The sequence below is a fragment of the Ambystoma mexicanum genome, chromosome 5q, assembly GCF_040938575.1.
Source record: "Ambystoma mexicanum isolate Mex_15411 chromosome 5q, UKY_AmexF1_1, whole genome shotgun sequence".
In the NCBI taxonomy this organism is placed as follows: Eukaryota; Metazoa; Chordata; class Amphibia; order Caudata; family Ambystomatidae; genus Ambystoma; species Ambystoma mexicanum.
In genome coordinates this window covers 97,339,930-98,493,362 of record NC_090933.1, presented here as the reverse complement: position 1 = coordinate 98,493,362, position 1,153,433 = coordinate 97,339,930, and the positions used below count along the sequence as shown (strand labels likewise).

General features: G+C 45.9%; 3 protein-coding genes and 1 long non-coding RNA gene across 7 annotated transcripts; 1 reads left to right on the top strand and 3 right to left on the bottom strand.

The window, feature by feature from the left end:
• Window positions 1-26,691: 26,691 nt before the first annotated feature.
• On the bottom strand, window positions 26,692-48,226 carry LOC138497259 (uncharacterized). Its single transcript, XR_011278553.1, has 2 exons — window positions 48,181-48,226; window positions 26,692-26,790 (listed from the first exon to the last, which is right to left on the bottom strand). It is a non-coding gene; the product is annotated as an uncharacterized lncRNA (long non-coding RNA).
• Window positions 48,227-48,918: 692 nt separating this feature from the next.
• ALG2 (ALG2 alpha-1,3/1,6-mannosyltransferase) lies at window positions 48,919-101,977 on the top strand. Its single transcript, XM_069620599.1, has 2 exons — window positions 48,919-49,528; window positions 101,060-101,977. Exons 1-2 carry the CDS (start codon window positions 49,223-49,225, stop codon window positions 101,957-101,959), a joined length of 1,206 nt encoding a protein of 401 aa, XP_069476700.1. The 5' UTR covers window positions 48,919-49,222; the 3' UTR covers window positions 101,960-101,977.
• A 128,972-nt stretch (window positions 101,978-230,949) lies between these two features.
• Window positions 230,950-284,883, bottom strand: LRRC14B (leucine rich repeat containing 14B). The gene is made up of 2 exons (XM_069620598.1): window positions 283,927-284,883; window positions 230,950-231,744 (listed from the first exon to the last, which is right to left on the bottom strand). The coding sequence occupies exons 1-2, from the start codon at window positions 284,829-284,831 to the stop codon at window positions 231,096-231,098; spliced, it is 1,554 nt and encodes a 517-aa protein (XP_069476699.1). The 5' UTR covers window positions 284,832-284,883; the 3' UTR covers window positions 230,950-231,095.
• A 107,156-nt stretch (window positions 284,884-392,039) lies between these two features.
• PLEKHG4B (pleckstrin homology and RhoGEF domain containing G4B) lies at window positions 392,040-1,038,110 on the bottom strand. Of its 4 annotated transcripts, none has more exons than XM_069620594.1 (24): window positions 1,037,916-1,038,110; window positions 821,114-821,311; window positions 771,314-772,667; window positions 731,589-731,783; window positions 728,853-728,976; window positions 710,585-710,678; window positions 665,208-665,294; window positions 626,117-626,233; window positions 625,615-625,713; window positions 577,677-577,819; window positions 575,926-576,064; window positions 566,011-566,133; window positions 549,300-549,464; window positions 545,690-546,573; window positions 541,401-541,653; window positions 510,112-510,201; window positions 490,474-490,698; window positions 475,035-475,205; window positions 445,533-445,710; window positions 436,574-436,690; window positions 423,458-423,721; window positions 412,627-412,844; window positions 393,691-393,750; window positions 392,040-392,688 (listed from the first exon to the last, which is right to left on the bottom strand). In XM_069620594.1, exons 1-23 carry the CDS (start codon window positions 1,038,000-1,038,002, stop codon window positions 393,709-393,711), a joined length of 5,367 nt encoding a protein of 1,788 aa, XP_069476695.1. In that variant the 5' UTR covers window positions 1,038,003-1,038,110; the 3' UTR covers window positions 392,040-392,688; window positions 393,691-393,708. The 4 variants fall into 4 exon arrangements, with proteins under 4 accessions (XP_069476695.1, XP_069476696.1, XP_069476697.1 ...); XM_069620595.1 differs by having other exon boundaries at window positions 393,691-393,747; XM_069620596.1 differs by lacking the exon at window positions 393,691-393,750.
• Window positions 1,038,111-1,153,433: the final 115,323 nt, after the last annotated feature.

Sequence of the window (1,153,433 nt, the reverse complement as noted above, 5' to 3'; positions counted from 1 at the left end):
CCGATAGTAGGGACAATCTGGGAAGTATGGAGGGAAGGCCCGGAGATGAAGAATGTTACTACATGGCCATCCCTGTTGAGCCATTTGTGGTCTCCAGGTATCAATGAACATATTCCCAACGTTGAACCATTTCAAACTTGGTATGAGGCGGGATTGGAGAGAGTAGGCCAACTAGTGAAGAATGACTCCTTCATTACGCTCCCAGAGCTAGTGGAGGCCTTGGGTATAGGAGTACTGTCCACCTTATTCCTACAGATTAAGGGCATTCTGACGAGACCAGAGTGGAAAGATAAACTGAGGGAACTTACCCCCTTTGAGACACTACTCAACAGAAATGAAGGGGCTAATATCTGTGATGTACAAAACCCCGATAGAGGCAGGTAGGGGGAACTACGGAACCCCTTAGAATGAAATCGGAAAGAGACTTGGGCGAAAACATTGATCCAGCCACATGGGGGAAAATATGTCGAGCAGCACCCCGGACATCTATATCATGCCAATATAAATTACATGCAATCAAGCTACTACACCGGTGGCAGTATCACACACACAGACTCTCCAAAATGTATCAGTCAGCCAATCCACAATGTTGGCGTGAATGTGGGGCAATTGCGGACTATTGGCACATGTGGTGGGGATGCCCCGAATTAAGGTGGACTGGGATGAAGTCCTGGGGTGGATCAAAGATTTAGGATGAGATGAGGATCTGCCATCCTTTGGATACAGTCTGTTTGAGTTCGAAAAAACATGAAGATGAATGGAGAAGAGTCAAAGGCCTAATCGCACAGCTATTTCTAGCTGCCCGGGCTCTGGTAGTTATGAAGTGGAAATCCATAACAACCCCGAATGAGAGAATGGGTCAATGTAGCATCTAACATATGCATCATGGAAAAAATAACCTCGTCCCTGCACGGTAGATCCATGGGTTGTGATGTTTTGTGGATGGATTTCATAAATATATGCCAGGAACAACGCATTGATGTGCGGGAATGTGTGAAAGGTGACTCCGATACCCGATCTGTCGTATAATAGCTTTCCAACATTTGACACTGTTTTATATGTGACCCACGAGGTGATGAAGAAATACAAAGAAGCGTCCCCCAGCAAGAGAACCCCAGAAGCGACCACATGCCCATAAGCCCACATTACTCTCGTGAAACAATTGCCTAACCCTATGGGGGGTGGGAGGCAGCAGAGGGAAGGGAAATGGAAATAGTTATTGCAAAGTTATACTGAATGAAGTTGAAGGAATGGAATTGGATGTTAAATGTTGATTTAAATATGCAGCATTCCTGACTCATGTACTCAAATGTATTCAATTGTTTTTCTTTTTTCCATCTCTGTGACCTCCTTGTATCAAAAACTAATACAAATTAATTTTTAAAAAAAAGAAATGGAGAAGTATTAGTTCAGCACATTTTAGCCTAATTTGAACGATCAGTTGATGACACTGTTTTACAGATTTGCGTATGCAATATATGGTCGCATATTCCTGGCATATATTGTAGCAATCATGCCCCAGCAGAGGGGCATACATGGCCGATAACTGCCTGCCAGCCCGAGCATAGGCAGGCTTGAGTGAAGCGAGGGACTCAGCGAGGGCTGCGGGACATTACCAGCCATGTATGTGGCCGCCCTGCTGGAGGCTACTGGCTGTGCTTCTTGCGCAACACTAATCGCCCGAAGAAAAAAACCAAAAAAAAAAAAATCACAGTGACTAAGACTCTATGGTGGCGGCCGGGGGGAGTGGTGGGACCAGAGCAGAAAGTTCCGGTCCAGCTGGTAAGTGGTGAGAGAAGACGTTTGTTTTGGGGGTGGGGAGGCAACAGAGAGGCTCCCCGTTACCTGCCACATTAAATATACAAACATATTGGTGTGAATATGCAATACCTCTGTAATCACTTATTTTTTTAACTATTTTGAGAAAGGATAAAACATCCAATTGTTTTGCCAGTACTGGTTTTATGTGAACACTGAGATAAAACGTGCATATTCCTGTTACAAGAAAATTTAACAAGTCTCATCACTATGTTACACACATCTGTGATTAGTAGGTCACATCATTTAATTAAAATGACAGGGAAAACATTGCATTTTTGGCACAAAAAGCTTACCAAACATTGATTCACAGAGCGGGGATCAGTGTCCTTAACAATGGGTGAGAGGATGTGGATAGAAGACCAGATGATGGATGTGAGGAAGGTGAGGAAAAATGTAGTATGGACAAGGAGAGTTTAGAGCATGATATATGAACAGGATAGTGAAGGAAGCGCTATGCTTTAGGATGAAGGGGTGGGGGGAGTAAGTCCCATTGGATAGTTGTAGAGAGTTAGGGGGAAGAGCATAACAGGGAGATGTGGTGGCGTAGAATGATATGCAAGTGGTTCTTCACAAAGGAGAGCTAGGAGGTTGGGATAGTGTGGAGAGGGAGAGTATTACAGAGTAAGGGAGCGAGGATGAGAGGGGAAATGAGAGGGAGCGCAAGGGGCATGAGAAGTGGCAAGGAGGTGAGCAGGGGATGATCATAGGTAGAGTAGGGCCAATTGGTAGGGTGAGGCAAGACTATGTATAGTTGTGAAGATGAGAATGAGTTTATACTTTGCTCTCTGTCTCCGATAACCAGCCTAACTAATGGGCTGGGGAGGCGACAAAGCAGGGAAGGTTGAAGAGTGTACAGACAGCAAAGTTGAGGCTTCTCTTGAGAGGTTAAAAAGCATAGTTGGGAAAGCTATAGAGTAGACTGGCACACTAGTCAGATCGAGGGAGTACTAAAGAAGAGATGTGATGTGCTTAGTAGTGTTGAAAGGAAGACAAGGTCTTATTTTCTGATGTTGAGGGGATGAAGTCTGGCCGCAGTGGCAGATGTGTAGATGAAGAGTGAGAAGTTGTGAGATGGGTCGAAGATGTCACCAAGGTTGCAAACAGAAGCAGAGCAGGGAAGGTAGTCCGGAGAGAATGGGATTGCCTGTTCGGATTGGGAGTAGAGAACTTCAGTTTTAGAGGAGATGAGCGAGTTAGATGCCATCCAGTATTTGATGGCAGAGATATAGTTAAATGTTTCACCATAGCTCGCCAGAAAGGAGGGAAAGGAGATGATTTGAGTGTCACCTGCAAAGAGTTGCTAGGAGAAGCCATTGGAGGAGAAGGTGTGAAGAGCAGTGTTCTATAGTACTGGCTAATTGAAGAAATTCTTCACACTGAATTGGAAATCCTCTTTTGGGTCATACTTCGATGCATGGCAAAAGGAGATCATGACGGCAGAAAATGAACTGAGGAAAGACAGTTCATGGATTGGATGCTAGACAGTTTTAAATGTGGGCAGCCGCCTCCCAAAACCATTTACCGTTGGATTAAAGGCCACCATGAAATTTGGCAATGGCCATTCAGTTTGTTTTCTGATGGAAGTCATATTTGTGATGCTAGATAAATGGACTACCAATGAATCATGCAAGATAAAATGGAATACACTCGGACTAGGTTCGCTGGGTTACTTGTGGAAATTGAAAAATTGGGTTTAGAATGAAAACTGAATGTTTTTAAAAACAGCTCTTATTGGGTTTTCTGTTAATTGGTGTTGCTTTCTACCAGGCATCCTTCCATCCCTCAGTCAGTGAAATTAGAGTAATTGAGAAGCACAAAATCAGAAAGAACAAACATGAGAAAGGAAACCATTTTTATTAGTTGCGCTTGGGTAGAAATGCTGCAAAACATCCTTTATTAGACACATATTGGCTAAGAGACAACCCTAAAAGCCATAAGCTTTACAGAAATGTGAAAGTTCATAGTTTACCAGATTTAGGCAAAACTAAAATCAAGTCCTCAATGACACTTCAGCTTGTTGTTTTGCTAGGTATTGCAGTTTTCCCTCTCAGAAACGTGCCATCCAAATTATTGTTTTGGTCCACAGTGAAGATGTCCAAGTTGTCAAAAAGATGAATCAGGCAGTTCTAGGATCGTGTGTACTTGCCCCAGATGTGCAGCATAAAGACAGAGGCAATGAAAAGCAGACTCATCACCAACACTGGAACAGGCCCGCTAGAAGCAAGAAAAAGTAAAGGTTATGCATCTGGTAGCTCAAAGTGCAATAGCATTGTGCATGAAATGTCCTGAAATTATTGCGACATACATAGAACGGACCAAATGCGCTAACGTTTAGATAAACAATTCATGCATGATTAACTATACTTCCTTCATGTGGAAGGATACTTTTCACAAATGACAAAACAGGGATCCTGCGGAAGACTGTTCTGCCTCTAAATCGTGCATTATTTCACTGTAGGTACTAGTGAGTAATAGCAGAAAAACAGCCAACAATTGCTCCAAAAAGGTACATGTACATTTGTTCGATATTAGGCCAGTGTAAAACCAACATTGGCTAAAGAATACACCACACCAACTGGGAGAAAGAGCTCCGGGTGAAGCAAAATAGGACTTGTAAGGTCAGTAGAAAAAGTAAAGGCTTATAGAAATTTGAAATAAAACGCTCAATGATATAGAATTCTTAGAAGACTTAATGAACTAAAGATGGGTACATCAAAAGCAATACTTTGTTATGGTGAAAGTCTGCTACGTGATCTATTCAACACAAGATTTGCATCTCTTATTCCAATGGACACTGTGTACAAGAAACCAGGGCCATGAAAGTAGGTGGTTATAGAGCCCAGTTTAGGGTTGGCTTGGACTTTGTAGATTTAAAAAAAAAAAAAAAAAAAAAAAAAAAAACACTTAAAGCCCACCACTAGGTTGCAGGATAGACGATGCGAGCCAGGATAGTACTACTGTAAAAATAAACCAAAAGACACACATTACCTTAACATCCCTGTCCCTCGTCAAAGTACTTACTTGTGAGGTACCCCCCCCCCATGTCATGAACCTTTTATTTACATTATTTCCCCATGTACTTCACCGCCAGAAGCTTAACACACCCATCCTCCTGCATGCCTTATTTAGAAATGGCAGAGACCCCAGAAAGGTAGCTAGACTGTTTTATGCAAAGCAGATCCTCTCTTTACTGAACTCTGAGGGGCAACATATACAGTAACCCCCTCGCCCTCCCTCCCACTGGCAACCCTCTGCTGGTCTGAAGGAAGATTTGTGAGGCGGTGACATGCCCCCGGGGGACCCTGCTTGGCGAGGGACTTCAGTTGAGTAGAAGATCAGGAGGGTTGATTGCACACTTCAGGCCGAGGTGATTATCTGTGGGTCAATGATGGATCATGGTTCTTTCTGCTACGAGCCCTGGGGGCATTGGGGCATGGAGCAAGGAGAAGGCACTAGGAGCAGGAAGAGAATGACTCCCCCCACTTCACGCTCAGATTGCTTTTCCTCAGAGTAGCCCCGGATTTAGTATAATCTCTGGAGGATGCACAAAATGGGAAATACCATAATAAGGCAACACTGCAATAGAGGTGGCCAACTACATGGGTTATTTTTAACTGGAAATCAATCAGGCAGCAGAAAAGACAACCAGGGCACCCGTGATCCAGTTCAGAACACCCTGAAAGCAGGGTTGCCCCAGCTTGCAGAAGTGAATCAAAAGATTTTGAGGGAGTGGAAAGAGTCAAAATAAGCTGTCAAAAGCACTCCAGAATTTTACAGTTACTGCACCTATATTGCAGGATGTCGGAATTCATGTCGGACCTGGCTTACAAGGGAGTTAAGTACTCAGCAATAGCCTTGGCTTCCATGATTGCAGGCCACCGGCAGCTGAATATCAGAAGACTGGCATACCGACTGCCACATAATTGAAGATCCCATTCGTAAGGCAGATGTTGAAACATGCTGAAAGAAGAAGTGGATGTTTTTCAAGGTGGATAAAAACAATGCTGGGAAACTGAGGCGCAAGTCAAACCTGAAGATCAACTCATCATACTACTCATCAAGGAGTGGTAGACAGCACACTTCAGCCCTAAGTAGATGCGCTCGGGGAGAAAGTCAGAAGTGGTCCAAGAGGCACAAACGTTCTGATGCCAGGGCAATTTGAGGTTGGCTCCGGAAGTTCTCTGCTCCAGTTCTCGGACGTATGGTACAGGATGTCAACAGCTGCTTGGGTAAGAGTGGTCCGATGTGGTTACCGGATCAAAATAAGCTCAACACCAAGGGCCTCAATGATTTTTCACAATCTCCTGTCCAAGGGTCGTGCCAAGAAGAAGATGTTGCGGTCCATTCAAGACTTGGTCTTGAAGGAGACCACAATAGTGCACTGAATTGATAACGGGGGACTAAAGGGTGGGGACGAAGGCAGAGGGGTCTACTCCAATTTTCTGGTATCAAAACCAAAGCAGAAGTTCAGGTGTTTTACTTGAAGAAATGTAACCAGTTTGTCACCACTGAGCATTTCAAAGTGAGTGTCTGCAGAAATGGATTGCATTAATCCAAGCAAGATTTTCTGGCATCATGAATTTATAGGCCACCTGCATACCAATCTGGAAGGAGCACCAAACATTCCCAACGTTCGCATTGGGCAGCAGCATTTACAGCTCAGGGTACTGCCTTTGTAATGACATCGCCCAGTGGATCGTCAAAGGTTCTGGGGCAATCAGTGGCGTGCCTCCACCAGAAGGGGGCATAGAAAGGTCCTCCTCTAGAAGGCTGGTTGAGCAGAGCACCATCAAAAGAGCAACTGGTCTGACATGTAGAGGCCATGTGTAGACGTCTGGAGTCATTGGGGTACATGATCAAGAACAAGCAGTTTCATGTAGCCAACTCCCAGCATCTCAAATTAAACAGAGCAAGGTTGTGGACAGCAGGGAGCGGACGGCAAGGATGAGGTAACTGGAGGACATGACAGTCAGGTTGCAGGCAGCCCTCAAGGATCTCCGGGCCCAGGTGCAAGCAGCTTCCAGGATTTATATAGAAGGTACAGGGCCATGTAGCTGCTTGCATATTCCTGGTGTCATGGTCGTAACTTAGAAGTACAAGCATTGAAAGGAGGACTCGCAGGACTTCTAAAGAATGAACCCGGTTCCACAAGGGTAGGTTTCTGTGGTGGGTGCAGAAACGTAATCTACAGAGAGGATTCCACCAGACACAGCCCTTGCTGATCAACACTAGCAAGATAGGCGAGGGCAGCAGTGGTCAGCGGCCAAAGCCACCAGTGGACACTTCAAGAAGCAGCAGTCTCCTCCAATTTGGGGAAACTAGCTGCACCCTATGAGCCCTTTCTCTCCAGTGCTTCTGGGAAAAGCAGTGGTTCTGCTAAAAGACAGCAAGTCAGCAATGGTGCATTTCAACAGGCAGGGAGTACTTGCGCCAGATCCCTAGACCAGTTGGTGTACGAGCTGGGGCAATGGTCGGAGAACCTCTCGCCTGGCAGGGTGATACACATCAAAGGCATGGAAAATGCTGAAGTGGAAAGGCTAAGGCTGAAGTGGAAAGGCTAAGCAGGAGCTTTCCACCAGCCAAATGGTAGTTGTAACAGGACATCTCACAGGATTAGCAGGAGGTTCAGGGTGACGGTTCTGGACAGCAGAATCCAAGGGTCCCTCATTTATTGATTGGGGGGGGGGGGTACAGGGGGAACATTTGAGGCTGGCTGTGTGAACGCAGACGTGCCAATTGCAGAGCGTTTAGAGTGTCATGCAGTAGAGAACCAGAGAATGTGAATTTGGTGAACCGACTAAAAGTATTCCCCTAGCCACACCAGTTAGCATCAGGGGGACCCCTGTGGGATCTTCCTTTGGTGTTTAGCATCTTGCAAACTGCAGCCTTTGCGCTCTTATGAGGCAAACGTACATGAACATTGTTTCTGGTAGCTCTTACCTCAACATGAAGACTGGGAGAGATGGTGTATAAACCTAGAACACACCTTACATGGAGATTCAGGCAAAGGCCTGGTTTGTTTGCTGTGATCCAGCCGTTTGCCCCACCGTGGTGTTGGAACTTCATCTATCCAAGGAGATGGAGATTACCCCATTTTTTTTCCCCGATCCTTCCTCACCCGAGTTGGAGAATTAAGAGTCCCCACAAAAAGTCATATCATGTATTCATTACCTTTGGCGGTGCACAACCAGACATGAAGGCTTCAATGGCTTTGACCAGTAAATGTTGAAGGAAACTATTGCCATTGCTTATGCAGTGGCGGGGTCTCCGTCTCACTCAAGGGTGCAGGGAAGATCAACAAGGGCAGCCACTTGGCCAAAGGCTCAGGGGAGGGGGGGGAGACTAACTACAGGGTATAGGCTGAGCAGCTACCTATGCTGTTGTGAGTATTTGTGCAAGTTCAGCCAGTAATGCCCAACAGACAGGAGTGGTGTTAGTCCTTGGCTATACCAAGATTTACACTATTCATTCTAGATGAGCAATTAACTAGTGGTGATGTGTGTAAAGCACCTGTTGGTCCAAATCTGGTTATTTGGGCCCATCCATCACAGAGCTGTTCTGCCTAACAATTAAGGGAGAGGGATGTGAAGGTAATGCTCAGATTACTTTCAAGCAATCTTCCTCGTAACAGTACTTACATCCCGCCCTCTCCAGCCCTGCCATGGATGGATTGGGCTAAAAGAGTAATAATTAACTGAGGCATGATGGGAGGGCACGTTATACTTTTGGTAGGGAAAGTGGCCATGTGAAAGAATGGAAATAAAGGGTTCCCAACATGACAAGGGTCCCGGTCTGGTGGAATTTCTATTGCGTGTGATATTCTCCTCACCTGGCGAATCCCCCAGCACTTTTTGCTGAACTATTGTTTTTTTTTACCCTCACGATCGAGTGGGAATATTGTTCTCCAATCGCCCATTCTTATTTTTTGTCATGATGCCCGCTCCCGGGGAGCCGGTTCAAGCCCGGCGTCCCCGAAAGCGGACATCCAGTCCCCAAGGAAGGACCCAGCAACCCCATATAGGGGCCCTTTGGACAGTGTCCTGGCGCCTATGACGCCAGGCTCATTATGGGAATGCTTGGGTGCACTTACCTGATGCAGACCATGCTGCAGGATCCCGGCCTCCTTGAGGCCTGAAAGGAACTACTTTACCTGTGGGACTAATTTACCATCCGGGCGTGGTCGGGGAAGGATACATACCTGGAACTTCTTCCAAGACTATTTAAACCCCACCCGAACAGCCACACGTGCTTCGCGTTGTTCTGCATCTAGCAGCTGGATGCTCACCGTGTCTTCTCCTGCATCCTGACTTCTGCCACGCCTGCCAGCATCTTGGATCACCTGCAAAGGAAGAGAATAAGAGAACAGAAGAAGGAAAATTCCTTACCTGCTAAATCCGCATCCCGGAGACATCTCGCCGACAATCCTGAAAAGGAAGACTAATTTAAAAGCTCATCGCGTCGATCGCTGCAGCGCCGCATTCCACTCACCTTTACAGGGCGCCTCCATGTTGAGCAGCGATCATCCGGATTCGCAGTCACGCCCCAGCGCCTAGGGAGAAAAACACCAGAGCAAAAAGGTGAGAGAGAGAAGGGAATAAGGAAAGCTAAATCTCCATGTTAAGACTTACCTGTTGATTCATTCCCTCTTCATTTCGGGTCCGCGCCGCATCCTGGCATTTCCGGACCCCGGCCCCTAAGGGGAAAAAGAGACATCAGCGTTAATGAGCGAATGAAAAGACATTACCAAAAAAACGCTCATTAAAGACTTACCTGATTTCTACAAGGATTTCACCGCTCATCTCGGGTCGGTGCCTGTTCCCCGGCATTCCATACCCCGGCCCCTATGGGGAAAAAGACACTAGCATTAGTACATTAATGCATGGACACAAGGGGAACCTCTTATCAAAAAACTTACCTGGAAGCCAAGCAAGTTTGGTTCTCACCAATCCGAAAATCCAGTGAAGTAACTGGATACCAACGCGCCCCTGCATCAGAAGCAGGGTGGAGAGCTCGTCCTTCCAGACCCTAAGGTGAGACGCTACGAGAAATCACAGAAGGGTTTCAAGGAGGGTGAGAGGGGAAAGTGGGAGGCCAATTGCATTACCCCGCAGACAGTTAATCCCCTATTTTCGCCTACAGAAGGATACTTCTGCGAGCCAGACAAGCCAGATTTGGGGGCCCGGTCCACTCCGTCTTCCGAACCCTGCGCATCACCTTAGAAGAGGTCACAGCAGCGCGAACCAGGCCAGCCCCTCCGTGGGAGTCAGGTGAGCGTAACATTTTTGTACTCTGGGCACCCCTTTTTGGGTCCATTTTGATAGCATCACTTTCATCCATCTTTTTCTATGGCATCTGTAATTTCCTATTGTAGCACTCAGCGACTTCGGTGCAGTGTTACTGAAGCTCATTGAGCTTCCCTCTTTGTTTTGATTTATATTTCCTTGCAAGAACTACTGTTCCCAAGGATAGGAGGGGCACTTTTTATCCTACCTACACTTGTGAAACCAGCACCCCACACCCTATGTGGAGTGTTGAGAAGACCCCATCTTCCCCTCTCCCCCTACTTCCCCACCCCCCCCCCCCTTCTCCTGTACTTCTGTGGTTACAGTAACAATTCCATTCCATCTGAGTGGCTGGTAGAAGTGGATTTTTTTCCGACCAATTTAGTAAAACCTACAACGCAGGCTGCATTTGCAGCTGCAGTAAGGCTCACATGGGACACCATAGATTCAAAATGGTTCTGCTCTTTCCTCGCAACTCACAATGGGTTGTCCTTTCTTGGTCCTTTTGGTGAAGCCCGCCCGTAGGAACCAGCGTGTCTGGGAAGACAGGAAACTGGGAGGACTCCGAAACTCCACAGGTCTTGGACCTCCAGTGCGCCTGCTTAGATCCAGTTCTAACTTCAGAGTCGACCACTGAAAGATCCATTCTGGAGAAGAGCTACCTCCAGAGAGCGCCAGGGCCATCCGAGTGGCCCCTGCTGCAGGGAAGCTCGAAGCTCTGATCGGCAGGGGGAGGTGAGGGGGGGCAGGGGAGGGAAAGACTTCCTCCCTTAGACTGATGTGACCACCAGTTTGAAGGCGACCTGCATTTTGAACCATCCCAGGACGAGCAGTGACCTTCACTGGCTGCAAACTACCAATACCCTGGGACCTGTGGCTAGTGCGCAGTGCATCACCTTCCGAAGAGCCAATCCTCAAAAAACTTCAATGAACTCCTCCAGAGGCAGTATTCCGCTCCTTGAAGTCCCCTTATCTGAAGGTTTGGCCAAGAGAGCAAGCCGAGTTAACCATGCTGTAACCGCTCTTCTCTGGTGCTTTGAAAGGGCGTCAAAAATCACAGAATCGCAAAGAACCCTTTTTCTGAAGCCCCTCCACTCTGCTGCTGCAAAGATCCATCCAGTGCTCCTTCAGTGTCTCTGATCCAGAATTCAGTGACCGGGTCTGCTGCTGCGTTGTGGAAGCTTTGTGCTGTAACTTCATGAAAAAGTAATGCAAGACTCTTGGTAGAACTTAACTAGAGTTGCTTTGCTGCTAGAGTGCCAATTCGTATGTTTGGGAGTTTGCCCATACACGTTGGCCTGGCCCAACACCTGTGCGCCTACAGGGAACCTTTTTCCTGCAACAAAAACTGTACTTAGTACAAGTCTTCTGGCACACTTGACATTCTACAGCTTGTACCTTCTACATTTTTACCCTCCAATCTCACTGAGACTATCATAACTAGATAGGAAAGGACTTGTAAAGCCTAAGGCCTCTGAATTTAATGCAAATAGTACCTGCTCTGTGTTGACCTTGTTCCCTTCATTCTTGAGCAAGTAATTCCAAAGTATTATTTGCCAAGTGCTTTACTTATCTTGAATTACTTACAACTATTCTATAAGTGCTTAGCAAGTTATTTTACCTTTTAAGGTTTACCAATGAATTAATTACAACTGAAAAATCCGTACTGTATACATGTATAAAGGTTCTCTTACTTACCTTAATTGAAAGGTGAACTTAACACTGCCTAGTATATTTAATAAATAATTATGTTTTATATAACAAGTGTGTAAGTGTCTTCTTCACTGACTGACTGTGTGCTCAAAGGTCTTCGTAGTCTACTGCAGCCCCTCTCTCTGTCCCGAGATAGGCCTGGCTGCTCAACTACCAGACCTTTTGGGTAGTTCAGGCCTATACCAAGAGTTGGAGCCCTGTACACGGAAAGGAGAGTCTTTTCTAGGGCTACCTCACGTAAAGGTTAGTAAAACTAACAGTCTCACAAAAAAAGTACTGGTAAGTAAACCGATAAGGACTTTCTTTCTGCACAATTATCTTTCATTTCGCAAGTGACTTGTTTGCAATTTCCAAACTGGGGAGGACTGCTACCCAGGAAACCCAATCACCTACAATCATACTTCTAAAAGAGAGACTTGGAGGGAGTGAGCACTTATCTTGAAGCATATGGTAGAGAAAACATGCATCACCACGTGGTACAAAAAACGGAAAATAAAGTTATATTTGGGTTTAAATCCAAGAAGTGCTCCTAAGAAACATTATACCACTGTTATTTCACACACACTACTCCTGATGAAAACAGAGGTATGGCTCCACCAAGTGATCGGACAGTGGAAGTATAGATTAGAAGAAATGTACTTTTCCCACCTCCCATCCCCAATTAAGGGGTGCAGGATTTTTAAACCAATAAACCCTTTACATGTACATTGCTGAACATTGAACAATATTCCAAAATGCACAACCACAATAGAAGACTGAACAAGCAAGCATTTGTGGTGGGCATTGGTAAGCAAGTCATTTAATGAACACTCGAACGTATCCAAACGTTGTGCCCCATATGTTGGAAATCAAATGTCTTTATGGCCTAAACAAGATCTTTCATACTGGGAAGGCATATTCTAAACCGTTTCCACTTAAATCACTATTAAAGCCTACAATGCAATATAAACTGCAGAAGTCATTTGCCTTGCTGCAGCACAACGTTAACATTTTATTGGTATATAGTCTAACCGTACTACTATTCCTGCCCCCACCTCTCCCCCAAAGCACTTGGATGAAAACAGACTTTTTGCATTCAGCCGAAACATGTTGGTAAAATACTACTACATGTGCATTTCGATAATGCTATTCTCCGATTTAGTTATATACGGTCTACATGGAAATTGAATATATTCAAATTTGTAGAAAATGAGCTTAAAAATAAGCTTACACTTTAAGACCAGGTGAATCTTCTGTATAAAACCTCCACATTCCACCGGTGCCCGCTGAAGTGGTTCGCGCAGCACTTCTAGTTCCAGTGCTGGCATTTTTCCTATGAAAAACAAATGTTTGACAATGTAAAATTCTTACGGATAAATAACCTCGAAGTGTTCGGCACTTTACTGCTGCTGATCCTCTACTAATAAACTCAAATGCAACCCATGTATTTTCCAATAAAACACAAGAACCCATAAAGAAAATAATATCACATGAATTCGATTTCACAGTTGGCAGTAAATGATCGATAGAATTCTCAGTTTTCAAATGCAGACAAAAAGCTACTAAAATGGCATAAGCCCACAAGTAGGAGCCAAATAGTTCCCAGACCAGCGGCTGCTGCAGCTACCCTGGCATGCACCCCAGACGCAATTCCCTCAAGAGTCCTAGAACAGGGAGTCGCCCCAACATGTACCTTACCTAGGTCAAACACCTTTAGGTAACTGTCCAATAGACAAGGAATTGGCCTGAGCAAAGCAAGACGAGCAACGCCCTCACAGAATACTCGAGGTTTTTATGGCAGTTACCATCTATGCTCTTTTGCAAAGATATGGCCCATGTGCTAAAGGTACAATATTCAGTAAAAGGATCTGGGAAGGTGGAGAGCTGGATGAAAATAAATAAAAAGAGGAAGAAAAACCTTGGTGGCCATCTTGAGAAGGGAATTAACTACATTTAGGAAGCTAATTTGCTCAAAGTGGTTCATTCCCTTTTTAACATGCCTGCTAGGCGGTTCAATGCCTTTGCCCTTTTAAGGACTGTCCAGTGTACTCAAGTCAAGACCTTCATGGGTCCCTTTTTCAATGTTCAGCTTGACAGAGCTGAGAGAAAGTCAACCGTTTCAAACCAGCAGAGAGAGAACATGGGTTTATATCATTGAAATACAGTCTGCATTCGCCCCAATCTGATTCACCAGTCGCCATGTACGGATGACAGCCCAATTACTTTGAGATCTTCTGAATCAGCCACCTCTTGAACACGTCTGTACTATTTTGGCCCAGTTTATCTCCGATACATGCCTGAAAGAGCCTTTCAATGTAAGGTCTATTATTTTACCACTATGTGGCTCCTTTTCATTCAATGGAGAGGGGCGAGGGCTGAAAAACACACCTTTAGGCCCTGGCCCCGACCAACAAGTGTGATGAAGGTGCTCAGGCACAGATTATTCTCTATAAAAATGAAGATCGCATAGTTGATCACCGATCTGATTTGGCCACGGATATATTTAGACGATGGTTCAAACCTGGCGTGTGCCTCAACTGGGGAAAAAAATAATTAAAATGACTGCTAAATAAATGATGTCACACATGGTATTTTAATGTGTTCAGTAAACCGTAAATTTAACACCCGAGCTTTATATGTTATTATTCATGTATTGGTTGGACTTATCCTTTGCTTTTTATTGCATGTGTTTTTTGGTGTGGGGTAAATAAAATCAACCAGATTTAAGCACAGCTAAACTTGTGCAGTGTTTTTATAGTTACTTATTTGTTATGGTCTTTATTCATGCGGTTTTTACAGAAAAACATTACTAGTGGGTTTATTATTTCCTTTTATACGAGATACAGACCGATTGCTACAATGCCGATTCCACCGTTAGCGGCTTTAATGTCCACAAATGCAACCACACATTCTGAGCTGAAATTTTAGAGGCATTGGGAAGGCAACCCATAAAATACACAGAAACAATATTCACTTTTCTATGAATCCCTCTACGCTACAGTGCCAGCTTGTTCAAAAGTGCAGATAAGCTGCCCTCTCCCATCCCCCTCACTTCCCTCCACTCTCCCACCAGAGTGCCGCGGCCACAGTTTTGGGGCCAATAACCGACGATGGTGCTGCAACACAGAATGTCGTCCCTGGGCAGTGTTAACGTACACAGTGCTTCCCAGCTATTCATTCAGGCATAGCCATATCAGACACACAGTTTAAATGGGCTTGATTTACAGTACATAAGACAACGCCCGACACTAGTACAGTACACAATCAAAGGAGCACACATTGATTAGGACGGGGAACTGCGTGAGAAGCACTGGTATTGATATTTGGAGGTGCTGAGGCCGATGACATGGACATTAAGGAATGCCAACGTAGAATTTATGGTCTAGGCATCAAGCGGAGGCAGTTGGGCACAGGGATGACAGCATTGGTATGTGAGAGTGATGGGGTTGAATACAAGGAAAGCACACCACCTCGCTAATATCACACACCAAAACACCTCTAGAAAAAAGTAAACCGTTCGTACATCAAATGGCAGGTTATGTTAAAAGGCATCCAAATGACTGGGCCACAGAATAATAAAATGCAGAAGGGTCATAGATGGGACCGTGTCAGAGGGTCATTGGGACCGCCCCATAACCTGGGGGTAGGCTGCCTATCAGTACAGCGAAAGCCGGGCCTACCCCAGTGGTGGCTTGAGGGAGCAGAGTCTGACTCACAAGAGTGCTTGCTGACTAACTGCAAGACTATTGGTACCACCGTTTCTGCCTCAAGGCATGCTAGCTTCTACCCTTGTCCAGGTCTTCTCTTGTTTTACAAAACACCTGAGGAATTGTGAACACTTAACCCCTGCGAAAGCTGACAGGAATCCCTGAACCATGGCAACGAGGCAAAGCAGCGGGGGACCAGAAATCGCCACTCCCAGAATGCATCTTAGCTGAACCTGGAAAACGCGGCCTGGAGGCAGGGCAACAGAGTTGTGACAAGAGACAGGGGAACAGAGTTGTGACAAGAAATGGAATGTTCCTTTCTCAAAAGGAATGGGACACCTAACACCAAACTCCAAACGGATCCCAGCTAAAAGGTGGGAGAGTAGTAAAAAGGACTGAGAATATTACGAGACTGCAGGGAACAGGAGAGTCACAGAAATCCTCCCAAACACTGGTTAAAAGTAAAACTCAAAGCTGGGAGAGAATCTCACGAAAAGCAAGTAGTCTGAGCACTTGGCTGTCAGCACAAGAATGGAGACTGGAGAGGGGGCAGGCCAGACGCCTTCTTGAAGTCTTCCAGGGGCAGTCTCAGCCACATGGAAATAGCTCGGCTAGCGATTGGCCAAGGGGAACAGCTTATGTTATGGGCCAATTGGAGCAAAGAGTTTTCCACAAGAGGGAACTGGGCTATAAAAAGCCTGCAAGAGCAAAGAAGGGTGACACGTGAAGACAGGAGCAGATGAGGTGGAGCAAGAGACCAGTTAGGAGGGTGTAGCAGGTGGAAAAGGTTTGTATGGAGACTTAGTGCTGTGAGAGAATGAAGGTACGTTGTTGGGTCCGAGAGGTTGGTACCAATTGAGTGGCGCGTGCTCCAAAGAGATTGACTGGAGGAAAGAGAGAAGGGGGTTAAAAGTAGGTGTGAGACAGGCTGTGTGCGCGTGTGTGGGTCAGCTGCATGAAAATAGTTAAGCAAGAGTCAGAGGTGGAGCAGTTTTAGGAAGACTAAGTGAGTTGGTGGATGGAGACAAGAGAGAGTGGAGACAGAGCGACACGAACAGGCGAGGCGACAAGAGTGCGGGAGGTGAAAGAGGACAGACCAGAGGAGAGAAATCAGTTTGAGGGTGGTGATAGGAGAGACCAGTAACATCCGTGGCAGGCGTGTGCGGAGACAAAGACAAGAAGGTGGAGGGGTGTGATACGAGTCTTTTATAATGCGACTGTACACAAGTGTTTCTAGGCGAGATAAGACAAGGTAGGGGGACATAAGGGGGACGAAACAATCTTACTAGGCCTTGCCCTTATGTTATTCAGATTGTGCAAGTGCAGGGACGAGAGGGAGAGGAGAAATGCAAGGGGAGGGAAAGGGGGGGGCGGTCAGGGCAGCGTTACTTCGAGTAAGAGCAGCTGGGGAAGCCGGCTAGGAGGCAGGGGACTGTAGGGTTACAGGTACAGCACCTAAGTGCACGGAGAGCCGGAGGCAGTGCAGGTTCTTACAGGTCGTGGAGGAGCCTGGTGCCCATGGAGTCCTGAGGGCAGCCAGGGTCAGTGCGGCAGACAGGTGGGTCAGCATGGGATTTGAAAGCAGTCAGGGGACGGGGACTCCGGGTGGAAAATTCAAGCTCTGTAAAATACCCATCTTTCCCCAATAGAACAACATTTCAGCCACGTTGTCCAAGGGGTGTCTGTCTCTATCACACACTTATTCAACTGTATCAGTTCACCACACAGTCTCGAATCCCCATTTCATTTTCATGCAAATATGTAGTGGGGGCTAGGTGGGTTGAGGCTCCCCATTCCACAGTGTTGTTTCTCTTGGTTATTCCTCACACAATTTAAAACTCACTGTGGACGGTCTCCCCTGGGGTATACGGTTCTCAACCCTGACGAAAATGGGCTATGCGGTGCACTACTTCAGTGTTTTTTTTTTATTTATTTTTTACACATGCTCTAGGGAGATGGAGGGAAAGCGCTCCATCACCCACGCATCCCCTCCCTCACTACCAACATGCAAAATTTGCTCCACCAAATTGGGCTCTCGCCATATGTGGAGTTTCTTTTGCTTGTTCCACCTCAACAAGGATGCCATTTTGCGATGCATACTTTTACGGTTGCATTATACCCTCTGAGCTTAGTGACGCCACAAAATAATTCAAGATTTACATCTAGTCCATGTTAGAACCACATGAACAGCTGTCTCGGTGAAGTGGTCTTCCACATGCACCCATAGGATCCTCCTCCCACCCTTGTTTCGATATGCGGGTCACATTCGCCTGAGTGAGCCTTCATTTTAACATGAATGCCATTCATGCAAATCAACGCCATGGGACTGCCAGTCATCTTCCTCTAGCTGCCCCATAACATTTCCAAGACCTAGCTTTTTGTGCACTTCATCCTCAGAGGTAGCCTTCCACTCACTCACTACGCCCTTCTTCCTCAGAATTCCACAAATGTTCTACAACAAAATAGCACAATTTATTTATGTTGTACATCTTTTGCACACTTCTTTTCTCCAGAGGCAATGGTCTGTCGTTGCTAGGTTTGACCGGCTACCACAGCTAAAACACACCTCCTCCACCTGTGCAAAACGGTTTCCAACCACGTTTCCGGTGGTGGGCTTTGAGCCTCCCTTCGCTTCCCCTCTGAAATGGCGCCCTATGCGACTGTCAGTCTTCAACAATCCCTTGGCAGTATCCTTCTCCGCACATTTAGTCAGGTGTGCAAGGCACACCATCAAATATTCGACCGTCTTATCACAGCCAAGATCATCTTTCAACCACAGTTCACATTGTATTTGGTTGATCGACCAACACACTATGAATTAGTCACGTAGGTGTTAGTCTAACTTGTCTCCAAAGCACGGGTCAGGCCCCAATCTAGTCCTCCACCGATTCCTCAGTCTCCTGCTCTGGCATGGCAGTTATACCACGCTAAAAACTGTACTTGTTTTGGAACAGAAACCCAAGTCTAGATTTTGCATGGAATTTCAAGGACGTTCATGACGTCTGATCCAAACGTATTCAGATCAACTGGTGAGCGTTTCACATATACTTTGCCCTTCAACCAGAGGCACTGCATCAAGAGGGCACCTTTTCTATCCACGTTAAAACCGGGCCCACGTTTAGCTCCAATGCAATTCAAGAATCCCTTTTTCAATTGTTCCCACATGATCTTAGTAGGACCTAGAGAAGCCAATAATAGTGCTGGCCCTGCTAAACTTTGCATCTTGGAGTTGTGAGAAGTAGTACATTTATTAAAGGATAGTTCATTCACTGCTCCGGTTTATGTGGCCCCACTGTGCCGCATGCTCCCAAACAGCCCTCTGTGGAAAGCGTTCCATAGCACCATTGACCTCCTGCCCACTATGAAGCTAGTTCAGCAGTTCTGGTGCAGCCCGCACTGTGAGCGATGCTCAGGATCTCGATATGCTCCGTCCTTTACTCACTCAGCAGGATGGCTTCTTATGGATGCCTTCTTCCAAGGCTCAGTTGTGGTAGGACTCCTTAGCCATGTGAACGACAGGGAGGGTTCATTGCTCCAAATAATGGACGTCCAAGCAGATTGATATGTTTTTCCTTGTGTGGGGGCATTGAGCATGCACAACCACCTGGGCAGGATAGTGTGTGCATCGCTGTTGTAAGCACTGTGGAAAGGCACTGTTCACTGGGCATCCTATGTCCATATAGGATTCCTGTATGCCACTGCAGTACAAAACGATGATGCAAAGTAACTGTGTGAACGCTCTCCCAGTGAACTGAGGCAATGCACACCAGGCAGGGCTTTCCTTAAAAAGGGCAGCCGAGCAGGTCAGAAATGTTATGAAGTAGCTATACATTGCACGCATGTACGTTTTTCCAAGTAGTTTATTTTAAGAAAATACATAGGAAAGGGACCCCCCCCCCTTGCATCAGTAGCTCCTCCAGTCTGCTGGAAGGAGCAGGTCTCTTCCAATTGCCTTCCTAGAAGTTCCAGAGGACATCACTGGCGAAATGGGCTGCAGTGCCAGGACCCTCACAGTGCAGCCATTGTCATGCATAGTTAGAACCAAAACAATATGGTTTTAAATACTACCCTGTACTGCTTCAAAGTAAGAATGTTCAATCAGCCGATTGACCAAGTAACCTGGCATTGTTGAAGTGTTGAGTGAAATTAGAGGGCATACACAATTGTTCGATTTATAATTTACAATGGACAGGCTCCCGTTTAATGTTCAGTTTGGCTCATTAGTAGCAAATGTACATCCCATAAAGGATCTGCTCGTTTTTGGGAATTAAACAACGCAATGTTTTGGGGCCTATACAGAATTTTTAGAGTAGCATGTTTTAAAGCACCTTTGAAAAGAGAATTGTAATAGTTGTATGCTCCAGCTTCCCCTTGAAATATGGCACAGCTAAGTTGGACAATCAAGATATATTTTTGCTGAAGCCAATTAGAACTTGTGATATATGATATGGCATTTATAATGCGCCTGTACACAAGTGTTTCTAGGCGCGACAAGACAAGGAAGGGGAACAAAGGGAGGACAAAACTACGATCTTACTAGGCCTTGTGTCATTCAGATAAGCGCAAGTGCGGGGAAGAGGGAGGGGAGAAGTGTCAGGGAGGGAGGGGAAGGGAGAAGTGCAGGTAACTCAATTAGTGCAGCCATCGGGTGGCTCGTAAGTGCATAGAGAAGGGACTGTAGGTTTGCAGGTACAGCCCCTTAATTGTTGTGGGAGCCCGGAGGCAGTGCGAGGGCAACTGGACATGCAAGAGCCTGGGCCAATGTTCAGAGGGTAGCCAGGTGACCAGTGTGCAGAGCAGTCTGGGACATCTGTAGGGAAGAGGAAGAGAGAAAGCGGAATCAAAAGGAAGGCCTTGAATTGCTTCTGGAATCGGAGGTGGTTCTGCTCAAGTTTGAGAGAGGCTGTTCCATAGTGAGGCCCCGGCTGATAGAGAAAGAGAGAGAAAGAGAGAGAAAGAGAGAGAAAGAGAGAGAAAGAGAGAGAAAGAAAGAAAGAAAGAAAGAGACCCCCTCTCTCCGCTTGGAGAAGAAGCGTCTGACCTGCAGATAGTTGGAGGTGGATGAGCGGAGAGGTCGAGAAGGAAGAGAATGTTAGAGGAAGTGCAGTCCCCCAGGCCCCAGAAACCCTTGTGCATGATGCAAAGGGTCTTGAACTTGATCCTTGCAGACACAGGGAGCCAATTAAGAGATTTCAGAGCTGGAGAGATAATATCCCTGGGCTTGAGGCCAAGGACAAGTCTTGCAGTCCTGTTCTGTATAAGTTGTAAAGGTCGACGAGAAGAGGCAGGCAGATTTAGAAGAGGCTGTTGCAGTAGTCCAGCCTAGAGAGAACCAGAGCTCTGGAGACAGTGAGCATCTGGGGGTAAGTGAGAAAAGGAAGAATACCTCTAAGGAGGTGCAGCTGACATCTTTGAGACATCAGATATGTGAGGAGAGAACGAGATGGTGGAGTCGAAAATGACACCAAGGTTTCCTAGCCTCGCAGGAAGAGGGCCGAGAGAGAAAGAAAAAAAAAGAGAAAGAGACAGAGACAAAGAAAGAAAGAAAGAGAAAGAAAGAGAAAGATCTCAGTCTTACTGAAGGCAGATATCATATTGGCAGCACACCTGTCCTGAATTGCGGCCAGACAGTCTGGTATGAGAGAAGGCACAGAGGTGGCTGAGAACCTGAAGGAGAGCTGGGTGTTATCCGCATAGCACTGAAAACTTGAACAGAAATTAGGGATGCAGTGGACAAGAGGTGCCAGGTAGTGGTTGAAAAGCCAGGGAGAAAGGTGACCCCTGGGGAACACCACAAGTAGAGCGAGGGATAAAATAGAGGAAAGGCCCCAGTTGGACCCGAGAGGGTCGGTCAGTGAGGAAAGAGGTCAACCAGGCCAGGGCCTGATCAGTGATACCCAGGTTATCACTGAGGCGATTGAGCAGGATGGCATGGTTTCCCGTGTCAAAAGCAGAGACTAGATCAAAGGAGAATAAGGACAGAAGGAAGATTAGAGAGCAGGTCTTCACGGTTGTTCAGAACAGCAGTTTCCGTACTTCTGGCAGCTCTGAAGCCAGATTGGTGGGCGTGGAGACAACCAACAGATTCAGTATGCAGATTAAGCTGGGAGATGGCCAGCTTTTCCAGGAGTTTGCCCAGGAAAGGAGTGATGGAGATCGGGCGATAGTTAGCTGGAGAGGAAGGATTGGCAGGGGCATCTCAAGAAGGGGGTGGACATGGGAGTGCTCGAGGAGGGTTAGGGAAGGTTCCAGTGGCTAAGGAGTGATTTCAGAAATTGGCCATGGGTGTCGATGTGGTCCTTGATGGTTCTGGATGAGCAGGGGAGAACCTGCTTTGACAAGACTTCATAGATCAGACTTGTCTAGAAACATCGTCAGGGGTGAACAAGGGAAAGGACGAGAGACAGCCACAGACTGGACAGGAGTGGTAGAGTAGGAGGTAGAGGAAGAGAGGGTGGCCAGGATGTTCTGAGTTTTAGTGGTGAAATGAGAAGCCAAGGCACTGCAGAGGGCCTGGGAGGCAACAGGAGAGGAAGAGACTGCAGCACGATTGGCCAGCTCCTGGCAGATTTTGAAAGGTTCGGTCGAGTTGTAGATGCCGCAGAGATGCAGTCTGGGATGTAGGCTCTCTTCTTGGAGAGGACAGAGTTTGTACTGCCTTTGGAGAAGGCGTCAGGCCAGTTTGTCAGGGGGTGCGCCTGATGCCCTCCACTTCCTCAGTCGTCCTACACTTGCGTTTAAGGGTGGCGAGGTCGGAATCGTACCAAGAGTTGCACTTGTTCTTGGGCTTCAGACAGATAGTCAGGCCAGGGGCAAGGACATCCAATGGAGAGATGAAGGTTAGAGAGGGCTGTGTCAGGGTGCAAGTCAGCCAAAGACGAAGGAGGAGGAGAAAAAGTGGCGGGAAAAGCCTCAACTGACACATGCTTCATGGGTCGGATGACCAAGGAGGTAGGTGGCGGTGCTGGAGTCGGCTTAACCTGAGGGGTAAAGAGGTGGGAGGAAAAGAGGAAGTGGTCATTCCAAGAGAGGCGTGGTGGGAGGGCTAGAAAAGGGGAGGACTGAGGAGATAACATCCAGGGTGTGCCCTGCAGAGTGAGAGAGTGACACAGATGTTGCGGAAGTCCGGAAGGAGGGCTAGTTTCATCCAGGTGAAGGTTCAGGTCTCAGACGAGGAAAAGTTGAGGAAGAGAGGTCAGCTCACTCAGAGGAAGAGGGCGATCTGGCCAGGCGGCCTGTAGATAGTGGCCACAGTGAGATTGAGGCCAGGAGAGAGAGCACCTGCAGACCAGGCATTCAAAGGAGGAGTAGTCCTGCATTGGAACGATCGAAGCAGGGATCCACTCCAGGAAAACTGAAGGCTACCCCCACAGGAAGGTTGGTTCTGGGTACAAGCAGAATCTTGTAGCCATCAGGAAGGAGAGTGTCAAAACTCATGACAGAGCGTGAACCAAGTCTCAGTGAGCCAGAGTAGATCCAAATCAAGCTCTCCAGGAGACTGCAGATGTCGCAGATAGCTGAGCGATAGTAGCAATGTGTAGCAGGTTGCCACATTTGAAGGAATTCCGTGGGGTGGTACCGGCTAGAGGTACGTCCTCCGGAAGTGTTGGAGGTGCCTGAGCATGGGCAGAGGAGGAGGAACGAAGAGAAGGCAGGTAGTCAGAGAGGAATAAGAGTGCCGGAGAGGTGGCTGAGGAAGGAGGCGGCAAAGGAGCCAGAGAGGGGCAAGAAGGGATAGCAGGAGAAGAAAGGAAACTGATAAGACGTGGGAAGAGTCAATCAAAAAGGAGGAGATTGGCCCGAGGGCCCTGGACCAAGACGGTGCCATTCAAGCAGACATTAATGATGGCCTTAGAGGAGTGGCAGGGGGCCAGTAGGGCCTCCTGCCGGGTGCCCCCTTTAATGGGAGAAGAGGAAAAAGGAGAGCGAACAGAGACCATATGGGGGTCCATAGGCCTAGAGAGGGAATGACAAAGAAAGAGGTTGGTAAGGGTCAATCTGGAGGAAGCACTGGTGTAGGTATCAGCGATAGGGAGGCCTGGGTTGCAGACCAGGATGTCCTTCCTACCAGACTCAGTGAGGGGGATAGGATAGTCAATAGAAAAGCAATTAGAGAAGATAGGTGAAACAGAGAGCACCATGGAGGGTGCCGGGAGGAAGCCTAAGCAGGGAAGGAGGGGGTGGGGGGGGTGGAGGGGGAGAGAGGGGGGCGGGGACACGAAAGGGAGGGGAAAAGAATGAACAAATAGACATCAGCATCAGGGAACCTAGAGTTAAAGAATGCAGATGCAATACAAAACCAACAGCAAAGGGCAGAGCACAACAGTGAACATAGAAGTGAAGAATGCAGGCAATGCAATGTAATGCCAAAACCGTAGCAATGTAATGCCAAAACCGTATAGAACACATTGTCAAAACCCTGTAGAGACCAACACAATCTCAAAACCGTGGGGAACAAAGTCAGTACCATTAACAAGGCACAATACACAACAGGAACCTAGGAGTAGGCAATGCAATGTCATTCTAAAACCTGTGGAGACCAATACACTGTCAATACAGTACACAAGATCAAGGGAGGGGCTGAGATGCGAGAGGAAGGTGGGAACCGGGGATGGGGGCGAGGGGGCACGAACATGTGGGGACGTACAATGCAAGGGAGCGCACGTGGCAGGAGAAGCAGGGGGTGCGCATGGCCAAGTTGCAAGGGGGCACATGCGGCCCGAGAATGCGGGGGAGCGCATGCGGCAAGAGACACAAGGGAGTGCACACGGCCATGTTACGAAGGAGTGCACGCGACCTACGATGTGAGGGAGCACACGCAGCAAGAAAGTGCACAAAGAAGTTGCGAGAGACCGCACACGGCCTCAGAATGCAGGGGGAGTGCACACGGCCTACGATGTGAGGGAGCACACGCGGCAAGAGAAGCAAGGGAGTGCACAAAACCAAGTTCTTAGTTGAAGGTTTCATAATGTTACTTCAAGGGAATCTTATTTCACTTATGATTAGTGTATCTAACTTGAACTATTCTGTTGAAACAATTTAAAGAGAAGATTCACTGTAATATTTATCAATTCAGTACTCAGAGCAGTTACTCCCAGATGTTAGAAACAAATGTTCATATCTATACTTCATAAAAATAAGTTGTGGGACATGCCTGGAAATAAAAAAAAATAAAAGAGTGGATACTAAAGTTGCATGTAATTAAAAAGAACCAGCATGTGTGTACCAGGTAAACCCTTCCCGTTAGCAGCCACTGGCATTTTGCATATTTCACGTCACAGGAACCATTTTAAAAATCTCATGGACCAGAATAGAAAGGGATTAGAAGCATCTACCATTGAAGTTCTCTTTAGACAAAATACATTTATTTTGTTACACAATAAATAAAATTAGATTGTATCCTTTAATGTTGATAAAAGTTTGGCCAATTGTTTCCAAAAAGAAAAAAAAAAAACATTTTTAAAACCTACACCTGCTCGTGGTAAATATGTAATTGATTCTGGCTGCACAGTATACAGAGACTCAAACGTTTGTGAAATAGTATTTTTTTTTTTTACTTTTGTTTTATTGGCAAAGTGCAGGCAATTACAGACATTGAGCATCAACCATCATCACAAACGTATACTTTACAGCACAATCTTTGGCAGTCGTGAGTTTCACCATAATCAAACAAGAGTTAAATACACACAACAGTAGTTCTGGTTTCGTTCATGATGTCGGGGGTATAGCAGAGGTCGAGTCATCGTCTTCCTCTTTATTAAGGTAACTGCAGAAGGCAGTCCAGACATTCCTTGGGCGGGATTGCGCAGGTAATGAGGAAATGTACTCCTCTTCGCAAGTTTGTGTCCAGGTAAGGGCGGAAAGCCACATCTTAAAAAAGGTGGGGGGGGGGGACATTTCCAACATTGCAGTATACATTTCTGGCCCACTGTACTGCCCACATTCAGAAACCCAGCCATTTCTTGGTCTCATCATTTGCCCATACACCAAACAACAATGCCACCGGGTCAGGGTCAATCACCTCACCCACAATCTCAGAGAATGCACCAAGAACATCCCTCCAGAATGTGTCCAGTGCAGGGCATGACCAGAACATATGCACGTGGTCTGCGTTCTCGGCCTGACACCTCGGGCAAATCTGTATACAGCCACAAGTGAATTTGGTCAGTCTATGTGGGATGTAGTACACTCTATTCAATAGTTTATACTGCATGCATCTATATCGAGAATTTAGGGAAACCATACTCGTGTGAGAGCTCATCTTCCTCCTCAAGCCGTCCGTAACTTCTAGGCCAAGTTCATCGGCCCAGGCCTCGCAGACGTTGAAGGTCCCATCAGGGAGTTTTGCTAGTAGGATTTTATAAAGGGACGAGAGTATTCCCCGACTAGCACTAGAGTTGGCAATGCATTGCAGCTCGGGGGTGTCCGGGGGTTCCCGTGGGAAAGATGACCACATGCCACGGACTGCGGCCCGGAGCCTATAATATTGCAACATTTCCAGAGCCGAACCAGTATGACCAGGGCACCATGTCTGTGGGGTGATAAACTCCCCCCCCCCGGGAACAGGTCTGTCAATGCATGGTACCCCAGATTTGACCAATGTTGGGAGAGGAGTTTGTCGCGAGTGGGTACCACCCTGGGGAAGCACCATATAGAAAGCCATTTATAATAAGGGTGGGGGGCTGATGTTTGTGCCAGAAGGCATCGCCACGCTGTCAGGGTGGATACGATGGGGTCAGCTGGAGCGCTAGTTGTATATTTGTTTTGTAGGATAAAGGTCATAGTATTGGTCCCGGTTGTGGCCAGTTTTTCCAGCTTAACGTGGGGTGGAGCAGTGGGGTGTCTATACCAGTATGTAGTGAATTGTGCTTGGGCCGCTATCCAGTATAGGGTCAGGTCAGGAGCTGCAAATCCCCCCTCACCCCCTCTTGTGAAAAAGTAGCATTTGTACATTTCTTTATTCTCTTTTTAAAAGGAGAAGCTTACATTTCAGCCAGCAGCATCAAGGCACAATTGGGAACCAATAGACATGCACACTGTCCCAGAGCATTGAAACCAAACTATTGTACTTATAAAGCTGACCACGACAGATCGAGACGCTGGCCATCCTATTTTTCCAATGGGCATTTATCATAAAACACAATGTTTGCATGATTTCACAGTGAATACATTTTTTTCATAAAAAAATACCTTTGTCTGACTGTTGAACCAGCAGCTCTGGGTGCAACCGCTTTGCTGGGGGATCTGCTAGACGCACCAACATTGGTAGCACTTGCAGCAGGACCGGGCTAAAAAGAATATAGAATCATCATCATCATGAATTTCAAAAAGTGAACATTCTACAGTTTCAAAACACACTTCTCCACAACTTCCAAAATGATGAAGATCAAAACAATTCATTTGCTGGGGTTGACTCATGGGAGAGCAATTTTGCAGGACTGAAATAGAAGCAAATACTGGTGCCAACGAGAGACAGCAAATGAATTCCATTTCTTAAAGAATTTGGGCATCAAGAGAAACGCTGATACTTAGCTTGGATTGATAGTCTTTTCAATGTCAATGACTGGGTAGCGTTTTCCAGGAGGAAGGACTGGGAGGATAGCTATGGGCACTGTGTTGTCTTGTAATCAAGAGAAGGCAGGGCAACGCCGGTTCGAATCCCAGTCCCGTGCTTAGGGACCATTCCCCATATTAAGTAATAGAAGACTACTTAATTTAAGGGCACCACACTGCTCTCCAAACAACCAATTATTAATGTTGTCTATTAGGTGGCACTAAAGCCTAAGCTGAAACTATTGCATTCGAGAACAGCTTGGGAGAAAAGACATACGAGGAGGGATACACAAGCTTGTAGGTGCTGTTTGTTATTTATCCACCCACTGTCTGCCCATGGCCATACTAATCTCTATGGCCTTTCCCCATCCACTTCCTGCCCCTCCCAGCCCAAAACGTATTCTCGTGGGGTGGTGATCTCTTTGAGCTAGGTTTAATCAAGCCTTACCATCAAAGTTTGTACTCCACGTGCATGCCAGTGTTTAAGCCTTTTGAGAGTTCTTGACTTTTGGATCTGTAAACATACTACTGGTGTAAATCAAATCTTAAGGTCTGCCTTCAGCCACTCGATTTATAAGCACTATGCAGGCACTTCAAAGTCCTGTTAAAAACAAGCATTAGCAAAGTCAACAGGGTTAGCTTGTCTAGGTATTAGGCATTTACCAGGCACTGCTATTACATGCCCAGGCATTCACTACTTTGCAGCTGCGACCATCAATAGTTAGTTATTCCCACCACGGCGGCGACAAATGCCTTTCCCATGCCTACACAAAACCCCAAACTATTAGCATTGCCAATGCTGGTTTATATTTGGTACAAACAGAAGTGTCTGTGCCTTCTGAAAAAAGGGCTGTGGAGTTTGGGGAGGAGACCACTGCATAAAGCCCTCTGAAGCAAATGCATGCGCTCAGTATACTGTAATAGTCGGTCTAAATTTGGAATCAAGAGTCACATATATGGCCCTTACAACGGAAATCGAGACTACATTTTCAAGAATGAAGGTAGAGGGGTGTTTTTAGATAAAGCAGTAGTGATTGCTCTAAGGAAATAAGCGATCTTGCTGCTAAATAAAAATCATCCGGTATAATCTTACCCTCAGATTTTGGGCACTCATGACTAAACTCAGTGATCAAAGTTATACACTTAACAAAAACTGGACGTAAGAGCAGAAGTAGCGTCTCAACGTTACTTACTATATAAAAAGCTGTGTATATATAAATAAAATAAAGCAAACTTAATTTGGTTATGTCAGACAGTCTTTTGTTCCATCTTGCTCTTTATAGTGGACAGCAAAGGGGTGGGGAAGGTCGCACCCGCTTGCTATTTTTTTTTCCACATTCAACTATATGCTCTTGCATCTTTTTTTAAAATGAGCGAGCAAGACCTACAACTCTTGCTAGAATTTCGTCGGCCAATTTAGTGGCTTGCAAGCCTAGATAAGATGATTCAGGAAGGCCACTTCAAACTTACTCGCTGCTTCTTCCCAGTTACAGTACTATTACTCATCTTTCAAGAGATGCAAGTAGCTGAGTTCCTTGGGATAGATCAGCAAATCCCAGTGTCTGATGTCTGCCACTAAAAGCTACATATAGAAATTGAAGAGGAATAAAGAGGAGGAGGAGGAGGAGGAGGCTAGCCACTGATTTTATTTTTTGAATAATTATTTTATTGTATAGCGCGAAGACCGAAAGACCAGAGGCATAGTAGCACTTAGACAAGACACAACGAAACGATAATCAACAGGAACAAACAGCAATTAGGTAGAGGCGGAGGTCCGGTGGCAAAGGTTTTAAGAGAACAGGCCTGTTTTTAACCCTCGCTTAAACCTGGATAGCGAGGTGCATGTTCTCAGGTCAGGCGGTTGTGCATTCCAATTTGTAGGCGCTGCATGTGGAAAAGATCCTTGGGCCACACAAGTCTAGAACGTGGAATTTCCAAGAGACCGGCTCTGCTGGACCTTGGGGCTCTTCGGACAGGCAGCATTGAGATGCAGTTGGACAAGTACTTGGGCCTCTGCCCGGTCAAACATTTGTGCGTAATTCAGTGCACACGAAAGGTGATCCTGCTACAAACAGGGAGCCACTTTAGGGCTTTCCTGGATGCAGTCACGGTCTGATTTCCGCAATCCCTCCACAATGCGAACCACATTATTTTGAATAACCTCAGGGCTTTGGCAATACTAAGCAACAGACTGTAACAATAGTCCAATTTTGCCCCTATAATAGCCTGAGCGATGGTAGCGCAGGTATTCAGCAAGGGGCAGAGCAGGGCAAGCAATTTCAGGTGGTATGAAGTGCTGGAGACTAGACCATTAACTTGGGCTTTCATGGTAAGCTCTTGATCTAAAAAAAGACCCCCCCGCCCCCCGCCCTCCCAACGTCTTAACCTTACTCTGGCTATGAATAGTACCGCACAACACATTAAAGAGTCGATATTCAGGGCTCAATTTATGCAGTTGTGGATTAGTACCCAGAAGCACGAGTTCAGTTTTCGCGTCATTTAGTGCAAGCTTATTGGCTCACATCCATGACTGGAACTGATCAGAGTTCAGAGATAGGGAGTCGATGACATAGTTCCCTTTGAGAGGAACGAGGCATTGCATGTCGTCAACATAATTCGCATATAGAAGCCACGCTTCAGCCAACTGTTCGAACAGAGCGTGTTGGCGACACGAAAGAGCCCTGCGGGACTCTACATGTTACGGTGAACTCATCTGCCCTGGCCTCCTTTAAGAAGACCCTAGCCTTCCGATCTGCAAGAAAGAATTTCAGCCACTCTGAGATGTGCAACGTAGTCTATCCGCCAGTATGTTATGATCCACCAAATCAAAAGCTGCAGATAGATCTAGTAACACAAGCATAGCTGTATTACCTTTCTCTTTTTTTTTTTAATCAGGGTGGGATCCATGCGCGTTTGATGTCATTGGAACGCAGTTTTCCCTGAAGGAGGCTTTCACAAATTTTGTAATCAGAGGGGTTAACTGCAGAGAACATGCCTGGACTATGATGGTGGGCCAGACACCTCCCTTGCAGTTTGTATGCTTTAACTTACTCAAACTCTCTGCAAGGTCATACTCTGATATTGGCTGAAACGGGCAGGTCACCCTGATGTCTGGGGCACTATATTGTCACGAGTGCCGTCACCTACCTTGGCCGTCAGGTTTCCTGGATATCTTTAAGTTCATACCAAAGGGCATCCTGAATGGTCATGCACCATTTGGCGTCTTTAATGATTTGCGATGGGAGGGGGCGCACCAGCTCTTGAATTCTGAAAAGCTCCCTGGAGCTGGAAGCTGCTCACAAAATTCTATGGTCATAAAGGTTTTTTTTTTCTTCGGAAATGCCATCTTGTGTGCTTTAGCAGCCCCGGAGGAGATGATATTGTCCTCAATGGATTTGTTTTTTTTCCATTGCTTCAATGACTTGTGTTTATTTTTCTTTAAGTTGTTGATGTCGACTGAACCATTTCTTGTCTGGCTGTTTTCTCAGCAGGCATGATTTCACAGGGGCCACACTATTTACAAGGTATGTCGATATGCAACTGCCAGATCCTATGCAGAATGCCGATAAAATAGTTTTTCAATAGTAGATGAAATAAACGGTGCCAGTGCAGCAGGTGTCAGCTTGCCATGGTTTCTATATGAAACACGACATTTCTCTGGGCTTATTTTTATGGGGGTTGGTATGGACATAATCCATTTCAGCAGATGATGATCCACTAAGGACATCGATTGTTTTCAATGTTCCCAATGGTAATGTTCTGCAGAAGGACCAGTACAAAATCCTCCCTTCATTGGGGGTAGGCTGGGTAATATGCTGGTAGAAACCAAAAACAAGCAGCATGTTGTTAACCATTGTGGACATGACGTCTGAAACATCCATAAAGCCAAGCTGGAAGTCTCCTAGAATAAGAATTCTTGTTCTAGGCTTAAGACTCAGACATATCAGGTCACTGAAATGTGTAAGATAGTCTGGCATGCTGTGTGGAGGTCTATAGATCAAAAAGATGTTAATTGTAGAGTTGGGATCCATCTCAAACTTTGGCCACAACACTTCGCATTCAGAGATAGGTTTCTCCATTTGGCGAATTTGTAGAGTCTGGTCTTAGATCATAACCACCCCACCACCTTTTGTGTTCTTACGTTCTGCACTCAAAATATTAAAACCTGCAAGAACTACCAGTGAAAGTGCAGGCCCTGCGGCCACATGCAACCAGGACTCAGTAATAGTAATGGCGCATAGATCTATTTTATGAGTGGCAATGTGGTCAGCTACTCCAGTGGAGTGCTTTATGAGGGAAATCCAGAGACCCATCACTTGATATTTTTGGAGAATAGGGGCTGTTCTGCTGATACGGGGCTGAACACTAACTGCAGCCAAAGCTGAGTGGGCCGTTGCGACACCGTGTCCCGTCGCGAATCGGCGAAAAACCGGCCTCGCTGGCGCGTTGCCGGCAGGGATTAACACTACAGGGAATCTGGGTAATGTAGTTCAAATGAGCTACTAATGGTGATGAGCCGCATAGAAGCTAACAATTGAGGAAGAAATGCTCAAGAAGTTGAAAGGGGCACTCTGGGGCAAGGCAATTGGTCAAATTATTTCCACTCACATAGGTGAAAAATTGCACAATTTGTAGGATTTGAATCTAAATGCTCCCACACACCAATTCTGCACAATACGACCACCATATCCAGATCTTTACTTCATGTGTACACCAGGTACAAATAAAAGTACTTCAGCTACAGCTAGCTCAATGTACATGCCCAAATTCATTCAAAGAGCAACACTTCAAAAACAGCAGACAAGGTGACAGGGACTGAAGGGTTTAACCACGATCTCCTGCAAACGCTAGCTAATGTCCAGTAGGTGGGATATGGTATTGTGAACAAGTCAGATTCCAAGTTCTGGCAACTTCAATTTTCATTTGATCTCTGATAATATCGAGGACTACAAACAACATTTTTCACATTATAGAATTCTACTGTATTATATTCATTGGGTTTCTTTAGCTCTTTACACCAAAGCGTTACACATAATGTAATGATACAATGACACCTTCAATAAAAGAACAAAGAAGAAAGCAAAGAAAAAGAAAACAATTAGAAGTGAAAATGTAAATGTGATCCAATAAAGCTGTATATGAAAGTCTGTCAAATTGAAAAATCAAGGCGAAGAGACATTTATTTCAACAATAAACTGAAAAGGTGTTGAGGTAAAGGATAAACAACCAGAAGGAAGCCAAGGGAGGGCATGGCAAAGAAACAGCAAGATGTATATCCATTGCAGCATAGACAATGCAAGGCAGTAAAGATCTCAACATCCAAAAATCCTGCAGTCCCCTGAACCAACTAAAACTAGCAAGCCCACGGGCAAGCGGCCCCATCAATGATCAATTCCACAGGTAAACAGCACATCACCAGCACAGTCCACAAAGGTTCCCAAACCGGCCAGTGACACCTCACCACTCCGCTCTGAATACAGGCCATATGCCAGGTCACTACAGCTTAGCTACACCAGTAGATCAGTAATATCTGGGTAGACTCTTTCCTCAGTTGGGCAAGGGTCCAATGGAGTGAAGTACCATGCAGCTGCTGAAGTCGACACACCCCAACATTACCTCCAGCTGTAATCGGTTACTACACTCATTTGATAAGGTATCTATACAGGAAGCATGATTAAGGCCATACATTATCAAACCACTTGTGACAACTAATGGAAACTGATTTCCCAAAAGAACAAAAGAATGAGCAAACAAATTTGGCAACACTGCATGTGACGTTTATTTTTTTTTATTGGCATTTTGATTTATCACAACAGTGAACAGAATAACAAACCCAATCCCTTGGCCCATCACCCCACTAACACCCCCTGCCTCACCCCGACCCTCCCCCCCCAAACTCCCCACTCACTCCCCTGTGGAAGCCCGGGCAGGCGTGTCTCTTGTCTTCTTTAGCTGATGCACAAGAGTCGCAGCTTGTGTGGGCAATAAGGTCTCCCCCAACGTTGGCCCCGCTAACACCCATTCCATTTGTACCCATCTTTTCTCCGAGCTCTCCGTTAACTGGCCTTTGATCACCCCGAGTTGAGCGGCCTGATAGTATTTGCAGAAGTCAGGGAGGCCCAACCCCCCCTTTTTGTGTAGGAAGCATAAGCGTTTTCAATGCAGGGGGTTTATTATTCCACACAAAAGATCATTGTTAGGGAGAATTCTCAGAAATGTGCCAATTCCCCTCTACCTTAGAGACCCCCAGCTCTTTTGCTGGACTCTAGGACTTTGGGAGTGAGATCTTTTCCCCCCACTGTCATGTATTTTTCTGTGATTTGAACACTGTTTCTTTTGGTTTTTGAGTCTGACAAACTCCATAGGTATCATCTTTTTACATTGTGGCACACAGCACCTGCAGTGCCACAGGGAAGTCTTTCAGATTTCCCCCAAGGTTTAAAATATCTTCTCTTGGATAAACTACTGTTTAAGAGCAGTGAAGTGAAATTAACTTACATTTTTAACTTTCTAGACCCAGCACAGACTATCTTACAATAGGGTGCTGGAGGGGTTACTTAGCGTCTAGTTTCTCATGTAACATTTGTAGGTTACCCTTTCTATAATGAATGGCTGGTGACAGTGGTTTGCTTTTTACTACCGTACCGCGGGCTGCATTCGCAGCTGCAGTAAGGTGCCCATGGGTGCCCATTTTGTCAAAATGGCCCCAATGTTTTTTCGCCATTTCTTGTTGGAAATGTCCTTGAGATTTACTCTGTGCGCCAAACCAGGTTTGGTACCTTTGTTCATTTTGCCTTTGGCGGGATTCACAAGTGAAACCCGCCTCTGGCTCCAGGTTGTCTGGCAGGGGCAGGAAGTGAGGGGGGTGCTCGAAACTCCGCGCTTAATCCCCTTGGTTACAGGAATGCACCCAAAGGCGATTGGCCGGCTGGCTGTCCTTGGAGGACAGCAACCCTGCTGTGTAATTGACAGCTAGGCTGGAAATGGGAGAAACCTGCATAATAGGCAAAGCTTTTTGGCTTGGAAGGAGAGTCGACCACTGGACGAAGGAATCCGAAGAAGAACTTGGAAGAGACGCCTGCTGCAACTCCTGGACCATTGGTTTGCCCAGTGAAACCCTACTGCTGTACTGAAGCTCCAAATTCGCCTCGACTAGAGAAGCTATGCAAGGAAGACTTCTCCCTTTGGGTTGGTGGGACCAATCAACCCCAAAGTGAACTTGTCTGGACATCCTCTCGAAGCTGGCTGTACTTCCACTGCTGCTGCTGTTGGAACCGAAGTGCCAATGGGAGGAACATCAGATTGAGTGCATCACTTCGAACACAAGCTTTTGGAAGATCCTCCGGACTCCCAGGAAGCAGGGCTGACCGAGCCTGAGCCACCTTAACAGAGTGCTAGACCCCAGATGCGAGGAAAGTCCAGAGTGGTAGCCGAGAACCACGTTTGTGCCATTTGCTGAGACACGAGGAGCTGAAACACCAAAGTGCAGCTGAATTGAAGTTTGCCCATTGCTGCCGCTGACCTTCCCATTGCAGTACAGGAGTCCTCGGACATCCTCCCTCTTGTCCCCACGACTGAGGCCCAGGAACACCAGGATCTGCAGAGCTGCACAGGAACAGAAGTTTCTAACTAAAGATACTGTAAACCTAAAAGGACTTACCTCTTGTGGTGTAGCCTTATTTGTTCTCAGTGGAGACTAGTCTTGGTTGCCTTTGCAGAGTTGCTTGCAGTTTAGCCCTACACAAGCCTAACAGCTTGTGGCCCTACATGGATTCTACTTATTCTACAAAGACTTCTAAAACATTGTGCACGACTTTTACCTACCTTCAAGAAGACGTCAGCTCCCCTAGACTTTGCTCAACTAACATTGGCTGTCCTGGCTCCCTAAAAGACTTTTACCTCCGACTTGTGCTTTAACTTTCCCTCACAAAAGTCACACATTAGATAACTTGTGTAGCTGGGAAAGGGTTAATTTACTTTGCATTGGGGGTTAAAAAGTACTTACCTGCTTCAGAATATTTGTTTAACCTTTGTTTTATTACCAAACCCTTTTCTTTGACACCAAATTCAGTATTGCTCTAAATGTACCAGTGATGTATTAATGTCCACAGTGTCCTAGCTATTTAAGTCACCTGAGGGTGTAGGAAGCGTCTTTGTGCCATCCCAAATGGGTACTTGCTGATTTAGAGTAACATTTGGAGTGCGTTTGTGTTTTACCATTACATTGCCCCTTCTGAAGAAGGCTTATTGAACTGGCTGTTAAATAAATTAATAATTTATTAATCAAGAAACCTTGTGTATAAGAGTTTATTTGAATAATTGTCATTGTAGACTGCTGTGTAACAACACTACTTCTCACATTGACCCATCTTGAGATAAGCCTGGCTGCTCAGCCACACTACCAACCTGTGTAGTACAGACTTATACCAAAGGTTGTGTTCCTATTGCCAGGAGGTCAAGGTTGTTGTAGTTTCCCAAAGGGTACTGCACCAAATCTTGCCCAAGTAACAATCATCTTGTTCAGAGTGCGAAAGAAGATGTTGGGGACCGGGATGGGGAGTTCCTGGAACAAATGTAGGACCCTGGGCAGTATGGCCATTTTAACTGCATCCGACCAACCCATGAAACCACTAACAGGCTGGGAGTCTGTAATGTGCTTAGTACAGCGCACTCAATATCCATGTTATAGTGACCCCTAGAAGTCTAATAAACCCCCCCCCCCCACCTCCCGAGTCCTGTGAAATTGGCACACCTTTGTCCCTGTGGAGCCCTTCCCGTGTTAGGGAGGTTCAGAATTTCCGATTTGGTGATATTAATTTTTAGCCCTGCTACGGCTCCGGACTCCTCCAGCTTGTGAACGACAGCCGGGAACAAGTTTTCGGGGTCAGGAATGGCGAGGAGCATGTAGTCTGCATGCTCATGAATTTATGAGTATCTTTCCCAAAGGTGATCCCCTGCACTCGCTCTGTGCAGTAAAGAGTGGATCAAGATGTAGAGCGTATAAAAGGGGTCATAGAGGGCAGCCTTGCTTGGTGCCTCGTTGCAATGGGATTGCTTGAGAGAGCTGGCCATTAACGAGAAGCCAGATTGTGGGAGAGTTATTAAGGAGGTGGAGATGCCCCAAAATAGAGCCCTTTTGAAGGGAAGTTCTGCATGCGCAGGTCTTAGCCTTTGGGTAGGAAGAAAAGAACATCTCTGTAAGAAGTGCTGTTGGGGTTGGATCGGGGGATCCAGGGAGACACGACCAGAGCCCAAAGGAAAGCCGAATAGGGCTTACACTCTCAGTAATGCAGTTTATAGTGCAGCAATGGAAAGGGGTGGAACTCCCGTCCATCCACGACTAGCTTCGTAAGGTCCGGGACTTTGTGGCTCTAGAGTGGGCAACGTCTGCTATGAACAATGATTTACCTCGCTTTGCCACAGACTGGAGGGAAGTACTTGCGTTCGTCAAGTAGGACTATAAATGGCACCCACAGCGCCAGAAGTCTTCGAACTGTGTTAAACACTGCACCCCTATGACTGCCAACCCGTGAAGCCACAGCATTGTTATTTCTCGTCAGGAGGAGGGGACTGTGGGGAGGATAAACTGTTGAAGTTGTGTAATGATGTTTGGCACTGATGCAATTTGTTCCGTTTTTTTAATACTGATAAACAGAACTTTAAAAAAATAAATGTATTTCCAAATAAAGTTGGAGTCAAACGAGTTGATGTGTCTGGGGCAAGCTCAACAACTAAATAGGCAAGTTACTCCTTGCACATTGTTAAGTATACACATACAAAAAGAATGGCAAGTCAATTTACTATATTCAACCTTAATATATTAAGGTTTTCCATTGACCTTGGGAAAAGTCAAACCTTCCCACACATTTAAGCTTTCAAAATTATAGGAAGGTAAGCCATTTGTAAGTATTGCTTGTGAATTTACAGCTTGCGAGATGGTGACATCACCATGTCAAAGCACATTACATTCAAAAAAAGATTACTTACAATATGTCAATTTTCCTAATAGCGGGGGTACACTATGGGGTACCCTGCGATAGGACTCAAAGCAGAGCACAAATAGAGCCACTCTCAATCTTTGGAGTAAGCCTGGATGAGAGTACAAAGTTCAAAAGCAAAAAGTACAGGCAGATACCCCACCAGGAAAAAGTAGGTTTTCCCACCAGGAAAGGCGGCTTTCCACCGAACAGTGGACCTGCGCTACCATAACAATAGCAGGATAAGCACGATAAGTGCATGTGGTAATACAGAAACATTTGATAGTAGACATGTTTTGTTTTTCAATGATAGGTCACTTAAGTATCTCCCCATTATCATTCCCGTTCCAAAACGACATGAACACTGACACCTTCAAAAACTATGATCGTTTTACTTTACATAGGGAATGCTCACGTGTGGAAGTTAATAATGTTAGAGCATGCATCCCTAACAGGCAGTTGCTTGCTGAATTTAACAGAACGCTCATTGATCAGGATTCTTAAGACAGATCAGAGGGCAACAACTATGCCAGTAGTGCCATATTTGCGGGCATTAACACTGGTTCTACATGTTTAAACCAGCCACAGCGCACCTGCAAGAAGCACCGCTCGTGCTCTTCGTACTACTCGTGTGGACGCTCTCCTCACTTGGATAACTCAAGCCTCTACAAGCAAAATCACTGGTAACCCTAATACACAGAATGAAAATATATATATATATATATATATATATATATATATATATATATATATATATATATATATATATATATATATAGTGAAAAAAAGAGGAGAGGGGCGCACTCCAGTTCCCTGCACAGTAAACCTTCTCAGCCACAGGTGTTCTCCTCCGACCGGTTTCTGTGCCAATACACGTCATCAGGGAGGCTGTCTTAACTTGCAGCTCACAGCAAGTGCAGGTGTTAACACTTAGTGAGGATTCTGCTGCAAGGACTTCTGGTAGCTGTAGTCATCAGGTTTGCAAGGAAAAGACTCACACCCAATCCCACAGTGGGGAAAGGGGGGGGGGGGGGGGGGGAGTAGCCTACAGTGAGGCACTCCAAAGTTGGGCATAAATTACCCCGGTGCAGCACCCTATTAGATTTCTGAAGATTCCACCCTTCAGAAAACTTACAAATATGGTGAAAAAAAGAGGAGAGGGGCGCACTCCAGTTCCCTGCACAGTAAACCTTCTCAGCCACAGGTGTTCTCCTCCGACCGGTTTCTGTGCCCTTTCCCCACTGTGGGATTGGGTGTGAGTCTGTTCCTTGCTAACCTGATGACTACAGCTACCAGAAGTCCTTGCAGCTGTATCCTCACTAAGTGGTAACACCTGCACTTGCTGTGAGCTGCAAGTTAAGACAGCCTCCCTGATGACGTGTATTGGCACAGAAACCGGTCGGAGGAGAACACCTGTGGCTGGGAAGGTTTACTGTGCAGGGAACTGGAGTGCGCCCCTCTCCTCTTTTTTTCAACACATTTGTAAGTTTTCTGAAGGGTGGAATCTTCAGAAATCTAATAGGGTGCTGCACCGGGGTAATTTATGCCCAACTTTGGAGTGCCTCACTGTAGGCTACTCCCCCCCTTTCCCCACTGTGGGATTGGGTGTGAGTCTGTTCCTTGCTAACCTGATGACTACAGCTACCAGAAGTCCTTGCAGCAGAATCCTCACTAAGTGGTAACACCTGCACTTGCTGTGAGCTGCAAGTTAAGACAGCCTCCCTGATGACGTGTATTGGCACAGAAACCGGTCGGAGGAGAACACCTGTGGCTGGGAAGGTTTACTGTGCAGGGAACTGGAGTGCGCCCCTCTCCTCTTTTTTTCAACACATTTGTAAGTTTTCTGAAGGGTGGAATCTTCAGAAATCTAATAGGGTGCTGCACCGGGGTAATTTATGCCCAACTTTGGAGTGCCTCACTGTAGGCTACTCCCCCCCTTTCCCCACTGTGGGATTGGGTGTGAGTCTGTTCCTTGCTAACCTGATGACTACAGCTACCAGAAGTCCTTGCAGCAGAATCCTCACTAAGTGGTAACACCTGCACTTGCTGTGAGCTGCAAGTTAAGACAGCCTCCCTGATGACGTGTATTGGCACAGAAACCGGTCGGAGGAGAACACCTGTGGCTGGGAAGGTTTACTGTGCAGGGAACTGGAGTGCGCCCCTCTCCTCTTTTTTTCAACACATTTGTAAGTTTTCTGAAGGGTGGAATCTTCAGAAATCTAATAGGGTGCTGCACCGGGGTAATTTATGCCCAACTTTGGAGTGCCTCACTGTAGGCTACTCCCCCCCTTTCCCCACTGTGGGATTGGGTGTGAGTCTGTTCCTTGCTAACCTGATGACTACAGCTACCAGAAGTCCTTGCAGCAGAATCCTCACTAAGTGGTAACACCTGCACTTGCTGTGAGCTGCAAGTTAAGACAGCCTCCCTGATGACGTGTATTGGCACAGAAACCGGTCGGAGGAGAACACCTGTGGCTGGGAAGGTTCACTGTGCAGGGAACTGGAGTGCGCCCCTCTCCTCTTTTTTTCAACACATTTGTAAGTTTTCTGAAGGGTGGAATCTTCAGAAATCTAATAGGGTGCTGCACCGGGGTAATTTATGCCCAACTTTGGAGTGCCTCACTGTAGGCTACTCCCCCCCCTTTCCCCACTGTGGGATTGGGTGTGAGTCTGTTCCTTGCTAACCTGATGACTACAGCTACCAGAAGTCCTTGCAGCAGAATCCTCACTAAGTGGTAACACCTGCACTTGCTGTGAGCTGCAAGTTAAGACAGCCTCCCTGATGACGTGTATTGGCACAGAAACCGGTCGGAGGAGAACACCTGTGGCTGGGAAGGTTTACTGTGCAGGGAACTGGAGTGCGCCCCTCTCCTCTTTTTTTCAACACATTTGTAAGTTTTCTGAAGGGTGGAATCTTCAGAAATCTAATAGGGTGCTGCACCGGGGTAATTTATGCCCAACTTTGGAGTGCCTCACTGTAGGCTACTCCCCCCCCTTTCCCCACTGTGGGATTGGGTGTGAGTCTGTTCCTTGCTAACCTGATGACTACAGCTACCAGAAGTCCTTGCAGCAGAATCCTCACTAAGTGGTAACACCTGCACTTGCTGTGAGCTGCAAGTTAAGACAGCCTCCCTGATGACGTGTATTGGCACAGAAACCGGTCGGAGGAGAACACCTGTGGCTGGGAAGGTTTACTGTGCAGGGAACTGGAGTGCGCCCCTCTCCTCTTTTTTTCAACACATTTGTAAGTTTTCTGAAGGGTGGAATCTTCAGAAATCTAATAGGGTGCTGCACCGGGGTAATTTATGCCCAACTTTGGAGTGCCTCACTGTAGGCTACTCCCCCCCCTTTCCCCACTGTGGGATTGGGTGTGAGTCTGTTCCTTGCTAACCTGATGACTACAGCTACCAGAAGTCCTTGCAGCAGAATCCTCACTAAGTGGTAACACCTGCACTTGCTGTGAGCTGCAAGTTAAGACAGCCTCCCTGATGACGTGTATTGGCACAGAAACCGGTCGGAGGAGAACACCTGTGGCTGGGAAGGTTTACTGTGCAGGGAACTGGAGTGCGCCCCTCTCCTCTTTTTTTCAACATATATATATATATATACACACACATATACTGTGGACCGGAGCTATAACAACTTATAGCTTATTGTTTCTCATATTAGGTCTAATCCTTTGGATCACAAGCTTTTGCCACGCCCCTTTGCCTCTGCACACATAAAACCGTGCATGCACCTGCAAGAAGCACTCAGCGACGAACATGCGACAAGAGCTTCTAACCTCGGTACTAGGTGGATCATGTAAGTGAGCACGCTTGCTAAACTAACTTAAATATACAGCATATTGTTTGAAGCCGCCGGGCATTAGAAACTGAATGAAGACACGGCTCTATGCCCTCAAGACAAACATACCAGCTGGCCTTAATTCGCCCCATCGTGTCCCAGGCGTCTAAGTTCACTCCCCATCAGAGAAAAATCACACGGAAATCAATCACTCTTACGCCAGCCAGTCATTGATTCGAGACTCCTGTCAAATCACTGAGATATTCGCAAGTTTTATCCGAGGCACCCAGACAATTCTTCGGATACAATGGTGAACAGCCCAGTAATGTCCCACCCACACACGTGATATCCGACTCTTATTGGAAACGGATCAAATTCCACGGTGTGAGTTGAGTGACACACCGCCGAAGACATTCAAAGCAAGTGAAGCGATCACAGACATTTCCATACATGCAAGTGTACATGACTTATCTGCTCCAATACGTTCGCCACAAACGTCTGTAAACCAGCAGACCTTATTGGAGATGACACTTGTGTCCATCAATACAACAATTTTGAGTCAATTTAAATTGTTTGAGACGTTAGAGGTCAAAATGAATAACCAATCCGCACAGATTCAAACAGTTACGGAATGGATCGCACAAGAGATGAAAAATAGATCTAGCAGTGCACATGATAAAGCGAAGTTATGTCCACTGAGGTCGCTGGTAAAGAAGATTTGTCGACTCAATGAAGAGTGTGGACCCCCGCTGTCCCACAGTTCAAGGAAATAATGTAACCTGTGAATGAGTGTGCGAGCTCATGCAGCCTCAAGCAATAAGAGCGTTAAGCCATTCATTAGAGCGATTTCTAAAGTGTTAAAAAATCTCCTCATAAAAAGATCGGAGGAAATTTAAAAGACAAAAATAAAAAAAATAATGAAAACATTTTTCAAAAAAGGAAGAGCGACAATGGAGCTATTCCAACATCTGTTCGGGAGACAGAGCATGTTTCTTCATATGAACCTCTAAACGACTTGGTAATAGCCTTATAACAAGATATTGTAGTGGCACAATCGGAACAAAAACATAACCAAAAATGTAATGGGAAACACAGCCTCCTGAAACTGCACACATCTCCAGATCAGGTGCTCAAGGTATACAGAGATAGTCTTATCCCTGGGAACAGTTAAAAGCTAAGGATTTTTTTAAAAAAGGCAGTTGATGCATACTTAGCCGAGCGCCTCAAAGAGCAGCCGATTACACAAAAACCTCCAACCAATCAGGCCCTGCCCTCACTTAAACCAACAACGTGGCCAGAAAAACTCAAATCCAATGGCAAGACGAAACCTTGGAAGAAAGCCGTGCAATTGACATGTTCAATAAAACGCACGATGAATGTTTCCACAGCTTCAGTGAATCAACAAGGGAATAGCAGACCACATAAAAGTGAGCTAAAAGTGAGCTAACAGATAACTCCTCATCAGCAGAGGATAACCCCCCCCCCCCCCCGACATATTCATTCGTTAATCATGAAATGTCGTGCTCTATCAAATAAATACGATCTCTGTCAGTTGAGCATACTGAATATATTTGCTGAGATTTCAGCTTTGGAAGATGTGTGCTTCCTTGATATTGAACAAATAGAATTTTTGAGTGATGAAGATCTATCTATAAAGAGTGTGGGGATTCCTTTAGAAGTAGTACTCAATACAGTGTGGAGGGCCAGAATAGACCTATTTAGACTGGGGTTCATTATAGCTCAAAATCCACAAGTCAACATACGCTCCAAAAGGACCCCTCAAGTGCCTATCCTCAAGAAATTGCACAAATTGTGAATCAGAAACAAAACTACAATCACGAGACCAGCAGCACCCTTCAGCATAACCATCATCACATTAAAGAACTAAACCAATATGGTTAGCCTGCTGGAACATTCGTGGTCATACCCATTTACAGACACATAATGACAATCAATTAAATGTATATGACATCATTGCCTTACTGGAAACCTGGCTCACTAGTACACCGAGCTGGGATAACCATGATCTTTCGCTAGTAGCTGCGAAAAAATCCATGAGAGATCGTCCGACCTCAGGACTGTTGGTCACAGTGAAAAAGAGCGCTTGGTTTTCCATCAAACCATGGGCGGCTCCGAATAACTTTCTGCAATTAGTAGAAATAACATATTGCAAATAATCGCATTGATCAATGACTGTTTTTATAAATCATTAACAGCCATCCTGGACATGATCCTAATAACTCCTAACATCAGCAATACAATAATCTTTGGAGACCTAAACTTGGAATGTATTAATACAAACGCCAAAGCAAGACATACTGATGTACTGCCTTGGAGTGCACTAATTAAGCAATATGACCCGAGCGGCGGGGGCATTACCGATGTAATGCCCCGGGGCCGTAGTTAACGAAGGCCCCGTGGCATTACCAGAGTCGGTAATGCCCCCGTCGCGAGGGTCATATTGCTATTAGTATCCTGGCCCGCAATATTTGCGTGACCGGGGTACTAAAAGCAATTTTTTTCTGTCCCGAAATGCTGCGGCGTTTCGGGACAGAAAAAAAACGACCAAGAAAATGGTCGCCGCATGGCGGTCATAGGGAGCGGACGCGCTGTGAACACCTGTGTTCCCAGCGCGTCCGCTCCCAAAAAAGGATCAAGAAAAAGGTAATTGGGGTTGGGAGGGGAAAAAAAATAAATAAAGTAAAAGTACCCGCGTCCCCGGCAGGGGACTAGGAGAGGAAAGCCCCAAGCCGCGTGGCTTTATTTGCGCCGAAAAACAGATGTGTGCGCCATTCTGCCCGCAAATCCCTGTTTAACAATGGGATTTGCGGGCAGAATGGTGCACAAATCCCCGCTTTTCGGCGCAAAAATTCAATGAATCAGCCCCCCTATGAACCTTCCTTAACCGTCAATAATGCTAAAAATCGTTTTCGTTGGTGCGACAACAATCTTCAATTGCTGAACAGTAAACTTTTACATCAATACTCGAGGGGGCCATCTAAAGAATACACAGAAATCTTAGATACATTCAAATGGTTGTTAGTAACAGCCAACACATCGAGACATCGCCATTATTTTGACCCAGAAATCAAGCAAAGGAAAGCAGAGTGGAGATGAGAAAAAAGGGCTATTAATTAACTCGCATTAAACCTTAGGGGCCCCTTATTAAGGGCAGCAAAATGCAAATAACATAATTGGACTTGGGGGGTCGACGAGCGCAGCAATTCCAATATGACAGTGAAGTAATTTTCTACATAATAAGAATTTAGCCCAAACTTGGCAAATCATCAACAATGCTAGTCAAAATACACAAATGCATGCCCAACTCAATGGAGTAATGGAACATCAATGTGTACAACATTACACCTAGTTATATGCTGATGCGGATTTTGATAATATGAGCTACTATAAACGTGCTCCCGAGGGGTGGAGAATGAAGTGGAAGTCATTGAAGAATTGATCATGAAAGCAAGCAGCTCAATGGCTGTGGGCCCGATGGGCTTAGCAATGCCATGTTCATGGCTGACCCTCGCAATTGGGCCATTATTATGTACAACATCTTCAAGGAAGTGCTCAATAAAACCGACATCCCAAGATCATGGAGTAAATCAATTATCGTCCCCATTTTCAAAAAGGGTGACCGTACGCTACCATCCAATTATAGGCCAATAGCCCTATTGGATGCTCCTGGCAACATTTTTGCCAGGATCATCCTAAAAGACTTTGACGCATGGATAGAAGCGCATCACCAGAGGGATCCTCACCAAACGAGTTTTATGAAGGGAATGGGTATGGGAGTCAATCTTTTATGTCTCAATGCCATAGGGTCCAACGCAGTTTCGACAAAACAACCAATTTATTTCACTTTTGTCGACCTGCATTCGGCCTTCGACTCGGTCTCCCGAGTCCTTCTTATGACCAAACTTTGTGATGCAAATTGTCCTCCAACCCTGTGTGACATCATATACGCTTTTCATTCTGAAACGTCAGTCCAAATAAGGTTGACCACTGAGGGGTTGCTGTCTTTGCCTATACAGACTTATAGGAGGGCTGAAGCAAGGATGTCTCCTTGCTTCGGCAGTGTGGGAGAAGCATGTGAAGGGGTCATATCAGATTCCCCAAAATTTCAAGGAGTATTCATCAAAGCATTGTTTTATGCAGACGATTTAGTTCTTATATCCAAAACACTGATAGGTCTGCAACGATTAATCAATGCCCTTGCCATTTACTTGAAAATGGCAAAAAAAAAAAAAAAAAAACACTATTGATAATTAATCTAAAAAAGACACAAATAATGGTTTATATCCCGAAGAAAAACAGCCACAGTACCCTGTCCTGGATGATTAACAAGACACATCTCGAGGTGGTCCCCGCTTATACATATCTGGGCATGGTAATAGATCATGAAATGCAGAACGGAAAACATTTGCAGATGTTGGAATATAAAGTAACATCAGCCGTGTCACAGGCCAAAGTCATTATGCACAAATATGGTAAAATTTTAATGCACCCTACAATAATCTATTATACTCCCCACAGTATTATATGGCATGGACATGAGAGCGATTTTGCCAAAAACCTGTTTTAATAAAATTGAGGCCAAGTATTGGGAAAAAATTCTACAGCTTCCCCAATGCATTCCAGTATCATGGATAAGTTATGAACTAGGTTTAATCTCTCTGAATGTATTGCATCATTGGCGTTTATGCACCATGCTTAGGAAACGTCTTATACATCAAAATGCAGGAACTTTATTGGAAACACTAGCAGAGTACTTGTTTTATCAGACCACAAATTCTCTAAGGCATGGACGATGTGTGTGTACAACATCTGGAGCAAAGCAGATGTCACCATTGAAACTCATTTTGAATCCTGACTGCGCAAAGTTGAAAATATATCAAGCAGACTGGATCGAAACAAGAAGACTCTGCACAGCATACAAATACTTTGCAAACAACCCATTCATAGACAAAAAATTCAGAGTGATAGAACCGTATCTATGTAAGTCTCCGTCCCCATTCATTAGATCGGCCATCCTTAGATTCAACCTTTGGCTCAAGCGGGAGGTTAGCTGAGAGAAAATGATTACCACCAGGAGAACATATGTCGCTTTTGCTGTAATTCTAAATGTAAAGAAACTGTAGAACATCTGATCGTGTATTGTCCCTCTCCAACGGTGGAAAGATTGAAATATTATTTGAAACACCATGAACTGTTGTGTTTGTTGACACTGTCGACCAAATGGCTACTAATCTTATGTACACCGTCTATCAATATACGCATAGCGACAGTACATTTCTTGTCAGCGTTGAATCTAATGAACATATGTGAGCAAATGACTTTATAATGTGAAGAAGAATCAATGTAAATGACATCATGAACATTATAACTTTGGTGGAGATGTAAAATCTTAATGTAAGCGGCACCACTTCTCTGATTTTGCCTTCGTTTGTGAATTTGAGGAATTTGTGGAGGATCTAGTGTACAAGCAATGTTAAATATGATGCCTATACCTTTTTGTTATGCAAATTAAGTGAATGTTAGTTTTAGTTTCAATGCCCTCGTAGTCCCCCCCTTTTGTTTGTTTACCTACAAAATTAGTATTTATAATGTGCGAATTTTAAGATATTTTGCCTCCATGTGTGTTAATGTGTTAGGACATGATACATTTTGATAACTATGAAAAATGGAAAAGTTGATTAACTTCAGCTATATCATTAAAAAAAATGTGGGCCACTCATTTCTGTCAGACATGGGCAACCTCCTTTTTTGTTTTTCTGTTATGTGGGTTCACTCTATTCCGCCTTCCTACCCTAGTCATCCATTAGCCAGAACACAAAATACATATCTAAATATATAATAGCGTACAGAGCCATGTACACGGACCAAAATGCAGGTTTTCATTGACACAGTAGGACCACAATATCAACAGCTCAAGATATCAGAAGGATTTCAAACGATAATATTGGCATATTCCTGAATCCAGACCTTTGGACAAACAGATGCACTGTTTGTTACACCTTACCGCAATAATAGTTGCGAATAAAGGCATGTTAGTCTCACTTTCAATATTTTAAGAGTTAATGCTAATAGCTACAAACAAACTATCTGAAATATAGCAGCAATGATGCACCCATGCAGTCAACATGTTGGTTGCCTTTCACATATGTACATTTTTAAAGGTGTCCATATTTTCATTTGAAAGTGTTAGTTAAGTGATGGTGGTGCTGTGACCAAAAGAATTATGGCACAGCAGACAAAAAAAAATGTGAATCCTGTGTTATCCAGGAACCATCCAGATATCAAGATTCTACAACCAAGAGTAACTAATTCCCACATTAGATTGTGTAATTATTCCCTGAACTCAAAAATAGACATTGCAGGATCTGAAATAAATATTTGACGCGCAAGAACTAAAAGCAGCTCCTGTGCATCAACAACCCCCAGTAAGCAGGAGCTACCTCTTGGGAAGGAGGAGTTAGTTCATGGCACTACGCAATTTAAGTTCACCATAAGATCCAAACTATACTTTTCTCTGTTACTTGTGAGCCATTATGCTTCAAATGTCTTCTAGATGTGACCTAAAGTTCCTTTAAAGCCAAAGTTAATGTCAGCTAGGTTCCTGTGCATCACACTAGGTGGCCTGTGTAATCAAAAGTATCTTCTTCCAGTGGTTATTGTCAAGTTATGCTACAGCCAGGCGCTAAAGAACTCGAAGCCAATTTATATCCCTGCATTACCCCTGGAAGGATTCTGATCGCCAATGTAGCGATTCATTGACCGAGCGAATATTAGATTAACCAAAGAAATCTACGCATCATGCAATAAGTGTTTTATTTTCTCCAGAGCCCGGTAATATACATTCCATATACAGGAAGATTACACTTTAGCAAATGTCGGCTCTCTCCAGTTAGGGTTGACGTGTCCTTAGCCCCTCCAACTGCTTTCCCCCGGCCCCCACCCCATTCAACTAAGCCACTCAGTTACTAGGTCCTGCTCCTACCCTCACAAAGCACGTTTACATGTACTCTTAGAGCGGTGGTACTCGAGAGGCTGCCCGTGATACTGTTTCGTTAAAAAACATGTGTGCCCGAAATAGACGATGGAGGGGTGGGCGCTCAGGGAACCACTGGAAGACCACAGGAAAGGGGGAAAAAAGTTTGAACTAGATGGCACCCATCACCAGTACCATTTCATTCCACATATACGTTCATCTAACACCCGTCCCTGCCATCACACCAACAGCCCCACTAAATGTCCAAACCACGAAGGTTTCAGTAGGAAGACATCTCGTTCGTCGGGGCCATTTGACGGAATCCCCGTTCTCCCCAAATTCTCGGTGTACCGGGCGTCGCTCCTTACCATGGCTGCGGGCGTTGCTGGGGTGCCTCTGTATTTACGGGTGTGGGCTCTGCGTAGGGACACAACCTGCCACGAGCTCGTTTAGTACACGAAGGATCAGCAGCCAGCTTCTAGGAGGAGGAGACGAAAAAGCTCCCTGCCCCGCCCACCCGCGGCCAGAGTGGAGATAACGCACTAGTAGACCAGTTCTATTTCCGGGCAGATACCTTATTCATAGGAAGACGACGTTAGTACCAGTTAATGAAACCAGTAGATTGTCCGAGTTTGAAACAAATATCCGAGTGCGCATTGTTTACTTACAGAGCAGGAAATCCATAACGTGCATGAAAACCCTTTTACCAGCTAGAGGATTGTTTTTGAGTGCAACGTATGCCCCCAGAAGATAGACATGTTTTCGAATGAACACCCAAAGTCTATCCTGAATTGTTTTAAAAGTAATTTTTATTCCCGCATATCGGATAGTAGATTATCGGGTCAGAATGCAGGTCCTTACATAACATAATTACCTAGCAAGTAGTAGCGCGTCATCTTTTATTACACATGTCTTGGACTGCGCGGACCAAACGTACTTGCCAGAGGCTGCCCTGAAAAATGCTCCTTTCAAAGATGGCGCCCAAAGAAAACAGTTGCAGCCGCTATTACCGCGGCACTACACGTGAGGAGTTAAGTGTGACGTGGCAGTCCACATCGCTTCCAAAGTTGTCAGCTGTGTGGAAGCGTTGGCACCGCTGATGTGTCAGTTTCCTGTTCGATAACAAGAAGACTAAGCAACAGGTCGCTGCGCGGAATTTATTTAGAACATTAACAACGTTTATGTGCATATTTATATGCACCGTTTCAAGTTAAACATCGTTGGCTGTCTGAACGTATTTTCTTGAAGGGGGAAGAGTTATTTGTTAAATAAACATGAAGTCTTTCTCAACATGGCTGCCCTGTGTTACACGTGTTCCGTATTGTAGTATTCCGGGGGCGGGTTCATAGGTGTCAGATTGATCGCCTATACCCCTGCTTATTGTGAGTGGATCATCCTGCGGGCTCCACCATGGGCCCAAAGGTCCTCTTCCTGCACCCAGACCTGGGTATTGGTGGTGCCGAGCGGTTAGTGCTGGATGCTGCGTTGGCGCTGCAGGAGCGTGGCTGTTCAGTGGAGATTTGGACCTCTCACTACGATTCCCAGCACTGCTTCCCGGACAGCTGCCACCTGCGAGTCTTCTGCGCCGGAGACTGGCTGCCACGAAGTGTCTGGGGCCGCTGCGCGGCGATCTGCGCCTACTTGCGCATGGTGTACCTTGCTCTGTATGTCGTCTTCCTCAGCGGGTCCGAGAGTGACGTGTTTATCTGTGACCAGGTGCGTACTACTAATATCGATGCATGTTAGTAGTCCAGCAACAACGTGGGATGTCTAAAGAGCACGTATAAAGTGCGATAATGCCTGATCTTATGATTTAATATGGTGTAGGCCATTATTTTTTTCGACATACAGACCTAACCCCTACCCACTCCTATTTGGTCTATATTTGGATAGACGGCAGAACTTTGACGAAAAAAAAACTCTTTACACAAGCCCATTTGTCTCTGTAGTCTTAAATTCTTTTAATTTCATCTTGCAAAACGTCAAGAATTGGATGGGGAACTTGGGGAAAGGTGAATGGGACTAGTGTGGGGTGGAGGCAATAAACTATTCACATTGGCGCTAAAATAGAGCATTTCTGGGAATATTCCAACATTTAGATGCTTGTCTACAAGTGTCAGTTAATGGCATAGCCAATACCAAAAAGTGATGGAAACGCCCCTCAGACTATACCTCTACATGTTTCCAATTTTCTCTGTAATGCTCCCCACTCCAAACTCTCTTCTATACTCATCCTTTTCGACCTTTCTGCCGCTTTTGACACTGTTGACCACTTCTCTCCACCTAACTCTCCAGGACCTTCGGTTTCACAAATCTGGTCTTGCCTGGATCGCCTCCTACATGGAAGGAATCCTTCTATTGGAACCCGCAAACATCTCACCCCACTGTTGGTGTCCCCCAAGGATGAACCCTTGTACCTCTGCCCTCACCCTCTATGTCTCTGCCCTAGGAAGACTTATCGCATCTTTTGGCTTTCGCCATCACCCTTTTGCTGAAGGCACTCAAATATTTTTCTCCTTTCATTCATTCACCCCAACCATCTCAGAACAGATTTTCAAACTGTTTCATTGCAATTCATCACTGGAGGGCTCTACGCTGCCTCATGCTGAAGTCCCCTTTCTCCCAGCTTCCAAACCTATATATCTCCTCACCTTCCTGCATAGCAGGAAGGTGAGGAGAACTGCAACAGTTCATCATTACCTCTGTTGCTCGTATTGACCTCAACATGACGAAAATTCATGCTTTTCTCTCTAGCCACTCTACAAAACCTCTAATCTCCACTCTTGTGCTCAGCAAACTGGACTACTGCTCAAGCCTACTCCTTGGCCGTCCTCTCTACTCCTTCCTCCCTCTAGACAAAGTCCTCAACTTTGCTACTCACACTCTCCACAACCTCCTCCAACCCCTCCCACCCCCACTTCTACTTACTTACAACTTACTGGTTGCGTCTCAGACACAAACTCTCTCTTTTCAAGTTCCTTTTCCAAGTCTACAAAGCTATCAATTGTCTTTCTCCTTAGTACCTGTCTGATTGTATCTATGTTTACTCACCATCTCAATCCCTCTCATCCTCCTCTGCAGCTTCACACTCCCAAACCCTCCCTGTGCCTCCGCTCGCTTCTAATCTTTCTCCCTACTCGCCTTTCTCCACTGGAACACGCTGTCCATGGCAATCAAAGCCAACACAACTGTGAATCTATTCAAAGGTCGTCTTAATCTTCACTTCCTTGCTAAATAAGGAGCTTTCTCTTTTCTCTACCCCACCCCCCCTACCGCTGCCTCAAGTAAAAGTTAAAAATGTAATTGTGTATCTTTAATTAGTACTCCTATTTAGTTGGAAGCACTTGCACCCTTAGGTTAATGTTAGATTTTGTAATTCACAGGTTTTCTTATATACATTTTTTTTCTGTTAGTTTTGTCCCTACTATATGTCCTACTATTTTTACACCCTCATAAACTGGCTCGCTACTTGTTCTCATCTCTTTGCTCTTGTACAGGCACCCTTCGGGGGAATGCATCCTTCATCTGTAAATGTTATTGCGAGTCATTTCTGTTTGAAATTGTTATCCCTGTTCAAATAAATACAAATGGATGTGTTGGGAGAGGGCATGTCTGTGGGTCTGTATGTCCTGTGCTGGTGTGCTGCTGCAATTCAGTGGGAATCCTTATGTTTGAACTGGCATGGTAAGTGGTTACACAACTTGGGGTGTCTGGGGACTTCAAATACAAATCCTGTTTTCCCTTTGTTGCAAGGATTTAGTGTCATATTTGCATGATCTAAAGCAATTTTGTTTCAATGTGTATCTGGGGTACTTACAGTAGCACACGAGCAATGCATGTGGCCTTAATTTAATTGGTAGTTTTTAGATGAATTCCAGGGTTTGGGATGATCTGCACCCGTGTGTTAGGGTAGGAGATGATCCCAGCTGTTCAATTGAGCACCAGCACAGAAAAAACAAGCCAAACAAGGTGAGGGAAGACTACTTGCTTCCCGCCGCAGAGACCCTCGCTAGCCAAGCAACAGGTAAACCCAAGCCTTAGACCTGTACCACCTTTCCCCAAGCCCCTTTCCCTTAACTTTATTCAATGTAGCCTCAAAATAGAAAAAAACAAGCCTAATCCAAATTAAAGCTGTACTGGCTCTCTCCGCTGCTTTTGAAGTTAGACACTCTAAACCTATACTGCCTTAATCTCTGCTGCCTCTGAATTCAGCCACTAAAGCAGTACTACTTTGGTTTCTGATGCGTCTGCATTTAGCCCCTCTAAAGCAATACTGATTTGATTTCGGCAGCTTTAAATTTAGCCACTTTAAACCTGCACTTGTTCAATCTCCACTGCCTTTGTAGTTCGCCACACTTAAACTTTACTGGTTTAATCTTTGCTGCTTTTGAATTTAGCCACACTAAAACTGTACTGATTTGGTTTCTGATGCTTAAGAATTTAGCCACACTAAAGCTGAATTGGTTCAGTCTCTGCGCTTTTGAATTTAGCCACTCTAAAGCAGTACTGATCAGGTTTCAGCTGCTTTGAACGTAGCCACTTTAAAACTGCAATGATTCAATCTCCGCTACTTTTTAAGTTAGCCACACTAAAACTGTAATGATTTCATCTCTGCTCCTTCTTCTGAATTTAGCAATACAAAAGAAATTATGCATGGGAGGTTTAGAATTAATCTTAACCTCTGGAATCTCTCTGGGTAACCCTCCAGACCACTGTTCTTCGTCTGCCAAGCCCTTACAGAAAGGGTAAAGACCATATGCAAAACAAGCTTGGTCCCACCCCAAAAGGGGCAGGCCAGCCCAAACTGCTAGCTCAAATTCCTTCTGGACGAGACCATAAGCATCCCCAGACATGTTTCGGCGTCATCAGTGAGGAGTACCTTGGGTCTCTTGGCCCAGCAGGCAAGGGACCCACATCCGGGCATACCCGTCCCACTCAGTGCGACTAAAGCAAAACAAAAGAGGTGATGTTTGGAAGGTTTAGAATTAATATTAACCTCTGGCATTGCTCTGGGCAACCCTCCAGACCATCATTCTTCTCCTGACAAGCCATTACAGAAAGGGGAAAGACCCTCAGCCAGTAGTTGAGATCAATTCATAGCCATCCACCCATCACTTTTTTGGTTCTATTTTGTCTCCCTGTGTGGGAGAGTGTTAAGATAGGCCCAAGTATACCAATAAAGAGGACAACTCAATAACTGAGTAATTCCAAGTGCATGAGAAAATCCAGCTCTATTCAGATACAAACATCCGCTGGGAGAGCGTACACAAGACAATTTCAAAATTGTGTTAGGAACAACAAGGCTTTAAGTAAGTGAAACATCATAGCTGATGTCATAGTAATTATCATAAAAACGTCTGCTCTTATTTAGTTGGTTAATGGTATATAGAACATAGTTATCTATAAGTGAACCTTCTATACTATTGGTTCTTTCACAACTAATAACTCCTCCTACATCCTTCTACAAATGATACATCCCATTGGTTGGCACTCTTCTACACTAGTCGATAAGAAAGTAGTTGGGATTGGTCCGTTATTTGTTTATCTGGCCTGGTGCCCTTTTATGCGGTGCCAAGGTACGTGATGGAAAAGGAGAGATGGGTGAACCACTATGATCCAGTTTTAAGAAGTTGCACCCTTCTTATTCCCAGGGCTGAGGCCTTATCTGCCAGTCTGTTTGTGGCCTTGGCATGTCGTCTCTGTCTAGATCTACTAAGAAAGTGGTAGGTGCACTATATAATGGGGGCTGGAATAAATGACCATTGTTTCGATCACCATGGTGAAGGTACCACTGTTCAGAACTAATTTTCGCAAGTTGGGAGTGGGGGGGAGGTGTGCGTCTCTGTGTGTGTGTGTCAATTGGCTCCATGCCCCTGGCATTAAAGTATACATTTTTCTCACTGCTACCAATTGAAAGTAATGTGCTTTGATTGTGGTACTCCAATCCCTGAAATAGTTACCATGGTTACCCTTAATAAGGGGGCAAGAATAAGAAGGTGCAAGGGAACTATCCCATATATTTTTGTTTCGAGAGAATTTTCTCAAATCTCAGCTAAGAGTCATAAGGAAAATAAGCCCAATTTTGAAAAAGACCTAGGCAAGGTCGAAACGCCTGAGACCATACATTTCAATTGGCATTAAAGTCCTAGACTTCTTTACCTTTTTGAGTCCGAGACAAATCTAGATATTGATTCAGGCACTGCAGCACCACTCTGGCACCCTATCAGAATCTTAACTCTTAAGGTATGGGTATACTTTAAGGAACCTGTAAGGAGCGACAGACAACGAGAATAATTGACGAATCATTTGGCGCAGAGTGACCAGGCTTACCCAACATTGAATAATTTACTTTGATAATTGCATACTGTGTGCACTGGGAAACTTTATCTGGTGCAGTTTCAGCTTCTAAGCAGAACTCCCCTCGGCACACTGACCTTGGTGCTTGGGCTACTGTCTGAGCATTGTGAGGCCTGCAATTTTATGTCGGGATGCAGTATTTAGGAATTGAGGCCTTGCAGGGTTTGGTTTTAGTAACTTAAAGATCGAAGTTAATGGTATCATCCTGGAGCAGGTTAGCTTATATGAATACTTGGGCATAAGGTTTGACAAGAACTACTTATGGTTTTGACCTTGGAAAAAGCACAGTGGTGGAAGTTCTATGCTACATACGGTAGAGGAGATATGCCACTTGCCCTCAATTTATACAGGGCAATTGCTGTCTCTGCAGCCAGCTATAGAGCTGAGTTGTGTGATCCTACTAAAGTTCCCAGTCTTAGTGTGGCAGAAAACAACTTAATTGGCTCATTATCGATGCAACCTTCTGGCGCACCCCTGGCAAGCCTACGTGGGAATGTAACCTCTATCCCATTGCCAGCATAGTAGGTTTGAAGCTCTTGTTATATTGGATCCGGATCTGGTCCACCAACCTGGTGAAATATCAAGCAGCTCTGAAACATCTGTTAAGCCTGTATGGCTCAAGCACACTCCCCTGGTTTAGGTATGTGCACTCGGAGCTCACCAGGCTGTATTTAATTAACTTTTGGAACTCCCCTGAATCCATCAACATGTCTTCAAAGAATCTACTTAAGAGTGCAAGCATCGAAGCAACCCTGAGCCAAATGAAGGCTGTGTGCATGCAGCGAGTACTGGTCGCATCTATTTAGGCCTCCAAACCGATTCAGGCTTTGAATTGTATCTGGATGTGATCGCTCCAGGGTACGCGTGAGCATTGTACATCCAGCGTCGCAACAATACGATAAGAGTGGCAACCTTTACATCAAAATGGGGCCAGTCTGGCAAGACCAGCTGTCTGGCTTCTGGTGCTGTGGAAGAAACAGTCACCCATTTTTTGCTGCTCCGTGTTGCATACAGAGGCTTGAGGTCTGGTTATCTTTTCCCACTCCTGCTGAACAACGTAAGAACAGAATTGACATTGAGAAACTGTAGAGACCCAGGAGATCTTAATGCGGCATACTTTGTTTAAAAATTCTTGCACCTGGGGTGGATTAGTAGGACCAAAAGTATTGAGTCGGTGTTGTTGAACTGAGTTTATATCCCGTTGCCTCTAGCCGAATACCCTATCCAACAGCATCCCATAAGATATTGCACTTTATGATTACAATCTGCTGGCGCTCCAATGCATTTTATGGTTACTTGAGGTTTTATCATTCCTCAAACCTTTTAGGTCATGTGTAATAGATAATGAGTGTTGCATGGTTTTAATGTTGTAAACTTTGTATGCTTTTATGGCTTACGCTGAATGTTTTGCATCAACAACATTATTCATTTTGAAGATCAGTTTGATCTCATTGCATAGATTTGAAATGATCTGGTTTGATCTTCTTAGATGATGGCAGTCGTGCAAAAAAAAAAAAACAACCAGGGTGAGAGGGAGGATCCCTGTGGAACCCGACGTGTGACTTCAGCCTCGGAGTGAGGGGGGGACTGGAGGAACTCGGCAATATGTATTTGGGAAGAAAGGTCTTGGAGGAAGGCTCTGTCAGCTGAGCACCTCTTTACACCTACCAGATGTTTGTCTTTGCAGCCGTATAGTGTGGTTCCAGTGTCATATGTAGCAGACATATCTAACAAAATCAGCGCTGTCTTTTCATTTTTTTTCCCAGAAGCACGTAAAGGTTTCCCTTGTAGCCAGAAATGTAGTTGTAGTGTTTTTCTCAGACCAGAAGCCCAATTGCCTGTCATGGAAGAGGTTATCGGATTCACTGTTATACTGGAACTGCTTAGTTGGTTCCATGGTGTATGGTCGTAGGAACGCTATGCAGAATGCGGCTTTCCTGCGCCCTCCTTTGCCTCTGCGAGCATATACAGTGGAGGCTCCCTCACAGTTCCCTTTCTGCTAGGGATCACTGACCCACCATGATAGCCCTCTAAGTGTGGGGGATACATCCTAATCCATGTGGTGCCACTGTGAAATTTGTGAGGCACCCCCGCCCTTCTGTTCCCCAACTGCTCACTGTGTGGGGGACACCTGCACAACTCAGTCCTGCAAATTAAATGAACCCCTGCTCCGCCAACCATCACCCACTATTCCTTACCTGAAGTCCCGTTGCCCCCACCAATCTCCTTCAGCACTCTTGGCGAATGCGCTAAAATAGAAGCGTATCAGTTGGGCATATGTGGCCTGTCGGGAATTGCCTTCGGGGAAGCCGGACCATAGTTTTTGGCTTTCTGAGATTGTGAAGAAGGGGGACGTTGGAGATTGGTTTGCATTGACTCTGTTGAGCAGTGGGGCGATTATCCTTTGAGGGATTTCGGGATAATCCCCTTTTTGATGGAGGCATTGCACAGATTGGTGATGGCAGGGACTAATGTGTTGATTTGGTCCTTCCCGACAGAGGCTAGGCTAGTGCTGCAGGGGCTTTTTATCTGTCCCACACCTTGATGTTCGCTTCTGAGGTGTTATAAAGAGTGGGATATACATGGGCTTGTGAGGCTAACTGAGGTAGGTGGGGATATATGTGCAGGGGTCGAGGAAGATTGAACAGATTCAACTTTTGTTTTGAAAGAACAAATGTAGCTTATTGACCAACTTGGCAGAAGTTTTTGTGTCTGATTTGATTATTCTCTGGATTGAAGAGCTCCAGGGATATTTTCAAATGCTCTTTGGTTTTGTTTGTAGCTTCCGACATTCATTCAATAATATGAGATGCAAATATCGATACATCAACCACGTGTAGTATGAAGCCATTGGGACTGCCAAAGCGCAGGACACGCACATTTAATGGTTACACAATTACGTTTTTTAGTATCTACATATACTTCAAGGTTATCAGTTGCAGTATTTACACTTATGTAACGATGCTGGTGCAGAATGGCTGCGGCTTATGGAGGTCTATGATGCCACTAGAAACCTCAGATGTTGTAATTCTGTTCCAGTGTGATCTAGAAGTTGGAGGCGAGGGAGTAAGGTAAAGGAACAAAATCGGTGTGGAACAGAGAGGTGGCGGAGGGCTTGAGATCTCTTAAGTGCGAGTTGCTGAGTAGCGAGAGATGCCCTTGCACGGTTCAATGGAGGCCTAAAATACTAAAATTGAACAATACACCACACCAAAAATAAAAATAAGAAATATCCTTGCTAGTAATAAGAAACATCAAATGGGTCTGACACACCAACAAACTGCAGCAGAGGCTGGGCCAATTTCGGACTAACCCTAAGAATAAACTAAAAATATTAAACTTTAAAGCACCCACACACCTCCCTCACCCCAAATGTGTAACACTTGAATCAGTGGAATCCTTCCATCAAGGACCTCCAACCAACTCACTGACAATTTGGTCACATGTTCACAGCATCCTATTGCTGGTCAAGTTCAGAACACCACTTGTTTGGGTATTCTGTGTCCTTCACCTCTGATAAAGTAAACCTTGAACCCCTTTAAGTCACTGTTAGTTTATCTGGAAACCAAATGAGGCCATGGCTACCACTGTGAAAAAAAGAATGTCCAATTCCCAGCATTTTCTTCCTCGTTACATCAAATTCCTAACTCAATTTGGTGAAAAACAAGTCTCTTATCTTCCGTCAGCAACCCCTCCTTAGGCTTTGCTGCCTCTTCAGACATGCTTCCCTGATGCTTGAGTCCTGCAACTCCATATTCACTGTACCACCCCCACCACACTCCTTTTCGAGGTCCAGATAGGCAGTCTGAAGACCCTCCTAATATTCAAAGGTTGTGGTGAGAAAAGCCATGTCCATGATCACTTCCGTTTTTTAGTAGTTGTCACACCACTCGAGCTTCGAGTCCAACAGAATCATGGGACTAACCACTATCTCACAACACTTTCTCAGGTCATAGGTGTCTGCCACACATTTTCTCTAACTTTGTCTCCACCTGCTGTGATCTACTCGCTATATTTCAAATCTTTTGTTAACTATAACCCAGGTCTACATTGATTCAAGTCTTGTTTCCGTGCAAGACGCTGCCTTCTCTGCCTTCATGTGCAATACTTCAGTAGAGACCATAATGACCCTGATTCCTTGGCCACCCTATAGTTCTCTCTGGAGGGTCACCTCACCCCTTCATTTTGTGTTTTAGTGGCCCTGCAGACATGCTCTACTTCTATACAAACAACGCTGACCTCTTTGCTCCCCAGCCCACCCCCTGGTGCTCCCCGAGATGGTCAGCCATGATCCGGGAACTACCGGTCTGACAAGGGCTAAGCCCTCGCATCTCAGCTGGCCAAAGCTAACTTGGCTCTTTCCTCTATGATTCATTGATTCCTTGCCTGCTTGTGGTTCGTTTGCCAGGACCCTCTCACCAACTCTGGTCCCATGGAGAAGGAGCTCTTAGGCAGTGTGCACCATCCCTTCTTTGTCCTCGCGCGGGAACAGAGGGGAGCTTGTGACTTGCTCTCACAGCACTTGTCATCCTGCATTTCATTGTTGACCCAGCAGACTCCCAATGAGTGCTTTCAGCAAAGCTTTTGAAGCTACAGCTGTCTGGAACTGGGACTATATTTTCAGGATTACTTTCATAGCTCACATTCTGATCACTGCTCTGCTTCATCCACAGTTTTCACCATTTTAGATCTGTTAGAAAGAGAAGGGGTAACCACACTATTGCTCTACCTGCACGAAGCCAAAGATTAGAGTTGGGGGTTTATGCTGCTAGACTTTTTTTCTCAAAGGAAGATGCTCTGTCCTGTATCCTTATGTAAGGTAAAGAATATTAAGGTTCTTGAAAGGAAATTGAATCCTTCAATATTCTAATCAGTTTGATTATAAGTGAAGCCTGGTTGAAAATGTGTGGTAGGGCAGCAAAACACTCCATTCCATAAACCTTGATGTTCTTAACATTCTAAATCTGTGTACCCAAGCACCCTGTCTTAGTTGTCGTTTTTCATTCCAGTTGGCGGAGTTTCGTGAAACATTGTACAAACTTAATAAGTTGGCAGTAAAAAATGTCATGGCTGAAAAGTCAAGCCCCCCCCCTCAGCAAAAATGTTTGTCTTGCCCCATGGCGCTTTGACACAGAGACTTTGCATGCCCACTTGCATAGTATGATGCAGGGGCACTGGCTTGTGAGCAGTTTCCAAACATGGCTGATCTTTAGGGAAGTTCAGTTCAGTGAGGTCCTTAATTGACATCCTGTTAGTTTGAGATCTTCGTTTGGAGACCTAATTCTGACTTGGAGATTGCCTGAAGATCCAGGCTCTAATTCATTGGCTGTAGTTTTGCTCCTGTTACTATAGCCACAGTAACCATGCAGTGCTCTGAGCTCCCTTTGACCGTGGGACGTTTGGGGCTGGCAAAGCGGCCCCATTGTGCAGCACTGTGTGACCTAGCTGCTGGAGGGGTTTGTGGCAAGAGCAGGTGTGGGTCGTGTTGCCTTCATTGCTAATGTGAGTTTGGTGTGGGCTGGGACAGAGGGGCTGTGGGACTGGGGTACTGGAGCACACGCTAGGCACTGTATCGTCTGTGCACCTGGGGTCCTGATTGAGGCGTGTGGACTGACCCCAGCTATCCACCTTCATATCCGCTGGCCCCAGGAGACACCTGTCTAACCCCCCTTGTGATTAAGCAGAACCAGTAGGGGGCTCTTCTATTAAGGGTTTCTGAGGAGCAACCTGCAGTCAAGCAATCAGTATGTACTTGGTGCACTTCTGTGGTATTCTGGCTTCATGAGCTGCTGCAGACAATGCCTGGCTTCAATCGCCCCCCCCCCACATGATTGGCCTATAAACTACCAACTAAAGGTGATTACTGAAAGTGTTACGGTCACTTGCTCACTGCAACTATGGGTTATGTGATTTGTCCCGCCTGTCCCTCCACCCCCTTTGATCTGCAAGCAACACATTCCACTTGTATTACCTCTCCCAATCCTGCTGTGCTCCTGTGTAATTTACACTTTTCCTGGTCATATAGCAGAGGGTGAGAAGGAGCAGTCCTGCCTGGAATTTTCCAAACCAACAAATGTCTGTTAGGGCGAGTGTTCTGTGGTAGGTCAGAAATCAGGATGCTTACAAGGACTCATGATTGTAACTTTTTAAACCTTGGCTCTCAAAGGAAAAAAGGCGTAACCTTTCCTTAAAGGTATGCATTTGTCCTACTCTAAAAACAAATAAAGTAAAAAGGGTGCTCCTCAGGATGTTCAAATGTCCAAACGTGAATAAAGTCCTCTGTGCAGATTCCTATTGTAACCTAATCCACAAAACAGCCAAGGCATAATCTGGAATGGAAAGGGACGGCTAATGGCTTCTGACCCACCCCTTTGTCTCTTTGCCATGGGCCCTTGCCTATGGTCACAGTACTAGTACGCAGCTTGTGTTGTACAGACTGCAGTCCCAGGCTTCAGCCAGCCCCCCACCCCTATTTCTATCTTGCAATTAAGTGTCAGTCTTTTGCCCTTTGAAATGACTGATGTCGATCTTGAGCCCACAGTCTGGACCTCTTAATCTCTTCCTTCCCCACTCTGGGTGCAGCTTTTTCTTCTTGCCCTCTCTCTGGTGTTCTTCGTTTCTTTTCCCACTCTGGGGCTCTTCGCCTTCTCACTTTCTTCCACTCTGGGCTTTTCGGTGCTCTCCCTGCTTCAGGGTTAGCTTCTTCCTCTCTCCCCACTCTGGGGCTTGTCTTTCTCACTGTTCCTACTCTGTGACTTCTGGGCACTCTACCCACTTGTTAGTCTCTTTTGCTCTCCCCACAGTGGGTCTCTTCTTTACTCACCCGGCTCTGGGGACAGTTTCTTGCACTCAGCCCACTTTGGGGTTTCTCTTCTCTCTTCCCCACTTAACGGTTTATTGCCCTATTCTTTGCTTTGCCTCCCAGACTCGTGGAGCCACAGGGTGCCTCCGTCTGACAAGTGGTGCCCGCCCCGCCTCATCTCTCCACAGGCAGCAGCTTATGTGCCTCATCAACTGGAATCTGCTTTGGCAGCTCTCCTCTTCTGCTTGCTCCATGCTCGACTCGTCTGCGGCTTCTTCTTGGCTCTTCATCTCGGGTCTCCGAGGCATTTCTGCTCACTTGCTTCCTCGTTGCGGACTCCTCCAGTTACTCTCCTACTGAGCTTTGCTGCACTCATGTTGTGCAGGCCAGGGTGGCAAGTCTGGTGTTTTCCTTCCTCTGCTGGCCCCTCGGCTCAATTGAACTTGGTGGATCTGCGCATCTAATTAGTTGCTTTGACGCTCCTTCAAGGGGCTGCTCTATTCACCTCTGCTCCCTTGCATGAGGACTGCAGTTAGTGCAAGTCCGTAATCTGGTCAACCATTACAAAACAGTGTATAGGGTTAAAATGTACCTTGGGTCCCACATATCCCATAAACGTTTTTTATTTGTATTGCGCTCGTACACAAGTGTTTCAGAGCACGACAAGGCAAGGGAGGGGAACAGGGGAGAACAAAACAACGATCTTGCTAGGCCCAGTGACATTGAGAATGTGCAAGTGCATGGGAAAGGGAAAGGGGAAAAGTGCATGGAAGGGGGAGAGTGGAAAGTGCAGAGCAGAGGAGAACAGATAAATAATAATAATAAATACAAATAAATAGATAATGAGCAATAAACAGGGGTAGTGCAGCCAGCAAGTAGCAAGTGCTGGGTTTACGGCAGAAGAACTGGGTAAAGTCTGATAAGTGCATAAAAAGAAGAAAATGGGGGGGGGGGGAGGGTGTACTGTATAGGTACAGATACAGTCCCCAGTGCAAGGGGTGGCAGGGAGGCAGTGCAGGAGGGTGGCAGGGTGAGCAGGTACCTGGGCGCAGGGGATAGAGGCTAGCCAGGTGCACAGTGCCAAGAGAGAGCAGATCAGCAGGGGAGAGGGGGAGCAAAGGCAGATGCAGAGAGGAAGGTCTTGGGGTGCTAACGGAACCAGAGATGGTTCTCCTCAAGTTTTAGTGGCAGGGAGGCTATTCAAGAGGGAGGCCCCAGCCGAAGACCGAGATCTACCCCCCTGCTTGTTTCTTTGAAAAAATACTGACACTGAGGGAGTTGGAGGTAGAGGAACGAAGAGCTCGAAGCGGAGGTATTTGCGGAGGGATAGCCAAAGGTAGTTTGGATCCAGGCCCCAGAAAGCCTTCTGGACAATGCAGAGGGTTTTAAATTTAATCCTTGCAACCATTGGGAGCCAATGGAGAGATTTCCTAGCTGGAGAGATACGATCCCAGGGCTTGAGGCCAAGGACAAGTCTCGCAGTCCTGTTCTGCATTAGTTGCATAGGGCGAAGAGTACAGGCAGATAGATTTAGAAAGAGGCTGTTACAATAGTCCAACCTAGAGAGAACCAGAGCTTGGGAGACGGTGAGCTTCTGGGAGAAGGAGAGGAAAGGAAGAGTACCTCTGAGGAGGTGCAGTAGGAAGTTTGACTTTTTAGAGACCTTGGAGAGGTGGGCGGAGAAGGAAAGTGTGGAGTCAAAGATGACCCCGAGGCTCTTAGCCTCGCAGGTGGGGATAGGAGGAGGGCCAAGAGAGGCCGCCAGAGAGGGAGAGGGGAAAGGATGGAGGTGTGCCGATGAGGACGATCTCTGTCTTGCTGGCATTAAAAGATCATTGGCGGCACACCAATCTTGAATGGCAGTTAGGCAATCAGAGATGATAGAGGGAGAGGAGGTGGCCAAGAGCAGCCTGAAAATGAGTTGTGTCGTCAGCGTAGCACTGGAAATTTGAGCATAGAATGGCAATGCAGTGGGCGAGTTGCCAGGTATTGGTTGAAAAGCCAGGGTGAGAGGTTAGACCCCTGGGGAACACCACAGGTAGAGAGGAAGATGGATGATATGAAGGACCCCTGTGGGTTTTACTGTTCCACAAATGCCGCTGGGGGGAGGTTACCTCCAGAGGGATCCCACTTACCCTGTCCGTTAGGGGGTGTTAAGCATAGCAGGCTCACCTCCCTAGTCCCAAAGGGGGTGGCTACCCCTTGGGGAGACGTGACAATTTCCCAGGGTACAGCATCCATGGCTACATTAATTTGTGGAGACCTGGCCCCTATTGCCCCGCCTGACTTGTCGCTGCAGAATTAAAGGATGATTTTGATGTGGTGAGCTCCAAACATTACAGCATAACATTTAAAGTTTATACTTTACAGGCCATACTTGGTATTGAGCGTGGAAGACTTTTGGAGGTGGAGGCGATGATCAGCACAATCAAGGAAAGACTACTGTCAATACAATAGACAAACTGGTCCATGTTGTAAAAAAGGGTTCAACTAGAATGAGGACTTTGAATCGAGATCCCACCAGAGCACTGTCGGAATTCTTGGGGTTCAGTAATCCATACAGATAACATGCATCAGGAAGCTTCCAAGAAATCCTCGACAATCTTCCCTTTTATCTGCAGTTCCTGGTTGGTCCAGTGCAGTGACCTCCAAGCTTGGCAAACCAGCAAGGCCATTTTAGAGTCGGAGACCTAATGGTGTGTACAGCTAGAGAGAAGGGATAGCACAAGACTGGTGGGAGTGAGGCAACATTTCAGGCTATCCAAACTTAACGTTGGCAGTCTAGGCTACTTGGTGTAATTTACTTGCTGGAAATAACGTAGGGGAGATTTAGAGCACTGTTTCTCTATGCTATTTCCTGTCAGACTGCATATTGTGCACAAGAACAGAATCCATTCCTCTGTAGATTCCTGCACAGATTGTCTCATGAATTCATAGTAGTCCGGAACCAGTCACATCTCGTGACCCTGCGTAACATTAGTTTTGCTGTTACTCTTATTGAAATATCACTGGCTCTTGTTAATTATTAATTGGTTTTGTACATATCGCTGCTGGTCTGGATACATAATGGGGTTTCTTTAACCGTGCCAAATAGTTGGCATAACCTGCTGAAGTGGTGGGGCATCAGTGTGGTGTGTGCTGGCACACCCAGATGGTGGCCTCAGGATGTATGACCTTTTAATTAAGGGGAAAGTTGGTTTTGTCGGTGGGAGTGTGTCTGGATCGTGTGGGAGATGTTGAGTATTGCAAAACACCTGGGAACTTTCACAGAAGTGTTAATTGATGCTTGGAGATGGTAGTGTTTGAATACTATGAGCAGTAATGAATTGGGTTGGATTACCCGTTTAAAACTATTAAGCTGGAATGTTCGGGGCCAAAATCACTACAAGAACGCTAGGAAAATTCCAATGTACGTTGATAGGTTGAATGCCAACATTATGATGCTACTGAAAGCTCATCCCTGTGGGGCCGAGGATGCAGCTTTTGCCAAACATTTGGTGGGGAGTGTTACTGCACCTCGAGTGGTGTATTGACATTGATTCATAAAGTCTTACAGTTTGTGCCGGACCAATTGATACCTGGGGCTGATATGAAATTGTGTCAGGGTCCATTAATTGCGATAGGACAACATCTGTGAGCTTAAACGGTCCCGGTGTTCATAGCCCAAATTTCTTCTCGATGCTCACGGTATTTTGGTTCGGACGTGACCTGAGAGGGATTTTCAACACAATCCCTCATTTAAATCATGACGTATCGGTGCTATAGAACAGACTGTCGATGTATCCGAGGGAGAACTCTAATAATATCACACCTGGAACTGGTAGATGTATGGCTGCAAACCAACCCTACTACTTGCGAGTATGGCCTCTTCCCCTTCTGTACATGGTGTGTGTTCCAGTATTGAAGTATTCCTAGTGGCATCTGACCTATTGCTTAAAGTAGTAGGATGCTCCGTGCAGCATCCCTGCATACGTTCAGGCCATTCTCCCGATGATACTTGGGCTTATTGGTCCAAGGCTGTTGGACTGTGCATCTGCCTTGCAAATTTGTCAGCAGCCCGGCAATGTCTTCGACAGTGAGATCGGAGCAAATCGAGTATCCTATTTCACGATTTTGAAAGGTTGTTCTCCGAAAGCCACTCCATTTGAAGCATTTAAAATACATAGGTTGGAGGAATTTGCATTAGTGCATAAAGTAACGTGTTGCAAACTATCCAGAGGGACTTGAACAGTTTAGAGTTTAAATGAAATGGGCTGAAGCACAAATTCGATAGCACCAATGACCATGTTAAGTTACGGTCACTTTAAGGGAGTGGACCAGGAAACTATATTTCTAAACCAACCTGTAATGGCTCCGAGTTATAGGGAGGCAAGAGGCCCAATAGAGTACTGACTACACGTGTTAACATTGATGGGAACTACCATCTCTACTATACCACTGCTTGGAGGACAGAGCGACCTTATCACCTCTGTGTGCAGCATCAAGATTTTTCAGCATTTCTATCACTCTACTCGTGACTCAGAGTTGGAAAAATATCTCCCAGACCATCCATTAAAAACCCTTGCCACTAGAAATCTGGTGTAATTGGAAGCCCTAATTACTGCACACGAATTATTGAAGGCAATGGATGAGCTGCTATGTACCAGAGCACCAGGACTAGAGTGCTTGACAGCTTGAGTTTATAAGGGGTAAGGTTCACTGCATGCCCCAAAATTTCTGCGGGCGTGGGAGGAAGCTAAAGAGATGGGTTGTCTATCTTGCTCAGTGAGGGAACCAGTACTTGCACTTGTCTTGAAACCAGAAAAGGGACATGAATCATGTGGTTCATATAGAAAAGCTAATAAATATGATTGCAAAGATCACCCCTAATGCCCTTTATTTCCGCGCGGTCCACGTCCCTTAACATTCTTTGTCCTACCTGCGTTCTGATGCGAACTAACCCTACGTTACATGCAGTTTGTGCAATGTTGGACACCAAAAAGACATTCACCTTTGTGTCTTTTTAAAAATAAAAAAACGTTTTGGGAGAAACTGTCCATTAGGTATATGTTGGACAGCATCCATTTGCTATAAAATAAACTAATGTCTGGGTCCAAGACACATGTTCTTTGGAGCAGTCTTGCTGGTGCGTGGAGCAAGGCAGGGTGCCCTCTTGTGCCTCTTTTCAGGAGCAATGGTGCCTCCTAATAGAGTTAATTTGGTCAGGATACATGTGCCAGGGTTTGCTCATGGTGGGGAGCAGTTCACAGGGTGATCATATCATTATATGTAGACACTGTCCTGCTTTGTCCGAAACCCTGAGGTAATTTGCCTATATTAACAAATGAAGCAATAGCATTTGGGAAATATTCGGGATTAGTAGTGAACAGGTAGGTCAAAGTCCTACTTGCTTCTACTGACAGAACAGAAGAAACAACTGGTAAAGGTGGCCCCACGAGGGAATTGCGTACTACTTGCGGGGGAATGGAGGATTAGGGGGGCATGTATGTAAAATGACAAACCATGGATTAGTGGCACATCATGAAGCCTGTTTGGATGATCTCAAGATGAAAACCAAATGCTGGGTGAGCTTCCCATTTCCCTGTATGGGAAGTGGCTATTAAAAATTGTGATGGTTCTAGAATACTTTTATTGTTTCCAAAACCTCTTGGCCAGTTGCTTTCTCCATTGATGCAGTTAGCTAGTGGTTCCAAGCAGCCACACATTGGCTGATAGGTGCTGATGTGATCCTTTGAGTTGGGTGGAATGGTGGAGTTGGAATTATATTTATGGCAGCCCAAGTTCAGTTTAAGGTTTTCTGCTTTTCTCTGTCCTGCTCACTGCCATATGTTGTGATTGAAAGAACATCTGTGCATCCCTTGTCCCTGGCATTGCTTTTCCTGTCCTGCGGGATACAGGAGAACTTTAGATTTGACCCAGTCAGGTGCACCCGCGCAGCTGCCATCGGGCTTGTGCTAATTTGAGTTTGTAATGTTCCAACCAATGATCACAATGCCGTTTCCAACCACGATGCAGCTCAGAGACTGTCACCATGTAAGTAGTTGATGAAAATAGATCACTGCTTGCTCATCCTCTCTGCTGCCTACCATACCATTAACCGTGAAGCTCAACTCCACATCCTCTGCATGCATGTGGTCTTCGATGGAACAGTCCTGTTGTGGTTTGCCTCCTACCTCTATAAAGAGACCAACTCATCCAGCTGAGCCCTTGCAGATCCCAGTGCTGCCCAGTAACCTGCAGACTTCCATGAGGCTACATCCTTTTGGGATGTCCCCAGTCTTCATCCTCTATGTGAAACCTCTGCGGGAACTCCCTTGCCATCGCTGACATCAAGATCTACCAATATACTGAGTACAAAAAGATTTACCTAAATATCAATTGCATTGACTTATGCTTTCTCTGTCCATAAACCAAGCCTGGATGTCCGGTGCCTTGCTGAAGCTCATCTCAACAAAGACCAAATTAATTCTCAAAGGAAACCCCACCAAGAATGATCAAGGCTGGAATTGGCTGACTTACAAGAAAGTGTATGGATTCACACATCAACGGTCACCTGTTGCAAAATCTCTTGGCTTTGCTATCAACCAACCTCTCGTACAAAAACATACATTGCCAAGAAGACCCAAGCAGCATGGTACGACCTTGTCCAGCCTTCCCTCCCTAAATAGATAGAGACGCTGGTTGCCCAAGCCCTTGCCATCTCCCTCCTGGATGGTGGCAACATCCGATTCTCAGACATTCTTATGCCACCTTAGTGCCTCTGAAAAACATCCACCATGCTGCTACGTGGCTCATAACAGGACTGACATTATATTGATGAAATTGCCCCGATAGTTGAGATCCATTGGCTATCTTTTCAAGAACACATCAGTGTTTAAGGCAGTGGGCCTCGCCTACAAAGCAGACGCAATCAAAACAATACTCTACTTGGCTGAGGCACTCACCATTTTGGGAGGCCAGTTCCAACACCAGAAGCCACAACGTAGACCGCCTGGAAACCGTGAGCTGTAAGTGACAAGGAAACGCATTTTCCTGCTGCAAACCCTATCTCTGGAAAAGTTTCCTGTGACAGGGTGCTCCATAACTTTGCGACAACAGATCTTTATTTTCACCTTTTTATTAGGAAATAAATAGTGTAGTGGGTGGTCTCTGCACCCTTCCTCGTTCTTGTAGTGGGCTGCAACCTCTTTAGCCCAGGCTGTCCAAATTACTAAATTAAGCTAACTATCGACAGGGTCCCCCTACTGTCTGGTTCCATCCCCCATACTCTGGAGGCCTAAAGAACATAGTCTTTGCCAACTCACTCCCTCAGGGACTTCCTAGGGACCTAACTGGATAGCCTGGTTTGCCTATCACCTGACTCCTCAGCCTTTACTCACTCACATGCCTTCTCTCTCCTTTTCATACCTCTCTTCTTACCTGTCTATCTGTGTCTCTCCACTGGTCTTACTAGTCTCTCATGCTTCTATGTCCACCCTCATCTGTTCTCGCCTCTTGCCCTATTCCTTGGCCAGTCTCTAGCTAAGCTTGTCCCCTGGGGACCGGGACTTCCTCAAAGTCTTCAAGAAGACTTCTAGCCCCACTCTTTTCACACTTCATTTCTCTGTAGTCAGCCAAGTGCATAGATTGGTCGTTTTTCTCTTGCGTTTCCTTCTGTTCTGGTTGAGTCTCTTTGTAAATGTGAGTTGGGGGGTGTTTCTGGGCCTCCCCTGTTGTTCTCTTTTCAGTTTTGTGGGTACTGCCCCACAGTTCTCCAGTGGTCCATTTGGGGTTCTTGTTGTGGGTGTTTGGTGTCTCCTTAAGGTTTGGGAGGTGAAATTCCAGTAAAAATTATTTTGCACTGGACCCATTGCTCCTGCCAGAGGCTGGGTTTTGTTGGTTGTACCAGATGCATTCTGGTACTGGTAGTTTGGGTTTCCCTTGAGCTGGTGATTCTTGTTGGGCTTCCGAGGGCTCGGTTCTCTTCTTCAGTTAATGTGCTCTGAAAATGAAGGATAAGAGACCTGGCTAGGACACGGGCTGGTGGGCATTGAGACCTGGCAGTGTTGCCGATAGCCCTGCATATATTCAGGCACTCTGGGGAAACTAGGGACTAGGGCCCCTCTCACTCCCTCTTCCCTTGGCAGGGTCACACCCATGAGCCGGTCTCATTACCAATGCAGATAAGACTGGCCTCCTTAATCCTACACATCAGGAAGGACCTAAGAAAACATCTCTCTAATCTCAGGTCACTCTACCTTAATTTTACCCCGACTGGAGTGACACATTGTATTCTAGAGCAGTTATGCAAAAAATCTGTTTCTGTGAAAAGCTAGAAGAATCCGGAGAGACTTGGGGCAATGAATACTATCCGAAGTCCAGTGAGCTGCCACCTCTGCTGGTGGCAAACAAAGCCAGGCTATTTATGTGGTGGGATTGTTCCCATGCAAAGAGGGAGGTTGAATTGCACTTCCTCCTGAAAGTGGGACAGACTCCTGCTGGAGTACAGTCAAAAAACTGCTCCTGTTTCTCCGGGCAGGACATTGTCTCATGAAATAATTGCGATGCAGCACTGCCCACCAAATACCTCTCCTTTGCACAAGGGTGGCGAGTAGAGGTGGTGATGCCGGATGTCTGAGAACTCAGCACAAAACAAGAGTGCAGGTGTAGGGTGATGGGGAGGAGGACTGCCTTCGACATTGAGAGGGGGCAAAACCTTGAAAGACAGATATGTAGAGAAGCAGGTGTGGGGGCGGGGCACAAGTTAAATATAAAGACATATGCCCGCTCCTCATTCATCATCATCTCATCATGTCCGTGCTTACACATTTCCTACTCCTTTTATTCTCTTTCCCCCTTCCCAACTCCCCTTCTCTCCCCACGCCCGCAACCTTGGTCTCCACATTGACCCCACCTCTTTCTTACCATATTTCTCTCACTGCCAGATCTTGCTGCTTCCACCTCTACAACATCCGTAGAATTCGTCCCTTCATAACCTTCCATACTACTAAACTCTTCGTCACCTCCCTTATTTTCTCCACTCTTTTTTTCTTTGGACTCCCTTCCTCTCACCTCTCCCCACTCAAATCTATCTACCACTCTGCTATCCGCTCCCTCTGCCTTCTCTCACCTCACAACTCCAACTCCTTTTCTCTTGACTCACTTGGTTGGCTCTCATTCTACTCCCAGCTCAAATTCAATTTCCTCTGTCTTTAAATCCCTCTATGGTCTTGCCCCCTCCCTACCTATCCTCCCTTCTCACTTTTTATACTCCTCCTCGTTCTCTCCGTTCTGCGGATTATTTTCCTTCTCTCCTCCTCCACCTCGTTCCCCTACCGGCTTCCACTCCATCCAACTTCTTGCTTGTTTCCATTGGAACCACCTACCCCTCCCTGTCTGCTCAATTTCCTCCTAGCCTTCATTCCGCACTTCTCTAAAATCTTATCTCTTCCACTCACCCCCTAGCATCCTTTGCTTCCTCTCTCACTACTGATTCTACCTACACCTAACCTCTCACCCCCTCTCTTCACTATGGTCCCTCTCCATCAGCACGTATCCTCATCATTAATGTAAATTGTTCCTTGTACTGTTTTCATTTTAGATTCAATTGTCATGTATGGCTTGTTGTATTTTCTTGTTCCTCTTATAAAGCGCTTTGAATTAAAGCGCTATATAAATTAAAATAAATACAAATACAAATGAAAGCAATTTATGCATAATCCCAATATAGATGATGCTGTATTTTCCAACAATTCAGAGTGGAAACTCGGTGTACAATAAAATTGCACCAAAGTTGTTTAGGTCGTGGAGGTCTCTGCTCTTGATTGAGTGAGCAGTGACCCAGCTAAAATTGCACAGGGCGATGCACTCTGTGGGCCAGGCAGGGAGTGCAGTGCGCAAGTGCAACGATGTGCTAAAAGAATGGGTATGATGTATTTACTGGGTTTTTTATGGGATATTTGAAAACGCTGGGTTCCTTCCATTCATACAGTCCTGACCTCCTGTATTTATAGTTGTACTTTTAGCATAGGAGTGTGCTATGAGGGCACATGCTGGGATGACCTGTTGGGGCTGGTGAGCAGTGTTGGCAATAATGAAGTGCCCTGCCCTTTATCAGTATCATCTTTCTGCACTAGTGTGAAATTGGACTTCTTGAAGGTATGCTTATCGGCCAAACTGATGGCTCTAATTGTAATCCATGGAATTTCTAATGCGAAATTGGGTGCAGAGGAAGAGCACATTATGTAGGATGAGCAATCGCTGCATTTTCTGTCCCTGAGGGACAGACACTTCATTATTGATGCTCGTGGGGAAAGAAAATGTATCCATTACAAGCCAATGGGTTGTTGTGTTCCTCAATGGCTCTCCTATTCCTAGGAGGAACAACTATCAGTTGGCCTAGTAACATTGTTGTCTGTCGTCCCTTTTTTTGTGTCCCCCCCTTGCCTCGTTGCTCCTTGAAACACTTGTGCATAGGTGCGTTATAAATGCCATATCATATATCATATCAGTTATAATAATCTCAAACTCGGGAGCAGGATCCAGGATTATGAAATCATGAGATGCGATGAGTGACAATATACCACTATCTTATGGATGGAGGTTCCGATGACCACGCTATAGTCCTTAATCCATGTGTTGAAACTATAGCAATGAACTCCGAAAAGACTTTGCAATCCCGCCACGGAAGATACTTCCCTTCTCTCTTTCCAGCCTGATCATCTGCCACTGAAAGATGTTCTTATCATCTTCTCATCTGCCAGGATTTTAGCGCAGCTTTTACATACTACGGTCCTGCCTAAATCTTTTGATGCAGACTATGGCTGGTTTGGTAAGAGCTGTTATTTTGTCACATGGGAGCTGCACAAAATATTACACACTAGGGCAAGCTGCTTGGACTGTGATGCTGCTTTTGACAAATACACGCAGGGTAAAAATGGTGTATAAGGCTCACATAAAATGTAAAATAAACGCCCCAAAACGGGATTGATGTTCAAGAGGCAAGATCAAAGTCCAAGAATAGGTGAACATTCTTGACAATTTATCATTGAACAGACTGTACCAGGAAAGAGTTTGGTCACAAGCCAGGCGTGGAGGGTTCACTTCAGCAGTCCTAATTCACTTGATTAACCCGATAATGCTGCAACACAGTGATGCTGGTGTTCCATCTGTAGCCTTACATGGGACCTTTATCAATGTCTTAAATGACTGGGCCTGAGGGATCTCAAATACTGAATTAATAATGGACCCTATGTGGTTGTCTATGCAGCTCACCCTTGACTAGATAACCCCCCCCCTATAAAAGGCAGCATTGAGAGGTCAATTTAAAAAAAAAAAAAAAGAAAGGCTGCAAATCCAAACCGGATCATGGCCCCCATTTTCCTTAATCCACATCAGAGGGAAAACATGTAAAATTCTCATGTGCTTGTTAAGAACAGCTGAGGGAGCGGGTTTCAGTCGAGGCAACCCTACATTTGACCAAGCATCCATACTTGCCTAACTAAGAAAAAATAATTTGACATTTTCACAACTGTTAAACAAAGGTTTTATCGACTGTGCAGCAGCAATAACCTGGAGCTGCTGTTGCACAAGCAAAATTAAAACGCACACAAAGATACATACTGCACTGCAGCAAGGTTGTGTACTGCAAGCCAAATTTGATCAGCCTGTCAATTTCCGATCTCCCAGGTAACATAGCCCATGTTAATGGACATCCTGTGTAGATGAAAACCTGGGAGCAGGCGCTCCATCCACATTGCAGGAGCAGTGTCCTTCGATCCTTCCGGACCCCATCCTCACCGAAGGAAAGCCAGTGGGCTCTGTGAAATTATCAGTGTGTCACACTAAGTGCGGCGGACTGTGCCATGCTCCTGTAGCATCTGCCACATTATTTAACTGAATTCCGCATTACCTGAAAGAAAGAATCTGCAAGACACTGCTGTATTCGCACAATCTTTGCACTTTGCTGGAGAAGATTCACATCTCCAAGGGGGCAGCCGTGTGATATTGATGCATACCCTTTCTTGATTTCTGCTTGATTATAGCAGCCTGCATCAGGATTGGCCACAGCCTAGCATATTAGCCAATCATCAATCGCCGGCAGGCGGACGCCGGCCCTCGAACAAAGACACCTAACTAGGGCACCTGTCCTGAGCCTGTCGGACCCAGGAAAAACGGGGAACAGGGAACATCATCCTCCTCATGTATCTCTCCTTTCATTTCTGCCTATCCCCACAGATACCTTCCCTTACTCACAAATATCGTTATCATTTGATACCGCCCAATGTTATTATTCCGTTGTACGTCCTTTATATCACTGCCCTCACTATAACTCCACGAGTAGGGTACATACTATGTCTCATCACCACACGGATTGCTGCCCCAAAGCACACCTTTAACTCTTTTCATGGTCGACAGACACCGATGTGCACTCTCCGTGTTGGCACCCAGCAGTCTAGAAGCCTAACAGGGCCCACCTTTTGTTTTGAACAGAGAAGTTTCATTTGAACTGACCAGTCTCCAAACATTCACAAAAAGCTACCACCACCTAAATTGCAGCTTCTCAGCAGCCACCCCTGCCCTCGCAACATTGTAAACCACTTCAGGACAACATAAATTGTAAATGAGCCACCCCAAATCACACGAGGGCCATCTTTCTGCTTCTCCCTTCGATATGAGGGGTTCACACTCGCAGTGAAAAATACTTCTACTAAGGCGTTGCCTGCCCTATAATCTATGATATTCACCACAAGTTATTAGATCAACTAAACCCATAAATGTTTTGATCCATGACCCATCCCAGCCAACTACTGTGATCTGATTCCACCTTGAATGTTATAAGCATGATTATCATCACACCCACACCTGTGATATGTTTTGCACACCACTGTTGTGAAATGAATTTGCCCGCCGCCTTGACTATACTAGTACATATCTTGCCACTCTCTTGTGTTTGTTTCTACCTCTGTGATATGCTTTGCACTCCACTATTTTGATCACCACTTTGACTAAACTAGTACATATCATGCCAAGTTCTTGCATCTAGACCATTGTACCTTTTGTGCCAAGTATACCTACCAATAGGGTATCCAGGCTCTTCATTGTGCTCGTATATATCTCCCAGTCCATCTTGAGCACCGTACATAGTCACGCCCACTGCAAGCGAAAAATCGTGCATCCTAATACTTTCCAACTAGGATCTTGCCTGCACCTCCATTTTGAATTCTGCTAACCATACTACAGTCGTGTAAGACGGTGCTCCCTCCTAGAACCACAGATCATATATAGCCTATCCAATATGTCACCCTAACCCCGTCCATCAGAGGTGCCCGGCACCCGCCTACCCAACGCACCCTACTCACCCTAATCGGGATCAGCTATCTCCTCTTAGCTTATAACTGAAGGCTCCACTAGAGCCGCACTCCACCACCATGGTTTCATTCTCACTTAATAATTCCTTACCATGTTCAGGAGGAGCTTACACCCCTCTAGGAAATGGCCTAGCCATAATTGGCTGTCCCGCCATCAACCCAGTCTATGCCCAAACCCCTTCGTACCCAAAACCACCCCCTTCCCACACACACACACCACCATCCCAGACCACAGCCAGCATGTCCAGAGATAATACCATAACCTCAACGAAAGACGAAACTCTCCACATCAAGAACACCCTCACCAGCAGCCATCCTATGATCCCTTACACTGATCCTCTATGCGCAGACCGCCTCAAGTCCAGGCTGCTCCTCCCTCCTTCCACAACTTCATACCCCTGCACAGGACACACTAGGTGCACCAGACTTTCATCACGTCTTTGCCACAGCCCACCCCACACCATGAGCCACGCCCATATGCTAAAACAGCATACCAAAATGCACCATACCACTACAACGCCATCAGCTGAGACTCTGTGTCCACTCAAACCCCACTAAGTTACAAGTCCAACAACCTCCCTCCACAGTCCACACCCCTCCAACCTCGACCACTCTGATCGGTGCCTCCACCCCTGCTCAAAATTGCCCCCCCTCAACTTGCACACCTTAGGTGCCCATGCCATTGAGATACATGATCTCATTATAGATCAACAACTAGATTTCCTAGTAATTACCGAAACCTGGCTCAAGCATCGGGCCCAGCGCTCACACTGGCCATTCCCCCAGACTTCACTATAATCAGGGCTGAAGGCACCGACTCAGTGGAAGGAGGTGTTGCAAACACTGCTAAACATAATCTTCAATTTAGATCATGTCCCCTAGATAGTCTGGAAGGTTACACACTGCTTCTTATCAAACTGACATCCAACCCCCAAAACCACCATCAACCTCCACATTACCTAGAGAGCTCCGAACCACCTCAATCACTCAAACTGATATTCCACTTCTCATCACTCCCTACATCAAGCCAAACACCAAATGTATCATCCTCTGTGATATTAATCTAGGATGTAATGATGCCTTGACCTCAAAGCCAGTGCCCTCCACTCATCACTCTCTGACATGAACTTCACACAACAAGTGACAGTACCTACCCATGCCAAGGGAAGGACGCTAGATTGGATACTCCCCCTAAATGTACACCTATCCATTCTATCTCAGCAATCAACTGGTCCGAACACCACCTCATCTGTTTCTAAATCCTATCAGAAGGAACAGCAGCCTTGGCTAAGACTTTGCTTAATCCCATTGAAATGAGAAACACTAAGAACCTTACAGCTGAAGACATCGCCCCCGTATTGCTAGAGGCATTTGCAGCACAATCCAGCTCTGATACGGAACCTAGCTGCCTCGCGGACACCTACCATACTTGTCTCACTGCCACCATTAATGCATTTGCGCCACTTAAAACTAAAATACCACGGTTAGCTAAACAATCGACAAGGAACTTGTAGCGCTACGGCGTAACAAAAGGTCGCTGGAACATATCCATTAAAAACCTGCTCTATAGACTCTACAAATTCCTTTTAACAAAGCCAATAAACTATACAAATCTGCCTTAATAGAACATGAAGTCAGTTCCCTTAAGACATGTATCAATAATACAGCCTCGAACTCCAAAGAGCTCTTCGTCATCCTGAAAGAATTGGAAAGCTCCATACCAATGACCGCCCCAATAAACGCCAGCAAAGCATGGTGTACCACCATACAAAGTGCACTTTCCTCAAAAACTGACACGCTCCAAAATAAGATTCTAGCCAACATTTTTTTACTAAATGGCAAAAAACTTCACCCCCCATCCCCCCCCTCCCAGGTCAGCCAAGAGCAAGTCTTAGATACCATCTCCGAACTCAAAGCCTCAAACTGTAAAGGAGATTGTTTGCCGGCCAAACTAGTCAAACTTTGTGCACCTGTACTAACGCCAATTATTACTAAATTTGTCAATGCCTCTTTTGTTTCTCAGGTGACACCCGCTAGCATCAAAGATGCATGCGTCACCCCACTGCTTTGACCACAAACTACCGCCTTACAACCACCGTCCCTTTTCTGCTTAAAATATGATAAAATTGCCTATTCCCAAATTCAAAACTCTGTGGAGCAGAACCATCTTCTAGGCACTAGAGAATCTGGTTTCCGGCCCAGTCACAGTACCGAAACGGCACTGTTAGAATCCATTCGGATTTTTAAGTCTATAAGAGATTCTGATAACTTGAGTATTCTACTACTATTTGATCTATCGGCCGCATTCGATCTGGTTGACCATGACAAACTGCAATACCTTGCTAACTAATTTCAAATGGTCACAGTAATCTATGCTCTGGGTCAAATCTTTTCTCTCAGAACGTACCTTCAGAGTCCACATCGGCAAGGAAGCTGCCGACCCCATTCAAGTCCCTATAGGAGTGCCACAAGGCTCTTGCAGATGGCCAACTCTCTATAACGCCTTTACAAAGCTACTGTTCACAGCATTAGACGCAATGGGAGTGATTTACACGGATTTTGAGGATGATGCACTGTTACTTATCCCCATTACTGGTAACCATGAGCATCGTGGTTAACAAAATCTATGCCATCATCCAAAACTGGATGGCAAACAGTCTTTGTCTAAATGATGAAAAGACAGAGATCCTCATCATAGGGTCGCCAGCTAAAATCAAAGCGCTCCACCGAGACTACGTCTCGCTCACAATCGACTGCACTCCCATCCCGATTCTTAACCATGCCAAAACTCTAGGTGTACACCTTGATACCAACCTAACAGTCACCATAAATGTGAATGCACTCTCTTCATCCACATCCTACACTTCTAAGCTTATTGTCAGCAATTCCTGACCCCTCAAAATTGTATTACTTTAGCCCAGGCTCTCATTTTGTCTAAGTTAGACTACTGCAGTGTCTTATTGTTGGGAGCCTCTAACTCCAACCTAGCCAAGCTCCAATTCCTGCAGTAAAGCATTGCGAGCAGCCGTGGACATAAAGAAATCCGACCACATATCTAAGACTAGAAGGGAAGTCCATTGGCTCCCTATCAAAGCGGAATAATTTTCAAAACACTCTGCATTACTCATGAACGCCTCAGCACCCACCTATCTGATCAAGATCATTGCCTGTAAGATGCACATTAGAGACCTGATATCTAGCAATAACACCCAACTCTGTCCCACGTTATAAACTTTCAAGGGCGGGGGGGGGGAGGGGGTAACATAGCTTCTCTGTCATGGCCTCCAAAATATGGAACTCCCTTCCATCCAACACTAGAAACGAACCTTCCCACCAGAAATTCAAGAAAATGCTAAAAACCTGGCTGTTCAACAAATACTAAATGATCTCAAACAATTCTTGATTCTCTTCTGTAAACTGAGAATCTCTCATGTAACTATGCTTTGATTACACTGTCTTCTGCATAAGCTGTAATGACGTTCTCCCTGTAACCAGAATCTGAAGCTTCCTGTAACCTACGCCGTGATACCTCTGGGTTTGGGTGTATAACAAATTAAATAAATAAATTCCGTTTCCGATAGGGGTAGGCGCAAATGGAGAACTTGGTTGGACGGAAGGAAGGATTGGGAGATCAATCTGCCCCTTCTAACATTCCTCGTAGTGCAAAATGTGCCGTTTGGACTGGGAAACACTTGCTTTTCATTTCGGCATTTGGAAGGTCTCCCTATTTGTGTGTTCTCATTGGATGGTTTGTCCACCCTTTTTAAAGCATCTGAAAATGTGGGGTCTCCAAATTGTCACAATGTTTGCACACCCACTGCAAAAACTGCTAAAACCAAACAGACTTGCCCCAGCCCTCATTATGTATGACAAGGACCTGGATTTCACATCACAAACTATCCTTGACAGCATTAGCTAAGTTGCCTTGAAATCTGTTGCTCGGAGAACGAGTTCCAATTTAACGTAATCAAACGTAAAAAGTGTTGGGGTTTGGGCACAGACGTTTATTTCAGATGGTACCTTTTGTGGTGCACCCATTAAGGTGGTAGATATTTTCACTTGCTTGGATCCATCATGTAGTCCATGCTGCCTATTTGATAACTGCGTGGGAGAGCAGTGTAGTAAAGTAAAATGCTTAATCTGGGCAATGAAGTATATAACAGCATTCTGGGTAAACGCTGCTACTACAAATGTACTTGTGCTGACATGGGGCAACAAAGAACATCTCTTTACCACTGCTGAACAAGTCCCAATTGACCGGACCTCAAGTATTCTAACCATTTTGTGAGGAAAAGACCTTGACCTCCATGATGTGCCCACCACGCGCCAACCCAAAGCTCAGTCCTTCTTGTGATATAGTCCCATTGAAGAGGCCGCGAAGTGGGAGGGCTGGTCAGTGCAAAGTCTGCCTGCTCTGTGATACTAACTCTGAAGGTGGTGTACGAAGTATTCCCCCAGAGCATAGCCCATGTCCAAGACTAATAATATGTCCAAGACTAATAATAAACATTATTTTTGCACAGGGTGAAAGCAACTTTTGAAGTGTTGAAGGACTCTGAGAGCTGCTGCGACAATTGTGGCCCACTTAAACAAGGTGTGTGCACGGTCCGCCCCACGGCCGTGTGCACATTCCCAACAAAAGCTGACCTGACTAGGAAATGGTAGAATCAAACGGAGAGCAAGTGGGATAGGAGAGGGCAAGAAAGGCACCAGAGTGAGGAAAACATCAGTAGGATGGTATTGGAGGCAGTAGGATGGTATTGTAGGCAGTGTAAGGAAGAATGCCAGGGTTGCCAACAAGCAGCTCCACAGATAAGGGGTGTATCAGGCACTTTTACTCCCTAGAAATAGCCAAATACTATTAAAGAAATAAAAATGGGGAGTAAAAATACTCCCAACAAAAAATAGGAAACAGAACCTTGTGCCCCTGCTTTCACCCACATCTCCATGGATATGTTTGGAATAGTAGTGCATGTAGTACCACAAGAAGAAACTACTATTATAACTGCCTGATCAGAGAAGAAAACCTTTTTTTTTAATGTGCATGAATAACTAGGTGCAGAGAAATAATTACCAAAAACGGTTCCGTTTTCCAGTTAAAACATAGGATTTGCATTTGTACTCCCTTTAAAAAAAAAAAAAAAATTACTCCCAACTTACTTTAAAAAATGGGGGGTAAAATACTCCCATTTCCAAATCTTACCTGGAGCACTGCCAACAAGGGTCATGAAGAGGTCCAATAGTAGGAAGGGTCCAAAGGTAGGAAGCAGCCTAGGGATCAGGGCTGAGGAAGTTAAGAGCTCACTGGACCTGGGACTGCAAGCTGACCGGGGAATAGCCCAGGCAGAAGTGGGAGCAGACCATGCTTACTGGAAGCCAGTTTCTGGACGCTGTTGGAGTCTGCCATCAGAGAAATCGGACAAAGAGGAGCAGCATACATTGTAGTTTGGGTAGCTGTCCTGATCCAAACCAAATAATGGACATTGCTAGGTTAGTCGCGAGCCATAATCCAAAGGCTGGTTGGACTGGCAGGCTTGCCAGAAATTTTAAATAAGATTTACAGACTCTAAAGAGACAAGAGCCAGAACGTCTTATTAAGACTGAGAAGTCTGAGCCAGTAAAGCTCTTCGGGGCCCAGGGGAGTGGGGTGGTGTTCTGGCAAGCCTGAGCCAGGAAGGCTGTGATGGAATCTGGTCCTTTAGCTGGTTCCAACAAAACCGGGACTTGAAAAGGGTCTTCTGATTGGCCAGCAGCCAGCTCAGACTTTATGATGCTGCCCGTTGCTGAGGGCTCCACAATGATTTCAACCTTAAAGGCATGGTCTAGTAAAAAATGTTATTTTAAAAATAGATTGGCAAATGTATGGGAGGATTGGTCCAAGAGACCCCCCCCCCTCCCCTGCATCCTCTCCCCCGGTGAAGTCCATGGCTCGTCAGGGGTCCTCCCTGCCACCAGGGCCCAGGTGGTGGGTGGGCCACTGGCTGAAAACATTGACCAAACCTGCTGAATTTAGCTAGGCCCTGGAAACCATTTTGTCTAATAAAGATGGTTTGAGCCCTGTGCACCGCAGCACGGCCCCCACCCTTGGAGAGTTTCAATTATCCCTGTGGCCGCAGCTCTCTGGCAGATCCGCTGAGAGCCCGTTCCCACGAACAGACGGACATGAGCTAGTGTTCGATACCAACACTGTAACTTTTCCCCTTCCGCAGTGTATCACTGTTTCCAGCATGACCCGACCAGCAGGGCCTGGGTGAAAAAGAACTGTAAAACGGTCCCCTGACAAAAGCAGAGTCCCCAAATACTAATGAGCAAACCACCTGTGTTGAAACTTTTCTCTCCACGGCCCCTCTGACTAAAAGCCTGTAAACTCCATAAAAATGGCAGAACGTGTGTTTATATGACATTAGGGATGAAGCACCCATATCCCTGTAGCTATGCGCAAATAGTAAAAGTGTCCCGGGGGTTTTTCGTGTTCTGTGTTTCACCAAGAAGACTGCACTCCATGGTCCCGCGCCATGAATTAACTAATGTTGCTAGAGTGCAAAGGAAGACAAATGCAACCATATTGAGAGCTCACGTAAGTGGTGCACGAAAATGCACCATATGTATGTCCAAGCTCACCATGTGCCACTGCCGCCAGTCTCATTGGCGGGTTATTCCTGCGCGCTCCACCAACCTTACTACTACCTCACTTACCGCGCATGTATAGACATATAACAAAATGTTGTAGTTGTTAAAAACTTAGTGTATAAGTAATATGCTCGAATTGGCCATATGGATGGCACTAGCAATGTCAAAAAAACGTGAGCTTTGAAAAGACTCAATGAGTATTGTGTATTATATGAATGTTTACGTCTCTTCCACCTAAAATATGCAACACACGAGGAAAATACCTTTGTGAGCACATGCAAGGCCATTACCCCTTCCCCCCCAGTAAAGCCTGCCAGACGAAAAAGCAGAGGCCTGTGCTGCCTTGCTCCACCTCCCCCAATTCGGCTGGAGCCGCTTCAAGCATTCGCATTCCCCCGCAGCACCCAAGGCCACGGCCTGCCACCTGAATTATTTACAACCCAGCAGTAAACCCCGGCCTTAAAACACAGATCCAAAGGCGCCATTTCTTAGGCTCCACGACCCACTGGCTCACCTTAGGTTAATGGCCCCTGTAAAATTAGGGCACACAATATTATGGCAACACTACAGGAACAGATCCATAATGACTTCTAACGAGACATGATAACGCGGACCGCCTGTCCCATGCCCTGAGACCCAACCCCGTGATCTATGATACCCGGTCAACAGGACGATGGTAACCATGTATTGATGTATCGCCACAAGACCCCCCTCTAGGTGCATTCCTCCTGTGTTGCATTAACCTGTAGAATAACCTATTGGAAGATTTACCAGGGAAGATAATATTGCAATGTTGAATGACTGCGGTGTGCGTGGCCCTAGGGCAGAAAGTCAGGAAGGACATTCATCTCTGACACTGGTCACGGTTGGCACAACAACACCGTCCGGATGAGCCCAGCTGACCTGCCAGGCCCAGCCCAACCCACGAAGGTAACCAGTGACGTCCTCCAGCCACGGCAAACCACATCACAGCAGCACCTATAGCTAGCCGTCGCCACCCAATCCCCACGAACTTGTGCCCCCTATAGCATGTAGGTTCTTATGACGCTTTTTGTAAATATATACGCCTGTCTTTGCTATTGTCAGACAGAGCGCTCTCGGAGTTTGCAGAGTTCTTTGCATGCCCTATTCTGATTGATAAACTCCGATTTAAGCTCACCCGCACTTTGTCGTGGCCTTATTCCCATCCTGGGAGAGTCCATTATTGTCTCATTGTGGGGAGGATCGTGCTATCTGGGGACGCTCGCCTTCACAACATAAAAAAAAAAATACTAGCATTCTCTTTTTTAAAACTTCCTATGTAAAATTTTGAGCTATTCAAGCTCAAAATTTGCAAAAGCATGCACATGGGCGCATCCATTTTATGAAATGGATGCCCTTCTGTGCTGGCTTTTGCTTTTGCGGCACTAATGAAGGAAAAGCCAGCCAGCTGTAGTAAACAAAAGCTACCACTGGGTGGCTTTCCCTTCATTAGTGCTGTACGCGGAGGACGGGGACCGGAGACCAGAGCAAGAAAGCTGCAGCTGAATCTCGGTAAGTGCTATTTATTTAAAAAAAAAAAAATAAGCACTAGCTGCGGTTTTTTTTTTTTTTCTAAATTTTCCGGGCTGGAGGAGCCGGGACAACTTAGAAATAAAACCGCAGCTTTAAAAACATTGTATTTATGTTTGCGGTCGCTTTTGAAGTGACCGCAAACATAAATACGTTATTGTGTTGGAAAACGCTGCGGTTTTTCTTTCCAAGTTTCTCAGGCTCCTCCGACTCGGAGTAGCCTGAGAAACTTAGAAAGAAAAACCGCAGCGTTTTCCAACACAACCGCGTTGTGCTTCTGCCTGCTGTGGCTATCACTTTGGGTCTCCGGTGCTCCCAGGGGAGCACCGGAGACCCAAAGTGAAAGCCACAGCAGGCAGAAGCACAACGCGGTTGAGTTTACATGCCGCGTAGCGTTTCTGCCTACAGCTGATTTCCCATTGGGAAATGCTAAATGCTGCGTTGTTTCTGCCTGAATCTGCTTTCCCATTTGGGGCTCTCGGGTGGGGAGCCCGAGAGCCCCAAAATGGGAAAGCAGATTCAGGCAGAAACAACGCGGTTGTGTTGGAAAACGCTGCGGTTTTTCTTTCCGAGTTTCTCAGGCTCCTCCAAGCCGGAGGAGCCTGAGAAACTTGGAAAGAAAAACTGCAGCGTTTTCCAACACAATAACGTTGTATTTATGTAAGCGACCGCAAACATAAATGCAATGTTTTTAAAGCTGCGGTTTTATTTCTAAGTTTTCCGGGCTCCTCCAGCCCGGAAAACTTAGAAAAAAAACCCCAGCTGGCGCTTATTTTATTTTTTTAAATAAATAGCACTTGCTGAGATTCAGCTGCAGCTTTCCTGCTCTGGTCTCAAGTCCCCATCCTCCGCGTACAGCACTAATGAAGGGAAAGCCACCCAGCAGTAGCTTTTGTTTACTACAGCTGGCTAGCTTTTCCTTCATTAGTGCCGCAAAAGCCAGCACAGGAGGGCATCCATTTCACAAAATGGATGCCCCCATGTGCTTGCTTTTGCGAATTTTGAGCTTGAATTGCTCAAAATTTTACATAGGAAGTTTTAAAAAAGAGAATGCTAGTATTTTTTTTTTTTTTATGTTGCCTATCTATTTTTTAAATAAAAATGTTTACTAGACCATGCCTTTAAAATCGAAATGGACCGTCCATGGCAAGCTAAGAAACTGCAGCAGGAGGAATTCATTCATGGAACTCTTTCCCGAGGGGAAGTGTGCAGTACTGTTTGATACACTAGGTGTGACTGCCTCATCCAGACTAAGATCTGTCACATAGTAGAACGTTCGACTCTAGACCAAGGTCCTATCCAGAGCATTGCTCCACATCACACATACTTCTAGGCCAACGTCCTATCCAGAGCATTGCTCCACGTCAAACACTTCCCAGGTGCTTTGTTTACTCTTGAAATTTTTTTCACTTGCACCAACACTTCTCTGTATCTCCAAATACATCTTATTTCCATATGTGATTCATCTTTGGATCCCTTGTCGACAGCCTACAGTTCATTGACTGCTGTGTGTGTGTGTGTGTGTGTCCATAAGTCAGTGGCCAGCTAACGTGAACAGATGCCACGTTTCGGGAGCGGAACAGTCCAGCGAGCTACTCGTAGGATGCAGCGGGATGGCCACTGAGAGGTGAGCGGGAAGGTTGAGACAAGCTGCCCCTGCAGGCTAAACAGCCCTGGTACAATCAGGATTTCAAATTGCTTGAATTTACTTAACTCCTGTGCATAGACCTGACAATCCTCTTTAGCTCAAATTGAACCCCATCTCTCTGAATTTGTCCATGAGCTGAAAAGTCTATTTGAGACTGTCCTCTCCCTGCCTACATTTTCCTTCTCCACCTTTTTTAGTGTTCTCATATTATGACGACATGTTTGCCATGTGTTTTGTTTGAATTGACTCTAATTCTGTAAGAAGGTATGCCATTTCTTTTAAATGCAAGGATTGTTAGGCAGTGGCTTTAGCCCATCAAATAAACAAGTATTTTTCAAGTGATCTGGAATGGGTTGTGACCCGATCAGTAGTCTCCATTGCCGCCACAGGGATGGATCAAAACATCAACCTGGTACAGCGATTGGCTTTAAATTGCTGTTTTTGCCATAGAGGCACTGCTCAGAGGGCAAGTAAATCTAAAAGGCGCCTGGTGAGGTCCTGATATGCCCAGGAGGGTACATGTATTAATATAAAATGAATCAGGATGGGAGATCCAAGTACAGCTGTGTGGTTTTGAAACTATATTTTTTTATTTCAAACCAATTTATGCACAGATGATTTTTCAATTATTTACAAGACTTTCGATAAGCACGAAAGTGGCACGGACAGGTTTGATGGTATACATAGGAAATACAGGTAACTAGCGAGCTCTGAAATATCGAGGTAAAATTTCCAACATGGAGCCCAGGTAAAAATGACAGTTGGGTGAAAACAAGACTGAACAAGGTGCTACCCAGGACTTTATTTAGTCCGGGGATAATTAACAGTGTACACAACACTATCTACAGAACACACAATGGGAGTTAAACAGTTGTGTCACAGATCGACACTGGAGTGTTTCAGCCATAGGGGGCTGGGTTCCAGCCCGTCATAGTAGTGGCCTTCATCAGGATGGACGCAAAGTGTAGTTCTGTCTGTCTTATCTGTGGGGGAAAGGGTAGCTGTGAGGATCTCAAATTATTTAGTATCTTATTTAAGAATTATTAAATAATGGCTGATTGGTGCCACAAGGATACATCGAAGGGTGTATCGAAGTACAGCTTGCCGTCTGCTAGGATTGCAGCGGTGACGCTGTGTATTCGAGTCCTTCGTTGAATGCAGAACTGTAGAGTGCTCAATGCACTGAGATGGATCGTGGGTTCCTGAGTAAGTGATTTGCTTCAGGGTCCAGAAGGCTAGAGGTTGGCCTTGGTAGGTCTTTAGTCTGTTAAAGGGAAGACCACAATGTGTCAGTCTAAACCAGTACAGATGGTGATTGCAGAAACGGATGGTGCTCGTGCAGGTTGGTGAATGGAAGCATGTGTCTCTGATCCATGTGGAGGGAGGCAGTGAGTGTCAGAAAACATGGTCATACGTCAACAGTTAGTGGTTTCAGGTAGTGATGGCGGTGCCCTGAGGTGTGTACCACAATATCCCTGTGCCAGGTGAATCTGGGTGTCTAAGCATGCGTGTGTAAAAGAGGACTCTTAACTCGAGTGAAACGGATTAATGCGTGGTTACAGACGAAAGATCAATTCCGTGGGAGCGTGATCCAGTACTGTGTGCTGACCTGGAGGCGCAAGTCGGACTAATCGAGCAGTGCTGAGAATGTGCTAGTTTTGCGGGTAGCATGACATGCAAAAAATTGCAGAAAATGCAAGAATAACACTGATGGCATAGGACTCAGCGCGTTAATTAGTGTGACCCAAGGCAATCAACCTTAGCGTGGAAAGCGGGGTGTGGATGTTGGGAGAACCTAGGCAATCACAGGCACTTACCGGTTTTCGGAACTGGCACGATCTCGTAGCTCACACAGCATGAAATGGTTGCTGTGCAGCTCGGGACGCTAGGGCTACTTGAATTCGCCCACGAAGGAGTCGTGGACCAATAGTGCCAGGGGTGTGCGCGTCAGATGACGTGTTACAGCTGCAGGACCCAAGTAATTGGCTCAAGAGGTACCCAATCGCTGTGGGTTGGAACCAGGTGACCAACCGTGTGTCCAATCATGGAGCGGCTGTAAACCGAAAGTATAAGTAGGCTTGCGGACATGCAGCTCTGTTACTGGGCCCTGTGTCGGGATAGGGTGGTGCAGCCTGAATGAGTGTTCTGGGAAACGTAGTACTTGACACATATGGTTACTGATGCCAAAGTCCATGAAAACATTGTGATGTTGCATAAAAGATTACAAGACCATGACACATGTACAGATCCTTATTAGTAACAGTGAAAGAGCACTACGGAATATAACGGGTATTGTGTGAAATTTTCAAGCAGTTATAAAACAGTTGACATGACTCTGCGGTATGCTAAGGTAGCATATAAGTTACAGTGCTAGCCAATAGTAAAAAAACTGTGTATTGAGGCTCTCTGCTCTGTCGAGTGGCGGGGCCATTGGTGGTGGCACAACTTGGTGCAGTCTTAAAACGCCAGAAAGCATGCAATTAACTTTGGGACAGATCAGTCCCCCAGACCAAGGGAAATCAGCACTTGGAATACAGGCATTGAGAACGACCAGGGTGGTCGAAACATGTGTCAGCTGTCATTTTGACACACAAAAAAACAGGCCAACTTGAGCCTGGAAAACTGTATCAAATATTCTTTGGAATCCATTTTTGACATTTAAAGAATCCATCATATGGACATTTCCTGAGCGCGAGCGGTTATCCATATAACATAATCCAGATTTGTCTTTAGATACTCCGTACAACAAAGTAATAACGGTGAACAGATACAATAATCCAAATACTGGGATCATCGAACGGATTTGCATTACTATCTCTATTCTGCCTTCAATATAGACTTTTCTGCCAGCCTCTATCCTGTATAGGGACATGAAAAGGCTTACGTTTTTTGCATTTATACACTGCTTCCAAAAAAGGGGATCCCTATTAGTGTCAAGCTGGTGGACAAATCTGCCTAAATGGGCTGTGTAGGCTTTCCCCAGGACATTGTCAGCACATGATATGCCGTCTCCAACTGATCTTTAATAAGGCAGATACGGCAGAAGCGACCTTTTTCCTCAACTGCACAAGCCGGACCCACAGCTGCTAGGACAGGTAGATCATTAATCAGCAGTAAGACTGAGATCCTCTTCATCGGTACACCTTCACCATCCTTTGCCCTCACTCTCTGGCCAGCCTCCCTGGGCCCTCCTCCTACCCCCCACATGCGAGGCTAAGAACCTCAGGGTCATCTTTGACTCCACACTTTCCTTCTCCGCCCCCATCTCTGTCTCTAAAAAGTCAAACTTCCTACTGCACTGCCTCAGAGGTACTCTGCCTTTCCTCTTCTTCCCCCATAAGCTCACTGTGTTCCCAAGCTCTGGTTCTCTCTGGGTTGGACTATTGTAACAGCCTCTTTCTAAATCTACCTGCCTCTACTCTCCGCCCTCTGCAACTAATCCAGAACAGGACTGGACTTGTCCATGGCCTCAAGCTCGGGATCGTATCTCTCCAGCTCTGAAATCTCTCAATTGGCTCCCAGTGGATGCAAGAATTAAATTCAAAACCATCTGCTTTGTCCACAAGGCTTTCTGGTGCCTGGGTCCAAAATGCCTTCGGCTATCCCTCCGAAAATATGTCCCCTCCCAAAGAAAGATCTACCCCCAGCTCGTTTCTTTGAAAAACGACTGACCGCGAGGGAGTTAGAGGTAGAGGAGCCAAGAGTGCAATATAGGCATGTGTTGCAAGTAACTGAAGAGAGATGTGGTTATAAGTCTGAATGATTAATTTGCAAATTAGCCTGACACTTGTTTCGAGTCTAAACCGACTCTTCATCCGAGGCTGTAAATGGGAGATGGGACCTAAGATAAATTGAATGAAGGACAGTGCCAGAAAACTCTCTCACGGCTTCGCAATTGCGGTAATTTCAACACAGCAGGGAAAGGAAGCAGCTCGGATGAAGAGTCGGTTTAGACTCGAAACACGTGTCAGGCTACTTTCCAAATAAATCCATCGGACTTATAACCACATCTCTCTTCAATTACTTGCAACACATGCTGATATTGCACTCTTGGGTGCAGTGCGACTGAGAATTGCCCATGCTCTAATTGTTTCCACAACAGTGGGTTGTACTTGGCAGTACTCCCACACCTCTCAGGCACCTGCAGCCTATGTGCACTCTTTATATTTATTCATACAAGCGCTGTGTTTTTGTGACTTTTTCTGCCAAACCTGTGTTTTTCACATTATAAACATGTTCTCACGCGCTCACTCCGGAAACAAACTTTGTCACTTTCACTTGGCGAGTACCAAACCCACTTCTACCGTCTTTAGTTGCACTGCTATAAAAACACAGTGCATATTCATAAGATCTCAACTTGGACCTCCACCTTTCCAATTGACACTGAAACTTGGGAAGAGTAGTTTACCAATCCATCACATTGATGCAAAGATCGGTCCTCAATATGTGCTTGACTGTTGGGCTTTACATCTGAAAGGAGCAAATAACTCCTAGTTGGACAGCGTTGGGAGCTCAAAGATCCCTGGATGACATCGATCCTGTTGCCCCAATTCTACTGGAATTGGCACTTTTTGAAAAAGTCCACTATAAGATTCTTCTTTCACCTGAGAGACTTACATTCGAATAACTGGAAACACGCTCTGTAGGATTTTATTTAGATTGGGCCATTTCCAATGATTGAGCCATTCATGTCAAAAGAATAAGAAGTAACATGTGGGCTCCCCAAAGGACCATTTTTCTTCCACTGGCTTTACTGTGAATCTAGCTCCACAAATCATCTCATACAAACAGAGGAGACTGTACTGAACACCTGTGTAGTGCCTAGATATAAGAAAAGTACATTAGTTAATTGTTCACTGCATAGATTTTAGAATAGCAGGGAAACGTGCATAGAAGTAAATGGTTCACTAACAAAAATAGAATAGCCGGGAAAGTATCGAATGCCTGAATGCGCTTAGAAGCAAGGATAGCACATACAACTCGTTTTATGCTGCCAGTCAATGAAGGATAGTATAGCACAAAGGACAGCGGAAACCGTATACTGATGCCTGATGAGAGCTGGGCCGGCCGGGCTGGGCTGCACACACCACCTGCATTCGCCATCGACCGAGCCAGGTGAGCCCCGGGCCGCCTCTGACCCTCCATTTTACCATCATTGACTTGCTTTGAGGTCCTCACAGGCCAGGGTGAGCCCCCAGTAACCCCCCCTCCCAAACCTCCCCCAACACGCTCCACTTCCCGATCTCGTCCTCCCCCCGCCTCCCATCCGTTCCCCGTGCCTGATTGGTGCACTCCCAGCAAGCAGCTTAGCCTACCGGGCCGGGCTGCACACACCGCCTGCATTCGCCATCAGCAGAGCCAGGTGAGTGTTGAGCCCCCGGGCCTCCTCTGACCCTCCATTTTACCATCATTGACCTTCTTTGAGGTCCTCAAAGGCCCGTGTGAGCCCCCAGTAACACCCCTCCCAACATCTCTCGCAACATCCAGGCCAGGTGAGTGAAAAGGCCCCGAGACTGCTTTGGGCCCGTTTCCTATGTAGATCTCCATTTGTGCTGCTCGAGGTCAGCATTGTCCCCTCTCAGCTTCCCCTCTCAGCTTCCTGTGCTTTCCCACCTCCTCCCGCCTCCCAACCCAACCACCCCCACGGTGATTGGCCACCTCACAGACATACCTGGGGTCCGCGGGGCAGCCCACTGCCCGGCAGCCCCCTTCGGCTAAGGGCCCCAAGGCAAAGGGCGGCTTCTACATTGGCGGCTCCAAGATGTGTCTGCAGGGGAAGCCAGTGAAGCCAGCAGTCAACAGACACCAACAAAAACTGTGAGTGTGGCATGGGTGGGGAGTAGAGCAATTTCTCTACTGCAGAAAACCCCTGCCACTCTATCTTACCTTCCAATAACATAGACTGCCATAGACTCACACCAGGCATACTTAGAAAGATTTGTGACCACCAGACTGAACCTATTCATGACAGGATTGTAGAAGTTGCCTTGCATACTAACATACTTGTCAAGGTCAACAAGCGCTGCACTTAGATGAAACTTGAATGTTAGCATGCCCACACTTAAATAGAATTGTGAACATTAGCCTGCGTCGCATCTAGACAGGATTATGCCTGCACTTAGATAGAATTGTGAACATTTAGCTTGCATAGCGTCTAGAGAAAATTGTGAATGTTAGCATGCCCACACCTAGATAGAATTGTGAACATTAGCCTGCGTTGCATCTAGATAAAATTGTGAATGTTAGCATGCCCACACCTAGATAAAATTGTGAACATTAGCCTACGTCACATCTAGATAAGATTTTGAATGTTAGCATGCCCGCACTTAGGTGAAACTTGAATGTTAGCATGCCCACACTTGGATAGAATAGTGAACATTAGCCTGCGTTGCATCTAAAAAGGATTTTGAATGTTAGCATGCTCGCACTTAGGTGAAACTTGAATGTTAGCATGTGCCACACCTAGATAGCATTCTAAACATAAGCCTGCACCACATCTTGATAGGATTGTGAAGGTCAGCAAGTGCACATAGACAAAACTGTGAATGTTAGCATGCTAAATGTCAGGTAACCCACTAACCAATACAAGCTCAAACTCTCTGCATACTTATCTCACTCAAAAAACTTGCACAACAAGCCCCACGCACTTCACAACACTGCAACAACACATAAGCCGGACCAACAGAACATGTGGACTGACACCGATCCAATACCTGCACCAAAGCTCAGCACCCGGTGTATACCGAGTTGAAACTGCTAACAGAACACCACTCACTATCCTACTCCCTCTTCACCTTACTAACCCATCCCACATATCGTTTACAGATCCGCCAGAGCGCCTGGGGACCAACTCCGTTGGTGACGGTGCGCGGTACAAATACCTTTAACATTTAACATGCCTGCATGGAGCTTGTAGCAGGGAGTAGCCTTAGAAGAGCAGTAACTGCATCACATTTGAACAGAGCAAGACCCATTCTACCCAATTGTTTGAGAGCATCCAATATAAAAAATTAATTTACAACACAGAAGCATGCAAGGCCATAGCTGTACGAACAACGCAGAGAAAACACAACAGAATTATTGGCAGAGAACTCGGGTATCATTTAGTGGGCAAACAAGTTTTGGGCTCGCATGGGAAAAGAATACAAAAGGGAATATTCGTTCAATATGTTAATGCTGTGGAGAATGCCGCCGCAAAACACTACCACTTAGGGTTCTATTAACTCTTCGTATGATCTTTATTTGATCACACCCTTGTTTTTAGATAATGAATCATATTGGTAAATGTATAGATTGTTGTTTTCTGTAATGTATTTGATACATTATTAATTCTTTTCTGCATTGGTAATTCTTTATTTACTTTGAACCCATATCACAATAAAAACAATTGCGTGCAATACAGGCCTTGCAAATTCTTTAAAATCCTGCTTTACCTGCAGTCGAGTAACTTAGATGAATTACTCGGCGGACGAGAAATGCACTAGACCCATGGCGACGGGTGACAAACATTTTAGCAGCCCTTTCTTTAAATGGTGAATATCAGTATAAGCCCAATTCATATTTGGTGCACTGCTGCTACTTAAAGGCCAGCCACATACAGTGAAACCTTTTATTATTTTATGTTTCCTATAAACGGTTTGTTTGCAGGAAATGTCAAATTAAAAGGTAAAACCTCCCCCAATTTCTTTGTACTGACTTGCAAGGTCCAGTGCCATGCAAATTGTACTCTGACCTTCATAAGAACTACTTGCGGTCGAGTGGATTTGGCAGGGGCCTGCAATACCTGTATTTTTTTTTTTGTAAGCTACGAAAGCTGTTCCAATATTCGAAGACTAGCGCGAGTATTGATGAATCAAGAGTTGCGTAGTTGATCAGGGCTGCATAAAATATATGGCCTATTTAAAGGCAGCAAGCCAACTTGTCACAAACTACAGTAGACGGAGTTCTTGCAAAGAACCTATGCTTTGTGAATAATGTCCCTTCTGGGCCAGGGCCAGTTAAGGTGAACGCACCTGAAGGGTCAAACTTGGCTGTTTTCCAAACCAACTGGACACTGTAGTTCATGGCAAGAAATGTAAACATGTAAATGTCAGAAAAACCATCCAAGTCTGCTCACGAAAGTTGGGATAAAACCAAGAAAGATGACTGGCTGTTGTCCATTTTATTCCGCAGGCAAGAAAGGTGGTTTCATTCTCAGAACTAATACTAGGCCAACTGTGGAACTATGACGTTGTGCATAGCTTTCTAAAAATTGACCAAACTAGATTCAAAAAGGGTACAGAAAAGGCAGGAATTCGCAAATTGAGAATCAGGATTCTGGGACAGGAAAATATATTGTCATCACAACAAACCAAGCGAATGTACTTACCACGTTGGGTTGTGTAAAAGAGGGACACAATGTAGTTTTTATTTTATTGGGCATTTGTGAGTGGCGTTTCTGTCAATTTAAAAGCACATCCCTCATTTCCAAGCAAGATGGACTTTTAAATGTGCAGAAATTGTAGGCAACCCTATGCGCACGGGATGTGGGGCTGCCACTGCATGACAGTGTCTTTCCTGACCCTGTCATGCATTTCTTTTAAGGTATGAACCACTGCTGTGCCGCTTGCATTTCTGTTCCTCAAACAGGATAAATATGCATTTTTTGGGTCGCATTTTACAGCGGCAGGCACCTGGAGGGCCTGTCCCTGTGAAAGGCGCTAGGAGCTTGCAGAACACTGTCGGGAGAGCGATTCTATTCATAGTACTGCCCATTCTGATGACCAAAATCTATCGAATGTTACAATTTGACCTATTTCGTCCAGTACTATTCGATCAATTTTTATAAATACTGAACATGTGTTGTGGGTGTGTCACCCGCTCCCCATGTTCAGTATATTTGGTCTAGGGTGGTTGCAGAAGTGTTTTCCCCTTTTTCCTCAAGCCGGGGACAAAAAAAAAAGAAAATAACGATAAAGGGACCCTGCGGAGTCGGATCCGACGCGCGTTAGAGGGACGGATCTGGCACCGCCGGGTTGCAGGGGAAGTGGCAGCGACCAAGCAGTTAAGTAGGGGAGGGGGTGGGGTGGTGGTGAAAGGTACATTTTGGGTTGTTTGGCTGAAGTGCAAATCAATTTGCAGCGAAATTGACTACGGTCAATTCTGCCGCAAATAATTACACTTCGGTCAAACAACCCAGAACACCATTCAAGGCAGCTGGCCAGCGCACAATTTGCGCTACAGCTCAAGCCTGTGGAAATGCGCCGGTCACCTTTGAGAATAAGGTGACCTGCTCATTTCCAAAAATGGGTTGTCTAAAAATAGCATATCCTCCGTTCTTTTTTTAAATGCCCCATTATTTGAGGAACTGGGTCAAAATCTACATTTAAAAAAAAATTGAAAAAATGGTTACACTATGAAAGAGGGAGAGTGATGGGTGAGATGTGAAGTGATCGGCAAGAAAGCAAAGGGAGAGCAGTGGGTCAGAGGAGGAAGCGCTGCACAAGAGAGCAGAGGAAGCAGTGATGCGGTGGGCCAGAAATCTGAGAGTGAGCACAGGTACAGAAAGTAGAGGGAGCGTGTGCTCAGTGAGCCAGAAAGCAGAGAGGAAGCGGTTGACCAGAAAGAGGCAGTGAGCTGCAGATTGGGAAAAAGGATGAGGGAAGAGTGTGATAGAATGGGAGAAAGGATGCAAGATGCAGAAGCAGCACAAAAGAATGAAAGACTGTATGTTGCCGGAGGAATTGTAGAGTGTAAGGTGTGAGTTGGGAGTATGATTTGGAGTGTGGCAGGGGCTGGGCAGTGCAAATTGGGACTTGACAGTGTGACATAGCATGTGAGCATTTGTATGACAGAGTGAGAGGTTAAGGAATGTAAGTTGTGATGGAGAGTTGGTGAGATGTGTATTGGTGAGAGAGGTGTGTGGGTGTTTGGGGGATTGGAGAACATAGAAGGGGAATATTTTCAGCATTACAATTGATAATGATCAATTTAGTTAATATTATTAAATAGTTCAAAGAAGGTAGCAGGCGCTCCTCTCCAGAAAGAACATGGCATGATAACACGTGTATGGGGTTGCTTTTGGTACTCTTGTTCAGAGAGGAATTGCCATAGCGTTTCGGTGCTGGACTGCCCATGTGGGCGGGACAAAGACTGATATGCAAATGGACATTTCCCATCTGTGAAAGGTACAGTGAGCAAAAAGCATGTGCTGCAAACTCTCATCTCAGAACAGGTTATCATGCCATGTTCTTTCTGGAGAGGAGCGCCTGCTAGCTTTTTTGAAATACTATTAAATAGGCATGAACATTAAACCAGAAATGTAGCCAAATCAAACGCTGTTCTGCCAAGCCAGAGACATCTGGGACTCTTCCTATTAAATTAATACAAAAGATACATAATAATGATACCCTGGCTCTCTTGTAGCCTTGCACTCTGCCTATTTCTTGCAATGTGGCAATCTTACACCCTCCAGTTAATACAAAATGTCCCGCAAAAATGCTGCAATAAATAAAGGTTTGTGCCGCAAAATGTGCCATTTCATGCCGCAAAATCCTGGAAGGTCTGACTAGACCTTGTGAGCATTCGGAGCGTGCAAGTGCAGATGTCCAATAATGTATGCCAAGGGATTTAAAAACAAAAAGCAGAAATGATCGGCAGCAGATAGACAATAGACATTTAGGACTATTAAACACACAATATCAAAATGTAACTGATTCCAGCGCAAGTCGTTGAACACCAATTCTTTTTTGTGGCTGTATGATCATAGCATGCATAAATAGCCATTCAAATAGTGAATGTCTATTTCTGTCTGCTTTGCAGAGCACCGTTTTCCCAAAGCATGCAAACCCTTAGAAGAGAAGGCACAGGTGGTGCCATTGTGGGCTAGGTCGAGCAAGTGCTCTGTCCATCTTCTGCTATCTGGCTCAGCTTGGCCAGAGAACTGTCTCAACATCCACGAATGGCCCCCCTAAGGTGCAGTCGTCTCCAGTAGAGAACAGTTGCACAAAGATGTCCTCAGAAACTCCATAGTTAGAAAATTAGACATTTCTAGTTCGTATGGGGAGGCCCTGCATTTTTCACACTGGGTAGAAGAAACGGGCGCGTAATATAACCCGGCGGTTTGTATGTACCTAGAGGCTGCAAGGAGAGAAAATTGCTAACCAGCCCGGATAAAGTGGGCAACAGCACGAGAGACACCCGAGCGAGAGCAAGACCTGGCACTGGTGTGTTCATTTGAAACCAGCAGAATAACACATGCAGTACAAAAGCTGTACGATATCTTTGAACCATTTTATTTTTACAGAGACAGGGTATGTTGATTTTGTTTCCGCTGTGCTTCATTTGATTTTGAGCTCTGAGACACCCAGAAATGGCAGCTGTGCTTGTAAACTCCTATCCAGATGCAGGGTGCACCGCGGTACTAGTCGGCCACTGTGTGCGCTACTTCGCGTTTTGCTCCAGCTGTGGTCCCTGATTGATGGTGGTTACTCACCACTTCCGTGTTCTCGTCCTGCTGATACTCGGGCAGAGCCCACACAAAACACCTCATAGGAGTCTGAGCGAGTGCCTGGAGGGCCCAATGCTTTCTGTCCTTGTGTGTTGTCCCTCATGCCGGCGAACACCAGCAGAGAGGCTAATGGCTAGCAATAAATCCACAATGTTTTCCACAGTGAAGAAAACACTGAGAGGCACAGTAATGGTTTAGCACCAAAGAAAGGGTTCACAGTAGAATATGATGTCTTTACTGAACTGTAGAGATAATGATGATTGGTTGAAAAGAACACTACGCAAAATTCGTAGGTTATGTGGGAAACAGTATTTTGGAATTTTCTATGGATCCAAGTTTGAATTTTACTGCGAGAGCACCCCCTGATCTAAACCTCCAACCCTCCTATTGCAACAATCACAGCCCACAATTCTGGGATAAGAAACAGGCTGTGTTTGGGGTTAACACTCTATTTTGTTTAAATCCAAATCAAATGTGATCCCTAACTTTATGTTGGCAACTACCCAAAAGTAACAAGCAACTTGTGTACAAAAGGAAAAAAATGCCCTTCCTTCAAAGAACTTGCTATTTCTCACACACGCATCCATTTATATAACTCAACACCGATATATATTCTGGGGTAAAAATCTCACGCTGCAAAGTCAGGAGAGTGTGGGAGAGAATAGCATAGCATTCCAGCTTGTCGGCTAGCTTAAGTTTAACGATTTTGAGAAGAATAGGCACATCAATTCCCTTTCTTTGTTTAATGGCAGATTACTTAAAAATACCTTTTCTCCAAGTCAACAAGTGTTGCTTTCAGAGAATGGCTTCACATAGAATATCAACATCACATATACATAAATCTATAAATCTTCAGAATACATTTTCAACACGTGTACAGTATTTATATTTTTATGTATGGGGCTATGAGCGTCTAGTGTATAGATGTGTGTAAAATACAAATTATGTTGAATTGTATTAAGGATCTGTAGACTTCGGTTTAGTTTTACAGCGCACAAAATATTGGTTTGTTTACACCACATAGAAACACCAGTTGGCAGCACGCTCTTGCTATTATCTTATTTTAGGTTGGTTCCCTTTTAGCTAATTATGATCAGAAAGCAAGGTGCATTTCATGCTAAAATGCTACTGTTTTTAATTTGGAACCAATTCCCCAGTAGCTCCCTTCCCCAATCCACCCTTTCTCTGGACTTACTGATGAAAGATTCATGAGGACGTATATATTATTTCTTTGGGGCTTTTACATACTTTTCTTGGTTTTATATCCAGGCACAGACCAAGCATTGCCACTCGCAGCTTCCATGCAACTCTCCCAAGTCAGCTGGGCACACCGATCTCTGGTTTCAATCTAGCTGAGGGAATCGGGTCTACTTTAGGCAAAGACTGCTGCAGATTGACCCTGAACAGGGCACACAGAGCAACCTCCCCTCTCTGAAGCTAATTTCACACACCAGCATTCATGTACAGATCCCTCCCTCGTCTGCTGTCTGCAGACTTCTGAATTCCTAGAGTTCACCATCATTTCTCTGAGTTTTGATTATATAGGGTCAGACTTTTCCCACACTGTGATGTTGAAGTAATCATTTTTGATTCATTGAGCCTTCCCATTGCTTCTCTTAACAGGTCGACGCACCCAGAATACACCCCAATATTTGATGGCCCCAAAACATTTTAGTCATGCGACGGGGGTGGTTCTGTACAATTTGAACTCCAACTAATATTTTCGGAGATAACTCTGGTTCTATGTTTTTCCATCATTAAAACTAAATGTTTTCAAAAGCGCAGAGTGAGCCTACATCTTTCTACATATTACATGCGTCTGCAGATGATTTGTATAAAATTATGAATTTATTAATAATGGATAAATATTAAAAGTCCTGTTTAGTCTCTTATCATGCAACACCCTCCCCTGATTACAAAACTAAAGTTACATCAGAAAATGTATTCTGATAAGTAGTTCTTCTGCATGTAGAGGTTTTATTTCACTTTAATGATTAATTCGAACTGCTGATTGAGCAATCCTGAATCTGAAGACTTTCATTAGTCCGGCACAGCTGTACCTAATGGCCAGCCAGAGGTTCAACAAGGTTGAAGCAATATCCATTGATCTATTTTTAAGGAGAAAGACAGAAGTCAGTCCCATGACCATCTGGCAGTTATAAAGTACTTGGGGACCTTGAAAAGTCAATTGCCAAAATATATCTATACCAGTTTTTCTGAATTTCCCTGGAATTGAGCATGTGACTTGATTGATGTAGCAGACGTTAATGGGTTTCCTTGATCATACATGGGTCTGGTTTTTGATAAATGGGTAACAAGTAACCAACTCTGAATATCCGAGTCCCAAGGCATAGGTTTTTGAATACAATGTGAACTTAAATTACCTCGTCATGGGATTCACTGAACAACAAGCTTATGCAAAGCCCATTTAAGCACCAGACTACATGTAATACAAATAAATACAATTTATGCATAATTTCTAACAGTCTAAAATTACAGCCATTTATCATTGAAGTGTTTAAAGTGCACATGCAGTTTACAAGTGCCTCACAGCAGTTTTATAATGTTACTTTTGAAGAGAATAAGACATGTGGCATGTTGGTTTATGGAATTAAATGTGAGTTACTTTGTTGTATTGTTACAGGGTTTAAAATGCACCTTTCAATGGTACTGTATCAGAGTTTTTCTAAATGTCCCTAGCAGCATTTTTCATATGATTTGTAGAACAAAACACAAATGTTTTTGTTGATGCATAACTCCTCATGTTTATCACTTGTAAGCTCGATACTTATTATGAAATAAATGCTCTTGGTAGAATGTGCTCCATTTGTCGAGAATCACAGATTGTCTTGAGAAATGTCAGTATGTGCTTCTCAGCCTCTGAATTATGTATATGGAGTTTCAAAAACACATACTCCAAGCCATTGAGGCACACACTCAGCATCCCATGTATATAATGTTGCAGCCTACAATTCTGATCATTTACCCCTACAGTGTCTGTATTAGAATCAAGTCTCTTTGCACTATTCTAGTGTGGGTCATGGTCTATGATGTCAATAGAAGCCAGGGCCAAAATAAATCCAATGGTTGATATGTGCCTATATACATTAATTAGTTGTATATGGCCTACCTTGCGTGCGGTTTCCACACCCTTTGCTTTCCCCAAAGGTCAGCATTGTAGAAGGTGGGAGATGTGAGGGAAGGATAGACAGTATGGTTGGAAACGTACATATCTCCGCCCAAAACCTCATCACAAAATATCTGCCTGCTTCCTTGTGCCCTCTGAACCCAAATGTATAGGTGGTGCCTCTATGATTGTTCCCCACAAGTGTGTGAGGTACAAACTTGTCAGTTTTAAAGAATTCACTGTCATAAGCATAAAGCTGAGCAGTGAAGCCAGTCGCTGTGGCTCTGTAAAACTGCTGTGGTTGTACCTCTGTACTGACACGGAGCCACCACATGTACATAGGAACGGGATTGGTCCTTCTTCTCTTCCCTCTGATCTGACGGTCCAGGGGGAGGCAGAGAAAATACTGGATTCTTCTTTTGTGATATCATGGTTATTGAATAGAATTTCCATATTTCACTAATGTGATGTCTTAGTAGAAGGATACAGCATTTTAAAATCCCTTCATATGCTCATGGCTTCCCGGGTCTCAGAAATTGCACACCACTAGCTTTTGGATAATTATTATCGAGTCTTGGCAAATACGAAATTTTGAATTATGTCTGACTCGTAGATTGCAACTTGACAAATGTATATACATTGGCCTCCCTTTGAAATCACTAAAACCGTGCCAGCTGGCCTGATAATTGAGCTGATGAGTAAGTTCAAGCACTAAAAAGGAAGCGACCATATGACCCATTCACATACATTCTTTTGATGGTGCACATTGGATCATCGAATAAACTCCAAGATGCAATATGTGACCCCAAAAGCTTACTGGTCACAATCCTGCACACGTCTATGCAAGTTGACTCATCACTGCATTCTTTCCCACAACCTGCCAACATTTGATTTTATTCTATTTGAATAGTATAATTAGACTTCGGTGGAATCCAGTTTAAAAAATAATTTGCTCTCTTCCTTCACTTATATTATGTTGGGTAGTGTGGCCATTGAAGTAGTTGAGCTACCTATATCTTGGTGTCCCGGTTAAAGACCGCCCTATTAATGCTTATTATGGAGATTTTATTATGTCTCGTGTTAAAATAAAATGGTAGACCCTTAAGAAATTTGTAAGGTGGGGTGTAACATTGAGGGATTGATTTTGGTATATAGAACTAGCATTGTGCCTGGGATTCTGTATGGCACTGTGGCTTATAAAGTGCCTAAAATGAGGTGGCTAGAAACCTTGGAGGCAAAGATCTTACACTCCATTTTAGGAGTCCCAAATTCGGTCTCTATTGAAGCTTTGAGATTGCAGCTTAGTCTAGTGTCCCTGAGAGCTATGTGGTCACTTCAACATTGTACATTTGTGGTTTCTCTACTTTCCCCTAACCTTGATTCTAATTCCCTGAAAGGCCTCATGTCAAGGCAATTTTTCTCTGGCTACCTCTAATTTCTATCTTCAAGATCTCTGTGAAACTACATTAAAATTTGTGAACGAGATTCATGTAAACATTGATGATTTGCTTGATTCCCCTGCAGACATGAAGACACTGAAGGGAAATACTGCTGTTTGTGATGCAAATAATTTCAGCAGGTTACATAATAAGACAAGTCTTGTCAAAACTAGACCGGGTTTTATTCCTGACACTCCTCGTAGTTATCTAATTAAACAATGCACTATACAAATTAGGAGATTTACTACCTGTATGTGGTTTAGTATTCTCTCCACGAGAGAGGTCGTGGGACGCTGGACATGGGTGCCTCACGAAAAAAGGCTTTGTCGGTTCTGTGTGGAAGATGTTGAGATCCTGTGACACTTTTTACCTCTTGTCCCATGCTGCTCGATCTATTTGTAAAAGGCTACACTTCCCTTGTCTCCAGTTTGGATAGCATTACCTCAGACCAATTCTGGAGCTGCATACATGGCACGGAACCTATTATATATCCAGCAGCTGCATTCCACACATGGAGGGAGATATTACCAAAATGTCGTAATTTTTAATATTGACTAATATCCTATGCTGCACCACTTCATTTATATGAAATGTGGTTTCCACCCTAAAAACATCCTTATTGTTCTATGCAATTGTATGCACTGCAGAGTAAGAAGAGGGGGGAAAAATGATTATTTTAAGTATCTATTACTATGTTTTTTAATTTTGATTTTATATGTACGTGATCCCTCTTATCTGATTGAGCTTTTCTTGTCTAAAATTGTTAATGTGCTAAAGGTTTTACTGTCTTTTAACCAAATGCACAATAAAGAATAAAACATGTATAATATTATGTTTTTTTTCTTCTCTCTTGTAGGTGTCTGCTTGCATTCCATTTCTTAAACTTTCTCGAAGGCCAAAGAAAATTCTATTTTACTGTCACTTTCCGGATCAACTACTCACACCTAGACGATCTTTGCTTAAACGGCTTTACAGAACTCCAATTGATTGGCTGGAAGAAAGGACTACGGGAATGGCCGATTGTATACTTGTCAACAGCAAATTCACAGCAGATGTTTTCAAGAAGACTTTTAAGTCCTTATCTTACATAAATCCGGATGTTCTGTACCCTTCTTTGAATTCCAGAACATTTGATTCAATTGTTTCTGAAAATCTTGATGGCATTGTGCCTAAAAAAGTAGAGTTTTTGTATCTCTCAATCAACCGGTATGAAAGGAAAAAGAATATACTCCTTGCGATAGAGGCATTTCACAATCTGCTTATTCGACTCGATGCAGATGAATGGGAAAAGGTTCACCTCATTGTAGCTGGTGGATATGATGAAAGGGTTTTGGAGAATGTGGAACACTATGAAGAATTGAAAAACGTTGCTACCAAGTTGCAAATAGAAAATAATATTACCTTTCTGAGGTCGTTTTCAGATGACCAAAAGATGGCTCTTCTTAGGAAAAGTACATGCATTCTTTACACTCCAAGCAATGAGCACTTCGGCATTGTGCCTGTAGAGGCAATGTACATGGAATGTCCGGTTATAGCTGTCAATTCTGGAGGGCCGCTCGAGTCCATTCTAAACAACAGTACCGGATTTCTGTGCAATCCCAGTCCCACAGAATTCTCGGAAGCAATGGAGAAATTTCTGAAAGACCCTGGTTTAAAGCACTCTATGGGGGCTGCTGGAAAAGCCAGAGTAAAAGAAACCTTTTCTTCTGAGGCCTTTTCAGAGAAACTTTATCAGTACGTATGCAGATTATCCTAATAAAGTATAATGCACCTCCTTCCCTCCTCTTCTTTCAAATTGTACAGCCTTTGACATAATGGCCCAATCTGTTTTTTTTGGGAGTCTGTACCAGATGTAACTTTTTTAGTAATGCTAATTTTCTGAATTGTTGAGAAGGGGAAAAATCGTGTTTTGTTCTCTTTCATGGGTATGGAATTTTGTTTTGGTTTTTCTATGTATCTTTTTGAAGCTGTGTTTTCAGTCCTCTCTGCATCATTTTGACAGAGGTATGTCATCGGGAACTCGTCACATCTTGAAACGTAAGTTACTGGGACAGAAACGGTGCCACACAGTGGAGGCTTGCATGGTCTAAATCTTAATTTGCTAGGACAAGTGCTGGGTCATTTTACCACATCATTCTTTTTGCGGGTGCCATACCACAGCATTTAAAAAGCTACAAGGGGTGGTGGTGGGTCATGTCGCCCTGTCGTGAAAGCTAATAAGAAACGGAGCAGTAAGTTTGCAGGAGCCAGGGAGCAAAAGGAGTAGGGACTACACAGGTAGCTCATTAAAAGAAAGGTGCTGTAAGAGTCTCTAGGACCTACTAGAGCAGAACGCTCAACAAAGGACACATCTGAACTTCTTCAGTTCTAGGAGCTGTTGAGAACATCAGTGTACTGTGGTACAGTCCCATATTTAAGGCTCGGTGGTGAGACTGGGATTACCCCTGGAGCCGGGTGTCACCATCTGCTCCCTGTTGTAGGTCCTGGATGAGGTAGATGCAGGATCCCCCAGACTCCCCACTCATCACCAGCCTTAAGGAAACCGTCCTCTTGTTAAACTCTGGGGTATCCGAGACAGGATCTTTACAATACATGGGAACCCCATAATAAAGGATATGTGGGACAGGTTTGTCAGACCCCTGGCTTCAGCCAAAGACAACTTTTAGGCAGTACATGAGGAAACCTATTCTTGTTAGGCAGACAGAATCTGTGGAAAGAAGGGACTTTAGTTACTCCTTGAAAAGCCAGCCCAATAACCTTAAAACCACCTGGATAAGCCTTAACCCATACAACCACCTTTGTGAGAATGAGCTCTTCCCCAATACTCACTACCTTAGATATTCTGTCACTTACATGTATGGGCAATAACTCATGTATTCAAGCTTTAAAGATGGGAAGAATGACATATCGTTGCCTGTCAACATTGTGAACAAGTGCACACAAATCAAGAAACAAACTCTGGAAGGCAGACCCGTTCTATGGGCTTTGCACTGTAAGTTATCTGCAAACCACAAATGAAACTTCTCTCCATGGGAAGTTGATTCTGAAATACATTGTTGTGAAACATCTGCCATCAGAGCCTTGATTTTGCCATTGTTGATGCCAGGGCCTGCAAGGTGAGGAACCAGCAAGGGCCTTCACGCTGTGCAAAACCATAACATCCAACATTGGATTATCTTTGGAGTTGGCAGTTGATGACAGCCCAACATACCAATCACTCTTTGCAAATCTGGCGCTTGCGAGTGCATGGATGTGGTGAGAGAATGTGCCAGCAAGCATCCAGGAGTATCCACTCTGTTGATCTAGTAAGCAAGATGGTGGACTGCCCATATAAGGGCTCAGTCCATGATCATGCGTACAGCTGTGGGAACAATTGCAAACAGCTAACAAGTTCAAATTTGGAGAGTAATCCCTGTGCTTGTCCCATACTGGGGCACAGCGGAGCATGGTTCAGCAATAGCAGACCGTGTGGGCGGTGCTGATCTAATGTTAATTTCAGAATCGTCAGTCTGGGTGTAGTTGGATGAATTTAAATCGGGAACATGGTGGCGGCTCGAAGCAGAGAGATAGAGGAGGGAGGGCGAGAAGGTGGAAAGGAAGAACAGTTTCAGAGCAGTAGGAGGAGGTGAAGGTGGGAGGGTAGAAGAGAGGTTAAGAGAAGGTTGTTAAGTTATTTGAAGAGCGTTGCTGAAAGAAAAGGAGGAGGGAAGAGAACCCGAAGTATTGAAGAGTTTGGAGCAAAAGCATTGAAGCAGTAGAGGGTGGAGAATGGACTAATTGAGAGACCAAGGGATGTTGGAAATGGGCAGATGGAGCGGAGAGAGAAGGGGAGAAAGAGTAACAGTAAGAGGAGAACATTGGAGAACATTCAGTTGTGCAGAAATGGGAGGAAAGAAAACCAAGACATTGAAGTAGTTGCAAATTATATCTTGGAGAATGTGAAACGAGAAAACGGTGATGATGCGACAGATCGCCACCTGGGAGGGTGTGGAATAATGAGCGTTTTGATTTTGGCTATGCAAAATGGTGGTTTTCTCTTTGTGTGCTCTGATAAGCAGGCCCCTCTTCGAAGTGCTCCATGCTGAAGAGCATAGTTCACACACACACGCACATATATATTCTGCTGGGCCCCGTCTACTAACACACTGCTGATTTGGCAGCCACATGTGCCTACCTGTGGAGTCCAAATAAATTCCAACAGCTGTGGGCTGCCTTGAAGGCGCTGGCACCAACGCATTCCAAAAAACTGAAACTCCTCATTGCCTTGTGGCAGTTCTTTGGTTAAATATAAATTCCATATATTTGCAAATTAGGTAATACATTTACAATTGCCAAAACCCAATCCAATGTCATTTTTACTTTCCACTTGTTTTCCAATGTTACCTGCAAGTGCAGCCCCATTTTTGTTTTGCACGTGGCTGGCAGATTTTCTCCCGCAACATCCCTGAAACCTTCCTAGGAGGACGTCCCGTAAGGATGGGTTCGGAGCTTCAGACAGACCCATTTTCACAATTGTGATATGGCTCGCACTTTCACGCTCACAGCATTTCTTGTTTCAAAATCATGGCCATGTTTTATAATCCTAACATGCAAGTATTCGATCTGTCCCCCTCACACACAGACTCCTGTGAAACAAGGGAGGGTTCACACCAATATTTCGGGGCCCTTCACAAACCCACACTTCTAGTCCGATTATAAAGCTCTCGCCCTCTCCCTGAGTATGCCCCCCTCCATGGAGTCTTTTTCACGTATCCAGTAAACTTCGTGCAGTCCACGGACAACAATCAAATCATACATCCATCAAATATTCATAACCCTTCAAAACCGTGTGAATCTCTTATTATTTTCAATGGATTCCCCCTTCTTGAACAGCCAACTACACCCTGCTTGGATTGTATACCCTTACACCCCTTCCTCTTATTGTCCCCCAAAAGCACACCAACCTCTTCGCTTTCTCATGTGCATTCACCCAACTTGTCCTGTACTGTCGGGTGGATAGCTCACATGTTGAGCACTACCCTCTGGCTGGGTCGACTCAGATATTCATGGTTCTAAGTAGTGCTTTAATTGAGTTGCGAAATCCAGGGGTCTGTGAGAATGGTGTGTGGCAAAGCTGCGAGCATGGGCCAAAGAGTGCTGGGTATGGCCTAAAGGATGGGCAACATTAAATAATGAGACTTTACAGCCATGTCATTTGGGTTACTCCACATTGTTTCAGGTGCCCTACTTTGCATCCATTCTGCATATTGTAATCTCTGTAGTTCAGTTTGTAAGAAAACAATTCAATCAGTGAGTAAATCACCCTTCTTCCTAAATACCCAGTCCTGGCATCGGGGCCAGCTTAATAACCCCCCTTAAGTGGTCCTTTATGGTTCAGCTCCCTGCTGTCACCTTTCATTTGTCCTGCTGTGCTAAGGCCAATACACATATCTTGGCATACATGTACCTAGCCTCCATTACCTTTCTCTAGGATCTTGCTGCAGAATGAAGAATGCACATATTCTCTAAGGAGGAACCAGTCTTCATAAATAAAGACTGTGTCACTTTAAAATGGGTGATTGATGACTTCTTCAAAAGGGGATAACTTATCACTGACCAGCTTTACCCCGCATTCAAGTTTTTGGTTTGAGGCGGGGAATATGCTTGGGGAATAATGAGGGTCAAGGTGAGCCTCATGTAATGCACCCTCAGGGATAAACCTATGCAAATCACTGCCTATGCAAAGCTGTCTCAAAGGGGGTAGGGGAGTGGACACCAAACATCATTTTGAAATCAGCCCCAGGCCTCTTCAGAATCCTGGAAATCGCCTGTGAGAAAGGGGAGGTGGAAAATAGCACCAAAGAAAGCTACTGGCCGTTTGCTTAAAATAAGAGGATTTTGGGAACATAAGACTGACCACAAATGTTTATATTTGGTAAATGTCTGCTAGCGTGATTCAAGCCTGCAATCCTTATGAACACATATTGCACACTTGCCGTGCTGCTTGCTTCATTTACTATCATACCCTTGCAGTAAAATGTTTACGCACCACGTGTCGTATATAATTACTCCTCTTGGGGTGTGGGGCACTAGCTGCCCTGCCTAACGAGAAAACTTCTGATTTCCCCATACATATTCCATTCGGAGCTTGTTCTGTTATAAACTCCTCCCCCTCTCCCTGTCCCCTCTCTCTTGCTCTCTTTCTCTCTCTCTCTCTCACACAGAGCAAAACTGAGATCTGAAGACTGGGAGAGTGGAAAGCTCCCATCTGCGGCTGCTCACAGAGAGGGGCAAACCACAGCAATGCTGAGACCGGAATGAGCAAGAAGCCCAAAGGAAGACGCGAGAGATCAGAGCAGATTACTTGAGCGTGTGCAGTGCCCCCACCCATGACAAATGCAGGTACCCGGGTTGACTGGAAGGCCGCCAGACAAACATGTGATAGAGTAGAGAATATGTGTGCCACAAGGGCTATAACAAGATGGAGAGCAAGTACTTAATGAACTGTTCAAGAATCTGAAGGATAAGAATAATTGTAAAACCTTAAAGTGATGACCAGGGCACTGAAAAGAGAAAGGAAATCCCAAGAGATCAAGACAATTGCTGAAGATTGGGGAAGCCCCTTTATGGGACGTTGTAGAACGTATTGTGAGTTGCAAGTGCCAAGTGGAATATACAAGCAGCAAAGGAATCTGTCAAGGAGATCCCAGGGTTGGGGAAGCCTCAACGCTGATAAACACAGCGCACCTTCTAAAGGAAGAGGCTTGAAAGGCTATCTCGAGTGGAGTGACAATAAGGCTCCTATGGGCTGGAAGACCCATGAACAGTTGGGAAGAGTTAGAAACACTCTTAAATCTATCCCTAAAAGCCTATCGGAAGAGATCACCATAAAGGAATTAGTCTGTCAAACAGACATTTGATTCAATAGAGCTCTTCCATGTGCAGAGACCCCTAAAAGGCTGCTTCACGAGGAAAAGGCAAAGGGGAGCCAGGAGAAGAGATATTCATTTGACTCAAGTTTAGTTCTTGTTTATTAGTGGTAGGGTCGGGTACATTTATGTTTTGGACCTAGGTCATTCTTTTGGTTTTGACGTTCAGACAATAGACGAGCACCCTTAGCTTGTTGGTTAACTAGGGACTTTCCTTATAGTGGTAGGGTGAGGAAGGCCTTTGTAGGTTTCTTTTATTAAAAGAATAAATAAATGTCCACAGTGCGTCCGACTCCTTCTTCCGACCCATTAGATGTCCCATACATCACTTGCAGGTACATCAATCGGATTCATCGGTGCGTGGTTCACATGTCGTATTTATAATCTGGTTGCAACTATGCTGAAGCCAAGTCCAGTTTAGTTGTTCACTTACTGGGGCATTAATATTGTCCTATATGCTTTCACATTAACTGGTCTTTACCCCCTGCAAGAGATTACTGAGATCAGGATGCTTGCTTAGTGATATCCTCTGTCAATGTCTAGTTTGATACTGGACATAGATTTGTGTGCATTGTAACATTCCATAACCATCATGAACCTTTGAACTTTATTTTGGCCAAGAGCTATGAAACTCGTCTTGCCTTTTATGAGATGTACAGGTGAGATACCTGTTGTTGTTCAGGCTTCTCGGGTGAGGGACTGTATACAAGGAGTCCAGTAAAGGTTGGTGAGGTGGCTGGGGCTCGACTAGTTTCAGGCCTGTGGCTGCCAAAAATGCACTCCAAGCCCATGAATAAAATAATTTAGTTATAATCTTGCCATGCATGGGGGGGTTACTGACTGACATCCTGTCTTGCTCCCGGGACCTGGGAAATCTTTCCAGCCCTTGCCTTCAGAGTCCTCCTTAGGATGGAGGCAGGGAGCCACTCAGTGTTGTTCCTGACCTTGGTGTCCAATCCTATTTTTCTTAGCACATATACATGGTAAGCTCTTTAGTTAATGGTGGGTCTGTGGACCAAGGAGTTAAGGAGGAGCTTTTTAGCTAGACAGCAGTGGTGCGTTGGGAATGGATCATTGTCTGTGGCAAGCTCTCAAATGGTGAACATTGTCCTAACTAGATGGATGAGTTCGCACCTGTAAGTCCCTTCCATTCGTGGCTTCTTCCAATACAATTAAACTGAGTTTCCTATGAACCCCAACTTGTATTGTAAACCGTATTGTGTGTTTCCATGAGCCCTGTTGGCTTAGCATGCACAAAAGATTGTGTTTTATGCAACTTCTGTCTACTTTGCAACGTGCAGATTTGAGCTTTGAAGGTGCTGGAAGGAAAGAACCATAAGACGGGCCTTCTGTCCACGCCCCCAGACTCTGGAATTGCTGTTGGTGTTGTACCAGAATTTCGAGGAACGAATGTACATTTACTGTGTAAATGGCAGTAAACGAAAATGACGAAAACCCACTATAGCGTGCAGGGGTTGCAGGGATGTCCCCCGCTTCCCTTGTATGGTTTAATGGGTTTGGGGATTGCAAGAGTGACCCCCGCAGTCGTAAGGCAGGGATTGTGGCAGGAAAACAGATAGGCAATCTTTGTGATCACTTCGCGCCTGCATTTATGCATTTGGAATTTCCGTTCGCAACATTTTTCGGCCGTGCAATGATCACATAGATCCATTGCTGTTTATGGTATCACTGTGAATTTAATTATTTCTATTTGAAGATACTGGGTTCTTTCATTTAAGGCAGAAGTACCCCAATTAAAGGTTAAGGTGGAATTTAACATGATCTGAAGGATCCCACCTCTATGCGTGTCCCAATACAGTAATTTCGGCACCAACGGTAATTTTCCATTTAAGTAAATGTGGAAAAGTACTAGCTGTATTCTGGTCGTCATGAAGCCGGTGGATAAGGGGGGAGTGGTGGTAGTGATGGACCTGATAAAATACAAGGGCATGGCACCGGCATTGTTTGCCAATCAAGATCACTACCAACTGGTCTGGATTGATCTTACAAACTCCATCATGGAGGAGATTCAAGTGTTATGTATGGAAGGGACTGAAGAAGATTTTGTCAAACAAAAAGAGGCGATGTTCCTCCACACGATCCAAGTATTCCTGCTATATACGCATTGCCTAAAATTAATAAAAGCCCTCAAAATCCACCCGACCGATAGTTTCCCTTTGTGACTCAGTTATTGAGCCGAGTGGTAAATATGTCGACCGGTTTCTGCAACCTCTTGTTGTGAAATCACTGTCCTAGCTGAAGGACATGAAGGATACCGTTAGACTACTGGAAGGTGTCCATTTCAATGCAGACCAGGAGTTGCTTGTGACCTGTGATATAACCTCTTTATATACCAATATTTCACAGGAGGACGCTATTGCAGCTCTGGAAGCCAGACTAAATGACTGTCCTTTTCCGCATGGGGTCTCGATCAGCTTCATCATCAGGCTTCTAAAAATAGTTTGTGCAAAAACTATTTTCTCTTTGAGAAGGATATTAATATCCAGCGGAAGGAGACTGCCACGGGTGTCCTTTGCACTGATTCTCAACAATTTGTTTATGGCAGATTTTGAATAGAGGCATATTTTTGCCTATAATCCATATATCGCCTGCATCCGGCTATGGTTGAGATCTATTGATGACATTTTTTTTCATTTGGACATGCTCTGTGCAGAGCCTCACGGAGTTCATTCTTTGGTTGAACACCTTCAATATCAATATGCAGTTTGCACACACCGATAGTAGTGTGGAGATCCCCTTTCTGGATATCCTAATTAAACACCACGAAGGGAAATTATACACCTGTCTCTACTGAACGCTTACTGACAGGTATACAGCTTTACTGTACAATAGTCTGCATCCCAGAGCGCTTCGGGAAAATCTACCTTCTGGTAAATTTTTGAGGTTGAGATGTAATTGCACCTATAAGGATGACTAAGATAGAGGCAAATGGTCAGTTTAACCCTTTGAATGACCAGGGATATCCATGGAAGCTGTTGAAGAGATCCATGAAAAGAGCATACTATCAAGATCGTGAGACCCTTATGACACCAAGGATGACTAAGGAACCATCTAACGTACTTGTTTGCGTCACTGCCTTCTCAAGGCTTTAAGGAACCCATGATGGCAACAATAAAGACAGACACAAGTGATCACAGATCAAGGGTGTTTATTAAACTGTATAAATGGGTGAAAAAACGCCTCATCTAAACCTAAATATAAGTTGGAAGCAAGTCACAACCATCAAATAATATTAAGGCAGTCCTAGTGGTATCTTGTCAAATAAAAAAGGGCCTATACTAAAATAAAACTATTGCCTTACCGCTAAGTTAAATGTTCACCAGAAAAGAAAAGAAGTGTTCATAAAATAAGTCAGGATGGTATAACTTGCGTCTCCCTTCCTCACGTTTTTAGCAGAGGACAAGGCGGGACTCTTGAACACAGCATACTCCTGGGCTTCTCCAGCACGAGCTTACAGTTAATTTCCAAAATATCAGGGCCTTCTGTGGCCAAGTCTCTTTAAACAAAGTCTCTTGCCTAAGAGGACCTGATGTGCTATAAACAACAAAACAAAAGTTACTTTCATTAATCTTACCGTCTGGTGATTTCCCTTCACTGTGGATCCCCCTCAACCGGGCTCTGATCTTTTTGCAACGTTGGCCTCCCTCAATCGGGTTCACTCCACATATTAGCTATCACCTGTAGTATTCAAGAGTTTTGATGTCTTTTACAATAACTGTTCACTGTGGACATCCCTCGGCCGGGTTCATGCTTGCCAGTTTAACACAGTTCACTTAGTTGTAACACCTTGTGGGATTCACTTCCCTTAGCTTTTTCCAGCCCCCAGTTAGGCTTCACACATTTTCAGTTCATACAGCGTTTCCCTCACCCGGGCGCACACGCCTGTTTCACAATGTCAAAACTTTGGTGATGGGTTAAGAACTTTTGATTATACAAGGGATTTTGGCTCGACCCTTGTATGATCACCTTAACTCTCTGTCTGACTTGCCTCTGGGTACTATGATGTTCACAGGAAAAGGGGGCCAGCCAGAGTCTTTCGAATGAGTGCCCACGTGGCGACCGACAGCTCTCCAGCTAGTCTTTCCCAGGGTTTTAAAAGTTCAGTAGCACACAAATTTAGTTCAACACTGTGAGGTTCACTATCGGTTCCCCCTCCGACTCACCGACTGTGCTGAACTCCTTGTCGTTTCTTGTCTCTGGAGTCAAGGACGGTAACATGGTAGTAATTGCGTATCCCCACCTCGGTTATCAGTGCGGGAGGGTCCCGTACACTTTTGACATCTGTTATACCACACACCAGCTGTATTTCCCGGTCTTATGATTCCTGTCACGGAGACCTTGCGAGTCTGCGTCGAGAAGGGCAAGGGCACTTCCCTCTTTGTTGTCCTTTCTGGGCCCACCGCCTTCTCCGTTTGAACTGCCATCCTGGAATAGCCACCAACTTGTTCGTTTGTCCTTGCTCAAAGTGTGCTCTCGTGCTCTGCCTTTTATCCCTGTGGGAAAGGGAAAGCGCTGTCGGATGTGTGTAGTTCTTGTCATTTGCCTGACTTGTCCCAACACAAGGGTCAGGCAATGTCAGGTAAAAAGGCTCTGGTGTTAGTCTGTTGTCTTTCACAGCGTGCAAAAGTGTTCGTGTTGGAAAGGGGGGGTAGATCTTCTAAATATCCTATGGGGTAGGATGGGAAAATTGTGTTATAAGGACGGGGGTACCGCGCCTCGCCTGTCGGTGTCACACTTGCACTCCACCAAAGCTCCCCCCACCCCCTCTAGACCCTCCCCCATCCAGGTGATCATCCCCCACTGGTCCACCGCCAGGAACTGGATCCAATAGCATTGGCCGTGTCCTGGCCAACTGGATGACCGATATCCGGGGACTAGCGGGTGAGACACCTTCAGGTTTCTCACAAGGCATACAACCAAGGTCAAAACACTGGAACCTAGTCTGCAGCGCAGGCTGCACATTGACTCCACCTTATCTGCCTTGAAACGATATGTTATACATTCCAGATTGACAAAACCTCCACGACCTCAAACTATATCGAACATGTGGAATTTAACGTCAGACCCTGTGACAGATCATTTCCCATGCAGCCAGTGCAATGCGTGTCAATTGTGCATTAGTGGCACTGAAGTAGTGCACTGGCGGCTATGATTCTCTGTCCTTCTAGGCTATTATTATGTTATTTATTGAGTGCAGACCAAGCATTGAGAAGCAACAGAGCACTTTACAGAGGTTTATAACAATACAGATGCATAACGGAGAACCTTTCAGAGGTAACAGGAGAGAGGAGAGGGGTAGGTACATCTAGCACGACAGGTGGCGCGAGGGGTGATGGCCTAGCTTACATCGGAATGACAACCTGCAAGGTGTCGACCCGAATCAGGCAACATAGGTCAGGAATCTGTGACAGGGCGTTAACTACACCACTCGTGCATGCTATAGACCACCAACACACTGGCTCTGAGATCCGTTGAATGGTTATCAAGCCTGACCTTGCTGAATACATCGTATGCAATTAATGTTGTAACGGAAGTGGATCATCTCAGACCTAATCGTCGAAATACACTGGCCTTCCTTGCTTGCTGCAATAAGGTGAGGAACACTAGGTGCATGGCACACCAGCTGTGTAAAGGATACACTCGTGAGCTTTGAATGTGGTATTACATACCATTTATTACTGGTATTTTACCTGAAAGTACATAGTGTGTATGTGTCTTCCACCAAGTGACAGAGTGGCCACTATTTCGGACACACTGAGCATCTGAAATCCACATGGACCATTGTTTAAGGCTAATGGCCATGTATTTAGGTACATGTTTACACCACAGCACTTAGGCCATCATGTTGTGGGTTTATGTAGCCTGGATATAGTTGGCGGCCGGTGTGGACCTTTTAATATTTTCAACATCACGCCAGTGCCTTTTTGAGCAACACATGAGTTTTCCTTGTGGCACATCCGCTTTCATAGAGGAAGCGTTGGTAATTTGTCTTTCAAATTTAATTTTGCACAAAGAAATCAACAAGAATTGCAAGATATCTGGTGAATCATGGTTGGCTTCACCTATGTATCCTCATTTCATTAATTCATCTATTTTCTTTTTCAAGATAGCCGCCACCCTGGCAAGCTAAATCTATAGTCCCTTCACCTCGTGATCATGTGATTTGTGATAGTTTGCCTTAAAAGGATTCACTAGCGAGCCTGGTGCTCCGATGGCGTACCCTATGTACCTTGAGGTAAGCAGCACTTACATGGCCCGACGGTAGGCTTGTGTGGGATTGACTGTGGATACACTCTTAACACACCCTCAATGTCTTTACATCTCATCCTTTGGAGAGTTGCATTGAGAGAAACATTCAGATTTCTTCTCTATTATATGAGCCTACCAGAAATGCGCAACATACGTTTTTCTTGGTGCAACCTTCTGCTCTAGAGTCTGTGAGACAGGCATGGTATCAAGAGAGACACAGACTCAAATGGGTTTGTTTGAAAACCTTTATTTACTGAGTCCAAAGTAAAAGTCTGTCTGTGTCTAAACCTATACTTGCCCTCATTGCCCTCACTCTATACAGAAATGTGATAGGAAGTCTTTAAAAGAAGAATGGTGGTTCAAAAAAACGGAAAGCAGGATTGGTTTCGGGTGGTCTTTTCACCAGGTGCTGTTGGGTCAATGTCACACAAATGAGTTCAACCCACACATCTATTAGTTAGACCTTCTCTAGAGGTCCCATGTAGTTATTGCAACTACCTTCAATGTCTTTAACTTCTTTGGGGTTCCCTTCCCCAAGCTACAGCTTCATCAAGTTTCAAAACACCATTCAAAATAACAGTTCCTTTCACAAGCTTTCTGAAGGTTCCTTCCCCCACCCTTCAATCCTCTTTACCAGTTCAACAAAACTTAACAAGTCTCTAACTTACTTAAGCCTCTTAGGGTTCCCTTCCCCAAACACAGGCCCCTTTTCAACTTTGAAACCCAAAACTCGGTTCTTTATCGGGATACACTTTGATTTCTTAAATAGGCCTCTTAGTGTCTCCTTCTTTCCCCAAACTCTAGGCCCCTTCCAGCTTCTAAACACAACATATGCTTTATTATAGTTCTGGCTTGAATTCATAAACCATTCTTTCATGGGGTAGACAATCGGAGGCTTTCGAAAATGCCAGGCTTTTTGCTTTTCCTAGGCACGACCACTCTGACCCCTCTCTCTTTGCTCTGACTTTCTTCTGTTACCCCTTTATTTCCTTCAGATGCTCTTTGCATCCCTTTTCTTCTGCTTGCCTTTCCATGCACACTTGCACCCTCTTTAATAATCTGCTGTCCTTTCTGTGCACATTTGCACCCTCTTTTGGTTCTGTGCACTCTTGCAGTTTCCTTTCCGTGCCCCAGGTACTCTTTACCTTTCTCATGCCCCTCTCTTGTTACGGGCCATTCACTGTTTCATTTCCACTTTCCCTCATCTTCCGCTTTGATCAGGCTCTTATTTGCCTTTCGCGCTGATTTGTTTTTCTCATGGCTTTTCTTTTGCTTTCTGTCTCCTTGCTGCACTTTCAGCCTTTTAACTTTTCTGTCACTTTCACACTTTTCTTTCTTCCCGATTCTATGCCTCTCTTCTTGTTCGTGCCTTTCGCCCACTCCGCTCTCATTTAAATGCACGCTCCCGGGTTTCTATCACATACTTTCATGAAACTCACTGGGCAGCGTTTCGCAGAGAGGTGGTGCCTTCAGGCAGTGCGGGATGGAGGCCAGAGACTCACCACCTGCCCCACGGGCACCCTTTGGGTTGGTACTGGCTCCAACAAACGAGCACTTTGCTGGTCCTCGCCTGTGGAATGCAGCAGCGCTTTGGCTCCCCAGAGGCATGGCGCCCTTGCCATGCTGCAGCCCACGCACACCGCGCCAGCGTCTCCGCATGTCTCCTCCTGCCTGCAGATCCTGCTTCTCTCAGGTTCTGGGCTTCACTGGACCAGACTGCATCCTCAGCTCGCTAAGTTTCTGTGACTGACCACACCTTATAGCTGTGAACACAGTCAAGTGGAGTCAGATGTGAGTGGTTACCTACCCATGCCTGACTCTATTAGTGTGACAGTGGTTTTCTCTAAGGTCAGTTGCCCTTACTTTCCCCATGGGTAATCCTCATTGATCTTAGTGGCCTCCTCCTCGTCTCAGTATTTCTTGGAAATGGGGAGGGTGTGATGAGGTGAGAGTGTAAACACCCCACAAAGGTTGAGGGAGAGTAGGGTAAGGTGTTTAGGATGGGGGAAATACCAAGTCTCGCCCTCAGGCATTCTCCTCCCAATCTCCTGTGACCCTCCACTCAGGTGATCCTCGCTCACTTTTCCACCCCCAGGGTTGGGGTCCAAAAGCAATGGCCCTTCTCATGCCACCTGAATAGGAGATCCCGAGCGAGTGGGTGGGAGAATACCTTAAGGTCTGTACAATGCATCCTGACCAAGGGTGGTCTTAATAGTTTTTACTACATGAGGTAGACTAAAGGGCTGTCTGTTGCCCTCATTGCATCTTTTCCATGGCTATGGGGAACCAGGGGGCACTTGGGAGGCTGACTCTGCTGTTTGAATATCAATGTGGACATTGTCGTCTTGGAACTCCATTGTGGTATATGTTTGGGTTAGGGTGTCTTAGAACACTTTCTACTCAAATTTTGGTTCGAAGTCTGCTTTTCAGCCATATTGTATAGAATTTAACTTCTTAAGTGCCATGGACGAGGTATCTCGTCCTTGGAATTCCCTCCCGGGTGCCAAGGACGAGATAGGTTGTCATTTTGGCACTTTGTTTTGAGCGATCCCTGTAAAGCAGGGATTGCTCAAAACAGTAATCCAACCCCCGGGCTATGTGAGGGGAGGTCCCTCCTCACTGCCCAGGGTTTGGATTACCTTCAGTTTCACATTGGCGTGCGTAATGCACGCCGACATGAAACTGAAAGTAAATTCCCTACGGCAGCCATATTCGGCTGCCGCGGTGAAGAGAGAAGGTGAGTGCCCTTCTTCCTCGATACCCGGCTGTATTTCAAGCCGGAGATCGAGGGAGGTGTCGTTGGAAAGGGGCGTATAGTTGGACCAACGCTTCAGACTGTTCCTGTTAGTCCAGAAATGCAGAGTGCTCTTAAGGATGAAACTGTACGCTGTGTTTATGGACCTCAGGACAGCTTTGGACTGGGTTTCCCGAGACATCCTTTGGCAAGCCCTAAAGAAAAGAAATGCTCCTTCTATCTCCATCATACAGGCATTATACTCCAATAATAAAGAAGTGGTGTGCTTTGGTCTGGCTGGAGGAGCCGCAGCTACTTTTAATGTTTCTAAGGGCGTTTGACAAGGCTGCGACCTTGCTCCATTATTGTTCAGTGTTCACATAGAATACATAATAGACTCACTAATGTCGGAGAGCAAGGACTGCCTCAGGATGGGTCTGGACAAATACCCAGCTTTATTTTGCGCGGATGACCCTGTACCTCTGTTGACTACCACACAGGGGCTAAAGACTACCATGGATGCCTTTTGGAAGAAATGCGAAGACCTTGAAGACCTTGGGAACACTGATAAAACAAAGGTCATGGTCTTCAAACCCCAATTTGCTAAACATTGTACATTGAACTTCACTGTGGCTGGTCGAAACTATAAAGTATTGACTAATTGTTTTTTACATAATAGCAAGGGTTTTATATACACATTTCACAATTATGGGAAAGTTCATGTGCCCACTTCTGGTATTTAATTTTTTTCTTGCACCACAAAACTCGGGTTCCTAGGTACTTCTCGCCTGTTTCATTTGTTTGAAAACTTACACGTTTCATGCAGTCTTGCATCCATTACTGTTCAGCCAGATTATCAAAGGTTAGTGTTTATTTTCTTTACTTTGGGTGCACTAATTGCACTGCTTTCTGATTATCAGATAGCAGTCCACAGTAGCAGGCACCCCATTTTATTTGCGTGGGAAAAATGTATTGTTTGGCGTGTGTCACTGTAGCCTTGTATGGGGTCGTTATGCCACAAGCCGAGAGCAAGTTATTTGTTTTGCGCCCTAATTAACCCTTTACAGCTCTTCCCCCATTATTGAGGCCTGTTAAAATGCCACAGATTCCACCACTGCAGATGCAGTGCATTGTCTCCTGCCTTCTGTCTTTTATTGGAATTTACATTTGTTTTTTATGAGGGCTGTCTGCAGATTCTATGTCAAGACAGGATGCATCATATTATGCATAACAATCTTTACAACTTGACACCAGAGCAGCTAACACAAATAAGTTTGTTTTGTCTTCAAAATTTGAAAGTCAGTATTTCAACCAAAGTGCAGGGAAACATCCCAAACCAAGAAGGATAGGTCATGCCTGCCACCAACCAATGGGCAGAGACGCTCCCCGATATAGGTCTGTTCCTCTAACACCACATCCTCTTTCTTTGCTACTGAGTCACTCCCTTCAGTTGTGTACCTTGTTGCCAGTCAAGTGTTCTAGTTTTGTAACACGATATTTTGTAGCCTTAAGGCGTTGCTCCCTTATTGTTACCAGAGTTTCTCTGTCTAGTGTTTCAAGCGGTGTTCCCTTCACGGGAACTGCTTTCTTCTTTCATTCCAGGGTGTTTTACGGCCCCGCCAGAGGTCTTTCCCTTCAGGCCTGCTAGCTATATTTGAGATATGCACCCAGCGCTGGTTGTGCTGATTTCACAATGAGAAGCGTCCGCCTTGCTCTATCAAGCGAAGCAGCGTGCGCTCTTCTTCAGGCCCCCTGGTGATTCTGGTCTGCCGTGTGCAGACTTTTCTTTCGACAGCCTGTGAGGTGCTGTAGCGGTTGTCGGGAGCTTCCCAACTCGAGAGAGCCCCGCCCATGTGACACCTGCTCGGTTGCAAGACCTCGCCTTGCTCTGTATACGAGAGGGTTTCCAATAGAGAGGACATGCCGGCATAGGTGCTTGAAGAGCAAGGACAGCTCCAGGTAATCCCACATGTTTTAAATGTTTCTTCTCACAAACGTTTAGGGGGAAGGTTTGCCAGCTTTGCTCCTCAGTGGGAGGTGCTCACTTCAGATCCCTGGATGTTACACAATATAAAAGGTTTCCACATAGAATTCTATTCCCCTCCATGTCAACTTGCATGCCCTGTTCCCCTCTTGTTGAACAAGGCCAAGCAAAAAGCAGTCAATGTGGCGGTTCAGGACTTCCTTTACAAGGGGGTGGTGGTCCCAGCCACGTTCAAGTCTTTCCAATTCGTAAACAATATCTACCTGGTCTCAAAACCAGAGGACTGGTTTCGCCCTCAACTCTTTTTCTTTTTTAGTCTATCAACATTTCAAAATGGAGGGAATTAACCTACTCAGGGACGCTCCACCGGTCGGACTGGATGGTAAAAATGCACCTCAAGGATTCTTATTTAGTAGTGCCAGTTTATCCTCCCACCTGGTGTATCTCCAATTCCATTGGAGGACACGCTCTTGGCAGTTTGCTCCCTCCCGTTTGGCCTCTCATCAGCCCGGTGGTGCTTCATCAAGCTAATGAGGCCGGTGTTTGCTGTCAGCCTTATCCACGCCATATTTACGGTGCCTCTTTATTTCAAAGCCTTGTAATGCCTCAAGAGCAGAAATTTGTGCAAAAACCTGTCTTACAACTAGTGGGACACCCTCCCCCATATAAGTCCTTTTCTGTAACATCATATCCTCTTCTGTAGATGCACCACACCACATGCCATCTCTGAAGACCAGATACTGTAGCACAGAAAAACAATCACAACCATCTCCATGACCTTACAACCACGCCATCCTGGGGCATTCGAGGAACCTCCTTGACTGGGCCATCTCACGCCAAAGCTGCATGCAAAACGGTGGGTGGGTGACATAATACTCGCCTCCTTGTCTTTAATAGAATCTAAACCACATCTCACGTTAGTCAGGGGGATTAACCATGGTATGTCAAGACAGGAGGCTTCATATTATGCAAGTATAAAGCCCTTGCATGAAATTAAATGCCACATGATCAATACGCTTATGATAAGATGTCTTGAACGTGGACTCTCTGGACCAATCTGCTGCTCTTAAAATGTGTCCCAGAGTTCACCCCCTGCCCCCTGCAGGAAGGCGGCCTTTGAGGCCATAGCACCCCTTACTGAATGTGCCCCTAAGGAAGAAATGTCAATACCTGCTTCCTTCATGACCCATCTGGTTAAAATGGCTGGGGACACATGCTTAAAGGGCTTACTCTAAGAAATAAGCAGCTGAGAGCTACCCGGAGACCTCAGCCACTCGGGCTTTGACTCAAAACATTGCACCACGCACAGTTTGTGATCTTATGGAAATGCTGGATATGAAATGGAAGAAATCATGCATTTCGTTCTCCTAGAGACGAAAAAGCTTACCCCCTGCAGGGAATATCTCTTATTATCAACATCCAATGCCCTGATCTCCGAAACCTTTTTGATGGAAACGAGACACAACAGCATGGCTAATTTGGAAAAGGGTTGCTGCAAAGATCACGCCCCATTAGGGAGCCAAGAACAAAATAAATCCAAGACCATATTGACATCTCATAAGACGGAATACCTAGCCTTTGGCGGGACCTTAAGTCTAATAGATTTAAGAGCCTTGCGCACCAGGAAGTGCCTACCCACTGGTTCCCCTTTGACTAACACATGGCCAGCCGAAATGGCTGACCTAAACCTGTTGATAGTTCTGTAGGCCTTACCCTCTTTGAACAATTCTACTAAAAAAGTAACCACCTCTACAGGAGGGGCAGACACAGGATCGAGATACCGCGCCACACACCTGCCCACCCAGCGGCTCCATGCTGAGGAGTATCCTGATCTGATGGAAGCTGCCCAGGAATCCTTGATACAGATACAGTCCTGCGAAAGTCCCTGGAAGCACCAGGAAGAGCTGAAATCGTCCAAGCCATAAGGGAAAGATGGCCCCTGAGGACCGGCTCATGAGGGAGACCCGTCGGGTCCGTCAGGAGCGGATGGTGGAGAGGGAGAAGGTGAGGAATATCCGCTGCTATCTCTGAGAGGGCCAAAAGGGAGTGACTATTACCAGTGTTGCAGCTTGTCTGCACACTTGTACCAGACTCTGGCAATCATGGTGAATAGAAGAAAGGCATACTATAGGGGACCCAAGCAATCCTTGAGAAAAGCATTGGTCGCCAATGTTATGGGGTCGGGCCTCTAGCTGTAAAACCGGGGCACTTGACAGCTGAGTCTTGAAGCAAAGAGGTCTACCTGAATTGGACCCCAGAGAGACCGGATTCTGACAAACAAGGCCTTGTCCAACATCCAATCGCTCCTGTCTTGAAGATGCCTGGAATTCCAGTCGGCCACTCTATTGTTGGCTCCCGGAAGGTATTCTGCCTTTAAAAGAATGTCCATGTCTAGGCAAAAGTGCCAAAACTCCCTCGCTAGATCTGCTAGGGCTTTGGAGTGGGTACCCCCAGATGGTTTATGTAATGAACTGCAGATATATTGTCCATCCGAAGAAGGACACAGCAATTCCCCTGATCCTTGAGAAGGCTTTTGACTGCAAAGGAGCCCGCTAACAGTTCCAGACAGTTTATATGGAGCAATTTCTCTTGAACTGACCACTTGCCTCAAGTGGAAACCTGTCCTATCCGGGCCCCCAACCTGCCCTGCTGGCATCGGTACTATGTCCTGAGATGGACCAAAGATCGACTTGCCATTCCAGGCGGTCATGTGATTGAGCCACCAGAGGAGTTCTAACTTGGCGTCGGGAGACAAGAGTATAATCTTTGAATACGACAGACTTTTTGCGAAGATGTGTGCCTTTGAGGTAATGTAAGGGCACTGGAAAGATGGCTTGAATGGAGGTGGAGAGCATCCCCACTATCCTGGCTAGCTGCCTGAGGGAGACCTTCCCCCTTCTTGAGGAGGAGGCAAATCTCTTTCTGTACTTTGGATAGCCTGCTGTCCAGTAGCAGAAGGATGCACTGCTTGGAATTTGAAGCCCAGAAACTGGATAAATTGTGTAGGTTGGAAGATGGACTTCTCTGCATTTATGACAAAAGCCAGGGCTTGGAAAAGAGAGACCGTTAGATGTAGATGACCCTGGAGAATTTGAAAACTCTGCCCCTGAAGGAGCATGTCATCCAAAAAAAAAAATTATTCGTATCCCCTTTGACCAGAGGTGAGCCATCAGCAGTCTCATGAGCTTGGTGAAGCACCATGTGGCTGATGGAGAGACCGAAAGGGAGAGAGGCCAACTGCCAAATGCAACCCTCCCATTAGAACTGGAGAAACTCTTGGTGTGGGGGGCTGACTGAAGCATGCATCCTTGAGGTCCATTTTGACCATCCAATCCGCAGGGGAAAGGGTTTCCCTGAGGTGGTGTATGCCTTCCATCTTGAAATGTTGATAAACTACAAATGAGTTGAGGGCTCATAGATTTGTTATTGGGCGAAACCCCTTCTCTGGTTTTGGGACTAGAAACATCGTGCTGAGGAATTGGGAGGCCTTGAAGGTGGCTGGGACTACTGTCCCCTTGAAAATGAGATCCCGGACCACCGCATCTACTAACCTTTACTTGACTTTGTCGAACAAGAGGGAGGGGTGAGTTGGCAGGGAGGGGAAATAAATTATATTTGAAACTCCCGCACTGTTTGCAGTACCCAAGGATCTGAAGTGAACTCTGCCTACTGAGGAAAGAATTTTGCCAACCTGCCCCCCAAACTGTTGTGGGAAGAAACACTTAGAATACGTGGCCATATATGGAGCTTTCCTTGCTCTACTAGCAGGCCCTCTCAATTGCAACCCCTGCTCGGGGTAGAAAGCGGTTTGGGCTCCACGAGCAGAGGAGGAATGATTTGCACCTCTGAATGCATATTGGTTGGGACATGTCGAGCCCTGGGAGAAGCAGCCATAAGAGCGGGCTCTACCTCGTCCAGCCTTGTCAAAAACTTTAAGGGCGATAACCTTCCTAATGCTAGCATGAGCCTTATCCAGGGCAGTGAAAGTATGTACATAAGCAGATAGTCCTTTGATAAACCTTTCACCAAACAGGTTGCCCTGCGCTTTGGAGCCTGCCTCCCCTTCTGCTATATCTGCTACCTTTGCGTCAATGAGCATCAGAAGAGATTTGTGCCTTTCTTTGGAAATGGCGGCATTGGTATTGCCAAGCAGGCAGACCGCTACCTTGTCCAGGATAACTGGCCTAGGACATTCAGAACAGAGCTTGTTCCTGTCCTCCTTATGTAAGAGTTTCCTGATCCAATGATGTAAAAAGGTAGAGACAGCATAAGATGGGTGCCACTCTGTGTACCTTGGGTGTTGGAAGAAGGAGGGATTGAAGAACGGCACTCCGCTGTCATCCAACAAAGGGCCAGCCACTCCCTGGGATAGATCCACTGAGGTCCCCTTCCTTTTACGCCTCTTTGGTGGGGAATCTGAATCTTCAGAACTTCCTGTGAAGACATGAGAAAAGAAGGTGTGTTAACAGGCGGACGTGACTGAGGGGTTCCCACATGCACCAACTTACGCTTTAACACTCTCCTAAGGGAATAACCCTGACTTGGGGAACTGGACGCAGGACTGAGTTGTCCTTCCAAATGTTTGGACTTTGTAGAACACTTTCTAGGGGCATGTACTGCAAGGGAAGGGCCCGCTTCAGAATGAGGGTAGAAATCGGAAATTGTATTTATTAGCCTATCAAAAGCTGAGGCCAAGGTAGAGTTATGGTTGTGAAGGGCTGAGTCCATAGAATCTTGAATTGCTCTAGTCACAGACAGAGGGGCAGAAAGGCACACCTCCCCAGATCCCTTAAAAGTAGTATCTTAATGCTGGCCACCAGGGGGCGCGTGGATGTGGTCTGACTTCGCGTGAGCTCCGCTACTTTGGGTCCCTAGGAGGGATTGAGCCCCCACTTTGACGACCCCCCCAAGATTCTACGTCAGTGTGCCACCTGCAGAGGACCCCCCCCCTCCGTTCGGTCAAAAACCTGATCGAAAACGGCCCCTGCAAACCGGAGATATACATCCCTCAAAAAGACGGCACACATAATGGCTCTGTGGCCCGCTCCCAGGAAACTGCGCAACGGTCGGAAGCGGACCCTAGGCCTGCCGAACGGAGAAAGCCTGAAAGACCCTGAACCCCGGCCACGGAATTCACACTCCCCGCGACGTTCCTCGCCGCAAAGGGGACAGGACAGCCTCGGTCGAATCGGCGGAGCCTCCGAAGAGCGGGACCTGCCTAGGCCCTGAGACAGCGCTGAGCGGGGAGATGGTGGGACCATCCCATCTACCCCGTGAACAACGGCGCCACCACCACGCAGCAGTGGTTTGGACCCCTCTCGGCCTGAATGTTTCGCCTTGCACAAGAGGAAAACACCCCCAAAGCGTCGTCTGACCTGAACGCTGCGTAGTGGGCACCCCGGGTAACCCATACGCATTGCTTAACTGCCCGTACCCATGGCATATCAACAAACGCATAACAGATACCTCTCCCGACACCTAAATTACAGAGAACGCCAACGTCGGAGTGCAGAGGGTAGGGCCCCCGACCCAGGGGCGTGTGCCTCCTCTGCCCCCGACTCCATCTCCCCATCGAACAGCATTGGTGACAGGAGGGCGGACTCTCTTGATAATCTGGGACAATCGCAAAGGTCGAAGTAACAGTCGCAGTAATATACTCCCCCAATGCAGGACAAGCCAGGTTCCTAGAAAAGACAATACCCAAAATAATGTTGGAGGCATCCGCCCAGGTTGTTATCGGAGGAGACTTTAACCAGTGGGCAGACCCGACCAAAGACTGGGAACCAGGCAACCCTGAGATAAGAAGCCAAGTTAGAAGTGAACGCACTGGACTTTCAGACATAATGGAGATATATGACCTGCAAGATGTGTGGAAAATTAAACATCCTGATGAAAGAGGCTACACATTTTACTCCAATCTGCACAAAACATTCACCAGGATTGATTACCTGTACCTCACCAAGGGCCTCCTCGACACCACAACACTATCAGAAATAGTTCCGATAACATGGTCAGACCATGACATGGTCCTATCAGATATAAGGTGGTCAGACTTACATGTTTCAGGAGGGAAGTGGCGCTGTAACGAAAGCCTCTTGAAAGATTCAGTATTTAAAATTGAAATTGCAACTGAAATTGAGGAATACTTCAAACTGAAAAACAATGGGGAAGTCTCCAAGCAGACAATATGGGAGGCGGGTAAAGCCACCTGGAGAGGCATCCTGATATGAGAAGGATCTACCAAAAAAAGAGAGAGAAAGATCATTGAGCACATACTTAGGTCCGAAATATGCCAACTGGAAAGCGAGAACAGGGAACACCTGGGCACGGACCGCAACAACATCAACATAGCACAACATAAAAGGGAAGAACTAAGACTATTGGAGCACGAGCAAATTGCACGCAAACTCTGATTCCTCAAACAGAAATTCTACGAGAAGGGGGACAAGGCCGACACACTATTGGCAGCCAGACTCAGGGAACAAAGGGCAGAACGGAAAGTGAAAGAGATAATTGAAGAAAACCCTACGAACCCCCTGACCCCCCACACTATCCCGGAGAGTTTTGCCAACTTCTACGAGGCGTTGTACACCTCGGAAGTGACTCCAGGGCAATCAGATACAGAACACTATCTTTCCCAAATAGATATGCCCAAAATCTCATACCCCGAAACTGAGCTCTTAGAATCTCCGATATCCGAACCTGAAGTCCAAGAGGCAATTAAAAGACTAACTGTAGGCAAATCCCCTGGAGAGGACGGTTATACCGCTGGGTTTTATAAAACCTTCAGCGACCAACTAACACCATTCCTGACAGAGCTCTTTAACAAGATATTCGAAACAGGGACGGCCCCCGACTCCTTTACGAAGGCGCTCATAACAGTGATCCCAAAGGAAGGAAGGAACCCCAAACTTTGTGGTTCATACCGCCCAATTTCATTACTCAACTTGGATGCGAAAATTTACACCAGGGTATTAGCCGCTCGATTGGAAGTACTGATCCCTCACCTCATACACAATGACCAAGGATTTATATTGGGTAGGCAAGGGGCTGACACCATGTGCAAAAACACTACATCTCATCCACTCATCACCAGAACTACCAAGTGACCCTGCCCTACTGTCAATAGAAGCAGAAAAGGCCTTTGACAGAGTGGAGTGGGAATTCTTGAGGGCAGTCCTTCGCAAGGCGAGGATAGGGCTGAGATTTAGGAAAGGGATACAAGCAGTATACACATCCCCAACGGCATCTATCTCGGTTAATGGGGAATATTCCAGATGGTTTGACATGGGACGTGGTACTAGACAGGGGTGCCCCCTCTCTGCTATACTTTTTGCACTCTCCCTAGAACCCCTGGCCCAAAAAATACAGGCCGACCCCAGAATAGAAGGCATGCGATTTGGGACAAAAGAATATAAGATAGCACTCTAGGCTGATGATATACTTTTACACATTACCAACCCCTCTGTATCTGTTCCCCCATGCTCTCCAACTATTAGAAGAATATGGCAAACTCTCCGGGTTTAAGGTGAACAAGACTAAATCAATATTGTTCTCTTTGCAAGGTTCTTAGGTCTCAAACTTGAACACTCTGCCTTTAAATACTTAGGCATCCAGATCACCAAAAACATAACGGACCTATATGAAGCCAACTTTCCTCCCCTCCTCCAGACCTTCTCGGCCGATCTGAACAGGTGGGACAAACTCACGATTTCGTGGTTAGGGCGGATTAACGCCATTAAAATGGTATGCCTCCCCCGATTCCTATACCCTTTCCAGATGTTACCTATCGAGATACCAAATGCGTTTTTTGATGAAGCTAAAAAACGTATGCTTAGGTTCCTCTGGCAGGGAAAGAAGGCGAGGATTGCATTCGACACTCTGACGCTCTCCAAGGACAAAGGAGGAGTAGGTCTCCCCGACCTGCGAGCATACTACGAAGCCTCGCAACTACGTATCCTTATCCCACACTTACGTGATCACAACCACCTACAATGGGTCCACCTGGACAACCATTACTTCACGCCAGCCACTGTGTCAGAATGGCTATGGGCCCCTCACAAAAGGATACAATGGAAAATTAAGGGCCACCCGATACTAAGTACCATCTGGAACATCTGGCAACCAAGCAAGGCAATGAAAAAGATCACCACCTGGCCGTCCCCACTTAGCCATTTATGGTCCCCTGGTATAAACGATCATATACCTGAGGTAGGAAGATTCCAATCCTGGTACGAGGCAGGACTCGAAAGGGTAGGGCAACTCCAGCAGAAGGACAAATTCATTACTCTTCCAGACTTAACTGAAGCCCTAGGAATAGGTCCATTATCCACCTTCCAATACATCCAGATAAAAGGAGTCCTCACAAAATCTGCATGGAAAGAAAACCTGCAGAGAGAACTCGCCCCATTCGAGCAACTCTTGGATTCTAAGTCTGAAAGAACTTATCGAAGCAGGCACCGGGTCCACAAAACATCTTAGAAGCAGGTGGGGGAGGGACCTAGGAGAGAAGATAGATCCAGAACAATGGGAAATGATATGCAAAAACGCATCCAAGACGTCCCTATCCAGCCAATACAAATCACACGCCATCAAACTCCTACACAGATGGCAATATGACCCACTCAAATTGTCCAAGATGTTTCAGACTCTGAGCCCGAGATGTTGGCGAGAATGTGGAGAAACTGCCGACTATTGGCGTATGTGGTGGAGCTGCCCATGCATTAAAGTGTTCTGGGAGGAAGTCCTGGCATGGATTAAAGACATAGATGGCATACAAAGAGACGTTGATCCACGTTTGGTTCTCTTCGGAATGGAAAAAAATGAGGTCGAGTGGTCTAGACTCAGGGGTCTAGCCCCACACCTACTACTAGCAGCCCGTGCACTCCTAGTAACAAAATGGAAATCTAAAAAGGTTCCAAGTAAGAAGGAATGGATCAATTTGTCAACCAACATTTACACAATGGAATTGATCACGGCATCCCTGCATAACAAAGCATCGCAATGCGAGACCTTATGGTCGGACTTTCGAAGCAAACACCTCTCCGACACGACAGACTCCCAAACCGAAGACGCTACAGGATCTTAATTGAACCAAGAATCCCAAAAACTCTTAATACAGGACAGTTATGACCCAAGAATCAAGGAAACCTCACAATAGTGAACCGAACATTACTCACTATGAACATGTCAACAGAGAAATGATGCCGCAATGATGTCTGCCCAACCATGGGGGTGAGGGGGGTGGGTATGGAAGATGTTATACTGATTGTTACTACTAGAGATCGGAAACGAACACAAGAACGATCAAGTGTATAATGAGACTTTAGTTTTGTTCTGTTGATGTAACCATATGCTAACAGAGCTGTAACAATTGAAACGCTTACATTTCTTGTTCATTTTTTGTTTTTCCTTTTATTTTTGTTTCAAAATCAATAAAACCAAATTTAAAAAATAAAAATAAAAAAAGTAGTATCTTCCCCACACCTTTCCCTTTTCTTTGAAGGCCTTCGCTGGTTACTGGCATCAGCTGAGGAAGGGCTCCCACCCTTTGGTTGCAACCAAGTTCAATATATATATATATAGGAAGTGTAATCACTGAAGGAAAAAACTGAAACTCCAAAAGGAAGGCCAAAGTGGTATAAATGAAATTGTAAATAAAATTTTAATTTCCTCTAAAGCACAGCGTAACGGCTGCGACCCCCTGAGCACCTGTAACAGTACAAAAGAACGCAGAGAAGGCGTTGCCCAACAGTGCCTCCGGCTGAGGTGGGTGGGCTAGTAAGTGCTGCAATAAGGGATGCACTATGTTTTTAAAACCTTGCCATGCGTGGCCTGGAAGCCCAGCATGCCGAGGATAGTACCTCGTTAATATGTAAATACCAGGCTTAGCCTGGAAGCCGAGCAGGCTGTACTTCAGACGAGGCACGTCTGACAGAAAAACTTAATAAGTGAGAGGGTGGGGCTGTGCCTGCAGTCATGCTGCTGAACTGGCTTGCGTGCTTGCCTCAGGCCGTGAATGAATGGCGGGGAGGCTGGGCCTCTGTGGGAGCGTATTAATTTATTCACTGCTGCGGCCACCTACGCACCAAATAGAAACGGCCTGAGAGAAACATAAATGAGGGATAAAATTGTCGCACTAGCGGTGTAATAGCACACGCTTCTCCCGGAACGTAGCCCAGGGATACTGCAACAAATGGGTTACACTGTAATAGGATACCAAGAGCGATAGCTCTGAGAAAGTTGAAAACACCAATTAGCAACAAAGTACACGACTGAAAGGAATGCACTTAGCTTATGGCGTCAGCAGCAAAGAAAGAGGATATGATGTTAGAGAAAAGAACTTGTATGGGGGAGGCTCTCTGCCTATTGGTTGCTAGCAGGGCATGACCTGTCCTTCATCTTGGATTGGGAATTCTTCCCTTTGCTATCATTGAAATACTGTTTTTTCAGTCATATGTTAAAAGAAACTTGTGTAAAAGTTTTTTCTTTGCTGCTGTGGTGTCAGTAAGTAAAGATTAATTGCATAATATGACGCCTCCTGTCTTGACATAGAATCAGAAAGCATGGCAGTTCATGCATGCAAAGGGAACAAAAAGCGCTAATCTTTGATAATCTGCCCTAGGAGCCTACATTTGGGAGAAGTCTTCTTATGTTATGTTATTTGGCTTTTATATAGCGCTCTAAATATCATTGGTATGACCTCAAAGCGCTGGTAGGTTGAACGCCCTCGGGGACCGTAGTCCAGGTCAGTTGAGAGAATAAGGTGTCGTAGGGTGCTTGGGTGCACCAGATATGTGTGCAGATGGTGTAATTAGCTGCATCCTAGCGCTTAGGTGTGGTGTTATTGATATCAGTTTAATGTGTGCAGTCTGGTGGGTGGACGTCAAGACTCGGTTTTGGCTGCGTTAGGCCTGTAGGACGCTTATGTGTGCAGGTAGGCCGGTTCGTCATGGGATATAGCTGCGTTTTATTGGAATGATGAGGTGTTTATGGGGTAATGTTCGTATGTGAGCAGCTAGGCCGAATTTGATTGAGGGGTATAGCTGTACTCTAAATGAGTGATGGTGTAGAGTAGAAAGTAAGCATAGTGATATGGGGTGAGAGTTTGGGTTGAGTTATGATCTAAGACCTATGTAAGTAACTTACAGAACTATCTCAGGCAACCCTTTCTAGTTATGAGTCGAGCGAGTGGAAGCAATTCTAATTGAATAGCGCATGCAAGTTAGTCACAGTGATATGTCAGGGGTACTTCAAGATGTGAGTTAAAGTTGCTTTCTACAAGTGAATCAGTCTAGCAAGAACAATTCCTAAGTGTGTTAATAAATGACAGTATCACAATTCTGTCTAAATGTGACGCAGGCTAATGTTCACAAATCTATCAGAGTGTGGCATTGCTATCATTCAGAATTCTAAGTGTGGAATTGCTATCATTCACAAATCTGTCCAGATGCGACGCACGCTGGTGTTCACAATTCTATCAAAGTGGTCACCTGCAGTGCCAGGAGCAAAAGTGAGGCGCATGCTAATGTTCATAAATCTATCTAAGTGTGGCATTGCTATCATTCACAATTATGCATAGCAGGTTATATTGTGACGTAAGGAAATGTAGAGTGGTAGGGCTTTCTGGAGTAGAGTAATTGTTCTATTCCCTACCCATGCCACACTTTTCTGTTTGATGGCAGGCCACTGGCTTCCCCCTGCAGACACCTGAAGACACTTTCTGGAGCTGTCAATATAGGAGCCGCCCTTTGCCTCAGGCCCTTAGCCACAGGGGCTGCACGGACAGAGGGATGCCCTGGAGCGGTCAGCAATGACCCTGGTGGGGAACCAATCGGGGATGGATGGCGGGCTGGGAGGTGGCCTAAACATAGTCATAAATGGGCAAAACACAAGGCCAGGGGGGGTCGGGGCATGGATCCACGCCCCTGCAGCACCAGGTCCAAATGTGGCGCGCAGGTGTGGATGCCGGAGACTAGGCCGGCAGGGCAGATGGTAATAAGCCTATCAGGGGTGGGGGCCCAGCCGGGAGGTGGGAGCAGGAGTCAGGGGGAAGCGGAGGGACCAGGGTGCACACCGGAGTTAGGGGGCCTAAACAGAGTCCTAAATGGGCAAAACACAAGGCCAGGGGGACCGGGGCATGGATACACTCACCTGTAGTGCTGGGACCAAAGGTGGCATGCAGGTGTGGATGCCGGAGACTAGGCCGGCAAGGCAGACGATAACTAGCCTATCGGGGGTGGCAGTCGGGCCGGGAGCCAGGAACAGGTGTCCGGGGGAAGCGGAGGGAGCATGCAGGGGTTGGAGGCCCTAAACAGAGTCATGAATGGGCAAAGCACAAGGCCAGGGGGGGTCGAGGCATGGATCCACTCACCTGCAGCCCACTTGTCCATAAAGAGGAGCCAGAGGGGATCTACCTGCCTAGAAAGTCGAGATTTGTCTGAGAGAGTTTTGGATAAAGGCTGGGAGCTTTCAGCATAGTCGTCCTGCCTTTTCGGATGTGTCTTTTGACCTGTCCTTAGTCTTATTGGCCGCTGAAACAATCTTTCTGATACTCTTGCGGGTGTTCGGCATCTCCGGGAGGGGTTTCGGATGTGCAAGTGGCTTCGCCATAGATGTAGACATTGCCGGAACTTTAGGCGCCGGCGTGCTCTTAAGAGGCGTCTCAATGGCCTTGTGACTTTTGGTGCTGGTGCCCTTGTCTGTGGAGTGCCTGTGTGCATGCCCCTTACCTGGTTGCGGGGAGGGCTGCCAACCGTGTGGATCGGTGGGTGCCGTCGAGCTCGGCGTACCTGTTGGGGCCTTGGACCGTCCCAATGAATCCATTGAGGTGGCACTGGGGGTTGTGTGATTGCCTTTATGAGTAGCAGGTGCATTCTTGTCGCCAGGATGTACACTCCCCATAGCAGAACTATCGTCCTGCCTGCCGGGGCCGTGGACAGACGGTTCGAGGCGCAATTGCTCTGATCAAAGGTCGATGGCATCCATTTCGGAGCCATGGCCGTCGCTTAACTCCTGGTCACTCTTGGCGCATGTGGAGGCAGGGCAGCTACCCTCAGCCTGCATCATGGCGTTGGCTGGCCACCATTTAACTCAACACTCTTTGATCGTCTTAGGGAACAAGAGCTGACAAGAGCAACAGGATGCCTCGTGGTGATCTCAAGGAGACACTTATTGGACCTCTGGTGCGTGTTCTTCCAGGGTTACTTGCATTTGAAGGGCAAAATGTAATGGGTGTCCTGTCCATAGCTCAGGTTTATAGTGATGACAAAACCAGAGGGGCAAAGAGAGGGGAGAAGGAAATACATTCTTGAAAGAAATGGAAAACTCTTGGACCCCACTCTCCCTACTGTATAGGCCAGCCAGAAGACCCGGACATGCGGTCGACAGTGTCGACTGGAGCACCAGCCGTCGAAGTCTGTGGTTGTCTTCAGCGGTGGCAGAGAATTAATCGTCGAAGAAGAGGAATGAATGGGCTACCTTACTCACTGTAATGGTAATTCTGATGCTGGTATCTGCTTAGATTCACATGCTATGCATAGGCCGACATCTAGTTGAAGCTGCAGAGTATTACAGTTGTTTTCAAGGTCCCTCAGATTGTTTTTGTTCTGACATGAGGTTCCATGAAGTGTAGCGTGAGTACAGGTGTATCCAAGCAGATAGATAACAGAAGTTCATAACATCTATGCACCTTCTCTCAGGGGAGGAAGGGTGGGTGCATGTGAATCCAAGTAGATACAAGCATCAGAAATACGATTACGGTGAGTAATGTATCTCTTCTGAGGCTTGTGGTATCTGATTTAATCAAATGCTATGCATAGATTAGCAAGCAGTGTTAGGAGAAGGTGGTGGGTTGTGAGAAGGAGCAGCGGCAAATAGATTTTTTAGAACCGATTGTCCCACCTATGTATCTGCTTTGGAATGGGTGTCAATGCTGTAGTGCTGAGTTCCATGTAGCTGCTTTGCAAATGCTGTCTAAGGGGACATTTGCGATAAAAGCCAGTGCAGCTCCTGTGCTCTGTGTGGAGTGAGCTCTTGGTGTAAAAGGCAGTGTTTTGTTTGATAAGTGTTAGGGAGAATTTTCAGAAATGTGCTAAGTCACTTTGCACTGCGCTAAAAAGTTCCATGAATCAGGCCCTGGGTCTCAATGCAGTACAACGTAAGATAATGGCAAAAGAGTGACCATTCAAAATTTGGCGCTAATTAATGCTGGCTCAGCATGCACAGCACATATTCTTTGATAATCTGTCCCGATTCGAAATGAGCGAACCTTTGTCACGTCTTTCAGCTGTTCAAGATTTCTATGTGATATTTGCTTAATGTTTCATGTGATGTGCGTTACGATTGTAAATCGTGTCCTGCAATGTTTCAGCCTTCCTCAGGTGGACTGTATTATGAATATAAGAGAAAAAAAAACAGAAAACCAATTGTCACCACACGTACTGAAATCAGTATAACCTTAGGTATCATTACGTTGTTTATCTCACCCGCAGTAGTACATTGAATGCGCGTTTCTCAGGCGCAAAATGTGGCGTTCATCCTGCTCTTTCAGCAAACGATTGACTAACGTGACTATATCCAGCAATGCTAGTCGAAAACAGAAGAGAGTTTTCAATACTCCTGTTTTCGATTGACAGTTTATAAGGCACAAACTGCAAGACAGTCACTTCGGCGCACCCCCTGAGCAAAAGAGACAGGGGACATGGGCAACTGATCATTCACAAGGGCGGAGAGGAGGATGATTCATATCCGACTAGTGAAAAAAAATATAAAACTAAGTGCAGCAAAATTCAGTACTTTGTAAACGCAAGATCCATAATACCGATATTTCCAATGGAATGTTAAGGAAAGTCATGCTTCTTCTAAAGACACTCAGGCAAAGTATTATGCTCTCTCTCTTTACTTCACTTTTCGAGCAGTGCAACCTCAACTGTTTGTACAACAAAAGACAACAGACTCCAATAAGAACAGTACCGCTGTAGTCCCAACCGATTGCTCCATGGTGCTGGATCATGTGACATCCTCCACCAATCATACTCTTCCAATCCTCTTAACTAGCTGTTCGCAGATTCTCACTTCCTCTTTCTTCCGCTGCTCAACTGGAACTTCAAGCAAGATCATAAGTCTGCTCTCATAAGCCATCATCTCTAAGAGCACTGACCTGCTCCTTCACGATACAGACAGTTTAACCTCTGAACCTGCAGAAAGGAGACCCAAACTCATAGAACTCTTTATCAGCCTTGGGAGGCCAATCGCTGTGTTTGTCTTGTTACCCTAGCAAAGCATTTTATGCCGCTGCTCTGAGATAGACTCTTCTAACCTGCTTGTTTCTTCAGCCTCATATTCAATATCAAGCGACTGCCTGGGTGGGATAATATATCGCCTCTGTGTCTTTAACAGAATCATGGCTTTCCTTAATGTTAGTATGGAAAATCTGTAATCTGTGTCGGGACCAGAGGCTCATATTATGCTTCTTTAAAGCGTTCTCGCCACCACAGAGGCTTCTGAGTCGAACGGCTTAAAGTAAAAGTTTTTCAACACTAACTAACTTGCAGCTCTCAATATGTTTTGTAGGTGAGCCCTGACCCTGTAGGCTTTCAAGGCCATTGCGCCCCAGACAGGATGCACCCCAAAAGCAGGTTACATGTACCCCTATCTGTTGCATGATGCACCACTTCACCCATCTGGCTACAGTTGAGGATGACACTGCCTTGAAGGATTTCCTAAGGGCAATTATCAACTTCATCCCTCCTGACGGTCTAAACTGCTCTGTCACCACCTCATAAGCCTCGAGGCACATGACCGGGCAGAGTTTGTGCTGACCCGGACAAGCCAAGTAGGTTTCCTTCCCAATACCTGTCTTCGATTCTTCTTCTAATGTGAAAGGTCACCCTCTATATAGAATAACCCTTTCTATTTACCTCCAATGCTCTGACATCAGAGACAATCTCGTATGAGATTAACCAGAGGATGGTAGTCAATTTGCCGCCAACGCTTTGCTGGATGGCTCTTTGTTCTCTGGCCACCTTCGAAATACCTTTATAACATTGCATAAGCGTGAATATTTGGATGCTTGAGAACTTGTATATCTGACTCCCTTGAGCAGTCTACACACTAACAAACGTTCACCTATAGGAGGTCTTCTTATGTGTTTGTCACCTGCTGAAATACCTGAGAAGAGGTATTTATATTTCTGTACTCTCTCCCCTGAGCTGCCAAAGCTGTGAGAACATTCATAAAATGAATCACATCTGCTTTAGCAGATGGAGATCCTTCTCCAGACACCAGCTGCATCATTTGGTCTAAGTTGATCCATACGAATTTGCCATCTCGGGACCCAAGATTCCCTGATGAAGTATTTGCATCATGAGCCTTAGAGATCAGTCTAAATGAGGGGATGTGGAAGTCCTAACTGATCCTGCAGAATCTGTACTTCCTGTTGGAGAATGTTGTATCCTGCACTTCCATGTTTGAGCAAGCAGGCCGATGACATCATTGAGCTCCCTTCTGCTGGCCGTATGAGTGTTCCACGTAAACAGTTGAGAGAGAGACCTGACAGGGGAAAGGTTGAATGACCGGTAGCTATTGATACAGACTTGTTAAGGTTACTTGAATAGAACAGAGAAGAACCAGAATATCTATGGACATTGCCGTAGGTTCGGAAACAACACTTGTCCCCGCCTGATCAGCGTAACTAGCTCCAGCCTCACCCTTAGTCTACTGACAGTAACTCTTGACTCACGGTCATCTCAAATGGGGGAAAGGTGAATTCTGTCTGATGCCCCCAAATCTGCAGGAAAGCGGATGTCGCAATACCTCCGGTCTCCAGCTGTAGAACCAGACGAGTTCGCTGCTCGCCCTTGAGGCAAAAATACCTATGTGGCATGGGCCTTGTATGTTCATAAGACTCCTGAAGACCTCTCTGTCCAGCTGCTAATTGCTGCAGTCCCTGATATGGATGGAATTCCAATCTGCCACATGATTGGAGAGGCCCGGCAAATACTCTGCTGCAACTGATAGCTCCCTCTCCAGTCAGAAGTGTGCAAAATCCTTGGCAAGCTCTGCTAGCATCTGAAGGCAGGTTGTGTCCCCCAGTAAAGGGACCACAGGGTGCGCTTGGCGGGAGGCACCAGAGAGACAGGGGCATAGGGTGGTAGCTGCATCAGCCGCTGGAAACTGGCCAAGGATGTGGTAACACCCCTCAGTTGGCACAATGGTTGCCACCACAGGGGCTTCTGTGGCCACGCCAAGGCCTTAAAAAGAGGCCCAGGGAGCAGGATGTGAACAGAAGCTCTTCCACCTCTGTTCCCAATCCGTGTTGATATACTCTGGTGCTCTGTGGAAGACCCTGTCTGCCGTTACCTGCCTGCTGGAAAGACTGCTGCTGCGCTCCTCATCGTGTTCTTCATCGTTTTGGTTGCCGGGGAATGCACGCCTCGGAGGGGACCTGTCTTCGTCTGCATCTGGAGGACTCCTCCAGGCAGTCGGTCGAGTGGCTGTTTTTTTGGGTGACTTTGGGCCCCGGGCACGTTGGTTTCCTCTACAAGTTCAGGTTAGGAGGTGGATGTTGTGGGAGGTGGGTCCGTTCCAACGTATCTATTTGTTGCATTTCCTTGTGTATCCGTTCGGTGGGGTGGCAGTTCCCAGGGGGAAGGTGGAGGTGGACGGGGTGGGGTGCTGCCCAGCAAAAAAACTGGGTGATAATATATGAGCTGGCTGAAAGGCACCTAGCGTGAGATAGCACATGCTGGGGGTTGTTTAAAAACACTGCCACAGTGACACAGAACTCTGAGGGCCTGTTTGGTGGGGTACATTAACAGCACTGAGAAAGGAACTAAAAATGGACGATACCAGATAGCAGGAAGGAGGGGGGCAATAGGAGAAGCAGAATGGACCCCGGAAAAGTGACAGCATTATTTGCAATGTTGCAAGAAAAGGGAATTGACACAGTCATGGCACAGTTAAGTGCAGGGGAGGTTGAAAACACAGAAAGACGAATAGTAAGAAAAGAAATCGAGGATGGAATTGTAAGCAGACCAAGGAGGAAGAATGTAGCCCCCCAGGGCTGCATTTCCTTCGGCTAAAAAGAGAAAAGGGGCAAAAACAGCAAGGCTGGAAAAGGTGACTAACAGGGAACAGGAGCAGGCACAAGGCCAAGGAGCCATGGGGTCGCCCTTGTGGGGCCTGGGGGTGGGGGTACAGCAATACTCAGGGGCCCTACAGGGGATGTGGCAAGCAAAGGGGCTGTCAATGGTGGAATAGTAGTTGCGCAAGGGGTATCAGTGTCCCAATGGCAGGGCAACACCAGGGATCATTCCATAGGAAGAGAGTCCCAAGCAATAGCAGGGTTGGGTACCACCAATACAGGGTACCCACAGCTATTTGCAGCTGGTGCAGCAGTACCCGGTGTGCACAGCAGCGTACAAGGAAGCTGGCAGGGGCAGCTTGGGCAAAGTGGTACTGGAGAGTGGGCTGGGACTGATGTAAGTTCATGGGGTGGAGCCATGCAGGTGAAGCCAATAAGGAGTGAGGGGACTCTGGGAGGACAGGGGGACTGGGGCTCGCCAGAAGGCTTTGCTTAAAAGAGGCCCAGGGAGCAGGGTGGGATCAGAAGCTCTTCAGCCCCTGTTCCCGATCTGAGTTGATGTCCTCTGGTGCTCAGTGGAAGACCCTGACTGCCGTTACTTGCCTGCTGGAAAGACTGCTGTCGTACTCATCATGTTTCCATCCCACCCGCCCAGGCAGATGAGGAGGAGGGGGAGGTTGGCCGGCGGGGGTGTAACAGGTAGTAAGTAATTCACCAGTCCTGTTGGAGGGGGGACCCTAAAGCCTGTTAGGTACAGTGGCGATGGGCACGGTCTACCTCTCACTAGGTTGGCTTCAGCCGGGCAAAAGGAGCCCGATGGCAGAGGTGACGGATAAAGGGGGTGGTGGGAACAGGGTGCGAAAGGGGTCAGACAAGTAAAGGATGCCTACTGGGATCCCCCCAAAATAGGATATGACAGGGAGGTCCGCAAGAACCTACCTCCTGTACAAACGCTGAAAGGGGCGGAATTGCCGGTTCCATCTGGGACTGTCTGTCATGTGAAGGAACCAATGTAAATATGTGTTATGATTTATTGAAATTAAAGTATTATGGTTATGCTATGGTTTTGTTTTTACTAGGGTTGCATTTATAATGGATTTATGATGCTTAGTATTTGTTAAATGGGAAAGGATGGATGACCGGTAGCTATTGATGCAGACTTGTTAAGATGACTACATATATGTTTGCTGTAACAAATTAACAGCCTTTCATTAAAATTACCATCTGCAAGTCATCACTGCATGCTTCATTGAATAGAACAGAGAAGAACCGGAATATCTATCGACATTTCAGTAGGTCCGTCTCCACCAGATCGGTGTAACTAGCTCCAGCCTCACCCTTAGTCTCCTGACATGAACTCCTGACTCAGGATCATCTCAAATGGGGGAAAGGTGAAGTCTGTCTGATGCTCCCATTTCTGCAGGGAAGAATCTGCCGCAATACCTGCGGTCTCCAGCTGTAGAACCTGTCGAGTTGGCTGACATGACATGTTTATATGACATGAACCTTGTATGTGCATGGCACACCGAAAGACCTCTCTGTCCAGCTGCTAATTGTTGCAGTCCCTCAGATGGCTGGAATTCCAATCTCCCACATGTTGGAGAGGCCTGGCAAATACTCTGCTGTAACTGATAGGGGTGTACCGAACTTTGGCTTCAAGTAAGTATTCGGCCAAATTCCAGCTGAAAAAAAGCTATTCGGCTCTGGCCGAGTAGTTGCTTGCATTCGGCTCTTGCCGAATACTTTGTCATTCTCATTTCAATACAATGCAACAAGAACTCAGAAAGGCAAATATAGACTTCAGTTTGTAAAACAGAATAGAATTAGAACAAACACTTAGCCACGAGACCAGGCGACTTGCTATAACACAGCTGTAAAATATCTTATATTGTAATCTGCTCTTTAGGGCATGTTTTGTTACAGGTCCTTAAACATAAAAGGTGCTCACCTTTTATACTTACCCAGCAACAATACAGAAAAATCTTTTCTTTTGGCGGATGTTTATATGCAACGTGCGCTTTCTTTTTTGGAAAAGACAAACTGAAAGAAATGTGCATATTTCACTTTAGGATACATTCGATTCCAGTCATGTCACTTCCCATTGCATATGTCATAGTCCCCCCCCCCCTTTCTTTTTTAAAGGACTTGAGTCCTGAGTTTAACATTATCTGATATTTTATCAGCAATGATAAGGTGCATATGATTGTGGACTCGCGAGAACGAGTGGCGAGGATGAGTAAAATGTGAGCAGCATTTGTTTCTATGGGTCATACCCATGGAGAAACATTAAGAGTTCACAATAGGTAATGGAGACTTGAAGGGCTTGGTCATGTCAGGCAGAGTGATATGCCCCCATTTAACATGCCTCAGACAAATGTATGTTGGGTAATCTCTCCAGTTCGAAGGTGGGCCAGTGTGTGACACCGGGTAAAGATAGCTGTGAGGACTCTGTATGAGACAGTCAAAGAGCTATGCTCTGTTGGTAGAATGTGTAGGATGTAGAGTTGGGAGAGTCAGAGAATTCCTGGGATGCGACAAGTCAGGGCAGAGCCTTAGAGTCTGGCTTGGCTCCAAGTGGCAAACGTAGGCTGAACTGGCAAAATGAGCATGCAAGTCTTGGAACCAAAGACACCATTGCTGAAATGCTGCCGGCACACAGTGCAAGCCCTCATTACTGATATCCTGCCTCCCCAGCACCCCCACAAACTTCCTAATTGGGGCCTGCCACCCCCTAACAGAAATACCATACATAGCATTCCACCTCCCACCCCAACAACACAAATCCCCTACCTGGAATTCTACTTGCCCATCCCTACTAAACATAAATCCTTGCATGGCCTGCCAGCTCCCCAGACCACGTGGAGAAACAGCACCCTAAACCTACTCGGAGCAATCAGACAACAAAGGCATCCAGAGGCACAAAATGATTCTGCTTTAATACAGAATAAAAACATAAACTATCGAGTAGTAGTTATTAAATTGCCTTTTTGTTCTGTAAAACATAGGACTATTCCTCTGAAATGTTATGATATGATAAGACATTTATAACGTGCCTATACACAAGTGTTTCAAGGCGCAACAAGGCAAGGGAGGGGGAACAGAGGGAAGACAGAAACCGCGATCTTCCTAGGCCAGATGAAATTGAGATTGTGCAGGGGAAGGGGGAAGGGGAGAGGTGCGGGGGGACGGGGCAGTGCAGTACATAAGATAACTGTAAAAAAAGAATAAAGATATATAAATAAAAACAAATATAATAGGTAGAAAGTGCAGCCAGCTGGTGGCAAGTGCAAGGGTAAGGGCAGACATCGGGTGACAAGTGCTGGTAGGGGGCTGCAGGGATACAGAAACAGTCTCAGAGTGCATGGGTTGCCAGGGGGGCAGTGCAGGTGCGCAATTGGTGGGGAGGGGACCTGGGCCTGAGATCAGAGGGTAGCCAGGTAAACCAGAGCGGATACAGTCCAACCAGGAGATCAGCAATGGAGCAGAGGAGAAAAAGCAGAAGCAAAGAGGAAGGTCTTGAAGTGCTTCCGGAACCGGAAATGGTTCTCCTCAAGTTTCAGAGAGGTATGGAGGCTGTTCCAGAGGGAGGCCCCAGCAGAAGAAAGAGATCTACCACCAACTCGTGGCTTGGAGAAGCGACTGACCCTGGGGCAGTGGGAGGTGGATGAGTGAAGAGCTTGAGAAGGAAGATATTTAGGAAGAGAGAGTTGAAGGTATTGAGGCCCCAAGTCCCAGAAGGCCTGGTGGACAATGCAGAGGGTTTTGAACTTAATCCTCGCAGCAAAAGGGAGCCAGTGCAGTGATTTCAGTCCTGGAGGGATACGATCCCTGGGCTTGAGGCCAAGGACAAATCTTACAGTCATGTTTTGGATGAGTTGCAGAGGGCGGAGAGTAGAGGCAGGCAGATTTAGAAAGAGGCTGTTGCAGTAGTCCAGCCTAGAGAGAACCAGAGCTCTGGATACACTGAGCTTCTGGGGGAAAGTGAGGAAAGGAAGAATACCTCGGAGGAGGTGCAGCTGGTAGTGTGACTTCTTAGAGACGTCAGAGGTGTGAGGAGAGAAGGAGAGTGTGGAGTCGAAGATGACCACAAGGATTTTAGCTTCACAGGTGGGAGCAGGAAGAGGGCCAAGAGAGGCCGACCAGAGAGTAACAGGAAAGGAGGGAGGGTGTGCCAATTAGGATAATCTCGGTTTTACTGGCATTAAGGCAGAGCTCATTGGCGGCACACCACTCCTGGATAGCAGACAGACAGTCAGAGATGAGAGAAGGAGAAACGGTGGCAGAAGATAGCCTAAAAATGAGTTGAGTGTCATCCGCATAGCACTGAAAGTTGGAGCAGAGAGCGGCAAGGAAGTGGGTGAGAGGTGCCAGGTATTGGTTGAAGAATCAGGGGACACCACAGGTAGAGAGTAAGATAGAGGAAAGGAAGGACCCAGGTTGGACCTGGGAGGGTCGATCAGAGAGGAACGAGGTCAGCCAAGCCAGGGCCTGATCAGTGATACCCAGGTTATCACAGAGACAATTGAGCAGGATGGCATGGTTGTCCGTGTTAAAGGCAGAAGAGAAATAGAGTAGGATGAGGACATAGGGGAGATTAGAATCAAGGTTAGACAGCAGGTTTTCACGGATGTTCAGAAGAGCAGTTTCCATGCTTCTGACAGTTCTGAAGGCAGACTGATGGCCAGGGAGACAACCAACAGATTCAGTGTTAAGATTAGGCTGGGAGATGGGCAGCTTTTCCAAGAGTTTGCCCAGGAAAGGAGTGATGGAGATTGGGCGATAGTTAGCCGGGCAGGAAGGGTGGCAGAGGGTTTCTTAAGAAGGGGGTGCATAAGGGAATGCTTCAGGGGGAAGGGAAGACTCCAGTGGCGAAGGAGTAGTTGCAGAAGTCAGCCAGAGCAGGAGCCAGGGAGTCAATGTAGTTCTTGATGGTTTTGGAAGAACAGGGTTGAACCTGTTTTGATGAGACTTTCATAGATGGACTTGCCTGGAAATCTCGTCTGGCGTGAACAGGGGAAAGGCAGAGAAGGAGGGAGGAGAGGTGGCCGAAGAAGGGCCAGAGGTAGAGGGAGTAGAGGGAGGAAGAGAGAGAGAGGACAGGATGTCCTGAGTTTTAGCGATGAAATGAGAATCCAGGGCTGTGCAGAGGGGCTGGGAGGGGACAGGGGAGGTAGAGACTGCAGCAGGATTGGCCAGCTCCTTGCAGATTTTTAGGAGTTTGGCTGAGTTGTTAGATGCCGCAGAGATGCAGTCTTGGATGTGGGCTCTCTTCTTGGTGCAGACAGTGAGCCGGTATTGCCTTTGGAGCAGGCAGCAGGCCAGTTTGTCAGAGGATGTACCAGAAGCGCGCCATTTCCTCTCAGCTACCCTGCACTTATGTTTAAGGGTGACGAGGTCTGAGTCGTACCAAGAGTTGCACTTGTCTTTGGGCTTCAAGCGGATCCTCATGACAGGGGCAAGAACATCGAGAGTATCAAATATAGCAGAGTGGAGCATGGAGAAGGTTGAGTCAGGGTGTGAGTCAGCCAAGGGGGGAGTGGGAGAGGGGGAGAAAGTTGCGGCGAAAGCCAACTGACACATGCTTCATGGGTCGGATAACCGAGAAGGTAGGTGGCAGTGCTGGAGTTGGCTTGGCCTGCGGGGTGGAGAGGGTAAGCTGGGAGGAAAGGAGAAAGTGATCACTCCAGGAGAGAGGAGTGGTGAGAGGGATCGAAAGGGGAAGGTCTGAAGAGATCAAAACATGCAGGGTGTGTCCTGCAGAGTGAGTCGAGCAAGAGAGGAGAATAGAGAGTGAGAGAGAATCGCAGAAATCGCGAAGGACTCCAGAGGAAGGACAGGAGGCATCCAGGTGGCTGTTAAAGTCTCCAAGAAGGAGGAGTTGAGTGGTTGAGGCCAGGAGGGAAGACGAGAGGTCTGCTGACTAAGAGAGGAAGGGGGAGATCTGACCAGGTGGCAGATAGATGGCAGCCATAGTAAGGGAATGGCCAGGAGAGAGAGAGAGCCTGCAGACGAGGCATTCAAAAGATGAGTAGGCCTGCATAGGAATAACAGAGGCAGGAACCCACTCAGGGAAGATCAGGGCTACACCACCTCTGGAACGGTTGGATCTGGGCACGTAGAGGATCTTGTAGCCATCAGGGAGGAGAGTGTTAAAGCTTGTGACAGAGCTGGCCATGAACCATGTCTTGGTGAGACCGAGGACATCGAGGTCAAGTTACTCCGGGAGGCGGCAGATGTTGGAGGAATGTTTTACAGCTGAGAAAGAGTTTAGAGTGGCAATATGGAGAAGGTTGCCATCCTTGAAAGACTTCCGGGGGCAGGGGTTACAAATCAGAGGTACACCCTGCGGAGGTGTAGAAGGTGCCTGATGTGTTAAACGGGATATGATATTGTGCCTCCTTTTTTGTATATATTGGCCTAAGCCCAGTCGCTCTGCGAAGAAATGCGTGTAGCAAAGTTCCGATCTTAGATCGACCTAGCTGCCATTTTAGGTCCATCCACCATTTTGATTTCCATTCCAAAATAGTTCTGTGTTCTAACATGGTGGACAGAGTTTCCTGCTTGTAACTGAGCCGTCCTGCACTTTGTTCGTTAGTTAATGTCTAAACTGTCCGTTGGCCAAATGTTTGGGTCGAGTATAGAGACCTTGTCCTATGCCTGACTTGTAGACAGAGGATTACCTGCGCCAACAAGTCTGATCCGTGGACATACATCAACTACAATGCTGTCTAAATACTGAACGTGGACACTTGTTGAACTACATTGTATAGGACGTGTGTTAAGACTTACTGTTAAATCTGAGAATACACTGTTGCCATTGTGACTTGTTGTACAAACTTAAGATAATACACATGCATATAGTTGGACAAACTAGAAGTGAACTCGGCACAAAACCTAGACCGAGAATTATTAACCTGTAGGGGGGCTCGACATTATGATTGGAAATGTATAAAATGTGTAAATGTTTAGACGTCCAGTACCTCTCACTTCTCACACCGAAAGGGCTGGTATTCGCTGTGAAGAACTGAGGGCGGGATAGCTATCTGATACTTTGTTTCTTTGTAAACTGTACAGTTATAGAATAAAGATCTGTGAATCTTTATAAGCCGTGTTTGGTGTATTTCCTTTTGGGGTACTCAGCCTCGATATTTCCTTTTGCTTTTACAGATGGCGCCCGAATAGGGACCCTCAAGATTGTTGATGCCAGCTCATTGAAGGTTGATGCGGCTATCAGACCGGGATCGGACGGTGTAAAAGGAGGCCCCTTTCTTGGATGAGAAGCGACACCTCAGCTACGCTGCACGACCCGATCCCTGGACGGTGAGCTCGCGGTCCGATTCGGCATCTTGACGAGGGTCCATATAACGAGGCGGGCAGATTTGCTGAAATCACCAACCACGTGGGACCTTAGTTAGAACTTTGTAAGCAGATCAGACCTCCTTAGGATTTGATCAGGTGAGTCGTGACCTGATTCTTAAGTATCCTGATCATTTGTTTTGGCGCATTACACTTGCAAGTGCAATTATTGACCAGGTAACACCAGTATTCTGATATGCCTGGGAAATTGTCTCCCTGCTTCAGGGCATTATTCCACAGTGATAGACAATCTTTGGAATTTGGCCGACCGGCACCAATGGAGGGGTCGCTGGCGTGTACTATGTACTGTAAGCACGGCATTGCTAGTATAGTATTTAATGATATTTGGCACAGACAAACTAGACATGCTTCCGAACTTCAGTGGCCAATCAATGGTAGTTTTGAAATTCCTCGTATTGAATACTTAAAATCCATATTATTGAAGAAAAAGGCTAGACCTGCAGCATTCAATGTATTACAGAATTGGAAGAAAGAAGCTTTGCGGCAGTTTAAGAGTAGAGAAAAGCATGAGCGCCGTCATATGACGAACGCTGAAAAAGCGGTGTTATATGACCAGAATAAACATTCTGAGTCAGTTAGGAATATGGATCGGGCTTTTTCACTTGGTATCTAGAAAATGTACCCTTCTAAAGAATTACATGTATCCGATGAGCTTATTGACAAACTTTTAAATGAACGAAGGCCTGGTGCCACTGCGCCACCTCCATATGTTCCTCTTCCTGCTGTTATTCCTCCTCCCCTAGCTCCTCCTGCTCCTCCTATTGCTCCTCTTAATGTTCCTCTTCCTTTGGCTGTTATTCCTCCTCTTGTTGTCTCTCCTCCACCTGCTCCTCCACCTTTACCTGCTGTTACGGGTCTGGTGGGTTTGCCTGCCGCGCCAGTGAAAGTACCTCTGTTTCCGAATGTACAAAATGTGCCTACTCTCCCTCTTCCAAGTGGTTCTTCACCGCTTGTAGTAGATTGGGGAGTGGGATCGAGGGTTGTAATTCATAACACTGTGTCTTTAGCGAGAAAGCATGAATTGACTGCATAGGCTAAGCATTGCATGGAGAGGGGTGAACAGAGGGGTGAACATGGAGAGGAGAGAGGGGAGAAAAACGTTTTTATTGAAGGATTAGGAATTCATTTATGTGTAATGTGGAACAGGTTAAATGATATAGATCTCCCACAAGGGTTAAGGGATCTGAATAATTTAGCATTCTCTAGAGATACTGCAGAGAAGGTACAAGAGCATGTCGAGAGGGTTTTTGTATATAGAAGGGAGTTGGAAAGGTTAAGGGATGAAGATATAGATGATAATAGTTTGAATGCTATATTTGTACAGAAACAATTTTTTCCTTGTCGTAAATCGATTAATGAGGAAACACGAATTTGTACGAAATATGCGATTAGGTGGTTCTCAGACACATTGATAACTCCCATTGAAGTATATGACACGTATAGTCAGTATACGCCAGAAATGCAGAGGAAAGTGATACAGGTAATGGAAGAGTACCTACAGGATGAATGTGTAAAAAGAAAGATTTGTTGTCCCGCAGAGTTATTGAGTATTTATAAGAGAGCTTTTTTGTTTGACACTTCTTTGGCTGCTTTAGCGCTCGATCTAGCTCTGTTGCTTGATAAGCGTTCGGAGTTGCCTACGTCTCAGTTGCCTATGAGAGAGGTTCCTCTGACATTTGTCCCAAGAGTAGAGATTCCCGCTGATCCTGCAGCAGGTACACCTGCTCAAGATATTCCTGCACATTATGTGTCACAGTTCGTTCACGTCCCGTTCTCGAGACAGGAAGTGAACACCATTAAACAATCTATTCCCGATATTAGGAAGAATCCGACGGGGTTCTACAAAGAAATAGAGTGTTTCTTGCAATCATCAGTATTTACCTTAAGCGTATATTGATTTGTTATTTCCCGTACTCCTGCCTATTGACATGTGGAAACAGATTAGGACTGTAGATGATGTACCAGGGTTAGGAGATACATGGGATAACATGGTTAGACTCGATAGAGAAAAGCCAGCTGGTGAGAGACCACCACAGGTAATGCTAACTTTGCCTGATAGAATAGTTACAAAGTTGAAAGCTATAATTCCTGAAAGAAGGATTATTTGGGACATGCTTACTGCCTGTGTCCAAGGGAAGTCTGAGGGTGCTACCGAGTTCTTTAACCGGTTCGAACAAGTATTTTCAGATTACAGTGGGCAAGACTTAAGCACAGAGTCTGGGAAACGACTATTTGTGGACACATTTGTGCGTGGATTGCTGCCTGACATCCAGACACAAATGATGTCTTCAGAGAGCGCTTGGCAAACAAAGTCTCAATCAGAAGTATTGCATATGGCTCAGTACTATGAGAATCGTGTCAATAACGAAAAGGAAGGAGTTGAAAAGAGAAAAGGTGACTTAAAGACAAAGGTATTATTGCAGCAAATTGTTAGAGGCCCTACAGGGTGTAATTCGCAATTTAGGGGTCAGTATGTTCCACAGGGAAATGTGTCATTCGGTCCTGTAAACATAAACCAGTGTGCTTATTGCAGACAGGAGGGTCATTGGCATGCACAATGCCCGATCCTCCAGCAGAGGTCGAATAACGCATTTGGGAGTATGGGTAGACGATCCAGAGGCCGCCCAGGTGCAGGGGGTCCTGGTAGAAGTCAGTTTTCACAGGATTCACAGCAACCTTTTTCACAGGACAATCAGGCACCAAGTGTGGATAATAGAAACATTTTTGATCATCCTTCTGCTGCTTACCTTTCTGAAGAACTTCCTTTCGATGACATTCTGTTTTGCTAGGATTTCCCGAAGCAGGGTTTGGAACCAACGCCTATTCTCGTTAATGAGAAAGGTCCCTACGTTGAGATGATATTGGGAAATAGGAAGCATCTATTATTGATAGATACAGGGGCATAGAAGTGTTCCATTGACCATTCACGGGTTCCAAACATTCCACTGTCAGGGCAAACCAATGTTTCTGTAGGGTATTCTGGCACACCAGTTGTCTGTCTGGTTTCTTCGCCGGTACCTATTTCTTTGGGTCCATTTATGGACCACTGTCCATTCCTTTTGACTACGAATTGCGGAGAGAATGTGTTGGGGTTGAATCTGTTGAAGGAATTAAATGCGGTAATTCATTGTTCTTCTGATGGAGTGCGTTTGACAATTTCACCACAGCAACTTTGTGTCTCTCAATTCTTAACAAGACCTTTGCCGCTGGAATTTAGTGATGTTCCGGAGTGTTTGTGGGCAATTGACGACAATGATGTCGGTGTTTTGCAAATTGAGCCCGTTAAGATTACATGGAGTGAAGTTGCCACTTATTCCCCAGTTTAAGATCTTGGTCGATGGTGAGCAAGCTTTGAAATGCATAGTCTCTGATTTTGTGCACCATGGGGTGATTGAAGAAATTGCAGGTAGTTTGTGCAATAGTCCGATTTTGCCCGTGTACAAAAAAGGCGATAATGCGATTCCCTTTCGTTTCATTATTGATTTACGTGCCATCAATAAGATTGTTGCTCCACAATTTCCCATTGTGCCTGATGTAACGACAATATTAACCATGATTCCGGCACCAGCTACTCACTTTAGTGTGGTGGATCTAAAGAACGCCTTCTTTAGTATCCCTATACATAAAGACAGTAGATCCTTGTTCGCGTTCACCTTAAGGGGACGCTCGTTTACCTTTACCCGTGCACCGCAAGGTTACACGGAGAGTCCTAGCATCTACAGTAGGGCTTTGAAAGAGCAGCTCGACACACTTGAGTTGCCCACTACTTGTACACTGATCCAGTATGTAGATGATCTTCTCTTAGCTGCTGACTCAGAGAGTGCTTGTAAGGGCACCGTGTTGTTGCTTATCCACATAGCACAACATGGACACAAAGCTTTGCTTAAAACATTTCAATATTGTCGACAGGAAGTCTTCCCTCCTTTGACAGGCTATCTCCTGTCAAAGGAGGGAAGAAAGTTGACACCTGAACGGATAAAAATCATTTCTAGCATGTCTGTCCCAAATAACAGAAGGAAGTCAGAGCCTTGATAGGAATGGCTTCTTACTGTAGGCAGTGGATCCCGAACTTCTCCTTAGTGATTAAACCAATGTTGACTCTGACAAAGAAGGGCATTTCTTCGCCATTGTCGTGGAACTTGGAACACCAGCAAGCATTTGATCTGCTCAAGACTGCATTGTGCTCGGCACCAGTTTTGGGCACACCAAACCATGAAAAGGCCTTTGTGTTGTATGTGCATGAATGTGATGGATGTGCTTTGGCTGTATTAACGCAGGAACACGGAGGGAAGAATAGGCCGTGTGGCTACTTTTCTTCTGCCCTTGATCCTGTAGCATGCGCTTTGCCAAGATGTTTGAGAGCTGTCGCTGCTGCTGCTGCTGCTGCTGCGTCCGTAAAACAGAGCGAGGGAATGGTCCTAGGCCATGCTTTAACCCTGATGGTACCTCACTCTGTAGATGTTCTCTTAAACAGAACACAAACGCAACATCTCACCTCCGCACGATTAACGAGATATGAATTGATCTTGTTTGCACCGCACATCCAAATAAAGAGGTGTTGTGTCCTTAATCCAGCTGAACTGTCACCTTTCCTGCAAGGCACTGCTTGCAGTAACGAAGAGTCACATGACTGTCTTTACACTACAGAACAAGAGACCAGAGGCAGAATCGATCTAAGAGACATTCCTTTGAACAATCCACAAGGGGAGCTGTTTTGTGATGGCTCCTGTTTCAAACTCCTGGATGGTACATCCACAGCTGCTTATGCAATCACCACATTGAGCACGGTCGTGGAGACCAAAAGAATCACGCATAACTCTGCGCAGGCCGCAGAGATTATAGAATTGACCCGAGCTTGTGAACTTTCCGAAGGGCTTACCGTAAACATATATATTGACAGTCAGTATGCCTTTGGGGTGGTTCACAACTTCGGTAGACTTTGGGCATAATGAGGTTTCTTGACCTCACATGGCACTAAAATCCAACATGGCTTATTGATAGTACGTTTACTCTCAGCGCTTGCACTCCCTACTCAGCTAGCAATTATAAAATGCGCAGCACTTCAGAAGATTATAGATAATGTAGGAAAAGGGAACCCTTTCGCTGACCAGATAGCCAAACAGACTGCCACTGATCTCTCTTCAGAAATGTATACTTCCAGGGAAAGTATACAAGTAAAGGGCAACATCCCAAATTTTTGTTTTCGGGGAAACAATTCTCAAGTGGGACGTTAATCAGGGAGCAAAAAGAGGTGCGTGAAACACAGAGAATTGAAAACCCCTCACTACTGCGACCTTGAGGGTAGTAGAGATTGAACGATTGTCTTCACATACAACTTAACAACACCATATTAATATCACCAAAACACACATTGCAGTGAGCCTAATTGAGGCAAGAAGGCAGTTCCAACAACCCAAGTAAGGAAAAATATATATATCACTTTAATAATAAATATTAAAAACAGTACATATTCATACAACACTGCATCACAAAAAACACAAAAGACTTCTGTCTATACAATAGGACATACAAAAGAGAGAGTGGAAATTTAACCAATCCTACTTTCACATTAGACAAAATCGACTGTAGCGACTATGTTTAGACGCTGTTAGAGAAAAAGAGTGACGACATGTTTCGGCCAAAAATCAGATTTGACGCGTTCTCAGGTGTCCATTCGGAAACAAGCAAAGTGGCCATCATCAGGACAAAGAATTTCTTTATAATGAAGCTGATGTGTGGTTTAGATGAGACATCATGGATCTAAAAATATGTATGCATAATTCATTAGTTGGACAAGATGCATGGTTTTAAAGGTTGCAATTGCCTTCTATTGATATCGTCTTAATGGTTTGCAATGTTTAAAATAATAAAAAATAGACAGTACATATAGTCGACAGCCTATACAGGGTATGAGTAGTGTTGTAGCCTTAAGAAATAAGACAACTTAGAACAGACAAACAATTAGTAGTTGAGTGACAGAAAATTCGAAAACAATCTCTTACTTAATTCCACTGGGTCGGGTGTGATGGAGTAGATGCAAAATTTCATCCGTCTCAGAATTATTTTACATACGTCTGGCGGCACACTGGCGGCACAAATCGTAGGTTCTATGGCAAAGTTCACCACGTCCTATTTATAAAACATATTAAATTATGTTCACAAATTTTATTAAATGCCAAATATTTATGATTATTAGGTGTAGGAAAAGATCCATACGTATATACATATATATAGCATACATTGTTGATAATACGAAACAAAGTTGGGGCATAACAGCCAAACTACTTGTGTTCTAAGCTGTACTGGAAAAGGACTTACAATTAGTTCAGTCACCAGCGCCCTTTCCACTATGTGTTAACACTGCGTCTTTGATTGCACAGAGAAACTGCATGGATGGACCAAATGTGCCCACAAGGAAGGTGGGGGGGCTCCCCTCTGTAGATGGAGACAGAACGGGGGCAAGCAAATAAATTACTCATACAATACACCGAAATGTGGAAAAAATAATGCATGATAAATGCGCGCTGTGTGGTTTACCTCAAACAGCTCGAAATATATCTGCCATGAGCGGAAAAAGTAATCGCTTCTTATGTTAATCAGGCTTGAAACACAGGGTGTCTGAGCGTCAGGTCAAATACTGGACACGTTTTTGGCGCATGTGTCCAATGTGAAACGATGACATGAGGCCCGTAAGGATCTAATAGATACAAAGGGATATAAATAAAGAAAGCAAATTATATATCCGTGCAGTATTTAGAAAGTGCCTGCGGGACAGTCTGATCTAAACGGCATCCGTCGACTCTGTGCAGGTCTAAAAAAAGCTTGAGTTGAGCATGTAATAGGAGAGGGCTGGAAGGGCATGCTTACCTAAGCCACGGAGGTTCAGAAATCACTCGTCTACTTCGGGTGCTGGCTAATCTCCAAATGGAAAGAACGCAAACAGGTCAGTTTAAAAACGCGTGCTGACGTGATCGCTCTGCCGGGTTCAGCGCACTAAAAGCATATGACCTGAGTCACGTGATCTCTCATATGCTAAGGTGTGTGGCTTAAAGGTATACTACATATATACGAGCCCCAGTACTGGTTACCCATGGAAAAAAGCTGTTGCATGGTAGGCACACTTGCCAAATATGTTGCCAAAACTGTGGCATTTTCAAAAAGAAGGTTGAATGCATTCAAAAACCCCAAACCACTCACAGTAAGTAAGTCCTGCATTGTTCTCATAACGAAAGCAACTGCGGCGACAACGGGGGAGAGAGAACAGAGAGGTTCAGTAGGAGCAAAATGCCAGGGGTACCTCAGTGTGAGGAAAGCCCACATTATCTCAGGAACGGCATGACAATAAGTGTTATCATCCAGACAATGATGGGAAATACGTGGAGACCCTGAGCCAAGGAGGTTGCTAGATACCACAGCAATTTAAGATAGGAGGCTGTTCCATTCAATAGATGAATTTAAACCTTGATTTACCGTGTTACGGTTATAAATCCATCTTTGTTCTGCCAGGCTCAGTGTCAAATCTCTATTACCCCCTCTAGGAGAAGATGGCATTGTTTGGATGACAAACCATGATAACTCTGTATATTTATGGTTGGCTGTTGTATAATGGGCTACCAGAGGTTTCTTTTTGGTTTTATTTGTAAGACAGGATCTGTGTTCACAGATTCTTTGTCTTATCATTCTACTCGTTTTTCCTATGTAGAGTAAATTACACGGGCATTTTAGGGCATTTTATGCCATAGATAACCCATTCAGAGGCGCAGTTTGAGAAGAACCTGAGATTCCATGTCATCCCATTGAGATCCAACGTTTTACAATTGTTTGTCAAAGAACACACTGAGCAATGGCCACATTTATAGTGGCCAATAACTGGCGGAAGGTTGCAAAGGGTTGTTTGGATCGAGGGAGTCGGTTCCTTAGGATAAGTATGCACCAACATGTCCCTAACATTTTTTTGGCGTTTAAATGCAAACCTCGGTTGTATAGGACGAAAATCTTCGGTAGCTAGAAGATGCCAGTGTTTTTCTATTGTTCTACGTAAGGCGTTACTAATGGGACTGAACGTGCTTACGCATGTGATTCTTTCTTCCGAGATGGTAGGTTCTGGATGGAGACATCCATCTCTATTTGTATGTTTCGCTCTTTTATAGGCTCTGTTAATGAATTATTTTGGGTACCCCCTGGTAATAAACTGCTGTTTGAGATCTTTTCCTTCTCGGATAAAATCATTTTCATCAGAGCAGTTTCTCCTTACTCTGAGAAATTGACCTACTGGTAGATTTTCACGTAGGCTCCGGGGGTGAAAGCTATTGAATCTCAAAAGTGTATTTTTATCAGTGGGTTTGCGAAACAACTTGGTTTTCACAAGACCTGTATCCGTTTTATAAATTAAAAGGTCAAGAAAAGGAATGGAGTTTAAATCATAAGACATGGTGAACTTAATATGATGGCTATGGTTGTTAAGCCACTCAAGAAAGGAATGGAGAAGGGTAGTGTCGCCTTTCCAAATAAGGAAAACATTGTCGATGTAGCGTAACCATTTGACGATGTTGTGCTTAAAAGGATTTGCAGGGTCATAAATGGAGGTGGATTCAAAATTATCCATGAAGAGGCTCGCTAAATCTAGGGCGAACGTCGCCCCCATACTTGTGCCATGGATTTGTTTATAGAATGTCCCCTCATATAAGAAGACATTTTCAGTGAGTGCGATCTTGATGCACTCCATTATAAAAGCAGTGGGAACTTTAGTGAGGGAATCTGTACGTTTGTTAAGGTATGACTCCATGATGGACAGGCATTCCGCTTGGGGGATACTCGTATAAAGACAAGTCACGTCTAAGGTGACAAGAAGATCTGTCATTTTTAGTTGCATAAAGTCCACTATATTGATCATATTTGTGGTGTCCTTGACAAAGGAAGTCATTGATCTTACAAAAGGTCTAAGTAAATAGTCGGCATACATAGAAAGAGGCTCGAGAATGGAATTAATTGCCGAAACAATTGGTCTTCCTGGAGGAATCTGCAGATTTTTATGCACCTTGGGAAAGAGATAGAAGGCCGGGATGGTGGGTGAAGTTTTTATCAAAAATTGATGTTCATCTTGATCAACCCATTGCTGCTGTAAAGCATGATCCATCAGGCTTTTAATCTCCTCTTGTAGGTGTACTGTAGGGTCTCTGTGTAGTTTCCGATAAAACAAAGGATTGTCTAGCTGTAAAAGAGCCTCTGTTTTATATAAAGCAGTGTCCCAGAGGACAATGCCCCCGCCTTTATCAGCCGGTTTCACTAAAAAAGCGGGGTTGTTTTGTAGTACAGTGAGTGCTGTTCTTTCTGCTGTAGTAAGATTGTCAATATGGTGGTTCTTATCCCTAAGTAAATGTTTGGTTTTTTCCATGATCTTATTCTCGAAAGCTAGAATGGCAGGGCTGACCACATGATTCAAAGGTGTAAAATTGGATGGTGGTTTGAGTCCTGTTATATTAGGTTCTTTTGTTGAGGTTTGTCCGTCTTTAAAGAAATACTTGAGACGATTAGTCGGAAGAACTTATGAAGTTCTACCTGTGTGTCAAAATCTTTAGCTTTAGTCGTGTGAACAAAGCTGAGTCCATTCTCAAGAACTCAAATTTCTAGGTCCGTTAGAGGGTGAGTGGACAGGTTAAAAATAGGAATCACCAATTCTGTGGAGGGCCTCTCCAATTGCGGGTCTGCATGCGGGGTGGCCCTTGTTGCCAGTGATGTGTTTTCTTGCCGCGTCCCTGAAAAAACAGGGGTTGATTATTAATATTGGTGACAATCGAAGAGGAGGCATTGTCAGAGTCACTACTAGTTGTAGTGTTAGAGGTGTTTGAAAAGCTGACATATTTATTTCTCTGACGGCCGGTGTTACTATTTCTGCTTTGAGCCAACTTGTTCTGATCATCATAAAAAGAAGCCACAAGGTAGGGATAGGTAATTGTTTCTTTCTAGTTCTCAGTATCTTTTTTGTATTTCCAGATTTTTTTGTCAATGGTACATTTTCTTAATTTGACTATTTCTTCTTCTATTTAAGTCAATTTTTCTTTGATGTCTTTAATTAAATTATCTCCTTTCATCTTGTTTTCTTAAGTTTCAATTTCCAATTTCTGTTTTGTGGCCTCTTCCACCGAAGTGTCGATGATCAAGATAAGATAATCTCGAGAGCATTTATTTCCTATGGCACTAAATTGCCCTTTACATTTTGGATTGTCTATAAATACTCTAGGCACGTTTTTAACCTGCAGTCCTTCGGGTATTATGCCTTCCTTTAAATAGGCTAGCATCTGGCCATCAGATTCAGTGCAATTTAATGTTTTCTTTTTTTGTAATAGTAAGTCCAAATCGTCACTATGAGCCGCGGGTGTTCCGGTAGTGGGGTCTGCTGCCACTATGGATGGTAAGTTCATTAGTCTTTGATAATATTCATCAGAGAATGTTAGGATGTTAACGTTATCCATCCTAAATTAGGAAAAACCAAATGGATGGTGTTCCTTGCCAAAGAAAGATAAAGGCTACGACTTATGCAAAGTGTTGCCTACCAGCCAAGGGCTGTCCAAATATAGGTATACAAGTAAAGGGCAACACTAAATAATCATAAATATTTGGCATTTAATAAAATTTGTGAACATAATTTAATATGTTTTATAAATAGGACGTGGTGAACTTTGCCATAGAACCTACGATTTGTGCCGCCAGTGTGCCGCCAGACGTATGTAAAATAATTCTGAGATGGATGAAATTTTGCATCTACTCCATCACACCCGACCCAATGGAATTAAGTAAGAGATTGTTTTAGAATTTTCTGTCACTCAACTACGAATTGTTTGTCTGTTCTAAATTGTCTTATTTCTTAAGGCTACAACACTACTTATACCCTGTATAGGCTGTAGACTATATGTGCTGTCTATTTTTAATTATTTTAAACATTGCAAACCATTAAGACGATATTAATAGAAGGCAAATGCAACCTTTAAAACCATGCATCTTGTCCAACTAATTAATTATGCATACATTTTTTTAGATCCATGATGTCTCATCTAAACCACACATCAGCTTCATTATAAAGAAATTCTTTGTCCTGAAGATGGCCACTTTACTTGTTTCCGAATGGACACCTGAGAACACGTCCAATCGGATTTTTGGCCGAACATGACAACACTCTTTTTCTCTAACAGCGTCTAAACATAGTCGCTACAGTCGATTTTGTCTAATGTGAAAGTAGGGTTGATTACATTTCCACTCTCTCTTTTGTATGTCCTATTGTATAGACAGATGTCTTTTGTGTTTTTTGTGATGCATTGTTGTATGAATATGTACTGTTTTTAATATTTATTATTAAAGTGATATATATATTTTTCCTTACTTGGGTTGTTGGAACTGCCTTCTAGCCTCAATTAGGCTCACTGCAATGTGTATTTTGGTGATATTAATATGGTGTTGTTAAGTTGTTTGTGAAGACAATCGTTCAATCTCTACTACCCTCAGGGTCGCAGTAGTGAGGGGTTTTCAATTCTCTGTGCTTCACGCACCTCTTTTTGCTCTACTTCAAGGGAAGCCACAAATGCCTGTACTTTGGATGAGGGTATTGAATCCATAAAGAACATTCAATCCAATGCCACGTTAGAGGAATCTAATAACTGGGCTGAGGGTTTGGCGAAAATGGATGATGACGGGTGTTGGGTGGACAAGGTTGAAGGGAAATGGTTACTGCCTGACGCGTATATTATGATGATGGTTGTTATGGCTCATGGTCCCACCCATATTTGTGCTCGTAAGGTCACCAAAATGTTGCAAAATGTGTGGGTAAATATTGAGATCCCTAAGGTAGCTGAGCGCTTCGTTCAAGGGTGTATGATTTGTTTGCAACATAATGTGGGAAAGGGCACACCGAATCCTAGGGGTAGTTTTGGCCCACCTTCTGTCCCCTTTGAAGTAATTCATTTTGACTTCATAGAAATGGAGCGTTGTAATAACTTTAAATACGTACTAGTTGTTATCTGTGCCTTTAGCAAATGGGTCGAAGCTTTTCCCGTCAAAGATGCCACTGCTATGACCATGGGAAAAACCATGCTGAAGGAATATTTTCCAACATTTGGTCTGCCATGAGTCATCTGGTCGGACAATGGTCCACATTTTATCGCTGCTGTAATTCTGCAGATATGCACAGGTTTACAGATCGATACACGGTTCCATTCGGCCAGACACGCACAGAGTGGTGGACTAGTAGAAAGACACACCGGCATCATCAAGAACAAGCTCGCTAAGACGTGTGCCGGCACCAAACTGAAATGGCCGGAAACCTTACCGATCGTGTTATTGTCCATGAGGATGACCCCTCAAACTAAGACTGGGCTCTCTCCCTTTGAGGTGGACATGGGTAGGCCAGCTAACATTTGGAATATACCAAAACCTCGTTCTTTACGAGAGGTCGAAAATGTACTTCTTTCTGATTACTGTGGCCAGTTAACTAAACATCTGTATTTGATTTATCACCAGGTGCGAGAGGCTTTACCTGTCAGGTACGAGGGCCCCAGTCACAGCATATGGCCGGGAGACTGGGTCCTCACAAAATCATTTGAGCGATCTTCTTGCCTCGCACCTCGTTGGTATATTCATCCTTTACCTTTGACAACTGCTTGCTATGCTTCTCTTAGAGCACTATTTCTTGGCCGATGGAACGATAGCGTCTCAGGGAACTTTGATGGAACTAACCTGAATGATTTTGAGAAACGTGTTCTAACGCCCCTGGGATGCTCATTCTTTGCGAATAGGAGCAAGCCTAATGTTGCTTCTATTAGGCCTTCTGACAGACTGTCCCGTCCTTTTCAATCTTTGATCTCTTTCAAGATGGCTCCTATAGGCAATAGGGATGCCACGCCACCTTCTTATACTGTCAACCACAGCCCTGATTCAGTTTCTTTCTGCATACAGAGGAATGGTACTCCGTCAATGGGTGATTTCAAGGGTTGCGCCAACGTTGCGAATTTGACTAGTGAGGACAGACCTTTGTGTGTAGGCGAACCTGTCTACTTTGTTTACGGTAATGTAACATTTCCATGGTTACCCAGGGATTGGCAGGGAACCTGTTATTTAGGGATTCTGTTACCCGGGGTATTTGTTTCTAGCACTGTAGAAGTTTCAAAGGCTCGTCCACGGCGGGACGAGAATGGGGATACTTCAGCACAAATTCTGGGCGATGTAGCTAAATCTGTTGTGCCATTTTGTGGACAAATGCTGAACTCTGAAGATATCAGTAGACTAGCGAGAGTACTGGAGAGGCCCATCAACCGGACCACTGACATACTCTATAATATGACGTTAGAACAGAGAGCAATAAGGCTAGTGGCACTTCAGAACCGGATGGCATTGGATGTCATCCTGGCTGAGCGTGGTGGGGTATGTAAATTAGTGGGGTCCGCTTGCTGTGTTTTCGTGCCAGATTCCTCCCCAGCGATTTTCAGAGCAATACAAAATCTGCACATCCTTAGTTAAGAAGTGCATGTTCCTGAGGGAAACTGGGATCTTGGTGCTTGGTTCTGGGACCTCCTATGATCTTGAGGATGGAAGCTACTTTCAGTCTTGCTGATTATTTTAGGTATTCTGTTGTTTCTTTGTTGTTGTATACAATGTCTTCCTGGTATGTGTTAAATGTTAGGAGGATGTTGTGCACAAGCGATGAATACATTAGGACACAAGGTATACGCCCCAGAGAAAATATCTAATGAATTCGTGCTGAAGGAAATCTTAGTATCTGACCTCATGGCAATTGATATCTCCGATAGTGATTCAGGATGTATGGACATTGAGACGTGGAGTTACTCGTAAAGTGACTAGAAGTAGTTTAGCGCTTGGCTTAGGCCAAAAGGAGGGTTTGTTAAACGGGATATGATATTGTGCCTCCTTTATTGTATATATTGGCCTAAGCCCAGTCGCTCTGCAAAGATATCCGCGTAGCAAAGTTCCGATCTTAGATCGACTTAGCTGCCATTTTAGGTCCATCTGCCATTTTGATTTCCACTCCAAAATAGTTCTGTGTTCTAAAATGGTGGGCAGAGTTTCCCGCTTGTAACTGAGCCGTCCTGCACTTTCTTTGTTAGTTAATGTCTAAACTGTCCGTTGGCTGAATGTTTGGGTCGAGTAAAGAGACCTTGTCCTATGCCTGACTTGTAGACAGAGGATTACCTGCGCCAACAAGTCTGATCTGCAGACATACATCAACTACAATGCTGTCTAAATACTGAACGTGGACACTTGTTGAACTACATTGTATATGACATATGTTAAGACTTACTGTTAAATCCGAGAATACACTGTTCCCATTGTGACTTGTTGTTGTACAAACTGAAGATAATCCACATGCATATAGTTGGACAAACTAGAAGTGAACTCTGCACGAACCCTAGACCGAGAATTATTAACCTGTAGGGGGCTGGACATTATGATTGGAAATGTATAAAATGTGTAAATGTTTAGACGTCCAGTACCTCTTACTTCTCACACCGAAAGGGCTGGTATTCGCTGTGATGTACTGAGGGCCGGATAGCTATCTGATACTTTGTCTCTTTGTAAACTGTACAGTTATAGAATAAAGATCTGTGAATCTTTTTTAAGCCCGTGTTTGGTGTATTTCCTTTTGGGGTACTCAGCCTTGATATTTCCTTTTGCTTTTACAGAGGGGGGCAGGAGGGCAAGGTAGCCAAGGAGGAGACAGCAGGGAGAGGCAAGGAAGCCGAGGAAGGGAGAGAAGGGACAGCAGGAGAAGACAGGAAATTGATGCAGCGCGGTAAGCATCTATCAAAGAGGAGAAGGTTGGCCTGAGGGCCTTGGACCAAGACGGTACCGTTGAGGTAAACATTAATGATGACCTTAGAGCAGTGGGAGGAGGCCAGGAGGGCCTCCCACCTGGTGCCACCATTAATGGGAGAAGAAGAGAAAGGTGAGAGCATATGTAGAGTCCATAGGTCTGGCGAGCGAACGACAAAAGGATGTTGGTGAGGGTTTGTCTAGAGGAGGCCCTGGTATAGGTATCAGCGATAGGGAGGCCTGTGTTGGAGACCAGCATGTCCTTTTTAAACGTCTTCCTACCAGATTTGATGAGGAGAACAGGATAGTTGACAGAGAAGCAGTTAGAAAAGATAGGAGAGACAGAGAGCACCATAGAGTAGGTGGGGAGAGGAGAGAAGAGGGAAGGCGTGGGAGGCGGTGCAAGCAGATGAGTCAGTGGGAGACGAGACAAGAGGACAATTGGACAAGATGCCAGGGCTTAGATAATGGTACAAAAGGTTTTCTAGATGAATGCTATGCTAGGAGGCAAATCCACAGAATGGTACAACTTTCACAATGCAATTTTAAATACCAGAGAAAAACACACCTAAGTCTGAGAGTCTGCTATGTAGCCAGGTTTTCAGGGTAAGGTGAGGCTCTATTCCTAATCCAGGCTACTCCTTCCTGGGTAGTCGCTGCTGGTTGATGGCTAGCCACTGGCTTCCCCAGCTGACACCTGCAGACACGATAGGGAGCCGCCTCTATTGGAGCCACCCTTTGCCTAGGGGCCCTTAGCCGCAGGGGCTGCACGAGCAGAGGGCTGCCCTGGGGACGTCTGTTAAGTGAAGCAACCGGGCCAATAAGGGGGGAGGTGGGAGGGCTGGGAGGCGGGAGGAGGGAGGGGAAGTGAGAAGGAAGAGGGTCGGGGAAGCAGGCAAGGACGCCGAGCCAGGGAGGGCTCCAAAGTTTTCAAAAATTATCAATCAAGGCCCAGGATGGGTCAAAAGCAGCACACTCACCTCGGGACACAGCGCCTGTGAAGTAGCGCACTAACGCTGGTGCCAACGGCTAGGCCGTGCACAGAAAAACAGTTGGCCAATAGTGGGGTAGGGGAGTGGGCTGGGAGGCGGAAGGAGGGAGGGGAAGTGAGAAGGAAGAGGGTCGGGAAGCAGGTGAGGACACTGAGCCCGGGAGGGCTCCAAAGTTTTCAAAAATTATCCATCAAGGCAGGAAGGGGTCAAAAGCAGCACACTCAAGTCACCTCGGGACACAGAGCCTGGGAAGTGGCACACTAATGGTTCCTTTTGAAGCATTTTTTATTTAGTTTGGCTAGTGGCAGCGGGTTCAACTCTGACATAAAGCAATTCTCTAATGAGAATGTGCATTTAGGGCCTTTCTGTCTAGTTAATATATGAAGGGGATTTGGATATGTGCTTTGGCTCCCCTAAATGTTAAGCCCCTTTACACGCTTGTTTCTCAAAATGAGCATTTTGCTCTTTTGACAAACATATTAACAGCTGGTTTAGGTGCTGCCAAGGCGACAAAGGAACAGACCTGGCTGAGAAACAACACCTTTCCATCAGCACGAGTGATCGCGGACCATTGTTTACTCAGAGGAATGGGTGAAGGTCATAATTGCTGTTTAATCACTTCTAGCAGCATTCGAATGCTGGGGCAAGAGGGATACCAGCAGCGCTCAGGAGAAGGGGCAAGATCTGACTAGCCTTTTTATAAAGAAATGGGTGTAATCTCTACAGGGGAGCTTTCAGCATCAACACTACTGAACGAGGGAGTGGAGACAGGACGATCTTGCAAGGCTCACTCTCAAAGCCACCAGAGGGCTGCAGTTCCATTTATGGGACATATTTCCTTGTACGTTTGCACGCCTGTCTATGTTTTATAAATGTTGCTTTATACTTTGTGTTGTACTTTCTACAAACTTTTCTAAAAAACAGTGTGCAAGACTTTTTACCTACCTGCAAAGAAGATCATCAGCTCCCGTAGATATTGTGCAATAAACATTGGATGTCCTGGCTCCCTGAGTGACTCTTCTTACCTTTGACTTTGTGCTTTGGCCATTTCCCCAGGAAAGGGTTAATTTTACTCTACATTGGAAGGTTTCAAAAGTACTTACCAGTTTGTGAATTATTTGTTAACCTTTGTTGTATTCCTCTCTTCTATCTTTTACACCAAACACAGTATTGCTCTAAATGTACCCGTGATAAATCAATGTCCACAGTGTCCTAGCTATTTAAGTCACCTGAGGGCGTAGGAAGTGTCTGTGTGCCATCCCCAATGGGTATCATCTGATTTAGAGAAACAGAGTGTGTTTTGAAATGTATTATAAGTGTTACATATATTGCTCCCTTCTGAAGAAGGCTTATACAACTGACTATGAAATAAATTAATAATAGTTTTATCAAGAAACCTTGAGTGTAAGAGTTTATTTGAATAACTGTTACGGTGAAACTCTGTCTCACAACATTACTGCTCGCATTGACCCCTCTTGAGATAAGCCTGGCTGCTCAGCCACACTACCAACCTGTGTAGTTCAGACTTATACCAAAGGTTGCGTCCCTATTGCCAGGAGGTCAGGGTTATTGTAGTGCACCCTAAGGGTAAGGCATACAATCTTGCCTAACATTAGTGTCTTCCAGGATAAGATTCTCTCCAAGATAAATAGGGAGCATCGAGGTATTGAAGATTACTTGTAATTAATTAGGGCAGTACAAACATGTCATACACAGACTTTGTCAACCATATGCAAAGAAAAAAATAAGGCACACGTTGGCTGCTGCACAATGTTGATGGTGTGCTATTTTCTGAGTGACATCTCAATTATGCCTCTGCCCCAGGTGTATTTAATTCACAGCCAAGTAGAGCAGCTGATCCGCGCTATTCATTTCCTCATGAGTTCACCTTTTGTATTTCAGCAATGCTATTCGTTAAATATTCCTTCATCAGTCCTGCTCAAAAGCAATTTTTGTGCATGTTTTGAAAGTTGTATTTCGGAAAGCAATCCTGCGGATAGGCAAACTGGACCAAGCAACGGGTTTCCTCCAGCCAGCCCTCTGACCTATTTCCATCGTAACACTTTTTTAATTTGTGCAGAAATTACATAATGTATTGGGATAATACCTATTAGCATATTTATGGTCATTGCTTCGTATTTATTGTCCGCGGAACTCATTAATCTTCGTCTAGTCTGTGTGCGGCTGACAGCTCAATCTACTGTGCAATCGCTGAGCCGCAATCACATCCAGGAAAAAAAAGTCTTTGTTTCCTTGTAAATAAACGGTGTTAAGGACCGGAACACAATGGCACATCACACAATGATTGACATAAGCCATCGCCGCTCATCAGAAGCGGATTTTATTACCAGCTGAGTCAAGTGCATCATGGCGCCATTGTTCGCGCGCTGTCAGGGCCAGCGCGTGCGTGCTGCGTCACCTTCTCAAGATGGCTCGATTGTTCTCCAAGATTAGATTGAGTCGCCTTATTATCCACCCCGGACAACAACGCAGCGCACCCAAACAGACTCTTTTGCTGAAAGTGTCGGTATATTGAAAAGATTTAAATTGCTAATGTATAATCTGCCGCGCACAGATGTGCAATGAATATTCCCATGTTGTTTTGCATGTCAGCTGTGGGGGCAGAGTGATGAGGCGACGATGGCTCGATGATGGGCGCTGGACACAGGCCGACTGCTGATGGGCACTGCTTTTGCTGGGGGTCGTCAGGTGCGTTCCCCGGGTCTTCCAGATAGAAGCAATCTATTGTGGAGGTGATCGATCCTTACTGAAGTTACCAGAACAATTGAAGCGAGTAACATATTTAAATGCAGTTTTATATTGCAATGTGATTTCAGTTGCCCCTTTTGAGTAGAAAATATAAGTGAACTGCATGCCGCTGCTATGGCTGTATGTTCTACAAAATAAAAACAAATATACAAACTGTGGTTTTCACTTCACCTAACAAGCCTTATTTAGAAATGGCTGGTAACCAGTGATCGAAGTGAGCCCGAACGGTCGTGAGCGGTGTTCCACTACTTTTATTTTTTTCTCTTTACCATTCCTCTACTTTTTACGACCATATTCACCATTCTGTCTAGAGGGATTTGTCCATTCACGTCCCTGTGCAAGTGTAAAGTTGTAATAGGAGCCTTAGTTACTAGTCACTTCGACTATTGCAATGCCCCGGCCGCAACACTATGTCACATCAGTTGCACTATGCTTCCACCTACCCTCGTCCCTGCCGAGACTACAGTACCACTACTTTGTTTGGTACACTTCTCCCACTGGGCATAACCATTCCATTAATGAATGATACCAAGACATGTGTTTGCCATATTACAGTCATTTTATACTACAGCAACTACCATCACAGTGCTGAGGTTTGTCTTGTGTAAACCGAGGCGTAAAAGGAAACATTTCTAACTCGAGATTTTCCAACATTATTAGTTGGTCCAGACCCTTTTTAGTGTTTTATGCTAAATAGCACAAATAGGGCAAGCGTGGTTCAATTAAGGAATTTCTGGACCAGTCTTGTTAGGCAGACGCAAGAGGTTGGTAGAGCAGTTGATAACATAGGCTTTACTAGAGGGAGAGATTATGTTATGTTAAAAGTTCTTATTTTATTTTTGCACACTGTTTCCACCTGCATGGTTTCTTGGCGCTCTGGTGGATCTGTAAAGCAAAGGGGGCGGGGAGGGGTAAGTTAGTAGAACTGAGCGGGAGAAAAGAGCTATGATGTGCTGTTGGCATCTGTTGTATACTGTATTTACACCATTCAAATTGTCATACCTTCATTAAATAATGACACGAGACAGCATGTGGGTCTGAACTCCTTTATTCCTCTATCATAACTGTCCCCTCTCCATTGCATTCCTTCCCAAGTTCCACCCACCAAGCATTCCACATTCTGTTCAGCCACAACACCTCCCCCTTGCTTATCATAGAAGTTCACTCTCTCCATCAGTGTGACAGGATTACCTCTACATTTGTTCTATGAGACGCAAGGGTTTGTGTATAGTCCTTTGAGGGCAACTACCGCCAAGCAAACAAGGCAGCGAATGTCCCGAGTCCTTAAGTGACAGGAGACCAACAGGTTCTTCACTCCTCCTTTCCCCATGCAGTTCTCTATTCGAGTCATCCTGTGAAATAGGACCAACATGCTCCTCATTTCTCTTTTCCTCAGATGATGTTTCTTCTTCCAACTCATCCTGGAACTTTGCATGGAAGAGCGAATCATCCCCTGTTACTACGCCATCATCTTTCACAACAGTCGCTTTGGGCCTTTTGACAGCCATCATTATTAATGGCTCTAGCTCATGGCTGGATCCCATCTTCCTTTGTTGTTTCTGCCTGCTCAGTACAGATTCACTTTCACTCACTGGCATCTGATTTCCTTCAATTCTCCTCTTGCAAATTATCCGATCTACATTGGCCTGCAGCCTTCTCCCTTCCATGTCCCTATCCATGTCCATGCCCCTCCCTGCCATTTTCAAAATGCTTCATGGCCAGATCTTTTCTTTGGTTTGGTTCTACTGCTTTGGCACGTCCAAGCTGGGACTGACAGATTTCCACATAACTACTAGCACTAGCTTGTATATTCTCTCTCTCCCTGTACAATATCACATCAGGAAATCTCACCATGCCACACCTCCTCCTTGGTAGCACTCGTACGCTGGGTCTCCATGTTGCCAATACTGGGACCTCCTCTCTGCACATGATCCAGAAATGATTCCTCTGTCCACATCTCATACACCTCCAACCAAAAGCTGGACATCTACCTCTGTGTGGGAATTTCAATCCACATCTATAATACTTCTTTCCTGGTCGATTCTTGCCTTTACCATCACATGCGCTTTGTCGGGTGAATAGGTTTGAACATCGGGATTGCATCTTTCCGTTAGCTCTGACACCTGTAATGCTGTTCAACCCACTTCTATTTTCCATCTTGACCACTTGCTTTTCAGTTCTTTCATACACTCATGCCAACTCCAGGACTTCCTTTAATGGGAGAGGCACTTTTAAAAGATGTCTCCGAAGTTGTGATGGCGCACACCCTTCAATGATTTTCAGCCTAATCGCCTCATCATCACTCAAACTTGCGAATTTGCAATATGCCTCCTTTCCCTTTAATCGTAATGCAAATTGATCAATTGTTTCATGTGGACTCTGTATGCATTGGTTAAATGCGTACCGTTCATAATCCCGATTCAGAGGGACCACCAGATGTTCACCAATAGCAAAGATTAATTGTTGATAGGTTGTTCTTTCATGAGCTGGAATGCTCATCACCATATTTTTCACTTCTTTTCCTACCAAATTAACAAATATGTAAATTTTGTTTGAAGCATCCTGATTTCCTGCTGCTTTCAAAAAGTTCTCGAACTCCTCCATCCATTCCTGCCACCGTTGCACCTGATCTTCCTGTGGCTCCAATTTAAATGGGTCAGGACACTGTAAATAGTTCACCGGATTCCCATTATTCTGGACTGGTCTTGTCTCCCCACTTGTGTTATTCAGGGACATGGTTACTCACTTCTGGTAGTTGCTTCACTCTTTCTTTTATCAGCAACTATCTAATCATGCAAACTGTTGTTGTCCTTGTTTCTTGATTGTACAATGTTATTTCCCTTCCCTTATTGTTCGATAAGACACTCTTTCCGAGATGAATAAACTGGTTGTGACATTCTGACTATTCTCTGTGCATGATCTCTATGCTTCCAGCCATCAATCTCGCTGTCGTTATCCACTGCAGCACACTGTGCTATGTTTGTTATATTAGTATGTTTCTATTTATTTTCTCCACTCATTGTGTGCAAGCAATTGGGCTTCTAAGAAAGGCTTGTGACATACGTCCCTTGGCTGCGCACAATATCCGTAATCTCTTTCAGTTGTCCAGTGTATTTTGTGCTCAAATCTAGTTCTGGTTTTCCGTTTTATTCTGCTGGTGCTGTCACATTTATTTCTTTGTTAGCTATCTTCTTCAATTCCAACCTTTACTGTTATCTTTCCTGTCACAATTATTGCAGCATGTTATTGTGCACTTTCACTAACATCAGTTCAAAGTTTGAATATACACGTGAAATGAGTTGGTTTCAGAGCTCACTATCACACAGAGGTCATACCATTTAACTTGTGGCACAGTTTCCTCCAAATTGTATTGTTGCCCAACAATCTACACTGATGCATTTCATTTCTTTCATAGCATTTGCGATTCTGCAGCGAAAATCATTTCCATCTTTCCTTTCCACTCTGGTGTTCTGTGGACACAGTTTGTCTATCGCCCTTGCTTTGTGATTGATAGTGCAGTGTTATTGGCTTTGCTGTGTTCTTTTAATTGTTTCCATTGGGCATCTATAATACCTTAGCCCTTTGTTTTGTCTTGTTTCATTTTATTTTATTTCTGTTGCATTTATTTTATTACTCTTTTGCTTTATTTGTTCACTTCACGTTTACTTCGCCATGCAATGGCAGCATTTTATTTCTTGTGCTTATTAACACTGCAAGTGTTGCGTTAATATCTTAGTCTGACTCGTTTCATTTAAGTTTGCCACGTTGCTAAGGTAATATCCTTTAACATCTCTCAACGTTGTGTATTTCAAGTGCCTCCTTGATAAAATGCCAGCTCAATATATACACCCCAAGTTGAGTGCTCAAATGTATGTTGCACTTATATTTTGTGCTCGTCGTCTTTATTTCCGTGTTGTTTCTATCATATTTGCCTTCATTTAATTTCCTGTCGTCATGCCAACCTGTTATTTATTCCACAATATGGCGGTACGTTGTTTCACGTACGTATGACCCTTCCTCTAATGTTTTTATCACATATTTCATACATATGTCACCCAGCAACTCAGCGCTGTGCCTCGCGCTCCAAGTAAGTTACTTTAGTAACTTACTTTTGTTTAGTCCTTTAAACAATTCAGCGTGACATTATGACCTCATTACAGTGTCGTCCCTTTGACCTTCATGCGCCTGTAAGTAACGCTTCTTTCAAGTTTTTCAAAAATGCCCACCATTTACTGTTCACACCATGTATTAATGACTTCTATTCTAACCATGGACTTCACGGGAGTCTAACATCGTGAACTTGTACAATATAATGTCATGTCCCTTTAACTTCTGACTTAATTATGCAGCGCTTCTTACCACAACATTGTTGGTTTCTGTTTTCATTCCTCGACGTTCATAGCTATCTTTACGTTGTCGCTGTTCCTTATGTTCCTTTGGCATTTGACTATCAATGTACACACTTTGTTCACCAACGTTGCACACTCTTTCCTTTGTAGATCTCTACTGTTTCATTCACTGCATTGCTCAGAGTACTCTTGTTTCCTCGTCCGCCTCACTATTGCTATTGCTCTTCCTGTTTAATGTCTTGTTCTCCGGTTTCCTTGTTTCCCATTTATCAGTTCAGGGTCTTTTGTCTCGTTGTCGTCTTGTAATGACCTCCTTTCCAGATCACTGCTCATTCTTTCATTGACTAGCCACCTCCGTAGGCTGTCTCTGTCTCCTTTATTTTCCTTTTGCATGTGTGGATCCATGATCTCCTCGTCGCCAATTGTTGTATACTGTATTTACACCATTCTAATTATCATATCTTCATTAAATAATGACAGGAGACCGCATGTGGGTCTGAACTCCTTTATTCCTCTATCATAACTGTCCCCTCTCCTCTCCATTCCATTCCTTCCCATGTTCCACCCACCAAGCATTCCACATTCTATTCAGCCACAACAGCATTTGCAGTTCGGTTTACACCGTTTGCTGAGCATAGCTGTGTTTTTCGGCTGGTAGCCGCCATGTGCTGTTGACCGGGGCTATGTGTGGTTTGTTTCGTTGTTGTGGTGTAGTGAAGTGGGTGCGGTTTGTTGTGCTGTAGAGGTATGGTTGTGTTTAGTTCAGAGTTTGAGAGGTGTATACAGAAGGATGAGTCTTTTAGTGGGGTTAGTTAGTGGCAGTACCCTATCCCACCCCCTCTGCTTTCACTGGTTGTGGCCTATATTCCTTCCCCTGTTGTACATGCTGGTATGCTACAATTAACACTCCTATGTTGTGTGCAGAATTGTGGGTCCTCAATAGGGTTATTCAGTGGCAGTACCTTTTTTACCCCCAGTGTTCAGACTAAGTGCCACCCGTAGCCCTTCTCCTGTAGTATATTTTGGGGTGCAGCAATTGCCACCCCCACGGGCTCCTCCAGGGGGGATGTATTTCCTTTGCCCTTTGCTCCATCCGTCTCTGAGATCGGTACACCTCTCTCTCCCCTTTTTCATCTAAGGCCCTCTATCTGTGGTCCAATTAAGTCAGACTCATCCCTCTCCTCTGTTCCCCATTTCACCCTCTAAGTGGATGGGTACTACTATGACTCCCTCCCATTGAGACGCCTGAATGAGCTGTAGAAAATGAATAGGAGTGAGATGAGGGAGAGGCAGTACAGTAAAATAGGCTTTATTTGCAAAACAGATGGAACATTAAAATAGGATTTATACAAGAGTGTGAGAGCGCCTGTACTGAGAACGAACACGGTTCAAAAGACCTGTTCTATGGAATTTCTTCCCCTCAGGAGGGTCTACAGCCACGTTTTAGATCACTGCATCATTTACAGAGGAGAACTCTCAATTTGCAAATCAGTCTGGTCCCACCAGTCCAGCATCAAAATGCTAGTCAATTTTCCTCTGAACAAGAATACCACCAGCAACCCCAGACAGGTGTTTTGGCCTTCTTGGGTCTCCTCAGTTAGGTAAAGATGAGCCTTTCTAAGGCACAGTGAGCTGGGGGTCCACGTCTGGATTACCCTTGTTGAAGGTAAGGCAGAGGAAACCCGTCCAGCAGAATGCTGGTGGTAATTCCTCCACAATACTGCCCGAAATCCGCCAAATCTGCTGTATTACCGCCAGTGGTAATACCGCCAAAATCCCCATGGATTCCTATGGACTCCAATCAATGGAGAGTAACACTGCCTACCACCACTTGTAATACCACCGGTGGTAATACCGCCGGATCAAGTGGTGATTACGGTAATACCGATTGGTGATATCTTAGTGTTATTACCGCAGAGTCATCACCAAACTCCTAATGAGGCTGATTGAGTGACTGAAAGTGTCTGCCTCATCTTTTAGTGGCCAGACCAAATACTAATTGTAGAGAAAAAGTCTTAGAATTCTTGGTAGCCCAGAGGAGATTATACTCAGTGACTGGAAGAGATAGCACGGCATTAAGTGGTCAGACCAAATACTTGTTGTTTGCAAAGTTGCAAATAATACATCTTATAATTATTTTGTGGCAAGGGAGCATAGTCAGTGGCTGTAACAGAGTCTGACATGGGCCATTTATTTGGCTTTGGAGGAGGGACCATTATGAGTGCCAACATGTCCAGAGTCCCACGAGAGTGGGAGGCATGTAGCAGATGTTCAGCCCACTGTCTCTGGGGCATAAGGGGGGAGAAGAGGTGCAGATTCTGTCTAGGTGCAGGAAGAGAAGAATTCATGCTCTCCTCCACGAGAGGCTATATCCACTGACAATGATGAATCTAAGGATAAATATGACGATGATTATGACAAAGAGGTGAGCACACATTTATTTATTTCAATTGTTTTTTTTATAATGCACTTGATACCCGAGTTTGGTTTCTAAGCACGGATCCAGGATTCATACGTCTATTGCTCTGCATGGTCTTGCTTCCAAGACCAACACATTGCCCCTGTACTATCCTCCTCTTACTTCTGCTCACACATCTAAGGAGAAGTAAGAGGATAATTGAATGCTACAGATATTGAAGAGACGATTAAAGCTACTCTTCCATTATTGTGTGGGCTCTTTCAAAGACAGCATTTCGGGTCTGAAAATTCAAAACCTGAGTGTGGTGGACAAAATTCCAACTTCGGCACCAGCGCCTTGACAGCAAAAAGAGCATAGAAAGACTTCTCCTTGCTACATCAAGAAAGTCAAAAGTGTGGAAGTTCTTCATAATACCGTGAAATGAACAATAGCATCTTGCCACCTGCATTCTGTTCGATACAACTGTGACCGGGGAAACTCTGGGACCAAAATTGGAACCACATATTTGTCGTGCCATATGATGTGACACCACGCACAGGACTAGGATGAACCCAGAAGACATCCACAGTAGCCTTCTCACGCTATTCACTATGCCACCCCAGAAAATATGGTATTACCAATTTTTCCCGAATTACATTTTTGGCAATTTTTTTTTTTGCCGCTTTTTGTACCATTTTTATTATCACAAACATATAGATTGTATGTTTGGGTAAGGTGTATAGAAAGGGGGTAGGGGTGGAAGTAGAGGTACGGGGGATCTCCCCATGCTTTGTGCAATTAAAGAAGTGGTAAAATCAGCAAAAATACATTCAGAGAAATGTCATTCGGCAAAAAAAGCAAAAATAAATTGAGGACCATCCATAGATCCAAAAATATTGTTGCTCTTGTACGCTAACTGACGACAGTGGCATTGACTGACTAGTTACAGACTCCATTAGCAATCGTGCTCCTGCTTTCTGTTCTTGCGTTCTGCTCCTGCTACTTTACAAACCCAGTAAGATACAGAAATCCATGTTCCAACAGATTACAAAGGTGCTGGAATTTCTTTCATGTTTCCCTGAAAAACGAGCTGAATTCTTTTTTTTTTGCCTGTTCTAGTCTCTGCTAGTCACAAGAGCACAACAACTAGAAGCAGGTGACATGAGATTCATCTGCAATGATTTGCAATGGTGCATTTGTATGTCCTACAGCATTAACTGCTTTCTTGTGCTTTTTCAAAATTGCAAACATCTAAACATATGCTTTTAAAAAAACAGAGAATCAGCTCCAGGCTGCCAATGACAACAAGATAAAATATGTGTAGAAATGTAGTGGTAACATTTTCAATATGTCCCCTCCATGCCAAATACATCTTGTTCTTTCTTCCATCCGTGGCAGAAGATTGAATGATGCAAGGGGCCAATTCCTAGCTTGAAGCATTTTGGATGTTGCCAAAGAAAGAGGGAAATATGTATACTGAGAGGTGGAACATGATCCATTTGATTAGAGTTCTTCCATTGGAGTTTTTATTTTAGTAGTGTCACAGAAACATAAGTTTGCAGATTGAACAACATCGCCCAACATTTGTTCTATTGATTTGATTACAGTCCGGATTCGCCCTTTTTCCTTTAATGAGCTCAGTAACTCTGTTCTGAACTTCTGACATCCACTTTTCAACTCTGCAGCCAGCGATGCAACTAAGCGCCTTCTGAAACTTATTGTGGCCCTCTCGCCTACTTCGAGAAGCACTCGTGCAATATTTCGGGGCTATACTTCCAGCTCAGATGGCAGTCAGTGTGCATGCCATTTTCCTCCCCTTTTACCTAATGGCCAGTCAGTCGCCTACAATAGGGTAGGGTGGCGTCCGTGCAGGCCCCCCGTCTGATGTTCACCTGTTACTAACAGAAGGGCATCCCAGCATGACGTATCAGCCAGACACTCTGTGCCTGCCCAAATAGCAGCACACCCACAGGGCTACCAACAACGACGACGAGCTGTAGTGGTGGTAATGGCTCTTCTAGTTGAGGATGCTACTGGTACAGTAAGCAGGGAATGCAGAGGTGCTCTGGAGGGCTGGAAGGGCAGGAGGCTGATGGCTGCTTGGACTGGTTTGTCAAGGATGGGCAACGGGCATGTGTGCCCTCCTGTGAGGACACAATCTTTGCCATCGCCACCACTGAAAGGTGCATTGGAAGAGGGATCAATGGAAGTGAAGATGTACGTATTATGACTAGTCAGAGCATGCTTCAATTCTGTATGCTTATGCATTGCTGTGGTCCCCAATGGGTAATCCTTAGTGTACCCCTCTTCCCTGGTGCGTTACATATCACAGTCCCTTCCTACCTCTCCAAAGTCTTTCACTCTGGCAAGCTTAAGTGTTACCATGCCCATGGCGAGCTGGGTACTGTCCAGGCCTGGGGTCAGAGTGCATGCCATGGCTCCTCTGCAAGAGCAGGCACACGTACAGAGTACTCATTCTATTCCGCCCTCTTATACACCTGCTGGGGGACTCCTGCATCACCACCTGCACCCTCTCCTCCTCTGTTGCCGGGCAGCCCAACACTTCTACTGCACCCTCTCCCAACATTATAAACATCTCCCCTCATGCTCCAAAGTGTGTGAAGGCAGTGTGTCAGGATCGGGTGTTCCACTCTCCTCGGGAACTGACCTGTATCCATATGGTCTTTTGGGAGAAGAAGGGGTAGTGTGGATTCCTTCCAGAAGCCACCGTGGATCCAAGAGAAGCAAAGACATTTGGATGCCACTGCACCACTCAGGAGTGGACCAGAGGTAGAGGGAAACCTCTGTGTACAATCCCTCTGTGTTGAAGACGGGATGGTCGAGGATTGAAATAGCCAGCATATCTCTGGAGAATGTGGAGTCAGCGGGACGATGCAGCATGGGAGGAGGCGGCAATCCCGGGATGGATTAGTTCACAGAGTAATGTGGCAGAGTACGGAGGAGCGAAGACCAAAAGCAGTACAATAATGCAGGAAAAATACACACAGGCACTGGGAGGAGGGGAGTATGAAGTACAGGGGCTGGGGATAGCTGAGGCGCAACGTGTTTGTCTTGGAAGCAAGACAACGCAGAGCAACACAAGATCGAATCCTGGTCACGTTCTTAGAGACTGCTCTCTGGTATTAAGCGTATTGTGCGCCCTGATGCCTTCGGGTGTGTTGGCGTGGTATAAATGGTAAAGTGAAGTGTTATAAAAAAAAGATTCATTCATTACAGGATGCTTTCAGAGGTCAGGGGACCCACAAGAAACATTCAGGGTCAATCTGTGGGCTGATCACGTCACATATGACAAACCTTATTGAGAATCTCACGTACAGGGCTCCTGCCCTATGGCATCCAGTTCAGGGCAGAAGGTAGGGTAGATTCTTGTCTCCACCCCCACATATTTTGCAGCCTGAAGCTCCCCTTGCTGTCATCGGTCCAGCTCCTTACCAGCATCAGGGCTCAAGTCGAGGGTACACGTGGGTGGACGGAGTCCACACACTTTTTTCAGAGGGTGGACTCAGTCCCCCCCAGTAAAAATGTGAAATATTCAATGTCCTCTTTCAATTAATGAATTAAAGCCAGCCTCGCGGATCGAAACCACAGTCGTCAAGTTTGCAGGCAGGACATTTCACCAAAGCATTATATAACTTAATGAAAAATTACAAACAACTAAAGGTGAAATATCCCATTTCGGTACTGCAAGTTCCAGGGAAAATAATTGTATTGGTTCTTGGAGTTTAAAACATGCACACCTTTTAACGTTTTCAAAAAACACTATTAGAAGAAAATATCCTCTCTTGGTTTTGTGTGAGTGTTGATTTTATGAAAGGCAAATGCCATTCGTCCTGTGTAATTTGGGTGGTTATACAAAGCCAATTTAATGAATTGTGCATATTTCACCTTGATATGCTAATAACTGGCAACGTCACATCCCACTGCGTTTGTTGATGAGTACCCCCTCTTAAATTTTTAGAACTTGACCCCTGACCAGCATACTGCGATCCATCAGTTACTGCTTTCACTTCCAAAAGAGGACTTGCTTCCTGTTCAAACCTTTTTCCTCTTGCTTAGTTTGGGAATTTAAGTGATTTCCTTAGGATGTCCACTGGCCCGCTGCGTCCTGAGCAATGGGCTGACAGAGCTAAGTTCCTCTGCCTGAGGCAGCAAACATGGTGGATGCCCCCAGATTGTGTGATATTGAGCAAGAGATAAATAATTGGAACGGTCTGTACTGTTTCCTAGGGAGACACTTCTCAAAAGAAAATGATACTACCTTCAATAGGGTATGCTCTGATAAGCCTTGTTTATATTACATGAAGAAGTACATGATGTATTCTGTACATTCATACAGTATCCTATTTCCCATGTTATGAATACAACAGAGTTCCGGCATCTTACCACTCTAGCAAGTCAAGAGCTGTGACAAGAAACAACAGGTAGGGTAGATATGTCAGGACACAGGCTGTCGATTTTCAATGTTAACCTTTGAACTGCCAGTGTCTCATTACCCTTGTCTGCCTTCCTGCTGATTACCCAGTTCCCAAACTGTTCCAAGGGTGCAGCCATTCATCGAATACAACAGAGGGCATGGTTCATTACAAGAAGTTAGCAGGGTGTAGATCAGGTGTGGAATGGAGATAATTTGGCAATGGCAGCTGGAATGTATGTAATGGGGCAATGACTTGACGCCATTCAGGTTGACTAGAAAAAGGAATCAGCCTAGGAAATGGGTTACACGTGACCAAAAGCAATGATAATTCCAGTGAACAGTGAGCTGTTTCCGCACTGAGCACTGTCACCAAAGACCTGTTATGTTATGTTATATGAACTTGGTAAAGCGCACGTACACCCAAAGGCATCTTGGCGCTGGTTACTGAGAAGAAATAAAGATCCAGAGTGGCCGACAGCAGCAAAAAGAGAAGGCCTAAAACAGAGTGGTTTTCAACAGCCGGCGGAAGGTAAGGTGGTCTTCAGTTGCCCGAAAAGCAATAGGCAACTTGTTCCAGGCTATAGCAGCCGCAACCGAAAAAGCGCGGCCTCAAAACGTGACAGACGATAACGGGGGGGCAGTGAGAAGGCACGCAGACTGAGAGCGCAGCAGACGGGATGGGGTGTAGTGAACAAACTTTGCTTGGAGATACTCAGCACCTACACCATAAAAGGCACGATGCACCATACACAGTGATTTGAACAAGATCTGGCTGGTCACAGGAAGCCAATGCAGTTTCCTGAGCAAAGGAGAAATGTGGGATCCAAAGGGAGGGTGGAGTATGGAACGAACGGTGGCATTTTGCAGCAGTTGAAGCCTTTGGATCAAATAGCGAGGCTGGGCTAAATAAAGGGAGTTTCAGTAATCAAGAGTGCTGAGGACCAAGACTGCCACTACCAGAGCCTGGCATTCAGCAGGAATAAAAGACAACACTTTCTGCAAAATGCGGAGTTTAAAGTGCCCAGCACTACAGACACTAGCCACCTGATTGTCAAGAGACAGAGAGGCAGAGATTTTGACACCGAAGTTACGGACTGATTGAACCGGAAGTGGAAGAGGGCCAAGGCTCGATGGCCAGAATTGCGAGGTCCAGAAGAGAAGGGGAGACAGAGTACCCACAACCAGGACCTCGGTCTCGCTGCCATTCAATTTTAGCAAATTTGTCATCCTCCAGTGTCTCAGGTCCTCCAAACAGCTCCTGAGACGTGCAGCAGTCTCAGCTTGAGTAAGATCCAGGCGGACGAGAATCTGTGTGTCGTCCGCATAAGAATAATAGCGGAAACCATGTGAGTGGATAAGAGACAGAAGAGATCTAATATAAATGTTAAAGAGAATAGGAGAGAGTGCAGAGCCCTGAGGAACACCACAAAGAAGTGTAGCCAACTTAGAGCGGAAAGGGGGAAGAGAGATAGACTGAGAGTGATCAGAGAGAAACAATGTCAACCAGTGAAGGACCCGGCCAGAAAGACCAGCGTTGGAAAGGTGAGAGAGCAGGATGGAAAGATCAACAGTGTCGAAAGCAGCCGACAAATCCAAGAGTAGGACTGCTGCGACACCTGTTGAAGCGCTTGATCTGAAATGTCTCAACAGCAGGAGAGGGAATGAACAGGATGCCGCCTGCATGGAGAACCAGGTCTTCCTCAGCTAACCGTTACTAAGAAATTGTGAGGATAGGCAACACTAAGTCTGGCCCAGGAATCTCACTGAAGAGTCTGGGATCCCGCCTGAACTGTGGCAGTGTTGGGTGTTTTGGAACTACAACAGCTGTCGGCAATCTCAGTGTTCCTTTCTAGCTTATGAACCCACCAAAGGAATTTGGGCTCCCACAAACTGTACATTGCTCAATCTTGGGGCAGGCTGTTTTATTTATTTACTTATGTCTGTGGGGCCGGGTCATCCATAAAGGTGTGTGGCAGATAAGGACTTCTGGAGATTGTGACCGGTGTGTCCTCAACATCCCAGCGATAAAGCCGAGGCGATTGGTTTGGTATTGGAACTGATTAACGGTTTTGGCCATGGGCACCACCAAGCTCCAGTATGGCTGAAAAACAATGAAACGTGGCCAGATAGTAATGGTAGGGTTTTCAACATGTTGGTACGGGTTGGGTCATGGGTTTTCCTTAGAAGGACCATGGTTATTTAGCACCAACAATTGTGCATTTGTGTTAGCATTAAACCCTCCCAAGACATATACTTTACACTACAAACTTGCACTAGGATACACACAGTCAATTGTTTATCTGGAAGGACAAGGTTGGTAAATCTTGTGTATGAAATGCTGTTTAAATGGTCCAGCCTTTTACCCATCGTTTCCTGAATCTATCCGACTGTTTTCCCCAAGTGCAGCAGACAGACACACATCATAGAAACCATTTGTGACATTGGAAGTAGGTCTTTTGAAACAGCATACCAGTCTGCCACCTTGTCTCGGGAGGATAGCACAGGGGCAATGTGCTGGCCTTGGAAGCAAGACAACACGGAGCACCACAGGTTCGATCTCGGGGTACACACTTAGAAAACACTGGGTATTAAGCGCGTTATAAATAACCAATCATATCATATCCCATCATTGCTTCAAATCTAGTTAGTCTAGATATATTAGGCTTACAAACATAAACAATTCTGTTCCCCTGAAGTAGCTAGGATTATAATACATATACTATTGTTGGGGTCTTATGCTATTCCATGCATTGTTCTAATAAAGGTTTTGTTCATGTATGTACGGCTTTTACACAGGGTGTATAACCCCAGAGACAGGGGGCCTCATTACGAGTAGCGCGGTAAAAACGGGGTCATTACCGGCATGGCGGAACGAGCGGGTCCGTGCTTGTATGACCCCGCTAATAGCGGGTGATTACGAGTGCACGAGCACGCGCGAACCCCCATGCCGGTAATGGCCATACCGGCATGCCGCAAAAGGCCCTCCAACCCCCCGATAGCGCCATCACGGGACCCGCCGATACCACCACTTTCTAGGAGGAACCCCTAAATACCGACCTGGTAATACCAACATGCTAATACCGGGCTCGTAATCCTGGACCCCGAAATAATGTCACCTCGTCGGAACGGGAAATGGGCCAGTGGCCATCTTTAAAAACACAATCCATTGCAATCCTCCAAAACCACCAGTTGATTCCTGGAGAGCTCTGTGCCAATCCTTCCATAATTTCCAAAGCAACCAGGAAGACCACCCCCTGGCTGCGGAAACAGCGCTTTTCCGACACAGAACTAAATATGTTAGCTGACACCCTTGCTGCACATGCAGACATCATCAAATCCCAGAGCCTGAAGCGTGAGGTGCAGCAGCAGAAAAGGGACATTTGGCAGGAGGTAGCCCGCAAGGTGTCGGCTGTAGGAACCACCCCACGTAGTGTGAAGGACTGCAGGAAGCGGTGGGATGACCTCCGCTTGCGGGTCCGTAACATCATGGCAAGCAACAGGAGGGAGGCCATGGCCACAGGCGGGGGTCCCCACTCTCCTGTAAAAATGACCACCTGGGAGGAGACCGCACGCACCTTCATTAGTCCAGAGACCATCGAGGGATTTGGGGAGATGCAGATGGGTGCGGCATCCTCACCAGAAGGAGGTGAGTGACCCTGCAGATCCCTGTAGGGGAAATCATGACGTAGCACAAGTGATGTGGAAGAGAGTTTAGGCAAGGCAATGCATGCCCTAACACCCACATGGACACATACAAGTCCAGATGGCGGGCCAAACCCTGCCAGACAGAAATGCATGCTGAGTGCCAATCCCATAACCAACACACAGCCAACACACATGGACCGTGCCCATGTAATACATCACACAAACCCCAAATCAACGGCATGCCACCTGCCATGCAGCAAATGCCAAAATGCCCCCTCAGACTACCCTGTGCGACACACCTGTAAGACATGAATGCATGATTATATGAATAATGAACAGAACCATAGTATGCTTCTGGCATCTAACACCGTCACTGATGCCCTGCATCTCTTCTACCCGCCAGGCACAGATGGAGAAGATGCCAGCCAAGACACCACTGCCAGGGCATCTACGTCCCGCCCAAAGAAAAGTGCTACCGCCACCACCATCTCCGGGGCTGCCAAGCAGGCCACACCTACTGCCAGTGTGCCTGACACACTCGAGACCCAGCAGCCCACACCCACACCAGTGGAAGGGGAGTTCCCACAAGCACTGGCCACCACAGAATATGACTTCGAGGAGATTGTGGACCAGGAGGGAGTCACTGAAGTGACATGTCCACCCACCCCCAAGCCCCGTGTCCACCCCCTGCCCCAAAATCAGCCCTTACCCACCTACATCAGTGCTGATCCCTGCCTCCATGATTTGGACCTGAGCCCCTTCCAGGAGGACAGCACTGACAATGCAGGCCCCGTGAGTGCACCACCCACCACTCCTGCTCCCACCAACACCCTCGAGTCACGTCTGGCGATGGTGGAGGCCCGACAGAAGTCCATGTTGGAGATCCTGCGGCAATACATGGCAGATGGCGAGGACACCAGGCGGGAAATAGCCACTGCCATTGCGGGGACCACTGGTGCTATTACCGCAAACACAGCCGCAGTGAATGCGTCGGCCGTGCGGATGAGGGACTGCCTGGGGGCGATAACACAGGTACTTACTTCCATCCTGCTCCACATGCAGCGGCCACGCCCTGCAGCAGCTGTGGAATCTGACACCGACTCCTCATCAGCCACCACACCTGCTTCCTCAATCCCCACCAGCCCTGTGCGTCCCACCAGGAGGAGTGCAAGGCGCACCGAAATGCTGCCCCCGGACAGCAAAAAGTCCCGCAAGTAGTGTGGGCGGACAATGGGACTGGGACACATGGTTGGGGGTGAATGGGAGCATTTGGTGAAGTTTTTTGGGGGGGTTTGGGAGTTTTTTTGGGGGGTTAGGGAGTTCTCTGGGGGGGTTGGGAGTTTTTTGGGGGGTTTGGGAGTTCACTGGGGGGGTTAGGGCGGGTTGTCACATTTTTGCTGTTTTATCCAATACACCCGTTGTGAGAAAAACATTCAATGGCTGGACATTGTTCATTTGGTGTGTGTCCATTTTTTGTGTGACGGTGTTCAGTGCCCAACTCCCAACATTCCCTGTGAGCATGTCCACATGGACCCAGTGTGTCACTGACACATGTATATCATAGTCCCTGTGGTTCAGAGGTATTCGTGGATCAGTGATTGGCGTACTGCATGGCCATCCTGTACATCAAGTACTGGCAGGGGTGCTGCTTCACCTCCATCTCCATCCTCATCATCCTCACCCGGTGCATGCATGTCAATGTCAGGTGGCAGTGGTACATTTCTCCGGACCCACATGTTGTGCAGCATTACACAGGCCATGGTGATCTTTGCCACCTTCTCAGGCCTATAAAGGAGTGCTCCACCAGACCTGCTTAGGCAGCGGAACCGCGCCTTCAACAGACCAAAGGTCTGCTCAATCACAACACGGGTACGGGTGTGAACCCGATTGTACTCCTCTTCATGGCTCTTCTGCAGGTTCCGCACAGGGGAAGTAGCCACGGCTTCAAGGGATATCCTCCATCACCTGCAAGCAAATACAAATAGGTGTGTGTCACTCTGAGCTGCCACCTTCAGGAACCACAGTCATGGCCGCAGCTATTTGGTGTGGACATCCCTATACGTATGCACGAATGTCATCTAGATGCATACTATACTGCTATGAGGTGTGGTAGTCTGGATGGCGTTCAATAGATGATGCAGGGTGAGATGATGCATGCTGAGGCCGGATGTACTGTGATTGTACAACAATGTTTAGCCTCCCAATTATGCTGCATATTCTACACTGTGCATGGTCACACTAGTCACATTGGCACTGTAGCGATCCTATATATTCATGCATTGCTTGACATACACATGGTGGTCAGGCGTTGCGTCTCACATGTGGTCATTGATATGCGTTAATGGTCAGATGTGTGACAATGATGTGCCATGTTGGGGTTGGGAGGTTCAGGTCAGGTGTCATTAGCTCTGTGTGCATTCTCCAATCCCCGTCCATTCCCACCCAGGTGGGGTATGCATCCCCCCCATTCCTACCCAGGTGGGGTATGCATCCCCCCCATTCCCACCCAGGTCGGGTATGCATCGCAACACATCCCTACCCCATTGCACTGCCATGGCCCACTCAGACAACTCACCAAGCAGCCAGGCACGTGGTCCAGCATGTCGCTCCATGTTGTCACATGGAGTTACGCAGCACCATTGCATCATGTGTTGATCCGGGAAATTGGGCGCAGCAATGTGTGATGATCTTGCTGGAGTCACATACCATCTGCACATTGATGGAGTGGTATTTCTTGCGATTGCGGTACACAGCCTCTACGGCATGGGGGACTACCAATTCTACTTGGGTGCAGTCCAGGGCACCAACACAATTGGGCATGCCTGCCAGTGCATGGAAGCCTACTTTGGTGTCGGCTATCTCCTGGGCAGTCCGTAGTAGGGATATGTGGGTGCTAGCGTGCTTCAGGAGGGCATCCGGCACTTGGGTCAGCATGCGTGAAAATAGGGGTTGTGAAATGCCATGCAGCTGCACCACTTGTGCTAGTAGGTGCCTGTGGCCAGGAAGTGGAGCACAGACACCACCTTTAGTAGCGGGGTATGGCAGTGCGTATTTCTATGAGGCTGGCAATGTTGTTGCCTATCATGTCCACTATGGTGGTGATGGTGTCCCGGTCCAACCGGTACAGGGTGTGGATCTGGTCAGGGGTTAGGTTGAATTGACTGGGTCTGATGCGAGGGATTGGCGGCTGCCTACGAGGGACTACTGGCTGCACTGGTGGTACTTGCTGGGCCTGTCTCACCCTCCTCCTCCTGCGTCTCCTCTGTGCTGCCTGTTGTTGCTGATGTAGTTGTTGTTGTAGTTGAAGTTGTTGCTGTAGTTGGAGCAGTATAGGCATGTCCTCCAGCGCCATGATTGCAAAAGCTAGTGGTAGCATTTTGGTGTAGGAACGGGCGTGGTGTGTGGGTGTACTCCTTTTATACTGGCCCAGACTCCATTGAGTCCACCTGTGGTGATTGTGTGCACCTGTGGCAGTTGGCTTGATTGCCGATTGCTGTTTGCGGGTGGTCCGCGATGCCTGTATGGCCGGCATCGTGCAGCCCCTGATTACGGCCTTCGGGATGCCAGTATTTGCATGTCCGCGTGGGTTGTGATTTCCTCCTATTACCGGCATGCCGGTATTTGCTCCCCGAAGGGGCGCATGTACGCGCACATGCCGGTATTAGGGGGCACGGTACGGGCGTTGCCGGTATTGGCGGGTTGTCGGGTCAGAATGCCCCGGATCCGTTAACGATGCCGCTATTACCATTCCACCCTCCTTTTTTCATTACCTCCATTCTCGTAATGAGGCCCGGGTATTCGATTTCATGATGAAGTTGTGGATAATTATATGCAATTGGAGATTAGCCCCCTGATAAAAATAAATGTGCATTCATTGTATTGGAGTATTGATAGAGGTCAATCTGTGTTGACAAGGAGCCCGTGAAGCAAATATCATTGTAACAGGGCATGGGATGCATACACATATTTTTTTATGAAGATGGTTGTGCAAAAACACATTTCACAATCAGTATGGGATGACCTGCCTAACCGTCATTCTTTATTTTTTTTTTACTTTTATTTTTGTTGGCAGAGGCAAATGACATACAGGCACAACAGAGCAGCTATGAAATGACAATATGAATAATCAACAGGATACAGTGGCACATATGAACAGTGAGAATTGGTCACGTTGGGAGTGCAGCATTACAGAGCATCTGGTGTTGAGGCACATGATAATAACAATTACGGTGAGTTGTCCACTGAGGAGTGGGCGTCAAGGCCATTAAGATAACTGTTAAAGGCAGTCCAAATGTTTTTAGGCCGGGATCGAGCCGGGAGGGTGCTAATGTATTCCTCCTCACAGTTCCGAGACCAAGTCAATAAGTTCAGCCATTTCCGGGATGAAGGAGGAGCGGGGCACTTCCAGTTCTGCAGAACACACTTTTTGGCGATTATACAACACACATTTAAGAGTTTAGCCTCCCCTCTGGCCTCCCCATCCCACCATGCCCCAAATAGTACACCCAGCGGGTCAGGTTCAATGACGGTATCGCAAATTTCTGACAGAGTTTTCAGGATCTCATCCCAGAACGGGGTTAGCCGCGGGCAGTCCCAGAACATGTGTAAATGGCCTGCGTCTTCCGCACCACAGCGAGGGCAGAGCCGCGGGTCAGAGCGGGCGAACCTGGAGAGCCTGCGCGGGGTGTAGTATAGCCTATTCAGTAATTTTACTGTATAGTGCGGTATCGAAAATTCAGGGAAACCCTATTAGTGTCGGAGCACATTTTCCCCCATAGTTGGTCCGTGAGTTCTACCCCCAGTTCGGAAGCCCAATCGTCCCGCGCCCTAGAGAGCTGCGGTGTGGCGGTCGTGAGAAGTATTTTGTATAATGATGATACCACTCCGTGGGCCCCACCCGAGTTAGGAAATCCCAGGGGAGTCGGAGGATTCGTTGGGAAACTCAGGCCAAGTCTCACGGAATGCAGCACGCAGTCTGTAGTATTGTAGCAGTTCCATCAGTGATCCTGAGTGGCCCGGTTTCCAAGTCTGTGGTGTTATGAATAGCCCATCCGGGTAGAAGTCAGTTAGGGCTAGGTATCCCAGGGACCGCCAGTGTCGTGCCATGGCTATGTCATTTGTGGGTTCCAACCCAGGGAACTGCCAGGCGGGGAGCCACTTGTAGTATGGGCCTTCCTCATTGCCTGCAGCGAATATCCGCCTTCAGGCCAATAAGGTGGTTCGGACTGGGTCTATGGGTGAGTCTGGCTCATATCATCGGTGTAAAATTAAGGTCATTATATTGGTGCCAGCGGCAGCAAGGGTTTCTAGCTTGACATGCGGGCGAGGGGAGGGCCCAGGGTACCAGTAGGAGGCAAACTGTGCCTGCGCTGCGATCCAGTACCGCATCAGGTCAGGAGCAGTGAACCCGCCTTTCTCATAGGGAAGAGTCATGGTAATCCATTTTTTGCGCACTGCTCCAGAATGCCACAGGAACTGCGCGCACAGATTGTGTATATCGGCAAAGTACTTCTTGCCGGGCCATATGGGAACATTTGTGAATGTTTACTGAAGTTTGGGGAGCAATATCATTTTAACCAGTGACAATCTCCCCGCTAATGACAACGGGAGAGAGCGCCAGCGCGCTATCTTGCTCTCCGCCAATTCTGCCGCGGCCAGGTAATTGTTCGCTAAGAGAGCTTCTTTGGTTAGAGACACCTGAATTCTCAGATATTTAAGCCTGTCAGGGGACTACCGGAGCAGGCACTCCGTGGCAGGCTGGACCGTGGAGCCCGTGAGGGGGAAGAGTTCGGATTTGGTATAATTAATGGTGAAGCCAGAGTATGTACCAATACGGGTGATGTCACGCAGAATAGGGTCAAGGTGAAGGTCTGGGTCTCTGATGAACAGCAGCAAATCGTCTGCGTAGAGTGAAATAATTTCAGGGGTACCCTGTAGTCGTATCCCTTTGCGTGAGTGGCGCTCCCTGACAAAGTCTGCCATAGGCTCAATGGCCAGTGCGAACAAGATCGGGGAGAACAGGCATCCCTGGCGGGCGCCTCTGGAAAGAGGGAACAAGGCGGACGTTTGAGAATTGGCACAGACCCTGGCAACCGGGGAGGTGTACAGTAGTCTGATATATGCTATCATCCGAGACCCAATGCCCATGGTCTCCAGGACCAGCCACATGCACTTCCAGGACACCATATTAAAGGCCTTTTGGGCATCTAGGGTGACCGCGACTGCACTCACATCTTGATTGATTCGTGCCATAACGTTAAGAAGCCTCCTGATGTTATGTGACGTGGATCTTCTGGGTACGAAACCTGACTGGTCGTCGTGCACCATGTATGGCATAACAGGTAGGAAGCAGTTAGCGATCACCTTGGCAAAGATTTTGTATCCAAGTTCATGAGTGAAAGGGGTCGGTACAATCCACAGTCATCACTAGGCTTACCAGGCTTGAGCAGGACCGTAATAACGGCCTCGCGTAATGTCGGGGGGAGGGATCCCAACCGGAGTGACTCGTTCCACACCCCGAGCAATTCGGGGGCCAGTATAGCCACATGCTCCTGATAGAATTCCGCCGTTAGCCCGTTGGGGCCCGGTGCCTTTCCTTTAGGGAGACCGGAGATAGCCTCTACTATTTCATCCAATGTGACGGGGGAGTCCAATTGGCCTCTCGTCGCTGGGGAGACGATAGTGGTGGGAATCTGTTCCAGGAACTCCCGCATCTGAGAGTCACTGTGTTCGGGGGGCTGAGAATATAGTTCAGAGTAGAAGCCTGTGAAGACCTCGAGAATATGTTGATCGGACCACTGTGTCGTCCCCTGACTGTCCTTAACACAGGTAATTTGGGATTGGCCCCACTCCCCCCTCGCCAGAGCGGCCAGCGCTTTGCCGGGTCTGTCTCCCTCGCCGTATCTCCATGCCGCCTGTGGGTGGCTGAAGTACTGGACTTACCTATTAGCCTGCTCATTGAAGGTCTTCAGCTCCTCACCAATCTGGGAGAGGACATCAGGGTCAAAAGAGGCCGGGTGGGCTCGCTCCAAGTCCCGTAGTTTGGTCTCAGTGCGGGACAGGGCGGCGTTTGTGGTTTTGAGGACACCCGACTCCCTAGAGATGGACGCCCCCCTGATGAAGGCCTTGAAGGCATCCCAGCGGACCCCCAGGGTGGTGGACTGTGGCAAATTGTGCTCAATGTAGGACTGAATGCCAGCAAGGATGTCCGCCCTGAACACAATGTCCTGCAGAGCGGCCAATTTGAAGCGCCATGTGTTAATGGTGGGAGCCGGTATTCCCAGTTCTAGGGATATTGCAATCGGTGAGTGGTCAGACAGTGTGCGTGCAAGTATACCTGTTTCCACAACCCTGCCCAGCATAGGGCCGGACAATAGGAACAGGTCGATCCTGGAAGAACTATCATGCACTGATGAGTAGTAAGTGAATTCCCGTGTTTGCGGATGTAATGCCCTCCATGCATTGTGAATGTCGAGTTTCGCGCAGTGGGTCAGGAGTCTACGCGCTGCACCTGGCAGGGGTCTGGAGGCTATGCCAGTCCTGTCCATCATGGTATCAAGAATGAAGTTCATATCCCCACCCCAAATGATCTGCACCCCCACGTACCCCAGCAATATGGATACCACCTGGTCAATAAATTCAGGAGAATCAACATTAGGGCCATAGGTATTCACCAGCAAATAGTCCCTGTTGGCAATGGCGCAATACAACACAGTATATCTCCCCTCAGGGTCTATGTAACTCTTGTGAAGAACACACTTAAGTGACTTATGGATCAATGTCAACACGCCTCTGGCACGAGTGGAATATGAGGTGAAGTATCTATGTGCTCCCCAGGTTGGCGCTATACTCCTAGCCAGTGGGCCTGTGGAGTGTGTCTCCTGCAGGAGCAGTATTTTGCAACCATGCCTACTGGCATATGCCATAATCTTGCGGCCCTTGGTGTAATTGCTTAGGCCCCGCACATTCCAGGACATTATCGTTACTGGCATTTTAATAATCTAAATAACATACAACAAAGAGCCCGTGGAGTGCATTTCTTACACCGGTGATGCTTGCGCCCATGCCTAATGACGTGTGCCATAACCTCTGGGGCCCTGACACAGAAGCTCAATCCCAGAGTGCTCCTGGACATCGCAGTTATGGGCATCTCAGAAGTTTTATGTACATCCCCACCACTGTTGTCGTAGTCCTGATGTGAGACTGAGCCATCTCGAATGCGAATGCCCCAGTGCAACACAGTGTGCCAATCCGCCTCTGCCTTTTACTATAACATTTCTCCAATCCCCAACAATACCACCCCCCACCCTCACTGCCCACCCCCAACTTGCAGTGTAGATCCCCCACCCCCAATGCAGGCGTCACCATTTGGACCGATTCTCCACAAGAAGTAGAGGTCGGAGGGCGAAATCCAACAGGGATACGCCCCTTTCAATGCCCAACAGGGGCCAAAAAGCAGTGACAACCAACAAAACATGAATATTGCAATTGCAGTAAGGTGTGCTGTTGCCGTGTGGGCGGCTCTTAGAATATCATGTAGGACAGCGAGGGCTGTCAGAGACAGGTTCTGCGGTGGACGGATCTTATGACAGGCCCTCATAACTAGCTGGCCATTGCGGGCGAGGCAAGACTGAAGAGTTATCTAGAGCTCGTGGCCAGTTTGACGCCCCATGGGGGCAGAGAGATCGATGTCGACCGCACCCGGGTCAAGTCTCCGCCCACCCGGGCGTTGAGGGAGCCTGGTTCGCTGAATGTGCAGTACGTTGCTGCCATGGACACGTTCCGACTCTCGGATTTACTGGATAAATAAGTTTCTTCCAGGTAGTGGCTCACTGGATTAACCATCGTTGGTGAGGTCCCGCTGGATTGGGAAGTGGTAGGTGCGCCTCAATGAATTTCACCACTTCGTCCGGGACAGTGAAGAAGTATAATTTGCCGTTGTGTGAAATTTTGAGGTGTGCTGGGAATAGGATGGCGTACGGAACATTGCGTTCTCTAAGCAGCTTCTTGACTCCACTGAACTGGCGCCTCTCCTGCTGTACCGCAATAGAAAAGTCTGGAAAAATCCTAATAGTGTGTGATTCAAGGCGCAGGTCTCCCTTCTCACGTGACAGGCGGAGGATGAGGTCTCTGTCCCGATAATTGAGAATCCTGGCTATAATGTGCCTAGGGATGTCGCCCGGCTTGGGCCTGGGTGATAGAGCTCGATGAGCACGCTCAACAGTAAAGTATGGTGACAGAGCCGGGTTATCCAGCAGGTCTTTGAGTAAGGCTTCCACAGCATCCTCCATGCGCCCTTTAAGAGCATTCTCCAGGACCCCTATGATGCAGAGGTTATTTCTGCGGGAGCGCGATTCAAGGTCGTCACACTTTGCTCTCACATTCTTCATGTCGCGCGACAGGGATGCAACAGCGTTCTGCAGTGCATGTATTTCGTCCTCATTTGCAGATATCCGATTCTCAGCGTCGGTAATTCTGGTCCCTGCCTGATCCACCCGTGCTTTTAAAGAGGCGACATTGGTGTTGATGTCATCCAACTTCTCGTGAAAAGAGGCGAAGTTTTTGGCCATAGATTCCATGAGCGTAGTCAGATCAGGGGATGCGGCAGTGGGATGACAGTCAGCTTCTCGCTCCTCCTGTATGGATGAGTCGTGACCCACCTCCCCCCTCGGAACAGCTTTGGCGAATCTATCCATGGCTCCCCCCTTGGAGGTCCCCCTGGACTTGTTTGGCATTGCTGAGTCAGCTCCAGGGGCGACGCAGGTCAAGGGTGTAGCCGCTGAGGGAAGGAGCGTGGCCCATGGGCGGAGGGGCCAGAGGACAGATGTTGTTAATCTGTTACAAACACAGATTTTAGAACGCTAGCAGAACACCAAAAAGGATACTCGGGTGTACAAAAAAGGATACAAGTTGAGTTCCCGGAGGGCTTCTCACAATTGGCTATTCCGGGTGACTTCTAAGGAGATGAGTTTGATGATTGAAAACCTTCCAACCAATGCTACTCTCAGACTATTGATGGAAAAAAAACAGCCTGAGAGAGTAATTAGTGGAAAGGGCCAGATATGGGACGGATACCACCAGTCTGCTGGATAAAGGATAAGGAGTTTTAGTCACTAGTCACATGATCTAATTACTAAGTATGGGTTAGATTAAGGATACACTAACCTGCAGTTTGTGTGGACTGAAGACTGAGTTCCAGGAATACAAATCCGAAAATAAAAACCAACGAAGGGAAAAAGGGAAGTTATTAAGGTAACTAACTCGAACTGAACGAGGGCTGCACTAGTGACGGGTTGGTGCACTCCGGATAGCGTCCATAAAGTTCAGTGCACTATCCTTGTAGAAAAGTAGATTGAATTGGATGGAGGTCCGGATGAAAAAGGTAATCCTAGAACAGGAAGGTCCAGGATAGGTTGGGACTGGCAGAGCCCTCTAAGGGAGATTTGAGATGGGAAGGAACAGGACTCAGTTCTCACCTATAATCACCCCCCTGTGGGTACAGCATAACCGGATAAGGAAAAGGAGGAATTGGAGTATCTGAAATCCAGACGTGGAGAATAGAATAACCAGCTGAAGATAGCGGTATGAACCGCAGGGTGTTGCTGCGAGGAGCCAGAGGACCGCGGCGTCAGGATAGCTGGAGTTCTTGCCGAGACTAGCAACGCGGGTCTGGCTGGATAGCAAAGGAAAAGCAGTCTGGAAACTGCCGTGTATAGCAGCGCGGGTCCGGCTGGCAGTAAAGGAAAGAGCAGTTCAGGAAACTGCCGTAAATAGCAGCGCGGGTCCAGCTGGTAGCAAAGGAAAGAGCAGTTTGGAAACTGCTTAGAAGCAAGGTAGAATACCGAGCTCCGGAACGAAGATCAAAGAACAACAAACAGAAGCGCCGATTCGCGGGAGGCTTCCGTTTAAATACGAGTCAGCTGATGAGAATGCGTGAGTAGCGCGAGTCAGCTGCTGAGGGCGTGTGAGTAGCGCGATGATGTCCAGTCATGTGATACTCGCGCATACCTGTGGAATGCAATTGGTATTGGTAAATGGTATGCGCAGTATGTGTGATATGGAATGTCCGTCCGTTCGCAAAAGGCAGAGGGTAAGGAAGTCTGACAAGGAATTAGCGGGAATGAAGGCGTTTGCCAGGAAGCTTCCCCCAGAGTCGCCACCGAGTATAAAATGGTCTGGCTGATCTCTGGGCTGTACGTGTAGGGTGCTGAACAGGAGCATGGGAGGACCTGGCAGGCATGACAGTGCCATCCCCCAAAGGGCGCGCCACCCCCCTCGAATCGTGGAACCGGCACAGGAGAGTGGGAGCATGGATGTTAGCGAGTGGTTCCCAGGCTTCCAATCGATGAGGTAATGTGGAACCCCTGCCCACATTCTCATGTCCAGTATCGCCTGTACTTCGTACTCCTCGGAACCTCTCACAGAAAGCGCCACGGGCCAAACAGGTAGCCGAGTTCCGGCTATGAATGGTTTCACTAGGGAGACGTGAAACACTGGATGTACTCTCCAATGCAAGGGTAGATTCAAACGTACAGCCACGGGATTCAACACCTTGGCGATCTTGTATGGCCCCACAAAGCGTGGTAGCAGTTTTCTTTTGCCCGGCATTCTCAGGTTCTTGGTGGATAACCACACCGACATACACACTTTATAAAGAGGAGACAGACGTCTGTTTTTGTCAGCGTAATGTTTGGAACGAACCTATGCTTTTTCCAGATTCTTTTTAATTGAGGAATGCAAGGATGACAATTCCTTCAATTTATCGTCAGCCCTAGGAACCAACCCGGAAGGCTCTAAGTCCACTGGAATGGACCTAGGATGCTGTCCGTATAAAGCGTAGAACGGAGAAGTTCCTGTTGAAGAATGTACCGAATTATTGTATGCAAACTCGGCTGCGGGCAGTACCTCCAGCCAGGTAGATTGGTACTGGTACTGTAAAGCCAAACACCGTAGGTATTGTTCCATTGTACCGTTGACCCGTTCCGTCTGGCCGTCTGTCTGAGGGTGGTAGGAACTAGACATGCGTTCATCCATCAGGAGGGCTGTTGACAATGCCCTCCAGAAACGAGACGCAAACTGTGACTCCCTGTCGGTGACGACCACAGAGGGTAAACCAAAAAACCGGAATACATGTTTCAAAAACAGATCAGCTAGAATAGCCGCCGTAGGAACACCCTGACAAGGCAGAAACAGTGCCATTTTCGTGAAGTAGTCCACCACGACCCACACCGTGTCGAATCCTTGGATAGGAGGTAATTCGACCACGAAATCCATGGATACCATGAACCAGGGCTTATGGGGTACAGGTAAGGGATGCAAAAGCCCCATTGGTTTCTGAAGTGATCCCTTACTTTGAGTGCATATAGAGCAGGAGGTGACGTAGTCTATCACGTTCTTGGACATGCTCAGCCACCAGGCCCACCTCCGGATTAATTCCAACGTTTTCTTCTGACCTGGATGGGCCGCAACCAATGACTCATGACCCCAATTTAATGCCTTGGCACGGGTGTTTTCTGTGGGTAGATACAAGAGGCCATTGTAGTATGGGAGACCACCACGGATGTCTAGGTTCAGGCGCAGTACCTCTCGGGGATTTTGAGAAACCCAATCTGCGATCTCTTGTTTCAAAGGCGGTTGAACAGAGCAGTTACAAATCACCTTCTCAGGCAATAAGGTCGGCTTGCTTGAGTCTTCGGTAACAACCGTATGGAGCCGGGACAGGGCGTCGGCTTTGGTGTGTTCTCTGGCAGGGCAATATGTGATCCGGAAATCAAACTGGGCAAAAAATGAATGCCATCGAGCCTGCCGTGCGGTCAGACACTTCATCGTCTTTATGGCTTGGAGGTTCCGGTGGTCTGAATAAACACACACCGGATATTTAGGCCCGAGAAGATGGTGCCGCCATGTCAGGAAGGCATCTTTAATGGCCAAAAGTTCCTTCTCCGTGACTGTATAGTTCCTTTCATAAGGAGCCAGTTTGCGGGAGAAGAAGGCCACAGGATGCTCCACTCCGGTGGATTTGCAAACCTGGGAAAGGATAGCGCCAATGGCCATGTTGGAGGCATCTGCCTCCACTATAAAAGGCAAACTAGGGTCAGGGTGTTGCAGAACCGGGGCGGTGGTGAAGGTTTCTTTCAGCAGATCAAAAGCCTTTTGGGCCTCTGTCGTACAGCGGAACGCAACCTTAGGACTTGTTAGTGCAGTGAGAGGTGCTACTGTTTTAGAGAAGGTGTGTATAAACCGCCTATAAAAGTTCGCAAAACCAAGAAATGATTGCAAGGATTTGACGGAGACAGGTATAGGCCAGTCCAGGATGGCTTTGACTTTAGATTGACTCATTCTAACTCCCAGACTGGTGATATCATAACCCAGGAACTCAACGTCGGAAGTGTGAAAAACGCATTTTTCTGCTTTTACGAACAGGTGGTTTTCTCTCAGTCTTTGGAGAACCTTGGTGACATGTGTGATGTGATCCTGGAGGGAGGTTGAATATATCAGTATGTTGTCGAGATAGATGACTACAAACTGATCGATGTAATCACTGAAAATGTCATTCATGAAATACTGGAAAGTTGCGGGGGCGTTGCACAGGCCAAACGGCATAAAACAAGGTATTTGAAGAGACCGTACCGGGTCTTAAAGGCGGTCTTCCATTCGTCACCTTGTCGAATACGCACGAGATTGTACGCCCCCCGCAAATCCAACTTGGTAAAGATGACACAAGCACCCAATTGGTCCAAGAGGACGTTGATCAGGGGCAATGGGTACTGGTTCTTTATCGTTATGGCATTAAGGGCCCTATAATCAATGCAGGGCCGGAGGTCCCCCTCCTTCTTTGGGACGAAGAACAAAGGAGAGGCCGCCGGAGATTGAGAAGGACGAATAAACCCATTGGTGAGGGCCTTGTTGATGTATTCTTTCAGGACTGCATCTTCCCTTGGAGTGAGAGAGTACACACGTCCCGTTGGTATCTTGGCACCGGCCACTAATTCGATAGGACAGTCGTATTGCCTGTGTGGTGGCAATGCCTCCACTTTACCCTTATCAAAAATGTCAGAATACGCGTTGTATTCAGTAGGCACCAGGACTGTGTTAGAGCGGAGTGCCCCAATACTAGGAGAACTGTCAAGGAAGGCCAGCACAGGCGTGGATACCACTTCCGACTCCAGAAAGCAATTTTTATTGCAATAGGCTGATGGGTATTGGATGTGACCGGTTACCCAATCTACGTGAGGGTTGTGCAGTCTGAGCCATGATAAACCCAAAATCAGTGGGTACTGAGGTGCAGCAATCACGTCGAAAACCAGGTATTCAGTGTGGCCATCAGGCAGGGTTACCTTAATGGGGATAGTTTCTTCCGTTACTAAACCAGAAGACAAAGCTTATCCGTCAATGGTGTTGACGGATTCAGGTACTGTTTTGGTAAACGTGGGTATAGCTGATTGTGTAGCGAACGTGATGTCTATGTATTTATTGGAAGCACCGGAATCTAACATCACCTTGGAAAAGACGGTGGTTCCGTTGAACTCCAAAGAGACTGCTACCTCTATGGAGGAGGCTACATATAATGCAGAGTCCTGTTTGGTGCTCGACAAAGGAACCCCTGCTATTGCCGAGCTTTGGCGTTTCCCGCTTTTCTAACCGGTTTCTTAGGGCAAGAAACCAATAGATGCTCTGCTGAACCGCAATACATACATAGGTTGTTCTTGCGGCGATTCTCGCGTTCAGCGGATGACAAGCGGCCACGTATAGCGCCGATCTGCATGGGTTCGGGTTCGCTAGGAATGGGTTGAGATGCATCTGGGCGACCAGAAGCTGACGTAAAGGGTTTCTTCTCCCCTTTCCTTGCGGATCGCCGTGCATCTATTTGGAGGACTAAATCCAAAAACTCTGAATAACCAGCAGGGACCACAGGAACCGTTGACACAGCGTCTTTTAGTTCTTCTGACAGTCCTTTGTAGAAAACAGCCGTTTTCTTGTCTTCAGGCCATTGGGTCTCTGCCGTCAGTTGATTAAAGCGAGCGAGGTAGGCCAAGAGTGTCTGGTTACCCTGCTGTAAGCTTAGTAGCTCCAGATCCGTGGCCTGGGTAGCGCAGCGCATATCGAATACCTTACTCATGGCAGACAATAGGGCGTCACAATCATATAGTAAGGGGCTGTTTGACTCTAATAGCAGATTGGCCCAAGCTGCAGCAGAACCGCCTAAATGGGACAGCACGAAAGCCGCTTTAGTGGTCAGGTCCGGAAAGGAGCTGGGCCTACAGAGAAAGTGCAGACGACATTGGTTTACGAAAGTACGATAGCATTTGGGATCCCCCAAAAACCTCTCGGGTGGGGCCAAGGGGAACTGGGTAGGCATCAGGACCTGTAACTCCCTGGAGGGAGGAGGAAAACCCGAACCGGAAGCCACTGGTTCCCCACCTGTCGCTCCTTGTGGTGCAGCTTGTATAGCGTCCTGCATTACGTCCATGCGATGACGGAGGGTATCCTGAGCGGATATCATCTCGTGCCTCAGATCAGCTATGAGCTGCGTGAGGACGTGTAAGGGATCGGTACCTTCCATCTTAGGCTTCTGAGTCTGTTACAAACACAGATTTTAGAACGCTAGCAGAACACCAAAAAGGATACTCGGGTGTACAAAAAAGGATACAAGTTGAGTTCCCGGAGGGCTTCTCACAATTGGCTATTCCGGGTGACTTCTAAGGAGATGAGTTTGATGATTGAAAACCTTCCAACCAATGCCACTCTCAGACTATTGATGAAAAAAACAGCCTGAGAGAGTAATTAGTGGAAAGGGCCAGATATGGGACGGATACCACCAGTCTGCTGGATAAAGGATAAGGAGTTTTAGTCACTAGTCACATGATCTAATTACTAAGTATGGGTTAGATTAAGGATACACTAACCTGCAGTTTGTGTGGACTGAAGACTGAGTTCCAGGAATACAAATACGAAAATAAAAACCACCGAAGAGAAAAAGGGAAGTTAGTAAGGTAACTAACCCGAACGGAACGAGGGCCGCACTAGTGACGGGTTGGTGCACACCGGATAGCGTCCATAAAGTTCAGTGCACTATCCTTGTAGAAAAGTAGATTGAATTGGATGGAGGTCCGGATGGAAAAGGTAATCCTAGAACAGGAAGGTCAAGGATAGGTTGGGACTGGCAGAGCCCTCTAAGAGAGATTTGAGATGGGAAGGAACAGGACTCAGTTCTCACCTATAATCACCCCCCTGTGGGTACAGCATAACTGGATAAGGAAAAGGAGGAATTGGAGTATCCGAAATCCAGATGTGGAGAATAGAATAACCAGCTGAAGATAGCGGTATGAACCGCAGGGTGTTGCTGCGAGTAGCAAGAGGACCGCGGCGTCAGGATAGCTGGAGTTCTTGCCGAGACTAGCAACGCGGGTCCGGCTGATAGCAAAGGAAAAGCAGTCTGGAAACTGCCGTGTATAGCAGCACGGGTCCGGCTGGCAGTAAAGGAAAGAGCAGTTCAGGAAACTGCCGTAAATAGCAGCGCAGGTCCGGCTGGTAGCAAAGGAAAGAGCAGTTTGGAAACTGCTTAGAAGCAAGGTAGAATACCGAGCTCCGGAACGAAGATCAAAGAACAACGATCAGAAGCGCCGATTCACGGGAGGCTTCCGTTTAAATACGAGTCAGCTGATGAGAATGCGTGAGTAGCGCGAGTCAGCTGCTGAGGGCGTGTGAGTAGCGCGATGACGTCCAGTCATGTGATACTCGCGCATACCTGTGGAATGCAATTGGTATTGGTGAATGGTATGCGCAGTAAGCGTGATATGGAATGTCCGTCCGTTCGCAAAAGGCAGAAGGTAAGGAAGTCTGACAAGGAATTAGCGGGAATGAAGGCGTTTGCCAGGAAGCTTCCCCCAGAGTTGCCACCGAGTATAAAATGGTCTGGCTGATCTCTGGGCTGTACGTGTAGGGTGCTGAGCACGAGCATGGGAGGACCTGGCAGGCATGACATAATCCAACAGCAGCTAGGGAGGCAGGTTCCAGTAGAGGTGGGGGCACGATGGCCACAGCCGGAGTATTAGCGTGGGGCTGTCCCTGGGTCCAGCAGAGGGAGGGCCGCAGCCCACAGGGGCAGCAGTTGCAAAAGTGTTGTGGGGGGCACACCCCCGTGCAGGCGAGAAGCGAGGGTCCAACCCGCCAATCCACTCTCCCCCAGGACCCCAGTTGCTGCAGGGCAGGTGTAAAATGGGAGCCAGTCATACAGTGTTCACGGGGCCCACCAGACTGTGGGTGTTAGGCAGCAGGAGGATGCGAGCCTCAGACTGTGCCCACGCAGCTGGGCACGCGGGCGTGTCATGAGTCCCCCCAGGGAGTGTCTCGTGGCCCAAACTTCAGGACGCATAGGCCGGGCACCGCGGCCCGGATCAGTAATGTGGGTGGGACCCACGGCCCCCGGTGAGCAGCCGGGCAGTGGGGCAAACAGAAGCAGGGGGGTGCCGCAGCTGCCCCGAGCAGGACCCCTCCCCCGCACGTCACCTGACGGCGCGGTCCCCGGCGCCTGCTCGAGGCCTGCCGGATTGCCCCCGCAGCCCAGCCGCGGCACAGCCACCCTGCGTGGCTCCGCGGCGGATACTCCCACTCCGGGCGAAGGATGAGGGCTGGGGCGCGCTCCCGCGTCGGCCCCAGCCGGAAGGTATCGGTGGTATGGTATGCCCAAGGGGGAAGGCTGCGGCCGGCGGCGCAGGCACAGTGCCCCGATCGGGCCACAGACAGTCGAGCAGGGCCCACGGAGGGATGGGCAGAGCACGTACGAGATGCGCCTCGCTCTCTGCCGCTGCGCATTGTGTCGGGCCCCAGAGAGGAGGGGGCAGGGGCCGGCCCGACGCCGCGGCTTCACAGAGGCCGTGGGCCGCTGCAGAGGGGCGCCAGTGCACGGGCTCCCAAGGTCCGAATCAAGCCGGAATTTCGTAGGCTGCAGCCCAACACCGAGGGGCAGCAGCCCAGCTGCGAAATGAATGCACAATATGCTGGCGAACGCAGATGCAGGCAGATGTCAGCCAGGCCCACACGGAGCTCGAGGGCTAAGCAGCCATCTTGGGCTGCTCCACAGCACCACCACCGTCTATCCGTCATTCTTACCGCCCTCCCCAACCGCTGCACCAGCCACATATAACTTGCCTCTATGCCACCTCTTGATTCTCTCACGGCGCATGCTTCCTGTTCAGGCCACATCCCGTCAGACGCACCCCTGCCTTTTGCCACCACCTTCAGCCCTGTAATGGGCAACATGCTCCAGCAAGAAAGACTCTGATTCATTTTAAGACCTAGGACACCCTAGGCGGAGGGACATGAAGCATCATTAAATTGAACATGAATTCTTAAAACACAGATTGTTGTTAACCTCGAATAAAAAACCAGAGTAGGGTGAAACTTTGGCACGTGCTGTCCAATGAGTTATTGTTCGTTTATGGATTATATTCTAATTATCAATAATGATCAATTTGTGATTGGATTATATTTTATTTATCATTCAATGATCAATCTGTTATTGCATTTTAGGTGTTTTTGGACAATTGTAGATTATGATTTAAATCAGAATTATTTTGATTCAGGTGTTGGGATAACTGTATATTTGTCATAGTCATGAAGTCAAAGACACAGGCATGCAGGGGTCGCATGCACAGGAGACCTGGGTGGACACTGTCCTGGAGCCTTTGGCGCCAGGCTCATGACCAAAGTAAACAAGAACATCCATTTAACACCAAAAAGCTTTTATTATGGAAATAGCACTTCAGATGCATTAACCTTGAACATTCCATCCATTAAGCAGCCCCAAGTGTATTCTTGGGTGTGGCTGCTAATGGATTGCCTTCGCACATGCTCACTCTCTAGGAGTGGCAGGGTGTGGCTGGTAAGCCGGCCCTAATGGGCGTGCCCACGATCTCAGCTATATAAGCTGCCCCGATCCTCAAAACAGACGCTTCACGTTATTCTGCACTTGCAAGCAGCGTAACGCTCACTGTCTCCTGAGGTCAGACTTACCTTTGAAGATCCTGCTTCCTGGACATCCTGCTTCCTGCCAGCATACTTACCAACTGGGGGAAGCTGTTCTTACCTGTACATCTCTTTGGCGAACCAAGTATTCATCTTTACACTTTCTGGAACGCCGAAATCTTCATCTTTTGCACCGTAGCATGACACGCTCCATCGGCGACAGCAGCTCCTGCAAGGAAAAACAGAAGACAAGGTCGAATAGAAGACATCGATAAAACAGTCAGTTTAAGGTTGTGCTTTGCCATACTTTGCACTTTTCCTTAAACCATCACTTACCTGCTGTTGAACATTGCGGTAGCATCCATCTTCCATCTGGCCGCGTCTCGCGTCTCACAGCTGCATTGAGGCTGCATTTCCATCTAAGGGAAGAAAACAGAAGAGAGACATTATTGCGGCCATAAATTGGAGCAACATATAAAGACATTAAACAGAACGAACAGCATCACAAGAGCTCAAGAAGACTTACCAATCATAAGGAGAAGCATAGTCGCAGCTGGACTGGACTAATCCTTATCAGGGATCAGTGAAGGAACTAGATCCCATTCGACACGCCCCTGCCAGAAGTAGCAGGACAGAGAGCTTATCTTCCATAATTCACAGGAGCAGTATTACCACGTATCACAGCTTTTCTACTGAGGGAGAGGCCTGAAGGGGGTGATTCAAGTTCAGGGAGGGCCTCCGCAGAGACCAGGTGAGCGTAACAATATTATAATGTGTCATTTCATTTTCTTTCTTGGCTTGCAAGACCAACACAGATTATATACTGTTTGCCACTCAGGTCTTTTTTAAATGTACATTGTTATTGATTTTCTTATGAGTTTGCCATAAACTAGATGCATAGAGGATAAACCTTTGGCTCTTTTTCTTTATTTTCTTTGTTTAGTTAATCCACAGCGCAAGGGTATCTGGTCTATTTTGATATTGTATGTATATTGGTTCTATATAAAGCGCTTAAGTGTAACTGCTATATAATAACACATCATTATAATTTCGCCTTGGATGTCTGCTTGCATCCATCGTGATTTGGTAATATGTGCCTTGTGAAGGCACCATGAAGCAAGACACAGTCAACAGATTCAAAGTTCAAAGCAAAATGGCTTATTAAATTAAATGTCAGGATGGTAGAAGGTCCATCTTGCCCTATGCTAAGGTGGGATTTCTCTACGTGACTGAAACTAAGGAGTCAGATAGTTCAACTTAAAGGTCTGTCTGTGTCCAAAACCTATCTTGCCCCCACAACTAAAGCTAAACAATGTGTAGGGATGTTAATGATAAGATAAATAGTGATTAACATAAAGTTTGGAGACTCTTGCAGCTCTTCATTCCTTTTCAGCTCTCCTTCCCCAAGTTCAAGAAAGTTCCACAAAAGTCTCAAGATTACCTTTCCCATGTTCAAAACAGTTTCACAAATCCTTGAGGCTCCCTTCCCCAAGTTCAAGGCAATACAGTTCCACACAATCCTCGGGGTTCCCTTCCCTAAGATCGCGGCAACACTTCAAAAGAAAAAGGGTCTTGAGGCTCCGTCCTCAAGACAGCATTTGCAGTTCATCAGGTTTCAGGGTCCCCTTCTCCAAGACTTCAAGATAGCAACTGATGTTTGGTTCATTTTTTCAAAGTTCACCACAACTCTAGGTCAACCTGACCCTCCTTCTGGATTGCGTTACCAGTTCGCTCACAATGCTTCTCCTTGGCTTGTTTCACAATGTCTTTGTCTTTCGCAATTTAGGGCTCACTGGTCTAGGCGCAGTTGTCAGACCACTCGGTCCACCCATTACAGGTTGCGCAACCAGTACCTATAGGCTCTTCAGCCCAAACAGGTTCTTCCGTACTTGTTCCTGTGCACAGATTCAGATTCACTTAGCTTCTCTTTGTCGGTCTCGTGGCTCTATGTGCAGTTTCACACTCTCCTGGCTTCTCCTGGTTAGCCTCTTGGTTTTGCCACAACACGTCACACACCCCTTGCCAGTCTTTGGCCTTGCTGCACTATATCCATTCATAAAGTTCACATTGCAGTGTTTTGCTCATGCCCCACCTTTCTGTTGCACTCTTTCACACTTGTGCTCTTTTCGGTAGGTTGCTTTCAAATGGGCACTTTCCTTTTGGCTTTGATCAGTTATTAGCTTTGCACGTAAAGTTTTATTCAGTTCAGTGTTCAATATGCTTAATTTGGCATGTTTTCATTTTCATTCAGTTCGGTATTCAATATGCAAGTTTTCATTCAGTTTGGTATTCAATATACGTAATTTAGCTTTCAATGTTGCTTTGGCTTTTTCCTCACTGGGTTAAGGCTTTTGCAATGAAATGTGTACACCTGCCTGTGTTTGCTAGCACTTCTCTTCTCAGCCTCCCCCTTCTAGGTTTTATTGTGACTTTTTTAACTTCCTTGTATAACTCATGCTCGCAAAGTTCACTCGTAACTTTTTACTGCTTTCTCAGCTTTCATCTCAGGGATAGTTGCCTTTAAATTATTTTTACGTTCTTCAACCTTTATTAGTGTTTGGAAATATCCGTTTTTTTGGTATTCAAAATCCGTATTTCACTTCACTCACATTTAGTTTTCATTAGAATGTCTCTATGGGTCTGATAACCCATTCGCTGTGCCCCCCCCTTTTTGGCTGACTCACTGGTTGCTCTCTCTGGCTTGGCAGCAGAGCAGCTAGCCGGCACTGTCCCCTTTTCCCATGCAGCATCTCGCTGCCTCTGCTTGCCGGCTTCGCGTGGCTTTGTAGAAAAGTTTCTAGCTGCCACGACTCCCTTCTTCCATGGAGCGTCTTGCTGCTTCTTCCCAGTGGCTTCCCCTGCTCTCAGAGCGAAACCCCTAACCTCCACAGCTCTCCTCTTCCGTGCTGCTTTTCGTTCCTGAAAGCTCCATGTATGGCTACGTACACTCGGTAGCCAGTTGCACACCTAAAGCTTCTTTCCTGCCACACCGCCTTTCTTCTGGGTTTGCCGTTCTTCTGGTGTTCAGGAGTCTGCGGCTCCATCTCCCAAAGGGTTCTCTCCTGCCAGCAGTTGCACTGGTGACCGTTTCGCTCGGTCACACTCTTGCAGGTGCCTCCAAGTCACCAGTACATCTCAGGCACGCTTCCCGCTTTCTCTACTTTGCATCGCCTTCCGAGTCTCCTGTGCTCTTCTTTTCCCATCTGTGACCAAACCATGCCTGACCCACATTTGCCTCCATGTCCACAACTACCCCCACTTGCGTTGGGAACTTGCTTTTTAAAGTTACTGCCTCCTTTAGGATACGAAAAAGAGCCAGACCGCTCATTCTGATCCCAGTAGTCATTCTGCCTTTTCAGTGGCCTCCTCCTCGCCTCAGTACCATAGTGGCGTTCGTACAGATGAACATTGGCGAAAGTGTGTAGCACTTCCTGTTGTTTCTTCCTCGTCTGAGTACCTGGATAAAGGTTATTCAAAATGGGATCTGCACGATCATAGGTGTGAGAGTGACAATAGCCCAGAAAGGATTGAAAAGGGAATATTCAGGGTAACTGCAAAAAGGGGGATACCATGTCTCCTCTAAAGGCACCTTGCTCTCTCTTCCCTAGGCTCCCCAGCGCAGGTGATCCTCCCTCGCATTGCCATCCCCAGGGATGGGATCCACAGGTGATGGCCCTTCCATGGCCACTTGACCAGAGGATCCAGGTAAAAAAGTAAGGGTGCCCTCAGTTTCCTCACAGCCTAGACACACTGATATTAACAATACATATGGTGATCCACTCTTGTATGAAATGTATTTCACATTACAGTGATATCGTAACCACATTTTTGATGAGTACTTAGGAACAATGCTATGTGATGCCACTTCCTGTTTTGCCAAGGGGTGAAAGGTTGTATTTCATCGCTTCCTGTGATGTTACTTTGGGGTGGGGTCAAATAACATCACTGCCTGGGATGTCATTAGAGGTCAAGGGTCATGTGATGTCAATTTCACTACCCATGGCTTTTTGGTGAAATGATGTCCCTGTTCCAAACCTGAAAGTACTACTGTGTTTTATTGAGAAGTCTCTACTTTTGCATCTGCTAGACCAGATCAGACTGAGACGAAGAACCAAAGAAACATACAGAACAGTAGAAAGGATTAGCCAGGAACTATGACCAAGTGGCCACTAGAAGGCATGAAGATAACTTCAAAGGCTTTCACAACAAACATTGATGCTATGCTGGGGCTGGCCCAGCAGTATGAAGTAAAGACAGAGGAAGGACTAAGTGTGTTCGGGAGCAGGAAGAGCAGCAAAGGAAGCTGGCGTCCATCCTGCAATGCGCAGGAAATTCAAACCTGCGCTACCCGAAGCATGGAGAGACAGTCAGTTTCTGAAGAAGAGGCTGAAAGGAATAAAGCGAGCTGGAGGGAACCCAACTCACTGCAGAAGGAGGAAGAATCCAGCAGTGATGTGGCCTCTCCGAGGTGGACTGTGTGGCCCATAAAACACACTGAGATTGCCACAGTAACAGCTCTGCGGAGCTGCGCAAACCAGCGAGGAGGAAAGCAGGAAGGCGGGCTGAGCGCATGTAGATCCAACAGCAACCTGAGACCCCAGGAAGAACCAGTAGCATTCCCCAGTGAAGATACAGGTAACAGGAGTTTCAGGAAAGCAGGGTGGGTCCCAGGGAGTTAAGTATTCCTCTTGAGGGATTTCCCTCATCACAATAGTGATACCCAGAGAACCAGCAGTGATACACAGAGCTTCAAGAGACAGGTATTCCTCAGGAGTTATCTCCCTCATCACAGTAGTGATACTCAGAAAACCAAGAGCCAAGTATTCCTCTGGAGTAATCTCCCTCATCAAAGTAGTGATGCACAGAGCTTCAAGATTCAAGTATTGCTTGGGAGTGATCTCCCTTGTCACAGTAGTGATAAACAGCTTCAAGAGTCAATTATTCCTCAGGAGTGATCACCCTGGTCACAGAAGTGCTACCAAGACACCCAAGAGTCTAGTGTTCCTCAGGAGTAATCTTTCTCCTCACAGTAGTGATACCCAGAGAACCAATAGTTAAGTATTCCTTTGGAGTGAACTCCCCCATCACAGTGGTGACAAGAGAAACCATATGTCTCGAGAGTGCCTCGGGAGTGAACTCCCTCGTTGCAGTAGAAAACTTGGCATACGTGAAAAATACCAAAAGGACAAAGAACAGTCCGGGTGTAATCTCCCCAATGGTCAATACAGGAGAAGACCTGATAAAGTATCAGCAATAAGAAGAAGAGTGGATACATCTGTAACACCATTTTTCACAAATCCTTGGAAAGAAGTAAAGAGACTTCTGAAGACTTTTGCACAGGATTAGCCAGGAATAGTCTCCAACATCCTTTCAGATAGCTTGCTCTGTGGTGTACCTAGTTGAGGGATTCACTTGGTTCTTCCTTGGTATTATGCAGGAGATCCCCTGGGGCTGACTCGCCAAATGAACATGGGGACTCCGAGGTTTACACCAGGCTCTTAAATACCCCCAATTATTAAATACCCTGCAAGATGCACCCTCCATTTCCAACAGGGTAGATTAGAATTGTCGTCTTCTCATACCTTTTTGGTAGAATTTAGGGTAACCAGTGATTACGCTGCTGGAGAAAACAAAGATGCAATAATAGAAGGTGTAATTATATCGAAAATAAAAAAATGAGGCTATTAAAAAATCTCGAATTGCAGGGGAAAATTGAGTTTTCAGGTGTGACTTTCATTTCGACAAAAAAAGCAAATTAGGGTCCAGTTTAACACAGTACAAAAAAGAGGGATACAAGGTGGCTTCAGGGGTGTATGGGATAAGAGGGATCGTGGATGAGGAGTGGATCCTCGTTAAAAGATCATTTTAAGTGTAGGAAGAATGAAAGTTAGGTTAGGGATATGGAAAAATGAAAAAAGTGCATAAACTGTGCTAAAAAGGAATTACATTACCGCACAAAACCACTAGATGGCAGTATGACACCACAGATAACAAAAGGATGTAGGTAATATACACACTGAAAAAGGCATCTCGATATTTTTCCGCAGTTATTTGCGGATCTTAAATTGCCATCTCGGGGGTTTAATAATGAATATAATATATCCCATTTAACCGAATTGAGATGGTTTTAGAAATTCAACGTCAATACCACCAAGCTTCGCTGATGGCAGGGTCCACTACTACTTGCGGGACCTGGTATCTATCCCCAAGTGAAGGATTTAGGCGAGGGGTGGCGGGGGGGGGGGCGAGGGAGGGGTTTCTTAAGTTACTGTAATTGTTTGGGCTTTCTTACATTAAAATCTATCCACGTTAGAGCTTTTATAAAAAAGCCAGTTATTAAATAATCTCAAGAGCTGCAGATATCACACCCAGGCGGGCCTATGGGTTGACATTTCTGCCTCGTTGCTCAGAGGAAAACATTCCAGACCTGCAAAATGGAGGGCTACTCTCCCTCCAGGGTATTGGAGCTTAAGCGCTCCTGCATATTGATGCTTACCTTGATAAGGGCCTCTTAGGGAAACCTTAGTCTTTTCCCTTTGGATAACGGCAACTCCCCTTCATCAGGCTAGACTCGTCATTTCCCCTATCTATCCTGCTGCCAGGAAGGTTCTCCCCCTGTCTTAGAGTGGACGGCGGCAGGTATGTCCCAGGTCTTTTTATGGGGCATGGTTAGTGAGGGATGTATACCAGACATTTGTGTAGGCTGGGGTTGAATCTTAATGTTTAAATGGCAAGAAGAGCAAAAAACAGGTAAATGGAGATGACTGCGCGTATAGTGTGTCTTCTAGCTGCTGGGTCCCATCTGGGTAGGCTACAATGCTCTGCATCCTTATATAACATGAGAAAAAACAAATATTCCTAGAGCCGACTGGCCCATGTTCCCTCTATAGAATTAACTTGTGTTGTATGTTCATATACTTGTAATCAAATAAAAATAAATATTGAAAAAATCTTTTGCTTGCTGATTTCTCGTTGGAGACTTTTATACTTCACTTCAGGCCTTTTATTTTACCACACATCAGATTTACCCTATGTTTTAACCCAATATATCCTTCCAACAAATAAGACAAATGGCTATTTTACAAACAATTCCTTCCTTTAAAAATGCTTCCTTTAATAAACAAGATACATGTCAGATCCTTCAAACAAATGCTGCCTTTATACAAACAAGTGGCAAGCACCTAAAGCGCATGTTGCGTTGCCGCACTTCTTCAGGGCATACATTCATCATAAGCTAAGTGCACATGCATATCAACCTGCCAGCTGTATGATGCTGATGTTATGGTAGGCAGCCACTACTGTGGGCCAGACCTTCTTCTAAAGGACCTGTCACATCTAATTTCTGACACCACTTGTAATGAGCATGGAGAAAGTGAACACAGAAGAGACAGAAATGAGGGTAGCAGATTTGTTCTCAATGAACAAACAGTGTTTTTGTGTAGGAAAAAAAGGTGAGAACATTCAACAGATCTGGCCTACTTGGCAGAGTGGGTGGTCTTGTCCAACTGAAGAGTAAGTAAAATGTTATCTCACCTGGTGGACTGTACATCTACAAATGAGCAAAGGCAATCTACCACCTGGTAAGTGTACTTCTGCCTCTTTCTAGCTCCTTCTCATAATCATCTTGCATCCCTGGCTCAGGTTTCCCTAAAGCTCGTATTTGCAGTACACCTAGGGGAGGAACTAAACAACCACTATAGGAAAGGTTCTTAAGAAAAAGTGTCTGGGTGGCCTTTCAACTCTGATGGTCGTGTTACATTACCACTCGTGGGACCCGGCAGGGGTGTTGCTAGGTCTGGAAAAGACCCGGGGCTATGCTAATGTCGGAACTGTCGGGACTGGGGGCTAGCTGGCCTTTTGGTTGTAGCTCCTGAGATTCTATCCGGGGCTACAACCAAAAGACCAGGGGATATAGCCCCCTTAGCCCCCCCTAGCAACGCCTCTGGGACCCGGTATCCCTGGTAGAAACCTTGTTTAGTCTCTATTTGTGGACAATACCAGTTTCCCACCCCTGGTCTGTGGGAATGGACTCTATCAAGCCTCCCCTTTCTGTTCTGCTACTAGGCAACATGTCTTCCTGTCTGAGGGCAGCTAGTCGAGGGGTATTTATTTATTTATTTGCATTTGTAAAGCGCTCACACAGCCCGCGGGCATCGAGGCGCTGTTACAGGAATTGTTTGCTTTTTAGTTGCGTAATATATTTTTTTTTTGTCTTAGTTGCGTATTTATAACGCACTTACATACCCAGAGGTTTCTAAGCACGGACCCGTGGATCGAACCTGTGTTGCTTTGTGTCGTCTTGCTTCCAAGACGAACACGTTGGCGCTGAGCTATCCTCCCTAAAGAGACCTCAGGGGCTCTTTATGGGGCTTGGTTAGCGAGGGATTTATCCCAGATATTGTATGTAGGCTCATCCAGGTTTGAGTCTAATTGCTTAAACTGGTTTTGTTTTTCTTATCAAGGTGGACGGCTGCTATCCCAGTGTCAATAAAGCTGGATTCTTCAGATCATTCTGGATGCAGTCCCTTATCCAAATCAAAGGGGGACGAGGAGCCAGACCTATAGACCTATATGTCTTCATACTCTCAGATTGGGTCAGATGATGTGCCAATAGTACATGCATGCATATCTGTGGGTGGCAGGAATCCCTTATGGGAAAGCTTGCTCAGGCAATCCACTAGGTCACCCATGCTGGTAGGGTAGATCCTGGGAGGTTTGGCTACCCACCTTCCGTAGGTTCCTAATACTCTCTCTGGTAAATGGTCTCTACTGTGAATCAGATCTTCTTCTGTCTGGAATAACCAGTAAAATAGGTTTTAGAAGTAGGGAAAATCATAATCAGGGAAAACGCAATCTTGATATAGGGCCCCACTACAAGTTTGGTGGTCCAGAAAAAAGGATGCCGGTAAGCTTAATGGCACCCTTGTTTCTGGGCCGCCACACTACAAGTCTGACTGCAGGGGCCAATGCACCTGCCAGGTTTGAACCCACTGGGCGCAAAGGACCCGGTAGACCGAGTTGTCACGGAAGCACAGGCACAGGAATGGGGACTTACCAAACTGACACCTGACTTTGCATGCCACCGGGACTTGTAATGTCCCGGCAGCACCGGGAAGTCAGCCGCCAGAAATTGTGCTTTTTGGGGTCCGTGGCAACCCACCCATGGCACCGGCGGGTTACTGCCGACCTCGTAATCAGACCCATAGTGTAGGTTCTTGTCTAACCAAAGAGTTCTCTCCGTAAATACAAGTTCATCTAACTTGTTGGACTGCGAGTATAGGAAATATCCCACCTGTTAAGGGTAGTTCTCCCTTTTTCCGGTTCTTATTCCTTTTTAATCTTGCATCCTTGGTTCAGGTTTCCCTAACACCCATATTTCAACCTATGGATTCTGGGGTCATTGCAGGGTGAGACAAACTCCCACATGACCTATTGGAGGAACTAAACAACAAAAAAAGGAATTTTTCTCAAGAGCAATTGTCAGGATAGAAAGGTCAAGTCAAATCCATTGACGGCCTTATGCTATGAGAATTGGGTGTCCTGAGTCAAATACTCATTCCCTTTTATAAATCACAAGGAAATTGGGTTTCAGCACTCAGGAAATGTCCTTCAAATCACTCAAAGACTTGGGAAAGTTTTCAGTGCCCCAACATACAGATGATCCCAACATCAAGTATTCCTTTGAGATTCTGTAGCCTTGACGTAGGCCGAACAGGGAAAGACCTGTATATGTCCCATCTAGTCTTTATGGATATCTTGATGGTTTAACAAAGCAAGACCTGTAGCTTTCCCCCTCTTGCCCTAGGGTTCCTTTGATGATGTACAGAGCCAAGACCTGTAGCTTACCCTCCTTGTCTAGAGGTCTTTTGATGCTTTACCAACACAAGACCTGTAGATTTCCTCTTGCCCTAGGAGCCTTCTAGGTAGGATGTTCTTTCCCTACCTCAGTATTTGTCAAGCTGCAGTAATTACCCCCCTCCCAGCCCCAGACAAGGGCTTGTCCAAAATGTACGTCCACAGCAGCCTGTGGGTTCAAATAGCCTGTCTAAAATTGTAGGATCAGGCAGTAGCAGGCCTTGACGCAATGCAGCGTTCCTGCAGCCAGATCTGCAAGTGGGTTTGTTCATTTGAGGGCCTCCTCTGTGCACGAGGACATGCTCTGTGTCTGTGCCTCTTCCACCATGTATTTCTCATCAGGCTCCTATCTGAGGTCCATGCCCAGCTTTGTGCACCTAAGGTGCTCTCGCCCAAGAGCTTGAGCCAATGGTGGATCCAAAGTCGTCCGTTGCTCTTTGCATTGGTCTCACCTCTTCTGTGCGCATAGCAAACCATTCATGGGGTTTTTGCCCCTTTCTCTAATTCCTCTCACACGGATATGGTAATGAGCGCAGTCCCTATCCACGAAGGCCAAGTCCCATTAAGAGACACAAGGGTTCTTGCTTGTTAAGGGTTACGGAAGGGCATGTTGTAGGGGGAACCTTCCTTGTTCTGACTGGTGGCATTCGTCTATTTCCCACAGACCAGTCTTCTCACCCCTCTGTTCCACAAAAATGACTCCTCTAGGAACTCTCCAATGGCCTTTGCAGGCTCTGGAACAGAGGGAAAGGCGGACTCTTCCAGTTGACTTCATCACAGCTGCCAGGGAGGCTGGTATGCTGATATGCGTCCAGTTGTCCATAAAGTTTTGTTAATATCCTTTGAGGACTAAAACATGTTTCAACTGAGTCTGAGTGGTGTGTGGCTCACAGTGAAGAAACGAATAGTTTTAACCTACTTGCCACTTAAGCACCTTGATGGTCAGCTTGGACATGGAATGCCTCCCACACCTTCCTGAGATAATTCTGATGGTCTTCATTGCTGGAGGTGAAAGCAGCGAGGTCCTTCATGCAGGCAACACAAAGGTCTTCCAGCTCACCGACAGCATGGTCTGCTAGCCTCTGGGGTATAGCAGTGCATTCTGCAAACCAAAGGGTGTTACCTTGAATTAACACCCTGAATGGAACTTTCTGTTTGGCACAGGATGGAGAACTGCAAGCAAATTCTGAGGAGTTTCCCCGGTAGTTGCTCTTAATCCTCCTTCATCCAGGCAGGTATCAACACAATGCTCCCTCAGGGGGGTGCCCCTTCTGCCTCCCTCACCTCTCATTGAGTCTTTGATGATGCCGCTCCACTCCACCGACATTCGTTGGCACACACTTCCTTCTTCCCTTGTTGCTCTGAAGATATCTTGGAGGACATGTCTCCTGCCTGGTGCAGTGTCTCCATAGCCATGCAGCTCCACGTGCCACCGCTCATCCTTGACTTTATTTATTTTAAAAGTCTGTCCCTCATCATTCCACTCCACGAGAATGGGTACTAATAGCCTTATGCGCCATCGGTGCGCAGGATTCAAGGTGATTAGTTACGCCTTGCACTCCGTAATGGCTCGTACTTTGCTCTGGTCCATTAAGTCGGGCTTCTGGGAACTTAATCACAGTGAGTCCTACCCCTGCAGGCACTAAGGTTAAATTGGTACAAACCCTCAGGAACAGAGAGCAGTTTTCTCATGTGGCTGTGCGGTGGGGTGTGTGGCCATGGCATTTTTGCTAATACCCCAATGTGAAGTCAAAATTGATCAGGTACTAAGCCACGCCTAACCCATCCACAAGCCCATCTGTATTTGGCAGGGCTGTGGTTTGCGCTTCTCTGTGTGATTACACTGACCTGCCTGCAATCCACGCCAACCACAAATTGCAGGTGCCTGATTTAGGAACCATATTGACAGAGCTCGCCCATAGACTCTGAGAGGCTGAATTACCTGTAGTCCAAACATAGTGGCGTCATCGGCCTTAATGTATTTGCATAACAGGTCTGTCATCCTGTATCACTTCCTTGTTAGTACATTTTAATTGCAATACAGATGACGCTAAAATTCAACAACCATTACTGAATTTGCTTCATTATAGCTGGTTTATAAGAATGCATGCAGGCATATCCTGGAAAGAAAGCGAGGAAACCCTTCGGAGAAAGAAGGGTTTGATCAGGAATGGACTGGGAACCAAAAGAGACCCTGGAAATAATTATCACAGTGGTCCCATATTACACATTTTCAGAAAGCCCAGCCCTTTTCCTATGGGAATATTTGAATATTAAATAGGTTACCACACAAAAGAGACCCAGTGTGCAGAGGCCTAGCAGGCCAGTCCTCCCCTGGGTTTGCCTGTGACAGAAAGTAATATCACTGGTCACCAATGGTGAGGACGCATTCCGACCCAGAAAGCGCTGACCGATTTAGAGAAGTCCTGCAACAAATTGTGGCAGTTGTCAGTGAGCAAGCTACAGCCAACCCTCTAAAATTCTGTAAGAAGTCACACTAAAAAAAAGACAGGTACACAAACCTTTTTTATAGCTGGAATTATGGAATGGGAAAAAATGTATAGACCAATCTTTTTTTTCTGAATGAACAAATATTGAATAGAAATATATGCAGGTGGTCATCGCGATAAGGAACCAGTCAGCATTAGGTATTGAACTGCATTGCAATGGCAAACAGAACACTTAAGGGATAGGGTGCTTTTCTGGGGGAAATGTCGAGGCCAGATTCCTACGTGACAATCCAGTTTAAAAGTTTAGGACTGGGCCTCATCACGACTTGGGCGGTAACCCTTAAAATCGGCGGTAACGCTCTTAGGGCCGATTTTAAGGGTCCGTCGGATCACGACTCCAAACACCGCCGGCGCAATAACAGGCGGCGCAAGGACAGCTGGCTGTACAAGCGCCGGCCATAACAGCGCCAGGAACCCTTAGCGCTAAAACATCATCAATCACGAGTCCGGCGTAAGCGCTATTAGCGCCAGAAAAGCGGCGGATAATCCGCCGAAAATACCTCGAGCAAAAAGCTGGAGGTAACAGAACACAGGCCACAGCAATGAGGGCCCAGGTGGAACCAATGCAAATCAGAGGCCTACAAAGGAACCACCCATGCACAACACACCCTCCCCAACACCATTACACCAGCAGGAGCAGGGAGGAGACAGCAATGAGGGCCCAGGTGGAGGCAATGCAAATCAGAGGCCTACAAAGGACCCACCCATGCACAACACACCTTCCCCAACACCATGCATCCATTTGGAGCCGGGAGCCTTGAGGTCGACTTCTACCTGCTGCGCCTGGAGCTACAGAGGCCAACACCCTGGGCCCTAACTGATGGTCAGTTGGTGACAGAATATCGGCTGGACAGGGCAACCATCACCCAGTTGCTGGACACAATCCAGGGTGACATATTCAGCCGCATAGCCACCAGCACGGCAGTACCTCCCCTAGTGAAGCTCGTGTCTGTGCTTCAATTTCTTGGGACTGGCAGCTACCAACATACCGTTGCCATGATGCATGGAATGGCCAGTCCACATTCAGTGCCATGCTGGGACAGGTGCTTGATGCACTGTTGAATCATGTGAACGAACACATTGCATTGCCAGCCGCACAGGTGCACCAGCTTAAGGGTCAATTCTATGCCATTGCCTAAGTCCCGAATGTGATAGCAGCCCTGGACTGCACACATGTGGCACTTGTACCACCCCAGGCACATGAGGCTGCCTACAGGAACCGTAAACAGTACCATTCCCTCAACGTGCAGATGACATGTGGCCCTGACCTCGCCTTCAGCCAGTGCTGTGCCCGCTACCCAGGATCCACCCACGACTCCATGGTCCTACGCAATAGTACCCTGCCAGCGTACATGGAAAGGCACCGAGGCCAAAACACATGGCTACTGGGTGAGTACAAATGTATACCACAAAGCATGTCAATCCACAACTGATGGTGCCTGTCACAGAATCCATCATTCCCAATAGTCAGCAGCATCACAGCAGCATACACATTTAAGCACCTTGCACGATGAACCTTGGACATGTCCAACACAGCAGAACACACCCATGCAGGATGTCAGACATGTGGCGGCACAGTGACATATGGAAGTCCCACCACAACAAGGCCTCCTGTGTGAGTAGCACCATGGCTCCCAACACTGACACAGTATAGATATCCCACCCTGGCCATCCGACAGTAATGAAAATCCAATCCATGAGCTGGCACATCCACGAATGCTCCACACATAAGTAGGCAGAGTAATGACAATGCACATCCCAGAAACACTGTCCCCAAAATGGCCATGGAAATGCATGGATAACAGTACAGAATAGTGAAGAGCAGCAAATGCAACTGTAGCCAAATGGATTTGCAATGACACATGAGGCAGCCACTTCTGTCAAGCAGAAGTAGATGGAAGGGCCCCCTCTTCCTGCGACAAGTGAATGAGTACTGTTACATACAGAAACATAGGTGTACCAAGTGGAGAGTACCCCATTGATCCAATCGTGGCCGTAGGACAGCACACTCCACAATGTCATAGGCCAAATGACAAATATGGCAAAATCACACTGATGACAGGGCTCTGTACACCCACTCGACTTACCTTGTCCCCATACCGGCTTTCTCTCCCCTGCAGGTGATTCGGGAAATCCCCAGTACACGTGGCTCATGACCCCTGTGCGTCACCCACACACGGCGGCGGAGCGGGAATACAACCTTGGCCATGCCTGTACACGGATCTGCGTTGAGAGGGCATTTGGCCTGCTGAAGGCACGCTTCCGTTGCCTCGACCGCACGGGAGGTGCAATGATGTATGCACCAGAAAAAGTTGGAAAAATTGTACTGACATATGCCATGCTGCACAACATCTTGTGGAGCCACCTGAGGATGGTGGTGAGGGCGATGAAGTGCCAGAAGATGTTGCACATGCACAAAGGGTTGGGCTGAGGGAAGGGAGGTTGGCCAGACAGGGATTGATTGATGGATTCTTTTAGAAATGGGTAATAGGTAAATTGTACATATGTCACTTCAACATTAAATTGCATTTGTAACAATCACTACTGTCCATGCATTGTGATTTTTTAACGTGATTTATTTTCCGTCCAACAATCCCTCCTCCCCCCCAGTGAACACCCAACAATCCCTCCTCCCCCCAGTGAACACCCAACAATCCCCCCTCCCCCCAGTGTACAACCCCAAACTGTACAGTTGCCTCATCAGGCCAACAACAATGATGCCATGCACCACTAGGATGGGCGCGGGTGCTTCCCTCTCCCAGGACCATCCGGTGTGCGTGCCCTCAGGTGGTGCAAGGACCGGCGCCTTGGAGATGGGTCTAGTGAACCCTCTGTGGGTGTGGCGGAAGTTGAGGGTATGGAAGTGCTGCCCATCATGTGCTGGCGCATGAGGTTATTGGCCTCGCGTTGCTGTTCTGCAAGTGCAGACACTGCCTCTGTGAATTCGCGGACTCGTTGCCCAAAGCCTGTCAGGGCAGCGGTGCATTGTTGCACAACTTTTCATGTGCGGGCATTGTCCCGCGCAATGTACCGGCACCCATGCCGGATGGAAGTGCTCACGGCCTTAATGTGCCGGCTCTGGACCTTTGCCATTGCTTCCACCTTGGCCTGTTTTGCCTCAATGACATCCAGTCGGCCCATGACTGCTGCCCCTGTGACAAAGGCCTCTACTGGTGCATCAGGTGGTGGACCACGAATTGGCCGCTGTCGGGGGGGGGGCTGCATGGCGACATGCCACCAGGCTGGACTGGGCTGCCTGGCTCCGATCGATGGCCCTCTGGGCTCCCATAGGACAGAGTGTCCACATTGGGCTGTGGTGTGCTGCAGCCACGCACAGGCACATGGGGCCTCCCTGCCTGCTGTCTGCCTGGGCTTGGGCTTCCATGGGGTGTTGACACCCCATCCCCATCACTACTTCTGTGGGAGTGTTGTGCGGTGGCATGATGCACACGTGGAGGTGTTGCTCCCACGTTGGGCTCCCATTCCGGCCTCTCTCCCTCGGCATCGGGGCTGTGGATGTTGGGTCCTGGTGAGCTGGCGGTCGCCTCCCTGTGGCCATGTGGCTGCCGCTGCTGTCTGGCGGGGCTGCGTCGGGGTGAGGTGGGTGTTCCCCGGTGTTGTCTCCCATGGGTGTGGCCTTTTTTGGGGGTGCTGGTGCTGGTGGAGGCACAGTGTTGTGGGCGCATTGTCTGTGTGGCCTCATCGCCATCATCACCAGGCTGCGGTTTTGCGGTGCTGCAGCTCATGGTGGTACGTCAGTGCCCCATCCACAAGCACCTCAAGCTCCTGGTCACTGAACTTGGGTTTTAGGACCCTATCCAGTGCAGACTTGCCCCTAGTGCGCTCCTGACTCATTATTAGGCTTCAGATTGCGTGGATGGCTTCCAGTGGCTCTGATATCCGACGGATTGTGATTTCCAAGATGGCCAAAGCTTTATTTCCCGTTCCGGCGATGACGCGTTTCCCGCTCGCTATGAGCGCGAAGTGGTGGTAGCTCACGGTGCGCCGGCTTTAAGGGTTCACGCTAATTGCGCTAACGCCTTGGACCGGGGCGCGTGCACGATAACTCGTGATCTGGCGGATTATCCGCCGGGTGCCTTGGCGTTAGCGCTATTTAGGTCCGGTGGATAACCCGCCGCAATTACCGCCCAAGTCGTGATGAGGCCCAGTGTATTTTATTTAAAAGAGGAGCAGGTATGAAAAAGAAGGAAATATGAAACTGCAGACGCCATGACTGAGTGTATCGAGGTGGGGATCTTTGGCCGTAATGAAAGCTTGACAATTAATCAAGGTGCACATATTTAAAAAAGCAAAACATATTTCCAAATAAATGGGTCACAATATGAGCACGCATCGAATATGATGGCGATGCTTAACCAACCAGACAGGTGCCTCCACACGTTTAGATCATTAGCCAGAGAGCTTTGACCAGAGAAACTGCATCCTGGGAATTCCCCTGTTAAGAGACAAGCACGCCTATAAATCAGAAAATTTCAGAACCTGAAGTATGGAGTCATGAACAAACAACCAAAGGTGCCATGATCATCATTGTGGACAAAGGTGTGAGGGTCTGCATGGTGACACAGCTAATTGGGACCAACGTTATGATGCAGAGACAAGACTGACCTACTCCTGGTAGGAACTCCAGCTAAACTGAACAGACTCAACAGTCACTATTGATGGCAACATCATCAAGGTTTCAAAGGACATCAAAACCTTAGGTATGTACATTGACTCGACACTCTCCCTAGATAGACAAATTAACGCCACTGCATCTACCACCGCCTACACCTGTAAGCTCATCAATGCCTGCAGACCCTTTCTGACGCCTGACAACTGCTTTACCCTAGCTAGGGCCCTCGTACTAACCAAGCTGGATTACTGTAATGCCTTATATCTAGGCACCAACAAACATAATCTACGAAAACTGCAAATTTATCAAAATAATGCCCTCAGAGCAGTAACCAACTTCCAGAGAAAACTCCACATCTCAGAGCTGAGACAAAGTGTGCGATGGCTCTCAATCAACCATAGAATTAAATTCAAGAATCTCTCTCTTACCTTCAAATGTCTACATAACCAAGCACCCAGGTACCTATGTGAGAAGTTCAAACAGTGCACCCCAGTCCGCCTGACCAGATCCTCGCAATCCAACTGCCTCATCAGACCGAGATTCAGGCTCCGAAAATAAGGGGGTAGGAGCTTCCCGGTACTTGCACCTAAAACCTGGAACGCCCTACCTCCCAGAATCAGAGTATAACCCTCTTAACACAAATTCCAAAAGTCCATCAAATCCTCGCTCTTCACCAATGAAGTCTAACCTCTTTGGGTCCTGTAGGGAAGCTCATACCTCTCACTATGCCTCTCCTGTAAATTCACACCTGTGCAACCACTGCTATCATGTAAATGTATATATATCCAACTGTAAATACTATTTTTTGTAAATTGGCCATCTATGTACAAATGTTCCCCATTTAACCTGTAATATGCAATTGCTCTGAAATGTATAACATGTAACTGTAAGAAAAGTGCCCAGTTGCCTCAGGGCTAGGAGCGCTATATAAATAAAATACAATAAATAAAATACAACACAATACAATACAACGTATGTGGTAGCCTTAGACCTTAGGAATAGCAGGGTGGTTTTGAGCTCCAGAGTTGTATGTTCCTGCTTTTGGCTGGTTGTCCTTGAAAAAGAAGGCAGATGTGGTGAGGTCCCTTTAAGAGCGACAACACGTTTTGTACCACGTGGGTTCCCATATAAATTGGCTGTCACGACAACACGTTTCTAGCGCACGATCGGAGCCTGAACAAGAAGTATGTGTGCTTATTTGCATGAGTGACTTCCCGCACCACAGAGAGACTGTTGCCTCACCACATTGGCGACGAGGAGGTCGCTTGGGGGTGACCGGCATGACACGTGGGAGGCTGCACATGCGATCTGCTTGCTCCGAGCAGTGCAGCAGCTGCCAATCACATGCGTTGAGGGCTATCACTGTGTGAGGAGCTCCAGGCTTCAATTGGCACACCCTGGACTGCCCTATTTCTTTTCATTTCCCCTGACGTTGCAGCTCCTCACCAGAGTGCTTGTGCGCCTCGGGAAATTTGGGAAAATAAAAAAGTTGCAGATATACATATATTTATTCCTGTTCGCTCTCCTGTTCCAGCACATATATTTTACACCATTGTAGTGGAGATCCGTTGGGTGTATGGTCTCATTGAGGCTACGGTGGTGGCACGCTTGGAGATGCCCTTCCACACCTGAGTTGTGGCTTCCCTGGGAGTGCTTGTGTGCTCAATACAACATAATAAGGTTGATTCTGGACACTATATTTTCTTCAAGATGGTCGATATTGCAGATAATGCAGGCGCTGCACCTTTGCCTGTAGTGATGCCAAGATAACAGGGAGCACTGGCCCGCCGGTGGAGTTTGACGTCTTGGGTGCCCCGTCCAGTCTGGGGCCAAGGTGGAGTCTATGGATGGAGAGGTTGGAGATGTACTTTGTCACTGTGGGGGGGAAAAGATGACGAGGCCAAGAAAGCTATACTGCTGCATTCTGCTGGCCCAGTATTACATAACATTTTTAAGACATTGCGACCTGTAGATAATTCGTACCAGAAGGTTCTGGTGATGAGGATGTTCATGATTTGCCTGATGGAGCGGCGTCTCATTACCCTGAGGAACATGGTGCTCCTTATCTGGGGGTGGAGGTTGTCCAGGAGCATGCAGAAGGGAGAAGCTACCCTTAGAGAGAGAGTGAAGAAGACAGCTGGCACGTCTGCTGGCCTATGTTGTGGATGTGTGAACAATGTACATTACACTCTATGTCCTTAGTTTGAGCTACCAGGTTTTGATGTTTTTAAATGTTTAACATGGTTGTTCGTTTTTACAAAAGAGGAGTGTCCCTTTAAGTCTGACGACACGTGTTGTACCTCGTGGGTTCCCATATAAATGAGGCAGCACACCGGGATGTTTCTAGCACTCGAGCAGAGCCAGAACAAGAAGTAGGTGTCCCATGTGCTTCTTTGCATGAGTGGGATCCCGCACTACAGAGGCCCTACTGCCTTACCACAGAGGACATGGTTTTGTCTAGACATTACAAGATGTCTGCCATGATCACTTCCTCGTGGTTATTTTGAGAAGATTGTTAGTGTACTGTAAGTTATGTCTTTCCTGTATGAAAATGCTGCTGAAATCGGGTACGCTTTCATGTCACATGGGTTCCGAAGTAGTATATATTTTTGACCAGTAGGAAAACAGAGAGGTGTTGCAAGTCTCCTGCTCCTCATATCCACTTCCGGATTCTCACTTGTGTGCTCCTGATCTCTTGCTGAACAGAACCTCAGCCATATTTCTCCTATAACTTTTTGGCTCCCCCCCCCCTCACCCTCATATGAGAACTTTTAACAGGGCACGTCTCTTGCTCTCTGTATTGAGAGTGGGGCATGTGGCAATTGGGAAGGGCCCTCCTTTTCGCCAGAGGAAAATAGAGAATGCAATGCCTCAACATATAGACCATGGCACTCGCAGGAAAGCAAGATCAGCTAAACGTAGAACTAGCCACATTCACAGGCATAATAGGCGTCAAATATATAATGAATTATCACGCATGGGGTCCTTACGAGTACTTTTTTCCTGTTCTGCCAAATTCACATTGCCAATCCTGGAACTCTCTTTTTCGGGTTACTTTTGTGTTGAGGAAAACGCCCAACACAAAAGCATTACCGCATGCCGTGTTACCCGCGTGCTAATAGCGCATATAATCACAGTGCATATTTTAATGCACAAAAGGGTCTATTCAGACGCTTTTAAATATTACATGGGGAAAATTGATGAGGGCGGGACACTTTTTCTTCCCTTTAAAAATGTTTATTCCATTTCCATTTATTGAAGAGCAGCACTTCTGCAATGCAGCGGTATTAGAGTAATCACGGTAAGAACGTCCATCTTGTTACTGTGGCGAGAGCTAATGCAGGAGGTATTTTGCAAATTCCACTTTTTTTTAGCATTACCTTCAAGTCGGTAATGAAACACTTAGTTAAAACATCAATTTAGCGAGAAACGCCAGCCTCGCTTAAGCAGGCAGCTGTTCTTAAAAGAGACCCCAGGATTGGCCAAATATAATTACGTCACGTGTCAGGCTGCAGGCACTCGGGGGAAAGAAGAGCATTATGCTGCGCATTGCACATTTTTCCAGCTTCTTTGAGAACAGTTTTTTTAAAGCGGTAGGTGCACAAGGAGCCGTAGGAAGTCCCCGGCACGCTCTTAAAGAAAAAGACGCTGGCAGTTACTGTTCCTCGACCATGTTCAAAGCCTCACGTAGACAGACTGCTCGCGAGGCAATTTCATCATCAGTGGCACTCGCAAATCTCATTCTCTGGCAGTGTTGTCTTTTTTTCAAATCTTTTCATAACCTGGGCATTTGTCCATCTCTGTACCATCGTGCATCATACTAGCTCATTCCTCTTGCCCCTTTCCTCTCGCACCCAGAAAGGTGCAGAATGAGACTTGTCTTCTTTTTGGCATAAAAAGGCCGCAGATTTATTTTCACAACATAATAAATTCAAAACACTGCACACAACTTTGTGAAAATAGTTCCGAAGGTGCGGTGACTGCTCGGTGTCCAAAACCTGCTCCCCCCTTTTCCCAACAACTTCCACAGTAGGCACAACTCCCCTAACCCTTCGTATCTGAGCCCCACCTGCCCCTGCAAGTGTTCCTGGGCTGGGAGAGCGCCGTTTATTTTTTGGGAAGCTGAGCCTTCATTGCTACCACCAGACGCCCCGCCGCTTAGGCTCCCAAGAGGCGCTGGTCCCGAGAAGAGCGAAGACCCTTCCGGCTTTCCCATGGCTCATTCAGAGTCTTTTGCTTGGCACTGGTCGCCAAAACACTGTCTTGCCATCCCGTGACGTCAACGGCCAGGCCTTGCTGTACCGCTAATCCTTATGCAGGGTGCGTGGGTGGAAAACAAAAATCTTGTCCTTATGTGCGGCAGGCGTCCTTCTGCTTGGGGTTGGATGCTCCTGCAGCCCGCCGGCTTATACAGGGCTTGTCATGCCCCCATTTTGTTGCCCTGCGCAGGCTTTCCTCGCACTTTGGCGTGCTTGCACGAACCCTCCCCCTTACCCAGGGGGGAGGGAGGAGGAGGACCCTGCCCAGATTATCGGGGCACCTCCTCCATTGCTCTTCATCATCACCTTCATTGCCATGGTCAAGACAATGCATATTCATGAATGAAAGTTGGTGAAACAAATTGTCAAATTGTAAATGATGTGTATAAGCAGAGGCGTTGCTGGGGAGGTTGCGGGGGGCGGCAGAGGGGGCTATAGACCCACGTCTTTTGGTTGTAGCCCCAGATAGAAGGTCAGGTGCTACAGCCAAAAGGCTAGCTAGCCCTGAGTCCCGAAGTCCCGACACTAGCGAAGCCCCAGATCTTTTCCAGACCTAGAAACACCCCTGGTGATAAGATAACTGTAAAAAGGAAGTATTGTTTTATGAGCAGCAGAAATAAGTGCACAAACAGAATTCATGGAGATAATGTATATTTGGGAACCCTGCACAGCCCAGCGGCCTTTGTGCATTTAAAGGAATTACTTTTGCCCGGATTGTTGAAAAACCGGGCCACTCCAGTCCATTAGTACATATAGTTTCTAGTGAGCGTTGCATTCAGAAGAACCCCTATGTTGACATATAGCCCCATTGAAAAACACTTTAGTAAATCAGGCCCGTAAATCGGTCTATTAAAGCTATCATTCCTCATAGTACTGTCAAGTGTTCAAAAAACGTTGTAGGCCCCATTGTCAGTGTTCCTGGCTTGTCAGGAGGTGAGGGAATGAAAGGCACCTGCATGCTTTGATCTTTGCATATATCCAAATTAGAATATTTCTGCTGGAGTGATAGAAATACCCTACAAGGAGAAGAAACTGAAACATAGGGCCTGATTCATGGAATTTTTTGCATGGTTCAAAGTGACTTTGCACTGCTGAAAAGTGACTTTGCACTGCCTACACAAACCCTGATTCATGGAACGGTGCAAAGTGTATTTTTGCCATGCACAGTCCGTGCAAGTGGTCATTTGAAATTACTTTACACTGAATTTGCACTGCACTGTGAATCAGGGTTTGTGTCGGCAGTGCAGTCACTTTGAACCATGCAAGAAATTCCATGAATAGGCCCCCATGTGTCTAGAAAGAGAAAACGTACAGAATATCCTTGCGGAAGTACATGTATCGCTCTATTTGAGGTGCTTGAAAAATCAAATAATTAAATAATTCATTCCCAGATTTAGAGTGTTACATTTGTCAATGTTTAATACCAATTTCCTTTCGTCACAAATTGGTGACAGGAAACCATGGCAATCGCAGGTAACATGTGTTGGTCACCATCCGGCACTTTCTCAAGACTGTCAACATAGTTACATAATCTAGGAACACAAAAACTTATAAATATGCAACTATGTAGATTCAAATATGTTATAAATATTACCAAGAACATGCCATGTACGATACATGAAGAGAATAGCTAACCAAAGTGTGAGGAAGAAAAATATACCATTAGTAAAATTCATACCAATTCCTGCACTAAGCTATTTCCCGTTTCTGGTTCCTAATAGTTATCTTTAGCACACATTTCATTTAGGTTTGCTAACTGTTTAAAGCCATACAACATAATATGCTATTTTCACTCTGTGGTGACATAACTTCAAAATTCAATTATAAGAGAAGTAGCTCCTACCAATTTGCAAAGCGCTGCCTCTTAATCATCAGCATCATAAACTGTGCAGTAATTCCATCAGCACTAATGTCTTTTCACTTAATCATGTTAGCATCCAGAATTAACCAAATATTGGTGCAACATGTTTTCTCTATTTTTGTGAGGAGTTAGACAAGCAGTGCACTGTAATGAAATCCTGCTTAGAATGCATTGCTTCTAACCTGTAGTTAGAGGTTTTATCAGGTTGGATATGTACATTATTTACACATATACAAGTACAAGAATGGCTGCAAATAGACATAGGGCCTCATTACGACCCAGGCGCTAATGGGTTAACGGTGCCGTAAAATGCTGCGCCACCGTTAGCCTATTAGCGCCTAATTACAAGGTCCCTTTGCGGGACCCGACCTTAACGGCTGGTTTTACCAGCCGTTAAAGTAGGGACCCGCAAAGGGACCTTGGTGCTAAGTACGGTGCCACAATTTGCGGCATCGTACTTAGCGTCTTCCCCATTCCCATTGAGCCCTATGGGGCAAAAATGGGAATGGGGAAGGGCCATGGCGGCATGCGGAATTACCGCCCTGCCAACCTCGGAATGGGGTGGTAATTCCCCATTCCGCCATGGCGGACACCGGCATGGACCATGGTGCTGGTCCTCCGCCTGGGTCGTAATGAGGCCCATAGTCTCAACCGATCTTATTTAGATTTTGTACTTGGTGATTAATGCATGGAAAATTGACATGAAAAGAAATTGGTATTCAAATTTGACAGATGAAACGCTTTTAAACCAATTGGATGCCTAGCATTGCTCAAAGAGAAATGTATTTTGATTTTATGTGAGCGATTTTTCTAGGCACCACATGCAGATTAAGCTGCATTAAGGACCGGGAATTGCAGTTGCTAACCCATAGTCATCGAAATATGGGAGTTAACATACTAGCCACATGTTAGAAGCTTTGTGGAATTGTCAAAATATTTCTAAGCTCCGAAATGAGTAGGGGAGTAAGGAAGAGAGTTCCAGAGCTTTGTGCCTAGCAAGCATGATCTGGGTGTGGTAAACAAAGGTTGTCCGGAGGGTCGTAGATGTCAAGAGGAATTGCCTTGTAGGATCTTATTTTGTAAGTATTTCAGGGTAAGAGCATGTACACACTTAAAAATGAGACATCAAGTTTGGGCTTTTGTATAGATACGACAAAGACGCTTACCAGGCACTGCCATAGTGGTATTAACTTGCTATTGATGGTAGCAGGTGTAAAATGGTGCGAGTACCTCGGAATTAATAGCAGTGCTTGACAAATGCCTAATACTCATTCTCAAGCCAAAACTTTTGGCTTTGCCAATGCTTGTTTCTAACAGGACTTGAGTGAAGGACAAACAAAGTGCCTATAAATCACGTGGCTGAAGGCAGGCCTGGTAAAGTCATTTGTATTGTGCAAGGAGCACTTTCACAACTCCAATTAAGTCATTAACTCTCAGACGACTGTTTGAAAGAACACGAGTAGGGATTTCAAGTACAAAGTTCAGAAAGGCTTTGAAAACTTTTCTATTCAAGTAATCATTTAGTAGTCTGACAATCTTCAAGGGACATAGTGACAAACCAATCATTCAGTGACTTCTGTTTCTCCACCCTATATTGATAATTCCAACTGTACCCCTACATGGTTAAGTTTGTGGCAGGCGCGTTATAAATATAAAAAATACAAATAAATGCTCAAAGTTTGATGGTAAGGCTTGAAGAAAATGAGCTCAAAAAGTTCCCATAAGGAGCTGTTTTCGGTGGGTAGGAGCAGAAACTGGGTAGGAATGGCCATAGGTATTAGCATGGCCATGGGCAGTCAATGGGTGGGTAAATATCCAAACAACACCTACAAACATTGTGACCCTCCTCATATGCCACATATCCCGACCTGTATTCTAATGCAATAGTTTTGGCTTATAGGTGGCACTAAACCTACACCTAATAGTCCAAACTAAAAATGACTCAACTTTGTACTGGAAGCAAATGCAAAGCAAAGCTCAAGTCGGGGTACACATGTGGAGTCCCCCGCTTTTTTCATTTGGCACCGTGATATGTGTCCCTCCCACTATTTCTTTTTAGGACTTGACCCCGGGTGCAAACATTGTTGCCATGGGGACTTGCAATCCTTTCTATGAAGGCTTTCTTGCCAGAAGCCTGCTATCTTTCGGCATGTGAAATATAGATACAATTAGATTTATTGCAACAACAAAAAGTAGCTCTTACACCTGGAAACATAGCCACTATTAATTCTGGATTAAAGGAGATGCAGACAGAGTATAGGTGCTCAACGGGTCAAACAGGGTTTCAAACACAAGTTTTCCTATTCTCAAATGCTAAACGTGCTCCTAAATTGATCAAACCAAATGTCCCGAATGTTGCCACTCAACCTCTAACATAATGATATCTGCTTTTGAGCTACAGCCCTAATGGCCTGTAACAGGCGAAAGAGCTGGAGAGATTCTAATCCTTGTTTTATCACTTTGTAAAAAAAGAAAACTGCACAATTCCAAATATCCAACACATGAGGGACTTATATAATTATGATCTGGACAAATATTTTCTGTAAAAGATTTAATGTTTGTAGCCCCATGGCCCCCTCCTTCCCCATGGTGCATATCCCAAAGGATACCCAATTGGATTCTGAAAGGGTACAATTTCAGGTAGATTTAAACGATTCCAAAGAGGAGTTTCCCTCCTAAATTCAATTAACCTTGGCTCTGTTCTTAATTTGTGGGGGTATTTGCCAGGGCTGAGCACCGGCACTTACTGTCTGAGACTTGATTATGAAGTGATGATCGCCAGAGCATCCATCCAACCCAATAAGCAGGAGTGGGCTCTAGCATAACCCCAAATGTGTTGACACTGTGGTGAGCAGCTGTGGGTGGTGGCCCCAATGGTGGGGAAAATATTTGGGTCCTGGAACTAATTTTCTTACAAATGAAGCACTGCCTTAGCTTATTTCTTACTTTGTATTTCGATTCGTATTTGTGTTTTATATAGCACACAACTAGCCCAGGATCCACAGAGCGCTTTATATGCATTAGAGAGAACAAGAGAGGTGCATTTACAAGACAGTCACGGAGCAGTGGTAATTCAGAAACAGTGGATCCTAAGTCAGACCTAGGAGTTTGCTAAAAAGCAGAGGTTTAAGTTATTTTCTGAACTGCTGGAGCAACAGTCAGGATGGCATTCCAGTATGCTGGGCAGAGGAGGACTGTTTCCTGCTCCTCTCCCTGTGTGCCAGTTGTATTTCATGCCTTATGATGGTCTGACTCCTGGAGGAGCTTGTGCCACCAGAGATGTCAAGTTTGGCAGCAAGGTAAGCAGGGTTCGGGCAGTGGTTGCTTAGTGTGTGATGCAGGCAATTTTCAAGAGAATCTTGGCAGTTATAGGTACCCACTGTAGGTCATGCAAAATGGAAGTGATGCAGTCAATTATCTTGGAACCTTTTATGCGGCATGACTTATGATGATGGTCTGCCTTGAGAGGGGTCAGGTGCAGGGAGTGACTCAGCAAGGAGGGTGTTTTTGCAATCACGAGCCCCTGTACTGTGGTCCGAGAGCCCCTGTGGTGGGAGGAAGGGCTTAACCTTGTCGAGCAGTGTGAGGTGATACAAAGCCGCCTGATCCATTTCCGATATATATTGCTTAATGCAATCAGCTTATTGCTAGTTGGGTTTGACTGAGAATCTTGATGAAATAGAGTCTATTATTTTAGAACAAACATATTTTGAAACAATTCAGGATTGTTATATTCTTGTCAATGATCTGGGTCAATAGGTTTAAGGTGATAGTTAGTATCGGACTGCAAGGGGTAAAGTCAATTGCCTTGTAGTAAGGCCTGTTGTAAAGACATTGGGCCTCATTATAATAGTGATGGGAACGGTATGAATGATGCCGTAAGTCGCCAGCACCGTTCATACCGTCCCGCCGCATTACGAGTTCTGCTCGCGGGTTCCTGACAGCCCGCCAGGTCTTACCTGGAGGGCTGTGATGCACCCGTGAGCATAACTCGTGATTGCACCGGCACCATTATCAACACTGCCGGTGCAACCAGGCTCCCCACCCCCATTCTGCCCTATAGAGCAGAATGGGGATCGGGAGCCCAGTAATACTGCCACCCGCGAATGGGCAATTACCGGCCCATTCATCTCATAATGGGACGGTTATTGCCCAATCGCGGGTGGCAGGGCCTGTAGCAAGCATGGCGGTAGCCTTCCCTGCCATACAGGCACGGCTACCGCCATGCTCGTAATGAGGCCCATTTTCAATGTACCACACACTTTACAACCAGCACTTTCTTTGTTTCTGTCCACAGTGGATTGTTTCTATTGGTTGATATATATTTGTATTGTGTTTTAGGCTATGATTTATTCTTTGCAGAAATTAAAAAGAAAAATCGAAACCCAAGAAGCAAATCTGGCATGTGAAGGACACACCATTCCTGAAATGAGCTGCAAAACACTGTCATGCAACACTTACTCGCCTCTGATCCATGACAAAATATCTTCTTGCCTATTGACCATCCAATTATGGATGGGGCGATCACTTTCTAGTCTTCAATTCCTCTAAAAACGTGGTTCTTTTCTTTCCCTTTTCTATGGTGCCTCCCCCTCTCCCACTTAGTTCTATCTCCTTTCCTCCCTCTACTTTATCAATCTCTCCTGTGGCTTGAAATCTTGGAGTCTATCTCTAGTCTTCACTTCTATATCCCGTTCCTGTAAAGCACATCTCTATAACATTCGAATAGCTCGGCCTTTTCTTTCTTTTCATGCCTCTAAACTGCTAGTGTCTTCACACATTTATTCATGCTTTTTTTACTGTCCTTGTCTCCTCTTTGTCCTTCCTGTCTCATGGTTGAGTCCTCTTAAATCCATATACACCCATCACTGCACATACCTTTACTGCAAATGTGCAAATGTCGAATTTCGACATCCCAATTTCACCACATATATATGTGGGGGGCGGGGTAAAGTAAATAATATGTGTGGAGGGGGTGAGCAGTGCATATGTGGTTGAAAGGGGGTGGGGGAAACGAAATTCAACATTTTGGTAATTTGCAGTCAAATATTCGTAGTGATCACATAGATCCCTTAAATCTATCTATAACTCTTCTATTCGTCAACTATTGTCTCTGTCTTCTCGTGACTCTATCTCTCCAGCTCTCTCCTCGTTGCATTGGCTTCCCTTTGAGTGCCGCCTCAAATTAAATTTCATCTGTCTAGTCTTCAAATCTCTTCCCACACTAGCTGTCAATTCCCTTGTGTGCTTTTCAGAGGCGTAGACCCGGTTGGGCCTGAGTGGGCAAGGTCCATCCGAAATCTGTAAATGCCCACTCAGCAGCACTGAGTAGGTGTTTACAGATGTTAATGTCACTGCGGTGGGCCCAACTACCTTCAGGTCCACTTGTTAGACAATGCTGGCTACTCCTCTGGTGCTTCTACTCCCCTGCCCGATCTCTCCGTTCACGCTCCCAATTTCTTCTTACTGTTCCTCGTCCTCCATGTGTGCAATCATGCTTCCGTTCTTTTGCTCTGATCGCCACGCTGCACGGAATACGCTCCCGCTTCATCTTTGGTCCCTTTCCTCTTACCCTCTTTTTCGAACTCACCTCAAAGATGATCTTTTCTCCGTTTAACTGGTTTATTTGTGGCTGCATTGCTCTCATTTGCTGTACCGTCTTTCATTTGTTTGGCGCATTGGTGCAAAGCACAATATCAGTACAAATAAAATACAAAATTCAGACCTGCACTGCAATGAGTGCAGTACCACAGGCAGAGACTGGTTCACTCTCATTTGAATAAACGCCTGCTCTGCTTGCAGCAAACACTGGGCTTCCCTAAGGCAGGGCCATGGATGATGTTGTTACCATATAAATGATCACGCGCTTGCGCAATATTAACCTGCCCACCCAAAAACATGCAGATGCCTGCAACACATCGTGATATCATTATGCTCAGCAGCGAGCCTCATACAGCCCTTGTCATGTAAGGTGACATCAGTAGTTCCCAGCAGTCTAAACACACACATCCACATAGGACTTCAGGGTTATTCAGCACTTGCTCCATTCATATATGTGTGATGCATGACACATAAAACACACATTATTACGACCCTGGCGTTAACGGTTTAGCGGCGCCGTAAAAGGTGTCGGCGCCGCTAAACCCTTAACGCCTGATTACGAGGTCCCTTTGTGGGACCCGACCTTAACAGCTGGTTTTACCAGCTGTTAAAGTAGGGTGCCGCAAAGGGACCTCGGTGCTAATTATGGTACCGCAATTTGCGGTACCGTACTTAGGCCCTCATTACAACCCTGGCGTTGGACCATGGTGCTAATAGCACCATGGTCCATGCCGGTAACTTACCGACTCCGCCATGGCGGAATGGGGAATTACCGCCCCATTCCGAGGTTGGTGGGGCGGTAATTCCCCATGCTGCCATTGCCCTTCCCCATTCCCATTTTTGCCCCATAGGGCTAAATGGAAATGGGGAAGGCGCTAAGTACGGTGCCGCAAATTGCGGCACCGTACTTAGCACCAAGGTCCCTTTGCGGGTTGGATTTTAACGTCTGCGAAAAGCAGGCGTTAAAATCGCCAACCCGCGAAGGGACCTCGTAATCAGGCGTTATGGGGTAAACGGCGCCGCCACCTTTTGCGGCCCCGTTAACCCCTTAACGCCAGGGTTGTAATGAGGGCCTTAGCGCCTTCCCCATTCCCATTGAGCCCTATGGGGCGAAAATGGGAATGGGGAAGGGCCATGGTGAAATGGGGAAATACCGCCCCGCCACCCTTGGAATGGGGCGGTATTTCCCCATTCCACCATGGCGGACTCGTTACAACACCGGCACCAACCATGGTGCTAATAGCACCGTGGTCCATGCCGGATTCCGCCATGGTGGAATGCGGATTTACCCCCCCATTCCAAGGTTGGCAGGGCGGTAAATCCCCATTCACCATGGCCCCTTCCCCATTCCCATTTCTGGCCCATAGGGCTCAATGGGAATGGGGAAGGCGCTAATTACGGCACCGTAAATTACGGTGCCCCGAGTGGTAAACGTTACACACTGGTTTACCACTCTGGGCCATCACTCTGGCATATTGAAAATGACACCCCGAAGTGTCTTTGCATTTCATAGACATCTTCGCTTCTCTGCCAACGTCTCCCTTAAGCAATTGCACCACCAGGCAAAGTTCATGACGTATGCACCAGTCGCTCACTTGAGCACACATAGAGAAATGCTTCAGGCATGCTTGCCTTGACACGCCAAAACACTGCATTGAGAGCCTCTGCTATTTCCAGATGTCATCATAGAGCCGATATTACTTTTTGCGCCACAAACGTCGACACCAGCAATTGCCATAGGGCCACAGGTGACGAGTAGGTGACATATTGACACACATGCATCCACACCTGTCCCTACCAGAACGAGAGTGTCACTACGGTTAAATCAAGTACACAAGACATCACATCTGCCCCACCTACAAGTACAAATATAGGAACTCAAAATTCATGGGCACGGCATCTATATCAGTAGCCGGTGTGAGTAGACACACTGCATCACCACAGTAGCAGAGGCAACCTTTGGTGCCGGGGGGGGGGGTGGATAAAAGGGTGCCAGCGGAGGGCTGAGGGGCACACTGTATACCATCGGGAGCCAGAGTAGGCGGCCGCCCCACCCTGCCCCCTCCCTGGCTCCGCCACTGCATCACCAACGACTTATCCAGCAAAATCACAAGTGCTGCAGAGGAGAAAGAACGGGGCATCACATGGACATGGTGATAGCAGCCCAACACAAGCAATTCCCCACATTCTGTAACATCAACTGCACCTGCGGACACAAGGGCGAGCAATCTCACAACTGCCCTTCAGCATGTTCTGAAGACGCATCATGTGCAGGCTTGCCGCAGCCAGATCAGGAAGCATGAGGTGCGCATCTGTGTATTAACTCTGAAGCCTGTGGTTGCAAATGAGGATCTTGCTGCAGCCACCTGAGAACTGGCCGCGGGTTATGTGGTACATAGTAAGCACGGTGCAAATATTCAAGTAGCAAGCTACTAGCCATCCATAAAAAAGTCACTTGCCACCTCAATTCTAGAGGGTGCAAAATCTGCACTCACCACTAGGCATTGGCTGGTGATATTTGACTGCTGGCACGTAAGAAATGCTGTGCTGTTTTTATGTATAGAATCGATTAAGGTTGCCCAGTACTATGGCAGAAAGGTTTGGTTAATTTGTAGTTCATTTAATCCCGTCGGCAGTGGGTTATTGCCAGTGCGCTTAGGCTGGTCTGCGGTGGTCATGCATCCCCCCTGGAAGTGTTAAGTTGCTCTACTTTCTTAGCCCCTCATTCTTGATACCTTATCATGGGACTACACCCAGAGCTGGTTTTACTTTTAGCAGCACAAAAAGTAAAGCGTGAGGCCATTATCTGCAAATGTGTCAATACTAAATATGCACAACCCAAGATTGTCTCGATGGAAATGCAAGATGCAGTGAGTGCTAGTTGTATGGATGATGTTGAAGGTACCGTTGAAATCCCCTCACCAGCAAATGTACTTTCCTATGTTCATACTGGACAGGTTATCAAATATTTACGATTCTGTAAAGACCTGGATGTCAACAAACTGGATGTGCTTGAACAGTGCTAAAACTGAACTCGTGATCTTCGCAACCGTCCAAGCGAGGGCAAAATTGGATGCCAAATAGTCTAGCCTTGATGTTGCGTGTAGTTGTATTGGATAAGGGGAAGACCCTTGGTGTCTTCTTAGAGGCTTCCCATGGAGCAGATGCACATGTGGATGGAGCCGTTAAGAAATCTCAGTAACAATTGAGAGTGTTGAGGCAAGTTAAAGCCTTTGTTAACCACAAGAATTGTGAAACCCTGGTTAGAGCTATTATTATGCCAAGAATAGACAATTATTATGCACTCTTAAGTGGTGCCAGTAAGGATTGTGTCCTTAAGCTCCAGATGGTACAAAATGAGGCAGTTAGGATAGTCAGTAACATCTCGAGAAGACAGTATATATCCGCTGCCAGGAAAGAGCTGCACTGGTTGCCAGTGACTGAGAGAGTGCATTTTAAGGTAACCACCTTGACCCGCAAGTGCCACTATGGGAATGCGCCATCCTGTCACAAGCAGAGACTAGAACAATATGAACCAAGCAGACCCCTGCACTCAAGTAACACCCAACGCCTAGTTCCCCCTAGAGTGAAACGAGTAAAGGGGAATGGTCGGTCCTTCCCGGTTCAAGCGACTCGAGCCTGGAACATCTTGACATCTTACCCACAGACCTTCGCCAGGAAAGAAAACCTGCTGGCCATCCGAAAACCCCTAAAAACCCTACCATTTGAGTAAAAGGGTTCTCTAAACTGACCTTTGTGTCCTGTCTTCTGAAATGTCCTTGTGTTGATGTGCGCCCTGATGCCTGTGGGTGTTGGTGTGTGACAAATAAATAAATAATCTGCATCAGTGCCCTACTCCAGTCACATGACCCTGGCACAGCCCATATCTTGGCAACCGCAGAGGTCCTTCCTCTGCTGCACTTTGATATGTTTTTATTTGTACAGAAGAAGCCCACCCAGGTAGTGAGGAGTAATTGAACAGTAATCAGTTTGCACTCCATAAATGCCAGGAAGCCCCTCCAAGGCTTAGGTCGCCACAGGATCATGCATCCTTTGAGAACGCAGAACGAACCGGCTCTGTGCAGCAACCCGGCGGTCCTGTGTAACATATAGAGGATTTCTGGGACATGACTGTGGTCACAGATTGCTCCTGGATCTAATATGTTTTCCTTCCCTCTTTACAATGCACGCCTTTACCTTTCATGTTACATGTCTCCAACCCTTTTCATTTCTCATCCTTTCGCTTGGTGGACTTGTACTGTCTCAGGCTGATATACCATTTGTAGTTTCAGAATGAATACATGACTGTGTGCCATCTCAAAACAGCCCCAAATCACCACATTGTCCTCCCTGCAGCTGGTCCTTTACCACAGAGGTAGGCTTCGTGTACAGGTCCGAGCACATCTTTTGGGGTGCACATGTGGTTTGATGCATGGAGCTCAAATGAAAAGGAGCATACAATAAATGCCCCCTGCTTTGTTAAGCATGCCATGCATGGTATTACCTGGAATACAAGTCCTCCTTGGTGTGGATCTTCCCTGGTGTATGGGATCCCAATGTGGGATCTCATAGGTACATCGAAGGCTGACACAACCTGGTGCACATGCAACTAGATGCCAGTGGCTAAATGCAGCGCCTAGTTCCACAGTAGTTTGGAAGGCATCAGTGGAGCAGATTTTTGGAGCAGTGGTCAGTTCCATGAGGGGTGGGTGGCCTCTTCCCTCTGTGTATTTGCTGTGATGTCCACTCAATCTCCTCTAGTGTGTCCGGGTTGACCTATGGACTGAAGCGCTATTCGGTGTACACATGTTCTGTCTCATGCTAATTTTCTTTTCCTCCCCATGTTGATCCCTCTATGCTTAGGTCTCCTCATTGCAAGTATGCAGGCCCTCCTGTTTACAAGCCACTGATCTGCCATTATGGCTTTTTGCATGCATGCCTATGGAGAAGCAGCAGCTTGTGTTTCTGTTCTTTTACATGAGCTGAGAGCAAATGCAGTCATTTTCAGAGTTGACATCACTGTATGGTTTCTGGGTATTCCTGGGTTGCAGCTGTGTCATTTACCCTGCCTTGGCTGCTTTGGTCTAGTGTATGGCCTTATTATAAGTAAGGTGGTAAGGGGTTAACGGTGCCGGTAAAGGTGCCGGCACCGTCAACCCCGTACCGCCTGATTACGAGGTCCCCTCGCGGGACCCGCTCTGCACGTCTGGTTTTACCCGCGGGACCCGCTCTGCATGTCCCATTTCAGCCCAATGGGGGCTGAAATGGGAATGGGGAAGGTCCGGGCCCGGGTTCCTGAAGGGAGGAATTACCGGGCCCTCCGAACTCGGAATGGCCTGGTAATTCCCCATTCTGGGAACCCGGACACGATTTTGGCGGCAGCCATGCCGCCAATAGCGGCATGGCTACCGCCAAAGTCGTAATGACGGCCTATGTATACCGTTAACTTAAGCCATGATCCTCCTATTCTTTGACTTATTTTCTGTTCATTAATGATGGTAGCATTTGTAGAATGGCATTGCTGGACTTAGCGCTGTCTTGCTTTGGCAGTTGTGTTGCGGGCAGTATTTCCAGATGCAATATGTACATTTTCAAATTAACAGATGTGGGGAGCTTTGGAATGGCTTGTATTGCTGGTGCTTCTTACCATATCCGCTGGCTTTATAGATACCGCCCAATACAGAATGCGGCCGATTATGTCTACCTTAAGTGCTGGCAATTTTCACAAAATGAACATGTTAGGAATACCAAACTTTTTCAGTTTTAATAGGATGTAATAAAGGTTGACATGGCACACAGGGGTGTCACTCCAAAATATCGCAGCCGAAACTGCCGAATTTCGAAATGCACATTTTTATGTGGGGTGTGGGTTAGGGTAATAAATATTGTAGGGGAGTATCAGTGTGTGGGGATCTCCCCCCACATATATGTGCACTGACATGTGCACAATAAATATAAATTGGTATTTTTGGCTGCAGAATTTTATTTCAATAATATCACATAGTTCCACACAAATGTATGATTGTGGGCTGCAACGCCAGTGACAAGGCTTCAAACTGATTTGCAGCCATGTTGTTGGTGTTGCAGCCCACAAATCATACATTTGTGACAATTCAACCTTTATGCTATCTTGCCTAATGCCTTTCAGAGTCGATTTAATAGAAGAGACGTATCATCCAATGTACTTGCCTTTTCCTCTCAGCTGCTTCATTAAAAAGTGTTCTTCCGAACTGAGCTATGGAATACCTTTGGGTGGAGACTACAACAAAGCATGAATAAGGCACAAAGGCAAAGAACATCGAAACAGCTTATTGTAATATATTTGTTAAGCATATTTGAATTTAACAAATTGAAAATAAAGTCAGTTTTCATCACAGTATTGAAGAATCACTTTCTGTAAATAGGCAGCAGAACTGCGCTGCAGTACTCTTTCACTGTACAATGTCATTCATTCTTTTTTTGAAGAGTCTTGGTGAAGTTCTCCAGAGCATCTTTAAATGATTTCAGCAAGTGAGCCCCAAGCTCATTGCTTGTCTCATGAATGTCAGGGTCATAGCTCCCAAAAAGCGGTGTGGATGCCCGTATGTCGCAGCGGTTTGCATTAAGTAAGATAATGTTGAGTGCTTCTTTTACCTCTTCGTATCGTTGACGATCAAATTTAACAAGGCTGGCTTCGTCGAGTGGGTACGTAACGTCCATAGGGTAGCAATCTCTCGGTACTGGGAACTCAATGTAGGTTAGCTTCGGGAAGTCAGCAAATGCACTAAAGAGACATTTAAGGGCTCGCGCTGACAGAGGGTTCCCAAGGAACTTAAACTCTGTCAACTTCCTGCAAGGCGTCAATCCCAGAATCAACATGTGCACATGCGCCTCCCCAATATTGCACTCCTCCAGGATGAGAGTCTTCAGGGTACGGGATGCACGATTTAAAAGTTTGAAAAAGGTTGATGGGTAGAGCTCTGCCACATTGTGCCCACTGAGATCCAGTACCTGCAGATGCTCTGAATGGAGACTGTTGGCTAGATATGCCATGTCAGCGTGGTTCAAGGAGCAATTTCCAACATCCAGTACTTTCAAAGGAGTCTTGAGTGGACTGCAGGGATAAAAGAAAAATACCTTGAGTGTACAAATCCTTTATAACATATTTGATCACTGCAATGACTTGTAAACGAATTCTCTTGATAAGCAAATGAAAATACAACATGTTGTGATATCGAGCTACAAGTAAGATCTATCTTCAATTCACTGTATTCATATCTTCCTGTGGAATTTACAAGGTTATATGGAATCCTTAAATGTTTTTTGTACACCGGGTCCATATGCCAGTTTCATTTCTTAAGAATATAGTACCAGAGTTAAAATAATTCCATTATTTGTGTGATCAGATAGAAAATGAGAGCAGGGAAATACCAAATACATTATTACGCTGATATCAATTTTATGCATATTGTGTTGATGTAATGCTCTGCGTCACCAATTGCAGCTCAAAATAGCTTTTTCCAAAACTGAACAGGAATAAATACATACTGAAAAATAACAAATATGGGAGTTGTGACAAAGTCCCATGCATGATCAAATTGGTGAATGGTGAGGGTGTGAAAGGGGGTCGGGTGTTTCCACAAGCAATGTGATACTGGACCCAGGGGTGGCCTCGGGAGGATACCAGGGCTATCCATACCACGCCACATGTAGAAGGCATGAGCTTGTCACAGTGTAACTGTAGATACATCTGCCCCTTTAAGAGAATTGAGGAGCACCATTCCCGCGTAGCCATCAGCACCTGCACGCTTAGCTCTCTTTCTGCAGGTGCAGAAACCACTTCAAATCAACCCAAAGCAAGAGCAGGACCTGAATCCCAGAGACCTTCAGCCACTCTCTATTCCTGTGACATAAAGAGAAGGAAAGAGCTAGGATCTCCAATATGGTAGATGTTGTTCTCAGAGCTGTGGTCCAGCAGACACTAGAGACCCATCCAAAAACAATGACTTCCAAGTTCCTGATGTTTTCTTTGTTTTAACACAGCACACCCGGGTTCCCTTACCTCAAAGAAAGGCTGGAATGCACTTCCAGGATTTGTCATGCAAAGGGAGGACCACCCAGGGTGGGGGGACAAGCCAATCCCAGGTCACACTACAGGGCTGAAGCTGTCCCCAGAGGTGGCGCCCGACAGACAATTCCCATCCCATCTATCATGCCTGAGTCCAATTACACCAAACAGAGGGCGTAAGGAGGGGCCAAAGGCATAGCAAGTAGCAGGAGAAGGAAAAAGGAGGAGCTCATTCGGAGCTGGCTGGAGAAGTGAAGAAAATAAGCTTGAAAACATGCAGATGAGTAGTTGGAAGATGAGCTGCAGAGAGGCGACTGATGCAAGGCCCTGGAAGCTGTGAGAGCAGGGGCATGAGGCTTTAGGAATGATCCAGAAAACAGAGGTAAGGAGGAAACAGGAGGGGGGGGGCTGAGGATGGTGAGTAAAAACGGACCCTGAAGAAGGGGAATCAAGAGATCCATAAGGCTAGAATAAGCAGACACAGAGGGCTAACAAGAGAAAAGTCAATGAGGCTGGAAGACGCTTTAGGAGACATTCGGGGTCATTACGAGTTTGGAGGTAGCCAATGCCGCTATTTGCGGCATGGCTGCCTCCAAACTCAGGTCCGGGTTCCTTGAATGAGGAATTACCGGGCCATTCCAACCTTGGAGGACCCGGTAATTCCTCATTCAATGTACCCATCCCCATTCCCATATGAGCCCCCGTAGGGCTCAATGGGAATAGGGAGGGAGCCAACAACAGGCCCGTTAATAACGGGTCCTTTATTAGCTCCCGGGTCCTTTAGTGGCTCCCACTAAGGGCGCCTCGTAAAACCAGCTGCCCTTAGCGAGACCCGCTAAAGGACCTCGTAATGCAGCAGTAAGGTGTTAACGGCACCGGCACCCTTACCGGCGCTGCTAACCCCTTACTGCCAGCCTCGGAATGAGGCCCATTGTCTTTCTTCACTTCTCGCCTCCTATGAGTCCTCCTTATTTTTAGCCAAGCAAGAATACTATGCTGACTTTTTACATACTCTCTCTTCTCAACCGTAAAACATTTTTAGCCGCTTATTCTTCTGTCTGTTGTGATGAATCCTGCTGAGTCATCACTAAACTCCAGCCTAAGATCTCCTCCCATGTGGCTGGGGGAGGCAGCCGCTACCTGATGCTAACCATGAGGGAGGATCACATGGGACGAGATGGTTGTCTCCTTTGGGAGAGACGGAGTATTCATCTTCTTGTGAGGATGAGAGTCCTGTACTTCCCAGAAATCTGATGGCATGCTGTCATTACAAATGTCCCTCTCATGAGGATACCCAAAGAAGAAAAGTTACCTAGACAGAATAAATTGTATACCTTGGGAGTTCCTTAATCAGATGTGACATCTTTTAATGGCCATGAAATCTTAGCCTTAATGTTAAGTCACACATCACTCATATAACATCTCCTAAGTCTGATAACATCCAGTTCAACAATCAAATAGAAAGGAATAGACATAAAAGACTCATTATGGACTTCTAGGTCCCAAATTCCTGTGGTGCTCGGACGTGGAAGAAGGGCCAAGAGTCAATGAGGATCAAAGGTGGCTCTGAAGGGAATATGTAGTCTAGTTGTTTGAAAGCAAAGCACCTGATTGGTACATTTAAACCTGAAAATGGACCACAGCTGTGTAGGAGAAGGGAAGGAGCAGCAGAGGCAGAAGCAGTGGGGAAAGACACTGAAGCGGTTTGAACTGCAGTAGAAGTGCGAAGGCCAGCAGAAGTTGACGTGGGAAGAGAAGGCATGCGATTTTGCAGAGTACGTCTAGCAGCAAGCAGAGTTGTAGCCAGCAACAGGAAGAAAAGCCCAGTTGTGTGGGAGATGTGCTCCCGATGCAGGTTCCCTGGATGTGCTGGAGGACGCAGAAACCCAAGAGAAGGGCAGTGCAGGTGGTGGAGCTACGGAATAGATGTCAATCGTATTACCGATCTGCCGATGGGCCGTCGCAGCAGCAGGGAGCAACACGGAGACGCCAAACAAAGCCAGTGAGTTGGCCTGCAAGAGAAGGTAACCCTGGGGTGCTCTGAGTGGAACGTTTGCTAAAATCAGACCATTCTGAATACTGAGCAAGTACAATAAAAAGGCAAAAGGGGCACATTTCTCCATTTATGAAACATCAACTTGGGGAAAACTGTAACCCACCTTGTCAACAGCCAATAGGCTATCCAGAGGAAGTAAGAGGGCAAAAAGGAATTCTCCATTTATGAAACATCAACTTGAGGAAACCTGTATCCCACTTTGCCAACAGGACAGAGACTATAAAAAGAGATAAAAGGGCAAAAGGGCGCAATTCTGCTTTCCTGAGACACTAGTTTGGGGAAATCTGTAACCCATATTGCCACTAACAGAAAAGACCAACTGTAGCAGTAGGAGATTTTTCCTTTCTTGTGGGAGAGTGAACCAGGAAAGGGACCACTTGTAGTTAGTTCTGGCAGGCGAGTATACCGGGAAAGAAAGAGTTGCTTTAAAGAAATGTGGTTGTGGTAAAATGGTATTGTGGAAAGAAATTGCTAACTTTACCATTCTGACAAACTAGTGGGTAGTTGCTGTGCTATCCTGACAAAATCATTCCACTGAAGAATAATTGTGATATTCTAATATTTCCCTTACATTGTGTGGAGGAAAACAATTGCCTTGGTTTATGAACTAGTGTTATTTGAAAGAAACATTCACCTTATCAGGAAGGATGCCGTGGAGGAAAACAATTGCTTTGGTTTTTGAACAAGTATTTGTGAAAGAGACATTTACTTTACCAAGTGGAAGGACTCAGTGGATGGAAATTATGTTGTGTGTTGAACTGAACAGAACTTTGTTTAAACAGAATTTTCACAAGGGTATTCCTGAATTGATCCAGGGGAAGGGATCCCAAATCTGGTCACAAGGAGCACTTTCTGAAAACTATAAGTTTCAGCGTTTGCACTGTTTTGTTGAACTGAAGACAGCCAATTATTCCTTGTACACATGCGTTATATTTATTAGTGTACGGGTCAGATGCTTTTTGGACACTAGTTCATCTTTCTTTAGTTTTAGTTTACTAGTTAGGGACATTCTCATTAGGATAGGGAAAGATAGGTGTTTATCTCAACCCTTTTTATTTTAATAAGTGGCAAACATTGAGAAAACGACACCTTTGTGTCCATCTCGCATTTCTGACACCTCGCACTGTCTCCTTGTGATTCCATGCTTGTTGAAGAGACAGCAGTGGCCCGAAGACAAAGGGAAGACTGGCATCCTAGAATAAAGCTTGGTTGGAGCGAGACTTGAGGATAGATGCCCACAAGAGAGAGAGAGCAATAGGAGCAGGTAGCTGGAGGAGCAGAGCCTACAGAGAGAGGGAGGCAGGAAGGAACAAAGTTAGAATCCCATCCCAGTTTTAGGGCATCCTCCTGTCATACGGTCGTCATTCACAGCCCAACTTACAGAATCCACCCACTGGCCCTAAGAAGGGAGCGAACACCCCGAACTAGAGCTGGAGAACTGCAGGAAACATGGTGTGGGAAATTTTAAAACCAGGGACGGAGAACCAAGAAGAGACATTGGGCCTCATTCCGAGTATGGCGGTAAGGGATAGCGGCCACCGGTAACGAGACCGGTGGCGGTGATCTCTTACCGCCATACTCCGAGTTCCCTTTGTGCCCTCGCCCTTAACGCCTGCTTTGAGCAGGTGTTAAAGTCGAGGGCGCAAAGGGGCCTCCAAGCCAATAACGGTGACCGTAATGAACGGTCACCGTTATTTGCATCTTCCCCATTCCCATTGAGCCCTATGGGGGCTCATTTGTGAATGGGGAAGAGCCTTGGTGAATGGGGAATTACCGCCCCGCCAACCTTGGAATGGGGCGGTAATTCCGCCATCCACCAAGGCGCTGCCGGTCCGGGTACGGCGTCAACCAAGGCGTTAATAGCGCCATTGGTTAGCGCCGTACTCGGAATGAGGCCCATTGTTGAGGACTGTGGGAAATAGGGTGTTAGAGCCTCTTACAATCCAGGCCTTCAAGCTCACTAGATATTCTGAAGAATTACTGGGAGACACCTAGCCCTATTGAGAACTTGGAGAACTTGTCCTTGCTGCTTCCGCTGCTATCCCTGTCGTGTGACACACCTCTGTGTGTGCGGTCACACCATTTTCTATCTGCTGCTGTCTGACTGCCACTGTGAACATCAGGTGCTAGCTGGTGCATGGCTCTGACAGGGCAGGTCGGCTTTGAGGGGATCTATAATGTGGAGCACCAGAAATGTAGTACAGCTGAGTGTTCTTCATTTTTTCGGTGCCTTCATCTTATTTAGATTAATTAAACCCCCAACAAACCTTATAACCGGAACACAACAATCATCCAAACTGAAACCTGCAGAGGTAGAAAATGGAGAGGCAGACTCGATCGTTCACTTGCAAGCCTGGCATGCACTGGTGCTTCATGAGGAGATACTCAGTTGCACTCGCACCCCTGCTCCAACTATAATTAGTTGTGGCCAACTGACCTAACAAGAGCATGGGTGGCAAAATCCTGCACAGAAACCGAATTACAAAAACACAGCTGGGGCTGCAGTCTTTAACAGACGTCTAGCATGCCACAATTGTCGTCTCCTTCTAGGAGAGGTATCTCATCCTTGGGATTACCTCCCTGTTGGCAAGGACGAGATACCTCGTCCTTGGCACTTAAGAGGTTAATAAAACAGAACACGTTAGAAGGCAATGAATGGCGAAATACCAAAATCACCAAAAAAGGCCTTGGCACTGGGCACTGGGGGGGAGGGACCCATGGCAGTTAAAAGGTTAATATAGAAGGATAATTCCTCAGAGAATAAGGGGGGCCTTTTCCTTCGAATCCTAAACTTCTGACTGATTTGTTAAGGAGAACATTGGTTCTGGTGTGATTATTCTTCTGATCTAGATTAAGATCTGATTAACATCGACAAAGCACTATCCAAGGGGGGAAATCAGAATGTATGGAAAATTATACTGAAAAATATGAGATGGCATTTCACATTAGTCCATGGAGTCTGAGCATCCTCAAAATCTTAATATTCTATTTTATAGAGGCCAGGCAGAAGTAATTTCAACAGATACACCCAACTGAGAGAATTAAATTAAGGCTCTGAAGAACCGGGACACTAGGCAAAATGGCGATATTCCACCTGGTGACACCCTATCAATGGCACTTTCCCCAGACAAATTAGAACAAATAATATCAATGATGCCACATTCGAGCATCTTCTGGACAGCCTTCCCTGTAGTATGGGTGGCTTTACCCAAAGCGCCCAGATAGGGGGAATGGCACTGGGATGGTACATACCTGAACTAATCACCTGGGGTGTGAATGATGCTCTTGACGATTGCCCTGTGTGTTCCATTGAAACTCTACAGGATCTGAGGAAAAAGGGGTCAAATCATTGGCCCTGACAGAGGCGGTGCAAGGGAAATGCCCTGAAAAATCAATCCACAATAGTCAGGCTGTGAAGCCCTGTCACAAAATAACTCAGATGGGTATATAGGGCAATGGAGCCCAGGGCGCATAACTTGGGGTGCATAGGGAACTCTATGTGTTTTCAGTTTCTTTGCTTGAAACTCAACTTCCTGGCTAAATAGGATAGTTAAATATCTAAGAGAGGAGAGCTACAAGATCAAATAATCATAGAGGAGAGCCTGCAGATATAAAACATCCTAATAAAATCTCCTCAAGGAACAACATCTGAACGGAGGGGGAAAGGTGGAAATGCCTGGAATTTCATTCAGTAGAAAGGGGGAATATTGGCAGCGAACAGAGCCCTCCCAGAAACAGAAACCTTACCTAACAAGGCAGGCTTGGTCTCTGCCTGCTCGCCTATAGGGAATATGGAGAAAATGCTAAAACCACAGATGGGGAAAAGGTGGAACGTAACCATTGATGGACCTTAATGAAACATAAGGTACCCCTTTTTGCTATAACATCCTAAACAGAAAAGAGGACTGCATCAGCTGGAGTAAATGCAAAGCTAGGAACTCCCGGCCAAGGTTACAAAAATCAAAGAAAGAACCAGAGACCATGGCATGCCCATAGGACCGGGCCAGCGGGAGCAAACCTAGGGATCCTATGCTGAAGAACCCATGGGAAACCTGTCAAGAACAAAAAAGGACATTCATCAAGTCATGCCAATATGCCGACAACATGAGGATCATGCAGGAGAAGGCAAACCTGATTTGTACTTTTAAAGGACTATTCCATGGGACTAAATACTCCTCCAAAAGCCGCTTAGTGAAAGCAAGAACTGAGGAAAGAGGACTGAAGACTGTGGGCCTGAAAGCTTGTGTTATATTAAGAATCTGGTTGTATGTTCTGTGGGGGGTGAAAGGTCAAGTGAAAGAGTGTGCTTTTGGGGAATAAGGGATTTAATGGCTGACAAGGGAGTGGGAGTTTAGATAGACCCCCCCCTCACTTAGCACCCCAAAAGAGCAAGGCGGGAGATTCTGCGGGAACCTGAAGGTATCACCTCGGTGTATAGTGCTACAGAACTTGAAAACGTGTTGTTAGGTGTACAGCCCTGGGGTCAGATGCAGCCCGAGGGTCAAGCTTCCTTACCAGTGCTTTAGTGAGAGGCATGAAGGAAACCAAGGAACGGCAGCGAAGAACATGGCAGTGCTTAACCACCATCAGGGGGCACACAAGATACCATCAGAAACCACCCCATTCTCCCCAAGCTCTTCTCTGAATCTATCCTGCTGTTGCTGAATCGTGGGCAGAGTGTGTCACGAACACGAAAACGCAATTGAATCACAACTCAAAAATGAGTGGACCTTTGCGAAGGGAAACCCAGAAGGAGCAGCATACAAAAGCTGCTGGCACCGGCAATCCTGCAAATTTATATACGGACTCTGTTCTATTTCTGCCTACCACAGGACAGACTAGTCAGACTTTTGTTTGTTTTGTGATCGACTAAGACCCCTCCGAAACCCGAATCACTCTTCACCCAAGTAACATGCATGGGAACAAATTCAAAGGCCTACTTAGAGGCACTGGCCTCATCACAAGCCCGGCGGTAACCGTACCGATAAAACTGACAGGTTCCCGCCAGACTTGCACATTTTACCGGCGCCTGACTTCCCAGTAACACTGGGGTAAATCCTGTAAGTCCCCATTCCCATGGAGTCCAATAGGGGACTCCATGGGAATGGGGACCACGGAAGCACTGGCACCGTTAATAACAGTGCCCGTGCTTCCGTGAAACTTTGCGGGCCGGTGCTGTTCTACCCGCCAGGTCTGACCCTGGCGGGCGGGACGGCAGCTGCCCGCAGAGGCGTAGTGTGCCAGTCCAAAAACAACAGTGCTGGAAGGTTTACTGGCACTGTTGTTGCTGGGCCGGCACACTCATAATGAGGCCCACTGTCTCTGCAGAGGAAAGCCTAACGTCTTTCAACATACCCTCCTCTCCTTTAAAGGCAGTATATGTCCATTATTCCCAATTGGCCATAAGGAATACTGCTGCGACTTTTGCAGAAGACCCCTGTCACACCTTTTAGAGTAAGGAGAAAAATGTTCAAGGGGGTTCTGAAAAATCAGGAATTGGGGCCTGTAATTACTTTTTCCCTCTATCTTCCTGCAGCTCCCTTCACATTCTCCTTCTGCCTGACCAGTCTCCCCTGGTTCCTCAGTGTGTCTCCTGTTCTTGGGTGCGCTTCTCACTCCCGGACAGTCTATTCAAGAGGAAGGAGCACTCTAACGGGGTGTAAGTGCACTACACCCCTCTTTCTGAGAACATCTTGCAATCCTTCTGCCTTCAAGCTGGACTCTAATGCAATTATATATTTTTTCAAACAAAATTGCATATACATGCATGTAATGTACCCCACCTCTAAGTGTTTGCATTACACTTTGGAGAGCTCAACATTGAAGGGTTCCACTGAGTATACTTCCTATGGCCTGGAAAATAGCAGGATTGGGGGCAAAGGTGAGGACATTGGAATGCATTGGGTATGTTAGTCATTTTGACTTTATTCTCCTGCAGGTGTGGGTGTAGGTCTAATGACCTACACCCACACCTGCATGGGTACAATGCCTTTCATCAGAAGGCCAGGAGAAGGGGGGAAAGGAGGAGTAACAGGTGGTCCAGCGATCTGGGTGATGCTCCATTTACCTTTACACTGCTCATTGATTTGCCACAGAACAACGATACAGAATATTCAGATTTTTTCAGGCCAGCAATACCGAGGGCAGTACTATTACCCTTTCAAACTTCTATAATCACATTTTTGCGAAATTACACCAACATGATATTCTGGTGATTGCGGGTGAGTTTTATGTTAAAATGGGACATTGCTTGTGGGATGTCTACAATAGGGAAGTGCAAGTGAGTGCATCTAAGAAAGCCCTGGCAGGAATGGGGATAGCAGCCTAGGCATAGTGAATTCTACACTGAAGGCCGATAGGGAGGATTTTAGAGGCAGGGCCTTCTTCCACCTTCTTCATTATTTAGGCATCAGGACAGTTAATGCAAATACTAAAGGGACGTCCCCTAATGTCCAGGAGCTAGGGACGAATAATCAACAAAATGAAAACAAACAGGCTCCTGAACGAATGAACGTATTCCTGCACGTCATTTACGGTAGTGGACCAAGAAGCAGACACATTTCCTTTATAGTGCAGCACTCTCACACCCCCATACGAAGAACTCATTAAACGAACACATTGTTAATTAAACATATTCAATTTAATTTCTCAAAAAATTCATTCATAGGGGCCAACCTATGCGGCCTCATTAGACGGGAACAGCATTTGACCTCCGACCTAAGAACAATATCAATATATGCTATACACATTATAAAATGCATCAAACAATGGATGAAAGTGCGTGTGCTAAAAATGAGACAGACTCATTACAAAAAATGAAACAAAAATGCAAAACTGCAAAAATAATGATGTGCACATTAAACATGATGAACAAATACGATGATAAACAGCAAGAGATAGCTCTCTATTCATGCACCAATTCAAGATAAATCAACCAAGGAGTCATTCATTCCTGTGCTCCATTTCTAATACTCATTGATAAGGACCAGGGTCCTTCTCCTATTAATCTTGTGCCTATGTCTCCATAAAATGTGTGTACACATTCCCCTAATCACATATGCACTGAAACATGAGCTCCTAACTCCTCTAGCGCCGAGGAAGTTAGTAGGTCTTCACTGGGACGTTTCAACAGAGTAAGGGTTTTCAAGACACCTTCTTCAGGGCAGGACTTCATGCATCAACCCTGCAAACAAGCATGTGAGCTTTTAGCAAAACAGCTCTTACTGCATATATAATTCAACTGATTAAAGAGTGTGTGTGTGCTGCTAAAACCACTAGATCAGTAACTGATCTTATCTTGCGGTCCAAACGCCACCACCTCTGCGTCCCTCAGTCCCAGTCAGAGGGCAGGCTATTAGCAGGATCCCCACCAAGTAACTGTATTCACATCAATGCTAAACCTTGCAGCAATAGTACATGCTGTAAGGAAGGGAAACGCAGCATATGCTAACAAAAGCATATAATCTATTGAAACAATGATGTAACCTCCTTACCTTAAGCTAGGTGAAGTTTAAATAAACGTGTGCCTTGTAATAGCATCAACTCGGGAGACACCTGAAGTTAATTTACTGTATGCTGCTCATAAAGAAAACAGAGGGCATGTGTGAACCCACTGAGGAGCCAGGAATGAGACTAGGACACAAAAGATTCATGCTTTTGGTCAAAGATTGTCATTAACGAAAAGAAGGGGTTGGGAAAATGCCTCTCTGTCTTTGCTCTAAGAGGTGTTTCCCTACCAATAACCAAAACTAAGGGTCTGTCAAAGTCAGAATGTCCAAAGCAAAACTGTCCCGTGTCCAAAGTAATAGTCTGGCCCTCACACTCTAATAAACTAAACTCTAATGTGAAAAGGGTAATATCTTTGGCCTTGAGTGGTTTATAAAGGTTCAAAAAGGAAAATTCATAACTCCAATATAAATGTTCCAACAGTATAAAGTTCCTTATTCCAGAGGGTGGTTTCCTTCCCTGGGATTTCTCTTCCCCTGGTTGCTCATTCACCAATGTCAGTTCCTTAGCTTTCTCTTGATGAAATATACAAACAACTTGGCTTTCTCTCTTTGTCTTGTGAGGATACCTGGTGTACTCTCCTACCAGGTTTCCACTCCTCCTCCAGTGGTTAACAAAACTGTTTTGCTAATCCTGATTTGCTTTTCTAAGTACCTCTTTTCTTTCATGTATTCCTTACACAATGTTCAATCTGTGTTTGCCTGGTGTACTTTTCCTACCAGGGCTTCCTTTTCATGCACGCACTTGCAATTGCCTGGTATACTCTCCTAACATGGCTTTCTTGAATACACTTTCTTGCAATTGTCTGGTATACTCTCCTGCCAGGGCTTTCTTAGGTGCACTCACTTGCACTTGCCTGGTATACTCTCCTGCCAGGGCTTTCTTAGGTGCATTCACTTGCACTTGCCTGGTATACTGTCCTGCCAGGGCTTTCTAGGTGGGCTTTGCACACCTCTCCAAGGTAAATATTATCTTGTTTCTGCTTCACCTAACAGTTTATTTGCCTGGTATTCTATCCTGCCAGGGCTTCTTTTATCTGTGCATCGTACACACTCATAATCATGAAAACTCTATCTTCCCCTCGTTCCTTCTTGGTACAAAATACACATTCGCTCTCCCTTTTGTATACTCTTTTAATGTGTATTTTTGGTGCAATTGCCAATATGCCCGGCATCCTTGCTTCTCCTGGGTGGTCTCATTGGCTTTGGCCGGCGTATTCTCCCTCTGGTATGAAGTACACATTCGCTCTCTCTTTTCTATACTCTGTTAATGTGTATTTCTGGTGCAATTGCCAATATGCCCGGCATCCTTGCTTCTCCTGGGTGGTCTCACTGGCTTTGGCCGGCGTATTCTCCCTTTTTCACAGTCATCTGGTAGCGCTTGTTCAGCGTCTCCTCTTTGGTTGCCATATTCGCTAACTGGTTGTTCAGCATCCCGCGATCTCTGATGGGTTTCTCTGCCTCATGTCTTCAGACTCCGGTACGGCAAAAGCTGCTTCCAAACACCTGCGAACCTCGGTAAGCCCTCTGTAGGCTTCTGGCATTCCTGTGGTTTCTGCTGGTGTCTTCTGCTTCGTGACTTCAAGCTTTAGTAAGGCAAAGACTGCTTCAAAACACCTGCAAACACTGGAGAGCCCTCTGTTGGCTCCTTGTGTTCCTGCAGCATGTCACTTTTCAGTCCTGGAGCCGGTCTGCTCCACGGCCCTCTCTCCAGACTAATGTTCTCTCTGCTCGTTCCAAGAGAGTCAGCTTCCTCTCTCCAGCAACTCTCAGCCCTTGTCAGCTGTTCCACTGGTTCAAATCTCCCGGGCACATATATTCGTTCACAAAGACTAGGGCGCAACATGTGTTCCTGGCTTTCCTTGGTCTGCATTCGTCTATTCATGTTCCTCGTCACAGTACTTTGATGGTTATGGGAATGGAAGTTCATGCTTGAATTCTTATAAGTAAAGTCTGGAAAGTCTAGGGTATTGTTCTCGAAGGGTAAGTTGTAGATGACTTGCAAGTAGAAGCTGAGAAGGTATTTTCCGTCAGTGAATGAGGGGAGGTATTACAGTAATCCATTAAGGCTTTAGGCATGGATGGGGTATCCTGAAAAAGAAGATGGGGGATACCATGTCTCATCCGATGACGTCATGATATTCTCCTAGGGGTAGTCTCCCCCACCCATCTGTTCCTCCCTCATGTAGCCACCACCAGGGTAAGGATCAGGTAGCAGCTGATGTCCCCTGGCCATATGGGGAGAGGTCACCACTGGGAAAGAAGTATTGACACCATCAAATTCATCACACCACTTAGCCTAAACCGAACCTGCGAGCCCCTAAGTGGACCTCCAATTTCTGTTTCAAATACTGCCCACACTGAGATGACTCATACCAGCACTCTTAGGACAGTTAATGGCAGAATAAGCCCAGATATCCTTTTAGTAATGGGAGTTTGAGGGCCATTGTTGATTACCTGATTGTCCAGCCGATTACTAGGACATATTAATTTACTTCGATGTAGAGGATTATTTGGAAAGTGACCATAACCTACTTGTGATGTGTTTTTGGGAAGAGTTTCATGGTAGTGCTAATCTTAATCATGATAGTGCGCCCCAAACCCTAAGAAGACACAAAAACGTACAGCGGGATAAATGCAATGGATTGTCTATATATATTGAATGGTAGGGATGGTAGATATTTTAACATGCCTTGAACTGGGGTATAGTCATGTGTATAGATTGGCAGCATTTGAACGACTAATAGCCACTGTAACTCAATCCTTACGGGGTAACTATGGGGCTAGATTCTCTGCAATGCCGGGAAAATCTTGGTTGGACCCATTATGGAAAATGTATAGTAAATCACTTTTGGTAGCACTGAAATGTGTTGCATTAAATCCTGAGGTTGTTGGAGCATGTGGGGAAAATTAAATGTGGCTTTAAGAAAAAGAAAGTAAGATTTACTGATATAAGCCCGGCTGCAGCTTAAGGCAGCAGCAGAAAAGCAAGATACAAAGCCATTTTGGAAATTAATAGCTAAACATACAGTGGATAGCATTGCCTCTCCATCGTCCCGCCCCATGCATATGTTTCAGCTAAAAACTAGGACAAATATTTTACCCAGTTATTTACAGAAGATATGGATATAAATGAGGATATAATGGGTGCCGCATGGTAATGCATGAAGGGCACAGGTGCAGGGAGTTCCCGGTCCAAGGACCTCCATTATTAGTTTAATGACATGCGTGAGGCAATCCACACAGCAGAATCTAGAAAGAGCCAGGAACAGCTGGGTCTCCATCTGCAGTGCTTAATCTGAGCAGGTGTTTGCTGGTGGGCAACACCGACACACTTTTTTGGGCATCGGAACTGCGGCAACGGATCACATGTAATTGTTTTGTTTGTTTGTTTGAGACTGAGTTTGAAAACCTATCTTGCACGCGCTGCTTGCAGTTGCAGGCCATGGCTGGCTTGGCCTGAGACTACAGTGAAACAACAAACAGCCAATGAAAACTAACATTCTGTTGTTACTATGCAGTATTTGATCAATTCTGTATAGTAAAACAGAATGTACAGTTTTCATTGGCTGTTCTTCTGAGCCAATGACATTACTTATGGTGAGGTGTGGGGGTGGGTCACGTGTGTGTTGTTGTTCACTGCCACCTTCACTCTTCCTTGTTAGGGCATGGGTGCCGTCATGCGAGAGGAAAGAGCCTGAGCACAGCCACGTGTGGTGCGGCCTAGTTACTTCCCTCAGCGGGGCTCTGCTTATTTTTAGTTTGTGTAGCAGGCGGCCCAGGCCCACCCGTCCCCCGACAGGAGACTTAGTCCCGACTCCAAAGCAGGGAAGAGAGCGCTTCCCGATTGCTAAAATTCGAACGAGTGTGTGGAATTTGGGAGATGTCGCACCCGCCTGGCCTGGAACTCTTTTACACATACATTTCATTTAGAACGCGTCTTCTCTGCTGTTGGGCAACGGTTCTCTAGAATTGCAGAGCCCACCGCTTGTTTGAGCATTGAGGCCTTTCCAAATGCCACATAACACATTCAATGATTTCCTCTCCCTTGTGACACAAAAATGGAACTGTACTTCTATAACCCCTCACACATTTGCATTTTTCAACTCCTGCTGCGTCCCCTACGAGCCGTGTATGCATCCAAGTGCAGAGGGGCTGCCTTTAGCAAAATGGGTTACATATTTTAATAGTGTTAAACAGTATAAATACCAATTATCTGTCATGAGCACTTCGGGAAAGAGCAGTGGGCGTGTCACAAGAAAAACATTATCGATTCAGAGAAAGCTTTTCAAATCACTTTTAGTAGTAAATGAGTACGTAAAATGCAGAACAGGAGCAGTCCAAAAATGAAGCGCATATAAAACGAATTCCTGGCCAAATTAAGAGTATTGGAATTAGTCGAGCATAATAAAAAAATATTTTTTCATCGCCATTATGCGAGTCAAGATAACTTATTTTGCCGTCCATCAGTCACATAGGCTATACAGTAGTACTCATTTAGCTCATTTAGACAACCTGAAGGATTACTATTGTTTTGGCAAACTCATATGGTCACATAAATAACGGAAATAAATAAAATATTATTTTAAAGAGATAACAAGGTAGTGCAAATACACAGTACATGTAGATGACGACATTAGAGATGACAGGCCTGGCAAACAAAGTAAAAAAAAAACTATTCATGCAAAAATACATTACAATTGGTGCAATGATAGTCAAATCAATAACCGAATTTATTTAGCATACGTTTAAAACAACCCTGCACAGGTGATCCATACCAAACGACATACGTTAAGAATGAAATACAATACATAGAAATAAAAAAGAAACTTCTGGACACACGTTACTCACAAAACTACTCCTTTACAAAAGGACTGCATCGATCCCAATATAGTAGAAGAAAACATTGATTATCAACTCTCATCGCGTGCACAGGGCTAGCATGATCAGAACTTCTGGCGAATGGCTGTCCGCAATGCTCTCCGTAAAGTTGTACCTTTGTGCCAAATGCCACACTTCTAGGCTCTCCTCCCCAACATGGAGCTTCACTCCCACCTGCCATGCAATGCCCGGTTAGTAGATTTACAGGGCTCTTATTGCTTGTCTGATGTGCATTAGCCTTCAACCTCTGGCTTGCACAGCCTCCTCCGTGCACACCTGGGTCTCCATCACCCCTCTTGATACTGTGTGAATCTGTGTGAATCTGTCCTGCCTGCAAGATCTTCCTTGGGGGGTGGATCTGTGTTTCTAGGCGCTCCAGGCCACTATGTTGCCCGCTAAGAAGCGGACGCTCACTTCTGGGCTCCATCACCCTCCTCAGTCTGAGTCAGAACTGCATTGGTGTCTTTGGAACTCAAGCGCATCAGCATCCCCTCCACTGTACTCCAGAGGGTACACGTGTGATCTCTGCCACCCGCCATCAGAATTGAGCCTCTAGGATCTTGTATGGGTTGAAGCAAGCACTGAGAACCTGCTACCTGCAGTTGATGTGCTGAAAAACCTAGACAATGCTGGTGCTAATCGTGGATGAATGGGTGCCTATGGCTGGCTGTTGCTTATCATTGGTGATGCATTGGGACACCTAGAAACCTGCTGATGCTGCGATGCAGTGCAACACCTAGATGCTGCTGCTTATGATCATGGGTGATGCGGTGGGACACTTAAGTCACCTTGCAAATTTGTGACAGTTAAAGCGAGCAACACAATAAAGCACCCTTGCTTTGAAAATGTCCCACCCATAAATTATAAGTAACGTCTAATAGCTTGATATGCTAAAAAGTTTGCTTTGATGTCCTTAGTTGAATGTTCTTAAAACCATACAACACGCTGGAGGCGAATCTCCAAACCTAAGTGAGTTTAAGACACAACTTATTTTATTGTGCATCTTAAAGCGCTGAAAATATAGTTTGTAAATAGATATTTTTGCCTTTTGCATCTTATAGTTTTCCATTCAGGATGTGGAAATAAAGGTACACTGATATTATTTTGGCCCAACATGCTGCTATAAGGATTTACATGTTGTCATGTAGCCTTTTATGCAATTTATGTATTTTGCAAATTTAAAGCATTATTCTTCCTCAACCCATGTGTACCCTTCCCCATCCATCCCACCTCTAGCCTGTGCCAGCAGTTGCCGCAACGCCAAACATGTGACATGGAGCAGCAGCAGCAGTAGTGATGGGCTGGTGGTGGGCCGATCTAGGCGTTCAACTGAACCGGCCAGGCCGCGGCGCCCGCCAGCCCCAGGCCCGGCATTAGGGGGCAAAGAATTTTTGGGACCTGGCACTTATTTTTTGACAAATTAAACACTGTCCATCTGACATCTTTAAAGGCATTGCTGATCTATGAGCCGCTTTATTGACACATTTTGAGGAAAAATGAACTAAAAACAGATACAATGATTTACCACAGAAAGCTCCGGATTTACAGTGCATCAACGGAAAGGCCAAAAAAGCCCATCATGCACACACCATAGACTTTGCTAAATGTGCCCAGAAGGAAATACTCAAACTAATCAAAGAATTAAAAAACCTTTCAGCCTGTGACACCACACCAACCGCAGCCCAAACCTCTGTGACTCAATTTCCTACACTTCAGTGACAAATCCCTGCATGTCCAACACCACCCGGAAGAAAGACCCCAAAAAAGCACACAATCAGGAAGCAGAACCAACATCAAGCAATGCTACCATACCAATCATGTGAGCCTTCTACCCATATATGATGTAAGATCTGATGGGAACATTAAACACCAGCAACACGTCCCGCAAACATTCACAAAGAAATAACCAAAAAAACCTCTCTTCAACTCATCACTAGAACAAGTTGCTGTTCTGCCAGCCTTCAATACAGCATTCGTGAAGCAGGTACTAAAGAAAACCACGGCAACCCCAATGACACTGTAAACCACTGCTGCATCTCCAACACACCCTTCAACCAAGAATCATTGTACAATTCACCTACCAACAACTCCAGGAACATGTGGAGCCCAACAGCCACAGGCAAAAATCACTACATGTATTCGGAACGATGAGGCGGCCAGAACAGGCAGTCTCATTCATAAGCAACATGCTCAAAGAACATTGCTGAAGGAAACAGACCAAGTGCACTCAGCTTTCTGGGCATCTCATGTCATGACCCTCGCTCAAAACCCCCTCTGGCAAACCCAGTCAGGACTCGGGACTCTAGAGCCTGGCATCCTCTTCAAAAGCCCTCATGGGGCCAGTCCTGGCGCCTATGGCGCCATGCTCATACACCATGAACAACAATGTGCTTGGGAACTACTTTATTGTATTGTCAGCCAACATGGAGGCATCCACATAGCTTGGTTCCTAAGAACCAAGCTATGCGGTCTAGTGTTTTGGGTGTGGCAGGCCTGGAACTACTTTCCCTGGTACTACTTTACCTGGGCTATATTATAAACCACACCCTGACTGCAGAACAGGCTTCGTGTTACTTTGCAGCTTGCAACGTGACGCTCACCGTGTCCAGCTATTCCCTCGAACCTCGGAGAAGCAGAACCTGCAAGGAGACAAAAGGAACATCATTAGTAGCAGCATCTTACTCAGCATTAGCTGCAGCACCACTCCGGACATTCCACTCGCGCTGAAGAACACTGCGACCTACAAGGAAGGAAAACACAGGTTAGCAAAGATAAGACTTTGCAGCGCTGCGCATAGCGCTTACTTACCGTATCATAGTGCGCTTAATGCGCCATAATTTACCAGCGGGGCTCAACCAAGCCAGTTCGCCGCGCTGAAGCTCCGCATACCTAAGGGAGAAAAAAGAGACATTTTAAACAAAGAAAGGCATGCAGGATAGCAACAAAACTAAAGAACAGCAATAAGACCTACCTGAACAATATCAAACGGGCCGGCATCAGTGAAGTAACTGGACCGCACTCGCCCATGAAAGACAACGCGCCCCTGCAAAGAAGGAAGGACGGAGAGCACGCCTAATTCTAGCACAAGGCAGAACGTTCCCCACAGACCACATCAGGCACAGCTGAGAAGCATACCAGCGAGTAACCCAGCTCGGTGGCGTCCCTGTGGATACCAGGTGAGCGTAACAGAACACAAAGCCTACCATAACAAATCCACCTGGGCACCATGGAGACATCTGAAATGGACCAATTGACCCAATTACTAGGAGAGCTTCGTGCTTAGGTTCATTCTGCCAGATAAGAGACTGATGCCCTCCGGAGAGAACTAATAGTGACCAAAGATGCCTCTATCTGGAAGCAATCCAATGATGCAAAACCCTGCCATACCACCCACTCTGGTACAGATCACGTTACCTGGAACAGTGCCCCTGGCACCACCAGAAAGGTTCTCAGGCAACCCACGGAAGTATGCGGCATTCATCAATCAATGCCGCCTTCATTTTCTTTGTAGGCCTGGAGCATTTCCAAACGACCAAGCTCAGGTAGCTTTTGTCTTATCATACCTGAGTGGTAGTGCAGCAGATTGGTCGGTGCCGTTGGTAACCCATGACGATCATCTATTACATGACTTTGGGGGGTTCCAGAGAGAAATGGAAAAACTTTTTGCTCACCATACCCAGGAACAAGCAGTAGACAATGAACTCTTGTCCCTCCGACAGGGGAATCAGGACTTGTTAACGTACATTGTTACCTTCAACAGACTGGTTGCCGAAGCTAGGTGGCCAGAAAACAAAAGAACCACGTTACTTCATCGAGGCTTACAAGGCGAATTAAAGGACGTCTTAGCCCAGGTGGTTGATCCACCCAGAGACTGTGCAGAATTCATAAATCTGGTCGTGCAGCTAGACCACCGGTTGCAGGACCAAAAGGCAGACCGGTCTAAGACGGACCATCGGACCGTGTATGTTCGACCAAGGGAAAACACACCCCGTGTACCTGAAAATGCTGTAGAACCCATGCAGATTGGAGGGATACGGCCTCCATTAACAAAACAAGAGCGGGACAAAAGAAGACACTAACAGTCGTCAAGAATGCATGCCGTTGAAGCATACATCGATAGCGGAGCAGTTGGAAATTATATTGATCAAGAACTGGCAGCAGAGATGGGGCTTCCTTTGTGTTCTAAGCCAACTATGGACAAGGTAACCACCGTGGATGGGACAGAAATTGCTTCCAGACCAGTAACCCAGTGCACAGCCAGGGTAACCTTGCTGTGTCAGGACGGACATCGGGAGTCTATTTCATTCAATCTCATCAAGGCACCTCAGTTCAGGCTAATACTATTTATGCCATGGTTGGTTGCTCACAACCCTTTATAGACTGGCAGGCATGAAAATTAACCTTCCCCAGTGACTGCTCCCCTGCCTGCTATTACCAAGAGGAGAAACCAGACGTCTGTATCCCCATGACTCCCGGAGCGACAGTATCAACCCTGGGAGCAACTAATACCTTGCCAAGTGAATACCATGATTTCCAGGATGTTTTCCGAAAGGACCAAGCCAATACATTGCCGCCGCAAAGGCCCTATGACTGTCAGATCGACCTTGTTCCTGGTGCACAAATCCCTTGCGGCAGGATCTACGCTCTCACAGAACCAGAAAACCTTCATTTGAAATCCTATTTAGACGAGTACCTTGCAAACGGATTTATCGGTCCTTCGAAGTCCCCCGCAGCCAGTCCTTTGTTCTTCGTACCGAAAAAGAAAGGAGACTTGAGAACCTGTATTGACTACCACGCATTGAACCAGATCACCGTGAAGAACCGCTACCCCTTGGCACTTATCCCTGAGATGCTAGACCAAGTTAAAGGATAGTTCCGGGACTTTTTTTTTATTGTTCCTATGGTTCGGCCATGTGTTTTTAAGCATAAATCGGTAGATCGTAGAAAACTTTCCTATGGAGCTTACCCGACTTTTCGTCCATTAACGCACTCGAAATCAGCCGCCATTTTCTGATAATCCTATCATTTCCCCCATCGCCCTGGCTCACCTGCTTTTGCGGCACTAAATCAAATCCCCCGCCCCTGAAACAGACTTGATCAAAACATTCATATTCCCCGCCTCTATCCGTGACGTGACTGAGCTGCGTAGGCAAACGCGCCCAGGCGTCTTCTACGCGACTCCACACAGAACCAGGAAATCAACACAGATGAGCTCACACAACACAGCGCGCCACAATTGGGAATATGAAACTGTATTTTTAAATTAAACCGCAAGATTGTAAATTTGGTAAAGTACATTTATTTGACATCAAATGTTTTGAGAATATTCAGCGATTTGCATTTTTATTTGCTCACGTTCCAAAAAGTTCGTTTTTGAGGCACACGATGTTCCTTTGCTGTACACAGGGTCTTAGATCATCTCACAATACAGCGCCACAATTCGGAATATGAAACTGTGGTTTGAAAGCAAACGTCAATATTGTACATTTGGCAAAGTACATTTATTTGACATCAAATGTTTTGAGAATATTCAGCGATTTGCATTTTTCTTTGCTCTCGATCCAAAATAGTTCGTCTTGAGGCAAGCGATGTTCGTGTGCAGTACACAGGGTGTTGGTTTACGATAAAATAAGCTCTTCGGTCGCACTGATAATCGCATGGCTGTTCCAACAACGAGGCACTAGGGCACCACAACGGTCTGTATGTTGCATCTAGCCGTTAGTACCGCGTAAGGGCATACTTGTACTTGGCGATCGTCCCATAAAATGGTCAGGGTGGTAACGTTGTTCACACGGAGAAGCAACTGGCGGTTGAAAAACCCATCCGCCGGTGTCTGGTACTCGTGACACAGACAATAATGGATGATGTACCTGTTTGACAAACATAAAAAATGAAATTAGTCTCACCATCAGATCTTTATTAAAATTATTCATTTTATATATTAGGTCGGGAAATTATTTCATAGCTAGGACGGTGCAACTGGGTATTATACGTCAAGGGGGGGCTGTAGGATACTGAGACAGTCCCCCAGTGCAGGGGTTGACAGGGAGGCAGTGCAGGTGGAGAGTGGAAGGGCCCAGGACCGAGGTCGCAGACAGTGGACCAGTTGTAGCAGGGGAGAGGGAGAGAGAAAGCAGAAGCAAAGAGGAAGGTTTTGAGGTGCTTCCGTGAAAGGAGATGGTTCTCCTCAAGATAGTGCGCGGTACAAAACAATATGCCACATAGAACGAACAAGTACAACTTAACCCGTCTTTAAAGCTACTGTATAGTAATTAAGCTGCGGTATAAACTCATCTAAAGAGTTACTTACATTATATTTGCATTTTCCATTGTGTCTGTGCGTAGGGCAGCCCCGAAATACCACTCCTTCTATGCCGACGTTATTTCTTCTAATGAACGAACATGAAATGGCTTTCGTTTCTGAAATTATATTCATTATCGTTTCTTACGTTATTGCCCCACACCCCCAAAAAGAAGTCTTTCGGGATGGTCCCGGCCTGTCAAGGTCAAATAACAATAGAACCTTATACTGAGTTGTGGGCCATTCCGGCACCCGAGCAAAAAATCAAAGCAGCTGACCTTCACTTTGAACGAGCACACATTCCTAGTTAGCTACATTCAGTGTAAGGCCATCTCACAGGACTTGAAATTTACACTCCATCTTTGCATTTTGTCTGCGTGCTTTGCAGCCCCAGAGAACCATAAATACGGAGACATTCTATATTTTTTGAAAAATGATTTATATTACTGTTTGGTTGGATAGACACATTGCATGTACACTGAGCAATCACTTTTATTTACACATTACATAGATACACATATTCAATGGGCCTGCGACATGAGGAGACTCGAGAGAACAGACAATCAAATTACAATCATTTAAACCGTGATGTGTATTTCTCAATGAGCTCTTCTTTAGGTGGACATGGAAAAGAGGCAATGTTGGGTGGCAATGCAGTTGTCCCCTGCACAGGTTCGTTCACAACTCCATTTATGTGCCTATCTAGGACGTCAACAATAAGTCTCTCAATAAACTCATATTGCATATCCTCAAACACTGGTTTGATCACCCATTGTTTACTTCTTTTAGTGAAGGCCTTATTGTAGCGAAGCGTCCCTAAAGTTCCGGTCGTCCTACTTTGTTGACGGCCAACATTATGGTTATGTGCCAAGACCGCTAAAAGAGTCCGATTTATCATGCCCTCCATGCCAAAATGCAATCGTTTTGGCCTGTACTTTAGGCACATATTGTGGAACACCTCCAAATCTCCTGTGTGGCAGAATTCCGTGAGTCCCCTCAAATCTCTTGTTATAGTTTTATCAAATACAATCTTTTCAATGGCTTTGTGAGTGGGTGATGAAGGAATCAACCACTTCTTCTTCCGTGCCTCCTCTGTGGACAAATGGCCATGTTCACAATTGTGGAAATGTTGGTTTGTGTTCCAACGGTGAACGTTGGTACAGTGTAACATTACTGACCGCCATTTTTCCAGTAGAATTTCCAACGACCCTCCACATGTTTTTGAGCTCCACCAAAGATGGTTGCTGATTGACTTGGACCACTGTGAAATACCTTGCATTTCTTTTTTTTTACCTGCAGCAGACATTTTTTTATTGATTGTTTTTGCAAGATGCCAAACGTCAAATTGGTGATTTATATTTTTGTACTCTTCTCTCATTGTCTTGGCAATTGAAACGTGTCTGTCCGTGGCTATCAGGTCGATCACCATTCCCCGCGATTGTAGTTCTTGCAATGATGCTACAAAGCCAACTTTCTCCATGGCCACTGAGGATGTACTTTGTGACACCTGCACGACCACCGAACTCACAATTTTCTTACTTTCCATGTCCTGAAAGTGGTAGGTGCAGTACTTGGCTGAAAATCCTGGGCTGTCGCACTGTCCATCACCGGCTAGCCTGAACCGTTTGCCCGCGAATGTACTATCAATAGACATTTTTTCCATTCTCCAAGCTTCGCTAATGGCTGGAAATAGATAATCGGTTTGGTATTTGTAGAACTGAGTTTTCGCAATGAAATGGATTCCCACAAACTGAAAGAAAGACTCTAATTTTTTAAAACTTGAACCACTAAAAAGTGCAGCCGCTGCACAAAGTAGATTGCCTGCTGGCAGTTGTCCCAGCATGGGTTGTGCAGACCATGAGAAAGGATGATATTTTGTACATGTGGCATGTATTTTAAGGTTAGTGCCTCGAATTGCACGAGTCACATTAATCAATGGCTCCCCACATACTTCCCCACCTACCGAATGCCCACATTTCAACCGAATAATAATATCAATCAAACAACTATCGAATACAATGAATTTGGCCTCTTTCCTTATACTGTCACTCTGCATCCCAGCTGGTTCGGCCTGTAACGTTGAGGACATGTCACTCACATGAAAGGTAGAATCTCTGATATCGTCTTCCGCTATGTTCAGTGATATTGATGGTGTTTCATTGTAGTCCACTTCATTCTCTTGCATTGCAACATCTGTTCCTTCTCCGGCGATGGGTGAATAAGACAATTTCTTCAACTTTCTCGCGGTCTTAGTTTTTGCGGGTGTGGATTCTGTGAATTGATCTCCGACTGCATCCGAACTACCAGGAGGACATTCACTATCAATGGCTGGTGGTGGTATAGCTCCGTTGTCAATCACTTCATATTCTTCCCATTGGCACGATGCATCTCCAGTCTCAAGTCCCTGCCAAAAGGTTTGACAAGCAACATCTCTCGTTCGCTTCACTGTCTGTGTAGATCTAGTTCGTACACCCACTCGCAACTAGAGGACAGATTGGAAAAGGGATGTTCAGTTTAAACACAATTTACAGTATTGAACTATTAACAGTGAAAAACAACATAATATAGTGACCAGGACACTAACCTTCTTTTGCTTTCTTTTCTTTGAAACTTTCTTGCCTCGAACTTCAACATCAGGACGCTGTTGCTCCGACTCGTGTGTGCATGTCTCCACTTCCTCTTGCGCTGCAACGACTATATTTTCATGATAAGCACATCCATCACGCACTGACGCTCCATCGACTCCCTGAAACATAGAACTTTCATTAGTATGTATAATAATATCGAAAACACAAAATGTACTTGGGGACCAATACCCACGTACATCTCAATAGCAAAACACAAATGAACGCTTTGTGTAGAACATTCAAACGACAATTATTCACGCATAGTTGATCTAGTTGGATGGAACTGTCAAGATCCATACCTCGGGCTCCTCATAGACTTCCATTGATGATATTATTGAAGATGATGCTTCAGTGACTCCCTGAAACACAGTAATTGCATTAGTATTGTTTTCTATTTTGATAAAAAGAACAGAAACTTTGTGCAGGCGTCAACGGCTCATCTAAATAGACCTGCACAAATGATCAGTTGTCTAAAATAAATAATGGATATGTAAATATGATTCGATTTGCTCGATCGTTGGAAGTGTCACCACCCAGAGATCTGCATCAACTACTAGGGGTGATGTTCTTGTAGAAGAAGGTCCGTCATCTCCCTGAAACATAGTACTTGCGTTAATAAAGAAGGAAGTATAGCGGATGTAATCACGTCATATGATTTCGCTTGATCGAACTGTCAGTATCCATACCTCGAAATGCATAAGAACATCAAGGGACGATGTAACTGCGGTGCACACTTCTGCAAGCTGTTGCGCCGACCCGTAACTGCATGCTCCCCCTTCTTCTTGGACTAATGCTCCATCGACTCCCTGAAACATAGGACTTTCATTAGTAATGAACACAATATTGAAAAAAGAAGACACATAGGCGGGCGACGACAGAAGGACATATCAATGGCTAAAAATGAAAGAAACATTGTGTGTAACAATCACGCTACAAGAATGCAAGATCTGATGATCTCCATCGATGGAACTGTCCGGAAACGTACCTCGAGCATCTGAGTGACATCAACGGTAGTCGTCAATACGTTGGACTCCTCAGCATCTCCCTGAAAGACAGTACTTGCATTATTTTGGATAACAATAATTATAACTGAAAACAAAGACTAGAGGATGAGTACAAGGGTGTACCATTAGGTAAAATAATTACACGATAAATTAAAACTATTGATTTACATGCCTAAAACAAGTCAGTGGCAGAATAGCCAAGTAAGATTACCCGATAGGCGCTCGAAGTGGCCGATGACTGCAATAACGACACGGATGGAGAATCTTCCGCCTTCATATTGAGTGGATACATAAATGGGGAAATTATTGTTAGCTAATGCTACACACTACCGCAAGGCCGAGAGATAAATACGTAAACTTGACTCACCAGTGGAGGGATGTGGACGAATAGAGTGGGAATAGCGGTTGAGAGCAATTTTCGCCTCGCTCGCGGTGTGTTCTTCTTTATTAGCAATGATGTGGAGTACATGTCTGAGCTAAAGTGCCTGCTGCAGATGCGGTATCGATCACCCCTCTTGTCCGCAAAGACTTCTAGGACTCTACTTTCAAGCTCAGACGGTGGATATCCGCAATATCGGACCCATTCTCTTATCTGATCTATTGTCTTAGGGAAAACATGCATTATAGTACCTTCAGATTTATTATGGGTCTTCGAAGGGCAACCGCCAATGGAACAGGCAGGCATTGTGGAAAGTTCTGAAAAGTAAAGATCAACAATTCTCTATGAATACCAATGTAAACTCAGAACATGTGACTAGTTCCTTGCATGTACTGTCTTGAACGAAAAGAAATTGGACGCAAAATGATTATGGTACATGGCCTTACCTTGACGAACAAACAGTTAGATGCAGGGATCAGAGTAGTTTCTTGTCGTAGAACAGGGAGCAGTTCACAGGTTGCAAACTGAGGAGTTTCCTCGAAGTGTTCACGGAAGTTCACAGAGACGAAGAGCAGATAACCAGCACCTTCACGGGTTGACTAGCAAAGCGCAAAGAAGTGCTCATTAGAAATATGAAGTGGGTTATAAAGAATTCGAAACAGGGGTGTGTTTGTGAATGAATGACGTGTATATGTCGTGGCATTATGCGGTTTGCAGGGGGCCGCCCAGCGTGAGGGGGGATGCTTGGCAGGAGACACGGGGTCTGGAGGTAGACATGGGAACAACAAACCATGCTCTATAGACCACTTTGAAGTGTACATGGTCTTTGGCACCTCTTGGCCTTTATCGCTCCCTGACAGCTCCACTTGGCAGCACAAGTACCCCGGTGCGAACTGGCGAACTGCCTTTGATAGGGCGGGGGGTGGATTGGGGCGGTGGTCGTGCAGACAAGACACAGGAAGACTCGTGAATGGAGACACACTTATGTGGATTGCAGGGGGCCGTCCAGCGTGAGAGGGGATGCTTGGCAGGAGACACGGGGTCTGGAGGTAGACATGGGAACAACAAACCATGCTCTATAGACCACTTTGAAGTGTACATGGTCTTTGGCACCTCTTGGCCTTTATCGCTCCCTGACAGCTCCACTTGGCAGCACAAGTACCCCGGTGCGAACTGCCTTTGATAGGGCGGGGGGGGGGTGTGGATTAGGGCGCTGGTCGTGCAGACAAGACTCGTTTGCCGCAGGGCCTCACCAAGGAGAGGCCATCTAACTGCATGTAAGAGGCAGGCTGAAGGATCTAGTACATGGAAGGCAGGGGGGTGAGTTTATAAATACCTCAGCCTCCCAGGAGAATATATGGGTGCAGTTCACCCTGGAGACCCTGGATGCCTAGGCAGTTAGTCAGCAGCAGGCTGGCCTGTGGTGGCAAGGCGGCACGGGCCAGAGGGGGTCATCTCTGTACCCGGTGCCCAAAAGGATGATTTATTATGATCAACCATATTGATTATTTACCTATAACCATGTTTTGTATCAATAAAATCCAACGGCCTTCCTTTTATTGCCAACGCTTGAACAAGTATTTTTGGGGGAGGAGGCAAGGCCGGGAGGCTTGATGCCAACCCGCAAAATAACATATGTATGTCTGCTGCATATGGGTTCAACGGTTATGTGGATTGAAGGTGGGCGGCCAGCGTGAGGGAGGATGCTGGCCGGAGACATGTGGTGTGACAAGACAAGGCACAGGAAGACTATTCAATGGAGACACACTAGATTCATTTAAAAAATCAAAACAACCATTGTTAAAATATATGTTGGGTTTTATTTTAGATCTTAATTTCAATTGAACATAAATAATAAACATTACACATTGTAAAGTTCCGGTTGCAGCACATCCAGGGAAAATCTGCGGTATTGTCCACTGTCGCTGGGGAAATGTTGTCTAATGGCAAGTACCGCACAGGCAGGTATTACTCTCCGAACGCGGTGTCCGAGCCTCCCGTGAAGCCACCAAGTGAAGCAACGATAGGCCACCAGCCTGTACCACCTGTGAAAATGAAAGATGCAAACTGTATTAAAATGACAAAACTTTCTTATCACTGTCGATTCAGGTAAAAAATGTCATTCTGCTTTGAAAAAAATTCTATCTAGAAAATGCACAATATGGAACCAATTTACATGCATTCGAATGATATGTAGATGTAATTTTATATGTGGGAGACGACCATGACATAGTAGTGGCATCACTGACATCACAACCAGAGTATACTTACTCGTTACTCGGATTACGCGGACGAACAGTGCCGCGAAGTTCGTGCATAAGCACCATCATCATCCTCAACACGGTCCGTGAGAGGCAGGCTTCCCTGAACTCTGGCAGCTCGGTGATGCATTGCGGACTTGGCTCGCCTTCCGAAATGGAGGCCAAGCACCCGGAATTTTCACGGCAGAAGCAGTTCTCCTCCTCAGTTGGCATTAGCTCGCACCGATTGCACGTGCACCAGGTGGAGACGCCGTCCATGCGACATGGTCCAGGCTCTTCATCCGTTGACTGGTCCTCCCAACTGCCGTCCGAATCCCCATCGTTTCCGCGTGCTTGCCTTTCCAGTAGTTCCTCCTCTGTGTACTCGGGCTCGTACATATACGGCATTATTGTAGCCATTGTGTGGTAAAGAAAGTAAAATAATTTACAAGGATGGTACAGGCCTAGAAGCGGCGCACAGAAACGAGTCACAGAATACTCAAAGTAACACAGCGAGAGTAATGGAATCGAAAATCTGCTGCTGTGTGTTGTGAAACGGTGTGTTTATACTTATTGAGGAAAGAAGCGTCCTGCCATTTCCATGGCGACACTTCATTAGCTGAGGCGCAGCGATTGTTGACACGAAACGTGCTTTGGCGTTGGGAAATGGGCGGTACGCGTCTGCTGATGTCAGGCTCAGGGGCGGGGGATTTGATTTAGTGCCGCAAAAGCAGGTGAGCCAGGGCGATGGGGGGAAATGATAGGATTATCAGAAAATGGCGGCTGATTTCGAGTGCGTTAATGGACGAAAAGTCGGGTAAGGTCCATAGGAAAGTTTTCTACGATCTACCGAGTTATGCTTAAAAACACATGGCCGAACCGTAGGGACAATAAAAAAAAAGTCCCGGAACTCTCCTTTAAAGATGCCCAGATTATACCAAATTGGACCTTCGAGGAGTATACCACCTGGTCCGAGTCAGAAAAGGAGATGAATGGAAAACCGCCTTCCGTACTAAGTACGGCTTGTTTGAATATCAAGTCATGCCCTTCGGGTTATGCAACGCTCCTGCGGCATTCCAATATTTCATGAATGCCATCTTAAAGGAGTTAATTGATGTGTGCGCCTTAGTGTACATAGACGACATCTTAGTATACTCAGCCTTGGAACAAGATCATGTCAGGCACGTTTGTTCAGTCCTCACCAAGCTCCGTCAACATCGCTGGTTTGCAAAGCTTGAAAAATGCTTTTTTCACGTCACCGAAGTAGAATTTCTTGGTTTTATCCTTACTCCAGGAGGCATCAGAATGGACGTGCACAAGGTAGAAGCCATTCTGAAATGGCCTTCACCGACGTCTCTGAAAGGGGTACAAAGCATTGTTGGGCTTTGTGAACTTCTACCACCGGTTCATCCCAGACTTCTCTCAGGTTGTGCACCCAATCACAGTACTATTATGAAAAAACAATAAAAAGTTTGCTTGGACCGAAGAAGCAGAAGAACCTTTCAGGAACTTAAACAAAGGTTTACCTTTGCTCCAATCCTGCAACATCCTCGTCCAGACCTCCCTTATGTCGTTGAAACTGATGCGTCCAGTCTCGCAATGGGGGCTGTCCTTTCACAGAGAGAACCGGAAACCGGCCAGCTACATCCTGTGGCCTTCTGGTCGAAAAAGTTCTCACCTCCAGAGATTAATTATGCCATCACGGACAAGGAACTCCTGGCTATCAAATCTGCCTTTAAAGCCTGGAGGCACTACCTTCTGGGGGCCAGACACACCATTACAGTCATCACAGAGCACTGAAACCTGCAATATCTCAAAACAGCCAAGGCCCAGTCCTCGCGCCAATTACGGTGGGCCCTTTTCTTCGCCGAATATGATTATGTAATCACATTTCGACCAGGAGTCAGAAACGGAAAAGCGGATGCCTTATCTCGCATGGGCATAGATTAAATAGTATATACAACTCCAGACCCAGTACCTATTATACCTGAAGACAAACTCTTGGGTATAACGACAGCCTTAACACAAGCAGAACTAGTAAAAGAAATCCAAGGGACAATGAATCCTGATGCCTACCTCGCATGGCAAACTCAAGGAGAACAATATACCATCAAGGACCACCTACCGTTTTTAGGGATCACCTATATGTACCCAAGAAGGAATAACAACAGCATATTATTTCAAACTATCACGATTCACTGATCGAAGGGCATCCTGGGATCGCCAAAACCCTAGCTAAGGTGAAAGAGAACTTTTGGTGGCCTACCTCGCGTAAGGACATCATTCAGTATATTCAGTCCTGCTGTGCCTGCGCACAAAATAAATCACAGAAACAAAAACCATCTGGCCTCCTACAACCATTGGACATTCCTCCAGTTCCATGTCACACTCTTTCCCTTGACTTCATCACTGATCTACCTTCAAGCCAAGGGTTCAAAACCATCCTTGTAGTTGTGGACTTATTCTCTAAGATGGCCCATTTTATTCCTCTTAAAGGACTCCCAGAAGCAGCCACTTTAGCAAAAGTGTTCCTGGAGGGCGTGGTTAAGCTACATGGCTTCCTTTCGGTTCTGGTCTCTGATCGAGACAGCCAGTTTGTTTCAAACGTCTGGAAAAAATGCTGTGCAATGGCGCAGATCGACGTTCAGCTATCTACTAGTCACCATCCCCAAACGGATGGCCAAACCGAGAGAACCAATCAGCCACTCGAGCAATATTTACGGTGCATGCTGCACCACGAACAAAGAAATTGGAAAGACCTACTATGGATAGCCGAATATGCATATAACAATTCTTTGCATTCAAGCACGGGACAAACGCCCTTCTATACCCTTCATGGCAGACATCTACGTACCTCTGAACTAGACCTTCCAGCCAGCTTGGAAATGCCAGTGGTAAAGACTCTACACACAACCATTACTCAGGCTTTCAAAAGGGCAAAGGAACACCTTATTCATGCAAAAGAAAAACAAAAGAGATTCACCGACCAACACCGGAAAAAGGCCCCTGATTATCAAGTAGGAGACAAAGTTTGGTTAACCGCTAAATTCGTACCCATCAAGGGAACCCGGACCTTTCATCCCAGATTCTTAGGACCCTATACCATTAAGGCAATTACGAACCCAGCAGCCGTGAAACTGGATTTACCACCTAATCTACACATCCACCCGGTATTGCATGTCTCCCTCCTGAAACCAATGCAACCCGGCACACAGATTGGGACACCACCTAAACCCATACTTGTTGACGGAGAACCAGAATTCGAAGTCAAAGATATCTTGGATTCTAAATACTCTAGGACCAAGCTATATCATCTCATCAGTTGGCAAGGATTTGGACCACAAGATAGATCCTGGGAGCCCAGTGAGAATATCCATGCACCATGTCTAATCAGGAAATTCCATCGGAACTTCCCAACCAAACCTGGGCCAGACAGAAGGAACACCATGGGAGAGGCCTTAGGGGGGAGTGCTGTCACGACCATCACCCAAAACCCCCTCTGGCAAACCCATTGGCCAGGTGGAGTCAGGACTCGGGCCTCTAGAGCCTGGCATCCTCTTCAAAAGCCCTCATGGGGCCAGTCCTGGTGCCTATGGCGCCAGGCTCATACACCATGAACAACAATGTGCTTGGGAACTACTTTATTGTGTTGTCAGCTAACATGGAGGCATCCACATAGCTTGGTTCCTAAGAACCAAGCTATGCGGTCTAGTGATATGGGTGTGGCAGGCCTGGAACTACTTTCCCTGGTACTACTTTACCTGGGCTATATTATAAACCACACCCTGACTGCAGAATATGCTTCGTGTTACTTTGCAGCTTGCAACGTGACGCTCACCGTGTCCAGCTATTCCCTCGAACCTCGGAGAAGCAGAACCTGCAAGGAGACAAAAGGAACATCATTAGCAGCAGCATCTTACCTGCAGTCTTCATCTTTAAACACTCGCAGCTACTGAGAACAGCGTCCTCGAATCTGCACGCCTCCCGGACAGAACGACCTGAAGGAGGAAGATAGAGGCAACATTAAAGAAAGCTGTAGAGACATTTACAAATTACGAACTGCTCAAAAGGCTTTCCTGGCTGGTCGCCTCTCGGCTGGCACCACTCCGGACATTCCACTCACGCTGAAGAACACCGCGACCTACAAGGAAGGAAAACACAGGTTAGCAAAGGCAAGACTTTGCAGCGCTGCTCATAGCGCTTTCTTACCGCATCATAGCGCTCTTAATGCGCCATCATTTACCAGCGGGGCTCAATCAAGCCAGCTTGCTGCGCTGAAGCTCCGCATACCTAAGGGAGAAAAAAAGAGACATTTTAAACAAAGAAAGGCATGCAGGATATCAGCAAAACTAAAGAACAGCAATAAGACCTACCTGAACAATATCAAACGGGCTGGCGTCAGTGAAGTAACTGGACCGCACTCGCCCATGAAAGACAACGCGCCCCTGCAAAGAAGGCAGGACGGAGAGCACGCCTAATTCTACCACAAGGCAGAACGTTCCCCGCAGACCACATCAGGCAAAGCTGAGAAGCATACCAGCGAGTAACCCAGCTGGGTGGCGTCCCTGTGGATACCAGGTGAGCGTAACAGAACACAAAGCCTACCATAACAAATCCACCTGGGCACCATGGAGACATCTGAAATGGACCAATTGACCCAATTACTAGGAGAGCTTCGTGCTGAGGTTCATTCTGCCCGACAAGAGACTAATGCCCTCCGGAGAGACCTAATAGTGACCAGAGAACGCACTGAAGAGATTAGCAGGCAAAACTTGCAATCACAGGCAGGACAGATGCCTCTATCTGGAAGCAATCCAATGATGCAAAACCCTGCCATACCACCCACTCCGGTACAGATCATGTTACCTGGAACAGTGCCCCTGGCACCACCAGAAAGGTTCTCAGGCGACACACGGAAGTATGCGGCATTCATCAATCAATGCCGCCTTCATTTTTTTTGTAGGCCTGGAGCATTTCCAAACGACCAAGCTCAGGTAGCTTTTGTCTTATCATACCTGAGTGGTAGTGCAGCAGATTGGTCGGTGCCGTTGGTAACCCATGACGATCATCTATTACATGACTTTGGGGGGTTCCAGAGAGAAATGGAAAAACGTTTTGTTTTGCTCGCCATAACCAGGAACAAGCAGTAGACAATGAACTCTTGTCCCTCTGACAAGGGAATCAGGACTTGTTAACGTACATTGCTACCTTCAACAGACTGGTTGCCGAAGCTAGGTGGCCAGAAAACAAAAGAACCAGGTTACTCCATCGAGGCTTATGAGGCGAATTAAAGGACGTCTTAGCCCAGGTGGTTGATCCACACAGAGACTGTGCAGAATTCATAAATCTGGTTGTGCAGCTAGACCACCGGTTGCAGGACCAAAAGGCAGACCGGTCTAAGACGGACCCTCGGACTGTGTATGTTCCACCAAGGGAAAACACACCCCATGTACCTGAAAATGCTGTAGAACCCATGCAGATTGGAGGGATACGGCCTCCATTAACAAAACAAAAGCGGGACAAAAGAAGACACCAACAGTCATCAAGAATGCATGCCGTTGAAGCACACATCGATAGCGGAGCAGTTGGAAATTATATTGATCAAGAACTGGCAGCAGAGATGGGGCTTCCTTTGTGTTCTAAGCCAACTATGGACAAGGTAACCACCGTGGATGGGACAGAAATTGCTTCCGAACCAGTAACCCAGTGCACAGCCAGGGTAACCTTGCTGTGTCAGGACGGACATCGGAAGTCTATTTCATTCAATCTCATCAAGGCACCTCAGTTCAGGCTAAAACTATGTATGCCGTGGTTAGTTGCTCACAACCCTTTGATAGACTGGCAGGCACAAAAATTAACCTTCCCCAGTGACTGCTCCCCTGCCTGCTATTACCAAGAGGAGAAACCCGATGTCTGTATCCCCATGACTCCCGGAGCGACAGTATCAACCCTGGGAGCAACTAATACCTTGCCAAGTGAATACCATGATTTCCAGGATGTTTTCCGAAAGGACCAAGCCAATACATTGCCGCCGCACAGGCCCTATGACTGTCAGATCGACCTTGTTCCTGGTGCACAAATCCCTTGCGGCAGGATCTACGCTCTCACAGAACCAGAAAACCTTCATTTGAAATCCTATTTAGACGAGTACCTTGCAAATGGATTTATCCGTCCTTCGAAGTCCCCCGCAGCCAGTCCTTTGTTCTTCGTACCGAAAAAGGAAGGAGACTTGAGAACATGTGTTGACTACCACGCATTGAACCAGATCACCGTGAAGAACCGCTACCCCTTGCCACTTATCCCTGAGAAGCTAGACCAAGTTAAAGATGCCCAGATTTATACCAAATTGGACCTTCGAGGAGCATACCACCTGGTCCGAGTCAGAAAAGGAGATGAATGGAAAACCACCTTCTGTACTAAGTACGGCTTGTTTGAATATCAAGTCATGCCCTTCGGGTTATGCAACGCTCCTGCGGCATTCCAATATTTCATGAATTACGTCTTAAAGGAGTTAATTGATGTGTGCGCCTTAGTGTACATAGACGACATCTTAGTATACTCAGCCTCGGAACAAGATCATGTCAGGCACGTTTGTTCAGTCCTCACCAAGCTCTGTCAACATCGCTTGCTTGCAAAGCTTGAAAAATGCTTTTTTCACGTCACCGAAGTAGAATTTCTTGGTTTTATCCTTACTCCAGGAGGCATCAGAATGGACGTGCACAAGGTAGATGCCATTCTGAAATGGCCTTCACCGACGTCTCTGAAAGGGGTACAAAGCATGTTGGACTTTGCGAACTTCTACCACCGGTTCATCCCAGACTTCTCTCAGGTTGTGCACCCAATCACAGTACTATTACGAAAAAACAATAAAAAGTTTGCTTGGACCGAAGAAGCAGAAGAACCTTTCAGGAACTTAAACAAAGGTTTACCTCTGCTCCAATCCTGCGACACCCTCGTCCAGACCTCCCTTATGTCGTTGAAACTGATGCGTCCAGTCTCGCAATGGGGGCTGTCTTTTCACAGAGAGAACCGGAAACCGGCCAGCTACATCTTGTGGCCTTCTGGTTGAAAAAGTTCTCACCTCCAGAGATTAATTATGCCATCACGGACAAGGAACTCCTGGCTACCAAATCCGCTTTTAAAGCCTGGAGGCACTACCTTCTGGGGGCCAGACACACCATTACAGTCATCACAGACCACTGAAACCTGCAATATCTCAAAACAGCCAAAGCCCAGTCCTCGCGCCAATTACGGTGGGCCCTTTTCTTCGCCGAATATGATTATGTAATCACATTTCGACCAGGAGTCAGAAAATGAAAGGCGGATGCCTTATCTCGCATGGGCATAGATGAAATAGTATATACAACTCCAGACCCAGTACCTATTATACCTGAAGACAAACTCTTGGGTATAACGACAGCCTTAACACAAGCAGAACTACGAAAAGAAATCCAAGGGACAATGAATCCTGATGCCTACCTCGCATGGCAAACTCAAGGAGAACAATATACCATCAAGGACCACCTACCTTTTTTAGGGATCACCTATATGTACCCAAGAAGGAATTACAACAGCATATTATTTCAAACTATCATGATTCACTGATCGAAGGGCATCCTGGGATCGCCAAAACCCTAGCTAAGGTGAAAGAGAACATTTGGTGGCCTACCTGGTGTAAGGACATCATTCAGTATATTCAGTCCTGCGGTGTCTGCGCACAAAATAAATCACAGAAACAAAAACCATCTGGTCTCCTACAACCATTGGACATTCCTCCAGTTCCATGACACACTCTTTCCCTTGACTTCATCACTGATCTACCTCCAAGCCAAGGGTTCAAAACCATCCTTGTAGTTGTGGACTTATTCCCGAAGATGGCCCATTTTATTCCTCTTAAAGGACTCCCAGAAGCAGCCACTTTAGCAAAAGTGTTCCTGGAGGGCGTGGTTAAGCTACATGGCTTCCTTTCGGTTCTGGTCTCTGATCGAGGCAGCCAGTTTGTTTCAAACGCCTGGAAAAAATGCTGTGCAATGGCGCAGATCGACGTTCAGCTATCTACCAGTCACCATCCTCAAACGGATGGCCAAACCGAGAGAACCAATCAGCTACTCGAGCAATATTTATGGTGCATGCTGCACCACGAACAAAGAAATTGGAAAGACCTACTATGGATAGCCGAATATGCATATAACAATTCTTTGCATTCAAGCACGGGACAAACGCCCTTCTATACCCTTCATGGCAGACATCCACGTACCTCTGAACTAGACCTTCCAGCCAGCTTGGAAATGCCAGTGGTAAAGACTCTACACACAACCATTACTCAGGCTTTCAAAGGAGCAAAGGAACACCTTATTCATGCCAAAGAAAAATAAAAGAGATTCGCCAACCAACACCGGAAAAAGGCCCCTGATTATCAAGTAGGAGACAAAGTTTGGTTAACCGCTAAATTCGTACCCATCAAGGGAACCCAGACCTTTCATCCCAGATTCTTAGAACCCTATACCATTTAGGCAATTATGAACCGAGCAGCCGTGAAACTGGATTTAGCACCTAATCTACACATCCACCCGGTATTGCATGTGTCCCTCCTGAAACCAATGCAACCCGGCACACAGATTGGGACACCACCTAAGCCCATACTTGTTGACGGAGAACCAGAATTCGAAGTCAAAGATATCTTGGATTTTAAATACTCTAGGACCAAGCTATACTATCTCGTCGATTGGAAAGGATTTGGACCACAAGATAGATCCTGGGAGCCCAGTGAGAATATCCACGCACCACGTCTAATCAGGAAATTCCATCGGAACTTCCCAACCAAACCTGGGCCAGACAGAAGGAACACCATGGGAGGGGCCTTAGGGGGGAGTGCTGTCACGACCCTCGCCCAAAACCCCATCTGGCAAACCCATTGGCCAGGTGGAGTCAGGACTCGGGCCTCTAGAGCCTGGCATCCTCTTCAAAAGCCCTCATCGGGCCAGTCCTGGCGCCTATGGCGCCAGGCTCATACACCATGAACAACAATGTGCTTGGGAACTACTTTATTGTATTGTCAGTCAACATGGAGGCATCCACATAGCTTGGTTCCTAAGAACCAAGCTATGCGGTATAGTGTTTTGGGTGTGGCAGGCCTGGAACTACTTTCCCTGGTACTACTTTACCTGGGCTATATTATAAACCACACCCTGACTGCAGAACATGCTTTGTGTTACTTTGCAGCTCGCAACGTGACGCTCACCGTGTCCAGCTATTCCCTCGAACCTCGGAGAAGCAGAACCTGCAAGGAGACAAAAGGAACATCATTAGCAGCAGCATCTTACCTGCAGTCTTCATCTTTAAACACTCGCAGCTACTGAGAACAGCGTCCTCGAATCTGCATGCCTCCCGGACAGAACGACCTGAAAGAGGAAGATAGAGGCAACATTAAAGAAAGCTGTAGAGACATTTACAAATTACGAACTGCTCAAAAGGCTTACTTGGATGGTTGCCTCTCGGCTGGCACCACTCCGGACATTCCACTCACGCTGAAGAACACCGCGACATACAAGGAAGGAAAACACAGGTTAGCAAAGGCAAGAGTTCGCAGCGCTGCGCATAGCGCTTACTTACCGCTACATATTGCTCTTAATGTGCCATCATTTACCAGCGGGGCTCAACCAAGCCAGTTCGCCACGCTGAAGCTCCGCATACCTAAGGGAGAAAAAAGAGACATTTTAAACAAAGGAAGGCATGCAGGGTAGCAACAAAACTAAAGAACAGCAATAAGACCTACCTGAACAATATCAAACGGGCCTGTGTCAGTGAAGTAACTGGACAGCATGAAAGACAACGCGCCCCTGCAAAGAAGGCAGGACGGAGAGCATGCCTAATTCTACCACAAGGCAGAACGTTCCCCGCAGACCCCATCAGGGCAAAGCTGAGAAGCTGTCAGAATTCTTCCTCACAAACTTGACCACGTAGTGTAGAGGAAGAATTCTTTCTATCAATATACCTCTCTGAATGGATAAAGGAACATCCAGAAAGATCGATTAATCGAAAGACTGGAATCCTTGGAGACCTCGTGGCTGTGAAGAAAGATACATTAAATTAATAAGGAAATTTCAATAGCGAACTTCCTAACCGCTATGTTAGATAACAGTATGGACAGGTAAGAATAACCCTTGGACAGCCAATGTGAGGGAAAGGTCCTATCTACCCGTATGGATTGGTGTGACCCACTTTCCCGAACAAAAAGGAAAAGAAAAATAAGAATGAAGCAAGAGTTACCGTACGTGAAGTCAGAATAGATCCTCTAGATCTCTCCCACGGTGCAGTTGAGGCTGAGTTCGGGTCTAGGTCGTCAACGAGTCCCCACGAGGATGTTAGGATGGAAACACAACACTCCCACGTAGCAGCGGAGGCTGGCAAGATCCCGCGGTGCAGCTGAGGCTGAGAACTCCTAATCCCACGATGCAGCGGAGGCTGGTACTATTCCGCGGTGCAGCAGCGGCTGAACCTCTCCAAACCCGCAAGGAGGCGTAAGAGAAAGAAGAAGAAGTCAAACACACGGAAAATCCGAATTCAAAAGGCGTCAAAAACAAGGGGGTCAAGAACAGCAAGCCGAAGTCCAGTCCGAATCAAAACACAAGCGGGCGGTGACAGAACCAGGGAGCAGGCAAGTAGCGAGTCCAGGGACGAGTGCCGTAAGTCGAAAAAACCAGAAGTTCCAGGTACCAAAACAGACTAGGGAAATCCAAAAAGCAGGTCCGAGAAAGCGTAAGCAGAATCACAACAATGCACGAATTGAAGCAGTAAACCAAAGAAAGCTCATTCAGAAGCACTGAACTTAGGACAGGGCGGAGTTTAAGAAGAGGAAGTCATGTGACTAGTGCTTTCTTCCTGAATACCGACTCCCTCCCCTTGACAACGGCTTCCACCGTTGCCAAGGCAACTTCCAAGCCCTTCTGCGTGAATCGGGTCGGAAATACAGGATTCTTTTGCTGCCTTTCCGTTTTACAATAGGTTTAGCGAGACACTTGGTGAATGGCGGGTTTTTTGGAAACCGTTTCGAGTCCCGTGGCGTGACAGTACCCTCCCCAAAAGGTAGACCCCCTCTCCGGGAAGCCCAGAAGTCGGCAATCAAGCGTGGGGCATGGATATGTCCCACGGGTTCCCAAGTACGGTCCTCTGGCCCATAACCCTTCCAATCAACGAAATACCATCGAATGCCCTTGGATACCTTAGTGGAGAGGATCTTGCGAACCTCGTATTCCTCCTCGCCCTGTATCTGTAGAGGTAGCGGACGTGAAGGCAGGGAGGTGTTTGGGTAGAAAGGTTTCAGAAGGGACACATGGAATACCGGATGTATCCGCCACTTCACAGGAAGGCGCAGACGCACCGTCACTGGATTAATTAATGCAGTGACCAAATAAGGACCCACATAACGAGGCAAGAGGGCCCTTCTCCCTGGCAAGTGCAGATTTTTTGTAGATAACCACACCTTCCCACCCACAGAATAGTTAGGGGCTGGAGAACGATGAGCGTCAGCATAGTGTTTGGTGCGTTCCTGAGCCAGTTCCAAATGATGTTTAACCTGACCGCGGATCGACACCAAACGCTCCACACAAGAGGCTGCTGCGGGATGGTTAGAAGGACAAACAGGGGACATCGGCAAAGACCTAGGATGACGTCCAAATAATGCAAAAAAGGGCGAGGACTGAGTAGAGGAGTGCAGAGAATTATTATATGCAAACTCCGCCATAGTAAGGACTGAGAGCCAGTCGTCCTGATATTGATGGGTCAGACATCTTAGGTATTGCTCCATGGTGGAATTCAAACGTTCCGTTTGTCCATCTGTCTGGGGATGATAAGAGCTAGAATACCTGTCATCAATACCAAAAGAGGCAGTCAAGGATTTCCAAAAATGAGAGGTGAATTGTGAACCCCTATCCGAGATGATAACAGAGGGAAGACCAAAGAAACGGAAGACGTTCTTTAGAAACAACTCCGCCAACACCGGAGCAGTAGGTATCCCATGACAAGGTACAAACAAGGCTAACTTGGTAAAATAGTCAATGACGACCCAAATAGTATCGAAACCGGACACCGAAGGCAGTTCAACCACGAAGTCCATGGATATCATATACCAAGGCTGGTCTGGTATGGGCATGGATTGAAGTAGACCTACTGGTTTAGCATGGGTACTTTTACACTGGGCGCAAACGTAACAACGAGCGATGTATTCAGTAATATCTTTACCCATGGATGGCCACCAACACCATCGATGTAATAGATCCATGGTTTTCTTAGTACCGGGATGTGCTGCCACCTTAGAATCATGGCACCAACTAACTGCTTTCTTTCGCGTAGTCTCGTCTGGCAAGTATAACAAACCTTTGGCATACGGAAGACCCCTGATAATATCAAGACTCAATCGTCTAACCTCGTCTGGACTTTTCTGCACCCAAACCAGTAGTTCAGAACGAAGAGTGGGTTTCAGAGTACAAGCACATACCACCTGATGGGGTAGAAGCAACTGCTTCTCGGGTCGGTTCACAGAAGGAACACCATGCATACGTGACAATGCATCAGCTTTGGTATGTAAAGACCCAGGTCTGTATGTTATGGTAAAGTTAAACATCGAAAAGAATTCATGCCACCTTGCATGTCGAGCCGTGGAACATTTAATCGATTGTAAGGCTAGTAAGTTCTTGTGATCTGTGAATACCTGGACTGGTACTGCTGAACCTAATAAGTGATGTCGCCAGGTCGTAAACGCATCCCTGATGGCCAACAACTCTTTCTGTTATGGTATAGTTGCTTTCATAAGATGTTAATTTTCGTGAATGAAAAGCGACTGGGTGCAACCCATGAGTATCTGGGCATACCTGAGACAGGATCGCACCCAGAGCTATGTCAGAAGCATCAGCTTCAACCACAAAAGGAAGGGAAGGATCAGGATGTTGAAGAATGGGAGCGGTTGTAAACGCTGTCTTGAGATTAACAAAAGCTTTAGTACAATCCTCTTCCCATATAAACGGCTTTTTACTGCTTGTGAGAGCAGTTAAAGGAGCCGCCACTGTAGAGAAGTCCCTAATGAATCTTCTATAGAAGTTTGCAAATCCCAAAAAGGATTGGAGAGCCTTAAGTGATTTAGGGATTGGCCAATCTAACACTGCTTTGACTTTAGATTGGCTCATTTGTATTCCCTTGGACGTGATATCATACCCAAGGAATTCCACTTCCGTGGCATGGAAGATACACTTCTCTAATTTAGCATACAGGCGGTTCTCTCGAAGCCGTTGTAAGACCTGGGTGACATGTTGTACATGAATATCATAACTAGCTGAGTATATCAAAATGTCATCCAAGTAGATTACAAGGAATTGATCGATCATATCATGAAAGACATCATTTATGAAGTATTGGAAGGTAGCAGGGGCATTACAAAGTCCGAATGGCATAACTCTGTATTCAAAAAGGCCATATTTAGTTTTGAATGCAGTCTTCCATTCATCCCCACTACGGATTCTAACCAAATTGTAGGCTCCTCGGAGATCTAATTTGGTAAAAATAGCTGAAGAACCCAGCTGATCCAACAAGACAGAGATTAGAGGAATAGGATAATGATTCCTAATAGTGATTAGATTCAGAGCCCTGTAGTCGATACATGGACGCAGATCCCCTTCCTTCTTTGGAACAAAAAATAGGGGAGAAGCCGCGGGAGATCGAGAAGGACAAATAAACCCAGACTGAAGAGACTGGTCAATGTATTCTTTGAGTACTTGGTCCTCCTTGTGCGTCAATGAATAAACCCTCCCGGAAGGTATCTTGGCTCCAGGAATAAGATCTATGGGGCAGTCATAGGGTCTATGAGGTGGTAAAACCATGGCACTTCCTTCATCAAATACGTCTTGGAATTCAGCATATTCTTTAGGTAATTCCCCTGTGAGCACTGCTCCGATGGTGGACGTAACCTCCAGCAATGGAAGACATGGGTTATCTACTGGAGATTTCGACTGCCAACACTGGTTTTCACAATGTTCAGACAGGAATTCAATAGTGTTCGTGAACCAATCAATGGTTGGATTATGTGTTCGAAGCCAGGGAATCCCTAGGATTAACTTGAGCTGTGGGGCTGAAATTACATCGAATCCCATGGTCTCAGTGTGCCCCTGACAGATTTCCATAACCAGGTCAATGGTTTGATGGGTACCCATACCAGACAACAAGGAAGAACCATCAACAGCATTAACAGCCACTGGTTTGTCCTTCGCAAGAATAGGTAAGGCTAACTCCTTGGCATATAGTGAATCAATATAATTTCCTGTGGCACCCGAATCAAGCACCGCAGTAGCTGGAATTGACTTCCCAGGAGGGAACAGGAACATAACTTGGATAGTGAAAGGCATTACCAAGTTGGAGTCCATAAACAAAGAAGGACTCGACAAACGGACTCCTCTTATTGTCGAGCTTTCCAGTTTCCCTGTTTCTTTATGGGTTTCTTAGTACATTCTTTCAAGAGATGATCGGAAGCACCACAATAGAAACATAAATGATTCTTTCGTCTGTTTTCCCTTTCTTCTGGAGAAAGGGGTCCCCGTGTGGCTGCTCCAATTTGCATGGGCTCAGGACCTCCTGCAGTTGGAATGGGGTTAATTGATTCTGGAGGAGGTAACCCCTTTTTCTCACCCTTTCTGGCGGCCTTACGGGCATCGATCTGCAGAACCAGTTCCAACAATCCTGGAAATGTGTTAGGAACAACTGGTACTAAAGCAAGAGTGTCTTTCAATGTATCGGACAACCCTTTGTAAAAGAGCGAGGCCTTCTTATCATCTGGCCACCCTGTCTCAGCAGCCAGTTGATTAAACTTGGCCAAATACGCCAGAAGGGTTGAATCCCCCTGTTGTAAATTTAACAGCTCCAACTCCATAACCTGGGCCTTGTACCGTGTATCGAACACTTTACCCATGGCTGCAATTAATGCATCGCAGTCAAACAGTAGAGGATTACCCTCTTCCAATAAAGGGTTAGCCCATGCTGCAGCAGTACCCCCAAGGTGGGATAACAGGAAGGCTGCTTTAGTTGCGGAATCAGGGAAAGAACCTGGGCGACATAAGTAATGTAACCGGCATTGATTCAAAAAGGTCCTGAAGTGTTTAGGATCCCCATGAAACCGCTCAGGAGGAGCTAGCGGAAACTGTGAGGTGACATAAACCGGTCCTGCCTCGGCCTGTGCGGCTGCAGCACCTACACCCGAAGTGGACGGAGGTGGATGAGCCGGAAGGGAGGGGGGATGCATGGCCGTTTGTATCTCTAAGATCTGTTGTTGGGTCGTGGCATGTGCATTAGCCATGTCAGTGCGCAAGTCTGCCACTAACTGAAACAAATTGGCCAGGGTCTCTTTAGGTTCCATTTATGAGGCTTCTGAATTTGTCAGAGTTCTTCCTCACAAACTTGACCACGTAGTGTAGAGGAAGAATTCTTTCTATCAATATACCTCTCTGAATGGATAAAGGAACATCCAGAAAGATCGATTAATCGAAAGACTGGAATCCTTGGAGACCTCGTGGCTGTGAAGAATGATACATTAAATTAATAAGGAAATTTCAATAGCGAACTTCCTAACCGCTATGTTAGATAACAGTATGGACAGGTAAGAATAACCCTTGGACAGCCAATGTGAGGGAAAGGTCCTATCTACCCGTATGGATTGGTGTGACCCACTTTCCCGAACAAAAAGGAAAAGAAAAATAAGAATGAAGCAAGAGTTACCGTACGTGAAGTCAGAATAGATCCTCTAGATCTCTCCCACGGTGCAGCTGAGGCTGAGTTCGGGTCTAGGTCGTCAACGAGTCCCCACGAGGAGGTTAGGATGGAAACACAACACTCCCACGTAGCAGCGGAGGCTGGCAAGATCCCGCGGTGCAGCTGAGGCTGAGAACTCCTAATCCCACGATGCAGCGGAGGCTGGTACTATTCCGCGGTGCAGCAGCGGCTGAACCTCTCCAAACCCGCAAGGAGGCGAGTAAGAGAAAGAAGAAGAAGTCAAACACACGGAAAATCCGAATTCAAAAGGCGTCAAAAACAAGGGGGTCAAGAACAGCAAGCCGAAGTCCAGTCCGAATCAAAACACAAGCGGGCGGTGACAGAACCAGGGAGCAGGCAAGTAGCGAGTCCAGGGACGAGTGCCGTAAGTCGAAAAAACCAGAAGTTCCAGGTACCAAAACAGACTAGGGAAATCCAAAAAGCAGGTCCGAGAAAGCGTAAGCAGAATCACAACAATGCACGAATTGAAGCAGTAAACCAAAGAAAGCTCATTCAGAAGCACTGAACTTAGGACAGGGCGGAGTTTAAGAAGAGGAAGTCATGTGACTAGTGCTTTCTTCCTGAATACCGACTCCCTCCCCTTGACAACGGCTTCCACCGTTACCAAGGCAACTTCCAAGCCCTTCTGCGTGAATCGGGTCGGAAATGCAGGATTCTTTTGCTGCCTTTCCGTTTTACAATAGGTTTAGCGAGACACTTGGTGAATGGCGGGTTTTTTGGAAACCGTTTCGAGTCCCGTGGCGTGACAGAAGCATACCACCGAGTAACCGAGCTGGGTTGCGTCCCTGTGGATACCAGGTGAGCGTAACATCTCATCGGCATTCAACGGCTAAATCCTTTCAAAAAGACTCCTGCACATCAGACTAGTGGGAACCACATTATTTATTTATTTGCATTTTTAAAGCACTCACATATTATGCTGGATGACATCCTTCTTCTCATGCAGCACATAGACAACCTCCACATCACCCACCTGAAACATCACTGGTTGAGTACCTCAAGAATCCAGCCTACCACCACTTCTGTTCAACATCTAGTTGATCCTTCCTCTTGGAAATAATTTGCAAATCAGGCCTTTCCTGGCTTGCCAGGCCTATAATTAAGCCAAGGATACTCAAATCATCTACAAACTTGCCCAAAATATCCACCCCAAATCAACCGAACCTGGACATCTGCCTCTCAAATATATGCTCCCGGATGATGATAAACCTACTATAAGTAAACCCAACTAAAATGGAACTCATGAGATGTGGTACTTAAACGGTCTACGAAACAAATATTCTGTGACCTGATAAAATGGGAACCTGCCCCCAGCTGTAAACAGCCGTCAAACACATTGTATTCCTCATGGTCACTTCCCTCACACTCCAAGTTAAAGCCCAAGTAAGGCGCTGCTTCTTTCAAGGCAGATCCATCTGGTGCCTCATGCCATATCAAACATTCCTACAAAGAACCATGGTGGTCATTGCCCTAGTACTTTCCAGACTGGATTACATCAATAGCCTCCAGCTAGACCTCCCAGAACATTTGCTATACTGTCTATAAAGAGATATGCAAAAGGTCTGGGAGGCCCTCTACCGGGAACAAACACAGCCAAATAACCTGTTCTCTGGGAAGGTGCCTACTCGGGAGGGTCTACAACCACATTTTAGCTCACTGCATCATTCACCGATGAGAAATAACAATTTGCTTATCAGTCTGGACCCACCAACTTGGGCAGTCCAGCACCGAAATGTTAGACAATTCTCCACTGGACAAGAGTACCAACAGCAACCACGTGCCGGTTTCGACCTAGTTGGGCCTCATCAGTGAGGTGCAGCTGTGCATCTCGAAGCACAGTGAGCAAGGGGATCCATGTCTGGATTACCCTGTATAACTTTGGGTGAAACCTGAAGTTACTAAAAATTCACAAAAATGTCTTGGAGGCCCTCTACCGAGGAACAACACAGCCAATTAACCTTTTCTATGGGAAGGTGCCCGCTCTGGAGGGTCAACAACGACGTTTTAGCTCACTGCACCCTTCACAGAGGACAAATATCAATTTGCATATCAGCTGGTACCACGCACTTGGGCAGTCCAGTACCGAAACGCAAGGCAAATCTCCTATGAACAAGAGTACCATCAGCAACCCAAGGCACGTGTGGCGGTCTAATCGGGCCTCCCATCTTTCTCTCAAATGCTTGTACGTATGGGTGTAGGCAGGGAGGCTGGTGAGCATGCACAGCCCACTACACATTACAGTGTAACTCAGCGACTTTCCCAGCTGTATGATGCATCTCACACTGGGCACACAGGGCACGGGGGTGTAGCAGGTGAGTGAGCACAACATTAGTCAGTGCGGGATGAGCTGAAGTGCTGAGGAAACAGACAATTGTGCAGAAGGAACACCTGTGATAATCGACACACCATACAGACCCAGACAGTTCTGTGAACCAAATTACTGTGTTGTGTATGGCTTCCACAGCAAGCTGTTCACATCTATTTCCCTTTCTGAATGATACAACCTCCTTCTGTGATGTCATGGCAGAGGACTGTGGAATTCATAATCAACTGCTATGACATCACAGCACACGGATACATGTATTTTTTACCATTCTTTTCATTGTTTAGGTTGCATAGAGTGAGGGGAGAGGGGAAATGTGTCCTTTTTATGTTGTTATAGTTCCTTTCATCTCTCTGCTTCACAAAGGATGGAGGGGCCATGCACAACAAAAAAAAGTGGCTGGATAGCTTTCAATTATGGCGTGTATTCCACTTCTGGGGATGTCACTCAGAAGGGTGACATTCACATAAATTGTTTATCAGATGCCACTGGAATGTCTCGGTGGCATATATGCCCCCTAGTTGAACTCTACCCATCTCTAGTTGTGCGTGGAATTCTAAAAACACCTGCTCACATGGCACCAAACTCTTATCCTCAGGCAGATATTTCATGAATCAGTGATTTTGCTTTTGGAGTGTGTTATTGGCGGAATTCCAAAGCACAAGTAGCGCCAACCACATTCAAGGGGTCACCACAGTGGTCCATCAAAATGTCAGGAAACTGAGTTATAAATGACAATTGTACAAAAAAAATAATTGCACTAGGAAGAGCAGATAGTGGAGGTTAAAACGGGTGATTAGTTTGATGATGCTTACTGGTGTAGGAGCTCCGTGTTTACGGTATTGGAAAAAATGATGCTTGACTAAATTTTGCAAAAATACATTGAGATAATGGCCCTCATTAGGACCCAGGCGTTAAGGGGTTTACGGCGCCGTAAACGGCGCCGACCCTTAACGCCTGATTCCAAGGTCCCTTTGCGGGATCGTGATTTTAACGCCTGCTTTTTGCAGGCGTTAAAGCCCATGCCGCAAAGGGACCTTGGTGCTAATTACGCCACCGTAATTTACGGTGGCGTAATTAGCGCCTTTCCCCATTCCCATTATGCCCTATGGGGCAAAAATGGGAATGGGGAAGGGTAAAATGGGAAATGGGGATTTACCGCCCCACTCACCTTGGAATGGGGCGGTAAATCCGCCATCCACCATGGTGTAAACATAGTTTACACCATGGTGGTAAGGGTACGACCCAGGCGGTAACTTACCGCCTGGGTCGTAATGAGGGCCAATGTGTGTTTGGCCTACAATGTGGAGACAGCTTTATAAGATGTTCTTCTAGAGAAAAAGATTAGATGCAATACGACCCGAGAAAGTGAGAGTGAGAAATAAATATGAGCTGTGATTAAAACAAGAAGGGGGGGGTAACGGGGGGGGGAAGGGGGGGGGAGGGTGTGTGTGTGTGTGTGTGTGTGTGTGTGTGTGTGTGTGTGTGTGTGTGTGTGTGTGTCTCAGAACAATCGAGATCAGAGGTATTCAAACTTGTTTGTGCTGAGCACCCTTCAGTAAAAATATTGTTACTGCCCCCCCACCTTGATGCCATATCTGCTATATGTTGTATTATAAACAGTCGCCGTAATCCCTTTATGAAGAGACCTGCGTCTTCCCCACCCCCAGGGCATCCTTTGGGCCCTCCTAGGGGGGGGCAACCCCACAGTTGGAAGACAACTGAACTAGATATAGCAGCGCTGTTCAATGGGCCGACTCTTGCTGAGTCCAAGATCCGGCATCAGATGTCTGGCTGGTTCTCGGACCCGACCTGCCTCAGGCCTGACAAGGCTTTACCGAGTCCCGAGGTTGGCTGAGGCAAGCTGGGGGCTCGGTGATCTAATATGCTCTGTCCTCCTTCCCCCTCCTTCCCCAATTGGTCATTCTCCCGTTTGCATGCTTGATTTTCTCAGCCTGTGTTCTTTCTTCTGGGCTGAAAGGGGCACCACTGGAATCAATGGGTGATGACTATCACTTGGGTGGGAGCCACCACTGTTAAAAGCAGGCTTCCTACATACATGCTGGGCACACTATTATTTTCCAAATGTGCATTTTACACTTTCATAGAAAAAATAATTCCTTTCCAAACTCAAAAATGCTGCTTAAACTTGAATTCAGTAGTTTTCTTTGAAATGTGTTTCTTTTTTTTGTCGGACTACAACACAAATACCCTGTAATGTGTGTGCCCCTTCCTTTGTGTTTTATCACAGGTTTTATTTATAAAGATGTTATGTGCTTGTCAAACTGCTTAATCACAAATAAATGCTTCTGTTGTTCTGGCAGCAGTTGTTAGGAAATTAAACTGTGGGTTCATGGGTGACAACTTTTCATTTTCACTAAATGGGCAGAAATACACCCATCTTCGCTCTGAATATAAAATAAGCAAGTGACCAGCCCAACCCATGCCCTGGCCAAACACATTTTATAGCAATTGTTTTTTATAACCAATTTTTAATATATAGCATCTCAACAACAGTCTCTCAACCAGCTGAGCTATCCTGGTAGCCTTCTACTAAAGAGCATGGCTATGGATCCCTTAATGTACTAAAAATCACTGCATTATCAGCAGTATTTTGGGTGCACCACTTCCAGTGAAGTGATTTAAAGTGGAATTGATGTACAGTGTGCAGTTTGGAAAGAAGCAGCATGAAAGAAATTGCCCCATTTTAAAACTATTGAACATTTATATCTCTACTCCACACATGAATCGTAACAACCCTAGACAACATCGCCATAGAAAAACCTTTCACCCACTCACAAAAAAAAACAATGGCAAAATGGTTCACCCCACTACTCAGCGCCATGAAAAGAAAAAAACGAAAACTAGAATCAGAATGGAGGATCAACAAGAACAGGGCAAATAAACTGAAATATCTGCAACAGATCCGCTCATACAAAAAGGAAATACAAAAACCAAAGAGAAAACACTACGATAACCGAGTCTTCAAAGCCCCAAACACCCAAAAAGAACTCTTCAAAATCATAAATGAAATTAAAAAAAACACTGGGATGCAACAACACGCCCACCCCATCGACAAAACTATGCAATGACATAGCAGACCACTTCAAAAATAAAATCATCCAGACATATACAAATCAATTCTCAAAGAAGGCAGCTCCATGGAATACCACAGGAATGTACTCAACATTTCAATCGGAACAGGTAAAGTACCACAGGCCTTCAAAACGGCATACATCAGGCCGCTACTCAAAGATACTGCAGGAAACGTAGAGGACGTATCCAACTACAGATCCATGTCCAACATCCCGTACATAGCCAAACTGCTAGAAACGTACGTTTATAAAACAACCCAAGAATTCATAGAAGAGCATTGCCTACTCGAACAGGCACAAGTAGGCTTCAGACCAATGAGAGGAACGGAATCAGCTCTCCTCTCAATATGGGATGACCTACAAACGCAGACTCGGATAACAGCACGGCCTTGATACTCCTAGACCTTTCCGCAGCATTCGACACATCTCATAACAAGATTAGAAGGACTCGGAATAACAGACACAGCCCTACTTTGGATCAAATCCTTCCTAACAAACAGAACAGTATGGATGAAACCTTTCAAGTCCAACCCAAGAGATTCCACATGCGGAGTACCACAAGGATCATCTTTCTCCCCGCTCTTATTCAACATCTACCTATATCTATTAATCAAAATCATCAAAAAACACAGCCTCACCTGCTACAACTATGCCGACCACACACAAATAATCTTCAAAATACAAGACACCAGAGAAGAAAACACAACACTAGAGACCTGCCTTTGTAACATATTCAAATGGATGAATTTGAACCACCTAAAAATTAACCCAGGCAAAACAGTGATAATGATTGTCACAAAAAACGGAGGAGACAGCAACTACATCCTTTGGCCAAGAGAACTCGGTACGACCCCAACGCCATCGTCGATTGTAAAAAAACCTGGGAATCCTAATGGACAACAATCACACTTTAGAACCACAAGTAAATGCTCTACTCAAGAAATGCTTCTTTCTCCTACGAGCGGCAAAAAGGATCCTACCGTTCCTGTCATTCGCCAACAAAACACTTACCATCATCGCTCTGGTCATGTCCAGACTAGATTAAGCCAACAGCCTATACCTTGGTATGCCTGAATGACTTGAAAAAAAAACTACAATGCACACAAAATGCAGCAGCTAGACTCCTTCTCAAACTACCCTGAAGAGAACACATCATACCCGTGCTAAAAATACAACACTGGCTACCAATAAAACAACGAATAAAATTCAAATCAATGTGCATCACGCACAGAGCAATACACAACCAAGGCGCAGAATTTCTGAGAGATAAATTACGCCTACACCAGCCGACAAGAACGCTCAGATCAAGCGACGACATCCGCCTGGAACCAAAACCCTACAACAGAAGAAAACCAGGAGGATCCTCCTTCTCTCACCAAGCAATGAAAACCTGGAATGCCTTTCCACAGGATATATGGAATACAAGGAACCACCTAGTATTCAGGAAACTGCTCAAATCCTGGCTCTTCTCTACGTAACTAGAAGACCGGCGACATGAATGCCTACGCCGCTAAAACAAGGATGAACTAAGGCCCGCTCCAAGCGACAGAACACAAATTGAATCTAAGGAATGCACTCCACGAATACATAAGACATTATGAGAGATAGCAACAAGATGAGGACACTAAAGACTGAACAAATAAACAGAGCTAGACGGTAGCACTCGGGCGACTCAACCATAGCATCCCGACCTGTACCACACCCAAAGTTCCAGCTAAGTCACACAGATAGTAAGAAAAGAGGACACCACAACTCCTGCTCCAACACCCGAGGAGGAGTATAGACAAACCACCCTCACTATACACACACAGTCCACCAGGAAACAGGGAGTGCCCTGCACTAAGACCCTCCACAGCCATCCGGTCAAGAAAGGATAGCAACAACTAATCCCCCCGGTTTAGTGATTTAGTTCAAACCGAACTAGATTACCACAACGAGGATTCCCACCCCACAGCCCCCCCCAAGTCTCTGCGTGCCCAACTCTCCTGAAGGTTCACACGGCCACCTCTCGCCCGGCTTGCCGCGCGTGCTTCACCACACTGCACTCACAACAAACTAACCACACTTGGACAGCGCCAATAGTGCACGTGATGGCGCCCCGGTCCGAAGCCAACACTGAGCACAGCGCACGGTGTGTGCCAAGCTGGGGCCACCGGCGGCCCACCGCCTCTCTCTCTCCCTCATGCTCCCTCCTCCCCTGACTGGCCAAACCGCCCCTTTCTTGCTTGCAGATCCGCCAGAGCGCCTCGGGACCGGCTCCGTTGGTTGGGGTGCACGATATAGGTGCCTTTAGCATTTAACATGTAATTAAGAATGTTAGCATGCTGCCACGCTTATATGGAATTGTGAAGATTACTAGGTGCAGCATGTGGTTGGAGTGAGGGATGTTGGCGTGTCCCGTACTTGGATGGAGTTCTAGGCATTGACCTGGAAGGCTTCCTGGCGGAAGTATGGGGGTTGGTGGGTGCCGCACTTGGACAGAATTGTGAATGTTAGCATGTTAAAATATCATATAACTCGCTAACAAAAAAAATAAAAAACTCAACATCTGCATAGTTATCACACTAAAAAAACTCACAAAACCATTTCTCGCCAAGAACGCAACAACACATAAGCCGTACCAACAGCACACGAGGACTGACATCGATCCGATACTCGCACCAAAGCTCAGCACCCGGTGTATACCGAGTTGAAGCTGCCAACAAAACACTACTCCTCTCACTATCCTACTTCCTCTTCACCTTACTAATCCACCCCACCTTCTCGTTTACAGATCCACCAGAGCGTCTGGGGACCAAACCCATTGGTGACGGTGCGCGGTACAAATACCTTTAACATTTAACATTTCCTTTGGCCGGAGTTCAACTGCGAGTTCCGCCCCCAGAACCCCGCCCCCTCCTACACACTCCACCCCTTGTGGGATCCTCCTTTAAATTTGTTCTATTTCCACCACTGGTTACTGGTTACAATTGCATTCCTCCTAATTTCAGTCAAGACAGCACTATACCTGAGTAATTTCCTTATTCTTCCAGTAAGCGTGGAAAATGCAACACTGAGCTCAGTCAGACGCCTCATGTTGCTGAGTTTCTCACCAATGCCGCTGAGAACAAGTTCGTCTTCCGCTGTAAATCTCTGCGTGTTGAATGTCCGGGTGGGCAGGGTGAGTGCCATCAACTCTGGAAAGGCGACACCACCAAGCAGAACTTCCAAGTGCCCCATATCTAGTTTGACATTGTGAACTACTTCAAGTTTCGTCAGAGACTCGGGCTCTGCCAGCCTTAGGATGTAGAAGAGTTTTCTAGGGACCAGGCTGTCGGCTCTGAACGTCAGACAGCGAATCTTCAGGGGGGAATGGCACCTCATCAGCAAGGACTGCACCACCAGCTCATAGTTGCGCTCTGTGACGAACAAATCGGTGAGTACATCAACCGAAATGTCCATGGCAGCTGGTTGGTGCCTGCTCCCTTGCACCTCCACAAGCAAATCAAAACAAAGCTGGCTGATGCGTTCGGTTCTTTTCCATTTCCCCAGGGTCTGCTTGCATTTGCAAGACTGGAACTCGACGTCTTTTAATCCGGTGAAGTCCACGACTTTCAGCCTCTTGGTGTAGGTATCGGCGCAGTTTAAAACGTACTCGCGGAGGCCCGTCAGGCAGGCCTCCAAACAGACTCGACAGGCCCAGTGGCTAATGTCTTCCGGGTGGTCATCCGTTTGACCCAACAGTTTGCCCAGGTCAAAGTCCTTGAGAGGCCAATTCTTAACAAGCTCATGAATTATTTCCCCTTGTTCAAACAAGTAGCTGGCTTTGAAGAGAAGCGGGTATAGGTTCTGCGCCACACTCGTCAGGTGTTTCCGGGCAATGCACACGTTGGACACGAGGACCTCGGCGCTGAGGAACTTCAACGTCTTCATGGCTGTTCCTCGTCTGATTCCCTCCCAGCACCACAAGCTCCGAGCCACCTACTCTCCGTGACAGGGCAGCGGAACGCTATCGCTGCTTTATTTTTAGCCGCAGCTGCTGTGGATGGGATAAGGAATGTTTTCGTAATATAACACTGCTGGTCACGTGGGGTATTGTGTATCTATTCTATTTCATATCTCTATTTTGGGGCTTGGAAATCATTCAAAGTTGACTTGGCTAAATTGACGTGGGGCCTGTTGAATGAATCTGCCTATTTAGAAGTAACATGAAGTATATTGCCAGGGAAGTGCGTTTTCTTGCAGAGAATGTACGTGCTTGAGAGAGTTTTTTAATTATTTAAAAAAAAATAGATTCTAGTTTGAATAATTCATAAGCGCTCGCCTTGGGCATGCGGCTAGTCCGCACTACACCGGTTGGAATCCCGACATGGCGAACTCAGCCTGTCACCCTTCCCAGGCAAGTCCATACATTGGTACTATTGCATTGGGTGCTAATAACAGTTATTAGCAGTTAGAAGAGGGCGGAATCTGGCATTAATCAGACCGGGTTGCCTTGCACCCACTCCTGGGCATACCTAGGAATCGCGCAGTCAAGCCCAGAAGTTTTGGTCAGTGGATGATTTGAGTTTTATATTATTGAAAAAGCTGTAGTATATAGCTGCAAAATCGATATTTCGAACTGTTACAATTATTTTTATGTATTAATATTTGCTCTGCGCAGAGTATTCCTGTCATTGGTACAATACTCCCTGGACAAGAGTGACTTCTCTCAAATATGTCACAAATTTAGGTCCCCATTGTGACAAAGTCCACTAACTGTTTCTAGGGACATCCGGGGGTGAGGGGGGGGGGGGTGGGAGAATGGGGGAGAACAAGGCAGAGAATGACGGGCCTGGGGGAGGGGTGGGGAGCATCCCCTTGTCACCCCCACTTAGCCCCCTCCCAGAGGCAGAGGCAATCACAAGACACATGGGGCGGTAATTTTAGAATGATTTGGAACATAAAATGAAATACTTGTATGCCTTTATTTTATGCTCCGACCTATTTTCCTGCTGACAAAAGGAAGAGGAAGGGCGCGGAGCGGAGATACCATCTCTGCCATGCTTTCCTCCTCCATCTTGCGTGAGCAACTTAATTTTATGCCTGCACGAGATTTTCATACAGGCTTAAAATGCATGGAATCCGCCTCACACTAGCACATGCTAACGGGGAGGCGGATTCCATAAGAATCCTCTAGTAAACATCACCTGCAAAGCATAGTTTGTAGGCAGCAGTTCTTTTTTTTAAAGGTATTTTGCCTTGTTTTACTCTGTACTTTTGCACTCTGCCTTGCAAAAGTTGAAAATTGAACGCAGGGAAACACAGCAGCACGCAGGTGATCCGCTGCATGCCATTTCCATTTCTGTGAAAATGTCCCTCATAAAAGCAATACCCTTCAAGAGCTACCAAGGAGCCAGGATCTCAACAAAAGAGCATCACAATAATGCAACATCTCCCATTACTCTGAGTAGGATCCAGCCTGCATCGCTGTGCCCCAGAAGCCAACTATACTGGTCCTTTCAAGACAGCCCATCTCAGGATGAAAACAGAGAACAGCCTTTTAAGGCAACGTGGCATCCAGAAGAAACCCAATCATTCAGTGTTTCATTGAAGGAACTCTGGTGTCCTTCCAGTGGGCCCACTTTGGCATTGGGATCTTTTTAACTTTGATATGATATGATTGGCTATTTATAACGTGCTTAATACCCAGAGGTTTCTAAGCACAGACCCAGGGATCGAACCTGTGTTGCTCCGTGTCGTCTTGCTTCCAAGGCGAGCACGTTGCCCCTGGGCTATCCTCCTGAGACGTATGGTCAGCAGAGTGACCGCACAAATGTTGGGAGCACTTGCAGACCATAAATTTGATGATCACTGCATCTGTGGGTAGCGGAAGATCACTGCAGTTGCATTTACCAACCCCCCCCCCCAGGAACTGAGGGAATCCGTAGATGTTGAAACATCATACCCGAACCCGCACATCTGCACCAAAGGTTACGGACATTACAGAAATGCCACCAAAGATGGCAGACCAGTTCTTTAAAGGCTTGGTCTGCCCTCATGCCCCATCAGTGAGAAATGTAGAGGTAGCCCGTCATAGGCATTTACTAATTCTCAAACACAGGCACAGACCCTCAACCAGATCCCAGCCCAGGACATTGGATCACCGTACTATATAAACACCAAGCCTCAGTTTGTGTGGAGGTTTTGAGGGCAGCGGGTTGGTGTTAAGAGACAGGAGGTGGGAGCAAGGTGTGGATTTGGACCTGGTTGGCCAAAGTAGCACCAGAAGCCAGAGCCTCAGCGGAAGCTGGAACTGGCCTTAGACCAAGAGGTTGGAAACTGGAGAGGAAGCCCCGAAGTGTGGAGGAAGGAGAAACCCTCATTGGCACCAGAGGCCAGTGAGGTGGTAGTGGTGGCCAAAAAGGAAGAATTAAAGGAGGAGGATGGTCGCGGCTTCGAGAGGCTAAGGGACATCATTTAGCAGAATGTGAGAGAGGGCGAACATCACAAGGTGGACAGAGGTGATTTTGCGAGGCCAAGAGAAACGTTTATCAGAATTGAACGGAGGGAGAACATCATGAGGGTGATGCAGTGTAACCTAAATTGATTTTATATTGCTCCCCATTGCCATTTTCCTTTACTTTGCTATTTGTGGCTGTGTAAGAAAAGAGCAAGGGGGTGGCTAGTGGAATCGGAGGAGAGGCAAATGCAAGACCTGTGCTGTTGCATGCTAGTCAGAATTACCCGGTTCCTGAGCGCTGATCTGCTTCTTTGGATTGGGCAGACACACTTGAGGATAGGTTATTGGACGGAGAGAATCCAAGATTAAAATGCTTCAGGTGTGATTGCTCACTGCCCAGCAGTGGACTAACTTTGGTGAAAATGTTGGGGGGACATGACAGCTGAAGAAAATGTGCCCCAGCCAAATGAATGGGGACAAAATGGTGTGCCACGAAAGTTCGGAAGGACAAGCACCCCTGTCCCTGCTAAAATTACGCCCATGCTGCTGAGAGGCAGTGTAGTAGGACTAAAGAGGGGAGCTTGGTCATAGTTCAATTAATGCTGATGCGCAAATGGCTGGGTGGGGGTGGCGTGGGTGTGTGTCTAGGAGATTTTAGAGGCTGAAGGCCCGATTCCCAACGAGGTGTTAATAAGTGGAACAGTCGTATAAAGGGTTACTGACATTTTCTGTAATTAACACCTATTCTGAAGCAGGCACATTTTCCAAGGGTGCACAGACAGTGCCACTTTAGGAACTTGTGTGCCGGCTGCTAGGATTGGCTGTAACCCAACCTAGCAACCAGGAATTTCGAAAAACGTTTCTTTGCATAGTGATTCTGGTGGCACTCCTCCACAATAGCGGCAGTCTGAACTTGGCGCACATATATGGTAGTGTGTTGATTTCACGGTCGCTATTGTGGAGGAGCGACACCAGAGGATTGTAGTGGTAAGTTTATACATCACGACACAATTAGAGACAACACCATCGTGCAGGACACCACCAGCATGTATGCTCCATTCAACATTGTAAAAGTCACGATTCATGTTGCCCCTTTAACTCACTAATGGCTATACATGCATACATCCGCTTGGATGTACATTTTAATTATCAGCAACATCACAGACTAACGCCTGATGAAACAAAAGTGTCATCCGGGAAAACTACGGGTGCCAGTAAGTGTTTTCAACAGAACTTTCATTAACTTGGGATTCTCATGCAATTTAACCAAAATGCTGCCGAGACTTGCAGTGCGCCCGTAAATTCTGAAAACAGGTGGATTGCAGACAGTTGACTGCCGTGCTCTGCGCTGATGCCCACCACTTCGTGGTGCCAGGGCATCAGGAAAAGGTGCAGAGAAGCATGCTGTTTAGATTGCTCACTGTGACTTGATGAGAAACGGGCACCGAGTCAGTCAGGAAGAGCAGGGTATTAGGTCTTACAAGGCAAAATAAAATGGTGTCCTCCATGCTACCATTGGCCTCTTGCAGACAGATCCCAATTCACTTTCTCACATTGCCACTGTCAATCCCTACCTCTTTCCTTCTCCCCCTTCTCTCTCAAGTAGATGCACTCTACCCTGTTAAGGAGTGGAACCCCACAGGCACAATGGCTGGCGGGCACTGAACACACGTGTTGCTGGAGACATCAATAACCATACAGGTCTTTTTCACATTGTATTCAGACAGCACCCTCAGCATGAGAGAGGACGATGTAGAGCATGTGGAGGGGTCGCTTGGGGGTGGAACGTGGGAGGGCGGTTGGAGGGGAGAGCGGGAAGGAGGCAGGAAGGAGCTATTGCCTGTAGACAAAGAAAATAAATATACTTTTACGACATTAGATGTCTGGATCGTCATTTACAGAGGCTCATGGCAACACCCCCCATGTGCAATAAGGGCCTGGGAATTGGCGAAAGATGGAAGGGGGCTGTCTATACACTTCACTCATTACCGTGAACTACATGTTAAGGGCAGGGGGCACACATTCAAGTTACTAGCCAGCCATACAAAAGTCACTCACCACCTCAAATCTGCACATACACACAGCACACCATTTCCTACTTGCCAAGAGTCAAACATCACTAGCCAATGGCTAGTGGTGAGTGCACATTTTACAGCCTGCTAAGAGTTAGAGGAGGCAAGAATTTGGTTCAGAGAAAGGGCTGCTTGAGACATGACGACCGTGACACCCATTTCACTGTACATCGTAGGCTGATTGGCAAGTTGAGAGCCACCTCAAGCCTCACTCTACCCTTTTCAGTGGGCAGTTCAGACATTTGCCCTTAGGGGCAGCGGACAACATTTGTCAGTCGAAAAGGGCAAGGGCAAGAATCCCAGGTCATTTCTCCCAGAGGTTTACCAGCGGCGGAGCCAGTGGAGAGGCAAAGGGGTGGCCGCCCCGCCTGCCTCCCACCCAATGTCCGGACACATCCCCCACCCCGTTGCTGCCTGCATTACGGTGCTTGCAATAAGTGGATGGAGATAAGAGCTGCCTCAGTAGCGTCTCCAATGGTTTGAGTAACAGGCCTGGAAAAGCTACCCTTCAAAGCCGTGATCTGATGACCGAAATAGAAAAGGAACGATTTACACACAGAGCGGTCATTCTAAATTGATCTGTCAGGTGAGAGAGTGTGTGTGTGAGAGAGAGAGAGAGAGAGAGTTTGTGTGTGCGTGCGTGTGCGTGCGTGCGTGCGTTTGTGTGTGTGTGTGTGTGTGTGTGTGTAAGTATTTTTGAGAGCGTATGTGTGCGGATTTGGTGTGTGCTGTGCTGTGAAGGGGGTGGGTGGGGAAAGGGGAGCTTGAGGGGGTGACCCCCCCATTTAACATAAAAACCTGCGGGAGATGGTGGGGGTGGAGAAGGGGTCGTCTTGGCCGATGGGTGGGGGCTAGGGTGTGATATTGTCGCATTTAAAAGCCAACACAACAAAGGCCGGAAATAATCAGTCTGTTTGTGTTCGGTCTTTTAAATGCGGTAATATCACATAGAACCGTGTGTGTATTTGTGTATTGGTCGGTGTCTGCATGCTTGTGTGGCTGTGTGTACGGCCTGCATAGGTGTGAATTTGACATGGGCATGGGCGAGGCTCATTGATGTGGCGGAGCAGAGCTCTTACTAACGTCCTGCCGGCCCAAAGCTGTCTTTTATTTTTCAGTAAGTGTCCTTGGGCTGGGTTTTAAAAAGCATTTACATCAAGCCCCTAGTTTGTTTCCGGTTGCATTTTGTTTCCGTAACTTCCTGGTGTGCTTCAGGACCAGGAAAGAAATTAAAGTACTGTGGGTGTCTTGTAAAAGTTCCCTGTTGGATGCTGTATAGTGTATTTATTTTATTCTGATAGGGCCAACTGTTGAGGATTGCTTCTCGGTCTCCGACGGATCTCTGAAGGCAGACAAACAACCCAGAGGCTCACTTCAAACACGTTACTTGCACTTACATCCCATGCGTTCCGTGCCGGGAGAGGCAGGGCCGGCCTTAGGGCAGGGCAGGCCGGGCGACCCCCAGGGCGCCATTAGCCCCTTGCCACGCCATTAGCATGAGCATCCTATTCCAGTGATTAGCTCGCTGCGAGGTGCCCGAGCGAGGAGGTATAAAAAAAATGTGGTGCCTCCTGCCCCTCCCCCCGGTTGACCAGGAGCACTCAGAGAGGCGGGGAGCCAATTCACCCCGGGCTCTGCTGCCGCTAAGGCCGGCCCTGTCAGAGGTGCTGGGTTGGCTCCCATTTCAAGATTGTGTTTGGGCACTCATTTTGCCTACAGCTGAGAAAAGCTGCCGGCATATGATAACAGGTGCAGTGAGCTGGTGTAGTTTAACGTTTTCATATGCAAAACGGCAGTAGAAAAATGGTAACTGGTTTTTGGGGCACACATACTTACTTACAGGCAGTGCAGTTTTGTGTCCCAGGAGCACACTATTGTAGAGGAGGTCCCAAGCACGATTCCCACTCCTACCGCCCATTTTGAAGTACCAGGAACGTTCACACCGAAATATGTGACGTATGATGAGCAAATAAACCAGCAGAGAGCCGCAGTAGGGCTCTGCCCAGTACCCATCAGGCTGATAGCACCTATTGAAGTACTGACACCTAAGACAACCTGGACAGTGAGGTACCCATTGAGAAAACCATATCGACAAATGAAACAGAATGATGATTGTCAAAATGCAATACTCGAAGAAGCCAAGAAGGTACTAAAAGAAGACGAATGGTGACATCACAAGAACCTGCACTGTTTGTTTGTTTGGGCATTTATATCGCGCTGCAAACCCTCAGGTATCTGAGCGCTGCTTATTTCCCACGGTGTGTGGTGCTTATTTATCGACCTTGGAAGGATGAAAGGCTGAGTTTGGCTCTGCAGGGATTCGAACCTATGTCAGCAGGCTCTGCACAGATGTCAAAGCGAGTGCTCTACTCGCTGTGCTATCTGACCGGCTAACTCACTTTAGCTAGGTGACTGTGAGAGTGTATGGTGAAAGTGTGTACACTTAAATGTATAGGTGGCTGCCTATGTAAGTGTATGGTGAAAGGGTGCACACAAATGTATGGGTGGCTGGGTGTGACTGACTCACATAGAGAAGATATAACGACCTGTGAATGATGAAAAGAGAAGAAACACCATGGATATGTGACATCCTGATTTTAAAGTGAAATAATTGATGTCAAATGTTAGAAACTTATGCCATGAGCGTGATGAAGATATTCAGCCAGTTTACACGTGTACATATGCAAGGAACCGCAAGAAGCAAGAATTCATGAGGCTTGCTAAGCTTAGTAGTAAGATAGATTGCGGCAAGCGCCACCTATACATATCTACCTCAATAAAGCACTTTATATTAGTATACTTCCACTATGCACAAGAGCAGAACCAACCAAAGGTTACTTAAGGTCTCAAGAGGAGAGTTTTGCAGCAGGAAAATCGATAATTAAGGACAGAGAGAAACTCAGACAAAGGCAAGTCATGCCAAGAAGCACTGGCGTAACAGGGGCCCCCGCAGCCCCAGTGGTGTGGGGGGCCCTGCAACCACATGTCCTGGGAGGGGACCCAAATTGGAGAAAAAAAAAGAAAAAAAATGTAGTTTCTTTTTTTTAATTATTCCTTTTTGAATTCACTCTTCATTTATAAAGAAATTATTTCAGTAACAGAAATAATTTCTTTATGAAGACAGAGTGAATACAAAAAGAAACTTTCTTTTTGAAGTCCGGGGGGCTACCCCCACCCAATGACATGAAAACCCTAGGCTGGAGGCCCCCATGTCATGAGGTTAGGGAAGCCCTGTGACTTCAAAAATAAATAGTTTATTTTTGAAGTCACTGTGCCTTCATAAAGAAATGATTTCCGTTATGGTTCAGCCCTTAACGGAAATAATTTCTTTATGAAGTCAGAGTGACTTCAAAAAGAAATCATTTATTTTTGAAGTATTATGACTCCCCCTCAACCCCATGACGTGTGCATGTGTGAGTGTATGGTGAAAGTATGCTATGCACACAAATGTATGGGTGGCTGGGTATGCGTGTATGCGTGTGTGCGTGTACAGTGAAAGGATGCACAATTAAATGTATGGGTGGCTGCCTGGGTGTGCCTGTATGGTGAACGTGTGCACACTTAAATGTATAGGTGCCTGCCTGTGTGAGTGTATGGTGAAAGGGTGCACTCAAATGTATGGGTGGCTAAGTGTGCATGTACGGTGAAAGGACGAACACTTAAATGTATGGGTGGCTGCCTGGATGTGCCTGTATGGTGAAAGGATGCACACTTAAATGTATGGATGGGTGCCTGGGTGTGTGTGCATGTATGGTGAAAGGTTGTACACTTAAATGTATGGGTGGCTGCCCGGGTGTGCATGTATGGTGAAAGGATACACACTTAAATGTATGGGTGGCTGCCTGGGTGTGTGTGCCTGTATGGTGAGAGGTTGCACACTTAAATGTATGGGTGGCTGCCTGGGTGTGCCTGTATGGTGAAAGGATGCACACTTAAATGTATGGGTGGCTGCCTGGGTGTGCCTGTATGGTGAAGGGGTACACACTTAAATGTATGGGTGGCTGCCTGGGTGTGCCTGTATGGTGAAAGAGTGCATGCTTAAATGTATGGATGCCTGGGTGTGTGTGTATATATGGTGAATGGTGTGTGTGCTTGTGTTCAGGGGTGCAGCAAAACCTACATTTCAGGAGGGCTAACCCTTAAAATGTTGGGAGATGCGCTAACTTCACATGTGGTGGGAAGGAGAAAACTTATTTGTGTGGGGGCATCTAACTTCTTTATGTATTTTAATGAGACCATTCTAGTGCAGCTTCAATGTTACAAGCAGTTAACTCTCTCCTTTAAGTCTAAAAGCACGCACTTATGGTCTGCTGTGAGAATGACTGGTCTCCTGTTCCCTCTCTACCCTTCCAATCACTCCCCTGGCAAGCAAGTACTAAACCCACATCACAATTTCAATTGCTTAAAACATTTGGAATTTGAATGAAGGTACTAACAGTGAAATGCTGTACATTAGTAAAAGCCCTTGTTAACAGCGAAAACCAGGTGCCGTTTAACATCTGTGTCCTTTTCTGTCCGGCAACTGCTCTGTAGGTCAGCCAGGTCAAGTCACCATAGCCCACAATTTCAAGGGGAGGGGTGTGGGGGGGTACTGAAGCCCAGTCAGCTCAATGGTGTTGCACCACTACTTGTGTGTAATGCCTTGATTACTTATTGGTAATCTTCATTACTCCTAGCCATATTCTTCCTCATCCCAGTACTTGTGTATGAGGCACTATGCCTCATACACAAGTACTGGGATGAAGTAGAGGTACATGAAGGTAGTGCCTGACTTAGCTACCTGTAATCTTCATTACTCCTAGTCCCACTCGCCTCATCCCAGTACTTACCTATGAGGCATGGAGCCTCATACATAAGCACTGGTACAAGGAAGAGGGACATGGAGGTAATTCTGGGCCACTGAGCTGATTTTGGAGGTTGGGGTAGGGGATGGGAGAGAGAGGGGGATGTGTGGGGGGTGGTATTGTGCAATAAATCATAATGGTCGTCCATGTCCATGCTAAGCAGGCATGATATGTAGTATTAGTGGCAACAGCGCTTTGGCGTAATGCGCTTTATAAATAAACAAATACAAATACAAGTACACATTTTAGCGCACCCAGTCTAGTCATTGCTCAGTTTGGTAGGAATTTTTTTAACTGGGCATTTCTGATAAAGCAGTCCTGCTACGGGGCAATTACATGGCTAGGCTGGCATTTGGGTTCTGACAGTCTAGCCATTGCTTACTGCGGCACTGTGTATTATTCTGGGCATCTGTGATAAAATTATATGATATGATATGATATGATTTGAAGTCATATATAATGCGCCTGAACACAAGTGCTTTTAGGCACGACAAGACAAGGGAAGGAAAATAGAGGGAGGACAAGACAAATAATCTTACTAAGCCTTCCTTGTGTCATTCAGATCGTGCAAGTGCGAGAACAAGAAGTGCAAGGGGAAAGGGAGGGGGGAAGTGCAAGGGAGAGGGGAGGGGAAAACAGGGCAGCAATGCTCTGAGTAAGTGCAGCCAGGGCAGTGTGGCTCTGGGTAGTGCAAGGAGAACAAGGGACTGTAGGGTTACAGTTAAAGCCCCTAAGTGCGTGGTAGGCCCGGAGGCAGTGCAAGGATGACTGATCAAGAAAGAGCCTGGACTCAGTGAGACTGAGGGTAACCAAGCAACCAGTTGGTAGAGCAGACAGGTATGTCAGCAGGGGAGGGAGAGAGAGAAAGCAGAGGAGAAGAGGAACATTTTGAGCTGCTTCTGGAACTTCAGGTCGTCCGGCTCAAGTTTGGAAGGGGCAGGGAGGCCATTCCAGAGGGAATAACCTGCAGGGGAAAGGGATCTACCCCGCCCCACTCTCTGCCTGGAGAAGCATCTAACCCTTAGGGCTCGAAAATGACGGTATTTTGGAAGAGAGCATTGGAATTATTGCGGATCCCAGCCCCAGAAAGCCTTGTGGACAATGCAAAGGGTCTTGAACTTGATCCTTGCAGCCACCGGGAGCCAGTGGAGAGATTTCATGGCTGGAGAGATATGGTCCTTGGGCTTGAGGCCAAGGATAAGTCGTGCAGTACTGTTCTGGATTAGGTGCAGAGGGCGGAGAGTAGAGGAAGGCAGGTTGAGAAAGTGGCTGTTGCAGTAGTCCAGCCTAGAGAGAACCAGAGCTCTGGGGACAGTGAGCTTCTGGGAGAAAGTGAGAAAGGGAAGAGTCTCTTTGAGGAGTTGCAGCTGGTAGTGGGACTTATTGGCGACGTCCGAGATGTGAGGAAAGAGAGAGTGGAGTTGAAGATGACACCAGGAATGAGCGAGAGAGGAGATTAGACTGAGGGGAGCCTGAATGAAGGCTCAATGTCATCCGCATCACACTGAAAGTTAGAGGAGAAGGTCGAGATCAGGTGGGCCTAAGGGGCCAAGTAGAGGTTGAAAAACCAGGGGGAGAGGATAGAGCCCTGGGGAATACCACAGGTAGAGAGAGGTGGCAGAGTGAAAGGGACCAAGTTGGACCTGGGAGGGGCGGTCCAAGAGGAAGGAGGTCAGCAACTCCAGGGCCTGATCCATGATGCCCAGGTTCTCACTGAGGCGATTGATCAGGATGGCGTGGTTGACAGTGTCGAAAGCAGAGGAAAGCTCAAGGAGGATGAGGACAGAAGGAATGCTAAAATCAAGGTTAGAGATCAGATCTTCACAGGTGTTCAGGAGAGCAGTTTCCGTGCCTCTGGCAGCTCTTAAGCCAGACTTATGGTCATGTAGACAACCAACAGATTCAGTGCGGAGAGTAAGCTGGCAGTTGGCCAGCTTTTCTTAGAGTTTGGGAGAGGGAAAAGTTCCAGTGGCAAAAGAATGATTACAGAAATCGGCCAAGGCTGGATCAAGGTAGTCAATGTGATCCTTGATGGTTCTGGAGGAGCAGGCGAGCACCTGTTTCGACGACACTTCCATAGATGGGACTCGTCTAGAAACCTTGTCAGGTGTTAGAGAGAAAGAGGAGAAAGTAGGAGGAGGGGGACAGGTGGCCAAAGGGGGCCGAGAGAGGAGATAGTGGACAGGATGTCCTGAGTTTTAGCAGAGAAGCGAGAGGCCAAAGCCGTACAGAGGGCCTGTTGAGGGAACAGGAGAGGTAGAGACCGCAACAGGATTGGCCAGTTCCTTGCAGATTTTAAAGAGTTTGGCTGTGTTGTTAGAGGCCGTAGAGACGCAGGCTTGAATGTGTGCTCTCTTCTTGATGAGTCTTATTTATTCGACTGGCATTTTCGTGCAACCAGTCTAGGTATGTCTTAATGTGGTATGGCATTTTTACTAGTAAAGAATTAATGTTCCTGTGCACTGTTGGTGACTTGCATGTATTGGATTGGTGTTACCCTACAAAACAATAGCAAACACTGTGGCTTTTTAGCCAATTTTTCTCAGAAAGTGTGCTGTATATTGCATGAAAACACATATTTATATCTTTCTCCTAGTGCAGTGTGTGGCATATCCCTTCAGCAGCACGTTAGTGGGTATTGCGCGTGGTAATTTAGGCCAGCTCAGAGTGTGGCGCGACCCGTGGTTTGTTGCCGAGTTGGGGGCGATGGGCCCCCTCAGCATGGCTCGCAGGAGGGCCCCCAAATCTTGTGTCACGCCACTGCCAAGAAGCCACGCTAGTACCAGCTGAAATAGCCCAACAGTAGATGCAATTAATGAAGAGAAGAACAGAGTATCCTATTCTGAAAGGTCAAGATAAGCCACAGAAGGCAGATGGCTGGCAAAATTAAATCAAATACACAAATTGCATGGAGAATAAGACGATTTCACGGTGTCGGAATCACGTGACCAAGCAAGCAGAAGAGATGAAACTCTCGCACCTACGCATGGATTTGTGCCATTACCAGACGCCTTCCCTTTTCCAGACCAAGAAGCAGTCTCGAGGCCAAAATACAAAGAAATAATTGACACAAATTACCACTGAAGTGATGATTGATTGTTGCAATAATTGGAGGAAGGCTGGATGTGCAGACAAACTCCCTGTACCTGGCCGGCTATTCTGCACGCTGCTAGGCTAGTGGAAAAGTATGAGTGGGGTTGATGCTAACCCAATCATAGTGGACCAAGTAATCTAGGTCCTGTAGTTAGTAGAACCAATGAGACGTCGTACTTTAAGTGACATCTACAGTAGCCATTTTTAAGGAAGGGCTTAGATGCCCCACCTGACACTGTTTATCCAATCCCCTCACTTCGTTACCATATACAGATGTAGCACCTATATTAAAGTTACCTTCCTAGAACCAATCAAGTTGCATGCTAAGTTTTGAGATATTACACGTCAGTGATGACTAGTTTATAGTATAAGTGATGTGGTTTTTGTTAAATTAAGTGGAGTTGAAGCGAGAAGGAAGATCGAGCGATTGCTCATATTCATTAACTCCCCGTTTTTTGTACTTGTCATTAAATGGACTCCTTTTGCCAAACCATTGAGTTGTCATTATTGATTTGATGCAAGAGTATTCATCTGCATCCCCATCCATCTAACGGGTGCTGCTGCCTCATCTTAAAGTGCTATTGGGTAACCCCCAGCTCTATGGCCCGGTTGGGGTCCTTGTGCACACTTGGTAGCAGAGATAGGATGGTTTATCGACTATCGATTAGATAAGACACCCCTTGACCGTCGACATAAGTAACTCTAGGTCCTCGGCAATTCACAAGTCCTTTGCCATCCGGCTGAGTAGACCGAGAGGCTCCCAGTAGGTAGTGGTTAGATCAAAAAGTAAAACCTGCAGGTTGTGGTCTGAAGGAACCTGTGCTTTCCCCCATGTACCCCTTCCCACTTCTATGAGCAGCTAATCGAGCAAAAAGCAAGGCGAGGCGATAACGAAGGCGGTGATCCCGAGCATCCAGAGAGGAAAAAATGCGAACGGTGAGTGAAAAAGACTGAATATTTTGGCAAACAATTGCATGCCTTAGAACAAGTAAGGGAAGGTAACGGAGGGAGGTGGGACAAAAATAACTTTAGAGCAAGAGTAGAATGTATATATAAGGGGAAAGAAATATTGACTCGAGGGTGACCGAGCAATAGATAAAGGTATCGGGAGCATACCCGAGCATAGAGGATACCGGGAGGTTACCCGAGCTAGAGAGAGGATACCAGGAGGATACCCGAGCATAGAGAGGATACGCCCAAATACCTAAGCTTTAATATAGTGGTTAGAACAGCAGTATTCAAACTATGGGGCGCAGCCCCGTGGGGGGTCACGGCCGCATCCCTGGGGGGCCGCGAGAGCACAGCATGAAAAGTTAAATAAATAAATAAAACATTTTTTATTTTTTTTAGATTCTTGGAGAGGCACAGCTCCACCCTACTGATGAGGTCCAACCAGACCGAAACACGTGTCTGGGGTTGCTGTTGGTACTCTTGCTCAGAGGAGAATTGCCTAGCATTTCGGTGCTGGACTGCCGCAGGGTAGGACAAAGACTGATATGTTTGGGATATTTCTTCTCTGTGAAAGATAGTGAGCTAAAGACTCTGGGTAAGTCTCTCGTAACCAGGACAAATGTCTGGCAGAGGGACTGCCAGGACCCCCCCTTGTCAATTTGCATATTCAAGTAACTTTGGGTCCCACCCTAAGTTACTGAGGGAATTCAGACGTGGACCCCTTGCTCACTATTCTTAGAGAGGCACAACTCCACCATACTGATGAGGTCCAACCAGACCGAAACACCTGTCTGGGGTTGCTGTTGGTACTCTTGTTCAGAGGAGAATTGCCTAGGATTTCGGTGCTGGACTGCCCCAGGGCAGGACAAAGACTGATATGTTTGGGATATTTCTTCTCTGTGAAAGATAGTGAGCTAAAGACTCTGGGTAAGTCTCTCATAACCCGGACTAATGTCTGGCAGCGGGACTCTCAGGACCCACCCCCTTGTTAATTTGCATATTTAAGTAACTTTGGGTCTCATCCTAAGTTACTAGGGGAATCCAGACGTGGACCCCTTGCTCACTATTCTTAGAGAGGCACAGCTCCACCCTACTGATGAGGTCCAACCAGACCGAAACACGTGTCTGGGGTTGCTGTTGGTACTCTTGTTCAGAGGAGAATTGCCTAGCATTTCAGTGCTGGACTGCCCCAGGGCAGGACAAAGACTGATATGTTTGGGATATTTTTTCTCTGTGAAAGATAGTGAGCTAAAGACTCTAGGTAAGTCTCTCGTAACCAGGACTAATGTCTGGCAGAGGGACTCCCAGGACCCCCCCCCCCTATTAATATGCATATCATAGATGTCCAGTCAAAATACCATGCTTTCCCCCTTGGCACCCCAGCTCCTTGCATACACACATAACCATGTTGATTGTGTTATTGTGTTAGGCCTAGTGGGGCCCAGGGGACACGGATGGTATATGTTTGCTGGACATCTATCAAAGATGTCCAGTAAAACATGTCATGCCTGCCCCCTGGGCCCCCCAGCAGTAATTGCAAACTGTTTGGATATTTACCCATTTTCTTTTAAAGAATACTCTACAATGCAACATTTTAACCCATTATTTTATTAAAAAAATTGATTGGTTCGGACTCCCTCACTGCGCTCGGTCGCTATGGCATTTTGGAGGAAATAGTTATGCTCCTCCATTTAAAAAATTCACCAGCCGCCACTGGCTCTCGGACCGTGTTGGAGCAGGATGGGCGGGAACCATGGGGTAGTGGTGGGAGCAGGGTGGGGAGAGCCCAGGGTGTGTGATGGTGTGGGGAGAGGCCAGGGAATGGGTAGGAGTGGGATGAGGGAGCCCAGCCACTGTGATGGGAACAAGTGGGAGAGCCCAGGGACTATACTGGGAGTAGGGTGCAGTGAAGGTGCGCAATACATACTGTCCATTTGGCATTTTTTGGGGGGCCCGGCGTGCCCAAATTTTGCTCAGGGGGGCCCAGGCTAAACATTTTTGAAGACCACTTGCCTTGTGGATTTACATTGTGAGGCAACTTCTTTGATTGTCATGCTCGTCAGAGTCTCATATTCAAAACAATCCAGTGTGCTCGTGTGCTCGTGTATGGACATCACACATGTCGCAGCTATCTCTATAAAAAAAAAGAACATCAACACAGAGGGGGGGTACCGAACAGTTTATTGTTTGCTCAGGGGGGCCTTGGCATACAAAAGTTTAAAGACCACTGGGTTAGAAGAAGCCTGCATTCAAAGTCCTGAGAAGATAGGGTGCAATATAAAACCAGAATCGATGAAAGTGGCGATCTTAAAGGGATGGGCTTAAATTCCATGTCGGGATAATCATAGGTGTTTATAAAAAAGGGCACCTGGTTGATGCCTTGCTCTGCCCAGGTGGGTAGTTACGTATTTAAGAAAAAATTGAGCAAGGTCATAGGGTACCTGGCTGATAAACGAAAAGTGAACACACTCCTATGGGGGTATAGATGACTCCTAAAACAAATGTATCAGGACACTTTAGAGTACTACAGTCAGATTTTAATGAGACTGTAGTTTGTGTGTTGATAGATACACTTGACTGAGGTTTTACACAAGATACAACAGTATTTACACATATATGGTGCGGTAACCAAATTAGTACAAGGCAAATGTAAAATATTTGCAACGTCTTATGAATGCTTGCACATCCACTGAGAGATCCTTGGGAAGGAGACCACTGGATTTAGTGAAGTGATGACATGTAGTAATCAGCAAATATGCATCTGAACAATGTAGAGTTGAACAAAGACAACGAAGGACAATATAACAGTCAACGCGACAGTGTTTCGGCCAGGAAGTGAGCTAGAGTGAGCTCTGATGGTGTGGCCTTCATCAGGACGGGATATTCCAAAACGGGAAGTATCTTGTGGGGTCTGTAGAGATAAACTGACGGGATGTTTTAGGAGTGGGCACAAAACGTAAGCATCTAGCACAGGCGGAGGTATAAGTACAAAGGACCGGTGCTTACCGGGACTTGGGTGCGCTGAGGATCAGCGGGAGGCAGTGTCCGAAGTACACTGGAGGATTTTTGAGGTCCTAGAAGTGGCCATTCCTGTGGAAATGGGAATGACAAAGGGGCTATGATAGTTCTCACAGAGTTGAAATGCAACAAGGTATTAAACCAGTAAGAACAGGGCTTACCTTAGGGGAGCCTGTTGCTGCCCAAAGTTGGGTGGAGCAGGCTGGCGTGTTGAGTACGCAATGTCACCGCATGCAGGGAGGCTGCGGAGAAAGAGACACAACACAAGGGGCTCAAGAAGCGCGCCTTGGGTGGAGATGCCGCGTGCGAATCGCACAGCGTGGCAGGGAGGGCGTGAGTGGGTATCCAGCCTGGGGAACCCTCAATGGGGTAGGTGTGGGCAAGACTGGACACGGGTAAAAGTGCCCCAAGTTGGACTACGGGGAGTGACCAGCAACTTAAAAATACACCGAAGCTCGTGTGCGGTGCAATCCGCACCTTCCTAAAAAGGCACATAGTGATATGGCGTGTGGCCCAAAACGGGAAGGCGTAGTGCAAGTCTCGTAAAAGGGAGCTGTGCTGCCCGAGAAGTGAAGACAAACAACAACACCGCAAAGTGAGAGGCATGGTTGGAAACGAGTGAACTCACCGGCGGTGTCAGGAAAGAAGCTCTGCAGAACAAGCTGTCAGCGTTCGCGGTCACTAGCTGTGCACAGCGTTCGCGGGGGATCCAAATGGGGTAAAATAGGGCTGGGCGGCCATGTTGGGGTGCGCGCTGCCAAGGTGTCCAATGGGGTGCCTGAATGCAGAGAGCACCGGGTTGCCGTGCGGAACACAGAGGCAGCGGATGCTCGGGGTATAGAGACCACACGATGGGGATGGGTGCGCGATCCACCGAGGTGCTGCGTATGAGTAAGTAGTTATTAGGGTACCCATATGAACGCGGGCGCGCGGAGGACGCCTCATGGTTCAGTGTGGTTCATGACAGGTCAATTGGGAGCCCGGGCGGCTACAGTGTAGGTGCCGCGGGTAGTAGTCCCAATACAAGTTTAAAGGGGCAAACATCAGTTTTGTACATGGTGAACAGCAGTTGCTGTATGTGACAACAGGAGTACATATGGGAATAAACCCAATTCCAAACAGGTCCCATGGTGTTGCTGTGGAACATATGAAAGAGCAGACCTTGGTTTACAGTTACTTCATACAATTCAGTAATTGCACACCGTGATAGTGGGCGTCATGACGTGTGTATCCACAGATTGAACAGCAAAAATGTTGTGAGAGACAAAGTGCTGTGAGGAACAACAAATGTGTATTTAGGAATGGTCACAATAATAAGTTCATTCTATAACGTGGTGTTCCAATACATATATAAAGCAACTATGAATCAGTTAGCAGTGACACAATAGGGGCCAGGATTGACATAGCATAGTAGCGTCACATGATCCAAAAGCCTCACCTAGGATGGATGAGGAGAGGAAAAAATGGAGAGGAAAACGTGGCAGTTTATAGGAAGTGTTTCTATTCTACACTAATGTTGAGACCTGATCGGACAGAATTTAATCTATGCACCCATTTTTGTTCCAGGCGGGTTAAAATTCTGTCGATGTCTCCTCCTCTGACTGTGGCAGTGACTTTCTGAATAACCAGCCATTTAAGGTCCATGTTGGTGTGTTTTTTCTTTTGAAAATGGTCTACAAGAGGTTTGTCAGGAACTTTGTTTTTAATGCATGAGCGATGCTCGCAAATCCTGGTCTTTACTGGTCTCATGGTTTTGCCAGATTAGTCCACATGGGCAGGTGATGACATATATGACCTGCTTGGTATTACAGTTGGTATGGTCTTGCAGGGTCCAATTGAAGTCGTTGTGGTGGAATATTTTGGTGGGTTCCGTGAATTGGCAGACTGTACATTTACCGCACCTGTAGTGTCCTTGAACATCAGAGAATCCCTGGTACACATTTTCATTGAACCTACAACAGACTAGGTTCAATGAAATTGTGTACCAGGGATTCTCTGATGTTCTGGTTTTTCTTGAAAGCAAACAAAGGTACTTTTTGTACTGATCCTGCATTTTTGATGATTGGCCAGTGTTGTTTGATGGTTTTCTTGATGAGGTCGCTGAGTGGGCTGAAAGTGGTGACGCATACCAATCTGTCAAGTTCCTTTTTGGGTGTTTTGGTGAGACATATGGTGCGGTCGGTGTTGGTAGCCCTCTTTTTAGCGTTTTTGATGGCTTTTTTAGGGTATCCTCTGTCGGCTAGCCTTGCTTGGAGATCCGTAGCATGTTTATCAAAGGTAGTGCGTTGGGTGCAGTTTCTTCTGATGCAATGGAATTGTCCATAAGGTAAATTGTACTTCATGCTTCCGGGGTGGTAGCTGTCAAAATGGAGCAAGGTATTCCTGTCCGTGGCTTTGCGGAACAATTCCATGTGGAGTTGATTCCCTGACCTGTAGATGGGTAGATCTAAAAAATCAATGGCATGAAAATCCCAGTGGATGGTGAATCTGATGTGCTGATTACATTGGTTAAGCCATCCATGGAAGGAAATGAGGTCTTCAGAGTCGCCTTTCCAGATTAGTAGGACGTCATCAATGTATCTCTTCCATAGAATGACGTTCTGTTGGTAGGGATTGTGAGCAGACAAAATGTGTTCTGTTTCATAATTAGCCATGTATAGGTTTGCTATGTCAGGAGCGAATGTGGCGCCCATACTGACACCTTTGATCTGTATGTAGAGTTGGTCTTTGAACAGAAAAAAGTTTTTAGTCATGGCCAATCTGATACACTCCAGAATTAATTCTGTGGGTACAGCCGTGATGTTGGTTCTGGTGTCGAGGAAAAGTTTTAGTACTTCCAAGCTTTCAAGTTGGGGTATTGATGTGTATAATGATTCCACATCTAAGGTGGCTAAGATGTGGGTTTCATGTCGATCTCATTAAGCATAAGGATGGTGTCAGTACTATCCTTGAGGTATGACTCCATTTTGTAGACAAAGGGTTTGAGGAAAAAATCGGTGTAAACCGATAAGGGTTCAAGTATGGAATCGCAAGCGGAGACAATGGGTCTACCGGGAGGATTGGTGAGGTTCTTGTGCACCTTGGGTAATATATAGAAAGCTGGGATGCAAGGGTGGTTTTTGTTCAGAAATCGATATTCCTCTTCGCAAATCCAGGGCTCTTGAAGTGCGTGGTGAGTCAGGCTCAAGATTTCTTCCTGCAGTTCCTTGCTGGGATCTCTTTGCAGGAGTGAGTATGCGTTGGCATCACTTAGTAGACGTAGGCATTCCGTGTCATAGTTAGTGGTGTTGGAGATCGCAATCCTCCCGCCTTTGTCAGCCGGTTTGATGGTAATGGCTTGGTTGTCTTTGAGTGAGGAGAGTGCCTTCCTTTCTTCTGGTGAGAGATTATCCGGGTAGTAATTCCTTTGCGAGAGTCCTTTCCGGACAGCGTTGGTCACCATTTTCTCATAGGTGTCGAATTCACAGGGTATGGTATGTGGCGGAGGCATGAAAGTGGATTTGATTTTTAGTCCTGTGGTATTTTCTTTATCGTTTTGCGGGTTGTTGGATCCGGAAGAGGAGTGATCTCTCAGTGGATGTGCAAGCATTGATAAGACGTTGCAAATATTTTACATTTGCCCTGTACTAATTTGGTTACCACGCCATATATGTGTAAATACTGTTGTATCTTGTGTAAAACCTCAGTCAAGTGTATCTATCAACAAACAAACTACAGTCTCATTAAAATCTGACTGTAGTACTCTAAAGTGTCCTGATACATTTGTGTTAGGAGTCATCTATACCCCCATAGGAGTGTGTTCACTTTTCGTTTATCAGCCAGGTACCCTATGACCTTGCTCAATTTTTTCTTAAATACGGGATAATCGTGGGGGCATGAGATCTGTGTAGCCGGCCGGAGTCTGTCTAGTCTGTTATGTCTGTCTTATGTTTTTTTCTTTTCTCTGATGTCATAAAGTAAGACTTTTTTGGGGGGAAACAGCATGAAAATCACCCGATTGTATAACTAGGATGTTGTATGACATGAATTGATGGTTGTTGTTTGAAAAAGTAAAAAGACATTTTTGAGAAAAAACAGGATTGGAGCTTGTGACGATTGATGCTCGTTCATATTGTTGATTTTGTTAAAGAAACGTAAGACGTAACGAAGTGTTGTATGAGGAGAAGATAAATAATTTTAAGCATGGAAGACATTACACCGTTAGTAAACTTGTGCAAACAGTTGCCAAAACATGCACCTAAGCTGAAGAATTACAGTGCATAATGGGTTAAAGGAACCGCCCACAACATGTTTATGCCATGGCCCCAGGGTGGATCGCTATCTAAAACGGTCTTGCAACACATGACAACATATTTGCATGCCACATATACTGGCAAAAAGTTAGACAACGCCTAGCTAGCTTAGAGCTTTGGAAGATGTACCAAGAGGACAAGGAGGAGGAGCTGCCGTTAGATTGGATACTTAACATATGCACAGAGCGGGGTGAAACGCCTTCTGCACCACCCGCCCCGTCTGAAACAAAAAGCGAAGCCAGTAAGGCCGAAGGATTATATCCATTGAGGGAACGTAAAGCAGCCACGGGATGTAGCAACCTGGCATATGAGTCACCTACTCAAAGTAGCGATGAAAACCCAGAGACAGAGATATCACCTCCAAGTCCCGAGGGACAAGGAGAGATGCAAGAAAGACAAAGGAGATCAAACAAGCACATCTCCAGATACGAATAGAGAGGGAAAGAGATGTAAAGGAGATGAGGACAGAACTGATGAGATGGCATTCACACAGAGCGAATGGATGGGAGGTCAGATTCTATTGAAACTCAATGGAAAAGGCATTGAGGACGTGAGACAAAAGGGAGAGTCACACAACTCAAAGAGAAGGAAAAGAAAAAAGGATTGAGAGACGAAAGAATTAGGAAAAAAGATAGACAGAGATGAGAACAGCTGTATCGCGAAGAGCAAGAAAGGAAACGCGATCAGAAGCCAAGAGCAGCTAATGATCAGGACAGGCAAGAACAACGAAGAATAGAGGAAGAAGAACAAAACATACAGGAGAAAAGAATAAAAAAGACGAAGGGATGAGGAAATACAAAGGGCAAATGAACGTAGAGATGCAAAGAAGTAGGAAGAAGATACGATCAGAGAGGAAGCGAGGAAGCGCAGAGAGTTCAATGACGAAATAGAACGCAAGCGAAGACAGAGGGCACGGGATCTTGAATATCTGGAAAGAGAGGTTAAAAACATGATCCAGTAGTAGACTGGGAGGACATAGAAGCATTCTTTCCTAAATACGATTCAGTACCAGGCACGTCTAGGACAAATATTGAAGAGGACTTCGACACCAGAAGTATCAGGGAAACGATTGATATAATATATGATGAAATGAGGCTAGAACAGGTACCCCAAGGGAGAAGAGAGGACAAGCGGTTTGAGAGCACTCAGTTGTACGGCACTGAGGACACCTCTAAAAGTAGCAAAATCAGAGAGATGTCCCTAGATAGGGTGAAATTAAATAGGAATGAGGAAGATGATAGGAGTTACACGAGTTGGGCACAGACAATATCAGATGCAGAAAGAGGGGAATATGAAGACGAGAGGAGACACGAAAGACTCTTCTCTGGAGGAAAAGGAATAAGATGGTCAGATTCTAATGAGTCTGCACCTAAGGCATCAGAGTCAGCCACACAATCAGATCGACACAAAGGAGTATCTTACGGTTACCGCCCTATGTGAGCCGACTAAGGACATTACCAGGTAGACAGCGCTGCAGGACCATTACCCCTGCAGTGGATAGAAAAATGATGAGGGAGGAAAAGGAGTGTCATGTGTTACAATTCCCGTTGCTCGAAAAAGGAGGAACGAGGCCACAGTATATACCCTGGCCACACATGGACCGAGACAATCTGAAAAATAAGCTTGCAATGTTAGCATCGGGAGCCGGAAAATGGATACATAAGCTAGAAAAAATTTCGGGAGGGAACACGTTAGCTATAGGGGATATTAAGGGACTATTGATCGCCATACTTGGTGATAGAGCTGAAAATGTATGGGCACGAGCAGGTTATCCTGGCATGACCACAGTTAATACTGCACACAATGGAGCTCCATTTAACAATTGCAGAGCCGCAGTATGGAAAGCCTTACGATTGCTATACCCAGATACTTCTGACATGGGAGCTATAATGACACACAAAATGAAGGAATCAAAAGATCCTTTGCTTTACATCCAGAATTTCCAAGACGCATGAGTCCTGGAAACGAGGGCATCTTGGGGGAAATCTATACCTGTGTTTTACCATATATTATGCCAAGGGCTGCCAGATCAGGTACAGAAGCAGCTCAAGAAATTGGTAGGAATCGAGGCCAAACCGTGCTATGAAATACAATTGACCATAGCTCACTATTGCAGGCTACTGCAAGAAAAGAATCGCAAAAAAGAGGCTGCGTGAAAAGCTGAAGAGGCAAAGTTAGTGCAGAATAAATTGTGAAAATATGCCATTGAAGGGGTAATGATAACTAGCACAGACGGATCGAACATACAGCAGGTCAATAATCAACAGCAAGTTAATCAGGGCAATAATGGGTTTTACCCGAGAGAGAGAGGCTTTCGATGAAGAGCATGGCAGAGTAACCAGGGAGGTTTCCAAGGTAATCAGGGAGGTTTTCAAAACATGCATATGGCAATCAGGATATGTCAAATGGGCAAATAATCAGACCACCGCCTATATGTTGGACGTGTGGGATGACAGGGCATCTAGCACGCACATGCAGAAGTCAAGGCATGCTGCAAAACGATCAAGGAACCAGAGTAGGAATGGTGAATCCACCTGTATTTTTACAGCATGGTGGAAATGGAGTTGCACAGAATCACACGGTGCAACAGCAAGCGCGAGGTGCACAACAAAGCTTGCAACCTCAGAACTTGATACGTTTTCCACAAGGACAGTCTCAACAGTCGCCGATGCAACTGTCACCGACAACAAGTGCAGGACAGGCATTGAACTCTGGAATGAGAACCAACACTGGTGATGGAGGAAGTACATTCACGCAGCATGGGACAAAGTTATATATGGACTAGGACAGCTCACTGGGAATCCTGATGTGTTCTATCCTATCCGTGACACCAGACCCTCATGAGGAACCAAGGGTAGATGTCTGTATTGGGGATAAAGAATATTCCTTCTTAGTTGACACGGGTGTGACACGCTTGTGTATATGTGAAGGCAAGTTTTCCTTGTCCGGCGATGCCATAAATACTATGGGCTTCACAGGAGCAACCAGTTGTGTTCCTTTTACAAAAGAACTTCCAGTCTCTATAGGAGAATGTGACATGAATGTTCCACTGCTATATTCCAGGCAGACCCCAGTAAATATATTGGGACGAGACCTGATGACAAAGTTAAATATGACAATCTCATTCACAGAGAAGGGCGTAGTATGTTCAACTCCAGGAATTCATTATTGAAAATATGCAAAATTATTAGAACATACGCAGTACTATCGGCTATGAAAGCTATTCCATTGTAACCAGAAATATTTGCGTATGGAATACGCATACTAATGACAGGGCTACCAGGCCTCGCAGACAAAACCATGAGAACCCCAGATTAATTTTTATTTAGGCCAAGAATACCTATGCACGAGGAAAAGGGACAAGTATTTCCCTTGGCAATACACACAGCCATAGTGCGAGGAAAAATGGCTTTGATCGATGGTTGTAATGATGAAGGCAGACAATGGTGCACAGTAATCACCATTGAGGAGGGGTACAGATTGACTGACGTCACTGATGATGATCTATTTGACAAACAAGCAGGTGTAGATGAAACATCAGTTGAGGTATATTTCGTTTTCTGGGTGAGAATGATCACAAGAGAGGTGCCCCAGAGAATGATGCTGGTGAAAAAACATCCTGAATATTTTGATGACGACATGGCCCAGGTGCCTGTCTCATTGTGGACCACAGGCCCCTATGACGTAGGCTTGTTAAAAGGAGTAGGAGAAGTAAAGATTAAATTGAAACCAGGAGCAATTTTGCCAAGAGCAGGACTGTCACGCCCTCTCACACACCCCATCTCCCACTTCCCCCCTCACACCTGTCTCTCCCATCAGGCGCTTCTCGCTGTCGTGTTCTCCATTCACATCAGCGGGTGAAGCATGGCAGGCGGGATACCGTGTTGGGCAGACCCGCCTCTTTTTGCCCATTTCCGCGTTGGCGGTTGCCATGGCGCCTCTTGCACAGCCGGCGACGCCAGGATACCAAGAAGCACCGGCAGCCCCAATCGCTGGCCGCGTTGCGCTCCACGTAACGCGTGCGAGCAGTCACGTGATGCGTCACGTGACACCGCTCGCCGCCTCAAAAGAAGCCGGCAAACAAGACACTTTGCTTCACAGCTACTTCTACAGAGGACTGCCAGGCGTTACCTTTTGCTTCTTGTTACTCTTCTTGCCTTGACCTTAGAACGCTTCATTTGGACCTGCTCTCGGATTACCCTTGGACTCTGGCGTGCTCTCTGATCTCCCGGACACCTGACACCTGTTCGTACTCTGGACTTGCGTTTGGATTACCCTTCTGTTTCTGCAAACCTCGGATTGCTTCAAGTTTTGCCACGGATCAAGTTCTTGCTCCACCAGGTGTTTTTCAGGAGTGCCAAGTACATCATCTCAGCCTGCTGTGGGTTCCCCTGCTGTCTGCATAGGTTTCTTACCTACACTCCACCCCTTTTAGGTAAGCTGGTGTCAGTGCATCTTGTTTGCTCCCTCTGCCAATTGCCTTTTGGGTGTTTCCTTGATTATAACCCTTTGCCTTACATCACTCAGGGGTCCTTCCAGCGTTCCCGGTACCAGGCTGATGACGACACTCCCACCTGTGGCCTCAAAGATTGCTAGGGTAGTATTTTACATTCTGCTCGAGTGGTACTTGGGGACGGAGGCATTACATAACTGCACGACCATCACGTCGGACCCATCAAGTTAGAACAGACTGTGAAGCCTTATGGTCGTCCAGTTATGGATGTTTCTGCCGGGGACCCTGTGACTGCCTTAATGCAAGCAGTGACATTGCTTAGGACAGATATGGCGGCTGCTACCACTGCCCTCCGCACTGACCTGGCCACTGCCACCACTGCACTGAACCACCGTCTTGACTCCATGCAAAGCACACGACATCCCTTACCTGTTGACGCCGAGTTCGGCGATGCTGCCCCATCCCAAAACCCGATTCCCGACACACCACCCACTCTGCCTGCCCAGTCTGTGGTGGTTCAGACCCCATTTCCTCTAGCAACACCTGAAAGGTATCAGGGGGATCGTTTGAAATATCGCACCTCCATAAATCAGTGCAAACTGCATTTCTTGTGCCGACCCCAGGCTTTCTCTGATCCTGTCTCTAAGGCGGCTTTTCTTCTCTCCCATTTGTCGGTTGTGGCAGCCACGTGGGCTAACCCATTGTTGGAGGGCAACCATCCTGCTCTGTACAATTTCGAATTATTGAGCCAAGAAATGGCCAAGGTTTTTGACACTAGATATAAAGCCCAATCCAGAGACATGGAACTCCTAGATCTTACTCAAGGCCGGTCGATCCTCATTGAGTATATCACCAAGTTCAACCAACTTGCTACTGAGACCTCCTGGCCAGAGAACAAAAAAGCAGTGATTACTATCGGGGCTTGTGTGGTTCCATGAAGGATGCTTTATCTGTGGTGCCTTCTCTTCCCTCACTCTATATCGACCTAGTTGATTTGACCTTGCAAATCGACGCCAGGTGGGCAGAATGTAAGGGGGAAGCAGGGCTATCCCATACCTCACTTTCAACCACATCCGGCACCTCACCCGAACCCATGCAGATTGGCGGGGTACGCAGCCCCATTACTCATGCCGAGCGAGAGCGCAGAAGGACGGACAACGCTTGCTTCTACTGCGGTCTCAACAGGCATTTTGTAAAGGAGTGTCCCCGTCGGCCAAGGAACAAAATTCCGGGTTTTCCGAAGACTCGCCCTTGAGATCAGGTGTTGGGGCGAGTCCTATACAAAATTCCTCTGATCCGGCTTTTGGTCCCGTCCGACCTGTGGTGGTACAAGCTTCCTTAAACCCTGCTGCAGGTATCTCCCATGCAGTACGAATAGTGATCCACTCTGGAGCTACAGGCTGCTTTATAGATATAGCGCTAGCCAGTTCACTAAACTTACCTCTGATCAAAAAGAAACACCCCGAACCGGTTCATGCAGTAGACGGGACGTCCCTAGCCTCTGGACCAATCTTGCAACAGACAGCCCCGTTGGAATTAGTCATACAGGAAGTCCATAGAGAGACCATGTCATTTGATCTCATAGCCACGCCTCAGTTTGGAGTTATCTTGGCCATTCCTTGGCTAAAGAGGCACAATCCTCTGATTAACTGGGGCACGGGTCAGGTCTCCTTTGAATCAGAAACATGCCAATACTACTGCCTGCTCGAGACACCTCGGGTTTCCAGCCCCGCAGACATCCTAGGGGTAGTCGCTTCTTTAGCCATAGAAGACAGACCCGACACCCAGGACACTCACATGGTAGGAGCGGTCACGAACAACATACCTCCTGAGTATCATGAATTTCGGGCTGTGTTTGACAAAGGCTCTGCGGAAGGTCTTCCTCCGCATCGATCCTACGACTGCCCCATTGATTTAGTCCCGGATGCCCCCATCCCAAAGGGCCGGGTCTACTCCCTAACCCAGACGGAAGAGCGAGCCCTGCAAGAATACATACAGCAGGCCCTGCGTCTGGGTCACATTCGCCCATCAACATCCCCAGCTGCAAGTCCTATCTTCTTTGTGCCAAAGAAGGAAGGGGCTCTCCGTCCTTGCATAGATTACAGGCGTTTAAACGCCATCACGGTAAAAAACCACTATCCCATACCTCTCATTACCCCATTGTTAGACAAACTCACTCATGCCACGATTTACACCAAACTGGATCTTCGGGGAGCATACAATCTCGTACGCATGCGTGATGGAGATGAATGGAAGACGGCCTTCTGCTCACGACAAGGGTTGTTTGAGTATACAGTTATGCCGTTTGGCCTCTGTAATGCTCCTGCTACGTTTCAGCGCTTCATGGATGACATATTTGGTGATATCCTGAACGCCTACGTGGTAGTGTACTTAGATGACATATTGGTTTTTTCTTCCTCCCTCGATGAACACATCACGCATGTCAAGGAAGTGTTGTTGCGTCTCAAAGCCAACACACTATTTGCTAAACCCGAGAAGTGCATTTTTCACACCAGTCAGGTTGAGTTCTTGGGGTCCCATATCTCTCCCGGGGGTCTCTCTATGAATCAGTCCAAAGTCCGGGCAATCAACAAATGGCCAATTCCGACCACACTCAAGCAACTGCAGTCATTTTTGGGTTTCGCTAACTTTTACTGACGATTCATTGCTGGGTTCTCCTCTATTGTAGCACCACTCACTGTGCTCACTAGCCCTTCTGTCCCCTATGTCTGGTCCGTGACACAACAAAACGCCTTTGACTCTCTGAAAACCATGTTCACCACTGCTCCGGTGTTACAACACCCTGACCCTGAACTCCCGTTTGTCCTCGAGGCAGACGCATCCTCCTATGCTCTAGGCGCTGTACTGTCCCAACCATGTCCTGCCACTGGTCGTTTGCATCCGGTTGCATTTCACTCTCGTAAGTTCACGGCAAGCGAATTGCACTACACAGTTACAGAAAAAGAACTATTGGCCATTAAGGACGCTCTACAGACCTGGAGACACCACCTCCTGGGCGCAAAACACCAGACGGTGGTGTTCTCCAATCATAAGAATCTCCAGGACCTAGCCTCTCTGAAATGTACAAACATCCGACAAGTACATTGGCATCTCTTCTTTGCCGCGTTCGACTTCGTGGTCAAACATACACCTGGTGTCGGGCATGGGAAAGCAGACGCTCTGTCTCATTCCCCTGTGGGGGAGGTTCTCCCATCCTTCCCTGAAACCTTGTTGAGTGAGACTCATGTAGTTTGTGTCTGCACACTGTCACCTTCTTTACAGTCCACCATACGACAGTGGGTCTCCCGCTATCCACAATAACTAACAGAATGGGATCCGGTTATGCAGGATGGGCTGCCCTTTGTACACGGGACGCTCTTTCTTCCCACAAGTGAAACCAGGAACCTGGCGTTAGAGTGGTCTCATGATGCTGCCATTAATGGTCACCCCGGGCAGCATCGTACTCTGGACCTACTCAAACGCTGGTGTTGGTGGCCGACTATGAAACGCGACGTACAGAACTACGTCAATACCTGCTCAGTCTGTGCCCAGGGCAAGTCACGCAGGGGCCGACCTTTGGGTCTTCTTCTTCCTCTCCCCGTTCCTCCACGACCCTGGAACACGGTCTCAATGGACCTGATTACCGACCTGCCACGTACACAGGGTTTCAATACTATTTGGGTCGTTGTCGACTCCTATACCAAACTGGCCCGTTGCATACCATGCAAGGGGGTACCCTCAGCCCCGGTCTTGGCCAAGCATTTCTTTAGGTCTGTGTTCTGTCTCTTTGGCCTGCCCCATGTTTTGGTGTCCGATCGAGGCACACAGTTCACCTCCCGTTTCTGGCGGGCCCTCACCTCTCTGTTGGGTATTGATGCTCATTATTCTTCTGCTTACCATCCAGAGAGCGATGGGCAAACCGAGAGGGTCAATCAGACATTGGAGCAGTACCCACGCTGCCTAACGTTACAGTATCAGGACACTTGGCTTAACCTCTTGCATCTCGCCGAGTTCGCTTATAACAATACACTGCACTCTGCTACTGGGTTCTCACCTTTCTTCGCCCTCTATGGCCAACACCCCGTACTCTCCCCATTCCGGACTTCTCCTCTTCTGATACCCCCGCCGCTTCGGCCTGCGCTCGGGATTTGGTCTCAGTCCATGCCCAAACATTGGTCCACCTGCGCGAGGCCCAAACCTCCATGAAAACCGCTGCTGACAGGAGGAGGGCGGATGCGCCTGCTTACAAAGTGGGGGACCGGGTTTGGCTCTCTACCTGCCATTTGCACATCCCTGGCTGTCGCAAACTTCTCCCTCGCTTTGTGGGTCCATATGAGGTGGTCAAGGTCCTGAACCCGGTGGCTATGCACCTGGCGGTGCCTTCTGCCTGGCGGATCCACCCGGTGTTTCACGTCTCCCTGCTTAAACCATGCCCTGGCCCTATCCGGTTGGCTGCCCCTCCTGCCCCGGTCTCTGTCTTGTCCCCCGATGTGTTTGAGGTGTGGGCTATTCTGGGCTCCCATATATTCAGGGGCGGGTTGCAATATCTAGTAGACTGGCTGGGTTACGGCCCTGAGGACCGCTCCTGGGTTGCTTCCCGGGATGTTCACGCTCCTCGCCTGGTGGCCCGATTTCACCGGGAACATCCATCCAGCCCACGCGGTCGTGGGCCTTTGAGGGGGGGCTCTGTCACGCCCTCTCACACACCCCATCTCCCACTTCCCCCCTCACACCTGTCTCTCCCATCAGGCGCTTCTCGCCGCCGTGTTCTCCATTCACATCAGCGGGGGAAGCACAGCAGGCGGGATTCCATGTTGGGCGGACCCACCTCTTTTCGCCCATTTCTGCGTTGGCGGTTGCCATGGCGCCTCCTGCACAGCCGGCAATGCCAGGATACCAGGAAGCACCGGCAGCCCCAATCGCTGGCCGCGTTGCGCTCCACGTAACGCGTGCGAGCGGTCACGTGATGCGTCACGTGACACCGCTCGCCGCCTCAAAACAAGCCGGCAAACAAGACACTTTGCTTCACAGCTACTTCTATGGAGGACTGCCAGGCGTTACCTTTTGCTTCTTGCCTCGACCTTGGAACGCTTCATTTGGACCTGCTCTCGGATTACCCTTGGACTCTGGCGTGCTCTCTGATCTCCCGTACACCTGACACCTGTTTGTACTCTGGACTTGCTTTTGGATTACCCTTCTGTTTCTGCAAACCTCGGATTGCTTCAAGTTTTGCCACAGATCAAGTTCTTGCTCCACCAGGTGTTTTTCAGGATTGCCAAGTACATCATCTCAGCCTGCTGTGGGTTCCCCTGCTGTCTGCATAGGTTTCTTACCTACACTCCACCCCTTTTAGGTAAGCTGGTGTCACTGCATCTTGTTTGCTCCCTCTGCCAATTGCCTTTTGGGTGTTTCCTTGATTATAACCCTTTGCCTTGCAGCACTCAGGGGTCCTTCCGGCGTTCCCGGTACCAGGCTGACGACGACACTCCCACCTCTGGCCTCAAAGATTGCGAGGGCAGTATTTTACATTCTGCTCGAGCGGTACTTGGGGACGGAGGCATTACATAACTGCACGACCATCAAGTCGGACCCATCAAGTTAGAACAACGACAATATCCCATGTCTAGGGAAGCAGATGAAGGGATTTTCAAGACAATTTTTGCAATGACAGAGTAGGGCATCTTAGTGACGTCTGAGTCGTCATGCAATACTGCGGTGTACCCTATCAAAAAATCAAAGGGAGGGTCTTGGCGTTTAATCTAGGACCTTAGGCCAATAAATGATATTGTAGAGGCCGAGTTCCCTCTAGTCCCTAAACCGTCCACAATCCTATGTAATATACATGTTCAGGCACAATATTTCACAGTGATTGACTTGAAAAATGCATTTTTCTCAATCCCATTGCACAACGACTCACAAGATTTGACGTAATTCACGTTCAGACAGATGCGTCTGAAAAGCACAAGGTTGCCCCAGGGATACTGTGAGTCTCCTTCGATTTTCAACAGAGTCCTGCAGATGGACCTAAGCAATATTGCATTAGAGAGGGTTGTCTTGCAATATGTGGACGACATCTTAATTGCAGCACAACATAAGAAACATGCAGACACGATTCTATCCAGCTATTGACGATATTGGCTGAAAAAGCATATAAAATTGACAAAGAGAAGTTACAATATTGTCAGCAAGAAGTGCTGTACATCGGCCAGCTAATCTCACACAAGGGGAAAAGAGTTACCCCTGAAATGGCTGAAGTCATATTGATCACAGCCAAGCAACACACGATAAAACAGATGCAGAGTTTCCTAGCCAGTTGCACAGCACCAGTTTTAGGAATTCCCAATTATGCAGAGGAATTCTACCTGTTTTCGCACACGAATGGCAGTGTCATGACGGCAGTACTCACACAAAGAACGACGTTGGTGTACAAGCCCCTGGCGTATTACAGTGGAAATCTAGACCCAATGATGAGAGGTCATTTCCCTTGCAAACAAAGTTTAGCTGCTGCAGCGTTTGCCACAGAGAAGGCTACAACCATTGTGATGGGAAGCTCTATGATGTTGTTTGTCGAGCACGCATTATTTGCCATTTTAGAGAAACCGAAAGGCACATTGACATCTCAGGGAGCTTGTGCATATGAAGTGATCATATCGAATCCATCGATTAAGATAATTCGATGTAAAATAGTGAACCCAGCTATGTTTATAGCATAGCCAGTCACTGAAGGAGAGCCGATTCATGACTGTGCAAATTATGAAGAATTCTATGATGAGATCCCCAGTGTAAAAGAAAATGCATTGGCAGAAGGAGAAATTGTCTTGTTGATGGTTCTTCGAGAATCGATCAAAATGATGGGCATAGATATACAGGCAACGCTGTGATGAAACACACGGCACGTGGAGAATTTTGAGTACTTATTAGTGCACGATTACCATCTCATTACTCAGCACAGGCTGCAGAATTATTGCTATTAATACTCACACTCAAGAATCACACAGACCAGGAAGTAATGGTGTACAGCGACTCCGCCTATGTGATATTGACAGCACACGCAGGCCTAGCACGCTGTAAAAGGAGGGGCTACCTCCGAGCGGACGGTACACCAGTGCAGCACGCAGCCCTATTGGACAGACTGATTAAGGCACTACAGCTCACAGTGTGCATATCGGTCGTGACATGTGCTGCCCACACAAAGGGGCCCGATTTTATCCCAAGAGGAAATCAAGCAGGAGACACAGAAGCCAAGCTTGTGTCAACCAATGACGAAGTCATAATGGATGTGGAAATAACTGATGTGCATGAGAGAATGATTGTTGCACAAAGTGAACCTGACAGTTATAATAATGTCGAGAAAACCCAATTAATGGAACTCCAAGGGAAGGCACCACAGGAAGAAAGGAATCTTTGGAAGCAGCGAAGGTGTTCTTTAAACCCCTCAGAGAGCTTGTGGTGACAAGACAGCACTGGTAAACCAGTGATGCCTGTAGCCCTATTGAAGATAGCAATGGAACAGTTTCATTATCCAGCGCACATGTCAAAAGAGAATTTAGCAGCAACGATCGCTGAAGACTGGTTCATACCGAACTTGGCGGAGCACGTTGCCTTGTTTATGGTGAACTGTATAATCTGCCAACACTTCACAGCTGGGTATACAGTAAAAGTAATTAGAGGAGTCATCCCAAGTCCTAATGGGCATTTTCAGCACGTGCATGCCGATTATGTCGATATGATTCAAGTATGTAACGGGTACAGGTACCTGATTGTTGTGGTGTGTCCATTCTCTAGATGGATAGAAGCAGGTCCATGTACACACCCAGACTCCACCTGTGCGGGCACATTTTTGGTAAGAGAGGTTTTCCCCAGATGGGGAGTGTGTGAGGTCATGAGATGAGATAATGGGCCTCACTTTGTTAATGCAGTCTTTGAACAGATTAGCTTGTTGCTTGGTATAAAGCACAAGTTCTCTTCGACGACAAAAAGGGTGCAGGGCAGCAAAAAACACAGAAGGAGATACTACAACAGACCCGATTCAAGGTTTACATCTACCACCAGTTTTCCCTGGGGACACGGTCCTGGTGAGAAACCACACGAGAAAGAAGTGAGATGAGCCAAGGTTCAACGGTCCATTCAGAGTGGAGAAAGTTACTCCCTCTGCAGTCAAGCTAGAAGAAAGAAGAGCTTGGCTATTTCTGGGTGATATCAAGCCATACATCGGAGAAGGCCCCCTACCCACACCCCAACGCGTAGAGACTACAGATAACGGGGAAGAACCACAGCACGTGCAGACGAGATCCATGATTAGGAAGAAGGACGCATGACTAGCAAAATAGAGATAAAGAACTTTTGTGCAAGTTGTGGCTTAAAATTGGACATTTCCTCTGAGAAAAAAAGGGGATAGGGACATAAAACACAGACACTCTGTGCATCCTATTTGCAGTTTGAAGAAGGAAAATTGCACGTGTCAGCCCCAACATATTCTGTTGACTTTGAACTTTGGACTGAGGCATGATGAAGCTTTGATGAGAAAGGGATATGCCAAACTTTGATTGAGGACACACAAACTGGAAGAAAATACAGTATCCAGGCTCGTTCCAAACAAGAGCATTATTTGGACTCACTTATGGTGTCCCATAGCAGCGACATCATTAAAGACATTCTAATTTACTTCGAACTAGTATTGAGATCGTATCCGTCATTAGCCAAATGAAGCGAGAGAATTACGTTTCTGCCAAATCATAGAAGCTTTTGATGCTGTCCCATATGAACATAGACTGTTCAGTCAGACTTCTTCCGTGTTCACGACAATTTTTATGCCAAGAATTCCAAACCAAACTCAGGCGTCGGCCTCCAGGCTCGAGTCCTTAAGCCTCCAGGGACAGCGCTGCATCAGCCGCCCACCTTTCCGGATTCGTGCAGAAGTCTCCAGCGACCAGCAACCAGTCACTGCCAGCAACGATGGCCCTGCACTGATAACGCAACGACCGGCAGCCTTCTGCCAGGAAGAGCTGAGCTCGTAAAACAGCAGAAGACACACCCCGGCGGGCACCGGTAGCTCTCTGTCCTCCAACACCAAGCTAGCGACAGCACAGGAGCAACAGCTGCTGCAGCTACCAAAAACGCTGCCCACCGCCACACGCAGCTGCAGCAGGATCAGGACTGGTCACATGCAACCCAGATCAAACTCTCCATGGCTCGGTTGCTCCACCTCCTCTGTACATCTCAGATGCCCGTCTTGCCTGCCTGTCCTGGACACGTCTGGCAGATGGACAGCAGGTCCCTCAGGGCTGCGTAGGGGATGCTCCAGCACCCCCTTCAAATTTAGACAGCCTGAGGCATTGTGCTATCTTGCGCTAGAACCAGGAAAGGATTTCTGCTTCCTGTTTGTGCTGCGTGGGAACCGTAGGCGTGAGAAGCAGAGCCCAGATCACGGCCAAAGGTTAGAAAAATATAAATATATGAATGTAATGTGTGTATGTATGCATTTATGCGTGTGATGATGAGCAGTGAAAGCAAAATGGGAGCTCTTTCGAATGAGCGAGTGAATGGTTTGCGTTGTAAAAGAGCGCGTGTATGGGTGTGCATGTGAATGAGTGAGGGGATGCTGTGGAAATTTGTGTGTGAATGAGTAAGTGAATGTTTCAATGAAGGTGTGTGTGCTTGCATTCATGGAAAGGCCTGGGTGCCGATGATTTGGTGCAGTTACCTACATTTTCTTACTGTGGTGTGGTATTTTTTACTGGGCCTCAATGATATAGCTAGCATCATGAGGGTTATCATGTGGTTATCCTGGCCTACTTTGGTGCAGCCAGTCTGACCATATATTTTTACTTTGTCATGTTGTTTATTTACTGGTCATCAATGGTAAAACACTTAACACATGATAAGTGTCAAGATGTGGCTAGGTTGGCCTATAATGGTGCAGCCAGCGTGGACATGCTTTCTTTCTGTAGCATATGTTTTGCTAGGCCTCAAGGGTAAAGTCAACATTATGAGTGTTCTTGCATGGTCATAATGACCTATGTTGGTGCAGTCAGCCAGTACATGTTTTCTTTTTGCAGTATGTCATTTTTGCTGGTGAAGCCAGCAGGAGTATGTTATTACAGACTGGTATATATTAGCAGAGCAAGCATGAACATGTTTTCTTAGAGTATTATTAATGGAATTATGTGCAAAGCAAAAATTAGTATGTTCTTATATTGGAATAGTGGCTTAAATTGGTGCAGCCAGCCAAACAATCTTTTTACACTGGCATATACTGTGGGAAAAGCCATCATGAAGATGTATTGGAAAATGCTCCTGTGCATTGTTGGTGACTTGCATCTATTGGATTTTTTCTTGAGTTACCCCACAAAGCCATTAGCAAACAGGCTCTTTAACCCAATTTTTCCCAGACATAGTACTGTGAAATGCATTATTATAACACATTATTTTAATACGGGACTGGGCTGAAGAACTCCCCCCCACCCCCTCTCAAAGCACTCTTGCTTGGTTCATACTTTTGTGCTCTCTCGCTACACTCGGTCACTCCCAGATATTTGTAGGAGACCATTACACTGCTCCAATAAAAAAAATCACCAGCTGCCACTCAGAGTTACTATAAGGGAGTTGAGGAAAGTGAATATCAGAACATTGAGAATTTCGAATGTTTAATGGCAAAAGGTATTGATTATCAGGAGGTGAACTGAGGTGACTGTCAAGAAGAGAAGACAGAGGAGGCGTAAGAGGTAGAGAGAAGACAATCAGGAAGAGAAGAACAGTGTGTTATATCCTCTATCCCTGTATTGTGAGAAACCTGAAGGTATTCTCCCAGGTAGAGCCCAGGATTCCATTATCCAGGTGTCCAGGACACGACCACCGCTGTTGGATCCAGTTCCTGGAGGTGGACCAGTGTGGGAGGATCACCTGGATGAGGGAGACGAGGGTTATGCTTGCTAGAATTTTCAAGAAGAGGAGCAGGTCTGTACCGAGGAGGAAGAAGAGGACAACGAGATCCCTGAGGCCATCGTAGGCTACAATACATCTGCCCCCTACCCATTTAATCTCACCAGGCCACATTCAATAAACCCTCTGTACAAAACACATCCTCTTAGATCTCTAACCCATTTGCATCTCATCCAAACAACCCCGGACATTCTTTTCCACATTCCTCTAGTTATTTTGTCCCAAACACCCAATCTACCAGGACAGAACACTACTGTTCCCACAATCCCCTATGTTCTGTTCTCCATCCCAGTCATTCTCCTCCATTTTACAAACCTTCCCTATCCCGTCCCGTAGGATACTTTGATACTCCAACCACTCCCCTTTCCAATACGAAGACTATAATTCCCCGATAACACCTTATCCCCATCCTACCACTCAGAACATGTATACATTCTGCCTCTGCCCTTTCCAACACCAACACTTTTCCCTGATGTAGAAAGCAACAGACTTGTAATAAGACTGTTTACCTGACATGTCCCAGCACGAAGATCAGGTAAAGTCAGGCAACTGACTTAAATCACACACACCTCATGGCCCTTCCTTTTCCCCACAGGGATAAAAGGTGGATCAGGAGAGCACAGTAGGAGCAAGGTGAGCAAGACGAGCAAGGCAGACAGCACAACGAGATGGCTATCCAAACCTGGCAGTTCAAAAGGAGAAGGAAGGTAGCAAATCTCGAGATGCTGACAAGGAGAGAAGTGACCTTGACCTTTTCGACTCATACCTGCAAAACCTCTGCAGAGGGAATCATAAGGCCATGGAAAATAGCGCCAGTGTCATGCAGCAGATATCAACGGTACACGGGGCAAGCCTACACCGATAAGCAGAAGCGAGGGAAGCTCGCGCCACCGTGGAAACAGCCTCGAGAACAGATAAGAACCGGGCTATGTTGAATGAGAAGCGCAAAGTGGCTAAAAGAACTGTAAAAGTGTTGAGGGGGACCAGCTGTAGAGGGAACCAGCACCACCTGGGTGCTAACTCGAGAGACTCTGGTTGAACCTGTCTGAGTGAAACTACAGAATCTAGAAGGCCGTAGGAGAGACGCCAAAATAGGTCAAAGTGGTCATACTGAGGGTCAAGCAAAATCCCTGTACAATCAAAAGACTTTGATCTAAGAACAGTTGAAAAGTAAGAAACGTGAATCCCGCAAACATTTGGAAGCAAAGATGAAGTGGCAAGAGTGAACCCGGAAGAAAGATGCCAGCAAAGCATTGAAACGGCAAGAGTGTACACGAAGGAGGGAAGCCAGGAAAGAGGGCCCAAGTCTAAAGTTCCAAGAAACAGTGTGTTGAAAAAGGTGAACCCGGCCGAGGGATGTCCACTGGAACTGTTTAAAAAGACATTAAGATTTGTGAACCAGAAAAAGGCATAGTAAACCGGAGGAGGCAGGCTGAAAATAAAGAGGGATCAGTGCCCGGAAGAGGGGGAGGCAGGGGTGAATAATCCTCACCCAAAGTAAAACCAGGAAACACACTTTCATTTTTTTGAAGGAACTTTTGTTTTGTTATTACGTCAGGCCCTCGAAGGCAAGAGACTTTCAAGAGAAATGAGACTTGGCCATCAACGGCCCTGATAACTGCAAGTGGAACTGTCGTCTCGTGCTGGGTAAGCTTGAGAGTATACTGTGCTCCAAGATCCCACTTTACCCCGTGCTCAAAACTTGGTAATGGAGACACAAGTTATCACATCCTGACATATTATTTATGAACACTTCTTTCGTTTCTTGAAAATCATCCCACACCCTTTTTGTATTTGTTGTAAATTTTGGCAATAAGTATCTTAATATAGTCTCCTTTTATTTGACACAAAGCCACTAGGACTGCCTTATTTTCATTTAATGGTCGATGCTTCCTCCCATCTTAGATTTAGGTTTAGATTAGGCATTTTCCAACCTGCATACTGCATTCTTTGTTCAGTAAACACCCTTGAACTGTGATCACATGTGTCTGTCTTATTTGTTGCCACCATGAGTTCCTTACAGTATACATGAGTGAATGAAGTCACTGAGAGAATGTTGAGTGTATGGGTAGATAGGAGTTTGTTTGTAGGAACCATTTGCACCTGGGTGCTGGATATCTAATAGTGTAGTTATTTGAACCAAGTTTTGGATCTTTCATTGAAAGATCTCTGTGACCGCCCATCTTGTTGCAGAGGCCTCGCTGGCCCCACTGCTTGCTATCCAGCAGAGACTCTACTGGAGCTCCTCATCCTACCTCGATTGACTAAAACCAAAGACACGCCTTGATAAAGACCCCTGTTGGGTTGAAACGCGTGTCAGCTTTTGTGAAAAATAAACCACCACTAAACTCCAAGCCAAAGTGACAAGACTTCTCATTTCTTTGCTTGATATACCAAACTTGATTCGAATTACTACACTATTAGATATCCAGCAGGTCCAATTGGTTCTTACAAACAAACTCCTATTTACTTAACCTGGACGGAAGAGAATCGTCTTTTAAGAACCCCCCACCGGCAGCAGGATCCTCTCCTTACTACTATGAATAGTGCAGTGATCTACTCATTCTAGTGCTCTACACTCTACCTGTGTGGGTAGAAGGTATGCTTGTGAAGTTGGTTCCGCTGGTTCCCCTCCTGGCAGTTGGACAATGTAAGCATCGGCGGTGGGTGCCAGTGGTTCCCCTCTGGGGCTCTGCCCCTTACTGAGATTCCTACCCTGTTACATCTTAATAAAAGGAACTTGTACCAACCTACATGAAGTCTGCAAGATCCATCATTGCAACAGTGGCGACCAGCTGGTTGGTAAATCGTTGTCTTTCATTTTGCTTGGTTTCCACCACCTTTTCTGTGACACAGTGTGGTTGCTCAAGGCCTGTTGTTGCAGGCACTATTGAAAGTTGGCAAAGTTCTGCCTCCGTGGACAGTTAGATTGGATACCTCTCTGGTGGAAGGAATTTGAGAAGGTTCTTGTGCTAAAGTAGTGTGGTTGCAGAGTGAGCATTCACATGTAGTATGCCCACCTTAAGAATTGGTTTGTTGGGGGGGTGTTGTATTGCAATTTTAGTATGACTTTGTTGGATCCTAGAATAAGAGGCCTGTCATTTGGGGTGGGGTTTTGAAGTTAGTGTTCACTCTGAACATCCAATTTGATTCTGTGGTGGAATGTTACATCTTACTTGTATGACTGAGTTTTTCTCAGTTTTCCCCCTGTATCCTTCTTGTTCAATGGGGGGAGGTGTATGTTTTTGCTTGTGGTATGCATGATGGTGAATGGTTTTCCTCGTTGTATGTTGTTACTAAGTGGTAGATTGAAATGAACTGAACTTCAGTGGTTTCCATTCTTTTCACTTGTTAACTTGGTTTATTGTCCATTGTTGTAACTCAAGTAGGGCTTGTGGTCGGGATATATGCAATCTAATGTTTGGTTATGTGCTCGAAAGTGGCAGGCTCGAGACCTGCAATGGCGGACCAGGTAAAATATGTTCTGTACTGTTTACGAGGGTTGAGTTGGTTTTGTTTGTAGCCACATGTTGCATTGGGTATTGCTTGGGCGTGGCAGGCCTAAGGTCAGAGAGTGACAGGATCGGACAGGAGGTGCTTTGTTTCCTTGAGCTGGTGCAGGAAGTTGGTTTGGTTTACAGGCATCATGGTGCGGTCATGAGATCTTCTTTGGTGCTTGCTTCAGGTTGTTTGGTTTTTGTTGAAAAGGGGGAGATGTGTTATATCCTCTTTCACTGTATGCATGAATGAATGAGGTCACTTAGAGGATGTTGAGTGTGTGGGCAGAATGTATACTTATGAAGCTGGAACCGCTCCTGCTAGTTGGAGAATGTAGGCCTGGGTGGTGGGTGCCAGTGGGTCCTCACAGGGGCTCTGCCCCTTACTGAGCTTCTACCTTGTTACATCTTAACCTTTTAAATGCCAAGGAGCTTCAACCTTGTTACATCTTAACCTTTTAAATGCCAAGGACGAGATATCTCGTCCTTGATATTCCGCTCGTAGTGCCAAGGATGAGATAGCTCGTCTTTTTTAGGGATCGCACAAAACTGTAAAACAAAAGCCCGGGTTACATGAGGGGGAGATTCCTTCTCACGGCCCGGGGGATTGATTTCTGTCAGTTTCATGTCAGCACATGTAATGCGTGCTGACGTGAAACTGAAAGTAAATTTCACTGTGGCAGCCATTTCAGCAGAAGGTACGTTTCCTTCTTTTTTCTCCCTCGATCTGAGGCACTATTGTGCCGTTCAGATCGAGGGAGGTGTCGTTGGAAAGGGAAGACTCTCCCCTTTCCAACTACACCTTTTTTTTAACCATTGCTGGGCGAGGGTCGAGCGCAGAGCGCTCCATCCGCACCCAGCAATGCCACTAGACCACTAGGGATCTGTTTGTGATGTGGGGGGGGGGCGAAAGGGGGTTGCTTGCAGTAGGCAGACATCTCCCCCGTCCCCTAAGTATTGGGCCCCCTGGTGGCAGATGGGCATCCATCTGCCCCTAGGTGAATAAATAAATAAATAAAACGTTTTGGGTGGGGTGGATTTTCGTGCCTTGAAAGGGGTGGTGGCCCCCTCCCCCGACCTAAGTGGATGGGGGCACGTCATGTAGCCCTCCCTGGGGGCAGATTTCTGCCCCTAGGAAGGGGTACATGTGATGCCCTATCCATTTGGGGTCGGGGGAGAGGCCACCGGAAATATTGGCACAGGCCCCCCCAAACCTGGGGCAGTACGTCCCCCCACCCCGGAGGCAGATGGGCACACACATGTGCCCATCTGCCCCTAGGACAGGGGCAAAAAAAAATATATATATATAGATATAACTTCTTTTGGGTGGGCAGAACCGGGGGGGCCCACTAGACCATCAGGATTTTCGTGCCCTGAAAGGGGTGGTGGCCCTCTCCCCCCCCCACCCTAAGTGGATGGGTGGGCACCTCATGTAGCCCTCCCTGGGGGCAGATTTCTGCTCCTAGGAATGAGTGCATGAGATGCCCCCCATCCATTTGGGGTTGGGGGAGAGGCCACTGGAAATATTGGGACAGGCACCCTCCCCCCCCCCCCCCCACAGCCTGGGGCAGTACGTTATGGAAAGGGGCAAAACTAAAATATAACTGGTTTTGGGTGGGTGTGGGGGGCACTAAACCACCATGGATGTTTTTAGTGGAAAGGAGGGTGGCCCTCTCCCCCACACCCCAAATGAATGGGATGGCATCTCATGTAGCCCTCCCTGTGGGCAGATTGCTAGTGCAATCTGCCCCTAGGAAGGAGTATGTGAGATGCCCCCCATCAATTTGGGGTGGGGAGGAGAGGGCCACCAGAAAACATTGGAATGGCCCCCCAATGCATGGAGAAGTACGTTTTGCCCACCCTGGGGGCAGATGGGCACACTAATGTGCCCATCTGCCCCTAGGAAAGAGGCAAACAATGAAAAATAATAAATATATATAACTTGTTTTGGGTGAGAGCGGGGGGGCCACTAAACCACCATGGATGTTTTTAGTGGAAAGGGGGGTGCCCACAGGTGTTTCTTTTCAGAAGCGCACGGGGTTCCCTGTTTTCCTTGGTGTCTTCAACACCCTAGGCCCAACTCTGTAGGTTGTCCACATGAGCAAAATCTGCTCTGCCAAAGGGCTTGGGGTTACTAGTGGTTTAGCCTTTTCCCTTTGCGCAAAGATAGGTGCACCCACACATGTGAGGTACCGTTTTCATCAGGACACCTGTGGGAACGCGGGAAGGTAGGACATGTTGTGTTGGTGGCGTGTTTCGGTGGGTGGGCAGAGTGAAATGTCCAAAAATTGTGTTTTTTTCGCCAAATATCTGATTTTGCCAGGGATTGTGGGTAATGAATTCTGGCCCAATTTGCACAAGGCAGACTTCTGTGGATTCCCATGGGTGTCTTCTTTTCAGAAATGCATGGGGTTCCCTGTTTTCCTTGGTGGCTTTGACACCATAGGCCCAAATGTATAGGTTGTCAACAAGAGCAACATTTCTCAAAATCTGCTCTGCCAAAAGACTTGGGGTTACCAGTGGTTTAGCGGTTTCCCTTTGCGCCGAGGTAGGTGCACCCACACATGTGAGGTACCCTTTTCGTAAGGACACCTGAGGGAATGCGGGAAAGTAGGACATGTGGTGTTGGCAGTGTGTTTCGGTGGGTGGGCAGAGTGAAATGTCCGAAAATGTAGATTTTTTTCCTCACATTCTGGACTTTGCCAGGAGTTGTAGGTAATACATTCCAGGGCAATTCGTACATGTCAAACCTCTGTGGATTCCCACGGGTGTCCCCTTTTTGGAAATGCATGGGGTTCCCTGTTTTCCTTGGTGGCTGCGACACCCCAGGCCCAAATCTGTACGTTGTCCAGATGAGCAAAATCTTGCAAAATCTGCTCTGCCAAAAGACTTGGGGTTACCAGTGGTTTAGCCTTTCCCCTTTGCGCCGAGGTAGGTGCACCCACACATGTGAGGTACCATTTTTATCAGAACAGCTGTGGGAATGCGGGAAGGTAGGACATGTTGTGTTGGTGGCGTGTTTCGGTGGGTGGGCAGAGTGAAATGTCCAAAAATTGTGTTTTTTTCGCCAAATATCTGATTTTGCCAGGGATTGTGGGTAATGAATTCTGGCCCAATTTGCACAAGGCAGACTTCTGTGGATTCCCATGGGTGTCTTCTTTTCAGAAATGCATGGGGTTCCCTGTTTTCCTTGGTGGCTTTGACACCATAGGCCCAAATGTATAGGTTGTCAACAAGAGCAACATTTCTCAAAATCTGCTCTGCCAAAAGACTTGGGGTTACCAGTGGTTTAGCGGTTTCCCTTTGCGCCGAGGTAGGTGCACCCACACATGTGAGGTACCCTTTTCGTAAGGACACCTGAGGGAATGCGGGAAAGTAGGACATGTGGTGTTGGCAGTGTGTTTCGGTGGGTGGGCAGAGTGAAATGTCCGAAAATGTAGATTTTTTTCCTCACATTCTGGACTTTGCCAGGAGTTGTAGGTAATACATTCCAGGGCAATTCGTACATGTCAAACCTCTGTGGATTCCCACGGGTGTCCCCTTTTTGGAAATGCATGGGGTTCCCTGTTTTCCTTGGTGGCTGCGACACCCCAGGCCCAAATCTGTACGTTGTCCAGATGAGCAAAATCTTGCAAAATCTGCTCTGCCAAAAGACTTGGGGTTACCAGTGGTTTAGCCTTTCCCCTTTGCGCCGAGGTAGGTGCACCCACACATGTGAGGTACCATTTTTATCAGAACAGCTGTGGGAACGCGGGAAGGTAGGACATGTGGTGTTGGCAGCGTGTTTCGGTGGGTGGGCAGAGTGAAATGTCCGAAAATGTAGATTTTTTTCCTCACATTCTGGACTTTGCCAGGAGTTGTAGGTAATACATTCCAGGGCAATTCGTACATGTCAAACCTCTGTGGATTCCCACGGGTGTCCCCTTTTTGGAAATGCATGGGGTTCCCTGTTTTCCTTGGTGGCTGCGACACCCCAGGCCCAAATCTGTACGTTGTCCAGATGAGCAAAATCTTGCAAAATCTGCTCTGCCAAAAGACTTGGGGTTACCAGTGGTTTAGCCTTTCCCCTTTGCGCCGAGGTAGGTGCACCCACACATGTGAGGTACCATTTTTATCAGAACAGCTGTGGGAACGCGGGAAGGTAGGACATGTGGTGTTGGCAGCGTGTTTCGGTGGGTGGACAGAGTGAAATGTCCGAAAAGAGTGATTTCTTTCGCCAAATTTCGGACTTTGCCGGGGGTTGTGGGTAATACATTCTGGGCCGATTCGTGCAAGTCAGACCTCTGTGGATTTCAACGGGTGTCTTCTTTTCAGAAATGCATGGCGTTCCCCGTTTTCCTTGGTGGCTTCGACACCCTAGGCCCAAATCTGTAGGTTGTCCACATGAGCAAAATTCCTCAAAATCTGCTCTGCCGAAAGACTTGGGGTTACCAGTGGTTTAGCCTTTTCCCTTTGCGCCCAGGTAAGTGCACCCACACATGTGAGGTACCGTTTTCGTTGGGACACCTGTGGGAACTGGGGAAGGTAGGACATGTGGTGTTGGCAGTGTGTTTTGGTGGGTGGGCAGAGTCAAATGTCTGAAAATTGTGGGTTTTTTGTCAAATTTCTGACTTTGCCGGGGATTGTGGGTAATACATTCTGGGCTGATTTGCGCAAGTCAGACCTCTGTGGATTCCCATGGGTGTCTTATTTTCCAAAATGCATGGGGTTCCCCGTTTGCTTTGGTGGCTTCGACACCCTAGGCCCAAACCTGTACGTTGTCTACATGAGCAACATTCCTCAAACTCTGCTCTACCAAAAGACGTGGGGTTACCAGTGGTTTAGCCTTTTCCCTTTGCGCCGAAGTAGATGCATTCACACATGTGAGGTACCGTTTTCGTTGGGACACCTGTGAACGCGGGAAGGTAGGACATGTGTTGTTGGCGGCCTGTTTCGGTCGGTGAGCAGAGTGAAATGTCTGAAAATTATGTTTTTTTCACAACATTTCAGACTTTGCCGGGGATTGTGGGTAATACATTCTGGCCCGATTTGCGCAAGTCAGACCTCTGTGGATTCTCACGTGTGTCCTCTTTTCAGAGATGCATGGGGTTCCCTGTTTTCCTTGGTGGCTGCGACACTCCAGGCCCAAATCTGTAGGTTGTTCACAAGAGAAAAATTCCTCAAATGGGGTTACCAGTGGTTGTGCCTTTTCCCTTTGCGCCCAGGTAGGTGCACGCACACATGTGAGGTACCGTTTTCATCGGGACACCTGTGGGAATGCGGGAAGGTAGGACATTTGTTGTGTTTGCGTGGTTTTCATAACGTTTGACCATTTGCTGCTGCAATTTGTCACACAACCCTTTCATTTCCCAAATGTGACCTACATTTAGTTGCTGCTTTAGGCACTATACACTTTTGTAACCTTCACAAGTCACCTACCCTTCAAAAGGTCTGCCTGTGCTCTTTCAAAAAATGTTTTCATGCCATTCCTCACCACATTTGTTTTCTTTACTTACCCATGCCTAGTACGTCTGTTCAGGCCGTAAACATAAAAAAGCTGTGTAACATGGTTCAGTTTTTGGCTTGTGGTATCGCATGTTTTGTGAAACTTTACAAAAAATGTGTAATTTCCGAAACTGGAAGAGTCAGGGAAATGTAGAGGAGCATTGATTTTCTCAAAATTCACAGAAGCCATTGCCTTACAAGGCCAACCATGTCCACCACATACCTTTTTTTCTGTCATTTTTCCAATTTTTTCCCAAACTATGGAATAATTCCCTACATAGCTGTTGCCTGACCTACACAAATCGCCCCATCCTAAACTTGGAATGTTGTCTACTTTTCAGAAATGTATGACTTTCTGTCCTCCCATTCAGCTTTCCTACACTTTTCTTCCATTCCGTCCACGCATGCCCTATTGGAAAAAAAGGCCAGAATTGCCTACCTCTCACAAAACGGTTGGTAACCATATCAAAATATGTTTTTTTGATTTCCAGTCAACCTGTTCTTGAAAGCCTGGACAATGGGGAATTCAGCGCAGCAAACCATTTGTTCCTAGCACTTACAAGGAAAAAAACAAAAATCCACAGGCTTCTTTGTACATCATTTTATTGGCATTTTCTGAAGAAAAAAACAAATCTTCTCCCTTTTTGATTATTTTCTCTCACTCCCTACAGCAAAGTAGGATTCCTTACAACCGCCTACATGTGGGAAAAAAGGGGCCAAATTTGGCTGAGATATCTCATGTAACAAAACAGTTACAAGGGATTGAAGGCGACATACCGAAATCACCAAAAAAGGCCTTGGCACATGGGGGGGGGGGAACCCATGGCAGTTAAGGGGTTAATAAAATTAAACTTGTACCAGCCTAAATGATGACTGAAAGATCCATCATTGCAACAGAGATGTACCGTAGCTTTTTTGAAGGTACTATTCAGAGTGAGGAAAATGCACAGAGAGGTGAAGAACTGGTTGGCCTTCATAGAAGGTCCTTCATCTGCTTACCAACATGTGTGTCAAAAAGCCATGAAAGAGACACGTGCCAGACACTGGAAACCCAGAGGGACTTGTGCTAAGGGTGAACACCTTGTGACAGTAAACGTCTGAGAAGAAACGTGCAGGGAGCCTTGAAGCCCACATTGGTAATCCTGGGAATGTTCCCAGACTGCTAAAATAAATGACAGGGGTTGGACAAGGACTTTGTTGAAGAGTCACCCGGCCGGGGCGGACGCTGACCCAAGCCATTTTAAGGAGAAGCAACCTTGAACTTTCAGTTTACTTTGTCATTTAGTTGAGTTGAGAATTTTCATTAATCATGAGCACTCAGCAAGCATGATGCTTAAGTTAAATGCAGTTTGCGCCTATTTATTATTTTGCCCAGCCCTGTAACATTTCCCCTATAAATTGTCTACATTAAGTTTCCGAGTTTGTCTGGTTTTCGACCCCATGTCTGGTATATGACACCTTCTATAGACCTGTTTGCCTCTAGGGAGTAAACTCAACTCCAATGCTATTGTTGAGGACTAAAGTTAAAGGACTCGTAGGCATGGGAACGGCTGTCATGTGTCTAACGTGGCTGCACTGTCTTCTGTTCATTTCCTCTCCACTCCTGCTGTTGAAAAAGTCCTCCTGAGGGCCAAGAAGTTCAAGACAACTGTCATGCATGTTGCTCTACTTTGGAAGAGGTGCCACTTTCTGAGTCTCAAGAGGGCCTGATGTCATGAAATATGGAAGCCTCTTTGCAATTTTCTTCGTTTCCGCAGGGGAGAGAAAAGGTCTTAAACCTGGTTAACACCCGAGCTTAACACTTTTTCTTTTGCACTGTTGGGGGCATTTAAAAAAAAAATGGAAAAGACATGTAAGGGACCACCTATGTTTACACGTACATGCTGCTGAGTACTCTGCATGCAATTTTCGTCACTCTCAATACATGATCGGACTGGGGCATAACATTGTCTCTGCCACCAATGAAAAAGTGGCCCACAGTTCCAAATGGCAATTCTTTCCTTTTGTGACAAGACTGTATGAGTAGTACCTAAGGAGGAGGCTTTTGATAAAATGTAATGCAGATTGAGCATTTTAAAGAATACTAGCTGATATACCCGGCGTTGCCCGGCTTTTTTCATTCCCTCATAGGTACAGGTAACTGCAAAATTTGGTGCAGATTGGTGAAACAGTGTGTAATTGTATAAAGAACAAAGCTTTGCCAAGCCACAAACCTACAAACAAATGTTGATTTTTGATGAAATCCAGGGAAAGGGGTGGGGTGTCCAAATGTCATGTAGCCAGTAGTGTCCGGAGGGTCCTAAAAGGTGACTGTGCAAAATGTGGTGCAGATTGGTTAAACGGTGTGGAATTGTATCGGGAACATACGCAAAGCCACAAACCTACATATTTTCACTTTTATATATATATGTAGATTTATTCATTACCACTCGTCAAAACTACTAGCCGCATGGTGAAGATAAAACTGGCCCACCTGGGCCAAAAAAGTGACCAACTTTGACCACAAAAACTGGCCCACACTAGACATTTTGTGTTTTTGTTTTGGGCATTGCCTATTGCCCTATAAGCCAGTCCGAGCCTGCTCCCAAAGTGGGAGGGTAAAGCCAGGCAACATCGCCTTTATGCTTCAGTGTTACTCTCTGCTTTGAGACATATAAAACACAGCCTGCCAACATGGTTTGCAGGTGGTGTTTTATAATGATGCCAATAGAATCTGCCTGCTCATTGACAGGTGCTAACGTGAGGCGTGTCCCATTGAAATCCAAATCTCATGCATGCGTAAAATGAAGTGCTCTCCTGCGATGTAGCAGGAAAGCAAAGTGGAGATAGCCCTCTTGTGTCTCAGGACAGCAAGAGAATGAGCTGGAGCAGGAAATGAAAGTGGAATTTGTGTGGCCAAAACATGGAGGTACATGGGACTGTTAGTGTATTGATGACCAATAACTCTTACTGTGGTTTATCTTCAAGCTTTGACTGCCCATTGTAAGGAAAGCATGGTATCAAACAGTGAAGACAGAGGCAATTGATCACAGTTCAAGGATGTTTATTGAAATTCAATGGGTTGGAAAAGCACCTATCTAAACCTAAACCTAAGGATGGGAGCAAGCTACGACCATCAAATAATAATAATGCAGTCCTAGTGGAGTCTGTCAAAATAAAAGAGCCTATACTAATAAACCTATTGCCAATCCTTACTTCTAAATACAAAATGATGTGGGATCAATGTACACAAAAAAGGGGTCAAGAAATAATATGTCAGGATAGTTGAGCGGTTAGCTTCCCTTCCCCGTTTTTCAGCACGGGGCAAGGCGGCACGTGAGGGCTTCGCACACACTCTAGCTTCTTGGCCACGAGGTAACAGTTCATCACATAGGCATCATGGCCTTGCGCCAAATTCTCTCTTGCATATGACAGTCTCTTAGTGCAGATGGCTTGATGCAGCAAACAAAACACAAAGTTACTTTCCTTTGTCAAGGTTTCACTTTCACAAGTTCAAGACTGGTCTCTCTTCCTTCGAGCTCGGAACACGGGTCCCCCTTGTCTAGGCTCAGACCCCTTTTCTACAATGTTCACAACTTGGTCTACCTCATTTGGGCTCGGACCATGGATCCCCCACGTCTGGGCTCAGACCCGCTTTTAATACCATAATCGAAGACTTTGCAAGACCTTGGTTTTGAAATCCTCAGGTGGAAGGAAGCATTTTACCTTCAAGAGGAGTGTTAGCTGGTACCAGGTGATTTAGTCCTTTTTGTTGGTGTATTGCCAGAAGGAGAGAGAGCTCTGTATAGTGAAGCTTGTCATTTGGCCACCAGGCCAGGTAAGGAGTGAAGCTATTAAAGTGGATGGTGTTTAGCTACCTTTGAATAATAACCTGCTTAAATGGGTGACTGTATAGGATGAATTCCATCTTTGCGAGATTGAGCTTTAGGTATGCGCTTGTCATCCAGGTTTGGATGGAAACAAGACAATTCCTGATTCGTGAGATGTCCTATGTATCACTGATGCTTGGGTATAAAATGCGTTTAATCCGCATATTGGATTGATGAGGTGTTGAGAAGGGATCCCAGCAGCTCTAGAGATCACTGGGGAGAGTATTGAACCTTGTGGGACTCCACAGGTGACCAGGTGGCTGTCTGAAGTTGCCCATCAGAGCAGCTTAATTTTGATCCGACCCCTAATTGGTCATTCTGGAGAAGCCCATGGTGGTTGATCCAATCATGGAGCTGGCTGATAATAGTATTCTCAATCATTTTTCTGATGAATGGGAGGTTAGTGATTGGTCAGTAAGATTGTCTGGATAAAAGGTAGGTTCTTTGAGGAGAGGGTGGGTTAGTTCTGTTTTTTTCAGCTGCTTGAGAAGATGACTTGTGTGAGTGACACATTTACGATTGGGAAGTTGTGGTTGATGTCATCAGAATTGATACTCTAGATTATTAAACAAAAGTAATAATTTAAAAGGAATTCAATATTACCAATATTAAGAAAAAGCTGGCGAACTGAATATTTTGAGCTGCTTTCCTTCATTTTTTTCCTAACATAATTCATTGCCTAAGCAGTAAATCAGGCAGTGTGACCATCCATACAGTAACAATCACATTCAAAGTTCATAGACAAAATGAAGATATGAGTGCACAGTGCTTTTGCGCCACTGTAATCGGCCCATCAGGGGGTTTTGCTCCTAAGTGCCCAACTCTAATTTTGCCATGCTGCGATTTTGCTTCTAGGCACCCCACTGTAGTTTCTACTCGCTGTAACTTTGATCTGCCCCACTCTTAAATTTCCCTTTGGGGATTTTCCCCCGGAACGATTCCAAACTACTTTTGACCTGGTATACACTACTGCGGCCCCCTTATATCTCTCCATAAATGATTTAGGAGTAAGCCCTGCACGCCGTCCGCTGTGAGAAAAAACAGCCCACATGCCTCGGGACCTTTCCTCAAAATTACCTTAACAAAAGTGCCTCACTACCAGGACTTTGTGGACGCCACAAGGGTTGGCTGGATGCCCATTGAGGGCCCAACTTAATGCTCCCCACACTAACATGCTCAGATTCTGTTAAAATACACATACCCAGGAGTCAACATTTCAAGTTACTACAAGCCATGAATGTCGCTCACCAACTATATTCTACACATACACACAGCACACCTTTTCTTACTCACCAAGAGCCAATTATCACTAGCCAGTGGCTAGTGGCGAGTGCAATTGTACGGTCTGCACATACCAACTAAGCCACCGACACATGGCAATGGAATGCCCATCCTAATAGACATCACATATCAGAACGCTACAACTGTCCAACCAGATTATATATTGCAGTCCCGATCAATTCCCACTTGCACTACACGCACACAAAGGTCCCCTCTGGTCACAGGTACCTGAAGTGCTCTCAACAAAGAACACCTATAAGCAGACCTGCACACAGACCTCAGGGAGTCTCGGGAGGATAGGTCAGGTGCAACGCGCTCGGAGCAGCACAGGTTCGATCCCCAGTCCACGCTGAGAATTAAGCGCGTTATAAATAACCAATTACAATTACAGGGTAATTCCGGTCTTCACTCCTCAAAACAACATCAACGCTATCTTGCATTTTTCCTCTCTTTACTAACCTAGGCGCGGTTCCAAGCGCAGTTCCAAGCTACCTCACACATTATTTGGAGAGGCTTTATGGAATCTAGTTCGTTTATTTATTTAGTGCAGTTGTTTATTATCGAGAGCAACAAGTAAAAGCTTTATAAGTTCAGTCAGGAATTTAGAAAAGATAGTCATGTAATGTATTAACATTTTGATTTGTGGACTTTTAGGTGTCATGTATTGTGTTCTTAGCTTGTACATTGTGTCGCATTTTAACTCGTTTTGTAATATCTAGCAACACATTGATTTCATAGGTTGATACGTTCATGTTTGGTGCTATGCTTTTATGACTATTGTCGAAAAAAAAGCTGAATTCAACGAATGAAACTAACCTAATCGACCGCCATCCCCCTCTGTTTCAGATCTGCCAAATGCCTGAAGGCTATGCAAATGGAAGCAGTGTGCAGTGTAAAGCACAGCAACATAAGATTAGATCCCAGTATCAAGCAGAGGAAAAGAGAAGGACCTATTGTGAAACATCAACATTTTTTGAGAAAGTTTTTTTTATAACAGTTCTTTTATAACATGCCTAATACCAGAGACTGGTTTCTAAGCATGGGATCAGGATTCGAACATGTGTGGGATCGGGATTCGAACCTGTGTTGTGCTGCATCGTTTTGCTTCTAAGACCTGTTGCCCCTGAGCCATCCCCCCCACTAAAGGCCTGTGGATGTGTATACCCATCCTAATTTTGAATGGGAATAGTTACATTCCCAGCAGTCCAGGGCACTGAGTTCACTGAGACATGCTGATCTCACAAATATTAAACCATTGTTCTTGTATATTCCTTACCAAAAAGGAATGTTTCAGGTTCATTAGGAAACAATGATCACCTGGCTTGAAATGCATTGCTGACATGATAAAATTGAAGGGCTTGCCACAGGGTGGACATTGATCGACAAAGAGACCAGGCATTGTAATACACATAACACGCGCACACGTATCAGTTTAATTAACTAACAAGTATGGTTTTAAATAAACTGAAATTTGTCAGGGTAGTTATTCTCCAAGCTGGGTGGTGCTCTGGGACCACTGGACAAAGAAGGTTTCTCTCAGGGAAGTAGAAAGTTCACAAACACACGTCTTCTCTGTTTGTCCACCACAGGGTCGCCTCCAGCAAATCTGCCCTATAACGAGTGAGTTTGCGGTCTCGGGCTGAGGTTCTGGCTGGGAACTCTTCTTTTAGTCAGTTTCTTTGCAGGTTTTCTCAGGGGTTCTCAGCCCATTTTCCTCAGATCTTGGGGTCTCTTCCCCTTTGTTCTCGATCCCAGATTTAAGGGTTTCTGTACCCCGTTTCCCACAGTTAATCCTTCGTTCACAATGCGCAGCTTACACCACGACCTCAGTTCTGGATTGGAGCCTGTTTGTCGTATTCTGTAAGTGGGGCCACAAGTCTTCCAGCAAGGAGCTTTGCCATAGGAAGAGTGGAGACTGCCCTAAAACTGGGTCAGGGTTCTTAGTATGTTCCTCACTGCCTCCCTCTCTCCTAGGATTATGCTTTTCCAGCCACCTGTCTGAATCGTTCATGCTTCCCTTGCATCATCTTTTTAGGTGGACTCCTTTTGGTTTTATGGCCTGCCACCCCCTCTTTAACTATTTTATGTTTTGCTATACCTACCACCTCCTCTCCTAGTCTGTAATGGTCCTCGACTTCAGCTGTTCAGTTCCTTTCACCACCTTCCTCCTCCTCCTTGATGTTAGCCAATGTTTTCTTTTCACTTATTCTATAACTCCATCCACCTCCTCCACGTCTTCCAACAATTCTTCCACCAACTCTGTCTCTCTTCCTTCTATACCCTGTTCTTTTCTTATCCACCTCTTATCTGTATTTTCCAGCCATCTAATCTCTTTTATCACCTAAATGGGCAGGGTAACAACAGAAAGATTAAGGTTCTACAACCCTTTTCAAACCTTCCCATGTTCTTCACCCCTTTGGGTGCCTTCCTTACAACAATTAAGGTTCTCCAACTCTCTGCTAACTCTTCAACCTTTTTTCTCACCTTTGGACACTTTTAATATAATACAACAGTCAGAGTCCTCTACTTCTGCACTACCTCTGCCACCTTAAGGGTCTTCCTTTCCCCAACCACTTGGGTCTTCCTTCTTCTAGATCACTGGGTCCCTTAACTCCTCAACTCTAGGGTATGTTTTTCTGTAAATACTACAAACAGGGGAAGTCCAATGCCTAGTTATGAATGAGCCGGAAGCCAAGGTAATAAGCCGACCTTACAAATATTCCAAACCACAAAGATATTCACCTTTGTAAAAAGATACTTATTAAATACCCATGTCATGCAACTAACATTTAGAAAAAAGTTTCAAAAGTATTTGATTTGTACGATATAAGAATGGTTAAACAAACAAACCTCCATGTTTACAAGTCTTAATGTACCAGACATTTGTTTCTGCCCGTTTCCATTGTAAACCGTACCGGTTGCCACACCTACGCAGCGTTACTTTAGACACTTACAAAGTTCACACCTATCCTATCTCAGGACAGGAATTTCTCCATACTTTTTTTTTCTTTAGATCAGTTCTTTGGTAAGTGTTCTAGTGGATGAGCCTGACATGCTTAATTCCTGAATGAAATTTAAGGAATTTCTTTTAGAGGCTGTAGGGTGATAACTTTATATATTTAATGTGCGTTCATAACAAGGAGGCGAACAGATGCAGTCCCCTAAAAAAACAAATAAAACAGTGCTAGGTGAGAATCGGGGTACTCACAAGGATATTAGCTTTAAACAAACAGAACAAGGTTTTGTTCTCCCTACCCTCGTCTTGAAAACTAGAGTTCCTCTAATCTGGCAAACAACATATTGGTACCTTTGCTATGGCAATCGTGTCCTGTAGATCACATCACTTCTCGTGGTTTCATCTATCTGCATCGGAAGTTTAAACAGGGAAATGTAGGCACGTATGTGCATGGACTCCACCAGTTAGTATAGTTTCAAATAAAGGGGGAGCCTTTATATTCTATGCAATTCCTAACAATTCAAACAGAAGTATTAATTCTGAAAACCACTGACCTCTTTCTTGTGTGTTAAAGACTAGTTGGTAGTCCTACGTGTTTCTAGACTGTAAATATAAATTATAACACCAGGATGGAAAAAAACATTTGTATCTGCCTCCAGCTGGTCACGATGTGTAAACTGTCATTTTTATTAGCACATGGAAATAGTTATTGACCAACCAGAATGTTTACAGTGCAGTCAATAATTACTGGTATTGACTGCATTCCGAACATTCAGTCTTAAGCAACAATGCAATTTCCAGGCAAGATTTTGTTTCAACAAACACTTGCTCTCTCGGAGGACCTTTTATTTGCTGCAGCATGATATTTAACACACGAAAGAGAAAGAGAAAACATTGGAACATGTTTTCAATTTCATATAGAGAAACCGTTTTGACATCGAAAGCATGCTCATGTTAAACCGGTTCCAGTTTTACCACGTTTAAATTAAATTGCTTCACTTATGAAGACAGCCATGTTATTTAAATACTACAAAATGAAACTACATTTAATTTAGTAACTTAATTTGTCTATTTACTTTACTCACTCGCCAAGTACCATTTTTTTTACTTCAACGCCAAAACTCCAAAACATGTATTGCTGCTACCATGGGCTAATAGCCTTATAGACCCCAGGAAGGGTCACTATCCCCTCGGCCCTCAACCCATGGCCCTCGGCAAAGATCCCACCCTCAGGCTATAAGGCTATTTTAACACCATCTTCTTTTTAATTTTGTGTGTTTATCGTCTGCAGGATTGCTTGCTTTGTTTTCCGATGCTGGAATGCTAAGCTTCGGATTTTTCAGCATTCTTATCTGGCCACACTCCTAAGATCACTGGCGTCATAACGTTCTGTGTGACATCACACGTCTATCGCTCGTGGTGGCGCCTGCCCATCCCCCCTCCCCCAAAGCAGACAGACAGGAAACTTCATCACAGGCTCTACTTCCGCCCATGCGCAGCTTTTCATGGAACTATTGCATTGGGAAACATATCACCAAGGACTTGAATGCCTGCATCAACCTAAAGAAGCTGCATTAGGACATTGTTGGCTCAATGTCTGTTATGTCTCACATGCCAGTACCATAACGATAAGGTTGCTAAATACCAGAGGGTTAAGGGATGTTAGACTATAGTCACCCCTGAAGCCATGCAGTCGGGCATCACCTTGGTAACAGAGCACATTGTTAGACAAAAAGGCACTGCATGTATGAACTGTGAATGTGGCTCGACTAAAAATGTGTCCGAAAAGCCCTTAACTCATCCAGGAGAAGCAGTGTATCGAAGAAAATGATTCATCTTAAATCTATTGATCCCCACGTACAAAAGAATAGCATTGCAGTGAGAGCCACAATTTCTGTGAGTAAAAAAATTCCAGATAGATGTAATGGGGCTAGATAATGCAGACAATGTACGCCATAAATGCTTCCCAGTTTCTTTCAACTGCGACATCAGTTGTAATTTCCAGAGTGGCTAAATATGAATCTAGTATTTGTCGCCTCTGCAGAATCCAACCCCATTCTTCATTCTTTGTCAAAAGTTATAATCATGGACAACTCATGAGGAAAAATTTGAAAGGAAGATACAAATTATCTTGCTACATATCAATAAAATGTTCTATCAGGTTTGTAATCAGACCCAACAATTTCTCTGGGCTGGGTGGCGCTGGTGCATCCCCCCTTCTCGATAGGGACAACCTAATATGGGTTTATAGTGATATTTTCGAATGCCATTATGTCGACGCAATTTTGCCTAAATTTTTTTAATTATTATTTTTTAAAATGTTATGTTTATAATGGGGGGTTTCCCCCAAACCCCCGTTTTTTTAACACTTTTTTTACTTACCAAACAATAAAATCTATATATATATATATATATATGTATTCGAGAGAAAAAAATGTCGGCATAATGGTGTTTCGAAAATATGTATTCGAAAATATGACCGGATACCCGTGATATGATATGTGTCATTTATAACACACCTGTACACAAGCGTTTCTTTGTTGGCTCCTCGTTATTCATCCACACACAGTGCTCGACATGGAAATTATTAACCGTGGGAACCTACCAGACACGGGCGGCAGGGAGGGTTAGGCAGACACGGGTTGTAAGTTAGGGCGAGAGAGGAACTCAGGAGATTGCGCTCAGCCCCCCCGGCCGTGCACCCCATAAATAAACCATTAGATTTCAGGAGATTCATTAATACATTATTAAAGAAAGGAAGAGTGTTCCCTATAATGTTGCAAGTCATTTTGAAAAGGTGCACGTCGTTTAAATGTACAAAGCTGTAGTTGGATATGTGTATGCAGGGTACAGTTCTGACAGGAATATTAACAAGTGTTCTAACCAGGCGTTCCAGTAATCTAGTGGGTAATTCACTCTACTTTGGTCCTGGTGACCAGAGTTCGAACCCCTGGTGTTGGCATCAAAAGCAGATTGATTGCACTAATAGGCACAAATACATTTCCGAGATCCGGGAGACATTTTTTGTCCGGATCTCGGATCCGGGAAAATTCAGCCCAATGACACAATTAATGTCCATGTTACCATCATAATATAAACATAGGACCTTCCAGGCAGTTAAATCTAGATAGTATATTTTTTGAAGGATTACATTAAACTGATACACAAAGGTCATTTAAAAAAATGCAAACTGCATGCAGGGGACCTCTCGCATGCTGTTGGGCCCTCTGCATGCAGTTTTCAATTGTTACAAGGTGGAAATGCGAAACTGAAGAGTAAAACCAGGTGAAAATCACCTTTTCAAATTACTTTCACTCTCCGTTTACGCTTTGCAGGCAGCGTTTGCTAATGGATTCATATGAAATCTGCCTGCTCATTGGAAGATGCTTATGCGAGGAGGATTCCATAAGAAGCCATTTATTTTACTCCTGCATAAAATCTCATGCAGGCGCAAAACAAAGTTCTCACACAAGTTGTAGGAGGAAAACACAGTGGAGATGGATCTGACAAAGCATAAAATGGAGGCGTGACAGTAAGGTGCGCTGCCTTTATGCCATTTTCTGCTTTGCCCGATGTTCTTCCTGACACAAGGAGGAGGAGGGGTACTGAATGGATTTTCAATCTCCATCGTGCTTTCCTCCTGTGGAACATGAGAGAAGTAGTGTCCTTTTTGATGGTCACGCCCGTCCCCTGCACACCATATATGCTGAGAGAAGGACTCAGTCAGAATTTTAAATAAATTCTTGTACATAATACAGGAGTCGTTTTTTGTGCGCTGGTCTAAGCCAGAATTTAATTAGTGCTTTGCAAGAAAAACATGTGATAAGCAAAGTTTATACATACAAAAATGAGCTCTACGCATTAAGGGATCGCAGTCCGTTTATCACCAGCAGTACATCTTTAGGAGAGTAGCAAATACTTCAAGTTTCATAGATCTAAAAAGAATAAATTCATAGGGGGACTTTAGTATAGGTATTTCTTCTAGCAATCAATACTATTGATCATATATGCATAGGCAGTAATTGGTGCAATACGACATCACCTTGTTAAATTCTAGGAGGTCCTGGGAGAAGTATATTCTTCAAGAAAGTAGGAATAAGTTCAACCTTTCTTGATTGGGCGGGACGATTCTCGATCTGAAATCATATCTGTATAAAGGGTTTGTAGTGTGTAAAAAAATTCAAATTAACTTAGAAATGTTGGGTCTGATCATTCCTATTCATAAAGTAGCAAATTGGGTGTCTACCTTATCAAACAGGATACGCAAGATGGTATCGGGGCCCTCAGATGGCATCTGGGTTGATGGAAGTAGCTCTATAGTAGAGCCTAATAGGGAGAATACATCATCAAGATTCAAAAGAGCAAGAGATGGTGGCTCAAGCTTCCCCGTCACTGCCATCGTCCTCTGAAACTCCCTAACACCTGGTCTCAGAACAGAACCTTCTTACAAATTCTTCAGGAAACAACTTAAGACGTAGCTTTTCAACTGACTATTCCTCCTCCTGCCATGACACTTCAATGACTCCTTTATCCCACCACAATGCTCTGACGTTGCAACTTGATGTTTCATTGATAATTGCTCCCCTCATGTTTATCAACTGTATCTCATGTAACTAGTGCCCAGTTGCCTGTGCACGCTTTACAAATAAAAGAAAAAAAAATGAGGTACTTTAATTGCGCCATGTTCCAGCTCTCTGGCACAAGCAAATCGAACACAAAAATGTTTTAGTGTTCGCATTGTCGCCTGCACTCCCTGATGCAGGGAAAAGAGCACTTGAACTCAGACTTTCCTTGCAACTGAACAGCACTGGCAACTCTAAGGAACCCACAACAGTCCACCATCACCACTGTCTATGGCCAGCTACCGGCTAATCAATTCAGAAGCAATTCAATTAAAAAGTCATCATCTGCATATCAACAGAGAACCAATAAATGAACAACATTCCTTCAAATAATCTGTCACTCAACTCATCTGAACCTTACTGGGATTCTAGACTTACGTCCTCTCTCTTTCACTCACTGTGCAACAGAATCAGGTTCTGTAATCATGCTTCCTCCACTTGTTTCCACTTCCCTTCCTATCAAATTGTTAACTTGGATGGGCAGGTCATCATTTCCATCATTGCTACTTTGGTTGGGGGCATGGTAGGCAGTGTTGTTGAGTCTCCCGGCGTATTGCAGCTTGCGTGTATAGGTGATCTGTTCTCTAGCTGTAATGACGGGTTGCTTGTTACACTATGTGCCACTCGCTTGATGTTCTACACCCTTCCATCATCAGTGCGCACAGCTCCCTCACATATCTGAATCACCCTGTGAGATGCCGAATACTCCGACATCCCTTTCGGAATGGTCCCTGGCAACTTCACTTTCACTTAGTCACCTAGGTTCGGTTGGTGCGAGTCTTGCGACATACGAGATTGTGTTCTTATTTGTACATGTGCGCGCAACATGTGAGTACATCTTCTCCATGTCTCTGACCACAGACATGTCATTTTCCATATCCCCCATGGCTTGGAAGGTAGGAGTTTTACGCCCTCTCAGAACCTCAAAAGGAGAGACTTTGGTGGTGGGATGTGGTGTTGTTCTATATGCAAAAAGCATGTTTTGAACAGTTTTGCATGGCTCGAGAATACTCTTAATAGCCAATTGTATCGTGGATGCTAAAACTCTATTGAATCTCTCAGCTAAGCCGTCCGCTCAGGGTGATACAGTGAAGTGGTACGATGTATTACACCACAAGTATTTAGAAATGCTTCCATTTTTTTGGAGATCAATTGCACTCCATTGTCTGAAAATGGCATCACTTATTAAATTAAGCGAGAACACAATAAATGTCTCAATTTGATCTAGACATTATTAACCAATGTGTGAGGTTAGTACCAACTTAAGGAGAAACATTATTGAGGGTCCTTTTTTCATTGAACATGTCCCTCATGTTCCCTTACTAACCTCACACATTGGTTAATAATGTCTAGATCAAATTGAGACATTTGTTGTGTTCTCGCTTAATTAAATAGGTGATGCCTGCTGGAAATGTCATATCATGCATTTTTAGACCTTTTTATGTGTATGTTGTATACATGTGATATATGAATATTAAAATATGTTAATTGTAGAGCATGGTTCTGTCTAAATTGAAAATGGCAGCTATGAATCGGTGTTAAGTGTGGACTTTCACACCTGGTGCTTGTGATGGAGGGTAGCTGTATAGTGGAATCCTCTTAATACACTGTTATATTCCCTTACATTGCTGAAAATCTAACCAACACTGGGATCCATCTTTGTTTCGCATGCAGTATACAGGACCTGAATCAGAGGTTTGTGATCAGTTCTGAGTAAGAATGGGGATCCCCATATGAAAAATCGGAAAAGCTGTATCGCCCATAAACACGCAAGAGCTTCTCTCACTATAACTGAGTTATTTATTTATTTGTATATAGTAATAAAACTTTGACAAATTTCAAATAGTAGATTCAAATAAAATGTCATATACAAGAGCATCAGTGATTAGACAGTACACTACAATACAAGTAGTGATGTACATTAAAGCTCATACAATCATTAACATTTTTCAAACTCTCTCTCGTCTTCTTTCTCCTCCTACACCTGATCCCTCATCCAACTCCTCACTTTCTCTCTCTGACTTTGCTAACTTCTTCTCCTCCAAAATCCTCACCCTCTGGCAAAAAATCAACTCCCTCTCCGACTCCCCCTCTCCGACTCCCCCCTCTCCTCCCTCTTCCTTCATGTCCATCTTCTCACCTGTTTCCCCCTCTGAAGTCTCCTCCCTTCTATCAAAAGCCCACCCCACGTCCGCCCCTTCTAACCCTCTTCCCTCCATTTTTATCCCCAAGATCTACCCTCTCCTTATCCCTTACCTTACCACCTTCAAAACCTGCCTCTCCTCATCAACCTTTCCCTCTGCTTTCAAACATGCAACAATTATTCCTATTCTAAAGAAACCCTCTGCCGACCCACTTATCACTGCTAACTACAGACCTATCTCTCTTCTACCATTCCTTTCTAAGCTTCTTGAGCGCCTAGCCTACTCTCACCTCTCATCCTTTGTCACTACTTCCTCTCTCCTTCCTCCCTTCCAATCTGGCTTCCGTTCCAAACATTCCACAGAAACTGCTCTCACATCTATCCTTAACCCCCTCCTCTCTGCTCGGCATGCCAAGCAATCCCCTATCCTTATTCTCCTTGATATTTCTGCAGCTTTTGACACTGTCGATCATCCACTCCTGCTCCACACTGTTTCCTCCTTCGGGTTTAAAGGCTCTGTTCTAAAATGGCTATCCTCTTACCTCTCCTCCCGTTCCTTCACTGTATCATGGAGTGGTCAGAGCTCTCCTTCTTTCCCTCTTATTTACGGTGTTCCCCAAGGTTCCGTACTTGGTCCTTTCCTCTTCTCTCTTTACACCTCCCTCATTGCCCCCGTTATCTCCTCGTTTGGCATCTCCCACCATTTCTATGCTGATGATACTCAACTCTTTCTCTCTTTCTCCTCCTTTACAACTGACCTTCATCTTAAACTCTTCTCCTGCCTCACTGCTATCAAGAACTGGATGTCCTCCCGCTTTCTCTCTCTTAACACCGATAAAACTGAAGTCCTTTTCTTCCCCTCTAACTCTCTTCCTCCTCCCTCTCCACCCCCTTTCATTCACTTTCCTCCCTCCAATCTTCCTATCTCTCCCCAAGCTCGGAATCTAGGTGTTCTCTTTGACTCCTCTCTCACCTTCCTCCCGTTTCCGCTCCTTCCAACTCCTTGCACCTCTGCATTGGAACTCACTCCCTCTCACAATCCGCTCTACCACGACCTTCACCTCATTTCGCACTTCCCTTAAATCCCTCCTCCTCCATTCTCCTCCTTGAAACCCCCCCTCTGCCCTCGCTACTTCCCCTCCCCCCTCTCCCTTCCCTCTGATATTCTCTCTTCCCTCTCCTCCTCCTCTCTCTCCCATGCATTTCCCTCATCCAACTCATCTCCACCCCCCACACCTAATCCCACTCCCCTTTCCCCCCCACCTTCAGTTAATTGCTCCTTGCACTGTTTTGTCGAATGATTCATGATGTAATTTTGCTCCCACTGTTACCTTGTTGTTGTTATCCTGTATTATGTTGTTCCATTGTACAGCGCTTTGGTGTAAAGCGCTCTATAAATAAATAAATAAATAAATTACAACACATCACTTCAGCACCAGTGTTTCGTCAGCACAGTGATTCGTTAAGGTTCATTAAAATCCATACAGGCACAATTCATTGAATTAATCTTAATATAATAAATAGTAAAACTGTAAAGCTGTACGTACTAGCTTACATGTTAAAACTACCAGAGTCAGGACCCAAGCCTGCATATGTACTCCCAATCTCAGTGATCAGTCCAAAACTATTCCATACATTACCTAGGGCTGTACACTAAGCAATAGTTTCTGGATCATTTTCCATAATCTCAATAGTGCGAAGTGTATCCTACTATTTTCCGAATTTAAACAGTATATCCAACAAGGATCCGTAAGGATGAACTCAATGTTATATACAAAATACCCAAGGATCTCTATAATAGCGGGTGATAATCCCACACATTCTGTAAACAAATGTCTAGCAGTTTCTAAAGTACTATTGCTTTTGCATATCCGACATGTACGCTCGTTACGAGGGATATTATGACTTGGCCCAACAATCGTCAATATAGGCAGCTGGTTAGTCCTAAACCTAAACAAAAACATTCTCAGGACCGGGCTCGGACACCACTTTAATATATCTTTGCACCTTAAAATATATATATATTTAGCAATAGTCACTTCAGCATAAGATCGTAAACTATGCAAGTGATCGTAGTTGTTAGTCCAGTCCCACCAACATAGCTTCTTTTAAATATCTGCTTCAGCACATTAAAGCTGGTGCCACATCTAAAGTCTGGCATCCAAGCAATTTTCCCTAGGCATTTTTCAATCCAGCTATCGGAGTCCCTACTTTCGACTCTCGGGGTGTTATCCAGTGTATTTGCCAAAAGTGAGAGCAATTCACATTGCAGGGAGGTGTTCTTTTTTTAGATATACCTGCCTCATAATAGCCTGACCCTTAAGTGATAACAGACCTAACTCAAGTCTAATATATTCCATAGGCTTAGACCAAGACAGACCGAAGACCGTTTTCAAAAATAGTCCTCGGCTCTGTCGAGCCACTGCATATCATATTTAGCCAAAGCATCCAATCCGTAGAGTACCACAGGGCTAAAACATTTTTTATGCAGTACAAGGATACTTTCTAACGAGTATCCAGCGGTCTGAGATGCAAATTTGCATATTAAATTTGCTAATTGTTTTGCTTGAAGTCTTTTTGTTTCCTTAATGTATGCATAAGCTCTAGATGAGCTCATCTCGAGACCCAGATATGGATATTTTACAACCCTCTCAATTACTCCTAAACTCATTGATAAAACAGGACATTTATTGGTTTCGCTCCCACAATCACCAACTTAGTTTTCTCCAGGTTTATAGTCAAGTCGTTGGCAATCATGTATTCAACAAGCTTTTCAAACATACCCTTGATTCTGCAAAAAGTAAAATTAAACAAGACAAGTTCATCCACATATAACATGCATGGTAACAAACAGGCTGCTATTTTAGGGCAACAGTGTTAGCGGGAGATCCGCTGTATAAATACAGTAAAGGAGAGGCACCAGGTTGACCCCCACACTAGTAAAACAGATGTCAAAAGTCCCCCCTTGTCATCCAACCTAACTTGTATCGATGTCTCGTAGTGTAATCCTTTTAGGACGTTAAGCACCCACCTGCGCATCCCCAGCACTCCATCTTGGCCCACAGTTTTTGCCTACATACCCGGTCAAAGGCCACCCTAAAGTCCACAAATATGGAGTATAAGGCATTCCCTCCCATGGCCGAGGCTTCCCCATACAGTGTATCCATCACTATAATGTTATGAACGGTACTGCATCCAGGCCTAAACCCAGGTTGGGCAAAATTCAAAATTTTCGAGTCATTAAGCCATTTTTGCAGGGCTGCTAGAACAAATGACCCAACATTTTCTACTGTCATATCTAACAGGTAAAGAAGCCTATAATTCATTGGTGAGGTCCGCTCACCTTTTTTATAGACTGGTACCAACAGCGCCTGTTGCCAAGATCTAATGATACACTGTGTGGGGCAAACTGTATCAAAACAAACAACTGAATAATGGACTTCGGCTGGTTTGAGCACCCATGAGGCAAATGTCACAGTTGAAATTTAGCTAGGATCGCCACCAATCCTGTGTTTCTAGTGTCCACATTTATTATGGTTTTGTCTTTTGTAAATAAAATAAAAGATGATGGCTGTAAGGTTTGGAATTAATCCAAACCTCTGGCATTGCTCTGGGCAACCCCCCAGACCATTGTTCTTCAGCCTGCCAGGCTGTTACAGAAGGGAAAGACCATATGCAAATCAGGCTTTGTCCCATCCCAGAAGGGGCAGTCCGGGCCGATCTGCTAGGTCACATCGCTTCTGCACGAGACCACAAGAACCCCCAAACATGTTTGAGCCTCATTGGGTGTCATCAGTGAGGAGTAGCATGGGTCTGTAGGCCCAGAAGGCTCAGGACCCACATCTGGGCACACCCGTCCCACTCGGGGTGACATACGCAAAACAAAAGAGGTGATGGCTGGAAGGTTTGTAATTAATCCTAACCTCTGGCATTGCTCGGGGGCAACCCTCCAGAACATCATTCTTTTGTATGGAAAGACTTCAATGTCAGTGCTTTTACAAGACTCAAAATCATGTTGTTGTTCTCCACCCCAATGAAAATTGTTTACCTTCTTGCTTATGCGTCTTAGTGGTTCCACTATGGACACAAAGTTCTGTGCTAACCTGGCAAAAAACTCACATAGGCCAAGGAATGGCATTAGTTCCTTTTTTGTGTTGGAAGCCGATGCTTCATCAATGGCCTTTGTTAGCTTTGTTTTTGGCTTAACTCCTTGAGACAACAGGGTGTGCCCTGGCTAATCCACTTCTATTAGGAACAATCTGCATTTAGTGACTTTCAGAGTGAGGCCATATTTTCTCTGTGTCTATAAATTCTTGCAAAATAAGTGTTTTTCTTTAGAATAAGCGTACATTAAAAAATCATCCTTGAAGGTGGAAATGCTCTCCATGTGTCGTTTATCTGTCAATCTTTAGCCACAGCTGAAGCAAACCCGAAAGGCATTTGTAGAAATGTGTATGTGCCAAAGGGAGTTATTAAGCCTGTTGGGTGATTTGAGTCTTTTCTGAGCTCGACCTGATGGTAAGCTGAGCGTAGGTCTAATGTGGAGGAGTATTTTGCTCCCTTCGTTCTGCTGATAATTTCAGATATGTTGGGTAAAGGATGTACATACATTTTGATGTTCCTGTTTAGCCTTTGTAGGTTCACACATACCCTTATTTCCCCACCAGGCCTGTGAGCAAGCACAATCAGTGGCAGCCACTCTGTACCTTACACCTCTACTATAACACCTCCCTTTAACATATCAGCGATCTGTTGCTCCAGTTGATCTTGTAACCTGAAGGGTAGTTTTAGAACGTGATGTTTGATTGGCTGTGCTCCCTCCTTGAAAATAATTTGATTCTTGAAATAATTGATGTTCCCATTCGTTTAATTGAAGACTGTGGGATATTTCTGTGCTAGTTCCTCAAGTAGTTCTTGGAGTCTTTCTTCTTGAAATATATACTTTTCTGTCATTTGTTAAGCTTGCCTCTCGGTAGTGTTGATCACAAGATTTGTTGTGCTGCACCCTGTTTGAGTGTGAGATTAAAAGAGGCTTGATGCTTCCAGCAGAAGACAGGTGGTCCTTCGTCTGAAAAAGACACTCCCTACTGTTGAATGTTCTTTGTAGCACATTTCAATTTGAAAGTAACCCACTATTTGTATGTAGTGACCAGAATATGCTGTTGTGCAAAGGAGATAGGGGCCAGAGCTCCTACAATACATTGTAAGGTTTCTGTATATATATCTCTCGATATTACTGTGTATAATTACCTAGCTTCAGCAATAGGTGATCCTGTTACTCCAGAGATTTGTGCACTTATAACAGGTCTAGGGGGTCCTGGTTCGTCTTCAGGTACATCAATCGCAAGTACTGTATTTGGTCATTGGTTTGTTATTTCATCTTTAATAGTGGCAACGCTGGTCCCACTTGTTCCTGTCTAACCAGCTTTTTGGGGATGCCTGTGTGTGTTGTAAGCATGCTTGAGCAAAATGATTCATGCAGCCAAATGCCACACACTTCTTTCCCTATGCTCTTACTGTACACAAGTAGCCCTCCAGCCTCTTTTCCTTTGCAGTTGGTGAGCAGGTACAAGTGGATCTAGGTCAAGGTTGATTATCGCCAGCGTCTGCTCAGCTATCACACATGCAGCAGACATCAAACTCATCACTACACACAACCTAAATGTTCTTGTCCCCGATGGCTACAGCATCCAAAGCAGAGACCGGGCGTACAAGGCAGGTGGAGGCCTCACAGTCATCCAAAAGAGCTTGTGGCCCTGCACCAGACTTGATATCGACAACATTGACTCCTTCAAAGTCCTCTCCTGCCACTTCCTGCTCTCCCCGATGGACAGTCACCTTTCATCTCATCTACAGACCACCCAAACCCAAGACCGTCTTCATCAGAGACTTCACCGGCCTGGTCACCAACAGGTCCCTCACACACGCCAGCAACATCTTCCTAGGGGACTTCAACCGAGCAGGCAGCAAGGCCACCTAACCGATGAAGGAAGCTCTCCTCAGCGTTCTTGACACCCACAGCCTCACACATCACACGAAAGACCCAATGCATGAGAAACGTAACATCCTCAACCGAATCATCACTGCACTGCCTTCCCTCCACTACAGCTCTCCTCTCGCACTTGACTGGTCTGACCACCTGGTTGTGCCTTTTAACATCCTACACACCACCCCAGACATGTATTCCCAGCAGAAACCCTTTCGACAAACCTTCAGGTCCTTAAAGAACTTCCTGGTGAAAGCCCTCACAAAGGCCTTACCAACGTCCACTTCACATGGACTAAACACCCCGAGCTGAACTGCGACTCTCTACTGGAAGCACTCAGCGCTACCCTCTTAGCCTCCATCGACCGACACATACCTCTGAAACAATGTACCTGCAATCCAAAACCATCAGCAGCCTGGTATACGCAAGAACTCAACCTCAGCAAAAGGTGCATCAGGAAACAAGACAAAACGTGGCACTGCTCCAGGACTGCATCCGACCTGGCACTCCTCAAGGAACTCTGAGCAACCCAGCGACAACTAATCAACACAACCAAGGCCTCTTACTATGAGAACACCATAGAAGAAGCAGACAACAAAAGCAGAGCCCTCTTCAACACGGTCAAGCGTCAACCCACTACCCAACCCAGCCATACCACACTCCATCGAAAAATCCACCGCCATCAACACCTTTTTCATCAACAAAATCAGCAAGATTTGTCATCACAGAGACACCAGCTCTGCATCCACAGACCCACCTCACGTCCCTCCTCACAAAATCTCCACATCTTGGTCAAAATTCAGGACACTCTCTACAGAGGACCTGGTAGAAACCTGGCTGCCCTCAAAGCCATATCGTATACAGACGGCATCCTCCCAGCATCCATCCTCAAGACCCTCCTGGCAGAAGCTCTTCTTCCCTACCTGGAGATCATCAACAGCTCCCTAAAACAAGGCTTTTTCCCATCAACACTAAAGATAGGACAAATCCTCCCGCTACTAAATAAACCAACGCTGGATCCTGACAACCTAGGTAACTATCGCCCCATTACCTATTTTCCCTTCCTAGGTAAGAGCATCGATAAAGCGGTAGCCGCATAACTGCAGCAACACATCGACGCCAACAATCTCCTACAATGGGTTCTGGGGGTGCGGCAATGAGGTCTGGGGCAGGCCAGCAGAGAACATAGTTCCACTACTACTTTTTCGTGCATTTCGAGCCTGGAATCACCTTCAAGTCTGGCTGCATCACCTATAAGGCAGTCGCCCTCAAGACAAACAGCTACCTTGTAGAGAAATGTAGTACCTTTGACGGACAGTGCACCACCAGAAGCCAGGAAACATGCAGACTTGAAATCCCCCGCTGCAAAAAGGAAAGGACCAGAAAACAAGCTTTCTCTGCCTACACCCAAAGACTATGGAACCTCCTTTCCGTCAGCATTAGACTCCCTCCTACTGCTCATAAAAAAACTCAAGAACCACCTCTTCAAGGAGTCTCTCCTCTTCAACAGCTAGGCCATCACATCGCCACCCCCGTGGCACCTGCCTTGCTCCTCCCCACCAACCTGTACATCTGTGCCCCTCTGTATCTTACTCCCTGCTGTATATCTGTTCTGCTACATCTGAAAAGCGCTCTGTTATGCATCTGTACTGTTGTATACCTCTGTAAAGCGCTCCGCTGTGTATCTGCATTGTATACCTCTGTAAAATGATCTGTTGCTTCTCGAAGCTAGGTCCGTGCTCAATACATACCAGGGTGCTGCTAATTGTTACTAGCAGCACCCTAGAATCTTGCTGTTATTGGCAGCACCCTAGAAATGGAGTATGACACTGATATTACTGATACCACTCCGGTATATTAAGCAGCACCGTGATGTCGCTAGTAGCAGCCTGACCTACTGAGCGGCAACCTAAAATTTCTTGTAGCCCTTTGCACATCAGCAGTGCTGGGTGAACATGTTCGTGTATTCGCTGGATCTCCTGATTAGGGCTGTTTTTGTTTCTGCAACCTTTTAGACCTTTTCCAGAAATTCAACCCACAGAAGTCCGATGTCACCCAGGTTTGAAAATGAGGGCATTGCAGGGGAGCTTAGGTACCCCGTCCAGGGCACCATAGCATGCCCCTATGCTCTACTGGGTCTTGGAAGGCACACGTAGGGCGTTTCAATTTTCTGCGATCTGGCCCTGGGAATAAGAACATACATATTCTTGTGGTGCTGTGAGGGAGGGAAGCCATGGGGACCATTGGAGAGGCACAGCGAGGCATAGCGGCGATTGGGGACCTTGCATTGTATTCTGCCAATTCATTTTTACTAAAACGAAGTCCTGACCGGCATCCCAGGTGGCAGTAACCATTGGCTGGAGTCTGCAGCCATTCTTTTGTGCACAATAAGCCCCCATTACCTCGCTTTATTCAGAATAGGTTTCATTTATTACAGTCATTTCGCGTTTGTTCTTCTTTGCTCATTGGATTACCAGTTGTGCACCAAGGTCCTCAGACCCGGCAATGCTTCGCACAGTATTTATTTTTTTGTATTTATATACAATAGCTTTCCCATCATCTGCACATTTCATTCAAACACAGAAGCATTATCAGCTGCACCCGTGTTCAGTCTGTTCCAATTGTGTGGAGACTCTCACTAGTAGGAGCCTTGGTTGGTCGGGCCTCAACTCAGTGAGGGCGCCTTGAGGCCTTGAGTAATTTGCACCCTTTGGTAGAAAAGGGTGGAAATCTGTAGAAAGTTAAAGTCACAGGTACATGGCCTTGCTTTTGATGCTACTCAACAAGCTCCACCACTTTCTAGTCCACTCTTCCAAATCCAACCTGACTTGTGTCACTCCTTTTGGTGTATAGATGGATTAGTGGGGATAAGAACTGTGTCGCACTTAGATGGATTGTTGGCGGCAGGGAATGTATTGCACTAAAATGGATTGTTGGGTGTAGGACATGTGCACACTTGGATGGATTGTTACTACTAAAAACTAAACACTCTGCATACTCCCTGTCAAACTCTGAACCAAACATAAACATACCTCTACCGTACACACTTCACAACACCCAACATGAAACCAAACCATGCACAATCATACCTCAACGCCACATGACGGCTACCAACTGAAAACGCACCTACGCTTAGTGAACGGTTTCTCTAAACTGAAGCTGTCAACAGCACATCAAAGCTCTCTTGCTCTTCTCCCTCTCAATCCCACTAACAAACCCTGCCAACCCTCCTTCCATTGCAGATCTGCCAGAGCACCAAGAGACTGTGCAAGCGGCAACAGTGTGTAGTACACTATCCATCAGCCACGCCAGTTACTGTCACGAAGAGCACCAGAACAAGGCATGAAGGCCGTGCACAAAGGTTGCGAGCCATCTCCTTTTTCTCTGAACATACTCCATTTATGAATGCTCTGTATCACATTAGCCAGCCCCTTCTAACATAGTGTATCAACCTGGCTCTTATCTCAACAATGGCCAACAGAGAATCTGCTTGGATTCTTACAGATTCTTCTCGACAGTGACTAAGCATGTGTGTCAGACAAGGCACTGTTGGAACACCAACACCTTTTATTCTTTTTCTATACCCTTTATTTCATATTTTTTGAGAGCAAAGTGCACAGCAGTATTTTTGTAGCTCATGTCACTAGATGAACCACCATGATTCCTTATCTGTCCAAAGGCATCTAACGTGAAATAACATCTTATAAAAACAAGTGATCTTATATTGTATTTTTGCATGTTTTATACTGTGGTCTCATTCTGTATTCTGCATGTTTTGTATTATGCTTTTAAGCTACCATATGCACATCACATTCCAATCAGGGCTCAAGTCGAGGGTACACACGGGTGGAGTGCCACCCCCTCACCCCCCACCTTTTTCAGGAGGAGTCCTACTTTTTTCAGAGGGCACCTTGATATGCTCATTTCTGGTGGTGCCACATTAAATGTTAATGAGCCCCCCTACCCTTTTTTCTTAGGACTTGACCCATGATTTCAGCAAAGGCTGACTTGAGACACATTTCAAGATCGACTGAAATAGAATCGATTGCATCCCTCACTCTGCATTCATCTATTTTTCCTGTCATCCTGTGGAAAAAACTGTCCATCAGTTTGCCCACCACTTGGACTGAAATACTGTGTAGGATGAGGGGATTCTGGTTCATATGAGAAAAACAAGAATACATGACTTCACAGATATGGCGCTAGAGTCATAGAAATGCCTCCAGTATTAAATGGGATCTACATGATTTAAATATATTTTGCCAAATTCGATTACATCGATTTTTTGTTTTTTCCATTTTTCACCGCAAATGAATTAATGTATGGGTAGACCCTCCACAGACCACTCACCCCCCCCCCCACCTTATTGTATACCCTAGACCAACCGCCCCACCCCCATATACACTGAGGTGAAAAAGGTCAAAAAATAATTTGCTGGAATCGAATTCGGCAAAATAGTTTGCAATGTAATGGTATGATACCATTAAATGGCCTCTGGCAGGCAAAAAAGCTATCCTTTGTGAGGAAGTTGAACATGGAAAGCGAAACAAAATCCATAGGCAAAATAGAGTCTCGAAGACTGGGATTCCTAATTTGTCCAAATCTGGCAACATTTTTAAATAATCACACATTTGCACAATTATGCAGTATATAAAACTGGCTGGTTTTCTTAATAATCTCAAATCAGTGATCAAAGAGATGCATGTTCCAGAACTTTGGATTTAGTTGTGTTTATTTTTGTCCACACAAATAGACTTTTTAACTTGGAACAAAAGGAGTAGGAAGGCTTCTCCTCAGATCCCAAAATACCAAAAAAGAAATGCCTTCTAAGTTCCAACCAAACAAATCACAGCAAAGTTCTGGGCTTTCAACAGTCTAAAGATGACAGGCTGTTTCCCAACAAGTACGGGGAGGTTACAGCCATTTATTTTCTGGGCTGTTTAGGTTTCTGTGGTGAAGTGCTTTGCTAGATGGATGGATGGATGCAAGCTAGTCTGGAATGAATGACGTCAGAGAGAATGTTGCAAGGTGGGAATGTTGATCTATGAGTGAGAGGATGCCGGTGTTCCAACCCAGTAAGTTGTAGCCTAGGTGGTGAGAGCCCGTGGGTTCCTCTCAAGTAACTTAAAGGCACTTGAAATTTTAATAGAGCAATGACACTTGATCTAGTGGACTGGATCGGGTGGTAATGGCCTGGGGGCCAAGCGGCATCCAATTCATTCAAACAAAATGCCTACCTAGGATGGCCACCGTGGAGGTGGAAGACAGGACTCCATGCAGTCCTTCTTCCATTTCCGTGGTGGCTGGTGGGCCAGGCGCCAGGCCGCAGGCTGGAGCAGTGGTGGCAGTTGCGGCTACCAAGATAATAAGATAAGTGGGGTAGGGGAGGGGGAGATGAGGAAACTGACCAGAGGGTAGGGCAGGGGGAAGATGTTCGGGCGGGGAAGTAGCTGTCAGCCTGCTCAGAACGCATGCAGAGATTGTGGGATTCAGCCCACGATCCAAGCAACCTGATTGGTTTGCTCCCCTGACCCAGGTGCTAATGTTCAGTTAAAAACTAACCATTTTGGAGGATTTTCAGATTACCGATAAGCAGCAAATGGACTATTGTTAGGAAATTAATGCAAAGTTTAGAAATGCCTTGTTATGTTTCAGCATTTCTATGGCTTGTGCGATTGCGTTGGTCGGAGTGGTGGAGAATGAGGAGATGTATTGTCACTGACAGATCATTGGTCATGATGCAGGTATATTAAGCCTGGTGTCAGATTTCTGTGGAAAGTGCGTTAGGCGAGGTGGATTTTGAGCTACATTAGTACTACCAGATATGTTTTTTGTGTTACATTAGTAGTTATGGATAGGTTGTGTGCTACATTAGTAGTAGCAGATACGTGTTTTTGTGTTCTACAGTGGCAATACCGGATAGGTTTGGAGGTGTGGCTTTAAGATATTGTGGTACTTGAATGTACTGAATTTGAATAGGATGGCGCAGCGTGTTACTCTGCCTTGTTGCACCAGATTGGATGGGCGAGCATAGTGTTATGTGCCTGGAGGTACCCGAAGTTTGGATGAGTGGCATGTTTGCCCACAGTTTTAGAGAAGCTTCAATGCTCTTGGTGAGTGAAAGACTGCATGTGGAGGTGGGACCCGAGGCATCTGCGAATGCCAAGTGTCTATCGTGAACAATTGCTCTTTACGTGGCGAGTGGGGTGTGTGTGTGTGTGGTGTATGAGTAAGCAGTGTATTCAGTTTTACGTGATGTGTATGTGGAACGAGTGATTGGTAGTATGGGAGGTGTCTATAGTCTGGTGTATTTGGTTTAGAGCATGTGGCCTCCTCGTGTTCTGGGTGGCTGCAGTGGCGTTGGTGTGAGGCCTGGAGTTGTGATTAAGAGTGTGAGTAGTGGGTGTGTCTGGTATGGAAGGAGGGTAGTGGGTGTGTCTGGTATGGCAGGAGGGTAGTGGGTGTGTCTGGTAAGGAAGGGAGGTGTTGTGAAGTGCTTTGCTGGATAGGTGGATGAAAGGATGCAAGCTAGTCTGGAATGCAGGAGGTCAGAGAGAATGTTGGCAGGTGAGAATGTTGATGTAGGAGTGAGAGAGGCTGAGTGGCTGGTGTTCCAACCCAGGCAGTTGAACGATGTAGCCTAGATGGTGGGAGTCAGTGGGTTTCTCTTAAATAACTTAAAGACACTTGATCTGTCTGCAATAAAAAAACACTCTTAGGCAACCTACTTGAAGCATTCAGAGTATCCCTACATAATTTTCCCGAGCACTTCATTCGAGGGGTCCAACTTTTTCAGGTTCTCCTTCACCCTTGTAATACCTTCTTGCTTCAGGGTATCCATTTGCCATTTGCCAGAATCCAGATGCGGGTGACCACTGGAAAGAGGCTTGGAGTCACCAAGCACAAGTGCCATTTCCTTCTCCCAGGTGGGGGCTGGTTAGCTAATCTGGAGGGAGGTTCTTCTTGCTCCACCCTACCGTTTTCCTACTGATGACCAACATCCTCCTCCCCCCCCCCCCCCCCCCCGGCTATTCCCCATCATGACTCGGCCATGTGATCATTCCTTAGGACTCCTGTATTTCTCAATTTCCCTTGGTGTCCATACTGAGCCTCATTCTGAATTTCTACATCCTTGTCACCTTGTCAGTGTGCTCGTAACTCCTCTTTCCTCTCCGTCTCAGCCTCCCATACAACTCCGCCTCTTCTGCTGCTGCATCAACGTCACTACCACCTCCTTGTCTGCCACCTTCTCTGCCTTTAATCTCGCTATTCCTCCTGTCTCACTACCTCTTGTTTCAATGTTTCCTCCTTCCAATTCTATACCATCTCCTCCCAATCTTCAACCACTTCCTCCCGATACTTCTGTTGATGTTTCACCACTGCATGTTCTCTCGCAATCTTCTCCTGTTCTTGTCGGCTCTACCTCATCCAGATATTTTTCCCACTGTCTTGCCACTTTGACCGACTCATCGCCTCCTGTTCTCTCACCACCACCACCTCCTGATTACACTTACCCTACACCAGTCACCTCCACTATCAACTGCTGTTTTACATCTTCTCTTCTCATCCATCTTCTTCAAATGAGCCTCTTTCTATACGCCTCTGCTCCTTCTGAACTACTACCCAATTCTGCTGGCTGCCCTCCTTTTTAGAAGGGACACTCCTGTTGCCATGCACAATTCCTTCTCTGACTGCACTCAGGTGTGTGGAGACATTGGTTAGTGGATTTAATTGGTTTTTCTGAACTCCCAGGGGGTCCTCGGACCACTGTATTGGCTGCACCCACTTCCCTCCTTGATCCGTGGGACAAGCCGACATCTAGGGTTGACTTCATGTTGGTTTTGGTGTTTCTGCAAACATTTTGTCAACCGCACAGATGAGGGCTGTGCGCTTTTCAAGTTCACCCCGATCACAAGTCCCTGTGCTTGCGAGTGCTTCCCTGTGCACGCGTCGGAAGCCTAATGTGATTTGCCCCTTGTCCCTGCAAGTAATGCTTTCTTGACAAGGCATAGCAAAGGGCTACTGGCAGCTGTGTATGAAGTCCATCTCTTGAGAGCCCCCTTGAAAGGGCCAAGCTCATTAGCGGAGCTCATTGGCGGGTCCCTACCACGACCAGGAGGAAAGGCAGGGAGACCAGGCGATACATTTCATGCAATCCCCGGGTCCGTGTTCACCCTACCCCTGACCCGGAGCATCAGGCATGGAATTTTGCTATAGTTCAAGGATTGTTCAAAATAACCTAGGTTTAGCTCTCGCTGCCTATGGTAAAACCAACAGTACATGGATCCATATTTTCATGCAAAACTGTCAACCGTCACTTTCATAAAGAATTATACCAATTACACTTCATTGTAGTCACCTGAGCGTCCTACGGAGTGACGCACAGACCTCACAGTTAGGATATTTCATTCCTTAGTAATATTCCCAGCTGAAAATGTGAATCGGAGCTAATTGAAACGGTTATGCCGAAAGAGGTGTTAACATGAAGGGGATTCTTAATTAACTTTAAAGACCAATATTGGAGGAAGCATTACATTCACAAAAACGATGAATTATCTGCCGATCTTGTGTAAAGGTTTTATTAAACTATGACAAACTCTAGAAATACATTGCAATTGTGTTCGCTGTAGATAATTGTGGCTGGCATCTAAAAATATTAATTGCAGTAAAATGCTACTTAACTGAAGAAAGTGTATGCCAGGCCTTAAAATGTGACTAATTATGCCTAGGTAGCAGCTTGCGACTTGACATAGTTACCCCTGGTGTATGTTACTGTCATAGTAGATTACCAGTGTAATTGTAAACAATGGTTGTAAGCAGAAGCATTCACAGAATTGAATGGTAGAGTAAAGAATATTAGCTATGTTGAGGCATTAGAAATTTGGCGCATTAGCCTTGAAAATGCTCAAATATCAACAGCATTTTCACATAATTCATACTAATAAACCGAATCAGCCCGTCCCCCCCACCCATGTCCCATTCCCCACCACTCGACAGTCCCCACAACGGATAGGAATTCACGGTCTTATCAAGCATAAACGCCAGGCTAACACAGGCAGGTTCACAATCAGTTCTTAATCACAGTTTAAACAAATATAATTTAAATAAAGTGGGTGCATTTATTGTGTTTTAGTGGCCATCTTGTGACAACCAATCATGGTTTTTGCTGTGCGAATTTAAGAGGGTGTATTTGCGTATATTTGAGAGAGCCATTTACTTTTTATTCGATCTCTTAGCAAGCACTAAAAGCCCTGCTTTCTACCCTCTTATCGCCCTCCGCCACCACAGCCTCCCTGAAATCGGATTGGTTGTTGTCTGGGTCACCTGATTCAGAAGATAGGATTTACAGCAGACTTGGCCGGGCGGCGGCTAGGGGTATCGGTTTCCCTAACCCTGATACCCCAACACAAGCATACTGCGCAACAGCAAAGTAAGACATCAACTAATTTTATTACAACTCGTTTCCTCATACCAAACACCCCAATGCTGCCAGTAGAAGCATACCATAGGTGCTTCAAATTATATCTTGCTCCCAGTGTATCCCATAGCAACATTGTGATCTAGTATAGTGCATCAGTTAATGTACAGCTATTCACCTTAATTGCTTTGCTGTTATGTCTCATTGATAGCAGAGGCCCATCAATTATTTGCTGGACATTTTGAATCTTTATCATTGCTACAGCAGTTTTACTTGGATACCTATTGGATCCACAGCACAGCTGCATTACCGTGATACCTGTTAATCTCATAACAGGTTGCATTCATAATTTTGTTTTGCCTGTTGAATCCAGAGCTTAGCTAGACAATTTGCACTGCGATAGGTGTTTAAACCATAGCATAGCTACACCAATTACACTGCCATACCGGTTTAGGCCTAAAGCTGCATCACCTGCACACAGATATCCTATTTTTATTTTTCTATTTATTTATTGGGTATTTATAATGCGCCTATAAACAATGTGTTTCAAGGTGCAACAAGACAGGAATGACGAACAAAAACGGTCCTACTAGGCCTTGTGACATTCGGATTGGTGCAAGTGCAGGGGGGTCAGTCAGGGCGGAAGGCCCAAGGGATAAGCAAATGCCAGGAGAGGCCAGGTGGAGAGAGCCGGGGAAATGCAGAGATTGCAGGGGACAGAGGGTCCACGTGCTAAGTGTGAGGTAGAGGTGTGGAAGGGCTCAAGGGGTGCAGGCACAGCCAGACTAGTGCACGGGGAAGGGGCCTGGAAGGGCAAGTGCAGGTTGAGGGGGTTGCAGGGGGGACCAGGGGAGACCAAGTGCGGGGTAGACTGGACGAGGAGGGCCTGGTGCCCTGTAAGAATCTGAAGGAACCAGGCAGCTAGTCAAGAGGCAGATGGGGATATTAGCAGGGGAGAGGGAAGGAGTAAGGGAAAAGGAAGGTCTTGTCTTGAGAAGCTTCTGGAACTTAAGGAGATCTGGCTGAAGTCAGAGAGGGCCAGGGAGGCCTTGCCAGAGGGAGGCACCTGTGGAGGAGAGAGATCTACCCCTCACTCTCTGCTTGGAAAAGCATCTGATCTACAGAGAGTTTGAGCTAGAAGACGGAAGGGCTCTATCAGAAAGGTATTTAGAGAGAGTAAGTTGGATGTAGCGGGGTCCCAGGCCCCGGAAAGCCTTGTGGATGAACTTGATCCGTGCAGCAATCGGGACCCTGTGGAGAGATTTCTGGGCTGGAAAGATGCAGTCCCTGGGCTTGAGGACAAGGATAAGTCTTGCAGTCCTATTCTGATTTAGTTTAAGGGGGGGGGGGAGGAGGGAAGAGTAAGGCAGATTGAGGAAGAGGTTGTTGCAGTAGTCCAGCATGGAGAGGACCAGAGCTCTGGAGATATTGAGTTTCTGGGGGAAGGTGAGAAGAGGGAGAATGCCTCCGAGGAGGTGGAGCTGAAAGTGGGCCTTCTTGGCAAGGTCCATGATGTGAGGAGAGAAGGAGAAAAAGGTTTTTTGCCTCACAGGAGGGTGACGGGGGGCGGCCCATGGAGGGTGGCTAGAGTGTGGGAGAGAAGGAGAGAGCAGGGGTCCCAATCAGAATGATCGCTGTCTTACCTGGCAATGAGGCAGAGATCATTAGCAGTGCACCATGACTGAATAGCAGACAGGCTGTCAGAAATAAGAGAGGTAGAGTAGGAGGCAGAGGGGAGCTTGAAGGAGAGTTGCATGTCAACCGCATAACATTGGAAGTTAGGAGAGAAGGTGGAGATTAAATGGGCTAGAGGTGTCAGGTAGATCTTGAAAAGCCAGGGTCAGAGGATAGAGCCCGGAGAGACATCACAGTTGGTGTGTGAAATGTAGGAGAGAAAAGGGCCCAGTTGAACCTGGAAAGGTCAGTCAGAGAGGAAGGAGCCAGTCCAGAGCCAGTCCAGAGGCAGGTCAGTGATGCCAAGGGCATCACAGAGTCGATTTATAGGGTGGTATGATTGACTGTATCAAAGCCAGAGGAAAGGTCAAGAAGGATGAGAACAGAAGGAGAGTTGGAATCGAGATTAGAGAGCAAGTCCTCTAGGTGTTCAGGAGTGCAGTTTCCTTGCCTCTGACATCTCTGAAGCCAAACTGGTGGTCGTGGAGACAACCAACAAGTTCAGTGTGGTGGATAAGCTGGGAGATGGCCTTCTTCTCCAAGAGTTTGCCCAGGAAGTGGGTAATGGAGATAAGCGGTAGTTAGACACGAAGGGTTGGCAGAAGGCTTTTTGAGGAGAGGGTGCACAAGGGAGTGCTTGAGGAGTAAGGCGATGGATCCAGTGGCAAAGGAGTGATTGCAGAAATGAGCCAAGGCTGTAGCAAGGGAGACAATGTTGTCCTTCATAGTTCTAGAGGAGCACCTGTTTGGATGAGACTTTGATAGAGTGGACTTGTCTAGTAACCTCAACAGGTGATATTGGAGAGAAAGAGGAGAGTAGGAGGGAATGGTGGATGGGGGACAAGGGAGGCCTGAGAACAAATGAGGGAGAAGGGAGTGGAGTAGAGGAGAGTGAGGACAGGATGTCCTGAGTTTTAGTGATGAAGTGAGAGGCCAGTGCATTGCAGAGGGTCAGGAATGGCAGAGGAGAAATGGAGACTGCGGGAGGATTGGCAAGTTCCTTGCAGATTTTGAAAAGTTCAGCAGTGTTGTTAGTGGCCTCAGAGATGCAGGCTTGGATATAGGCCCTCTTCTTCGAGCAGATGGAGTCTGTATTGCCTTTGGAGCAGGCGGCAGGCCAGTTTATCAGAGGATGTGCTTGAAGCCTTCCACTTCCATTCAGCAGCTCTGCACTTGCGTTTCAGAGAGGCCAGGCCGGAGTCATACCAGGTGTTGCGCTTGGAGGCAGGCATCATGCGGATCCTCATGACAGGGGCAAGGATGTCCAGGGGGTTAGAGGTGGAGTGGAAGGTTAGTAAGGGCTGTGTCAGAGTGAGAGTCAGAGGAAGGAGTTGGTGGGGGGAATGACGGTGGCGGCAAAAGCAGCAACCGACACTCGCTTCATAGGTTGAATGATGGAGAGGGAGACTGGCAGTGCAGGTAGGGCCTTAGCTGGGAGACCCAGGAGAGGGTCTCCCAGCTAAGGACAGGAGAGCATGAGCAGACCAGGAGAGAAGAGTAGTGAGAGGGTTGAAGATGGAGATGTCATCAGAGATGAGAGCATCCAAGGTGTGTCCGGCTGAGTGCGTTGGACTTGAGGGAAGAATGCAGAAGGAAAGTGTCACAGAGGTTGTAGAAAAGTCCAGAGGCCGCATCAGGGGAGACAAGGTGAATATTGTCTCAGAGGAGGAGAAGCTTGGAGGTGGAGGCCATGAGAGGTGAGGTCAGACCAGGTGGCCTGTAGATGATGGCCAGAGTCAGAGAGGAAAGGAGAGACACCAAACCTGCAGACGAGGCATTCGAAGGAGTAGGACTGAGTGGGTATGATAGGAACAGGGACCAATTCAGGGAAGATCAGGGCCACTCGGCCCTGGACTGGTTAGGCTGGGCTTTGAGAAGATCTTGTAGCTGTCTGGGAGGAGCGTGTCAAAACTCATGACAGAGTTGGCCAGGAACCACGTCTCGGCGAGAGTGAGGATGTTGAGGTCGAGATCTTCAAGGAGGTGGCCGATGTCAGAGGAGTGTTTGATGGCAGAGCGAGAGTTGTGGGTAGCCAAATGAAGCTGGTTGTCACTTTTGAAGGTCTTCTGAGGTGGGGTACAGGAATGTGGTACACCACTCGGTGGTGGCAGAGGGGCCACAGAGGAGACGGGAGGAGGAGTGGCAGGAGAGGGAAGGAAGTTGATGAAGGACAGAATATGCCGATCAAGGAGGAGGAGGCTGGGCTGAGAGCCCTGGACCAAGATAGTGCCATTTAGTTAGACAATAATGACAGCCCTAGAGGGAAGGAAGTATGCCAAGAATACTTCCCAATGGGTGCCACCAATAACGGGAGAGGCAGAGAAAGGGGAGGGCACTGAGACTATATGGGGAATTCAAAGGTCTTTAGAGGGGATGACAAAGAGTATATCAGTGACAGTCTGCCAGGTGGACGCATTGACATAGGTGTCAGCGATGGGCAAGCCTGGATTGGAGACTAGAAGATCCTACTTGAACTTTTTCCTTCCAGACTTTGAAAAAGAGATAGGATAGGCGATAGAGTACCAGAGTACCAGTTAGAAAGGATAGGGGAGATTGAAAGCACCAGGGATGGAGGGGAGAGAGAGGGAGAACTGCAGTGCACAAGACCGAACTAAAACACAAGGCAGAGCAACAATCTAGAAGCAAGTGTTCAGGATAAGGGAAAAGCAGAGGTTTCAGCAAACAGAAAAAGCAAGACACCTAGAAACGAGTTATATGGATAGCGGGAAGAGATCCTTGATCAAGGGGTAGAGGGAAAAAGCCTAATTTTCAACATGAAAGCAAATGCAAAAACACTCAGATTTGACTTTCCTAAGTAGAGGGAACAAGCCTCAATGGCTATCTAGGACAATCTACCGAATGCCTCATGCCCAATATGGATAACATACAACTGTGACGTGCAGCAGACTGCAATTTAACAAATAGGTGTAATGGGAGGAAGGACAGTTAAATAGGGAGCATTAATGGCTGTTCTCCTGCCTGCAACTTTCTTACCTTGTCAGTCGCTGCTGGTTGATGGCTGCGCTGCATGCTCCCAAGCAAACACAGGCAAACACACTCTAAAGCTGCTACTGCAGGAGCTGCCCTTTTCCTCGAGGCCCTTAGCCGAGGGGGCTGCACGGACAGTGGGGCGGCCTTACTGGGTTAACATAAAAGTGGCAGTGCAACCAAGCGGGGTGGAAGGCAGGAGGGAAGGGAGACAAGATCCAGAGTCTGCAAGGCGGCAGTTGCTACAAATGTAACAAGCAAGTTAAGATTTTAAAAATGGAGAGGGAACAACATGTTTAACAATGCACTCACCCCAAGCTCAATCTGATGTTAAAAATCCAGGGAATTTGTCCCTTCTGCTCATGCTGGAGCCACCGCATTTGGGGCTATAGAGGTGAGACCCCTACACAAAACACTCCCTAGATGTCAGGCCAAGCAAGAGCTTACTGGGGGTGACACTCCATCCTCCCTTAGGGGACATGGAATCCCAGGTGAAAGGTTTGTAACATCTTCATTATTGCAAGAGTCCCAATTGTTTCTTGGATAAATTCGGGCTGAACACATTAATAATGCACATGGTCTTTTAACTGTGCTTGGCTTGGCTGCAGACCCCACCTGGATGCCAGAAACAAAGAACCAATGGTGATGCATCTCTTGTTTCAGAGAGGACGGTAAAAGGGTTGCGAGCCATACCTGACAGGAGACAGCTAGTATGAGCAAGGCCATACGCATCGGGAGCCTGCGCTGTAGCGCAGAGCCAATCCATCTTGGAGTCAGGACAACATCAAATGCATGGTGTATGGAGGAATCCCAGAGCCTGCAGAACGCTCCAGAGTCCAGGGGGGAGGGGGAAGGGGAAGAGAGCTCAACGCACTGACGTCGCCTGAAGGGAGAGACCAAAGCAGACACGCACACCAGTTCAGACTATCAATGGTGCCCGAACAAAGAACAACCACAAGAACACAGATGATCATGAAAGTGCATTTCCACAGCTACCGGAGCAGCTGCCTCCCCTGATGAAAAACACAGCCAAATCGTAGGTACGCAGCTAAGGCAAAGGAGAGGGAGGAGTACGGCAAAGCTCTGAAGTGCTCCATGAGTGCGTGAGGAAGACACAGAACCCACATGGCCCTTGAGGCTGGGTTATCCACGCAGGGCTGAGGAGCCCAATAAACCTAGAGGGGGTGAAAACAGTACACAACACACAAGGCCAGTGAGGCCGAAAAGCCCAAGTTGGGCTGAGCGATCTAATAGCCTATGGAGGCGTGAGACTAGTGAGAAACAGACAGGTGTAAGAGGTGGGATTCGGGCAATCCGATACAGGGTTAGGACCCATGTTAGTTTAGACCCTGGACCCCACAGTAAAACTCCAAAAAAGAGCCACTTCCGAATCTTTTGGGCTAGATTTATTCAGTACCAAAGAGATTGAGATATCCAGCCCAGAAAGACATCCAATCCCTACAGGGATGAGTATTCTCCATCCCCACCCCCCACCGAAGTTACCTCAGATTGGCAGCTAAATCTAGGTTAGCTTGGCAGTATTCTTTTACATGGCCACAGTTGTGATAGACACACATTACTGAGGGGAGATTCAAGTGGGACTACACAACTTGAGCCGTCAGAGGTGCAATGTAAGGCTGTAGAAGGAGGAGGCTGACACACAGGTGGCATAATGGTTGCTAAAGACTTTTATTGTAAAGTAAAATAAAGGCTTACCTACCTGGCCCTATTACTAAGAGGGTTTTCCCAGACTCAACTAAATACTAAGGACTCGGTCAGGATGTCCGACTAAAGTAAATAGTCTATCGTCCTGTGTCCTTGGAATTAAACTAGATGTGGGCTTTACGGGGTCCTGTATGAATGGCTATCTAGCCCAAGGTGTCCTCCACTGGTATTGGGATGAATGCGTGTCTTGTTTCTCCCCGATTTGCTGATGCATCACCTCTAGCAGTTGTAGGTAAAGCTAGAGTTGGAGCCAGAAGATCTCACTGCCAGCCTCTAGTCTCCAGGCCCCTTCTCCCTCAGGTTTGCACCCCTTTATCTCTTTTCCATTTTGCCTCTTTGATCGGATTACAACCTTTCTGTTCCCATCTCACCGCTCCTCCCTCCATCTAGTCCTGCCTAGGGAGGACCTGAGCATTTGTAAACTTCGTGCTTGCTACCTTTGGTGCCACCTCCTGCAGATGTGTGACCTCCTCATTGAATTAGCCACCCCTCCTTATGTTATCCACTTCCACCTCCAAACCGAATCTAATCACCACCTTCGACTGTAATCACCTCTACTAGACCTTCACATGGCCTCTGAATGTTACCCACTCCATCAACCGCTCACCCCATCCCTCTTGGCACAACCACCACCTCCAAATCTTCACCACCTCCTCCTGATGTTACCCTCTCCTCCAGTCTCTCATCGCCTCCTCCTAGCTCCTTCTCCCCCTCTCGCCTCCAACATTCTCGTCTCCTCCAAAGTCCTTGTAATTCACTGCAAACTCCTCAAACTGCCATCCACAACCTGCCCCAATAACCCAAACCCAGCAAATGGAGCTTGAATCTATGCTGTATTTACTCCTTCTCCTGGATGATCCACATACAGCCCCAGACAGACCATCCACTGGTTTGGGGTGGCATCCAATTCAGTCAGCTATTCAGCACTCCCCACAGTGCGGCAGGGGACCTCATCACAGACCTCATCTGGAACAGAAGACTGCAGAAATCTGGGGACTAGTTGGAGCCACCCACACAGTTAGGTGAACCCTGGATGCAGAAAACAGGAGAATGGGGTGACCCCTGAACTCTGCCAGACCTCTCACCGCTAGCAAGGGAGACTTCAAAAACATGTGCTTGGCATGGGCATTCAGCAGGAACTCCATCGCCAGCATAGAAATGCTGCACATACACATGCATCTGAGGAGAGACATGCCACCTACCTTGATGGAAGTACACATGTCCATGTGCAGAAACAGAGCATTGCTCAGAACGTGTCAGAAGGAAAAACCCTGACATGGACAATGGACTGAACCTCAAAGCAGAACTTGGAGCAGAGAGATATCCAACCCTCACGTGACATGCCAGATCACAAATTGTAGCTTTCAACCTATGGTGGGTGATCAGAGAGGGGAGATCCAGTTACCACAAAACCAGTCCAAAGGAATGCCAGAATGGGACACCATTATTGACCCTGTCAGATTCTAAGATGGCAGCCTGACTTCCTCATTGGTCATAGGCCCTCGCCCACAGATAATGGGAGGTGGGTGTACCCACAGTTCCAATCAGAGGTAGAGAAACAGGAGAAAATGGGACAACCAATCAGAGCCCTTATTTCCCCAATCGCCTTATCTACACAATAAGCAAGAATCAGTCAGGAATCATGGTAATTGGTGAGCTTTCTTCTAAAGCTTGCTTTCTTACCCCGCTTGCAATGTTTGGTTGCCGGAAGACAAATGTGTTCTGAACAAGCCTGAGATGTTCCTTGAGCAATAGGATAAGACAATGTAAACACTCATGTACAAGAAGCCAATTCATTTAGTGAGAGTGGGCGCAGAAACATTTCCTTACCTGAAGATTAATCATGAGCACAAAGTAGCATTGCTGGAGTAGGTGTTTGGAAATCTGTAAAAGCGAAGGCTAATGACCAGCATTGTCAAGTTATAAAATAGATGTGCTGTTGATTGGGGGAAATGAAGAGCAGGGGGGAGGTGGAGAGCACACAAGGGTAACCCTCGCTGTGGAAAGTAAGGCAATAGTATTAATGGGACCTGCACACTCCAAGGTCCTACAACTAATTCCTGGAGGATAGCTTAGGGGCAAAGTATTTGTCTTGGAAGCAAGACAATGCAGAGAAAAACAGGTTTAAATCCTGGTCCCTTGCTTAGAGACTGCTCTCCAGTATTAAGCGTGTTACAAAAAATATTGAGAGGTCTGGAATATATCAAGGTGCTACCCCCACAAATATGCTACGGCAGCAGGCAAAGAAACAAAATATGCAGGACCGAACCACAGAACTTGAGAAGAGGAACCACACCAAGACACAATAATTGCTTAAAAAACACATTGAGTGAATATCTCAAAAGGCAATTAATTTTTATTTAAGCTTCAAAGCCAAGTTCATTAATACTCCATAGAGAGTTGTAGATACGCATAGTTCATGAATAGTACATATAAAATGCTTCAGTTTTCGAAAATCATCATATATAAAACCCATATTAAAAAAACAAGAAACAAAGTTAAAAACGATCAAACATATCCAGTACCAAACTGATTTTAATGGAAATAGTAAATATACTAAATATGGAAAAAATCACTACTTAAGGCGAGAATAATGGATGTAATGCATTAAGTAGAGGTTCAATGGAAATGGAAAAAATAAATAATACCCAAGAGAAGGTTTAATAAAATACAAATCAAAAAAACTGCTCACTATCTAAAGAAAGAATGAATGAAAATTGAAATTATTGAGAAAACAGCCACTACAAAAAGGAAACATTAATGAAAATAGGAAATATATACAAAAAATTGAAGCAGTACCTACTACCTATAAAAATAATCTGGAATGATTCAAGTAAAATAGTCATGTACGCTTAATTTTGTGGGGCGACATGTATGCCACACACATCCCTAATGGGGGCCCTGTGGTCAACATGGCAGCGGCCCACCAGGAAATGATAAAAACTCTCAGATGTGCAACAAATATGCAAAAACATAAGGTAGTTTACACAGACAGTGATAAAAAGGTCACAGCAAAAGGTAACCTTAAAGCCATATCGCAAAAAACAAGTGCTATTCCACAGCGAACCCACAAGGCACCAACATATCCAACTTCTCAATCCAGAATGTTTCTTTCTGCAGGCAAAGCCTTCTAAGATCTCCACATTTCATAGTTGTTTTGACCACTTCCAATATTTGAAGACACATCTGGGTGAAATTGTTCTGCTGTGTCAAGGGTGGTTTTATGTCTTTAGATCTTATTGATGCTTTATGTTCTTTCCAGCATGCCCTTGCCTCTTGCATCCTTTTTCCAAGGTACAGTAATCCACATGGACACAACAGAATATACCACGTTCTTTGACAAAAAGGTAGTATATGTGCTCAGTGTGTTATTCTGTCTAGTGTGTGGGTGCATTACCATATCTCCTAGGAACAATATTTCAAAGTTCTGACATCTCAAATAAGGAAAAGTCCCACTTGCGTTTCCCAAAAGGGTTTGGGGACTCATGGGCTGTGATTAGCATGTACTAACATGTCTTGAAGATTACGGCTTCTACAGTATGTAAAAGTTGGTGGTGTGGTAAAAGTACAAATAGCCTACTATCTGACCCAATAATCTTCCATTTCAATGTGATCATTTTATGTAAATTGGCAGGGGATCCTGTAATAGAGCTCTTACTTGTAAATGCATTGAACCTTTAGAGGGGAGGGAAGGAGAGATATTTATTGCTGCGCATGGGTGGAAGGAGAAGGAAGAGCGGGAGTTGTATGAGGGCAATAGGAAAGAGGTTCAGAATTGTGCTGGAATTCTGGAAACTAGGGAGATCTGTTTATTGTAAAAATGGGCCAGTAGTTCAAAATTGTTGAGAAGGGCATTTGTTAGTTGATTGGACTGCAGCAGATAAGTAATCTCAGACGATTTTGAAAGCCTCCCTTTGCAGAATTGAATCACTGAGGACTCTTTGGGAATAATATCTTAATTTGGCTTTATGGTTATCTGAGTGATTCGTTCCATTATGCATGAGGTATTTCATTTTGTTGCTCGGTCTGCGATTGTTTCTCCAAATGTCAATGATTGAATTATTGGTGTGCTGCAGTTTTTTAAATAGTCCAATTACCAGTGAGACTTATTATGTGATTTCAAACATTTGCCTCTAAAGGGGGTGCCATAGCAACTTGTACCTCAGAAATACAATTATCAAAGGGTTTTGTTGCTGACAATGGATTCAGAATTGTGAAGCCAGGTTACCATTTGCTTAAGCAGTGGGATTAGCTCATCATTTAGGTTGACTCTGTGCTTGATTCTTTCCTTCGTCTCAATCGTCACTTTCTTTGTTTAACGGAAACCTGGCTCACTCCAACCAACCTTGTCAACCCTGCTGATCTATGCTCTTCTTCTACTTCTTTCTTTCACCCCCCCCATCCCTTGGGCTGAGGGGGTGGCGTTGGTATTCTCTTCTGGTCTTCCCACACCATTCTTTCTCCTTCCAATATTCCTCTCCTTCTGTCATTTGAGTAGCAGATTTCGTGTTTCAAAGCCTTTCTCCCAGATTCATGGAATTATTTGCGTGAAAAACACAGGTTTGTGTGTCTTTCTGCCCGAAAATCCCAGTTTAAAGTATGGGGATTTTCGGTCAGAAAGGCGGGCAAATCTGCGTTTTTCACGCAAATAATTCCATGAATCAGGCAGTTTATCTCTTTTCTTCTGATTTATTGCCGTCGCGGGCCGACTAACTCCTTCTGTAATGATCTTGATCTATTACTTTCTTCTCTTCTTCCACTTGATCCTCCCTTAAATCTTTGATGCTCCCTTAAATCTTCTAGGTGATTTCAACCTCGATCTCCCTTCCTCCCATTCAGCCATTTCTCTTCTCGCTATTCATGATTCCTACCATCCTGCTCCTGTCCCGACTCCTTCCCACACATTTGGACCTCATCTTCTCTTCTCTGCTTGATCTTCAGTGCCGGCCCTTCCAGTTTTTCTTTCTGACACTCTTCTTTCTTTCTTTCTTTCTTTCTTATTCCCTCACCCCTCCTCTTCTTCAGTCTTTTGCTGTGACCTTCGGTCTTTCGACACTTTCCTATTTATTTCATCTTTAATATATTACCATCCCTCTTTGAAAGCTCTTGCATTTTTCTCAGTCGACTCCTTTTCCTTGTTGCTATCAACTTCTATCCTTGATACCCTTAATTCTCTTCATCCTTCTTCCATTCTTTCCTTCACAGAACCCATCTCAACCCTGGCTTACTCCAGCTCGTTGTTCCCTGCATCATTTTGGATTACGCTGAACTCCACTGGAGGAAATCTTTATGCCCTCCCAACCTTCTTAAATTTCCACTCTCCCTTCCGACTACAACGCTGCGCTCCTCTTGGCCAAATAACACTTCTAGACCAACCTTCTTGGCTCTCTCTCTTCCTATGTCCACCGTTTATTGCAGGTTCTCAATCGTATTCTTTCAGTCTCATCTCAATGTCTTTTTCTGTCACATGAGTTTGTTTCCTTGATTCCGTGTTTAATGGTGTCTTTCTTCTCACTATTAAAAAGAGACATATTTTGAAAAACTAAGGCCACCGCCATCACTAAAGATGTTTTATCCCCATTCATTAGGCGTGTCCACCAGTCATCTTCATCATAAACTCGCAGTTTTGAAGGGTGATGCCCCAAATCGATGTTCCTGTTTTTATTGAGGCCCAAACAAGAGAGTAGGAGATGTCTCGCTGTTTCAACCTGATCTTTGGTTGTGCAGTATCGAAATGTGTTTCAAGTGGACGTGCCCCTGATTGCAATGATTTCATTTGTCAAGAGTAAATTTAGGCGCACCCTCAAGAAGATGTTACGGAGCAATCTGCTAGGGAATTTTTTCATGTACTCCGGGAGCTGGGTTCGCTTTTTGGTGTTCATCAGTAAACTGGTTGTCCATTTGTTGGCAGACACAATGTCGATGGTATGTATCCAGTCCCATTCTTCTAATTTTTCCCTGACTTTTGTTGGATTTGATATTAGATCTGTCTCAGTGCAACCGAGTTCTTCCTTGTTTTTCTTTGACCAATTCATCAGCAATCTGCTGTTTCCACCTGCAAGCGCGTTATTGATAGCAAACATTTTCTGCCTAGTTGGTAGGATTACCTTCCTGTACAGCATCCAGCTGTTGCGTTTGATTGTTGCTTCAAGTGAGAATAGGCTCACTTCACGGCATATGGATGCCATTGGTGTTGATTTAGGGAGGTCCAGCACTCGTCGCCAAAAGTAGTCTCAAGTCTCAACCAGATTTTGGCTGGAATTTCCAGCATTGCCTCAGCTCCATATACTAGAGAGGGAATCACTTTTGCCTTATAATAGTTGAAGACCGCTAACATGGAGAACCAGCCACATTTCTTATCCGCAGCCTTTGTTTGGGTTGCCAGTTTTTTGATCATTTTAAATAATACAGCTTGCATCAGTGTTTCTGCAATGCTGTTGTTCAGTATTACACCAAGATATTTAAATTGCTTCACTCACTCCTATCTGTGAGCCTTCCATATACCATTTCAATTTTTTGGTGTTTCTTAATGATCTTTTCGAAGGACATAACCTTGGTTTTTTCATTGTTGATCTCCAGGTTTTTTCCTTTGATGTATTTCAGTAGGCTGTTTAGTTTTTGCTGGAGACCAGCTGCCATCTGGTCTATCAGGATCAGGTTGTCTGCGTATAGTAATGCGCCTACTTTAGCGCCTCCTATAGTTGTAGGAAAAGATCTGATTGACTTCTCGAAATGCTGAAGGTCGCCCGTATAGAAGTTAAATAAAACGGGAGCTAGCGGGCAACCCTGCTTGACCCCTCTTGATGTTAACATTTCTGAAGACAGAAGTCCCGAGCGACTTAACCACATTCTCATAGATGTATTACTGTGGAGTGCTTGTATAGGCTCTAGGATCTCTGTTGGGCACTCCCAGTCTCAATTTTTTCCAAAGGATTTTGCAATGGACCTGCTCAAAAGCTTGGACCAGGACGATGAAAGTTACGGAAAACCTAGGTCTTCCTTCGATGAGCTTTCCCTTTAGAATGCTTAAGAGCAAGATGTTCGCAGTTGTGCCCACATCTTTTACAAATCCTCAACGAAATGGGTCTGCACAGCCAGCCGATCTTACCCATGATTGGAAGATTCCTAAAGCAAGTGAGCCAAAGACCTTGCCGATCACATCCAATAGGGCAATCGAACGGTAGTTCCTTGGGTTGTCTTTACGTCCCTTCTTGAAGATGGGAACCACCGTTGAAGTCCTCCGTGAGTGAGGAATTGTTCTCGTTTGAATGCATTTTTTAAACACCTCATGGATAAAGATGGCCCATTCGTCCGGATTTTCTTTGATATCGGCATTAGTATGACCATCAGGGCCTGGTGCCCTTAGGGTGTTTAGCTTGTTGATTTTCCCCAGTATCGTCTCTACATCATGGGGAATGTCCAAAATTGAGGATGGATTTTCTCATGGTACACCTTGGAATTTCACGTTTTTTAAAAAAAAAAAGTGTTGAAAAATGGTCGAATCATGTTTTCTTTCCTACATTACTCTGTAAAAAGTCGTTGGTATCCATAGTTGTTACTTTCACTAAGGACCAGAATTCCTTCGGTTTCCTGCCACATACCACTCGCAGCATTTGTTCTGAATCTGCTTGGTACATTTTAAAACAATGGCCAATTATCCAATTTTTGAATACCCTTGTAGCAAGTATAGCCTTTTCTTTATTTTCCATGTGTGTTCGTCTTTGCCGCCTGTCGCTTTGCCCTCCTCAATGCCCGCCTTTTCTCTACCAAAAGTGAGCCATACATGTGAGATCTTGGCTTTAAGGTGTTCTTAGGGCCTTTGTTTTTTATGCAGTAGAGGGTGAGCAGGGGGGAATAATCAACTGGAATATCCCCTGTCCCTTCATTTCCAGATTCCTGGTTAGTTTTCTATTTCTTTATTAAATTCTTGATGGAGTTGCCAGTTAATCTGAGACGGGTACCGCCATTGCATTCCTCTACCTGGGCTATCATTTTGCTTCTTTGTTCCCTCAGCGTCGTCCATGACGTAATCAGCAGGTTATGGTCGATGTTCTTTGTTATTATTTCGAAATAGGTGATTAGGGAAAAGAGTTCTCTGGACACAAAAATGTGAGATCCATGACTGCGCTTTGCCTGTCTCTCTCCCAGGTCAGCACTGATGGTTTGTCTCAGTCTGTCATTTGCAAGTTGTAGAAACCCCGAAAGTCCATTACTGATGTCCATAGGGTTCCTCTCTCGACTAAGGGTTGTAGTTTGTTTAATCGACTCACTTTCCCCCCCGAGTTGTCGTTTTCAATTAAATGTTCTGCCATCTTGAAAAATGTCTTGTTGTCGTGGCTTGGGGATTCCAATATAGGTTGATAATCACCATGGTGTCCAGTTGGTCATCGTCCGATGAAATGTCCATGAGCCTCCAGTTCATGAGCAGTGCTAGGAAAAAGATTTGCTTGAAACTAGTATTTTTTTTTAGATGTATGCCACTGCCAGATCTTACCGCTGTTATTAGGCCAGGTGTCGGGCGTCCTGTCAGGCCTTTTTATGCTGGGGAGATAAAAGTTTCATAGCCGTCCAAGTGAGGTTTTTCCAAAAGCCAGGTCTCCCAGGTTGACCTCGCTTGGGCTTGTCAGGTGTTGGAAACCTCTCATACTCCATGAGCCCAATTTTAGCAAGTTCTCAACGGGGGACGGTTCCTTCAAAGTGGCCGCCTGCAATAGGCAATGGTGGAGGACCTTGAGTGGCTATCTGCAACATTGTTTGGCCAAGGCCTCAAGGATCCACGCCCACGTTGACTGTTCTTGTTGTTTATTCCCTTTGTCAGGGTTGCTAGTTTGATCCTTTTGGGGGACCTCGTCGTGGTCCGGTTTGAAGGTGACCTTCAAGTTTGGGAATGGACATGCTGGCACACAACCTGTTCCCAATGGATCTTTGAAAATCTTGTTTTTACTTCTCTCGTCTCTTAATTTTTCCTTCTCAAAATTAGATGGATTGGTGAGGGGAGACGGAGAGCTTAGCTGTTCAGCCACCCTCCTGATTTGACTAAGATGTTGTGAAGTATCATCAGCCGATTTAGCTTCTGTTAAATCAAACCCGAGCATTAGGAGACTTTTGGCCGCTTGCAGCAACATTCCCTTTACCAGCCGCAAAGGGATGTGAAGATGGACGCTGTCCATGTGATTTTCTTACCCAAATCCTCAAGTCATCCGATTGAATTTGTCAAAGATTTCGGATACAATGAAGTAGAGCCATTACGCTCTTTCTATTCAGGATCACCTCGTCTCCTCTGTCCAGTATTTGTTCCAACTTTAGAGTAAGCTTGGAAGATAGCATCTCGTAAACTTGTAGTCCTTTCTTTCACGTTTAGGGGAGGCATAGTCATGTGATCTTGATTTTTCAGCTCTACATGCTCTTCCCCCCTTTTAGTTTCGGGAGTAGTGTTTCTCTGCCAGGACCCAATGCTCGGTCTAGTGGAAAATCGGCGCTCATTGTAGTCATTATTCGGCTTCTTGTGGGCTTCCATGTGTTGCTGGAAAGAGGTTTTCCTCTTTGCCCTTCAATTATTAGGGACTGTTTATGTGTCCATGGATCCTCCCTACTTCTTGCCCTTATCAGTCTTTGACATTTTTCTGCCATTGTCAGGGAGAGAAGGGATTGCAACCTGTTTGTTGGCGGTTTATTTCCTACTCCCAATGTAGGTAGACTTTGAAGACTAAGTCCATGTCCTTTGTTTTCCAAAGGCACATTGGTAAGTTCGGATTCTGATTCTTCTACTGAGTACTGGCTTGACTCCATCAGGTCTTCTCTTACTTGAAAGTCGTCAACAGGTGTTGATGAAGTGTTTATGTTTACTTTGTTACTGTCCTTTACTATTTGTTTTAGTTCTTGCATCCGTGCTCAGCTAAAGATTTTTATTGTGGCTGGTTTCGACGCTGTGTTCTTTGCTTTGTTTCCTCCACTAGGTTTAATCACTAAGGAGCCTTCTTGTTTATCGCCACCGGAAAACTGGGACCAGATGTCGTCTTGATTTTTACTCTTTGTTTGAGAAAAGATCGCGTAGTCCTTATTTATTGTGTAGCTTACTGTTCTGATGTTTTCCCTAAATGAGAATTGGCGTGGAGGTCTCGTGTTCAAATCACGTTCGTTAATTTAAAGCACTGCACAGCCGTTAAGCACCTTCTTTGGTGATCTTGAAATACTGTTTATTCCAACCTCAATTGTTCTTAAGGTGGCCGTTTCCAGTTTCTTTGGCCGTTCCGTAGTTACTTGAGTTTGTGATGTTATATTTGTTTTCCGCTGAGTCCTTTGTGCTTTGTCAGAGCTCTGTGCACAAGTCTGAAAGTCAGTCGTCATTGGAGAGACGTCTATTACTATAGATTCCGGAATAGTTTGGGAGCTCGCAGTTATCGATGTTGGCGCTGAGGTTATTTTATCACGCACTGTGAGTCTGGGATCTCTTGTGCCCGTCATCTCTGTTAGCAGGCCAAATTGTTCTGCGTCCTGTTTACGAGCTTCGACAGCTGTGACATATCCCTCCAAGTATACTAACTTGGAGTGCATCATTGCAGTCATGGTGGTGTGATCTTTCAATGTTTCATTTATTGCCTCGTAATGTTTGGTGAACGGGGCTAGAGCTATGGTCACTGCTGACATTATGGCAAACAAATCTGTTTTTTTATTTGGGGCATCCTTTCCTTTTGATTGTAGTTGGTCCCTTGATGTTCTGTTTTGAGGTGGTGAGACAAGAGGGGTTGGTGAAGACGTTGGCGTCTGAACGTTGTTATAATCTCTTGCTGGAGGTTGCTCACCCTCTGGTGTCTTTCTGACTTCTTGTCAGATGTTGCTCGTTAGTCGGGCCAAACACTCCTGAACCTCTGTGTCTCTCATAAATTGAGATTTTTCTCAACTTTCTTGATGATCACTCTGGATGATGAAAGAGTCATTGTTTGTACTGAGATCCTGGCTGATCGAGCCAGACAATCTCAGATCATTAGATGAGCTGTGATTCAGGACGGCTTTCTCTGCCCTCTGAACAGGATTGATATGCTGCCAATTTGTCGTTGTGGTCCGGCCAGTTTCTTTGATGCTAACTCCTTTTGGGGCAGTGAATCGATGAACTGCCGTAATTGGTGTGATCTTATTTGGAGAAGATTTATTCATGTCTGATGAAGTCTCTATTTGTTAGCGATCCTAAGCGCCATCTTATTGCGGATGGTTTCCCTGACACTGCTAGGCCCGTACATAAGCCAGGCTGGGCAGTGTCATATTCCTGTTCCATATCGCGGGCCGATACTTCTTGTGCGCCTTCCAAGATCTCTGCATCAGAGAGTTCCCCTATTTGCTCTCTTAATAGATTTTCTCAGTTTATGAAAATAGGCTGTAAGAGTAGCAGTGGGAGGTGGTCTATTCAAAGTAATTTTCCTGTAGATTCTCTGCTTTTTTGTTGTCTTTTGGCCGTTTTGGTGTTTTTGATTCAAGCTTCCTTGACCGCCACCATTGAGTGGTTGCAAAGGTTTATTTTTAGATGTTAGTTTGGAATGACCTGTTGGTCGTAGCACTTTAGGTATTGTCAAGGGTTTAATCAAGTGGCGAGTATAGGTTTTTGTTTTTCCGGCCGTTTGAGCGTAGTCTCTACTTCTCGTTGGATTTACGACACCCAAAGCTTCTCAGTTAACATAGTTTTCCCAAACTTGGGCCTAGTTAGAAGGGTCATTTGTGTCTTGCGTCCGTCCATCTGTATCAACTGTGGCTGTTCTTGTCTCACCTACTGAGGAAATATTTGTGTTTACTGCATGGATCTCGATTTGCACCACTATGTAACTAACCTACTTTGCATTTAGTTGTGGGTAATGTTCTGTCATTTTCAGAACTTCAGCAAGGGCGGGTTTGACTTTCTGTGAAGCAGACATTTTACTAGGACCAAGGTCCAGTTCGAAGGGGTTTGCCTCTGCAGTGGTCCCTGCTTTTCATGATCCTTAATCTGCACCGTGTGTCTCGTTCTCCATTACAGTTAAACCTTGTGTTCCTTGATTTTGCAACCAAGGCTTTCTGTGTTGGGCTGTCATATGGGTATTACTGCAAACTACATGTGAAAAGCACGAGTTGAACGAGTCTATCAAACTCGAATTTACTGACGATATTAATGGTGTCGTTGTGATGATTTTACCACAGGTAGGTCTTGTTGCATTGATTTTACCACAGGTAGGTCTAGATTGTCTGTGGCTTGGATCATCCTCCAAGCAAGATGCTAAATTGCAGACGTGGTATTCACCTCCATGTAACTTTGGAGGTGAGCTTTTAAATTCCATAATTTTTGGTTTCGAAAAGTGAGTAGTGATGGGGCCTGGAGGCGGAGTTGCGTGGGCGGGGTGGGAGGGGAGGGATGATTTGTTGGGTTGCAATTGTAGGACTCCTACCTGGCAATACACCTGCGCTGAGCATCGCTGATGCTCTGGTCTGGTCGATGTCAATTTCAATCTAGGTGGAGCTGGAACTAAAGAAGGAGGCGGAGACACTTGTTGGCTCTGTGTTTCGGTGCCGCCACCCTCCTCACGCCGGAACCCCAGGCTTCTCAAACAACAGCACTCCTCCATGTTCTGCCTTCTCGTCACCGCTGCCACAGACTGCCAAAGACTGCAACTCTGCAGCCAGCTCTGCAGGGAAGTAGAGCTTTTGTGCAAATCTTCCCACTCAGCAATAGAAGGTGAAGAAAGACCAACAAAGTCATCGGGTCGCAGGGAAAATGTCGAGGACTGCCAAAGACTGCAACTATGCAGCCAACTCTTACTTTTCTTCTAAAGTCACCCTTCTTCGTTTATCTATTGTCTTGTCTTCCTCTTCCCCTCCCCTTCTCTTTCGCTCCTAATCTCGCCTCTCCCTTTTATCTTCCGGTCCTCCCCTTTCTGTTGCCAACACCTAATTTCCTTTCTAAATCCCACCATACAGCTTCTCCCTCTGACCTGCTTCCTTCCCCTCTTATTACGAAGGCTTTCCCTGCCTGTCTCCATACTTGGCCCTACTTTTAAATGTTTCCCTTCAGTCTTCTAACTTTCCTTGTTCATTCAAACATGCCTATTACCTTCCCATCCTTAAAATTAATCTTTGGGCCTTTCTCTTCCTTCGAACTGCCAACCCATTTCTACCTTTCCTATCCAAAGCGTATTGTCTTTTCTGAAGTCTCTACTCATGTCAATACTGCCCCTCTCCTTCCTATTGATCAATCTGGTTTCCGTCCTCTCCACTCCACTGAAACTGCTCTTCTCTCCATTTGTGACAAACTTGTTTCTGCTCTCCACTCCAAGCAATCATCTCTTCTGGTTCTACTTGATCTGCCAGACGCTTTTGACACCGTTGATCACTCCTTCCTTCTTCAATCCCTTTCCACTTGGTCTGCGTGGTTCTGTTCTCAATTAGTTTCACTAGTATCTCTCTAATCGCAATTACACAGTATTCTGGGCTGGCCTCAACTCTCCTACCCTTCCTCTCCAATACGGTGCACCTCACCCCCCTCACCTTAACTATTTCCCTTATCGCACCCCTATTCTTATTAAAAATGTCCCCAGAATTGGCGAAATGATCGAAAATAAACTGTGCTCATTTTCTGGGGATACCTACCTCAGAGCTGACTGTCCTGGGTCCCCTGATTTTCACCCTTAATAGCATTCCTCCCGCCTCTCCTCCTCCTCCAACCTTTCCCATCATCTTTACGCTGATGATACCCAGCTATTTCCTTTTCTTCATTCTTTCAAGTCTATTCACTCTACTCTTACCACTTGCCTTCTCACTATTCAGTATTGGATGTCAGCTCACTTCCTCATTCTTAATCCCTCCAAGACTGAAGGTCACTTCTTCCCTGCAATCTCTGTGCTCCCTCATCTACCTCTCACCTTCATCTGTTTGACCCCCTCCTCTCTGCCTATTTCCCCCTCTGACTGTAATCTTAGTGTTGTTTCTGACTCCTCCCTTTCTGCAGCTTTTCTGCCTGTAGTCTCCGGTCCGCGTCCTCCTAGTCCCGGCACCAATGAAGGAAAAGCCACCCAGTGGTAGCTTTTGTTTACTACAGCTGGCTGGCTTTTCCTTCATTAGTGCCGCAAAAGCAAAGGCCAGCACAGGCGGGCATCCATTTCACAAAATTCACAGCTTGAATTGCTCAAAATTTTACATAGGGACTTGAAAGAAAAAAAAGCCAATCGTTTTTTTAAATATTGCCCATCTATTTTTGAAATAAAAAATGTTGGGCGAACCATCCCTTTAATGCATAGCCCTTTTGGCTGGTGTTGGAAGACTGGTTCCACCGCCTCTGAATGCACTAGCAGCATAGACACGTTGACTGACAGATGACCCCACTCCTATCAGTCAGTGAGTTTACGTTGTGTAGAGGGCCATTCGGTCCTCCCCTTGTTAGCACAGGCATGCGTGGAGGGTGCATGTGGGTAAGGAAGTGTTTTTCTCTCCATTATGATCTGCATTAAAAAGAGAACAACTTACAAAACCTATGAAAATGGAGTCGATGCCTTAAAATACCCTTAGCAATAATTTAATGTTTCCCCCTACCCTTCCCTTTTTATGATGCATGCATATATTGAAACTCTATGAGTGCTGTTACTATATGGGGGTGGGGGAGACCACAGCCGACAACGTAAATCTAGCTAATGAAGACAACATTTTAAGGTCCAGCAGGAGGTCAGCCTTGTGCGATAAAGGGGCAATGGGTGTGTGTGGGAGCGGGGAGAAAACCTTGTTATGCACAAGAATATCTTACCGTTTCTCCAACAGTGACTGTAAGAATGGGTTCCATATTTCGAGGAAGATATTCTCTTCGTGGTTGAGTCTATAGATAACCTTTTTTTAGTTTTATTACCTGGCTAGACTGGCCTACAATAAATGTAGGCCAGTCTAGCCACAGAATAATGTTCATCAGGTTTGCGTAAACCTTGATGCCAAATGATACATACCATGCCACAAAGAAAGTAGATGCAGACTGGCACTACATGTGTCAGTCTGCATAAACCTTCTTAATGTGGCATGGCATTTTCTACTTGGCATCAAGGGTAAAGCAAACATAAGCGTTAATACGTGGCTAGCTTGGCCCATGGTGTCAGTGTGCATTTACTTTCTTATTGTGGCATGGCATTTGTTAGTTACTTTTTAATTAACATCAACGGTAATGCAAACATGATGAGTGTTATTATGTGGCTAGACTGGCTTACATGAGTGGTTCCAGTATAGCCATATATCATTTGTGTGTCATGAAATGTTTGTACTTTGTGTCAAGGCTTAAAGCAAACCTAAGTGTGATTACTTGGTTCACTGGCCTATCTTGGTATAGACATTCTTGATTTACTTTCTGTCGCAAGGCATTTTTTACTGGCTGGGAGTCCCTATTTGGTAATACTGGCATATATTGGTGTATCATGTATGGACAGGTATGGGCACAGCCAGAATAAACATGCTTTATATATGGTATCTAGTCAATTAATCTAAACCCATTCCATCTAATACCACACCATCAAATTATTCAGCGAAAAGCACTAGCATTGAATTACCTTTTCATTGACTATAATTCGATGGTATAATCAAAACTGGGGCTAGGGTTAGGTTAAGGGTTAGGGCTAGATTAAGGGTTACATTAGGGTTAGGGCTAGATTAAGGGTTACATTAGGGTTAGGGTTGGGGCTAGGGTTAGATTACGGGTTACATTAGGGTCAGGGTTAGGATGGTGGGCGTTGGGGGGGGTGAGGATTTCCCCCATCCCCAATATACCAAAAAAAGATTAAAATGTTACAAGGAGCTGGCCAGTGCCGAAATTTCAGCAGTGGACAGCTCCATGTGACGTTTTAACGTTACAAAAGAATGCATTGAAATGCTATCTTTTACATTTAAAAGTGTATTTCCATTGAAACTACTTCATTTATATTTTCGATGGAAAAACACTTTTACAAGTAATAGATAGCCTATCGATGCATTGGTAAACGTTGCTTTGGTTTCGATGGTGTGGCATTTCGATGTTTCAGTTTCGATGAAATTACTAGGAATCTTTATATACTAGTATATGTTGTGGGCAAAAGCATCATAAAAATGCATTGGAAAATAATCCGGTGCAATGTTAGCAACTTGATTCTATTGGGTTTTTTCATGTACTACCATACACAATTGATTGCAAACTGTTGCTTTTTGCCCAATTTTTTGCAGAATATTCCCCACAAACCTCTCGTTTTGTTCAGAACACCCTTGTTGCGCTCAGTGGCTCACACTTATTCGATGCATACCTTTACGCCCCCTTCAGTTGAAAAATGCACCATCCATCCCTACTAGATTCTCTTCTAAGATGTGGCCATACTTGGTTGGAACGGCCAGCACTCCGTATCCTTTTCTGGCTTATGGACCTACTGAAAGATATTGGGTACCTACTGGCTGGAACCTGCCAGGACCCTGGGAAGGGTGGGTGTGGGGCTAGATTAGACACAGGTATGCCTGCATAATAAACACTGGCAGGCAGTCCAGCAGATTTCTGCACAGACACCACAGAGAGCATGGTGGATATGTTGCTAAGTTTCGGACCTGATTGGCAGCTCTGGCCTGAGAACACCACAATACAATGCGTCAATAAAATGAAACCAGGTGAGATGATAGTAGGGAAGAGGATATGTGAGAAGTGGTTATGTCATGGTTTTTCCTTGGATGGGATAGATTTATTTAGTTCCAAAGACATTTGGGTACGTTGTATGCCTTCCAGATACTTTCACTTTACATTGCAAACTATTCACAGATCAGCAAGCATTGTCGGGAGGGCAGGAGCCCATCCCTCACCCTCCTCCGTCGGCCCTATAAGAAGCACTACCTTCACCTTTGTTTCTGCTGCACTCTTTGGTAAGCCAAATTCCTGTCTGACCCAGCAATTGCTAAAATATGGCCTAACTGCTGAGAATCATGTGAGGAATCCTACTCCGCATTGCCAGGCCCGCCGTTCATTGATCAGCAGTTTGAACTCCTGCTTTTGCCGTGATACGACACGAGAAGTCCATCCTAAAATGGCAGACACCGTTTCGTTTACACATTGCTAGGCAATGGTTTCAGCCGAGCTGAGTGCTCCGATAGGCTGACTTCTACTACTTCTCTTCAACGACTACACCGGAAGGCGCTAGCCGGCCCTACTCCAAAAGGCCCTCTGCATAAGGCCAGATCCTGTCTGTGCCTGTCCGGCCTTTAGGGCCACAGACCTCTGCCACATCTTTACCCTTTCTTGGCACCTTGTAAGCCGTCACCCATCACTGTCTGCATCAACACGCACTCAGCCTTTTATATTGATTTACTTCGTCTGCAACATCTTATGGCGGTCCCCAATGCCTGTGGACTTAACCGAGACTCATGCCGACATAGCCGGCTCTGCTAGTGGTTAGCTCTTAATTAACCGCTCTGTCTAACTACTTGTTTATCACGTGGCTCCTTATTGCTACTAACATGCATCTTGACTGTCTCACATGCCTATGTATACTGTAGCATGCTTATAACGTCTCACTAGTACTTTGTATGCCGTTAGTGGCAAACTAGAGGTTGCGCCGTTGTACCGCTAATCTCTTATCTTGTCATTACATTGTGTGACTTATTAATACCGTATTAACACCATATGTACTTTGCAATCATCTTACTGCCAACAACTGCAATAGCTCAGAACATACATATCCTGACTTCTATTCGCCCTATATGTTATTGAACACCCTTGCCACGATTTGTACATGGTACAACTTGTTCCTACTTAATGATAAAGGATATGGCAGCCATATGCCCTATTAGAAATGTACCTTGCATGCCTCCACGTCTAGGCGCTATTCCCCTCTCTTGCCCCTAGGCTATACAGCAAGCCACCCATTTCCTTCATTCATTAAACTTGCTTGGTGCATATCGCAAGTGCGTAACAAATAACGTGTGTGGCCTTAGGTCAGGAGTATATCGTATCGGGCCATTCCATGTACAAACAATAGGGTTGCCCATTGCCATATACAATCTAGACTTTGTCCATGTGTTTGATACGACTTTAAGCCACGCGCCAACTCAAATCTGTATTTTGCCACTTGCAATTGTCTGCCACAGATAATGCCAGCAGGGTTCCTATTGCTATATTGTGCCACAACTATCCACTAATGTACAGCTCTGCCTGTGCTGAAGCACCTCATCCACTTCTAGTCGCTGGCTCTGAATGTGAGTTTGGTTTGCCTTCCCCATGCTCCAAACTTCCTTCCCTCTCGAGCTTCACTTGGGCTTCCCAAGTCATTGACTGCTGCCTAATATCATTCATAGGATTCTGGGTAATATTTTGCCACAACAGTATAACTTTACTTCGCTTATATATGGTAAACCACTGGATCTGCCCCACGCCTTACAACTTTTGGGACTTGACCAATACCTCTATCTTCCTTTCTCCTACCATGTCTGTACTACCATCACAGATTATACGTACAAGTCCAACTAAATTGTTGGCCCCTCTCAATCCAGCCATTGACAATCGAATATCACCAGCAGTGTCAGAATATATCAGACCTACAACATTCTTACCACCCTTAAACCTAGACGCTGATATCTTCTCGCCTACTGGCAGTACCATCATGTACCCATCCTGCCCTAAAACAGATACTAGCCTCACTTTACCACCACTCCAGTGGATTCAACTATACGCCAAACCAACCATGCCCTACACTCTCCAAGAACCTTCGGCTAGGATCCAGATTGAGAAAAGTAGATCAACCACCTACGAATGGCAGCCTCAGACATCCCAATACGCTAACTTCATCTAAAAAGAGACTTACTTAAAAACTACACAACTATAATCCGACCAATAAACCAACACTAGAGGTAACTACTAGCCCTGCTCCAGTCCCTATTGACCTTGACACCGCGCACATTAAAGAAACCCAATAAATGCTAGATCTTTGGTAGCCGATCCACTTGACATTGCAGACATTATCTCTAACCAACTTGATTTCCTGGCTATATCGGAAACTTGGTTGCATCCTGCTGCTGGCCCATCACTCATTAGCAATACCAGAAAATTACACCTTGCTAAAATGTGATAGAGAAACTGCCCAAGGAAGAGGCATCGCCTTCATTGCTAAAACTAATTTGGGATTAAGGGCCCTCCTATACCTCCCGTACTCCTCTGGAGAGCCACTCACACCATCACGTACCATAACTATGCATCTGCTCTACAGACCACCTGGACCCATCTCAACTTTTGAGGAGGACATTACACCTATACACACCATAAATACTAAACCTCCTTCCCAAATCATAGTATTAGGTGACTTTAATCTAGATCTCAATGACCCTAAAGACGACCATGCTACCTCACTAGCCAATACTATGTCTGAACTAGGCTTCACTCACCTAATCAATTTGCCAACTCACACGAAAGGTAGAACGCTAGACTGGTTAGCTGACCCCAACTGTGATATCAATATCACTTCCATTGAACCATGTGCCTGGACTGACCACAACTATCTCATTCACCTTGCAAGACTGTGCACATCATACTCAGGCCAATCCTTTAGCTCCTCCAGCTTTTACGAGAAATAAATGTAATATAACAATTGAGAATATATTACCGTTACTCCAAACCATCACCAATTTCACACCTACTAAACTAGACCCCTCTGCTCTTCTAGACTTCTACAACGACACTATCAATCAAGCCATCGACAAAATAGCGCCCTTAAAATTGCGCAAAAGTAAACCGCTTGCACACCTAAACTCTTGGTTTACCCCAAATCAGAAAATGTTACGGAACCAAAAAAGAACTGCGGAATCCTCTTGGAAAAACAACCCCCCACTAGAGAATAAAGAAAATCTCTCCAAAATGTTCGCTAGATATAACTCGGAAATTATCCAAACTAAGAGATACGTACAACAATAGAATTAATAAGGCTAATTCTAACACAAGAGAACTTTTGGTCATTCTAAGGTAATTAGAATCCCCTTCTCCTCCACCAGACACTTGTACTAAAGACAAGTCTTGGTGTACTAATATTCAAGCAGCACTAACAAAATTGATCTCCTACAAAAGAAAATTGAAAATAAAAAACGATGTTTCTCTGGGAACCCGTCCCTGCTGAAGTCACAAACTTCCTCTTCTAAACCGGAACACTGTTCCAAATTCACTCCACTCACGAATCTCGAAGTGGAGCACATAATAGCCTCCCTCAAACCCTCTAGATGCAAGGGAGAGACCTGTCCTGCCACTATAATCAAAGAGGCAGCTAGAGAGCTAGCACCATTTATCACGACTCTAATAAATTCCTCCTTCAACACATGCACTGTCCCAACTAACTTCAAAGATGCCTAGGTCCTCCCTTTACTAAAAAAAACCAATCTCGACCCTTCTATCTCTACTAATTACAGGCTCATAACAAATGTCCCATTCCTGCTGAAGATATTAGACAAGACGGCGTACCTACAAATTCAAGCCTACCTTGAAGCCAATAACCTTCTTGGCTTCCACCAGTCAGGTTTTAGACATGGAACAGAAACAGCACTAATAGACTTAAAAAATAAAATGGACGATATTAGGGACAAAGGTAAACTTGCCCTCCTTCTCCTATTGGACCTCTCGGCAGAATCTGATTTAGTAGACCACAAAGTTTTATGTGACCACTTAAAATCAGCAGCCTTCTTCTTAGATGATGCGTCCGCCTGGATTCAATCCTTTCTGGATAATCGCACAACTAGAGTTTTTTCCCCTAATACATCAGCAGAACCTACACCCATCGTGCGTCTCCCCTACGATGTACAACATTTTCACCAATCCCCTTTTTGATGACCATGACAATCTGGATGTCACCTACACCCAGATTCTCATCCCCATTACTGGTCACCACAAGACGGACACTATCATGCTCCACAAAATGTACCTCATCATTCAGGCATGGATGCCCACTCACGGCCTCTGCCTCAATGATAAGACAGAGCTCCTGCTCATCGGCTATTCAGTACGACTAAATAAATTAAGCAAACTATTAAATATATTTAACATTGGCGGTAATATCACAGTATCCAAGGAGGTAAAAACCCTGGTGGTCAGCCCTAAACTTGAAGACAAGTCAACGCCACAGCCTCGGCCACTGCATACACTTGCAAGTTAACTAACGCATGTAAACCATTTCTCTCCTCATCAAGCCGCATTACCTTGGCCAGGGCTTTAATCTTATCTAAAATAGATTACTGCAACGCTCTATACTTAGGGTCCAGCAAACACAACATCAACAAACTGCAAATCTTGCAAAATAATGCATTAACAACTGTGCTTAAAATTCCCAGAACGCAGCACATCTCTGAGGCTAGACGCAACACCAATTGGCTTGCTGTAAAGGACAGAATTAACTTCAAGTCTCTAACCCTTACCCACAGATGTATCGCAAACTCTGCCCCGAAATATTTTGTGGACAAATTCTCCAAAAACATTTCGGCTCAACCCACAAGAACCCTACACTCTCATTGCCTCAAGACCCCAAGATACAACCTCAAGAGAGCAGGGGGGGAAGTAGCTTCCCGGTTCTAGCCTCCAATTTATTGAACTCTTTACCTGTACACTTAAGGTCAATACCCTCCTTCTACTGTTTTAGAAAACATTTACAAAACGGGCTTATTTCGCTTGATGTCTAACCTGGCACTTCAATACATTACTGTCTTGTAACGTAAAACATACTGTCTTCTAATGTGTATTGTAAATAATTGCCTGTACCTGCTTACTCTATATACTTTGTCCATTTTTATTGTAACTTTTTATTGTAAGAGCCAAGATACCCATGGTCAGGTGCGCTATATAAATTAATAAACAAACAAAACCACACCTTTTTACTGAAAGGAAAGTATTGGTTAGTCTAGATTATGAAATACTGTTTAACTGGACAGCTCAGTTAACGAACAGTTTTCTGAAGCTACTTAACAATATGTCCCAAGTACATCATACTTCTTATGTAGACAGGCAGACACATACTACAGAGGCAATGTATCGCACAGATACATGCATTCAAGGCTGCATCATCAGGCTGCGACCATGTGCACATGCTTCCGAAATCCTGCATAGTGCCTTGAAAGATTAGTAAGCGATCATACTCCTTTGGGGGAGTCATCATTGTGATATATTTTTCCAGATTTTGTATTAATAAAGAAACAATTTATGTTTACACCTGAAACTACTGTGACTACAACTTTCTATTTCCACAACAAGGGTTCTGGTGAAACAGATACAGAGATTGATACCCCAATGAAAATAAACGACTTAACTATTGTATTAAGCGATTAATTATGGTGCGAGTGCATCGATTCGGTACCCAAAAATTAACATCATTGTAACAGGGTATTAAATGCATGAACAAACATGTCTTATATTACAGATGGTGAAGCAAAAAGTGCACTGCAAAAGATGGGAAAGTGGTAGCATGAAACAATTATTTTTAAGTAAGTTCACGTACACAAAGTACTAATCGATGGTAGAAGTGTACTGAATAAAGTAGTGGAACTGTGGTCTCGGCCGGGGAGAGGGTAGGTGGCAGACTAGTGCAACATGTGACAAGGTGTTGCGGCCGGGGCCTGACCATAGTATAAGTGACTAGTAACTAAGACTCCTATTACAACTTTACACTTGCACAGGGATATGAATGGACAAACCCTCTGTATGGAATGGTGAATATGGTAAAAATAAAAGTAGAGAAATGGTCAACAGAAAAAAATAAAAGTAGTGGAACCCCGCTCCCGACCATTCCCGCTCACTTCGATCACTGGGACGAATTGAAATAGAAAATGTCAAACAGTCTGAAAAACCATGAGGCCACGGCTGGTGGATTCATGAGGTTGATTATGAATCCGTGATTATGAATCCGGGAGGTTTGGCCTCCCGGAATGGCCATTGGCAGCAATAATCATCAGGACAGCGGCAGGGTTAGCAATTGCAGATGGAACTACCCAGAGTACTTAAAGTCTGAGAAAGCGACAGACCAGCCCCTCGAGGATGCTTCATAGATAGGAGAATGTAGGATGAATATGGACAAGTGTCCTAGAAAGAAGCAGCAGTTGCAATGCACATAAATGATAGACAAGTAGGAGGAGTCCTCTCGAACCGAAATTGCTAATAATTAAAGAAGCCAAATGTATTTCTATTGGTTAAATATTTAGCAGTCATTCATTGATAAGAGTTTCAATTTTTCAAGAAACCCACCAGCTAAACTGTTCAAACCAGTAGTTCAAAATGATAATTAAATTGCACAGAGAGAAACAACCCCATTTCGCATCGGTTTGCTGTTGCCCGAATTCCAGGCTGGTCTAGAGTCTTCTCAGATTAAATACATGCCTGATCTTGTGCAGAAAGTGAAGGCAAGGTGCTATCAGAGCAGGGAGACTTAGCATGGTAATGAAGTGCAACTTCATGGCTCTAGAACAACTTTCTCCAACAGTCAAGTATAAAGGTAAGTAGGCACAAGCCAATTCCGTAAAGGTGAAAGAACATGTTTTCAGTGGTGCATTTCATGGACGAAATCAGATGGTTTTCCACGGAAATCATGGACAAAACCAGAAAACATGGAAAATCTAGCAGGTGCTGCAGGTGGAAACTTGGAGAAAAAAAAAAAGTGAGCAAAGAGCAAAGGTTTAAGAAAAAGGAGTACACCTATGAAAAACTGGTTGCATACATACGAATTGGTGTGCACATTCACTTAGTGAATGTAGGTCTTTTTAATCTTACAGTTCTGACATCTGGTGACACACAGCCACCCACTTCCTCCCATACATTGTACAAAGGTTTGTCTCATATTCTCAGTTCAGATCCCTCACTTACCATTTTTGGGTAGGAGGGATTATCGTGCACAATTGTTTTTGGGCCCACAAAAAGAAATGTGTCAAGTAACTAATAACAAAGAGATCATGCATTGCTTGAAAGACTGCAGAATCAGGTTGCTACTCCAGTGTCTGTGGTTCAGCTACCCCTCTGAGTCAGCCTCTCTTGCATTCGCGCCCTCTCTCCCTCTCGCATGTGACTACCATTGGTTTGGCCTGCATCACACAGAGTTGTGGGTGGGGGAAATCTGAGATTGAAAATTGTATGTACCCGCCTATAATATCGACTAGGTATTGCAAACTGTCATGTTTAAACAACTCTTTCTTGCTTGTGCAGGGCTTTAGGATTTACTGTGCATCTCTTTGCGATGAAGGCTCTTTGCCCAATGTGTAGCTATGCTCACCTCTACATCTCTCACTTCTAACGTGTTTCCCTTTTGGCATATGTAAGAGAGTAGAAGGCTTCCGCTCTTTCCTAGGAAAAGCCATTTTAGGAGACAGAAGATGTCATATTATAAGTGTGCTGGCCTTGCTTAGGCTGTGTGTGAAATTTGGAGAGTATATTCAGCTTCACTAAGTATCAACTTTATACCGTCCTTCCCGAGAACACCGCTTTACGTGTAAGAACGCAGCTAGTATCAAAGACTTGCATACAGGGGCTTTGTTCCCAGTTTGTAACATGGTTTCAGTATGATTCCTTGCCCTGTTTGGACCTCCCCTTCCATTAAAATGCATGTGGTCCTTTGAGTATAAGTGAACGGTGCTTTGCCATGCACCTCAACTGGAAATACCATGGTTTCAAAAATGGACAATTCACACTTTCACTTGGTGACATGCAGCATTTATCTACTTAACTTCAGTAAAACGTTGGATTTCCAGAAATGTAAACTAATTGAAAATTAAAATGTGCTTGTTGCACCAATATTTTAAACAAACAAATCTCTGGATGACGTACATAAATTGACCTGGCATAAACACAAGCTCTTTTTCAGGCAAGAGTACCATTGCAGACTCAACTTCAAAACAGGTCATGCAACCTGGCGCTGATCTCATGGAGTTTACTCACAGAAACATGACGTTGTTCAAATATATTTCCGATTGCTAATTTGCAAGTTATCTCATCTCTAATTGGCCAAGGAAGTCCATGCAATGGAAAATACTAATGGTGAGCTGGATTGCAATAAACAAGTGTTGAAGAGAAATCTGGTACAAGTTGTGGGAAGAATGTAACTGAGGCAGGTATGGTGGGGCAGAGTAGTGAGATGTTCCTTTCTGCAGCCACATCGAGTAACTCAAGACCAAGTACTAGCTATGGGTGGTATGTAAGAAGACATTAGAAAAAGCTGCACACAAACCTCAGTGCTTGTACACTATCTTTATGAACACGGAATACATGTTCTTGTCTATTATACATGACAAGAGGTGGCTATCTAACTGAAAATAAGAGGGCACAGGAATGTAGGCAGGGGAACATGCTAATTTACCATACAAAACAATGTATGTTGTAATAAGAGGAGATCATTTTATTTTAATTTTCAATGCATCATGGAGAGAAGAAAGTCTGAAGAATTAAAAAACTTGAACAGTAGACTGCAATCCATTTATTGCGTTTTTTCTTTTTTTTTCTACAAAAGCATTTTATACAGTGCAGTGCTTCAAATTACAAAAAGTATAAGACATTTTTACAAAATATAACCAAGAAACCAAATGTCTATTTTCTATAAAATGTTTGACTCCAAACTTACTTCAGCACAAAGTAGAACCGGTTTCTAGAGTGCTCACTTTTTGAAATACAAATATTTTTTCAGCACCAACATTAATTTTGTAAACGCAGACGAGCATATGAATCGATGTATAAACTGCATGGATACTAATGGTCAATTTAAAATAAACTTAGGTGATACAAATATATTTACACACTATATTTTACACTCAGCTTTTCTGTACAGTTGCTAGTTTATTTAAAGTGTGCCTTCTATATTTACAAGATTCAGCAAAAATAAAATATTCATCACTAAAAACATTTTGGTATTTACATGCTTCATGTTAAAATTAATTTCTTGTCATCTGCATATAGATTTCGGGTCTGTGATAATTGTTTTGACATGAAAGTCCCCTTCCGATAAAGGATGCTTTCCTCTCAGTTGGGTTTGCCAGCTTGCAGAGGAGTGTCTTTCAACAGTCTTGGCATAATGGGAATGCATCATCATGGTGGCTGGGATCACAGCTGTGGGAACAAGAGTTTTTCGTTAAATCATGTTTGCTTTTTTTTTTTTAAAGGTAGCAATAAACCAAATCATGGAAACAAAATGCACCATCCACTTTTTCCAATGTGCTATATCATTGATAGTTTTTATTATTGTCTATGGTATATGAGCTCTGTAGTACTGTATATTTTTAGATCCGTGTTATGATTTTTTTCTCGTATTTTCTATTCCTTTTTTCATTTATATTTCTAAAGTTCTTTTTTAGAACTGTACTGCATTAAATACAAATTAATCGTTTTTACATGTGATGGTGTGCCTTTGCTCAAACCAATACCAGATGGGGCATTTGTAGGACTAGTTCCTGAAATACAAAGGATAATAGTTTTTTGCTTTTTACCCGACCCGTCAAATTCATGTCGCTAAAATCAGAAGTCGTTTGTGAACAGTGGCCTTGGCATCGGATGATGCAGCAGTGCAGGTGCACAGTAGCAAGTGCTTCTGCGTAGCTAATACCAACATTATTGTGGCATATGGTATGTGTTCCCAGACCCGCCTCCCACTCATTTACATCTTTGCCAATGTTGTATTGCTCCGTTTAGCTGGTTTAAAATACTCACTTTGGAAATTATGAGAAGCCAACAAAATGTGGACACACCTGGGCCAGGCATGTTCACAGAACTGCACCATGAGCACCGGTGTGTCATTTCATCAGACTACCATTACAACAAGGATTCTGCTTCCGTATAAACATCACCAAATAGAGTCGGCAACTTATAAAGAGGGAAAGAAAGTGTAATTGATAGACAGGAAAACCCGCACCACTTCAGACCACTCACTTAAAACGCACCGTTGTTAATAAGAGAAGGCACCCAAGAGTCAAGCTTGAAACATTATTAGCAGAGTTAGACCAAGCAAATCACTGAATTCAAGATCAGCATTTATGGATTTAAAATAAAAGTAGAAATGAAAAAAAAAGCTTATTTGGTTTAGGAAGGGTTGACTGGAGAACCCCAGTTACTTACTGAATGCATGCCTGCCCGTCAAACCGCAGTTGATAGGCTTATTACATGAGAGGTATTCTTCTAGTAGAAAAAGGAGGAAAATCAACTAATTAAAAGCAATACCCCTGAGGTATGGAGAAAGCAGATATGCATTCAATTCACTTATTTCATGGTGAAGCCATCTTTGACGCAGATACCGGCTTTTGAATTGGTGATCAGAAAGGGTTTTCTTGGACGTTTTCAGATTCTCTAGTTTAAGATTAATTTCATTTTCATTGTATTGAATTGATAGAGCGCCTTTCGCCAAAGGCGCTGAACAAAATATATCAAAAAGCAGTACAATCACAAGAAAATGTAAAGATGGGTAAAAACAAGAGGTGGAAAAGCAGACAGAATTAACTGACAAGAGAAGATAAAAGATGAGCATTTGGGTTTTATTGGAAAATACAAAGAGGTGAGCCAGAGCGAAGTGAGAGGGGGAGATAGTTGCAATGTTTGGGAGCTAGAAGAGCAAAGGAACAGAAGCACAGTGGGGGATTGGGAACAGTGAAGAGAAATACATTATTTGTTCCGAGAGAGCGAGGCGGAACACAGAACAAGAGTAAGGATGAAAGATAACAGGGCCGCCAGACTATGGGAACATTTGAAGACATCTGAGAGAAAGTGGTAGAGGAGATGTGATTCAAAAGTGAGAAGTGAAATAGAAAGTAAAGAAGATGTAACAGGAGAACGAGCTGGTAAAGAAAAAAAGGAGACATCAAAGAGTTATAAACAGAAAGAAAGGTAAGATGATGTGAGGCAGGGAGACCAAGCAAGAGAGATGAGCAGTAGTCATTGCGAGATGTTACTTGGAATAAAAAGAGATGGGGCGAGCATGATGGATGTTGAAAAGTGCATAACAACAAGAGTGAGCAATAGAAGAGATGTGAAAAGAGAAAAAGTTGGACCAAAAATAATGCCTGCTAGGACAGTTTTTCTTAAATCCAACTAAGGGCTTCACAAAACCATACAAGACTCCACTCTTAGCATAAGGCTGTACTACCGGAGTATTTGGTAGCGTAGACGGAGCAGCCAGGCTTATTATAGGAGACACAGAGAGATGTAGCTTGGTACGAAGAAATTGTAGCATACATATGGCCCAAAGAAACATTGAAACACTGTAAAATGGTTTATTTAAATACAAGTAGGCCAAGATGATTCTTGGGTAAATAAGTACTCACATTATCCATAAACACCATTATAAAAACCAACTCATTGCTTAAGGGATACAACCCAAAGTATGACCTTGTTAAGAATTGCAGTCAGCAGTTCAAGGTTAGGTAAACCTATAACACATTCAGAATGCAATCAGCTATTCCTGGGGAGTAAAACCAGGTTACATATACTTTTTGAATCCAGTCAGTAATTCCAGGGTAGTAGACCCAGTCAGTCATGCAGTGACACTTAGTTAAGGAATCACTTAGTAAACCAAACCTGTTAGTAGGATACTTTTCTGAGTAGTGAAACACAAAACTATGGAACAGTAGAACCTATAACTAATTTTAGGATAACACTCAGTTATACTCGGTAAGATCGAATGGTGTAATACTTTATTACAGTTGCTTTTCAGATCAGTGGAGAACATGCTATGGTAAGCAAGAACTCTTTACACTGTTTTAGGATTGCACCAGGCAGACCAAGGTCAGCTAAACTACAATCCACTTAAGACCCATATACCGTTAAATGAGCTACCAGCAATTTAAAAATATGTATAAACCTAAGACGATTGTAGAATCTGTATAAAATCAACACCCAATGTTACAGTTTGCGAATGACCCAATGTTATTCAAGGTAGGTAAAACCCAATGTAGACTTATTCTATACAGGCTATACAGCAGGTCAGAAGAATCAAGACCCAGTTGGTAAACATATACACTTCAATTCGGAAAGAAATAGTTAGGTGAAGCCAACAGCGTTTGTTTTGGGAAGTGGGGGAACCAATTCACAGGTGAGTAAATAACCTTACATATCATTTTCTGAAGGCAACACACATTCAAAGCAAGTAAGAACTTATGTAACTGGTGATTTATCAGAGGGGCAGTTACCACACCAAATATTTTACAAGTAAGTAACTTTGAAACACTTGTTCAATTTCCAGGGCAGAATCCTTTTCTCATCCAGCCTTCCCTAGTCTATTGCATGAGTTCTCTCAGAGGCAGAAGCGGGACCGTAGTGGTCTAGGTGCCAGCTATAGATGGGGTGAGATAGCGTTCAGTTGCAGAAAAGTTCCTGAGGAAGTCTCTTCATAAGTATCTCAGCACGGACAAAGAGTTTGCAGCAGGACGTCTTCAGGATCTGCAGCCAAAAACCTGGTTTATTAATTCCTTGTCGTGAAGACTGAAGATAGGACACTGAAGGGAATTTGCAGCATGTATCAATGGGGAAGAGTCAAGGCAAGGGTTTCCTCGTGGCTGGATGTGGTTCTGTGATTTCAGCATCCAGATGAAGAACAAATATCGCTGGTTGGATTCTAGTCACTCTCTTTGTCCTTGCACTCGGTGAGGGGACTTCAGGGATTAAAATTGTGTCTCTCGAGAGCCAGGAAGAGGCCACCAAAGATTCAGACTTTGGAAGGTCATACACTGCACAATGGCTCCCAAGGTATTGCAGCCCAGCAAGGCCGCAGCACGTTGTGAGATGGCTCTAAATGCAGGTCTTTTTGACACTAGTGGATTCCACCAGCCTCTGGGTAGGAGCCAACGCTTTCGGGACCCCCAGGTCGATTGGAAAAAAGGGTTACAGCAGGTTTTCTGGTCACTGGAAATTGCTACAGCCGTCTTTTCTTCATCTTCAGTTTCAGAGGTGGAGGTGGACTTGTCAGCAGCTGTTACGCTCACCTGGCTCCCACAGGGGCGTCGGTCGGACGCAGACTGCTGTAGCCTCCACCCACGTGATGCGTAGTGCAGCGATGACTGACTGGATTTGCCCTCCAATTCTTGTTTGCTTGACTCAGAAATATTCTCCTTATATTCGTGAAGGATGAGCCCTCCATCCTGCGAAGTATGCAGGGGCGCGTTGATGACCAGTTACTCCACTGGCCTTAAGATATTGGAAGAGTTGTAGACGAATCCCGATTCCAAAAAGTCCTGGCGAAGAGCCGTAAGTATATAGTTCGTAAGAGTTCAAAATGTCTGGAATTCACTCCTTTCCAATTCCTCTTTTATCTTGCAGCTTTGACCCAATAAGAAGATTGACAACTGAAAGCGTTCCATTAAAAGTCTGTTACCCAACACTGTCCAGTAAATAATGCCCAGGGTTAAACTTGCTGCTTTCTCCTTTTCTCACAGATGCGGCATAAGAAGAGGTGGCGTGCTGATGAATAATACCTCCGGCTGTTAAATTAGGTAAGCATATGGCGGCTAAAGAGATTATCTCTGTCTGTTCTCTCTGCTCACCTTGTTGTTTCTTGTCCCCCTTAGGTGCCGGAATTCGGCGATGTAAAGATGGAGACAGCGCCGGATCGAACAGATGCTGCATGGAACGGTGAGTATGGCGTGGCGCTTCTGTTGGCGATGCGGCGCGTTTAAAACAAAGTCTTTCCTCAGGTTTGAAGATGCGATGAATCCGGGATCAGGTAAGAAATCAGGTAATATTCTTGTTCCAACCTTTGCTTCTTTCCTTCTTTCTAAGTGCTCCAGGTTCGAGGCGGGCGTGGCAGAAGGCTGGATGCTGCTGCTGGCACGGTGAACGTTACGCTGCTGGATGCAGAATAACGCGAAGCGTGTGCTGCTCTTCGGGCGTGGTTTAAATAGCCTCCAAAGTAGTCCCAGGTAGGTATTCCTCCCCGACCACAACCGAGTAACAAAATAGTCCCTAAGGTAAAATAGTCCCTTCCAGGCCTCACATGGGCTTGGATCTTCTTGCAGCATGGTCTGCATCAGGTAAGTGTGCACTTATGAGCCTGGCGCCTATGGCGCCAGGACTGAGGTCCCATATGAGCCTGGTGCCATTGGCGCTAGGACTGAACCCAGACAGCCCCTAGCAGGGGTTGCTGGGTTTTCCCAAGGCAACATGATGCCTGCTCCAGGGGCTGATGGACGTGGTCTGGATGTTCGGGGGTATGCATCATGACAGCAGCTTCCAGGTTTGGAGTATTTAACAGGAACTACAGCACAACTTCTGCATTCTCTCCCTGCATTTTACAGCAAGGGGCGGTCTGCCTGTCCAAACAGGACAGCCGGCCCCCCCACTGGGAGTTGGTTCCTTTCAGGCAAGGTGAACGACAAAGGGCTGCAGGGTTTTGGACTCCTCCCTCGCTTCCTGCCTTCTCCAACACGCTGGAGCCTGGATGGGGAATCCAAAGACAAAACTTCCACTGAGGTTGTGCCGCCTAGAATGGCAGAGGAAGATCTCAGAAACAGCAAGCACAAACGAAATGGTGAAACAAGAAGGAGCCCACCTTTATAGCAAGTAATAAAGACTAAAAGTCAAAGGTAAAACCACTGCCACCAGCCATTCATGTAATACTGGCAATTGGAACAAAATGTTACCAGGTAAGTAAGAAAGATTGCATCCACCAGCCCTCCACAAAAGATGGGGTGTGTTGGCTCTCTTATACAAAATGTAAAGTGGATAAATATCCCTCTTTACTACTTGGTAACTATCCTTCACCCAGTATAGGAAAGAGAAATTAACAGGGGAGCTCGAAGGAGCAACCCACCCCAAGCCAAAAAAGTTATAGGAAACTATAACTCCAACCATACACCAAGGAGAGACATAAAAAGGCCACCAATATAAAGAGTAAAAGACTAGGTGAGAGGGCCCAAAAGATTCCCCTTCACCTAGTGAAAGGTTAAATAGTTACCTAGCCCAAGCAAAACGTTCTGGGTTGACACAGGTCAGGAAGATTTGTCATGAATATGTAACGCTCACCTGGTAGCCACCAGCCTGTTCTGACCTCTTACGACCTTCAACCCTTGCCTGGAGGCTATTCGACTGGAGACTGGGCCTGAAACACAGGATTGGTAGAGTTTAACTCCCTATTGTCTCTGTGTGCTTGAGCCCCTTCTTCCCCGGGGTCCAACCCTTCCCTTTGATCCACAGCTCACCTTGTTTTCTTGGATAGTGTGCTCTCTGTCCTGCTTTCAGCGCAGGGGCGCGTTCCAGTTCCAGTTCTCTAACTTCGTTCCTTTCCTTCCTTAGATGATGGCCGGCGTCCGGGCATGGCGGCATGCTAATGAGATGAGTAGCGCTGAAGGTGAGTGAGAGCGCGATGCACCCCTTTCGTATTTGGATTGAACTGAGTTCTTTTTCTGTGTCTTTTAGGTGCCGCGGCGTTTTCAGTGTGGATGCCAGTTATGAAGAACAAATGCGGTGGGTAAGCGCGGTATGCGGCGCCTCTAGATGTTTCCACGCTAACCTGGAGTGTCTTTTCCCTCTTGCAGATGGATGAGAAGTTCCGGAGACAGAGTTCCCCCAGAGCGGCTGGGATTCAGGGAAGCGTTTGAAGCTCGTACAGTATTTAAAAATAAGCAAAGATTTGCAGAATGCTTACTAATGCCTTTTTTTCTTTTCTTTTCTTTTCCCTTTTCCTTAGGAAGCAGCGTGCCGAGATGGGAATGACACTGCCGAAGATGCCCGCAGAACAGAAGGAGCGATGAATGATGGGCAGAAGCGCCGCAAGGTAATGCTGTTCCTAACAGTGTTATTGTTCTTGCAGGAGCTGAGCGCAGAAGAAAGATGCAGGCCTACTGGAGACCAATCCGAACACGGTGTCACGCTGCAGGTGCAGAAAACACAAAGCAGGTTTCTCAGCCTTGGTGTGGCTTAAATAGTCTCTGGATATCCCAGGTGTCTCTGGGCTGAATCACACCCAAAAGACTAGACCGCACATGCAGTTCTGGGAACCGAAATATGTGGGGGCATCCCTCTTGTCCCCATCAATGCACTACAAGTCCAATCCCCAATGTTATCTATGGGAGTGAGTGAGTCTGGTGCCACAAGCGCCAAGTCTGACTCCAAGTGGGCGTTTGGAGGGATGGAGAGGCTCTTCAGGGCCATGTAGGTGATCGTGGCCTGGCTCCAGCCTGACATCTTGGAGGGCTGGGGACATGAGGGGCAGGAATCATGACAGAATATGAACTAACAATGCCTAAATTACGCGTGGAGTATGAAAAAGTAAGACAAGATGGAGGAACAGAAAGACTGAGGGGGGAGACTAGGAGGAATGGTAGAGGCAGGAAAGAACAGAACCTCAATTTTAGAAGGGTTGAGATGGGGAAAATCAGAAAACATCCAGTTTTGAACAGCAGAAAGACAGTTTGAAACAGTAGAGTGCAAAGCAGAGTCAAAGGAGAAAAAGATCTGAATATCACCTACAGAGATAAGAGCAGAAAGAGGAGCAGTATAAAAAGAGTGAAAAGAAGAGAGCCAAGTACAGAGCCTTGAGGGATGCCATATAAGAGAGGCAGTGAAGGAGAAGTGTGTCCAGTCCGGGTTACAGAGTGGGGCCGTAGAGAAAGATAAGAGCGGAGCCATTCAAGAACAGACCCTGAAATGCCCACGTTAGAAAGAGGATATAAGAAGAGTGTGATCAACAGTGTCAAGCACCGCAGACAGATCGAGAATACGAATAGAGGACAGCTTGGAGTGACTAGCAGAACAGGAGAGAGTTGGAGACATGTAAAAGCGCAGTCTTTGTAGAGTGAGAGGGACGAAGACCAGATTGAAGAGGTGGGAGAAGGGACAGACGATTTAGGTAATGCGTTACCCGTACCTAGGCAGCCTGCTCAAGAGTCTTAGAAAGAAATGGCAGAAGTGAAATAGGCAGGAATAGAGGAGTCAAGAGTAGGTTTTTTCAGGATAGGAAGAAGTACATGCTTAAAGGTAGTAGGAAAGCAGGAGTTTGCAAAGGAGGAATTAATAAGAGAAGTAAGATAAGGAAGGAGAGGATGATTGACCTGAGGGATAAGAGAAGAGGGAAGAGGATCAGAAGGAGAAGTAGTGGGTGAAATCATGACACGATTCCGGTCTGTGCTTAGCAAAAACATGGCAAACACTGTGGACAAACCATGGTCATGAATTCACATCACAGAAATACAAGATAACTGCTTTGTCCATTTTTATTAAAAAAGGGCCTTGATTTACGGAGACTTAGGAGTGGAAGGTTGAGGATGAAAGTGCTCCCTGCTTTCTTCTCCCTCATCTGGAGCATCCAAGTCCCTTGATTACGAAAGCCGACTTACATGCGGGAGGGGGGACGGGCTGCAGACACAAGAAACATGCAGCCAGCCCCTCCATGCAAATACAGTGTTGCATGTGCAACAGACACCTAAATAGGTGGAGGGCTGGGTCAGTACCCCACCCACATGACTTCAGGGTGCGCGCCAGGATCAGTATGCCTTAAAAGGTCCATCATTGCCAAAGCAGTCATTACATTTCCGCAACTATTCCACGGGTGGAATTATAAAAAGATAAAGCAAAACACTAGTGTTTTTATTTGGAGCAGAGCAATGCTGTTTGGGGTTATTTAAAGACTCCCACCTGCATTGTGCCTGTCTTGCAACACTGGATACCAGGCACACAGGAAAAAGACACTCAAGAGTAAATCCTGGAACCCCAGACCTGAGGTGCACCCCCAAACTGCAAATTCTGGTGGTGGCTTAAAAATACTTGCTCATAACCTGTCCAGGCAGTTACAATCTTGCGATGTTTGTCCTTTTCCCCCCCCCTCATTTGAGTTGCCACTTGGTTCATGACAGCATTTTTCTCTTGATTTCAGCCCAGATATTTTTATTTGTCAATGCCATATGATGCTGGATTGCAGGAAGAGGCTTGGTCGCTGTCAATCAGACGAATAGTTCTGCATCTCTAGATGGCTTTTATGAACATTACAAGAATATTCTCATACTGCGCAAAATAAAATAAATGCACCAAATGAGCGTCAGCAGCCCCCACTACCTCCACACACAAAACTAAGGACAGAAATCTACTGCCAGAAGCAGCCACAATCCCACATTCGAGACACTGGCGTCGTCAGGAATCTAATTTAGGAGGGCCATGGTGGGGGCTAAGACAAAAGTAGGGGGGCCACCTATGAAAGGTAAGATGTGCCGTCCCAAGCTCTCCTGCAGAGAGGCTTTTGTGCACACCAGCTGCCCACACACCACTGCACCTCCCCTCCCATCAGAATGCAGACACGAAACATTTCAGTGACTATTGGCCCATGATTAGCAGTTTCCTGCACTACGTTCTGATAGGAGGGGCTGCAAGCTGCTCTGCACACTATGGAGGTCGCTGTGCAGAAGCCGGGCAGGATGACCTGAGAAGTGGCTCATGCTCATGTTCATACAGATGCCAGAATGCATACCAAGACCACTTCTAGCTTTGAGACAAAAGGAGAGTATTTGCTGTGTGATATGCAGACATTTGCCTTAGTGAGGGCCACAAATAACACCAACAGAGAACATGGTCACTGCTCGCCTTAGGTGGGGGGGGGGGGCGGAAAGGGGGGCTCAGGATTTCAGAGGGGGGCCAGGAAACTCTCCTGCTCGGCTGAGTGGGAACTTTCTGCCCTGAATTCTGTACCCAGTCAAAAAGCTTGATCCATAGCAGGGACATCATTTAGGGGTCGCACTTGCGAACCCCGATGTCTCCCTTGCTACCCCTAAAAAAATGGCTGGCATTCTTGTTCAGGCTTGCTTCCAAAAAAACAGGGGGTTACACTAGTGTAACACTGAGTAGTGACCCTACATAAGAAAGAATAGGAATGACAAATAATGTGTCTTTCTGGTATTCTAATAATTGCTAGGCTCATTAAAGGTTTATTTCAGGCACACTTCAGGGGGTGAGTCACTGACTTAGTTTAACACTTCGAATTCACAATGCAGCCAACATCCTCAAAAAAGCATTTAGAGTAGAATAAGCATCCATTTCGGACTATTTATTTTGCTTTTGGCAAGTTGAAGTTATAGCATGTTTTTTTTCTGGCAATCCCTGTGGTGATCCATTCTTGTACGAAATGTATATCACGTTACAGTGATATTGTAACCATATTTTTCATAGTGTACTTAGAAACAATGCGATGCGATGCAGAACGTCCTGTTTTGTCAAGGGGTAAACGGTTGTTTTCTATCGCTTCCCGTGATCTCACTTCGGGGTGGGGTCAAATGACATCACTTCCTGTAATGTCAGGTCAAGGGTCATGTGATGTCACTTCCGCTACCCCTGGCTTTTTGGTGAAATGGCGTCCCTGACCCAGAGTTGGTGCTGTTGCTGGGGGAAACGAAAGGTGAGCACAATCCCGAACAACGAACCAGTATGACCTATAGACAACCATACAAGGGAAGGGGATCAAAGAATGCTTCTGAAATCTGGATCATTTATGAAAAGATTAAGAAGGGAGCCAGTCCCCTTGCAGATACCCAGCCTATTCCTACAAGACACTCAAAATGACAGAATAACAAATACAAATGGGGTCATTTTGATACGAGTGGAGGTGCAAATTACAAACTATGCAATTTTGGTGCATTTTCTGCATGGAGCTGAATCCGAATCCGCTTCCATTTACATTTGCACATGCATCTCCGACTAAAGTGATTTTAATTCGGGAGGAGAGGCCACAATGCCTTGTAAGTGCGATCTATCTGCAATGCACAGATATGTCCAGGGCCATTTGTAGTTGTTCTTGTGTTGGGAATGAAACAGCAAGGACACCCAGGTGCATCTGGATTTTCGTGCTGGATGAAAACCTGTGCACAAAACCAACCGAAAGTGCTGCTTATATTGAAGTGGTCATATAACGCGGTCATCTGTCGTACAATTAACAAGCCGACTAATAATGAACCCCTACGTATGGGTGGAAAACCGAAAATCAGTTCTCTATCTTTTGATGTAGCCTCCGAAAAACGATCGCAACTGCCCATTTGCCACTTTCCATTCCTTTGCACTTTCCTGCATCCAGGTCTTTGGGCAAAGCAGGCTTTCCTTCCCTAAAAAAGATGTCACCACTATGATGGGTAGTGTTGGCAGCCTCTGCTTGTGGTTTCATATTTTAGCAAGCCAAGGGAGTTCACGTACACTGATGAAAGTAAAGGCAGCTTGCACTTTCTCGAGGAATGCCTGTAATTTAGGATAAGCCCATGTCGTGAATTCTCAGGTTTTCAATAAATCTCACTTGATAAAAACCCCCAACATGGCCTTCTCTAGCCCTGGAGCCCAAATGGAGGCGAAGATGTTAAAACTACATTTGCAGTGATGGGGCTGTTAGGGCACGTGACTGCAAATGTGTTCAATGACCCCACCCGAGTTGGGGACTGACCTTACCACGTGGTGTCAGTGAACCAATGCTTAGTGACACGTCTAGAAGGCGTCACTTGAATGTGCACGTAGGATCTGCTCTCAGTGTTTGCACTCTAATGCAGCCCGCTCTTTCAAATTGCAAGTTCTCTTTGTGAATGTGGGACATGCAGACAAAACGATCCTTTTTCAAGTCACCTCAAATCTCTATAATGGTATTTATTGAGAGCGGATCTAGCTTCGCGAAACAACAGAGCGCTTTAGAGCGGTATACAACAGTACAGATGTATAACGGAGCGCCTTTCAGTGATAAAAGAACAGATATACAGTGGGGGTTTTGGATACAGAGGACGGGTACAGCTGTACCGGGTGGCGGGCAGGAGAGGAGCTGGCGGCATCTAACGAGTCAGGTCGCGTGAGCGGCAATGTGTAGGACTAGGCGTTGAGGAAGAGAGATTCCTTGAAGAGGTGTGCCTCGAGTTCTTTTCTGAATTGTAGGAGTGTGGGGATGAGTCTGATGCTGATGGGGAGAAGCTGCCATAGTCTTGGGGTGTAGGCAGAGAAGGCTTGTTTTCTGGTCCTTTCCTTTTTGCAGCGGCGGATTTCAAGCCTGCGCGTGTCCTGGCTTCTGATGGTGCGCTGTCTGTCGGAGATGCTGAGTTTCACTGCAAGGGTGACTTGAGGGCGCCTTATAGATGATGCAACCAGACTTGAAGGTGAATTGTGCGTGCAGAGAGAGCCAATAAAGGTCGATGAGGGCCAGGTGATGTGTTGTATCTGCATAGACTTTTGATGAGGTGTGCGGCTGCGTGTAGGTCACTTCTCAGGGGCACACGGGAGGCCTTCAAAAAAGGACACTGCCCCCATGCAGCTGGAATAGGACCAGTCCTTGAACAGTGCATCTAAAGCTGTCCCGTGGGAGGAAGGGCTCGACTTTTTGCAGGAGGCAGAGCGGATACCAAGCTGTCTTTAGCTATGTGTATCTTGAAGGAGAGGCGTTTGTCGATGTGGAACCCAAGGGACTTGGTGCAGGAGGTGAGCTCATGTTTGAAACGCTCAAGAGTTCATGGTTGATAGTCAGGTCTGTATGTCTGGGTGTTCGGTGTTGTTGGTGAGGAGTATGAATTAGGTCTTGGAGGGGTTGAGCTTCAAATATGCACTGGACATCCAAGACCAGATCAGCGAGAGGCACATTTTGCAGGCACATTTTGAGCCTATGGATGTCCTTGATGGAGTCGATCTTGAGGTATAGCTGTGTGACGTCGGCTTATTGGTGGATGTGGATGTTGTGTGTGGCTAGGAGGGCTCCCAGCGGCTCCATGTATAGATTGAAGATCACTGGGGAGAGGATGGAACTCTGTGGGACTTCACAGGTGACGGGTAGTATTGGCAATCTAAGAGTACATCTCAACAAACTGCTGGTGGCTGGCGAGGTAGGACAAGGTTTCTGATCCCCATGTGCCGATGTAGGGTGTCCATAAGTGTCTGCCGGTCTACTGTGTCGAAGGCAGTCAAGAGGTCGAGTCGAACCAGGAGGCAGGGGTGTCCGTCAAGGATTTTGAGGGCAGCGTTGACCACCTGTATGCTTGCTGTCTCCGTGCTGCATCTGAGTGTGGTAGATTTGGAGGCCATTGTTCATGTTGATGTATTGCTGCAGTTGTGCGGCTACCACTTTCTCTATGACCTTATCTAGGAAGGGAAGATGGGTGATGGGGCGATAGTTACCTAGGTTGCTGGAATTCAGAGGGAGTTACTTTAGTATTGTGGCTCATCATAGATCATAGCAGAAGTTAGGTTGTACATGCCTGTCACGAAGCCAAGTGGATGCCACCAATGACAACTCAAGGATTCCTTCCAGAAGGCCGATTTGGAAGGCACAAGGTCATGCAATACAAAAAGCAATCAGAATGGAAAAACATGACTTCAATTAAAAAGGAGTCTTTCTCCCTGTGGTCACTCACATCATCTAGTCCAAGGGTGGGTGCTGCAGTGGTTGTTGTCCTGGTGGGGCAGGGGCCGGTTCTTCCGCAGCCACTGGATGGATAATGTTGGCAAGGTGTCTAAGGCACTCGTTGCAGTTTTATGGTCTTCAGCAGGTTTCATAGAATCTCTTGGAGATGAGGAAGGCAGGGAGGTTGCCTGTGGGCCTTCTTGGATACTAGTTGAACTACCAGCCAAGCCGATGTTTCTGCATGCCTCTGGACCTCATGCTACATCACAATCCATCTGTTGGCTTACCTAGACGTTCTGCCCCACATATGTTCCTTCTCCTGCCTTACACTGATATGGGTTTGTGTTGTGTCACTTTCTGTCTGACATTATCTCTGAATCTCCAAGACATTCCCACTGTCGTCCTCACTCCCCTGCAGGCCCTCCTCCTCCTCCTCCTCTCCAACGGCACCTCCTCTTTCAACTTCTCCACCTTCCCATCTTCTGACAGTCTTTCAAATTCTCCCTCCGCCAACCCCTTCTGCACCTTCTTACCCCTACAACTACTCCTGCTGCTTTACCAACTTCTCCACTCCTTTCACTGCTACACTACTCCAAAATTGCATAGGCTTTTAAAGGGGGTTCTCTCTGCTTAGTGAGTTTAGTCTAAGCTGGCTGTAGCAATCCTATGTTAGGGATTTGTTAACGAACCAGAGCATCCTGTGGCAGGTGTGCGCTCACTTTTCCTTCTTCTTCCTCTTCTTCCCAGATGGAGAAAGAATTTAAAAAGCTGTTCCACCATCTTGGAATTTGCCAGCCCATGGATGAGAAGGCTGGCATTGAGCTCTGAGTGCAGCTGGTTGCACCAGTCTCTGAATCGTGGCTCCTACCGCTACACTGTCATGAGATTTTGACTTGGTAAGATGAAGGCCCACAGATTTGTGTGTAAACTGCAGAGTCTGAATCTTTAAAGAGGCAATAGCGGATGTATTGGCCATATATACACACACACACACACACCCCCCCCCTATATCTTTAAAACAATGCGACGAATGCTCTATGTGACAGTCTGTTGCCTGGTTATGGGAATTCCAAAGCTCCCTGGTCACCCTACCATAGCTCCCATGAATAGGGAAAAGAATGGTGGTCACATAAAATCAGCATCTTGAGGCTTGGATTCCCTTCCACGGGTGAAAGAAACCCATTTAAATGTAAAGAGGGAAAGAGCGCGAGACCAATTAGGATGGAAAAATCAAGAGGCAGGTAGTCATCACACAAGACCTCCATTCTCATACAATTATGAGCAGACAGGCTAAAGGTCTCCACTCGGGTAGGGGCAGGGCATAACAACTAGAGAGAAGACCACCCAAAAGGCAGGACTAGCCAGATCCAAGTCCCACATTAGAACTAGAAGCCATCCGGTATGTGGTCCAGCAGCCAATCCCTAACCAACTGCCTTAGTAATACATTGGAGCCCCTTTTTTACCAGAGAAGCTGGAAGACAAGGCCAGGGTGTGGTAGGCAGAGAGAGGACTGCCTATGGGGAGGGACAAGGCAATCAGGGCTATTTAGTCATTCCCAGGGTTCGCGCCCAAGAGTCACCAAAGACCTCTTAACTAGAGAAAGAAGCTGGAACTTAGTGCCAAAGCCCGATAAAAGCCCACCAGTCGGTTGGGGTATTAGTTTAGAGAAGGAGCTAGAAGAGACATATAGAGCAGATTGGTGAGCAAGGAAAGTCGAGAAATTAGACTGAAAGAGAGACCTTACGGGAAGATGGAAGTGGTTGAAGAATGTAAGGAAAAGCTTGATGCTAGTGAGTAGGCTGGGAAGGATTATGAAGCACGTAAGGAGGAGGTTGGTGATAGCGAGGAAGAGTTAAGAAAACATCAGGAGGAGTAATGAAGCGTGTCTAGAAGAGGTTGTTGACAGCAAGGAGGAGGTTGGCGACAGCAGGGGGGAGGACAGCAAAGAACATGAGAAGGTGGATGGAAAACATCAGGAGGATGTTGGAGAGCATAAGGAGGCAGTAGAGGGTGGTGTATTTTTCTGACGTTGGTGAGCAGAGTTAGGGGAAGAAGCTGGGAAAGAAGAGGAGGGAAAGGAGATATCTGGAGGTTTTAAGGAGTAGGCCGGAGAACACAAGGAGGTGATTGAAGAAATTCAGGAGGAGGTGCGCAAGGAGCTCTGATAAATAGCCAGATGAGTTATGTTCCAGAAGGCCTAGATTGCTCTAAGCAGGAGTTGCAGGCTGGAGGGGGCACAATCATATGGCAGTGAGCTTACTTGAGGATTGGAGGGGACCAAGACCAAAGGAGGAGGTCCGGAGATCTCGGCCTCTAGGTAGTAGCAAAAACCCTCCGCTATGGCTCTGTCTAAGACTAGGAGACCATTCCCCCCCCATCCCCCATCATATCAAATATGTAAGGGAGAGGGAGTCTGGTTAAGCTCTGGGGAAGTCAACCCCAATTTTTGTCTGCTGCCCGTAAGCAGACGTTCTACCTCCACTCCTACTTTTTGAAGAAAACAAATGACTGCTGCAATCGCACTAAGTCGGAGGAACTTGAACCAAGCCAGAAACCAAAGGTGAAGAGAGTTAGGCCACAAAAAGACACACAAGAGTAATACTGAGACTCTATTGGAGTGTAGACGACCCAGAGAGAAAAGCAAAAGTGTTTTTAAAGCCATGTAGCCCATAACTAACTAAAGAGAAAAAGGGTTCCCACAATGGCAAGGAAGGGAGGATTGCTTGGGAATCCTTAAACTCCAACTGCTGAACAAAGAGAAAGGGATTAGGGAAGGAGAAATCTAGCCAAGGTGTCCTTTCCACAAGACTAAAGAGAAAAGGGAATTGTGGCAAAGTCTCCAAAAATGTAGCAAGATTATTTATTATTAGTGGGTTAACCGTGAGACCTTTTTCTTTAATAAAAGGAGTTCCTAAAAGATTTGCGTCTGGCCTGTTTGTTGATCCCCGTTAACTACATGAAACTTTGCAACATTTATGATACATTGATTCATATTATTGATTAACAACTATGTCAATATTCAGGAAATATTGCAAGATGTGTTGCCACCATAATTGTGGATATAATCACAGCACACAACATCAGGACTGCAACAGATTGTGTTCATGAAGTAAATATAACAGTGTTGTTAATGATGTTCCAAAGTGCAGAGAGTCATCCAAAAAAGACATGTGTGCAGGCAATAAGCAAGCCCCAACCCCCTGTAGAGAAAGATCACATATGTTAATGTTATGAACTATAGAAATGCTGTTCCAAATTTGTTAAAAAATACTTTGAAAGTATCAGTTAACCAAAACACACCCCAATGTTCCTGCATACATTTCCTATGTTTCAAGTTCTACCTGTATTCCTATACCCAAAAATGTGGGCAAATAATTTGTGACTTTTGCCTGAATTGTAAGCTTTTTTATTTTTATTTTATATGCACACGCATTTGGTAAAAATAACAATTGGTTAAAAAGGGATTAGACCATGACATTCTGCCAACCATGTAACAATTATCCGAAGCTGTAAGCATGTTTGAGCAGTTAAATAATACATTATTCATTTTGTTTTAGCCTTTTAGAGTTTTTCATAAAGTTTAAAAATAGGAACCAGAATGCGTAAGGTCCATGGCAGGACATAGTTGTGGGAGATAATCTCTCCTTCATATTCTAGATGGAGGACAAACCGTAGTGCCAGTATTTACAACCAGATCATTAATCATGCGCATAAATCCAGGGTTAGAAATGTACACTAGATTATTTACCAGGTTTTGAGAGTAGGACTGCTGAACAAAGACCGACTCCTTAATTGAATATTGGGAAACAGGGCCCAGGGGAATTCAAGGAAATCTCAACATTTTCAGCTAACAGTACTTCTGCTAAGATTCTATAAGCCAGTAGACATGAGAAGAGGAATGGATAGCAAGAAAATCCATAGGTTTCCTGGGAAACAATGGCTTCTTGTACACCAAGGTGGTGTGGATTGTGTTTGGGAACTTTGTGACATATCAAATTGAAATAAGGCTGGGAATCAGCAGTCTACGAAACATCACGTCTAGGTCATCACAAAACACCAACATGTTTATTGGTGGTCGTCCATGGATATAAAAATAAATGGCGTGAAAATATATTGAGTAAGAGTTGCGTGACAAAACCTTGGACACGCCAACTTGACTGATACCAGCAAATGTTCCCAAGACTAATAGTGTAAATTAGTGTTGAACATATGGACCTTCTGCATACGTTAAATGGAAGAACAACACAATGGCCATACGTAAAAGTATGGAGATACAAAGACTTGATTTCCTTACACAAATATTCCAAAGTCATATATACAAACGATGGGGTCATGCATTTTGACAGAAACTGAAGACTTTGCTGAAGAGCACACTATAGAACATCCAAGAACGGAATCATTCAACCTGCAATCACATGGTTTGGTTGAAAGAATGATTAAGTAGACATTGCCAATAACTTGCCACAATCAAATAAAGGGTATGGCTGTATAGGTCAACTAACCCAGATCCTTTAAGTACTCTCCATTTGTCACAATGAATGGGAGAATCGCTGTAAATAATGTCATGCCTGTGAGTGGTGGATGTTCATACTAAGCACTTCCACATTCAGGCTGCACAGACACAGTGCTATCTTTTGTTCAAGAAGGACCAGCCCACCAATGTAGCTTGCAGTGATTGTGTAAAGATTGAGAAGTAGTCTCATACCACAACATTCTTATCACGGTTTACCCATATGCCCATTATTCCATCTGCTTTCTGCCCCTTTCGCGCATGCAGTTCAGTTTCTCCTTTTTTGGGGGATTTCTCTACATGTGGGATAAACGCCTGTATATCTCCCCGGTTACGCAAAGTGGTAAGAAAATGCTACAGTAAAATGATTTGGTTCGGATTAGTGAACACGAGTTCCAAGAAACAATGAATCAGCATAATGTGAGCCAAAAGAAGTCCAGAATTGGCAAGGAAACACAGGATGGTTGCATGACGGTACACAATGGATCATCAAAGGTGTTGTGAAATGTGCCACAAAGAACAAGGCTCATTCAGTGACCACCATGATGTGTAAACTTAATATCGGCCCGCTACTTCGAGAATATGTTTGATCCAAGTCATTGTTATAGCTAGGGGAAAGAGAACACAAGGACAGGAAAAAGAATACAGAAGGCATAAACCTATACTCTGCACTGAGATGAGGGTAGTGCATGCAGAAAGACTTGAGGAGGGACAATTAGTGTGCATAGATTTAGACAACACATGTACTAGTGGAGCTAGGTCTAGCAAGGACATCTGAAAGACATTGAACATATTTCCTGATGAAGAACTATGTGGCATTATCCATGACTCCGTGGGTAGAAATCACTCAGGGACACAGACACTCATGCCATTGCGGAGTCCCACAGTAACATGAATAAGTGACTATAATTGATGGCAATGAGTCGTGGAGAATCAGGTTCTTTCTGTGCCTCGCAAAGATGACTACTGTGCCTAGGCACATTTGAGACTACTCATGAGGAGAACCGGATTTTAGGAAGAAATGTAATATCCGAGGTTGAAAACAAGTCAGTTTTTTGGACTCTCCAAAAGGACTCTTGAAAATAGTAATAATGGGTCCCAATTTAGAAATGGTATTTTTTTTAAATGTACTATCACAGATCAATCTATACCGGTGTGCAATTACATTAACATGGATGTAATTTATTGCGATATTGCGATGGTACATCTGAAGAGAGTATGGCAGTGAATGTGGAATGTCGGGATAATGAAGCTTGCGTTGAAATGAACTGCCCCAGAACGACAAGCGATTAGATTTTGGATACAATTACACTGGCTTTATTATATATTGAATAGTTATAAAAATAACTATTTTTGTAAACATGAGCCCATGTGCATTACTAAGGACATGTATGTTGGCATTTGAGATAACAGTCTGATTAAAATAAGGGAAATAATTGTTGTTACCTTAAGGGAATAGATATATTAGGCATTTCCTATTAACCACTGCTGCACGTAGCTGCTAACCCCAAAGGTGCCATTTTATGCACCCGGGAATCCAGTTGTAATCTTTACAAAGGTATGCTCATTTAACAAGATGTGATATATAGTGATAGTAGTCGCAGAACACATTTGTTTCTTGAATTCCACCATCACCTCTGGTAGCTAGTACTTGAAATCTCTATCAGTGATAAACTATTAGAATCTTACCAAGATAAATCATTTACAAATGCTTTAACCAAGAAGTTACCGGGAGATCAACCATGCCGCCAAACATCTCCACATTGTAAAGGCTACTCTGCCTAATAAGGTATACCTATGTTTCCTGCTGCGTGTGTCACTGTTACTTCAACACCCTCTTATGAAAGACAAGCAGGGCACACATTTGCTTACTGAAAATTATATAAGAAGGGTCGATGTTAAAACTGTCCTGCAAATAGCACAAATTAAGGAATCCTCCAAACTTCACATTGGATCCAGAAGAGACTAGTACTTTCAAGATGGCATTTTTCATTTTAATAAGGTCTAATACTTTTCTGAAAAAGGGTAGATTTTCCCCATTATTTCCTTTTCTGCTCCACCTCTGCCCGGCACTTGGAAACAGCATTGTGGTAATTTGGCAGGTTACCAAAAAAAAAAAAAGCCTAAGATTAATATTTTCAAACAAAGTAGCTGTGCTACATCTGTAGTAAAACAGAAGCGCTAGAGATTTCTTTGACTGGGGAAACTTTGAATACTTACGGCTGTGACAAATTGCCTGCTCCTAGTTGGATTTACAGTGGTCTTTTCTGGGAGAGTTGGAGAAGTGCTTGCTGAAGGAGGATTATCCCTGGTATTAGATGAGTCTTCACTTCCAAAGGGTTCCACAGGAAGCTGTGCCAGAACAGGATACACAGAACTGCTGAAACCACAAGCACTCTCACCAGATGTGCACCGAGAGGATTCCGAACTCCCGGTCACTGTAAGAATGAACATTTAGTTAAATATTCTATTTTGTACTTCTGCACTGCCCGCAATGTATCATATTAATGTACAGAAAAGGAAATGACAATATATAATTCAAAGAGAACACAGGTGCTAATGAAGTATATTAATTATTTCTTGTAAAAAGCCCAGACTTTTGGTATCCAATAATAACAGCCCCAGAAAAACATCATCAATAACAAATACAGAGACAGAGATTTAGCAGCCGCTGGTAAACCGGTGAAAAAACTTAAAACACGGTCTTCAAGCAGTGCTGTAATTGCCTGAACTGGCATAGTCCTGTAACCAATAGTGGAGGCAGCTTTTGGAGCCAAGTTGGTGGGCGGCTTCGAGGGCACACTAACGTTTTCAACGATTCAAGGTGTCATGGACAGCAAGTGTACATTTGTAATGGGGAAACATTAACATTTAGCCTGAACTACCAAGCGTAATGAGGGAACTTCAGTAATGTATGGAATGTGGGTGTGGTGGGGGTTATTACCCCCCCCTGGAACATTTTTTAAATGTGTTGAAAACGTGAATAATTTTTGGGAAAAATATCATGGCACAACATTATATACAATTTGCTCTCTAGCGTGGCACATGAAAATAATCCTGTAGATGCTAAGTCACCAACATTGCATAGGACCATTTTACAACATTTGCATGACAACATTGTTCACTTCATATGCCAGCATTGCCACTGCAAGCCAATTTCATGCAGCATTGCCCAAAATATATGCCAAAATTGCTACTGTAGATCACTTTGGTATTGCAGCCACATTCTATGCCAGTATGGTCTCTGCAAATCACTTTGATGAGGCTGTAGCCGCAATTTATTTCAGTATGATCACTATAAATCACTTAAACGAAGCTGCAGCCACAGTCTGTGCCAGTATGGTCCCCAGAAATCGCTACAAAACTAAAGAAGCTATACTGTGGTAACTGTTGAAAGCAACCCTAGTGAATGTTATTAATACATCCCAAAAATGACATTGTCCAAACAAAAGAACCTATCATTGCCACAATTAACTTTCATGGTGAAACCCTCCTCCAACAAAGGCATACATGCATCAACTTTGAGCGCACACACTCGCACAAACATACATGCATGCATGCAACCATATTCAAACTCTTGCACACATTGCAATACATTGAAAAACGCAGTCATACAAATGTTTTCCATTGGTTTAACCTACCTTCAAGTTCACACGCTGATGCTTCATTGGTTTTCTCAGTCTGGGTGGGGAAATCGCAGCACTCATGAAAATGGCATGTGCCCTGGCAGGCTCCAGCGGGCTTACCTAGCAACCAGTGGGTTGCAGATTGCAGTGCCTGAACCGGTGGGGCACCCAGCTAACATCTGAACTTATTTTGTTTAAGTTAGTGTTATTTTGTAAGGCCAGCCCAGTGGGAGGCAGGCAGTTAGGGAACTGGCAAGGAGAGGCCCAAAGGTGCGAGGCCCTCCCAGCTCTGCCACTGTTCCTAAACTCACTCTTTAATCCTGGACCTCGCCTGGCATCCTAAAAATAACGCTTACCTAGCGTGCCTAATACTTGTACTGCCCAAGGAATGGACAGATCTACTTATACATGTTCTGTAGTGAGAACAACACTGGCATGAGCATGGCAAACCTCATGTGCAGCTCTGCATGCAGGAAAATGCTCCATTATTAAAAGCATTCTGTATTTGGGAAAGGTCCTTTCAATGTGAAAACATGCTTGACGTGTCAACTACGGATAAAACAAGGCGTGGCACTTGCTTGGTACTGGGTGCACAGCAGAATTAGGGTCAAGCGTTTCCAAGATGAATCTGGAATGGCTCCCAATTGGTAGGAGGCTTCATGGAAAAGCTGCAACAAAGTTCCATCTACCATTTTATTTCTCGATGACACTTCTTGAAAGTGTGACGTAGCAGATGGTTCTGCTCAATGAAACCTGTTATTAGGGTTGTATTCTTTTGGTCTTGTACCTACTTCGGACATGCCCTATGTTGACACGTCACTGTGTGCCACTGAGTAAAATAGTACATCAATACAAGTTTCCCATAGAGCAGTTGATTTCTCCCCAGACCCTAAAGCCAATACAGGAACTGAGATCAGTCGTTTCCCATAGAAAATTAATTAAAAGAACAAACTTGCGGAATGTGCAATCAGCTGGTGTCTATGTGTGTTGCACAACCTCCGTTTGATTAATTAACACAAATAACCTTCTTCTGCTAAACACAAGACAACAACTATTTTAGGATTCTGCACATTGTAAAAGAATTGATCAGTTAAGTGCCCTCAGGAAATGGGGACATATTTGAGTGAATGGGTTGTTTTCTGGTGACAAACTACAAGAATAGTCAAAGTCATGAGCCACATAGGAAAGAAGACGATTGGCGTTTGGTGTCCCGTCATTTTTTCGAAAGCAAAACTTCCGAATGCAATTTTTGAGAATACATTTTTTCTAATAGTCATTTTTTTGACTAGTCATTCTTCCGAAAAAAAAATCGAATATGGTATCTAAATGCAGGTATTCGTGCAGGGTTGGGGCTTGGGTTAGTTTAAGGGTTACATTGGGTGGTTACATTAAGGTTAGGGCTTAGGGTTGGGTTTAGGGTTGGGGCTAGGGTTAGTTTAGGGGTTACATTAGGGTTAGGGTTGGGGCTAGGGTTAGTTTAGGTGTTAAAATAGGGTTAGGGTTGGGGGTTGAAGGGGTGGCGTGGGGGTTGGGGGTAACCTCCCCAATATACACAAAAACTTTCAAACGTAACAAGGGGCTGGCAGTGCTGAAATTTCAGCACTGGACAGCTCCATGTAACATTTTAAGGTTACAAAAAAAGCATTGAAATGCTACTTTCAACATGTAAAAGTGCAATTCTATTGAAACCAGTCCATGTCTATTGTCGACGGATTGGTTTCGATAAAAATGCACTTTTGCATGTTAAAAATAGCATGTCAAAGCTTTTGTTTTCGAAACTTTTGTTTCGAAACTTTAGTGATTCGAAAATTTTGTTTAGAAACAATCACTATAAACCTTGGTGTCTTAATTCAGATGTGTTGCGCCAAAGACAGAGGACAGCATTCTTGAAATGACAAAGCTTTGCAAAAAATACTAATAAGGATCTCGTTTTTTGCACACATTATTAATTATGCCAAAGGTGCCCTACTGTAGAAAAGGACAGACAATGCATGAGCAATTCAGTATCCAGTCATTTTATCGGAAACAAAACAGAGTGGTACATAAGAGTGGACAATAACACCGAAAACACTGAAAAGTGTAAATAAATACATAAAGGGTAGTTGGGTAAGGGGTTAAAATGGGTCGGGATGGGGTTACTTTAAAAGGGTGGAAAAAAGGAGAGCTTGGGGTTGGGGGGAGTGAAACTCCAAATATATATATTTTTTTTAAATCCTGTTTTCCAGCGTTTTGTCCACAATTAAATGTACCGCTTTGTCATTGTGGTCGGTAAGATCACATATAACCGAGCAATTCCACTCTGGAAAACCCCCAGAGGCTCTAGACACTAAAATAGAGGGCATTTTACCTTCACCTGGGCTAAGAGTGTTAGTAGCAAAAAGCTGCAAAATGTATATCAGGGGCATTTCTTCTAATGTATTTTAATGCACCCCGAGCCCCTGAAAATGTTCTGCCTACTGTTGAAAGAAATGGTTGCTATTTGGTTTATCTCGGCATTAAATCCGATAATATGTATAGTTAAGTTTCCAAATCAGTTCGTAAATGCCTAAAGAAAGAATCGTACCTACCTGACACAGACCAGGGAAAGGTCTCGCAGGACACTCGGTTTCGGGGAGATGAAAGCAGAGCAGAGCCCCTGCAGACTGCCCTCAAACACTCCCAAAATGAAATCCAAGAGTGTTTGGGGGTTCCCTTTTCAGGTACCAAAACTGCTGTCCTCTCTTTCCTGTAGGCCTGCCTCTCTCCACATGAAAGACACCACTAAGAGTCGCACTTCGCAGAAGATCGAGGAACGGGTGCAGGATAAGGGGCATCTATCTTTGGAGATCTCCTCCGCTGTGTCCACATCCCACGGTCAGATTGCTAATGCCCGGAGATTCGGCGTCCCGGAGGTCGCATGGGTGTTGGCCCTTCAGCAGCACCACCACCACCACCACATAAAAGCCATTATTTTCCAAGAGATCAGAAAACTAAAATCGAAGTCTTCATGAGTAGTTGAAGAATCGTAGGCAGAGAAATACATTAAGTCAGCACCCATGCAGGTCCACCCCGGGAACAATGCATTCATGCCTGTGCTGGTGTACAACCTTATTTTAGGATCACAGGAGACCTAGAGGAAAATGACCAGCCCGAGACTATTTGAACTCAAAGATTTAAACATTAGGGCATGTTCTGCTGCGATGAAGTAACATTAAATCCGATAATGCAAATTACAGCACTTAGAAGCAGGATGACTATTGCATGAAGTGCTATTTAAGAACAAAAAATAGAATATGGCATGAACTCCCAAGACAAAAAATGCTCTGAAAATGTTTCAATCAAATAGAAAACATCAATTGGAAAGACAATATTATTTCTCTTTTTAGAGATGGACTCCAAAATTTGGGAGGAAATGCAAAATTTATGAGAGTTACAAAGGCAAGGAAACGAAAAAAATGTAAAAAGAATGCAAGGCTCAAACAGAGAAGTGACTATCAGGAATAATACAAGATTTGTATAGTCATGCATGTGGCTTCCCAGGTGAACTTCCCAACAGTCTTATAAAGTGAGGGTTCCTCTGGGCAGTCATCTTCGCCATGGCTTTGCTATCCCAATTATTATGACCAGGAAAGATTTATTCCTTAGCAAAGGCTACAGTCATTGTCAAGACTAGTCAAGTCAAACAACTAGATGCTCGGTTTCTCGAAGCAATGGGCAGGGCTGCCCTGCATCTGCAGTGTTTGCACTACCCGTGGAGCCTCGCGCCCAGATGATTCACCTGGGCAGGGCTTTTTCTCCTTTGCGGTTTCAAGGTCATGAAATGGCAGGGATCGCACTATAGGCAAACGGCACAGCCATCTATTCTAAAGTCCATATTCTGGTAAATTCTAGAATACAGTGATGTGTGCAGGAATTTGGGCTCTTGTTATAGGACACATCTCACTAAAACACAGCGGGGTCCTAAATTGCCCAGTATATACTGGCCCCTCAACAGTAGAACACATTTAGAAATACAATTCTACATTGATTGCCATCCCATCTTGGATAAAAACGACTGTTTTCACAAAATCACATCCTTCATGAACAGACAGGCTATTCTACCTATCTCCATTCTGGAAGGCATGAGGGGGCAGAAATTAGAGCTAGACACAAGGTGGTTGAGTTGTTGGTTAACGACATCTTTATTAAATAAAAATGGGTTGGGAGAACGCCTCTCCGGCCCTATACTAAAGAGGAACTTCCCTACCTAGAAAAAACAAAGTATCTGTCTGTGATAGCATGTCAGTAACTGAAAAGCCGCCCTTGTATCCATAATGTCCCATCCTGACCCACACACTATAAACAACATGTGCAAGGAAATGTCTTAACTTCATGCTAGGATTCTTAAACAGGATGGCAGAAATAGCTCTTCAGACAACAGTTCCTTTGTATCTTCACTGGACTCGCAGAGTTCTTGCTCAACCAAAAAGGTCTGTAACAGTCTGGTGTACTCGCCTGCCAGGTATCTTGATATAATTAAAACTGCCTCATGTACTCACCTGCCATGTCTTCTAATACGTTGAACAGTTCTTTAATAGAACTTCATCTGCCTGGGATATTCGCCTGCCAGGACTTATGTGTTTTACAGTTCTTTAGCTCTACCACAATAGTATACTGTGAGGCGCTTGTTATATCTATCAATGGTAAGATTTACTCAGACTTGCTCAAACTTCTCTCCCACATTAGCATCTCATGCATCTGTAATTAAATGGGGTTTGCCTTTGTACTTTGCCTTAACTGCATTCAAACAAACTGTCTTTTCTGCATTAGCAATCTCGTACGATTCAATCACTTGTTGGTGCGCCTGTCGGAACGCCCCGTGGTCCTCGGTTGCATTGGGCAGGCTCACCGGCTTCTTCTACAGTTCCTGATGATACTCACTCCTCTGCGGTGCAGTTCCTAGTGTGCAGACTTTCCTCCAGCATCCTGCGGGGCTCCAAGGTCACACGCAAGCTTCCCTCTTCAGCCCAGGTGGGAGAACATCATCTCAACGAGCGTGCCAACCTCCAGGAGCTCCTGTGCGGCTCCCAGCTTCTCCAGTGCCCTTCCTGCTTGCTTCATGATGTCTCTCCTCCTGTCCCAGCGACCTTCTTCATTTCACCAACCTCGTTGGTGTTCTTTGAATTCCGGAGCCCAAGCACAGATGGTAACATTTCTTACTGCACTGCTCGACTCCATAGTGCGGTTGCCATGTTTAAATGTCGCACTCATTGAAAGTTTGGAAAATCAACTAGTCTGCATGTTGTACTTCGAGATCCTGTCACTTTGCACAAACTCCTTTGTCCTCTTCGTCTCAGTAACTCGGTGATTACGGGCATTGGAGTCCATTTGGACTTTTAACTATCAGATGGTTTTCACATAAAGGTACATCAGAAACAAAAGGTTATGTGTGAGTTGTGGGTTTTTGGGTCAAAAGTGGGGACCTGACTGGGTAATTTTATTCATGGAAATTACTTGGAATTTATATATCTATATATTAGTAAGCTACGTAGTGAAAGGGGGGTGGTAGTGAAGGTGGGAATGGGGGAACCACCTGCATGAAAAAAATTTAAAAAAGTAATTTCCACGAAGTAAATTACCAAGAAGTGGAAACGACATGGAACCATCAATGTGAACCATTATAGCTCACAGATTGGTTTGTATACCCTGCAGATTTTTCAGAATGCTACCGGCAGCAGAGAGCATACCCAAAGGCACATTGCCTGTGAAAGCCCAGGCTGATTTATTTATTAAAAACTTCTATATCATATGCTTTCAAGAGTGAGGCAGATTATACTAGCCTTATAGACCTTACCCTCAGACCGTAACTAGGGTTATGAGCCTATACACCTAGTGAAACTCTCTTGCTGCACTCTGGCCTGTAAATCGGTCTTCAGGTCACACAACATCCGCTACAGCCCTCAGACCAGGTCTATAAAGCTTAAATATAAACAAATTATTTAAATTTGCCAGAGAACTAACCAACTAACAATCTGCAATCACTGGAGCAGTCTCCCCCAAATCCCCTCCCCCAGAACCATTTATTTTTCCATCTCCCTGGTGAGTGGAAACATCATGTGAAGACCTTATCCTTCCACCTCAATCAGTCAGTGTACATATGAACTTGAATTATCGGAAATGTCCCAAAACCCTAACAATTGCGACAGCCAAAATGTCTGACTTATTTTTTAAACACCCCCTTTAAACTACATAAATATGTTGGGGGGGTATGGGATATTATAGTAATATGGTGGGGCTGCGGGGGTCTCCCCTGCATATCTATGTGGTGTAGAGGTGGTTTAATTAAAAAAAATAAAATTAAAAAAAAAATAAAATCAGCATTTTCGGCCGTCACAATTATATGTGGTCGCAGTGATCACATAGATCCGAATTATCTCATGTTAACACAGTGAGAAGTTCATAATGACTTGTCATTCTTCTGTTCCCTATTATATTTGTTACATAGTATAAACGGGCTTTAAAATATCTTGTTAGGGGGCTGGGTGTTATTTGTAAGATTATAACACTTTTCCTGGATGTGGTTGCTTCAACAATTTAAGAGCCTCTCCAGAAGCTTGGTCCCACAATAGCTCATTCTGCTGCCCTTTCTCCTGGGCACCGATTCCTCCTAGTTGCCACCCTTTTGCTCCAAGGTCTCTTACACTCTTCTCCTCTGTGTTCTTCCCCAGTAAGTGTTACTTCTGCATCCCCAGTTTGTGTCGTCTTTACCTTCCCCTTCCTTTTAATGCTTTTTGCCACCTCCTCCGCAAAGCTCTTGTCCACCTCATACCCTTGTAATCTTCTCCCACTCTTCTTACTGAAAGATTCTCTCTGCATACTCTCTCCCCGGTCTTCTCCCCTCCTGCAACTCAATGTTCCTACTCACCTCTGCCCCTCCCTCCTCGACCTCAATTATGCACTATCCTTCACCTCGCTTCTACCCTGGATTCCCACATTGGTCAGCCTCTCCATTTTATGCTTGTGCTGGGTTGCCCCTGAGGCTCCCGATTGCTAGATCAGCCTCACCAGTATTAACGTTGTGAGTGAGCCCTATGGTTGGAGAGCACACTATGGGAATACAGATTTCTCAGCGATCACCTGATGAGGGTCACAAGCGGCTTTGCTGTCTGAGATTAGCCTTCACCATAGCAGCGGGTCTCTAGAGTGCAAAGCTCCTTTGAAAATTTCGTGGGTTTGCAAGTGATGCCTTGCCTCACACTGGTCCCCATGAACACCGGTAGACAAGGTTTATGCAGATGCATTCATATGAATTTTTTTTTCCAGATCATTGCCCTGAGCTCTATGGAAAACCGGTGTGGTGGGCTTGTGGCCCAATGGAGCTGGTCTGTCTCATCCCTTTGGGTTTGCAAACATGTCTTTGTAGAAATGATAGCAAGTCCTTTCAAATATGTAGAAGTGCCTTTTTGCTAAGGGGACACAGCACGTCCTTTCTGAGAAGGGCAAGCGACTTGCTCCCCCAATGGGCACATCAAGCTCTGTCTTCACACCAGGCAAAGAAAATGTGCAGTTTTTAGGGTGGCTAAAACAAAGAAGAGCATGGATGACTGTGGCACCACTGTGGAGGTCCTCTAGGGCTACTTTATGGTGCAGGTGGTGGTCCCTGGTTCCCAAGATCTCAAGTCCCATTCTTTAGACTAGAGAATGAGATGTTTTCACAATGCCAACTTTCTTTTCTAACCACCTAACCCATACCTCTGTCTATACTTCCCTGATGCTCTTTGCAGCCTTGACATTAAGATTTACACTTTTATTTGAACAATATAGTGATCGTCACCTTGGCAACCTAGCAGTATAACAATCCTAGAAGAATGATGGTCTTAGCTGTTGGGTTACCCAAGCACTACAGCCAGTCCATTTTTTAATATCAGTTTGCAGCATCCATGCCAAAACTCCCACAATGGCTTAAAATTCTACTAGACCTGCAAGCCGAGTAACTTAGTTTGCGTACTCGACCTAAGAGAAACGCATGTGAAACATGGAAACGGATGAAAAAAAAGTAAATGTCTTTTCTGTAGAATTGTGCATGTCACCACAAATCCACTTTGTTTGGCACACTGCTGCCACCCAGAGGCCAGTCATGCACAGTGAAACTTTTGACATTTACTGCAACCAAAGTAAATGCTAAATTGAAGTTGCTAACATCCCCTGTAAATGGTACTCGGCCCACATAAGATATACTTGAGTAGGCCAGTGAACAAATAGACGACCTACAAATGGAGGCAAAACATTAGGAAAAAAGGAAATTTGACGGGACAGCATTCTTACGTATAATTGCTAACCTCTGAAACAACATGCCCAAAGAAATTAGACGCACAGAAGACCACATCACCTTCAGGAACCGACTCAAAACCTGGCTATTCAATAGATAATGACAACTGCAAAGGGACACCGGCAGTGGTCGAAGTAAGCGGGAGCGGTGCTCCTCTACTTTTTTCAATTACGTTTTACAGCTCCTATACTTTTATTTTAAAAAGAAACTGTTCCGGAATGGTTTAGTTTTAAAATAAAAGTGTAGGAAGAAGTTGGAACTTGCACTTTCAGTGCAGTGCACTGGATGTTTCCTTAAATAAACAGCAGGTGCACGTGTTTGGTGGTTTGTATTGTGTGTGTGAGGGCGCGTGGAGATGGTTTGTGGGGAGTGGGTGCCGGCCAGCAGGGAACATAGTTCCACTACTTCTTTTCATACACCTCGATCACTGGACACCGGCAGCAATAACATCTCAGACAAACTGAGGACCTGGCTAGATACCATCAAGCGGCAACCAAATAATCACACCAGAGGCTCCAACAAACCATCAGACTTACTAACCCACTCCCACTTCCTGCTCCTCCAACATAACCAACGCCACTACACCAGACCTTGGGCTAGCCACACTACACAAACAAACCAAGAATCAATGCTATGTTCACACCCATCATCTCAGAGATGCTGGAAGCACACTTAGAGTGAACCACCCCACACAGCCCATGAAACAACGCAAGTGCACACGAAGACACCAGATAGTCTTATAGCTACGGCTATTCGTGACTCTGGATCCCTCATGGACATTATCTAACCAGTACGCACAACCACAACACACTAACACAAACACTATCACACACTCGATGCACTGAATCTCAACCATACGGTTACAACACACTGAGCCTCCCACACCAACTCTCACACGCAAAACAACACTCACAGATGCCACTTCCTCCTGGTTCTGAACGTATCCTCTCATCCTACCCTCACTAACCACCCCACCCCATCTCTTGCAGAACCACACAAGCGCCTGGAGACTGCCCCTGGGTGTTAGCGGTGCGCAGAATAAATAAGCATAACATAATCTAGCAGAAAAGTAGTCATTTCACCCTTTATGCAGGCTGACCATTATGCTGCGTACTCTAATCAAGAAAGTGGCACTTACTCATGGACGGCTGGCTGCCGGTCTCCTGCTCATCTTCTTCAATGCAAGTTCCAATATCATAAGACCATTGGTAGAAAGGTGAACCAGGCAAGCCCGCATAAGATGGGCTGGAGTACACATGTAAATTCAGGGATCCCAGAAGAGAAGAGGATGAGTGGCTGCTTGATGAAGACGTGCTGCTGTTGGAGATCGTCGAGTGCGGCCTCTTAAACGTCATGCCGTGATCAAATGATGAAACAGCAACTGATGCTCGGGATCTTGATTCTGCACAAAATAGTACAATAAACGTGAATAGTAAATTGTGAATGTTCTTTTTTAATTCAAACTGTTATGTCAATTATAGATGCATCTACACGTTGTTTGAAAATGTACCAATTAAACAACGTTTAACTGAGCATAAATAAATGAGTGAAACCTAAATGATGATTGAATGTATTGTGCAATGTACAAAGCCTGCAGACCCCACATTTCCAAGAACCTCTCACCAGTCACTGATTACTCCATTCAATCCTACTGCACTTTTCCCCCCTGGAGTTCCAACCTCCTGCATTTCTCATAGTTCACATCCAGGCATCCTCTGCTACTCCTGCATCATAACTTGTTATCTCTGGGGTGCTCCATTAAATACAGCACTCTCTTGCTTCCCAGCTAGGTTTATGCTGTATAAATCTCCTGCATACATATTGAGGAGAAAACCTAATATAGCTTCTTTGTGGGAAAAACTCATATGCACACGTGGCATCTTCCTATTCACAGTTCGTATTGCCAATTAAACTATTAAACTGACACACTGAATTAGAGGGGATAAAAAGCCTTTCAAATCTGTATGGCATAATCACCAAAGTGGGGCAACCAGTGTAAGCTTAGAGTAAATAACTTGCATCCATAGAATCCTCAGGTTTCTTCACTGATGTGCATGCTGCATGTTTGAGAAGAGTTTCCATCTCTGTAAGCAGCAATTGTTTCACTGATTCAATGAAGTCTCAGAACTGGGAGTTAAAATATCTATACTGCTAGCTTACTCCATCTGGCTGCTACTGCTGTCCCCTACACCCACACCTAGAATACCATCTAGCTTTTAATTTTCTAATGGATTGCATCTTCCCAGAGATTCCTCATGTTAGATATATTTGTATCCTGTCAACAGCAGTAGGCAGCGCTCCATCATTGGCGTCGATGACTTAACGGGTTACCATCCGGACGTGACGATCGTATAAATAGCAGGCACCATGCGTCCATTTTCCTGCGTGCACAGCACACACCCTCAGAACGGTTTGACTTGCATCAGCAATTCTTTTTTACTAACCTTATACCTTTTTGAGATGAAATTACAATGTCTACACCGAAGACAGTTTAAGAGATGTGCGGACTGGGACTCGAAGATGGCTCAAAATCGACTATCACAGATCGGCACAGGATTTATCTCTGGTGCCTCGGCAAAGATGATGAAGTTGTCGAACACGGTTCCTGTCAATTGATAACCAGTAAGACCCTGAAAGAGAGAGGAGGTCAAAGCTCGCCCTAGGTCGGTCGGTTTCAAGATCTAAGTCTTCTACACCTGTGAAAAGAAAAACTTCTGAAGATAGGTGTTCAACCGGAGACAAGTCTCCAGAAAGGCCCAAAAAATGCTGCCAACTTTCAAAGCGATTGACATCCAGGAGTGATTTCCATCACTCGTTCTTCGTCACCACAAAGAATAATAAGGGACAATGCCATTGTTCGTCCTCTTTGGATTCCTTGCTTGACACACCAGGTACGTTCTACCAAAAAGACTGCCTCAGCGACCGACTAGGAAAGCTTCTGAGAGAAAATGGAGGTCCCTCGAAAGAACCAAAAAAGACTATGGATCACACTGGCCCATCCCAGACCGACAGGGAATCAAGTAAGGCTTTCTCCTGTGCACTCAAAAGCCTGAGTTGGAAGGCCTCAGATGTCTTCTCGAGTGGTGAGGACTGTATCAACTGCAAAGATCACATCAAAGCCAAAGGCTTCAATGACTTCCTCCTCAAAGTTGAAGGGAGCCAACGTCGAGCTTCAAACCCCAGTCAAAGACTGATTTCTTAAAATCCTTTGGGTCCATTTTCGAGGAAGAGGACATCATACCCTTCGGATATGAACCTTTTGATGTCAAACAAATCTCATCTTGAAGACGAGGCTTCATGTTTAAAGGTCGACAGTGGTTTGGATATCTCCCGATAGGTTGAATTTGACACACCAGATGTGCACTCTCACCCAAATGCAGCCTATGAATAAGGTGATTGAGTATTTGGAATGGGGTCGCCATTCAAAGGACATTACCCAAGATGACCTGACAGACATCTTAGACAGAGGCTCTCTTATGGAGCCTTTGCTGCCTTTCCATACAGCACTAAAGAACCTAATTGTGGAAATCTGGCAAAAGCCTCAGCTTATCCAACCACTCCTCCGGATAGGGATGATAAGCAATACAACGCCCTCGCAAAAAGTGTATTTTCTGCTGGAAGAATGGTATTAAGTCATTAACGTATCTTGTGCTCTGGCAAAATACAGCTATACATTGTGGAATGTAGGAAGAAAAGGAGACCTAAGCGTAGCAGAGGCAGCACCAGGGGAAGGTTAGGGGAGGCAAACCTGCATCCAAAATGTCAGGAAGGCCAATTATAGGTTTGGTCCAACCCTTCGAGCCTAAAGCTGCCCAGTTGCACTCAGGCTACAACAACCAATCCCGATCCTTACTAAATTACAAAACCCAAGCACAGACCTTCACTGAAAGTCCTGCTGAGGGAACACAGTATAAACAGCCCCAACCACTCAGTGTGGGTGGATGAGGAAGGTTGTAGTGAGTGGTGGGACTGTGGAGGATTGCAACAGGAGAAGCAATCTGAAGGAGCTGAAGGAGAGGACGAGGTGGGAGGAGTCAGAGGAGGAGGTGGTGGTGGTGGTAACAACAGTGGTTGAAGTGTATGAAAGAAGTAGTGGAAATATGTTCCCTGCTGGCCTGTCCATGCTCCACACAAGCTCCATCACCACGTGCAATACAAACTCCTAAAAAAACGTGCCCGCAGTTTAAGGGAATATTTAGTGCAGTGCACTGAAGTGCATGTTTTAACTTCTTCATACACTTATTTTCAAACAAAACCAGTCTGAACAGTTTCTTTTTAAAATAAAAGTATAGGAACAGTCAAACTTAATTTAAAAAGTAGAGGAGCCCCTCTCCCAACCTCTCAATGCCAATTCTACCCCTGGGCAACATAGGAGAAGGTGGCATTGTCAGAGGAGGAGGTTGTCGTAACAGCATCGAAGTAATAAGAGTCAAGGAGGTGAGCTAATGAGAGGAACAGTTGAGAGTGAGGAGGGCAACATCCTAACACTAACCAGAAAGTAAATGAAGGCACAATGCTTGCCCAAGTGACATGCACAGGCCCACATTTGTTACTTGAGCAACAATAAAGGAAAAAAGGAGTACCCCCAAACCTGCCATGGCCTCCTTCAACTGGATGTAAGGGACAAACCGCCACCCCCCACAAAAACATTGTAAATGTTGATTTTAAGTCCAGATTCTCCAGGAAAATAAGCACATGAAGTCATGCACACTGCATAATGGTGGTGGGGTTATGGTTGTTTAATTAACTGGCAAATTTGTTGGCGTTTGCTGATTTTTGTTTAAACTATAATGACTCATTATGAAATATTCTTTAACGGAAACATTAGATTTTTTTCAGGTAATGAATATTGGGTACAGTGAGCTAAAACGTGGTTTTTGAACCTTCTGAGTTGGAGACATCCCAATGAGCAGTATATTGTGTGGTGTTCCTTCACAGTTGAAGTGTTCCCACATTTTTTATATTTTGAAAGATTTGGGGACTAACCAGTAATCCAGACGTGGACTCGTTGCTCACAGTGTTTAGAGAGACACAGCTTCATCTTACTGAGGCCACCCCACAAGGAAGAAACAAAATGTCTTGACTCATTGCTAAGAGGAGAATTGCCTTGACTTTGTGCTGAACTGTTCTTGTGGATGGGCCGGACTGATATGCAAATGGATAGATCTCCTCTGTGAAAGGTACAGTGATTTAAAATGTGTTTGCACACACTCCTTAGTCGGAACCATCCCATAGAGCAGGCTATTTGGCTTTATTTGTTGTAATTTGAGGAGCTCGCAAGTTTCTGAATATATGTAGTTTTGGTTAAGTTGTCTTTTTAATAGGAAGAGGCAATTCTGAGAGGCTTGTAATGTTCGAAGAGAAGATAGCTTTAAAATGAATGATATTTTAGTGACTGTAAAGGAAGGAATTTTAGTATCATCCCAAGATGTTGCCACCAAAACTGCGACTTATACATTATTGCGCATTTGCGTTGTACCAAAATTCATACTGGTACGGTGGAAATGCTCAGTATAGTACACCGACAAAGGAGACCGGGATTTGCGGGGGTGTCCCCGCTCCCTTTGTTTGCTGTAATGGGAGTCGGGGTTTGGTGTCCCCGCTTCCATTTCATGGAAAGCAGAGGATAAGAGTGAAATAAAATGTATTAAAAAGGGGACCCTGCGGCGCCAGCTCCCACCCACGAAAGTGGGAGCGAACTGGAGTCGCAGGGATAGAGGGGAGTCAGCTGCAGTGTGCCGGGGAAAACCGCCACACGGTAACTAGGGAGTCGGCATTGGGATGCAGGCAAAAGTGATCTATGTGATCACTGTGCCTTGCTGTTTTTTATTCAACATTTTTTTGTACTGCATTTTGGACAGTATAGATGCGAGGATTTTTAGTTAACTGGGACAGATCAAATCTACACTCAACTGATGTAGCAAAAGTTTCTCCTGTGTAAATGTACTCCGTTTTCCAGTGTCAGATCCACAACCTACAATCAACGATTCCTGAGCATGCAATTGAGCGGAAATGCATATCTGTATCAAATTTTAGAAGCTCTTCTAAAGAAGGTCTGTGCCTCAGAACACCACCTGGGTGTTGCACATTGTACACATTCTGCAGGCATCTTAGTATCCTCAACTATTCATTAGGAGAAGTCTTTTACTTACCTGTAACTGTATTTCTCCATCATTGGTATCTTTCATAGATTCAAATGCTTGAATTTTCCCTGTCGTCAGACTGGGAATCCTCTGTAATTTAAATAATTGTATACTTAATTAAACTTTTCCCTATAGGAAAATGCTACAAAGCAAGCCCCAGACTTGTGTAGTCCATCCACCTCCTTTGGTCCTTTTAGACCCTACCCAATGAGGTGGCAGGACTTGGGCACCACCCAGGCAGCCATCTTCATATTTTGAACCGTGTATGCAGACAGGTGAGGACTGATTGAATATGGAGCAGCCACTCCCCAGTGGAGGAAGGCGGGCACATGGAAATCTATGAAAGATACCAACGCTGGAGAAATACATTTACAGGTAAGTAACAAAGACTTCTCCAGCATTGGATCTTTCATAGATCCGCATGCTAATAGAATACCAAGCAGTCAGACGACTATGAACGTTTCAGTGAGCAAAATACACACATATATATATATATATATATATACACACACACACACATCAAATTATATACATATAATTCATGAAATTGGTAATTGTTCCACTAATACGGGTGAATGGCTCAGGACATTCCTGAGTAATAGAAAGTCTAAGATCATTTAGGGAGATGCTTCATCTAACTTGGAGCCTATTATGTGTGGAGTTCCTCAGGGAGCTTGTTTGTCCGCAGCCCTCTTTAATATCTTCTGTCGACCACTGTGCGATTTTTTGGACTCCCTGTTATTACATTTTACTAACCACGCTGACAATACTCTGCTACCTTTTACACTAAGTGGAGAATATACAAAGGACACAGAGCTGATTGCGTCCATATACGAGAAAATGTGCATTTGGATGACTGAAAACGGGCTCTGCCTCAATAGCCAGAAGACTGAACTTCTGATTTCTGGCTCAACCGAAGCAAGAGAAAAGCTAGAAGTGTATTACACTGACCTGTGTATTGATCAACATCTAAAACAAAGTCAATAAATTAAAAACTCTTGGGGTTACCATCGAGGCATCGCTTAATGGATACTGTCAAGTCGCAAGCTTGACAAAAAAGATACAATATTATGTCAGGCTTTTACGCCTGATAAAACCCTTTGTCTCGTTATAAACTGTGCTACTCTAATTAGAGCCTTAGTTATGCCAAGATTGGACTATTGCAACGCCCTGCTGGGCGGAGCAAGTAAATGCTGTATTAAAAGACTGCAGATTCTGCAAAAGAACACCATCAGAATCATTAAAAATGTATCCAAGCGTGAACATATAGTACAGTATAGAAGAGAACTGCATTGGCTCCCTCTGGAAGCTAGAATAGACTTAAAAATTAACACCATGACTCACAAAAGCTTATTTGGTGACGCCCCCAGATACTTGAACACGTATCATTGTTCAAAACTATCAGGAATACTACATCAAAGAACTGCATGCGGTTGATATGCCCCGGATCCTGATGAGTTAAGGGAAAAGAAAAGTCATATCCTGTAAAATTGACCACGGCATGGAATAAACTGCCTGCAAATATACGCTGTGAAAGAAGTCTGCCGGCATTTAAAAAAGCACTAAAGACTTTTATTCTCTCATATCCACTACCAGAGATTCTCCATTATATATCCTTCCATTGCTTTCGATCTACCTTTCTGCGCGCCCTGATGCCTATGGGCTATGGCGCGTTAGAAATAGATAAAAAAATACATTTGTATGTGAAGAATGCATATCGATGAGGCTCGCTCTGCGAAAGTGAGCAGAGCTCAGAACACTCAAGTAGAGACAAAAGAGTATCGGGAAGGAGGGATACAGAAATATTATAAGCATACTTGGGCTGCTCCTACCGTAAGCGAATAGGTGATGAAGCACTGCCCGTCCCACTGCCATTTCACTTCCGATGTCCTCCTCCAGGCATTAATGCCAGGTGAACGTTTGGAGCATGCTCCAAGTGGCTGCACAACATATGTCAGACACTCCTGCTTCGAATGCTGCTCTTGCCTCAGTGGAGTGTGGTGTTGGCAGAGACGGTAGCAGATTGCCTCTCATCTGGTGGCAGTGGTTGATACAGCTCGAGACCCAGCACACCACTGCCTGTTTGGAGATACATCGTCCCTTGCTGCGTCATGCAAATGCAACGAAAAGCCTTTTGGAGGTTCTGAAGTACTTTGTCTTTTGTATGTAGAATTTTAGTGTTCTAGAAACGTCCAGTGAATGCAGTGTCTGTTCAGCTGCAGTTGTATGATTGCTGAAGAAGGTAGGGAATACTATCCGCTCCGGCAATGTAGACTCAGATAAAACCTTCATGATGAATCTTGGGCGAGGTCGAAGAATGACTTCATCCTTCTGAAAGATGGTAGATAGTGGTTAGACGGAAAGTGCTTGTAGTTCCCCAATGCGTCTGGCTGACATGCTGGCCACTAAAAAGGCTATCTTCCAAAACAGAAATTTCAGGTCACACCTATGAAAAGGCTTGTAGGGCGCACTCATTAGTGCTGCCATAACAGTGTTGGACCTTCTGGAAGGGATGGGTTTCCATTCCCTGGGGAACGTGCGCATCAAACCCTTCAGGAAGGCTTTATCTACTGGGTCATAGACTAGAGACTCTTAATGAGGCATTGTGGCGTAAGCGGAAATGGCTGAAAGGTGAACCTTGATGGATGAAAGAGCTAAACTACTCTGTCAATTGAAGGAGATAGGGTAAGTTCTGCTCAATAGATGCTGAGAATGGGGCTGTGTTCAATCTGGCGCACCACACCTTGAAGTCCTTCCACTTCTTGGCATAAGTCCGCCGCTTGGACGGAGCTCTGGCCACCCTGAGTATGCCCCAGCACACTAAGTCTAGTGTGAGGTCGTGGAATCTTCGCTGCTGAGGAACGAGCCCCTGAGAGATAGACTGGAAGGGGTCATGGTGGAGAAACGTGCTCTTGTGCTGCGATAGATGCGGATGTGGTTGTAGGCGAATGGAATTCTCCTGCAACACTTGTAGAAGTACAGTGGCCCATACTTGACGTGCCCACGCCGGGGCCATCATGATCATGGTGCATGGTTGTTCCTTCATTCTGCAGAGCACACATGGTATTAACAGTGCTGGAGGGAAGCTGTAGAGAAACTCCCCCCCGCACCCCATATAATCCACTGAGAAGGCATCTCCCCCAAGTAGTGTTTCTCCTGGTACCTGGAAGCGAACTGACAGCACTTTCTGTTTTCGAATGTGGCAAACAGGTCTAGGGTTCCCCCACCCGTTGAACAGCTTGATCAGTTCCGATTCTTGGCATTGTAAGAAGTGTTTGCTGAGCTTGTTCGCCAGTATGTTGTCCTTGCCGGGAAGGTATTCTGCCCTCATGTGGATTTTGTGTTTCAACACCCAATTCCAGAGTCTCTGCGCTTCTAGTGACAAGATGTTGGATTTCGTGTGGCCTGTTTGTTCAAATAGTACATTGACGTTGTGCTGTCTATTTGCACTGTCACCACTTGACCAGTGAGAACTGGAGGGAAAGAACTCGGGCCCATCGGATGGCCCGAGTTCCAGCATATTTGAGTGCAGGCAAGATACTTCTTCCGACCACACTCTGCTGGCCTGCAGGTTTCCCAAGTGGGTGCCCCACCCGACAGCGAGGTGTCCATCCTTAGAAGTAGAGTAGAAGTGGGTGCTCGAAACGGCAGGACCTGCAGTAGATTGGTGGCCTTGGCCCACCATCGCAAAGCCCTGTGGAATGTCAGTGTGAGGGGCACGATGTCCTCCCATGATCCCACTCTACTGGGCCCATTGCTTTTCCAGCTTCTCTTGAAGCAGTCTCATCTTCAGTCTGCAATTGGGCACTAGGAAGATACAGGAGAACACCATGCCCGGGAGGGACTTGTATCATCGTATAGTGGAGTTTCCTTCTTGAAACCATGCAACGAGGCCTTGTATCGTCACAACTTTGTCCGGAGATTGACAAAACCTTATATCTCGAGTATACAGCTCTCCGCCCAGGAAGATTGATGTTTGCGCTGGAACGGGAGAGGCCTTGTTCTTGTTGTCAGAAAATTCTAGGTCTTGAAACAGAACTGTGGTCTTTTCCAGGTCTTGAAACAGAACTGTGGTCTTTTCCACTGCCTGCGACCCTGCTCTCAGGGACAGCCCCTTTATGAGCCAGTCATCCAGGTATCGAAAAAAACCCTACTCCCAACCGTCTCAGAAAGGCGGCGACCTGTGCCAAACATTTTGTGAAGACTCTGTGCCGACTTTAGCCTGAAAGAAGAGCACATTGAACTGCAAGTGGTGTTTGCTCACAGAGAACCAAGGGAACTGCCTGTGAGAGGGCTGGATAGGAATATGAAAGTAGCCGTTTTCTAGGTCTAGGGTGTGCAGAAAGTCGCCCTTGTGACCATCTGGAGAGAGGTGGAGAGATGTGATTCTGAACTTGAGGAGGCGGCGCACAAATTTGTTGAGATCCCTTAGAGCCAATATTGGGCACCACTTGCCATTCTGTTTCTTTATTAGGAAGAAGTGCAAATAAAATCCCTTTCTTTTTTGATGGAGTGGGACCCGCTCTATTACAGCTTTTAGCAGTAGTTTGTCAACTTCCGCCCACAACTGTTCCAACAGGTGTATGTTTTTCGATTGAGGTCGTCGCAACGGAGGTCGATGTATGAAGTCTATGATGTGGCCCTCTTGTACCACCTGTAACACCCACCTGTCTGATGTGACAGTGCACCAATGTTGCAGCATTGGGCTATGAGGCCTCCCACTGGGATGCAATGCCAGAGGCACTGTGTCCTGGTGTCCATTTTTTTTGTCCTGGGCTCTGCCCTGGCTGGATCCCCTTTTTCCTCTTTGGGTTTGGTATCTTGTGGAGCTCTGATGATACTTGCCCACTGTTTGATAGGAGCCTGAAAATGACGTCTGTCCTTGAAAAGACCTGTTGTACACTCTGTATCTAGCACTGGAGCCTCAAAAAGAGAGAAAAGGTTGATGCACCTCATCTTTGAGCGGATTGCCTTTGCCTTTTAAGTGGTCATCAATCTTCTTCCCAAATAGATCCTGGCCAGCAAAAGGCAGGTCTAGAATGAGTGCCTGTACCTCTGGTCTAAAGCCAGTGACCTTCATCCAGACCCAACATCACAAGACGCTTAAACCCACAAAGGGTGACATCCACTGAGGTATCCATCATATAGTCTGAGGCACTCTCACCATTCACCATCCAGGACTATGCATTTAGCCTGCTCCTAAAACTTAGGTGGTAGGTGTTTAACCAGTCGTGACTTTTGGAGCCATAGCTCCCTATTTAACCTGGCCATCATAGCCATTGCATTACCAGCCCTACAGCCAATGAAGCAACTGCTGGAACTTTTCGGGCCATTGCCTCTAGTTTGCATTCCTTCTTGTCAGGTGGGGCTGTGAGTGGGGAGGCTGGATTCTGCAGTCTCTTTCTCACTGCAACTGTTACAACAGAGTCGGGCTTCGAGGAGCTGAATTAGGGGCTTTGTAATTTTTCTTTGATCTCACCACCAACACTGGTGCGGAAAGTGGCGTGGCCAAAATCTTCTGCCCCGCTTTCCAAATTGTATCCCGGATCTGGATTGTGGTTACTGTCTGGTGTATTTTATCTTTATGTTCATAGAGGACTGATGTCTTCTCTTGCGAAGCCATTTGGATTTTGAAAATCTGCACAGATTTGGCAACAGTGGAGTGAAACAAGTCTATAATCCGAAGGGGAAGCTCCCCCTGAAGAGTCATGCTTCTTCTGCTTCTCGATGACAATGGTCGTCCTGTTCTGTGTAAGGAGTAACTCGCGGCAACTCAGCCTCCTCCGGCTCGTCCCCATGTGTGTCAGTGTCTGGAAACTCCCTGAAGGGGTCATTTGGTTCCATCGGATCATCCATGGGGTCTTCATGCCATTCAGAGACTGATGGTAGATGGTGATCTGGGCTCTCGGGTGCGTTGTGGTGAGGACCGTGGTGGGGAGGGAGAATGCCTCTGTCTTTGCTGTCTGGGTGACTCACTATAATACAATCGCTGCCTCTGGTGACTGATAACAGACGGTCAAGGGTGTTGAGTGCGGGCTGTGGGGGACCTGCTTCTAGTGCGGCCCACAGGGGGATCTGCTTCGTGATGGTCTACCCTCTCCTTGATTTGGCATAGCAGTAGGTAGTCTGCCTCTTTGTCGCCTCTGAAATTCCTCAATTTTTCGATGCATGGGTTGTATTAGGGCCGGGTCGAAGGTATCCGCTGCCTCTTCCATGACTTGGTGCCAGTGTAGGCTATGTTCTTTAGGCTGTGCTTGCTGTAGCGCCTCCCCTTCTGTATACTCTTCCTGCAGAATCAGGTATGGTAATGCTGTCATTTCTGTTATTGGGGATAGCTGTGCAGTGCCTTCTAAGCTCCCTAACTGTGGAGTTTGTGATTCAAGGACAACTGGCTCCTTCTCCGGGTGAATTAACTGTATAGGAGGCTCGTCGACAATGTCCGCTGCCGTAGATGATGGAGTGTCAGTCAACAGGGCCTTTTTCTGCTGTTTGCCATGGTCCATCGACAGTGTCTGTTGATGCCAGTGTCCTTGTCGACGAATGTTGTTTCGTGGACGAATGCTGCGCCGAGGAGTCTTATGGCAATGAGGTTTTCGTCGAGGAGTCTTGACGACGAGGTTGTGGTTTTCTTGGTCGTTGATGATTTGTCTGTCGATGGGCCATGCATCTTGGACGGAGTGAGGCCACTCGTGGAAGGTGGCAAAGGTTTTGGCATGGACGGTGCCCCGTGGATGAGCGTCCCGCCGATGAAGAGGAAGGTATCATGAATTCCTTCTCTCTGTGATGATCCTCCTTCTGCAGGGCATTGGAGAATTTCTCTGACCCTAGGTTGGTTTTCTCACTCCTTTCCTTCGGTATTGGTAGGTGGAGCCTCAGTCCTATCCACTGATGAAGCTCTCCTCTTTGCAGCTTTCTTCTCAGTCTGCCTGGTTAAAGTGCAAGGCATAGTTTTTGAAGATTCCTCGTCAGAAGACATTTGCCTGCTTTCCAAAAGTAGCAGGAGTCTTCTATGGCTGTCCTCCATAGTCTTTTTAGAGAAGGTCTGGCACATTTTGCAGGACTGTATCTCATGAGGATAGAGGCAATAAATACAATATTTATGAGGGTCTCAAATACAAATAACCCTCTTGCCACATTTGCTGCAGTCTCTGAAGAGGGAGGTTTTTACCTTGGCAGTGTGCATTTCTGGCTCGGCCATGAGGTAACAGGAAGGAAGCCAATAATTCAATGTTTTAGGTGGTAAAGAAAAGTGCCCTGAGCTCAGGTAAACTATGGCCAGTGAAGGCACAATCCCAGCCATGAGAGACTACCTGTAGGTAGAATTAAAGATAGGTTTACAAAGATTAAAGAGCAAAAAGCTCAGAGAGCTCAAGAGCATTCCCCTGTTCAGTTAGACCAAAGTGAAAAATCAGACGATGACTGCATGGGGTGGCGCCTAAGCCCTGCCACCTCATTAGTAAGGGTCTGAAAGGATCAAAGGAGTTGGAGGGACGACGCAAGTGAAGGGCTACACAGGCCCTATGGGGCTTGCTGCGTAGCATTTTCCTATAGGGAAAAGGGTAAGTATAACATTATTGAAATTACTGAGGATTCCCAGTCTGACGATGGCGAATATTCAAGCATGTGAATCTATGAAAGATCCAATTCTGGAGAAGTGAAGGTTCTGTGTTGTGAGTATCATCCACTTACTTTGCACCACCTTAATGTTTGAAAGAGACAGGGTTGGTACAAATACTTAATTAACCGTAATAACTGGCCAACCTTCAACACCAATGTTTCCCATGCACAGAGGTATGACCAGGCAGTTTATTGGTGGCAGGGCTAAGCTAGATTTGCAAAGGGCAGCCCCCTTTCTGCAAGGGTAGGGACCGGTTCAAAATCAATGCTTCTGGAAAGTTTCCCAGAGCTATTCCAATACTATTGAATTTAAGTGCTGTCCACTAACTCATAACAGCAAGAAAATATAAAGCTCTTCTTGGCATTTTTCCAGGTATTACACTCAGGGTTTTTCGGTCCATGTTTGGAAAACCCTCTACTGGAACGTGCTTCTTTGCAAATTGCTAATTTAGCTTTATTTTTTCTTACAACACATTAAACAAGAATGTCCATACCTGTTCCCTTCATGATGTAATCAATTGCTCGGTCATTAATAGCTGCTTCACTCGGTTGAATATCCATAAACGGTTTGTTACCTATTCCCATAGACACCATTTCTTGCATTCTCATTTCTGAAATATAAAAAAGGTTTCATGCAAAAGGTTACACATTAGGAGTAACTACACAATTCTTAGACAGTTCAATCCTTCCTATTATCAAATGTGAGCATAATGAGTTTCCTTGCATCATGTTAAATAAAGCCATTGGTGAATTTTCAGATCACACACTTATGGTTTCTGTTCTTGAATAGTGCAGAGGCTCTTATCTGGTTGGATGCATGGATCAGCTGATTAAAGTAATACATTGTAACGTTCCAAACCCAGTGCCTTTGATTAAGTCACAAGTGTTGATTTTTTTTCATCTATCCATTCAGATAGCTTTCTTAAAACGTATTTGATCTGAAAATGGATGCACTATTCAGCAGATATTCGTGAATAGTTTACTGTATCCTATTTTTTGTCAACTCAACTTTGCACTATCAAAATATTCCAGCAGATCACAGAACATCTTAAAGCTTCATGCACAAAGTATTTGGAGTCAGGCTATCGAGTCTGACTGTTGTGAACAACTTAAAACAAGATACGAATAAGATTAAATGCGGCAGGAAGACTCTCAAAAATAATGGCAACATGTTGTGGAGTGAAACATGGGTGTATGATCGCTGCAATCCTATTTAATCTATATTTGTCGGATATGATGAAAGCATTCATCCTACCTGAAGCAAATCTTTTGAGGGTCAATGGTGTGACTATTGGTTGGCTTGCCTATGCTGATGACCTGCTGTTATTGGATTATACTCCAGCAGGTCTCCAACATATGCTCGACTCCTTGGTCGCTTATTCTACTGATAATGAATTGACCATTAATATAGACAAAAGTAAAATTATGGTATTTACAAAAAAACGTAGATTGAAGAAATATTCATGGAATCTAGCTCTTAAAAAAGTGGAACAAGTGACATCATATAAATATTTAGGAATCATTGTTGATGAAAAGCTGAATTGGGACAAACAATGGTCTGCAATCAAAAATCGTTGTCTTGTGACTGCTTTGAGTGTCTTTATTGGCAGAAATTGTGGCTTTTCAGTTACATCAGTGCTCAATATCTATTTGGCAATAATTAGGTCAATCTTACTATATGCTGTTGAGATATGGGGCCATAACTTTGTCAAACGCATAGTGGTATTTGAATCCAAACTACTGAGAAAAGTATTGCGCCTACCACCAAATCTTAGTGTAGAATATCTGTATCTGGAGTTTGACATCAAAGGTTTCTGGTATGCATATAACTGGCAATGTGTCCTGTCCTATGAGAAGGTGGTCACATTATCCACTGATACGATAATTGTGCCATATGTGAAAGCATATCTTAGTCTAGAAGGCAATGTGCTGATTGGCACTATTGGCACTCTGCAAAGACTACATCTAACATGGCCATTTGGGTGTGCCCCAGGAACCCTGACTATAACAGTCTTAAAAAAGAGATTAAACAAGAAAGTGTATCACTTCTGGCAGGAACAAAATATGATCAATCCTGCATCGAAAGCCAATAGTGGATGGTACTTGGATGAGTACTTGACTAGAAACGTGGACAACACACTGTGCACACCTTGATTTGGACGATCTTATTACATATAGGTTGTATATTTTTATATATATCTAGAGATATTAAACAAAGTAAAGGTGTGGGGGAGAGGTGCTCAGCCTTGGTACCTAGGCTGGAGATAGAGGACAAAAGAGAGTGTTTTCCTATTAGGAAAGCTTCGTCCCCTGCACACTATCTAAAAGGCCAAAGCCTAATGGTGATTAGAGAATCGTTAAAGATGGAAAGTCTTTTAAAGGCATTTTAGATATATATTCAAAATTTCACTAAATAATTCAATTTTGACAACTTGAAGGATAAATTCATAAGCAAGACGATTTATAGTTCATACAAGATGGTAGGCCCAACGCGTTTCGAGTAGCAAGCAACTCTTCATCAGGGGCATTTTTTCTTTTTATGAATAACATTTCTATAAAGAAAAGAAACATTTTAAATTTAAACAATATAATATTTTTAGTCAATAAGCAATTTCGAAAGCAACAATTTCAAAACAAACTCAATTCAAGGACATCACTGAGTTACATGTCAACACACAGATCCTGGACTTCAAGTGTACAGTGCATAATTCAAATGGACTTAATTGATTTAGAGTGTCTAACAGCCTTTAGAGTGAAACCGTTATCAAAAATTGACAAAAACTTAAAACTCTTAATTTGAATCAAAACAGATAAATTTTTCATCAAAACAGATACATTTTTTCGTACAACCAGGTTATTACTGGTGCTAAATGCCTGTATATGCCATTCACGGAGAGAATAATTAAATGCTCTAAGTCTTTTTGAACAAAAATGGATAAACTGGAGTTGTCACATAAGGAACAATTAGCGAGTTGTTCTTACCTATTTAAAATAGGCCAAAAAAGATGGAGTGTCTTGTATGGCCATAGATGAAAGTGTTCCTAAGATGATTTCGCAAAGTTTGTTCTTGACCTGTCGTGTCATCTGGTCTAAGAAGCAATATTCAGATAAGGAGAAAGACGGCGTCTTAATGACAAGAATATAGGTATCTGGTTGTCATGTTTATGCATAAGTGAAAACACACTTACAAGTCTTTGGTTGAACAACTGGTCCAATGGTAGAGCTGACTAGTCAAAGGTCACTGGGTATCTTAATCTGGTAAACGGTTAATCGATGAAAACTAATCCAAATCAACAGTTTCCAAGAAGAGTAACCTAAAAAACCAAGGTGGTAGAGGTAAGTAAAGGGGAAACTGGGTATATTTTGGAAAAGCTGTCACGGACCAAGTAAAGGCTATGTGGCCAGAATGGAAATGGTTAGTCTCTTATTATGATTCTACATAAAAGTATTTTGAAGAAGAAAAGCTTTATTCCCCAAAGTACCTGGCATAGAACAGCCTATTAGATTTTGGCCTATTTTAAATAGGTAAGAACAACTAGCTATAATTGTTCCTTATGTGACAACTCTAGTTTATCCATTTTTGTTCAAAAAAACTTAGAGCATTGAATTATTCTCTCCGTGAATAGCATATACAGGCATTTAGCACCAGTAATAACCTGGTTGTACGAAAAAATGTATCTGTTTTGATGAAAAATGTATCTGTTTTGATGAGAAATTAAGAGTTTTAAGTTTTTGTCAATTTTTGATAACGGTTTCACTCTAAAGGCCGTTAGACACTCTAAAACAATGAAGTCCATTTGAATTATGCACTGTACACTTGAAGTCCAGGATCTGTGTGTTGACATGTAACTCAGTGATGTCCTTGAATTGAGGTTGTTTTGAAATTGTTGCTTTCGAAATTGCTTATTGACTAAAAATATTATATTGATTAAATTTAAAATATTTCTTTTCTTTATAGAAATGTTATTTATAAAAAGAAAAAATGCCCCTGATGAAGAGTTGTTTGCTACTCGAAACACGTTGGGCCTACCATCTTGTATGAACAATAAATCATCTTGCTTATGAATTTATCCTTCAAGTTGTCAAAATTTAATTATTTAGTGAAATTTTGATTATATATCTAAAATGCCTTTAAAAGACTTTCCATCTTTAACGATTCTCTAATCACCATTAGGCTTTGGCCTTTTAGATAGTGTGCAGGGGACGAAGCTTTCCTAATAGGAAAACACTCTTGAGTACTTGACTAGAACCAAGCCCCCGAAATATATCGAAGCCTATCCCAGCACAATCACTTTCCATTTTTATTTACTGATGAAATTTAACTTAACGGAGGCATTGAGACGAAAGGTGATAGATTAGGAATTCCATGTGTTTTTAGGAACTGTCGCCTATGTGGTGTTAATGTTATCGAGTCACTTTAGCACCTTATCATGATCTGCGAAAGTTTAAATGATCTTAGAACTATGTATTTTAAATCCTTTAATAATGCAATTGACATGAAAGATATATCTGATCTGTGGATGATTTTTATGAGAGGAAATGATATTGATCTTATTTATTATTTTGTAGTATTTTACCTAAATATTGTGGTGATTCTAAAATGTATTGAATGATGTAATTTGGAAATGTAAATGATTTTAGATATTTGTATTAATGTTGGATGTTTATGTGTTATACAAAGCCTTTTGGCTAGATGTATATCTAATAAATAAATAAAGAAATAAATAAAACAAGATCCCTTATTTGAGAAGAATAATAATACTTTATATTGACAAATGTAACTTGGCCTTGTGTGGGCCTTAAGTTCAATTAGCATACAGGTTTATGAGGCATACATGTCTGCCATTTGCTTACAATGTGAACAACTGATTTGTAAAAAGAAAACATTTAGACCCAAAACGTTTTTACCACTTGATCAGATTTCGTTTTTTGAAATAATTGTTTTATTTCTGTAATGATTTGTAAATCTGCTCTTATTACAAACTTTCCACTGATGGAAGAGTATCTGCTCAAACAAATTATCAGCATGTTGGTGATGATGGAACACGAAAGAAGATATTCACAAAGAGACCACTATTTGCACAAGAAAGAGCAAGGAACAGCAGATATTTTGATAAAGAGTGTAAAGAATTAAACATGTCTACAATAATTTGATCAAGAGACAAAATTCAACATTTTATTTCAGAAAAGGAAATTAAACTAAGAAAGCATGCAGCATGTTAAACACTGTGTAGTTTATTAAATAAAATGCCCTTGTTGAAAAATACATGTACATCGTCAAAACTCTTTTAGAACACAAAATGTGACGAGAGAATGTCACAAAGTAGAACAATTTGAATGTACGGTTCTAAACACCCCAACCAACATAGAAGACAGAAGAACAGATTGAAAAAGCAGGAAGCATCCTGGATACTTTGTTTCCAAAATGGTTACATAATTAAAGGGATCTCTCGAGCTACTTAAGAAATAAATAAATCGCAAGACTGTGGCAATAAAGAGTGAATTGGGGCAAGCTACGTGTCTGGGTTCAGAGAGAAAACCCTGCCCTTCAGCAGCAGTTCAAACTGGTGCATTAAATGTGAAATGTCCAGAACAGCACTATCCACATTTATAAAAGTAAACAAAGTAAATATGCTGGGTGCAAGACAGGTGATATCAAGCTGAAATAAAGTAAAAAGAAAGGAGAGAATTTACATTCATCATACAGTAAATAGGTTAGACGAAGTGATCAAGGCAAGAAGCTTGCTGTGAATTTTACTGACATGTTAGATCAGTGCAGGTTGTTTTAAGAAAAAGTAAAAAAAAAAAAACAACAATTATTTAAACACAGGAACTTGCAGTGAGGCTGCCACTATATTTTTGTTTGCTAGCTTTGAAGACACATGGATCTCTTCCACGGGCAGTACATTATATGAGAAAAGATCAGGCGATCTATAAGCGCAGAAATCTTTTCCAGGTTTGTGCTTCAACAAATCAATTGTGAGCATTTCAGATAAATGTGGAGACTAATACAGAATCTGGTGATAGTTTTAGGCTGTTGAAAGGGGCCCCTAGGGGTCCCTCGCGTTATGGAAACAAGGCAAGTCACCACACACGATAGATACGCCAGACACAAGGTTGTATTCCCAAAGCTAGGGTTTATATCAGTTGGCCAACTCGGTCTCACGCCCCGCAACGTGCATCTCTAGACCTCGAGGGACGCAAGAGAGCGAATTACGTACATCAGTTACATATATACAAAATGCATATCATACAATCAGCTGTGACATGTTTGACACCCCCCTTTATTTGGTTTCTTTGAACTCGGTTTGATGATGGACACTTCCGACGAATATGACACCTTCAAATATCTATTCTAGTAACAATATGCAACCTTGCAAGTGCAGAGACATCTTTTCTTTGTTGAACAGACACAGTGCTTCTGTTCTTGTAAGCGAGCTACATACGGGGGAAGAGTCACATTCCAGACCTTGCTATCTATGAGGTGCTATTCGTGTCCTGGAAGCTGACACCCTCTACAGGGCTCGGAAAAGGGGGGCCGTAAGAAGAGCATAATTCAAGCCTTTAGCTGCTTTATTCTAACACATTCTACCATATAACGAGACTGGCTGCCAGCTGTGAAATGATTAAATGCCCTGCGGCTCTGCTTCAATGCTACATTCGGGAGGGAGCCGGGCATTCCTCCCCGCAGCTGCCTACGTTGTGTTTGAACGAACTCTTATTAGCCTCACGGCCTTGCAGCCTTTTCCTTTCACGTTCAGACAACAATGTTAACAGTCGAGCAGTGTAAGCAGAAAATGTGCTGCGAAGCAATTTGAACAGAAAGCAATGAGCAATCATTCGAAAACAAAATGGTGATCCTTGTTACATCAAAATGGCCGTTCATTGGTAAAACTCGGAAACCTGTATTTCTATCGTTTCGTACATGAGACGGTTGGCCTTCGGCCACCAAAATACGTTTGCCGTCAATCATGAGAGGTATCCATTTTTCTAGACCGACACTGTGGAAACTCTAAAAGTGAGTGACTAGTCAATCAGGCCAGAAAATCTTATTTTGACACCACAAATCTGTGTTCAATGTTCTGCATAATGTGGCCATGGATTGAAATGACCAAGTACCAGCCTTTCAGAAATAAACATCTATGAGTAACCCAATAACTACTTTAGCCAACAATTAATTTTGTTTTAATTTCTTCACAGTCTATCTGAAGAGTCAATTTAGACTCAGAACAGGTCATGTACACGGAAAAAGCTTTTTACAGGGTCTGATTTCCTTGTTAAACTAAGAGTATCTCCATCCAGACAGTGAAACAATCTGTTAGCCATAAGCGCACACGTTTTAGGAATAAAAGCAAGTAAAGACATTTAGCATTTATACAAGAACTACAAAACTGAAATAGATCTAATCTCATTTGTTTAATAAACAGTGCATACTGAGACTGTATATAATAGAGCGTTTTGGATTCTTGTTAACACTTTCAATTAATGATTTCTATCTTTACACTGCATAAAAGCTTGTTTTATTGATCAATTTCTTAGCTCGATGTGATTTTATTTAATGTATCTATGTGCTGTACTCCAGGCTGGTCCACATATTTGAGATTAATAAGAATTGAAAAAATACCTTAGGAGTGACAGACTAATGAATATTGAATGATTTATATATACAAATAATCATCTCTGGCAGCTCACTGACCAAATCAACTGATGGAGGTATTAAGAGGCACTTTGCTTACTGAGAATAAAAGTTCTACCTTTTCAGAAATGTGAGCTCTTATTAGGCGTCAAATCAGTGAATGCATCAGAGAGGGCCCAATTTGCGATTTTGTCTATTTACTTGACCCCCCAAAACACAGCACAAATATGGAGGCAATTTGTATGAAGCAGGATTATCAGAAACTGAAAGGATGGGTGAAGCAGATGATGGGTTTAAAAATGTACCTTTATCACCGTAACAGAAAATCAAGTTCCTCTGGAAGGATGAGTAACCAGTCCCCTATGCAAAACTAAGGGTGCAAAATCCAAGTCTTTTCTGCTCACGCAGGGTTATCGGAATAGGTCTTTACACTTCAGAGGACACAGGGTAACCTTGCTAGTCAACAGCGAGGAGGCCGAGCATAAGGACAGAAGGTTCATGCTAGCAGAACACTAAATCCATTACTATTATTGTTAGTATCTGGCGTGAAAGCCTATTACAACCCAGAGCTTTCCATATGTAGCCTTAGGCTACATGTCCCAGCAAAATACAACTCTGTTTTCCTTTGTTTTCAACATTGAACAGCTGCTGATTGGCAAAAGGGGACTCAATACTTTCAATTCAGCCACCATTCGTTTTACAAAACTGAACCTGACACCTCATTCTATAAGTTGTCTTGTTTTTAAAGGAATTGTGCAGATTATCTGTGGAGCTAAAATGGGCAATTATATGTTAATAAACTAGGCAGCTGCTGGCAATTCCGTAGAGCACTTATTTCATGACCACGATGCAACCGTTCACAGGTTAATGCTGGAAGATAAAATGCTAGCCCTTGATTTCCACGAATGGGGAGCAACCTTGAGGGCATACTGCAAGGCCATTTCATGTTGAAACTAGAGACTTGCAATAAGAGGATGAAGCCTGAACTGGGAGGATAGCTCTCATCAAGGTGGGGCCAAGGTATTAGGTGAAGCACATATCTTGCAATTATGGCAGCGTCTTAAAAAACAAACTACAAGCCACTCCCAATCAGTACAACAGAACCCATCAGAGTAAATTAAGACAAGGCTTCATCTTTATGTTCTTACAATATAGACGAACATGAATACTTCATTAGAAGCCAGTGGTGTTTTTTGAATCAAGATATTACCTGTTAAGAGCTATGTCCGAATGAGACATGAACAAACATCAGATTGGAAGGATCAGACAAAGCTAAAATTCCACTGCATAACATGTTAAGAAATGCCTGCATCTCATCAATTGGAAGAGCTCACAAGGGCATCCCAATACCTCTGGTATATGGCCCAAACCACTACATGGTCTTTGGACAGTCCCTCTTCCAGACATGACCCAGTTTTGGAATGCACCCCAGAGCCCACTCAGGAAACATTTAGATCTTGGTAAATACTGATGGCAAAAAGAAACTAGGAGAGCACACTGGATGGACGGAAGACGAGGACCTGTGGATGTGCAGTGGGAAACAGGTCCTTAATTCCTTGAGACCGGACTTAAATGGTTACTTGGAAGACAAAAGGCAATGTTAGCGTGCCTGCATGCTTTGACACATGGTGCACTGCGTCAAAAGGGCACAGGACTAGACACTTTGGTAGCATCCCTGACTTTAGAGCAGATTAAAGCAATTGCCAGTCCCGGCCAGATAGGTGCAGGCGTACCGTAATGAGATGGAGTCAATAGGAAAGGGGCAACATATTTTAGTTCATTAAGTACAAAATAGATTCATTTTGCTGTATGTATACCTCTGTTCCGCAGGGCTTGTCTCCAAAGGATTTTGCCTATGATCTTAGTCCATACAGCTTTAACCTCAGCTGAACTTGCTTGGAGAATGTAAGTGTCCTGCGATTTACGCCTTCTGAACCAAATCTCAAATCGTAGGCCACTATCTCCCACGGTCTCGGTCATTCCAATTTCAGCAGTCTAGAAGAAAACAGACATGCAACAGATTACACATTTCAGAATGGGGAATTTAAAACTTGTTTGTAATACTTTAGTATTTTATGCAGTACATAACTGCTACTTGCAGCCTGTAAGCGCTGTGACTCATGAATTATGGGCCGTGTTCCTGAGCGAATACACAGACAACAGATAGCTACTGGAAAAGCGTTGCATGATGTGGCATCTTGGACGGCAAAGGATCGGATTTAGTCAAGGGAGGATGACACCAGAAAGGGTGAGAATACACTGAGAATATAGAAGGCCCTTACTGATGCAATGCTTTATAATATGGAAGGCTTCACATTTAAGTGTTTTATGGAAACAGTCATTGTAAAGCTTTGAGGCCTGGGGATCTAGAGTTCCAGCGGTCTAGATCTGACAACAGTCTGCATTATGAAGACTTGAAACTAGACGAGAAGAAACGTCAGAGTACACAAGATTGCCATATTACAATACGGATGTGACAATGGCATTATTTACATTGGCCTAAAAAAGCTGGGAAAAAATTAATTTGCTCCAATTACTTTAGCCGGAAGAAACTGGACTGAAGCTGGTTTGACCTATGATCCGTGGGACATGATCATGAAAACTTGCTTACATGTAGGGTAAGGCTAAAATGACTACTTAGCAGAAAGCCAAGCAATCCCTCCTAAACCCTGGCCAGTGATCGGAGGCCTACATAAGGCTGGCACACTGGGGGGCCCAAAGGTGGTCTGCATCCTCAAAATAATTGAATTCCTGCTCACTTGTTGCATTTCATTTCTACCAACTCGCGTGCATCTAACACAACAGACCAGAAGGACATGTAGACTATTAAAAGGTACATTCAAGGTCACAATTATGTCTAAACAATCTGTGTGCCAACGCACACATGCATGCAATAGAAGAACAAAAGGAACCAATCAAAGTGTTTATGGGATACTGATAAATACAATAAGGTATAAGGGAAAGAGGACAGCTGTGGCACTCCAAATTCCTTTGACATGGCTCAAGAGAGAAATGGAGGAAGAGCTACTTCCAGGGTACAATTCCACAAAATGAATCAGAATCATCAGGGGGAAGCCAAGTGAAGGTAGCCCCCCAACAGCGATGGAATATAACTGCTTGCTTCAAAGTTTCAAACACCCCTGACAGAATAAAAAGGTGTGCTATTCTAGCCAAAGCAGTCTCTTCACGATCACGATCCACATGAGCTTTTATCAACAGTACATTTCTCATTTAATGGATCTAAAACCACAAAACACATCAATTGTGTGTGCTACAGATTCAAATGAGCAACACGTCAGCATATGCAAACTGTTCTTCATAACCTGCGACAGCCATGGAGTCCCAGCTTGGTTGCCATATTAATGGGGGACTCCCCACCACGTTTCAGTCCTTTTGTCCTTTATACCTTCTCAGTGAGAAATCTCACTCATATATTGCTGAGAAGACCTCTCACGCATACCCTTCTATGAAGACATTTTTTTGAGGACTCTAGGTGCATAAAGATGCATTACTGTAATTGCATATCCTTTACTATCCAAACAGGCCAGAAGTTGTGAAGTAAATCTCTCACAGAGGTCAAATTCCATATTATCCCGGAACTTCTTTCTGCATGGGACTGACTCCTATTTCATTGTGCAAACAAGAGATCTTGACTCATCCTGCCCGGGAACTACATGTCCATGCAATGTACAGTATTATGCCTTGTATTACTCTTATGCACCACAGACTCCGCAAACTCATGTTGCTTCTCAGGATTCATCTGGTATATTCATACTGTTTCTGGATAGATGTGCGTCCTTAACTTTGCTCCTTTCTTTTGCACTAGTATACTGATTTCTTGTGTCTGTGTTCACATACAGTTAGGACAATTTTTCTGAGGTCCAACTAAAGGCTTAGTAAAACCATACAACTGAAACAGTACAAACTCCACTCTTAGTATAAGGCTGTACCACCTGCGTATTTGGTACCGTAGATAGAGCAGTCAGGATTATCTTAGTAGAGAAAGAGGGCTGTAGGAAAGTACAAAGAACCTGTAGCATACAAAAGGTTAAAAAAACAACACTTGCATCCAGAAGTATTATAAAAATAAAGGTTTATAAATACAAAAAGGCCAAGGTAATATTGGTGGGTAAGTACTTTGTCAGAGTCAAACGCAATATAAAAAAAAACAATGTTGAAGGTACACAGACCAAAGCCTTAGACCTCGTTCAGAATAACACATTATTTCTAGGCAAGTCAAACCTAATCAAACACATTCATCAAACCCATTTAGAATAGAACACAGATTCAGGGGGGGAGTAAAAACCACTCGTTACTTTTAGATTACATCCAATTCAAGGGTAGTAGACCCTGTCAGTCATGCAGTGACACTCGGTTAAGTAATCACACAGTAAGCCAACCGTGTTACCAGGATACCTTTATGAATATGAAACACAGATTCATGGACAGTATGAACCTATAACTACATTTAGGATAGTGAGTAAGTCCAAATACTGTAAAACTATTACAGTTGCTTTTCAGATCAGTAGAATACAGATTAAGGTAAGCAATAACTCAAACTTATTTTAGGATGGCACAAGGCAGGCCAAGGTTCGTAAACACCACAATACACTAATTAGGAATTGCACACAGCTATTCAAGGTAGGTAAAACCCAAGGAAGATTTATTCTGGACAGGCTATACAGCAGGTCAGGGGAAGCAAGACCCACTTGGAAAACTTATACACTTATATTCTGAAAGAAATAGTTAGGGGAAGCCAACAGCATTACTTTTGGGAAGAGGGGGAACCAATTCACAGGTGAGTAAAATAACCTTGTATATAACTTTTAGGAATGGCAGAACACTAATAAGAACTTTTGTAACTGCTAATATTTCAGAGGGACAGTCACCAAACCAACTATTACAAGTAAGTTACTTTCAACACTATAATTCTAGGCAAGAGTGTTTTCAGCAGCAGGAGGGGGTCACTAGTGCTCTAGTGGCCGACAGGTCAGGATAGGCACAGATGTAGGAAAAGTAAAGGTTTCTTTAGGAAAGCTCTTCAAAACAAGTAGGTATTTCACTTTAGAGTTGTAGAAAGGTTCCACCGACTTCGGGGAAGACCCCTACAGGGATTCCAGAATTGGGCCTGGGCGACCTGAATGAGAGAACTCCCAATCACATGAATCACCCCAGAAGCTTCACAGGAATCACACAAAGCTTAGGGTAGGTAATTCCCCAGCCAACACAGTACATCAGCAGAGAAGAGGAGTTTGCAGCAGGAAGTCTTCAGAATCTGCAGCTGAATACCCAATCCTTGAATTCCTTGTTGTAGTGACTGGAGAAAGGACACTAGAAGAGAATCTGCAGCGGTCGGATTCTCATCGACACTCTGGTGAGGGAACTTCAAGGACTCATATCAAGTCTCTGCAGGTCCAACAGGAAGCCACCAAAGTTTCAGCGAGATTTAGAGGAACGTGCACTGCGCAATGGCTCAAGGTCCCAGGTTATTGGTGTATTGCTCCCCAGTAAGGTTGCAGCATGTCGTGGGGTGGTTCAAACTGCATTTCTTCTTGAGTCTAGTGGATCTCATCAGGCTCTGGGTCGGGGTAGTCGTTTTTGGGACCTCCAGGTCGCTTGGAAGAAAGGGTAACACCAGGCTACGGTTACACAGCAGACTCCCGAGTCGTTGAAAATCATCTCAGCTGGCTTTTCTTCATCTTTCTCTTCAGATTAGGTTCCAGTGGTCGACTTGTCTGCAGCTTCCGGGTCTGGAGTATATAACAGGAACTACAGAACAATGTCTGCATTCTCTCCCTGCATTTTACAGCTACCTAGTATGGCTGTCCAATCAGGTCAGCCAGCCCCCCACTGGGAGTTGTTTCCTTTCAAGCAAGGTGAAAGACAAATGGCTGCAGAGCTTGGAACTCCTCCCTCGCATCCTGCCTTCTCAGACACTCTGGTGCCTTGGCAGAGAATACAAAGTATTCCCTCTGAAGATAAAACTTCCACTGAGGTTGTCCCTGCCTAAAAATGGAGGGGAAAACCTCAGAAACAGCAAGCATAGAAGAAATGGTGAAAAAAGGAGCCCACTATTTTTGTAAAATGGTGGCCCTTCTGGGCATTACCGAGACTGAATTAACAGCCTGCGAGTAACACTGCCTCCAGCCATTCAAGTCAATTTGCAATTGTAACAAAATGTTACCAGGTAGTTAGAAAGGCGATCCATTGTATCCACCCAGCACTCCACATAAGGTGGGGTGTGCTGGCTCACTTATACAAAATGTAAAGGGGATGAAAATCCCCCTTTACTAGTTAGAAACAGTAGTTCACCCAAGTATATGAAAGGGAAATTAACAGGGGAGCCCAAATGGGTGAACCAGCCTAATCACAAAAGTTATAGGAAACTATAATACCAAATATACACTATGGAGATAAATAAAAAGTTTACCCATAAAAAGAATAAAAGACTAGGTGAGAGGAAAAAGATTCCCACTCATCTAGGGACAAGGTAAAATAATTATCAAGTCCAAGCAAAAGGTTCTGGGGTTGACACAGGTCAGGAAGATGCATCATAACTATGGAAATCGTACCTAACAAATGGGCAGAGAGGGGAGAATAAAAGGGGGTGAGTGGGTGTGTGTGTGTGTATGCATGTATATGTAGGCATGTGTGTTATGTGCGTGCCTGGAGCAAGGGTGATATTGTAGTGGCACATTCGTCGTAGAACTGATATATACTGTGTGCAGCAGTTTCACACATTTGTTTGTAGCAATGCAAACATATTTTTGGGCACCAGCATTATGAAAGGGGAAGCAGAATGCCATGATCGATGCACTAAGCAGACAGGTGACAGTTTTATAAATGGGGGGAGCTTAGCTACGCGATCCTAGAGGAAATCCTAGACCTCTGGGAAACCCCTCAAGAGGAAACGTTTGCTTCCAATCTCAACGGGAAGGGCGGGTTGCTGGAGTAGTTGGTGCCCAAGTGGTTGCGCAAATTCATTTCGAACTTTGTTTGCACTGTCACTGGGCTTGTGCCTGAATGAGTTCTGGCATTGCTCAATGAGGGTAACTTTCCTTTTTAAGGGCACAGGGAGTTTCATCCATCAGACTCAAATCAGCTTTAACCTAAATGCTTGCTTGAGAGGCTGAGGTCTGTGGACTGTGATCCGAGAGGTTCTGTACCGCATGCTATCAAACCTGAAGTTGCAGTACTAAACCATAGACGCCTGCAGAGGGCTCATATTCTCCATCTGGTGCCAGAAGAGGAACGAAGGTGAACAGCTTTAAGTTATGCCAATGTGTATATTGTTTCCGGGAATCTAAGTACACAAACATATTACAATTACATATCTATGACCATTTTTGTGATCATGTTTTCTTTGCTTTACTATCCATTAATACCACAATGAGCCGGTAGTTATGAAGTGTCTCTCCCATTCAGGCCAACTCCTTTTTGCCACTTGCTCTCGGTTCTGCTCCTTTTATTTTCCTGGGCCTTCTTGGGAGTGGACCTGTGTGATGGAGTACACATTAAAATACCTTTTTTGTAGATTCGGTGTGCTGCTATGCTATCAGCTTGGAGGAAGAGAAATGGGAGGGATAACAGCACTTAATATTTCAAATCTATATCTGCAAACATTCAAGTAATGGCACATTCGACAGAACAGATACCACTGCCCCATAAGGTTGTAAAATGATTTACACACAACCTACTGGTTATTTGGTAAGGCACCACTGAAAAAGTGTGTTTCTTAACCCTGTCATCAACCTAATTAGACTACTCGAAGAGATGGAACACGCAAGAACAATCACCCAGAGCAAGCGCAACCAGGAGAGTAACCCAGCAATGGAAACCCAACAAACACAACACCGACAGACAGATGAAAGAACAAATAACAACCCAGAGGGGAAATAGACAAATTGCACTGCAGCCTAATCAACGTAAGATCCATGCCTAAACACAAAACTGAAATTCATGACCTCTAAGCGAGGAGGAACAGATGCGCTTTTCTCATGGAAACATGGTTATCAGACAACTACAAAACTATCGCGCACTAAGCCATACCAGACAATTTCAAATGAATTCACGTCAACAAAGAAAATCAAAGAGAAAGTGGAATTGCAATGGTACATAAAGAACACATATGTGCCTAACCACTCCCATTCCACTGACATTAAAGACTGCAAATCCCTCCTTGTCAAGATCAATCTCAACGACCAAGCCAACTTAATGTTCCTCCTGATCTACAGACTGCCATGCTACAACCAGAGTTTTGTGACGAAACCCGCAAACCAATCCACCTGCCATGACAACCTAATCGTATTGGGGGATTTCAACATCTGGTTTGAAAGAAAAAACGAAACCACACTATACGCACTCCTGGAAACACTCCACTTCAAGCAAATAGTAAATGGACCCAACCACAATGCCAGACCCACTTTGGACGCAATCATCTGCAACAAAGAAATCTGCGAATTCGCCCCACCAACGCCAATGGTATGGAGTGATCACTACCTAATAGCATTCTACATCAAATTCCAAACCCTCTTACAACCTCGAAACTCAGTACTACACGACAGAAGGAAAAGAAACAGGACGAGTCTTGACTTGGAGTTCTTAACAGATATACTGGAATCGACAACCGAACACCACCGAGCTGAACAGCATGACCCCAGCAGAAAACATACAGACTCAGCAGAAAATATACTTAACACCTGGATCACCAAGGCCTAAGACCAACTATCACCAGCAAAACCTTCCAAAACCGCAGCAAAAATTTGTCAGGAAGAGAAAAGAACTAAAAAAAAATAAACACAACTTGGAAAAAATAATGGAGCAAACATTGTAACCAACCAGACAAAAAAAAATATACAGCTTATACAAATAGACAGTCCTCAAAACAAAAACTATACTACAATACAAGAATCCAGTCAGCAACAAACCCACAGAAATGCAGAATCATTGAAGAGATTTAAAAAATGTAATTCGCCCACAAAGGTGCCATCCCAGCAAAGGCGACACCAGCCACCTTAGATCAAAAATTGAAACAATCCAACAGACCATTGACACAAGACAAGCAAATATAAACACAACTACTGAATCATGGATAACTTGCGATACACCAACCACAGTAAGACTTGCCCGCTTTGTACCAAAAGACGAAGAAACTTTCTCCAGACTAATAAAGGACACCAACCTCACAGGATCTCCAAGCTACCCTTGCCCCCCGAACATCTACAAAGAAATCCTATACCACAGCACCCCTGCATCACACTTGCAGCATCTAATAAACCTATTACCAAGTCCTTCAAATCAGCATACATCAAACCACTGATAAAAAGGGAAACGGAAAGTGCAGAAGATTCCAGCAACTACAGACCCATTTCCAAACTGCCTACCCGGCGAAGATATTGGAGAACCATGTTTATAAATCCTACTTAACTACGTAGAAATTAATGGAATGCTCGACCACTAGCAAGTAGGCTTCTAGCCAATAAGAGGAACAGAATTGGCACTGATCCTCATATGGGAAGACCTAAAAATAAATGCAGACAACAGCACTCAATCCGCTCATACTATTGGACATGTCAGCGGAATGTGACATAATCAGCCACTCAACACTGATGAAAATACTAAATGCTGCGCAGAATAAAAGACACTGGGCCTCATTACATGGACAGTGGTGGACCAAGGTGCTATGAGCACCTTGGTCCATGCCGGTAAAATACCGGCACCGCCTTGGTGGAAAGGGGAATTACCGCCCTATTCAAAAGGTTGGTGGGGCGGTAATTCCCCCTTCCCCCATTGCCCTTCCCCAATCCCATTTTTGCCCCATAGGGCATAATGGGAATGGGGAAGGTGCTAATTACAGCACTGCAAATTGCGGTACCGTAATTAGCTCCCTGGTCCCTTTGCGGGTTGGTTTTTAACGCCTGCAAAAAGCAGGCGTTAAATTCTCCAACCCGCAAAGGGACCTCGTAGTAAGGCGGTAAGGGTTTACCGGTACCGGTAAAATACCAGTAAACCCTTACCGCCTACCGTGTAATGAGGCCCACTGTCTTAAAATGGCTAAAATCCTTCCTCGCATGAAACCGAAAGAACTTACCTACCACCTTTAACCTCAACACCAAAAATATCTCATGCAGAGTGCCACAAGGCTCTAGCCTCTCCCCCCTCCTTTTCAACATCTACATGTTCCCCTTGAAGAAAATCAGTCAAACCCACGGACTGACAGCCTACAACTACGCAGATGACAACTGATTGTGAAGTTAGGCATGACCCAACAACCAAACAATACCTTCAACAATTGTTTGTCAGATATAAACATCTGGATGACAACGAACCACCTCAAACTGAACCCGACCAAAACAGAAATAATGACCACACCCTTGGAGGGCAACAGAACCAACTCGCAATGGACTGCCCATCAGACATGGGAATCCAACCAGAGACTTCAAATAAGATTAACAAACTAGGAATTCTCATGGACAATGGACTATGTCTGGAAACACAAGTCCATGCTATCACAAGGAAGTGCTTCTTGTGAGGAGTCAGGAATGAAACTCGGAAACAAGTTAGTCATGTTTTTGGTTAGAGACTATTATAGAAAACAAAGGGTTGGGAAAAGGCCTCTCTGACCCTGCTCTAAGAGGAATTTCCCTACCTTAAACTAAAAATGGATGATCTGTTTGCGTCAAAATCAAAACCATTCCTTTGTCCAAAAGAGGAATAAAGGAGGAATAAATATATCCAATACAAAGGTTCTCCAAGGATGAAAAGCCTTTTTCTCCAGGGGGTGGCTCCCTTTCCCTGAAAATCTCCTCAACACAAATGATTCTATGTCTAACAATTCTTTGTCTCTTTCTGGGACCACAACAGTACTGGTATTTACAAAGCTGCTTAGCCTTGTAGTTCCATTTCTTTCAAAAAGTTCAGTTTGTCTGGTAAATGCAGTTATATATTTCTTCTTATGACTTCTTGTAGACTTGCAACTGCCTGTATACTCCCGTGCCGGGTCTTCTCATTCACTTGTGTTTGCCTGGTATACTCTCCTGCCAGGACTGCTTGTATTCACACACAATTATAACTGCCTGATTTACTCTCCTGCTAGGACTTTACATTTTTACACATTGTTCCTCTTTTACTTCTACAGTTATGCATACCCTTTATTGGTATAGTATATCTCCTTGATACATCATTCGATTTGGGTTCCCCACATATTTGTATTCCATAAAATTATATCTTGTTGGGGGGCTTATTTGCAATATCCTTTCTTGTTTCTCATTCAGTTACTTTACTTTCTCTCCTTCTGTGCGTTTAGTTATTATAGTCCTTATTTGGCGCAGTCACTGAAATGCCCCAGGGTCTCCACTGTATTTGGGCTGACTCACCGCTCTTGTTGGCGTTCTCGGCCCTCTTTGTGCTCAAGCGGCAAATGTGCATTGCCTGCATATCTCTCTGGACTGCTCTCACTTCGCTATGGTGTCTCCCGCAGCCTCGCCTCCGCACACCTGTCTCGATTGAGGTCCCAGTAGGTAAAACACTGCTTAATGTGGTTGCCACGTGGCCATGGATTTTCCACTGGCTCCTGGCGTGTCTGTGGTGTGACCTGTCCTCGCAGCGTTTCTCTTCTCCCATGCTGCTGAGCTGCTCAGCTCGGCCACACCGGTTTGGTTCCAAGCTTTACAAGCCTCGCATATGAAGGAGATGGCTTCTTTCAAACAGCAACAGCCTCTATGACTTGGCCTCTGTCTTTATATCTCCTGCGCACAGGTGCATTTTGAAAACAACTAGAACGCTTGTTTAGCTTGCCGCTCCTGTCATTCTACATTGCACTTTCCCTCTTCCTCTTACCAGTATTGTGGGGATTATGGGAAAAGGAGTCCATTGTTGTCAGGTGATGTAGATTACTTGGAAAATCACTTTCAACCGTTCTGAATGATACATCAGTTCTATATGGTGAAAATTTAGAACTGGAAAAGGTGGTCTTTGATCTCCCACATTTTAGACCAGGGATGGAGATTTTGTCTATGGGAGGGTTTCTCTAATTTCCAAGGCGGTGTAGAGGTATGGCAATATGCCGTGAGGGTATTGGGTATAAAGGGGTGATCTTCACAGGCAAATGGGGGATACCATGTCTCATCAAATGAAGCAATGACATATCTCCAGAGGCTATCTCCTCCCATGTTATCCTCCCTCATATAGCTGCCCCCACGGTCAGGATCAGGTTGTTGCTGCCTTCCCCTGGCCACATGGGAGGAGGTTACCACCAGGAGATCAGTGATGGCTTCATTGGATTCCTCACATTGTACCTCCTGAGACTAGTCAGGGGGATTCTCCCATACCTCTCCTTTCCACATAACTCTTGCAATCATTTCTCTGAGTCTCAAGAATCAACTATGCAAACAGCCTCTACCTCAGAATGCCCGAAAGGCTAACCAAAAAAACATAAATGCACCCAGAAAACTACAGCAAGGAAGCTCCTGAGATTAAAAACAAAAGACCACATCACACCAGCCCTGAGAAGCCTACATTAGCTCCCCAACAAAAAAACACATTCAATTTTAGGCCCTCTGCATTGCCCACAAATCGCTGCACAGACAAGGAGCCCAATTTCTCCAGACCAAGGATCATCCGCTATCAACCCGGAAGAGAAGATCAAGCAATGGCCTCCAAATTCAGATGAAACACTCCAAATAAAAACTCTGAGGAACTGCATTTTCACACGTAATTGCTAATCTATGGAACACAATGCCAACGGAAATTAGAACCACAGAAGACCACCTCACCTTCAGGAAATAACTAACCGCAACTATTCAACTGCCTATGACGAGCACAAAGGGACAATTAGCAGCAAAACCAATGAAGACCAAAGGAACCCCCCTAAAATCCTGACCCGCATATCCATGCATCCCACTTAGATAGACCTGCGAAGAATAGCCAGGCCTTGCTCTAGACAGTGTCACATGTTAGGGAATCATGTACTTGGAAGGTACCACTTCGCTGCAGCTGGACAAGCTCGGAGGACACACTGTAAGGAATTTTGTGAGTAGCCAACGTACCAACAATTCCACCCTACTCCCTCTCCTCCTACATAACCAACAAAAACGATACACGCCAAAAACACTAAACCAATTACACAGACGCACAAAACACACACCAACTCAATGTATCCTGCATACACCATACGACGACGACACTGGACACTCCTTATGGATACAAGCCAGTGCGCATGATTATGGATTGGGGATCAGATGTACAAGCTGGGGTTGTATGCAGACATCTTGCTGCACCTCATGAATCTGGAGAGCTCAATTCCGGCAGCTCTCGATACCATCAGAAAGTATGGGAGATGCACCGGTTTCAAGATGAATCAGAAAGTCTATACTATTTCCCTTCGGAACACAGGCAGAGTGTGGGGGAGTCGATGCTGCAGGAATTGGGCATGGAGATCTGCACATGCGCCTTAAGGTACCTAGAGGTGAATGTGACAACATCCTTGTATGAACTAGTGGATGCAAATCACCCCTCTCTTTTGGCCTCTCTATACCAGAACTTGGAAAGGTGTAAGAGGATGACAATCTCCTGGATGGGGAGGCTAAATACGTTAAAGATGATAATATCCCCGCAAGTCCTTTATGTCTTTCATAAGCTCCCAGTAAAGGTGCTCGGGTGACTGTAAGATGCTCAGGGGAAGCACATTAAAATTTCTGTGGAGGGGAAAAGAAGACTCTGATATTGCCCAAGGAGCATGGGGGAGTGGGGCTGTCGGACATGGAAAGGTATTATAGGGCAGCGCAGTTGAGGGTAGTGATACCTCACCTCTGGATAGATTCTCAAAAACAATGGGTTACATTGTAAAACCATCTATTGCGTCCTATCCTGGTTGGCATATGGTTGTTGGCCCGAGGGATCACATCCCTCGTAGGGTGAGGATCATAGTGTCCCAATGGTGCTATAGGACATTTGGAGGACCGGGAGTGCAATGAGGGGTGTTAAAAAGTGGCCTTCCCCACTCAGCCACTTGTGCAGCCCGCCCCCGTGAGGGACATTATCCTCGAGCCGTTAAAGTTCCAATCATGGTACGAAGCGGAACGTGAGTGAGTGGGTCGAATGTGGTCAAAGGGAACGTTTATTATGTCACAAGATCTGGAAACGGCACTTGGCATCCCCAGCCTTTCGGTTTTCCAATATCTGCAATTGAGAGGGTTCTTGATGGCGGGTACATGAAGGGAGATGTGACCCCGGAAGAGGTGGTGTTTGAGAGAGTGGTAGGTGGGAAGGGCCTGACCGTGGCGCTTTATAAGGCCTTAGGGGATGCTAAAGGGGGTAACACGGATGCTCTCTGGCTTAGGTGGGAAAGCGATATTAAATTGAATGAATACATTGAGGGGGAACAATGGAAGGCGATGTGTAAAGATGCAAACAAAACAGCTTGTCTTGTGTCAGTATAAGTTACACAGCATCAAGCTTTTGCATAGGTGGCGATTTGACCCAGGGAGGCTCAAGATGTTCCTAGGTGTGGACCCTCATGCTGGAGAGGTTGTGAACGGCAGGCCTCTTATTGGCATATGTGGTGATCATGTGTGGCATTGCTGGCCTATTGGAAGGAGGTGGTGAAATGGATTCAACGGGTGGAAGGCGTTACAAGTCCCTTGGTATACATGGTAGTATTATTTGGGTTAGTGAAGGAGGGTGATGCAAGGCGAGCGCTCCAGCATATGCCACAATTCTTGTTGCTTCCCACCAGGGCGTGGCTTGTGGTGGGTTGGAAAAGGGAGAGGCTCCACACTCAGAAAGAGTGGGTCTCCAAAGCAAAGGACCTTTATATACTGGAGAACATCACAGCATATCTGCATGACACAAAGTGGTCAAGGGAGGGTGAATGGTCAGTCTTCTTGGAGAAGTACATTTCGGGACCCTTATAAACATAACCGTGCCTATATCTCCGGTGGGTGGGATGGCTCAGACGATGATGAAAACCTGTGGGATTGACTGACTCATGGTTGTGGAGTTGTGGTATTGTCCTTGTTAATGCAGCTGCCCCCAATCCCTTTTTGCAGTTAGTCCACGGGGGGGGGGGGGGGGGGGGGGGATTGGGGAGGGTGGGGAGGGAGTAGGGTGTTTCATCTTTCTGTATTGAATATGCATACATGTTTAATACAAAATGTACAAATTAAATAATTAAAAAATAAAAAACATCCAAAACTTGACTCTCCATGAAGTGCATGAAACAGTTACATTTGTAATTGAAATATAAACTCAGCAAAACCTGCCTCTATAGTAATAATGCAGATAGGTATTTAACTTCTTTATGCAGCGCTTCATGCATAATTTGTCCAACTTCTAGGCATTGTGATTATTATACCTTAGTAGGGTGTTAGCCAGTAAGATAGCTCAGTCGGCTAAGTTCTCGCTTCTGGAATCTGTGTGTGATATGCAGGTCGCAGGTTTGAATCCTAGAAAGGCCATCTCAGCCTTTCATCCCTCCGAGGTTGATAAATGATTACCACCTTTGGCTGGGTGAGAATTGTATGTAAATATGTTCAAAAGCGCTGTATAAAAAACAAATCATTAACTCTTGTAGCCAAACTTTGACCATGAGATTGGATATAGAATTTAGCATTGAGCCCTTACCTTGATGCACTGTTGTATTATAACATTGGTATACTATTAGGTAGTAATAGTTCCAGGAAATGAGGACTTTCGTTAATCAAAAGACAATTCTGCTATGGAACCTCAAAGCACACAATACAATTAATATTGGCTTTACTGTGCAATTGTGCCTTAAAAAAGAAAATCTATACCAAAAGATCAAGTGGCTACACTAGAAATAATGAAAGGCGTAATGAGTGACTTATTGCTCTGTATTATATATTGTATTATATTAACATCCCCTTCTACAACATGTTTTACGAAATTAACTATCTGTAGAGTGGATGGGAATTGGTATATAAATAATTGTTTTTCTAAAGCTGAATTCCTTCTAATTTTGGTTTACTGAATTCCTACTGCTACTGAAAAGCTTTTCTGATCAGAGTTAGCATGCACATTTGGATTAGCTGCTATCAAGGTTATATTAGATTCTCCCACTGCTCAGTGAGGCACATGCTGGGCATGCTCATTGTGACAGAAATGTGGACTGCCGACTCCTATGATGTTCCCGGTATATGCAAGTGTAGATTGCACTGCTGTGCTAAGGCCCTTCTTTTACCTCTTCAGTGTGGGGGTGTTCGCACTGCTCCATCCTATGCAGTTCTATCTCTATGCAATTACATGTTCAAAGTGTGCTAATCTTGTATTGTTGAGACTCACAACATTCCTGTTCTATGTGAGGAAAGCATGATCTACTGAGATCCATGGTATACAGTTTCTATATTAGGAGTGGAGTGTGCCCTACTGAAGGCTATGTTATACCTGTATTATATGAGAGGAGCTTCTACTGCGGAGACACATTCCTGATCTGTTATCTGTGTGGGAATCTCCTATCCTTGGTTTAAACTTTGCACCGATTTCCACCCTTACCACAGGATTAAAGCTTGCATTGGGTTTTTCCCCCGATTCCCATTTTTCAAGGATGCCTGCACGGTTTGTACTCAAGCTGACCTGCTCTGTGTGAGCGAAGAGTTAAAAAGCTTATCCTTTGTTGTACTGTTGCTTTATATGCAAGGGAAACTCAGTTAGTGCTCATCTGATCCATTTTTAAGAGGGTGTTTGTGCCACTGTACAATGTGCTTGATCTGTTAAATTGAGAGAGAAACCTGCTTTTCTATCACAATGCAGAAAGTTGCTGCATGGTAATCATTTCCATACAGTTGTAACTCTTTCCACACGTTGGCTGGATGCTGCATACTTCTTACTCTCTTGCAAAGGAGAAAACTCATGTTTACTCTTGAAATCACCTTTACTCTCAAAGTTTAAAAATAGGGAGTAAAATACTCCCACCTCAAAATTTCATCTGGAGCACTGCCTTCACTTCACCAACATTATGATCTTCTCTCACCTCCTCCTTATCACTCGTCAATGAATCTATCTTTAGTTGGGCAGCAAATACATAAAACATTAAATATAAAATAACGTTATAAAGCTGAAAAATTACTTTACAATGATTAATTTCGGTACTTGATTCTTAATCTAACTGCAGTTTAGAGAAAACATTCAGAACATAAGCTTTTTGCACAATCAGGAATTAATAAAAAAGAAAAATATAATACAGGGTGATATTGAATAAAACCTCTGTTTTGGAATTGATAAAATAGTTTTACAAGCTATTGCCTTCTAGTTAGTGCAAAATAAACAAGTGCAGACGAGACCATAGATCGCAGGCAAAACAGTTTCCTCAGGAGCATGCCTTCATTTTGAAAGGAAGCTGTAAATAGACATCATTAATTCCAAAATGGACCAACCATTTTCTAGACAGGGCAGAGTTAATCCACAACGAACATGGCCAAATACAACAATACCCTGAGATTACAAAATGGGCCCTACTAGATTTTTAACATAGCCCATTTTTTCATACATCTTTGGGTTACTGGTAAATCATAGGTTTAGCCAACAAGTGATCACTTCATTATAATTTCAGGGCCAGTACACCAGTTAAGGTAGTTAATATATTGCAGCTCAGATGCAATGGGTCAACCAGGGAGCACCTCTTGCAGTCTCTTGCTTGTAAATCTCGATTACTTTGGCTAGGTTGAGGACGCTGGATTCAGCCATGTGGAAAACCACAGACACCGGTCTAATAGTCAATTCCTCACCAACAACCACGATTTAACTCCTAATGTACAGCAACATTAGGTTTGGGGATGGAAGACAACACATATTTGAAAACTAACTTGTGATTAAAATACCAGACTCAAACCACAAAGTTCCCACTTCGTTTGGCTGCATATATCTTTAAAATGGTATCAATAAGCTGATTCCCGTACAACTATATCACTGTACAAGTGCACACAGAAGTTGCAATTTTTAATACCTTGCTTCAATTTTCGGCAAAAGTGACACCAAGATAACTAAATGTTGAAACTAGCTGAACCACATGTCTAAAGCTTTTCTTAAGTTTTGTTTTGCTTACGGCTAATGAGCACGGTTTTAGATTGATCACTATTAATTGAAACATCATAATGCAACAACATCAAGGAAGTATACCCATTAAGGACTGGAGGGCAATGTGCTATTTAAACTGTTGTCCCCAGAGCTTGGGACTTGGGAGAGGCATCGACTCACTTCAGTTTCACAGGGACATCAAGATTAAGATCAATTAAAAACTTCTCCAAACCGTGAGTACATAAAGAAAGAAGGGGGCAAACGAGCATTCCTGATGGGTGCCTGTGGAAACCATAAAGGGAACAGTACATTCGCTTTTTTCACCAAATCGAAACCCATGCCCCTTTGTTCGAATGTAGGGCTTCTATAATCGGTATCAAATGGGTAGGGATGTGAAGAAATATTTAGAATTTACCACAATTTAGCTCTATTCACTTTACTGAAAGAATGCCAGAAATACAGATGCCTTAGTATAAAAATACTCAGCATTGATTAAATATAAATTGATAGTTTAAGGGAACCTACACCTTCAAAAAACCAACATTGAGACAAAGCTAAAATATGTTTGAATATCACAGTTAGAAAGTCTGGTATGAAGCAAATTATTAATCCGTTTTGATGATTAGTTTAAGGGAGATCAGAAGATAAGAAGCAGTCTCCTTTATTACATCTTGGAACAATCATAGTGACCTGTAAGGACTGAGGAATTACTCTCATATGCCAATTGGCATTAAAAACAGTTGCTAAAAATAGGGTGGCTAAAAAGCAGAATTATCTTTTAAAAAACATCCATTGGAACTTGTTCAGGGCCTAGAATTGTGTTGGGGGTTTAACTAGGAAGTTCACGTATGGCCTCATCCACTGTAAATTTTATTTCCCAGCGCGATGTGCGGCAGCAGTGTGTGTTGGGTGCAGATATTGACGGAGCAACTTTCCTATACTCTGAAGCGGACAATCGGCGAGCAGAGAGCATCGCAGTGTGCGGCAGCAGTGTTTGTTGAGTGTTTGGTGTACGGCCTACAGTGAAGCCGCTAGCCAACCAACGGAAGCACTGTGGGCGAGTAGCCCCCTCCTGTGCAATTGCACCAACTGGCCTCTATGCAAAGCTAACGTGGCAGCCAATACCCTCTAAGTTATTGACTCTTCTGGAGCGGTTTGGAGTGTGTGTCATATGGTGGAACATAGCCCTTCTACTCGTCTATTTCTTCCATGGGGCAGAGCCTGTGAAACTTTCTGGCTCACTGCATTTGTTTTTGAGACCTGTTGGGAGTGTGTGTCATCTCGTGGCGCATAGCCCCTCAGTTTGTTGCATCTTACTCTTGGGGGCAGAGCTGGGTGGAACTCCTTGCTATACTGTGCTAATGGGATTGTGTGTCCTGGTTGTCACATAGCCCCTTCCACAGTCCCATCCCTCTATTTCCTGAAACAAGATCACCCTTTTTATTTGCTATCTTTGGATTTACCTTGGGTCTAAGCTCCTTGTGGGCCTACACCCCCTCGTTCCACTCTACGCTACACTGCAGAGTGAGGTGTGACAAACTATCCATTAAATACTTGTGCAATTTTAAAAAATATAATTTCCGAAAATACATGTTGCGCAGTGCTGCTATCCAGGAGGGCAAGAGAACTCGCAGCCCAACACTCACGAAGGAATTCACTGCCCCCTCACTCCTTCCTAAGAAGGACAAACAGGACTTGGAAACGGGCAGGCAGTGAAAGATCCCCGGCTTCTTTACTGTAACATTGACGGACTCTGCGTTAGTGGCGGACACACCCTCAATGGTACGCTTGCCAGCCCCGGAAGCCTCTCATGTCTCACCGTCATCTAATGAAAACTTATTTGTCGACTAGCCACGATAGATAATGATCATTTTCTATTAAAAATGTGCATTGGCCTACAAAGACACTCACTGGGTGGCAGCAAACAAAAGATTTTCACAGCATTGGGTCTGGATAACATGATGGGAACACAATTATCTGCTACTCCAGATCTTGAAAGATGGCTACCGTCATCTCCCTCTTTTGATTTGTCGAACTTGATCTCCTCCAGCGAAGCTGGGAACATTACCCCACAAGCTTCCTCGCATGACAACAGCATTGCATATCCTGCACCTAATGCTATATTGAAAACTATACCATCTAAGATTGAATCTTTGATGTTGTGTGCCACCATGGGAGGTGAACAGTGGGACCACCAGCCCATTGTGGCCAAAATTGTAGATGTCATACTGATGACCAACATCACACCAGATCGGAATGGATCTATGGTCTCTTCTGACCGCATTGAGGTTGCCTCATTAATCCCTCTCCCTCCTAAGTCACTAATAGCTCCCTGTCATAAAACATCAGTTCCCTCTATATCTATACTCCTCTTCTCCTTCTCTGGACTGTCATATGGCTCTGGTGGAGGTCCTATCTGGCATAGCTAGGAAGCAATACACCATACACAAAAAGTTGGATGAACTCATCCAACTAAGTCTGGCGCTCTCAATGTGAGCTCTTGCGGAGCTCTTTTGTTTATTTAGATATATATATACACGTGCACGTCTGATTGAAGGTTTATATCCAACTGTGAGTTCATGTACACCTGAAGGTTGATGTCAAAAGTAGATTTTGAGAAAAAAACTTTCAGATCTAGTCTCTAAAATAGTTCCTGAGTCATTAGTTTTGAAACTGCTAGGTATTTAACAGGCAAGAAGCAGACTTGTTTAATTTTTGTATGGTTGTTTTAATGCCAATGCATTTCGGAGCAAATCTCCTTCTTCAGGGCGTTAACCACACTGCTATATTCAACTTATTATGCAACAGTCGAAATCAGTTATCATAAAAATAAACAAATCCAAAAGTTTCAACAAAGGATACATTCGTCCCATATGAGGGAAATCATAAATCAAATACGGTTTCAAAAAGAAAGTTCAGACGTTACATCAATCCATGTGTGTCAAATGTCACAGACCGCCATTTTGAAGATAATAATTCAATGTATGATGAATAAGTTAAAATATACATACCCAATGAAGGTAATTCCCAATAGACAGAAGGTTTGGGGTTATGAGGGGAAAATAACAACATGGCATCATCGTTAGATGAATGTTCCTAAATGGTTGTGCTAATGAATTAACAAATTTACGGTGCTGTGCATGTCTGAGATACACTCAAGTTACCTTTGCAATATCCTAAGGTGCCCGACACCATTGTGGGGTAGAAAACCCTCTGCATTAAACGGTTCAATCGTCTGTAATCTAGACAAAAATAACGAAACCTTAATGAATTACTGTCCAATATTATACAAGGCTCGTGTGTGCTCAGGTTTTTCTTTAAGCATAAATCCGGGGCTTACCCGTTAGAGTGTGCTCTTATGTGTCCTCTCGCTCTGCGGCCGTTCCTGCTGCGCTATGGTTCTGCAACGTGAAGTTAATTACAACAAGCCTGCGTCGCGTAGCGAAACACTGAACGAGCTTGTATCCAAGTTCCTATGGCAACCCCGTTGAGCGTGCGCTATCACGTGGCCAGTTGCCTGCGTAGCGACGCCTTGCATCCCGCATCCCCATGGCAACGGGGAGACGGGACGGAGTGTCGGATTGAGTAGAATCACATTAGTTCTTGCTCTGTTGCTCCTGATCGCTAATCTTTTCCATTCAATAAGGCATTGCACATTATTACAATGTGTATGCTTGAAACTGTGATCTATGGGGAAATCGTGATCGAGCTCATGTACGAGTTTCTATGGCAACCCAATATTGCGTATGCCATCGCTTGGCACGAGGCCTGCGTAGCAACGCCTCGCGTCCCGTGTCCACATGGAAACGGGGAGACGGGATGATCGGGGTGTACATGTAGAGGGAGTTACATGAGTACCTTCAGTTGGTGGTGATTGCTTGTTCCCTTTTTATTAATATATCAGCGAGTGTAAATCTAGAAATGTGTTCGGGAATGCTGTAACCCATATTAACATAATTTAATTCGCGTTCATAGTGCATTCATCACTAGGTGTCAATCTCATCATAATCTATATACATGAAAGGTAAACAGCAATAGCAGTAAATCAATGCATTATACACATGGAGTAATTACTTCTTTGTAAGTCCTGTGTGATGGTAGATACCTCTTTCTTTACATCAATACTTCGCTTGCTGATTACATTACTTTCAATAAAACCAATCCTCAGAAAATGTACCCATATCGGTATTACCCTCATAACCTTGAGATCACAAGCATACTTCTAAAAAGCACGCCCAGTTCATCTCTTCATTCATTCCTCGCGGGGTTAGGCACCCCAAATTCCCAATCCAATAACACTCCCTCCTGTCAAGTCTGGTCTGTATGTTCTCATGAGGATCATTACTTTGAACTACTTCCAACACCATAAATCGAATTTGGGTTAAATTATGTCTCTCTTTAATCCAATGTCTTGCGACTGCCGATTTTGAGTTCTTATTCCGTATACATGAGCGATGCTCATTCCAGCGAAGCTTTGCTTTTCTCTGAGACTGACCCACATAGTATTGTCCACAGGGACATTTGATGCCGTAAATAATGTTTATTTAGTCACAGGTGGCAAATGATTTCAGCATGATTTTTCTCCCGGTGTGGGGATGGTTGATGGTCGATCCTTTCAGCACATAACTGCAGTTGCTGCAGTGAAGACACAGAAAAGTTCCAAAGCGTTTAGTGTCTGGTTGTTTCTTACGTTGTCTCGTTTGTACTAAACTGTCTCGGAAATTTCTGCTACGTTGATAGGCAAATGTTGGTGGTTCTTTAAACAGAGCCTCTGTTTTTTGGTCACAAGATAATACTTGCCAGTGCTTCTTTATAATTGATTTGATACGGGTGCTTTGTGTTGAAAATCTGGTGACAAATACCAATGGTGGTTCCGTTTTCACTTTTCTCGTGGGTGTTAGCAGTTAGTTTCTGGTCTTTTGGTTCACCTTATGTTTGGCTTCTGCTATTTCTTCTGGTCTGTATCCACGTTTCGAAAACTTCTCACCCATCTCATGAAGTTCTTTGTCATAATCCATAGGATCACTAATGATGCATTTCACTCTAAGCATCTGGCTGTATGGCAGGTTTTTGATTAAACTTGGTTCATGAAAACTTAGTCTGTGTAGTAAATTATTGCGATCTGTTGTTTTGGTGTATATGTTAGTCTTGTATTCATGTTCCATAGATTGTACATTTACATCAAGAAAATGGATGTTGTTCCTGGAATGTTCATGAGTGAACTGGATTTTTTCATTGATTGTGTTCAGGTATATAAAAAAAATCCATCAGGTCTGTCTCTGTGCCCGTCCAAATGCCGAATATGTCATCTATAAATCAAACCCAAAAGGCCAATTGTGGTTTCCATCTCTGATGACTTAGTATATGATCAGGCTCAAATTTGTGCAAGAATGTGTTAGCATATGAGGGGGCCATCGTGGCTCCCATCGCAGTTCCTGTTATCTGCATGTAAAACTGATTTCTGTCTTTGAAGTAAGAATTTGTCGAAATGAAGTGTAATAAGATGATGATAAATTCCTTATTTGCTTCTATGTCACCTGTGTTGAGGAGTAGCCATTCAACTGCTTCAATTCCCGAGTCATGTGGAACAGATGTGTATAAGTTCTTGACGTCAACAGTGAACAAGATCTGTGACGGTGAATGTGGTACAGTAGCCAGTAACTGAAGAAAATGCATAGCATCTTTAATATACGTGGTAGTTTTCTGGATGAAGGGTTGTAGGAAGTAGTCGATGTACCTTCCAAGTTGTTGTAATACACTGTTTACCCCGGCTACTATTGGTCTTCTGGGAGGATTAGTGAGATCTTTGTGTATCTTTGGTAGCATGTATAGATTTGGAATACGTGGATTCCTATTCAACAGAAACTCATATGTATGGTGATTTATCCATGCGTTCTCCTCAGCTTCATCTAGAAGGGTCTCTAGACTTTGTTTGATTCTTATTGTCGGAAGCAAACCACACTGGAGGCACCCTTGTCTCCCCCTTCTTACCAACTAGGTGAAAGTAAGCCAAACAACCAAAGAAAAACCCTTCCAAGCCGCTGGTTTTCCCCTCTGCTGTGGATATAACCTAGGGTGGGAATACTTTAGAAGCTGTAGCTGTGGCTCTCCCGGCCATACAATTAGCTCCTGGGATGGTAACCAGAAAACAGGAGGATGGTACCACACAGACGGGCCAACTTCAGGGACAGCTAGACAACTGGGAGCACCTGGGAATCAGCCCACTGTGAGTAGGATAACGAACCACAGGGGCCAGAATTGACTGCCATTGCTACAATGGGGAGACAGACTAAACCATATACGGAAGAAAATATTGGAAATGTATTTCATACTGGCCTCCAGATACCCTACCGCTCGACAATGCCCCTTTCTCCTTTCCAACAGTCGGGTGTATCGGGTCCTCACTACTTCAGTGGGACTGATAAACAAATAGCTATCCTCACTACCGCACAACAAATATGCCTGATCAACATTATACTACAGCGACCGACAACCAGACACATTCTTTCCACCCCACTTAAACACCAATATCCCTGGTCATAATGGAACAATAGGCCTTTCTTGGCATATGCCTATACCAGCTCCCCGAGTGGAACTCTTTCCCCTTCTTGACCCTATTAATGTAACCCAGAGGGCAGCTGGCCCCCATCATGTATGCCATAGCATACAGGAAAGCACGCAAAGGGATCTTGCAGCCCCTACTAGTGGATCAACTCCATTTCATATCACGGCTGTAGGTAGGGGCAATCTTGTTCATACAGCTGTTCCCAACGCTACTAACTTTCATGCATTTAACCCCTTACCCCAGCACGAGCACGTAGAGCAACTTCCCTTGGGGAAATGGGTAAAAATAGAGGAACGATATCCTTACCAGAGAGCCCATTTATGAATCTCACCTTACTTCTTGAGCTGTGGTCCAAAATATCTGATCTCAGTGACTTAAGCATGGAGGACATGATTCATATTGAATTACCTACAGTAGATAGCCGAACAAATTGGGCATTGTTTGAATTAATTTCCATTTGGTAGTTGCCCTCCTGGGCGCGTGTGCCTTGGAGCTCTATATTTGGGCTATGTGCTCACATAAGGACATGCTCCATGGATAATGACCCTACACCTAGGACTACATCAGTTGGCCACAACATGTGCACTAGCATGCTAACCACAGAGCGAATCAGCCTGCATGCCATGATTGATGGAAATAAGGGGAAATAAGGCATGTCTGAGAAAACAGAAGCACACCATAAATTGGGTCTCAAACACTGAACACCCATAGGCTGCGCTGACAAGCATCGGGGAGATGTGCGCTATCCTGGATGTGCTGCAACACTAGAGGCTCCCATTCCCTTTTAACTCTTCTCCGGGATGCATCTTACATCTCAGACAGTGACGCATTCATGTTGCAGGAAGCATGGCAGAGGGAGGACTTTTATCTGGATGACTGCCAAATATTGTGTTGTAATGCGACAAGTGGATTGCGGGTGGACCTAAAGGGGGCTGGCCATAGGTGAACGTGTGAAATACAACCTAGAACATTACCTTGTTGGTGATACCACCCCACCTACTAGTCCTCTTGTCCATTCCCACAACCCCCAAGTGCCTAGAGACTCCAATACTGGTCAATGTCTATAACGCCCCTGGGTGAGACTGTCCCTGTGATGTTACCTGTATTATTGAGGAAACCGACCAACTCCAATGGCAGAGTGATTATCGCTGGTGACCTTAATTCCCCATCAAGGAAATTAGATCAATTCTACTTCCTCCGGTATATCTAACAAACACCACCAGAGCAGCCAGAAGTGGTAAGCTTTGATCGAGGTATTTGACTTCCAGTGCTTTAACATAGATGGTTGAAAGGGGAAAGCAATCAAGCCGACCTGGATCAATGGCAGATCCAGCTCTTGTCTGGACTATGTATTTATTGATCAGAGATTAATGCGAAACTGGGGTGCACTACAGGTAAACCATACCGGCCTTTGTGAACATGCAATTTTGAACTGGTCTTTAACCTTCAATTCTCCTCAGACTTCCCATTCCATCCCTCCCGAAAGCCACTGTTAATTCTCTTGGTAACCGGCTCATATGGACTGAAAGAACATCAATATAATATCTAGTTATATTACAGAAAAATAGCAAAGCGTGTCCCAATGGTTACCTAAATCGAACTAGGACTTTAAAGCAATGTTGGGCTCCTTAAGACATGTTTTGAGTTACACGAAAAGGTCGAATGGAGGGAAGCCCCAAGAAGAGTTCCCCTTTGATATGTTGATACATACTAGGAAAAAAAGAGCGTTGGCTGGCATGGGCACAAGTCAGGAGGAATTCTATCCTGACTGCTACTGAGAAGGACAGGCAAATAAGGAGCATTGGCACTCATTATAAAAACTGGCTAAAGCTTCACAAGACTTTTCTTTGCAATCCCAACTGGAGGCTTCTCTTCAACCTGCTACACACTAATGACAATAGGTTTTGGGCCATGATTAGAACCTACACTGCTGACTTTACTCCTTTAGAGATTAATATCATCTCGGAACCATGTTGGGCAGCTGCAATAAGGAACTTGTATTTTAAGGCCTGTAACATCAGTGTTATTTCATTCTCTCGCCCTAAACTAGAGGCGTTGCAGGATTTTGACGTGGACGATATTCCTTACAAAATTAGGGATTTGAAGAATTCCAAGGCCCCAGGACCAGATGGAATCGCCAACACCATCATCAAAGCCAATCTGATATTCTGGGCCAGTACATTGTACCTTCTCTACTCACACATCATTAATACTGGAGACATCCCTGACAGCAGAAGACAATAGGTGCTGGTCACAGTTTATAAGAAGGGCGATAAGACCAACCCTCTCAATTATAGGCTATTGGCCATGCTAGACTCCAGCCAAAACATATTTGCCACCCTCCATAGACAGCTGAATAAGTGGGTGGCTGAGCGTGGCCTATTAAATAGGTATCAAACTGGTTTTCGGAAAGATCATACAACCACATTAAACATCTGTGCACTTCAATGTCTGACTGCCGAACTGGATTTGGGAGGGGGAGAAAGGGAATTGTATGCCTGCTTTATAGACTTCTCAAAGGCCTTTGATACTGTGCCTCGGGATCGCCTCTGGGCAAAATTGATAAACTAGGGCGTTGACCCAGGTTACTATATTTGATCAGAGAACTCTACACAAACAATAGACTGATGGTGCATGTAAACCAAGCAGGCTTAATCTCCAGGCTCATTTTCATTAACCATGATATGAAGCAGGGATGGTTTCTTGCTCCTTTATTCTACAACCTGTATATATCCCGACATGGCCACAGCTATTGATAAGGCCAGAAATGTTCCTCAAAAATTGGGTGGCACTTCAGTGCCATGGCTCGGCTATGCAGACGATACTTTTTTTTGGACCACACTCCTATTGGTCTGAAACCTTCCATCACGGCCTTGTCTACCTATGTCCAAAGGAATAACCTCATCATTATTATTGATAAAACCAAAATTGTTACTTTTGGTACTAAAAAGGAGGTAAAAGAAAACCTTTGTCTGGAAAGTGGGATAAGTGGCATTGGAAGTAGTTGTAAACTACGTATATCTTGGCTTCCCTGCCAAAGATTGTCCCAATAATACACACTATGGAGATTACACTATGACCAAGGTTCTAAAAAAATGGTGGACTCTGCGAAAAAGTGTTGGGAGAAAGGGTGGATATAACATCGAGGGCATGATTTCCATTTATAGAACTAGTGTGATACTCAGGATACTACATAGCACTATTGGAATACCAAAACCTAAAATGAAATGGTTGGAGACAATGGAGGCAAACATTCTTTGCTCTATTCTGGGGTCCCCAATGTAGTCCCTATTGAAGCACTGCAATTGAAACTTGGCCTCACCTTGTTAAGAGAGCAATGGTACCGATTGCACTGTCAATTTCTAATATCTCTTTTGTCCACCAATCTCAATACAGATTTTCTGAAGGGTCTAATTGTGGCCACTGTAACCAAAACGATACCAACCCTTATGGGAGCTTCCACTAACCATTTCTTGAGAGAAATCAACATAGAAATCACAGACTTAATTGTAAAACTAATAAGGCATACTGCAGTCTGGGCTACCCACTTCAATTTATGCTGGGTACACACCAAGACCACCATCTCTGATTTTTTTAGACAGGTACTTAAATACAACACAACATGCACATACCTAGTTAAGCCCTGCCTCTATCCACTTATGAGATGGATCACTTACATGCGTTTCAATATCCTCCCTACTAGAGAGCCTCTCGGTCGCTGGACTGGGATTCCATATGAGGAAAGGCTCTGCCGTTTCGGCTCCTGCAAAGTTGAAACCATATGGTACCTAATCAGTAGCTGTCCTATGCTATTGAATCTATTTATCTAGCATGATTTTCAGTATTGAAGCTCTAAATACGGACCAGTTCTGGAGCAATTTATACAGTGCGGAATCCCTTACATGTACTGCAGCCGCATTCCATATCTGGAAGGAAATTCTAGTCAGTATTAAATGACTTCCTATTAGAATAATTACTCTGCACCTGTGGAGAATTTTGATATGGTTTTTTAAGGAAAAGGAAATACTTAATGGTCTTCTGTCTGATTTTTACTCTTTTTATTAAGATGTTAGGCTATAATTGGAATGGTTTTTAACAGGTTGGACCTTTGTGACCTAATTTTACCAAGCTACTCAGGATTTTATCCTTAGGTAATCCTTATCCTTAAGCTTAAGGTTTATAATTTTGTCTAACCAAATGCACATTACATTTTTTTTTTAAGCATTTCCCACCTCTTATTAATACCATCATATAAAGGGCTTGTGACCAAACAATGACAGATATTGTTCGACTCAAAATGATTCACTAGAATGATCAATCTAACAGGTAAAATACAAATGTCAGGTGTGCAAATATTTAAGAGCACCTTTTTCTGTTTCTTCGCCACACCTTCTTGATCCTCTCAACCTCCTCCTCCGTAACCTCTTTCTGTCCTCGGCCTCCCTCCTGGTCTTCTCCAAGCTCTTCCTTAACCCCCTTCTTGACTCAATCTGCCTCCTTATGTCTCATGAAGCTTTTCTTTCAATAATTATCCAGCTCTCTCCAACAACTGCCCTCCTAACACCTGCAGCAATGCTTCAAATGTTACCTCCTTCAACTTCCTCATGGATATGGTACACTGCCCACTGTACTGGCTCCAGGAATAAACTCCTACACAAGGATATAGAGTCCTGCTCACTAAAGCTACACCCTGGATATATTGCCCTGCTCATTAGTCTGGTGCCAGGTATAGAATGCCCAGGCTCACAACCGTTTCTCTGCCTATACATTCTTAACAGCTTCACTTCATACTCTGTTCCTCCACTCCCCTAGAGGCTCTTCTACCTCTCTCCAGCTATTCTTCCACACAGACTGCTCTCCACTCCACCAACTGATTATGTTGGGAGTTGTATTTATACTCTCGAAACCCCTTCAATGGGTGGGCAGCCTTGCAGAGCAACAGGCTGCAGCTCTGACTGTAAGGCAGAGCTCCGTCTAGATTCGTGTTTGGACTTCCTTCCTATGCCTGCTTAGGGTTGGGTCTCACTGGAACAGAGGTTATAAGGAGTGTGGCGTCCAGCTTTGATTTCACTACAGCAAATGATTTTCCCTATCTGCCTGCTACTTTTGCCCTGCGGCAAACTGAGTAAGTCATGGCTTGCAACTTTACCTTCTGTGCACCCCTGGTAATACAGCTTTCCCCTGGCCCTTGGTGGGAGCCTGGCTGTGTTGGTTATAGTTTACCAAGTAGTTTGATTGTTCCAAACATATGGAGAGGGAGAGAGGCTGCAATTTTATAGTTTCCCCTGTACTATCTTCCCTGGGTCTCATACCACATCTGAGTTGGCCCACTCGCAGCCCTCCCACCCCCATTTCCCTCATCCCTACCACTGCAATTTTGGTTCCCTAGTCCGGTCAGAGATTTGCTTGATTAAGCCAGAGGGACTATGGGAGTTATGGTCCGGTCCTTCCTGCACTATGGAAACACCTTGGATGACGTGGGGTGTGGTAATTTCTATTAGGTGAGTAATGTAACCGTCCCCTGCTATGAGAAGAAGGTGCTGCGAAGTGACCCTGAGGGCTTTATGGTCACCAGATAAGTACCCCCCAGGATCCCAGCAGAGGATCTCATTACATAGATGCTCAAAAAGTATGGTATGCATACACAAACAGTAAAGGGTTAACATGAGCCCAACTCGCCCCAAAAAAAGACAGCTTCTCTCAGTGAACTATAAACTTTACAGGTTTTGTCAGGCGGGAGTAAAAGGTTAAACAAATAGGAAGACCTAAAATAGTCATAAATAATGTTCTATAGGTTACAAATGTTTCTAAAACTAGAAATAATTACTACATTTTGTGCTGTTCACTGTACCAGCTTGCAACAGCGCCTTGATGCCCGAGGGTTTTGTGCACTTAACAAATGTAAAAATAAATACAATAAAGATAAAACGTAAGGCAAACTCATACAAAAGGTAGAATAAATAGTGTATTCTTTTTCAAGACATGCCGTGTAGTACATTTCTACACCTTATAAGACGTTGGTGTTTTGAATAGATGCCAATCTTAAACTTCGGAGAAGCCAATGGAACAGTATATTATTTGTAGATGTGTTAACAGTCAGATATAGTCACATATGATACCTTAACAGTACTGTTGATGCTCATGTTGAGCTCTGAACAGATAGTTGCTCTACCAATTCACCAATTCCTACAAGGGTTGCTATCTTGTTTTATATATCAGCTTGATTTCTTGCAAAAGAAGAGTCTACGGTCGTCCAACATATAACATTTCTATATATCGTTAAATGGGCACGCCTCTGCTCTAAAGGCCATGCTATTCCACTATCCTGAATACGAAAATATAGGAGAGAACGAAAGGTTTTTGCTGATCTTGAATATTTTTTTCCTTTCATACCCACAATCACGGAAACTAGGCAATTACTGTATTTGTCATAAGTCAACAATGAAAAAAACTTTGCTAAAAAATACAAGCACAAAACTTTGCCACAAATGCCCCGTGCATATAAACTTAAATGGGTGAAACTCACATTCTGAGCGTGGGGAAGATTGCAAAACAAATCCGGTGAACGCCACACCAAAATAATTTCACAATTACTATCATTTGTGCGAGGTCCTGTACAGAAAGTGCAGAAGAAAAGAACTGTGCACATGCATGCACCACTTTTTTGTTTGCATCACTATTAGTACCCATGCCATCGGAACACCAAAACGTGGAATCTATTCACCTTAAACGACTGTTTGTAGATATATAGATCATACCCTCCATCAATTTTCTTGGTCTTGCTGAATAAAATCAAGTCTTCAAACAAGAACACGTGTCTTAAGTTCTTTTTCCTTCCACACCAAACAATAAATTCATCCTGACATCTCAGCTGGCCTTGTTCTTTAAGATTGACCTGTTTGATAGACAAGATATTAGAAATATTAGTAGGAGCTTATGCTTCTTCATCTGGACAAAATAGATAAATTGTCCTTAAAGACTGCTATGCTTTAACATTTAACACTGGGGCTTGAGCATATGCACCATGACACTGCAGAAGGCTCAAAGATCTGACCACAGCTGAGCCAATGATTATTATTACATTTATGATATTTTTTTTAGCACATACCTAGCTTCGAGGAGCAACAGAGTGCTTTACAGAGTTATACAAAAATACAGATACAAAACAGAGCACTTTACAGAGGTAACGGAAATGGATATACAGCAGGGGTAGGATACAGATGGGCACAGTGGTGGGTTACAGCTGTACCAGGGTGGCATGAGAGGGGTGGGCAGCGTCTAGCGAATCAGGTGGCGCGTGCGTGGGAGGGGCACGTAATGGCCTAGGTGTTGAGGAGGAGAGACTGCCTGAAAAGGTGGGTCTTGATTTCTTTTCTGAAATGAAGGAGTGTGGGGGTGGGGCGAGTCTGATGGGCAGGAGGTTCCATAGACATGGGGCGTAGGCAGAGAAGCCTTGCATCCTTAAGCACTCTGTCCAGAAGCACAAGCCTAGGGGTTTGGTCAAGTATATAAACAAATACATCCTTGTGATAACCATGATAAAAATGTGGAAACCAAAATAATTCGAGGATTTTTGCTTGCTTTCCAGGGAGCGGTTGCAAACTTGACAAATTCAGATTTCATGCAACTCCTTCTCAATGTTGTTGAGAGCCTAGTGATACAAGTAGAAGGGCTCTCTTGCCTGCGTTTTCTTGAGCATGGCTTCAACATGTCCCAGTTCACCATGCACTGTGTAAATTCCAGACACACACCTCGGGAACGGCGAACACCTATCACCAGCTAGCTCTCCTTTGGGCGCTACGGCCCAAAGAATACAGTTCAGTGCCACAATAAATTTGGTCCAATTGTTCAAACAGCTTCACCACCTTTTCCTTCTCATGCCTTCCTGAACATCTTATCCCCTGCCCCCACCCCAACTATCTACCTGACTTTGCTCCTGCCTACCGCAACTGCTTGTTCTAATATACTTCTCCTCTGCATCCCTGACAGGCAAAGCACTTTGATGTCATAACCTATGGCAGGAGGCGCTATATAAATGCAAGGTAACAAAACATCTTGCTGGCTTCAATAGAAACACTGCACTTTACTAAGCACCCATTTCCGCTCATCAGTTCTGAAATGGGTACTTGGGGTGGGGCGTGGCTTGGCGCCATGGTGAACGGTCGGGTCCGGTGAAAGCTCCCGGCCGCAACCGCGTGTTTACCTGTAATGCCCCAGTAAAACTCAGGTTTCGTCGAACAAAGTCAGCGTCCTGCAGAGCCGGGAGGCTTCTACTGCCCATGCCTCAACCTCGCCGCCCTAAACTGGAGGGGGACCGAGTTTGAGCCGAATCCCCCGTGAGATGTTTCAACGTTGGCGGCATCCCAGGATGGCAGACTGCTGAGCGGCGTAATCTGGCCTCCCCTCTAGCGTCCCAGCTGAGCGGGAACTGCAGGAGTTCATTTTGGAGCCAGTCGCAATCTTTCCTCCTGAATCGGCAAGAAACTGAGCCCTCCAGCACCCCCGCCTGAGGACACATCCGTGTCCGTGCAGTGCACGACCACAAAAGCAGCGGGTCCCTCCTCCAGACGGGGCCCTAAGAGCCCTCCTGTTCCGGCGTGGGAGGGCCGAGGCACCGGGTCCGGAGACCGGCAGCGGGGCGAGTCCCGTCACAGAAAGCGGCAGCGCGAGGCTTCGCCTCCTGCCCTCTCCGAAGTCAGCGACTCTCTACTACCAGCAGCCCGGGGGAGCACCAGCACCTGCGGTGACCGCAGTATCTGCATCCGCAGTGCCCGTCACTTAAAACAGCGGGCCCTGCCTCCAGACGGGGCCCAACGAACCCTCCCGCTCCAGTGTGAGGGAGCCTCCGGCGACCATCTGCAGCGTCGGGGCAGGTCCGGCCTCGGAGTAGCACGGCACGGGGCCCTGCCTCCCTCTCCGAACTCACCAGTTTCCCCCCCCCCCCACTGCGGCCCGGAGGAAACAGCAGTGCCCGACAACGCAAAGCAGCAAACACTGCCGTTCTTCCGACGGAACCCAGTGGCCCCCCGCCCCCGTTCAGGTGTGAGAAGGCCGGCGCATCGGGTCTTGGGTCCCTCGGCAGCGGTGGAGTGAGTCCCGCCATGGAGGAGAGGGGCGCGGGGCTCCCCCCCCTCCCGGATCCACCAGCTCGCCGTCACCTGCAGCCCGCGGGGGTCCGTGGGTGACCTAGAGCCTCCTGCGTCTCGGCTGGAGTGACCTGCCGCATCACGTAGGAGCTCCATGGGACCGTGGGTCATCCTCCCCACTCCGGCTCTCAGGTGAGGAGGTGGGGGTGCCCGCTCAGCCGTGGATCCCTCCAGGAGTAGGACCTGAGCACGAACTCAAAAAGGAGGCCGCGTACTCCCTCCCCCATTGAGTCCCACGGCCCTTGGGGTCCCTTCACTCCCTCCCCCAGAGACACCATCCAGCCCCCGGAGAAGCAATTCGCCTGAAGGCGGCCTATGGCCCTGCTGCCTTCCACCGGAACTCCAAGACTCTGAAAGAACACAGCAGCTGACTACTTGGCTCGTCCCGCAGCAGAGACACCACACAAGCCTTCCTGGCCGGGGGTATGGGGTCAAAAGGGGGCCCTAGCCGTTCTAAAACAACCCACCCAGGGTGGGGGGTGGACGTGCTCCCGCTTAAGTCACAAGAAGTAATGTCCAGGAATCTGAAATCATCCAAACAAACCGACATAGCGACCTTGCTATCCACCACCATGGGAGAAAAGACTAAGAAAGGGGAGCGTAACAACACTGCGGGCGCACCCCTGGACCCCAACACCGAGCTACCAACCCAAGCAGTGACTAAAGCTGACCTCCAAGAGCTCCCATCTGCCATGACTAAGGAGTACCACAAAGGAACAGAAGAACTGAAAGGCAAAATTTCGTCCCTGGATAAGACAGTGGGGGAAGTCGAAACCAGAACAGAAGAAATTGAAACCACCTTGTTTGAGCAAAACTTCGAGATCGGGGAAGGGGCTGATAGACTCACCGCGCTGGAGGCCAGGTGCGAAGCCCTCGAGAACAAACATGAAGAAGCCGAAAACAGGTCCAGGCGCAACAATATCCGCTTGAGGGAAGTACCAAGTTCTGTCCCCGACGAAGAACTCACCTATGTCAATTACCTATTTCGCTTCATCCTAACACTCCCAGACGGAGCTCCCCTGGAACTGGATAGGGTTCACAGGGTTAGAGCCAGACAAAATGCAAATTCTATGCCGGACGTTCTAGCGAGAGCTCATTTCTACAAAGTCCAGGAAGAAATCGTGCATGAAGCCAGAAGCTCGGCCCGAATTAGCTTCTGAGATGCCAAAATATCCCTGTATCAGGACCTGGCAGCAGCCACTCTCGCAAAAAGAAAAGCCCTTAAGCCCCTCGCCGAATGGTTGCGTGAGAGGAAAACAACCTATCGCTGGGGCTTCCCTACAGCTCTAATCTTCAATTGGGAGGGCAGGTCTTGGATAATCCCCTCCTCCAGAGAAGCCGAGCGATTCATGAATCCGGAGGGCAAGGAGGGGTCCCCCGCTGAAGCCGCAGAGGCCCCGGCGAGACCCTGTGGAGACCCCTCCAGAGCCTGGACCAAGATAACGGGGCGCCGCAGACCCCGAGACCCACCGGGCAAGTCTAAAAGGGATAACAACCGCTGAGCGGGACGCTCCTACCATCTGGGGCCTTTGGGCGGGGGGGGGCCCGCGCTACTTCCTGGCCTGATCGCCCACCTCGCGGGAGGGGAAACCGAAAGACCTTAAGCTGACTCCATTAAACGGATTCTCTAGCCTCAACCTGAATTTTACTGGTCAACAGAAGAGGCAATGTTTGCCTCCAAGCAGAGTTATTACACCGGTCCGGCCGAATGCGCCGTTGGTCCAAGGCTGGTCTGGAAACCTTGTTATTGTTTGGGGGGTTGGGGGGGAGGAGGGAGGGACGAGGAGGGGGGGGGGGAGATCCTCATAAAGTGGGGAGTAGGGCGGAACACAGCACCGGAAGACATGGAACAAGAAATCCTCAAGGAAGACTACGAATCGACATACTTGGGACTCAAAGTATGGGTTCGCTAGACAAAACACTCACTATCACGACTTGGAATGTGCAGGGGCTCAACGCACCAAGAAAGCGGAAGTCTGTGGAACACAAACTAGACCAATTAGCAGCTGACATTGTCTTCATACAGGAAACCCATCTGATTGCGAATACGTTTCCGACGCTACCCGAAATGCTACTTTGCCTCAGCCGCACAGAAAAAGAGAGGAGTCGCTCTCTTGCTAGGTCAAGATCTCCCATTAACGCAGATCACCATCAAAAGAGATCCGGAGGGTAGATTCCTGCTCCTGAAAGGCCTCCTAGTCGAACTACCGATCACCCTGGCGGCAATCTAAGGGCCAAACAAAGAACAAGACCAATTCCTCCGTAGTCTTCTCCCAACTATCACGGCCTTCTGCGCGGGCCACTTGCTAATCGGAGGGGATTTCAACCTCCCCCCAGACCCGAGGGTGGATAAGACGCTCCCAGCCGTGAGGGAAGACTTCGACAAATCCCTGGCCCTGCCTGAATTCCTGTGGGAAACCGAGACTATATACATATGGAGACTACGCAAACCAGGGAGAAAGAGACTACACTTTCTTTTCGCCTGTACACAGAGGTTATTCGCGGATTGACCTCTTGCTAGCCGCTAACACCATGGCCCCCTGCGTGGAGAACATCCAAATCTGACCCATTGCAATCTCGGACCACGCGCCAGTCACGATGACGCTGCTTCTCCACGTAGCTCCTGAACCTATCCCGCGGCAATGGAAGCTGCAAGACTACATCCTTACCGACATAGCGGCCAGCTCCGACCTCGCAGAGGCGATTCAGAATTACTTCACCGAGAACACAACCCCAGACTCCTCAATGGCAACAGTGCGGGACGCCATGAAGCCAGTAATCCGAGGGGTGGCGATGGATTTAACAGCTAGACTCAAGCGCCAAAATCTGATGAAGCAACGAAAGCTGGAGGAAAGACTCGTAGAACTAGAAAACAAGCTCAAACAACGCTATATGAAAACAACGCACGAGAACTAAAAAGAGCAGAAAGAGTTGGAGATCCACTTAGCAGACCGGGCCACCAGAGCACTAATCTATACTAAAGAGTACTATTACCTTAACAGTAACAAAGCGAACCGGCTCCTAGCACACAAAACTGAAAAAGCTTCAAACCAGGAACCACATCCAATCCCTGCTGGACAAAAACGGCTCCTTACATCATCTGGACCCTGAAAAGCTTGAGATAATGGTGCAGCACCACAAGGAAATCATGGCAGGGCCTCTGACGTTAACCACGGCCATTACTCAATTCTTGGCCCCTATCCCAAAGACACAGTCATCCCCGTCACTGTCTGACTTGGAGGGCCTAATCTCAGCAGAGGAAGTTAGCAAAACGAGCTGCCACCTGAAAAACACAATGCCCGGGCCAGACGGGCTATCCTCAAAATTCTACAAGAAGTTTGCTCACTTGCTAGCACCACAGCTGGCAAATCTATACAACTCATTCCTCTCCACTGGCTCCACGACAGCGTCTATGAAAGAATCGATAACAGTACTGATCCCAAAACCGGGGAAAGACCGAACGCAATGTGCATCATATAGGCCCATTACACTCCTAAACAATGATGCGAAAATATTCGCCAAAATACTGGCAAACCGGCGGACCCCTTCCCTCCCAGAGATCATCCACCCAGACCAAGCAGGCTTCATCCCGGGACGGGGCACTCAAGACAATATACGCAGAACCATCAACATCATAGATTCAGCGAACAGGCTGGGCTCAAGGCTAGCAGTCCTCTCCTCAGATGTGCATAAGGCATTCGATATGCTTGATCGGGGCTACGTGGAGGAAATCCTACAGCATTTAGGCTTCATCCCGGGACGGGGCACTCAAGACAATATACGCAGAACCATCAACATCATAGATTCAGCGAACAGGCTGGGCTCAAGGCTAGCAGTCCTCTCCTCAGATGTGCATAAGGCATTCAATATGCTTGATCGGGGCTACGTGGAGGAAATCCTACAGCATTTTGGCTTCGGCCCAAACTTCGTAAAATGGGTCCTAGCCATCTATCAAAGACCTTCTACGAGACAACGCCTTAACAGGGCCAAATCCAGCAGTATAAACATAACCAGAGGCACGAGACAAGGATGCCCACTCTCCCCACTTATTTTCCCCCTATCAATGGAGTCATCCGCAGACAGGGTCCGCCGAAATTCATCAATACACGGCCTCACGATCAAAAGAGAATCCTACAAAATCACCCTATACGCGGACGATGTGCTCCTCACACTCAGCCGACCAGCAGAATCAATAAGAGCCCTATGGCAAACTCTTGAAGAATTCCGTGCAGCCTCAGGGTTCACAATAAACATCTCCAAATCAGTAGCACTGGGCATCAACATCCCAAGTAAGCCCAAATCCAATCTCGAAGCAGAGTTCCGGATCCCCTGGGCAAGAAGCAGCATCAGCTATCTAGGAGTTCAGATACCCAACAAAACTGAGAAGCTGTATAAGACAAACTTCCCGGCACTCATCAGGGACCTGAAAAATGACATCAATCGCTGGAGAAAACAAGAAATCTCCTGGTTTAGCCGGATTACGGCGATAAAAATGAATCTAACCCCACGGCTGCTATATTACGCAATAAGCCCTGCCTGTGGCGATCCGGGAAAAGGCCCTGCGAAAGCTGCAAGGAGAGATTCTGAACCTTGTCTGGGAAGGAAAGAAGTCCTGTATCTCGAAACGCATCATGCGCCGAAGTGCCGCCTTGAGTGGCCTGGGGGTCCCAGATGTAGCGAGGTACTGTCTTGCAGCCCAGCTAGCCCCGGCTTTCGCCTGGAAGCTCCGGGTTAACCGCCCCCGGTGATTACAACTGAAAGAAGATTGGAGCAAGGCCCTGTTGGAATCTCTGCCCCACTCCAAAGAATCTAAAGGGACCCAAGACTTGGGCTCCCTACCAGCAACAAGGAACACGGTCGCCAGTTGGAAAATGGCAGCCCGCCGGTGGAAATGTAGTGGCACAATGGGACCCCTTACACCAATCTGGGACAACCCAGACTTCTCCCACGGGAGTCTCACCAAACCAGTTCACGGAGTGGAGAGCCGGGGGCTTAGAGACTATGGCAGATTTCTTCGAGAATGGCCGCCCTTTAAACTTTGAGGAGTGTAAAGCAAAATTCAAGATTCCGGAAACTGAAAGGTTTCGCTACACGCAACTGTGGCACTGGCTGTCGAACCCGCAGGTCAGGAAACAGGGCAGCAGAGAGCTAACGGCATTAGAACTCACCCTCTCAGCAAACCCCCCCCACCCCCGAGAGGGAAAATCTCTGCACTGTACGAAATGCTAGAAAGAACAGACCCCACTAAAAAAGAACCATATATGCTGAAATGGGAGGACGACATCGGAAGACCGACTGAACCAGAGGAATGGCACCATATCTGGTCCCGCGCACAAAAAAGTTCAAAATGTGTGACAAACAAAGAAATTGCGTTTAAAGTTTGCTACAGATGGTAACGAACCCCTGTAATGCTAAACCAGTGTAACTCAGCTATCTCTGCCCAGTGCTGGAGGGGGTGCTCAGACCGAGGAACCCTGTTTCACCTCTTCTGGTCTTGCCCGAAAGCCACCCTATTTTGGAAGAATATTTTGGAACAGATTAAAGCAATCATCGGGCTCAACATCCCCTGGGACCCAGGAATCGTGCTGCTGGGGGCGACAGGAGACGCCCGTTTCCCCCTAACAGGCTGCCTGGCGGACCTCTGCTCCAATCGCCTCACAGCCGCCAAAATCGCCATCCCCAGACTCTGGAAAAATCCGGAGGGCCCGTCCACGAAAATGTGGTGGTCCAAATGCTGGGAAATTGTGGCAGCCGAGAAAGTCACGGCCATCAGACTAGGCAATAATCCCAAATTTGAACGCATATGCACCCCCTTCCTGGACTATGTGCAACAATTCCCCGCGGTGGCAAGACAGCCCCCAGCTCTGCGCTGGATGGAAACCCAGGACTGAAAAGAACGAAGCAGTAGCTAGGCCTGAGGCGCGACTGGGTTCCTCCACACCCCTGAGCCTCTAAAAACCAACCAGACTAGACTCCCCAACCTTGAAGGACCTGCCCCGAAGAACCCGCCCTAAACCCAGCCAAAGAGTCACACTGAACCTTTGAAACTACTCCATCGTTGATCCAGGCAGTCTTCTGTTCCTATTGTGTATATAGCTCCTTGTCCCCCCACTCCCCTTCCCCCTCCTCAGTTATTAACAATTTTGTTTTTGAAGAAAACGCATGATCTGTTAAGACTCAGTTATATCTAGCACCGTTTTCCTCTCTTAAATGCTATAACAAGCTTGCAAAGTATGTAACACTCAAAGAATCTGTATGGCTTGTTATGCCAAAAATAATAAAAATAATGTTGGAAAAAAAAAGAAATGGGTACTTGGTATAAAGCACAGATGGGGTGGAACTGGCTTAACATAACTGCATGGTTTAAGGAAAACTACTATCAGTGAGATGTTCCAAATATTTTACCACTGACCATAGAGGAGAATATGTCCCTCTAGCAAATCATGAGCTGGAAGTGATGATCGCCAAGCCACCAGGGTATTAACAGCGGGATATGCTCCACCAATTACTGCTTTTGTGTATCATAAATACATGGTTTCTAAAAATATATCTATACAAGCTTTGAACTCAGTTCTTGGAGGAGCTTTACTTGCATATATACATATACACTAGAAGCAGCAGGTCAAGCAGTGGGAGATTATCATGTATAGTACATGTGTTAATCCCACATATGTCTGGTAACCTTCAGAATTGCAGGAAACATTTGGAGTTTTAGCATTTCTCAATCTAAAATCACAATATATCGGAGGCTTAATTTCTTCTGCTGAATTTAGTGCAATTCGGTAGATATCACCAACCAGTGTAGAGGTCAGAATTGTACCTGAGTGGAGGCATGCATAGTGACAGATAACAATGACACACTTTTATTGTGCTTGTCATTACTGTACAGATTTGATTTCAGAAGCTTGAAAGAGACGTAGCAAAAACATGCATTACAACACAACATTGAACTCCCATCTGAATATGTTTTCTGTTTTAGTGTTACTGTCTTGATTAGTCTGTAGAGTAATTCATCAACAAATAAACACAAGAATAGCATCTCAAAAAAGGATTCTTTTAAACATACACCTGACTTGGTTACTACTTATATGTAAAATAATAAATCAGGACCTTAACATTATGTAGCTCTGATTTAAATGTCAATTCAAGATAACATCTAAGGGATAAGAAGTGTATGTAGGTTATCCACATGTTAGATTCCGCACTTCTGGCACAAGACGCCAAGCATTTATTCTTAATTATTCCTCACCTACCTTTGTTTACTCAATTTTTCCTTGATGTGCTCTACGAAGCCTCATCAGGGACAAATACTAATTGGGACACAGAGACCCCAGGTTCCCCAAGAGCATATCGTCAGCGTAGGCAATAACTATGTTGTCTGCCCGCCATCTCAATCTCCCTTACCCCCTCCGTTACCCTTATCTTAATTAGAAGGGGCTCCAAAAAGATGGTGTATAGTAGAGGGGAGAGGGGGCATCCCTTCTTCGTGTCCCTAGAGAGCTCCACCCTATCTGTGACTTCCCAGTTTACTGCTATTCTTATAGAAGGGGAGTTGTAATTGGCTTTAACCATGTTTATAAATTGTTCTCCAAATCCCATGTGCTTCAGCATTTTGAAAAGAATGGACCATTCTACTCGATCAAAGGCCTTTTCGGTGTCTAGTGAGAGTAATATTGCTGGTGTGTGGGTAATGCCTATTTTTTCCATCAGATGGGTTACTCTTCTTAAGTTGTCATGGGTTTGCCTGCCGGGGATAAAGCCTGATTGATCAGTGTTTATTAGTGTCGGGAGGAGGGGTGATAGCCTGGCGGCCAGTACCTTGGTATATATTTTAGCGTCCAGGTTTATTAGGGCTATTGGGCGATATGAGCCCGGGAGAGTGGGGTCTTTATCTATTTTGTGGAACACCAGGACTTTCGCCTCGTTCATGGATGGAGTTACGTTTCCACTGTCTTTGAATGTGTTTAGTAGCCTTGTCAGGATTGGAACTAGTGTATCGGCATATTTTTTGTAAAACGGGGCCGTAAAGCCAGCTGGGCCTGGTGCCTTTGACATAGGGAGGCCCGCTATTGCCCTGTGGACCTCGTCTTCTGAAATCCAAGATTCCAGGACCAATTTATCCTCCTCTGATATTGTCGGCATGTGGATAGATTGTAGGAACCTGTCTAGTTTCTCTTCCTCCGGATGCTCAGTCGCATAGAGATCTTGGTAGAAAGCCTTAAAGGCCTCCCCTATGTCCATTGTGTTTGTTTGTGACTTTCCGTGTGCGTCTTTGATGTTCAAAATCGTCATTGATTTCTGTTTTTCTCGGAGTTGTCTCGCTAGGTACTTGTTCGCCTTGTTGGCCTTGATGTAATAGCGTTGTTTTAGGTAGAGGAGGGATTTCTCTGCTTTTTTGTTGCGGAGCATTTCTAGTTGTCCTTGCACGTGTTTCATTGCCTTCTGGAGGCTTCTTGTGGGGTGTACTGCTAGCTACTCATGGATATCTGTTAGTTTCTTCTCGAGCGTTCTTTCCCATTCATAATGCTGCTTGTCTTTGGTAGCTTTTAGTGCCATTATGTGTCCCCGAATTACTGCCTTGAAGGCTTCCCATACTGTCCCCAGTGGAACTTCTCCATTGTCATTTAGTTCAAAGAATTCTTTGATTTTGTCCCCTACTTCCTCCCCCATCACCTGGTCCGTTAAAATGTCGGATGGCAATCTCGATCTCCAGAGGCCTCTTGCCCTTCCGGGGGTCTGTATATCGAGCCAAAGTGGGGCATGATCTGATAAAGCTATTGATCCCTTTTCGATACCCTGGATCCTCCCAACCAGTCCCACCGATACCCAAAAGTAGTCTATCCTCGACATTGTGTTATGCACGTGCGAGTAGTATGTGAATCCGCTATCTTGTCCCTTTATTTCCCTCCAGGCATCTCGTAATGCCATCTGCTCCATCCTTTGCCTAAGTTGTTTGGATGGGGTCCCATGAGCCTGCATTCCCCCTGCACTCCTATCCAGCCGAGGTTGCCATGCCAAGTTCAGATCTCCTCCCAGCATTACCTCTCCCTTCGCAAATTCCTCTCGTTTCCCCAAGGTGTCTCGGAGGACTCCGTCCTGCCTCGAGTTCGGTGAGTAGATTGCCGCTAGGGAAAGCCTGTAGCCCTCTATTGAGAAATTAGCAAATGCGAACCTCCCTTCCCTGTCTACCCGAGTGTCAAAGAGGTTTGCCTCCAGTTCCCCTTTTACTGCAACCATTACACTCCTGCTCTTTTTTTCCCCTGCATTCGCCTGTGCCCATATCGTGTACCCTCTAAGGTGTACATTCTTTTTGTCCCGTGTCTTAATATGCGTCTCCTGGAGGAGCAGTATGTCCGCCTTCTCCCTTCTTATCAGAGCCTCCATTTTTTTCCTTTTCACCAGCAAATTCAGCCCCCTTACATTTAGAGAAAAGATTCTGAGCTTCCCCATCCCGTCTAATCTGCTGCTTTAGCCTTCGAACCCGCTTGCTGTGATCCCTTCATTCTTCCGGAGTCTCCCCCACCTTGGTTCCCCCCAAACTTCTCAACTCCCCCCCCCCCCCCAACTGGGAACAAAAATTCAACTTTGATCCCGAGGAGGGCCCAGGCACCTATGGTTGCTAGGGTGTTGCGCCTATCGCTCCTTGCCCTCACATGACTCGGGATTAACTGTGTGGGGAGTCCTAAACTCCGCTTCATCCTCAGACCTGGATAGTGTCCCTTCCGGGTTCCCCCGCCAGGCCTCATACTACTTGGTATTCCAAGGTTCTTCTGGTTATTCTTCCTCCGTCCTCTCCGTTCAGGAGGATGAGCTGTCCGTTCTGAATGAGTTTCTTTATTGGTCCCCTGTTGGCTTCCCTGCTTTCCCCCAGCCAATTGGTTTCTTCTTTTGTCGTACTACTTCCCATCCTCTGGGCCTTTTGTGCAGGTCCCCTTTCGTCCTGAGATCTCTTGCATCCGTCTCGTCCATTTGCATGCCCATCATATGGAGGCCTTCCTCACTGGAGGTCACTCTTCTCTGCTTGCCCTCCCACTCGAATAGTAAGCCGAATGGGAACGTCCATTTGTATCAGATTTCTTTCGCAACCAATTCCCTCATCAATGGAGCCATCTCTCTTCTTTTTAAGAGTGTCACTGAGGCCAGATCTTGGTACAATTGTATTTCCACCCCGTTCATCCTTATGTGGTCTCGCTGCCTCGCTTTCCTTAGGATCATTTCCTTTTGTGGGTAAGATGTGAGTGCTGCTAATACATCCCTTGGTCTTTCCCCTGGGGCGCCAGTTCTTTTCGGACCCACCCAATGGACTCTGTCTATCCCGATGTTCTCGGTTTCCTGTGCCTCAATCATATCTCTGAATACTTCTTGTCCCGCACTCTTGAGGTCTTTGTCCGTCACCGATTCGGGCATGTGCTTAATGCAGATATTGGATCTGCGGGAACGGTTCTCCAGATCTTCACATTGAATTTCTAGGTTGTGGGTTAACCGAACCAGGTGTTCTTGTGTTTCACTATACTGTTTTGCTTCCTCTTCTATATTTTGTACAATTCTCTCTATGGTGTCTGTCCTTTCCTCCAGCTTGGCCACATCTATTTTCAACTCTTGTACCTCCTGCTTCATCTCGTGCCTCATTGAGGCAAATTGGTCCTGCACTGTGGACATGAACTTGTCATGGAGCACCATGAACCAGGCCCGCATATCATCCCTTGTCGGTGGAAGAGTGCTCTGGTTTGGGGGGTTAGTGTCCATTGTGGGTTCTTCACCTGCCCTGTCTTTTGGAATCACTGGTGCGTCTGAGGACCACATTTGAAGCAGATTTGTGTCCTGCCTTTGGGACTGCGGCGTGGGTTGTGAGGCACCCCCTTTCTTCTTCGACAGTGACATCTTCCTTGTTTGTGGGGGTCTTGTGCCTTTTCTGTATGTCTCTCGAGGGGGTTGTAGTGGGACGGCTTTGTTAGGTCCCCAATGTATCGGCTAGTAGTGCCCCTTCTTATTGTGCACCTGCCGCCATGCCCCTGTACTGTGCGTGGGTCTGTTTAGTATCAAGAAGAGCGTTTAGGGTTCTCCTGTGTCCACCCAGGGAACAGTGGTTGCCCGAAGTTGTGGTGGGGTCTTGATCCCTCTGCCTTGTATGGTTTATATTGGTATGTGCATGTGGGGGGTTGTGGCGCTGCTCTGATTCTGGATCTGCACCTTGCTTGATTGTTTATATGTGCCCGTCCTGAGAAGGGGGGCGGGGGAGAAGGCCCCTGCCGGCGCGCTCCCCTCCGAGTCCTGGTCTCCTCTCCTCCGAGGGTGGTGCCTCCTCCTTGCGTATGTCTCCCCTGATGTGCCGGGGCCTTGTGTGCTTTGCTGATGCAACCCGCTGCCGCTCCGGCAACGACCGCCGATCTTCCTGCGAGCGTTGGTGTCCCCTTGCTGCGAGTCCCTGTGGGGATCTGCTCGGGCCCGCTTGGCCCACTTCCCTTCTCTGCTAGTCTGTGCTGTGCTTTCCGCCTGCCCTGCCGCAGAGGGAGGGCCGCTCGTGCCCCGCCAGGCCGGCTTTCTGATGCTCTTGCAGCCGCCCCAGTCCCAGCGCTGCGCCTCTGAGGTGGTGCGCGTTCTCCCCTGGCACCGGAGCGACTTTAGTTTCTCTCCAGTGTCGGCAGCATGCGGCTCACCCCCTGGGTCTCTGTGCGCTCTTTTCTTCGGGCTCCGTCTCGGCATGGGCGCGGTCTCCTCCACTGGGCTGGCGAGGGCTCCCTCGGTGGGGGAGGGGCAGTCGCTCCTCTCGGCGGGTTAACTCCCCCGGGGGGTGTTGCTGGGACAATCTCTGGTCGTTACCATGCCTGCTGCTACTTGGATGTTGCGGGGGTGAGTCTGGTGCAAGAACGCTCGGATTTGTGCAATTATCGTGCTTTATTGTTGTCGGCCCGGCTGAAGCGCGGTTTAAACACGACTTCCACTGCCGGCGGCCATCTTGGAATCCCTAGTTCCAACATTCTTTAATTATACTGTTCATATATAGGATCAGAGACCCCTCTTCATTCGTCTTAGTCTCTTTGCTCAATCGCCCCCAGTGTTCCAGCTCCCTTTTTTGGGTTTACCTGATTCATCAACGGTACGCAGCATCTGCCATGAATCACCCCAGCGTCCCAGCCTCGCTCTTTGGCCTCACCTGTTTCCATTGGCTGCTTGGGCGTCCTTCTCATCTCACCGTTCTCACTGCGGTTTATCGGCTGGGCGGGCGTCCCGTCTGCTATATGGTTCCTATTTTGTTTCCTTCCTTCACCTGACAGCTCCTGCTGTCTGTGGCACAAGCGCGACAAACCTTACACTTCCAGGCTTCCCTAAACTGCACCTCCAGCAGCTTCTCTGATCCATGCTGTAGCCTGCTCTCCTTTAGTGTCCCAACCCACGTCGGGAGAAATGAACCTCCCTTTCTGACCCGGGAGGTGTTTTTAAATGTCCCGGCATCAGTGAAGCTTTTCTAACTAGAGTGCAGCATTTCCTTTCCGGTTCTAGCGATCTTCATTACTCCAGTCCTCTTCCTCGTCTGAGTGATATCAAGCAAAGGGGAATGTAAATACACTTGGTGATTGGTCATGACTGGAGGTTCTACACCCACACTACAGTATGCCATACAGGAATAGGGAGGCAAGTGGGTGTTACCAGAGGCTAAAGAAACTGGGAAATACCTGCCTTGACCAAGCAAGGTTTCCCTGCCTCTCCGAAGGTGGTCTTAGCTCATGTGGTCCTTCCACAGATAGCCACCCCCAGGGGCAGAGTCAGGCAGCTTCTGCCTTTCCCTGGCCACATCAGGGGAGATTTTACCCGGTGAAGTAGTGACGACCTCGCTAGATTTGTCACAAAGACCAAGATTTTGCTGTATTATACCACAACAATACAATTGCAACTTAAAGTTTAAACACTCTGAAAATAAATTCTCTGTTTAGGGACAGCACAAATGACAAAACTGGAAATATTTAAGGCACCAAAAACAATTATACATTACTATGCAATTCTGAGATCAATACTCACATCACATCCTCTTATTGCATCCATGGCGAGTAAGTCGTTGCCATGGCGGAGCTGAAACTTCACCATCTCTTCAGCAGCCTTCAGGTCGCTCAGCTCCTGCTCCTGGGTCTTGGTGCACTCCTTAATCATGTCTTTTAGAAGGAGGGCATATTTGCTCATTCGCTGAATAGGTTTCAGAAGGTAGGAGGCCAAGTCCATTTTATCACCCAATTCTTGCTGCTTATTCTGCATGGACAGTAACGAAAAGGACACACGTTTAATTGTGTAGTGCCTATTAAAATCAAATAACCTTTCCTTCTCACCTCCCCAAACTGCTTACATGTAATGACTACCATATCTGATCAGATGTTTTCCCCCATCAGAAATGTGGAGGAAGGCAGTGAAGAAATGTGGGCATTACTGCTTTGAGCTAAAGGAGGCATACTTAGAAGTGTGCTAATAATGCAGGACATCGAGTAGACATCCCCAACATTACTTTATATAAGCTACACAGCTGCAATGTAACTACTCTGTTATGATGGATACTGCATTTATTTACCTGCAAGAGCATCCAGGCCTAAAACACAAACAGGAGTTAGGGATTGAAAGAATGGGACATGGGGAGGCAGCTTGGTGAGGAGTAGATGGAAACATTTAGGCTAATAGAGGGAATTGCGTGGAATGGGGGTAGGGGGGGATACAAAAATGGAAGAGGTTACGCTATCTTTACATCATATTAAATTACATGGGAGGCAGTACAGAATCACCATTGTACCGTTCGTAGACATTAGTAATATTGTCCAACATGCAATGTACCCTTTTATGTGATGCAGTACATGTCAAGTACCCTCCTAAAAATGTATTTCTTTTTAGAAAACTAACTGCACCTCTCCACTCTCTCCGTGGTGTGGTGGTGGAAGCAAGTGGCACTGGCCAGGCACATAGCAATGTACTGCGAGACACCAGAAGGTGTCTCACCCACTAGTCCCCGGGGATCTGTCATCCGGGTGGCCAGGACACGGCCATTGCTTTTGGCTCCAGTTCCTGGTGGTGGACCAGTGCAGGAGCATCACCTGGGTGAGGGGTCTTCGGGGAGGGGGAGTGGGACACCGGATGGTGAGACGTGGTATCCCCTTCCCTGTCACACCTTTACCCCACCCTACCAGATAGGATATTTAGGAACTCTACCCCACCCCCCTTTTACAACGTGAACACTTTCTCACTGACAGCCCGCTATGAGAGTAAACAGATGTAAGGCATGGTATCAAAGGAAGACAGACACAAGTGATCCCAGTTCAAGGGTGTTTATTAAACTGTAAAATGGGTGAGATAAACGCTTAATCTAACCCTAAACCTAAGATGGGAGCAAGCTACGACCATCAAATAATAATAATACAATTCTAGTTGAGGCTAGGCAAATAAAAAGGGCCTATACTAAAACAAAAACTATTGCCAGTCCGTACCACTATGCTACAAAATAGTGTGGAATAATGTTCACAAGAAAAGAAATAAGTGTTCGCAAAATGATAAGTCAGGATGTTATGGCAGGGGTCTCCCTTCCCCATGTTTCTAGAATGGGACAAGACAGTACTCTTGAGCACAGCACACTCCTGGGCTTAAGTCTCTTCTCATGTAAAGTCTCTTGCTTCAGAAGGCCTGATATGCGAAAAATAACAAAAGAAACAGTTCCTTCTGGTAACCTTCATGTCGAGCAGAGGCATAGGCAGGATTGTCTAACAAGTGGGGCCTGAAGCTGATGTAGTTTGGCCCACCACTGTGACATTAACATCTGTAATTACCCGCACAGGGCTGCCGAGTGGCCATTTACATATTTTGGGTGATCGTTGCCAGCTCAGCCCCTACCCTGTCTACGCCTCTGACAGAGTGATTACTCTTCACCCTAGGATCCCCCTCAGCTGGGCTCCGATCCTTCTTTCAGCATCAGCCTGAAGGGGGACCCCTAAGGGGGATCTCATCTGGCTGCGCCACTCTGTTAATCTATGGCAAGTGCGGATTTCACAAAATCAGTTTGCACGGCGTTCCCCTCAGTCGGGTGCAAACGCCTGATCCACAATTTCTCACCTTTTAAAACTTCTGCAACGTGTCAAGGGCTTTCGACTGTACAAGGGGTTTGGCTTGACCCTTGTATGACCACCTTGACACATCACGCCGGCCTTCCCTATGGCCGTTTGGTACTTGTAGTTTTCCAGGCTTTTATCAATCTGCATTCTTTTTGTTCAGGAGTTGGGTACCAGCTAGAGACCTTTGAATGAGTGCCCACATGGCACCGAACCGCTCTATCTCTGGTACTAAGTTTGTTCACAAAAAGGCCTATGTCTATTAATCTTCTTAATGTTGCCACTGCAACCTTGAGCCTAACAGTCTGGTCCACTATCAGGTTCTTCCGACTCACTGGGTGATCTGACCTCATTGATTTTCTTTTTGCCGCTAGAGTCAAGGACGGTACCACGATGGCAATCGCGTCTCCCCGCCCTGGCTTTCAGTGCCGGAGGGTTCCATGTACCGCTGACATCCATCACCAATCACCAGCTGTGATTCATGGTTTTACGTTTCTTTTGTCAGAGGGCAGGTCTGGGTTCAAAAGGGCAAGGGCAAATCCTTCCTTGACGTCCTCTCCGGTCTCGCCACCTTTGACATCCGTTTGAACTGCCGTCCTGGAATAGCTGCTTCCTCATGCGTTCGGCCTTGCTCAGCGTGTGCTCGTGCTCAGCCGTTTATCTCAGTGGGGAAGGGAAAGGGCAATCGGGGATGTGTAGTTGTCAGTAATTGCCTGACCGTTGAGTTGGGACATGTCAGGTAAACGTTTCTAGCATTAGTCCGTTGTCGCTCACTGTGTGAGAAAGTGTTTGCGTTGGAAAGGGGTGGAGGTAGAGTTTCTAAGTATACCACTGGGCAGGATGGAGCAAGATGGGGGAAAAGGTGTCATAAGGAAGAGGATACTGCGTTTCACAATTCTGTGTCCCACTTCCACTCTCCAGAGACCCCCCCCCCATCCAGGTGATCCTCCCGCACTGGTCCAACCCCAGGAACTGGATTCAATAGCAATGGCCGTGTCCTGGCCATTTGGATGACAGATCCCCCTGGACTAGCGGGTGAGACACCTTCAGGTTTCGCACACAGACTAACACCCAAGCAGTATACCTGAGGCATCCCAATCCAATGGTCAGGCGAGCTCAGACAATTATTGTCTGACCATCACACACACTCGACATCACACACACTCGACTTCCATTCCAGATAAAAGGTGGAGCACACTCTGAGCGAGGCAAAGCACACGAGGTAACAGCAGTTTCGAGGGGGCAGCTGAACGAGAGAGGAAAGATGGCAAAGCAGAAGGGGATTGCAAGGAGGGAAGGTCCTTTGACCTTTTTGATAAGGAACCGTTATTTTCTCTAAATCTCGAGAATAGAAAGTGCAAGCCCAGGAAACCAGGCTGAAGAAACCTGCATTGTGTGTCGGAGAGACCCAGGGCCCTCCCGCATCAATAATCAAGGCAGGGGGAATCACCAGCCACCATGGTACCCTCCTCTGATCCAAAAACAAAGCAGTGTAGGTGAAATCAACACAGCCGGTGAGTTGGGGAGACCGATACAAGACCGTTCTGTTTTGAAGTTGCAAGCAGCAACATTGTATGGCTAGCGCTGGAACGAACATTGTTAAAACGCGTGTGATAAGAGACGCAAATAAAGTTGAACTGCTGATGAGTGACTGAACTTTAAAGCAAGATATAATACCTTTGACAGAGTGGTCTGGCACAGCGTGGGTGCTCAATCGAAGGTCTCTAAGGTATCCAGCTGAGAAGTGGCAAAAGAGAAAGGGAGAAATATATCAAGAAGAGAACGAGTGATTGTGAATCGTGTGGTCCTGCGACGGGTCAAGCAAAATCCTGCGCAGTCGAAAGTCTTCGATTTTGATGATGTAGAGAATGTTTGATAAAGAAGAGTTGATTTGAGCCCGGCAGAGGGAGACCAATTGAAGATTTTGTGTCAGAGTGGGCCTGAGCCCGGCGGAGGAGGACCCCGGGTGAACAGTAATCACCCGAGAAGTTGAATATGTGAAATCCTAAGGAGAAAGGAACTGTAATGTTTGTCATGTTGCATCAGCCCACTGAAATAAGAGACTGAATTGCAAAGAGACTTTGGTACAGAAGGCCCTGATGTTGAAGATTTGAATAGCACACATGTCTAAATATGCTGACCAGAGCAAATTGTAAAGGTGCGTCCAGCATCACACAATTAGTCAAAATAATACTCAATGATGGAAGGCTCAGGTACAAGTCCAGACCCCGCTTTATTGACGCAGCAAATACAAGTCGGTACAGCATGCAAGCAGTTAATCTCATAGCTCTTGTATATCCAACGACTGCAAGCATCACATTACACTATTTACAAAACCTACGGGGAAGTGGGGTTGGTTAATGGCTCAAACTATGTATAGGATATATAGGGGTTAGTAACTTCATTGGATGATACTTATCTGATGGCTCTGTATTGCCTTGACCCACCCTACTATTGATACTACTTCTAAGGCTTATCAATCAAAGGCAGTGTGGCAAAGGAACTTCTTATTGGTTGTCATCTAGCTTACCAACCTTGGACTCTTTGAAGAGGTGTCAATATATGAGAGAGACACACAAGTGGGTGATGAGACTTCTACAGTCTGCCATATTTCCAATTCTAATGTACATGTGTTCTTTGCAGCCACTGGGGACACCAGTCAGTTACTTTTCTATGAAGTCTTCTGGCTTGCTGATCACATGCACCTGGGCATCAATGGTTGCTTGTACTCTTATTAAAATTAATTGACTGGGGAGTCTACTGCTTCACGTCCTGGGAACTGTTATCTTGTGCCTGCATCCCTTTCATCCATTACTCTCTTCCTTATTTCTGACCTTGGCTCTGGCCGTGAGCTACTGTCTGAGCTCTGCACGAGTTCTAGAATACATGCGTTTTGTAAAGTCAGCATCTTGGGTTCTGAGACCTTGCTAATTCTGAGATCTGCTGCGACCTCTGCGTTTAGAAAAATGGCTGCGCATAGGTTCATTCTTCGCCATGTTGTGCCTTGCATCTCTTTCATGTTAATATTTTGAGGGCTGCATATATACGCGTGTATGTTCTTCGCGTCTACGTGCATGTCCCTTATGTCTATGTGCGAGTATTCTTCAAGTCTATGCACTTGTGTTTGCTGTGTGTAACTTCGCGTGCATGTGCATAGTCATCAAGTTATTCTATATATGTTAAAGGGCGGCGATAGCCGCCCTATATTTAAGGTGAGTCAGACTCCCAAAGGAACCCCTTACAATTCTATTGTTAATACATTTTGATTCGAGTAACGTATTTGACAGAAATTTCGAAAGTGATTAGGGACTTGCGCTCCCCCTCCCACCAGACTGCAAAGTTTCATAAAGATCCGTTAAAAAAATTTAGAAATGTATTAAGACGACAATATTTTTCAAAAATTGCGGCCTACTTCCCATTCATTTTCCCATACACAAACAAGATCAATTTTTGCCAAAGCACACAGCCCAAACCGCTGGACGGATATGGACCAGGTCCAAAACAACTTGGGCATGAAGCGTTAACTCGCGATCCATGCCTGGCTTGGGGTTATTCTGTGCAGTTGTTTTTTAAATATTCGACAGAGAAGGGGGTGCCCCTTCTCAAAAATAAATAGCTATATCTCAGGTAAATTACGCAAACCAGGGTTTTGTATAAATGAAACAGCCGCAATCTTGTTTTTCTCTCAATGTGAGAGATATTCAAGGTTATGGGAAAATGAAACATACGAAAAAAAGACATTTGCAGGTCAAAAAGATGCAAATGCCATCAGGCTAGAGGTGGGGGTGGCTAGAGGGCCCCAAGTGAAAATTGGGAGTTGGAAGGGGTCTAGGGACTGAGTTTGCAGCACAGAGCTTTCTGTAGCGAAGTTATAGCCTCGAAAAGCCAACATCTCAAAGCAAACTTCGTCACAGAAATAGCGTGTGTTGTGGGGGGAAAGGGAGAGAGCATAGGAGGCGAGGAGGCCATCTGGGGAGAGGGTGAGCTGGCATAGAGGAGGGGGGCACTCGGTGAGAGTCTGGAGTGGCAGGTTTGCATTTCTTTCAGACGTTTTTTCCGATATTCGCGGCTATAGCCGAGGCTATAAAGGACTACAGATAACCGAGGGATGTGTAGTTCCGCAACCGTGATTAGAGTTTTGTTTCTTTCTTTGAAAAAAATATTTTTACAGCTATAGTGACGTCAGGGTGAAATAAATAAATAAATCACATAGCCATCTAGGTCTCCCATCCATGCAGTAACCAGGACAGACCCTGCTTAGCTTCAAAGTGAGGAAGGGGCCAGCACCCCTCAGGCCATGTTGCCTGATAAATTAACCAAAGTTACAACACCACTTGGAGAAACAGGCCGGCCCTTTCCTTGCTTTGAAGCTAAGCAGAGTCAGTCCCGCTTTGAAGCTAAGCAAAGCCTGCAATATTTTAAACATAACAATACTATTGTCAGAACAGTTTGGGATTGATGAATGTCTGAGTGATCTAAAATATAAAGTGGGCACAGCCATAGGCCGTGTCCACTAGCCATGTGCGGGAAAAATCTATGGAATAACAAAGCCCTCGAAATTCAAGGAAAAACATTAGTTGCATGGATGTTAAGGTGAGAAATTAACTCAACAATGCCCTTGAAATTCAGCAAAAGCCACCGTAACTTCGCGCTCCATGTTGCGCAGCCTATGATCACAATTATGACATCACTGATGACATCACCAATTACATTACAACAGTAAACTGAATTAACGGTGGCCTTCAGCCATGGTCAGTGTGCATGGCCAAATATATTTTAACATATGAATGGGTACTAATCATGGCCTTCAGTCATGGACACTGGCCACCGTCTTCACCCATGTGCACTGTTTATTTGAAAACACCAATAGGCCACCAACCGAAGACTTTGGCCTTTACCAGTGGCTACAGATTTCAGCTGTGTCCACTGTATATTATAAACACTAATCAGCCATTAGCCATGGGATTTAGCACAATACTGGCCAGTGGCCGCAATCTTTGGCTGTGCCCACTATCTACTCTAACATATAAATGGGCCGCTAGCCATGGCCCTTGACCATGAGCAGTTTGTACATCTTTTGGCTAAGTCCACTGAATATTTTAAAATACTAACATGCCATAAGCAATGGACTTTGGACGTGGCCACTTTGTATTATACAACACTAACCAGCCCATATCTATGGCCTTCGGCCGTGCCCACTGTAGATTATATACACTAACAAGCCACTAGCCATGCTCTTCAAAACAATACTAGGCAGTGGACACAGCCTTTGGCCTTCAGCCATGGCCACTGACTGCAGCTTTCAACGTTGCCCTCTGTATAATTTAATACAGCAACAGGCGACTAGGCATAGCTTTTAACCATGGACATTGGTATTTTGCAACACTAATTGATCACTAGCTTTGGTGTTTGGTGATGGATAGTGACCACAGCCTTCCATCATGGCCAAGTCCATGGCCTAAATTGTTATTAAGATAAGTTTTTATGAGCCACCTTATTAATCATGTTATGTCTAATGCCATTATTGACTTAATCTGCTTAATCTGTTATATACAATGCAATTCGTGTTATCACCAGTGAGGTCATCAGTGATGCAATGTGTGATGTTATCAGTGTTCTCCTACAACATGTAATTAGTGAGGTCATCAGGTAAGTGATCTGTGATGTCATTGTGATCATAGGCTGCGCAACAGGGGTCGCAAAGTTAAGGTGGCTTTAGCTATATTTCAGGGGGTCGTTGCTTTAAATGCTCACTTTAACGTTCATACAACTAACGTTTTTTCCGTTTTGTCACACCATCTATTCTATTCATAACGACAACTTCATTCTCTTAGTTGGTTTCATCTTTCACCCCTAGACTCTTTCAGGAGGTAGGTCTGTTTCAGCTGGTATCGTTTCTCCACTGGACGATACTGGGTAAGGATGGGAAGCTGTACTTGCATACTCATCTGAGAAGGGTGGAGGGTGTAACCTGCATATTCATCTGCCCCTTTACAAGACATATACCGTACAGTTAAATGTTTAAAAAAGCCATGGGGCTGCACTCAAATATTGTAAACACACGGTTTAAATGTGAAAGGTGGACACATTTACACCCCCGACACCGAGTTGTTCAATGAGGGCTCCAAACACTTACGTAATGCAATTGTTGAATACGCTAAGGTTACCACACATGTACTACCTACATTTCCAGAGGAGGTATGCCCACTGTGCACATATTTCTTAATATCTTCCAACTGCACAAAGCTCCAGGTCCTGTTCGTTAAACAAATGCTTGCTCACAGACACACCAACCAAAATATAAACGTAAATGAATACATGTAAAGGTATGCAATCTTGGAAAAAAGGAAAACTAGGTCAAATTCATAGTACTTTTTCAGAGTTGGCCTCAAAGGGATCTGTTGTGCCCGGCATGGGCAGTGACGTGCCACATTTGCTGCAGGAACATATAACCTAGTAACAGCGCGTCTGTTGCTTGTGTCTGTTCATAATCATAATCAAACATAGACCCAATAATAATGTCCATTGAATTGAAAACAAACGCAAGGTCATAAAAGTACATATATTGCAAAAAAGCATGGAATTGGATGAGTCATACCATATTATGTCACACGCCAGGCCAGGTTAGGAGGGTTGGAGTCAGTGGAGGATGAAAATTTGATTCGGAAAACAAAAAGGGAGAATTACATTGAGCAATGTGGCAGGTTTTGTAGTCTCCATTATGTTAATTTCACATCACTGTTACGTCATTACGTGGTTATAGAAAAATTATCCTTGCAACACCTTATGTGTCACACCTTATATCCTGTGATATATTGGTGCACAGTTGACCAGAATTTGGTGAGATCGTGAAATATTAAAACAGCAGTGCCCGATAGACATTATGATATATGTCTATGATAGATTAGAACCAAGTAAAAAATTGTGAGCAAGAGATTGTCCCATGAATAAACACTAAAATGCAGGTTTAGTGATTGTTTTGGTGAGTCAGGCCAAGGTGAAATGAATGTAGTATTGTAATGATATTGGATCTTACTCACCCTAAGGTTAATCCGGAGTCATGAACTTCTTTTGGCTTTTGTTGAATTTCATGAACCTCAGTAATTGTCAAATATGCTTCCAAATATGGTGACTATTAGTCGGTCTAAAATAAGCGAGAGTGGTTGTAGTAATCCACTACAAGGTGAGGCAGAAATATGCAATTCTGTTTAGTGAGATCGCTTACCTTGCTTTAAATATTGATGCTGTATTACTTTGAAACATATTGAAGACAAGATCTTAAAAGCTTGAATTTCAAAGGACCATTTCTGGTATATGTTATTATAAGTCCTATGAGAAAATACAATTGAAAATAAAGAAAAAATCGAATTCGGAATAGTGCAATTTTTAGGTCAGTGTAGGATTTGTTGATGTTAATTAGTGGCTAAATTGTTGATATGGCTCCTGAAGTCTAATGGAACTAAATTGAAATGTAAAGGCTAAAATTAAAACCTAGCTTGAGTATTGAACCCATTACTCTTATTAATGGCAACAAAGCCCCCCACAATGCACCTACAAAATCTAATAAGACAAAACTAAATTGAGTGGGCATGAAATTGCGCATCAATTGAGCGATGGCCCCGTTAATCTTTGAATAGCACCATTTGCCCCCACAAATATACTTGTTTAAATAAAGATTAAATGTAAAATGAGATATACCTTCATATTTGGGATTGATCTCATACATCAATTAAGAGGATGCGAACAGATTCACCAGCCAGCAGTCCTAATGCTGTATTTTGCTGCGACCGCAGCAAAACTGAAATTCAAAATGGCGCCTGCGACGTGATGACGTCACGCGTAGACGCGCGACGTCTTCAATGTAAACATATGGCACAAACGATCAGCGCGATATATTTACATCAACATCAACCAACGCAGTATGTATAACCTAATTTGTATGAGTCCCAAAATTTTTGGTTTGCCAAAATGATGATTAGACAGAATTCAAAATCTAGTTGATTGGCCAAATGTTGCATATTTATCACTACAATAAATACGTTATCAAACAACGTTGGTAAAATAATGGTAAATACCAGTGTACAGATCAATGTAGTGTCAGTGTCCAAATAGTAGGAGATGAAAGAAGATAATCGCTCTGTCATGAGTGCTTGCTTGAATACCCACTCCAAAGTTGTTAATGGTGCCAGTATTATGTGCTAATGATTAAAATTGGTGCAGCATCTTGTTATTGTAACTTGCAGATCAATATGGTATCAGTATTCCAATTGTAGAAAATGAAGGAAGAAAATAGGTTTCTTAAGTGAGCATTCTTGACAGAGCTATCATAAGGTTGTTGATAGTGTCAGTATTAGATGATGATATTAATGGTTTCACTAATGAAGATACAACTTGGTGAAAGATAGATTAGTCATATGGGGGGAAAAATGGGCTCTTCAAGAGCAATAGGGTCCTTACACACATTCAACCAAATTCTTTGATTCTTAAATGACCATGGTGATATCTAATATCGGGTTACAGGATTGTGATATGACAAGACCTCATAAGGGTTGGTGTATCCAACCGTGGTTCTTAACCATTAGAGTAACACCTGCATTTCATGGTCACAATTCAAACCCACTTGGGTAAATCTCAAAAACATATTAGTTTACACTCCTGTTGCCTCAGTTTGAGCTTAACATTGCCTCCTCTTTTCCCCAACTTAGCCTTCATCAAACCAATAAAACAAATATTACTATTGCTCATTTGATGACATTCTCAGCAATGAATGGCCAATGGCGATTTGGGATCACTGTTTCTCAAACTTGATAGATGTTCTCTAATGCGGACTCTTAATTGTCTAATTGTACTCCCTACGTACAATTTACCACAGACACATGTAATGACATATAACATATTACATGTTCTGCAATTAATTAATTGATTGATTTTGACAACAGTGCCACTGTCTGTGAAAGATCGACAGTTGCCATGTGCATACTTGCAATAATTGCAGTTTCCACATTTAAAAAACCCCACATTTTTCTTAAGACAATTGCTGTCTCAGTCATCCACTTTAGTTTCTAGAAAAGAAGGACTGAGCTTTTGTTTACTTGTCTGGGCTCGTGTATAGGTAAACTTGGGTTTGTCAGAGAGATATGGTATCAAATCATTATCCAGTTTCAAAATATTCCAATGTTTTTCTACCAACCGATAAAGAGTAGATGAATCTTTTGAAAACTGAGTAATAATTGTGATGTGTTTCGATTCTGGTTTCACACTGAGGTGATCATCAAGTAGATCTAATTGTTTGTATTTCTGATAGTTGCTCTCCACTTTACTGATACATTCCAATTTATACCCTCTGCTCAAAAACCTCGTTCTCAGAAATCTAGTTTCTTCTTTATAGTATGTGTCCTTCTTACAATTTCTTCTGGTCCTATAAAATTTCCCCGAAGGGATTTTGTTAATTGTAGAGCGCTGATGGCGGCTTTGTGCCAGAAGTACAGAATTTAGTTCCGTTGGTTTACGAAAGGTCTTAGTTTGTACTCTGCCATGTTCAATAAATGTATGCAGATCTAGAAAGTCAATGGAATCTGCACTTGAAGATCCCACAAATGTAAGCCCAAAATCATTCTTGTTAACATATTGCACAAAATTACTGAATGACCCCAAATCTCCTTTCCAGACAATAAGTATGTTGTCTATAAAACGCCGCCAAGCGATCAGATTGGTCTTGTAATTAACTTTAGTGTAAATATGTGTATCCTCAAATTGTGCCATGAATAGATTTGCTAGGGAGGGGGCACATTTGCCCCCATAGCAACTCCTTTCGCTTGGACATAATATTGGTCATTGAAAGTAAACACATTATTGTCAAGTGTAAATTGCAAAAAACTTTTCAATAAATTCACATGATCTAAATAGGATGCAGAGAAGTCACGAAAGGTGTAATCAATTGTTAGTACTGCCAATTTGTGATCTATGCTGGTGTATAAGGCTGTTACGTCTAGTGTGGCCAACAGGTAGTCCGGTTCCCATTCCAATGTTTTGAGAAATTGTAACACATGCGTACTGTCTCTTGCAAATTGTACCATGAATAGATTTGCTAGGGAGGGGGCACATCTGGCCCCCATAGCAACTCCTTTCGCTTGGACATAATATTGGTCATTGAAAATAAGCCCATTTCTCAGCCTGAGAAACTTGGAAAGAAAAACCGCAGCGTTTTCCAACACAATAACGTTGTATTTATGTTTGCGGTCTCTTCAAAAGCGACCGCAAACATAAATACAATATTTTTAAAGCTGCGGTTTTATTTCTAAGTTTTCCGGGCTCCTCCAGCCCGGAAAACTTAGAAAAAAAACCGCAGCTAGTGTTTATTTTTTTTAAAAAAAAAAAAAATAGCACTTACCGAGATTCAGCTGCAGCTTTCCTGCTCTGGTCTCCGGTCCCCGTCCTCCACCTACAGCACTAATGAAGGGAAAGCCACCGAGCGGTAGCCTTTGTTTACTACAGCTGGCTGGCTTTTCCTTCATTAGTGCCGCAAAAGCCAGCACAGGAGGGCCTCCATTTCACAAAATGGATGCGCCCATGTGCTTGCTTTTGCGAATTTTGAGCTTGAATATCTCAAGATTTTACATAGGAAGTTTTAAAACGGAGAATGCTAGTATTTTTTTTTATGTTGCCTATCTATTTTTTAAATAAACATTTTTACTAGACCATCCCTTTAATCTACTCTTTATCGGTTGGTAGAAAAACATTGGAATATTTTGAAACTGGATAATGATTTGATATCATATCTGACAAACCCAAGTTTACCTATACACGAGCTCAGACAATTAAACAAAAGCTCAGTCCTTTTCTAGAAACTAAAGTGGATGACTCAGACAGCAATTGGCTTAAGAAAAATGTGTTTTATTTTAATGTGTAAACTGCAATTATTGCAAGTATGCACATGGCAACTGTCAATCTTTCACAGATATGAATGGCACTGTTGTCAAAATCAATCAATTCATTAATTGCAGAACATGTAATGTTGTATATGCCATTATATGCATCTGTGGTAAATTGTACTTAGGGAGTACAATTAGACAATTAAGAGTCCGCATTAGAGAACATCTATCAAGTTTGAGAAACAATGATCCCAAATCGACATTGGCCATTCATTGGCGAGAATGTCATCAAATGAGCAACAGTAATGATATTCGTTTTATTGGTTTGATGAAGGCTAAGTTAGGGAAAAGAGGAGGCAATGTTAAGCTCAAACTGAGGCAACAGGATTGTAAACTAATATGTTTTTGAGATGTACCCAAGTGGGTTTGAATTGTGACCACGAAATGCATGTGTTCCTCTAATTGTTGTTAAGAACCATGGTTGGATACACCAACCCTTATGAGGTCGTGTCATATCACACTCCGGTAACCTGATATTAGATATCACCATGGTCATTTAAGAATCAAAGAATTTGGTTGAATGTGTGTAGGGACCCTATTGCTCTTGAAGAGCCCATTTTTCCCATATGACCAATCTATTTTTCACCAAGTTGGATCTTCATTAGTGAAACCATTAATATCAGCATCTGATACGGACACTATCAACAACCTTATGATAGGTTTCTTAAGTGAGCATTCTTGACAGAGCCATTTTCTTCCTTCATTTTCTTCAATAGGGATAATACCATATTGATCTGCAAGTTACAATAACAAGATGCTGCACCAATCCGAACCATTAGCATCTAATTCTGGCACCAACAACCTTATAATAGGTATCTCAAGTGAGCATTCTTGACGGAGCTATTTTCTTCTTTCAATTTCTACAACTGGGATGCTGACACCATAATGATCTGCAAGTTATAATAACAAGATGCTTCATCACTTCTAATCATTAGCACCTAATACTGGCAACTTTGTAGTAGGTATTCAAGCAAGCACTCATGACAGAGCTATTATCTTCTTTCATCTCCTACTATTTGGACACTGACAATACATTGATCTGTACAATGGTATTTGCCATTATTTTACCAACATTGTTTGATAACGTATTTATTGTAGTGATAAATATGCAACATTTGGGGAATCAACTAGATTTTGAATTCTGTCTAATCATCATTTTGGCAAACCAAACATTTTGGGACTCATACAGATAAGGTTATACATACTGCGCTGGGTGATGTTGATAGATGTAAATATATTGCGCTGATCATTTGCGCCATATGTCTACATTGATGACGTCACGCGTTACGTTTACGCGTGACGTCATCAAGTCGCGGGCGCCATTTTGAATTTCAGTTTTGCCGCGATAGCAGCAAAATACAGCATTAGGAATGCTGGCTGGCGAATCTGTTTGCATCCTCTGAATTGGTGTATGGGACAATCCCAAATATGAAGGTATATCTCGTTTTACATTTAATCTTTATTTTAACAAGTATATTTGTGGGGGCAAATGGTGCTATTCAAAGATTAATGGGGCCATCTCTCAATTGATGCTCGATTTGATGGCCCACTCAATTTAGTATTGTCTTATTAGATTTTGCAGGTGCATTGTGGGGGGCTTCGTTGCCATTAATAAGAGTAATGGGTTTAATACTCAAGCTAGGTTTTAATTTTAGCCTTTACATTTCAATTTTGTTCCATTACACTTCAGGGGCCATACCAACAATTTAGCCACTAATTAACATCAACAAATGCTACACTCACCTAGAAATTGCACTATTCTGAATTCGATTTTTTCTTTATTTTCAATTGTATTTTCTCATAGGACCTCTAATATAACATATACCAGAAACGGTCCTTTGAAATTCAAGCTTTTAAGATCTTGTCTTCAATATGTTTCAAAGTAATACAGCATCAATATTTAAAGCAAAGTAAGAGAACTCACTAAACAGAATTGCATACTTCGGCCTCACCTTGTAGTGGATTACTACAACCACTCTCCCTTATTTTAGACCGACTGATAGTCCCCATATTTGGAAGCATATTTGACAATTACTGAGGTTCATGAAATTCAACAAATGCCAAAAGAAGTTTGACTCTGGATTAACCTTAGGGTGAGTAAGATCCAATGAGATCCAATATCATTACAATACTAAATTCATTTCACCTTGGCCTGACTCACCAAAACAATCACTAAACCTGCATTTTAGTGTTTATTCACGGGACAATCTCTTGCTCACATTTTTTACTTGGTTCTAATCTATCATAGACATATATCATACTGTCTATATCGGGTACTGCTGTTTGAATAATTCACACTCTCACCAAATTCTGGTCAACTGTGCACCAATATATCACAGGATATAAGGTGTGACACATAAGGTGTCGCAAGGATATTTTTTCTATAACCATGTAATGACATAACATTGATGTGAAATTAACATAATGGGAGGCTAAATGAAATTCTCCCTTCTTTGGTTTTCCGAATCAAATTTTCATCCTCCACTGACTCCAACCCTCCAAACCTGGCCTGGCGTGTGACATAATCTGGTATGACTCATCCAATTCCATACTTTTTTGCAATATAAGTATTTTTATGACCTTGTGTTTATGTTTTCAATGCAATGGACATTATTATTGGGTCTATGTTTGATTATGAATGTGCAGCCTTGACAACGACCAGGGGTCGAAACACGTGTCGGCTGGCTTTTTTCTTATTATTGAAGAATAAAAACATCACATCTTACACGATTTGGACATTTGGAACATTTGTTTGAACTACTTTAATAGTCACATTGAAAAGACTGGCTTTGAGCGCGAGCTACTCCCCCAAAATTTAATCTCATTTTGCACAATTATTTACAAACTTTGTGGGAAGTTTGAGGGGGCATGTCTATCTCGCTGCCAGGCATTTGGATCTAGTTTTCAGGTTTGGTTTTGGAACTATTCTAGGGTGGTCATTAGCGCACCGTCGGAGATCGATCCCACAGATTTAACTCCTTTCTGTTCATAATCACATGCTATGCAGATTTCGCCATCTAGTGGCTTGTCCAGAGTATTGCAGATGTTGTCTTCCAAAGTAAAAGATGCCTTCGCAAGGGGCGATGGTAGTTCATTAATCTTTCTAATAGCGGTAACGGCTATTGGAAACGTTACCTTTAATGTGAGGCATTTTGAGGAGTTGTGATGTATTGGTTGACATGGTGGTAACATTAAACCGTGTAAAACTGGGGTAAGATCCCACTCTGGTGCTTGATTAGTCACTGGTGGGTGGGTGCGTTTGATACCCTTCATGAAGGCCTAGATGAAACTTTGTGATAAGCTATTATGTACTCTACAAGGGCTGCTAGATTAATTTTAATTGAATTAGAGGAGAGGCATGATCCTAGTAATTCCACAAGACATGAAACTATGTTGACTTGACTAGTTTACTGGGTCTATCGTCATCATGTTTTTTAACCAGATTAAACATATCTTCCATTTATTAAAGTAGCACATGTTTTGTTTTGCTAACAGAATGAGATAAATGCAGGGCTCCTTCATTCCTTACAGTTTCATGAAATTTCTTTTTGCAATGCACTTTGGTCTTTATATATAAAGCAGAATGTATGTATGTGTGTATGTATGTTTGTCCGGCTATACAAATCAACACTCTTGAACCCACGTCTACCAAATTATGCATGGATTCCTCTTTTGTCTCGGGCAACATCGTAGTCTATGTTTGGATGCAAAAAGTGTACTCTGTAGACACCTTCATTTACTGATGCTCACCCCGATTCACTACAGTAGGTAGGCCACATTTGGAAAAGTGTCTGAAGCAAAATGTTCGATGTGTTGGTTTTTCCTTCGAAATGTATTACTACTGTATACACTTTGAAAAGTGTTTAATGCATTTGTAAAGGAAATTTGTTTCAACATGCCACTCCAAATATGGGAAATGGCAAGGTTACAGTTTATTTAAGCTCATTCACAAGAAGAGAGCACAGTCAATCTTTCTTGTATATTTTCTCAAATGTGCAGAAGCCATTGAGTGACTAAAACATGCCGCACAAAAAACAAACATCACCTAGAAAAGCTCCAACTGATGCAAAGCGAAAATCAATATATCAAGAGCTTCTGAAAAACAAAACCAGCAGCAAGGCTTGCCGCCCAGAGGACAAGAGCAAATTTCTCCAGTGCAAATGAGATGCCAGAGCAAACCGAAGCAGGACTTGCTAACATGAGGATAAGAGCAACATACTCCAGGGCACATGAGGCACCACTCGATCAGGACACGGACAATGGCGGGTACCCCAGCTAGTAGCTGATAAAGAAGAAGTAGGGCCTGGAATAGTTGCACTCTTTCTTGATGGGAAAACTAGAGCGAGTTCGGTTTCATATTCACAATCAGAAACTTCTAGACTTTTTCTGGATTTCAACAACTATGCTTCATTGAAAAACCTAGTTCGTATAGTAACAAAATTGTAGCCTAAGTGTGTTATATGCATTGTTTGGCGCTCTTCCCATATATGCGCCAGTCGGCCAAGTAGGAGAATCTGTGATGGTGGGTCATCAGTACAACCAGCACCTTTCTGAATACATTCTGTGCGAACCCTATCCCAAAAGGGAGTACTATAAAAAGACAGATTTCATCCTAGCTTGAACCAGAGATATTTCTTGTGTCCCTGGAACATAGAAATAAAATATATTTCTATCATGACGTCATCTGTTTTTAGTAAAGGAATTACCTCCTGAAGAGTAGTGATTCTGAATTTGAGGCTTAAAGCAATGGTTTGCATGCCTTCTGTCAAGGACAGGCCGCATCTTGCAGTCTCTTTTGGGAACAAGAAAATATGTTGAGTAGCTCCCTCAATGTCGCTCCCTTTCTGGTATTTCTTTCATTTCCCCTTCAATAGCATGTTCTTTATTTCCTCTTCTAGCAGGAAGAGGTGTTCCTTTTGAGTCAGGGATTTCTTGGGCACATTTTCTTTGGCAGAGATGTGAACTCTATGCAGCGCTTCCTTTTCACCTTTTCTATGACCCACTTGTCTGCGGTCACCTCCCCTTCCACTTGTGGGTGAACGCAGACGTTCTTCCCCCTACTAGGGAGTGTTGGGAGGTGGATCGAGAAAGCGATGTTACGGTTTAGTCGGCATCCCCCCCCCCCATTAGGATCTTTAGAGGGTTTTTTTTACTTTTGTCTGGGGCCTAGCCTGCAACCTTTCTAAATAAAAATCATCCACTGGCTTGTTTCAATTAGGGTTGCCTGGTGCTGCAGCCTAATCCCTGTGACTCAAAGCCGCGTATACCTCTTCCTCACTGCAGCTCCCGCTGCTCATCTTCCAGCTGCCTCTGCAGCATGTAGGCTATTATTTACACTTGCATTGGCAGCCTGTTGTGCTTTGATTGCCTGTGCCTTGGTCATAGTAGACTCCGGCATTTCCTGTATGAGATTATGCATTTCGCCCCATTGGGCCCTAGTGTATCTTGCCATCAGTGGAGTAGCATTAGCAATTATAATGTCTGCTTTCTAGGTAGCTATCCTCGTACCCATAAAGCAGGACAATTAAATGTGGAAGTTGGTGCTTTGTATCTTTCTTTGCGGTAGTTATTGCATGTAAATCTGGTTGGGACCGTGTTGCAGGATTCTGCATGGTTACTATCATCTAATTTGTACCAGACTGCATAACTGGGATGCTCTGTGAAATTGTTTTGCCTCTTCAAGGGTTTCAGACTCCTCTTCCCCTATGTCTCAAACGCAGAAACCTTGAGGTCCTTAATGAGGAACTAGCCCGCACAGCGCAGGTGGTCCACCTACTAATCTTTAAGGTTTGTGATTTAGACCTTAGGCAGGCTGCATACTGCTCCTGTAAACTGTTTTTGGAGAGATAGTGGTGGCACACAGAGTGGGCGTCTGTCTGCACAGGCAAACCTTGTATTGCACTTGGGGCCACATTTAAATGGGGGTTCGTCCATGACGACTCCAGGTGCGGGTGGGTGGTGGGGAGGAGGGGCAGGGACTTTGTGTATAAAGTAAAAGTGTACCAGAGTTCCCAGTTATCTATTCATTCTCACTTCTTACCGCTGAACAAAAACGCCTCGGTTTGACTACTGATTCCGTCACAAATCTCCAGCAATGTATATGAGACGTAGCCATTTACCTTTCCAGATGTTACACCATGCACCTTTTATGTAATTAAATAGTGCAAGTGTCTCACTTCTAGTTTGCACTCGGGCGGCTGGCCGCAGCATCCAGGACGAGTTGTTGTGAAATTTTAAAAATATTTTCCTCGCCAAGCGGTGCCGCAGTCGGTTTCTAAAGTTAAACGCCAGCACCGTACTCCTGCAACCATCCAATGGTGAAAAAAAAAAACACATCCTGAGGGTACAGACACAAGGAGTACGTGTGGGCACATGTACTTTTAGGAGGGGGGTAGTTCGACAGACACGCCCCTGTCAACAACCAGCATTTACTTTGTAAAACTTCGGACCAACCACTAGATGGCAGAATATGGAAACCATGTAAATCTAGTCTAAACAGATTCACAAGCCGCAGAAACAGTTATAAGTGAATGAATTATAAACATGGTCAATCGAATAAAATGCTTTTATGATGTTCTGAATTCTGCTTCACTAGAGCCTAAAGTTATACGAATTGAAAACATGCAATTAATATATTGAATTGATATTACCTTAAAAAAGTTATTCGCATGACTAATTAGCAGGGCATCCGACTGCGGCTTGTTCTTGCTGTACAGTGCATACATGCCAAACTGTTCTTCCTAAAAATATTTTAAAGAAGAAAAATTAAAAAAAAGAAAAGCAAACAATCAGTTACTTGTCTGCAGTGATGTGTTAGCATTGCAAATAAAAGTATTCACAAAAAACTACATTGCCACCAGAGGGCGCTGTAATCAAGCCGACATGGGAAATGAATGGTAAAGTGTAACACTGAACAAACCCAGCTTGGAGTAGAACGTTGTAAAAAATGAGCATTTCACTATACGGTAAAATTGTCTTAATGACACCAACACAAATTAGCAGATAATGCCTCGCCTTTATTAAAGCGTTGTAACGGGAATTGCACAGGGTATGCAATCTTATATGGCAGAATTATTGGCCAGGGAGGCAGGTAGATTTTTTTCTGTGCTTCACCGGCTTAAGACCAATGTTGTGCTGGGGGCTTGTGGAAAAGTATAATGCCCCTTTACAACGTGCGCCTAAATGTGGCTCGGCTGTTTAAGACCTCCCACGCCTGGTGTCGTACGGGATCATGAAGTTGAAGGACAAACAAGTAAACCTATTTTTAAATTGCATAAACGAGAAATTATCAGGATGTGCCGGACCTTTGATACTCGGCCCTAGATGATCAGATATCGTATAAAAGAAGGATGTTTTTAAATACTTTGATAACTTAATGCTGGATAATTTGTGGACACCTTTGTGGTGGCGCCAATGGGCACAGGACACTGGATTGGGGTTGAGGCGTTTATTGCGACACTTTACACAAACAGGGGCGAGGAGCTGGTACTCACAGTTCATGGAGCAGGTGCTCTCACAGTTCAGGGCCTATTGGATCAGTGCAGTTAGTTTCACTGCACTGGTAACACAGTATATGGTATTTACACCCTCTTACTTGCTCGAGCTCCCATGAGGCTTATTGTCAGCTCCTGCATGAACGCCCAGCAAGTAGAGGAACCTGCTTATGTCCCAGGTTGCAGCTCAGGAGCTGCTTCTCTCTTCAAAGGAGGAGCGCTGGGACACGACCGTCCTCCTGGTCCTTCGCTCTGCGTCTCCCGAGCTTACGGCTCCCTGTGCACTTCCTGCACCTAAGCTTGTGAGATCTCGGATCCACGAGATCTCTGTAGAGACATCGCGAGAGCCTGCGCTCTCGCGAGATCTCGCGGCCCGATCAAGCTCTGCCCCCGCGCGCTCCGCGCGCACTACGGGACGAGCGGGAGGACGCGATAAGGGGCGTCCTGCATAGCCCTCCTGCTACGGGGCCCGCTCGGGAGACAGCTTGGACTGAGATCATCCCTGCAGCATTCTCTCTGCCACTTTAGGCCCGTTGGCCTTTATCTTTAATGCACACATGTTGGGTGCATACTGCATGAAACTGGTTAAGTAAATAAATACATCGTCACCAGATCAGAGGCTCCTGTCTTTATTGAAAGAATTATACAACATAAATTGGCGACGAGGATCACCACCAGAACCCACGGAAAAACATGCAAGGAGCAACGCCACCGCCGCCATTTCTCCAAACTCCAGGTAGGCCTGCCATTCCATGGCCACAATGGCAGCCCATATTCACGACATATGTGGAGGCTCTAGGAGGGGCGGGGTTTTCAGCGGCGAGGCGCAGGGCCATGCTATTAAATGCCCTGGGAGTGGAAGGACAGAGAATATTCGAGAGTCTCACTCCGATACCAGTGGCTGGCGACAATGACGATGTTTTCAAGGAGGCTGTCTGGAGAATCATAAAAAGTTTTGCCAGTAAAGAGAACACAGTGCTCCACCGAATACGGTTTTACACACGAAAGCAAGAAATATCTGAACCAGTCGACGATTACGTCACCAAGCTGAGGGAATTAGCGGCGCTGTGTAACTTTGGCAACAACGCGGAGAGTCTCATTTGTGACATGTTGGTCGTCCACACTAACAGCCGGAAGGTCCAAGATAAGTTTATTGTCGAAAAAGAACTGCAGTTGGAGAAAGCGATTGAGATCGCCAGGGCAGTCGAAGAAACGGCAGGAAGACGTAAGGAGCTTACTGGGGCCCAGGGTTCGGCAGAAATACAAGCAGTGGGTTACCATGCAAGAAAAGAGAGGCCGGCTGCTGACACGAAAGAAGGGAGAGGGAACAGAAAAGAACCCCTAAAGTGTCACAGGTGCACCAGCACGAAACACCTGGCGTTTGACAGGGAGTGCCCAGCCAGAGACAAGGAGTGCTCCATTTGCAAACGCATTGGCCATTTCTCCATCGTGTGTCGGTGGAGTAACAAGAAAGTATCCAGCCTCAATGCAGATCGCAATCCGGAGAAAGAGTCATCCTCCGAAGATGAAGGGAGACCCACGGTCATCATGGTTAACAGCACAAGAGCGAGGAGAGAGAAGCCCCACTGCGTGATCAAGATTGATGGAATAGAAACCAGGGTCATGGCAGATTCAGGGTCCGATCTAACGATCCTTCCCCTTCGCACGTACAAGGACATGGTGGGAAAGGAAAAGGTACAAGTGCTCACAACGAAGCACAAACCCACGGTGTTTGGAGGGGCGTCAGTCGAACTACTAGGATACATCAAAGCCAAAGTTGAATTCAAAGGAAGGGAAACCACAACCAGGGTCTATTTCAGTCATGAAGGCCCAGCAGTGCTAGGGTGGGACGACCAGGACAAGCTGAAAATCAGACTGGATCCCAGCACTGAAGAACAAGTCCTGTCAGTCAAGGTGACGAGAGGACACGTGGTCAAAAGCGACTACCCAACACTTTTCTCAGAGGAGCCGGGGCACATCAGGGGTTTTCTCCACAAGATAATACTCAAAAGGAATGCTGTCCCTGTAAAGCACCGAGTGAGGCCAGTACCAGCCACGGCAAGAGATACCCTTAGAAGTCAGCTGGAAAAGATGAAAATGGAGGGTGTCATAGAAGAGATCGAAGCATCAGAATGGCTGAGCCCCGTCGTGCTCATAAAGAAACCCCAATCAAAGGAACTCAGGGTATGCATAGACTTACGCAGCTTAAACTTGGAAGTCATCACCGATAACTACCCCCTTCCAAGCATAAATGAACTCATTCTGTTAATGAAAGAAGCCAGGATATTTTCGAAACTGGACATGAGGAACGCATATCACCAAATACAGCTACATGACGAATCGAAACCCCTCACGGCATTCATCACTCCCTTTGGCACATACCAATTCACCAAAATGCCATTCGGGTTGTCATCGGCAGCGTCGGCGTTCCAACGCATGATGGACGTCTTGCTGAAGAAAGTTAAAAACGTTGTGTACTTCCAGGACGACATCCTCGTGTATGCGGAGGATGAACAGACGCACGACGCCACATTGAGAGTGGTCTTAAACAAGCTACAAGAAGCAGGGGTGCGGTTACGCTATGAGAAATGTCTCTTCAGAGTGAAAGAAGTTGAATACTTAGGATATAAGATTTCAGAAAAAGGGATCAGTCCCAAACAGAATCTCATGCAAGCTATCATTAAAGCACCGGAACCAGTCAGCAAAGAGGAAGTAAGGTCATTTCTGGGGCTGGCTGAGTACTATGCGAAGTTCATAGCTAAGTTTTCCGAAACCACGGCACCCTTTCGAGAAGTACTCAAAAAGGACTCGGAATTTGTGTGGCAGGAACCCCAAAAGACAGCGATGGTGAAGATAAAACAGCATATCGTAGAAGCACCATGCCTCCAACCGTTTAATCCCGCGTGGGAAACGGTTGTCACCACCGACGCCAGTGCCTATGGACTGGGAGCAGTGCTAACACAAAAGAAAGGCGACACCGAACATGTAGTGGCCTTTGCATCGAAGGCATTATCAGAGGCGGAACAGAACTATTCCACTATTGAAAAAGAAATGTTGGCCTGCGCATGGGCGGTGGAACATTTCAGGACATATGTATGGGGCACCAGATTCAAGTTGATGACTGATCATAAGCCCCTGATCCATATGCTTAGCCTGGGAGGCACAAAAGTATCCACGCCCAGATTGGCACGCATTGCAGCCAAGCTGCAAGAGTACACGTTTGAGATCCAGCATATTTCAGGCTGGAAAAATTCACAAGCCGACTGCATGTCGAGACTGCCGGAGGGTAAGGATAAAGCCACCACTTTCCTCCACGGAGAAAGCATAGTGGCATCGATTACGGACGTGAGAGCGCCATAGTACCTGGAACTCAGTGAGAGACACTGGGAAGAGGAAGATGGAAAAGACCCCACCATGGCCATGATCCGAAAATGGACCAAGGAAGGTTGGCCAAGTGAAAAGGCGTTACCCGAGGGCATGAGACCCTACTGGAAGGTGTCGGACGAACTATCGGAAACGGAGGGAATAATCATGAAGTCAGACCAGATTATTCCTCCCTCAGGAATGAGAAGAATCATCCTAGGTAGAGCACACGCGGGCCACCTGGGAAACACCATGACCCGTCGCAGAGTGAGAGAAGCCTACTGGTGGCCATCCATGGACCAGGAAATTCGATCCATGATAGAACGTTGCCATGAATGCCTCAACAGCGACAAGAGACTCAAGGTTCGCCAAGCACCCCTAATACCCACAGAAATTCCAGAAGCGGTGTGGTCAAAGGTCGGCATCGACTTCATAGGACCTTTGGAAGCAATGGCACCTGAACACCGGTATGGTGTAGTACTGGTTGACTACCTATCCAAGTGGGTGGAGGCCGCGTTCGTCCCGAACATAACCACGGCAACTGTTATAGAAGTACTGACAGACATCTTTCAGAGGGAAGGTCTTCCCAAGGAAGTAGTCACCGACAATGGGGTGCAACTAGTCTCGAAATACATGGAGGAGTTCTTAAAAAGAAACCACATAAAACAAAAGAAAGCGGCCCTGTATCACCCACAAGCAAATGGGCTTGTCGAAAGGGCCAACAGGTTCATAAAAGGCGCCATCCAACTGGCGACAGCTTCGGGCATGGACCCGCTCAAAACCACCAAGGAGGCCATAGCAGCCCACAGACTCACAACCAATGGGAACACCCAGATATCCCCGTTCAAAATGTTGAGAGGGAGGAGTGCAGCATCCACGGTGATCCCACCATGGTTGTCGAAAATACGAGAGGATGAAGTGGTGGACATGGCAGAAGTAGTCTGGAGAATTGAAAGCGATAAGACATGCATGAAATCATGGAGCGATCAAAGAAGAAGAACCAAGCAGACGTCAGATATCGGAGAGGGAGACTTGGTCAAAATCCAGTTACCAAAGAAGGATCAAAGCACGGGGTCTCGGTTTAGCCGACCCATCAAAGTGATTCACAAAGGGACAAACCACATCCGCACGGAAGATGGGCGAGCGTGGAATCTAGAAAGAGTAGCATTATACCAGAAGAACCGAGGAAGAGCAAAGACCCCAGAGAGACCACCAGCGGAAAACGAAAGGGACTTTGGAGCAGGCGAAGAAAGAGAACCAGAAGGAGACGACAGAGAGAAGGGTGAAACAGAAGTTGAACCGGAACCATTGGGTGAAGATCCCGATCAGGAGCAACGAGAGAATTTCACCCGGACTGTTGATCATCCCAGAAGGGAACACAGAAGACCGGTGAGATATAATGACTATGTTTTACAATGATTTGATGTGCGTTGAAAAGGGGAGATGTGTAGAGACATCGCGAGAGCGCAGGCCCGATCAAGCTCCGCCCTCGCGCGCTTCGCGCGCACTACGGGACGAGCGGGAGGACGCGATAAGGGGCGTCCTGCATAGCCCTCCTGCTACGGGGCCCGCTCGGGAGACAGCTTGGACTGAGATCATCCCTGCAGCATTCTCTCTGCCACTTTAGGCCCGTTGGCCTTTATCTTTAATGCACACGTGTTGGGTGCATACTGCATGAAACTGGTTAAGTAAATAAATACATCGTCACCAGATCAGAGGCTCCTGTCTTCATTGAAAGAATTATACAACAATCTCGCGTGTCAGGTCCTCACAACCTTCAAAGAGAATTTGTACATGACTGTATGTGGAACTAGTATTATTGATTGTGGTTATATTGAAGGTTATATAGCTTTGATGGAGACTTTCAACAACTGTAATAAAGTTAAAGCTTCGAGTTTATCATATTTCTTTCAAAAAGTATGTGTGGGTGATTGGAAAAACACCACTCTTGTTCGTAAAATTAAAAAAACGTTGCAGGTAACCACCTGCCCCGAGGCCCTCCACCCTCACCCGTATTGCTGCGTAATATACACGGCATGCGGCAGAGCGGCACACAACGGGAAGGATTAAGTCATGCTCTAAACCCCTGGTGGCCACCCGAGCCTTGTCGCACTGCATCTCGTTCTCAGCTTCCAGGCAGTAATGCAACACAAAATGATGGGTGTCGGACCCCTGCAACGTGTAACCACTCTCCGACAGAGGAGTGCCCAAACCAATAACGTACACTCAGACCACAGCATGTACATCATTTATATTGTTAGATGGGTTCATATTTGAGAAACCATTAAAGAGGTTGAGTGTTGCTTAAAACTTGCCACTATTTCTGAGCAATTTCAATGGGAGTTGGGTTTGTCCTCCAGTAACTTTTTGGGAAATGGATGATGGTACGTTGTGCGTTATAAAGTGTACTATTTCAACAGCAACTGCCAAAACTGGAAAGGATTTGCCCATTTTTAGAAATGGGGTAATAGTGCACCTTAAGCTAATACTAGTGTTCTACTAACATTGGTCCAACGGTAATACCAGCGTCCACATGCCCAGTAACCGCTTTTCCAATACCTACTAATCTGTAGCACCTTACTCAGTACTGAGGGTAAAAAAATCTTCTGGCAATACCCATTCCCTCTTCGTGCTGGGGGAAGTGGGTGGGGATGATGGGCCAAGCCCCAGCTCAAGGAAAGCAGCACCCCATCTCTTCAGGGAACCTAATCATGGCAATTTGCATAAAAACAAAGAGCATTTTGGGAATCTAAAAATGACCACATGTTACATTTGTAATATATCTGATATGAATTTAGCATGAAACAGTTCTGATCAAGTAATGGAAATTGGACTCTGTACTATTTCCATATGTCTCAATAACCAATAATGAAAAAGAAAGGTCTATAACTCCCAAGACATATATACCCATTTGGACAGCATATCAACAGGATGTATGACTTGCGCTTTTTCTGCAGGAACACTTAATAACTTAAACTTTAACTCAGCTTGGATTCCAAGCCTGTAGTGAGGGTGACCTGGCTGCAGATTTTGGGGACTGCTGCGCTAGCCTAGCCTGGGGGTTTGATCCTTGGGACAGGGGGAATAGGTACTCAGGACAGACCAGCTGTGTCTTGTTCTAGCCAATTTCCTACCCTGACCTTACTTTTCTAAAATTCTATTTCCCTTTGCAACTGGTGGCCACTACTTTTCCCTTCTACTTTCCTATGCTCATTTCCCATTTTCTTTTGATCTCTGCATCTCAATCTCTCAACCAAATAGCTATCGCTCTTAATATCTCACTGTCATCTCTACCACTGTCTCTCACTTACCTCCATTTCTGGTACAATCCACACACAGCCCCACCTGTTGCCAAAGCTTCTGCATCTAAGTTTGCACCTTACACCCCGACTCACTCATTCTCACCTCTACTTCTACCTTTCACTATTGTGCTCCAGTGCTCTTTAACTCTTCCTCAAATTCTCTCAATGGCATAGCTACCTCAATCACTCATCTCATTTGCATCTGTCCTCTTTTCACCTCCATCTCTATCAGCCTCTAACTTCCTCCTGCACCTCTGCCCTCCTCTCCATGTAAAATCTCCCAGTCAACCTCTAACCTCTGCGTCCCTCCCTCTGACCTACAGCCTTTGCAAATGTAACTTATTTTATCACCTGTATTGCTGTATCTCACAATTAGCATATATAACACACTCTAACCCATGCTCCTCCCAATTTGCCTCTTATCCCATTTCCTTTGCTACATCTGTCCCCCTAAACGCCCTCTCACTCAGTCTGCCTATAGCGTACTCAGCTACTGCTACCCACTTACCTCAACCTCTTGCAGGTTTCTCTGCACCTATTTCACTGTCCTTGTCCCTCTTATGTTGCTCCAAATGTACTTCTTAATTGCATCTCTACCTTTGGTTGGGTCAACACTATCTCCCCAGTATATCTGTCAATGCCTCACAACGATCCCACCCAGTCCGAATTTTCATCCTCTCTCCACCTGTGCCAATCACCTCCATCTTGCCCATAGTCCATCTCAGTTGCACAGTTCTGCTGCCATATATGCAGCTCCGATTCTCCCCCTGCCCTTTTTTCACATAGGTTTCTGATATCCATGCTTTTGCCTCCATCTCCCATCTTTCATTTCATGCATACCTCACCCCAATCTCCCCCACGAACATTGTCTGAGACCTCAATACCACCAAGTGTCTACCTTGCTGTAGATACCATTTAGCATTGACATTTATTAAATGTATTAATACATTTATAAATACGATTTATTTAATATCTGTTTAAAGTCCTCATCGTCTGCTATATTTAGTTATTGTTTATTTATATATTGCTTATACAAAGGTGAACTGCTTCAAAGTGGGAAGGTAACAAGGTAATACAGTAATCATTCTTAGGCCTTGAAGATTCCGAATGATCTAAACAGAAAAACTAGCATACTAGGCCCGATGACATTTCTCCTAGTGCAAGTGCATGAAGTGGTACAATTGAGCCAAACTCGGGAAGGGGGGATGGAAAAAAGGTGGGGGGTGCGGGGGAAACAGGACAGACAAACTAACTGGTACTAGTACATTTAGGTCATGCATGTGTAAAGAGAGGTGCAGATACGGGGGGAGGGTTGCGGGGGGCAACAAAGAGTCCGGTCCAGCAGGGCCCTGGGTTAATTGCAGAGAGGTTGCCCCGGTCAAGGAGCATAAGCTGACAGGGCAGTAATGTTGAACAAAGTGCAGCAGCCAGGAGGCAAGTGCAAAGGACTGGCAGTGTTAGGGAGGAGAAGGCGGGTGGGGAGAAAAGAAAGGAGGTTAGCAGGGGAACGGGAGAGAGAAGGCGGAAGAGAAAAGGAAGGTCTTGAAGAGTTTTTGGCACTTAAGGTGCTCCGGCTCAGGACAGAGAGGCTGGGATGCTGTTCCAGAGGGAGGCACCTGCAGAGGATAAAGATCTACCCCCAAATCTCTGTTTGTGAAAGCGGCTCATCTGCAGAGAGTTGGAGGAGGACTAGAGGAGGACTCTAGAGGGAGAATATTTAGGAAGAGCGCGTTGTAGATAGTGCGGCCCACGGCCCTGGCCCCAGAAAGCCTTGTGGATTATGCAGAGGGTCTTGAACTTGATCCTTGCAGCCACAGGGAGCCAGGAGGGATTTCAGTGCCGGAGAGATGCGGTCCCAGGGCTTGAGGCCAAGGATAAGTCTTGCAGTTCTGTTCTGGATGAGTTGTAGAGGACGGAGAGTAGAGGTAGGAAGGTTGAGAAAGAGGCTGTTGCAATAGTCAAGCCTACAGAGAACCAGGGATCTCGAGGTGATGAGCGTCTGGGGGAAAGTGAGAAAGGGTAGAATACCTCTGAGGAGGTGCAGTTGTTAGTTGGACATTTTGGAGATGTCTGAGATGTGAGAAGAGAACGATAGAGTCAAAGATTACCCCAAGAATGTTTGCCTCATTGGTAGGTGGGGCGCAGGGCCAAGGGCAGCAGGCCAGCGACAAAGTGGGAACAGGGGTCCCAATGAAAATGATCTCTGTTTTACTGGCATTCAGGCATAGATTGTTAGCAGCACACCAAGCCTGAATTGCGGATAGACAGTCAGGGATGAGTGAGGAGAAGGATGAGGGTAGCCTGAAAGAGCTGCGTGTCCTATGCATAACACTGAAAAGGTGAAGGTAGATATCCTGTGGGCCAAGGGGGCCATGTTGATATTGAAGAACCAGGGGGAAAGGTTAGATCTCTGGGGGACACCACAAGTAGAGAAAGGGCTGAGTTCTACCTGGGAGGTCCGGTCAGAAAGAAAGGAGGTGAGCCAAGTGATCTGTGATGCCCAGGGTATCACTGGGACTTTTGATCAGGATGTTGTGGTTCACCGTATCGAAAGCAGATGAGGGGGTCGAGAGGAACGAGGACAGAGGGAGAGTTGGAGTCAAGATTTACGAGCAGGTCTTCACAGTTGTTCAGAAGAGTAGTTTCCGTCCCTCTGGACGCTCTAAAGCCAGACTGATTGTCAAGGAGAGAACCAACAGATTCAGTATGGCGGGTACGTTGAGTGATAGCCAGCTTCTGCAGGAGTTTTCCCAGGAAAGGGGTGATGGAGATAGGGTGATCGTTTGCCGGAATGGACGGGTCAGCAGAGGGTTTCTTGAGCAGAGGATGAACAAGAGTGCTTGAGAGGAGAGAAGAAAACTCCAGTGGCAAAAGAGGTTGCAGAGGTTGGCCAAAACTGGAGCGAGAGTGCTAATATGGTCCTTGATGGTTTTGGAGGGGAAGGGGTCCACCTGTTTGAAGGAGGCTTTCATAGACCGTACTGAGACCTCATCAGGTGTGACAGGGGAGAGGGAGGAGAGAAGAGGGGCAGGGGTGAGGGCGGCCGAGGGGGACCCAAGAGATGTTGGTGCAGGGGGGAGCAGAAGAGACAGAGGACAGGATGTCCTGTGTTTTGGTGCTGAAGTGTTCGCCAGGGCTGAGTAAAGGGCCTGGGTAGGTGCAGTAGAGGATGCGGCTGCAGTAGAGTAGGGTTGGCCAGTACCTTGCAGACTTTGAAGAGTTTGGTCGTGTTAGAAGCCACAGAGATGCAGGCTTGAAGGTAGCCTCTTTTCTTGGAGCGGATGCAGAGTCTATAGTGCCTTTGAAAGCGGCAGGCCAGTTTATCAGAGGGTGAACCTGAGGATCACAATTTCTGTTCTGCTGGTCTGCACTTGCGTTTAAGGGCAGCCAGATCAGAGTCATACCAAGAGTTGCACTTTTTGGTAGGCCTCAGTTTGACCCTCATGACAGGGGCAAGAATGCCAAGAGTGTTGGAGAGGGACCGATGAAAGTTGTCAAGGGCTGTATTAGGGTGGGAGTCAGCCGCAGGAGTACAAGGAGGAGAGTAGGTGAGGCATAGGCAACCGTTGACACTCTTTTCATGGGCTGGATGACTTTGAAGGTAGGAGGTGGTGTAGGGTGTGCTATTGCCAAAGGGGGAGAAGCTTTAAGTGAAAAGAGAATGATCATTCCTTGAGAGCAGGGGAGTTGCTAGGTCTGGAAAAGACCTGGGGCTAAGCTGATGTCGGAACTGTTGGGACTGGGGGCTAGCTAGTCTTTTGGCTGTAGCTCCTGAGATTCTATTCGGGGCTACAACCAAAAGATCAGGGGCTATAGCCCCCTTAGCCCCCCCCCCTAGCAACGCCCCTGCTTGAGAGTGAAATAGTGAGAGGAATAGAGAGTGGGATGTCTGTGGTGATCAGAGCATCCAAGATGTGGCCAGCAGTGTGCGTTGAACCAGAGGGTAGAATGGAAAGACAAAGGGATGCACATGGGTTTCAGAGAGGTCCTGAAGAGTCAGGAGAGTCAAGATGGATGTGAAGATCCCCCAGAAGGAGGAGTTGGGAAGAGGAGGAGAGGAGAGAGGGGCCAGGTCAGCCCATTCCGAGAGGAAGAGGGTGTGCTGGCCTAGCGGTTGATAGAAGGTGGCCAGAGCAAGAGAGGCTACAGGTGAGAGAGAGAGCCTGTAGACCAGGCATTCCAAGAAGGAGTTGACCTGAGAGGGAATAATGGAAACAGAGATTCACTCAGGAAAGATCAAAGCTACTCCACCTCCTGGCCTGTTGGGCTTGGGCTCAGAGAGTATCAAGGAGGAGTGTGTTAAAACTCACGACAGAGCTGTCCTTAAACCATGTCAGTAAGAGCAAGAACATCAAGGCCCAAGAGTTCCAACAGGTGGCAGATGTCAGAAGAGTGCTTGAGTGCAGAGTTCTTTAACCAGCCATCTTGTACTATGTGCCGACACTGATCTGTTAAATGGTAAACTTGGCACTACAGGATAATGCCAGAAAGGCTCAAAGCCGCAGCAGCTGGCCCCTACAACAGCCACCCGAGCCATGGCCCAGCCTGGAAGCTGGATGCATTTAAAACAAAAATCGCAGAACTTGAAGTAGCAGAGCAGACAAAACAGAAGCTCTCTCCAAGAAGGGTTCCTTCGCCAACAGGTGGAAACAAAATCTGAAAGTGAAACTGTAAAGTGAAGCATGTCGGCTTGCACACCATCACCACACTGGGAATCAGCTAGAACAACATGCTACTGTAGGCTGTTGTAAACTAGATGATTAAAAACAATCCATTCGGGTTTCCGAGGATTCCCAGCCAGACAGGTAAGAACGTGCTAAAGTATGTGCTTCGATAAAAACATACTTCTATATATAAAGACCCAATACTGGGGATCCTCAATTTAAAACCAGCCGATGTAACAGTTCATAATTCAATCTTAAACTATAACTATACGGAAAGCAGTTTGTGTAGAAAAAGAAAGAAGGGGTGGGAGATGTATTGTACTGCACTCGAAACCTGGCTCCATGTGGCTCCACGTTCAGTGTAATTAAACTTTACTTTGCCATTTGAAAATAAATAATTATTATTATCATTATTAGAATTGTTTTTTTTATAATACGCTTAATACCGAAGAGGTTTCCAAGTGTGGACCTGGGTTTCGAACCTGTGTTGCTCTGCGTCCTCTTGCTTCCACAAGACGAGCGCATTGCCAGTGAGTTATACTACCCGTGAAAACCTATTCCAAAGTAGAGTTCAGAGTTAGTGTTCCCAAACATTTACTTGGTTTTTAAGTTTGTCGCATTTGCTCTGCGGACTAGGTAGGTGCTGCCAGGGATCCTCTGAGCCCTGCACGATCTGCCAGCATTTTATTCGACTTTGTTGGCCTTCTGGCTGTGTGTCTCCCTCTCGTTGTCCCTGTTCCTTTTTCTCTTCTAGTGCCTACCGCCTCCCAACCCGCCCCCCTTCCCTGATTGGTTGTATGTGCGTGTGCCTTCTTGGGCCTATTGGCTGTGTGTCCCCCCTGTCCACCACTTCCATTTGCTCTGTGGACTAGGTTGGTGCTGCCAGGGATCCTCTCTGTGCCCCGCATGATCTGCCAGCATTTTGTTTTACTTTGTTGGTCCTCTGGCCGAGTGTCTCCCCCTCGGTGTCCCTGTTCCTTTCCTCTTCCAGTGCCTCCCTGCTCCCGCCTCCCAGCCTGCCCCCTCTACCCCCATTGACCCATTGCTTCACTTAACTGACCCTCCCAGGGCAGCCCTCTGCCCAGCAGCCCCTGTGGCTAAGGGCCCCTAGGCAAAGAGCGGCTCCTACAGAGGCGGCTCCAGCTAGTGTCTGCAGGTGTCAGCAGGTGAAGCCAGTGGCCAGCCGTTAACCGGCAATGACTAAAGAAGGTAGGAGTGTCCCGGTTAGGTATAGAACCACACTGTACCCTGCAATACCTGTCCATTTAGCAATCTCTCAAACTTAGGTGTGTTTTTATCTCCTGTTTTTAAATTGCACTGGGAAAGTATATACATTTGCACTGTGAAACCTAGGCCTTTTACCCCACTAATCAGGACTCTCAAACCTAGGTGTGTTTTTCTCCCGTTTAAACTGCATTGTGAAAATATTTAAAATTGCATTGTGAAACCTAGGCCTTTTCCCCACTATTCAGGAGTCTCAAACTTGGGTGTGTTTTTCTCCCGTTTAAACTGCATTGTGAAAGTAGCGCTGTTCTCCTAGCAAAGCACTCATCTAGCGAAACTTTCTACCACTACTTAAGTGTTTGGCGTTGTGTCCAATTGTATACTTGTCTCATCCCCCTCCGTCTCGTCTGCATGCACCCTGTCCTGTGTCCTTCCCTAGTGTTCTCCCCTACCCCTTCCCTCTCCCCGCCTACTCTATGGTGATCTCTGTCTCCCCTATCTTTTCTAACTGCTTCTCTATCGACTATCCTGCTCTCCTCACCAAATCTGGTAGGAAGAAGTTTAAAAAGGACACCCTGGTCTCCAACCCAGGCCTCCCTATCGCTGACACCTATATATCAGTGCCTCCTCCAGGCAAACTTTCACTAAAATCCTTTGTCGTTCCCTCGCCTGAACTATGGCCTCTACATATGGTCTCTGTGCTTTGTCCATTCTCTTCTTCTTCCATTAATGGTGGTGTCTGATGCGAGGTCCTCCTGGCCTCCTTCCACTCCTCTAAGGTCATCATTAATGTTTACTTGAATAGTACCGTCTTGGTCCAAGGCCCTCAAGCCAAACTTCTCTTTGATGGACGCTTCCTGCGCCTCATCAATTTCCTGTCTTCTCCTGCTGTCCCCTCTCTTCCCTCCATGGCTTCCTTGCCTCCCCCTGCTGTCTCCTCCTCAGCTACCTTCCCCTCTCCTCCTTCCTCTTCTGACCACCCCCCCCCCCCCTTGGGCTTCTTCTACACCTCTGCAGGGTGTACCTCTGATGTGTACCCCTCCCCAGAAGTCTTTCAAGGATGGCAACCTTCTCCATATTGCCACTCTAAACTCTCGCTCAGCTGTCAAACACTCCTCTGACACCTGCTGCCTCCTGGAGGAACTTGACCTCGATCTCACTGAGACATGGTTCACGGCCAGCTCTGTCACAAGCTTTGACACTCTGCTCCCTGACGGCTACAAGATCCTCTCCACGCCCAGATCCAACCGTCCCCAGGGGGTGTAGCCTGGATATTCCCTGAGTGTATTCCTGCCTCCGTTATTCCTACGCAAGTCTACTCCTCTTTCGAATACCTTGTGTGCAGGCTCTACCTCTCCTGGCCATTCCCTTATGTGGCTACCATCTATTGGCCACCTGGTCAGATCTCCTTCCTCTCCCCTCCTGGTCTCAACGACTCAACTCCTCCTCCTTGGAGACTTCAACATATATTTATTCTCTCTCTCTGCACGGATTTCTGCAACCACTCCTTCACCACTGGAGTCTTCCCGGTCAAGTGGCACAGCGAGTAGAGCGCTCGCTTTGACATCCGTGCAGAGCTTGCTAACGCAGGTTTGAATCCCAGCGGGGCCAAACTCAGCCTTTCATCCTTCCGAGGTGGATAAATGAGCACCACACACCGTGGGTAATAATAAGCAGCGTTCAGATACCTGAGTGTTTGTAGCGCTATATAAATGTGAAATTATTATTATTATTCCCCTCCCCCTTAAGCACTCCCCTGTGCACCCTTCTAAGAAACACTCTGCCGACCCTGCCTACCCAGCTAACTATCATCCAATCTCCATCACTCCTTTCCTGTTCAAACACCTGGAAAAGCTAGCCATCTTCCAGCTTAATCTTCACACTGAATCTGTTGGTTGCCTCCATGACCATCAGTCTGGCTTCAGAGCTGCCAGAAGCACAGAAACTGCTCTTCTTAAGATCCATGAAGACCTGCTCTCCAACCTTGATTCTAACACCCCCTGTGTGCACATCTTATTTGATCTCTCTTCTGCCTTTGACACGGTCAACCATGCCATCCTGCTCAACTGTCTCCGTGATAACCTGGGTAGCACCGATCAGGCCCTGGCTTGGCTGACCTCCTTCCTCTCCGATCGACGCTCCCAGGTCCAACTCGGGTCCTTCCTATATCACTACCTGTGGTGTTTCCCAGGTGTCTAACCTCCCTGCCTGGTTGTTCACCCAATACCTGGCACTTCTTGCCCACCGCATTGCCGCTCTCTGCCCCAACTTTCAGTGCTATGCGGATGACACCCAAGTCATTTGCAGGCTCCCTTCCGCCGCCTCTTCTCCTTCTCTCATCTCGGACGGTCTGTCTGCTATCCACGAGTGGTGTGCCGCCAATGATCTCTGCCTTAATGCCAGTAGGACTGAGATTCTCCTCATCGGCACACCCACTCCCTCCTTTCCTGTCACTCTCTGGCCGATCTCTCTTGGCCCTCTTCCTGCTCCCACCTGTGAGGCTAAAAACCCCTGGGTCATCTTCGACTCCACACTTTCCGTCTCTCCTCACATCTCTGACATCTCTAAGAAGCCACACTACCAGCTGCACCTGCTCAGAAGTATGCTTCCTTTGCTCTCCTTCCCCCAGAAGCTCACTGTCTCCAGAGCTCTGGCGCTCTCTAGGCTGGACTGCTGCACCAGCCTCTTTCTACATCTGCCTGCCTCTACTCTCCGCCCTCTGCAACTCATCCAAAACAGCACAGCGAGACTTGTCCTTGGCCTCAAGCCCAGGGATCATATCTCTCCAGGACTGAAATCTCTTCACTGGCTCCCAGTGGCGGCGAGGATGAAGTTCAAAACCCTCTGCATTGTCCACAAGGCCTTCTGGGGCCTGGGACCTCAATACCTTCAACTCTCTCTTCCTAAATATCTTCCTTCTCGAGCTCTTCGCTCATCCGCCTCCAACTCCCTCAGGGTCAGTCGCTTCTCCAAACAGCGAGTTGGTGGTAGATCTCTTTCTTCTGCTGGGGCCTCCCTCTGGAACACCCTCCCTGCCTCTCTGAAACTTGAGTTGAATTTGTAAGGGTCTATTTCTGTGAATAACTGATGGGAATATTGGCATGTGCACACCTAGATAGAATTGTGAATATTAGCATGTCCACACTTAGAATTGCGAATATTAGCATGTCCACACCTTGACAGAATGGTGAACATTAGCTTGCGTCGCATCTGGATGGGATTTTGAATGTAGGCATGTCCACGCTTGGATAGAATTGTGAATATTGGCATGTCCACACCTAGATAGAATAGTGAATATTAGCATGTCCACACCTAGATAGAATAGTGAATACTAGTATGTCCACACGTAGATAGAATAGTGAACATTAGCTTGCGTCGCATCTGGATGGGATTCTGAATGTTAGCATGTCCACGCTTAGATAGAATTGTGAATGTTAGCATGTCCCCACCTAGATAGAATTGTGAATGTTAGCATGTCCACGCTTAGATAGAATTGTGAATATTAGCATTCCCACACCTAGATAGAATTGTGAATATTAGCATGTCCACACCTAGTTAGAATAGTGAATATTAGCATGTCCACACCTAGATAGAATAGTGAATACTAGCATGTCCACACTTAGATAGAATTGTGAATATTAGCATGTCCACACCTAGATAGAATAGTGAACATTGGTTTGCGTCGCATCTGGATGGGATCTTGAATGTTAGCATGTATGCCAGTAAGACCCAGATCAGGACAGAGCCGCAACAGGGGAGACTACGCAACCCGAGCGCTTCAATTCAGGATAGAGACGCAAATTAACCAACCCTACTAACAATTTCCCTTTCTGCATACACCTCTCAAACTCCAAACCAAACACAACCAAAACCTACAGCACAACAAACCGCACACACTTCACTACATTGCAACAACAAAACAAAAACACACATAGCCTTGCACAACAGTACACGACGACTACCAGCCGCAAACACCCCAGGCCCAGCCAACGGACCCACCGGGCTGAGGCCGCCAACAGCACATCACTGCTCTCTTGCACTTTTCCTGCTTCCTCCCACTAACTCAACCTCCCGTCCTCTTTCAGAGCCGCCAGAGCGCCAAGGGACCACTACGGTGGTGATAGTGCGCGGTACAAATGTCCTTTAACATTAACATCTCCGGTTCCGGGAGCACCTCAAGACCTTCCTCTTTGCTTCTGCTTTCTCTCTTCATCTCCCCTGCTGATTTCCTGGCTGAACCTGAATTTGCACTGGTTACCTGGCTACCCTCTGATCTCGGGCCCAGGTCCCCTCCCCACCAGTTGCACACCTGCACTGCCCCCTGGCAACCATTGCACTTGGGACTGTTTCTGTATACCTTCAGCCCCTAAAAACACTTGACCTCTGAAGTCTACTCTTACCCCTGCACTTGCCACCAGCTGGCCAAACTTTTTTATCGTCCTTATTTATTTTACTGTTATTTTATGTACTGCACCCTCCCCTTTTCCCTCTGCAATTTTCCCCTTCCCCCTGCACAATCTCAAGGTCATCTGGCCTAGTAGGATCGCTGTCTGTCTTCCCTCTGTTTCCCCTCCCTTGCCTTGAAACACTTGTGTATAGGCGCGTTATAAATGCCATGACATATCATTTCACCATATTAGAATTACAGCCAGGTAGCCAAACTGTCTCTGGCAACTTTACTTGTGTGGTCCTTCGATCAGTTTTAACTTTCTTGAATGTCTAACGCCTTTGAGAGTAAGTCCAAGCACACACTTTCTTGTAGTTCACTGTACTCTAGGAAGGTGTTCTCCTGGTTCATGCAGTCAGCAGTATTGGTCCTGTGCAGTGTCTTAATGAGCTGTCGGAACAGTCTTTTTCCACTGTTCCTGCAGCGTAGCAGCTTCGCTTATTTATTTCACCATGGTTTTCCTGAACCGTCCACCCTCAAGATGCAAAATGCGTCAATCTGTCTGTCCTCCAAATTGCTAGGGGAGTTTTTCCAAAGTCCACTGGAAGGTATGACTTAACAAAACTATCCCAATGGTTTTTAGTTCCCCCAACTCTTAGTATCAATCTGCACTACTCATGGAACCCTGGTAGAGTGGCAGAGCAGTCAGGATTAACACAAGAGGAAGATGTGAGCTGTAGGTAAGTACACTGCACCTAGTTAGTAATGCACATCAAAGAAACACTCAATAAACACATTAAAATAAATATTTATTATATTTACACAACAATGACTTTTAAATACTTAGCACATTGAACCAAAACAAATAGAATTACTTTAGGATACTTTTCAAACGCCACTGATTAGTTTGTAGTTGCTAGCGGTTACATTTGTTACAGTTTTTTTTAAAAATTATTTTTATTGAATTTTTCAACAAATATAACAATCCCAATGACACCACCCTTCCCTCCCCCCACTCCCTCGGTGCTGCCTCAGTTTTTCCGTTGCGCCATGTGGCCGCGTTGTGTCTCTGCGGGTCATTGCAGGTCTAAGAGTCTTCGGTGTTGCGGACGCCATCCGATCCTAAAGTCGTCCCTCAGAAACGTTAGTACGTCCCCCCACTCGCTTGCAAAGTTCTGCATTGCATTGTTCATTGCGTATGTGGCCCATTCCTTGCCACCATCTCCCACACTTTGCGCAACCAACCAGTCTTGGAACGTCGGTATGTTTGAACTTTTCCAACTCTGGGCTATAATTGTCATTCCAGCTATAGTGAGCATCACCCGGGCTCTTTCTCTGCCTCTCGGCTCTCCTATCGCTTCTTCTGTTCGAAGGCCCACTAGGGTCCATTCCGGGGGCGTACTCCCCCCTGTTCCAAACACCTGTTCCTGCGCTTGACGAATTTCCTTCCAGAACGTGCATTTTTGGGCACCTCCACCAAATATGTTCCGCTGTGCCCTCTTGCCCACAACCTCTCCAGCAGATCCCCGTTGTCTCAGGGTATATCCTGCGCAGGGGAGCTGGAGTGTAATGCCACCCATAGAGTATTTTGTACCAGGCTTCCTGGGTTTGTGAGGCTCTCGCTAGTTTGGGGATTTTTCTCCATAGTTTCTCCCATTCCCTCTTCTCTATATCACCGCCCAGTATATGTTCCCATCTTCCCATATAGGCCCATTGTGGCCTCGGGGTAGCTTCGTCCAGTATCTTATATAGCTTTGAGATTAGCCCTTTCGAGCCGTCATTAAGAATTTCTCGAAGGGGGTTGGTAATCTGGCGGCCGCCTCTTTATTTGTGGGGTGCAGGAGCCAGTGGCGCAGTTGGGAATATCTCAGTCTCTCACCCTCCCCTAATGCGAAGTCCCTTTTACAGTCTATGAAGATGCTGATTTCCCCCCCTATGAACATTTCTCGCATCCTCTGGCAACCCCCTCCCTGCCAGTTCCTGAAAGCCCCACTCTCCAGCCCAGGAGTAAATTCTTTATTGTTGAATATGGGTGTGAAGGGGGACGGATAAGTTGTGATTTCCTTTTGTTTGACCAGCCTGTCCCAGTTATCTGCAACTAGTTTGGTGATGGAGCTCTCATACATGTGTTTTGGTCGGTGTTGCTTAGGTAGCCACAAGACCGCCCCCAAGTCGTGCTTTGCGACTGCCCTGTCCATTTTAACCCAGTGTTTTTCTTCCCCCTCATGGAGCCACTCCCTAATTACCCTTAGCTGGGTTGCCTCATAGTATTGTCGGAAATTAGGCAGGGCTTGTCCCCCTTCTTTCCTCTGGGCCATGAGATGCTGCCTACTTACGCTTCCTCTTTTTCCCTACCATATGAACTCGTTTGTTATAGCCTGGAGCTCCCTGAAGAGGCTTGCTGGAACTATTTGGGGGATAGCTTGAAATAGGTAGAGCACCCGTGGCAGTGTGACCATTTTTATTACCGCCAGCCTCCCAAGCCAGGAGATCTGGAGATTCTGCACTTGTGGAGGTCCTTTTTAATACTTCTCATGAGGGGGGGAGGGGTAGTTTGACACACACCACCCTGTAAGAGCCAGGGTTATCCTCACCCCCAGGTATGTGATCCCCCCCAGGTCGCCATGCGAATGGCGTTGACCTTTTTAGCTCTTCCCTCTCCTTTTTCCCCAGCGTCAGGTCCATCAATTCAGATTTGTTCATGTTTATGCGTAGTCCCGACGCTTCCCAAAATTCCTCGAGCAGTAGTCTACTCTGCCTACTTGACTCTGAGGGGTTGGTCAGGGTGAGTAGCATATCGTCGGTGAAGGCTGCAACTTTATGCTGTCTGCCCCCAAATGGAATTCCCGGTATTCCCTCCGACTCTCAAATAGCTTGTAGTAGGGGTTCTAAGTAAATTGCATATAGTAGTGGCGATAGGGGACACCCCTGTTTTATACCTCTTTGGATTTGGAACGGTCTCGATGCTGTACCGTTCACAACCACCCTTGCTTGGGGATCCTCGTAGTTTGCCTTGACCATCTGTAAACAAGCGCCTCCAAGTCCCATCTTTTCCGTGGCCTTGAAAAGGAACGACCACTCCACCCGGTCAAATGCTTTTTCAGCATCTAAGGATAATAGGGATGCCGGAGTGTGAGTTTTTTTCCACTTTTTCCACTAGGTGCGCCACCCTCCTTATATTAAATGCTGTTTGCCTTCCTTTTATAAAACCCGCCTGGTCCTGGTGTATCGGGTCCGGAAGAAGCCCCTCCAGCCTATCAGCTAGGATTTTTGTGTACATCTTAGCGTCCACATTAATAAGCGCTATTGGCCTATAGGATGATCTTTCCAGGGGGTCCTTTCCCGATTTCAGGATCAGGGAGATCTTCGCTTCTTTCATGGATGAGGCTATTTGTCCTCTATCTGAAGGAATTAAAGAGGTTGTCCATTGCGGTACCAGCAACCCAGCAAAAGACTTGTAAAAAGATGCCAAGTACCGTCTGGGCCTGGGGCCTTGCCCGCAGGCAGTTTTCTAATGACCCCCCCCCCTCACTTCATCCTCCGTTATCTCTTGATGTAAACCAATCTGGGCTTCTCTATCTATTTTGTGCAACCCTTATCTTTTCCAGAAATGCCTCCTGGGCTTGGGTGTGGGGGTTCTGTGATGTGAATAATGTCTCATAGAATTCTATTTGTGTGACCCTTTCGCCTGAATCTGTTTTTAGAGCTGTGAATGTATTTCTCGACGACGCTCCCCGGAGGAGACGCGCCAGTAGGGCGTCTGCCTTGTTCCCTTTAGCGTAACATTTTTTGTCTCTCAGAGTAGGGCCCCTTCTGCATTTTTGGTTCGTAAGATCCCCAATTGGCCCACTGCCCTCCTGTATTCCCTCTGGTTATTTCTGTTTGGAATCTCAGCCACCTTTTTCCTTGCCCCCTCGACCTCTGCCTCCAGCTGAGTCTCCAGGGCTAGCAGCCGTTTGTGTCTTTGTGCTTTGACTGCTATGATTTCCCCCCCTCATCCTGGCTTTAAATGCATCCCACCTCGTGTCTTCTTCCGTATCCCCCCTTTTGTTATTCTCGAAGAACTCTCTCATCTTTCCCTCTATCTCCTCCCTTATTAAGGGATCCCTCATCAAGTACTCCGGGTATTTCCATCCCCATATCCCCCTTCTCCTGTTTCCCAACTCCAGCTGCATTGATAGTATTTTGTGATCTGCTATTCCCATAGGGCCTACCTCCATCTCCTCGACTCTTCCCACCAAGTTCGCTGAGACCCAGATGTAGTCTATTCTAGACTGTGTCCCATGGACTTCAGAGAGGAAGGTGTAACCATCCACGTTCCCTTTCAGTTCCTTCCAGACGTCCCTCAGACCCATGCTCGCCATTCTGTCCCTCAGCCCTGTTGAGGCCACTGCTCCTCCACCCGTGCTCATGGTCCCCCCTGATCGGTCTTTGGCCCTACCCCAAGCTATGTTTAAGTCACCCATTATGATTATCTGGCCCCTTGCATACTCTCCTAGTTTTCCTAAAATGCCCCGCAGGAAGGAATCTTGTCTGGAATTGGGTGCGTAGATGACCCCTATCGTATATGTTGCGTCTCCCATTTTGCCTCTTACTATTATAAATCTGCCCTCATTGTCCTTAAGAGTCTCCTCCACCCTGAAGTTAACCGTATTCCTGAAAGCCAGCGCCACTCCTCCCAATTTTGTGGGCCCTGATGCCTGGAATACTTGGTCGAACCCCGTAGCTTGAGTTGGCTCTGATCTCTATGGAACAAGTGTGTTTCTTTTAGCCCCAAAAAGTCTCGTCTTCCCCTTTTCGTGAATTGCTCAAGCTTTTTCCTCTTCAGCGGGGAATTGAGACCCCTGACATTATGAGTTACCCATTCAAATAGTGATTTCTCTCCTACTCCTGCTGTGTGTCCCCCCCCCCCCCCCAACTCTTTCCCTCCATCCGTTCTCTCGGTTCCGAGTTCCCGGTCGCAATATCTACTTTGTTCCCTGGGTAGCACCTGAAGGATCCCCTCTCCCCGCTGTCCCCCTCCCTCTCCACCCTCCTCCCTTTCCCTGAAGGCCTTACCACTAGGTCTTCCCGTCTCCCTTCCCCTCTCCACAGGCTTCCTCGCCCTTACCGAGCCCATGCTGTTTGCTCGTATTTGCTCCTCCCCGCCTAGAAAAAAACCTTTCTGTCCACCACCCCTTATAACTGTACACACTTCGGGTCAATCCTCGTCAGCCTCTGCCCTCCCTTCCGCTGTTGGTTCTGTTCCCTTTCCCTTCCCAGTGGGTCCCCGCGGCGCGGATCTCCTCCTTTTCCCCTCTCCCACAATTGACCATTCCCATGGCCTGGGTCTCGTCCCAATTCCTGCTTCCGGCGATTTCTCCGGCCCGGCCGCCCCCGCCCCTGATCCAATTCGATTTGTAAGATTTCTGCTCCTTCTTGTAGCGTAGTTATTCGCTTCTGTGTGTCAGCCCACTCGAATAAGAGCCCGAATGGAAAGGTCCACTTGTACCTGATCCCTTGTGCTTTAAGTTTTGAGGTTACTGGGTTCCATTGTCGCTGTTTAAGTAGGGTTCTGCTGGCGAGATCTTGGCATAGGTCAATGCATTGACCGTTATATATTGGCTCTTTCTGCCTGGCCGCCTTGAGAACAGCTTCTTTTTGGGCATACCTTGTGAATGCGGCCAACACGTCTCTCGGTCTGGCTTTCCGGTTCTTGTTGAGGTGGCCCACTCTGTGCAGCTCCATCTTATCTGCAGAGGCCTCCCCCAACAGCTCCGCATAGATCGCCTGAATTGTCTCCTTCAGGTCTCTGTCCTGTACCGTTTCCGGCAGTAACTTCAGCCTAATGTTGATCCTTCGGGACCTGTTTTCCAAGTCTTCCATTTTGATTTCTAGGTTTTGCGTTGCCGTGTCCAGTCTCTCGATTGCCTCGCTATTCTCCATCGTTTCTCTATACACCTCATGTAGGCCTTTTTCTACGGAGGTCCGTTCTCTCTCCCAGCTGACCTACTTCCTGTTTGATTTCGGCCATTGCCTGGTTTATATCTGATCTCATTAATTGGAATTGATCCTGGAATTTCCTTCCCAATGATGTTTGAAGGGAGAGCATCCCCCCACGTAGGTCTTGGCGAGAGATTTGTGTTGCCAAATCTGAATCCTCGGGGTGCCCCTGTCCCGTGGTTCCCTCTTGTATTTCCCTGCGCTCTTCGTTGATGTCTTTATTCGCCCACATCGGTATGAGGGGGCCTGAGGTGTAAGCCTGCGGCAACCCGCTTTTGTTCGACCTGCTCTTGTTCTTGGCAGCCATGGTTATGAGATCCTGCTGGGTGTGGATTGGCCAAGCGTCTCTGCTTTAGTAGCAAGGCTATGGCTTGAGAGCCTCTTTGGCTCCGTTTGCGCTTCCCTCTGAGCTATCCCTCAGGTTTTAATTAAGAAACAGTGCCCTTGGTGCCTCCCGGCATAGCCGCTTTGGTGTCCAATTGACCTTTGTGCTTGGTATATTTGTCTCTTTGCGGTTCTGGACTCTTCTGTATGCCAGTGTGAGGTCTACCAGCCGTTTAATGCTGTGCTCTTTTTGTGCCCTCTGGTCCTCCACTCCCGACTGTTATTTGTGTGTCCTAGATGAGGGCAGTTAATGATTTAAGATGTGGTGCCCGCTTCCCATGCTCCGAGCCTGTTCTTGTTTGGGGGGGGAAGTACCCTCTCTGCCGGGTCGTGTAGTGGGAGCGGGGCCTACCGATCATGCAAGGGTGCAGAGCCTCGTGGCCAGGATGGCCAGTGGGGGCCGCTTCGCCAGGGAGGTCCCCCCTGCCCCTTTCCCAGTCTCCGCTGAGCAGAGGACGGCCCACCCGGAGTGCTCTTTGTGGCTGGAATTCCCAGGGCCCCGCACCCACTGCCGTTCCCCTGATCTCCCTTCCTGGTGAGTCTCCGTGCCCCCTCCTTCCCCCGGGACAGCTCTCACCTGGATTGCACGTAGGCCGTCGCCGTCCTGGAGCCAGCACAGAGTCCACTGCTGCAGTGAGTGTCCTCCTCCTCTCCTTTCTGGGTGGCCCACTCTTCGCCGACCCCCGACGCAGCGGGCAACCGGTTCCTTGCCTGCCGCGTGTAGAGAGGTGGCCGCTGTTGCCCCCAATCCGGCCCGTTCAGATGTCCTCCTCCTCTCCTTTCTGGGTGGCCCGCTCTTTGCCGGATCCCGTCTCAGCGGACACCCGGGTCCTTGCCTGCCGCGTGTGTAGTGGTGGCCTATGTAGCCCCCGATCGGGCCCGTTCAGGCTGGGCCTGGGTCTGGTGCTTACTTCCCCGTGCACCGGGTCTCCGTGGCTGTGTGCGCTCTAGGCCTCTGGGTCCCCTCTCCGTCGTCCGGTCAGGTGGCCCTTCCTGGGCCAGGTATGAGGTCGGCGGCTACCTCCCTGTGCCCCTGGGGGACTCTGCGCCGGGGTCAGGCTGCTTTCCTTCCTTCCCTCCCTCCCTCTTCAGTGGCCGCCTTCAGTGTTCATTCCGGGAGCTTGGGCTCGTGCTCTGGGTGTCAGGGCACCCGGGTGCCCAGCCGTGCCTCGGATCGCTCTCCTGAGTCTTTCTCCCTCCTTTCGTTTTGACATTTGTTACAGCTTTTGACATTAATTACAGTTATCATATTAACGGTAATAACATACACTCGTAAATCTTAACAGAAATACGGTAAAGACGTTAAATATGCATACACATAAGATAGTAACTTTTGGGAAGGAAATAAGTTGGTTAGTGTTATACTAGCTGGGCTTAAGGTTCTAGAGACAGTTTCTTTGAACTGCAAGTCTTTTAAGGTCCAAAACGCAACCCTAGCTAAAGGCAGTTTGGAGAGGGCTTAACGTCTTGACAAGCAGCAGAACAACAAAAACTCCTGTGGATATCTTCTAGTCTATACGATGCAAGAGGACACAACCAACGTTAAAGACCCTGTTAAAGGACTCGCTAAAGGGACACAAGCACCGGCTTGCGTTGCAGATAAGAGGGGGTTGCCCTGAACACCTCTATGTGCACTCCAACGTTTTGGAGCAGCTTTTCGGATAAAGGTAAGCAATACCTTTTCCCCCCACAGTAACTTAGGTTTTAAGAAAAGATAGTGACTGGATTCTCCTCGATGTGGCAGCGCTGGACCCGACCTCTGGATTCCTTGGTCTGATGACAAAAGGCAGGACAATGGACAGGATCTCTCAGCAGCAGTCTCGAGGGAGGAGCTGTGGCACGGCTTTCAGCAACTTCTCTGGTCACTCTGTGGTTTTTGTTACGAAGTGACTCGCATACCTTCTTATGGTTGACTTACCAGGTTTATTAACAGCTTCACCAGTATCTTTACAGGCAGTCATTTAAGTTACATAAAGGACATTGAAGGACATTAACACTGGCAGCCCATCACCCAGGCAGGCGGTTAACCAACTGACCAGGGCTGGAACCTTCACTCACACATTCCAACACTCAGACATCAACACTCCACATGACATCACAACATTCCTGCACACCCAGGCAAGACATATACAACATATCTCCCCCCTTTACATTAACACACTGCACACACCAGGCACTCCACATAACACATCTCCCCTGCTTGCAACTAATCACAACATGCAAAACACCACGGGACACACCTCCACTCATACCAACACACCCCATCCACACCGACTCGGATGACCAGGGCAGGCACACAGCATGTGCACAAATGCTCTGACACTCAGCTTACTCCCAGTGCACTGGCCAGGCACACCAGGACCAACAACTAAATACTAGCACACTTTGGACCCTGAAATATGGTGCGAGTCTTCAATAGGCACGCAGTGCAGCCAGAAACAACTGCCTGCGCGCAATAAAAGAAAAACGTTAGTGGTGCACGACCACAAAATAGATGTACATGTATGACCTTGCATGCTCATCACCAACAGGCACGATCCTACAAACACTGGGCGCTACCACCCGCACACATACCTCTTTAACCATGCGTGACCACGATCAGTCACACCCCAACTAACTGGGGGCGCTAACACCCAGCTAAATAGCTATAACTATCCATGACTGTACTCACAGTCGCACCTTGTCTGGATGGAGTTACTACCACTCAGATTAGCTATTAACCCTGCATGACAATAAACGCAGTCACGTCCTCACTGAAATGGTGGCGCTACCACCATGCACAAACATACGTGGCCTCACCATGTATCTCAATTATTACAGACACTTCCACACTGAAATGGTGGCGGTACCACCACAATCGAACGTATGCCGTTAACCCATGTACGCCTCTACCACAGACGCACCCATACCATACTCAAAACAATGTTGAGATGACAACCCATCTCAGCATATGGTAGGTGGAACATGTCGCCTAGGCACACTCACCATCAGCCAAACTATGCTCCTAACATGTATATAAGCACCATCCAAAACCAGGATTAAAGGCACTCATAACCACTCCCATCCATACCCAACCCGACCAAGCATCACACATCACAACATGCAGATTACATAGCATTGTTCTTTGCATTTGCATTGATATGTTTCTTAAACACCATATACTTTCATGAAGGCCAAAGCATATAGTCTTCAAAAACATTAGATGCACCAAATCCATCCCAAATCCCAACCTAAAAGTCCATGTCACTATGCGACCTAAGCTGCAAATCCTCAAATTAGTTAAAACTTGTCATAAGATGCAACATCTATTAACCACGCATCACTAAACATGCCATACTAACATTGCAATTGCCAAAAGTCCATGTTGCCTTTAAGCAACCTACTACTGTGCCCTACTAATATATATCAAGTGTCCATAGCCAGTCCTTGGCTTTACCTCGAATTTCTCAAATTTGGTTAGAACTACTTTCATCCATAACCAAACCACTCCCACGCAATGACCTACAAAATGCCCCTAAATGTCCATAGCCCATTACAGGCTCTATGCTGCAATTCCTCAAATTAGTTACACTGGCTCCTACCATACACTTCCTGCATCTTTACACACTCTCCACGCCTCTCCATAACATGCACTGCAGCATTTAAAAAGGATACATCTTCTCTTCGTATTGAGGCACATCAGCTATGCATTCTCTGACAATGGGAAATTCCACTTATTATATCGCCATTTGGCTTTCCATAAAACAAATGCATCCTTTTCTTCTTAGCAAACCCGACATGTTCCACATATTTCCCCTAAATGTCCGAAACTTTCAAACAGGTCCTATATGCAAAATGCCACAGTTTGCTCTCCTGCTCTACGTGGTCATAACAGAAAGCAGGAACAGTATTTCCAGGCATAAAGTGAACAGTACCTCCGTGTCAGACCTCCGATCTGATATACTGCTGCCACATACTTTAAACGTCCTCTTTTCTGACATTTCCCGAGAGTAAACTGCTGCAGCTAGAAACTCCTTTGCAGCTACACGTGCTCCGACAGCCTCATTAATTAACATAGCAGCCATGCGCTGCACAGGATTAGTTCTGGCAAACCATTTCCTACGCACGTGAACAGAACGTCGTAGGGTGAGCTTTTCTTTCCTTCTCCCAGCATTGGAGAGCAAAGCTTCCACTAAACAAAGGCGCTGCATCACCATACCAATAACGCGTACAAAGCAATAGTAGATTCCACTGAGAATGTTTGCGCTTAGCATTCCTCTCGATCGCCAACTCCCCTGTACCATGGTTGACGTCATTACAAATCCAGGCATGGAAAAGTTCACCTCTCTCAACCCCAACTGTCTCCAAGGCCATCCACACACACTGCAGGGGATCCACGTGGTAAGGTAAGCCCTTCTCCTTCGCTAGCTCAACAGTGGCCAGTGTTAATTGCTACTCTGCTGTACAGGGATATTTTTTCGTACAGCTGCCCATTTACATCCTCATTTTGTGTGCACATTTTGCTTTTATGGGACCCTGCTGTGCGCTCCTCACTACTAGCATTTCACTTAGCTTCCGTTTAAACTTGAACGTCTTCGAGAATAATATTCCTGGTTCTCATTCTCTGGGACAGATTTCCCTTTCTACAACTTTAGGACAACTTCCCTTCTTCACTTTAAGTGCCAGCACGCTTCTCCAGCTTTCCTTCATCTCATTATCCCTTATGGGCAGCTGATCCCTTCTAGTGCGGGGCTTTCCTCCTCCTCCCCCTTAGTGCCCTGGGCGATGGGTCTTACTTGTCATGGGGGGCAGTGTTGTCCTTCTGTCCAGCTCTTCCCTGCATCCCCCCGCAGCAGGTTTTCTTCAGTCTCTTGCACGCAGGTTCACCTCTTTAAGACATCCTCGTCGCCATTGTTACGAAGTGACTCGCATACCTTCTTATGGTTGACTTGCCAGGTTTATTAACAGCTTCACAAGTATCTTTACAGGTAGTCATTTAAGTTACATAAAGGACATTGAAGGACATTAACACTGGCAGCCCATCACCCAGGCAGGGGGTTCACCAACTGACCAGGGCTGGAACCTTCACTCACACATTCCAACACTCAGACATCAACATCCAGATGACATCACAGCATTCCTGCACACCCAGGCAAGACATATGCAACAGTTTTGGCACCGTTTCTGCAGCACAAACAAAGGACATGATTCACCTGGACAATCTTCCTCGATTCCTGAAGTTCTGCACTCTGCTGAGGGGAATTGGACGGGCGGATTGTGTCTCTGTAGGTTCACCTGGAGCTCAGAAAAGACTTCGATGGATACCGCCTTTCCACGATGATGCACTTCAATTGGGTCAGAGGTCACCTGTTATTGGTGTTCCGCAGCTCTGGTGAGGCACAGCAACTCGGGAGATGGCTCTGCTTAAAGTTGGTCTTGGGGCTGGTTATTCCCACCAGTCAAAGGGAAAGAGTCATCCTCTTTGGAGTTCCAATGTAGCACAGAAAGTGGGGTCAGGACAGCAGTGGATACTTCAAGGTGTTGCAAAGGATCTGCAGGCGTCTCTGGCTATCATCTTCTTTGGTTACTTCATTTTCCAGTGGTCGACTTGCCGTTCACCTCAAGAACCTCACCTTTTATACCGTTTCAACACACACTCATCTGCAATCTCTCTCAGCAATTTACAGAAAGGGGCTGGTGGCTGTCCAATCAGGACAGCCAGACCCCAGTGGAAGCTGGTTCCATTCAGGCAAACAAAGAGCAGGGGAGGGAAAAACTCCACCCCCACTTCCTGCCTGCCCAGATACACTGGAGCCTATGCGGGAACACCCAAGGGTTACCACCAAAACAGTCACACAGGCCTCCCCCTCCCAGGATGGTAGAAGAAAAGAACAACCATGTTATTAATAGCAAAAAAAGAAAGAGGCCACCAAGTTAGTACTTGGGTGACTATTATGCATAACGCGGGCTATGGACATAGCCTGCGGTAGAAAATTCACACAATAGTTGGTAGAACATGCCCACTGCCACCAGCCATAACTAGAAGGTTGTCCGTGTGATTACAAAAAAAGAAATCACAGGAGCAGAGAGAGGGGGGGGGATTCTAAGTATCCCGTTGGCACTCGACATAAGGTGGTGTGTGCCAATCTCTCAGACTATACAGTTTTAGGAGAGATACTAAGTATCGCTCTATCCTGAAGAACTGTAGTTACGCTAGGATATTGAAAATAATCTGAAAAAGAGAGCCCAAAGTGTTCCCCGCAGCACTGCCCTTAAGGAGCTCTGTGCTGCAAAAGTAAAATACAGATGCCTAAAAGACATTGAGGAAAGTAGACTCCATAGGACACTAAAACACAACGAACAGATTTCCAAAAGACAGAGCCCATAAGAATGAATGAGTGTAAAGAGGCTCCACTCATACAGAATTTAAAGAAAAAGGTCCAGAAGGCCAGCAAAAAGTGCTAGGTGTCTGACTATGAGAGAGGGTGAAGTGTGAAAATTATACATCTCCCTTACACTAATGTTCTATAAACCATCCACCCCTGTTGCAGCCGATGGTCAAAACCAATAATGCACTGATTTTCCAGTGTTTTTCTGTGATTGTAAATTGGGGAGAGATGTGGCTTCCACAGAATGGAGATCCATATTTCTGTACCATCTTCTGAGACGTTTTGTCAAATACTACTACAATGCTATTACCATGGGCTCACCCACTACAAAACAACTGAAGAGAATTAAATACGTTGAATTATATAATTACCAATCACCATTAATATTATGGTGGCTTTGAAAAAAGCAAGGACATCACCCTTCTACATGCAATGTGATAGTAGAACAGGCCATCTCAGTTAAAAATAGGTTTCTACATCCTTTAGAGCAGTCAGTCCTGGGCTAATCACTGCCCAATAAGACAACTACAACTTCCTTATATGGGGAAAAAAAGCAACTTTTGAGCTAATTTGCATGCTAAAGTGCATTATTGTGCATTGCTGCGGGCGATCCTCCAGGGAAAGATACTAGACGGCGCTGTGCATGTGCTGATTTTTCGCTGCAAGGCCTACTCTACTAATTTTACCATTGTCAACATTACAAACAACGCATAACCCAAATGGTTGTAAAAAGTTACATGCCCACATTTTTAAGCGTCTGGGCTGTACTTACGTGTCGAAGGAAACACTGGCTAACCCGCAAAGGACACTCCATACAGTGCTCAAGCTCCTTCAGAAAATACTGACAGTGGAAGTCATAAAGTTTCTCCAAGTTTCCAAAGATAATGTTCCGTTTGCCCCGTAAATCCTGTGGTAAATCCATCCTCTCCATCTCTGGGAAATAGTTGTCGCTGATATATCCCAAGGAACGGACATACTCCCTTTCGGTGGTGACCATTTCGTCCATTATATGGTATATTTTACCGCTGAAGAACAGGAAAAACAGAGTCAGTCAATCTGGTAGAATGAAAATGTATCAGAATGCCGCTTGGACTGGACTTTAGACTGAAATCTATTGGCCTCATTTGTTTAGATTACGCTTTTAGTATCTGAAATGGGATTCCACAGTTCACTTTCTACACATTTATTAAACCTTTTTCGACTGCAATACGGTGCATCTGACAACACCAGACTAACCACGCAAGATCTTATAGCTATTTTGACATTGTTGCTTAGTTAGAAAACAACAATTAGTAAGCGTCTCATTCAAAGTGTGATGGTATCAGAAAAAGAATTATGGTCATTTTTAATGATCCACCATATCTTGAGTTTCAAAGTAAATCTGAGGAAATACCTCCAGTGCTTGGCTGGAGATATTTCCTCCAGAAAAATTGAGAAATCCTCCCTGACAGAAGCCCTAATGGAGTCTTAGCTGGTCGTCCTTGTCCACGGAGGGAGAGTCCCTCATGATACCACCCCCTGGGGGACTATCGGGTAACGGCCTCACCACCCTGGACTCATGTGAAGGGCCCCGTCGGGGAGAAGTGACATCTAGGGTTTCGTCACACTACATTGATTGTACGGCAGAGCATGCATATAGAGGACATTATGTGCTTACATTTCAAGGCTCAAAACTTCCACTGGCTAGTGATCTTTGACTCTTGGCGAGTAACAAATGGTCTGCTGTGTGCATGTGCAGAATTGAGGTGGCGAGTGACATTTTATGGCTGGCTAGTAGATTACAACTTGAAATGTTGCACCTGCTTATGAAGTGCTTCATGCCAGATGCCCAGCGCTGTTATGACACGTATTATTACTCCATTTTGTGCAGTACTTGATTTATCAGTCTCAGAAGGATCGAAGGCTAAGAGGACCTTGCTGTGGGGTTCAAACTTAGAAAGTGTGGGATGCTCTCAGCTCAGAGACCAACCTTTTACCCATGTAGCAATCTACCCTTGGATGACACTGAAATGCCATCCCAACTTTTAAAACTGTATGAAAGGGTTAGTAATTATTGCAGACCGAATACTATATTTCATAGCAAAACAATAGTAATATACAGAAAGATAGTTCATGGGTGTTAAAAGCTCAGTGAACACAATTATTTTGAGAACATGCTAAACAAAACAAAGGCCATTGATGAGAATCCTACTCTTCCGGCAATTGTGCCTCTTTAAACGCTAACCTTTATGCCCATTACTTTCAAAGAAGCAGTAACGCCATCTTGGAAAGTTTAAATGTGTAATGTGTGTTGTGTAAATATGCCAAAAACAACTGTTGCGTGACATCATCCATCGTCAGCACAGCCTAATACCCAATACCCTGCCTCAACCAAAGGGGCCTGTTTGCCCTGAGCCCAAACATGGAAATGTGTGCTTTACTTGCTGTCTCAGAGAAATCTTTCAACCAAGTATGCCAAACCTGCAAACCTTTGCCCATCATAAAACATCCTAAACTTCTGGCGGTTTCACTTTTTGGCCAATCAACCAGACATACAAGTGGGGTGTGGTCTCTGTTCAGCACATTGAAGTTCACTCTTAAAAATCCATATGAAATGGAGCACATCACCTCACTCGCATAGTTAGTGCTAAACAACCCAACTACTTTATCAACAGAGGGATATGGAGACGGTCATAGAATGGTAGGCAGTCTGCGCACCCAATGTTCTGGAAAACGGAGGCAGGGACATTTATATGACCATATGTATGCAGAAAAGGGGACATTGCGATGCTTTCAAACACTGCACTATACTCAGGCTAACATGTACATGACACTCTTTTTAAATAGCGCTGCCAGGAACATAGTAATTTTCTAGATGGTGTTTCTGTGGTAAATTACAACCATTACCGATAGTCGGTGGAGTCAAGTAGATCTGTGCTGAGTTTGGAACGTGTGTAAAGAAATTCAGTCTGCTCGCAGCCATCAGTAGTTCTGTGATTCAATTCAGCATTCCTGGGAAAACAGAAATCCTAGTCTGTGGGAAAACAGTGCTCCTTCCCAACCTATTCCCTGGCTTCAGTCCTCCAACCCGGGGACCTCCACCTCGGGGTCAAACCTTGGATGCACACTGGACACATTTATCCCTCTCCCATCAACTCCATATTCAGAACCTGTTTCTTCCACCTACACATCCTCAGGTGCATCTTCCCATACCTCACCCATCCTCACCGTTTCTCTGCCAGCATCTCCATCATCCCCTCCCCCTTAGACTATGCAAAATGCCTTTATCTAGGCGCACCAGTGTTTCAGCTACGCAAACTTCAAAGAATCCAAAACGCTTCGGCCTGCCTGCTAATTAGCCTCCCTCCCAGAGTATACATCAGTCCTCCACTGGCTCCCTATTGGTCGACGCACTACCTTTAAAGCCATGTGCATCTTTCACCGTGCCAACCACAACACAAGCCCGGAATTCCTCCAAGACAAACTCACTTGCTACCACCCCCTCCAGGACAGTCAGATCCGGCAGAGCAGCTCGCCTAGTTGTTGCACATTACAAATGCACCAGACTGGGCGTATCCTCCTCCTCCGTCCAAACTCTGATCATCTGGAACTCTCTGCCCCTCCACATCCGCAACATTGATAATCACTTGGGTTCCAGAAAGGCCCATAAAACCAGTCTTTCTTATTCCTCCTATTGAAACCTTCTTGCACTCAATACTGTTGATATGCACACAGAAACACTGGCCGAAACCAGACAACACAGCTATCCACCCAAAACTCCACAGATGCCGGCAACGCTCACAGCAGTACAATGTGACAAACTCACCCCTCCATTACCCCCAGACGATCGTAAATCACTCACCCGTCTCCCCGGGCCCCTCTCCCATTTCCCAGGATATCAACTCAGCGAGAACACAGCTGGTGAGACCAGCTAATCCTATTGGACCTAGGAAAACGACATCGAAGATGAACTCCATCCGAGTTCAAGGTATGCATATTTTGCACCACGTCTGTGGACACAGGCCGCAGGCATGGCCACCCATCTATCCATCCCTGCAATAAAGAATTAAGCTATGGCTATGCGAATCCGGTATAGCAGCTCGCATAGCCATCCACATTAAAACTCCTGACGTGCCTCAACACCACCTCTGCCATTAGTATACAGCGACAACCTACGAACAGTCGGTCTAGCTGGGCACACATGGAGTCTGACACTAGGACTCTATCCTAAACCAACAACAGCATCCACCCATGTGCCTGACCTCTGGGCTGCTTACTGGAGCCCAGCCAGCCCCCCCCCCCAATCCTACCCTGGCAAAATGCACACACGCATCTTAAAATTAACTTAGAATCTCCCACACATGGACTTCGGTCCCAGAGGGCGTTCCAACCACAAAGTGCATTGAGTCCATACAAACGGGGAAAGGGCACTATATAAATGACAAATACAATACAATACAATAAAATTACAGCAGTGGGGGCGACGGTGCCAAAACACCACCCACACAAGGATGTGTCGCATGCAGTCCTTTGTCCGGTTTCTGTTTTTGCAGGTAAGAACCTCCTGACACCAGCTTGGCTTTGAGGCGGACTCGGGGGGGGTCACAGAAAAGAGGTAAACTCCAAATGTGACACTAAAGTTGAAAATTGTGGTTCTGCTCTCCCTGGCTGGGGGTGAGGGTGTACTTTCTGTAATCTCTCCCCATATAGGTTTTAAGACCATGTGCTAAACATTCTGCCCACTACCCAATAGCCTATTGCAACAAATACCATAAAGAAGCCCAAAAGTTTGCCGATTTTATATTAAAATATATGTGTATTTTTTCAGGGGGATGTTCAAGACGATTGTTGCAGAACGACGCAACGTTGTGGGCTAGTTCTCATGAATTACAGAATATATCAACAGAATCTGGCATATATCTTTCAATTTCTATCATTCAACCATGTGTGCATGCCGTAGTGCATTATAACTATATTTTTATGTAGCGCAGATAACTTTTCATTATCACTGAAATGATAGAATAATCCCACAATCTTCCACTATGCGGAACACAGCATCCCTCACATGCTAGTAGGACTCACCTTCCTGTTTTTTTTCTTTCCTCCTCGGTGTGATGGTGTATTCTCGATGGAGATGACAGACTTCGGTTTCTGCTCAACAATGGACTTTTACCATGAAGTCTGTGAAGTGGGACCTTTTCGGCTGTCACTGTGCTTGCCACTTCCAACCCTTTAATAAGCACTCCAGTGTAACCACAGCGATGGACATCACCATGACTTGCCTCGAGTTGAGAAAGCTCAAAACTTTTGGTTTTCTTCATAATTTTCTTCAGTGGATGTTTTCTGTGGCGGGAGGCTGGGGACTGAATGGGTTCGGAAAAGCATGAGGGTGGTCCAGAGATATATGCTCTGTCCATGTCTTCCAGGAAAGAATCTATGCTCTGACAATCTCTTGAGCGTCCACTCCCAGGCTGCTCGGGTGAATAATTAAAATCTGTAAATACATCCATGCTGGAGTCCTCATTGCTTGAAGGAGACACCAGTCCCAAATCTGGACTGGAACTTTGCGGATATTGCAATGAATTATCGTTATCCCAAATGTTGGCATCAGTGCTGATGGCACATGTAAGAAGATGGCCATCATCTTCTGCTTTTGTTTTTTGGTTCTCCTCACAGAGGAGGCGGTTTGGATCCAAGTTTCTAAGGTCCTTGGTGACGTCTGACAACACTTCTTCTAAATGATGTCGCGTTTGTTGACATTTCAGCCAAAGAATATTCCACTGCTTTAGTTCTTTTTCACTTCCAAGAGTCAGCACCATCTCGTTCACTTTGCGAAAGTTTTCTGCAGAAACCTTTGTTGCCTCATCATGGTAGCTTTCCAACTGCTGAACTGCTGACTGGCAATACCGGTTCTTCACAGTAAATTGTTCGAGAAACTCGTTGCAGTGCAACATCCACCCATTTGCCTGCATGTAATATACAAACAGATGCAGTTGTACATTCCGTAAACTTACTTTTGTTGAGGTAAAAGGAAATGCAAGCAGCAAGAAGAAATTAGGGTATGCAGTGCACATTACAAATAGGATCGTGTTTCATCAGCTCTCCTAATTTTATGGGCAATCAAAATTCTAATGGAATATTGAAACCCTTTAGCCGAAAAAATAAACTCTACCCAAGATAGCAATATGCTATCTTGGTTAGAGCCAAAGATGTTGGTAACCTATGCGTGAGGCAAAAATATAAAAAGGACTTTGCAGTTTACTTTTAAGAATTGGCACAGATTCTGGGAGCTTGAAGTGAGATGCTTGCACCGAAAATATAAGGGTATGAGGGTTATCTAGAAGCACGACCAACAGAACCCTGGATTATCGGCATCAGCAATTTGAAAAACAGCACAGGTTGGCAAGTGCCTTTTTGGTCAAAAAGAGTGCCTTGCATAGACAGTGTGAGAGACCTCTTGTGACAAGATAAAAGTATTGTCGAAGAGGCTGGTCAAAATGAAAATGGCGAAAAATGGTCCAAGTGGAGTTGCTTCCCCATCACGGTGGCTATAGGCGCTCAGAGATCGGGACAATGCAAAGAGCGGAGTAATGGGGTGGACAAGGACTTGCCAAGATGCAGAGGGGGCCTGTGGGAAGGGGAGAGTGCATGACATGCATGTGTGGGTGAAAAGCGGGCAAGTGAGTGAGGGCATGTGTGCTGGCATAAGTGGCTCAGAATGTGGGGCATTATTGGTGGTGCAATCCGAGAACCTGTTTTTCCAGCACACCCGCCTAGAATGCTAATGTAGAATACCCAGAATAGAACATATTGGACTCTAGAGGAGCATAGCGCTGTAGCCAGAATTAGTACAGGCATATGCTAGTGGGGTTGTGTCTGAGAAGGTATACGTACTTGCACTACAGTGTTTGAACAGAGCTCCAATCCCGACTGGAATATAGCTGGATGTAGAAAAAGTGATGTGGGTCACAAAGTCGAGAATCAGGGGAAATTATGATGCATCTACTGATACGGCTATTGCGACTGAAAGCACTCCAGAGGAGATTGCTGCTACACACCTATTATTACTAAAAAGGGGTTATATGGAATCGGCGATATGGGAAAATTCCCCAATATACTGACGCAGATCTCCTTATAAAAAGGAAATAATGCAGCAATAGGACACCAGAGGGAGATAGTTTAACATGGTAGGGTTTATAGGAAAACTCCCAATTTAGTGCATTTGAGGGACATTCTGATCAGGTTATGGAGGGGAGCAAATGGAACAGTCACCGGGAACAATACATAAGTAGACATTCATAGATTAAGGACAATGAACATTGGGCATTTTTAAGTGCAGGTAGACGTTACGGCCAGCTATGCTCGGGATGTGACTAGGATGGGTAAAGTGCTAGAGAGGAGGCAGAGGAAGTAAGGTAAAGATGCAAGAGAGAAATGTTAGCTAGCGGCAGATAAGAGGTAGGTTAAGAGGTTAATTGTGAGGTGAGGAGGTAGGCTTTTCGTTTGGCTTTGAACAAATCCATGTGGACTGTTTCCCGGATGTCCGGGGGAAGAGAATTCCATACAAGTGGAGCAAAAAGAGAGAAGGAACGGAAGTGAGAGAAAGCACATCGGGCGAGGAGCCACAAGGGTAGGCGAGGAAGCAGAGTAGAGATTACGAGAAGGCCTGTGGAGTTGGATACAGTAGGATAGATTCAGTGTAGCCTTACAGTGGATAGATTTGTGAACCAGGAGAAGACATTTAATTTTGGCCCTGTTTTGCATCATCAGCCATCCAGCCTGGTGACGGTACGAGGAAGTAGGTGAAAAGTGAGGGAGCTCAAAGAGAGTCCTGGTAGTAAAGTTAATGAGCTTGTCGAGAGGACACAAAGCATATATGGGGAGACCAAAGGGGATGCTGGAAAGTAGCCAAGTTTAGAGAAGACGAGAGTGGTTAAGAAATGCCTGAAGGTGTTGAAAGGAAAGAGGTGCCTGATTTTCCTAATATTTAGGCAGTTCAGGCGAGCTACCGTTCGTTTTGGAAATGAAAGGAGAAAAAGGTCACAGATGACACAGAGGTTTCTAGCTGAGGAAGAGTAGGGGAGAGTGTCAGGTGGGAACTGGATAGGCAGAGGAAGAGAGTTTTTGACAGGGAAGAAGAGCACCTGTCGTTAGGCTGAGTTTAACATCAGAGAGTGCAAAGCCATGCAATATTTAATGGCAAAGAGACAGTTGGAAATTTTGATAGCGAGATCAGAGGAGAGTTCAGGAAAAGAGAAGATTTGGATGTTATCTGCAAAGAGGAGGTACGAGAATCCAAAGGAGGAGATTAGTGCACCAAGAGCAGAGGTGAAGTGTGTAAAGAGTAGCAGACTCAACACAGAACCTTGTGGAACACCAACAGTGAGTTGAGAGGTGATATCCATCAGGATTTTATTTTTTTGGTCATAGTGACGAAATGTAAATGCTGCTACGGTTTAGAAGCACAAAGAAGAGTGTTATTATAGTTACTGGAATTTATAAAGAAATTGAATTTTCTTTGCGTTTTACAAGCAGTATTTGTTATTGTTTTAGATTTTGGATGGCTCATGAATAGATTACCTGGTTAAATACGCTACTGTTTAAGATGATAAATTAAGGATCACAAATTACATTTTGCATTGCCATAATAAAATCTTGTTTTGATTTGTTTCTCTATAGATGACATACTTACCATATCATAAAACTCATACAAATTCACCAATAACGCTAGCTCACTCTTCCTCTTCTCGGTCTGACCAATGATCTCATTCAGATAATTTGTGAATTTTTCAGATTTTTCTTCAAACGTCTGCAAATTACTGCTCTTTGTTAACTGTAGTCCATTGCTGCAATGTTGCTGTTGCATGAAAAATTGAAACAAGAACAAATGAGTCAAACTCATGTTTTAAAAAGAAAGTCTTACACCTCAACAAAACAAATGACAATTTTAGCTAAACCCACAGCAAATACGTTATATTGAGTTTAGACAAAGTAACCTACTACATGACAGTTTACAGATCAATTCAAGTCCAGGAACCAAACAACATAATGGAAGGCACAATATAGAACTGTTAAATTGGATGCACAGGCAAATACACCATTGTCAAAAATAAATATAGGATTCAGAAAAATACCCCCCCCCAATAAAATGACCCAAATTCCCCCCCTCCTTTGGCCCCCCCCGCACTCCCCCAAACCCCCTACCTCGGGTCAATCAAATACTGAAGAGAAGAAGATCTTACTTCTAAAAAAGGAAACATTTCAAAAAGCACAAACAGGAACCAACATACTGATATGTCTCTCAAACTTTGAGGAAGTTAAACCCAAAATATGTAATGCTATTTTCTACCGCAGACTATATTCACAGCCTCGGTTATGCACCAGAGGGTCACGATGTTCTAACATGGTGGCTACTTTGTTTTTTCACCATTCTTATTTATTTATTTAGTATGAACATTTATAAAGCGTGCAGCAGCACAAGGGGATTGTGGCGCTGTTACAGACATCGTGCAGACATGACAGTATTGTACATACTTAGTTGCAAAACAAGGAGAAGGGGGTGGTGGGGGAATGTCAGGCTGGGCAAGGGACGCTGTGTTAGTTAAAGAGTGTGGTTTTGACTTTTTTCAGGAATGCTGTGAGGGAAGTCTCGGCTCTAAGAGTGTTGGGTAGGGAGTTCCACAGTTTGGGTGCTAGATGTGGGAAGCCGATACCGCCTGCTTTGACTCTTAATAGGAGGGATGCACAGTTTATTGGCGTGGCAGGTTCTTTTCGGGCGAGAGGAGGTGTCTCTGGAAATTGTCTGATAGGTAAGGAGGGGCAGAGAAGCTTAAACATTTGTGTGTTAGCGTGAGGGACTTGAAAGTGATTCTCTTTTTTACGGGAAGCCAGAGGGCATCTCGTTCTGACCTGCGTGATGTGGTCTCTTTTGGGTATCATGAGGGCTGCTCTGAGCACATTATTTTGGACTATTTGGAGTCTGTTCATGTTTTTGGCAGATGTTCCAGCTCGGAGGGCGTTGCAGTAGTCTAATTTGGGTTCAATGGTGGCTCTTACAATAGTTAAGCAGTTTTTGTTGGAGAGGAATGGTTTGACTGCGTCTATGAGCTTAGTGGTGTGGGCGGAGGCAGAGGCGATGGCACGGACCTGGCGAGTCATAGACAATGTAGCGTCTAGGAGGACCAACCTAGTGTTTTGACTGCTGGTTAAACTGGAATGATGGAGTTGTCGATAGTAAAGTTACAGTATTGTAGGCTGGGTTTGGTTAGTGTTTCTTTAGAGCCCATGATGATCATCTCAATTTTGTCGCCATTGAGGCACAGCCCATTTTCTGCCATCCATGCCTGGATGTTAGTGTAGATAAGGAGGAGAGCTTCGGCGTCCTGGTCATAGGAACCTGTGAGTGGGGGAGGACCCGAGTATCATCGGCATAGTTGGTATAAGCTATGCTGAGAGAGTCCAGTCTGTCAAAGAGCGGTTTTGTGAACAGGATGTATAGGGTGGGCGTTGTGCAGGAACCTTGAGGAACTCTGCAATGGATGATTGAGGGGGCTGCATTTGCCTGGTCTGAGAAGACCTTCATGGCTCTGCCTTCCAGGAAGGATGTAATCCATGAGGAGGCTTTGTTGTTGAAGTGAGCAGCATGGGTGAGGTGAGAGTTTTATGATCCACAAGGTTGAAGGTGGCCAAGAGGTCAAGGCGTAGGAGGAGTGCCGGTTTGCCTTTGTCCATGATGGTGGTTATTTGATTTTTTAAGGTCCAGGATGGCGGTTTCGGTCCAGGATGGCGGTTTCAGTGCCGTGGCCTTTACGGAACCCTGATTGCCTTTTACCAAGGACGGTGTTAGTTTCTAGGAAGAGTTGATCTGATTGTGGGCTGCTTTTCAAGGATTTTGAGGAGAAATGGGACAGTGGTGATAGGGCGGTAGTTGTTTGGGGAGGAGGGGCATGAGAAGGTTTTTTTTAAGTAGAGGGCAGACCCATGCGTCTTTGAGGCTAGATGGGACGGTGCATGTGCCAAAAGAGGCATTAATGAATGCCGTAATGAGAGGAGCCAGGGAATCTGCACATTCTTTGATGTTAGGGGGGCAGATATCTCCTTTGCAAGTTGATGGTCTGAGCTGTTGGAGGAGTGCAAGGACTTCGGGTTCTGAGACGTCATGAAATGGGAAGAGAGGGTGAGGGAGGATTTGTTGTGGGGAGCTGAGCATAGGGGTGTGGTCAGTCTGGGTTAGAGCTTTGAATTAAGCTTGTAGTTTGATTTTATTAAGCATAGCCCACTGAATGCTGTCACACCATGCTGCATCCTTAATGATTCCGTCATGGCCGGCGGCTGGGGTGATGAGGTCTTTAAAGATAGAGAACATTTGTTTGGATTGTGAGTTAGCCTTGGCGATCCTAAGGTTGAGGGATGTGGACTTGGCTTTGTATATGGCTTCTTTGTATTCAAAAGTTATTTTCTTAAATTCTTCCTTGGTGGAAACGCTACGCTTAGACTGCCAGTTAGATAAGGCGATACGTTTGCGTGTACGTAGGGCCAGTAGTTCATCCGAGAACCGGGAGTTAGTGTGCATGGACCTTTTTTCTTTTGTGGACTCAATTGGGGCTATAATGTTGATAGCTCTGGAGAGGGTGTTGGTGTAGATGTCTGCTAGGATGTAAGGGCCATTCGAGAATGGGGGCTTGAGTTCTGCAACTTCCAAGAAGGGAATGGTGAATACGATGCCGTTATGGTCTGCCCACAGGTAAGCAGTGTTAAGAGATGATGGAGGTTGATCAGTTATGGTTTGCCACCCAGTCGTGGGTGCGGCCTTTGGAGTGGGTGGGGCTGGTAACTTTTTGTATGAATCCTAGATCTTTTAGTTCTTTGTCTAAGGCTGAGGCCGATTTGTCCTTTGAATAATTCAAGTCTAGATTAAGGTCGCCGAGTAGGATGGCTTTGGAAGAGCCTTTGAGCTCGTTACCAAGTACGTGAAGGAATTGTCCCTGAAAATCTGGTGCTGAGCCAGGGGGTCGGTCCAGAAGGTGGATACTGATGGTACAGTTAGGGGACAGTGATAGTTTATCTGAGATTAGGTCAGGGTTACCTTCCCATGGGTGGTTGCAGAGTCTGATAGACAATGGGCCTGATTACGAGGAAGGCGGTAGAGGGTTAATGGCGCCGGTGGAGCTGCCGGCGCCGTTAACCCTCTACCGCCTCATTACGAGGTCTGCTCGCGGGTCCCGCTAATGACGTCTGGTAAAACCAGGTGTCCTTAGCGGGACCCGCTGGCAGACCAAGATGCTAACAATGGGCCTGTCATTAACAGGCCCGTTGTTAGCATCCTCCCCATTCCCAATGAGCCCTATGGGGGCTCAAATGGGAATGGGGATGTACCGGGTCCGGGTCCCAGGAAAGGGAATTACCGGGCCCTCCAAGGTTGGAATGGCCTGGTAATTCCTCATTCCTGGAACCCAGACCCGGTAACCTGGTATGGGGGTAGCCATGGCGCTAAAAGTGGCATGGCTACCTCCATACTCGTAATGAGGCCCAATGTCTCCTTGGTGATGAGGGCTACGCGTCCTTTAGACGTGAGTCTGTCTTGGCTTAGGATGGAGTATCCGTCTGGGAGGGCTAGGGCAATGGCAGGACTGCATGCCTCATGGAGCCATGTTTCCGTGATGGCGAGTAGGTCTAGGTTCTGAGTGGTGATCAGATCATTAATTTCTAGCGCATGGGCTGGGAGAGCGTGCGCATTTATGAAGGCACATTTAAGAGCAGGTGACTAACTGTTCTTTATGGTACTTGTTGGGGGAGGCATGTGGGTGGGTGGAGTGGAAGGGATCCTCAGGGTGGAGGGCTTAAGTTGTGTTGCATTAGGTTGCCAATTTGTAAGGGCGCATGCAGGGGGCCACGGGGGGGGGGGGGGGAGTCACAGTAGGGGGGTTATTTCTGAGGAGTGGGTGTATTTGCGTTTGAATGGGTACTCGGAAGCATAGCGGAGGTGGGTACGAAAGCCCAACGCGAGGTTCTTCTGGTCGTGGAATTAGGATAGCAAGGCAGAAGGGATGCTGCAGTACGAGACCCGAGTCTGGTGAATCTAGAAGCTAAGTGATCCTGAGGGCTAAGTGTGGTGTGAGTGCTCCATTGGGCGGACCTGAAAGAGGCGAGGGGAAATGGAAAGGGGGGCTGGGTCTGTGGATTCCATGATAGGTTGAGTGGGATTGAAGGAGGAGAAGGAGAACATTAGCATGAGCATGAGCAGGAGGTATCCGGCAGGGGCGACGTGGTGAGGGAAAAGTAGGGCAAATGGAGCTGTGGAGACATTGGAGGCATGCATTGGGGAGACTGAGGCAAAAGAGATAGGTGAGTATTAGCAGGTATAAGTCACAGGCTTGGATACTGTGATGGGGTTAAAAGGCGCCCTGCCAGTTCTGTTATGGGCAGGCAATTAAGTTCAGTGTGGGCAGGCAATCAAATGCAGTATGGGTAGGCAATCAAATGCAGTGGGGGCAGACAAATGTAGTATGGGTGCACAATCAAATGCAGTGTGGGCAGACAGTCCGATGCCATATGGGCGCATGATCAGATGCAGTTGTGAGCGTACCTGTTCATGTGCGGCATACAGCGCTGTGCGCATCTCGTGAAGGCAGGGGGCAGAGGGGCAATATAGGAAAGTAGGTTGGAGTGACTGACTCCGGGCACGCTGAGTCGTTGGAGGCAGTTACACGCCATTGAGATACTGACAATCGACAGTGCGTGAGGGGCAGTAGCGTTGGAGTGGGTTCACCAGTGGATTTTGAGGTAGTTCCGCATCGGGACGTGCTCTGGACTAGTGCAGTGATATTAGAGCTCTAGAGGAGGTGGAGGGTGCAGGACTCCCGTGCTTGTTCCTCCAGGATTTTGGAATGCGGCACTTGAGTATACGAAGGGAGTACTCACGGTTGCCGGTGTATCAAAGGCAGCGTGGCCAGCACAAACAGCATGACAGGCCTGTGCCTTGGAAAAGTGCCTTTGAGGGAGGGCCCGGCTATCGCCTTCCGGCAGTACTCTGTTCCGGAAATGGAAGCATTGAGCCAATGGCATGCAGGGTTCCTCTTGCAGGGTTGCTAGGCAATCAGATAAACAATTATGACGGCCATTTTCTATGCTTCCTTGTGTGGCTGTACGAACGTGGGTGCTGTAGAGATCAGCGGGATGGCACCCAAATGGAACGGGCTTTATCTCTTGGATATGGTGGTGCGGGGCAGTGAGGGCAGGATGTACTTGCTCATCTGCTTACCCTCCTGTGCTGTGGCAGTTGTTGGCGACTTGCTGCTTCCCTGGCGGTGAGCTGCGACGGCAGCAGCCAGTGATGCAGGCTGGGCTCCTGCCCACCTGAAGTCACGGCTGCCTTCTTGTGTGGATGACCTCCGTTAGCTCTTCTTGAACCATTCTGGGAGGGGGAGGTCTGTGTGCGAGTTTTGCCTTTGGCGGGAACCCCCAGTGTCCCTGTCTAGACTCCAGTGTGTCTGTGAAAGAAGGAAGCATGGGAGGAGTTCAACACTCCCTTGTCCTTTGTCTGCCAGAGTGTCTGAATGGAACCAGTTCCCACAGGGGGGCCTGGCTGTCCTCATTGGACAGCCACTGGCCCATTTCTGTCAACTGTTGGGAGAGTTTGCAGAGGAGTGAGTGGGAAATCTAAATAAAAGGCGAGGTTCCTGAGGCAGATGGCAAGGCGACCACGGGAACAGAAGATCTGAAGCTGAAGATGACCAGAGACGCCTGCAGGCCCTTCCAGTATCCATGAAGTAACCACTGCTGTCCTGACCCTGTTTTCTTATTGACAGAGGAGCTCTGAAGAGGACTCCTTCCCTTTGGCTGGTGGGACCAACCAGCCCAAAGAAACTGCAGATGAAGCCATCCCCCAAGGTGCTGTGACCTTTTAGGGCTGCAAACCACGAATGCTAAGAACCTCCATCCCCTTTTGCAATGCAATGTCTTTGCATGGGCGGATCCGCCCAGAACTTTGGTGAGCTCCAGTTAGACCTCCAGAGGCACAATCCAAGTCCCCTCACTAGAGTGCAGGTCTGCAGAATCGAGGAAGATCGACTGGGCGATAACCGTCCTTTGTTGGAGCTGATAAAAAGGCGCAGACCGACATGGGGGACCAAAGAAATCCTTGCTGAGGCTCCTTTATTGCGACTGCTGCTGGGACATCCCATTTAGAGTCCTTCCTTTCGTTACCAAACCGAGGAATCGGGAGACCGGGTCCGTCACTGCTGCACAGGAAAGAATCCCGCTGCATTTGCTTCGTCTATCCTAAGGTACTGTGGGGCTCAAGGTAGAATTTACCTCAAGCCAAATAGCCTATCCAGTGTGACTGGACTGTGTTACAAGGTGTTTGGGTGTCCACCCATACCTCTTGCCCAGGCTTGACAGCTTGTGCTCCTTTAGGGAGCCCTTAGCAGGGCCCCTTACATTGTGTTATCTTACTATAGTATCAAACTAACACACCCTGCCCTCCTTTCCTATAGAGCCATGCGCAAAGAGGCCAACATTATTGGCAGAAGAGCACTATATAAGGATCTAAGTGATCCACAGGCGGCTGATTTTGCCGCAGTCGGAACGTTCGCATGAGTAAGGTGCAAACTCCCAAAAGTTAGCACTTTTCTCATGCAAACACACGTACATACTATAGGGGCTGCAGGGGTTTCCCCCGCAACCCCCGCTCACTATACACTGAAGTATAGTGAGCGGGTTGTTGCAGGGGACACCGCCGCAGCCCCCGTTTTATTTTATTTATATATTTATTTTTTGCGTGGGTGCCCTCCGCAACACCCCACTCACTATACCACACATTATAGTGAGCGGGATGTTGCGGGGGACACCCCCACAGTCTTTTTTTTAAAAATGTACCTGCAATGCTACCACCAAAGGTTCAAACTTTTAGTGTTCGAACCTTTGATGGTAGCATTTTTAGAACTTTTGGTCATTGCGACCATTTATAGTCAGGGGAAAAAAGTACAATACCCTATTTAAGGGTTGCATACATTACATTTCAAAAGCCTCCCATTTTTGCTTCACATTTTTTTTTCTTGATGGTAATTAACCTCACACTGCAAATGTGCTGCAGTGATTTCTACTCTAAGAGGTGCCTCTGGTCGTTTACAAACCTCAACAATTGCAATTTACACTACTTATACTCTGTCATCCCAGCCTTGCTTCTTACAAATGCGTTTTGCAACTTCCTCTCTGTTTTTGTAACAATTGGTCTACCCTTATGTGACATGCATTACTTACCGTGAAAGCATTTCTGATGATTGTATCTGCTTAGATTCACATGCTGTGCATATGGTCCGACATCCAGAGGTAACCGCGGAGTATTGCATCTGGTCTTTCGGGGACTGAAAGGGGACGTCGGCATAGGCGTGTCTGAAACACTATCCCTATCGTGACGTGTGTAGTACCCAAAATTGTATTTTTTCTGCCATGAGGGAGCCCAAGGCTATAGTGAGTGAGTACATGAAGAGAGAAAGTAGTAAGAAGTCTATGTTCCTTCCACCCCGAGCGGGGAGGCAGGAAGGGCGCATGTGAATCTAAGCAGATACAATCATCAGAAATGCTTTTACGGTAAGTAATGCATGTCTTCTGATGCTTGTTAATCTGCTTAGAATCACATGCTGTGCATAGACTAGAGAGCAGTACCCAGAGTTGGAGATGGGTTGTGAGAAGGAACAGTAGAAAAAAGATGTCTTAGTACTGCTTGTCCCACCTGAGAATCAGACCTAGAATGAGTGTCTAGGCAATAGTGTTTTGTAAAGGTGTGTACAGAACTCCAGGTTGCCGCTTTGCAAATGGACTCTAGGGAAACATTTGCAATGAATGCTATGGATGTCCCAGTGCCTCGAGTAGAATGTGCTCTAGGCTTGAAGGGCAGTTCTCTCTTTGCAAGAGTGTAACATAGTGTGATGCATTTGACAATCCACCTTGATATAGCTGATTTAGAGACAAGGTCCCCTTGTCTACCAGCTGCCACTGAAACAAAGAATTCTTTAGTTTTCCTCAGTGGTTTAGTTCTATCCATGTAGAACATGACTGCCCTGTGCACATCTAGTGTGTGAAGGCTTCTTTCGGCCATGTTAGTAGGTCTCTGGAAGAACATGGGTAGTTCGATTGATTGGTTCACATGGAACTTCGAAATAAATTTCGGCGCAAATCTGGGATGTGTGCGCAGAACTACCTTATCTTTGTGGACTGTAACAAAGGAGTCCAAAACCGAGAGGGCCTGTAGTTCGCTAACTCTTCTGATAGAAGTGATAGCTACTAGAAAGGCGGTCTTGTAAGTCAGGTCTTTCGGACTAGCTTTATGCATAGGCTCAAAAGGGGGTCCCATGAGCCTAGTTAAAACCACATTTAGATCCCACCCAGGGGCTGGGTGAGTGATGGGGGAATACATTCTTTTAACCCCTTCCATAAAGGCTTTAATCACAGGTATTTTCCACCACGATACCTTCTGCTGTGACGTGGTGTAGGCTGACAACGCCGCTAGGTGAACCTTTAAGGAATTGAAGACTTACCCAGAGTCCAACAGATGGGTTAGATATAACACAATGTGTGAAGGCGAGCAATCGGTGGGATTGACCCCTTTGGAACTGCACCAGATGACAAAACGTTTCCATTTGCTGGCATAGCAATAACAAGAGTCAGGCTTTCTTGTCTCCCTCAGTATGTCCATGCATCTTTGAGGGAGTTGGAGATGTCCAAACTCTATGAACTCAGGAGCCAGGCTGCTAAGTTCAGAGTTTGTGGGCATGGGTGCATTGTCTCCCCCCTGTCCTGAGACAACATGTTGTATGGGTAGGGCAGCTTGACTGGTGGGGAGAGGGACATTTCCATCAGGTGCGCGAACCAAGGTTGGTGGGCCCACATGGGAGCCACCAGAATCATGGTGACTGGTTCCTGGTGCATCTTGTGTACTATCTTGTTCAGAAGGGGAGTCGGGGGGGGGGAAAAGCGTAGACAAATTTCACCGACCAAGTTATCCAGAGACCGTTTCCCTTGGATCGGTTCTGAGGGTACCTGGAGGCGTAATCTTGGCATTGGGCGTTCTCATGAGTAGCGAACAGGTCGATCTCTGGAAACCCCCATTCTGAGAAGACGTTGGCTACAATGTCTTTGTGCAGTCGCCATTCGTACTCTTCTGGCAGAGGAAAATCTCTGCGGAGTACGTCTGACAGAAGATCGAGTTCCCCTGGAACATGTTGGGATATCAGGAACATCTTGAGTTTGAGAGCCCATATCCAGATGTTTTGGGACAGCTTGGATAGCCCTGGAGAGTGAGTGCCCCCCCTGTTTGTTCAGGTAATACATTGCTGTTGTGCTGTCGGTTAGGACCAGCACTGTCTTCCCTTGCAGTTGCTCCTGAAAGGCTTTCAATGCTTTGAACACTGCTAGTAGCTCCAGTAGGTTTATATGGTTGGACGCTACCTGAGGGGACCACACTCCGTGCGCTGTCTGTTGAAGCTGGTGAGCCCCCCACCCCGTGAGAGATGAGTCTGTCGTGAGAGTGGCTTCCACAGCAGGGGTGGTGAAGGTTTTCCCCTTCAAGAGGTTCTCCCTCGACCGCCACTCCCATTGTCCGCTGGCCTGACACCACTAGCTGTTGAGTCACTCTTGTATGGGACGCATGCGCAGCCGCGGGTGGGGAACCAAGTATATGCATGACGCCATCATCCCTAGCAACGCATAGCTTTGCGTACCGTCACCTCTCGACTGGCTACATACTGAGGAACCTGAGAGAGCATGTTCTAAACCCTCTCGCTGGAAGGGAAGACTAGACCGTCTTCCGTACAAATTAGAGCCCCCAGGAACTGTTTTACTTGGCTGGGGACTAAGCTGGATTTCTTTTCGTTGATAGAAAATCCCAGGCTGAACAGTATGTCTACTGTTTTTTGGGTGTTCGAAAAACAAACGTCGAACAAGTCCCCCGTGATGAGCCAATCGTTGAGGTAAGGGTAAACTGGAACTGAAAGTCTGCGCAGGTGTGCCGCTGCCAGGACTTTGGTAAACACCCTTGGCGCCGAGGCTATGCCAAAAGGGAGTACCTTGAACTGGTAGTGTTTGTCCTGAATCACGAACCATAGGAATTTTCTGTGCGCTGGCAGCATTGAAATATGAAAGTATGCATCTTTCATATTCAATGTTGTCATGAAGTCCCCCTGTTTTAGCAATGGGATCACCTCTTGCAGTGTTACCAATGCAAAACTTCTGGGGCTTTATGAACTTGTTCGCTGGGCGCAGGTCTAGAACAGGACGCATTGTGAGATCCTTTTTGGGTACAAGGAAGTACACTGAATAGATACCCTTGTTTACCTGAAGAATCGGGATGGCTTCTATGGCGTCCTTTCCCAGCAGCGCTTCCACCTCTTGGATCAGGATCTGCAGATGTTCCGGTGAAAGGCGTTGATGTTTCGGCAGACTGAACTGTGGAGGTCGGGCGAATTCCACGCAGTAACCGTGGGCGACTGTCTTTAAGACCCACTGGGTCCCATGCCTTGAGGAAAGATGTTAATCGCCCCCCGACTGGGGAGACATGGGAGGGGACCTGGACTTAGTGGTCATTTCTGACCCGAAGTTGACGCTCCTCTGGAATTGGAGCCTCTGCCTCTATTCTTTCTGCGCTTCTGACCCCTCTGGGGGTAGTAAGTGGGGCTTGCAGCAGGTTGACTTGAGTTGACGTTGCCCGTGCCGAAATTGTTTTGAGCGGCGCGGGCTTGTCCTCGAAAGGACCGCCGAGAATTACTGCCCCCTCTGTGAAGAGGGTTTCTGGGAAATTTGGTGCAGCAACTTAATAGTCTCGTGCTCCTTCTTGGCTGTCTCCAGCGCATCGTCTACCGCCTTCCCGAAGAGGTTGGCTTCTTCGATGGGTTTGTTGATAATGGATGCCTGGGTCTCAGGCCTGAAGCCCGATGTGCGCAGCCACGCGTGCCTCTTTAGGAGAGTACCCTGCGTGAGAGACCTGCCTGCTGTCTCTGCGGTGTCCAGGATATTCTTTACCACATTCTGATTGGCAGGTTTGCCCTGCAAGACAATGGCGATAAGCTTGGCTCTGGTTGGTTCCGGAACCTCTTGAAGGCCTTCCTGGAGTAGGTTCCATTGGGCGTCGACGTAGCTTGCTAGTAACGTCGTGTTATTGGCAATCCGGACGGTATAGGCCGCCGCCGACGTAACCTGTTTGCCTAAGGCATACAACCTTTTGGACTCATTGTCCGGGGGTGGCTCTCCCGTGGCAAGGGGAACCCCTGCTCTCTTGTGAGTGTTGGTCACCACCAGCGAGTCTGGGATTGCGTGTCCTTTGACATAAAGCGGGTCCATGGGGGAGCGTTGGAAAAGTTTTTCAAACTTTGGGTTCACAGCCCTAGTCTGAGCAGGTGTGAGCAAGGAAGGGGCAAGCCGTCTCTTTACAGAGCTCAAGAGAGGGATAGACTGGCTTGCCGGAGGCTTTTCATTAATAATGTCCTCCGCAAAATCTTGTTCGGGCAAGGCTTCAAGCGTGGCAATTTTAAAGGATTCTGCTGCTTTTTTCAACATGTTGTTGAAAGCCATTTGATCATCCACCGGGGAAGCTTGTCGAATCGGGGTGGATGGGGGAAGAGTCGAGGCAAACGATAGAGTTGGGATCGTCCGGCTGGGTGTCCTCCCAGTTGTCCGTTGCTCATAGTTGTCCAGAAAAGAAGACTCCTCTTCTTCTCTATAGATGTCTCTATATGTGTCCATCTTGACATCTTCTTGATAGTGAACTTGGTGTTGGACATCTTGTGTTTGAGGGTTAGGGTCTACCCGAGCTTTTTTCGGCAGAGGTTGATCAGAAGCCCTGAAAAACTGCTCCAGCCGATCCATACACCCCTCGAATTGCTCCGTGGTCCACTTGGATGACCCAAATGGACTTAGCTGAGTAGGAACCGTGTTCTCTGCCCTAAGGTGTTGAGAGGGTCTCCTCAGGGTGTTTGAGAGGGGTACCTGGATTTCTTCGTAAGAGTCTTCGGGATCGTCTTCCAAATCCATGGACAACTTTTTTTCGGCGGATTGGCCTATAACTCTGGGCGGAACCGGTACTACGCCCACCGCCTTAGCAATCCTATTGATGCTCTTACGGATAGTCACCGAATCTTCGGGAGACAACACCTCCGATGATATGTCTGCAGTGGAAATGTCTTCCGCGGCTCCAGAAGGGCCAGCGGATGGCTTCTCGGGTAGAGGCCTACTCGTAGTTTTCGGGTCTGTACGGGCCTTGGAATCCGTCGAAGTTTCTTGTTCTGAAACTTCGGCGCATGTAGTTTGGGGAGTAGCGCCCTTGGTATGTTTATTATGCCCAGTCGTCATGCGCTGCTGCTGATGCGGGGAAGGCTTCGGACCCGACCGATCTGTGGGCACCGCTGAAATTTCTGGCGGGCCCGTTGGCACTTTCGCCTTCTTCGACGATGTCGTCGAGGACGGCGTTTAGGTTGTGTGCTTGGTGCGGTGCGATTGTACGCCCCTGTCGCCGGGTGTGTTCCCTGTAGCAAGACTGGAGTCGAGCCTGGAAGGGTCGGGGACGGGATTGGCGGCCCTAGAAGTGTCCGCCTCAAGGTCTATAATGTCCGCATTGGACGTTTGGTCATCCGACGTGCCCCCGTCACTTTCGGCTGGTGTCGCGGCAGGAGAAGGAGGCTCCACGCGTGACATGCCCTACGCGGCCCACCGCTTTAACCGGCGCTCCCTAAGGGTCTTAGGTTTAAGGAGTTTACACGCCGAACACTGCCTTTCGTCGTGCTCTAGAGGGAGACAAGCGTTACACGAGGTGTGCTCGTCTTTCCACGGATATCTAACCCTGCACACAGGGCAGAATCTAAATGGAGTCCTTTCCATAGCAGAAGGGAAGGGTGACCAGACCAAAAGGGAAAGCAGTGGAAAAGAGGAAAGACATAATAACAGTATGGCAAACCCCGAGCCCACTCTCCCTACTGTGTAGGTCGGCCGGAAGGCCCGACCATGTGGAAGTCCGAACATCGAATCTTAGGCGTCGGAACCCACAGCCGTAGACTATTCCCCCGTAGTCTTCATCGCTGATGTTCTTGATGGGCGAAGTGACTTAATAGGGATAAACCGACTATTCGGTAAGATAAACAATGTCTCATGAAGAGCTCCGCTATAGGGCGACCAGTGATCTGGGCGGAAAAAAACAATCTGAGGGACCTCGGCGCGTGAGGGATTTTGGGTACTACACACGTCACGATAGGGATAGTGTTTCAGACACGTCTATGCCGACATCCCTTTTCGGTCCCCGAAAGACAAGATGCAATACTCCGCGGTTACCACTGGATGTCGGACCATATGCACAGCATGTTATTCTAAGCAGATTAACAAGCATCAGAAATCATGTTATGGAATGAGTCCCTGAATGACTCCCTGGAATCCTCCGCTTCAGGATTATAGGGGACTTGTTCTAAAAATAGTGAAAGTGCTTGATAAGAGTTTAGAGGAGAATTTCCGCATATCAATACATTCCCACTTCAATCTCTTTCAAGTGTTGGCATATACTTGCTCTCAGCGCGCTCTATTATTTCAAAGGAGCAATTATCTATCCATTTGCTCAAAATTACCAGCATATAATCAATAGGCCTAGCACAACAGCCTACATCTAATGTTGACTGATCAGAAGAATCTCCTTGAAACCACATATTGCAGGCTTTATACCCTAAGCGGGGCCACAAGTGGGCAACTTCCAAAGTATAACAATTTACTCTCTTGGATTCCCTGACTGTAATGTGACAAATCGAGGGAATGCACTTCTCCCCAAGGGGGAGCACTCCTGTGAGACTATGGCGGTGAGCCCTGCCCCACAACACCCTCTCCAGGAGTCGAGGCAAGTAGGACATCACCAGGAAAGTCTCCCCCTTAGGGAACAAGGACTCCCGTTCCCCTGAGGAGCTCTCTATATCTCTGCACACTGTGGCCTACATGGGATGTTCTAAAATACCACAAACATTTAAATACCAAGACTGGGACGAAGAAACACCTAATAGATGCCATTATCTCATGGAATGAGAATATGTCCCTTTAAATTCAAATATCCAATTTGCTGGGACGGGTACGTTGATTAATGTGCACTCGTGGAGTCACAGTGAGAGGGGGGGGGAGAGGGGGAGAGGGGGGGGAGGGGGAGAGGGGGGGGAGGGGGAGAGGGGGGGAGAGGGGGGAGAGGGGGGAGAGGGGGGGAGAGGGGGGGAGAGGGGGAGAGAGAGACAAACGCATATGCAAGCCTGGGACTGGGGAAGACGGGAGCCAGGAAGGCCGCGAGTTTCAAACTCACTTGATGCCCAAGAATGGGACACCAGAGCTATGGCGAACCTGAAGCACGAGAAGCAGACAGGGCAGAAGGTGGTTGCAGGATCACAAAGAAGGATCTGTGGTGGACAGCTGGTTCAAAAACCATCATCTATAACACCGCCAATATGGAGCCAGAGGGTGTCCGGTCACGTGCAACGAACCACTGGGACGTCATGAGGAAACTAGAAGCCATGCGAAGGGAAACGCCATTGGAGAGAAGGCGGCAGCGGCCCATTACCCGAGAGAAGGCCTGCGAGGAAGAAGGCTCTCGAAGACGTTCTCCTTCAAATGCAAAGGTAATGGGAAGTACAAGAGGCCCCAAGGGAATCATTACACAGCACAAACAACTTGTCTCAGTATAAGCCATGAGACAAAGTTAGCCTTAAATCAAATGAACTCAAACTGTTGTGATACAAGAGAAAGAATGATTGAAAAACAGAACCTTGAGAGACAAGAACCATGGATATTAATACCCTGGAAAAAGGAGAAAGTAATTCGATATTCTATACAAGAAGAGAATAATATCCAAGAGAGAAAGCTACAAACCAGAGTCTTGAGGAACTAGACAAGTGAACCATATACAAAGACCAATAAACCAAGAAAAACCGAACTATAATTGCCCAAAAGGGACAGCCAACCAGAGAGATAGTACCTTCCAATGATACACTGGGATCTACAACCAGGGACATAGATCTCAAAGGATCCCCACAATGGACTTCTAAAGAGAAGGGAAAACTCAATAGCCCATTTGAAGAACTACAGAGACTGATTAAAGAAGTCACAGGAGACAATTTAAGAAATATATATTAAGAAGAAGCCTACAGACTGGTACTAGAAGTACCCTCAGGAGAAGTAATTCTCCTGATCCAAGTTAGTTTTCATAGTAGTAGGGTAAGTTAGGGCAGTTTGGACAGCATACGTATTTCTTTGGACATTCACAACTGAGTGACACGCACCTTAGTTAGTAACAGAAGTAGGGACCACCCATCAAAATAGGGAAAGTTAGGCCTTGTAGAGTTACTTTAATAAAATATCATCTAACATGTCAAAAGAGTTTGTGCCCTTCTTCTGCATTTAGAAACACCAGGTTTGTTCAAAGCCCCATTTTTCCATACAATCACATTCTCGAGTTCATATTTTTAATTTGGATCTGCAACAATTTGAATTACCCTCTCTGCTATAACACTTACACCAGATCCTTTTCTTCCAGAAGGTCTTCCATTTTATTTAGTACCATCATTCTGATACCTGCACCCGAACGCTTGTATTCACTACTAAGACAAACACATCTGGTGTTCTTTCCATAAATGCAGCTTGTACATCAAAAGACAATGAAGAACACGTTATATATAAAACCGGTTCTGACCCTTTATTGCCAGACCTCCACTGGGTAATCCATGACTTCCTTTTTTGATGATATACTGAAGCATATGTACTCCTCAATAGTATGGTGCTCGAGAGACTATTTATTAAAGAATACAACATCCAATAATCATCGGCCAGCTTGGATATAATGTCGGCGATGTTCCAGCAATAATCCTAACAGCAGTAGGCACCTACCCTTTGAGCGGTAGGAGGCATACACTCAGAGCAGCACACTATTAGCATGATTCGCAGGGATTAGCATATCTCACTTGTTGCATTCATGAATGGTTTTGCACAAGGTTAGCCTCACAAATTGGCCTGACTCATCCATTTTCATATGAGAGAGAGACAGAGAGAACAGAGTCTGCCTTCAATCCTTCACGTCCAGAAGTAAATTATAATCATTGGCATACATTACACGAAAGTTTAGGCTTATGAAAATTGGAAAACCTGTTGATGTACGCTTGTTGTTGTGTTCATGAGTTCTTAAATATCAATAGCAAGGAATCACCAGGGATATTGGATTTCATTACGAACGCTTTCACTGTAGTGTGTGTTAAATTAGAAAGGACGGCTGTGTTTCTGTTTCATAGAAGAACTGTGTGATATCAAACAATGATGTTAAACAGTGGTATCATATTTTTGTTTCACTGTCACCATTAGAAGGAAAGAGTGTACTAATGCAAAACATTGATTAAACCAGTAGTTACCAAAGCCAGGCCACTGAAAGCTTCAAACTCTTCTTGTTTCCTCTTCACAGTCTCCAAGGACAGCAACTCGCATTCCAGTGGTCCCAAGTGCTTGACCGTTTCATTTTCTAGCCACAGTTGGATCTGAACACAAAGAAATAGGTACACACTGAAATGTACTCATGTCAGATAAAGAAAGCGCAAAGCATTTTAGCACTTTCCTTCTAGTACATGCCCTAATGAAATGCAGTAGCCCCTCCAGGCACGCACAGAGTGCTTCAGGTCCAAAATGCAAACCGATCGCACGTTTTACAGGCCCAATTTAAAATAACACTTCAGCCGGTTTAGGATTTGGAGACGTACTGTCTTTTTTTTGCACAAGATAAGTTTGCATGCATTTTGTTTATGCTGCTCGATGAAATGTGACATCCTAATGCATTTTCCATAAACAGGATACCTACAAATCTTTCAAGTCCAAATAAAACAATCCAAATAAAACAATGAGAGTTTGTTAACGCTGTTAGAATCGACCAGTGACTATCAATGAAATCTCTTACTTATGGGTATGATTACCAAGGGTTAGGCAGTCCTAGATATTGTTCAGTCAATATAAGCAACATTTTATAGGTAACCATCACCACCTAGGTATTAAGAAGCAAAGGAGAAATTTGATGGAATCACATCGAGCATGGTTCTATCTAACTGGTGTCAAGGATGGGATTCAAACCCACTGCTTTTATTTCCCCAAGTATACACACAACTCAACACACCTTGTTTCTATCCATGTACACAGACTCTGACATTCCTTCTCACCCTACGAGGTAAGGGTTTAAAACCTATATATATCTACTTCACTTACAATAATATAGCAAAGCTCCTATAAGTTTCCTTTACATCCACATAGTCCACATGCTCTTCAGCAACACTACATCCCCATCGCAACGCACATGCATTACTAATTACATCACCCCTCTTATACAATGCCTGTGTGCATCCTTTGCAAAACCTCAAGAACTGTACATCCATACACAGTCAACATGCTCTTTAGAATCACCTCCTTAACCTTGCACCCTAATAGGACTGCATGCATCCCTTTCTATGCTTCAGTAGCACCAATCATACATGTATTGGCTTGTACTTCTGCAACGCTTAAAAATCCACACAATCTGTTAGCATCCTCCACAACACGGTCATACCTCTCACACCGCTTAACTAACTATATACCTGTCCACAATATATTCATACTAAACAAAATCGCTCTTAATCTTTACTTCCTCTATTGTCCATGGGCAATCACACACGCCCATAGGCTGGCTATGCCGCTACAGAGTTCCTCATGAATATGCAACCCAATCCATGCAAGGAGTGCCATCCTCACCTCTGTCTTCCTGTAGTCACCATCGGAATTGCTGTAACTGATTCTACACTGCTTCAGTATCCTCTATGCCATGACAATTTCTTGCTCAGTGTGTGTCGGACACAATTCTTCGATCCTTTGGCAGCGTGCGTATGACTCACCTCACTGTTGTTCCATGTCAGAGGGTTCTTTACTCGCTGTAGCTCTGTGGAATGCTCGTTCTCTTTCATGTGCTCTCACCCCACTGCCTTCCATCCTGGCCTGACGTCACCATTCAACTAATGTTGCCTAATGAGCGGTTTAAATTCCCCGATCATTGAAGTCTAGAACGCCTCTTCTGACGTCACTGTCACTTAGCCTATGCTGCCTGCAGTTTCTCTGGTATGATTGGTAGCCCTGCACTAACTGCTTTCACCACCCAATTACTTGTGTGAGTTCACTTCACCAGCTCCCCTCACCTCCGCTCTGCTCTGCTCTGCTACTCGTTTGCCGCCACACAATTTGCAGAGCTCCTTGCCACCTGTACACTTCTCCAATGCTCATACATGGGAAGCCTTACAGATGCTTCACTGTTCCCAAACTTTTTTAGCTTTCACTTCCCTCAGTTCAAAATGCAGCTTCTCTACATTGACAGCCTACTTTATTCAGAAGTCCACCCACAACACTTAATTCCTCTCTGTATAGCTTCTTCCCTGGCCTACCTTTTATCTTGGAGGCTTCCCTGGGTGATGGGGTCTCTTCTTGGAGTGCAGTGGGTCCTCAGATGGCTGCTCCCCCACCACCGCACTGCGGGGGCTGCATCCTGACTGCTCCTACATCTCATCCTTGTCACCAGTGTTCTATTGATGACATCTGGAGCTGCAGGTAAGTCTCTCTGTCTCTCTCTCTCTCCCTCTCTCCCCATGTTGTAGACATTACTTTTACCAAAATAGAGATGGATATAGTTGACCCACTGGAACACACAGGGGCAGCGAACAAATGTATTCTGGCCATAAATTATACCAGCTATTTCACTGAGGCCTTTTGCTTGTACGCTAAACCGATGCACCACATTTTGAAGCTTTTAGCCCCCTACATTGCTTGGATGGGTTTGCAAAAGAGAAAGTAAAGGATCAAATTCATGTTGAAAATCATCAGTGAGGTAAAGATTGCAACCTATTGAGACTCTAGTCTGCATACTACATCTACTGATCCCAGACCAATGGGTTGGTCGAAGGTGTTGAGATGGATTTCCAAAATAAACCCAGGGGGGAGGAGGATTTTGGTAGGCCATCCTATTATAGTGAACAGGGCGACAGAGTTTAGCCAAACACTAACAAGGTAGGAATCAGTGTGGCAAGGCCTAGTCCCAGGAAGGGTCAGAGTGGTCTAGGGCTACAATGAGTCCACACCGAGCAACATCAATAACTCCAGTCAGACACAAATAAAAATATACAATAGTTAATTAGGCCTTTAAAATAAACACAAAGCAAGTAAAACCTCTAATCAAATATTGTCACTCCAAGACTATTAAAGAGATATATACTTTCACCCTTGTGAGATATAGAATAGTATAACACAGGTAAGTACTCAGATGCATTCGAAAAATAAAAGAATTTAGAGTAACCATAGAATAGCTTACCTAGCTCTTTGAAAGTCCAACTCCAAGATGGTTTGGGGCCTTATGCTCAAAAGTCAACAGTTCGAAGTATATACTTCACAGGTAGGTTTCTTGAGAGATTGGCGATGCCAGTGGTTATGATTAATAAGTGTCAAAAATGTAAACTTCGGGGAAGTAAACATACTTAATCACAGTCCTTAGGATAGTCCTAGGAAGGGATACGTGACCAGGCCTCCACCAACCAAAGTCAGGAAAGGGCGATTTAGTGGCAGATCTTTTCACCCATGTAAACCTACTGAGGACAGGCGGTACAGAAACGGGTATGTAAGCTCATCTCCTGACTCAGATTTCTTCAGAGACCACTGCTGCTGTTTCGGAATCCATTGGGATCACAACCTGCGGAGCATGGTCCCGATGAGACAGGCCCATTGGTCGAGGGTGCAGAGGTCACTTTCTGCATTAGGATTTAGTTTGTCAGTCACATTACTTGGGAATCGGTTTCAGACATCTTTCAGTAGACCACCAAAATGAAGAAAGATGAAAACCTCTGGAGCAGATCATGTCTGAATAGTGGCAGGAATCGATGGGGAAGTTTTCTAACGGGAGTCACCTTGATTAGGCAGCACCAGGTGATCTTCAATAGACCAAGGAGCAGGCCCAGCCCAGCTTCTGTTCATGCAAGAAGACTGAAAATGCAGGAGCAGCCATCTCGTTACACGTTTCAAGGTTGGACTCTGTTAGGCAAGATTGTATGAAGTACCCTGTGGGAGACTGCACCAGCCTTGTCCTCTTGGCAATAGTTAAGCCAACCTTTGGTATAAGCATGTACTACACAAGTTGGTAGAGTGACTGAGCAGCCAGACCCATCTCAAGAGGGGTCAATGTGAGCTGTAGAGTTATTACACAGAGATTCACAGTGACAAGTATCCAAATAAACACTTACTCTCAAGGTTTCTTGATTAAACAATTATTTATTCATTTAACAGTCAGTTGAATAAGCCTACTTTAGAAGGGAGCACAAATATGTAACAATGATATACTTCGAAACTACATACTCAGTTTCAATAAATCAGTAGATACCCATTTGGGATGGCACACAGATACTTCCTACACCATGAGGTGACTTAAATAACTAGGACACAGTGGGCATTGATATATCATTGGCACATATAGAGGAATATAGAGATTAGTGTCAAAAGGAAAAGATGAGGGAATAAAACAGTGGTTAACAAATATTCTTCAGCAGGTAAGTACTTTTTTAACCCTCCAATGCAAAGTAAATTAACCCTTTCCCAGCTACACACGTTATCTAATGTGTGACTGTTGAGGGATAGTTAAAGCACAAAGTCAGAGGTAAGAAGAGTCTTTCAGAGAGCCAGGACAGCCAATGTTAGTTGAGCAAAAGTCTAGGTGAGCTGGAGCACTTCTTGCAGGTAGGTAAAAAGGCTTGCACAATTTTTTAGAAATCTTTGTAGGAATGAAATCACTGTAGAGCCACAAGCTGGGAGGCGTGTGAGGGATAATGCTGCAAACACCTCTGCAAAGGCAACCAGGACAAGTCTCAACTGAGAGCTAGCAAGGCTACACAACAAGAGGTAAGCAGCCCGTTAGATTAACAGCACTTTTGGTTTGAAGAAATTGGTTCCAGCTGGCTTCTGTTCCAGTTGTAGCTCTCCATATCCTGTGTTCTCGAGCCTCAGTCGTGGGGACAAGAGGGAGGACGTCTGGGGACTGCTGCACTACGAATTGAAGGTCGGCGGCAACAATGGGCAAACTTGAAATCAGCAGCCCTTCATGGTTTCAGCTTCTCGCGGCTCTCGCAAACCACACCACCGCGGTTCTCAATACCTTTTTGGACTTCCTCGCATCGGGGGTCCAGCACTCTGTTGAGGTGGCTAAGGCTTGGTCAGTCCTGCTTCCTGGGAGTCCAGAGGATCTTCCTGGAGCTCGGGTCAGACTTAAAAATGATGCACTCGATCTGGTGTTCCTCTCCCTGGCAATCGGTTCCTGCAGCAGCAATAGAAGTAGAGCCAGCTCTGAGAGGATGTCCAGACAAGTTCGCTTTGGGGTTGATTGGTCCAACCAACCTAAGGGGAGAAGTCGTCCGTTGCATGGCTTCTCTACTCGAGGCAAATTCAGAGTTCCAGCAATGCAGCAGGGCTTCACCGGGCAAACCAATGGTCCAGGAGCAAGTGTCTCTTCCAAGTTCTTCTTCAGATTCCTCCGTCCAGTGGTCGACTCTGCCTTCGAAGCCAAAAGCCTCCTCTTTTCTGCAGGTTTCTCCCATTTATCCGCAGCCTAGCTGTCACTCACACACAAGGGTGGCTCTCCTCCAAGGACAGCCAGCCGGCCAATCACCTTTGGGTGCATTCCTGTAACCAAGGGGATTAAGCACAGGGAGTTTCAGGCACCTCCCTCACTTCCTGCCCTGCCAGACACGCTGGAGCCAGAGGCGGGCTTCAGCAGTGAAACCCGCCAAAGAGAAAACAAACAAAGGGACCGAACCTGGTTTGGCGTGTGCAGAGTAAATCTCAAGAAGGACCTTTCCAACAAGAAATGGCAAAAAAGAAGACTGGGCCATTTTGACAAACTGGGCACCCGTGGGTGCTTGACTGCAGCTGCAATTTCAGCCCTCGGTAGAAACACACAACGGTACGAAAAAGTAAACCACTGCCACCAGCCATTAATCGTAGAAAGGGTAACAAACATTTTTACATGAGAAACTAAACAAAGGGGATACTAAGTACCCCTCAGCACCCTGGTGTAAAATAGTGTGTGCTAGGTCTAGAAAGTTACAATGTAAGAAAAATCAATTTCACTTCACTATTCTTGGAAACAGTAGTTAATCCAAGAGAAGATATTCAAACCTTTGGGAAATCTGGAAGACTTCCCTGTGTCACTGCACTGAAGGTGCTGTGTGACACAATGTAAAAAGATGTCGTCTATGGAGTTTGTCATACTCCAAAACCAAAAACCAAAACAAACACAAATACATGAGAGAGAGTGGGAAAAAGGTCTCACTCTGTCCAGGTTAGAAATGAAAAATCCTTAAGTCCAGCAAAAGTTCTGGTGGTCTCCTAGGTAGAAGGGAATTAGCACACATTTTGAGAATTCTCTCTAACGGACTCAGAAAAGGCAACAGCTGCAGCGTGGTAGTCCAGGAGAGAGCTGGTCAGTCCACTGGTTGGTCCAGGGACCCTTCTGAAAGCACAGATCCTCAAGCATGGGGTCGAGACTTGTTGATCCCACCAGTTGAGGGGTTGAAGCACCAACAAGGTTCTTTTTGAGATTAGGCAGCAGAGTTAAGGATCTGTGCCATTTAAACAACCAATGACTATCCAATCATGGATAGCCACTAGCCACCACATCTGCCCAGCAACAGACATTATGGCACCCAAATGTGTACTGGGCCCACAGTCCCATCCCACACATCCGGGGGCACTCACAAATGGTCCCTTAGATGGTGAACGATAGTGAACGCAGCAGCTTTCCCCATTTTCTGACCTCAGAATGCAGAAAGCAGGCCAAAGAACAAACAACCAAAGCATAAGTGAACACTTTGTGGCATGTAGCCATTTACAGTAAATGAAAAAGGGCACAAGCAAAATTACAAAAACACGGTAGAAAACAATTCACTGCCACCAGCTCATCCCAGGCACATTGTAAAAGTAATCAAAAAGCCATTATGGAAAAATATTTAATGATACAAAGCATCCTAACTGCACTCCACTTTAAGGTGATGTGTGCAATTGTAACAATACAAGAGATTCCCAAAGAGAGACAGTCTCTCAGTATGGTTAGTCCTATGGACCGATCAGTTTCCCCATAAGAATGTGAAAAAAGGGCAAGGGAAGTAAAGCAGAAGGCTTTACCTACCTCCAAAAAGTCAGGACAGGGTTAACAACAAAGCAAACATAGGGTGTCCCATAGAAGTCTATGGGAGGAAAGAAGCAAAAAGAAAATCTTTCCTAAGAGAAGAATTCAACCAGACACTGAAATACCTTTTAAGGAAGTTGGTGGAGTGAGATGTGAGGAACTTGTGGGAGATCACACCAAGACTTCTCTTCGTGATCAGGAAGACACACAAAGCATCCACAGGGTTCACCCCATAAAAATGTGCCTATTGCCAGGACCCACATTTTGGGCATTCTCAAAGAAGGTAGAAATTAACAGGCAGTGGAAACAGCCTAATTTAAGATCAGGGAACAAATGAGTCTGGCCCAACACCTGCAACAGGCCAAAGTGAAACAGTGGCAGATATTCAGCCAGACTACCAGGCTGAACATAATCCAGGTTGGAGATCAGGTGATGGTGTCATTTTTAAAAAAATGAAAAACTTCTGGCACAGTGGGACAAACCTGATATCACAGAGGACCTGGATGTATCAAATCCAGCAGCCAGAAAGAACAGTTGGATCACATCAACTAGCTGAAGGCCTGGAAAACAAACAACCACTCAATGTCATGGCTCTAGCACAAGCAAAGTTGACTAAGACACTCCCTCCATACTCGGGAGAAAACCAGATAGACTGAGGTCCTGGGACCAGCCATGAAACAACACTTACAGGACTTCCTGGAACACTTATTAGATGCCTTTTCTATGATCTGGGCTGAGTCCAAGGGTTCTGTCATCAAATTCACACACCATTGGGGAAGTCATTTAGTCTCCGACCAGGTCGATTGCCTGAAGCTCATCAACTTATCACACAAAAGGAAACTGAGAAAATGTTACATCTCAGAGTCACCGAGAAGTCGCATTGCTAGTGGTTGCCTCCGATTGTTCCACGGAAAAAGCTTAACTGACCCCTGGACCTTTGTTGAGATTTCACACAGCCCCTCACGTTATAAGCCAAAGCCTCAAAAACTGGCCTGGGTGTGCTACTATCCAGGAATGACAGCAAATTGAGCAGCCTATACCTTATATCAGTTAAGAGGTGTTTGAGGGAAAGTAATTACTCTACTGTCGAACTAGAAGGACTGACCATTAGAAGGGCCATAGATGTGAATCACTGGCATGCCTCATTAGTATGCTTAGCGCAGAACTAAGTTAATGGTCCAAGAATAATGAGGTGGCTCCTTAGCCTACAATACATCTTTTATGTAGAGCACTGGGAGGAAAGACTAATGTGAAGGATCTCAGTCGGAAGCAATGTCCCATGATGAAATATCTAGGGGGATCATTTAGAAAGGGGGAGGTATATTACAAAGTCACTTGTATGGGACCATCTAGGGAGAACAGGGAGACACTAGGCACAAGGGACACCGATGCACATTGTGAAGAGCTAACGAGAGGCAGTGAACAAGGGATCCCCTGAACCTCTTTTTTTGCCCCAATCTGCTTTGCCGAAAGGAGTCAGGATATAGAGACAGGGCATTGCTGCATCTCAGAAAACACTACAGGAAGCAAGTTTATCCCATTGTAAAACGGTGACAAGTATTTACCAGCGAACAAAGAGCGAACACCCACTGACAAATTAAATTATTCCAAAAGAACACGCTTGCAAGAAAGACGCTTGTATGTACATACTAGTACACTACAGAGCTCACAGGGTCCGCCGGTACTGTAATATTGAGTACAGCTTCTTACCAGAAAACTGATAAGACGCAGAGCCATTCTTCATCATGAATGCTTTCACCTGACCCCAAGGTGGCAGACCAGGACTTTAAACTCTCAGTTCACATTTGGCAGACAGTCAAAATTTTAGGTTGGGATTATCTAAGGTGTGAAAGCCACACTTGAGAAACTCGATAGAAAGACACAAGCCAAATGAGGGTGGCCTCTGAGATAGTATTGGGAACCAAATCTTGGGAGCCCCTGCAATCAGGAAAATTGCTCAATCAATCCTGTACTTTGTTTGACCAATTAGGTAATGACAAGATCTAGACAAGGAAGCAGTGGGAATGGGATTTGGTATAAAAACCGAGGAAGGGAGACAACAGAGCCCAGAGACAAACCATTCAGCTGCAGGGAAGAGCATATTTCAATGCAAGGAGGAAGAGCCATACCATGCTGGAGACTATACAAGAGTCCTTGGAAAAGGCCAGAAAGCAATGAAGAGTTTGCTTAAACTGTGCTGGAGTGTTCACCCAGATCATTGCAACTGCCAGGAGATGGAAACGAAATGCCAGCGTCTGTTGAAGGCTCAAGCCCAAAAGGAGAACACCCTGCTGGTGGTGGAGAATAACTTCAGCCTGGCCAACACCCTAGCAAGAGGTTAGAAACACTTGCTGGTAACATGAAGCAGAGTGCCTGGGCAAGGTGTGCATAAACACTTCTGGTGGTACGGTATCCCCCAAGGACATGGGTGGGGGAATAATAGATGTTTGCTGGTACATGTGTGTGTTACCAAAGGGCCTGGGAATTTAACCCATGATCTAAAAGGTAATACTTTCTGTACCAGGCCAGAAGCAACCAACAAGCAGGCTGGGTGTTTTATCTTTAGGGCACTGAATATTAGGTTAAGGACTGTTAAAAAGGGACCCACAGTTCTACAAAACAGAGCCTGGCAGGCCCATTTGGGGTTAAATCCCCCTTAGTGCTAGAGAAAAACCCAAGATATGCAATTGTTTCTGCCACCTGTTTCCTAAACATTTCTGATTACAAAAGATGTGTTAAAATAAACCCTCAGTTTCTTGTGTGCTCTGTTGGTCTCTACGTAAAAACCCTTACATTTGAGGGTACATGGGTCATATTTAGAAGGACTACATTTAGTAAATACACATTATGAGCAGTCTATTTATTTTAAATCAATTGAACCTCCTTCATACAAGCATATTAATGTGTTTTCATAATTTTGTAAGGAAGATGATTTACACAAATCGGTTTGCATATAAACAACACATATAAGAGTGATAACCTGTTGGAAAAACACTTCTTTGTAAACAAACAGTAGGTTATTTCTATTAGATTTCATCACTTACAAAAACGTAATGCAACCAAACTATGGCCCTTGAAGCTCACCCTCACAAGTAGTACCAACCTGGTCACAACCTTCTTCGAACTTTCTTAGTTCCAAGGTATTCTCAAGTTGTTGAAGGCTATTGTTGGAGAGCAGAACCAGTCTGTGGACCTCCTCATCCACCTGGTTGTACAATACTGATATAGTTTCCATGGCATCTCTATAATGTGAAACACAGCATGGTTACTCACTGTCAGATCACTGAACATTGGTTACTTTATGAAATAACCATTTTCACCAAGTTTATTTAGAAATAGATTCAATCAAACTCAACACAGTTAAATGTATTCATGATTATTGTGTCCCAAACGTTTGCAGTTTCAATGTTTATCTTAAATAAATGCATAAGTACACAAAACAATGGCAGCTTTAAAAAATAAAGGGGATAGGCAAGCCGCTGCACAAAAAGAAAATTGATATTAACTTCCAAATAATTTCATCAGCTATGGTTTTTTGCATGGGATTCCAAAACTTAATGTAAGAATTTGATTGAACAGTTACCAAGACATGCAATACTGAGCACCGTGAAAAACATTCAGACTGGTGCTGCATAATTCCTCACCCTCATTGGGTGAATATATTTTGAAAAAATGATATGATCATTTTCTGGAGACCTGTGCGTGAAAGAAACGTGATTCGATTAAAAATAAAAAAAAAAAACACATATATTATATATAATACTTGTCATTTCAAATAACCATTCTGAAGCTTGGCATGGGAGCTTCAATGGGACTCAAATGTTCATGCTTCTGGAGTGTTCCACTGCTGAAACCCAGGGCATCCTTTAATGTAGGCCAGGCATGAAGGTCATCTCTGCTCAGGCCAGATGGTCACACATCCATTTCCTATTACTACCATGGCAATGTAATGGCATTTCATTTGTCAAACGATGCAAGACTCATTCAGCCCTGCCATGAATTCGTACATGTCACCTGCAGGGTGAAAACCTTTCTTGCTTAATTCTCTGCACTGCCCTGCCGGCTTATGTAGGTGTAAGAGGCCTCAATGTTGGCACAAGTCACACTGCCATAAGCACTACCTGCTGTGGGTTTCGATAAGCCAGTCATTAAACATTTAGTATACTGCCCATCAGCAGATTGGGAAGGAGAAGATGTATACAGTGATTATAACGAAATACAAATCAGGAACAATTTCGAATTTTGAGTTAAACGTATATATGTGGTGGGGGGTGGGTAAGGGATAAATGGTGGGGGGTTGTGGTGGGGTTTTAAAGCTAGCGAACCAGGAGGTTGGGGGGAATCCCCAAATGAAAAAAGATAATATTTGACATGTTTTCGTTATTTTTAATTCACTAAACATGCTTTCGTTATTAATGTATTCGTTATAAACACATGGAACTGGAGAAGAGGTTGAACTGCAAATCTTTGAGGAATAACACAATGTATTGCCAGGGAGCTGCCTATTCAATAGTTTCCATTTCATGTATTATTGCGGTTTGCTACCATATCAATGGTGCACATCTTTGAGTCACATTTAAAGAAGTGGAGACAGAAAAAGTAAAGGAAAACTATTTTCACCAGTACACAACATTCCATATCTTAATGAAGCAGACAATGAGCAAAATATGCTTTAAGTAAGGGCTTTTTTTTGCCATAAAACCACTAATTGTGGCTCATCAAGAACCATATTTAAACATGCAATAATTGTAACAAGACGTCTTTACAGGAGACGGAACTAGAATTTCCCAATCCCAGCACTCAGCAAGAAACAAACACTCATTTAAAGTAGTTTTTGCAGCAATTGGGATTTACCTGTAATCCTCAGTATTGCAAAACTCATCCCTTCTCAGTCTGGCCAGCGTGGTTCCACCCTCTAGCCTTAAAGTGACAAGCAAGGTATCTTCCAAAACACGCTTCATCATGGTCTTGTGCTTGCTAATGGTATCCAGGATCGCCTGTACAGGAGAGAATTCCACAAGTCAAAACTGTGCCCTTTGCGGCTTCTTTAAATACTCTAAGTACAATGGCATTGTAAATAGCACAGCAGTATTTTTCCTTTCAGACCTGCAAACGTCAAAACTGGTAAAACGTTTTGTCAATGACTTCAACATAATGGATAACAATAATGATACTTATTCTCAAATTCTTCGACCGACTTGTCACAAAAGCTCTCCTCACTCCCATTGGGGCCCTCCTGGGACTGGGTGAGGAGTCTTTTTTACAACAAACGGAAATAAATAGTGATTACCAACCCATATACACAGCCAGCAGAGAGTACCAGAGGAGTATGCATAACCTATGAGACCCAAGGGTTATAATGCTATAATGACCTGAAGGAACACAATCGCTTTGTGGCCTTTCAACCATTTTGGAGGAAACCTCTGTTGGGATCCTCGCGGTTGGCCAACGGGAGGCAGCGGCCAACGAGGGCTGCTGTCAGCAATGAAGGTGGACTGTCATTTTAATGTCTGTTCACAGAGTAGAAACTCGCACACCTGCCAACAGTCATCTGGGGAGACGCTTTAGGCCCCTGGTGCCGTATCAGTCTCTCTGGTCGCGGTTATGTGGGGAGTAGCAGCTCTCTGCTGCATTCCTCTCAATCCTCCTCAAACATAAAGCACGGTATGCACCACCATTGTGCTAACCTCTACCTTTCCTACAGGCATGCAAGGCACTAAATCACCCCTTTCCACTAATGTCCAGGCACAGTAAAGTCCATCAGACCAGCCACCCAATAGTAGGTTGGCAATGGTAAGGTTTACATCATGGCTATTGCCACACCCCACGACCTCCTGCTCCACCAGCCTTCATCTCACTGCAGGGACATCTGTGGAGCAGCAGTCCCTGCTGAACACCTCGAACGGCCACGGCAGCAACTTTGGGCTGCAGAGCCAAAGCACAGGGCACAGCATGGATGAAGTACACAGTGCTGCCTCGGCCTCCTTGCTCCAGAAGGAAAGCATTCGTGATAGTCCTCTGACAAATTGGTGTTCAGCTCCGACATCTGTGGTGATCCAAAGCTTTAGGAGTCCAAGATGGTGAACATAGTCTGAGCCGAGAGCTGCTGACGGATGGTGTTGCATATACATTTGGTTAATCAGGGATTGAGATGCTTACAACAAATAAAAAAAAGGACCAGTTTGACAAGGTTCAGCCTAGCGTTTCCCAGTAAGAGGAAAACCGTTTTTTATATTTTGTTACTAGAGAGTAGAGGAGTCACCCCTCCATCATAAGGAGCCCAATTACTTTGTCTCGCCGTGTGTATTAGGCAAGTAACATACTAATATGGGAGGGTTAGGCTACGGTTATACCTCATAAAAAATTACTTTTTTCACGGGGAGGGAGGGGTAATGTACATAATGACCATCAACAGCCTGTAAAGACAGCACAGTGTCTACAGGAGCAGTGTCCCATTTCCTCCTAAAGCGCACATTACACACTGCTCTGCACAATTACAGATGCAACAAGTCACTTCCAACTCAAGAAATAAGATGGGGGGAACAGAAAAGGCAGGAATAGCTAAGGAAATAACCAGGTTTATCCACAGTCATTGCTTTGTGGCAGGGTGCAGCAATGTGCGCTCACCACTAGCCACTGGCTAGTGATAAACTCTTGACAAGTAAGAACTTGTGTGCTGTCTGCATGTATGTATATAACTAAGGTGGTGAGTAACTGTTATGGCTAGTAGCTTGCACCTTCAATTTTTGACTGCTCCTCCATACTGCTTGTTAGGAGGCACATGCAAGCTCTGTGGTTGCATAATGAAATGAACACCCTAAATGCAGGTAAACTGGCAATTCTTAAAGCTGACCTAGCGATATCTGTGGTTTTATGAGAAGTAGCTGTGGTTGAATGAGAAAACCTATCATGGAGGTATGCAGGATAAGGAAAGGAAAATTCACACAGACATGAGAACATTCCTTTGTTGCCAACCTGTAAGGCAGGACCAACCAAAAGGTCCAAGATTGGCCTGGAGATTCCTGGTGTTCCAGTGCCTCAGCAATGGTGGCTGAGTGGCTATCAGCTAATCTAGCAGGGATGCAGGTTGCAGGAGAAAGGACAACTCCCGCAGTTCAGCTGTTTTGCAAGTGTTTGGTTAAGAAGAAGCACAGCTCTAGTGGCAGAAGATGGAGCAATTCAGACAAAATGCACACTTCTTAGAATACCAATGTTCACTTTTAGTTTCTTAGTATAATATGAGTGGTACCAGAAGTAAGGCTCGGACACAATAGTGGCATGTTTTTGGGTATAGACCTTTGTTGCTCAACGGTTGGGAAATCGTCCCTAAATCTAAGAGGGGTTTCCCTGCCTCAAAAGAACCAGTAAAAACAGCCAGGATGTCCAAAAGCAAAAGTCTGCCCCCGTCACATCCCCAAAACCTATTTCTGTCCCTCACTCTAAACTAACACAACGGTGCGGGATGATCTCACTCTAAAGCAAATAGTGTTCATCAAGCAAAACATAAATGTTCTCAGCCCATTCAGGCTTCCAAAAGCATTCAAAAACAATGTTCAAGAAATAATGTTTCAATATTAGGGGGCGGCTCCTTTCCCCTAGACTTCAAAAGGGACAAATGTCTTTTCAGTCTCTTATAAAACACACAGTGGTCTTCCAAACAATACTACAACACCTTTCTCAGTCTTAAGGTTTTAAACCCCTTTGGTTCCAGCTTTCTATTTTGGGTGCGAATCCCAGACTCGCAATATTTGAGCATTCTCGTGGGTACTCTCCTGCCAAGACCCAGGTGTTTCTTATATTCTCCTTTCTCATGCATAGGGCTCCAGCCCATGTTATTTCTGATTATCTTTGGGGTCCCAGAACCTTTTATTCTTAGTCTCTCGTTTGGGTGCGGGTCCCAGACTCGCAATACAACTTCAGGCTTGTTTTGTTTACTCTCCTGCCGAACATAGCATTCCTTCTTTTCAAACTTGCCTCCAAGTGGAGGCCCGACTCTCTTATGTACCCTACCTCATTTTTAGTGGGGGTCCCAGACTCGCAATTGCCGTCCTCAATAGCCTGGTTCACTCTCCTGCCAAGCTAACTCTTAGGGGAGTTTTCCTAAAGTTCTACTGGCACTAACACTTTAGTAAGCTATCCCAGTAGTTTGTAAATCCCCAACTCTTAGTATCAGTCTGTACTAGCTCAGGACCCTTGTAGAGTGGCAGAGCCGTCAGGTTTACCTTAAGAGGAAGATGTGACCTGTAGGTAAGGACACTGAATCTTAGCTAGACAGTCACAACAAAGAAGCACTTACACAAATATTCATATAAAAATTTGATATTTATTATATTTACACCAGAATCACCTTAAATACTTCAGACGTTTATACTAAAAAACTTTGATTACGTAAGCAATATGCCCTGAGCCACATGGGCATGGCCGAGTCAGGTAATGCCCCGGGGCCCATAGTTATAGGGATGAGCAAAGCGAGGGCCTTAAAGACCCTGGGGCATTACCTGCCTCTGTAATGCCCCCGCGGCTCGGGGCATATTGCTATTAGTACCGCGGACCGCAAGACCGGGGTACCAATAGCCTTTTCTGTTCCGAAACGCTGCAGCGTTTCGGAACAGAAAAGAAAAAAAAAAGTCAAAGGAAATGGCTGCCCGGAAAGGGAAAATTGAGTCTGTTTCCTTTTCCATGGCGGCCATCAGGAACAGACGCACTGGGAGCAGAAGTGTTCCCAGCGCATTTGCTCCCGAAAGGCAGAAATAGGAAGGTAAGTGGGGTTGGGAGGGCAGTCAGGCGATTGTGTGCAGGCGAGAAAAAAGAAAAAAAATTAAAACATTTAAAAAAAACGTACCTGAATCCCTGCTGGGGACAAAGGCAACCTCCAGCCGTGTGGAGGCTCGGAGCGGGGATGGCCCCGCTTCGAGCCTCCTCATTGGCTGAGGGGCTGCCACGCACCCCCATCCCCCGCAGGGGACAAAGGAATGGAATCCCGGCCGAGGGATTCCCAGTGAGGTATGGCTCTGGCGAGGGCCAATCAGAATGTTTCTTACATTCTGGTTGACCCTCGCCGGGTACTAATTGATAATACACTTCAAAGGGCACCTTCACTTTTGTGTTTATTCACAGTTACATTTGTAGCAACGCTAGAAAGGGAAAAGAAAGTTATCGTATTATCATTTACTGCACACTCATGCGGTTTTCAACGGTTTACACGGTAGTACATTTACTCTGCAAACACATAGTAAAGTCACTAAGAGGAATATTCATTGCTGCACCACAGCCGGAGCAGGAGCTCCTCTCGCCCACTGCAGGAGCAGTGCCTGGCCAGAAGACAGCCCTACACATGTACGTAGGCAATTCTGCCCAGCGTTGAGTCGCCTGGAAGGCCACTGCATTTTTTACAGCACCTTTATATTTCGCCAGCATAATTAATGTGCGCCCAATGCCACCCGTTCTCCACTGTGCCTGTCTGCTGCACCTTGGAACGTATCTCGGCCATTGAGGACCACAAGGAGATTTGCCATTCGAAAATGGCCGCCCGCAACTTCGTTTGAGGCGATTTAGCCGGCCCACCTCCAAAAGGCACACTGCCTAATGCTTCCCCTGTCGTGAGCCAGTCGGGAGCCGGAAAGTGCCGAGTGCCAGGACCCTTGCTCCTCCTGGGACCCATACACAACATGCTGCTTATGCATGCACCTATATCAGGGTAAGCAGTTTACAAATGCTATGCTTAAACTGTTAGTGCAACCTTTGTTGCACTGTCTACCTGCCAGACTGCTGTCTACACTACTGCATAGATTTGTTTAAAAGTCACTCTTTTAGGGCTGCTTGTGCCCTGGACATTGACACTTGTACACTGTTGTCCGGCCCCACAATTGTCTGACCTCCTATGGGCTCTCATACCACATTACTTATGCACTGTTTATATGGACATATAATGAAATTCTCACTACCACGTTTTACCATGTTGGTTCCTATTTGTCTGCGCAGTGTTTTATTGCCTAATCTATGGTTGCCAGACCTAGATAGACCTGTTACCATACTGGCTCCTATTTGTCTGCGTAGTGTTTTATTGCCTAATCTATGATTGCCAGACCTAGATAGACCTGTTATCATACTGGCTCCTACTTGTCTGCATAGTGATTTTTGCCTAATCTATGATTGCCAGACCTAGACAGACCTTGTGGCCATACTAGCATGTACTTGCCTGTACAATTGTTTTTAGCCTAATCTCAATTGCACTTGAGCCTGCCTTTGCAGTTTATAGCATATGTGCACCTGTCTAGTCAGCCCATGTCCAGTACCATGTCTAATCTGCATATGTCTGAGCCATTGTAGTTTACAGTACAATCACACTTGCCCAGTCCACCCAACTCCCAGTACACTATCTAAACTACACATGCCCATGTAAGACCAGGTCCTAGACTAACTTGTATACCTAGTTACTCACTGCCCACTACTATAATGAAAACCTCCCAAAAGTATACAGTATACCTTGCATTGAGCCTCCTTACTATCATGGCACTTGCATCCGTTGCCTCTTGCCCACCTAAAGATAGAAACATGAGACTAAGGGCTAAACTGTCCTATCTACATGAACCATTATCTTTCCACATATTTAGGGGCTATACCGACCTAACTAACCCAATGAACAAACGCTCACAACACCCCAAGTCTGCTCCTCCACCCCTAGGCGCCTCACCCACCAAGCGGCTAATATCTCAAGTAGCTACTTCAACTAAAAAGATGCAACTACCCATTACCACACTAACTATCTCCCTTTCGCAAACTGGATCCCTCATTAATGCTAGATCTATGGTAGCCCATGCCACTGAGATCTCAGATACCCTAACCAATGGGAAACTAGACCTGCTGTTCATAACTGAAACTTGGCTCCATGAGGCTGCTGGCCCTGCTATTATGTTAGCAATACCAGACGGCTACCAATTGTTAAGAGTTGACAGACCCAATACTAAAGGAGGTGGCTTAGCTATTACCCACAAAGCCAACCTACCTATCAGACTAGTCACCACCACGCCATTTCAGTCCTGTGAACTTCTTACCGCCAAACTCCAACTCTCATGTAACTGTACTCTCACTATCTATGTGATCTACAGACCACCTGGACCACTAGGAACCTTCGAGGATGACCTAACTAGTATCCTGACTAACAATACAAAAGATCATGCGCAAACCTTACTATTAGGAGACTTCAACCTTGGCTTTAATGACTGTAATGACAAACATGCCACATCTATCGCCACACTACTGCATGATTATGGATTAACGCAAAAAGTCACTAGCCCCACACACTATAAAGGTAAGACTCTAGACTGGGTTGCTGACTCGAACTGCAACATCAGTATCACCAGTATAACTCCTCAAATATGGACAGACCACCATGTAATCTCATTCTCTGCCTCACTTGACCTTAGCCACCCTAAACCTATAATTATGGGCCGCCTCTCCCTACTAGAAGTAAAAAAGACATTACTATAGAACAACTCCTTCCACACCTCCTCCACACCCTTAACAATATAGATAATATCACAGACCCGACCTTACTTGTGGAAACTTATAATAGCACTATGACCAAGTCGCTAGACTTGATCGCCCCTACTAAAATCCGTAAAGGCAAACAACTTTCACATTTGAACAACTGGTACACACCTCAATTGAAAGACCTCAGAACTCAAAAAAGAAAATTGCAATCAATCTGGCGACACTCGCCTACTGAGGAGAACAGAATTAGGTTAGCTACCCATGCCAAACAGTACAAAAAGGAAATTATTAACACTAAAAAGAATACTTACAATGACAGCATAGCTAAAGCTAAATCTGACACTAAGGAATTATTCTCCATCCTACGGGAAATCGAATCACCCATTCCGCAAACTGATAATACTCCCAAAAATAAGCTTTGGTGCACTAATATTCAAAATGCCCTTGCGGGAAAAATTAGCTCCCTTCAAACTAAAATTGCAACTAATAAACTGTGCTGCTATTGCCAGTGGAGCCTACTCCTATGGCACAGCCTTCCCTAAACCAGACTAATAATACTCCTCACTCTTTTAGCTATAAACAAATAACTATACTAGAGACAGAAAAAATTATACTCTCTCTCAAGCCTTCTAATTGTAAAAGAGATAACTGCCCTGCCCAAATCATAAAAGATGCTGCGAGAGAACTAGCTCCCTTCATTTCCAAACTGATCAATGCCTCCTTTAAAACTAACCTAGTGCCCAACAACCTTAAACAGTCTTGGGTCCTACCCTTGCTAAATAAACAAACCCTCGACCCCTCAATCCCGACTAATTACAGACCCATCACTACCGTCCCATTCCTACTCAAAATTATCGACAGGGTAGCCTACTTGCAAATTCAGGACTACCTTGAAACTAGGCTCACGACAATCCGGCTTCCGCCCCCTTCACGGCACGGAAACAGCCCTGATTGACCTTAAGTCTCAAATTGACGAATTGAAGGATAATGGAAAATCAGCTATGCTACTCCTCCTTGACCTCTCGGCAGCCTTCGACCTGGTAGATCATGCAGTATTATGCAATCACCTTGGCTCCGCTGCCCACTTTTCAAGTGATGCCATAACCTGGGTACAATCCTTCCTTGCTAACCGGACAAAGAGTCTTCTCCCCCCAAGCAGCTGCAGATCCTTTACAAGTCTCCTGCGGTGTCCCCAGGGATCATGTGTGTCTCCCACTATGTATAACATCTTTACCAAACCTTTGTTTGACAGGTTGGACAGACTGGTCGTCATCTACACTAACTATGCAGATGACTCAGATCCTTATCCCCCTTTCGGGCAACTTCCTGGAAGACTCAGCTTTGGTAAACAAGATATATCTCCTCATTCAGGCATGGAAGGGATCCCACGGCCTCTGCCTGAATGATGACAAAATGGAGATTCTGATCTTCAGCACAGAGACAGCGATTAAAAAACTTGACCCGAATTACGCCTCGTTTAACATTGACAACAATGTCATCAAAGTGATGCCTGCAGTCAAAACCCTGGGGGTTTATCTGGACTCAGCACTCACTCTCAAGAAACAAATTAACTCCCTAGCTTCCTCCACAGCCTATACTTGTAAATTGATCTGAGCATGCAGGCCATTCCCAACGGAGGCCAGCTGAATTACCCTAGCCGATGCACTTATATCCGGACTGGACTACTGTAATGCACTATATGCGGGATCTAACAAGTATATCCTTAACAAACTCACAACACTCCAAAATAATGCTCTTAGAGTAGCTTTAAACATTCCTAACAGAGCCCATTTCTCTACTACCAGAAGGAATATCTACTGGCTTAAAATTAAAGACAGAATTACCCTCAAAATTCTTTCACTCACGTCCAAAGGCCTGAACAATATAGCTCCTCCCTACCTAGCTAATAGAATTAACAAGAGAATCTCAAACCGCCCCACAAGAATGACTAACGTTTATACACTGATGGTGCCTAGATACAAAAAGAGTACAGCTGGCGGCGCTAGCTTTCCAGTCATAGCAGCCCAAACATGGAATAAACTCCCCTTAGAACTTAGAATGGACCAACCTTATCTAAGCTTCAGGCGCAAGATTCTTTCATGGATACGATCGAATGACATCTAACGTAATCACCCTCTCTCACCAGAACCACTCATCCTATGTCACCCCCCGACTATGCCCTGTTAAAACCTGACCCGCCCATAGGGACTTCCAATTACTTCTGCTAGTATCTAGGAATCCCACTGGATCCTTCCGGGACTACAAAATTGTGGCCGATTGTTATTTAGTACTTCATGCTCCTGACACCTGGCACTAATTGTACAAGCAGACTCAGACTGCAACGCTGCTGAACTGTCCCATTGCCTATTCTGTATTCCATTGTAACTAAGTTCTCAAGTATCCTTATAATGTTTGCGCCTGGCTACCTGCGGGTTTAGTTTTGCGCTAGATCAAATAAACAAACAAACAAACAAACTTAAAGGGAGGAAAATGGTTAGTTAGTGCAACATAAGCTTAGTTCAAGGTTCTAGAGATGTTTCTTCGCCTAGTAAATCTTAAGTCCAAAAACACAACCCGAGCTAAAGGCAGTTCAGAGAGGACTTGAAGTCTTGACAAGCAGCGAATTACAAAGAGTTCCTGTGGATTTCATCCAGTATCTAGAGTTATTGAGGCAGCAAGTTAACAACTAACAAGGTAGACCTTAAAACGGACTTGAGAAGGGGACACAAGCAGCAGCTTGGGTCACAGGTAAGAGGGGGTTGCCCTGGACACCTCTACATGCACTCCAACCCTCTGGAGTGACTTCTTGGAATCAGGTAAGCAATACCTTTTTTCCCCCACAATACCTTAGGTTAGAAGAAAATGTCCGTGCTGGATGTTCTGTGATGTTGCAGCACTGGACCCGACCTCTGGATTCCTTGGTCTGGTGATTGAAGGCAGGACAATGGACAGGATCGCTCAGCAGCAGTGTCCAGCGAGAACCTGTGGCACGACTTTTAGCAACTTATTGGTTCACTCTGTGGTTTTTGCGCCTTTTCTGCAGCATCAACAAAGGACACAGATCGCCCGGTGAATCTTCTTCCCTTCCTGCAGTCCCACACTCTGGTGAGGGGGGTCTGGCTGAGTTGGGGTCTGGCTGAGTTGGATCAGATCTCTGGAGTGTCCTTACGGGTTCAGTAAAGATTTGGACGGATTCGCCCTTTCCACAACTATGCACTCAAAATGGGCAGCAGGTCTCCTAGTATTGGGGTTCTGCAGCTCTGGAAGCTCCTAGGACCTCGGGAGATGGCTGGTTTCAAAGTTCGGCTTGGAACTGGTTGTTCCCGCCAGCCAAACTGAAGGAGTTGTCCTCTTCAGAACTCCTCTGTTGCATAGAAAATGGTGTCAGGACAGCAGTGGTTGTTTCACAGAGTTGCAGAGGGTCTGCAGGCGTCTTTGGTCATCATCTTCGGTTACTTCTGTTTCCAGTTCACCTTTTATACAGTTCCAGCACACACTCCTCTGCAATCTCTTTCAGCATTTTGCAAAAAGGTGCGTTTGCCTGTCCTATCAGGACAGCCAGACCCCCCAGCTCCCACGGCACTCTGGCAGACAGAGAACAGGGGGGGGGGAGGGGACTGGCAGACTCCTCCCCCACTCCCTGCCTGCCCAGACACTGGAGCCTAGGCTGGGATACCTACTCACTCCCGCCAAAGGCAAAACACACACTGACCTCTCCCTCCCAGAATGTTAGAAGGGCTACAAAAGAACAACCATGCTAGTAAAGGGGGGGGCGTGGCTAGGAAGCCATGTGAAAGGACGTGTCTGTACGGGGGCTCCCGAAGATCCGTACGTTATCCGACTGAAAACCGTGCAAGGACCGATGTAATTTGGCTGAGACTGATATGACTGCGTACATGAATCTCAGGTGAACGTGTGGACACGTTTCGATACGAGCCTGCACCGTGAGAGCGCAACGAGAAGCTAAAAGAAGACCAGGAGGCGAGAGCGCGATGAACGAGAAAATGGCCGCCACCGCATAACGAAGGAACAAAGGGGTGCTTGATCTGGGCGCCTGACGGTCACACTGGAGCGTGGTGGTGGTGTAGGTGCATGACGCGGGTGCATCGAGGTCATTAAGGACACCTAGTCCTGCGAGGCCGACGGCGTGGACCTGGGAAGGGTGCAGGGCCTGGCCGAAGATACTGAGTAACCGGAGCGTGCGGTGTGACCGGGAACTGTGCCCCGGGCCCTTTATGGCCTAAAGTGCGCCTCATGGGGTGAGACGCGACCCGGCTTGGTTGGATAATAGACAAGATGGCCGGGGGAGCTGGAGGACACAGGAACTTTGTGTCAGAGATGTGGCGATAACGACGGGGCACCCGAAGAGCGCACTGTGACACCCTGCCCTAGATCCGAGCGGGGATAGAAGGACGGGAGATATGTCTAACAAGCCCCTGAGAGCGAAGACCAAAAAGCACACGCTCGACGAATACGCTAAAACGCCTCCCGGCCCAGACGGAGCCAAAAGCAAAGACAAAACGCAAGCCAAGGAAATGGCGGCCGGGGGTGCGAACCACGAGGTCCTCGCTGCGATCGCAGACCTGAAAGCGACCTGGGAGACCAAGCTCCAGCTCGCTGTGGCTGAACTGAAGACCGCAATGGAACTCCAGGTTGGGGCAGTGCAGGAGGACGTGAACCTCCTAAGGCAGGACGTGCGTGCTCTGGCAGAGCGCACAGAGACTTTGGAGAAAGAATTGGGCCCTACCGCGACGGACTGCGCTGCGCATAAGCGTGAACTCCATGCCCTGGTGCAACGTGTGGGCAATTTGGAGAGTAGGGCGGAGGAGGCAGAAGGACGCGCCCGGAGGAACAACATCCGTATCGTGGGCCTGCCGGAGGGAACTGAGGGCCACAATCCAACGGAATTCGTCGAAAACATGCTACTGCAGGAGATCACGGGAGGCACTCTGTCGCAGGGTTTTGCGGTTGAGAGAGCGCACAGGGCCTTAACTAGGAAGCCACCACCGGGACACCCGCCCAGGCCAGTGATAGCCAAGATCCTTAATTACCGGGACCGAGAAAGGATCCTTGAACACTTCCGCAAGGGAGGCACAATACAACGAGGAGCGGCGAATATAACGGCCTATCCCGATTACACCTTGCAGGTACAGCGCAGTCGTATGAACTTCGGATCGGTGAAGAGGAGATTGCGGGAAGCGGGGCTTAAATACATGTTGCTCTATCCGGCCAAACTGAAGGTTTTCTTTCAGGGCAAGCTGCTGTTCTTTGTCACCCCGGAGGATGCTATGGAGTGGTTGGATGCACAAAACTGCCCTCAGGAGTCAGATGCTCAGACGGCCGGTGAGAAATAAAGAGCGAGAGAAGTAACGCTGTAGGCCCGGTCGGGTCATGAACATTGGGACTAGAATATAGTCATTGAACTCACTTGAGAACATGCGCGCGTCAGGGGTTATGAAACGTGGTCCGTGCACGGACATGGTTGCGAAGAAGAGGAGCCGCCAGAAGCCGCCCTTTACACCCCTTTTTTGTGTTTAGTTTAGTCACTGTTAGTGGGGTGACACCCTGTCGGGTTCTCTATTTGGGTTTCCAAGGAGGACCGAACACAGGGATGCCTGAGATCCAGGGATGGAGCTGGGCAGTTGTTGGGGGTAGGGGTTTGGGGGGGGGGTTTTAGTTTTTGTATGAGCCTGGGGGTGAAACCGGGAGCGGGTGTTTCGCAAAGTGGGGAGGGATTGCCTTGGATGGGGGGAGGAAACTACTGATAGGCCATGGGAGACCTCAGGATATTAACGTGGAACGTTAGGGGGCTTAACAATTATCTTAAGCGGAATAAAGTCATGTTGTATCTTAAGAGGCAGAAGATAGACGTAGCTCTGCTACAGGAGACACATCTAAAGCGAGAGAAACTGGAGCTGGTAGGGAGGAAGTGGAAGGGAACAGTGGTAGGATCAACGTACTCCGCCTACGCCAGAGGAGTGCTGGTGTGGGTGGCGCCACACGTCCCATTCAAGCTAATTGAGGAGGTTGTGGAGGAGGATGGGAGGTTGGTTATGGTGAGGGGGCTGGTAGAGAACAAAGTAGTGTGCATTGTAAACACATACGCGCCTAACCAGGAAACGGCGACATATTTTAGGACGCTGTGCACCAAGCTCAGTGTTGGGATGGGGGGAACGGTGATATGGGGTGGCGACTTTAATTGCGTGTTGAATCCCAAAGAGGATAGGTCGGATGATAAGATGGCTAAGCCCAGTCCGGCGGCTAAGGTATTGCAGACGCTGCTGGCGGATTTTGGCCTAGTAGATGTGTGGAGAGCGAAACACCCGGGCGCGAGGCAATACTCGCACTATTCGGCTCCGCATCTACTGCACACGAGACTTGATTACTTTTTCACTACGCCAGACATAGTCGCGGAGTGCGACCATATAGACTACAGGGCGAGGGTCCTTTCTGACCACTCGCCCCTGGTCATGCGATGGCAACTGTATTCCCCACGAGCGCGTATACCAACATGGCGCCTTAGGGCGGAGGCGATCAAAGACCCTGCCTTCAGAGAGGATATTAGGGAAGAGATAACTGCTTATTTTGAGGTGAATAAAGGGAGTGTTAGGTCGGCTGGCACCTTATGGGAGGCCTTTAAGGTCGTAATGCGGGGGATCGCCATTGCGAAGTCTAAGGGATTGATGGGGGGAGTCCTGGCGGATTTGCATAGAGCAGAGACTGAGCTGGAGGAGGAGTTGGATGGTGGTGGGACAGATGTGGAGGCGGTCACCAAATTGCAACAGGAGTGTGCGGAACATTGGGACAGGCTCTGTAATTTGAACTATAGAAAGTATATGGAGAGATTGCATGCGGGGGGAGATAAAACGGGCCGACTCTTAGCTTGGCTGTACAAGAGTGAGACCCCACGATCCCCGATCAGATTGGTAACCAATGAAAAGGGGGAGGAGGTAGACACCCAAGAAGGCGTGAACAGGGCATTTGTGGAATACTATAAGGTCTTATACGAAGATCGCGAGGGGGGCAGCCAGGAGGAGATAGACGAAGTGCTGGAAGATGTAGGCTTGCCCAAGGTCAGCGATGAGGAGCGAGAGGAGCTGGATGCTCCGATCACCCTGGAAGAGCTGAAGGAGATTGTGAGACAGTTGCCCACTAGCAAGGCCCCAGGGGCAGATGGGTTCCCCAGTGAATTTTATAAAGTTTATGCAGAGGAAGTGCTCCCGCCCATGTTGGAAATGCTCAACGAAGCGTACGAAATGGGACGGTTGCCGGAGTCACTTAGGGAGGCGATTATAATTCCGCTCCCCAAGCCAAATAAACCGGGACATGATTGTGGCTCCTACAGGCCCCTGTCGATGCTGAACCAAGATAGCAAGATCCTGACAGCTGTCCTGGCTACTAGAATGCGTAGAGTGATCGGCAAGTTGATCCACCCTGACCAGACGGGCTATGTCCCTAATAGGAACATTACTCATAACCACAGGCGCCTCCACAGGGTGGTCGAGTGGGGTTGTAGCGATGACGGCGAAATGGCGATAGTGGCATTGGACGCGGTTAAAGCGTTCGACTCCGTTCGGTGGCCTTGGCTGCTGGCGGCTCTGAGATGGTACGGGATGGGACCAGGTTATGTTAGGTGGGCCGAGATGTTATACAGTGCACCACTAGCCAGGGTCCGCACGGGTGCAGTGGTGTCAGAGAGATGGCAGTTGGGCAGAGGCACTAGGCAGGGGTGTCCCTGGTCCCCAATGTTGTACATCCTGGCCCTAGAACCCTTAGCGATTTACCTCAGGCAGCAATATGACCCGGTCGGCATCGATGTGAGAGGAGAGTGTCACCTTATATCCCTGTATGCAGATGATATGCTGCTATACCTAAGATACCCAGAAGAAAATCTGCAGTATGTCTTAGAGGTGATGGGGAGGTATGCCTTGTTGTCCGGTATAGCGGTAAACCCCCAGAAATCCACTCTATTTCCGCTAGGGGGCTATGTGGGGACTCCGGTAGAGAGGTTGCCAGTGTTGCAGATCCCGTGGGCGACGAGATCCCTTAGATACTTGGGAATTGACGTGTATCACACGACTGTGGAAGAGTACAAGCATAACACTGAACTTGCTGTGGGGAAGATCGAGAAATGCATGAGGTTCTGGGAAAGATTGCCACTAGCGATGATGGGCCGGGGAGCTATGCTTAAAATGGTGGTACTGCCCAGGCTTCTGCATTATTTTAACAACATCCCCTACATGATTCCTAAGAAGTTCTTCGTGAGGCTACATAGTATTTGCAGAGAATTCCTGTGGCACGGCACGCGAAACAGAGTCGCACTGTGGAAGCTACAGAACTTCTATGAGAAGGGCGGAGTCAAACTGCCGAACTTTGAGGCATATTATGTGGCAGCGCAGCTACAATATGTGTCCAGGTGGCTCTCTGATGATGAGACCCCTGAACACAGGCTGTTTGGGAGGGATTGCTCCCCTTTTTATCTGCGAGAGGTGATCTGGGTGGCTAATGCATGCATGAGGGAGCGGCCTAGAATGCTAGCTTTGGGACGGAACATGTGGAAACGGGCCTGCCGGATGATGGGTAGCCCCTTGCCGTGTGTGTTGCAGTTCCCATTGGTCGCACTGGCGAAGGGAGATGGGCAGCTCAGAGCAACCATTCGGATATACTGGGAGTCAGTGGGGTTGGTCACCATGGGAGATATTTGGCAAGATGGGACCATCTTGGAGTTCGAAGAATTAGAGGCAGGGTCGGGATTGCACAGGGGTCAATATATGACATATCACAGGATAGTGCAGGAGATCCGGAATAGGTGGCCCGAAACTACCCTGGCCGATGAACCGGACGCCACGGTGGAGATACTATATGACACATCGGAGGGCGGACATGAGGTCTCTAGGTTGTACGAGATGCTGATGACGAAGGTTGGGAGCGACTTAGTTCACTTGAGACTGGAATGGGAAACGGAGATGGGGGCCCCGATGGCAGATGGGTTGTGGGAGCGAGCCCTGGGGTATCATAAAAAAAGTATCGAGAAACGCCAGGTTTAAGCAAATACAGCTTTATATAACGCACAGGGCATACATGACCCCCTTGAGAATATCCAAATTTCGGGATGTTGGACGCCAGGCGTGCCCCAAGTGTGACGAGGAGAATGCAGACATGATACACATGTTCTGGGCGTGCCCAGTAATTGCAGGCTATTGGGGTGAAGTGGCGCAGAAGCTGGCAGGAAAGGGTGTCACGCTCAAAGTGGATTCAGCCTGGGCCTGCTTACTGGGGGGATATCCCAGAGCGCGTAAACTTAGACATGTCGAGAAATTGAAAGATTTGGCTTATGTGCTTGCTAAACGTAGGATTGCCATGGGATGGAAGGAGTGTCATAAGCCACGAGTGGAGGTCTGGTGGAGGGATCTCCAAAAATGGGCGGAGGCCGAGACGGCGGTGTGGCGGGATACCAGTATTGCAGGGGAGGAGGAGGAAATGTGCTCCCTCGAGGCATGGAAATTGTTGATAGCTGAACTGTTTGGAACGGGGTCGGCTCCAATTGAATCTGAGAGCGATGACGCCCCCCCGTTCACAGCGGATACCAATGGCGAACACCATACAGGCTCATAGGGGGGAGGGATGGGGATTGCAGTGCTGTTTGTTATCAAATGTGTTTATTTATGTTCTAGTTGTAATGTCGTGTGGTTTATATATAAAATAAAAATTATTTTTAAAAAAAAAACCATGCTAGTAAAGGCAAAAAAAGAAGGAAGGCCCCAAGTTGGTACTTGGGTGCCCCTAATGTGCACTACCGACGCTATGGACAAAGCCTGCAGTACACAAAAAAAAACAATAGTTGGTAGAACACGTCCACTGTCACCAGCCATAACTAGGTGATTGTCTATGTGACTAAAAAGTTGCATGAGCAGAAAGAAGGGGGATACCTTTGGCACTCCACTGAAGGTGGTGTGTGCCAATCTTTCAGACTACAGAGTATTGGGAGAGATACTAAGCAGCTCTCTATTCTTAAGAACTGTAGTTACTTGAGGATATAGAAAAATAATCTTAGAGGAGGACAATAAGGGTCCCCAGCAAAACTGCTCATAAGAAGCTGTGTGCTGCAGTAGTAAAAACACAGACGCCTTTAAGAGCTATGGAGCAGACAGACTCCATAGTACAGGTAGAATACAAAGACTAGAGTTCCAAAAGACAGAATGAATGAGAGGAAAAAGGCTCCACTCATTGGGGATTGAAGAAAAAAAGGATCAGAAGCCCAGCAAAAGGTCTGGGGACTCACTAGGAGAGGGGATGAAGTATGAAAAGGATAATTCTCCCTAATAATAATGTTTGTTATCTTGCGTTTACTCGTCATGCATCCATTTGCAATGTAACCAATATTCCTTGGAGCAACTACTCCACTGGGTTTCCGTATTTTTCTCAGTGTATTAGACCAAAATGTTCTCTGACCCTTATTCAGTCCTTTCTGTGCTTTTCTCGGCTTCCCTAGACACACTCTTCCTTCCCACCGGCCCACATACCTTCGTTCTCAGTTCAAGTCCTCTGGGCTGAGGGATTCAGTCCTGAGGCTCTGATAGCCCTCGCGCTTGTTTTCACTTCAGTTTCTCGTTATGCATCCTTCTTGTGGTCGGCCCTTGCCTAAGCGTTGCTATGGAGATGGTAAGATGCGCTTGTGTCTATTCGGTACGGGAGCTTCAGATTACAGGCTTCCAGGCTATGTTCGTTAGTTCTCCTTCCCCGGCAGACTGAGTCTTTTCTCTGTCAGTCGCATTTCTCTGTGCTCCACACTGCAGCCAGCAGCTTTGTTGTGTCACAGCTACCTGAAGGGATCTCTCTTTGCTGTTCAGCTGTACTACATTTAAAGTCCCGTGTTGGGAAATGGAGTTCTCTTGAACAAAAGAGATTCCGAAAATGACTAGACTGCTCACTTCGGTTTACCGCAGTGATCTTCATTCTCACTGTCCTCTCCCTCGTCTCAGTACATGGTCTCAGATATAGTAAATCAATGGTGGTTTGCTCTTTACTCTGCACAAATGAATTAGTTGGATTGGTTTTACAACAAAACAGATCGGTTCTGTTTCGTGGGTAACTCTACAGGTATCAAAAAGCCCCAGTGGCGCAATTTTTTTCTTGAGTAGAGCAATCACCTCTACTCCCTTCAATTGATGCCCCTTTGAGTGGTCCATGACTATCCATGGTCACGTTTAAAGCCCTGCCGAATATAATATAGCCCCAGGTAAAGTGTGACATGGCAGGTATCATTCCATGAGGAAGCTGGTCTGTCTTGGATCTGGGGCCTATACACAGATTATGCAATGTAATGTAAGGGGCATTGTATAGCACCTTTCACCAATGGTATTGTCTTAACATGTGAGCATAGTCATCCCCAATGTGCCACTGGCCACTACAAGCCTCCCTTCCGGGTCTTCTTAAGCCTTAAAGCCCAGGTGGTTATTGCATAGAATTGCCACTCCAGCCCTCTTATTTCATGAAGAGGCCAGGCACTGATCAAAAAAACTCTATTCTTTATCCATCCTACTGTTATCTTCTGTCACCAAATGGGTTTCCTGTATTGGCCTGCAGATCTCTGAGTCAATGGTATAGGCGGAATCTCTTGTTTGAGGAGTTCATCGCTCTAATGTTTTAAGATAAAACTTTCAACGTTTTCAAGCACAATTTGTTACCACGCTTCCCTGTAAGCCTTTACCCTTGAGTAAATGAGTGATCTTGTAGGATCCCATGATTCCCTGTTCCTCTAAACCATCTTCTCCAAACTATATTACAAAACAAAACTTTGTGAATGATGTGAGGGGTGCACTGTAATGCCATGTTCCCCTAAGCCAGCTCTCAAAGTATAGAAACTCCCCTGCAGCAACCATGTGTTCCTGAATATTCGCTAGTGCTTCCCTCCTCTAGTTAAGGGGGGAGGGGGGGGGGCTTCTCCCCCCAGGTCCCATGTCGTCTTCCCCTTTGAATGTTATTCATCGAATGTCAATGGGTGGGTTATGTAAGTAGTCAGACTGAAAGGCTGAGCCCTCCCCAGCCCTCAGTTGTGCTCATTCCCAAGGTCATGTCGATTTATTGGCCCCTGTAGCGGTCCTCACCAGTGTCAGGTAAGATTTTATCCATTCTGGGTATTCTGAACTATTCCACATTACCGACCAGAATTTGGAGTTTCCATTTCTTAGGATCTTCTGCAGGGTGGCACCCTTTGGGTCGGTAGCTTCATCTTCAGGACTCTGTATCCCTGTTGTAGGGTGGGGATTGCATGTCTCTGGTGCTGTGCTTAAAATTGTAGGCCTGTTGTGAAATGTCTCCCTGCATCTCGTACCTTCGCTGAGCAGCTCGTCAATTATCGGCTTCAAGTCTCTATGCTTTTGAAGCATGCCATTCGAGAGGTCTTTCAACAATTGTGAACAAAATCTGGCCTTTCGCTCCCTAGCCTCACATAGGAATCTTTCTTTGGTTGCATAGCTGTGAAGTTATGTCTTCCTGTGTCCCCTCATTGTTCTTCGAGTTTGGTTGTCCGATTCAGTGTGCTGGGTTAATCTCTGTGGATGGAAATTGTATCCCCCGGGCATACCACTGTGATCTACTCCTGTAGCTCATCTTCCCCTTCAACCCCTTCTTTCTGGAATTTTAGGCACAGGTTATCTCTTTGTGACCCATTTTCAAGATCCTCACACTTCAAGGACAGTCACTGCTGTCTGAAAGGTAAATATGTATTCAGTACCCGCTGAAGGATGGGCTGCCATTTCGATCATATTGGGTTTCAAGTCGTTCACCCTTTCTCCCAATCAAATAAGGTTTCATGTTGAATTGTGGCTAGCTGAAAAGTGTTGGAAGAAATGGACTGCACAATGCAACTGGTCTTTTTGTATTTGGATACTCTCTTTGAGAACACATATCAAATACAAAAATACAATAATGAATTTAAATTTTAAGTGACAATTCAACGATTTGAATCCAATTCTCCAAACGGGAGACTCATCTGGTGGAATCCACCATATAGAGGGGGGCCATACAACAATTTATAATTTGCGTAACCAATAAGACCATTCTATGTAGGACACAGTCTCTCACAAACAAATTTACCATAGTTTGTAACAGTTTTTCATAGTTTTAATGCATATTCGTTCATACAACCCAATGCCACGACTCCATGCACATTATGCGAGTGTTCTTCGGGTGGTGCAAGCAGATCAGGTACCACTAAACTGCTTGCACCCGCCAAAGAAGTCTATGAAAAAACTGTTAAAGAATTATGGAAAATGTGTTTATGAGAGGCAACACACCAGCTCTGATGATTAGCTGTTAAACAGTACATGTCAGATGTTGTAAAGTGAAATGGGGTTGTTTCTTGGTATGTGTGTGTGTAGTTAGCAAACAGACAGCTGCAGAAGAGAGGCCCTGACCAGTTACTGTCTTACACATGCCTTTGTGCAAGTAATGTTTTTGAATCCTTGTGAAGATCACACCTCTTGTCCAATGTTTTCTTGTTCTCTCCGTGGGAGTATCCTCCCCTCAAGGTCCCTCCGGAGGAGATCCGGGGGGGTCTTCTCCCACTTAGCGCTGCCACCAACTAAATATATTGGGTTCTCTCTAAGGGTTCTCAAGCTCTCCCACAGAGTTTTCCCTACATTTCTCAAGCTCTCCCACAGACCGGTGTCATTCATGCAGATGTGAAATCTCCCAGAGCAGTTTGTTTACTCCCCATGGCTGTCTCATTCCTTCCCCCCTGCACACACACACAGGAGGGAAGGGTGATGGAGGTCCAAGTTCCTCCTCTGATTGCCTGCCACAACTATACAGCCAGCTTCCCCCTATTAACATACTGCCTGCAATAAAGGCAGTAGGGGCATCCATGCCTCATGATGTAGTCCAGGTGGTACTGCCCCAAGGCAGGTTCTGCCAGTAGGGAAACACCTCTAGCTACTTGCTGGGGTGGCTTTAGCAATGGGTGCTTGTCACTGACTACAATTGCCTGTGCCATTGACTCCAACTGGACTGTTGTGGGGATTTTGTCAATGCATACCAAATGTCTCTGCTGTGCTGCATCTGGACATGAGAACTGCTAGGACCCTCTCCCTCTTCACCACCACGCGAGGGAGCAGTGGTGGCAGCTGGGTCAGTAGCAGAGTCTGTGGAGGAACAGGACTCATCTGGCTGGTATACTTCCTTGTGCCAACAGCAAACATGGTTTCTCATTGCTAGTGTCCGAAGGCACATGTACACTCCATCCTCTTCCCACAGCTCTCCATCATGCGGAAGACCTCAGGCTACTCCCCTTGGTCTCCGAGGGTGGCAGAGCAGGATCATTCCATACCCAGGACCATTTGAGCTGTGTAGGTGTATACGTTTCTGCTTCCTGGGCTCCTTCTGTACCCGGCTTTCCACCTCTGCCATGACCAGGGCAGGAAAAGTCTCTGCGCCCCCTTCGCCACCACCTCCTCAACCTCCTCCTCCGGTATGTCCACCACCTTCTGTGGCTACAGGCTAGTCCTCACCCTGAAACACCTTCCCATCCCTAGCATAACCCTCACCCTGCTAGGTGGAGACCCCTCCCCCCTCAATGTCTCCACAGGTGATAGATTGTTTGTGGCTCCTTGCTACCATATTGTTGTTGCACTATTATACTTTTAGAAAATTTTAGGTCATCTGTCGCTTCATTTTTTAAATTGCTTTTATATTGCTTTTTAAAAAGTTGTGTGCTTTGTTCAGCCTCCTGCTCGAATAGTCAAGCCGGTCTGTGGCGGTCCGTTGCGCTCCAGTGTCTACGGTGCTACGTAACTCGGGTAAGTCAGTAACCATGAGCACTGCTCGTATTATGGCACTGATTGAAAAAGCTAAAACACATTCCCAGAACAGAACATTGTTATTAGAGGAAAGGATAACTCGGGCTTGAACGCGACATTATTCGGGCCGGCCTCCTTGAGAATGGAAACCTGACTCAGGAGGCAATTCCAGAAAGGGATAATAGGTTGGAAGACGGAACTAGAGCTTCCACTCAGAAATCAGTAGGAGATCGATCCCACACTCTAGCTCCTGTAACCAAAAGAAAGGATGAGAATGCTCAATCCTTGCCTCTGTCACGTGGCCATGAGGGTAATGTGGAATTACTGAGCACGTACACAGCATTTAGTAGCCCAGAAATATCGAGAGGAGATGAATGTCCTCAATTTAGAACTCCTCTGAATAACACTACCTTATCCCCCTATCAATAGTTCATTTGAATTAAAATGCATATTACTGAACACAAGATCACTCCTCAAACATACCTTGGATGTTGCTACATATATAACACGTCACAACTTAGGCATATGTGCATTGACCGAGACGTGGAGTCATGCAGCAGCAGGTCCATCCCTGGCCATGCCTGCGGGTTATAAAATCATTTTCCAGGAAAGATCAGAGGGGAAAGGAGGAGGCTTTTTTTTTTTTAAATCATTGTATATATGGAGAGCTGACACTGTAGATGTGGCTTGCTGTGACATTCATTTCAAAGTCATAACAGATCCTGAAAGCACTACGAACATGATCCTCGTACACAGACCTCCTATAGCTGTGCCTGACATTCCTAATCAATTGCCATATTGAGGCTCAATATGAGAGCTCTCCTTCTTGGAGATTTTAATTATTGGCTAAATGATGTTAAGGACACCTGTGCACAATCACTTGTGGAGGCTCTTGCACACACGATAAAGGTAACACGCTTGACTGGCTGGTAGGATATAATGTAGCCCTAACCAACCAGAATGTTTGCCCATGTCCCTGGTCTTCATACACTTTGTGATTATATGTGAGAAGGTTATGAATAAGAAACTGCCCAGCACCATGGAAATATGTAGAAATATCAAAAAACTCAAACCCAGGCCCTTAACCCATGGCTTATACCGTTGCAGTAGGACCAGAACGACTCCCCCTCTGTGGATAAAATTGTGGAGGTATAACAATGTATGTTACAGAAGGCTGTTAATGGCCTAGCTCCCTGGAAAAACAAGAAAGTTATCCAGAGTGAGAAAAATACACGGTTTATACCAGAGTTACAAGCACTCAAGAGTGAAAGAATTAAAAATGTCTATAAATGGAAAAACTCTTTGGTGGAATCTGATAAAGACACACAAAGCTACTGCGAAGAGCTTCAAGACAGCGGTCATCCTGGCCAAATAATCATGCCTTGATGACCAAATCGAGAAAGCACACTCACAACCCAGGGAATTATTCAAAATCTTAAAAGAGCTGGAACACCCGAACCAGGATAATATACAAGAACAGTTTTCTTTTAAGCCTGTGAGCGAATCTGAACTCTCACCAATAATAGAAGAATTGTACAGGAGCCACTTTCCCCGCCATGGCCATTAAGGCTTGCTCTCCAATATTAATTCCCACACTCTGCAAATGTGTAAATGCCTCATTCAGGGAGGGATGTGTTCCTAATATTATCAATAATACCTGGATTACACCAACTCTGAAGAAAACAGCCCTCTGTCCCATGAACCCACTAAACTACCAACCAATATTAATTCACCTTTCTTGCTTAAGATTTTCGACCGAGTTGCTTATACTCAAGTTCTAATGCATCTCAGATCCCACAACATTCTGAAAAAATTGCAGTCTGGGTTCAGAGAGAACCATGGCACTGAGACAGCGCTACTGGATCTTAAGTCCAGGTTGCTGAGCGAGATGGCTAACTGACAGACTGCAATGCTTATGCTGCTTGATCCCTCAGCCGCCTTTGACCTGGTGGACCATGCATTGCTGGTCACCAGGTTGGAGCAGGTGGCGGTATTCTCTAAATCAGCAGCTCGTTGGGCCGAATCGTTCCTGAGTAAGTGCCAGTGCAGGGTAAGCAGCACAATGGCGGAGGAAAAACCGATTGAACTTTTGCAAGGTGTACCAGAAGGGACTTGTCTCTCCCCAGTCTTTCATAATTTTTTTACTATTCCTTTTTTTGATTTTTGGGAAAGTAATAAGATTGAGTTTACAAACTATGCTGATGACACGCAATGTTTCGTCCCCCTCACCGGCAATTTTGCTGAGGATGAGAGCACAATTAACAGGATCTATGGCTTGATCCAAAGATGGATGTGCTGTAACAGGCTTGCACTTAACACCAACAAAACAGAACAGATGCTAGTCGGCACAGAAGAACAAGTTACTCTCTTACCTGGTAACTTTCTTTCGATGGGATGGTCCGACGACGTATTCCATATCTATGACAGTAATCACCACAGCTGTGCTGCTTCGGAAAATCTTTCAGCGTCTGTGTCGATGACGTCGATACGCCGTCCTCGAGGACCTCCTCCGATGGCCGACGTCACCAGATGTTATAAGTAGGACGCACGACGCCCGTAGCCTCAGTTGTAGTTTTTTCCCAGAACGTGTGACACCAATCTTCTGCCAGTATGACCACAGAAAGCCTTGCGGAAACTTAAGCTGCAAACGCTTAAGAAATTCTGTAGCGGGGTAGGCAGGGAGGGAGCGATATGGAATACTTCGTCGGACCATCCCATTGAAAGAACATTACCAGGTAAGAGAGTAACTTGTTCTTCGAGGGGATTGGGTCCTCCGACGTATTCCATATCTATGACAGACTCCCAAAGCAGTACTAACATAAGGAGGTGGGAAAAGAATTTAGACTATACAAATTTAGAATGCCCAATCAAATTGCAGAGTAAAGGACCGCCTTGCCAAAGGTCAGATCCTGCCCCCGGATAGAATCGAGGGAGTAGTGACGTACAAAAGTATGGACCGAAGCCCAGGTGGCTGCATCAAAGATGTTACAAATAGGACACCCCTCTGCAGGGCAGTAGAGGCAGCCATACCCCTGGTAGAATGGGTCTGTAAGCCTACCGGAGGGCCCTTACCCGCCAAGCGGTAACATTCAGCAATTGACAAGATGATCCATCGAGACAAAGTCTGCTTAGTAACAGCTTGTCCCAAACGCCTTCCAGCGTAACCAATAAAGAGCTGATCGTCCACTCTGACCCAGGACATGCGTGAAATGTAGAAGCTTAAAGCTCTCCTAGGGTCCAGCCTATGGAGCCTCTCCTCTTCCTTACCATGATGTGGAGGAGGATAAAACGTCGGAAGAATAACCTTCTGGCTTAAATGAAATTCCGACACCACCTTCGGAAGAAAGGAAGGACGAACTCTAAGGACAACCCTGTCCTTATGAAACACAGTGAAGGGTGCCTTAACTGAAAGTGCCTGTAACTCACTCACTCTGCGAGCGGAAGTGACCGCAACTAAAAACACAGTTTTAAGGGTCAACCGTCTCAAAGGACAAGAATGCAAAGGCTCAAAGGGAGCACCATTTAGAAACTTGAGAACAAGGTTCAGACCCCAACCGGGCACCTGGAAAGGTGACGGTGGAAACACATTAGTGAGCCCTTTCAGAAACTGAGAAATTAAAAGGGATTTTAAAATAAGAACACTCCTCAGACGAGCGCTTAAATATAGACAGTGCCGCCAGGTAACCTTTAATGGTACCCACTTGTAGGCCCTTGTGGGCCAAAGAAAGCAAAAAAGACAGAACGACAGGAATGTCACATGAAAAAGGATCCACATTCTGAACCCTGCACCAGTCACAGAACTTTCTCCAATGGCAACGGTACAGGGACTTTGTTGCCGGCTGTCTGGCCGAAAGCAACACCTCCATCACGTCTTCAGGGAGGTCCCAATCCTTATAACTCAACCTTTCAGAAGCCAAGCGTGAAGGTTGAGGGATCTGACCTCTGGATGGAGAACCTGACCCCCCCCCCCTCCCGTGAGAGCAGATCGTATCGGTAGGGAAGACAATGTGGAGGGCAGATGGACAAGTCCAGAAGGTCCGGATACCACGTCCTCCAGGCCCATGCTGGAGCAATGGGGATCATCCGGGAACCGAACCTCCGTAACCTCTGCAGCACTTGCGGAATGACGGGAACTGGAGGAAACGCATACAGCAGCGGGAAGGGCCACTCCACCACGAACGCGTCCCCTAAGGCTCCTCTTGGAGGAAATTCCCACAAGCTAAACCTTTCACACTTCCGGTTGACACTGGAGGCGAAGAGATCCACTTGAGGGGTCCCCCAAAGGGCGAAGATCTCCAGGAGAATCTCCTGAGCTAGCTCCCACTCGTGAGAGATCGTGCTCTGCCTGCTCAGAGCATCCGCCGTCTCGTTTTCGTCTCCGGCCAGATGAACTGCCAAGATCGAAATTTCCTGCTGGATGGCCCAGAACCAGAGCTGCATCGCCTCCCTACACAGAGGAAGCGACCCTGCCCCCCCCCCTTTTGTTGAGGTAGTGAATGGCCACCATGTTGTCCGTCAGAATCAGGACATTCTTTCCTCGCACAGTCGGCAGTAAAGCCTTCAGGGCAAGCCTGACGGCCCTCAGCTCTAACAGATTGATATGGAGTCTGGACTCCGACGGAGACCAACGACTGCCGACTGTCAACTCGTTGGAATGAGCTCCCCATCCCGTGAGGGATACATCTGTCACGATCGTCACCTCCGGCCAGGGTAGCCAAAAAGGAGCCCCCTTCATCAGATTGCCTTCGACGGCCCACCACAGAAGGTCTCGGGAAACCGAGGGCGGCACCTGAACAGGGTCCAACATCCTGCCGGAGGACTGAGACCACTGGAGCTTGAGTGCCCATTGCAAAGATCTCTTCCGCAACCTGGCCTCTGGCACCAGAAGAATGCAGGATGCCATGAGGCCGAGCAATCTCAAGAACTAGAATGCAGGGAGACTCCGGGCTTGTGCACCATCTGCTGAATGTGATGAGCCCTCACCTGGGGAGGAAAACACTGCCCCAGGGTCGTGTCAAGCACTGCTCCGATGTACTGGAGCCGCAGAGTTGGCGTCAAATGGGACTTCTTTAAGTTGAGGGAGAAGCCCAGCCTGTGAAGGGAGTGGCAGGTGACGGACAGATGATCCAGGACTTGCTCGGGAGAGCGCGCCCTGAACAACCAATCGTCCAGGTAGGGGTAGACGTGAATCCCAAATTTCCTGAGATACGCTGCCACCACCACCATGAGCTTGGTGAAAACCCTTGGGGCGGAGGTCAATCCGAACGGCAGGACCCGAAACTGAAAGTGCGAGTCTCCAGCCGCGAACCTCAGGTATTTCTTGCGCTTGGGATGGATCGGCACATGAACATAGGCGTCCTTGAGGTCGAGAGACACCAACCAGTTCTGAAGTTGAAGGGCCTGGAGGACTTGAGAGAGTAACCATCTTGAACTTGTCCTTCCTGAGGAGTTTGTTCAAACCGCGCTAGTCCATGATGGGTCTCAATCCCCGTCTTTCTTCGAAATCAAAAAATAAGGAGGAATACAATCCCTTGTTCCTCTCCGCTACAGGCACCAGTTCTATGGTGCCTTTCTACAGCAAGGAATTGAATTTCCTGCGCAAGGAGCGGATCCGGACTCTTCAAAGAGAGATTCCCTGGTGGATTGTCATGAGGCCTCTGCCGGAAAGGCAGACAGTAGCCGTGGGCTATGATCTCCAGAACCCACACATCTGATTTAATGGTACGCCATTCTACAAGATGCTGCGCCAGCCTTACCCCAACTGGCAAAGCATGGGCCTCATGACTGAGCAGAAGCGGCTGCGGCGTTGCCTGAGGGCAAAGAGGCAACTGCTCGCGCGCCTTGGCACCTCGAGTACCTTGTTTTCCACCACTGGCACTCCAACGATTGCCCCTTTGACTTGCAGCTCCTCTCGCTTTACTAAAGGATGAGTAATAACGAAATGAACCACCCCTCCACTGCTGTCCCCTAGGACGAAAAGGCGGAGGTTGGCGGACTGCACCACCCAACCACTTCGCGGCAGCTTTGGAGGTCTGCGACCTCTCAAGGCTCTCGTCAGCCTTGCTGCCAAAAAGATGTTCACCATCAAAGGGCATGTTGAGGAGCCTGGCTTGCACATCAGGAGCAAACCCCGACTTCCCCAACCACGCAAACCTGCGTATCACTGTGCTCGCCGCCATGGACCAGCTGACAGAGTCTGCCATGTCCAAACCCGACTGAACGGACTCACACATGGCATCCTTGCCATCCTGAATAATAGCAAAAAAAACATCCCATTCGTCCCCTTCAGGAATATGTTCAGCCGCTAAGGAAATACAGTTCCACAGAGTATGCGTGAAACGTTACAAGGCATATACGGAGTTGGCCACCTGAAGAGCCATACCCCCTGAAGAAAACACTTTCTTCTGCCAGCCATCAAATTGCTTGTCATCCCTATCAGGAGGGATGTTAGGATACGACGCCTGCTTTGCTGGGGCCATAGCCGCCTGCACCACCAAACTCTCCGGAGTGGGGGGCGTGGTCAAGTAGCAGGGGTCACTACTGACTGGGCGGTATTTTCGCGGCAAAGACATGCCCACTGCCAGGAGACTCTCCGGAGCAGTTCAAGACGCTGCCACCCTTCTTTGCAGAGCCATATGGAATGGCAGCACCGGGTCAGAGGGTGGACCTTGGTCGAGGATATCCATCAGGTCATCCTGCACAAAATCAACTGGGGCGCCGACCACCCCAAGTAGTCTGTGACCCTCGACATAAGGCGCCGGTACGATGACTCGGCATGGATGCCAGGCTCAGGCCTACAGAACTCCACCCCCGGAGAGGTGTCCAGACCACTGGCGTCATGGAGGGACTGGAGCAAGTCCTCAATCAGGATATGACCAGAAAAAATCTCATCTGGTACCGTGTCCGGAACCAACCCATCTTCAGAACCCTCTTCGACCTCAGAAATATACTCCATAGGCTGGATAAGGGGCAATGAATAAGGGAGAAAGACATGTTTTGCCTTGGCCAGAGCCTTTCTAGGGGGTTCCCCCGTGCCACGGGGTACCTCCGACACCACCGCCTCGAAAGGCCTCGAGGGCGTCGAGTGAAACGGCGTGGACGTTGAGTGAATCAGCGTCGACGTTGAGCGTGGCGCCAACAGCATCGACGGCTTCGACACAGGCCTCGAGGGCAGAGCCCCAAGCGTGTCCTTCGACAGCCTGGGCGCCGATGGCGTTGACGACTTCCTCAGAGAAGGAGCCTCGAGAGAGTCCATCGACGACCTTGGAGCCACCGGCGTCGACGTCTTCTTCGAAGACTTCACAGGGGCACATGGGCTCGAGTGCGTCGAGGACCGGGACTTGGAACGGGCATGACTGGAACGATTTCCCTTGTCCGAGCGGGACCTTTCCCGTGAATCGTGCCGACCACCCGAGCCCGAAGGCGTACAAGCGGTGTCTCCAGTACGGTCACGACCGACCCCTCTCGGAGGTGCAGACGGACCGGAGCCCTGTGATTCAAGAATCGCCAAAATTTTCTTCCCGAAGGAAGCCCATTCCTCCGGAGAGGAACACTTGGTGGGATAAGAAACCCGCCGACGGGCGGAGTCCTCGGATGAGGACGGGGAAGGCGACCGATGACGGCGCTTCCTGGAGTGCCTCAAAGAGGCAGAGGAGTGGTGGGACCCAGTCTGGGACCGAGACCCCCTAGACTTACGACTACGATGCGGAGAGTCGTCCCTCGAATCGTCCGTCGAAAGCCCAGTGGACCTCGCCTTCCGGGGCTTGGACACCTTACCGACCGACAGCTTCTTACGTTCCCGCAAGGCCTTGAATGTAAGCGACTGGCAATCGACACAATCATCCGTGTCATGGGCCTCCCCGAGGCACCAGAGGCAGGTGTTGTGCGAGTCCGTCACTGACATCTTGGACCCGTAGTCCCAACACTTCTTGAAGCCCCGACGTGGGGTGGAAGAAGAGGAAGACATCCCGAGAATATTCCACCAAACAAACAGGTTCGAAGAACCAAAAGTAACAAACTCCAAAGAGTCGAGGCGCGCCGAGATCTCCGAAGCAAACACGTTCACGGAAAAAACGGAACTGAGGCTACGGGCGTCGTGTGTCCTACCTATAACATCTGGTGACATCGGCCGTCGGAGGAGGTCCTCGAGGACGGCATATCGATGTCATCGACGCAGGACGTAGACGCCGAAAGATTTTCCGAAGCAGCACAGCTATGGTGATTACGGTCATAGATATGGAATACGTCGGAGGACCCAATCCCCTCGAAAATAACATTTGTAAAATGGAGGAGTATGCACTCTTTCTGATAGATGGCTGTGAGATCAAAACCAAACTGCAAAGTAAAGAACCTCAGGGTTTATTTTGATCAAAACCTCAACTTGAAGGCCCAAGTTGGGAGCCTAGTATGTACAGCTTTATATTATATCAAGCTTCTGGCCCATGCACGCCCATACATCTCGAGAGAAAACAGAGAATCTCTGGCTAGGGCCCTGATGGACGCAAGACTCGATTACTGTGGTAGTCTGTTGGTTGGGCTGCCTGTAACTAAGATCAATCAGCTCCAAGTTGTACAGAACAACACTGTCAGGAATATCATGGATCTAGGGAAGAGAGACCATGTTTCCGCGGCAAGGAAGACCCTTCACTAGCTCACTATGAAGGCCAGAATTGTCTTCCGTCTCCTTTTAATTAGTCACAAATACCTAAATAACACAGCACCAGCATACCTTAAAGAAGTCCTGGAAGAAAAATATAGCACCCATAACTTAAGATCAAACATTGCCCAACTGAACATTTCAGCTTGCAGACTGTTGCAAGTCAAGAAAGGAGCTTTCTTTGCAGTACCCTCATGTATGGAACACAGTACCTATGAATCTTAGGGTGGAATCATCAACACTGGTCTTCAGGAAAAAAACTGAAGACATACCTGTTTAGCTAAATCCTGGTTCTTATCTTGTAGCTCGGTTCTTGAACCTTGTGCCTGACGCTCTTGCCTCCATACACTGCCTGTCCTTTCTTTCTTTCTGTTGGTGCCCTTAAGCCTCTGGGTCAGTGGTGCACAATATAAGTTTAAAAAGGAAAGTAAAGAACTACCAAATTCTCCTGCCTCCCTCCAGGGTGCTTTCTGTGGCTGCCCTCTTCTCTTAAATGAGGAACATACCCTTCTGCTCCTCCACTGGGCGGGTCTTCATAGTGGACATGCACCAGAAGACTTGACTCCTTGGGGGCATTCACAAGAGGCCCGGCCTCAATGGGGGGGGATTCCACAAAAAAAACCTTCTGCCCTGGCAGCGCTGCTACTTGGGACCTCCTCTAAGTGTCCCTGCTTCTTCCCCCATTCCCCCACCTGAGCCCCCACACCCTGTGTTCCTCAGCCTCTGCCACAAACTCAGAAGATCAGTCATGCTGCGTGGCCTGGTCCTGCAAAGTGGCACTCACAAAAGGCAAAAGGTTCCCTCCTTCCTCATTCATCATGGGTTAACCCTCCTGCTCTTGCTAGGAGAAACACAGATTCTTCTCCTCTGCAATCATCTTTCTTTTCCCATCCCAGCATCGCATGTGAGAAAACAGAACCACAAATGGCAATTGGGAAAGCTGATCTGTATGCGAGTAACACCCCCCATTACAGCTGCTAAACAAATCCTAATATGTGGTCAAATATACCAATACAAATACTACATGACAAACCAACAGAACAGCAAATGGGGAGACAAGACACCACCAACAAACACGCAAGGGGAAACTGGCAAAGGGTCAACAATTTTTTTTTTGTGGGGGGGTTTCAGGGATGGGATTAGGGACAGTAAACATTTTTACTTGTTTGGGTGCCAAATACAAAGCTATTGAGCCTTATGTTTTGACCCACACTTTTAAAAGTGGATGTGGAAATCTCCCAGCCCGTTCGATTGAATGGCAAAATAACAGCTCCCATGTTTACGTTTAATGTAAAACATAGCATATTCTTACAAATGTTGGCATATTTGGGCTCAGCCATTACAGGTGTGTCCTTTAAGGCGAGGAAATGTTTTTTTGGATTAAAGCCATCACAGGTGTGCTGTTACAGGGGAAAATAATGCCATGTTGGGTTAAAGAATTATAGGTGTGCCCTTAAGGGGGAAAATGCTGCAATTTGGGGGAGAGCCATCAGTTTCTCTTTGGGGAAATACTGGTATTATTTGGGCAAAGCCATTACATGTGTGTTCTTACAGAGGCAACTACCTGCCATATTTGGGCAGAACCATCATGAGAGTGTTCCTAAAGTGGCAATACTGGCATCATTTCTTTTCTGTCTATACTGTATAGCTACAAAACTCAGCAACTAACAGCTGGGCACCTATTCCTTTTTCTGCATGCGGATTTCATGTTTACTCAAGTGGGGAATTACGGTTTACTATATGCCCTTGTTCGTACCCCTCGATAGAAAGCACTGTGCATCATCAATGCAATTATTTATAAATTCAATTATTTGCCACCTACTAGCGACTTTACCTCTTTAGTTACATTTTTAAAGGGAAAAGGCAGAACATCGCAACTTCTTTTTCCTTTTTTGCAAGTGGGGGGAAACTGACACTATCAACACACTGAACAAACACTAAAACATAGGATCACACACATTACCTACAAAATACCAATAAACTAGATAAACTAAGCTAAACAGCTACAATTCAACAAAACTCCTCAAACCCCTCCAAAAACCCTTCAAACACTTCCAAACACCCTTCAAAGTGTGAGCCTGCCCTCTGAAGTCTCCCTGCCCTTTCCCAAACAGCCTATAAAAAACCACAAAGGTGCAGGAAGTAATCCGGCCTTATGTAGGGGTTGAGATTCCATTAGGAGATTGTACGACTCTGATTGTTAAATGTTAAAGGTATTTGTACCGCGCACTGTCACCAACGGAAATGGTCCCCAGGCGCTCAGGCGGAACTGCAAATGAGAAGGCGGGGTGGATTAGAAAGGAGAAGAGGGAGTAGGATAGTGAGAGAGCTTTGTGTCCTGTTGGCAGCTTCAGTTTGGTATACACCGTGCGCTGAGCTTTGGTGCTAGTATCGGATCGATGTCAGTCCTTGTGTACTGTTGGTGCAGTTTATGTGTTTGTTGTTGCGGTGTGGTCGAAGTACGTGCGGCTTGCTGTGCGAGAGGTGGTTATGTGAGTTTTTGCGAAAGTCAAATATGCAGAAATGTTGAGATTTTTGGTTAGTGGGTTATATGTCTGGCAGCTAACCTTCGCAGTATGGTTAAATGCCTAGATTTGAGAATCCTGTATGGTGGCTGGGGGAGGGGGGGGGGAACGGGTCTTACAAATACACTATATTCCACCATACAATAGACAAGGATGTAGGCCACACCTAGATTTGGGTGTCCTGCAAAGTCGTGGAGAGGCCTAGGTTTCATAATACATTATGTTTAACCATACAATAGACAGAGATGGAAGCTATACCTAGATTTGAGAGTCCTATAGAGTGGGAGAGAGGCCTAGGTTTCATAATGCCTTAAGTTTCACCATACAATAGACAGAGATGGAAGCTATACCTAGATTTGAGAATCCTATAGAGTGGGTGCAACGCAGGCTAATGTTCACAATTCTAACTAAATGTTGTACTAGCTAGCATTCACAAATCTGTCGAGATGCGACGCAAAGCAACATTTACATATCCATATGGATGTGACACAGGCTAGTGTTCACGACTCCAAATAAATGTGGCACATGCTACTGAGAGTCTTGTATAGAGGAGGAAAGGTCTAGGTTTCATGATACAGCAAGTTTCAGAATATAATGCAGAAGCTTTAGTTTTATAGCAGACACAGATGGTTTGATAAAACTATATTTGAGAGTAGATTTAGATCGGGCGATTGCTGGTGTCGAGTATTCCCTAAGAAAGTGATGTAGGTGATGTTCGCCTGGCAAGCTATGTTCTTAGGTAAGAAGAGCTTGGCTATGTTGGTCAGGACTAACATGGCGACATCTTTTTTCAGTAATGAGTAAAAAAGGCTCTTTTCTCTACAACAGATTCCCTGCGGTCGCGTCTCCTTGGGTAGTGGTTTAGCCAAGTAAAAACCACATATAAATGGTTAAATAAAGAGAAAAGATCCCAAGTTGAGACTGGGCCGAGTTTTTTCAACAAGTGTTTTATTATATTGATGCCCTTTGTGATGACACGTTTTTTCGGTCCCTCTTGGACCTTTTTCAAATCAGGGCTAATTTTATATATCAATCAAAAGAAAAGGTCACAAAATTATAAAGATATTTTCAAAATAATATGAAAGCCAAATTAAAAAATAAAAAGTGTTCTTCCACATGTTTAACCAATTACAGTATTTGATGGGTTAAAGCAAACCATAATAAATAACTACAGTTATTAAATCAAAGTAGACCAAAATGCCAGACAAAAAAATGGAGTGGGGAATAGGGAGGAATGTCGGGGGTCAAGAGGTAGACAAAAACACATTTTTGTTAGTCAATGCTACATGTAGTGTCACATCGATAATCAAGGAAAATTTGATTCAAGTTGTCTCTTTTACCTTATTTTCATCTACTGCCCTTTATGGGTTAAAGTAAATAGTAGTCTCTCTTCGAGTCTCCGGTTACATCCCTTTGAAAAAATACAAATCAAAGATGTCACCTCCAATTTTGAGTACCGGCTCACCATAGGTATCACCTAACATTGCAAGATAGTAATTCTGTAACTCCCAAAGGTAAATGTGTTTCTTTTAACTCTTATGCGTTAAAATATTGTGAATCCTGTGCGTTATCCATCAATTTCATACATACATTTTTGAGAAAATAACGCCCTTTCATTGCCTTTTCATATCTTATTCCTTCTATAGAAGTATTAATTAAGGTTTACAAATCATTCTAAACTGACTATGTATTCTGGCTTTTATAAATGCTCTGATAGGAAAACCTGTGCGCGCGTGAACGCCGCGCACGGCAAGACAATAGTAGTGCTGCCGAGCGTTTATAACTTAGTACCGAAGGGACGGCAGGCATTTCTATCAAGTGCAGCGTGTGCTGCACTTGCAGGATGGTCTCTTACCCGACAGCCTTATTCTTGCGTCTAATCGCGTGCCGTGTGAAATAGTATCCCTCGAAAATTATCTTAAAAATGAATTAATTCGACCTAAAATGGCCGCCGGGGTGAGGAGTCGCAGCTAAACCGCGCTCCGCCCGGGCCGCCGAAAAGAGCACGACCGAAGCCGTGACGGGCCGTCACTCGGCCCCCCCCAGACTACCAAGCTGCCCCCCCATACACCCCCCCAACTCCCCCCAGCGAGGAAACAGGCGCTGAGGAGGGACGTGCACCGCCGAGGAGCGAGGCAACCGCCCCCTCCCCCATCGGGGCCGAAAGAACTTGTCCCGCGTCGCCGGGGGCCCTCCGGCGCGGCGCTGGGTTACTGGGTAGCATCGGCCAGCGCGTGAGCGGGATCGGGGACACAGCGGATCCCGAGGAACGGAGCCGCCCCTGCGCCGCCCCGAGGTGAGGGGAGAGCGGCGTCCAGCGAAGCGGCTGCGGCGCCGGGAGACAGCAGCGCGAGCAGGGCGGACCGCGGGTGAGGAGCCGCGGGGGCCGCCCTGCACGGAGCGCACAGGAAGATTCAGAAACGAAGGTGAGCAGGCCCGGGGGGGGGGGGGGGGCAGAAATTAAGCGCCAGGAAGGAAGGCGCACACACAGGAAGGAAAAAAAAAAAAACCTCTCTCTGGCACCAACCATTTTCCCCCTGGGACACTAGGAGCCACCTCACAAGTCCCCCAACAAGACAGGGGCGAAGAAAGGGGGGAACCCAGGAAGGTGAAGCACAAGACCACAGGACCCACAACAATTAAGAACACCTCGGAGGGCAGGAAAGCGAGAGGCCCCATCGAAGGGTCACAAGAGGGTGCAGGAACCATATAGACTATCAGACGGAGAGCCCTATCATGTCTAGAGCAAAAGGAAAGGGGAACCCCATCCAGCAAACTCCCCAAACAGCGAAACAAGGGGCCGACATTCTACAAATGTGGTCAACAGAGGGGACACCACAACCGAGAGGAAGAACCCAGGGAGACCCCATGGGAGAAGCAGAACCACTATCCCAACAACAGCAACCACTGACCAGGGAGGACATGCAAACCTGGTTCATGGACCTGCAGGAGAAATTCATGTCCACAGTTCAGGAACAATTCACATCCATGAAGAACGAAATGAAACAGGCGGTACAAGATATGAGAATAGACATAAACAACCTAGAAGAAAGAACAGATATTGTGGAAAAAACGGTGCAAAATCTTGAAGAAGACACGAGACAAACAAGTGAAACGCAAGAACACCTGGTGACACTCACTCACAACTTGGAACTACAATGTGAGGATTTAGAGAACCGCTCCAGACGCTCCAAAATCCGAATCAAGAACATGGTGGAATCAGTGCTGGACAAAGATCTGAAGGGGGCGGTGAAGGAGGTGTTCAGAGACATCCTGGGAACACAAGACATCGAGGATATCGGAATCGACAGAATCCACAGGGTAGGACCGAAAAGAGCGGGGGCCCCAAGGGAAAGACCACGTGATGTTCTGGTGGCGCTATCCTCCTACCCGCAGAAAGAGCAGATCCTAAGGAGAGCCAGGGAATTGGAACATATTAAAATGAATGGGCAAGACATCCAACTGTATCAGGACCTGGCACTAATAACCCTCCAAAAAAGAAGAGCAATGGCCCCACTGGTGAAAGTGCTAATCGAAAAACAAATTTGCTACAAATGGACCTTCCCGTTTGGCTTATTGTTCACATGGGAAGGAAAACAGAAAAGAGTGACCACGCTGGAAGAAGGCCTCAGCACGATGGGACTACAAGACGAAGAGATGGAGCAGATGGAGCAGGGGGAGGCCACAAACAGGAGAGCCCGAACGAGAAAACCGATGGGCTGGGAATCCACCAAGCAGAAGAATGCAAATCCAGGGAGAGACACCCGGAGAAAGGTACCATGAGGAATACAAGAAAAATACATGCCTGGGGGACAGACATGGATAGGATGCCACTGAAGACCCAGTCGGGGGGGGACGTGGGAGCGGAGCGGAACGGACAATTCAAGGAGGGCGGCCTGGCCGAGACCCAACGGTCTGGAACCAGGTAAAGACAAATGGTTCAGTGGGGTTTAGGAATCCCCATAACATACCCCCCGAGGGTATGGAGGGCAGGGAGCGAAGGGCGCAACGCCCTAGCGTCAATAGGAACCCTCGCCCTACTCGGGGGACAGTTCGGTTGGTTTAAAGTTCAAAGTTGGGGGGGAAGGGAAGTTCAAGGGATGGGAAGGGATCGGAAGAAACAAAGAGTTGAATCGGGGACAGAAGGGGACCGGAGGCAATGGCATACAAACAAAATAGAATGGGGATGATACGCTTTATGACCTACAATATCAGGGGCATGAACCACCCAACAAAAAGAACGAAACTGGAGAAACAATTCAAAAGGGGGAAGGAGGATGTACTGCTCCTCCAGGAAACCCATATCAAAACTTAAGATAAGCACAAAATGCGGATAAAAGGATATAAAATATGGGCACAGGCAACGACAACAGAAAAAAAAGCAGGAGTCCTGATAGCGATAAAAGAAGGAAAGGACGTAAAACCACTAGACACCATAACTGATAAGGAAGGGAGGTACGCCTTTACCAACGTAGAGATTGAAGGATGTCGCATGACGCTCGCCTCAATATATGCACCCAATCAGGGACAGGATGGCTTCCTCAGAAACGCACTATCGAAACTGGAAGATTTCGCTAGAGGGGAGGTGATACTGGGGGGGGGGGGACTTTAATCTGGCATGGAACCCAATGCTAGATAGGAGCGCAGGAAACACACATGGACAGGGGGCGCCATCAAAACGTTTGAAACAGCAAATGGACCAAATGGCTCTGAATGATGTCTGGAGGGAACTGAAGGGTGAACAGAGGTGGTACACCTATTTCTCACATGTTCACAACTCTATGTCCAGGATCGACTATCTCTGGGTGTCAGTGGGGCTACTGGGAAAGATACAAGGGCTAGATAAGGGCTCTATAACCCTCTCGGACCATGCCCCTCTATGGGTGGACGTGACTCTCCCAGGGAGGAAGAGCGGGCTATGGAAATGGAGGTTACCGCAGGAGTTGATCCATGACCCAGTGGCAGGGGAGGCCATAAGGGAAATGATAGCAGAATACTTCTTACAAAATGATACGGGGGAGGTAGCAATGAGCGCAGTCTGGGACGCGTTTAAAGCAGTCTTGAGGGGGAAGATGATAGCGATGAAAATCACGAGAGACAAACAAAGGGATCAGTGGGAAAAAGAGCTGGAAAAAACAATTGAGGAGATCCAAGAGAAATTGACGACTCAACCCACAAAGATATTAAAAAAATCTCTGAAACATACACAAGGCCAACTAGAGATGTTCCGTACAAAGGGCGCAGAAAGGAATCTACTCTATCTGAAACAGAGATATTATATAAGAGCGAACAAAGCAGACAGACTCATGGCACGACAACTAAGGGCGAAACAAAAAGAAACAACGATTAAGGCCATATGTGATGTGAAAGGTGCCACTCATACTTCTACGCACGACATGGGGGAAACAATGAGGCAATATTATCAAACGCTCTACTCCACAGAGCACCCCGATATAAACGCCCAGACTTCATACCTTATGGCCCTAAAGATCCCGAAAATCTCAGAAGACGACAAACAGGCACTAGAGACCCCTATCAGTGAAGAAGAAGTCATTAAAGCCATAAAAGGACTCCCAAGTAACAAAGCTCCAGGCCCGGATGGGTTTACGGCCCCATTTTATAAAAAATACGCAGACATACTAACCCCGACCCTAACAAGACTCCTAAACTCATTCAAAGACACCGGTAATGTGACCCCCCACAATGAATGAAGCGAAGGTGCTGGTGTTTCATACACCAGGCAAAGATCCAACTAATCCCACATCATACAGACCAATCTCCCTAATCAACCTAGATGCAAAAATATATACCAAAATCCTGGCAACAAGGCTATCCCCGCTCCTCCCTAAACTGATTAGCGAGGATCAATCAGGCTTCATTCCAGGCAGGCAAACCCACGATAATACTAGGAAAAAATAGGGATAACCCGCACCCCAGCGATACTACTGTCAGTAGACGCCGAGAAGGCCTTCGATAGAGTGGAGTGGTCCATACTGTTTAGGGTTCTGGAATCCATGGGGTTTGGGGAAAAATATATCGCGAGTATTAGAGCAAACTACAATTCCCCATCCAGCAGAATAGCCATTAATGGCGAGCTTAGTGGCAAGGTAACGATAACGAGAGGAACGAAACAGGGCTGCCCCCTATCACCACTATTGTACGCTCTCTTCTTAGAACCCCTCCTAATTAAAATACGGGAGTCAATACACATTAAAGGGATAGAAATGGCGGGTCAGCAACACAAAGTAATTGCGTATGCAGACGATATGCTAATAACCTTAGAGGACCCTGAATCTACTTTATCGGTCACAGTTAGAGAACTAGAAAACTATGGGACCATCTCTGGCCTAAAAATAAATAGGAAAAAATCAGAGATCCTCATCCTGGCAGGGGATAGAACGAACATAGAAAAGCAGGCAAAAACACTGGACCTCAAGATAGTACAGAAAGGCATTAAATATTTGGGAATAAGTGTACCCCCAAAAATAGAACAATTCTACGGGGAAAACTACCCGTCGCTAATTTTAAACATCCGAAGAGAATTAAACAGATGGAACCCACTACAGATATCCTGGTGGGGTAGAATACAATCAATCAAGATGACCATCCTCCCAAAGGTACTATATTATTTTCAGGCTCTCCCAGTGGGGGTCCCAGACACGTTCTTCAAAACCTTAACAAAAATGGTATCGTCCTACATATGGAAAGGGAAAACACCGAGAATTGCCAGGAGGAATGGCGCTACCGCACTTTAGAAAATATTATCAGGCAGCACAGCTTAAAGTTCTAAGGGAGTGGGTGGGGGAGGATCCGCAACAGATATGGGCCAAACAAGACAGAGCAGTAGCAAGGACCCCACTGGTAGAACTTCTCTGGAAACAGAAGCAGCACAGGCATGAAAATCTAAGGCTAAGCGAAATCATGAAAACCACGTTAGAAGCATGGGATAGCCAAACAAAAAAAGGCATAATGACCACAGCGATAGGACCCTTTACACCCATCTGTAGAAACCCACTATTTCCACCGGGGATGGAACAAGGGGCATATGACACCTGGGAGAAAGCGGGCATTACTAAAATAGGAGAGATGTTTATGGACAAGGAAATCATCCCCCTGGAGTCGTGCGTGGCAACCACGAGAATTCCTAAAAGCGATAGATACAGATATGAACAGCTAAAACACTGGCTCAACTCTCCAATAATCACCGAGGCAGCAACCAGGGACCTTACAGGGTTCGAAACATACATCATATCCAACACGGGGGAGAGAAAGTGGGTATCAACGTTATACAAATACATAAACTCACAAGGGGAAAGCATTAAATGGTCATACAGAATAAAATGGGGCAGAACATTGGGGGAGGAACCAACGGATAAACAATGGGAGGACCTATGGAAACAGATCCCCAGAATGACCCGCTCGGCACAAACTAGGGAGATGTGGGTCAAAATAATGACACAGTGGCACTACACTCCAGAGAGGCTCCACACAATGTACCCCAACACGTCCAGCCACTGCTGGAGAGGATGTGACAAAGTGGGAACTTGGAGACACATATGGCATGACTGTAAAGGCATAAAACCCTTTTGGGAAGAAGTGAAAAACGAGATGGGCAAAATATTCCCGGATGTGGGGCTGATGGGGGAGGAGGTGTGGCTCTGTGGAATCAAAGACGACACAGCAAGGCAATACAGCAAAACGCAATGGAGATCATTCATGGGACTACTCATTGCAGCGTGGACCACCATTGCACAGAACTGGAAAAATAAAAATACCCCACTGACCTACACCTGGCTACAGAAAGTTTGGGCCCATATAACAATGGAGAAAATTACCCACAAACTCCAAGGAACAGGAGACAAATTTGTAAAGGAATGGGAAGGGACCCTGCAATACCTCCAGTCAGACTTTATGGAGCAATGGTGCCCCCATAACATAAAAATTTCAGACATATTCAACGCATAACAGGATCCCTGGACAAAATGACTCCATCCGTCCCGTGGGGAGGGAGGGGGGAGGGGGGGAAGGGAATGTTATAAGATTCAATGTTAACTTCTTCATGTAATATTTATGTAAAACTAATAAATATAAGTTTAAAAAAAAAAAAATGAATTAATTCCTAGAGGCTTGGATAATGACCTGGCAGACTTGTGGGAGAAGAATCTTAATGGAAGTTCAAACAAAATGGTGGAACTCCTGATAGAACACGTAACACGGGAGCACAAAAGAACAATTGAACTGATAGACAAAATCAAAAAAGAGATTGCAGAAAAAAAATCACAAGAAACAACAAAAGAAAAGAACTATAACACTATGCACGACATTCTTAAGATTTACCAGGACGAAGTGAAACTTAGAAAACTAAGAAAACACTACAGAGACGAGAGAGATCAGGAAGACAGGGTCTACACCTTCCAAACTAAATAGAACCAAAACGCGAAATTTGGATCAAAAACAAGTACACCGAATACAACATCCGCAGGTTCGGAAACAGATTCAGAAGGGGAAGTACTTACTGCGGAAGATACAACAGAGAAGACAAATGTAAGTGGGAAAACAACCTCAGGCTTCATGAATCAAATAAAAAGATACAAGAAAGGTAATAGGAACTTTCCACCCAAACATGTCCGTTTTCAGTTACCTGTGGACACAGGAGCAACTATCAGTACACCCAGAGGAGAGGAAGGGATGGGGGCACAAGATCCAACAAATCCAGGATTACAAGGAAACGCAAACAAAAGGCTTACCAGAGCAAACACAAAAGAACTAAACAGAACCAAATAACACCAAATCTTGCCCTGAACCTATCCAGAAGAGAGATAACACCTGAAGAAAAACAGTTACTCAATAAAGGATTGTCATTCACCTCTACGGCGAAACATAATGAGACAGACTTACATATAGACCTATTCAAGTTTGTACGTAAATTGAAATTGAAGAAATTCTTTGCCACCAAAGCACCAGGGAATTACCAATCACAACCTAAGATACAATGGAGCGATTTGAGTATTAAGGAAATAGAGGAGATACACCTACTCAGATCCATTGCAGAGCCCACGAACTATGATATTAATGAAGTACTAAGAGACCTTAATGTGGAATTAGATATGCTATCAACTAAAGAGCTTAAACCTGTCTCCAAATTTGTACCACAATTTTCAGCGGATAAAATCACAGACACCTTCTACAAGGCGGTATCACAAGAATTGTATCAGATGGATTGGAAAAGACAACAAACTAGAACCAAACATAACTTGACCACACAGGAACACGAAGCTCTTCGGACTCTAGAGACTGACCGTTCAATTGTGATAAAAGAAGCAGATAAGGGGGGAAACTTTGTCATTATGAATAGAGAAGACTACTTGGAAATGGCAAGAAAGCATTTGAGTACCCCAGATTGTTATGAAATACTACTTTCTAATCCAACGAAACAAATAGTACTTAACTTGGAGCAACAAATTAAGATCTGGCACCACAAAGGTCTACTTCCGGACGATGAAAGGAGCTTTCTCACAATTAAAGAACCCACAATACCAATCATGTATTTTTTGCCCAAGATACATAAGAGATACGAACATATACCAGAAGGACGAACTATCCTCAGCGGAATAGTTTGGGCAACAGAGAACATTTCTCAATATTTGGATAACATCCTAAAACTAAGAGCAATGAGATTGAAGTCCTATATAAAGGACACTACTGATGTCATCCTAAAGTTGAGAAGCATAAATTGTGAAAGCAATTATCAACTTGCAACTTTGGATGTATGCGCACTTTATACATCGATCCAGCATACATGGGCCTTGAAAGCAATTTATCACATCTTTAAGGAGGATTCTGCATCGATGTACCTACAAATTCAAATGGTGTTGGAATTGTCCTTTAAATGTAATATCTTCAACTTCGACAATATCTTTTTTAGACAAACAAAGGGCGTAGCTATGGGCACTAAATGTGTCCCGGCCCTAGCTAACATCTTCATGGGCCTGTTTAAAGATACAATCATCTACAAAGACAATGCATATGAGAGAGAACTTGTGCATTGGATGAGATACATCGACAATGTATTAATAATATGGAAAGTTACAACCTCAGACTTCACAGACTTCAAAGACAGAATCAAATGGGAATACAATATACGGGCAACTGCAATGAGACAAGCATAGATTTTCTCGATCTCACAATATACATTGACCACAATCAGATCAGAACCCGTACATACCGGAAACCAACGGAAGTGAATTCAACTCTCCACGCAGGGAGCTGCCACTATAGACCAACAATCTTGAACATACCTACAGGTGAATTTATAAGAGCAAGGAGAAATTGCCAAACAAATGAACACTTCGAGAAGGCATGCACTCTATTAACATCCAGGTTTCTGGAAAGAGGTTATACAGAACAATGTGTCAAAAGAGCATTAGAAAAAAGCTTAACACTAACCCAAGAGCATACATTAACACCAAAGACTAAAGGGATGGAGCAACCAACGATAGGCTTTATCACCAGATACACGAGTGACCACAGAAATTTGTCAAAATACTAGCAAAACGCTGGCACCTTCTTAAACTGGACGAGAACATTGCGAATAATGTGGACGATAAACCAAGGATTATATACAAAAAGGCACCAACCATAAAGACCAAATTGAGTCCATCAAATTTAACAGATCTGACTAAGGAAGAACCAACAAACTGGCTTAAAACATCTACAAATGGCTTTAGAAAGTGTGGTACATGCACAATGTGCAAATTTGCACACAACAAAACGGACACATTTACTGGCACTAATAATAAAACACTGAAGATTTTACAACCAATCAACTGCAGATCAAACTATGTAGTGTATGGAATTATATGTGTTTGCAATTTGGTCTACATTGGTAGCACAATCAGAGAATTTAGGATACGAGTCAGAGAACATCTAGCCAAAATTGGCAGCCAAGATCCGAGACTACCATTGGCCTGCCACTGGCAGGAAAAACATCAGATGGCTAATAAAGCTGAATTACGATTCATTGGCCTTGAGAAGATCTCAATAGGCAGAAGAGGGGGGAATAAAGAAAAGAAACTAAGACAAGCAGAAGCGAGAAGAATTTGCAAACTGAACTCTACAGTACTTGGATTAAACACGGACAATGAAATGGTGTCCTTTCTTTAGAGGACCCATTTCCCTTGCATAACTATTTGTCCAAATGAACTACCATGAATATTTTGTAATGTGTATACTTGTACTTATCTCTCTGGACAGGTTTCAGTACGGCATTCTAGCATTGTATTTTCATATGAGAATTGTAATGCTCCTACTGGCACTCATAGGGAATGATAACAGTTACACGAATAATATTATACAACTGACCTTAAGCGGTTACTTGTCTAAATAACCCATTTAATGAGACTAGAACCCATTATTGACATGCATGCAACCATTACGTAATTGTAAAAAATACGGGTTTCTTAAAAAGTTTCATTAGTATTTAACATTGTTAATTTATTTTCGGAATAATGCAGTACATGGCATAGTAAGTTTTAGTAATTTCAGAAAACATATCAAAAGATATGGCGAATGAAATTGAATACAAAACCTGTCCGAAATACACCAGAGTAACGTTATAAACACTAGCTTAAAATGGCCGCCAAGAGAACATAGGAGAAATGCTGTCATTCAATTAGAAAATGGACCAGGGCTAGGATCCGTTTCCATGACAACACAAGCACAATAATGTAAGCTGATCGCTGCCCCCTCAGGAGAATCCACGGCACGCGATTAGATGCGAGAATAAGGCTGTCAGGTAAGAGACCGTCCTGCAAGTGCAGCACACGCTGCGCTTCATAGAAATGCCTGCTGTCCCTTCGGGACTAAGTTATAAACGCTCAGCAGCACTACTGTCTTGCTGTGCGATGCATTAACGCGCGCACGGGTTTTCCTATCAGAGCATTTATAAAAGCCAGAATACATAGTCAGTTAAGAATGATTTGTAAACCTTAATTAATACTTCTATAGAAGGAATAAGATATGAAAAGGCAATGAAAGGGCATTATTTTCTCAAAAATGTAGGTTTGAAATTGATGGATAACGCACAGGATTCACAATATGTTAACGCTTAAGAGTTAAAAGAAACACATTCACCTTGGGGAGTTACAGAATTACTATCTTGCAACATTAGGTGATACCTGTGGTAAGCCAGTACTCACAATTGGAGGTGACATCTTTGATTTGTATATTTTCGAAGGGATCTAACCCGAGACTTGAAGAGAGACTGCCATTTACTTTAACCCATAAGGGGCAGTAGATGAAAATAAGGTAAAAGACAACTTGAATTCAATTTTCCTTGATTATCGATTTAACACTACATGTAGCATTGACTAACAAAAATTTGGTTTTGTCTACCTCTTGACCCCCGACATTCCTCCCTATTCCCCACTCCATTTTGTGTCTGGCATTTTGGTTTACTTTGATTTAATAACTGTTGTTATTTATTATGGTTTGCTTTAACCCATCAAATATTGTAATAATTGGTTAAACATGTGAATGAACACTTTGTTATTTTTTAATTTGGCTTTCATATTATGTAGAAAATATCTTTATCATTTTGTGACCGTTTCTTTTGATTGATATATAAAATAAGCCCTGATTTGAGAAAGGTCCAAGAGGGACCGAAACACGTGTCATCACAAAGGGCATCAATATAATAAAACACTTGTTGAAAAAACTGGGCACAGTCTCAACTTGGGATCTTTTCTCTTTATTTAACCATGTTCTTAGGTAAGGTAATGTAGAGTGGCAGGGCTTTCTGCAGTAGAGCAATTGCTCTACTCCCCACCCATGCCACACTTCCTTTTTTGTTGCTGCTGGTTGATGGCTGCCCACTGGCTTCCCATGCTGACACCTGCAGACACTTTCTAGAGCTGCCCCTTTGCCTTGGGGCCCTTAGCCGCAGGGGCTGTACAGGCAGAGGGCCGCCCTGGAGTGGTCGAGTAAGGCTATTGGTAGAGCCAATCCAGGTTGGAGGGCAGGCTGGGAGGAGGGTTGGAAGGGAAGTTAAGTGAAAAGGGGAACGGAGCGGGCACAAGGTGCTCAGTGGGACCAGAGCCCAGGAGGGCCTGTGGGCTTAGCCAATCTCACCCGCATAGCCAGGGACCAAAAGAGGCAGCAGGGACTGCAGACGCACAGTAGGTGCAACATTGTGGGCTCCAAGAGCCAATCAGCATTGTAGGGCGGGCTGGGAGGCGGGTTGGAAGGGAAGTCGAGAGGAAAGGGGAACAGAGCGGGCACAAGGTGCACAGGGGGCCTCAATAAAAGGTCAGATCAAGTGGGGCCAGAGCCCAGGAGGACCTGTGGGCTTCGCCAAACTCACTTGCATAGCCGGGGACGAAAAGAGGCAGCAGGGAGAGCGGACGCTTGGCGGAATTTGGCTGAACAAATTCGATGAATCGGCTCATGAGGGCTCAGATAGGTTAGACACATTTGACAAATTAACTTGTGATTGAAGCAAATCCAATGCTTTTGAACAGACAACGACACACGAAAACCTGAAGTTTGATGTGCATTCAACCCTTAATTAGTCAATGCCAAAAACCTGCCTCATTCCCAAGATATGGACAAATCTTTCCTAAAAGATTTGAGTGGACTGCCAGGAAGGTGTTTTAAAAGCTCATACAGGCCAAGTAATGATGGAAGCTGTGATGGTATTAGCAACAAGGATTCTGAGGCAGGGTTAGCAATATGTATGGCCGGGGATTTGCAATAATGATCAACTTCTAGGCAATTAGGGATAATGATAATAGAAAAGGTGTTGATAATATTGACATCATGCAGAATTATTAATAAAGACCAGAATTCTGTTTTAACCATAATGATCTTCTGCAGCATTCACAATAATTAATCAGATCATTTACACAATGTATTGCTCTTGAATGTAGCTCAACTCCACCCCCTCCTTTCACATTGGCTGTACTCTCCATTAGCAACTCCTTATGCACCTCGCTGCTTTCTAAGGAACTCATCGACCACCCCCAGACTCATTCCAATACTTCACCCACTACCGCATTGGCAGTTACCCACTTTCCATCCACCCTAGACAGGCAAAGCATCACCTTCCAGCCAATCCACCACAGGAACATAACTCACATGCAATCCCCCCATCTCTTACTTTACTTTATTTACTTGTATAGCGCAACAATGGACCCGTGGGCATGATGGCGCTGACAAACAAAAAGAGAAACATGAACCAGAATCGGAGAGTACGAGGGGGAAATCCGCGGCGTGGCTAGGAGAGAGGAGTTAAGCGAACAGCCAAGTCTTCAGTTTCTTCTTAAAAGCTCAAGCTTAGTCTGGAGCCTTATATCAAGGGGGTAGCATGTTCCAAGCCAATGGGACAGCCACTAAGCAGCCTTCTGACACTCCCCTCCCCCCTTCCCTTCACCCACCCCTCAAATCCATATAAATAGAACTGCCTTCATCCATCCTCTCACATGTACATTCATCCTACCAACCGCAGCCACTTGGGAGAAGAGAAAAGGAGAGGTGAAATGTGGCATGGGGGTAAGGTGTCAGAAGGAACAGGGGAGAGCAGGAGGAGGGGAAAGCAGGGAGAAAGGAGACAGGAACGCCGGTAAAGCATAGGATCAGTACATAGAAGAGGTCTAGTAGATATGGTGACAATTTTGGAACTAGAAGATCTAAGTTTTAATCCTGGGGAAAATCACTATCTTATCGTCAAGTGGCTAACCTTCAAACATCTGTAAAAAGGTGATATGGATTCTAACCCCAGCTTTCCCTGTCTAAGTAGAGCATTGTCAATCATGCTTTTAAAAGTGTGTTTTTTTCCCCAGCTGTTCGGTAGAAGATTGTTTTTGTATTTGTAAGGCGCCACTTGTAGTCAACAAGGTTAATGCGGTCATTGTCATCTCACGTACACTACTTCCCATTGTGTGAAAAGGGGTATATCTAGGAGGGTGACAAATAACATTAACTCTTGTCGGACGGACATAAAATTGCACCCATATACCTATCCAAGGCATAGCTCATCACAGAGAAAGACTATTATTTAACCAAAACAATTCCGATTTCAGGGCGGGCTTTAAGTTTCCTAGTACATAAAGACTTAGTGTTAAAGCACTTTGACTAGCTTTTAAAGAGATCTGCATAAGCATCTGGAGTTCAGTAAGGTAAACCATGGCATGCAACCCATGTTCAATTATAACCACATGCCCCCAAAATAGAAGATATTGTTTAGACTGCATCGGGAAATCGTTTCTTTAAAATAACCCCTCGTTTCACTTTCAACAGATGCAAAAGTTTATTTAACGGCCTACCTGCACAGAACTTAATGTCCGGTTTGCATTCAGTGAACGGATTGATTTCTGTAGGAAGACGACTGCCTCTTTACAGCTCGCGATAAATGGCTCAAGTTTCTAAATTGCACAAATAATCAAATGGAAGACAGAGTAAGAACAATTGTATTGCATGAAACAGGTCAGTGCTTTGATGTTACGGACAGTGTCACAGTTAAAGCACAACACATACAATCACAACTAATAACTTCACTATTTCAAGTGAGCCAGTGCTTTCAGGCTTATTTATTGTGTGAACAATGTAACATATTTATGTGTTGGTCATTTATAAGGCGCCTATACAACAAAAACAGTGTTTCAAAGCACCACAAGGCGCAAGAGAAGGGAACAAGGGAGAAAAATAAACAATGGAAATAATAAGGATCAAGTAGAAAGAAACAGCATTCCTACCAAGCCTTGTGATATTCGGAGCGTGTAAGTGTCACAAATTCAAAAGTGGTACTGCAAGAGCAAGTAACCCTACCATGTGAAAGCGTAGCCAGCTGCTGTGACTGTAAGGGAAGGTTCCTTCCAACTCTGATGTCAGTTGAGTGCTGTCAATGTGCTTATGCAGAGCCTTCAGCGACCACAGGACCTCACACTGCAGAAATGAAAGATCTTATCAAACACTTTTTATTTTGGAACTTCAATACATTACACAGGAGTATATTCTTGAAGATGTGTTATTTTGCACATTAGTTAAGAGGCTGGGGGAGGAGAATAATAGAGAAGTGTAAATCCAAAATTAAAATACTTCTGAGCACAAAGACGTGTTTTCTTGAGTGTAATCAAAGGTAGAGTGATTTTGAGGATGGCACTGAGTCAAATGTTCAAGCCCTTTCTGTCCTTCCACGTTCACCGCACAGAGCTTCAGCATGAAGCTTTCAAAGCCATGAAGCTCGAGATTTCATGCATGCAACATATTCCATGACCAGACATGAGGTATATGCAGAAAACATTGTTCCATATGTAATGTAATATGGCATTTGTGCGGTGCATTTTTCCATTAGTATGATTTCAAAGCACTGTAGGTGAACGCCCTTGGTGGACCGAAGTCCCTGGTATGAGAAAATGGTCAGGAGTGTGCCCTTTATCCAATACGAAGGTAAGTAAGGTTGAAGTCCCTACAAGCAACCCACGTGGAGCTGGCTAGTGACTGGGTGCTGTGAAAGTTGTCAGGAGAGTATTCGAGTCAAGGAGACTGATTAAGTTTCAGCTAGACCTCATTTTTGTCATGGGACTTAGCTGCATTCTAGTGGTAAAGGTGTTGTGCAATGAGTCTTCAGGTAGCAGATGATTGCAGATGTGTGGAGGTGGTTGGATGTGGCTTTGGAGTGATATGGCTATCTTCCATCAAGATAGGGTGGGATACTTACCCGTGAATCATGGTTGATTACTTGTTTCGTTGACTGGGTGTCAGGCCTGTCGAGCGAGACTGCTGGTGTCCTTTCTCTTTGTCGCTCAATACTTTCTTTGAGGGATCATCGATGCATCAGCCAATCTGTCAGGGGGTCGGAATTAATCCAAGGGGAGGATTGGGTCTGTCTGGACGCAGGGGGGGGGGGCGAAGAGGCAGGTCTTGAGTGCCTTTCAGAAGGTGAGTTGATCTTCTATGTGGCGGATGTTAAAAGGAATGGCATTCCATAGTTTAGTTGCTTGGACTGAAAAGGAGGCTCCCCTTATTCTGGTTGATTTGGTGGGAAGATGACCAGGAGGAGAGTGGAGCCTGATCTCTGGTTTCTGCTCAGTCTGTAGGGGGTGAGCTTGTGTTGTAAGTATTCTGGGCCGGTCTTGTGCAGAGCATGGTGAGTGATGCACATTGCTTTGAAGGTGCAGCGTCGCCCATCAGGGAGCCAGTGAAGTACATGGAGGGCGGGTGTGATGTGTTCTCAGGTGCCTAGAGCTAGGAGGCTGGATGCAGTATTTTGGGCCCTTTGGAGTTTTCTGGATTGAGATGCAGGGGCGTCTAGTTATAGGGAGTTGGCGTAGTCTAGGCGACAGAGTACAATAGTCGTGATATGGATGACTGAGTGTAGGAGAGCTAGGGAAAGATGCGTCTGAGAATGCGTAGGTAGCATGATTTAGACAATTTATGTAGTGTGAAAGTTTCAGATCTACGTCAATAGTACACCCAAGGTTCTTTACTGTGTTGTAAGGAGCATTAAGACGACCTAGGGAGGACAGCCAGGGGGTGGGTTGTGGGAAGAGGGCAGTCTTCCTGCAGATCATGATTTCAGTTTTTCCAAAGTCAAGGATGAGGTGATTAGCTGTCATCCAGTGGTCTATTTCTGTGAGGCATGCAGCGAGGTCAGGTGAGGGGGTTTGAGGTGGTCTTGGGGATGATCTAGGTGTCATCTGCATAGTTGTAGCAGGTTAGGCAATGTGAATGGATAAGAGCAGGGAGGGGGCTCAGGTAGAGGTTACAGAGCAGGGGTGATTGGGAGGTGCCCTGTGGTACTCCTCTGGTGACCTGGCATGGGGAAGAGGAGAAAGGAGGCATGTGTGTTATTTGTGATCTGTTGTTGAGGAAGGAGGCTATCTACTTCAGTGCCGTAGCCCTCATGGCGAGCAAGTGGAGTCTGCCTGTGAGGGTGCAGTGATCAATGGTGGCAAAGAATGCTGAGAGGTCAAGGAGGATATGTGCAGCACAATCTTCAGAGTTTGAGGTTCTTTTGAGATCATCCCAGATGGAGACTAGGGAAAATTGTTCCTCTTAGGGGTCTGAAGCCAGACTGGGTAGGGTCGAGGCGGAGGTTGGATTCAGTGAAAAGGCATAACTGTTAGTAGTTAGTACTGGAGTAGGCTGGTCAGTCAATAAGTTTGGCTATGAAACAGTTGCTTGAGGCAGGTCTGTAATTGGCTGGTAGGAGAGGGGTCAAGGTTTTTTTTTTTTTTAGCAGGGGTTTGATGTGGGAAGTCTTGAAAGCTGCTGGGAATGTGCTCGAGGTGAGGGATGAGTTAATGATAGATCTTGCGATGCTGCCTGCATAGGTTGAGGAAAGGATGTCTTTTAGAGGGTGGGAGGGCATGGATCTCCCAGGGATCCCAAGGGATGACTGCTTGACAGTAGCCTGAGGAATTGTATGTATTGAAAGGAAGTCAATGGAATGTTGAGACAAAGTCAATACAGTTGGCTTCTTTTATAGTCAACATGTTTTCTGTGTTGACGGGTATGGGAAGCATATGTTGAGGGACTACTATGCTTGCAAGAACATTGAATACATATGCGCCAGTTGAAGCATTTATATTTATGACAAGTTCGTCTTATTGAACATTTCCATGGCCATATCTATAAGTATTGTTTTTTCTATTGGTGTTGCTTCTATGACAATGGAGCAGATAATCCTGAAACGGGTTTGGTTCTTTGACCCGAGGGTTCAGGTATGTGTTTTTTAAGCATAAGTTGATCGATCGTACAAACATTTCCTATGCACCTTATCGTAGTTTTCCTCTTTTTTTACACATGCGAAATTAGGCAGCAGGGCGCGGCCATCTTGTGCTAATCTTATCCGTTGCCGCATCGCCCTAAGGTGAACTGCCCTGGTGGCACTAAATCATATCCCCCGCCCCTGAGACTGAGATCACTGGACCCGTACCGTCCATTTCACAACGCCAATGCACGTCTCGTGTCAACATTCTCTGCGTTTCAGCTAATGATGTGTCTCCAAGGAAATGGCAGGACGCCTCTTTCCTCAATAAGTATAAACAGACAGCTTCTCATCAGACATCAGATTTGTTTTTCCAATTGTTACACTGTCATTTTTTGAGTATTCTGTACCTCGTTTATGTGCTCTGCTACCTTCGTTGCTCGTATTCCGTGAGAACAGATACTAGTAATATTACTATCCATTTTTATTTTGCCCCATAATGGCAACAATACAGGCCTACCAGTATGAGCTGGAGTATTCAGAGGCGGAATTACTCGAAAGAGAAAGATGCCAAAACGATGGGGCTTCGGATGACAGTTGGGAGGACGATTCAACAGATCAAGAGCCTGAGCCTAGTCGCATGGACGACGTCTCCACTTGGTGTACCTGCAACCGGTGCACGGAAATGTCAACCAAGGAGGAGAACTGCTGCTGCAGCGAAAACTCTGGATGCTTGTCCTACATATCGTAAGGCGAGACACGGCTGCAATGCGTTACCGAACTGCATGACTTCAGGGCAGCCTGCCTCACAGGGTCCGTGTTGAGGATTATGATGGTCCTTATGCACGAACTTCGCGCAACTGTTCGCCCTCGCAATTTAAGTAACAAGTAAGTGTACTCTAGTTGTGATGTCACTTAGGCCACTACCATTTCATGGTTGTCTCCTAAATTGTCGTAATTAATGTAGTCTTGCAATTCTATACATCACTCGCAATTTGGGTAAATCACAGTCAACTTCTTATGTTTATTTCATGTGCAACCATGAAGCAATATTTCTTTGTGTCCCAAATGTAATGGAATGCATAGTCATTCAATATTGTAATGTGTCTAAGTAACATTTGTACTGGCAACAATGCCATTGGATACAAGATTGCATTTTCAACTAAGGTTTGATACCCTTATCTTGTTCATTTAAAAACAGTTTGTATCTTTCTCTTCCACAGGTGGTACAGGCTGGTGGCCTATCGTTCGTTTACATGGTGGCTTCATGGGAGGCTTGGGACACTGTGTTCGACGAATAAGACCCGCCTGTGTCGTTGGTGCCATTAGAGACACATTCCCCAGTGACAGCGCTCAGTACAGGGGATTTTCCCATACTGTGCTGCAAACCGAAGTTTATAATGTGTAGTACGTGTGTGCCATCAAAATCAGCAACAACATAAAATAGTGAACTTTTATGAATGGTTGTTTCGATTTTTTAGTGAATCAAGTGTGTCTCCATTCCGCAGTGTTCCGGCCCTTTCCTGCATGCCTCATGCCCCTCCATCCACCCCTCCATAATCAATGACTTTTAGCACCTGTGGCCGTGCCCTCTCAAGGGGGCCTTGCAGGGGTGGGATCGGCCAGGGTGCCAAACACCATGTACACTTCAAAGGCATCTTACGCACAGGGGCCATTGTTCAGATGCCCTCCTCAGACCAAGTGTCTCCAGGCAGGATCCCCTGAAGCAGGACGCGCCCCTACAATCCACATAAGTGTCTTTCTCCCTTCAGCGATGTTCCGGGCCTTGTCTGCACGCCTCATGCCCATCCATCCCTGCTCCATTATCAACGGCAGTTCGCACCAGTGGATGTGCGCTGTCAAAGGGGGCTGGCAGGGGTGAGAACGGCCAAGGTGCCAAAGATATTGTACAAAATTACCTACTCCCAAATGTTCGACCCCCAATTTTCTGCATATATATATATGCGGGGGGGTAAAGTGAATAAAAAATGTATAGGGGTAAGGTGGGGGGTGTGGGGGTTCTCCCCCCACATATATATTTGCAGAAAAATGAAAACAAAACAACAAAACAAAACCACAGTCTTTTGGGAGTCAAACTGTTCGGTAAAATCACATAGATCCGGTGCCAAACACCATGTACACTTCAAAGGTAACTTAGGCGCAGGGACCATTTTTCACATGCCCTCCTCAGACCCAGTGTCTCCAGGCAGGCTCCCCTGAAGCAAACCGCACCCCTGCAATCCACATTATGCAATCTATTGCAAATATTAAATATTATTGCAAATCCATCATGCAATCACATTATGCAATCTACAATACACAAGCCCCTGCAGTCCAATTAAATGGATGGATCACCATGACGCTGTTTTGGGACGATCGCCACAGGCCGATATGCCCATACGTGGTACCAGCGATAAGGAGCAACCTCACATCGTTTACGGTGGCCTAGCGCTAAGCTGATGCCGAAGCCTTGCAATTCACGGTGCCTCCAATGTGCTTCTCATTTCCAAAAGGAAAACCACGTGACTCACGATAAACATTTGTGGATCGAGAACAAAGAAAAAAATTAGCCATTTGCTTGAATATGGCAATCGCCAGATTTTCTCGGAGCGTTTATTGTGAAATAAAAGTACTTTACAAATTGTAGAGTTTCGCCATTTCCTTTAAAAGTATAGTTTTATATTCAAAATTGTGACGCACTGTGTTCGGAGATGTGTGTTGATATTCCAGGTTCTACGTCAACCTACGTTAACACATAGGTGATGACTGGTTACGTTTGGCTACGCTGCCCAGGAACGTCATGGAGATAGGCGGAGAATATCACTAGGTTTGGTGAAGTCAGCCTCAGGGGCAGCGGATACGATTTAGTGCCGCCAGGGCAGTTCACCTTAGGGCGATGCGGCAACGGATAAGATTAGCACAAGATGGCCACGCCCTGCTGCCTAATTTCGCATGTGTAAAAAAAGTGGAAAACTACGGTAAGGTGAATAGGAAATGTTTGTACGATCGATCAACTTATGCTTAAAAAACACATACCTGAACCCTCGGGACAATAATATTTTTGAGCGCACTATTCCATTAAGGAGGCTGACATGTGAGAATGGAGAATGGCCGGCCACATCTGGTAGTAAAAATGACATGGCGTTTGGGTCTTACCTGGACAACATTTATCCGACAACACAGAGATGCCTTTTTCTGACACTTGCATTTGGAATATTGTCTCTGGGAACAATCTTGCCCCTTTGGTCGGGACAAAGCTGAATCTCTGCAACTTTATTTTCTTTATATGCCCGGCGTATAGTGTCATACGGAGATGTTTGATGCCAGTGCTCAGAAATACTAAAGTAAGAGCCTGTGTAAAGACAAACTAATGTGTAAATCAAAAGCCCAATTTAATATCGTGACTATTGTAGCAGCTTAGCTGGATAGGGCTTGGAGGTTAGAATGAAAAAATATTCGGAATGATAGATGGGCCCCACCATACGTATAATACCCTTGTTAAAGAGACTGGGGAAGCTCTATGAGGATTGTTTTAGCACAAGAGAGATGAATTTGTAAAAAGGAAAACAAATATAATGCATAACAGTTGTTTGGGTATGGTAATTCTTTTAACTATATATTTTATGTAATCTATGCACTTTATCCCCACTCTATGAGCCAGAACCTAGATTAATATGTTTAGGGCTGTTTTTTTTATTATATTTTTGCAGAAACAAGGCAAATGTGTAATGCAATATACCCTTTGGGAATATGAATTCTCCCTAAATATCTTCTCTTTTTAGCACATGAACATTATCTGTGCACTTGGAATAGAGCTCCAGCTGATATCATTAGGACTGTACAATTACGTTTTGAGCTAGAAGCAATTTTACAAATTGTATGTATAACCAGTAATATGCGCATGAAAATTGATATTTGTGGACTTTGATGGCAAATGACGAAAATACGTTTACATTTTGTTTTTTTATACACACACACACAAAGTATTTGACACTATTGGCACAATAATCCTAGGTACTGCCATTACATACCCCAGGCATAGCCATCATTCCAGCTGTTCACACCATTTGCCAACTAATGCCATCACATGCTGAGGTAGTCCACCTGTCAGGTATTACCATCATCTGCCCTAGTACTGACACCATTTTCATCGTCGAGGAGATGGGCAGAGCCCGTGAAGCGCAAAGATGCTGCATTCCTCCCCCACTCTTATCTGCCTGTGAAGAGGGGTGTAGTGTTCCTGTTCGGGTCACCCACAAAGTTGGAGCTTTTCGCTATTTCCTTCCTAACGAATTTCACTCTTTTAGAGCTCTAGTGGCTACAAAATCATGTGTTTCCTGTATGCAAGTAAACATCTGCTTGCGACTGGCTCTTTGCCAGCCCTAATGGCATTTCAGTTTTACCACTGTTAGGAAATTGCTGGTTTTAACTACATATGTTTCTGCTTAGGCGAAGTTGTGGGTTAGTGATAACGCTGGTGAGAGTGATCTGTAACGACCTTGGTTCATCTCTCTGCTCCGAACTTGATCATGTTTGCGAACTTGGGAACCTAGTCCAACTCCATCTCCTTGCACCGCAGAGGCTGCTTGAAAACCGGAGAAAAATGTGATTATATAGGTATTAGAGATAATTCAGTCAAATGAACCAAACCGCTTTATGTTCTCCTCTAAGGAATACAATTGTTTTCTAAAGCAAGCACTACTGAGATTTGCCAATGTTATTTTAGCTGTATGCTAGAGAAACCCCACAGGGTCCTCAGACTTTCTAAAACCCTAAGGAATAATGACCTAAATCTTTATGTTGGTATGCCACACCTGGATGAATAATAATATTGGTCTAAATGGAGGCAATAATGAACTAAAAACATCTGAGTCTCCACTGGCTGGCACACTACTGTATAAAAATCTGGAATATTGAACCAACCTTTTTCAGATATCAAAGTCAGACACCCAGTAAATTTAACTAATCTGCATAATTGGAACTTTCTGCAGATTAGTGCCACCAATGATTATTACGATCTCTTCATTGGGTGCCACCAATGATCAAACTTTAAACACTTTGACTCGCCTATACATTTTTCTCTAAAATGTGGTCCCTATTACCTGGCTAGTAGTTTCATTCACTACGACCCACCAAGAGCACACTGTTCCTCTGCCACTGGTAACCTAGGAACCAGGAAATCAAGAATTGGAGCCAAACTGCTGTGCATGCCAGGTCCTCGTTCCTTGAACAAATTCTTATGGGTCTTGAAGAACCAATAGGGCCCCATCATGTTCAGCTCACATCTAAAACCTGAACTGCAACAGAGGCTCCTATAAACTGACCCATTTCAGCAACTGCCCTGGGAGAACTCCAGACGGAATATCTGTCCCTCCTCCACGCACTGAGAAACTCAGGAATGTGACTTTGGTCTTAATGTGAATGGGACAAATTAGTCCATCTAATGCCCCCTCCCGACATAACTCCCTTCCCTCATTCCACACCCCTTATTCCATTCCCTTTCAGAGCGTCCTGAAGTGAATTGTTTTGTTTGCATGTTGGTGCTACACATAATACTAATAGAATTTAAATATGAGCTCATCTTCTGTATTGTCAGTCCATTTAGCTACAACAGCAAGCTACCACTGGAGCTCAAATGTATAAATGCCAGAGTAATTATGTGCTCAGAAGAATTCACTGGCCAATACCAACAGTTTTTCACTCTTTCAGGTGTGGACTCCCTGGTCCATATAGAAAGGCTGATAAGGCTGGGGGTGCCTCCAGGCATTTGGCTGTCAGGCAAGTGTGAACGACCCTGTCCCAAACCCCACCTGCCTTTCAGAGATACTGGCTTGTTGTGTAATGTTATATTTTCTAGAGGTCAGCAAGCCTCAATTACTTCAGAGGAGCTGGTGGGAATAATTTGCAGTGATCTCAACACAGACTCCCACACTTAACCACAACGTGCAATCCTGGGTAACTCTTTATTTAGCTTTGTTCACCACAGTCTTTATCTGATACAATTGGGGGCATTCAAAGACTGGCATACTGGAAATTTACATTGACTATAACTATTAGCACATGTGCTTTATGTTAGAAACCAAAACATGTCATGCGCCAACGTGTGTGCATTAAGTACATGGTCATTTCTTTGTGCTGCATTCCAATTTAGATAGCATAGATTCATATATTGGGCCATATGAAACTATATATATGATAAATATTACTTACCACTAAAAGTCTTTCTGTAGCTTGTATCTTAGAATCCAATGCTTTGCATAGGCTGCCATCTAGTGTTTGGCACGGAGTATTAGCTATGTTTTTGAAATCTAAAAAGGGGTGTCGACAGGGGCATACCGGTAACACTTTCCCTATTTGTGTGTACCCATGGTCCTTCACGTGCCGACGTCCTCAGATTATTTGATTTCTGACATGTGAAGAATGTTGTCTCCCTCATGTGTGTAAGTACCCTTCTGCTCCCACATGGAGCGGGTGGGTGAGTGCATGTGATTCTAAGCAGGTACGAGCTACAGAATGACTATTACTAGTAAGTAATATTTCTCTTCTGGAAGTTGTGAATCTGCTTAGATCTCACATGCTTTGTATAGATTAGCAAGCAGTATTTAGTGAAGGAGTCAGGAGAGATGAAGGTCTGGTAGAGAATAAGTGTGTGTCTGATTTTAATTGTGCGTCTGCACTGTAGTGTTTTGTGAAGGAATGTACTGAACTCCAAGTGGCTGCTTTGCAAATGGATTCCACAGTGACATTTGCAAGAAAGTTAAGGGTTGCTACTGTGCTTTTTGTGGAATGAGCTCTTGGTGTACATGGCAATGATTTGTTAGCTATGGAATAGCACATCTGTATGCATTTAGAAATCCAGCCCCTAATAGTGGCCTTGGTGACTGCCTCCCCTTCTCTCCCTGTTGCCATGGACATGAACAAATTGTTGTGTCTTTCATATATATCCTTACATTTTTAAAGATAGTAATTTACTGCCCTGTGTACAGAGTATATAGTGCGCGTTCTCCTTTGCTTTGTGGGTTTTGGAAAAACACTGGGAATTCAACAGACTGGTTCACATTGAATTCAGATAACAATTTGGGAAACAATCTAGAATGCGTTCTTAAAACCACCTTGCTTTAATATATGGTGACACATAGTTCAGGGACCAATAGTGCTTGCTGTTATAGCCATGAGGATAGCTACCTTTTGAGTGAATTCTTTAAGTGAAGCTTTGTGAATGGGATCAAAGCCGAGGGAGAACTGTTGTCAGATCTCATCTGTAAGGAAGGCATGGTATCAAACAGTAAGACAGACACAATCAAAGTTCAAGGGTGTTTAATGAACTTCAATTGGGTTTCAAAAACACCCATCTAATACTAAATATAAAGATGGGAGCAAGCTACAACCATCAAATAATAATGAAGCAGTCCTAGTCGAGGTTGTCAAAATAAAAGGGCCTATACTGATAAACCTATTGCCAATCCTCGCTTCTAAATACAAATAGTGTGGGAAATTATGTTATGCAAATGAAATGTTCAAGAAATGATATATGTCAGGATATTCAAGGCGTTGGCTTCCCTTCCCCACGTTTTCAGCAAGGGACAAAGTGGCACACTCAAGCTTAGCACACTCGTTGGCTTCTCTAGCACGAGGATGCAGTTCAAAACCTCAACATCAGGGCTTTCTGTGCCAAAGACTCTTTGTCATCCAAAGTCTCTTATTTCAGAGGGCCTGATGCAACACGACAAACATTAAAGTTCCTATCGTCTCAGGATTTGACATGTACATCTTCTTGGTTGATTTTCGATTCACCTTGGGTCCCCCTCTGCCGGGCTCAGACCCACTTCAAGACAAAGCTTTCAAGTGATCTCCCTCCACCGGGCTCGGACCAACTTTCTCTACTTTTCCAAGCTTTCTTTACTTCAGAAATCGTAGACTTTCGACTATGCACATGATTTTGCTCAACCCGTCGCAGGACCACTTCGATTCACAATTACTCGCTCTCTTCTTGATATGTTCTCTTCCAACTGATCTCCCTCTGCCGGGCTCGTACCAAATTGATCTAATTTTGTCACTTCTCAGGCTGGTACCTTACAGAGCCCTTCAATTAAGCACGAACGCAGTGCCGGACCACTCTGTCTAAGGTACTGTAGCTTGCTTTAAAATTCAATCACTCAGCAGTTCAACTTCACTTGCGCCTCTTATCAGACACGCTTTAACAACGTTCTTTACAGTGCTCGCCATACAATGTTGTTGCTTGCAACTTTGGCTTCAACACAGACCAGTCTTGTATCGGTCTACCCAACTCACCAGCTGTGTTGATTTCACCGATGCTGCTTTGATCTTGGAGCCAAAAACAGTACCACAGCAGCTGGCGCTTCTTCCGACCTTGATTGTTGATGTGGAACGGCCCCGGGTACCTCTGACACACAATGCAGGATTCTTTAGCCTGGTTTCCTGGTCTTACGCTTTCTATTCACGATGTTTCATGAAAGTAACGGTTCCTTGTTGAAAAGGTCAGAGGAACTTCCCTCATTGCAATCCCCTTCTGCATTGCCGTCTTTCTTCTCTCGCTAAACTGCAATCTCAGAACAGCCGTTTCCTCCTATGCTTTGCCTCGCTCAGAGTGTGCTCTTGTGCTCCGCCTTCTGTGTGTGTGGGAAAGCTTAATGGAAGTCACATGTCAGGCAGACCGGCCAGAACGGCAGGACAGCAGGGATTCGGGCAAGTGGAGTGCATGGACAGTGCTGGCAAGAAAGGCAGACAACCTGCGCAGAAGCAACTGCTGTGGAGTCAATTCAGCAGACGTGGGAACCAGAAAAGTGACCAGATTGTGGGCTATCGAAAACACAAAAGGAGAGGGAGACAACAGCAATGATGCGAACCATGCCTGGTCTGCCTTCGGGGCTGTAGACTTCTTGGCTAATACTTGAAAGTGCTGTGAGGCTGAAGCAGTGAGGGAGCCTGAGGCTGTTACGGACGAGTGCGGGTAATCCCTAGGTACATAAAAAAGCAAACAGGGAAGCCGAGTGGCCTGGCTCTGGTCACGCTCATCTGCCCCTCGCCCCCTTCATCTCTATTCGCTTAGTGGTGTAAATAAGGCTGAGGCTGTGTGTCATACACTGTAAAAGTGCTCAGTTTGTAGGCTTTCATAGTAAAGGGAAGCAACGCGAATGGGGTTATTTCCAACTAATTGGAAACCACAGCAAACTGCGGGCTCTGGGCAGGCTGCTTAACACACACTACTGCAGGGAGCACCTAAGATATGCATCACTTCCCTTGTCTGCACTGGGAAGCTTGAGGACACCACACACTACAGGTATGCCTAGAGGGGGAGGGAGCCAGAAGAGGCAAAACAAACTGTATGCATGCCAAGTCAACCAACTTCGGGCAGAGACATCATCCGAGGCCCAAAGACCTGAAGACATTACAGGCATTACAAGGGAGACTCCTGAGATGCCCAGCCTTAAACAGCTCATGGACAACATGCAGGCAGGCTTCGCCTCCCTCACTGGCAAACTCAACGACATAACTAACATAGCCACTCTCAATGGCAAGATGGAACGTGTCAAAACAAACGGAGAATACCCTTTAGCAATAATCAACATGTATTTGTGCTTTTTATATTTTCCTACCTAAATCCGTGTCTCAGCCTCCAGTCTGGATTCACATAGTTTTATTCACACAATGTCCTCGGGGGCGTTCATTCATAGGCATCCCTCAGTCGGGTTCACATTTGCCCCAGTAACGCAGTTCACTTTATTTCCTCAGTGTGTCAAAGACTTTTTATTGTAAAAGGGGTTTGGCTTGACCTGTTGGAAAATAAGACCAGATCCTTTTTGAATGTTGCTAATATGGTGGCGAAAAAATATATACTCCGGAAATGGAAAGCTCACTGTCCCTGGTCCATACAAGAATGGTTGAAGGACTTAACCTGAGTGAACAAAGATGATGAACTATACATAGCACCGGCTCTGCGTACGTCCCGACCTAACGACATTTAGGGGGGAGTTCAGAACATACTTGGCTAGGGGTTGAGTCAAACTATGAAATGTATATAGTATGTGATGAGCAAACTTCTACTGAAATCCACATCTGCATCGTACTACGTATTGTGACAATGTATGCTTGACTAATGCATTGGAAATCCTTGTTTTTTTTCCGTTTTTATTTTGTGATTGCGGACTTAGCTAAACCATTTCATGGCATGTTCAGAGATGTTCCCATGTTCAGAGATTTTCCCAATCTCTTGAAGACGTCTAAGCTGAATTGAGTGATCCACTGTGTCAAAGGCAATGTAGAGATCCAACATCACCAGGAGGGAGAGATCTCCTTTATCAGCAGCCTCCAACAAATTGTCCTGAACTGCCAGAAGGACTTTTTCTGTTGCAAACCTCGGTCTGGATCCTGACTCTGACAGGTATTCCTTATCTACATAGCACTGCAGTTGACTAGTGACTACCTCTTCCAACAGGTTGCCTGGCCATGGAAGACCAGCAATAGGTCGATAATTCTGCAAAATATATGGATTAAAGTTGTTTTGTTTTTTTAAAATAGAGGCATGACAACCTATTTCTTGAGATCCAAGGTTACAGTGCCCTGCTCAAAAGATTTATGAAATTTGTCATAAAAGTATCGATCTCAATCGCCAGGCGCTTCGCCGTGCACGCTGGCAATGGAAATAAGAGATCGTTGGTTGAAGTGAAGCAATTAATATGTGCGCCTCTTCCTCTAGAACAGGGCTAAAATCAAAAGCCCTTTTACTAGGAGATACCAACAGTTGCGCTAAAACAGTATGTCTGGGCTGCGTCAGATCTATATTAAGAGAGGATTGAAGAGTTAAGGAAATGTTACCCTGAATGGTTTCCATTTTTTCTTTAAACAACGTATTAAACAGATTGGCCTGCCTTAAAGAAGGTTCCATTCAGAGGAGAGGGTAGCATTGTACTTCTGCTTAGCATGTCTGCCAGAGAATTGAGTGCCATTAGAAACATGTGATGTAGTGCCCACAGCCAGATGTTCTGGGCTAGTTTGGACAGCCCTGGAGAGTGTGCCCCCCTGCTCACTCTGTTTATATAAAACATGGCTCTGGTACTGTCTGTTAGGACTACGACTGTTCTGCGTGCTAACTGAGTCTTGAAGGCTTGCAGTGCTTTAAGGACTGCTAGCAGTTCCAGGAGGTTGATTTATTTCCTGGTTAGAGCCTGTGTCCACACCCTGTGAGCAGTGTGATGGAGGAAGTGAGCTCCCCACCCGGTCATTGATGCGTCTGTTGTAAGAGTCATCTTGATCGCTGGCGTGTTCAACAGATTTCCCTTTAACAGACTGTTTCTAGTCCATCACTGTAGCAATTGAACTAGAGGTTGCGAAAACACCACTAGATAATCCCACAACCCACTTGCTTGCGACCACCACTCTTGCATTGGATGCATGCACAGTCTGGAGTCTGACACTAGGCAGATGCAGGGGGTCATCATTCCTAGCAGGCGCTTTGCCTTTCGTACCATCACCTGATGACTGGCTACATACTGAGGTGTTTGAAACATGTTTTGAACCCTCTGTTCAGAGGGGAAGACCAATCATTTGTTTGATTTGATCAGTGCCCCCAAAAACTGTTTTTACCTGACTGGGCACTAGACTGGACTTCTGTTCGTTTTTTGAGAACCCAAATTTGAACAACAGATTGATTGTTGTGTGTTTTGTAGGCACCTGTCAGGTGTGTTCCGGTAATCAGCCAGTCTATGTAAGGGTAGACTGGAATGGATTGCCTTCGCAGGTGGTCGGCTACCACTGCTAGGACCTTGGTGAATACCCTGGGTGCTAATGCTATGCTGAATGGGAGCACTTTGAACTGGTAGTGCTTGTCTCCCAATTTGAATCTTGGGTATTTTTTGTGCACTGGCAACATTGAAATATGAAAGTATGCATCTTTCATGTCCAATGTTGCCATGTAACCCCCTAGTTTCTGTAGTGGGTTGACTTCCTGCAACGTGGTCATCCTGAATTTGTGTGGCTTGACATGCATGTTTGCAGGGCGCAGGTCCAGCACGGAGCGCATTGTTAGATCTTTCTTTTGAACAAGGAAGTACATTGAATAAATACCTTCATTCTCCTCCAGAAAGGACACCAGTTCTATTGCTCCCTTTAGAAGCAGTAATTCAATTTCTTCTTGTAGAATGTTGAAGTGTTCTGAGGACATCTTTCTTACATGAGGTGGATGGTGGCAGGGTGTTTCTAGGAACTCTATAGAGTATGCCTTGGCCACTGTGTCGAGTACCTAACAGTCTGAAGATCTTCCCTCCCACTGCTGGGCAAAGTGTGTTATGCAACTCCTTGACCGGGGATGCATGGGAGGGAATGTGAATGATCCGTCATTTGGCGGCTGCAACCCTGCCCCGCCCTTTTCCAACTGAAAAGCTGAAACCCTCTCTGCTGGTATTGGTGGGACAATGACTGGCCCTGGGGGCTAGAGAAGAAGGTACCAGATGTTCCTAAACCAGATTGGTTTTATCTGTTGAAGCCCTGCATTCGAAAAGTGAGGCACATACAAAGGACTTGTTGGAAATTTGGCCCAGTCTTTTACTGGTTTCATGTTCTTTTTTGGTAGCCTCCAGCTGGTCATCTAGAGCTTTACCAAAAAGGACTGTGTAGTGATCTGTGAATTTAGTAATTTACCATTTATTGTTATTTATGCACCATAGTTGTTATTAAGTACAATGTTTTCCATGTTATATTCTCATGTCCTCGTTACATCCCCACAAGCACGTTCTAAGTTCTGATGAGCTCGTGAGGATGGAATGCGGACGAACGGTTGGTTTGGTTTGTTTTTGTTCAGAAGAGTCGGTGGGCCCGTTTGAATAAACTCACCTAAACTCCTCTCTTGTCCTGCCTTTAATTCCACATTGGCAACGAGGGTCCAGGTACCCAACGGTCCCACTGCCTGCCTGCTCTCAGTGAGGGGCTCCATTCTGGAGAATAGAGCAGACCTTTACGGAGCTGCGGAGTCGTCATCTGAGTGCCAGTGGAATGAGAGGTGGCCGCTCCACCCTGGTGTCGTAGCGGCCGCAGAGATTTGGCCGATCCACCTCCCTCGGTGTTGCAGCGGCCGCAACTGAGCAGCGCCACCCTATGCATAATCACCGAGGACTTTGGCCACTCCACCCCTTTAGTTTGCCTGGGCATAGAAGTGGCCGTGACACACAGAGAAAAGGCGTGTCTCATCCATTTGGCACCGTAATTAATGTAAGTGAAGGGCACTCCCTAGAAGTGAATAAGCCTGTAAGGCACCACATGTTCTGTAAGTGAAGGGTACTGTAAACTCCAATTAGTAGAAAAGAAAAACAATTTCTTTTGCATGGAAGAACATTTGAAACGAGAGTCTCAAGAAGTTACAAAGTAGAAAAGTATCAGCAATAATCAGTACTATTCTTGAAGTTGCATTACACAACTTGAGACAACTGTCTAACCAACAAAATTATACTGATCTGCGCCATATCAGGCAATTACAATGGCAGCCTCAAGTATGCCTCCCCCACAGCCCTTCATGTCAGAGCCTGGCACCCCTAATATTAGGTGGGACAGGTGGAAGCAACTCTTTGACACCTACGTAGTAGCTATTGGGGGAGATAAGTTTGCCCCTGCAAGGAAGGAAGCAATATTATTACACAACCTGGGGACAGAAGGACGCAGTGTCTTCGATGGATTGTCTGAGCCCATAGACATAGGCCAAGGAGAAGAAGACCAATTTACAGTGGCCATCAGAAAATTGCAAGCACATTTTGAACCAAAGAAAAATATCACATTTGAGAGAGACACATTTTTTTCAAGTAGTCAAGATCTCCTGGAACCAGTAGAGGGTTTCATTGCATCATTACACATGCTAACTCACAGTTTGGATCCCTTACTGATTCATTCATGATCAATTAGTGCGTTGTACAAACAACAACGGATACAGGAAAAACTGCTGTCGAAAGACTCAGCACTTGAGCAAGCGGTTGAAGTGGCTAGGGGGAATGGAAGAAACCTCAAAGTACATGGCCAGCATGAAATCAGATAAAAATAACAGTGACATGGCGGCTATAAAAATGGAAAGAAGTTCACCATGGGGAAGGGCATAAAGTGCTTCAAGTGTGGCAGTAACCGTCATGTATCTTCAAACCCTTTCTGTCCCACACGGAATGCTAGTTGTCTCAAATGCAAAAAGAAGGGACACTTTGCAAGAGTTTGTAGGGAAAACGCAGCAGTAGAAAACATAGAAATGAGTGTCAGACATCCTGAACAAGAAGAAAATACGGTGGAACAACAGAACATGCAAACAAAACACGTTCTGCAGATCGGAGATGTTGCCGGTAGATAGAAAAGGCCGATAGATGTTTTCATGATCAATAACAGAGTAGTTACAATGAAAGTAGACAGTTGCTCACCATGGGCGATAATATCCAAGGAAACATTCCTAAATTGCGTCAGAGGTGACATGGGAGACTTGTGTAAAGCTACAATTGAACCATATACGTATGGTAATGTTAAAATTGAACTATAAGGGACTGTGAACATATAAAGGCAAGACAGCCTTCAACGCTAACCCAGTCAGGAGTGCCAGCCGTAACACAAACGGAAGCACCTGCGGTAACAAGGTCTGAAAATTCTACCATGTCGGAACTTCGGGACAAACCAGAAGAGGCACGAGGAAAACAGCCAAGTCACCCAACGGAGCTAGCCCCAAAAGCCACAAGCCTGACTCCAACTTGGCAACTTCAGAACACATTGGAAAAAAGCCCGAAGGCTTTATGGAACGTAGAAATGAAAGTGCGTACCTTGAGGAAAATGAACGGCGTCTCTGGCGTCCTTTCAGCAGCATTAGCGGACAAACAGAAACAGACGCCGAGCAAGACGAATTATAACTACCCGCTCCTTCCACTTGTTTCAGGGCGACATCGATCCTTGTGGGGATAAGAGGCAGGAGAATCCCGGGAAGGCAAACACAGGCTCTTTCCCTGGCACAGTGGTTGAGACAACATGGCGGCCTTCTCTCAGAGAAGGAGGGGGTGGGGATTATGGGGGTATTTGTAGACATTCCAAGCAAGTCCATTCTGATTGGCCAAGAACCCGCTACACCCTATTTAAAGGTGAAACTGACAATGGACTCAGTGTGTTTCGTCTGATCTCTTTTAGAACGCCGGAGCAGACAGAGAGACAGAGAGAGAGAGAGACACACACACACACACACACACACACACACAGGAGCCGCTCTGGGCCTATGAAGACTAGGCCAAAGAAACCTCAGGTTCATCCCTATAAGGGAAGAAGGAGGACTTGAAATTGTTTTTTTTTAATTTATTTTTTTTGGAATACCTGAATAAAGGATATTTCAGTTCCAGACTGCTGCCTTCCAGTCTCCTCCTTACAGGGACATTTCCAGCCACCATCAAATTTAAAGGTAGAAGCTGCGATGATGAAATTTACGTATCCAGAGAGAGATCACCATTGCTAGGTTGGAGCGAACAGAAAAAGTTGGGGATAAATACAAGCCAATGTGGAATCCCCAATTATGATTACTGAAATGAGAGAACAATGGGAGAAGGAATTTCCCAAAGTATTCACCGATGACCTTGGGAGACTGAATGAATATGAACACCAGATCAAGTTAAAGAAGAATCCTGTTCCAAAAATACATAAGGTTAGGTTAGTCCCACAGAATCTCAAGAGCAAGGTAAAAGCAGAAATTGAAACTTTACTACAAAGGGGCGTCATCAAGAGAGTGGAAGGGTCTGAGTGGTTGTCACCAGTAGTAATAGCTGCCAAACCGAGTGGTGACATAAGACTGAAGATTTGAGAGAACTTAAGAATATATTGGTTGACCATCACCCCCTGCCAAATATTAGTGAGAAATTAGCAATGTTGAGTAATGCGATAGTTTTTTCTGTCATTGACTTGTCGCAGGCATTCCATTAAGTTCCTCTTTCGGAAGATTGCCAAAATCTCACCTCTTTCATCACCTCCGAAGGGACATTTAAATACTGTAGGATGCCATTTGACTTAGCCTCGGCAGCCGCAGTATTCCAGAGGGTACTGGAAATGGTTATGGAGGGAGTTCAAAATGTGGTACTCTTTCAAGATGATGTTCTAGTGTATGCTGACTCCAAAACAGATCATGATCAGTTACTCAGAACAGTATTGTCAAGATTGGTGAATGTGGGTTTAACAGTCAAAAGGAACAAGTGTAAAATATCGGTAGATAAAGTAGAATATCTTGGTCATGTAGTATCCAGCCAAGGTATAAATCCTAAAATGAGCCTGGTTGATGCAATTGAGAGTGCACCATGTCCTTTGGACAAAGACCAAGTTAGATCATTTCTTGGTCTAGTAGAATCCGATCATACATTTGTAAAGAATTTTGCCATCATATCCACACCATTAAGGGCACTGATAAAAAAGGGAGCGAAATTTGAATGGCCACACAATGTGAAACAGCATTTAAGGAAATTAAGGAAGGAATTGTACATGCTCCTTCAATTGGAAAGTTTAGTGGTGATGACCGCACAGTGTTGGTGGTTAATGCTAGCATATTGGGATTGGGAGCAACTTTATTACAGTACAATTCTAATAAAGTGGAAAAAGTAATAGCGTTTGCCTCTAGAACACTCAAAGGGGCAGAAGTGAACTATTTGGTTATTGAACGTGAGGCAATGGCTATGTTCTGGGCAATTAATCATTTCAAGTATTTCCTATGGGGAAGGAAGTTCAACGTGCGATCAGATCACAAACCTCTGGTACAACTATTTAATAGCGGGAGATGGGCAGCAGGATCTCCGAGAATAAGTAGATGGGGTCTTGGGCTCCAGGCGTACAACTTTGAAGTAGATTATTTACCTGGGAAAAACAATGTTGTGGCAGATTTGTTGTCTAGGATGCCAATAGATAATGAAGGTGTGTTGAATGATGGGAATAATGATGGATATGTAGTTGCAGAACTAGTAAGTGTGGACAAGGAAGAGTGGACCAAAGCTGAAGTAACTGACCAGGATCTCAAATTTATCAAACAATGGACCATAGATGGATGGCCGGATAAGGAAGTTCTTGATAGAAAATTTGAAGTATGGTGGGAAGTAAGAGATGAACTAAGTATAGTAGGAGGTAGATTGATAAGGGGCAACTGCATTATACCCCCAGAAGGGGTGTGTATAAGTCTCATAGAACTGTCCCATCAAGGTCACTTAGGAGAAGGGGCTACCAAGAGAAGGGTATGTCACAGCTATTGGTGGCCCAAAATGGACAGAATGGTGGAAGGTTTTGTAAAGGATTGTAATGCATGTCAACTGAGTGACAAATCCAAGAGTGTGCGTGAAGTGCCACTAATACCCAATAATGTACCTTCTCAGCCATGGCAAAAACTAGCTGTTGACATATTAGGACCAGTTGCAGGTCTAGGAGATGGATTCAAATATATCTTTGTGTTAGTCGATTTCCATTCTAAATGGGTAGAATGGGAAGTATCTAGGGAAGTAACAGCCAGAGACTTAGTCTCCTTTTTAGAGATCTCAGGGAAGGGTGTCCATCTGAATTGGTTTCTGACAATGGGGTACAATTTGTATCGCAATTCATGAGGTCATTCTTGGAAAGCTATGGGATTAAGCACATCAGGACTGCACTACACCACCCAAGGGCAAACTGATTGGTTGAGAGGATCAATAGACTTATCAAAGGGGGAATCCAATTAGCTATGTGCTCAGGTCAAGATTGGAAGGAAACACTTAACCACATGTTCAGTTATTTAACTACACCCCATTCCTTAACCAAAATATCCCCTTTTGTGTCACTTAAGTGTTGAGAACCTGGGACTAAGCTCCGTCTGGGATGGTTAGGTTTGGCGGGTACGGTGGATAGAAATGCTATCATGAATCTCATTAAGAAAGCTCAGGTTACGAACAAAGACTTTTGACAGAAGGGAATGTGTAAAAAAAACAAGGGATGGAAAGTTGGGGAGTGGGTATTAGTGAGAAATCCCAGGTACTCTCAGAAGTGTGTGGAAAGCAAGTACTTTGGTCCCAAGAAAATTGTTGAAGTACGAGGGAATGTAGTAGTATTGGAAGGTGGAGAGGTGTGGTCTCAGGGCAAATTAGCAAGTGTAAAGACAAGGAAATTAAATGATGGGAAGAATATGATGAAAACAGTAAAGATCCAAATGAAAGTGAAGTTTCTAAGGAAGGTTTCATTGTTAGAGGAAATGGGAAAATCAGTGATAAACTTAATTCTAAGAGATCTATTCACAAACCAGGTTGGTTAAAGAATTTTGTTGAATGAAACTGGTCTGTAATATTTTTCTCTCCATTTTGTAGTTAAATCAAGTTTAGGGAGGGAGAGATGTGGTGATCCGTGAATTTAGTAATTTACCATTTATTGTTATTTATGCACCATGGTTGTTATTAAGTACAATATTTTCCATGTTATATTCTCATGTCCTCGTTACATCCTCACAAGCACATTCTAAGTTCTGATGAGCTCGTGAGGATGGAATGTGGACGAACGGTTGGTTTGGTTTGTTTTTGTTCAGAAGAGTCGGTGGCCCCGTTTGAATAAACTCACCTAAACTCCTCTATCTTGTCCTGCCTTTAATTCCACAGGCTGCCTCTTCGGTAGGCATATTAATGAGGGCTGCCTGTGTTTCTGGCTTGAAGCCTGAATCTCTGAGCCAGGAGTGTCGTTTGAGAAGTGTTCCCTCTGCGATGACTCTTCCTGAGGTGTCAGCATAGTCTAGGACATTCTTAAGAATATTTTGTGTGACTTGCTTTCCCTCTGTGGCAACCTTAAGCAAGTGTGAGCACATAAGTTCCGGTACAGAGTCGAGTTGTTCGATGAGCTCATCCCACTGGGTGCTGTTATAGCTGGCGAGCAGCGTAGTGTTAGCTGAATTGTGCCAGAGGTAGTGATACACTTGCCCAGTGTGTGGAACCGTTTACATTCCTTATTTATGGGTGCCTCAGAAGTGGACAGTGGAACACTAGCTCTCTCCCAGGTGGCTGTGACTAGCAGAAAATCTGGCTTTACACGTCCCCTGATATAAAGCGGACTGGATGGCGATGGTTTAAATATTTCCTCAACCCTCGTGTTTATCGCCTGCCTGAGTGATGGAATCAATAGTGACAGAGAGACCCTCTTTTTGATAGATTCAAGTAGAGCAATAGCATGACTAATGGCTTTTTCTCATTGAAAATGTCCTCGACAAGATCAGTGCCCTGAGGGCCAGTTTCCTCTGTTTGTATGCTGAAATGGTGTGCTGCTTTTTTCAGAAAGTCATTATATGGCAGTTGGTCAGTTATTGGCGAGGTATGATCACTTTTGATCACCCAGTGTCAGTTGGATCTGTAAGCATGAGATCCGGGTCATCCTGATCCTGTAGGTAAGTATTGTTGGGATCTTGATTGGGATCATCCTTATCAACAACCCAAATGTCCTGATCTGCCTGATTGGATAGGCTATCTCCCTGTTGAGACTTATCACCCTGTTGAGGGTCTTGAGAGGCATGAATGGACAGGATGGTGGGGTTGGCAATGAGCGCTGTGGCTGAGTAGGGCCTCTGGGCTCAAATAATTGCTCCTCTGTCTTTTGTCTGAGAGGGAACTTCTGCATAAAGTCGAAAAATGACGATTCCTTATCCATGGTTTCCTCAATATTTGAGTCTACAACCCATTTCTTGGATTTTCAGCCAGTCGGAATACTACCGTGTCTGGAGCAACTTAAGGGGGTTTTGTAGGGCTCTCCCTAGGTGTTTTTTCTGTAGGGATGGAAAGCAGAGAACCAGTCTTCATAGTCCTCAGAGGCACCTGGGGTCTGTTTCCTATGAACCTGATTTTATTTTCTCGGTGGACAAATGAGTTTTTAATTTTTTTGCCGGCATTTGCAGCGTTTCTGCCTCATCCGGCAAAATGGGGTTATGCACACCCATTGCCAGAGTACCTTCTTGAACGCCTTGTGGTAAGCGTGGTTGTGGAACCACAGTGGGCTTTGTCGGCAGCGGATCGGTAGGTCGAGAGACGCCTATCACCGGCATGCAGCCTTTCCTCGACAGGTCAGTCGAGGAACGGCCCTGGGGTATGTGCTTTGGTGTAGGGTGTGTGCTTTTTTGAGGCTGGGGCCAGGCGTGCGTGAACCATGGGTTCCTGAGTAATGTCTTCAAATTCCGAATCAGAGGCTCGGCAGCCTGAGTGATCTGATTCGAAGATTCCTGCAGTGGACTCCGACTTCGCCATCATGGCGTTTACCACCCACTGCTTTGTTCATCGCTCCTTCAGGGTTTTAGGCCCAATGAGCTTGCAAGATGTGCAGCAGGATTCTAAGTGATCAAAAGGATGGCAGTGGTTACACACTCTATATGTGTGTCCCTTCCACAGGAACGTCCGATTGCACTTAGGGCAAAATTTAAAGGAAGTACGATCCATGTTACAATGTGGATGAAGAGACAATAAGACAAGGGCAGTAGAGACTAAGAATGAGGGAAGGCATTCTCTAAATGGAAAAGTATCAGTTCACCCCATTCTCTCTACTAATAGGCCACAACCAGTTGTAGGCCGAAGCACGCTGTTGTAACGAACGTCCGTATCGGGCTCTGGAAATCAGGCATTGAGATGGTTCCGAAGGTGCATCGATCGCTAACCGGCAAGTTAAATTAAGAGGTATTAACTTCCAAAGTAGTTTAGGTACGGGACTCTGTGATAATACAACTATCCAAGAGGTAAAAAGCATTTTTAAAAAATCGGAGGGACCGCGCATGTGAGGGATCATGGGCACAGGGTACATCACACTAGGGATAGTATTACAGACACGCCCCGTCTACGTCCCTTTTCGAACTTCCGAAAACTTCATGTGCAATACTTTGCAGCTTCCACTAGATGTCGGCCTATTATAAGTAGATCCACAAGCCTCAGAATGAGAGTCATATTTTAATACAATTAACTATACGCTGGCAAACAGTTGAAGCACACACGTTTAATATGTGCTGAATTCGAAAAATTATTGAAAAATGAATTTCAATAGCAAGTCCTTCAGCTAAGTGGTAATGTTAAAACACTTAAAAGTGGAACAGATAACTGAGATCTCAGTACTGGTGAAAAGGGAAAGAAGAATTATGCCATTTCAATGTTCCTCTTTTTTGTGTAAGTGCTGCATTTTATATTGTCTATGTTTAACCTCTGTGTACAATTCCTGGCCAATGCTGCACCCGCAGTAATAGAGGGTGGCGCAAAGATGTGGGTGTCGACGACATGAGCCACAAACAGGCCTAGCTTCGGAGGTGGACGCCCATATCCTCAGCAGTTACATAGTTAATGTTAAGGGTCTTTGGTTAGCCTTCAGCATTTCAACATCAAAATGTTTGGACGGATGCTGAAAATAGTTACAAAATTCAGCCACTCCAACAAAAACAAAAAAACAGCATGTAATTGGTTTATTCGCTTTGGGGAAAATATTATACAGAATGTATAATATACTTGTTGCTGTGAGTAGTGGGTGGCAGATTCAATTGCTCATGTTTGACAACTGCTCTCAGCATGCAGATGTATCCCAAGGTAGTCAACAAGTTAATTTCCCCTTACAAGGTCTTTTAATATCCAGCTTGCTTTTTGAATGGTTACATTGAAAATGACACTGTTTTTCTCTCTGCGACATTGTTATTTTCAAAGGATTAGGGACTGCAAGCAAACCCTGGTTAAACGACTGTGTACTAGGGCTTTGAAGTTTCTGAAGTGACAATGGCACTGATTGATTCCCTTTGTGGTACCTTTCATTGCTTTCTCGAACACTGGACTCTTTCCTTCTAGTTCTATTACATCAGTGTGGCTTTGATGAGGAGAAGGTATTTGGCCAAACATCAAATGCACTGCACTTAGCCAATGATTAAAAGGCCATCAGAGAAATACAGGGAAAAACCAAGAAAATGGGGTGGTAGTTGTGAATGCAGCTACTTCGCTGCACCAAAAGGGGAATGGGGTAGGTTCTGAGCTTCATCGCACTGAACACAGCGACCACAAGGGGAAGGAACAGGGAGAAGTGCTAGCATTGAACCTTTCTGGACTGCAAGTGGTTTGTTCGGCCATCAACATTATTTATTTGTGGCCAGTCTGGTGGTAATCAATAAGGAGGTTTTATGGTTTTAAGAGTCTCGTGGGATAGTATATTTTAATCTTTTCTTGCAGGTAAGTAGGCCTACATCCTCAGAGGATTCATCAGAGTGTTTAAAGTGATCTGAAAGATGGAGCACATCTGGAGTCAAGTGTAGGGACTTCTTCGTTCTGGATTGAATTCTTAATGTATTCTGGTGCACAGTCCAGACATTACCTCAACACCAATACATCAGTTTGCATGTAATGGTGTAGAAGGTGTCACTGAAGCCCAACTAAAAATAAAGAACATTTCAAACAAGGTAGCAGGCGCTCCTCTCCAGAAAGAACCTGGCATGATAACTTGTTCTGAGATGAGAGTTTGCAGCACATGCTTTTTGCTCATCCCCACCCACATGGGCAGTCCAGCACCGAAATGCTATGGCAATTCCTCTCTGAACAAGAGTACCAACAGCAACCCCATACACGTGTTTCAGCCTTGTTGGGCTCATCAGTGAGGTGAAGCTGTGCCTCTCTGAGCACAGTGAGCAGTGGGTCCACGTCTGGTTGCCCCCAGGTAACTCAGGGTGACCAAATAAAGCACACATTTTTGTATTTGCATTTAACTAGAAAGCTTTATCTTGACAAATTCAGAGCAAACACCTGCACATCTCTCCTTCTAAATATCAACTATAGTGCAAAGAAGCAAACATGATTTACAACTACAGACAGCCATGAAATCATTCCTCGTTTAATGTCTCACATTTGTGATGGGGTAGCCTCAGAGCATGCAGTAAGCCGACAGAAAAATGAAGCTTTTTAAGGAAGGATAGTTTGTTTTATAAACACCATGTTTCCAGATCTTTTCTGCATGTGGAGGGGGATTGTTAAGGAGTTCTACAGCTTGGCACGAGGCCAGAAAAGGCTTTTCTTCCTTTAGTTTTCATTTTGATTTCTCAGAGAATGGGGAGATTGGCAACGATAGAACAGAGGTTCACAGGGAGTGTGTAGGGTGAACTTGGGAGGTCAGAAAATCTAGACCATACAGGGCTTTATGAACAATGCAGGGTGTCTTGAATGTGTATCTTTTGGCAACTGGCAACCTGTGGGGTTTAATTAGAAAATGTTGATATGATGTGTTCCGTTGAGTTGCACAATTTGTCTAGTCGCCATCTTCTGAGCATGTTGCAAGGTTTGAATTTGCCTAGAGCGAGACCCAGGAAGAGACTTTCCTTAGTCAAGGCATGTTTACAAATGTTGTTCTGCCTGGGAAGGATGTGGAGGGGAAGAGTCTTAGCAGTAGCAGGAGTTGGGAGAAGCGCAAGTCGACAAAGTCCCTCACTGGTGATTTAAGGGAAAGATCACAGCTGATGAGAAATCCAAGGTCTTAATAGTGCTGACTGGGGTAGGTCAGGTAACCACAGAGACAGACCACAGATTCTCACTCCTTCCACATGGATCACATTCCACAGGAGAATCAAGGACAATATAAGTTGCAACTGCTGCACCCTGCAATGATTGCAATAAAGGGAGTGTAAGAGATCTGTTGTACAGCAATTAATTAAATACAAAACATGCCGTGCTAAAAACATGATTCGTGGTTTTCCAAAAGCGCTACATAAAAATTGAATAAACTCAGGTTGTCAGCAAAATGAAAGACTGAAGAAATTAGGTACATTGTTTTAGGCGATCTCTGCCATAAGAGGAAAGTCACAGGTGTGAACTTCAATTAATGCTGCCAAACGAAATGGGCTTGAAAAGCGGTAGATACAAAAAGTGTGTACAATAAATGTTAGTGAAACATTTAGGTGTGCGTTTTCTTTTTGACATACTTCAGTAATAGCAAAAATGCAATACATCTAAGAAAATATGCATTTACGTGCGTATAGAAGATAACGTATAGAAGTTAACGTCAGATCCATGTTAGGGGCTGGCTTGAAATGTATGTCTGCAAAATAGAATGGTCTACAAAAAAGGTGTCGTAGTCTGCTGACAGGTCACTTTGGGGTTCTCAACTGAGCAGTTCGAAGGTCTCTATCTTAAAAGATCTGGTCTCTAGCACTATTATTGGAATTGGTGGGCACATGTAGCAGGGCAGAAGATGATCACACAATCAGCCATTTACACTTAGATGAAAGAAGTTGTGTAACGTTGCACCACAATCTCAACTGGCGGGCAGTGCATTCCTACCGAGCCTGGTCCACCCCCACACGTAGAAAGTGGTTCTCCCTCCCTGCATCCCATGGCACTTGCCCAAATGGCCTCCCCTTAGCATTTGCCTAGCCCCAGGGGCCCTCTCTCCCCCCCACCCCTGAACTTGTATGCCTCCACTCTCCCCCACACTTCCCTCCCACCCTAGCATTATCCCTTCCCACCTGCACTTCTTGTTAATGTACATGCACGATCCAATTGACAAGTCCTAGTCGGACCGTTATTGTTGTTTTCTTCCCTATCCCTCAAACCCCCTTTTTGTCTTTTGGCACCTTGAAACACCTTTTGCTGTATAGGCACTTTATAAATACTCAATAAATAAATGAAAGGTCAACATTCAAGTTTATAATGGGTTTTTGCCTTAAAAAGTAATCTGACGCAAATGTGTTCACATACTTCCCATTTTGAACAACACTTACTATAACATCTTTTGGGAGAATTGTTACTGTATACGCTAAATAATCAAGCTAAAACACACTGCGATTGCGCTCGTTGCTCAATTGAACAACCGCTTCACTGTTTTTCCAAGGGAAATGTTTCTCAAGATGAGTCGGCAGTCTGATCGCACATGGACCGAATTAAACAGTCAGTTCAAGAGGTACGTTAGTTATTGTTGTTATTGTTATTTTGCATTTATATAGCGCCTTATATACCATTGGTATGGTCTGAAGGCGCTGGCAGGTTGAACGCCCTTGGGAACCGAAGTTGAAATCAGTAGAGAGGGTAGAGAGTCAAAAGGTGCGTGTGAGCACCGGGTATGTGTGCAGCTCCTACTGTATCCATGTAATGGCTGCATTCTAGTGGTAGGTGTGATGGTTGAGAGGTCAGGAGTATGTGTTCGTTCTAGCAGGGTTTATCCAGACCGGATGTGGCTACATTAGACCTGAGGAGAACGCCTGGCTGGGGGTTGTGTAACCAGCAGTGATTACTTACAATGACGTGGAGTGAGCGGCGAATGTTGGTATGGGAACAGATATACCGAATGGTGTCATAGTATCTCTGTGTTCTAGTTGAGTGGTGATGTAAGGAGAGAGTAAGCGGGGTGGTGAGATATTATGGGTTATATGCCCTTTCAGACATTCACTGTATTCCAAACCATACTATATACGTCGTACAAATTCTATGTGATTCGGTCCTTTGCATGCACTCCATGCAGACCATTCTCCGCCATACATTCCGGTCCGCTACACGCATTCCGGTTTGTCGTGTGCGTTCGAGACTGCTGCGCCCGCTCCAGTTCGCCCTGCGTATTCCAGTCATGATGGGTTATATGCTCTTTCAAGCATTCTCTGCATTCCAGACCATACTATATACGTCATGCAATTCAATGTGCTCAGTCCGTTCCATGCCCTCCTATCCACTCTTGACAGCCCCCCGTGTGCATTCTTGTCTGCGCCAAGTATGCATTCTAGTCTGCCTTAGGCATGCACTCCTGTCTGTCTCATGCATGCACACCCGTTTGCCTCACGTATGCATTCCTGTCTGCTCCATGCATGTGATCCTGGATGGCCCATGCTCTACGCATTTGGCAGCTCTATGTATTCATCCATTCTACGCACTCATCAGTATTGGCTGCAATCTGCGTGTGTTCGTTCTACGTACTCGGCCGCTCTACGCAACACGTCCGTTCACTCTGGGCGCTCGTTCGCTCTGGCATTCATCCGCTTTATGCCCTGACATGTACTAAGCATTCGCCTGTTTTACTCACTTATCCCCTCTACGCACTCACCCCCTCTATACGCACTGACCCCCTCTATATGCACTGACCCCCTCCCCTCTACACACCCCTCCCCTCTACACACCCCTTCCCTCTACACACCCCTCCCCTCTACGAACCCATCCCCTCTATGCACCCCCTCCCTCTTAGTCAATCAGTGGGATTCCCATATTCAAGCTAGTATCAAGCTAGCACCCTTTTTGCATAGGGTTGAACAAGAATGGTCGTTTTTTCCCATTCAAATCCCTCATTGATGAGATTAATAAAATATCTTTTGTCCAAATCAGTTTATAACCTCTCCTTTAGACATTAATTACAAACGTAATGCCAAAACAGAAAATAAAGAAAGAAAAGATCTCTCCAAGGGCCCAGGAAATCACTAGTTCATTTGCACGCTGCTTTCCAGGTAGTTATACTACACCGTCAGGGCTATACCCTTTTTCGCTTGCTTCATTAAACGTATTGACCATTGTGTAGTGACCCACCCCAGTTGCTGCTGGTCAATACCATTAATTGTACACCATGTAACATACAGGGGTCACATATAGGGCAAATAATTGCAGCGGGTTCAGAAATAATACATCCTGCAGCACCCCTTTAAAGGAATGGTTCGCCCAAAATCTTTTATTTAAAAAATAGATAGGCAATATTAAAAAAAACGATTGCCATTTTTTTTTTCGAAGTCCCTATGTAAAATTGAGCAATTCAAGCTAAAAAATGTGCAAAAGCAAGCACGTGGGTGCATCCATTTTGTGAAATGGATGCCCGCCTGTACTGGCTTTTGCGGCACTAATGAAGGAAAAGCCAGCCAGCTGTAGTAAACAAAAGCTACCACTGGGTGGGTTTTCCTTCATTGGTGCCGGGACTCGGAGGACGCGGACCGGAGACTACAGGCAGAAAAGCTGCATCTCGGTAAGTACTATTTATTTATTTTTTTTTAATAAGCACTAGCTGTGTTTTTTTTCCTAAGTTTTCCGGGCTGGAGGAGCCCGGAAAACTTATAAATAAAACCGCAGCTTTAAAAACGTATTTATGTTTGCGGTAGCTTTTGAAGCAACCGCAAACATAAATACAACGTTATTGTGTTTGAAAACGCTGCGGTTTTTCTTTTAGTTTCTCAGGCTCCTCCGAGGAGCCTGAGAAACTTAGAAAGAAAAACCGCAGCGTTTTCAAACACAACCGTGTTGTTTCTCTGCCTAAATCTGATTTCCCATTTGGGGCTTTAGGGCTCCCCACAGGGAGCCCTACAGCCCCAAATGGGAAAGCAGATTTAGGCAGAAACACTGCAGCATTTAGCATTTCCCATTTGGGGCTCTCGGGCCCCCCGTAGGGAGCCCGAGAGCCCCAAATGGGAAATCAGCTGTAGGCAGAAACACTGCGACATGTAAACACAACCGTGTTGTCTTTCTGCCTGCCTTGGCTTTCACTTTGGGTCTCCGGTGCCAACGCGGTTGTGTTTGAAAATGCTGCGGTATTTCTTTCTGAGTTTCTCAGGCTCCTCCGAGCCGGAGGAGCCTGAGAAACTTAGAAAGAAAAACCGCAGCGTTTTCAAAAACACAATAACGTTGTATTTATGTTTGCGGTCGCTTCAAAAGCTACCGCAAACATAAATACAACGTTTTTAAAGCTGTGGTTTTATTTCTAAGTTTTCCGGGCTCCTCCAGCCCGGAAAACTTAGAAAAAAAACGCAGCTAGTGTTTATTTTTATTTAAAAAATAGCACTTACCGAGATGCAGCTGCAGCTTTTCTGCCTGTAGTCTCCGATCCCTGTCCTCCGCGTACAGCACCAATGAAGGAAAAGCCACCCAGTAGTAGCTTTTGTTTACTACAGCTTGCTGGCTTTTCCTTCATTAGTGCCGCAAAAGCCAAAGCGAGCACAGCGTCGGGCATCCATTTCACAAAATGGATGCCCCCATGTGCTATCTTTGAGCTTGAATTGCTCAAAATTTTACTTCGAGAAAAAAAAATTCCAATCGTTTTTTTTTATATTGCCTATCTATTTTTGAAATAAAACATTTTGGGCGAACCATTCCTTTAATAATGGCAGGCTGAGCCAGCAAGATCCTCTAGCAACAGCATTGCAAGCCCTGTGTGGTATTGAGCTTTAACAATCATGTTGCTAGCTAAAGGCATAGTCACTTATGGCAATCCCTGGTGCAAACCTCAGGTTTCTTTGCAAAAATGGGCACTCTGTTTTGGAAGAGTAATTCTATAATAGCTCTGCTCAACCAAAAGGGCATGTGCAACTTTCCCACAGATATCTATTATAAATGAAATGACAATCATTTGATACACTAACACAGAAGACTTGCGGTGTCCAGTCAAAGTTTCGAAATGCAATACTTTCGAAACAAAAGGATCGGGAAAAAAAAATTGAATGCTTTAAAAAAAAAAAAAAAAAGTATATATATATATATATATATATATATACACACACACACACATATATATTTATTTGTTTTTTTGGGGGGTTTCGTATAGGAAAAATCAGAGGGTTTTTCCCCAAAAAACAGGGGTTTGGAGGGAGAACCCCCGCCCCCCCCAAAAAAATTTTTTTAAAAAAAACCTGCATTCAAATTGTTTTTTCGATCCTTTTGTTTCGAAAGTATTGCATTTCGAAACTATGTATTTGAAACTGACTATAAACCACACTAGCAAGTGCAGAGTTACAAATTGAACAAGTGGTCAACAAAAGTGTATGAATGTGCTATCTGCAGAAAGTGAGATCCAAGTGAATGATGCATGGATCATCTCTCAACCCAGAGCTCTTCAAAGCATTCATTACTGAGGACTAGTTAAGGCAGTCCCATCTGAGTACTGTATAATGATAAGTCACTTGCATGATACTTGGAAAGGAGTATGACTAGAAGAACAAGCACCAGCAAAGCTAAATGTTTTAGAGAATCTGCACCGTCTTTCTGGAAACCAGCATTACAAAAAGGTGGGGCCCCTGGGAGATGGGTCAGTGTTTCAGCATTCTCTTGCATGGTGGCTACCTTAAGAGTCACAGTGCTTTACATAGCAGGGACAGAGGTGCAGGCATATCAGAGGGATTGCAGAGGCAGCGGGAGATATGCACTGGATTCCAGAGGTCTACTTGCTCTGCCCACTTTCCTGTACCTGCTGACTTGGGCAGTGGAACCAAAGGGATGGATGTGGCAGAGAAACAGCCGCGGCACTGTATGTTCGGTGCGATTTCTCATACTGGCTGGTTCACAAGTGACAGTGCCACAGGGGAGAGGAATCCTATGTCTTGTTATCATGTTGCACCTGTTCTGGGAGGCCTTTGTTTCTGCTACAGCTCATGCCATGTCCGTTCTGATGTGGATAATGGGAGGAAGCAGTCTCTGACACAGCGTCGGCTGATGAGCCATGAAAGTGGAAGACCCAAATTACAGTGTGCACTGTTCATTCCATGCCAAATTCATCAGGATCTTCAGCATATGCTTTGCCTGTTCCTTTTCAATGGTGCATAGGCAATATGCAGGGTAAGACATTGGGCACAGTGATAACACTGTGCACATCGCAACCAAAGCTGCATCTTGACTAGTGTAGCCAGATCTGGTGGCCACAGATCCAGAAGGCAAAATAAAGAATGTATGCAGCGCTGAGAGAGCGAGAGAACCACAACAGTCCTCACAAGTCACGAGCAGAGGTTAGAAGACGTTAAAACATGTTCACTCGAGAATTTGGGGGAAGAGGAACATTGCTAAAGACAATGCACACTAAAAGAGAAACACATTTCTGAGGGTGTACTACTGCTAGAACCAGTAGTCCTAATGTTGGCACTAGAGAAGCAGTAGTAAGGTTTAAGTAGTAAGGTTTAAGTTACTTACCTGAAACTATTGTTCTCCAACATGGGTCTGACATTGATTCACATGCTCATGAATATTCCCAGTCAGGTTGGGAATCCTCAGTTAAAAAAAAAGATGTTTCACTTTCGCTTGAAAACTGTATTTCTCCTCTAAACCAATTACTGTCCTCTGGGTTATACTGCACCCATCCAATAACAGTCCTCTCCCTAAGCTCCACCTCTGGTGGCCATCTTCAGATCTGGTAAGCACGTTAAGTATCAGTATGAACCAAGAAGAGCCACAGAGGGGAAGGAGGGAGGGTTTGCATGTAAATTCATGTCACACCCATGCTGGGGAACAATAGTTACAGGTAAGCAACTTAAACGTTCTCCAGCATGGGGTCTGGCATGGATTCACATGCTCATGAATAAGATTACATAACAGTACATATACACCACAGCAGGTGGCAAGGCTCAACAGAAGCAATAAACACTTAGCCTGGAACAGACTCACCTCAAGTGAACAGGTTGCGTAACACCGCTTTGTCGACTCAGGACTCCTCCCTGGAATCCCTGTTGACACAGTAGAACCTTGTGAAGGGGTGTGTAGACCTCCACGTAGCAAATGTCCATGCAGATGTTGAGCAGGGGCACACCAGAGAGAAACACTGTTGCTGCGATGGCTCTGGTGGAGCGGGCTCTCGGCTGGTCTGGCAGCAGCCTGCTAGCCAATCAATGACAGTGCATGATGCAGCCAGAGAGTCACCTGAAGATGGAAGCCTTCGACGAGGCCTTTCTGCGATTCACAAGTCCAAAATTGACAAACAGCTGAGAAGTCTTCTGAAAATTCGTTGTGCGTGCTATGTAAAATCTTCAAGGAATGAGCAACATCCAGTGAATGCAAGGCCCTCTCCGCAGGGGACGATGGATTCGGGAAGAAGACGAGCCACACCAAAGGCTTGTTGAGGTGGAACTCAGACGACACCTCCGGCGTAAAGGTGGGGTATGTACACAGTACAATCTCTGAATTGTGGAAGGACAAGTATGGTTGCTAGCATGACAGGGCCTGGTCTCCCTGATCCCTGGCCGAGGTGATTGCCACGAGGAAAGCAGTCTTCCACAATAGAAACTTGAGTGCAGCCAGATGCATCAGATCAAAAGGAGCCCCCATAAGCTTAGTCAAACCCACATTGAGCTCCCAAGCCAGGGAAGGCACCTGACCCTGCGGAAAAGTCCTGAAGAGTCCTTTGAGGATCTCCTTGATGAGTCTGTGCGACCACAGAGAAGGCCTACCTGGCGCCTTGGTGTAATAGGATATGGTGGACAGGTGCACTTTTATAGAGGCATGAGCCAGACCAGCCTTGGGCAAGAAAAGCAGGTATGGCAAGAGGTGCGGGGCTGTGATATGCAGAGGGATAATCTTCTGAGCCCGGCAACACATGGAGAAACGCTTCCACTTATGGCCGTAGCACGTCAACGTTGAAGAGGCCCTGGTCTTTACCAGAATGTCCTTACGGTGACGTCATAGTCAAGCGCCATTACTTCAGTGTGCCTCCCAGTACTCTTACTACGAGCACGGGAACGGACACGCCATTTCTCCTTTCTTGCCGGACTGAGAAGGTAAGCAGATCCTCCTCTGCACTACCATGCTTCCTTAAACTACACGATCGGGCTCTAACGCCTTTTTCTACACCTTTTAAACGTTAGAGTACGACCCAGACGACTGAGAAGTCATAGCATCTCGTCTTCTGCCGGATCCTCTGGGTTGAGATTGTTGCCATTCTACCTTCACGGTGACTACTTTCCTTATCATAAGGGTAAACACAAAAACCTTTTGAGACTAATATTCTTTTGTAAAGATACAGCCCGCCTCATATCTCTCAACATGAATAATCATTGATTAATAGCCCTCCATTTATGAATGAACCACTCTTTCTCTTGTCAACTACCAACAATGACAATGATATCTCCTACTTGAATGCCTCTATTACACAGCCATTTGGCGGTCAGACCGTTGAATGCCTTTTTTAAAAAAAATATATAGAATATCTACTACTTGAAACTTTGAATTTGGTATATTGTTTGTTGGACACACCCGATTGTCTAGGATAGAATAGACCGAACAACTTTATAGTTGAATAACTGAGTGACTATGTTTACTTTAATGATATTTACCTAAGCCAGCAGTACATTGGGTTCTTTCCTGATGAGAATGCATGTGAATACAATACATTGAATTAAGATTGACTTTTAATATATATTATCATATAGATGATTACATGTTTTGTTGAAATTTCCCTTTAGATGTGATACATTTTGCTCAATATGCCCCTGAAGAAGAGATGAACTTCTCGAAACGCGAACTATGAATTATTGAAAATTAAAGAAACTGGAAATACCTACAATTTATGTGTGGAGGTTCTTCATTGAATACTAAAATGTTTTTTTTTGTGCTTTAAACTAAATAATAAGTATTGCAAAGTATGTACACACATACTTGGTGTATCTAAGTCATATTAATAATTGGGCTCTATTTGAGCTAGTGAAAGTGTGCAGGGGACGGGAGTTCCTCTATTAGGAACTTACTTTGTTTTCATATATTTTACAACCCATATGCCAGGGTTGACTTCTCTCCCCTGCACCTTAAAATGTCCTAAAAGCACTATTGTGCTATTTAACATTTATCCAAATACACAAACATCATCAATAGGAGTGCATGGTGAACACAATTGTGGTTTTCAAGTCACTGTGTTGAGTCATGCCCCTTGGAACAGTGTGTTCTGCGATGGCTACAAGCACGACTTTGGATAATTTATGGAGAATCCCAGATCCGTGTGCTGGCTCGCCATAGCATGGAAGCAGAATTGAACTAGCCAATCGTCCAGGAAAGGGTAGACGTGGATGCCCTTGAGATGAAGATGTGCCGCCACCGGAGCCAAACACTTTGTGAAGACTGTTGGGGCCATTTTCAAGCCAAAGGGAAGTGCCTTGAATTGATAGTGCCGCCTCGGGACCACAAACCGCAGGAACTTGCGGTACTTCTGATGGATGGGGAAGTAGGCGTCCTCCAGGTCCAGAGAAGCCAGGAAGTTGCCTTCCTCCAGTTGGCCGAGCACATGCTGCAACGTGAAAATCCTGAACGTCTGGGACTTCAGGTACTTGGTTGAGGGGTCAAAGGTCCAGGATCGGCCTCCACCCTTCAGTCTTCGCTCGGACCAAAATGGATCTGGAGTACACCCCAGACCACCAGAGGTGCTGGGGAACGGGTCCCATCGCCCCATTTCTTTTTAACATGGATTGGACCTTCTGTAGCAACTGTGCCACATGCTGTTCTTGTCCAGCTACAGGTGGAATACGAGGACACCCGAGTTGGAACTCCAAGGTGTGCCCCTTTCCGAGAGGGTCCAGCACCAGTCTGTCAGTGGTGATAGTCTTCCACGCGCTAACAAACCTCGCCAGCCGGCCTCGCACCGGGGTACACGTCCTCCACCCCATTACCCCCCCCACCCCTGAGTACTCAGCCGGTTCAGGCCTGTACTGCGGGCAGCGCTGTACACTGCTGCCTTATGCCTGCAAGTGGCCCCTATACGCTTCCTGCGTCATGAAGCAGGAGGGCTCTGATAAGGGGTGGTGTAGCTCTTGGACGACCTGCCAGGTTTTTCTCCTTGGGGAATGAAAGGATGACGATCCGCGTTGCTGCAGGGTGCCCAGCGAATGGGCTGTCTCCGTATCAGTCTTGATTTGTAGAGACTTGTCAACCATCTTGCCAAACAGGTTTTCTCTGTCGAATGGCATGTCTAATACCTTCAACTGAACTTCCTGCATAAAGTTGTTGGTTTTCAGCCATCCCTGCCGATGAGGAGACACTCTGTTGCCCATCTGACGGAATCCGGGGTCCGCGATGTCCACTTCCACTGTAATGGCGTGGTCCAAGGTCACCTCCCCCTTCTGGAACAGTTCAAGAGCGTCTGCGTTCTTGTCAGGTAGGTAGTCAAGAATAGGGCCCAGCTTATACCAGAACTCCCAGTCATAGCGCGACAAAATGGCCAATCCATTAGCGGCCTTAATGGTGCTGGCAGCCATATAGATAATCCCCTTTCCCATAGCATCCAGCTTCTTCCCCCTCCTGGTCCGGGGGTACCATGGATGAGGATGACAAATTTGCAGAGTGTTTCCTGGCCGCGGCTGAGACTACGGAGCTAGGTGAAGGCTGGGGCCTCAGACACTTGGGGGTTCAGTCTGGGACTCTATTTTATTCTTGAGCCTGTCCCGATTGGGCAGGGTGGTGCTCGGATTCTTCAACAGCGCTAGGTCTTCATCCCAGATATTATCCAACAAAGGAACAGACATGATGGTCCTCCGCCTGGAACCGCAACATTGATAAAGGAAACCTTACTTTTTTCGTCTCCTCAGGCACCAGTTGAAAATATTTGGAAGCCTTGGACATGACTGAATGGAAGGAGCTGATGCCATCTGGTGGAGAGGCCTTGTGTGGGTCATCTACGCCTACTGGCTCTCCGTCTGCTGGCAGGAAGTCATCTGCTCTGTCAGTGTCCATCACTGGTGCCTCAGACCCGCAGGGTCTTTGACTTATGTTTGCGCCTAGAAGGACTTCTGGAAAGCGGCCTTGGTGGACTTCCAAGAAGAGCAGGGCCCGGTGTGGGTGGCAGCCTTTGCTGAATTTCTGATACTAGCTTGTGCAGAATGTCCAATGGAACGTCTCTGGGTTTAGGTGCAGAAGGAATGAGAGAGAGGGATGCTCTGGGCCAGGTACGCCTCTTCTGGGGCGGTAGGTGATATGGTTCACCTCGCCACGACCCACCTTCTGACAAGGGTCACTGGCTCCTCTTCGTGGTCTGAATAGTAGCCCTCAGGCAGGTCATCAACCTCTTCGGAGCTAGTATAAATGTTCCCCCGCACACTTGGTTCAGCTCCTCATTCTGTAGCCTTCCTAGGGCTTGACAAAGGCTTACTCACTCCTCTCTCCTGAGACTTCTGGGAGGCAGAGGCTGCTGCCCCCTTTCCGGGGGACTTTGCAGAAGCCATGGCAGTTACCTCACGCTGTGCCAGTAAGGACACCTACCGAGTAGTCGTCACCGTCGCTGCTGGCACCACCACCACCAACTGCCCTCCTTTTGTAGTGGTCGTCTAAGGGGCCATGAACGGGGTGGCAACAGCAGTCATCGATGTGGCGGTTGATGACGCAGTTGAGGATGGTGTTGTCTTGGCTGGTTGAGACGTTGGAGGCAGATGAGGGCTCACCTTGGGTCTCTCCATAGTCGCCAAGTCCGCTGGCAAGCAGAGTTTCGAAGGGGTCAAGGACTTTCTCTTTGAATGTGTGACCCTCGCCGGCAAGCTCACGGTGGATGTAGTCAGTGATGACAACCTTGTCCTTCCCTAGCTGGGACCCGCAGCAGAGGCAAACGCAGCGGGATCCGTGGCATGCAGCCTTTCCTTCTTTTGGACCCGCTTTGGCAGGGCATCCTCAAAGGACCTCGACCTCTTATCTGAGGGGGTTGAATCGTTGGACCAGCCGGTGCTGGGAGAAGCACGTTCATGCCCAGAGGCTGAGTCAGAGGCCTTACCCAATTTTAACCATGCTGCCAGCCTGATGTAGTGGGCTTTCTTGGTGGTCTTTGAAAAACCGCAGCAGACCTCATCATCATGGTCTGGATGCAGGCAGTAAAGACATTTGTGGTGTCCATCCTACACAAAAGCCTTCCTTACTCCACGTTTTGTGAAAAGCTTGAAGAGGCATTGCTTCTCTTCGGTCATGGTGAAAAAGGCACGAAGTAGGCCAAAGTCTGGGCCTTCTCTGATCCGATGAAAGATCCTCAAAGTGTGATTCAAAAATCGGTCAAAACGTTCACATTTTACTCAAAAACTCAAATTGTTAGGAAAAAAACAGGAAAGCACTGAGAGGGCTCCCAACACTGAAGCGTGCAGTACAAATCTGTAGATGGCCACCATGGGTGGAGTTTAGGGAGAGGACGGCCATTGGATAGGGAGCAGTATGACCCAGAGGACAGTGATTGGTTTAGAGGAGAAATACAGTTTTCAAGCGAAAGTGAAACTGTTTTTTCTTTTACTGAGGATTCCCAGCCTGCCGACGGGTAATATTCATGAGCATGTGAATCCATGCCAGACCCCATGATGGAGAAATGCAAGGAACTGAGTTCCGACCAAAGTGGAGAAGACAGAAAAAGTAATTTAAAACAAAGACTGGGGGATAATCAGGCAAGCAGCAACACAGAGCAAGCAAGGATAAGGCAGAAGACCTTGTATCTATGTGCAGAAACGTAAAGGTCAGACAGGATGGGCCTGGACGTTCTAATGCAACATAGCATTTCAACAAACTAACGCAAATATTTACAAATCTTAAATGTGATATTAGGTTATGGTTGTGCAATTACCTGAACTGCACACTCCTTATCAGGTTTGAAAGCAGATTCCTTATCCACCAATATAAGTGCACTGTTTATGGAATTAGGAAGGGCATTCTATGGAAAAAAACATATGCAAGATCACAAACACAGTTTTACGAGTGATCAGACAGATATTGCTAAATTATAACACACTCAAAACTCTATATGATTCACTGTTTTGATAGATTAACAGCTTGTAAAAGATGTGGTTAATTCTTATATGAAAATAACACATTTGTGAAATTGTTATATATGAACATTTGTGCGTTTGCTGTTCTTAAAACACATACTAAAGTTGTTCCGTAAGGTCACCATATCCGTTGCATGTATATGTAAATCTCACCAGTGTTTTTTTTACATTTATACCTTGTACATGCATCTGAGTCACTGAAGCAAAAGACAGCTAGTAAGGAGCAGCTATATAAACGTTCTATGGTATTTTAATATAAGAATGAAAAAATGAATAAAATAATATACTTTCTCAAATCATTTGCCAAATTTAGTGCGTCATGTTGTGCAGAAGACTTCTGCTTTGAACAGATTTGTGGCTGCTGATGGGGATTTTATGGGGCTTGAAAAATCACCGTCACCCCACCCCACCCCTCCCCCCAGAACCCTGAGCAACACCCTTCTGCATCATATATAAAATGGAGGACATTGACGCAGATGCACTAGAAGCACGCAGAAGTGCTTTAAATGCCACCTGTCTGGGTAGCCAGAAGGACTGGGAACTCTGAACACAAAGGCTGTTTAAATTATACACAGCAAAGGAGAAGCTTCCGTAGAAAACATGCGTGTGCCAGCCGGAATCTTGTGCTCCAGCAAGGTTTACTGCAGTACTAATTGGTTCAGCACTCACCCCATGGGGAGAACGAAAGAACCAATATTGAGGTTTCTTACAGTTATGTATGTAGCTAGTAAGCATACTTCAGAAATGAGCAATGGCTATTGATGCTAAGGCCATTGGGGATATCTCAAGCGGGTAGGATTTAGATCAATGTGGGCATGGAAGACACAAACAATAACTTTGAGAACCTTTCCAGCTACATAGCCCAATAAACTGACTCACGGAGACTACCTACCCCCTGATGCTTACTCAATTTATCAGTGCATATCAATGACCATGTCACCAACTCCTAAACAACTGCTTATACAGAAGCGGACTGACCGAATCAGCAGATTGCAAGTTTCCTCGCCAGGTTCCACGTTCTTGCTCTTTTCAATACTCTGAAATGCCCTTTATCCTCAACACTGCAGAAATAATTAGCACCAAAATGGAAAATATTGAAAGATCATTAGCTTTATACAGCTGCAGAGTTAATGATCACCAGTGAGGACTTCCTTAGTGCCCCCACTTTTGAAGGTATTATGTTCTCAATCTGAAGGATACCACAACAAAATGATCAGCAGAATGGCATATTAAAGTTACTGGTTTGTTGTAAAAGGAAACTCTGTAGCAATGCTCTTGTTAGAGCTGGGGATATTTCAAAGTCATAAATTGATTACCATCAATACTGACATTAGGAAGCAGTGGGCTTCTTTCTCCAACCAAGGCACACAACTACAAATACATGCGTTGGGGCACATTGTTAGGGCTGTTACATCAATTAAACGGGCCGATAGCACAGCGAGTATAGCGCTCTCTTTGACATCCGTGCAGAGCTTGCAGACGCAGGTTCGAATCCCGGCAGGGCCAAACTCAACCTTTCATCCTTCCGAGGTCGATAAATGAGCACCACACACCGTGGGTAATAATAAGCAGTGCTCAGGTACCTGAGGGTTCGTAGCGCTAAATTATTATAATTATTATTAAACAATTAGTGTGTAGGAGCAGTGAAACTGATGCGCTTTTGCACCCTTGTTTCCAGACTGCCATACTCTAGTCTGCCTGCTGGTGCCCCTGCGCCCCACAGGTCAGACACTGCAGGCGCCGCAGCACCGGTAGGCACACTAATCACGGAAGCACCGGCACTGTTAGTAACAGTGTTTCCGTGAAACCATTCCCGTGGAGTCCGAATGGGGACTAATATTTTCCGGCACCTAGCTCCCCAGTCTTCCGGGACTTGTAATATCTCGGTGGCACCGAGAAGCTAGGTGCCTGTAAAAGGTTACGAGTCTGGCAGCAACCCGCCGGAAGCAGCGGCATGGTTACCGCCGGACTCGTAATGAGGCCCAGTGTCTGTATGTAAGGTCTGCACTTCAAATCTTAATTAACAACAACATAAAACAAGTAATGCCAAAAGTTTGGGCTTTTGTGCAGGCATGGGAAAGGCACTTGCCAGGCAATCAGACTAGTGCTGACCCGAACCTGCCGCCATGCTTTTGCCCTGCATTTCCCCTTCTGCACTACTCTAAAGTTCTGTAAAGAGTTGTGTTCAAATGTCTTACCAATTTCTTAGACATCCACAAAACCTCAAGACCCCCCAACAATCCGGTTTCCACTCCCGTCACTCCACTGAAACTGCTCTCATGAATGTCTCCAACGTCATTGCCTCTGCTAAGCAGTCCAACCAATCCTCCATCCTAATTATCCTTGACCTGTCCGCTGCCTTTGACAATGTCGATCACTTAGATCTCTTAAATACTCTTCCTTATTGGGATTCGCAACCAAGCAATTTCCTGGAATTAATACTACCTAGCACCACACCGGATTCTCGGTCTCCCGGAACAACATCTCTCAACTCACACTTCTGTTGGTGTTCCACAAGTTTCGGTCTTGGGCCCTCTCCTATTTACACTCTACTAAGACCAGCTCTTTGGGGACGACACCCAAATCAACTTCTCTTTTGCTGAACTCTCCTCGGATCTCTCCATTAACATTTCAAACTGGCCCCCTGCCATTAAATATTGGATGGCTTTGCACTCTTGTATGTTAAACTCTTCCAAAACAGAGGCAATCTTCTTCCCTGCAAAAATACTCTACCTCATCCCCTCCTCTGCCTATTCAGTTCCCACCTGACATGCTCCCCTTACATCCCTTCAGCTAGGAACCTCTCTGTCATCTATGGCTCTTCTCACAACTTCTCTACTTTCATCTTCAAAATTGCAATGGTGGCATGCGTCAATTTCAAATATTAGGAAATCAGGCACCCCTCCCTTTCAACACTGCCAAGCATCTCTTAACAACTCTTTTCTTTTCTAAACTAGACTACTGTGCCAGCATTCTCTTGGTCTCCGCAATTATGCTTTATCTGCTCTCAACAAGCTCATCGTCAGAACCCGGCCACACTCTCTCGAGTGGTGGATGGGTTACAGGTAGTTGAACTCCTTGTGTAGCAGACAAATTCGTCCTACCAATGTACCCCTCTGGTGTGCTTAAAAAAGAACCAACAGAGGGATCTATTAATCGGACGATGTGGAGGACGCACGCAGGACCTCACCGGCTGCAAGACAAAGGCACAGGATAAAAAACCAGCCTAGGTTTATGGTAAGCGTAATGCAGTAGAGATACAATAACTAACAGCTGACCTGTGTATGTCTGGTGGGGGACAACAGCAGGGGCGTCCTGTGTCTACCCGGAGGTGGTGTTTTCAACCCTGCAACAGACAGACCCGGATTAAGGGAGGAAATTTGAGATACTACAAGGAGTAAATAGAGTAAGATTGAGTGGTCCTTACCAACAGGTGACATCCGTGTGTAGAATGGAGATCCTCAGCGAATGTCTGTACATCCAGGAGTTCAAACTAACCTGCCGGCACGAGGATGCCTAGAGTGAACAGAGTATCCCATGAGGTCTGGAATGTTCCGATGGCACAAGGACGCCTGGGAGGTCCGTGAAGGTGCACAAGGAGGAAGTGTCTAGTCTGTGCACTGTCCGTGAGTTGGGAACATGAATTTCGGCAAAAAATATGTAGCTGAAGGGTTGAGCATTCCAAACGGAAGGCGAGACCAGCAAAGAGCAGGTAGTGACCAAGGGCAAAAGGTACACGTGGGCAACCCAGGGGACGATTTCTGAGTCTGCATTTTGCCGGCTGCGCGGTACAAGAAGTGAGGCAAGAAATCCAGGGAACAGACCAGGTCGAAAATTGTGTAACCAAATCAAGACCAGGGAGGAGGCAAGGCAAAGTCCGATAAGCAGGCACTAGGTCACGACACAGGAAAAACATAGAAGCAAAGCACAAGATACAGGGCGAGAAGCTGGAAAATCAGAAGCACTGAAGCATTGCTAGGGCGGAGCTTAAGTTGAGCAAGTCACATGACAAACCGGACCACGGCCCTCCTATCGCACCGCGTGTCGTAGCGTATGCATAGGGATCCAGCATTTCCATGGTAACCCCCAACGCGCATGAAAAGACGTGCCGTGACTGCAGGGCTTTCTGTCCTTGTGTATGCGGGCTTGTGCGTCACAGGATCTTCGATGACTCGTGTTGGGACGTTCTGGTTGGCCATGGGGAGACCTAACCGTGGGAACGGATGGTGAACGGTGATGTGGGCGTGTCAATTAGGGGTTTCCTGACACTCATTAACTTTGCTACCAGGACTCTGAACTCCCTCATTTGACACCTACTTCCTCTTACCGTCACCAAGCTGGATGGCTCACAATGCAAAACAGGGCCAGATTTAAATGTCTTCTCCTGGTTCACAAATCTATTCCCAGTAAGGCACCACCCTATCTATCCTCCTCTATCCAACTGTATAAGCCTTCTTATAATTTCTGCTATGCCTCCTCGATTAGCCTTGTGGTACCTGGCCCTCCCTGTGCTTCCTCTCACTTTTGCTTTCTCTTTCCTCTTGCTTGGAATTCTCTTTCCTCTGGACAGCCGAGAAACAGTCTGCACTGATTTGTTCAAAACCACATTTAAAGCCTACCTCCTCGCCTCCTAGTTATCCTCTTACCCTACGTCCCAGCCTTTGCGCTAAAAATGTTCACTCGCCTCTAACCTGCCTCTGTCCCTCACTTCATCTGCCTCCACTCTAACACTTCTTCCATCATGTCACATCCCTAACATGCTGGTTGTATCCCCTACCTGCACTTACAAATGTTGATTGTCGTTAATCGATGCAAGTGCACCCATGTATTGTACCCAGTGTCTTTTCCATTTACTCCCCACCACAACTTGGTCAGAATGTCATTCGAACTTATCACATTGTAAGTGGCTCACTGCTTCCCGTCAAATGTTATCTTATCAATTGTACGTACTTTGGCGATCATAAGAGCTCTGCTTTCCTGTATGTATAAATAAATATTTTATTTCCACACCTAGAAATGATGCCTGCAGGATGGATTTCTTTAGTACACAGTAGAGAATTACACCTGGGGCGCATAGGGCAACACAAACCCCACATGTCCAACTCACTTAGGATCTCACCATCACACAGCCTACAATTAGGTCAGAATCAGCACTGATCAAAACACCAGTATTTCACCTCCCTTTCCACTCACTAACCACTGCACCCATCCCTTGCAAAACCTAGAACCAAGAGACAGTCAAAAGGGCAGACCTTGCACTCCGCAAGAGCCATTTGCATTACATTACTGTTTCATGAAGGTTGACTGCTCGAATAATTGACCTTCAATGAGTATCGGTATGCCCAGCTTCCGACTTTGCCAACTACTGTGGGTAGACCAAGGAAGGGATTAGTGATCCATATCCTAACTTATCTAAATTGGTTAGTGAAAGATCAACATCCTAATAATGAAATCCAGAAAATATTCCTTTTCATTCCTTTAATGGCAGCTTATTGTAAGCATATCATGAACTGGAAAATGTGGAAAACTCTTTGATTGTGCCCTCAAAACGGTGCTGTGGTTTTAGACCACACAATGTGATTCTTTGCCAAGGTTATGTATTCAATTGTCCTGGGATTTCAATTTATCGGCAAATAACAGGGACATAAATTATGCATTCTACTATCTTTGTTTTGCTCAGGACAGTAAGAGGCCGAGAATGAACCAACATTCCATTAAGAAAGCACAAACTGTGCCCACGGTAGCTCCACTTTGCTTTGTTGCTCAGATTCAGATAAGTATCCAGCCGTCAGAGTGCCGGAATACAACAAGAGGGGGTTTGTCTGTGCTTAGATAGGGCCTTTCTTATGAGATCTGGCAGAGTATGTTTTAATGAGGTGTGGAATGGGTGGATTATCAGTTAAGGTTAAGAGGGGATGGGGGCTCCGTCTGATAAATAATGGGAGGATGTGCCCTCCCAAGCTCCCAAGTCAACGAAGGTCTGCCCTTGTCCCAGTCACTTCTGCACTGGATATAAGGGGCAGTGTTGAGACACCGTTTGACAGAAGGGATGGGAGGAGCTGCGATTCCCGCCTCTTGTGAAGCCAGGTATTCATAATCCTACCCCTTCGGGCAAACTTGCAGCAGTTATGACAAAAAGGGAGGACCAGAGCCATCTCTTAACGGCAAAACCGGCATGGGGCAGAGAAGTGCCAGTGCAGCAGAAGGGGACAGGGGCGGGAGTTGGAGTTGAGATAATGTCAGGGGGCATGTCTTTTATATGGAGGGGGCAAGAAGTAATCAAGAGTGCCAGTGGCAAGGCCAAGGATATCAGAGCGGGGGCAAAATGGACAACATAGGTTTGTAGTTACAATAATGTGCTTTTGGTCGCGAATGACCAAGGGTGCTGCCAGCCTGGGATGAAGTGTGATGGGCAGGTGGATTGCAGGAATGTCCCACAGCAGCCAGCAAAAGAAGCACATTCTTGCAAGGAATGTGCAGTTCCATCCAATCATTATTGGATGTTCTGGCCAACTAAGGCTGAAAAATCCAATGCAGGTTGTGAAGTTTGCTAACAGGAGGCTTTGAAATAGGATATTAAGAAACAGGATTGGAAAGGAGGAATACAGAGTTCTAGAGTGACTAGGACACCACAAAGACAGTTCCACGAACACAGGAGATTGACCATTCAAAAGGAAGGGCAACACAAAGTAGAGCAGGATTGATGTCTTGAAAAACATTGGAAGACCTCCATTAGACAAAGGCAAAAAGGACTAATGGCAGCCCGCGGGCGTGAAAGGGCGCGGGTGTTTGCCCCAAATTGGGAGTCGCTGGAGTCTGCCCTTGCTGTCTGCCCTTCAAGCCCCGCCCCCTCCTGGATATCACTGCAGCTGGACCCCGCTAGGGTGGAAGCCCGCGGGGATAAAAGGGCGTGAGTGTTTGCTACCGCCTGGGTGTTCGCACCCCGCAGGGATTTCCAATAGGCACATGAGTTCAGTGCCCGTAGAACAACCCCATTGAGGTGAGCTTTATCTTCCGTGCTCCGATTGCTCTGGATTTCTCTCCCATCAATGGAAATGGCTGATATCATGGAAGGAAGGGACCTCTCTCCCTCCCCCCCTCTTTTTCAGCAAATCCTCCGTCCTCTTGAACTCATAAGGACCTATAGTCCCGCAGGCGCATCGGAAACCCATCCTGGGCTGAAGAAGGAACGCAGGTAATGCAGAGTGGTGAAACGCAGGTGAACGGAGGCATAAAAAGGGTTGGAGTACCCCAACAGTCTATGGACACCGTCTGTAATCATGAGGGGTCTCTGGGGGACATTGTATCTGGCCTATCTTGCACCCACAGCCCTCAGGAGGCGGCTCCATCTCCACTTGCTAGGGCTTTCTGCCCTACCGATCGGAACCTGCCATTCGCCCATAGACTGGCCAGTCTTTTCCTGGATGCATCTTTAACCACTGCTGACCTGTTGACCGATCTGCTAACCCCTAGTGGGCTTTGATAGTGTGGCCACTGCAGCTCTCCTGGATATTTTGGCCACTGGTTGTGAATAGATTTCCTGGGGTATTGCGAATGTGACTGGCAGATGCACTTCTTCAGCTCCATCTTTGGTGTCCGTCCAGACCCTTCCCTCCTTTGCCGCAAACCCCGATTCCTCAGTCCCACAACAGTCATTGGCATTCCAAGAGGTCCCCCCCCCCCCCGTGACCATGGCTTCTGATATAGGGGACCAGGGCTATGAGGGAGTGGGCAAGGGAAAGTTTGCTAGCCCCCCCTCAAGCCCTTGGGGCGAGCTCATGCCGGAGGCTCCCTCGGGGGCTAGTTCTTTCCTATGCTTTAGCACCCTCTGGGTTCCTAAACAACACAAAGGGACATAACCGCTTGCCGGCCCTATCCTCTACTGTATCTGCTAAATTGCCATCTTGCTTTTGTCAGGATATGCGCTCCGAGTTTGCTGTGATTAAAAATCTGCTACGGACCCTGATTAAGGAGGTGTTGGGGGCTAGAGGGGTGGTAGGAGGGGGCCTGTTACGGGACGGCTCTGAGGGGTTGAACTCAGCTAGTGCCATAGGGCCAAATACTGCTTGCCCATGTCCCCCCCTGTCCCCACAGTCTTTATTTCCCCACCCACAAAGAGCCGCATAGCGGTGGTCCAACACCCAGTGTTACTCCCACTGAGGGAGCCCACAAGGAGTCCAGCTATGAGGGGGTGTGAATCATCACCACTGCGGAACCTTGTTGTGAGGGCCGAGGGCAAAGTGCACTCAGTGGGGCCGGCGGCCAATGCATTAACCCCCGGCCACGGGAGGTCTTTGTCTAGGCATCATCTATATGAAGGGCGCAGTAGTAATACGGTGTTCCTCCATGGGGTTCCTAAACTTTCCCCTGTTTCAAGAGAACCAAGGGATGCCCTTCTGAATAAATGCCTTCACTGGATGCGGGATGTGGGGGACTGTGGGTTTGTGTTGAGGGGCTCTCTGCTAGAATGCACTAGGCTCTCCGTATTCCCTACCAAATCAGACACTGTCAAACTGGTTCTAAGGGACGCCTATATGGTCAGGGATGTTATGGAAAAATGCAACCGCCATGCGCGGATGAGACAGTAGGATTACAGTCAGCTCCTCCCCCTATTCTGGACACATGTCCCCTTTGGGTGACAACATTGGTAATCAACCACTCTCAGGGGCATTTCTTATCCCTCTGGGCCCAAGGCGCGTTGGGTGCCATAAGTGACATGGGGGAGGTGGTTGCGGACCACAGGCCAAAAGCTTTTTTTGGTTGTATTGTGTTTTGATGGCTATGTTGTAATTTTGCACAAGAAATGTATTTTTAGGTTGGCCTTTTTGTCCGAATAAAAGTTATAAATTGACTGATGGCAGCCAACTGAAAATATCCTTTTTTTTATTATTTGGAATGATCTATTCTATATTAACCAGTTAATACAGCCAAAATAACTGAACTACAGGACAGATGACTACAACGCAGTCAGGAAAAGGTGCACTTTCAACATACCATCTACCTATGCTAAAGAGAATTGCAAATACCGGCAGGAGGCCGTCACTAGAACAGAAGTTATGCTATGTCAGCACATGAAAAAAAGCCAAGTTGCTTTTTAAACAAATAGAGGAATAATATGATGGCAGATGGGCCACTACTATACATTACTGTAACCAGGCTATAGAAAAAGTAAAGAATTAGTCTATCCTGATGCACTAAACTCTGAATCATGGTAGGAAGAATTAAAAATACTGTATAAGGCTTGCTACAGAGATGACCCTTTGGTGGTGTAATGATAGTGAATTGGAATCCTCTAAATCTGGCAAATCCTCTCCACCCCACATGAATATACTCAGTGATTGTTGCAGTTCTAGATAATTGTTGGCTTATCATGAAGATGATCACTTAGCTGCATGCTACTCCCTATTTAGGAAGTTTGTAGCACAATACAAAATAGTTATTTCTATTATTGAAATAGACCGCTTGAACTCCAACGTCAGTGCTGGCCCCTCCAGGATTCCAATCCAAGGCCCTCCAAATATGCATAACGTGAAGCCCCAAACCTATCCTATTGCTGGGATATCCCAGCAAAACAGCAAAGGCCTTTTGTCTAATGCAGTTAATTTTCTAACAATATTCAATCGGTCTTTGGAATCAAAAATGAAAGAAATTACTCGAAAAATGTACCTCTCAGGAAGTGTGTTCGCCACAACTGCCTTCCAACTTCAACCAAGTATGACAAGTTCTAATATCATCAATCATGAGCTGGAATTCTTAGCTAATAATTGAACCAAAACACATTTCCAAATAGTTGGGTCGATAGTCAAGAAAGAGATAACCACACAAAGGAATGCATTGAAAATAACCCACCTCTATAGTGACCAACAATTACAGTTCAGATGAATGACAACAAAGACCCCCTGGAGTGATATGAAATCGGCCAAAATGTAGAGATTTCACTGGCACTTATGTTTAGAAGGGGGTGTAAGGAAGGCATGGTATCAAGCAGTAGACACAGACGCAGTGGATACACGTTTCAAAACCTTGATTCAATGTTTTGCTTGGGATGTAGAATTCCTAACTCGCCCTAACTCTACAATGGGAGTAATCTCACCTATTAAATAATAACAGATACATACAAGTCAGTCTGATCAAAATAAAAATGCCTATACTAAGAAAACCAAACTTGTCCTCCTTCTCAAAGTAACTACATGTGTTAAGGAAATGCAAAAGGAAAATACGGTCTCAAAAAGAAATGTCAGAATGGCTTCTGCACCCTCTCCCTTCCCCAGATTCAATTCCACAGGGTGTAGAGTGTCTTTAAGAAAAAACAACAAAAAGATAGGTGGATGGCACAGTTCTCTCAGCCTTGCACGCTTTGGCTTACTGGCACATTTCAATCTTAGGCTTTCACTTTCCAATAGTTCAATCACTTTCTTTAGGCTTCCCTCGCCTTGCCATGAATGCTCAGTTCATATATTTCTCAGCTTTTCACAGTTCTGCACAGGCTTCCCTCTGTCGGGCTCGAGCCTGTCTTGCTTTCTTTTATCACACAATTTCTCACAGCAGCACAGGCTTCCCCTTACCGGGCTCGAGCCTACCTTTCACTCATGGGGTTCCCTTCCCCTTGTTTTCTCCCAGGTATCTTGTTCCACTGTAGAAGACTTTCAAAACTGCCAGGCATTCCCACAAACCTCTGCATGACCAGTTCGACCTTTAGTTCAACAATCCTTCAATTCACAATCCTCTTGTTGCACCAACGCATCTTGGTATCTGTAGTTTCTATCCTCTTTCACTTGCCTTTTCAAAAAGTCCTAATGTTTTACTTTGCCTTTGTGGCACTTTTACATTTCACATATTTCCTTCTTTGCCTTCTTGGCATATTCACAGTTCATAACTTTCACTTTGCTCTTGCTCAACTTTCTTGCCTTTGATCTCTGCTACAAGTTCCTTATCAAACTTCATTACATTTCACAAAGACTTTTGAATGTGCAATTCCCTTTCGCAGGACCACTCTGCTTACTTTCTATCCCTCTCTTAACAATAGTTCTTCTCATTCACGTTTTACGGGCACATGCGCAACCTTCAACTTGCAAGAACTTCCATCACTTTCTCTTTAACATCAACCAAACTTTTTTTCCCTTGATAACTCACTAACCGTGTTAATAAAATGTCTTTCACCATCTCTTGTAGCTCAAGGCCATGCCTTCTCTGCTCCTCTCCAACTCTGTCGTTCACCCAGGAGGGTTGCGGGCTGCTTCCCAGCAATCTGAAGGTTTCTTTCTCCCGCTCCCTCGGCTTTGGTTTTTCGAACACTCACAGCTTCCCGAAAGCCTGGAAATCTTGCCTGGCCTTTTCTCGAACTACTCCACTGCAGACCAGCCAGTTGGCCTTCTGTCCGGTCCGCATCAGCCCTGGAAGAATCGTTTCTTCTCGTGCCCAGCCTCACTCAAAGTGTGCTTGTGCGTGCCACCTTTTATTTTCACAGTGAGTTCTAATAAGTAGCAGGTGTAAATTGTAAACGCTACGTGCCTGACTCTGCCTGGCCTCATTAGAGGGACAGGGCCAATGCAATTCAGAGGAGGTAATCTCTCTAGCCACATTCCTCATCTTCTTTGATGCAGTACTTTTGTCAACAAGTGGGGAGGAATTATGGGAGTTGTAGTTTCCCATAACATACATCGTTATAGGGATTAGATAGGTTGTGGGGAAAAGGGGGATACTATGTCTCACTATTGGGTGTTCCTCCCCCACTCCCAGAGGACCCATTACCCAGGTGACCCTCCCTCGCTTGTGCAACCCCGGGGTTGCGATCCAAAAGCGAAGGCCTTTCCTTGGGGACTAGATTGTGAAACACCCTCTGGTTTTTCACAGGGGCCATTTTCAGGGTGTGGATAAACATCAAGGCAACAATGGCTCTGACTGTCCATGTCAAGGCGGGCCATGGCCTACTGAGGATCCTAATGTTCAGTTTACTGTTTAGCATAATCCAAACCTACCACTGCAGAAATGTATAAAAGGCGACATTGAGGTTTCAAAAATCTAAACACATTTGAGATAGAAAATAGAACGGTTGGAAACAAGAATTCCAAAAACAAAATGCATGTACTGTCCACTTATAACACACACAAAATGAAAGAATCAATAAAATAGTACATCTGTTCTTAACATAAAGAAAATTCAAAATTAGTTCTTTGATTGAAAAGGGGGACTCTGAAAACAGAAAGTGATGCAGGACAACAATGCTCTGATTTGGTGTACACTATGTATTTATCACATCAGGCTATGAGACCAATGTTATTTATTCCATCATGTCTTGTCATAGGCCCAACATGTAATGCTTCCAGTATTGATCCAAGAGCATTTTTGTGCATCAATGGGCATTTGGGGGTGGGAGTGTATGATGAATCCTGTGGAGTAATCGCAGATCCCCAGCCAGAGATTATCTCCAATATGGCCAGGGGACAGCAGTCGTTACCACCACCAGGGTCAGGATCAGGTATTATGAGCGAGGATCACATGGGAGGAGATGGCTGTTGGAGAGAGATAGTATTACTTTAGAAGGCCCAGGAATGCTATGGGCTCTAACTCCCATAAAGCCTCAAGTACAGAGAAGAGACAACCAGAACGGGAGAAGCGGGAAGCAGAACCAAGGGAGAATGAAACAGAATGGACCGTGCTGGAGAAGTCAGGTGCTGCCAGCTGCCACTCATAAGCATTACCTACTGCGTGGCACAAGGCCAAAGCCGACACAGTAGGCACCGTGGGAGAACCGGTGGGGAGTCATCAACAGCAGCAAAGCTACTGGAGACGCGGTCGTGCCAAGTAGCAGCGGTCTTAACGGTAGGTGAATGCAGAGCCGGCAGGAGAACTGGGAGAGGGTCTATAGAGTAGGAAATGCTGCCCCAGAGTTAAAGCTTCACTGTAGCAACGTGCCACGGGTTTGAAACGCTACCAGACACCGGTCAATCTGCCCAGAGATGTTGGGGACCAGGAGGCATAACGACAGGTATGTGAGCAATTAAAAACTTGTTTTCAATACCAAACAAACCAAACACAACAGAATTTGCACAAATCATCATGTATGAGGTCTGTAGGGTGAAAGATAGAGCAAGTATTATCACAAGCAGATGGATATTAATGAGGAAGTTAAAAAGACAAAACCTGAACAAGTCTCCATATATGACATGTCAATATGGGGAAAGTTGGAACAAGTAGTACCTCAAGCCAATGAAAAAGGACAGTGAAGGAATACAACTGTGCTATACTGTAAAACAGTGAGAACATTGACAGATGTCCTGGTGAAAGAAGTACATCAGGCAGTAAGCATTTGGGAAAGATAGATTGCAGGAGATTATAACAGGGGATCTGCAAGACCACAGAAGGGGATTCCCGGCAGGGGAGTACACCAGGCAATCCAGTTGAAATACACAGAAGAATAGCTTATTGTGAACATATACCTGGCAGGAAATTATACCAGGGGATCTAAAGAACCTACTGAAGGATTGCTGGCAGAGGAGTATACCAGGAGGTCATCTGTAAGTAAGAAGTTGTTATTTAAAAGAAACACCTTTGCCATCCTTAAAAAACTATTGTATGGAAAATACTTTTGCCATCCTACCGAAGATAATCTGGATGGGAACCACTCTCTGGCTCCAAGTACTTGTCCTTAGAAGAGACTATTTTTGTTTGATGTATCTGCTTGTTTTAATTGTAAACACTTTTTGCCAAATCTAAATCAGAGACACTTTCCTTACACCCTTGGTTGTTCATTTCCAGTGTTTAGGTCAGATTAATACGTTTTGGACACAAGGACAGTGTACATAATTTTGAAGACGAGACACAGACTGATCTTTAGTTTGAGGATAGGCCTTTATCGAACTCTTTCATTTTAATAAAGATGTCTGAATTTGAAAACACTACTACTTTGTGTCCACCTCTAATTTCTGAACACTGACAGGTGGTGGGGGTGTGACGTGGAACTTGAATGCAACCATTAGCCTAAAGTGCCCATGGCAAGTGGGTGGGTAGTGCACCACCAAGGAAAGAACGCCAATTAAGTAATTCTTTAATAGAAAACAAGGTGTTTGTCATTGTCTTGATGAGAGGCAGGGCATACCAACATGTTGGGGCTATGACTAAGAAGGCTCTTCATCCAGAGCGCATGCTGCAGAACCTGACAACATTAAGGATCAGCAAACGTCAGAATAAAGAGTATGGAGGAAGGCTGGTCTACAATTAGCACCCCAAGAAAATATAAAACAGAATTAGATATCACTGTTCAGCTAAGGGACAAAAAAGGACCCTAGGATGCAGGGTGCCGGGTACGCAGGTTGCTTTGGTGCCTGGGTCCGCACTGAATAAGGAGTTCCGCGGCCAAGCACCCCCTGGCAGATAGGACATTAAAACAGTATTACAAAATGGATAAAACCAGCAGCACTGTGGTGTGTTAAACATTATTGGAACGTCTCGCATTCAAAATATATGAAGGAAGATTTGAACGGATGGCCTCAGAACAGGGCTTGAAAGACTTTGCCATTGAGTTAATATGCCCCGGTGGGAAAAAGAAAAACGCACTCATGGAGCTTAAAACCCGACAAAGTGGAATGATCTTGCAAACTCAATCCGGCATTTTTAAAGGCTTGTGCATAACATTTATACTTCCCATTAATTAGCAAGCGACCCAGTGTAGCCTGAGAGCCTGAGCCAACAAAGACTTTTTGTACAGTGGGATGGCGGAGGAGGGGAAGGGGAGGGGATGGTTTATATTGGTGCTTTACAAAGCACACCTTTTATTAAAGAAATTGATGAAAAGCCATGCCTTTTATAATTTGTTCAGGGTAACACATGGAAAAAATGCTCTAAGCGCCAGGGCGCAGGAGCACTTCCCAAAGGCATCCACCTATTTTAGGGAACATACAATTATCTGGGGCAGCTTAGGTAAGAATAAAGGGTGCACTTACATAACAAATTACTGGGACTTGAACAATCAGCAGCAATTTCTTCTAGCTAAATAAATCAGCTAATGTACCCACCCCCCCCACCCCCAGATGCAAATGTTTGGCCCTCTGGCCTACACACTCTGGAAGGCCACCTGCCCTCCAACCCACTCCATGCTTCCAAACACATCACAACATGGTGAGGTGAGGCGATGACAAATGTATGGGCACCCACTGGGAAATGTCCATGTTGGATCACTTTCTAGGATCACAACTAGCAGTGCTAGCGAGATGGCAGGGCATCCGTGGATATTTTGTGTTCCCACATGCCATTACTTATCCAAATGGCAGGGAAATTGAAACCTGGTTGCTGCACACCCATCCGATTACCCCTCTGACCAGGGATCTGGGTTGTGGCATTGTCAGCTATGGTAACAGAAAAGATGGCCAGAAATTAAATACAGACAAGAATTAGAACTAAAGACAAGGATTACTCTACAGAACTTCACAATGGATGGAGCAAAAGTCACAAAGAAAACAAAGGTAATGGACAGGGGTTGGCTAGCCAGAATACACTGAAAAGGAACGGCAGAGCCTTGAAACCCATGTTCCATAGGGATCAATAAGAATGGCATGATTAAAAGCAGTGCAAAGTCACAAAGGGGTCGAACAAAGGACCACACCATTCCATTATCCACTATAGTGAATCGCATCCAAAACAATCAACAGACTGTACCCATGGACAACCGGGAAAGTGTCCAAAAGGCTCAAAGGTCTCACATTGTTCAGTAATGTTTTTTTCTAGGATTGGGATGCTGCCAAGAGTAGGGAGATGAAACAGAATGTGTCTGCAAAAGAACATGTCTAGATCAGGAAAAAGAAAATCTGTAGGGGCTGTGCTGCTGTTGTCATGAGAGAGGTGGCAAGCCTGAGAGGAGCATACGATTGAGTGGCTGTAGAAAAGAAAGAGTGTCACAGAGGCTCTATTTTTCAGAAATTGGGTCTAGGGCAAGCCAGGTCTGAGGTTAGAAATCAAAGAAAGTAGGGAGTTCACAAAGGAGGGATAAAGACATCCTGAAAAGTCCGAGGTTATGGAGGCTGGCGAGTGGTGGGAGGATTTCTCTGGTCTAGTATATTGTGTAAGAAAAGAAATTAAAAAGTATGGCCCAAAGAGGGTCAGGGAGCTAACACCTCATTCACAATCCTTGTCTTTCCACGCCGGACGCAAAAGGCAGTGGTAAATGGGGGGGCTGATGGCGCCAGGCTGTCTTAGTTGTAAGATAGGAGAAGCAACGGCAAGCCCGGTTCCTTTGTAGATGGAGGAACTTTGCTTTTGTAAGAGCCATAGTAAACTAAAAGGTACCATTTTATCTTTCACAGGTGTAAGCTTGAGATAAATTAGTTAACAAAGTTAAGTTACTTGGCAACAGCCAAATCGGGGCCAGAAGGGCAAGCAATCAGTGTTGGATATTAGGAGGTGGCAAACGGGAGTGGCATGCTTTCCTGCTAGAAGTAGGAAGTAGAGGGTGATGGAGAGCAGTGCAATCATTCTAAACAAGAGGATATGTGGTTGATATTAACTAGAACAGGAGGAGCAGTTGTTGGGTTAAGCGTATAGTCTGCATCGTAGGGAGGCTCTGATAGCCATTATTGAAGGCAAAGGACAGGGCAGTAGAAGGTCTGCTCCTGAGGACCATCATATGTTTGGGTCAGTCCATTCTATTAAAGGCTGACAACCAAATCAGTTCACCAACCAAAAATATTTTTGGTCCGGCTAAATGGACTATCAAAATGGACTAGTAGCTAAAACAATTAACAAGTGCAGCAACTAGAATATATTAAAGGAAAATAGGCCGTTAATAGCCATGAACTCTATTCTTGCTAGAGAGAGAGGGTAACAGAAGCTGTGTGATTGTCACACAAAAAAGAAACGATGCTGTAAACGAATCCAGAAGCAGTTTGTAATCGGGCGGGAGAGCATGAGAGATTGCTGTTGCAGTCTTGCACTGGTCTACAAAATATTGTGTCACTCTAGCTGCATCATCTCCACTACACCAATTCATCTGAACACCAATATATTAGGATGGGGCTGGCCATTTACTGTGTTGCCAATAAGTCACATGATCAGAAAGATACCATAACAAGCATTGGCAATGCCAGCAGTTTGGGCTTTTTGTAGGCATGGGAAAGACACTTGCCAGGTAATGCCATAGTGCCATTAACTGCCCATTGATGGTAGCAGGTGCGAGTACCTGGACATCGAATGGCAGTGCCTAGCAGATGCCGAATACGTAAAAACAAGCATTGGCAAAGCCAACAGTTTGGGTTTGTGTATAACAGGACTTCAGTGAATGACACACATAGTGCTTATAAATCAAGTGGCTGAAGGCAGAACTGGTTAAGAAATGTTTATGACACCAGCAGTAAATTAACAGCTCCAATAAAGTAATTAAGTCTCAGAAGACTACTTTGAGAAAACACTGGCAGGCACCTCAAGTGCAAAGTTTGACTGTAAGCTTGACTAAAGTTAACTGAAGAGTTCCCATGAGGAGATGTTTTGGGCGCGGAGAGACAGGAACTGGGTCAGAATGGCCATAGGGATTAGCAGGGCCATGGCCAGTCAATGGGTGAACAAATAACCAAACACTGACAGGCTTTGGTCCCTCCTCATATGCCATTTCTCACCATCTGTACTCAAAAGCAATAGTTTCAGCTCAACACTAAAGATCAGGTTGTGTTGCATAGTGAACACAAACAACCTCAAGGATGCACAAAATTCTGGTACTGAGAAAAAGGTAAGAAGGGTTCTGGGTACGGAGATCAGGGTGCAAAATCAACAGAATGAGTGCAGACTTCAATCCGCAGAAACGGTGTTTTATGAAAATAAAGCTTTAACTCACCTAACATAGATTGCCAGCAAACTAGGCAGGTAGCCACTGCACAGATGCATTCATAGCCAGGAAGGGAGCCAAGTGACTCAGGAACTCTAAGGTGGGTCTGCATTCATGCGAGTAAGGGAATGATAATATTCTTTCTTGGAAATATTGATCAAATCAACGTAATCAGCTTAGCATATTAACTGATGAATTTAAAATAAATAGACATTGGCCCTCATTATGAGGTTGCCGGTAGGCCACCGGTACCGGCAACCTCGGCTTACCAGTTCCACCACACGATTTTCTGGTAATACCGGGATATTACGGGCAGCGGAGGAATGGAAACACAAGTACCGGCACCCTTAGTCACGCTGACGGTGCTTCAGTGACTCTGCCACTGGGGTCCTGAACTACTGGCCGGTCAGGCCTGTGGGTAGTTCACAGCCCCTACCGGCAGAGACAGTGAGCCAGTCCAGAAAAGGTGCTGGTAACCGTTGTTACCGGCACTTTTTTCCGGACCAGCTCAATCCTAATGAGGGCCATTATATTTCAATGACTACAAAAGCTTACTTGCAGTAATACTGCACTTTAGGGACTATTTTTTCCCCTTTAAATAAAGCAATGGGTAGGACAGGGGATTACAATGCAAACAAGGGGCTTAACAAAAATGTTGGTCTTATTTTTCCTAGCTAGGATGTTTCTTCTCCTTTGAGAGGAGACTTGTAAGAATTCAGCCTTTGGAATGCGTTGTTCTAACTTGCATGTTACCTCTTTTTCCCGAGGTGTTAGGAGACTTTTGAAGCCCTTTAAGAGAAACACATACATATTGTCTTGAGTCGCGAAATATGCTAAAGGGATACAGAGTTTTTCTGCAATATTTTTTAGGGGCTTAACCTTCGGCCCGCTGTTTCATCTGCTTCCCGTGCACTTGCTGCTCTGCCTCTTATTATGATAAGGCAGGGGACCGCCGTGCCCCAAGTTCTTACCTGTGGTAAGGTAGCCGCATACACAATGCATTGTTAAGCTAAGTGGGAACTTACTAAGCGCATACAAAACCATTGGCCCTGGGTCTGACAATTCATGTTAAAAGGTCCACACAGCACAGATCATGCTACTTTGAGGCTGGAAGAACCAACACGACTTGTGGAATGCAAATAGTTATGAATACTCTTAACAGCCTTTCGTGTACAGGTGTTAAAAAAAGACATTGCTTTGCAATTAAAGTTAGAATCTGTAATAATTACAGTACTCGTGTGTAATGTCATAAGAGTGTGATATGCAGTTATACTGCGCAGAAGACTCAGTATTCAAATGTTCCTTAATATTTGTGAAGACGTTATAAAATCTTCGAACAAGCAAACACAACGATCCAATGGTCTGAATGGTAATTTATTGTGGTCACAGCCGACACGTGTTACGACCATTCGGTCGTCCTCAAGGCGATAACAGAACGAGATGGATCCCTTGTATCATTCTCTCAAACACAAGTGATTGACTAGTACCGAGTTCTTCTTAAGAACCTGTAAGATGGTCAGTGCTTGCACCGCAGTGTAGTGACAGCAGGAATTCCTTGGCTAAGTTAGCAGGCTGTGTGATTCGATCCAATATGAGGTTCTGGTAACTTTGAATATAGTAAAGGGATGAATCCCTCGAGTAGTGCCTGGGATGGCCCGTTAGTCTAGCGAATCCTCTGGTCAAAACACGTGTCAGCTGTGACCACAATAAATCAACATTCACACCATTGGATGGTTGCTTTTTGCTTGTTCGAAGATATTATAACGTCTTCACGAATATTAAGGACTTGCTGCATTGGACTACCTACATTTTATGAAAGTTGAGCACACTCCAACCAGTTACTCCCCTTTTTCATGCTTTTACTCATGCATAATGTGCCTTCAAAGTGCAATATAATGCCCACCAATCAAATTGTTAATGGGAAAATATGTTGCTACCTTTTTGACTGATCAAGAAATAGTAAACAGAGTATGTTTTCTCCATTCTTTGGAAAGCAGGCACCAATGATGCTCTGGCTGGTTGGCCGTCGCAGGGCTGTCCTGACGCTTCAAGCAATGTGGTCATTTTAATGGGCTTAATACAAAGTGCAGATAGTAAGGTTAGTCAGGGTCAGACTGATCTAATATGTATTAAAATGCACAAATGCCTTAAAAATATTTCCCAGAAGTGTTATCACAGGTAACACTCGAACAGACTGGCACGAAAAGACACAAAGTGAAACTGGTGAATGCAGCTACAATTCTTATTTGTTCCCAGAATACATTCCCCACCTTCCAACAATGCAACAATAGTCAAGCAGAGGAGGCCTAATACACATCCACCTCTTCCGGTTAAAATACTTTTAATTCCATAAAAACAGTGAGTAAGGTCCAGGGGAGGGCTCTAGTTGGATAGATCACACAAGAGGGACCTTCGCCCACTAATTACTAGCATAACATGTAGGCATTCAAGTTCCACATGTTTGCAGACGATATCAAGATCCACTTCAGACTCGGTTGGATCCGGGAACTAAGGCAGTGCTGTAATTTGGTTTGTTCAGGGACAGCTATGGGGAATAGCCAATTGCCTATGTCAAAATGTTTCCTCCCGATTTGGAGTGGTACATCCCAAAAAGTCACATTCAGCTAGCCAAATGTGCCTGAAATGAGCGGACTCCTTTTTGAATGCTTTGGAAGATCCACACCACTCTTCCCTTCCCTTCATTGGCTTGATCAACGCCGATTCTACCTGGTATAACTAAGCAAACCACGGCACTGTAGCAATCCGAGAATGAAACGCTTTGTCAAGAAGTAAAGATTAAAAGTTGTATAAGTGCATGCAAGGAGACTATGCAAGAGAAATAGGATTAAACAGAAGCAACCGGTCCAATGGGCCAAGATGCAGAATACGATGTCTGCCATTTAATTCTTGTATACAATTGCTCAGTTTGGTAGCTCTTGTACTCGTAACACATTAACCCATCTTTCTCTAGATTCAAGTTATGTTCTATCTGCAGACGAGTGGATCGGAACACCTGTGATGAGATTAAGAAAGAAAATTAGGCACATCAAGACCTGGTTCCTATTGATTTGTGCCAAAACATTAGTGAAAGAAAAAATGGTGCGTGCAAAGACTACGTTATCCAGATGAAAATCTATGCGAGTCCCACAAATGAGTAGGGCCTGTAACTCGCCAACTCCAATATGTTACAGCAACAATGCCAAAAATCGCCCCTTTCAAGTCTTGATGTCAATAGCTTCAAAGGGCCTTTGTGCCAGTATCAAGAGAATCACAGAGATTCCAATTTGAATGAGATCAGTTAACAGGCGGAGGAAACAAGTTAGGTAGTCATTACAAATGTCATTGAACTACGTTTTTCAAAAATAGGAGACACTGAATAACTGTAGCCCCTCCAGGGAGCTGCATCGGAACCAAACATTTGAACTTGGATTCAAGCTCTTACCACATGGGAAAAAAAGATCATAGTTTATAGTACTTGGAGATGGCATAACATCCAACACTTGGGCCGAGTAGCAAACGCTCAGCCATTTGCACTTTTGGAGAGTCCTGTTAGATTTGTCTTCAGGCATCTGAGGGACTATCAAATGAACTCCTGAAAACTCTTCATTTCCTAAGTAACCAAAAGGAAAATACCTCAAAGACCATGCTTTTGGGTTCAGTGAACAAGGCAACAGGTGGTGGACCAGGCCGACTCTGCTGAGTCAGAAGGCACGCTTGAACCGAATGTAGGGGCTACCTTAAGGCAAGGGATCCAGTCTTAAGAATCAGAACCAGTCCTTCTCTGTAGAGCTGCCAAAATCGTGCAGCAATCAGGCGATTGTCTCAGCTTTGCAATAAAACACCACACTTGGGGCAACAGGCTAAGGATAGACAGAATAAAGCCCTTCCAATTCAGAAGGAAAATATCTCAGACTGCAGAACCTTGCCAGGTGATAGGCAAATCATGAAAACATTCAGTTATGCCTGGAGGCAAAGTGATCTATGCAAATAAAGCCATGAAAACCTAAAAGCTGATATAGCTCTGCATTGTGTGGCACTCATTCATGCTTCTGTCTGCTGAGGCGGTCTACCTGTTATTATTAGTCACAGATATGTATGCATTCTTTGACAGCACGAAATCCAAAACGCAGCCCACGTTTGGTGGAGAGTTTGCGATATCCTTTGAAAGAAAGCCTGGGCCAACAGATCTAGAGCTAGAAGGCTTGGCTCCTTTAACTGGATGTATGCTTGCTTGATAATATCAAACATTGATGTCATGGTTTATTTAAAAATGTCCAATGCAAGAGACCAAAAGGGATCACACTGCAAGGAAATGAATTAAAGGTTGCACAGAGATCACTGGGCTGGGGGCAGACAGTATAGATCACAGGTAATTAGGACAGAAATGTACATCCTATGACATAGAAAAGGCCTAAACACATGAACCTTCTTTTCTCAGGATAGATGGTTGAAAGGACCTGAGAACTACAAGAACATTTTAAATCCAGAATAGTAATGTGGATGACAAGATGGAATGAATTACTTACCTGGAACTCCTGTTCTCCATGCTGTGAATATTCCCAGTCATTAGGTGGGCCTCCTCTGTAACTTAGAGCAGTTTAAATTTAAACGTTCAGCAGGGACGTCATTTCACCAAAATGCCTAGGGTAGCGGAAGTGACATCACACAGCCCTGGACCTCTGATGACATCACAGAAATTGATGTCATTTGACCCCACCCCGAAGTGACATCACGGAAAGTGATGGAACACGACCTTTCACCCCTAGACAAAACAGGAAGAGGCATCACACAGCATTGTTACTAATTACACTACGCAAAATGTGGTTACAATATCACTGTAATGTGATATACCTTTCATACAAGAATGGATCACTGTATGTATCATTAATATCAGTGTGTTTAGGCCCATATTACCAAATTATTGTAAATGCAAGCAGACGTCCAAGGCAAAATGATAATGTGTTATTATATAGCATTTGTGCTTAAGCGCTTTATATACAACAATATCACCCAACCGGTACTGGTACTCATTGATCAACCTTAGAGGGATGAAAGAATGAGTTGGCCTTGCCGGGATTCAAACCTGCAACCTGCAGATCAAACACACATCAAAGTAGCAAGTACTTAATCCACTGAGCTATCTTATCGGCTATAGCGCTCTTACTGGCTATAGTGCAATGAGCAATTACATGTCTGAATGTTCCCAAAGTCAGAAAGCAAATTACATTCTGTAGTGGATACCATTAAACTGGTAACTGAGATTTAACAGTCCAGTTCATCTGCAGGTGTGGTGCAAAGTTGGCCACATGTCAAGCCTGCATGAATCTACTTTTCAGGCTTCAGAGGTTGGCAAAATACATGCCATTGGGGAGGGTTCATAACTATGTATTAAAGAATTTAGAGTAGCGCAGGGAAAGCAGCGCACACATACAGCATCCCGTACTCTCGGCAGTCATTATCTCATACATTCAAACAAAAACCATGAACAGCATGCCATGGAGATAGGAAAGAGACATTACAACAAAGCATTAATTGTGGCACATTGAAATCAAGAGACCCTATGTGCTATGGTCAAGCATTTCTACACTGTACACAAGCTTTTTGGCTCAAGGATGTTGTCAAGTGACCGAGGACATCGAGATGGAATGTCTTGTGATGATCATAACAGAGACAACGCAGAAAAAAACATGCTATAACTACAACTTGTGAAAAGCAAAAATACATAGTCCAAAATAGATGCTTACTATACTCTAAATGCGTTTTGGAAGCTTGTCTGCATTGTGAATTTGAGGTGTTTAAGAACAGACTAAATCAGTGACGCACCCCTGAAGTGAACCTGAAATTAACCTTTAATGAGTCTAGCAATTATTGTATAGAACGCCAGAAAGACAAATGATTTGTTATTCCTATTCTTTCTTATTTAGGGTCACTGCTCAAAGTGTTCCACAGAGATAGCACCAAGATAGCTTTAGTTTCATCCTTTTTGGGTCATACTGCACCAGCCAATAGGCAAGGATCCTTTAACTCCACCCCCATCGGCCATCTTCAGATTTTGTCAAGCGCACAAGAGTAGCAGTATAGGCAAACGAGAAGGGCCAGAGGGGTAGGCGGGAGGGTCGCATGTGAATATATGAATGATGCCAATGCTGGATAACAAGAGTTGTGTAAATAATGTATTCCTTCCCCGGCATTAGATCTTTCAGAATATTCCCATGCTCTGAATATATTATAAAAGCAGTATACAAGTCTGAGAAAAGGGCGTAGGCAAGCTCAAAGTAGCAAACTTACCACTGAAGACCACTAACCTCACGTAAACAGGTTCTGAATAATGGACTGGCCAACACTGGACTGTGCTATAGAATCCCTGTCAACTAAGTAGAACTTGGAGATCGTATGCACCGATCACCATGTGGCTGCCCTGCAGATGTCTAGGAGCAGAGTACCAGAGAGGAAAGCAGTAGTGGCTGCAAGCGCTAAGGTGGAGTGCTGTCTGGATCTACCAGGAAGTAGTATGCCAGTTTGCTGATGGCAGAAGAGATGCATGCAGAAATCCACCTGGATATGAAAGGCTTGGAGAATGCCTTTCCTGCCCTGATGGTGTCAAATGTCACGAACAGCTGCGATGTGTGACGAAGGTTCTTGGACGGGCGATTTAATACTTGAGAGCCCGTACCACTTACGACTGTAACGATCGCTCTGCCGGTGAAGGAGGCGAGCTGAAGAACACTGGCAACATCACTAGCTCATTGAGGTGGAACGTGGATGGCACTTTTGGCATGAATGTCGGGTTAGTGCGTAAGACGACTATGGATCTATGAAAAATCAAGTAAGGAGCTTTGACTGAAACATCTTACCAACTCTCTTGGCTGAGGTAATGGCTGCCAAAAAAAGCTGTTTTTCAGGAAGGATGCTTGATGGAGGCCCTGTGCATAAGCTCAAAGGGGCGCTTTATGAGTCTGGATAGGACAACGTTAAGTTCCCATGCAGGAATTGTTCGCTGAATAGGTGGAAATGACCAGAAAAGGCTTCTGAGAAATTCTGTGCCATAGTGAAGGCCTGCCTGGCAAGCGATTATACCTAAAGGTGGTGGCCAGGTGCACCCTGATGGAGGAGTGGGCCAAGCCTACTTGCGCCAGGAACAACAAGTACGGGAGAATGTCCTGTGACAAGATATGCTGGGGTTGAAGGTTGTACCTCCTGCACCAGACAGTAAATCCTTTACACTTGCTCTTGTAACATTTGAAGGTGGACAGCGCCGGGCACTGGCCAGAACGGCTTGGCAGTCTTGCGGTAGTGACCCAAACTCTAAGAACACAAAAGCCAGACCGTCAGATTGAGTGAGGCTGGATTGTGAGGGAGCATAGCTCCCTGGTTCCTGGACAGCAGGTCGTGACGTGGATACAGTCTGAACGATGGAGCTGACATGCGCACCAGTAGTTCAGAGGAGCAGAACTGCCTTTGCATGCAGAGGCCACTAATATTAGTTTTCTCAGATGCTGTCTGAAGACGCGGGTGACTCGTGACACCAGAGGAATGGGTGGGAATACACATAGCAATTTGCCTTTCCATGGGAATGCAAACGCGTCCCCAGGCTCTCCCGGTGGGCAAATCTGCTGGCGAATGCTTTGCACCTCTTGTTGTCGCTGGCTGCAAAAAGATCCACTTCTGGCGTTCCCCAATGCTGGAACACCCAGTGCAGCTGTTCCAAGTGCAGTTCCCATTCGTGACAAGAGCCAAGTTCCCTGCTGAGAGAGTCCACTGCAGTGGTGTGTATCCCCAGAAGGTGTAGAGGCAGCAGAAACATGTTCGTGGTGCAACGCCCAGGGCCATAGGGCTTGTGACTTTGCTGACAATTGCAGCGACCTCATCCCACACTGCTTGCGGATGTAGAACATTGTTGTGTTGTCCGTGAAGATTCGCACAACCTGTGTAGTAGTGGCAGGAAGAACGTGAGGGCCCAGAAAACTGCATGCACGAAACTACTGGAGGTTTATTTACAGCAACTTCTCCTACTCCACAACTAGACCGCTGACATGTGTCTTGTGTGTGCCCTCCCCAGCCTTCTAGGGAGGATTCTGATGTGTATAAAAGGTGGAGTCCACGATAAGCAGAATGGAACACTGGAAGCCTGAGAGGAACACAAGAAGCCCTACAAGTTTGGGAAGTGCGAGAAGGCTTGGAAGCGCAAGAAGCCTGGGAAGCACGCGAAGCCTGTGTGGAAGAGGAGCAGAAAGGCCAGTACAGCCCACGAGCAGCCGAGGGAGGAACAGAGCACTAGACGCTGGAGATGGACACAGTGTGGCACAGTGTCGGTGCTTGGTGAGGGAACTGTGTCTCGAAGGAGCTGGGGAGAGCAGGGAGCCATGGAAGTAGGCGGTCCATGTGCTGTGAGGTGCTCGTTCCCCAACTGAAAGCCACAGTCTAGGGATATCTGCGGACAAGCAGTGAGATCCTGACTGTGCGAACTGAGAGATGGAGAAAGAACAGTTACGCAATCAGTGAGTTCCAATGAATGAGAGGAACCCAGTGCGCGTTTAAAAGTTATTGAAGCAATATTGTATTGGAGTGGTCGCGTACAGGCAGCATGGGCATAATTTTAGGGGGGTTGGGGGTGTTTGTTCCCCTCCCCCCAACTTTCATGGCACACCATTTTGTCCCCATTCATTTGGCCGGGGCACCTTTTCATCAGATGTCATGTCCCCCCCCACCAACATTTTCAGCAAAGTTACTACACTGGCAGGCAGCATATTCTCGAAAGCCTCTGATGAAACCGGATTGGCGAGATAAGAGTTTTGTGCAAGTGAGCATCCGAGGGGAGCAACGAACTGTGAGTAAAATACCGAATTGAAAGTAAAAGAGCTGTATTTGAATCCTCCCAAGTGTGGATAACCCAGCAATGGTAAGTTATGGGGATGGAGTGCTTAAGAGCTGAACATTGGTTTTGAAGCAGTACAACCAGCTTGGGGAAAGAGGAATCTAAGCTCCTATTGAACACTGAGATTGTTGGTGAAGCAAGATACCAAGCTTGGGGAAGGAAGACCTAAGCTTCATGGGAAAATGTGTTAGAACTTTTCTTTTGGTTGTGAACCAGCACCTGTGGTTTGGGAGCTGGGGGGGCAGGGGGGGCCCGGTGCCTTTGTTGTAACATTGTGTTATAAACCAGAGCTTGAAGCTTAGGAAGGGAATCCTGAACTTCTTGGAAACATCATCTTGGGAACATTGTGTTGTGAATCCAGCCTCAAAACTTGGGAAAGGGAGCCACAAACTGTTTTGGAACTTGGTTTTGGTGAGGCAGTGCCAGCAGCTTGGGGAAAAGGCCGCAAACTCATTTTGAGAACATTGTTTTGTGGAACAGAATCCTGAACATGGGGAAGGGAGCTTGAGATTGCTCCAGACTTTAATTTGGACACTATTTTGAGTTAGAATATCCATGCACTACATTTATGTATTACATGGGAGTACAAGCATAGGTTTTGACACAGACAGACTTTTGTTTTGGACTTCTGGACATACACGTTCCTTCGTTTTGTTAGGTATGGCAGCCCCCCACCATAGCTATGGGACAAGATAGGCATTACAACCATCCTGATATTTTAATAAAGGTTTTCAAAACTGTTCTCTGCTGTCCATTACCTATGTTGTCTTGATACCATGCCTGTCTCACAGAGCCCTTACTCTCCTTTATTTCCTCTGTGGTTTTCACAATAACTGGGCTTTGGGAGCCCATGCTTTCCTCTGTGGTGGTGAACGTAGCCACTAATGTCCCTGAGCCTTAAAAGCCCTCTAATCCATTTCCTCTGTGGTGGTGTGCTGGTTAAATCCAGGTGGGGAAGTCCTCGTTGGACTCCGCCTGGTGGAGTCGACCAGCCGATGCACATTGCATTGAGCCCCGTCCACATAGGACATCGCAGCCAGTACTCCAGGCAAGATCCAGCTCCCAGTGCTCTCCCGGTCTGACCCTGGGGAGAGTGCATACTGTGCAGGCCCCACAGTGCTGCTGATGGTCTTGCTCTCTACCCACTGGTGCCGTCGGGGTTCTCTTTCTCTTCACCGCCTGCCCCACCTGGTCATTGAGCGGGCGGGCTTCCCCTGCACAGTCCACATGGCCAGGATCTTCACCATGGCTGCACCGCGCATGCGTCCCGGGGCTTCTCTCACCTCTGGGCCGCCCAAAATGGCTCCAGTTCGGATCGCGGCCCCGGACTGGGATGTTACCTTCACCCGGGCTGCCACACACACGCGGGTCAGGACCTTTTTCCTCTGGCATGCGGGCCACTGCCTCCCAGGCCACGCTCTCGCTCAGGGACCACCCTGCACACGCGGCCCCGGGCTCTGGTGTATCGCTTCACCCAAGCCATATCCCACAAGCGGCCTGGGTCTTATCTTCATGCTGGGCTGCTGCTGTCGACAGACGCAGCCCTGCCAGAGGGCTTTGTGGGGGAACGGGGTGGCGAGGGAGGCGCTCGAGGCAGTGCCCGCACCCCTCACTCCCCCCCTTAGGCAGCACTGATCTTTATTTCTTTCTTTCTGCTCTCCTTATGTCCTTTCTTTGCTGTACTTTAATTTCTCTTGTCTTTTCTTTTGTGTCCCTTCTTCCAACTGTCACCTTCTAACGGCTCCAAGCCCAGTCCATGTCTCTGTCTGTTGACAGGGGAGGCCTGCCCATTGTTCTTCAGTCTCAAGGTTCCATGTGTCCCAGAAACAGTTATCTTCTAAGGCACCAACTCTACAGCAAAGATCCATGAACATGGAGGTAACAGTAGCTGAAATTAATTTTCATCCAATCACAGAGAAATTACTCCAAGATATTATTGAAAAACTAAAACCTTCTAGCTGCAGAGGGGACTCATGCGCTTCACCGATTATAAAAACCTGTCCCCCGCAGATCATGAAAGCTATTTGCATGTTTGTCAATACCTCCCTAAGAGAAGGTAAGGTCCCAGATGACTTAAGCACACAATGGTAACACCCATCCTTTAAAAAGCATGTGTGGATAGGGACAACCCTCTGAACTATTATCCCATCTCTAAAGTGGCGTATATACAGATCTCGGAACCTCTTCATAAATATCCCATTTTGAATGCACACCAATCCGGTTTCAGGCGGAGCTTTGGAACAGAGACCTAACTTCTTGACCTTAAGTCAAAACTCCTAGATCGCTTGGATAAAAGTTCTCTCTCCCTATTAGTATCGCTTCACCAGTCTGCGGCATTCGACTTGGTTGACCACCTTATTTTTAAATCCAGATTGTCTGAGATAGCTAATTTCTCACCTTTTGCGGTCTCATGGACAATGGGCCTCATTTAGAGTCTGTCGGTCCGGAAACAATGGTGGCGATAAACCCGCCGCCACCATTGTTTCCGGACCGGCAGATGATGAGTTCTGCAGGAGGAAGGTGTCGCTCCCGCCAGGTCTGATCTGGCGGGAGTAACGCCACCCGCCTGCAGACGAAAATGGAAACACCAGCTCCATCATAGACGGAACCAGTGTTTCCATTGTCCCCATCCCCATGGAGTCATATGGGAATGGGGATTTACGGAATTCCGCATCCGGAATTACCGGGTCACCGGGGTTTTAATGTTTCGGCGATTCCGGCAATCACGGAGGCGGTAATTCATTCCAAGTCCGGCAACAACCTGCCGGTTTTTAAAGCTCGGTTACCGCCGGACTTGGAATGAGACCCATGTCTTTCTTGGAGAACAGACAGTCTGCTCAGACATAGCAGAAGCGTCCTCCCATTCTGGTTCTTTTTGGGGTGCCACAGGGGGCTAGTACTTCCCCTAGTATATATAATCTGTTTATGGTACCGTTCTTCCGTAATCTAGAGGCAGAGGGGATTATATTTTCTAATTACGCGGACGACACGCAATGTGTCGTCCCGCTCTCAGGTTGCCACTCATGAGACGAAGCAGAGTTAAACAGAGTATTTAACATAATTGAAACCTGGATGCTTAAGAACTTAGCACTAAATAAAAGCAAAACGGAACTTATGATTATAGGAATTTCTGTTGCCCTCAGCAAGTTGGATAGTAAATTTCAATCCTTCAGGCTTGGATCTGACCAAATTAGTCCTGTCCCAAAGATTCTAGGCGTGACATTAGATCAGTCGTTGTTCATGACACACCATGTCACTAGCGTAATCTCGGCCTCAGCATATTACATCAAAATGCTTCATCACCTCAGACCGCTCATTACAAAGGCAAGTTCAGAAACAATTGCCAGAGCCATCATTGGGGCAAATATAGATTATTGTGTCTCTTAGTAGGTCTAAAAAAAGGAGACACCCAAAGATTACAGATAATGCAGAACAGGGCTGTCAGAATGGTTCTGGGGCTGGCCCGAAGAGACCATGTAAAAGAGGCAAGGCGATCACTTCACTGGCTTCCTGTGGAAGCATGTATCAAGTATAAGATTTTGACAGTTACCTTCAAATGCAGATAGGGCATCATGTCATTCTATCTGCAGAATGTCATTAATGAAAGAATTTATGGCAGAGGGTTGAGATCATCTGGTCAGAACCTTTTGATAAACCCCAGGAGTAGAACCTCAAAGGCCGAGAACAGGGCCTTCCACTTCGCGGCTCCTAAGCTTTGGAATCAGCTCCCTCTCTCATTAAAACTCCAAAGTTCACTGCAGATTTTTAAGAAAGATCTGAAAACATTCCTCTTCGCTTAAATCTATGACCGAGCAGCAATGGCGAGAGCATATTTGAAAATGTTACACTTCGTCTTGTAATCAGTAACAATGTCAGCGCCTTTATGCCCTAGGGTCCACAGCGCGCTATATAAATGTTGTAAAGTAAAGTAAAGTTCCCCCATGGTGGGAAACGTGGTACAGTCAGGTAAGTCCATGTTAAAACGTTCACCTTCAGTTGAAGACTAAGACAATTTCCCGGAGAAAAAGGTTTGCATTTGAGTTAATTTACATACCCATAATGCCTTGCTGTTGTAGCTCAGAACTGGAGGTGAACTAGAGGCAAAAATATCAAAGTCAAATTAAGTGTGTGAGACAGACGCTGCCCACAGGGGTGAAGATGATCAAAAGAGAAAAAAATAGGGAAAGGAATATACCGAGGAGGAGGTTAGAAAAGGGGGAAATCTGGAGAGACTAGGAGTTGGTAGGAAGTTGGCAGCAAGTCGGATTGTACAGTCTAAACATGGAAGCAAGGGCAGATTAATCCAGAGAACCTCGGAAGGGACAGGAATGAAGGTACCTCAAGGTTCAGTATACACTAGTTTAATGGGAACTGGTGCTGCAACACCAGGTGGAGGAGTTGGCCAACACCTCACCCAGCCAAGTTTCCTATGCCCATATCTGGCACTCTGGGATATATCTCACTCAACACCCAGGCCTCCTCTGGTTTGGGAGACAGAGGACTAGGGCCAGTTTACTTTGAAGATTACACCAAGGAAATCACTTTCGAGCCTCAACAACTGAGGTCCAGTAAGGATAAAGGACAACAGAGATTGAGAAAGACAGGGGATGCATCCCTGTCAAACCTGGTATTACCTCTGGCCTTGTGGATCCCAGCAGAAGGCAAGTCACAGACAACAGAAAAACTAAAGACTTTTCCGTTTGAAAAAGAGAATGTTTTTTGTGCACTATTACTTCTCTGGACGGGAACCCCAGTACCACCTGAGACAGAGGGATTTTGAACTTTGAGTTTTGCTCTAATTTTAGTTACCATCTGCAGGACCTTTCTTGATGAGTTTTGTTTCATCCTATATCTGCATCATTTGTTTTTGCCCTTGCACTGTAGAAATTCATTAATACAGCACCTTAAAATGGCACATTCTGTGTTTCTTTGGTTCTTGATCCCCAGGTCCTTTATGATAGTAGCTTGGATCAGAACACAGACTAAATCGGTTTGCTAATGGCTGTGTGCTTGAGAGCAAGTAGCGCGAGGGTGGCAATCCTGTCTCTAGCCATTATTGGTCAAAGTAGCACTAAGCAGCTAGACGCAAGCTGATGGTGGAAACAGCAGACACTTGGTGCCTGGTGGGAGTGAGTGGTTCTCCAGAAACAAGTAACCTCCTTAAAACGTTATTATTATTGGCTGTTTAAAAAAATTGTAGGCAGATAAAAGTAAGGATGACTCTCCCTAGGGGTCTGGACAAGTAAAACTTCATTGGGTGAGACTACCCCTTAGGGGACAAGGACTCCTGTTCCAGTAAGGAACTCCTTCAGCCATTACCCATGATGGTATACACGTGACTATCCAATATTCAAAACAGTATCAAATCCTGAAACTTGGCTGAAGAGAAAGCTAACTTATGCCATTATAAGCAAGCAAGAGAATCTGTCTCTCTACAGAAAAACCTCCAATCAACTACAATGGGGAGGGTGAAGGAGTACACGAACTACAGCAAGTGAGACGAACGCATACGCAGGCAGGGAGGCCCTCTGTAAGCATAACCCCTGAAGGAGGCAGAGCTAAGAGCTGCAGAGCTCCCGACATTCGGAACTGCTCTGAAGGCGGTAAGTGAACGCTGGAGATGCAGCGGGTGCAGATAGTGATAACCTGCGGAAAACTCGGTGGTGGTGTGACCACAAGGACTCTGGTGGCCAGGCTGACCATTCAACAACGCTGACACTACGCTGCTGAGGAATCAACAAACAGTCCAGTTACCCGCAGAGGTACCAAGACGGGGGGGGGGGGGAAGGGAGAGAGAGAAAGAGAGAGAAAGAGAGAGAAAGAGAGAGAAAGAGAGAGAAAGCGAGAGAAAGAGAGAAAGAGAGAGAAAGAGAGAGAAAGAGAGAGAGAGAGAGAGAGAGAGAGAGAGAGATTTCCTGGTCATTTTAGAGGAAAGGGGGATAACAGGAGGCTGCCAGGGACTCATTATGCAAGCAGAAAAACTTGTCCTAGTAAAAATGATGAAACCTTGAAAACAAAGTTGATGAACTTGAACTATAACACTGTGAGAAAGAGAATCAAATAATCGTGAGAGGGAGAGCAGTAAACTTGGGTAACACTACCCTGGGAAGAGGGAAAATACCCTGTTCAAAAAGCACAGAGTGGAATATATCAGAGAAAGAATATTCTGAAGTGAAGGCAAGAGAAGCCAATAGGATAAAAGATACACAAGATAAGTTCAGAAAAAACTGAACTGTAATTACTCAGAAGTCCAATGGCACATAGGAAAAAGTACTTTACAAGATTACCCAGGACCCATTAATCTCGATCAAAGGATACGACAAAGGGCAAGAAGGGAAATATGGAAAGCAAACCTTAAAGAGGAGGAAAAAGCCAAAAGCCTTCTGAGGGAAGAACTGCTACAGAAGGTGACCAGAGACCATCTAAAAATCGCATATTAACTGGAAGTTTAAAGTTAAAGAAGACAAGTGCAAAAAGCAACCATCAGGAGAAGAGAGGCAGTCTACTCACCTTAGCTTGTTCGAATAACGGTAGGGTCAGTTCAAATTAGTTTTGAACGGCAGACTTATTCATTTGGACATTTCCTGACAAGCACCTTAGTTATTTACATAAATGGGGAACAATCACATAGCGATAGGGAAATACAGACACTTTTTGGAAATGTCGTCACCGTGCCCGTGTCCTCCTTCTGACCCGCCACGCTACCCACAGCAGGCCATCTTGAGACTATTAGTGTGGACAGAATGTGAGTTGAACACAAAGCTGAAGACTCTTTGGAGTCACGTGGTTATTTAAGCAGGTGTATCACAAAACAGTGATTGGGCTAAACCCAAGTAAATATCGAGCATGGACTTATTTGCAAGAACACAATGGAGAACAGAAGCAAATACTGCAAAAGTATTTTCCATGTACTTTCTAAAGTGTTCTTTGCATATGGGGACTTTTATACAACAGCTTTGGTCTTTGTTCGCTTGAAGTGTTTCATAGAACGGATCAAAGTTCAACAAGATGCTATCCTCCAGGATAATGATCTTCAGCCAGCTCATCCAATGAGTGGGTGAAATAGCAGCATAAGCAAGGTCCATCAGGCTATTGAGTCCACTCTTTAGTTTTGTGTGTGTCTGCATCATGGCTACAGTAATTCAGTCTTAACCTTAATTCAATAGAAACCAGTGCTAATTGGATTGAAGAACGTATTGTCAGGTCTTCACCAAAAGGCCCGATTTGCATCTCCAAAATCCCACATGCAACTGACCTCTGAAAGTCATCCTGTTAGTATTGCTTATTTGTCTGGCATCCTTGCAACAGATTTTCAATAACATGTAAGAATTATTTATCATTGTGCAGAACATTCCAATGCATTCATCCAGGCAATACATATTCACAAAGCAAACACTATCTTTGTTGAGCAATTTCCATGTTTCCGGACCATCTGCTGAAACCGTTCCAGGCCACATGGATCGGCTGACCTAAGCGGTCCTCCTGCAGCACATAGCAGTCACTGTCAAAATATCATGAGAACACTCTGGCTCCTCATTTAAGAAATAGAGATCCATGAAGAAGCCATGGATGGATTCCAACCTCCACCATGCCAGTACTGCACAAACCAGAGCACCAGGCAAACAATATTCATGAGCCAGACATGTTTCCACCACATTCTGCTGCAATATGTGGTAAATATTTGAAACATGCTGAGCACGTACATCCCGTGTGGGCCAACCACAACAGGAATTCACGCCCAGAACACAGCGTTGTGTAATTTGTGCTGCCATTATCTATTGTGGTTACATTTAGTCATAAGTGTTAACATTTTTAAAGAGTGTGCTGGATTACCGACCCTATTTTGCTCATACCGTCCATCTTCATACTGCCTCTCATTCACAAAACGGTGGACGTGCAGAATAGATAGATGGGAAATGCTCAGCTGCAAACACACTAATTTTTCCAGTTCAACTTAAACTAGAATATAATTAATTTAATTTGCTTTCCTCTCTCACTCCCATAAGTAATGCCATGGCAATAATAAATGTGGTTGGCTTCCAATAAGCTGAAGGCTCCACCTACATTGGTCAAGGTATGCTAATGCACATTAAAGACCAAAACTGTGTGCACAGTTTAGCAACAGGTAAAAACGACCCTTGCTCTGTTCACATGAACTATATTAGCTTGCTTGATGTATCTTTGTTTGGTTCACAGCTTATCATTACATACAGTTTTTCAGTATTACTGATAATGTTCCTATTCTTGTTAGTTGTTCAGCCATAAAATGTTAAATAAAAACAAATGAACGTGACTATAATGCTGCTCAGCCTACCAATAAGCAGTATTCTTTGTCAGCTCCCAGCTCTTAAGTCGCTGGCTTTGATCCGTTCTTTATTGGGTTTCTATTAACATTTGCTGCAGAGGAAGCTTCCCTACCAAGCCGTTTTAGGGAGTTCTTTGCAGTCAGTTTTTTATACTTTCACCACCACCCCGCCTTCTTGAGAAGTGGGCTCTTTGTTTCACTTCCTGCATGCACAGCCCTTCGATTATTGGGTTTAGGGCTCGTTTCCCCAGGCCTGTGAGCTGTGTTGCCATCCTGAGGTAACTGAGCCGCCATGGCTTGGAGACCTCCATCTACTTTGCCACATGTGTGTTGCCTTGCTTGTTTCTGTTACCTCCCTCGAAGTTGCTTGAGTCAGCAAATGTCCGCCATGATATTAATCAGTGCATTTCGCAGGGCAGGCCCACGACGCAACAGAGGACTGCATTCATTCAGAGGACATGTCTGTCAAAGTCTCTCTCTTCGGGGCCTTACGTTCTTTTGGGTTTTCCCAGTAACATCAGGTGAGTGGCCAGGCAGCTATTTTGAGTAAGGTGTGTTGTTCACCCTCTCTTTGTGGGCGTGCTGGGTCTCATTTTCAATCACAAGACTTCAGTGTCATTTTGTCTTTTCTAGGTAGTTGATGACATTTTGAGTCTATGGGCCTCATTACGAGCCCGGCAGTAACCGTGCCGGAAAAACCGGCAGGCTACCGCCGGACCCGTATTACCACTCCGCCTCCGTGATTCCCGGAATCACTGGGGCATTACGACCCCGGTGACCCGGTAATTCCAGAGGCGGAATTCTACGAGTCCCCATTCCCATCGAGTCTCATAGGACTCCATGGGGATGGGGACAATGGAAACACTGGTTCTGTCTATGACGGAGCCGGTGTTTCCATGTCCGCCTGCAGGCGGATGGTGTTAAACCCGCCAGGTCAGACCTGGCGGGAGTGACACCTCCCGCCTGCAGGACTCTGAATCAGCCGGTCCGGAAACAACGGTGGCAGTGGTTTTACCGCCACCGTTTTTTCCGGACCTGCAGGGTCATAATGAGGCCCTATGTTTTGTGATTCAATTAATTTGTTTTATTCAGAGGCTGAAAGGAAAAACTGACAATGGGGAAAATCGATATGTAAAGGAGAGCAAGATCAAGTAAAGAGGTGAGTGACATAGGTTTTGTGGTATTGCCTTCTGGTTGCCCACATCCACCAGCTGCAGCAGTCTTTGGTTTCATACTTTTTCCAAGGACATTGCTAGTGTGTAAATGGGAGACTTATTTTAGAAGATGCGGAGTGAAAGTAACTCGCCCCTCTGGGCTGATGAGGACACATTGGGGGGCGAGCTGGATAATGACCTTATAAACTATACTAACAGGAAGAATAAACTATGAGCCGATACTTCAGAATAATGTCTACAGTGTTCTTCAACCAAGTAATTTACTACATTTATGTTTCAACAGTGACGAGAAGGTAAAAAAGACTGTTTCTGATAGGGGGTGGGGGGGCTGCATAAATGAGACGCACAGCCACTCCACCCCAAGAAGTAATAATAGCTATCCTCATAGGCACAGTACCAGCGAAGTGCAAGATCCAGTATGTGTTATGTTATGTTAAAAGGTTCTTATACCGCGCACTGTCGCCACCTGCATGGTCCCTTTTATGCTCAGAATAGTTTTTGATAAATTATTCTTTTGGCTTGGTCGTAGTTTTTCCTCCAATCTAGTTCAAGTTTCCGGTTCGTTTTTTTCATTGTATTGAGGTGGGGCTTAAACCATGTAGCCACTTCTTTCTTTCATGATGGGATGATGGGCTTTTCCTGAGAGATGCTGTCTATTGTTTCAGTGATTAATATCTGGATTTGGTCTGCTTTTTTGTCTAAATCTGTTCCATCCACGGTTGTGCTCCATGGTTTTGAGAGTCCAGTTGTTTTTCTAAGTTACTGCTTTTGATGGTATTCCAGTTTCTTTTCCATATTGGGGGGAATTATCTGGGCTGTCTGGATGCTTTAGATGGCAGTTTGATCACGTGTGTCCTTCTATGTGTGTTGCTCCTTTCACCACGTGGCGTAGTTTAATTGTCTGGAGCTGCTTAATTAGTGATTTCTGTGAGTTTGCGTTCTCTTCTTCATAACATTTATGTGAGGCCCCTGAGGATTATAAGGTTATCGTGTTTGATGGCCAGGTTTGAGATGGCTCCTATGAAGGAGTCTACGAAGGTAGCACCGTAGGGTCCATGGTCTATAGAGGAGTATGAATGTGAGGTTTGTTTTTGGATCCACAGTCACGAGAAGGACTAGGGATTCACACTTTCTGATGTTCAGCAGGTCAGCTGTTTCTATTTTCAGGAGTTCTTTGCAGGCTACTGCAAGTCCTCTTCCTCCTCTTCATCTTCCTTTTCTGTTTGCCTGTGCGCATTTGAAGTTGTCGGGTAGACAGCTGTGTAGTGTGTGTTAGGTAAGATTCTCACAGAAATGGTAAATCTTCCTGACCTGGGTCAACCCCAGAACTTTTTGCTTTACTAGTGGGATATTTTCCCTTAATACCTTTGTCAGTGGCAACCTTTTTCCACACTCACAGAATCTTTTACTCTTTTCATGGGTGTCATTTCTTTGACTCTCCATAGTGTCTTTTTAAAGTTATCCTCTTTAACAACTTATTGGCAATAAGTGCCTGTTGTTGCTGGGTTGCCCTAGGGGCACCCCTTTTAACTTGCTTTTGCTAACTTTGAGAGAACTACAGTTGCCAAGGGTAGAAAGGATCTTTGAATCCCTTTTAAATTTTATTTTGTGAAACAAGTCCACCCCACCGTATGAGGAGTGCTGGGGAGATACAATGTATCCCCTTTCACACTAAAACTGTAACCATTCTGTTACAGGGACAAGCTCACCTTCAATGGCTGGTGGCAGTGATGCCTTGTATTAATTTGGTGCACCTTTACTGCGGGCTGTGTTCACAGCTGCAGTACAGTCACCTAAGGGTGATCATTTTACCAAAATGGCCCTGGTCTTCTTTTTTGCCATTTTAGTGTTTCTTGTCCTTTCTTGTTCCTTTGTATGATTTTTAACTTTGGCGGGAGTCCTCTGGACTCCCCGTCCAGGCTCCAGTCGGTCTCTGAGGGCAGGAAGTGAGGGAAGAGTCCAAAACTCCACAGCTCTTAGTCTTCCTCCTTGCCTGAATATGGACGAATCCCAGTGGGGGGCTGGCTGTCCTGATTGGACAACCAGACCACCGTTTCTTGTAAAATGCAGGGATAAAATGCAGAAGTTGTGCTGTAGTTCCTGTTAAATACTGCAAACCTGGAAGCTGAAGACAAGTCGACCACTGGAACCAAAACCGAAGAGCATGATGAAGGAAAAGTGGAGGAAACTATTTCCAGCGACCAGAGAACCTGCACCTGCTGTGTAACCAGTGCCTGTGTCGCCCTTCCTTCCAATCTACCCGTGGACTCCGAAAACGACGACCCTGACCCAGTGCCTAGTGAGATGCACTAGACTCAAGACCACCTGAAATTTGAGCCATCCCACGCGTTACTGCGACCTTGCGTTGCTGCAATACTCCAATACCCTGGGACCTCAATCCACTGTGCGATGCATGGTCTTCTGAATTCCAAATCTCGCTGAAACTTCGTGGGTATCCTGGTGGATCTCCAGAGACATGAATCGAGTCAGAAAAGTCCCCTCAACAGAGTGCTGACCCTTTGTAACGATGAGAATTCAACCAAGATGTTCTGCCTTCTTCTGTGCTCCTTGAAAAGGCGCCAAAGCCACAGAACCGCATTCAGCCATGAGGAAAACCTTGACTAGACCCTTCTTCATCGATACCTCCTGCAAAGTTCCTTCTGTCACCACAACAAGGAATCCACCGACCGGGTATTTGGCTGCAGACCCTGAAGTCCTCCGGATGCAAAATGTTCAATGCTGAGCTACTGTGTTGGCTTGGGTATGTACTTACCTTAAGTCTGTTCGGATTTGTGTAGCTGTGGGGCGTTTTCTGTGATGGGGAGGCCTCTCACCCAGTGCACCCAGTCCCACTGATAGAATCCTGCTTGGGTGACTTCTGTGAAGCCCCTGAACCCTCTTCTAACTCAGAAGTAAAGTAGTCAGCTGTTTTCCCAGTTTTCCTAAGGAGCTCAAACCTTTCCTACTTAAGAACCTATCCTGACACTGCCTGTTGGACACTAGATCCTAGTGGTGACTCCTTCTGCCACTGAGAACACTCATGCTCCAAGAATAAGGAGAAGCCTTTTAAGGGATTTGCCCTTTTGCCTAGAAAAGAAAAGGAATGTTTAAAAGTTACTTACTTGTAAAATAATTGGTTGGTAACTAACTAAGAGTGAACAGTCACAAAAGTTCTTACCTTGGATGTGTGATGCACTATTCCTAAAAGTATGGTTAACATCTTTCTTTCCTTAGAAACTGTTTTGCCACGCTAATAGAAAGTAGATATTAAGGTATAATACTCACCTGTGATTAGGTTGTGCTTCTTCCCAAAAGTAATATCTTGATTTCACCAGATTATTCCTGCAGGGTAATTGTAGGAGTGTCCTCCAACTGTTGGTATCATCAGATTAGTCCTGTTAGGATAATTGTATGAGTGTCCCCCACTGGGTCTTGCTTCCCCTGACTTGCTGTTAGCCTGTCCAGAAGAAGTCTTTATTAGGTTGTTGCAAACCTAGAATAACTTTGAGTCATTCAGTAAAGTGGAACATTAGGGTTTACTTTCCCTGTGCTATCTAACCCAGAGTCTCTTGGTTCTAACTGTCCCTTATAAGTCCTACATCAGTCACTTGTAAAGTTGGGAAAGATCTAACATGGTCTCCTTGTGAGATTAAAAAAGTATGTGTTTTACTTGCCTTGAGTTAGCTGTGTGCCATCCAAAATTAAGTTAGAGTTACTGCTTATCTCAATCTGTGTTTCACTGATCACAAAAGCACCTGTAATTGAATATTACATCCTTAGGTTTTACTCACCTAGTATAACTGTCATCACAAAAGTAGTTATAGGTTTTTATGGCACCTGGAGTAAGTGTTCCACTCTTCACAAAAAGTATATTGTCCAGTTGACTGATTATGTGATTTGTACCGAGAGTCACTGTACAACTGGTAGGGTCTACTGCCCTTGTATTACTGAACGTACTTGTGAAAGTACCCATTGGTTGTTACTCCCCAAGAATAGGTGTGACCTATACCGAATGTGTATGAAAAGGTTTTGATTTCCTTAGAACTACTGTTAGGTGTTCCAAATAAGGTTTATACTTTGGTCTGAACCTTCAAGTATAGTGTTTTTTTATAATTTCGATTACATATAATGTGTGATAGTACTTATTTACCCCTAGGATTTATCTGGGCCTACCTGTATTTAAATAAATCATTTATGTTTACAATACATAGTGCTTCAGTGTTTCTTTGGACCATTTGTATTACAATTTCATTTATACTGATTCTACATCCCTCTCTCCCACCTAAGATAAGCCTGGCTGCTCCATCTACATTACCATGAACTCAAGTGGTACAGCCTTATACTAAGAGTGGAGTCTTGTACTGCATCAGTTGACTTAAAAAAAAACTGTCCTGACAGTTTGACTTTGTAGTGGTCATCTAACCAGATTTCTGTGACGAATAGGATGTCGATTCCACCTTCGTAGAGTAGATCATAGATCTCTGTAGCATGCTTGGACATTGATCTTGCATCAATTAGATTGCAGTGTATTTCTTTCTTTAGAGTACCCTTTTTTGTTCGTGATTTCGTCTTGCTAGCGAGTTTCCTCATTATTCTCAGGATGTGGGGTGTGTTCAGTAGGGTCTGTTTCGTCATTGAATAGATCGGCTAGGTTTTATAGTGGTTACTCTTCTGCATCTCGTTGCCGTTGCTCTAGGTCCCCTTGAGTTTTGGTGATGTATGGAGTGAAGTGAAGGTGTCGTTTTTCCCCCCTTCTCCTTCTGGATGTTTCTGCTCTTTCTTCAGGACCTGCTATCTTGCTGGTGTGTCTAGCATTATAGGTGGTCGTAAGTTGCTCTGGTGAGTTGTCTGTCACGAGGTATAAAGATTTTTGTCTTGTTTTAGAGTGTGTTCCATTTTCTGTCACACATATGGGTGTGTGTTCAGTTGCTGCGTCAGTTTGTTGGCGTTGTGGCATGCTGCGGTTCCATTTTGTTTTTCTTTCTCCAGGTTTTCTCTTGCATCATCCTTTTCTGTGGCATGGAATATTCTGGTTCCTTAAAATCTTCTAGTTTATGGAGTTTGTTGGGCTTGTTGTTGTCTTTTGCTTTTTCTGTTTGATTAGTTTGTCCCGGTTTGTGGTTTTTGTGGTCTGTGGGCAGGGGGCATGGTTGAGGGGAGTAGGGGCTCTTTGGGTCCAATAGCTAGTAGACTGGGTTGAGGGGGAGGTCCAAAAGGGGCAGACATGGGGGTGGTTTCTCAGCGCACACTTTAGGTGTCCTTACCCTTTGTGCCCACATAACACTATGGAGACCGTTGGAATACACTAGCTTCTATCACCATAAATGGATCCCTATTTATTTGGGGCTCATAAGGCCTGATGCAGGATGGCCTTGAATGTTGGGTGTAGGCTACTGAATTTCGTACATTTTCTAAAAGGCGATATGATCCTAATTTAGACCAGTTACAAATTTGGCTAATTTGGAGATTACAAGGCTGCGAAATAGAATAATCTTAAGACTCTGTGCCTTGCTTTAAAATCTCAATTTACTCCTGTTTTGGGTAGAAAATCACTATTTTATTAAAGACACAGTGGAATATATCCCTCTCTACTCTGCCAACCATTTCACTTGTTCGATTTTTATGTATCTTGATTGACTCGATCCTTTTGGTGGCCCTGTTGGCGTTACCATCTACCAGTTGGAGGACCAAGTTTAACTTTTGATCTCTAGTTTGCTTCTTCTGAGGATCTAACATCTCTTGAGTTGAATGGGGCAGATTGCTAGGGCCTTGCATCTAATGTGCATTCCAGAATGTATTTGTTTGTTGTATGTTTTGGTTATGAAATGTCTTTGTGACTGTTGCTTGGTGTGAAAGATTAATACAATTCTCTGTCTTTCTTGAAAAAAAATACACAATTCGCTGCTTATTTCGAGGGACATTTGCATTTTCATGCGTAAATTGTGATGCATGTTTTGGTTACTGACTGCTTGGCGCTCACACCTGATACAAAGTGTGTGTGCTGTTCACAGAGTCAGGAGGGTTGAGGACCATGAAGAGGCTAGTGTAGACCTTAATGACTCCAGCTTGATGAAGCTTTAATGAACATTAACAAACGATTTATATTAATTTGGGTGTAAAGGTTTGTGCTTCGGCCAATCACCATACAAAGCATCAACAGGCCTCGGAGGCAGTCCCATTTGTGGGTGCCTTTTAGGATTTACAGAGTCTGTGAGGACAGGGATAGGCTGGATGTTGGGGGCATAGGACATTGATATAGGACAAAACATAACAGCAATGGCATACATAAATGAGATATATAATTAGGCTGCGGGCTGCAAGCAGTTACATTATCTAATTTTTATATCCAGTACAAGCATGGCAGAAAGGTTGGAGGGTAAGGCTGAAGGTACAGGTTTCACCTTTGTGCCAGTAATGATGGGCCAGTAAAGTAAAGGACTTGGGGGGCTAGGGAAAGTGTGAGGATCCTGAGGGCATCCTCACTTTTTCCCCGAACTCCTCCACTCAGGCGGCCAGCGCTTTTGGATCCAGACCCTGGGGGTGGATATGCAAGGGAGGATCACCTGGGTGCAGGTAACTTGGGGAATGGGCTGTGAACGTCCTTAGGTGAGACACGGTGTCCCCCTTTCCCTTTCACAATGAGCCCACTATCCCCAAAGCCTTTGTGGAATATTGTCAACCCATTTCCCTTATCCTCCTCTCAATCGGTTCCCCAGAAACAACATCTTAGTACTGGGATGAGGAAGAGACCAGCTATGAGGACACATCCTCATTTCATGAACACACACATACATTAGAGACGAAACAGAGATAAAAAGGTTTTGTTTATTAAATCAGACAATTTCAAACACCACTCTGGTACTGAGACGAGGGGGACGACTGTGGAGGCACATCAGAGAAACAACCAGGCATGTCTGCATAATGGAGTTCTCCAGTCAGGCAAGAGAACTTAAGGACCCACACCTGAACTATATGAACATGCCCGACATTCAGAAGGGAGAGGAACGAGCTGGAATAAAGGAAACTGGAGACCCAGAAGGCTGGAGCAGTGCTGCGCAGGTGAAGAGGACACTGTAGCTGTGGTCGTCTGTGCGAGGGTCCAGAGTTCCTGCAATCTGCCATAGCGGGTCTGGTGGGGAGAATCAATGAAGCTCCCAGTGACCGCCGCCGCTGAGAGAAGTCAGGAAAGCGGGCGCTACGTGCGGTACAGACAGCGAGAGGAAGTCGGAGTTGGGAGAAGACAGGGAAGAAGTGGAAGCCTGGAGAAGCCTGTTGCAAATGACGCCAGGAGGAATAACGCTGCTGTATGCCACCGGTGAGCGTCAAGCGAATATACACTCTGACCGGTGTGCTCTGGCAACGTTGAACAGAGTCCTTTGCAGCTGCCAAGTGAAAAGCAACATTAAAAAGTACTGTTGGATGCCGGCACCAATATTATTAAAATATTGAATGAAGTGCAACAGAGTGAAAGCACTTATGAATTCCGAACAGAGTAAAAATGAATGTCAAGCACTGGGAAAGTATGGAAAGCAATGGTGAATAATGCAGAGTTAAAAGCATTGAATATAATTGTGAACGCTGCACAAAGCTAGTGGAATGCTCATGAATGGAGCGAAAGTAAAGTGGTGAATGAAATAAGAGTCAAGAAGTACATTGTGTGAAACAAGGGAAACGAGTAAAAGCAAAGCCAGGAAAGTACTAAGGAGGTACAAAGTAAAAATAGAAGAGTAGCCCAAAGTCCAGAGGGGGGCAGGCTTAATAAACAGAGTGAAATGTGTTGGTAAGAACTGGGGAAATACAACAGAGAACAATAAAGTGTATGGTGGCTAAAGCAGCCACGGGACAGCGTCTGAAGCCTATGTCAATGAGGAATCAACCAAGTATCACTGCCATATGGAACCAGTGGCTAAATGTTGCGTGACCTGCAATGCGTGGACCGTGTGGTCCGAAAACTGCGCCTAGACCGAGTGCCCAATATGTGAAAAGAAAATGAATGTATATTTGAAGTCAAGTTCATGATTTGTTACAACTTTAAGAAACTGAGATTAAAGAAACCAAACTGTGTTGATTCCTGAAAAGCCAAAGAAAGCATATTTGAAGTATAGCTTACATGTTGCTACATTTCTTTTAACAAGGAAACTGAAGATAAGAAGCAGGTTTGTATTCTGTTTGATAGCTGACTGAAGGGGTCCCAGGGGATTGTGTCTATTTTTGAAAGTTGGAAGTTTGAACTGTTGGGGGAAGGAAACCACAAATTTGGAGTGGTCCCAAGGAACTTCGTTAATTTGGAAGCAAGAAGGTTTGAACTCATGGGGAAGGGAATCCCAATACTTTGAGAACGACTTTGAACTTGGGCAAGGTGAAGCTGATCCTAATCTAAGAGCGAGAAGCACTGAACTTTTATTTTTTAACACTATTCTTTTGAGACTGGCATCCCTACACATTGATTACAATTAGTTGTGAGGGGGCAGATATAGGTTTTGGACACAGTCAGAGACTTAAGTTGGGTATCCTGACACAGACTATCTTCAGGTTTCTTCCTGTAGGGAAATCCCACCTTAGCATAGGGCAAGTTAGGCCTTACTCCACCCTGCCTTTTAAGTTAAATAAACATATGTTGAGCAAAAATGTGAATCTGTCGTCTGTCTTGCTTCATGATGCCTTCACAGGTGGCAGTGTAGGTGTTTGTGGGGAAGAGGTGGACTATTAACAGAGTGGAGAGTCCAAGCAGGACAGCAGAGAAAGATGTGGAGGGCTAGGCCATGGATGAATTTCAAAAGGAGCACCTGATGCTTCAGCAGGTACACCTCAAATATCTATTACTCCACCTGGTGACATTGGGCCAGGTCTTACTTCCTAACAAAAGTGGACCTCCATTTACAACAGTCAGACAAAGAAATGTAAATGTGTTCCGTGTATAGGCTGTTCCATTTAGTATCACATCAAGTCTTTCAAACTCTGAAATTCAAAAGAGGCAATGAATGTTCATCAATAAATGTACTTTCATTTACCTGTAATCTTATGAGACTCTTGAAAAGTACAGGAATAAGTTGGCACTTGCGATAATCTACCAAAACAACTAGTCCCAGATCCCGAACGTCCTTCCTAGAAAGAAAAAAGAAAAAACAATGATTTCCACTACGGATTTATATTGTAATTTGTGCTTCATATATTTCTTTACATGCAAAAACAAAGCACCTGAAATGCACATTAGTGGGAAAAGGCATGGTCAAGATGTCACAGACTCTAGAAATATTAATGTCCAAAAGACTGATTTGGCACATAATTTGCTCGACTGATTCAAAGATTGGGAGACTTTAGAGGCAGGACACACAGTGAGGGAGGTAGTGGGAAACCTAGAGAGGAACACGTAAAGACCTTGACCTCATGTCATCCTATGGATCTGGGCGCTTGTGTAAGGACAGCATAGCATGAGACCAACTACAGAGCCAACCATCAAAATCCAGTACAGACTTGAGATCCGGGTGGCGGACTCCCCACCGTATTTTAGCTGCACAAGAAGATTAGCAGAGAGTAAGACTTGCTATGGACTGAAAAGGCAGGGTTGTGGGAGACCTTTTTCTTTCAACATTTTATGCTTGATTTGGAAAACTTACCACCTACCCTCGTAAATGCACATTTGATTTGGTTACGTTACAGCGTTTGGGAATGTGGAAGGCCCAGCCCTAACGATACCTGTAAGAACTTTTACTTTGGACCTTTTAAACCTTTCAGTGAGATCCTTACACACAATTTGGCACACAACCATCCTTTGTTGGAATTCTAAAAAAGGTTGGTTAGGAAACCCATTGCGCACCTGGCCAATGTTCCATCTTTGTTCACTTTGTGAAAGGTGGCAGGAAATGTTCTGGCACAGTCTACATATCATTGGCCCAGGGTAGCTTTGCTACTTATTTTGTTTTCTTTTTTCTTTCTGTTTTTTTAATTAGCCCCTTGAACTGCATGAGGCAACTAGATGTGATCACTAGAGAGGGAAGGGACTATAACCCGCTGCAGTGATTTTAGGGCTATTTCCACCTGTGTTATTTGATAATATAGCAGCTGCAAAAGCTAGTGACGGCACACACTCTTGGAGTGTACTTTATGCACAGCACCATAATATACAGCTGTTCTTTATTAAGTATCTATTGGGCTCCAGGGTACAACGTTCTTTCATCAGCAGTTTTATTTTTCGCAGAGTTTTTTTCTGAATTATTCCAGCCGTATAAAACTCATTGAAAAATATGGGGCGTGGGTAAGGGTATATAAGGGGGAGGGCTGGTGGGAGGAAACAGGATAAATAAAAGGGAAGGGGGTTTTTGGAGGGTTTGACCCCCCAAATAATAAAAAAAGAAAAATAAATGCGTTTTTTCAGCAAGAAAATGTGGGCAAAAAACGTTGTGAAAAGAAATCCAGGGATGAATGAACACAGAACCTGCTCCACATAGTGTTGGTACCACAGTTTTCTCTGCACATTCATGTCCTCTTTGCAGAACTCTCTAAGAAATGTGGCTTTTCCAGAAAGGTATTAACCCAGGTATTCTTCGGGATGTAGGTTACATGTGCAGACAAACATGCTCCTGCGTCTTTCTCCAATTTTCTCATAGGAGACCAATACACAAGCTCATATCACTCAAGCACTGTACACACACTTCTGGTATTAAAATGTGCTTTATCGATACTGTTCATCTTAATGTGAACCAACTATTCATATACCTGTACACTCGCCTCAGGCTACAATGTTCCTAAACTGGTTCTTTTTAACATTACCACTATTTCCCACGCCTGTAATCCTCTAACCAATAGTGCTCTAGAGATATTTGTCACTTTATAGCTTTGCTATTGGTATGGGTATGGGTCAAATGAGGATTAACCAAAGACTCCTGGATGCTTTTTCCAGTATCCATGATTAAATGTACACAAATGTTATTCCAACTGTGCAATAACTATGCACAGAACAATTTTTTGCAATGTACAAAATTAGGCGATAAGGAACCACCATGTGATATTTTTCTTTGACCGCCATTCCTGATTTAGTAATACCAATTAGCCCACTGATGAGCTAACTTGTCCTGCTATTTCGAGTGCGCACTACTTGGTGGTGGTCATCTCAGACGCTGCAAGGGTTGCAATGCTACACACATGTTTTAGAGGTCTGTTCCCTGCAAAAAGACTGAAGATTTAACATCTGTCGGAGCTAAATGACATGCATTACTTACCGTAATCGCATTTCTGATGATTGTATCTGCTTAGATTCACATGCTGTGTATATGGTCCGACATCCAGTGGTAACCACGGAGTATTGCATCTGGTCTTTCGGGACCGAAAGGGGAGGTCGGCATAGGCGTGTCTGTAACACTAGTCGTGACGTGTGGTGTACCCAAAATCCCTCACGTGCCGAGGTACCTCCGATTGTATTTTTTCTGCCATGAGGGAGCCCAAGGCTATAGTGAGAGTACATAAAGAGAGAAAGTAGTAATACGTCCATGTTCCTTCCACCCCGAGCAGGGATGGAAGGAACATAGTGAGGGCGCATGTGAATCTAAGCAGATACAATCATCAGAAACGCTATTACGGTAAGTAATGCATGTCTTCTGATGCTTGTTAATCTGCTTAGAAACACATGCTGTGCATAGACTAGCGAGCAGTACCCAGAGTTGGAGGTGGGTTGTGAGAAGGAACAGTAGAGAAAAGATGTCTTAGTACTGCTTGTCCCACCTGAGAATCAGACCTAGAATGAGTGTCTAGGCAATAGTGTTTTGTAAAGGTGTGTACAGAACTCCAGGTTGCTGCTTTGCAAATGGGCTCGAGAGGAACATTTGCAATGAATGCTATGGATGCCCCAGTGCCTCGAGTAGAGTGTGCTCTAGGCTTGAAGGGAAGTTCTCTCTTAGCAAGAGTGTAACATAGTGTGATGCATTTGACAATCCACCTTGAGATAGCTGATTTAGAGACAGGATCCTCTTCTCTACCAGCTGCCACTGAAACGAAGAATTGCTTAGTCTTCCTTAGTGGTTTAGTTCTTTCCAGGTAAAACATGACTGCCCTGTGCACGTCTAGTGTGTGAAGGCTTCTTTCGGCCATGTTAGTAGGGTTCTGGAAGAAAGTGGGTAGTTCGATTGATTGGTTCACATAGGAACTTTGAGATGAATTTAGGCGCAAACCTGGGATGTGTGCGCAGAACTACCTTATCTTTGTGGACTGTAACAAAGGGGTCTAGAACAGAAACAGCCTGTAGTTCGCTAACCCTTCTGATGGAAGTGATAGCCACTAGTAAGGCTGTCTTATAAGTCAGGTCCTTCAGACTTGCTTTAAGCATAGGATCAAAGGGGGATCCCATGAGCCTGGTCAAAACCACATTCAGATCCCATCCAGGGGCTGGGTGAGAGATGGGAGGATAAATCCTCTAAACCCCTTCCTGAAGGCTTTGATCACCAGTATTTTCCACCACGATACTTTTTGTTGTGATATGGTGTAGGCTGACATAGCAGCCAGATGAACCTTTAGGGAATTGAAGACTAACCCAGTGTCCAACAGGTGGGTTGGATACAGCACAATGTATGAGGGTGAGCAATCAATGGGATCGACGCCCTTGGAATTGCACCAGATGACAAAACGTTTCCATTTGCTGGCATAGCAATGACGTAAATTAGGTTTTCTCGCTTCCCCGAGTATGTCCATGCACCTCTGAGGGAGTTGCAGGTGTCCAAACTCTATGATCTCAGGAGCCAGGCTGCTAAATTCAGAGTTTGTGGGCATGGGTGTAGGGTCTCCCCCCTCTCCCGAGACAACATGTTGTACGGGCATGGTAGCTTGACTCGTGGGGAGAGGGACATTTCCATCAGGTGAGCAAACCAGGGTTGGCGGGCCCACATGGGGGCCACCAGTATCATGGTAGCAGGTTCCTGGTGCATCTTGTGCACTATCTTGTTGAGAAGGGGAGTCGGGGGGGAAAAGCGTAGACAAATTTCCCCGACCATGTTATCCAGAGCCCGTTCCCCTTGGATCGGTTCTGGGGGTACCTGGAGGTATAGTCTTGGTATTGGGCGTTCTCCTGAGTAGCGAACAAGTCGATCTCTGGGAAACCCCATTCTGCGAAGACGTTGGACACAATGTCTTCGTGCAGTCGCCATTTGTATTCTTCATGAGAGTTGCTTCTACTGCAGGGGTGGTGAAGGTCTTCCCCTTCAAGAGGTTTTCTCTTGACCACCACTGCAGAGAGAGAGCGAGGGCTGGCGAGACAACTACCAGATCTTACCATTGCCCGCTGGCCTGACCACTGGCTGTTGAGCCACTGTTGCATGGGACGCATGCGCAGCCGCGTGTGGGGAACCAAGTATATGCATGACGCCATCATCCCTAGCAAACGCATGGCTTTGCATACTGTCACCTCCCGACTGGCTACATATTGAGGGATCTGAGAAAGCATGTTCTGAACCCTCTCATTGGAGGGGAAGACAAAACCGTCTTCCGTCCGAATTAGAGCTCCCAGAAATTGTTTTACTTGGCTGGGGACTAAACTGGATTTCTTTTCATTGATTGAGAAACCCAGGCTGAAGAGGAGATCTACTGTTTTTTGGGTGTTCGAAAAACAAGCGTCGAACAAGTCCCCCGTGATGAGCCAGTCGTTGAGGTAAGGGTTAACTGGGACTGATAGTTTGCCCAGGTGTGCTGCTGCCACTAGCAGGACTTTGGTAAACACCCTTGGCGCTGAGGCAATGCCAAAGGGGAGTACCTTGAATGGGTAATGCCTGTCCTGGATCATGAACCTTAGATATTTCCTGTGCGCTGGCAACATTGAAATATGAAAGTATGCATCTTTCATGTCCAATGTTGCCATGAAGTCCCCTTGTTTCAGCAATGGGATCACCTCCTGCAGTGTTACCATGCGAAACTTCTGGGGTTTTATAAACTTGTTCGGTGGGCGCAGGTCTAGAACAGGGCGCATGGTGAGATCCTTTTTGGGTACAAGGAAGTACACTGAAAAAAATACCCTTGTTTACCTGATGAATAGGGACGGCTTCTATGGTGTCCTTTCCCAGCAGTGCTTCCACCTCTTGGATCAGAATCTCCAGATGGTCCGGTGAAAGGCACCGTGAGCGCGGCGGTCTGAACTGTGGCAGTCGGGCGAATTCCACGCAGTAACTGTGGGCAACCGTCTTTAAGACTCACTGGTCGGAAGTTATCCCCTCCCAGGCCCTGAGGAAAGATGTCAATCGCCCCCCGACCGGAGTGGCATGGGAGGGGACCTGGACTTGGTGGTCATTTCTGACCAGAGACTGTGGCTCCTCTGGGATTGGGGCCTCTGCCTCTACCCCTGCCGCGTTTCTGACCCCTTGAGGGGTAGTAAGTGGAGCTTCCAGATGTTTGATTTGTGTTGAAGTTACCTGTGCCGTAGTTGTTTTGACCAGCACGGGCTTGCCCTCGAAAGGACCGCCGAGAGTCATAACCCCTCTGGGAGGAGGGTTTCTGTGTAATTTGGTGCAGAGACTTTAGAGTCTCATGCTCCTTCTTGGCTGTTTCAAAAGCCTCATCCACTGCTTTCCCAAAGAGGTTAGTCTCCTCGATGGGTTTGTTAATGAGGGAGGCCTGAGGCTCAGGTTTAAATCCTGATGTACGCAGCCAAGCATGTCTTTTCAGTAGGGTCCCTTGAGCAAGAGACCTGCCTGCAGTTTCCGCAGTGTCCAGGGTGTTCTTCACCACATTCTGGTTAACTAGTCTTCCCTCCGTTACAATGGAGAGAAGCTTTGTCTTGGCGGGTTCGGGAACCTCTTGGAGGCCTTCCTGGAGCAAATTCCATTGGGCATCAGCATAGCTTCCTAATAGGGTAGTATTATTAGCAACCCATATAGGGTATGCGACTGCTGACATGACACGTTTGCCCAGGGCATACAGCCGTTTAGATTCCGTGTCGGTGGTGATTCTCCAGTGGAAAGGGGTACCAGTGAGTCTGGGATGGCGTGCCCTTTGATGTATGGAGGGTCGGAAGGGGAAGGGCGAAATAATTTTTTGACTCTCGGGTTCACTGTCCATGTTTGAGCTGGTGACATCAATGAGGGAGCTACCCTTCTCTTAACAGAGTTAAGGAGGGGGATGGATTGACTCGCCGGATGTTTTTCCTTAATGATATCCTCCACAAAATCCTGCTCAGGTACCGCCTCTTGAGTGGCAATTTTAAAGTATTCAGCTGCTTTTTTCAACATGGAGTTGAATGCCATTTGTTCATCTACAGGAGAGGCCTGGCGAGCCGGGGTGGACGGAGGAGAGTCTAGGCACAAAACATCAGAGTCCTGATCTTGCTGTGTCCATGGGTCTTGACCTTCCTGCTGGGTTTCCTTCCAGTTGTCCGTAGTATCCTGTTGGTGGTCCTCATAGTTTTGCAGAAAAGAAGCTTCTTCTTCATTATAGCTATCTCTATATGTGTACATCTGGACCAGGTCTTCCTGTTGGAAAACATGAAACTGATCTTCCTGAATTTGAAGTTTAGGGTCTACCCGAGCCCTTTTCAGGGGGGGGATGATCAGAAGAACTAATAATCTGCTCCAGCCGATCCATACACCCTTGGAATTTTTCTGTAGTCCATTTAGAGGACCCAAACGGGCCTACGTGAGGAGAAAATGTTCTCTGCCCTGCAGCGTCGAAAGGAGTCTCTCAGGGTGCCGGAAAGAGACACTCGACTATCCTAAGATTCGTCAGAATCGGGAACCCAATCCGCCGAAATTATTTCCGCGGCTTGTCCCATAACCTTAGGCAGAACCGGGGTAAGGCCCACCGCCGCCATAATTCTTCCAATGCTGCTTTCGATAGTCGCCGAATCGTCGTGAGACAGTCGCTCCGATGATTTATCGGCATGTGTAATACCTTCCACGGCGCTAGAGGGCCTAGCGGTTGGTTTTCCAGGTAGAGGCCTAGCCGTAGTTTTCGGGTCTACCGAGGCCTTAGAGACCGTCGAAGCGTCGGGCTCCCATGCTTCAACGCGTGGAGGTTTCGGAGTAGCACCCTTAGGTGGTTTAGATTGCCCAGTCGCAAAACGCTGCTGCGGATGCGGGGAAGGCTTTGGATCTGAACCATCTGAGAGAACTGGCTACGATTTCGGCGGCCCTGTTGCCGCTTTTGCCTTTTTCGACAAAGACGTCGAAATCGGCGTAGGGGTGGTGTGCTTAGTGCGATGCACTTGTACGGCCCTGTCGCCGGGTGTTGTCCCTGTAGCAAGACCAGAGTCAAGACTTAAAGGGTCGGGGACGGGCGTGGTGTGGCGTCCGCATTAAGGGCTAAAATCCAAAACGGACGTTTGGTCATCCAAGTACCCCCGTCACTTTCAGCGGGCGTGGCTGTGGGGAAAGGGGGTTCCACGCGTGACATACCTTATGCAGCCCACCGCTTTACATGGCGCACCTTAAGGGTCTTAGGCCGAAGGAGTTTGCACGCCGCACATCGCTTCTCGTCGTGCTCTAGGGGGAAGACAGGCGTTACACGTCCTGTGTTCGTCCTTCCAAGGATATCTGACCCTACACTTAGGGCAGAATCTAAAAGGAGTCTTTTCCATAACCAAAGGGAAGGATGACCGGACCAACAGGGAAAAGAGGGGGAAAGGAGGAAAGACATACCAACAATATGGCCACTCTGACCCCACTCTCCCTACTTTATCGGTCGGCCAGAGGGCCCGACCATGTGAAAAATCAGGCCGCCGGATTTTAGGCGCCAAAATCCACAGCCGTAGACGAATCCCCCGTAGTCTTCGTCGAAGATGTTCTTCTTGGGCGAAGTGACTTAACAGGGAATAAACCGACAATTCGGTAAAGATAAACAATGTCTCTAGTAAGAGCTCCGCTATAGTTATCTGGGTGAAAAATACAATCTGAGGGACCTCGGCGCGTGAGGGATTTTGGGTACACCACATGTCACGATAGGGATAGTGTTACAGACACCTATGCCGACGTCCCCTTTCAGTCCCCGAAAGACAAGATGCAATACTCTGCGGTTACCACTGGATGTCGGACCATATGCACAGCATGTGATTCTAAGCAGATTAACAAGCATCAGAAACTTGTATTTGGTAAGCATAGCAGGTACTTACCAGATTGGGACAAAATAATTGACCGGAAACCAACAAGAGCAGCCTGCATACATAATCTAAGTTTTTGACTTTTCACAATACAATGTTATAGTAGGAGGGGAGCATTTCTGAGGAAATGTCTTATAATTCTGTTTTTAAAGGCACACTCAGCCATAAATACATTGGCTATAAATACCAGTTATATAGTGCACCAAGTGATTTACGTACCCACTCTGTCAAGACCGGCCTGGTGCATTGACTTATTGTCAAATGGGCCACTTTACAGCAGGATATTTATGCAATTTATAAAATGAGATGGTAGACAACAATGTACTTTGATGTTGTCAGTCAGCGGCTCGAGGTGATGCTTTGGGAGCAGGGCAGAGTGGTAACCAGTTAGCAGTAGAGGATAGCCCCCTCTATGCAATTTCTGCTCTTATGGTCCTTACCCGTTGTAAAGGTGTGATGTACAATGACGGAGCACTGGTGCCACTGAGCGGGCTGCCTGAAGGTTTTGTTGAGCGACTTATTGGAGGTGGCTTACACCGTGGGATGGAGAGCTGTGGGTTCAGCGGGTGAGCAGTGGTTAGGCAGAGAGATGGTGGGGCTGTGGCCTCCTGTTGAGACAAATGTGGACCGTGTTGCTCCACCCGCCCTTCCACCTCTATTACGGCAGGCTGCATGTAAGGCTCCTAGCTTTCAGAGCCAGGGGTTGCTGATAAAGAGTGGTGGGTAGGACTGACCAGAAAAGGCAATCTGGTGGGGCAGTCATGTCCTGCCCTGCCCAGGAAGAACCCAGGTCCCTCAGGAAGGGGCCAATCAGGGTGAGTCTGTAAAAACAGGTCTGAGACCGAGGGGGCCTGGTAGTTTACAGTGAGTGAGCGGTTCCTCACACCAGAGAGCAGCCAGTGCAAAGAAGGTGGTGGGAGAATTGTCTGGATATTAGAGAAGGGGGAAGAATCTGAATTTAGACAAGAGGAGTGGGACCAACGGGCCTATGGGCTCCATGAGGAGATTTGGGTTGGGAAGAGGAAGATAGAAGGTAGAAAAAGGGGTGAAGAAATGCAGAAAGAGTAGCATGAGGGAGGACGACTCAAAAGAATACAGAAGTAAAAAGGTAGAAGAGGGATAGAACAGGAATAGAGCAGAGGACCTATTAGGGAACAGAGGTGGGGAGGGATTACCAAGTGAAGAAAGGTTGAAAAGGGCACAAAGAAAAATAAGGACAAGCAGGACACAAGAGAAAATTAAGAGGAAAAACAGAAGGGAAGCGAAGAGCCGAGTAAGTGTGTGAGAAAATGTCAAGGAGCGAGAGGCTGGTTCCCTAAGAAGGATAACGTAAAAGTAAGCACAAATAATACGGGAATGCTGCGGTGGTTTGGAGACTCAGAAAGCAGATACAGAGAAAGTAAAAGAGTAAGAGTGTGAGACGAGAGGGCCAAAATAAGGGTTGAAAGAAAATGAGGGAAAAGGCAAAGATGCAAAACCACCATGACGGAAACAAACATCTTAAGTGGAATAGTGGTACAAAGTCTTCCGAGAAAGGCAAGACAAACGTGACAAGCCTGGAGGACAGGTCTGAACCCCATCCTGAACATTAACCCTGACAGAAATCAAGAGACTATTCACTGGGGCACTATCCCCAAAGAGTTTTTCAGAATGAGGGGACCACTTTAAAACCCCCAGTAATATGGACAACCATCCTGACAAAACAAACTATCCCAAAACTGAATGTGCCATCTGCATCCTTTGTAATGGCATGCTAGAGTACATAGGCCTATGTTTTAATATGCACTGCAACTTAAAGGTTCACATGGATGAACAACTTACAAAGGTTTACAGTCTCATCTGCAAAGAGAACAAAGTGGTAGTGGGTGAAGGCTCAGTTAATCCATTACTCCACTTTATAAACCAAGGTGTAAACAATAACCCTCTGTATGGGGCACAGCTTTGGGGCCCTAACGGACATAGCTTAGTGAATAGAATAAAAGGCAAATTCTAGCAAAAAAGGTCCTTGCATACCTCCTAATAGCCATATATCCGTCATCAGTCTTGAGCTGATACGGGACGAGCACTATGTCTTGAAAGTGTGCTGTCAGGTTGCGACTACTGTAGCTCAATAACTGTATGAATGTTTAGCCATGCCATGACAACTGGATGGGTGGATGGGTGGAAAAGCTCGTCTTGGGTGGTGGGCGGAAGTAGTCATTCATCATATTGTGAACGTGTATTTCAAGGGAATTCTGCATGCATGCCATGGATTGGGGAATGTACTGAGGATCAATTAGATCACCACACTCCAGCGACCATCATCAATATTGGGCTAAAGGGGACAGGTAGATGTTGAAAAGCCAAGGCGAGATGATAGAGCCCTGAGGGACACTGCAGGTAGAGAGTGAGATGGTGGAGAGAGAAGTGCCCAGTTGAACCTGGGAAGGTCGGTCAGAGAGGAAGGTAAATCAGTACAGAGCCAGGTCTGTGATGCCAAGGATATCACAGAGCTGATTTATAAGGTTGGCAGAGTAAAGGTCAACAAGGATGAGACCAGAAAGAGTTGGAATCGAGGCTAGAGAGCAAGTCTTCATGGGTGTTCAAGGAGTGCAGTTTCCATGCCTCTGGCAGCTTGGACGCCAGACTGGTGGTCGTGGAAACAACCAACAGATTCAGTGTGGTGGATAAGCTGGGAGTTGCCCAGCTTCTCCAAGAGTTTGCTCAGGAATGAGGTGATGGAGATAGGGTGGTTGTTAGCCGGACAGGAGGGGTCAGCAGAAAGCTTTTTGAGGAGAGGGTGCAAAAAGGAGTGGTTGAGAAGTGAGGGGAAGGATCCAGTGGCAAAGGAGTGATTGCAGAAATGAGACAAGGCCGGGGTAAGGGAGACAATGGTATCCTTGATAGTTCGAGGAGTAAGGGAGCACCCGTTTGGATGAGACTTTCATAGAGATGACTTATCTAGTAACCTCATCAGGTGATATGGGAAAGAAAGAGTAGGTGGGAGCAGGGGTCAATGGCAGCCTGAGAGCAGATGAGGGAGAAGGGAGTGGTATAGAGGAGAGTGAGGACATGCAGTGCAGAAGGCCATGGAAGACAGAGGAGAAATGGAGACTGCAGTATGATTGGAGAGTTCCTTGCAGATTTTGAAAAGTTCAGCCATGTTGTTATTGGCCCCAGAGATGCAGGCTTTGATAAAGGCCCTGTTCTTTGAGCAGATGGATAGTCTGTATTGCCTCAAAGATATACCAAGGAAAATAGAATGCTCTTTCTCGTCTTTGCATAAGAATCAACCTCGGAAATATCTTCTCCACAAGGCAACAGGAATTGGCTTCATCAGGATGTGTTGCCACAACTGAATAATATCAAAAAAATGTAGCTAGTCCACAGCAGAATTATACCATTCTTTCTTTAGCACCATAAATGATATAACAATGATTGTCAGGACCACAGTTTAGCACTTCATCAATTTACCTGGTATACTCCAATGCTAGGCCTACTACTACTTCAAAGGTTTGCCATCCAGGTATACTCTACTGCCCGGACAGCTCTTCACATACAGAATGTGCTTCAGTGGTAACCTTCAACTTGAACAACTTTACAACAACTTCACAATGTTCTTTGTTTTAGCAGCATTTATCAACCTTTCAGGGATACACATTGGTGCTCTTTAAGATTCCTCTGCAAATTATGCTCCTCAACCTCTGAATCACCTTTTCCAGAAGGGCTGCCTCTTTCCCACTTTTGTTCCCCCACTGCACAAGTAACCACATATTGACAAGGATACAGTTCTATTCTGCTTATTTCTTGGCTTTGGCAATGTGTGTTTATTTTAGCTGTTATATAGTTCATCAAACATGAATAACAAACTTCGCAACCATTAGGTCTTCCATTACTCCCTTTCACGCCATGTAGTAAAAGCATGCATGTGTGTTGTACATCATTCTATTGTGGTTGACAGGAGTTGTAATTTGGTTACCAACATCATTTATAATTATCCTTCATTCCAAATGTAGGCTGCAATGCTTAGTAATTACCTTTTCCTTAGTCCACACTATAGCCTACACTTCTTTCACGCCCAAAGCACTATTTCAAGCGAGATATGTAGTAAAGAAGAGTAATAAGTAAGGCAAAGAAAAGATACAAGAAGAAGATGATCACCACAAACATAAATCCGATTAAAAGATACATACAATATTAAAGTAATATCAGTATCAATAGAATCTCTGGATGAGTTTGTAATATCAACGTGGAGTAAACTCTAGTAATTTCATAACATAACAGAAATGCTAGCAATTGTAAGGTACTAGCAGTACCTTACAATCATTTAGCAATAACTTTGGAATTCTTTTAAGCTACATGATTCATAATAACTTCTAGTTTACTTAATGAGGTTATGGAAAGAAGAATATGTCTAAACAATTTTGGGGATTATAAATTAGCTGAAGGTTTTACATCATCCATCCGTTTTCAGTCACTTTGTCATGGGCACATTTTACTCTATGTAATAAGTGTTAAAAAGTCATCTAACGATGATCAAACATGTCTACAGACGCATGTTAAAAGAACATCTGCAATTATTGCGTTTACCCTAATCAGGCTGATGTGGCAGGTTGGAAAAAGGAGTCGGACACATTAAAGGCATCATGATTTCTATTTAATGAAATTATATGAAAAGGCCTAACTTTCCCTGTTGCTAAAGGGATCACCTTGACTATCTAAAGACACTAAGGGTGCTCGTCTGTCGCCAGGAAGTCCCAAAGTTAAGATGTCCTCGGTCCAAACCTAACTCTACCCGGCCCTATCACTAGTTTAACCAACTTAAACTCAGCCAAGAAAAGGTCTTTCTTCTCCTGGACTTCTCATAGTTTCCAATGGTCTCTGTATGGAAATGTAGGTCTCTCTCTTTTACTTGAGTTTCTTTATACAATCTTCTTTGGTAAGCTCTGAAGGTCTCCTCCATGAACTCTTGCAGCTCTTGTAAAACACTTCTGGGCTTGGTGCTCTTTTTAAGGTTATGCTGCTTACAGCTAGTTTTTAGATAGTCTCTCACACGCTTGTCTTTACTTATGACTCTTTCACAGTCTCTCAGTGCATCCTTGGTTACTTTGCATGGGACTTCATCCCCTTTTAGATTCCCCCACTCATGTGCTCTCTCTTATGCTCTATTATATTATCTCATTCCTCAGACGCCATGCTGGGGATTTGCTTTATCCACTCTGTCTCTTTGTTCATAAGACCTTTTCCCTTCTTTTCCAGGGTAATCATCTCCATTCCCTCGTTATTCTTCTTATAATTGGAACAAGTTGCACTCTTCGTATAAGTTTGCCCTGGCAGCCTCCAACTTTTTCTATTCTCCATGGTACTTTCTTCTGTATGGGTGAACATTGCAGGGCTCGGCACATGATTGGGTATTCTTCTGTGATGTTGGTTCTCTCGTTCTGGCTTTTGGCAGCGGTACGTTATCAGCTTCCCCTCAGTCTGCAGCAATCTACAGAAGCGAGTGACAGGGAGCTTCTCACGCTCCCAGCTATGATGGTCTCAGCGTCATTCAGTGGACGTCTCACAAACACCACAAGGCGTTCATAATCACGCCACCACCAGCTCCTGGAAACTTCTGTTTTCTCTGGCATTCTCTCCTGCTTACCGGCATCCCACTGTGGCATTCCTTGATTCGAAAGTTGCAGGTTACACGACTTGTCTCTTTGCCCCACCCCTCCAAGGCAGATCACATCAGGGGGATTCCCCTGCACACCATACTGTCTTCTCCTCCTCCTTCCTCCACTTGTCTCAGTTAAATACATGTGTCGTCTTAAAGAGACTATGTCTTTTCCACTTTGATAGATTCACTTCAGCATTGCCTGCAGCCAAATATAAATAAGTTGCATTCTTTTTTCCAGCAGGTAGTACCATATTTGCCGATATTTTGGGAAATCGAGGTAGTTTCTCATAGGAACGGAAGTCCTTGTCCCCTAAGGGGGAGCCACTACCAGTAAGGTGCCACTTGCCCATAGACCTAGGGAGGGTATAGCGGAGCAGGCTCACATCGCTATTATCAAAGAGGGTGGATCCCCCTTGGGAAGAAGGGACGAATAGTGCTGATTCGTCACAATGATCAGAGTAAACACTATTTGGTGATGTGTACAAAGGTTAGGATAATATAGTAAAGATATGTTGGTGTCAAAATGTATGTACAAAGCAAATAGTAAGGTAAAGTCAGAAGTAATATGTGCAAGAGAAGGTGGGGAAGTAAAGCTACAGATTATAATGTTTACACTTAGTTTAGGATAGATTTTGACTTCTGGCTGTGGAATTAAATTAGAGTAATAGCCAACCTGTTCCTGATTGCAAGTTGCTTGGCATATCTAAAAGACAAAAAGCAGTCTTGGGTTTAGTTGAACGGCCAAGAACAACTTAAAGGAAGTTTTTTCAAGGAATTTCTAAGGCATACCTTTCCTTTAATTACTTGCAAGTTGAACATAAAGATTCCTGTACAAGAACGCAATCAGTCTTGTTAGACCTAGTATCTAATGGCAGCGGCATTCCGTTGAAAATGGGAGGCGAGCAGACGGGCAGATGTATACGCAAAGCTTGTGTGGACATTGCACCCGAGAAGCAACATTTTTGGCATGATTTGTGACTGACCGTGTCACTCCACGTCAGTACAATGACATCATAGCATAGGACGCGCAGGACACTGGTTGTAGTTGGCATACGGATGCGTAATAGTGGTTGTCAAAAGTGAAAATCACAACATTGATTGAACATGCACAGTGACATTAGCCCATAATTGAATTTAATGGTTTTGAGTTATGTCAATTTTCTCATTTACAATTAGATATCAAGCAAAAGGTGGTTTGGGCACTCATAGTTTAACATATGGTGTGATTATTGACTTGAGTGGGTCGATCACTAAGTGCACTGTCAACTATATCAGTTAATTTACATTACAATCCTGGTGTTGAATGTACAGACTTTAGCAGGGTGGTAAATTAAAGGACAACCAATATTTATGTTGCATACTATGATGGTCATGCTCATCTATTTCTCAGACAGGCAAATGCTGAGTGCTCCTTTATGTGATGCAAGTTCTAGGAATAAAGGCTTCAGTGGGATTGAGAAGCAATTAAAAAGTACTGCGCCAAAGTAAACCCATGATTAATTTGTACGTTTGTGCACGTGTAGGAAGGAATTTGCATCATTAGTTTCAAGTTCAAACACTGGCATAAAGAGTAAGGCAAGAGCGGATGGAAATTTGGCACTCATTGCCACTCCTCTTTTGGCGATACAGGACTTGGCTGAAGATGAAAAGGTTGTCCAATAAGTTGAATTCCAATAATTCTATCATTTCATTATAAATATAATACCTGATATAATACCTGGTGGACCCGAGCTTGAAAGAAATATTTAATAATTTCTAGAGCTAGATTGTGTCTGAAAGAAATATTTAGAGCAGTTACACTAATCAGATGATTGTGTAGTCCTCTTGCCCCCTGATGTGAGTGGGGGCATTTATTACACTTAAGGTGTATCTAAAGTAGGCGTTTTGTTAAGTTGCAAAAGGATTTAGCTGGCGGTCAATGTGCTGGGAAATCGGACCAGTCCGTGAACCATTGCCTCTGATCATCTGTCTAAATGGAGGAAAGTATTTGGTGTTCTTGTGAATTTTGGATAGAAAATAGTTGGAGGCCATTTTGGGGCTCTTAACAAGGAGAAGTTATTTTCATCTTTATTGTTTATTTGTTTATTTATTTATTTAATTTATATTGCTCGCCAGACCCAGAGGTATCAGGGCGCAGTAGATGCAAGAAGTCTTTCAGCTTGGGTTACAGAATGGCATATAAGGCACAAATTAAGAAATCAAGAAATACACATACATAATACACATACATAATGTACAAGAGGTGATGGATGCATACAGTGCAAGAAGAGCACTATACAGAAGCAAGATAACAAAATATTCTGAGAACTATTTACAGTGTAGTGAAGTAGGAGACAAGAGCATTTAATACGAACTTTAATAAGTATGCAGATAGTGAAACATTGTTGAAGGAAATGTAACTTGAGTGGAAGGAGGGGACATCCAACCCCCCCCCCTTGTTTCCATGCTCCCCGGACAGGCCCAATCGTGGCTGCTTCGGGTCCAGGGCCCCAGCCCCGAGGCACTCACGTGAGGACACCTCCGGGAACCATCACCCCTTTCATAAATACATATCTGCATGTACAACCATATTCCCGTGCCCACTCCTGGACAGCAAGATTGCGACTCCATTTTTGTAATGTACCAACTCCATTTGCAAAATAGCAAGAGCAGTCGGGATTACACCCCAGGCCTCAACCATCTGTGCCAAGCGCGCAGCCAGCGCAACTCTAGCTCCACTACCTCGTCTCTGCCGCCCACATAACAGCCCGGTTCCCATGAGAAGGCCGGAAGCAGGAATGCAACAAAATCCACACTGTATCACTTGCTGCCAAACTCCCTCCAGTAATTTAGATGCAGGAGAAGGTTAGAACCAGGGCTTTGCCTCAGTAAACCTGCCCTGCACCCCACAAGGCACCGGCCATAAAAACCCAATCCCTGTGTACCCCAGAGCAAAGTCAACAATGAGGGGAGACCCTTAAATCAATGAATGTGTGCTTTCTTTCTGATAGGCATGGGTAAAGAGATGGCCTGTCCTCATGTGTAAAACCCGTCTTGAGAGTCCCAGGGTTGCTCGAACAGCCACATTCTGGGTCACCAGAAGAGCCGAGAGGTTGATTGAGAAGCGCCGATCAGTGAACTGCTGCAGTAATCCAACCGCAAATTCACAAGTACTGCTGCCAGCAAGGCGACATTTTGGCGTGACAAAAAGAGGCAAACCTATTGATGAGACCGCACCAGGCCCAGATCTGGGCGACATGCTGCCTCATTGTCAATTCAGCGTCTAGGGGAACACCCACTCTTAGCCACCAATATTGGGTTATTTGCAATGATAAAGCTTTTATACTTGCGGGGAAGTTGTTTTAAGCATGTGACTGGATGCAACAATTATGCGCTCAGTCTTGTCAGAGTTAAGGGCCAAAGAATGTGTTACCATCCAGCCTGAATGGCAGAATGAATGGTGTAAATGGCCGGTGTATCTTGTGAGGGGATGTCTGAGCTTTAGGACGACCTGGGTATCGTCGGCATGGTTGATGTAAAAGATGCTCAGATCGTCAAGGAGCCCTAGAAGGGTCAAGATATAGATAAAGAAGAGTGGGCAAAAGACAGAAGCCCTGGAGGACTCCACCGGTGATGGGTGCCAGTAAAGAACTGGCGTCATCGATAGACGACTTTGGCATTGCGGGGCCCCAAAAAGGACGCCACCCATTTGGTTGTTAACCCAGAGCAGCACATCAATGATTCTAACCTGGTTACCAATAGGGCATGGTCAACCAGGTCGAAAGAGGCAGATAGATCAAGCAAAATCAGCAGAGCGGGATGGCCCCGATCCATGATGCCGGAGAGACTTGATTTTTAAGTTGGGAAACATAACCTATCCATGGCTGTTTCACTAACTGCAGGCCAATGATTTGTCTTTTCAATAACGCAAGCGCCTTTAAATACAGGAGCAGCTTATGTACAGAGCACACAATGTGTTTTAATATTATATACACATTTCGAATAGTATGTTTAACTAAAGATGTTGAATTTTCTTTTTTATTGTGCACACGATGCAAAAAGGTGTAGTTCTAGGTTTGTTAATTTCAAAAGAAATACAAAATTTGAGAAGCCATCAAATCTGGCTAACCATAAAAATGAATTTGAACAGCAACCCCATGCATAGTACATTAGGAGTTCCTTCTAGGCAGCCCCTAATGCATTTGGCCAAATAAAAGGGAAAAGAACAGCACAGCAGACTGAACCAAAACAATGAAATGCTAAACTTAGTCTCGGTCACATATGTGAATATACTTAATCTTAGATCAACTGTTTATGGATAGGGCACCTTTGTACTATGTAAAAGGACAACTATTTAGGATAGCGGTGTGTATGAAATATATGTGAAAGGATATAAACCATAACGCAGGAATATAAAATGCAACTAATTAATAGGCAGGTCAGTCTTCCCAAGAGGCCTGACCAGAACAGTCCACATGTTAAGAAAAGAGAACAAATACCAGTCCAAAGTTCTTTTCCCCAAACCATCCACCTTATGTCTCTTGCTCTGACACCTCCAAATAGTGCCACTATATTAGAAAATGCGAATTCATACCTGGGAATGGTGAGGTAATACATGAGAAGGCGGGTCAGCTCGGCACACGTGCAATGTTCTCTTAACCAGATGGAATGGCGCATGCAGATCTGCACGATTGCTCTTCCAGCTCGGTCTCTAGTGCCTAGTGAAATGAAAGAATAAACAGATTAATTTATTGAGCGACGTAACAAAACAGTTAAACGGTTCATGTGCTTAAATTCCCAGCAAAAGCTGGGCACCCTTTTGTCCTGCATCAGAAATAGAATCTGGTTTTAATGTTACTTTTAAATGTACATAGTGCATCTATGCAGAGACCGGTAACAATGCAGCTCTAATCACGCAACTGCTAAACGCGGCAAAAACAAGCCTGGCCCAAGGATGGAAAAACTCTGAAAGCCCAGTGGTTGCGTGCTGGTGGGTCAAAATATGGCACACACTGGCAATGGAAAAGGTAGGAGCCATAAAAGACAACAAATACTTGAAATTCAGAGAAGTCTGGGACCCATTCATAGACTACGTCAAGGACAGGGAAGCCTACTTCCAAAGACCTAACCTGCTGAGAACGATCCTGAACTAAGGCCCCCAGTAAGACGGAACCTCAAAGGGGCCCACAACAACCACTACCCCAGGTAAACAATACTTGAACCGCAAATAACGGAGTAGGAACACGGAACCAGGCCAGTTGGGGGAGGAAAGGATGAAAGGGGACAAACGTTATTTATCTTACTACAGACCAAAAGAGGGGGGGAGTTATTAAAGTTAAAACTTATGGACTTCCAACATACTTGGAAAAGAGGAATGCGGGGGAGGGAAAAGGTAGACGTTTAATGGATAACTACTGTATGTTTCCTCCCACATATAAACTTGTAAATTGAGTCCATGAGAAGAAAAAGTTGGTAAAAAAAAAAAATTAAAAAAAAATGTACATAGTGCTATACATTTACCTACTAATAATTTGGGTACAGTAACAATGGTGTTACAATGTTTTATCATCAGGTCTCATATAGCACCACTTCTGACATTTGTATGTGTGGTGATTTGGGTCAGTGAGGAGAAGCGCAGGAAGGGTTTAGTAACATAGGAGGAAAGCAAAATCACTGTTGCGAACATTGTGATGCAAGGCAGAACAGAACCAATATGTTCTTTTACGAAAAAAGGTCTGCATGTTAATAAGCATGTGGCGATACCAGATGCAGGGTTATTTTCCTTTGGTGGTTGGGTTGCTTGATGCCGGGAGGAATTCGAAGATATTATTTCACCCTGGGAGTACACAAGCATGGGTGTGCTTTGGCACGTTAATCGGTGTGTGAAAATATGAACAATTTGCAAACATAGCTTAACATTGCAACCATAACGGTGCATAAGGTTGTAAAATTGGCCCTGCGTGGCATTATATGGCAGAGCAGCGCCTTAACAAGGAAGCACATCGAATTTGGGAAGATGCAGAGTATGTTTGGAGGTCCCAGAAAACTCTTTATATAGCAGTTAAATTAATAGTGGATTGTCCCCGTGTTTAAACCCTGCAATGATAGTTCGGACTCTAATCCAATGTAATGGTGCTCTATTCCATCCTTCATGGAAGAATGAATGTTGGAGGAGCCCTTGCTCGTGGTCCAACCCGCAGTCTGCAGTTTGCGTAGGTGGTCTGTGTACGAACGCCTAAATGGGAGAGCTGTTTTAGCAGCGTATTGAAAGGATAGAAAAAGGTGTAAAAAAACAGAATTACTTTTAATATGTTTGTATTTATGTATTACTAAAGGCCAGAAGTACCTAAGAACATGAATGATGGCAATGTCAGCACAGAACTAAGTAAGTTAAATAGACATTCGGAAGTACTCTATACGGGGAAAGGTTCACATTGCTCAATGGCTCAGCAAAATAGTGCAGTCTTCCACACTTATGAAACATCAAGCTCTTCCAGTCCACTCTCTTTCCTTTAAATTGCAGCCTGAGACTGATGTGATTGGTTGGGGTATGAAGACGGCCGCCAGATGATTTGATATGTGAATGAGAACGTCCAATCTTAACCCATAGTGGAATTCTCTGTATTCTCTTTAGAGTCACCATCCATTCAGCGTTCAAACACCCCAATGATACTACCACCCTTCTACCACCCTTCTTATAACAATTACATCAGAAGAGTGGCGGTCCTCGGTTGGGGCAACATTTTGCTCACGTTAAAACTTTTCGCAAGCTAATATATGTGGATTAGATGTTTGGGCAATGCTTGCTCTTGCTGTCCCATCATCCTTGATAATCAGCGCATCGGTAAGATGCCAATTCGGTCATGGATGCTGTGGTCCTAAATTTGAAAAGCATATCACAAGATTGAGATGGGTACTGGAGGGGTGGGTGAGAGGTAGGTCGACACAAGGAAACACATTGGGGCTTCATTACAGCTGGAGGGGTAGGGGGAGAAGCAAACATAACATTCAGTAAATGAGTTCAAGGCGGCCTAAAATGGACAAAGTGGAGTAATCCCAATGTGAGAGCAAAGGCGGATGGTCAACAGAGACTATGGTGTGGCAGCATGGAAAGAAAAGGGTAGACCAGATACTCGTACTGGTCATAAAGTACTGTCAAAGGCTAGGCTTCGTCATACGCTAGCCCGACCACACATGTTTAAAGGGAAACCCATGGGTACATCGCAAACGTTTCAGTATACCCATCAAGAAGATCCAAATGATCAATGTTCCTGTGAATGGACATCTTACCATATATTTGATGCAAACCTGCTCATTAGCACAGACGTACCTGGTATGCAAATTGCTCCAGACTGCAGTAATTCTTGATTGATTTCAAGCAACTGTTTAGGCAACCGCTGGCTAAGTTCTGAGAGATCTTCAGAAAGCTCTTTCCTGTCGCTTTGGGTGGGTGAAAGAGATCCATTTGCCGCTGTGATCAACTGATCCCGTTGGTAGGCGTGCTTGGAGTCTTGAATGGCCGTTTCTAAACAAAGATGAAAAGGGACCGTTTACTGTTACAATAGGTACACATTTTTCAGTAAAAGGTGTACAGGCTAGTTAGCATGCCAAATCATCACTGCAACAACAATTTAGAGAAGAAATGTAAATCTGTAATGCTCCCAGCATTCTTGCGCGGCTGCATATGGGGGACAGGGCCGTGGACCCAAGCCTGTTCGTTCTCCGCTCTGCTACCATTTAGCATGGACTTTAAAACTGCAACCAAATACAATTCTTAATGCCATTAACTAATAACAGCGAAACACCTTTTATTAATTCATCATATCATATATAATAATTTGATATGCTTATCAAGGGGGGGCTGTGTTTGAAACTTAGAACCAGTTACTCCTAAGCAGTTAAGCCAGATAAAACTAAATAGGGCACTTTAATTAGAGGAATGGGACCGCTGCACACTTGCGCTTGCAGACGCATGCATGATCAAAGTTCCACTAATAATGGTCTAAATTAGCCCATTTAGTATGGAGTATTTTATCCCCCATGCCAAGACTTTTTGACAGATAAGCCAAAAAAAGAATATATATATATATATATATATATACACACATATACACATATACACACACACACACACACACACAACTTTCAGACATATTCTAAGTCTTATTTGTAGCATGCAGCGGCAAACATGACCCATTTAAAATACAAATATATTTGACTAAAACTTGTTTTCAAAAGCACCGCTGTGGTAATCTAGTAAGAAAAGCACACATTTCTAAATTCGATTTCGTTTAGGCTTTTCAGAAAGACTGAGTTTACAAAAAGTATCTATATCTTCACCCATTTTCATCCCATTTAGAAGAAGTGATCATTTTATAAGGTATGGTTCACAATGGCACTCCACTGCGGAGGTGGACAGTGCAAAAGACTTGCACGGTTAAAATGGAAACGTGTGTCCAAAACATGTGCAACATCGATGCACCTGCTTCTTTGGAAGACCAGCGTTTGTCCTCGGGGAGAAGTTTGCATTGCCACCTCCTGTAAGGTGACCAGTAAATATTCTGTATTATGCATTGCTTGGTAGGAAGCTAGTTCAAATCCACTTTCATTCTAAAAGCACAACAGCATCTCTTGGTCCGCTGGTGATCTGTTAATGCGCGGCCCAGCAAGGAAACCCATTTGATTTTACTTGGGGAGCAGGCTGGACTAGACTCGAGTTTAACTAGTAAGCGAGACATAATCGATGCTGAAAAGGAGCAGATTTTGAAAGACGGAGGAGGAGTTGCGACTCATGGATTTAGGTGGGAGCACATTGTTCAGAACTTCTGAGAGGCAGAGGTCGAAGTGAGCGGGAGCCGTGTTCCCATACTTTTTATTTTTAAGTTTCACTGTTCCTATACTTTTATTTTAAAAAGAAACCGTTCTGGATGGTTTGGTTTTAAAATAAAAGTGTAGCAAGAAGTTGAAGCTTGCATTTCAGTGCAATGCACTGCATATTCCCATAAATAGCAGGTGTGTTTGTTTGGGGGTTTGGATTGTGTGTGGGAGGGGGCGTATGGATGGGGTTTGTGGGGAGCGGGGCAGACCAGCAGGGAACATAGTTCCACTACTTATTTCGTACACTTCGACCACCGCTGGGAGGATGTTATTCAGAGAACTGAAATGATTTTAAAGGCATGGTCTAGTAAAAAATTTTATTTAAAAAATAGATAGGCAACATAAAAAAAATACTAGCATTCTCTTTTTTAAAACTTCCTTTGTAAAATTTTGAGCTATTCAAGCTCAAAATTCGCAAAAGAAAGCACATGGGCGCATCCATTTTGTGAAATGGATGCCCTCCTGTGCTGGCTTTTGCGGCACTAATGAAGGAAAAGCCAGCCAGCTGTAGTAAACAAAAGCTACCGCTGGGTGGCTTTGCCTTCATTAGTGCTGTACGCGGAGGACGGGGACCGGAGACCAGAGGAGGAAAGCTGCAGCTGAATCTCGTAAGTGCTATTTATTTATTTTTTTTTAAATAAGCACTAGCTGCGGTTTTTTTTCTACGTTTTCCGGGCTGGAGGAGCCCGGAAAACTTATAAATAAAACCGCAGCTTTAAAAACGTTGTATTTATGTTTGCGGTCGCTTTTGAAGCGACCGCAAAAATAAATACAACGTTATTGTGTTGGAAAACTCTGCAGTTTTTCTTTCCAAGTTTCTCCGGCTCGGAGGAGCCTGAGAAACTCTGAAAGAAAAAACACAGCGTTTTCCAACACAACCGCGTTGTGTTTCTGCCCTCTGTGGCTATCACTTTGGGTCTCCGGTGCTCCGAGGGGAGCACCGGAGACCCAAAGTGAAAGCCACAGCAGGCGGAAACACACCGCGGTTATGTTTACATGCCGCTTAGTGTTTCTACCTACAGCTGATTTCCCATTTGGGGCTCTCGGGCTCCCCGTCGGGAGCCCGAGAGACCCAAATGGGAAATGCTAAATGCTGCGTTGTTTCTGCCTAAATCTGCTTTCCCATTTGGGGCTCTCGGGGGACAATGGGAAAGCAGATTCAGGCAGAAACAACGCGGTTGTTTTCCGCAATGCCGTGTTGTTTCTGCCTGAATCTGCTTTCCCATTTGGGGCTCTCGGGCTTCCCGTGGGGAGCCCGAGAGCCACAAATGGGAAAGCAGATTCAGGCAGAAACACAACGCTGTTGTGTTGGAAAACTCTGCGGTTTTTCTTTCTGAGTTTCTCAGGCTCCTCCGGGCCGGAGGAGCCTGAGAAACTTGGAAAGAAAAACCGCAGCGTTTTCCAACACAACCGCGTTGTATTTATGTTTGCGGTCGCTTCAAAAGTGACCGCAAACATAAATACAACGTTTTTAAAGCTGCGGTTTTATTTCTAAGTTTTCCGGGCTCCTCCAGCCCGGAAAACGTAGAAAAAACCACAGCTAGTGCTTATTTAAAAAAAAAATAAAAATAAATAGCACTTACCGAGATTCAGCTGCAACTTTCCTGCTCTGGTCTCCGTTCCCCGTCCTCCGCGTACAGCACTAATGAAGGGAAAGCCACCCAGCGGTAGCTTTTGTTTACTACAGCTGGCTGGCTTTTCCTTCATTAGTGCCGCAAAAGCCAGCACAGGAGGGCATCCATTTCACAAAATGGATGCGCCCATGTGCTTTCTTTTGCGAATTTTGAGCTTGAATAGCTCAAAATTTTACATAGGAAGTTTTAAAAAAGAGAATGCTAGTATTTTTTTTTATGTTGCCTATCTATATTTTAAATGAAATTTTTTACTAGACCATGCCTTTAAGTTAAGCCAACCCCTTCCAAAATTCTATCGACACTGTATTGGGGTTTATGCCACCGAGTTTACCATGGCATAAGCAGATGTGCCATGGTAAAGCAGAACAGAACCCAGGTCATTGTAAATCAGCTGTTCCTTAAAGTGTGGAAGATAAACACCAGTAGATATTAAAATAAGGATTTGATGAGCATGAGCTAAAACAGCTCCTGAGCATCAGCCACTATTCAGGAAGCAGGAGCTACTCTGGGAACAAAGAGCCAATACAACTCAGTAAACAGCACATGTAACATCCACATTGTCCATTACATTTGACCCATTGTGCTTTAACTATCTTCTAAATGTGTTCTAATGCTCCTTTATTAACCACATTCCAAACGCACAAAGTTAATGTCAGGGAGGTACATTTGTATAGAGCGAGTTGGCCTGGGGAGTCGAGAGTAGCTCCTGTTAGCTGCTGGTGTCCAGCTAACCAGGCTCTCTTCTAGGCTTCAAGCAGGAGCCAAAATAGCTCCCAGCAATGTCGAACCAGACAGTGTTGAAATTGGGAATTGTGACCTCATCTGCATGGCAGCAATGGAAAAGATCAAATTTAAAAGGTGAATTTTAAAAATATGAACTGCTCAGGTCAGCATTTAATGACTGCCACGTTTGCAGGCATTACCAACCTGCCTGCAATTATTTGCAATTCACCCATGTGCGACTTATGAGGTGTGTTCCCCTACTACGTCCTCCTGCTGGATGGTTCTTTGGTGATTTTGTGTTGGCATTATATTTTTGGGTTATTTAAAACTAGAGTTTGTTGGTACCATCTGATGAGAATATGACTCTTAGCCACCTCGCATACTGTGTAATATCCAGACCTAAATCTTTAATTCTACTGATTCAAATGCAGTGGGGGCTCGTCCACAGGGGGCACAAGGAAGTCCCCTCTCTTACATTTCGGGACCCTCCAGGCCCCCCTGAGGATACCCAGAGCATAAAAAAACACATTTGCGAAGAATCTTAAAACATTTAAATGATTTGCTAATGCAATGACTGGTGGTGTCCCTTATGCCCTACACAACACTTTAAATGGATGAAGTCCAGCGAATTAAACGCCCATGCAGTCACTCATGTAAAGCTTTGTGAAAGGCATCATGGAGAACATGGGCGACGCCACGCCCTTCAAGATGCATCAGGGGCTAGAAATTCTGAAATTCTGTCGTAGGAGGCATCCTGAAGTGCTCTTCACCCCTCCCTCTGTCTGTCTCAGATCGGAGCGGGGTCCGAATACAGAACCTGCCCGCTGCCTGATACAAGCACAGGCAGGAGGAGGAGTGAAGGGCTTCTCCTGACCCTGTGCCTTACAGAGAAAGATCACCACCACGGCCTGCTCACGTACATTTTTTAAATAAAGAAAATGTCATGTGCGATTATGTGTGTGTGAGAGAGAGATAGTGTGTGTGACGGAGTGCATCCGTGTGAATTTAGTGTCTGGTGTTTGCTGTGTGTATGATTGAGAGAGGATGTATGGGTGTGTGACTGCTTGGGTGCGTGTCTATATGAATGTGTGGTGGTGTGGACTCATACTTGGAGGGGGCATTGGTCCAAAGAAAGCACCCTGCCTAAAACTAAGGGTGCTTGTCAAATAAAATAGTCCCTGGCTCAAACTTCTATCCAACTAATCTGGCCCTACTAAAGAAAACAGAACTAAAAAGAGGCTGCAGCAATGACCTCTTTTTCAGCTTCCGCTTGGCCCAGGCACTCAGGTGCTCTGTTGATAGTTCCGAGTTTGTTTAATATCATAAAAAATAAAACAAGTTCTTAGCTTACTTGTGGGCTTTGTTAGTCCAAACAAAAAGTTCCTCCGTATGGTTTCCTCTTCCGCAGAGTTCCTCTTAAGACCTCTGCAGGATCTCTATTGTGTCAGTCCTCTAAATAAAAATGTGTATGCCTCCAGGACGCCCCAAAGTCCTACAGCGTTCAAACAAACTTGTTTTCTCAATGCACGTAGTTCACACAGTGCGCTTGCCCACTCAGGATTTCTAAGGTTTCCCAACCACCTTGACACACAATGTTCATATATCTGCCACTCTGGCTCACAAAGGGCTCTTCCACACTTGTGTTTCTAAAGGTTCCCGTAACCTCGTCGGCTCTCCCAACCTGGATTGGAAGTGTTTGTACTTCTTTCATTCGGATTCTCATTGGGTGAATGCCTGCAGGGTTTCCAAGGCTCCTGTAACCTCGTCGGCTCTCCCAGCTTGGATTTGAAGTATTCATATAGCCTTTGTTCTGATTCTCATTGGGCATTTGCCCGCGTGGCTTTCTAAAGCTCCCTGTAACCTCGTCGGCTCTCCCAGCCTGGATGTGAAGTATCCAAACTTCTTAGTGGTAGTCTCTGTGGGGCGGAGAGCTCAGGGTTCCAGGCTCTCCCCAGAGAGCTGGTCTCAGAATCTTTGACTGTGCTCCGGGTCCACCACGGCCTGTCCACGCTTGCGCCGTCTGAGGAGACCATAAGTCTTCTCCTGACCTGGACTGCAAAGTTGGAGAAAACGCCAGCCTTTCTGTGTCCTGCTAGCATTGGCCTAGCTCTCCACGCTCCAGTGGGCTCCGCGGCCTAGTATGTGCCTGCCCCTTCAGGACATCTCCTTCAGAGGGCTCGCCTTTGCATAGAGTTCGCACACCCCTGTACATAGGAGTTTCCTTCTTTCCATTCACAGTTTACCTCCTGTTTAAATATGTCATCATGACTTCTTAGATGAAATTCAGGACTGCCCGACAGGATGAAAGGTCTGACAAGGATTGGTGTAGTCAAAACAGGAATACAATTATGTTGTATAATTCCCATATACGCAGACAATGTATTCCGGTTTGGTAGGTACTTATCTGACTGGGAGTCCTTGTCCCTGAAAGGGGAGTCACTTCCATTGAGGTCCCACTTGTCCAGTCCCCTAGGTCGAGCAGAGCAGGCCCAACTCCCTTGCCTCACAGGGGTTGGCTCTCCTCTGGGGAGAATCAGCAAATTGACTCGATTTGTCACAAGATACATTAAGTATGTGGCTTCTAGAATCAGCACATAACTACAAGAAATGCTTCCACACTGTAACCAGATCTGTAAAAACGAATTTTGTAATGTTGGTGCAACGCTTTCAACTTCGTCGGGTACCATCACCATTTAGAAGCAGAAACCCAAAACACAGCAACGACTTCCGAACATCCAATAACTCTTCTTGGTTATATTCTAAGAACCTTGGGGTCATCTTTGACTCCACCCTTTCCTTCTCCGCCCACATCTCTGAGGTCTCTAAAAAGTCACATTTCCGACTGCACCTCCTCAGAGATACTCTGCCTTTCCTCTCCTTCCCCCAGAAGCTCATGGTATCCCAAGCTCTGGTTCTCTCTAGCTTGGACTATTGTAACAGCCTCTTTCTAAATCTACCAGCCTCTACTCTCCGCCCTCTGCAACTAATGCAGAACAGGACTGCAAGACTTATCCTTGGCCTCAAGCCCTGGGATCGTATCTCTCCAGCTCTGAAATCTCTCCACTGGCTCCCAGTGGATGCAAGGATTCATTTCAAAACCTTCTGCATTGTCCACAAGGCTTTCTGGGGCCTGGGTCCAAAATACCTTCAGCTATCCCTCCGCAAATACCTCCCCTCTCGAGCTCTTCGCTCCTCTACCTCCAACTCCCTCAGGGTCAGTCGTTTTTCAAAGAAACGAGCTGGGGGTAGATCTCCGTCTTAGGCTGGGGCCTCCCTTTGGAACAGCCTCCCTGCCACTCTAAAACTTGAGGAGAACCATCTCCGGTTTCAGAAGCACCTCAAGACTTTCCTCTTTTCTTCTGCCTTCGCTCCCCCTCTCCCCTGCTGATATGTTCTCTCTTGGCACAGTGCACCTGGCCAACCTCTGTCCTTCGGGCCCAGGTACCTGCTCACCCTGCCACCCTCCCGCACTGCCTCCGGTCCACCCCTTGCACTGGGGTCTGTATCTGTGCCCATACAGCCCCCCTTTTTCTTCCTGCACTTATCAGACCTACCCTGTCTGCTGCCTTAAAACTAGCACTTGTAAATTGCTGGCTGCATTACCACGGTTTGTTGCCTTTATTATTTATTTATCGTTATTTATCCGTTTCTCCTCTGCTTCGCACTTTCCACTTCTCCCCCCTTCCATGCACTTTTCCCCTCCCCCCTCTCCCATGCACTTGCGTGTTCTCAATGTCACTGGGCCTAGTAAGATCGCTGTTTTGTTCTCCCCTGTTCCCCTCCCTTGCCTTGTCGCGCTCTGAAACACTTGTGTACGAGCGCGATAGAAATAAAATATCAATCAATAGTCTCCCACACTTAGGTCTGGGAACAAGTACATCCTATACCCTTCCAATTCCCGGGGCTTCACCCTCGCCACTTTACTTAAGAGACCTCTACAGCCAACATTATTGAGCACTGTCAAAACTGTCCCACAGTGAGAGACAACATCAAACACAGACCTACCGGAGGGCAGGTATAAGGCCGGTTTGATCTGCAGGGACTACTCAGACAAACCACTAAATATGATAAAGTGGCCAGCAGGTACATCCAATAAATTTATATTAGCTGCACATCTAGCATTTTAAGCGTATATAGCCTGCAATCAAAGTAAAATGGATAACACCAGCCTCTTATTTCCAGAGTTTCAGCAAGACTAGTCTTGGCTCTGGTCAGCCTATCTACTAGGGTTGTGGTGTGCAGGGTGACAGAGTTAAGATCCCCTTAGTTTCCCTGAAATTAACCCTCCATCTGGTTTAGGTAGACCACCACTTCGTCCACCATCCTCTCTACTTCCGTCACTTTTTTGTGAATATCTCCAATTGTCATCAAGACATCCAGAAAGACCTTGGCCATATCCACTTCTGAGTGCGAAGCCGAAGCTTTAGCTCAAAGATTCTCATCTAGTGACAAAATCCCCATTATGTTTTTTAGTACACTGCACTGAAATTTTAACTACAAAAGAGTCCAGGTATGGGTCTCCCCCAAACCATCCAGTTGCCAAAATAGTACCCTGTAATTGTAAAGGTTTTGCAGTATATCCACCTCCAGGCATGAGGAAGCTTTCTTGATCCAACCTTCTGGCAAGTCAACCTTGGAGACCCCTGGTTATGGCTCTGCTCTCCACCTCACTGTCGTTGGATACCAAAAACTATCTTCAGGTCTCTTCCTTCCAAAGGTGCTGGAGACAAATGTGGATCTGGAAGGGATCCTTCTGAGGGTTTCAGGGCCCCTAGAGGTTGATGTTTTGACAATAATAAATGTACATGTGCCACTGACAGTTAGAGGGCCCCTACTGGAGACCACTGGAGACGATACGAAGGACAGTGGTGAGGATCCACTTGGATTGCTAATGATAAGGGGGGGGACTTCATTGAAATCATGGAGCATAGCTTTGAAAGATCTAAAGCAGGCATGATTGGCCAATTTGCAGACACCCTGAACAGACGGATTTATACAGAGAAAGTCACCAGGGCACCTAGGAATTCTCTTGATCATCTTCTGTGCACTAATACTTTGAGGCTAAATTACTCGTCACTACAGGGAGGGCGCGTGAAGGGGAGACAGGGAGGATTAGGAAGTCAATTTAATTAGCAGTGGGATTATTTGACCTCTTGCTCCTTTCAATTTTATCAGCATAAAAAAAAGGTTAAGTAGCAGGGTATATGGAGACTTAATGCTTTCCAACCGCAGGGCAAGGACATTATGCAGCACACTCACAGGGGACCCTTCAACCCAAAGTGCGGCCCGGGTAAACCCGTGCTGAATCACTACCTTTTTTTGTTGGTTTTTTAATTTATTTTTTGTGTTTCTTTAAAAACTTGAACAGGTTTCTTGCAATTCCCCTTTAAAGGTGCAGAGGGGTACACTAATAACTGTTGGTACAATGCATATACAGACCCCATTACAACTAGAACGCCAGTGAAAAGGAGATGTGCTGTATGGGGGTGGCAGGCCTCTGGAGCAGTTCACTTAGAAGAGCATGAAAGTGGCAAACGGCCAATATATGATGGAAGGTGAGTGTGAGGCTCATACTCCCTCATAGAGAAGCAACATCTTGAAGGAATATGTAAAGTCGAGAGTGATGAAAATGCTTTGGCTTGTACCAACGTGAGTAGTGGCTAAACCACCTACTCGGCCATCACACTTTTGCGAAACAAGAGTAATCCCAATCAAAGGTGAAACAGGAACAGTTAAGAGATATACCTCCTTCACTTTTAGTGGTACAGTGAGCTGAGAAAAGGTTTGGTTTATACTTTAACCAAACAACATTTGCAAAACTAAAACACCACCTCTGTGGAGCGAACACAGAATAAGCAAGGATATAAATATGCAGCCCTCTCGATAATGAAACTAGCGTTCAAGGCAAACAAATAACACACTGTTAATAAAAGAATATTTTCTTGTGCGAAAAATGGACTGAATGCGACCTAACCAGTCTCTAGGGCCCAAAGATGGACATGGGGGATTTGGCAGTCAACCATGCTTCTTCGTGCTGTGCAAGCAGTTCGAGCCAGGCCCCAATGAGCGGCTGTGCTGTTCCAAACAGGGAGCATGTGTGAAGCTGGAGGGAGTGAGTCGAGCTGAAGTTCGCTGTAGTTTTAAGCAGCGTTCCAAGAAGTGTGGAAGGGAGTAGTTTCTTACCTGCAACTCCATTTCTCCAGCGTTGGTATCTTTCATGGATTCACATGCTGTGAATATGTCACGTCTCCCAGTGTGCCCACTACTAGGCAACCCACTAGGCAACCCACGATCAGCCCGCATCTACCTGGCACATCTTTCGCTGCACATCGGGGCACAAGAACACGACCTTCTGCTCGACACTGGAGAAAGATAACTGGTTTTCCAGGTGTTTTCCGACCTTCATTGTCCTGGCAACTCCCGTGGAAACTCTCGTATGCTTTGCAGCACCGCCGAGGAACACGGCGATTCACGCGTCACGTGAGGTGAACTGCTGCCAATCACGTTCATCCTCTGCCATCACGTGATTTTCCCACGCTGCCGCGTTTTTGCATCATGTGACTACAACAAACAGTCAAAAGCGCCGGAAACCACAGTGGTAGCGCTTCTCAGCTGCTTCTCGTAAGGACTGTTTGGCGTTATCGTTTTCATCAAGGATTCATTGGCTCTACGACCACGGACTGCTTTTTGGATACTCTACTACTTCTTGGCTTCATCTGTTACCTTTGTCTTGAAACTTTTTTTGGTTACTTCTAAAGATATTCAACCGTGCACCTCCTCCACGGATTGCTTAAACGGACTATCCCTTTGCTTGGACCTTGTGCTTTGAATTGGTTTTGACCCCATTACGTGTTTTTGGACTCCTCTTTGGACTCCTCTTGTGCCAACTTGCCCAGGTGTGGAACTACTACCCAAGCCTCTCTGAAACCCGGCCCACTGTCCCTGCTGGTTGCCCCTAGTGCATGACGACCTGACCCACAGCTCATCTAGGTAAGCCTTGCTACAATCAGTTCCGTATTGCTGTGTCCATATTGCATTAGCTGATAACCGTCTATTGCCTTACAGTGGTCAAAGGGGTTCTTCCGGCGTTTCCTGGTTCCAGTTGACGGCTCACCACACCTGTGGCCTCAAAGATTGCACAGACAGTATTTGGTCATTCTGTCTGTGTGGTACTTGGGGACGGAGGTATTCAATAATCGGCACGACCATCAAGATCTGAACAGAATATTCCCCGTCGTCAGGCTGGGAACCTCGGTCATTTTAACTTTGCGTTTTTCCTATGGAAAACTTCGACACTTCAGTGTTCTATCAACGTCCTTTTTGGGTGCTTTATTACCCACCAATAGGACGTATGGTATAAATAGCCCTGCCCCCATGGCTTCCCTTCAGATTTGAACCTCCAAAGTAGAGGAAACTTGAACCAGGTTTGCCTGCAGGGCCGACGCATGTGAATCCATGAAAGATACCAACGCTGGAGAAATGGAGTTACAGTTAAGAAACTACTCCCTTCTCCAGCATTGGATCTTTGATTGATTCACATGCTGTGAATAGATTACATAGCAGTACCAATCGTGCATGGTGGCGTGTAAAGGCAAACCAATATAGAACATATTCACATACATGAGACCAAGAAACCCATCCAGTGATCAAGTCAAACAACTACCCCGAAGCTGCAGGGCTTACCTTATTGAAACAGGCGTTGCAGGACTGCCCGTCCCACCTGCACATCCTCACCATGCTGCTGCTCCAGACAGTAATGCCGGGTAAAGGTATGCGGCACCGCCCAGGAGGCCGCCTGGCAAAGGTCCACCGGCGGAATCCCAGACCATAGTGCCGCCAACGAAGCTGTAGACCTCGTCGAGTGTGCCTTTTGAGTCCTTCCCAAAGGCTTTCCAGCTTTATCGTGGCAGAACGAAATAGCAGAGGACATCCAACAAGAAAGTCCTTGTTTGGAGATTGCCCGTCCTTTGACGGACGGCCCATAAGCCACAAACAGCTGCCTAGATTGCCTCAAATCTTGAGTACAATTCAAATAAAAGTTTAACGCCCTCCTCACATCCAGCGAATGCAAAGCCCGTTCTGTAGGCGTGGAGGCTGAAGCAAAAAACGAGGGCAACACAATAGAAGAGAGTTTGTGAAATGTCGTTGGGACTTTTGGGATAAAGCGCAGATTTTTAGCCAACGCTACCTTGTCCTTCAAGAACCTCAAGTATGGAGAGTCCACAACCAAGGCTTGCAACTCAGACATCCTCCTAACCGAAGTAATGGTCACCAGAAAAGCCACCTTCCACAACAAAAACTGCAAAGGAGTCGTCAACATCGGTTCAAACGGTGGTCTCATCAGACCCTACAGAACCACATTAAAGCTCCACACCGGCGGAAACTTCTTGACTGGAGGAAAAGTACGGAACAGATTAGACGATCACTAAACAGAGGTGCTGAATGTCGCCTCCGAGTAAATCTAGAAATTGCTGCCAAGTGTACCTTTACGGAGGATAGCGCCAGGTCTCTTTTCGCCAACTGCAACAGGTAGGGAAGAACTTGCTCAGGTGAAATGTTCAAAGGGTCCACCTCCCGGCTGGCCCTTACACCACACACAAAACCTTTAACATTTACACGCATAGAAGACATTTGTGGACAGTGCCCTTGCCACCTCCAAAATTCGCCGACAGTCACATGAAAGCCTTTACAGGCCAAACTCGGCAAAGTCAGGAGCCAAGCCGTCGGGCTGAGAGATCCCGGATTGTGGTGCCACACAGCACACTTGTCCTGAGACAGAAGGTCCAGCGCCGGTTCCAACCGAATCGGCTCCTCTACGGACAGATTAAGGAGATCTGAGAACCATGGCTGCCTGGCCCAGAACAGAGCCACCAGAATCACACGGCATGGGTATTTCCGAATCCACTGGAGGGTCCATCGAATGAGTGGAAATGGAGGAAATGCGTACGCAAACCGACCTGTCCATGGTAACGAGAACGCATCCCCTAGAGATTCGGGGTGAGCCCACCTGCTGGTGAACTCCATGCACTATTTGTTCTCCCCCGTTGCGAAGAGATCCAACGGAGGAAGGCCCCATTTCTGGAAAATCATGGCCACCTGTTGATCCTTCAGCTGCCATTCGTGGAGCTGGCCTACATCCCCGGTGAGCGCATCCACCTGCACACTTAAAACTCCCGGCAGATGAAACGCCACAATACCAATGTCGTGCAACAGAGCCCAATGCCAAAGTTCCTGTGCTTCTTTCGACAGCACCCTGGAATGCGTGCCCCCCTGTTTCCCGAGATAAAACATCATGGTGGTATTGTCTGTCAACACCCTCACCTCCGAACCGCGTATGCGCGGCGGAAACGATTTCAGGGCCCAATGTACCGCTTTCAACTCGAGCACATTGATGTAGAACTGAGACTCCACCGAAGACCACAGGCCTTAAACCTGTAAACCGCCGAGATGCGCTCACCATCCTGTCTGAGAGGCATCCGCCACAATCGTAAAGTGGCACTCCAGTTCCAGCAACAGGATGCCCCGAACCAGATTGTCTGAGTACTGCCACCAGCGAAGAGCTTCCACCAGACTGCCGTTGATCACCACCTTGTTGGACCACGAGCCACGACTCTGAGCCCACCGGTCCACGAGGAACTCCTGCACCGGCCTCATGAAAAGATGACAGTTTGGCACCAGCGGAATGCAGTACGTCCATGGCCCCCAACAGTGACATGTAGGACCGGACCGACACCCTTGCACCAATCTTCCACACCAACAAACACCAAGTCCTTGTAAGGTTACAGAAAGGACTTCTGGAAGTTTATGGCGAAGCCTAGCCATTGCAACAGCTGCATGATGGCGCCGACACTGTCCTGCGCTTCCCCTGGTGACGAACCCCGCACCAGCCAGTCGTCCAGGCACTGGAATACGTGATGACCCTCCTGTCGGAGCCATGCCGCCACCGGCGCCAAACATTTTGTAAATATCCTGGGAGACGACTTTAAACCAAACCGGAGTACCCGAAACTGGTAATGTTCTTCTACGTCAAACCGCAGGAACTTACGGTGCTGTCGACGCATGGGAATGTGGAAGTACGTGGAAGTACGTGACTTCCTGAAGAGAAGAGTGAGCATCTTGAACTTCAGGCGCTGCAGAGTCTTGTTCAACACCCAAAGATCCAGAATGGGCCGCCACTTGCCGTTGGGTTTCTTCACCACAAAGTAATGAGGATAAACCCCTTGGCCTCTCTCAGACCACCGGAACCAATTCTATAGCCCCTTTCTGTAGCATAAGTACAACCTCCTGCCGCAGGATGTGAAGGTGAGGTTGCACGGCATACACTGGATGAATGGAAATCGGGGAACACGAACTCCAGCGAGTGGCCCAGACACACCGTGTCCAACACCCAACGGTCCGACGTAATCTTGCACCACTCGTTCATGTGCATTGTCACCTTGCCCCCCAGCAAATTGTCCTGAAGATAGTCATTGTTGTGGCTTAGCCTGTCTCCCTTTAGAGGAGGAGGGCTGCAACCCGCTTTTCCTTGAGGCCTGAAAGTCTTAACTCTTCTGCGCTGACTGCGCCAACCTCCTATACCCCTGGGAGGAATACCCAGACCGACCGTAACCCCGGTCTCTTTTGGAAGTAAACCGGGCATTCCCCGAAGCCCCTCAGAACGGACGAAAGGAGCGAAAAAAGTGCTTACTCTGCAAAGCTCCCAACGATTTAGCAGTCTCAGAGTCCTCCTTCATTCCCTTGAGGGCCTCTTCAATTTTCTCACAAAACAACTGCTCCCCCTCACAGGGCATGTCCAGCTACTTATAAAGCACCTCAGGCCGAAAGTCTCTGCACTTAAGCCAGGCTTGGCGACGCAGCACTACGCTGTTGTTAATCTGCTTACAGCCGGATTCTGCAAGGTCAACGGCAATATTAATCCTGTGATTGGAAGCTTCCTCCCCTTCATGCACCAAAAGCATGGGGGACTTGAGGTGCTCCTCTGGCAGATGTTCCAAAATAGGTGCTACCCGATGCCACATCTCACGATCATAGCATGCCATGATCGCTAAGGAATTGGCCGCTTTCACCGTCATTGCCCCAACAGTCAAAACCTTCTTCCCGAAGGCATCCTGTCTCTTGGCGTCACTGTCCAGAGGAGTAACACACTTATACTGACTCCGGCCTTTACGGCTAGCCACCGCCGACGCCACCGACTCCGGAGTGGGGTGCGACACTAAGCACTTCGGGGTAGAGTCCGGGGCCTTAAACTTCTTCTACAGCCTCCCTTTGACAGCCGGTTCACAGAAGGGATGTCGCATTGTGCGCAGGCCCTCCTGCCACACGTGGTCCAGGATAGGCACAGTGAATACCGCTTTCCGCCTCTTGCCCATGTGGTCGAACAGGAAGCATTCTTTCCGCTCTTCCTCAGGTTTCAATCCAAATTCTACACACGCCTTAGCCATCATGGCGTGGAACGCCCCCACATCATCGGGAGGGGATGGTTGCGCTGGACTATGAGGCTGTTGCACCTCCCCGTCCGAATCCCACACCGTGTCCCTCGTCGGCGATGAAGAGCCAGTAGACATGGTCTCCCAAGGCCCACTGTCCGGCTCCGACAGCTCACCCTCCTCAGGGTAGGAACGTGGACGATCTTCACTCCCCAGCAGTCAAGCCAGTCCTAGCCGACTAATGCGGTGGAACACCAGCAGCGTCCACAACAGGCCCCACCGGAACCACATTCAGAGGGGGTAACCTTGAACCCAGCTGGCCGAACAAGGATTGCAGCGCAGACAGAACCTGGAGCGACAACATAGCTTGCGAGTTCAACCAGCAGTTAACTAGTTGGACCAGCCTCCAGGGCCCCCGATGTTGAAGGTCCAACACACTGCAGCCCCAAGACCGACGGCCCCAACACCGGCTCCCGGTCATCGTCCACCTCCGAGGACACCGAAAAAGCGGCCATCTCATGATGTAGAATGGCGTCCGGCATCAGCGAGTCAAAGGCGGAAACCTGCCACGCCCCACTCGTCGGCACTAATCCGTCCGAATCCATCCTTGACGAGAAAAGCATCAGGCCTTTATCAAACCCTGCCGTCGTTGGAGCCGATGACACAACCGTTGACGACGGTATTGTGGATGGAAGAATAACCAGGGACGACGGGACCCAGTCAACGAGGATGTCGGAACTGCCACCTGCTGTGCAGATTTCCCAGGCGAACCGGCCCACTTAGCAGAGCTGGACCGGTGCTTAGAGGACTCCCTACTAGAAGACAACTTGTGATGGTCCCCTGAAGAGAAGCGCTTTGAAGAGTCTTTCCTGGCCTTCTCCAGAGACGCCGACTTCTCAGGCCTACCACCAGACCCCCGGGAATGGTCCGGCTGACCATGTTTGGACGAAGCAGCCCCCTTCGACAGTTGCTTACTAGAAGAGGTTTGACCACTTCCCGACCTCCGACCCAGGAACAGGACAAGATTTCTTAGCCGGAGGCTCGGCCGACGCATCCCGGCGATAATCGGCCACCTGTACAGGCCGCTCAGATGACAAGCTCAGGACTAACCCCACCTCAGAGGTGGCGTAGGTGACATCATGAAGCCAACAAACCAACCGCCGATTGTGGTCCTTAAGTGTCTTCTGCTGAAAACCCTCTACAAATGTCGCAAGAGTCGTGAGTCGGCAGAGTGATGGGGGTAAATGCAGTAGATGCAATCCATATGCCAGTCCCCATCATACACCTTCAGCCCGCAAGTCGCACAGGGCCTGAACAGAGACTTCTTCTGAGTCCCAAAAGACATTGCAAACACAATAGCACAAGCACGTGCAAAAACCATAACGAACACAAGGTGATCCCAACACTTTGGAGATGGTTGAAATCTGAAGGGAAGCCGCGGGGCGGGGCTATTTATACCCTACGTCCTTTTGGTGGGGACTAAAGCACCCAAAAAGGACATTGATAGGACACTGCAGTGTAGAAGTTTTCCAGAGGAAAACGTTAAGTTAAAATAACCGAGGTTCCCAGCCTGACGACGGGGAATATTCACAGCAGTCTATATTACAAAGCAGCCCAATTACGTATACTACGGGACCATATGAGGGAATGACACCAAAACCTACTGGGCATACCTAGAAGATCGAGCCGCCCATCCGTTAAATGTTAGGGATTTTCTTTGGTGCTCACTGACTGCAGTTCCGGAGAGCTTGCATTCTCACCTTACGTTGGGAGCCCTCTGGTCACTCTGGCATGACAGGGGGTACAACAAAGTGCTTTCATCATGGCCCTCACCACTGTCCTCGGTATGCAGTGCCTCATTTAATCTTGGAAGTCTGTGCTTGCAACCCTCACAGAGATGGTCAGATCTGGGCCTTGAGAGGGTCGGCCAATTGTTATAAAATTGGACTTCCCTAGACCCACATTTGATTAGGGAGTGATGGAAAAGACACAAACTCTGTCTTCGAATACATTCGGGTGAAAGGCATCTTACCGACCGAAATGGGAAAACTCACTGGCAAGGGACCTTACTGCTTTTGGAAAAACCCTAGACTCAGCTGACACTAGAAAGGGCATCCTATCTAAACTATATAAAGTTATGAACTCGTCGTCGCTGGCAGGGAGACAATAACCCTAGCAGGGGTGGGGAGGGTAAATATCAGAGGAGGGGTGGGCTACAATTTACAAGGTTACGTTCCACAGCAATCTGTTTACCTCCACAATGGAGCATAACTACAAGATAATGGGATGGCATAGGGACCCCTTGAAGATATCTAGAATATTCCCGGGAGCCTCTCCTCTATGTCCCAGGAGATGTGGGGAGGTGGGTTCTCCTTCACAAATGCGGTGGCACTGCCCCTAGCTTAAGGTGTTTTTGAAGAAACTGAGGAGCTGGATGAAAGATACTATTGAATTCAGCTAGAGCTAGATCCCTTGAAGATGCTCCTGTGGATTCCTTCAAAAGATGGGAATGAGCATAGACTTCCTAGAATGTGGGAAGCAATTCTAAGAGCGGGTCGCTGGCCATCACCCAAGGTTGAAAGAATGAAAACCTCCGGTCTAAGGAGGTCTGGGAACAGAAAGCACATGACATGATGTTTACGGAAAGACTGGCGGATATGGGGAACGATAACCTGGAGGAATTCACACAGGATTGGTTTTCGCTTCTGCATGGGAAGGGGAAGGAATGGCTGGAATTTTAAATGGATGTAAGCGGGGGCACAGACACATGGAGGGGTAAAATGTTAGGGGGGGGGCCAACATGCTGGATTTGCCTTTACCAAGGACTGTGCACCAGAGACAAACCAATAGCGGGTTCCTGCAACACGCGGATGAGCTTTCATTTTTAATTATTCGTGTGGGAGGTGGGAGCGAGCGTGGGGGGAGCCTAGTGGAGTTACTATGTGCATGGTTGGGATTGGTCATTCACGGTTTAGAGGGAACTTACTGCAATTTTCTTACAGTTCGACACAGACTTGGTCTTGGGGCTTCCACTGGCGGGTGGGGGGGGGGGCGAGGCGGGACATAAGCTGGTATAACAGTTCCCCATTCTGGTTATATGTGCCTTGATTGTTTTGAATAAATGCCAATAAAAAACAAAGTTTAAAAAAATAATCTTCCATTTTTACATGCATGGCAATTTTCCTAGCTATACATGTCTACATTCATATAATTCATCACTCCAATAATACAAAAATTAAGCGCATCTTTCCATTTCTACATAACTAACATTTTTCCTAGGAGGGCGTGGCCAGCAATCTGAGTAAAACGGCATCCCCTGCAACTCTTGCCTGATCCGAGACAGATCCGCTCCAGAAGGACCTCATATTTACGTGTAAGTCACCTAAAACGGAAGAGAAGCTAGGCGAATATCCAGAGACTTAGCCAGCGACCTCTGCAGATTATAAAACTTTGAGCTCTGGCAGTTCAGAGACCTGAAGTTGCAGACGCCGAAGCTGAATGGGAACCAAGATGGCGCCTGTGAAGACACAGCTCTGCAGATTATCACAAATCCATGGTGGAGAAGTGTGGATACCCCTAAACCACCCAACCCGCTCCTCGAGGTGTCCTCGGTGTTGCACTCTTAGAGCAGCACGTAAATGAGCAAGGCACCTGAGACGCAAGTAGAACCCAGACTTGAGAAGAGGTGAGAGTGCATCGACCCCTGCCCCCTCTGCCCCCCTCTCAGGGGTGGAAGCGCTGCCCTGACAGGGACGCGAACACATCAGCGCCTGTGTGGGATGGCTGGGCGAGGACCCCCCCGCTTGCCAGCGACAAGCAGCAGCACACCAAAATAAGGCACCCACTGTGCTAAAACATGGACCCACATGGCAACACACAGTGGCGAACGGGAGATACACGCACAGCAGGGAACTGGGAACGTAATCTGTACTGAGCCTGCTACATTTCGCATGGAGAGTAGTCCCTCAAAGCGAACCTCCATATCCTGAACGCCACCCTTTTTAAAGAGACTGCAATACACACACAGACTAAGGAAAGCCTCCAAGGCTGAATCAAGTCGCCAACATTAACACCATTCTAACAGCTGCAGTAAGAATTAGAGCTCAAACTGGTGAGTCGGATCACTCCATCATAGTTGTGCTCCTGTTTGGAATCCCGGCAACTACTCCGGGAACAGACACAAGCCCCCAGACAGCACACAAACGTTACGTGAACTCTGAGGTATATACCCCCGGAGAACACTGCAAGCCGGCCTGCAATATATAATTGTGGACTGCCCTGGATTATTACAGGTAGCAGAGTGAGCGACTCGGAGCCCAGACGATTGAGAGTGCAGGTCCCAGGACCTCACGGGACACAGCAATGACTCGCAGAACTTGGTTTGCGAGTTTGTGTGTCTAAAGTACTCTGTTTCACAAGCCCAGACTTTCCTTGCTCAAGGAGAACTTCAACACTAACTGCACGCCAGTGGATACCCCAAATCAAGAGTGCACTCCATTGGACCGTGAGCCACTCACTTCAACTACAAGCCCCAATTGCAAGCTGTACATAAGGACTGTCGGTTGTGTGGACATTGGAAGTACAGCTACAGAGTAAGGGTCAAACCACAAAGAGACCCACAGCATTGGAAACTGGGGTTGTTTCACGCCAACAGCAGGAAAAACCCCAAGAACATGGACGTGGACCCAGGAACAGCACAGCACGTAAACAGCTTCACAATTCCTGGCCCGGGAGCAATAGTATCCCAAGCGGGGAGCCAGAATTCTCCACATTTTAGATGCATTCCCAGGCCAGCTAAAATGAAGGGAATGCAGACAACTATGGACAACTACACTAAGAATTCATCACAAGTGCCCACAAAAAATAAAGATGAGCTGACGCAAGATACAGACAGAAATACTGTGGGAGCAGAGTGTCAAATCCTTTAGGCCATAGCAGAACTAAAAACTTCTCTGGAGTCCAAAATAGACACGGTTATGGTGGCCGTCGGGCTCCTGCGCCAGGACGTCAAAACACTGGCTGAAAGAACCACAAACATTGAAACGCAGCTCGGCAAAAAACACCACAGAGATCTGGGAAACACACTTAGACGTCCACATATTAAAACAGAAGGTCAAAATACCGGAAAATAGAGCGGAGGAGGCTGACAACATCAGAATCCTCGGCTTACCGGAAGGAGAAGAAAGAGCAGACCCCACATCATATGTGGAAAACATGTTTCTACAGGAAATAGGACCAGGCAACCTTACTCAAGGCTTTACAGTCGAGAGAGCATACAGAGCCCTGACCAGACCACCACCCCCGGGAGCCCCTCCAAGACCAATAATAGCATAAATATTAAATTACAAGGATAGAGAGAAAATATTGTCATTCTCAAGAACAGGTGGTACTCTACATAGGGCATCAGTGTGTCTTGCAGTTTATCAGGACTACACCATACAGGTGTAGAGATACAGAGCTTAGTTTGCATCTGCAAAAGAGACACTCGGGGAAAGCAGGCCTGAAGTATATGCTCATATACCCGGCCCGCCCGAAGAACCTGTATAAGAATCGCTCCCTAATCTTTGAACTCTCGGAAGATGCACACACGGATGGACAGAAGGAGTGGACCCCCCTCATTCCCCCGTGGAATGGACACTCGAATAATCCCACCTACAAGAACTGACAGAACATTGAGTAGCATGGTTACAATATTGAGCGGCACAGACAAACCAAAAGGTACTCTCGTAGAACTACAGAGATCAGTACAGCACTCATGAGCTTCTTCTTTGCCTACTATTTGACTGGCTACCTTCTAGGAAACACTTCCTGATTACCTTGTGGCGGGACTGCATCCACAAACCAAAACCACAGTATCTAGTGGAAGGAGGCCGCCCCCTGGCAGCTCGTACTCTGCCCTCACCTTTCTTTTTCCGGTTCTAGTTTATGAACCCACCCGCAGTGTACCTGCCTCCCATTCCTGTGACTGAGAGCAGAAGCGAGAGGCGGATATGCCTGAGCATGTACTTTTTTGCTGGGCGATTGTTTCAAGTTGGGGAAGTTGGGAGGGGGTTAAGGGACCAATGTGTGCCTATGTTAAACCCTATATGTGAGTGCGACCGTACAAGTGAGGAAAAGGTTCCTTGATAAAAAGACAACAGACGCAAGTGTAAATTAAACACAGGGACATTACTTAAGACTGTCCGAGTTGCCACTATGGGCACCATAGACTCCACCCTATAGAAATGTACCATAACTCATGGCAGATGAACTCAAATCTCGCTTCGGCTGAAAAAGAACTGGAGGACATTGAGCAGAACTCCACGAATCATCAAGACATCATATCAAAAGGGTCTGCACTGAAGCAGAAATGCTTAAGTTGCTGGGACAGACTAGGGAAGTATAATTACTCCAGATGTGTAGAGAAACCGCACGTGGTAGGGGATAAACTGTGCAGGCTCCTAGCCTGGCTATACAAGAGGGACATAAAACGGGAACCAATATACTCCATCCACAATGCCTAGGGTACTGCAAGTAACACGCAAGTAGGGATTAATGCAGCTTCCTACACATTTTATTGCCCCTTATACCAGGACACACCCACACTCCTCAAGCAGAAAAAGAGAAAGAATTAGACCAAATTAACCTCCCTAGACTAGACGCTGCAGCATCCGACAGCGTAGAAGCCCTTATTACCCTGGAAGAATTACAACAGACAATATGACTGTTACCTACGGGCAAATCTCCTGGCCTAGATGGTCTGCCAAGTGAGTTTTACAAACAATTTGTATCAGACCTGCCCCATCTCTTTTAGACATGTATAACAAGGCGTTTGAATCAGGAATTTTACCCCCTAGCTTAAGAGAATCAATAATCATATCCCTTCTTAAACCGAACAAATCACCAGCAGATTGCGAATCCTAAAGACCATTATCCATGCTAAATCACGATAGTAAAATGTGTACGCCCCTACTATCCAATAGGCTCAAAAAAGTTATTAACACTTTAATACACCCTGACCAGGCAGGCTATGTGCCCGGTAGGAATATAGCCTGGAATGTACAGTGTTTACATCATGGCATAGACTGCACTAAATCCTAGACACTAATTGTGCAATAGCTGCCCTAGACGCCATCGAAGTGTTTGATTCCATTAGATGGGAATGGCTTTATGCCACACTACTGCAATATGGTATTGGCGGGAATATATAAGATGGATACATCTAATACACACAAAGCCTGTCACCAGAGTCAGAACCGGTAGATACTTTTCAGAACCTTTGGAATTAGCAAAGGGCACGAGACAGGGCAGCCCGCAGTCTCCGCTACTCTACATTCTAGCCGTAGAACCGATTGCGGCGTACTTGAGGCCCGAATACATCGATGCCGGCATAAATATAGGTGGGACACATCATTTAATATCTATGTAAGCTGACAATACACTACTGTATATGCGAAATCCCAAAGATAACCTCCAGCTCATATTAGATGTGCTAATGCAGTTCGCAAAACACTATCGGGAATCGCAGTCAGCATTAAAAAAATCATGTCTTTTCCCACTGGCAAAGCTGGCCAAAACACAATAAGAGTGAATACCGGTTCTGACTCTATGAAGTTTTGGACATGATTACCCCTCTCAGTGATGGGCAGAGCAGCGCTGCTAAAAATGATGGTTCTCCCAAGGTTACTGCATTATTTTACGAGTATCCTGTACAATATACCAAAATCCTTTTTCAAAGCATTGGATACCCTGTGTAGAGGGTTCCTATGTCAGCACAAAAGATGCAGAAGAGCGCAGAACACCCTTCAGAGAAAACATGAAGAAAGCGGAATCAAAATGCCACAATATGAATTATACTTTCTTGCTGGGCAACTACAATTTGTGGCGGGCTGGCTAACAGACAATCCCACTTTAGATACCTTATTGTTCCAACCAATGATACCACATTATTACCTGCAAGAGATATTGTGGATCAAACTACCTTGGAGCAGCCCATACCCACATTTAGCTACATTGGGTATATGGAATAGAGCGTGCAAGCTAGTTAAAATTGTGAATCCGTTCTCCATTCAAATTACCCTGGTGTCCGTTGTCTCGGACAGACCCCATATTAGTATACATTGGGAAACATGCAGTATTGCTAGGGTAGGTGATCCGATACAACATAAATCCTTTATACTCTTCCAGGAGCTTAGAGATAATACAGGGTTGTGTTAAGGGCAGTACAATCATAATACGTACATGGTCAACCTATAGCGAAGTAAGCAACACAATCTCAACTAAATACCTTATGTACGACGTGGCTGAGAGCAGGCACGTACTGTCTAGAATATACAAATTACTTCTGACAGCAGGGTTTTCCTCTGGACTAGCAATAAGAAATAAATGGGAGACCGAAATGGGTGACCCCTTTACTGACTCTGGATGGTCAAAAGTACTTGGTTGTCACAACAGTGTCTAGAAATGCTAAATTACAACTCATTCAATTGTTCATAAGACACAAGGCATATACGACACCCCTGAGAATTTCAGGATTCCCCAGTGCATCTCATTTTGCCCCAGATTCAGTGCCAGAGAAGTGGCAATATTGCACATGTTTTGGTCCTGCCCAAGTATAAGGGGCTACTGGGAGGAGATTGCAACCAGAATGAACCCTTGCTGACGCTGGATATCCAAGCCCCGGCTGCAAGACTTTTGGGCAATTTTACACGACCAAAAAAAGGTACGCCATATGCACAAGATGAAAGTTCTTGCATATATTCTGGCTAAGCACAGAATTGCCATGTCTTGGAAATCCCCAACGAGCCCTAGAATAGAAGATTGGTGGCGCGACCTACATAAATCAGCCTGGCCGAATCAGTGGTATGGCAATGGGCAGCACACACAGAGCAGTCTGAAACCAACGAGGATATAGTGCCTTGGAAAACATTGAAACAAACCATATTTGCCCCGGAGCCCGCCGACGCTGCAACAGCAAGCCCATCGGTGTTGTCACCTACATGAATCGAAGCTCGCAAGCACCACATGGTTAACGCACACAGCTTTACAGACTAGAAGGCGTAGGCAAACACAGTTGGGGATGGGAGGGAGGGAAGGTAGGGGAAATCGGGAGGGGGGTTGTTTACAAGTATTGGTTGAACTGTTTTAGCTATAAGTGCATGATCTTTATTTGTAATGTGAATTAAATCAAAACCAATACAGAGGCTTTTTTTTAAAAACGAACTGTATTCCTACCTGTACACAGGGAACTATAAATCCTCAAATGCTTAACATAAGCAAATAAAAGGAAATTGGATTGAAGCTTCTTATGGCAGTCATACATAACAGTAGTCGGCGTCTTCTCTGGCACAGTAGGATGTAAAGTGCTTCCAATAGACTTCTTAGCCAGGCTCGATGGATATACTTGGACACAAAATGGACTACTGCCAAATCAGATTATCTGACAAATTGGTTAGCCTCTCTTAAATTGCTAACATTGTGCAGTACAAGCAGCGGTTCAAGGCATATAATCTTTAGGTCTTTGAACCCCTCACACATTAACAAAGTTATTGCACCACATAGTAGACAGTAGGACCTGATGAGTTTCCATTTATTCGTATGTTCCACTACCTCAGATATCCAGTTCTGGATTCTATATACAGGGCACTGGCATAGTTCGGGGAAATCCTATCCAAATAGGGCTCATACCCAGGCATCTGTTTGATAGACAGATAATCCAAGCCCCGGGACAAAATCAAGCATCTTTCCATATTATTGGCCGTTGGGGATACTCGGGCCTTTTTTATCTCAAATTTCGTAGCTTTGTAATCAAACTTTTTTGTCAACCAATAACATGAGAGATCTAAAGCTGCCAATGAGTTCTTGACATGGACCAGCCACAGGAGAGACCTCCCACCTTCCAAATTCAAATCCTGGCCCCTACCAATCTTATCGACCTGCCCACATAACCAGCATATACTCACACCAAACAACAACGAGCACATCAACTTCACCATCCAATGGTATTACCACTGCATTGATTTTTTTGGATCTTCACATATTCAGATCTGGCAACAAACTGAAGACAGAACTCTATCGCAAACTCACCGATCGTAACAGCTTGTTCCATTTCGACAGTTACCATCCGGATGGTCTGAAATATAATTTGCCATATGGGCAGTTCTCACGCCTTAGCAGAAATTGCTCAGAAATCAGAAAATTTAAGACGCACGCTCTGGATCTACAGAACAGACTCACTCACAGAGGATACCCACAGAAGGCCATTAAGAAGGCCACGAAAAGAGCGGCTAACACGGCCAGAGAAATATGTCTGGCAAAAAAAAAAAAACAAGACCAATCTGGATCGACTAGTCTGCGACTAGTCGACTAGTCTGCATGACGACTTCTAGTCCCTTGAGAAACCCGATTAAGAAGACGGTCAAGAAACACTAGCATCTGGTGAGGAATGCGGGTAGCTTGGACAAAAAAAACTTTTTGCATTCAAGAAAAACCCAAATTTGAAAGAATCCTTGGTCCACACATTCTTCGAACCGACGGGACCTACCAACACACTGTGGAACCTTCCACCAGTTAAAGGGCACTTCAAGTGTGGACATTGTCTAGCTTGTAACTTCACCGCGACAAGAAAGACTTTCGAATATAAGAACATTTCATGGGAATTGAAAGACCATGCCAATTGTAGTAGCAAACAAGTGATTTACATCATTGAGTGTCCTCTGCGGTCTATATGTCGGCAAAACCGTTGGGGCCATCAAAACGAGGATATCTGAACATCGAGCCTGTATTAAAAACAAAGTACCTGACAAGCCTCTAATGGATCACTACAGCTGTAAACAACATACCAACATGGACCTAAAGTGGTTAGTACTTCAAAAACAATCCTCAAGAAGAAGAGGTGGCGACGTCGATAAAGCACTAACCCAACTGGAACAGAGGTGGGTACACAAGCTCAACACAGTGAAATAGGGACTCAACGTGTCAGTTGAATGGAAAATGTTCCTTTGAGATTCCTATTGATTTCCACTGAGTTGCTCATAGCTTTAGGGGGGGGGGGGGACACACGTTTACCCCTTTTTTGGTAATAACATACCATACCATACCATACAATAACTCTCAACATTGTGCTATGAACCACCAGTCATAGGAGCAGATATGATTTGACGGTGGTGTTACACACCCCTTTCTACATCTGAAAGTAGGGTTTGACTCCACCACATGATAACTATCAAACGTGCGTTCTATATGGACTGAATCGGAGAGACTGCTGACTTTTTACACACATGAACAAATGTTTCTGCTAATTTTGTGGGTCTGTTTCAACTGTTCTAACAACCACTAATGAATGATCAGGCACATGAATGTATAGGAACTGTCTGTCATGTGAAACGTCTAGGGGCATTGTGACAGTGTACCTGCTACATCTGTATACTGTACAAAGAGGTTTGACTCCACATGCAAATGTTTTCCGCCAACTAAGTGGGCCTTGATTATGTGTACCATATATATGTATATTCTTTGAACTAATGGTAATATATTGGTCACATTACACAATTGATAAATGTATAGACCCTAAATGGCATAACTTCGGTACCAGGACTGCCTGGCCAAACGCACAACACATTCTTCACCCTGATACTTTATTTATCGCTGCCACTACCTTACAAGTAACGGCGTGGATCCCAATTGAACAACAGAAGCAAACGGATACCTAACGAGGGGGCTTCTCTTAATTGCGAGCAGCCACACACCATCACTAGATCATATTAATTTACAAACAAGGTTTATTAATATCTCCGGCACCCTATCAGCGAGGTATACCTACTCATAGCTATTAGGCTGTCCAATTGATTTAGTGACACAAGTTACGTCTGGTTACCATGGCAACCCATGACAACACCTAGTTTTTCTTATACTAGAATTTAAGTATCACCCCACATATACACACAAATTGTTTTGTTTGTAATTAGAGAATCCGATGGCTTTGTTAGCACTCTCTCCACGGCTTCTCGGGTACTGCCATGTCGGCAGCTACAAGATGGCCACCGCTATAAATACAGCAGCAGCCATGACGACCAGATCGCTATGCCAGAGGCCCTACTACCTTGGAGTCGGGATTCTTCCTCATCAGAGGTAAGAGACGGTGCCCACTCGCAATCTATACCTAGCGTGCAACATTCTTCTACTCCCACACAGCCACGCTTCCAAATGGACTGCGTTTGGGAATAGGGCAGACTTCCTCAACCCATTATGTAGTACATAGACACACGCGCTGAGAACGTGATATGGGCGAGTACTCTGCAATCACTGGTCATCCTAATGGAAGTTCCCCCCCCCCCTTGTCTTGCTACAGGTGTGATCTCTCGGACGCACCAGTATTTATATGCCATTCCTCACCTACTTATCTGGTTTGGATTACAAGAGCAAGGTAAGATGCAATAAATGCTTTATTGCCACACAATGTTCGTAATTAACACTGACCTCCCTCCAACATGAATACCCCTGGTCCTCTCACACAGATTGGACCCACACTGGACTATTATTTGTCCCAGTCCGGACCTATATCTAGTCTAGACGGTCTGCAACTCTCCTCTGTGGCTCCCACCAAACACGGTAAGACTTGCAGATGAGTCTCAACTCGGAGACATGCCTTATCTAATAATACATTGTCACTAATTAATCAATTTATGTTATTGCCCACATTCCCACTCTGTTAAGGTGTGTCCCCCTAGGGCGGACAGCACCTGTCGAGGCGGGACTCTTGGATGACGTCTGTACTGGAGAGGCCAGGCTGAGGGACTAATCACTGGCTAAGGTACCAGGTAAGTGCACCGATTCTTCTGGAGCGGTGACCACCATTAGGTGGGATAACTTCAAGGGGCAAGGTACCACAGAGAGCCAGCGGAATCCCAGTAGGCAGGAGACCAGGGTATAGGGATTGGCTTGCCAATGGTAACAGGAAAGTCTTAGTAACCAAGGAGAGAATGAATGCAGGGTGAGTCCAAAAGGCAAGAGAGACTGATTCCTGGTAGGCAGCAAGAAAAGGCTCCCAGATAACCCCAGGAGGGCAGGGTTCGGGAGAGCCAACGTGGACCGAACCCAGGAAGGAGAGCAGGCAAAGGGACCAAGAACAGGAACTCAGGCTGGAGGCAAAACAGAAGGTAGGCGCTGCTACGGCTGGTCAGGAACAAACCGCGTTAAGACGCGATTCGTTACCTGACACAGCCGCTATTTACATCCCTCGGCATGAAGCCGAGGCGTGGAACGCAGGCCGCCTTGCGCATGCGTAGCCGTAAACCCCGGAGTGACAACGAGGCTTGAAGCGCAAGCCGTTGGACTCCGCGGGCCGTGGCGCATGCGCACAACGGATACTATCCGAGGAATCGGGTGCCGGGAGACTCCTCTCCCTGCTAACCGAAACCTCGGATAGATCCTCCAGGACCGGGAGCGTCTCCCCCCCCAGGTAGGTGGCCTAACACACACAGATTCCCGACACGCTTTTCTGTCCCATTTTCTCGACAGAGCCCACAGGAAACTCCCATCATAGCCTACTTCGTCCTGATGAAGGCCTACACAAGAATGGCTACAAATCCAGCTCTTTAAGGTCGAAACATTCATGTTGACTATATGACTACGTCCCACTGTCCAATTTACACACCGTTTTATTATTGTGCATTGAAGCACTGTGTACTGTTCATATAATAGGTGTTACCCATGTGTTCCTTCTAGGTTCTCAGAGTATGTACGTTTGTTTGAATCACAACCCAAGGTATTAACCCTGGGTGAGCACTAGATGTATCATGTGTTCATTTTGTCTGTAAAATATTGAGCTTCCTGTGACACTCTTTTGAAGACGCATATCACGTTGTGATATATATCAAATTGTTGAATAAACAGTAATTATTGTGGAAATGTGGTAATCCATCAAAGGAGTGGGTGTATTGGGTTCTGTGACCCTGTACATTGGTTTTTGAGTTAATGTTGACCTACCTGGGTAGAACAGGGTCGTAACCAGGAACCCTATACAATACATCAGTTTAGGAAGAGCCTGAACACTTCGCAAATCTGAATAAACACAAATATTTTGCAGGGCAAACAAGGTGGTTTACTAGGTCTCCTCCCCGTAATACTGTTGGATTAGACTATACAAGTACTCAGTGAAACCGGAGGACCCGTAAAATCCAAAAGGAGGGTTTTGAGTTCATTAGCGTCTATGCCGAATGCAAATTTGAAAACATGGGAAAAATACATATTGCCTGAGAAGCATTTTAAATTTCTGAATATCTATTGTCCTATTATTGGGTATGTAAGTAGTGCCAGGAAAATGTCAATACCCACAGTCCTTTGTAGGCCAAGCAAATAATATTGCAATGTTGCTCTGCCCTTATACGGTAATACAAGTGTCCATATATTTTCTGAAAACATTTGTTAAAATACAAAATGTAATTCAGATTTTATAACATTCCAGTAAAGCGCTCACACAGTTGCTGTTATTCATGTCATGCAGGTCCCTTTATAAAATAAGGAAAACAGTTAAATTGAGGTGTGCCAGTTCATGGTAGCGTATGAAGTCCATTAATGGAAAGATCAACAATATTCTAACGTCGCTACGACTAATGGACTTTATGCGCTGAAGTTTTACAGTGAACCAACGCTACTTATTCTTTCATGCCAGTTAGAACAGGATACACAAACAGGCTAATTTTTTTCCATACCATTATTGCCTACATCAGCAGTAGTTCATCTTGAAGCACCGGAATAAAGGATATAGTAATTACAATATTTGCCTTGAGAAGGACCGCTGAAGGTCGAAACACGTGTCGGCAAATCACTCTGGCAACTTCCAACAGAAAAATTTGAATACAAGAATTATTTGGAAAAACATTTGTGTTATAGCACCTGATTTATGGACTCCAACTTTCGGACACATTCGTAGATTTTTTCAAATTCTGGATCTAGCAGCGCAATTATCAAGTGGAACTGAACCCCTTTTTGTTCCTTTATAAAAATAAAACGTTCATCACAAAGGTTTTATTTTATAGCTCTACTAGCAGTACCACAAGCATTGCCCGGGTCTGTAGCTGACATGCGCGTGGTGGTCTGCTATTGCCTTGTGTATGCTTTGTGTCATAACTTCCTATTTTTGAAGAATAAAATAATACAAAAATAAAAATTAAAAAATTTAAAAAATAAGGAAAATACGCTAAATCGGCACTCTACCGAAATCGCCCATACTGATAGCACAAGGCTGGACCCCCGCCCTGTGAAGGGCAAATGGGTGGGGTTGGTCAAATTTCACTATTGCCAGTACACCCCAGACTGGTATGCCGACCTCAAGCCAAAATTCCAGCCCACCAACTGTTGTGGGGCTGGAGCCAACCCTGACCATAAAAAAAAACAAAGCACATAATTCTGAGCGACAGTGTGAATAACTAAGGGTGCCACGGACGCCATCTTGGTTTACTTTCCGATCTCTGAGCCTGGTGTGGTTGTTGGCCCAGTAACAGTATGTCTGCACTTTATTCTGATAATGGGAGACATTACTGCTGCAGGTTATCAAGTCTGAACACGTAGATTGGATAGCCTGATATTAGTTATTTTAGGTTTGTTTTTGTGGAATAATATTGAAACCAAGTCAATCCTAACATACCAGAGAAGATGTACAAAGGGAGTAAGATGACAGTGTTCATTTAACCACACCTGGTAGATAAGGCAAAGTATTTGCATCTGTAACCCTTTGTTTACTGGCGAAGCACTGCACGCGGAATGTCTACGTGCGTGTCCAAATGGTATTTGGACCGGTTGGCATCTTGATCAGAATTTCAATGACTATTTATATGAATGTGATTTCACATTTTGCACATCTGAAAGCATTTATGGCAAACGCGGAAATAAAGCAAAATGACAATGAAAATAACGATCAGCAGCAGATTACTCTTCCACAAATGGTTTCAATTGTGTATGTGCTTTGTGAGACAACGCAGCATTTTTCAAACACAAGGGAAGGGGTAGTGGGGGAGTACGGGAGTAGAGGTTTAGCTACCGTTGATGAGGAGCGAGCAGTCACCGAGAAAAATGTTTGGACCAGTGACTAGACCCCGGCACAGTAGGGGCTGACGTCGGGTAAATTACCCAGGGTATCGGCAATAGTGTCAAGCCAAGGCATTCTGCATGGCCATGCCCCACAATGCTCTTGTCAAGGGCAATAGTTCAAAAGTATAAGGCGCTGCAAGCAATAGGCCTACTCAGGGCCTCCCTTTAAGCCTGCCCAATAACGCTCAACCACAAAAAACTAGGTTGTTGGGACACTTCCTAGGAGAATTGGGGATGCCAGTCTAATGCATCCAGGTGGGGTGCGGCAGAGCTTAGTTCTGTGGCTCTGATGGCCTCAATCAGCACATGCCCATGTTTGAAGTAGGTCTTAGGATGGACAGGTTACTGCAAACTGTGCCCAGAAATTATCTCTGGGTTATGTGGTAAATTGCAGGCCTGCCAGTGTGCAGCAAGGGATAGAGATGGCTCAGTGAGTTAAGTCTTTAATGCAGGCAAGTACGCTCATCCTGTAGCCAGTCATAGTTTGAATCTTAACGGCCTACATAGACTTTCTTCACTCCAGTGTTGATAATGGCTGCACCACAGTTGTGTGTACAGCACTAAAAAGAGTTACAGGTATCTTAGGAAGCGTCATATAGAAATGAAGAGGATACATTGTGTTTCACCCAATGTGCAAGTTGGTTCAACATATGGTCTGGTGGTTTGCAAATCAGCTTTAGCAAACACAAACAACTGGCGATGCTGATGAAGATGCTGATGAAAGACAGCAATGCTGAAATAGATGGACATTAAAGTAAAACTAAAGGGATGGGAGCGGAGGTGGTCCTCTAACTAAATTACAATCCACGATACCTGTATCATTACCCACTTGGGTTACTGAATGAACCATCTATACCATTGAGAATCTGTCCCTCAAAGGAACGCTAGTGCATTTGCCTCGAGGCCATTCCCAGAAGTTGGACATCATTAGAAAGTAGGGAATACCTAGCTCTAGTGACAAGCCTGGAGTTAAGGGATGGCTGGCTTAGGGAGGGACTGCCCATCCATATGCTGTATGGTGAGGGAGAGCCTCTAGAATAAAAAAAATCAAAAAAATAAAAAGATTGCTTTTTTGTTTTTAAATCACTTGGTGTTCTTGAGGCCATCTGTGACGCATGCCTTCCTAGATCAGATTACAGGTCATGAACCTGTCATCTAGTGTGTGCATTAACTTCTGCCTCCCCCTAACATTTTGTGGATTTTTAGTCTCAGAACAGGGTGCTTAATTGGAGGTAACCGAATAATTTGCTGCATAGCAAAGAGATGGGCCAAGACACACGAGAGGTTTTGTAAGCGAAGACCATTTGCAGGACTGCTGGTTTAACATAGGTTTCAGAAGCAGAATCACTTACAATATAAAATTAAGAGCTGCTGCTTCAATGGCCTCCCTCACCATTGCTCTTTCCCCGAAAACCCCTCACCCTAGCACACCCCAGAAAGCTTGTAACCTCGGAGTTCTCTTTGATAGAGAACTAGAACTTCAACAATTCAGAGCTTCTAGGCTAATCCAACTAGATGAATAAAAAAATAAAAAACGACTTGTCCCCGCCTCCACTTCTAAAACCTTAATTGTCACTCTTGCCCTCGATCATCCTCTTAGACCTTCCTCACTCCTGCTTAGTCTGACCCTTCTTACTCCCTATCCGTGGAACTCCCTGCCGTCGCATATTAAGAACATAACCTTGAGGAAGGCCTCCATACCACCCAACTAAAACATTGTAAATCATGTACATAATGTACAGTCAGTTTGTTATAAAAACCAGCCCACCTTCCAGTTTGCTCATTCACCCTCAATCACTTGGAGTATATTTAATTCACTAATCACTATCAATTATTCTAAAGCACCCTGCTAAAGGATTGGTGTGCCCAATGTCTTGATAATGTACAAACATCTCTGAACTACGTGCTTGCCATCTCCTTCAAAAAAACACAGACACCAAATAACACGTATGGTGAAATTAGTGCCGTAGAATTCACCAGAACAGGTTAGAAATGTTCAAACCTCTTGCCACAGAAACTAAAACGCGGATCCCACAGACATCTGTAATACCGATTGGCCGCAATAAGATTTCGAAGACCAGTCGCGATTCGATAAATGACATGGAAGAGAGTAGTATGTACTTCTCTTTTCCTTTAATCAACTTAGCCGCATGAAAAACTACAAAAATTACTGCTTGGAGAAGCCCTCCCACTCTCCTCCCCATTCAAACTATTCTGGCCAGCTGTCTCAGAGTTATCATGCATGCCATCAACGCACAGGAGATGTCCCTTCTGATTGAATGGATGTGGTCTTAGGAAAGCGGGCGAGTGGGGGGCCACCCAGTTCACTACAAACCCCAATACTACATTTTCTGAGAAGATGACTTTAGCATTTTAAACAAAACCCAGACATACCAAAAAAGTGTTTTGGCCATATACGCAAAGGACTCAACTGTCAGGGTTCGAAATTGCCAGCAGCTGGGAGCTATTTAGCTCCTGCTGGAAGCCACGAAGAGCTGGGTTACTTGACATCAACAGCTACCAGGAACTACATTTTGACATCCCTGGGAAATTAGTGTCATACAGACATACCTTTGCGACAAACTGTTTGGGAATCTGTCTAATGGAGTGTAAGTATATTGCGCAAGTAAATTAATAACTAAATACAATTTCACTGCAAATATAAACTCACAGTAAAAAAACCTACCACTGCCAGAAATAGCTTGGTGATATACCAAGTGGCCAAAGGGAAAGGGCAATAAAGAAAGTTGAACTATAAGCTGGTACAATTGGAAGCAAAGAATATGCCTTGGTTCTGGAGCAATCACAAATGTTAGATGGGCATCTTTGAGATGCAGTTGTACAAGCCAATCACCTGGTCTCAATACGGCTCGTAATAACGCAACTCTCTCCATCTCGGAGTGTATAAACTACAAACTGCCTGCGGGACCTCAAGTTGAAGACTGTCTGGAAAGACTTGTCCTTCTTTGTTACTCCATTAAGGTTGCTGAAATATTTTTCCTCCAAAACTCTGTCCAGTCCTGTAGCCTTGTTCCATAACGGCAAACTCCTGATGAAGGAATATGGAGAGGGTTTTCATCGCCTAGAAAGGACGGGGAGGGAGATGCTTGGGAAGTGACAAACTCTAGGCTCCAAAGACCCCTTTAAATATATAGCAATTTTTGAAGAAATGCTGTGTTGGAACCCCAATTAAAATGCTCAGAAAATAAAAAAAATTCAACTGAAATGGCTTCTCTCCATTAAAGAAAGAGCTATCCCACCTTCTGGAGCCCGTCCCTCCTCAATGTGACCCAGCTGGGGAATAAATGTAGGTCTGGTCTATATTTAGGAACCCCGATTCCTTTTATTCTGGGGGCCTCGGATCCCTTATCCATCTGACAAAATGATCACAGCTGAACTAACAACCCCTAACACATCTGGTGGAAACCTGAGGTGGGAATAGTAATTTCAGAGAAGTTTGAGCCTTGTGTCCAGAGTATTTAACATGGAGACACATTTTCCAATTTCTTTGATGGAGCAGTCTCCAGAGAGAATCTGGTAATACCGCCTTTAAACTGAGCATTGACAAGACCTGCCAACTTGGAAATGATCTTGAAAAGGTCTTCCTTTTTGTATCATGGAGACATTAGTTTTCCCAATCAAGCACGCAGCTCTATGAGCTGATGCCCTCACCACCTTCAAATCCAGATTCTCCTCTGTGATCTTAGCCTCCTCCGCCAAGTCCATTATATTCAAAACGGGACCAAGCACAATCGGTAAGTGGTCCTGGCAGGTATCCCAAAACCTAACACATTTGCTATATCCTTGCTATAGTGAAGAAAGAAAATTGAAGGCAGGCGCAGAGTGTCATTTCCTACTCATCTGGGCTTGATACAATCTGCCCACAGTTTCTTCCTTGAATTATTGTCTAGTATCATCTGTAAGAAATGCTGATAAAATCTTTCCACGTACAGAAGAACAACCCACTCAGATGAGCTGACGTATGTGATGTCAACAGATTAAAGATGGGCTCACCCTTGTGGCCCATTACTGTTGAGGTTGGCGTCTGCCATATCGATATAATCGATAGGGATTGTCTACGGGATAATGACAAGAGTAGCCTAATGAATGGAAAAATTAAGAAACCACCAACAATTCTCATCAGACAACGAGCTCAGAACCGACATACTGGCCCTCTTAAAGGTATATTGTCTGTCCCCTCTGCTAGCGGAACCCACATGTGAAACCAGCTCACCTGTCACTGACGCTCCCGTGAACCTCTCCTGTTCCTAGGGCAACTGGACCACAAATGCACACAAAAAACAGGGTGCTAGGTAGGCTCCACATGGCATTTTTGTTGTGCTGCCTTTCTAACAAGAGACACTACCAGCCCAATGCTGGAAGCTTGTTAAGCAGTACTTTAAATAAATTGCTGATAGACTGATGGGATTCCTCCTCATCACAAGCCCCCGTGATGTCAACAGGCTAGGGGGCCTCCAACCTCATTCTCCTCTACCTGCATTCTGAAATACACATTTGTCCTCCAGGTTGTTGTGTTCAGCCGCAGAATTGTCCTTCATCCTTTGTTATTTCCCAAGTCTAAGAGTCAGAGCAGAAGTTCCATTTCGCTGAACGATGCCCTGACAAGTATTCCGAAGCAATGGTCAAGCTTTAAGAGGATCCCTGGCATTATCAACAACTGCAGAGTCTCTCTCTGGCGGCCCGGGTAAAAACGATGTTTAGAAATTGAGGGACAGATGCAAAGCAATTCGGTCCCTCAATTTCTAAAAATCTTTTGGGTTATTTATAATGCGTGTACTACCCAGAGGTTTCTAACCGTGGAATGAGGGAGCGAACCTGTGTTGTGCGGACCGAGGGAGCGAACCTGTGTTGCGCGGACCTAGGGAGTGAACCTGTGTTGCGCGGACCGAGGGATCGAACCTGTGTTGCGCGGACCGAGGGATCGAACCTGTGTTGCTCTGTCGTCTTGCTTCCAAGTCGAGCACGTTTCCCCTGAGTTATCCTTCCGATACTCTAAAGATCTGAAGTACATTTAATGATACAGAACCAGAACTATTGAGCAAGTCTGTCATCATCAGAATAACTCAACACTGTTGTGGTTATAGAAGAGCTCATATATTTAAAGGAATGGAATTACTCAGAATGTAGCAGCACTATTCAATAACCCAAAGTTCTTAAGCATAGTTAAAGTGAAAATACTACACTTCTCACCGTTGGGACAGTACTGCCACTTCTCACAGAGGCGTCTACACCTTTTATGGGGCAGCACTGATCCAGCCTACTGCTCACATGCTCAGAATTGTCATTTCTCAGCAGGACTGCAACACTATACCGTTGTGTTCTGTATGTTGAGTGCTTCTTTACCACCAATGTGGATTAATGGCTCTCTCCCAGTGTCTAAATACTAGATCTGTCTACATTCAATTGGCAACAGGCATGTCCGGAGCTGCCTGCTGTCCACAAGCTGCTGCTCAGGATGTTGGGAGCCATGATGGGGCAAGGGATAGAAGGCTTGAGCCTGTCGGATAGCAGAATCAGCAGGGTCTTAAAACCTGCTCACTCCTTGAGGGGCTATGGGGCAAAATGACCCTGATCCCACATACAGGGGGTTGCTACCCCTTTATCTCTCCTGAATGAAAGAATGAGCTCTTTCAGACACAAGATATCACCCCTGCACACACATTGAATGAATATGGTATGGATCTATAGATCGAGAAAACTGGAGTGACAATTCAGAGTGTTTTAACAGAAATATAATTGTCTTCCCAGATGGGAGACTGACTCCATTAATATACCCGGGGTCACTGAGATGACCAAGAGTGAAACTGTACATTCAGTTGTGAGATTACCAGCAACGGTTGATACTATGCTCCAAGGAGTGAGTTGCCCACTCAATATATCACACTGTTTTTAGGTGTGAGACCCATCCTGAATGCTTGCCCAAAGAGCCTTGGCCAGAATTTCACAGGGAAGTAGTGAGCATGTGATCCGGGGTTTGCAGCCCACACACATGCAAGGGATTCCCATGCTCCCACTTGCGAGATTTGCACCAAATTACTGATATTGTGCTCCAAGGTAGGAGGCACACGCACAGTCTTTGCTCTGACGTTTGACACACTCACAGGATGGGACGGCATTTCGTTCTCCCATCCTAGTTGTCTTGCTCTGCCTTTTGAGGGCTACTAGAACCTGGATGATTATAGAGGGGTGGAGTAGGGGCAGTGATGGCCTACTGGAATGCAACTCGAAGGCTTACATTTCCTTCTTACTTGACATTAGTATATGCAGTACATGCTAGCCAATGTTTCCACTGTTCTGCGCGCGACTCCACCCCCCCCGCACGCCGTTGCACCAAGTTGGCGACTACATGCAAATTTGCGGTACTATAACTGCCAGTGATGTCACTTCCTGTATTTGTGCCCCTCCCAGGAAATTCATAAGTCGGCTCCCCTGCTACCAACACTTGAGTCGTGGGACTCAGGCCTGAGGTACACACTAGTAACTGTAAGGAAACACCAACATCAAATTGTGGCATAACGAAACAAGCTACAATTGTAAGTCCCCATATCATTTAACCTAGCAACTCCACAAAGCAAGGCATGATATGGTGGAACAGGGAGGAGCAACAAAAGGGGATCAATTGTCGCTGTGACGACCATTCATAAGGGACACTGGGATACTACTATGCACAATGGGAAGGGGCAGGAGTGACAGAGGGATTACGGGAGCAGTCGTTTTCTTTACATAATGTATAGTTATGTTATTTAAAGAAAACCGACGTGCATGGCAGCCTCCATGCAGTGCCAGAGAATGATGTTCCTTTACAGCCATTAAAATATTTTTAAGTGCAGTGTTTTGCTAAAATCACCCAGCAACGTGTGCTCTAATCCTCATTAAATTGTTGTGTGGTACCATGTAGCACCATACATGTTGTCTGTCAGTCACTTGGGCAAGGATCCTCAGAGTTTCAAACTACACCTATAGGCCTCTATTCTTAACCGTTAAGGGGATCGGTTTAGCAGTCACATTTTTATTTGTATTGAAGTTTTCATTGCAAAAGATGACAATACCAGCAAATTAAAAAGGTTATGAATACACATTTGCAGGCAACCAGGCTGCCAATAAGTGGCCGGGAAGTCGTGCACTCTTGGCTTCAGTCTGTGACTCGGGCGAAGGTCCTCGCCCTGTGTGAAAACGGCGCCCTCACAGTTCACATTTACGTGGCACTTAACCCTTTAAAGAGAACGACTGCCCTGCCAACTGACCAACCCCACCTCCATCTCCATGGAACTTGCAATGAGCACTTGCGCATTTATTTTAGTGCGTGAAAAGCCACGAGATCTCAAATATACTTGGGGAGCATTACACAAAAGAAAAATCGCTTTACACATATTCATTCACAATATAAACAAACGCTGGTGAATCTGAAAACTCCGGACTTTTAAACGGGAAGAGCAGCAACGACGTTCACTGGTATCGAATTTGACACATTTCTCACACTTGGTTGGCAAATGGCTTGCTTAGAAAAAAAAACTGACACTTTTGTGTGACTGAATCTGTAACGCAAACAACTTTGGAAAAGGTTTACACACTTTAATTGGTGTGCTTTTCTAACATTCCGCTGCAATCCGTTAAAAACAACCCAATGCTTGCTTTGCAGAGGCTACTAAATGCAATCTCCAAAATCTACCGACCACTCCGAATGCTCAGGAAACAACTTACCTAATGAAATGCCAAAGGACGCTTACGCACAAAAAAAAACTGTTTTCCGATGATCCCTCCGCCCCCCTTCTGTGCGATGCAGACTCAAAATATTGTAACCCAACACAATGTTTCTCAAAGTATTCCTGCGGTCCTCAAATTGCAACAACAGGCTCGGCTAACCGAGTTGGGCAGGGGCAAAGGTTAACTCAAGGCGTCTATTGTCCCACATATAAAGCCGCTATTGATGGGCAAAGTTTCACTGCACCTGATGACGGCTTTTTTTGCCGACTCGGGGCTTTTTCCAATGAACACGAAGGGCCGTTTCTTCGCTTCCCTGAGCCCCACTGATTGAGTTCTGCGAGGCCCCGCCCTCCAAACACGACCACGGCGCTACTGCTAATTGTTTACCTGCCACCCGAATAACAACCACGTAGCCTCTTTACGAAATGTTCGTAACATTTGTGTGAGGAAATTAGTCTCGAACGGTATAATAGCTTTTAGAAGATCCCTAGAGGGAAAATTACACATTTTCAAATCTACACATCAAGGTTTTCAAATACAGCAGCAGAGAAGTCCGAGTTTAAGCTCTGCTTCAACACTTTGTCCAACAGTTACATGCTCACCTGCATCCTCATGGCTGTGTTGAAGGTTGCTCGCAGCCAATGGCAAAGGCCCGTGGAGGTCTGTGGCGTCAAGTCTTGAAGCCTGGCCATTCAGCATCTTTGTGGGAGGCATTGCCGAGGAGTCGTTGACAGAGTCTGCCTTCACTTGGCCTTTTCCCTGTGATGCAGCTCGGGACCTACTGAAAGGATGAGTCCTCCTCGGACTAGCCTTGCTCCCACTCTGCGGGAGGGACTCATCAGATGAGAGCAGTTCCTCAGAGGATAGGCGATTTCGTTCCTGAGATCCAACTCCATCTTTTGAATGCTTACGAGACAGCGCACTAGACGAGACAGATGGTCTATCTTTGTCTTCATTATATGTTTCGAGATCCGTGGTTCGAAAAACACCTTCGTCAGTGCACGAATCCAAAACTGCCTCCAACGCCTCCTCGGTTATCGACTCCTCAGAGCTGGATCCAAGCGGCATTGGGTTCTGAAGGGCTTCCATATAGGACTGCCTGAACAAACGCCTTGTTTCAAAGGCTGCAGAGTCTCTGATTGGTTGTCTTCTTGGCGTAGCATTGCTTATGTCAGCGGTCAATGTCAGAGCTTTTGTACTGCCCGTTTCTGGGCTGCGGGATGGTTGCCTATCTTGCAGCATTCTCTGTATCTCATCGGAGCCCTCATCGGACTGCAAAATACCTTCATCACTGCTCTCATGCTGGTGTGGTGTGGGGTCTGCATGAGCTCCTTCGCTGCCCTCTCCCAAGTTAGGAGGAAGCTCGGTTTCAGCCCCATTTGTAGATAGATCTTCGCTGGAGAAGACATCATCGACCGAGTCCTCTATAATGGCTTCAATAGCCGTGCATGTAGTGTCATTAGAAGCCGAACTGTCATGAGAACTGTTGCTTTCCATGGTTTGTGTCAGCCCTGTTGCATCAGTGTTCTCCGTTATGATGGAATCCACAAAAGGATCACTAGAATAATTGTGCAAAATGGTCTCGGCAGTGGGGACAAAAATTGGATTAACAATATTCTTCCAGGGAGTTCTGTACACAGCGGCACCAGTGGTTAGCAAACAACATTGCAGGGGAAAGCCATTCCGTTCAAGGTTCACATGCTCTAAAAATTCTGCAGTAAAAATGGATCCATACATGATGTCGGGGATGATGACTTCTTCGATGCCTTGCTGTCCATGTCCAAAGAGGCATTTTAAAACCAGTTTTGCCGACTGCTTCCCTTGAGGCACCAGCTGGAAATAGAAGTCTCCAGGCTTGAGGCGCACCTTATGGAGAGATGCTAGCTGCACCACCACCTTCTCGTGGATACACAGCGGCCACCCTTCATGGTAGAAAATGAGGCCGGTGTACTTAGCCTGAAAAAGAGACAACATAGTGAGTTACAATGAACGTCAATCATTATAGGACTAGACACTATCACAACCCGAAACACGCAAGTGGGATTGAGCTCTTTCACCACTTTGTCACATTAAAAAGAAAAAATCATGTTAAGGATCGGAAACGGATGCATTAGCACAGGCAGATGTAAAGGAAATACAATCTTTCAGAGCACCTTAAACCGAGGGGATCTTACTTGAAGTTTTGTTGTCTCATGAAGAACTGTAAACATGAAATTAAGTTTACATAGGCTTTCCATAGCCGTGACACAGTTAACATCTGTAGGAGGGGGGCAAAGACAGGAGGGGCTGTTAAAGAAACACAATTCCTCCAGTAGCTAGAAAAGGCGACCCTGTGTTGAATTCGGCACTTGCTGGCGTTAGCTTTTTTAGTTATTTTATTTATAATCAGTGGTCGAAGTGAGCGGGAGCGGTCGGGAGCGGTGCTCCTATACTTTTTTAATTTACCTTGTACAGCTCCTATACTTTTATTTTAAAAAGAAACCGTTCCGGAATGGTTTTATTTTAAAATAAAAGTGTAGGAAGGAGTTGAAACCTTCACTTTCAGTGCACTGCACTGAACGTTCCCTTAAACAACAGGTGCAAGTGTTTGGGGGGTGTATTGTGTGTGGCAGGGGTTGTGGCAATGGGGTTTGTGGGGAGCAGGGGCAGGCCAGCAGGGAACATAGCTCCACTACTTCTTTTCGTACACTTCGACCAGTGTTTATAATATACTTATAGCCTTACGAGTTTGTATATACAACATAAAATACATACATAGCATAAAATACATACATGAGCACATATCCATGCAGACATCAAGCGTCAATTGCCTTATCATATACTGACGCAATAGATAAAATCACAACATCGATAGAATCACGATTCACAAGATAGATACGACCTAAGATAAATAGTTACAATGTTTAGTTATTACTCTATCGCTGTCTCAAAGGTTTCAATTTGTTAACGGGGAAAGGGTGAAAATCACAGATGGAGATGGGGCAGTGTGGCTGCTACTTGGTTTGTGTAGAATTGTTAGTGGAGTACAAAATGCTACGTGTGTGTGTGTGTTATTGGTCTTTTATGCTGCACAAATCACCAGCACTGTTGGCTTAAATTGCCTAAACCTTATCTACAAGTAGTAAACTAGACTGTGGTTTGTGGGAGAAATGGAAAAGGGAAAGGGTTTGGCGCAAGGAGGGAAAATAAATATAGGACAAAAGGAAAATTTGACTCATGTCCATGAAAGGGCGAAATGTGTAAGGATTCAGGATGGTGATCAATTGCAGGCATGCCCTTAGATGGGCAGATAGATGGCGCTCTGGCGCGACCTTTTGGTTTCGGCTTAGGTGGTGCGTTAACACCAGTGATGGTTTTGACTGGGAGGCGAGGCGTAAGCACCATAATCAATTTAGCTTTACAGGTAGCCCTTTAGTTCCGCTATTGGTTTTGAGTCCTATTCGGCATTTTAGCAACACCTTGTGAAGCCACATAGTTTTGGCTCATAGGCGGCACCTTAGCCCTACCATTAACTTTGTTGAAAATCAATGATCATGTAGGTCGATGTCCAGAGTCGCTCACTGATTGATGCGCTTTGCACTCTGAAGTAAACTGCACAAGAATGGGCGTGGGTGGCCGACATACCCCAGAGCAGACATGGAGGGAAGATCATTGGCGCGCTGCAGCAAACTGGGACCTTCTGTGCGCTCTCCCCTGCGGTTGCCTCACCCTGTGCACTGGGAACGCAGTACAAATATTTCAGAAATGTCTTCGGGCCTCGAAACCTTGTTTGAGGAGTTTTGTTCCTCGCGTCAAGATGCTTAAAAATTAGCTCCGTCTAGTGCTCCTACGACCACATTGATGTTGACCGTCTCATCTGTGAAGGGCAGTGGTCGAAGTGAGTAGGAGAGGTCGGGAGCGGTGCTCCTCTACTTTTTATTACCTTTTCCAGCTCCTATACTCTTATTTTCAAAAGAAACCATTCCGTAATGGTTTTCTTTTAAAATAAAAGTGTAGGAAGAAGTTGAAACTTGCACTTTCAGTGCACTTCAAGTGGTTTGGGGGGGGGGGGGTGTATTGTGTGTGGGAGGGGACCTGGTGATGGGGTTTGTGGGGAGCGGGGGCAGGCCAGCAGGGAACATAGTTCCACTATTTCTTTTCGTACACTTCGACCACTGGTGAAGGGGTTCAAATCTGTGGAAAGGGGTGGGGTGTCCAAATGTCATGTAGCCAGTAATGTCTGGAGGGTCCTAACAGGTAACTATGCAAAATGTGATGCAGATTGGTGGAACCGTGTGGAATTGTACAAGGAACAAAACAAACAGATTTTATATGTGTATAGAAGAGAGAGAAAGAGATGTGCTTAATACACCTCTGGCAAGACCTTTTCATTAGCAAGCCAATGTCCCGACTTACATCAACTTTTCTAGGTGTACTTCAAACACTACAGCAGCACCCGAGGAGAGACGCCCCTACACCAGCAAACCCCATTAGGAATAGCCAAGTCGCACAACAACGAGCCCCCGTGGCCGTTTCTGGCCCCCAGAATTAGCACCGTGCACCTGCGTAGAAATCTAAGACCGCAACAGCCAACCCTGGCACCTGCCTCGCTGTAGCTGGGGACTTTTACAGACGCAAGGCATGCATTGAAAAAGGCAAAACAACAACTCAAACAGCAACATACTGGCCATCTCACGAAGACACACTCGACACGTCCCTCCTCCACCGAACCCCCGCCCCCGCCAAAAAACATGAAAGCAAACAAACCTGAACATTCAGTGCCCCGACTAGGAAATATTAATCTACACATACAGATCAGAATCCAACAAAACGCCCGTATTCCGCGACTCTGAAAACGTGATATTCCACACACAAAAATGTTTTAGACATGCGGCAGTACTCTGCCCCGCGTTGTTCACAGTTCTAGTCTTCACTGCGAACACCAACAGCCCACTTTGTTTTAAGAGGAACGTACCAAACCGTGGCCACTTGCTTCCTTTTCTTTCCATGAGGAAAACGAGCACCCAGGACCGGCCGCCGGCAGAAGTTTGGGATTCAAGCCTCCACGCCACGCAATCTTTCACCGGAGGGCGCGAGCTTCCGCAGAAACATTTCACACCCTCTTGCGAAGCTACTCGGGATTTCTCCACATATCGCCGAGTTACTTAGAGACCAACGGAGGTGATTTGAAGTTCACAAGGGAGAGTAACCAAGCAGAACTGCTTAAAAAACTGACAGGGGGGGAGAAATGTTCGAATGATTTTAAGCAAGGCAAATACAATGCGGGCAGACTAACAATGAGGTGCTCTGCCCCAGTGGGTGGAAGGGGGAGTGGGGGGACTCTGGGGGTTGGGGGGCTGAGGCTGGAGATGCTGGAATGCGGGTTTCATTGTTGGAGCACTCACTCGGCTTCACATCTCTTTCAAAATCGCGCTTCTTTATGGGAAACAGCAGCTTTCGAAGCAAAATATAGCTAATTAGCAGTTTTGCCGTTTGATTTTCTCCCAACATGGGACACAGCACGCCAAGAAGTACTCTAGAAAAAGCTTCATACTTTCTTACAAAATACCCGGACAAGAAACAAGCTTGAAATTTCGCTGGATTTTTTTTTTTAAACATCCCCACAACTTACTTCATGAGATGAAAAGAACATATACACTAAAGACAACCGACACAGCTAGGAAAAACCCACCAGACTTCAAAAATCTAGATTAAGTGTGTAGTGTCATCCCAAAAGCGTGAGAGTGAATTGCAACCGCCTCTTCTTGATGAGAACACTGCAACAGGTGGACCATTATAAGGGTCTAAAGCAGGGGCAAATTGCTCAAAAGCCTCCCGAAGTTAGACCTACTTTCAGAATTTAGAGAACAGCATCTAAAATAACTACAGATGGCCATTCTCTGTCAAGCACTGCTACAAATGAGAAGGAAGAACTCCAGTAGCACTATCTGCTCAAGGTTGCGATGGGCAAACGGTGCTATGGGAAGGGCAACTAAGGGGTCGCCTTCATAACAAATCTGTTAGACACTCACCATGACCAAATAGCACCGTTTCGGTAGTGTGAGGGAAATTGTGGCATGTTGCAACCTGTGGCGCAACTTGTCTGTCAATGGGATAATGACGGTCCCCCTGCATGGGAGGTGTCGCAAGGTTTTCCTCCTTGATAACCTGGGTATCGCCAATCAGGCCCTAGCCTGGCTGACCTCACTCCTCTCTGATCGACACTGCCAGGTCCAACATGGGTCCTTCCTTTCCTCTATCTCACTCTCTACCTGTCATGATCCCCTGGGGTCTAACCTCTCCCCCTGGCTGTTTAACCAATACCTGGCAATTCTCGCCCACTGCATTGCCGCTCTCTGCCCCAACTCTCAGTGCTATGCAGATGACACTCAGCTTGTATTCAGGCTCTCCTCTGCCAACACTTCTTTTCTCATCTCTGATTGTCTGTTTGCTATCCAGGAGTGGTGTGCCGCCAACAATCTCTGCCTTAATGCCAGTAAGATGGAGATTCGCCTCATCGGCACACCTACACCCTCCTTTCCTGTCACTCTCTGGCCGGCCTCCCTTGGCCCTCTTCCTGCTCCCACCTGTGAGGCTAAGAACCTCAGGGTCATCTTCCACTCCACACTCTCCTTTTCTTCTCACATATCTGAGGTCTCCAAGAAGTCAAACTACCGACTGCACCTCCTCAGAGGTATTCTTCCTTTCCTCTCCTTCCTCCAGAAGCTCACTGTCTCGAGAGCTCTGGTCCTCTCTAGGCCGGACTACTGCAACAGCCTCTTTCTAAATCTGCCTGCTTCTACTCTACGCCCTCTGCAACTCATCCAGAACAGGACTGCAAGGCTTGTCCTTGGCCTTAAGTACAGGGATCGCATCTCTGCAGTACTGAAATCTTTGCATTGGATCCCAGTGGCTGCAAGGATTAAGTTCAAGACCATCTGCATTGTCCACAAGGCCTTCTGGGGCCTGGGCCCTTAGTACTGCCAACTCTCTCTTCGTGAATACCTTTCTACTCAAGCTCTTCATCCCACCACCTCCTACTCCCTCCGGGTCAGTCACTTCTCTAAGCAACAAGTTGGTGGCAGATCTCTTTCTTTGGCTGGGGCCTCTCTCTGGAACAGCGTCCCTGCCTCTATGGAACTTGAGGAGATCCATCTCTCGTTCCGGAAGCACCTCAAGACCTTCCTCTTTGCTCCTGCCTTCTCTCTTCCTCTCCCCTGCCGATTTCCTGTCTGATACTGCACTGGTCACCTGGCTACCCTCCTATTCCGGGCACAGGTCCCTGGCCACCCAGTTGCACACCCGCACTGCCTCCCGCCAACCCTTGCACTTGGGTCTGTATCTGTAACCCTGCAGTCCCCCTACCTGCACTTTTGGACACCTGCTGTCTGCACTTACCCTTGAACCTGCCACCTGCTGGCTGCACTTCTTGTTATTGTTTGGATCCCATGTACAGCACTGCCCCCTCACCTTTCCCCTGGCACTTTCCCCTCCCCACTCCCCGCACTTGTGCCATCTCACGGTCACTTGGCCTATTAAGATCGCTGTCTGTCCTCCCTGTTCCCCCTTCCTTGCCTCGTCACGCCTTGAAACACTTGTATATAGGCGCGTTACAAATGCCATATCATATCGTATCGTATCAGTGATTTAACTTGGCCCCTTCTTCCCCTCTTCGACCTTCCTGGCCATGGGACTCTCAATACCAGCCACTATAAGTTCGAAGGGGTTTAATCAACCCTCTTGTCTAGATGCAGGCTTTCCGGGGTCTGGACACCAAGGCTCACTCTAGTGCAAAGTACTGCTAATGGACTGTTCAGTGAGAATGCATCTCATGGAGATCTGGAGCGGGGCCTTGCATGGGTTTCTTCCTGGTTCCTTTTCTCTCACCTCTTTGACCTAAAGATGGCCACCCTTTCCCAAACTTGTGCCTCCTCCCAGCATCTGGTCGCATCTCGGACCAACTGGGCCCACCAGAACATTCCTTCATTCTCTAGCTACAAGGCGCTCTCCGTCTCCTCCTCGCTGCCATATATTTCCACTTCGTCCTCGTCTGTAGCTCCCTCTTCAATGCTTGATTTTACTCTATCCTCTTTGCTAGTTACCACTACCTGGCCTGCGCCATTTTCTCCATCTATAACCACCTCCAAACCACCTCCTCCTGTTTGCGATATGCCCTCTGGGGTATTTCTTTCTCCCTTTGATCTTACACCATCTGCCTCCCTGCACAAACCTTCTCAATCACCTTTGCCAGTTGTTTGTCTCCATCTCCTCAGTGGCACACTATCTACCTAACGTTACCACCTCCTTTGTGCCACTACCAACTTCTGATGTTTTCTCCACATCCCTTTTGGGGTTTCCCCACCCCCCTCCTCCATAAGGCATTGAGTCCCTTATGGATAGTTTAGACTTCTCGTCAACGAGATTCAGTGTTCTCGGAAAATTACTGCTTGACAGTTTATAATTAGAAGCGGACGTCTGCTACTGTGCAAACCGGAAGTGACAAGTGAACACAGGAACTATGATGACAAGCCTGACAAACCAATGGGCTACCTTAGAAGTCCAAGGAAAAGTGGCTTTACTTATGTGGCTGTGACCGCCCCCAAATTGTTGAATGATTGTCTATCTTGAGTTTCCAAATATACACCAATTGTCCTTGTGATTATTAGGTAATATGTAACCATTGCATGATGTCTTAGACTCACAGTAATAGGAGATTTCCCCGCTAACAGATCCTTGTAGCTGCCAAGACTTGAAAAGCCCCCCAGAGGCTGACCTGTGGCATGATAATCCTGCACATCCCAGATCCTCAGGGAATTGGCAGGTCAAGACCGAAGACTTCCCACTATCAACGACTAAGGGACAGGGAAATGAGCTTGTGGCAGGAGGACAGCACTAGATTGACTGACTGACAGGTGTGGAAGGGGATCTACCCATTCAAGTGTCTGAAGTTGTGAAACCAGAGGTCCAGGAGGGGCACTGTAGATAATCCTTATGAAACCGGAGGTCCAGCAGGGGCACTGTAGAGAATCCTTATGAAAGCGGAGGTGCAGCAGAGATCATTTGAGAATCAGGTCCAGGAGGGTCATGCTGAGAAAACTTGAGAAAGCCAGGGGGCCCAGAGAGGCCTGTTGTGAAGCCTTAGGAAAACACCTTTGAATACACAGAGGGTGATCGAGGGAGAAGCCATTATAAATGCCATATCATATCATTAATAAAGGTGGTCAAGCTCTGGAGTGGCCTAAGAAGAGTCGAACTACATTCCTTGTTAAGGTCCAGAAGCCCAGAGATTAATGCAGATAGGTCTAGGGGGAACTCTGAAATAAGCCTTGCCTCTTTATTCCCCATTTGCATTAGCATATGGATGGACTCTAAAGATTAGGTTACGAACGCTGCAAAGTTGGAATATTTATGCTATTAGTGTAGGGTAGCCTGGAGTGTAAGGACTTGCAAACAGTAGGTAATGAAAGATTCTGTTGGCCATTTCATTTCCTTTGGACATTTGATTTGTAGCATAGGGCGTCCTTGGAGGCAAGGACTCTTAACCTTATGACATTTTGGAACTATCAAGGTGTAGAACAACCCACGCATTCCACGTCTTTGACATGTAATGTCCACAGCTGTGCACTTCGGAAAGTTTTTCGGCAGAGGGCACCCTGCATCGATGGCATCGGGTCCATGACCCTCGAGGGCCTCTGTCAAGGACAATGTCACAGGATGTTATAAAAAGGACACACGGCGCCTGTAGCCTCAGTTTAAATTTTTTCGGCCAGAACGTGTGACAGCATTCTGATGCCTGCTGGACTTCATTTAGCCTTGTGGAAACGGAAGCTGCAATCGCATAGGAAATTTTCCTGAGGGGCAGGCTGGGAGGGCGATGTGGAATGCGTTGGAGGAACATCCAGTCGAAACAACATTACCAGTTGGTAAGTAACTTGTTCTTCGAATGGATTGTGTCCTCCAACGCATTCCACATCTTTGACAGACTCCCACAGCAGTACCAGAAAATGGAGGAGGGAAAATAATTTAGAATACCCAATTAGATTGCGGAATAAAGAACCGCCTTCCCAAAGGCCATATCCTGACCATGGATTGTATCCAGGGAATAATGTTTCACAAATGTATGGATGGAAGCCCAAGTAGCGGCATCAGAAATATTCCCAATAGGAACACCACGCACGAGGGCGGTGGAATTAGCCACGCCAATAGTGGAATGAGCTCTCAACCCTTCAGGAGGGTCTTTACCCCGCCCACCGGTAACACTCCGTAATGGCAAGGATAATCAACCTGGACAATGTCGGTTTGGTAACAGCCTGGCCCAATCGGTGTCCAGCATATCCTACAAAGAGTTGATCGTCCACTCTGACCCTGGACATCCTAGAAATGTAAAAGCTAAGAGCTCTCCTAGGATCTAACCGATGGAGACGCTCCTCTTCCTCACCAGGATGAGGAGGAGGGTAGAAAGATGGAAGAACCAACTTCTGACTCAAATGACATTCAGAGACTACCTTAGGTAGAAAAGAAGGACGTACTCGCAGTACAACCCTGTCCTTGTGAAACACAGTAAAGGGTGGCTTAGCTGAAAGTGCTTGCAATTCACTCACTCTGCGAGCGGAAGTAACCGCAACCAAGAATACAGTCTTGAAGGACAGTAATGTCAAAGGACAAGAGTGCAAGGGTTCAGACGGAGCACTCATGAGGAATCTCAAAACCAAATTCAAATCCCAAACCGGCACATGGAAAGGGGACGGAGGGAATAGATTAGTCAGTCCTTTAAGAAACTGAGAAATCAAAGGAATCTTAAAGTAAGAGCATTCTTCAGACGAGCGTTTAATGATAGACAGTGCCACCAGGTAACCTTTAATGGTGCCCACTTGAAGGCCCCTGTGGGCCAAAGAAAGCAAGAAAGACAAAACCATAAGAATGGAGCACTGAAAATGATCAACATTGTGATCCCTGCACCAGTCGCAGAACTTACCTCAACGGCAATGGTACAAGGATTTTGTTGCAGGTCACCTGGCCGAAAGCAACACCTCCACCACGTCATCCGGGAGGTCCCAATCCTTCGACCTCAACCTTTCAGAAACCAAGCGTGAAGGTTGAGAGTCTTGACCTCTGGATGGAGAACCTGACCCACCCACCCCCTTAAACACCCCCCTTGCACAAGAGCAGATCCTCTCAGTGAGGAAGATGGCGTGGAGGGCAGATGGACATTTCCAGAAGGTCCAGGTACCACACTCTCCTGTCCCAATCCAGAGCAATGAGGATCATGTGGGAACCGAACATCTGTAACCTCCGCAACACTTGAGGAATGACAGGGACTGGAGGAAATGCGTACAGCAGGGGGAATGACCAATCCACCACAAAATTGTCTCCCAAGGCTCCTCTTTGAGGAAATTCCCTTGAGGAAATTCCCTTGAGCAGAACTTCTCGCACTTCCGGTTGACACTGGTGGTGAAGAGATCCACTTGTGGGGTTCCCAAAAGGGCGAAGATCTCCTGAAGGACTTCCTGAGCCAACTCCCACTCATGAGAGACTGTACTCTGCCTGCTCAGAGTGTCCGCCAACGCATTTTCGTCGCCGGCCAGATGATCTGCTGAGACCGAAATATCCTGCTGGATGGCCCAAAACCAGAGCTGCAGTGCCTCTCTGCACACCGGGAGTGACCCTGGCCCCCCCTTTTTTGTTGAGGTAATGCATGGCCACTCTGTTGTCCATCATGACCAGGACACTTTCTCCGTGCCAAGGGCAGAAAAGCCTTCAGGGCTAGCCTGATAGCTCTCAGCTCTAACAGATTGATGTGGAGTCTGGACTCCAACAGAGACCAACGACTGCTGGTGGGCATGCTCTTGGAATGAGCGCCCCCATCCTGTGAGGGAAGTGTCTGTCACTACAGTCCCCTCCGGCCATGGTTGCCAAAACTGTTTCCCCTTCATCAGGCCCCCTTCGTTCACCCAACACAGAAAGTCCTGGGAGACCGAGCGTGGGATTGGAACAGGATCTGTCATCTTGCCGGAGAACTGCAACCACTGCATCTTGAGGGCCCATTGCAGGGATCTCATCTGCAGTCTAGCAACTGGCACCAGAGAAATGCAGGAAGCCATGAGGCCGAGCAACCTTAAGAACTAGAAAGCTGGGAGACTCTGGGCATGTTGAAACTTGTCCACCATCTGCACAATGTGATGAGCCCTTACCTTGGGACGAACACTTCCAAGGATTGGAGCTGTTGGGAAGGTGCCAGTTGCGACTTTAAATTCAGGGAGAAGCCCAGCCTGTTGAGGGTGCGGCAGGTGACACAGATGATCCAAAGCTAGCTCAGCAGAGCGCACCCGGATCAGCCAGTCGTCGAGGTAGGGGTAGACGTGAATCCCCACCCTCGCCTTAGGTACGCTGCCACCACCATGAGTTTGGTGAAGACCCTTGGGCGGAGGTCAATCCAAATGGCAGGACCCTAAACTGAAAGTGCGAGTCGCCAGCCGCAAACCTCAGGTACTTCGTGTGCGCGGGATGGATCGGCACATGGAAGTATGCATCCTTGAGGTCCAGACACACCAACCAATCCTGAAGTTGAAGGGTCTGGAGGACTTGAGAAAGAGTGACCATCTTGAACTTGTCCTTCCTGAGAAGTTTGTTCAACCAACTTAAGTCCATGATGGGTCTCAATCCCCCGTCTTTCTTTGGGATAAAAAAAAAAAATAGGGGGAATACCATCCCTTGTCCCTTTCCGCTACAGGCACCAGTTCTATGGCGCTTTTCTCCAGCAGGGACAAGATTTCCTGCACAAGGAGCGGATCCAGACTCTTCAAAGAGTGTTTCCCTGGTGGATTGTCGTGAGGCCGCTGAAAGAAGGTAAGGCAGTAGCCATGGGCTATGGTATCCAGAACCCACACATCTGAAGTAATGGCACGCCATTCTTCGAGATGCCTCACGAATGTTTGGAAGCGGTTGCGGCAGTGCCTGAAGGCAAAGAGTCAGCTGCCTGAGCAGCTTTGGCACCATGATTTCCCCGACCACCGCGGGTACTTTTTCGCTGGCCCCTTTGACTGGCGGCCCCTCTCGTTCTACCAAAGGTGGAGTAGAAACGTAAGGAACCTCCCCTTCACTGCTGTCCCGTAGGAGGAAAAGGTGGAGGTTGACGCACCGCAGCACTTGAAGACTTCGCAGCAGCTTTGGAGGTCTGCAACCTCTCAAGGATCTCGTCAGCCTTCCTGCCAAATAAATGTGCGCCATCAAGAAGCATGTTCAGAAGACTGGCTTGCTCATCCGGAGCAAACCCTGACTTCCGCAACCACGCAAATCTGCGTATAACACTGCTCGCAGCCATGGACCGGATCACACTGTCAGCCGTATCCAAACCCGATTGAAGTGCCCGACACATGGCATCCTTGCCATCCTGCATGATAACAAGGAAACCATCCCTTTCTTCCCCCTTGGGAATACGCAGAAAACACCTTCTGTGCCCAACCGTCGAAGTGCTTGTCATCCCTATCCGGAGGGATGATCGGGTACGCCACCTGCCTCGAGGTGGCCATAGCCGCCTGAACCACCAAACTCTCAGGAGTGGGATGAGTAGACAAATAGCTGGGGTCGCTAACAGAAGGGCGGTATTTCTTAGTAAGATTTTTATTCACAGCCGGAAGAGATTCCGGGGACTGCCAAGCAGCTGCCACCCTTTTCTGCAAGGTAGAATGAAATGACAAAACAGGGTCAGAGGACGGACCTTGATCCAAGATGTCCATCAGATCATCCTGCACAAAGTCTTCTGGAGGACTAGACGAGCCCAGATACTCTGAGAATCGTGCCATGAGTCTCCTATAAGAAGACTCTGCATGAGCCCCAGGTCTACCAAACTCCACTTCCGGGGCAGTGTCCAGCCCACTTGCATCATGAAGGGTCTGCCTCAACTCCTCCAACTGACTGTCCCCCGAAAAAAATCAGAGCATTATCAAGGACACCAGGTTTCCTCAACCTCAGACCTTTCCTCCTCTTCAAAAATATCATCCAGAGGGTGTTGAAACCCAGGTCTGGGGAAAGAAGAGGGCCTGGAGGCCAACACCGGCCTCACCGACTTCGAGGTAGCCTTCCTTGGAGGATCCCCAATATCTGGGTACTCCAAATGTAAAGTTCGAGAAAAATTCCCTTAGGTGCTGATAGCGCCGAAGGCTTCGACGTCGAGATCGCCGAAGGCTTTGGCGTCAATGTCGACACAGGTGCCGACGGTGCCGTGGGCTGATACGACGGCAAGGCGTCGATGTCCAAATCGGATGGACACGGCCTCAAACGAGTCGACACCGGCCGAGCCCTCAAGAGGTTGCTGCGGTCTCGCTGGGGACGAGGACCGAGACCTAGCGACACGTCTCTTGCGTCCCTTCGATTCCTTGTCTGTACGGGACCTCGACGGCTCCAGATGAGTGTTGTGTCGTGAATCCGAGCCAGAAGGCATGCGAGCCACGGAACGAGACTGACCGAGATCCCCGGGATTCCTTCTGACGCAGAGAGTCTCCCCTCGAGTCATCGGTGGAAACCCCATTGGACTTGGAAGTACGGGACTTAACAGGCTTCGAGCCCCTACCTACTTGGAGCTTCCCCTTCTGCTCCCACAAGGCCTTTGCAGTCAGTGACTAGCATTTCGAGCAATCGTCGGTGTCATGCGACTCGCCGAGGCACCACAAACAAATGCGGTGGGGGTCGGTGAGCGACATCTTAGACTTGCCGTCCCGGCAGGTCTTGAAACTGGACCGCAGAGTTGGAGGGGTCGAAGAGAAAGACAACTTCAATGAAGAAAACACACGAGGCACGCAGAGTCTCACGAAGTTAACACGTTTGCGGAAAAAACGGAACTGAGGCTACATGCATCCTATTTATAACATCCTGCGACGTCGTCCTCGACGGAGGCCTTTGAGAGACATGGACCCGACGCGGGATGCCCTCGGCCAAAAAAGTTTCTGAAGTGCACAGCTGTGAACATAACATGTCAAAGATAAGGATTGCAGAGGACACAATCCATTCGAAACACTACTTCTGTAGATGATCCCTTCTATGTTTAAGAGAACCCCCTTTTGAGAACCATCAGGAGGTAGTCCAGCCACTTTCTCACTGATACTGACAAAGTAAAATGCTGTTTTGTCACAAGTTTACTAAGCGTGTCAAGAGTGTCAGTGCTGTGCTTACCACTGTACGATTTATAGAAGCCGGAGAAGACCTGCCCAGACCACCCATGTCACAGCTTGGCAGACTGTTCCACCTCCAAATGGGTCTCTTGTATGAGGGCCAAATCATATTTCAAAGACTTGCGGTATGATCGCATTTTCATCCTCTTGATCAGATGGCAGGAGCTTAGGCCTTAAACTGCTGCTTCTGCAATGAGCATTTTGGAATCTTAGCCTTAATCGTACAGGATTTCTGGTGGTTACTATCGTCAGGGATTCCTCCAATCCGCTGCCAGGGGCAGTCGCTCTCCAGGGAACCCACACAATCCAAAGAGGGAAGGCCTTAGATGTTAAGACAACATCACTCAGCAGGGGTGAATTGGGAAAGCTTGGCAGGATGGTAATGTGGCCAACTATTCTCCCAAGGCTTAACACCCTCACTCTCCTTAAGCAGTTTCTTTTTCCCACTATCCCTTCCTCGAGGCTCCTGCCTTCCACTCACTCCCCTCAAGTCTTCTACTGGCTCGACTTCTGCTGCCCATGTTCACCTGTTCCACTCGTCAATCTCTACAATCAGGATCTTTATCAGCTCTCGGTCTCTTTTCCAGTTCTTCTGCAATGATCACTGACCTACATACACTCATTCCAACTCTTCAATGTCCCACTTATTTATTGGTACCTCTACTACCTTTAGAGTTTCCTCTATTACTCCAATCATGCCACCTCCAATTATCTCCAATTTCGAGGCACCACCAAACTGCAGCTCCTCAAACCCATATTGATCAACTGTAGCGATGTGCTTTAATACTGGCTCCTCTCCCCTCCCTGGGTGGTAGGTACTCTTAGTGAGGTTTTGCACCCGCCACTTGTAATTGGGGGAAGGCAGAAATTGTATTTTGTCCTTGATTGCACCTGGAGCTGCTTTGAGCTTAAGGGACTTGACTAAGCCTACAACTGGCCTGCCTGCTCTTCCTGGAAGTTAGTTTTCCTCCTTGAACTCTCCCTAGTGCTGCATTGTTATCTGGTGCAATGTTCACATGGGGAGTGGTTTATATTTTTTGTTTTCTTCATGTAACTGTGCCTATGGTGAAATTGTAACCTTGTAACCCCACCATGAGAACAATGCACTGGCCAACAATGCTACTCTAACTTTTCGTTTTGTGTGCATTCTCCCTGGTTCAGGACGCTGTGCACTTGCACCTTTTTATGTTACAAGTGCGGCTGTAACTAGATCTAAACACATGCTACCAATGTTGAAATGATGTAAAAGGGAACAGAATCTTTTCCTATGCTTTAGACCTAGTTCTGCTTAGAGGAGGCATCAGGCTCCCCCTCCAACTCCCTGGGATGCAAGGGGTGGGAGGGTCCAGTTGGCTATGCCCTCTGGGATTTCTCTGGTCCTGGGAAGGGTCCAGGCAAGTTTGGGCATCAGCCTAGATGGGGGATTGAGCAGGTCTTGGTTAGCTTGGCTCCAGCCCTGCTGTGGGCCTGGTTAGCTTGGCTCCAGCCCTGCTGTGTGCCTGGGGAGGACAGGCCTGGCTCTAGCCAGAAGACAGGTTGTTGGAAGGGGGGGGGGGGAGTCAGTGCCCCCAATGCCTGGCTTGTATTGATGCACCGAGATTGTTGTCTGCCATGTGACTGGGACCAAGGCACTGTGGCAGTGGGTCCTCCTCAAAGCTGCCCAGGCAGAACATCCACTGGCCCTGGGAGGCACCAGACAGCCTGATTCATCCACTTTTCGTTCCCCACAACCCCAGGCAGTCACTACACGTGAGTATGCAGTGATGAGTGGTGCATCATCGTATTTACTAAAGATTGTGCACATACGCTAGGCTGTACCTAGATTACAAACTGATACCATGTGTGCTATGTTCACACTTTATGGAGTCTCTCGTTTTTGTATGCTGCACAACCGTAAGAAATTGGTGAGGACTGGCAAGAATGCTGAATCTCTGTTGGAGTCCTGGCTGTCTGTTGCAATGGGGTGGGAAGCGATGGGCGGGTCCATGTGACCCAACTCACAATCCCACAAAGCACACCATGGGAGGCAGTGTGTGATATGCGCCCAAATAAAAACACCCTTCTTTCCCCGCCACCATCAGGAAAACTCAGCAAGCATCTTGAACTAGGCTGATCATGCTCAGCAATGTGGGCTCACACATTGGCAACACCAAGAACACAGGACAAAGGGGTCAACAAGGCTAGCTGCTCTTTCTGGTGGGCAATTCATGCAAACTTGCTCCCAGGGCCGTCACGAGGGGGGCAGGAGGGGCAAACTGACCCGGGCCTCGCGCTTGCAGGGGGCCTCGCGGCCCCCTATCCTAAATAGAAGGCAGCACAGTCTCCCGCGTCCATTATTCACAAGGGGGACTGTGCTGTCCCCTCTCTGCCCCTGAATTGATTTTGCTGTTTGTTGTAAAGCCGTTTGGCTCCGCAACAAACATCAAAATAATGGGAGACAGCAGGGCTCAGAAGTGAGCTCTACTGTCTCCCGTCATTCAGATGACAACATGGACAAGCTGAATGACAAGAGAGGACTCCTCTCCTGTCAGTCAGTGTGTTCACGTTGCTCAGCATGACCACGCTGACTGATGGGGGAGGAGTTCTCTCCTGTCAGGCAGCATGTCTATGTGTCGCAGTGAGCTGGGGCTTTTCAGGGGTGCATGGAGGTAAGGTAAGTGTTTTTTTATTTTCATTTAAATGTGTATATATGTGTAGTATATAGGTGTATTTAAATGGAATGAGTATGTATATGTGCATGAATGTGTGCTTGTATGTTGGTGTTTATGTTTGTGTCAATACTGTGTTTGGTATTATGTATGCGTGCATGCAAGGAGTTGTGTGACTGGTGGATGTATGCATGAGTGAAAGTGTTGTATGCGAGTGTGTGCGCCAGCCCCCACCCCTAAATTTAGCAGACCTGCGGGCCACTTAATTAAGGGGTGGGGTCATGGAATTAGAGGTGCACCTAGGCAAAATGTTCAGGGAGCGGCGGATTGGGACTAACATTTCAAATGTTGGGTGGGAACCTAAATTCCGAGCCTGTGGGGGAGGGGCAAACGTACTTGTGTGGGCACATCTAACATCTTATCACATTCGAATGAGACTATTCTGATGAAGCTTCAATGTTACAAGCAGCTAACTCTCGCCCTCGTTTCTGAACCGTTATACTTAAGGACTGCTATGAGAATGAGATATCTCATGTAACCACTGCCCTTCCAATCACTCCCCTGACATGCAAGTGCTAACCCCACATCACAATTACCTAAAAATGTATGTTTGTGAATGCAGGTGCTAACAGTGGAATGTTTTATATGCTAGTAATTTCAGAGCTTTTTTACAGCAAAGCCCAGGCTCCGTTTAATGTCTGTGCCTTGTTCTATCTGGCCACAGCTCTGTTTGTCAGCCCGGCAGAGGCTGGATGACGGTTTTTAAAGTAGATAGTGAGTGGGGCCAATGTGGGGCCAATAAACCCATTGCGCTGTCGGTCTCCCCACTGAGGCATGGCGTCTGGGTCTTTCCGCTTTTGCAGTTGAAATGGGCCCCCAACCAGCTGCCCCCATGTTGGCAGTCTTATGACACAGACACCTACTGATAATATGCATCTTTTAACCACCTCATTGTATTATTTTGACTTAATTATTGATTTAAGCACTCCACAGGTGCCTTGGCCTATTTTTCCAATCTGTAAGGCCTGGGGTGGCCCACACACATCGCAAAGAAATGGGCCCCCACCAGCCCTGACACATTTTCAATCAGCCATGCTCCCACTTCCCTCCCAACACCCTGAGCCCAGCTAGGAAGCTGAATAGCAATTTCACCTTCCCTTTGGCCACTAGTCATACCTTTCACCCCAGTTCAGAGGCTCTTTACTTTCATAATGCTATGCTAATCTCTGGAGAGGTGGGCAATCTAAAAGCTGAGACCAGAGGTTAAGACTTTGGCTTCATCAAAGTTAGTCTGTTGATATTGAATGAATAGGCATTTGTACTCTGCATGTTTGATGCTGCCGCTACTCCATAACGAGAGTTACAGGCTGGCCACACTTCGAGAGAGGCCTTCTGCCTCAAAGTGGGAGGGCTTCAGCCCTCCCTAGCCAGGGGATGGCTCCGCCCATGCAGCCAGGTCGAGTCAACAAAACCCAAAATATTGGGAGGGGGCTAGAGTCCGATCCGCTCAATGGTGTTGCACCCTATGTGTCTTTCACTGAAGTCCTGTTAAAAACAAACATTGGCAAAGCCAACAGTTTTGGCTTGTGCATAAGTATTATGCATTTGCCAGGCACTGCTATTAGATGCTTAGGTACTCAAACCAGTTTGCACCTGCTACCATCAACGGCCAGTTAATACCAATACATCAGTGCCTTTACCATGCCTACATAAAAGTCCAAACTGTTAGGATTGCCAATGCTTGTTTTGCTTTACCCATGTTGCACAGGACTGTGCATCAACGTTAAAGTAAACATACTACTTGGCTAAATTGGCCCATATTGAATTTAGGCCAATCAAGCCAGTAAGAACACTTATGGTGCACAGTCAGCCTGGACATAATTTCTGTGGCATGGCATGTTAACTGGCTGCGAGGGTGTACATGGTAATAATGGCATATATTGGTGCAGACTGCATGGACCACATGGGAACAACCAGCATGAATATATCTTTATACTAGCATATGTTGTATGGGAACAACCAGCATGAATATATCTTTATACTAGCATATGTTGTGTGCAACGGCGGCATGAAATGCATTGGAAAATGTTCCTGTGCACAGTTGGTGACTTGCAACTATTGGATTTTTCCATGGGCTTCCATACAAAACTGATTGCAAACTGTATGGATTTCTACCCAATGTTACAAAGAAAGTGCTGTAAAATGCATAATTGTAACCCAATCTTTCAAACATTTTCTTGGGAGTGAAACACCCCTTCAAATAACCCCTGTTTGGTTTGGTCACCCTCACTGTGCTCTGCCGATCCTGCATAATTGGCACAAACATTTAAGCCTCTTCAGTTCAGAAATTCACCAGCCTCCACTGTACATCATCCATCTGTCACTGTGTATGATGTGTGTTTTAATGCGCACCCAGGGGCAGGGTGCTCCTTAATGCTGGCGTCAGGCACCACATGCCGTCAGTCATGCCATCCTATATATGTTTATGCCTATGATACAAAGGTTAGTCTGGCATAAAACCTTTCTTCAGTAGAGAAATCTAACTTTGCTGTAGTTGATTTGCAGTTGTAGTAATAAACCATATTTGGGTTCCTCCACACAAACTCAAGGGGAGATTTCTCGAGTCCCCTGTTTGAGAAGGTGCCGCCGCTGGGCCAGTGCGTAACATCAAAAGGGGGCCTCACAAAATGTTTTGCCCCGGGACGCACCACATCTTGTGACAGCCCTGCTTGCTCCTATACCTACCCCCCATTTGTGATGATTATTTCCACAAAGGATTCTGAATAAATACTTGTCGGATCCCAATCCACATTCAAAAATGTCCCAGTGCCAGTGTTTGATTTGCGCGACACACCATCGATGGGCCTTAGGGGGGGACCTGTGGGTCGAGCATCTATGTTCCTCACAGAAGAAAGGGACAAAGCAGCAAAAAAGGGACAATGCAGCAGCAAAAAAAAAAAAAAACAACAATATTTTCTTTGCTAGTGGGGCCGTGCGTAGAATTTATAAGACACGGCAGCAAAGTGATTGAATGCATTTGGTAACAAAAACTGCCCTCACTGAAAATTATGAATAGTATGTCAATGCAGAGTTTGGAAGATTGAAGCCAAGATGTGTACTAAGCCCCTCTGGAACCCCTGGAGGCTGCGCATGCTCATTCAAAATTTTTTGCACTAATGTGCATGTTGGGGGACAGATGGTGAGGTAAGTGCATAATTGGTTCAGGGCTGTTTCTTGATGCGGTGGCAACATCAGATAATGAGAGCGCCTGCAATGGCACCAACTCATACTAGAAACTGGAAGGTTGCACAAATTGGCAAAAACTAGTATGAATCACATTGAATATGTGCTGAAAGCGCTACAAGTGGAAAGGGGAGAAGGCTGGTCATAATTGTATTGTATTCCTTTATATAGCGCGCTTGCCCCATTTGTATGTCCTCAATGCGCTTTTTGGTTGGAACACCCTCGGTGACCGTAATCCATGTGTGGGAGATTCTAAGAGTTGATTTAAAGATGTGGGTGTATGTTTTGCCATGTTAGAGACTTCGGGGGAGGGGGCTGGCTAAGATCCAGTAAGCAGCCCGTAGGTCAGGCACGTGGGTGGGTGCTGTTGGGTGTTTAGGATAGAGTGCTAGTGATCGGAGATTTGATGTGTGCCCAGATAGGCCAAAACTTCTCATAGGCTGTCTCTGCATGCTAATGGCAGAGGTGATGAGGTACATCAGGGGTTTCCATGTGGACAGCTTTGCAAGCTGCTAGACCAGAATTGCTAAGCCATAGCTGCATTCTAGGGTGCATGGATGGGTGGCCGTGCCTGCGGCCTGTGTCCATAGACGTAGTGCAAGGTGTACCTGTTCGATGTAGTAAATCTGTCGTTTTTCTAGGTCCAATGCAGTTGGCTGTTCTCGCCAGCTGTGTCCCTAGATTGAAAGTCTGAGCAGTGGGAGGTGGGGTTTGGCGGGGACTCCAGAGAGATGGGGGAGTGATGTCTGTGGGTGAGGGCGGTGCGGGTGGGCGAAAAATGTTCATGGTGTGCCGCTGCAAACGCTGCCGGCATCCGTGGAGTTTTGGGTGGATAGGTGTGCTGGGTTTGGGTCAGTGTTTCTGTGTGTGTGTCAACAGTGTAGAGTGCAAGAGGGTTTCAAGAAGAGGGAGCAAGGGAGGCAACTCCTCGCACACGGGCCGGCACAGAGGCGGGCAGCAGCAAACACTACAAAAGTCCTAAGCAAAGTACCTCAAGCCATGCGATTATCGCACACTCTAATTACGACACCACCCAATTTGACTGTTTTTTGAAAGAGGGTGACACTGTTATATTCTAGTTCCTTCCAGCTTCCTCTCTTGTGAAATTTTCAGTCAAGTTCTTAGATCGTTTCTAGCGCTTCTCGTATTCATTACGAGACGTCATTATCATTTGGCTCCAAAGTATGTAATGAAAAGCAACAGTGCCAACTTTTTTAGTTGGGCACAATGCATTTTCTTGTTGGGAAATGTAAGGCTTCCCCTCAACATAAATTACATAATACGGACTAAACTACACCCCTGGGTCCAGCAGTAATGCACTGTCGATCATCGGGAACTAAAGATTTGCCTTTCTGCCATTACAATAGCATACATGTGGTAGAACAGACGATGAAATCTGTGCCAATGATACGTATTGGCCCAACTTGGGCCAGAAAGATTTGGTATTGGCAGCGAAAATCGTTAACAGCACCATACAGGGAATTGCAGGCATATCACAAGCTACTACTAACGTGCAACGAGGAAGAGATAATGCTCATCAAGGCGATATGTAAGGGCTTGGTTACTAATCTAGTAATTCAAACATCAGTTTCCTCAAGAATGTATGGCGGCTTCTTAAAGAAAGAAATCCAAACATAAGGAATGGGTGTGCTAATAAACTGAAATGTTTTCTTTGTCATTTGTGCACTTCGATGGTATTACTATTACAATAGTCAGAAAAAGGCACGCTAAACCGTGTACTGCATGTGACTAATAGATGCCTACCCTAAAGATCCGCAAGAGAAAATATGGCAGCCTTAGCTGCGTACTCTTGATCTGAAGACAGATCTGCATGGTGGAAGACACTGGCAGTAAAACCAGCAATGGAGTGTTTAATGAGAAAACAAGACGACCTCCTTAGGGTTGAAGTCAGTGGCATCCAACCACTATATGGGGGAGTTTAGGGAGTCACCGGCCCCCCCTCTCGAGCAGCAGGCTGCACCTCGGCAGAGTGGTAAGCAGAACAGTCCTCAGTGTGATTTATTTGCACAGGGTACTGTGCTGCCTGCATCTTAGCAAGGGTACGTCCCCCGCTGCACAAATTTTATTTTCCATTTTGCATGTGGAGCCCTCTGGTCGTTTGTTGCGCAGAATAATGAGAGCCCGCCAGGGTGGCGGAAGCCCGGCTCTGCCAGCTCATTATTGCGCTAGCCGTGTTGACACACTGCCTCACAGTGAACACGCTGACACGCCAGGCCTCCTCTCCTGTCAGGCAGCGGGTCTACGTCCCAGTGTGGCGCGCCATCCCATCCTCCCCGGAGCTGTGCAAGCTCTTGTTTAGGTTGCACGCAGTTAAGTGTCTTAAAATTATTTTTAATGTGTATGTATGTTGGTGTTTTTGTTTTTATGAATGCGTACATGCAAGTAGTTGTACGAATGATGTGTGAATGCGCGGATGGAAGCATTTAGGTTTTTGCATGTTTCCACCCACACCCCTAAATTTAGCGGCTAAATTGAGGGGTGGGGGCTGCTCAGGGTATGGTATTGTTTTTTGCTTTAACCTCGATGCACAGTATTGTGCATCAAAGGTAAAGCGACGTGATAAGTGAAGTGTTATCACATGCCTAGACTGGCCTACATTACATATAGGCCAGTCTAGCCAGTGAAAAACACTTGTTTGCTTTACCCTTGAGGCCAAGTACAAATCCCATGCCACATTAACAAAGAATATGCAGACTGACAATTAGTGTCAGTCTACACACTTACTTAATGTGGCATGGTAGTTTTTACTTGGCATCAAGGGTAAGGCAAATACAAGTGTTATTCTTGGCTAGACAGACCTACAACGAGACCCATTGCTCCCTTCTTTCCTCAGCCTCCCACCCACATATTCCAACATTTAGGTGCATCTGTGAAATGTATTCTAGAAACGTTCAGAAGGTACAGGATTGTCAAGTATAGAGGTCTCCCTGTTTGGTTTAGGGTGATTTCAGACCAGTTTGCTACTACTCAGATCTGATGTAAACACTGGGTGTTACTCTACTGGCAAAAAGGAGCCAGGGAAGGACCATCTTTGCTTCAGGTACATTGTCACACAGTCTGTTAACCAATCACACAAAATGCACAGTTTGCATTTTGACACTGGATTTCGTAGGCCATCCCCCAGACAACCCCAAACAAGGCATAGACTCTGATCACAATGTTGCTCTCAGGAGAACAGGGTGTGATCGTACTCCAGAGTGCACACCGATGGAGATAACGGCAATCATCAGGTGAAACTTTAGGGGCCCGGGTACTCTCTGCATCAAGGAAAAAGCGCTGTTAACTTTCTCATTGGCAATGCCCGCCAAAAAGAATGAAGTAATTCAAAGATTGGACTAGTATTTACTGGTCAACCATGCTTTGACCTGTCCAGCCACTGAGCCGTATCCAGTGATGTTACCGAAAATAAATTAACGAATAACATTTTTGCCTAAATGTAAATATAATAAAATAAATAATAAAATATAAATAAAAAAAGTGAGAGAGAGAGAGAGAGAGAGAGAGAGAGAGAGAGAGAGAGAGAGAGAGAGAGAGAGAGAGAGAGAGAGAAAGAAAAAGAGATTTTACATGGGCGCACGCTAGTGGCCATGTAGTCATGGTTAAGTTGCTGTTTCCATAGGAAGAGCACTTTTTGGGCGGCTTATAACTTCGCTCCCCCTGGACGAATCCTTACCAAACTTTGCAAAAAAAGTATATGGCCCACTCTGAATTGTTGCAAAGTTTGGTGATGTTTGGTCCGGGGGGGCAAAGTTATAGGAGGGGTTCCAAAACGTCTCTTTTTCCCCATAGACATAATGGGAAAAAACTTTGCTCACGCCTACAGCCCAAACCGCTGGACGGATTTACACCAAATTTGCGGCAGGAGTGGCGGCTTGGTCCCAAAACCGTGCTTTTATAAATTTGGTGTAAATCTGTCCAGTATTTTCTTTTTAAATGACAAAAATGTACATGAATAAAATTAGTGAGATCTATGTCCGCTTCGCGGACACACTTCCCTGTTCGCTCCGCGGACAGGAAAGGGATTGGGCAAGCGGCTTGCGTGATATCCGCGGAATTGGTATATCCGTGGACAGCGCCTTGGTATAAAGCGCTCTATAAATAAACAAATCAATCAATCAATGTGACGCGCTCTCCCATTGGCTGCGGTGAAGCGTGCAATGTGTCGTATTTTCAGAGACGCCCGCCATCTTTGTTTATCGTTTGCATCGAGACCCTGCATACAACCAGTCCCGGGCTGCTGCAGACTGCCAGCAGACACGCCATCGCCACACGGTGGCCCGCGGAGGGCCGAGGAGGGGGATCTGCCGCCTGCACAGTAAGTGTCTCTCTCCTGTTCCCCCCACCCCCCGCTCATGCCCCGTGTCTCCCTCCTGTTCCCCCTCAAGCCCGTGTCTCCCTCCTGTTCCCCCCACCCCTCGCTCATACCCTGTGTCTCTCTCCTGTTCCCCACACACCCCGCTCATGCCCCATGTCTCCCTCCCGTTTCCCCCCCAGACCCAGCTCATGCCCCGTGTCTCCCTCCCGTTCCCCCCCACCCCCGTTCATTACCCGTGTCTCCCTCCCATTCCCCCCACCCCCCACTCATGCCCCATCTCTCTCTCCCGTTCCCCCCACCCCCCACTCATGCCCCATCTCTCTCTCCCGTTCCCCCCACCCCCTGCTCATGCCCCGTGTCTCCCTCCTGTTCCCCCTCAAGCCCGTGTCTCCCTCCTGTTCCCCCCACCCCTCGCTCATACCCTGTGTCTCTCTCCTGTTCCCCACACACCCCGCTCATGCCCCATGTCTCCCTCCCGTTTCCCCCCCAGACCCAGCTCATGCCCCGTGTCTCCCTCCCGTTCCCCCCACCCCCGTTCATTACCCGTGTCTCCCTCCCATTCCCCCCACCCCCCACTCATGCCCCGTCTCTCTCTCCCGTTCCCCCCACCCCCTGCTCATGCCCCGTGTCTCTCTCCCATTCCCCCCACCCCCCGCTCATGCCCGTGTCTTCCTCCTGTTCCCCCCACCCCCGCTCATGCCCTGTGTCTCTCTCCTGTTCCCCCCACCCCTGCTCATGCCCTGTGTCTCTCTCCTGTTCCCCCCCACCCCCCGCTCATGCCCCGTGTCTCCCTCCTGTTCCCCCACCCCCCGCTCATGCCCCGCGTCTTCCTCCTGTTCCACGCACCCCCCGCTCATGCCACATGTCTCTCTCCTGTTCCGTCCACCACCCCGCTCATGCCCCGTGTCTCTCTCCTGTTCTCCCATCCTATGATGCCCCGTGTCTTCCTCCTGTTCCCCCCCTGCTCATGCCCGTGTCTTCCTCCTGTTCTCCCCCACCCCCTGCTCATGCCCCGTGTCTTCCTCCTGTTCCTCCCCACCCCTGCTCATGCCCCGTGTCTTCCTCCTGTTCCCCCCACCCCCCGCTGATGCCCCGTGTCTTCCTCCTGTTCCCCCTCACCCCCCGCTCATGCCCCGTGTCTTCCTCCTGTTCCCCCTCACCCCCCCGCTCATGCCCCGTGTCTTCCTCCTGTTCCCCCCACCCCTGCTCATGCCCCGTGTCTTCCTCCTGTTCCCCCCACCCCCCGCTGATGCCCAGTGTCTTCCTCCTGTTCCCCCTCACCTCCCGCTGATGCCCCGTGTCTTCCTCCTGTTCCCCCCACCCCCTGCTCATGCCCCGTCGTCGTCCTGTTCCCCCCGCACATGCCCCGTGTCTTCCTCTTGTCCCCCCCTCCTATGATGCCCCTTGTTGACCTCTTGTTCCCCCACCCCCGCTCATGCCCCGTGCCGTCCTTGTTCCCCCACCCCCTGCTCATGCCCCGTGTCGTCCTTGTTCCCCCACCCCCCGCTCATGCCCCGTGTCGTCCTTGTTCCCCCACCCACCGCTGATGCCCCGTGTCTTCCTTCTGTTCCCCCCACGCCCCGCTCATGCCCTGTGTCTTCCTCCTGTTCCCCCCACCCCCCGCTCATGCCCCGTGTCGTCCTTGTTCCCCCACCCACCGCTGATGCCCCGTGTCTTCCTTCTGTTCCCCCCACGCCCCGCTCATGCCCCGTGTCGTCCTTGTTCCCCCACCCACCGCTGATGCCCCGTGTCTTCCTTCTGTTCCCCCCACGCCCCGCTCATGCCCTGTGTCTTCCTCCTGTTCCCCCCACCCCCCGCTCATGCCCCGCGTCTTCCTCTTGTCCCCCCCCTCCTATGATGCCCCTTGTTGACCTCCTGTTCCCCCGACCCCCCGTCGATGCACTGTTGTGTTCTCTTTATACAACCCGCCTTCCCTTTCCATGGTGTCCATCTTGGTAAAAGATTTTCCTTCCTACACCGGGACGCCGCAGGCGTACCGGTTTGGGAAGAAAAATCTTTTTTAGGATGCCAGTGGTCTTCATCCATTGAAAAGGACGTTATGGTTAAGTTGCGCTACTAAAACCCTATGAAATTCAGTGAAAAACTTTGTTAAAGGGACGTTATTGTTCCAAGTAAAACCGGAAAACCCTTGAAATTCGCCAGTTATGGTAAGCTAAGCAACCATAACTCACGCCACCACCGTGCACTGCTAAAACTAACACCCAGGACATCAAAGATGACATCACAAATGTCATTGATGACATCACATGTCTGTCTCCCTCTTTTTTCCTTTACTGACATATCTAGGCCACATGGTTTTGTTCAGTAACAGTCAGGAGATAAACACTGTAAATGTACTATATTTGTAGACTTATCCTTCGTATGTTCTTACAGTAATTCCCTTAGGGTCCAGTCATATCATATGAAACATATACATAGGGGAAGACACAAGCTTGAAAGACAGCAATCCTTTCTGTGCATTAAAATAATCAGTAGAGTTATCAGCACTTTGATAGTTCTGTTTTTTTATTACTATACTTTCCCTGTATATGCTCATATTTGTATACATTGTACTCACACTACTTTCCGAAGGGTCCAGTCACATCATGTGATACATATACATAGGGTAAATAGCAGCTTTGAAACAGAGCAATCATTTATTAACATAAAAATAATCAGTTAGGTTATGAATTGTTTCTGCTACGACTTCTGCTTTTTTGCTTACTTCACTTTCCCTGTATATACCCATATTTGTATGTGTTATTGTGTCTTTATGTTTTGTCTGTAATAATGCAATTATATAATAAGTGGGTTTTATTAGCTACTTATTACATATTTCACAATACACAAAACTCTAATAAGAAAACAGTTATTTCATTATTCAACATATCAACATTATGAATATTATATCTTCATCATGTATGCTGCACACAATGCCTATGTTTCTGCATGAGTAGCTTACTATACTGTAAAGAACTTCATAATGGAATGCTATTTATATCAATGCATTGTTTAATGCACTACGTAGATCATGATATTTATTCCAATGATCGTTGACACTTTTTTCTCAACATTATAATAAGAATCCCTTGTACAGACATTTCATGAAAAGTAAATGCACATGTGATGTCATCAATTACATTTGTGATGTCATCTTTGATGTCCTGGGTGTTAGTCTTAGCAGTGCACGGTGGTGGCGTGAGTTATGGTTGCTTAGCTTACCATAACCGGCTAATTTCAGGGGTTTTTCGGTTTTACTTGGAACCATAACGTCCCTTTAACAAGTTTTTTCACTGAATATATATAATCTCCACAGAATCTCCGCACCGACTTAACGGCCCAGTCCTGAGCTGCACTCCCGGAGTGGAATGCCACTTTTGAGTGGCCCAAAATAGTACTCCACAAATCTTGCCTCAGCCATAGTTGATTAAAATCTCAGATATGGTCCGTGCTCAACAGTGCCACGCATTCTAAACAGTTGCACACACAAATCAATGGTGTCTCCGAGTGCAAATGGGTTACACATTTTTCTAAGATGTATGAACATCGTGGTATTCATGCCCCACAAAATGAAAGCGGAAAGGTATTGTTTGCAGAATTACAGATATTGGAGGAGGACATCCGTTATTTTATTGACAATCAAGCAGTTCAAGGGCTCCCAGCCCTGACAGGTTGAACAATTAGATGTTCAAGCAACATCCCCAGTTATGGGCCAGAATTCTCTTCAATATCTTTCAGAACATATTGAACTCCAAAATAATTCCGAGCTCATGGAGTAGTTTGATCAGAGTACCCATTTTCAAGAAGGGTGATCGGTCCTCTCCTTCAAACTATAAACCGATCGCTCTTCTTGATGCTCCAGGAAAGATTTCTTTCTCGCTTTATTTTTACGAGATTTTAACGAATAGGCAATTCAGTATTCTAAGCAAGGCCCGTATCAGACAAGTTTTATTTCAGGGATGGGCACTTCCATTAATCTACAGACAATCACATCTATCATTTCTCACTATGCTTCTCTAAAACAAAACTTATACTTTGTTTTTGTCGACCTGTGTGCAGCTTTTGATTTAGTGTCAAGAGAGTTGTTAAATTGCTCCACGCTGGCTGTCCTAATTACATTGTAACCTTGATTAAAGTGCTTCATAGTGACACCAAAATTCAGTTTAGGCTAGATGTACAAGGGCGATTGTTATCTTACATTAAAAACGAGTCGCTTTGTCAAGGATGTATCCTTGCCTCTGCCCGTTTTAACTTTTTCATTTCCCATATTCAAAAGGCATTTACTGATATAATATCTGATGCCAACAAATTAGCTGGTCAACCCATTCCTGCACTACTATATGCAGATTGTAACGCTCACCTGGCTCCCACGGAGGCACTGGTCTGGTCTGGGTTGCTGTGGCCTCTTCAAGTGTGATGCGCAGAATTCGGACCACCGATTGAACAGGACCCCCAAATCTTGCTTGTCTGGCCCGTAGGAATATCTTTCTGCAGATGAGAAAGGGGATTAACTGTCTGTTGAATAGTGTGCTTGCTCCCCCCTTTCCCCCTTCGTTCTTCTCCGACTTCCTCCAAAACCCCCGGTTTAAGCTCACCTTATGGTTTGGAAGGATGAACTCTCCATCCTGCTTCTGGTGCAGGGGCCCGCGTTCGTCCAGTTACTTCACTGGTTTTCAGAATGGCGCTGGCAAATCCACTTGACTTTTCTGAGCGATACGCCGTAAGTATGAAGATGCAAAAGTTCAAGTGTGAGCCTCCTTTTAGATTGTTTTTTCTAACCTTTATTTCAGGTGCAGAACAAAGGCGATGCGTTGAGGGGTTAAATTGCCGGTGGTAAAGTCAGGTGAGTTAGTGATGAGGGCGACCCCTCTAAATGTCTTTATAATTCCCCAGTTATGTCTTTTGTCCCTTCCCCATAGGGGCCGGGGTGCGGTACCTGCCAAAGATGCGGCGCCGACCCGAGATGTGGAATGGTTCACCTAGAAAAGCCGGTAAGTAATATGGCTGAAAATTCGGCTTTCCTCTTGTGTTCCCTTGCTCACCTTTCGTCTCTTCTTCTCTCCCCTAGGTGCAGAGATGTGGCGACCGGTGCTGAGAGCCGCGATGGAGCCGGGCGGCGTCTCGGGAACAGGTGAGTGAAGCGCGGCGCTGCAGCGAGCAACGCGGTGCTTTTAAATGGAAGTCTTCCTTCAGGAATGCTGGCGTGAAGATTCCGGATGCAGATAAGAAGGTTGAATAAGTTCTTGGTTTTCACCTTTCTCTTCTCTTATTCCCTTACAGGTGTTCCAGGTTCGAGGCGGGCGTGGCTGGAGTCCAGGTGCAGGAGCAAACACGGTGAGCGTTCAGCTGCTGGGATGCAGAACAACGCGAAGAACGTCTGGCTGTCCGGGCGTGGCTTAAATAGCCTTGGAAGAAGTTCCAGGTGAGTATTCTTCCACAGACCCACCCAAGTAACAAAATAGTTCCTTCAGAAAAATAGTCCCTCCTAAGCCTCATTTGGCTTGGTTCTTCATGCAGCATGGTCTGCATCAGGTGAGTGTGCAGCATTTTCTGCTTCAGGTAAGTGCACCAAACACTTCCCCTTATGAGCCTGGCGCCTATGGTGCCAGGCCTGATGTCCAACATGAGCCTGGCGCCAACGGCGCCAGGACAGAGTCCAAAGAGCCCCTATAAAGGGCCGCTGGGCTTTTACCAGGGCGTGATGCCTGCTCCCGGGGGTGCTGGGCCTGGCCTGGTGCTCCGGGGGTAGGCATCATGACACAGATGATGCGATTCTAATTTCAAAAACACCACGGGGTCTACAACGTCTGCTAGATGCCCTGGCGAATTACGTCCAGAATAATTTGCTTTCCATCAATCTGGACAAAACTAAGGTTATGTTCTGCAAAGGAGCTAAAAAGCGAAGTGGGAAATACTTTACATGGATTATAAGAGCTGGAATGTGTACATCAGTATTTATATTTGGGACGGCCCATTGCAAAGTCCATCTTGCAGCTTTGGATATGAAGCTGAACATGTTTATTTCCCAAACGAGAATTAGCCAAAAGAGATTTGGGAAATTTTCATTAACACTGATACTTATGTTTCACTTACAAAAGGTAACGCATGTTCTATTGTATGGTTCAGAGACCAAGAGCACGATGTCTGAAGTGATGTGGATCAAATTGGAGGGCAAATGTTGGCGTCGCCTTCTAAATTTGCCTAATTGTGTACCTGTCGCTTCGATCAGAAACAAATTGGGTCCAATCGCCCTTTATGCGAGATATCCATGGCAAATGACTGCATTGTTTAGAAAGTGTATCCTTGCCATAGATTCCACCATGTTAATAGGGATACTTGCTAGACATGTTTTTTCATCTGTGGATGTGTTCAATCGGAAATGGAGACTTGCAGTAGTTCAAGCTCTTTCACATGCGGATGTTTCGCTCACTGATTAATTACAAAATCCAGTCAGAGTAAAGACAAAACTGTTCCAATGGGACTGGATCAAAACTAGAGAGAAATGTATAGGTTATCGAGATGTTAGGAACAATCCATTTCAGCATAAGATGTATAGTGCTCTAGAATCGTACCTTAGGAAGTGTCCTTCTCCAGCACACAGAGCAGACTTTATGCGTCTAAGGTTTAATTTGTTGAAAACTAAGGAAATTCAGGCCAAACAAAAATGCATTTTACTGGAAGACAATATTTGTCGATTTTGTAAAGTAATTAATCAGCATCAAACCCTAAGACATTTATTAACTGATTGCGGTGCTTTAAAGACATTGCGAATACAGTATTTAAAGACATCTGTGAAAGAGTACAGAGTGGTCTGCTGAATTGTTATGGCATTTCATTTTTTGTGGTAACATCTCATTGCTTAGGTTTGGGGCTACTGCTTTTCACAATGTATTAAAGCTGTAGGAATTGCAGATAAATCGTAGAACTTGGATCACAGACAATTGAAGCACTGGAGGTTAAACTTAACTATATGGAAGAGTTCACAGGATCTTTAAGACAATGAATTGAAGACATGTGATAGTATTTTTAGATAATAGTATCCTTAGAAGCTATTTTAACAAAGTACTTTGAAATACAATACTGTATATATTTTGATACTAAAAGAAAGTGCTATAACAACTAAGCCGGTAGGAATATCATTGCAAATTGTATGAGTATTGTATTTCTGCATTGCATTTTATGTTTTTTTTGTTTTTTTTATGTGTGAAATTCTATATTCTTTTTATGTGAGATAAATGTTATAATTATTGTAAAGTTGATGCAAATCAGCTAAATCAATAAAATAAACTGCTGAAAAATATATGCTATTAACTCTGCGCAAGAGATTTACGACTGAAAATTCTTATAGCTCAATTACTTTTTTGGTGGTGAACTTGTATTAGGCGTATCTACAATTTGCTGCACCCTTAAATAAGCGAGAGCACTACTGACTGATGTAATCAATACAGCTGCCTTTTAAGAAAGATCTTAATGAGTAAGAACAGTGAAACAGTATCCATAGCAAAGAGCCTGAAGCAGTATTCATATATTTCCAATATATCATAAGTTGTCTTTCGATCAAAACAGAGCTCACTTTACAGAGACCAAGTTCGAGATAGACAATCAATTGGAGTGGTTGGTGGTAATCTAAGCATGTTTAAGCATTTACTTTCAAGAACGTCTAGTTCTATACTTCGTTTGCGTGCCCAAATTCCCGGTCGAAATGTGATTTTCGGCAGAATTGTAGCTTGGTATATATTGAGAATTTGATTTTACTGAGTATCCACCATGTTTGAGCGCATATGCTCTTAGGGCCCCTAACAGTTGTTTAGTTTTCAATTGGAGTGGTGGTTAGTTGTGATTGCCAATTTTAATTTGTCTTTAAAGATGCTAAGGTACTTATACGTAGATACCTGTTCCACCTTGATGTTATTTACCATTGTGAGTGCGATTTCTCGCCGTCACCATAACCAGTACAATGAGGGACCCTGCAATAACTCAGACAGAAAAGAGCCAAGTAAACATTACTTTATTAATGCACAAGCATTCGCGAATGGGTTGCAAGTTCAAACGTCTCGCAAAGCAAGTCGTCGAAGTGCCGCCCCTTCCTCTACACATCATGCTCTTTTATACTTTCCTGTTTACATTGCCTTGCACATAGAACACGTCCACCCCAGGGCGGATCTCCAGTTGGAGTTTAACGAACAACCATTGCACATTTGCTATTGTGGTTTATCGTGGTTTCCTGTTATCCCGGTCTTCACATTCTTTCGTGCCCCTTTGTGCCCGTATCTCTGTGCTCAAGGCTATGCTTACTCATTCCTTCCCCCACCTTAATCTGCAGATAGTTTTAGCAGGCTCAGCATGCTTCGACATACAGTGACCAAACACAATTCTTCTGTTAAAAACAAGTTCTTGCCAGGTCAGCAGGTCTTAAACGCCGCTGTATAAAGAGAAGGCCTCTTCTTTTAACAAAGGGTACATTCTTTTAACGCATATGGTGATTAGTACAAACTCCAAGTGTGAGCACAATATTACATATGTATGCGTACCTTCACCATCCATCTAAACAACTTATGTTTGGCTTTACTAGATGCAAAGGTCGTAGTCTTTGTGTTGCCAGTATTCATTTTTAGGCCCTTTTGATGTGTGTTTGTGCTCAGTAAGTTCAATTGTTCATGTAGCCCTTTTGGTGTGTAGTCAATGATTAGTAAGTCACCCTGGTAGTCCAGCCATGAGAAGGCATTTGCTCCAGGTTTATGGGGGATGACTCTTGTTAGAAGTTAGAGAAAGTTGAAGATCGGCTAGGTAAAGGTTGAATAATGTGGGTACCAATATACAACCCTGCTCAACACCCGGGTGTGTAGTAATCCACTCTGTGTGCCCCTCCAATTTGATTTAGTAATACCTTAAACCTGGTGTTCGAATGGAGTGAGATGATCAAATTTAATAAACCAGCTGGAATATTCCAAGTTTGAAGTTTGCACCACAAAGACCCTCTAAGGACGGTGTCAAACGCCGAACTGAAGTCTATATATGCTACATAGACTGCTTACGTGTGCTCCGAGACGTTTATATAATTCTGACAAGCGTTAGCAGGTTGTAAAGAGCGCTTGAATGTTTCCAGAAGCCTGTCTGGATCTATGGAATAATATGTAAAATCCATGCGTTTAATTGCTGCAAAATGGCGTGAGCAAAGATTTTAGTTGGCACATTCAACATTGTAAGAATTCTATAGTTGCTCCGATTATGTGGACCTTTTTTGTACACCCGTACAATATTACCATCAGTCCAGGTCTTCAGTAGCTGCTTTGTGATACGGACCATAGTGAACAGCAGGTGCAAGGCTTCAGCCCAGATGGTGGAATTCATTTTTAATAGGGTTTTGCAGACTCCGTCCGATCCAGTCCCTCGTGAGAGTTTAATGCTTTTAATTATAGTATCAATTTGATGAACTGAAAGTAAAAAATCCCACCCACTAAGCTGTAGTCTGTCATAAGTATCTCCAGCAGGTATTAGGCCGATGCATAAAGTAAAACCTGCTTTAACTAGCTTACAATTGACTTATAATTGTGCCAAATCCCAAAAATCTTGCAGACTTATCAAAAAGTAAAGCTAGATAGATACAATGCAAACAATAAAACCGGGAAAGTGAGGAGCCCAGAAGTAATCCAAAGGTTAAAGTAGTTACACAGATAAAAAGTCCTTCGCGTAACCACACGGGACGCCCTGGCATGACCTAGACGACACTCAGGTGCATGCCTATGCTGGAGACACATTGGAGTTGTCAGTGAACTTGGACACTCAGCCAAAGTGCAGTTCCTCCTCCTGGGAAACTTGAAGATGCCCTCTGATGGCAACTGACATAACCCTTACAAAGTCAATCTGATGCCAAAGAGGAAATGCTTCCCCTGCTGGACCAGATCGCTATTTGACATTTCTTGCAAATTTAGCCCCAACTGGAATTCAGGACTTCCAAATGAAAATTAAGGTTTTGTAAGGAATTCATTGTGGCAACAGTAAAGATAGACAAGTGATCACAATTCAAGGGTGTTTATTAAACTGTAAATGCAGGGTGTTTATAAAATTGTAAATGCAGGATGGAAAAACGCCTAACCTAAACCCAAATCTAAGATGGGAGCAAGCTTTGACCATCAAATGAAAAATATGGCAGGCCTTGTGGGGTCTTGTCAAAGTAAAAGACCTATACAAAAAAATAAAAAAATAAACCTACTGCCAAACCTTACAACTAGTTACAGAAAGAGTGTAGAGTGTTGGATAGGGTTGTCAATAAAGATAGAACTGTTCACAAATAATAAGTCAGGATGTGATTGCCAGGGGTCTCCCTTCCCCACGTTTTGAGCACGGGACAAAGCTGATCTCGCAAGCACAGCACACACTCCAGCTTTCCTAGACAGTTCCGTACCAGCTATCAGGTTCTTCAATGGTCAAGTCTCTTTTCAATAAAAAGTCTCTTTGCCTTCAAGGGCCTGATGTATTCAATAAAACAAACAAAAAGTTCCTTTCCAAATGAACTTTGGGCGATGGCTTTCCACCCCTGGATCTCCCTTGGTCGGGCTCAGACTCATAGGCTTCACTCTGGTTAACATACTCGGGACTTTAGATTTCTCCGCCTTTTATCGGTATCCCTCCTTCAGGTTCACTCTTGCCAATCTTGTCAATCGTACCTTTCTCATTTATCTCTTGCCATTTGGGACTCACTTCCATTAACTTCACAATCATCTGTCGGCCCAAGATTTTCGACTGTACAGAGGATTTTACAAGACCCTGTATGACCACTTTGACCCCCCTTTCACCTTTTCCCCCCCACGGCCTTCTAGTTATGGTAGTTTCTACCATCGGGTAAATCGCCCAGAGTTTCCTGCATGAGCACTCATGTGGTGACGGACTCCTTTGTTGCTAGTTTCCCCCCTTTTCCATAAAAAGCTCTTTAAGCTTTTCATAGTTCAAATTAGCCATTTGCTACTTTTCATTCAACACAGTTCGGTTCTCATCGACTCTCTCCCCGACTCACTGGCTGTGATGAACCGCTTAGCTTTCTCTCTCTTTGGAGTCAAGGTTGATACCACAGAGACCAGCGTCTCTCCCCGGCTTGGTAATCAGTAGAGGAGGGTCTTGTGTACCGTTGACATCTGCTGCAACACACGCGGTTTTAGGATTTCTTCTGTGGAGGTTTCACAGGCCTTGGTTGGAAAGGGCAAGGTCGCTTCTCTCCTAGTCACCTTTTCGGTATGCACCGTCTTTCTCCTCCTCTTGAGCTGCCATGCTGAGTTAGCTCTCACGTTCTGTGGTCTGCCTTGCTCATACTGTGCTCTCGTGCTCCACCTTTTATCACTGTGAGGAAAGGGAAGGGCCGTCAGGTGTGTGTGTAATTCTGGTCAATTGCCTGACTCTGCCTGGCCCTTGACTTAGGCAGATTACAAAACATGATCATACATTGATCATGACACACAAAAATAGAGAACTCTCCAGGAATAGACATCGTCCGTAAATTTTGTGAACTAAATATTAAGTCTATTGAAGATAATTTATGTATCTAATCTTGTCTTCATTTTTTCTTGTAATGTCTTTGGTATTTACTGCTGAATATGATACTTTCTTTGAATTGGTTTCTCATGTTTAGAGAAATGTATTTCTTTCGGTGTCTGAACAATTTATATTTATTAAGCTTTGTTTAATTTAACTTTTTGAATTTTTTTCTTTTATATCATTAATACATGGTCAATATCTTTCCAGACATATCTTTGGTGTTTCCTTACCTGTGACTCTATATACGAGCACAGAACATTTTCTGGTAAAAGAAAAGGGGAAGAGGATGTCTTCAGGCGAGGCACGGTATCCCCCCCTTTCCCTTGTGACAGCAAACCTTACCCTCCCACTACCTTTATAGGTTGTTTCCAATTACTTCCTTTTATTTTCCCTCAGTCACACCACTATAGTACTGGGACAAGGAAGAGGCGACTGGAGTTGTGCACACCAACATGCAGTTACATCACTCTGGTACAGAGACGTGAAAGAAGCCGGAAACTATTGTGAGGGTCAGGCATGTCCAGAGAACACCAGTAATTATGGTCAGGCGATTACACTCAAGGGCTTGCAACTGCAACCTGTTAATAGGTCACATGTGCATAAAAGATGGAGCCAACAGCAAGGAAGAAGAAAACAGCAGGATAGACGCCGGGCCAGTAGAGACAGGACAGAGGGGAGAATTCCAGCATAGAAGGGAGCTGCCGAGGAGGGTCCTGCCTGGAGGCCAGGACACCGGCTTTTGCCAAAGAGAAACTGACAGTGGGGCCCTAGTGGGCCATGAAAGGGCCAAGACTGAAACAGTCCCCTCTGTTTGGTGCCCACAGCCAGAGCCGTGGGGCACGGAGGTCTCGCAAGTGCTGCAGGCCACCGGTAGCATCCGCGAGTGAAGGGCGGAGCTACCGGCAACCCACAGTGGGATTCGTAGCAGGCGAGCGCTGCTCGCAGACATCCAGTGAAGTGTGCGCAGAGCTGAGGAGAGAGAGGGAGAACACCCAGAGGAGCCGCCGAGGATCAGTGAACGAATCAGAGAGAACACTCATACTGGGGCGCTCCTTGGGTTATCCGCAGGCATGGGAGTTGCTAGAACTGGAAAACACCCAGGGCTATGCTGATGTCGGAACTGTTGGGACAGGGGGCTAGCTAGATTTTTGGCTGTAGCTCCTGAGATTCTATCCGGGGCTACAACCAAAAGATCAGGGGCTATAGCCCCCTTAGCCCCACCCCCTAGCAAAGCCCCTGTCCGCAGGGCATATGGTGATGCCGGTTGAACAGAAATGTGTGTAAGTAGCAGTGAACCCAAGGAAAGGGGTTTTTGAATACTATGAGCAAACGAACTGTAAAATTAAGGAACTTAAATACAAAGCATATATTATTGAATACGGTAAATTGTGCAAGCATTATTGAATACTGAACTGTAGGAAAACTTTAAGAAGCCTATTAATGAAATGAAAACAGGTGTGCAACACACGTAATGAACATTGAAAGGCAAAGAATGAAATATTATGAATTAAGTGAAAAGCAAGTTATGAATAAAGTGAAAAGTAAGTGATGAACACTTATGAAGATTGTGAAAGCAGGGTGTAAGAGAGTGAGCACCACAGAATGAGGGTTCTACGTGATTTCAATCGCTGCACTTTTCATTGCGGGGTTTTTTGCCGCGATTTATTTTTCCGAAAAAAACAGTTTTTTTGGGGGGGGGGGGGGGGGGTGGTAACCCCCCCCTTTCTTTTTTTTACATTCCGAAAACCCAAACCCATTTTTTAAAAAAATTACCCCTCCAAAAAATTCGATGTTTATTTTTTTTCGAAAAAAAATTGCGGCAAAAAACCCACCGATGAAAAGTGTGGGGATGAAATGACGGTATACCAGAATGAGTTATGTGGAAGAACACACTGTGGCAAAGCCAAGCGACTGAAGGACAAAACTAGAGTGAATGTGGACCAAGGCCTGGGTGCAGTGAGAAACACACCTGTGTGGACAAGAGAACCTACGGTTACGGGTTGTGAGACCTGTAATGGTTGGATCGTGTGATCTGACAACTGCACCTAGACCGAGGATACCCTGTGGAAAAGTCAGGGAAAGAAGAGATTAATAATTTCCACTTGTGAAGTAGATTGCTTAAGTGAATGTGAAGAATAGCAATCTGTATAGATGTATTGAAGAGCCCGAAGGATTATACAATCGACCTGGAACCGGTTTTAAGAATTGAGAGACTTGAACGGATTGAACGGATTGTAAATTGGCAAGCTGGAATAGCAGAAGTTTTGGGGAGGAGAACCCTAATTTATATTTGTATTTGTATTTTGTATTTTATTTATTTATATAGCGCATATCTTGGCATAGTAAGTACAGTAATGGTTACAATTTGGATAAAGACATAACACAATGTGCAGGAGGTACAAAGTATTAGGATAACTTATTACGGTGAAAGCGATATATACATACAGTCGAGTTATACATAGTATACAATATAATGTGCAGCAATATCTACAATTAGCATGAACAGACGCAGGCAATTAACAAACCGAAAATGTCCTATGTGGATTTAGGCATCAGTGGTGGATAGCCACAATTTGGTTCTTTGTTTGAAGAGGGTAGGAGAGTGTTCTGATCTGATAGATAATGGAATCGTGTTCTATAGTTTGGAAGCGAGGACTGGGAAGCTAACTCCCCCGGCTTTCTGTAGTTTGTATCTGGGGATGGTCAGGCAGTGTGCTTGAGCCGATGTGAGTAGCCGGGTGGGCGAGTAGTGGGAGAAGCGGGAGGAAAGATAGGTAGGGGCCTGATTGTTCAGACATTTGTGTGTGAGGGTAAGAGATTTCAGAGATATTCTTTGTGTTACTGAAAGCCAGGTAGGCTTTTCCTTGTTTCGGAGATGTGCGAGTATCTGGTGATGTTGAGGGCAACTCTAATGGCATTGTTTTGGGTAACCTGTAGTTTGTTCAGGTTACATTGGTTAGTCCCTAGATATAAGGCATTGCAGTAGTCCAGTTTGGACAAAACCAATGTCCTGGCCAAGATAGTACAATTCTGTGTGGTGAGGAAAGGGCGGCATGCTGTAATGAGCTTGCATGTGTAAGCGGATGCCGAGACAACTGCGTTTGTTTGTCTATTAAGTGATAAAGTGGAGTCGATGTAGATTCCTAGTGTTTTGGTGTCGGAGGAGACTTTAATGAGTTACCATCAATGTTGAAGGTTTTGAAGGCAGGGTCGAGTCTATTCAGTCGTCGTTGGGAGCCCAGGATGAGTAGCTCCGTCTTGTCATCGTTCAGACAGAGCTCATGCTGGGCCATCCAAGCTTGGATGACTTGATAGATGTCGTTCAAGGCTTTTGAGTCCACTATGTAGTCCCCTGTGATTGGGATGATCATCGGGGTGTCATCAGCATAGATGGTGTATGCGACACCCAGATAATCAAGTACATCAAACAGAGGTTTAGTGAAAACGTTATATAGTGTTGGTGAAGTGCATGAACCCTGAGGAACCCCGCAAGGCACCGGAGTAGGCTCTGCTGAGGCGGTAGGTGAGAATACCCTTATCTGTCTGTTATCCAGGAAGGACCTGATCCATTTGGTGGCTTTTACAGAGAAGTGGACCGCTGATTTAAAGTGGCAACAGAGGATTTGATGGTTGACCAGATCAAAAGCTGCTGATAGATCGAGGAGTAATAGTAAGGCCATTTTCCCATTGTCTTTTAGGTCCTCGATTTGGGTTTTGAGTCCCGTGCTTAGGTCGGAAGCCAGATTGTCTTGTGCCAAGAGGATTGTTGTTTTCTAGGTATTTTTGAATCTGTAAATACGCTGCCCTGTCCAAAATTTTCAATAAGAATGGGACCGCGGCAATCGCCCTATAATTAGTGGGGATACTCAGGTCCAGCAAAGGTTTTTTGAGCAATGGGATGACCCATGCGTCCTTGAGGTTGTCAGGAACAATGCCCGAGTGGAATGAGGAATTGATAAAGGCGGTGATGAAAGGGGCAAGTTCATGTGCAGATTCCTTGATGATGGGGGTGGGACAGGAGCAATGTTCCCTCTAATTATTTTTCTCTATGTGCGGATCTGGTTTGCTGTTGTGCGCACATTATTTTCCATGTGCGCAACTGACTAATGAGGTAATCCACTTTGTGAGCATGCGTGTTTAGTGAACTACCGTTGCAGAAGAGTTTCGAAAGGAATTTCCTCTTCATAGCCACTGCAATTCTTGACAAATCTTACAACCCTTTTTCCAAACACATAGGCTAAAATAGAATATGTCATATGTGATTAAACAGAAAACCCCCCTCAACCAGTCCAAGACTGTAACATCTGCCACAGTACCTTGCAAACGTTTTATGCCACTGGAAAATCACTCATGTGTACTACAAAAAACACATATCTCTTATCATAAACTGATGTTGCTGTCAAATTCAGACAGAATACACATTTGTCGATGGATTAATGGCAATTAAAAGCAATGTGTCAAAAAACATGCTGATAGGAATTCAAGTGCCACTTTATTGAAGTAATTCAAGGGTACAGAGAACATGCTTCTAATAATTTGTGTAATCAGCAGTTGAGCATAAATAAAAAAAGAAGGTGCTGTTGTCTAGACGGATACTGGAATGTCCTATCCTTTAGCAAACAAGCAACACATTTCTTTCAGTCTACTGCTGAAACGTCTGACTTGGTTTTTGAAATTTGCTGTTTTGTTCGTCACCCGCAAGGAGTGATGACCTGTGCTCTTCCACCCATACCCTTCCCCTGCCCCTGTGCTAGCCTCTAATACTAGTTGATAGAGCATTGTAAAAAGTGAGGGATTGTAGCAGTAAACACTCACTGGGATATTTGCAGACCCACAATACTTTGTAAGCAAGGCATATTTAATGCCGCAACATATTATGTGCATTTTAAGAATGTCATGACTCTGCATGTACACAATTCTTCTGCAGTTAATACAAGATTGTTTGCAATATACCCCAACCTTATAACATTGTGTAGGATTAAACAAAACTCAGTGAAACCGTTTTTGCATAGAAGCGAGTTACCAAATAATGTGTAAAGGCCTATGCCCAAAGGAACTCTGAACACGTGGAAACGAGGTAGATTGTGTGAAAAGCATTCTCCTGTCTGAATATCCCAATATCCGGTGCCCTGATACTATGGACGAGTAATCCCAGGCATAGGCCATACCCATTATCCCTTGTAGGCAAAGTAAAATGATACATTTTAATGTTGCTCTCCACTTATGGTGTAATGTTAGTAATGCTAAAGTAGGAGATACTGAGCATCACATTTGTCTTCTCAAAACCCTTGCAGGGCAAAATAATATTTGAGTTTAATAATTGTAAAGTGGCAGCTTCAAAGCACTTGCGTGACATTTGTACAAAGAAGAGGAAGCATGGGATAAGGTTACACACCCAGGTAGCCTGCTTACTTATAGTCAGGATCCGATATTTTAGCTGGTAGTTCGATTGTATCGTGTGGGTGGCGCATTTGGTAAGGCACAATGAGTAACAGACATTCTGGCACGTGAACAGTATTCATATTATTCGTATTACAACACACATAAAACAAGTGGATGTAGGTACACGTCTGCTAACCTTTCGCAAGAGCAAAGAGAGGAAGAGTCAAGGTTGTCGGGTACTATCTGAATGTGTTCTGGAGCAGAAGTTAGAGTCATAAGGTAAAGGTGTGGTAGAAACAAGCTTAGGAGTCATGGGTCGGGAACATTGGGCCTCATTATAAGTTTGCCGGTCTGGGAACAAGGGTGCCGGTAAGCTCACCTACAAGCCTGCCTGCCGGGGCCAGCGGTCATGGTAGGCAGACTTTTCACAGGGTGAACCGGCACCGTTCGCAACAGTGCCGGTGCTACCGTGTCCCCACTTCCATAGAGTCCCATAGGACTCAATGGGAATGGGGTTTTACAAATATACCTGCACCTGACTTCCCGGCTGCCAGACTCGGAATGAGCCAGTGGCACTGGGAGGTTAGGTGTCAGTAAATTAATCTGAGTCTGGCGGCAACCCGCTGGTAGCACCGGCAGGTTTACCGCCGGACTCAGAATGAGGCCCATTATTTGGTTAAGGTGTGCAGGCATTTCTTGGTTACATTTTTCTGTTCATGGAACCAGTTTTTCATATTAGTTTTTAACCTCTTATGTGTGTATTTTGCTTTTAGGGATTTTAGGTGTTAGGGTCACCCTTGCCTAGTAGTGTAATGCAAATTAGCAGAATATTAAGACTATTTGCTTATTTTAAGAGAAAGCTAATTTCAATTACTGTGGCTTGTGCCTTATTAAATATTTTTGAATAGGTGAGAGTTGTCTGTGTGCGCTGCTAAAATTCTTCTGAGCGGCACCCAGAAGGAAGCTGGGCAAGCGCACATGCGCACAGCTTAGAGGGAACACTGGACAGGAGTCACCTTGACAGTTGGATGGTTTCAATTTACTAATGATGCTTTCTACCTCAGTGATAGTGAGACGAGCAAAGCTAAAAGGAGTGTGCGTGAATAGGGGGTTTTTAGGTTTATTAGTCATGGATTTAGATTGGAGGGATGTTTGTAGGCAGTTTTGCTTAGTATTCATTTTAGTCTGTAAAGTGAGTTTTGGAACTGAGTTATTGCCTAGGGGAAGGGAACCCCAATGCCTTTTCGGGAACTGTGCTGTCTACTTGGGGAAGGGAAACCCGAGCCCTTTTGGAACTGCTTTGAACTTGGGGAAGGGGAGGTGGAACATAAGCCTAGAGCTGGAAGAAGCTCAGAACCTCAATTGGAACACTATTTCGTTTGTTGCTGACATTCCTACACATTGTTTAGCTTTAGTTGTGAGGCAAGTATAGGTTTTGGACAAAGACTAACTTTTAAGTGAACTTACTGACTTGACCTATCCTTAGTTTCTTTAGGTAGGGAAATCCCACCTTAGCATAGATCACATTATGCCTTACACCATCCTTACATTTAAGTTAATAAACATACATTGTTTTAACTTTGAATCTCGTCTGTTCTTGCTTCATGATGCCGTCACACAGCATGCCACCAATGTATGTTTTCAGTAGAAGTGTTTAAAGCCAGCCACTAGAAATGGTTGGCATCTATGTGGAACTCGAGGCAATGTAGACATCACACTCTATGGGTGGTTCCAACAATATTGTTATTACTATAAGATCAGGGTTAGATAAATGCCTAACATGTAATAGGGTAAACGCTAAAACTAAAGAGCTTTTTAAATATGAATGCATTAAGATGGGCTAAACTACACAGTGATCCCATGGTGCTCCCAAATAACCACTTGTGATCAAACAAAGGTCCAAATCAGTTTTAATAAGCCCTCGTGTCTACAGGGATGCCCTACTTCTAATAAAGAAAATGCCAAAGGATTGGTCAACATAGAAAAGTTTCAAACCCAACCTTCATGAGCTTGAAGCCTCCTGGCTACCCTATACCAATAACAAAGTTTCAAGGCTTGGCCAAAATAAATAGTCCCCAAACCTACTCTTCAAAGTCCATCCCTTTTCTCCTGCAACAAAACAAACTAGTCCCTTCGTTCTTGGAGGACTTACAACACCCCCTCCCAACCCAATCTTGGACCTTGGGGTAAAATTCAGACATCCCAACAGGTCTTTATTCTTGAACTTGTGTTTCAGGATTCACAGCAGGTCCCTCATAGACCTTGGATTCAGGGGTTCAATACGGTTGCGGTATGCAGCACCATCTTTCAATTCCCTTGTTTGAGGGTGGCAACTCTGTGGTGTTCCATGGTCTTCTGCAGAGTATAGCATATTGCGTAGTATGGGCACTGAAGTACATGGTCTGAGAGCATGCCACTGCTTGTTTCTGTATTCCGGTTCTTGGGCAGTCTGTTCCCTTTCGGTGCACAACTGCACAGGGCGACACTTGAGATCAAGCTACTGCACTTCTAAGGGGATCCCTCCTCATTCACCATCTGGTTGACATATCAGATCGACAATAGAAGACCCAGGTCCCCCACGATTCAATATTCCTGAAACATCATAACAGACAACATTATAACACTTAATTATGGTTTAACCTTAAGTTCTTTGCAGCCAGCAGGGTGGCAGACTAAGAATATTTATTGTAAGTGTATACAATATATTTAGTTACCTGTAGGAACTTAAAAACCCATGATACATATTTTCAGTCAAGAATGGTATGTTCTGGGAGATTACCCTAACCCCCCCAGCACACTGTTCCTCTCCCCTCTCCCCTGTCCCCTCTTCCCTCTCCTCTACACTCTCCCCCCTCCCCTCCCCACGCAGGCACGGTTCTCATACAAGGCTGAAGAGATAGACTCCTTGCCAGAGAGAGAAGGTCTGGGTGCGGCTATGTGTTCTTTGTGGCAGGGCCCACCTAGATCACCTTCATATTTTAGGCCTTATAATCATGTTTTTACTCCAGGTAAATACGCAGTCCCAGTTGCATGCCAGGAGCATTTGTTGCTTTCCAAGCTGCTAGGGCCCGCTTTGGGTGGAGTAGGACTAGCACCTTAGTAGAAGGACCTCTGGGCCTTGCCTGGGCTTCATGAATGCATCATTGATGCCCAGAGTCTAGGAAACATCACTGTAGCCAGTGGTGTAGACTGGGTAGGGCTGTTACGCTCACCTGGTATCCACAGGGACGCCACCCAGCCGGGTTACTCGCTGGTATGCTTCTCAGCTTTGCCCCGATGTGGTCTGCGGGGAAGGTTCTGCCTGAAAATACAGGAGGACTGTGTTCAAGACTAACCGACTGGGGGAAGTATCCTCCCTCCACCCCCATATGATTTCAGTCCCTCTGGCGACCTCTCCTCACCTTGTGGTAGAATTAGGCATGCTCTCCATCCCGCCTTCTTTGCAGGGGCGCATTGTCATTCATGGGCAAGTGCGGGCCAGTTACTTCACTGACGCCGGCCCATTTGATATTGTTCAGGTAAGTCTTATTGCTGTTCTTTAGTTTTGTTGCTATCCTGCATGCCTTTCTTAGTTTAAAATGTCTCTTTTTTCTCCCTTAGCTATGCGGAGCTTCAGCAGAGAGAACTGGCTTGGTTGAGCCCCGCTGGTAAACGATGGCGCATTAAGAGCACTATGATGCGGTAAGTAAGCGCTATGCGCAGCGCTGCGAAGTCTTGCCTTTGCTAGCCTGTGTTTTTCTTCCTTGTAGGTCACGGTGTTCTTCAGCGCAAGTGGAATGTCCTGAGTGGTGCCAGCCGAGAGGCGAACAGCCAGGTAAGCCTTTGGAGCAGTTCGTAATTTGTAAATGTCTCTACTGCTTTCTTTAATGTTGCCTCTATCTTCCTCTTTCAGGTCATTCCCTCCGAGAGGCGTGCAGATTCAAGGAAGCTGTTCTCAGTAGCTGCGAGTGTTTAAAGATTTAGACTGCAGGTAACATGCTGCTGCTAATGTTGTTCCTTTTGTCTCCTTGCAGGTTCTGCTTCTCCGAGGTTCGAGGGAATAGCTGGACATGGTGAGTGTCACATTGCAAGCTGCAAAGTAACACGAAGCGTGTTGTCTTGCTCGGGTGTGGTTTAAATAGCCCCAACAAAATAGTCCAGGTAAAGTAGTCCCTAGGCTACCACACCCAAAACACTAGACCGCATAGCTTGGTTCCTAGGAACCAAGCTATGTGGATGCCTCCATGTTGGCTGACAATACAATAAAGTAGTTCCCAAGCACATTGTTTTCATGATGTATGAGCCTGGCGCCATAGGCACCAGGACTGGCCCCATGAGGGCTTTTGAAGAGGATGCCAGGTTCTAGAGGCCTGAGTCCTGACTCCACCTGGCCAATGTGTTTGTCAGAGGGGGTTTTGGGCGTGGGTCGTGACAAGGGCCTGAGCAGGCCAGGCCCACCACCAAAAATCTGTAAATGCCCACTCAGCGTGGTGCGCTGTGTGGGCATTTACAGGTTTTACCCTGCAAATTGAGCAGCAGGGGTCGCTCTCCAACTACCGTGCTCCACGCACGTCAGGATCCAGGAGGCTCTCCCTGTTTCCGGCTTGTGTAGAACGTGTTAGCTGGAGGCCTATGGAGTAGCTGTGGAGGCGACATGGAGTCTGGAGGGAAACAGCAGGTAAGGGGGCAGGGGGGAAGCATATTTGTATGCTTATGTGGTGTGATACGAGGATTGTATGTATGAATGTATGCATGCACAGGTGTGTAAGTAAGCAAGGGTGTGTCTGTAAGTGCACTCATATAAATGAATGGTGTACATGGGTGCAAGCACTCATTTGAATGCAGTCTGAATGTTCTGGGTGTTCGTGTGAATGACAGGGGTGTATGAATGCGTAGCATGTCATTGAATGTGTGCATGCATATCTGTGTGTGTGCATGCTTATCTCCGTGTGTACATCTGTGTGAGTGTATGCGTATATCTCTGTGTGTACATCTGTGTGAGTGTACTCTGTGCGTGTGTCTCTGTCAGGAGGGTACTACAATGGGACTGGATACTACTGCTGTGTGAAATCTAGTGCTCGCATCAAAAGCAAAGGCAGCATGACAAGTGTTCTTGCATGAGGGAGGAGACGGCATGTTTCCTTACTGTGGCATGGCATTGTTTTACTGGCATTAAGGCAAAGCCAACAGGAGTATGTTCATATGTGGGGACACTGGCATATATTGGCAGAGGCAGTAGGAACATGTTTTGTTATAGTATTACAAGCATTATGGGCAGAGCAAACAGTAGAATGGACATGTGTGGGCACAATCAGTATCAACATATATTTACACTTGCAGAGTATTGGCAGATAGTGGGCAAAGGCATTATGAAAATGCATTGGAAAATGCCCCTGTCCATTGTTGGTGACTTGGCATCCAATGTTATTTTTTGGCATGCTTTACCAGAAACAACCAATTGTAAACTATGTGGCTTTTTAATCAAGTAATCACAGAAAGTACTGTAAAATGCACCACTTGAACCCATAATTTAAAATGTTTCCTTGTGCAGCAGGGGGAGGGGGTGGTTGGGAGGGGAGGGGACTCCCTGGATTGGTCTGTGCTCCCTTGTGTAAGAGTGTGGAAGGAGGAGACTGACACACAGGTGGCATGATGGTTTCTAAAGACTTATTTGTGAGGAAAGTAAAGGAAACCCCCTATCTCACCCTATTATTAAGATGGGGTTCCCCTGCCTCAAGGTCAACCATCCTGTGTCAAAACCTATTTCCTTCCTTTACACTTCTAACTAAACAAAAAAGTTGTTGACTCTTCTTAATTGCCGAAGAATGGCTCCCTTCCACAGGTTGCAGTTCTTTTCAAATACAGCACCCAAAGCTCCAGATTGTAAAAAAATCTCAATTCAAAATTAAAGCAAAGCTTGCTGCTCAAAACCATGGTACCAAGAGAATGCCTCCCTTCTCTTGGTCTTTCTCCGGTTTCTCACAATGTTCACAAGTGAAGCAATGTGCCAACTCAAAGACCCTGAGGCCAAGTGAATGACTCCCTTCTCTTGGTCTTTCCCAGGCATCCCAACATTTCCAAACCCCAGGGGGAATGACTCCCTTCCCCTGGCCTTTCTCCAGGCTTCCTACAATGCCAAGAGAATGACTCCCTTCCCTTAGCTTGTATCACAGTGTTCACAAATACCAGGGCGGAATGACTCCCTCCCCCGGGCCGTTCTTGGGTTTCTCAAATTTCCCAATGCCAGGGGGGATATGCTTTCATTCCCCTGGACCTGCTCAAGTTTGCACAGTTCACAATATCAGGGGGTATATGTTCCTTCACCTGGCCTTTCTCAGGCTTTCAGAATTGCCTTTCTCAGGCTTTCACAATACCTTCCCCTTCCCCTGGTCTCTCTCACATTTTCACTGTTCACAAACAAGAGAGGGAATGAATCTCTTCCCCATGACGTTCTTTAGGCTTCACATCCCACAGCCCACCTGGTTCACTATCCTTCCGGGTACTGGGTCTATGGTGAGCAGTGCTGATCTTTATAAGGGTGAGGGTCCCAGACTCACATTTCTTCTTTAATTACCTCCTGAGTAGACTTGGTTCACTTTCCTGCCAAGTACTATCAGATAGCCAACAATTTGAGATTGGTCTCTTTCCTATGGTATGCGTCCCAGACCCTGTATTGGTAATCTCCTTTGTCCTGTTTTATTGCATACAACCTTCTTAGTCTCCCCCCACCCCCAACGCCTTTCCGGCCACCCCTATACTCTGCTTCATCGTCCGCTAGGGCTCTGGAGTCTCCAGGGTGTTTCAAGCAGCTGGTGGACTTCTGGGGCTGCCGAGGACTTCTGCAGACTGCAGTCGCTCTTCAGTCTCCCTTCTCCTTCTCGCTGCGCGGTTCACTTCCTCTGCGATTCCCTGTCCTAGAGGATGCCAGGTGCCTTTGTCCACCGGGGTTTGGTCGGCAATTCTTCCCCAGGCCAGCGTCAGACCTTTGTGCTCCCACCTTGGCATGCCGGACACCCTGCGTGCTTCCTTCACCTTCCTGGCTCCTCCAGAAAGGATTAGACAAGCTGTGAAGTCCTTCTTTCCCTTTTTATCATTAGGGTGTACTTCCCTGTTTTGTGACAGTGTGTTGTTACAAGCCAGGGTGAGCAGTTAACAGGAAATAATTTGTGAAAGCCATACACAGGGTTCAAAATTACATGGAGTTATTTAGCTACGGCTTATAGCCTAGAACAGCCGGGTTAGCTTGAAACCAATAACTACCAGGAGCTACTTTTGACTTGCCAGGCAGACGGTTAGCATAACATACCCATGTGAGATTAACTCTGTTTGGCAAAGTACATAAAGGAGAATAAAGCACATATCTATGGAAACAAATACTGGGCAAACCTACATCATTTGCATCCCTTGCTAAAGTTAGATTTGTGGCACGCTCTGTACTTGCTCTTGTTTTCCCCCAGAGATAGCTCCTGCCTATTGGTTGACGCCCGATACCCAAGGGCTGCTTTTAGCTCCTGCTTACAAAATCTTAACTTTGATCGCCGTTAGTGCCTTCTTGGTAACGCAGCATTAAGCACATACCTTATTGTAGGCTTTTCTCCATTATACCTAGGGAGTCATAGCCACTAACCCTTTATTTAATTGACTAGAGTTTACCATAAGAATTCCTCTTCATGTGGCCAACACAAAACGTTATTATTGAACTCTGCATTGAGGAGGGGTCCTTGATCTACTAAAGTAAGGTGAACTGCAGTGTGCCAAACAGTTACACTGTATTTCTGTATGTACTGTCAAGGGAGTCAGACCCTTCTTAGGAATGGCATGGCCTTGCAGTAAGGCACCTGAATGAGAGCCACCCCTAACACAAACCTGAAGCGAACCAAAATTACATTCGTTACGCAAAAGCTACACATTTTTCCAGTTAGATTAAGTAACAATTCCCAACACGTACAAAAACTTTAAGGAAACAGTTAAAAAAGGTAGTGGGTGTTCCAAGTCGCTTCAATGATACAAGTTAGTCATTTGCAGTGACGTAGGCTATCCAGATTATCTGCTCAGTCAGCTGTACTCTCCAGTTACAAGATGTGAGCACACATTATTACACGTTTCATACAATGGGGGGAAAAAGGTGGTTATACTTACACAGGTTTCTTGCTGAATGCACTGCAAGATTCTTTTAGCAGGGACAAGAAAATCAATCAAGCATCGAAGGCCATCTCCTCTGTACAATTTCTCAACTATACCAAAAAGTTGCCAGAGTACAGTTGCAGCGGTGGCCTCGAACGGCGGGTAAAGTGCGGAGAGGGTGCTTTGGATGCAAGTGTCGAGAGACTCTGAGTCCTGTAACAAGAGGAGGAACACCATTAGTTTCTGCCACCTTTAATTTACACTCCTCTACATAAGCTCTACGGACTATTGAAGGAAGGAGGACGCAGCTCCTGGGAGATGCCGATTATCCTGCGAGATGCAGATTACTGCATCCTTACCTGCGAGACACTGTGATAAGAAGAACATAATGATGAATAAGTGAACTAGCTCAAGCCAAATCAAGAAAGGCCAACCTTAGAACATAGTCCAACATTTCTAATGATAACACTGTGTATTGGGTACATTTAAGCATGTGCAACAGAGTAGATGAAGACATGTTGAACTCAGTAACCATGTGCTTCATGCTGCATTTCCTCAAACAAACTGACATTCTGACCATTTCCATCAAGAGACACTTATTTTTGATGCTGCTGTGTACACTTTTCACTTCCTTCATTTAAGGTGTTTGCACTTGAGTTTGTAGTGGGCAGAGCAGGGGTAGGGAGATTACATTTTGGCAGAATTTGTCTAATTATTCTATAGGAATTTCACCGCAAATATATGTGGGGGTGGGTAATCGTGATAATAAAGAAAGGGGGATGTCGTGGGGAGAGGGTTGCGGAGGGTCTCCGCCAGCATATATTTGCGGCCAAATGTAAAAAAAATAATAAAAAATAGTTCACATAGAACCGACCCACCCCACTGCGCTTTCCCAAGCATGGCTGTGGAGGAGGTGAAGACAGGGAAGGGGAGGCGTGGGCACCAACCCAAAGAAGGGTGTAAGGAATTGGTGCCCTCTGTTCCAAGTTGCAAAAGAGGACTAGGGGATCCATGGCACCCTATTCCGAGGTTCCAAAACAAAATACTTTCCTCAAATTTCTAGAACTGGAATTAGAAGAGTAAATTATTTCCTCTTAGAATGTTTAGGGGTAGGACTTGCACTGGCCTGCTTTGGGGCCCTTAGGGCCAGCGAGTTAGGAGCTTCTAAAAAGAAGGGCCAATGATGGTTTGGCCATGTTAGATGTAGGCATTGGATGGGACTGAATGACAATAGAAATAAGAAAAACAAAAACAAGGAAAGGTAGGTTGATCAACCTCTACTGCATTTAAGACTGGGTCAACTGCCCGATAAGCATCACAAATTATTTTCTCACAACAAGCCAGTTCTTCATACACAGGTACAGCAAGGCCCTCAGCCATTTTCAGTTCCAGGCCATCCAGGAAAACAGCTACCACCATGGCTGGCTGGGACAGCACACAGCACAGAATATGGAACACACTCCTTTTAGAATACGTGCAGCAACATCTGCATGGGGTGGGGGCATAGGAAGGGCTCAACAAGATAGGGGGCTCGACATCGAGGTGTTTTAGAAGATGCATAAGGCCAGAATTAATTTAACCAATATCTCTCAACAGATGAAGAAGTCCCATACAAATCACCCTGCATTGTGGGACATTCCTTTGTGGGTAGGACAGAAAGGTGGACTGAGTAAACCAGAGACAAACTTCCCTTTAAAAACACCATCACTTCCTGGTGGGGCACCAGGGGCATGAAATGGGATGGCATACATGTTAAGGCGCTAAATAAATAACACATTATCATTATGTTAGGAAAGATTTCAATTCCATGTGTAATTTTCCTTCCAATTGTGTACCCCCCAAATGTTTGCTGATGTTAAACACCATAGTTTGACTTTGCCAGAGGAGCACAGCCTTCTGCTGCACTCCCCTGGGCTTTTCGCTCACTTTGTTATGGGGAAACTGACATCCCCTTGAAAACAGTCAGTACTGCCAGACTGTTTCCCTTAGTCCTTGTTGCAACGTTTCTGCAACATGTTGCAAGTGCACACTGTAGCTTACAGAACAGTGCATTTGGGTCTTCCTATCATTTCCAAAGGTCCTAGATACTCTCGAAGGATTTTTTTTAGGAGAAGTGCAGATGTGCCTTGGACAGGGCTGGAGGCAGCTTATGTTTTCATGTATTTTTAACCCTTTCCTTCCAGTTAAACCGCGGTTACAGCATTTGGCACAAATAGGTGGCCTGGCTCCAAAATGGCCATGCCACGAGGTTCTTTGTCCTGTCCTTTGGCCATCTTGCCCCTTCACCTTCCTCAGGTCAAGCCGACCCGGGTCTGTCCTCATTTGGGCATGTATTCTCCCGCGAAACACCAAGCTTTCGCGAGCTTCTGCATCTCTTGTGTGTGTGCTTCTAGGATGTGGGCTGGACTGTCTGGTTCCAATACACATCCTGGGTGCCAGATAGTCTGGTGTGCTGTGAATGCCTGGGACCACCTTGGTCCATGATTGGTCCACGTATGGCATGCCTGTATGTGAGCATATCTCGCATTGGGTCCTCTTCGTTTTGGCACGAAGGATATTTTGGATAAGAGAAGGCTCAAAACACCCATACCAGGTCGATCTCTGGAGTTCTCACTGAACGAAGGGTAGGATCCAAGTATCCTGAAAATAGGAAGCAGTCGAGGAACCACTGGTGATCTGCTGGAAGGTTTGGCACCCTGAGCCTGCTTCATCCCGCTGGACCCCTCTGCATCTGGTCATCCTAGAAGGTCTGCGAAGACGCTTCGACCCACTGGAATAGTGAGACTATTCTCAGCACCTTCATCAAACCCTGCAAGTAAGCCTTCTCGGAAGTGTCCCTGGGCCAACCAGTGGGCTGACCAGCTTGCGCAGGGACCTTTGCTCTGAAACCGCTGCCGTTTCAAGGAGGCCCTTGAAACTTGGTACATCGCAAGCTCTGTGTGCACGGCACTCTCACACCGAATTTCGTATACTTGGCATTGCCAGGTCTGGAGTAAAGAGCGGCGAACCAGAGTACGCATGGTTATCGCGTCTCCAGCCGTGGTGACGAACTTTGCAAACTCATTGCAGCCGTGCTCCTCTGTGCCCTGAAGCCCGCTACAGTGGAACTGGCCTGATCCATCCACAAGGAGCAGAGAAAAAAAAACACTGTCCCATTTGGGATTCAACGCTGTAACATTGTCGCTGAAAGCCGCAGAGCCTCGAGATTGCCGCATTTGAGCCTGCAACCCAAGTGGACTCAACTGCCGAAGTTTGGTCCGGAGTACGCCGGCGGTTGGTGAGTAATTGCAACCCTAACCAGTGGCCCCTAGTGCATCCATCCATTTGTAGGCATGAGAGGCCCCCGAGGGCCCCTCTCCTTTCCACTGCTAGTGCGAACTAGCAAACTAGCAAACTATTTCCAACTCTTGGAACCTGCTCTGCCCTGTTGGGGAGACCCTCCACAAATAGTGGTAACTTATTCTGCACCACCTCACCCACCTTCCTGAGCTGCTACAGACCCTTCAAGAGACCCCGTTTTGCCCATCTGCATTACAGCGTGCGCCAGCATTGCAAGTACAGTTGAGCAATAGGCTTCCCTCTTCTTAGGGACTGGACTGCCTTTCATTTAGGATTGTTTGCTGCAGAACTGCCTTAAGACTCTTTGCACTACTTGCTTCCTTCCCTTTTCTAGGTTGTGGACCCATTTCGTGCATTAACCCGTTAGGCCCCTTTGGGGAGCTGCCAACGTGGTAGAGAGGAGGGAAGGGGGGGGAGAAAAGTGGCCATAAGGCCCGCCCACACCTCCTCCCCCTGTCCTCTCTCCTGCTGCAGGGCTCGCAAAAGAACCTGACTGGGAGGAGACCCAGCCAGACCACCCAACACACAAAAGCCTGACTGTGTTAGTTAGCCGTGTATTTCATTTCAGCCTTACCTGTGTTTAAGTAGCCATATCTTTCATCTAGGCTGATTTTGTCTAAGTTAGCGATACCTCACATTTAGCTGGACTGCATCTAGGCAAGCATATCTCACATTTAGCTGGATTGTGTTTAGTTAGCTATAGCTCTCATTTAAACGTACTGTGTCTAGTAAGTCTCATCTCGCATTTTGCCCGTTTTTTCTAAACTAGCCATATCTCGCATTTAGCCCGATTGTGTTTAGTTAGCTACATCTCGCATTTAGATAGATTGGGTCTAGTTAACCAGATCTCACATTTAGCTTGACTGTCTTTAGTTAGCAATATCTCGATTCGGGCCCGACTCCGTTTAGTTAGCTCTAACCCACATTTAACCCTACTGTATCTGGCCAACCACATCTCACATTTGGCCTGACTGCATTTAGCTAGCTATATCTTACATATAGCCTGACTGGGTTTAGTTAGCTATATCTCACACCTGATCGGACTGTGTCTAGGTAACCATATCTCACATTTAGCCCGATTGTGCTTAGTTAGCTATATCTCACATTTAACCCTACTGTATCTGAGCAAACATATCACATCTAGACTGATTGGGTTAGTTAGCCATATGTTTAAGGTGTTACTGTATTTACTGTTGTGCCCCCATATTAGGCCTCTCTCCCACTATCCAGGTATCCCAAAGCTAGTTGTTACCGCATTCACTGTTGTGCACCATATTAGGCCTCTCTGGCTTGAGCGACCCTAAACCCCCTGTACACCCTAGAAAGTTGTCACCACAACGTATGTAGGGCACCCACCCCAAACGCCCTCCACCGCCGCACATGAACCACCAGGTCTCCAACCAACTCTAACGGCTAGCTAGCAGCACAACTCGCCTCCAACAACATCAACCAAAGGGCCCAAATGGAAAAAACCACATCTGAAACAGAAAGGAAATATCTGCAAACGACCGAACCGTGAGGGTATACTACCCCTGCTTCAACAACCACAACCAAAAAGGACCAAACACCAAAAACAAAACCGGAAACACAAAGGAAATATCAATAAACAACCAAATCCTGAAGACCTACAACCGCAATAACGCAAACCCACTAAACTAATAGATTCCAAAGAACCACAGTAAGCCATGACACAGAACGGGACGATGGGAGAGCAAACTCGAAAGAATAAATCGAATGGGACTAAACCATGGCACCCCACAAATAAACAGACAACCATTGAACACACACACCCACACGCATGACAGAAAATGGATCAAACTCCAAGAGAAGGAAAAAATCTTTATACCCAACACCATATCTTGTGACGGATCTCAACCAGAACAATTCACAACCACCAAACACAGATGCTCCAGCAAGATAACAGGACCATGCTGGAAAAGACTACTAACACCCAGCAGGAACAAAAGTGAAAACAATGCCCTCACTCCATATATTACTAAAACACTTGGGCACCTACAGCAACTGCAACGAGGCACAGAGGAGGAACCAGAAGAAATCGGGAACAACCCAATACAAAACCTAGCAGATCTACTCAATGAAGAAACAGATCCTACTGAGCACACCGCACATTCCAAGAGCTAAAAGGAAAACCAACAAAACCACCATATGAAGAAACCTGAAAATAAAAAAAACATTTATGAAAATACACTGCAATCTAATAAATGCTAGATCAATGTCTAAACATGCTACAGAGATCAACTATACAACGGTGGAATAAACATCTTATTCGTCACAGAAACCTGGTTATAAACAACCTGGTTACAGACAACAATTACAAAGTCAAACTACACAGCTGCCTACCTGACGACTTCAAATGTAAACAGGTAAACAGAATAGGAAAAAGGAGGAGGACTTGAAAAAGCCTACAAAGAACACCTAAAAATAAAAACAGACGACCCACTAAACATCAGAAACTGCAAATCCCTCATCCTTCACCCAACTGCCAATGAAAAAGCAAACCTCACACTCATACTCATATATATAGACCACTCATCCACAATGCAACCTTTGAAGACACCTCCATAGAAGCCATTATGAACATAGTTATCAAACACGACTCCCCGATCATCCTCAGGGACTTCAACATATGGTTTGAAGAGGCGCACACAAACAGTCAAAAATCAATAATCAGGCAATTGGAGATCATTAAACTATGCCAGATGGTAAGAGGAGCGACACACAGCGGGACACACTCTTGACGCAATCTTCGCCAACAAAAGCCTGATCTCTACTGCACCACCGATACAATAATTATGGAGAGATCACCTCATCATACCATTCGTGATCTAACTATCAGCCAAAACACCCAAACAGCCCCAAAAGCTCCCCATGACCTGGAGTATCATCAAATGTAGCAACTTTAAAGAACAACTGGAATCCTCGAAAACATCAACCTCAAGCCTGGACAGAACCGACCTAGATGAAAAAGCAGACCTAATCCAGAAATGGATCACCGATACAATAGACAGCATCTCCCCAGAAAAATCCTTCATCCCTTCTCAAAAGAAAGCAGTGGAAAGATGGTTCACACCCCACCTCAGTACAATAAAAAGAAATATAAAAGATAGAAACTTGAACTAGAATGGAGGAAAAACTATGACCAGGCAAAACGAATAAACTATCAAAAACAAATTAGAGCATACAAAAAGAAAATCTCAGAGCCAAAAAGAAATACTACAAGACAACAATAGTGACCAACACCCAAAAAGAACTATTCAACATCCTAAATGATCTGAGAAACGCACCTGGATGCAACAACACACCAGTACCCTCACAAAAACTATGCAGCAATCTCAGAGACCACTTCAAAAATAAAATCACTCACATTCATCGGATTATATGGGGCACCAGTCTTCCATGGCGAATATTGGTTTCTAAACCATCAATCAGCTCCACACCTCTAGTACACCAGAAGGCATCCGAACAGATTGAACACAAGTCAATTATAAACCTTGTTGTCCAATTTTTGGTAATGTGGACGGAACAGCAGGCTTATCTCTGCAAGGTCGTGGATAGTTGGTTAGTTACAACAGTGAAAATACAAACATTACCCAATGATAAAAAGGGACTTCCCAGTCAAGGTTGTATTAAAAATACCTACTTTATTATTATTATTACAACAGACAGTTCTAGCACACAACAAAACACAACCCACACTGTAAATGAACACAGATGACAGACAGTTTCACAGGCACTCTGGATACTGACAGGAGGATAGTCGGTAAAGCAATCAGTGTTAACTGTTCAAGGTTATTTGGTTTCAGCACCAAGGGAGCAAGGGGTCGTAAATGTCACTAGGGGCCTTCGGAGAAGGACCAGGACGACAGAACCACAATGTACCTGGTGCGTGAGATGTTCTTGGTGCTGGACAGCGTAGAGTCGGTTCCGGGACGCTTTGCAGCTCCTATGACAGAGTTCAAGACAGGAGACAGCTGCGGGTATCAGACGGCAGGCAGTTCGGCTAGCGAGGCTGGACGGACAGCTGCTGGCAGGCCTACACGGCGGCTCGGGGTCAAGAATCGTCTCTGTGATGGTTGGTGGATCTGGAATGCTGGTTGAGGCGTCTCAGACGGCTTTAGTGACTGCAGCGTGACAACAGTCAGTGGTGCAGTCGGTAGCGGTTCGAGGGCTTGACTGCATTCGAAAAAATGTCCTTAAAAAGGTGGACTCTGGTTGATGTTTCTGTGGCACTGCTAGCTTCTTCGCCGGGCTTGTGGCGTCCTTTCAAGGTGGAGGGCCGAAAGCTGATGAGTGTTTGCAGGCAATGCCTTGTCCTTTGTTCAGAGACACCCTGGCACTTCCCACCTAGGAAGCTTGCTGGCAAAACCTAGCACAGCACGCTGTGTGCTGGCTCGGTACCGGTTCTGTAGCTGCTGGATGGGTCCTCCCAGTCCGGTATCTGCCTCTGTTCCCTGGGAGAGGTTTAGGGGAGGGATCTTACTTCCCTCTTGGAAATTCTGCCCTTCCTTCACTGGCGGAAGATCTAAGGTAGACTGTACCTTCAGGCAGGGTCCAAATTAGTCCTCCTTACTCCTTTCAAAGTCTTCATATGATCTGCTAAGTGAGGGGTTCAGCCCTCTTTTCAAGCCAAATGGGCCCCAGTGATTGGTGCAGGTTAAGCATACCTTAATGAACTAATCCCGGGTCCCCACCAACAATCTTCTGTTGTGCGTGAGGTCAGAACCAGAGTGCTCTAAAACAGGAAAGATAAGGGGTGACAACATATACTCCTAAATCCCACCCATATTCCTGTCTGTTGTAGATCAAAGTGTCTCTCTGGTTAACTTAGCCCTCTTGATCAAAGCACAGGTCTCCCTTGAAGTTTGTGATGAGAGCAGACTTCTTGGCTCCTTAAATCACATACTTCAACCTCTGAAAGGGGTTCGCTCTGCAGGGGCTGCCTACGGTAATGGTGGACCCAGACATGCTATTCACTGCCTTTCATACCAAGGGGTGGGCACTAGCTTCAAGTTGACACATTGCATACCCAGGGGTGTTGTACCCGCCTTCCTGTTGTCTGTCCTGCGACCAAGACCCTTCGCAGGCTTGCCTTAATTATTTCTCATTAGCATGCACTGCCACCAGCAGTTGAGACACTACGTGTGGATGGTTGAATTCCTCACATACAAAGCAGACCCATTAACCAGAACATGTACCATGCCCGACAGAACGCAGAATAACCTGCAAAGCTTCACACAAATATCAGAAGAGAGATTCATCAAGTTGGTGAAACTTCGCAATAAAGCAGAATCACCAATGGACCCCTGCCCACCAGAATCTATAAATCAATACTCACACAAGGCACACCACTTGAAAGCCCAGAAACCTCTTCAACCAATCACTCAACAGGAAGAGTCCTACAAATCTGCATGCATCAAACCACTCCTCAAGGATACTACAGGCAATGTGGAAGACCTCTCCAACTACAGACGGATATCCAACATGACCTATCCAGCAAAGCTACTAGAAACCTATGTCTACAAACAAATACTGAACACATAGAAACACACCAACTCTTAGACCAGGCACAAGTCGGCCTCAGACCCATGAGAGGGATGGAGACAGCACTTCTCTCTATCTTGGATGACCTAAAGACCAACGCAGACTCAAACACAAACTCTGCATTGATACTACCTGACCTCTCTGCAGTGTACAACCATGTCAACCACAACATCCTAACTGGGAGACTGGAAGAAACAGGGATCACTGACAGATTAAATCATTCTATCTAAAAGAACAGAAACTGTTTGGATAACACCATTCAAATCAGCGCTGCGAGACACCACCTATGGAGTACCGCAAGGAGCCTCCCTGCTCCTCTTCAACATCTACTTTACCCCACTAATCAACCTCATCAAAAGGCACAGCCTCACCTGCTACAACTATGGAGATGACACCCAAATCATCTACAATATCGAAGCTGTACAAGAGGAGAATACAACACTAGTACAGGGTCTGAAAGAACTCTACAATTAGATGAACACAGACAGCTTCAAACTCAACCAGGTAAGCCGGACATCATGATCAAATCCAAAAACCATGAAAGCAACCAATGCATCCCATGCCCAACAGAACTAGAAACAGCACCCATGCCATCAGAAATAGTCAAAAACCTTGGAATCCTAATGCACAACGAGCCAACACTTGAACTGCAAGTAAACGCAATAATCAAGAAATGTCCATTCTCTCCTTTACAGACAAAACACTAGCCGTCATTTCCCTCATCATGTCCAAGATAGACTACTCCAACAGCTTATACCTCAGAATGCCGGATTATCTACTGAAGAAACTGCAACATAAACAGCACCAAGCGGCCAGATTCCTCTTTAAACTATCACAAAGAGACCACATCAATCCGCCGCTAAAGATGCTAAACAGGCTGCCAGTCAAAAAACAAATTGCATTCAAAACAATGTGCATAACACACAGAGCAATCCACGGCCAAGGAGCAGGATTGCTACAAAAGAAAATCACCATTTACCTGCCGGCCAGTTACCAGCTGGCAAGAACACTCAAATCCAGCAACGACATCCACCTAGAACCAAAATAGAACACAAGGAAAAAACTTGGTGGATCAGCAATCTCGTACCTAGCGGCAATAACTTGGAACTACCTCCCCAGAGTGATTCGAAAGACAAAGGACCATCTCAAATTCAGAAATGAAAACGAATGAGCAACACCAACACTGCTCAGAATGAACAGACATCACACAAGAAGGACCGAAGTGTACCACGACAAATGCAGGAAGGTGGAGAGACTTCCGAGTGGGAGGAGACCCACCTCCCCATGGAGGGCCCCAAAGCAGTCTAAATAGGGAGATGGGAGCACCCTAGGTTGAACCTCAGAGCAGATAAGAGTCGGGAGAGAGAGTGGGAAGAGCACTTAAAAGCACAGGGACCGAGATCTAGAGCACAGGGAATCAGTTCCCACCACATCCCCCACCTCCCGAAGCACCCCCAAACAGGCAGAGTTAAGATATGGTAGGTGCACAACAGTATAGCCCGAGGGGAAACATGGTGCAGAAATAAATCATCCAGGACACTGGGTATAGCGATGGGGGGGTGAGGAGGCACTGCCTCTAAATAGCCCCGCAGACAACCCAAAACCCTACACAGAATAAGGAGGAAGATCCCCCCCCCCGTCCACCCAGTTCCCCACAATACACAATGCTAGCACGGACGCATATCACAGGCGGTACGATGGAAGGCCACCACTAACCAAACCCCACTAACAATTGCATTCCTCTGCTCACACCTCTCGAATTCTAAACATAACACAACCATACCTATACTGCACAACAAACCACACACACACACAATTCAACACACCACAACAATGAAACATAGCATCGCATAACAGCACACACTGACTGAAAAAAATAATAATAATCACACCCATGCTCGGTGAACAATGTAAATTGAACTGAAGCTGCCAACAGAACATCACAGCTCTCCTGGGCCTTTTCCAGCTAAGCCCTACTAATTTACCCTACCTTCTTGCTTCTCAGATCCACCAGGGGACCACTTCGGTGGTGATAATGCACGGCATAAATATCCTTTAATATAACATTTCTAGGGTTTTAAATGTACTATTCCAACTTCTATTTTGTGAACTTTTTAAAATTCAGTCGCAATATGCCATCGTCGTACCGCATACCCCTGGGCACTAATGGAAGTACACTTCAGGACTGAGAGACAGCTCACCAACCACTTAACGAGTTACAAGTGTGAAGGACTGACAGAAAGGTGACTTTAATCCTGCGGTGAAGCAAGCAGTATATTTTTGGAGATGGGCAATCTCCTCTTCCCGCAGGGAGAGCAGTTGAGAAGTTGCTTAAAAAGAAGGGTGCCCACATGGAAGGTGTGCCAGAGACCAGAGGTTCAGGCAAACCCAGCGTAAACTGATTTTTGCACTTTGTTCAGGAAGGGTGCGTGGGCAGTGTTTGCCTTGCTGAGCCATCACCCGCCTACACATCACAGTGGCGTCAGGCTAACTGATCGAGGCCACCTATGTGAAAAGTGCACCTCGCACCCAACCAAAGTGGAGATGTGGGCGAGTAGAAGTTGGTCTAAAGATGGTGCGAGCTGGGCTTGTGCTTCTTGGTTTCACTCTTGGAATTCACCTTGATCACTTTGGAAGACCATCTTGGATTGATTAGGGGCAGCCGATGCTCGGGGCCACTAATTGGCACAAGTCCCAAGCAGATTCTAATGGTGGCACATTTGTAACCTAAGGGATAGTCTGTGGTCGGGCAGGAGTTTAAGGCTGGAATGATATTTAGTACAGGGGGGTAGTCCTGACCTCAAACTTTTACATTAGAGTGATTTGCTGTAGGAACAATTATAACACATCTCCATATTCAATACATCTTCATAAGTATGCATCCTAGGAGGAAAAACGTACAAATCCAAAATCTGGAAAAAACTGGAAAAACCAGTTGTTAAGACCTTTATTTATTTAGGTCGCATATTTCAGCATGGATAGTTCACTTTTGCTGGCTGAAAGACTAACATACAAACAATAAACAGTAAACATAGTCACCAGCTTGCTAAGTTTTGTAAAGCGAGGACACAGATATTTAACACACAGGTTACTGAATGCAACCTGTTGTACTTGTTGTACAGAAATCTAAAGTAACTTTTAGGCACTCTGCCAACGTATCAAAAAACGAACACATTCATAAGATAAGTATAGTGTGTTAACTCCACACTGCTATACTATTACTCTGCTGTTGTGTTATCTGTGTGTTGTATTACAAGATATTGCTTCATATTTGTCAACACTTTTGCAACCAATACTTTGTACAATACAATGTTCTGCTTCAAGAAACCTAAAAATAGGGTCTGCTAAGAGGCAACACTATTGCAACCAATACTTTGTACAATACAATGTTTTGCTTCAAGAAACCTAAAAATAGGGTCTGCTAAGAGGCGACATCAACACTTAAGGTGGTAAAGATGATGTGGGTCATTGGTCTCAATGTTGTAAATTCAAGACATGATGACGTGGGACGTTTCAGCTGTGAAAGGGTGGCAGCCTTCTTCTGGGGCCAGTAAAAGCAGGTCTCCCTTGCAATCAGAGGTATTTAGGTGTATGAGCTGGTGGTCACTGTGCTCATGGTGGAGGGATGGTGGCCTGCTGACTGCGGGACGCTGGGTGCACACTGTGAAGTGATCTGAAGGATTATGCACCGTTGGGCAAGGTGGTACATGGGTCCCTTGGTGTGGAAGGAGTCCTGGAGGCAGGAGATAAGTTCTTGTCTGCGGAGAATGGACGGCCAGGCGATCGAAGCTAAAGTCTGGGATCTGTTGGCGTGCGTCAGATTCGCAGAGGTGCAGTGCGTACGCTGAATATGCGACCTAAATAAATGACGGTCTTAACAACTGCTTTTTCCAGAATTTGGATTTGTACGTTTTTCCTCCTAGAATGCATACTTATGAAGATGTATTGAATATGGAGATGTGTTATAATTGTTCCTACAGCAAATCACTGTAATGTAAAAGTTTGAGGTCAGGACTACCCCCCTGTACTAAATCCAATGGTGGCACATGCAGATTTAACAAATTCACAATTTCAGGACGAGTGTAAGCAGCATTTCAAGAGGCAATGGGGACACTGATCTTTAAACCCTCAGAGGAACCAATTCCCAGGCAACTTCTGTCGCGTATCCCCACTTGCGCAACCCAACTAAGCTACTTGCAAAAGGGGTTTTTCATCAGCTCCGATAGTTTGTTGAAAATAATCCTCTTCTGGTATGTATTAAATAGGAAGGGGCAGTGTTTGGATTGACAAATCTGCCAACAGCTGTAGGCAACAAGGATTTGCAATCTTTCTGTTAACTTGGCTAGCTGTTTCTGGAACAGTGAATTAGGTCATCCTGGTGAGTCATCAGGCAGAAATAGTTTGGTGGGGGCAGGAGGGGACACATATCCAATGCATAATCTCATTTCTAGCAAACTGCCCATAAAACACCGTCGTCCCCATTTTCACCACATATACTCCCTTTACCTTTTAAGTTTGACAGGGCTTCCCCTTGAACTCTACAATTTGTGACTATTTCCAGGGACGTCATTTCACCAAAATGCCAGGAGTAGTGGAAGTGACATCACACGACCCTTGAACCCCCCGATGACATCACAGGAAGTGATGGCAAACGACCTTCAGATTTTTTAGATGCATCTAGCACCCGTGTTTCCAGGTGCCCTCATTTCAGCCAGATATGAACCGAGGAATAGCGGGAGGCATGATTTGTCCAAAATTACACATTTGGGGAATGCCATTTTCCAGATTCGACATGCGGTCTAGATGTAAAACATACATAATGCAGTATTTTTAACAGGGTAACCATAATCTGTAACGCAGGCTACAGCTAGTGTATGAAACATCTATAGATCAATGACGGCAGAGTACGCGATCTGTGGCGTTGCTGTGTTAACAAGCCAAAAAAGCACTGACATGTGAAGACGTGCGCTGTTTAACCAGGAGAAAAATGCTGCACGATCAAGGCCTGAAAATTAAATAATTGTCCAGGATTTAAATTCCCAGGTTATAAATGCATACATGAGACAGTTGCCACTACAATAGAAGAAACCTAATAAGACTGATCTGTGTGCACAGAGGGGAGTGCACCTGGTAATGTTATCTTTGCTGGCGTATAATACCTGGGAAAGGTTCTTTCAATAAACCCAAGACACCCATATTTTTGTATTATCTAAGCGTAATACAGGATGCCAGAGGACTTAAAAAGAAAAACACCATTCAATGTAATATCATTGCTGCACACATAAATCCATAGTACCACACAGTTATTTAATATAGAAAAACACCCACGGGTTGCTCCTCACCCGGGGACTCACTGGCAACCTTCAAGGCGCGCACTGCACACTACCCCTTGGTCAGACCCAGTGGTGCCCAATAGCGTAGCACACAATTTGGCAGCTTGCCATGCTGTCATCCATACTGTCCTCCCCTCCCCCAAGCTCCTTAAAGAACAGGGCATGCCACAACCCAGTCCGGACCACCACGTGTGCGCAATGTCCATGATGATTATGCTGCTGCAGGGGCATGCACGAAAGAAGTAAATGTTTTTCAATCAAATCTTAAATATTTAACGTAACAGAGAGAAAGGGGCAGTGCCTGGTCCACAAATATACTAGCCACCAGTGGTGGCTGCCGAGTTGTTTTTTTGGAGGGTGTAAATATTTGCCACAAGTATGTATGTGATCACGATTAAGCATAGCGAGGGAGCCCGAACTAACGAAAATGCGTTGGGGGTGTGGGGGGATTCTTCTCCCTCCCTGGAGTAAATGTTTTGAATAATGGGTTAAAATGGTACATTACACAGCACACTTTCTGGGAAAATGTGGGTAAAAGGTCTACAATGTGGGTAAAAGGCCAACAATCGATTTTGTAGGGTGTAGGGTAAATCATGAAAAAAGTACAATATATGCAAGTCACCAAAAGTGCACAGGGCATTTCCCAATGCATCATCATGCCAGTCCCTGCAATATATGCCAGTATAAAAACATGCTCATGCTGGCTGTGCCCATACATTTCCCTGCTGGCTCCACCAACATATGCTAGTTTTCTCATATAAGACCATACTTCTGTTCACTTTAAGACATTTTTCTATAGTATCATTACTGGCACTGGGCACAAAGCTGGCTCTGCCAATGTACGCCAGTACTCCTATGCAAGTACATACTCCCGTTGGTTTGGCCATTAAAAGTGACATGTCGCAAAATGAACCCTGCCCAAACTGGTTCCAATGTAAGCCAGTCTAGACCCATAAGAACACTCATCTTGCTCGATTCATCCTAGATGCTCAGTTAATAAAAAATCATGCTACAGTGAAAGATATACAGGCCGCTACACCAAAACATCAGTCTAGCGAGGTAACACTACTTATCATGCTTGCTTTTTTAAAGATGCTGAGTAATAAATGTCATGCCACAGTAAGCAATGGCTAGACTGACTGCACCAAAATGTCAGTCTGGCCAGGGAATGGCACACATGAACTTGCATTTGCCCAAAAATACCAGTTAACATGCAAAGTCAATAAAGGATGTGGCAACAATGCTTGTGATCCCCAATCTCCCAGGGCCTTACGCACACATGCATACCCTTTCACCCACCGGTCACTCGCCCATATATCTCACACTGGATTCACCACACAGCAAACCCCACCCAGAACATTCAAACCCACTACCACATGTATGCTCATTCACCCACAGTCACTCACTCATACACCTTTTCTTACCTCCACCCATTTAATTTTCTACACAGGTACACACCCACCCAGAACATTCAAAAACACACATCAAATCTCATTCACCCACCAGTAACTCACACGTTCTCTTGCATCCACTCATTACATTCTCTGCGCACAGGCACACACCCACCCAGAACATTCAAAAACAAACATCACATCACTTCTCATTCACCCACCAATCACATACATACATCTGACATGCACTTCCTTGCAGCTTCAGTCCGTCCTTCCAGGCCCCCCCAGACAACCCGGCTCAGCTGTGCTGCTCACAAACAGGAACTAGGAAGCTGCGAGAGCTTCCTGGTTTCTGTATGTGAGCTGTAAGGAAGCCGAGGGAGAAAGGGTTGAAGATGAACACGGCATGTGATATGTGCCACATGTCATGGTGACTCCAACCCCTACAGAGTGCCTCCGAGCCCCAGCCTTCAACTTGATGGGTGAGGACTGGCCCGGGGACCCACCAGATCTGGTGTGGCGGGGGCCCCGGTGCCATGGGATGGCCTGCTACACCAGGAGCACCCATTTATTTTTTAAGTTGGGGTTGCAAGGGAGTCTCCAGGGTTTGCAACTGCGGTCCCCAGCGGTCACCGTTGCGACCCCTAAATGATGTCCCTGACTTTTTCTTGTCCAGCATTATCAAGACTACGCACACACCCCTACTGCGTAGACATCACAAACATATACATGTGGAGTAAGAGGGAACACCTTCTGGGCTTATTACATACAAATAAAGGATGGGCTCCAGAGATGGCTGCCAGGGCCACCATGTATCTAGCCCCAGTGTGGGCCTTGGTGTCACAGAGCTCAGGAAACTGCTGCAAGTCTCATCGTGACTCAGACACAGCCATCAGGAAGCAGTGAGATTCCACAACATGGTGGAGTTTACAGCGCTCGTTGCCACTCAGCTGCATGCATAGAGACACAGTGCGTCTATGCATGCAGCTGAGCCATGATATGCAATGACTTCACAGACTGCATCTGAACGTCGTCCTTTGCTCTACAACCCAAACTCCAACAATGAAACCCGTCCAAAACTCTATGTATGTCTCATGCTTTGCACACATTTTACTGTCAGGGTGACTATATCAAGTGTGCATTGCAAGTTCAGAATAAATGAAAGTGTAGTATCCTGTTTGTTAATAATGATGTCTGGGTGAGTGCAAAAGCTGTGTTGGAATGCTAGTGGAGCTTGGTGTGTTGGGGCACCTGGGGATTCCGGAAAGGACGGTTAGGGACTTGGAGCTGGGCAGGGAACCAGGATAGAAGCTACTGATCTTCTCTCTCCTACTTTCCCCAACTGAACCTGTAACTAAGAGAATAAAGATTGTTCCCCTTTTACTTACCTGGGTCAGCCTGGTTCCTGCTCCTTGTTGTTACTTGCCCAGGGCAGATCCTGCAAGAGGCAGGATACATCATTTGGCGACGAGGATGTAGCAAAGTGAACCTGGAGACAGCTGGGAGTGTGATGGCTGACACGAGAGAGATGCCTATTTGCCAGCGCCAAACAGTTTTGAAGTTGCAGAGCCATTGGAATTGAGCCTGGAGTTGGCGCAGTTGAAAGAGGTGGCAGTCTGTGTCTTTGAAGGCATCAGACAGGCTAGGACAAGGCATGTGGCGAGTCCTAATACAGCAGGAGCATTGGGCCAAGGTGGAGCATGGTGGCACTGAGGCAGGGAGAAGGTGCCACCAGCAAGCAGCCAGCATGTTTTGGAGGATCCGAGCCGAGCGCCGTTGCGCTTATGATGTTGCAGAGGTGACTGCAGTCCGTGGAGGAGTGCACCGCAACAGAGTTTAAGAAAAAAAAAAAAAAAACTTTGGGGAATGGAAATTTTGCCATTGTGGAGGGCCCTGGGGGGGCTCTGGGGAGCGCGCACCCAGTGAGCCCCTGCGTTTCAGCCATTTGCCGTTGGCTGAAAAGCACTGGATGTCACTTTCCCCCCCCCCCCCCATCATCCGGCTCGCCAGAGCTGTTTACATAAGGAGGCTGCTTGAGGAAAGGCCCTTGAAAGCGTGTGACGTACAGGGAAACATATGGACGATTTATTTTCTTTTCCTTTCACAAGCGGCATCGGACAACGAGAATATTAGGAGAAGCGGCAGCATGATGCTTAATGGTAAAGCAGCTGAGTGATGTCACATGGGGAAGCAACTTTACTTTCCCCAACTGAACCTGTAACTAAGAGAATAAAGATTGTTCCTCTTTTACTTACCTGGGTCAGCCTGGTTCCTGCTCCTTGTTGTTACTGGCCCAGGGCAGAGGCAGGATACATCAGAAAGTTTGAATTACTAGCACAGACATGTTTAATAAATTGATGGTCATTTTTATACTCCCAAAATGCACTTTGTTTTTATGCAAAGCAGCCAGCATCCTATATTCAGGACATGCACATCATTCAATGCTTAGCTCTGCCGCCCCAAGTCCCACCCATACCACTGACAATCTGCCCCAGTCCCGCCCACCAATCCCCCCCACACCGCCGCGCACAAAGGGGAGTGGACTTCCCACAGTAAATTGTGTCCATTTCCAACACAGCTCTGACCCCAGCCATTTCAGGCACCTATACACAGACACCAACAGGTGTGACGGGAGCTGGGGGTGGGGGTGGGGGTGGGAGGGGAAGAGATATATGCAGCTCTCTGGCATTCACACATCACCCGCGGGAGCCTGGAAAGAAAAAAACTCGGAGCTCAGCACTTCCACACCTTAGTACGAAATACCAATGAGGCCTATACATATATAAAAAAGCCTTACCTAGCACCGCCAACCGACTTGAATGGTAACCATGAAAACTGACAAGCCCTGAAGTGCCTCCATGAAGGGACAGAGTCAGACCCCCCTCTGCTGCCCTCAGGGGCCCCAGTTGCAGCCCTGCTGGCCTGTAATCAACCTGCTGTTGCGCGCAGAAAAGAAGAGGGTTCACATAGCTCTGAGCCCCAAGGAGAGGCCATTTCAATAAATAATATTTCTATGAATAAAGCAAAGGCATGCTCCTCCCCTTACAGCCTGACTCAGTCCTGCACTGCGGGCTCACCATTGCAAGTAAGAGGAGAAAGAAGCCTGCCCGTCATACCAGAGGTGCAGTGTGGTAATGCCCCGGCCCAGCAAGAACCTCTCCAGCCTCAGCCAGAATGTATCACGGGAGAATGGATGGAAGCTACCCCAGCCCTTGTGACCTCAGATAGGCAGCTTGTAGAGTCTGCTTGCAGGTCACAGCAGACGCAACAGAAGAAAGTGAATCAACATGGAAGAAAGTGGCAGCTTCTTCAGTACCTTTCGAGCCTGCAGCCCCCGTTAAAGATTCAGCATATGGATCTGTCCCAGCCCTGCGGCCCTTGGCTGTTGACTCCCCAACAGAAGCATCCACTGGGTCTTTTGCAGTCCTGTACCCAGGAAGCACCTGTTGGAAGCCAGGTACGCCTGCTTTTCTTTTTTTTTTTTTTTTGGTCATCCTAATAGTTTTGTATTTTTTTTGCATTTGAATTTTTCAATAGACTGCAGCTGTCTTTTATATATAAAAAGACTGTAGGAATGATTTGTGAACATTTTGGTTCACAGAGAACTTCACTGTAATTTAAAGAACACAAGCAGAAGTACCCATTCTCCAAAAGGCGTTCTTTAGACAGACATGATAACACTGATCCTGAAGGCCACTGTTATTCGCTTATCGCTTGATGTGCTTTGCACCCTGAAGTTATCTGCACTGAAAACGCGGGTGTGTGTGGTTGGCAGACATACTCCGGAGCAGACGTTGGGGGGAGGCGAGAGGTGGTGTGCTGCTGTGTACTGTGACATTCTGTGCTTTCGCCCCACCTTTCGCCTCACCCTGGTATGGTGCAGTTCACTGTGGCGCAAATATCTTGGAAACTATGCATTTTAGGGCCTGGACCTCGAGTTCTGTTCCTTATTTTGGGACCGGTCCTTCTACAACCACATTGATGTTTTGTCGATTTCAGGCAACCGTCTCATGTGTGAAGGTGCTGAAATCCAGGGAAAGGGGTAGGGTGTGCAAATTACATGTAGCCAGTAATGTCCAGAGGGTCCTAATGGGCAACTCTGCAAAATGTGGTGGAGATTGGTGAAAAGATGTGGAATTGTATAAGGAACAACGCTTCGTCAAACCACAAACCCACACATTTTGCCTTGTGCTGAAATCCACAGAACGCGGTGGGGTGTCCAAATGTCATCCAGCCAGTAATGTCCAGAGGGTCCTAACGGGCAACTATGCAAAATGTGGTACAGATTGGTGAAAAGATGTGGAATTGTATAAGGAACAACACTTCCCCCCCCCCCCCCCCACAAATTCCACCACAAACACATTTTTACTTTTATATATTGGCAGGCATGAAAACGTATTTTCTATTAGGGTGCCGAGACAGAATATACATCACAAAAGCTACTGCATAGAGAAAATATATATGGACTGTTCTACTTGTATTCCCTGTTCTATGATATGAAATGATAGGTTCTTTATAACACGCTTAATACCCAGAGGTTTCTAAGCGCGGACCCGGGAATCGAACCTGTGGTGCTTGCCCCTGAGCTATCCTCCTGAGACAAAATATGCAAAATATCATTAGGAATACAAACACTCGGGTCCTAAACACTTTATTGGAGCTCATCTGCGAGATCTATGTAACCCATTTGTTGTTGGTCATCGCTATATAGGTCTGCAAGTGCAAGCTATTTATTGTAGTTTCTCACGCAGGCTCTTCACACCATGCAAAGGACTTTACCTGGGCTCTTTGTAAAGTTTCACCAGACACTGTATGCTCGGTGGCTACCATTTGAGCAGTTCCATAATGATAAATATGCCCTCTATAGGTGCTTTGATACCTTCTATTGAGTGGAGTATTCTTTCATTTGGTGAAAACTGCTAAGGGATTGTTATTATTGCATTGTGGTTGTTGCAGATGTGTGCTGCAGTAAGAAAGGAGGACCCTGAAGGATGCTCCTATCACCTTCTATACCCACGTGGCCCCCCAATTCATTACTAAAGCCCAAGAGCTCTGGGTCACGCAACGTAACGGGTGCCTCTTCCGAGCATGATATTTCTCCGAGTTTCCTGGAGGGTTGACGCCCACTTGTTGAGTGCCTTGCACGTGCCACTCTTGAGTTCCTCCGCGATGATGGCATAAATTGGGAGGGAGTCCGCCATCATAATTTTCCTGTATAATCTCATCTTACTCTGCTCTAATAGGGATGACAGAGAGACTAGACCCAATTCTCGTCTAATCGCTGGCATGGATGTTGACTTTGGTAGGCCTAGAATCGATTTCCAAACATGTCCTTCCAGCTTTTGACAGATCTCTCTCGGTATGTTCAGTGAGGTTTCCATGCCACAGATGATTGTCGGTATGACCTTAGCTTTATAGAAATTGATCGCCGGAAGGAGGGAAAATTTTCCACATTTTGTATCTATTAATCTGTTTTGCGCTGTTAATCTTTTCGCCTTAACCCATAGCTGATCTTGCATTGACTTATCTGTGGACAAGCTGTCAATATGCACCCCTAGATATTTGAACTGGTTGATGACTTCAAGTTTGGTGCCCTCAAGAAACCATCTGGGTGTCTTACTGTCTTCTTCGTTTTGTCTAGGAGCAATATTTTCGTTTTCGCTATATTGATTTCCAAATTGTTTTCTTTAGTATATCTTGCCAGATTTGCTAGTTTCCTTTGCAGACCAATTTGGGTTTGGTCAATTATAATGGCGTTGTCTGCGTAAAGAAGTCGCGAGATCGGCACCTTCCCAATTTTTGGTGGAAATGCTCTTTTTTTTTCCTCGTGAATTTGGTAGTCCGCAAGGAAGGCGATGAAGAGAGCTGGCGCTAAGGGACAGCCTTGTTTAACTCATTGCTTTACTGCAATCTCCTCGGACAGGACTCCCCGTTTACTCAGTTTCACCCTGATCTTGGTGTCGGCGTGGAGGGCTTTTATGGGACACAAAATTGACGCTGGACATTTCCAGTTGTGTAGTTTAGACCATAGTTTCTCCCGGTCTATTTTATCGAATGCTTTCGATAAATCTACAAATGCGAGGTACGCTTTTGGTGCACCTTCTCCAACTTTGGCCTTTAAGATGTTTAGCATCAAGATGTTTATTGCTGTGCCTCCTTTTTTTGGAACCCTGTTTGGAAGATGTCTGTACAGGGAGCGTTTCATACAGCAGCTTCTATTTTGAATCCACCAAACTGACATTTCTTCAATCTCTTTGGCTTCAGATAATGCTGGATATCGACTGACCTCCGCAAAGAGGAAAGACGCACCCCTTTTATTAACATTGAATTTGAGCGAGAGAGCCCTACGCATAGCAGAGCCTCTGACGGGAGGAAATCCTGGATGGGCAGACCCACTCTAGACCACAGGGCCAGCAGTAGCGTGGGAGAGCCAACTAATCACTCACAAGACACCTGAAGACTGACGTCCTGACTGACCGAGAAGCCACGGCCAGAAGAGAGATGGAGATGGTAGAGAGACAGTCTCGCCTGGTGGTGGGACCACATGGAAGCCGTAGTGGACATGCAGCCTGTTAACTGACGCAAAGACCAAACCGTAGCCGTTAAGTCGGATCTCTGATCTGTGCATAAGAAGTGCGTTTATTGCCGAGGTGGGCAGCGGAAGGAGCAAACGCTGAGAGTGGCTAATAGAGGTATCAGAAGCTTGGAACGCTACAAGACAGACGTCCTACTGAGGCTCTGATAAGACAAGCCTAGCAGAGGGCCAGAGGATGGTGTATCAGGTAATAAATAGTTGCCGTACAGAATGTCGCTGAGAAAGGTATATGGACAGGGGGAGCGTAGTTGCGGGGGGTGTCCCCCACTTCCCTTTTACAAAAAAAGGTTTTAGGGGTTGCAGGGGTGTCTGTCCCCCGCATGTTCCATGTAATAATGTCTCTGCATAAAACTGCAATTTTTCGTTGAATTTTCTGCATGGCAACATTTTTGCGGGGACATTATAACATGGAACCCAGAGGACTTTGCAGAGTCCTGAGAGACATTAATGTTTGAGGCTGGGAAAGCCACCAGGGTAACGGGAGCCAAGAAAACCCAAACAGGCAAACGCCCCTCCCAGACAAAGACAAAATAATACTGTCAGGGGGCCAGAGGACTTTGGGAAGTCCAAGAGAAACAAAATATAATCAACGAAAATGGAGAGTTCCAGTCCTGAAATAAAAACAAGAACACGGTCCAGAACCAAGTTGAAATTGGTGAAATTTTATTTGGAAAACATTTTCTTCCTGGAGTGGGAGAGTTGTAAAGAATTGACATTCGACATACAGAACCTGCAGAGAGGTTGTGGACCGTGTTGTGGAACACTGACTAACTTTGTAAACCTATTGAAAAGAGATCCAAGTGATTGGGTCAGGCAGAAGCCATGGACACTTATGTTTTTTGATAAATGTCAGGGCCAGACAAATATTCGCACACAAGACTATTTCCTTGGACTTTGACGAGCACCCCTATTTCTTTTAAGTTAGGCAGAGAACTTCCCTCATAGAAGTAGGGCTACATAGGCGTTTTCTTTTTATTTAAACAAAATATCCAGTTAACATGGTACATCATAATCCAAGTACTACTTCTGGTTCACCAGACAGCCTGATGCTGGTTTGGCAGCAGCTGTGGAAACCCTACAATAAATAGATGCAGGTGGTCGCCACAGCCTTCTACCATGTGCATGATAACAGTTGGTCACGGGTGGATGTACCAGCACTCAAACAAAACTCCATAGACAGAACCACACATATGCCTCCATTATTCAAATCCTTTTTAAAAGCAAAGTGGATATTTGACACTCCTGTGCCTTTCATTGGGAAGCATTTCACATGACAGGCAAGAACTCCCTATCCATGCTGCACCCATTCAGACTTTTTACTTCCAACTGCAAGAGACAGGCCAGGCAAATCTTAAAAACACTTATGTAAATCGCAAAGAGAATAACAAATACATTATAAATTAAAAAAAAGTGGGCAAAAAGACAGCAAAAGTATTTAATTTGGGCCACAATCATTTGCTGCGAGATATCTTGAAATTATCTTGGGCACACTGGAAAAAAATACCTCTGAAATGGCAGCCGCACTGTTTGCACAGAAAGCGTTACATACCAGGTTTGAGCACATTGGTGCAGCGATTTTCATAACCTCTTAAAATCCTGCTTTGACAGTAAGAACTTTAAATAGGTGTTACATGTGAGGCGTGAGCCAACCCACACCAGATCAGAGGGGAATTCTATACCATCTTCAGAAGGTCCTTAGTGGGGAGTGAGCAACCAGTGTACGGAGTGTGAGGAACACTTCAGGTGGGAGTCAACATTAGAGATCCCAAACTTGGTGGCTGGTTCGGGATGTATTATACATTCAGTGGGTATGGTGTGTGGCTGATCCTGGCTGTGGATCGGAGATGGGGGTAGTGGGGCAAATCTCTGCATCTTTGTGCCCCACACTTTGAATATATAGGTTGTAAATAGGCAATACCAACTGTAGAGCATGCCATCTAGTACTATCTGAATAAGATGCTCACCCAGCTCACCCTAGCCACTCCCCAGAGCAAGTCCTTTACTGAAACCAGGTATGGGCAAGAAATGTGCCAGCCATATTAAAGATACCTTGTAATGCGTTCTGCTGCACCTCAGTGCTAAATTCCCACTATTTTCAAAGTCAATATGTCCCCATACATCCTATCTTTTATGTGGTGTAGAGACTCCAAGGGATGCAGGTGTATGGCGCAGAGGGTTCTGTGTGTGTTCCAGGTGTGTGTGTGTCGGTGTTCTCCAGGTTTGTGCTTACACCAGGTGTGTATGCGCATGCGCAGGCACGTGCGTGCTCTCTAGGTGTGCGCGCTCTCTAGGTGTGCGCGCTCTCTAGGTGGGTGCGCGTATGCGTGTGCCAGGTGTTTGGAGCTTGTGCTGTTGGGAAGTGTATGTGCCGATGGATGGCTCCTGTTTTCTTTAATCACTCTCCTTGTTTCTACCTTCCTGTCTAAAGAAGAACGTTGAATATAGAGATGGTCTTTCTTACTCGTGTGGCTATAATACGACCCTCTAAACCCTTTTTTTTTTTTAAAAAATGTATTTAGCATTCGGCAAGACCCACGCTTACAAAAAGACAGTCAAAAGTTACGAGTGGATTCAGCACAAAAGCGTGGTAACACTAAGGTTTCAGTAAATTCACGCACTGGACACGACACCCCGACAATCAGGTGTTTGGCTCCAACAACAGCGTGGTTCCCTAAATAAAAAAAAACTATTAGGAGGGTGCTTCTTTCACCGTGTTTGAAACTATGTAAGAGCGACTCCAGCGAGCGCTCGGACTGGAGACTATCTAAATTTGGCAACGTGACGGAATGGGAATGTTTACACGCGTTTTCCTGCGCGCCGCGTCATCGCCTGGCACGCAACGCTGAATTCGCAGCAACAGATCACCCTCTGCAGATGACACCTACCGATAGCGAAGCTCCCGTAAACAAACCCATCGGAGAGCAAGGCTTTACCACAATACATCATGGAAAGTCTGCCATCAGCCGCTGCCAGGGACCTCGGCTTTCACTTAACTTAGATTCCAGGACGCCCCTTTGAAACATTTTGAATGGTTGGTTGTTGAGGGAGAATTAAATCTACCCATTTCATGATCTTAAAGTTGCAGCACCGCACACAACCATGGGGCGCCATGTTCAGTGGCAAGATTATGGGACCACTGGAACTGTATAGTTGCAAAACTGGCGTAGAGCTGGTTAGACTATAGATGTTCTTGTCCAGGCGGCTCCTGATCCGCTGGGAACTACTTTTCCAGTCCGATCATTCAACAAACACGGGCATTTGGAGAGTTGCAATTGTTCTAGGGAATCATACCAAGATAAAGGATGTACAAATTACGACGCCCAATATACCGAATTTCGAGAGCCCAATTTGACCGCATATAATCGCATAGATCCATTTTTATTAACTTTACAAATCGGATCTGAAGCACCCAATGGCAATTACGTGTAAAAGGAATGCTAGGGATGGGGCGTACTAGGGGGGTGGGGTTGGGTGGGGGGATGGAGAAGAGTAATTGGTAGCCCTAGTAAATAGGCTCAAAGTGCGCATAACTCCTAACCTGTGTTAAATTGTAATGTGGGGGCCTCTGAAATTGAAATGCTGGCCTAGCTTCAACGTCGTCTTGAAATGCATTGGGTTAGGAGAATAGTTTGGAAAGTGGCATTTATTTAAACTCCTCTCATGCCAGGAAGTTCTCTGTGGCGCTTCCCCTCAGTACAGCGGGCCTTGCTGGGGACCTCCTTAATTTTGCCAAGCAGACGCAGTCTCAGTTTGAGACTAGGTGTTCTATTTGCATCCATCATGGCCGTGTGGGCACGCAATGAGGAACGGGGCCCCCAGAGCTACCACAAAAGCAGTGAGCAATAGCCATTAACTCCCGTCTACCCTTGTCTTGCGCCAGCCCTTTCTAAACGAAGGCGCCTTCTTCTCAGTCAGGAGCCAAGTTGTCTAAAATGATTCGGAACTTTCCCCTACTCCTAAAGGGGATTATAAAACCCTGCCCACCCTGTCCTCTGCCAGTTTTTTCTCTGTGCAGGTGGAGACCAAAGAGTCTGGGATGAGGCTTTTGTCAGTTGCAGTGGCAAGGAAGAATACAGATAAAAAAGGGAACAAAACAGTTGCGCTGTTGCAGGCTCCAATACCCGCTCACCACTTTACACAGCGGTGGTGCATCAGGCTGCAGGCGTCATATGCCTTTCCAAAACAAGAACTCTCCTTCCAGGCCGTCTGGTTGCAGGCCACAAAAGGATCCCAGACAAAGTTCCCCACACAACTAGCTCAACAGCTACTCCCTAGAGTTGGGCTGCCCTCGGAGCGGAGGTAGGGGGTGTATTTCACCTTGAAGAAGTGTCCATGCCATGACAAGCAGGCCCCAAGCGCGGATGAACGATATGCATCCAATGATCTCCATGAGAGAAGGGAACCACAGGTACACCTGGCATGTCAAGAGCCAGAATGCCCAGTATGCAGGGTCTTTCATTTCCTATAGCGGATAAACACAAATGTTTGGATCCAATATGCCTGTCGGGGTGCACCGCTACGCATGTGTATATATATATATATATATATATATGATAGCCTTTCTTCAGAAATTATATCTTTTTAATAATTCTAATTTGCAAGGTGCTCTCATTCTCCTTCGGGGTGGTAGATCTCTCTCGGGCTTGCCATGGTATGCGCACGTTCACTATTCATCCAGGAGAATTCATTGCTTTTGTAATATTACAGGCCTCAAGTTCGACCATACTAAACGGGGAATGCCAAGGACCTCTCGCTTCCCTTCTAGAATGTTCTCTTGTCAGGGCTGCAGGGAAGAGAGCTGATTCAGGGATTATACTGTGGCCACACCACATCCAGTTCCGGGCACAGACCCACGCATCAGAGGATATGGACAAATAAGCATTTTCCATTGTGTAATTCATATCAATACTGAAGCTAGTTGGATTGTCTGTATGTGACACTGTAAAGGCCTTACCTGGTTCAAATACCCAATTTAAACCATGCATGGTGGCATTTCTGTGTGGACTCTGCATGGAGCGCACTGAGGGTTTGAATCCTCCAACTGTTACTAATATCGGTTATTTAGTATTATTATTTGCTCAGACTCAGGAATGGCAGTGTATTTCCAAAACTACTGCTTTGGTGAAATGCAACCAAAGACACCTAAAAGCCTAACTTCGGGTTGCGAGACAGACTGGTTCCTGAGCTCACAGGGTAGGCAATCCCCGGCACCCAATTCCTTCAACATCCTATGGGTATCAAGTGATGGAACGACAGGTCCTAACTAGTCTTTTTAAAATCAGCTGAGGGGCGAGTAGCCTTGGTCTGTGGCTCCTATGGGGTAAGGGGTTATTCAATGTTCTGCCCCGGACTTCGAGCCGATAAAAAGCAGTTTGGTTCAGCCTGACGATCTTCTCACTCTTGAGTGGCGTGGATGACATTGATGGCTCGGCCTCATCCCAAGAGTGTTAGCTCTACTGCCATCCTGCTTCAGACTCCCTCGCCACAGGCTGGTCCTCATCCTGGGCAAGTCTCAGGGCATATCTGCAAGCAAGCCATGCTGGTATACGTAGATACGTCCAGCATAATCACACAGTGATGGAGCTTTCCTTCGCTGGCTCCGTCGGGGAGTAGGGTCACGCATTATCAGTCATGCGGGTGCTTTTGTAAGTACTGTGCATATGTTTTTTAAAAATCTGGCACTGCTGGCTAGCATGTCCCTGGATAAAACTCGGCCGAAGTAGTTGAGATCCTGCTCTCTAAGGACTCTGGTGAAACAAGGGTGGATGTGTGGTAATCTCATTAATTGTATTCCACCAGTCTCAAAGTCTGTACGTCCCTCCCACCTCTTCCCGCCTAATGGCTTCTGTCTCCATGCCTAGGAATACCCAAACACAGGCAGAGGACAAGGAGGAGTGGGGTTTTATACTCCCCTTAGGGAGAAGGGAAAAACTCCATATATTATAGGCAACTTTGTTGATTTCTGTCTGGGAAGGGAAGGAGTCTTCATTTAGTAAGGAATGTTTTGAGACTGGGCATCAAGTCCCATAAAACATGTCAGACATCATCGTCCCAAATAGGGGCACATGGGACCCATTTGCAATGCAAGGCAGCCATACAGGGGACTGAAGTGCCATCTTGTCTCACCTTCAATCCTGCAGCACTAGTTATAAAAAACAGAAACATTAAATATTAAGTGAGCACACCAATATAGCGCTAAAATAATTTGTGAAAAACGTGCAATATACTGGTGTCGTTGAAAAAATATATGTACTATTGAAAATAAAATGTCTGATGCTGCATGAATAGATTGGTAATAGATTGGTAAAGTACACAATGCTTTCAATTGGAACTTCACGTCAGGAGATGGCGGTTATGTTGCAGCATTCAAGGGCTTCCATCCGGACATTATCTGACTTTCAGAGGGAAAATTAAATGAGACCCATCCCACTTAATTGGTGTAGTTCGGGCAGGCAATGGGCAATCATTTACATAGATCTTCACATCGAATAGGTAGTCACATACCCACCAGGAACAAACAGCAAGACTCCTCCCTTCCTATGTATCTTCTTGCACCTCTACCATTCTCGATGCCAATTGTTGTGCCTCACTAGTTCTTTAGCGCCACCTTCAACCCCAAACTAAAAAAACTTGCTCCAGAGAAAAAGTCTGCCCTACGGAACCCTCCGGCACACCCCAAATAAGAGCACTTCATTAAGCTGGACAATCACTCAGTCTTCAGCAAACAGCTTGAGACCGGTCCATTTCCCAAATAGGTCCACACTATTCATTCTCCATCAGCGAGTGCCCAAGTGCCGAACAATTGCTCAACAAAAAGAAAATATGAACGTTAAAGAACCTACCAAATTACAACGTTCAACAAACACACCAACCAGAAAATGGGCAATTTAATGCATTTATTTAAGGCTTTAGAGTCGGGTTCTCGACTGCCAAAAATCACCATCTAGTGTTAAAGAAATTCCGATACTTTCTTCCTGAGAGACAAAAATAGGCCTCACCCACCTAACGGCGTTGCCTTTCTAGGAAAAATAAGGCGGCCTATGAAAATAAACGAGCCGAATCACGTCCCAGCGTGACTAATTCAACAACATTTTTGGCAACACCTGGGGATGAACGTGTATGCAGTGCACATGTCTTGAGAACACATTACTGCAATGCTCACCGGTGTAAGAGAATTCATCTCTCTGACTGCTGAAGCAATGCCTACAAAATACACACAGCCTTTAACATTGCAGATTTCACGTCCACACCGTCCAGTGACCGGAATGGTGCTCTAGAGAGTCTTTTGCCTGTAGCCGAACCCACAAGTCACTGAATACATTTTTGAGGAATGACATTTCCGATGATAGGAATTTCAAGATCTGTAATTGCCATTGAAACCAATCCCAGCTTAATCAATATTATAGCCCAAAAAAATGATATGACTTGGTGCCAGATCGAGTCGATTAGCCGGATTGTCTCAGGTAAGCACACGCTGTAGATGCTGAGGGCGTTATTCTAATGGTTGTGTGTGATGGGATTGCCATCCGAGAGGGTGCGATTCTTTTTAAATAAAATTACACGGTTAATTCCGCTTCTCAAAGGGAGGGCTTGTAAACTGACCCTACACCCTTCATAAAAGCTCCATGCCATAATTATAGCGCGCACATGTGCCTTGCTGTAACCAGTCTCTTCACACCTGCAGCTCAAGCTTTGCAGTGACACAGAGTGGCTTCAAAGGTCGCCCGTACATCAATGGCGGCAGCTGGGGCACAGAGTCCCTGCAGGCTGAGTTCCCATTTTAACAGCCTGCACCCCTGCGTTCGATTCTGATAATTGTATGCTTTAGACAGTTTGGTGAGTAAGGAACTCATGGTGGCAACAGTGAAGAGACTCAAGTGATCACAGTTCAAGGGTGTTTATTTAACTGTATAGGCAGGTTGGAAAAAAAACCTAATCTAAACCTAAGATGGGAGCAGGCTGAGACCATCAAATAATAAGGCAGTCCTGCTGGCATCTTGTCAAACGAAGAGGGGCCTATACTAAAAAAAAAAATAAAACATTGCCAATCCGTACAACTAAATACAAGAAAAGAGTGTGGGATAGGGTTCACAAGAAAGAAAGAAGTGTTCACAAACGATAAGTCAGGATGCGGTAGCCGGGGGTCTCCCTTCCCCAGGTTTTGAGCACAGGACAAGGCGGGTCTCCGGAGCACAAAATACGCTCGAGCTTTCCCAGCATGAGACTACAGTTCCGTTCTTAGCTATCAGCATGTTCGGTGGTTAGGTCTCTTTTTTACAAAAAGTCTCTTGCCTCCGAGGACCTGATGTGTTCAAAATAAAACAAAAAAGGCCCTTACCGTATGCACGTTGGGTGAAGACTTTTCACCTCTGGATCCCCCTATTCCAGGCTCAGATCAACAAGTAGTTCCTAGCAATATTAGGACCTTCGGTGGTTAGGTTTCTTGCTTCCGAGGACCTAATAGGTTCAAAATAATAAACAAAAGTTCCTTTCTGATTGCACTTGGGGTGATGGTTCTTCACCCCTCTGTCCGCCTCTTCCGGGCTCAGACCCCTCTCGAATATCAGCCTCACTCCGTCAGGTTCACTATGGCTTGTAATAGCAGTTACATTCACGCGTTGGTGGGCAATGGTTTTCCAGCCCTGGACACCGCTATTCCGGGCTCAGACCCTTCTCGAATGTTTGCCTCCCTCTGTCAGGTTCACTACAGCTTTATGTACGTTGGACGATGGTTTTTCACACTTGGATCCCTCTCTTCTGGGCTCAGACCCTTCTCAGATATTTGCATCCCTCGGTCAGGTTCACTACGGCTTTTCCCAGATAAATTGCACCTTTGGCATTCACAAATCTTAATATGTCTATTTAAACCATTCACTGTGGACATCCCTCCGTCAGGTTCACTCTTGTCATTCACACAGTTCTTTTGCTTCTCTTAGTTTCTAGTAGTTTGTCGGTCTAAGACTTTCAACTGTATAGAGGATTTTGCAACACTCCTGTATGATCACTTTTATTTCCTTTACGTCTCTTCTACGGCCTTCTGGTTACAGTAGTTTCAACAGTATCAGGATTGGTAAAGTGCACAATGCTTTCAATTGGAACTTCACATCAGGAGATAGCGGTTATGTTGCAGCATTCAAGGGCTTCCATCCGGACATTACGCGACTTTCAGAGGGAAAATTAAATGAGACCCACATGGTGCCGGACCCCTCTGCAGCTGGTTTCCCCAAAAAATGTGTACTTCTCTCAATTTTCCTTTCATGTGCCATTTGCAATTTTCATTCAACACAGTTCGGTTTCTTATCTGTTCTCCCCTCGACTCACAAAAGTCCACCGAACCAATCCAGAAGATTACCCATGTCGATAAAGTGTATTTAAGGTCCAGAAGCCTTCGCTATACAGAGTTTGGGGTCCATACTGGAAAATGTCACTGGAGGATCTAGTTATCGTGGATTTATAAGTCAACAAACCAATAACAAAAGAGAATTGTTTTCCTTGGCACAGATATTGATACCACTTGATCCCCAAACTACTTAAACTCATACTTAGTCCTCTGTAAAAACATAAAAGTTAGCAGATTGGGCTATTAATATGGAGGATGGTTCTAGAGAGGGACAAAGGTAAAATGGCCCATCAGAATGCAAACAAGGTATAGGGTAGGAGAAAAGCTCCCGCAGAAATGATTTGTGATAGTTCTAGGAAGCAGCGATTTACAGTCTGTGATTGAGACCTTTGTCGCTGTGAATTTGATGCCTCCACATTCATTTTCAAATTAGAAAATCAATGGTGGGAGCATTCCAGATGGCACTCATGGGTCCGGGAGAACTAGAGGCTTCTGTCAGTCGTCCTCCATAAGCGTTGCAACGTGAGGGTGAGTTTGGAGAGGTAACAACAGGGGAGGGCAGCATTCTAAATAGCGTTAGCCTGAAAGCCAAGCAAGATCGGGGTAAAGCGGAGTGGTGCTGCATGCAAATAGCTTTCTTCCTCCCCATTTCCCCAACAGGTGCATTGGCAAAACCCTGGGTCCCCCTTCTTTCTGATTCTGAGGCTACATGAACATTTTCCAAAAGTAGTATCGCTCTCCTTGCACATTGAGAGCAATGCTCCCCAAATCACGCATACACACAATTCCTGAGGGTCTCTTCCCATTAGTACCACATTGCTTCCAATTCCAGCATACCACTACATCTGGCTAAAGAGAGCAGATCCTTGCCTGGAATTCAGTGCAACGTAGAGCACTCCAACCCCACTCCCTTCTAGCCCAGTCTCCGCCCCCAACAACCACAGATTCAAAAACGACATGAAAACATGGATGCACACTTCACTAGGAATGCTATAGGCCGAGTACAGGCTATACAAAGAGCTGGTATTCCAGTAAGGTGAGCTGTTCCCGGAACAATGGAGGGCAACTGCAGCACAGACAGGGAGGTAGCAAAATGGTGGTATATGAGCAAATTATTCCCAGACGAGCCCAGCAAACCACAAGCATTCTTTAGTTTGCTTGCACAGTCAAGGACAGACTCTGGGCTGAGGTTTTTTCCAGGGAACGTAAACTGGAGGTCACCCTCACCTGCAGGTCTTCATAGTCACCCAGCTTTCATAAATGTAGTACTGGGAGCTTGTGGGCTTTTAGGTAACCCCCACCCCCCCCAATCGCAGGCCTCTCCCCCAGTGGCAACCTTTAGGCACACTGGTGCTTACTTTGCTGTGAAAAATTTCTCATTACTCCTCCGGTCTATTAGATCCAAAAATTGCAAAGGAAATGTTTTTGACTACTGATGAATTTCAGGTGATATATCCTCCATGTTGCATCCAATACTTTATTCTGTAATCTTTTGTGCCCCTATGAAAGAGGAACAGCCATATACAAATCAAAACTAAACTCCGAAAGGAGTAGTGGAGCCTTATTTTCTCAGTTCCCTGGCCTCGACCCGCAATTAAAAACAATTGCAAGACATGTCTCAGCTTCTTTGAGGGGATGCTTGAATTCAAAACATACTGCGGTGAGCATGGGATACGGTTGAGGGGGAAATTAAATGGTCTGATAGTAAAGAAGTTCACTTCCCATACCTGACTAAGTTCCAATGACTAGGTATATACATCAGGTAAGTCCAATGGTAAGTAGGAAGGTACACAGGAGACATCCACCGGCCTCTCTCACAGGCTGCTTCACTCAAACTGACCTTCATGGAGCTTACAGGGGCACTCGCACCACAACATTCTACAGGCATAACATTCCATCAGGCAATCTCTCAGGCAAGCATTCATGCAGTACCAACGCAGGGAACACAAGACACAACACATCTCCCTCCTCAACAGAAACCAAGATAAGGGAACAGAAATAAGGGTGAGGGAAAATTCACGGGGTAATGCAACCAAAGTATGAACCAACAACACTCTGGTCACCTCCATTCCAAAACTCCAATCCAAGACTCACTGACTCCATTCAGAAGAACAAGGAGAAATGCCTCATTCTGCCACCAACATAGTCCGTTCAACGACCTGTAAAGCCGCCAAACCACTATCCAATACATACATACATACATACTCTGTAGCTGGCCTACCACAGACAGTCCATTCCACACAATCTCAAAACAGCACCCTCATTCATCCTGCTGCCTACAACAAAGGTGCACCGAGACACAGCGCACACTTCTTCTAGTATTAAACCAGAACAAATAATCAAAGATCAAAATACACAGAGCACAGGCACCCACTCCGTGCACAGCAGGTGGAGAGGACCACCCCTAAGGCACCAGAGTCCAACTCTCCAAGAAACAGGCAGGAAACCCCCTCAAGTGCAGTGTCCAACATATCACTATTTGTGGCACAGATAGCAGAACACCCCTATAAAACTAGTGCCGGGTTCTAAACCCCAAATATGTGACACGGATGGCAGAACACCCCTATAAAATGTTTGCTGGGTTCCAAACCCCAAAAATAGTTACCAAGCAATACTTCCACCATTCTCCCAATGCACATCACCCTCAACGGAATCATACAAAAATGTCGACCTGAGAATTGCGATAGCCAAAAATGCCGACTTTTAATTTTGATTCCCCCCCCTTTCACCACATATATATGTGGGGGGTATGAGATATTATAGTAATATAGAGGGGTGCGGGGGGTCTCCCCCCGCATATCTATGTGGTGCAAAGAGGGTTTTATTAAAAAAGAAAGTCAGCATTTTCAGCCGTCGCAATTATGTGTGGTCTCAGTGACACCCTCAACCACACACAAGGTGATAAACTGCAATCCAAATCTTGAAACTCTAATTTGTGAAAATGATTTTGAAGTCCAAAAGTCCACGTTGGTCCTGTGGAAGAAAATGTTAGTGCAATATACATCCTGTTAATGAATGCACTGTTGTCACAACCATCAATGATCAGAAAACATTTCAACTCTCCTAATCAGAGGCCATATTAACCACACCAAAAAACACTGACAACCAAGCCAAAAGAGAACTGAGCCAAACATAACCAGGCAGGTCCCAAGACATATCACAGCACACACTAACCAAGTCAGTATTCTCTGTTACATACCAAAAGCTCTCTGAATAAGCCAAAAAAATCAGGATCAAGTTCTTCCAAAACCATGAGATATGTACTCTCAGGTTTCTCAAGGGTAGAACCACAACATCTGCAATATCCCCAAGTCTCCCTCCAATGAGCAGATGTCTCCTCGGACGACAAACAGCATGCAGGGCACAGAACTAAATGCTTGCAACCGTACCTTTTCCTTTGATGACTGAGCGCTCACTTGTCTGTGCCCACCGCCAGAACTGCATACTTGATAAAGTCAGGTGCTGTAAGGTGGCCCCTCTGGTGCCTGATCCTCTAACTACTTAATCTCTCCCAGGCTGTATGTGTGCCAATGGTAAGGTTTGTTGCTCCAGTGGCCAAAAATAATTTCAAGATGGCCCCACTGGGAAATGCTGCTACAACAGCTGCTACCATATGTTAACTCAAGTGGCCAGAACTACAATGTGGCCCGCTGGGAAATGCTGCTCCAGTGGGCAAATAACGGTAAGATTGCCCTGCTGGAAAATCTGCTCCAGCGGCCAAAATCTCCAAGGTGCCCCCTTGCTGTGAACCAGTGACCAAATCTTCACAGTGGCTCCAATGGGAACTGCTACACATCTTTGTAACTCCTTTTCCAGTGGCCAAAATACTTAAAAAGGTGGCCCCACTGATGCTCACTACTATTTCAGTGGCCATGATGCTTAAGGTGGGCAGAATCTGTAAGATGGCCCCGCTGGCCAAAGAACTACGGCAGTCCCACTGGGATGTGCTGCTCCAGTGGCCAAAAACTGCAAGGTGGGCCCACCGGTACCCCAACTGCTACTAGAGTTAACTCCCGCCCCCAGCTACCTCTTTCCTGCCATGTAACTGCTGTTGGGCTATGGGACAGTGGTCAGCTCACCCTTGGGCCTTCCTTCCTTCCTTCCTTCCTTCCTTCCTTCCTTCCTTCCTTCCTTCCTTCCTTCCTTCCTTCCTTCCTTCCTTCCTTCCTTCCTTCCTTCCTTCCTTCCTTCCTTCCTTCCTTCCTTCCTTCCTTCCTTCCTTCCTTCCTTCCTTCCTTCCTTCCTTCCTTCCTTCCTTCCTTCCTTCCTTCCTTCCTTCCTTCCTTCCTTCCTTCCTTCCTTCCTTCCTTCCTTCCTTCCTTCCTTCCTTCCTTCCTTCCTTCCTTCCTTCCTTCCTTCCTTCCTTCCTTCCTTCCTTCCTTCCTTCCTTCCTTCCTTCCTTCCTTCCTTCCTTCCTTCCTTCCTTCCTTCCGAACAGCTGCAGGTTCCTGACCCTCCCCTTAAGCAAGATAGTCGCCAGTGTTGCGGGGTGAAATGAAATGGTCCGATACTCAGCTAAGGGAAGTGAACTTCTTCACTAAGTTCCAGTGACAAGGTATATACATCAGGTAAATAAAAAGGTAGGCAAGTAGGAAGGTACACAGGAGATATCCACCGGCCTCCTCTCTCACAGGCTGCTTCACTCCAACTGACCAACATGGAGCTTACAGGGGCACTCCCACCACAACATTCCACAGGCATAACATTCCATCAGGCATTCTCTCAACTCAGGCAAGCATTCATGCAGGACCAAGGCAGGGAACACAAGACTACAGAAACCCACACCATCGAACTCACAATTTAGGGTTACACAAGTTAAAGCCTGTGACTACAGCTATATGTGCATCACTTACAGAGCAGCCTAAAGAAGTCAAAAACAAGATGGTCTAGACACAGCCAAAAAGGGTGGCCCAAGGTTGGTGTCATGCGCAGAAGGAAGGTCAGGCACACCGCTTTACATAACGCTCATACCCCCGGGGACTCCCTGTCACATAACACAGCTAGACTCCCCAAGTCACAGTCAGCCCTTCACATGGTCACGCTACCTGTGGTGCGAGGGAAGCGTCACCAGCTTCAAGGCTGTCAGAGGGCGAATTATTTGTTCCCTCCTTTCCAGTGGCAACTGCCATGGAGATTGCGAGCGGGCTGGAGCAGGAGCAGTAGGCAGCAACCACTTCCCGGTTCCGGGCCGAATTCCCAGTCACGTGCCCTGACCTCCGCTCACGTGATCAGGAGTCAGCAGAGATAAAATACAGACCTCAAGCCTACGGATTACAGACTGGTTATTCTTGCTCCTTGGATTTGTGGTTTTGGTTTCTGCTCAGATTTACGGACTTTTGGATTTTTGGCTAACGTTTAACGGATTGTTTTGGATTACCCTTCTCTGCTTTGTCAAGTGTTCTACGGTCTTCAAGGTTGCTTGAACTGCTAGGGTGCCTTAAGCACGAGTACCACAGTGTTACGAATACATCCAAGAATCATCAGGTATGTAGCCAGCGCTGAGTTTCTGGCGCCTGGCTTTAAGGATTGCTGACACTTCCCTGCACCACAGTCTCAGAGTTCTTGGCAGCTGTCAATCACCCTTGGGTAAGCCTTTTTTCAATAACAGTTACATTGTTGGCAGTACTGTGCTGGTTTGTGCTAATACCTGAATTCATTCCACAGCTCTGGGGTCCTCGGCGGCGTCTGGTCCTGCGAAACAACAAACACCTGTGGCCTCAAGGCTCGCATAGGGAGTAGTTTTCTTTCTCTCTGTGTGGAACTTGGGGACAGAGGCCCATATATTCTTCACAACGTGTCAAGTCAAGACAGTTGGACACAGTAACTAGTGCAGAAGGCCTGAATTCAGTTGGGTTAGAGAGACATTCAACTTTCTTAATTATTAAATACGTTTTACAACCACATACAAAACAAACATAAAAACATTTAACAGTAATTGCATTATAGCCCTGCAGTCTTTCACGAAATGGAGTTGGGGCGTGGGTATAATATGCAATCACCCACATTTATCATTGTATTCCATCCCCAGCGTCATTCTGGTCACCTGATCGAACGTTTTTTGCCAGCTTTAAAGGAAACATACCATCAAAGCCAGCAAGAATTTAAAAAGATAAAAATCCAACTGTCACAAATGTACAGTAAAGCGCATGCTCGCAATCAACTTTCAGGGACGTCAGTGTCAGCCATTTGGAGCTCCACTAGCCCTCCCCTTAAACCCCTCCCCCGGCTGAGTAATTTTAATATCAGCAGCCAATGCATAAAGGGGCGGGCGACAAGCCTGCAGCCCTTAAGAAGTAATCAATGATGCTTCCCGTCTGGTTTTAAACTCCGCTTTTAGAAAACCAGTTGTATGTATTTCCTATAAAGATCTAAACAACAAACAGATAACAGGGGACGCTCAACGTTAACCACCTCTCAAAACACTACAAGAGCAAACCTTTTTAATGTTGGTGCCACTGACCCGTTTGCATGCCCTTGCCTTCGCTGACAGTGGTTCAGCCGGGCTTTAGTAGCTATGTGCGTTGAGTGAAGCGATCAGCTCCAAGTAGCTTGCATTTCCTGCTGGTTGCATCAATTGGAACAAGTTACTTACCTGTAACTGTTGTTCTCCAGCATGGGTCTGGCATGGATTCACATGCTCATGAATATTCCCTGTCGTCAGGCTGGGAATCCTCCGTAAAGAAAAATCAGTATCAGTTTCGTTTCTGATCTGTCTTTCGTAGTAGTAACCAATCATTGATCTCTGCGTCATACTGACCACAGCCAATGACTGCCATCTCCCTAAGCCCCGCCTCTGGCAGCCATCTTCAGATTTGGTAGCACGTGAAGTGGCTGTATGACCAAGTGAAGAGCCGCAGAGGGGTAGGCGGGAGGGTTCACATGTGAATCCATGCCAGACCCATGCTGGAGAACAACAGTTACAGGTAAGTAACTTGTTCCTTCTCCAGCATGGGGTCTGGCATGGATTCACATGCTCATGAATATAAGAATACATAGCAGTACACACATGCACAACCACGGGAGGTGGCAAAAGGCTCAACATTAAGCAATACAAGAACTCAACATTAAGCATCTCTTACCTCCTCACCAGGCTCACCTTAAGCGAACAGGTTGCGCAGCACTGCTTGGCCGACCCTGGACTCCTCCCTGGAATCCCGATCGACGCAGTAGAATCTCGTGAAGGTGTGCGTCAACCTCCACGTAGCAGCCCTGCAGATGTCCAGCAGGGGCACACCAGATAGGAACGCCGTAGTAGCAGCGATCGCTCTGGTCGAATGGGCTCTCGGACGGCCTGGCAGCGGTCGGTTAGCCAACCGGTGGCAGTGCATGATGCAGCCGGAGAGCCATCTGGAAATAGAAGACTTCGAGAGAGCCTTCCCTTGATTCACAGGTCCAAAGTTCACAAACAGCTGTGATGTCCTCCAAAAACTCTTCGTGCGGTCCACGTAGAACTTCAGTGCTCTAGCCACATCCAGCGAGTGCAAAGTCCTCTTGGCCGGCGACGACGAAGGAGACAGGAAGAAAACAGGTAACACCAGGGACTCGTTAAGATGGAAGTCCGACGGCACCTTGGGCATAAAGGAGGGGTGCGTCCTAAGCACCACCCTCGAGGCATGGAAAGTCAAGTACGGTGCTTTGCAGGATAGGGCCTGGATCTCTCCCACTCGTCGTGCGGAGGTAATGGCCACCAGGAATGCAGTCTTCCACGACACAAACTTCCATCGGTGCGGAGTGCATCGGCTCGAATGGGGGCCCCATGAGCCTAGTCAGCACCACGTTAAGTTCCCACACTGGGGCCGGGGCCTTCACCGGCGGGAACGACCGGAGCAGTCGTTTCATAAACTCTTTTACCAGTCGATGGGACCACAGGGACGTCCGTCCTGTGGTTCTGGTATATCTGGAGATTGCCGCCAGATGAATCTTAATGGAGGCATGGGCTAGCCCAGCCTTTGCCAGCGATAGCAGGTATGGCAGAACTTGAGGGGCCGTAATCCGTAGGGGGTTGATCTTCTGTGCTCGGCACCAGATAAGAGAACCTCTTCCACTTGTGACCGTAGCATTTGAGAGTCGAGGACGCCCTGGCCTTTGCAAGACCCTCTCTGCAGTCGGCCGGTATATCGTACCCTCCAAACTCTAGCCCTGCAGGAGCCAAGCCTGCAGGTTCAGCGACGCCGGGTCGTGGTGGAAGATGGCACCTCCTTCTCTGGAGAGAAGATCCGCGTCCGCCGATAGCTTGATGGATGGGGACGTTGACAAGTCCAGAAGGTCCGGGAACCAGATCTGCCTCGGCCACGCCGGTGCGACAAGGATCATCCTGCACCGGAACCTCTTGAGCTGGTTGATGAGTCGAAGCAGCAACTGCAACGGAGGGAACGCATACAGGTATAGGCCGTCCCAGGGGAACGAGAACGCATCGCCCATGCTTCTCGTCTGGGGAAACCTGCTGGCGAACCTCTGGCACTTCGAGTTTGTCGCTGTTGCGAACAGGTCGTTTTGGGGTTTGCCCCATCGTCGGAAGAGTTGATCCACCTGGCGCAGATCCCACTCGTGACACGCGCGCAGCTCCCTGCTGAGCGAGTCGGCGATGGTGTTTCTTTCTCCTGACAGGTGGAAGGGAACCAGGAAAATCCCCTGGGCGACCACCCAGTGCCACAGATCCTGTGCCTCCTTGGATAGGGCAGGGGATCTGGTGCCTCCCTGCTTCTGTATGTAAAACATTGTCGTGGTGCTGTCCGTGAAGATCCACACCACCTTGCCCTTGAGCGACGGGAGGAACGATTTGAGAGCCCAGAACACGGCTTGGAGTTCCAGGATGTTGATGTGCAGGAGCTTCTCCTCCGGGAGCCAGAGGCATCTTGCGTGGAGATCTCCGGTGTGGGCGCCCCAACCTTCCAGGGAAGCGTCCGTCATTACCGTCTCCTGGTAAGCCGGCGTCTGAAAGTCCTTGCCCGCCGTGAGGTGCGCTCGAACACCCCACCACTGAATCGCCCGCCGGAACACCTCGTTGAGTGGGACCCTGTCTTCGAAGGTGCCCGTCGCCTGCATCCAACGGGCGTCGAGAAATTCTTGAAGAGGGCGCATCCGTAGTCTGCAGAGGCGCACCAGGTAGATGCAAGAGGACATCATCCCCAGGAGGGACTTGATGGACCTCACCCTGGCTACGTCCGTGGCTAGCAGGCGCTGCACTTTGCCCAGAATGGTCTTCGTCCGTTCTTCCGACGGTGCCGCCAGGCGCCTCACTGTATCGAGCTTCGCTCCCAGAAACAGGGCCACCTGTGACGGCACCAGGTGGGACTTTGGGTAATTTATAGCGAATCCCAGGTCTGTGAGTAGCTGGACGGTCCTCGCAGTGTTTTCGACAGCGAGTTCCCTCGTCCTTGAGCGGATGAGCCAGTCGTCCAGGTAGGGGTAGACGTGAATCCCCTGCAGGCGCAGCCGCGCCGCCACAGGTGCTAGGCACTTGGTAAAGACCCTGGGGGCCGACTTCAATCCGAACAGCAGTGCTCTGAATTGGTAGTGGCGTCCCTGGATGACGAACCTGAGGAACTTTCGGTGACTTTTGAGGATGGGAACGTGGTAGTATGCATCCTCCAGGTCCAGCGACGATAGAAAGTCGCCTTCCTCCAGCTGTCCCAGCACGTGCTGGAGGGTGACCATCCTGAACTTTTGTGACCTGATGTATTTGTTCAAACGACGAAGGTCCAGGATGGGGCGCCAGCAGCCCGTCTTCTTCCTGACAAGGAAGTACCTTGAGTACACCCCGGAGCCTCTTTGGGACGAGCTCGATGGCGCCTTTCCTGAGCATCGCCCGTACTTCCAACAGCAGTTGCGGGACATGATTTTCCTTCCTGGCCACAGGTGGAACGTGAGGGCACTTCTTCAGGAATTCGATAGAGTGTCCTCTTGCCAGAGTATCAAGCACCCAACGGTCGGTGGAGATGGACTTCCACACGCCGACAAACTTTGTCAGCCAGCCTCCCACCGGGGTGCTTCGGTGGGGGCCCGAGGCCACGGCCGGTTCATTCCTGCTTGGAGGTGGTGGCCTTGCTGCCCTGGCCACCTTGCAGACAGCGGCGAGGCGCTCCCTACTTGCCGCGACCCCTGTAGGCCTCCTGAGACGAGGAGCGTGCCGCCTGGCGGTAGGACGACGAGCCACCACTGGATCCCTTGGAGGCCCCTTGTCTGCCTCCGGCGCTCCGAAAGGGCCGTCGTTGCTGAAGGGCTCATAGGGCGCGGGCCGTCTCCGTCTTTATGGCTTGGACGGATTCGTCCACCGCCTTCCTGAACAAGTTGCTGCCGTCGAACGGCATGTCCAACACCCTGGTCTGGACATCCTGACGGAAGTCGGTCGCCCGGAGTCAACCTGTCGTCGTAGGCAAACTCCGTTGCCCAGCTGGCGGAACCCGGTATCGGCAATATCGGTTGCCACCGTTATGGCGTGGTCCGACGCCACCTCGCCTTCTTGAAGTACTTCCAGGGCCTTGGACCTCTTGTCGTCCGGTAGGAAGTCCAATATGGGGGCCAGCTTAAACCAGAGCTCCCTGTCGTAACGGGCCACGATCGCCAGGGCGTTGGCCGCTTTGATCGTAGTCGCCGCTGACGAAATGACCCGTCGCCCCATGGCGTCCAACTTCTTTCCCTCGCCGTCCGGAGGGGAATTCGACGTTGAGGCTCCTGACCCCGCCGCTTTCTTCTTCGCCGCCGCCGAGACGACCGAGTCTGGCGTTGGCTGGGCCCTGAGGCACAGAGGAGCGGTCTCGGGGACCCGGTACTTCTTCTCGTACCGGTCCCGTTTGGCTGGTGTCGTGGAGGGGTTCTTGAGTACCGACAGGCCCTCCTCCCAGATGTCATCGATTAGAGGCACCGCGATGACAGTCTTCTTCTTGGCCTCCCGGCGCTGATAGAGAAAACCTTCCTTTTTCTGCTCCTCCGGGCAGAGCTGGAACAATTCAGACGCCCTGGCGATCATGGCGTGGAATGAGCGAATCTCGTCGGGCGGAGAGGCCCGTGGGACGGGAGACGGGAGACCCGTTCCGTCGTCGTCGCCGTCGCCCTCAGAACCTGTCGTCGAGCCCACCGCACCGCCATCTCCCAACTCGAGAGCGGGGGAGAGGGTTGGGTCCTCCGTCGTTTGTTCTGAGGACTTCCCGACGGGCCAGGTTGCGGGTCCTCCGGCCTGGGCCGTGGTAATCTCGTCCTTATCTCAGAGCATAAGGACTGGATCACAAACAAAATGGCCGCCAAGCTATCCTGAGGCCTGGGGAAGGCTGCTCTTCCTCGCCATCGTCGTCTTCCTCGGTTATCTCCCGAGGATCTTCCTTGTGGGACCGAACCTTCATTGGACTTCGAGATTCCTCACGACCTCGGTCAGTTCCCCCTCCGAGGCTGACTCCGAGCTCGAGGAGGCTACCGTGCCCCCCCCCTTTTTTCCATCACGGGGGGCCATGACGATGGGCTGAAAAGAGGATTCCCTCCTTGGCGGCAGGGAAACTCTAGTCCCGGAGGCAGTCTCCGCTGGCGGGGTCTCTGCCGGCTTGGCCAGAGTCGCCGCGATCGCCTCGATAGAGGCCTTTGCCTGCTGGGTAGGGGCCTTCACTACCTTAGGTGCGTCCTGGGCCTTCTCCTTAGGGGGGAGGGGCGATGCCTCGCTCCCCCTCTCCCGAGATCGGACGGGGCTTCCCCCGAAGTTTACCCGGGGTCTCGGACTTCCTCTTCCCCGAACCGGAGCGCTGGCTCGTGGTTGACGGTGCCGGGTAAGGTGCGCCCTGCCTGGCGACCGAAGAGCCCGACCTTTCGGCGCTCCTGGAGCCAGCGGACTCGCGGCGCTTGGCCTGGTGTTGGGCCCCCGTCGCCGGGGCGCCCCGCACAGGACTTAGAAGCCCGCTCGGACCCTTTCTTCTTCTTCTCACCCGTTGAGCCCTTCTCCAACCAGCTGGCGAGACGGGATCGACGGTCCCTCATGGTCCGCTCCGACAAGTTCTTGCAGAACTGGCAGTCCTTCTCTACATGAGTCTTGTCCCCATGAAGACAGTAGAGGCATTGCGAATGTTCGTCCTCCTTAAACACATTCTGCAGCCCGCATCCAGGGCAGCCGCGAAACAGCTTGGGTCCGGGTGACGAACTCGCGTCCTGGGCCATCTCGAAGTAGCCCGCAAATCTTCTGGAATCCTCCAAGAGGTTGATTTGATGAAATCTTCACCCTTGAGGGGCGTAGGAAAATCCTGCAACGGGTACCCATTAACGGGAGTAGAAACGGTGGAGCTTGAGGCTCGATTAACCGAAAAAATTTGAAAATTCACCTGAAAAAGCGCGAAACACGCAGCAAAAGCTCAAGAGCTAAGCACGAGGACTCCCAACACTTGAACGTGCGGTAAAAATCTGAAGATGGCTGCCAGAGGCGGGGCTTAGGGATATGGCAGTCATTGGCTGTGGTCAGTATGACGCAGAGATCAGTGATTGGTTACTACTACGAAAGACAGATCAGAAACGAAACTGATAATGATTTTTCTTTACCGAGGATTCCCAGCCTGACGACGGGGAATATTCATGAGCATGTGAATCCATGCCAGACCCCATGCTGTAGAACCACATTAATCCTTTATGGTGGTCTGCTAATGAGAGATACGCATCAGCACAAGCAGGTCCCTTCTCTCCCATGCGCGGGCATCCCATGAGAACTGAGCATAGCATGGTCTGTTCTCAACTTCAGACAACACAAAGTGCGAGTGTTTCCGGATCCTTTGTGTTTACAAAGAAACAGGACCAGAGCCAAGACCGAACGGAAGTTTACTGAAAGCAAGATTCCAGGGCCTGACAATGTTCTGTGGGGCCCTCCTGGCTTGTCTGCAGAAATGTATACTGTACAAAGAATAGCCGCTCGAGCCCCGCATGCACCCAACATTACATTGGTTACGGACATACAGTTCTCAAAATTGAAGCTGGAAACCCTCCACAAATATCACAACGCTTTAGGACAAATCAGCCCTTTGACAGAACCATTGTCCACCCAACAGGACGGACACATACCTATGCCATCACAACACAACACATTCTTCCACCCTTGTGTCCCTCCACCTCAATGTGATTGCAGCATTTATATCCCGCTTTCCCATCCACTTATCTTTCCCTCACTCATATTCTTCCATCTAAAAATACAAAAAAGTTACTAATTCCCGAAGCAATACAGTATGTTCCATTACACAACATAGTTCTCGTCATTGCATCAGAGGAACCGTGTGCGAATGGATTACCAGAACGGCGCAATCGCCATGTTAAGACCCAATCTCCTTCCATTCATGCATCGAGATCAAAAGTTTCAATGATGAGGGAGTTTTTGGCAGAAACAAACTTTTTGAAATATTTTAGATCAAAGCCTACAATAGCCTGAACATCCTATACCACCTTAGCCCTGTACGCTTGGACATAGGCTGGTGGAGTTTGACCCACGTATATGAAACAGGTACCCTATCCCTCTTGCTGCGGTGCAGTTAGAGTGTGCAGCTCTACTCACACGGGGGTCTCCACTTTGAAATGCTTGCAAATGTCGCGCCCGGTTATATATGGTTCAACACCTTCAATTTTCCCCCTTTGGTAGGCCAGCAAGACTCCATAACTAGAAGAGCTCATTGGAGAATCTTGCCTTTTCAAAGCGGATTGTCAGATGCCTGTCGGCGAGTACTCTGGAATGGCAGGCAGGTAGCCTTAGCAGAATAAATTGAAGTGTCAGGCCCAGTACCCCAAGGTCCTTCAGATACAGCAGACTGTCGAATATTCTTACATGAAGTTTTGAGGGGGTCAGGGGAGCATCCCCCAAAGCTACATTTTTAAATCTGATAGCTATAGTAAAAAAAGCAAAACAAACGCACTGGATCAGGAGGCCAACCGAGGAGGACCACCTTATTGAAAGGAAACTATGGTGCGATTCATCCTGAAGCTGGGAACAGGGGTGCAGTTGTTTTCTGGAGTTAAATAGCCCATTAAAAAGCATTGGTCTTGCAAGCACTGCTAGCTTGCAAGGATAGGGATCGGGTTAGACATTACCGGCACTTGACTGCATTCTGCTTAGTCCAACAACTGCGCTTGATGAGGCTGGGACTGGGATATGGTTTCATGGCTGGGAGAATCATGGATGAGACCAATAGGAAGCAAGATTGCAGGATGCAGCCATCGTTGACCTCCCTTAGAGGGGTACACGCCGTCATCAGTTGGTGCAGACTCCTTTCCATGAATGGTGCAGCAATGCCTTCAAAACGGATCGGCCGACTATAAAAAAGGTTGGAACCAGAGGCATCAGCTAGGTACAGACGTGGACATATTTAGAGCCTGGGACAAAACCATGCCTCTAAACAAGTGCAAGACATCTCTAAAAAGGTGGGAGTTATGCAACTGCAAAGGTTAAATGCATGTTTCTGCACAATGATTAATCCCCACCCTGATGCTGCCTCAAAGTGAGACCAAGGAAGAGAATAAAAGGGACAGGGTGCAAAAAGACACAGCGGGAGAGACGCACTCAACATAATATACGGAGTAGATCCAAAAATTGGAAAGGAAATGTTTTTGACTACTGATGAATTTCAGGTGATATCCATGTTGCATCCATAACTTTGCTCTGTACTCTTTTCTGTCCTTATGAAAGAGGAGCCACCATATACAAATCAGTAAACTTAAACTCCTAAAAGAGTAGCAAAGCCTTATTTTCTCAGCGCCCTGGCCTTGACCGGAAATTACAAACAACCCAAGACACGTGCCGGCTTCTTTGAGGCAATGCAATAAGCTGGATTTAAAACCGTCACTTTACTTCTGAAAATCATCAAAATGGCAGAACTACCGCCGCCGGTAATTTGGGCGAAATCCCCATGGAGTCCTATAGACTACAATAAATGGGGATAAACGCTGCTGATCACCACTTGAAATCCGGTAGCAAATCCACCAGACCAAGTTACAGTAATTCTAGATTTACTGCCGAAATACCACCAAACTTGTAATCAGGCCCTTAGTCTGAAGTAGTACATGCTTTAATCTTCATTAAATATGTTTTATGCTGGCAAAAAAGTGCCGTGGCCCAGTCTCTGTTGGATGAGATGTCACAAAAGTATGGAGGACAAGGGGACGGCACGAAGGGGTACAAGGTTTAATCCCGACAATTCCCAAAACATACAGACATACTGTCTGCCACTTGCAGCAGGAGAGCAAGAAGCACAAGGTGCATGGGTGTCTGACCTTAACAGACACATTGGGCCTCATTACACGGAAGGCGGTGATCCAGGGTGCTATTAGCACCCTGGACCATGCCGGTAAATTACCGGCACCGCCTTGGCCGTAAGGGGATTTACCGCCCCATTCCAAGGTCGGTGGGGCGGTAAATCCCCCTTCCGCCATTGCCCTTCCCCATTCCCATTTCTGCCCCATAGGGCTCTATGGGAATGGGGAAGGCGCTAATTACGGCACCGCAATTTTGCGGTGCCGTAATTAGCTCCGAGGTCCCTTAGCGGGTTGGTTTTTAACGCCTGCAAAAAGCAGGCGTTAAAGCACCAACCCGCTAAGGGACCTCGTAGTACGGCGGTAAGGGTTAACGGTCACCGTTGCCATTAACGGTGACCGTTAACCCTTACCGCCGTCCGTGTAATGAGGCCCATTGTATGAAGTGCCCCTCCCCGCCAAACAGCAAGCTCATATAACAAGACTTTAGCCCCATACCGGCTTTTCATGCCCGTTGACCGCTAACTCGCCCGGGAACAGGCATATCCTCGTATACCTTCTGTTGCCAGGCTACGCCTGCGCCCCCCGTCTAATGGGCTTGTGTCCTGATCCACGTGCACTCGAGTGAGAGGGAAGAGGAGCGGCAGAGTAATGGGTTATAGGTTCCAGGCTGAGGGGCACAAGTACTTAATATTGAGAGAAACCTCCAGGATGTGCACTACGGAAAACACAGCAAGAACTGACTGTTTGCAATGTAGGGCTACTGAGGGGCAGACAATTGTTCTGCAGTCCGAAAATGAAGAAAGCACGTAAGAAGGAAATATTCATGGAACACACATTGTGAGAGTAAATGAATTCTGGCCGCGCTCATTTTTGATAAATGCTGCATATACGATTACTTATTTATTTATTGTTCGCTTATTATAAGTACATACTTTTGCAAAGCGCCCACAGTGCAAAGGGAGGGAACAAGGGAGTGAAACGCAATAGAAAACAAAATATTAAAAACCAGCGGAGGCATAGAGGAAAAAAGGACGAACCTACTATGCCTTGTGAGCATTCAGAAAGTGCAAGTGCAGCAAGGGGGAGGGCAGAAGGGGAAACAATATCACAACATTGTATTAACATATCTTATACATTTTCATATATTACTGTACTATGTGTTAATGAGGGGGGATTGATGTGTTGCTTTAGTAGGAGGATGGAGAGATGAATACATACCTGTAAGGTGGAATGAACGAAAGAGTGAAGATGGATTGATGTGTGAACGCATGAGATGCGCCCTTTAATGGGACGGCCAAGGTATATAGAATGAAACACTGGGTCGCAGGTATACTGTGAATTGGTGGCACGTAATGGGGCGGGTGAAGGATTTAGTGTGGGCATGAGTATTGCATAGCGAGGACACAGTGTAATGCCTAAAAAAAAAACGCGTGGCACTGGCCAGGTGCCGAGTCTCATTCAACTAGGGAGAGCTGTTGAAGCGGAAACTAGATGCAAGTGGGAACACCGAAACTCGGGGCACAAGCGGGGTCAGGGATCCAAATGTATGGGAGGTCACGATTCAAGTCTGTAACAGCCAAGTGAGTTTGAAACCAAGAGCTACTTTACTTTGGACTCCCCAGATCAACTGGCACCATACAAACATAGCTGTGTAACACCAAGTGGGTGTTTGAGGATGTGTGTAAAGGAGCTGTAGATGCAGATTATTTTTTCCTCGGTTTAATCCTTTCATGCCTGAAGCTCATCACGTGATTTCTTCTATGTCATTAGTGTGCGTATACTAGAATCAGTTCACAACAGCCTCTGTCCCCAGGGATCTAACCTATCACCCTGGTTCTTCAATATCTACATGGCCCCCTTGGCCCACAGGATCTCGACCTTTACCTCTAACTTTGTGTTATGCGGATGACACACAGCTCTCCTTCAGGCTACCCACAGCCTCTTCCTCTTCCTCATCCTCCTCCTCGTCCTACCTCCTCCTCCTCCTCCTCCTCCTCGACTATCTTCCGCAATTCAGACTTGGTGTGCTGCTAACGATCTCTGACTGAACGCCAGTAAGACAGAGATAGTCCTCATTGGGACTCCTGCTCCCGCTTTCCCACTTTCACACTGGCCGGCCTCCCTTGGCCCTGAGCCCTCACCCACCAATGAGGCAAAACATCTGGGGGCCCTCTTTGACTCTACTCTTTCCTTCTCTTCTCACATCGCAGACATCTCCGAAAAGTCCCACTAGCAACTGCACGCTCCCGGGGTTATTCTACCTTTTCTCACTTTCCCCCAGAGGCTCACCACCTTGACAGCCTTGGTTCTCTCTAGGCTTGACTAATGCAACAGCCCCTGTCTCAATCTTCCTACCTCTACAACTCATCCAGAACAGAACCGCAAGACTTATCCATGGCCTGGGGGGGGCAGGGACTGCATCTCTCTGGTGCTGAAATCCCTCCACTGGCTCCCTGTGCCTGCAACTATCAAGTTCGGTGCCTCTGCATAATCCACAAGGCTTTCTGGGGTCAGGGCCCGCACCATCTACAACGCTCTCTTCCTAAATACTCTCCATCTAGAGTCCTGCACTCGTCCTCCTCCAACTCTCTCCAGGAGAGCCGCTTTCACAAACAGATGCAGGTGCCTCCCTCTGGAACAGTCTCGCTGCATCTCTCCATCTTTAGCGGGAGCACCGGAAGTTCCAGAAACTCATGAAGACCTTCCTCTCCTCCTCCTCCTCCTCCTCCTCCTCCTCCTCCTCCTCCTCCTCCTCCTCTCTCCCTCTCTCCCTCTCTCCCCTGCTAACCACCATTCTTTTTCTCTCGGCCCTCCTTCCTCCATCTCCTCCCTAACTCTGTTCAGTTTTGCTGACCGGTTGCCTGGTTCACCTCCAGAGCCTTGCAGGTCTCAGGCTCCCCCGGCAGTCTTTTTGCACTTGCCTCCGGGCCACTGCACTATGTTCAGCATTACTGCACTTCAGTTTACGCTTCATGTGCAGGGCAACCTCTCTGCACTTAACCCAGGGCGCTGCTGGAACGGATGAGTTTGGTTCCCCCCCCCTTCCTCGCACCTCCATCTGTACGCATGCATGACCTAAATGTACTACGACTTCTAAGTTAGTCTGTCCTGCTCTCCCCTGCCCTTTTTTGTGTACCCCCTCCCTAGCTTGGTTGCAAATCATGTATTTTCAACAGGAGAAATGCCGCCAGGCCTAATATGGTAGCTTTTTTTCTATTTAGATCATTCGGAACTTCAATGATTACTGTAATCCCTTGTTCCCGTCCCGCCTTCAAGTGCTTTGAAGTGTATAAGCGCCGTATAAATAAACAATTACAATTTACAGCCCTTGCAACCTTTCCTTTTCAGATAATGTCTAAGGGCTCTACACTAATAAATCAATCATGCTAAACCCCACAGTTGCTGTGATTGGTGGCCTGGGCCCCTATGTGTCCGCCTGGGTCCTGGCCTTCTGTCCAATCACCCACAGCACCCTCCCCCTCCCTCCCAGCCACTTGGCCTTCGGGCACCACTGGCCTGTGTTGTCTCACAGGCCCTGCACTTATTGTATTGGCTGGTAACCCCTCTTCCATCAAGTGGTCACTGCTTGGCACTTACCTGTTGCCTTTTCAACCGAGTCGCTGGCACTCCGCCCCCCAACGCCCTCTGTGCATCCTCCAGCACTTAACCCCTTCCTCTTCTCCTTCCCTCTCCCTGCACTTGTATGCTTCGAATGTTCACAAGGCCTAGTAGGACTATTATTTTATTAATTCATCACTATGATCATATTCCATTGTCTTACTGTTCCCTTGTTCCCTTCTCATTGCCCTGTGGGCCCGTTGAAACACAATTTCTTGATGTATAAGCGCCTTACAAACGCCCAATAAAATAACAATGAATAAATAATAGCAGTCAGCTCTTGGTGTGTGTGAGACAACATTGGTGCCACATGATGCGGACCAAAGCAGACTGGGAACTAATACAGGAACTGGTGGCAAGTAGAGTGGAAAAGTACAGCCCTGTGGAACGTGGCAAACAGAGATGCTTGTAGTCTTTCGGGAAGGAGTTTTCCACAAAGCAAAGAACCAGGATCTTTGACTAACAAGGTGACAACCGACTTGCCAGTCCTTCCAGCATAAAGTGGACAGAGGTTTTGACTATGTCACGAGTGCTTGACCTATAAAAAGGTGGAGGTGTGGTGGGTGGGTCAGGTTGTTGTGGGATTGTTCCATTAGTCAACATGGAGCACTGTGGCCTATCCTGCAAGAGAGCCAAAGCTGTCTCCATCATTGCTACTTCCTAGAAATGATCACGTGAGCTCGGTTTCTCCAACAATTTTGCGCTGTGACCCAAAGTTTGCACGCTACAACAGAGCAGTACCAACCTCCAGCCTACTTTCTCTCCAACCCTTCCAGCGCTAGAACTGAGAAGTAAGCAGTCTTATTAAAAACTCCAGCTGGGTGATCAGGAGGTGGCTGACATAAGTGGTGCTGCTTTGAAGCCGCACAAGGAGCCAACCCTTCATAAAGTTGTGGGATCACATGCAGAGGCAGTGTTGTGCCTGTTTGTAAACGACAATCTGTTTAATCAGTAAAGGGCAGTGCCTGTTTAATGAGGTCATACAATGGAATAGCAAATTATCTTGGTCTGGTAATATCAAAAACACCCACAGGTTGTTGGCTTTGGAAACTGGAATTGAATTAGGTTATGGAATATACCTGGAGATTACCATTTGTTTCCTTCTCAGGGTCACTTAGGGGAGTCTTTCAACCCGATTTTCCTCCTCATGGCCGCAGGCAAGTGGCGATTTCCTCGTGTGTTAGTGTATATGGAAGTGCACATGTAAAATGGCAGGTGAGGAGGTAATCATGATGGGGTAAAGGAATAAATAAAAGTTTGGCATGCATCAATCCAAAGAAATCCCCATACTATCAAGGGGCTCGCCGGCGCATTAGAGGTTTACCACATAGAACAGAACATTGTGACAGGGCGCCCCGCCACAGATAACCACACGGTCTCCTAGAGTAAACTCAAGGGTGTTTATTAAAGACTTTTGATAGTCAGAATGGTTGATTCGTAAGGTTCTTTGGGATATAATGGGCTATGGATTTGGGCGCTAGGGCCAGTCCCTTTCCTCTCTCTACTTTCCTAGGCTTAGTTCCCACCTCCCTAGGCCAGACGTCTCTATCGGAGTGGTTAGTGACACTTATCCGCCATTCTTCTTCTCTATACTCTAGGTGTTTGCCCCGAGACGATGGCTACCTGACTCCCATGGGAACTTCTAACTTTCCCTCTGTCATCGGAATGAACTTGGGGAATAGGGAATGGTGCCTTCTTTCACCCAGCGTCATGCTCACACCTTTCTCACCCTCTCATAGCAGACCTTTCACTATACTTCTCTCTTCAAACTGTTCTCCCACCACGTTGCTGTCCCTCCAATCTCTCACTCTGCTTTTCCACCTCCACCCTTACTTCCTTTCCCACTCCTATTCTTGCTGTTTCAAACTCCAACTATCCTCCTTCCTCATTTCTTTTTCTCCATCCTCTCACTCTCCTCTCCCTGCCTCTCACTGGTTCTCTAGTTAAACCTCCGTCTACGCCAATATCTACTCCTACTTTCCCACCCACTGTCGCTCTTCGCACCCTACCTATACTACGGTTCCTATTCCGCTACTCCCACTACCTCTCTCCTACCACTGCCTTCCTTTCACCAGACCTCCAGGGTCATCTTGCCATGCACACCTCTCTCATTAGCCCCTGGTCAGACCCCCCCATGAACAAGGTGTCCACTACCACCTATCCCCTTCACTCGAAACCCACTGCTACTTTACTTACTTCCAGTTACTACCACCACCTCTATCACTACTTCAGTCTGCCACTACTCTTACTTTACCTCTAATACTCACACTCTCCCTCTCTCACACAAACACTCCACAGACCATCTCCTTAATTATTGCCTCTGGACTCCAGTCCCACTCCACTCCACTGCCCTCTCCTCTCCTCTCACCTCCTCTCCTCTCACCTCCTCTCCTCTCACCTCCTCTCCTCTCACCTCCTCTCCTCTCACCTCCTCTCATCTCACCTCCTCTCATCTCTTGGACGACTTCCTCTGCTGCCAGTCCTCACCCAACTGCAGCCCACACCAAACAACTCTGAAGCTCCCTCTTATATATTGCTCCCCCTCTCTCAATTGGCCACTTAACCAACCAATGGCTTACCTTGCTTTCAAGGGGTATGACAGGGAAGGGTTTGGGAGGTTACATAAGGGCGTTAAGCCCTGCCACCTTTTCCACATGGCTTTCTCGTATTAGGGAGTTTCTCGTGGTGACCTAGCTCTTCTTTTCTGGTATGTGGTTGTTCTTGCGAAGAGGTTATGCAGCGCAATGCCAGGTCCTGACATGGTACCGTACCGTCCTGGCAGGAAAGAAGATACAGGGAGGAGGCCTGTCTACACATTCTATGCCACCCTGGGTTGTTGGGGTCGTACACCCCCCCTCCCGACCCCTGACAGGGCTGGATCAACGGCCCTGCCCCAACATGCACATATTTACAGGAATGGCACCGTCTGATGCAGGAAAATCAGCATGACCAATTCCCGGTTCATATCTAGAGGCAAGCCAATTTAAAGAACAAATTAATATATAAAAAAGGGAGAAATGTGTTCAAAACAGTGTGGCTATTATTCCAATTGGTATGAAGAGGCAACAGAAAGACAGAGCACCTCCAAAATGAGGGGATACAAAGCCATGAATGATAAGATGATGGACAGATTAAAAACATGAGGAATAACGGTTGACCAGGGGGAAAAAAACAAGCAAGCACTCATGAAAGATGAGCATGATGAGGTGAAAGCAGGGGATACATTAATGGCGTACAGACCGACCCTCGACAGGACGAGCATGAGGACAGTGCACCTGCTCCACCCTCTGCTGTTACTACACCAACTAGGGCAACCCAGATAACTGAACCGCCACGGTACCCAGGACTGTTCGTCAAACAACTCATGTCAGCTAAGCGAATGACTGACTGATCCCCAGCAACCATCCCAAGACTCTCTTCCATCAGATGTTCAGGCAAATGGCAGTACCACCTGTGCATTCCCTGACAGTTCCCTGGGAAAGAGGCTACCACCAGCGTTCACAGATTCCTGCTTCATGATTCACAGCTTCCCTTAAGAGGGCAGGTAGTAACTACAGAATGGACTCCGCAAGTTATCCAAGCCCCATTGAGACAGTTTGAGTGAATGCCAATAGCACTGACGGGGATGACAGCCTAATGACGATACACGTGTCATGGGGTGGTCAGTCAAAATCTCGAAAACAAAATATCGAAAAAAAAATCTCGAATACAAAAGGCCGAAAAAAAAAATCTCGAATTTTTTATTTATTTATATATGTTTTTGGGGTCAGGTAAGTAAAAAAAAGGGGTAAAACAAAAAAAAAAATGAAAAAAGGGGGGCTGGAGGGGAACCCCCCCATTTTGGAAAAAAACACATTGAAAAAAAAAATTCGAGATTTTTTTTTCGGCCTTTTGTATTCGAGTTTTTTTTTCTTCGATATTTTGTTTTCGAGATTTTGGCTATAAACCGTGTCATGGTTCCCAGGAGACCTAGGGCATCTGGTCAAAGAGTTCATTAATATTAGAGAGGAACCCTAGTGTTTTGTCAAGGTGTTAGAAACCGTCATCTAGTGCTGTAACCCCTCTTTGGCTGATCTGAATTATCTCACGAGGGTAATAACGCTAGTGGAAGTAGACAGACTTACTCAACAAGGCCAATGGCTGGTCGATGACCTGGGAACAGGCATGCTACTGGAACTTGGCAGAAGACTTCCCAGCATATCCCAAAGCGTGCCCCAGGAAAACAGATTGGAGAAAGATACATAATTGCGGGCAGAAATAATTGCAGTTAACAGATCATTATTTGGACGGACTAAAAATATTATTCACACAACACAGGTATAATGAAGCCAGAAGATAGCACTGAGGTGGCGATAGTGACTGCAACCTTAGCTCCAACAGCAGCTTAAAATTATCTGTATAAGGTGGCAGACCATGCCACACTCATGATGGTTGCAAATCACTGCATAGTTTGTCAGAACAGAAGGAGAATATTGAAAGTAAGCTTAGGCACTACAATTGCAAAATCTCCACGGCCATGATCCACACAGGGGTGCAAGAACCTATAGAATTGGACAAGGGGGTGGAGGGGGTGTGTGGAATCGAGAAAGTGCTAAATGTCCTACAGAACCATCAGCATGGGAGTTCCTTGGTCCCACAGCCTATAATGTCAACAAGCAGGAATGCCACTGGAAGATTGAATGTCCAAACCAATTCCAGTGGCTTTTCTGACCCGCATCTCCAGAGCAAGATTAATTGCCAATGCCACTAGATATAAACCAAATACATTTAACACCAAGTGAAGATCAATACTGTTATGTTAATAGAATTTGTAAAGCGCAACCCTACACCAATAAAGGCATCATGGCGCTCAAAGAAACATAGGAAAACAGCTGGAAACCAAGAAAAGCAATCAGAAAAGAACCGTTTTAAGTTGTTGTCGAAACAGCAGGTGATTATTAATCGCGCATAGTGAAAATGGCAATTTGTTCCAATGAACTGCTGCCGCCACATAGAATGCTTGTCCTCCCACCCGCGAGCGTTTTTTACCTAGGTACATGGATGAGGCAAGCAGGCTCTGACCTTACAGCCCAGGCTGGAGTGTATGGGCGTAATTTGTCCTCAAGGTACTCTGCACCTACTCAGTAAAAAGCATGATGGACGATGCAGAGTGCCTTGACCTCAATGCAGCAAGCAACAGGCAACCAGTGCAGCCGGCAAAGGACTGGTGAGATGGAAGCACGAAGAGCGGTGCTAGTGGCAGTGTGAGGAATTCGACCGCCCCAGAGTGTGCTCGCCTGGGCTTTTTCTTTTTTGATTTTTTAATAATGAAAAGGAATGATGGGAGACCAACCTCAAAGAAATGTGTGCGGCCATTCCGCACTCATTTCATCCGTTTCCCGCACAAAACGCATAGTCACATGTATTCTGGGAAGGCACAGCCTACAAGCGCTGTCTTCCCCCTTCATATTCAGCTGGAATATGACAACCCCAGGTACATCAAAGCATCTCAAGAAGAGGGAAAAGGCACACCTTCATCCAGACATGGGCAGCCTAATCTATGGATCTGCTTCCTTCGGTCTTATCCGGCTGGTGGCAGTGAATACTAACCAGATAATTGAAGCAAGCCTGAAGAGGCTTGATCGCCGAGATAGTCAACAGGAAAGGCAGGGCTAACACCCCTTTGGTATGCAATGTGTCCACTTGAAACTAGTTCCCACCTCTCTGTATGAAAGGCAGTGAATGGCCGGTCTGGGCCCAGCAGTTACCGAAGGTGTCCATGCAGAGCAGACCCCTTTCAGAGGGGAAGTGTGTAATTTCGGAGTGACAAGAAGTCTGCTCTCACCACATGAATCAAGGGAATCCTGCGCTTTAATCAAGAGTCACAGAGGGCTCAGTTAACCAGAGAGACACTTTGATCTACAACAGACAGGAAGATGGATGGGACTTCGGTATATGTTGTCATCCCTTTTCTGTCCTGTTGCAGAGCACTCTCGTCCTGGCCTCATGCTTAACAGAAGATCGTTGGTGGGGACCCAGGATTGGTTCATTAAGGTAAGCTTAGCCTGCACCAATCACGGGGGCCCATTTGGCTTAAAAAGAGGGCTGAATCCCTCACTTAGCAGATCATCCGACGACTTCAAAAGGAGTAAGGAGGACTAATTTGGACCCGGGCTGAAGGTATAGTCTACCTTACATCTTCTGGCAGTGAAGGAAGGCCAGGTGTTCCAAGAGGGAAGCAAGATCCCTCCCCTAAACATCTTGAGGGGAACAGAGCGAGATACTGGACTCAGAGGAACCGTCCAGCAGCCCCAGAACCAGTACCCAGCCAGCACACAGAGTGCCCTGCTAGGTTTTGCCAGCAAACCTCCTAGGTGGGAAGCGCCAGAGAGTCTCTGGACCAAGGACAAGGCCGTTGTCTGCAATCACACTCCTGAGCTTTGGGCCATCCGCCTTGAAAGGAAACAAGCCCTGCGAAGAAGCTAGGAGGAGTGCCACACAAGCATCATCCAGCGTCCATCTTTCAAGGACATTTTCGAGACAGTCGAGTCCTTGAACGGCATCCAGCTGCACGAATGAATTGTCACGCCGCAGTCGCAAGAGCTGTCCAAGCCGCCGCGACCAGCAATGCAGATCCGCCAACCAGCACAGAGACAACGATTCTTGGCCCTGAGCCGCTGCACTGGACAGCATGCAGACATCCATCCAGCCTTGCGCCCTGGAACCACCTCAACGCTGTCAAGCGCCAAGAACTTCTTCAGTACCAGGTACATTGTGGTTCTGGCCCCGTGGTCCTTCTCTGAAGGCCCCTAGAGACAGTTACAACCCTTTGCCCCTGTGAGTGCTGAAACCAAATAACCTTGAACAGTAAGACCGATTACTTTACCAGTTACCCTCCTTTCAGTATCCAGAGTGCATCCATTTCCTATGTGAAACTGTCCTGTGTTCCTTTACAGGGTGGGTTGTATTTTGTAGTGTGCTAGAACTCTCTGTTGTAGTAATAATAAAGTAGATATGTTTATACAACCTTGACTGGAGAATCCCTTTGATCATTGGGTAATAATTGTATTTTCACTGTGTTGCAACTAACCAACAATCCACGAGCTTGCAGAGATAAGCCTGCTGTCCCGGCCACATTACCAAAATTGAACAAGGAGGTCTCATAATTCACCTGTATTGCAATCTGTTTGGATCCCTTCTGGTATACTAGAGGTGCAGGGTTGATTGATGGTTTAGAAACCGATATTCATCCCTGGACCACTGGTGCCCCCGGAAGTTGATTTGTCACCGATAGCTCTGGCTGCAGAATTCTGCACCACCTGTAGCAGATTCAAGAGATAAAGAGGCTGAGCTAAGTACAGAGAGTTGCAGTAATCAATCTTTCCAAGGATGGAAGATGACACCACAGGGGCGCTAAGGTGATCTAGTAAAAAGGGAAGAACATTCCGGAGGATTTTGAGTTTAAAGTAGCCATTTTTGCAGACCATGCTGACCTGAGCTTCTGATGAGAGAGACGCAGAGATTTTGCAGCCCAGGTCCTTCACCACCGAAACTGGGGACGGAAGTGGACGCAGAGAAGTAGGCCAAAAGGCATGTGTACAGAAGGAAGTAGATAAAGAGGGCCCAACCACCAGAACTTTATCGGCATTCAGCCAATTTTGTTTCCTCCAGCTACCCATGTTCTCGAGGCAGCCATGCAGACAACGAGCAGCTGCTTCAGCCTCTGCCACATCGAGATGCACAACAATTTGGGTAACATCGGCGTATGAGTAGCAACGTAACTCGTGGGAGGATGAGCTTGGCCAAAGGCTGAATGTAGACATTAAACAGAATGGGAGAAAGAGCAGAACCCTGGGGAATCAACCCCACAAATGATGTAAATAGGATAAGATTGAAAAGGTCGAAGAGAAAGTGACTCAGCGGTTACCGAGAAAGGACCCAAACCAGGACAGGACCAAGCCAGAAATACCCACACTTGCCAGCCGTGTAAGCAGGATGGAGTGGTCAATGGTGTCAAAAGCAGCCGATGGATCTAAAAGAATCAGCGCCCCCAACCAAAACTGAACAGACAATTGTGCTAGATCGTTCATGACTGAAACAAGCACTGACAGTTCCTCGCCCCGGTCTGAAACCAAATTGAAAAGGGTAAAAAAATAAATAAATAAGAGGACTTTTCCAAGAAGGAAGAGAGGAAGGAAGAGAGAAAGGGAGAGTCCAGTGATTCCAGAAGCTTCATAAGAAAGGGTGAAAGAGATAGAGCGATAGTTAGCGGAGAGAGTTGGGTCCAACATAGGTTTTTTTGTAAGAGTGATATCGCCAAAGCATGTTTAAGAGTAGAAGGGATAGAATCAGAGGAGAAAGACTAATTGACTGCACCAGTCAAGGTAGGAGCCAGGCCCGCTATGATCAATTTCTTAGTAAAAAGGGGAATAGGGTACAATGGAGAGGCTGACATCTTCTGAGTGGCATTGATAATATCCAATGAAGAGAATTGGGGGAAAACTGACCAAGGGGACAGCTCATCTCCATTTGGTGACATGTCATCATCAGTAGGGATTGGCACAAATGAAGAGGCAATCTTCTGGCAAATGGCCAGAATTTTATCAAGGCAGTAGGTGGAAAGTGAGTCACATAAGGTTTGAGAGGGGATTACAGAAGCCTCCTCTGTAGTTGTAGAAGGCAGTGACTGAACGATCTGAAAAAGCTCCTTTGGCTAATTCAGAGCAGGCTCCACACAATTATTAAAATGGAAGCATTTTGCCTCGAAAATAGCTTTGTGATAAATCGCAAGTGAGCTGCGAAATAGTATTCTCGTGTCTGGACAATACCCAGTCCTCCATCTCTGCTCTGCCTGTCTACAAAGTAGCCAAGTTCAGCTAACTGAGGAATAATCCAAAGCTCAGCCAGGCAGGAGTGCTGATGGGAGGGCCTCAAGGGAGGAAAACTATTAGCCGTGGCAGTGAATATCTGAGAAAGGTCGTCAAGATCTGTGTTAACAGATGACATACAGGCATTGACAATCTGGTCCGAGATATCAGCAGAATTTGTCAAATGCCATTTTCACTGGGTCGGGCCTTGGACCGGCCAAATTACACGAGCCATCGGGATATTAGCAGTGAAGGGTACAAGGAAGTGGTCTGTCCAGAGAACAGACAGGGCAGAAAACACGGTGCCCAGTGTTGCAGCTTAGAATAATAGATGCAGTGTATTGCCAACGTTGTGAGTAGGATGGTGAACCAGCTGAGGGAGGCCTATATCCTCAATTGCTGCTATAAAACTAGTAATAGAGTGATTAGTAGGGTCATTAGCGTGCAAGTTAAAATCTCCAGTCATAAAAAAAATACCGAGAAAGCCAGAGAGAAAATCTTGTGATTAGCACCTAATCCCAGTAGGTGAAGATGTCCACCTGTGCAATGTGAGGTGGGTGGTCAAACCATCTCTTGTCTGGTACACACAGGAGCTAATAGGGTATCAATCGGTTTGTGACCATTTCCCTGACATTCCTTTGTCACCAACGACTGTCAGTGCAGCTGGCATATCCAATAACCTCTTCCACACACGGTTAGCAGATCAGTGTGTCATCATAGGACTCATAACTCATCAACATGCCTTTTTACTGAGCTCATCAGCCTCCACAACCATATCGGGAAGAGAATGTATATGTAAATTAAATTGCACCATTTACTGTACCCCTGACCGAGTTTCTCTAGACATCACCAACAGGAATAGTAAGGCAACGATAGCTTTGCTATACGACACGCGATTGCCTGACAGCTACGCTAAAGACATTCATTTATCACCAAAACTCACAGAGTTCACTTAAGGGCCGCTTTGATCAACACAACAATGAAATAGGATGCAGAACTGCACAGCGGGGCCAAAACGAGGTAGACCAGTCAAAAATGGTTACCCAGAATTCCCCAGTATCAATTGCATTCAGAAGCTGAGGCTATAGCATCAATTACAGTCGCTCAAGGAATAATGGTCCCGACCAGTGGTCCATGCAATATTCCTTCTAGTCCAAACCCACACATCATAGTTTCCTTTTTTTCACGCCAACAGCAACACACTTCACAGTAGTAGATCTCTGTTCTGCATTCTTTTCTATAATCAAATACCCAGACAGTAGGTATTTATTTGCCTTTTCTTATCATAGAATTCCAGATACGTGTACATGCCTCCCAGTGGTACAAAGAATCCCCCACATTCTACTACGAACAACTGAAAAAGGACCTGGTTGGTGTCAATTTTCATGGGACGTTTTATTACAGTACGTGGATTATCTTTGGTTAGCGTCCCCTTCGTACGACTCCTGCAAACTCCTACTATCTGCATCAGCTCACAAGAGACATAGCTTCTAACAAACTGAAACTGTAGGAAAAAGTACTGTCACAGATGGCTTAAGAAATACTCCATGTCTCAGAGATGGATCAAGGGTTTTTATTTGAATTTTCAGGACCCTATGGCATTCATCTCCCTCTCCTCCAAAATGCACAAATCCTCACTAACCCAGGGGTCCCTACTCCCAAGGTTCATATACACACACCAGATTCCACCCTATTGTCCAAGTTCTTACTAGTGCTAGAAATGAAGACCTAGAGGATGAACGCCTTCTCTATCTAAATTCCCTCATGCACTTCCTACACTGTCTGTTCTCTATCCAAAGGTTAGTCGTCTGATATGGATATTCGCCTACAGTCACTGTCCGATTTGGTCTCCTTTCTATCACACACTTGTACGTCTCTCATGTCAGAGGGTAAAGGGTTACAGTGTTGACTACTGATGATAGGGCAGTAATCTCCACGAAAGCAAGAGTAGTTTATGGCATGTAGTCATGTGGGTGGGAGCAGGGGCGTTATCACGATCAGTAATCAAGGCAATTATGCAGGAACGAAGAAAAAAAAAATGCATTTGCCAAAATGGTTTGTGCCGAGCTACTGGACAACTGGAATCTGCTCTTTTGAAACATCCACATTGGGTTACACTAAAAAAACTCAGAGGCATAAACTTCATCTTTGAGGTCACATGGTACTGGGATACGGGAAATCCTATGCAATTTCCAAACTTCCTAAATTTGTCAAGCTGGATACCAGACAGCAGAAATGGTTTCTCCTATGAAGCACTGTGCCGATCGGCTAGAAAACCTTGAACCAGAACCTGGACTTTCCAACCCTTCGGATGTTGCGATACTGGTTACTATACAGCCAGAAACTACACCTTCGAAGTGGGAATTTTGCTGGAAGGCCCTCTGCCTGGTACATGAATATTTTAGAGACTAAAGTAGTAACACAAGGTGGAACGTTCAAATGTGAACCGCCCTGCAAACTAAATGTGGCACGCTACGGGTTTCCTTCCGGAATGAACGCGGCCAGAATAGTGGAGTGATGTGCAGAGAGGGTTCCATGCCATTTTTCCAACGCCAATTACTTTGAAGTAATTTCCTTCTGTAGGAGCCGAGTTAAACGAACATGAAAGATTGTAATAGGTAGGAGAGGAGCGGGAAAGTCACGATGGAGATAGTTCTAGTTCGTAAGACTGTAGCAACAGTGAAGAGACAACAAAGCATACAGATGATCAGAGAATATAGGCCAACGCATAATAAGAGCAAACATATAAACAGTCAATCTTTCTAGTACTTAAACAGAGTACTGAAACAAATCAGTAAATGGTTGCATAATGGGCTTGAGTTGGGCTCCAGTTTACCCTTTAAACGCCGACATTTGTTTGTCCGATAGGTGTTATCGTAAATTGTAAGACACCAACAGGGAGAAATCTGGGACGGCCCAGCCAGCTATCAGAAGTGACAGAACCCAGAGAGGACTGTGTGCAAGGGAAATGCTGTAGACATAACAAGCGAAGAGGAATGGGGAAGTGTGGATCGTCCCTCCTCAGAGTGCCACACCTGCCCAACCAGGTGTGACTGGAATGCAATGGTGACATTCACTGTCTAACCTTTTCCCGAAGAGGCCACAAACCATAGAAACCGTCAAAAATCAGTGTGCATAATTTTGAAGCTAGTTTCAAAAGGTATTAAAAGGAAATGTTTTGGCCACATGCGCTTTTTATCACCCACATTCGGGCAAAAGTATGAAACACTTTCCAGAATACAGGACTATTAATGGGGCCTACAGAACAATCTAGTCTGTTCCGCTTATCATAAATGAAATGGTGAAATGAAAAGGAGGATACACAAACAAGTTCACACAAATCTGACATCAAAAGCAAACATAAAAGTGTGTTGCACTCATTGTTTGTTTATTGATTTTGTATGGCACGCCAAACCCAAAGGTAACAGGGTGCTACAGAGAACAGGAAAATAAGATTGCTTAAAAACTTAGATACAGGCATAATATAAATATGAACATTACATCACATGATAAAGCAGTTGAAAGATATACATATGTATAGTCGGGTTGATAGGTAAGGATAGTACTTGATTAATCTTGGGGGTCAGTGGAATGTAGCCATGCAAGAATATTCCGTCTGAAGCTATAGTAGGACTGGTCTGTTCCGATGTCAAGTGGGAGAGCATTCCAGTATTGTACTGCTTTAACTGGGAAGCTGCTGCCACCTGTTTTTTTTGGTCTAAATTTGGGTATCTGAAGGGGGTAGGAGCTGGCGGTTCTGGTGGGGCGAGTGGAGGTTTTTCTTACAATTCTAGCTGCCAGGTTGGGAGGGGCTGCTTTATTAAGACATTTGAAGGTGAGTGATGCTGTCTTAAGTGCAAGTCTGTCGCTGATTTTGAGCCATTTGTATTTTCTTGTTAGAAATGTGTTCTTTAGAAGGTAGGTTGAGGGCAGTTCTAGGGCGTTGTTTTGCAATGTTTGAATTTTGTCAATGATGTATTTGTTAGCTCCCAAATACAGAGCATTGCAATAGTCAGGCTTGGAAAGTATTAGGGCATTGGCAATGATACAGCTGGCTTGGGCGAGGAAGGCTGTAGAGGATGCAAGGGCGTTAACTTCTTTCTTTAGTGTTAGGGCTGAGTCGAGGTGAAAGCCCAATGTTTTTACTGTTTTGGACACACCGATTATATTGCCATCAATGTTGAATGCTGAGTAGCTAGGGCTGAGTTTTTTTTCAAGTTGGCAGTGGATCCGAGGAATAGGATTTCGGTTTTGTCATCATTCAGGCATTGTCCATGTGTGGCCATCCATGCCTGAATGATGAGCTATATTTCGTTTACCAAGGCCGTATCCGTATCGAAATTGCCTGAAAGGGGAATGAGGATCTGAGTGTCATCTGCGTAATTAGTGTAGGTGACACCCAGTCTCTCCAATTTGTCGAATATGGGGCTTGGTAAAGATATTGTATAGAATTGGCAAAACGCAAGAACCTTGGGATACACCGCAAGTTATTTTGATGGGGTCAGCTGATGCCAGTGTGGAGAAGACTCATTGTGCGGTTGTCCAAAAATGATTGGAGCCAGGCTATAGCCTTATTTGAAAAGTGGGCAGCCGATGCCAGGTGTTTGCACAAGACTGCGTGATCCACCAAATAAAAGGCTGCCGACAGATCAAGGAGGAGTAGCATGGCGTTATTTCCTTTGTCATGGAGTTCGTCAATCTGTAAGATCAATTAAGGCCGTTTCTGTGCCGTGCTGTGGTCTGAATTCTGATTGGCGGGTACCTAAGAGTTGGTTAGTTTCAGAATATTGCTGGATTTGTAGGTATGCTACTAGGTCTATTATCTTGAGGAGAAATGGTACCGTGGTGATGGGTCTGTAGTTAGTGAGAATTGCAGGATCTAGAGTTTGCTTCTTGAGGAGGGGTAGGACCCAGGACTCTTTTAGGTTATTTGGGATGGTGTTGGATGAGAAGGAGGAATTGATTAGTTTGGTTATGAATGGAGCTAAGTCTCTTGCGGCATCCTTAATTAACTGGGCTCGGCAGCTGTCACCCTTACAGTTGGAAGGTTTGAGGGATGCAATGATCTTTTCGGTTTCCGAGATGGATATCCTTTTGAATTTGAAAGGGTCGAGGCCAGGTGAGGTGGTGGTGGTCATAGGGATGGTTGTGAATGAGGTTTCAGTGGGAGTTAGGGAGTCTTAAAGGCAATTTTTGTTTGGAGTGTTTTAATTTGATTTGCTAGGGCATTTTGGATGCTGGTGCACCATTGTTTGTCTTTGGCAATGTTGTCAGGTGGTGGTACTGGGGATTCCAACTCCCTTAGGATGGTAAATAATTCTCTAGTGTTGGAAGTTGCGTTGCAGATTCTTTCATTAAAGAGTTTTTTTTGTGAGTAGGATTTCTTTTTTGTATTTACTGGCGAAAAGTCTAAGTTTCAGTTCATTTTCTTCAGATGGGGTACGGCGCCATATAGACTCTAGTTTCCTTTTTTGCATTCTTAGTTCTTTTAGGTGTGGGGTGAACCAAGCATTTAGGTGAGCTTACTGTTTACTTTTTTGAAGTTTTAGAGGAGCAATGGTATCTAGTGCTAATTGCATAGCATTATTGTAGCTTTCTACCAGGAGCTCAGGGTACTGGTTGTTTGGAAGAGCATTGATAGTAGGTAATATCAACGACAGGAGATTGTCTGGAATTATATTTTTTTGGCTCTAGTGGGTAGGGGGGGTGCCATGATTTTCTCTTTGGTGGTTTGATTGTTAATCGTTAATGTAAAGTCGATAAGGTAGTGTGGTCTGATCAGTGTTGAGGGGTCATTTTGGCGATAGCGGTATCACAATTCAGGGTGGTGACCCAGTCCAGGGTCCTTCCTTTGTTGTCGGTTGGGGTGAGAACTTTTTGGTTTAGGCCATGTTCAGCTAACATAGTGGCTACAGATTGAGCTGGTTTGTCGTCTTGGTCGTTAAAGCCTAGGTTCAGGTCTCCCAGTAATAGGATTTGTGAGGAGTCTTTGGTATTATTAGCTAAGAGACTGGATAGATCCTCTTCGAAGGTCCCAATGGGGCCAGGTGGCCTATATATTAGGTAAATGGTTAGTGTGTGGCAGTTGGAGACAGGCAGTTTGGCTATGAGGAGTTTGCATGATTTAAGAGGAGATGAAGTTTGTAGTCTGATGGCGAGGTCGGTTTTAGTTATAATAGCTAAGACCCCTCCTTTGCTGTTAGGCCTGTCCATTCTAATTAATTGGTAATTTTCAGGGATAGCTGGTGACTGCCAGGAGGTCAAGGTTATTGGATAATAGGGCGCCTGCTATTTCAGTGGCGTGGGCCACTAAGGACCTGGCATTGATCAAGGCACTAGATAGAATGGTTGTATTTTGGATTTTTATTGGAATGAGTTTAGGCTGAGTAGCATTGTTGCAAAGTATAGTTAGGTTGGGATACGGTTTAGTGTACCGTGAGGTTGGTTTATCTTGGGGGTTAGAGGCCTTGTTGCTGTGACATATAGGCTCATAGGCGCAGTAGTCTGGCTCCAAGTCTATTATTTCTGTCCATAGTGAGGCACAGTGCATATTTATAGGAGGGCATAATGATAGCAGTGCTGAATATGGTGAAGTTGAACTAGCAAACCACATTTGGAAATAGTCCAATAGCCAGTAAGAAAAGGAGATCGGTGAGCAGGTCAAACCTTGCATGAATCATTCGGGATGAATTTTCTACAAACCTTACTACTGGGGTCAATGAACAGGGGAGCAGGCATTTAGAGGCGAGCCTTAAACAGGTCTGAGAAAGACATGGTGATACGGATAGAGGATGCATACAGGCATTAGTCAAACTTTGCTGGGGGTGTGCATAAAATGTTATTTTAGTGTCAGAAGGTGGCATGGTACGACAACCTAGTATGTCATGTTGTGAGTACCAATGAGGGGGTCATTGGAAGTGAGAAAGCAGTGTGAAGCGGTCTAGCTCACTTTTGCCAGAGGGCAATTTTTCCCCCCACTTTCTTTACCACAAACTTGCAGATGGTAAGCGAGGGAAATAGTACTGAGGGAAGTGTGGGTGGAAAGGTGCGAGTGGTGTACTCCCACTGTTCGTGGTAAACAAAAGTGGAAAACTCGGCCAAAATGCATTCGGCAAAAATAAATGCAGCAAAGGTTCATAGAACCGGTGAAACTGAGGTGGGCATCATTCGTGTATGTAATGGGAATCAACAAGCCCTTGAATTCTATGGACTGCGTTGTTAAGCCAAGTATGTACTGCTTTTGGAGAGATTCGTGATTTAGAAACATGTCTCATTAAAAAGGCATGGCAACACCATTATCTGGAAAGCCCAGTGACTCATGGAGTGCGTCGATACAGTGGAACTGCTCTATCGATGGGAATCAAATAAATAAACGTGTAGCTACCGAATGGATGAAGGCATCTCATTTATAGCAAAGAGTGGGAGAGTCCAACTTAAATACGAATCCTTTCTTTAAACAGCATTCACCTGCCCAAAAGAGAGCCCGCCACTTCAAGCAGCCAATTAGTAAACAGGTGTGCTCTGGATAAACACCATGTAGCACGGGCCTGGAGGGGGTTCAAATTGTCCCATGTCAGGGATGAGAAAGCCGGCAGGGTCGTGGGTTTTCCTCGACCCGTGAATAATTTCCCTTTATACATGCTGGAGCACTGGGCCCTGCGATGCAAGGATATGCACAGGACTGGATAAGCCTCTGAAGGCTGATGGGGTAGCAACATGAACCCTATTGTAATACACTTCCGTTTCAAAAAACGATCAGAGAATCCTGCAAAACTCACAGTGGATGGTCACACCGCATCAATACATAGCATTTCTGAAACCCATTATGGCTGGGACAGTGTCAGTGACATGGTGGGATGAGGCCAGGCCATCAAGGCTGGTCTGAATACAACACAAACGTCTGCATCACACCCGTCTCCAGTGTAAAATTGATCTACCCAATTCGGGCCGTTTCAGTCATTGGCCTCCTTGTTGTGGATGCCAAAAACCGGCAGTACTAAACCATTACATCTAGATTGACTTTCCCCATTAAACGTACAGTGGCCGTGCTGAGGAGTACTAGTGCTGAGCACCAAAACATAATAAATAGCCTTCTAGAGAGCGCTGGCACATTCACGCTAACAGGATCTACTTTGCAGCAAACGATTTGCCCATTTCTGAAGGCAGAGGAGAGGGGAGGGGAGGGGAGGGGAGGATGGTTGCCCAGCCAATACGTCCCAATCTCTGCTGAATCCATGAAGTGCCAGGGGACGCACACCCACACCCATACACCCACACCTTTTCTCGATGGGAAAGTGAAAGGGAGTATGCCAAAAAAAATCAAAAGCTTTTTTTCCCCCTTTGCTTAATAGTTTTGCTTAATAACTTAACCATTTGGGGCAAGGTGGGTTAGAGAACATTTGAGCCAGGTTCATCAAACAATTCACAAGTTATTAGCAAGAGAATTTTTGGAAAAATCAATGCCCATTATTTTTATATGAACTACAGGTCACTGAAGGGAAAACTCCCCGAATAGCTGCCGGCCCTCCACACAATTTCCAGGACAACTGTGCAGCCATCTATAGCATGATAGTTGGAGGATGTGTTGATCTACTGAAGCACAATTCCAAAATGGCACGCTGCCATGCTTGTAAACATGTGATTTGGAACTATGAAGATCAATGATGGATTAACTCTTTAGTATTATATATGCGATTTCTCTTTCACTTGGTAACTTTGACGAAACCGCGTTGTTTGGTGCGAGTCTTCTTTGCGCTGTGCAACTTAAGCTAGCTCTTTAAGGAATTGTTCTCCAAGGGCCCTGGTAGTTTTCCCTCCTTTTTGGAAATATATATAACTAACACACTAAAAAAAAATATAAACAAACAACTGTATTCCCATTGCGCAAAAACGTTTGTGAAAAAAAAGCCATACCTATTGGCTTTCATGTTGTCATTATTGCAGATCCGTGAGGTTTTTTCTAATTCAGCACTCTACAAACCAATCCACAGGTTAATCAAAGTTTCGGAATACAGCCAACTAGCTAAATAACTTATGCAAGAAGTGTAATTAGCCAAGTCTCGGGGACTTCCAGTATGTGTTTCTATTGCTACGTATCATTTAAAAGGAGCATTTGAGATCAGACTGGATGAAATTTGTGATGCTTTACAAATACTAGGTAAGTGCCACTAATAAACATCTGGAGGTTTCCAAGGCATTACTACACATCGATTTGCACCATAGATGTCTTAAGGCAGCACTAACAAAACATCTCCACGCGCTTGTCAACCAAATTAGTCTAATTTTTCAAATCAACAAACACATACATTTCTGCACCGTTTGATTCATCCAGGGAAAAACTACTGCAGATAAATAACTTATCAATACAACAATGTGGTAATATCATAGGATACACGCATAATCTCTGCCTTAAAATAATGGTACAATCATGTTTGTATGTTTAACAGCGTGTCTTTGTTACCATAAGGTAATCCATTGAATTTAGCCATTCTATATACAAAATGTTCTGTGCATTGTGATTTGAGCATGTGCACAGGCATCCTCACTGTGAAAACCTACTTAAATGCTGTCAACCATTTGCTCCTCACATCCAAATCCTGAGGCTGCTTCTTTCTTTCTTTCAATTATCGGAGGCGTGGGCGGACCCACGCAGGCGCTTCCCCAACCTAAAGGATGATGTGCACCAGACCCACCAATCAATACTTAGCTCACATAAACTCACAACTCCTCCCACCGCCCCGTCTGCCTCACAAAATCCAACATCACACTGCTGAAATTAGTATATATGTTTGCAGGTTAGAAACATTTTATAGGTAGGGTGAGTGTTGTGAAAAAATTAAATGAGCCCCAAATACAGTGTCAATTGTGTACTTGGGGAGTCGAGCATGCAACCTTTTTTTTTTATCATAGACTGTTGTCACATTTAAACATCTGCTGTCTTATATTCCCAAAATGCTCTTTGATTTTATGCAAAACGGGTTAGAACCCTCATTGGTTCTCCCGATGGCTAGGTAGAAATACAAATAAATCTCAACTGCCCCAATACTAGATACCATGGCCCTTTGTAACCAAGCAAGTTGGATTATTCTCTGGACAGTCAGTCCATTGTTCATTGTCACTAAAGACAATCCAAGGCACAGTTCGGCCCAATGTTCCACGAGTCACACCTGTCAGCACTAACAAAATCACTGCAGGTAATCATCCCTCGCCTCTGCCTTCACCAGCATAGGATTACTTATGCATTCTACGCTTGATTGTTGGGAGCAGTGGGTGGGTCAATAAATGCCACAAAATGGTACGATTGTAGATCTCGCTTTGATGCCGCTTGGCCCAAGGGTTGGGTGGTGATTGGGGGAAATCTCCAGGTCTTCCAGCATGACACGTTCTGGAAAGATCTGGAGTGCTCTGGAGGTTTAGTAGTAGGGAGCATAGCTCAACAGCGGGTGGGTCCAACAGCACTAGAAGCACCAGGGTACGGCGGGGGATGGGGGGGGACAACCAATTTGGAACCTTGGATCCCCACCCCAGGGTCCCCTGTGCTTGCCCCTTCCACATCTGGTCACATCCCATGAATTTATGACGCTTTTGTAAAACGCTCTGTTTTTTTGCCCGGAGCACTGAACATGCATGTTTCCTTTATAAAGGGGAATAGTGACGCAAGACCAAGGTGAGAAATATGGCGCTTCTTTACTCCCACTCCTCAACAAAACAACTTAACATTGTCTTTATTTGGACTAATCGCCATTCTTTGTTTCAAGGTTTAATTGCACCCGAAACCTGTGAACATCTGAACGATCTGGCCAAACGCATGATATCTAGTAATGAAAGACAAAAAGGAATGTGTACAATGGTGCATCATGTTAAAAATCTAGATAATCTCTATTTGTTCTATTTTTTCATTTATTTATTTGTATAACGCCGGTAGCTCTTAAGCAGGGCGCGTTTACATTAACACAGTACATACATATATGTATATATGTACATATAAAACACGGGACAGTAGTTGTTATACAGTTACTTGAGAAGCTATGGAAATATTCTTTTCAATTGTTTGCACAGGTTATTGAAACAAAATGCATATAGCTAAAACCAGGCTCTAGGCATGCGCTTACGTATCGCTGTGCTCAAAATGTGCATTAGAAACTAGCTAGTGATAATTGGCTCTTGGCAGGTATGAAATGGTGTTCTGTTTAAATGTGTGGAACTGAAAGGGCAAGGGGCAACTTCTGCTTCACTAGTAGCATGGAACATACATTTTCTTAGTTTTGTCTATTAGGTGGCACTAGCACCACCTAAAATCCCAAACTATTGCACTGGAGTATAGGTAGGGCACACGAGGAGCAACACAAAACTTGTAGGAGTTTGGTTATTAACCCACTCATTGGCAGCCCATGGCATTGTAATCCCTATGGCCATTCCCACACACATCTACCACTCCCCGCCCAAAACATATGCTCCTTAGCTCTCTTTGAGATACCGTTATCAAGCCTTACCATCAAACTTTGAACTGTAAATGCCAGCCCGTGTTTTGTTACAGCAGTCTTCCGAGTGTTAATGACTTAATTGTAGCTGTACATCCACTGCTGGTGTAGTACAAAGTAATTAACTAAGTCTTCCTTGTGCCACTCGATGTATAAGCACTGTGCGTGTCCTGCACTGAAGTCCTGTTAAAAACAAGCATTGGCCAAGTAAACACTATGGGTTTTTGCATAAGTATTAGGCTTTGGCCAGACACTGCTATTAGAGGACCAGTGACTCTCGCCCTTTTGCAGCTGGTCAGTTAATACCACTGTGGCAGTGCCTAGCAAATGCATGGTCCATGCCTGCACCCAAAAGTCAAAACTGTTGGCATTGCCAATGCTGGTTTAATCAAGCTTGGAATCCACTTGATTATTAGCGAGCACCTGGTTCCTATTGATCCAATTTAAGCCCGAGGTTACTAGCCCATTATCTAGGAAAGTGCCCAGTCCTCTACCCATAATGGGTGTACCAGCTACTTTTATTCCCAAAAAGTAGAAAATACTCCCCAAAATGAAAAAGAGAGATTATGAATACTCGCAACAAACAATAGGAAATAAGACACATGCAGGGTCCTCCCCCTGATTTTACCCACATGGCTTCCTGCATATGTTTGGACTGGTAGAACACGTAGTGCCACAGGAAGCAACTACTATTATTACTGCCAGATCTTCAGGGGTGAAAAAGTATCTTTGAGCTATAAAACCATATTTTTACCTGCTTATGAAACGCTCCCATTAGAAATGCTATTTACTTTATTTACTCCCTAAAAATCATTTTACACCCAAGCTTAACAAATGGGGAGAAAAGTAATCCCACTTCATAAACTTAACTGGAACATGGAGAACCACCAAGCATAAATTTAAAGATTGTTACCGATTGTTCTGTAAAGGTTACTTGTAAAGAATGGCTGAGACGAGGCAACAAAGGGGAACTGCTGTAGGCCTGTTCGCAGACTATGATCAACTGTTTCTTGTGTAGGAGGTATGCAAATATTTTTTCAAAGTGCAAGCCTGGGTGAGGCAGGTTTAAATAACTGCAGTGATTTGAGATGGCAGAGAGCTTTGTCCAGTGCTACACGCGGAGCACTAAGAAGCTACGGCTCAGCAGCTCCTCTCTCTGAAACCTATAGGAACAGAGACCAGCACACTCAATACGCTTCTGACCCAAAATCCTTCAACATGCAATATTGAACTTGCACTTACAGATGTGGTTGAGTGTTCCATCTACTTTCTAAACTATGAAGAGATGTTTTCTTAGCACACCAGCCATATCCTGTTTGACCTGACCACCACTAGCTACGGGCCACCATACCCTCAGGTAGTCCCATAGGGGTACCGCCAGAGGAGAACTCCCGCAGGTGTGCATAAGTACTAAGGGTACTTAAAATACAGATACCACACAGCGATTAGCTCCAAGGACTGCTTTGTGCTCCACTCCAGACACGACTCGACACTTGGGATACAAGTACCGGCAGGGTCTCCAAACTGACGCCCCGATGAAGGCGGGCCAATTGAGTTTAATGACCGACGAAACGTGAAGAGTTTGGTTTGCCATCAAGCACCACGTAATTTGCCATCAAACACTACGGGCCAAGATATCTTTTACCCAAAGACCCGGACATAGGCCTAATACAGCCTTAGGATAGAAGAGGATCACTTCCGAAATCCTCATACGAATAGCAAATACTTCATATATTGGGATAGTTTTGCTAATTATTGATTTAAATGCAGGATTCTGTGTTATTCACCTAGCAAGGAATAGATACCCGGCGACAGTTGTTACACTGAACCTTCAACCAAGGTGTACAATTAGGAACTGAAGTATGTTACCCAATTGGTTTTCCTTTTGCTGCATGGTGTTCATGATTATATTTGATGTCTGATGATTTAATTTGTTCCCTGCACTTTTGATATTTCTCACTTCTATTATTCTGTGATTTTGTATTGTTATGTCAAACGGTATTCTTTGTTTACAGCACATGTGAATTAAAACACCATATTCATGTTTACCGTATATTTGCCCTCACAGTTTAGATACATTGGAACTGAGTTTGCTTCTCATTGAGCTTCAATTGTCCATAGACATTTCTAAATAAGTAGCCTGGACTACTGAAGATCTGACTTGACACCCGCAAAGAAGAGTGGGGTAGCCCTATAAGCAGCTTTACTTTATTTTTGTTCTACTGTCGGGATACATCAATATTAGCAGAGAGCTTTGCCCAGGCATCACGCGGCCTGCTCCTTCACCCGCTAGTTATGGACAGATCGACCACTGCATCATTTCAAAAGGGATGAGCTATTGTTGGACAGATAATGAGGTGAGGAGCTCCCAGGCGAATCACATTTGATTTCTAGAATTTTCTCTTTTGCATGGTTGATGCCCCACCCAACAGTTGAGAGGGAAGGGTGTAAACCAATATGGAACTTGAAGGTTTTTAAAACAGCACACAGACCTAGGCAAGAGACCGTGCCCGAAGATCAAGTGGCATACAATGCATGTAGATTCCCACTAGGCAATCCAGTAGGTGTTTCATAGATCTAGGAAGCAACAAAGGCCCTACGCCAGTGCTCCAGATAAGATTTTGAAGTTGGAGTATTTTTTTTAAGGTCTGGAGTAAAATGATTTTTTTTAGCAAGTAAAAAAAGTAAGTTCCGTTCCCATTGGGAGCATTTTATAAGCGAGTAAACATATGTTTTAACTGTAAAACAGAAATTATTTTGTAATAAATATTTTGTTACACCTGGTTCTTCATGCACATTAAAAGATAGGCGTGTTCCTCTTCAGATCAGCTAGTAATGGTAGAGTTCTTCCTGAAGCTCTACGTCTAGTACTGGTGCAAACATAACCATGGCGCTGCGTGGGTGAAAGCCGGGGGCAGGATCCTGCTAAGCTTCCATTTACTATTTTCTTGTTGGAAGTATTTGCCTATTTTTAGGGAGTACACGTGGCCAATACAGCCCTTCCCTGCAAGGAAGCAGAGCAGGGATATATCAGCAACTTGCCACAGACATGCAGAGGCTGCTTTCACAGTCCTCCATTTTCTTCCAACATGAATCAACTAAGAGCAAAAGGAATTGGCGTCCAAGAGTCCATTAGGTGAACTTTGGAACAAAAGTTACTGATTATACTCCAGATTAGAGTCAGCACATAGCCACTTCTCCCCAAAATTAAAAAAAAAAACACCATTGGGATTAACTACTAAGAGGAAAACGACGTGGCCGTCCCATAACTTGAGGGTGAAGGGGCAGCATGAGCCTGGACAAAGCTCTCTGCCATCTCAAATCACTGCAATCATTTAAACCCGCCTCATCCAAGTTTTACACTTTGAAAAATATTTGGCCGCCCCCATCCTCAAACTCCTGTCGATTGTCGAGGTTGTGGACATCCACGTCCAATCATTACCAGCAGCCATTGCTGGCCCTCACTGCGTCAGGAATCTCTGCCGCAGCTGTGAGAATGATCTTGACAGCAGGTCCACCACACTGGCGAACGCTATAAGGAACAGGATAACCAGAGGCGTTGCTAGGGGGGGGGGGCTAAGGGGGCTATAGCCCCTGGTCTTTTGGCTGTAGCCCCGGATAGAATCTCAGGAGCTACAACCAAACGGCTAGCTAGCCCCCAGTCCCGGCCGTTCCGACATCAGCGTAGCACCGGGTCTTTTCCAGACCTAGCAACACCCCTGATGATAACTAAAATGGCCAGTTTGAGGACGGATGATAAGTATATGGAAGTTGGCACTGTTTCCAATTGTTTTAATCTAGCAAACATCATTCCCTACTTAAAACCAAGGTAAACGGGCAAACACGTGAAGTGATTCCGCTCCCTGGGTATGCAATACCAAGGCTATCCAGAATCTTTTGCTGCCTCCGTCCATCTTTGGAGACCCCCTGCTCTCAGCCTCTTCTGCACGCACACTTTGTCAAAGCTCTAGAAGATGTCAGCATCATTTTGGATGGGTGAAGAGCATGATGCCTATTGCCCAACACTACTCTAACAATCACCCTCAAAGCACCAACAGCACTCAGGCCATCAGTTCCTCATCCAAAGTACTGAAAGTCCAGCTAATCCTGTCCTAATATATCAGCGAGGCAGAGATTGGTGGGAGACTGGCCCCAAAAACAGGTCAGGAAGAAAATGCCTGTATGCCATGTGTAGTAAGTAACCTTTTGACACTGAGGAGCCAACCGCTAAAGGTTTTTAAACACTTTTTCATCACAAAAGGATAATCATTTTAGTTGCAGCAACACATTTTCAAGGTGTACCATTTTATGTACTAGGAATTGAAAAGGAACAGCCTCTCCATATTCTTGGATTTCATGGCAACAAAAGCCGTAAATTTGCTAAACGTGTTTGCATTTGTGATGACCAATATGTGGACTGGATGTGTATATTTTCTGTTTTGCCCGCCATTTCTTTAAATGCTCATGTGCTGCGGGGAATTCTCAGAGCACCCTATTCCCACATGTTGGGGTAGCGTACCACTAGGGAAAGGTTGGTCCGGCCGCTACCAGATGTGCATCCCCAAGGGCGGTTGAGGAGGTATCCTGCACGCCCACTACTTACCAAGGATTGTGGCATTACCTCTGAAGTTGCCTGGAGAAGAGGTTGATCCTCAGAAGTACATGTCACAAGATACCCTACAGCACACACAAGCCTGCCAACAAACGTTCAATTCGATTAGGTTAGCAATGACCAAGTCAGTAAACCCACGGCATTCACAAAGTGCAGTGAAACTACAACCAAGTGATCCAGAAGTGGGAGCCAAAGAGAGAAGGTTAATACAGGCTGTGCTTAAGTGATCCCAGCACCACTGAGGTCAAAATGTGTAATTGTGCAGCATTGCATAGCAGGTTTGTCCAATATCTCACTGAAAGCTGCACTCACCTTAACTCCTCACTGACAAAAATCAGAGGAATTGGAAATGCTCAGGGAATAAACAATCTGCCTGAGATTTCAAAGTAAAGTGAGCAACATCCTATTATCAGAATCCAGGTTCCAAAAGAAGTACACAATGGGTACGGAAAATAAAGAAGAGGCGAGTAACCTGGAGGCAGCCTTGCCTGGACACGCTTCCTTGCCAGAAGGGGAAGAGTCCTGTAGGAAGTAACCCAAGGAGGTGTGGCACCTGGACCAAGACTAGAAGAATCCAGACAGGAAGCAGTTCATGTTTTAACACCCTTGAAGGAAAGGTTAACAGGGGACTGGCTAGTGTCAAAATGGGCCAGCAAGAGTCATTCGAATGAGCACTCCTGTGGCGCCTGACCACTCTGTAGCTGGCCCTCGTCTGGGCTTTCCCAAAAGCATATATATATATATATATATATATATATATATATACACACACACACACACACACACACACACACACACACACACACACTTTTCTCAAGTTCCTTGTATTCATATACTGTTGCCACTTGCAACCTTGGGCTTAACATAGTTCGTAGAAACCTGAAGGTTTCTCACCCGCTAGTCCCTGGGAGTCGGTCATCCAGGTGGCCAGGACACAGCCATCGCTAATGGATCCAGTTCCTGGGGGTGGACCAGTGGGGGAGGATCACCTGGATGAGGGGTCTTTGGGGAGTGGAAGTGGGACACTGAAGGTCGAGACGCAGTACCCTCTTCCTTGTAACACCTTTTTCTCATCCTACCTTGTAGGATATTTAGAAGCACTACCGCCCCCTTCCGACACGACCGCTTTCTTCCACCGTAACAGACAACGGACTAACACCAGAGCTGTTTACCTGACATGGCCCAACACATGGGTCAGGCAGAGTCAGGCAATAGACAGTAGCCACGCACACCTGACGGCCCTTTACATTCCCCACAGGGATAAAAGGCAGAGCACGAGAGCACACTTTGAGCAAGGCCGAACGCTCGAGGAAACAGCTACACCGTACCGGCAGTTCAAACAAACAGAGGAGAAAAGGCAGCAAGACCTGGAGGGGCGAAGGGGGAACTGCCTTTCCTCCTATTCAGCTCAGAACTGGAAAGCCTCCGAAAGGGAAATCTTAAAACTGGGAGTTGCAGCTGGCGTGTGGAGGAACAGATGTCAAAGTTTCACAGGGGCATCCCACATTGATAGCACAGGCTGGGAGGCACGCTGGCTATGACGGTACTGTCCTTGACTCCAGAAGCAAGACAAGCCAACGGATTTAACACAGACGGTGAGTAAAAGGAAGCTGATAGCAAATGAACTATGTGGAGCCCAAAGTTGCAACAGTATATGAATAAAAGGACCTTGAGAACAAAGAACTTGTGTGTGTGTGTGTGTGTTTGAACTTTTGGGAAAGCCCAAACAAGGGCCAGCTACAGAGTGGTCAGGCGCCACAGGAGTGCTCATTCGAATGAAATGACTCTCGCTGACTCCTTTTGTTTTGTGTTGAAACTGCAAGTACCAGAAGGCCCTAGAAAAGTAAAAGAAGGCTGCAGTGAACCAGACAGAGGGGGGCCCACTTTGCAAGGAGGATCTGAGCCTGGCAGAGGGGGAACCTAGGGGCGAAGAGCAATCGCCCAAGGTGTAAGACCACTGACGGAACTTTTGTTTGTTTGTTGTTTTTGGCCTTCTAAGGCAAAAGGCTTTGTAGAAAAGAGACTTGGCCCTTGAAGGTTCTGATATCGTTGAATGGAATTGCGAGCCTCGTGCTGGAGAGGCCCAGGAGTGTGCTGTGCTCATGATTTCCACCTTGTCCGTGCTTAAAACTTGTGGAAGGGAGACCTAGCCATACCATCCTGACTTATTTTGTGAACACTTTTCTTTTCTGGTGAACATTATCCCACACGCTTTTCTAACTTGGTAAGGATTGGCAATAGTTTTTTTTAGTATAGGCCCTTTTTTATTTTACAAGCCGCTACTAGGACTGCCTTATTATTATTTGGCAGTTGTAGCTTCCTCCCATCTTAGATTTAGATTAGGCGTTTATCTCACTCATTATAAAGTTCAATAAACACCCTTGAACTGTGATCACTTGTATCCGTCTTTACTGTTGCCACCATGAGTTCCTTACACAAGGACACTACTGGGAGGGGGAGAATAACCCATAAATCATTTAGAATACTGAACAGAGCCGAGGGGAAGCAGAGTCCTGCTGAGAGATCTGCTGAGAAACCAATCGAGGGAGAGGTCCTGAAAAGCGAGGTGAAAGCAGTGAGAGGCCAGATAAACCAGACCAGACTGTGCAACTGATACAAATGCCCACCCCAAGACATTCTTTGTTAGTGATAGTAGCATAGGAATGGACTTGCAAGAGAAAGTTGGTGAACGTTCCTTTTGGGCCAAAGCTTTGAACATTTCTGTTATTAGTATAGGCTAGCCTGTAGGTAAAGGACTCATTAAGAGTAGGTGGGACCGGGAGGCTACGTTTGTCTTCGAAGCAAAAAAACGAAGAGCAACAAAGGTTTGAATCCTGGTCCCACGCTTAGAGACTGGTCTTTGGTATTGAGTGTGTTACAAAATATTGGAATTTTATTTTGGCCAATATTTTTTAAAGGCTTTATTTGTTGGATATGTCTCCGCAGGCAAAGACCAAGACTTAGAAGAGTAGGCAACGATCAAGAACAATTTGGGGTGGGGGGAAGAAATGGAAGCTCACATGGTGCTCAGCAGCTGTAGGAAAGGCTCACTATGTTAAATTTGACCCATACACCGGTTACTGAAGAAGAATCACAGGCGTTTATCCAACCAAATATGCCCGATAACTACAGTAATAAAGATTATTTTGGTGAACCACTACCACTGGAGCCATGCTGCTCAGCCTACCACAGTACACACGTCACATGTTAAGTCTTGTCCTCAAATGTCAATTGCTCATGCAATCTATTCCCTTTAAATGCCAAATACTGCGAGCAACCCAAGTATTCTCATCAAGCCAGGTAGATACCCCATTCACAAGCAATGCATTGCCATAAAATGCCAAGGAACCTGCATTACACTTCATGCAGTGCCAACCAACACCATATACCCTTCACAGCAGCAAGGTACAACTATTTGTGAATCTATGGCAACTCAAATACTGCTATGTTTTATCGTACCAACTTGCAGTGCCCAACTCGCATGAAAAACCACCCTGGCAATAAATAAATATCAGGCTCTTCTGGAAACAAGGCAGCAAATCGAGTAAGGCTGCAGCTTTGTTTTCTGCGGCTTAGTGAGAATGAAAGATCTCAAGTTCCAAGAATGTAAACTGATGCGAGCCTAAACAAAGGTTTTGCTACTGTACTTTAAACAGCCTATCCAAAGGATCGGTTTGATAAGGTCATCTGCTGCTGCTGGAAAACGCCTCTCGTTTTAAATGATGCCAGGAAGTTCTACAAAAAGAAACTGCAGGGCAATGTAAAGCAGGGCCTTAACTATGAGATTCCGGTGTATTGTTGCCTTAAAAGAATTCACAGCTTCAGTGTCTTTCATTCTAAGGACCGGTGCCAATACGGTAGATACAGGATAAGAGTAAGACCTTTACTTACGTTCAAGGTGCAGGTTCCGGATAACAGGTACAGGTAAGTATAGAGGGAGAACATCCACCAGCCCACTTACTCTGGGCCAGGCTCTCTTCAAATGACATACACAGAATCTCCAGGGGCCTTCACAGCACAACATTCCACCAGGCATTCTATCAAGCAAGCATTCATGCAGGGCCAAGGCAAAGACACCTAACAATACACTTCCAAATATCACTGTGAAGAATAGGAATGTGATCAATTGGCACGCAAAACAAATGTAGAGAAATATAACGATCCTCTAACGAACCGCATGGGAAGGTAGTTACAGGGATTTTCAGGTCGAGACACTTCTTATATTGGCACACAACTGAACGAGCTGCGCCATTCCAAACCGAAACCCTGTAAACACAAGACATACCTATGGGCATTATAGTAGTAATTAAAGGAATTTAAGTGAAGTCTCAAGTTAGTGAGTCTTTCTTCTGACTCAATAGAAGGAAAAACAGATAAGAGGCATATGCTGGGGCAAAGATACAACAAATGGCCGATACCCCACAGTCGCACTCTGTTACAGCAGGATAGTGCTAATATGTTAAGTGCCATTTTGAAAAAGAGTTCTTGCAACTTCTGGTCTCTGATCAGGACTAGGAATGACATGCAAGCCCCCTATGAAGGTAAATCCTGTTTCCGCGCACACCTTGGAAACCCACTTCTCACATAGATGCAAAGCCACCAATAGCGTAGAGGTCATGCCTGTCTGAGGTGGACCCTGGAACCTAGACTTTGACATCGATACTGTAACGTCACTTATTAGTAAGGCTTTAACATCCTGAGCCCCGGGGCCGAATGATCCGAATAATGCGGTGTTAAAACAGGATCCGGAAGTATGGGCTAAAGTTTTGTTCATATTTGGATATATCTAAGCAGAAAATGCTAGCATCCTGGAAGCTATCGCACATTATACCAATTTATAAGGGAGGTTATATGGAGAAATATAAATATATAGAAATCAAACCTAAAAACGGCTTGAGACAGGCCTGCGTTTTGGACCCCACACTTGTTCAACTTGCATTTATCTGACACTGGTGTGGCTTTGTCTGGAGTAGCATTGGCCTCGCCGTTTATTGGTGGCGCTAAAGTGTGTTGGCTACCATACGCCGAATATGTTCTATTGTGTGCAGCCAAAAATTACCCAAAATTGAACGTCTCCAAGAACCAAAGTTATAAAACTAGACAATCCCGGGTCCCGAGAGAGGGGTTTTAAACTGAGTGCAGGATATCCGGTTTTGGAAATAACGGATCACTACTTGGGCTTTCCTCTCTTGTGCGGTCGACTAAAGAGGCTCTCATGGCGCAGGTCACAGACAAACTCACAGCCTTCATTTCACAAACGAAGCAATCAGTTATACAAATTGTCGCTGTTCGGTACAGCCTTTGTTGAATTACTATAACGGGAAAGTGGTGTTATCTCTCCTTTATGGATCTGAAAGTAACCCGCTGGCAGATTACATAGACCAGGGGAGGCTGGAAGGGAAAATGTGGGAGAGGGTGTTCCAAATGGTGTCATTTTACACGACTTGTGAGTAACCTCGTTAAAGGGATGATTTTATAGATCAATCCTTCAGCCAGATCACAACACTTTATACGAGCACGTTCGTACACATAACCGGGGAAGCAAGAAGACATGCCCAAAACTTAATTTTAAAGAAAGGGCTGAAAGGATAATGGCAAAATGTATGATCAGACCAATTCGACTTGTGCAGAACCCGATTGAGTCTACAGAGAGACTTTTTAATCAAAAGACTTTTCGAATACTGGAGACAAATTGTACAGTCATCCAAAATGGGATCCTGGTACATTGGGAACTACCCGGAAATATTTGAACAGCATACCTAAATTTTACTGGTGTCGGCCGTTCTTGAGGTTTAGGTTAAACCTGCTGCGGACAGGTGAAATGCAAATTTATCAGAAGGAAAGGAGAACTTCCAGATTGCGCACACTATAAAGTAGCTGATATCACCGAAAATGTAATGCACATCACTATTGAATGTCCGGGTCTGCAGAAAGCACTACGGAAAATGTGTGCATGGCATTGGATGGTTGAATACAGAAGCATTTTGGCAGCGGGGGGTTTCAGACACGACTTGTGCTCGTCGTTGTCTTTGCCCGGATTTTTTTTAATGCCCTACTTTGTGGTACTAAAGCAATAGTGAAGTGATTGTAGATTTTTGGATGTAAATCCAAGGTAGGAATAATGGTAAGTATTAGCACCTTTTTCAGACTTGATGAGTTATGTGGGAGCTCGCTCCTCCTACGTTCCAAGAGAAAGCACCTTAATATCAATTGGGGGAAGAACTAAATAGGATACTGCACTTTATGATGACTTTTAGTATTGTTTTATCCTTTAGTCTTTTAACTGAGAAAAATGCATTGACGACATTGGTAATTTACACGATTGTTTTGTTAACTATGATCTTTTTAAATTGACTGTGGGTGTTTGTAATGTGAATGGATTTTTCGTATGGTGCAAACATTTTATGTAAAAATAATATGTAAATAAATAAATAAGAATTCACAGCTGTAATCACTGAAATATTAGCATCTATTGGGAGGACTTGTCACAGACAATGGTAGCATAAGGCCATGTCTACAAACATTTGTCCCATGTACTTGACTTGGACTAACTATGCCGGGACTTGAAAGGCCTTTCGGGAGTTTTCAAGAGCTCCCGATATACAAATCGGAGGCTGGTAGGAGGATGGAAAAAGACCCCAATCTGGCTAACCTTGCACAGTGGATATTTTGTTAAATCGGAAGCCAGAACATCAAAACAGTGAAAACTATCGAAACATGCCAGTTTTCGCGCTGAGAGTTTGTAACCTGCCATTTCTTGACAAGTGAGAATGGGACGGGATCTTCCTGCCATCCATTACACTCACAAACCTCATGGATAGCATGAGGGCAAGCATCCCTCACACAAACACATCGTGCACAACATGGGCCTCGGCAGAGCAAGCTATTTGTACACACAGTTAGTAGGCGCGCAGGGCAAATTTCCTGCTCACACAGATAAGACCCCCACATCCAGAGATGGCCTTTAGGAAAACAGTGTCAATAATGCAAACCTCATCAAGAAGGCATTGGCAAAACTAACTGGTGGGGTTCTCACATGTCAAGTGGAGCCTTGGGCCTGATAGAGTTCCACTATGCTACTGTAGAAACCCTCTGGTGCGGGTGCTGCCACCAAATGCTAAGACCAGCATTAATTGCCTCAATAAGAACTTCACTTGCTTATTCAAAAAATATAAACCATCACAGATGGTGCCATCATTTGCTCAATGTCCCAAGAATTGCACTATAAACTCTGGAGAATCCCAAAATGCAAGATGGTATTGCATTATAAGCTTTTTGTTTAAGTTTCATGCTCAGCGCCAATACAAGGCTTACTAATTAGACCTCATAGGCCAATTACAGCAATGGTCGGAGGATGTGTTATGTTATTGGGCATTTGTATAGAGCCTTTAACCATTGGTATGATTCCAAAGCGCTGTGGGTTGAACGCCCTCGTGGACCTTGGTTCAGGTTAATTGAGAGTAGTGTAGTAAAAAGTGCTTGGGTGCACTCAGCATGTGTGCAGCCAGGGTGGATTAAGTGGTGTGTAGCTGCATTCTAGTGCTAGGTGTGGTGCGGTGGTTGTGCGAGATCAGTAGAATGTGTGCAGGAAGGCCAATTGGACATGGATAGCTGCATTCTGGCAGCAGTGGAGTTTGTGACTGGGATTACGCGTGCAGCTAGGCAGATTTTCGTGGGGTATAGCGAATTGAGGGGTATAGCTGCATTCTATTGCTTGTTGGTGCAGAGGAAAGAGTTAGCATATTGTGTTTGAGTGTCTTTGTGGATTCAAAGAGGACCCTGTTCCTGACGAGCTTCCAGTGCCCGTCGGGGGATGGCTCTCCCTTTGGGGCTCAGAGCTATTTTATTTATTGGGTATTTATAATACGCCTATACAGCAAAAGTTGTTTATTAGGCTAAAGTCCTCCCCGTGTCTTGTCGGGTCTTCAATTGCTTATTGGCATTGTCTGTTAGACGATGACAGCCAGACATAGCACAAATTATATAGTTTCAATCTAGGTGTCATAGTTCTGCTAAATGCATTCCCACATAGGTAGGATTAGCAAATATATAAGTGTCCGTAGGCCCTAAGATTTCCAGATTGTACGTTATGCTGATTTATACCATGCAGCGCTAACACCCAGGGGCAGTCTCCAGGCGCTCATGTGGCTGTGCAAGAAAGTGGACGGGGTTGGTTAGTGTGGGAAGAGGGATAGGATAGGTCCAGAACCATGAGAAACTGGGGTCTGTGTGTGTTGGGTTGCAGATGGATTGTTTGCTTGAACTGGCTTATTGTGTCTGTAAGGGTGAGACCCAATGCCTGGAATATCTATTATGTTGGGTGTGTGTGTGTGTTTCAGGTGTACATTTGGCTGGTGGTTAAGGTTATGGTTGTGCACCCTGGCTTGTTGTGTGGGTTGTTGGTTCTATGTGAATGTCTGTTATGTTGTGTGCATTTTAGGTGTACAATTGGCTGGTGTTTAAGGTTATGGTTGTGCACCCTGGCTTGTTGTGTCCATAGGGGTATGGTCCAGTGCATGGGATTGAAGTAGTATGCAAATGGTATGTTGGGTGTGTGTTTGTGAGTAGTTTGGCTAGCCCATGGGCATGTATAGTACAATTGATGTATGTAGGAGGGGAGCAGGAGTTTGGGGGGCAGAGGCTGGTACATTGGGTACTCTCAAAGTTTTTCTCGGTTGCTAATCTTCACGTTTCTAAGTGCAGCACATGGCTAATCGTCACAATTCTATCTGAATATGAAGTGTCGCTAATCTTCACCATTGTATCTAAATGTGACGCATGGCTATTCACAAATCTAATGTGATGCATGACAATTCTTCACAATTCTATCTAAATATGACATCTCAAATGTCTCCATGTATCTTAACTTAACACAGTTGTGGCATTTGAGATCTTGAACTAGTTACATTTCTTATCTAGCTAATAAACAATGAAAATTCAATTTATACAATAAAATCACTACTGGAACATCATTTCTGGCAATTTAAGAAATGTATAAAAATCCACAAGTCAGAAACTGGATCCCATAGAAGCCATTACAAAATGGTTTCTAGTGCAGCCAGATGCTGCCGCATATCCGACAACAAAGTAACTTATGCAAATGGAAGCAAAAACAAACAATATCCAACAATTGTGCTTTTTTCATTAAACCCAGAGCACATATGTGGTTGGTCATATTCGTAACTATGATTTCATACAAAAAGGGTGTTCTCTATCCTACACAAAATATAAGTAAGCGCTCATCGAACCAACATTCAAAATGTATTTTATAAACAGAAAACATCAATGTGTACACGTATTTACTGAAATAGACAACAAAATACAAAGCTACACGGCCATCTAAATAAATGCTCTTGTGTAAAAAATAATTTAATAATGTCTCTGGCCTGGACATATGGTCGAGACCACTAGACCTATATATTTGTGGAAGTGTGTATGCTTGTTGTTGGCACCAGCCTCATAACAGTTGGTGGGCTGAAATGTTGGCCCAATGTTGGCATACCAGTCTGTGGTGTACTGGCGATAGTGAAATCTGACCAACCCCACCCATTTGCAATGCACAGGGTGGGGGTCCGGCCCTGTGCCATCAGTATAGGCGGTTTCGGGAGAGCTACGATTGTTGGCTCCAGCCCCACAACAGTTGGTGGGCTTACATTTTGACCTGAGGTCGGCGTACCAGTCTAGGGTGTACTGGCGATAGTGAAATCTGACCGACATCACCCATTCGCCCTGCACAGGGCAAGGTCCGGCACTGTTCTATCAGTATAGACAATTTCAGGAGATTGACTTTTTTGCAATTTTTCAAAAATAGGAAGTTATGACACAATACAAGCATACACAGGGCTACAGCAGACCCCCACGTGCATACCCAGAAAACGCTGGGTGGTATCGCTAGTATGCCATATTGTCAAGGTGTACAAGCATCTACGCTATGAGCATTGCTGATTTTTGCTATGCCCACAAATTACTCATGGGTCTTATCAAATGGGACACGTAGTAAACATGGAAATATACAGTATAAACACAATTGGTATGTACTCGGTTTACCAACCAAAGAACATAAAATGAATGGGCAACCCTTTGTTTTCATTAACTGACCCAGAGTAAAACATGGTGGAATCTCTAAGTTCATAAGAAAAGACAATAAATATAAGAGTATACAAAAAGGCAATGAAAAAGCGGGATTGTTACCACTACAAGATGTTATATGACCCTTGTTGTCCCATTAGCTTGGCACAGAATATTTTAATATGACAAGAGAAGGTAAACCTCAGCACAGATTCTTCGGTAGCTGGAACTTCTCAAAATAATGATCGCACCAGAGAAGCCAATAGCAGATACTCTGTGTTCCGCTGTGACGTGGTGTCCCAATGCCAGCATAATTATAATAAATATAATTGGTTATTTATTACGCGCTTAAAGCCCGAGGTTTCTAAGCGCCAACCCTGGGATCGAACCTGTGTAGCACCGCGTCGAGTTTCTTCCAAGGCGGGCGCGGTGCCCTAAGCTATCCTCCCGGTGTGGCACGAGTGTGAGCAGGGTGGCCAGACAACTGTTGTCTACGTATTCATCCGGGAACGCCACCCTCTCTGCACGCTTACAGCATTTAATTATTGGCTCCACTTGCGACTCCTATGAGCCAAAACCTACAAATGACATTGGCTGCTTAACATTCACCAAGGGGGTTCGATTCACATTTGTAGTTCTGCAGTTTTGCTCTGTGTAGGGGGCGGTCTCCGTTAGTTGAAACAGATACATGGATTGAAAACGTCTGATAACAATGAAAGCAAGACAACCCATTGTTGAAATAATGAAAAAGAATCAAAAAAGTGTTTCGGACAGAAGCACTTGGTACAAATCTGTTCAGTGAGGATGTAAATATTTCTCTGAAAGCCACAGGGGACCCCACACTCTGGGTTAGGGTATAAGTATAACTAATGATCTCGGAAAAGAAGTCCAGAGGATGCAATTAAAAGACAAAGTATCAAAGGATTTTATTAAACCTGATACATTATTTTAATATACGAGTTGAATCATGATTTAATCGGCACTAAAGTTACAATTTACATAGCAGGAAATTTAAGTAAATAATGTATACATGTCGAAACCGGTTGAGAAATTTGAGATGAGGTCGCCCTTGGACAGTTCTGTGACCCATCCCAACCTTTGACCACTTGTACAATTTATTGTGGCCACGTATATTGACTGTACATCTTTTTCCTATAACAGCTAAATTGATGAATTGTATGTTATGACTTTTTTATAGGTTTTATCTTATACACATTGTTGTTTGGTATGAGTGTATGGTATGAGTGTATGGTATGAGTGTATGGATGCATGTGGACGAATGAACGATTGAATGGCATGAATTTTATTTAAATTTGTGTTCTTAACTTTTCCTGCTATGTAAATTGTAACTTTAGCGCCGATTAAATCATGATTCAACTCGTATATTAAAATAATGTATCAGGTTTAATAAAAATCCATTGATACTTTGTCTTTAAATTGCATACTCTGGGCTTCTTTTCTGAGATCATCAGTGAGGATGTAAAACCAGTTCTTTTTTCCATATATGTACTTGATTTTTCACTTTTTGTGCCATGGGAAGGTGAGTGGGCAATAGAGGTTATTAGAAGATGAAGCTAGGGAACTGGGAGTAGATGGTGGCACGTGAAGGATGTTAGCATGGGCCTGGGACTGCTTTGAGAAAGGGCGCTTACATCCTGGTAGGTGAGGGGTGAAAGGGAGTGGGTGCAGAGTGGTATTGGTGTAAACTGTAACATCTGAGGCGAGTGTTAAGGTTGGATTTGTAGTGCTATCCATTGAGTATTTGCGCTTTAACATTGTTTGTCCCACCTTTTTGTGTTCTTTTTGTTAGAATAACCCCCCCCCCCCCACCCCCACCACTTACAATGTGATCAGCTTTTGCACTGCTGTATTTAGTCAATAAACATGTAATGGCTGCTTATAGACTGAACATGCAGGCGATTCAGAATACCGTGGATGCGAGCCAGAGGTAGGTGACCAGTCCTCTCTGATGTGGTTATGTGGTTCTGAATGGGGTCTTTGAATGTGCAGGAGGTGCACATTTCAGGTCACTCTAGTTTCTCTCCAGATCAAAACAATTCAATAGTTACTCTACACTAAATAATTCCAGAAAATGTTCCCTTTCAATTAATGTATTCTCTGCATTGCCTGTCTTTCCGATATGCCAGTCATAGAAACAGGGTCTTCCTTCAACTTTCATGTCACCATTCCAGAGGAAATTCAGTTTTTGGCCTCCAAGAACCGATCAACATTTGTCAGGTACTCCTTTAGAAATATTTCCTCCCCTTCAACCCTTACAATTTGGATATCCAGGGAGTCTAACTGCCTCTTTTCATTTTTGCCACAGAAAACTCCTCCCCTGTCACCGGACCGTTTCACATTTACCTGGGCATCACCCCCATGTCAAGTTAACCATGTATAGCTTTGGACAATTCTCCATTTTATTTTGCTGTGTGCCTTTTCAATACTGTATCCTCAGCCACTGAGTTCTGTGGAAAAAAGAGTCCATGAATTATGAATTGCCACACTGCTTCATCTTGGCATTGAAAATCAAAATTATATTCCCACCGATTCCCGCGCTCTTTCTTCTTAGGGGGGTCATAGCCTGAGTCACAAGACTGGTGTTGGTTTCACCCTTTATGAAAAATACACTGGGCCCGATTTACAAACACGTTGTAGAATGTGAAATCCCCATTGGAAAACGCTTTGTAAATCAGGCCTACTGTCTTAGTACATACATGCCAACTCTCCCGATTTAGGCGGGAGACTCCAGTCTTTTCGTGAACAAAAACTATTGCTATTTTTCATGTTCTCCCGCCTAAAATACTTCTAGCCTCAATGCATCCCTATGGGAAAATGTGCAACTCCCGATTTCTCTGATGAAATCTCCCGCCCAGGCGAGATGGAATGTTGGCATGTCGATTAGTAAACCCCGGTTCGCTACGTATATTTTCTGCAAATGCAGGCTACACTGTCGAGCTAAAATGTGTGGAAGCTCTGAAGGAAGCAAAAACAAAAACTCGTGGCAGATATTCTACGCGGTAAAGCAAGTCCCCAGAAGGCGGGACTCGGGGTCGGGCTGGGGCATAAAATGGTCACGGGCCTCAATGAAAAATGGGCCACAGTTGCAAACGGCAATTCCTTCTTTTTGTTACAGACTGTTTGGGTAGTGCCCAAGGGGGGAGGCTTTTGATAAAAAGTTATGCACATTGTGCATTTTAAAGAATATTTAGTAATTTATCAAACTGGGCCACATGGGCCAAAAAGGTGGCCCACTTTTGAAAAAAATAAAAAATAAAATAAAAAAAATTAAAAATGGCGCACACTAGCATTTTGCGTTTTTGGTTCGGGCATTGCCCTATAGGCCAGTCTGAGCCTGGCGGGGCTGCACAATCCAACCCATGGGTCATAATACACGTTTTCTTCATGAATTTAATCTCTGGCAGGGGTTTATCCCAGCATTCTTTTTTCCTCACTTGGCCGACATAGATCCCAAACCATTGCTCGCTTTCTCCATGTGACCGCTCGTTCCATTCTGTCTCACTTCTCCCCTGGCCCTTCCCTTGATTCTGTGCACTTTCACCTTGGGAAACCTCATGTGCGGGTCCCCTGTGCCCTGCCAATCGCCAGCAATATAACCTCTGCTTTATTGTGCAGACGAGCAGGCCAAAGCTTGCCCTTCACGCAATAGCCTAGAGTGCTTCCGTGTGCTTCCAATCCTTCAACACTAGAGCCCTGGCCATAATCACCTGCTTTGCTCAAATTAACAAAATATATGACCATACCAACAGCGTAGATATTGCATTGTCCAGATTTTCTACCCCAATATTTGGGATTTATTGGTATTTATTAAAATTTGGAAATCCCTTTCAACAAATCAGTGTACATTTAGGCAAGTAGTTACATACATTAAAGTGGTATACCCAACCCTTTCTAGCGCAGGGTTAAAGAAATCAATTTGAAAGTGGAGAGAAAAAAAAATGTGCTTTAAGGCAAGTGTAGAAGAGATGAAGAGAAGAAGCAGAGCAGATGGACAGAGGAAGAGAGTGCCAGTGTTTAGAGGTGCGAGAAAGCAAATGTAACTAGAAACTGAAGAGCATTAAAGGTGATAAGCGGCCTTACCACAAAATGTGGGGAAGCGCCAAATAAAGTAGACAGTCCAGGCATTTTCGGATTATAATAATTCTTTTATAAATGCGGTCAATCCCGGGGACCAGTTTCCAAGCTTGAGCCTGAGATTCGAACCTGTGTTGCTATACGTGGTCTTGATTGCAAGGCAAATGCGCTACCCCTGAGCTGTCCGCCCGGCCCTATGAAAGTGACGAAGGGCCTCATTACACGGACGGCGGTAAGGGTTAACGGTCACCGTTAATGGCAACGGTGACCGTTAACCCTTACCGCCGTACTACGAGGTCCCTTTGCGGGTTGGAGGATTTAACTCCTGCTTCTTGCAGGCGTTAAAATCCAACCCGCTAAGGGACCTCGGAGCCAATTACGGCACCGCAAAATTGCGGTGCTGTAATTAGCGCCTTCCCCAGTCCCCTAGAGCCCTATGGGGCAGAAATTGGAACGGGGGAAGGGCAATGGCGGAAAGGGGATTTACCGCCCCTCCAACCTTGGAATGGGGCGGTAAATCCCCTTTCCGCCAAGGCGGTGCCGGTATTTTACCGGCATGAGCCATGGCGCTAATAGTGCCATGGCTCACCGCCTACCGTGTAATGAGGCCCTAAATCTCTAGTGCCACCTAACCGGTCTTGCAAGCAGATATTCACAACACTGGAATTTGGCTGGAGTAGTTTTCAAACTATGAACCAAGCATTCTGCCCGTGAACTAGTGGAGCCAGCCAGTCAGATGGATTGCATTTTCAGGTGTTTATGCCCCAAGTACGGCCCTATATCAGTCGGACAGGAGTGTACATTTCAAGTTGCAAGCTACAAGCCAGGCATACAAAGTCACTCGCCCCTGCAATTCTCCACATGCACACTATGAACTGAAAAGGGGGACATAGTTTGATCATTTGCCTGTGGAATTCCCCTCAAAGAGGGCATCCAAACAGACGAGGGGAGCTTCAAGGGCCCTGAGGTAAAGTTAGGTCCCAGTGCTTTTCCAGACGTTCCTTACAGCCTTTCTAACCAGACGACTTTTGATACCTGACTCAAAGTCCTCACCTTCCTCACCCTGAAAGGAATGTACTTGGAATCGGCCTGGTGAAAAGTCCTTGACTTGGAAGCAAGTCAACAGCAGAGGGACTAACCAACAAAGGAGGAATGTATTGGTTCCTTCACAACCATTGAACGTGGTTGTGTACTGTAAATTTTGCAGACTGCTGAATTACAGTCCTTGCACGTGCAGTTTCCATACTTAAGCAAACTGTGTGTAAGTTCCAGAACGCTCGTGGACCCACCTCTGACTCCTGGGCTCTCTTTACTGTCCGTTACCTGGCGGGCTCGTCCAGGTGCTCCTCCGTCGTTCTTGAAATCTTTGTTTGCTGGGCGAGGTGACTGGTGCATTCTTGCAGACACTCCTAAAGTGGTAGTCTCCCCCGCATTCAGCACACTGTTGTCCCAAGACCGGGCATTCGCCCGTGTCGGGATACTCTTACCCGCACCGGAAGCATGTGCCTCCTGATCGTCTGCCAGTCTGGTTCAGTGCAGTAGAGAGCTTGTTTATGGCACCTGAATCGGCAGGTTTGTGTTGGATGGTGACTTTCCCAAGGCTGTCGAGCTGGGATTCCACTGCCTCCTCCACCCAAGCTAACGCCAAGAGGTTCTCAAGCGACCGCTGTTTCTGAAGTAGCTTCTTCCTAAATGCTTGTGACTCGCAGCTGGCGATGACTTGAGACCGCAGGACCTCTTAGCTTGAATATTGGTGCAATTCACAGTACTTGAGTTTTATGAGGAGCCTCATGACAAAGTTATTAAGGTACTCTCCTTTGTCCTCCCACGTCGTATAAAAAGATACATCTCTCATTATCTATGTTGGTGTGGGGGGCGAAGTATTCAGACAATTTGCCATGCAGGTCGCAGTATGATGCAGTTTCAAGATTTAACAACGCCCCGGTATTCCTTAAGCGGGTGTCATCTGTGAGCCCCATCGCCCCCATGTAGGAACTTAAGTCCCTTAGCCATGTAGCCCATCGGGGCACAGATTAGTAGTATCTCGCAGATCGAAGGCGTGAGGTAAGTGTAGCACCTGTGAGGCGCCGCCAAATGTGTTTTCCGGGCATGCAGCACCACCCGGCGTGCCATCCAACGATGTGGAGGAGGCCTCCTGGTCTGAAATGGTGGATGATGTGGTAGGCCGCACTGTGGCCTACTTTGCTCTTCTGGCGTTTATCTGCCTCGTGTTATGCCAAAACACACTGGGCTTGTGCCCACTCTGGTCCCCTCTTAGGGCTGGGCCCTGTGGCCTACTGTCTCTACAGGCCGCAGGGGCAGCTACGGTGTCCCTTGCAGGCCCTCGTTTTGGGCGTTAAGGGCCTTGGGGGGGCACCAGTCATAAGGAGGGAGGGTGCTACCCTACTCCCTTTGCTTGTCTGTCTGGAGGCCGCTGCTGCCGTTCGGTGTGGGGGAGGGGCGGGCCTTTTGCTGGGTGGCGCGCCGACACGTGTTGCAAATGCCAGGCGGCATCCTCCAGTTCCTTCCCTAGCAGCGATCCGCTCCCACAAAGCTTCTTATGCCCCCTGTGTGCATCCGTCAGCCTCATCGCCAGTGTAAGTGCCCAAACGCTCAGGGACCGTCCAGCCTTCTGTTAATGGTCAGGCTCTCACCTCTGGTGAGAATGATACGCACGACACAGAGCCATGATTCATGCGTCTGCTTTATTCACACAGCATAACGGCATTGAACTTCCCTCAACACCCTCCTCCCCGACCCCAATGTTACTTCCCTTCAAAACAGCCCGCACGCAGGCCAGCCCACATAACGATGGGGGACGACCGGGTCAGCCGCGCTCGTGACACGACACCGTGCTTCTTGAAATTCAAAAAGGAAGAAGGCTTTTTCGGAATGGAGCATTAACATGATTTTGAGCCCCCCGAAAGTTAATTTTCTCATGTTAAAAGATTACCAGAATGGTGACGGGGATACCAGGCGAAATCAGAGTACTGCAACCTCTGGCTCCCCCAATGGCAGAGCACCAATAAACCGAAGGACGGCCTGTGCAGAACCAGGTACCCATCAGTTAGCGGGCTACTTTCACCAACAGCAGAGCTTACATTTCGCACAAGAGGGGATGCATGTTCATGCCATCCTGTGGCACTTGTACACAGACATCCCATCCGGGGAAGGCAATTACTGAGGGAAATGATAGAAATCTCATAAGCAGCAGGGTACGAAAAGAGGTAGTGGGCCTTCGCCAGCTCCCCACAAACCCCATTGCCACACCCTCACTCGTGCAATCCCAACCCCCAAACAAACGTGTCTGCTGAAAAGGGTACATTCAGTGCAGCGCACTGAAACTTTCAACTTCTTCTTACACTTATTTTAAAACTAAGCCATTCCGGAACGGTTTCTTTTTCAAATAAAACTATAGGAACGGTAATGCTTAATGAAAAGAAAACAATGTAGAAGAGCACCGCTGCAGCGCCCCCAACTGCTTCTGCACACTTGGACCACTGCAGTTACCACAAGAACGGACCAAACAGTCGTGATAGGGAGAAAAACACACACACATTATGAAGGACATCAGCCGCGAAAACAGCAACCTCCCACATGACTTGAATGTGGGCGCGCAGCACACAAGCATTCCAACGAGGTTCGAGGAAAAGAAAAGGCCCTGCACGTTGAAAATGCCTGCTCCTGTGGGAAGGTTCCAGCATTCACCGCAGAGGGGCGTGCTGCAGGAGTCTGGCCCGGTTCCTTTAGAAATGTGGCCTCGCACGGACAGCACACGATAAGAAATAAAAATATCCACAGGAAGCAAGTCTCTGACCAGGCCTCGAGATGACATCCATGCTAACCAGATTAACATTTCAAATATGGCCCTATAACGCGGGACAAGGTCCAAACAATAAAAATGCCAAACAGGCCAACTCGGAAATAAAACATTTTAGTAGCAAGTCTGGAGTCTGAGAAAACATCAGACCTCTGTCATGTTACGCGTAGCAACCGACCCACACGAGGACTCCCAAACACGAGTTAGCTTATGTGAACAGGGATTCCAAACCGTCAATTAACACGCAGAGGAGCTCAAGGGTGTCATCTGTGGGCAGTAAATGGAGACGCTGCTTTACAGCCGCTAAGACGCGGGTTTATGGCGGGTAGATGTGTGTACAGCTTTGATGTCTTAATGGTGATGACAAACCTTTGCCTACAACGCAGTAAATAAAATAAACGTTAGAAAATAAAAATTGGACAAATCCTGAAGCTAATGTCTGAAGTCGGCTAGCATGACCATGCACAATATCACGACTTGAACTGCATTTGCTCCCCAGACAGAAACGATGGGATTTCTCTAAAAACCTTGAGCTCGTGCTTCTGTAATGTAAAACATTTTTTTTTTAATGACATACAGCGAATAAATACTGGCAAGAAGAGTCATGTGTTAAGGTGCTGGCCATTATGGAAATGAACACATAAAATAAAGCATAGGTACATTTCTATACTCTGCATGTCTCTAGGGGGACCAAGCGGGAGCACAGTCTATTGCAAATAGAGGTGAAACATCTCTAAGTTGACATGCTTTTGGTAGACCATTTCCAAGCCCAGGGAGAAATCACTGGGAACTGCCAGTGGTTTCCTGTCAGGTGAGCAGCAACTGGAGCAGCGGGTGCTAGAACCTATGAGCACCCGAGTTTCCAGAGGGGTGGAGAGGTCCCGGCAGGGGACAGCTGCAGGTGGCTGAGGAAGAGAGCTGAACTGTTTATTTATTTGCATTTGTATAGCGCGCATCGTCCCTAGGGCATCGTGGCGCTTTTAAGGATACTTGCTTAGACAAAGAGCATAGCTTATAGGGTTACAAGAGCATACAGCAGTTTAGATATACATATCAGTTACGGATTGGGTAATTAACATGGAGGAATCCACAGGTCAGGTAAGGTATGTCTGAAGTGTCTAAGGTGGCTGGCCTAGTGGAATAGTGGAGTTTTCAGAAACTTGCGGAAGGCTGAGCGTGAGGTCTCTTTCTTGCGTGTTGGTGGTAGTGCATTCCAATTTTTTGGTGCTAAGACTGCAAAGCTGGCGCCTCCAGCTTTGGCTCTTTTAAAGGTTGGGATGGCGAGCAGGTTGCAGTGTTGGGTGCGTGTAGGTCTTTCTGAAGTGGCACGGTGAATGGTTTCAGAGAGGTACGGAGGTGCAGTGTTTGCTAGGCAGGCGTGTGTAATGGAAAGGGCTTTGAATAGGATGCGCTCTCTGACTGGGAGCCAATGGGCGTCTTTCCGGGCTTGGGAGATGTGCTCCCTTTTTGGAATGCTGAGGGCTGCCCTGAGGGCGTTGTTTTGAGTGGTTTGTTGAGGGTCAAGTGAACTGTGGTGCACACGGCTGCCTGGTGAACCCACTTGGTGACGTGCCAGAGAGCTATTGAATAAACTCCTGCTTGAGAGGACAACCACTGCCTCCTGCAACAACGAGTAACTTTTTCATGCCTGTATACTTAATATTGTCAAGGAAATTGAGCTACGGCCCCCAGTGACTTGAGGATTGCAGGTGTGCTCGAGGTGAACTCTAAATGATCTAGTTGTGCACCTGGGGGAGGAACAGTGTCATTTCATGGACTTATTTTAACTGAAGAGGTGTATCGCTGTTTGTAGCTCTCACTTAATGGTTCGTATAGAAGCCACTGCCCTTCACCCAAAGAAATGAGAAAATAAATAAACTGCCTGTACTGCACCTCCTGCAGGAACAGGGTTATTTGAAAATGGCGCATGGCGCAGCACACGGCTCTGAAGGTCGCAGTGAGGTGGAGAACCTGCTACGGGTTTATGGTCTAGGGAGTGGTGAGCTTGCGATACCATGAAAAGGGTTAATTTATTGTTCTCGAATAAGTCTAAAACAAGGTTCTAGGATTCCGAGCACCCAGCGATTCTGGCGCACCAGTGACTGGAGTCCAATCATTGCTCAACTTTAAGGACCGGCCAAGCCAGGGAGAACGCACCTTTGCAATGCCAACGCACCCAAAACCATTCTCCCCAGACTTTGCTCCAATGAGTCCAGGCCTCCTGGAAATCTTTCTCTGATGTGAAAACAATACCAGAGTGAGAGCGCTTCAATATTCAAAGTTATATCCCGCCCAACATAGGGCAAAATATGAAGGAGAAGCCTGGAAAATGCAATGTTCTATTCAAAGGAATGCCTAGAATCGTTACATTTGGTGCGATTCTTAACATTTGGGTAGATAAATTAAGGTGGCGTCATTCTGCATGCATCCAGCTATCATAAAGTGGCTACATTCTAGAGGCTGCATCCTGCCAATAGACATGTTCCACAATCGCCTAGAATCAATATATTGGCTACACTCATAGAATCAACTAGGTGCTGCACCCTTTCAAGTGCTATGTGGAGGCTATTGCATGAGATCTTCTAGGTGCTTTAGCTGCCATCTGTGCAATGCGTTTGCTACCCTAACAAATCTTCCGAGAGCAACACCCAGGTGACCCTCATGAATTATTCCAGGTGCATCACATTGACCAACCGCTCAAATCCTCTACGTGCAACATGTTTGATACCCTCATGGATTTTGTAGAGCAGTACCATGGCTACACTTATAAATAAACTAAGTGCTAGACACTGGCCACCTTTTTAGACCATCTGGATCAACACATTGGCCACCCCCAAAAGCCATCTGAGTACAGCACATTTCCCAACCCCTGTGATCCATCTAAGTGCAATACACTGCCTATCCCCTAATAATCCATTGAATTGCAATACACTGCCTATCCCCTAATAATCCATTGAATTGCAATACACTGCCTATCCCCAATATACCTTCTAAGTGCAATATTATTAGTATCATGGTATTTATTGAGCGCAGACATAGCTTCGAAAAGCAACAGAGCGCTATACAGAGGCATACAATACAGATACAAAACGGAGCCCTTTTCAGAGGTAACAACAGAGCAGATATACAGCAGGGGGTAGGATACAGAGGGGCGCAGAGGGGGGTACAGATGGACAGGGTGGCGGGGAGGAGACAGGCAGACGGCTTCTAGCGAGTCCGGTGGTGCGCTGGATGACATGATGGGCTAGGTATGGAGGAGGAGAGTCTCCTTTAAGAGGTGGGCTTGAGTTCTTTTCTGAATTGTAGCATCATGGGAGCAAGTCTGATGCAGACGAGTTGAGGTTCCATACTCTTTGGGCGTAGGCTGAGAAGCCTCGTTTTCTGGTTCTTTCCTTTTTGCAACGGTGGATTTCAAGTCTGCATGTGTATTGGATCCTGGTGGTGCACTGTTCCACGAGATACCAAGATTCTCAGCGAGGTAGATGGGTGACTGGAGGGCGACTGCCTTATAGATGATGCACCAAGACTTCAAGGTGATCCGTGTGTGCAGTGGTAGCTAGTTAAGGTCGAATAGGGCCGGGGTGATTTTCTAAAATCCATTTAAATGCAACTTGTAGCCCACCCCAAAAATCCTTCTACGTGGAGTACAATGCCTATCCCCAAAATACATCCAAGTTCAATAAATTGCCCAATCCCATAATCCTTCTTACAATGATTTTTGTGGGGACAATTTATTGCACTAAGAGGTAAGCCACCCTCCTCACTGCCACCCACCTTCTCGGTCATCCGACCCATGAAGCGCGTGTCAGTTGAGGCTTTCGCTGCTACCTTCTCGCCCCCTCCTCACCCCTCGGCTGACTCCCACCCTGACACAGCCCTCTCCATGCTCTATTCCTCTATATCTGATACTCTCGATATCCTTGCCCCCGTCATGAGAATCCGCCTGAAGCCCAAAGCCAAATGTAACTCCTGGTATGACTCGGATCTCGTCACCCTAAAACGCAAGTGCAGGGTGGCAGAGAGGAAATGGCGTGCTTCATGTTCATCCTCTGACAAACTGGCCTGCCGCCTGCTCCAAAGGCAATACCGGCTCTCCGTTCTCACCAAGAAGAGAGCCCTTATCCAAGCCCGCATCTCTGAGGCATCTAACAACTCGGCCGAACTCTTTAAAATCTGCAAGGAGCTGGCCAACCCTGCTGCAGTCTCTACCTCTCCTGTCCCCTCCCAGGCCCTCTGCACTGCACTGGCTTCGCACTTCATCTCAAAAACTCAGGACATCCTGTCCTCGCTCTCCTCCTCTCTCCTCCCTCCTTCTCTTCCCTGCTCTTCCTCTTGCTCTCTTGCAACCGCCCCTCCGCCCTCCTTCTCTGCTTTTCCACCTTTTTCTGCTGATGAGGTTTCCAGACAAGTCCGATCTATGAAAGCCTCGTCTAAACAGGTTCACCCCTGTTCCTCCAAAACCATCAAGGACCACATCGACTCCCTGGCTCCTGCCCTGGCTGACTTTTGCAACCACTCATTCGCCTCTGGAGTCTTCCCATCCCCCCTCAAGCACTCCCTTGTGCATCCCCTCCTCAAGAAACCCTCTTCCGACCCCTCCTGCCCGGCCAACTATCGCCCAATCTCCATTACTCCCTTCCTGGGCAAGCTCCTGGAGAAACTGGCCATCTCCCAGCTTAACCTCCATGCTGAATCTGTTGGTAATCTTCATGACCATCAATCCGGCTTCAGAGCGGCCAGAAGCACGGAAACTGCTCTCCTGAATATCCGTTAGGACCTGCTCCTGAACCTCGATTCCAACACTCCCTGTGTTCTCATTCTGCTCGATCTCTCCTCTGCCTTTGACACTGTCAACCATGCCATCCTTGGGAACTGCCAGTGGTTTCCTGTCAGGTGAGCAGCAACTGGAGCAGCGGGTGCTAGAACCTATGAGCACCCGAGTTTCCAGAGGGGTGGAGTGGTCCCGGCAGGGGACAGCTGCAGGTGGCTGAGGAAGAGAGCTGAACTGTTTATTTATTTGCATTTGTATAGCGCGCATCGTCCCTAGGGCATCGTGGCGCTTTTAAGGATACTTGCTTAGACAAAGAGCATAGCTTATAGGGTTACAAGAGCATACAGCAGTTTAGATATACATATCAGTTACGGATTGGGTAATTAACATGGAGGAATCCACAGGTCAGGTAAGGTATGTCTGAAGTGTCTAAGGTGGCTGGCCTAGTGGAATAGTGGAGTTTTCAGAAACTTGCGGAAGGCTGAGCGTGAGGTCTCTTTCTTGCGTGTTGGTGGTAGTGCATTCCAATTTTTTGGTGCTAAGACTGCAAAGCTGGCGCCTCCAGCTTTGGCTCTTTTAAAGGTTGGGATGGCGAGCAGGTTGCAGTGTTGGGTGCGTGTAGGTCTTTCTGAAGTGGCACGGTGAATGGTTTCAGAGAGGTACGGAGGTGCAGTGTTTGCTAGGCAGGCGTGTGTAATGGAAAGGGCTTTGAATAGGATGCGCTCTCTGACTGGGAGCCAATGGGCGTCTTTCCGGGCTTGGGAGATGTGCTCCCTTTTTGGAATGCTGAGGGCTGCCCTGAGGGCGTTGTTTTGAGTGGTTTGTTGAGGGTCAAGTGAACTGTGGTGCACACGGCTGCCTGGTGAACCCACTTGGTGACGTGCCAGAGAGCTATTGAATAAACTCCTGCTTGAGAGGACAACCACTGCCTCCTGCAACAACGAGTAACTTTTTCATGCCTGTATACTTAATATTGTCAAGGAAATTGAGCTACGGCCCCCAGTGACTTGAGGATTGCAGGTGTGCTCGAGGTGAACTCTAAATGATCTAGTTGTGCACCTGGGGGAGGAACAGTGTCATTTCATGGACTTATTTTAACTGAAGAGGTGTATCGCTGTTTGTAGCTCTCACTTAATGGTTCGTATAGAAGCCACTGCCCTTCACCCAAAGAAATGAGAAAATAAATAAACTGCCTGTACTGCACCTCCTGCAGGAACAGGGTTATTTGAAAATGGCGCATGGCGCAGCACACGGCTCTGAAGGTCGCAGTGAGGTGGAGAACCTGCTACGGGTTTATGGTCTAGGGAGTGGTGAGCTTGCGATACCATGAAAAGGGTTAATTTATTGTTCTCGAATAAGTCTAAAACAAGGTTCTAGGATTCCGAGCACCCAGCGATTCTGGCGCACCAGTGACTGGAGTCCAATCATTGCTCAACTTTAAGGACCGGCCAAGCCAGGGAGAACGCACCTTTGCAATGCCAACGCACCCAAAACCATTCTCCCCAGACTTTGCTCCAATGAGTCCAGGCCTCCTGGAAATCTTTCTCTGATGTGAAAACAATACCAGAGTGAGAGCGCTTCAATATTCAAAGTTATATCCCGCCCAACATAGGGCAAAATATGAAGGAGAAGCCTGGAAAATGCAATGTTCTATTCAAAGGAATGCCTAGAATCGTTACATTTGGTGCGATTCTTAACATTTGGGTAGATAAATTAAGGTGGCGTCATTCTGCATGCATCCAGCTATCATAAAGTGGCTACATTCTAGAGGCTGCATCCTGCCAATAGACATGTTCCACAATCGCCTAGAATCAATATATTGGCTACACTCATAGAATCAACTAGGTGCTGCACCCTTTCAAGTGCTATGTGGAGGCTATTGCATGAGATCTTCTAGGTGCTTTAGCTGCCATCTGTGCAATGCGTTTGCTACCCTAACAAATCTTCCGAGAGCAACACCCAGGTGACCCTCATGAATTATTCCAGGTGCATCACATTGACCAACCGCTCAAATCCTCTACGTGCAACATGTTTGATACCCTCATGGATTTTGTAGAGCAGTACCATGGCTACACTTATAAATAAACTAAGTGCTAGACACTGGCCACCTTTTTAGACCATCTGGATCAACACATTGGCCACCCCCAAAAGCCATCTGAGTACAGCACATTTCCCAACCCCTGTGATCCATCTAAGTGCAATACACTGCCTATCCCCTAATAATCCATTGAATTGCAATACACTGCCTATCCCCTAATAATCCATTGAATTGCAATACACTGCCTATCCCCAATATACCTTCTAAGTGCAATATTATTAGTATCATGGTATTTATTGAGCGCAGACATAGCTTCGAAAAGCAACAGAGCGCTATACAGAGGCATACAATACAGATACAAAACGGAGCCCTTTTCAGAGGTAACAACAGAGCAGATATACAGCAGGGGGTAGGATACAGAGGGGCGCAGAGGGGGGTACAGATGGACAGGGTGGCGGGGAGGAGACAGGCAGACGGCTTCTAGCGAGTCCGGTGGTGCGCTGGATGACATGATGGGCTAGGTATGGAGGAGGAGAGTCTCCTTTAAGAGGTGGGCTTGAGTTCTTTTCTGAATTGTAGCATCATGGGAGCAAGTCTGATGCAGACGAGTTGAGGTTCCATACTCTTTGGGCGTAGGCTGAGAAGCCTCGTTTTCTGGTTCTTTCCTTTTTGCAACGGTGGATTTCAAGTCTGCATGTGTATTGGATCCTGGTGGTGCACTGTTCCACGAGATACCAAGATTCTCAGCGAGGTAGATGGGTGACTGGAGGGCGACTGCCTTATAGATGATGCACCAAGACTTCAAGGTGATCCGTGTGTGCAGTGGTAGCTAGTTAAGGTCGAATAGGGCCGGGGTGATTTTCTAAAATCCATTTAAATGCAACTTGTAGCCCACCCCAAAAATCCTTCTACGTGGAGTACAATGCCTATCCCCAAAATACATCCAAGTTCAATAAATTGCCCAATCCCATAATCCTTCTTACAATGATTTTTGTGGGGACAATTTATTGCACTAAGAGGTAAGCCACCCTCCTCACTGCCACCCACCTTCTCGGTCATCCGACCCATGAAGCGCGTGTCAGTTGAGGCTTTCGCTGCTACCTTCTCGCCCCCTCCTCACCCCTCGGCTGACTCCCACCCTGACACAGCCCTCTCCATGCTCTATTCCTCTATATCTGATACTCTCGATATCCTTGCCCCCGTCATGAGAATCCGCCTGAAGCCCAAAGCCAAATGTAACTCCTGGTATGACTCGGATCTCGTCACCCTAAAACGCAAGTGCAGGGTGGCAGAGAGGAAATGGCGTGCTTCATGTTCATCCTCTGACAAACTGGCCTGCCGCCTGCTCCAAAGGCAATACCGGCTCTCCGTTCTCACCAAGAAGAGAGCCCTTATCCAAGCCCGCATCTCTGAGGCATCTAACAACTCGGCCGAACTCTTTAAAATCTGCAAGGAGCTGGCCAACCCTGCTGCAGTCTCTACCTCTCCTGTCCCCTCCCAGGCCCTCTGCACTGCACTGGCTTCGCACTTCATCTCAAAAACTCAGGACATCCTGTCCTCGCTCTCCTCCTCTCTCCTCCCTCCTTCTCTTCCCTGCTCTTCCTCTTGCTCTCTTGCAACCGCCCCTCCGCCCTCCTTCTCTGCTTTTCCACCTTTTTCTGCTGATGAGGTTTCCAGACAAGTCCGATCTATGAAAGCCTCGTCTAAACAGGTTCACCCCTGTTCCTCCAAAACCATCAAGGACCACATCGACTCCCTGGCTCCTGCCCTGGCTGACTTTTGCAACCACTCATTCGCCTCTGGAGTCTTCCCATCCCCCCTCAAGCACTCCCTTGTGCATCCCCTCCTCAAGAAACCCTCTTCCGACCCCTCCTGCCCGGCCAACTATCGCCCAATCTCCATTACTCCCTTCCTGGGCAAGCTCCTGGAGAAACTGGCCATCTCCCAGCTTAACCTCCATGCTGAATCTGTTGGTAATCTTCATGACCATCAATCCGGCTTCAGAGCGGCCAGAAGCACGGAAACTGCTCTCCTGAATATCCGTTAGGACCTGCTCCTGAACCTCGATTCCAACACTCCGTGTTCTCATTCTGCTCGATCTCTCCTCTGCCTTTGACACTGTCAACCATGCCATCCTGCTCAACCGTCTCCGTGATAACCTGGGTATCACTGGTCAGGCTCTGGCATGGCTGACCTCTTTCCTTTCCGGTCGACCCTCCCAGGTCCAAATGGGCTCCTTCCTCTCTGACATCTTTTTCTCCACCTGTGGTGTCCCCCAGGGATCCAACCTCTCTCCCTGGCTTTTCAACCAGTATCTGGCACTCCTTGCCCACCGCATCGCCGCTCTCTGCCCCCACTTCCAGTGCTATGCGGACGATACCCAGCTCATTTTCAGGCTACCCTCGGCCTCCTCCTCTCCTTCCCTCATCTCCAACTGTCTGTCTGCTATCCAGGAATGGTGTGCCGCCAATGACCTCTGCCTTAACGCCAGTAAGACCGAGATTCTACTCATCGGCACACCCACTCCCTCCTTCCCTGCAGCTCTCTGGCCGGCCTCCCTTGGCCCCCTTCCTGCCCCTACCTGCAAGGCTAAAAACCTCGGGGTCATCTTCGACTCCACACTCTCCTTCTCTCCTCAAATATCTGACGTCTCTAAGAAGTCACACTACCAGCTGCACCTCCTCAGAGGTATTCTTCCCTTCCTCTCCTTCCCCCAGAAGCTCACTGTCTCCCGAGCCCTGGTTCTCTCAAGGCTGGACTACTGCAACAGCCTCTATCTTAATCTGCCTGCCTCCACTCTCCGCCCTCTGCAACTTATCCAGAACAGAACTGCGAGACTTGTCCTTGGCCTCAAGCCCAGGGACCGTATCTCTCCAGGACTGAAATCCCTTCACTGGCTCCCAGTGGCTGCGAGGATTAAGTTCAAAACCCTCTGCATTGTCCACAAGGCCTTCTGGGGCCCGGGGCCTAAATACCTTCAACTCTCTCTTCCTAAATATCTTCCTTCACGAGCCCTCCGCTCATCCGTCTCCAACTCCCTCATGGTCAGCCGCTTCTCTAAGCAACGAGCTGGGGGTAGATCTCTCTCCGCAGCAGGGGCCTCCCTCTGGAACAGCCTTCCTGCCTCCCTGAAACTTGAGGAGAACCATCTCCGGTTCCGGAAGCACCTCAAAACCTTCCTCTTCGCTTCTGCCTTCTCTCTCCCTCTCCCCTGCTAAACCTGCCTAACTCCCCAATGAATTCTGCACTAAACCTGCATCTGGGCCACTCTCTGCGACCTCGGTCCAGGGCCCAGCCACTCTCCACTTGCACTGCCTCCCTGGCTCCCCCTGCACTGTGGGACTGTCACTGTATCCCTACAGCCCCCTTCCCAGCACTTGCTCTGCACTTACCTCGCACTTGCCACCAGCTGGCCCTTTTTATTTATTATTTATTATTTTATTACGCTACTTACCTTGTACTGCACTTTCCCCCCCACCTCCTCCCCCTGCACTTTCTCCTTTTCCCTTTACCCCTGCACTTGCGCGATCTGAATGACACCTGGCCTAGTAGGATCGTTTGTCTGTCTTCCCCTTGTTTCCCTCCCTCCCTGCCTCGTCGCGCCTTGAAACACTTGTGTATAGGCGCGTTACAAATACCATATCATATCATAAGTGCAGTAGAATGCCTATCCCAATAAACACTCGCATGCGATACACTGCCTGCGCTCAAATATCCTCACTGTGCGAGACAGTGAATCACCCATACGACTCCTCCAAACGCAATACCTGAGCCTCTCTCACAAATTTGATAAGTTCTTCAACATGACTAACCTTGCTACACATCCAAGTGTCACGCACAGCCTAGCCTCAAGATCCTACCGAGTTCAACACAGAGGCTAACAGGTGAGTGCACAGCATAGGCCAACATAATGTTAGGAGCAAGTAGTGGGAGCATGAAAGTGGATGGGTTTTACCAGTAATGGCTGCGCTCCCTGCCCGTACCAACTTATCTGGGGTGAAGCTGAAGGGGGTTCCCTCAGGCATCCATGGGCTGCCTAGAGAAGGAGCTGCCTTTTGCTTTAGCCCTTTGATGGATTCCGGGGCAATACTGCCCTGGGAGGTTCAGTGAAGAGAAGATTTTCCAGTCCCGTGACCCGGTCACAGACCAATGGAAAGCGTGAGGCGGGCAGGGGGAAGGGGACTCTCTCGGGCTAGATGCAGGTGGAGAGCAGGCAAGGAACAGGTAGAGCGATGAGAAATTTTTTTTAAAAAAATCAGGAGGATAAAACAGTAGCTGAAATTTCAAGCAGCAAGGCAGAGGAAAGGAGGGGAAAAATGGATGGATAGTGGAGAAAAAGGGCTAACATGAGATTGCAAGCAGCAGAGGAGAGGAGGGGCAAGACAAATGGAAACCAGAGAAAAGGGGCTAACACACGAGATTGCAAGCAGCAAGGCAGAGGAAAGGAGGGGAAAGACTGATGGAAAGTGGAGAAAAGGTGGTACCACACAACAGACTGCAAGCAGCACAGCAAAGACTCTCACTGCTAAATTCCTGCTCCACGAACAAAGTTCAGCAGAAGGAGCAAGCATTGCCCGGGAAAGCCAAGCTTTTTCAAGGGCTACTGCAGAGCCACGTGTGTGTGTGTGTTCCCAGGAAGTGGGCTGGGACGGTCTGGTACCAATTCACAAACTGGTTTCTGTATGTCTAGAGTGTATGCATGAGTTTCTCCATCAGTGGTCCTGAGTGGATCACTGCTAGGGTGTGTGAGGGACAGATCTCACATTGGGTGAGCAGAGTTTCCGTCTCACTTGCGTTTCTGAATAAGGAAAGGAGTCCTGCAGCCATGCCTTAGAGATCCTGGAGAAATCCTGCAAGGAACCAAGTATCATGCCCAGGTGTGAAGACCGTTGAATACCTGTGCACCGTCCTAAGAAGGCCTGGCAACCAACTTGTGCGGTAGTCCCAGTGGAGACCGGTCTTGCTGGTGATCTTCAGAAGGCTTTCCGTGGTACTTCGACCCTTAGAGTGGTTGGACCAACCATTCCCGACATCTGTTCGATGCCCAGTTGATGGTGACTTTGGAAGTGTTCCAGATACCATCCTGTGGACTGACCAACTCTGTTTGGGCTACGAGGTCCAGACGTTGTGGTTCTCCGTTTCGGCTCGGAAATGATGGGGACTCCCAATTTATGCTACAAGAGTCCCAACTGTAAAATGTCGGCGTTCCAGCTTCAACATGACCAGAGGGTTCTACGTTATTTTGCCGCAGGATTTTACGTCGCAGGACTTTTCATCGCCGTTTTTTTATCGAAAAAAACTCATCGTTTTTAAAATTCCTTGTGGAACACCAGACTTGACTGCAATGGGTCAGACTTATATAGGGGCATGAAGATAAAGTGTGCCCTACCAGTGAGGAAGAAGGGGGCCAGTTGGCAACAGTCCCTGAGAATTTCATTGTGTGGGATAGGATGTTTAGGAGAATGGTGTGGACAATGCTGTCAAAGGCTGCAGAGAGGTACACGAGTACAATGAGGGCTGCGCGTCCTTCATCAGTGATGTTATGGAGGTCATCCAGAATTTGAAGCGTTGCAGTGTAAACCCCCCCTGTATTTTCTGTTTTAATTATTCCTTTTCACCCACAAATATGTATTTAATTTTTAAACCCCCCATCCCCTGAAAAAAAAGATTTTTTTTTCGATAAAAAAACTGCGGTGAAAAGTCCTGCGACGAAAAATCCAGCGGCAAAAGAACTGTATACCGACCACAGATGGGAAGATGAGTCGGACCACGACAGATGGGTCCCTTTGTGTCACCGTGGAAGGGTGACAATACTCTAAACCGGCTTTCCCGTGGCTGGACCACTGTCTAGAGGAGTGCTGCATTGGTGAGAGTTGCATCCATCGACTGGAACGGATTGCACCAGCTTCTGTGTCCAACCAGGACATATCTTGCAGCCGCCACTCCTGGGCTCTGGCGTCAGAACCAATGGCGGGGAAACTGTGGGTTTGATAAGAGGCACGGCTTTTTTTTAAATTTAAGGTCGCAATGTGTTTTAGTTTCATTGTCAATCTATAGATATATGCATTTTGTTCTTTTTTAAAAGAAATACTATTGTGTAATACGGTTTGCTTCTTGCTGTTTTTAATGTGATTATTATGTGTGTAAAGTTGTAATAACTGTATAACATTAAAGATTTTTTTTTAAAAATGGCAGGGAAACAAACCTCTGACGACCTGCCCAGTTTGAAGAGAAAATGGAGTACAGGGGGCGAGTTACCGAAATACTGAATGACGATAAAACCGAGATACTAATCCTAGGCTCTGAAGCAAACATTAAAAAAAAAAAACTTAGCCCTAGCTATACCGCCTTCAATATTGACAACAATCTCCTCAAAGTGATGCCAGTGGTCAAGACACTAGGTTTCTATCTTGATGCCACTCTCTCGCTCAAGAAACAAATCAATTCCCTCGCATCTTCCACAGCCTATACCTGTAAGCTTATCCGAGCATGCAGACCATTCCTCACTACCTCGAGTTGCATCACCTTGGCCAATGCTCTCGTAATGTCGAGACTAGACTATTGTAATGCTCTCTACTCAGGTGCCAACAAAAATATCATCGACAAATTGCAAAGAAAGCAAAATAATGCCAAAAGAGCAGCCTTGAATATCCCTATGAGAGAACACATCTCAGATGCTAGAAGAGAGATTCATTGGCTAAAAATATCTGATAGGATACTCCTAAAAACCACCTCCCTCACCTCTAAATGTTTAAACAACTTAGCCCCACCCTACCTTGCTGATAGGATAAGCAGAAGATCGTCCACACGCCCAACAAGAGCTGCCAATGCCCATACCTTGGAAGTACCCAGATTTAAACGTGTTACATCTGGAGGATCTAGCTTCCCAGTTATTGCAGCTCAAACTTGGAATGCATTACCGCATGACCTTAGAAAGGAACAGCCTTATCCCAAATTTAGACTCAATGTAATCAAATGGCTACGCACAAATGACTGTTCGCTTACCTCTCGCTACCTGCGCTGCTGTCTCTGCTGCAGGTTTCTTACCGTGCTTCCTTCTGCCATTGTAACTATCCTGGCAGTACTTATTCTCCAACTGTTTTGTATATTATATGATTCATTGTACTTACTCTGTAACTAAGCTTAAGTTGTCTTGACCTCTGCTGCGCCCGAATGCCCAAGGGTTTGGTGCGCAATAACAAATAAACAAACAAACAAACTTACCCTGCCTCCCTTATCCCCACCTGTAAAGGTTTTGAACACTTCTAAACGTTTTACCTTTGCTTGGCCTTGGCATAACTTGTTGCCGAAAGCTCTCCGAAAGCTGGGACAGATTTATTCACGAGAATACATCCTGCTCTGACCTTTGCAACCAGTTTCCCCATCCACAAGATCCACCACCTAAATTCTGTAGGTTTGCCAATTACACTTGTGTTGCACAACTAGCCATTTAAATAGCCCTGTTCAATGAAAGCACAGCTCTCCATGCATTGCTCTCTTGCTCCCAGGGCTCTCTCTACCCCCTTTTCTCTGTTCGCTGCAACTTCAAAGGAGCTAATGAGAGAGAGTGTGCAGGAGTAACCATAGTCTCCACTCTTAAAAGTGCCAAAGGCCTGTTGGAGTGCTAGACAAGAAATGTTATTTACCAAACAGAGCTCGGGTACCTTTGTAAACGCATCATCCTGATTGGAATTATTTGAAAAATACCACAATGTATTAACTTAAGACTAGCCAGCAATTTCACTCCTGAAAATGCAAGTTGTTACATGATTCATAATTACAGTATTGCTAGTAGGTTAGTGAATCTAAAGCACATAGTGTCAACTATATTTCATTTTGTTGGGGACGAACTGTCATATTGCTGAGTGAACGCTTTTGAATCACACTACATGATGGTGACTGTACATGATCACAGTCACCACACCCCTCTCTCTTGGTCTGACCACTTTCTCCTCTCGTCCCACCTGGGCCCCCTTTGCCCTCCATCCGAACCACCCAGCACTGCCAGCCTCCTTCGCCGTAATCAGACCTATGAAGCGAGTGTCAGACGCTGCTTTCGACTCCACCATCAGACAATCACCCACCCGCCCCTTTGACTCTCCCTCAGACTCTGTCCTTGCTAACCTGCATCTCTCCACCTCTAGCACCCTTGAGATCATTGCCCCGGTCATGAGGATCTGCCCAAAACCTGCCTCCAAGAATAACAGCTGGTACGACTCCGATCTAGCATCTCTGAAAGTGCAGAGTTGCTGAATATAAGTGGCAGATCTTGGGTTTACCCTCTGACAAACTAGCCTGCCACCTGCTTCAAAAGGCGATATCGCTTCTATATCCGCTCCAATAAGCGGGCCCACCTCCATGCCCCCATCTCTGGAGCCACTAACAACATAGCCAAACATTTGCAGATCTGCAAGGAGCGCGGCAATCCACCAGCAGTCTCCACCTCTCTCCTCCCTTCACAGACTCTCTGCACCAATTTGTCCTCCCATTTCACAAAGAAAAAAACGTCACATTTCGTCCTCACTCTCCTCCACTCCCATCTCCACTCTTGCCCCCCTGGGATCCTATCCTTCCACCCCACTCACTCTCCTACCTCCTGCCCATAGCACCGGATGAGGTCTCTAAAGTCGTCTGCTCTATGAAGGCCTCCTCCAAACAGGTGCTCCCCTGCTCCTCCAGAACCATTAAGAACAACATCTCCACTCTCGCCCCAGCTCTTGATGACTTCTGTAACCACTCCTTCGCCTATGCGCACTCCCTTGTCCCCTCCCTCGTAGTCGAGCGCTTGACGCGCATGTTGTGTGGGCGCTGTGTGGATGAATCATCATATATCATATCACTATGCTTACTCTCTACTCTACACCATCACACAATTAGAGCGCAGCTACACCCCTCGATCAATTCGGCCTAGCTGCCCACATTCGAATATTATCCCATAAACACCTCATCATTCTAATAAAACGCAGCTATATCCCACGAAAAACCAGCCTAGCCGCACACAGAGTCCCACAGGCCCAACGCAGCCAAAACCCAGTCTTGGTGTCCACCCGCCAGACTGCACACATTGAACCGATACCATTACCTCCACACCCAACGCTAGAATGCAGCTACCATCAAACAATTATATCAGCTGCACACGGAACTGCTGCGCCCAAGCACCTTTAGACACTACTCCGTCAACTGACCTGGACTTCGGTCCCTGAGGGTGTTCAACCTACCTTCGCTTTGAGGTCATACCAATGATATATTGTAACGCTCACCTGGCTCCCACGGAGGCGCTGGTCTGGGTTGCTGTGGCCTCTTCAAGCGTGATGCGCAGAATTCGGACCACCGATTGAACAGGACCCCCAAATCTTGCTTGTCTGGCCCGTAGGAATATCCTTCTGCAGATGAGAAAGGGGATTAACTGTCTGCTGAATAGTGTGCTCGCTCCCCCCTTTCTCCCTTCGTTCTTCTCTGACTTCCTCCAAAACCCCCCGTTTAAGCTCACCTTATGGTTTGGAAGGATGAACTCTCCATCCTGCTTCTGGTGCAAGGGCGCGCGTTCGTCCATTTACTTCACTGGTTTTCAGAATGGCGCTGGCAAATCCACTTGATTTTTCTGAGCGATACGCCGTAAGTATGAAGATGCAAAAGTTCAAGTCTGAGCTTCCTTTTATGTTGTTTTTTCCTAACCTGTGATCTGTCCTTTATTTCAGGTGCAGAACGAAGGCGATGCGTTGAGGGGATAAATTGCCAGTGGTAAAATCAGGTGTTAGTGCTGAGGGCGACCCCTCTAAATGTCTTTATAATTCCCCAGTAATGTCTTTTGTCCTTTCCCCATAGGGGCCGGGGTGCGGTACCTGCCAAAGATGCGGTGCCGACCCGAGATGTGGAATGGTTCACCAAGAAAAGCCGGTATGTAATATGGCTGAAAATCCGGCTTTCCTCTTGTGTTCCCTTGCTCGCCTTTTGTCTCTTCTTCTCTCCCCTAGGTGCAGGGATGTGGCGATCGGTGCTGAGAGCCGCGATGGAGCCGGGCGGCGTCTTGGGAACAGGTGAGTGAAGCGCGGCGCTGCAGCGAGCAACGCGGTGCTTTTAAATGGAAGTCTTCCTTCAGGAATGCTGGCGTGAAGATTCCGGATGCAGGTAAGAAGGTTGAATAAGTTCTTGGTTTTCACCTTTCTCTTCTCTTCTTTCCTTACAGGTGTTCCAGGTTCGAGGCGGGCGTGGCTGGAGTCCAGGTGCAGGAGCCGACACGGTGAGCGTTCAGCTGCTGGGATGCAGAACAACGCGAAGCACATGTGGCTGTCCGGGCGTGGCTTAAATAGCCTTGGAAGAAGTTCCAGGTGAGTATTCTTCCACAGCCCCAACCAAGTAACAAAATAGTTCCTTCAGAAAAATAGTCCCTCCTAAGCCTCATTTGGCTTGGTTCTTCATGTAGCATGGTCTGCTTCAGGTGAGTATGCAGCATGGTCTGCTTCAGGTAAGTGCACCAAACACTGCCCCTTATGAGCCTGGCGCCTATGGCGCCAGGACTGATGTCCAACATGAGCCTGGTGCCAGCGGCGCCAGGACAGAGTCCAAAGAGCCCCTATAAAGGGCCGCTGGGCTTTTACCCGGGGGCGTGATGTCTGCTCCCGGGGGTGCTGGGCCTGGCCTGGTGCTCTGGGGGTAGGCATCATGACAGCACTCCACCCCCCCCCCCCAAGGCCCCTCCCAAAGTCGTTCCCTCAGGCAGGAGGTTTCGGTTTGTTCGGGAAATTCCGATGGAACCTTTTTACTAGCCGAGGTGCATGTACGTGGTCGCTGGGTTCCCAAGATCTTTCCTGAGGCCCGTACCCCTTCCAATCAATTAGATAGAAAAGTTTTGATTTTGAGATCTTAAGAGTCCAAAATGTTCTTCACCTCGAATTCAGGCTCCCCATCTATCTGAATTGGTTCTGGTGACTTTATTAATCTGGTTCCTGGTTGCACTGGTTTCAAAAGCGACACATGAAAAACGGGGTGAATCCGCATGTTAGCTGGTAGATCTAGCTTGACTGCCACTGGGTTAATTATAGCTTTGATCGAGTAAGGGCCTAAATACCTTGGATTAAAAGTCCAAGGTCCCTTGAGCGATAAGTGTTTGGTAGCCAATCATACTTGATCCCCTATTTGGTATGGAGGCGCCTCCTTTCGATGCAGATCCGTATTCTTTTTGTATTTCCCTTTCGCATGTTGTAAGTGTGCAGTAGCATCCATGAAGGCTTGAGTAATCGTAGGATGCAAATGGTCCACTGCGGGCATTTCGAGGCTCAAAGGTGAGTCCAAGTCTGAAGTACGAGGGTGATGTGCATATAGGGTATAAAAGGGGCCCTGACCAGTTCCAGAGTGTCTCGAGTTATTGTATGCATATTCAGCCACCCATAAAATATCCTTCCAATTACCCTCCGATTGGTGTAACATACATCGTAGATATTGTTCAAGGGTCTGGTTCGTTCTCTCCGTCTGGCCATCGGTCTGTGGGTGGTGGCTGGTTGAGAGTCTTACGTCGATTTGTGCCAGTTGACAACACTTTTTCCAAAAATGAGAAATAAACTGGCTTCCCCGATCGAATATTAGTATGGACGGGAATCCATGCAGACGGATGATATTTTCGAGGAATTCCTTGGCAAGAACAAAAGCTGAAGGTAATCCTTTCAACGGAATAAAATGGGCCATCTTGGAAAATAAATCCACCACAACCAGAATAGTATTGTATCCATTACAAGAGGGCAGGTCCGTGATAAAATCTAGTGACACGGTGTGCCAAGGTGCTGGTGGAATGTCTAAGGGTTGAAGAAGACCGGCGGGTTTTGTTGTTTGACCTTTGTTTTGGGCGCAAACTCCACAGGACATCACGAAAGATTTAATATCCTTTCGCCAGGACGGCCACCAGAATTGTCGTTTAATTTTTTCCTCTGTTTTGGCAATGCCAGGATGTCCTTCCATCAGAGTATCGTGATGACGGGAAATAACCAGTTCTTGCAATTCCTTTTCTGGCAAAAATAAACGTCCTTGGAAGTAAGGTAAGCCATCGTTGATTGAAATGTCAGACCCCCTTTTGATCCAATCCTGCAAGGCTGAAGAGTCCAGGAATAGTTTTACCCGTGCTTGAATGTCTTCAAGGGTTTGTAAAGTGGTTATCCCCAAGATTCTTTGTTCGGGAATTATCGGCACAGGTTCTGAGTTTGTGTCCATTTCTCCCATTCCAATTCGAGATAGCGCGTCCGCTTTGCCATTCTTACAGCCGGGACGGTAAGTGATTACAAAATTGAACTCAGCAAAGAATAAAGCCCATCGTAGCTGTCGTAAAGACTGAGCCTTGGCAGTTTTTAAATATTGTAAATTTCGGTGATCAGTGATCACGGTGATGGTATGCCTGGCGCCAAGAAGATAATGCCGCCAAGCCTTAAAGGCGGACTTAATGGCTAATAATTCCTTATCAGTGATTGCATAATTTATCTCCGGCGGCGAGAACTTTCTGGACCAAAATGCTACGGGGTGCAGTTGGTTGGTTTCGGGGTCTCTCTGAGACAGGACAGCTTCCATGGCTAAGCTGGAATGCGTCGGTTTCGACTATATTTGGGAGATCAGGACGCGGGTGTTTCAAAATAGGTGCGGACGCAAATTTAGCTTTTAATTCCTGAAAGGCCTGTTCAGCTTCCTCGGTCCATTCAAAATGTGTATTCTTCCGCAAGAGTGCTTTGATGGGTTGCACCACCCATGAAAATTCTGGGATAAACCTGCGATAAAAATTGGCAAAACCAAGCATGCTTTGGACACCTTTCACCGAACTAGGTGATGGCCATTTGAGGATGGCATCCACTTTCCGTGAGTCCATTCGGACCCCTTTAGGTGTCAGGATGAATCCAAGAAACTCAACCTCGGTGGTATGGAAAACACATTTTTCCAGTTTTGCAAACAGTTTGTGCTGGCGCAATTTCTCAAGGACGGCCCGGACATGTTTTCTGCGATCTGATTCCGAAGAGGAGTACACCAGAATGTCATCGATATACACGACAACACAGACATCGATGAGTTCCCGAAGGACATCGTTCATGAAGAATTGGAAGGCAGCAGGCGCGTTGCACAACCCGAAAGGCATCACCTGGTATTCGAATAGTCCATATTTTGTACAGAAGGCCGTTTTCCATTCGTCGCTTTCTTTTACTCGTACCAGATGATAAGCCCCCCAGAGATCTAACTTGGTGTATATGCAAGCGTCCTTCACCTGGTCAAGGAGTTCAGGGATCAAAGGCAGAGGGTAACTATTTTTAACAGTTATCTGGTTCAATGCGCGGTAATCGATACAAGTTCTAAGGTCGCCTTCTTTTTTTGGCACGAAGAACAAAGCCGAGGATGCCGGAGACTTTGACGGGCGAATGAAACCATTGGCTAGGTATTGATCTAAATATGGTCTCAAATGCAGATTCTCCGGCTCAGTAAGGGCATAAATCCTGCTACAAAAGGGGGTTGTGCACCGGGCACCAGATCGATTTGGCAATCGTACGATCTGTGAGGAGGTAACATGTTGGCCTGTTCCTTTTGGAAGACGTCCTGAAAGTCTTGGTATTCCGGAGGAAGTTGCATGGAGACAGAGGTTACTGATGCTAGACTGATCTTCAGATTTTCTGGGTAGCAGGTTCGTGCACACTCCGGAAAGGTTATTCTCTTTGCTCACCAATCAATTCGAGGATTATGTGTCTCTAACCAAGGGATTCCGAGAATAACCTGAAACTGTGGAGCCTTGATTACATCAAACACAACTGCCTCCCGATGGCCGTCCGGACCTACAAGTGTCACCTCAGCTGTGGAATGTGTTACCGGTCCCGAGGCAATTTCGGTACCATCAACTGTGGTGATGACATCTTTGCTGGTTTTAGGACGCAGAGGGAGGTTAATCCTGGAGACCAATTCACCATCCACGTAGTTTCCTATAGCCCCACTATCGATGTATGCCTTTATTGCATGCAACCGCTTAGGCTGTTCCGGATCTACGAGGACCATTGGCACAATGAAATGCGAGGTCTGAGAGTTTGTTTTCAAGCACGGCAAGCGGACCCCTACGCTTGTCGGGCGGGGTCGTTTCCCGTTACAGAGGTTTCATGGATTTTATCAGCGGCTCCTACCACCTTCCTGGGCGGCCTTGCCGGGCAATCTCGTAGAAAGTGTCCAGAGGAACCACAATAAAGACATAAGTGCATCTGCCGTCTTCTTTCACGTTCCTTTTGAGTTAAAGGTCCTTAACTCCTCCGATTTGCATTGGCTCAGAGGCTTCAGCCCCCTTGAGGTTAGCGTGGGTCTTGACTAACACCCGGGTCTCAAACTTGGACCGATCTGCTTTTCTGTTTTGCAGTCTGTGATCCAATTGGACCACTAAATCTATATATTCTGAGCATTCTTGGGACATCTTTAAGTTCTCCGCGTAGACCTCGATAAAATAACGTGATTCTTTTATCCTCTGGCCACCCAGTTTCCACAATTAGTCTATTAAAGGTTGCAATGTAGGAAAGGAGGTCTTGATTGCCCTGTCGCAGAGATAGAAGTTCGTCATCTAGAGCCTGCCCCTGGGAGTGACGAGCAAATAACCTTTCCATGCTTGCTTGAAATCCTTGAAAATCACAAAGAATCGGGTCATCTTGAGTTACCAGTGGAACTGACCAATCGGCAGCACTGCCGCTGAGATATGACAATACAAAGGCTACCTTGGTCTGGTCATTAGGGAAGGCCCCAGGTCTGCACAGGAAATGCAAACGACACTGATTCATGAATACGGCGAATCGTTTGGGGTCCCCAGCAAAGCGTTCGGGTGGGGCCAGCGGCATGTTTCCAGGTAGATTAATCTACACCGGGTTACTGGAAAGCACAGGAGCGGGGTTCCCTCCGGAACCCGGTAAAGGAGTTTGTCCAGCTTGACCTTGCAAAAGCTGTCTAGCCAGGTCATCAGCTCTTTCCTTTGTTACAATCACTTCCCTCATGAGAGCATTAGTCTCTTGACGAGCGGCGTGTACTTCGGCCTGTAATTCCCCCAGTAGTTGGGCCAACTGGTCAGTCTCAGAAGTTTCCATAGCGCCTGGGTGGGAATTTGTAGGAAGGCTTTGCGTTCTGTAATGCTCACCTGGCTCCCACGGAGGCGCTGGTCTGGGTTGCTGTGGCCTCTTCAAGCGTGATGCGCAGAATTCGGACCACCGATTGAACAGGACCCCCAAATCTTGCTTGTCTGGCCCGTAGGAATATCCTTCTGCAGATGAGAAAGGGGATTAACTGTCTGCTGAATAGTGTGCTTGCTTCCACCTTTCCCCCTTCGTTCTTCTCTGACTTCCTCCAAAACCCCCGGTTTAAGCTCACCTTATGGTTTGGAAGGATGAACTCTCCATCCTGCTTCTGGTGCAGGGGCGCGCGTTCGTCCAGTTACTTCACTGGTTTTCAGAATGGCGCTGGCAAATCCACTTGACTTTTCTGAGCGATACGCCGTAAGTATGAAGATGCAAAAGTTCAAATGCGAGCTTCCTTTTATGTTGTTTTTTCCTAACCTGTGATCTGTCCTTTATTTCAGGTGCAGAACGAAGGCGATGCGTTGAGGGGATAAATTGCCGGTGGTAAAATCAGGTGAGTTAGTGCTGAGGGCGACCCCTCTAAATGTCTTTATAATTCCCCAGTAATGTCTTTTGTCCTTTCCCCATAGGAGCCGGGGTGCGGTACCTGCCAAAGATGTGGCGCCGACCCGAGATGTGGAATGGTTCACCAAGAAAAGCCGGTAAGTAATATGGCTGAAAATTCGGCTTTCCTCTTGTGTTCCCTTGCTCACCTTTTGTCTCTTCTTCTCTCCCCTAGGAGCAGGGATGTGCCGACCGGTGATGAGAGCCGCGATGGAGCCGGGCGGCGTTTCGGGAACAGGTGAGTGCAGCGCGGCGCTGCAGCGAGCAACGCGGTGCTTTTAAATGGAAGTCTTCCTTCAGGAATGCTGGCGTGAAGATTCCGGATGCAGGTAAGAAGGTTGAATAAGTTCTTGGTTTTCACCTTTCTCTTCTCTTCTTTCCTTACAGGTGTTCCAGGTTCGAGGCGGGCGTGGCTGGAGTCCAGGTGCAGGAGCTGACACGGTGAGCGTTCAGCTGCTGGGATGCAGATTAACGAGAAGCACGTGTGGCTGTCCGGGCGTGGCTTAAATAGCCTTGGAAGAAGTTCCAGGTGAGTATTCTTCCACAGCCCCACCCAAGTGACAAAATAGTTCCTTCAGAAAAATAGTCCCTCTTAAGCCTCATTTGGCTTGGTTCTTCATGCAGCATGGTCTGCATCGGGTGAGTACGCAGCATGGTCTGCTTCAGGTAAGTGCACCAAACACTTCCCCTTATGAGCCTGGCGCCTATGGCGCCAGGACTGATGTCCAACATGAGCCTGGCGCCAAGACAGAGTCCAAAGAGCCCCTATAAAGGGCCGCTGGGCTTTAACCCGGGGGCGTGATGTCTGCTCCCGCGGGTGCTGGGCCTGGCCTGGTGCTCTGGGGGTAGGCATCATGACATATATAGAGTGCTATATAAATGCCAAATAACATAACATAACATAACTGGTTCTTTCACTGGATCCCTCAAGCACTCCCTTGTGCACCCTCTTTTAAAAAAGCTGTCTGCTGACCCGTCCTACCCGGCTAACTATCGCCCCATCTCCAATATCCCCTTCCTGGGAAAACTCTTGGAGAAGTTGATCCTCCCCCAATTGACCGTTCACACTCATCTTGTTGATTGCCTTCATGACCATCCATCTGGATACTGGGCATCCAGAAGCACAGAAACTGCTCTCTTGAACACCGTAAAACCATGCTCACAAATCTTGACTCCAACATGGATACACATGGCCTATGCCTGAATGATGACAAGTCAGAGCTGATAATCCTTGGCACCCCTTCTAACATCTCCAAACTAGGTCATGAATATGCCTCTTTTATCATCAATGGTAATAACATTACAGTCTCAAAAGAGATAAAAACCCTAGGTTTTTTACTTGGACTCTACAATGTCTTTTAATAAACAACTGAAATCCCTGGCCTCCACTACAGCCTACACATGTAAGTTAATCATAGCTGGCAAGCCCTTCCTATCCAATGACAGCTGCATCATATTGGCCAGAGCATTAATTCTCTCCAGATTAGACTACTGTAATGCTCTCTACAGTGGTGCTAACAAATCCAGTATGCAAAAACTACAAATATTACAAAACAACGCTCTCAGAGCCACCCTAGGAATCAACAAAAGAGTACACATGATTGCAATTAGACGCCAATACAAATGGATCTCTACCCAAAACAAAATACAACTGAAAATTGCATCCCTGACACAAAGCATTACACAATGCTGCCCCCAGCTACCTCATCAACAAACTGTCTAGAAGAACCTCCAGCAGACCCACCAGAGCTGCCAACACAAACTGTCTGCTGGTACCAAGATTCAAATCCTCCAAAATTGGAGGCAACAGCTTCCCCGTGAAGGTTGCCAAACTCTGGAACTCACTGCCTAACGAGCTGAGAGCTGATCAACCATACCCACTCTTCAGAAGAACCTTATCACCTACCTTAACCTGACTGAAGACTAATCACAATTCTATCCACTACACCCCGAGTACAGCATGACTACACCCTAGACTGTAAACTATGTTTACGACTGTACATTTCAATGTAAATATCCTTCCCCCAATCTACCTCCCGCTTATGTATGCCACCTACCTGCCAACTTTGTAAAGTTTGTACACCATGATGTAAATAACTTTTCTTTGCATCTATGTCTGGCACACACTGAGCCCTACCTACTTTGTATTGTACATGTCATTTCATACTGTCTACCACTATGTAACTTTGTAAGCCTTCCATAACCTTTGCGGCACCCTGCTGCCTCCGGGCCTGGTGCACTTTATAAATTCAATAAACAAACAAACTCCCCCACTGTTCTCATTCTCCTTGATCTCCCTCTGCCTTTGATACGGCCATCCTCATAAAATGGCTTGTGACACTCCGCATCCCTGACGGGCACTGCATTGGCTGACCTCTTTTCTCACTAACCGCCCTTCCCAGCTGCAATTTGGGCCTTTGTCTTCCACCACCTCTTCCACCACCTCCCTCTCTACCTTAGGCGTCCCCTAGGACTCTAACCTATCGCCATGGCTCTTCAGGCTCTTCAATATCTATCTTGCTCACCCGATTTCCCCCTTCTCTTCATTTCCAGTGGTATGACGAATTTCCCTCTACTAACTCCTCTTCCTTCTCTCTGACCCCTGACTGTCTGTCCACCATTCAGGTATGGTGTGCAGCCAACAATCTCTGCCTTTATGCCGAGAACCTTCCAATTGGGACACTTTTCCTCCTACCTTCTGGCCACCTTCATTGGGCCCTCTACCCCCACCATCCTGTGAGGCCAAAAACCTCAGGGTCATCTTTGATCCGCTCTCTCCTTCATCCCTCACATCACGGATCTTACTAAGAAGTCCCACTTCCAGCTCCACCTCCTCCAAGGCATTCTTCCTTTCCTCGCATTCGCCCAGAAGCTCAATGTTTCCAGAACTCTGGTCCTCTCCAGGTTAGACTACTGCATCAGCCTCATTCTCAACCTCCCTCTTTTCTCCCTACGCACCCTCCAGCTAATCCAGAATAGGGCTGCAAGACTTATGCTTGGCCTCAAGCCCAGGGACCGTATCTCTCTAGCCCTAAAATCTCTTCACTGGCTACCGGTGGCTGCAAGATCAAATTCAAGACCCTCTGCATCATCCACAAGGACTTCTGTGGCCTGAGACTACGTTATCTCCAGCTTTCCCTCCCTAAATACTACCCTGCTAGAGCCCTACGCTCCGCTAGCTCCCAACTCTTTATGCTTCTCCAAGCAGAGAGTGGGGTGCAGTCTCTCTCCTTGGCTGGGTCCTCCCTTTAGAATAGCCTCCCTGACCCTCTCAGACTTGAGCTGGACAGCCTCAAGTTCCAGAAACTGCTAAAAACTCTGCTGTTCTCTACCTCCTTCCCTCTTTCCCTTCCCTGCTAATCACACCATTGCTGCTGTGACAGGTGGCCTCATCCTAATGAATTTCACAGGATTCCAGACCTTTCTTCCCAGTTGATACCAGCCCCCAGCCTCCCCTGCACTGCCCTTGCGGGCTCCTGCATGGCGGCTCTGCATCCCACTCTTGGAAGTCACCTGCACCAGCACCAGCACGAAGCCTGGTGTTGTCCCCCGTTAGCGCCACCTAGCATTTCCCTCCCGGGCCCTCCACCAACACTTGCCACTCCTCTGCTCCCCCCCTTCATCCTGCACTTCTCACTGTACTATGCCATAATGCCACAACAATGACTGTAAATTACTTTTTTGGCCATTGTTATTTTTCCCTTGTTCCCCTCCCATTTAGCCTCGTGGAGCTTTGAAACACTATTCAGTTGTATAGGAACCTAATAAATGCTAATGGCACACCTAGTTCTGTGACCTGCTGTTTACATACATCTGTGCAACTTGTGCTCAGCTCATAAGCTGATCCCAATCTCCTTGACATTCTTTCTCATCACCCTGTTGCTGTATACCAGCAATCCTGAAAGTGAGATGGCAGCAAACTACAATATTCCACCAGGCTTGCCCAGTCCTGCCTGCTACAACATCCACTCTGCTAAGTATCTTTCTTTCTTCTTACCTAATGAATACACAAAGCTAACAGTGCTTATGCAAAATCATGATCAATAGTTCCATCCAGTCTGTACACCGACAGATCTGCTGCAATATCATAGACTGCAGGTAGCCTCCAGAGCCCGCTTTGATCTACGATTATGATTGCATTATATATTAGCACCTGTGGGAGAGCGCTGGCCAATCTGAAGGAAGAGAACTCAAGCTAGCTGCAAGTAGCTGTCAGCTTTTCATGCCATTCTGCTGCGCCTCTGCCCAGCCTTCACCCTGTCCTTGGAGACCACGCCTCAACCACACACCCCCGACCCCTTCACTGCCAGTACCTGGAAATGGTTATTTCAATTCAAGGACATGTGTGCAATTACTTTTTAAAGGAGGCATGAATTGCACAAAGCTTGGTTCCCATAACAACAAACAAAAAAATGTTGGTACCCCAGATGGTGGCTCACAGTGCTGATAGTGATACCTCTTTTAAGGGTGCGCAGGGCTGGAATGCTGCCCTTGGGCCTAGCTTGCCCGGGCTTGAGGGCCATAAGCAGCCCTGCCCACCCCCCGAAAGTGTTATTTATTGCTATATTGAAAACTTTTCATATCAATGACAGGCAAGGGCCATCTCATTCACTGAATGTTCACAATTACCTTTCCTGCCGCAACACCATACTCTCTTAAGCTAGGACTTTTCTTTAACATTGTGAACTTTCTGAGTTATGAAACCTCTGAATTTCTCCTTGCAGAGAAAATGATGGATCAAGCATACAATATACAGGGCACTGCCTAATTCAACACCGACTGTACCCAGCTGCGAAAAGCCTTGAACTGAAAACCTCTGTGTTCAGACGCTTCTTTTCACATCTCTTTATTTGTGTCCATCCATGCACCCAACCTTTACATTTTACAGATACTCATCTCCCCGCCTTACTTCAGCGGTACACAACAATGCTGCTTTTAAGTCTTGGGTACAAATAACTTTTAGTGACATTCAAAATATGAGTACAAAATTGGTAATCAAATATGTTTGTTTGCTAATCAAGAAAATTGTAATTAGCAAACTCTGCTAATCCATTTTTAAAAACGAATGTATGTTGCTGGGACATTCAACCTTATAACTTGAATGACCTTTTTTCCGGCCACCACCAACTTTGTACAGAACTTTCAGGGGCTTTTTGTTTGCAGAAATAAAAAACATTCAGCTCAGTTGCATGGCCATTTTTATTAGAGGTTCTCGGTCAAATAGGGGCTGTGGATTTCTTTTCTGTAGCTCTTTACGCTTCTATACAAGAATCCAATCGCTTGAATGTACAATCATTATTTTATGACTGATTCCATTGCATTGGAAAGAAGGATGAGACAGTGCCAGCTATCTCCATTACTCTTTGCCATAGCAATTGAGCCCCTCGCTGCCATTCTTGGAGAATTCTAGATTGACAAGGGAAAATCTATATAAGCTCATAGTATACTTGTCATTTTGCACATATGATAATTGACTTGGTTAGTCATCCACCGGTTAATATTCTGCTAATTCTTATGGAATTTGATAAATTCGCTTCTTAGGTCTGGTCTTTAGTTTACATAAGCCAGAGGCCTTCCCACTAGTGTGGTGGTCCAGTCTTATGTAACCATCTTCAGACGGAGGGCAGGGGCTGGGGGGCAGACTGCTCTGGACTTAGAATTGTACTGCTAGGTTTCTCACCCCCTTCACATGTCCTAATGGTTTGATCTGGACCCATAGCGCCCACATGTAAACGGTGAACATGCTTTGGATGCTCAAGAATGTGCAATTCTATTAGGCAAGTGTCCCTTTGACGCCTACAAAATCCAAGCTGTTCAAATCTCTACCCAGAGTCTGGCATCACCTTGCCCAATAAAAGTAAACGGGAGCTCCTTCATGCCTCTTCTGTGCACAATCTTAAACATCTGAGTATAACTCCAACACACGAGAAAGTAGTTCATTCAGTTATGACTAACGTGGTAACACCTTCAAGGCGCGTGAGGAATTTAAGATGCTAGGGTGGGTGCTCTGCTTTTGAATATATTCACAATTTACTAACGCCAATAACTGATGAAAAATGGTTGTTCATTTATAAACGGACTAAGAAGTGGCCCTTAGTTACAAACGTATGCAGTCCAAATTCATGCAAAGGGTTTATTACACATGTGGAGGGAAAACCAAGCTGTGGGTAACGAAGGTTTACATTTTCTTTTTTAGATTGAACTGCAATTATAAATACATTCAAATGAAAAAGGCGAAAAATGTACAGATTAAAAGGAGAACTAGGCCTTTTAGTCAAAGCACTGGCGAGGTATAGTTAAAGCAACTCCATTCTTGGGTTAGGTACGCCTGCTTTCAGAATGGAATGTCGAAAGTTGGCTCACTGAAGCACCATTTTACTCGCATGCTAGCCACTTGTAGTCTCAGCACACATGTAACCTTGATTCCCTTGCCAGCAGAATGTTCATGTATCAAGTGAAACTTCTTCAAACTGCTAGTGGTAAGAGAGCGTGTGCGCTTTAACTAAATAATGAATGTATGTAGATCTGTGATGGGGTCTCTTGAAGGCGGTAAGAGTGACTTTAGAAGACCAAGGCTTGTTCATCTCCTCATCCAGGTACATTGTACTAATTGGAAGAATTACAATCATCCCCAACGAAGGCATAACATATTTCTTTGGTTGCATTACAATCAATGTGTTAGAAAATGTGCAAGTCGTCCTCCGAAGTCAGCAGGGTGGCATATGCTTCCAGATTGTTTGGAGATCATGTACGGTCCGTTTCTGTGTTCACCCAGCAGAGCTGCTATTAAAGACTTACTGACCATCACCCAAGACTCAACACCAGAGTGTCTTCTTCACATGTCTTATTCTTTGCATAAAAGTTGTCCCAAGATTCCCTTAATTTGTAGAACATGTGGTACTCCTAAAATACATTTTTGAAACAGTTAATAAAATATCTGGTGTGTACATTCCAGTTACACTTCTAGTTGAACGCTTGTGTTTCCTGGGGACTTTCGTAGACGCTTGCACCGTTTAGTGAAGTCGGGTATACATCTGGCTAAGCATTGGATCGCTATGGTCTGGTTACGAGGCCCCATGCCTACATTTAGGGGCGCGGTTGTGGGATAGGGTGCACTGTACCACTACGGAGCAGATATACTGTGAGTTTTTACCTGCATCTTCTAGGCAGAGGGATGCATGGGATATATATAGATATTTTCTGAAGGACTGTCAAGGTGGGACTTTTCTGCCCGCATGCAAGTCAGTACCTTGTCATTAGCCCATAATCTGACGCAGAGACCTCTAAAATTCTTAAGTTTGTGCAGACCAAAAGGAGTTGTATATCTGATGTGGTTCCATGTCATTTCATTGCAGGGTTTTTTGCTGCGGGTATTATAAACGAAAAAAACTGTAAAATAGTTTATTTTTGGTAGCTCCCCCAAATCCCAATCCCCTATTCCCGAACACCCACACCATATGTGTGTGTATATAAATATATATATATATTGAACGTGATCAAGCGGCCCGTTGACCGCGAAACGCGTCATTTTCCTGCCAAATTCCTTGCCATGCTGACTTGAAACAATAAAGGATTGTCAGTTTGGATTTAATTTGGTGTATGAGCCTTTTTGCAGAGAGTCATCCAGGCTATCTTTGCTGTTCCTGGGAGTGCATTCCGCCGACCTTCTTTTCCCGGTTCCATTGTGGATCTGGGGACTTTGGATGGATATATATTATATATATATATATATATTTTTTTTCTCTCTTCTAACCCTCCTAAACATCTTCGATGACTTTTTTCGTTATAAAACCTGCTGCAAAAAAAAAACCCTGCGAAATGTCATCCCGCAGTGAATGGACGTTGTACCATCTGATGTATTTTATCGTTCAATATAGACTATGAATACTACTGGCTACTATCAACTAGGATTGATGCTTAGAAGTGTTCATTTTTTATTTATTCTAAGTTGGTGTTTTCCCCCATAGTTATTGTTAGGGCACTAAAGGAGCAGAATTTGAGCCTTGGCTTTTGTTAGCAATTAGTGCACAAGTAAATAATTATTTTTTTTTAAAAAAGGAAGGAATAGGGTGCACTGAAAGCAGGACTTGGCCATCCCAAAGTGACGTGCGCTGCAGCAGTGCACCCCAGGCTGTAACGGATCTGTATGTTTGAGGGAAGCTCCTCCGCTGTCCAGGGTGCCCTTGTCTGTGGGACACAGCCATCGCCGCAACATCTTCTGCATGCGTCAGGAAAACATGCACGGCCGCTGCCTGTTCGGGACCTAGGTAAAGGATGTAGTGTGGCCCCTTGTGTTGTCTCAGCTTGTGAGGCAAGCTTGCACTGCTGCTGCTCTGGTCTTACCCGTTTTGTGTGGAGGGGCAAACATGCAGAGCTGCCACCTCTACTGCGGCCCTTGTGTAAAAGAAGAGCAGCGCAGTGCTTACCCGCTAGTGCCGGAAGGATGCTTGTAGCGCTACCCATGGTGTACCTAGTCACTGGCACCGAGACTGAGGTTGCCTGTTCAGTACGTTTTCTGTGTGAGAAATTTGCACTCAGAAATGTGACATTTTGATACTGGGATTAGTTAAAAATTGCCTCAGACTTCTGGATGAGTGGTCAGCAATTGCTCCGCCTCCATATAGAATCAACTGGATAACTAAATAAACATTAAATAAAGGAATTTTCCAAATATTGATAACACTGATGCTATCAACTGTAGGTAAATCATGATTTTTGATATGAACATGCACTTGGAACTCCTGTCAACTGAATGTAATACTAGTTAGCGCTGGAAATGCACACCTGTGCGCGACTGAGGTGCCCATCCCCTGCACTTAAAGTTAAGTCAACTTTGCTTTTAAACTCAGCCAAAAAGACATCAAAGGTGAAACCAGACACATTGCATTCGTTCTTGATAGAACACACCCGTTTCAAAATACGGCAAAGCTGCCTTCACAACGCATCCGCAAAGTTTAAGAACGCCCACCACAATCTCCTGCAACATTCCCTGACGAGACAGTACAAATAAAAAAAAAAAGCGAGGCAAAACACATTCTAGCACACCCTTTGCTTTCAGTTTACAGGCCTCTAGATGCACCATATCGCCATGGAAAAGTGCTTTAGCACAATTTCAAACCCAAAATAAATTCCTGTATCCAACAAGATGCACTAACCCACAGCAAGCATCATTTGAAGTACTAAAGCTTTTAATGTGTACGTTTAAAGAACACTGCTTCTGCTCTCCCCTCTACTCCATTCCATCTCCCCTATACTACTCATCCACTCTGCACCTCATCCCCTTGCCTCCCCCTTCCATTGGTGCTCTCGCTTAGCTGGTGCCCTGAGCCCACCACTGGCTTCCCTGGGCTGGGTTACAGGTATGGGGTTGGGTTGGGTTGGGCTGCTCGCTCTTTCCTGCACTGCCTTCTGGGTGATGTAGCGTTATGATGGGGGCAAAAGAAAAAGACTGGCCAGCATTGTGCACCAACAGGTAGGGGGAAAGACAAGGTGCTACTTAGTTCACTTAGCCAGGCACATGCAGAAGGGACAAAGGCTGAGGCCCTCTCAATTCCTGCACTCTGTCCCTGGGGTAGGACTGCCTCTTGGAAGCCCCATGGTGGGCCTCCTGATACAGGTTAAGATGGGTCGCCATCCCTGCTGACAGAGTCAGTTCTCTGCCTGTCACAAGGGCCGGTTTCCTAAGGGTTGCAACCACAGTAAATTACACGTGCACTGCCTAATTAAGCAGCTGGATGAAGAATGCCCTTCAACACGCTTTTACATACAGCGTGTTGGAGCACCATGACATGTGTCAAAGTGGTGCAACGAAATGACTACTGCTCTGCGAGAGCCCCTGGAGGAGGGGTTGTTTCAAAACTCCTCCTCAGCCTCAAAGGGTTACTAAGCCATCAGTGATCTCACTCAAAGGTGAGATAGGCACAAAGGGATTGTAACCGCTCCTTCTCCTCTCCGAATAGGTAGAGGGCAGGTTATGCACTTAAGGGTGTAAGCCAGTAGGGCAGCTCTCAAAATATTAGTACTGTGGTAACAAAATACATATCCAAGGAAGATGCTATAAAAGAAATAAGACTTTATTTAAACTAAAATTACAGACTTGGGGATCTCTAAACTTGGGAAAATAAATTCAATAATGTGGCCACGCTTTTCCCTCCATCACAGCCTCGCAATCACTATATTTAGTGGTTAAGGCTCATTGTTCTAGAGGAGCCTAGTGGGTGAGGGGTCACCATCAAAGCATGCTTTTGCCCTCTGACTCGGTCATTTGCTTGGGAACCCATTTTGGCTGTTATGATCGCTGTGGGATTGGACGGTTCCTGTGTCACTGCCCTTCACCGAGAGCTGAGACATGGGGCCCAGCCTGGCAGATAAAGGAAGTTATGCACATTGCGATACTGTTAAAAGCATACTACAGCAACATTTAAAAAAACGATTGTTGACCCATGGCCTACCCCACATGAGTAGGGTCACGTAGATTGACTACGCCATCCATACTAGAAAACCTCCCATGAGGATGTGCAAACAATGTGCAACAATTGCCCCTAATCGTGCCACAATTCTGCATACTTGGGCATTCACTGCAGGCAGTTTGGGGTGGGACCTTTCTCCCAAAAAGAGAAATGAATGCATTGCAAAAACAGTGGCAATGCATTCGCAATACACCCAGAGCATCTGGACATGCACAGGGTCCAATTGCTACACCTCAAAGGATGGCTGAAGACATTCGCAGATGGAAATTGAGCTTCAAGGCTTCATTGGTTCACCTGGGGCTCCACATTTCAGGTAGTCGAACATTAGAACAGACTTCTTTGTTTAGCAGACTACATACAGGCCATGGTCTGAATTGGACAGTATTTTTGTTAGGTCAATGTGGAGTGGGGGGTTCTCATTGCTCCAGGTGCTCTAGCCGTAATGGACCTGGGACACCAAGACCTTTCCTCAAGCCCTGGAGAATGCTGTACACTACCAAAACCAAGTGACCAAACCCAATTGACAACCAGGATTTACCAGCCAGGAACCTATTCTGGGGTGAGGGCATCCCACTTCATGGACCAAACAGACTCTTGCATATTACGATGGGGCAAGGGCAACTAAAGTATGCCCGACATCTACCATCACCACAAAAATATATAAAGCACAGCCAGAATCACCCTGCCGTCTGCAAGGGTTTGGAAGCCCCATCTGATTTTTATATTAAGATGATGCAAAACAAACAGACCCGTCAAAATACTCCATGACAAAATGATAGTGCACGCAGGATCCTTGCTGTAACCAGTCTATTGGCAGCAGCAGCTCTGCAGTGGTGCAGAGTAGGTTCAAAGGTCACGTGCATCTCAGCTGCTGGGATACAAAGACCCGGCAGGGGCAACATTTTAGCATCAACAGTCTGCACCTGTGCACTAAATTCTGGTGGGACATTAATCGGTAAATATAAGCCATGCCGGGTTGGCATGGTGACAGCTAGAATCACACAATTAAGCCACAGCAATTTCATATCATACCAGTGTCAGCTCTGCGGGTAGGGATTAACTATGACAGGACTAATGTTTACTTGTATCAAGGCTGACATCTCCACACTGCCACGTGGTACAATAACCAAGATGCTGCCCCTTTCATTCTGCAGCAGAAAGGGTCATATCTTCAGGGCATTGAAACTTTCCCCATAAGGTCTCCTGAGAATGGTCTATCAGAGGCAGCATGGACATAAAAAGTCAGCTTCATATCAGGGTGCCCTTCACTGGAGTTCCTTTGAAGCTACAGAGAGGGCTTAATGTTTGGGTTCTCTTCTCTTTCCCCTCCATTTCCTGAAAGAAAGGCACTCAGACTGGGATATCATAAGGCAAAGGGCATATATTACAACAAAAGGGAAGGTAGTGCTGGGCCATCTCAAGGACAAGTAGAAATCATCTGGACCGTTGTTAGGGACATGGTCTATCCCAAAGTCACCGGCCAGGGAAGCAAAGATAGAAGGCCTCCAAAACAAAAGGAGAACATTGCCCCCCCCCGAACCATTCCCAGGGAACCGTGTTGGACCAAGGCCTCCCTGTGAATGCTCCAGGACCCTGTAACTGGAGGTGAAGGATGCCCTGTAGATGCAGCCATGCTCCCTGGAGTGGGGGTGCAATAGGAGGCCACACCCTGTCATGGTGCACCTGGATTGTGACTCCCTCCTGCATAGCCTTGATGCCAGTTAGTGCGCCTTCAATGCTATCCAAGCTGCTGCATGGCAACCGCTGGAGTCATCCTTTACCTCAAGCTCGACTGCCACCCTATCCCAGTTTTGCAACAAAGCCGACCAGACAACACCTACCATTACCAGCTCCATCCACCCGCAAACCGTTGCTGCAGCAAACCAGCACTGCAACTTTGGGAGCCTTCACCCCTGCTCCACGACTATGCCATCGCCTAGCGCTGCAAGGGCTCAGACTCCTGGTTTGATACCGAAAAGCCTGCCTCAACGCTTTTGAGACCAAAACCAAAAACATAACATGTATGTGAAGAGGCCATGTCCCCTTGGTCCACTTTGGGGGCACTCTTACATTGTAAGCCCCCTTCTCTACATTTTTTCTGCAAGATATATCCTTTGCACAGTAAACTTGTGCCTGAACACCCCTCCTTATCTACCCAGAGTGCCATTGTACAACAGTTTGTATCTTCTGTATGCTCTCTAGAGGGGTGGAATTTTGCTAGTGATTTTAGTTAGTTTATTGGATTTGATTAAAAGTCTACATTGATGAGGCATATTCTATTTTGGAACCATTGTACTTAAGTTTTTTGGTGTGCTACTGTTATCAGCTCACCCACCTCCTGGAGCTTTAAGCTGCCTTCGGCCCACACCACTAAGGTGAAGGAGGTACGTACATCTTTCGGGCTGTGCCCGTTTCATCGTTATGATTGGCATCACTGCTGGTTTAGTATGGGGCTGAGCAGGCAGTTTAGCCACTACTCATCCCTGTACTCCTACAGAGCAGTAGATATTTTGCCACCCTCCCCACTCCTGCCTATTAAACATTTCCTCCCTTCTGAGCCGCTCACCATCCCTTATAGCTTGCCCTAGACACACCTGCTTGCCATACAAACAGCAATTGAACACATTGTATTTTGCCTCACTCTGCACACACAAACTCAGCACCACTTCTGCCAATCCACCAAGTCCACCACTCTTAGCCCCATCAACCCACCATGCCCTCAACACGCTACAGGCACACCTCATTTGCACAACGTTGTGCAGGATACTAACATCTGGGGATCCCTCTGGACAACACATACCCACAAACTCTCACCAGGAATAACCTAGAACAGGGCTCAAGATGTGCACTTGCCTCTAAGAGGTGCGCATGCGCGCTCGCCCAGCTTTCCTCTGGGTGCCCATCAGAGGAGCTTTAGCTGCACATCCAGACAGTTACCACCTTCACAAGCATTCATTATGCATAAGCCACAGCCGTTGCCTACTATTTGCTTACCCCATTATGTGAGAGTGACAGCACAAATCCATTTAATTTTCTCCTCAAAGGATTTTCAGTAGGCACATTTCCTCCGTATTCTCTCCTACATGGTGCCAATATTACCATATGAGGGGAAAGCAACATTGCAATATTATTTGCTTGGCCTGCAAAGGATTATGGGTATTGAACTGTTTTTGGCACAGTCTACACACCAGGGGTGCGCAACTAATTTTGACAGAGGGCCGAAAGTACCTTACATGAGGGCTATAGTGGGCCAAAAAGTAAATGTGGGCGGGGCGGTAGGCGGGGCATGGCAGGAGGCTTTTTCAACCCCCAATTTGTATTAAACACATGGAAAAAGAATATGTTTTTGAGGGGTAACGATTTTTATTTGCATTTCAAACTTACATTTTGTAATACACATTTTCAATTGTTATAATGTATTTCTATTTAGTCATTGTATATCGTCTGTGTAATTAAATTATATATATTTTATTGACCCTTGATTGGACATTCCGTTATTTTGGACTGCTATAGTTTGCTCTTTGGGTTGCCCAAGAGGAGTATGGCCTTCGTTGAGTCAGGTTTCCTCAAAAAGCAAAGGATGTACATCTCCTAACTGTGCCTGTTTTAGCTTTATTATTCGGTTCACTCTTGGAGTGTAACACTGTGCCCCATGGCTCCCACCCCCAACCAAACACTGTGCGCCATGGCTGCCACCCCCAACCAAACACTATGCCCCATGGCCCCCTCACCACTCCCAACTAAACACTATGCCCCATGGCCCCTACCCCGCAAGCAAACACTATGCCTCATGGCCCCCTCACCCCCAACCAAACACTATGCCCCATGGCTCCCTCAACCTCCAACCAAACACTATGCCCCATGGCCCCCTCACCCCCAACCAAACACTATGCCCCATGGCCCCTACCCCTCAAGCAAACACTATGCCCCATGGCCCCCCTCAGCCCCAACCAAACTATGCCCCATGGCTCCCTCAACCTCCAACCAAACACTATGCCCCATGGCCCCCTCACCCCCAAACAAACACTATGCCTCATGGCCCCCCTCACCCCCAACACTATGCCCCATGGCCCTCCCTAACCCCCAAACACTATGCCCCATGGCCCCCTCACCCCCAACCAAACACTATGCCCCATGGCCCCCCCTCACCCCCAACCAAACACTATGCCCCATGGGGGTGGGGGAAAACATGTGTTACTATCATACTAGGCCCAGGGACAATTCTGGACCTAGGAGTATGATCTTTAGGGGACTGCAGCTAATGCCAAAGAGCATCACTAAATGAGCCATCACTATCGGACATTTAAAGGGTGTTTGAGTTAGACCTGTAGACAGACACCCAACAATCATTTCTCCCCAGCTAACATTCCAATGGAACCTGGGCAATGTGGAGTGGCAGGGTAGAAATATTTGGCTTCCATTTGACTTTTGGAGCCCATTCCCAATCGGGCACAAACCCTCACCCCCTCACCCCCCAACTCCGAACCCCCACCCCCCAAATCAGCACACTCTCAAACATGCACCCATACAGACCCAAACCCCTCCACCCCTCCAAATCAGCACACTCTCAACCATACAGACCAGAACCCCCCCACCCCCAAAAATCAGCACACTCTCAAACAAGCACCCATACAGACCCGAACCCCTCCACCCCTCCAAATCAGCACACTCTCAAACATGCACCCATACAGACCCGGACCTCCCCACCCCCCAAATCAGCACACTCTCAAACATGCACCCATACAGACCCGAAATCAGCACACTCTCAAACATGCACCCATACAGACCCGAACCCCCACCCCCCAAAACAGCACACTCTCAAACATGCACCCATACAGACCCGAACCCCCACCCCTCCAAATCAGCACACACTCAAACATGCACCCATACAGACCCAAACCCCCACCCCCCAAATCAGCACACTCTCAAACATGCACCCATACAGACCCGAACCCCCACCCCTCCAAATCAGCACACTCTCAAACATGCACCCATACAGATCCAAACCCCTACCCCAACTCAGCACACACTCTCAAGCATGCACCCATACACACCCAAACCCCCCACCCCCCCAACTCAGCACACAACCTCTCAAGCATGCACCCATACAGACCCAAACCCCCCACCCCCCCAAGTCAGCACACAACCTCTCAAGCATGCACCCATACAGACCCAAACCCCCCACCCCCCCAACTCAGCACACAAACTCTCAACCATACAGACCAGAACCCCCCACCCCCAAAATCAGCGCACTCTCAAACAAGCACCCATACAGACCCGAACCCTCCCACCCCTCCAAATCAGCACACTCTCAAACATGCACCCATACAGACCCGAAACCCCCACCCCCCAAATCAGCACACTCTCAAACATGCACCCATACAGACCCAAACCCCCACCCCAAATCAGCACTCTCAAACATGCACCCATACAGACCCGAACCCCCCCCAAAACAGCACTCTCAAACATGCACCCATACAAAACCGAACCCCCCCCACCCCCAACCCCCCAAAACAGCACTCTCAAACATGCACCCATACAAAACCGAACCCCCCCCACCCCCCAAATCAGCACAATCTCAAACATGCACCCATACAGACCCGAACCCCCATCCCCCAAAATCAGTATACAAACTAGCAAGCATGCACACATACAGACCCAAACGCCCCACCCCCCAACTCAGCATACAAACTAGCAAGCATGCACACATACAGACCTTGCATCTCAACATACACCGCACTTACACTCCAAAACAAACATTTATGCACACCCGACACCCCCTATCCCCCGCATCTCAACATCAACATACACAAAAAACATTCAAAACCAAACATTAATACACATCCGACACCCCCCACCCCCGCATCTCAACACACAAAAAAAAACATTCAAAACCAAATATTCATACACACCCGACACACCCCCCACCCCAACATACACAACACAAACATACAGCAAAACAGACCCGACACACAAACACAAACTCTCCACTTACCGGAGAAGTGCTGGAAGGCAGGTAAGCTGGAACGCTGGCGAGGTCACAGGAATCGTACTACGGCTGGCGTGGTCCAAGGCTGAAATGCCTTCCGGCATCAAGCCTTATGGACCACGCCAGCCGTAGTGCTGGCACTCCATTGGTGCAGCACACACGCACTACGTGGCTCGTAGGAGCGACGTGGTGTGTGTGTGCTGAGCCAATGAGGACCAGTGTTTTGTCCAGGCCGGAAGACAACAAAGACTTTCCTAATGGAGGGCGGCCGATGCTGCTTGCGGGCCGCCCTCAAAGTCTTTGTGCCTCGCGGGCCGGACAAAACAGCATGGCGGGCCGCAACTGGCCCGCGGGCCGTATGCTGTGCACCCATGGTCTACACCTAGCAATAGGGCAAACATCTACAATGCTTCTCAGACAATCCGTACACTTTCCATGTTTTGCATTGGGCATATAAGCCAACGAGTGCTATAGTAACTCAAAACTCTCCTTGGTGGATTATGCAAGTTCTCAGGTTTCACCGAGCACTTGTAAAATCCTACCCAACAATATTAAGGGGGAGGGGACCTTGCAAAATGCGTTTGCCCTGCAAAACAGCTATTTATATTCAGACTTGTGACATTTTGTGACTCCTCTTCAACTCTCCCACAAAATCATGGTGAGTTTTAAATATACATCAATATGCTGAGTATTGTGGGTATGCGGACTCCCGTCTGTCTTACTGCTTTAATTTCCAGTTGCGTCTACTTCACTTTTTAGTGACCCCTATCAAACAGTATTGGAGAATTGTACAGGAGATTTGGGGACTGGGGAAATAGCGACGGTGGCGGTGCTTATTCGTGTGCAGGAGCTCCTTCCTTCGAGTTGAAGGATAAATTAGCTACTTTCAAAATCCAAGTTAGAGGTTTCAGCAGTATACTGAACGAAATGTGTTTGCTAGCACTGAAGGCCAGTGACCTCCAGTAAATGTCTAGGAAACTGCACATTGTGTTTCTTTTCTGGACTCACAATGTAATCATGTTTGCAGCGTTTATAAAGACACCGCATCTCCTCCATTGTGTTTAGCTGTAAACAGTGAATTGCAGTGTAAGGAATTCTAGTTACAGCAGAAGTCACTGCATCACTTACACCTCTGATCAGTGCAGCTATTAGCTTAGAAGGCAAACATAAAATTGTATTTAAGGGGCACCCTGGGGGATATCAGTGAGGCTCGGATACGTTTAGGGTGGTGAAAGGCGGGACAAACAACCAAAGGCCAGATTCTGTGACCAGTCCTTTAACTTCCTGCGATAGGTTTACAAGCATGGCTCTTGATAAGATTTTGAAATGGGAGTATTTTACACGCTATTTTCTAAATTTGGTGTAAATTGATTTTCCAAGGAATAAAAAGCAATTCATGTTGTTAAAGGCGGCACTGTACAGGTGAGTGGAAGCATTAAAATATAGAACATATCTTCTTGTAATCCATTCTTCTTCCCACCCAGTAATTTTTGACAATTAGATTCATTCCTTTCATTAATTTCCCTCCCCAAATACCTCCCCTCTCGAGCTCTTTGCTCCTCTACCTCCAACTCCCTCCGGGTCAATGGTTTTTCAAAGAAACGAGCTAGGGGTAAATCTCTATTTTCGACAGGGGCCTCCCTCTGGAACAGCCTCCCCGACACTCTAAAACTTGGGGAGAACCATCTCCGGTTCCAGAAGCACCTCAAGACCTTCCTCTTTGCTTCTGCATTCTGAGCCCCTCTCCCCTGCTGACCGGCTCTCTTGGTACTGTGCACCTGGCCACACCCTTTTCCCTGGGCCCAGGTACCTGCTCACCCTGCCACCCGCCCTCACTGCCTCCTGGCCACCCCTTGCACTGGTGGACTGTATCTGTACCCATACAGCTGCCCACCACCCTTTCTTCTTTTTCTGCAATTATCAGACTTACCCAGTCTGCTGCCATAAACACAGCACTTGCTGGCTGCACTACCACGGTTTATTGCCTCCATTTTCTATTCATTTTATTTATTTATTTATCTGCTCTGCACTTTCCACTCTCCCCCTTCCATGCACTTTTTCTCTTTTCCCTTTCCCATGCACTTGTGTGTTCTCAATGTCACTGGGCCTAGTAAGATCGTTGTTGTTTTGTGTTCTCCCCTGTTCCCCTCCTTTGCCTCCTCGCACTATGATACAAGCGCGATACAAATAAAATATCATATCATATCTTAGCCTTCAGATTCCTCTTTAGACCAGGCAGTGCTTATACTGGGGCTCCTTCCTGAGCTGCTGCTCTGCTGGCACCACTGACCAGAAAATGTCAGAGGAACTTTATGGATTGAAGCAGGGATTGGGGGTTTCCTAGTTTTTGTTGCACGTTTTCATAGTACGCTATTTTTTATGTTGGAAATATCTGCCTGTTTTAGAGAGTAAAATGGCCTGCTTATTAGTCGGACTAGTTATGAGCAAGTGTTGTCGCTGCTCCGTTGTCAGTGCAATGTAATGTCGATGGTGAGCAGTGGCACCACAGGAATTCCCATTATACTCTGCGGTATAGCAATTCTGATGACGTTATACTGCAGGATGTTGCCCTGGCCTTGAATTGCTTAATTCTAGTGTGTTTGTCGACTTGTTTTCTGGCACGCTCCTTTTGGTTACCATTATTCTGTGCAGCAAATGATGCATCAAGTCTGGACCTTTTTGCCATGCGAGTTATAAGAGATTTGTTTTTTGTAGCACATTTTCACATGAGTGTTTTCTTTTCCAATGGCATAAAACTTGTTATGCATTTCCTCTGGCCAGTGTTTGACAATTGACAAATGAATAACCACAACTAAACCCACTATTTGTACTGAACCTTCAGTGCTTTCCTTTGGCACATAGATGAATTTTTCTCTGCACCAGAGTAATTGGTTCAGGGTCTATTACTCGGCTCCATCAGATTGTTGCAGCAACTGCAAGGGAAATCTGGGGTGGGCAAGTATTGCAAAGTGTATACATGCACCTGTGTTAAACGGTTTACAGGGCAAGGCAAGATATTATGCTAGCAAATATAAACTCGTACCTATTGGATTTGACACATTTTAGCAAACAGAGAAATGCATTGCGCTATGTGAATCCGTGACATTTGGGCATGACCGGTTTTACTGACAAACATGAATAAAGTTTAAATTGCAGATCACTCTGGTTGAACTAAACATAAGCTGCACATGGCAAGCTTCGGGATAACTAATTAGGTATTATCAGGGGACAGTAATGCGAGGCAGACAACTTGGGTTTTTATCCAAATTAAACCTTTTAATAAAGATTAAAAGTAATCCTTACTATACCTATTCTATCAGGGAGTCCCCTACCTTGTCTAAGGTTTAAGGGAAAGACTCCCAGCATATACAAAACTGGCCCTCCCATTAAACAAAACAGTCAAAAGTAAATCCAAAATGTAAACAAGTGAATAACCAACAACCAGGGATTTGGATGACCTTCACCTGTCCTGGGTAAATCCCTTCCCCAGGATCGTTCAAAGTCAATGGGCCTCATTACGAATGTGACAGTAAGGCAACAATGGCGCCGGTAGTGCTACCGGTGCCGTTGTTACCATACCACCACATTACGAGTTCTGCTTGCGGTTGCCGCTCTGCACGCCTGGTCAGACCAGACGTGCAGAGCAGCACCCGCGAGCAGAACTTGTGATTGCACCGGCACCGTAACGGTGCCGGTGCAACCATGCTCCCCATCACCATGGGGCAGAATGGGGATTGAGAGCCCGCCATACCGGCACCCGCGAATGGGCAATTACCAGCCCGTTCAACTCGTAATAGGCCGGTAATGGCCCATTTGCGGGTGCCGGTAGCGAGTTTGGTGGTAGCTGTGCCCCTATTAAGGGCACGGCTATCGCCAAACTCGTAATGAGGCCCAATATCTCCAAGTGTTCAAAAGGAAACGTAAGGTCTTGAATCAGCTGTTGTGAATTACAAAAGAAACAAAGGTTCAAACAAAAATCCACTGGTAACAGTTCTTCAGCTTTGTTTAAATGGTCCCCTTCCAATCCCAGCTGAGAAAACAGGACCAATAGTAATCCTGGATATCATCTTCCAAGATTATGTTGCGACAGTTCAAAAAGATAATGAAACAATTGCTTCTACAACTTCCAGTGTAGCTCTGACCTCTTAAATGTCAGGATGCTTCCCCTGAGGGTGCCGCTTCCTCTTAATTCCTCTTCTACTACTGTTACTGTGGAAACAGACTCCTCTTGTTCCACTGTATGCCACTACCTCAACCACCTTTAGTGCAACGTGCATGGGCAGTTGTATACACCACCACAGTTCAGATAGTTCTACCTTCACTTGATACTTTAGAATTGTTAGGTAGCTTAAAGACAAGACTCTCCGACTTGTATTTCCTAGGCTATAAGAAAAGGGCAGCCTCTTTGCCTCCGTCTCTTTTCTTGCCACCAATATAATCTGTCTCTGCTTCCAAACTGCTTTTCCTTCCACTTCAACAGTCTCAGCATTTTAAACTGTTGACCTAATCTTCTTGCAAGCACCCAGCTCCCTTCCCCCACCCCCAGGGCTTCATTCACATCTTCTTGGTTCCAGTAGCGACCCTGACACTGTATTGATACTCTTCCGGGTTGCGATACCAATGTCACACTTGTATCAGGGGAGACAGGACCTTTAACAACTTCCACAACCACAGAATTCAGGTCGATAGATTTCAACACGGCTGGTTTCACTACAGAAAGGATTTGTCTACTGCCAGTTCTTATCAGTTTAGCAACTTCTACATTCATAAAATACTTGTTCTGGATGTTACAAGGTTCAATCTTCCAAAGAGAAACATTAAGAATTGTATTCCTCTTTGATAACAGAGTTATATTCGGATTTCAGTTGGGAATCACAATTATTCACAAACGACATCTCTTTGATATAACATACCTTATAACAATATGTGAAAGTCCGCTTTTTGGGCTCCGAGTGATTTGAAAATATGTCCCCATTCCCAATTGGAGGCATGCAACCACTTTGGTAACTTAAAACAAATCAGATTAACGGAAAATGAAAGTTTTTCTTTTACATGCGCCCCCTTCAACTTGCTTCAGAAGCATGCATGATACATTTTCATTGCACGCTGACCTCTTCACAATAAGTCCTTTACTCGCTCACACTCTTACTCAATTAATCCATAGCTGGGAAGTTACCAACAAGGGTTTTAAAGGGAACCTGAACACGGAGCAACACTCACTGGCTCTAGGAACACTGCGGTTGCGGGCTGCTTCCACGTCCCAACTTCTACTCCTTCTGCTACTACGTTAGGCACTCTTGGGACCCACACCCTTCTGCAGCATTGGTGTCTCCAGTCGGGCCTTAACCACGGGAAGTAGCCTTTTCTCCTCTGTCCCTCATCTTCCTTTCGATCATGGCTCTGCAATCATAGCCTCTAGGCTCACCTGCGAAGACATCCAATCTTGGCACGTCCCGCTCAATGCAGCCATGGCAAAACAAGGTTTGTGAACACAGGACTCTCTCAAGACTTGCAGGTGAAATCTGCTTTCCTCTTGTCGCGGCGTCCCTTAAGTGAACACTCTTCCTACTAAACTGCCAGCTTTGTGCTCTTCTCTTTCTGTTATTACTGCCAGGCTTCCAGCTCCTGCCCCAGCTCCATTCACAGCTTCTAATGTTCGTTCTTTTATGCCTCTAAGGTGGGGGTAATTAACTTCAGGTGCAGGTCTCGATGGTTAATTGCCTGACCCTGGCAAAGGCTATTAAGCCTACTTGCCTGTCCTTCACATCTACATGCCTCTTCAGCACTCTTCTTCATCTCAGTCCCAAAGAGATTCTGGGGCATGTAGTTTATTTTAAAAGAGTTAGGGTTCTCCACTTCTTTTATAGAATTAAGGGTAGATTTAAATCCCTTATTAATTTTAAGAGGGATTGTAGGTTTCAATCTTATTAGAAATAGAAGGTGTAGAGAAGGCAACATTTCAGCCATTTCCTGTAGTATACCTTTGGTATTGAGGAGGGCAGTTAGGGATACAAAAAGATTTGTTCTTCTGGTATATAGGGTTGATGTTACAACCCCAGGTCTGACCACTTTAGCTTTCAGAGATGTTAAAATGACAATAAGCCATAACCTTTTCTGACATGGTGGTAAGAATATTCCCTTCAGAGGAAAAATACTGTGTCCCATCCCACGGAACCTCCTCACTACCCTTGGATCTGTCTCCACCCAGGTGATCCTCCCGCAGTACACCACTCCCAGGATTGGGATCAGGAAGTGTCTGCCCTCTGCGGACCGCCTGGGAGGAGACCTTAGGCAGGGTTTTGGTGAGGGGTCTGCATGATTCTTCAAAGTATGGCGTTACATTTTTTTCATGTAGACTCTGCATGATGTGTTAAAAAGGGTTCATTCACATTCATGTTCCGTGCTTTTACACATTGTCATGTGAAAAGACTTCTCCACATTTAATGCCAATATGAATGTGTGCTGCACTTTCAAATTGAACAAATATTATCCACTGTTTACATTTTGTTTGTTACAATAGAGAACTCAAGGATTCAAAACATAGCAAAGCTATATTCATTATACACAAGGTTTTATTTTTAAAATATTCACTCAATAATATGGTTTAAGAATAACATATTTAAACATGTGTTCACATTCTGTGACAGAACCCGCCCTTGATAACGAGAATTTTTTTTAACGGCCCCATTATACACAGTTCATGTTAACTTTTTTTTTTAAATCTGTCATATTGAAAATCCCAGGCATGGAAGAAAAATTGCTCAGTCGCAAGTGTCCGTATCATGAAACAGTTACCGATTGGCTGTACTTCTTGTGCCCTACAAAAGCTGTACAAAAACATTTTTGCAAAACTAAGGTTATTCTGTGAGAAACAGAGGATCCTTCTAAGACCAGCTATTTGAGACGAGGAGATAAAACATGCTGTGGGTTGGTACCATCCCTTGGAGAAATTACTAATTTGTGGACATTATGTACGATAACCAATGTTAACCTGTGAGAAACAAAAGCTCACGTTAACGGCAGCTGATCAAAATTGGAGATTAAAGAATTACTCCCATAAGTGAGGAATGGCTAGCAAGGAAATAAGGGTGATTCAAATGGGACCGATATGTTTGCCTTCACACTATGTAACTAGCTAAACAGGAGGGCAGAAGAGCACAGAAAGCCAGAGGATATGGTTCTTGACAAGTCATGTGGGTCAGAGCTGGGAAGCCTACCTGCTTCACAAAACTGGACTGCCTGGCTAAGAGGAAGCAAGCAGCTATTTTAATGCACTGGCCATGACAGAGCAGATCTGCTTATGAGTCCAGACTTTGCAATTTACCAAATTCTAATTTGTATGATAACATCAACAATGGTGACAGAATAACACCCAGAACAACACCCAAAGGCGTAACTGCTTTGATAAGAAGAAGGAAACGACTTTCAAATGGCTCAAGTATTCTGAATTTTCAGATTTGTGAATGAATTTATAAAAGTACCAGAGGTAGACCGGATTGCAACAAGGCACAAAGCACAAAGGATACAATTATTTTTACTAGCCAGGCCATAAAGGAGAACAGTGTTGGCAAAATCGAAAATGTTTGAGTGTTTTACAAAAGGTCAGTACTGTTAAATTTGTATGCATTCCATAGGCGCAGAACTTTCCACAGCAAATCTTCGGTCACCTCTTATATTGAAGTTAGATTTTGGAGTGTAACGGAGCCAGTTTTTCGCTCATGGAAAAGTACAACCAGGAGCGTAATGCAGAATCTTATATTCCAGGTGATTTCGTGCCGACCTATGTACGCACCTAAAAACAAAGAATAAAACCTTGAAGATGATTCTACTGCTGACTGGTAGCCAGTGAAGAGAATGGTGTGGAGTTATTATGGAGTTCCATCTTGGGGGATTAAGAGAAGACGGTTTGCACTGTTTTCTTTCCTTTTTGCAAGCATTTAACCACAGGTGTAATGAATTAGCCATCCAATTTTTTGATAATAAAATGCACTAACTATAGAAGTATAACGGTTTTGATGTGCATAGGCAACAACCTTTCAGTAGCGGGATCACCGAAGCGTGTTTAAGGGAAATCGGAATAGAACTAGAATGCTGACTTGACGATTTAGTTTGTGCGTTAATATCATGATCTGCTAGCCAATAGAAGCCTCATTTCTGTAGGGGGGACAAATAGTAGGTAGATAGGTAGCTGGGCTAAAGAAAAGGTAAACGGCAGCCTGAGGCAGTGGAGTAGAGTATTTTTGGACCCCGATGGTGGAGGTCATTCTCTGGCACCCAAAGCTCCATTTCATTCAGGAACTTGCTGGATAAGTTAGGTCATGACTGGGAACTTTAATAGTGAGGCAGACTTTCATATCATCCATACAGGAATGGAACATGAGTCCATACTTTATTATATCATACATCTAAGCACACCCCAAAATCAAACAGTTTTGAAAGATATATAATCAAACCATTCAATAGTTGTGTTCATCAATTTGTATTTTTATTGATTTCAAAGCATTCACAACCATAAACTCGGGGTGTGTTAGTAAGTGTGACTTAATAAACGCAAGTATACCTTCAGTAACATGAATAGCCAATTAACATTGAACTGCCAACTATATGGCCATCAGTTTTGCACTACAGGTTTTTTCAAGGCAGATTACTCTATTTTATGTTATGAAGAGCCCTTCAAGAAAAAGCTCAAAACGTTGGTTGTTTGAAGAACTCTTTTTTTTTTTGCATCTACCCTGACTGCTCTCTGCCGATGGGCTCATTGCTGCGCATTAGAAGTTAATTAAACTAAACTAAATTATGTTAAAACCATTTATAGAGCGCAACTTTCACCCAAAGGCATCATGGCGCTAAGCCAATCCAGTGAAGACGAGAGCAAATAATTAAAGATTACTAAAATAAAAAGGTTTTGAGATGGTGCCGAAAAGTCAAATGATCAGGTGATTTCACAAAGATCAAAAGGAAGCCTGTTCCATGTTTGGGCTGGCGCAATTAAAATGGCTCGGCCACCTATCCTAGCTCAAAGAATTCTAGGTACTAGATCTGAAAGTCTAAAGCAGAGCTAAGCGGTCAACCAGGGACACAGCGACAGAAATGAGTATATCACACGTATAAGGTTTATCAGCCCTTGATGAATGTCCATCAGAATAGAGCTTGAAGGACAGAAACTTAGATAAATTGGGCTAGTGAAGAAGCAAGAATTAGCACATTGCATGTACTGCGCTCAAAACACCTCAGAATAAGACAGTGCCAAGAGGCACTTTTTTCTGGTTTTAAAATGTGTGTAATGTTTAGAGTTTAAATATTTTCCTATTGTATGGTTTTTACCTGTATATTTATTATAAGTGTTCTATGATCATGTGCATATATGTTTAATAAAATTAATTTTATGATATTGAATATGCTGTTTTAGAATCCTAAGTTGAGTTCCCTTGATATGTGTTAACTGTGCAGGTTTCCTTTTTTTGATATTTAACTATGACTTGTTTCACAACTTGAAGATAGAGTCAAAAGGAGAGGACGACTTTAGCTTCAAAGTAGCTTTAATAATGTTGTCCGAGTTCACCAAGGGAAAATCAGATCAATATAAAAAGGTTGGTACAAACTGTCTTTGAGCAACACGGTCCACATGCAAACTAGGCAGAGATGTCAGTATAGTTTGACGAACAAGATAGATTTTATCCACAAAAAACCTTGACAAAGAAGCACACACTGTTTTAGTAGAAGGAGCACTAGTAGGAGAAGAGGGTGCAGCAGAGAGAGACTTAATCCTAATAAGTTCTCCGTGCTGGTTAAGAGCATGTGTGATTTGGCCAGAAAAATAAGTGCATTTAGTTTCTACAATGGCAAGCTTGTAGATACGAGTATAGTCTTCTGAAATATACTCTAATCGATTCTGATTTACATTAAAAGAATTTGTGCTGCCAATTTAGACTTGGACAGCAGGTTCTCATATCTAACAGTCAACCTGACAAGTATTACCTGATTTATTGTTTTTCAATATTTTGGAGGCGGATATAAGCCATTTTACCAATTTTTGCACCATATTTTTATTTTCCATGGTTACACCATTAAGTTCCCACACGGTGTAGGTTTGTCATGTAGTCTTTCAACTATCCCCCTGTGCTGCTGACACACAGTTTACTACAATACTGAGATTCGGCACAGCACATTAAGACCGGTCCGTGCTGCCCCTTATATTTATTTCTTTGGCCAGTTTAAGTGGAAGCATCAAAACACAGAGGATAGGAATACTTGCAGCAGGATTTAAAAATGCCTTTTCTGCATTTTGTTTAATACATGGCTCCAGATTACTTTTCGGCTGTTTTGGAGTAGTTACCCAGGGAAGCTATGGACTTTTGACAATTTTTAACCCTATCAATGTATGGGCTTTCCATGTAATGGTATAACCCCTGCCGCCCCCTTGCACGCCAATCCTGATAGCTCAGCTGCAAATATAACTAAGTTTTACTGTGCTATAATTTTAGATGGCTACACACATTGCTTGCAGGTTGCTATAACATTCTAGAAGTGAGTAAAAACGCAGGATGCTAGGACTATATTCCACCATTTACTTACCAACATTGGGAACTGCGTGTTTGAGTACATTATTTTGATGCTCTTATTTCTCTACCAGAGAATAAACATACATAAATGCTTCAAACGGTAGGAGTAGTCTTAATGCGTTTCTATTTCGGAGTATAAAATACACTATATCGCAAGTGTAGGGATGGGTGACGGGGCCACTGTCATGGCCCAACTAGGGTTGGGGAGCAAGCCTAGGGCTGAACAACCAGTCTGGTGTGGGCAGGTCCTCTCCCAACCCCGGTGCAATCAGTCTCGTCACCAGAGCGGTCATCGCAGTGCCCACAGGGGAGCAGACACTGCAGGCCCTGAGGAACACCACCAGAGAGTAAGGTCAACAGAATGTCGGTGACCCAGCATGGGACGCAACCGCCTCCCAGGAGAAGGGTGGTGAAGCCGGCAACACCACCACCAGAGAGCGGTAAACAAACATACTGGGAGGCAGTAACCATGATAACACCGGCTGCCGTACAGTAAGATGCCGCAGGAAAACCCGGCACTGGACAGCATCCAGCAGGGGAACGCGGCTCCAGCAGACCACATCCACTGGAATCTGCTGTGAGGGGTCCGTAATGTGAGGTGGACAACTGCTTGTAGTTTTCTCAGTATTTGACATTTTATTTTCAACAGAAAATGCAAAGAAAACCTAACTAAGCCTACTCTACCAGGGAATTCCCTTCCTAGTCCTAGTCTAGGACCCAAGGGAAAATCTCCTAGCATACACAAAACTGGCCCTCACACTAAACAAAACATTCAGAGCAAATCATAAACATAAATAAAAGATCACCAAATAACCAGTGACTTGGATAACTTCCACTTGTGCTGGGTAGATCTCATTCCCAGGAATGTCCAAAGTCAATTTCCCCCAAAGAAAAGTAAAGTCTTAAATCATTTCTTGAAAAGTTCCAAAGAAACAAAGGTTCACCCAAACAAAAACCCACTGGTAACAGTTCCTTCTCAGTTTGTTGAAATGTTCCCTTTCCAATCTCCACAAAGAAAATGGAACCAATGGTAATCCTGGATAACCTCCTTTCAGGATAGCATTGACAAAGTTCAATACAAAAGTACCACTTCTGCTTCAACAACTGTTCTTTTTGAAACTGCTACAGCATCTTTGGTATAACTTGTGAAGATGCTTATTCTTCTAAAGGGGTAGCTTTCTCTTTGACAACTCCCTTCTGCAAATGGTACTGTGAAAGCAGGCTCCTTGGCGTCACAGTCTACTACTACTACTTCTTCAACTACATTCAATATAACGTGTTCTGACAATATTATAGACAACCACAGTTCTACCGGTTCTGCTGCAACTTGATACTTTAGGAATTTATCTGGCAACTTGGACAAGACTCTTTGACCTCCACAGGTAGGTAAGGCACTCTTCTTTCCTTTGCCACAAGAAAGGGCAGCGTCTTTGCCACATCCGTCTATCTTACAGCTACCACTAGAATCCGTCTTGGCTTCTAGACTGCTTTTCCTTCTCAGCTTTAACAGTCTCAGCTTCACAGATTGTTGACCAGTTTTTTTTAACAAGCACCCAGTTCCCTTCCCGAGCTTTATACACACGTGTTTGTGTCCAGTAGTTACCCCAAAGCTGCATTGCCACTCTTCCAGCCTTGGATAACCTCATCACCCTTCTATCCTAGGACACTGGATTTATAACAGCTTCCACAACTTAAAATCATTGCTGGTTAGGTCTTAATAGGGCTGGTTTCACATTAGAAAGGATCCATCTACTGGCTTGGGTAATGCTTGTTCTTCTCGCGACTTCAGCAACTTCTACAACTACAAGGTATTTGTTCTGAATGTTACAAGAGTCAGCTTTTACTAGAGAAAGGAAATTAGGTACAAGCGACCACTCTTTGATGAGGAATTTCAACTTAGACTTGCGTTCCCTTTTCTTTATACAGAGTTCTGCTTGAACGTGGATCGGGAATCGCATGCAACCTTTCTTTGATGCAAGTGTTCTTGTAACAATTTGGGAAAGTCAGCTGCTACCTCTCGAGTGATTACCCACAACGCTTTCCCTCTGAATAGGAGAAACACGAGCACTCCAGTTGTGGTGTTAATACAACAATGGAAAATAAAAAGGCTTTCCTTCTACGCAAGCACTTTAACTTGTGCTAAACATGCGTGGGATACATTTCCTTTGTTGTGACGACTTCCCACAGCAACTAACTTCTTTTACTCACTCCCACTTCTACGCGAGTGTTAATTTAGTTGGTTACAGTTACCGGCAAGGAGTTTCTTGTGAATTGGAGTACGGAACTTCACTCACAGGCTCAAGATCACAGCGGTTGTGGGCTGCTTCCACTTCCCGACTTTCCTTCTTCTACTACTGCTTCAGGCACTCTTGGGACCCACACCCTCTGCAGTACGGGTGTCTATCTGGCCTCGACCATGGAGAGTTTCCTTCTCTCCAACTTCCCTCAGCTTGCTTCTGTACACGGGGCTTCGGGTAGTTGCACAATCTCAGCTCTGCATTCACAGCAATTAGGCGCACCTGGAAAGACTTAACTTCTCTCAGTCTCTTCCAGTACAGCCACAGCCAAACAGGGTTTGTGAGCACAAGACCAACTCAGAACCTGCAGGTGAATTCTGCCGTCTCTCGTCCAGCCGTCCCTTAAGTGTTCAAACTCCATTGTGCGCTTCCCGCCTCGTGCTCTGCTTCTTGTTCTGCTACTACTGCCAACCTTCAGCTCCTGTTCCATCTTCTTTCTAGTGCTCCTTCCTGCTGCAGCCTGGTATGCCCCTCAGGTGGGACAATTGGCTTCAGGTGCAGGTCCTTAGTGTTAATTGTCTGACCCTGGCAAAGGCCGTTAGGCCTGCTCGCCTGTCCTTTACTTGTGCATGCCTCATGGGCCCTCTACTTGGTCCCAGTCCGAGGGATTCTGGGACAGGTAGTACATGTTAAGAAAATTAGGTTTTGACACACCCTTTCTACTTTTAATAGTGGTTTTAATTCCCTTAATGTTTTCAGAAGCGAGATTGTGGGGTTTAACCTTATAAGAGACATATGGTATAGAAGAGGCCACTTTTCTGTCCTTCCTTTTGGTATACATTTGGCATTGGGGAGGATATTTAATTTTAGGGGTACAAAAGACCTTTTTTGGGATACAACACTTTGTTGGGTTACACCCTTTGAGTTTACCCTTTCATCCTTACTGGGAGATCGAGATATTTCAAAGCGACAATAAGCCAGTTCCTCCTTTAACACAGTGGCAAGAGTATCCCTCTCCAAGGAGAAATACTGTGCCTCCCCCTGCAAAATCTCCCCACTACCCTGGGCCTTGTCTCCACCCAGGTGATCCTCCCGAAATACACCATCCCCAGGATTGGCATCAGGAAGCATCTGCCCTCTCCTGGACACCTGCGAGGAGACCCTAGGTAGGTTTTTGGTGGCGGACCTGCAGGATTCCCCACACTGCGCAGTGGAAAAAAACACCATAACTACCAGGGAAATATTTGTAATGAAGGGAAAGGCCTTCAGAAATGCTTTATTATTATTCTCTCTAGCCCACCAGGGACCATATTATTAAAATATCTACAGCGATGACAGGTGCAGGAATGTCTCATTAACCCTCAAGGGAGTAGCCAATTCATATGCCATGTTGTGAATGCGACAAGACTATGCAGGAAGGTGGTGGGGTTACAGCCCTTGTAAGTCTGGTCAGCCTCTCAAAGCTCTTCCCCTGACAAACCCCCACAAGACAGGTAAGTGGTTGGACTGGGTAAATATTCAATCCTGGTAGGGTGTGGGGTATTTAAGCAAGTGTGTGTGAATGTTTTATTGTAGGATAGTTGAGTGAGGACAGAACATGGTGGAGGACGTCCAAGAGATCAGAGGAGGCGAATGTGAAAGATGTGCGGATGCCATTGAAGAGAGGGATCTGTGCAGCGTTTGTGCATGACAGTAACGATTGAGTGAATTTGTGATAGAGAAGGAGTAGAGAGGTGGTAGTAGTTCGGGGTGGGAGTAGTGGTAGTGACAGTAGTAGAGTAGCTGTTAGATGGAGAAGGGGGTAGTAGAGTAGTAGTGGTGGTGTTAAAGTTTTAGTAGTAGGGGTAGGGGTAGAGCTATTAGGGGTGGTAGTAATAGTAGAGGCAAGACCAGTGAGATTACCGCCAGAAACTTAGGTGAACTGCTGGTGGGAGTGGGTTGCTCCTCTGTGTGCGGTAGACAGGCTGGAAGGAGGACGGTGGAGCCAATCGGCTCAAGTGCTGAGAAGCAGAAGGCTGCACGAAGGAGACCACACACAGCGGGTATGTCAAGGCTCCTGGGTGCTTGCCGGTGGCAGGAAGCAGCGGTACACCTACCAGAGAACTGTGTGAAGCAGAAAAGCCCAGCTGGAGCCTCTGGAAGCAGGAATGCTGAAACCCGGTGGCCGCGAGAAGGAAAGCACCTGAAGACTTAATCAGTGGGCTGCGTCCCCGCTGTGCACCAAAGCAAAACACTCAGGCAAATTGGCGAGCACGCCATTTGCAAAATATAGAACATAACAAAACGGAAAGAGAAAAAGCACTGTGTGCAAAACCGGAGAGCGAGAACGTGAAAGTGCACCTTCTAAAGAAGGGAGTCTTAGAAGTTTGCAAGAATGTGCCGTATATGCATTTAAGAAACAGTAACAAGGCAGCACATAACAGACAAAGTGAATTAGTCAATAAGACTAAGGCGGTGAATTACCAAGAATGGAAGTGTGAGCAAAACACTAACAAGGCAGTATATGATGGACAGAATGAATTAGGCAATAAGGCTAATGTCGTTAATCAACAAGTGTGAAAGTGTGGAGGTGTGGACAAAGGCACACAAGTTGAAAGCCCTGGCAGGAGACTATACATGGCAAAACGAATCTCCCTCTATCTTGCATAACTCACTCAATTTACCAGCTAGAAACCTAATTTCACTTCCATATTGTACCTATGATCTATACCTACACCCCAACACAAAAACCGATTTACAATATTTCACCCGTTTTTAATAAAAACCGTTTGGGTAATTTCAGGCGGGAATTGCAAAGTTTGCAAGTTTCCAACATGTCATTTGCTGCAACATGTTTTAAACCCTGCCACTCATTTTTTAACTGTATGCTCTTGGTTATCCATTCTTAGGGATTGTTAGTATATTTGCTTTGTTGCTGTAGTGAGGAATAATATTTGCTTCAAGGCTTTTACACACATTCATTATTTTATTCATCCATTTCCGAGTGTCATTTTTAGCATTGCCAGGGTTTAAAATCCGTTTTTCTCTCTTGTTTGGGGAGGGAAGTTCGGATTTCAATTCTGTTCCCTACTGCTTCTGTTTATCCACTCAGAATTTATTATTTGTGGTTTCAAGGAACATTCCAGGGGGAAGTTTTTACTCAAGTGCTATCTTACCTAAAATCTAAAAGTGCTCCTATTCCTTGGTGTTTTGTGGATGTGTCAATAGAAGGTTAACTAAGTGCATTGCTTACATTCCTATTGTTCTGATCACCCCATTGGCGATTGCTGCCCCATATTAAAAATGGTATGATTTATTTTAATTTTCAAATAAATAAATATTACATTTTATCACCCAGCCTGGTTCATGGTCCATTGTGACCTGGGGTACTTGAAAAGGGGGGTGTAATATGAGTGGTGTACCATCTCAATATTGAATTTAACACAAACATAAGCCGTTCAGTTGCGCGCTGCATAAAAGACCGAGACTAAGGTGTACTTCGCCTGATTGAAATCCTTAACATGATGACGTATATAAACCTCAGATAAACTGTGAATGGAGAGGGAACTGCTATGCAGGGAGGAGGGCGATTCCTACGCAGGGGTGAGCTTCTGACGAGGAGATGTCCTGGAGGGGCAGCAGGAACCTGCAGTCACGTGAACAGAAAGCCTAATTCTAGCCGGGTGCCAGAAGGATGGCAGTGTGTCTGACCGAGAAGCCAAGGTCAGGGAGGGGGAAGAGACAGGGATGTAGGAAGGACACAGGAGAGTTTGGATCCCCGAGCTCTACGACCAAAGGTTATTTTCTGCGGAGAGACGTGGCAACGGGGATGTGGGTGCTCCCACAGAGAATCTACCCCCGAGAGGTACAGACATTTGGAAGTAAGGCTACAAGACTGGGTTTGGGAGCCTGGAAACCCCAAGCGGGCAAGTGGCCCCTGTATATCAGAATGAGAGGGATATGAACACTTTGAATTAAGGCGAAGAGAGCCAACGATGTCACAGGAACCTGGACAACCCGAGCAGGTAAGCACCCTTGTGAATCAGAATGAGAGTGGCACGAACATTTGGAATCAAGGCTGGAAGAGCATACAAGGTTACGGGAGCTCAAGAAACCCGACGGGCAAATGCCCTATGTGAAGGATGTTGACGGTGAAGAAACAAGTTTGCTGGAAGGTCATCGGACTTCGGGCAGTCCAAGGGCTTTGACATTGTTGTAAAGAGGAGTGCGTTAAAGGGAACCTGGAGAGGCTCTGAAGAGGAAACCCTTGTTTCCCGAGAAAGGGAGAACCATACGAAGGATTCATTTGAACCAGTAAGGTCTACAGAAAAGCTGTGACCGATTTCATCTTTTGACGAACTTGAATCCAAGGAAAAACAACCCCAGTGATAGGGTAAAGCAGAAGCCGAAGATAGAGGGCGTTGCTCCAGCCTCCCTTTTCCCAAAGTGGTAGGGCCAGATTTGTTGGATAGGATTTGGACTAACTGTTGTTCTTTTGATGAGGACCATTAGTTTTAGTTTTTCAGTAGGGAACTTCCCTCAGAGGTAGGGCAAGTGAAGAGTTTTATTGATTTTCAATAAACACCCTTGTTGAAATGTCAGTCATTTGTCCGAGTCCTTCGTCTGGTTCGCAACACTGCAGATATAGTTACTGGAGTGAGTATTTTCTCCATATCAGACATGACGCCTAACCCCTAGTTTATATTATAAAAGCCTTGTAAACCTCCGGTGGGGTCATTATCACATGGGACAAGGACACTTCCCCAATTTATGGGACTTTACATCGTCTCAGACCATAGGTTTGTGGGAGGGTCATCATCCCATGATAATGACCACCACCCTTGGCCTAGATCGCTTAAATATATTCTATTTTAAGACCAAATGGCATGTTTAGTGTTGGTCATTTGCATCCATATTATAATGAACTAAAACACCTCCATAAAACAGATGCAAATACATAGGATACCAGGGTAGAATATTGGGAACTCAAATAGTAGCAGTTCCCAGGACTAGGGGCCAGATTTAAAAAGATTCCCATTGGCTCAAAAACAGGAGAGGTCCCTGAGCAGCTCAGATTTGCATCTGCTTTCTCGAGCCTGATCCAAAAAGAGAAACTGAGGATATCTGGAAATGCCTGGAGCTGTTCTGAGGTGCTCTGGTGCAAACGTGATTCATAAAAGGAGGTCTTTGCTAAAGATAATTTCCTGTGGAAGAGCAGATGGCTTTCAGGGTAGAGGTTAGTTTCATTTCCTTCAGACCTTTGATTGCCTATGGATGGCACGTATGCATTGTGTCCATTCTTGGGCGTAATCCGGAGCAGAGAGAATTGATCTGTTCAAGCCTATAACTATTTGGGCACAGTGTTGACTGCATTGCCCCCGACATCACTGTAGCACGCCGAGCAGGTATTTCACATTTGCTCAGGGATCGTGGGTGGCTGTTAAGGATCCGAGGTTGGGAAATGTCTTCAGTGGAAATATGTTATCAGATGAAGAATAAAGAGATATCGAAAATTGGGACGGTTATAGACACAATGTGAGGCCTCCCTATAAATAGACCTCTCAAAACTCGATATGTTGCACTTGGCTGATGAGCATTAGTGGAAAGGCCCAAGGCCTTTTTCCTTGTTGGGAGACAATTAGCCACAGCGTGATCTAGTTCAAGGCTCGGGTGAGTTTCTGTTTTTAGTGGCCCAGGGCACTTTTCATTGTTGGGAGAGAGCTTGGCCACTGTGCGATCTAGTCCAATGGTCGGGCGAGTTTCAGTTTTAAGTGGAAAGGCCCAGGGCCTTTTTCCTTGTTGGGAGTGCGCTTGGCCACAGTGTGATCTAGTCCAAAGGTCAGGAGAGTTTCAGTTTTAGTGGAAAGGCCCAGGGCCCTTTTCCTTGTTGGGAGAGGGCTTGGCCACAGTGTGATCTAGTCCAAAGCTCGGGAGAGTTTCAGTTTTTAGTGGAAAGGCCCAGGGCCCTTTTCCTTGTTGGGAGAGCGCTTGGCCACTGCGTGATCTAATCCAATGGTCGGGTGAGTTTCTGTTTTAGTGGAAAGGCCTAGGGCACTTTTCCTTGTTGGGAGTGCGCTTGGCCACAGTGTGATCTAGTCCAATGGTCGGGTGAGTTTCCGTTTTAGTGGAAAGGCCCAGGGCCCTTTTCCTTGTTGGGAGAGGGCTTGGCCACAGTGTGATCTAGTCCAAAGCTCGGGAGAGTTTCAGTTTTTAGTGGAAAGGCCCAGGGCCCTTTTCCTTGTTGGGAGAGCGCTTGGCCACTGCGTGATCTAATCCAATGGTCGGGTGAGTTTCTGTTTTAGTGGAAAGGCCTAGGGCACTTTTCCTTGTTGGGAGAGCGCTTGGCCACTGCGTGATCTAATCCAATGGTCGACGAGTTTCTGTTTTAGTGGAAAGGCCCAGGGCCGAGCGCTTGGCCACAGTGTGATCTAATCCAATGGTCGGGCGAGTTTCTGTTTTAGTGGAAAGGCCCAGGGCCGAGCGCTTGGCCACTACGTGATCTAGTCCAATGGTCGGCGAGTTTCCGTTTTAGTGGAAAGGCCCAGGGCCGAGCTTCCGTTTTGTTTAGAGCCGGTCTGCTGACCCATGCCTAGCGTGCAGAGCAACAATCTGCATGCTGGAATGGCCACCTTCAGCTGTGTGACAGTCTATTGTTTTATTTTTTTCCTTCCCACTTAATCAGGATCTCCATTTTCTACTCGGTTAGTTATTCAGAAAGCATTTTCTTAATAAAGTGAATTTCTCAATTTTTTTATTTTTTTATTATTATTGTCAATATTTGGACAGATTTTAAAAACTGTATGAAAAAAATGCAAGCTTAAGCGTTACCAAAACATTATAAAAAAGGGTTTCCAGGTTCCGAGCCAATAATTCTTGAAGAGAAAACGTAATTTCCTATGGGGTTAATAGTATGAAACTTCTGCGAGTTTGGCTGTTCGGGACACCAGGTCAGGTCCTCAACACTGAATTTAAACTCGCAAAAAAATGACGCATCTATATATGTTCAACACACGATAATGAAGACGAAACGCTAAGACGAAAGGGCCCAAAGCATGTATGCACGCAAACATTGGGACTATAGAGAAAGAGAGGCCGCAGTAGTTCAGAACACCCCCAAGGAGAAGGAATCTATGGGCGCCCCCTGTGTCTAGTTGATAATAATGTAGTTTAAATGCTGCACTTAAATCCTGCCCTGAAGCACAATGTAGTTAAAAAAAAAACGCACTGCCGAGCCCGAACCTTTGTGAACAGCAGATGAAGTTAAAGGAGACGCGGTGGCCAGGAATGTGGCTTTTGAAGGAAGCACCTGGACACAATGACGCGTATCTGCCTCAGTGCTGAGTTACACGCGGATAATGTCTAGGGAGGGAGGTCTTCTGCCAGCAACAACCTCTTGGCAACGTGTGTGTCATGGAGCCGGGATTAATTGTATAGTACATGCTTGGAATTGGCACGGATATCAGATGTTGCGCATTCCCCATATTTCTACTCATATCTTCACATGTTATCCCTTGGAGGCAGGCCACCTAGAAACAGGCCTGCACACACACACAGTACCCGAGCACCTCAACATGGCAGCAAACCTTCCGTCCGTCCGTCCGTTTTCCCCTCTCGCCACACCAGGATCAGACTGGGTTATAAAGCAATTCCCAAAGTGGCAGCCCATTATTCTAGGATGGGCCCCTTTTTTTTTACAGAATGGACCAATTTTTTGGCCAGAGTGGGCCAGTACACTACACTACAACTTATCCAGAAAAGGACCGCAAGATTGTCCTTGGCCTCAAGCCCTGGGATCGTATCTCAGCCCTGAAATCTCTTCACTGGCTCCCTGTGGCTGCAAGGATCAAGTTCAAGACCCTCCACAAGGCTTTCTAGGGCCTAAGACTGCTCTACCTCCAACTTTCTCTCTTCCATCTCGAGCTCTCAGCTCATCCACCTGCAACTCTCAGGGTCAGACACGTCTCCAAGCAGAGAGTTGGGGCCATAGCCATCTCCTCGGCTGGGGCCTCCCTCTGGAACAGCCTCCTTGCCTCTCTCAGACTGAGCAGAACCACCTCTTGTTCCAGAAGCAACTCCAGACCTTCCTTTTCGCTTCCTCTTTCTCTCTTCCTCTCCCCTGCTGATGTACCCGACTGCTCTGCGCACTGGTCACCTGAATTCCTTCAGAACTCGGGCCAGGCTCCTGAAGGACCAGTTGCCCTCGCACTGCCTCCGGGCTCCCCAGCGCTTAAGGGTCTGTACCTGCAACCCTACAGTCCCTCATCTCTGCACTTTGAGCCACCCGCTGGCTGCACTTCTCCCTCCCCTCTTGGCACGTCCCCACTTCCACTTCCCTGCACTTGCGCGATCAGAATGTCACAAAGCCTAGTAAGATCGTTGTTTTATCCTCCTTTGCTTCCCCCTCCTGGCCTTGTCGCACCTAGAAACACGTGTGTACGGCCGTGTTATAAATGACATATCATCACTAGCAATGTTACTAAGCAAATATGTTTCCAAATGCAACATTTGCAACTTATTTTTACCAAGAAGCCCACTTGGATAGTACTCAAACATTGGATAGTACTCAAACAGTCTGTTCAGGTAGTAAAGAATTGTAATGGGGGATTGTGGGCCACGTTTTCATTGGGGATTTTATGCCACAGTCCAACCCTGCGCCACACTGACCTAACCCACCTCCCACTCTTTCTGCCTGTGCACCTGTAGACCATGCAAGAGGCAGCAGTGTGCAGTATCATAACATACCCCCTCAAACAAATGCGTCTCTACAAAGCTGAAGACATCATGGCTCCTCACATGTTCTGTGCAAAACACAATATTTTAGAAAATGTTAAAAGAACAACAACATTTGTGGGCTGCTTCAAGGTGGCTCTGTTGGTTTACCAATTGTCTTAAAATCTCTATGCTATTAATGGAGCTGTTAGGACACCAGCTCTAAGTTTCAAAGCATCCCTGCAAGCAATGTAAAACTCAAATTAAATATTTCTGCTGCACGTAAGTAGAAAGAAAAATAATTATGAAAGGGTCTCGGTCCCAGTCTGCACATGAATTTAGTGGGGGGGGTTTAATAGCACCCCTGCGCTGCTTGACTACCGCTTTAGTCCGTCTTTTTTTAAATGGCCGTGTTTGTGGGCCAAAGGCTACATGAGTCAGTGACAGCACCTCAAATGAAAAAGACAGCCTGTTAAAAAGACAGATGCTTGTTCTGGAACATCAGCATGCATTTGGCTGCAGGACAATGCAACTCTGCAGAATCACTCCAGGAAGTGACTTTCGGAAAAGGGTAATTTTTCCAATTCAGGATGATGCCCTTTTTAACCTCTTTGTGGTACGGTCAAAGCACAAAATGTCCACCCACTTTTTTCAGATGGCGGGTGCCGTCGCACCTCCTGCCTATAAAACGAGTAACTTACTTTCTTTTTTCAATCTATGAATTTACACCGACCTCCGCACTCGAACCGCAGTTGCCAGGTTCGCAGGAAGGACACTTTACCTGGCACCATATAATAATCGTTTGAAACAGAGCTCATTACTAAAAAGTGAAATGTCACATTTCCGGACTGCCTGTTCCAGGGAAAACATTGGTATTGGTTCTTGGAGTTTAAAACATGCACACGTTTTAACGTTTTCAAAACACTATATTGTTATGGGCATCTGTGTGTGGATGCAGGATGGTGAGGTCACATGGAAGCTGGAGTGTTGGTGTGACTGGGAGAACCCATAGAAATGGGTTCCTACAGTGATTTGTTGGAGTAGCTGTGCTGGCTGGGGTGGATGTCCTAGTATTTCTATCAGCTAACTTACCTGTGCTCACAGTCAGGAATAAACCTACAACTTACCCCCTGACTCCAGCGTCGTGTGAGCCCAAGAACCCCATTACTTCACAACATTAGAAGAAAATATCCTCTCTTGGTTTTTTGTTGGGTTGATTTTAGGAAAGGCATTCACCCTGTGCAATTTGTATGGTTATGCAAAGCCAATTAAATGACATTTGCATATGTCACCTTGTTATAGTAATTTCTAGAAACGTCACATCAAATTGTGTATGTAATAAGTACTCCCCGCCCCACTCTTTTTTGAGGACTTGACCCCTGGGTACAGCACGTTGGGACAGACGACTTCAGAATATAAAGAGCCGCAACATGGTTAACATGGAAACAGCATCTGGTTGTTGCATGTCACTCCTGTTGGGAGACTTGGTATCTCCCAGTGTTGTTGTCTTGGTCACATGGGCAAACCATGTGACTAAGTTAATAAAAAGAATTAGCCACTTCTGGCTCGTCATTCGATCCAACTATGACTCTGGTGTCGTCTTTGTAAGGCACCATGCTGCTGCAACACTGCATGCAGTGGGCCCCAAGAACGGGGCCCAGCACGGGGACGGTGGCCCTGCTGGGCAACACTATCCCTTGTGGATGCTGTGGCCATGTGAGCATGGCTAGCGGTGCGACCCCGGCCTGGGTGCCCCCAGAGCCGGGGCTGCAGCGAGCTGGGAGCCCCCCACCACGTGGTAGGCTCCGGTGCACCAGGGCGAGCGAGGTGCTCCGTGCTCCTTTGTTTGCTGCGTGAGCGGAGCGATGATGGTCCGTGTCGGGTGCTCCCACCACACGCACAGGCCTGCCCAGTGATTCGAGGGAGGACTCCCCCCACCCCCCAACAGCAGTGACCCATGGGTGCCCGAAAGCCACCGGGTCACCCATTTGCCTTTCAACTAAAACACACCAGGGCCCTGGCCCCGAGAGACGCTTTTGAAGGGGTGGCAAATAAACATACTGTGTCCCTTTTGTTTTGCCATTTTTCTGAGGAGAGGTCTACGGCCAGGTGGAGCAAAACATGGCCGGTCTCTGCATAAGCGTGGGGGAGCCGAGTCACGCGGGGAAATCCCTCAAAAACCTGGACAGCACCCTTGAAATCTAGGTCTTCCCAGTCCAGGGACAGCTGGGGGAAAAAAAAGAAAAAACTAACTGTTCTCGGACGAAATAATGGAGGATTGCGATGTCGCATGTCGGCTGCCAGATGTCACTCTCACTGAACGTTTGTGGATTCAATGGCTGGCAGCGAAACAGGAAAACTACACACTTAAAGTATTTCCGGACTGCCAGGCTTGGAAAAGCTGGGGCTGCATTCCAGGGACACGTGATTTACAGTCTGTTGCCCGCGAAGGCGCACACACCTCTAATTAAATTGTGACAGCTCTAGGGAAGGCTTCAGAGGGATATTTTCGCTGAAAGCAAACACTTCTGGATGAAGGTGCAAAAAAACAGCTGTCCGGCTGGAGATGGCCTGAGCCCAGGACTTTAAAGCAGGCGATGGCCAGGTGCGGTCTTATGCAATGGAACGACGCGTGTTTGACCATCTCCCATTTCAAAATTGAAACTCTTCCACAATCGAGAGCCACACCACAGTCTCCATCTGATGACGCATCAGATTATGCTTCCATATCAACATCATGTACGACTCTGACATTCAAAGGATCATCAATTAACGTTTACTGGGCAGTGGGTCATGCCACTACTGACAACACCTTTATACTGAGAACAGATTTGGATTTGTTTTATAACCCCAATAATGTGCTCTCAGACCCGTCCCAGAATTCGGTTTCACCCCACTTTCCTCAAGTATTTGTGATGACCGCTGACACAAAAACTTAGAGGTCTAGCTACAATACATAAAGAAATCTATGCATTTTAAAATGTATTGGGTATTTATAATGCACCTATTTTACACTATGTGTTCAAGCGCAACAATACACTGAAGACACTGCACCATCACAAGCAGCTTTAAGACAAGTAAAGATGACTGCTGCAAACAACTCATCCCATTATTTTCTTTTCCTGCCTAGACCAGCTATGATGAAGAAAGGGAAGTGCCGTTTAGAAACGAAATGCTTTTCAGGGTTCGAAATTGAGATTCGATGAGATTCGAAAACCAGCTCCTGGGTGTCGGGCATTACCCAGTGGGCAGGAGCTACCGCAGGGAGAACAGGAGCTATCAGAGATGACCCTTTAAATCTATGTCCATTTCGTATGAACCATTGTGTACAAATGTGTATTATATGTGTTCTAATTCGGCTTTATTAACATTCGCAAATACTCAAAGTTAATGTCACATTTACCTGTTTGGAAGGCACCAGTTGGCCGTAGTAGCCAAAAATAGCTCCTGGTCGCTGTTGGTTTCAAGCGAACCAGGCTCTACTAAGCTAGAATCAGGAGACAAATAGTCCCCAGCTCCCCTCAATTTCGAACCCCGTTTTTTTTCCCTTTACATTTTTCTTATTCTGGGTGCCATCAACCTTTGGGCACCCCGCATCAGTTACCAAGAGGTCCCGGATAACACCCAGGAGATAGTGGACCAGTCAGAGGTGCTAGGGTTCCAGTACTTAAATGCAAGCACTGCACCTTTAACAAATAAACATTGTCTATGCCAAAGGTCTGGACTTTTGTGTAGGCATGGGAAAGGCAATTGCCAGGCACTGCCGTAGTGCTATTAACTGGCCATGGATGGTAGCAGGTGCAAAATGGTGCAAGCACCTGGGCATCTAATAGCAGTGCCTGGCACATGCCTAATACTTATACACAATCCAAAACTCTCAGCTTTGCCAATGCTCGTTTTTAACAAGACTTCCGTGAAGGACGGGCAAATGGCCTATACAATCGAGTGGCTGAAGATAGACTTGGTTGACATTTTTATGACATCAGTAGATGGCCCACAGCTCAAATGAAGCCATTAACTCTGGCAGGCCCTTCGAGCACACAGTTAAATAGTAAGGCTAGATTAAAGCAAGCGCAAAAAGTTCTCAAAAGGAGGTGTTTTGGGCGGGTAGTTGGAGAAACTGGGTGGGAATGGCCATAGGGATTACCAAGGGCGTGGGGGGATCAATGGGTGTGCAAATAAACACCTACAAGCCTTTTGTCCCTCCTCATATGCCATTTCTCCTCATCTGTACTCTAATGCAATAGTTTTGGCTTACAGGTGGCGCAAGCGCCAACACCAGTGCAAACTAAAAATAGTTACATGGCATCTCCAGAACACAAGGCTCTGGGAGACAGACATCCCCTACTCAAGTGGTATATTGGTCGTCCTAGAAGGGATCTCTTTGGCCACCTCTTATTTTAAAGATTTACACAAAACTTATGCACAACAAGCCCTCCAGATAAGTGGAGTATTGAGACTTTTTATGCACAGAAATCTCGTCAATATGGCCCTTTTAATTCTTCCTTGCATACCACACACAGACTATTTATGGCAGCACCCCCATAAATCATGACCAGCAGCTGCTTGCAAATCCACTCTTTACTTTAGCAATCCACATAGTTCGTTGAAAGAAGCAACTGGGACGAGTCCTGGTCTGTTTGATTTTTTTTTAACACTCTCCTCCGTTCATGATTCTATCAATGTAAAAGGGAATTTGTGTTTCTGTTCACTTTGTTAGAATGCCTGCATTGTGTAGATTACAGTCTTATGAAAGCATATTGAATCATTAACATGCTTTTCACATTGCTTTAGGCCATAGATAGTATTGTGTAAAATGAAAATGGTCTTAAACAAGGGCTGCATTTCTGATTTATTTCCTCGGTCTTAATCCGCTTTAATAGAAGCAGCGCAGTTGCAGCAGCATGGGCATTTCATACTTTTCTTTTCCTAACAAAAACGCATCAATTGCATTCAATGGCTAGGGGTTCTTGATCTCTTGACATTTATAAGGAGAGCCTCCCAGCAAGCAGTTGTTTGGCTTTTGCGGAAAGGAAACCTTTTTTGGTGTTCTATATAAAAATGTGTTTTTTTTGTCTTAAGATTGCATGTGTTTGCGTGCATGAAAGGGCACCATACATAGTTTGTTTTCTTAGAGAGCAACAAATAGCTAGGCATGTGCTCTGAACTTCACCTCCCTTTCTGACCACCCACCGCAAGCAGGTATAATGGATACAGGTAGAAGCAGTGCTGTATATATGTTCAGTGGCACAGATTGTACCTGTACCTCTCAACAGGACTGCTATATTTTCAGGCAAAGTAGCCTAATTTATCAACAGAGCTGCTATACCCTATGCATGTCATGGCACAATGCCAAATATTCACAGCAGGGCTGATTGCATCATGCCCACATTTCTTAGCAGGAGTAGGTTTTGGGACAGTACCTGAATTTCTTAAGAAAGCACAAATGTGTGTTGTAATTTTCTGCAGCGAGCTAAAGTGTTAAGCAAGAACAGTGTCCGAGCTCTTCCCACCAACCTCCGACAGTGTGAGAAGATGGCTTCTACTCGGCTTCTATTCAATCCCTTCTACTTGGTCTTGCGCTTTTCAAAAAACTCTCCCATGTCCGATTACTGACTCCCACTGCCAAAAATCAAGCACATTTCAAAGCCTCATTATTAATCTCCTGACTAATGTATGATAGTCCAAACAAGCTTAGCGCTTTTGACAAGCCATTTATGTCAGGCAAGCCTCACATTGAACTGCCAGTGCCCTAACCCGTTTTGCCTTTCAGAGTCAACAGCCTGTTGGAAAAGGCAGCTCAGTGGGTCAATAACCCTGCTGCAGAGATGATTGTGTAACCTGTCAATTCAAATCATGTTGATAGGTGAGTTAATGAATCTGTATCAGAGATATGCATTAAGATGCAGGTAACACTCAACTGTAGCACAGCTGACTTCACTTTCGACTGCTAAATGTTCAGTGATTCAGAACACACACATTTCATCCGGGATGCTCTACTTGCAATTGCTCAGAGCACACAAATCATTAGGACTGCTATACCTGTGATTTCTCAGAACAGACACATTTGGGCTGCTATACTTGTAATGGATCAGAGGAAGCACATCCCACGAGGACTGCTATATGTATAATGGCTCACAAAAGACACACCTAATCAAGTCTGCTATACCTGCGATGGATCAGAACACACACCTCTTCAGGGCTTCTATACCTGTAACGGCTCAGAAGTAGAACATGCACCTCCCATGAGGACCACTATACTTGTAATGGCTCAGAACAGACATGTCATTTGGACTGCTATACTTGTAATGGCTCAGAAGCAGCACACCCCATGAGGAACAGACACACCTAATCAAGGCTGCTATACCTGTAATGGTTCAGAACACGTGTCATCTGGGCTCTTATACTTGTACTGGCATAAAGGGTCGGTACAGGATCTGCATTCAAGCAAGTGCTGCATCTGGTCAGACAAACCTCTTACTCTATAATTCCCAACCTAATGGCCAAAAGAAGGTTTGCACACATCTAAAAAGGAGCACCCAATGGTAAAGCTGCACTAGATTTTTAAATAGAAAAGGCATTTTCAGCTTTTTGGATATGTATTGGTGCTATTTTAAAAAAGAAAAACAGGACAGGAAGAGCAACTTCCAATATAGGAGAACAAAGGTGTGGCAAAGGGGTAAATTGGGGGGGGGGGGCGAAGGGACATAGATAATACTCTACAATACAACACAGGAATTCAAGCAACAGGAAAATAGAGCAATGAGCTACATGAGAAGGCAACAAAGAAAGTGAGAAGAGAAACAGAGTTAATAATAGGGCAAACACACAATAGGAGTGAGGGATTGAAGCAGAGCAAAAGAGACATTTAGAGACAGTAACATAAAACACATATCAATGGGAGGTGGGGGGGTAGAAATAAAAAAAAGCAAGACTAGAGAAGGGCAGGCCAATAACATAAGAGACAGGGCAAGAAAAATAATCAAAAGGAGAAGCAACCATAACTGAGAAAATGAAAAAGCATAGCCATAGTAATAACATGAGAACGGAAGAGGAGTTATATCAACCGATACATTGAGATATAAGAGGGAAACAGCAACAATAGAATGCAGAGATAAGAGAGGCAGAGTGACAGAGAATCAGATCGCAAAATGTGGCATTGCAACACTTAAGGTTGAGAGGGAGAGTGTCAGAAAGTGAGAGACAAGGCAAACAGTAGCAAAGGGAATGAGAGATGGAGCAAAAACATGGAGTGGCTGTCACACAGGTAGTGCCAGACAGCAGCAGTAGGCCCAAGAGGCAGAGAAGTGATGTGGGTAGAGGGAGGAACTTGATTTATGAATCAACCGATGTAACTAACTGGCATCTGTAGTAGCTCTTAAATTTGTGCCCAAGTATCATGAAGATGAAGCTGGGTAGTTTTCCACAGGTGCAATACATTATTTAGAACCACTTTGAAATACAGCTGTTTTGTCACTAATGTTTTCAAACAAAGTTTTAATTTTACGCACAAATTGGATAGTTGTCAGACACTATACTCTCTTGCGAATGGAGGCAACACATTTTGACTCTTGAAATTGGATTTATCTCTAATTCTAAAAAATGTGAGTAAAATACTCTCACTCCAAAATCCTATCTGGAGCATTGTGCACAGCAGTCTGTAGATCTGAATATGGGATACTGTTCCCAAAAAGATGATTCTCTTCCCCCCAAAACTTTCTGGTAACTGTCTCAAAGGCACCGCTAAGCTTTCTTCTGTGAGAACCTGTACTAAATTCTTAATGGATTTATAGTTAAGGACGGACCGCTATCCAACAGTGGGCTTAGTTTAACAGTGCCTAGACAGAGTTTGAGAACAACTGCCAACAAACAGTAATGCATCTACCACTTACCACCCTTCTTCAAGCCTAATCGAAGCAACACCATTGCCATGATTGCCCAAAGTGAACACTCTTGCTGTGTTTTTGCTCTCCACTTGGAGGGCAGAGACAGGAGTGTAGATAGAAAAACAGGGGCAAGAACAGGAGGCAGAGTGTGCCGAGCAAGGGAAAGAGGTAAGACGAATAAGCAGAGCACACAGAAAAGTAAGAGACCAGTTGGATAGGAGAAAGGGAGTGACTAGTAAAATCGGTAAAAGGAGTGTGGAGAGCGAGGAGTGCAAGAAAGAGGCAGGGGGGTCGTGAGAAGAATCTGTGAAGTGAACCATAAACATTGAAAGAAAAGAGACAGAAAAAACAGACAGCCACCAGCCCTGAGAGTTAGATGAGGCCACAACCTTTAAGCCAACTGAAGGTAAGGTACGAAGTCACATCACCACACAGAGATTTTAAACACAGTGAAGAACGCATACAGCAAATGCATTATTTCACAATTAACCTGCACATGTTTATTGTATCTTGGTTTCTAGTCTGAAACAATGGATCATATGTTTCTTTATATGTCACATGAATTTGTTAGTGTCTTACATTTGTGGCCGACTTTTGTTCCTCTATACCAATAGATAATTTAAGAAAACAGAAATAATGCATTAAAAAAAAAGGGGTTATAAGTAATGACTTTTGTCTATTGCCATCAGATGCTTCTAATTTGTTATGAAATTAGGCCCACCCAATACAGTTTATTAGTAGAAATTAAATGATCAATTTCTGGTAGGAACCTCCTCTTGTGTTTTGCTCACAGCAGAGCCAGCTGCATAAGAGCATATTGTGTGTACTTAAGATAACTTTCATACCTCTGGGTCCTAAGAGCTACATAAATCTATTCATATAAATTTAAATCTACTTTGATGCCATATAAGCTTTCAGGAGAAACTGACCGATGGACTTTTTTTTGTGAAAATTTGTATTACACTTTTCAAAACAAGATATACTAGAATTGCATACAATGAGCAAAGCTAACAACAAAGACTAGCATCTAATTCGTTCAAACTACTAGATGACCAATAAGTGAGAAAACTGTATTATATCATCAGGTCACAAATGTAAAAATGGAAAATAGGCTCCAGGTGTACCATATGCCATTATTAATGTGGGAACCATTGGCTTTCAGGATAAACCTTAAGAGTATTGTGAATGAGCGTAGAGGTGTAGGTCCAGGAAGTACTGCAATGTCCAGTTCGGGACAAACTCTTAGAAAGGCAAGCAAGTATTAATATTTTTGTTATGTTCCACTTTTATTGAAGCAAGATCACGCTGAGCAACAGAGGTTCGAATCCCAGATCTGCGCTTAGAAACCGAACTAAGGTACGGCATTAGGCTTGTTTTAAATCAAATAAACAGACATGTAGTCCATCACTAACGCATTCCAAATTACGGCCCACCAAATTTGAAGGGGAGACCAGAGGGGATTACCAGTAAGGAGCTATAGTCAAGTCTGCCAAACAAAATCATCTGTGTAGCCAATCCCAATTGAGAGCCCGACAGTTTTTGAAAGTTACCATCATTAACTTCACCCAAGGAGGATGAAGCATAGTGTTGTAATCTGTATTTGGGTGAGGTGATGACATCACTGTACATTGAATGTGGTGAAGTCAGCCTGAGTGGAGTGTTATTCTCTGAAGCTGGGTTCTATGCTTGACAGAGTTATGCTGGCTTGAGGGGACATGCCAATGTTGTTCCTGGAAACTATTTTACAATAAACCTACTTAATATCTTACCTGCTGGTCCGGGTGTTCTTCAGGTACCAAGATATTACACTGGCGACGAAGATGGGATCCTGTTGAGGAGGGGACAGCCCAGAACCAGGAAACATTGCCCTCCAGTGGATTCATGTCCTAGTACCAAGCTTACAGCAAGCAGAAGTCCAGAGTTTTTTAGCTGGACTGCTTGGGTTCCTTCAGCAGGCTGGGTGGAGCTGAACCAAGGAGCCTGGTCGGCACATAGGTCATTGTGCGGAGTATCTTTGTGCCTGTTCGGCACACAAGTCGGTGTGCAGCGTTGTAAAGGCATTTGGTCAACAGTTATGCAGAAGGGACCTCAGCAGACCAACAGGCTAACTGTCCGTGCCCTAGATGATGATGATGATGATGCGCATCCCGATTTTCATGGGGTGCAGAGGAACGTCCTACCAGTCTGTGTTGAGGTGAGGGGCGAAGGCGATGCCGAGTTGGTGTCCGGTGAGCGCAATAGCGTTTCCCCTTGCATAGCTGTGGAGTGCTGTAGAGCAGTGAGGACACAGTGTGCCTGCGCGGCTGACCGCAGCGTCTTTGGCGGCGCTGCAGAGGCATCGGCGTATAAGGAGGTGGTCATTGCCACAGTTTTGGCCCAGGGTGTTGGCGGAGAAGCCCCGAGTCCATGGAGACTCCGACATCCATGGAGGCTACCGCTGCAACTGTAAGCCCAGTGGAGGGGCGCAGGACATGTCTGCCGTGCAGCGCCGATGAGAGGGTCCCTCGGCGCCAGGAATCTGGTAACATTGCTGTCAGGAAGAGGCAGTGGAGACGTGGGCAGCCTGGGACACTTGTGGTTGCTGCTGTTGTCCGGGGTCCGCCGTGGTGCGGCACGCCTGTGTGGCAGATCCTCGGCAACATGGACCCTGGGAGAGAGGAGGCCTTTGAGGAACGTCAGAGGTGTGCAATGGGTGCAGCTTCGGGTATGAATGATGACGTAGCGTGTCATCAGAAGTTTTCCAGCGTCAACGTCTGGAACGCGGTGACTGTTTGGAGCGTGCGACGCAGGAATCCTGGAGTTCGGAAAAAATGGGAGTGACACTGAATGCAACAACGTAGATTTGTGTTGTCAAGGATAGGGTGTTTGAGGACGCCCGTATAGACTTGGAGGGGAGTCGTGAACTCGTGTTGGGGAGAGGCAGCGGTCTAAATTCATTGCACTGCAGTTACATTGGACTAGGCGCAAGGGAGGATTTACTTGCAGCCTGTGACTGGCGTTGTGGTGTTGCACGGGCCTGGGAGCAGTTGAGTTCCGTATCACTGTGGTCCGTTGCGAGGAAGAGGACGTTCCTGAACATTTTTCACTATTGAGATTCATGTGTATGTTGCCGGCTGTATTTTAGGGTTTTAGTGTGTATGCGTATCATGGGCCCATGTGAGAGAGTGGATGCGCGTGCTGAATGTTGTGTGTGAGTGTGTTGGGTGTGAGGTTGTGTTGAGTTCTTATATTGAAATTTGTGTGTTATTGACAGGTCGATGAGCACTTTCTTGCATCAATGCGCCCGAAATTGCATTGGTTTCTTGTGATGAATTGATCTCTTTCAGGTGGGACTGAACTTTTGGGGTCTTTGGACTCAGGGATTCGGGTGTCCAAGCAAAGACCTGTAGTGTATGACTCTACATAGTAGTTCAAAGGAAAGTGTTAAATGCTTAACAATGCTTTCTTGCAGGTCTGGTTTCTCACTTGTGGGTGTTGGATGGACTCGTGGGTGGGGGTACTTGTGGGTCGATTCCTTATAAATGACAGCAGTTATCTTGTGCCAAAATGCATTTCCGATGTAATGTATTCAGCTGCACCGACAGTTATCTTCAGTAATGTTTGACTGCAATTGGTGAGTTTCTATCATTTATGTCACTGCAGGTATGCTAATGTTCGTGTGTTAGTGGGTGTGCATATGTGTCACGCCCCCGCTCATGCCCCCACTCCGACACCCTTCCCTGCACTCCTCTTACCTGCCTGACACTGCCCGCTACCATGCCCGCCCGTCACCCACCTCAGCGGGGGAGACACAGCAGATGAGATGCCACGGGAGGCAGGATTGCCTTTTTCCGCCCCTTTCCGCGGTGGCGGTTACCCTGGCGCCTCCTCCATGCCCGGCAGCACCAGCACTCACGCACCAGTCACGGGCCGCATCGCGCTCCACGTGACGCGCGTGACTTGTCACAGGATTCCGCTCGCCGGCAGCATCACCACCCACGCACCAGGAAGCACCAAACACTGGCCGCGTCACGCTCCACGTGATGCGCGCGAGCGGCACTCGCGACTTTAAAAGAAGCCGGCAAAGTACACACAGCGCTTCACAGCTGCTTCTATTGGAGAACTGCTAGGCTTTGCTTACCACCTCTTGTTACTTACCTCCTCTTGACCACGGAACGTTATCTTGGACCTGCTTTGGATTTACCTTTTGGACTTGGCGAACTTTCTGATACCCTGGAACTTTCGACCTCCTGTTTGGCCTTTGGACTGCTCAAAGAATCACCACGAATCACGCTCTTGCTACAGGTGTTGTCCGGAGTGCAGATCCTTCATCTCAGCCTGCTGTTGGTTCCCCTGCTGTTGGTATAGGTTCCCTACCTGTTCTACCATCCTCTGGGTAAGCTGGTGTCATCATACCTTGTTTTGCTTTCTCTGCCAATTTCTTGTGGTTGTTTACTTGACCATAATCATTTGCCTTACAGCACTCAGGGGTCCTTCCGGCGTTCCCGGTATCAGGCTGACGACGACACTCTACACCTATGGCCTCAAAGATTGCTAGGGCAGTTATTTATTCCTGCTCGAGCGGTACTTGGGGACGGAGGCATTTCATAACTGCACGACCATCAAGTCTGACCTCCGAGATATAACAATATGGTGCGTTAGGTGACCATTTCAGTATCTAAAATGTGGGCCTTTAAGTTGTTTGTGGCGTCCTGCGTTGGTGCAGCTAGGCTGGACCAGGCATCTATGGTGCGGAGTGTGCTGCAGTGGTGCAGTTGGCTGGACCTGGGGTCCATGGTGTGTCAGTGGGTGTGCTGCGTTGGTGCAATTTGGCTGGACCATGGGTCCATGGGGTGGAGTGTGCTGTGGTCCATGGTGCGGAGTGTGCTGCAGTGGTGCCGTTGACTGGACCTGGGGTCCATGGTGTGTCAGTGGGTGTGCTGTGTTTGTGCAGTTGGCTGGACCTTGGGTCCAAGGTGAGTGGTGAGTGTGCTGCGTTGGTGCAGTTTGGCTGGACCAGGGGTCCATGGTGTGGAGAGTGCTGCGGTGGTGCAGTTGGCTGGACCTGGGGTCCATGGTGTGTCAGTGAGGTGCTGCAGTGGTGCAGTAGGCTGGACCTGGGGTCCGTGGTGTTAGTGGGTGTGCTGCGGTTGAGCAGTTGGGTGGACTAGGGGTCCTAGGTTGAGATACAGTTATTGTGTTGGTTCAGAGTGGTTATGTTTCGGCAATCCTTTTGGGTTGGCTTCTTAGGTGTTCTGTGGTGTTGGGGTTCCCTTTGGGGGTGGCTGTGGTGAACTGTTCTACGTTGTTGTTGCTCTGGTTGAGCTGGGAGGTTCGTGCCCGGGGGTGGCAGCCCTGGTGTCCTAGGGGGCAGACTAGGGCGGAAGGATGTTTGTGCACAGAAGGTTAAGGGTGTTAGGTAGTTTATCTGTGTGGACGCTGGGTCGTGGCAGGACCTAGGTTCCAAGGGGCAGCTTGGAACAGGTGGAAGTGCTTAGTTAATTGTTTTCGTTTCTCGAGGGTTGTCCAGTTCTGTTCATGGGAGGAATTAGCCCTTATTAGATTGCATTGGGTTCCTCACTGTTTTGTTTATAGAGGGAGGAGTGGAATTGGAGTTGGGTGTTGTGGTTAACACGGGTCGTTATGTTGTCCAATTAGTTATGGCACAGTTAGATAGTATTCTGGGGGTGCCATGTAGGTTTTCTTGTGTTCCATGGTTTTATGGTTGAGCACTTTCCATAGTTTCATAGTTCTGGAGTTGTCCTTGGAGTGTTCAGGGTTATAGGTGTTCTCTGGGTGGCAGTTTCTTGTCGCCAGTGGAGTTGGTAAGTTGGTGCATTACGTGCTGGCCACACGTGTATGTAGGGGTTTGTCTGGTGGTGGTTTTGTGTGGAATTTCTCTTATTTCAACAAAGGAAAGGAGGGAGAAGTGTTGTAATCTGTATCTTGGGTGAGGTGATGACATCCCTGTACATGGAATGTGGTGAGGTCAGCATGAGTGGAGTGTTGGGGTGTTATTCTCTGAAGCTGTGTTCTATGCTTGACAGTTAAGAGTTATGCTGGCTTGAGGGAACATGCCAATGGAAACTATCTTACAATAAACCTACTTAATAACTTACCTGCTGGTCCGGGTGTTCTTCAGGTACCAAGATATTACACATTGGTCTCTAGGCACAAAGTTTTGCAAATTGTTTGATGTGGCAAGGACATCAGCTCAGATGGGTTGCACCATACAGCAGGACGGCCACAAACGTGCAAGTGTACCTTGAGAAAGGAATTGGTGACAGCAATAAGGTAGGACGGAGGGATGGATTCTGTGGAGGAGAGTATGAGGGAGGTACTGGTTACATCTTTTGTCAGCCAACAGGCGCCATGGTTCCGGTGGACAAGGATTTTTTCAGTACGTGTGTTCCTCCAACATGGCTGCCAAAGCGCCATGCAACATTCTAATCTCTTCCAGAGGAGGCATGCCACGCAAGAGCCGTTGCACCCACGGCATCAGGATGCAATCTGAATAATGTACAAGTACTCCAGAAACAGAAACCATGGCACGTTGCTACTCGTCAGCAGAACGTTCATGAGTTTGGATTCCCCCTTTAGTATTGTTATGCCGTCCCTGTCCTTGCCATCTTTCCTCTACGTTCTATGTCTGAATGCTAAAACTTTTCTTTCCATTTCCAGAGCTCACTCCTTATGCTCCTCGTATTACGAGAACCACCGAGTTCCTGATCCCAGCGCCTGTTACACCGGGTTAATGGTAAATCCTTCCCCAGTACTTATTAGATCATTGCCGCTTGTCTAAAGCTTTGCAGCTTAGGACTATTTATTTATTTATTTATTTAGCGCACCAATCCCTAGGTATTTGGGCGCATTTCTTGCGGTTCCAAAGGTTGCACATTAACAGAAATCAATTACATTTGCATTATATTTACAGCATATTTACAACCAGTTAGGATAATACAGGAATTAGATAATATATAAACGATAAAGAAGGGGAAGTTTGAAGTCAGAGGAACAGTACAGGTTATTAGGACTCTTGCAGTGTGAGCCATATTTTTACATTTTTTCTGAAGTTATGGTAGGATGGTTCTGCTCCAAGTGCGACAGGTAGTGTATTACACATTTTAGCTGCTAGTACTGGGAGGCTGCTGCCCTCAGTCTTCTGGAGCTTGAACCTTGGGATCTTAAAGCAGTTTAGTTGCGAGAATGTAATGGGTCGATCAGCCCACAACAATCCTATCTCCCCTTCCAGTGCGCCGATCTGCAAACCACACCTCCCACGATTCACATCCACACGAAGATGGATTCCTACTGGGGGCACAACCTAGAAGAACGCAGATTACAGCGCTCTACAGAACACCTCAGAACAGGGTTTTTTACCCCTTCAAAGGGTATCCCTAGATTTCCTACGACCCTGGTTTATACAGAGCAGGGAACGGCAGGGATTCCAGGGAGATTCTTACTGTCTTCACTGGCAGCTGCATCTGACAAGGTTAGTCCATTGTTAGAATTCTTGCTCTGTTTATGCCACTTTGTAATTATCAATCTAACAGTAACACCGAATTAGTAGTTTACACGGGTCTTCTTTAAAAAATTGTGTAGAACAGGACATTTTGGCCGCTTGTGCCCAGACATTCCAGAAAATCTCTTCAAGCTCAGTTTGAAGCTCTGGGTTCCCATGATTTTATATATGGGTGCAGAATTGCACCCTAAAGACTTCTGTAAAAGGTGCGACACCCTGTGGCATGCCAATCCGGAAACCGTTGTTCTAGCCACATATGCCTGATCCTAAAACACTGCGCTTCTCAAACCTATGTATTCATTGTAGATACCGGTAGTGATCGCCATCCGGCAAGGAAAGGTCTGTGGTGCATTCAAGTAAAGTCTTGAGCACTTAGCTTTTTACACAAGTGGTGGCCTTGTGAGAGCCCCCGGTCGGCTAGTGTTTAAAAGCATCCGACTAAGCCCAGAAGAAAATACAGGTGATACGATAACGGCGTAAACTAACAGAAACTAAGATGCATCTTTTGGGCAAGTTGAATTTTATTCCAGCGTAAAAGAAATGACATGGTGGGCTATAGTTATTCTTTCAGTGAAGCTCAGTAGGGAATTTAATGGTTCTGTTCTTTAGTAGAGTTAATGTCAAGCCAGTCGAAACCATTAATCAGGTGTTCTGCTTCCAGATATCTCGAAAGATCTGGATTCCCAGATTGCCATTGAACCGGTTGCTCATGAGGGCTTCCACTGTCACGTAAGGCAACACGTGGAAGGGAAAAAGAGTTTGCGTTGGAATGGGTGTAACGGAGTGTTCTGCCCAAATAGAAATGCGGGGGCAATACTTGACTGGATGGCACATGACCTAGCCATGAGGTTTCAAGTGTCCCTCAATTTGCCACATTATGGGAGGGATCTGCCTGAGGCCCAAGGAAGCCTTTTTTTTGTATATAAAGTGTATGTGGACGGGGAAGGCGTTAGATGATGAGGTAGTCTGTCACGCTTGTCATGTAAACTATGGGGTCAACAAAGTTAGAAAGCAGCTTGGAATGTCTGAATGCTCCGATGCGTGGCTAGACACACGGATCCCATTAAAGCTCATTGAATAGAAGTGACTCATTTTCTTTTTTGCTTGGAAGGGGAATGTTTCAGAACAATTACTTTGTCGAGGTCGGCCGTACCTTCAGGGCATGCATGGATGGGCAATTATTGCAATTCCTTTCACGGTTCCATTTGGCGCTTAGGTTCTGCTGGATAGGTACATATACTGCCTCACCAAAAACCCATCAACTCAAAGTAAGGGGTGATAAATACATCTGCTCGGCCGAAATATGCGACTCTATGATGTCGCCTCTCACCATGGACCATGGGTGTCATTTTAAGGGGAACAAGGGTGTTTGTACCCCCCAACTTTCAGTGGCACACCATTTTATCGCCCTAATTTGGCAGGGGCCCCTTTGCTTTAGATGTCATGTCTCCCCCAACATTGTCAACAAAGTTACTCCACTGCTGCTCACTTCTGCAATCCATCCAATTCTGATGCTTTTTAACTTCTGCCCTTTTATTAGAGTATCTGGCATTAAATCTCCAAATGAAAATAACAGTCTTTTTACCCTGCAATGACGGGATTGTTACATTGCGAGAATGTGTATTTATTCATTGACTGTTTTGACAAGAAACCTAATGTATATGGTATAAAATAACATACCGGTTATGGCGGAGAGGGTGATGGTGGGTTAGCCAGTAAAAATCGTGGGGGACGAACTGGGTGTCCAAAATATGAGTCGCACACATTTTTCATGACAAAATACTGGCATTGTAGCTAAACAAAAAAAACAAAAAAAAAAAAAAAAAAAAACACAGCATAGAGAGACCACGTGTTGCCAAGCCAATGGAAACAGAGAACAGACTGAAGTCTGCCTGCTAGACATGGGTTGATAAACAATGCAGAATGGTAGTGGTAGCTATTGTACTATCAATTTTATTTGTATAGCGATAAAACCTTAAACTCATTCCGTAGCAAAAAAAGAAGTTAAATATGCTAATTTTCTTTTCGTATACAAAAGCTATTCATTTAATAGCGTTTAACACATTATTCATTCACGATTTACCATCTTCCAAATTAAAATGGCCTACCCCATGAATAGACAAAAATGAACATGACAAATCCAATTCAAACGCCAAGACAATAAAATCATTGCAAAAGCAACAGTGCGTCAACATGTGATATTTGCCCCCTACACGTCTATTCCTACTACAGGATCCCTGTGCTGCACAGCGCCCTCTTGCTTCACAGCTCGGTGTGTGCTAGAGATACACCAGCAAGTACACCACATAAAGAAATGCAACATCTCCACTCAAAAGGGGAAGCGGCCTGTTGGAAATCGCGTGAGGCGCTCAGTCACACAAAGAAAAATTGACCCGTTTAATATACAAGTATATGCTTCAGTTTCTCAAAGCCCTTACCCGGAGTAGGGGGACTGCACAGTTGGCAGCCAAAGAGGAACGTAGGAGGGCATATATCGAGGGGATGGAGGGTGCTGTTGGCAAAGTCGAAGAACAGCTCTGAGAAGATGGAGCTGTATTTTTAGAAGGCGGTTTGGCTTAGAATGGCCAAGTTAACAGAGCACTAAGCAACGGGCAATCGACTTACTTGAGAGAGCAGGCAGGTGCCGGAGGGGTCCTGCGCATGTTGGGGGCGGTTGTACTGGAAGGCCTTCACAGAACATGCGGCTACCAAAACCAACTCGCATCTTACGGGCAGAGCATGAGGAAACGGGAAGTAGAATATATGGGAGATATGCGGGAGATGATGGTTAGATGGGGACTTCGTCATTCCAGAACTCAACATCATGAATTGCAAAAGCTATCCAGTGGGGAATAACCAAGGGAGTGCGTGACGATCTGGGAGCTAGCAGTGCTGGAAGAGGAGGAGGAGGTGCAAATGTGAGTGTCAATGGGGAATATGAGTTATGCTGCGGGACGTTGTGGCGCAGAGGGCGAAAGTGAGGGGGCTGAGCAAGGAGGCATCACAAAACACAGTACAAAACACAGTGGGAGAGGGGAAAAATTGACTCGTCTGAGCAAAAGGACAAGATGAGAAACCAGCAACACATTTCAGGCCTCAAGATGTGCACTCACCACTAGTCACTGTCAAGTGACAAGGGCGTCCTGGCAAGTAACAAGTGGCTTGCTGCGGGCATGTGAAGAATCCAGGGGACCAGCACACTTTATACCTGGCTAGTGGCTTGATTCAGAACACTCTTACCCCTGCATCTTTTCTCTCCAACATGGTAGTTAAGAGTTTTGAAAAGGCAACAAGCAGCTTTTGTCATTTGGGGTGTGGGTAAGGGAGCTTGCATAAAGCTGCATGCTGTGGGAGGAGGTGGGGGGACAATGACACACTAATGGTTGCTAAAGGCAACTAATGGTTGCCTTTTCTTGCACTGTTTTCTTCAGTTGAGTTGCAGGGGAAGGGGAGGAAAGGAAGGAGCCCGTATGGGGTTTGATGGTGGTGACGCCGAATATGTGGTGGGGGGAGTGGGCAGACAGGGGGCGGAGTAACAGGAACATTGTTCCACTACTTTGTTTTTTTACACTTCGACCATTGGTTAAACAAATGAAAGGCGTCCATCTCTTAATGCAGAATCCTATACCAAAATAAACGGGCCCATTTGTATGGGGTCATTTCACTTTCGCCTTTGGGAGCTCTAGACTGGTTGACGGGGTGTTCATTTTCTTGGCTTCCTTGGCCAGGCGTAGGATATCACTAGCATTTCATTGGACAGACTACCTGGTCTTTGGGGGGCAGGTTTCCCCCACCCTAGGGGACAGTGCCGTGCGCCCAATGCTTTGCTTCCAGAGACGCGAGAGGGAGGACTGGTCAGACTGATATACTGAGTGAGAGTACACATAACCTTTAGTGCTGAAAAGCACATTCGAGGCACGAACATGTGTGCAGAGTGGGAGGGGTTCACAGCCCCTCAGAAATGTATATCCTTTGGAGTGTGTGGGTTTCACAGACCCAGAACTGCCTCCAGTTTTACATTTATGGTGAGTAGTGCTGGAAATGGAAATCAAATGTACTCTGGGAACCCTCACCCCGTTTGTGCACGAAGCCCTCATCCAGTTTCTGAACGGGGGTTTATGCGGGCGTAGCTGAGTGGCAGAGCCTCGGCACAGGTCGAGCAGCACCTCATTTCTTTAAGGAACCCTGCCTGCTGCCTGGTGATTTGGCTAAAAGCAAAGAGCATTTTTGGAACTTAAGAATGACCCCTCGATGTTATATCTGAAATAGGTCTCCAATAGGGGTTCTGCAAGAAACCCTTCTGCGCAAGGTATGCAAGTTGCGCTCTCTGCTCTTTCCATTTGTCCCAGAGATCACCCTAACAGAAACATGTATGCAAATTGAAAGACATATGTAGCCATCAGGACAGCAAGTGCACGGGATGTGCAGCTCTGCTGTTTCTGCACGGAGATCACACGTTCTGAAGCGCTGCTTGCAGCAGAGGTTCTTGGGGACTGCTGGGCTAGCCTGGCCCGGGAAATTGGGGCCGCAGGGCAGAATGGCGCTCCGAAAAGACAAAGTTAACTGGAACACAGCTCTGTCTCATTCCGGCCCATTTCCTCCCCTGATGAGGAAGCTAGACTACATCTGGTGTCTTATGCTCATGCTTGGGAAAGGCGCTCACAGTTGCCCCATCAGATATTCTCAGGTGTCCATAGAGGGGCTGGTTATGAATTTCTGCTCGGGTACTCCAATCTGCTCCTCAGCGAGGTCTGTCGTCATTCAAAGCGAGCGTGAGATTGATATTGATATTGTATTTGTATCGTGGTCCTACACGTGTGTTCCAGAGCCGCAGAGGCAAGGGAGGGGAACGGGGCATAACAGAAACAACGACCTTTCTAGGCCCAGCGACATTGAGAACGCGCAAGTGCATGGGAGAGGGAAGGGTGGAAGGGGGGGGGTGAAAAGGGCGGAGCATAAGAATGAAAAACAACAAAATAAAATGAGATGTAAAGATGCAAGATGAGGAGGCGAAATAATGGCAGTCGCGCCCCTCCTCAAACCAGGCGCTGCAAAGTGCTTTATGGTGCAACCATCAGGTCAGAGTTTGTGCAGGTGCCATCCACATTACCCACTGTGCCAGATATCCGAGCTGGGGTAGTGAGCTGCGTTCATGGATGCTCTTATAAAGGTGTGTGCACCTTTACATATTTAATATCCTATCCATCGTTTAAATAAATCAAAGCACACGCTGATTTGTGGTTTGTAAATCTCTGTGGTGCATGCTTTGTTCATTGCCTTTTTTACAATTGGGTATGTTTGGGGTCCCCTCCCAGCCACTCAATCTTCACACACAAAAACGAGGTAGCTCATGAAAACAAGTGAGAGGCACAGTCCTATATACGTACTCGGATGACTTGTCGTGCCTCAGGACATTTTACTTTAAAAGGGATTTAACTAAGGGGAGGCAGAGAGGGTGTGGCAGACATTACAGCATCCCTTAGGTGAAGGGTGGGCAGGTGCGGGACAGTGATGGTCATGTGCTTGCAGGAAGTCTTGTAGGGGTAAGGAGTCAAGGAATGGTGCGGACAGTAGTAGAGGCAGCTTTTGGCTACAGGGTGGGGCGGCTAATGGGGCACACTGGGTACCGAGAGGCCACCGCCCTAACCTCCCCTGGCTCAGCCACTGGGAGCAGATGCGGTTCAGGGGGATATTCATTAAAAAAGTTGACTTGTGGAGTGATTGCGGCCTGCTCGACATATGTTCGATGGCTCGTCTGCGTGTTTGTGTCGCGTCCCACAGCCACCTGCCGCAGAGTTTAGTGAAGAAAGACTGGATGCAAGTATCACATCTTGAGCACAATCTGCCTTCCCCGCTGCAGCTTGCTAGGAAAGTCGAGATCCCTGGGCAAAATAAACTGTTGTGACAATTTTAAATTCCAATCCTGGTCAAAGCAGCTTCCACAGAAGGTCAAACTTTCCCAAAAGGAAGGAAAGCCTCCGCGTGCCAAAATAAACACGAATTCATTGACTAAAACATTTCACAGACAAAAACACCACGTGCATGGATGGGGATGGCTTGGTTTTAACACACATCATGGAAACGACGCACAAACCCTCATTCCAAATTATTTTCCAACTAACTACAATGATACACTTTTTGTATTCAGATAATCTTTATAAAACGGCATTTTGTTGTGCATTGGGAAAACAGTCAAATGCTATTTGAAACAGCGGCGCACATAGTATTGTTAAACCTAAATCATTTCAAAACAATGTTTTATTTGGGGGGGGGGACGGGGGAGATTCCTACAGCTGGGAACACCCGCATATGTTAACACCACAAATGCATTGATGTGGTTTAGCTTAAGGTTTTAAAGTGGAAAAGAGCTGACTTTTTTTGGAGCAGAACCAGTGTCAATGGATGCAAATTTGAATACCCAGCGCTCACATCTGATCATAAAATGAATACACTCCAAGGAATGGGAAGAATGATTGCAGTGCACTGTGGGTAAAAGGGGAGACCGCTGGGTGCTTCATAGATTCTATAATAGAGAACGTGTTTCCTAACAAACTGCAATGTGCTTTTTTCCCACGGTTTTATAATTGAGGTTTTATAAAATACACCACACCTTGAACTGCTTTACCTTCCAGTCCCACTCTTCCTCATCCCGGTGCTTACATTGGATGAGCCAGCCTCCGTGAGAAGAGCCCTTGTCTAATTAATTGAAGTCCTTCCCGCTTCCCTCGGAAGGTAGGCTACCTCCAGCATCCCACAATCCCTTATTTAAAAGATATCCTGTCATTCGTACAGAGGTAGGCTCTTGGCTGCACACCACCAAACTCCTCCTTACTGCTGAACCTTTGAGGAGAAACGGCAGCGTGATACCTCCTCAAGAGACATTCACTATTAGTCGAGGAGAGTGTGGAGGACGGAGGAGAAATGCTTCCCGGCACTCCACGGGGCCAAGGAGGCACGGTTATCGGCTTAAAGGACATGCGGGCAGAAGTGGCAGACAGTTCGGCAATCTAGATGCCTGGGATGCAGAATCGCTCTGCACCCAGCAACGTGTAGGTGCAGAAATACACACAGGGTTGGCGGCACGGTTACAGAGTCGTGCCAAAGTCAGCGGTAATCCAAACGGGCATCAGACCTGCTGCTTTTCCCACCAACGATTCACTTGTGCCACAGGAAGTAATTTTGGGGCCAGATAAAATGAACCATCCTAGAAGGATTAACTAGCGTGCAGGAAATGCAGGTACTGATCAACAGCTCAGCGGAGCAAAGAATGAGGAATTCTATACGCTCGCCCCCTCGGAGACCAGAGCGCGAGTGTGGCAGCCACATTGTGAAAAGTACGACCCAAAATGAGCATGCATATGAATATGCGGTATTAAAAGAGTGCAACATTCAATGATCACGTACATTGTTTTCCGACAGCCAGGCAGAAAAGAGTTCATAGAGCATCAAAGCAGAAAAGGAAGTTCCAAAAAGGAGGAGAAGGACACTGTGTGGAAAGCTTCACCAGAAAACAAGGAAGGTCGGATAAAGCGGACGGACACAAGTCTTCATCTTTATCTACATCCTGCCGATCATACACATCCATGATTTCATCCTCATGTAGCTTAGAGGCCTCCCAATAAAGCAACAACGCCATAGGGAAGTATCTGGGTAGGGAAGCACTGGCGAGAGTATTGATGCAAGAGGTGGAAGGCAAGGCCTCAAAACATTTAAGGAGATTCTGAAGCTTCTGTTGCCGCCGATTGAACGATAACAATTGAGGAATGGAAGAGTCGCTAAACAGATCATGATGCAAAGATTTCTTCGGATAACTAACCACTTTACGGGCAGATGAGACAACATTGTCCGAATCCGTGACAATAGATTAAATCTATCCAGCCTAGTAGGCAGTCTCCAAGGCAGCAGAACGAGATCCAGTAAACCAAAGCCTGTCCTGGGAGAATTCCAGAGCTTAAATAAAGCTATTGACGAGGGAACACAAAGCACCTATCTAGCTGGCAACGTGAAAACAAGAGGAACTTTAGGCTCCTTGGTATCAAAAGACGAACAGAACACATTTCCACTAACCAATCAGAAATGCCCGAGATGGGCAGTGGCAGGAAGCCATGATCAGCTTAGCGTGTTACTGGTTAGAGTTTAACTGCCTTGAATGGCATTACAAAAAGCTTGTGCCCAGAGTCCCAGCGTTCCACTTGGTGGGGAATACAGGTCTTCCCAGCTTTACATAATAAAGTTGATCAAAGCAGCTATTTGGAAATAGGTGGTGCCACTCGTTCAGAAAACCTGTCAATGGACGACAAACTGGGCTTCCCAACAAACTGGGAGAATTTACAGCCGACACAGCCTCAGGACTTTACCTGGAATAAGGATCCCTCAACCACCAACAAAAATCAATTCTCCGCCATATCTAAAAAAAAAAAAAAACAACCAAGCTTCAATTCAAGCCAAAAAAGATTCTACAATTTAAGAATTGACAAAGCCCTGTCTGAAACTCGTGAGATCTTTGCAATATTGTGCAAACTCGAGACACCAGCTACCCCTCCTGACTGCTGCCTCAAAGACAGCACTTGGTTCTCTAATATCCAGAATGCACTTCTGGACAAAATCTCTCTCTCCAATTACAGCAAAAAGAAATCAACTAGGGGCCAGCAGAACACCTCCAACTCAATGCCCAACACCTCGTGACCATACCACCTATCTATTTGAATTTGCCCAAGTGTCGAACCTAGAAGTAACCAACATAATCAAAGACCCCCTCCAAATGTCAAGGCGACATATGTCCTACATCTGTCATCAAAGACTACGCAGAAGAGCAAACCCCCCCTTCATTGCCTCACTTATCAATCCGTCATTCTCCACTTGAACCGTACTATCCAACCTCAAAGACGCCTCCGTGCTCCCGCTTCTCAAAAAGCCTACGCTCGACCCAAACATCCCCACCAACTATCGCCCCATCACAACCGTCCCCTTCCTACTCAAAATCTTGGACAGAGCTGGATACTTGCAGATTCAAAAGCACTTGGAAACACACAATCTTCTTGGCTTGTGCCAAATCGGGCTTCCGCCCGGGTCACGGTACAGAAACTGCTCACTTAGACCTAAAAATTCAAATGGATGAACTTAAAGACAATTGCAAAATCGTCCTCCTATTAGACCCCTCAGCCGCCTTTGGCCTGGTGGATCACAAAATCCTCTGCCACCACCTTTCCTCAGCAGCCCACTTCTCCCCCATGGCAGTTACTTGGATCGAATCCTTCCTAACCAACTGAACAATGAGAGTCTTCTCAACATCAATATTAGCCTCCCTTGCTCTAGTCTCATTCGGGGTCCCCCAAGGTTCTTGCTTCACACCTACGCTATACAATAGCTTTACAAAACCCCCCCTTTGACCTCCTTGATTCACCAGCTATCGCCTACACTAACTATGCAGACAACACCCAAATCCTTCTTCCCATCTCAGGTAACTACGATGCTGACTCCAACTCCCTGAACTCAACAACGCATCCAGGCCTGGATGGCTATCCACTCTCTTTGCCTTAACGATTAGAAGACTGAGCTGCTCCTCAGTTCACAACACCTTCTAAACAAACTTGACAAAGCCTACAAAACATTTACCATTGACAGAAACACTATCCCAGTCTCCAAAGAAGTTTAAACCCTAGGGATTTACCTAGATTCATCCCAATCACTTCCCAGACAGGTCAACGCCATAGTCTTTCTCGGTCTACCCAACCAAACTCAATGCTGGCAGACCTTTCCTCTCCACAGACAGCTGCATGACACTAGCCAGAGCCCTCATTGTGTCCAGGTTAGACTACTGCAATGCCCACTTTGCAGGAACACAACAAGCAACACCAAAAAACTACAGGTAATACAAAACAATGCCCCAAGAGCAGCTCTAAATATCCCCAAAAGGGACCACATCTCCGCAGCCAGAAGAACTGCCCATTGGCGCCCCATTAGTGAGAGAATCCATTTCAAAACGCTAACAAATGTTTGGCATTCACCACCCCCAAAATATGTATCTAATAAATTCAAGAAATGTCACACCAATAGAGTAACCAGTGCCTCAGACTCCCAGTTACTAGCTCCGCCCAAATTCAAACTGCACAAAGCAGAGGGACGCAGTTTCCCGATGACGGCAGCAAAATATTGGAAAGCCTTACCTCTGCATCCAAAACCAGAACCCTCCTTTTGGTCCTTACACAAAGGCCTCAAACCTCGGCTCTTGACACTAGAAGTATAAAGCATTGCACACCCTGGTCCATATTGTGACTGAAACCTATGCAACTGAAAACTATGTAACCGCACTGGGTACCCTAGTACCTTTATGTCCACACATTCAATGTTCACTGCTAGTGGGCTTGGATCTAAAATGCTTGCCCACAACCATGCCTTCTGTTACCAGAGCCTTCTGTAACCAGCGGCCCGATGCCCACGGGTTTGGTGCGCTATACACATGTGAAAATAAATAATAGGCAGGACTCTAGTCTCACACAGTGCCCAGGAACAGGCTGACATCTGAAGGATGGACACCACCACAGGGATGCCGTAGGTCGATTGGCATGGTGGCACGAGGTTGAGACTGCTATGAATACCAGCGAAGGACTTGGGAGAGGAGTCTGAGGCTACACTTCAGTGCTTCAGCTCACACACAATGGGTTTCACAAAGGTCTGGCAGTTTCCAACCTTAGGGCTTAGTGGGAGCTATAAGGGAAATCAGGGAATATTGGAATAATGACTGGTAGGACCATTATTGCAGAGCTTTTCTTTGACAAGGCCTAACGAACATTCGACTCTTCGAAATGGTAATCTGCATATGGTCTGAAAATATTCTAAAGGCCTCCCTATAAAAGCCTTGGAACTTTACAGACATACAATAATTTACCCTAAGGTCTGTATCTTAATCTCCATCAATTCAGTTCGCAGACTGAGGAAAATAGGGCCACATATGCCACGCTCCCTCCCTAAAGGAGCATTCTGATTTGCAGACCCTGGCTGTGATCCTGCTTTCCAGTTGAATGTGGTCTCAATTCCAAAAGCCACAGGATATGATCCAGACAGCTTTTTACCAGAATCCGTTCTCTCCAAAAGAGGTGGAATGGCACTGTCTGGATGTGACAAAACGAGTGATGGAATATGTTGCGGGAATGCCAAATAACAGAAAAACGGACAGTTTGCAACATTTAGCGCATCAGGGGATGGGGAAAAGGCCTCAGTCGTGGCCATTAGACGTCGGAGTAGAGCACCCATAACTTTGGCTTACTCAGTAGCTGGAATTCCTCTTCCATAAAAAAAATAAAAATAAAAATAAAAAAAAGAATCAAAGGTTGTTCAAGCAGGGTTATCGCAACTTCATGCGCTTATACCCAGGGATTATCACTGCAAAAGATATGCATGGAACTACATGGTCGAACCCAAGCACATTTATAAGAAATTATAGATTAAATTTAGACAGTCAGGCGAGTGTGTGCCTTTGGCATCAGTATTCTTCGCACTAGCATTTGATGAGGTGCCTTAAACATTAATTCTTTGATTTGGAAGAGTAAGACTCAGAATACCCAGGATTACTGGCAAGTAATCAACTAATAATCTCCAAGCATATTCACTTCTCCACACCAAAGAGATGAAAGCAAAGTAAAACATCTCTGGTTATTTAATACATTTTGGAGAGGTTTTCCTTTGGTCACTGAAAACATTTAAGAGCCACAGCCTTTAGTTATGAAGACTATGCTTCCTTGGGGAATGTGTTCAAACCACCAACCTCAGCTCGAGTCTGGATTCTGTTGCAAAATCCTAGCTAAAGCAATCCAGTGGTCTTGGAGATCATCATGCAACAGGTTGATTGTCCGACTGAAATCCCCGGACACTCGCTATGCCTAAATACAGGTAGCGGCCAGATACTCAGGAACTACTTAACTCCACACCATGGTTAGAGTTACTCAGCGACACATCCATCCCGCAAGTGCCACCGACCAACTCCCAACTGCGAATACTCACAGTTTCTCCCATACACATTCTACCCTGGGCTCTCGCACTTATAAGCGGGAGCGGACCAACTTTGGAATGTAGAAATACAACACTTCACTCTTCTCGATAATCATAATAAATGATCCTGAAGAACCTAGTTTTATCCATAACTATATATTTGATCAGGGGAGCCCGAAAACCTTAAAGACATCTCACATATTGGCTCTCCTTTATGAAATTCCGGCTCTCAGAATCGTCTGTTCTAAAGATATTAAACTGGTGGATTTTATCCACCTCAGACGATATGATTATGTGAGATTGGTTGTCCCCTCTCGCATGATTTAGGAGATCTTACTAAAAGAGGCCCCAAACCTTCAAAGACTGGGCTATAACCTGGTACCTTTTTCCTTGGGTGGAACCTATCAAGGTACCAGGCCAGCATATGGGGAGTTAAATGAAGCACGCAGCACCTCAGTTTTGCCTAATGAGGTAGGCAATAATGGAATTTCTGCAGAGGACCCATATGGTGATACCAACTGGCTGTGGCTTGCCCTCTCTCTTCGAAACTCTATCTCCCAACTCAAAGATGTAAAGGTTTATGGTTTCCCAACCCGGCTTTCATAGAATGACAGAGGTTTCTTTCTCTTCCTTTTGTTCTGATCCCTCTCTTTTTCGTTATCTTGGATTGTATGAGGTTATATTTCTACAGGAAACATGGATGGCAGTGACCCTGGCTTTTGATGGCTATGATATACTAGTCGAACCAGCCAAACAGGGTCTCACGGGCTGCCCTGCAGGAGGACTCTTAATTGCAATCAAATCTGGGCGACGCCTTAAGGTGTTGGAACATTGGAAAGCCACGAAGGGTCTACTCGCATTGGTAGTCGCAGGAATGGACCAGATGTATGGGTTAAAGATTATTCTGTTGAACATATATTGAACTCTGTCCGATAATCTGGCTCATACATTTGGGATCCTAAGTGATATATTGGAAGCTTGGTTTGCCAGATTTCCAGGTGGTGAAATCGTTATGCTGGGGACTTTAACTCTGACTGCCTATCCAGTAGTTCCTTAGACATTGATTACCTTACTTTTGAGAGTAAAGGGGACAATATAGAGATGGATGTGGGGACTCCTCCTCGAGGCTACCGTAACTCTGAGTATGTCAACTAGGAAAATGGTTCAGGGTCAGAAATGGTGCCAATTTCTTCAAGGGTGGGGAATGTTAATGCTTATTGAGAATAACCATCGTAATATGCCCACTTGGAATAGTTGGAATGTGGCTTCTGTTATTGATTATGTGTTTCTCACTAAAAATAACCATAATCTAGCTACAAATGTGGTTATTTTACCAAACACTCATAGTGATCAAGCTATGCTAAGATTCAAAATTATGGGGTTACCATGTCTATGTGAGAGGGAGTGTCGGCTCCTGTTAGCTACGGTTAACGCAAGGGGAAACCGCATAGTTTGGCATCCTGACAATATCCTGAAGTTAAACAGGTTAATTCTAGAGGACTTTGAAGGCTGTACTTATCCAATAAAAAAGGCCACTTATTCCTCATCTACTTTTGGTCACCATCTAAACTCAGTGTTAGGTTCCATACCCAATGTTACTAATAAGCATAAAAGAGCTAGAAATCGATATTCAGGTCAGGAATATGAAAAGATCTGTAAGAAAGGATACACACAAGCTTACTGCATCCTCCATGATGGACTCAGACATTGGATTAAGTGGGATTAAGCGTCTGCAACAGAAGATGAAAAATTGGATGAAATACCATCGATATTCATTGTACCAAAAGCGATGGCAAGGCTGTTCTGGAAGCTTTAAAAAAAAAAAAAACACAAGACCACCAATTTTTTGACAATACTTAATGCAATGGATGTAAATCAAATGGAAACCAACTCAATTGCATAACAAACCTGGCATGACCATTTTTTTTAAAAACTTTACAAGCCTGTGTCTTCTTCGCTTACTATGTTGGATAGTGTCACTATATGTAGTGATTGGAATTTACCGGTAGAAGAGGCAGTCCTTGAGCGCTTAATTACTCGGGCAAAACCCTCCAGTGCATGTGGCCTTAATTCTGTTGCAAACGTAGTTTTTAAACCAAATGTACCATTGTGGTCGGCAATCTTAAGAGTTCTGTTTAGGGACTTCTGGCCTCATTCAGAGTTTGCCGGTTCACAGCGGTAGCTGTAAACCCGCCGCCACCGTTGTTTCCGGACAAGCAAACTACTTGTTCTGCAGGCGGGTGGCGTTACGCCCGCCAGGTCTCACCTGGCGGGAGTAACGCCACCCGCCGGCAGACAGACACGGAAACACCGGCACCATTACAGCATGGTGCCGGGGTTTCCACTTCCCCATTCTCGTGGAGTTCTATGGGACTTCACGGGAATGGGGAATTACAGAATGCCGGCTGTAATGCCCCGGTAATTCGGGCAGGTCCGGAGCCGGTAATTAATTGCAGGTCCGGCTGCAACCTGCTGGTTTTTCCGGCACGGTTACTGCCGGACTTGGAATGAGGCCCATTAGGTTTACAATGTCAATGCCTTCATCGTGGAGGACTTCCCATATAATGCCTATACGGTTATAGGTCAAATGTTCGAATCACAAAGGTCGAATGACAAAAGGGTCGAGTCAAAACGACTGAAAAAAAATGGTCAAATATTTATATTATTTTTTGGGCCCCCCCCAAACCACCGTTTTTGGTGTCAAAACAACTTTTTTTACCTATACTAAAGCACAAAAAAATATATACATTTAAATAAAAAATTCGACCCTTTTGTTTTCAGTCGTTTTGACTCAATCCTTTTGTCATTCGACCTTTTTGATTCGTACATTTGACCGGACACCTACCTATGCATAAGAAGGGGGGATAAATCCTCCCCCTTCTAATTACCGCCCAATTGCCATCATGGATGCGGACTCCAAGATCTTTGCTGCTATGATTCTGGAGCATGTAGAAGATTGGTGTACTTCAAATAATATTCTGGGCCTTAATCAGATTGGGTTTCGAAAGTCCATGGGTACAGACTGAGGTGGCATTTTGCTCTCCAGTCTCCAACACTCAGCGTGGCTGGGGAATTCACCTCCTTTCCATGGCTTTTGACAGGGTTGATCACCCGACTCTTGGGCAAAAATGGGTCTTCCGGAGGCCTTATTAAGAATGTTAATCCATATACATGAAGGGTCATGTGTCAGTCAGGCTGAATAATGGAGACCTTCTATCTCAGCCTATCCCAACTGGGAATAGTCTTAGGCAGGGATGCATTTTGGCCCCCCTGTCAAGCACCACATTTGTGCCACTGTGGATAGGAGGGGACAAAATTGCATGGGTAGCCTATGCAGATTATTTCCTCTTAATCGATCACACTCCCATATATTTACAGCGCCTACTTTGAACAGTATATGGCGGCAAATCTTAAGTATAAATCCACAGAAGTCAGTAATACTAAAACTTAGTAAGCACAAAATGTGGCATTCCCTTTCCATGGACACTTGGTCAAGGTAAATTGCAAGTAAAAACGTCCATGGTATATTTGGGGTATCCCATTATAGCTAAATGTACGAAGTCTTTTTACAGAAATTATCTGAACGATATTTCATGCACTCTAGCTAGACATCTGAAAAGAATGGATGTGAAATACGGCACATTTTCTGCACTGCCATCTCGTAAATTTCACTTGGTAAAAGGTGGTACCAAAGCTTTGTTAGTGCTTGGAATTTTTTCCAACCTGGATACTTTCAGAACGTCGCACCTTAGAAGCTATACTATGGCGTTCTGTCTTTCACTTTCTTCCATAGTGCCTGCCCATGTGTGCGATTAGATACGACGTGGGCCAGAAATCTCTGCAGAGCATAGTTATCTGGCGAAGATTATCTCGCTCTTTAGGAAATGTTATATAAGCTCAGAGAAATGTTTACGCTATGCTGAGTAGAATGGTGCGAGATGGAAGCTTATCTATGAATTTCACAAAGACTGTATTCAGAAGTTGGGAATTTTAGATCCATCTGTTGAAACCTTGTTCACTAACCCAAACAAAGCAAAAAAATACAATCAACGTAGGCAATGGGCCAACACTATGGATGAATTGTCCAATTGTTGCATTTACAGGTAGATTATGTCACCCCAAATAAGAACTTGGTACTGCTGAATCTTACTAATGTTGTTTTAAATATAAGAATTCACACAACAACTTTATTCGGTTTAGAATGAGTGTTTTCATTACTAATGAAATTCGATGTATTTGAGATAGCTCGCCAAAATGTGACCCCAATTGTAGTTTCTGTAGTACTTCGGAAAGTGAGACATTGGCACATTTGTCACTATACTGTTCCAAGTTAAGACTTCAACGTATTGAATACATTAGCAAATTTGTTAGTTCAACAGGATGGGTCCATTTAGACAGATAGCGGTGGACTATGCTGCATGGAAAATCTGTACCATTAAAGCTTGCGGTACTTAGATTTGTAACCAATGTTTGTAAATTGTTTTAAATAGTTTATGTGCTCCTATGATGGTTACTCCAGGAGATATGGACCAGTAATCTGAGTGCAATTGTTTTATATCTGTCAAGAAAATAGTCTTATTTACTTTTGCATTTTAAGGACAGTCTTTTTAGGGATTCGTTGTATTGTAATTTATTGTGAATTGTTTTATTGTGCTTGGGATTTATTGGTGAAATTGATTGTATTGCTGAAATTGAATGTGTCATTTATTTTATGTAATCTTTATTCCTTTTCTACTTTTAAATCTTATTGTTTGTAAAGGTTTATTTACACCAACACAAATAAATACATATTTGTAAGAAAACAAAATTTAAAGAGACCATCTATAAAGTAATAAGACTATAGCCGGAAACTTCGGACAATGCTAAACATCTTGAATGAAGCAGACTGTGCAAGTCTCTCTGGCACCAGTACCATAACCTGACCTTCACTGCCATCCTTTGCTCAATCACGACCAATGGAATCCTTCCAATCACCACACGGTTGCATCAGCACCAATCACCATCATCTGCCACACATTGGATACTCTAGAATTTGCTCCAACTACTACCATCAATCAATGCGCCTGAACCCTGGCCAGCTCGGCTTACCACGCCTTCTGGGCCAGAGGAACAACAGTTGACTCTTGCTAACTGCTACTGTCACAAGACCTCCCAATGTCACCCACCTACACTTCAACATTTCCAAACCATCTGCGCTCATTGGAATACTCTTTATGCTTCCAATGGTGTTCCTGGGTTCAACTATATTTCTCTTCTCTATAGACAATATCCATAAGCACCTCTTGGGCTTCATTTCAAACCGTGGGACCGCCCCTCATCACAAAACGCCTTTTGGGCCTTTTCATCATCAGAATTTTCATCGCCAAAAACCCAGTTTTTTTTTATTGTGGGGTGGGTTCCCCCGCCAGACCCCCCCCCTACCTATTACTATAATCATACCCCAACCCCTACAAAATACCCCCCAAAATAAAAAAAATGAAAAAAACTGTTTTTGGCGATGAAAATTCTGACGATGAAAAGTCCCACGTTGAAAAATAGGTCGGCGAAATGCGTGTATACCGTACCATTGCCAGTTTCCAATTCAACCCGCTAAAAAGTGCTAAAGGTATATTCTACTTAATAGATGTCAGGATAGCTCAAGTGCAACACACTCGCCTAGAAAATGAGATACCACCATGTTTCACGGGTTCAGTAACCCTACCCCAGTCAGGTGGGCACAGCCCTAAAAGCGTCCCAGAACTCTCCTGCGTTGATAAATAGAGTACCACAGTGTGAGTAATAATGGCAGTAATAAGCAACATTGTTTACCAGGAGCTCTGCAAACCGAATACTGGCACTATACAAACACCAAAGTGATGTGCTATAATGTGGGCAGTTCTTTCCTGCTCGTCACTTATTCTCCTCTACAACGCCAGACCCCTGGTCGTTCTCCCTCTAAACATTCAATAACCCACCACATCAACGGAGAGGATCTGTACGCCATTATGAGTGCCTACAACCTTGGGAAACCTCAGACTTTGTAAAATATCTTCCTTGAAATGAATCACCTTCGCAGTAGTTGAACACTTATTCAAACCACTCGCAGGGGCAATTGGCATAGAACATTCAGTGCACCCGGTATCAGGCCTCAAAATGCGTACTAGACAGTGGCAGGTGATAATTCACCGTCGGTGAGCAAGAAATGGTGTGCTGCCTGCATGTTGAGAGTAGGGCCTACTCTAGTAGGCTAATCGTGAAACTACTGTGCTCTTATATGGAACTTAATGCCAGACTCCTCCGACTTGAAAGGCTACTTACAGGTGTTCATAACCCATTTGAACTGTGCTAGATTATAGACCTCAGAAGGATGAAAGGCTACTTCGGCCCTGCCCACGGATTCCAACTTGCAAAGAGCGGGCTGCTCTCATGCAAGAGACCAGCGCTCACCAGCGCAGCTATCCTCTACTCTTTAGGCCTTCACAGCGGCTCACAACTTGGAATTCGTGCCGCTGCCTTTATGACAGGCCACCTTCACATGTACACTAAAAAGGAACTAACAAGCTTCAGCTAATATGGTGCGCTGCAGCACAGGTTCGAATCCCGATCCCGCACTTAGAAACCACTCACTGGTATTATGCGCGTTATAAATGAACAATCCGTTTTTTTGTTATTATTTTGTCCACTTGCAGCCCCTTCTCCAAGAAAAAGCTGATGGTTAAACTGCAACCTAAATGTCTCGTGCGCTATTTTAGCAATCTCATTTCTCTAGGGGACTGGAAAGACTGCCCACTTTATCTGGAAAGACTGCCCCCTTTATCGGCTATCTCGCATGCCAACAACGGATTACTCAGAACTTCTGCCAGCTACCCCTCACGTTTACTTACATTTCACTGCAGTGGGAACTGCCCCCTTCCTCATTGCCCGCTCCTGCTGCTCTACGAGTCCAATGCCCATTGTTGAGGTATGCCAACTACAAACTGGCCTGCACAGGATTTGAGAAAAGAAGAGGTTTTTCACTTTTGAAATGCAAACACATCAACTTTAACGAAACTGGGGTCAATATGGCAAGGGTTACCGAAAATGGAGCCGCTTCCTGCATAGAAGTTCTAGGCAGGAAAATGATGCTTCGTCGTAGCACTCGTCTTTCGTCCACGGGAAGGCAATGGCCGAGTCTGGAGCATTCAACAAATGTTGCACAGGTTTGAGATCACTGTGAAATACTAATGGCCTCCCCCGCAGGCAAGTCCTACAATATTTTGAAGCTCAACAGTCCTTGCCATCATCGACAGATGGACACACGTTTTATCTTCGCTAGGTTATTGAACAACAAAACACCACACACTCAGCGTTCCCAGAAATCCACCAGCTACAATGCTGAAACCCTCAGCATTGCCTTCATATGGTTTTCCTCATCTTTGAAAACTCATTTTCCTAATTGACAAACTCTTTCCCAGAGCCCAGAAATATAGTTTAATTGTCCCTCAATAAAACATGAAATGCTTCCCGTTTATATATTGGCTTTCATCTATTTGTGGTCTTAATTACAATTCTCCCACCACAACCGGGGCAACACATTTCAGTGTATGTGCTTTGTGGTGTAGGTAGAGTTGGGTACTGGGACGAGGATAGAATCACCAGAGCACTTATTGGATCCTCTACTCGAAACATCAATAAACTCTAGGTCATTCACTCAGGGCAGCGCTTAACATCCGTAAGAGGGAACACGTCTCGGTGGCAAGAAAAAACGCTCACTGGTTACCTATATGCGAGCGTATTGTCTTCAAAATATTAGCAATTACCCACAAATGCCTTTCAAACTCTGCCCCCTGCTACCGTTCCAACAAACTCAAAAAAGCATATTCTTCAAGACCCACCTGCTCTGCCCATGCCCACCGGCTCATCATCCCAAGATTTAGCCTGAAGAGAATTGGAGGGCTAATATTCTGGGTCATTGCCTCCAAAAACTGCAACTCACTACCCCCGGATTTAAGATCAGAGCAATCCTCCTGTGTCTTCTGAAAACAACTTAAAACATTGTTATTCTCACAAGGCGTGACATCGGTCTGACTTACTCACCTGTGTTAGTGTATCTTAACCGGACTTGATTTTCTCACTTGTGTTTCCGTTTAGATGGAGAAATGCGAGTTACAGGATGTAATCCTGTAACCAGCGACTTGATACCCTCTGGCTTAGAGTGCTTTATAAATGCTTAAATAAAAATATATCTCTATTTGCAGTGTAATATCAAAACTATTTATGCTGAAAGCCAGATAATCAAGTTCAAAATTGTAGTTGATCAACAAATAAAAGGCCATTACAAATAGTAGCACCATCACAACGATCATGTTGTAAAAAGAGAAAAGAAAAAAGGAAGAAATCACATATCAAGACACCATAAGGCAGACCATTCCAAGCTAAAAAAAAAAAAAATTAAAAAAACAAGCTTTTTTTTAATTTACGAGAACGTTATTCCAAAAATATGATTGATATGCATTAATAGACATAGATTTAAGGAACCAGCATAAGGTCTCCTTTGTATCGAAGCATTACCTCAATCCAGGCGATCATGAACATGTTCCTCTGTGAGAAAGCAATGCCACCTTCCCATGCCTACAACGACCAAGTAATCAGGTATATCCCAAATGCAATATGTCAAAATAAAGAGACTGAGCCCCATCATTAATTCTTGAGAAAGTTAATTTTGAATATATTTTTGTAGATAACTGAACAGATCTTATTCTACCCCGAGGACTCTCACAATCCCCCAATGCAGCACGGCCTAATCGTGCATTGTCACCACCCAACACATAATCCCACACACTGTACAAACACAGTAAGCCACCACACAACTAGTATTCAAGAAGGCTAAGCTCTAGGCCCAAGCCACAGCATCTGTACCACATTCCATTCCAGCACCTAGCAGTAGCTTCAGGTTTCTAGTCCTCACATCTGCTGGAGCTATCCTGGTGTGGACATTACCAGTCTGGTTTACGCAGATATCTCCCGCCTGCCCATGAATTCCACCGGAAATGATGGAGAGCCTTCCATTTCCATTCTTCACACTAAGTGATTTGGTTGTTCATCATGGGATTCATGGGACCTACAGGACTTCACTCGCACAACTCATCATCAACCCCTATGAACCGGGATTCACCTACGTAGGCTGATTATCTGCACGATTCACCTCATTATAGATGAACTTTGCGCCGGGGAGTGCTGATTGATTGCAAAGTGCTTGCTAGATATCCTGGGTGAATGAAGGCCAACTGACTCGGCACGCATGCACGTCTCAAAAACATAGGGCTTCCCATTCTGCCCAGTGGATCCAGTCCCCCTCCCGTTCGTATGGCCACACTCCATGGCCCAAAACACGAGCGGGGTATGTCACGTGGAACAACAAGGTAATAAAGTAGAAGTAGCAGACTTCTAATGGTGGATTAGGTAATGTTGGACTAGGTCAAGCAAGCATGGAAACCAATATATATATATATATATATATATATATATATATATACATACACACACACACACATTTTATTAACATATAAAAAAAATCATTATAAACATAGTTGATAAAAAATATACTCGAATGTTCAATCCATAATTCATCCGAACATTACAATTGTGCATTTCACTTTCCAATTTTGTGTTGACAAACAGGAAAACACATATATACTCCCTCTGAATGTTTTACTGCACTGGCAAGCTAGTCAATATATACCATTGTATTGTATTGGAGGAAAAGAACTATCACCAATGTGAACCTTTCATCAAAGTGTAATGCAAAATTGCAAAGATGTTACGTAATACCTTATGTTCGGATGAATTCTGGTTTGAACATTCGAGCATTTTTTTTAATCAAAGTTCATAATGATGTTTTTTGATGTTAAAAGAATTTGAATATATTGGTTTCCATGCTTGCTTGACCTAGTCCAACATTACCTAATCCACCATAAGAAGTCTTCTACTTCTACTTTATTACCTTGTTGTTCCATGTGACATAACACCGCCCACCCCTCTTGCGTTTTGTTTTACTTGCTTCCCCCATGTCCACGATGAAGGAGACACCCATCTCTTTGGTACACACTCCATGGCCCACCCACACCCTAAACAGCAAGTCCTCAAGCAGATTAAAAAAAGTGTCACTAAGGTCATTGCAATAATATTACTTACGTTTTATAAAGCACGACACGCCCACGGCCATAGTGCGCAGGGAGGGAAAGGGGGAAGGAAACAAACAAGTGAAGCCAAGGGAATGTCCTAAGAAACCGAACAGAGGTCCCAACAACATACGCAAGACCAGTACCAAGGAGGGGCAGGCCAGCACAGACAGGGACCAGACTAATCATTGGAATTAAACAAAAAAAAGTCCTCAGTGATTTCTTAAAATGGGTGAGGTCCAGACAAATTCGACGTTCACTGGGAACGGCATATATACCATTCATCACATAATGCCAGCTGTGGCCCCCACAGGACAGAACTGATCATAAATCGATCATGTGAAATCCTTTTCGTTGGCCACCAGGGGGCGCGCGGATGCAGTCCTTGTCCGCGTGAGCTCCCGTCGCACGGTCCCCTAAATTGGATTGAGCCCCCGTTTTTAGGGACCCCCCCGGACTGGAACTGGGCGTAGGGGTGTCGGAAGGGCCCCCCCCGCAACACAACGAAATCCCGACCAAAATCGGCCAAGAATTCCTGGAGAAAAAGCCCTCGGCGTTTCGTGCCGGAAAACGAAACCAACAGTGCCCAGGACGAGCACCACGCTGCAGTGCCCAGAGTCCCCGGCAACTTTGCGCGCTTCGACCCACGGTGCGGGGACAGCGCCCAGACGCCCGCGCACCCCACCCACGCAGGAACGACCCGCTGATGGAATCCGTGTTCACCGGCACAAGGCGGGAGACGAACCTCCACGCGATGCGACTCCAGCGAACCCCGCCGAGATAACAAGTAAGTGCGTACATTGGCACTTCCCGCCTGCTCTCGCACGACTCTACACCTGCAATCCGCCCCCCCCCGCCGAGGACCAAACCAGCCCAGTCCAGTGGGTCGGGGCCCCACGCGAAGCAGCATAGACCCCGGAGTCCCTCCTGCACCCGGCTTCACCGGCGCTTCGACCACACAGGCCTGCACAAGCAGGGCCCCGCTCTGTCAGGCCCACGGAAGGCGGCGGCATCGCGGAGCACCCGCGACCTCCCTGCGTCACACGTGGTGGTCAGAAGGTGGTCCCCCGTCCACCTAGACGACACCGTAGAACAAGACTTCACAGGGTGGACCCAACTTATCACTTCGGTCCGGACCCCACCAACGGAAGGCCCTCATTACGCAGCCAAAGAAAATAGTCACAAGGAGGGGGACGAACCCAACACGGCGTGACCCGCAAGAAGAGGGTGACCCCGAGACACGTATACCGCACAGATCCAATGACCGTCACGACTCCAGAGCTCTACATGGGGGGCACTCTCTAGCCCTAACTCTCCTTAAACACACTGGAGAACTGCCTTGTCACGCACCGCTGGGGGAATGGCCCCCTGACTCATCGCTGTCCCCTCGGGCACACCAGCGACTCCAAGAAAGATACAGGGGCGTGTGCCTCCTCAGCGGTATCCACAGCTAACTCACCCAAAAGTCCAGAACGGGTTCTCACAAGCGCATGAACCCCCAACAGAAACTCGCCATCTACGTCTACAACGCAAACCCCGGCCCTGCCGGCGACCTGGGGATGGCGTCTCCAACAACCCCGACCCCGGATGGGGACACAGCGGCAACGAAAGGCGACATTGCAGGCCTGCTCGCAGAGATCAGGAACATGGGTGCCAGCATTGGTGGGAAAATTGATAAACTCACACAGCGGATTGACAACATTGAGAACAGGGTCGAAGGGATTGAAAATAACCAGGTAGCAATTGATACCCTTGAGACCCAGTTGTCACTGAGGATAAGCGACCTAGAGAAGAAGGAACAAGAGTGCAAGCTGAAGATGGACGATTTGGAGAATCGAGAAAGAAGAAATAACCTGCGATTTTTCGGCATCCCAGAAAAAGGGGAAACTGAAGAGGACCTGAAAACGACCATACATGAGATCATAAAGCTCCTTGTCGCCGACGACAATATAGATGAACCCAAAACGGAACGCATCCACAGGGCGGGAGGGCCACTCGGGGGACCCCGGTCCGTCCTGGCCCGATTTCACCATTATCGAGACAGATCGAGGGTGTTAGAAAAGGCAAAGAATGGAGGCAGCATCACCCTGAGCGGGGCACACATAACGATTTACCAGGATCTCTCCTCCTTAACCCTCGCAATGAGGAAAATGTGCAAACCGCTCACCACATGGCTTAAATCTCGAGACATAAGATATAGATGGGGATACCCCTTCTCCCTCTCCTTCGAACACGAAGGATCGAGAATCAAACTGTCTTCGGAGAGAGAAATTAAGGCCTGCATCCTCGACCTATTAGGTGATCACTCTCAAGAAGAGGAGACCGACCACGCACCCCGCGAAGATAGGGAATGGCGAATACAAGGCCCGAAGAGGAGGAAAGTTAAAGGCTCGAGAAAATACCGCAGAGGAAATGGCTCACCAGAGGGATTGAGTTGATCATACTCCACCGCACTTCCACTCATCTAATTTGCAAGCTAAAATGAGAGCGAAGGACATTGCTTGTGTAGGGTGTTTCGACCCTACCCGTGCTCACCTAACAAGTACACCTGGAGGGGGGGTTCCAGGGGGCTCTAAAGTTGATATTGATGTACAAACTGCAAGGGGACTGTGAAGTAACGGTCTCCACTGGTGGTTCGGTTATGAGCCAGTGCTGCCAACTCGGCTCAATCGAACGCCACCGAACACATGGGAGGAGGGGGAGGGAAGGAAGGGGAAGGGGAACGGAAGCTGATTACGTGTCAACAACATGGATATGCGGCTCACTCAGGGAGATAGGTATGTGGCCCCCCGGTTACCACGGGGAAACAATAAAAGGATCAGCGCGACCAGGTGACCTGAAACACCACCGTCGTGATGACGGCTGAGGCATGCCCCAGGGGCAACATGAGGGTGGGCACATTGAATGTGAAAGGCCTGAACTCGCCCACAAAAAGGTCCCTCGTCTATAGAGAGTTCCGGAGGTCGGGACTTGATATCCTTCTCCTACAGGAGACGAAATATGTGAGAGGCGAAGAAAGATCGATCTTGGGGAAGCGAACGGGGCTGGAGTTCTGGGGATCGGGCCCACTGCGCAAAGGTGGGGTGGGGATCTTGGTCAGAAAAGGAATAGATCTGGTGGTCACGAAGGTTTGGGCGGACGTAGAGGGCCGAGCGCTACTTGTCACGGGCACCATAGGCAAACTAGCTATTACAGTGGCCACGATTTACTCCCCAAATGCAGGTCAGATCCGATACCTCTCCAAAACAATACCCAAGATCATGCTGGAAGCGACCGGCCATGTAATATTAGGTGGGGACTTCAACATGTGGGCGGACCCCGACATGGATTGGCACCCTGGCAATCCCCAAACAAAGGTCAAACCCACTGGGGACTACACTCAATTTAATAAGATGGTGGAATTGTATGGCTTGATGGACGTGTGGCGTTGTAAGCACCCCACAGATAAAAGGTACACCTTTTTCTCAGCCCCACATAACACACACACCCGCATAGATTACCTCTTCCTTTCAAGAGACATATGTGATACAGCCTCTAGCTCAGATATCGTTACAATTTCATGGTCAGATCACGATATGGTACGAGCCGAATTGTCATGGGGCTCCCTTCCAGTGGGGAGGGGTAGATGGTGTTGTAATGAATCACTTTGGAAGGATGCAGTTTTTAAACAAGAAATGCAAACCGCAATTGAGGAATACTTCCAACTGAACGACAATGGCGAGGTCGCCAAGCAGGTGGTCTGGGAGGCGGCCAAAGCCACATGGAGAGGGGTTTTAATAAGGGAAGGGGCCTGTAAAAAAAGGGAGAGGGCTTTGATTGAAAACAGGGAAATTACCCAGCTAGAGACGGGAACCCCCACTAATGGGGTTGCGGACTCTGAACGGGTCTTAGAAGCTAGGAAGAAAAGGGAGGAACTCCGTCTCCTAGAACATGAACTAATAGCCCGCAAACTTGTCCTCTTGAAGCAGAAGTTTTACGAGAAAGGGGACAAAGCTGACGCGCTATTGGCAGCTAGACTACGGGCCCAGCAAGCCGACAGAAGGGTACACGAACTATCTGATTCCGAAAATACCCCAGAAGAGCCCCAAACCACCATCCCTGAAAAATTTGCCAACTTTTTTGAAGCCTTGTACACCCCCGACGGAGAACCCGACATACCAAACATCCAAACATACCTGAACGACATCGACATGCCCGAGATTACAGTCACGGAAGCCGAATCCCTTGACAGCCCCATAACAAGTGCGGAGATCCATGAAGCAATAAAGAGACTCACATCAGGTAAATCCCCGGGGGAGGATGGCTTCTCGGCAGGATTTTATAAAACGTTTGCAACACAACTCACTCCCTTCCTCACCGATCTCTTCAATCAGATCCTGGAGACAGGGAAACCCCCCGATTCATTCACGAGGGCGATCATTGTGGTTATTCCAAAGGAGGGGAGAGACCCCGCGAGATGTGGCTCCTATCGCCCAATCTCTCTATTAAACTTAGACGCGAAAATATACGCCAGGGTCCTAGCCGCTAGACTCGAATCGTTCCTCCCCCGTCTCATCCACGCAGACCAAGTAGGTTTCATATTAGGCCGTCAAGGCGCTGACACTATGCGCAAAACCCTTCACTTGATACACACCTCCCATACCCTCCATACCAACCCTGCGCTGCTCTCTGTTGATGCGGAAAAAGCGTTCGATAGGGTAGAGTGGGACTTCCTAATGAAGGTCCTTCAGAAGATAGGACTTGGCCCCAACTTAAGAAAGGGAATACAAGCAATATACTCAGCTCCCTCGGCATCGGTCCATGTGAATGGAGAATATTCTAGGTGGTTCCGACTGATGCGTGGTACCAGGCAGGGATGCCCCCTCTCAGCTATCTTGTTCGCCCTATCGCTAGAACCAGTGGCATGCAAAATCAGACAAGACCTTGGTGTAGAGGGCATACGTCTGGGAGGCGTAGAGTACAAACTAGCGCTATACGCGGACGACATACTACTACACGTAGTCAACCCAGAGATCTCCATTCCTCGAGCCATTTTCCTACTTGAGGAATACGGCCGCTTGTCGGGGTTCAAGATCAACCGCGCTAAGTCAGTCCTTTTCCCCTTACAAGGTGACCCAACTACGAACGTGGAAAGATATTCCTCCCTGGGGCTAACGATCGAACACCACACATTACAATACCTAGGGATTCGAATCACCAAAAATATTGCCTCTCTCTACGAAGCAAATTTTCCCCAGCTCTTAACTAAACTCCGGTCTGACCTCACTAGATGGGGTAAACTCACGATATCGTGGTTGGGCAGGCTCAATGCGATAAAAATGACTTGCCTCCCCCGGTTCCTTTACCCATTCCAGATGCTCCCAATCGAGATCCCTCAAAGGTACTTCGTAGATGTCAGGAAGGAAATTCTAAAATTTCTCTGGCAAGGAAAGAAGCCCGTATAGCATATGCCACCCTTACACTGCCCAAAGATAAAGGAGGGGTAGGACTACCTGACCTGAAAAAATACCATGCAGCAGCCCAGCTCCGTCTACTCGTCCCCCACCTGCGCAACTACAGTGAACCACAATGGGTAGCAATGGACAACCACTACCTTGCAACCGCAACACTCGGAGAATGGATGTGGGCACCACGGAAACGGGTCTTGGGAAGGACAAGAAACCACCCACTATTTGTAGCCCTGTGGGACATCTGGAGGGAGGGAACGGACATGAAATGCATTACAACTTGGCCGTCCCCACTAAGCCATTTATGGTCACCAGGCATCAACAACCATATCCCCAACGTAGAAAGATTTCAGACCTGGTATGAGGCGGGACTTGAGCGGGTGGGTCAGCTTCTCCGCACCGACTCCTTCATCACCTTGCCAGCCCTAACAGAGATCTTAAACATAGGAACTCTATCCGCTTTTCACTACCTCCAAATTAAAGGAGTCCTGACGAGGGAGGTGTGGAAGGATAAACTGAGCAGAGATCTCACCCCATTTGAAAGACTGCTAGACTCCAAGACTGATAGGAAGGGACTGATCTCAATGATGTACAAGCTGCTGTTGGAGGGAGGTAATGGGTCGACATATACTCTTCGAACACGATGGGAAAATGACATGGGGATTGAAATTGAAGACGAACTATGGGACAAAATGTGCTCCATGGCCACACGCACCTCTATATCAAGCCAATACAAATTACACTCCATCAAGCTCCTACACCGCTGGCAATATGACCCACACAGACTATCAAAGATGTATCAAGCATCATCCCCCCTTTGTTGGCGCGAATGCGGTCAAATAGCTGATTACTGGCATATGTGGTGGGGCTGCCCTGGGGTCCAGATTTTCTGGGATGAGGTGCTGGGCTGGATAAGGCACACGGATGGGATCCAGAGAGCCCTGACCCCGCAACTGGTGCTGTTTAGTCTTGAGGCGGAGGATGGCGAATGGACGAAGGTCCAGGGAGTAGTCCCCCACTTATTACTTGCGGCGAGGGCACTGATAGCGACCAAATGGAAATCATTGTTGACCCCTAGTAAGAAAGAATGGATTAATGTCGTCTTAAATCTTTGCACGATGGAAAAGATAACGGCATCACTCCATGGCAGAACGTTACAATGTGAGCTCTTATGGTCCGACTTCCTGAGCGCATACACGTCCACTACGGAACCAACCCACAGCGAAGATGACTCTCTACCCTGAAAGGACAGGACCAGACCACCCTCCTCCTCCAGGGACGGCCCCACCACCGCTTCGCCATAGATCTTCCCCCAGCCCAGTAGACACAACCATCCCAGGCCTGTAGCCACACCCCCCTCATGAACACGCCCATAGCAGAACTCATCTGACATAGCACTGACCCACAACAAACACCCTGACCATGATGCCAAAATTTCCAAATGACCAGTCTTCCACTCCGGGGGGGAGGGGGGAGGGAGTATTGATTTTAAATTTGTCGGGGGAAAAGAGATGACGTACTTGTATGTGTTGTTGGCCCCCCTATGTTCTTCCGTTTATGTATGCTCTATAGCTGCACCTCACGATCACCAGGAAGAACCTGACCTGAACAGGTACTCGTTGTTATTTCAAACGACATTCTCAGTCTGTACTTCTCTGTTCATGTGCAATGTTTACTTTGAAAATTCAATAAAAACAAATTTAAAAAAAATAAATAAATCGATCATGTGCGATCTGGACTATTTATTGTAAAATCAAGAGAGCTCTAGGAGTGTTGCGGCCTGGAAGTCAGAGGCTTGAACCCCTGAGGGACCGACTTAGCCCTTCATCTTTCAGAGGTCGAAACATTTAGTAGAGATAAACTGGGTAACAATAGCACCTTTTATGTACACATTCTGGTAGTCCATTCTCTGCCTTACCACTGCTCCTCTGCCCCATTACACTTCTGCTTTAAAGTGGATTTGAATGAAGATCAAAAGTGACACCTGTCCAGTTCCACAAAGGTCTCTTTGACTGGCAGGCTGCCCAATAATCCCGATACACCAAGCAGCCAAAGGGTGGGATGGGCGTTGCCAAAAGATCACAACTGAAAGTAAATAAAGGTGCTCTTCTTCCCCTTTAGTATACCTCACACTGGTAAATCCACTTTTTAGGACTTCATATTGAGTAACATGCCACAGGGGATTAGTTAAATCAGGTTCCAAAGTAATCTGCTCATTCAGAGTAAACTATGGCAAAAAAGTTATTCAAAAGACTGACATGGAAGGGAATCTATGAGAAAGCACTAGGCTTGCCTTTAGCACAGAAGTAGTAGACTTCAGAATCATTATGGCCGCTGCATAGGGTTCCCTGTCATTTCGCCCACAGTAATGACTTTGTAGTAATTTACCACAAAGTAATGAATTCGAATTTTTTAATCGACTTTTTCTTTTATTTGCAGTGGGGGGGTTCCCCCCCAAGCCACCTCTCCTTCATTACTGCCCTATGCCAAACCCCTCCCCCACCCACTTTTTAGCCCTTACCCCGTAATTGCCTAAATATTTTGATGAAAATTCAAAGTAATTACTTTGTGGTAAATTACCACAAACTAATTACAGTCAGCAAAACAAGAAATGTTCAGAAGATTAGACATAGGGTAGTGGGTTTACAAGGCGGGATCACAGGGGTAACGCGAGCCAGGAAATGTTTACATGCCAGACTCAACTATATATCGCAGTACTGAGACAAGTGGAAGAAGCTTCCAGTTTCCCAGCCAGGCTTTCAGAGATGACCCCTTGCTGACTCCCCTGCAGCTGGTCCATAAGTGCTTCATGAACTGTGGAAGAGTCAGCACTTAAGGCCACTTGCCCCTTCCATTTCCAATTCAATGGCCCACGTAAAGTCAAGACTCTTGGATTTACTCAAACCACACTGCAACCCTCAGCAGGATACACCTCCATACCGGGGTAATCCTAACCTTACTTCTTCACACAACTACCCAAGAAGACCTCTGGACACATGAAACAGGAATCTTCACAATTAGAAGCAACAATAGCACTAACTATTTTGAACATTTTTTTAATCTACTGTACAATCCCTCCCAATGAGCCACGTAGGAAGTGTGGTGAACACGTGTAGAGGGCTAAAAAGGGCTAAATGCAACTCCAATAAGGAGATCAAAGAGGGTATATTCAACACCACCAAAGAGGATACAGTTATCAATAGTAGCAGACTACTGTCTGTTTCACTGAAGAAAGAGAATCCTAACTGGGTCTACATTAACATCTTATATTACTGGACCAATTGGGGAAGGACAACCCCAATAGAGACAATTCAAAACCTTTGCAAGTAACCACAAGGACCACTACGCATTGGGCTTTAAGCAACACCTTGTTCTCACTAAAAACTTTGAGTGGCAAGAACTACCTAGTATGCTACAAACTTAAATTAAAGTAATTCAGTCTAACTTAAGCACTAGGTCTACTACTAATCTATCATTAAATTTATCAACACTAAACTCAACTAAAGTCGTAAAGATTTTTCTTTTTCTAAGTATTTCAGCCACTTAACCAACATTGATATCTGAGAGTGCTGGTGCAGGACTTGGGCCTATGCATATGTTTTTAAAGTGAAGGTAGCATCACCCCTCATCTTCCAGGCAGAAATTGCATAAAGATGGTCTAATTGTCTGGTCCCACTCATAGTCTTCTCAAATTTTGGATGCGGGCACCTACCTGGGCAAATTTGAGGTCCTGGGCAGGCCTTTATTAAAAGACAGTCTCTGCTCCACTTGCACCTGCGAGTCACTGCATGTTGGTGGGGATGTAGTGGCATAGTATCATGGTCGGAGCAACGATCACAGATTTTGATAACACCACCATCAAAAAAGGGGTTTGAGAGGGAACGAAAAGGATTGCCTGCCACCCTTCATACCTTCTCCACAAGAAAAGTAGTGCTTTACTTTGCACGCCAGATGTGTGCTACGTTACTTCTGGAAAAAACCTCTGATGGAGTTGGGATGTAGAAATGAACACGAGTGCAGTGTGGAACTGCTGGAGGGTACGCGTGAGTATCTGCTGTCCAGATGGATTAATCTTTCACAAATAACTAGGGGTGTCTCAAGAGGTGGCTAATGATTAGCTGATAAAGTTGCTCCATCCCCTCCAGCCAACAAAATTAACATCTCTGACTATTAAACACCTGATCTAGCTGCATTCACACTGTGCCGTGCTATGACCATTACTCAGCAAAGCTATAGGGCAATTTCTGTCAGAAACACTAAAGTGCGATATGTTAGATCGTCCTCGTTCTTTGTCAAGATGAGACCATGTTGCGACCACGCCAGCAGAATAATCACAGGGAATCATACATTCACTTTCTGAAAACAGCCTGCAAAGCATGCAGAACCCTTCACCTCCACCACCAGCATTGCATCCACTGCTCCTGAAACATCAGGAATTAGCCAGGGTCGGCTACTAGCCAGTGCATGTGCTGAAGATACACCAGCAAGGATAGCTTGAAGGATGCAGTCTATGCTCCCCAGCACTTCCCCTACATGAATCTTCACTCGACTGCCACCACGTCCTTCTGACTTTGTGCATGAATCTGGGACGGATGCGTGGTTGAGTAAAGAGGGTTGGGGGTGGCACCAAAAGGAAATTCCATTTGGATTCAGAGCCACAAGCAACGTCCCCAGGGACTGCGGCCGTCACATTCCCACTGTTCGGCAATTGATTCTAAGATCAAATCTGGCCTCTGCATAACTGTGGCCCTGTTTAATTGTTTTTGATAATCCAGCTGCTAGTATTTTCCCCAGAGATGTTTTGGGAGTCTTTTACGTAGGTCTGTAGTATGGTGGCTGTGCTCTACGGTCTTTGTGAAGGGTTAGGCCCTCATCTGCCAGCCTGAGTTTGCAGGGTTTCACCCCTGCTTGCTGCAGGATTTATAACAGCAACAGAGATTTATTTTTAGGTGGCGAAAAAAACCTATTTGGACCGATAACCTAATGATGATTTGTTCGTTTGTAAATGCTGAACCGATAGGCATTTAAATAGAAGTACATCTGTTCATCTAGTCATCTTTAACAAAAACACAAAAGATCTATAAATGTAATGGGATCCCTTCCGCAAGAAGATGCAGGTCCAGCTATGAAGTTCAAGTGCTCGAAGCGGGAACTAAACTTTAGGAAAACAGGACAGCATGAGTTCAATCTACAGGAAGGGAGCATCCCAAACGCCCCCCAAAAAAGTATCACGTGTTTCTTGCACTTTTGTACGACCAGAAGTCGACCATTTTATTAACCGTTATGTTTATGTGTATGTAGGGGTGGGTGTTGTGCCTGGACCCAGGGGACAGGTGTATAGGTGCTGGGGGACACTCAGCTGATGCACAAAGGACAGCTAGACACCCCATGAGCCCATAGTCATACGGGCACTTCAATGGCCGAGGGCACCCTGGCCATCACGGCCAACGCAGACGGAGTTGCCTAGCAGGGGCACGAGCACACAGCTGTAGAGTTGGCCAGCAGGGGCTCTGCTACACACAGGGGGCATCACGGACAGCATTGCCCAGGGGCACTGTCTTGGTAGAGGGCCCTGCAGGGAAGGCCCTCTGCCTGCTACGCAGCACCAGCATCGAACTGCAAAACAACGACGCAGCAGGCAGGAGTCAGTTGGTATCGACTGATGAGCGGGAAACCGCTCGTTCCTTTCATTAGTGGGTCACATGGTCACAGGCATCCGACACTAGCACGAGCCCTTATCAGGGACTTATTTCCTTATAGGTGCACAAAATCACAGTGTGGTTGCGGGCATCAGGGTTAAAAAAAAAAAAAAAAAAAAAAAAACATTCTTGGGTTGACCAAATGTTGTACGACCAAAATGACTGCTTTCAAAAAGAAGTCAGTAAAAACGTCAAGCCAAAAAGAAGCCTATGCATCGATCAACCGCACTGTGCATTAGATTACAAATCCCAAAGTGAGTTTTACCAATGTTTCCAGAGCTACCGAGTCTGGCAACATACAGCCATCCAATGGAACCACCGGACACCCATCAGAGCACTGCTCAACCGCATTGTGCGTGAGGGCAGGGGAGTTGCTAGGTCTGGAAAAGACCCGGGGCTAAGCTGATGTCGGAACTGTTGGGACTGGGGGCTAGCTAGTCTTTTGGCTGTAGCTCCTGAGATTCTATCCCGGGCTACAACCAAAAGATCAGGGGCTATAGCCCCCTTAGCCCCCCACTAGCAACGCCCCTGCGTGAGGGTGGGACAAGAAGCACCACGCGCTTTCAAAGGCTGCATAGCTAACAGTTTGGGGTGCTTTGAATTGGATACCAACTGAGAAAATAAGCCAATATAACTTCCAAAATTGTTTCCCCAATATGTATCCCGCATTAGCAATGTGACTTTGAGGAATACCAGTTATCACTTGGAATTTTTCAGTTTTAAAAAAAGTTGAACTGATAGTACGCTTGCACTTGATAACGACAACAAAACCCGTTGGAAAGCAGGCACCGAGCGATAGCGGAGGGGACACGCAGATTGGCATCAAGCAGACAGACTGAAATCGCAGACGCGTTGAGGTCTCGTAGGGCACGCTTCTTGACATGGCAAACAGTGGGCAGACAAGTCAAAGGGACCAAAGGTTATCCAGGCCTTTGTAAACCTGACCGAGGTCAGAGCCATTGAACTCTGCTTTGACAAGTTACTATAACTCACATATTTGCTTTCAAATCCCTCTGGGTGCTGGCACGTTCTAATCTGGTATCATTCTAGAAGGCCTATCGCCATGTTCAAACGGACTAGACAGAAATAAATGCGTTACATGCACAAGAGAAGATCGGGCGGCCATCTTAAAGACCCCACTCTCTCACAGACGTTTTCTAGCATTTGGAAATACTTCACACAAGGCTTCAAAAGAAACTCCTTTTCAAAATGTACACTTACATGAGACTTAAAGTACTTTTGGGCCGCCAGTCGGCCTCCTGCGTGTACAACTTTTTGCAGCGTTATATGGTCTCTCGCTCAACGAAAATTGCTTCAACTCCTCAGAACCTCACCTCGAGATTTTATTTACTACAACTATAAAACTATACATAGCAGCAAAACGTGGCTAAAGCGATCCCAAAGAATATTTATATACAGTACCATGTACTAATAATACGTATCTGCATAAGCAGTGCCCACTTTTGGATGTTAAAATACTTTATACGCTCGCAGGTCTTGAACAGAGATCCTCGTACTCAACACTGGAATGGCCATCACTGCCTGCAATAAAAAAAAAAATTGCTTGGGATTTTAGCACTGAAATGATACAAGAACCATTGCTAAATTGAAAGGAACGGTCACACCAATTACGAATAGGACAAATTAGCAGCTCACAAAGTCCAATCGTCTTATCATTGGCTGAGCGCTAATGTCATCAAAAGAAAGATTCATCAGAGAAGAAGTTAGGAACGTGCAAGTCTTGCACATGTTAATGTTAAAGGACATTTGTATCGCGCACTATCACCACCGGAGTGGTCCCCTGGCGCTCTAGCGGCTCTGAAAGAGGAAGGGAGGTTGAGTTAGTGGAAGGATGCAGGAAAAGTGCAAGAGAGCAGTGATGTGCTGTTGGCAGCCTCAGCCCGGTGGGTCCGTTGACTGGGCCTGGGGTGTTTGAGGCCGGTAGTCGTTGTGTACTGTTGTGCAAGACTATGTGTTTTTGTTTTGTTGTTGCAATGTAGTGAAGTTTGTGCGGTTTGTTGTGGTGTAGGTTTTGGTTGGGAGTTTGAGAGGTGTATGCAGAAAGGGAAATTGTTTGTAGGGTTGGTTAGTTTGCGTCTCTATCCTGAATTGAGGCGCTCGGCTTGCGTAGTCTCCCCTGATGCGGCTCTGTCCTGATCTGGGTCCGACTGGCATACAGGTTCCTTACTCCTCAGGCCCCCACCTCTAACATGTTCTCTTATAGCTCCCCTTATCCTCCCTTCATACTCCTGTGGCCAGTGCACCTGCCAATGTCAACCTCTCAGGTAGTGTGGTGATTGCCAATATCTCGACAATTCCACACCACTGTGATACCTGGCGGTAACTAAGTGGCGGGGGGAAAGTGTTGGTGGGATTGTCTGGGGTAGTTGACTCAGTCTCCATGCGTGCCGCCTGTGTTCCAGTCTATCCGGTGTCACCCGTCTAGGTGCCGTGGGAGTTACCCTCTCGGGTCGGGGTTGTCCGTGTCCTTTCCGGTTTAGTCCTCCTCTTTCTGGTTTGGTTTCCAGATTTAGTCTGGTATTGAAGAGCCAGGTTTTTAGTGATTTCCTGAATTTTAGGTGATCTTCAGTGTTCTCATTTCTTTTGGGATGTTGTTCCAGGTTTTTGCGGCTAAGTGGTAGAAGGAGGTGCCTCCAAGTTTTTTCTTAAGGTATGGTTTGAGTTCCAGGCGGATTTCGTTGCTTGATCGGAGGGGTCTCGTTGGTTTGTAGACTGTAATTTTCTTTTGTAGGAATTCTGCTCCTTGTCTGCTGATTACCCTGTGCATTATGCACATTGTTTTGAAGGTGATGCGATGATTTACTGGGAGCCAGTGTAGTGTTTTTAGGGCTGGAGTGATGTGGTCTCTTCTGGATAGTTTGAGGAGTAGTCTTGCTGCTGCATTTTGGATCCGTTGCAGTTTCTTCAGGAGGTATTCTGGCATTCCGAGGTAGAGGCTGTTTGCATAGTCGATTTTTGACGTGATGAGGACGACGATAGTCAGTGTTTTGTGCGTGACGGAGAGGAAACGTAGAATTCTTCTTGCCGTGTGGAGGAGGAAAAAGCATTTCTTCATTGTTGCATTTATTTGTGGTTCCAGGGTTAGGGAGTTGTCCATTAGGACTCCCAGATTTTTTACTACCTTCAATGGTGTTGGTGCGTTTCCCATTTCTATAGGCCATGGGATGGTAGTTTCCTTCTCTTGGTCTTTGGATACAATAATGATTTCTGTCTTTCCTGGGTTGATTTTCAGGTTGTTGGCACCCATCCAGTTGAAGACTTCTTTTAGACGGTCGGTTAGGGTTGAATGGTCGGCATCGGTGTCTTTGATTTTGTAGATGATCTGAGTGTCATCTGCATAGTTGTAACATGTAATGTTGTATTTTTTGAAGATTCTGATGACCGGAGTCTAGTAGATGTTGAAATATAGTGGAGATAGTGAGGATCCTTGTGGCACTCCAGTCGTTAACTCGTGGAGTGGATTTGAAAGGTTTTATCCATACGGTTTCTGTTCTGTCTGCTAGGAATGATTTGGTCCAGCGTAGAGCGTAGTGCTATGACTGTTATGCCTATGTCTTCTAGTCTTTTGGTCAGGGTGTCATGGCTAACTGTGTCAAAGGCTGCGGAGAGGTCGATCAGAATAAGGGCTGAGGTAGTGTGAGTCTGCGTTAGTTTTGAGGTCATCCCAGATGTATAGTAGTGCTGATTCCATTCCTCTCGCTGGTCTGAAACCGATTTGAGCTTGGTCCAGCAGGTGGTGTTTTTCTAAGTGTTCTTGGGTTAGTTTATATACGTAGGTGTCTAGAATTTTTGCTGGGTAGGGGATGTTAGAGATCGGCCTATAGTTGGAAAGGTCATCTACGTCACCACTTGTGTTTTTCAAGAGTGGCTTGATGTATGCCGATTTGAAGATCTTCGGTACAGTCCCTGTTGATAGTGATAGATTTAGAAGGTTTCTGTAGTGTTCTGCTGGCGATACTTGCGCGAGGATTGATTTGTAGATGTCTAGGGGACAGGGGGACCACAAGTGATCCCGCTTTCTTGCTTCGTTTTACCAGCATTGCGAATGCCTCTGCTGATATTTCAGGAAAGCATTGGAGTTTGTGCTTTGGTTCCGTGTTAGGTTTGTTGGGTTGTATGTTGTGGTTGGTTGGTCGCTTTTGTATGGTTTGTCGGATGTCATTTTTTTTTTTTTTAAGTGGTCTGCCAGGTCGTTGCATAGTTTTTCTGAGGGGTTTGGGGTGTTATCGCAGCCTGGTGGGTTTCTCATTTCTTCAATGATGCTAAACATTTCTTTTTGTGTGTCAGTGGCATTATTGATTCTGTCATCGTAATGTCTTCTCTTTGCCTTTTGAATTTCCTTCTTGTATGCACGGATTTGTTTCTGGTACAGTATTTTTTTCCCTGGGTTGTATTCTTTCCTCCATTCCAACTCCATCTTTTTGTCTTCCTTTTTCATGTCGTTTAATAGTGGGGTGAACCATTTTACCATTGTTCTTTTTTTGATGGGGTGAACGGTTTTTCTGGGGCAATCTTGTCTATTGTATCTGCGATCCATTTGTGTAGTATCTCTGCTTTCCTATCAAGGTCAGCTAGTTCCAGTTCTGTAGTTGAGCGTTTCATTAATTCCAGTTGTACGAATAGGTTGCTTTCTTTGACGCGTTTCCAGTTTTTTGGTGGTGATTGTGATTTTCGGATGTTGGATGTAGGCTTGGGTAGGCAGAGTGATCATGAATGGGATGATGAGATGGTCGCTCCACAGTATTTGTATCGGAGGTGCCGTGGTGATGAGTTTTTCCTTTGGTGAAAATTGCGTCTAGGGTGTGTCCTGCCGAGTGCGTTGCTCCTTTGACTCGTTGTCGTAGTTTCATGGTGCTGAGTTGTTCAATTAGTGAGTTGGCGTGGCTGTCTTCAAACCAGATGTTGAAGTCCCCCAGGATGATAAGGTGTTCATGGTTGATGGCTAGGTTGGTGATGGCTTCTATGAAGTTATCGACGAATGTTGCATCATATGTTGGCGGTCTGTATACCAGGATGAATGTGTTGTTGGTTTTTGGGCTTGCCGTTAGGTGTATTACCATGGTTTCACAGTTGAGGATGTTGACTGGTTCATCAGTTTTTATTTTCAGGTGTTCTTTGAATGCTATAGCGATGCCTCCTCCTTTTGTTTTTTCTGTTTATTTGTAGGCATTTGAAGTAGGTCGGAAGGCAGTTTTGGAGTGCGATTTTGTAGTTGTCGTCCAGCCATGTTTCTGTAATGAACAGGATGTCAATGCCGTTGTCGTTGAGTAGGTCGAAGACCTCTGTTGAGTGTTTTGACATGGATCTTGCGTTTATTAGATTGCAGTGAAGTTTGGAGGTGTTGTTTGGTTTGGGCTTTGTCGTGGTCGTCTTCTGCTCGGCGATGAGGTTTCCTTCCTGGTCAGTCACATGTCGCATCAGCACGGTCAGGTGGTCCACAGGGAGTAGGGGGTCTTTGTCACCCACTATAAACAGATTGTGACCCACCTACATCCCACAACACTGAAACTCAGGTTACATGTAGGAGTTAGTGTCGTTCAACATACTGCCTGGCAACACTGAACGAAACCACACATGTCTGAAATGACATACAGTATTTGAGCACCCTCCCCAGCAGGTGGGCACATTGAGGTTCATTCACTACAGAGACCTGGGAATAACACTTTGCTTTTATTGACGGTGTCCTGGGTTATTTGAGCAACAGTAACTACGTTGGTCAACACTATGGATTAAATTGAAACATAGGTGCCACTGTGTTCACTCAGAGCAATGCTTTTCATCTTAAATCCATTTCTGCAAACCAAGTGTAACACTTTCGTATAAACAAAGTTAAAGACATTCAGGAAATGTTAGCCAGCACCTATGACTGAGGGCAGGATAGCTCAAGATTTTATTTAAATTGTATTTATTTTTACTTAGAAATGATGCATGTAATTTTGTTTCTAAAAGGAAGGACTGCTAATCAGAACCAGTCATCTTTCATAATGCTCCATGCCAAAATTATAGTGCAGCCATGTGCCTTTGCTCAGACAGTCTCCTTACAGCCCTGCTCCTGCCGTGAACTTTGAATGCTCAAAGGTTAGATGTGCATTGCTGACAGCTGGTGGAGCACAAAGTTCCAAATGGCAGGCATTTTATTTATTTATTAAATCAACTGTACTTTCAATTCAAACCATAGCAACTGTGTATCCTAGTCACCTTGGTAGCACGTTAAACTGTAAATATAACCCATCTCCGGTTACGCCACGGTGGCTCCTGGGGTCACAATTCTACAACCACAGCATTTGGCTATCAGATTAGCATCAGCTTAGTGACCAGTGCACTAGCTATGGCAGGGCTGATCTGCATTAGCCGTCTTTCCACAACAGCTATATGGGACTTTGCCCAGAGAGCGGCTTCTTTGAAGGCAACACCTTCCTCTAAGGGCACCAAAACCTTGGCGTTTTAAAAGGAAGTTATGACAAAGCCACCCTCGCACAAGGGTGCTGATGACTGGAATCCTTTTGATGTCAGCAGCCATGGGAAGGGGTGGTGTTAGAGAAGTCAAAAAGGAGAGGGTAGGCCAGGAGAGGGACGAGTTCCACCATCTTGGTTTCTGCTAAATTTCTCTGCAACTTCCTGCAGACAAAGCACTCTGAATACGATGTCATAAAGCAAAGGACACTTGTTACTGTAGCCAGGATTGGATTTCTGACAACAGGCTTGCTTTGGACCAATAGTCTATAGCATTTTACCCTTACAAGGGAAGGAACCCCTTCTCTTAGTTTATTTAACTTGGGACTGTCGGAAGAAGGACTAACTGGAACTCTGTTCGGAATACAGTCTGTTCCAAAGTCCTTTACCACAGAAATAAAGACAGAGCTCCAAGGCAGAGGCAAGATCTGTTCCCTAACCACCCCCGAGGAACATTGGGGTTGGCACTGCTGTGCACCAAAGACACTGCGGCCCATGCACCGGTACAGGATCCTGCAGGTGCCAGATGAACTTCCAAGGAGTGGAAGTGTGGGACTAAGGACTCAATTTGTACCTTGAGACCCTGTATTGGGTCTTCCAGTAACCAACTCCAGAAGCAGCCTGGAACCTTGTTTTCCACCTCAAGACATTGCGTTGGCTTGACTGTATTCAACTCACTTCGAGCCATTACAAGATCTAGAGTGAGGTTTTTGGAACTCTACGCTCTTAGAGGCAACTAGACACTGGCTCACCCCATTGAAGCACCTCACTCGATCCCAGCCTCAACACTGAGGAAGCAGACAATGCGCCGTCTCAGAGATCGACTCGACAGAAGCGCTGTTTGCTGCATACTTAAACCAATTGAATCCATCGACTTGACCATCTCAAACATACACTCAAACCAACGGGAGCCCACGCCTTGAACAGGCTCGGCTTTGGGAACGCACAACACAACTCTTGCGGCAAAGGTTTGACTGCTGCAAAGCAGCCAGAAGCCCAGCTTAATGCGGTTGAGCCCCGAAAGGCAAGATACAAGAAGTCATTTAAGGAGGTCATGTCCCTTTGGTCCACCTTAGGGGACCATAGTGACTTATGTCTCCTTCTTTGCCTTTTAAAGACATAATCTTGAACATTGACATTACTGCTGAAATCTTTTGCCTGAACACCCCTATTTTTCAACCCAGAGTGCCCTTTCTTCTCAATAGCTTCAATTTTGTATGGAACCTTGGTTGAACATTCTACTCTTGTTTGCACTGCAACGCTATCAGCTCACACCCCTTCTGAAGATATGCCCTGTGGTCGGCCTGCGCTACCAAGATAGGTGAAGGAGGTATGCCCGTCGTGTGGTGCTGTTTCACCTGTATGATTGGGATCACTGCTGGTTTAGAAGCGCAAGTCTGAGCAGGAGATTTAGCCACTGCGCATACCTGTAATTTTGCACGGCAGTAGTAATTTGGCGCATGTAACTCCCCTCCCCCGCCCAATTTCTTGTTGGAAGGAGCAATCTTGTAAAATGTTGCCGTAGTCCCATTTCTCTATTTATTTTATCGCACTTCCATCGATATAGCACTGGCATTTTCCCTTTAAAAAATAAAGAGTGGTTAGATTACTGATTTTATTTACTGTTATAAAAATCTTTTTCTAGCTCTCAAAATAATATACTTTCCATCATGCAAGGGTGGGAGTGATAAGCCTCGTTCAGACAATACTACTGCAATGTAATGCCGAACTATGTTATTTATTTTACTGAGCATTTGTAAGGCGCTTTATACGCCAGAATTGTGTTTCAATGAAAACCCTAGCGAGAAAAGCCAACAGAAAGATCCCGTATACAGGCTCAAGGAAGGAGGATGTAGATTAGCAAAGTGAATGACGGTCATAGCTGCAGCAAACAATCTCGGGGGTTCAGATAAGTAGCTTTTTTTATTGTAATTGTTTATCACAAACCTTTACAAATAATATCAGCAAACAAAATAGCATTAAAAAAAATTACTAAAAAATAGTAAATTAGTCATCCAAATAAACAAAGTTGCAACATAACAGAACATTCAAAATGTGCATTAGCAGAACATTCAAAATGTGCATTACCGCAATGAAGGAATGACACACCTGGGGTAAAGAAAAATTCAAAATTGTCCAATATAGAGTGGTGACAACGTAAATCCAATGTATTTGTGGAATGCCTTAACCGGAAAACCACCATGGCCGTTGCAAGAACCACCCAGAAGAGGGGTGGGGTTCATTGTTCACGTCATCGCCAAAAGACCATTTCCTGCCAGATCCAGGATACATTTACAAATGTCCCACTGTGTAAACATGGAAAACAGACATGCAGGGTAGAAATATAAACCCCTTATAAGTGTACTTTCAAAAACGCACACAAATTCGGCACACACTGTCCAAATGCACATCTGAGCCTTCAGCAAGGCGAGGAGAGAGAAAATGGTAATTAGATATGGTTTCACTCCATGCCGTTAGGTATTGGTGAGGTATCGGGGGTGGTCTTACCATGATAGGTAATACTCCAGAGTTGAGGATGCCGATTAGCAACTATGGAGAAGGAGGAAAGATGATGTTTGGTGGGGGGTGTGAGAGCCGTGAATGATCTAGCACAGTGCACTGCCATTTTCTCTCTCCTGCTCTCCTCGCCCCTTGGTGCGCCCTACGTCTATCATCATTATGTCTCCAATTGAGCCATATGTAACTTGAATATTACAAATGTATACTGTTCCCACAGTTCCATGTGTGAAACTGTCACATCGCACTCACTTCACGTCACTATACTGTTCAACTGACATATGTATGTCCTCATGTCACCTGGCAATGTATAACTCACAATGCCACTCACCACATCACCAATATGGCACAACAACACAGCCTTGACAAAGACCTTCTGGTCGAAACACGCGTCTACTTTCTCCATGTAATTGGAAATACATGGGCGGCAACTCTATGCCAATTAAACCAACACTGCACTTAAACCCAAGTAGTAAGACTCATCATTTGCTTGTGCTTGACGCACTACCTTAACTGGTGACAACATTTGCAATCCAGAGATTTGGCTTTGGTGAATAGCGTGTATCTCATCATCCAGGCATGGATGGCCACACATGGACTAAGCCTGAATGATGACAAGACTGAGATTATCATCCTGGGCACCCCTTCCACAGCAAAAAAACTAGAACCTAGATATTTATCCTTCAACATAGACAATAACCTCATCCACACTGCCAATGAGGTGAAAACTCTGGGTGTCTACCTGGACTCGACCCTCACCTTCAATAAACAGGTCAATACAATGGCTTCCTCCACCTCATACGCAAATTAATTAGAACAGGCAAACCCTTCCTTTCCAACAACAGCTGTATTACCTTGGCAAGAGCGCTAGTTCTGTCGAAGCTGGATTACTGCAATGCCCTCTACATTGGAGCCAACAAGGCAACTATTAAAAAAATCCAGCTCCTCCAGAATAACGCCCTAAGAGCAGCTCTTGGTATCTCCAGGAGAAAGCACATATCCGAAATTAGTAAACTAAATAATTGGCTCTCTACTCACGATATAATCCAGTTAAAAGTCGCCTCACTCACATTCAAATGTATGAACAATGCTGCTCCCCGTTACCTCGCAAAAACAAAGAGGTGATGATGGCTGTAAGGTTTAGACTGAATCTTAACCACTGGCATTGCTCTGTGCAACCCTCCAGACCATCATTCTTCGCCTGCCAAGCCATTACAGAAGGGGAAAGACCATATGCAAATCAGGCTTGCTCCCAACCCCAAAAGGGGCAGTCCAGCGCGAACTGCTAGGTCACATCCCTTCTGCAAGAGACCACAAGCATCCCCAAACATGTTTCAGCCTTGTTGGGCCTCATCAGTGAGGAGTAGCTTGGGTCTCTAGGCCCAGCAGGCACGGGACGGGACCCACGTCTGGGCATACCCGTCCCACTCAGGGTGACAAAGCAAAAACAAAAGGTGATGGCTGGAAGGTTTAGACTGAATCTTAACCACTGGCATTGCTCTGGGCAACCCTCCAGACCATCATTCTTCGCCTGCCAAGCCATTACAGAAGGGGAAAGACCATATGCAAATCAGGCTTGCTCCCAACCCCAAAAGGGGCAGTCCAGCCCGAACTGCTAGGTCACATCCCTTCTGCAAGAGACCACAAGTATCCCCAAACATGTTTCAGCCTTGTTGGGCCTCATCAGTGAGTAGTAGCTTGGGTCTCTAGGCCCAGCAGGCACGGGACGGGACCCACGTCTGGGCATACCCGTCCCACTCAGGGTGACAAAGCAAAAACAAAGGTGATGGCTGGAAGGTTTAGACTGAATCTTAACCACTGGCATTGCTCTGGGCAACCCTCCAGACCATCGTTCTTCGCCTGCCAAGCCATTGCTGAAGGGAAAAGACCATATGCAAATCAGGCTTGGTCCCACCCCACCCAAAAAGACAGATTCACTAAAATTATCCCCACGAGGAATACTAGATCTTCCAGTTGTAACAGTCTCCCAGTCCCTAGATTCAAATTGTCTAGAGCGGGAGGACGTTGTTTTCAGGTTAAAGCAGCGTTACTTTGAAATTCTCTACCCCCGCTTCTGCGAGTGGATCAAACATATGATCAAACATATCGGAAATTCCTCCAGAATTTTATAACATGGCTGAAAGATTCTGCAAAGTAATGCTAGTCGCGACCCCTGACTGATGAACCGCTCCAGACACTGTATTATTTGCATATTACTACATCTACTGTATAGCTAAGTTGTTTACTATTTGACTCTATGATACTGTAACTTCATTGTGTACAAACTTGTACATAAGGATACTATTTTGCCTACTGCGTAGATGAGTGCTAAACTGCAAGATAATGTGCTACCTCTAATATGGTTGTACAGTGTAAATTGGACAATATGTTGTTGTTGTGCAACTAAGCTGCAAGTCTTCTTCTGCTATGCGCCCCGATACCTATGGGTCTGGTGCGCAATACAAGTAATAAAATACAAATACAAAAATTTCAGGCGGGGTTCACCATTTTCTTCTTAGAACAAACTAGCAGGCGCCACAGAAGTGTGGTGAATGAGGCGAAAAAAGAACGAATGGGGTTTCATTTTGTAATAAGTCAGTGCATTTTGGTTTGTCCTCAGGAAGTCAGCCACAGTCACTTTAAGAAGTCGACACGACCACCTCACTGATAACAACCAACACCCACTGCGGTGTCTCCCACAGAAACGCGATAAAGGACTGCTCATAACAAATAAGGATAGTAAAACATGAATTGCCAGACCTGCTGGCTGGCTGCCAGTGCAGCACTTGCCCCCAATCATGGCATTAGTGCTCCCCGAGGGGTGCCCGGCGCTCCTGCCCCCACGGAGCGGGTGCCTATGCAGAACGACACATGTGGAAACAATTCCCCATTTCAGAGAAATCACACTGGTGAAAAAGTCGCAAAATGTTTGCAGGCAGAACAAAGTCAAAAGGCAGAAAAACCGCGAACACACATGTATTGCTAACAATATAGAGTGCAACGTTTCAACTTTTATTTGAAAAACGAGGATGACATAATTATGCCTTTGTGCACTCGCTCTTATGCACATGAAGAAACCACTTCATTGCTTTTTCGGATACCCGTAAATAAGACACTCAACAGAAAAATGAAATGCGTCATGTCGTACGCCGCACCCTTTATCCGCATGTTTAAAAGGGTAGAAATGCGAAGCGTAACATGGTATTTAAATAGCGGTATGCGGGTCTAGTGTGCTTGGTTTCTTTAAATACTCGCATCTCAACTTCCAAAAGTTCCGTCTGCACCCCTCCCTGCGAAAAATCTAGAAAACCGTGAGCCAAATAATATGAAGGCAAGGAGAGCCCACTTAAACGGGGCTTTCTGTGCTCAGACAGGTGACTGTGCGTACTTTCGGAGAACGGCTGTAGCCGCAGGGCAGAAGGACAAAACCCACATTGTTTCCCTTCAGACCAAGGGAGCGCGTGTATTGACAAGCAGTGCGTGACTGGCCCCTGCTGTGGCGGGAGGCTGGCTCTCCCCCTCAGCCAGCGGGGCGTGTTCTCCCGGCCTAGAAGGTGCCCTCCTGACACGCCCCGCTCGCCAGAGGGGCAACAGGACGACAGTACCCCCCCCACCACCCCCACCGACCACCGACACGGCGGATTAACAGGCGTTCACGTGCACACATAAAGCCACAAACTCCCGTCAGAGTGCACGAAAATAGAGGGTTGCAATAGGCGCGCGCGATGTGCAATATATACTATAACTGCGATATAAGTGGGATGGAACGAAATGAAAAGACTCAATACATGCATTGGCAAAGCGTTAGATGTCGAGTGCAGCCTCACAAGCCGCTATAATGTCAGGACGTGCCTGGTATAGTCACCATATGCCACGGTATGAGTTCACCTATGCAGGTGCTGCTGCGTCATATGCGCAGTGCGGCCTCAATCGGCCGAGCAACCCCCTATTGCGTCTGCTAAATCCTCATATGTAATAAAATATACCCTTAAGTGCGCTAACCTTCATGCATCAGATGTGGATGCAATCCCAGCCCCCAATAATGCCTAGTACACGCGCCATATGTCAAGGCAACCCTCACTGATGTCAGATTACCTTTTCTAAATACGCCTATTATAAAATGAGTGATGTTCATTCACCAATAAAAAAAAAGGATTACTAATAAAATCCTAACAATACAAGCCTTACACTTTGCACTGCATTGACTGTTAACCTTAGAAGAGCCGGCCACACTTAACTTTCAATGTCCAATCAGGGTGGCATGCTCGGAAAACATTGAGATAACGATAAAACAAATAACTTCATGCTGTGAGTAAAAGGACCGAGATAGACGTCACACCATACCAAGCAACAACAACAATTAAAGTGTTTAACGCAAAGCAGGCACCCAATTCAAACTAAAAATGCAGGACAAAAACACCGTGTTGTCAAGCCTCGGCCATCTGGGACTCTTTAAGTTTAAATTGTTAGCAGATGCAATTAAGGTAAACACGAATGTTCAACTTGCAGCAAAGCGCAAAGGCAGAACAACATAAAAAGGAGTGAAGAATAACAACAGTGCAGGTGGGTGTGTACAAACACACACACATTTCATTTCTACCTCTATATAGTCATACCAACAGTAGGTGTAAGCGAGATATACTATATGCACAAAAACCTTTTTTTAAAAAAAATCCCTGTGATAGCCTTGCTAGCCAAAATGGGAACAGCTGCAAGTTTTCCAGTGAGGATGATGGAGGCATTCGGGAGAGTTGTAAATGTACAGCACGAGCCACACCACCAGAGAAGACACTGAGCAGGGCGCTCCGTGCCAAATGGCCAGGGGGCAAAAGAAAAGCATGATAAGGAGTTCTCACTCCTGCAGAAATTAGAAGGTATGATTCCGTTTTCGTTTTAATTCGCACACATCCACACCCGAGGCTAGCACAGTTCTGTTTAAAATTGGAATCCATTGTTAGATGCCCCAAAATGTTGAAGCCAATGATGGGAAGGAGACAAGGCATGGACGGATGACACATCTGAGCTGCCAGACCCAGATGCCATCGCCCAATCTGCCGCCCGCCCCTCAGGGTGCTCCAGCCTGTCTCCTGCACACCAGCACTATCTGAACAAGTGATAAGGCGCTGCTAGATAATCTGCGCCAAAAACTGGAGGAATGCTGCGAGTAGCCCAAAGACCCCTGGCTTCCTCCTCACTCCATAGGCAGGAGCCCCAAAACTTATTGGAGGCAGCCCCGGCCCCCACCAATCACCATCACCTGTTGAAGAGAGCACTCTGCTGCAGTGCCCCCCAGACAGCAGACGAGATCTCGGCAGGTCGCTGCTTTGACCATGGGTGGGACTCGCGCAACACTCCCACCTCGGCCTCAGGTCCGCATCCCTCCCTCCCGGCAGCGACGCGCCTTTTGGGGACTGCTCTGTGCACAGCGCCCCTGCCGCGGAGCTCCGTACCTTTACACCGAGGTGCAGGTGTTCCCCCGAGTTTGCTGCTCCTCTGCGAGCGGCGGCGGCGCCCGGCTCCCGCAGGGCGGGCTCCATGGTCCCCGGCTCAGCGGTGGGCAGTTTTCATGTTTTTTCCAGCCCCGGCTCCCCTCCGCCGCGGATGCAGCCAGCGTGAGAACCCCGGCTGATCCTGGCGCCTGTACTGGGAGGGGCCTCTTCGTACACAAGCCCGCCCCTCCCTACTGAATAATGCAAACGGGGCGGCCCCTTTCGCACAGCCCACCTGCTGGACTGAAGAAAAAGTACAATGCCCAAGTGCCCTGCCGCAGGACACGCCCTTACCGGCCATCTTGGGTAAGGGCAGGGGTTGTCACCGCAGGGAGTAGACGAATGCCTCAGAACGTCGTAAATCAAAACACCCATGTTTTATTATCAAGCCGGGCAGGCAACTAGACGTAAACTAAAGGGCGCATTGTGCGACCTTACCTTTAGATACTTGCGTGACTGGTATGTTGGAGGATTAGTCTTAACTGGTGCAATTTAAAGCTCATTGGGGCTGTGGAACTGCCCAAACTTAAAACATACTAGGCAGGTGAAAACAGAAACTATCCACTTTGGCGGGCGAGAGCCCATTGAATTATATGGGCGGGTTAGGGACTTGGCCAGCGAGTGAAAGAATTCCATGGTGGCAGACACCCGCCAAAAGCTGTCAGTTGAGAGGTGTGATAGTGGAGAAGTGAGATTTTGTAACAGAAATCGGGAGAATCTAATTTTGCCATTGGATTGAATTTGAGTTAGAATTATTTTAGAAGGAAGAAAGTAAAACATAGCAACATTTTTCATGGAAAAATTGGGGAGTCTCCCCCCCCAACTTGGGAGGGATGCTGTGTGGTGTAGAGGAAGGGACAAAGAGGGACCATGACGGGATACATCATGACGCAACTAAATTAATAAAAAGAGGCTCGGCAGCCACAACGGGACCAGCACCAGTTACACCATTTATACACGCACGTGTTGTTATTCTTTGGTGTGGGCAGCCCGCTCAGGCTCGGTCTCTCGCGTGACCCACACCTGCCTGAAGATATGCACAGCCAGTTAAAAGCTGCTGCGTGTGACGGATCTATCGAACCCGTGGTCCGGGCAATGAGAGAGGCGAACAGCCATCTGCTCTTGCACCGGCCATCACCGCCATACAGAGCGCACTGGTGGTACGATGCCTGCAATAAGTAAGCACCTCTCCCGGTGTAAATCATCCAGAGCGCCGCCTGCACAGGGAAAGCATCTCAACTGGGACAGGGCCCCGCCGACGAGCAACAAGGAGTCTGGACACATACCCTTTCCCCTAAACCAAATGTTGGTGGGCGCAGCACACCATCGCCAGAGCGAAAGGAAACGTAACAGCTGAAGGGATAAACCTGGATGCAAAACAATCCTGCAAGCCTATTAACAACGTGACATGGAGCACCAATGCACGTGTGTGCTGACACCATCATCACTCAATGCGCCCAGGAGAGCAAGGGAAGCTGTGGAGACCATTCTTGCAGCAGGGGTCAGCAGGAAACCCCTACAGCCACAAAGGGATCTCAAGACCATCAAGCTGGGTGTGGCACCCAGCAAATATAGAAACAAAGGTTACCCGCACTCTAGCCCAGAGCGTAGTAAGGCAGAGAGTGGCCCTACCAATGGTTTTGATGCTCCGACCCCCACGAAGCACCCAGAGAAGGAAAAGGGGGGAAACATAGAAAGCACAGACTACCTGCAATTCCCAGCAAGTGCGCACACCGGAGCACCAGCGACCCACCTCAAGAAGTGTGCAGAGGGTGCCCCTGAAGATTGCCACCTCACCAAGTGTGCAGAGGGTGACCCCGAAGGCCGCCACCTCACCAGGCAGCATGTTGGATGAGCAAAAATCACGACCAGCCCGGGGAAACACCCACAGGTCACCAAGAGAGCCCTCTGGAAGGAGAGAGCCACACGCAGGAACCACTACGTGGCAAGACTTCTTACAAGGCTTGTTCATGAAGCCCTTTGACCCCTACTCAGATGGTGCCACCCCCCTGAGAGGTGGGGGGGCTGTGGCTGCATCAATTTAAGCTGCACCTCAATTCAAAGAAAATCTTGGCAGCAAAAGAAAAACGCACATTCCTCATGCTGGACCTGGGAACACTAGCCCTGCGGCTATTCAATGCCCTGCTCAATAGAGGCCCGGAAGACGACTATAAAGCGGCCAAAACGGTGCTCAACAATAACTTCAAGCCCCTACTGAATCCAAATTGTGAGAGATTCTAGCTTAGGCTAGTGAGGCATCGATACTCAGAGGCAATTGACATCTTTCGTGCAAGAATACGGCAATTGGCCGTGGGATGCGAATTTCCCATCAAAGAGTTCTCCGTTCGACAAGTCATTCATTCATGGCATCTCATCTGAAAAGCTCAGGAGAGCGTTCTTGTCTGAGAGAAACCTACTGCTAGAACGAATTCTGGAGATGGGATGACCGAGAGAAAGAACAGACTCTCAGGTAGCGCCCATGGAGGCAGCCATGAGTCTCATGCCAATTGACACAGACAAGCCAACCACAAGCATTGCCGCGATCGACTGAAAGGGAAATACCGGAGGAAGAGCCCTCACCTTACCAAAGCACCCCATACAGACACAGCAGTTGTGTAAAGGGTGCAGAGGGGCCTTGCATAAGGAAGAAACGTGCCCTGCCATTGGAGCAACCTGCCGTAAGTGCAGAAAAATAAATAGTGTTTCCTCCATCTGCATCAGCTCCAAGGTCCAGCAAGAGCCTCGAAGGTCAAACTTGAGAGCCAGCCAGACGCCGAGAACAGGCTACCAAAAGAATCACAAAGGAAAAGCAAGAATGGTGGGGTGAGAACAAAGTCAGAGTGAACGCGCCTGTGAAGATAGCAAACAATCAGAGGGAAAGGCATCTTCAGAGCGACACACAAACCACTGGAAGAGAGGTATGTCCCAAATGTAATGAACCCAGGGTGGGAATGACCCACATGTTCTGGGGTTGCCCAGTGATACAAGGTTTCTGGGCACAAGCTGCAGCAAGAGTGGCAGGTGCGGACATTGATGTAGAAGTGCAAACACCGGCGGCCTGCCTCTTGGGCAGATACAAACGCAGCAGTAAAAACAAACCACTGAATAGGCTTAAAGATCTAATATATATAACGGCAAAAAGGCGCATAGCCATGGGATGAAAGAGCCCTACAAATCCAAGCAAAGCACAATGGTGGGGGAACCTTACTAAGTGGATAACAGCCAAAACTGGAGCATGGGAAACTGCAATACAAGAACAGAGACTAGACACCAGTGAAGGCCTGCACCGATGGATAGCGCTAACAGTGCAATTGCTCCAACCCAATGCGTCAGGCGCTACCTCAGACGAAGCGAATAGCCAGGTCCGGAAGCTGGCACAACGAGGACTGGTGAACAAATCGTGGTCTTGGAGGGGGGTGGGGGGGTTGGGAAAGTGGGCAGGGGAGTTAAGATATGTTAATCATGAACATCGCACTGATAAAGTTATATGTTTGGTTACGAATTGTTAAAACCAATAAAGAAATAATTAAAAAAAAAACACTGGAAGAGACCTCATACTGGCAGTGGAACCAGCCAAGAGCACCAGAAGAACAAAACATAGGTCCCAGCCAACATGCACAGTACTCATGAACAGCACACCAATGTGAATGGTCATTGATACTGGGCCCACAGGAAATGTTATGCTGTTGAACAAGTTCAAAACAACTGCAGAAATCCCCCAACTGCACCACAAAACAGTTTGGCTCTATGCATATTGCAAAAAAAGCTCTCCCTGTAAAGGGGTCTTTCAAAGCTGAAGGAAGTGTGCCGCAGCAGGATATAAGTTCTTGATGCAGGCATAGAGACACTGTTAAGCTGCAGAACAGTAGAGAAATTGAAACTCATTTACTTTGCCTTCAACCTGCAGAAGCCTGTCATTGACAGATTACTGGAGAAACATGCAAAGCTATTTAAAGGGATCAGCTGTCTGAAAAACTGGACCGTCACGCTCTAAATAGGCACCACCTTGGAACCAGAGGCAATTAGACACAGGAGAGTTCCATTCCATATGTGTGTTGCCGTAGAACCAAAGTTAAAGAAATGGGAAAACTTGAACATATTGAGAAGACGTCAGGGCCCACCATGTGGGTATCCCTGATAGTTGTCACCAAGAAGCCAAAACAGCCAAACGCGGCACATATATGTATCGATATGAGGTTTAGCAATCCCGTGATTGGACGCAAATGAAATATAACCCCCACGATTGATGAAGTGATTGTTGACTTAACTGCAGCCGCCATTTTCAGAAAACTGGATCTCCTGTCAGACTACCATCAAATCAAGCTGGCCAGAGAGTCTCTGTACAGTATGACCTTCTCCTCGCACCTGGGGCTCCGCAGATACCGCCGACTCAACTTCGGTAATTCGTTGGTGGCCAAGGTCTTCCAAAATGAGATCTGCAAGGTACAGCAAGACCTGCCCGGTGCCACGAATGTCAGCGATGATAACTTAGTGATTGCAGTTTGGAAGAAGAGCACAACACATGACTGGCAGTAGTGCTACAAGGGCTAGAAAAGTGAGGACTGACACTTGTGAGAAACCTGAAGGTGTTTCTCTAGCTAGTCCCCAGGGATCTGTGATCCAGGTGGACAGGACATGGCCATCATAATTTGATCCAGTACCTGGATGGGCTTCCTCAGGGAGTGGGAGTGGGACACCGCAGGGTGAGATGCGGTATCCCCCTTCCTTTGACACCTTTTCCCCATCCTCTCACGTGGGACATTCAAAACCACTGCCCCCCCCTTTTTCCAACACAAACACTTTTGCACAACACAAAGGACAACGGACTAACACCAGGTTTGTTTACTTGACATGTCCCAATACAAGGGTCAGGCAAATTCAGGCAATTAATCAGAATCACACATACCTGACAGCCCTTTACCTTCCCCACATGAATAAAAGGTGGAGCCAGAGAGCACAGGATGAGCACGGCAGACAGCACGACCAGACGGCTAATCAGGCGCAGCAGTTCAAGAGAAGAAAAAAGGCATCAGGAATCGGGTTAGTGGCAAGGAGAGAAGTGACCTTGCCCGTTTCGCCTCAGACCCACGGAACCTTCGAGGAGGAAAGCCTAAAATGGCAAACAATAGCACAAGTGTCTTGCAGCAGATTTCAACGGTACACGGGGCAAGCCTACGCCGATAAGCAGGAGCAAGGGAATCTCCCATGATCGTGGTACCAGCCATGACTCCAGAGTAGCCGAAAGCCAAGCAGATCATCACAGCCAGTGAGTCTAGGGGAGAACCGATACGAACAGGGCTGTGTTAATTGAGGATCGCAAAGTGGCAAGTTTGAACCAAGTTCAATGAACTGTAAGAAGTAGTAAGGGGAGACCAGCTACAGAAGGAAACCTGCACCACGTGGGTGCCAACACGAGAGACTTGGGTCAATCCCCATCTGAGAGAAACTACAAATACCAGAAGGCCGTAGGAGGGCCGTCAAAGTGGTCATACAGGAGGTCTAGTAAAATCCCTGTACAATCGAAAGACCTTGATCTACAAACTGTGTGAGAGAAAGGGAAGTGAATCCCACAGTGAGAGAAAACAAGGGACGCAAATCCTAAGAGGGGCAAACACTAAAGTCCCAAGAAACAGTGTGTTGACAGAAGTGAACCGGGCCGAGGGATGTCCGTGGGAACTGTTTAAAAAGACATTAAGATTTGCGAAGAAGGAAAAGCCACAGTAAACCCGACCTAGGGAGGCTTAGATCAAGAGGGGTCAGCGCCCAGAAGAGGGAGATCCAAGGGTGGAGAATCCTCCACAAAGAAACAAACTTTCATTTGTTGAAGGAAATTTTGGTTTTATTATTTTGAAGACATCAGGTCCTCGAAGGCAAGAGACTTTCAAGTGAAACGAGACTTGGCCATCGACGGCCCTGATAGTTGATAAGTGAACTTAACTGTCATCTCATGCTGGGAAAGCTTGAGAGTGTGCTGTGCCCCACGATCCCACCTTACCCCCTGCTCAAAACGTGGGGAAAGGAGACCCAGGCTACCGCATCCTGACGTATTATTTGAAAACACTTCTTTCTTTTCTTGAGAACTTTTCCACACCCCTTTTTGTATTAGTTGTAAGGTTTGGCAATAGGTTTCTTAGTATAAGCCCTTTTTATTTTACACAGCGCCACTAGGACTGCCTTATTTTTCATTTGATGTTAGGTTTAGCATAGAAGTTTTTCCAACCTACATTCTGCATTCATTGTTCAATAAACACCATTGAACTGTGATCACTTGTGTCTGTCTTACTTGTTGCCACCATGAGTTGCTCACACCCTGCACGCTGATAAATGTGAATTCGGAAAAAGGGAGTTGGCATTTTTTTTGGATATGTCTTTAATGCGAACGAAGTATTCCCTGACCGAACCAAGGTGGCGGATGTCAAGAGTGCATAGCCGCCAACCACTGCAACAGAAGACTGGAGCTTTATGGGCATGGTCACCTATTGCAGCCGGTTCATACCGGACCTAGCGACGGTCACAAAACCCTGACAGGCGCTCACCAGGAAGGAAGCGCTGTGGACATGGGTTGAAGCATTTCAGCAAATAAAAGACTCGCTCACAACCAACACCATGATCGCATTCTTCAACACAGCATGGAAAACAGAACTACTGGTGGGTGCCTGTCCAGTGGGACTGGGGGCAGACCTTACCCAAACAGACCAGGAAGGAGTCACTCATCCCATCGTTTTGGCAGCTGGGCGCTAACAAAAATGGAATAAAACAATGTGCACATTGAGTGAGAGGCCCTCGTCATCATGTGAGGGTGCCGACATTTTCAAGTGTACCATCTGGGACATCATGCCACGATCTACACGGATCATTAGCCGCTTGTATCAATCTTCAAGGTGTCGGCCGCACATCCCCCCAGCAAGGCTTGAACCCTGGATGCTCCAGCTACAACTATTCGATATCGAAGAACTGTACAGATCCAGAGGAGACAACCCAGCTGACTACTTGTTTTGGCACCCTCGGCCAGCGACACTGGCAGAACCAGAAGCGACACAGGAGACTGATGAGCATGTCTGCCATGTGATCCTGTGCGCCCAACAAATGAAACTGGAGGAAATTATAAGCGAAACTGCACGAGACATGTGCTTTCAGCTAGCAAAGGAATCCATCCTGCCGGGCGACTGGAGGAGCTTTCTGGCAGCAACAATGCACTGCACTCTGGTAGTCCAAGAATTGTTGCAAGGCCTATTTGGGATACGCCAAGAACTCTCTGTCTCGCCAGACAGAATATTACTAAAAGATCACTGCATCATCCTACCAACTATGTTAGAGGAACGAGCACTGCGGCCAGCCCATGAGGGCTATCAAGGGATCATCAAAACGCAGGCATTCCTCAAATCAATAATGTGGCTGCCGAATATGCGACAGAAAGTGATGTTGCTGGTAGGATCATACACAGACTGCAAAGCGACCCAAGACAAGGACCTCAGAGCCAATCGCGTGTCCCCCACGCAGCCAGCGGAGGTGGGACGTGATCAGCCTAGATTTCTGTTCGATGGCCAATGAAGCATACCTGTTAGTGGAGGTAAGTTAGTTCAGCAGGTAACCCGAGGTGGAGCCGGTGAGGTCCACAGATGCTACATCGGTCATAACCGCGCTTGAGAAGATGTTCGCCGTACAGAGACTGCCAAACAAAATCAAAAAGTGACAATGGTCCTCTGTTTAAAGGACGGGAACTGCATCGGTTATTGGACAATCTAAACGTACAGCACCACCGAATCACCCCAGGTTGGTCCCAGGCCAACTGTCAAGGATGGCACTCTGTCAAGTGTGGCACAGGGCCCCCAGGTAGGGTTTGGGTGGCTGTGTTGATGTAAGGTGACAGATAAGTACACACACAGCAGGAAACTCATCAAGAAAGAAAAGTAGGCAACTGTAGTTGTGAACAGAAAGGGGCAGGAAATACAAAGATACAAACAAACTGAATTCCCTCTTGGGGTGTATGCAGATATGGAAAAAGAGTGTTCCACAGACCTTTGGAAACTCCAGCCTTCTGCACGGATTACTATTACAGAGGCCCACTCTGTCTGCTCATGGCTGGGAACAACAGCTGTTGGTGTCTGTTAAACAGAAAACGCGACAAGGGAAGGGGCAGAGGTTGCCTGCCGGAAACCAACAGTCAAGCTCTGTACAAAGGATCAAGATAAGACACAAGAGAGACAAGAACAGAAATAACCAGGGACAAGGAAGTCTAAGAGAAATCTAGCAGAAGGGAATGAAGGAAGAAACAGTACAATAGAAATGGGTAAACTAAAGGGGAGGACAGAGGAGTCAAGGAAGAGAAGGACAGGGATCAAGAACAAAGGGTTGCAACAAGGAAGAGAGCAAGGGAGCAGCAGCCAGGAAAGAGGGGGGCTGCAAACAAGGAAGCAGGGCTGCAGTACCAAATGGTACAAGGTACAGAAAAACTGTAGTGGATTGCAGAGGACTGTAGTAGGCTGCTAGGCAGAGAGTGCAGAGGAGCAGGACTGAGAGCTGTAGTAGGCGGCAGACAGAGAGCCCAGAGGAGTAGGGCAGCAAGGAGCGAACCCAAAGGAACAGGGCATAGAGGCAGAGAGACCCGAGGGTCAAGTCTGAAAGCAGAAGAGAGTAGCAGGCTGCAAGGCAGGGAGCCCAGCGGAGCAGAGCAGCAAGGAGCAAGCTCAGAGGAGCAGAGCAGTGAGGCAGGGAGCCCGGAAGGCTATGGATGTAGGCAGCGGAGTGTAACAAGCTGTAAGGCAGGAAGCCCAGAGGAGCAGGGCTGTGAGGCAGGGAGCCCAAAAGGGTAGGGCTGTAGGCAGCAGGGTGTAGCAGGCTGCAAGGCAGGAAGCCCAGAGGAGCAGGGCTGTGAGGCAGGGAGCCCAAAAGGCTAGGGCTGTAGGCAGCAGGGTGTGGCAGTCTGCAAGGCAGGAAGCCCAGAAAGAGCACTGGAACAAAGCAGGAAAATGCAGCAGCAGGCACAGCATACAAATTCGAGACAAAAGTCAAAAAGGGGCTGGGAGGACTCTTGATGCAAGAGACTGTGCTCCTGCAGGCAGCTGCTTAAATACCGCCCTGCCCTGTACTGAGGCAGGCTAATTGGCAGCACACCTGAAAACAATCTGCCTCCTCCCTCTCTGGTCCTGAGATGGTGGAAGCAGCACTGATCCCTAGGGCTTCTGGGGATTGTGGTTCCAATGCTGACAAATGGGAATGGCTAGGAATTGATAGCTGTAGCAAGGTGCATTGTGGTACATGTAGTTAGTTGAGTTATATAAGAAGGCACCAAAGTCACGCAAATGGGAATTAAGTACCAAAGTGTGAATAGGGGTTGTTCCAAGAGTATTCTGAAGATAAATGGATTACAAATAGTCCATGATGGTTGCCGATGCCCCTCTCCAGGCTCCCTGAAGACTGACCAACAAGAAGAGCAAGACCAAGTCCTGCCGTGCCAAAAAGGCACATCATGAAGCTCCAAAAACTGTTTAAAGCTGCAAGGTGAGAGTCTTGAAGGGAGGAGACAATACCAATGTTCCGAACCTTTGAGGTAGAAGTCAGAAAGGACAAAGGCCCTCATTACGACCCTGGCGGATTTTTTCCGCCATCAACGGACTTTCCGGCCATGGCGCAAAGTCCCTTTACGCCATGGCGGATGGCGGACTTACCGCCCCATTCCGAGGTCGGCGGGGCGGTAAGTCCCCATTGACCCATTTACCCTTCCCCATTCCCATTTCGGCCCCATAGGGCTCAATGGGAGTGGGGAAGGAGTTAATTACGCCACCGTAAAATACGGTGGCGTAATTAACACCAAGGTCCCAGAGCGCCATGGATTTTTCCGCCCGCAAAAAGCGGGCGGAAAAATGACCATGGCGCTCCGGGAACTCGTAGTTGGCGGTAAGGGGTCCGCGCAGCTAACGCTGGCGCAGACCCCTTAGCGCCAGGGTCGTAATGAGGCCCAAAGTCTTAAGGGCCCAAAACCGAGCAGTGCGTTCATGAACTGAGAGACTGTGAAGATCTGCTGCAGGCTCCATGGCATATATTTCTTTGAAAGTAGTGGTTTTCCTTAGGGCTGGCAACGGTACAGTGTTGAAAGGTGGAACCAGAGATACAGCTGAATAGGTTGCTCTAGGAGGGTTTGCCAAATATTCAGAAGCAGCAATAGCAACATTAAGATTTGCAGCAGGGACTTCAGGAGTCACAAATGTTGCAGGGACACCCTGTGTAGCAGGGAGTTCAGAAGCCACAGCAACCGGGAGATCATGAATGGCAGCCGGAAGTTCAGGTGCTGTAGCAGCTGGGAGTATAGGTACCACAGGAGTACCAGCAGGCAGGGATGCAACTGAGACTGAAGGAGTACAGTCTGGTAGTTTAGGTGCTGCAGAGGCACCAGCAGGAACAACCGGAGCTGTAGCCTTAATAGGAGAGCTGTTAACTGGCGTTGCAACAGGTATTGTTCTTGCAGGCAGAGAGGAAGGGGGTGCTTCAACTGCAGTAAGAGTGATTTGAGATGCTGCTTCAGTAGCAGATTTAGGAGTACTAGCAGGAGGAGCAGCAGAGATTGGGCTTGCAGATTCTGTAACAGGTAGCATGGCTGACGGGGGATCAGGGAAGGATAGGATTTCTGATGGCTGGCCTTCAAAGTCTTGTGTGCTGCGGTTGGATAGATGGGTCTGGGATATTGACTGTTGGAAAAGCTGGATTCCAGACAGGTATAGTTCAGGATCTGACACATGATCTGGTGCACAAAAGTCCATAGAAGCAGAGTACCTCTCTGACTTGGTCACCTCTTTAGAGGCTGTAAGTGTGAGTAAAGGACCGCCATCAAGGGTAAGAACGGGACAATCCTTTGACTCAGCAGGATCTCCAGCCAGATGATTATACTTGATTTATGGTGTAAAGGCAGTGTTAGTGATTTGGCCCACAGAAGGAGTTAATTCTTCACTATCTGAGCAACAGCCTGACTTACTGTGGCTAGTAAGTGAATGAGCTAAGTCAAACTTTAGAAGGTATGCATATGCCAAGTTCAGGTCTTCCATCTGCTCTGTATAAGTCTGTATCCTTTTCTATATTACCCTTCCAGGCCTTATCATGTCAATCTCTAAAGACAGAATGTCGGGTGTTGGGCATAGTGCCAGATGGTCTGGTAAATTGTGTCCCTTTGCTAGATTCTTACTATGCAAATAGACACATTCATCATAGAGGTCTTCGGTTTGTCTTTTAAGATGTAAGAGTTGTTCTTGTAACAGGTATGTTCCATTAGCCTGTTCTACAGCTTCAGAATCTGGTGTAGCAGAAAATGCGGGTGTTGCAATAGGAAGACTGACCTTAGAGTTATCATGGTTAGTAGTTACTGGGGAAGCATTAAGACAACCAATGGTCAGTATTGGTCTTTTGTACCCAGGGCCAGCTGCACTGACCTCAGGATACTGAATGCCTTGTCCTGTTAAATGAGTGTTTCCAGCAGTCTGGGGAGGTTATGTAGCTTGCCAAGCTGATCTTGAGCATATCACCTTGGCAACAGCGTACTCTGGTTGAGAGTCTCCCACAATGAGTGCAATATCCTTGGCTGTAGCAGTGTTACGACATTGGTCCTGAGACAGGGTAGCCTGGGATAAAGGAATACAAGGTTCGTGTACCGGCTGAATGCCGAATGCAGTGTCAGAAGAAATGCCAGAAAACGCATGAGTGTTTTCCACTGGTTGGGCTAACAAAATCTGCAGGAATTCATTTTCTTGCTGTAGTTCTTCTACAGATAGAGACTGCGGATAATAGTTGCAAATGTCATAGTAGTTACACATAGAAGGGTCAGCAAGCCAGTGAGCGTAGTACTGTGCTTGTAAACCTTTGTTTACTAGGGCGAGTCTGTCTTTTAAACTAGGGTTTTTGTTTGCAGTCCTTAAGAAAGCTTTAGATTTTTGCAGAGGTTTCTTGAATCGAAAGGAAAGCATCCTTGGTCTGTGTATGCCTTTCCTGCCTATGGAACAAGACATTTTTAGCTCTTGAATTCTGTCAAGGATGGCACTCTGTCAAGAGTGGCACAGGGCCCCAAGGTAGGGTTTGGGTGGCTGTGTTGAGCTGTGGGTGTCTGTTAAACAGAAAACGCAACAAGGGAAGGGGCAGAGGTTGCCTGCCGGAAACCAACAGTCAAGCTCTGTACAAAGGATCAACATAAGACACAAGAGAGACAAGAACAGAAATAACCAGGGACAAGGAATTCTAAGAGAAATCTAGCAGAACGGAATGAAGGAAGAAACAGAACAATAGAAATGGGTAAACTAAAGGGGAGGACAGAGGAGTCAAGGAAGAGAAGGACAGGGATCAAGAACAAAGGGTTGCAACAAGGAAGAGAGCAAGGGAGCAGCAGCCAGGAAAGAGGGGGGCTGCAAACAAGGAAGCAGGGCTGCAGTTCCAAATGGTACAAGGTACAGAAAAACTGTAGTGGATTGCAGAGGACTGTAGTAGGCTGCTAGGCAGAGAGTCCAGAGGAGCAGGACTGAGAGCTGTAGTAGGCGGCAGACAGAGAGCCCAGAGGAGTAGGGCAGCAAGGAGCGAACCCAAAGGAACAGGGCGTAGAGGCAGAGAGACCCGAGGGTCAGGGCTGAAAGCAGAAGAGAGTAGCATGCTGCAAGGCAGGGAGCCCAGCGGAACAGAGCAGCAAGGAGCAAGCTCAGAGGAGCAGAGCAGCGAGGCAGGGAGCCCGAAAGTCTATGGCTGTAGGCAGCGGAGTGTAACAGGCTGCAAGGCAGGAAGCCCAGAGGAGCAGGGCTGTGAGGCAGGGAGCCCAAAAGGCTAGGGCTGTAGGCAGCAGGGTGTAGCAGGCAGCAAGGCAGGAAGCCCAGAAAGAGCACTGGAGCAAAAGCAGGAAAATGCAGCAGCAGGCACAGCATACAAATTCGAGACAAAAGGCAAAAAGGGGCTGGGAGGACTCTTGATGCAAGAGACTGAGCTCCTGCAGGCAGCTGCTTAAATACCTCCCTGCCCTGTACTGAGGCAGGCTAATTGGCAGCACACCTGAAAACAATCTGCCTCCTCCCTCTCTGGTCCTGAGATGGTGGAAGCAGCACTGATCCCTAGGGCTTATGGGGATTGTGGTTCCAATGCTGATGAATGGGAATGGCCAGGAATTGATAGCTGTAGCAAGGTGCATTGTGGTACATGTAGTTAGTTGAGTTATATAAGAAGGCACCAAAGTCACGCAAATGGGAATTAAGTGCCAAAGTGTGAATAGGGGTTGTTCCAAGAGTATTCTGAAGATAAATGGATTACAAAGAGTCCATGATGGTTGCCAATGTGTGCGCCCATGGCGCAGGCATGACACCAACGCAGACGCTGAGCGTTTCATGGCTTCATTGAACAAAGTAGTACGAATCAGAAAGGAACAACAAGTCCCATGGCTACCCGAGGTGTACAGATTCCTCCGAACATACCGACAGACACCACATTCCTCAGTGCAAGTATGCCCCGCGACCCTCATGTTTTGGGTTCTGTATGGGAGGCATGGTATCACAAGTATGACACTGACATAATGTGTACGATTTGTAAAACCTTTATTGAAGTTGTTGGGGCCGGAGAAACTCCTACTTTGCCCTATAACTAAGATGGGAGTAGTCTCGGACATCAAACGATAACGAAAAACATTCTTAGTGGAGTCCATCAAATCAAAATGGCATATGCTATCAAAACCTAACACCTGCCCTATCTCTTGTACAAAAAAGTGTATAAAGGAGAAAGGTATGCAAAGGAAAACTCAGTGTTTAAAAGAATAAATGTGATTGAACCAGCTCTCCTCCCCACGTTAAACCTCACGGAGTAAGGCTGTCCCTGTAGGCAGGATGACACACTCTGGCTCGGTTTTCAATAGAATAAACACCTCCAAAACATGGATTGAGGCCGCCTGGCCTTCCATGTGAAAGTCTCTTTTCCAGGATTCAAAATAATTTTTCAACAAAAAGTACACATAGGCCCGCCTCTATCGGGCTCAGACCCTTCACAACACAGTTCATGTAGGTCCCCTCTGCCGGGCTCAGACCTTTCACGACAATGTTCAACAAAAACTTGCAAGGGGGCTCCCTTCCCCATGCTTATTACACTTCGGGTATCCCACTGTCGGGCTCAGACCACTTTCGGATGTCGAAGACTTTCAAATGTGCATGGCTTTCTTTACAGACCACCGCAGGACCACTTTGACTCAGTTCACGGTTTAACTTTCACTCTCCCCTTCTCTAGGAATTAATCTTGCTTACTTCACTTTTGCTGTTCATTTGCTTTATCGCTTCAAACAATGTACCTTTCACTGAGACTTTCGTGTGGGCTACTTCCTTTCGCTGGACCACTCCGTTACTTATTATCGCTAATTTCACAGCTGTCCTTACTTCAAAGTTCATTCACAGGTCTGCCTTTATGCATGTCTCATCCACACACATGCAGCCTTCACTTGCGATATATGTTGCTACTTCAAACTTTAACACACACCGGTCTCTCAGGGCGCTTGCCAACTCACCGGCCGTGTGCGCTTCTTTCGTGGTTTAACGATTTCCGAATTCATGAGTCAAGGTTACTCCTCCCAACTCTGCTGTTCACCCGACAGGGTCGCTGGTGTCCTTGAAACACAATACAGCCTTCTGATGTGGGATCTGGTCTTTTCCACATGTCTTTCGCGGCCTGCCAAAGGCAACAACCTCCAGTAGGAAACTCTAAGTGTTTTCGACCTGCTGGTTTCGTGACGTGGCCTGGCGCTCTGCTACAGTAGGTTTGCCTTCATCCCGGAAGCTCTGCACGTACTCGTGTTCCGCCTTGCTCAGAGCGTGTCTCTAGGTTCTGCCTTTTATTTGTGTGAGGAGAGCTAATTGATATCAGGTGTATGCACTTAGATTCAAGTCCCTGACTTTGACTGACCCGATTAGCGGGACATGTCCAGTACGATGTGCGAAAGTTAATGTTGTTACTCTCATTCACCTTATTCCTTGGCCCGGTGTTTGTGCAAAAAGGGGGTTGGGGGGGTTAGGACCTTGGAGGATCCTAAAACATGGATTGGTCATATGAACAAAATAGGGGGGAATACTACATCTCATCATTGGCTGCCTCATCCCCACTCGCCGAAGACCCCTCACCCAGGTGATCCTCCCGCACTGGTATAAGCCATGTCTGAATTAGGGAATGGTGGCCAGCATCTCTCATAGTTATCCCCGCCACATTAAACCCCCAAGGTCTGATCCAAAGGTGATGGCCCTGCCCTGGCCACCCGAGAGAGAGATCCCCAGGGACTAGCAGGTGAGGCACCCTCTGGTTTCTCACAGGTCCCATACACGTAGGACTTCCCGTACACCCCAGCTGGATAACACTGGACATAAACAACCAGCAAGTGGAGAAGACCAGGCAAACCAGAAATGAGAGGAACAGCAGGGCACCAAGAACTCACCCCAGCAACCTGACCCCAGGAGACACTGTGCTAGTGAAGAATAGGTCTCCACCAAAGAAGTTGGCCCTGTCGTATGAACCGCAACCCTGGACAATAACGAGCAATGACGATGGCATGGTGACAGCATGGAGAGATCAAGAGAAAGGGATGAAAAATACATCCCATTTTCGCAAAGTGCCATCCACCATGTGGAAAGAAGCACAATTACCAATATCCCAGATGATGCAGAGAAGAGACAGCCTCCCCGACACAGCAGATAGAGAAACTGACAATGATTGCTGTGAGACCATGGACAGCCCACAGAGACCAGTCCAGATCCCCCCAAGTCCCGGTAAGAGGAGAGAAGAGATCCAGGATGATCCCTGTGAGGTCTCCCGAGAAAGCATGTTGAGATACTCGTTGAGGGAGCGGTCGCAGCTGTCTATGAAGCTGAGGGGCTTTTTCATGCATGGCATTTATCAATGAACTGTAAGCTGAATGTCGTTTGTTTTATCCTCCAAGTTTGAGACGGATGTGGTGTAGTGGAAGAGACAAAGAGGTGCCATGACGTGGCACGTCTTGTCGCGGCTACATTGATAAAAGAGCCATAGCCCACCAAAACGGGACCAGTATCAGTTACACAATCTATCTGCATACGTGTTGTTATTCTTTGGTGCAGCCAGCTTGCTCGGACCCGGTCCGCAGCCACATCATACCATGTATGGTTTTGTGACATTGATACAAGCACTTTGAGATTAGCAGGTGACAAATGGGAGGCAGAAGTCTATTTTTGCTTCCTGTTACTGAATCACCCACACAACGTGGGGGCAGGCACTTATTTTCTGAGTCATGAGGTTCAAGCGCAATGACTCATTCTGGTGTGTATGTGTACATTTGAGCGTATGGTGGCCAACTGTACCATATTTTGCTGGTGTGAGGAATTGCCATCTGGCAAGTTTTTAATAGCATTGGCTTTTTTGATTTGTATTAAATGATAAAATGATGCAGGTAATTCTATCTCTGAAAGGGAAATCTGATGACCAGATTCCCCTTTCATAGGCTCTGTGCCAAAAGCATAATGTGTACTTGTGCCCTGCTGCATCAGTAACCTGATTTGCAGCGCCTGCTCTATCAGTGGTACAGAGCATGTTCTGAGGTCAAATGGGCCTTTTTGACCGCTGCTGTGACAGCCAAGTCTTCATTAAGATATGCATCCTTGTTCCAAGAACTGCATGACTCTGGGGGGCCTGGTGGCACAGTAACCTTTAAATATAAGCCATGTCTGAATTAGGGAATGGTGGCCAGCATCTCTCATAGTTATCCCCGCCACATTAAATTGATATAAAACTTGTCAGGTCTGTGGGCCCAGTTTTGCTGTGTAAGAATTATGTGTATTCATTCCTGGCAAGGCTCCCCCCTGCTCACCGGCAGGACTATAGCGATGGGGTATTGCCTCTCTTTGTTTCTTTGTAAGGGCAGCCATTCCACAGAAAGCTGGGCTGGGAAAAGGAATCAAAGGGAACACCCATTCAGCAAGAGCTAGGCCTCACACTAAGGTGCTGCATATCTAAAGACCTTTGATTCCATTGAGAAGGGAAGGGGGAAGGATTTGTGTAGCCAGAGAGTGATCTGTACAGTTTCGGGAGGGTTCTGCCATCTTGAGTCTCTCTGTCTCTTTCTCTTTCCTGTCCCCTCCACGTCCTGTAACACAAAGAACTTTAGGTATGATGTCAGAAGGGAAAATTCCACTCATTTCAACAGCTGGGATTGGACCCCTAAACCAGGCTAGCTTTAGTCAAATCACCTGTGGACCTTTGCCTTTAAAAGAAGGGTCTCGTATCTATGGAATGGGTCACCTGTAAAATCCAGGGAGACCAAGAGAGATTTAAGAAAGATTGGTACTGCCCTTTCTACAAAGTGACTATATGGTACAATGGTGCCCACATAACATTAGAATCCTGGACTTGGTTGGATCCTGAGTTCAAGAAATGAACGGGTTGGGAGAGATGATACTTCTGGTCGAGGGGAGGGAGAAAAAGGGTGAGGACAATTTTACTGTTCTAAATCTTACAAGGATGTATCATGTTATGAAACTAATAAAAATAAGTTTAAAATACGTTTAAACAAAAAGGAAGTGCCTCACACAACTTCTGGGAATCCTACTTTGTACTCCAATACTGAAGGAAGATTTGGTTGGCCCCTGCCGGCAGGGCAGTCTTTTCCATGATCCTCCAGTTGTGAGGTAAAAGCAGGTGTTCCCATGCAGAGGTGAGCTCTGTTCCCTAACCACCTCCAGGGACCTCTGCCCCTGGACCAAAACGGCATCTCTGCCATCCACGCTGTTGCCTGGGACCTCACTGGGTTGCAGGATCCCTGAAGGTGTGTGCCAGCCTCCCCCATGTTGGGAGCCCAAGAAAGGACTAACCTTAGCCTTTGAGACCCTGAAGTGGACCTCACAGCACCTGGAAGTCAGAACAGCCGAGATCCCTGTTTTCAATGTCGACCTGCTGCGAGCTGTGACTCGAGTGTGTTCAACACTGAGTGAACTATCAGGACCCTTCAACGCTGACTTCAGCATTCATTGTTCTTTGAACCGTTTGCCTTTTTGCCTGTTCGACTCCATTAGTCACTGCAACCACACCAGCTGAAGTACGTCATTGCCTTGGCTCGAACCAACGAAGTACCGCTGCCTTGCTCGAGACACCATCCAAAGCACAAGCCTCATTATCACCCTGCCTGTAAGGCAGTCAACCTAACCATGGTGTCTCCTGAACAGCAACCTCAGACCCTCTGCATAGAATCGACTAGCCTGTGCACCCTGGTGCCAGCTGTGACAATATACTTAGAGACTACCCTTACATATAATTTGTCTGATTCAGGCTAGCCCTGTCTATAGAGCCACATAGATCCCTCCCCCTGTGCCACCAATAAGCCAAGAACCAGGCCGGGTTACATACAGAATATATTTATTGAATAATATGTTGTAAGGAAGGCACGGTATCAACAGTAAGACAGACACAAGTGATCACAGTTCAAGGGTGTTTATTGAACTTAAAAACAAAGGTTTGAAAAACGCCTATCTAATTCTATCTCTACAGATGGGAGCAAGCTACAACCATCAAATAATACTAATGCAGTCCTCATAGTGTCTTGTCAAAATAAAAGGGCCCATACTTATAAACCTATTGACAAGCCCTACCTCTAAATACAAATAGTGTGGGAAATAATGTTACAAAAAAGAAAGAAGTGTTCACAAAATTATATGTTAGGATGTTCAGGCCGTTGGCCTCCCTTCCCCACGTTTTCAGCACGGGACAAGGCGGGACACTCGGGCTTAGCACAGTCTCTGGATTCTCTACCAGGAGGATACAGTTCAATCGTTAGCATCAGGCCCATCCTGATGCAAGTCTCTTTTCCTTTCAAAGTATCTTCGTTCATAGGGCCTGATGCGACAAACAAATGATAAGTTATTTTCCTTTTCCAGATTATCACAAGTACTTAAGTTCTTAGGTGATTCGCTATTCACCTCGGATCCCCCTCAGCTGGGCTCAGATTCTTTCACCACACTGTTCGTACACTATTTATGCATCAAATTCCTCATAGGGTATCCTCTCTCGAGTGACTAACGGTTCAGCCCGGATCCCCCTCAATCGGGCTCAGATCTCGGATGCCCCTCTTTCAGGCTCAGATCCCAGATCCCCCTCAGTCGGGCTCAGATTCCTTTTAACACAATGTTCATAACTTTACACAAACTTGTTTTAGCCAAAAACCTTTAGATGATCTCCCTCCGCCGGGCTCGGGCCAACTTTCTATACGATTTCATCAACTATCAAAGACTTTCGAATGTGCACTGGGTTTTCACCCTGAAGCAATACAAAATCTCTCTTCTAGCAGGGTCTCCTTCTCACTCTCAGGAGAGAGTGTGCATTTTTCAATTCAGAACTACACTTTGTTTCTTTTAGCAAAGCACGTCTCTACCCAGCACCAAAAACCTAGACATTCAGTTACATTTAGCACCCTCCTCCTTAAAGGCCAGGTCTGAGGAATGGTGACAGTTAGGAATTTAGTTTTTAGACAAGGACACCCCTTTCCTTTAAGGAATTCTGGGGTTGACAAGAAAAATAGGTCTAGCCAATTACATTATCAGACTATAGTTTTTATTCACACTGGGAGTGAGTTTGCTCATTTCGAATGTTAACAAATTCACCCTGTGTCCTGTGGCTATAGGTGAATTCATTGAATTATTATTTATCAAAATATACTAAGGGTCTACTTCCATTTCCCCACTCATTAACTAAGGGGAAGGTATTAAATCAAACAATTCCTCACATTTGTTTCTGTTGGAAAACTGCTTACATTGGATTTCTGGGTTTGGTGCTCAGGAAAGACATCATTGTTTCAGGACCCGGCATTCATCACTCTATGTTGCTCTCCTATCAAAGATCCCAACCTCTTTAGTCTTTCCCAATTGCTGTCTCCCGGCAATTTTAAGTCTGCAGCATTTTTTCAATAGTTGCACCAAGATGATCTCTGGCTTGTACATCCACTTTTAACCTCAAAACCGCATCTCTGAAAAATGTAAATTAGCTAGTCCTGAATTTTAATTGGACCCCTACGTCCTCTCAACCTCCAAGGCCCAGCATCCCTCTGTGGATACACTCCTAGTATTAGTGTTATGTAGTTGAAATGATGGAAGGGATGAATCCACCCAATGAAGTTTTCATTTTTCAATCTTTCACCCGAAAAGCCACTATATGGCCACTTTCTTTATTTCACACTTAAATCTAACAACATATATATTTGTGTTCATCTAATCATGCCGCTCATAATGAACTAAGTCCAGCAGGAGGTTGCAGGTGCGAACAGCCATTTTTCTGTAAATACAAAAATTATAATAGTTATGAAAATGACATTTTCAAAGCAGATATCTAATTTATTAAGTTATCACATCCCCAAATCTTTGCTTTGTGACATTTTCTGGAGAGTTAAAAACACATTTTAGGTTGTAACTCTGATAAGGGTTACTTCAATAAATAGGCCTGTTCAGCGGCTTTTTGGTGATACATGAAACCATTACGGTACGACTTATGATTCTTGAGAAAATTAACAAACTATCCATTTAAACTAATGGGAATCCTCATACATATATGCAGCTCCTGATTTTCATTTTACAGTTAAGTTTAATTTCTCCTCTGAACAGGGCATCTACTCCATTTTTGCCTGGTGTGAAGTCTTCAGCATTTCTTCTCCCAAGGCTAATGGTCATCTTGTTGCTTATCTCAGAGAACAGGTCCCAATAAAATTCCTTCCTGGTCACTGCTTGAGTATTCTGAATAGAAACTGAGTCCTTCTCAGGAAATGGAAAAATAAAGTCATGCCACTAGAAGCAGACACTTATGTTTGTGAAGGTTAGATTTCCTTGGGTACATGTGTCTTGCTGCCAGCTGTTCATTTTCTCATCGTGATATGTACATTTTGGCTATGGAAAATTTTAATTCCGTGTGTTTATTATTTCATCTGCAAAATGCACCCACATCCATGATCGCAGGTTTTGTATTTGCAAATGCTATGCTTTCTATGTAGAATGAGCCGTAAATGTTGTGTGGCTTTGTCAATGACACGCATGGCCCAATCAGTGAGTGGATTTCTCTTTATTTGAAACAGCGTTATGATATGTGGCAGATGTGAATGAAATAATGCCTTTTCAGTTTGGCATTCATCGCCGCATGTTTCAAATGCTCTGCAATTTTTAGGCCCATCGTGGCAAAATGCCATTTCCTTCTTCGTGGGAAAAATATATTTTCTGTTGATTCCTCATCTGGGAAAGAGCAGGGAAGAGTGTGATTTTTTTCAGTTGCATTATCAATGTTTATCCATCCCTTTGGGCCCTCTTTCCTGTGGTGTGGAAAAAACCTATGAAATAAGAAAAACCTTGACATTCAAGGAAAAAACCTTAGTTGCAGGGGAGTTAAGGTGAGAACACCACTGGTGACATCCCTAATTACATCATCTATAACATTACTGATGACATCATTGATGGAATCACTGGTGACATCACTGTTTACATTATATATAACACCACTAATTACATCTGTGATGACATCAGACATCATATCATTTACGACTTACCTAATAAAAACTTTGATGAACTAAATAACAATTTAGTCCATGGCCTTTGCCATGGCCAAGGCTGTGGACACCGTGCATGGATGAAGGCCAGGGCTGGTGGCTTGTTAATGTTGTACAATATACAGTGGCCACAGCCGAAGTGTTTTCCTTGAATTGCAAGGGTTTTCATATGCCATAGATTTTTTCCGCACCACTGGCCAAGGCCTTCAGCTGTGCCCACCAGACCACTAGTCGTGGCCTTTGGCCATGGCCTTTGGCCGTGCCCACAGTCCATTTCATTTTAAAACACTTTCAGACCACAAGCCATGGCCTTCAGCCTAGGCCATGCCCACTCTATATTTTAAAACACTTACAACCTACCGCTCAAAGACGTTCATCAATCACTGACTGATTTTGCCCTCTTTTGACAGTGGTATTGTTATGTATAAAAAATGGCAGGCTTTGAGAACTGTCTATTTTAAAACACTACCAGACCACTTGACATGGCCTTTAGAACACTACCAGACCACTAATCATGGCCTTTGGCCATGGCCACTGGGCACAGTCAAAGCTGTCCATTTTAAAACACTACCAGACCACTAGCCATGGCTTTCGGCCATACCCACTGTATATTTTAGAACACTACCAGACCACTACCCATGGCATTTGGCCATGACCGTGCCAACCATCCATTTTAGAACCCCACCGGAACACACCAGTAGGCAGGATACATCTTCTTGCCGCTATCATACTAGTTGTCAGTAATTTCCAACAGTGTTTCAGCACACCAGGGAGCCAGCCAAACATACAACATATCAGATCACAAGGTACTTCACGTCCAAGCATGCCCACAATTCCTATGACCTTGGGCACGACTATAACATATGGATAAAGCCAGCTGATTCTGCATTGCATCCCGTTCTAGCAGGATTGAACAGCTGGAGACGCGCTGGGAGGGGTATACCCTATGCAGAGTGTGAGAATCCTGACGGCATCTCACCTGGTAGTGCCCAGGGACCAGGTGGGAAGGACAGTGCCGGAGGATCACCTGGATGAGGGGTCTTCGGGGAGTGGAATTGGGACACCGCATGGTGAAATGCAGTATCCCCTTCCCTGTAACACCTCTATCGCATCCTGCCAGGTAGGATACATAGGGACTCAACCCCTATCTCCCTTTTCCGACACAAACACTTTCCCACGAACAACTCAATACAATGGTCAGGCAGGGTCAGGCAATTACTGATCTTTACAAACACCTAACTTCCATCACACTTCCCCATGTGGATAAAAGGCAGAGCATGAAAGCACACCCTGAGCAAGGCAAAGCACACGAGAAAACAGCAGTTTCAAGATGCCAGTTTAATACGAGGTGGAAGACGGCGAGACTGGAGAGGATTGTAAGGTGGGAAGTGCCCTTAACCTTTTCACCGAAAAAACATATCTTTCATGAGCCTTTGAGAAAAGGAAACGTAAGACCTGAAATTAAAGCTCAAGAATCCTGCATTGTGTGTCAGAGGTACTCGGGGCTCTCACTCATCAATTATCAGGGTGGGGAGAGGCCTTTGCTGCCATGGTACTGTCCTTGGCTCCTACAAAAAAGCAGCACCAGTAAATTAAGCACAGCTGGTGAGCTGGGGAGACCGATACCAGACCGGTCTGTGTGAAAACCAAGGTTGAAAGGAGCAACATTGTATAAAGAAAATGTAAGGTAACAGCGTATGAAGCATATGTGGCAAGCATTTCAAGTGTCGAAGAGTGACTGAACTTTGAAGCTAAGATACAATACCGTAGACAGAGTGGTCCAGCATCACATGAGTACTTTTTCAAAACTCTCTGTTAGGTATCCAACTGAAAGGTAATGAATGTTAAAAGAAAAGGAATTGTGAAATCGAAGTGGTTCTGCAATGGGTCAAGCCAAACCCGGTGCACATTATAAACTCTTCAATGCTTGATGTAAAATTGACATTGGTCCAAGCCCGTCTGAGGGAGACTAATTGTATCAAAGGGATCTGAGCCCAGTTGAGGAGGACCCGGGGTGTACCGTGAGTCACCCAAAAAAGGTATATCCTACAAACATGATATAGAAGGCATCGGAGCCCGGATGAGGGGGATCCAAAGTGATGAACATTGTGCTAAAGAGATCTGAGCCCTGGGATATGGGGTGAATAGTAAATCACCTAAAGTGAATACATGTGAGAATCTAAAGAGGAAAGGAACTTGATGTTTATTTTGTTACATCGGGCCCTCGAGGTGAAGAGGCTTTGAGAACAAGGAGACTTGCGGGTCAAAGGCCCTGATGCCATTGCTTGAGCTGTATCCTCGTGCTAAAGAATCCAGCAATTGTGCTACACTTGAGTGAACCGCCTTGTCCCGTGCTGAAAATGTGGGGAAGGGAGGCCAACTGCCTAAAAACCTGACATATATATATATATTTTTTTGGATAAAACATTTTTATTATCATTTGATTACAACATAAACAAAACAACCAAAACCAAAAAGGGAGGAACAAGAAAGAGACGAGGCAGTTACATCTACTGGGCCGGCCCGGCCCACCTTACAATAATAATTGTCTTGCATCACCATTTTCGTTGAGTACGGTCACGGTTCACCTTATAAGTGTTCAGGGTGATGTCCCCGGAGTCAGTATACTTCAGGGCCCTCCCTCCTCCCATGCCGCCCATATTTTGGAGGCTTTGTTGGGACAGCCCCTTGCAGTATAGATCCTTCTTTCAATCATAGCACATGTGTCCATGTCCAATGCCCAATGCTCCAGTGTCGGAGAGTCCGGGGCTCCCACGTCTGTGCAATATTGCGCTTGATTAGGGCTGCTGCTGTATGCAATAGCAATTCTTCCCATTTGTTCAGTTCGTGCTCTCCCGGTGCTCCCAGGATTAGGACCTTCGGGTGCATGTCTATAGTTTTGGAGAGTATCCGGGCCAGTTACCGACAACAGGCCTCCCAGAAAGTACGGATCCGGGGACAGGACCACAGGATGTGAAAGAAGGTACCCTCCTCATCCCTGCACCAAGGCAGTTCGGGTTCGTTGCTTTCCCCCACCCAAACATAGCAGTTCTAGGATAATACACTCTATGCAGTATTTTCAGTTGCACCAGTCTAAGTCTCGAGGAAATGGCGGCTTCCCGTGGCTTCCCGTGGGTGCATTAGTACCCGGATCCATTCCTCAGGGTTAATCTCCCCTACATCTATTTCCCACTTGGCCTTTAGATTGGTCAACTCAGGGGTTGCAAAGGAAGTGATGGCGTTATAGAGAATGGATATGCATTTGGAGGGGATATATTCGGGTAAAATGTTGCGTTCTAGAGGTGAGCATTTCGGGATATTGTCCTCTGTCGATATATGGACTCTCAGGGCATGGGACATTTGCATGTGATGGTATCTCTCATTGTCTAGGAGCTGGAACCTGCATTGTAGATCTGGAAACGGGGCAAGAGTCCCATCCTTCAAGACATCCCCCACCCTCTGGATTCCAGCCCTCACCCAGCACGGCCAGGGCTTGAGCTTTGCAATTTCTTTCAGGTTGGCATTACGCCATAGGGGTTGCGCCGCTGATAGTCTGTTCCCCCACCCCACAAACTTGTGGACGTTCCTCCAGGTGGTAATAATCTGTGCCTTCATTGTTAGTGGGGAAGATCTGGGGGGGGTTTGGTACAGTAGTTGCAATGGGTCGGTGTCGTGCATAGTTCCCACCTCAGCTTTTATATGGGGTAATTCCCGGTCTCCGTGCAGAAGGTCATTAACCACCACCAATTGGGAGGCCCAATAGTAGGTCTGAAGGTGGGGCATTCCGATCCCACCCTCCCAGATCGACCCCTGGAGTGTGGCCAGGGCTATACGTGCTTGTCCTCCACCCCATAGGAGCTCCCTGAGGAGGGTTTCCACCTGGACAAATTCCGCCCCCGAGAACTGCAGCGGGGCGTTTTGAAGGACGTAAAGGAACTGCGGGAGAGCTAACATTTTAAAAAGGGTGGCTCTACCCATGAGGGTCATGGGGAGAAGCTTCCAGTGTTGTACATTGTTGGAGAATCGGTCCATGATCGGTTTGAGATTGTGCATGGTATAACTGGTAAGATCTGTTGTTATCCAGATCCCAAGATATCGAAATCCAAATTGTTCTATGTGGTATGGACAGTCAGGTGGATCAGGCTGACCCCTACCCTTCACCGGGAAGAAAACCGATTTCTACCAATTGATCCTTAGACCGCTAAATTCCCCGTATTGGACAAGCATCCGGGTCACCACGGGGCAGGTTCGGACAGGATCTCCCATGTAAATCAGGAGATCATCCGCGTATAGGGATATCCGGTCTTCGTGTCCCTCTGGCCACCTGAATCCTATCCAGGATGTGCTCTGGCGAAGCCATATGGCCAACGGCTCTATCGCGAGATCGAAGAGAAGGGGGGGAAGGGGGCACCCCTGTCTTGTACCCCTGCCCAGTCGGAAAGAGCAAGAGGTCCACCCATTCACCCTGACCTCCGCCCGGACATTTGTATAAAACAGTATCACCCATCCCAGGAATCCCTCCCCGAAGCCCATGCGTTCCATGATCTCCCAGAGGCCATCCCATCGGACCGAATTGAAGGCCTTCTCAAAATCAATCGCTAGAAGAGCAAGCGGGTTGTTAATGGTGGGAGCCCTCTCTAACGCCAAGTTGAGTCGACGCAGGTTCATACGGGTCGATATGTGTGGCATAAAGCCACATTGATCCGGGTGTATTAGGGCCTCAGCCACCGGTTGTAACCTGTTGGCTAGGAGTTTGGCAAGGACCTTAGACTCGCCATTGATTAGCGAGATTGGCCTATAGGAGGTGCACTGATCCTGGGGCTTATCAGGTTTAGGGATGACCACAATGATGGCCTTACAGAGGTCCTGCGGGAGGAAGCCCTGTTCCCGGGCTGTCAAAAACATTTTATGGAGAGAAGATGTAATGTTGCCCTCCCCCAGCTTCCTCCAGGTTTCAGCTGGGAACCCATTCGGGCCTGGTGTCTTCCCCGTTTGCAATTGCGCTAGTGCTTCGGCTACCTCGGTCTTCGAGAGGGCAGAGTCGAGACTCGCCCTTTGCTGTACTGAGAGAGTTGGGAGTGGTATGTCACTAAGGAGAGTTGGGTCCAGCTGCAAGGTCGGAGCCCGATAGAGTGTTTCATAGAATTGGGCGAAGGCCTCGGCTATCTCAGCATCCGATGTGCACCTTTCACCCCTTAAGGTGATAATCTCACGAACGCAACGCTGTCCCTCATCCCTTTTCTAGAGCCAAGCTAGCATTCTGCCGGCGTTGTCCCCATGTTCATAGATTCTGGCTCGAGAGTCCCAATGGGCTTGTTTAGCATTGCCCAATAAGAGGTTTCGGAGCCGCTCAGTCGCTCATTTAAGGGAGAGCTGGGTCTGTGGGGATGGGTCAAGGATGTGTTCGCTCTCGCGTCGGGCCAGTTCGCCTTCCGCTGTTGCTATGTCTTGGAGTCTCACCCGCCTCCTATTTGCCACCCAGGAGATTATGGCACCCCGTAAGACTGTCTTATAGGCCTCCCATGCCACCACTGGGTCCTGTTCTTCGCAATCATTAAACTCGAAGTATTCGGTGGAGACTTCCGGAAGGTGGTCAACTAGCTCGGGGAAACCCAGATAGTAATTGTTCAATCTCCAAGTTCTAGGAGGGGGGGGCCCTGTGTGCGAATTTCCACAAGTAGGGGTGAGTGGTCTGAGATGTCCCGGGGAAGGAAGTCGGCCGCTCGTGCCCTGTAAAGATCTGTGTTTGGGATAAAGAGATAGTCAATCCTGGAGAGGAAGCTGTGGGCTCCAGAGTGAAAGGAGTACCCTCTGGTGTCCGGGTGTAACTCTCGCCATACATCACCCAAACCCAAAGCAGATGCAAAGTTATACAGTTTCGTAGAGGTATCCGGGTTGCGATGTCTAAGGTGCGTACGGTCAGTGGTATTGCACATGACATCATTAAAATCTCCCCCCAGTAACAGCCTATCAGGTTGGTGTTTTCCAATGAGGGCCGTCAAGTCCTCCAGCAGCTCCTGCCCCAACCCAGGTGGGGAGTACACTGAAGCAAAAGCGACCCTCTCCTCCCAAAGCGTTCCCAGAATCAGCACATAGCGGCCCCTAGGGTTCTGTTCCAGGCTCTGAATAGCAAAAGGAATGTGCTTGTGTACAAGAATGAGGGTGCCCCTGGATCCCATTGTGTAACCCGCATTGAAGGCCATCCTATAATTTGTGCGTTGGAAATGGGCACAGTTTGATTCCGCAAGGTGCGTTTCGGATAGCAGGGCCATGTCGGGAGAGTGTCTGCTAAGTAGTTGCTTAATGAGGCTCCTTTTGATCCCGGAGCCCATCCCATTTACGTTCCAGGTGAGTACCTTAAAAGATTTGGGGCGTTCAATCGGGATCGACTGGGGCTGTATGGATGCCATCCGATAGTCGGGATAAGAGATTGGGCGGGTGATTCACGAGGAGGGTGTCCCCGTCAGTTGTGATGTATTGCGGTGCCTGCCCAGGGTAAGTGGTATTGTACTGTCTGGACCATCTGTGGCCTTGTCTTCCCATGAACCTCAACAAACCCTGGAGTTTGCAATGACACGTTGCTCCCAGGGTAACAAAAAGCTCCCTCTAACTTTCCCTTCCCTCCCCCTCCCCATACTCCACCCCAACACGAAGTACCTGTAGCCCCAACATCGTTGACTCTCAAAGAGGGTAGAGCGTCAACTTTGCGAACCCCTCTTTAGGTTAAAACTAAAGAAGATAGGGGGGGATCCCCCAGTAGTCTTCTCCCAGGTGCGATGGAGATACGCCACCGCTAGCCACAATATTAACGACGTAAATGACTTACAACAGTTTTGTGGCACCACCCGCCTTAGTCCGTGGTATCAGTTCGGTCTCACACCTGCTTGTGGGAACGGACCCCCCGCGGGGTGCCCGCCAGAGTCAGTCCCCGGCTTCCGCCGGTTGGTTCTGTGAGGGTGGTTGATCTGGCTCCGGTGGGTGTCATGCCGGTGGCCTGGGATTTCTGTCTCTGTTGGCTCGAAGTGCTGACCAGTCTCCCTCGATATGCTGCTCTTCCCAGCGCCAGGCCTCGCTTGGGTCGCTGAAGAGGACCGTTGTGCCCTTGTGATAGATTTTCAGCTGCGCCGGGAAGAGGAGAGTATTTGACTCCCATCGCTTGCAACTGCCTTTTAAGTTTATCAAAGGATTGTCGTGCTTTCTGGACCTCCCGCGTGTAGTCTGGGAAAAAGGCTATCTTGGATCCGTTAAAGGTGATCGAGCCTTTGGTTCGTGCAAGGTGCAGCAGCGTGTCTCGATCCCGATAGTTCAATAGTCTTGCTTTCACCGTTCGCGGGGGAGCACCGGGCACTGGTCTACGCGTGATCATTCGGTGGGCCCTCTCTATAGAAAATAATTTAGAGAAGGATTGCTGGTCGAACAGGTCCATCAGCCACTGCTCCAAAAAAAGCTCCATGCAGGGGCCTTAGGCCTTCTCGGGAATACCTAAAATCCGAATGTTGTTGTGCCTGGACCTGCCCTCTCCTTCTTCGACTCTGGCTTCCAGAGTTTTGAGTTTGGCGGTGACCCCTTGAAGCTGTTGTTGCACTGCGTGCAGTCCATCCTCCGTGTTGGAAATACGCTGTTCCGCCTCGCCCGTTCGTGGTGACGATTTCTGCAGGTCGTGTCGGAGGAGGGACACGTCCAGGCTGATTCCGTCCATCTTCTGCTCCATCGATGTGCGGGAGTCTGCTATGGCTGCCATAACGTCCCTCAGGGAGAGTCCAGGTACCGAGTCCTCCTATACCGACGGCAGCGGTTGGGAGTCGGGGGGTTGCGTTGGAGGGATTGTGTACTGTTCGATTCTGTTTTGCATGGTGGGCCGTCTAGCTTTGTCTTTCCCCATGTCCGTAGCCGGGCACTCACCGCTGTATGTGGGTCTTCGTCGCGGCGACCAACTGGCCGCGCCCATCTCTCCTGGTCCGGGCGGAGCGGTTCAGTGTCCGGCCAGCCGATTCCTCCAGTCGGGGTCCCACGGGGCCACACCGCAACTCTCAGCCCTTGCAAGTCCTCCGGAGCTCCGTCCCAGACTCCGACTGGCAACCACCTCAGAGTGCGTGGATGGTCCGGGCCCCGCTCAAATCGCGCCCAGTGCTCCGGTGGCCATCTTGGTTCGTCGTCGGGCCTCACCGGCGTCTCCTTCCCGGGCTCCCTCCTCTGCAGCCCCGGCGCGTTTCAGGCTGGAATTCGCCCCAGACGTGCCCTGGGGTATCATGCACCGGAGACCGTATTTTGGGGGTCACCGGATGGTCTTAAGTAGTTGTTTATAACAGGATGTGAGGCCGCGGCAGCGGGAGCTCCAGAGACGCACGTCTACCGCATTGCGCAGTTGACCACGCCCCCCCTGACATATCATTTTTGAATGCTTCTTTCTTTTCCATCACCTTGTTTCCTACAATATTACAATATTTGTATTTAGAGGTAAGGATTGGCAATAGGTGTTTTAGTATAGGCCCTTTTACTTTGACAAGACGTATAGGACTGCGTTATTATTATTTGATGGTCGTAGCTTGCTCCCATCTGTAGATTTAGGTTTATCACACCCTTATTCGAAGTTCAATAAATACCCTTGAACTGCGGTCACTTGTGTCTGTCTTATTGTTGATGCTATGCCTTCCTTCCAAGAGTCTTGAATTGAATCAACTGAAGCTTGTATTGAACGCCCCACTATGCGTACGCTCACAGAGCGTAGCCCATTGCTTTTCAGCGAACGTAACCAGAGCGACCTCCTCCAAACACAGTTTACACTTCATAGGCATTCGAGGGGAATCGCATTGAATTACGCATACACAGTCAACACTATCCGTCTCGCTGAGGATGACTTAAGAAGGTTTTGTAATAGCAGTTTTCCAGAAGGCATGTTAGGAAATACTGGGCAGTAGTCTTTAAAGGCTGCTTGCATTCGAAAGTACTGCAGCCTATGAGGGAACCCATCCCCCAATTTAGCAATAATCTGGTCCTGTGATACAAAAACACCATCCGGATATACGTCAGCCTTAGAGGCTTTCCCCATACCCCGCCATTCTTGAACCAGGGCCTTGTCGCTGAAGGCCTGGGTCAAAAGGGATGTTGACCCGCAGGCGTTTTAGGATTCTATTACATGCATGTAATATGAATGTTGCCGGATCAAATTTACAGTTATCCAAGAACTTCCTCGACAACAAGGTCTCCTGTAATGCACGAGGGTGCACCAAGCATTTTTCTACACACATGTAGATAAAAAGTAGCTCCAGGCAACCAGTATGAATCAAAATGCACCTCTGCCGCCAAAAGGTACAGATCCAATTCCAGCGCACCTATGTCAACCTGCTCCCAGGGGAGGACCAACGTTTCCCAGCTAATCCGGGGGGCCTTCGAAAACCACGCCAGCCATACCAATAGAGCTTTAACCTCAGCAAAGAAATTCACCCCCGGCCACACAGGAACATTCTGGAAGAAATAGAGCAATTTAGGAACCACTACCATTTTAGCAATCGCAGCCTGGCCCAGTAACGTAAAGGGAAGCTTACATCATCCTCCCACTTTTGTCCTTAAGATTCGGAAGTACTGTAAATGATTATCCTCCAAAATGGAGTGAGCGGTCCGGCTTATGCTCACACCCAGGTACTTCACTGAGGTCTGTTCCCATCGATAACTACCAATATCAGCAGGCTTACTAGTCAAGTCATTATGCAGGATCGACTTAGACCAGTTACTTTAAGCCCCAAGACCAAACTCTGCAACTTCTGAAGACAATAGCTGTAAGTTACTCACTGGGTTCTTAAAATATAGAATTGCATCGTCCGCATACAGGGACACAAGTCCTCTAGTGATGCCCATCTCCAGGGCCCTCGTGAAATTAAATGTCTGTAGCCGAGCCACATGTGGTTCAATCGCTATGCTATAGCAAAAAGCAGCAGCAACAGTGGGCACACCGGTCTGGTCCTGCGACCCAAGTCAAAAACCCTAGACCGCTTACAGCCCAACCCAATGTAAGTATTAGCCCCAGCATATAGAAGACATACCCCCATCAAGTAATATTCCGGGGTACAACATGCCGCAACACCTCAAACAAATATTCCCATTCCACCAAATCAAATGCTTTCTCCATATCAAGCAGTGCAGCTACTGCCTGCACGTTGGGATCAATTTGAGCCAGTATAGCAAATAACCTACGCAAATTCAGTGGGGCGGACTGCCCTGGAATAAAACCGGATTGATATGTATGTACTAGGACTGAGAGAACTCGAAGTAGTCGATCTGCCAGCACTTTAGCAAACATTTTAATGTCAAGATTTAGCAAAGATATTGGGCGGTACGAGGCACAGTCCAGGGGGTCCTTCCCGGGTTCCAAAATTAGTGTCACAACTGCTTTGCGCATCGTAGGTGGAAGCTGCCCTACCCCTAACACTTCCTCACAGACAAACTTCAAGTGTTTGGCAACCTCCAGACCCAGTTCCTTATAAAACTCTGCAGTTATGCCATCAGTGCTGGGTATCATTCTCCGTAATCGCTGCAGCTAAAGCCTCAACCTCCTCCCAAGATAGCGTCAGGAGGGAAGCTTGCAGCAAAAACTTTGCTAGCTCGTCCTAGACCACTGTTTTCCTGGATGCATATAACTGCTTGTAATACAATCTAAAAGCCTCCAGTATAGCGTCGGGCTCCACCACCACTCGCCCAGCCGCATCGCATTGCGCAGCAATATCGACGGAGCCCCTTTCCCTGCGAAGCATAACCGCTAAGAGCTGGTTCGGTTTTCCCTCCTCACCATAGGATGTGCCAAGTATCTAACCTCACGTTCCGCTACATCATTAAAGCAATCCAATGCATCCTGTAACCTAGCCCTATATCATTCCTCCCTAGCTTCTCTGCCCGTAGTTTGAAACTCTTTGATTTCCCATGAACTCGCCGTGCGAATCGTCTTCAAAACACTGAACTCCAAAGACATGCACCCCCCGCATAGAGCCGCCTTATATGCTTCCTAAACTGAGTCCATAGTAGACCCTGAGCCCAAGTTTTCTTTGAAATACAGTTTAACAAGACTAGTCACCTCACCCCGAAACACTGTCAGTCAAGGCAGCAGCCTTTTATCTCAAGGAAGCTCTAGGTACCCCTTTGTAACTCACATCTAGGGTCCAAAGAACAGGCGAATGGTCTGACAGTGTCCTCGGCAGGAGGGAGCAGTCGATTGTCATAGGAACCATATCCGGGCCCATCAAAATATAATCCAACCGTGAGGATGCATTATGTGCTGTCAAATGGAATGAGTACTCCCTATTCTCAGCATGGATGGTCCACCAGACATGAATCAAATTCGACTCAAGCATGCCCTCCGCACCATTTCCACAGCCCGAGAACCAGAACGGGCCCCACTTGTGGACTTGTCCTTCACCAGGTCCGATATAACATTGAGGTTCCCGGCCTATACAATATTATTGTCCAAATACTTATAGCACCTGGAAATGAGTGACTCAAAAAAAGAGGATCATCCACATTGGGGCTAGAAACATTAACAAATGTAGCTGGGGTATCCTCCCAGCTCACTGATACAATCATGACTCTCCCCAGCGGATCGATCACTGTCTCACGTGCACAGAACTGGAGCGACCTGTGGATCAATATTAGGACTCCAGCAGAGTATGAAGAGTAGGAGGTATAATACCTGCAAGTCCCCCAGGACCTAGCAACCCCTTAATTCGCCCCACCCATCAGATGCATCCCTTGTAACAGGACCACCTTTGCGCCATGCCGCTCACAGTAATTGACCACCTTACAGATTTTACGCGGGTTGCTTAGCCCTTGGACGTTCCAGCTCATAATCTTACACCTTGCTGTACATTCTTAATCCAAGTGCACATGACAACTCGGCTATCAAAAGCTGCATGTAGCGGTGTGTACCGCCTAGCCAACCAGAACACAGATTTCCCCAAACAAGACGTGAATCATTTTTCAAAAACAACCCTCCGCAACACTTGCTGCCCACCCTCCATCCCCCCAAACCGCAACAAACCCTCTCCCTCGCCCACCCCCTCCCACACTGTCCCCCCCTCCAACGTGCAGTGAAATGCCCTCCTCCCCTATCCAACCCACACAAAAAGACCAATGTGGGCAACAGCCCGGGTGCGTCGGACTCTGCCACCCTGATGGCACACCCGCCTCCACCTACTACTCGGGGAAGACACAAGCATCAATTATAACACTCAGCTACAGGACCGATTCATTACATGGACTAGCATGCTACAGACCCACTTTTCATAACCACCCCAGGCCATATTGACCCAGCGAGTCACATATCAGTCTCGGTTTACCCAAACACTCCTCACCCACACCCCACCAGGCATATTCCCCATCACAGCAGTAATGCTGCACAGGCCATTGTCCTGAGTCCCCACTCAATCCTTCGGCAGGGCTTCCAAAAAGTCTTGACCCACTGCTGGGTCTCTAAAAAAATTAGATTTGCCACACTGGAGCACCTGCAACCTAGATGGACATAGCCTAGCATATTGCAAGCCACACTCGTGGAGGGCTCGCCTTGGCTGCCAAAGAGGAGGGACGGGCCTTCTGCACTGATGGAGAGAAGTCTGGATAAAATGACACCAGGGCATTCTCGTACTCCAAGTCTCCAAGTTCGCCAGCTTGCCGAAATATCAAGTGCCGGTCCCTGTAATTTAGCAGGTGGGTTATAATGGCCCGGAGGATCTGACCCAGCCTGGGAGCCAATTACGATATACGATGAGCCCTTTCCACCAGAAATTGCTATGACAAAGGGGGTTCTTACAGCACCTCCCTGATGAAGCTTTCCATAAAGACCTCCAGGTTCTCTTGCGGTACTGATTCAGGAATCCCTACCACTCGGATATTATTTTCTTTGGAATCTCGCCTCCAGGTCTTCGCTCTTCTCCTTGATACCTTTAGTTTCCCTCCGTAGGGCACGGATCGCCTTGGTCATTTCCACACCGGTGTCTTCAAGGGCGCCTACTCTATGTCCCGCATCGGATATTCAGCTGCTCTCCTTTTCAATGCGTTCCTGCATACCGTCTACCTTGTATGCCATATCGTCAAGTTTGGAGTTATTAGAGGCAAAGCCAGATCTCATTTCGGATAGTATCAAGCTGAGATCTGAGATCGGGGTACCGTCTGCAGGCTTGGACTCGGACCCACCATGGCTGGCCACGGCCCATCCAGGGGCTCCCAAGGCGACAGCATCTTCTCACCACTCTCACACAGCCCCTCCTTCTGAGAGAATATTAGGCGGGACTGCTTCTTATTGCCCTTCGCCTTGAATGGTGTACATTTGGCCTCTGCGACACAGCAGTATAGGGGCCTCCAGTAATGTCTTTGCTGTGCCCACAAAGCGCCCTGTTGCAGCTACTACTCTGCCTCCACGCTGCGCTAGGAGATCAAAAAAGGCTGCTCTAACACCAAGCCCCAGGAATCACCCAGGATCCCACAGAGATCTAGATGTGTAAACGGGGGCCCAGTTCCACCAAATCCCCCGTCCATCTCCCGAGGGTCAGCAGTGTATATGGCGACTGGACAAAGTGTCCCATAGAGGAGAGCTACGAAAAAATCATCCCTTTGTGTCCTCTCCGCCTCCCTCCGCAGTCACAAGCAGAGGCCACCAGACCACTAGCGTTGGCCTTTGGCCATGGGCAGCGGGCACAGCCTTCAGCCATGCCCACTCTATATTTTAAAACACTTGCAAACCATCACTCAAAGATGTTCATTAATCACAGCCAGATTTTTACCTGTTTTGACAGTGGTATTGTTGTGTATAAAAGATGGCAGGCTTTGCTAACCCCCCAATTTTTGTAGGCAATGTGCAGTGAGATTAAATTATTCTTCAAGGATCACGCACTTTGTTTAAGCAGCATGCTTTATGGCCGGTCTCTTGGTGAATATATGGTACATCGCGCAACCCCACCCAAACACATTTAAACAGCGCGGAAAAGGGACAAAAAATGAATGGCTGCAAGAATAACATTTGCCCAGGGACCTTTGCCCCATAGCAGAAAATCAAAAGCTGGCATCCATGAATATACGCACAGTAAGTGAACATATATCTTAAATTGAAATACACAAATGTAGTTCAATTGACCTCCCCTTTCAAAGAAAGTGCACAAGACAAAATAACATTGCACTTAAAAAAAAAAGTAATGAACACCAGAAATATAACCTGAGAGAGGAAATGTTCCAATAAATATGCTGGCAAAGTATAAAAGGTGCTCATCTTTTAAACCCAGCAATCTGTAGTGAAATATTCCCTGGAAAACAAAATACTAATACGAGACAAGTGCTTGAGGTCTTGTGGGTAAGCCTCTGCACTGGCAATGTGACAAACTGAGTTATCTCCTGTTAGCTAGACAATTGAGCAAGCTTGCCAACCTAAAAAAAAACAAGGGGGTTGCGTCCGCCCTCTGAAAAAACGTTATGCTGTCCACCCACATGTGTCCTTTACTTATGCCCTGTTCAGCAGCCACAATCAAGGAAAATAACTGCACCAGTGTCAGGATTGTAACCTCTCTTGCCACATCCTGGGAAAATATTCATGACTTACTTGCCCTCTCATCATTTCCCCTCCTCACCCCGTTGTCTGGCTTTCAGCAATGCTCTGCTTTATAAAGAGAACTTGAAAAGTACACATACCATAGTGTCACTCAAGTATATGCATTCTTATAGAGCTATTTAGGCAAAAAAGTGTACAATTGTGGAATTAGTCCCCCCATCTTGACTAGGAGACTACAAATACCATAATGCAATTCAGAAAAAGGAAAACAGATTGTCTCTCTGAGCTCTCAGCGAACACTGGGAACATAGAAGATCTTTTAACCATATTGGGGCGGGCATATTATGTATATAACAAAAAATTATTCTAGTTTGCCTCACACCTGCAAGCTGGATTTTCAATTCTCCATGCATTTGTAGCCCCAGAGATACCTGCTCTTTTCATGTGGACCTCATGGGAACTTGATCTTTAGAGTGCAATACTAGCAAGGACTGGCAGTAGCACAGAATGCGGAACTGCTTCCCATTGTTGCAGTAACTGGGATGGACCCTGTTTAGCCTCAAAGCAAGGAAGAGGCCGGCCCCCCCAGGCCATGATGGTCTAAGTGCTCTTGTAACATGTGCTCATTTATTAGGCAACATGACCTGAGGGGGCAGGTCGCTTTCTTGCTTTGAAGCTAAGCAGGGTCAGTCCTGTTTACTGCATGCACAGGAGTCCCAGATGCCTATTTTCGGCCATGGCCAGCGATTTCTCACCCCCAATGTCAATGTAAAAGTCAAAATATCTATTTGGAAATAAAAGTGTTTTCTATAGCCGTGGGTACAGAACTACAGATACCCTCGGCTATCTGTAGTCATTATAGGCGCGAATATCGGAAAAACTGCCACAAAAATGTAAATACTTCCCTGCCCTCCCAGACCTTCACCAAGAGTCCTCCTCCTCTGGTTCTGCTCCCCGCACACCCACGATGGCCTCCTCAACTCCCCTACCCTCTCCCATTCCCTCCAGAGCACATGCTGTTTCCATGACGCAGTTGGCTTTGAGATGTCGGCTATTCTGTCTGATAGTTGAGGTTATAGAAAAGTTTTGTGTTGCAAGCTAAGTCCCTAGACCCCCTCCAGCTCCTAAAATTCACTTGGTGTCCTCTTGCCACACCCACCTCTAGCCTGATGGCATTTGCATATTTTTTGACCTGCAAAAGCCTTTTTTCTACGTTTCATTTTCCGATCCCCTTTTTCTATTTTGGAGGAGGGACATCCCCTTCATCATCAAATGTTTAAAAAACGACTGGATGGTTTAACCCCAAACCACAAAAGGATTGCGAGTCAATGCTTCGTGCCCAAGTTGTTTCGGACCTGGTACAATTCAGTCCAGCGGTTTGGGCTGTGCAGTGGAGCAAAGATTGACCTTTATTGTCTGTGGGAAAATGAATGGGGAGTAGGCCGCAACTTTGTTTTTCTTTCTGTTTCTTAATAACTTTAAACATTTTGAACACATCTTTTCCAAAATGTGCAGCCTCGGGGGAAGTGAGGGGGTTTGTGGGGGGTGGGGCGGGCATGCCTATCAAGTTGTCTTCAGACTATCGGCCAAATTCGTTGCCCGATTCAAAAGCCGTTAGCAATTCATTTTTTGGGTTTTCTATGGGGGCTTGGGATTCCTTCATTGGGTCTCATTACAAGGTTGGTGGTAACCCGCCGGTGCTACCGGGGGTTGCCCCCAACCCCGTAACACTGTTTCTGCCGCCCCAGATCCTGGTACCACCGGGACATTACAAGTCCCGGCGGCCTGGGATCTCAGGCAGCGGAAATCGGAAGTCCCCATTCCCATAGAGTCCCATGGAAGCTTCTACAGAAATACCCTGTTGCTAAAGCCAAATTAAATAAAGCCCAGTAATATCTGTAATATTCCTAGCTGCTACCCAAGCAGGAGGCTTTGATTGACTAGCTGCTGCAAGGGATTTAATACCTTTATTTTCAGATTTACAAATGTTATGCATATTTTGCACAGCAACAAGATACTTTCATGTGTCAAACAATGACTACAAGCATGTGACTATCGCCCATACTCTTCTGGGTTGTTTGTAAGTCTGAAAGGAAGACATCATCCAGAGGCAGGGAAATGTGCAGTGATCGCATGTCATATGTGAAATAATAACCCAGTTCTGCCTTTTAGGTTCACTTCACATTGCATTCTGGTACAGGTAGGCCTGTATTTTTTTTTATATATGTAGGAATACAAAATAACATGCAATACAAATGCCAGGACTTGTAGAACATGATTCGAGAGCACTACCTTGGCATATTTTTGAGAAATAATGTGCATGAAGGAATGATTGTAGGTGAGAAAAGTGAATTGTGTTTGTTTTTGCATTTCTAACTTTATCAGGCTTATGTGTTTCCATATCCAGCAGTTACTTTGCTTTCATTTTTCTGATTGGTACCAGAAGAGACAACATGCATATGCTCACACTCTCTCTGGGCCACTCTTTCTTTTATCTTTGCACATTCTATACAATCAATACCATTTAGTTGGGCAATATTAACACTTGAAGTTACTGGTACTCACTGAAGTGCAGTGAATTTGACTCATTTGCCTGTGATAATTTCTTCTAGCAAGCGTGAATGTTTGGTTGATGCATTCACCTGCAAAAGGAGCACCTGGCATCAAAGCACTCACTAACACCATTTAGCAATCCAATTTGCCTCTCCGCCCCCTCAAACAAACCGAATGGAATCACAAAGTAAAACCCCTTTTCTTTTTTGCAATTCTAAATTGTCAACACATCATGCACAAGTTACAGGCCCTTTTGAAGCAAGGTTTGCAAGCAGGTGCCCGCATCATACATTGGGGGCCATTTTGTTAAAAGCGAGAATTTCATGCAGGGGACCACCAGCGCTTAAACGTAAGTGTTTGCTGGTCCCCCTGCCTGGGACGTCGTTTAGACCCCTGAGGTCTCCCTTGCTACCCCTTGAGGTCTCCCTTGCTACCCCTAAGAAAAAAAGTAAATTTTTCTTTTTTTTAATGCAAGGTCCTGGTCTGTGGCCAGGGCCATGTGGCTCTTTGCTTCTGGAGTGGCTGGCTTTCTTGTTCAGGCCTTTGAACAAATAAATAACAGGGGTTCCCCAAGTCTAACACTTTCAGCAGTGACCCTAAATAAGAAAAAATAGCAATACCAAATAATCTGTCTTTCTGGAATTCATTACAATAATTGCTAGACTCATTAAAGGTTTATTTCAGGCACACTTCAGGGGGTGAATCACCGATTTAGTATGTTTTTAAACAACTCAACCCAGCCTTTCATCCTTCTGAGGTCGATAAATCGGTACCGACACAGGTTGGGTGATATTGTTTGTATATTTGTTCTATATAAATCGCTTACGTGTAAGTGCTATATAATAACACATCATTATCATTTGGCCATGGACGTCTGCTTGCATTGACAGTCATTTGGTAATATGGGCCTATACACACTGATCTTAATGATACATATAGCGATTCATTCTTGTATGAAATGTATATCACATTATAGTGATATCGTAAAATGTTTCTCAGCGTACTTAGGAATGATGCTATGTGATGCCACTTCCTGTTTTGTCAAGGGGTGGAAGGTTGTGTTCCATCGCTTCCCGTGATATCGCTTTGGGTGGGGTCAAATTACAGCACTTCATGTGATGTCATCAGAGGACAAGGGTCGTGTGATGTCACTTCCGCTACCCATGGCAAGCAATTTTCAACACTGTGAAAGTGGAGGGTGAAAGTAAAGAGTGAGGTAAGGGGAAACTTCCTTTACTCTTTACTTTTACTCTCTGCTTTAGGAGAGGTAAAAAACCAGCAGCAAATAGGATTTGCAGGAAGCATTTTCGAACGGATTCCAATGGAATCCGCATGCTGTGCACCAGGTGCAAAAGCGCAGCTAATTCCATTGGAATCTTTGGTTTTACACCTGCATGAAAATCATGTACTAAAATACTATCTATAAATAAAGGTCTTCAAACGTTTGGAAAGACAACTTTATGGTTAAACCCATTAATAAACAATAAACATACAATTAAAACCATCCTTGTTGGAATCTGAACCAATCACCCAAAAATATAAAGTCAGAAAGCAAGGTTATCAAATATGTGCATTTTTACAACTTACACCAACAACATCCCAAGAAACATGGCAAACATACAATATAGTCTAAAAGCACACATTACAATTTGAACATAAGTCCTAATATACAAATGAAATTAAATAACTGAAAAACAAACACTTGAGCTTACACAAAGGCCTTTTTTTTTACAAACGCAGAACCTCTTCACACTACATTTCATCCCAAACAATACCTTACATATTCATGTCAAGTACTGTTACAAAATCCCCTGCCTGGTTCCGGGGACATCTAGTATAGTGACCAATGGTACCAGCTAATACTCCAAGCTACAGGATGATGGGCTTGGAGGAGGTATGTGTGGGATGCCCTGTTCACCCTCACATAGTCCCTGTCATGTGGCAAGGGACAGTCACAAAGGCGCCCTTTCTCAGGATGCTTGAGAGTTTGGCACTTGGAAGGCCAAGAAAATGAGGTTATCAGACACCTTGCCCATATTAAAGAGCTAAGCTAATGTCGGGACTTGTGGTATTCGGGGCTAGCTATAGCCTTTTGGTTGTAGTCCCTGAGCATCTATCCGGGCCCACAACCAAAAGCCCCAGAGCTATACCCCTCTCATACCCCCCCAGCAATGCCTCAGAGCAGAACCCAGATCTAAGGCCCAGAGAGGGTTTCCCTCCAACACATGTACTCGCAAGTGAAACTGGAAAGTAACCCAACATTTTATTCACACACAGTGGCTCCAGAATCACTCTTAACGTATTTGCCAGCTGTGTTTTTCACACGCTGAACAGCCCGAGGATCTGTGCACCCTCAGGCAGTATTTACGAGTCATAGAAGAAGGGAAGTAAATTCAAGATGGCGGACAGGGGCCCCTAAAACCTAGATCAGATGCAGGTGAGCCTGTTGGAGGCAGCCTATCACAGCCCCACCATGGATCTGGTAACACAGGTATAGGACCACAGAGGCACTGCAGCACGATGGGAGAGGAGGGGGGGGAGGGGCTATACAATCCGAGGCTCCAACTCAGTTAGTTGTTTTTCATTGGGGGGAAGTGCCAGAAGTAAATACCTCAGCAGGAGATGGGGGCGTGAAGAGAATGAGCAGGAGCTAAGTGGGCTAGAACTGGTGCTTCTGCAAGACCAGGAGAGGTAGCAAGGGCAGGACCAGGGGTTTTGGCTGGAGCTGACTATCAGACCTAAGGAGATGAAGTGTTGGAAGCAGGAGCCAAGGAGAAGTTGGAGCCACGCCGGAGTTCAAGCAATCTCCCAGAGCCTGAGAGGAGATCCAGCTGGCTGGCAAAGGCTAGAGTCCCAACAGTGGAGGAGAAGCCCAAGAGCGCTGAGATAGAAGCTGCCATAGTCTACCCAGAGGCAAGTGGGCTCACTGTTGTAGCCAAGGAGACTTAGAGGGTCCCAGGTTGGTCTAGAAGATAGTAAGCAAGGAGGGGTAGCAGCGGTACAGCAAGATGTTTTAGGAGGTGCACACTCCGTAGTGAGCAGAGCAGTTTGACAGGAGGGCGAGGGAGTGTAATCCGAGCGAGAGTCAAAGATGTCTTGGCAGGACCAGGACAGACAGGGTACTCCCATCCCAAGTGAAAGACAGACCCAAGTATCTGGGGCTAGATGTAAGTATCCATGAGGAGCAGGAAGATGTACAAGATACATATAGTGCACAAGGAGAACATCAGAAGGTATTGGAGAGTGATCAACTGGAGGGAACAGCAGGGAACATTTTGGAGCAGATGGCAGTTCACATCGCGTGGTGAAGGAAGGCAATTTTGGGGGGAAGTGGCAGGGGGTCACTTGCTCTTAAGACACAACGAGTATTAGGTGGGTGGAAAGACTGACCTCCAGACAAAAGAAGCACATCAGTAGCAGGAAGAAAATAACAGGAAGAGGCAAGTCGGCAGCTTGGGACAGATGAAAGGTGGGCGAAGTAAGAACTGTGTCTGTGAGACAGGGAAGTGCCAGAAAAATAACTACGGAGGTGGAAACGAGAAGGAGGAGACCTGTGATCAGGAAGGAAATATGGTACCCCCACAGAACTTGGGAACCTCCTTCTAGGAGTGTGGAGGTTGGTTAGGGACGATCAGCCCAATATAGTTGATCACCTTCTCAATCTTTGGTTCTCTCCCAGCCCATCACTCAGGAACTGAAGAATGATATGTCCTAAAACCTAACCCTTCCAGCTGTGGAATCGACCCACGTATGAAGAGAGACGCAATATAAATTACTTTAAAAAATCATTGAGAGTTCTCCCAAGACTTGAGGCTGCTAGCCTCAGACTAGGCCAGAGACTGAATGGAAAAGAAGGGTTCAGGAACTCCTCAAACCTACCACCGTGAGGGTTAAAGGAGAACCAAGGTGAGCAGGGTGCAGAAGTCAAGAATCTGACCCAAGCTGGAACATTCAAGAAGCATCTCTGAGATGGGAAAGGCAGTGATGCCAATTCACCAAAATGACAGCGATAGTCAAAGTGACACCACACAACTCATGGGTTCAAAAAAAGTGATGTCATATGACCTGGGACCCTGATGACATTACAGGAAGTGACACCATGTGAACTTTGACCTTAATATCGCCAGCCTTGACACCAGAGATGCACCCAAAAAACTGATTTATGTTCATGCTTGACAAAATAACAAACTGTTGCTTAAACATTTGCCTGCTTTAGTTAGCAACCATAATCAAAGTTAATACTGCCTTGAAATGCCATGGGTGGGGCCATGAATCGATACGACTGGGACACACCTTGTACAACTAACATAGGCCATTAGCACTACCATATTATAGAAGGTGTAGACATATGCTAAATACATGCCCACGTTCCCAGGTGCTGTCATAATATACCAAGTGTACTTTCCAACATGCAGTTGCTGCTACCCTATACCAGGTAGAGTTTCACAAGCAGGGTATAGTCATGATATGTAGGGTATAGACTCACAGGTCCAGTTTCTGGCATCAAGTTCCAAGCTGAGGTTCAAATGCCCCAGTAATGTGGTTTATCCGCTGTTAATTACTTTTTTAAATTTTAAATTTACCACTTGGAAGGTGAATACTCATGCGTCCAGTTGCTGTTGTGATATGTGAACTGAGGCATGAATTGCCCGAGCAATGCCATCCAATTCCCGTTAATGCTTCGATTGGGTGTCATAGTCACCACATATAATACTTTATATGCATCATTTAGTCCTCATATGTAATGTTCACCCTCACATGTCAATTTGCTTCTATCACATACCAAATGGAGCCTCACATGCTCCAGATATGCCACCAAGGTGGGACATAACCATCCCACGGAATGCATGGCTTTGCTACTGGTTCTTTTCCATCCTTCTCAAGCACTCCCTTGTGAACCTCCTCCTTACACAACCGTCAGAAGACCCTTCCTGCCCGGACAACTATCGCCCTATCTGCATCACCACTTTCCTAGGGAAACTGCTTGAGAAGTTGGCCCTGCCCCAAGTTAACTTCCACACTGAACTTGTTGGCGGTATCCTAGACCATCAATCTGGATTCCGAGCATCCAGAGGCATGGAAACTGCTCTTCTAAACATCCATGAAGAACTGCTCGAAACCCTTGATTCCAACTCCCCTGCTGTCTTCATCTTCCTTGATCCCTCTCCTGCATTTGACACAGTGAACTACTCCATCCCAATAAAAAGGCTTCATGACACCCTTGGTATCTCGGAGCGGGCACTGGACTGGCTGACCTCCTTCCTATCTGACCGCTCTTCCAAAGTCTTCCAGGGCACCTTCTCCTCCCCTACTTTCAACTTCACCCGTGGCATCCCCCAGGGCTCCATTTGTTCGCCTTGGCTCTTTAACGTCTACCTTACTCTGCTGGCACGCCTCATTTCCTCCTTCTCCCCCAACTTCCAGTGCTATGCTGATGACACACAACTCTTCTTCAAACTTCCTACAGACGCCCGTGCACTCTCTATCATCCATGACTACCTCTCAGCCATCCAGGCCTGGTGTACCTCCAATGATTTCTGCCTCAATGCCAACAAAACAGAGATCCTCCCTATTGGGACCTCGGCACCCGACTTCTTCCCTTAACTGTGGCCTTCTTCCTTGGGCTCTTCCCCTGCTCCCTCTTCGGAAGCCAGAAACCTATGAGTAATCTTCAACTCCTCTCTCTCCTTCCTCCCTCATACTCAGGACATTGCCAAGAAGTCCCACTTTCAGCTTTTCCTTCTGAAAGGAATTCTACTTTTCCTCACATTCTGTCTACATTATATACCAACATAGCTCCATTCTGCTTTCCCATCTAGCTGCAGCAGGCATCTCGGGGCACGTCCTGGACTGGTTCGCCTAATTTCTGACAGAAAGGACCCAAATGCTTTCCTTACCTCCTTTTTCCTCTTCTCTCTGTTCACTATTTTGTGGTGTTCCTCAGGTCTCCGCCCTGTCCCCTTTGTTGTTTAACGTATATGTTCAGCCGCCGGTTCACCTCATCCACTCATATGGTTTTCATTGCTATTCCTATGCCGACGACACCCAGATCCTGGTCTGTCTAGATCTTGTCCAGGCTACAGAGCCTTTCCAACTCCAGGAGTGTCTGTTGACAGTGGGTGCGTGGATGAGTGCAAACTGGCTTAAACAGAACGGGGACAAGACACAGGTCCTGGTGGTGGGTATTGCTGCTAGAAATGTTTTATGGACTGCTTATTTCTGGCCTGACACCTGGGGTGCTCTTCCAATCCCAGTGAGGGTGGTCAGGAATCTTTGGATCCTTCTCTCCTCTTCATTGTCTATGGCACCACAAATTAACATGGTATGTAAAACCGGGCATTTCTTGCTCAGAGTGTTGCGTATTGCAATTCCTTTTTTACCTAATCAATTTCGACCATTAGTGGTTGCATCACTAATCAGCAGTCTTATTGATTATTGCAATGCACTCTATTTGGTCCAACCTGCAGGATCTGATAATCCCCTGCAGCTGCTTCAAAATCTAACAGCCATGGTGGCTTCCAAATCTCCCTATGGAGCACATGTTAGCCCTGTACTCCGCGCCCTGCATTGGCTTCCGGTACATCAAAGGATCACATTTAAATCTATGGACCTAGTCCATCGAGCTTTTTATCGCCAGGGAGCCGAATTTTTGAAAGATAAATTCCGTCTGTTTGTCCCAGACTGAGCACTCTGCTCTGGTAGCGCCAATTTGATGACTATACCCAAGGTACGACTTGTCCGGGTTGGAGGACAGGCATTCTCTTTCGCAGCTGGTTAGCTGTGGAATAGTTTGCCATTTGACCTTAGAAGCATGACCAGCCATCTTTTCATGATGCCTGTGAAATATTTGCTAGTATTGCCACAGTAAAACACTTTCCTGATGGTATGCGCAATATATGCCAGCATGGCATGTTTCAATCACATTCATTAGGCACATCCCCACAATATTTATGCCAGACAAAATGGCCCTAAAACATTTTCAAGTTGCCCCTGAAATTTATGCAGGAATTTCCACTGTGAGACACCTGATGGTATGTGCAATACAGGTCTGCATGCCATCTGCTCTACAACACAGTCATGGCACTGGCGTAGCCCGCCACTCCCACCACCCACAGTCACCTGCATGTGTGCAAAAGTCCAATTAGAAACAGTGATAATAATTTACACTCCAATGACTCCAACTCTTTAACAGTAACCGCAATAAAAGGGTGACGTGCAGGAGTCCACTTAGCACTGGCAGCACAGATGATGTCAAGTTTAAGTTAATTTTTCACCCGCGATAAACAAACAAAGCAACAAGGAACAGAATCCAACGTCTCCAAAGCTTATGGCAGAAAAAGTACAACACGCAGAAGTCCAATTACACACCTCTGACTCCAGCGCCCCTAGCTTTGCAGTCACTGCATGTGAAGCACAAACAAGCAGGGGATGGCATAAAATGTCAGGTTTAAGCGACAGAGGAAAAACACACCCCATCAATGTAATTAAATGAATACTCACTTTAAAGGCATTAAATGCATATTAAAAGTCCAAAGTCACACAAATGCTTGTACTGACGGGAACCCTAAAGATTTGAAAGTATCAAAGCGCATCTGCTGAGGATGTTAGAGAAAAACAGGTACGCAGAAAAGCACAACGAAGATTGTAGTGAACGTACTTTTGTTTGGAGTTGCGCTTATGGAAAGAGGTTGAAGTGAGCAGGAGCTATCGGGAACTGAGTACCACTACTTTTACTTTTTACTGTTAACAGTTCCAATAGTCTTTTATAACCACTATTCTGGAACTGTACTTTTTGAAGTTAAAGCATACCTTTTCCTTTTACCACCGTAAGGTGCTTACAGCCAAACTGAATTCTGCTACACTGCGCATTCACAAAGCCTGGATGATATCTGAGCCTGGATGAACTCCAGCTGGATTCATCTTAACTATCAAAGGATGCAGGGGGTCTGCCAACACTTAGAAATGATCTGCCCCAAAGTGGACTTTCCGGAGTATACGGCCGTGGGAGGCTCCGGGAACTGTAGTAATCTGCCTGTGTTGGAATCGCCCAGGTTGCAATCTTTACTCATTCCAAATACAATTATAAATTAATAATGCGAGTCCCGACCATTGGCCATGGACAGTGGCAGTAACAAGGACAAAATATTTCCCCAATGCACGACCATTGCAAAGGGGGGGCTGGGGCTAAGACCAAAGGCAAAGTTAAAAACGTGGGGCTACAAGTTAATGGGAAAAAGAAAGGAGTTGAGCCTAAAACTCCAGGCCAACTACCCCTGTTTTCTTCTATTGCTGGTCAACACTTCGTGGACCTTTATTGTGTTAAATCTATTGGATCAAGTACTGAACTCAAATCTGTGGCTCCGGTTAAAGGCATGGCCATGTTTAACCACTCCATTATGAATAACCAGCTACCGGTGACCGGCCTGAAAGATCTTACTGACTTGAGTATTGTTGAATTTGCTTACCTTGGAATTGATCAGAACCCGGAACCAGGCGACCCTGGCCTGACTTTACAGCTGCAGATTTGGGTAGCGTCATCCAGCAGACCTGTGACGCATCAAACCTTGGCTCACCTTCTGACCTCACCAATTTCATCGACAAATACTCTATGATGAATGCTCCTAAGGGGTACGCTTGGTTAAGTGCTTAATCGTCTTCTGATTTCTTGGACCTCCTTGAAAATACTGCAGAGACGGCAATGCACCATACTTTACGGAAGGTGGATGAAAGGATCTGACTGACTCATCCGATGGTATCGGCTTTGAATATGGTCTTAAGTTAATTTGTTGCATTATACGATAATATTTGGAGCAAACTCAAATCTACTTCACTGCTATTGGCGGAGGTCAACAATAAATTGGACCTTTGTGCCTCAGCCTTGTGCCTACACCAGGGTCCTCGTCTTTTAAGCCACAGCGCCGCTAAATTTGATTACCCGCCAGGCCTACTGGAAGCAGGTTTATTGGTGGGTGCCAACCAGGCCGTGCAGCCCTGTATGGCTTTGAGGGGGCAAGAGAGTGGTGGACCAATGTCTGCAACTACAGGGGGGCCGGTGATTAATGATTTAACCAAAGAATCCCATATCCAGGAGCCTAAGGGCAACCAGGAGGTTTCCTCTGAAGGTTCAGCTCCTAAGTGATCTGTGACTTTATCACCTAAAGCGATCAAAGTAAAATTTACTAAAACGGTAAAAAAATATGAATATTCGTGCAGAAGAAGCTAAATAATCTACAAAAACTGCCCTTCAAACCACATCCGACAAAGGTCCTGCCTACTATTGCAGAGGAACAGAGACAGTTGAATGTAACATCGCGAAAGGTTGACTTCATGGCGCAAACAACCTTGGATCAGGATTGCCATCAGGAGGGACTTGAACGGAGCTCCTTCCACTGCCTACCCTGTTGTACCCGATGTAATGCCAACGGGGACTAGGGGCTTCCCTAGCTTGAAATCGGCTCTGCCTTGCTTGGGTGCTACTTCTAGCTTATTAATGAAGTGGGGCCTGTTGGGGGAGAGGGACGACTCAGAGTCTGTGGGAATTCTAAGTTTGCAAATATGTGGAGCGGATAAATGCTCTGATAAGATGGCTTTATGGATGCACTTGACCCTCTGAAAGCCATAACCTTTGATTCGAACACACCAATGCTACCATTGTTAAGTGACAATCCTTGGCAGAATCTGTACTGCCCTAGTGTTTTTCACTCTGCCTATTCCAAACTGTGTAGACCCTCCATACAGATGGCTTTGGATGAGAAACTGGCCAGCCAGTTCAATAAGTTTGAACAATTGCCGCCTAAGCTGATTGGCTTAGATTTGCGGGCAGGTGCATTGGGGAAACCATCACCCTGCATATACCCGTCTCTAGCAGCTGGGGTGGAGAACCTGCTGCAAAGATTACATCGGCCCTCTGTGATACAGGGTAGTAGGGCTAATTTAACGGTTCATGATAATGGGGGACACAATGAATGTAATAATTTACCTGATCCCTGGGCCCCCCGTTAGGGGCAATAGAGATAATATTGAAGCAGGGGAGAAAAGAAATTGTCCTGCTGCGAAAGAGCAACACGCTGTTAGATTCACTTGCGAGTTGGGGAGTAACCCCCCGATTTGTTTAAACAGAGGTAACTCTCTGCTTATTTTTGGTGAAATTTCTGATCTAGCACTGCTCTCATCCTCTGATATTGAGCGAGTGGCCTTTCCTGATATCTACCACCCTGAAACAGCTATTATTTATTTGAACTCAAAACTAGTAAAGAAGCTGATACTCTCAAGAAGAGGAAGTCTACAAGCACTCGGTTTTGATGTATGTTAGGTTCATCAACAGGAGGGGGTCCCTGTAGACCAACAAGGCAATTCTTGTTTCCCTATTCCATATTCTTCACAGGAGACTGGCACAAAGGGGAATTCAGCTCCCATGCAAGATGTTAACTACCCTGGTTGGCCTTCACTCACATCAACTATACGGAGGAAATTTGACTCATAGTAAATAACAGTATTGTCCGACTTCAGAGAAAGACATTTTACTATGTATTAAATCTTAGAATACCAGGGGGGCACCACCTTCTCACTAATCCAATTGTTTTTCAGCTTCTAAAAGTGGCAACCTGCCTCTGCCTTGAGGAGACTTGGCTGAGGACTTGGTCTTGGATGGATTCCAGACTTTTGCTCAGTTGGCCAGGCCCAGTAAGGGGTGGGGGCGGGCCTCGGGAGACTCTTGATTGTGGTGGAGTCCGCCTTTGGAATGACAGCCACCACCTTGGAGGCACCCCATTTGGACGGTATCTCTCATAGCAAAGAACTGAATCTTTAAATTGCTGTTAGGTAATATATACTGACCTAAATTGATTTTTGATTTAAAGACATTTATGTATAGATCTCTTTGGGTATTTCTAAATGGTCAAACTCTAATCTTGAGGGAAGAGTGATTGTGGCTTGGGACCTGGATTCCCTGTGCGATTTTCAGGATTTCAGGATTCTGCAAAGGAGTTATTAGAAATGTCATCTGATAAGTTCCCACAGAACTTTAAATCCCAAAGGGTAGGACCTGGTGCATGGCCCTTGAAGCATTGGAGGTCCTCCCGTTGAGTGGGGCGGACTTCGGTGCTGGGTCCAGGATGCGCACTTGGTGTGCCTTGACACTGGACTACATTTTGACTGATGAATGCTTGCTAAATAATTGTACTTCTTTCTCAGTCCTGAAAAATGATTGCCGTGACCATGGCATCCTGGAGGCTAGATTTAACATCAGTATCTCCTACAGGAGGTGCTCTCATCTTTCGCAACTGAGAACTAACGCTTCAGGCCAAGCTATCCGTTGGTCGGATAGAAATATTGGGGCCTTACATTAGAAACTAAATACCATTATTCAGGCACTGTCATTGGATTGGAAAATTGAGGTTTTTAATGTTAATAACTTTGAAGTAACTATTGGCAAATTGGTGAAGTTGTGGAAAAGAATTGCACCTCTAGTGTTACGAATGTTAGGAGACCGGTCCATATCCACAACGATGAGGTCACAAGGGCCAAAACTAAGACCGGAAAGGATATTAGATGGGCTAATGCTGCTTCAATGAATTTAGAGGATAAATTAAGCGTGACTAAAAAAATCAAGCAAAAATATAAAAATCACTGTAAATTCAAGAAAGGTTTGTTGCTGCAACGAGATGCAGAGGTAATGCTGTCCATTTTAATTGCGGCAGACATGGGGTTGTTTCGGTCTTTAATCCAGAATAACAATCCCATTACAAACATGGTCCAGATTAATCCTGTTGCAGAATCTCAGTGGGTGGATTATTTTAAGGCTGTGTATGGCAAGGGCCATGAGATCAAGGATAGTGGTCCCTCAATCCTGAGGATTCCAACCTTTGATCATCTATGCCCTTTTGAAGTAGATAGAGAAGTAAGAAATCGAGGGCCCCTGGGCCTAATGCCCTAACTAATAACATGTTTAAGGCAGACCCAGTAAACTGGGCTAGTGCCCTTTTTAGGCAGTTTGGAAGTATTCTTGACACAGGCCTAATGCCAGCTTTGTGGATTTCGGCAATTGTACTACGAATATTTACAAGTGGCATTATGGCTGAGCCACATAATTAGCGCCAGATCTTGTTCATTGACGCCGACTATAAAATCTTTGAAACTCTACTTGTCCAACATCTGGAGGAATGGTCAAACAGTAGGCATATGCTGAATAAACTCCAAAATGGGTTCCGTAGAGGTCACTCTACTAATGTCAATGGTATCTAGCTGCAAAGTATCCAGGAAACAGAATGGGGTATCAATGGAGGTTGTACATTCCTGGCCTCTATTGACCCCTCGGCCGCTTTTGACCGGGTAGATTGGAATTGACTTTAGTCTAAACTGGCTAATTGGGGGCTACCTGATAGTCTCCTACGTCTACTGATGAGTTCATACCAGAACTCAAGTGTGAGGATTAGGTTAAACAGAGAAGGGGGTCTCTCTGGGAAGATTTATACATCTTCAGGCCTTAGACAAGGGTGTGTTTTGGCACCTTGGCTTTATAACCAATACACGTCAGATGCTGGGTATCACTTCGATAAAGCAGGCCTGATTACTCCAAGCGTGGGCAAATGCAAAATTCCTTGGCTGGCTTACGCAGATGACTTCCTCCTCCTGGAGAACTCAAAAGTAGGCCTACAGAGACTCTTATCTGTCTTTGCTGGATACGCCAATGAGAATGGGCTAATTATTAATCCGGAGAAAACCAGGATATTAGCGTTCTCACAGGAAAGGAAAATCAAAAATGTGTATATATGGTCCCTGGGAAATATCCCAATTAAGTCCACTCCTAGTTTCACTTATTTGGGTTTCCATTTCTGTGCTGAATCAGGATTACAGCAATCTCATGAGATCACACTTCAAAAGGCAACCATGCTCCAAAAACAATGGGTGAGGGTAAACAGTACATATGAGAGATTTTCTTTTAAACCGGCCCTATTATTTCATGAGGGCCAAATAGTCCCTAAACCTACCTATGGTTTGGAGCTCTTTGGGCCTTCAATGTAATTTATTTTGGATCGATGGAGGCCAGGTTGTGGCACAAAACCTTGAGGGTTCCGAATGTGATCCCAGGGGCAGTAATAAGATATGACTTGGGTATTTCAACACTCAAGGTTAGAATTGAATGGAGTTTGCTGGCTCTGCATGCAAAATTGATATCACCAATCCCGGGAACAATCTGGCTCAAGCCAGTCATTACCAGGGGGAACGGGAGCCTTGGTGGCTACTAACCACATCGCTGAATTCGGTGGGAGATGTGAAGATATCCTCAACGGTATAGGGAGTGATAGAGATTGTATCCTAAAGAATACAACTAGGGTGAAAAGAACCTCGTTAGATTGGTATTGGCCAATTTAACCAAATATTTTTGACTTGCCCAAGGGGTGAGACAGAAAGGAACTAAAACCTTGAGTATTCCAGCACAACCATTTCATTGACAGAGTACCGGTTTTTGGTCAGTGGTTGTTCCGGGTGTAAGTGTCTTTTCCATTAGTACTAGTTCCGTACTGATGCGCAAGTTGTGTAACAAGACCTTGCTTAACAGGATTCATTAAAATGCTCGGGTTGCTCTAAGCTTCTCACTCATGATGGCACTGTTACTGTGTGGAACAATTGTTGGTATTTTTTCCCATCAGATAAATTACAAATTGTGAGCTTATATCCCTTACCATATAGTTCTTGAGCATAGGCCCACAGCAGAGAAACTATAGCTGGAGACTGAAACTCAATGTATTCCCAGTTGGATGCATTCTCCCATCTAGGTCAGAACGAGAGTTGCTTGCCAAGCAAGAGGTAGATTTAAACAAATTCAACAAATAAGCATAAATTTCAAAACAAACTTGCTTTATGTGGTGCAATTTCCTCAATCTTTACCACGTGGCCCATGGAGGCATAAAAATGAGTATTCACTTTGCATTGCACCAAAGAATAGGGTAAGGGCTCGGAACTCAATGAGCAGGAATGCTCTGAGACATTGCGGAAAGATATTGGGGCAGAGCCAGTAAACACCCTACCAGGAACTATGCTTCATATTTGTGAATAGGAGGGCTTTGAGGGGCCAACGCAAGGATTACCAATGGGCGTGAAAAAACATTATTATAAACAGATGCAACCCATTTATCCATTGGGCCGTGCAGCACCGTCTGTCGGCGCGTGCCATCACTCTGAGTACGAACAAACCTCTTAGAACCATCAAAAGGGGAGACCAAGTGTCCACCGGACCGGAGGGCGAGCTGATAAAGGAATTGACAAAAGCCACCCTTTTCGTACGAGTGGGACCTAGTGTTACGCTCACCTGATAACCCCGGGGGCGTCTGGAAGACTCTGAGATCTGGAACCCTGGATGAGTAGTTGCCCAGTGCTGAATAATGAATCTTAGGTATTTGTAGGGTGAGCTATCCGTCCTGCGTTTCTTGTGCTGGGTCGCTTGACGTTTGTTGGCGAGCTGCCCGAGTTGCTTCAGTGGTGCAGTATGCCTTCCTTGGGCCCAGCCCTGCTGCGAACCCGAATCTGCTGGTAGGCAGGTAGGTTTGTTAATTGCAAGTCTTTGTTCTGTTTATGGTGGGAATTAGTTAATGTCTTTATCTCCTTCTTTTCAGGTGCGAAGGTCTTGATTCTGGCGTGCCGGATGGAGAGGCACATTTTCTAGGTAAGAGAAAGCACGAAGCGCAGCACCTTTATTGTCTTTTAAAGCTAACTTGTGTTTTTTTCTTCTTCTCCTCACAGGCCGCTGTGGTGCTTCAAGTGGATGAGAGCGCAATGAAAAAGAGGCCCCCGGAATCCATTAAGGTAAGTACAACGCTGTGCAGTTGTTTAATATTGAAAGCGAACCTGAATATGTCTCTTTTCCTTTGCAGATGTTGCTGTGGTGCTCCGGGTGGAAGCGTTTCGTAGAGCGATGGAATACAGGTAAAACTGATTGAATTCAATGTTTTGGAAGCGCGCGTTCTAATATTGTTTTTCCCTTTCTCATTATTGCAGGTAGCAATGTTTGAACAGCAGCTGTGGTAGCGGTTCTCCGGAAGTCCTTAAGCTAGTACTCACAGGTGAGTGAGGTTTCTTCTCTCGGTTTCCACAGATTGCAGCGTAGTTGAGATGCTGAGGGCTGGATGGTGTTTTCTCAGTTAAACAGAATAATCTTGTTCTTGGTCTTGCAGGATTACAGGAAGATGCTGAAGACCAGGAGCTGGACATGGTGAGCATCACACTGCGGGTTGCAGAATAACCCGAATAGTGTTCTGCAGTCAGGGTGTGGTTTATATAGCCCAGGTAAAGTAGTACCAGGGAAAGTAGTGCCAGTCCTGCCACACCCAAAACACTAGACCGCATGGCTTGGTTCTTAGAACTAGACTGTGTGGGTGCTTCCATGTTGGATTTAAAGGCCCATGTACATAAATGGGACCTAGTCTGAACTGCCCTTCCTTCCTACATATGAGCCTGGTGCCAAAGGCACCAAGACTGGCTCCAGGAGGCCTTTTGCAGTGGTTTTAAGGTCCTCAGGTCCAACTTGTGCCCCCTCACAGTGGTCATGACACCTAAGTTACTGCCAACAGAAATCTCATGACTATCATCCTCATAAATTATGGGTCTATCAATAATGGAGAGCTTCTTGCAAAGTGTGTCCATAGCATCATTATCCGTTGCAGCCATGATGTTAAGTCTTTGACCTTCCTTCAAGTCTCTGGAGTTACAACTGTCAACCGGCATCAATCTTGTGTTTGCCAGAGAGAAGCCAGATTTTCTCCAAGTTGACCTGGAACAGGGAACACATTGGTCTCAGTACTCAGATCTTCGTTACCAGGCATATTTATAAGCTTCATTAATAGCGATTTCATGGTCATCTGTTCAGCAGCAATATTCACACACAAAGCTAAAACAGCTTCAATTTTTGCCTCCAAGTTTTTATTGTGATGACATTGAAAAGGCTGTCTTGCATCCATCATATTAGCAATGGCAATAGACATGTCTTCCTCTTCATTACAATACAAAGATTGTGGCTCGGGCGAGACCAGTATACCTAAATCAGGGGTGGCATAAATGTCAGAATCATGAATCGCAGAAGAGGGGACAATGGAAGAAGGTGCCGGCAGGTTTTTTAAATGATGGCACAACTTAAGCAGTGTGCTGTTGTCCATCGTCGTGGATGATTGGGATAGGCTGGCTTTAATTTCAGCCCTCACCATCATCGAGGGGACAGAAGAAACTTTAGCTATTAACGTTGGAGTGCTATCAACAGTAGGAATAGTGCTTTGAATGGCCATCGGGGACAGACAAGCACTCAGCGTAGTGAGATCCCAAAATTTGGTGATTTATTTTGTGAGGGACGGGCAATGTCAGGCAATATATCAGATTTTCCTTTCTTTGCCCATGGAATCTTACTACAGGCTTTAGACGCACAGAGAGGGCTGCAGGCTCGCTTACCGGATGTAGGCGTTTTGCTCCGTAAGATAAGGTTTCTTTTGAGCGGCAGGTACTGCCCAGGTTAAATAAAGGGCCGAGTAGTAAGAAGAAAGGTGTAGCTATGGCAGCAGCTTACCGTCCGAGAATTTGCACAGTCCGGGAAATGCCCGCCAAAGAAATAAGGCAGAGGGTGTGCAGATCCTCAAAGGGTAACAGCGAGGGGGGGGCCTACATGGCAGCGCCCCGCAGGCCTGCACCCCCGAACACCAAAACACTCCTGCTGCACTTCGCTATTGCTGCACGATATGAATGGAACTTATGTGCTCTCCTCCCACCATGTCATCAACATTGGAGAATGACTAGGCAAAACACTCCAACGAAGCAACGAATGAAAGTGGGGGCCGCACAGGCTGCTCAAGAACACTCCTGCTGCACTCTGCTATCGCTCCGCGATAAGAATGGAGTTTATGTGGTCTCCTCCCACCAGGTCATCAACAGTGGAGAAGGACTAGACAAAACACTCCAATGAAGCAACGAAGGAAAGTGGGGGCCGCACAGGCTGCTCAAGAACACTCCTGCTACACTCTGCTATCGCTCCACGATAAGAATGGAGCTTATGTGGTCTCCTCCCACCAGGTCATCAACAGTGGAGAAGGACTAGGCAAAACACTCCAATGAAGCAATGAAGGAAAGTGGGGGCCGCACAGGCTGCTCAAGAACACTCCTGCTACACTCTGCTATCGCTCCGCGCTAAGAATGGAACTTATGTGCTCTCCTCCCACCTCCTTTATTTGTTGATGAAAGGATTTTAATACTTGCTTTAATTCACTTTTTCTTTTGACTTGTCTCCCCGCCCCTTTTTCCTTTACATTGTTTTGTCTTACATGTTTATTTCTTACATGGCTTTTTCATGATACATGGCAGTCATTGGTGAAAATAGTTTATGGCTCTGATGAAGCACTAGAGCAGCACATTGACTCTGCATATGTGAGAAACACTGCTAACCAGTGTTTAGCAGTGATTGTTACGTTTTGTGTTATTACAAGTCAAAGACACGATGAGATATTTTTGAATTGAGTTAATATGAGATGTTGTTTGGTTGGTTTTATAATCCTGAAACATATGGAACTACTTTATATGTATTTAGTATAATAAAATTGGAACTGCTCAATGTGTAGTCAATATAAAAAATGATTTAATTTGTACAGATCAGATGTGAGAATCTGTGATTATTTTCACTAGAATTATAGAATACAGAAAAAATGAATTGCTGTGTGAATATTGGATTTCCTGCTAATTGATGTGAAATTAGGACATAGAAAGACAAGCAATCCCACAAATAGGCACAGCGAGCTAGCATGTCTTTCCCCTGGAACGCACACTTTAGTTATGTGGTGTAGCTGGGATTGGAAAAAAGTCTGCATCTTAGACACTGGAGCATGTTTTATCAGGTATAGTTGGTAGAAAAAGGCCTTGATTGCCTTTCAAGAATACTCCCAACTCATATACAGCCTTATCATATTATAATAAGGAAAATGAGTATGAGTGAAGCTTTATTCCCGCTTTATTCCCGCCCCCATCTTGAAAGTAAGACTATAAAATGCAGAATGCCCAGTAATGAGAGATTAAGAAATGTCCTTTGGGTTTTGCAAATGTACTTTTCAGACTTAAAGACACACAAAAAAAGATACTGAGCCAGAAAGTGCACTTTACACATTACTGCCCAAGGTCCTTTGGTTTTTGCCCTCTTCTCCGGTCGGGAGAGGTCAACACCCTGGTTTTGTCAGGGTCAGGAATAGATAATATGACATCAGAGTGTGACAGACAGTTTGCTGGGCAGCCCTCCTCCATCCCACTGGAGCCTCACAGATACTTAACAGTCTCTTTGTTAATGGGAGGGCATTTATATGGGAAGCTCTACACTCTTATAATTGTTAACGTTTGAGTGATAAGAACTGACGGCAGCATTTGCTTCTGAAAGTTCACATAAACCTCTAGTTAGCTACTCAAATAATTGCCTTATTTCAATTTGGGCCTCATTACAAGTTCTGAGGCGGGGTACATTTTTCATAGCAATTCTGTTACTGCCACTTTTATGAATTTCCATTTTCTATGGCAGCCGGAGCTGGAGGTGCGCCAGACCGGGGCATAAAGCTCCAGTCATGCAGGTAAGTGGGGAGGGTGAGTGCGGGGAAGAGGTTTGAGTTTGGTTTGGAGGAGTGGGGGAGTGAGGAGGCAACGTTGCCTTCACACAAAAAGCTATTAAATTGGACCCATGTCCACTGAACATGTTTTTGCAGTTCAGCATAAGACAATACGAGCCCTCCTCGCTCACCATTAAAATGTGTTTCTGAAGTTTCTGAAAGCAACAAGGACATTGAGGCACTGTGTCCACAAGATCATCATATGCCGAGGAGCAGTGTCTGTCAAGCACAAGGTACGCCCGTTCCCCTGACGGGACGCATAGATCTCAGACTGCTGCTGCTTGCCAAACTGTTATTAGAAAACAAAATTGAGCCACTTGAGGTCACAAGGCAAACAGGGTTTTTGCCTTTGCACAGACCTCTGCAGCATAAGCACCAACATCGCCACAGACTCTTATCCACTGCCAAACATCCCTGAGCTGCTCCTCTTGGTCAAATTCTTCTCAAAGCTGGACTGTAAGATTCAAAAGCGTGTGCAGCTTTCACCATCCCAGAAGGTATGATCCAATACACCAGAATGCTTTCGCACTTTCTTCAGCAGCAGTATTACAAAGGCTTATTCCCAACCTCCGAAGTGACATTCCCAATGCCGCATTAGTTTAGGACAATATCCTGGCTCACGGCAGGGGAGCCGACTTATGAATTTCCCAGGAGGGGGGGGGGGGCGGGGGGGGGCCTAAATACAGGAAGTGACATCACTGGCAGTTATATGACCGCAAATTTGCATGTAGTCGCCAACTTGGTGCAACGGCGCGCGGGGGTGCGGCTGTTGGCGCGCGCAGCACAGAACAGTGGAAACATTGGCTAGCATGCACTGCATATACTAAAGTCAAGAAAGAAGGAGATTTAAGCCTTTGAGTTGCATTCCAGTAAGACATCACTGCCCCTACTCCACCGCTCTATAATCGTCCAGCAACACAACTAGGATGGGAGAATGAAATGCTTGCTAAAGAGAAGGTACAGCTGCAAGGTGGAGTACCACCACCACCACCAAAAAAAAGTTCCCAATTCAAGGGAAACGAGAAGTAAAGACGTTTCCCGATTAAAAACTACCAAACAAGACGTGTGTGGTGCCATAGTTCAGTAAATCATCAACAATTCAAACTTACAATGGTGCTGCTGTAGTTTGGCCAGCCACAAGTGACATTTGCTAAGATGTTACCTCTGGGTAACCAGATAGAGTTAGGGATGTAGCTTAATCTTAAACCTTTCAGTGGACACATCAGATGTGCTGCTGAAGTATAATGCAACCCTGGCTGAAGTATAATGCAATCCTGGCTGAAGTATAATGCAATCCTGGCTGAAGTATAATGCAATCAAGTGTGGTTTCAGACTTGGGGGGAAGAGTGTTAACTGCTTTTAACATTGTAGTTTACCAGAAATTCTGGTAAAGTAGTGTACAATGTTAAAAAGCAGTTACCCAGGCACACCCTGCACCCAGGTGATGTGTGGGACTGATGGAAGCACTCGCGTCTAAATGTTGTAGCCATGGTTGTCTCCATGTTTTAAAAACTCCCACCTTCGGGGTTTTCAACGTTCATTTGAAACACCCCTTATTCAAAAAAAGAAGGAGTCAGTAAAAAAGCCAATGCTGAAAAGCCTATTTTGCACAAGTAGTAAGACCCAAAGGGTAAGAGCGACGGTATAGCAGACCATGCCAATGTAGGATACTCCAGGATTACCTTCAGTCAAAATTCACCCACTGCAATGTTCCTAAATTCAGATTGCAGAGTAGTGTCCGACTGAACCTCAATCAGCTCTTCCTGGGCATCAAATGGATGATGCACCACCTCCTCTGCCAGAAAAGTCTGCATCACCCAGTCATTAATGCCAGCATTTACTTCAGGGAAGTATTCATCAAAGCTGGGCCTTAATGTTGCTAGGTGGCTTGCCGAGCTCCAACTGTTCTTTTGCAAAGGTCTAGCTTCCTCTTGAAGGCAAATACTTTTTTATTCATTCTTTCCTCTGTGTTCCCATGTCCACAGGAATGCCCCCAAAGGTGGGATTGGGAGTTTCTGGGGTGGTGAGTTCTAGTGGTCTTAGTTTCCTTTATAGAATACACAAATCACATAGTATGTCAACCAGACAATGTATCATTGTGTACAGCTTAAAGGGGGGCACCTGGCCCAAAGCAGCACACTAGGAGAAATATTTTGGAACAATCAACATTGTAAACACACCTCTAGTTTAGATTGTAAAGAGTGCTTGTGCTGCAATTACAAGCACCCAGTTAATAAAGTCCAGACTTAAAACACTTGATCAGCATTCAGTGAGTAAAATAACCTTATAAAAATAAAATGCAGCTTTGCATAAAATTACAGAGAATTTTGGGATTATCAGGCACTGGCAAGCGGGCTCTGCTGTTGCTGTGGGAGAAGTGAGACTTGCAATGGCGACAAATTTAAGGTTAATAGCTGCCGTTTATCACAAGATGGCAGGCCAGCATAGATCCTAACCACTGAATGCCCACTGAACAGCTATAAACCCTTCTATGTCAGCAAGAGGCTGATGTAGAGGAACCAGTGTTATAAAGCAATGAGGTAATTATACTGTACCATATCCCGTGGGAGGTGATGCCCCCCAAGACTCAGTGAAGGCCCCTTGTGTCAAAAGGTTGAAAAGTCCTGGCGTCTCAGTCCCCACAGTCCTAACTTCTCCCCCGCTTAGAGTGGAAGCAGTCTGCGGCACATAGCTTGTAATGCAAATCACACATTTTAAGCGTCAGGACAAAAAACAGAGAACTGAATACATTGCTGAGGTAAATGAGTGCTGTCACCCAGGGTCGGACTGGGACAAGAAATAGGCCTGGTCACGTAAAAGAAAGTGGGCCATCCCTCGCCTCAAAAAAGTGGCCCACCCCTCGCCTCACGACACTTGACCTCTGATGATATTACTGAAAGTGATGTAATTTGACCCCACATCAAAGTGACATCCCGGGAAGCGATGAAACACAACCTTTCACCCCTTGACAAAATAGGAAGTGGCATCAAATAGCATTGTTCCTAAGTAAACTACATACGAAAAATATGGTTATGATTTCATTAAGGTGATATACATTTCATACAAGAATGGATCACCATACGTATCATTAATATTTGTGTGTATAGACCCATATCGTCAAAATACTGTGACTCCAAGCAGACGTCCAAGGCCACATGATAATATGGTATTATATGCACTTACTCTTAAGCTCTTTTTTATAGAACAAATATGCATACAATATCACCCAACCTGTGTTGGTACTCATATCGACCCAATAAGGATGAAAGGTTTTTGAAGAATAAAAAATGAAAAAATAAATTTGAAAAAAATGAATTTTTCCCAAAAAATGTTTTCAAATCGGCCCAAGCATGGCCTGAAACCGGCCCTTACTCCCCAGGGACGATTCGAGCCCCGCCAAGGGACAATCCAACGGTGCTGCCACCACCCATAGTCCTACAGAGGCCGGGCCTTTGTGGGGCCTCAGGCTCCATTAGGAGCCTATTCATGAAGACAAAAAAAAGCACACACATTCTTTTGCCGTGATGACCATCATCAAGGCAAAAGAAGGTGTGCGCTTTTTCTTTTGTCTTTATAAATAGGCTCCTAATGGAGCCTGAGACCTCACAAAGGCCCGGCCCCTGTCGCACTAAGCATGTGTGGCAGGGGCCGTGTATTGGGCTGCTGCTTGTTAATGAAGGAACAGCCCGACCCTTTGGTCATTTAACCTCTTTTTTTTTTCATTTTTTTCTTCAAACTGTGGATGCGCGCCCCCCTAGGGCATGAGGCTGCAGCCCACCAGAGGGGCGCGCCCCACAGTTTGAATACCGCTGCACCTAAGCCCTCCCCTCCAGGACCATACACCAATGAGTCCTAGAGGGGAGGGCTTAATCGCACATTTTCGCGATTATACCCGGCCGGAGAGAAGTGATGCAGTATCGATGGAAAGGGCCATCGATGCTGCATTCACTTCTCTCCGGCCGAGGGGGGGGGGGCTCAGCCCCGACTTGATTTTGCCGGGGGGGCTCGGGCCCCGGAGCCCCCCCATACTCGACGCCCCTGGTTCACGGTAAAGGTGTGGATTCTGACTGTCTAACCCTTGGCAGTGTGTTGCAGGAAATAGGAGATAGTGGGCCTCATTACAAGTATGGCGAAATTACCGCCACTTTTCCCACTCCGTTACGGGTATGGTCCTGGAGTGGAGGATTTACCTACAGAAAAATGCACCAACTCTGTCAAAAAATTGTCAAAATCAGCAGAATTACTGTGGCGGAATTACTGCCGCAATAATTCTGCCGAAAAAGCCCCCTCGAGTCCTATGGACTCTAAGAAAATGGGGATTTACACCACCACCGCCATTTGTAATCCAGCGGTATTCCTGCTGGACCAAGTGGCGGGATCAGTAATTCAGTTTGGTGGTATGTGGGCAGATTTACCACCAATATACCACCAAACTCGTAATGAGTCCCAGTGGGTTAACACTCAAAAAGGAGAAATTAAAATGTGAGCAACCCAAGGTAGAATACCTGGGGTACACAGCATCTGATTAGGAGTCCACCCTAAAATATCCCTCATCGATACTATTGCAAAGGCTCCCATTCCCATGAACAAGGAACGACTGCGCTCATTCATTGGATTGTATGAGTAATACACACACTTTTTGATGCCTTCTAGGCCAAGACAAAACAGTTTAGATGCCTTCTCAGGAAAAGTGACCACTTTGTGTGGTCCGAATATTGCCAAGCAGCTTTCAAAACAGTCAAGAGAAACATTTGAGATGCCCTGGCATACCAGCCATTCATGCTAGAGAAACCCACCATCATCACAGTGGATGCAAATGCGTATGGGCTTGGTGCCACCATGATGCTAAAAGGGTGAAACACAGATTCTGTGGTAGCATTTGCATCCAGGGCTCTCATTGACTCTGAAAGAAATGACTCAGTGATAGAAAAGGAAAGGCTCGTGTGGGGGCTGGCCCATGGAACACTTCAGGACGTACATGTGGGGCAGGCATTTCATGCTGCGCACAGATCACGAACCCTTGCTGCACATCTTAACCCTGTGCGACACTACAAAAATCCCATCACACCTGGTGAGATTAGCAGCCAAACTGCAAGAGTTCATGTTCTCGGTCGAGTATGTTCCCGGATGGCAGAACAAACAGGTCGACTGTCTGTCGAGGCTACCTCTGCCAGCTAAGAACAATACTGAATGGATAACAAACAACAGCGTAGTGGCCACCATCCAGGCTGCTGAAGAAGACACTCCTGCATGCATACCAGCCCAAACGTGGGATAAATGCATTCAAGAAGATCACACTGTGCAACTAGTTGCCTCATACATCAAGCGAGATTGGCCACCTGAGAAAGACTTTCCACCTGGGACCTGCAAAGTGTCCCCATAACTTACAGAGGAGGAGGGATTGCTCTACAGGAATGGAAAACTAACACAGCCTGCAACCCTCGTCAGCACCCTGCTGGCATTGGTGCATGAAGGACACTAGGAAATCAGACAGTCAAAGCGCAGACTCAGAGAACAGTACTGGGGACCTGGCATGGAAGGCGACATGGAGAGACATATAACTGCCTGTTCGGCATGCTCTGAAGGTGGTAAGCGTCTCAATACACACTGCCAATGACATGTTCTGCATGGATAGTTATGCCCTGGTACTCATGCACTCTACCTCAAAATGGATTGAGGTGCATTTCTTGAAAACAATCGATACCGCTAGCATGATCGAGGCTCTCACTACCATCTTTTACAGGGAGAGGCTCCCGGAAACACTCATGTCAGACTAAGGACTCCAGTTCATGTTGAAAGACTGACAGAATTCCTATACAGGAATGGGATGATGGAGCACTAGTGAACAGCCCTGTACCATCCCAGGTGCAACAGCAAAGAGAAAAGGGAAAACAGAATAATTGTAGGGGCCATACAATAGGCGGTGCAAATGTCATCGCCTGTCAGAAGGGGTTCCAGAAAGCGCTCTGTGGTCACAGAGTGGCGGAAAATTCTACCAAGGTAACAACTCAATTTATTCGAATTAGAAAGCAAATTATACGCTCCAAACTAAACCTTCCAAAGGCTCACATTCGAGCTAGAGTTTCGAACTTTGGAAACTCAGAGAGCCAGCTGCGAGTGTCAAACATGCAGAGGAGGCAGAGCGTAATGTTCAATGGAACAAATACTGTAAGGAAGAGCCATGTTAACATAGATGATTTAGTCAAGATAAGTCTACCCCACAATGACAAAGACACCTCCGCCAGGTATATATTGGGCTGAGAGCAACATTCAACTCAGCACAACACCCCCAGAGGAACTCCTTCCAGGTGCCTCAGGCTACCTGCAGAGGTCAGGGGACCTACAAGAACCCTCCAGTGTCGATCTACAGGCTGAGCAGACGACCCCTGACTCCAAAACCAGCAACTTTGAATGGTCTTTCCATCCTCAGAAGGGGCTTCAACTGGGCTGAGAGAAATATTGAGCTCAGCACAACTCCGGCAGAAGCACTCCTTTCAGCTGTCTAAGGCTGCCTACAGAGGTCAGGAAACCTACAAGAACCATCCAGTGTCGATCTACGGGCTGATCAGGTGACCTGTGACCCCAAAACCACCATATTTAATGGTCTTTCATCCACAGAAGGGGCTTCAACTGGGCTGAGAGTAACATTGATGCTCAGCCATGCTCCCCATCTGCCGTCTGCTGTTCCCACCTCCCCCTCCCACCATTGGATGCTCATTGCCACCCCTCCTAATTTACTCATCATTGGTGGGGTGACTTAGCATCAGGCGACCCAAGCAAAGGCAAACAGCTAAGGGCAATCTCCCAGCCTTTACTCCCAGGCTCTTTGCCTCTCAGCCTTTATACCACCCTCTCTCATGCTCAACCTGGTAATACCTAAAATCACCCTAGTATATTGACAGCTGCTCCTGACAACTAATGAACTAAAATGCATTCTCTCATCATCCTCCTTATCCTCATCCTGCTATTCTCTTCTTATGCGCTCTCCAATCATGCTACATCCCCCACCTTTTCTATACCTATCATAAAACTCACAACTCCCCACTCTCACTACATCATCTCTTTAGCACTCCCCTTCTAACAAACAACGTCAGCCAACTGACTGCTCTACTCCTATCACCTACCCACCCTGCATCTCCTACTCTGAAACTAAATTCCTCTACTCCTCCCTGCCACATCAACTAAACATTGCACTCTGGAACGCTCTGTCTGTTTGCAAACAGACATCCTTCATCGCTGACTGCTTTCACTCTAGCTCTCCTCCCTTTGATTTCCTTGCTATCATTGAAACCTGTATCTCTCCTTCTGACACTCTTACCCTGACAGCCCTTCATGACTCCAAACTTTCCTTCTCTCACTCTTCTCATCTGACGGCCAAAGGCAGTGGTGTCAGGCACCTATTTTCTTCCCACCTTAACATCTTTCAATCCCCATGCCACATTCCTTACTACCTCCTCTGAATGTACACTCTCAACTATTGTTCTTCCTCACTCTACTCACTTCTTTTCTATCTATCACTCTCCTGGCCCCACTGGTCCATTCTTCGCTGAACTCGGGAAGCTCCTTGATTCTCTCGCCCCATCACATCACCTTCTCCTCCTAGGCGACTTTAATCTTCCTTCTCCTAACACTCCACAAAAATCTGACCTTGAACCTTTTCTCAATGAACACGCTATCCACTCTATTCATAACATATCCACTCACTCTGCAAGCTGCTCTCTTGACCTCCTGCTCATCTAAAACTCTCTCTCAGTAACTAACACTACTGTCACACCATCTCTTTAGGACCACTCCATTGTATCTACCACCATTATCTGTTCTCTCCCTATCCTTTCCTCCCCATCCAGCATTCACATTTTCAACAGAAAATGTAAACCCTCTACCATATCTCCCTTCCTCTCTGACCTTCAACTCTCCTGCTTTTCTCCATATCCTTCTTCCATGCTTTCTCCAACTTCCAGTCCCTATTTCATGACTCCTTCTCTTCTCCCTTCCCACTGCTGACTTTTACACCTAAATCCCAGAGTCCTCAACCTGGGGTAAACCCAAACATACACAGTCTCTGCACTGACATGCAACAATTCCTGCCCATGGGGAGGTGCTGCCACTCTCATGAGGACCTGTAACTGTACCTCACTTCCCTTGACTCTCTCAAGTCTTCTCTTGATTGTGCTAAAAAGGGTTTGCTACCTTTCTCTCATGGACATGCACTACAACCATCCTTGCCGACTCCAAGGCACCATAAGCTCCTTACTCCTCCTAAACCCACAACTATTAACTCCTCTCTTCCAGCTAGTGACTTTGCTGAATACTTTTCTTCCAAAATCAGCAAATCTATCCTCACTATCCTCTTACTCCCTCATCCTACTTTCTTCACTCCACCTACTCAACCATTTTCACTGCGTGTATCTCGCAATTCAGTCATACCAACACTGAGGAAGTCCTTGCTTTCTGATGAAGGCTAACCCCTCCTATTCACCATCTGATCATCTTGCGCCTCTGCTTTTCAAGCCTATTGCCCCTCTAATGGCCTCTCACCTCACTAATCTCTTTAACCTGTCCCTCAAATATGCCTGCTTTCCCTCTACTTTCAAAATGGTCATGGTCACCCGTTTCCTGTAAAAGCAAGGTGCTGATCCAAACCTGCCGACCAACGTTCAACCTGTGCCACTTCTTCCTCACTTCTGCAAGGTGTTGCAAAGAGTTCTATTCAACCGCCGTACTAACATTTCTGAAATGCACAATCTTCATAAACCCCCTGAAAAATAGTTTCCGCTCCGACCACTCCAGTGAAATTTCTCTCATGAATGTCTCCAACTTGGAATTACCCCCAAAAAATGAATCAGAAAAAACTGCGGCACAAAAGGCTGAGTTGTTTTGGTCGAATTCTTGAAACACTTGTGTATGAGCACGATAGAAATAAAATATCAATATCAATATCAACATTTTTGCACATTTCTAAAAATAAAATATTTGTGGGGTGGAGCAAGGGGATTACCTAAGGTGGGGGAAGTTGGAGGAGAGGTCCCCCCCCATTTTATAAAAATAAAGTTCAAAAAGCCCCAAATAATTTTGGTAATTAGACAAAAAAAAACTCAGTCTTTTCCACCTCGATTTGTTTCTCGTTTTTTTCACATACATCTCTCAAACTTTATTGCCACTGCTAGACATTCCAAACTATGCTCTATCCTAATCCTGCTCAATTTATCTGCTGCCTTGGATACCGTTGATCACTCTGATCAATACTCTCTTTCTGCTTGGGATTTGTGATAAAGCACTTTCCTGGATCAAAACCGAACTAGCACTTTGTTAATTCCTGGAAAAACAGCACCTCTCAACTCACTCCTCTTACCCTTGGTGTTCCACAAGGCTCTGTCTTGGGTCCCCTCCTGTTCATACTGTACACTTTTGCTGTGGGGGCACTTATCTCCTGCTTTTGGCTCTCATATCAACTCTTCATAGACGACACCCACGTTTTTTTCTCCTTTCCTGAATTCTCCATTGACCTATCGACCAAAATCTCAGACTGTGTCTCTCTGCTATTAAATAATGGAAAGTCCCGGGGTCATTCTGAGATTGGAGGCAGCCATGGCGCTATTAGCGCCATGGCTGCCTCCAATGCCGGGTCCGGCACCGGTCTGGTTCAATGGGGACTTACTGGTGCATTCAAACCCTGGAGGGACCGGTAAGTCCCCATTGAACCAACCATTCCCTATTCCCATTTGAGCCCCCATAGAGCTCAATGGGAATGGGGAGGGTGGTAATAATGTGCTTGCAAATAGCAGGCCCGTTATTAGCGCCCTGGTCCCTTAGCGGGATCCGTAAAGGACGTGTGCTCAGACCACACGTGCTTTACGGTGCCCGCTAAGGGACCTCGGAATTGGGCGGTAAGGGATTACCGGCACCGGTCTCCTTAACGGTGCCCGGTATCCCTTACCGCCCAACTCGGAATGACCCCCTCACACTCTCTTATGTTGAACTACTCCAAAACAGAAGTGTTTTTTTTCCTTCCAAATCATCTCTCTCTTCTCCTCCCCTGCCTATCCAGTTCCCACCTGACACTCTTACCTACTCCTCTTCAGCTAGAAACCTTGGTGTCATCTACGACCCTTCAGAAACATTGGGCCTCATAAGGGCATGGCTGCCTCCAAACTCGGGTCCGGGTTCCCTGAATGGGGAAATACCGGGCCATTCTGACCTTGGAGGGCCCGGTATTTCCCCATCCAGGGAACCCGGACCCGGTACATCCCCATTCCCATTCGAGCCCCCATAGGGCTCAACGGGAATTGGGAGCATGCTAACAACGGGCCTGGTAAAACCAGGAGTCCAGAGCAGGTCCCGTGAGGAGACCTCATAATAGGGCGGTAAGGGGTTAACGGCACCGGCACCTTTACCGGCGCCGTTAACCCTTTACTGCCAGGGTCCTAATGAGGCCCATTCTCTACCATCATTTCTAAAACTGAAATTGTGGCTCGCCTCAACCTCCTAAATGTCAGGAACATCAGGCACCTTCTTCCCTTCAGAGCTGCTAAACATCTTCTAACCACTCTTAGCTTCTCTAAACTGGAATACTGTGCTAGTATTCTCTTTGGTCTTATAAACTATGCATTATTAACTTTTTTGCCAGCACTCTCTTTGAACTTCACCTCTACTCCCTCCTATTGCCAGCAGCATGGCTAGCTGACTATGCAAAACATGGCCAAATTCAAATTTCTCCCACTAGTGCATAAATCTATCCACAGTAAGGCACCACCGGGGGTAGACTGTCCTATAGGGAACTCTGGTGATTTACTGGTAGGCCTCTGCCCCCTGGGCCTCTTTTGTGTGTTAACCTTTTACATTTCCACATTTTCTAATAGGAAAATGTGTAATATGTGGCCACTTTGAAAATGATTTCCAGGGCCTTCTTTGGTTCCCAGTCAACCTCTGGGCACCACGTATCTATTCTCTTCTATCAAACCCTACAAACCCTCTTGTACCTTTCGCTCTGTCTCCTCCCCCAGCCCCATAGCACCACGTCCACCCTCTTGCTTCCACTCTTTCACTCATCTTGCTCTGCTTACTTGGAACACCCTCCCCTCTGCAATTCGAAAAACAGTCCATCTCGAAGTATTCAAAAGCAAATTGAAAGCCTGCCTCCTCGCTTCTGAGCTATCTTCTGGACTCACTCCTCCAGCCTTACTACCTACACCTTCCCTCACCGCTAACCGGACTCTTCGCTCTCTTTTCCCCGCAACACACTAGCACTTAATAGTTTGAGGTCACAGCTCATGCTTAGCTGGCTAGACTGCCTACCCGCTGACATTTACTTGTCCTAAATTTGTCCACGATATTTTTCCTGGTATCTGTCCAATGTACCCCTTCTCAATCCTGGTCATCATGCCACTTAAACTCTCCCCATTATAAGACGCTTACTGCCTCCTGTTTCTACAACATTAACTTTGGTACTATCCTTTGGAACCAAAAGAGATTGTTTCCTTGTATGTAATTAAATAATAAATAAATAGTGTAGCCACAGAGGTTGCTGACACTTTGAATGACACTATGGTCAGAACTGGGGGTAATGAGCAGAACATTTCCCGAGTGGCATTGTTAAAAAAGGGCAACATGCTCATAGCGATGGGGAGGAAGAAGAGGCAGATCATGAACACAACAGTAAAGTGCAACGTCATGTCTCCCATGTGGGGGAGGAGCATAGGGAGAGAGGAACGAGAGAGCAACACGCGCAACAGGCACACAAATACCCATGTTGCTTGGTTGCGACCACCACAGCAGCCCATGCTTATTTCTCTGGCATGCCGATCACAGGAATGAGGGTGCAGCACATTGTGGCATCCTGTGTGACCATGACAGATTAGTGAGTGTGGAGACCTCACCATTAGAACATGTAGCAGTATAGCAGCAAAGTACAACTGTGCATATCACTGCCAACTAGGTCACCGTCTCTCATGTGGTCCTGTGTGCTGATGCTGTACCAGCTGTGCACACCAATGATAATAGCATGTGTTGCGAATTAAGCCTGTCAATGTTATCACCAGGTTTCACACTGAATGCTACTATGCTTCAGGCCCTAAGGTGCTAATCACTCATTGCACACGTCCCGCTTGCTGGGCTATCATAAGGACACAGCGAAATGTGCAGGGGTCAGACCGTTGCCGACTTGCAGCCACTTGATTGGCTGTCATACATCATAGTCACCCGCCCCTCCTCTCAAGTAGTTCAAAATCAAAAGTGCAGGGAACTAGGATTTAGTTAGCTCCTGTTTGTAGCCAAGAGGAGCCTGGTTACATTTATACCAAGTCACCAGGATCTACATTAGACTCCCCATGCCAGCATGAGCTATATAAACATACTATAGTGGGTCATTGATAATGGACATAAAGTTATCCTTTGAATCTCTTGTGGAAGTTTGCTTCACTCCATGCATAGGGGTATCTTATATTTACTGGATGAGGTCTGATATTGAGGAGCAGTGTTTAGGTCTTGCATATGAAATATTTCTGTCCTTGAAGAAGCAATACATAATTCCATCAGACACACGAGAACTGGAAAACACAAAACAAGAATGTGGACGGAGCATGTGAAGACCACAGCGGAAAGGTTGCTAAGAAGAGACTGATATAAGACACCGAAATGTACCCCACCATTGACATCGGGAGAACCACAAGGCCCTGCCATCCGTGCCAATGAAAAAGCAAAGTCAGTCGGCCTGAACCTCTGTAGCTGTTGCTTTCTTAGAACAGTTAAAAGTCAACTAGTATTGGCTAGTCATCATGGAAGAATAAGGTTTCCAGTTGTCTTCAAGAGGTACTTCCTTATTTGGAACTCGCCAAAGGGGCAGAAGCCTCGCTCTTTCTACTTTCAAGAAGAAGGGACTGGGACTACAGTCCACAGGGTCGGGTAGAGTCTTCCTGTGGAACAGCCTCTTCCTGAACATCAAGATGACGGAAAGACAACTGAAGACTATCAATTACTCCTCATGAGTTATGGCAACCGTCAATGCAAAATGATAGAAAGGTGGGATTTCAAAATAGTGCATGAATCCAATCCTGCGGATTACACATCCAATCACCCATAGAAAGGCATAATAACCCCAGACTTCATTAGCTCAGCAGTGCCTACACTTCCCATCACAAGGTGTGCAAGCTTGGAACCAGTGGAGACACACCTCAAATTAACACGGCAAAGCAGAAGGTGTAGACACCAATTCAATCAAAGCATATGGGTACAATATAGGAGAGTTGTCTCAGGTGGCCAGTGGACTTGTTCTCCATTGGTGTTGTATCGTCGCTCCCAAGGCATTGAAGCAACCTTTTGTGGACAGAGCACTTGGAGACCATCGACTAATGGGATCCTTTAAGAGAGTGATATGGGACCTCCTATGATTTCCCACCATCAACTTCACGGTGAAGAGAACCATGAGAACCGGTCATCTGTGCCAACACAGTAGCAAAAGCAGTTGGCCTGACCCTCTACAGATGTCGGGTCAAACCAATGCATTGTGGCAAGGAGTAGCTGCCGATTTCTTCATACCATCAAAAGACAAACAGTGTTTGGTAGTCATCATGATCAAATATTCACGTTTTCCACTTGTCAAACATGTTCCCACCACGGCATCAAGCAAAGTAATCTTTCTGCTGAGTGATATATTCTCTGAATGGGGTATACCTGAAGTTTTGAGAACTGACAACAGCCAACTCTTCGATATGTGGCTGTAGGCTAATGGCATGATAAAACATTTCATGGGTACTCTCTCAAGAACCATCCTGTACTGGAAAGTTATGTGAATGTTCCCGAATCCGGTACTGGGTGCCAAATCATGTGTTTACTGAACATAGATTGGTACACAGATGAGATTTATTAAATACGGTATCACTCCCACATTATAAACTCCGCTTACAGCAAGAGATCGCCCTGATGAAGGACGCTACATCCAAAATGCATTGCCCATTGTTTCTGCCACTGAAATTTTTATGATGAAAAAGGAGCCAAATTAATAAAGATGAAAGGCCTGATTCAGAGCCCGTGCCAAATTGTTACGCAGCTGTTGGTCGTGCAGAGTATTGGCTATCCCTCTGTTCCCAAGTATCAGACTGACAATCACGGTAATACCGCCAGAGTGATGCTTAGGGCCAAAGAAGGTAGTCCGTAGAGCCAGGACTCAGGAACAACCGGAAGAACCCCTGGAGCGCTGCAAAGGAAGGTATAAGGTTATGTAACTGTACAGTATGTAGTAATCTTAGTGAAAACAACCAGGGCACTAAATACCTGTGAGTACTGGAGCGTTGTCTCAGAGAATCAAAAGTAGGCGTTAGCCAGTTGTTCAGAAAGGGGCAGCGGGTCCGTGCAGACGTGGCAGCAGAGATGGGCAGGTAACCACCTAAGACAGGACCGGAGTCCTGTTGTAACACATGAAACGTAGAGAGTACCAGAGCAGTCCGAGGGGCTAAACACAAGGCAGTCCGTAGGGCAGAGCGTAGGTCGGCATCAGTGGATCCAAATTCCAAGGTAGTAAAGGGGCAAGACACAAGCAATCCGTTGGGCAAAAATAGTTCGTCAACAAATAGTCCAAAGTTCCAAAGCAGACAAGAGTTAGGCACTGAGCGATCCGTAGAACAAAGCCGAGGTCAGATGAAGTAAGGAGTCTTGAAACGAAGCGTAAGCAACAAGTGATCCAGAGAGAACAGCTGTGAAGCAACGCTTTCCGTAACCGGACTCCTTTTATCCATGGAAAGGAAACACGTGACCACTATCACGTGACACGTATACCCAAGCATTGAGAATTGCTAGGCAACGAGTCACGTGTTCCGAGCCGCGCTGGGTCGCGCAGTCCTCCGTGCGTTTCTGTGATGAAGCCTCCAGTTCGCTTGCCACAAACATGAAGGGCGATAAACTCCAGCCCTGCCGAGCATGCCACGCCGTGCCCCATAGCGTGACACCTGATAAGGTGATAAGGTACCCCTGTCGGAACGTGTGTGTTTGGGTGCTGGTTGAGAAGAGGCTGTGGACGTGGAGGGGCGTGTCTTTGTAGGAAGAGTCGTAGCTCGTGCGGGGAGCGGTGTGACAGAATCCCCCCACAACGGCCCACGACCCCGTGGGCTAGCCGGGTTATCCCTATGGAACTGTGACACCAGTAGAGGGGCCTGGACGTCATGGGAGGGAACCCAGGATCGGTCCTCGGGACCATAACCCAGCCAGTTCACTAGGTACTGTAGGCGGCCCCTATAGAAGCGGGACCCGAGGATGGCACTGACCTCAAAAACGTCCTGGGAAGACACAGAGACTGGGGCGGGAGGAACAAGGATGCGAATGGAAGCAAGGAATGGCTTAAGGAGGGGGACATGGAAAACCGGGTGGATCCGCCAAGCACACGGAACAGACAGATGCAGGGCCACAGGATTAAGTATTCTGACGATCCGATAGGGGCCCACAAAGCGGGGCAACAGCTTGCGACAACCAGGGATTCGCAAGTGTCTGGTCGACAACCACACCCGATCGCCCACATGATACACCGGCGCCTCGGCCCGCTTACGGTCTGCTTTGACCTTCATCACCGACTGAGCCTCGTGGAGGTGGACCAGAGTTTGTGCATGGACACCTGCTAGATCATGCACGCAGGCGTTAGCGGCAGGAGTGACAGAGGAGAAATCAGGGAGCGGTAGGGCGCGAGGATGTTGTCCATACAGAGAGTAGAAAGGGGAGAACCCAGTGGCCGAATGACGTGAATTATTGTATGCGAACTCAGCCAGATAGAGCAGCTTGAACCAGGAGTCCTGGTACTGAAGGGACAGACAGCGCAGGTACTGCTCTAGGGCTTGGTTAACCCTCTCCGTCTGCCCATCGCTTTCAGGGTGGTACGCCGAAGAGAAGCGAGCATCGATCTTCAGGAGTCCGGTAAGAGCACGCCAGAAGCAGGACGTGAACTGGGATCCCCGGTCTGATATAATGACATGTGGTAAACCGAAAAGACAGAAAACCGTCTTGAAGAACAGGCGAGCCAGTGTTGGGGCCGATGGTATGCCTGTGCAGGGAATAAAACGGGCCATTTTGGTATATGAGTCGACGATAACCCATATGGTATCGTAACCCTGTCTGCGAGGTAGATCAGTGATGAGGTCCATAGAGATGGTGTGCCACGGCCTGGGAGGTATGGGTAATGGCAGGAGTAACCCCAATGGCCGTCCTCTACGTGTTTTGCATTGTGCGTATATAGAACATGTGTTTACATAGTTTTCTATGTCCTTTCTCATGGATGGCTACCAGCACCAGCGTTGTAACAATTCAAGGGTGCGTTGTTGCCCGGGATGGCCATTTATGGCTGCATCATGCGACCATGCCAGCGCCTGGTTGCGTGCATCGCATGTAGGAAGGAATAGTTTGCCCTGAATGAAAGGTAGCCCGTCCTGGAGAGTAATGTCCCATTCCGTGAGTGTATGAGGATGTTGAGAAACCCATTCTCTAATGGCAGTGAGCATGAGTGGCGAGGGTGTACACAAGCAAACAACATGGCTTTTCCCTAATAATGTGTCTGGAAATGTAACCAAGGATTCACCACCGGGAGATCGGGACAAAGCGTCAGCCTTGCCATTGATGAGGCCTGGTCTATGTTTTACAACAAAATCGAAGGCAGCAAAAAACAAGTGCCAGCGTACCTGCCGGCTGTTTACGCACTTCAGGGAGGCCAGGTCTTGCAGGTTTTTGTGGTCTGTATAAACCACCGTTTGGTGCTTTGCCCCCATGAGATGATGTCGCCATGTCTGGAGGGCGTCCTTGATGGCCAGCAGCTCTTTCTCGGTTACAGTGTAGTGAGTTTCGGCTGTTGAGAACTTCCGAGAATGATAGGCCACCGGATGTAACCGACCCGTGGCTGGACATGGCTGGGACAACACCGCACCTAGTGCAAACGAAGAGGCGTCTGCTTCCAGGACGTAGGGGAGGTCGGGATCGGGGTGTTGTAGGACCGGGGCAGAAGTAAACCTGGACTTGAGTGCCTCGAATGCCCTTTGCTGCGTAGGGGTCCAGGAGTACGGGACAAGAGGACTGGTCAAAGCGGTCAATGGAGAAACGATGGAAGAGAAGCCGGCGATGAACCGTCGGTAGAAATTAGCGAAACCAAGAAAGGACTGAAGTTGTTTAATGTTAGTCGGAGTCGGCCATTCCATGACAGCACGAACCTTGGACTGGTTCATGGACAGGCCTCCAGGGGAGATGTGGAAACCTAGGAACTCCACTTCCTTTGAATGGAAAGTGCATTTCTCCGGCTTGGCGAACAGGGCGTTCGCCTTAAGGCGAGAGAGGACCTCTCTGACATGACCAATGTGTTCCTCTAACGATGGTGAAAAAACCAATATATCGTCCAGGTATACCACCACGTACGTATCCAAGATGTCAGAGAATACGTCATTGATAAACCGCTGGAAAGTTGCGGGAGCGTTACAAAGCCCAAAGGGCATTACGGTGTACTCAAATAACCCCTGCCGAGAGCAGAAGGCCGTCTTCCACTCATCCCCAAGTCGCATACGGATCAGGTTGTATGCCCCTCTTAAGTCCAACTTGGTGAAAACGGTAGCCCTTGTTAATCTGTCCAGCAGTGTGGAGATGAGGGGGAGAGGGTACCTGTTTTTTATGGTAACGGCATTCAACTTCCTGTAGTCCACACATGGACGCAAATCGCCTTCCTTTTTTGGCACGAAAAATATCGGGCTGGCAGCAGGGGAACATGATGGACGGATGTGACCCATTTGCAACGCCTGATGGATGTATTCATTGAGGGCCTGCTCCTCTGATTGGGACAATGAGTAGATCCTCTCCCTGGGTATAGGTGCATCCGGAACCAAATCAATCGGACAGTCGTATGGTCTATGTGGGGGTAGACCCTCCGCCGTGGCTTTATCAAATACCATGTGGAATTCGTGGTATTCGATGGGGATATTAGCCAGGATGGCCCCCACAGTATGTGAAGGCCCAGTCTCTGAGGTTACGTCAGTAATGCGAGTAGAGGCCATGGCGCCCAGGATAGTGGCAGGAGAGGAGAGCGTATCACCATCCACAAGACAAAACTGCTGACACACCTCTGACTCGAACGTGACCTGTCCTGTCCCCCAGTTAATCAACGGGTTGTGTTGCCGTAACCAGGGTATTCCCAAAATGACACCGAATTGTGGTGTGGTGATAAGGTCAAACGACATGATTTCCCTGTGGGTGCTCTGAATCAATACTTCCAAGGGCGCGGTCTGAAACTGAATGGGTCCGGATGACAGGGACTTGCCGTCAACAGCATGTACGGGTTCCGGGTGTTCTTTTCTGACCAGGGGTAGGTTGAGACGATGGGCCAAGGCTATATCGATAAAACAACCTGTGGCCCCAGAGTCAATTACAGTTTGGACCACATGTGCGACCTCCCTGGTGGGTTTCATAAGGGCCTGGACTATCACTGGTCTGACAGGGCCAAAGGCGGGTTCAGAGGTGTTTAAAGACAGGCTCGCCGGTGCCCCCTGTATCATGGGCGAGCCCTCTGAAAACCCGGGGTTTTGTTCTTAGGGCGTCGGGGGCATTCCCTTACATAGTGCCCGTTTAACCCGCAATAAAAGCAGGCGTTATCAGCCCTCCGGCGTTCACGCTCGGACGGTGTTATCGGGCTTCGGATACCACCTATTTGCATGGGTTCGGAAGGGGTGGTAGAAGAGGCCTGACCGGACTGGCTAGTGAACATTGTTTCTGTCTTTCTCTCGGATCTCCTTGCATCTATCTGTAAAGCGAGATCCACCAGATCCGAAAACACAGAGGGAAGGGCAGGAACTACTGAAAGCGCATCTTTCATGGTGTTACATAAGCCACGGTAGAACACAATCGCCTTTTTCTCCTCCGGCCAGGAAGTCTCGGCGGCGAGCTGGTTATACCGAGCAATGTATTCTATCAACGATAGTTTACCCTGTGTTAGGTCCAGGAGTTCCAGGTCCCTCGATTGAGCTTTATGGTGTGTATTAAAGACCTTGGCCATTTCCGTTGTGAGAAGGTCAAAATCATACAGAGCGGGATGATCGTTTTCCAACATTGGATTTGCCCAGGTGGCCGCCACCCCAGATAAATGTGACAGAAGAAATGCGGCCTTTGTGACTGAATCGGGGAAAGCCAAGGGTCTGCACAAGAAGTGGAGTTTACATTGATTAATGAAGGTACGGTATTTCCGAGGGTCCCCCTGGTAGCGTTCTGGGGCAGCAAGAGGAACGGGTGTCGGAAACAACATAGGAGTGGGTGCAGAGGCCGGGATAGGTGCTGGCTGATCCGAGGGACCGGAGTCCCCGAATTCGGTGTCTGGGGGTAATGGGTAACGTGTGCTCTGTAAGGCGTCAAGACGGTCATGTATGGCTGTTGTGGCGGCGGCCATGTCGGTCCTGAGGGCCGCTACTGCTTGCATCAAAGCGGTCACTGGGTCCCCGGTGGAGGGATTCATACTCTGGATGACCAAGAAGGCTTCACAGTCTGTTACGCAGCTGTTGGTCGTGCAGAGTATGGGCTATCCCTCTGTTCCCAAGTATCAGACTGACAATCACGGTAATACCGCCAGAGTGATGCTTAGGGCCAAAGAAGGTAGTCCGTAGAGCCAGGACTCAGGAACAACCGGAAGAACCCCTGGAGCGCTGCAAAGGAAGGTATAAGGTTATGTAACTGTACAGTATGTAGTAATCTTAGTGAAAACAACCAGGGCACTAAATACCTGTGAGTACTGGAGCGTTGTCTCAGAGAATCGAAAGTAGGCGTTAGCCAGTTGTTCAGAAAGGGGCAGCGGGTCCGAGCAGACGTGGCAGCAGCGATGGGCAGGTAACCACCTAAGACAGGACCGGAGTCCTGTTGTAACACATGAAACGTAGAGAGTACCAGAGCAGTCCGAGGGGCTAAACACAAGGCAGTCCGTAGGGCAGAGCGTAGGTCGGCATCAGTGGATCCAAATTCCAAGGTAGTAAAGGGGCAAGACACAAGCAATCCGTTGGGCAAAAATAGTTCGTCAACAAATAGTCCAAAGTTCCAAAGCAGACAAAAGTTAGGCACTGAGCGATCCGTAGAACAAAGCCGAGGTCAGATGAAGTAAGGAGTCTTGAAACGAAGCGTAAGCAACACGTGATCCAGAGAGAACAGCTGTGAAGCAACGCTTTCCGTAACCGGACTCCTTTTATCCATGGAAAGGAAACACGTGACCACTATCACGTGACACGTATACCCAAGCATTGAGAATTGCTAGGCAACGAGTCACGTGTTCCGAGCCGCGCTGGGTCGCGCAGTCCTCCGTGCGTTTCTGTGATGAAGCCTCCAGTTCGCTTGCCACAAACATGAAGGGCGATAAACTCCAGCCCTGCCGAGCATGCCACGCCGTGCCCCATATCGTGACACCTGATAAGGTGATAAGGTACCCCTGTCGGAACGTGTGTGTTTGGGTGCTGGTTGAGAAGAGGCTGTGGACGTGGAGGGGCGTGTCTTTGTAGGAAGAGTCGTAGCTCGTGCGGGGAGCGGTGTGACACAAATATAATGGGGAAAGCCGACCTTCTCCCCTCCAGTTTCCAAAATCATCATTCTGAGATCGGTGGACATATTGGAGGGGAAATGTGCTTTCCAGCAGCAAAAGTTGCTAAAATCTATCTTTGTGGGGGAAACATGTGCTCCAGCGGCTTGGCGACCATTTCTCAAAAGACTGCCACTTTTCTAATTCAAGAACGTTTTCTTAAACTTTTATTGAACTAGAAAAGTGGGGCTGCAGTCTGAGGAATGCTATGTACATAATGAGAGAAAGTGTGCTGTGGAGTTTAACGGCACCTGCCAGGGTACTGTTAATGAACGCCTCTTTTGGCTTGTGCAGGAAGTGTGTCCTGGCCTCTGAATACAGTCCTTGCCAGCCCCTTGGATGTGAGGTGGTTGGCAAGGCTGTTGCCATGCCGCAAATCATGGCTTTGCAGGAGTGGGAGACTTTGTTTATTGCCGCCACTCCCGTTGTGCATGTCTTCATGGAAAAGTGTCTCACTGCACTTTTCCATTATGACACGCACATCTGAATCACCCCCGAAGTGTACAGAACAGAAGCCTGAAAGAATACCTTTATGGTGAGGGGGGTAGGTCAGGGGCAACGTGTTTGTCTTGGAAGCAAGACAATGCAGCGCAACACAGGTTCGAATCCCGATTCTGCACTTAGAAACCAATCTCTCTGGCGTTAAGCGCATTATAAAAGAACAATTATAATTATATGTACAATTCACTGTAATATTTACCACTAAGGTTCAGCCAATACTGGTGGCGATCCTGTACGGTAGGCCCAAAAACAGATCGATAAAAAACAATCCAAGGGATCAATAAGAAGTGCACGATTTGCAAGAAAAACACGTTTGATTACATGCACATACAGTCAGGAGGGTCAGCCACACTCCCCAAATTCCTAATGTATATTTATTTTCGGACTTCACCTCACTCGACCACAGGAAAGTGCCCCACAGATTTCATGCATGGTCGCAAACCAGGCACTCGCCTACCACGGTTAAGGGACTGCTACTTGACGAGGGAGAGCCCTCGCCTGGCTGCCGTCTTACAGAATGCACACCTCTCCCCAAAAGCTTTGTAATATAAGCATGAATTTCAAATAACTGAATTAACAATAAACAGAGTACCCAATGATCGAATATGCTCCTTTAGAACCACAAATGCAGACAGGGTGGATGACTGTCGCACTCATACCCTTGAATGGCTCTGGGCATAAGTAATCTGAGGGGGGGACAATGCTCAACAAGCCCTTATAAGCTATGTGTGCAAGGATGGATATAGCAACACTGCAAGAAATAATGTGCTCTAGCATATAGAAGCGTCTGTTTGTGTAAGAAGGAATTACAATAATGACCTCAAACCAAATAATCGGACAGACTCAAAGAATATGGCAAAGTACTACTTTATTGTCATTTGATAAAGTAGGGTGAACTCGTAGACGGTGAACTGATGCATGCACACTCGCATAGAAGCTTGATTACGTAGCGGTCTTCTAACCCAATATGAGTCATCTATGACATCATTCTACGTGGCAAAATTCCAAAACCTAGAAAGGGAAGGGATTGGTTAAGGGCAACATATCTACTTATGGAACATATAAGGATATAGGAACAACATTGGTTACCTCTTATCTGCAGGGAACGCCTTGAACTACCTCTAAATATGTATAGTACTGATTATAGCGGACAAAACGACAGTGGATTGGTCTATGCTACATTGCATGTTAGGTTGTCCCTCAACCCCACTGATTGGTTGGCATACTATCCCAACCTTGGACTTTTGGCTCCTTAGTAGCACGTACGAGAAATGAAACTTGGTGTTTGAATCCAATCAGACTACTTTCTCCCCATTTTCCAAATTAGTCCATACTCTCTCATCAGTAGGCCATAAGCCAAAGTCTTCTGTTTGTAGTTGACCTTGTTGCCTGCTCACTGTCCTGGAACATTCAAGGGAGTGTGAGTACACCACTATCTTAGCTTAAGGCTCTAATGAAAAGCCTTTGTTTTCGATGTCTGAGTCACATGTGAAGAGACCACGAATTGGTCAATTTCAGCCTTCTATTTGCTGCAATTTAATTTAGTTATGTAGGGTGCTATCACTTCTCTCGGCCTCTAGAGACTTGCTCACTCTATCTCACATGAACTTTGTATACTTTTCATTAACTAGCAGCTTGGCTTTCACAAATGTTTTCTTCTTCTTTCATCTATGAAGAATGTCCCACATTCAGAGCTTATCCACGTACTCCCTTTGTGCTCTGTGGTTATTCTTTAAAAATAGCATCTTTAATTCTGGGCCAACCTTGACTCATCTTCGGCTCTGCACACACAGCTGTTTTTCTGTGTTCTTATTCTACACCCTCGGCCTGTCTCTGAGGTAGCTTGGTTGAATGTGACATGAGCCAGCATCCATTTTACTACTATGGCCGTCGTTGCCATGTTATATATTCCTCCATACCAAGCTTCTGTACGTTTTTCTTTCTTCCTTGCGTTTCTGCGTATTTACAGTTATTGGTCAGTAAGTTGCATCATCTTCTTTAGATTCATGATTACTTTAGCTTTAGGTACATGTTACTCTTAGTGCTTCATTTACATCGTTACTTCTAAGTATTTTCATTTAGTTTCAACAGAGGTTCCTACATCTTCTTTATGATATCACTCTGTCCTCATCAGATTTCACTTTAATGCCCGTCCATAATATACTTTGATGCATCCTGACATCTTTGCAGGCAACATCCTTATTTAGCATTCTTCCATACGCCATCCTTCCACACTTTCAGTGCGAGTGTACATTCTGTATGGTTGTCTGAGTGCATACCTTCTCTCATACACACGATGTGGTATGGAATAATGAAGGGGGTACCATTTATTGCTCTTCTCCGACGATTCCAGTATGACGGCGGTGAGGAAGCGGAAACTGGCGAGGTAGCGCCTACCTGGTCCTCTACAATTACATAGATGACTTGTACTCTGAAAAGTTCTGTTTTTTTCTCTACGGGTGGTTTCCTTATAATAATCATACAAATATTGGGTTTTTATGTAGCGTTTTATGAGAGATTCCTCACGCTTCTAAGTGTTATAACAATAACTGTGATTATTACCCAATTTAACGCTACTCAAATTATAAACTCGGATGGACGATGGGGGAGTTGCGCTTGCAAAGATTTTAGAACTTGTGAAGCGCAAGCTTCCGGCATGTCAGAGGCGCTCACTTAAACTGTGAGCTGTTTTTCTGGAAGTGGTCATACTGTATGTATGTGCAGTACATGTACATTGCTCCGCGGACATTATCCGAGGTGTACTTATTTTACGAGGCTTTCATCGAAGTGTGTTGATTATATTCTGATCAACGTTGATTCCTGTGATTTAGGAGAGGCTGCGGAAGTAGTAGTACACATGGGAAGAAACCATGACCCTATAGTTAGGGTTGGACTGGGAACCAAAAGAGGCCCTGGAAATAATTGCCAAAGTGGCCCCATAAAGCACATTTTCAGCCAGCCCAACCCTTTCCTGTGGGATAATGTGTAAATACCACACAAAAGCGGCACAAGGTGCAGAGGCCTACCGACAAATCTCCAGATTACCCTATAGGCCAGTCTACTCGGGCCTATAGTGCTAACCTATAGAAATCTACCTTTTAGGCACTGCAAACCTCAAACGTCACTGATGGCTTAGCCATGCAATGGCAGACGTATGAGATAGTCACCAAGAGAACTAGGCTCCTGAAATCCTTGATCCTTTACAGCGTATATTTATTATTATTTTTATTATTTGTATTATTATTATTTATTATTATTTGCATCCCACCAATACTGATCATATTGATTATTTATTTACTGTACTGCCCGGTGCACTTCTGACTTGAAGAACCCTACTTATAAATAATAGTGGGTGAATGCTATTATTCTTTCTCACAAATCCATGGCAGAAAGGTGCACACGGAAGTCTCATAAAGCGCCCAATGAGACAGAGAGAAGGCCTCATTGCCCAGAAGGCGATGTAATCAGAACGTGACCCGGAAGTGTCTTTTACAAGAATATTAAATGATAGAAAAGCGGTCCCATTTTTGCAGCCTGAAGCTATTTATTGAGACAGGGACGTGTTAAGGAGATTAACTAAGCAATGTTTGTTACTGCCTTGCTGCAGTAGAGGTGGTTGGGAAGAAAATCTCACAGACAAGTGGAGAAAAGGTCAGAGGAAACCGAGAAACATGACGAATTCACCACCTCTAGCTTAGAGATGATCCTTCTGTGTCATTGAAGAAACAAAGTGATCAAAAACAGTTCAACAAGCTATGTAGTCAGAGGCTTTGGGGTGTCATAACTGTTTGCTGCCAAGGTTGCTATGATACTGTTGTCGTTATGCAATTTTGCCTGTCTTCAAGGTGGACTTTTTTGATGCCATGCGTAAGGCGTGAATTTTAACAGGGAATCAAATAAATATCAGTTTGCAAACCCATCACACTTAATAAATCACAACTAAAACATTCTTAATATGTGAAATCCTTGCCCAGAGTACTTGTTATTACTCTATGCAGAGGTTTAGACTTGGCAGTTTAGCAGCATGAGAAGCCCTTTGCCTCTGCGCATCGGCGGTAGCAGTAGGCCCGCATGATCAATGGGCTACCACATATTTTCAAAGATTCCTCTTTGCACCAGCCCAGAGTTGGGTCTTCATTGACACAAGTGGAATCTAGAACTCTTTATGGCTGTACTAGTTTTGCAAGCCATACCAGACTGCCAAGTACAATATGGAAGTCAGCTTACAGTGACTAGAATACCACCTGGCACAGCCAGATGCAGCTTTCTTGGCCACCACTGGCTGCATTCTTATGTACTAAACCAATTAGAACAACCACAACGAGAAAGCCCCACCACATGAGATCAATAACTATGCATTCCATATTTAGAATGTATCCATCAGCTAGCTTACAGCAGAATTGACACAGTGATATGCAATGCATGCAGATGCTCCAAGGAAAGATATATTAGCAACACACTGTGGGCCTGATTCACAGAGCGTTTTCCTATGGGATTGCGCCATTGTAGAACGCTTCTGTGAATCAGGCCGGGTCTATTTTAATATTAATAATACATTTAATATTGTTATATAAGGCAATATTTTACAACACTTCATCATTCAAACCCAGTCACTCCATTTACACTAATTCCAAAACAATAGACCATTGCGCTAATACAAATGTGCAAACATTTCAATAAATACAGACATGTGTAAACCAACACCGCTCTAAATGCACAAACCTATTCTGGCAATATGGTTGGACCATCATTCCTGCTTAATTTACCCAACGCTTTGTTTTGCGGCATTTTCTTTTACATTCTTAATTTGGCCAACATTTGTACATCATGTTATACTTTCTTTAACATTCTCTTGAGTGCCTACTAGGTATGATTTTGACCACAACATCAACTGGCCACATCTACTTCTCGCAAGAAAACTAGTTTCGACAATAACTCCTTTGTGTATTGGGTACGTCTTCATCAGGCAAAGCATCTGCAGAAAAACACAGCACTGTGTTCTATTTCAGAACTCCAGTAGAATTATGTGACTGAATCACATTTACGTGTCTAACTTTCAATGGAAACATGCTATAGTCCCTAAAGGACAAGAAACCATAGGGTTAGAAAATCCACTGTGTTTCAAGCCAACATTAATTCTTGTACGTGGTCAAACAACAACGCCAACGTTAAACCAATTCGAAAAATCACTGAAAAAAGCATTAGGCCTGGCTTTATTTAATGCTAGCCACAACCTCATATGCCCAGTTGCAGTCATCAAATGCACAAGGACATCCTTAAATTGAATAGTGCTGACATATCCCTGATGTGCAGCTTCAGGTGATTGGATACTGTAATCATATCACTGTTACTTCCTCAAGACCCAGCTCTTCTCATCTGCCTTATTGCACTGATCAGCTCTCTCCTCTGCCCCTCCTGTCCTCTTGTAGGCTCTCAGCACCAAGGAAGGACTCTGTGGCGTATGTGCGGGCTACAAAAAAACAGGTGTGGCCAAATATGCCCATCTGATGTGCGATGAGTGACCATCTGACTTTGGCAGCGCCATCTGCTCTCTGAAAGCCTCAGTCCTTGGTATCATGGCTGCTTGAGAAACCCTGAGTAGAGGAAAGGCAAGGGCAGTCTTCTAAGGTGCCAGAAGGTGGAATCTGACAGAAGGTGGAATCCGACAATTGCCGCCCTGCTGTCTGACTTACTTGTGAAGATCAAAAATCCCCAATGGTGGACTTACTGCCTTGGCCCACCTTACTGACATCATACACAGAAGCCGTAGTAGACAACAGGGATGTTTTAAGGGTGTGTTCTGCTGGAAAATGTTCCATACTACCACAAATCACCAATGTTCAGGCCATCCATAACACAGAACAGCCTGCAGAAAAAGAAAGCTCTATTTTCTCGTCTCGGACTCATATGCCACAAGATATCAAATTGGTTCTCCAACTGCACTGTAATCTTCATTGATGAATTCCACTAATCAATAGAATGTCGATTCACACGGAACGTTTTTGTCATCTTTATCTCTATGCAACCACCATGAAACACTTTCACACAACCACTTCTCGCACAGCATACCGCACGCACTTGACCACACCGCAGCAACAAACAATCAACACATAAGTCTCACCAACAGCACATGAGGACTCGCATCGATCCGATATTCACATCCAAGCTCAGCGCACAGTGAAAACCGAACTGAAGCTCCCAACAGGACACCACCATCTCACTTTCCTATGCCCTCTTCACCCTACTTACCCACCCCCCACCTCCTTGTTTCCAGATCCGCCTGAGTGCCTGGGGACCAATTCCGTTGGTGAAGGTGCGCGGTATAAATACCTCTAACATTCACATTAACATATGTTAAATGAATCACATGAATTCAGATCCTTTTCAGAAATGGCACACCAACAAAACAGTTTTAAAAATTGCAACCAGGAACAAGAATGCAAAGGATTTCTGGCGAATAATGAACACAGGATCAGTGAACAACCTGCTTGTATTCCTGTGCCAGGAATACAAGATTGAGTTAATCAATTATTTTAGAGAGCTATAGAGGAAGATACAAGTTTACATTTATATTTATTAGCATTTATTTGCAGAACAAGGATGTCAATTACTATCCGAAATTATTTATAATAAAAGCAGAAGCATTTGCACAAAGGATGCCTGTACAATAGCATAAAGATGAGAACAAGTAGTGAGCCAGTTTATGAGGGTGAACACAATTAAGACATTTACCAGGGACAAAATAAAACAAACATAAACCGAATGTATATAATAAAACAGTTGATTTACAAAGGTAGCATTAATCTAAGGGGGCAAGTGTTTCACACTAAAGAGGGGCTCTAATAACAAATGCAAAATTACATTATTAAGAGTCAATGGCGGCAATGGTGGTGTCAAGTAGGGAGGATGGGAGAAAGGGAAGGAGGAGCTCCCTCTTTAGCAAGTGAGTGAAGTTTAAGCCGAGCTTTGAAGAGATGCACAGTTGGACTGGCTTTGATTGTTATGGGCAGTGTGCTCCAGTGCAGCGGTGTAATTAGGGAACAAGAGCAGACGCGAGAGGAGGCACCTGGAGGGTAAGGAATGGCGAGGTTGAGTGCACAGGAGGATCGGAGGGAACAAGATGGTGAGTAGATTGAGATACAATCAGACAGATACTGAGGAGCAAGACCATTGAATAGTTTTGGAGACCATTTTTTGTTCTTTATTGTAATAACGCTTTGGCACACGCATAGTATAAATAATTATAAATACTATGCAAATAGGAGAAGGAACGTGAAAAGAACACGGTTTTACATGGTGAGCTATCCAAAATGGTGAAGGTAGGAAGAGGTGGGGGAGGATCTGTGTAGGTTGTAGAGAGTGCGGGTAGCAAAGTTGAGGACTTTTTCTAGAGGGAGGAAGGGATAGAGACAAAGGCCAACGAGAAGGCTCGGCAGTAGACCAATCTTCTCTCTTTCTTTTTCTGAAGTTGTTTGCTTGAGGTTGTGTTCTGCAATCTCAGCACTTATTTCTGAGGAGACACTGATCAGTTTAAATTGTTAATACATGTGTAGTGATGCTACAGTTGAGAGTATTGTATTTGCCGTTACATGCACTGATCACTGTCACAATACTTGATTATTTTACTAATAATGTGAAGTTGCAGTGCTACTATCCTTTGTTCCTGTTATGAATTAGGTATTACATGTTCAGTAGATTTTACTAAAAATATTTAATAGTGTTATAGTTATCATAGAAGTTATGCTCAATAAGGTTGTGCGCTGGGCTTTTTTTTAAGCTTAGTTGAATAATAGCAATTAAGTTTCTTCATAAACCTCTTGGCCTTCATGCAATGCATTTTATTCCCTGGTTCCTACTTCTCATTTGCTTTGGTGTCCCACTTCTTTTTTCACTGGTGTCCTGTTTTTACTTTCTCAGGTGTCCTTGTTTTGGTTTTCTATGGTGTCCTACTTCTCCTTTGCTCAGGTGACCTGCTTTTCTCTTTTGCTCAGGTGTCGTGATTTCTTTTTTCACTGATGTCCTGTTTTTACGTTCTCAGGTGTCCTTCTTTTATTTTTCTATGGTGTCCTACTTCTCTTTTGCTCTGGCGGTCTGCTTTTCTCTTTTGCTCAGGTGTCTTGCTTCTTTTTTTTCACTGGTGTCCTGGTTTTCACTTTCTCAGGTTTCCTGCTTTTGGTTTTCTCTTATGTCCTACTTCTCCTTTGCTCCCGTGACATGTTTTTCTCTTTTATTCAGGTGTCCTGCTTTTTTTTACTCGTGTCCTGCTTTTCACTTTCTCAGGTGTCCTGTTTTGGTTTTCTCTGGTGTCCTAGTTCTCGTTTGCTTTAGTGACATGCTTTTCTCTTTTGCTCAGCTGTCCTGCTTCTTTTTCTTACTATTGTCCTGCTTTTCACTTTCTCAGGTGTCCTATTTTGGTTTTCTCTGGTGTCCTACTTCTCCTTTGCTTCGGTGACATGCTTTTCTCTTTTGCTCAGGTGTCCTGCTTCTTTTTTTCACTGATGTCATGCTTTTCACTTTCTTGGTTGTCCTGCATTTGGTTTTCTCTGGTGTCCTACTTCTCATTTACTCAAGTGGCCTGCTTTTCTCTTTTATTCTGGTGTCCTGCTTCTTTTTTCACTGGTGTTCAGCTTTTCACTTTCTCAGGTGTCCTCCTTTTGTTTTTTTCTGGTGCTTATTTCTCCATTGCTCGGGTGACCTGCTTCTTTTTTCCACTGATGTTGCCCTTTTCACTTTCTCAGGTGTCCTGCTTTTGGTTTTCTCTGTTGACCTGCTTCTCCTTTGCTCCAGTGACCTGCTTTTCTCTTTGGCTCGGGTGTCCTGCTTCCCTTTTTCACTGGTGTTCTGCTTTTCACTTTCTCAGGTTTCCTGCTTTTGGTTTTCTCTGGTGTGCTACTTCTCCTTTGCTCCGGTGACCTGCTTTTCTCTTTTGCTCAGGTGTCCTGCTTCTTTTTTCACCGGTGTCCTGCTTTTCACTTTCTCAGGTTTCCTGCTTTTGGTTTTCTCTGGTGTGCTACTTCTCCTTTGCTCCGGTGACCTGCTTTTCTCTTTTGCTCAGGTGTCTTGCTTCTTTTTTTTCACTGGTGTCCTGGTTTTCACTTTCTCAGGTTTCCTGCTTTTGGTTTTCTCTTATGTCCTACTTCTCCTTTGCTCCCGTGACATGTTTTTCTCTTTTATTCAGGTGTCCTGCTTTTTTTTACTCGTGTCCTGCTTTTCACTTTCTCAGGTGTCCTGTTTTGGTTTTCTCTGGTGTCCTAGTTCTCGTTTGCTTTAGTGACATGCTTTTCTCTTTTGCTCAGCTGTCCTGCTTCTTTTTCTTACTATTGTCCTGCTTTTCACTTTCTCAGGTGTCCTATTTTGGTTTTCTCTGGTGTCCTACTTCTCCTTTGCTTCGGTGACATGCTTTTCTCTTTTGCTCAGGTGTCCTGCTTCTTTTTTTCACTGATGTCATGCTTTTCACTTTCTTGGTTGTCCTGCATTTGGTTTTCTCTGGTGTCCTACTTCTCATTTACTCAAGTGGCCTGCTTTTCTCTTTTATTCTGGTGTCCTGCTTCTTTTTTCACTGGTGTTCAGCTTTTCACTTTCTCAGGTGTCCTCCTTTTGTTTTTTTCTGGTGCTTATTTCTCCATTGCTCGGGTGACCTGCTTCTTTTTTCCACTGATGTTGCCCTTTTCACTTTCTCAGGTGTCCTGCTTTTGGTTTTCTCTGTTGACCTGCTTCTCCTTTGCTCCAGTGACCTGCTTTTCTCTTTGGCTCGGGTGTCCTGCTTCCCTTTTTCACTGGTGTTCTGCTTTTCACTTTCTCAGGTTTCCTGCTTTTGGTTTTCTCTGGTGTGCTACTTCTCCTTTGCTCCGGTGACCTGCTTTTCTCTTTTGCTCAGGTGTCCTGCTTCTTTTTTCACCGGTGTCCTGCTTTTCACTTTCTCAGGTTTCCTGCTTTTGGTTTTCTCTGGTGTCCTACTTCTCCTTTGCTCCAGTGACCTACTTTCCTCTTTTGCTCAGGTGTCCTGCTTCTTTTTATTACTCGTGTCCTGCTTTTCACTTTCTCAGGTGTCCTGTTTTAGTTTTCTCTGGTGTCCTACTTCTCCTTTGCTTCAGTGACATGCTTTTCTCTTTTGCTCAGGTGTCTTGCTTCTTTTTTTCACTAATATCATGCTTTTCACTTTCTTGGTTGTCCTGCATTTGGTTTTCTCTGGTGTCCTACTTCTCCTTTGCTCGGGTGACCTGCTTCTTTTTTCCACTGATGTTGCCCTTTTCACTTTCTCAGGTGTCCTGCATTTGGTTTTCCCTGTTGTCCTGCTTCTCCTTTTCTCCGGTGACCTGCTTTTCTCTTTGACTCAGGTGTCCTGCTTCTATCTTACACTGGTGTCCTGCTTTTCACTTTCTCTGGTGTCTTGCTTTTGTTCTTATTTGTTGTCCTGCTTCACTTTTGCTCCGGTGACATGCTTTTCTCTTTTGCTCAAGTGTCCTGCTTCTATTTTTCACTGGTGTCCTGCTTTTCACTTTCTCAGCTGTCCTGCTTTTAGTTTTCTCCGGTGTCCTACTTCTCCTTTGCTCCGGTGACCTGCTTTTCTCTTTTGCTCAGGTGTCCAGCTTCTTTTATCACTGGTGTCCTGCTTTTCACGTTCTCGGTTGTGCCGATTTTGGTTTTCTCTGGTGTCCTACTTCTCCTTTGCTCCAGTGGCCTGCTTCTCTCTTTTGCTCAGATGTCTTGCTTTTTTTCACTGGTGTCCTGCTTTTCACTTTCTTGAGTGTCCTGCTTTTGTTTTTCTCTGGTGTCCTACTTCTCCTTTGCTCCAGTATTTATTTAATTTTATTAACATTTTTTGTAACATGCTACATGCCCGAGGGCCTCAGAGCGGACAGTTGCTTTTCTCTTTTGCTTGTGTCCTGCTTCTTTTTTCACTGATGTCCTGCTTTTCACTTTCTCAGGTGTCCTGATTTTGCTTTTCTCTGGTGTTCTACTTCTCCTTTGCTCTGGTGACATGCTTTACTCTTTTGCTCAGGTGTCCTGCTTCGTTTTTCACTGATGGCATGCTTTTTACTTTCTCAGGTTTCCTGCTTTTGTTTTTCTCTGTTGTCTTGCTTTTCTCAAGCTTACAGATGTTTAAGTATGGGAATGTGAAACAAACAATAATAATATGTTTTTATATAGCGCTTCATTACAGACCTCTTCAGGCTCTAAGCGCTGTAATAACAACTACTATTACCCCATTTTCAATGGTATTTGATTTACCAACCTCGTAAGGATGAACGGCTAGGTGCTGTGGCAGGATTCAATCTTGCGAAGTACAGGCTGTCCTCATTTTAGAGACCAATGCTTTACCAGTCCCATCAGTGTAGCTGTTGAGTTTTGACTGTGATGTTTTGGGTTGTTTTTGGCGGATTGAAGCTGTGACATATTTATCTTTGGGCGCTTTGTGGAGGATTTAGAAGATTTAATGTACTTTGTTCAACATTTGTATACTTTACAAATGAAGTATTAATGTGCATGCTGATTTTTAAAAGTCGTCTTCTTGCTATCATGCAACAGTAATGTCGCAAATGAAAGTTAAATATGCATGCTGTTTTGTCCAGGTTTTCATACATGGAATTATGAATCAGTGGTGTGATGTTCTGGATGATTTCTTGTTGTGGTATGGACTGTGAGAAACTTGAAGGTGTCTCACCCGCTAGTCCCCGGGGATCTGTCATCCACATGGCCAGGACACAGCCATCTCTATTGGAACCAGTTCCTGTGGGTGGACCAGCGTGTGAGGATCGCCTGGATGAGGGGTCTTCAGGGAGTACAGGGGGGACACCGAAGGGGGAAATGCAGTATACCCTTTCGTGTAACACCTTTACCCCCTCCTACCAGATAGGATATGTAGAAGTTCAAACCCTTGCCCCCTTTCCCAACATAAACACTTTCTCACAGACAGTTCATTGTGAGCAACAAAGGACTAAGACCTGAGCCATATACCTGACATGTCCCAACACCATAGTCAGGCAAGGTCAGTAAATTACTGATCATTAAACACACCTGACTCCCATCACACTTCCCTACACGGATACAAGGCGGAGCACAAAAGCACACTGTGAGCGAGGAAAAGCACACGAGGAAGCAGCAGTTCCAAGATGGCGATTTAACACAAGGAGAAGGTGGCGAGACCGTAGAGGGTTGCAAGGAGGGAAGTACTCTTGACCTTTAGAAGCTGCTACTTTCACAAGCCTTGGAATGTGAGAAGCCTAATACCGGGAACTGAAGCCGAGCAAACTTATGCTGTGCATCAAAGGTACCCGGGGTGCTCCTGTATCGATAAACCAGACTGGGAGGAGCAATTGCCACTGTGGTACTGTCCTTGGCTCCTGCAAGAAAGCCACACCAGAAAAAGCAGCACAGACGGTGAGTCAGAGGAACTGATACGAAATCAGCTCGTGGCAACATTGTATGAAGAAATCCATAAAGGACAGTGTTTGAAGCACATGTGATGAGAGGCACCAACAAGTGGAAACTAAAGGAGTGAATGCACTTTGAAAAATCCAACTAAAATACTGTGTACAAAGTGGTTCAGCACAACGTGGGTGCTCATTGAAAGGTCTCTGTTAAGTATCCAACTGAATGGCAACTGCATTGTGAAAAGGGAACTTTGTATCAAAGTGGTCCTGCACCGAGTCAAGCTGAACCCTGTGCACATTCAAAAGTCTTCGATAAGTATAAAGTGAACTGCAACTGGTCTGAGCCCGGCTGAGGGAGACTAATTGAATGTGAATAAGGGATCTTTGTCCAGCTGAGGGGGGCCCAGGGTGAACGGTAAGTCAACCGAGAAGGAATATTTTTGGAAGCTGACAATAAAGGGATCTGAACCCAGAAGGGGGATCCACCATAATAGAAAAGGGATCTGAGCCCGGCTGAGGGGGATTCAGGGAAAGACATCCAAATTACATAATTATAAGAAAAAAAGAACTTTCTATTTTTGTTTTGTACATTAGGTCCTTTGAATCAAGAGACTTGGATGAGAAATGAGACTTGGGAGCAGAAGACCCTGAACCTGGAATTGGAACTGTGTCCTCGTGTTGAGGAAGCCAGAGTGTGTGCTTGGCTTGAGTGAACCGCCTTACCCCATGCTGAAAACGTGGGGAAGGGAGGCCAATGGCCCGAACATCCTGACTTATCATTTTGTGAACACTTCTTTCTTTTGCTTGAACATTCCCCCACACTATTTGTAATTTAGCAGTAAGGATTGGCAATAGTTTATTTTTTTTAGCATAGGCCCTTTAATTTTGACAAAACTCCACTAGGACTGCATAATTATTATTTGATGGTCGTAGTTAAATCTGTAGATTTAGGTTTAGATAGGCATTTCTCACCCCCTTGTGAGACTTCAATAAACACCCTTGAACTGTGGTCACTTGTATCTGTCTTACTTCGATACCATGCCTTCCTTACAGGACCTGTGACGCATATGTAGTTATGCGTCTATTGCATTATGTTTATGGTATTCTGACTGACAACTTAGCCAATCAGATTTGATTATGCAATCTTGCATTTTGGTAGGGTATTACCGAGGAGTCTGATGTTTGTGTGTTTTTTTTAACATTTTGTTTAGGGGATTTGCACCAATCACCCATATTGGAAATTAACCTATGCAATCCTATGTTTAGGTCGTTGTATGCGTGATTGCTGGCAGAGTGTGACATTGTTGTGTTTCTGGGTAATTTGGTTTATGTGTTGGAGATCTCATTGACACATGGAACATGTTGCAAATCAAATATAATTAGGCAATATTTTGTTTGGGTGGGTGCAGTGGCTCTGAGGTTTCCATATCACCCTATCATTAGGTTACTCTTCTTGTGATGTTATGGTTTGGGTCTTCATGCACTTTGAAATGGTGACAGATGTGTGTTTAGATGACTGTGTACACGTTCGAGTGGATTCAATTGAAACTATTAAATGCTTTGTTTATAATGTTGTACATAGCGTTTAGCTGGTTTATTAGAAAGTGCTGGGGTGTGACTGTTAGGATTCCCTATCATGTGTAACATGCATTGGTTGTTTATGTGTGTTATGTGATGCCCTGTGCAACTGTGAGGTGTATCTTTTCAAACTACACACTTGCAAATCCAGTTTTTAATACACAATTGTGTTCTTGGGTGGAGTGTGAGTGCTGGGGATGATGACTTCCTGTAATAAGCTAAAAAGGTTTTTGGAGTGTATTTTACTTTGCTGCAAAATATAATTCTTACATTCGATTTTATTGTGAGGTGGTGCATTTGCGATATTGTAGCTCTATATATTGTTGACAGTGTGCATGCTTGAGTTCAGTGGGGTGGTCTTTTGAAAGAGGGCTTTTTTAATTTGTGGTCTTTTTGTGATGGGGTACATGCATGATGTTTTGGTAATGGATGACGCCCTCCATATAGTGGATTAAGGGGAATTCTGCTTATGCGCAATTCCCAACCATTCTGCTGGCTTCAATACCATTGACCAGGAAGTCTTCATCCACATTCTCATCACGCACATGGGGTTTGATGGACCAACCTTGAAATGGTTCACTCCCTACCTCCCCAACAGAGACCAACTTGTCCAGATGGGCCCCAAAAGATCCCATCACCAGAGAGTAACCTATGAAGTTCCACGAGGCACGATCCTGTTTGCTGCCATCTTTATTCTCTGCCTGCAACCCCTGGGTTAACTCCTCATCTACACCAATGTCAAGATACACCAATCCACAGATGACACACAGCCTTACCTAAAGATCAACAGCATCAATGTCTTCTTTTGTCTGCCCTTGTTCACGCTTAGATGTCAAGTTCCTACCAGAAGCTCAACTTGACAAAAACCAAATTCATTATGTTAGGGGGATTGTCAGGCCAATTGCCAATGGTTAAGATTCATTCATAACCTCCCATCCATCAACCGCTGGGGTTGTATTTGTTACCCATGGTGATATGGGTAAAAATCCAAGCCTACACTTCACCGATGATGCTCAATGAGGCTGAAACATGTCTAGGGGTGCTTTTTGTCTCATGAATAAGGTATGTGATCTAGCGGTTCGGGCTAGACAGCCTAATTTGGGGTGGGAAGAAGCCTGATTGATCTATGGTCTTTCCCCTTCTGTAATAGCATGACAGGGGGAAAGAGGGAACCTAATTATCTGGAGGGTTATCCCGAGCAATTGTCAGTGGTTAAGATTCATTTATAACCTTCCAGTTTTAGTATTCTATTTGTCACCCCAAGAGGGACAGGTATGCATAGATGTGGGTCCTGAGCCTGCTGCACCTACAGACCCAAGCTACATGCCACTGATGATGCCCAGTGAAGCCAAAACATGTCTGGGTTGACTGTGGTCTCCTACGGAAGGTAAGTGACCCAGCAGTTTAGGCAGGGATGCCCCTTTGGGGGTAGGAGCAAACCTGATTTGGTCTTTCCCCTTCTGTAATTGCATGGCAGGTTAAAAAAAGACAATGGTCTTTGAAGTTGCCCAGGACAACTGCTAATGGTTAAGATTCAGTCATAACCTTCCAGCCATCAACCTTTGTGTTGTCCAGAGTTGGTTTACTCTCATGAAGCTCAACGGCTTCACGCTTCAACTCTCATCCAGTTTAAAATCGCTTTGCTTTACCATCAACTGTGAAATCTCATTTGAAACACACATCACCAGTAGGAACCACACAGGAAAGTACCAGATCACTCTCCTCTGCAAAGTCAAGCCTTTCCTCTCCACCCAAATTTCAGAACAGTTGCCTAAGCCCTAGTCATCTCACACCTGGAAGAAGGCAACTACATACGTGCTAGAGTCCCAGGTGCCACCCACGGGTGTTGCTAGGTCTGGGAAAGATCTGGGACTACGCTAATGTTAGGACTGCCGGGATTTAGGGCTAGCAAGCCTTTTGTTTGTAGCCCCTGAGCTTCTATCAGGAGCTACAACCAAAGGACTGAGAGCTATAGCCACCCCCCAGGCTAATCTAGTGATGCCTCTGGTGCCACCATGTCCCCTTTAAAAGCCATTCAACATGCTGCAGCACGCCTCATTACACGTCGAAGATAATGTGACCACATCATCCCCATCTTCAAGGAGCTTCACGGCTACATCTTCAAGCATGGATCATGTTCAAGACAGCCTGCATCACTTGCAACACAATCACAACCAAAACACCACTCTACCTGACCAAGAAATGTACCATCTCCGAAGACCAATACACGACAAGAAGCTGCAAAATTTCCAGGCTTGAAGCAAACAACTGCAAAAGGGGAAACATCTAGGAAACAGGCCTTTTCTTGGTGTATACCATGTCTAAGGGACAGGTTACCTACATAGATACGATTGGCCCCATCGTATACCTAAGGAAGGCCCAGAAGACTTGACTCTTCAAAGAACATCTCAATAATCACTGATTACCCTTCTGAACCTTACTTCTCCTTTGTAGTGTTCCTCCCTTCTCTCCTCGCTCTACCCATTCCAACTATCCCGCTCTGTACTTTTAATCCTCTGGGTATGTCCCTATGTGCAGTGCTCTGTTACTTCCCAGCTAGGCTTTTCTTTCATAAATCCCACACGCTTAAATATACAAAGGAGTTGCAGGCTTGCCCAAGCGCTTGCATTGGATTTACCAGCCTCATTGCAGGTGTCTAAATAAGGGAGGAGGCTCCATGTGGTAGACATCTTGAAAAATAAACTGAGTAAACAATTAAATAGATTTGTCATTGTCCATGTAGTGCTGTGTGTGTGTGTGTGTGTGTGTTTTTATTGTATATGTGTTATGTTTATTTGAATGGCAAACATAGGGTTTGCTGGTGGCTCTGAGGTCATGGTGTGGTGACTCCAAGCCTACTTACAGAATGGCAGCTTGCGACCAATCGAACACCTAAAGAGGCACGCCTTTGGGTTTGGCCATATATATTGTTTGGTCACGCACCAGTGTGTCTGTGATGGGGCATCACATTGCTAGGCCCACATCTAAACATATGCCATTTTACTTAGTAACTTGCTAGCTCCTTGTCCTGGCATAATTATTCATGCTCCATGAAGCCTACCTTTGCATGGGTGAGTAGGCTGGGTTTGTGTGTAGTTGTATTGTATGATGTATAGTTTCTTTCGCTATGACTTTTTATATAGAGTATCACATGTACTCTTTTTATTTTTGGTTTCTTTTTTTTCTGGTTAGTGATATGTCTTGCATATCGTGTATTTTGCTGCCTTTTGTTTATTCTGTGCTAAGCTCAGTCTGTCATGGAACATTTTGCCAATTGTGGTAAGACCAAATAGTGACACACTTGACACTTGTTATGCTATTAGAAATACGGCTTTTATTTATATAGCATTTCAGCGATGGATTGGATCAAATGCCTAAAGGGCCTTGAATATATAACCAGTATGGGCATAGCAAAGATAACAGTGTCAGGGATGGAGCAACACAAAGTGGGGTTCTGTTCCAGTTCGACACCTGTCAGGTGTAGGACAAGGACAAAATCATATAGTTCTATGAATGATTGCAGTTCTTGGCTGAGGAGGATGTATCTGCAAGTTAGCAGTCTTTTTTCTGTCTTTACTGGCTGGAGGTGCAGTAGCCCTGCAAATACCCAACTACAGCGCGCAGCACCGCAGAGTCACTGCAGAGTGACTGCAGTTCTTGGCTGAGGAGGACATATCTGCGAGTTACCAGTCATTTTTCTCTCTTTTCTGGCTGATGCAGAGTAGTCCTGCAAAACCCGGCTACAGCACGGATCACTGCACAGTCACTGCATAGTGACTGCAGTTCTTGGCTGAGGAGGACGTATCTGCGAGTTACCAGTCTTTTTTCTCTCTTTACTGGCTGGAGGCGTAGCAGCCCTACAAAAACCCAGATATAGCGCGGAGCACCACAGAGTGACTGCAGAGTGACTGCAGTTCTTGGCAGTTACTGGCAGGTGCTGCGGTACTCAGAGAGACTGTGGAGTTCTACGGCGCTAAGGCTCCTTCTGGAACAAGTAACGTGTGCTTTGCCCCAAGACGCCGTGCACTTTGCTTGTGATTCGACCACATATTGCTCCTCACATTGCCCTGAATTCTGGTACCACGCATTTGGGACCGATAGTGCTAATTGTTAATGCAGTCATCAGCATTTCTACTTCTGCATAGTGCTTGTGTTTTGTGATCTCAGCCAAGAGCAAAATCAATTCGCACAAGCCAACCCTGCATAGGGGGGTACCTTGTGCTAACAAATGAGGGCGCAGTCGCTCGCTCTCTTTAAAAACGAAACCACTCATCCAGCAATCTAGTAAAGCAAAGCAAGCAACGACTGAACCTTTGCAGACCGCACAAAAGAAATTGACTGTATAATTTGGTCAAAAGACCCATACAGACAAATTGGGAGTGGGCCGAGTGGGAAACTAGACACGGATATGTGTAATGTGCATCTGGTAAGCCTTTTGCTAAGCTTGTTCTTGATCACCAATAATGAGTCACTCCTAAATCACTGCCTGAACTTGAAGTGCAATTCCCTGGCCCCTAACAAACTTAACTTCATAAATACAGGAAATCCAACCTTATCTGCAAAGCCAAATCTAGAGCAATTGGCTTCACTAGAATATTCCTTTTACTCTGACACTGTGGGGGGGATTCTGAATTTGCCCAAGAAGTGAATTCTAAGTGCCCTATAGGGGTTGGGGGGCATTGGATACTCTGGAAACTTCCTTGAACATGAGAGTTTCAAAGCTGGATGCCCTATTCGCACTTTGCTTCAAACTGGCCAAGGGCCATTTGGTTATTAAACACTCTATGGGCCAGATCCTTGAGGTCACAAGGGGTCAGCCGCCAATAGAGAAAACAGTCAGTGATTTAACAAGCATGACTCTACATTTTAAGCGTCCGGGGGGCACCAATCCTCAGGGCAGCATGGAGGCTCCATCAACCTGTACACAGGCTCTGTCTGCCTAAAATGTAAATAACAAGAGGACTGCACAATCAGTTGTCCTGCAAGGCCCTTCCTTAAGGGTCACATCGGAATCCATAGAGCAAGCAATGGAGGCTATAGAATGTGGAACAATCCCTCGTCAACAGCCCTGCGGTCTCACCTGGAAGGAAAAAGCGATGCTGCACAAAAGCAGTGGGTGTGCCCCCACCAAGCAAGGGTACGACTTTTGCAAATTCGTTTGAGGCGCCTCTGCACATAAACTCTTGGACCCCCATAGTGATCTATTGAGTGCAGGCAAATATATAGTCACAAATAATCACCCTGACGGAGATATACAGCAAGTGGTACTGAACGGACCCCTAGACATATGGCTGTCCTCCGTAGCCCACCCGAGGGGAAATCCCTGCCCCTCAACAAGCTCTGAAGAAAAAAGCTCACAGAGCAGTGGGGGCACATAACAGAGGGACACTCGGGCGGGTAAACAAACTGACCTCCAGCCCCGTATGGAAAGGGGGAAGGGTCTTAGAGGGTCAGATCTGAACCAACGAGCCTGGCACTGATCTCCAGCCCCGTATGGAAAGGGGGAAGGGTCTTAGAGGGTCAGATCTGAACCAACGAGCCTGGCAATCATGTGTGGAGACATTAAGCAGGTCTAGAGCGAAGGAGAGGAGGCCGTGTGAGGCAAGTGGGAGCCCTGCATTCCTCAAGTGTGTCAAGATAGTTGAACTTGAGCCCTCTGATACTAACACCTTCATGAATCGTGCTTGGTTACTACATTTACCCCAGTTTATCCCATCCCGGATCTTAGTGGGATCACTTCTGATGATATCTTGAGTTTAGAGCTGCCAGCATATGGTAGCCACATCAATTGATTGCTAATATCATTGGTTTCCTCTATAGTTCCGGAGCAAATTTGCAAGAATGCTAAATCATTGTGTGATCTGGGCTTTGACCTATTTGTCTTCTTCCATTAAAAGTATAACTGGCATAGAGGAGGGCACTAGTGGTGGCGTTGGGTAAGGATCATTAAGCCCCTGGATCCAAAAAGAGAATGCCCAGTACTTGGTCACGGGTTATGACAAGTGTGGACTGAATCCCAGAAGAGCAAGCATTGCAGTTCTCTCTGCTTTACTGGAATACATGTGGCCATTGTTCATTCCTGGCCAGCCCCCCGGGTGTAAGGGAATTAATTTCTTCTCATATTCTTTCCCTCCAGGAATCCTGTCTTACCTCTGCATTCCTACTGGATGGGTATTCAATGATTTTTCGTCTTTCCACTCCTCCCCTGGCAGGTCGCATCAGGAGTGGGCTCTGTATCGGGGTCAGGTGTGAATACTCTCCCATTCCCCTAAGAGGTGTGAGGGAGGATGACCATTTATTGACAGCTATACTTTTTGACATTCTGATGAAGAGTGAGGACACATTAGTGTCAATTTTATATAACCCCCTCAGCGGGGAAAGAGACGAACACTCTCATGGATATTGTAAACGATCCTCTGCAGGCCTGGTTGTTAAAATCGAAGCACAGGGGATCATTCTGGCTGGAGGCTTTAATGTAGATTGCCTAGCCTAGGTGATCCCCCCCTTATTGAGGGATCAAGTGGGTGTAGCGGTATTGAAATGGGCAAGGAAGTGTGTGAATTAGTGGCGATTTATGATGTGACCTCTTTGTCTCCCAGAGCCTCTGATGTAAAGTTTACTTGGTTTAATGGGGCCCATTTTAGCAGAATTCATTTTATATTTGTGAATGCAGCTATAAGGAATACATTGCCTGTACTAAGTACCCAATTTGTGAGCATGTGTGATCATGTGACAATGAGAATGGATTGTAATGATGAGATCTACAGACCGCCTGAGGGATTGTCCCCAGGTAAATTTACAGGGAACAGGTTAATATGGTCTGCTGCTAACATGGGTGCCTTTAAGAAGGAGGTGAATAGGGGTGATATGACAGCAGAATCTGTACTGGAGATTGGGATTTGGGCCAACTGAGGGAGGCGTTTTAGTCTCGTGGTTTGAGCAGTTTATCTAAGCATATCAAAACCTCCAAAGCAGGTGCCCCTTACGATGTGGCCATCACTGCCAAGAAGAGAGAAGTTAGGGCTGCCCTGAGATATATAAAGCATAATATGACAAAGGAGTCCCATTCTTATAGGGAACAATCTAATACAATATAAAATCACTATAAGGTGTAGCTGAAGACCCATAAAGTCAGCCACATATTTGCGAGATGGCGATTATTTCAGATTTTGATTAGAACTCTTCCTACAAAGAGATTTTGTTGCATGCTTCGCTTATTCTGTGCAAGCCCTGGGGCTTTGGAAGTTAGCTGTGTGGCAGAAGGTGATTAGGGCAGATTTATTAAGAAACATTACTGGTCCTCAACCGAGGACAGAGATGTAGGTTCCAGTTACAGCAATGGCCAATTCCCTAGTGCAGTCAATACAGCATCATCTGATTTAGAAAGGATGATAAGAAAAACGAAAACATCACAGGCTATGGATCCTAATGGACTCTGCATTGCAGTACTTAAAATGGATCCTCCCTTCTGGGCTGCATTGCGCAAGAGACACTTTCTGTGAATATGTGAAGTCGTCTATAGTATTCAAAAGAAGGTGTATTTTAACAGATGTCTACACGACAAAACAGGAACAAAAACAAATATATATCAAAAGATCACGTTAAAAGGTATTTTTATTATTTAAATCTATAGAGTGAAACACTCCTAAAATGATCAAATTACATAAAATTCAAATATTCAATATTTCACACTGGAGTAATTTTTCAAATTCTAAAGTGCAATTGGTATATTTTTCTCATTTTGGGTTTGAGAAAAATATACCAATTGCACTTAGAATTTGAAAAATTACTCCAGTGTGAAATATTCAGACGGAGAAACGTTGCAATCACCGCTACAATTAACCCACAGTATGTGTTTTCCTTGTGTCTTGTAAAGTGTATGTTTTACATGTTTTATACATTGTGCTTTGAATTTTATGTAATTTGATCATTTTAGGAGTGTTTCAGGGCACTAGCGCACAGACGTGGGACTTAAGCAGGGCTGTGCGTTGGCACCCCTGCTCTATAACCTCTACGTACCAGACTTGGATTTGGCTTTAAAATCTGTTCCTAACTTCCCTGTCCAATTTCACAATTCCAAAACAGTATGCTTAATGTATGCCGGTGACACGGTCATTATGGACAGGTTCTCAATCGGGCTTCAGCGATCACTAAATGCACTGCTATCTTATTAAAAAACGAATGGTCTAAAAATCAACATTAGCAAGACGAAAATCATAACTTGTGGTAGGAAGATAAAGGGGAGGGGCACCTTTGCATGGTCATTAGATAATGTACGCCTGGAATTAGTCCACACCTATACGTATCTTGGTGCTTATTTACAGGCCTCTCCATCCCTAGCCAATGTAGAGCAATTAATAGTGACCAAAGCATGGGGCAAGTGGGTGCCCATCAGGCGGGTTATACAAACAAATGGTGGTAGATCCTTCGAAGCCCTTGTAATGACATATATGTTTTCCATAATTCCAACTATCCTACATGCATTGGAAGTTTTACCCCTCAAGGCAGTACTATGGCTACCAAAGCTAGAGGCAAATATCCTACGCTCACATTTGAATCTTCCGAGTGCCGTGCCGGTGGAAGCTTTAAGATTAGAAATTGGCCTACAGTCCCTCCTATCCATGTGGAAAACGACTGCCTGTAAGCTTTGGGCCGACATAAAATATAACTGGAGTTAAACTGCTTCACTATTATATAGCACATAAGACCACAGTGACCGCTTCTCTAAAAGTGTCTGGTTCCGGGATCTTGAATCCATGGTGGTAATCCACAGCCAGGATATCTATTTTCTCTGTACTGGATAGTCAGATATTCCCTTGTTCCTGAACAGCATGAATGGGAAAACACACACACTAGATCGAATTTCTTACTTGAGCAGATTGGTGGAGTTGCGTAAATATGAGGTCTATACACACCAGGGTCTGTTTGGGGATTCCCCAAGGAAATATTTGGTCACACTCCACCTGCTTGCACTTGTACACTTTATTCTTTGTCTGCGCTTTGATCTCCTACTGGTAGTAGCAAATACTGATGCTTGGAGGGGAATCAATAGAGAGGAGCGCATTTGTCGTGTATGCACCCTACAAGTCGAAACAGCTCGGCACATCATGACTAACTGTGTGACCCTTCATGATTTCTATGTAAGGGATATTCTAGATTTGCCCGCTATGTTTCCGACCAGTTCTGGAGTGCAGTATTTTGTGCATAATTGTATGTTATTGCGGCCTCTGCCTTTCATGTCTGTCTTAAAATTAATTCTGTGTATGCATTTTTTAAGTGATTTTTGTATGATGGGATTTTATAATGAAATGTTAAATCTATTATGTAAATGATTTTAATGTATGTCATTTGTATTGTTTTATGCTGTGTGCAAAAGGAAGCTAAGTGCCTCCTAAAAGCACTAAAGAAATAAAACAAAACATAGTTCTTAACATACTCTTACAAGTCCTTTCCCAGCCTGATCGACAAGGCAAAGTTCAATGCTATTTCCAAAATAAAGTCTTCCAACCTAGTCCTGGCAGGCCCTGAGCCTCCTGTCTCCCCATAACTAATAACACACAATGCTCCAAGAACTGGTCAAAGCCCAAGTCTCAAAGGAGGACTGTCGTAGTCCAACCCTTTTCTAACACAAACAAACACAAATGTTCCTTATGGGAAGGTTCAGTAGCATGTAATTATAGTCTGACCTTGTTTTTAGGCCGCTCTGCTTTGAACCTTTCTTGACAGCATTCTCCCAGGATCTGGGCCTCATGCTTCTCTGGTTTCTAGGCTTTGGTCAGCCTTAGCACAACCACTGCAGGGCTCTCTCCAGCTCGTGGGTTTCTTACTGGTTTCTGTAGGCCTCTCAATTACCTTGGTGTGCTTTTTGCATCTCAGTAGACACCTTCATTGGCCTTAGCTCTGCTTTATGACTCACAAAAGGCCCCTCAAGGACCTTTGCTTTTGAATACCCACATGAACAATCCCCCAGTTATGAACTCTGCCAGCTGCTCCCCTCCCCAGCTGTCCCGCTTGCACTACTAAAAAGATGCCCACAGCCATAGGTCCTGTGCACCTTAAGCATTAACATCGAATAATCGTTACTTGATTGTGTACTTTCACAATCTCTAACTCTGGGGAATCGATCCTCTTGAATTTTGCCAGGCCAGTGATTTGAATGATGAACCTGAGAGGGAAGAGAACAGGTAATAGCAGGTCAAATGTTTATTTGAAAAAGTAATTTCAAGTTGTGGCTTCTATGAGCATTCCGCAACACCCAGCTTCCTCATGCCCACCACTCGAAAATCAAGTGAAGTCACACAATTTGAATGGTGTTTGAGGAGCCTGCTGGGGCTCCACATAATTGAGTGAGCCATCAGGTCTTTCATGTCTGCCCACAAGAAACATTTAACTTGAATGGGGAGAAGGCACACCCAAAACACAGATTGAGGCAATATATTATTGATGCATCAACCCCCAGCACAAAATGCTTGCCCCCACAAGTAGAGGGTAAAAGCCTTGAGTAGGATCAACCTGCCCCCTTACATACATTTATTTTAATTCTGGGGCAGATCCCTTCAGCAAGGTCCCTAGTATTTACTATGTCCTTGTCCTTTCCATGGGTTCCCTCCACCCTATCCGAAGCATCCTCATTCCCTGACAAGATGTTGCAATGAAAGACTAGAGACAGGTAACACCTACTGTATTGCTCTAACCTAGAATGGAGTGTGGGCCTAAAGGCCAAACCCATGTCTATCTGACTCCAGGACGTTCAAAGGGTTCTCTACTCTGATGTTCCCACAGTGTTTGTATTAAGAATATATCAGGCTATCTCCATACACTCTCTCCCTCTCTCTGCGCTTGACTTTCTGTGATACTTCGCCCCTCCTTTCTTAATCTCCATCTCTCATATGACTCTCTTTCTCTCTCTCTCTCTCTGCTCTCTCTCCTCCTACATTTTATCTCCGTAGGTCATATGAATTTTTCTGCCCTCTAACTCTATTCACATCTCACCCCCTACTTCATCTCACTCTTAACTACTTCCTCCTCTTTACTTGCTCCCTCTTCGTTCAGTTCTTCTCACACCCCTTCTTCGCTGCTCTCTCCTCGCTCCCCTCTCTCACTCCTTCTTCTACTATTTCTTCCATCCTATCTTCCAACTCCCCATTAGGTCTATCAGCTCTCTCCTACTATCCTCCTCTCTCTCTCACGCTCTCTTTCTCTTTCACTCTCCCTCTCTCTGTGCCACTCTCACCTTATACTATCCACCTGAACTGAACATGACTGCACCCCTGTGATCCCTCCTCCTGTGGCCCAGCCTCCGTTGCACTGAGTATGTGTGGCAGGGGCCATTTTGGACTGGGTTTCCTCCCGAGCTTCAGGAGAATGCTGTTTTTTCACCTTTAAAAAAAATACAAATTCAGAGTGTGGATACCTACCCCCTGGCCATGAAGTCATGCCCCACAAGAGGTGCGAACTCCACAGTTTGAAAAACGCAGCTCTAATATGACCCTTTGAGATTTCCAGAGAATAGGATACATGATAAGATCACTGGTTAGTATGAGGGATTTATGTTTAGTGATAAAGAAAAAGAATTCTATGTCAAGACACGGAGGCTCGTATTATGCTTTCTCTCAACTTTACTATTCTAGCAGCATCATCAAAAAACAATAACAATGACTGTAAATGCGAAAAAACTACACGTTCCATATGTTTATACTCTTTTGTAGTTCATATGTTATTGGATCTTCAAATATGTGACTTTAACCACCAATCACCATAGTCCATCCCTATAAATCCAGTCCACCATTTGACTAATCCTCTTTCTTTGGTGCTCGGGCAGCCAGTTAAGTACCTTTCTTATTACTTCACTGATGTAATGTGTATTCAGCTAAAGATACTTAGGTGAAAGTGTATTGTGCACAGTTTTAATGTGAGCGATAGCACGCAGCATTAGAGGAATGTGGCAGAACATATCCGCAGGGTTTAGGATAGTTTCATCTATTTTAAAAGGAGCGGTATTGCGAGATAAATAGTCCCGGTGACCGCAACACTCCAGTATCAGGAAGGGGGGCACTGCAGTCACAGAAGTGCGAGGAGCGTGACAGGACTTATCAGGGTTCTGGCGCTCCTCAAGATCACTTCCGTGATGAGTGCTTAGTGCGAACCCAGAGAGACACGGGGATAATACGAAGCATAACTGCTTAATTAAGCTGTTTGCTCTCAACGATTGGAGCGTTCTGTTGACAGAAGTGGTTTGCTTTTCAACGATCGATATAGATAGTTTCTTTGGAACACGACAAGTGTGAGGGATAAAACCAGCGTTTCATAATGCGGAGCGCTGCCTAGTGGCCAGAGAAGGCAACTAAGCCTAAAGAGGTTTGCTTTGCAGAGAAGTATACAGCTTCCAGAGCACCATTTAAGTACAATATGCCCTAACAACACATAATTTGATGGGTGCAGGCCCAAGATACCTGTGGTTTGTCAAGCAGTGGCAAATCTGTCCCCTATTAAGTCCAGTGATGACCAGTTCCAGTGAAGAGGGGAGAGCTCAGGTGAGCCAAAAAATAATACAACCCAGTATGAGTCAAATACTACAGCAAGCCCTGGGACAGAGTCTGGGGCACAGCTGACAACAGTTGACAATCATAGAAGACTGAATAAAGTTCTCCAAGGGTATGGAAGAACTTTGAGGGCCAGGTGGACAAGGAATGGAAAAAGGTGGAAGCAAGAAAGCCTGCAAGGCCAAAAAGGCCAAGACCCCCCATGGGCTCACCACTGAATGGAAAGGGCAAGAGAAAGGCGGTAAGCCGGAAAAATAAAGAGCGCAAATGGCATGATGCAACCTCAGACAGTTCAGAGGCATACAATGAAGATGATTGGGGGAGACACTCATCAGAAGAAGATGTTAAGATTATATCCTCAGAAGAAGAGGGAAGTAATAGAGCTTCCAAGAAAAGGAAAGTGGAAGACAAGGAGGAAAAAGCCAGGGACGAGTTTGACACGGTCGCCCTGATACATCCACGTTCCTCAGAATGGGAACCGCTGTCTAAGATAGCAGCATACATAAAGAAAAAGCTCAGGACGCCATTGGCAAAAGAAGCCAGAAATAAGCTGAGGGTGGAGTGCCCAAGACCACACCTGCCGTAAGGCATAGCAGAGACCTCAGATATTGACGACTGCTTGGTGACATTCATGAGGAGGTATGTTAAGGACATTAAAAAAGGTCTAGACAGGTCCTGGCGCTCATTCCAGGACAGAATGCTAGACATGATTGGGCCGGTTACGAAAATCATGGAGATGGCAGACGGAGCAAAAGAAAAAATGAGACAATAGATCCAGCTATACTGTCTGGATGGGCCTAGAGAGCAATATGTTGCCAAAAGGAAACTCTTTGGAGACACATTTATAAAAGAATTAACTACATTTGCAAATTCATACACAGCAATTGATAAAGCCCAAGCTTCCTTAAAAAGAGTATTTGGCAGACGGGTCTTTGGCAGGGTTGGAAGAGGCAGGGGTCGCTCCGCCAGCTGATGCTCAAGCAACAGGTTCCACACCGACAGACATACAATTAGAAACAAGATGGAAGGAACCCCAACCCGTTCTTCCCTTCGAGAGGAAGAGGAAAAGGACGAGAGTAGAGACACACTGAAAATCATCATCAACCTAACACAGGTGAGAATGAATGAGCAAGCGTAAATAGCACAGACACAAACTCCCACAGTAGGGGGGAGAGTAGCAAAGTTTGTAGAAAAATGGCAAATGATTTCTACAGATGCTTTGGTGTTAGACACCATACAGGGTTTTCACATTGATTTGCAAAGTACGCCACGGCAGAAGAGATGGCCCAAGGCACTAGTGCTCAGCACAACAAAGAGTTATTAGATGCAGAAATAGGAGAACTAGCAGGGAAAGGCGCCATAAGTCAAGCAACAGATATGAGGGACAGCTTTATAAGCAACATGTTCCTAGTGAAAGGCTGTTACAAGACGAGACCGATAATACATCTAAGAAAACTGAACGTCTTTATAATATACAGACATTTCAAGATGGAGGGCATACACCTCCTGAGGGACATTTTACAGCAAGGATATTGGCTAGCCAGGATAGATCTCAAAGATGCTTACCTAACCATACCTATGGCAGTAGAACAACAGAAATTTCGGAGGTTTCAGTGGCAAGGTCAAATTTGGGAGCTCACATGCCTACCATTCGGGCTAGCATCGGCCCCATGGTGTTTCACAAAGGTGATGAAACCAGTAGTAACCTTCCTCAGGGAAAGAGGGGTCAGACTGATCATTTATCTGGAAGACATTTGTATAATGTGTCAGGACAAATCGCTGATCAAGGAACATGTAGACAACATTCTAGACCTCCTCAAGCAACTAGGGTTTATGATAAATTGGAAGAAATCAAGCCTACAGGCGGAACAGAACATGGAGTTACTGGGCTTCAGGTTAGACACAGTGTGGGGAACATTAAACCTCCCTCTGAACAAAGTAAACAATATCAAGAAAGAGATAAGGAGCAGATTAGCGGCAGGGACAATATCTCTAAGAGAGCTAGCGAGTCTAGTGGGACGCCTGGCATCATCAATTCAGGTGATCTTCCCAGTTCCACTATACTACAGGGCCCTTCAGAGATTAAAAATACAACACCTCAGGAGAGGTGCACCCTACGAGCAAAGGATATAGGATCTCTATAGAAGCGAAGGAGAAACTGGAGTGGTGATTACACCACATGGATGCCTGGAATGGAAGGGCAATATTTGGCTCATCCCCGGACCTAGTGATAGAATCTGATGCCAGCAGTTGGGGATGGGGAGCCAGATGCGGAGATCTGTCGACAGGGGGCAGATGGTCAGAAGAAGAATTGAACCTTCACATAATGTGCCTAGAACTCCTAGCATGACCCTTTGCAGTAAAATGTTGGACACAAGAGAGAGCACAATGCTGCATGCTCCTCAAAATGGACAACGTGTCAGCAGTCCGATATATAAACAAACTAGGAGGAACGAAGTAAAAAATGTTAAGAATTCTGGCACCTCTGCCTAGATAGAGAGATATCAATGACGGCAGAATACTTACCAGGCCGTCATAACGAGGTGGCTGACTGGAACTCCAGATACCTCAGGGACGCCAGCGATTGGAAGCTGGACGAAAGAATCTTTCAGATACTGATGTAGAGATGGGGGTCCATGCAGGACAGACATCTTTGCATTGAGAATGAACAGACAAGTTGCTAGTTTCTTCAGTTGAAGACCAGACCAAGAGGTGGAAGCGATAGACGCATTCATGCAACAGTGGGGTCCGAGCAAGGAATATGCCTTTCCTTCATTCGCGATGATCGCAAGGACTCTGGCGCAGGTGAGGAGACAGCAAGTATCCATGGTGCTGATTACGCCAAATTCGAGGGGCCAAGCATGGTTGACCTGCTAGGGATGGCTTACGACAAACAACCCAATAGCACTACCGAGGTTAGAACTAATAGTGAGGGACCCCGCAAGGAGGAGTCAACCTCTGGTGAAGACAGGCAGCCTCAATTACATTGCGTGGGCAATTTCAGGGGATCCTGGGCTAGGCCAGGATTATCGGACAAGACTGAACAGATTATTGAAGAAGCCTGGGTGCCTTGGACCAGAAAGGCATACAAAACAGTCTGGCCAGGCTGGCACAATTAGTGTGTGGAAAGGAACATACATCCCACTGGAATGGATGTGGTACATGTAGCCAATTTTCTGGCTCAGTTAGCAGCACAGGGCAAGGCATACAGGGCGATCAACACAGCCCGCTGAGCTATTTTCTGTGGGGCACCAGAGAATAGAATGGATACCAGTGGGAGAACATTCTCTAATTTTCAGACTTTTCGAAAGGGGTTAGAATAATTAGACCCCCAAGACAGAAATATGATCAGGTATGGGACGTAGATAAAGTCCTGAGAATGTTCTTATCATGGGCAGATAATGACAAGCTGACAAGGAAGGCGTTATCAGCCAAATTGGCTTTGCTTCTATGCTTATTGTCATGCAAGGGGGTATCAGACATCAGGGCACTAGAGATCAATAGGAAAACCTTATCCCCTCCGTTCATGATGTTTGATATTGTGAAGAGGACAAAAACTTGGTTGAGATCAATATCTTATCACCCAGATCAACCCAAACTATGTCCAGGGAGATGCATTTCAACCTACGAGTCCATGACTAGGGAACTGAGACCCGAGGCGGCAACTCTGTTATTTATAGCCATTTCAAACCTTTCGTGGCAGTGGCGTCAGCCACGCTAGATAGATGGTTTAGGTGGGTTATGTCACTTTTGAAAACATATCATTGTAACATCATTATCATCACAAAAGACATCTCATTAACATTTCATGACATCGATTACTTGGTGGGATAATACTTCACCTCTGTGTCTTTAATATAATTATGACTTTCTGTAACATATGTATGGAAAATCTCAATTCTGTCTCAAGACACGGAGGCTTGTATTATACTTGTTCAAATTTTACTTACCACCAACATTGCCACTTTTTCCACCAGCTTGAAATAAAAGGTTTTAAACGTGGATTCTTTGACCAGTCTGCTGCCTTCGTAATGTCTTCCAGTCTGCCCTCTGCCTGAAAGGCCTTAAAGGCCATTGCTCCTCTCACTGAGTATGCGCCATACCAAACTGTATCTCCTCCCAAGAAGGTTGGGTTAAGGACCCTGAATCATGATGGTTCCACTCAGATAGACATTAATGATGACCCTGGAAAGGGAAAAGAGGTCAAGGAGGACCTCCCAGCGGGTGCCACCATTAATGGCAGAAGAGGCGATAGGAGAGGGAATGGTGACCATGTGCCGGGTCCATTAGTCGCGTGAGGTAACGACAAGAGGATGTCTGTGAGAGTCTCTCCGGCGGAAGTCATGACATGAGTGTCTGCAATAGGAAGGCCTGAGTTGGAGCCCAATATGTCCTTCTTAAGTTTCTTCTAGACAGATTTAGTAATAGGAGAGGGATAGCAAATATAGAAGCAGTTAGAGAAGATAGGAGGGATAGATAGTGACATAGCTAGCTTCAGTAGTCAGGAGGACACTTACCAGGCTGATGTACTGAGGAACATGGGAGGGGGTGGGGGACAAGAGGATATGAGGGGGCGGGGGTACTGGGGACAAGGTGGGACATGCAGGACTTAGTGCAGGATGTACTCACAGCAACCACTGTTTGTAAAAAGGTATAAACAGTTGTGCACCTAGCAAGAAGCGATTGTAAGAATGGTAACAACAAGTACGCCGCCAAGTTCGATTTTAACTAAGGCAGAAACAAACACAGTGTGGTATGTGCACTCAGTCAAGTTCCATCCTAGCTAATGCAGAAGGAAACACAATGCAACAAGTGCACACAGCCAGGTTTGAGATTTTGCTAAGCAGAAAGACCACAGTGCAGCATGTAAGCTGAAAAACACAGTTCTGAACCTATCCACTTGGCACAGTAGGACAAATAGGAATAGGTGTAAGGTCAAACAGTACGATGGAGGCACAGCTAAAAACGATTTTCAGTAAACAGGCACAGACTTTGGGGAATGGCACAACAAGTGCAGCGCAGCAGTAAAGCCGTTGTTGACAATGGCATGAGTCACAGTGAGTGAAAGGCAGCATGCAGAGTCACCGAAGAGTATGGGGCATCTTGAAGGTGGATGACTTGGAGGCAGAAGAAATTAATTCAGTGGTGCAGAGGCAGCCACTAATTAGCAGAACTCACATGATGGTCAAGTAGGGATGACACAGCCATGAAGGGCAATGAGTGTAAATATACCAGCACAGTGCATTATCATTGAAGATAGCAAATGGGTGGGTTTGGAGCACGGCCAAGCATGGACAGAAACAGACAGGGCCTTGAAGTGTGGGTCTTTGGCTGGTGGGCCAGCGTCCGCCTGCCGGCTTTGTGATTTGCTGGCAGAAAAGGCAGGGCAAGCCAATCACTGCAGCCTCAGGCTGGAGCAAGTAAAGTCACAGTGGGGTGGCAAAAGGTGGTGGCCATGCTGTAGAGAGACCCACAATGTGGAAAAAGTCAAAATGAATGCAAATGAGGCACACAACAGTGCGCTCATCTGGATGTTGGGCGGCAGGCGATTTTCTTCATAATGGTGTGCAGCAGCACGCAATTACAAAAAAATTAATGCGCATCACAGTGGTACGGCACTTCAAAGGCCTACCTGCTGTAGAAAGGGTGGGGGGTTGCAGAGGATGTACCTGAGCCTCGTGATATTTGCACTGCCAGCAGATGAGTGGGTGAGGAGCACAGCCCCCTCAGCTCAAGATGAAAAGGAATGGCAGAGAGTACACAGACGGGCCTGGGTGAAGGCCTTTGGCTGTTGGGCCGGTGTTCACCTGCCGACTTCGTGGTTGGCTGGCAGAAAAGGCAGGACAAGACAATCACTGCAGCCTCATGCCGGAGCAAGGAAAGGCACAGAGGGATGGCTAACATGGTGGGCATGCTGTAGAGAGACCCACAATGCAGAAAAAGCCGAAATGGATGCAAATGAGGCACACAACAGTGCGCTCAAGTGGATGTTGGGCTGCAGGCGATTTTCTTCAACATGGTGTGCAGCAGCGCACAATTACAAAAAAATAAATGCGCATCACGGAGGTACGGCACTTCAAAGGCCTACCTGCTGTAGAAGTGGTGGTGGGGTTGCAGATGATGTCCCTGAGCCTCGTGATGTTTACACTGCCAGCAGATGAGAGGATGAGGAGCACAGCCTTCTCAGCTCGAGATGAAAAGGGAAAGCAATGTTATACATGTTATTGTATTTGGTGATTTGTTATAGTTAACACCAGTAAATGGTGTACCTGTTTTTAAAACAATTGAAACAAAAGATAGTGTAAAAGCAATTGGAAGCATAAGCAATATAAATGTATTGAGCTATTTCAATTACTTTGAATTAATGGAAGTCATGACAAAAAGTGAAGATATTGGATATGGAAATATGTTTAAACAAATGAGAATCAGTAAAGTTAATGAGAGCTCAATAGTTAAATTAAAGAAACGACAAATATATACTTTATATGGAAAAGAAGTAACTGCAGAACAAGTATAAAGTGCTTTAGTAAAACAAGGCCAAAAACCAAAACATGTCACGTCCACTTTAGCAGATTTCAAAAAAATGGAATTGTGAAATGTTTTCTAAAAAAAATCTAAATATTATTTCACTCGAAGCAGCAGACAGAGTGGAACAGTCTGCTTTATCTAAAAAGATGCAGGAACATGTTTCTAGAACAGCAGGCATTGATAGTTGTTTAAAGGTTTGTGTAAATGCAAAAGTAGTTTTAAAAAGGAATGTTAATGTGGCAATAAGCCACGAGGTGGCGGGCCAATACCGCCCCAGGTAATGCCCCCGGGGCGAGTTATAGGCCCTAGCGAAGCGAGGGCCTTAACGGTGCCCCGGGGGCATTACCTCGGGGTGGTATTGGCCTGCCACCGAGTGGCTAATTGCCATTAGTACCCCGGCCCGTTAGACCGGGGTACTAATTGCTTTTTTTCTGTTCCGAAAAACGTTTCGGAACAGAAAAAAAAAGAAAAAACAGGAAAAAAATGGCCGCTGCCATGGAAAGGGAAAACGTAGTTTGTTTTCCCTTTCCATGGCGGCCATCGGGAGCAGAAGAAAAAAGAAGGTAAGTGGGGTCGGGAGGGCGGAAGAGAGGGGATGGGGAGGAAGAAAAAAAGAAAAGAAAAAAAAACGTACTGCGGTCTCCGGCAGGGGACGATGGAAGCCTCCAGCCGTGTGTAGTCTTGGAGCGGGCATGGCCCCGCTCCGAGTCTCCACAAGGCTGGAGGTTTCCATCGTCCCCCACCGGAGACTGCGGGATAGAAAGTAAGTGGGGTGGGGAGGGAGGAGGGTGGGAGGAAAGGCTGGGGAAAAAAAAATCTTACCTGCGTCCCCGGCGGGGGACAAAGGAAGCCTCCAGCCATGGGGAGGCTCGGAGCGGAGATTGCCCCGTTTCGAGCCTCCTCATTGGCTGAGGGGCTGCCACTCCCCTCGCCGGGAACAGAGTAGCCGGCACGCACGGCATGGACGGGAATACCGTGTGGTATGGCTCGCAAATGAGCCAATCACCACACAGTATTCCTGTTCAGCCGCGCGTGCTGGGTACTAATGTAGAAGAAGGCTGAGTCAATGGTGCAATGTGCTATATAGTTGGTCTTTAAAAAAACCAGGGTAGCAATGTATTAATTGGCTTTATTGCAATAATGATTTATTACATTAAACACGTGCAAAAAATAAAAGGGGTACTGTACACTTAGACATTTATGTATAACGCAATCAATTTCCAATAACTACAGCATATTCAGTAACAATAAATACATCTCAAGGTTTAGGTGTACATACAGTATTTGTAGCACGTTTTTACAGATGGAATTAGTTAAGTGTCTTTATCTAGAGCGTGAACACGCACTGGTTTATTTATCGTAAAAAAGATTTACAAAAATTCACAGCTCACTTTCCATGTATAAAAGAATACAGCAGACTGCGTCTTATATATACGAATCACTTACCCCCAATTAATATAGCAACACAAATAAAATCAGTTACATTACAAGGTAAAAACAAAGTAACGAATACAAGTAAAAAAAATAATACTGCAATAAAACAAATTATTTCTAGGACAGCTAACAGTTTTCTAAACTGATTCCCGGGCTTACAAGCAACACCACAGAAACCTGTGGCCATAGCCTCCTGGATTCAACACAGGGGAAATGTGACCAGCATACACTGTAGCAATAATGATCACACGAGACCAGTAGAACACTTCTGAGTCAACTTTCTTTCAGCCCTGATGAAGGCCTACCGCTTGTCAGCTCTATTCAACAGCTGTTCTTTGGCCGAAACACAGTAGTGTCGACTATCTATTTGTATCACCAGTTTATATTATTAACACTGTCTATTTGTGCACTGTGATGTACTGTATGTACATGTTATTTGTAGAGTGTGTTCCCTAGATGTTCTAAGGGACGATACATGTACACCGATTTGCAACTCCAGTCCAAATGACTGGACTGAATCTTTGTGTATTTTGTACAGATGTTTGTAAATGATATGTGTCCTGCTGTTAAAAAACGGATTTGAAGATTACATACGTTTAGCATTAAAAGCTTTGGGGAAAAATGCTTTCTTGTGACCCGCATAGCACTTCTGATTAATGTTTTTTCTTCATATAGGGGCATTATGATGAATCTATGTGATTTCAGTCACCCTGATCATTGTGTTATTATTTAGTTCCAAAACTACCTGGGTAGATCAGGGCTGATCTAGGTTCCCCATTTTGTTTCATTTACCTTTGCAAACTTCCTCAATTTCTGTCAATTTTCGTAATGATAGCCAGAAAATATTTGAACATGTAGGCATTCATGTTATAATGTGTGTGCAAGAAAAACCTTTAATTGGTATTTAAAAGAATATAATACATAAACAAAATATAATTGACATTTTTAAAATGTACATTTTAGTTTTTCAATTGGTCTATCCTTCAAAGTTTTGTCTTAACTTTGGAGGCAATGGATGGCTAAGGGGTGATGTGGAGGCAGTGAAGGAAATTAAAATAAAACATTTAAATGTAATAATTAGCGTATTACCATAATACAAAAATTGCCATAGAATTTTGAAGATGATTACATAATTTTATTAGAAAACATCAACAAGTAAAATGTTCTTATATTTATGTGATAAAAAAAATAACAAATTAAATATTCACAATATATCTTTATTAATATATATATAAGTATACTTTTACATACTTCCTCAATTTCTGCCGATTATCGTAATGATATCCAGAAAAACATTGAACAAGTGCATACAAGTATTCATGTTATAAGGTGCATGTCAAAATAACCTTTCATTGGTATTTTTGAAAAAGCTGTTATACATCAAGGCAATATCATTACTATTTTTAAAATTTTAAATTTGTTTTTATAATTGGAATATCGTTAAAAGGTTCTTGTTAACATTGGAGGTAAGGAATGGCTGTAAGGGGCGATGTTGAGGGTGTCATACAAATAAAATATTAAACAACTAAACAAATAAACTTAATACTGCTACAACAAAGATTTATATATTTTGACAAATTATTATACACTATCATGTACACAATGTAATAGTATTTTAAATCAATTCCTAAACAATTACCCAATGGTAAAATCATTGGATAACATTTGATAAATGTTATTTTTTACAAAAGAGTTAAGGTTAAACCAACAAAATGTCTACACCATTAGAAATAATAACAGTAAGGTAACAAATAATTTAAATCTTATCACTACATTTATAAAAATAATTATATTAAAATGAAATATCATGGTAACATTAGCTCACCCAAAAATGTAAAATATAAGATATTATTAAAACATCCTAAAATCATATGCATAATAAAATCAATTTTAAACTATTTAAAGTGATGAAAACTTAAGGAAATGTACACTTTTACCAAGCATTCTTAAAACAAAGTACCTATTTTTCTAATAAAAATGTATATATTTAAAAACATATATTATGCTATCTATACCCATAATCCATTTACAAGAGTTCTATTCAAAAATAACATACAACATATTTCAAATAATAGAAACCACATAATCATACATTTTAAATAACAGCTCATACATAAACATTTATAAATAGGGTAATTCACATTAGAAAATAAAAATACATTTTACATCTACAATTATATAATTAAGGATACTTTAAACATAACATAAAAAACATATAGGGGCGGATTTACTTAGCCAAATATGAAGTTTAAGTAAGTGCCTAAGTCATTTTTTCTACCTCTACTTGCATCTTACTTTTAGCTTGGTAAATGGAGTCTCACGTAAACTACTTATTTAGCTTAGTAAATCAGCCCATAGTATGCATACTAATAAAACATAAACAAAATAACTAAACAAAATGACATATAACAAATACTATTTAGTGACATTTACTTTAACAAATGACATAAATATATACACATCTTATAACAGTTACAAACCTATGAACATTTCATTTATAATAGTTATACTTTTAATAGGCTGGGCCTGGAATCGTCAAATGCCAGATATAGTTACCATTTGCCCTTGAAGGGCATTTGAAGGGGACCCGCAGCTTCACATGGTAAGGTTTGCAGCTTCTCTGAGGCAGGCTAAGCAAGATACAGGAAACTACCGCACTAGAAAGTATGTTGAGAACTACAAATTACTGGCAACACGCACCCCTGGTCTCCCTGCAGATGTGCATAGGCAACTAGACGTGGT

Coding starts and splice junctions, on each gene's coding strand:
- LRRC14B (XM_069620598.1), bottom strand. CDS start 284,831: ATGAAGACGTTGAAGTTCCTCAGCGCCGAGGTCCTCGTGTCCAACGTG. Junction 231,745..283,926: donor AGAATAAGGAAATTACTCAG/GTATAGTGCTGT, acceptor TTATCCCTGCAG/TCCACTCAAGACTCCTTTGA.
- ALG2 (XM_069620599.1), top strand. CDS start 49,223: ATGGGCCCAAAGGTCCTCTTCCTGCACCCAGACCTGGGTATTGGTGGT. Junction 49,529..101,059: donor ACGTGTTTATCTGTGACCAG/GTGCGTACTACT, acceptor TCTCTCTTGTAG/GTGTCTGCTTGCATTCCATT.
- PLEKHG4B (XM_069620594.1), bottom strand. CDS start 1,038,002: ATGGAGCCCGCCCTGCGGGAGCCGGGCGCCGCCGCCGCTCGCAGAGGA. Junction 566,134..575,925: donor TCGAAGAAGGTTGTGACCAG/GTTGGTACTACT, acceptor CTTTGTGTTCAG/ATCCAACTGTGGCTAGAAAA. Junction 510,202..541,400: donor GCCAGTGTTTCCTTCGACAC/GTAAGTACAGCC, acceptor AAATATTTTTAG/GAAGAACAGTTTGGCATGTA.